Genomic DNA, 1,153,433 nt, shown 5'->3' with positions numbered 1-1,153,433 from the left:
CAGGCACTTCAATAGTTTTCCGAGGATAAAATAGTAGAAAAAATAATTCAGGACAAAAGTTTTAGCCACCAACCAGGGCCTATCTAGAAAAAGAGATTAAGAATGATAATCATTATCCACTTTTGTACTTGTAATCAAAAGTATATTAAACAACAACTATTTCATAATTTATGGATATATTTACATCTTACATAACTATATTTGAGATCAAAGGGTATAGAATTGATTTCTTTTTCTAACTTTACTTATTGTCGGATAAGTATATTTATATTATTTTTTCTATGATTATACTATAAAACAAAGAAAGTTTATATCAGCAGTTGATAATAAAACTTTCAAAGGGTTTTTTCGAGCCATTAAATCAAAAAATGACACTATTTTCTTATTTTCAATCATTCCATTCGGAAGGGGCAAGTGTTCCTTTTTTTTTATCAAACACATTTTCTTTTGAGGAAATTTGTCGTTTCTATAAACTTTCTTTATTATTACAAATGATTAATGACTACCTTTTGATCCATTAGATCAAGAAAAAGAAGGAAATCAAAGAAAGTTAAACGAAAAAGGAACACGATGAATAAAAAAGACTAACTATATACAAAACTTAGGGGTTGACTTCACCCTTCAATTACAAAAGAGATACGATCGATTTAATATCCACGAGTCATGATTTCTTCCCCTAAGCTCTTTGATGGGCTTCTACATATGAGGTACACGTGATTGATTGCTTATCAAATGAATAAGTTTTTATTATATATTTATATTTTTAAAATTTATATCAGCACAATCTAGACTCACACTTTAACTGGGATTGAAGTATAAAAACATATATAAATGCCCTTCTCTCTAAAATTCAACACTTTTTTTAAGGCTGCGCCTTTGTACTATTTGAATTATTTGATATTCAAACCTTATGACTCATTGTACACAATTGCATGGCGAAACTGTTTACAAAAAAAAAAGCAAAGTCAACGTAGAAATAAGAGCGTTATAACCAAAACATGAAATAAAGCAGAGCTGCAATTCTGGAGGTATCCGCGCGTGTAAAATCACCCACTGAAATCTCTAAAGTACGTGGCTGTAACTACTCACTGTGTGTCTAGTGATCATTAAAGGAACTTCACAAGGTCTATATCTAGGGGAAAGAGGCCAAACAAATTGGTTGAGGTAGCTAAAGGCATCATTAAAGGCAGAAGAGGCAAGGTGACCTTCAATGACCAAATTTGAGAGCAGCTATAACACCATGCACCGCTGGGTGAAACAAAACTTAAGCTATAATGCATTTAAAATAACTCCTCCTTAGGATTTGAAGCCGTTGTATTGAGTAACGCATGTAACTTGGTGCAAAATCCTCCTCAACAAGCTTGAAAAAACCAGACTCTTGGACTCTTCATAGTTTGTTCACCTCAAGTGGAAGCTTTCAGGAGTCCAATACAGAGCAAAGGACCAATTCAAGGCCACTATTCTCACTATTTGGCCGAACCTAGACTTGAGCCTTGTAAAGAACTGCCGTGTTATATTTTTCACCAGGCTGGAACTAGTCATTAAAGCAAAGGCGGCTATATTGATGGAGAATGTAAAAAAGTGTCTGTTGATTGTATTCATAAATTAAAATATCCGAATTTGATGATATTTTTTTGAAATATAACAACTTTTGTTACTTTCAAAAAGTGTTACATTTTATACAAAGGATTCTGTAATCATTTATTTTTCATTTGTATATGAAATGAAACAATCAAATTTTTTACGAGGGTGTTTAATTCTTTTATTAATTTGAAAAAGTGTAAATTAATATAAAAATTAATGTATCACGGGTATAAAAGATCCATAAAGAACCAATGAATAATATATTATAAATGATTTATTGGATTAAAAATATAGGAATTCATATACGATCCAGGTTATTATTTCTACAGCTAAAATGCTTACATGATATAAATAACTATCTTGTAATTTATTGCTATGCTTGATAATTGCCCATTTTATACCTACATACATAGGAGTGTTGACTTACATTAATTGAAAATAAAGTAAAGGGACAAATTGCTTGGCAAAAAACCTTCAAACTAATAGAAATTCCTCTTCTTACAATTTATTCCTTATAGTCAGCACTCAATAAATACTGTCAAATTGAGATCATAAAAAATCATCTGTACCAGGGAACACCAATTGCTTAGCTATTTATAGCATCCTTGAGATTTACTAATTTTACACATCATAGGTAAATGTACTTTTAAGATATACGAAGGAAGCCGTTTCTATTGTGAGGAAAAAATCATTTTTATTGCTTTGATATCATATTATCTACCAATCCGTTCAGATAGCGTGATCAAAATATTTTAAAAAGTGTATGTACATTTTATAGAGTTGTGATTTCTCAAAAAAAAAAAATATACATTTTAGAATGCTTTTTGACTATTTATTTCAAAGGGATATTGATCATCATAAGTATGCATACAAACTAACAATACTCAATTCCAGGAATAGCACGTGACTGGGAATGTATTTTGGACATAATGTTCAACTGTAATTTTAATAACCTGTTATTTTTCTATGGAATTACTTTTGATAGTTGTATAAAATTTTGCAAATAATATAAAAACCACGTTGTCATCGATAATTTCAAAGAATTGCAATATTCCATATGATTAATCAGCAATGTAAATATAGCAGTAATCAGCGTATTTCCAAGACCATCATTGTATTTTGTCATAGAAAGGAAAATATTCTACATTTTAGAGGAGAAACATCTGTTTATCGGGCTTTTTTCATATTTTAATAAAAGTATTATCTTATAATTTGATCATTAGGAAAATAATAGCCAAAGGTATTCAAATGTTGGGTTAATTGTAGCTCTTTTAAATATGATGTAAAATAAGTTGAACATCTAAGAAACCAGGTGACTCAATGTTTTTGGAGGTTAATCATATTAATTACGTGCTTGATATACGCGTCAAGAATCACAAATCATATACATGTAACATAAAATCCACTTCTAAAATATTTATATATATAGAAAAATCACGACTTTAAAATGGTGCATATACCTACAAACACACCCTGCCTAATTTCATCTAAAATGGAGGATTAGATTCAATTAGATAGGAAGACGAGGTTTTTTGGGTTTGATTATTAAAATGTGGAGCAGATTATTTTTCGACTTCACGTTCGACAACAATAACATAACATATGTACGTATATCAGTATATTAAATCTTTATGTTAATAATGATGATACGGGAGAGATGATATATCTTATATATTTTTCTTCTTTTTGTGAAAGATGTTTTTGTTCTGATATGACTAAGCTGATAAAGATCATTTATGAGTTCTTCCCAAAAATAAAAAGAAGTAAAACAACGGAAAAGTTGAAGGTGTTTTCCCCTAGGGCAAACGCTTGTAGTATTTTTGTATGTACACACATATTTGTGTATATCACTAATAATAACGAGAGCATTTGTTTGTACATTGTTTAACTTTAAATTATATATCTATAAATCATTGTGCTATCTTTATTGTATATCGCAACCTTTCTTAGCCATGGTGGTATGTTGATTTTTCTTAAATTTGTTGGACTTTTCTGTATTTAATAGTAAGGTATTATTCAAAGCTTCATAAGAGATCCTTCGAGTTTAATCAATCAACCTTCGGAATACTAATAGGAGAAACAGTTGTAGAAAATTGACAGCTGACACAGCAATTATATAATAATTTTACATTTACTAGAATAAACCCTGTATCTTTTTATAAATATATATATTTATAAATCTGTTTGTTGTGTTATCAAACATGGAATCTAAAACAGTCAACCACATGAATCTAAAATTTAGTATCTAGATGTATAAAATAACCAAGCCTGTTCCTATTATCTTTTTTGGGACCTCCAAGGTCATTAAAAGGCTGCTTTTGACAGAAATAAATGTCAGTTTCCTTCTCTCTTTCTAAGACGGTTGTTTCCACCCTAACATTTTTCTGATTTCTGTATTTCATTTTTCACCATAGTCTCTTTGTAGCTCTAAACACTTCTCCCAATGATGCTACCATCTTTGTAACCCCCTCCAAATAGTACTCCGCGTTTTAAATAATTGTTTAAGAAGGTAAACCTCTTCATTTGACAGAAATTGCCTTAAGTTTGTCAAATAACACTGCGTAATATGCTCTTGTAATGATTTTTCCTTTTTGAAGAAAATTGATTAAAATAACTCCAGAACTATTGCAAAAAGCTGTCCCCATCACTTTCTCAGACGAAAAAACGGGTTCTGTCCATTTTCACAACAACACTCACATCATCTCACTCAAACGACTCTTACATAACAACTGCATGTCCAAACATTGGCTGAAATTTTAGTGAGTAACTATAAACAGATGCTAAATGGATGTGACTAGCTATTATTTATGAGTGATGCTATCTTCAAGTTGAGATAAGAAACTTTACAGACCAGTCTTGTATTTGTTTCTCTCTCGTTTTCTCCGCTTTTTATATTCTCCATCTGATTCTTTCTACATCCTTCAGTCTGTCTCTTTTCTTCTACATTCGATCTTTGTTTCTACTCCCTTCGCTTCATCTCTGCAATGTAACACGTTTTACTAGTAATATATACAATTTGGTAAAAGTTGAAGTGTTTAGATATCAATTGACAGCCTTTCATTACGTTATACACATCTTTAATAAGTTCATAATTAAACTACGAGAAGAACTATGTTCTTTGAAAACTATTGACTACTCAATTACCATTAATCAAACTTACATTATCTTTTATAAACATTTACAACATCATATTTAAGGGACCTCTTTAAACTATTTGATGCTTATCTCATTAATTATATTATTATTGTCATTTTCTTTTTATTTTATAGCTCTACTTAATGGCTTTGCAAGGTGTTCATACAAACATATCCATCACATAATTCATGAGTGACACACATGTATTGTCTCTATCAACATGATAAAAAAATAATTTATTAACCAATATTAGATGTCGTCGCATGCAAAGTCTTTTAAAAAGATTTCCTTTAGGAACTTTTGATTCATCTTTAATTTGCCTATTGAGGGATGATAAGTCTTCTCTACAAACTTTTTTTTACTCACATTCTTCATTGCATTTGTCGTGACATCCATTCATTTATTATACTCCAAGACATGAAAGCCTACAACTGTTTTATAAGAGTTTATAAATAATCATGATGGATTACTTAGCTAGCAGGCATTTTTAATTTAGTTATTTTATGGTCAGTCCATGATGATTTTTCAGGTAGAAATCAAAGAATTTGTGTATCTTTGGCACAAGTGTAATAGGATACGAATTAAATCATTATTTTAATTCATTTACAGAGGATATGGAGAAAAAAAAGCCACCGGAAGAAAGTGCCTCAAACTTAAGAAAAACAAATTACAGTAATTTTTCACTATGTTTTTAAAGTAATGTTACAAATATAATTATGAAGTTTTTTCTTGAATACAATTACTTTGATTTATGCGTGTTCACAATGCTATTACTCTAAGTATAATGTATTTTATGTTCAGCTTTGTAAAGGGCACGAAAAGAAAACATTTAATTTTCTTCTTTTTTATTTGTTTGTAGAAAAATGAGATCATAGCCATCCATCAAATGACTCACATTCATCATTCAATTAAATATACTACTAATGTCCTTCTAGCTTAATATGTACAATTAGAGAGTAATGTATATACTTCAAGGGAGGACTTGGAAAATGTATTTATTTAGTCTATAGGACTACAAGAAGCTTTAAAAGTTTTATGAATATAGCATTACTCTGTTATTTCAGAATCAATCAAATTGAGCTTTGCTATATTAAAGTTTCTAAATTTCAAAACTTTTTTCATACAATCAACACTTTACAGGTATGTGCAAAAATAATATTCTTTTATTTTGTAGTATTGATGATTAGAAGTGTATACATTGTATCATGGAAAGCGAGAGCGACTTTTTGTAATTGTAACCTGAACAAGATTATTTTATTTTCTGAGACTGTTATCATTAATTTTTAATTCTGGAGAAGGGAACACATAAGTATATAGTGATAACTCTTGCGTGTGTTTATGAAGGAAGGAGAGTTGCAATGAGGGTTTGCTCAGGAGATAAATGTGTTATTCCTTTTTGGACTCACATGTAATTCCGGCACATATGTACTTCCTATTTTTGTGCCGGAATTTCTGTTTAATATATATTTCTTCTCACAGGTGTTTACATTAATCCAATGCAATTTGAAGAGAGCTAAGCTGCTCTCCTCCCAAAAATTATTCACATTGTCAGACCTACAATGTTCATTTTAGGTTTCCTTTATTTTATATATCGCCAGTACATATTTTATGTACCACTGCAGTGCACATGTCAATTAACATAGATGCTCGTTGCATTTAAATTCATATACATACACTTTATAGTAAAATAAACAGAGATGCATAGTCCTAGAAAATGAGAGTGGCTTTTTCTGAATATAAATCTGAACAATCTTTTTTAAAAGCTGTTATCACAATTATTTAAATGTTGAAGAAATAACGCATATGTTTTAATTAATAACTTGTGTTTGTGTATATGAAGAATGGAGATTAACAAGGAAGTTTTGTTTGGGAATTATAAATGTAAGTTCTTGTTGGATTCTGAGTAGAATTGAGGATCGACGTTTTGAGTAATTCCAGCCTGTATGTACTTACTATATAATGAGTGGAATTTGTGTTTATTTATTACCTCTCAAGGCTGTTTTTAGCGGATCTAATAAAATATAAGGACAACTAAGCTGTTCTGCTCCTAAACATTCTTCAAATTGTGGAATACCAAGGTCATTTTCAGTTTGTTTTATTTTTACATACATACAGAACACAGTTTATAGAGCAATGCTGATGATTGTATTCCTAACAGAATCTTGACTATTGGAAGTATTGGTATACTTAAATGCACCGGTGTTGAGTATGTTTTTTAATTACCGATTTAATTGTGTAGTTTCAAATCCAAACTTTTGTGAAGCTTTATTCAAAAGAAATTATCCAAAAAGTGTTTATCCTTCAAAAAGACATGTACTCAAGGTCAAAAACAAAAGTATTGAATTTTTGCCATTTTATATTTGCTCAATGAAATATTGAGTTCTTTTCACTCAATTTGTTTGTTTGTGCTATTTCTTAAGACTGAGAAGTGATTATCTTTATACAACTACTTACATATGTATGTATATTACAAACAAAGTGTTAATTAATGGCCTGTAAATCGTTGGAAAGTGGCAATAAACAGCTATTACCTATGATTTTTTACTATAATGAGAAGACATAAACAGTTAGAAAAAATTAATTTTGATATGTGGAAAATTCATCTCGTTTTACTGACATAATTATTACATAGGTAGGTATATTGTGCTAACATAGGTGCATATGTGTATACGCAACTCATTTTCACTCCTATTAATAAAAAAGTGTAGAAAAGTTAATTAATAATAGTCTGATAGATAGAAAATTACATTCTATGAATAAATTAATATTGACTCCGTGAGGAAATGATGGTCAATATGCTGTTTTTGTCATTGATTTAATTTCAATTAATTAACAGCTGATTGCAAATGAATAAATGCTCAAAATTCATTTTAATAAGGGGTAGATCATGTAAATCGACCTTTTATTATTGCGTATGGCAATATATACTATTTCAACGTTGTAGATTATTTGTCGATTGAACAATTTGTTATTGTCAATTCTGTAAAAATCTTAAAAATGTTTTTTTTTTCTTCTTTTTTCGAAACAAATCTGATTCCAATTAGTCGCTTTGAACAAATGACATCAAATTTAGAATAATTGTATAAGGCCAAATTTGATGGCACTAATTTTAAATATCCTCCATAATTACTAATGGAGTTATTTGTGCTCAAAAATATTTTGCAAATTTCAACTTTATATGAAAAACTAATGCAATTGACTAATTTTCATTAATACCACCCATTAAAACTCAGTATCTAAATTGTTTTTTAATTAGTTTTATTTCATAAATATAATATCAAACTATTTTATGTTGATATTTATGAGCGTCGGTAATCACTTTACATACTAATTCTGTATTTCTAAGAAAACGTTATAATTTTGGATCTACAATGAAACCACACATACCTTGCAACAACTTTTACAGCCTGATTGCCATGCATTATGAAAATTAAGTTATGTTGCAGCACCCTATACTTTTCCACAAATAAGTTAGAGAAACATCTGCGTAGAAAGTTCATCAATATACATATATTCAAAAATAGCACTCAAAACTTATTGGTACTATAAATTTCCCCCCCTCTAAAGCCCACAATAGCCCTATAGCAAATTAATAAACATAGATTCTATAATTTTACCCTTGCGTTTTATAAAAAAAAACATGCCTTAATTACTACATTGGCAAAAATATAGAAAAATTACTGATTTTGTAGACTCAGATATTTATAATTTCATAATGAACTTCGTAATTATATTTTAATGTTCAACTTAGAAAGAAATTCAGTCCAATGTCTTGAAAGCTACAATGCCATCAGTAGTGTCAAGGCATATGTTAGACATAAATTAACATAAGAGAAACTCATCGCACCATGCAATATTCGAAGAATAATGATCACCTTAGGAGCTAGATATTCAATTTTTTTATAAGAATTCCACAGATGTACGGAACCAAATGGTATTTTGCTGCAGATTTAGTGAAATTTGGTACATCAATCTTTGTTAGACATTTCAAAACAAAAAGTTTTATCATGTGACACTATAAAAATTTATAACAAAAAAAAAAAAAGGTCTATAAAAATGTTTTTTTATCCTTCTTATTGTCAGTTTTTATATTTATATAGTGAATATGTTAAGAACACATTTGTTTTGATTAAATAGTTTGATTGTTTTTGATTTTTATTTCTACAGGAGAAAATAAATTTTTAGCTAGAATGTTGAATGATGTTTTGTTTTTTTTCAACTGCAATTTTCTTTTATGAATTTATTTTTATACAAGCAAAATATATTTATACAGACATTGTTGTCGAGAAAGTATATGAGTTATGTACAAAAATACTTCTATATTTTGTTAAATCAAGTTTTAAATGCACATCCGATAAGAAAAAAATCTATATCAGGGCTTATTTGACTGCATCTAAGTTTCCCAATTCTATGAAAACTTTTCCCCCAATATGTTCTTGGGTATTTTAAATTAAAACATGAGTTCAGGTCAATTTACAAGAAGTGTTTAAAAAGCTCCGTTATAGAAGAGCATGGTTGTACCTATACTTGATTCATTGTCTTGATTAACTTTGAATAATTGATGATCAAGAAGCAAAACGTCTGTGGAGTTACAATGTATTTTGCATAAAAGAGATCAACTTTTGCTTTGCATCTTGTTATTTTAAAGAAAGGAAAGATCATTAATTTAAAAAAAAAGAGGCTTACAATGACTTACTAGTAAATACATCAGGAATTTAGGACAAAAGCCGCGCCATCAATGCTAATATCAAAGATATAAAATATTATCTTATAATCCACCACATATATTAATCTATTTATATAATCTTAATAATTTGCAAAATATGCTTGATTTATTGCATTATATTTTCAGTGCATTGAGTACTTTCATATTGTATTAAAGCATGTCCATTAGTGTCCAAATATATCCATTAGTAAATAACTTTGTCATTTGATTTTTAAATAAACATTTCAATATGACTTGCAGTAAAAGTTATGATTTACCTTCTAGACTTTAATATGAAAGGTTACAAAAATATCATGAAAGCCTTTTGTGTCCACGTCAACTGTATTTTTTCCCTATCGATTAAATGTATGTTGGGTCTAAAACTTGTATGTGCATAAGTATAAGGGAGAGAGTGTTGGCAAAGTGTTCTAGAGGGAAGGATTTTTTCCCCCTATTCCCTATAAACCTCCTCTGACATGAAACAAACTTGTCAGTCGAGGAAAAATATTATAATTGACACGTAGACCTTCTTTATGTTTCTTGCATGAGTTTCTTTTTTTTTTTAATATAGTTTATCCATTCTTTCCTTCCTCATACTATCCACCGAGTTGTCCATTAAATCTGAACACTTTGATTTTTAAACTTCAGCAAGATATAATTTATTAATTAACAATAGAATTTCAACAAAATTAATTCTATAAATAGATGTGTGTCTGAGTTCTCTTAATCATTAATGTTGTCACCTTTACCACCAATGGTGGCTTCCAGGCTGCAAAAAAAGGCCTTCCCTTCGACATACACCCAAAAGGTGTAGTAAAGGAAGCTGGCATCAGGGCAGTTGGGACTATAAGTGTCGAAAAAAAATAAAAAAGAGCTCAAAAGACTCATTCAAAGAAGTTTTAAAATGGAGAAGATGGTTGTTTTTCATTGCTAATGTCAAAAGTGGCCTTTGAAACTTCACAAGTCTCTTTCCACCAACTTTTTTGATAGATCACTGGTCAATCAGGTGTGATCTCTAGAGATATCTTTCATGGGCCCCCATGTATTTGAGTGGATTAGCCTGGGATGTTTTCTTTCACTCATCCGAGTCCAGTTTGGCCTTTTTGGCAGAGTCCTTTTCCTCTCCAACGCTTTGGGTTTACTGAAGGCGTAGATGGTAGTCCTGGAGACACCTTGTAACTGTTTGGATTGTGCGAATGGAAATTTGTCGATCAAGACTTAGTGTCATTTTCTCGACTTCTACGTAAGCTACAGATCAAAGTGTTTTTTTTTTTTTTTTTTGTAACTAATTTTTCATACTTTATTATATGGAAATATGAAGGAATTTAAATCACTCAACCTTAATTAATTATTGAATTAGTAAGTGTTCAGATTTCAATAGATCACAACATAACAGGTTTTTGGAAGTGCTTGTTTATAATGTATGTGATTTGAGACAATTTATTTTTGGTTCATTTTTCATCGCTTGCCTCCCCGCCAATTTGAGTATCGAATTGGTAATAATATATAAACATGTGTCCTTGATAGTAAGTTTTCTTGGAAACTCGGTCTCAGATGTTTTTTTGTTTTTTTTTCTTAACCGGTCCGAACCGATATTTCAAACTGTAAACCGATATATCTTCTTTAAAAAAAGATCATCAATAGTGTTGTGTCGGTCCTTAAATAGAACCAAGGACTTCGGTCCAATATCACTAGTCGGTCCTTAAACAAGTTAAATCGATCCATCGCAAAGTTGCGTCATTGAGGGTTTTCTTTCCTATTTTTTTTTAAATTATTCAGTTATTTAATAAAATAAACTATATAAATAAGTAAAATTAGAATATGTACGTATGATATTGCCATATAATGGAAAAATGAGTATTTTTGTAAGATATGTTTTGTTCATAATACATTGCTCATATATCTTATTTGGCTTAATAAACTATAGTAACGGTTCAAAGACGAGACTAAAGTGAATAAATAAGGATCGAATCAAAACTAGTCAGGAATAACAAATTTTTGTTCTTTTCAAAAAAAAAAAATATTAACATAAAATAATTTTATAAAATTTATTTTTTATAAAAAAGTGATATTTTGAAGAACAGATAAAGAAACAATCATTTGTTGGACCCATTTAGACAGAACTTTACAACAAAACCAGTTGTGACCGAATTTCAACCGATTTAATTCTGTCATACAAAAATTATAACGGCCCAAGACCGGTCTAAGATTCTATAACCCAAATAACTAAATTGAATGGAATACATCCACGTTCACTTCAATATCATTATGAAAGGAAATATAATTACATATATTATATGTATAGGAATGAATAGAGGAGCATCCCATTTTTGACCTATTTCTGACGCATGAATTATGAAGGGTGTGTCAAGTAAGAGTAAGATTGAATATATGGAGCTGAGAATTGGGAATTATGAATGTGATATTTATGTACTGTAGATATACATACATTCAAAATATTATTTTTACGTATGCACCTATCTAACTTGATAAATATATACGTCAGTACATTTGAAACCTATATTATCTTGTCAAGTAAAACACTTTGCGTAGCTTAACATTTAAAAATAATCATAGTTTAAGTTACAATTCCGAGAATTGTAGTGGAAAGTCCACAATCGTTCATATAAAATATAGAAATAGAACTCCAAATCGATAATATTCTACTAATGTAGTGTTGTGCAGTCCTTATTTATTCTGTCCATTCCAGTCTTATGACTGTTCTTATCAGTCCTTGGGACTGTTCCTTAAGACTGTCACTCTTCGGAATCTAAATACTACCGAGTGGTCAATTAAAATCTGAAAAACTATGAATTTCAAATTTCAACAAGATTTATTTTATTAATTTACGATGGAATTTCAAAATTAATAATACTATAAATAGATGTGTGTCTGAACTCTCTTAATCATTAATGTAGACGCCCCCAGCAGCAATGATACCTTCCTGGGGGTACAAAAGGATTGCAACATGATGCAGATGGACTCCTTTGCCATGGCGTCCCAGTGCTGGCTGACAGTGGCTTTGAGGGCCTTGGTGTTTCGAGGACGGACACTGTAGGCCTTCCTCTCGACATATATCCAATTTTGCCGTTTTGACTGAGCCCTACTTCCTATTTAACTTTTCAGGCTTTCTGACGACGTAGACGGTGGTCCTGGAGACATCAAATGGCTTAGAGTACGCGAAACGGAAATTTGTCGACTATGTTTAAATGTCAGTTTCTCGACTAGTACATTAGCTGAAGAGTTATGGTTTCTTTTGTTTTGTAACTAATTGTTATGCTTTAATATATCGAAATTTGAATTACTTTGGATTAATTAAAAAAAAGTGATGTATATTGTTCTTTAACCATTCAATTGTATTCTGGGAATAACCTTAATACATTATTGAATTAGTAAATTTTCAAATTTCAATTGACACCCAGCATAGTTTATTAAAACAAGAAGAAATAAAGTTGAGTGACATCCTCAAGGAACAAACTTTATATGTTCTAAGGACTGAACTGAACGGGATCAACTCTGAACTGGATTGGACTGTAGTTTTCAGTCCTAAATAAGGACTGACACAACACTATTCAAAAGTAAAAATTTGGACTACTAATTTATATTCACGAAAAGGTTAATTAATTGTAAAAAATAATTATTTTATTTAAATTACATATTGTCATACTTATACTCTAAAAACCAATTAATTGTACTCTGACGTCAATGGAATCATATATATTTATATATGAGTAAATACTTAAGTGAGCTAGGTTAGAAATTCCTATTTTTATTTTATCAATATATATATTTACAAATCAATCAAACCCGAGTAAGAAAAATTGTCGCTCTTCTCCAAAGTGTATTTAAAATTTGATTAAAAAAACAACAAGTTTATATGTACATAATTAAATTGAATTACAGACTGTTTCAGATAAATTGTACTCAGAGAATAACAGTTATAAATTTAATATTGTAATTTTTTTTTAAATTTATTCAAAAAATTTACTACAGAGATAAAGACAAAACATTTTTATTCAATGTGTCCTTCCTTTTCTTCGAGGGCTATTTCCGCACGACCCCTGAAAGAGGATACGCCCTAGCTACCTCCGCAGGGATAGAAATTTCTTGTTGCTGAGATGAAGGATGACTTTATGGAGGTATATTATCATGGAGAGTCCTACAGGGACTCTCTTCCAACATTCCCTAAAAATAGTAATCGCTTGGATTTAAATCTGGGGAGTTTGGAGGCCATAGCTCAGGTGGCCAAAAGGGATGTACATTGGTCTTGAACCATTAAATTGTATTCTAGGCTTCTTTTTTTTTTCTAGTGAAGTGGTTCCTGGAATGTGTAAGACATACCAGGGTACAACACTGCTTCTAGGAACATCCCTGTAAACATCTCGGTTGATTCTGAGGCCAACACAAAATAAATAAGGATCCATAACATGGCCTTCAGTGCTGATGATACACAATGTCATTATAGCAACTGAATCATTTCTTCTGAACACAGCAGGGACTTTGTGAATATCTTGTCAGATATACCTATCATTTTGGATGTTAAAGGATCGATCTACATTAAAAAGTTTTCATCGGAAAAGAGACGAAGATAACCACCATTGGATTTTAGAGAGGAAAGAAGTTTCTTCCTATGGATCACTCTTTTGCCTTTTTTGGAATAGTGTGTAGATAACAATTCTTTTGGTGACAAGAGGTAAATGGCAAAATCTTTTGAACCAGCTCGGTATTTAAACACCATGCTCATCTGGGATCCTTTTGCCAACTTACTCATTGAAAAACCTGAGGATGATGTTACCGACTATTTAAGCCCAACTAAGAATCGTGGTTTGTGATTCTTATCTTTCTGAGGCTTATACTTCTTCCTGGCAGCATTGCCAGATTGTTTAAATCTTTATTATTATATCTTAGCTATATTTTTCCTTGTATTTTCTTAAAAAAATATGATTTTTCTTTCCATCACTTCCAAGGGCTCTCTGTTTATATATTTCCTGTATGGCTGTTATGGGCGTACAGGAGGGAAGCTTATGACATGAATATTTTTTTAATACTACTTTTAAAAAATAGTGATGAATTTTCTATATAGTATTTTTTGAATTTTTGTATGATAAAATGTTAAAAGTTGTTCTTAAGTAGATTTGTATAATGTCAAACAGAGCCAAAATAATAAAAAAATATATTTTTCATCTAAATAATAGCAAATAGTCAGCATTGCTCATTATTATAAGGTATCAACAACAGACAGCCATACAAACATTGCTTTAATTATAAGGATATATACTCTCCTTTTCTTTTTTTCTTTTTAATATGACATGTTCAGCTTTAGCATTACAAGCTTGAGGCTACATTGATATTTCCTAGATGAAATAGTAACGCATTTCTAAAAAAACCAAGCACACATTTAAAAATGAGCCATCGGTACCCAAATAAACAAACAAACGAAGAGAACTAAAGAAAGAAAAATATATGTAGAAATAAGTGTAAATAAATCGTTACCTGAATCTATATATTAAGTCACTTTGTAGAGTCGGGTTGCTTGAGCCCCGTGTCTTCATTTAGGTAAAATACTATCCATCACTCCAAAAAATGTTTTTTATTAAATTAAATTTGATTTGAACTTTCAGTATTTTTGAAATAATAATAGGTAAATATTACAGGTGTTGTAAATAGTAATCCATTATTTTTACAATACATGGCTTCACTAATGTGTCCCTCACGTTGTATAAATGTGATCGGTTTACAATAGATGACATAAGGAAGATACGATTTAGTACTAAAAACATTATGTCACAGATTTGTGATTGTTTGAGTTGTAGTAAAAAAGAAACAACAGCAAAGGGAAAATACGCCATATTTTACAGTTTTTCTTCGAACAAGGCTAAAACACAAGCCAAAATGTGAATAATGTTTATGATCCATATACTGTAATAGTCAATCACGGGCAATTTTGGCTTTATAAATTACATTTACAGTAATTTTTAAGTTATATAGAACAATATAAAATAATATTTAAACCCATATTTTAGCAATTAACAAATATATTATATATTTAAAAAATATATCAATAAAAACTTAATAAAAGTTCAATTCCTTTGAGAGTAATAGAAATAACCCTGTTTTGATTTCCTAGAGTCTAAAACATAATTATTGTTTTAACGTCTAAACGTTAAAATAATAATCATTTCATAGACATTTAAAAAAATAATAGGTGAAGTGAGTTAATTATTAATCCCACATGGAAACAGATAAATTCAAGAATTAACAACAGGGGTTTACTTAGATGTACAAGGTACATAAATAAAGTATTAAATCAATGCCGTTATTTATTATTTGAATTTCTTGTAACTCGTACATGCCGATTGTCCAAATTGGATGTAAAAAATAAGATGAAGTACTTAAGTGAAAAATTTGAAGTAAAGTTGATCTAAGCATTATGCAAGGATTGAATCTCAATGACAGGGTCAATATATTAAGCATGTTATTCGAAAAAAGTTGTACTAAATTGCCAATAAGTGTAATATGATACATTAAAAAATCCAAGGGTAAATAATTCCACGAATGGTATATAACACACGCAGTTACCTTTATTTTATAATGCAAATAATGTTGGATCTGTCTGGATTGTATGTTTGCACTGGACCTATTATCCTGCGGTCTAAAATGAGTGAGCCAATAGACCGCGGTATGAATCGATAAAATTAGCAGAACAAACCATGTTACCTCACATACCTTTTTTTAAATAGTATATAAGAATTGTGATCATTAATTTTGTTATTATTTACAATTAGGATATTCTTATGTCTTTGCAGGCTGGTTGTATAATTTTTTTTTTTTGTGATCTTCATCTTCAGTGCGCAGACCGATGCAGAAACAAGTCACATCACTTGACTTTGATTATTTTGGTCATTTTTTGGACAGACCAAGAGAGTCGATCAAGTAATCGACTCAGTCCGATAATGGGCTTACCCAACACTACACACAACCTTTTCCTACATAAATAAATATTAAAAAGACCAGAAATCAGTTGGTAGTTCGCCGAATAAGTCACACAAACCAAATACTATTTATATCTAAAGTACTCCCAGTCATATTTTTCCCCCCATATTCAAAATGTATTAAATATATATACATACTAGAATTAGTGAATTGCTTGGAGTTATTAGGTGTCAACTAAAATAAGAATTCTGCTATAATTTAATAAACATAACTCCACATAAACCCTTGTTGCTAACTTCCATTTTTCATGAGCGCACTGACACGGAGCTACTCAGTCTATACATAAACATTAGTATCTCTTCATAATTATCAAAATAATAATAACAAATTGAGAAAAAATATATGATTTGATGAGCACAAAGTACTTTAGCTCGTTCTTGAATCTCATTTAAAGTCACATTCATCTTTCCCAATTTTATAAAAAGTACTTCCCGCTTTTTTTTTTTTTAATATGAGTTTAACTAAACGCCTACGAGATTTCATTCATTGTGTATAGTGCTCCTTGTATATTTCACTGTTTTCTTTTCTTTATAATATAGTGGCATATAAATCAGGAAGCACTACATACAGTGCTCCGGATGACTTCATACATAAATAATTTTTTAGTCTCTAAATCAGTCTCATCAGTTGAATCCATCCAACTTTTTAAAAACTTTTTCATGACAATTAGCAAGATTTTTTGCAAAAGATTAGTATGTTCCGCTCAAGTCAATCAAATTGTATCAACTCTCTGAATACTCAAATTGTAGATTTCATAACTAACAAAAAAACCTACATAATATTTTTTTTGATACTGTATTGTTATGTTGCATAATAATATTTTTGCAGCGTACCTATACATTTATATTTGTATCTGATAGCCAAAATTTATTCGTGGAAATAACAAAATGACCAATATATATACAACGATATATCAACAAGAAATTGTATTCCTGTCCTTTTGGAAACGGAGCATAAATAAATACTTATTACTTTGTTTATTCATCAAAAATAATAAATTATAAAATAGCCATGACGTATCAAACAAGACGAAGGAATTGACGAATGACCACAAAATACATTGTGTATTTTTGTGATAGCGAAGTAACACCGTGACAAGAAGACAATATATATGTAATTTTAATGATCAAAATGAACTGATATTATCCATTTAGCGTTGGTAATTAAAATGAGTGGTATTATATTTAAATAAGAAGTAAAAAAAAAATTATGTACACAACGTATCGATATTGTTTTTCTGTCGAAAATTTACTTATTTCGAAGAGCTCCATTTATTTCAACTCGCCCTGCATGAACTGTGGAAATATTTTTAGCTGAATCATCTATGTATTTGCAAGATGGTTAGTATTTTTACTTAGGACAATTTGCAAGCCATTGGTCTATATTTGTAGGCTTGTGACTCGAAATATTTCACAATGATAGACTTGCAAATAGAACATAACAGATAAAACTTAAATTTTTATACAAGGATGCTCTTCGATACCTATTCGAGTTGAATATTGATCTTTTTACATTGAATGACTACCTTCGCCATTACTGGTTTGCTTATATTCTTATAGGAATGTCCAAAGGGGAGGAAAAGTCTACCCAAGAAACTAGGACTGCCTGCTTTGCTTTAGTTAGTGCTAAAGCATACATAAAAGCATTTATGAGAATGAATATTTTTCATGAGGATTTTACCACCTTATAGGTACAAAATTATTGCCTAACTTTTAATGTACCATTAGCTTCCACTCTCAAATAAAAAATTTCATTTCTTCTGCAGCAAGATACGAAGCCTTTTTCTTATGGATTCCGTGTTACAAAGGATGCAAAAACTACGCTGCAGACATTGTTAAATTTACCCCCCCCATCCCCCAATAGTCATGTAAGTTCTACTCAACCCTTAAATGTTTTGTATGTCGATATCTGATGATGGGGACAAGAATATTTAAGATATAGTTGTCTTTTAGTCTGTTTTAAGTTTTATTATGTTAATATTTTATGTAGCATAATTTGTAGTGGTAAACTTTAGTATATTTTTATATAGTCTGTAACAAAAAAAAAGCATAAGTAATTCATATGTAATGGTTGGGATTTGATCCAGAGGGTTATTTCTTACTAAAATGTTTATTTATGATTAATCTTATCGCAATCTTACTATCCTTAAATAATTAGCTAATAGTGTATAAGTCGATAATTGAAGAAAAATAGATGAAAAATATTTTAATTTTTGTCAATCTAATATTTAATCCAAATTACTCTCTAACTATTTTTACTCTATTTTAGCATCAATATTCAAAACCAATTATTGAACATCAAATGATTATATGAAAGTTAATTACATCCAACTGTAGTATTAAAAGATAAACATGTGTGTCTTTCAAGGTCTTGTTTTACAAAAATCTTTATCTGAAATATCAAATTTAAATATGAAAAACATTTCAGGGATATTTTAAAATCTATTGAACGGTTGTCCAATTTTTTTATGCACTAAAACTTATAAAAAAGGGATTGAATGATTTATTGAAATACATTTGCATTTATATTTTTTTTTCAACATACCTAATCAGTGCATGTAAAAATGTAAATATATTCAAACAAAGGGTTTCATAATGTAACTTTAATGAAATGACAAAAACATATTTATTTTTATATCCAACACATTGAAAAAAAAATATATAAAAGATAATAGGTAGATGCGTACTTCATGACTTAAAGAAAGTACTTAACTCTCAGTCGGAGACTAAGAGGAAATGGAATCGATTTTTTTATTGCTTTTATTTTTAAAACCATGACTTTAAATCTATATATACGAGTATATATAATGTATATTAAATACACTTATTTAGTTTGAAATAAGTGAACCCTACATTCATAAGTAAATCATATCATTATTATGGTTACACACATATGTCTTAATGGCTACTATGAATAGACATATACGTATGAATATGATTGTTTCTGAACAAAAGAAACTCAATATTTACTATTGGTAGAATGATATTAAATTAATTAATAGTGATCATTAGGGGTCTGATAACATATGTTCATCAATAAGGGAAAAAATATTAATACAGATTGCGTCAATTTGATTATAGTACTATATTCCTTCAAAAAATGAATATGGTATAGAATTTTGCCTGGACTTTCTGTCTTAAAATTTGAGATAGCTAAACGGAAAGTTGAAATTCATTGATGGAAAACTTTTACGGAAAATACTTTGCTAAGCAAGGCGAAACGAATTAAATATTACTAGAGAAGGAATAGAGACTTCTCGACTCTTCACAGGGGCGTCCAAATATCAAAAAAAAATTAACTCTACAGTTTTTTTTTTCAAAAAAGTTAAACTTTTGCAAATAGTTATGAATTTTTGAAACTTATTCTGTAAAATTTAATTTTTGATTTTCTTTTCAAAAAATTTGACTTTTGAAATTTGTTGAGACTAAATATGAATATTTTAAATTTTGTCGAAAAAATCCATAAAATATGTTCCTTTCCAAAATATAATCCTGCGGACGGGTTGCTTCAATTTATTTGGACAATTTGTAATTTGGAAGATCTTTGAAATAGATGAAAAGTCTTATTATGTAAAGGAGGTTTTTAGATTGTTTCTCATGGAGTATCAGGTATAGATCATATCATGTAATGTATCACGGGTCTTTTTTGTATCTATCATAAATAATTAGAGTATTATTACTTTCAGGAGGAGTTCCTGTACCGGAGTTTGCATATCCATCTAGTTATCCTTTTTGACATATTCAAATAATATATAATTTGCTTAGAGAAGTCCTTTTATTATTACAAAAATATTGCAAATATGGAATTTCAACTTTCCACTGTCGCTTTCACAAGTTTTGATATTGAAAATAGATATCACGTGGTGGTAAAAGTATAAAGCTTTCTCCAAATAACAATTTTCTGTCCTAGAATTAACTTTTCACCAGTTACGTTATTTCATGAATTATTGTTCATTTTTTTTTAATTGGTTAGAAAAAGATGCACCAATTAAGAATAATTAAACATTAAAGCATTACATTTTACTCCATCTTACCCTTTGAATCTTATGTGAAGTCCATATACGTAATGGTTATTTTTTTCTCTAGAAATCACCTGGGCATGAACTTATACTCATTGAACTCAAGAGAATAACTTCTGCTGAGCACATTGTCCATAAGCTATGGCTATTCAATTTTTTTTTTATTCTTTTTAAATTAAAAATTAGAATATCAAAACAAAATTGTAAGTTACAAAAATAAAAAATATATATTCTTTAATTTTTTTGCAATCTGCCATTTCTTTTCTTGATATTCTTATTTTTTATGTAATACCTTATATATTCAGTCAAATGTGGATATAACATCAATACGCTTATAGTGAATGTTCTCTCAGATACCAACTTTTTATTAGACAAAATACTTTGATTAATAGAAACATTCAGTAAAAAACTTCATATTGTGAACTTTTTTGCCTTTTAAGGTATCAACTTCATTTGAATTTACAAGAATGAAGAATGTCCATGTTGTACAAATCAGAAGCTGACGATTTTTTTTTTCTGTAATTTTCTATTTTCCATATAAATTTTTTTCACATTGATTTACAATAAATACGGATACATTTTATGAGTGAATCCTCCCCTGATAAAAAAACTTTTTCTAAAAGATATATAAAAAATATTTGACAATCTATCAAAAACAGGATCTAATCAAACTCTAGTTTCTTCGAAATTCGTTAATTTTGATGAGCAGTATAATAATATTTTGTGAGGAAAGCAAGGGGAGAGCACTTCTTCGAATAGAAAGGTTATAAATGGCATTAAGTATAAGGAAACTAATACAAGGACAAAATATTTGTTAATGTCAAATACTCGTGTTCAAATACATTCAAATACAAATTAAAACAACTTCCAAACTAGATCGACTTTTTCTCAAAAATACATATATCACTTCTTCAATACATTTACATAAGAGTAACATAATTATAACTTTTCCAGTTACGCTTAATTTTAATTTCCCTATACATACATATAAAAAAAAATATCTATATAGATCAATTACACGAGTACCCGGTATTGCTTGGTGTTATCAGGCGTCGACAACAGACAAAGAAATTTAGCTTTATTGATAAAGATAATATCTATTATATTTTTCTTTTCTTTTTTATATGACACATTTTGCATTAGTTACAGGCATTCATTGCTAAAACTCGTCTAAACTTGCATTCAGTACTTTTTATAGGTGGGCCGTCAACAGTAAATCAAACTAGAATGATTTCTATTGTAGGAGGCACAGCGAATTCTACTTTAATAAGACAAAATTAATCGTCGCTACAAAAATAACGACAAATTGACAATTTTTTCAAGCCCATATCGGTGTTGATACAAGATTCTTAACTTGGATAAAAGTTTTCAGTTTTAGCTAAAATTTATTGGTATCTTGACTAATCTCACGAATTTCAGTACAAGACATATAATAGACTCAAATATGCGTATGAAATATTATACTATACGTATAAATGAAGTCAAGAAATAAATTGGGATTTCCTCCTTTTCTTGATTTTTGTTCTATATTGTTTTTATGTTGATTCCCTCCCTTTTGACGAAAATAGCTGAAACTACCTTCGTTGTTAAAAATGAGTCTGCTACATATCGACAAATTTTGTTTTATTGATATTATATAATATAAAAACACCATTTTGTAAGCTTTTAGATTATTCCTACTAATAATACTTAAAGAAATATAATTTCTGGTTATTTTTTCCTATATACAGGTTAAGCAATGGATTGCACAGATATCCCCCGAAACATGTATGTATATAAGTTCCTAGAAGACAACAAATAATGTTTAAAGAGATAGAAAAATGCTTGTCTGAGTAATCCTGTAAGACCCTCCGATTATTTCACACGAATGACTATTCTAAGCCCTCTAATATATACCTATGGTATGGTATAGATGTGGTGAATCAACTATCGGTTGATCCCCAACTCTCTACCAATGAACTGTTAGATTGTATAGACTATGTAAAGAAGAGAGATATGAAAGATGATGTTCCTTTTTTTCAAGAGGTGCAACTACATGAAAAAAGGAAGGAAATGATAAAACAGGTTTTGGCACAAAAAACCTTGATGTATGGACAACAAAGTTATGAAAAGAAAATGCTTTGATCCTGAACTATATAGCAACATTTCATATGATTACGTCACTAGATAAGAAAGCAAGTGTTGTTAAAACAAATTTGTATGAAATTTGAGTAAGTCATTTTAACCGAAGAACAAATATATATATATATATATAAGTTTCTTTATCATTATATTATTTGAGTGGATTTAACTTTTTATTGTCACTTTTAATTACATTAAATACGCAGTGTTTGGATATGTTCATTGTATTTTTAAATTAAATGCTCTTGAAGAAGCCAATAAAAAAAATGCATTTAACATAAATCTACAGTGAGAAAACAGTTATGTGACTAATCTTATAAATTGAATTTTAAGAATGTCCATATTCTATAAAAAATGGCTTTCTAAAAATACACAAATAAGGTATTACATAATTATAGTTAAATAAAATTGGATTTTAACCCAAAAAATATCAAACAAATTAAGTCATATCAATTAAATTAATATTTCATAAGGGTCAAATATTTATATTGTAGCAATGACTCTTAAGCTATTAACACCAGTAAATGGTTTGAGCCAAAAATAGTTACAAATAAAGCTTGCATTTATAATGATCGATATTTAAAACAAAATGAATCTTAAATGTTATTCGCAATTTAATTAAATAGAAAACAAAACATATTATCTTAATGTTCTCATACACTTAAATGGGCAAAGAATATATATAATTATATGTATTTTAATGGCTTAATGAATCAATAAAAATAAAACCATTGAAATACTAATAGAAATACTTTTTTAATTAATCTCAACTTTTGTTTGAAGATGAAAAAAACATGAATGCATTTTAACACAGTTATTTTTGATTCATTCAACGATATTAGTCATAAATTGTGTTTACTAATAATAATTAATTTAATCACTGCATTGTGGAATGAGTCCTAAGTTAATTTACTGTAAAGCTACATATTTGACACTCTTTTTGAATGATGTGTTATGAAATTATCCTTGAAGTTTATTTAAATTCAAAGATGTCCGTTCAAAAATATTTAAATACATTCGTGAGAAAACATCACTCAAATATTGTTTGTTTTCATTGACTATGTGAAAAATAAACATATAAATAGTTAGTCAATTACAATTTTTGCTATAAATTTGGAGGAAAGACATCTAGGAGAATATAGCAATTACATTTTTTTAAATGAAATTTGTGTATGGTAAATATCAAATAATTTGATAAAAACATAAACATTAGCGTTTTGTCAGTCCTTATTTTGTTTTGAAGAATGTAGTTTCGTCCAGTTAAGTTCAGTCCTATTTATAATTCCTAAAACTTATAATGTTTGGTCCTCGATGACGTCACTCAACTTTATTTCTTTCTTCATCAGTTATTGTACTGACAGTCCGAAGGGTCGACAGTTTTAAGGACTTTTTCCAAGGACTGATATGGTAGGTCCTAAGACTGGGTTGGACTGAGCCAAATTCCAATATATCATATATATACATAAATACCAGGGTTGGGTTTCGGTTTGGAAATTCTAGACCAGTCATAGACAGTTATTATTTTGTTATGAAGAAAACTTATTTAGTTCTTTAAGGAAGTTCGATTTCGACCATTCTTAGAGAAAATTTCCTCTTATTTAAAATTATGAAAAAGCCGATTCTATAGATGTGGTGTTCGGCAATTGATAGAGCTATTCCAAATCGGTTGATGTATACCAAATATTTTATTGTCTCTTTTCAATTTCCGACTTGTGAACGTTCAGTAATAGATTTTTTGTTCTAGGTACTTGAATACATGGCCATACAATTGTTGATGAAGCAGTTCCTTTAAGGTATAAATAAAACATCTGTATATACATAAACTCCGTCCAATTCTTGCATTATGGAGTCTTTGAAATTTTGCACATAATTTTTTTTTGTACAAATAGCATTTAAATAAATCGAAATGAACAAAAGGGATTGGAAATTTAGTTTTATTTCTATATTCAGAAAGTATGGGAGTTTGATATTATGCTTTTATGATGGCAAGCTAAGAAAAGCGTTCACACTCAGATAGAGAGTTTGCAAAATCATGAAGGTGAGGAGGTGCATAGCTGTCGTGGATTGTTCGATTATTTAAAAGTACATAATTCACACATATTATTCCTGATCTGTCAGAATTTTTCACCATGTGAAGGCTACGTGTTCCTATCACGTCAAGATCACAATTGTGGTGCTCAGGTCTTTACGAGACTAAATTAATGAAATTAAATTCATTACACACGTAGTCATTATATTTCTTCCTTTATTCACTACTTCAATCCCTCTTTCGAGAGGTGTAGCACCATCTATGTCTAATCATGATTACTAAAGATAAATAGGTGATGACGTCATGTATATTTCAAATTTTTAAACATGGATTTACAATAACGTCTCATATAGCTAAATTTGATGTATAAATCATATTTCTGCAACTCATATATCAAGATAGGGGAAAAAATTTGTCCAAAGATTCAAAGCAAACAAAATCACTCAATATATTGATACCAAAAAAATCAGTCCCCTTTTTAAAAACAATTAAATTTTGGTATACAGTCTAGACCAAAATATCATCGGTGTAAAAAAATCACTGTATGACCGATTAGAAAAACCTTGGTGTCGGACCAAGTCTAATTCCTAATAAATACATCCCTTTTTTGCAGAAAGTAAATTAAGTTAAATCTTCGCTAATATTCTACATTGTTTTCAATTTATAAAAGGGTATTTTTTAAATTATAAAAGCTTATATTAAAATATGACCCAAAAAAATGTAATTCAAAACAAAATTTTAAGTACATTTTGATAACTGCAAATTACTTTCTTTAAACGCATTATATACACACATTTTAGGTATTGAAAATATTTCAAGATTACCTGATATTTGGCAAATCGTCAATCCATCATTATTTGATATATCCTTCATATTATTTAAATTAAGTAAAACAACAAATAATATATCTTTTGTTCTTATCTATACTAAAAAAAATATTGAATGCAAATTTACGAAGAACTAATTTCATTTTCATCATGTTTTTGGCGCATTTACTAAAGTGCACAATGTTATTTATTTAAGAACTAGGTACGGTTTACCTGGGAATAACATAGTAGACACTACTCAAGAGGTGTGTGAATTCCCATCCCTCTACATTTAAAGCAACGTGCTTCATTGACATTTTGAAAATATTCGTTTTTATTTCTTCTTAAAAAGATATGTCTTAAATTTGAAATGGGGCGAAAAATCTTTAAAAGCAATATTTAAGTGTACTTCTTATTTATACATATATACATAGATATATCTTAAGGTCATTAAAATACATAAGTATACAAGGCGTAATGACGTCATAAATAGACCATTGTTTTGTTTTTATTACTTACTTCGGAATATCTTTTATGTATACATAAGTACATTTATTAAAGATGATTTATTTTCATTTTTCTAAAATTGTTTGTTAAAAGGCGATGACGAATAGAATAATATGAAATCTTTGCTGTGATTTTTAGCGATGTACTTTCTAAATTTGCAAAAATTAGGACCTGGTAGATATTTATTATTTGAGAGTTGTTCTCAAAAATGCCAGTCGGGATTTTTGGGGCAGAATCTAGGGATAGAATATAATACTAAGAATCAACACTGAAATTCAAAGAAAATAATAATTGTTTAGAGAATATCAATACAATATGACACTCACCTTGAGTCAGTTATATTTCATATTCTTTTTTGCCTTCAAAAATATTTGCTTATAAGTATATAAAAACATTTTCTTTATGCTTTTTAAGCCTATTTTTCTAACATTGATGAAAATTCTACTGTTCAAGTTTTGTTATTAAGGCTATAGAAGGCTGTTAGTAACTCAAAGAGTAGTAAACTCTTAACACTTTTTATAAACAAAGTTTGAATTTATAATTATTGTAATCAGAATATTTAATCAATTACTGCAGAACTTAAAAAATCCCCAGATTTATATATTTTGATACAAATCATCCTTAACACAATGTCAATATCCCAAGATCTTGGGATAAATCACAAAAATTAGCACCGCTGATTATACAGATAATTTGGAGGAAAACTGACAACTATTTGTTTCGGGGATTTTTTATTCAAATTAATAATAATACCACATGTGGAGAAATTGTATAAATAAATTATTTTAAGCGTATTATAATCATTAAAAAAGATGTCTTAATTTTCATTGACTGTCAGTATCTAAATTATAAGCTCAGAATTGGGGAAGAAGTGTGCCTATCCATGTCATACATTGGTTTGTAAATGTAAAGGTAAGTAACCACGAAGACTATTATAATTTTTTATTTTAAAATATCGAAAATTTTTGTACATAGAGTGGCTGAGTTCAAGGGACAATGCACTTGGGAGAATTTATTCTCTATAACTAAAGACGTGTAGGTTCAATACTCGGTCGCTCCTAGAAAATAAAATATAATTTATGTATATGTACTTTAAAAATTATTCCTAAGTGTTACTGTAATATTAACTGATACTTAATCAGTTGAACTCTAAATGAAACATTAAAGGAAAATTAAAAAAATAGTTCTTGGACAGTTCGGGGTTTTTTTATGTATAAAAATTATAAGTAAAAGTTTAATTTTACTTCATCAATTATTCTTTTAGATTTGTATCCACTTAGTTACCCATCATCTTATTATTTTAAAGGCTTTACATAATTTAACATTTAATCATTTTGATTAACAATTAAAATTAGAAAAAGATACAACTAAGATTTTGAATTTGATAAAATTAATAATTCACCAAGGTATTTTATTTATCAAGGAGAAAGCACGGACTAAAATATTAATTAAAAAAGTTGTTTTTGAAATATTATATTGAGCTACTTTTTGATTTAATTTCATCATTTTCCCATATTTTTTAACGGATAATATTTGATGAATTGTTTATATCATCACTTCATTCCACTTGAATTGAACTATAAATAAAGAAGTAATTGAATTGGTTTATACCTATTTAGGTAGGAGTATATTGATTATGTTGCATTGTCTAGACTTTAACAGGGGCATCTGATTCTACAATTGAAGTATGCACACAATATAACAGCATCATCGTTTGGCTCAGTCAGGCTCTGCCATACAAAGAAGATAGTTATAATTAATAATGATACATATAACATTGCTATTAATGCCTTTTCGATTGAATCTAATGTTATACTATGTATACATACACTATTACTTATGGTCCCAAAGTACGTTTCTATTCATGTAAATACATTACATACACACATAGTAATGTATAATTGATCGTCCAAGCTGATTTATATGAATGCTGTCTGAATCATGATAGATTATCTATTTATAAAGATGTTTGTGAGTTTTTTTTCTTCTTCATTTCTCTGTTGTTGTTTCTTTTCTCTTTGCCTCTCCCAGTGTTTCTGTATACATTTGTACTAATAACATTCTTTCATTACGAAAATGAGAGTCTCTTATCAAATTAACTTTTAAGCTTTTTAATAGTATGTAGTAAATAGAAATCAATTTTTTTTTCGAATAATGTGTAACTATTAATTAATGTGTATCTTGCATTGTACTGATGCAATTGTGTACGCTAGATGGCCTTGGAAAGATAAGATTTCGTACAAATAAAACATCATAGACAATTTTGTAATTGTTCAACTCAGTATTGTTTGAGTGAGCGTCAAAGATGGACACCAGCAATGATAAATTACGCCATATTTTACAGTTTTTCTTCGAACAAGGCGAAAACGCAAGTCAAAATGTGAATAGTTGTTATGGTCCTTATACTGCACAATTTTGCTTTGTAGATTCCACTTTCAGTAATTTTGTTACCAAAAATTGAAGATCAATTGTCGAAAATGTGGATAAAATAATGGAAATCGTCGAGTCCCACCGTCATGTAAGAGCACTGTTTTGGTTGCCCAGAACCTAAACATGATACAAAAAACGTTTTTTCTATAAAATAATTCTTTCAAATAAGGCTGGATACAAAAAGAAGCTCGATGTATGGGTTCCACACGAGTAAAAGCAAAAAATACACCATATAAAACATACCAAGCACTTATGATTACTACATGTTCCTGTGTATGCCGAATGATTGTATTTTTCCAAAATTTGTCTCAATAGAAGCTTGTGAAAATAGACTGTTACTGTTTTTGCCAAGAGGAACACCTTTTTTTTTGTGATGGAGGCATAATGGAATTACCTTCAAAATAGTTATACATAGAAAAAATGGTCAATATTTTACCTAAATTGGATCATTTTAACTTTGTTAAAAAAGACCTTCAATTAAATGCAAAGCTAATGGATTTCTTTTTACTATACTTTCTATATATAATATGTACAAATTTTATGTCAATCAAAATGACAGAACTGATTCTTGTATACAAACTTTTCTAATTAGAGTATTTTTTCCGTTTTTGAAATGTGCAAAAGGAATTACTCAAAGTTCTTTTAAAAATGTATAGTTCCCTATGTTTTTTAAATTAAAAAACTTTTGCTGCTCAAAGTATTTATTTGTTTGCATTTATTTCATGTATGTATTATAATTTGATATGTGAATACTAACTTTTTATTAATCATAATTACACAAACATGGGTATATGTTGATATATAAGCCATTTTCATAAAAAAAGTTTACTAAAAGAAAGTTCATATTTTTTTTTGTTTACTGTACAAAGAGTTATTTTTGTGCTGGATTTTTTTATAGTTTTTGTACATTACACAGTTTTAAATAATTTCATTTATATTGTTTTCACCCACAAAAAAATATTTCTTACATTTTCATTGACAAGAAAAACGTTTTTAAATTTTTAACATGCAATTACTTTGTTGCATGCTTCTTTGACATAATTCCTTATAAAAATGTGTAATTATCTAATTATTTTTTTTGAGAGATTAGCTCAGAAATTTTATAAATATACATAAATAACAACAAAACATCAATCATGGAATTGCCCAAATCCCATTTTATAGTTACTGAGTGCAACATTAAAATCTAAACACTTTGAATTTTAAACATCAACAAGATTTAATTTATTATTTAACAATATAATTTCAACAAAATTAATACTATAAATAGATGTGTATCTGAGCTCCCTTAATCATTGATTTAGCCACACTTAGTGACAATGATGGCGGAAGGCCTGGCACCTGTTACAGATGTAGTCCTTTGTCATAACGTCCCAGTGCAGGCTGAACATGGCCTTCAGTCCTTGGTGTTTGGATGATGGACACTACAGGTCTTCTCCTCGGTATGCACCCAACAGGTGAAGTGGAGGGGTTTGGTACCAGGGCATTAGGGGGCTAAAAATGTCATAAAAGTATTCAAAAGACTCATCCACATAGCTGATGGACAACGCACTCGGGAAAAGTTCTTCTCTTGAACTCAATATTCGTAGCTTTGCGTCCCGTTCATTCCAAGATAAATAATGTACTTTATGTATATGGACGTCACATAAGATTCCTAGGTTAGATGGAGTAATTGTAATAAATGTTTAATTATACTTAATCACTGCAACTGCATCTAAGAAATTAAAGGAACATATTAAAAAAAAAAGACTAATTCAATAGAGTCTTGTAACGGAGGGGATGGGTTATTTAATTGCTTTTGTCAAAAAGTGGCCACTCCATCCTCACAAATCTCTTTCCATCCACTTTTGTATGGCTCTTTGGAAATTCTGGTGTGAAACATCGAGATCTATTGTATGGGGCCTGATGGACTTGAAGGGATTTGTCTGTGCTCTATTCTGTAGCTCCTCTAGATCCAATTTTACCTTTTTGATATATTTCTTCTTTCTCTGCAACGTTTCTGACTAGATGACGGCATAAACGGTGATCCTGGGGACCCCCAACTGCTTGGAGTGCACAAATGAAGATTTGTTGATCAAGTTCATGTGTCATTTTCTCAACTTGTACGTTAGCTACAGAACTCATATTTGTTTTGTTTTGTAATTAATTGTTTATGCTTTAATATATCGAAATATGAATTAATTTCAAGCACTCAAAATTCATTCATAACTGAATTAGTATGTGTTCAGTTTTTGATGGACCACCAGGTAAAATATACACTCCTCAGTGAAAAAAAAAAGAAACTGATTCTAAAAGGACTTTTTTACTGTTATTTATTTTAAAAAACTTATTTATCATTCTTGTTTTTTTAACATAAAATTAATTAATAATAAATACTTTAAAAATCCTAAAAAATAAATTTTTCCGAACAGCCTTGCATTATTTTATTTAGTTTATTAATTTAAATCTCACAAATACATTTGTTACAGATACAAGAAGTAAATAGATTTCAAGTCACAGTTTGCAGATAAGGAATAATAATAGGATAGGAAGGATAATAATTTTCAAATTTATTTTCAAGAACACAAAATTTTCCAGTTTTTTTTTTTTTTTTTTTTTTTTTGAATAGCTATGGATTATGAACTTTTTTTCAAAAAACGTAATATTTCAAATTTTTCTCTAAAGCAATTACTTTTCAAAGTGATATTCTAGAACATTTAATTTTTCATATCTTTCCCACTTTTTTTTTTTTTATAGAGGGATATTTTAATTTTTTTTTTTCAAATATAACATTTGAATCGATTTTTCAACAAATTTAATTTTTGAAATTTTTTGTAAACAGCTTTTGTTTTTTGATACTTTTGTGAATATCTATGCATTTGGATTTTGTTTTAAAAAAAATCGAATATCAAACTCTCAAAAAAAAATACATTTATATCCATAAATATAATTTTAATTCAAGTTTTTATGGGGTAACGCTAAAAAAGCTACCCGACCTCTGGTCTAGACCAAATTTTATATGAGACTGATATAGACCAAAGTTTTCTTTGTAACCGAACTTCATTAAATAACCGAATTATTTCGGTCCACTTAAACGCAACCATCTCGGACGGGACTATGTTATTCAGACCGAACCTCTAGACTAGTAAATATGCATTTATATCCTGTACGAATGATTCTCTAAAATTTGTTTTTATAGTGAAATTACTAATTGACATAAATTTTCATGTAATATAGGGAATGAATTATACACTCGTTTCGACTTTATTTTTATAGCATCTCGTAACTTATTTCAAAATAAATTACATATATTTTATTTAGTAACAAAATTATGTTCCTTTGTACATTGATGACTCGTATAATTTTTAAGTTTGTAAGTTGAATTATAGGACTTTTAATGTTAAGAGACCAAGTAATGAAACTCTCTATTGTCAATTGTTGGTCATTGAATATATTTTGTATTGATTTTTTGCAAACTTTGTAAGATATTAAAAAAAAATATGATCAACTTGTAATTTTATTTAAACACAAGTGTTATATCAAAACACATGTATGTAATATATTATAAAATTGTGATTACAACAATTAAAAATTTAACTGAAAGAATAACTGTTCCAAAGTCATTGACTTGGAGCCTAAAGAAATGATTATCAATGCAACATATGTTGTGCGAATTCATATTATTTGAGAACAATCATTCATTGGTTTGTTCCAAATATGTGATCATATGTGTACAAAAATAAAAATAAGTTTATGAAGCATATATGTAGGCAAGCATTGTTATTCATCAAATAAATAAGAGTTTTAGGATTCCTATATATGTATGTACTAAAATAATATGTGCAGTGTTTCAAAAAACGTGCAATATTCCAAAGTAAGGCTTAATGAAAGTATTAATCAACCTTATAAGTGTAGGATATTAATCACTTCTAAGATAGAAAATGAAAATTAATAAATACTTTACTATGTTATGATGACGTCATTTTAACCCCCTCGCACTAAGATCCATATGGTCCTTTTTTCTTTATGTGTTTAAAATACACTTTATGAATGGCTGTATTGAATAAAAATGTCTAAGTCCAAGCTGATCAACAGGATAAACACAGTGCTTTAAGCAAGGTACTTCAATTTGAAATCAGAGTTTCCTTAGATAACTTTTAATCAAAACTAATGGAAATAGTTTGAACGTTTTGTAGCTCTCTTGTCCATTGGCTACAGAGTCAAGGGCATTTCCAAGACTTAAGATGTGGGTAAGACCCTTGTGTACAAGGTGAATAAATTTTGTTGAGGAAAAGAAAGACACAGTCGCAAGTCTGGATTAACCTTTTACATAAATGGTGCTTTAAAATTTTAAAGGAAAACATACCATTTATATCCCAGTGTCATCGGAATCATACCTTAAAGGCCTACAATGGAATTATTGGCAGAATTTAACAGCTTAATCTTTCGACTAAAGCTTCAGCCGGAAAGATCCTAGTACCTATATGTTCAAAACATATAATGAAACTTTGAATCCGTTAGTAATTCGAAATCAAGTTCATCATGCTTTCAAAGACCAACCAGGAGTCCGGTCACAATTAAAATTGCATCAATTGATATATCTATTTAAGTTTATTTAAATGAATTATGAATTGGTCGTGTAGGTCTGAGGGTCTTTAAGAAATGAGCAATTCTCGTGACAGGGAAATTTATAGCAGGAATAATATTAAATCAATGTCATTCTTTGACACATTAGTAAATTCAAGGGTCCACAAATATTAAATAAGTAATTTTAGTTGATCAAAATAAAATGATACCATGAGTTAGTCGTTAATAAAAGCACAAAAATGGGATGGATTAATAAACAACAAACTGGCAAAATGCTTTTGTTAGGGAAATATTGCATGCTATAAATTTGAAAAGATTGGAGTTTTCCATGTATTGGCTCATCTATAAAACTATAAAAAATACTAAACCCTTTGGAGACATATGTGAAAAAACACCGGTATAGAGACAGAGACAATGTTTTTTCTGTAAAATTGAAAAAGAGACCCCAGAATATTTTTTTCTTAAAATGTAAGCATACTGAATTGATAAGGAGTTGAGTGTCAAAGATATTGTATGAGAGATATAGAGTTACATTAAAAGCAAATCATTTTTGTTTCATCTATATTGGACAACATCTAGTGTATTTTCATTTTACGATAATAAGAAGATGCTTTATAAATTTAGAAGTACATGAACTCCCTTACCTGGTGACATTTTATATTTTGTATATAAGATTTGAGGTATTTATGAATTTTACAATTTCATGATTTTTTAAAGAATTAATAATGTAGTTTAAGAATAAAGTTTTATATTGTAAAATTTTAAAAAAGCTGAAGTAAAAACATAGATACACAAAAGAAAAAATAGTTGTTAATAAAAATAAAAAGTTAGTATTGGAAAAAATGTTAAAAGAAGTTCAAGTGCAACTTGTACAATCTGCTGATACAAGCTATATCTAGTACAACTTCTATGTATACAATTATTGTATATAATAAAAGTATATATTGCTCTTTTGTTTCTATCCCCTGTATAAAGATGTACTCAACCCCTTTTTTTGCCCTGTTGACACACTTTCTACATAGATCTAGAAATAATTTAAGTAAGAAAAAAAGACAATGATGTTTTGAATATAACATAACATACATATGTCATCTCATAAATCTATGTTGATAAAAAAACAAATTGAGAGAGAGAGAGAGAGTCATTTGGTTAATGATGTCATTATTCACCAGGAGGTAAGTATAAGTACTATCAAGGACGTGTTTCTGTGTATTTAGGTTAAAAATACTTAACATAGGTATGTTAAAGTAATTATATTTATTAGATATTGAATTTATTTAAATACAAAGATTAGGAAATATCGTGCATTAAAAAGTATAGGGAACATTTTTTGTGAAACGCAACACTTTATGAAAATTAAAAAAGAAATGTTATATTCCAAAAAATATCATCAAATTCCGAAAATCTAATTCATAAATAAGATAAAAAGACAGCTTATTTACATTTTCAATTAATATATCTGCATTTTGCCTCAATGACACGTTCCAGCCTGATGCGAAACTTTGCACAACAGTTCTTAACAAAGATTGGCGCAAGGTTGGCTCAAGCAATGATGATGACGGACTTCAATTGGTCTTTTGCTGTGTATTGAACTCCTGAAAGCTTCCCCTTGAGGTGCCCGAAAATACTGAAGTCAAGGGGAACAATTGGGGTTCTTAGGAGCTAAGCGTCTTGTTTTTTTAAGCTAGTTGTGGAGGATTTTGCACACTTTAGTCAATTCAAAGGCGTCTAATGCTAACGAAGAGTTTTCTTGTGGTCATTAAGAATTAAGTATTGATTCACCAAACAGTCTGGCTGCTGTCAAATTCACAGGGCCATTGACTGTCAGCTTGTCTCTTCTGGCTTCAATGGTAACTTTAATTGCCTCAACGAATTCATTTGGTCTCTTTGAACTTGATTTGGACCTTGTTGAAGCTTTTCAACCGGTCATCCGGTAAACATTAGTGCGGTTACTTCCCAGCACTTTAAAGATCTCCGATGTTGATTTTCCACACACAGATAACCTGAGAATTGCAGCTCTGCTGTGTTGCATGTTTCCAGTAATAAACTTTTATGTCTCAGTTGACATGGCTTATTTTTTGTTCAAATAAGTTATTAGGGTTAAACATCGAAAAATGTTTAAATATGACAATAGTTCTCAATTTAAAAATATATATATATTTTAGACAGAAGGGCCTGTATTGGAATCATTTGATTTTTAGTACAGTAATTTTAAAATATTGCTTTAAATATTTCTTGATACATTCACCTTTTGCTAAGAAAATAATTTTTTTATCAAAAATTATACTTCGTAATTAATTTTTCTGTATCAAAATATCGATAAGACTTTTTATATTTCTTCCAAATAAATTTCGATAACTTTTCTACATATATGAAATAAATAAAATATATATTTGAAGTCTATCAATAAACAAACTATGACTCATAGTAACCAAAAATAGCCTATTATTCATCAGAGTCTCAATTCACTTAAGTATAACTAAAACATGTTAATCAAAATTCTTATATATTTTTCCCATTTCGTTTTGGATAGATAAAACAATCTTATATATTTATGTATTTCTAATGTTCCAATTCAATGCTACAAAAATAAAGATAAATAAAACTGTTATTGCTCTATTTTTGCAATCTTTATTAATATTACAGATGAGCACATTATCATAATATATAGATATGTGCTCTTATCAGCAAATATATGCGTATCAAATCATTCTGAGTATTTTGTTCAAGTATGCCTCCAAATACTTTTTAAGTTGGTTTCATTTTTGAATTTGAGTATACAGCAATGTGCATAAGGAGATGTGATATTCTTTGAAGCTACATCCATTTGAACGTGGTCATAGTTGTGCTGTTTGGGGAAAGGTTTATATGTGCCTGGTTAACTCAAAAGGAAACTTGAAATATTTTTCTCATAATGAAAGTATAGACTACATTTTTATTGTTCGGCGATAAATGGTTAATTTCTATCTACAAATTATTTTGGTTAACCTTTTGTCTTTGTTGAATATTTCTAAATATATGCCTAAAGAGACATATTAATAAATTATATATAAGTACAAACATGAATTTAATACCCTTAAAAAATATAAGCCTACAACTTTTTCATCTTTACTGATAAAACTGAATAAATTCATATTTAGACCAGTACCAATTTGATAGAATAAACTAACTATAAAGATATTCCTACCATAATACCTTGTTTGTAACAATTTGAAAGGATATATGTGGGGTATCAACGCAAAGGCATACTTGAATGATTTTTAAAAAAATAGTGTGTAGACTACATTTGTATTTTTGTTAAAGTGAAAATACTTGGTTTCGGTTTAAAATTTTATTTTTAAAATGTATTATTTTTTTGCATTTCTTCTTAAAAATTGGGATTTGATGAAAAAAAGAGAAAAAAGTTGAAAAGTTATTCAGAAAATGACAAATATTTAAATAAAACATCGATTTTATCTCTCAAATTTATACGAAATTGAATTTTTCAGACAAATATTAAAAACTTTATTGTATCTACAAATCCAATATTCCATTGAAAATTCATTTTTTTGCACCTAAAAAAAAAAAATGAAGGTGCAATATTCACTAATTTTGTTTTTTCAAATAACTTGTTTTCATTTCGAATAAATCTTTAAAAAATTCAAAATGTAGTATCCTTGATCTTCAATAATTGTTGTTTTGTTTTTAGTATAGAGTATGCTCCCTTATATGAACCAGTCATAGCCTGACTATGTTCAAAAGAAGCACCCATTCAAAGTTTCAGCCTAGAAGGTCCAACAGTGTAGGCAACCCTAAAAGGTACACACATATACAAAATATATTTGTTTTAGTAATTTCTATTAAATTAGTTAAAAATTACACCATTAATGTATCAATCATCCATGAAATATTCAGTTATTACATTATCCTCATCCCAAGTACTATAAATTCTTCATTTAAAAATATGAATTTCATTATTTAGTTGCAACTTGTACAACTTGCTTGTGCAAGTTACAACTTTTACACAACATTCATAACAAGAAAAACTCTATAAAAGCTAGCAAAATTGTTTAAACTCATATATACAAACATAATGTATATTGTTTGAGTATACAAATGCATATTTATGTATTTACATAATATATTTAGGAATTTCCTTAGAATAAACATGCTTGAATATTCGTCAAATAACATCCCTATTGAGTTTCAAACTTTCTAAAATATGTCAAAAAATCATGTATTTTCACACACGGAATTTGGGTCAAGATGATTCCTTGATTGTCAATTAAATTTTGCATAGGGTTTTTTTATGTAGATAAGTATATATGTATACTATTTAAAGGCTAACAAGGAGCTTTTATATTGAGATATTTTAGATTGTATAATTTGTCTTTTTCTTTGAGTAATTTATGTAAGTGCTACACCATAAACCGAAAAAATATTTCATAATTTATGGCAGTTTAATACTAAATTTTCAAATCCCTTCACAATGCATAATCATTTTTTGTGTCCATCAAATTTCAATTCTATTTTTGGATATATCATGTACAAATGTCAGTATCCGACATTACTCAAACTTATTATGCCTCGACAAACAGACTAACTTTGCTTTAAAAAATTATTTTTAATTAATATGGAAGATAACTTCCCAACAATTCATCAATGTTACTCTCCTTTTGTCATGAACACATACACCCGTGGTTACACTTTATTTTATGCTGATAATTCATATTATACTGATAAATGATCTAGAGGAGAGAAGCTCCATGTGTAATCGCACACTAAAACTACTTAGGATTTACAATCCCATATATGTACTCTCTTTTTCTTTTCTTTTTTAAATGACGTTCTGAGCTTTAGCTACACTCGCTCGTTGCTACATTCCCATTTCTTCAATAAAATATTAAAACTCAAAATGGATGTACTTGAAAACATACAAACAAACATTGCTCTATTAATATGCAAGGTGGTGATTAAAATTCGGAACAATTTTAGATCTTAATATCTAGACAACCCTGAGATCTATGTTTACAAAAGTATCGTGATCAAATTTAGCTCACTTTTTTTAAATATAAAATTCTTTGGATGTCCTTCGAATACAAACACCATGCAACCATTATTGTGTAAATCTATAGATAGTTATGCTACAGAGCTTATATATGTCAACAGATCCGGTGTAATACTATAATTTTAAACTGGTGTTGTTTGTCCAAATGGTATCATTGAAATTGGATTTTAACAAACATTTTTAAGACTTTCATGTTTTGAGGGAAAAAAATGTGGCCTCCTATCTCACCGGATATAAACCCATTGGACATCTATGTGTGAGGGGTTTTGAAGGGAGAAAGTCCAATAAACGTGCACATCCTTGCAGGCTTCAATTTTTGAGGCAGTGGCCAAACTGGGTAAAGGGGATCCTAATCAAGGGGTGTGCCAGGCTCAGGGCCAGGTTGGAGGAAGCCGTTTGTGTGATTTCCTTCCCTTTCGACGCCTCGATATCAGAGAAAAATATTTGTGAATTGCTAAATTAATTTTGGGAAATAAATTTTAATTTATGTATATTATCCTACTTTTTTTTATTATAACTTAAAATCCCTACCTTGTAGATTATATATTTATAGTCCAAGGCATAAAATACAACTCATATATGCTATCAAGAAACATATTCTGTTTGTATTTATTATGAGGTAGGTACTTATTAAAAATTTACAAAACTGTTCATCATTTTAATTATCCTTGTACGTAATTATAAATAAATAATTATATATCTATAAAAAAGCTATTTTCAGATTGTCTTTGTTAGAGAAAGATTTTTTTTTTGGTATCCATGTACTGTCAATAATTATTCATTGGCTTCTGATCAAAGTCTTTGTGCTTTATTGTATTATAAGCCTGAATTTAAATATGGTTTATATTATAACATCTCATTATATGGTATGTGCCAGGTCTGAGTTGACAAAAAGTAAACAATAAATGAATTACATAATACTCACATCATTTGAATGACATGACTTCTTTTTTTGGTATTAGCCTTGGTATTTTTAGTCCTATACTATTCATTGAATGTCTTGTTAAAAAAATTGTATTTAGATTCTTCTTTTAACGTATTTATATTTATAAACCATTCAGATGGGGATGGTTCATGAATTCATATATTTTTTTAAAAATGAGATAAAGTTTTGATAAGTATTTGATGTACATATGTAGTTGTGACAGGCATTAGAACATTTGATATGATAAGGCTTTGCGATTCAATATCATTTTGTTAAAGTTATTTATTTTTTGATTAAGTAGGATTTGTTAAGTTTTTACATCTTTAAATATTTTTTTTCTTCATTATTTAAACCGAAATTGTGGTTTTATCAATTTGTAATCGAATGAAATAAGTCAATTTGATTACATTGTTACATACTTTTAAAAAAAATAATGTCAATTGATTAAGACTTCTCTCTACCCAATATACGACATGGCAAAAAGTACAATTATATGGTCCTAGTAAAAATAATATTTCAAACAATCAGAATAAAACTATACTTATACTGAGTAGTGACCTATAACTTGCAGTATCATTTAGTTATGATTTTGTCCCCGTTATTTTTCATTAGGACGTTTCATGGTGAGATGAAACAACAGCTGCAAAAAAACAATTAGTTTTGGTTTTTATAGCAAATCTCTCAGTGTAACATTGTCGGAGCAACAAATATAAAATCAAGGCACGTCGGTGGCTTCAAAGACCGTTGTCTTCTCAACACAGACTACTTACAATTACAGGAAGTCCAGTACGGATGGAAATTGATTGAAATTTGTATTTTCTACATTTGTGCAAGCAACCATATGACTAACTTCTGACTTCCACTCATGCTACCCTCCTCTAGCCCTTTGCTAGTGGTTTCGTGGAGAAAAATGGCTGTAGCACATCTCATCCAAATTTGGATTCGCTACGCGATGTCATCATGACAGCGTGGTACGCCATTTACACGCCCTTCATCGTAAAAATATGCCTATTTTTTCACCGGCGTGTTAAGGCTGCTGATATTGCTAGTGAAGGAGGAGATATTGAATAAAAAATATTGATAAATACAGATTAAAACATATCAAAAATTGGTAGCGAGTTGTTTTTTCTTGATTCCATAAAAACTTTGTAATTCTGTCATAGTACTACAAGTTCTTCGTAAACCCACTCTGTAGATACTGGACAAAGATCATTACCAAATTTTGCAATGAATAAAAATAATTTATACGTTAAAGGTACTTAAACGTATTATATCGATTAAAGATCAAAATAATGTTTTTTTGTGCAAATGGATGATTAATTGATATTGCAGAAGCCTCCATTAAATATTTTTCCGTTGTATGGATTCAAACAAGTTTTGCTTGTTTAAACAATGAAATATGATTTTTTTTCAAATACATAAACAAAAATTCAACTGGGTGTATGAGTGCCCTAAGGCGGGATATGACTGCTTAACTCGTTCCTTGAGACAAACCCATTCTTAGAACAAGGGAGTTTATTCACATGAATTAATTATTTTTTCGTGGATAATAACCATTTAGAAATTTGTGACTTGAAAAGCCTCACTCGTTTAAATGATTCATTTGAAGAATAAGAAAAACCTTGAAAAGGCGTTTGATATGGATACTTATCTAGGTTTCTTAATATTATAGCAAATACATTGGGTTAGACAAATAGACTAGTTCGTTCGTATATATAAAAACAACTGGTTTTTGATGTTAATGAGTAAACATGTATATATACATAATACACTTTCGTTATAATCATAGTCTGAACATTCATTTGGACGTCTTTATGTCAATGATCAAAGGCTTAGTTATGCAATGCCATGATTTGCTCATAAAAAGGTCCATGATGATATTTAAAAAAAAACCACTATGATTTGTAACTGTTATTTTAATGTAATTAAACGTTGATGAAACATCTACCATTTATTAGTTACATGGAAATAAGGGTTTTTCCAAATAGATACTACTAAATTATAATTAGTATTTTTTAATTTGATGAAGTTGTATTATATATATATGTATAATACTTATTAGGGTGTCCTGCAATGACAAAAGTTGGGAATTTGATATCGCCAAAAAATTTTCTATTTTGCATTTTGTTCCTCTAAAGAAGAAAATAGCCCTCAAACGTCCTAAAAAATGGTCCTTCATGGACGTGCATTGATTTGAAATTATGTAAAATGTCGAAAAAATTGGAAATTTTCGTGTTGTTTTATTTAAATTATCGATTCAAATCGAGCTACAGAATTTTTATTTTATAAATTATTATATATGAAAAATATATTTTGGAGAAATAATTTAACAATGTGTCTATAACTTACATCATAATATGAGTATTTTAGTTTCCAAACATGCTGTCAATAAATAAATATTATCTTTCGGTACTGCATATTACGCGCATGCATTTTGATACTTCTCTTCATTTTTATAACTCAAATCTTATTTTTGGATAAAAAGTGTATTATTTTAAAATATGCTTTTGTTGTTCATTTATGCCAAATAAGACAACCTATTAAACCAACTTATAATTTTGGACTACGAAAACTGTCTATTAAATTCTTAAAAATACAACCTTTTATTTATTTTTTAAAGAAACAACACCAAAATTTCCTTTTTTTCGTGATTTTACGGATTTTAAAATCAAAATGTGTCCATGACGGGCCATGTTTTTGAACTTTTGATGATCATTTTCTTGTTTAGAGGAATAAAATGCAAAATAAAAAATATCAAGTGCTACCAAATCTCCAAGTTTTGTACTTACAGTACAGCCTAATACTTATATATCCATGATAATTGTCATAAAGTAGTATGTATTTATAAGCATTTAGTATAATACTTCAATAAATTAATATATTAATTAAATTAAGGTTAGAATGCTTTCTAAATTATTTAAGTGTCTACAAATGTCTAGCAATGAGTTAAAGTATCGATATAAAACAAGTATTTATATATTACATTTGCGATGCGTCATCATAACATCAATCTTGAACACAAATAAAAAACAAAGGAGAAAATACAAATTTATATCTTGTTTTCATTTATACGTACAATTAGTGTTGCATCGGTACTTATTTATTTGGCCAGTATATTTTTAGAATTGATCAATCCTTAGGACTGGTCTATAAGACTGTAGGTCCTTATGCCGGTTAGTAATGGAACTCGTTAAACAAAGAAGAAATAAAGTTGATTGACGCCATTAAGGATCGAACTTAATAAGTTTTTATAAATGATATACAGGACTAAACTGAGCGGACCGAGACTGAACTGCATGGGGCTGCAGTCTTTAGTCCTAAATAATGAAAGCCAAAAAACTACACACAACCCAATATTTTAGTCAATTATAGGCTTTGCATTCAAAATGTGGGATGATTTAAGATATCCGAGAATTTTAATAACTTTGAACCTTAATTTGGTTTAAAAGACTTATGTATTGCTCTAATATGGCCCTTTTAAAATAAAATATATCAATTTATACTACTTTAAGGGTAATTTGGAATACACCCAAATGGTTTATGAGGAAAATATGTTGCTAGAAATTGACGATAATTTGTCGAATAATACAAATGTAATTCCCATTCCATTATGCGAAAATTCTCCTAGCTTTATTTTATGTTGAAGAGCCACATATATTTTTTTCAAGTGTACAATCGGGAAATTAGGGTAAGAATATCCTTGTAATTAGTTTATTCTATGAAATTGTAATTTGGATATAAATTGCTACTAGTATAAATATGAATTGAAATAGTGAAACAGTTGTTATTCTATCTTCTCTTCAAGGGTTGTAAATGCATTTTTGTTCTTATACATAATTCATTGATATGTTTCTTCAGACATAGATATGTAAATATTCAACGAAGACAAATGCATTAAATGAAATATAGTCTATGATTAGACAAAGTATTATTGAGGACTTGTCATAGTTATCTAAAGAGATGTATTGTTAGTATATTCAATGTTCATCTAAATGATATGTAGCTTATATGTACAGCATTCACTTATATGGAAATTGATTGACAGAACACCAAAGAGGGGGAGGAAGACAGAGGCAGGAATGCAAAATGTAGATCTATGATAAAATCCAACAAATTTAACTATAAATCAATCCTTTGTAGTCACGGATGAAAAGTACACAATTTGTGCCCATTGAAAATAGAGGGGAGAGGGTCTACATAACAAAGGTAATGTCTTTTATAAGATGACTTAGTCTATTATTGTAGTTACTAAGTAGGTATATATACATTTGGTACTATAACTAATAACAAACTAAGTGAGTATATTTTTTTAAATGGAGATGCTTTTAACAAATAAAAGAAAAATACAAACTTTTAACATTATGTAACATCCTTTTTTTTTAATCAAAAATACAACCAATAGTGCGAAATTTATAAATGATTTTCATAGTTTAAGCAAATGATGTGTACAAAAGCAGGGCAAATTGGCGTATTGTTGACTTTTGGGCATAATACTCAGCTTGTAGATGTGATATTGAAATCTAAGGTTTCTCTTTGAAATTTAAAAATAATATCCAACTTTTTCTAACAAATTCATAAATTGGTGTATGTTATTTAAGTTGGATTTTAATGTTGACAATTTTTTTGGACCATTTTGCCCCATTAATGAGGGAAGCTAGCCCTGCACCTCCCCTACACAACCATTACAAATACAGCGTGTGGTCGATGTTTAACAATGAGCTTTGAGTGCATGTGCAAGCACAAGAAGGAAGTTGTCTGTTGTTTTATGTGGGTAGCGAGAATTGTTTAGAGCACAGTTGAGCGACCCACAACAGGTTATCCTGCAACAAAAAATCCGAGTTAGTTTCCATGATCAGTAATGAATTTTTGATTCATTAAAGGAAAATGTAATAAAGACCTGTTCCCGTTTCTGAGGTAGAATCGAGGTTTTTATTGACGACAAAGGCAATGATATTGAATAGTACTAATAAAATATTGATTCATCTTTCTTTTGGCGTTAGTTTTTATTAAAGTTGGATGATTACTTTTGAGAAAATTTATTTACTAATATCGTGTTAATTATTAAATACATGTAGCACCATTTGCAGTTTGTAAACTTATGACCAAAAATTCAGAAAAAGAATGTATAAAAATTCAACAGTTTATTTTTTTGTCCTTGCTATAAACACTATGGATCTAAAATGTATTATGAATATTTTATGGATTGATGTTTTTTCCAATACTTTTTTCTGCAGGTTAGTTTTATGTTGTTACAACACATCTGTTATTCATATAGCACCACAAAACTTGTTTTTCTATTTTGAAATCATTTTTAACTAATTGTAAGTATTTTTATATTTATAACACTAATTTTAGCATTGTATATTTTGCAATATTAAAGTACATAATAATTGAATATGTCTTAGTTTTTCGATGGTGGAGAGTGAAACTTACTTTAAAGTCCTTCAAAAGTAATTACAGAGGTAGTTATTTTTGTATTTTATGTGTGTGTTTATATAAAGAATTACACATAATATGTAAAAATGACTTAATCTGATAACGTTTAAAAGCTTTTTGACGTTCTTATGTGACATTTATTATTATAGTTGTTTAAGCTATACTTACATCAATCATTTAAATATGATATGTTCCAACTGATGGAATATTGATCCAATTTTTCCAAAAGCATCCTTAGTTAGTGGCTTCTTTAAACAATAATGATTACTATATAATATGTCTCCAAACTATGTTACAATTTAGGTCAAATTAATTTAAATAAGTCAAGATGAAAAAATAAAGGCCAACAATGTTTTCTTATTTACGAGTATGTGTATTATATATGAATATAAAATTAGCATTTGCAAAAAAATATGTTCTATTTACATTTTATTTATTCGCTTTAAATGCAAAAACATGTTTATAAAATCTCATTTTTTTAAAGATCATATATTTTTTCTTTGTCTGTCAAATGTTGTCTTCGCCACTTTATATTTAAGTCACTCACTATTTTTTTTTTTCTCATCTTGTCGTACTTGATGTTTTCCTTTTTTGTTCTTCCAGTCATCCTTTTCATTCCGCTTTAATTTCTATGTAATTTGTTGTTAAGTAAATACCCTAGAGTGCATGTTAAACAAAGTCAAAATCCATGCCACTGCTACGTAAATCAGCCTTTGTGGCAATTTTGAGTGGAAAAAACTTGATATTGAACAATTCTATTTACGTGCATCATTAAACAAATTACAATTGGTTTTTGTTGTTGTTGCAGGTTGGTTTTGCAAAATTGTAAAGTGATAATTACTTATAATGCTCAAATATACATGTTGAATTACAATGATAAAAATAAAATTCCATTGAATTAGATAGATTTTCATTTTAGGTACATAGATTTTCTAATGTATTGTTATTTCAACCCAGGGCCGATTTTTCCATTCACAAATACAAAATGTAGGATTTTTTTTTACAATGTTTCCCAAGTCAACCAGAACTGATTCCACTTTTACCAAATCATCAAAATCATATCATCTACAACTCAAATACAGGGTGGGGATTTAAATTTAGAAAATTTGATTATAATGTATACTACAATTTATTTCACAAAATTAATTCAGCAATTCACTAATCTTTTGCTCTTAAATGTAGGGATTCATAGTGAAGTTTATCACTCAAAGCAAACCCTCCAGCTTCAACTACAGTCACCAACCTGGCCCTGAACCTGGTGCAGATCTTGATGAGAAACTCCTTGCCCATGTTGTTCACTCCCTTGAAAATGGAAACCTGGAAGAGTCGACAATATTCAGTGGTTATTGGACTCTCTCTCCAAGGCACCCCACGCAAATTAATCCAAGAGGTTCAGATCTGACGAGCTAGGTGACCACATTTCCTTTGCTCAAAACACAAAGGTCTTAAAATTTTGGCTATCCCGGAATAAATCCTGTTCAAATTACCTGAATTTAGACAAACTGACGAAATTTAAAATAACAGCTGATCTGTTAACATATGTTTCAGATATCTATCATCATTATCTTTGGAGTTATTAGCGTGCTTGGGGATGTGCCCAGCACGAAGGCACACAATAATGTTGTTCGTATTCGGATAACATCTCAAAGATTTTGTACTTTTTTTGATACATTTTTGTCAGATGAATCTAATGAGTACACTTTAAATATAGATTTCATTGTCGCAAAGATATTAAGGTTTAAATTTGTTCCGGATTAAATATCTCCGACCTTGATATATGCTAGGGTTTTTTATTTGCCTGGAAGCCATTTTTTAAAATTTAGGAACCCCGGAAAATATCAAGATCCCGTCAGTAATTAATAAATATTGTGAAATATCAAGTTATATATATATATTTAAATAAGAAATGATAAATTTATAACTAGGCGTACCGATAATATATTCTCAATTTGTATTATTTCTATTATTACCATTAAGGATTATGATTAAGTTCCTTTGATCCTGCAGGTTCTCCTTTTTTGAACTACATAAGCTGATCTGACTTGCAACAAAAAAAGACAAAATGGAAAATGATAAAAGAGAAAATTTTTGTTGAACAAAGGGTTGTATAAGTGGGAAATACTCAACCCCTAGCCGAGAACTTAAAGTAAACTCCTGCATCACTACAACACGAGTTTACTTCTTTTATGAAAATATGAAACATCTGAAATATCATATCACATACTGCTTCAAAAATACATATATCATTCAAAAAACGGAGCTTTTGTACAGATATGGAATATTTTACAAATCATTTATGACCCATAAATATTGTTTTTTTTTAGTTGGATTTGTATTCTATAAATCCAATTATCCAAACGTGCATCTTTATCTATCAATAATATGTACGGACCATAAAAAGAAAAAAGGGATTTAAAATACTGTTGTAGTAAAGTACCATCATTCAAAAGATTTGGGTGCTTCAATGGAAGTAAATTTATTATTAATATACATATATGTAGTCATATAAATCGTGTTTATATTGTAGCTAGTCCGTTATTTTGTTTTAAATTAGTAATTTGAAGAATGAATTTTCTTTTCCTTAGATTTTGTCATCATCATTTAAATCTTAAGTAGTGAATTTCCTTTCCGACAATTATAGTCAAAACCTGATTGAACATACGTGTGACTCATAAAAGATGTAGAGTAACTTTGAGGTTGTATTCAGAGTAGAATTAAGGATCGACATTGGAGTAATTCTTGCCCATTCCTTAGTTTATTTCCTTTCCCCCCTCCCTTGTCACCATTGATTGTAGCTGATCAAATGAAACGCCATGAAAGCTAAGCTGATCTCTTCCAAAATATTTTTCAAGTTGTCAAGATTATCATGCTGATTTTGCTTTTTTTATTTACATGACCAAAATAAACATGATTTTCATCACTACATATATACCACATGATTTGACAATCATATTTTTTTAATATAATATTTAAAACAAATGATTTTCAATAAGTAGACAGGATTTAACGAGTTTAATAAGCTATATAGCTATATTTAAATGAAGCTTATAATATGAAATAGTTAAATACTGGATTTTCTCTATGTGTTAACTTTCTAAAAATAACGGGAAAAATAGAATCTGGGGAGAAAAATCCTTTACTTACATATGTACTAAGGACCTCATTTTCCCCCCAGAAGTTATTTTCCTACAAAATTGTTGCAGGATCCTGGAAAATTCATAGATAAGATTGTAAATAATAAATGCTGTAAAATTCAAGTGATTTATTTTTTATTTACAGAAGAAAAAATAAATTTTAATCAATTTGTACCTTAGACAGATAATTTAAAATTTAATATTCATTGGTTAGTCAATGGTTTGTTATTGATACTTTGTTAGGGGTCATTTTTTCTATCATGTGCACTTGAGCAAAAATTGTTACAACTTTATCTAACGTGAATTATCAATAATATGTTTTAAACTTTTCAATGAATAAAGCTAATTCCTATTGAAATCTTACATTTGACTATTTCGTAATACATTTTTTTACTCTCAGGAATTTATTGTAGAGTAAACTCCAAAATGCTTCCAAGAAAACAGGATTCAGACAACTTAGGAGAAAAACTTTACACGAATAATGAACTTTTAATGTTATTATACAAAATATTATTTCATGGCGTAAAAAATTCAATTAGCAAAAATCAAAACTTACGAAAAAACTATTAACACGATTAATAATAAATCTTTATCGTGGGTCATGAATAACTGCAAGGCAAAAGTTGAAATTGATTCATTTTAATGGGGTTAAATGCATCAAATATGTTATATAGAGGGAATATTTATGCATAGACCTCTGTGTCACAGTTCTTTGAGAAACATTTTTTTAATTAGCAACTCACGTCTTTACGGTTAATACAAACAAAAACAAAAACAATTACTTACAAACTGAGTAATCACCCTAAGAATCCAAGGCAACGTCTTTTTGTTTGTATACTTTATTTTTGCAAATGAAAAAGTATAGCCATCATAATATTTAATTACTTATTTTGTTGTTGAAAGTAAGTGAAAATTTCCATATGTCGCTATTTTTTTGTGGTTTTTATATTACATACGTGTAAACTTTTTGCAGTTTATTAGAAGTGAGACGAATTTGCAGACACTTAACAAAAACAATAAATTTCAATGACCCTTGAAACTAATGTTTCACAATATGAAATGTATATGTTGATAGAATCCCACCCTTACAGTCTCTACCGGGCCAATCGTTATTATTTATTAATCTCTATCATGAAAATGTTGCGAGGTTAATATTGTCTTTCTCAAGGCCTAAATCTGCTTCCAGATGGCGTTCTGGGACAATTCTGTACAGAGGAGCGCTTCTATCTCAATTCTCTTCTTGTACTGGGTGCTCATGGAGACGACTAGGATTTTTTTTTCTTACCGATTGACAGCTAATTATGGGCTCTACAATATTGTTCATAGGAAAATTAAAATAAAACGACTCTTAACCTCTTAAAATTTGCATAAAAGAGATGAGTAAATAATAAAGGTAGGCCTGGTATGTATCATTGGTAATGTAGGATCAGTCCTAGGACTAATTATAAATCAGTCTCCCACCCCTGATCTTTTTCTCAAAGATCTATAAGTCGGTTCTATAGTCCTAGCTATTTTTTTATTTTCTTCGAACTGATATGACTGTAGTCTTTTTATTTTTTTTAGACCTATCCAACACAAATAATTGTAACAGAAAATGTAAGCAACAAGAAGAATATTAAAGTTATAACACAAATAGTCAATTATAAGTAGGGTAGACGGGAGACAGTTTTACATGCCCTTTTTCTCACATATTACAATAATTATTATAATTCTACTAGGACGTACCCGTATTATATATTTTATTTAAAGTTACTTTATTAATGCTTTAAATAACTGCAGAATTTTGTAAAACTTGTCGATATCCAACATAATAATTAGAATCATGTTCCTCCTTCAACCATAATGAAAATAAATAAAATGACAAACTCGCTAATCTTCTTCCAAATTCCCTTTTTTAATTCGTATTCAATATACTTTCTCCCTTTCTCCATTGTACAATAACTCTTTTTTTTTTTTTGTACATCTTCAAATCTACAACCCATACTTTAAAAAACTTTGAGACACAGGGAATCGATCTTGCTTTATGAAAAAAATCAACTTATTAGCTAACAAAGCAAAATATCTACGTCTGTTGTGTCAAAATTTGGTTACCATATTCTAAACAAGCTCAGAGTAAATGCAAAAAACACAAAAAGTTTAGCAATTAAACACGGGTCCCCTAATCTGTTATTTATTCTTAGTACAATTCCATGAACATTAAATGCAACGGTTATGAAGTTAATTATTCATTGCTTTTGCTTTAATTTATATTCTTTGAATTATTGATCATTTTACTATCAGTTAAAACTACTTTATCACAACTCAAAACTCACTTATGAAGAATAAATTTGTGCTCTTGTAACGTTCAGGACAAAGGGCTCAGTTGTCAAAAAATTTACAACTTTTATCGTATTGTTTTCTGTTCTATAGTTATCAATATATTTACGGTTCAGAAAAAAACATGTTTCATAGTCAGTAGCGGCCTCCGAAGATGTTTTTGTGAATGAAATCTTCCGATCTATAAAACTAATGTTCACCCTATAATCTAAATATTATTATAACTTTAATTGATATATTGACAGTTAATAATTGAAAATGTTTAGAATGTATTACTCAAAAAGTATTATTCTGTTTAATTTCCTTAATTTATAAGTCAAATTCGATTTTATAAACTACTGCCACATTTTCTGGCTAAGGGAATAGTTGCAACATTTGATAAATCATATACAAATGCAATTAGTTGAAAAGCTGCTGACTGGCCTAGTATCTAAGTATATAGATTTAAAAAATAGCAGATGGTTGTTGGTTGACATTTTGACATTCATATTAAGCTAAACCAGCTACAAGTAATTGAGTACGGACAAAAAATACAACAGCCTCCACTGTTTTCAAGACATATATAAATGTAATTTTTAAGCTATTTTGGTAGTGTTTTTGTTGTTGGCAACCTAACAGTGACTAATTTATTTTCTGAAACTATTAGCATTATTATTTTTTTTATTCTTGAGGAGAGAAAATATAACTATAAAGTGTAACCAGAATTGTGTGTGCTCATAAATGAGGGAAAGTAAAACTGTTGATTCTTTGGGGAGTTATGAAGGGTGGTCCAGGTTATTGTGAAAATCTTTAAATGCTTATGACAAACAAACTAAATGAAGAAAAACCATTTTTTTAAAGTGAAATCCAATTATTATACACATCTCTTGAACCCCTTGGTCAAACAGCGCCGGAAGTTTTGGCAGACCCATGTGACGTCGTGTGGATACATGTTTACCGTTGTACGGGTAATGGACTTCCGTATGGCCTCCATGGACAACTGATACTGGCACAGGCATCATGCTTGCCCTTCCTTAAGATAGAAATCACATAGATTTAGGTCCAGGCTTTTTGCAGTACAAAAATTCGGGATCCAAATGTGAGGACATTTTGTGGCCAAGACAACCTGCAAATTTGTCCATTGTGGAAAGGTGCAATGTCGTGTTGGATTTTGTAATTTCTTCCTTCAATAACTTCATCCATCTAGAAAAAGTAAATTATAAGCACAAAACCAGAATCCTAACAATAGCAAAGCTGGATTAGCACTAAGTAGATCTGGTCTGCTATATCTTGAGGCGCCTTGATGTGTAGGTTATGAAGTTATGAATAGAGGGAGATTTCATTATAAGTAATAGAATTTCATTAAATCTAGCATTCAAATAATTATGAAAAAAATGTTTTATTCCATCTATTTTGTTCGTTATAAGCCTTAAAAGAAATTTAAATGGGCCAACCTGTACTTAAATCTGTTGGAATCATAGTAGAATTGAGGATTTTCAACGGAATTATTCCTGCTTATGCCCTTGTTCGATACAGATTAGGACGTCTATTTATTTTCTTGATGTCGAAGTTGCTCGCAACAACTGTTACAACAGCTAAGCTACTCTCCTCTCAAACATTCTTGAAGTCGTCAAGGTTGCCATATTAATTTTTGGTTTCTTATTTATATACCAAAATGACTATAAAAGTTACAATGAATTTACAGCCCTAAATATATATAATTTAATAATTAAACTTAATCTCTACCTCTTTTTAAATGTCAAGGACGGACTCGTCATATTTAAGGGTCAACTGTAGTTAATTATATAATAATTCATATTTTGAAGGCTCAAGTGCTTTTTATTTCCTCTCTGCGTGCACATGTGTCTATGCATTACGTTTGTAATTGGATGTTAAGTCGGAATAAAAATGACAAACATCAATACAAAACATAATTTAATTTATCAATTACTTCAATATCTCAAAACCAGTTATGAAAAAAGTTATCTTATAATAAATATGTTTTATTGCAAAACATTCAATACCAGTTTTCTAATTAGTATGTCAATTTAAAGATTGAGCACTCTCACTCAAAAGCTTTAATATTATTAAAAACTCTATAATAATGACTATGCATAAAAATACCAAAAACACTTCAATACTTGTGATATCAGAAGTTTTTAATAATATTTATTTAAATCAGTAGTTTATTAGATTACTGTAAATGTTAAAAAAAGAAATATTTCCATTTGAAAAAAAACAACCTATATGTATGAACTATTTTACATATAACATAATCTCAATGGTTGAGTTGTCATTAGTCCAACTCTACTTAGAATGTTTTTGTGTCTACAGTCTGCAATGCAAATATATCTGCAAATTATTGAATGAGACACCACTATGTATATTTTTTTAATCTACGTATTTTTAAACGGTTACATTGTAACTTAATTACGTGTATTGTATGTTTTCAGGCGATTTTTGGCCTACTTCATGTCTCGTACATTGTTGCAAAAAAAAAAGCAAGATATACAGGGATTTCCTGTAAAATCTTAACATAATAATATTTAATATATAAATATATTACTCCACTATAGGCTACGGTCTGAGGACCAACTTAGAATCAGTTTTGTCTTTGTTTTATTTCTTCAATCTTCCATTCATTTTATCTACATATTCAAATGTTGCAAAAATACATATCTGTATATGTAAATATCCGTAAATACGCTGTGACAATAAGGAAGATTTAAATATTTATCATGTATGTATATTGTACCATAAATAAAGAGGTTTTGCACATATTTTAAATATCTACATGATAATATATTGTTCTGTATTTGAATGTCATTTTACCGTGTAGCTTGATGAAGATAATTGTTTGATAAATGTTCCTTTAGGTGGTCAAATGAAAATTTGCTAATATATTTTATGTTTTCTGTCAGTATCAAAAAGATTTTGACTGATATAATGAGCATGTTTTATTTAGAATAGGTGATTCAACAATGTAACATTGATTTGTTGGTCATGGAATATGAGAGGAGATTGATAAGTCAGGCAAAATTAAATAAGTCATTAATGCTAAAAAATACATCGAATTATCATGCTTGGACATTGCAATGGCCAAGCTGAGGGGGGTTACACTAAGAAGTGATTCTCCATCCAAGATATTATCGTGACCTGCCTCTCAGTGATTTATTACTTGTGATGCAAACAGGTAAAATATTTTTCACTAATTGTTGAGAATTGTTCAAAGCTTAACATTAGCTCATTCTAATTCAACCAATCAACATTAGCAACACTGATTAGAGAAAAGAAGCAGAAATATCGAACGTGTAACGCAGAGTTACTTCGCTATCACAAAAATATACATTTTGTTTTGTTTTTAGCTGTATAATACTTGTATGCTTCCCAAAGTGTTCTAATGAGAATGAGTCAGAACAATTTAAGACAATGAATGGATGTGGCACGAATGATGTCACATCTTTACCGTTATAGGAAACTATGATTGGAAATTCTAAGTGACTACTATGATTTTCTCTTAGGTCACATCGCAACCAAGATACTTAGAGCGGAACTACTTAGGGCCAGTAAACGTTATTAAGAATAATATTTTAATGGATTACGTCATTACTAACTTAAAAGACTGATAAATAAGACTGACTATGCCACTGAAAGTGGGAACATTTTTGACGAAAAGTACAGTCATGGACAAGCCTAAAAAAACGAAAACGTCTGGCCATTCCACAACACAATACTATTATGCAAAAAAAAAAAAAAAAAAGATACCAAGTACAAGTTTTTCAAGATCTTCAACAAACTCTTCATAAGGTAGGCTCAAAAAACAGCTTGTTTACTACTGTATTTATAACTGTTTGGAAAAATTGTCTTGAAATTCTTTTTTTTCTTTTTTAATAGACTCATCCCGTTTGAACAGCCATCAAATAAACACTAAAGAAACTATCCACATGGAACTTAGTGTAAATATCATCGAAATAGATTCACTGTAAAATGTTTGTGGTAAAAGGTATGAAGGACCCCATGTAATATTCTGGCCCAAAGCAGTTCATCTGCACAACCGGTGTGTATTATAGGATATGAGAACGGGTCTTTGATGTTCAAGGAAGTGGCAGCGAAGGATTTAACCTGCTTGAGACCCAGAAGTTCACCTGTACTACCCGTGAGCCAAGCTAATATGTTGGGATATTATTACCGTTCCTTTATGATCAGGGAAGCAGCGGGGTAGAAATCTAACCTAACAGGGGGCGCGAGTGTTCACTTGCACTACCCGGGGGGTGGGGTGTACTATTCGATATCAAAAAGGGGTGCTTGATGCTTAGGAATACTGCTGCAGTGAAACTTTTTTAAACATTTAATTTGATTGCTCGAATATAATATACTTGCAATGAAATTTTACAGAATAATACTGTCTTGCAATTAAATTATTCACAAGCGTATTTTTTAAAATGATATTACAAACAACAATTACGTCTCACGATATTACCATCTAAAAGATTATCATGATTAAAAAGGTTACATTTTATGTACAATTTTAATGCCTGTTTCAATTTTATCCCACTTACCAATCTGCCCTGGTATATATTTTTTCTTAATAATATACATTATTTTGACAGATGGTCAAGGTATTCAAATATATTTAAGTTAACTCAAAATTAGCTTATCCATATAAAAAAAATAGGAATTATAAAATCCCACTTCTTAGAAAAAATAAATAAAATTATATTCTACATATTTTCGCTACACATTATCAACCTTCAATTATATTTTGAGCATAAATACAAAAACTTATTGTTTTTTACATATAAAAAACCAAATTCATTCATTTGTAAATCTTATGAATGAAAATAACTTTCTTGCATATTTGAAGGACTTAGTCAATTTGATCTCTTCATGAATGAGGATTAAGATAAATAAATTCCAAATACATATTTTTGTTGTTGTTCATGGTGGTTGGCGCTCATAAATTTCTTTGAAGCAACGAGTAAAGAATTACAACTTTTCAGAGTTTATATTTTGGTTATGTACCAACTTATATTCAACACAGTATAATTATAAATATCAAAAGTAAGCCTCACTGTATCATTAGCCTTAAATTATCTCCTAAATGTTTATTATACCCATGTGAATTAGAACCGAAAAGACTAAAAAAATAATTTAATACAACGCCCTCTCTGTTTATAGTAATATACATTTATGTGTGAGCGAGAGATTTCAATTAAGTGAAATTATACGTAAGGTACTCCATTAATTTTTTAAAAACTTGATTTGCCTTTGGATAGCTTAGACCTAATTTGTGTCTATAAATACATATGTGAAGATATTATAAGCATAATTTGAAGAACTTTGGTAGAGTAGAATCAACGTTTTGTTATAATTTGCATATGGACAGACTAGGTAGAGCGTTGAATTAAATTCAAATCTGGATATAAGAAATTCGGATACTATAAAAATAGGCTTATAGTCAACGTTCTTTCAAATATCACATTTTAAGTTAATAAAACACTTAGTATAGAAGAAACACGAAATAAAGCATTCACATAAAGACAGCATGCAAATGAAGAATTTGCATGAAGATTTTTCTTTTTATAGGTACAAATCATAAACATTTTTGTTCTGGATGCTTCTTTTTAAATTATTTCACATTGATTTGTATACAGTACGGAAAATATGATGTGTGTATCTTAAAAAAGTAGAAGGCGCCTCTACAATAATTTTCACAGTCGGATTAAAGACTGCTATACCATATACGATTATTTGCAAACTAGCTATTCATTAAATGTTTTATTATTTAGTCATTACTTATATCCGATATGTTTATATTTTTTGACTGCTTAGTCTCTCTGGTTGATCAGAGGAATATTTTAATATATCCGAGGTAAATTATAGTATTTTATTTTCAAATGTCAGATAAAATATTATGTATGAACAAGTATGTATTGTTATGAAGATGTTTTGAAATTCAATGCGCCATCTAGTGTTCAAAAATACTAAACAAACAAATACTCATAAAAAGCCTGACGATTGTGGGTGATAAAAAGTTTTAATCTTTTTCAAGAAATTTGCAATTACTCCCTCCATATCCAACCAGATAAGGTAATTTTTGCATTATTGCACTTTTTAGCTAAAACTTCACAATAGTTATCAAATCAAAAATACAAAAAATTTGATTTTTTGTTAACATACCTTGTTATGAGTGCCCCCTTAAAACCACTTTTCCTTATGGACATGCTAAACATCCTCAGTTATATGTCCAAAATAGTATCTAATCAAACAATAGTTGCCTCAAAATACAAAGTGTCAAAATAAGTATCTAAAAATTGTATTTTTTTTAAATACAAGGTGACACATTGATTTAAAACCAACACATTTAAAAAAAAATGGATTTGCTCCAAAAATAATCATTCGATTTTAATAAAAACCAATTAAATATGAAAACCGAATTATTTTTATTATTATTTTTCTATGTAATCGACATGGACATCATTAAAGGCCTCGACTCGATCTCGTAAACTGGATTAGTTCTTGATGACGGTCTACATTGGCAGATTCCAAAATTCCTCCCAGATACCGGATATCTGTTTGGATTTTGAGCAACAGGAATATCTGTTAGTTTGTGCTCAACTGTATCCTACATAAAGAAGTCTAGGATTTTAGGTCCGGTGAGCTTGGACCCAAACACTGGGTCCAACAAAGTCAAAATAAATAAATTTGGACAACCAGGTCATCGTTTGTCTTTACTGTCAGGAGTTGATTTCTTCCCTTCTTATATGACTAGTATCGCGATTCATCTGCCACATACTTCCTGATCACCATTATAGAACAGTTGAGATGCCTGACATCGATCCTCATCGATTTGAAGGGCTTATCATCTATGACTTTTTTTTGCAAATTTGTCCTTATCCCTGTGGCAGTTTTACATCACCTTGTGATCAACACGCTTTGAAGTTGATTCATAATCACTTCCGGACTTTTCGGCCTCCTTTCTGGCTCTCCAGACATGCGACTTGTCCAGGGTTAAGAAATTTACAATCTCAAGTTTGTCTCATCTTGATACCCAAAGAGTACACTCTGACTTTTTTACGATTGTGAATTGAACACTTTTTGATCGAAATCATTTTTTTTAAATTACAACAAACACTTCTGGATAGCTGCCAAAATAACAAACAACTTCTTATCAGCGCATGTGCAGCTGCCCTAGGCATCCAAAGTGTTTTTATTAAACAACGACTGCACGCTGTACATACTTCGAAAAATCCGGATATAGTCGACTTTTCATATAAAAAATAGAATTTTCCATTGTCTAGCTTTGAATGTACTTTTTTAAAACCTGTACGGTGTTAATAAATGTTACTCGGTTAATGAATCTATTAAGCTACTTTTATTGTTAAATAAAAGATTTCGCACTTAAAAATGCCAGCTGCCTAAGACTGCACCCCTTTTTAGGGATGAATTGACATTTTATAATGTAATATATATATTTAATATCATTTCCAGGGAAATAGAAATTTATTACTAAGAAGAACCATTTATTAAGAGAATCAGATAAAAGTAATAGAAATATGATCAAAGATGTCCAAAAATGCTTCTCAAATAATAAGAAAAAGTGAGAATCTTTTAGTAATTTTTTTTTATTGTTGACGATGATTTCTAGGAAATGCCTTGTCATTAAACACGTATATGAGTACCTGTAGTCATTTTCCTTAAAATAAGTACAGGTATTTTTATCAACAGTATATAATAAGATACTAACAATTCATCCAACGAAAAAACTACAATTGTATATATAAATATATTTTTAATATATGTAATTAAAAATATACCTCGAAATAGGCAGAAAATATTTACTGGACATGGGCTAATATCAAAATATTTTACAATCCGATATTTTAGAAATGATTAGACGTGTCCGTATCCCTGAACGTGCATATAGGTTTTGTTTTGAAACAATTGATCTGTTTCGTTTGACAACAGACTCATAATCAAAGAATAGTATGTTTAAAAAAATTAAAACTTATTATCTTCCACCACTATAAAGTAATGTGGGTCTGTAATCTGATTGTCCATTTTAGACTTGCAATAGTTTGAGGTCATGTTTTTCATTTATTTTGTGTGTTAACCATTGTTGGTTAATGATGTACTTGATCCAATAGGGTGTATCCTAAGAAACAATTTTTTAATAAAAAATATGTGGGTATAAAGTACGGATTCATCAATTTTGTTCCCTGTTACGTAATATTAGCAAGATGACCGTTTAAAAAACAAGAGAGTGATTTCTATGGAATACAAACTTGACACGCCTTGGTCATGAATAAACTTTATCTTGGATTTTTTCCCAAATGTAATGAACAGTAGGCAAACTTTATATCTCACTTTTTTTAATAAGGTGATAAGTTCTAACACATGAATTCATTTATTTACCCGTGTTTGTGGGAGCTACATAGTTATCTGTAAAACTATATTTTCCTCAAGACATTTTGCTTCAGAGCCATTTTGCCTCAAGGATATTTTCACTTGATATAAAAAAATAAATGAGGGATATACGTGACTATTGTTTATTTTGGGTTGAAATTGATGTTCCTTTTGAATTTTTATATAAAAAAAAATAAAATGGTTATTATTATAAAACGTATTTAATGGTTGTTTTCTGATGAAAATGTATTGGAACTATAACCAAAAATTTCCAACAACACAATTAAAGTCCTATTATGTATGTTATAAATTTGAACTAGGAATCTCTCAGTATATTAAGATAAAGAAAAATAGACTATCAGGACAACTATTCCAATGGAAAATTTTTCAATCTCCTCTCTGTTATCAATTATCATTAGACATAATAGGTTATTTATATTGGAAAATACTCATTGATTGCCAAACAAGAATAAAATGATACAAGAGCATATTTTCATCAATATTTCAACACAAAACAACCATTGAATGCGGTTTTAGTGATAAATATTAAATTTTTGATTTATAAAACTTAGAGGGAACATAAGTTTCAACCAAAAAATAAGCAATAACAACGTATTTAGGATATTAAGGCTAAATATTATTGAGTTAAATTGGATCTAAGGCGAAATATTCAAAGGCAAAATGGTTTACGGCAAAAGAACCGGGCAACAATTGTAAGTTTGGAGTGTTTTAGTAATTCCCTAGCTTCAAAAATTGAAGAACCAATTTATCATCTTTTTTTCTGATTGTATCATATAAAATATCAAAATTTCTAAGAATTATCTGTGATACCGATACAATGCAGATATTGAATGCTTTCCCCTATATATCAGGTTTCCGATGTTGATCCAATGTATCAGGCCACACTCAGTGTCTAAATACATATACACCTCAACAGAACACTTTATTTTTATATGTAAAAATGTTGGAAATATTTCTGTAGAATTTCAACTCTCCCAGATTTAGTTTCGATTTAAGATTTCAATCTAACATTCATCTATTTTTCTGCAGTTATTTGAGATCAAACTTAATCCCTCAAAACAGAATATTATCTTTCTTGGTTGGATTTAATAGGGAATGACGATATTTGGTAAAGATATGAAAATTCCATGTACCAATATTTAAATAGGATGACATCACCCAAATAAATTCTAAACAAAACAAAAAAAAAATCCTTGAGGCATCTCTATAGACTATAGAATGATATTTAGCTACATAAATATTGTGATGTGGACTACTTTGTATGTAGTCATATAGTACGTTGTTTAATAAGGGCTTTGTTCTTTAAAAAAAAATAATGTACAAAGTCATGGGATTTGCATCGTTTTCTTTGGATATATTTACAGTGTGGGGTTTTTAAATCTAGAAAAAGCTTATAACTCAATATTATGGTTAACCTGAGATCTATATATATAGAAACATCCTCATCAAATTTATCTGACAATTCGTATGTGAAAAATTACTTGGGATTTCCCCCAATACGAACACTGTGTATCAATTATTGTCTGTGTCTGTCCCAGGATCACACCCGAAGAGATAATTGAGTTTAAATTAACTGTTTACGAATTGCCAAGGCTTTCAATGAGTCTGATGGTTTGGGATCACCTACAAGGAAGACTCATTATCTTTTGGGCTAATAACTAATTATAAATTAATGGAATACAGGATTAAAATGTATGCCCATGTGGCTTCTTAGCTTTTCTGGAATTGAACCCCTGTAACTACTATGTGTGCAGTGTCTAGGAAAGATAGTCCAATAAATGTACATATACCACTGTTGACTCCTTGCAGGCTTCCATTCTCGAGGTAGTGTCCAACATGGACAAGGAGTTCCTCATCAAGGGTTGTACCAGGTTCAGGGCTGTGGTTGATGGTGGAAGTTGTTAATTTGAGTGATTGACGAAACTATGGACCCCTAAATATAAGAGCAAAAGATTTGTGAATTGCTGTATTAAAATTGGGAAATAAATTGTAATATACATTATCCTAAAATTTTCCGGATGTAAAATCCCCACCCTGTAAAGTGTGTATATTTATATATAAATTAGAAATTAAGTCATATCCCCCTCGAACATCATTCTGACTTAGCGAATTTAAATTATTGTAAACTTTTGATTTTCGGACGACCTTGGAGCTATGTCACGTTTTCTTTTGGAACATACTGTACATTTTAAAAACACTGTTCTAAAGTATCAATGGGTTGTGCTTATCATCGTTTGGTAGAATTATACTTTCAGATATAAAGTGGAATGGAAAAAATAACACCTAACCAGTAAAGCAGTTCGATTTTAAGGTATGAAAATAATTGGTATACAGTTTCATTGTTCAACGAAGTTTTTGAAAATGATAATTTGTCCTTATTTTGACTACACTTTTTGTTTAACCAATAAACCAGAGTTTTTTTATAAACAATAATTAATAAAGTCTACCAATAATAGACATTATATTTTTTTTCTCTAATGTTTATTTACTAGCAAAACAGAAAAAAACCCGGTTTTGATTGATGATACCTGCTTTAATGCATTCCAATGAATATTTTAATTCCTAATACATTAAATAGGTAACAAATGATTAATTTCAATTATCAAATTCCAATAGAAAGATAGCTAAATATATAAGTTTAATAAACATCTTGTTATTGACTTGCACCAAATATGTAATACATTTCATAAACAGATGAGTTTTTATCTTACTAGCCAGTCCATTACTTTTCCTAAATAAAGCTTGGGTAGTTGTTGTGGTAGATTGGGATTAAGTAGTAAGTTGTCGTATCGATAAGGTGTGATGTGATGGCTAGGATTCTAGGGTGGGGTTGGGTTTGATTTTTAAGTCTGCTATAAAATGAAATATAGCACAGTGGTTCTCAAACTTTTTACTTTTTTCAATGATATTTTAAATGTCAAGATCTTTTAACAACAACAGTATGATCCAACTGAATATAAAATAGTGGAGATTGAACTTTTTTATAATGTTCTTCTAGGCAGGTCGAACATAGATTGTTCATCATAAGTGTAGGAGGTTACATATTTTAGAACGACAGTTTTTAATAAAAAAATAGTCTTTATTACTTTGGAAACATTAATTTCATTTATTATTTTAAAAATGTTTAGCGATGAAAATCGCGAGATTTTTTGAACTCGCACATTTTTTTGTTGTTGGCAAACTGAAGAATGCATTTTCTTTCTCAATGCTGTTATCATTATTTTATAATTTCTGATGAGTGAATTTACTTTTCTACTTAAATCAATTAGTTGTAACACCTGATTGAACCGAAGTTTCTTCTCATAGAAGAAAGAAACTAACATTGAAGAAATGTTTCCGAGTTATAATTGTAAATCCTTCGTAGACTCAGAGTAGAATTGCACATCGACATTGGAGTAATTCGTGCCCACGTCCTTGTTAACTTCCTTCTCCCAACCTTCTTCATCCTCAGCTGTTATTAAATGATATAATAAAACGTAACAACACCTAAACTTTCTCTTTTCAAAAACATTACTCCAATTGTAAGAGTTACCATGTATATTTTCGGTTTCTTTATTTTTAACAAGTCCAAATCCTTCCAAACTAACATGACTGGTTATATTCTATAAATATCACTAAAGATAGTTTGCCGACCACAAGTTTGAGAACCACTAATATAGTGTATTTATGTATTGTAGCGAGAATATAACAAAAAATATTTCTGACCTTTGATACTTCTCTTTCTCCCTCCCAAATATTCATCTGTCACCTTATGGATCAGATAATTTATGAATATAAATATTCTTTTAGAGCGTGAGAATTGCTGGATTACGTAAGGGATTCATCAAACGTATCTCTCACATTTCAATAATAGCTATCTGTTGTATACATATGTGTTTCATTGTGGCAGACTAGGTTTTATTCGTTTTTTAAGGATTGATGTCCGAGTTGACACATTTTTTATCACTTTAATACTAATATTCGTAGAGAGCATAGGATTCAGTGTAATTGTTTGTAATATATGTAGAGTTTTATAGAATATTACCTGAGCGTATGCTGAATTTTTTTCTAGTTGATGATCTGAAGAGGTTTTTTTTTTTCCAAAGCTGTATAGTTAGTTTTTTATTCTTCAGGTGTAAGTGTAAGCCTCCCATTGGATTATTTAGAGCCAAAAACGAAGTAATTCCTGTCTTTGTACTTGCTTACTAAGGAGTGGGAATTGTATTTATTTCCTACATCTACCTGCTACTCGCAGCTAATTTAATACACCGTCATGACAGCTAAGCATTTTTTTATTATGCAACAATAATTATATATTTCAACACTTCTAAAATGGCATACTTTTGAATATAACAAAGAAAATGCTCAAAACGCAGGACAGACATCGTTTCTCAAACAAACGAACAATTTATAAGATAACTTGGTGAGTTGTAAGTAATCAGAGCGTCTGCTCAGGGTGGGCCCGAGGATCTGTAGCCCTCCCCCCAAATTAAGTTTTTAATAGAAAATTAAATATTAGCAATTTAATTTTTCTATGAATAGCTATGGATTTTGAAATTTTTCTCCAAAAAATTTATTATTTGAAATTAATAATTTTTGGAGTTATTTTCTAGAAAATTTAATTCCTTGTAAAAAGTTGTGAATTTTTGAAATTTTTTTTTAAGAAATTAAAAATTTATAATTTAATTTTTGAAATTTTTTTGGAGAAATTTATAATTTAACTTTTAAATTTTTTTCAAAAAATATTAGTTTTTTGTAAAAAGCTGTAGGTTTTTGACATTTTATACAAAAAAATTAATTTTTTGTTTATAGCTGTGGATTTTTCAAAAAATTTCCAAAAAATTTAATTTTTCAAATATTTTTCCCTAAAATTTAATTTTTCAAATAGTTTTCCCTAAAATTTTTTTCAAATATTTTTCCCTAAAATTTAATTTTTTAATATTTTTTCTAAATTTTAATTTTTCAAATATTTCTACAAAAACCCAAACCCACCACCTAAATATAATCTTGAGGACGCCCCTCATTATAAATTCATTAAAACTAGCTAACACATCCTACCCTAAGCAAGGAATATGCAGCATGTTGATCATTAAGTCTGTCTGTAAACAAAACTAAGATTAGTTAGCTCTTCTCAAAAACTATCCAAAAATTAACTTGTTGAGCTATAAGTGTTAATCCCACTTCGGCTCAGAGTGTAATGAAGGATTGGAAACGGAGTAAAAACTATCTTTGTCCTCGCTTGATACGAAGCGGGATTTGTATTTATTTATTTCATCTCCCAGCTACTTTCAGCTCATTTGAAAAAACGTCGTGATATCAACGCTCCTCTACTCTCAAACATTCTTCCAATTGTCAGGATTGCCATGTTAATTTTGGATGTCTTTTTTTTGCTAACGATTAACAAATCTAGTCATAAGATTAAATATATAATCAATAATAATAGCCAATAATTGAGTTTTGAATGTTATTGACATAAATAGATTGAAAAAATAGTTATTTGCCAATTATTTAAACGGGTTTACTGTATCAGTTGCCCATGCATAGTATTTTCACTTTCTATCGTGAATCTGAAGAAAGTGATGGTGGAAAGTTGATATTCAATTATTGCAACCTTTTAATAACAAGGAAATAATTTTGCTAAGTGAAGTGAAGCGAAGGAAGGGAAAATGTGTTAATGGAGTAGGGGACAGATGTATTTGGATAATAGGCACTTTGAAGGATCGTGAAAGTAGATGGAGGCCTAATTATATGGATAAGGTAGTAAGTGTATCTCTTGCAGGGCTTCAGGGAAGAAGTCTCGGAGAAGTCAACTCGGAGTCGATCTGAGGACTGAGGGATGAGTCTTGAAGAAGATCACATTTCATTATGAAAGGAACTAAGACTTTTTCTTGTAGCACCATAAATCATTAGAGTATAATTATTTTCAAGAATAACTTGTACAGAAGTGGAAATGTGCAAATCCATCTATCTTGGCATTTTTCTTCTTGGACATTAATGAACTCTGTTAAGAAGTGAGTCATATTAATATGATATATTATCAAGTATCTGTTAATTGTGTTATAATTATATTGATCATAATTGGTCGAATAAGTTTTCAATGTTGGATTAGACAATCGTTGGAGTTTGTATTCTATATTTCTATTTAGATATGTTCATAATTATTTTCTGTTACATAAATTAATGGATTTAATGTCGTAGAAGTGCTTCTCCATGATACTTATGACGTTCATCCAGTAATTATTATATAAATATTCATGGTAGATAGAAGAAAAAGTTGTAGTTCTATATATAAAAAAAGATGTAAGCTCCTTCAGCATCATCCTCAGTTAGTTCACTGATCGACTACGAGTCCTTCTTCTCCCCCAAATACTCAAAAAAAGACATAATCACAACTTCATCCACATATAGATATTCTATCTTTTTTACGATCTTTCCAAATTATAATTGTCCGATTATCCCAAAAACCTCTCCTTCTACTGCATTAATACATTTTTAACTTGACTTAGCAAAGTTATTTCCTTATTATTAATAGCTTGTTATAATCGAATTTCAACTTTCCATTGTTGCTGTGTCCAATTTTGAGATAGAAAGAGAAAGGACGCCCTACCTTCAAACTTATACATAGTGATGAAAGTCGTTAGTATTTTGAGTTCTTAAAAAAAACGAAAACCAACATAGTAACACTAACAATTCTAACTAATTGAATGGAGTTGGAAAAGAAGTTCACTACTCATAAGTTAAATAATATTAACAACAGTTAAGGAAATGAAAATCCATTCTTCAGATTAGTAATTAAAAAAAAAAAAAAACGAGCTAAAAAATACAGCTAAAGTTATACAGTATAGCTATTTAAAGATGGCGAATTCTAGAAAAAGTTAAAGACTGAAACGAGTATGTCAAAAAGTTTCTACACACTGAAAATGCTTAGGATTAAAAATACTAGTAATTGTATGTAATATACGTCTGATGGGAGTATGTTTGCTTATTTGCTCATTCTCATATCAATCTTACTCTTTTATATAGTAGTGAGTGATTGAAAGGGGGGGAGGGGGTCACACACACACACATACTAAGTGCTGTCGTTCTACTTTTCAATTCGAGGAAATGCTTTGTTTTTCTCCCTCTCTAAATGGATGGAGGTATGAACATAAGAATATATTTATGTAAAAGCCAAAAGTGTGTTTCCAATTTACATACATATATGTATATGCTACTCATATGACGTTCACATTTGAGACAAAACAATGGATGTATAAATATCATGGACATTTCCTAAATATCCTGTTGACTTTTAAATTCCATTTTTTTCGCATTTAAATATTGTCAAAAAAGGAAAAAAATAATAACAACAAAAATATCAAATAATTGTTGTAAATGTGATAAATCTAAAAGCTGTCAGACACAAACATAAGTGAATCTTATTATGTGTTTTATAACACGTGTTTACGTATGTGACGTGTCAACATAAAAACAATCTTGAACAAAATCAAGAAAATGAAAAAATCCCAACTTACTATTTTGCTTCATATTTATGTATAGCCCAATATTTCATAAGCATATTTAACTCCATTATAAGCTTGGTATTCAAATTTTTCTGGAATAAGTTGAGATACCCTATGATTTGAACTATAGCTTAGAACCTTTATTTAGTTTAAGAACCCAATATTGGCCCTGATATAGTCTCTTTTAAATACAACATACAGATTTCTCATTCTTGTATTGTGACGATAATTTTTTGTTACCTTAAGTGCAATTTGAAGGAGTCCAAAGGAGTAACTAATTTACTCATATAAATGAACAAAAATAAATAAGGATCACCAAACTTTATTAATTACACATCAGATTGGCCTTCCGTGAAAATTGGTTATGATTTGCCGACATGAAGAAAATAATATAGCGTAGGATTGAGTGGAGGTGCATAAACCATGTTCAGAAAGCTGAAGCGGTTTGTTCTAGTTGGTGATCAGAACAAGAGTTTTTATTTACTTAAGCTGTTGTCATTATTAATTAATTATTGAAGACAGAACATCTAGATACTGCATCTGGTCATGAAAGACGAAGAGTAACAATTACTTAAGGGTTGTGTCTGTTCTTATTTAGGACCAAGGACCTCTGTCCAGTAGAGTTCGGCCCCATCTATTACAGCCAGTTCCATTTTTCGGTCCTTGCAGATGGTAAAATCGATGCCTCGTGACGTCAATGAGGGTGTTTCTTCCTTTTTTAATTATTCTTTCATTCTGATTAAAATAATAATCACATCAAAAAAATTTGTCAAATGGTTTAACGGTTAATCATCCATTGACTCCGAAGCGACAAGTATATCATCAAGGTACACAAACAAATTTGTATTTCCTTGGAAAATTGAATCAATGATTCTCTGAAATGGTTGAGCAGCATTTTTAAGACTAAAATGTATCCTCAAATCTTCATATAAATAAAAGGTCTAATGATTGCAGTTTTATTTATAGAAGAGTTATTCATATGTATTTGGTTATACGTTCTGGGACAATCCATTTTACTAAAAATAGTCATAATTTTTAGATTAGCCACCAAATCTCTTAGATTTGGGAGAGGATACCGATCAAAGGTCCGTCACCCTATTTAATTGACGATAGTTGACATTCCTTTGAGTTTTTGAATGAAGTGAATAGTGGAAGAAAAAATAGAAGAAAACGATCGTAGGATTCCATTCTTTAACAATTCGTTGATTTCTTCCCGTACAAAATTTAACTTCTCACCATCCAACTTGCGTTATTTAGCAAAACAAAGAAGACCTTTCGTCTCGAAATGGTTTTCAACTCCGCGAGCTGGATAACTTTCAATGAGACTTTTGTTATCAGATATCATTATATTTCGATTTGATTTGTTGAGTCTTTGATAGTTCTGAAATGAAGTAAGATTAACCTCGGAATAACTTTCTAATGAAGATATCATTTCTAAATCTTAAATTGTATTTAAAAAAAATCAGCATCCAAAATTGGATAACCACTTTGAACTACAATAAAATTCTATTGGAATTCTCCTAGATTTTCTAGATTGAGAGTTAAAGTTGTTCTACCTTTTACATCAATAATAGGGGACTGTTTTTCTCGAACAAAATTTTTACATTTTTTAAATGGGATTTCAGATAATTATGCTCCTGTATCTACTAGAAAATTAATCAAATTTGAGTTGTCCTTGATGAAAAAGAAGTTTGATGGTTTATTTACAATCTTGGTCTCGTGCAACCGAGGGCAATTTAGTTTTTTGAAACAAGTACATAAAAATGACAACTAGCTCCTGAACAGGTATTTGTACTCATGCCATATTTGTAATGATAATAGAGCTATCTTTTTTCTCCTTGGATTTAGTAAATTTGGACGTGTTATGAATAGATTTTTTTGAAAACATGATTAATAAGAGGCGAAGCGGACGAGTTCTCAACAATGGAAATATGTGTATCGCTAAGTTCTCTGGCTGAAAAACACATTTGCTTCAACTCTTCCATCGAATGGCATTGTGCTCTCAAGTATCCTTGCTGGCCTTTATGCACATTTCGGATCAGGGGCGGATTTAGGACCGCAGTCCAGTCCCATCCAGTCCAGTCCATTCCCATTTGTCGGTCCTTACAGAAGATAAAATCGATACCTCATGACGTCAATGAGGGTATTTTGTTTATTTAATTATTCTGTTATATAACATAATAAATTATATACCTAAGTAACAATATAATATTTTTGTATTATATAAATTGTATTATTAAGAAAAGAATAATATTTTTGCAAAATAAGTGAAATAATCTTAATATATATTACATATGTCTTATTTGCCTTAATAAAGCATCGATATTATTTTACCCTACCAGACATTCTTCCAATTGTTAGGATTACTAAGTTCATTTTCTGTTTCTTTTATTTTTACAGGACATATATTATGCCTCACTGGATTAGATACTTGCTGAATCATACAAAATAAATTATTGATCATGAATATGGACTTCAAAGGGCTTTCCTAGGTCAGATGGAATCATTTCTATACAATACTATTTCCTTAAATATACTTAGTCAATGCAACTCCATCTCACGAATTAAAGTATAATTGAGAAATTTGATTAAAACACCTTATGAATCGTTTTTAATACTCTATGGTAGTATTTAATCCATCAATATTTAGGAATAGAGTCGGTTGAAATTCATTTATTGACAAATACAATTTGAAAGGAACATACAAATAATTTAGGCTATTTGGTTACTTAAATTGCACAAGGATATGACTTATGAAGTTATAAATATTTACTCCTTTGCAGGTACCAGGTATATATTTACAACTTTTTTGCATTTTCCTCCCAGCATACATATTTGAGGTTACTTCAATTATGTAATATCCTTTTATTACAAATATTGGTTCTGTATACCTTTATAAATTAGGCTTCACTAAGATTAAATGAACGGATATGAAAAGATATTTGCAGATTAAGACTTATACTGTTTGTGTATAAGGGGTTTCCCATGCATAACTAGTAATTTATTATTATATTTATTCATTAGATCTCAGTAACACAAATAAGAATATTATTTCTCTATAACAGCGGTTCCCAACCTGCGGATTGCCTAAGGCCTTCTAAAAAGTTGTTGTATGCTACTAAATATCCTTGTGTTGATTTTTCTTGTTATTCAATATTATTTTATTATAATAGTCAACTATCGGGTGTAGAAAAAGTGATGAGACCTTCTAAAAATACAGTTTTGAACAGGTGTTGTTGATTAAATCTTAAATTTCCGATTAATTTTGAATACCTTAGATTCTAAGCCTTTGATTCATGTACATGTTGTAAAGAAAAACTATGCATATGTTGCGATAGAAGCAAGAAGAGGCATCATAGGCAATTTAATCTGCCCCAGAAGGACCCCTTGAGACATCGTAAAGGCTTTAAGCGTCAGCAAGGCCACAGTCTGTCGGGTCAGAAATTGTTTGGCTGATAGGAACAACTTTAAGGAGAACTCCAAGAGTGTAAAACCCATCAAAGTTAAGCCTGATAACATCATGGAGGCCTTTAAGTTCAACCCAACGATAAAGATGTTGGAGTATACCAAGAAGAAGAAGGTGCATTGGTCTATTGTGTGAATAATTGAGAGGCCACTCCTGTCCCAACGTCATAAAGAACTCTATTTTCAACCATGTTACCAATTCTTGAATGATTTGAAGCACAACAGTAACTGCAAATTTTTTTCACTGATGATAAGACATTTACCGTTGACCCCGTCTACAATAAGCAAAATGATCTAATGTTATACTTTGGCAAGGCTGACAACAGCATCGGAATAGTCACCAACACCTAATAGCCGGCATCTATGAAAATGTTTGGGGTTGTGGCATATACTGGAGAAAAAATACCTCCAATAGGGTTTTCTGTTGGATAAAGGTTATTTTTGGTCAACTACTTGATGGCTTTGAACGAAAATGTGGTCCCATAGATCACCGATACCATGAACAAGTCCGACAAGGCCACGTACGAATTTCAACGGAACGGGGCTTCGTCCCATACTGCTAATATTATACAAGGGTGGGTGGGTAGTAACATGACCCTGGAATGTTTTGCCCCTCAGAGCCCAGATCTGAATCCACAGGATTACTACATTTTGTAGCAAATTGAGAAGAAGGCCTGCAAAGTCCGCACCCAAATATTGATGACCAGCAGAGAAGGATCATGAAAAAGGACTGATAACCAATTTGTGCAAGGGTTCTGGAGGCGTTTGGAGGCTGTCATTGAGGCTAATGTGGCCAAATTCATAATTAAATTGCTTAAATTAAATTAAAGTTAAATATAAAATAAAATTTTCTCTAAGTACAACATCATCCTAATCGATTATGAGTATTTTAATCACTACTTTAGGCAGGTCTCAGTACTTTTTCTAAAACCGGTAGTGCTCCTGACTGTCTGATACATTTGAATTTTCAAAATATGGAGAAATATTGCTATAAAACTATGTAGCAAAACGTGCCTGTCAGCTTGAGGAGATATATCGCAGATATATCTACTATTTATATTATTTCTGAAGAATGTTAGTTCATCTACATATATTACTAAAGAGATGTTTGTTGGGATCGATGTTTTGATATATCCAAGATACTTCGAGACAAGGAAGGTCATTTTTTTAACCTCACCAGAGAGATATGACGTCAAGGCGATAAATAAAAGAGCTCCCTAGCTTAATAAGAATAATATAGTCAGCTGTTTCTGTTTACAAGCTCATTAATTATATTTAAATATCCCGATATTTTATATATATGACGTCACAGAATTGGGGGTAGGTATCAATAAAATTTTTATGAAAATAGCGTCTCTGACCTACCTTGTTTCTAAGTATCTTGGATATATCCATGTTTGGATTCTGTTTAGTCATTTTTGAGTGTATCTCAGGATTGCAGGGATACTTTATCTGAAATAATAATTTTAATCGAGTATTTGCGTCATATTAAAAAAAAACAGAGACAAAATATGTATGTAGTTGTATACAAACTGTGGTAAAAATGAAGGAAATCTTCTAGGTGTATTGGTCAACCCATATATACCCGCTACAAATGGGGTAGAAGAACATAAAAATTACAAAAAGGACATCATATAAGTTCAAAAGACCATTGCTCATATTTTCATGGAAAAAATGTATTTGTTAGATTAAATTAGTCATACATATACCTATATAAAAATATTGGGCCTTTGAAATTTATATAGTACAGTTTTTATTACATCCCAATATAAGGCAGCCACATGCCTTTTTTAAATAAGAAATTTTTTTAATCTAATAAATGGGTGTTTTTTTTTTTAATTTATTCATAAAAATATAAGAAATGGTTGACTACTATAATTTTCAAAATGTGACATGGAGTAACCTATAATATTATATTTCAAATATAATTACTAGGTATAATATATTTGTTAAAATAGATCATTTAATATATGTATATCCTATAACAAGCTTTCAAATTAGTGCATGACAAGTACATAATTTAGGTCTCAACTTGAATCGTGAAATATGCAATAACCACAAATTTCTCCTTCATAATATTTGGCTTTGAAAATTAAAATTTCATAACAAAAAACTGAAAATTTATTTGGAGTGTTTTGAGATAATAACTACAAAAGGGGGGTGCGGTTAATAAATCCGAAATCTGTAATTATCAATCACTTCCTTTCCTTTATAGGGACAATAATGTAGTTTTTCTAAATTTGCATCAAAAACTTATGAGACATGCTTATTTTTATTTCTTTAAGACTATTGCTTGACACAATAATGTTAGTTTTTCGGCGTAGAGATATTGTCAACCGGCCCTTAACAAAAACGTCAATATCTCTAGAGCCGTTCATACAAATGAACTAAAAATTTGGTTCAGTTATCAGTTATAGTTTCTTAGCACATATCTGAAAATGAAGAAAATCGAAGAACCTTGCTTCAAAAAGTTGAAAAAACTTGGTCAATTGACATGGATTTACCCAGGTTTTATTCTGGTGAGTTTGGATGATAAGAACTAGGCGGAACGTACATCACATTCTAAGAATAAAGAAAATCGAGTTTTATTTTACTAGTGTGAATGAGTGCCCTGTCTTGCTGTCATATCCACGATTGAATTATGATGCTGTGGAACTTTGGTGTGTAGAACACTGATGTAGAGCTTGCCATTCACCTTAAAGACCTGCTTGAAGATGAAGGACGGTATAACGTGACCCTCGCTGCTAACAACGCCAGGAACCATAACTTGTTTTGGGTACATGGTATTCATGATCATGATGACTTTTTGCCAACCATCTATTGTTTGTTGAGTTATGCTTTTGGCTTTGGCATAAACTTTTCTTATCAGAAGAACCAGACAAGATACTTCACTGCAGGCTTCTATTTTAGATAGATCAAAGCCTTGGTTCAGGTGATCCTTTTCTCCCTGTTTGACCGGATTAAAAGCTGGCCTTGCAACGTGCGTAGGTGTGGTACCATAGTTCTTCATTGATAATACGATGGGTAGTTGAAAAAGACGCTACGTCGATGATGTTAGCGATGGCAATCATCGATAATCTTGGATTTTACTCTTTTTTTTATTTGTTTATTTTCCGCATCAAAGGAGAACTTCCGACGATTTTGTCTAGATCTGGGAAATCATCGTCCATGGGTCACTATTATTCTGTTTGATATGTTTTCTGATTTTTGTTAGAATCAAGAAGTGCAATTTTTTATTTTTTAAATTATAATTGTACATGGAATGAAAATATTGTTTTTGTTGGCGGGTATAATCTAGAATATTCAAAATTAATCTCATAGATGGAGTTTTATCCTAAAAATTGCTGCTCCATTCATCAAAAGGTTATGAACATTTGCTGACAGAATTTTTAATTTAATCTTACAAAAAAATACATTTGTAGTTTTGTAATATTTTGAGGATTTACATAAGAAATATGCATCGATTACTCAAAATGAAATCCAATTACTTCCAAAACAATGATTCGTGTTCTTTTTGGTGTACAAAAGGATTCGTTTTCAGATTACTCATCAATAAAATATGTTATTATATGTTGAAATATCATGAGAATTAGTGATAATAATAATGCGTAGGTGGTGTGAGGCATGTTTTGCATTAAAATTATTTAATAACTCGTCAAAATATTTTATCTACTTATAATTTGGTTAATTACATAGGACCAAAAAAGAAGTCTTAATAAATTTTCAAAAATCTTAAATACATTTAAAATAAAGTTATATAAAATTTATGCATATTTTGTAGGTCAACATAAAAATAATCTTGAACTAAAATAACAAAAAGGAGAAAATCCCGATAATTTTTCTACTTCACATATATATACATATAGATTAACAATTTATAGGCATATTGAAGTCAATTTTAGGCTTTGTATTTAAATTTGGTGATGATTTAGAATACTCAAAAAAATTAGAAAGAGTTTACTAATTATAATTTATTTAGTAGACTTATATTGGTCCGGATATAGTCTTTCAAGTAAAAGCTATGAGTTTATCATTCTTTAATTGGGATAATTAACTATGGCTGCTAAAAGTGTAATTTACGACTCATCCAAACAGATAATAAGTATAATTCGTAGATAGAAATTGAAAATAATTTGTCGAAGAAAACAAATATAATCCATATTCATTTTTTTCCATTAGAAATCTTTTATATGTATATTTTGAATTTGAATCTTACTGGTGGGCTGTGATTCAATGGGGCATGAGTGTTGTTTGCTTATGAGTAGTTTATTTACATACCTAAGGATAGTGGCACCATCTTACATTTATAATTGCTTATAAGTCATTTGTAAACTTGTTTTTTTATTAAGAAAACTCAATATATCCTTCCCATCTCTCTGAAATAATTTTTGCTTATAATTTGCATTATAGATAAGGGAAATGATTTCTAGAACTTTTGCATAAAAAATATGAAAACTATTTCGTTTGAACATTATACATACATTTAAAGACAAAAAATATGATTTTTATTTTTGGAATACTACTCTGAGATTGCAATTTAAGATTTAGAATATAATGATTAGGAAAACGGTAAACAATAATGCCTTAAATTTATAAACCATAAAAAATGCTAATACTTTTGGGGGTTTCAAAAGTTATTATTTGCGACAATAATGATGCTGCAAAATGTTTACAGATAGTTAAGCGAAATTTGGCAACATCTGGGCATAGGTTATTTCAGTTTTTTTACTTTTTTATCCATAACTATTAATCACTAAATATGTCAATTCGTTGTATAAAAAAATATATATATTTGTATTTAAGATATTTTAAGAATTGGAGCCTTTTTTAATCGATCTTTCGAAAAGGGGTCATTATTTTTTAAAAGTTTAGAACCAATGATTTAGACCAGGGGTGGCAACCTTTGGTAGAGTAGAGACCAAACAGCTATGTTGTATCATGGCAGAGGGTCAAACAGCTATCGCTGCAAAGTCATGGTGGAAACCATATTATTGAACAAATAATTGATTTTCTGGGTATTTCGAGAAAACAAGGATTCAATATAATTTTATTTAAACAATACTCCTATTTTTTACTACACGAATTATTATAAAGAAATGAAATATAATCACAGTTTAAAAGAAAAATCTATATTTTACTATAAGAAAAAGGAAAGTTAGAGAAATACTAATTATTTAATAAGACACTTGCTTTTGCTTATTTTGTGATATTTTTTCTATATCAGGTAAAATATTTGTCGATGACAGGAGAAATTTTTTGATAAAGTTTATGTCAAGTTTCTTAGTGACGTTTAATTATAGTAACTTTCATTTTGAATTAGTATGCCTATATTTAGATGATTATCCATAATAAGATGGCGGGTTGTTCAAAATTCGATTGCAAGCCAATATGGGTCATGACCCTGGGGCTGCCGATCTCTGATTTACACAGGTAGAATGAGTAACGACAATGAAACGCCAAACATTTTTTTATCCAAAAGAACATTCAGATAATCTTGTAATTCAATAAAAGTTAATTTTAAGATTTCTGTTCATTTTTTTATTATAAAGTTTTGCCCCTTGCACTTGGACTATTTTTTTTTAGCCTTACAGCGTGATTTTCCCAGGTTTTTACTCGAAAACAAACTATAATTTTGTCTCTTATTATTCAGACAGCTAAAATGATGTTATTTTATTTATTTGAAAAGGGCAAAACTTCGTACTCACAATGAAATTTATTTTGTAGAAAAGTTTTTGTTCTTAAAGGATGTTGATGGAGTATTGCATATTAATATCTACATTAGATAGAAATACAGCAATTGATATTCTAAAAAAAGTTTAAAATTGAATTGGTCCATGGCTTGAATAGTTAAAATTATCAATACCTTCTACTGATTATATAAACTATGTTGAATTGAAATATTTACGTGTAGATATTATATATACATTATGAAATATATCCAATTTTATTAGTCAATAATAAATAATTAATTATTCATTAAATATCATGTATAAATGTATACGAAATCTATGCTTCATTGAACATATTTTACTATTCAATCCATATGTCAATACAACAACAATTCGCTCTAATAACACTCTAATGAATGAAGTTAAGAATGCATTTATCAATTATGTATTAATGAATCTCTACGTATGATAATGATATATTATATACAATATACATACAAGCACATGTTACTCTCATTCCCGACAATACCTTAAAGGTATAATTTATGATTTGGGACTTTAAATACAAATGTACTTCATTGTGTTATAATATAAATAATAGTGGCATGTAATAGTTTCTTTGTGCTTATATATACCTATGAAACATTCAATTCAAATAAGGATATTATGTCGAGGGTTTGAGGATTCATTTATCTAACATATAAAATATATATACATTATAGAAATCAGTATTTGATCCCTTGCCGATTTTGTAAGTTTCCCCACTGATAAAAAAAAATATGTAATTTTAATAGTAGATTTATTTTAATAGTAAGAGACAGAATATAAATAAAAATAAAGAAAATCATATTACTTGAAAATTATAAATACAGTGTGTCCCAGCAAATCACAAATGAAACTTTGGAAAAGTTTCATTGCCTTACTAAATAATTTACCGATTTTTCCCGGTTACATCAACTGGTGGGTAGGCATTAAAAACAAACAATTTTTGTAAAACAATTTTATCAATCAGACAGAGGAGAACGTAGATAGAGGGTATAAGAAATTATGTGCCAGCACATTTTGACGCACGAATGAGTTGTGATGAGATCTCCTGCATCACCTCCTACTCCAATGGACTCATTACCAGTATTAAGAAGCTGAAGGAGGACAATAAGAACCTTGAGAAAAAGTTTATAAGTGTTAAGTAAAGAAACACTTTTGTGTTCTGAAGACATATTTACGAATTTATGGCCCTGATCAATGTAGTATCTTTTTTTAACACAACGCAACCCTTTTGACTATGGGATCTGGGTTGCCATAGATATGACGGCCTGTATCACTTCCCATACTGATGTGGATCCCTAAAGGTAACTGTGGAGAAGGAGTGGGATAATATATCGGAGGAATGCGTGTAGAATGCCCACAAGGCTTTCAGGCCAAGGATTTAGGACATGGTGTAAGCCAAGGGTGGCCACTTTAAGATTTAATTACTAATATAAAATCAAATAAATGTATAATATCTCATTCCTTACTACTTGTACTTATAACTCCAAGAATCCTCTTCGTCAAGCAAAGGGGTGGAAACCCGACTTTTTTTTTTTTCATATATTGTTAAAAAAAACCTAGCAGAAAAATTATAAATTGTTAATTTCTTTGTCAAGGGCAAACTTACAAAATAGGCAAAAGAAAAAGTAGCCATAACGACCTGAAAAACGACTAAATCAAAAAAATGTATTAATTGGAAATGAGCTTGATTATATACAATAATAATCAAAGTTATCAAGTAATTATCCAACATTTATAAAAAATTTAAAAAATGGAAAGAAATGTCAATAAAAATGTCAGTATTTATACACAATTATGTTTAAATTCTATATTAGAACAATACTCAACTTTTCTATATTTTTTGCTAATTAAAAAATTGTGCTTTTACAATAAATTGAAAGGGATTATTCAGTTTGCTGCACTTTATTCGTGATACACATACAATGTTATACTTTTTTGTAAAGATAGTAAATAGTAAAGAACTATACTTGAAGGTTAATGTAAAAATTATTTATAAATAATTATAGAAACTTATTGTTTCCAAAAATTCATTTCATTTTATTATATTTTATAAAAAATTATTACTTTGTAACTTAATTCATTCATTTGATCTAGGAAACATAAACAAAAAAGTATAATAAAATTAAAATTTGTAACTTTTTTCTTTTATTGAAGCTTTAAAATTATTTTGTAATAATGGTGAATAATTTTTTAAAATTTTCTAAACATTCCACAAACTTTGATTTGTTGTCCAATGAGAAAATTGACTTATAATACTGATTTCTTCAAAATGACTCATAACATTTCTTCAAACACTCAAAATCGTTAATGATATGGTTTTAGGTATTTTCTTTTTTACTAATTTGCCTCATAGCTTTTTGCCTTAAACCATTTGGCTTAAGGACATTTTGCCTAAAAGCCATATTCCCTCAAAGTGTTTCACCTTAATGTATAAAAGATAAGATTTACAGGTCGTTTTTGTTATTTTGGTTCGAATTGATGTTCCCTTGGAATTTTTTAATCAAAATATGTAATATATATTTCTATAAAATGCATTAAATGGTTGTTTTCTTTCAGAAAAATGATGGAATCATGCCCCAAAATGTCAATTCATACACCCTCAAAATCTCACTATGTAATGAATACGAATAATAAACAAAAATAGGTAATAAAATTACTATCATAAGAAAAACAAAAATAAATAAACCCAGCCACGATTTGAAACGAAGAATTGCTAATCAGTTCTACGTTAGCAATTATGCCTAGACATGATGATTTGTAACAAACTAGAAAAAACTCATGGATTGACGAACCATGAGACAAGAACATAATCCAATCATTATTCCAACAGAAAATAAACATTTAAACATTTTATCGTAATAAATATTGCATATTTTGATTTCAACCAACAATAAACAATAACGACGTATGAACTTCATTTATTTATATATTAAGGCGAAATATCCTTGGGGCTTAATGGTTTTAAGACAAAATTACCGGGTACCAAATATATACCTCAAGGACAATATGGGTATCCTGTATAAGATTTCCCGCACCTCATACTTTCTTTTCTATCTCGAATTTGAGATAGAAAGAGGATAATTGAAATTCAATTATTGCAACCTTTTGATAATTAAGATATAACTTTGGTACGTCCAGCGAAGAAACTCGAAGAAAACAAAAGTATATATTGACGGATGGAGAGGAGAATGATCTTGACTTTTTCGAGTTATTCGGATAACTAGTACAAATATGTCCGTTACTTTCATCCAAGAAGAAGAAGTATATCTGAAATATTATTCCCAAATTGGACTTGTTCGATAGTTTTGGATCAAAGCATTTTGGATGTGAATTTAATTTAAAGGAATTTGAAATTTGGACTGCTTTAATTTAATGTTTTAATTTCTTTTAGCATGCTTCTTTTCTTTATCTAAGTATGTATTTCGACACTATGAGACCTTCCATCTAATTTTGTGACCTCTTGAAGTGCTAAATATCCGAATAACTCGAAAAAGTCTAGATCCTTCGCCTTCTTTTGGCTTTGCGTTCTTACACTTGACGTACCAAAGTTATTTCCTTATTATTAAAGGGTTGCGTTAATAGAATGGCAACTACCCTCTGTCGCTATCTCCAATTCTGAGATCGAAAGAGAAATTATGCCGTACGGGAAAACTGATAGACGATATCTGAGTGTATACTTATTAAAAAAAATTGAGAACGAGTTCAACAATTAAAATTTTGTCTTTATAATTGTTTGCTCCAAAGAAAGCAACATATTATACCATTACGTAATTTATTCATATGCTTCGATTTTAATGAAATAATCGGAGCATATGAGTCAGTATGTCTCTTGGCAACAAATTAATTTGATAGATCAATTACTTCATTTCCTATAGAGCTCTTTGTTACTCAACAAACCCTCATCAACTATAATAAAACTCTACCAAACTTGACTCAAATGTACTGAGCTGTAGCGATATATAGTGAACTCATCCGTGTAATAGGAAAATAGAGTATTGCAAAAGTGTTTAGCCTAATATATACGTATACACAATCAACACTAATTCAATGGAAAAGTATTTGGCATAAATGAATATCCCATTATATGTATTTATTATATTTGAAAGACGAAAATATTGTATCTACACGTATATGATTCAATGAACTCTTTTCATATTCAAACAAAAAGATATTTTTAAAATATAATTTGTGAAACAATACATTTTTTTACCATTAATTAAATATTATTAATGATATAAAATACACGAATGAGTTTCTGGACCACACACATGCATTCTGGATATATATATTTTTTTGAAAATTAATTGGGCATGTTTAGTTTCATTGAAAGAAAAAAAATCATATTGAACGCTTGACTAATTTCTCTTTTATTTTGTATAATAGTTTTGTAAATTTTGTAATAAGGCTAGGAATGATGATATATGGCACAGAGTTTAATCTGCATGATAAAGGGTTACAAATAGTGTTGGAGTTCGGAATAAAAATATAGGACCGGTCTGATACTGATATGATTTATAGTGGACTGAACTAGTTTGTTCCTATAAAGCAGTTAGGTCTGGACCGGTCACAAAACGAAACTCGGTCCAGAAACACTCTATAGCTGAATTGGTGATGACGTCATGTGTGTCTCAAAATGGTGAACATCCACCAGTAAAAACGTTATATGAAATTAAATGTCTTGTATAAATCATATTTATACCATTCGTAAATAAAATAGGGGTAAAAATTGGCCCATAACTTGAGACTGGCGAAAAACGATGTACATATATGTTGAGACTAAAAAAATTGGTGTACGATTTCAAAAATATTAAATTTCATTTTACCCTTTGAGATTGCAGTCTCAATCAAAATATCGGTCCAAATTGGTCAAGAAATATCCCTTAGGACCGAATAGACAAAAATATGGGTTTTTGAAAAGAGGCAAAATACTTACTACAATCAAAAAGGAGATTACATATTAGTAAGTTTATTAATACTATATTTTGTATGTCATATGAATTATGATTAAGTCTTAGTTTACTACTATCCAAATTCTGAATACATTCCTTCAATGCACATTGACTTCAACTTAAACATGTCAAATTGAAAGATAACAAAATAATTACTTGTTTTTAATAGTCTATATATCAGTTACTTAATCAGGCAATTTAAACGCATTTTTCAACTTTGAGAAAGACAGTTTTAAAAGTTGCTTTTGTAAGTTAGTAACGCAAGGATTTAAGTTTTATTGTATGTTATGTGCATGGAATTCCTTAGACTTGATATTTTGACATAAGCCAATTTAAATTAAGTCAATAACAATCATATGATGTTATGGTAAGGGTTTTATTCTATATAGTATTCAACCGAAGGGACAGCGAAGAATAAATAAGTTTTGAGATATTTTATATGGAAGGGTTATGAAAAATAAAATGTAGCTATTACAGGAAAATAATGTCTCAAGGGTGGCCAAAAACATTTTTACTACCTAGCATTATCTTATACAATGAAAAACGACCAAGAAGACAAGACTGCCTTTGAAGACTAAATACTATTCTGGCCTAAATATGACCATCGTTGAAGAAATCAGGCTTTGTAATAAACAAGAAGTTAGGTTTCGACCCTTTATAACTAGTTCATTTGTCCTCAAAAACATAGATACTATACGTAATTGGAACACCAACTCCTTTTTTATAACTCTAGAGTCAGTTAAAAAATAGACAGTTAAGGACGGAACAACTAGGTCCGAGAGAACCCGCAGTGGAAAACCAAATGGTCGGAGATATTAGGTACACCAAGGTCTGGTATTGATATAAAAGCACTTTTTTACAAACCCTTTTACTTCCTCGAGGCAAAAATGGCTCCGTTACAGAACCGTTACCTAATCAATCTATACTAATAAGTCGAATAATCAAGATGAGAGTAAAAATTGCACATTCTGTAGTGAGAAACTTGAAATATCAGTACACATTCACAACGAATGTGATAAGACTTTTAGTGTTGTTTTGTCTTGTTTTTCCTAATATTTTTTACACATGGTAGATTTGTTTAGGGAGTGTATGTTATCAAGTTAAAACTTTTGTTTTTGTTATAATTAGAATATGCCTATTAGGCTTTTTTTTTTTAAAAAGTTAACTGTATAATGTTCGTCAAATGACGTATTATAGTAATGAGGTAAAAATCCCTGTTTAAAAAAAACAACACAACAGAAATTAAGATTTGAATAATTTATGGGAGGAAAGTAGTTTAGCTGTTTTGACTTTCATCAAATTAGCTGCGAGTAGCTTGAGATAAGAGAAGTAAACACAAATCCAATCAGTCGATAGCAAGGGTATAAACCCAAATTTCTCTGATATTGATTGAAATTCTACTCTGAGTTAAACTAAGACCAATTGTTATAACTCTACATATGATCATCACTGTTACACTTCGTCTTTTAAGCAGTAGTGTTCAATTTATACTTAATACTATCTCTTCAAGAATAAAAGAATAGGGATAACAGCTATGAGAGGCAATGTTCATTGGTAAATGCATCTGCAAGATTATATTTATATTTTTTTGGAGGGGAGGGGGAAGCCACTCCTCCTTGGACAGGATAATGTTGAGGGACTCTTCAATACGCCTTTTAACTAGCTTCACTATATATTTCACATTACAGCAGCTGTAAAATAGGTTCTGTGATGTCTCAAGGGCATGCAACAGAATCTACACTTTCCATACTCTTACTTTCTTCTCAGATTTGTTTACGAAAAGTGACGAGGTTTCCGTTCAATAGTGGACCCATCTTTCTTTGAGTTAATTTCAAGATTCCTAACAATATCGCAAGAGCTTGTGTTCATTTATTTAGTTTTGTTCAGAACGTTGCTTTTTTTAAACTCGAATTAGCTTTTGTTAAGCTTTAAACCATATCTTATTATTTATTATGGATGATAATTACAACATTGACGAACTAAAAACTGATTTTAGTACTTGTTCTGTCTCTTTAGGAGTATAAAAGGTTGAGAGATAGAATGCAGATCACATTGTGATTAATTTTAAATAAATATTATTTCATAAAAATATTTTTATTTATTATCAAAATAATTATTTATTCTTACGAAGAAGATAATCACCAACAAGTAAATGTACAAAGATTGTACAACATTAACTTCTCTTACCTTGAATCCCATTTTTAAATTTATCAAAAAATATTGAATTGGGAAGGTTTCCAAAACTTTTCTACTAAATGAAAACAAATAATTGTGAAATATTAAAGAAATTAATTAACATTGATTAGTAATTCGTAAAGATTTTACAATTTTTATGAAAACACACAATCAATTTAATGTTTAAAGTATCTAATAAATCACAAAATGATTGTCTTTTAAACAAACACTTGTGATGATGTCACACATAAATAGAAAAATAACACATTTGAAATCAGGGATATAAAATTTAAGACGACAAAAATTATATGTCAGAAAATTGACGATAATTAATTTCAACACTTGACAAGTGTCAAAGTACTTAAGTATACCCTTTTGTGTACAAATAAGGTTGCTTATGAGAGAAAATACAAAAGAAAAGATGAAAAAGTACAAATTTTATTAAAGTATTTTACGGTCATTCATTTTTTTTTTTTTTTTTTTTTTTTTTTTGATTTTACACATATTTTATTGTATAAATATTTGAACAAATAAATTATATAAGAAAATATCTATAAATATTATTATAGAAATAAAATAATTTGTCAATAAATTGACATTGAATAAATGGAACAATAAAAATATTGATATGAAAAAATCGATTTTATGTATAACAGATGTATACTTTTCCTAATATATATTATATTAATGTGTACTAGAGTTATCCAATCAGAGTAATGCTTCATAGATTTTAGAATATATATATATTTTTGAAATACTTGTAAATAATATCCTTACAATACTTACAAAAATAATAAATTGATTCTTTTCACGTGACGTCATAATTTTTTTATGTCGTTTATTTTTGGAGCCTTTAAAACAAAGTTTTCTAACGATAAAAACTTATTATTCATCACTGTTATGAAAATAATAAACTTTTGGCTGTCAAAATATACCAACAAATTGAAACACTTAAACCCTACAATCTATTAAATATCGACCCTGGTATTGCCTTGTTTTATTTTATTTATGAGCCTAAAAAGAACTAAAACTATGTCAATACATTGTTATGCAAGCGTATTTCCGTGTTGTGAATACAAATTTACACATTTGTGGAAAAGTTCCGGAATCAACAAAGGATAAACGTCTTAAATTTTTCGTCCTTAATCGATAAAATAAATATAAATCTAGACATTTTTATTTCATATTACTTTGGATTTATTCAAATATCACTATATATCATTGGCAATAAATGAACCAATGAAAGTGTTTAGCTTTTATTTATATTATTATTCATAAAGACAATTGATGAAGTTTCATGAAGATTTGTTAGAAATGTATACTTTTTATGTATTAAAAAAATCCACTTTGAGCCCCCAAGATGGCGTCTCCTTCATTTATGAAATCAGTTAAAATGCTTTTTGTTTTTATACCGTTTGTTGGAATCTTTATGGTCTGAAAAAGGGATTGTTGAGTTGATTTCTCAGAAAAATACTCATATCCTCAAGTTATTTTATGCCAAAATTAGAGGTGAGTCAATAAGTCTCTGTACTTTTTTAAAAAGACTCATTGTCTGACGTGTGAGTTTCTATATTTAGACTTATTATGCATTATGAATCAGATATGTTTCATTTCGGGAATACCCAAATAATTTTAAACAAACAAACTATGCATTGTATATATTAAGTAGGCACTTTATTTATAAACATATTGAAATAAGCTTACATGGGGCTCATTTAGCGTGTAAATCAATTTTTCAAATCGAAGGCTTTATTGTTTGGAATTGTATGGATCTTAGAATTCAGAGTCTTTTGTCATTTATTTGTCTTGAATACTATAGGAAGGAACAAGAGATATTACCATGTTCAACAAAAGATGCCTTCCTGTTATTTTATTCTTGTTTTTCTTAGAAGAAGTGAACGTTGCAAGAAGAAAAGAGAGGAAATCTTCAGCTCAGAATCAAACAATGCTTCTTTTTTGGACTGCATACATCAAAGTACATATTGTTTGCCTTAGGGGAATAGGAAGACTTTACTCACATGTTTTCAAGTCCATCTTGTTTCACCCTGTAAAATACCACAGCATGTGTATCATGTGATGACAATCGTTAGATTGTTTTCAATTATTAATTCCGATCAATCAAATCTATCAATAAAAAGAAGAAAAAAGCCATTGACTCCTCATTATTGAACATCTGATAATGATATCAAAACCATAATAGACGTCTGATTGACCTTAATTAACAAGGTAAAAATGAAACATAATTTCCTATGTTTCAACGAACAAAGAATCATTTCCTCACAAAATGTATCCTTGAAAATATGAAACTTCCCAAGCTGTCAAGATGTGTGTATTAAAAAATATGACACTATAAGTTTCATGCCAAAAAATATGGAGCATTGTATAAAGCTCTAACCGTATTTTCTTTTAGTGAATTATACAATCTAAAGAGACTAAGGAAAGAGGTGTCACACGGTTCTAGGAAGATTGACATCAGTAGAAAATTGCCTACATACCTGGATTGGTTTACATATAGAAGGAACTGACCCATATTGTTGTGTCTTGACGAGGTTGAAAAGACACAAACTATTGAAAAAAGGAATCCCGGACTACCGAGAGAAATAATGAGAGAAGAGACGTGGAGGAATAAGGCCGTGTTCTTATTAAATTACAACGTTAATGTAATTTAATAGGAACACGTTTATATTCTTATAAATACATAATCATTACTACTCTGATAAACATATATAATGCACGACAACTTATAAGAATAATAATGAGGATAGTACTTTATATATATATTAAATAATAACAATAACTAAAAGATGAGAAGGTATGAAAGGAGTCACGAATACATAACACGTATAAGGATCAGTGATAGCTTTTCCATCTACAGAGAACCATTGAACATAGATAGCGACCTTCGAAGCTACCATTGTAAAAATGTATTAGGATAAACAGCTAACCAGTTATAATTCATAAAGCAGCGGCGGTGGTTTTTATCTGCCAAAAGGTTCCAAGTTTAAAGGACATGACCTGTTACCTTAGATCATAAGTGATTATATATGGGCTCTTTGAAGTGAGAGCACTGATTTTTAATCTGTCTCACAAATTCCTTGCTTGAAGGATGCAATTCAGGAAATTAAGAGGGTTATTTTAATGTTGTCCATCTGCAAATTTGGCAATAATCCTGAGGCAATCTTCCCATGGGCGGCCCTCCACCCACGGCCAAGGACAAATAAATGGGAAAATAATATCACCTTAAATTCTTATAGGCTTAATATATTTAAAGTGCCTAATGTTATTTTTAGTCTCAGTCCATAGTTAGGGTTGGGATTTTTGTAAATAAATAATAGAGCTTTATTCTCCCTATTCATTTTTTTATCGAGGGTGTGTGAGCGAGTGAACATATTTAATGTACATGCTTTTTGATTTATAATTATTTTAACCGGTATGTTCTCTCTTTAATTGAAAATTTATAGACCTATTTAAATGGACAAAAAAGCATTGCTGTATTGCTGGCACTAATTTGCAGAAAATAACGTCATCAAAATAAAGTTTTTTTCTCGTTTATAATTTCAATGGCTGTTAATTCTATTTATAAAACAAGATGAGAAAAGTGGTCAATATAATTTCAAGGCTATTCCCACTCAATTTATTAATTATTTCTCTTACGAGGTTGGTTCTTTGTACATGTATTAGTTATAAACAAGGAGAGGATACCTCGTAGACATATAGTAATTAGATCAATAAAGATCAAAGCAAAGACACATGGAATGATTTATCATTTTGTGTGATAATGAGATGGTGTCTTCCGTTTTGTCTCACTCAATTGAGAAATGTTCACACGATTCTTCAGTCTGATGGATAATAATTATTTATGTATCATATAGTTTATACATAGTTCTAATTATATGAGTACTCAGAGCTTCAAAGAATAAGTTTTGTATGAGCAACTATCGATTGAGAAGTCAAAATAATTGAATATTAAAAATAAGTTTCATACTTGACTGAGCTCCAAGAGCCATCCTGACTGATTCAATAAATAAATAAATAATCTGGAAGCAGGATATGATGACGTCGATCGTGTTATTCTTCATGCGTGATTCAATTCGGAATAGGAAATGATTTGATGCGGAAAGGATGAGAAAGGCAAGTTGTTCGTAAACAATATGTTTTTCAATTATTGAATTCCAAAAAAATAATAAATAATAATCGTAAAAAAAATAAAAATCGGAGAAATAGGAATTTATTCAAGGAAATATCAATGTACATATTTCTTCATATTAATTGAATTAATCTATGGAATAAATTGATTAGGTGTGCAGTACTTTGTTACCATCAGCAAGAGGAATGAAGTAAGCAGTCATTCCTTCACATAATTATTTTAAAAATCAAGGGTTCCAAAACATCCTTTAAGGATATATCTTTTAATCTATGGATCAAATGGTAGATTTAACAATACAAAAACCAATCAAACGTTTGCACAATAAGCCTAAAATGTCCTTTTTTTCATGCCAAATCAGCTTCAATCAACTCCAATCGTAATCTGTTAAAAGCTGATTTTTTTCTGTATAAGTCCTTGTATTTAATTAATTGATTTTATATACTAATTAACCCTCTGGTAGGGCCGTAAATGTGACTTATAGGCTGCAATAATTCAAATTGTTCATGGCATAACTTTTGAAATTGTTAGACATATTACAAGGAGCACCATCTTATTGCTATATATATGCTCCATTTGGTTAATTTGTGGCAATCCAGAGCTTGACAACGTTAAGCATCTGAATGTATGCATTGGAGTAAATTCTTGGCCCATTGACACGAAAAAAGTGGGGGCCATGTCTTTACCGTCGGATGAGATGACACCGAAAAATATATATGAGGTGGGAACTAGGTTTGGTTGACTCCTTCCACTTCCTCAATTGACCCAGAAATCCACTTGTTGTTCCTCCAGTTGTAAGACGGATTCACAGGAAAATGTATCTTGTCAGCGAGTAAAATAAAACCGCATCAGCGTAGAGTAAATCAACAAATCGTTGGCTTTCGTGTTGTTGTTTTGACATCTTTAGAGCAACTGGCACGTGTAACACCTTTTTTGAAAGCTTCAAATCTAAGGATTTTAATAATTTCATTGGATTAGAGGAGTATAAACTATTTTAGGGGTAAAAAGCGTTTTATATGGAATATTAGTAAGCATTTGATCCCTAGCAGATTTTGTATGTTTACCCACTGACCCACAAGAACGTTCTATGATTTTAAAAGCAGGTTTATATTAACACTAAGAGACATTATATAAACAAGCGAAAGTTTTTGCAAGAAAATTAATCTCGCTGTCAAACTTTATAGTGTTAACATTATGTTGGAGGGGGGGTCACTGCTAATGGGAAAAAAAGGACGACTTCGTTGCTTCGAAGGGATTTATGACAGACCATCTTCTCGGATATCTCGGGCAACAAACTTCTTCGCTCAGGACAAGGCACTAAAAATGAGTAGTGGTTGGGGTTTCCAGCATGACAATGACCTAAACACACACGACCAACAAAGCAAAGGAGTCGTTCAAGAAGAAGCACATTAAGGCCATAGAGTTACCAAGCCAGTCTCCGGATCTCAACTTCATACAAAATCTTTATGAAGGTGCAAGCTTAAAAAATCGGTAAGGGCTCAAATACTTATTTTCTCAAGTGTATATTTATATATATATAATTAATAAATTACCTTTGTAGTAATTTGTTAAATACGATACCACAGGATGTTCCCATCCAGTGATTTCAGAATTAAATATTAAGGTAAAATTTTAATAGGCAGGAAACCTTGACAAGCTCTTGTGTATTTAAAACACAATGAAGTCCAAAACTACTGAATATAATATGCTTTTTTATCAGTGGAGTCAAAATTGAGATGTAATCATTCCAAAAATTCTGTGAGCAGTATTAATTTTCTCAAGAGAGTATTCCAAACCGAAATATAATCGGATTGTTGATTTATTTTTATTTTCGTTCTACATGTACTATTTTGTTTACTCAAATATTTAGTGTATCAAATCAAATATTATGTAGTCAATTTTTACTTTGTATCAAGTTATAATAGAAAGTGTATTTCAGCTTACTTGAAAAAACAATTATATACTTTTACATCCAGTTATTCTGAAATTTAAAATTACTTTTTCATTTATTTGCTGTACTTGATTAATTAAAAAAATATTATGCACTACCGAGTGCTTCATTAAAATCTGAGCACTTTGAATTATAAACTTCAACAAGATACCATTTACTATTTAACAAATCAGTTTTCAACAAAGTTAATAATATAAATAGATGTGTCTGATCACTTTTAATCATTGTTGTAACCACACTTAGCAGCATTGATGGGTTCCAGATAACTACGGAAGGCTTGGAACTCACTGCTGTTGTAGTCATTTGTCATGGGGTCCCAATGCTGCATTTTGAGGGGTTTGGTGCTTGAATGAGGGCACTGCAGGCCTTCCCTTCGACATGCACCCCAAAAGTTTAGTCGAGGGAGTCCAAACATCAACAGAACTTAAAAGACCCATTCTAAACTCATTCAAAAGATCTTGCAAAGGACGAGATGGGTTTATTTCATTGCTGGTGTCCAAAGTACTCTCTTCACCCACACAAGTCTCTTTCCAAAAACTTTTTTGAAGGCTCTCTGGACAGTCTTGTGTGATACCCCGACATACTTTGCATGGTATATCATGCACTTTAGGGGATTAGCCTTTACTAATTTCTTTAACTCATCCGTGCCTAGTTTGGACTTTTTGACAGATCCCTTCGTCCCTTCCAACGTTAAGGACTTGGTGACAGCGTAGACGCAGATTTTGGAGACCCCTACTGCTATGATTGCGCGAATGGAAATAAGTTGATTACGTTCAAGTGAAATTTCTCGACTTGTACGTATGCGAGTGAGCTCAGGATCTTTTGTTTTGTAACTAATTGTTGATGCTATAATCAATCGAAATATGAATTATTTCAATCACTCAATCTTAATTTATGATTGAATAAGTAATATTCCAAATATTGAAGGTTATGTATCCAACATGGGATCGCTAAAACTATCTATAACTTTTTATTTTTCTCCTTATTTTAACATAATATCAATCGAAATTTATTTCAGTCTTTATTTCCAGAACCACCGCCTACGCAAGTCTGTAACGTTGGACGGGAAGAAGATATCTGTCGAAAAGGCTAAACCGAGTCCGGAGGAGTTAAAGAAAACAGCTCAAACCAATCCCCTCAAGTCCATTAGGCACCATGCAAAATATCAAGAAATATTTTATACAATTTTTTTTTTTTTGATATTTTGATATCTATGAATAATATTCTATTTATCCAATTTACTAAGTACCAAAGTGAGTACTTGGCATTACTTGTAATTATTAGGTGCAGGTTACAGAACGACAGGCACATTTTGCTTTATAAATGTACTCTTTTATATACATCACTACCCAACTTATAATTGACCGTGATTTTTATTTTAAATATGAACTGATGAAATTAAGCTACATCGATGAGTTGTTATATTGTACTTTCACTCAGTTTTTAATATCTTAAAAACTGCGTGACTACTTCAACACACACTCAAAAATGATTTATCTGCAAAAATTCAGACAAACTATGCTTTATTAATTTAGATAAAAATAAATTGAAGCACTTACAAATATTCTAATTCATTCCATTATAGTTTTGATTGACGAAAACAATAAATTCGTTTAAAAGTTGTTTGATTATTAAAGGTTAACTTTTATGATAATAACTATAACAAAAAATCTACGTTCAGCAAAAAAAAAAATTCCACCCAAGGCAATAATATGTATTTGTTCAATTATCTCTTAACAATTTTTTTCTCCCCAACTACAAACAAAGTTCTTTTAACTTATTATGAAAGTATACATACTAGTGTTTAGGCTCGGTCCAAAATCGAATTTTTGTCCGGTTGAATCTAAAGTAATTTTAATAAATCGATTGGGAGCAATATTACAGCCTATAAACGTATATATATATATATATCAATAATGATGATTTTAGAACATTCATTGTAGGGGATATGGCACCCCCTCCCATGCCCCCTACAGGTCCATCAGTGATTGTAGGTTGATATTCAATATTTTGAAAAACACTCAATTTTAAAAAAAGACCGATCAAGATCGAAGTTTTCTTTCAGATCAGTCCATAACAAACTTCTTAAAAGGACTGAATGAGTTCGGTCTACTAAAAATCATAAAGTCTTATCATGGACAAGGATGATCTATGGCTTATTCAATTGTAATTTATGCAAAACATTGAACTTCATGTGAAGTTATTGTAGGTCGATGTTCACAATTTTGAAACACAACTTACGTTATTACACTTAATCTATTAAGCTCTGTGTATCTTATTTTAAAGAAGGCATATTTTTTAGTAAGAACGGTCCAGACCAAAAAAAAGTTGAATCCGGTCTACGATTTTCAGACCAAAAACAACTCTAATAGTTACATTGAATAACAAAGAATAGGTATTAATAATACATTTAAATATGTTCTGTATGTATGTTTAACGACAGAGTACAAGATAATGATTGTAAAAGCATTTTGCAAGGGCAGCTTACACTCATACATAGATAGATGGAAACATATTTGTTTCTTTTCTTTAAAATATTTTACACATGTTTATCTTTTTTTTTCATTTTTTTCCAAAAAGACATTTTTAAAACTCAACAACAAAACTTGAAAAAAATGATGGATGGCTTCTGATTGCAAATAAATACATAAATATATTAAATACCACTAATATGCTTACACACATATACCTACATATGTACAGGGTGGGGATTTTAAATCAAGAACAAGTTTACACCTCAGTATCTTGTCTACCTTTAGAGGTATGTTTCAGCTAACAAAAGTATATTGGGTGGCTCAGCAATATGTTAATTTTCTCATGAATATAAAAGATATAGTGATTATTTTTTGACATCACGTTCAACCATTCTTTGTGGATAAACAAACTATAGTAACGATTTCGGCATTTTGTTATCATAAGAGAGCAAAAAGTCAAAAGGCAGCACAACTTATATCTCCTAGATGCAGAAGTTGAAGTAGCAAGGATTATGGACATTGTGAAGTGCTCCAGGAGTGTCGTTTTCAAGGGGCCAAAGATGAAGAATGATGGAGAGGAACTCTCCTGGAGAGCAAGAAGTAGATGGCATAATTTGAATAGGGATCTAGAGTTCCTGTCCTGCTTAGAGAAGAAGATCAATGCGAACCCTACCTAATCAATCAATCGCCTCACCATTGACTACTCTGTGGGTAATAGGACGATCAGGGGGTCTGTAAAGGGCAACTCTTTTTTTACTCATTCACGAAGACCCCACCCAACCTCCTGACATAGGTCATTAAGGCCAGGAACCTCTTGAGTCCACACTTTTTTTCACAACTGTGTATTAGAATTTATACAAACTCTTTGAGATGTCCTCCGAATACAAAAGTCGTATGCTCATTATTGTGTGTCTCCGTTCAGGATGCAAATAACTACATAGATAATGATGGAGAAAGATTAAATTTATGCTAAGATATCTGGTGCCATGCTAGAATTTTATATTGGTGCTGTTTGTGCAAATGGAGTAATTGAAACTGAATTTATTCCCGGGAAAAACCAACAATTTTTAAGCTTTTATGTTTTGGGCATAGGAAATGTTGTATCCTAGCCACTTGCATCTGAACCCCTTGCACTACTATTTGAGGGTATCTTGGAGAGAGAGTCCAATAAACGAGCACATAAAACTGTTGACTCCTTGTGGACTTCCCTTCATGAGACAGTGTCCAAAATGGACAAGAGTTCCTCATCAAGGCTTGTTCCAGTTTCAGAGCTAGGTTTGTGGTTGTGGTTAAACCTGGTTTTGTAAATTACTGAATTAATATTGGGAAATAAACTGTAATGTGCATTATCCTTAAATTTTCCAGATTTAAAATAACTACCCTGTACATAGGTGAGGAGAAATGAGTCATGGGATGAGATACAGTTGATGGTCATAAATTTATACCCGAAAAAAAGAAAATATTTTTATGACCGGAAGCTTTCTCTGATATTATGATTCTTTTATATTTTATAGATATATATATTTCGCATCTACATATATCTACACAGGTGTAATGATAATCAGTGGATTATAATAGTAATAAAAGTTTTAGTTTTTGTACTTAACCATTCACTCCTCTTATAAGTAGAACTTTTTACAATACCTCTTGAATGAAAAAGGTTCCTTTTTTTTTTGTATTAAAATATTAGTTATATATAACCATAACAGACACAGATATTGTGCCTAAATATTCCTCACAATGCAGTTTCTATTATGTATCTCAACTTTTCATCCAAAAAGAAAACTACTTGTAATTAACTCGAAGCCCACAGTATTATCTCCAAAAATGAACTATCACATTTTTTAACGAGTTTTTGGACGATTAAAAAAGAAAAAAACTTGGAAAAGCTCGGTCTGGCAAAAATTTAAATTGCATCAAAATTTATGCCATTTGGTGTATTATACTTTTACAATTTTAGAAACATGGAATAATCACGACTGCAGTTTTGCTTCTTTTTTTTTTTTTTTTTGCTATTTACCCTTTTGAAAGAATCGAGTAAAAAATACGTTTTCTCTTTTCTTTCCCCCTTTTTTCAAACATTCACTTCTTTTATATTCCACTCATATGTGAATAAATATTCGGTGTGACTATTTGAGGTCTGTAAAATTCCATGATTTTACTCAATCTTAGATTAGAACTATATTCTCAGTCTACCTCCTTTGGCCTTTATGATACCATTGAACAATCTCTTAGTGAAAGCATTGCAGCCTGTAAGGATGATGTTTCCCGACATGTCGGCCCATACATGTTTGATGTTGGCCTTCGGCTGATTCAAGTTACTGGGTAGTTTACAGCCATCTTCCTTCTCGAAAATGAGCCATACATATAGTGAAGTTCATTTCAACATATATATTGAAGGATTATCTCTACTTATATACAAGTAAAAGTGAGATAACTCTGAAACAGACGAATCGTTTAATCCTTTTCCATCGTTCAAACACATATAACTCACCCTGTACATGAGGCATGGTTAGTCACACCTAACTAGGAATTAATTATAATTCAAAAAATACTACCACCAAGGAGTAAATGCAAAGAGACGAACAGCTCACGTCAGCAACATTGTTTTAATCTGGAGTTTCTCTCTATGTAAAAAAACATGTGCAAATTACCCGAATTTGTATTAAGCTTTATAGACAGTAATAATAAAATAACTTTCAATGACCTCCCAGTGATGTTTAATGCTACACATGCACATATTGTAAAAAAAGAAAGAAGGAAAATGAATTATTTAATTTGCAAAAATAGTTGTAAAAAGGGTTCAAGTTCATATCTTAGGGTCATAATATTAATCCATACTAATAAAACTCCATAAAAATAATTATTTGATAGCAATAAACAACATTCTTCAACATCATTTTAGAGGAATATCCATATATATCGATGGTTTGACTACTTCAATGTCATAACAAGAACAGGCTGGATAATCATGAATTACATCGACATGACAGCTTTTGGATCACGTCAACTTGAATTCTGAATATGATTTTTTATTACAGTTATTTTATTGTACTTGAGCAACACGATCAGAAAATGAAGAATACAATAACAAAAACTGAACAGTTCCTATGTGTTTTATTTTGTAGTCTTTTGTTGATAAAGCCAAGAGAGAAATATGACAATAGTACACTTTTGAATATTCGACGACCCATGAAGATCCAAGCGTTCTTTTTCCTTATTGTACCTACATTTTCCAAAAAGACAATTAAAAGTACGGGATTAATTCAAAGATGATTTAAAAGGTATCTCCTCAGAATGTTTTCTTTTTGTAAAGAAACAATGAAATTACGTGACGGAATTTGTTTTCTTTGTGGGACTATTGTTCATTATGTTTGGGCCATGATTCATATAGTACGTACATATAATAGACTTAGGAATGATGAAAGGTGCTTGAGTATGGCAAAGAAATATTCATTCCGTTTGATAAGAAGATATGTACAACTACCGATTAAACTAACGTGATTTTGTTCTTTGCTCATAAATTAGTTATACTTATCTGATTAAGTAAAATTATTCAAAAGTATCATTAAATTAGATAAAAATATTTATCTTATCATTTCACAAAAAGTCTTTAGAGTAATTATTTATGAATTTTGTGAATATCTTATAAGAATCGTGTGAGGGAAATACCTTGCGTGATGTATTGTCTTTACTTTTAAAAAATTGATGAAGGATTATTTTTGTTTTTTTCTTCCTTACAAGGGATGACAGGAATCTTTGTTTTAAAATACGTTTCATTTTCGGATACGTATGTATTTTTTTTAAATAATTATATATAATGACATAAAGACTTGAAAAAATAAAAAAAAGATTAAAGAAAAAGATCATATTGTGGCATGATAAAAATAGGCATAGTTTTATTTCTGATTAACCTTTGTCATTTAGATCTGTCCTATGACAAATAAGTTTCTGTAAAAACATTCTTAGTGTAGTAATGTTAATGGTGAATCATTTATAGTGAGGGTAGTGATTTTTTTTGGGGGTGTGGTGAATATTTGTTGACTTGCAATTCATTTTTTCATTCTATGATATGAAGTTACTTTTTTTAACAAAATAATATTGAACCTCTTCAATTTTTCCCAAAAATAATAAACCTGAAAAATAATTTGGTTAATTTTCGTTTATTATTTTTACATTTTTTGGATACTTTTTTGTAAGTATAGTCGATATTTAATTTAACTAAGTAACATTGATTTTCTAATAAGTCCTTTTTTCTGAAAAAATATATATTTTTCCTTAAAAGACCCTAATTTCACTACAAAAATAACTAAAAACTACAGGTGACATCCTACTTTTTTTTTTTACTCCATGGGTAGAAGTGTATAAAAAATGTCCTAGAAAGCGAGAGCAACTTTTTTTAGTTAGAAATCTGAACTATTTTCAAAATCTGTTTCCATTATTATTTAATTCTTGAAGAGAGAATGTATATAAAGTAATGGCTAGTACCTTTGCTCATAAAAGACAATGTGGGTTTGCTCGGGAGTGATAATTATAAGTCCGCGCATGACTCAGAGATGAATTGAAGATTGACATGGTAGTCATTCTAGTCTATATGTCCTTGTAGGGGCGTCCACAGCATATTAAATTATTTTTTTTAAAAATCAATAATCCATAGCTGTTATAAAAAAAAAATCAATTATAAAAAAATTTGAAATATTACATTTTTTGAAGAAAAATATTAAAAATCTATAGATATTTACAGAGAGTTAATTTTTTTTAACAAATTTGAAATTTGTGTTGCTCTGCTTCATAATTTGGCCTAATGACCTTTTCTAAAAAAAAATTATTTGCAAAAAAAAAAAATATATTGAAAAGACAAAAATCCTTTAGGGGGATACAGCTCCTCCAGCCCACCTCCGTGGGCGCCCCTGTCTTTCTATATAAAAGGCGGGATTTCTGTGTAACTCCTTCTCTTTACGACTGCCTGCACCTACTTAAAACTTCATTACGGCTGAGCTGCTCTCCTCTCAAACATTCTTTCTTTAAATTGTCAGGGTAATTTCCTGAACATCTCGTCGCAACATTTACTTATCGTAAATAATGTTATTTTCCAATACATGACCTTTGATTTGCTTAAATTGATTGGAATGCTACTGAATTTCAGTTTTGTGCATACCTTAACATATTGTTCAATTTGTAGAAATGCATTATTTGACTTTTTGCATTCAATTGTTGAGATTATGTCAAGATAAGAATATGTAGTGACATTTTAATAAAAATAAGTCATTAACGTACAAATTTAATTTGACCAATGACCATTCACAAATGACGTAAACATTGAATTTGCTAAAAGACTTTTATTAGGCATATGCTTATGCTTGTATTAATAGCAACTACTCGACAATCTTAAAGTACAGTCTTTACCAAAAAGACAAAAACAATATTTTTAATAATACTAAAATCCTAAATAATAACTAATATATGAGGAAGAAAAAAACTGCTATCATTTTGCAACTTTTCCTCAGAGTAGCTTTTCTTTAACTCATTTAGGCCTAAACGAATTTATAAATCAATTTCAAAATATGTGACATTTTTTCATTGCAAAAGATGTAATTGAGGCATTAGTTTAAGTCATAATATCAAGACAAATAAATAGATCTCTTCAATTGATTTGTCCTCTATGAGAGTTAAGAAAGAACGATCAATGATCATTAGCGTATGTATTAAAGCTCAGAGCGTCATATTCAAAAAGAAAAGAAAGGGGAGTTCTTAAAAAAATAGAAAATAATTTATGTGACATATGATAAGATTTAAAAACAAGAGTGTGAAGCTAAAGCTCAGGCTGTCATACTAAAAAAGAAGATGAAAAGGATATACAGTTATATGATTTGTAAATCCTTCTCATTTTTTAGCGTACGAGTTTTTTTGTCGTGTGCAACCTCAACAATGTTTTCATTTTCTCATAATTCTTTCATTTTGAAGGAGAGAACTTTGAAGTATTGAGTAACTTTGTTTATGTGTGCTAATGAAAAACAGAGAGTAATACCTAGGATTTGTTACTAAATTATCTCTACTATCAATAAAGTAACATTTGTCTGTTTTTCTAAGTACAATAACTGAGAGCAGTCCGCTAGTATCATTAATTAAGAGTTCCCAAAGGTCACTCAAAAAGTATTCATTTTTTTAAAATATATAGATAAATATTTTATGTTTTTAAAATTCCTAGATTTTCCCTAAATTCTTGTTTTTTGGCTGTTGGGGTGTCTATAACTGTAAAAAAATTAAAACCATACTTAAAAAGAACCAGTTTTGAGTTTACTTAAAACAAAAAGTAAGTGATAATGAACAAACTTTTCTATAATTATAGAGATGCATATATGTATTTATTAAACAAAAGACTCACCCATTAGTGAACTGCCTCAATGCAAGCAATCATTGATATATTAAACTATTGTTTGTTTGTTTAACTGTGGGCAGTTATGAGAGGCAAAAAGTGATAATTAAATGCCTTTTAAAAAAAAATCATAATAACTCGGCCTACATTTGAGTTTTACTTTCAATACACAAAATATCTAATTATTCCTATATATACACCATTAAGTGATAAATAGATTTAGAATTTTTGAGCCAAAATGAGAAACAAAACAAAAAGTGCTAGAGCTTTGAAAAATAAGCATTCTAATTATTAAAATTTGTATTTAAAGAGAAATATAGTTTTAAGAAGATAATTTAAGGTAATCATAATTAGTAGTTTTAAACATATTAAGAGACCGTTCAATATCCACATTAGTAGTTGGAGTAAATTTTAAATTGGTGAGATCTTCAGGAGTCTTGTTAGACAAACGCATCATATCATCACCACCCTTGACTATATGTCCAAACTTGTACATAAATTGAAGATCAAATTTTGCAATTTAGTGCAAAAATATTTTTCCTTCAATGCAAGATTCAAAGAGGCTTATTCAATATTCAGTTTTGTGCCACATTTCCCCTTCCTTTAATTAGCTGTTGTCTGAATATAATTCCCTCACCGATCATGTAATCATAACCCTGATCGCGTTGTATACATAGTTTTACCTAAAAAAGTTAGAACTTTTTATATTGTTTAACCGTCTAAAGAAAGAGGGGTTTTCTAGGTGAATGTTCTCTCCAAAAATATCATTAAAACTGTTCTTTAATCTAACTAGAATCCCAATTTTCTCTATTTATATTATACCAGTATAGAAAAATAAGGTATTTTCACACAAATAAGTCAAAATGAGCTTTTTTGACTAATCCAAAGTCCTGTAATGAAATTCACTTGACATGATTCGCCATCAATACATATCTAACGTCAATAAATACACTAATTAGTCAGATAAGCATTAAAGTTCAGGAATTGACAACCCAGGGCTATGGAACCGCATGGCGCTAACAAAGATTTATGGGTGTCCAAGTTCAAACACTTGACAGATGTTACTCAAAGAATTTGCCTGTCAAAAAGCTACGGTTGTGCAGAATTATAAATGGAGTGATATTGAGAACCATCCACGACCAGACACACCTATGTTTGAAACAGAGAATAAAATCCCCGATACCCAAATAAACATGAAGAAATATCCATTTGGAGTCTTTTCGATCTCCAGATGTGAGCAGTTATCCTCTACAGGAATTTTATTAATAACAAACACCACTCATGCCTCGCAGATGATAGTTTACAGACGTGCGTAAAGATGAAAGTGACTTCCTAAAACCCTGATTTGCAGACACTGTGCGCAGAGGTTCAGGAGTACCATTCACCAAAAAAAAAAACCATATTTTTGGAATTTTTTTATCAGTGTTGAGTAAATTATTGTTGTTGTTGTTTAAATTCCGGTAAAGTCTCTGATGCACGTCTCAAAATGCACAAAAGATTATTGGAATGGCAGCTAACAACTTTTATGTGTACTTCTCTTTTTTTATATACATACATGACGCACTGAGCTTTAGCTATACACACTGGTTGGTAGTAACGTAACATTTTTGTTAAGTGTAAGTAATCATGATGATTGATCATTCTTTCTTAACTCTCATTGAGAAAACATGAGTTGATTTTATCTAGGTACATGTTTTGACATAATCAGAAATAAGTTAAAATAATACCTAAATTATCTATTTTGCAATAACTTGGCGTTTTATTAGTTTTTTAGGAGTCAATCGTAAAGTGAAAATAAAATAATAATTTTAAATACATATAAATACAGAGTTAATTCCACTTTAGATGTCAAAAAGTATTTGCGGCTATAAGTGGTTTCTTTTCAGTGATGAACGGGTACAAATGGTTCATTGATTTTAAAATGTTGACGATCACTGTTAAGTTGAACGACTTGCCCTAAAAAAATGTGAACGACTATTCTTTGGAACTATGTGCCTGACGTATGAAACCTCTACTTTTCTCACTCTATACAAATATATATATATATATACTTAGTATATAATTATGTATGTTGAATATAACTCTGTTATTTTTCTCAACTGGTGAAAGTGATTTATGGGCTTTTGTTTGGAGAAAATACAATAAATGAGTCTTCCTCAATATAACTTTTTCCAGTTTATTCTTAGCCTTATTATTTGTAGTATTTATACAACTCATGCGCAAAAAAATTACTTATATACAGTGCAGCTTGTCTACACTTTATGACTATGAGTGTATTCAAGTTTGTGCATTGTCTGTATGTATATATTTTTCAATTCCTAGAAAGAATTAAAAAAATGCATTGACTGCCATGTGCGTTTTTGTTCATTAACCACGTTTCTGCTAGAGTTTTTACATGCATAGGCATGGACAAAACGAAGAGAAAAATAACAGTTTAACAGAAGAACAGAAGAAAAAGCAGTTTAGGCTATCATTCCTTTTCCTTTAATAGACCGTGGTGGTGTTAATATCTCACGGTGTTACCTCGCTAACACAAAAATATCCTATGTATTTTGCTATCAGCTGCCGATTCTCTCGTTTCACAATATACATCATGGGTATTTCATAATTTATTAGTTTTGATAAATACACGAAGTAATAAGTTATTATATACTTATGCTTCGTTACTAAATAAAAGGACGAGAATACAGTTTTTGTTGATCCCTCGTCGTATATACAGGGTGTCCAGTCTACCTCTGCCACGAAAAAGATTTGTATTCAAGGGCATTTTTCTCTACAGCCAGTAATCAGATTTAAAACTAGATTCTGAAAGTTTGATGAATTTTGATTTATTTTAGGCAATACCTCCACCCTCAATTACAGACTATATACGAGGTCAAAAGCGTGGGAAGGCCGTATCCAGTCAGTCCCTTGGCAAATACTGAAATCCCTTCTTGGGCAACTGATAAGTTCGTCTTTGATGTTGGAGGAGGGTTCGGTTAGTTTGTTGTTCTATCGTGTCCCACACACAAAAAAAATATATATAAAACGGATCTGTCATTTTGGAATCCAAATGTCCAGCGAGATTATCTACAAAATTATCTTACAGCAATTTGAGACTTTTTGTCAAAATGTGGTAGGGAGCAGAGTCCTTTAGAGTACTCAAATTTCCTTCTAACCTTGCAAACGAACGTTTCACTGAGTCCCACAGTTCCATAAATGATAATGTTGTTGCGTCCGGCGTGGATTTTATTGAGGGTTCTGTTCTTTTTCCAAATATTTGGGCAACATATTTTTCAATTGATTATATTTTTCCCCAACAGATGCAAGTTTGAAAGAAAATATTCAAAAAAAAAAAAATCGCCTGTCTACGTGCCCGTGTTTGCCCAAGAGAGCGTGCCAAAGTGACGGCATAGACACCTGCATATACATATTTATTAGCCATTTTATTATTTATATAAATAAGTGTTCTTTATCATACAAAAATATCATAGGATACACAGCTGATGTGAATGAAGATCTTAATTCAGTTGTACTATAATTTTTTCTCCTGCCCTCTCCTTGTGCTCAGCAAAATGCCCATCCCTTAACATACAAAGATAAAGTGTCTATTCAATTTTCAACATGGAGAGGGAGAGATGACTTCTCTGCACATAGATAGATGTATATATATTTGAAAACATGTAATTATATTAGTGATTTATGAGAGTAGGAGAAAAGGGGGCGGAGGTCTCGTGCTTTGGTCAATTAATTTATGGCTCTACATATATTTGAAAATCATGCAAGGCTTTTTTTTTTCTATTCTTGTTGTTAGAGTTCCTTTTGTAGATATAACTAATTAATTCCAGCCAATGTTGAGACAACTTTAATAGATATGTATAATAATTTGGGATCGATATTTTGAATACAATTATTTGCATTGGTAATACTATAAAATATTTTCACTCAATATTTACATCGATATTAAAAAAAATACTCACATTTGCATTTGAAGTTTGAGAAATTAAATATTTACTCTTTAAAAAAACTAAGAAATTTTAATTTAAATGTGAAAGGAGATATCCATTTATACAAATTTGCAGATGTAGATCATATGGAGAAACAAATACTTGCACAGGGGTCCACAAGGACTGGGGAAATGACCCTATCTATATTTTTTATTTGCATTATTGCTATACAAAATTTTACCATTGTCCAAAAATGTGGTTATAAAATTTTAACTCTAAAATATCCAAAAAAGGATTTTGGCTTATTTGGAATTTATATAGGAAAAAACGCATTTGTCCCCCCTTCCAAGGAAAATCCTATAAATATCCATGATTCCATACATCAAATGGTTTCAGTCATTGAGAGTCAGAGAGAAAGTGGGGGATTTCAGCCAACATCTCTATCGCCTTCTGATGATGACTAAGTTCCATTTGAAATCATATAGGGAGAAAAGCTTCACATTTTTAAAAACATTTAATACAGTGCCAATACGGATGGGAAAAGCAAATGTTTTTAGAATGCAAATAATCCGGTGATGAAAATGTTAGATATACAGGCTCCTCCCTCTAAAATGCAATACTTTTTGAAAATAACAAAATTGTTATATTTTAAAAAATATCATCAAATTTGGGGAATTAAGTTCATAAATATAATGTGGGGGTGTTCTACTGGTATCCTGTATCTACAATCTCAATCAATATAGACGCATTTTGCCTTATTGTCCCGTTCAGTCTAGTGCAGACCTTTTTAACAAAGCTTAGCTCTAGATTGGTTCAAACAGTGATGATGGCTGCCTTCAGTTGGTCATTTCTTGTGTATCGGACTTCTAAAGACTTCCAAAATAAGAACATCCGGTGGGGTACAGTTGGGGCAGTGGGGAGGATAATACTCTTGCTTTTTAAGCATGTTTAGGAGGATTTAGTAGAATTTCACGCGCTTTGCTCGATTCAAAGGCCTCAAACTATGACGATGAGTTCTTTTGTAGACATTAATGTGTATATCTTCCTTCAACAAGCGGGAGATGGTGGTCGGGCTGCTGTCTAATTCACAAGCAAGGACATTGACAGTCACATGATCTCTTCTACCTCTTTATAGGAAAGTTTTTGTTCATTTAATACGTTTACTTGCTAAATTTTAGACTGATCTGTCCGACCGTTCCGGATTCCTTGTGGAATCACACAAATAAAATAGTTATAAATATATATAAGATTATAAGATGTTTATGTGTCATTTTCTTCTGCAAAACTTTCCCTGGATACACAATATTTCAAATTCTAGAATGATGATGACGATATCCTTGAAAGAAAGGACAAAATACAATGTAATATGTATACTATCAATGACTCAAGTATTTTGAAGAACAAAATTCTATTATTTCATCATTCTCTTGGGTTTTTTTATAATTTCATTAGAATTTTTTATTATTTTTAATTTTTTGTAGACTTGTGAAGTCATTCAAATTATGTATGTATATTTTTAATAAAAAACTTTTATAGAATAGGGGGTTGGATATTTATCACGTTTTTAATACGTTAAAGATTATTTGTTTCTATGGAATCATCCCTAAATGGACAAATAATTTGGATGCTCTGACTTATGTAAAAACTCACGTATAACTTTTTTTTCCTCTCAGAAAAAAGGAGATGTTTGAAGAAAAAATGTAAGGGTGACAAAGAATTCTTTTCTTGAGGTAAATGGAATTTTAGATATTTGATAAATCAGTTAATAGTCTCTTTTTCTCATTTTCCTCTCACTACTTCAACTAACCAATAACACATTTATAAACATTATTAATCTTCACTTTTAAAAATAAATAAATTAACGAGGTTATCTTTAAGAAATGAAGAATTTAAAAAAAAATAATCAAAAATATCTATGAAATTTAATGTTAGGATTTAAAAAAAATTTCTTTTACAAATAAAAAATAATTTATAAAAAAACTGCTGAAGCACATACTTGACCAACATTCTACATGTATTAAAAATGGCTTTACACTAGGTGCTGATACTTGAATGATTTTTTCAAGACCGATTTTGAACTTATAGGCTACGGTCTTAAACTATGAGCAAATTTAAGTGTATTCCAATAGTAGATCGATTTATTCTGTCTCAATCTAGGGACTGATTTTCTCCCCTATCCGAGTGATTTATGAGTTGAACATGATTGATTTATACAACACATTTAACTTTATATCTCGTTATTGTTGGTCCATGTTCGCAATTTTAATAGATATACATGACCTCATCAATAATTCATTTACAGCGTGGGGACTTAGGCTAAGAGTATAAACTCTTAGACGCATAGACTTAGATAAGTTACTAAAAGCGTCATTTTTTTATAGAATCAAGAAAAGACAAATTGAAACTAATTTTTGGTATGGTATTTTTAGACTTTGCTATATTGTTTACTCAATATTTATTCCTTTACAAGCAATAATAGTCTTGAGACGCCAGCAAACAAATTGGTATCTCTTAATGGTGTATGCCGTGTTCGTGGGATAATCCTGCTGTCATGATTGGAGCTTGGAGTGAATCAAAATTTTGATGAGAGGTACAACAAAAAAAAATCTCTAAAACACGCCCCAAACTGCAAAGTCCATGGAGCTGATATCAGGGGTGAAGGATGGTCACACGAAGACAGTCTGGAAGTCAGCCATATTTCACTAAGGATATATGCTCTTCAGCCGTGAAAAGACTATTCAGCTCAACACCTTGCAGTACTCTTCTGTGCCTACTCTCTCTCCCAACCTTGAAAAAGTACAGCGGCATCTTCTTAGCGTCATTAGTGCTGACGCCAGGAACAATAACTTGGCCTGAATGCTTGGAGCGGACGTTGCCTTGAACTTCCACTTGTATGTGAGTAATGAATATATCATTTTATCTGTAAACAACTGCGTCCAGTGGGAAGATCTTCCTGTCTCGACACTGACATTGGCGGAGGATATCGCACACAAGTTTTGGGTCCCCACTCTGTATCGAATATGTTACGACCAAATTTTAAATGTGACCGATCCAGACTATTTTTTTTTGTAAGATTAAACTTTTCTTTGAGACCAATCTATAAATTAACTTTTTTTAAACGACAAACTTAGTTTAATCCACTACAAATAGTAAGGATCACAGACAGGTCTAGGATATATGACCAAAACCCAAAACTACATTCTTTCTTGATTCATTTAATGAACAATCAAAATGACAAAATCTAAGTATTTCATAAGATTATCCATCAATTGACGTCTCTATTTGAATTGTTCTTTTTAAAAGAGTAACAACACATTTAGAATATCGAGAAAGTTGGTTATTACATATATATACAATATGTGTAATTCTCCCTTTTAACGTCACTCGAATAGGATTGAGGATGAATGCAAACTTCATACATATTCTGTAATTCCAATTTATGGTAATTCTCTTTATAACAATTCAGACGATTTAACAGCAATGATTCCCAATTTAAATATAAATTTAATATTTGAAACGTTTCCACTATCGACTATTTGATCACATTATGAGTGTAGAATATAAATAAGATATACATATATTTTCGCCAGTGGGGAAAATATAACTCATGCTCAATTACTGAGAAATCCCCTGTGTGGGGGATTTATCTACTTCCATCAATAGACGAGGCAAAACTTCCCCATCTATTCTAAAAAAAATGTCACATTCCTTTGTCATTGATTAGTTTTATAAATACATCTATAAAAATACCTTGAATGGCCTCATTACATATTATTTTATTTTGGCAAAGCTTCCTAATATATATTCCCCACCTCTCATATTTTAAACTACTGCAAATATTCAGAGGTTACATAGTTGTTACTTCTTTGACGTATTTTATAACTAATTATTTACGATCAGACAAAATAAACAATGATTTTATTTATCCAATCATGTACAAGTATGTGTACATAAAGCCTGAGGTGTAATTTTTGAATTAATAAAAAGTATAAAACAGCTGTTTACACAATCACATGACTCAAACGAACAATTTGTTTTTTTCATATTATGTCTATACATTGCTCGAAGATAAAATCCACGCCCTCTCTCGTATTTACAAAAAACAACATAAAATCCATAATTTTTATATTTTATTTCAAATAGAAAACATGTGTCTTAAGGATCACTCGATATAACTGCCCTCAGCACCCATTACAGCTTTAATACGGACTAAAGTGAGAGCAGGCCTTGATAACGAGGTACACGGGCATTTATGAGATGTGCTTCTTGATGAGGGTGTATAGACTGGCCTTTTTTGTGTGTCTGCTAGTGTGTACCACAAGGTAGCCCCAGATTAAGATCGGGGCTTCTAGAGGACCACAAATTTGGCCGGTTTGCATCTTGTAAGACTGGCATTAGAGATCCTCGTTAACATATTCCCTAACCGTCCCGTCACTGATTTCAAGTTTCTTTCCGATTGAGACAAAGGACCTTGTCGGGGACCGATCAATAATGATTTGCACCTTTTCCATTAACTCCACATCCTTTAACTTCCTGGAGTATTCATGTTACCTCTGTTCTTTGAAAACCGTAGTCCAGGAGTTCTTCGAATCCTTCAGTATCTTTCTGGTTTTCTGGATGTAACGCATTGCCATCCCAGGGGTGTTCCATGGCATTGATTTCATCTTCCAGCCCTGTACACACATTCTGACATATATTTTACTTAAGTAAGGTCAGGTTATTATTTTTTAATATAGCGAATCAATCATTTTTAGGAGACCCCCTTGCATACTATGTATGTGTGTACGCCCTTCCTTCCCTTCTATTCACCTTACACCTCCCCCGTATGATGCGTAATTAAAGATTTATGGGTTTTTCAATTAAAACAATAATTGTTCCGTCAATTAGTGAAAATAGATCTAATCATGTGCAGAAAAATGTATGAAATTGGTTGATGATCTCATTAAAGTATGAGTCATTATGCTTGCAAGAAAGCATAGCATGAATGGATTATTCTAACTGAGATGCTCAATTTTTACAGTGGGTATTATGTGTTGGTACCTTCATTCAATACATTGACTGCACCCTCCTTTCCCTGATTATTCACATGAAATCAGTATTTAATTCATAAATGTATTTATGGACGATCCATCATGTTTCAGTTTGATTAATGACGAGGTTGGGATGAATTAACAGGAAAAATATAAAACGAAAGAAAGCTCATGCTGGTTCCCTCCATCTGTTTCACATAAAAGACCAACTTATAGGGGATAATGAAAGACGTTATAAAATAGATTAATTTGTGGAAGTTCTCTGTTGTTATTCCTACAAGAAGTAAAAATATCATATAGGTATATCTCTTAATGAATAGGGGATGTTATTAGGGTATACTCATATACATGATCTGTATATAAAGTAGCTTCTGAGTGGTGAAGCCCGATGAAGCAGATAACTTTTTATTTCTATCAATGGAAATGAAGTCCAAATTACTATAAAATATTTGACAATGTATATAAATTTTAAATAAAGGACAACATTTTCTCTTTTTTGGACCAATTAGTAAATGTAGATCAATAGGATTTCTGAGATGTTGATATTACCTGAGCACATTGGAGTTTTAAGATTTGAGATAGGAAGATGACATTTAAGCACTTTTGAACTATTCATATTTTCTTCAATTGTTCACATAATATTACAAAATTTAAGAGGAACTTTGACTCAAATGGAATTGTTGTTATTTTATAAATAAAACTGACTAGTTAAGTAATTTTACTACTTAAATGGCCAAAAAGCTCAATTGTCAGTAAATCTCCTTTTCTATTCTAAGGGCTGTTAAAATAAAAATACTAATGTATTCATATTTCCTTTATTAATTGATTGATTATTAAAATTTAAAATTGAATAAACACGTTAATTTTTAATAAATACTTTTTATTTTATATAAAAAAACTTAATAAGGCACATACTTCTACACTCAAAATGCCTATAAAACTATGTCGTCAGTATCCACTATAAATTATTACTGAATTTGTTAAGAGGAAAATGTGAATATATTCATACTCCTATAATTTGTCAACTGATTATTGAAATTCGACATCGAATAAATGCATTATTTAAAACTAGACAATTGTTATTTGATAATGAAACTAAATAAGACATAAAATTAAAGATCCCATAAAGTTCAATAGTTATCATACATGCGCATACATATTGCCAAAAGCCATTTTGCTGAACATGCAATTAATAAAAATATTTGATGATTATTTAAGCTATAAAAACATTCATGTTAAACCAATTTTAAAATATAATGTTTATTTGTTCGCCCTGATTTCCAAGAATTAAGTGTTGATTAATTAATGATTGATTTATTTTATTATGTGGATTCTTCAACAGTTGGCTTGACCACTATTATCATCGTTGGAACAAAAATCATGACAACCGCAAAATAATAATATAAATTAAAAGAGAATAAAAGTTTGGAGGAGGTAAGAAATACGAAAACTCAATGATTGAGACTCAATGGGCAATGCCAATGAATTAATGGTTTGGTATTAATGTGTTGGAGTTCAAATGTACTAAGGTTAATAGAAATACAAGATTAGACTTGATAGAAACTTGTGGTGGAAGTCAAACATTAGTCGGAAAAACGTTATCGTTTAACCTTGTATTTCTAAAAATCTTGCTATGTACCAGGTGTAGTCCTGTTCTGAAAGGTGGTTATTTGTCGATGTGTCTCTTCGGCAATAAAGTTGAACAAAATCTTTTTTGAAGAAATGATTTGTGACCTTTCCCATTTTTCCCACTATATTGGATCATTCCACATAAAAATAAAAACAAAAAATGACTTAAACAAACATTCTGATTTTATATTCTTCAAAAAATTATTTAAAACCAACAAAATATTAAAAGAATTTGAAAAATAAAACCACAATAATCAAAACTTGATTAGATATGAAAAAACCAGTTACGAACCAATGATGAACGTGTCAATTATGTATGTAGATAAAGTATTTTTTAATAGACTTGTGTAATCCGATACGACGGAATACCCTTATTTAAATTTAGTTTTTGCTTCTAGTTCACTTATTTCATATGACCAGTCAATGAGTGATTCCTAATTTATTGTAGAAATTAGTATTTATTATATAGATACTTCATATTCATTTTTCAAATGTTGAGATTGGTACATCTTATCATTAAAGCCAACGATGATTAATACAATTATTTAAATTTTTAAAGACTCAAATGTGCCTACAACAAAAAAGTTATGCGTAAAGTCTTTTTACTACATATATAAATAAGAAAGATAAATATAGGGTGACGCCTTGTAATTTTCATTTTTCCATTTTTAAAGAAAAGTAAAAATTATAAAGGTATTTAATCCGAATATTGGAAAGTTTTTATGATATCGTGTTATGTATATTAATGAACAGTAGTAATTCAGTTTTTAAGCCCCTACTAGAGTTGACACATTTATTTAGTAAAAATGAAAGCTCGACCATAGTCAAACAACAATTTATTTTAGAATAACTAACCCCTACTCATACAAAATAGAGGCTTTGACGGCGTCAATATTAAGATTGTGGACTTCATAGTCTTCTTCTTCATTAAAATACAAAAGTAGTAATGGAGGATATTGAGATTTGGAGACTATAGCGGTCAAACTCCTTTGAGTTTGAATTTCTTAAAATTGTCAAAATATAATTATGAACTTTTCTTTGAGGTTTGGATAATCTATCGTCTTGCTGTTTAACAAACCTTCAATAGGGATACTTTTCCTTAATATAGGGTCAGAGTATGTCCTAGAGCAGTGGTTCTCAAATAGGAGTACACGTAATTGATGGAGTGCTTGGAGACACTTCAGAGAGTACTTGAGAATCTGAACAAAATAATTTAAAAGTGGTATACCAGTGAAACTAAAAGTGCTTAGCGCTGGTTTAGGGAATACTTGCCTGAAAAAAATATTTTACAAGTGGTAAATTACTGAAAATAGGTTGATAATCCCTGACCTTGAGGACTTTTAAATAAAAGTCAGAGTTTTATTTTGTATCCATTCATCCACTCAGCGATTATCTTATTAAAATCATACCACCTAAGAGACCTGGACCTCTCTTTTCACCCCGTATTTCCCTTATGTTGATCGGTGATGTTTAATTTTGTTCTGAGGCTCACAAACACGACATTCTTTTACGAAATGGATAAATGGGCTTGGCGTGTATGAATGATATTTTGTCCATACCATTATTACATCTTCATCTATAGATCAAATAAATTAAATTTAATTACATCATTTGTTAATTTTATGTTTTAATTATACAGGGTTTAATAATAGGATGGGGAAATTTTTTATACGGTCAGTCTCAACACTTATTCCAGCTTAAAATCAAAGTTAAAACCAACTCACATTCAAAGTAAATGCATTGCGTTTGTTAATTAAATATCAGGGAGTCAATCCCATCTCTGTGGTACTTAAAATTATAATATTCATGGATTACTTAAGTAAGACAATGAACTCATAAATAAATTTTATATGTTATTCAGGATATTTTTTAGGATTTTGTTGGTCATTTATATGGAACACAGTTTAAGTCCTGGTGTATCCTATTATTGGTTTAAAAATCATAAATATTTAAATGCAATCTGTATGGCATCATTTTCAATAATAATAAAATAACGTCTATTAAATTAGGTTATTAAAACTTTAAGTATCCTTTACGCATAAGAAAAGTTTGTCATAATTCTTAATTAAGGGTTAATAAAATTTTTATCATTCTTATAAACATATCTTGGACTGTTATCAAAAGAATAATAAAAACTTAAATCAATCATTATATAATATATGTACATACAAACAGACACTTGTAGAAACCTCCTCATCAAATATATGGATGTGTTTTTTTTTATATCTATTGAATCATGAAAACTATTTGGATATTTTTAGCTATAAGTAGAAACTTTTTCACGAGGAGTGAACCCTATAATTGGCATTAGTAACATAAACGATTTTGACTTTTTTATAGGATGGTAGAGTCAGAGGGGATAGGTCAAACGAATTCCATTGCATATTGGCATATAAGTATAAGTTCAATAATTAATTTCCATGTATGTGATTGTTGGTCAATGAGTTACAACTTAATATTAAGACTGAAATACAATTTTTATAATGAAAAACTTGATAATTCTCATGGTGTGATGTTCTACCACATATGGCATATTTAAGTTTACACAGACAGAAATGCTCACCGCTCGAATTTTGATAAGATTTTTTATAACAAAAACGGAGGTTGCAATATTTTCTAATAATCATTTGCAATCGTTTTTATATATCAATATTGGATGTATCTTCAAAGACGAAAAAACGGAAGCAAAAATAATTCTGATACTAAAAATGCTCACGCGATAGAACAACCCAACCGAGATTGCTAATTACCTCAGAATCAGCCGGACGGCTGTGTTATGGCATTAACAAGCCATACAACCCCAAGTAATTGCCCCGAGAAAGTATTGGTAAGGTTTGAAACGAACAATAAGAACAAAAAAGATTATTTTGCGTCCCAATACCACCTTGCTAGAAATTAATTTAGGAGGTTTGGCGGGTGGCCAAAAGTAAAATATAAGGGAGGTAAGTTTTAAAAGATTATTAAAGATGACTTGGGGGAAAAAATAAAGAAAAAAAAGAAGAATCATCTATTACAACGGCCACAGTGTAGAAAAGTTTGTCCAGATCCAAGCTCCTTTTGAATGTGTCCAAGAACATTAGTCTTCCAGCTCCCCCCGATCTTAATCCTATGAATTATTCCATCTTAGACAACATAGAAGGAGCTGCCTGCAACAAGCCTCATGTGTCTGTGAGATCTTAGGCGTCAGTCATTAAGGCTGCATGGGCTGACTTATTAGAAGACTACATCTGTAAGGTCCGTGCAGCCTTCAGGAAGAGTGTGGAGATCGTCATTAAGGATTAGGGAGGCCATATTGAATAAAAAATATCGATTTCAATTATATTGTATTTCTCTCAAAATAAACTTGAGTTTGTTCTCACAGTCTTCACAAACTAGTTTTTTTATAAGGCTTAAAAGACAATGGAGTATTTGCTCATTAGGTGACTTTTGATTTGTAAATTGATTTTTTCAAGAATATCGACAGTAATTAATTATGTTTTTTAACATAGCAAAATAAATAAGAAGATATGCATGTTACTAAATATAAAAATATATTTTTTTAAAAATTGAAGAAGGCACTTCATTCATCAACCTTTGCATTGAGTTCGACATGTAATCTCTCTATTACTAGAAGAATCAGAATATGAACGACGATTCATGCAACAAGTAAGATCAATGGGTCAAATTTGTTTATGTATTATTTTGTCAAATAGTCCATTAAAATATCATTATACTGCAGTAAATTTTCGGCAACTTTAATTACTATATTTCATTAGAAAAAAAAAGAAGTTTAACATACATTTGGGTGGAGGAGTCAAGATTGTATGTAGACGTGGACGATCCAATTATTAAAATGGAGGTGAACGACCAAGAAACTTGTTTTTCACATGTACATACGTACATTTATGAAAATTAATGAAGTCTATAAAATTAGTATTGGTCATCGAATAATCTGTAAAATATAACGTCGTTTTTGTACAAGCTATATTATAAATAATAAAACATGCCAAATTCTACCTTTGCATATGTGGCTCGTCAACACTAAAGTAACCTAGAATTTATATTTTTTTTTCAAATTGAGGGTGGATTATATTTGTATCCCTCGACGAATATTTATCAGTTTCTATTAGCAAATTATTCGTATTAACCCTTTGGATATGTTGCAAATTATAGTAGCCATAATTCATAGTCACAATAAGAAATGGATAGATTTTATTTGAAAGGGGTCTAATCAGGATCAATATAATTATCTTAAATAAAAAAAGGTTATAAACTATAGCTAATATGCTTGAACTGGTTATAACTCATCCCCCAAATTTGAATATTAAACCTAAAATTTACTCAAATATGTCTACTAAACATGGTCTAATAACGAAATCTGTCACTTCAGATTTTCCCGGCCCTTATGACACCTAAATTCTAAAATATTTTTTGTATGAAAATAAGTATATAAAATTTTCACGTCGTAGCCAAAATCCACTATAGAATCAACAACACAATATTTCATGCCTGTTACATTATTTTCAGAGGTAGAACGTAGGTGCTGTATTGTGATGATTTAGGCGAACAACGATCTAGATATTTGCAATTGTGAGGCCCCAAAGATGACAAGTATCAAAAGGAGAAGGATGGAGGTATGCCCTGGTGGATACGAAGGGCTTGGGATTGGCTCCAAGACCCTGCTACAACTAGGTGCTCAAGGATATTTGGTTTCCTACCTCCCCTGATCTGAATATGTTCGATTATTTGTAAAGATGTATCTTGAGTCAAAGGTCAATAGGGGTCCCCACAGCGCACAGGAGTTCATTGTCCTGGAATGTAATAATTTTGATCAGCCTCTAATTTACAGGATCTACACGTGTTTCAGAACCCGAATCAAGGCCAATGACTACATTGCATTGAATAAGATCCATTCTCAATGCTTGGATCTGCAGCTAAGTTTTTGTTTATTGAATAAATCTTAAAAAATGATCATATTATGTTAATTTAAATTAAATACATCAAAACTGCCGGATTTTATTGTTACACTCTAAATTTATGAATAAATTTAGAGTGTCTCCCTTTCTTGATTTTTGTTCAAAATTACTTTTTTGTTGACTCACCACATATGTATTAAAATAAGCCATTATAATTCGTCAAAAAGGTACATTTTATGATGAGTAATGGCACATTTTAATACAGTTATAGGTAACAGTAAGTAACTGAGTAGTAAGAGAGTCATTCGGCAATTATAAGTCATTCAGGATTGTATCTACAAGTACATAAAAATAAATGGCGAAGTATTGTACGAGCTCAAATAGCTGCTGTTTCATTGTGGAACATATCGTGTTTAATACCAATAAAATAAATCTTACAATTCACTTTTCTTAATTAGGTAAGGTATCAAAAACAACCTAAAATACAGTCTGCACAAACATATGTATGCTAGACGAAACGTTATACCCACCTCATTATTATCTGCTCATAAATATGTACAGCGTGTTCCGGAAAATTGTAGACAATAGAGCTCAAACCAAAGATATAACTTTCGAGGAAAAACAAATAGAAGTAACTTTATAGGTATTTGAAGTGAAAAATAAATGCACAACCTTAATTTATTGACTTCTTTCCCTTTGATCGATTTGGTGACAATACAGTTGGTCAAAATTTTATGGATAAATAAATTAGGTAATTACTCAATAAATGTATTGTGACTGTTTTGTTAAAATATCACTTCCCTTAATAGATTAACTTTACATAAATTACTTAATGAGTAGACTTATGATTTTTGAGCGATTTTTTGGCCAGAAGTAGAAGTAGAGCTCTAAATGTTTGAAAAATAAGCACACAAAATATTAAAATTGAATAATTTTTATTTAAAGACAATTACAGTTTGATAAGAATAGTTTAAGTTATCAATTCTGTATTATATTTATTAAAATTTATACATAAATTTTTACAATATTATATCTACAAATCATGATTTCATAAATATTTTCTTCCGTTAATTTTGCCTTTTGATTGGTATTGGTGTTTTTAAATGTAATACCATTAAATTTCCTCCATAGAAGGTGTAGCAAATTTGATGTTGGCATGATCTTCAGGAGTTTTGTTAAATGTAGGCATCACGTCATCCCCACCACTGATTATAAGTCCAATCTTTTGCATAAATGGATCAGGAACCAGGTTTTCAAATTTGGAGAGAAAGTATTTATTCTTTATAGCAAGATTCAATAGGGAATATTCAACAGTTAATTTTTCAGTAAATTTCCTCTTCCTCTAATAGGCTGAAGTCAGAATCTTCCTCCTACACATATTTGATCATGCATTTGCATGATATACACATATTTAACTCCAAAAACAGAGACTAATGAAGGAAAGTGTCTTGAAGGTGGATTTTACTTCGAAAAATATCATCAAAAGTTGTTGTGTTATCTTACTGGAAGCCAAATTTGTATGCCCCAAAAGGTCAAAGTGAGAAATTTTTGAGAGATCGCCCGCAAATCCTGAAGCTAAGTTATTTCAAAAATGTATATTACTTGGACTCAGTGTTGATTGACAACCAGTTATTTGACCTGAAGGGAGCTTAAATTTCTAGAATGTTATATTTATTCACTACAAAAAAATCACTGAAATTCCATTATCATTTCTCAACGATTTGCTAGTAGATTTCTGCCTTTTTTTTTAGCTCTATTAAAAACGATTTACTGTAACGCAAATTCATTTGATTTGTTTCTACAAGTTGTTTATACTTTGTTAGGGTTTCTATAAAATATGAAATAACATTGTCATAAATTTACTTTTAAATTATGTTTTGAGAAAATTTAATTTACAATAAATAAAAAAAAAGATTTCATCAAAGGATTAAATTTCTAAAAAGAAATGGTTTTTTCTTTATTTTGTTAATATAATTATCTGATAAGGTGCATGTTCATTTAACCAATAAGATTATATTGAATAGGTAGGGAAAAAAATTGGTTCGTCTACCAAGGTTCTTGTTTGATTGTCTATGATTCCATCCATTGAGAATTCCCTACTATGTATACCTATCATTGTGCTTTAATAATGCTTCAAAGAGCAAAGAAACTGAACTAGTTATGAGTCACGACTGCTCAATGAGAGCAATGGCGGCCTTCATTCTAAAACCCTCTTTCTCATAAAAAGAAAAAAAGACAAGTTTGTGACCATAAAAACAATTTATAGAAAAATAATTTGGGAAAAATTTGTAAATAAGAATAAAAATATTTTTTATGGCATAATAAGGAAATAGTCAGGCAAGAATATGACTTATTAATTTTTATAATGGAGCATTTTTTCTCATGTTTTTTTATTCAATAAAGTGTTAAAACTGGTAGTAATTTCGGAATAAAACAGGTATAAAATAAATAAAAAAGGCTCCAAGATAGTAACACGACATAGAGTACAATAAAATGGTTGACATTTGTGTAATGGAAATTATACTCTTTTATTTTGTGAGTTGTCAATTTTTCATTTTTTTGTCCTTTATTGATATTTGGAACGTTGATTGGTTTAAATTAAAGTAGCTCTGGTTACGATGTGAATATTTCCATAGTATTGAATGAATAATAGTACAACTTAAAGAAATAATTGACTAACTATGAACTGATTTTGATTACTTTTTTTCTTTTTGTTGGAAAGGTTTAGAGAATGATAGATGTTGACGTCATAGAGTATAACAACTGTACTCTAACTGCAACAATCAAGGAAGGCTATTTATAGCTACTCTTGGCAACAGTTATACTCTATGTCGTCACTATTAAAAAGGTTGGTAGAAGTCAAACATCAGCGGGAAAAGCACAACGGTATAACCTTTATTTTTACTAACCTTGATTAATACGACTACATTATTATTTGTTACATGAAAAATATTTATACAGTGCACCCAGTGAGTTGTTTACATACATTCACACAGACAGACAGAAAGACAGACATATAGATAAACTTCATTTTATTAATACTTATTTATAGTTTCTTAATTTCTCTACAAATCAATTAAACTTAATTTTAATCGCTTATAGTACAAAAAATGAATTTGAATTATCTTACCAAATTTTAATCAACAAAATATTTTTACAGAGTCTAGGATATACTTTCTACTTTAATTTGGTTATGAAATTATAGTTTGAAAAATACCTTATTTACGATGTGCATCATCTTTATATTGTGTATACCAATCTGTGTTTATACAATATACATATCTACTTAAGTGTATTGTAATATTAGTTTTGTCACGACATTATTATACATATATTATATGTTTTAAAGTACCTCATTCAATTATTTTTGTTGAAAAGAATGTAGTTTAAACATTTACTTGTATTGAAAAATTTTAAATTCTAAAAATATTCGATATTACTAAATAGAAAAACTAAGTATTCTATTTTTAAATAATAATTCATTCAATGGACTTATTGTTTTTGTTACTAATGGGTTTTTATCAATTTTTGCTCATGGTGTATGTAATTATTTTGCAACGGATAGATAATAATCATCAAATTTTTATTTTTAGTTCAACCCATTAACGGGTTTATATGGGATATATGGTATTCAATTTCTACTTTTTTTTATTAATGATAGAGCTAGGTAATATAACAGAGGAATAACTAGAACTAGATTTGACCGGGGTTCGAGTGCTCGATATACATGAATCAAGTTGACGAAAAGATTAGGGCGGGACTAAAAGGTAAACGGGAGTTCATAAGCTTAAAGGATCATTAATCAAAAATCTATTGTTGCTCACAAAAAAATTAATTTTTTGGACAACAATTCTAAATCTGTAGCAGCTATTCACAGAAAATTAATCTTTTTGGAAAAAAACAATCAAAAAATTATATTAAATTTTGCTTTAATGAGGGGGGGGGGCTACACCCCCTCCAGGTATCCCCTTTAGACTCCCCTGGTCATACATTTAGCTCACATTCTGAACGGATCATTTTACGATGAGGTAAATTTGCAGTTCCTTAGAACTGCATTTCCTTCTTATGAAAGTCATAATTTTTTACTCAAACATCGAGCAAAAGTTCATATCTTTCGTCACTTAAAACGTGGATGTATGTAACATGCGTATACACACACTGCTGACTGCAGATCGGATCATACACATATCCTATTTCATTTACTCATTGACATTTTTGTTCTTCGTTACTTACACTATCATCTTCATTCTAGATATACCTGCGTTCTGTGCATAGCATTCATACAAAGTTACTACTTAGAGACAAAAAAAAAAGCTTTCAGGTACTTTTCATATGTACGTATTTTTGTAAAATTATAATGAATCGCTCTTCTTCTAACGATTACATCTGTGTGTTTTTATTTTCTTGTTGCAAAGCGAATATTAATATTCGCTTTAGTGGACACTTAGGCTTTTTATTATTGCTTGATCATTTTTGTTCATCTCTTGAAAGGAAGTTGAAGAAGAAAATACATTATTCATAAATTTATGCAGACTTCATACACAATTTCTTCATTACATGGGTGTTTCTGAAAATAGTTCTAAAGTAGCTCAGATATTTAAATAACTACAAACAGTGGGAAAAAAATAAGTACTTGAGCTCTTGCCGATTTTGTTAGTGTGCCAAAGATAAAGAAAAGGAACGTCTATAGTTTTAATGGTAGGTTTATTATAACAGTTTTTGGATTATATGAGTAAAAAAAGTGTTTGGAGGAAGAAAAAGGCTTAGTATTACCCCAAGAGTAGCAACCCCACCATCAAACATGGAGTGGAACTATTATATTTTAGGAATGTTACTTCAACGCGTCGAAAGGAGGATGGACATCCTCCAGGAAATCTTAGGCGAATGCATCCTTACCTAAATGGGCTGAAAATTGGTCGTTACATATGCATTTCACCGAGACAACCCCCTAAAAATACGGGCATCCCAAAAAATAGAGATGTATCAGCTGTTATTCATTCGGTCCAGTTCATTTTTAATACCTATCTTATCAGTCCTTGGGACCAGTCCTCCAGACTGTCGATCTATAGCACTTATCAGTACAAGAACAGATTAAAAAAAAAGTTGAGTGCCGTAATCAATGACATAACTCTATCAGTTTTAGGACTGGTATGCACGACTGAAATGAACCGTACCGAAACTGAACAGGACGGAAATGTAGTCTTTAGTCCAAAATAAGAACTGACGCAACACTAGCATCAAAGTAGTGGTGCATTAAGAAGCACATTAAGACCACAGAGTGGCCTAGACAGTATCTGGACCTCAATGATCCCATATAAAAGGTTGGGCAAACCAGACACAGATAGCATCTATTTATTTATTTTTTAAATCGCTGAACAATAAAATTTCATATATGTATAGTTAAATATATCAATTTATCAGTTAGTCCTTTCTATGAGAAAATATCTCATTAGACAGTACTTAAAGCCGTTTTCCGAAAAAATACTAACTAAAAAAAAAGACCCTCCTTTAAAAAAAAAAAATAACACATTAAATCACTCAAATTCACTTTAAACCGTAAAGGACATTCAATTGTAGTTAAGAAAGTTGAATATATATTTTAAAAAACATAGGCAGTTAAATAAATGAAGTATCGGTCAATATAGTATCTTTCTTTTTTTCCCCTAATTTATTTATAGACTAACGTTATGCCTATTAGCTATATACTAAAAGGCTTAAGAATATGATTGATTTCTTGTAAGCACAATATTTCATATTGGCGAATTTATTCTTTGAATTTATCGAAATACCCTATCATAAAAGCCAAATTAGATAAACCTTATCGGGAGAAGGAATGATTAATTACTTTCCTTTCAAATATATAAAGTCGAATCTTGGAAAATGTATTTTTATTTTTTGAGCAACTTGTCGTTTAATATTCAGTCCGTCATTTAAAGTATATTCATATTCAAGGCTAACTAATAATCTAAAATGAAATACTTTAAGAGGTCGAAGCCAAGACAAAACGAATACTCCAAAGGGCTGAGACCTATACGGGCATGGACAAGACAAAATGTAGCTCTCAACGTTTAAATAAACCTCCATAATGTATACCTATACAAGATATAACAACGAAATCATGCACTTTTGATATATCTACTTTAAATTAACATATGATGACCAGTTTTTAAGATTTATTCAAAAACAAAAACGCTGCAACAGTTACAATCTTTCAAAATATATCTTAATCAATGTAACCTCCGTTTCCCTCAATAACGACTTCAATCCGGGTTCTCAACCACGTATAGGCCCTTGAAACTAGAACCCAATCAAAATTCTTGCATTCTAGGGACATGGAGTCGGTCAAGAACTTCTTGGTGGTGAGAGAACCTTTGTTGACCTTTGACTCGGGGTAAATCCAGGTATAATAATCCATCTGATTCAGGTTGTGAGGAGCTAGGGGGCCAAATATTCTTGAACACCCAGTCGTTGTAGTGCTCTTGGAGCCAGTCTTAAGTGGTTTTGGAGGTTTGGTAGGGGGGCAGGCAGAGTCATGTTACCTTCTACTGTCCATCCAAATCATCTTTAAAACCTCAGCATTATTAATATCCAGATCGTTGTTCACCAAAATCATCACAATATAATACCTGTGTTCTGCTTCTGGAACTCTAATTGGCTTGAAATCTTGTGTTGTTGACTTCATGGTACTGTTTGAGCGTTTATATATTAGACTACGTTTATAGATACAGAGTGGCACACGAAACTTTTTCTTTTTGATATCGCTATAAAAAAAGACAGGATGGATATTTTTCAATAAATTTTTTTTTATTTGAAAGCCTCATCATTCCGGTAAATAACGGAACGCCACTTTATTCATATGGCCGCCGTTGCTGGACTTACAGTAGCCCATTCTGTCGACCCAATTTTTCAATACATTTTCGATTGCGTGAGCTTCAATAGCTTCAATAGCTGCAATGGCGACTCCAATTTCCTGTTTCAAATCGTCAATTGTCTCAGGATGGTTGGCTTAACATTTATCCTTGACGGTTTTGCACAAAAATAGTCCAACGGAGTCAAATTGCAGCTATGAGGTGGCCAGTTGACGTTGCCGTTTCGGCTTATGATGCGATTGTCGAATATTTTGAGAGGTGAAATATTCTTTGACAATGTATTTCAACTTTTTTTGTTCAAACTCTGAATTATTGTACTACTACAAGAATTGTATACCCAATAGTAATATTAAGATCCAAGATAAACTCCTTCTTTGTTTTCGAACAATAATTCATTCCAAAGTACAACAAACTTATTTTTAATTTCATAATTTTGAACAATCCACACCATCCCACAAACCCCCACACAAGAAAGTAAAGATGACCTTCAACATTTAATTTGTGGTGTTGAGCACATAAAGGCTATACAAACAAAAATTATATGATTCATGCACTTTTTAGGATACATTTTAAAACACAATAAAAATGTATTACACAATATAATGTAAAAAATTACATCAAACAGATGTTTAAAGTTTTGACTCAGACGTAAAGTACATATATATATTAAAATCACATTAATATTTGACTTTATTGGATGAAAGCTACCTGTCAAATAAAAATGTATTAATTTTGTTTTTATCTCTTATATCCTGTACATCAATAAGTTATTGATAAATGACCTTGAGTTTATGTATATAATTGAAACATTTATTGAACATTTGGAAGGTTTAAAAGATTTTAGAACACTTTATAAAAATCAATTAGATAAATGAAAGGGATTGCAAATATTTTTAGGGGGTGTCCGTAGGATTATAATTGTTTTTTTGAAAGGGAGTCGGGTTCTTGGATTGTTTTGGGAAAAAATTTCAAACATCTACTGCTGTTCAAAAAGTTTCAAATGTCAATTTATTTCCCCAAAAAAATTCAAAAATCAATACCTAATTTTTAAAAAATTAGATTTTTGAATCAAAAAAAAAAATTCAAAATACACAGCTTTTGAAAGAAAATTATATTTTTTAGTAAAAAAAATCAAAAATTAAATTTACATGTGAAATTTTTTGAAAAACTATTTCAAATATCAAATTTTTTGAAACTTTTTTTCAAAAATCTATAGCTATTCACAGAAAGTTAATTCTATTGGAAAAAATTTAAAAAATTATATTACTCATGTGTCAGTCCTTATTCACTCGGTACAGACTGGTCTATGAGTACTTGGGGGGGTCCTTCCGACTTTCCACATGAGAACTATTTAAAGAAAGGAGAAATATAATTGAGAAATTTCATCAAAATCTTAACTTTTTTAAGTTTTAGGACTGCTATGCAGGACTGAACGTGACTGGACTGTAGTGTTCACTACTAAATAAGGACCGAAACAACACTTTATATTAGTGGTGTTCATCTTAACAGCATCATAGAGTACTGAAGCATTGAAAACGGTACAATACAAAAATATTATTTGGGCTGGTAATAGTACAGTCAATACGTCATTAAAAATTGAGCCACAAAATGTATCTCCAAATTTCTAAGACATCACTTAATTACACGTAAATTGCCCTTCAAAACATTTTGTTATATATTTAACTGTCGATTAAAATAACGATATCTTTTTTCGTTTTGAACCTGGTGAAATTTTGGTTTTAAGGCAGGAGGGAGAGAGATAAATATAAGGAGTTGTACCATTAATCAGAATCGGGAATCAGAGAATATGTCGTTTTTTCTGGAATCGGAATCGGGCAAATTACTTTTTTAAATTATGAAAATTAAAAAAAAAGCTTTCCATTCCAAAATAAAGGTATATATATATATTTTTTAAATTAAGATGGCATTGTGATTTCTTTTGGAATCGTCCTATCACTAGTTAATATCCTCCCATTTTCAGCAAATCAAACAAGATTCGAATAATCACAATTTTTTCAGAGACCCATGACTACAGAGGGATATAATGTATAATGCATGATTGTTGTTAATTTTTTCAATATTTAACAACAGATCAAAAAGTATATATAATACCAAATAGGGTACGGTTGAGCAAATCGTAGACAAATTGAAACTCAAGAAACAGGTATAACTTATGTGAGAACCTGTAGAAGTAGATGGTTTTAATTTTTATTTCAAATACTTACGCTTTTTTTATGTACTTAAATTTCTAAATGTTTACACTTGTTCACATCCATAGCCTCCCCGAAGGCCGGAAGATGGAACATAAACCGTTCATAAACTCCTCAGATATGTGAAGAAACACTTCATCAACGCTATGGGAGGCATTTAGAGCGTCATACTTGAATGGAGGGGGAAACAGCCATCTTTCCACATAACTTAAGAGAAACCCATAACCAAGAGACGAGCAATCTGGACAATTAAGTGGTCTTATTGACCAAAGCCAGTAGTCCACCAAGTTCTCAACACACCATATTTGAGTGTGAACAGTGTTGTAGGCTCAGTAAAAGCTATGTTTCCAAACATACTCATAACCCCCTTCCCCCCATCAGGGTAAGCAGTTTAAGTTTGGTCGAAATATTACTCAAGTGTGTTACACAAATAATTTCAGGTTTGGGCATTTGGACCTAATGGACCATTGAGAACAAAAATTGGAACAATATTTAAATTAGATGTTTTCATATCCTATTAACAGAACATTAAATAGACTTTAGATGAGTTCTCAACCGATAAAGTTTTAGCCAACATAAAAAGTAGACCCACTGGTGTACTTCCTAACAGAGAGATTATATACAGAATTCAGGATCTTATTTGATTTAACTGATTAAATTTAAACTTCAAAACTTAGATACATTAATTTTAAACTTCTTTCGGGAAACACAACTGTTTTTAACATATACGATTTGCTGGAATAAAAGGGAGAAATGACAATGAATGTAGACAAATAAAGATTATAAAAAAAGTAATTTAAAAAAAATGTATTTCATAAACAGAACGTCATTAAAAAACAAAAACCTATTTTGCATAACTAAAATGTGTCAAATTTTTAAAGTTTTATCAAAAATACTGGTAAATTTACAACAAAAAAAGTCATTCAAAAACTATTCCTCAAACAAAAATATCAATAAGTATAAGCCTGTAAGAACTAGTCACGGCACTATGTAAAAATTTAAATAAAACAAATGAATTTGTAAGTTTATTGAATACATGAATTTTACATTATAATTAAAGTCATTGCTTATACAGAATGAATAAGGAGTCGTCAAGACCACGCTTTGTATTCAGGTAAAACATATTGTGGTCCATGAATGCAAAAAATTACAAAATAAGTGAAAGTTTATATAGAGTATGTATGTTTGTAGGGAAAAATATAGATTCGCAAAATATATCTGGAACTGTATTAACAGGTAACCATAATTATACAAAGGCATTGTAATTGAAAAATATTAAACATGTACATATACAACTGTGCATAAATATTGCTATGAATTAAACTAGCCCACATAAGAAATATTTATATTAGTACCATAGTTAGCTATATAACCATGTTGAAACTTTGATTTAATATCTGTGTCAACTGTACAGACAATTTATTTTTTTCTTTCATTGATCATGATTTAAATCATCATTGCTAAAAATAAGAGTCAAAATTTTCAAATTTTTGTCAAATTGAGCTCTGTGTCAAGCCGACTTCATTCTAAAACATATATTTATTCTTCGAATTTGATTTATCAAGAAATTCTACAATAGCAAAAGTGAAGCTCAAACTAAATGTACCATGAATAAATTAAGAAAAACGTAATTTTTATGGAATTAAGAGAAGACATCTCAAAACCAATTTGTTTACATACCATATTTAGCTATATCTTTTTATTTATATGTCCTCGATGTATTAGTGAACAGATTGTTTGAGACATGGTACACCACGCTGTCATGATGACAGCTTAGAATGAATCCAAATTTGGATAAGAGGTGCGGCAGGCATTCTTCTCCAAGACACCTCGGAAAGTCCTAAATCAGGCCTGGAAGTAGCCGCATGCAAGCAGCCCAGAAGTCAAGCCTGTTGTTGTGTATTGGGCTGTGAGAGACATATTCATGATATAGGCAGTCTGAATAGATATCCTAACGGTCCTGCTGCCTTATCAGCACTGACACTGGCGCTAGGAGATCGCCCACGCGTTGTCTTATTTGTTGTTCGTCTGACATTTTCTCACCTAGAGACATGAGATAAAGACCATCATTTTATTTTTGTTGCAGCAGTCGTTTGATTGCATAAGGAAACCATTGCAATTAAAAATACGGGGGTAAAATCTTAATTAAATGCTACTGCAAGTTTTGGGCCCTCACTCTTTAAAGTTATTTATCTTTGTTTTAATACATCAGCATTTCTTTTAAATAGAAGAAACGTCTCCAATTTTTCCTCTCCTTTTGATTGATTCTGAACAAACAATTTACTAGTCATTGCTCCATTTTTTATGATTTATATTATTCGATTTCAAGAAGGGACTTAATCACTGAAGGGTCTGGGCCCTTAGTAATTATTTTAGTGAAGGTAATTTTCAACTTATTGATAGTAATTCGTCCATAGTCCCTCAAATTAGTGATCCCCCCATTATATAACCGTGATTACAGTATTGTTAAGTTAAGTTAAATTTTCCGAAAAAAAATCAATTTATGTTATTGCCAGCGTTGAGTGTTTGATGGCTGGCAATATATGTACAGTATATTTATTACGTCATAAAATAAGCTGGATTTTCAATCTTTTTTTCATGAAAACGTGTGTCTTGGTATCTTTGGTTTAGAAAACTTAAGACTTTTTATCGAGTTGAGGTGATACTCAAATACAACACTACTATACAATGCGAATGATTAAATCATCTGTTAAAACGATGACGCTTTAATTCAGCATGTTTATACATACGTGATGAATAATCCAAAATAGTAGAATACCTATGTAAGAGGCAAAATATAGGAAGTTTAAAAATAAACATGAATAATAAAATGTAATATCTGACTTATTTACGGCATGACGCAATATGATGATGACTTAAATCAATATACCTTCAAAAATATTTCGCAAAAAATAAATGACTCAAACAATTTCCATTTATAGGATTGGAATCATAACTCTTGTATAATGATTCATGTATCTACATTAGAGCGGTCTGATTTTCAACTTTTGTCGAATTTCGATTTTGACTACAGGGGAGAAGTTGAATTATGGTATGCAAATTATCGATGCTAAATTGGATTGTCCTACAAGGTCATCTTTATGTCGCACATCTCCATCAAATTATAAAAAAAAGAGCAAAAACTCTTTACTTAATGAATATAGATACTGACATGACATTTGCAGTAATTTTGTATTATATAATTTTTAAATAAATTGTTGTAATGTAAAAAAAAGTGTTTCTTAACATTTTTCTAAAGTGCCACAAAAAAGAAACACACTTTGAATAAATTGTGCTACCTACGGATGATGTCGTAGGAAAATGAAATTTTGTATAGATTGTTTTCTTACAATATCACACCTTTCCAAACTGGCCGTTATCGAAATCCAAAAAAAAGTAAAAAAAAACCACACCAGTGTTTATTAGTAAAAGTGTATTGTGTATGGATAAAAATGAAAGAAATACACTGGATATATCCACAAATCGATTAAATTGGCTGATTTGAGACTGTTTGAATTTTATTTTATTTCAATTATGGGCCAAAATTTGTGCAAATTGGAATTGTTTTTGAAGTCCATTTATATTAACTATATTTTCTTTTCCAACAATCGAGTATCGAACCTACCCACATAGAGTTCAAGTGAATAATTTCTCCAATGTCCTCCAATTGAGCTACGTCAATCATGTAGGGCCGTGACTATGGGTGTTACATCCTGTAACTAAATATTTGTTGGCAATTTTTTTTTAAAAAATAATTTACTTTTTTTAATTTTTAATTTTTTTTACAATTATAAATTAATTAATAATTCATTGTTGTCATTTTGTTTTTCATCTTTCCTTTAACAATTTTGATAGATAGAAGATCCTCTTTTTAAAGATTTGTGATCAAGTACCTCCCCATCCCCTGGAATAAGAAGAAAAATCCTGGTTGTGGGACTGGTAAAAATCACTTAAAAATTCGATAGGGTTTTCAAAGAATGTTAACGGGGATCGGGGGTGTCCGTAGGAGTGTATTTTTTTTAGGGGCGAGTTGGGAGAAAGGGTTTGGTTTTAAGATTTTTTTTAATCCAAAAATTAAAATTATTTGATAAATAATTTCAAAAATTAATTTTCAAATAGTAAATTTTATTACAATTTTTTTTCAAAAATTCATTGCTATTAACAAAAAATTAACTTTTTTTCAAAACCATTTCTAATATTAAATCTTTTAGTAAAAGTCAAAAATTCTATATTTTCGGGGGAGGGGGGGAACAATCCTTCCAGCTCATCCCTTGGAGACGCTCCTGGAAATGGGACTTAACTGGATGGGACTCATTTTAAGTTTCATACTTTTGACCAATTTAACTTTCCTTTTATATTATTTATTAGGTACATAAAATACCTTTAGATTGATACCCAAAAAAATATAAATAAACATACGAATGATCTCTAATCAATAATACATCACCTTTTTTCTTTAAATATCATCCATGATGTATATATAAATACTCTAAAAGTCATAATTAATTCAAATAAATGACGCATTAAACAAAAGTATATTATCATTAATCAAATTTGCACTTTCAATCTTTTTTCCCCTAGTCAGGGAAAAAATAAATATTTTAACATGCACCAAAGAATGAAATAGAAAGTTTTATAAATAAACTGTTATTAATAATTGCTAAAAATGGGCATGTTTAGAGTATTAACTTTAGATGAATGAATAACAAGCTGAAAGAAATTATAATAATTACGTAGCTGAGAAAAATTGGGATTGAGCCTGTATTAGTCAAGCTGATCTACAATATTGTGAATAATACATTCTCGAACCAGCTTCCTTTATAGTCCTCGAATAGTTATTATCAAAATATCAATTAACTAGGCCTGTCGAGGTAAAGGAACATTGTCTTTCATTAATAAAATCTTATTATATGCTCCTACCAAAGCCATGGGGATGCTAATGTAGGAACTATTCAAGATCGCCTCGATGAAAAGAAGCTTTAATTTAATACAAAACTCTGCCAATCAGGTTTTACTCAAGAGGAGAAGGAGATTCAAACATATTTGAAAGATGATTCACGCCAATCTTGGTAACCGAAGTAGTAGGTCCTTAATTTGCTAGAATCCTTTGTTTCCACACGGTGTGGAGCTCCAATCTTAAGGATATTCCGTACACCAAAAATAATTCTTTCTTTGAGAGTCCATCACTCTATGTAGCTCAGTACTACTTTTTATTATAGGAGGTTTCAAAGATTAAACTAATACAGATATAAAGAGGTACAATTTGATAAATAAAGTGCAACATTTGTAAAATTTGATACGGACTTTATTTCACTTTAGTTCCTACAGTATATCAGTACCATTTTTTTCCGATGGTTCCGAATCCCTTTATTCGTATAATATTTTGATTCCGTTAAGTACGAAGGAACACTTTGGATAAGGAATCATCCAGCTCTGATCACTGTTAATGGGGCCGATAAATACTATTAATGAAACATACAGGGTTCTGAAGCAAAAGGTAGACTGTTAATAAATGCTAATAATGTAAATAAATTGAGATATTTTGTGATTTTTTCTACATATTCCGAGTCTCCTGTCTTTTTTGCATAAGAAAACAAAAATAATAAACTTTTCTCAAATCTTTCATCATGAGTGAGCAAGAAGCAAAAAGGCAGAGGATCTCAGACCTTCTGGATACCAAAATTGAGGTGGGAGAGATTATGGACATTTTGAAGTGCTCCATATATGAAAAAGGATGGAAAAGACCTCTCAAGAAATTAAGGAAGCGGGGAACACAACTTGAAAAAGGATTCTGAGTTTCTGAGGGACCTGAAGAAGAAGATCATGCAGGACCCCCAAAAAAAAATGAATCGCCTCTCTAACGAGTTTGACGTGGACGAGAGGACAATTAGGAGGGCTTTGAAGGAGGACTTGAGTTTTTCCTTTTACACAAGGACGCGATGCCACCTGTTGATGGACACTATGAAGGAAATGAGACTGCAAAGGTGCAAGAAAGTTCGTGCGTGGATCAAGGCAAATGGATCTACACTAAAAAGTTTCTCTGACGAGAAGACTTTCACCGTAGACCAGATCTTCAACTGTCAGAACGACCGTTGGCTTGGGAGATCACCAGAGGAGGTCGAGGAACATCACATCTGGCCCAAACAATGGTCCTGGCGATCGTGGCGTCCAACAGCAAGAAGATGCCTCCCTTCTTTTGTAAGGCTGGGGAGAAAATCGGCAAGGACGTCTACTTCAATTGCTGAGGTTTACCATACTGCCATGGCTCAAGGCCACCTACCCAGATGACAACAATGTGTGTACCCAGAATGGTGCACCCTCACACACATCATCCAAATACCAGAAGATCTGCGCCAACAGCATGACTGATTTTTGGCACTAGGATATGTGGCCATCATAATTGCCGGATTTGAACCCGTTGGACTTTGCTGTGTGGGGCACATTGTGGAGGGAGACTAACCGGACATCTCACCTGAACGTGGAGCTCCTGAAGGCCACCATTAGAAAGGAGTTGAACAACATGTCCAAGAAGTTCATCATCAACTCCTACAAGGTTTTCCGCCGCCGTGTGAGGCTGTGATTGCTGCTGAGATCGGCCATATTAAGTGAACATGTTTTGAAAGATCGTGTCTCAAAGTTTTGTTATAACAAATTTCAAAATTATTTTTCAAAAAATAAAATTATCGACATTTTTCTAAAATCAGTCATTAACTCCACGTTTTACTTCCGAACCCTATATTATTGGGGCACGGGCACTCCTCTGGTGATTGCTGTCCTGATATCAATTCGGATTTTTGCCTATATTTGATCCGATGTAGCCATGAAACATTTAAGCAATCACTGGAGATTTGGTCAATTGTGCTCATATAGTTAATTAAATGGAGCAAGTAATATATATATATATATATTTGAACCCTGGGCTTCTAGATTTTTCATATTTTTACACCGGCTAAAATCAAGGTGAAATTAATTATATTACTTGAAAGGTATCATGTCTTATAAATAAATTTAGAAGCACGAGAAAACCGTTACCTAAGAAATTTACATGTTTTTTTTTCAATGCCATTTTTCCAAAAAATGTCAAGTGTTTTTTGGTTCCCTTTTTATACTGTTTTGTTATTTAGTTTAATGAGTGTTTTTTTAGGAAGTAATATATTTTTATCTATTTTTCAAAAGTCCCTTTTAAAACAAGTGTATATCTTAATTTTTTGAAAGGCACAAATTGAATAATCCAAAATATCCAACTGATATTGCACCAGCTCTGATGTGTTTCTAATCATGACTGCGTGACTAATGTATCATTCAATCCCATTTTTTGCACTCCATAAAACCATTGTTTACATCTTACAAGTCAATAGTTAAAAAAATAAAAGTATCAATTTCGCAAAAATAAACACCCAATTCAATTAAAATTAAACTCACATGGCTTCAAATGTTACTTTGTATGTACATCGAATGTTTAAAAAAATGTACATTGTACGAGAGAAGGGTGAAGGAGAGAGAGGAAGAACATCATATAAATTATTATTATTCGTGAAAAAAAGAGAGAGCGCTTATATATTATAATACGCGCTTCCAAGAAGCGTGGTACTTAATACTACTATGTACAATACGGAGTCAGGACCAAATACAACTACGACTATACTTTAGTTTTTTCCCGGCCATCTTAGATAGTAGAAGGTTATCCGTATCATCAATATATTTATTGCTATAATATTTTTACCGAAAGGAGTTATTGTATTAAGTGAACAAATTTTTTGTGAATTTTGACAAAATCCAAATATATATATCATTTAGTATATATTTGAGTGATACGAGTGATTGTTTTTTTTAAATAAAAAGAATCAAAATGTCGAATAAAATGATTTTTTGGTGTTTAAGTTTATCAGCCCTGTTCCTTCCATTCATTTCTGTCCAAGGTAAGACATAAAATAGTAATTGATAATAGTAAATCCGTTAATATATGTAAGAGCAAAAAAAATACCCACATATTGCTTGACCGGAAGTTGTAAAATAAAGAATATAAAATTCATTGCTATTTTGCGATCAATCGACAAGTTTTTTTATGTTTTTTTTTTAAAGAATCACTAGTCATAACCATGGGTATTGCAAGAACATTAGCTCTGACGGTTTTTTGTCGAGGAATCGTCCTCGTTGCAATAACGACTTTATTCATGAATCATGTTATATGCATTGAAATTTGCAACGGTGTTCACTTCATAAAATAATAAATGAGCTTCATCAAACGGTCCAGTCATAATTATATATATGTACATCAATATGATTTTTTTTTTTTTTTTTTTTGCAAATGATGATTTCATCTTTAGAAGCTGACCTTTGGCAGATGTTATATCATTTTTTAACAGTATTTCTTCTTTTAACGAAACTTGCAGACCATATAAATAGGTGGATTATCATTTAATTAAGAAGTAGCATCACAGATAGGACTATTGTTTATATATATGTACATATATATTAGGAACATTATCAAATTATTGAGGCAATACCTATTTTTTAATGCCTTCCTGCCTAGGTAGGTAGTTGAGAATAGCAAATTTAAGTTCTACGAAGTTTTATATAAATGTATATACATATATATGTCAATATTTCGTGGAATTACATTAATTTGATACATATAATATATACAATACCCAACACTTTAGCACTCCAGTAGTCTTCAAACTAGATAATACGTATATCCACGTCAAAATCACTGTTTTTGCACACATTTTCTTTTTTTTAAATCATAGAATATTTCAATCAAATTTAGTAATTTATTCAAATATGTTTGATAACCAAAATTATGTGTCAGGCTGTCTGTCAATTAGACAAATTTAGGGCTTGTAAGCAATTTTTTTTGCCCCTTCGTCCATGTTCTCATTTGATAACTATGGTCCAAGTATTTTTAGTGCTAATTACTATCACTCAGAAAATGACTATAGCCATCACACCTCGTCTAGTCCGGATTCGATGAGTTTGGGTTTCGCTGTATTGTACCTTTTTATTTATTTCAAGATACTTTTAATAATAAAAAAAGGCTATGATAAATTACAGAATTTATTTGGCAATTACTCATTAAAAACAAATAGAAATTGAGTGAATAAACAAATGACTGATTTTGTTATAGCACTATGAGGACTTTTTCTCTTCAAATAATGTTGACAATTTCGTAACAACAGATGTGTTCCTAATACATTTGTACATAATAGAATCGCATATAAGCATGCGAATATTTTGTTTTTATAAAATGTCTAATATTTTATAAAGAAACCAGTTTGCATTTCCTATTGACAATAGTTATTTTGAAGCATGCACATTCTTGTTTTTGTCAAGGTGAAATTGAATGTGCTCAAATATATATAACCTCATTTTAATCCATTATTACGGCTAATTGCAAAGGGCTAATATGAATTTTTATGACGTTATCCCTAGCTGACGTATATAAAGGACTCTTTGATCAATTTTGGGGTCACTTCGAGTATGTGATTTTTTAAAAGTGTAAATTTCAATCAAGGAAATTTGTCAAATCGGTCACATAAGTAAAAATCTTGTCTGGTAATTACGGAAACGATAACAGGAAGAGGGCAACGAAGGTGCATAAGGATATGCATAGGATCATTTGGACGAAATTTTCGTCGTCAATTTTGATTTGAAAAGATTGATCAGTTCAATTGGCAATAACTTGGTGTTTTGGATACGACTATCCGTCGCCATATGGCCCAATTGGGATTCACATTGTTTGTCAGAGGCCAGAAGCATTTTCTCTCTCAAGTCATGAGAGATATACCCTCCAGAGATCCCAATGGCTTTTGAATTAGACGAAACAAATTGATCGATCGTTAAAATTTTATCTGATTTGAAGCTTTTCAGGTCGACCCTCGCCAAAATGGACCAATACACTAGTGCTTGTCGATTATTCCGGTCTGTCTCAAAAAGTGCATCTTTGCCGAATGTGGACATTTTAAATAATCAATATGTAATTAATTATCTATCAATTATATTAATTAATAAATGTAATATATTAATTCATTAAGTAATTATCCCCATCGTACAAATAAATTAAAAAAGTAACAGTAATATTTAAGACGCACCCTGTAGGTATGTAGCATCAATCTTTAAGGCATTCATAAAATAAAATAAAAAACAGTGGTGATAAAATTTGTGTCTTGCCGTGTGAAGTGAGTCATATCACAAGGATTACATAAGAGACTTGCTTCAAATTCGTGAAATAAAAGTGGATATAGTTCCTTATTTGAAAAGTTGGGTGAAACACACTGACTTTCCTAATATTCTCATTCATTATAATTGTATATATGTACGTACATACAATCATTACCATAAGAATTGTATAATTTAAGGGAAATGGATTGTTCACCCTAATAGGGTGTGTTTCATCTTATAAAACTCAGTGAGTCGTTCATATTATTCATAATTGTTATTCAAATTATTTTCTCTTTAAGAAAGGGAAGGAGAGGGGGGATAGACTAAAAGTAGAATTGATTTAAGTAGTAATAAACTTACATAACTAACTTTTCTGTAGAGATGTATTTTATACATATTTTGCAAGAAATCCTTGAAAGAGTTGGCAAAGTTTCTAATAAGGACTAAATATCAATTATAGTAGTGTACATATACTACAGCACTATCTCTATACGCTACATATATGTAATGATATATAATAATGTTCTGAAATCAAGCGTTAAGGCAAGTTTGCAACCTTTAACATAATGTGATTTTGTGCCTAGACTAGGAATTTTTGCAAATAATAAAAAAGTAGGCATGTCTTTCTATTGCCCACCTAAATAATAATAAAGATAGCCAGTGGCTTTTTATATAAATATACATATATACCTATTTTATACAGGGAGCTTGTAATAGACGTAGAGTCTATGAGAGATAATCAATTTGTCACAATTGCTACAGGTTTTTAATTCATATACATACCATACACAATTCTTCATACCGAGTGGTTCATTAAAATATGAACACTTTGAATTTTAAACTTCAACAAGATATAATTTCTTAACTAATAAAATAATTTCAACCAAATTAATATTCTTTAAATATGTAGATGTGTGTCTGAGCTCTCTTAATAATTTAGGTAGCCACTGTTAGCGGCAATCATGGCTTCCAGGCGTCGGCTAAAGGCCTGGCCCAGCTCAGCATGTATTTATCTGTCACAGTGTTGGCTGAACGTGCCTTTGAGGGTCTCGGTGATGAATTGATGGACATTGAAGGGCCCCCTCGACATGTACTCAAAAGGTGTAGTCCATGTGGTTGGCTGCATCAGGGCTGTAGGGGGCCAAAAGTGAAAAAAATAGTTCAAAAGAACTCTTAAGACTCCTTCAAAAGAGTTTGGCAACGGAGGGGATGGGTTTATTTCATTGCTGCTGTCAAAAGTGGCCTCTCCACCCTCACAAAACTCTTTCCACCCACTTCTTTTGTTAGCTCTCTGCACAGGCGAGTGTGAAATCCCGATATCTCTTGCATGGACCCTCATGAGGAGATTGGCTTGAGCTATTTTCTTTAAATCCTCCGGATCCAGTTTGTCCTCTTTCACAGTCCCCTTCTTCCTCTCCAAAGTTTTGGACTTGCTGACGACGTAGACGGTGGTCGTGGAAACACCGAACAGCTTAGGGTGTGCGAATGGAAATTCGTCGATAACGTTCAAGTTTCATTTCCTCAATTAGTACGTAATCAAGAAAGCTCTGGTATATATACATACACATATGTATTCAATAATTATTTCTGCTGTTATTTATAGAAATATGAATTAATTTTAAACACTCAACCTTAATTAATAATTTAATTAGTAAGTCTTGAGATTTCCATAAACCACCAGGTATATAAGTGATAGGATAAGGTATAAAATATGTGCTATAAAAAAAGTATTTTTTAAACCTCTAATTTCTTCTAAACATTTTCTTACATCAATATTTTTTACATATGTGGTGTGTCACCATACAATCAATCTAGAGCAATAATCAAGAAAAGGAGAAAATCCTTATTAATTTTTTTATTTGATATATTCATACATCCCAATATTTCATTAACATACTTCACTAAATTATAGGATTTCTATTCAAATTTGTGGTCGGATATAGGTATCCAATTACTTCAACTACATATAGTTTAAAATTTTTATTTGATTAAAGAGTCTTATAGTGGCTCCGATATTGTTTTTCAAATAATATCTGTCAATTTATCATTTTTGTATTGCGATTATCAATTGTGCCTACTTTAAATGCAATTTGCAACACACCCAAAGGGTTAATACCAATAATTTATTGATATAAATAGAAGATAAATCATTTTAGGTTACTTATGTGTTGACAAGCCACATATGTACGGTTATTTATGTATCTATGAAGAGCATGGGATTACATATTATATAGCCTGCAATATTAATTACACTTATCTTCATTTCAATTACCAATTATGATTTGATGCTATCATTTTATTTTGATCCATTAGAATTCCGCTTATCTTACATATTTATATAAGAGTGAGTATTTTAACTTTATAATGTGACGCATAATGCTCAATATCATTTTCCATTTTAAAACATATCCAAAAACTGCATTATTATTATTAAATACATTTCCTTATCTTTATTAAAAATATCATAAGTTCTTCATCTCATTTCTTCACTGCAACCAGTGTACATTTTGACTGTTTTCGTCACATTATGTTGTAATATATTTTTCCACGTATTCGACATATTTTGTCAAGAAAGTAAAATCTATGTTTTAAATCAATTAAACATTCAAAAAATGATTTCGTTCCGTCACGTAATTGTTATACAAAAAACATTCGTTGACGACTTCATTTCCTTTAGTCATAGCTGATGAAATTAACATTGAATTTGGGAATTAGTACAATTAGCTTATACAAGATGTAACTTGTACATCAAATAATATATATATATATGACTGTTAAACATATTGCCTTTTCTCAAGCTATACCTAGTAGTAAATGTATTCTATAGAATCAAAAAATATACAAGAAAATGTTCAAGTGTTGAGTGTAAATAATATTTTATCAAAATAACCTGGAGGAGTTTCATGTATATATATTGTGTTTATTTCATAAGTATACAATTTGGTTTTCTTGTATACTTATTATTTTTCTATAATTGGTTTGATATGTTATCAATCCGTAGGAAAACCGCTATACTGAAAATGCACATATTTTTAACTTTTTCTATATATATATATATGTAGATAAAAATTTTTCTTCGTTAGTTTTTTTATTTAAAAAAAGTTTCCTTATATTTTGCATTATAACTGGCTCTGTTCCATAGGATTTTCTACATGAATACATATAAAGTAAGATATATCTATATATATAAAATACTTAGGTATATTTGTAGGCACACAATATGTACTTATTGCAATGTCTCAAAGGTAGAAACTAGTGTTAAGACTCGGTCCAAGACCGATTTTTTTTTGCCAGTTCGGTCTTAAGTGATTTTTTCTAGACCGATATTTCGGTTTACACCACGATCTCAGGCCTTTATAGTGTATTTAGAGTTAAATCGGAGAGTTTCACTAATAGCTAGGATTGAATAAGTTAAAAGCTAAGAAATTAATAAATGATATCTAGAACTTATAATAATATGTTCTAGCCACACATCTCTTACTTCAGATATCTAGTTACTTTATGCTGAACAGCTGAAAGGATATAACTACGTCAGTTCTACGGTTGTAGTAACCATAAAAGACCGATGAGGAACAGTTTAGGTCTGATTAATTTTATTGGGACTAGCTCTATTCAAATCGTGGACCAATTTTTCTCTACTATCTTGATTTTTTAGCTATAAAAGTATGATTTATTCAACATCCAGACCGAACTTCTTTAAAGTACCAAATAAAAAGGTCCACTATAAATAATAAAAGGCCGGTTTAGGACTTTCAGACAGAAATCCAACACTAAATAGTAGAAACGCACAAAAAGTTATTGTTACGAAAGGCATTATCGATTAGATTGCCAATTCAAAAATGGTTTATTTTTCAATTGTTGGGTTGTTGATGGTATATGCAGTGAGTTGAATAGTTAATTGTATGTAGGTACATTTGAAAAGTATGTCTTGGTAAAATAAACAGTTTTGTAAACAAGGTATATACATTTTATTTATTTGATGATGCGAAATTTTATTGATTTCATGTACATATATTACTAAAATGGTCATCAAGGCATGTGAATAGTAGGATTTGGCTTTGAAAGAAATTGTATAGTTTGATTATTCAAATGTTTTTTGTCATTTGTTTTGATTGGTAAATGTATTTTTTTGTTGTAGTTCTGAGGATTTTCCTTACTTCCTCTTATTTAAGAAATAAGAGAAGGGAAAACAAAGTTGTCAATCACCTGACTAGTCAGAAATCAATCCCCACTCTAATCTCAAAAGTCCTTAAAAATCCATGTGTTTTAATTATTATTGTTATAGTTATTGATTCTACATCGTGTCAAGAGAGTCGTTGTTTATACAATATATATACTGTCGTTGTTTTTTAGAGGACCTTTGGGAAAACATGATGTAGTATGTACCCGTTTCTTCTTCTACAATTCCTTTTTGGATTGTAAACTTTGTTAGATTTTGTACCTTCTAGTTCTATCACGTTTTCATAATGATGAATAGGTTTATGCATTTTTAGAACTTTCAGTATGACAATTTTAAGAATGTTTTGAAGTCGAGCAGCTTAGCTGTCACAGTCTTTTATTAAATAAATTTCAAGTAGCTATAGGAGGAAGGAAATTAACACACAACCCACTCCATATTAAAAAAAGACATATGCAGGAATTACTCCTCAATACTACTCTAAATAGAATTGGGACTTACCCTTTTCAAATTCCTGATTGTTACTCTCCATCATTCATGAGAACACATAGTCGTGGTCACACTTTATACTTAGATGCTCTCACCTCAAGAGTGAAATAATAACCTTCCATTAATTAACATTCTTTTTATAACGCAGTTAATGAACTGGATAAAATAGAAACCCCAAAAAGTATACGTATTTAATGACATGATAAACATTTCTACGATCATAAATATTACGTCATTTTAATTTTGTATCATTTAGTGAGCTATTCCGCCCATTTTGCACTCCAAAATATCAATTAAAATACTAAAAATACTTGTATAAATATAGGACATCATGAAAAAAAATAGATATATTTTTTTTAAATAATACTAACAACATGAGATTGGGATTTTAACAAGATTTGATTGGATATTCTTATAGTAAAACACGAAATTGAAGGAAATAAATAAAAGGAAGAAACTATCCAAAGGAACGACGATAAAAAACCCAGTTAATCTACTTCACTAAACCTCTATTAAAAATTGCTAAATAATTGAATAAATCCTTCTTAAGGCATTATCAAGCTTTTTTTTTTGCATGTAATCATACTTAAAGTTTTCTCTTGTATAGTATTCACAATAAAATGTAGATGTAATGGAATAAGAATCATTAAAAAAAACAACATCTTGTGTTGGATAATGGTAACAGCTTTGGAAAAAATGAAACACTGCTCAGGTTGTCAACAACCAAAAAAATCCACCTTAATATATTTAGGATTTACAACTTTACTGATGATTACTCCATGAGTTAAAGTATGTGTGTATGAGCTTCAAATGCCGGTTGAGGAATGGAGACTTGAGTGTCCCTATTACTAATAACACATGTGCCCCCCAATTTTCCCCTTTGTGCACACACCTGTGTTTCCATGTTATAGTAGTTTTATACATAAGGACAATAAGGTGACGCTTACAAGGTTAGCTCATATATGGAAGAAGTACATAACATAGTAGTAGTCATTCCGTGCCACTAATGATCATCCTTCTGTCTACAGATTCTATACGTATCATATGTACAGATGTTTTGTTCCTTCAAGCCAAAGATGGAATAAAAAGGAGAAAAGAGAGAGAGAGAGAGAGAAAAGATTATTGTTTCATTCTCGCTCTGTACCTTCGTCATGGGGTATATTGATTTATGGATAGAATATAAAAAATATTTTGGAATGTTTGTTGATCTTTATGAAAGCTTTTTTTTGTTCATAGCATTTGTATATGTGTGTATGTAACATAGGAAATGAAGATGATGATGTGAGCAGCTCCTCCTGCCTTAACGGTAGAATAAATCCTTGTGACAATCAATATTTACATGTGTGTTTTTGCGGATATCCTGCAAAAAATCTACATCTATATGTTATAGTGATATTAACGACACGTTTGGTAAACACTACTCCAGGTACATCATTATTCCATTACCTATAAATTAGTGGATCCTTCAACAAATCCCTGGGTGGTAATAAATGAACCCTCTAATTGCCAATTGCACTGATATATTCAGAGCTTCCTTTTATGGAGTCCAAGTAAAAAAAAAAACTCATTCAGATACATATGTTCTGCTCTAAATACGACCATTGTCTCTCATTCGCTGCAGCTGGTAACCCCTGGTGTGCATTGCAAGGACTCATTCGCTATGTATGTATATATATATTTATTTTATTACGCATAGTCGTCACACTTAATGTTGTGTCGTGTCTCATTTATTCGGTCTAGTCCAGTTCGGTCTTAGGACCGGTCCTTAGGACTCCCTGTACTAAAATTGAATAAAAAGTGAATAAAAAAAGTTGAGTAACGTCAGGACTAGTGTTGTGTGAGTCCTTATTTATTCTGTACAGTCCAGCCTTAGGGCTGGTCATATTTGTCCTTGTGACCAGTCTCTAAGACCGTCGGTTCTTCAGACTGTCAGTACTGGAACTGATTTTTAAAAACAGAAAAAAAAGTTTAGTGACGTGATCAAGGACAGAGCTTTATATGTTTTTAGGATGGATATGCAGGACAGAAATGGACCGGACTGTAGTCTTTAGTTTCTACATAAGGACCGACAAAACACTAACCCTACTATTTTTCTCTTCCACTAAGAGAGATTGAGAGACAAGACAAGTAAAAACAAGGGTTCTCATTAATGTAAATTTTCTCATCGTTAATTTTGCATTTTGTCCTAGTTTTTTCTTTTTTTTTTCTTTGCTACCCTAGTCTTGGAAACTTTTCTTTTCTTATTTTCTTTCTCTCATGGGACATTTTCTATTGTTATACATATCTTCCTTTTTTTTCTCTTGTTTTCCTAATAAATATTGTTCCTTTTTAGTGGCATAACCTCACATTTCGATAACTACGGTTGAGTTAACCAAGTTTTTATGAGTCTGAAAGGCAGGGTAAAAGAGTCAGGGAATTATATTTTTTTATTACTTATAAGATTACTCAGAGATGATGACGAATTGAAGAATCCTACAAAATAGTCCCTCCACTTCCGTATATCGCCCCCTTTAGTGCTCTGCCTGCCTGTCTGTCTACTCTTTCTCAATTTAAATGTAAATTCTTCAAAATCTCCGCCCCATTGCATATAATCTGTAGACACACAAAAGCATACACGCATTAGATTTGAACCCATAAATTAAATATTTCCAACACTGGTTCTCAAATCGAGAATTTGTTTAACCTAAACATCTAAGTTAATAATTTAATGTTTATATCAGGGGTTGAGAAATTAATGATCTCAATGACAAGTTTTGTATTTGAATGTACATATGATATATACATAAATGTCTGCAAAAATTATTGCTAAAAATAATAATAATCTTCAAGCTATTGGATCCGTTTTCTTGAACGAGTGTTTTGAGGGCCATGCATATCGTCTCCTTTTAAGGTTCTTTTAACTCATAATAAACTCATGGTTATTTGTCAGTTGAAATTTATTTTCAGTCAAATTACACGAAGGTATTGATTCAAGAAAAAAACATTCATGTATGAATGGTTAAATATTGTCTATTTATAGGAATGCGGAGGTCTTTGATGTTTTGAATAACAAATATACATATGCTATGTAGCCGACCACAAACGATGGTAACGTTTTGATATACATAGGTACATAAACCATTACTAATTATTTATAAGTTTCTCATATTTTTAAATAATATGTATGCTAAAATTAAACTTTTTTTAAACAAATCCTTTTTGTCTGTAAATATTATAACGGAAGTTTTTCATATTAATGGGTTTGAAGATTTGTATTCGCTGAGAGAGGAAGAGGTAGCAGCTGACCCTTTGATTTGGTTCGTTTAATCTTGTTGTTTTCTCCATATGTCAAATGGTTAGTTATTTTTTTGGTGGGTCAAAATACAGATATATATTATATATATCCTTTATGAGTTATTGATAGTATTTTTTTGTTGTAAAAAAAATAATCCATAAATTTGTCAATATGTATGATATAAAATTGATTTTTTTTATTAGGAGGATATTTATGATCCTTTTGCAGACTGAGTTTTTTTTTTTTTGTCATCATTACAAAAACTGGTTCTTGAAGGACGATATGCACTTGTTTTATCGTGACGTCAGTATTGTTTACGTCAGCCATTTGGAGAGCCTAAATAACCAAATTTTATAATAATGAAAACCTTTTTTTCATTAATATTAAGAAAAATAGTCAACTGTTTTATGTTAAAAAGGAACCAACAAATAAAAGAACTTTAACCTTATTGTCAATATTTTTTTTTTCCTTCTATTGCCTAGTCTTATAACATGTCTACCCTCAAATGTATTAAAAATATATTATAATATCGTTATACAATCTTATTTCCATATTGTCGATAAAAATTAGCTATTACAATGAAGCTAATAGGATATTCTTTTGTAATTATGATACTTTTCTCGTTCAAAAAGCAATTTTAAAGGATTTTCAGTACATATTACATTGATTTAATTCAAATATCAGTGTTGTTCATTAGTATTAAGTAGTATACAATACAGATATTAATTATTTTTATCATTATTCATAAAGTCATTTGATAAAGTTTAATCAAGATATCATGGAGATTTGTCGATTTTATGTAGTAAAAATATCAAATTTTTGAGGCCCTAAAATGGCATCTCCTTCAATTATGATGCAATTTATGACGTCATTGAAAATGCTCTATAAGTATATACACTGAGATACTTTTTTAATACATTTTATTACATATATAAGATAATATGTACAAGGTACACCCTCCTACACGACTCACTTGGAATGGTAGCGTGCCAAATATTATATAACAATTTGATGGATTATTTATAATAGTAAGAATAAGAGAAAAGCGTACAATCCTTTCTTACAAGTTAATTACATCTCTTAAATAATTACAATTCATTCATTTATAAGTTGTTTGGCAGGATATCTTAATATATACTAAAATAATATGTAGAATTATATTGATTTTAATATAATTTCATTGAATTAGAGAAACTTGTCAAACTCCTTTTTATAAATATTTGAATATATATTTTCAGGCCATATTTAAAAAATATGTATATTAGGATTATTTTTTATATATCATTTGTCTAAACCGTGCCTTTTCATCCTGGCAGGGATGTGAGTTGCTGACAGATTCTATTAGAAATGTCATATTGTTTGTTTTTTTCTCTGAAGTTCCTTGGATTCAATCCAAGGAGCAATCTGTGTTTCTATGATTCATTCTATTATGAACTTATCCAATATTTAAAAAAAAAAACATACAGTTTGCATCAGCAAATCGTACCGTGATAATTAGAGCTCCATAAAAGCCATTATTACTAGCAATCGGTGTTAGGTTATTTAGAACAAACTATAGTAAAATTTATCAGCTTTCATATGCTTTATTATTCGTTGTGATACGTCAACAAACAACGACAATGAAGGCAAAAAGGTAATTGACTAATATATCTTCCCTGTACCCATCACTTTTTATAGGAGGTTGAAGCCATTCTGAATTGCTCTTTTGAGCTTCTCCATAAGGTTATAACCTTATTAAAAGTAGCGAGAGCCTCTAGAGGAAAACAAGAAGTGGATAACACAATAAGATTGTTACTAAAGACTTTACGACCGGTGTGGCCTTTGAAATTGTAGCCTCGTCAAACAAGAAGTGATGAAAGAGGCTGTGTTGGTTGGATGTCAACTACCCTGAAGATGATTATTGTTGGCAACAAGACTAAGCACCTGGCCATGAGACTATAACAACTCAAGCTTGGTGTAAGGAAAATCACACTGATATCTGGCCTCCTAAATTGTAACGCCTCTCATCACGGGATTGCTCGCCACTGGACTATGGAATATGGGGCTTTGTGGAGAGCCACCCTACAAAGTCCCCTAGCGCAATGTTGATTCTTCAAAAACATCTGTTGAGAAGGAGTGGGGGGATATGTCCAAAAACTACGTCATCAAGGTGTGCAAGGCCTTGATCCCCAGATTGGAGGTCATAGTGGCCGCAGAAGGATTACATTTTGAGATATAACTGTTGATATTATAATGTATAATTATTTTGAAATAATATTTCTGATACTATGTCGATCTTGCTCTTGATGAAATTGAGCTAAATAATACCATCAAAATGGTATGACTTGCTTATGCACAATGTATATGTATTTATCAAAGAACAAATGATGCAGAAATCCATAGGTTATCTTCTCAGTCGGGGTGCACAAACCCTTTTTATGGCAGAGTCGGTGGGGGTGATGGTCTGTTATTGTCTATATCATATAATACAGTTAACAAAACCATTGTATGTATTTCTTTAGACCCCTTTTTCTCCGTTTCTCAATGCATATATTGTTGCCTGAAATGGATGTGTGAAGAATCATGAGTCCAAGGGATTAGCTCCAAGCCATAACAGACAAAAACATTAGGTAAATGAAAAGACAGGATTAGGAATTAGGCTGCGCCTTGTCATATATAAATACATTGTCAAAAATATGGTACAATTGCCTAATAAAATCGGATAAATTTTAATACATATACACAAGGATTAGTATTTTGTCACGAAACCTCCATGTCTACCATTTGGATAGGTTTTTTTTTGTAGAATTATATGTACTTCTTATTATTTTGCTTTTCTATCTGCTATATTTTACTAATGCTTCTCACTTAAGGACTTATCCCTGGTCGTACATATATGTAGATACTAAATACATTCACCCCTTGAATCCTGTCATGAGGTGCGGATAATTGACATTCCTTTGAAAGTGAAATAATAATTGAATATTGTCAAAAAAAAAAAAATAATAATCATAATCGTTTTCTTCAAAGAAATTCTTTCAATTTTTCAAATTTATTTTTTGGGAAAATATTTATATGCTTTATTTTTGAAAAGGCTTAGTAGAACGACTAACAATCCGTATTTTTGTAAATGAATCCTAAAAGCCACTTATTTTTTCTTGGTTTTTGAGGTTCTCATTTATATTTATGTACTTAGACCTAGGGACTATATATATATATACATACATAAAGTTAAAACATTATCTCTTGTGTACGTACACAATTCCTTGGAGAAAGTTGGAATTAATACATACATACATACCTCTATCCCTCTTGATAAATACTCTGAAACTTGATACGCCTTTCTTTTTGTAGTATCAATTTATTTGGAAGAAGTAAGTGCCTATCTAAATCCATTATAACTGTTCTAATGCTACATCCTCTATATAGAATTACCCGTCTGCAGTTAAATTTCCATCTGCAACAAATTTGCCTGCAATTATACTACATTTATTAGGATTAATCTACCGATCTTCCCCATCTAAAGATGGTTCTAACCCATCCAAGGATTAGTAGATAGTTTCCCCATCGACAATAAAATAAATCGCCTCATTTCTTATATTACACCAAAGGCACACTGGATTGATATAGGATAACCCGAGGACCTAAGGATAGGGTAAAACCACTGGCTCCGTTTCAAACAACCCCTTATAGAATTGCCTATGCTCTATTTCAACGGATTGTGCAGTGTACACTTGTTGTCTTGATGCAAATTAAAACACTCCACCAGCTCAAGAATCATAAAGGACCCCTCCTGGTTTCTAAATATTTTTATAAAATGGCAGCTTCGGTGACCACTATAAATGTTCAACGGTTTTTCTGCAGGCAAACTACATTGAACCAGTATTACTATATATAGGAAGAGATCAAAATAGTTACAAATAAGACACACAGAATTAATATATGTAGTAATGTAAGGCTCAATGTAGACAAATGAACATGACGTGTATGTATGATTTCTTAATTATTATGTAAAGATCATTGCCATCATAAGGGTATGTACATAGATTAATATACAGACTACGTACATATGATACCTCAGACTTGTGTGGCTTCCATTTCCCCTCCCACTCCTCCTGGAGATATGTAGGTCACATTCACAAAAGCTCATTTGAGAGGGAAAATAATGGAGCTTAAATAAGACTCAATAATATTTTATGGTATTTCGAGTATTTTTAGATGTCTAAGAATTCAAAAGGAGTCTGATATAGGGGCATCTCGGTTGAGATTTTCAATTGTTGCAAGTATAACATTATTTAAAAAAAAAGATTTAATAGGTTTTTGATGTTGTTTTTTATTATATATATATGAGGTGTGAATTTCATTAATTAAAAGTTGAGTCAGCACTTCTCAAAGATTTTGATTAACGTATCTCATGAGACTGCATTTGAGCATCTGTACCTCTCCATCATTCAAACAAAAGGAATTTTATTTTATTGTTATTTTTTGGGGGATTATATTTTTATTGGGCAAAAAGGGGGCACTTGGCCAGTTTGATTTGTTGTGGAGGTTAAAAGGTAAGTCCTTGTGGGACTCAGAGAAGAATTGAGGATGGATATCAGAGTAAATCTTACCCATGTCCTTCCTGAATCCCCTAACCAGGATAAAGCTGATTTTAGCTGATCTAACGAAACCTAATAAAAGCTAAGCTGCTCACATACACCTCTAAAACATTATTCAATTTTTTCAGGTTTACCGTGTTGATTTTCGGTTACTTTTTTTTACCATGCGCTAAATGCTCTTAATTAGCGTCACTTTGGTACCATAAAGGAAAATGACATAACATAAATAAAATTTGAAGAGTTTTCAATTAAAGTACTTTTAAAATTTAGGAAAAATTTGTGCATAAACCATGTAGCCATCGTGTGCCCCTTTCATTGAGTGCATCTTTCAGTTTGTGTAGCCTTAAGTTGAGTGACTGATTGTAATCAATTATACATTTATTTATTCGTATTTAGAACTACCTAAAGCCCTTTAGATGAAAGTAATATATGTAGCAATATCTTGCACATATAACTGTACAGCAACTTTGTCCATAGGTAGATACATGCATGTACCTATGACAGGTGGGATATTTGGATAAACAACATTGTTGATTCCATTTAATGATGGTCATCATATTGTTATTCTGTCGTCTTATGGATAATTAATTATAATCATCTAATGATTTGTCATGCCACAATACATTTATTTTTCATAATTGAAATAAAAACTAGTGAATCAGTCGAGCAAATAAATATTTTACATCTTATTCCCTCCCTTCCCAACAACTATGTACATACTAAATACTTATTTACGTACGGTCAAGCCAATGAGACTGTATTTAAAATTTTGTTAAAGGCGTTGAACTCAATTTTTGCTACGAGTCCCACCAAATTACTGATAAATAAAATTATGTGTTTATAAATAGTACATATGTTCTCTATCTTTTACAGGTAAGAAAGTGTCATTATTTCAAGCAGCAATGTCATAAACAAGTACATAATATATCTATGCTCCCTGAAGAAACGAATCGGAATGCACAAATATCTCACGTGTTGAATTCGGGTCAAAAAAGCAAATGAAATAAAATAAAAACTTGGCAAATTGCCATTCAAGTTTAATTTTACTCCTTTGCTCTATGGTGTATGCTGTCATTTTCCTCTTCGTATTTTGAAGATGTAAAAACTATTTATGTATATATAAAGTGAAAAAGAACGTTTGAAGGTCACTTATGTAAATGTGTAATTTACGTCTTAAATTCCACAGTGACGACACAAAAGTTCATGGTAGAGAGAACGAACGAGAATGAGAGATCCCTTGACAAATTGGAACAGCTGTGGAGTTCCACCACCAGGGAGCTTTTTCTTTTGAAAAAGAAGAAGTGATGGAAAAAAAAAAAAAATAACAATGTTGGTTTAACTCATTTTCTTTTGTAAGGGAAATTTGTTTCAAAATGAAATTTTAATGGTTGAGAAAGAGAGACGGGGTTAAGGAGGTGTTGATTAAAGAGACTTTCAGTGAATTAATTTTATAAAATTATACAGCAAAGCTTGATTTCATTATCCATTTGAGTAAGCTTTTAAGGGGGGAATGCCTTGAAGGTATTCTTTATTTACATATACCTATACATCAATGGAGATAGTTTAAAATTTTGACTTAAAATCTTAGTAGAATTTATAATGATTTATCTCTCCAGTTATAAATAGATAAATAATCACTATCACTTTGTAGAACGTCAATTAAGTTATATTATGTAATGTGAATCAAATAATATCTGGAGTTGAAACAAGAAATGTGTAGAAATATTAGGCAAATAAAATATTTATTTATTTAGTTAATAATATTATATTTGATTATTCTACTCACATATAAGAAATGTCATAAATTATTTATTAAGAAAATATATTTATTCGTATTTTATTGATGTGATGAAAGATTTAATTTAAGCATGAATAGATATGAGTGTTAGGGTCCTCTGGCTCTCATGTTTGAACTCATTCCATGCTGCCCTATATATACAACAACAATGCTACTAAATACATTATAATAAATTGTAGTATTCTCTCTAACTCGGTGGTGAACCCTCTTTTTAGGTTGTTTCTTATTTTCTGAGGGAAAGACATATTGGAAGTTGTCTGTATATAAATTTACAAATTATTATTACAAAGCAATCCCTCTTTTATTTTGTGAATGCAGTTAACTGGGTCAGGCCGTTCAATATCACACGTTTATTCTTGTCTTTTTAAAAAACAATCTTGGTAATTCTATATTTCTGACTCATATAAATATTAGATCGAATAAAAACTAAGAATCTAAACAGTTTATATATTTCTAATTGTATATTATATGTTACAAAAAAATATTATTTGATATAAAACTATATCCATGACGCTTATCTATTTCTCTATTCAATCATGTTACCATCGGCTTATACGATGATATTAGTCATCGTATACAAAGATATATGTGACGGATACATTTCAATCCATTCATAGTCAACGTCAGTTTCAATGGCCTATACATTCAATTACATGATGTGCTCTAAATGATTTCATCTCAATATACGGGCAAAATGAATAATCAATAACATGGGGGTATTGGGTGCCTGCTTTACTTCTCTAAATGATGTTCCTGAAGCTATCTGCATTAATAATGGGTTTATTGCCGATGCCAACCTCTTCCACATTTTTTTTACATCTTATAAACAGTCTTTCTTATCATTGAATTTATCATTGAAGTCTCAGTTTGAGTATGGCCAACACGAATTATATCTGTGACTGTGAGTCTAATACCACTCTCATACCAATTAAAAAATAAGAAATGGTTGCCAACAGTTAATATTTTATCAATACTATTTAGCACTGGAATGTTTAAATTCAGTCATTTGTAAGCTCATAATTTTGAATTGAACGTACGGGGAAACCAAAAGCTTGCAATTCCATAACTAAATTACAAAATATGTGATGTTAATGGAATCAAGAACAGACAACTCAAAAATAATTTGTGATATGTTGAATAACTATATTTAACTATATTTTGTATTCAATATGTCCTCCTTCATAAACAATAATACTTTTCACACGCCGGCGAATAGATTGGCAGCTCTTAAAGATAACGGCTAAGTCTATTGCGTCCAACTCTGTCATGATGGTAGCTCGGAACAAATCCCAATTTGGATTAAATGCGCTTCTGACACTAACTTACAAGGTTCAACTAACTGCACAGTCCAGGGGGTTGAGGTCAGTGCTGGAAGAACATAGTATTTTTACACTTAGAGACATGGCGTAAAAACAAAAACTTGTTTATTTTTGTTTCAATTGTCATTTGATTGTGTAATGAAACATTGTAATTAATAATAACGGTGATAAAATAGTAATTAACCGCTACTCCAAGTTTTCCCTCAGTCCGATCGTGTAAATTTTTAGGTTCCACATTAGCTTTTTTTGGAGTTCAAAATATTAGAGGGGAATTATCTTACCAAAGATGGCGTTAAAGACGTTCTCTCTTTGTATGTTTATGGGCACATTATTTACATTCCAATGTCTCAGATGAAGTATATATATTATTTTAAATAAGTGATATATGTCATTAAAGGGCAAACAAAATATATATTTATATAGGTATATATTATGTACTAAGGTTGTTCAAAACACCAGAAGTATAGTGTTACTGCGGTACTGACTCATTTAAACCGGTACTTTATCATATTGATATTGGAACTTGCCGATTATCTAACCCTTTAAAAATAAAATTGGTGAATTGACTTTTAACGACAATTATTTTGTCAAAAAACTATCCAAATACCCGCTTTAATTTTGGTACGGGAGTAGAAATATTTGTATCATCAAATACTATTCTGTACATAAAATAATATTTGTTATTAAATCTTTGTCTAATACAACAAATAAATTAACATAATTAACGTTGCAAATATTTCTGATATATTACCTTTGTTTAGTATTCATAAATATAACTTCCTTATCCTTCCAAATACGACATTGTTTATTTGTCAATGACGTCTGAATGGAAGAGTATTACCTATTATTAAATATCCCTTCTAAAATAACCAATATAAAATATCGTAAAATTTCAATTTCATTATATATTTATGACGTAACTAAAACATGAATTCAATGAGCATAAATTGTTTAAAGCAACATGGAGTCATGAATGTTACATCGATGTTCATCACAAAAAACACATAGATATAAATATATTTAAATTTATGATGTTGCTTTATTTCAGTTATTTGACAAATTTTTGCGATCGATCGGAGAGTCCTATAAATAGAAATAAAATTCAATAAACGTATATGGATATCCATTGACAAATTTTTTATAGTTATTTCCCTATTTTTTCAATATGTAAATATATGTTTTAACATACTAAAAAAGAGGAATACTCAAAGGGAACCTCACATGAAGAGATCATTTATATTTTGTATTCCCATCTCCTTGTGGCATAAATAACCACTATAAAACTCACTTTTCTTTATCATTACGAGGAGTTGAATCATCATCATCTTGTAATTTCTTTCAACAAGCCTTGAATTTTTAATTTATAAGGAATATATTTGAATAATTTTCTCATATTATTCAAAGAGTAAGGTTCGTTAGTAGAGAGCGGGAAGTCTCAAAAGTACTATATTAAGATTCTGGTATAAATAAATTGTAGATATACATAAATACAGATCCGAGTTTTTCAAATTATATTTTTCTTTTCAGGGTAAAGGTTTCATGTGGGACTTTTGTGATTATATATCACAAAGGGAATTTTCCCACTTTTTTTACTAATTACACTTCAACCGTTGCAATGTAAGCCAAGTCTGTTGGACGAAGCCATATTTTCCTAGTCATTATCTCTCTCTCTCTCTGTTCAATAGATTCCTTAACATAATTGAGTGTATACCCCAGAGAGAGAGAGAGAGAAAAGAAAAAGGTTGTGGGATCCCCTATGAGTACCATTGTTTTATTTTCACCTATACATAAATATGTACCTACTTTCAGTGTACATAATTTATGTCACCCTGAGACCCATTGCAGTTGCAACAGTGCTTTTGATTAACCCCAAGTTTTGGTCTTTTTTGTCCAAAAAAATCAATTGAAAAATACAAAGGAATTGTTACTGACCTATTAGATAATTATTTCGGGGTTTCTTTTTCCATTTAATTTAACGAATTTCGTAATAAATTTAAGTCATTTTTCATCATTTTTTCTACAATTTTAATGATTCATGTATATATATATATCGTGTACAAAATGCGATGTCTGTACAAGTTGTATAAGGATATTGTACAAATTCTACGTCTCATAACTTTTTAATTACAGCATTAGTCATTTTAATTACAAGCTGTTATGTATTTAAGACTAAAATTACTGTGGGCATTTGAATTTTATAGTTTACCACATATTACTTAGTTATCCATTAGTAATTGTCTGTACACCATTAATATATTGGCCATTAAGTAAATATTCATATATTGAGCGTTTTCATGTGACGTCTGCATTGTTGATGTGTACCATTTTGGGGACCTGAACAACCAAGTTTTGTAAGGACAAAAATACTTTTTTTCACAATTATTAAGGAAAGTAGTGAACTATTGGACGTCAAAATGGGACAATCAATAAAAGTACTTTACATTGTTGTCCATCAAAAGTCGATCCTTCTATTGACTAGTTTTATTATTATATAGGTATATGAGCCTAATATCTATTAAAAATATATTATTAAATAGTTAAACAGTCTTATTTTTATGTTGCAGATACAAATTAACCATAACAACGGAAATAATACGATATTTGTTTCTAACTATCCTACTTTTATCGATCCAAAAAATGTATTAATTGAACAAACCTAGTCATATTTAGGGATTTTTAGTTCATATTACTTTGATTTAATGTCAATGGTACTGGTTACTATTGGCGTTAAGTAGTATTCAAGTATTGCGGTGCTATTAATTATGACGTCATTAAAAACGCTCTATTGCATTATTTTCATAACAAGTAATTTAAATTCCTGATCTCATTTTTGGATCCCAACTTGTACAATTTGTTCATACAAGTTACCTCTTGTACTCGACACGTATATACGTGATGATGTATGCTAATTGAGTTTAAGTGCCTTCTCCAATTGGTTCACCCCTTAGTTTTTCAAAATCCCCCCCCAATCACTCATCTCCAATCAGTTTCTCAAGTATCGCACATATGTAAAACAAAGATCCTACATAAACGCTGAAACTGCAACTCATTTCATCAGATTACATCTGATTAGTTTCTATCATACATATGTACATGATTGTGCCCATTTGGAGGAGTTTTCTCTCTATTGTCAGAAGTGATATTTAAGTGTGTTTGCCTCTCTTCATAAATAATTGTTGTATGGTATATTTTATTGTATGCTTTTTTTCTCTTATATATACAAAAATACCATTGTATATATATACATATGTGATAAAAAAATCAATATCAAAGTATCAAATTAAACATTTGGTTTTGATGCATTGTATGTCCTTATTTAGGCAGGGATTTTGTGTGTGTGTGTGTTTTTTTTTTTTGGTAGATACTTTTCTATTGAAATAGTGCCATATTTGGGTCATGAAGGAATCTATTATTACTATATAAAAATGATGAAAGGTGATGGTTACTGTCCCAGGGGGATGAAGGATCAACATAGTCAATGGAATGTGTAGAATAATAATCTATCAATTTTCTCAATGTAGTTTTTATATAAAGAGAAACGTTTTTATATAATTTGATGTTAGTGTTAAATTCCAGACTTAATTTTTCTAGTTTGGTCCAGTTCGTTTGAGGACAGTATATCAATTTTTGAGCTATATCAAAATATAATTTTAAGGTATCAACTCCCCTTTAATAATAATATAAAAACCTCTGTGGTTTTTATACAGTCCTTATGAGTGATACACCAAATTTGATAAGTCAACACTTAAATGTTTTGAGTTTTGATTATTCGAGGTCAACTAAAGTCGATTTTTTTCTTTAAAAAATATTTCTAGTAAGTCTAAGTAATTTACAGAAAATTGACGGGTATTTTTTCGAGTTTGTTTAAAGCTCAAATCCAACATATAACACTATTTGGTGAAATATATATATATAAAAAATCAAATATTCGCTTAAAATACATTTAATAAAGTCAAATTATTTATTTTATACAGCATAAAGTGTTATTATTTTTTTTTTTTTAGTATTATATCTTATAGCTGTATACTGTTTCTAAGGCCAGTGTTTGTTTGTTTTTTCCTTTATAATTATTATTTATGAGAAACTCTTGATCAACCCATATAAAACAATACAAATAGTTTATTTCTTTTATCGGTTCAAAATAAATAATTGATAGATATTTTTTTAAGTCAAAGAAAAAAATAGGATTGAAAATGTCCTGAAGATAGTTCACATAGTGTTGTTCTCTTTTTGAAAAAATACGTTATATACGTAATACTAAACCATTTTTTTTTTCATTGTGTGGTAAAAAAAAGTATCGTGAAACAATATATTTTTTTTGTAAGTCCATGTGTTTTTTTAACACTCTTGGGTTACAATTGATACAACAAACTTTTTCCAAAAACATTTCCCCTCCTTATTTTTTTAACAGATTAAATAACTAATGAGACATTTTTTAAAGAGTAAAAGGTAAAGCAGTAATAATATAATTTAGTAAAAATAAAGGTGAATAATAATTAAAATTATCATAGCAACTTAAAAACTCCTTTATGCAGTTGAATTATTGATTCAATCACATTTCTAAATGTATATAAACTCAAAATATAGTGTACTTAGTTCTTGATATATAGCAAACTAGAAGTAGTACACGGCATTGCCTGGAGTAATTAACCGTCGACTAACAGACAAACTTTGCTGGGAGAATATAGAGAATAACTCTCAAACAAATCATCTGTATGACTCTCTATTTTTCATGAGCAGACTCCCATGTAACTACTCCATACTTATATATTCTCTCCTCAAGAATGATTGAAACAGTTTGCAATTTTTTTCTATAATGATATGATGAGCCAAGGAGTACGTTAGTCTCTAGAGCACTACTACCTGGCTGTGTTTTTACTACACACACTTGTTCCTAAACTTCATCTATAATCATATTCATTATTTTTTTTTTAAATAGGTGTAGTAAAATAAAATTCAGTAATTTTAATAAATAATTTTTTGATTTTCCCCCAATAAATGTTTATCTCTCGGGAAATTAAACTGTGGTTACCTTACGGTCAGACTCGGGGATTTCCATTATTTTATTCATATATTCGACAATTGTCCTTCCAGAGCCAGACGCATCTTTGAAGTTACTAGAACGAAATCAACAAACCAAAATTTTGGATAATTAGCTGTTAAAATGTTAGGAAAATAAAAACTATAACATTTTCAGTCATATATTTTTCGCTTATATCGAAGAAAAACTGTCAAATATGGTGTAATTTGTCTTTCCTGTTGTCCATCTTTGACTTGCAGTCAAAAAATCCGGAACTGTCCGGAAATCGAAATCTTATCCTTATAACACCATCTAGTTTAACCCCATTGCGCGTATACAACGCGAGATACACATTACTAAAGCCATCATATATTGGGAAAATAATTAATTTCATTTTACTGGGCCTATTAAATGTACTTATCTTTTTTTAATGAGCTGGACGTTAAAAATGAATTCTCATACGATACACAAATTAACATACACAAAGACTTAGGCTCTATTAAGTAATTGAGAATTAATGAGAGTAACTTTGGCTGTCGTGTACTCATTTTGCAAAAAATATAATTTTATAATTTTCTATTTGAAAAAAAAAAAAAAATACACATTTTTAATCCTTCTTTATCCTACGTATAATAATCTGCATTTCATGACGCTTTGGTAAGAAATAGAAAAAGGGAGCCTTGTCTACTATGTAGATTGTACGTGTAATACATTGTACCTATGCTTCATAGAGAAGCAAAACATACGCAAAGGGCTTGTTTATGCCTCTTTCTCTCTTTGTTACATACCTCTACAATAATCTATCTTCCTTGTCATTCACACAAACAGGTATTAAAATGAGATTATTTGCAAAAAGTAGTCGTTAGGAAGGAGTAACATCACATCAAGGTTAGGATATATTTATACATACTTGGGTATGCTTTAAAATAGGCCGTTATACTTAAATAAATACACAAGCATGTTGTTATTTATAAGTACATATTATCTAGATATAATATATGTCAGATTAAGATGAAAATATGGTCTGTGTATAGTTTTTCTACTCCAACGGAAAATTATAAATATATGAGTATGTAATTTGTAACTTTTGAAGACAAAACAACATGTCAGGGGTATTCCATATTGTGCATACAACGTTAGTTAGTTAGCTGCCTCCCCCATCTTCTTAATCCTCTACTGCACATATGTGTATCACATAAGTTTGTTAGAAACTTATTTTTCTAAAGCAGATTGCACCCTCTAAAAACATTATAAATGTAATAATATACATGAACGACAATTAGTTTGACACTTAAAAGGGGACTTTGGTGCCTAGCTAGATAGCTAAGTTGTTAGAGTTACTGGTATAAGAGCATCTAAAAGGAGGACAGTGCAGTTCTTCATTTTTTCTTTTAATTTCTACGAACTCAGGCCTAAAGTACATTATTGTCGATTTTTTATTAAAAATGAATGAGTGCGTTGATAATTGTCTGGTCATCATGATTAATTCTTACTATTATGTATAACAAAATTGGGTAATAAAATAACTTTGGAAGATCAAGGAAGAATTCGAATCCATTATGTTTCGCCGCTGATATTTCTAAGGATCAACATCCTACGTACGAAGACCAATATGATGGGTCTACATATTTCATTCTTCCATCAAATTTCCAATGGAAACCTATTCAGAGTCGACTCACGAAAGAAGGATTGAACATATTAAATTATACTCTTTGCCCTTTGATAAGTCGGACGTAAGATATTTCTTCGTGGAAGGTCATGACATACCACTCCCAATTACAATACATATATTTATTAGTTAAAAAAGTGAAATGAGTCCATTTTTTCTCAGAAAACGTGATTTTATAGCTTAACAATAGCTTAACAAACAGGGTCTGAATTTTTGATTAGCTCCAACTTATATTAAAAATATTTATTCAATTGAAATTTGTTTTTTTTTATTTACTTTATACTTACATATCAAATTATGTGGGCCAGCCAGTCTATATTAGTACATGAATCTTAAAAGTATCTTACAAAAAATGATAGATTTTTATGGTTTATCTTAAGTAAGTTACCACGCTTCTTTATTTATTCTCCCTGTCGTTTTTTAAAATATGGGCCTGGGGTTGTATACTCACTATATAGGTGTGCTCTCCTTAATCGGTACTATAGTGGTTACTGACGTACTTCAAACGGCACTTTACAGAATTGGTATTTGTAAATGAACTTGTAAATAAAAATATTTACTGGTGATGAAGATAAACCCTAAATTTTTGAGCTAGATCCTACCCTTCTGAAATTAAATCTCTTTAAAAAGAAAAATCAGGGGCGTCCCCAGCAAGTGTGCTGGAGGGGCTTTAGTTCCCAAATTAAGGATTTTTTCTGTTTTCTAGAAAATTATATATTTTCCAAAAATCTAATACTTAAAGTTTAATTAAAATATTCAATTTTTTTTCCAAAATATTCAATTTTGTATGTTTAACAATAGATTTGTGAAAATTTTCTTTAAAAAAAAGGAATATTTGATTTTTTTTTCTTATAAAAAGTTTATATTATAATTTTTTTTGAGAGCATCTGAGGTTTTTTGAAATTTTTTTCCTTAAAATTTAATTTTCGAAAGTTTTCAAAATAATTTAATGGTTTGTGAACAAGTGTGGATTTTTTGAGAATACCTATGGACTCTTTGAAAAAAATTCCGAAAAATCTAATTAACTTTGAAAAGTTGTAGATTATAAAAAAGATTTTACAAATGTGTAATTTTTTAAAAAAAATTCCGATTTTTTTTTTTTTTTCAAAAAATCCCCCTCCCCTTCCCAAAATAAAATAAAATATATATAAATAGATATCTATATAATCCTGCGGACTGTCATGCGATTATAACCAAATTTCATAACCTACCCTCTACCCTAACAAAGACCACTCGGAGACTATCTGATGGAACCGGGAACAACTGGCACAAATATATTGCAATCGGGACAACACTACATTACATAAATGGAAAACATGAACTATGGATTAAGTGATAATTTTCTAATGAAAGGGTCTTCGTCATGGAGTGTCTTTTCTGCCACACCCAGAGCCCTTTATAATTATTCCCACCAATTGTTCATATCATTAAGTGTTTAACGGACTTTATAATTGTATATATATATATATTTGTAATTTTACATACAACTGCTGGGAGTAATTCACGTGGCAGAATATGTCAGTTGAAACTTATTCCCTTGATTATTGATATTATTATTATTTGATGACCACAACATGCGTGACTAGTTTCAATTGATCTCCCTCGACACTCTCTTGGCGAAGAGGACGGAAGATGTATGTATATATTTGTTACTTTTTGTTAGTCATTCAAAAAAAAAAAAGTTCTCATGTTAATCAAGTAATTTGTTTAGGAAATTAGAAAAATTTACAAATGTATTCATATTTTTCTTTCTCAAAGAAAGAAAAAAAAATCAATTAGACTACAAAGTTCCAGCTTAAATACATATTTATGTATATTCTTTAATTAATCTCTCAATGAGTGCATTCATACTAATAACTAAGGATTATAAGGGTTTTTGACAATGCATTGTCCCCATGATTATGGTGAAGAAGAGGGGAGAAGAGGCTTAGAAGAAGGAAGGGTTCTTAAATGGTTGACAATACCCAAGGATTAAGTCCTACAATATCCATATACAGTCATACATATGTATGAAGAATCAATCAATCAATTGCTAATTCAATTCTGAATGGATATACAATACTTTTTTGGGACATTTATAAATCCACATAATTCAAGAATTATATAGATAAAGCGTTTTCACATGATGTCATCAATAGGGAAGTTGGTCATTTTGAAAATCGAATTTAATTCAACAATAATATAAACATTATAAAAAAATTCTTTGATCTTAAGTGTATTTTGACCAGACTAATTCATATCACAATTCAATTGTGATTGCAGTTTCTGGCATTGTACCGATATTTCATCGTTCTCAAATTTGAACAGTTTTTATCAGTCTCAGACTCGAGATGTAAAATTTTGATAGTGAATACAATAAAAGGGATAAAAAACTTACATCAATATAAAACTGTTTACCACATAGACAATTCCTAAAAATTGCTCTAGGTCGAATTTTTACATGATTCAGAACAAGACCTAATTTTCCTGTGTAAGTGATCTAAAAAAACCTTTTTAGAAAAAACTAAATTAGAAGGTTCGAAAAAAAAAATAATAATAATGATCTTGACCAATGGTGCTATAGTGGAAAAGGGGCTATTAATTAGCCCCCCCCCCTCCCCCAAACACACTTTTGTGGAATTTAAAAAAAAAAAAAATTGAATTGTCTAAATTTTGTTTTATAAATTTGCTTTTTTTTTTAAATTTGTCTTTTATCATTCTTTATTTTTAATAAAAGAAAAGGTTATTCCTGAAAAAATGAATCTTTTACCAAAAATTAAAACTCTAAGAACAAAAATAACTCTTCTAAAGAAAAGTTAGCTGTCAAATTTGGTATTTATAAAAAACAAAACATTTCGTCAGCATTGTCAAAAAAACGCAATACACTTTATCTCCTCCAAAATAAAATTTCAGGTTCAGCCCGTCTCCCCCTTATCTCAAATAAAATTATGTGGACCCCCCTAATGACGTCCAAAAAATATAATTTATCCCCCCACTTATTAAATACATACCGGCGACAGTGGCCTTTATTTGTCCAAGACTTCCGAACTGAATTGTAAATTCAATAAAAACCTTAGCTCCAATATAATCCTTTGGTTTCTTGATTTTTCATCTTTATATGAAGTTTTTCAAAGAGATGTCAATTTAATTACAAATATCAACATGGCGTTCCTGTAGGTTTCTCATGCACGGATATACGTAATTGAATACAAAAATGTAGACATTTTTATTTTTGTTATTTTTCATTATGAGGTCATCGTCCCTTTTTCCTCAGTAATTCATAACCTTTTGATGCTTTTTTTTCGTGCAGAAGTAATGAGACGTTGTAGAAGATATCTTTATTTATTACTATTTTGTTTGTGAGTTCTTTTTTGACCATTCAGCGAACGGCATTCATTCATTCATTCATATACATCCATATATGTACAATATACACTGGTCAAAAATCTTTTTATACAGAATTATTGACTATGAATAGGAAGCAACTCTATTGTAGAGTTGTTGGATATAAAAGTTGTTTATTCAAATGGTTTCAAATAGGTCGGAAGAATATTTTTTCATAGATATCAATATGTTTTTACAAGGATAAATGATTTTTATAGGGTAAATTTTTTTTAGTAAGATTTTTATGTACAATTGTATATAAATCTGTGATACTGCAAGACGCATCTACATTTAAAAAGTTTTATTTATAGATTGGAAATTAGTGGAAAATAAAACTGATCAATATGCATGTGTAGTGCATCAATATAAAAACAATCTTGAACAAAAATCAACAAAAAGAAAAATTGCAATTTATTTCACTTTATACATACGTAATATTTCATAGACGTATTTGAGGCAATTATCGACTTATTATTCAAATTGGTGGGATGAGTTAAGATACTCAAGAATTTGAACTATAGATAGTAAGCACCTTTAAGTGATTTATGATACTTATATTGGGCCTGATATACTGCCCTTCAAATAAAGTTTATCAATTTCTCTTTTTTTTATTTATTGAGAAGGTTAATTTCGGCTACTGTAGTTGCAATTTTCAGCACACGCAAAGGTGTACTAAGAATAATTCGTTAATACACAAATGTAATATATACTCCTTTTAGAGAAAAATCATTCTAACCTGTGTTTGTGTCGACGGGCCACATATTATATTGTCATTTCTCCTGAGACGCACTTTTATACATACATTGTGCTATATATATTAAAACTCTCCTATTTTGTTTGATATTGTAAACGAGAAAACGAAATGACTCAGCAAAACGAAATTATATTTGTATGTGTACAGTTGCTTATATTATAGATACTATCGATGTGAAATATGATGTTGTTCTATTTATTTGCCAAAGTGGTTATTTAAATCGTAAGTTGTATACAACGCTTATATTATTACAGAGGAGCGTTGTAACATCTGGTATATTTTGATGTAGTGGCTATCAATTCATACCTATACATTTAATATGCGTATTATTATGTGTATGTGAAACAATCCAAATATAACAACTGTTTGAAGGAAATACAGTTTTGGTTCTGAGCTTTCTCTGGCTACGCCCCAACGCTTAACAATATCTATGTATGTGGAGGAAGTAGAGCTAATTCGTGATATGATGAAGCATTCATTGGTAGCCACCTAGTGAGAGATTTATTGGTGTAGATATTTTGCTAAAGAAGGATGCCCTAATTTTGGGTGGGAATGGATGGGGAGTTGCTCCCAAGAAATATGTAGGTATGTAATTAATCAATTTGTATTAACTAAAAGGAATGATGATTCTTAAATCTCCATATGTATACTTACCTAAGGAAAGAAATTAATCATCACTGATGGTTTAACTACATACCAACGGCATCTGAATGTATTTGAATTATATTGAAAAATAAAAGATTTTAACAAATTACAAATTGAGCTTGAGTTGTCCTTACTTGATTCATAAAAATCACGTTTATCGTAACTTATTCATGCTTGTGTAAGCTAAGGGTCCAACCCTGTTGTGTTTAAGCTCCACTGCTGTATACATTGAATGAAATTTACTTATAATTCCATTCAATTACTCTTTGTCTCTCCATAAACCACATACCAACACCAAAATTTAATAAAAATTTTATAAACATCCTCATCGAATATATACATACACATAAATTTAAATGAATGTATGTCACAACTGTATATTCTCAACTTTATAATGACAGTCATAACCGACCTAAATAAATATTCCAGTTATATGTGCGTACATCGTTTTAAAGAAAGCTAAGAAAAAGTTGTTTTAATGTTCACTGCTGACTGCTTTCACACACGACTACGTTTATTTTGTTCCATTTTGTATATTTACGTACATATAAAAATAAATTATCTATATTTAAAAAATAAGTAGACCCATAAATCATCTCCTTTAATGGGGGGTTCATCATTGAAAGGCTATATGTGTTTTAAGTCAGTCAGTCTATAAATATCTTTACAAACCATTTTAATCCAATAAATATGTATTTACATATTCCGGGGGTCTGCAAGATAATATTTTGAGTGGGGGCTTGGATTTTGGAAAAAAAAAAAAAAAAAAATAATCAAATAATTTTCTTTTAAATTTAATTTCTAATATTAACAGAAAAATATTTTTTTTTCAAAAATTTCAAAAATCTATAGCTATTCACAAAAATTATAAAAATTAATTATTAAATATAAATTTTTTTGGAAAAAATTTCAAAAATTCATAGCTATTAACAGAAAATATAATTTTAAATAATAACCCCCTGTGGCCGCCTGTGATATTTGTTTGAGTTCAAAATTGTTTCTGTCAATCAGCTGTCTTGTTTGACAAATACTTGTGTTGAAACTTGTTCTTTGATCTAATTTTCCCTGGTCCACTATCATGTACTTCCTTGGAGACCGATATATCCATCGTTGGCCGTTTATCAAAATTTAATTTTTCTTAAATCGGTTACAAGTTACCACATCTATCTTGTGGTAACACGGATACATGTATAGACAATTTATTTTTAAGAACTTTGCAGATTATCCTCCAACATCAGCAACTCTCCGTATCAAAATGAAGAGTTTTTGTGATTTAAAATTGTGATTCTGTCTTATTTGTTGGCGTGAAAATGTCCTGATAAATTAAATTTTGAAAGAACGAAAATTATAAACGTGACATTTTTTCTCAACTAAACAATATATATTTTAAAACACACAACCTCTTTATTTTGACTAGGAGAATTGCTAATGTTAGAGAATTATAATATGCAAAGTTCTTGGGAAAAAAATTTCGTGTACACGTGTGATAGATGTAGTAGCATGTATTTAGATCTTTTACTATTAATTAATTGACGAAGGACGAAAGTTTTATCGGTTTCACATCAAATAAATTATTGTAAAAAAATTTCAGATTTCATCAGTATATTAAAATATCAGTTCATTCATAAGTTTAGATAAGATATATTAAGACCGATGCTGTTAACTGGACCAATTCAGAGATCGAATTAGCATCCTCCCTAATAACTATAATGTCAGTTTTAGAGAGGTCCAAAATTTTCAAACCGAAGCAAATACCATATTTTAGCCATAGAAGAAGTACAAACTACATAACTATGTAATTAGTTATGGATTTATTGATATCAATTTTGGTGTAGAGACCAGTATCGATATCAATTTTGAAGGTCTTGAATCTTGAAATTATTGGGCAAGCAGAAAAATATCCTTTTCTTTTTTCTATTTTAAATTTCCATTCCATGGTTTTGATATCTTAAACTCATGCTCGAGAGCCCTCATAGTCTTGGTTTTATCTTGATTTAGAATCGTGTTCTAGAACACGATTCTAAATCTACAAAGATCTATTCATACACAAAATGCTTAGAGACAAGATATGTCAGTTATCAATTTTTCTACCACGCCCAAAAAAGACTATCTATAAAGAGGATAAATTTCTTCTTTTTTCATCCTCGCATTGAGTGTCCGAGGGGGGACGATATATGTAGCACTTCTTTTATGTTTAGTACGTATAAAAATTCTGCATGCTTCTCATACAGCAAATAAAATAATTTTTTTATTTACTGAAGCTCTGATAATTATTATTTTATTCTTGAAAAGAGAACAATAAGTTTAAAATAATGACAAGTGTGTCAAAGACAAAGAGTAACTCAGAGTATTTGTGTTGGAGAGGTATATCTAAGTCCTTGTTGGACACGCAGGATAATTGAGGATCGACATCGTAGTAATTTCTCCCAATTTCATTTGCTGGATACGGATGGGGGTCTCTATTTATTTCCTTAATCTCATAGCTGCTAATTTAATGAAACGTTATGACAGCTAAGCTGCTATCCTCCTTAACATTCTTCAAATTGTATTATTCGAATCTCTGCTGATATGCCTTGTCTCTAGGAGTCTCTTCATGCACACATACATATATTAAACATGCAGTCCTTTTAGTTATATAATATAACTCCAGTAATGTTTGTTTTTTTAAACAACATATTATTCAATCAATCTCAAAGTCATTTTGAAAGTGCTTTATAAATTTTCTAGTTATATTTGAGATTTCCTCCTACATATATAGGAGCTGTTTGAGGGATCTCGTTCACTAATTATCCCCATGACGTCATATCTATGCATCTGTATCTATATATTTGAAAATTCGTGTGTATAACATTCGCAATAATTACAGAGGTAAGAGTATTTGAAGCGTGCAATATAAGGGATATGACTAAGGGTTTTGCTATTCATACAGATACGTATACATCATTCATAGATATATTTTAGTGTGCCTTTAAGTCATGCATGTCTCTATTTAAAGTGCTTGTTATCTTTTTGCATTATACTACTCCCAGGGATTGGTAGAGTAATTTTGCTAAAAATGCTCTTGGGGGTTTTCCTGAAGGAAGTTAATCTTATAATTATATTTGTATACGAGGGTTGTTTGAAAAGTCCGTGCAAAGTCCAAACAGAAAGAAATAGACTGATCTGGCTGAAAGTTGGTGTTTGTTCTTTCAAGAGATCCTACTAAGTAAACATAACCTCGATACGCGCCAGTTGGAGACTCTCTCGGACTTTGCACGGACTTTTCGAACGACCCTCATATTAGTGTTGTGTAGGTCCTTATTTATATAGTCCAGTCTTATAACCGGTCCAATTTGTACTTTAGACCGGTGCTTAAGACCGTGAGTCCTTCAGAATGGCAGTACTAGAGATGATTGAATATATATTGATATATATAGATGAGTGACGTCACCAACGAACAAACTGTATACGTTTTAGGACTGAAATGCAGGAATAAACAGGACTGTACCGAGATTGAACTGGACATGACAGCTGTTTTCATTTCTAAATAAGGACGGACAACCCACTACATTTCATATTCACTCTGTTGTCTGTTTTGTTAAAGAAATTTCCACACTGTCTCCATAACAAATTTATAGATTCAATTTTTTAAAACTGTTTTTGCCATATTAGTATTATTTTTATTTAACTATTACAAACGCTCCTATAAATCAAATGAAGAAAAAACAAAAAAGCAAATAAATCATTTCTTGAATATTGTATTCTGCTATGTATTTCCTCTACACCAATTTGGCTAATGGGAAAAAAATGTTTATAGTTTCATAAATTGAATCAATGAAGCGTAAATTGACCTTTTATACCGGATTAATAATTATTCTGCTTCTTAAGTCTCCGTTAGTGAACTGGGATACTCACCATCCTGAAATTTATAAAAATGATTCTTATTCCTCTGAATCTACATTTTATCGCCAATACTATTTTAATATGTTCCTACTACAATCAATTTGATTAAATGCAACACTTTAATTATCCTCATATTGCTTTGTTTTGGATCTTATTTGTTAAGATTATTTTAAAATAAAGAATTATTAATACCGTATGTGTTATACACATACAAGTATTTTTTGCATTTTAATTGATATTTACAATTGCAAAATGGATGGATTTGTTAAAAAAGAAATTAAACAAAATTTAAAGAACGTAATTATAATACATAATCGTTGAACTGTTTATCTCGTGTTTAAATCAGTTTTATTTTCGGGATTTATTTGTAAAACCAGTTCACTAACTACTTTATAAAATGGAGGTTTACCAAGGGAGGGCTATTGTTGTTGAAAATTCCTATTTTTTGTTGTTGTTGTTTTTTTTTGCAAAAAAACAACAACGTATTATTTGTTAATATATCTTTGTCTCCTTATCTAATGCGATATATTGGACATAAAACAATGTTTTTGTATCTGAATTATATAAAAATTAATGGATATTAGTAGATAGAAAATAATAGACAAAACTATAGAGTGTTTTTGTATGCTTTAAAGCAAGTGATGCATCTGGTGGATGCGATATGAATGAGTTCATACAAATAAAGACATCATTTGTGGAATTGAGAACTTCAATTGTCTTGAAGAAAAAACTCTTCTTTTTTTTTTGTTAACTTGCTACACGCTTGACCCCCTCTTTCTTATTTCTCTCATGAAAAATGAGTCTTGTCAGAGGTAACTCACAACAAGGGGGCAAAAAAATAATCATCTCATAATGTCTAAGATAATAAAGAATGAATAATACTCTACGGAAGAAAGAAAAAAGTAGAAATCCGTAGGACTGAGAAAGATTTCAAATAAATAATTTCTTTTTTCGTCAAAAAAGTTGTCTAATAATATTTTTATGGAGGATCATCAGATATTATACATTAGGGTGGGTTTGTTTTTCAACTTTTTTTCGAATTTTGATTACGGCTGACTTGAAAAAGTTGTCATATGTTAAGAAAACAACCTATGTAACATTTCATTGTCGAACAATGTCATCTTTAGGTAGCAAGTTCTGTATTTACTCAATTAAGATTAAAACAAGGCATTAATGATTATTTTGCATTATTGAACTATGATACACAATAGTCTCACCTATAAATAATATTAATATTTTTTTTTTCTGAAGCTACCCTATGGAGCAAAAATAGTGAATAACATAAGAAAATTTTGATCTTTCCTTTCTGCAAATGTAAAAAAAAAAAAATGATTTGCGCCAATTTTTTTTGTTCCAAAATTCTAAACACTTTTTATTATTTAAAAAAATGTTTATCAAAATTATATAATGAAAAATAACTAAAAATGTTTTCTTAGTACGTATATTTACTAAGTAAAGAGTGTTTGTCTTTTTTCATAATTTGATCGAGATGTTGGATCTTAAGATGACCTCGTAGGACAATACAATTTTGAATGGGTAATTCTCTTACCATAATGCGACTGCTGAGGAGTAGTCATAATCGAAATTCGAAAAAAGTTGAAAAACAAACCGCCCTATTATATACATATATATAACGAACTGATATGTTATTTGGATATGGAAGGAAATAGTCAAAGCAATTTGATCTCTTTCTTTTGAGGGTGTCTATTTCCTATTATTTTATTCATACCTTTCTCAAATTCATATAAATAACAACCGATCATAAAATATATTACAAAACCTCTCATATGTCAATCCTCTCTCAGTATCTCCTATTTTCTCCCTTGAAACAAAAGAATAGATATTATATTATATACAATTGTAGACAAGATCATTCATCACGGATTTGACGTTTTGTTTGCTCATCCACCCCATTGCATCTTCCTGAAGATGATACAAACAGCACGAGGGTTGACTACGTGTATATTTAATACTTGTGTATTTATTTAAGAAAAAGTAATTTCTCCTTTCCCCAAAAATATTTATATATATTTCTCTACAACATACCTAATTTACACTGATCGATTTTATATTGTTTGTTTTTTCTCTCCTTTGCAGGGAAGCCATCATCACCACAAGGGGATCATACCTCTAAAGACGCTGATGAATACTATGACTATGTGGGGGATGACTACGGTGAATATGGGGAAGAATATAACGCAGACAACAACGTACAAGAAAAGGAAATTCGATATAATCCAAAACTACTCACAAAGCCAAAGTCTCTCTTTTTCGACAAGGGAACCACGATTCGACTACCGTGTTTCGTTGATATCATGACAGGTAAGTGGAAATAGAAATCCAAGGCTGTAACTAACTTCATAAATACATTTGTAGAGCGTGTCATAATATCTATGCTGCCAAAAAATCTAGACATTAACTACAATGTGAATCCACATTGACTGTTTATTTTAATTTACATAGATACAACATACTGTGAGACATTATTGATGGATTCGGTCCTCTTGTTTTTTCAATAGGACGTGTGTGTACTCTTATGAATTATTTACTTACTCCTGAGAGTAAGACAAACAAGAGGCACGTGACTTTTTGAAAGCATTTGTTTATATATGTATAGTATCCTTTATGACTTTTCTTTCGTATATAAAAAATCCCAAGTGAAATCATTTCTATTAAAATTGGATGATCAGTATAGGAGAAAATCCATTTTTTTAATAATTATTTTGGTTATTAAATAGAGATTGCATCCTGTATATCGACTGTTTATCAATTAATATTTGGAGTACTGTATAGCCCCATTTCACTAACGGAAGGTTCAATATACAAATATGAAAAAGAAGGCTGCGGTAGGTAGGTAAGAAGGTGGGTTCGTACCTTTGAGTTTGATTATGACGAGGGAACTATGAGTAATGCCAGGAAATAACTTTATTTTTCCGTCATCATGGAGAGATGTTACTACAGTGGGAGTTGTGATGTCTTATATTTTTATAATTAATACATTCTTCTTTTTCATGATTGCATGAATGTATGTAAGAATAAAGAGGTGTGTCCTTGTGAATTTACCCGGAATGGGTAGACGAGTTGGAGCTTCTACATAATAATATGTAGATCGTAAATACTTTTTAAATGAGATAATAAACTCACACATTTTGTATGGAAATACCTTGAATAAATTAAGGATATAACTATACATCAGTGTAGAGATAGAGACTGTTTTTTATTTATTTTAGTCTTAAGTCATTTTTCTAGAACGATTAAGACCAATATTTTGTCCAACCGGCGGTTACACGCTATTGACCGATTTTTTTTATCTCACGCAATTGACCAATTCCTTTAGTTAACCTAAAATTCCTAGTTGTACACATATGAATCAATTTAAACTTCATTGAACGTCATTGTAACGGTTTCCATAGTTAACCTTTGTGCATTTTGTGTTCAATAATTTTGTTAAACACGAATTAACTAAACATCTGCCATATATATGTTCCTTTATAGTCATTACATATACTGGAATTTGAACAAATAATCTACTCACAATTAGTAGTTTTTGATAAAAACTTGTGACACTTTGGAGTTTGTTATGATTACATTATCTCTTCATTTATTGTTCATCTTTAAAAATACAAAGTAAATGATGGGATGTCAGATCCTTCTTGGATCATACGTATATTATACACAAAAACCATAAATGAAAGACCATTATTTTCCTTCAAGAAAATATCAAAAACAAAACAAAATAGAAAGTAATCTCAAGTTATCATTAAGTACATATTTTAAAATCAGATACCAAAACTGTCCTCCATAATATTTAATACAAAGTTGTTTTTTGAACAATGAGATACGTCATCAAACGCATCCACATTGAATAATGAAGTATATCATATCCATGGAGTCAGTACATATCTTCATTATTCATTATAATACATATATTGTTATTTATGTACAAATGTATAGGTTTCGTGGAATTGATTATTATGAACCCTGAATCCCTTTGCCAACTCACGTACATGGAAAACCTTTTACTATGAGAAATAACTTTCTTCTTTCATGTCACGTGTTTGGCAATAATGATCAGCATCCACCTTTCATTTAGGCTTACATACATAATATTTTTCTTGTGTTTTTATGTGTTTACGTGGTTTTTTATGAATTATATTGGTATCCCCCCATATATTTAGTAACATGAAGAGAAAATTTAAAACCATGTATCTAGGTACATGATAAATATCTATTAGATATTTTGTTTCATATGCCAAAGTCTTTAATCATATTTTAATATACTTTTCTGGTATTTGTTAGAGTGTCCAACTTTTCTTTCATTATGATTCATTTTATATATAAATAAATTTTCCATAAAAATTTCCTTTTTTTGTGAGCAACTCTGGATTTTGAAAAAAAAATCCAAAAAAATTAAATTTTTTAATTATTATTTAATTAATTATTTTAATATTAATTAAACTACATTCTGTATTTGTTTAGAAATATGCTGTTTATTTTTTTCCCCATTATATTTGGTACTCTTGGCACATATTTCTTAAATAACAAGTAAAACAAAATGACTAATTTTTAGCATGCTGTAATATCATATTTAGAGGAAAAATGCAACCAAAAGTGCAAATTATATGATCGATTTACATTTTAGGAAAACAATATGGACACACAACTGATATAAATATGTAATGTGCAATTATAAAAACAATCTTATAAAATATCAAGAAAAGGAAAAAAATCATTTCTTTTCCTTTTCTTGATTACTTCACACATACCTATATTACATGGACATATTTAAGTCAGTTATTGATTTTTTATTCAAATTTGTGGGAATAGTTTAGATACCCCCATAGTTTTTTCTATAGTTCAGAAAATTTATTAGGTTGAAAAAAACTTATATTGGCCCGATATGGTCTTTCAAATAAAAGCTGTGAGTTTTTTATTCTTGGCGATTATTTTGGGTACTTTAGATTCTATTTTAGGCGCCATTAAAGGGTTAATAAGAATAATTTGTGAATAGAAATCGACGATAATTCGTTGCTGAAGAATACAAATGTAATCCACATTCAATTTGAAGAAAAATCATTTTAACTTGTTTCGTGTTGACGGACCGCATATATAAACAACGACATATAAGCAAAAAGGAATGAACTTATCCTTGTGTGAAATGAACTCCAAAAAATCCAACTTCAATTTTTATAAAAAAAAACTTTCCCATGTACAAGAAACATTTTTTCTAGTATTCAATTTCTTAAATTCAAAACGTGTCATGAATATTTTATAGAAATACAAAGATAAATCATTTTTCCACCTTATTTTACACAGGTCGTTTGTATGCTGCACATATCAGGGGTACCCGTAGGGTCGTGTTTTTTTGGAATTTTTTGGAAAAAAAATTGAAAAATTTAATTTTTTTGATTTTTTTTTCAAAATCCAGAGTTGCTCACAAAAAAATGAAATTTTTATAGAAATTTTTTGTAAATGAATAAATTTATATTATTACATTTTCTAGTAGGAATCAAAATTTATTTATGTATTTTTTTTTTTTTTTTTGGGGGGACTACAACCCCTCCAGCCCTCCCCTGCGGACGCCCCTGCATTTGTTTTTCTATCATTACTTTACCTCTATTCCCTACTTACACTCATATTTAGGCACATTATAAGCAACAAACTGCACCCTTGAGAATATTTGGTATAAGGATCCCCTGTAGAATACACTGATTGTTTACCCTTCCAGATAGCCTTATAAGTTATATTAATGATGGCAAACATAGCTTTATTCTAGGATATTCCCTTTACTGAGCATGGTGTTACTTCACCAACATGAAAATATACAGTATATACTGTATTATTCTAACTTTTTCTAATTTAATTGGTATAAATCTATCAAGAGCCACACAAATTTATATGCATTATACAAATAGCCAAATTGGCAAAATCTTTATATTGATGATGAATTAATTCGACCTGGAACCATATCTATTTTTACCCCTAATCTAAGAACATTTCCAGCATCAAGGGCGTCCCCAGGATTATATATATTTTTTTTATTTTTTGGGGGAGGTGGCTTGATTTTTGGAATTAAAAAAAAAAAAAATTTTTTAAATAAATTTTTAATATTACGTTTTTTCGAAAATCCATAACTATTCTAAAAATAATTCAAAAATCCAATGCTATTCTAAAAAAATTTATAACTGTTCACAAAAAAAGTTTAATTTTTGAATTTTATTCCAAAAATTATAATTTTTATTAAATAGCTGTTGATTTTTCAGAAAAAAAAACCAAAAAATTTAATTTTTGTGAACAGCTGTGGATTTTTGAAATTCTTCTCTAAAAAATTAATTTATTATGAACAGATGTGGATTTTTAAACAAAATTGTCAAATAATTATACATTTTAATTTAAAAAAAAAAAAAAATCTGTGAATAGCTATGGATTTTTGAAAAAAATTTCAAAAAATTCAAGCCTTCTCCCAAAATACAGCCCTGCAGATTCCCTTGTAGAAAAATCGATTAAATATTTAATCATAATATAAAGAATTGAATATTTTACTCTCTCTCTCTCTCTTGTAGAGTTATACAAACAATAATGTATTTGATTTATTATTTTTTTTAATTTGCATATACATTAAGTTTGTTTTTTTATACATTTTTTTTTTTTTTTTTTGAATTTAATTACTTTTAATCCTTATTATGTTAAATGTAGCGTGTGTCAGACTAATTTACAATGCCCCTCTCCTGGTTGCAGGAGCAATATTCTGTTAACCGACGACTATAAATTGTATATGAGAGTTACACAGCAATGCATTTGTATTTATTCGTGGGAATCGTCAGTTAAGTCAAATAAAAATGTACTCATAATGCGCTAGCATCAATGTAATGTAATTTCCATTAGAATGAATATAATGGCATTCCATAGATGTTATCAGGGCTCAACTATGTAAATAAATAAGTACAATGTGTACATACGGTTCCATCAGCTGTATAATTTCTTTATTCAGTATATATATTTTGAAAATGGGGAAGATTCAAAGGAAGAAAATAAATAGCATAAAGTAAATTTATGTAGATTGCGTGATTCTTAATGATCTTCATTACAAAAATTTGAAGAGCAAAGCTTTACCTCTATGTACGCACACAAATTGTGTGGTTAATTCATTCAAGAGGGGGTCATTAAGATAAATAAACTTTACTCCACATGAGGGAGTGGTTTCTTATATTATTTTGTTTGGGGTAAACAGTTATGGAAAAATATATCTGCCGTTCACACGATTTTACGAAAAGTTGTAGTTTATAGTACATATATATGTACAGTGTTGGAAGCAAAAAGTGTACTCGAGAGGTTCCTGGCATTCAACACATTTGTCAGAAGGTGGCGTGGGATTTTCGAGTACGAAGACTATCCCAAGTAGAGTCATATAGTCATTTGAGAGGCGAATCATCGATTTGATGGGTCCTCCTTGATATTCTTCTTCGCAGTGAAGAAGAACTCTAGATCACTCTTTAAATTGTTCCTTCCACTTCCTGCTTTTCTGTAGGTGTCTTCTCCAACATTTTTCATCTTGGCCACCTTGTAAACAAGGCTCCTAGAGCACTTCACAATGTACATAATCCTCTCCACCTCAACTTCAGCATCTAGGAGATCTGAAATGCGCTGTCTTGTGGCTTTTTACGCACTCATGATCACCAAATGACGACATGTTTTTTTATTTAAGTTTGTTTATGCATAAAAGAATACTGAACCAAAATGTCAAAAATAATCACTTAACCTGGCTCTATCAATTAGAATATTAATATTAAATAACAGTCTACGTTTTGCTGCCAAACCCTGTATATAAATTTGTTATGACCCTATGAATGTGCCTCTACATAAATCCCGAGAAACAGCAGAAAATCACGTTAAAGCCATTACAATCACAACCCAGTGTATATATAGATACATATCTCTAAATAAAAAAAACGTAATTAATTCTCTTGAGAGTAACATTTTATCTCGTGAGAGGAGGAGGAGAGTTTATGTACGATTTGATATTAATTTTGAAGCTGTGTTTTTTTACGTATATTCATAATATTCGAGTTATGAATAAAGTCTCTCTAGGGAGAACACGCGGAGTGGAGTGACTAAGAGCTTGAGCATATATCTCTGCTGACTCGGAATCATGATAAGGAAACTTTTTTATCAAAGTGTTTTGTTACTTAGGGTGGACTTGAATAAATTAGAGGATCTTAATTAATTAATTAGAGTAAAGTAGAGTCATGGTGATTAGGTGTTTATCTTATCGCAATTTCGAGACAATATGGGAGGAGGGCTGACTTTATATAGACATACAGATGTAAAAGTCATTCTTCAGTAATTTAATTGTTAGTGTAATGACATAACCTTTAAGTACTTCAATATGTTGTATGGTAAATACTTTAAGGTTAAGATTAGAAAAAGAGTTTTTGGTTCCAATCGATGTAGTTCAACAACAATATTGATTTCTTTTAATTTTATGAAGTTAAAAAATTCCTTGAGGTTGATGTAATGATATATAAATATATCCATTGTTTACCTATTTATAATTTTATTTATTTATTTTCTATATTAATATAATATATGTAAATTCATTTTTACGGAATAATAAAAACTTCAACACTTAGCCTTGATAAATTTATACATGAATAAAATTAAACTCTATGAACCGGATCAACTAGATCTCTTAAAAGTTTTTTTAACAAAGTTAGTGAGCAACGTTTTTTAGTTATGACTGAAAATTTGCTAGCGTATGGAATGATGTTATTGGGACCCCTAGATACAGGAAAATAACGACTGGTAGTAATTGAAAAACTTCAATATAACGTTAATAAAGAAAAAACAAATTTTAATCACTATATTTTTTTACTTTTTTTTTTTGCCGAAACAAATGCACCCAATGACGTCACTGTAAAAAGACGTAAAGAGAGTTACTTAAGAATCTATCGTGTTTGCCCTACGATTTTCTTGTTTTTCTAATAATAATGGAAGAAAGCACTTTTTTGCTAATATAATGCAACAATTATTCAAATGAATTCTTTTGGCTACTAAAAAAAAACAGGACATAAAAAGTGTTTTTTCTTTCCAAATAAAAACGTTGAAAAAATAGGATTTTGTAACCTTTAAATGGCATATTTTCAGTATTGGATAACCCCACTTGAAATATAAACCCGTATTTGAAATTAACATATTATTTTGCAAAGAATGAGTTCACATTTATCTGAATAAATAAATTTTGTCCCACTTAAAAGTTGTCTCTAACCTTTGAAAATATTCAAAATACATGGAAAACTCAGATTTGATACGAAAAAATCTACCCACAGATTTGTAATCAACGCGTCCATTACTACACAAATTATATAGATGTAGCTTAAGATAAATTTGAAAAATAAAACTTTGTTGACTTATGCCGTTATTTCTGAAAGTTAGTCGTCTTCAAAATATATACCTATAGTATATATATTATAAATATGTGCTAATAGATTTCAAGTGTTAATTGAGTATTTGAAGGGGTTATTTACAAGAAATCTACAAATGGTTCGTGTTATGTGCACATGGAAGTAAATAGATCACATAAATTAAAGAGAGAGTTAACTACTACTATATATGTACAATACATTTTTGGAGATATATGTATGTTCAAAACTGAATTCGATCCCCCTGAGTGTGTATACATGTATATGTATGAGGTTTTTTTTGTTTTCTAAATCAGCATTATTTATGTGACAGAAACTATGATATAAAAATGAAGAAAATAAAAAATGTACATATATTTATACGTCGAATACAGAGTGGTTTCACAGGTTGGGAGTTTAGGAGCTACATAACTATTTGTACAGATACTTACATAAAAATGGAGTCATGAAATCAAAACTGGAAATGATTTTTTTTTTTTGGGTGGGCGCAAGTCGTCAAAGACATAGAATATTGTACACTGTCATTTGATATATTTTATGTTCAAGTCGTGTACTCGTACAAGTTGTGACCAAAAAATAAGAGGACTAGTTTTAATTGAAAGATTTACAGTACTTGGGAAGAGGATAATGCAATAATTAAATATTCCGTGGATGATCGATGTATCATTGCTGTCAGTTTGGACGATTTGAATAAAAATTACTAAAATATATTATTTTGCAGCATATTATAAAGTTCAAATGACTTAATTTTTTGATTATTTTTGAAAAAAAGTTGAATAATTAAATTTCAATTTATTAAAAAAAAAATTTCAATACGGATTTTTTATACAAAAAAACAAAAATTTTATTAAATTATATTTACAAAATATGAAATTTGTAGAAAAAAATTTCAGATAATAAATTATTTCTAAAAATCCATAATTATTAAAAAAATTGTCAATCCAAAGTTGTTCTTTTAAAATTATATTGTTCGGAATAAAATTTTAGAAATCCAAAACTGTTCACAAAAAAAATCAAAAAATTTCAATTTCAAAAAGTAGAAATTCCTTAATTTGGGGGGGGGGAAGGCTACAGACCCTCCAACCCACCCTTTCCGACAATCCTATCCACATTTATACTACGCATAAATTCATAATGGCCATGTAACTTTAATCGGCCAAAATGAAATGGCAATATCAATTAATGGTTTATAATTAGAATGACACATGTTGTGATTAATAATACATTTTAAGATGAAGAAATTGCAACTGTAGAGAACGTATTCCACTTTTCTTTTTTTAGTATACTTTTATATCTAACGAATAACTTACCATATATGTATATCTTTTTTTAAATATGACGCTATAGCTTTAGCTACGCTAGTTGTTGCATTATTGCGTCTTAGATAAAATATTAATACAGTTTTTAAGATATTAAATGCACACTCAAAAATAATGCTTCCACAAACATTCAGAAAAGCTTTATTTTGTTTAAGTTGTTGTTTTGGACCGTAATGGAATCTTGTATTTAAAAATACTAGAGATAAAATTGTAAATATATGCAACTGCAATTTTTGGCTATCTACATTGTAAATGAAGTCATAGTTATCAAAGGATAAAAATAAACATTATTTGACGTAAAACTGGAAAATCAAAAACCATTTGGCATATTTTAAAGCCCTTAAATGGACAAGATCAATCTACTTTTTCTTTTCAAATTAAAATTTTATCAAACTTTGCCATAGTAAATTTGTTTTATTGTATCCAGCATAAAAATAAACCAATGAGCAAGGGGTCAATATTAACACAAAAATGGGAAACATTGATCGATCGATTTATTTATTTCTATAATTAGTATCAAATATTATTTAAAATATTTGTCATTCATTGATATGGAGTAACGATTGTTTAATCAATTTTTGTAAGGACTATATTACAGGCTAAAACTGCAATTATACTTTTCATATTGTATATTTTAGAATGGATGAAATACTGAATGCATGAATGAAACACTCCGTATAATGAACGAGATTTGACATTATTATATACAATGTACAAATAATATACATTTATGTAAATTGTAAATACAGAAACGTAAAAACACAAAATGAGATTAACTGTTTTACTTCAGTGATTTCCTTGTACGTATTCTCAAGAGAAATGGGATTTTTTTTTTGTGTGGATCCTCCAAATTTTGAATTTCTATACGTACATAGTATTTAAAAAAACTTTATTTTCCTTATTGTTAGAAGATTTTTTATGATTGTTTGTTTTTATTAGGATAATATGAATACTTATTTTTCATTTAGCTAAATGTATCAGGAAAAGGGGTTGGTAAAACTCAAGGTCGTTAGTATTAAAATCCTTTTTTATATTCATAAAATATGTGAGTTGTTATTAAACACTTCAGGGTTATATATAAATATATATATATATTTTTTTTTTTTTTTTTTTTTGGTCTTGGTTTGGGATGTTTGAAAAAATAGAAAAACATTTCAAAAATCCATAGACATTCATTGAAAAATTCGAATATTAAATTTTTGGAAAAAAACATACAAAAATCCATACTTATTCACAAAAAGTTTCAAGTATCCATTCCCATTCACAAAAAAATTTCAAAAATCCACAGCTATTAACAAAAAAAAATATCAATAATCTCTAGCTATTTACAAATAATTAAATATTTTCTAATTTTTTTCTCAAAAATCTGTAGCCTGTCACAAAAAAAAAACATTTTTTGGATTTTTTTTGTGAATAATTTTTTTTTTTTTTTGAAATTTGGTGGGCTATAACCCTCCAGCCCACCCCCTGTTGACGCACCTATCCTTGAATTGATTATGAATGAATATTAATTTTTATGAGGAGAGAATGTGTCTCCAAACATATGAATTTGTATTGTGAATACTATTAATGACAGTAGTCCCTTAAACAGACCTACATATATGAAGAGATGGGATTTGTGTAAAAGTGCAAGGAGAAGGCAGGAGCGAGACATGTGGTATTACTGAATTAAGACCTCTCTTAATATCAACTGTCTGTTATATGATTTTGGATGAGAGGGAATTAATCACTGCTATAAAGAGGATAATCTTCTAGGTACATTGAAAATGAAGTAATCCTTTCCCGTTATGAAAGAAGCACCCGCAAAACATTATTTTTCCAGACCCATGTTTCACCGGGAGATGGTGTTCCTGGGGTTATACTCTGCATTTATTTCCCTCTAAACACTTTTTTTTTTAAATGATGTCTCTCAGTTTTAAAATAAACCTACCATTAACGAGTATACAGTAAAAGTTTGCCCACACGTGATACTTTCTCTGACTATCTCAAAAATTCAGACAGCCTCACAGGATAGTTGAAATTCAATTATCGCAAAGGAAATAACTCTGCCAAGAGAAGGATACATTACTGCCATTAGAGTTGGAGGAGAGGTACCTCGACTTTTTGGAGATATTCGGACAATACGCACTTTGGAGGATCATGAAAGTAGTTGGAAGGTCTCATTATGGGGAAAAAGTTATGAGTTTCTCTCTTATGGAGTATACAGGTGGAGGGAAGAGGGACTTGGGGTCGGTCCATAGACTGAGGAAACAGGTGGGAGGAGATCACAGAATAGAAATAGTATACATAATGAGATGTGATCTCCTACGGCCTCCTCCTCAGTCCACGGATTAATTCCTTTCCCCACTCTTCCTACTCCAATAATAAAGTTCTTTATTATTAAAAGGTTTCGATAATTGAATTTCAACTTTCCACTGTCGTTGTCTCCAATTTTGAGATACAAAGATAAAGTATGACGTGCAGGCAAACTAATACAATATACCCTCAATACATTTATAGGCTCTTCTTTTCTTTGTCATTGGGCAAATTTACATAATGAGCAAGGGATCAAATACTTATTTATCCACTATAATGTGCTGATAGTTAAGGAAAAATATGTAATAACTTTGTAATTTAAATAGTTTTGAATCTCCAAGAGAAAGAAAGCATATTTTGTTTTACTATTTACTTGGAATAACAAAAAAATATATAAGAAAAAAGCATGAGTATGTGAAATGGGTAAAATATTAGTCTATGCTTGATTGAGCAACGAGGATAATCTTATAGTTTACTCATATACATACATATATCATATATGGAACAAATCTTGATTGATGAATAGAAAAATATATCCATGTGTATATATTATTTCAAAACATCATATTGTTGAGTTAATACAAAAGCAATCTTCAATGTTTAGTTTATTTCTTCACATAGTATATATTTATAAAGAATCCAAATTTCCATACACATATTTTGGTTAATCAAAGGTTTTGTATTCAAATTTCATTGATAAATTAATATATATCCAAGAATACTAACTATAGTTTAGAACCTTCATTTTATTTGCTGAGACTTAATTTGGCCCTGATATGCACTTTCAAGTAAAATATATCCATATTATATTCTTTGATTGTTACGACGTTTTTTTTTACTATTTTAAGTACAATTTTGGCCCTAATAATTAATTGGAATAATTTATCGAAGGAAAATGAGATAATTTTTTTTTGGATGAATATAAATATAATTCAGATTTACTTAATTTAGAAAAAAAATCATTATAGCCTGTTTCGGGTTGATAAACAACATATGTATATTTTGTGTATAAGCTGCAGCTTGTACAAGTTGCAACCAAAAAATGAGAGGAATAATTTTAAATGAAGGATTTACAGTACTTGGTATGAAGATCAGGGGCGTCCGCAGGGGCTAGCCAGGAGAGGTTCTAGGCCACATCAAGTTAAGGAATTTTTCCTTTTTACTAAAAAAATTAAAATTCTAATTTTCTTAACAAAAAATAAAATATTAGATTTTTTTTTTTTTTTTCAAATTCTTTTCTTAAAAATTTCATTTCCTGGGAATAGCAATAGATTTTTGAAATTTTTCTCCAAAAAATTACTGTATGAAATTTTTTTTCTAAAATTTTTATATTTTAAATATAATTTTGGAAAATTTAACTTTAAGGGAACATTGTGGATTTTTAAGATTTTTTCTGAACAGCTACAGATTTTTGAAATGTTTTTCTACAAAATTAAATATTTTGTACAAGGGTATGGATTTTTGAAATTTTTTTCGAAATAAATTTTATAATTAAAAATTATTTTTTTGTCCAAAAAAGTTAATTTTTCAAAAAATTTAGCTTGAAATTTTTTCTTTTGATTCTTTTTTACAAAATTTCCAAAAAAAAAAGCCCCCACTAAAAGATATATATATATAAAATCCTGCAGACGAGCCTGGTATTATGCAATAATTAAATATTTCATGGATTATCGATATATAAAATAGTGTTATTTTTGACTTTTTGAATACAAATGGCAAAAATATAAGTATTCTCTACCACATTGTAAAGTTTAAATGCACAGAGTTATATTAATCATAAATATATCATAACCATGTAATTTTAATAGAGCAAAATGAAATGATAGAATCAATTAATAGTTGGTGTTGCGTTACCCCACGTTAATGGAGACTAATCCTTAGCATATTTAAAGCTTTACTCTTAAAGAAACGAAATAACTATAAAAGTGTTATGAATAAGGGGTTCAATTTATTATAAGATATGTTTCGAATAAATTGAGGGGTTCACGAGCGAACAAGTGCACGAAAGGAAAAACAAAGTTAATTGAACTATTGAACAGAAAATATTGTTAAAGAAAGAAAAAAGCACATGTAGTAAACTAGATAATAGAAGCGTTAACAATTGCCAATTAGAATCACCAATGCTGTAATTAAAAAATGCATTGTAAGTAGTGTTGTGTCGGACTTGTTTAGGACTGAAAATTCAGTTTGGTCCAGTTCAGTCTCGTTCCGGTCCGATTCAATATTGGAAACAGTTCTAAAAATTATAAAGTTCGGTCCTTGAGGATGTGATTCAACTTTATTTCTTCTTTGTTTTATCAATTTTAGTACTGACAGTCCGAAGGACCAAAGGTCTTAAGGACCAGTCCCACAGATTGATAGGACCGGTTCTGAGACTGGATTTGACCGAATAAATAAGGACTGATACATCACTAACTGTAAGCTGACGGAGAAATTGCAACTTAACTACTTATACAAGTTGCAACTTGTACAAAACTCATACGCTAACAAGAAACAAAGTGATGATCTCTTCAATTGACATAAATGAATTGGTTTCTCCCCTCTACGCATTTAAAAGTACATTAATTCACAACATTATTATTAAAATGAAGTGTTACAAATTGGCAGTACAGATGTACTAAAGTATCCTCTTTCACATTGATAAATGTACATGTATATAGCCAGGTGGATGTCACCTTTCCACATATATGTGTACATGTATGTCTGAGTCATTTGTGAGTAATCTTTTTGGTTTGAACTTTTGAGAGATTTCAATCATGTGGTGAATATTTTAGGAAAATGAGTAGACTTTCTTGTATATTGTTTCTTTGTACAGATATCCCTTGTTATTATTTGTAGAACATTTCTACGTCTTCCACCCCCTTCCTACTCATTATTTTTTTAAAGACGTTTTGTCTGGAATGATACATAATAAATGAACAAACTCGACTAGACACAATATTTGAAATAAGTACTGCATACGGTGTTTGTGGGTCCTATAAACTAACTATGAAATTATGGAAATGTCGAATAACAATTATTTATTTTATTTTTGAAACCCAAGAAAACATATAGTCATTGTCTATTTCTTATTTGCAGAGGATTTCGACATCATATGGACCAAAGTGAGTTCAGAGAAGGGAGAGAAGCACATTGCCATGGGGAAGTCCGTTATGAGTGAACCTAACCGTATCTCGGTGGAAGTGAACTACGATGGAGAAGATAAGGGATCTACTCTCGTGATTGGGATTGCGGAAGATAAAGATGCTGGACAATATAAATGTCAAGTTGCTGCAGGGAATTATGAAGAAATCAAGCATACAGTCAGCATTACCGGTAAGATTAGTTATAATTATTTTCCTTTGTGTGTGAATGTATTTTTTGCTGGGCTATAATTGAATATTTAAAGAAAATAACTAACCGCACATCTGTGAGGGTCGTTTTATTATTATTGTTGTTCTCGTGGATTCTTCTCATTAAAAAGACAATTTGTCTGTAAAAGGAATTAAGATGAAGACGAAAGAAACAAGAAAAAAATATTTACAGAGATGGAGGCTCAAAGCTCCGACAGATCAGAAGTGCGATCTAGTGAAATGGAATTTCCATGATTATTTCTGTGTAAATGGATCATAAATTAATTGAAATTCTATGACCAATTAGGGTGTTTGAAGTTGAAAATTTATTTATGTTAGGCTTTTGTGTTATTTTATCTCCTTCTATCATAATTATGTGTTAGCGAATAGCTCAAACATAAATTGAATTTGATTATGTGGTTAAATTAATCTTAAAAGCTTTTTTTTCTTTAAAATAACATTTTAGTTGACGAATATCTATTAAGTTTTTAGTATTATATGAAATGTATTCTAATAATTTAATTGTATGCAAAGTAATGTTGAATACTTTGTGGTTAGGGGGCTAATTTAAAATCCCAAGTTATTTATAAAAATTAATTCATACTTGAATGAATAAAATTTGATCATTAATAAAGTCAATTTTAAGGATCGGTTGCACCAAATCGACTATAATTTAAGACAGCTTAGTGACGTCATAAATTCCTTTGCTCAGATTTAAGGTGTAACCTAAAGTTTTAAAACAAATTATCAATAGTCTTGCTTTAGCCTTAGTAGATTCATGATCCTTGTGAAATCTTTTTTGTGAAAGATGTCACTTTTTATGATACCACATAATATGATGTCAATATTTTTGTCATTTTTCCTTGCGTTGTATGGAACATTTTCTTCGCTTAGCAGAATTTACCCTGTAAATTCAGTTAAAAGAGTGAATTCATGGAGGTTTTTGTAGTTCGTTATAGAATACTTATTCAACGCCCATAGCAGACCAAAAAAGTGTCTCTAAGAACCTTACTTCGTACAAATATTGGCCATGTGGTCTTTGTGTGACCAACAATGTTGCTAGGCTATCTTATTTCCAGTTAGATCTAGCACATCGTTGTATCATGCAACTCTTCCTTTAAAAAAACAACAACAACTGAAAAATGATCCAAAATCATCTTGACGTGAGACAAATAAGTCAATCATACCAACTGTCATTTATCTCTGATATAATCCCAGACTATCACTGTCATATTATTTCTTCACCATTTTTAAAATGAATGTAATATTTTACAAAAAGAGTAGTTATATATTTGTGTTTGTGTATGATACCAAAATTCTTCATAAAAATAATTTATAAAATGGCCAATATACATTTTATATAAGGGACGAGGGATCAATAAGAAATGGTATTCCTACCCTTTTAGAAACGGAGCATAAGTATATAATAACTTATTACTTTGTTTATTTGTCAAAACGAAAACATTATCATTATGAAATACCCATGACGTATCAAGCGAGATGAGGCAATTGATGGCTGACAACAAAATACATAGGTTATTTTTGTTAGCAAAATTAATTTTACATTGGTATAGCTGATCTTTGCAATAGTTTAGCTGATTTCTGGACAATTTTTAGTAATGTTAGGAATATAAATTAAAATTATAGGTTCGATTTTAGGGTTGTAAATTGATTACAATCGAACATAAAGTTTCAAATTACAAGCCCTCCAAAAAAAAATATATATATACGGACGCCCTGGACTTTCAAGAACAGAGGTTTAGGGGTATTATTTCCTTTTGTAGACTGCCTTGCTGATTTTTTAATATTGTTAAGGGATAATACACCTTACTGTTGTATGCCTCAAATTTTCTCCTAATATTTTGAAAATTATAAACTAAGGAGCCCTAAAAAAATCAAACCCCTCCAACTATAAACCATACAATATATTTAACCGGGTTGTTAGGTGTTTGTTGTTGAAACTACCAAATTGTATGCCAATTTTGCTTCAACTCACCTGGCAACACTGGTCGCCACTTGGCTTATAGCTTTGGTACAACCAGGTCTAAAGGGAGATGTAATGCCCTATATTTTGGGTTGACAACAAAAATTATTTTTATTTGACTAAACGCTAGATTTATTCGAGGAACATTTAACTCATGAAAGTTTTCAATCCCTTGTTGACTGTTGTGAAAGTAGAGTACGTACTTCTACCCTATAGAACATACGTATATGTATACATAATATGTTAAGTATATATATATATATTATACATATATTTGTATGTATATAAAAAATTCATATAAAACATCTGCTTCTTTTCATTCCTGGAAGGGATAATTTGTATCGAGCGATTGGAGAAATATGGAAACAATCAAAATTGATAATCATTCCGAATAAGGGATATGGTTTGAGCATGTACATTTATAATATCCAATGAAACTTATACAGTCCCCTTTGGTCCAGTAGACTTCTATCCTCTCAATTTATAATGATTCCTTTGAAACATTTATGGAGGGTGAATTTCTTTATTCGTGTTCTGTTACAATTTATAATCAATAGATGCAAGGTGGTTTCCTCACAATTTAAAAGTAAAACACCCTATAATTAGTTATTTAAGTATAGTTTTTTAAAGTCATATATAATAAGTCTGTTTCTATCCTGGAAAAGGATTGGGCAGGTGATTATGAAGAATAAGTTATACATAAGACTTCTTGTGGACTTTTACTATTATACAACAAATTTATTCAAAATACATTAATGCCAATTCAGAAAAGATCATAGTAGTAAAGAGTTATTTCCCCAAAAAACAAAGTGAAGGCAAATAATGTGAAATAACCTAAACTTGTGTATTGATAAGAGGTATGAACCTTTGCCATGACTCAAAATAACTTATCTTGTATTTCATCGGTTATATTTTTACCACCATAAATATGTGTTGTAAAATAATGGACTTATTATTCCATTGGAATAAACGTATAAAATTGATTTTACAGGCGAATCTCAAAATCCAAAGTTGAGGACTAATTCAAGTTCCCTAAAATCCAACATGAGTATAGGTAATGACTCATGAACATATTGCACATTCACTTACCTTCTAGTACCTTAGTTTGTTCCAATTTTTGTTACATATTTTCTGTTAATTTGTCTTATACACAATTTTTTTTTCTGGCACTAAACATCTTAAATCTCTTCTAATCTTTGCTATTCCTTAAAATGTCTTGTATATAAAATACATCTATTAAGGTCAATTGAACAATAATAAATATCTCATGTTTTATATTGTAGATAGTATAACTTCATATGAATAAGTATATATTGCTTAAAGTTTATACATGATCAATATGCTTTTTGTGCTTTTGTCTTTAGAAGTTTTGTTATCACTATGTACACATATAGTTAATTGAATATTAAAGGTTTTATTTTACACATTTATTTAATATTTTCAGAGCCTCCAGCAATTAAGAAAACTCCAAGTAATGGCCTTTATCTAGCCCATAAAGGAGACAGTATTCATTTGACTTGTCAAGGTATTGGAACCCCAGAGCCCAAAATCGTATGGACAAGACTCGTAAGTTTTTCCTTTCTATGAATTAGTGTTTAGATCAATACAAATGATTATTTGTTATAGAATAAGAAACTCCCTGATGGACGATCCTCTTTCGAAGCCAACGAACTCGTGTTCCATGATGTCACAAGACAGCACAGTGGTACTTATCAATGTTCTGGAGATAATGGATTCAGTACACCTGCTGTAGAAACAATTGAAGTTGCAGTTGAATATGCTCCTGAGATAGAAGTAAGTATTTTTCTTTCATAGAGACGTGTTGTTGAATAGTGATCATTGACTGTTTTTTCATTTTCAAAAAAATATAGGTTGAAGAGATTTTCATTCATGCAAAGACTGGAAAAGAAGTTGAGTTGATTTGTAACATTCATTCTCATCCCATTGCTATTGTCAAATGGTTTAAAAACAAGGTTGAATTGACTGAGGATAAAAATAAGCTGAAAAGGAATGGTCATAAACATACTCTCACAATCACAAATGTGACTGAGAACGACTTTGGTAACTATACTTGTCGTGCAGAAAATCAACATGGGAGCGAATTCAAGAATCTTGAAGTGTCGGGTAAGTTGTTTGTTCTTACAAAAATGCTTTAAATTAGACCCATTGATCTTGATTAAGTAGAGGGCAGTAATTGTTTAGAATGTATGTATGTAAGTAATTGAGTAAACTCATAAATTTAACTCAAAAACAATTAGTCTAATTTAATTCACATTCTCATGATAAAATTTCATTTATGTTATAATATTTTTTTAAAAGATATCAAATGAATGAATTTGTTTTGAATATTGACTCAACTTATTTATTTTATTGTAGGTAATGTTGGCTTTGCAGAATTCAATAGTCACCCTAAGGGATCTGGAGCCCAACTCTTACCTTATTGAATGGACTTCCGAGAGTTATAGTGAGCTTACAAAATTCGAGCTTCGTGTTAGAGAAAGAGGAGAATCTGGATGGCACACCTACACAGTTCTTCCCATCCGTCAAGGATCATTTTATTATGCAGGGAAAAACAATCTCAAGGGCTTAAAAGCAGCTACACAGTATGAGGCATCCGTTGCGGGAGAAAATGAGTACGGATGGTCAAGGCATGGACCCCTTTTTCACTTTGCTACTTTTGGAGCTGGTAAGAAAATCTACTTATTTTTTTGCTTAAACTCTAAAAATGAGTGGGACAATTACACCTCTTTGATAATAATGAGGATGGAAATAGTGTCTTAGTGACCGACTCTAGCATTTATTTGTGTTGTAGGGAGGTCCCTGGATTTTAAATAATTCTTAAATTTATTTTTTTGTTTTCGTTTTATTTTTCATCAATCTTGTCTAAATCAAACACTAGACTCCAAAGCTTTCGACAGTGACCAAAATACGAAATATGATAAGTCCAAGCAAGGTACAAATTATACACTCAACTGAGTTACTCTGTTTCTATCTCTCCTCCTCTACTTAACATCTAAATTACACTTTTGATTCTATCTCTATTTCTCTTATATTTCATTTCTGTATCATGAACTCTATCATTTATAGTAGACTGTAGTCTCTAATTTCATTTCATCCACCTCCTTAATAATCATTATACTCATACTTCTTATTGCAGTTCCATTATCCATCGCATCCACTGGCTCAGGCTCAATATTCTCACTTCATTGGGTCCTATTGGTATTAAGTCTCTCGTTGTTTCTAGTGAAGAGACAGTAAATCAAACCAGGAACGTTTTCATCTATCAAATCATTATCTATACAACAATATAATCTCTTATTCGAAGAAGAGGCATTGTTTCTTATCTGGTTTGTAAAGTACATCTCTAATTAAAGTTTATCTATTTATTCCTTTACTTTCAGAGCCCATACTTGCTGCTCGTACAACGCCATAATAAACTATATAATATATACTCTTTATTAAATATATTAAAATGTGGATATGAAGAAAAAAAAGTACGTGCGTTTCTTGGGGGAAGTTTTTTATCTCTCGTTTCCACATGGTTTTCTTAGTCAGAAGAAGAACAAATAATTAATAGGCGTTGGACTTTTTAAATTGGATTTGTGAATCTATGTTTGATCTACTACTTATGTAGATCAAATTTTTTATTGGACATTACACTTTAATTAAATACAATTAATGTATATAACCATATATATAGTATGTCTCTGTATATATATAACTATGAACTACGATTTTTGTGTTCCTATTCATTGCTATCAACTAATATTTTTACTACTTAAAATTGTAAAAAGTAAAAAAAAAATATTGTAATTTTGACTTTCTATATATATATAAAAGGTATAATGACCATAACTCGGATCTCACAAATGAATCTTATGGAATATGGAGAAGAAGGAACATAATTATTCTTTTATTTTTTTTTTTCAAAATTTATACATTTATATAAATATATTTTCAAAAGACTTGTGTTGTTCATATATATTATTATTATAAATTATGTGCTTGTTGTGAACGACCATTTATTTTATATAAATTTGCTTATAGTATTTTTTGTCCTGTTGTTGGATTGGTTCGTTGAATGGTGATCCCTTAAAATTCTTAGAAATTTAATACATCAAAGGTCCTTTATTCTTTTCTCTTTTTCTCTTTAATACATTTGTCTAGTCTTTTTTACAGTAAATGAAATTGTAATTATACAATAAATAAGCAAAAGTAACTCTCACATACATATATACATACATAAATGGTGGACCTCCTTTTGTTTTCTTAACGCAGCCTACTATTATTATTACTATTTTACAACACCAACAAACCAAATGCCTTAAAACACTCTTAAAATTCACTAATTACTTCTTTTTTTTCTCAATGTTTCTTAAAAGACCATACAGTATCTCTCCTTAATTTATATATAAAATAGAAGAAATAATTGTAAGATGTTATTAAATCAACATAATTAAGGCTTTTTGATTTTTTTTCTTATTATTATTTTGTCATTATGAGATGATAATAAAAAATAATGTTATAATCAGTTTATCTACTATTTTTAACTGGTAACAATCTATAATTTTTGTCAAAGTACATTTTATAATATAAAAAATTATTTAAAGCTATAGGAATTAAAATGTTTTAAGAATGGAACAACGGTAGTTTAGTACAAAACGCTGGTTTTAAAAATGATTTTACATCTTTTAGTGCAATAAAAATTGTACATTTTCGAAAAAAATCATTGTGAAGTTTTAAAATATTATTATTGAACGTTCCAAATTTCTTTTTAACAAATATCAGTAAATACACGGTAGATTTTTTTTTAATCAAACCGAAAGAAGAAAAACTGGCTTTGGATAAGATGTTTCGGTTTTAACATAATACTGAAAAGCCTGGATAGCCCTTTGCTCGAACATACACTATTTTGGATAAATTAGTTAACAAAACTTTGTTTTTTGTTATTATGTATGGAAATACAAATGAAGAACGAATTTTCTTCTTTTGTAAGGTATCAAAGGAAACATCTGGACATTTTTTAATTAAAAATGGGCATACAGCAAATATCGGGGATCACTGAAGATGTGTTTTTTTATTTGAATTTTCAATATTATTAAATACTAAAGATTTTTCATATGATATGGTTAGAGATTTGATCCCAGTTTCACTGCCAATAATGTAAAAAAGATATTTTTTGTAGAAAATTAGCGTTAATAATTGTTTAATACGTCTTTTGTTGGGTAAAACTGTCTAGAAATTATGATTTTTTAAGTTTCATTCCTCTATTTTGTGTCGATTAGCCAAGAAATTTGAATTTGTGGTCAATTGTTCCCAAAAAATGACTGTTTTTGCCTGACAAAAATTTTGAAATCCCAATTTTGTAAACCTATAGAATATACAATGCACATTAAAAAGATCATTATTTATGTTTAAATGATAGATAGAGGCCAGGAGATTAAATTAAAACTGTTTGTTCAATTTTTTCTTCTATAAATATTTTGTAATAGCCGTTTTAAAAAAAATGTCTCAAGTGACAAAGGGGAATCGAAAATTAATACTTTTCGATAAATTCCTGGCTTCAGGTAGCCATATCTACTGATAGGAAAAGCTTACAGGCTTGATTTACCCATCCTTTTATTCCAACTTTAATAAGCTTTAAATTGATAACTAATTTACACAATTTCTTGTACAGGAACATTTATAAAAATAAAAATATTACCCCTGTCCCAAGTTTCTAATTGACGTGTGAAAAAAATACCGCCCGTCATTAAAATGGATGGTATATAAATATATTTTCCCTAATCAAAAAAAATTAATTTATGTCCTCAGAAGTTCAGAAGATCTTATACAAATTCATATCCACTAGAGCGCCATTGCCTGATAATTATGTAAAAAGATTTATATAGAAATGTGATTTTCTTTTATTGTTTTCGATTTTAAGTACGAATTTACATCCAAATTGTAAGTGATTCACGATAGAATAATTACCTGAAATATAAAAAGTATATTACAAAAAAAAATATACGCTGCTGGTTTCAAAAATGATCCCACCATTGTTTCAAAACACAAAAAAAACGCCAATATTGCCATATTTCAGTTTTTTCTAATTATTAGACTTACAATAAAAGAATTCAACTTTCTGTATAATATCAAAAGTATAAACTCCGGTATATCTGAGTAAACGTTTCAACAAGTAAAAATCCGTGTGTACTAAAATGATTCCACTGTCCGCTCAGGTAGCATTAGATCTTAAGGTAAATAAAAGTACACAAAATCTAACCTGATTCTAATTAAGGAATGAATTGAATTAGTTATTGCCAAAAAATGAATCTGCATAATACATGATCACATTGGTATTATCATCAAATTTTTCAGTGAACATCTCATCATCCTACGTTTAATAAAATAATTTTACCAAGGAACTTAATAATAAATTGATTTGATTTATTTTTGTTTGAAGTTAGTAAAAATATACATAAAAAATATATGAATAATAATAACATATAATTAATAATTAACATAGGTGTTGAATCTGAGAATGTTACACATTTTAAGGGGGACAGAAAAACTATTTCATTTTCTTCCTCAATTCTTCATATATCTTTAATATTTTTGACACTACAGTATAAGCTACTTTAGGATAATGAAAAAGTCTAGACGTAATATTCCCATACTGAATATAATACAACACATTTTTGGACGGTTTGGGTGTATACATTCGATAATAATTCACAGCAAATTCAAAATGGTATCAAAAATGTATTGTTACGTCATTTAAAAAAATGTAGATTAAGAAGAACAACTCAATCCCTTAATTTATTTAAAAAAATGTTAATTTTTGTTATTAGTTCAAATAAAGATACACTTTTAAGCAGTTTAAAATATGATTAATCAAATCAAATATTATATGAAATAAGTATACAGTGGAAAACGGAAGATTTAAATTAAAAAACACGCAACTTCTTTTCGAAAAATAACTATGTACTGCTGGGTTTTTCATCCAAATGTTTTTCTTTTGACAAGTTTTATATTTACTTTCCTTTACTGCAATTAACAATTAAATTTTATTTAATTTCCCCATCAAAAATATAAAACATCCAATAGTATTAGAGTTGTTTTTTAAGTAAACAACTTCATGAAACAGCGTAAGACAATCAAAGATATGTAACTCATTTTGTTGATATAGGACATATGTAGGCGTCCTCAGGATTAAATATACTGATTATTATTGTTGTTTTTGGCTTTTTTTTGAGAGGGAGGCTTGGTCTTTGGAATTTTTTGAAACAAAATTGTTATTATTATATTTTTTTTGGAGAACAAATTTCAGAAATTAAATTACAAACATTTTTTTTTTTGAAAAATCTACAGCTGTTTAGAAAAAGTTAAATTTTTTTTTGAAAAAAATTTATATTTCAAATATAAAATTTATAGGAAAATAATTTGAAAAATTATATTTTAAATATTAAACTTATGCGAAAAAAATTCAAAAAATCTGTAGTTGTTCAAAAAAAGTTAAATCTTTTAGTTTATAGAAATGATCTTGTTTAGTATCATTTTTTCATCAATTATACCGATCTAGGTCATAAAATAATCATGTGGGTTATCTTTATAAATGAAGCAAAGTTTATCCTTTAGTATAAAATAAGTCACAGGGTGCACTGTATATAGTGATTTTGATGTATATCACATACAATACATTATAAATATAAAAAGGTGGAAAAAATATACATGAAGTATTGTATAAAATGAATTAAACCTCGCAGCGTATTGTTCAACTCATATTAAAAAATAAAAAAAAAGGATGTATTTATATAAGATTTAAAAAAATGAACGTAACTTTAGTCATGGATTACTTAACATTTGGATAGACACAAGACACGCAACCTCAAAAATATAACTTATAAAATAAATAATTATTCTATTAAATAACATTTCGTGTTAAAAAGTGATTAATCATGAACGCGGAGATAGGGACTTATCCGATTGTCCATTGAAACCCCTCATTTGAGATTTAAGTAATCAATTGTGGATCGTCTTGTGAAAGATTTTGTCTGAAAATTTCATTTTTTGGCGGTGAAAATTGAAAGAGTCCTTCAAAAGTAATGGATCATGTATGATTTAAATCTTTCGGAGAAAGAGCTAATTTGTGATACGAAATTTCCTTTTAGATCTAACTTTTAGTTGCAAATCGCCTTTATTAGTGTGTATGGGGGAAGTACCTCCTACTGTAATGTTCCACGAACACCACTTACAGACGGAAGCAACGGACTGGAGTAAAGTTAATAAGAACACCTTTGGATTGGGGGTACAATCATACACTAAAACATATATTCTGTAAGGGATTACATTTAAAAGGATGTACATACATTTGACTATTAAAATATACAAACTCGTAAAACACAAGGTACCTACCTATCTATTTAAAACAAATCCCTACGTCATGATTTAAAAGTAAATAAAAGACAATACATAACACCTACTTATAAACCATATCGATGAACGACATTTTTTGAAGGAATATCCATGACATAGTTATGAGATTGTCAGTTGCAATGTATTGGTTAGTTTCTTACGAAGGAACATCTTTTCATCATTCTTGTCTCACCTCTTGTGTTTGGATATGATCTCCCTTTTCTAATACATTAAGAGTGTGGAAAATAATGTTTCTGATTTGATTTCCTTGATGATTTTATTTGTGGTTCGTTTTTGAAGAGCTTTGCCTCATCCTTCCCGTACATAAATATGTATAAGTATAGACGATATCTGCCTGAATATGTACCTCAGGAATTTTAAACTTATATTATGAATACAAAACCTATGTGTAGATTATTCAACATGTTAAACATTTATCAGTCCATATTTTGCTTATTTTAATGCAATAAATCGTTATTATTGACACTACTCATATTGAAGACACGGCAAATAATGAAGTTATGTTGATATTTATTTCGTTTTAAATTGATTCTGATTATTTTATTGTGATAGCAAGTCCAACTTTATTTCCAGATATTTATGTATTACATTATATATAGATATAAATGCTATGAATCTTTAATTGAAATAACTCATGGCTATATTGATCACTGAATGTAGAGTAATTCAACTATAAAGTAACAAACAAACTTATTTCTTGTTCAGTTCTATAATTATTATTTTGATTTGAAAATCCTATCATGTATTGCTCGGAAATAAATGATATTTTTCATAGGAAATTAATTGAGCTAGATCGGAAATGGTTTGATTGAAGCTGTTTATTCGAATTATTCCATCTTGTTCGGTAACGTCATCATACCTAGTAATATCAAGCAAACTTAAGACTTTTCTTCATGTATTTATTCGCTCTGCAACCACCATTACTAATTTCATTGATTAAAATCTTATTTGAATTATTCCACATTTGATATTTCCAGTCTTTTAGAATTATTACACTTAATTCTATAACTGAACAACCTAAAATGTATTAAAACTAGATATCAATCATTAATAAAGATATTGTTATTAATTCGAAATAGTAATGAATTTTCTTATCAAAAAGAGAGTTATCATTTCACTAATTTTGTCTGTTTTTGCAAAATACTTGAATCGGATTTTGTTATCTCAAGAAATTTAACTTCATCTTCCATTCAATCTACTCCTATTTTTGTAGATAACAATTGATATATAAATTTTTTTTGAGCTACGACAAATTTGAAATAGTCACTTTTGTTTTTAATCTTAAAGATGGTGTAGCACTTTTTCTTAAAATACGTCTTTTTAGATCTCCATTTTTTCATTTAGTTAATGTTCTAAAATTTTCATTTAAAAAAAAGAATAGAAAAACAACTTTTTTAGGGCTATCAATGGATTTACCATCTATATATACAATAATAATTGTATATAAACACTCATAAAATAAATATATACTATTTTTAACAGGTATCTAATTTATGGATATTGCTGATTTCCATTTTTTAAGAATTTCCTTTTTTGATGTTGGAACTTTATTAAAAGAAGTTCTTATGTTATTATCATTGAGTTTTCAATCAGATGTTTTACTAGTGTGTCAACTAGGAACCACACAATTTGAAGGCCTATTTCACGTCTTGGAAGAAAAATCAATTTCTATACAAAATAATATTTATTAATATGTAATTGACAATAAAATAATATATATATATAACTTATTGAATGAAAACAGAACTACTTCTATAAATAAAGGTTGCAGGATTTTAAAAGTAAATAATTTAACCATATGTTAAGTAATCCATGCCCTTCATGAGGCTTATCAACGAGCTAAAGTACTCCCTGGCTTATCAAATCATATTAATTTTTTTATCAAGTTATTATTATTATGTTTTATTTTATATGAAATAAAGATTATTCTAATGAAACGAAAATATTCGTAAATGATTCTTCTTGAATTTTTATTATGGGGAATATACATGCCATACAGAGAAAATGAGTTAGATTTAAAAAAAAGCTTCATAACTTAACTATAGCCCAAAACCTTTGGAACAAGATCCTATACTAAACATTCAATTTTTAAATATTAAGACTAATATTTATTTAAATAATATTAATACATTAAAAAATAAGTACTCCCATAATCTATCTACTTGAAAAATAAAAAAAATCATCCTTCAAAATTTGTAAAATAAAAATAACTTTGGTTCAGCCTTTTTAGCTACACCTCTTTCCACAGACAGTTGTGCAAGCAATAAATACTTTTATTGAAAAACTAGGGCATGTATTCACACATGTGTCGATATCCACACCAGGACAAGGTTTCTTTGAATCCGGATCATTTTCCATTTGCTCCAGTTTCTTTACTTTTTCTAGGATTTGATCTTCCAAATCTTTTTTCGAAGAACTCGATTTTTCTGAAACGTCTTCACCATCTTCAGGAATTTGAGTCGTCTTTGGAGTCGATGTCATCTTTTCATCAGTTGTTGAGGTTGTTTCATTCTCGATAGAAGCTGTTGTTTTTGATTCCTTATCGTTTGATGGTGTTGTTTTTGATTCCTTCTCGTTGGTCGTTTCCTCAATATTTTCCATTTTTTTCTTTTGGGGTGTTGTCATTTCCAACGTTACAGTTGTGATTTCATTTTTTGTTGATGGAACTGTCACTGTTTCTTTATCATTGCTCGGTATTGTTGATGGAATTTTAGTAGTTTTATCGATAATTTTTGATGATTCCTGTTTATTAGAGGATCTAGTGGTCTCCAAATCCATTGAATTTGTTGTAGTAGATAGATCTTGAGCTTGAGTTAATTTTTCAGGCACAGAATTAGGCTGAGAAGGCGTTGTCATTTCAGAAGGATTCTCTGGCTCATTTGTTGACTTATTCTCTTCACCACTGAGCGTTGTATCGTCTGTGAGCTTTTCAGAAGACGAAAAATCTTCTTTGGATTTTCTTGTAGTCTCTTCAATAACTGACACAGTGGTTGTCTCAGGTGGCATTGTGAGTGTTGTTGTCTCAGGTGGCATCGTCGATGTTGTTGTCTCAGGTGGCATTGTCGATGTTGTTGTCTCAGGTAATTCTGTAGTTGTCATATCCATCGTTGTCATTTCTGTGGCAGTCGTAGTCGTCAATGGCATTTCTGTTGTCGTTGTTTCCTCTTCATAGGCTTGGGTGGTTGTTTCTTCTTCTGGTATTTCCGTCATGCATCTGTACATAGTGGTAGTCTCTGTTGGGACCTCTGTAGGATATACCACAGGATAAGTATGATGAAAGCTTGGACTAGGATTATCAATATATACAGTTGATGGTTGAGAGTAGTAAGGTGGTTGAAATGGAGGAGAAGGTGTAAAAGAAGTTGGATAGCTGATGGTTGGATTATAGGTTGGGCAGACATGAGAGCAAGTTATAGTACTTGCTGGGTCAGGAGATGTTTGAAAAACTTGCTCATTATTTCCAATATTGGAGCCAATAATATCGTAGCTCATTGGTGATTCCATTGGAGCATTCTAAATGAATTAAATAAAGCTTTAATGTCCTAAAAGAACAATTTGGGGCTTACTTGACTGCATTGTATGTCATTTTTAAAAGGGGAATCAAAAAACACATCCATAGGACAACGTAGAGGAATGTTTTGCGTAGCCTGAATACTTGAATACATGGGCTTGAACATTTGAAGGTTCATGGGTGTACTGACAGGATTTTGAAAACTAAAAAAGAGAAAATTTTGATTAGTTTTTTTTAGACTCAAATGATCTCTTGTTAATCATTTACTTACTTAACATTGATTTGACAATTTTGCGCATTGTTCAAGATGAGGTCTATCTTACTATTCTTCATATTATTCATAGTAATGTGAACATTGGTATTAATGGCATCAGATAGCTCAAGCTTCACATTGCATCCATCACCATTGTTGATTGTGATGAAGATCGTTGAATTAATAGGACTCATTTGTGTAACTCCGACATTACTTCCCTGAGCTCCATTATGAGCTACGTTGACCATATTTCCAACAGGATTTTCTTGAAAGAGATTGACGTTCTCATTATTTGGATTATCAAGGCTGCTATCAAAATTATTGTAGAATGTGCAATGTATTCCAGATATTAGCTGCAAGACTATCCATGAGTGAACGGAGATGTATAACATATTGAAGTTTCAATTAAATGAACCACGTTATATGAAGGTGATATTAAAGTGAATTATGGATTGACGATGATGCAAAACAACGAATAAAAAATATCTTATTCTGCGAGCTGAATACAATAGGCGCGAGTGCGACTATATGGTAAATACATACAAATATGGGTACAATCAAAAAACGACGAAAACAATGATTATGTATTTAATATACTTCAACGGGCGATGTATCAACTTTTAAATTGTATTTTGTGTATTTAAACCCTTTGATATGAAGATAATCTATAAATTTGAATATTTACATAAGTTCATTTTGATCTTTTTATATCATTTATGATATTTCTAAACCCATGCAGAAAATTACATCACAAAAACACACGCAAAAATCCACAAAAGTTTACAGTTTAATTTATTTGACAATGATCATATTACATTTGATTAGCAAAGAGGCTTCTTGCTCTTATTTGTATGTTGCTATATGAAGCAAAGGTGTAAAAAATATGTCCTAGAAAGTTGGAGTGGCTTTTTATAATTGGCAATCTGAATAGTGTTTTTTTTTATTTTCAATTGGTATTATTATTATTAAAGTAATATTTAGTGAGTATGTTCATGAAATATAGAGAGTAACAATGTGGATTTGCTTCGTAGTTATAAGTGTGAGTCCTTGTAGAATTGAGGATTGATATCAAATATATTCCGGCCTATGTGTTGTTGCAAAATACGGAGTTGGTCTTGTGTTGATTTCCATCCTCTAATATCTGATTGTAGCTCATATAATAAAATATCAATACAGCTAGACTTCAAATTGTCAGGATTACAACATTCATTTTCAGTTTCTTTTTTTTTACATAATGGACGGACTTGTTTTATTTATCACGGTCTATAAGACCAAATCTCAAATTCACCTCTGAATTGGATATGAAAGTCGTCTTTTGGAACATACTTTAGACGTGATGTCATTATCAATCTATCTACAAATATCTTAAAGCTAAATTTCCAATACATCAATCTTTTAACAAATGAGTTTGTTTCGTTCCTGAACCGGAGGTTATAAGTCAAAGCAATTTATCCCATAATTAAATCACTTTAAAAATCGAATTCTCACGACCAGATCGTATATAAAAAAAAAAAATCTTCTCAAATAAATGCAATTTTTCCCCAATTACTATTTTAATTTTTGGTTTGGGCAGAACATATTTAATACAACACTGTATATGATTATAACTCTATCTTTATAACTCTTATATATGTCATTTTTTGGGTAGTTCAAATTTCAATTTGTTAATATACCGGATGGTTTTAATATAGACTATTAGTGTTGCTATCATGGAAAAACATTGCATTATATACACATGCAAATGATCCAATTTTATTGTACTAAAATATGTTGAATTTAAAAATCTTACTACAGCACAACACTGATTGAATCCAAAATAAACCGGATATCACAGGTATGATTATCATCCACAAAATTTTTATATATTATTGTAGAAGACATTAAGCAAAATGTTGAATTTCCAGAGGTGGGTATTTCGCTAATTGCGAAAATAAATGGTAGATTATTTTATATTTTCTTTAATTCTTCTAGGACTTTAAAAAAAGCAGAAGCATTAAATTAGATGTTGTAAATATTACATATATCTTAAAATTTATATATCTTATCTTTTTGTGCTTAGGTTTGTAAAGTGACTCTTACTAATCTAGCATAAAAAAGTTTGTATTTTTGTGGTATTCGGGCAATCTGACAATTGCTTACAAATTGCTTGATCTTAACTTAAATGGGTTTGAGTGTTTTCCATGTGACCTACACTAATAGCTTCAAGACTTGTAGATTGAAATAGAAGGTGATAGAGGCATGGAAGACAGAATAGCATTATTATAAAAGAAATGGCCAAAGGTATCTATCCTCGTGATAAGGCAAATAATTTAGGCTGCTGTGTTAACAAAGTCAATATATTTTGAAAGGATATGCCTTGCTCGGGAGCTTTGTTCCAATCTGGAAACATGGAGCACTTAGCCTTCACTGACGAGACGCAAAAGATTTTGATAGTCTAAACAGATGGGTGAATCATGGAGATGCGATGGAAATCAATACCATAAGCGATTTTGACGTCAGCGAGAAAGAGAATGAATGATATACAGTATCATTGACCAAATGTTCCTTGCTTCAATGGAGTTCCAGGACGAAATACTCATGATGTAAGCACCTTTTTAATATTAAAAAAATGATAAGAGCTAGAGTAGGTCGAACTGTATAAAAAAGGGATGGCAGGCTTTTGCAGATGGATTAGTGTTAGCGGACCGGGGAAACGAAAAAAAAAAGCTGAATTAGCAATAACGCATTGGCCAAGAAAATGAGTGAATTAGCGTTTAGCAGACTAATGAAAAATTAGAAAGTTTTCACCTCTGTAAATTTCACATTTTCATACACAAGTTTGAAACATAAGTTAATAATAGAAACTATATATCCAATGTTTTAGCTTGATTTAAATTTTATCCTAGTTTAAAATTGTATGCAATAAACTATAGAAAAATTGTTGCAGAAATAAACTTATTTAACAGTGATATTATAGGAAGAATGTGATAAATAAAAGTTTATATATAAAAGAGCCCTTTTTTTTCAATTAATCACATTTTGGCTTATTTTTGATAGATATCTCTTCAAACTCTTCTTTTTTCCTTACAAAATACTCAACTCTAAATATAACTTATCAGTTATCACAAGAGTAGTCTGTAAAGAAAAAACTACTTTTAAAAATTTAAAAAGGCAAAAGGGTTCTTTTGTGTTTTTTTTTTGTTCATTACTTAATTGGTCATCGTGGTATTAAATTCTTCCTTTGAAGTATTCATCATTGCATATCTTTAGTGTAAATTGTTTCAAAAATTCCAAATTTAATATATAGGATAAATTTAAACATAATTACAAAGCACTAAAGTTATTTAAAATGAAGAATTGTCTCCACTCTATAGCAGTTATTCATTTTCTCCCCATAAAATCATATAACAGGCAGCTGATACTACCAAAGGTCTTAATTCAGCAGTACCATATGTCATGCTCCCGCTTTTTCAACGTGCACTTTTTGTATTACCAATATATCAACTATATATATAAGTTATGGCTCACCTACAATCCATAGAAAAGAAATCAATTTATTATTATCTAATTATAAATACAAGTTGTAAAACAACCGTATAATGGAAAACTCGCTATTATGAGTTTCACTATAAAAATCACGGCAAAAATAATTATTACAGAAAAAAAGCTCTCCCAAACAAATTCAGATAAAAAAACCTCCCTTAAATACAATGATAGCCATTGACATCAAATGGACATAACTTTATGTGACTGATATTAGAGTTAAACAACATTCATTGAAAAAAGACAAAAGCAATCTCTATTTGTATGAAACTTTTAATTAAATCCTAAAAGATCAGATAAAATAACTTTTTTACATCTCAATATATAAATAGCTTTACTGTTTGGAGAAAACGTTTTATTCATTGACAAGTTACATTAATGAGTATATGTATACCGCCTTGTTCATCCAAAACGCACAAACTGACAAAAAATTTAATGTCCCTTGTTTATAATTATGAGACTCCCCCTAAATCAAGAAATTTATATCCTTACTTCCCAAAAATTGTTACTCTTGTGGAACAAAGTTCAAATGGCAAAATGAGTAAAAAAATTCGTATGTTTTCTTCCCAAAAAATATAATTAATTTTTGCAAAATAAAATTTACTACCTCAGTGGCGGCAAAAGGATTTGCCACCACTGAAGGGAAGGGCTAAATTATACACTGGTGACGTCATCAGGGGGCATCATAAGATATTTTTATGACGGACACGCCCATGAATAGAAGTTTTGTTTCAGAAAAAATTTGACAATTTTTCTATCTATATATATATATGTCAAATATGACAATTATTTTGTTTAGAAAAGACTTAAACACAAATTCAAAATAATTTTTTTTTGGACTTTCAAATATTTTTGATAATTTCCCTTATTGGTGCATCACTACTGCCTGAGAAAAAGACATTACAACTCAAAGTATTTTAGGTTAAGTGTTTGTTTTATTGTTTTCGTATTGATAAAATTAATTTATGGCATTGATTAGTTTAAGTTGTGTGGAAGAATCAAAACTAGATTCTAGAGACTTTATCCAATTAAAAGCCTAAAACCAAAAAGTTATCGCTTTTACAAATTACATCCATAAAATATGATATATTAATTACATTTACTCAAACAATTACTGATATGCTCTAAAATCAAATATATTGGAAGTAGTACATTTTCATTTCAATGTGAGTTTTAAAAAAATATTTTTAAATTTATATAATATACTATAGAGCATAAAATCAAGCCAAGGTCTAGAATTGCGTTGGAGATAAATTCAATTTTGCAAATATTTAAATAATGAATGATGTCAACTAATCTTCGTCGATGTGTCAAAGGAAAAGATGTTGAACAAGTTATTTCGAAAGTATGTCGTAGAGGCAAGAATGTTAATAAATATTTCGCAAATTTGGATTTACACTTCTTCTCTTTTTTACCATTGTTGAGATTCCGAGTGCATTGCTCCAAAAATCTATTTTTTATAACAACTGTATGCGGCATTAGTCCTTGTACACTTTTTACTTTATTTGAAAGAAAGATAAATCTGGGCTTAATATCAATGATACAAGAAAAAAGAAATATTAAAAATGAGATGAAGGATATTTTAATTTCTGTTATTTTTCAAAAATTCTACCTTCTACCGCAATACAAAGCTCCAGGCGGATTCGAAACTTACGACTGAATTTCCTGAGGGTGTCTACCGGAGTGTTGGCCCTTTCCTCCTCCACCTTGGCTTCATTACCTCCACGCTGCTGTGGCAGTAGTCAAGGCTGGCGATCCACAAGTAGTAGTCAAGTGGGTTGGGGGGGCGACATCCCCTTGGACCAAAATCCTTCCATTATCCGTATGAAAAGTGTACCAGGACTCATGACGCATACAGAACATATATCAAAGTGATAAAAGTACTTAAATTAGTCTATTCATTGGATCAGTTTTAGACATGTATCTGGGAGCAGTCCCAGATGTATCCGAGCCAACAAAGAAAACACAATTTTTTTTCAAGAATTTATTGTTATTTTTTCAACATACGACCTCATACACTTTATAAAAAAATTGGAATTATTTTCAAAAATTCTGATTTGTTGCAGTGAAACTTCCCTAAAAAATCAATTGATACTACTTCACGACACTATTCTTACTCGATTGTGTACGAACGTGCCACCCATCTTGCACATAGCTTTCTCATGTTCAAATTTTGAGATTATGTGTGATGTACCACTCTTTTTGAATTGCTAACAATGTATTTTATCTCGTACACTTTCATTTGACGGTCCAATGGTGTCTCTTTGTGGATTTTCCTCACACTTCTAGAGCTGTCACTTCATTGGATCGACCACTATGATACTCGTCTTGACAGCTCATACAACCTCGTTTTAATTCAGCTGGGCAAAAATTTTCTTTTGTAAACGAAGGAACAAAGTTGAATCCAGTGGATCTTTTATATTGGTTGAGCGAAGTTTTTAAATAAAAGTATTACATCACATCACGAAGACCAATTTTCGCCATTCTCGTAAATGTATTGCTACCAGACAAATACTAAACATCGTGATGCCTTCAAACATGTAAAATATGCTTTATAGATTATGTACTTTCTGATACAGTGATTTTTTTAAACAACTACCGGCGTCTCTTAGTCAGGTACGGCACTTTTGGGATTGCAACTTTAAACGCAAGTTTAGAGATCAACGTAACGAAAACAAACTTATCAAGGTGTGGTCTCATGAATTCTTTACAGTTTGACAAAATTTCCGTTTTCTTAAGATTAATCTTGATCCCGACGAAGAAGTAATAGATTTTAGTAACTCATTTTCACATCCTGTAAGAAATACAGTAAGGTTGTTTGCATGCAGCAAATACTTTAATGACATTTATCTCATTTTTAGACCTTCAATACTCGAGTCATCCATAAACATCTCGTATATTATTTTCATTGATATGACGAAGAGGGATGGTAAAAGTTGATTACCATGCCGAGCTCCCCTTCTGATCCAAAATTTTATTGAGCTACTCGCTCCTGGTAAATCAATCTTTGCTGAAATATTTCGTAGAATTGATGATACCATTTTTTCGAAACCCATAGGGAAGCCATACTTGTAAAGCTGCTCTGTTATGAACTTATGAGAAAATGTGTCAAAGGCTTCCTCGAAATCAACCAGGAGTGTTGCATATTTTGTTTTAGTACACACGCAATAATCCATAGCGTCCTGCAGCAATCGGGGAATGTCCTCTCGAGCCGATACTTTATGAAGCCTTTCTGTGCTGGAGATATAATATAAGGGACGATTTTTACAACCCTCTGGTTAAGTATGCCCGAAAGAATCTAATAAGATGTGAGACAAGGTTGCTTCACAATTTAACGCTATTCTTTTCTATCATTTCATAAAATTTCCTTTCCAATCTCCTCTGAGTCCAACAAGGACACGTTAAATATGCAACATGCCTTACGGGATTCAAATGATGTAGTTACTGGGTCGTGATCCAAAATGTAGCGTGGAATATTATTATAACTATTATAATAATATATAAAATATTTAAGAAGGTTTGATACTCCTTATGAGGAAAAAGGATAATCTAGTCGTCTATATAGATACTTTCAAGACTTAATTTTGAAGGTTTGTTCAATTAGTTTATTTTTTCATTTTTCAGTAGCAGAAGACCTCTGTCTTTTATATGTTGTATCTTATTTTCTAGGTCACATTGGTAGTTTCTTTCAAATGCACTCATCAGAGACTTCACTGCTATGGATGTTAAGAAGAGGACCATTTTCTAAATATTCTACATTGGACTCCTCCAACAGACTGGCATTGCTTTTCATACCACCTAGCGAGACGATTAACTCTTAATAGACTCAGTATCACCTTTCTCAACTCTGGACGTATTTCCCTTTTTCAGTGGTATAATTGAACTTGAAACTGGGTTATTGCTCTATTTTATCTTCGACATTGAATCTTTAGTAGCCTCGTTTAAGGATTTCTCCAAGGATAAGGATCCACTACTACGTGTTCAGTTATTAAACTATTTTGTAGACTTGCAATTTAAAAGCTTTATTTAGCTTAAAATCTATAATCTTTTTAAGACGTCTGATATCCATGGAAAAAGATTTTTCTTAAGTACGTTGTTTGTATTTTATGGGAAGTTTTAGATGAACAATTTTTTTATATCTACCGATTCTTTAAGACCTATTAATGTCTTTCCCGGACCCACATCTATATTTAAATGTAATAGATCTTAGGCTGGATCCTTAGTTTGTGAATTGTTATTTCAGAGACGTCAAAATCGAGAAAAACCCCGTGTTTGGGGATCGATATATCTTTGTTATAAATGTTAAATTTTAAAAAAATGCCAAAGTGTATTAAACGGAACATTTAATCTCTCCTTACCCTTTTCATAATCTTGTTGGTCTATGATGTCATCTCTATTTTTTCTTTTCAGTAATGACTGACACTTCTTACAGAGTAATAATTCGTATCCTTGGACATCCAAGATGATGAACTACCGTCATCCTTTCGCAACTAATGAAGCCTTCCCCCTTTCAAGCTGACCAACGGATGCCGGGAATTGTTCAAGGTTTTGTAGAGACGAGACTTTTTTGGGAGGGGCTCCCTCCCTTCTTCGAGTGGCATTTGGAGGACGCAGAATCTGTCTCCGATACATATTTACTTTGATTATTTGCACGAAACACTAGTAATATCTTATGACTTAAAATAAATTGAATAATGAAATATCTCTTCTTGTACGCACGTCTAATCAACAGTACCTCAAGAAAAAAGCCTATATATAGTTACTTCAAGATATATACATTTGATATATAAGTTCTGTACAAAAATTTTAATGAAGGATTTACAGTACTTGGGATGAGGATCATGATGCAATTATTGCAGATTCCATGGATACTTCACATATGAATTGTGTAATTTTTGGTTATTTGAATACGAATTACTACATTCTAAGTATTATGTTGTATATTATAGAGTTCAAATACCCACAGTTATATTACTCATAAATACATTATAACCATGAATTTGAATAGATGAAAATGAAATGATAGTATCAATAATTTGTTGGTAATTAGAATGATCAATATAGTAACTGAAAAATATTTTTAAGACGAAGAAAGTGTTGCTAGAACAGTTTTCTTATACAAGTTCCGACTTGTACATACATTGTTACTTGTACACAACATATATACATACATATGTAAACTCTATTCTTGCTTAGAATAAACTGATTTTCTTTATAATCTACTAAATTATAGTAGATTATATTATAATCTACTATAAATTATCTGAAAAAGTTATTTAATTAAGAAATAATCAGTTATTAGGTACTTGAATGTTAATTTCATAGCTCCACTTTGCCTTTTTTCCCGACACTCTCCCAAAAACTCAACCAAAAACATTACGGCAAAAGAGAAGGGTCTATGGGCCCATGAAGCATAGTTCTACTTTGTCCGTTGCTCAGCCAAAAATTGAACTATTAATAATGGATATTAGTAAAGAAATTGAACATAATTTTGATTCAGTTACATAATTAGATATATATAATATTAATAAATCAAAGCCTATTTGTTTATTTGAGAAAGGTTTTTTTTTTAGTGAACACTTAATATTTTAGAATTGTTTAACTCCTTGATCTAATAAATAAATATGTAGCCATGAGCGTGTGTAAAGCTCAGCACGTCATATTAAAATAGAAAGGGGAAAGAGGAGTACATATAGTCTAAAGAGATGTGAAAATTGTCTAAATCAACATGAGTGTAAATCAAAAAGACAAGCAAATGCTTACAACTTTCATAGGCACATAGACAGAGGTTAAAACAATATTAAATTTGTATATCGTGTTCTTTTTGCAACCTCCACTTTTTTTTTCATTTTCCAAGGCTGTCAGTATTATTCTTTTATTTTTGAAGAAAAAACATCACAGTGTAAAGTAATGACTAGTGCATGAAAAGACTAAAAAATAAATGTTAAAGAGGGTTCACTGAAGTGCTTATACAAACATTTATATTGCATATATTTTTCCTTTTTATTATTATAATTATCCTTATGTAGCACGACTTTAAGATTTTCAAAAAAAAATTACAAATTGAAGTGCAATAATTGTAATAATAACAAGGGATAAATTAGGCGTGCCGAAGCATTTCAGTGAGTCCACTTTAACACTGAAGATTTATTGTTAAGCTATAAGCAATTATGAATATCCAGTGGAGAAGGGGCATGTTTAAAAAAAAAAAGAAAACAAAATCAACATAGTGAACTTCCTTTCTTATTACATTCAAAAATATACATAATCTGATTGTACATTTGTTTATCCTTATAAAAAAACGGAAAGTAAACTAGAGGAATTGTTGCAGAGTTAAGTTGACTTGGAGTAAAATAGAGGATTGTCATTGGTGTAATTCCTGCCAATGTCCTTATTTATTTATTTTTTATCCACCTCTTTCCTAGTCAAATCTGATTGTAACTAATATAATGAATCGTCATACCAGCTATACTGATCTCCTCTAAAACATTAATTAAATTGTCACGGTAATCATGTTGATTTTCGGGGTTTTTTTTTGTTTTTTTTTAATTACACAATCTTTCTCATTAATTAATGCTTCTTGCTTGTAAATACGCTTGAATTTTAAAAATAAATTTAATGTTGCAAGTTTCAATTATATAATATTTTTTAATCTATGCTCACGAGAATTTCAACAATTTTCAGACTCCTAATAATCTATATCTAAATTAATAGAGCAAGATTTGTATGTTTTTGACGCCGGATAACTCTGAGGAATGCCGGTTATTCCTGCTAATGAATATGTATCATTCTTAGAATTTTTTCTCATCATTATTTTATTTTCTAAACGAATTCAAAATAAGTATATTTTTTTGTGTAAAAGGTTTGAAAGCAATTTTTCTTGTAACAAAAGAAATATATATATGAATAGAAAAATAAATAAGTTACATTTCTTTTTTTTAATGTTAATTTAATTTGGTCAGATGTAGTTGCACTGATTAAGTAAAAGTAAATATTATAATATTACAATTACTCCATCTGACATAGGAATGGAGTTTGAAGTTATTATCAATGAAGTATATTTCCTTCTCTAGGAAAGATGGAGTATCGAGCCTATGGATATTGAGCTTAAGAGAATTATGTCCCTCGAACGCATTGACCATTGAGCTACCACGTTCTGTTTTTTTTATTAAATGGTTCGTTTTTATTAATTATTTTGAGGTCTTGAAGATGACATTATCCCGAACTAATTATTTTATTTATTTCATAAGACGTTTATTGCAATCAAGAAATTATAAAACAATATTTTAACTTTATTTTGGATGGTAAGGCATAATTAAGAATGAATATATATTTCCCCGAAAGGATATTTTTTTAATTTTATATTAAAAATATATGTGATTATTAGAAAAGATGAATATTTTTGAAATAAAATATCTTTTGACTGATAATAAATAATAACAAAAAATTTAGTTTTTGACAATGATATTACCAATAATGTTTTTTAGACAAGATAATAGTTTTATATAGCGATAACGATAAAAAGTTGCAATTTAGAAGTGGACTACAACCTATCTAGTAAGCCCCCTATGATACTGGTTTGATGAAAAAATGATTTTTACATAGTTTAAGACTTCAAATGTTATTTTATAGACTTTTAAAGCTGTTTAACAATGAAAGATTGACAAATTTTAACCCCTTTTTTATGTGGATTTCAATGGTCTTTAGAGGTCAGAATTATGATAATATGAGGTCCAATTTTTTTATGAGACTGAATTCCAATCTCATTTTTTTTTTAATTATCGCAACCTAACAAATAATAGTTTTCTTCCATTTAACACAAACAATTATACTTCTGATTTGGCAAAAATGTATATACACGTGGATGGTCGGCAGTAAAAAATACAAGCTTTTGCATATTTCCTTTATTTGGTGTATGATTATTGAAATTCACAATTAAGTTCAGGGCTTTTGTTCAAACTCTATAATTTTTATTTTATAAAAGTTATGAATAATGGTGGGTCTATCATGCGTGTGTACGCAATTACTTTCCAAGAACTTTACATATTGTAGTCTTCAACCCTCAACAACTCTCCCTATCAAAATAAAGAGGTTCTGTGATATAAAATGTTTAGTTTATGTTTGTGATTTTCGTGCTTTCAAAATTTGACACATTTTCACACCTACAAACATTACACATTCTAAATCACAAAACCTCTCCATCTAAATAGAATGAATTATTGAAGTTTGAAGATTATATACACGTATACATGTACACATTGATAGATGTGGTAACCCGACTTGAGGCAAATATATTTATATTTAAGATTCATTACAACTTCTTAGAAGTCTATAATGATGAAAAGTTAATTAATCAATGCTCACCCTTTCTTTGCTTTTCCTATTTCATTAATTATGATACTTGAATTATTTTTGGCCTGCACAATGTTTTCGATTTAGCGATGTAGATCTTATTTATTCGGGTCAATAAAAAGGGTGTGACTTAATACTTATTTTTTAACAAATACTCAAAACGCACCCACTTTTATATCAACAAACATAATAATATTGTATCATTAATCTGAATATCTATAGTCCTGATAAGTGCATAATAACCTTCTCAACTAATAGTTGAAATTAACTTATATTAACAATGATATCCATCACAATTTGAAGTTGAATTGTTTTGTGACTGTGCATCCATTATATCTATCAAACAAAATGAATAGATATTATAATAAATGAGATGTATGTACAAACATAGTTTGATATCACTACATATTTGATATTTAATTCAAGTAGTTTTAAAAAATTATCTGGAATACTTTAAATATAAATATTGAAGAATAATAATGGGGATGAATTAAATTTATATTACAGACTCTGTTTATAGTTATATCCTTCAATGTACATAGAACGTGAATAAATCATTCAATGTGTAATATAATTATACAAACAAAATACACCTAAAAAAGAATATTCATTCCATTAGACCACACCTATTCTGCAAAATCGTCATTGCAATTCTTTAAATAAAGCAAGTATTTTGTATTATACGTATTAATTTAAATATAATTATTTGTGTACCTCCAATTGAAAAGAATGCTGTGTGAAAAAGGGGTTTGGTAATTCTGTGGAAAAATAATAGATCCCTATTATAATTTTGTACCTTAAAGATATTGTCAGGCCTTTTTTTTTAAAGAACCAGAGATAGTGACTTCTTGAACTCAAGATGTGTCTTTCCATATTTTAAAAACTTGCAATTCGAGTTGATTTTGGTATCATAGATTTGCAATTTGACTTGTACTCGAAACTAATTTAATTTAATTAATTTTTGCCTTACTATCTACGAGTGCAAAGAACGAAAAAATGTTTTATCGAATCAAAACTGTGTATAGTTTGCACAAGTTATCTATGGCGCGACTATGGCTCGCTCTCTTTGGCAATTACAGGAACTTATTCAGCTGAATTTTTTAGATAGCTTGTTCAAACATGCATCAGTTGGAAAAAATATAATCAATTTACGAATTCGTTCTCCCAAATATTTGAAATGGCACGGAGCCCTCTTTGGAATTCGCGCCAGGATGCCTAACTGGACGTTCTAGAGACTAGGCGAAGCCCTGAATCAACATGGTTGCAATTGGGAGCCCTTAAATTTGGCAGCAGGACTCGGCTCCATGCCAACCGTGAAAAAAAGCATTAAATGGTTCCTAGATAGTTTTGACGACTTCATCTTGCTGGAATTTTTGCATGTAAACTCGCCAGATCTGATTTTGATGGACTTTTTGTGTGAGACACGATCGAATAATAAACCAAATGAATCCCCTGTAATACCAAAGACGTTCTTATCAGTCGGAATAAGAAAAAATTCCAGGATTTTCTAGGTACCAAGTTGCGGAGGCCTCCTCGCGCTTGTATATAGACTATAATTGAGACTGGAGGTGATTGTATTTAACAAAATAATTCAGAATCCAGCAAGCTTTAAACTATTAAAAGTGAATCCTCATCCAACCAATAAAGAAACAGAGTGACAAACTTTACCTTATTTTATTCTATTTGAAATTTTTTTTCAGGGCAAAAGAATAGGATTTTATCTATACTGAGCCTAGACAAGAAGAAGTAAAATTTATTGTTGGCAAAATCCAATTCGTCTTCTACAAGTTTAAAAGCACAAAAAATAATACCAACAAAATATAGTCAAATCCAAATACAGTAAACTTATTTTTCTGATTAAATGTTGACTAATTTTTTCTTATATTTGAATTATCTAAAAAACACAATTTTTGATACTTATGTGAATAAGTAATTTTTATAATTCCCTATTTCGAGGCACCTAGTGTTTTAATAGATTTCTATGAAGTTGATACCAAGAAAGGGGGGGGGGGTTTTTTTGCGAATTTTTTACTTCATGTTTCACTATGCAAATTATTTTTTGTGTTAAAAAATTGCTATGTTAGAAAACGTTGACTAACAGGTTTTTTTCTTTTATACAAATCTCTTAAATATGGACTAGATTTCTCGGTAAAGAATATTATATTAATTATGTTATATATGAGATGAATTAGTGTATCGTTTTTTTTTTTAAAAGAGAACTGATTTAGATTTTTTGATTTTGAGTACGTATGATATTTAAGACCCATTTGTTGAAAAACAATTTATGAAGTTGTGCATGTGTAAGAAAAAACAATAGTCCAAGATTTAGATAAATTAAAAGATATGAATCCCACTGGCTTGTTAGAAAATCCTTTAGACAATTATGTATTTTGTAGTGTCTCAAATATACTACTTAAAGCATCAATGTTTTCATTTTAACGGAAAATTATATTGTTTCAAATTTAATATAGTAATATGTAGACTAAACAAATTATAACAAATGTATTTAAAATGATCAATAGCTGCTTTTTTTAGGAAAAAATACAATGAAATGTTAATAAGGCAGTCAATGAAAAAGCATATCCTGTCAACAAATTCAAACATTTCTTTAACATATCTCTTTAGAGACATTTGAAAACATGTACATTGTTCATATTTAAATTAAATAAGCTAATGAAAAAAAGACTTTAGAATGAACTTAAACTCACAGAGAAGTTTATATTCAAATACAATTTATTCAATTTTCAGTATTAAATATCAAAAAGCTACTATGTATGATCAAGGAATTTTTATATCACAAATATATTTATTAATAAATATGACAAAATATACACTCTATTGCACAAAAAAAATTGACCTTAAAAAAGCAATTTTCTTAGATTTATGATTATTTGTGTTTGTTTCTCTTCAAATATGTAATAACGCCTCAACAAATCTTTGTTATATTTATTGTAATGAGTTGCCCTTAATTGACTTTAATTTTGTTACAAAAATAAGGTGTGAAAAAATCATGCACTGTAAATTATGACTGTATTGAGTTTTGGGGTCATGATTGTGAGATATGGGAATGGATATTTGACTTTTGTATTTAAAAAGATGTGGGATTCGATGTTTTTGTTTGTTTGTTATTATAATATATTCACCTATAATAGTAACATTAAATATATCGCCTAAGACCTTTGTATTTAAATGACTTTCTGGTTGAAAAATATGTAGAGACAGTTAAGATCAAATCGGAGGACATTGTCAACGCCTGCTACTTTTTCGTGGCCCGGACCCAGACATTTATTAATATTGGAGACGTTAAATGAGTTTTTTTTCCACATTCATATCTACAATTCAAGCCAATTTCCAAGTAAATCCGCCGCAAAAGGTGGGATCAATGACAATTTAACAATTTTTGAAAAATGCACCGATTTGATCTAAACACCTGCATATATAATAGAGCAAAATATTTTTGATGTCATATACATTTTAAAGGATGAAAAAATTAGTTACTTGGAGAAGAAGTAAAGTAATATTCGAATCTGCTCTGATAGATCGTTGAGTACTGACCTGATTTCGCAAACAAAAATTAGGAAATTGATCATAACTAGTATTTTTTGAGTCTTCATTTATTCGGTCCAGTTCAGTCCAAGACCGGTCCTACGGAACGGTCCTTTAATTCATCTGAATTATATTAATTCATCAGGAAGAATTTTTATTAATGACGTCACGAGAGATTAAGTTTTCCTTCCTTTAAAGTCTAAACGTGGCACAGAACTGGACTAGTATGCGGTCCTCGGTCCCGAATAATGACCAACACAGCAATAGTTATAACTATTACTCTATGAGAAAACAGGTTTTATATACAAGAATATTAAAACTTAACATAACAATGTGCAATTTAACTTTTGAGACACACTAGAAATAAGATACCATTAACTAAGTATTGTCCATTTTAGTATTAATATTTTTAAGAGAGACCATCAATAAAAGCCACCAGTATTGACAGGGTTACTATTCTAGGATGAGAGCCTTAAATCATTTGCTAATAGAGCTGAATAAGGAGGAACTTATCTGCAAATCTAAGGTTCTGATCAACCAAATGAAGTGCAAATGTGAAGGTATGTCATGTCCCCACTTCATCCAAAAGGTCCCTACGGTAGCCCAGGAGGTCTATAAGGATATGGTTATGATTGATGATTGAGATCACTGATGGGAACCCATGGGCATTCCAGCAAGACTCATCACCTGTTCATAAGGCCAAAAGCCTGGACTTTAATATTTGTGACTTTTAAATGTGTGACATAGTTGTTATATTCGCCTGCAATAATAATTATGCATTAGTGGAGGCCTTAAAGACATCCATCATCAAGAACATCAAGGCCTAGATCTTCAAAAAGTGGCCGAGGAATGCCAGGCATCAAGCAAATTTGTCCGGATCGTGATCCAAAACAAAGGCTCTCATTATGAAAAGTATTTAACATTTTATGTAACTTTCGAATAAATAAAAATATATTTCAACCTCTTTTAGAAGTATCATAATTCCCCATTATATTTAGTACGGATTTGCCTTGTCCACCCTGTAATAGACACTGATCAACAAAAAATAAAATAAATTTTTTAATGTATTCTAACTTAATATAGTGTCCTTCAATTTTTCTGAAGGAACGGCACAGCTTATAGAATATAAGACAAATTGGGTGGAAAACGTAGAAATATTTTTTCTATGTAATATATATATTTCTTGTTTTTTTCTCCCATTTTTTCAGTTTACATTTATTTCTTACATTTTTCCCTACGACTTACCAGACAGACAGTTTCTCCTGGTACAGTTGTGTTTCAGTTAAAAACATTGCCTTAAGTCATTTTCAATTATGTTTTACAAATTCAAAAAAAAACACTATTTTAAATCTATTATATTATTATTACCTGAAGTAACAATTTTTCTAAAACTTAAGGAAAGACAAACAAAGTTATATCATTTTAAGCTAACTTCCTTATTATACTTCAAATTTAATAAATTGACTGTAAAAAATTTGTGTTTTCTAATTTAACTGCGCTATTTATAAAAAAAAAAATATCCACTCACTAAATATTTTTAGAATATACCGCTAGTTACATAAATAAGCGGACTATTTGTGGTAAATGATTAAATGTGTAATAAAATTCGTATGACGTTTTTTTTTTTGATAATTATATAATAGATAATTTATTTTGGTAAAAATTTAATATAATTACTGAATATAACCGCCATCAGCTGCTATGACAGCCTCTAAGCGCCCACGGAAGTCCTTGCACACATTGATGATGTAATGGTCTTCCATGGCTGTCCATTGCTTATTGACGCTGGCCTTCAAGGAGTCCAAATTCGGGTGGGGGTAGGAAAGGCCTTCTTCTCAATTTGCCACCACACACTGTAGTCAAGGGGATTCAAATCAGGTGATTGAGGTGACCAAATGTTTTTGTGAAGGCCTCCTTCACCTCATCCACATTCATTTTCCGTGGTCTGCCAGTCCGAACACCCTCCTTCAGATCTTTTCCCTCCTTGACAAGCTTCTGGACCTGGAACACAGTAGTCTTGGATAGTCCAGTGTCCTTGATTATCTCCTGGACAGACCTACCGGCAACCATATGACGTTGGGCCTCGTCATTCATCGTAAACGACTTTGTTTGATGCGAGTAAGAAAAACAAAAACAAAGCCAAAAGATTTACCGAGTTACTTGTGCTGGAATTTTTAAATCCCCGGTCACGGAACCTCGAGACATAAGCGTTTAAAAATTAGTTCCACGTATTTATGCAACTACCGGTATATGTCAACAATGTTTTGTCACTCAAGAAACTCATTTCCACAAGATTGAAGTACCGTTATGTAATATTTTGGTAATATGCTCTTAAGAGTTTATTTTAATATGGGAGATATTATGAAAAAAGAAAGTAAACTTTTTATAGTAAAAAAATTACAACCAGTCGGAAAAAATATATAATGGTACAAGGTTAGGCAACAAAACATGAACTATTATTTAATGTTAATTTTCTCACTAATATAGGATGATTAGTTATATGTTTTTTTTTAATATTCAGATTCATCCATTTTTTGTACATAAACAAAAAAAAGTAAACATTTCAACATTTCGTCATCATGAGTGAGCAAAAAACCAAAATGCAGCACATCTCAGATCTCCTAGATACTGAAGTTGATGTGGTTAGGATTATAGACATTGTGAAGTGCTCTAGGAGTCGTGTTTACAAGGTAGCCAAGATGAAGAATCATGGAGAAGAACGCTCCAGGAAAGCAATAAGTGTAGGCTAAAATTGAAAGAGGGATTAAGGAGTTCCTGACCATCTTTGAAATTATGTTCAAGAAGAGCTCCATCAAATCAATGAATCAAAATGACTGTGAAGGATGACTTGAGATTTTCCTCATATGCGAGGAATTTACCTACTGGCACAGGTAAAAAATGTCAGGAGGCTCGAGAATCCAGGTTTTGATGCTCAGCATTGTATATTGATGAAAAATTTCTAATGATTAAATAAGGTAAATAAGAGACCTATGAGTGACCAGGAGTCTTTTTTTTCAATAATATATTTTTATTTCATTAAAAAGATATAACAATATGAAATTTTAATTCATTACAAATACTAAATATGATGTCCATATATGTTCGACAATAATTATTTCACATATTCCTGCTAGTACATAAACCTATGAAAAGGTTAACAATAAGATACCAAAAGGAGATAGATAACAAAATAATCCGATCAAAAAAGTCAGTAAATAATATGCTTTTTTTTCTCAATAAAATATCATTTTAGAGTATTTTCTTAGAGGGATAAATTATTTTCTTAGATTGGGTCGTTATAAGTACAGGACCTAATTTTTTTCCTCTTTTAGTCTTTGGTTTTTTATTTAGACAATTTGCAGAGTCCAGACCGCGATCTTAGACTTTAAATCGATATATAATTGTTTTCAATCGAAAGACAAAAAATTTCGGTCAGAATATATCCCTCTTTTTTTTGTTCTCAATCTATGAACAGATCTTCTCCTCTACACTGATTTATGAGTTATTCAAATATGAATTATGCAACACATTTAGCCATATATTACCTTATTGTACGTTAATGTTCAAAATTTTGAAACACAAAAGACGTGGTCAATAATTATCTATAGATTAGGCCTTGACCGAATTTTAAATGACAGATACCTATACCGAAATTTTGTTTGAGACCAATTCAAACCGAACTTATTTTAAGGCCCCAATTAGTTTGATCCCCTAAAAAAATAACTGTATCAGACATGTTTAGGATTTTCAGACTGAAATCCAACACTAAGGATTCCTGGATTATTTTATAATAAGTAATCATTTCACATTCTATAGAGAGTATACATATATTCGTACATTTTTCTTAGAAAAAAGTCTTTCTCCTAATGCTTAACTTGTTTTTTCCTTTAAGGAAGTGATAATTGTCTCACAAATTAGTTTTTTTGAGAAATATGAGCAAATATCTATGAATAATAGATTTCTGAGTTCAAACAAACCCATAAAAGTTGTATATATAACTAAAAATTGCTAATAAATTTGTATTAAAAATAAAAGATATATATTTGGAGTAAATTCACAGACTTGTTCAGAGACGAAATTTTTCTACTTTTGATTTTTAACCCAAAGTCCACATAAAGGTAGTAATACCAGTTTTGAATATGTATACCATATTTCGCGAATGGGGTCATCCATTTATGACGTCTTGTTGACGAGAAAGGGGGACTTCACCGATTTAAAGATTTTAAGGACAGGGGGGGGGGGCGTATTGCATATCTCAGAGTCCACTACATTGAGAATTGATCACTGTTTCATTGATCAACAACACCTTTTCAATATGAAGTATAGTATTGATCTTCATGATAACCAATATATTATATTTACAAAGGCATACTACTTACACCAATATGCCACACTTTTCTAAGTTGGAACCCATGGTGCATGAATCTATGAAAACCGAAGGATTTACAGTTTATTTTTAACCTTATGATAGATTGTACTCGAACTCCCCCAAACTAGACTCCATTTCGGAAAAGGATCGAAATGAATTTGGAAGTATAGTATAAAAGTATAGAAGCAAATATTTCACAAAAAAGCTCAGGAGGAGTGATTCTTCGGGAAAGGGTTTCCCGAGCAGTACCAAAAACATTACTTAATCATTGGAGGCAAAGTCTGCATAAAGAAAATCTATTCATTTAAAATGTTGGGTTTTTTATTATAAAAATACTACATACAATTTAAGTGAAGGTAATATAAAATATTAACTGGGGGAAGGAGGGTTAAAAATTTAGGACGTCGAATCTGTGGGGGATATAAAGTTTTGGACAAACCCCGACAAGGAAGGGAGGAGGATCAAAATTGTACTTTTTCCGGACGTCATAAATGTTTGACCTTTTTGGCAACACCGAATATCTGCATCATATAACAATTAATTTGAAGCAAATAATATATCTAAGGTCATGACCAAAATAATAACAATCAGCTAATATTTGTACAAAGACAAATGGTATTTACATAACATTTCAAGATTGTGTTTAAATATACAAAATTGTTGGTGGAATAGTTTAGTTCCTACATAGAAGTTAGATCTTCTCAGGTCTAAAGTGTAGTTCATTAAGCTGAGATACAATCAGGTGTTTGCTCGAATTTGTTTGCATTATTTAATTAGGTTAAAATCCTTTCCTTTCGATGTATGTACACTGCGTTTTAAAAAAACGTGGATTATTTACCTACTCACAAAAATTTGCACTTTTTTTAAAAACCTTAGACCTATCAGACTAGTTCATACTTTATCTAGCCTTGCACACATTGATGATGTAATGGTCTTCTGCTTGCCCCTTGAGATTGGGAAGAAGTTGACTTTGTGTCATTAACGGATTCAATGTTCAATTACACGGTGTGACCATAATTGTCTGAAACTTTAGTGGAGAGATAAAGCTGTCAGATGCTACTAATTGCACCATTCTTATCCATTAGCGTTTGACCTCGATGACTCAACACCCAAAAGTTATTTTTCCTAATATATATTATAAAACACAATTCATTTAAGATTACGTTGAATATAAAAGTTAAAGGCATGACTGATCAAAAAGTATAATAACATGACATTGAAACGAGTTGCTTCACATTAAAATCAGAGTTATTTTAGCTAAGCTACAAGCAAAAATATAATATAAAATTTGAACTTGTTCTTGTCTCTTGGTGAATGTCCACAAGTCCCTTTACTTTGCAAGACTTATCTACAAGATGAAGGAACTAGTGGAGTTAGAAGAAGGGCTTAGTCATAGGTCTGATTCTGGCCGACCGTCTCATTTCATAAGTTGTTTTAATAACGTATTACGAGGGAAAATCCTTTTGAATCTTAATTTTATTGGGATAAGACTGCAGGGGCAGAGAACAGTGCAATATTTCCTGTGGTTTTTTGTAAACACGGTACATAGTTTTCCAATAGCTATTTGCAGATATCCAAATGTTTTCGAAAAAAAGAAATATATATATATCTATAGTTGAGACTCATTTTCCTAAACCTACCATTCTTCAAATCCTTTTTAAAGGTACTTGGATTGACCTTTTCGACAAATAAATGCACATTAGACCGTGCACATATGACAATAGTTGGGAATTTGGTATCACAAAATATTTTTATTTTATTCTTCTAAACAAGGAAATAATAATCAAACGTCCAAAGAAAATGTCCTTTAATTTTCGCATTTTAGTTCTAAATATATTGCTAATAAATAAATATATTTTCGTTTTGTTTATGCATTTTACACGCATTTATTTTGAAGTTTATCTTCATTTTTGCTAATCAAATCTCCTTTTATGATGCTAAGTGTTTGATAAATAATTATTAAATGTAGCCTCACTGTTCATTTATGCCAAATATGACACCCCATAATACTTATTTATAATTTTGTAAGGCAAAAACTTGCTATTAAACTCCTGAAAATATGATCTTTTATTCATTATCCCTTAATTTATTTGTTTTTATTTAAGCATATTTATATTTTAATATTCTAAACGTTTGACATTTTTCATTTATTATGAATATTTAATTCCATTTTTTTTTTTTGATAACCTTTGAAGAAGAAACTATGAATATATATATTTGTTTGATTATCCAAAAAATCAAACGCATTTTTTAATTTTGCTCTTATATAGTTCTTTTGTCCTGAAACTAATGCAAAAACATTGTTTACTTCTTTTACTGCACGTTCGCAGCTTTTTGTGTGGCATGGTAATTTGGGAAGTGAAAGCGATGAAGAGACAAAATTAATCAGTCGACTTTGAGGAATGACAGCCGTGATAAAAGGCTTAGTAGTGTTGTTCCAATTCTGGATATTAATAATGGAAGTAGCATATCTCCCAAAGCACTTCAATCTCTTGTCTCACTTATTTTTGATATCCTAAAATTTCTATCTTCTTGGTTAGAGCTTGACAGGAAATATAGTAGAACATGCTCAGAATGAGTATCCCACACACCTTTCTCCACAAATTTCAAGGCAATACTATATACTTTTTTTTAAAGTGCATTCTGTATTTTTATGTTTTTAATTAATTTGTATTTGATGTAAGTTATGTGATGGGCCGGTTAAAATATTTGAATCTACTTTAAACCATTACATGCAAAATTTACCTAGGACAGTTTAAAAAAATTCGGGGATGTAGTTTTACTATTTATTATTCAAATAAGAGAATAATAATTATAAACAAATCTCAGAAGATCTCTGGGACACCGATAAGAAGATAATGATTAATGCTCTTTTCACCACTATCAGTATTATTTAGATTTAAGAAGATTTGTAATCAGGTGTGGAAAATAAATCTTTACACTTCGTTTTAGCTACATAAATCAAAGTTTTTGCAAATGTAGTAAAATTGTTCCAATCAAATAAAAATAAAAAAATAAAAAAATATCTTCCTAAGTGTCTTAGAGAAAATACCTTCTCAACGTGACTAACAAATTTCGGTCTGCACACTTTTGGACTCTTGCAAGGTAGCAACAAAGATTGCAAAGCTTTGAGGAGAGTGAGAGTCTCTCCAGACTCTCAATACCACAAAGGCCCCTACATCTGTCATGTCTCTTGGCTTTGTGGTCTCAGATGGCAAGGTCATTCTTTCATCTTGCTTCCGGTCGAGTACAGGCTCACAGGGGCTGACTACGTGAAGGCCTTGGAAGAGAAGTTGTTACCGTGGATTCCGACCAACTACCTGGGCATGCACGTGGTGTTCCAGTAGGATGGTGCGCCTGCACACACGCCCAAAAAGGCCCAGAAGTGTTTGGAAGAAAACTTGCCCATGTGGCCAAAGAAAATGAGGTCCCTACTTGCCAGACTTCCCTTTATGTGTGCATGTAGAGTCTGAGGCCTGCATCATCGTTCACCCAAACATCAACAAACTCAAGGACACCGTCAAACAGACTGAGATGCCATGTCTGAAAAATACATCCGCAATGGGTGCAAGGCCGCCTGGAAGCCATCATTGTTGCCAAGGGAGGCTACATCGATGATGAGGGTAGCCAAGGCATCATATTAGTTATTTTTATTTGATTGACATACCCTATTACAACTGGTTGCTGAAATAGATCTTGATAAAGTACTAGATTGAAAGCGAAAGGATTTTTTCGCTCCCCCTAGTATGACTTGAAATCTTAGGTTAAAATACTTATTTCAACTCTATTCTACCCCCTTAGAAAATGGATTATCTTTAAAACTATCTCTAAAATTTGATAGCAGAAAGATATTTCCTAAGAAAACAATAAATTCATATTTATCACTATTCTTATCCTAGAAATTAAATTTTTAACCATCTAATTTCAAAATGAAATAAAAGGGAAAAAAATTAATGAAATTATTAGAAATTGATCTTGTGCAATATGAGGAATCACAATAATATTTATTGTTGTAATTTAATTTATAGATATATATATTATACTGAAGATATTTCGACTTTTACTAGAAGCTATAATTTTGAATTAAACTTTCTTCTCGATTGGAGCAAGACTTTTGAGTAATACGGCGCCCCAAAAAAAAATTTATACTTTTTTTTATATATGATATTAAGTAAAGTATTTAGGACGCCAGATAAAAAAATTGATTAATAAATGTTGCATGTAGATTACGTATATTTTGTGGTAAATTTATTAACCTATCCTCTGTAACAGGTTTATTTTGAACTACGCATGTAAGTAAAAATTCACAATGAGCTCGAAAATTACGTACTACTTCTTTTTGATTAATCTATAGCCATGCCCATGTTTTGATGTCTAGAGTTGTACAAAACGACTTTCCTTGTGAACCATTTTAAATGTGAAAATAATGCCGATTTTCATTTTAAGAAAACCTTCATCTACAATTCTTCAGATTTCGGAGAACATGTTTGGAACTAAAATACTCATACTATAAGGCAAGTTAAAGAAAGGTTTGGTTCAAATATTGTTGAAAAATAAATATTTCCTCGACAATACTTAATAAATAAAATCCTGTAACTTGTTTTAAATCAATATTTTTAAAGAAACAACATTCAAAAAAATAATCAACATTTACAGATTATCAAATCAAAACGCCTTAATGAAGCCCCTTTCTTTGGTAGTTTGATGGTTATTTTCTTGTTCAGAAGAATAAAATGCAAAATAAAAAATATCTTACGATATCAAATTCCAAACTTTTGTCGTTACGGTACAGTCCATTAAATATATATGTAATCAGGAAGAGATTTCAACCCATTTTAGAATATACTCAGACGTATATACAGATTTAACTCATGTTATTGATGAGATCATTAAAACAAAAAACGTCGAGGCAACTTACAGTTAGTAACTTTATGAATTGACAATGACTTTTATATATATATCAAATAATTTAATGACAAAAAAAGTATGTTGCAATACGCTTTTTGTTAACATTGCATTTTGACACAAGTTTTTTTATGAAGAGGACATTTATATTTTCTTTGCATTTATTTTCTCTAGATATCATCAGAGAGTGAGCACATCATATTATTTTCATATCACAATAATAATAATAAAAAAAGTACGATTATAAAAAATAAAAGAATAAGGAATCACTCAGAGTGAGCGATGTAAAAAGAAAATCAAAAACAAGGGTAAGTTTGGACATACGTATAAAAAAAGAATGCTTTCTATTGAAAAAAAAAGGGGGGGGGAAATCAAGCACACAATTGACACGCCGGCTTAAGAACACCCCTCCCTCGATATTTTTCTAAGAACTTTTTTTTTCGCTCAAAAAGTACGTTAGTTTAAAGTGTGAAGTGTCATTGATGTGAAATTAGTCATTTTTCCCCCCCTAAAGAAGTGATTTTTTTTCCTTTAAAAAGGTAGTTTATTTTGAGTGATGCAAATGAGGATTAGTGTGATTCAGCTCAAGTGTATTTCCGTGTATTACCATCTATGTTTTATTCCTTTGCTTGCTACAGGTGAGAAAAAAATAAAAAGAATCTATTCACGTTTTTTTTATAGATTTGTTTATATAAGACGAATATGTAATTTGAACAGAAGATCCGTAATAAATTTTTTTTCTTCTGTTTATATGATTTTTTATTTTTATTTTTTATGGGCCCTAAAGCGGGTACAATTATGAGTTATGATGATTCAAGGGCACATAAAATACCCATGGGAAAACATACATTATTTGTTCTTGTTTCTTTCATAGAAGTATGATGTTATTTTTGGCCTGCACAAGACCTAAAGATTTTTTTAAATAATCATAATTAATCATAGTATGTTAAACACGTCTGTTTTTTTAAAGAAATATTTTGAATTTTCTCTACCAATTGAGCATATTGTCATTGATTTAAGAGCTGTGTAGATCCTAGGTTTCACATACGGCTGTCTTAACTTTTGATTAAATTTTGAAACATTCTATGTACATAAAACGACAAGTCTTTGAAGGATATCATTCAAATACTAAACTAGAATGGGTAACCGGAAAAGTGCAAACCTTCACCTATGGTCATTTTTCCTAAATGACATATCATTTTTTCTCCATGTTAAAGTAAAAACTTTGTGGAGCATGTTGAATTTAATGAAATTTAATATCTATTGCATTCATACTTTAACATGTGTTATATAGATATTTGTATTGTGTTGCACAAAGAGATGATTTGAGCTCTCCATATTAATTTATTCAAAATAAAAATAATGGTCAATTATGAGATTCTGACCTTACAAGTATCTTTGGCCTATAGTTTTGACATTGTATTATTTGCTATATGATTTATATTTATTAAACTTACAAATGGCACAAATTTGAGCTCCGTACCTCAACATGTTCTGGAGTTATTTTCAATTATGTATATTAAAGTTTTGTGCTTGCTTGACCCTTGACCTTAACCTCTCGAAGTTAAACAGACAAACAAAGGCAAAAACATAGACTCCGTTCAACTTCGTTGGCGGGTGTAAAAGTACAATTTAAAAATATGGATTTGACAAACAAATTAAATTTTCTCTACGGATATAAGGACAACTTTTTACACTAAACATTTTTATATTCATTATAAAAGACTTTCCATAAAAGTATATCCATATAGTATATATTATCCCGGAAAAAAACAACTTATTTTTAATATATCATCTACCAAACAATACAAATTATTTCTAAATATATATATTAAGAACATATCATTAAATTAAAAAGTAGGTATGTATTCAAAGTTAAATGTGTCTACGTTCCATAATAACCATAACAGCGTACGAACTCCATGATTTCATTGAGGTGTTGCTCTTGTCAAGATTAGACTGGACCTTTTTTCAATGTAAAAAAAACCTTAGACCATATAAAAATTAAAATCTTTGGTTTTAAATGAATTTCCATCTTCGTTCACTATCATTCATTTAACTCAGCGGCTTTTAATATATAAAAAATATTGATAAACATTTTTTTAACAACCAAAAGATATCTTGTCTCAAAACAATATTCCCTACATTTTTTAAACTTTTATAAGAAATAAAAGTGGATGTAACTAATTCGAGTATTTAAAGAAGTTCAAAAACGGGCTGGTTTCATAGAAAAAATTGTTCAAGATCCGTCATCCAGAAAAAATCATTTTGGATTGGATCATTTAAAATTCGGTCAAGACCGATTCTTTCATTGATCTATTGATAACGTCACTTATGTTTCAAAATCAGTCCATAGATTGAAACCGACAAAAGTGGTTTACCGAGACCAAAAAATTGGTTCAAGTTTTGAAAATGATTAAATTTTGGTCTAAGCTTTGAGATCACGGTCTGAACCACAGATTGATCTAGACAAACTAACATAATACGGAACCGAAGAAAAGATATTCTGTCTGGGATTGAGTCTGAGCACTAGTAAATATGTCCCAAAATTGACTGGTAGACAGCCAATAACGTCATTATCTCAAACTGATAGTAATAGTAGGGATATTCACAGCTTAACGAAGTTTAATTTGGATTCAACCAATCAACAACCGGATAATCAAGTTGAAAAATAATAAAAGTACTATTGCACTGTTAAAAAAAAGACATGGAGTTGTTAGCTCAATTCATCAAGAAAACAAAGCCTTATAAAAGTGAACCTAAATTTATAATGTACATTATGATAAAAATTTTAACTAAAAAAATAAAATTGAATAATGTACGTGGAATTAAATTTATATAAATAACCTAATGAGATACACTCCACTTTTTCTTCCTAAATAAACATATTTTCCCTATTTAATTATATCTTAAATGAAGCGGAAAAACTCATAGTACAATAAGTTATTTCCATGCCTCTACTAAAAATCAACAAAATGCATTTTTGACTTGTACACCCTTTAAAAGTCAATTTAATTAATTTTTTCCCCTTGCTCATTATTTGTAATAAGGAATTATAATTAAGAACTTTTATAATATTTTGTCAATTATTTTGAGTGTTTCTATGGATTTATTCATAATTAATCAGTGTTGTAGTGATTTACTAAATTTAATAAAGTGCGCTTTCCCTTTAATTAGTCAACTTATCTTATGGCAAAATGATTTTTGTTTTCATTTAAATAAAACAACAAAAAAACCTGTATTTTTTGGTTAATGATTATTTCAAAAGTAATACATTATTTTAGGACATAAATGTGATTTTTTCATTTATTTTCAAAAGAAAAATAGCACTTAATGCTAATTTTTATTTAATTTAAAAGAAAAAAAAAAAATTCTTCAATCAACGGATTAAAAAAGATCAAACTATGTAATCTTTTAAGTAGTTTTTTATGTGAGACAATAAAGTCAAATTAATTATGTTAAAGGTACCTAATCAAATTTTATTAAGTAGAATTGAGTTATTTTTATTTCAGTAACTAATTAAACATAATTTTTTTTAAATCTATATTTCATTCTAAACGGTACATGTCATTGTAATATTACAACCAACTTTAAGTAAAATACTACATGAAATATATTTTGGTTGGAAATAAATTTTAAATTTCGGGATATCCTTAGCAAAAAATAAATACTTTCAAATATAAATATTTATATTTTAGAAATAAGGAATACATTTCAAACTAGTCTTACCCATTATACATATATTATCAATGCTCATTATTTCCCATTTTATTACTATCACTAAGTGTGCTACAATTGTTTTTTTAGAACCTGCAGGCTCCACTTTTTGAATTCCATAGCTGATCAAACTTGCAGAAAAATAACTTAAATAGTTATTAATTTCTCCTAATTTAAAGGGGAAAATGTTAATATCATAAAAGCAATCATTTTGTTTGCCTTGCCGATAAATCAAATGCGAAAAACCTCTGAAAATCTGGCAATGCATTTCATTCTTTTGAGTGCAAAGCTCCACATACTAATAAATTGAAATATGTCAATCCACAGAGAAAACTTGAGGGTAATAGTTTTGTCCTCTGCTGTTAGATATGCCGTTTTTTCTATTGAAATACGACGGAGGAGTAGGGATTTCTGGGATCATACTATTGACATGGTCAAATATAAACTGTCCGATTCAGCTAGATACATGACTAGTTTAAAAATAATTGTTTGTAGGTATGGACACTTTCATCAAGGGAGACATAAAGATTGGTTACTGTTTTTAAATATTTGGTATGTGATTGTATTGTATAATTTTGTGATTTTCTTATGTAAATGGTTGTTTGTTTTTTGGTGTAAGTCTTGACTAGGAGGTTTATTTTTTGAGTAAAATTTTATATTCATGTTAATGTAACGCAATTTCTCCTAACAATTCAAATCATATTATCTTATGTTTAGTATATACCAGTATGATGTAAACAAAGATCAATAAAAATATTAAGTAATAAACGAGCTATGGTTGTATAATTGTGAAATAAATAGACTCGTGAGCTACCAGTAAACGCTTTTTATAATAATATGAGACGGCGGAAAAGTCAAATTTTATACTGTTTCAAAAAACATATAACATTCAAAATACGGAAAATTTCTGCCGATATGGAGCAAATCACTTATAATGTGGGAGATTTTTGGGTTGATTTATAGTGGTTATTTCTTTTTTCCAAGTATCAAACGTGTATTATATGATTCACTTCTATATATATGTAGAGGTTCGTATGTTACTGTATATATGCGGTACATAAAGAAAAAAGAGAATTCAAACGTATAATGCTGTTGTTTTAGTAAAGTTCCATCATAAATATCCTTTTGCTAATACGCTGATCATGTATTACCAATCGTGTAAAATGGGATCTATGGAGGGAAGCCCAAATACATTTACACTTACATCATGCCTAAAATACTGTATTTGTGGCCCTGAAGAAGTCCATTACCCGTGCAATGACAATTCTGGTTCCTCTCAAAGTCGCCCTGGCCTAGCAAAGCTTCCGGCGCTGAGTGGTTAAGGTTACCAAGAGAGGCAGATTTCATAATAAGAATTTGATTTTCATTATATTTGGCTTTCAAATAATAATAAAAAATATGCTTCTACATTATCAGTAAATGTTAAGATTGGATTAAATGTAAACTCTGTTATATTCAAATGAATTTAATTTCTTTTTATTAGTGAGCGCTCTTAAGACTGTAGTACTCATCAGTCATCTCAACATATTATTTTTTCCTCCTAAGCTCATATTATTATTATTTCATTCTTGAGGACAGAACACATATAATAAATATCTATAAAAGTATTGAGTAGTTACGTGGGAGTGTGCCCATGAAAAACAGAGACTAAATAGCTAAAGCCTACATAGTTCTCAATTTTTGCAAAACATGGAGACTCACAATTTGCAGTAGTACTTTTTGATACGCTAAAAACTGGGCAAAACAATATCTGAGATGCACACAGATCTCACACTAATGTCTACTCTAGTGGGGGGATTATCTTTCAGTGGGCTAGTCATATCCGAGATGACACTTTTAAGGTCGAGAAGGGTGTCCCCGGGAGACAAGGGCACCCAAAAACATCGCCCAAGTCAAGAACCTGGAAAAGAACACACCCCAATTGAGCGTTCTTTAGGTATCAAGAACAGAACTCACCTGAAGGAACTTCTGCTCATGTGGGACAACGCACATCCCCACATAGCCAACGATACCTGGCAGTTATTAATGATGAGAAAGGTGGAAACGACCAAACAGATTCCCTACAGCTTGGATCTCAATCTCTGTGACCGAATTATCTTCTGTAAGCTGAGACACCTGCTCGGAATTACAATTTTGATAGCCATTAAGACCTCAAACGTGGGCAATGAAGTTAGTGAAAGAAAAAGAACTCTTCAGGCAGTTGTGGGAATTGGAGTACCTTTACCACGACGTTATACGAGCCGGAGGAGACTATGTGACATGAAAGAGTATTTCTGGGGCAGTCTCAATCATTTCGAAACAACCTAATATGTAGTTTCTAAAAAACATAACGAAGTTGATGTAACTAATTAGTACGATGTATTTTGAGCTAAATTTTTTGCTTCTTACTAAATTAACTGGTACAAAATCGTACATATATTTGTTTTTACATACTACCTAAAAACATTTTGTCCTATACTCGTAGATCTCCAATAAATCATCTTCAATAATTTTGCATAGGACGGAGTTGCAATTATTATTATTTTTTTTTTTTGCATAAATTATAGGAGTGGAAAATTGATTAAAACTGAAATATAAAAAAAAAATATTATGTATCTATATTCTTTCAAATAAATAATTAATTATTGGATTATTTTCTATGTAAAATTTTATATTGGTATGCTTTTATTTATCTTACTTCAAATTACTTACAGTTTTTTGAAGCAACAAATATTAATAAGTCAAAATTGGATGATTTTATAAATTTAAAGCCCAATTTTTTCACGTATTTGAACATAGTCGAAGGAAATAACTATTTGTTAAATTGAATCAAAATACATTTAGATTGTTAGTTTTTGAAAAAAAAAAAATCATCATTTTTCAAATTTTAAATGGTTTGACAGGTTTGAAAAATGCTTATTTTACAAACATCCTTTTTTTCATCAATACGTAGTAGAAAATTGTTTGGTGCAAAAGAAATAATAAATCACACACAAAAAAGAAACAGAATATTTAAACGAAATTTTTCAATTTGAATTGAAAAAACAATTTTCTCGGGAATCAACTCTTAATTGCTTCTATAGAAATACCAAAAAAGATTTGTATGAAATTGAAATTAGCTTAGCATATATCTAAAGATTACATTTGATATAAACATGTTATCTCTCGAATGTGGGGCAGTTTTATTTTGAGGCAGGTGTTTTCAAATCCATAGTTCTTAACATTAAAGGCATATATACTATATGTGAACTGTCAATACAAAAGCAAGCTAAAACAATTTTCTCAAAATTAAGTATGATTTACAATTTCATTCTTCGACAAATTATCGTCTATTTCTGTCTACAAATTATTTTTATACACCCATTGAGCGCACTGTAAATTGCACTTAAAGTAGGCAAAATTGATTATCACAATAAAAGAACCAAAATATATAGATTTTATAGATATTGGCGACAATATATGTCGAAAGAAAGTTTCCAAACTTTGGTAGCCTTGTTTCACGAAACAATTTATCCCACTTTAATCAAATTAGAACTAAAAATGTAGGTATAAGAATTAGCATTATTCCTTTATTTTATATCCAAAGGGTCTGGAGGTGGCTCAAGTATCTTTTTTGAAGTAGTGTTTACAATTTTATTTTTAATCTCCTAATTTTTAGTTGGAGATTCAGACACATTGTTCCATCAGTCAAAAAATAATCATATATCAAATATTTTTTTTCCCAAAATATTCCTCTCATTTATGCCTAAAATTAAAAAGTTTGCACATACCATGTTCCGCACAAATTTTGGCATTATAGTTAAAATTCTTGTGAATATTTTCTCGCCACACAAATTAAAATAAAAAAAACTATATTTGGTTCCAATAAGGGGCTGCATCTCCTTATTAATGAGTCACAGTTTTATTACTGGGTGTTTGTAATAGCATCAACTCTTACTTCCTTGAATCTACATGGATGTTATATTAAGACAATTAAGGGATTTTATTATATAATCATGAGATACAATTTGAGCATTCAGTGAATTTATATAAAATAACGGAATTGAGTAAAAATATCTCATTTTACATGAAATTTTGATAAAAAAAGTCTGTAAAAAGTAACATTGATTTAACCAAAGAAATATCGAGCGATCAAAAAATTATATATGCATGCTTGATTAAAAATGTATCGTATTTGTATTCATGTCGATAGTCTAAGATCTAATAATGTAGGCATATTAATGAAATTTTTCGAGGCGTTTTGAATCGAGTATTGGGCGTGTATAGAGGGCACATTGTATATGGAGCTCCCTCATGTATATAACATTCATATTTTTTATCTAACAAGTAACAATGTAATCAAATTTTGCAGACGTTTTATATGTATCAGCATTGAACATGTATACAGGGAGATTTTGTTGGTAATCACTCTAGACTCTAAAGTACTCTCTGGCTGATCAGTCCTAAAATGATATTAAGTTTTTTTCTCAAACTCTTCTTATTATGCCTTCATTCATGATGAGAGAACGCATATGAATATATATATAAGTATTGAGTAGCTACGTGTGAATGTGTTCATGAAAAACATTAAGTAATTTTGAGGATTTTTTAGGGAGTTATCTTCTATATCATTAAGTCAAATTTTATCGTTTGGCCGACCCCTAATTACTCCGGCCAATGTCGGGTACTACTCTTCGTGTACATAAATAGTAAATACATAAATTGATCTTTTCTTGATTTCTGTTCAAGATTGTTTTTATGTTGATGCATACATATATAATGTATATTAATTATATATTCCATTTTGGATTTTCATTTGGTTATTATATATGACACTATTTCCTTACAGCCACAAAAATAATTGTGAAAGTATGGCATTAGAACCACCTCAAAGTGTTCCCTTATATATCTATAGAATTCCAAATTAACGAGAATATTACAAAAAAAAAAAAAAAAAATTAAACATACTTTTAACAAATAATTTGAGATTTTCTTTCATTTGTAAACTATGCTCCATAAATTCTAGGTCATTGAGAAGGGTGTCCAACTCCTGTCTAAATTTAAATAATTTAATTGTATACACAAAAAGACCAATTAAGTAAAATAATGTTTTTTGCATTTGAACATGAATTAATAAAATATTGAGTTATGTGGCAGGGAGTTTGTTAATAGACATATCCTTTTTCTTGCATGAAAATTACTAAAGAATTAACTTTTGTAAATATTCCTAATATAGTTCTGATCTTTTGTGTATGGATTGCCAAGGAAGTTTGCTGATATTTTTTTTTTACTTTATATCAGATTTGGACCCTGAATAAGCTATTTCTACCTCAAGAAATGAGTAATAATCTTTGTAATAATTTTTATTCATTATTCAGTACGTCTCATGTTTTCCCTTTATATATAGTACGCCCCATATTTGCCCCTGATAATAACATGATCATACACTCTACGACAAAAAGAAGATAAACATTGAAAAACAAAACTTCAGAGTTAGGTATAAAAACATCGAATTCGATAAACTCCTTACAAAGTAAACAATGTTAGCAGTTGCTTCTAATATCTACTGTCTTATTTTCTCCCTCCCTATGTGAATAATTATTAGATTGTCTATGAGTTAAATAAACAATGCCTCTATGTGAAAGATGAAAAAAAAGTTCGTTTAAGAACCTCACTAGCATTGGCGACAGGCAATAATTATAGATGATACATAGACAGATGTACTTGAACAAAATATTTCCTATCTTCTTTTGCACATCATTGTTACCGCTATGTCGGTTCTTATTTAAAACTGTAGTCCTGTCCAGTTCAGTACTGCATATGAGTCAAAAATTATAAAGTTCGGGCCTTGATGACATGACTCAACTTTAATTCTTCTTTGTTTCATCGTTTCTAGTAGTACTCACAGAAGGAAGGACCTACAGCCTCATGGACCTGTCCCAAGGACTGGTAGGAGCGTTTCTAAGACTGGAGTGGACCGAACAAATTAGGACTAACACAACAATAACCATGATCAATTCATTATTCTTTAATGGTAAAAGAACAGCATATATAAGATTTGCATCAATATAAAATAAATATTAAAGACCAAAAGAAGAAAATCCCCTTTGTTAAGGGGGGTTACCGAATTTATTGTGCGTTTTCGTGTATAATTAATGATGAAAATCGTGTATATAATGGCATGTTAAAAATTATTGAAGCCGAATAATCAACGGGGTTATCCTGAGAATTAGGAAAACTTTTTGGAGGATATCAGATCCAATCACAGTGACAAGGGCGGAAGGGGAGATTGAAATAAACAGAGGGCAATGTCAAGAAATATTCCAATGTCGATACCCTATTCTACTTTGAGTTCAACAAGGACTTACAATTATAACTCCGTGACAGTATCCTCATGGATACTATCACGGAGTTATAATTGTAATATATAATTGAAGTTTCTCAAAAGCACACAATTCCAAGTAAATAAAAGGTCGTCATTATATTTTGCTGTTTACATAGTCAACTTTTTTGATCGAGGTTCTGTAAGTGACGTCATAACATAGCATATATCTAAAACTAAATAATGATTTTAACATAAAGCTGCATGCTACAATAAGATAATTAAAGTACTAAATAGAATCTTAAATATCGGATTCTAGATTGAGGTGTACAATCTAAAAGATGATTTCGGTACATTTCCCCACTGATGTGTGTCATAAGATGTTTTAAAAATATACTAATCAACAAAATGAATACTTTTTTTTGTACTCTTGGATTGAGATGGTGTTATTCTGATTGCTTCTACAGCGAGAAACATAATAATTACATATGCAACTCAAAACTTCTTCTTTTGTTACATACAAAGTATTTTTTGGATAATATTTTTTTCTAAAGTCTACAGAATTTAGCAGAATAAAAGGTTTAAGAAACAATTTATTAATCTCAGCGATCAAAACTCGAAATATTCGAGTATGGAAAAAAATTAACAATGTTACTATTTCTCTAAAATATAATTGTAGGTACAATAATTCAAAATAAGTATATGTAATAATAATAAAATGAATATTCAACGTGTTGCAGGATTCTTTGCACTTTTACAATGTATTTTTTTGTGTTCCTGGGATTTTGTGCCTCTTCATTTCAGGCATCTGGAAGCAGTGAATATACTTTATCAAAATACTTTGTCTTGGCACGAAAAGCTTTCCTTTCTTCTTGTGTACGTCATGGTCAATCCATTCTTCTTTAATGTTAATAAAACAATAAATATATGTGATGTAGCAACATAAAATTAATATTAAATAAAAAATCAAGAAAAGGAGAAATCACATTTCTTTACTTCACATATACAGTTCAATATTTTATAAGCATTTTTTAATGCATTCCAGGCTATATTTTCAAATTTCTGGGATGAATTTAAATACCCAAGATTTTGGTTATAGTTTAAAACCTTTATACTATATTTGACATACTTATATTTGCTCCGATAGATTCACTCAAATAAAATATTACAATTTCTCATTTTATTTCTCTTTTATTGTGAAGATAGATTTTAAGGGTGTATCTTTGAGTGCAATTTAAGAAACACTCAAAGGTTCGATAAGAATAGGTCGTTAATAGATATTGACAACAATTCGTCAAAAAATACAAATGTTATCCACACACAATTTTGAGAAACATAATTATATCGTGCATTTGTGTTGACGGCCACATATAGAAATAATATAATTAAAATCCTCCAATAATGGACGCAAAAAATCCTGATTCCATACTATTTATGTATCGAATGTTATTACTGTTGTGTGTGTTTTTTTTTACTTAGAATCCTATGTTTACCCTTTTCCTCCATAATTTATTGATGTATTTTTTTTGTAATTATTTTTACCCTTTAATGACAGAGTTGATTTATATATTTTAGCCTTTAGAGAGTGTGGTTAAAAGTAAGCAATGTCGGTGAATTGAATTAATTGCCTTGAAATAATATATATACTTGTATTTTGTGGGGGAGACACTTGTATATATATCAAAATAAAAGAATTTTACCCTGGAATTTTGTATATGTTAGTCCACCTATGTATTTATGTAAAAAAAAACATTTAGCTTATAAGGCTAGAAATTGTTGTATAAATAGATTAATTATGATGGTTACCACAATTTGTCCATGGAAGTTTGGTTTTAAATCTTGTAGTAAAGATCTTTAATTCTTTTATCAATTTATTTTGATATTTGTGTGGCGTCCCTCCAATATTTTTCTCGTACAATTTTCTTTCTAGTCAAGCATACTGGTTTTTTAACATTAATAAATATAATAATAACTTCTATGGATATTTTCTTGGAAATAAATCATTGGTCTTATTCATAAGTTTACCATGGCGTATACAATTTTTATAAGCTATGTACTAATATGTCGTAATTTTTTACTCTTTTAACTGAAAATATAGCACTTAGATACATATGTGATACGTTAGCATATAAACAATCTGGGATAAAAATAAAGAAAATCCTAACATATTTTTTTACCTCATATATACGAGAACATACTGCCCAATATTTTATAGATATATTCGAGTAAGTTATAGGCTTATTAACCAAATTACTGGGATGAGTTAAGATATATAAGAACTTTAACGATAGTTTAGAATCTTTATTTTATTTAAACGACTTATATTAGTCCCGATATGGCCTTTCAAATAAAATCTATCTATTTCTTATTTTTTATAATGTGCATTTTGGAAGTGTCCTTTTATGCCAATTCCGTGGGAAGGTGCTCTGATATTCTTCTCCTTTTTACTTCCTACTCTACCAATTCCCTATAAAAATAATGTTTCAAAATATATGAAAAAAACAAAACATTTCAGCTTTATATTGAGGTACAGTTTGACCTCTTACGAAATATAAAAGTAGAAAAAAATTATGATATATTTACTTTGTGACGAGTGTTTACAATGATGTATATAAATTTGTTCGAAAGTTATGGCCAATTATATATTTTTTACATTTTATGTTACACTTACCTTGACCTCTACAAATTTAATAAGCTCTTACTTTGACCATATATAATCTTCGTGCCATGTTTGATCAAAATCGATTTGTAACTTTTGGTTTAATCCTGGTGACTAAGAATCAAACTAACGAACTAGAATGGACACTGGGTAAATTACAAAAAATCCACCTAAAATCTAATTGAGTTATGCATTTCAAAATTTAATAAGCCATCACTATGACCATACATAATACTCGTACCGAGTTTGATCAAAATCAATCTGTATCTTTTGCCGTAATCCTGGTGAATAAAAAAAACAGACGCAAAGATATCAAATGCTTTAAAATTTAATGTATTGGTGGAGGTAAATATTTTGGATTAACTGTGCATTTTAGTTCATGAATTTGATATTCCAATAAAGAGATTAAATAAATACATGCATATGTTGTAGATACAATCTCAATTTACTCTTTCACTCATTAGAGGCACTATGCAAGCATGTAGCTATTATCAAGGTGTGTTCTAATGACTTAGTGCAATTTTTAATTCATTGATACTCAGATCAATTATCCCATTATGTCAAGTCGTTGATTTAAAAAAAAAAGTATTTTTCGTCTTGCATAAAGATCAAATTCCATGGGGTATATAGTAAATATATCAGTTACTAATTATGTTACGTAATGTTTAACTTTTTTTCGTCTCTCTATATCAATATAAAGAATACCTTTTTTATTATTGCTTCATGGGTCACATGTTATAGACATATTCATCATTTAGATGACAAATTAATTCACAATATTCCTTTCGACTCCAATATTTTCTATTTGATTAAGATCTACATTTTCTAAAATCCCTGCATTTCTGTGAATGCATTTTTACGAGTAAATAAATGCACAAAAACGAATATTAAAAAAAAACCTTTCAGAAAAATTAAATTACTTCACTTTTCCACAAATGCAATGATTTTTTTATCTAAGGTTTACTCAAATAATATTAATTGAATTAATTGCAACATCACAATTAATATTTTTCGAAAACCCGTCAACCTCATCTTCTTAAGGAATGTTTCACAAATTGTGTCCGTACAAACACTGCTGGGGTACTTAATATTTTGAAATATATACATATAGGTATATATTTTAGAAATAGCACCAATTCAAAAGTCTTCTGGAAATACATCTAGGATATGACCTTCCCGCCGTCTGTGGGGAAAACGTTAGTTAACAGATAGAAGAAGAATGATTCAATTTTCTTCTTTAAGTTTTTAATTTTTGTAACAAGAAATTACATTTATAAATAAAAAAACGAAAAATAGTTGCTGCGTGTGATCTTACTTATTTTCTGTTAATTACACAGGTCAACAAAATAAAACTAATTTTTTTCATCAAGAATTTCATAACACTTTTTTCTAAACGTATTTTTTCCGCTGATTTCAAAACTGTTTTTTTTTGTAGCATGTAGAACTTTTGAAATACAGTGCATTGAAATTTTATCAATTTTTTGAGATTGTTATATGCCATAGATCAAACTTTCTGCAAATAGTCTAATTTTGGGAACACAAAAAAAGCAATATATATAAATATTATATATTAGAAGCGTTGTGAATAAGACTTCATTTTCTATTTTTTTTTTCCTGAATTGCCACGATACAGCATACAACAATGATTTTCCATCATACTTTCATTCAAAAATCCTTGGTAGCGATTCTCTATTGTGTAAATATCTTGAAAAAATCGATTTCTTTTTTTGTTAGTCACTGAACCAAGATTTTTGCGAAATAAATTTTAAGTGGCGATGTAGGAAGTGCATTTTCAAAGACATCCGGCACTCAAGGTCTTTTTAAGCATCAAACACCTCTAAACTCTATCTTTATATGCAAGCGATTTGTTGTTACCAATGCACTTTTCACATATCCATAAGAAAGCCAGCCATCCTTTCCATTCCAGTAGACGTAAGGCTTTTTGAGATTTAGTGTCATTCAAAACCTCCCTTATTTGTGGTCCAACAAAAATTCCTTACTTCAATTTTGCGGTTCTAACCCTTGGGATTTTTTTGGAAAGGTATTGGAACCCTTCAGAATCGATTTTACTCATTGCTTTTACAAAATTCTTCATTAAACCAAGTTTAGTGTGAAGAGGTGATAGAAAGATTTTTTGGAGATCAACTAAACTGACAAATTGGGAACTGCTTGTACATGGACATATGTAGACTTAAGATTCCAGATATTTCAATATTTCTATTTAACCTTGTTTGAATATTAAATGTATTCGTGAATTATTTATTTATTTTAACTTTTAATTTTGCAAACGATGCTCCAGAGGATCTAGAAAATGTCTTATTATATTCTCTTTAGAAAAGAAGAATAAATGCTGTTAGCTATTCATAAGAGCTAATTCAGAAATAGCACGCCTGAAAACGTAAAAATTTATTTATTTACTTTTTTATACAATACTTTATTTTAGAAAAATAACACGGGGGGATATTTGTACAAGGGCTCATAGTTCCATTTTTTTATTTAAAAAATATTATTTGAATAAAAGTAGGCTTTATCAAAGTTATTGATTTACCACAAATATATAAACAAACTTGTAAAAACAAAATTAGCTTCAGATTAAAAGCTGCACGTGCTAGAAGAAATACAAAGACGTATTTGGAAATCAAAGTATTTATGCTTTTAAATACATTTGAAATTATTTCTGATGTTGACTTGCCTCATTTTTAAACGTCGTCGTGGTGTTAATTTCTCTCTCTGAAGTAAGCATTATTGCCTAACACTAATGTGTGAATTGTTACAGTAATGTATAATATATATATAAAATAATTAAAATAAAATCACAATATTTTCCTCAAAAATCTGCTATTTTAAACGTAGAAGGTTTGCCTTTTTATAGCAGTAATTAATTTTTTCCCTCCAAAATCATATAAAATGCAGCTGATATTAACAAGGTTCTTAATTCAATAGTAACGTATGTCCGGCTCCCACTTCCTCCTCATTCTATTTTTTTTTTCACACAAAACTGTCAACTCTAAACATGAGTATAGTTTAATAAAACAGACAGTGTTGACAGTGTTTTACATTTTTTATTTTGTTGTTTTTTTTCAACTAAAAATACTTTGGCCTGGTTTGAAAGTAATTGAATGAAAATATATTTTACAAATGGTAAGTCAATGAAAAAAGGTTCATAATTTCTGTTCTAAGATGTGTTATACTGATACCTTGGAAATTCAGCATTATTTTGTATTTAAAACAAAATATTTTGATTAGGTTTAGATATGCATTAGTGAGATAAACAAGTCTATCGATTGAACAGTTAAAAAAAAATTGATCTTGCTTTTTGTAAAATTTACGATTTTGATATTTGTTGTTTCTCTCTTCTTCTTTCTTTAAGATTGTTTTTCTTGAGGAACACCTGACATAGCAGTTGGACTTAAAATTGCACAAAGGGGCACAGTCTGAGAGCCACTGGTCTAACAAGTTATTAAATAATTTTGAATTAGAATACAGTTAATATAGATATTATTACTAAACGAAAAATAGTGGGTTTTCACATAACTTATTCAAACTGGAGATCAACCATCAAATTTGTATATGAACCAAAACCTTTGATCCCATTTTTCAGTATTGTTTTCTATTTTTAAAGCCTATTTACAACTTTATTCACAAATATCACGTTGGTGTTGTTTTTTAATACAATCTGCGTTGTTATTGTAAACGTTCTACTGATAAATTAATCTCTACTTTGATTGTACAATTATTACTCACTTCAAATAAAGTATTAGATCCGTAGTTTTTCCACAGAAATAATAACCATTTTATGTAAAATCTTTGTATCTTACAAAATATGATTTTTGGCAAATAAGCTAATTCTACGTAAGGAGTTGTGGGTTTGATTGTGAGGGAGTTGAATGAGAGAAACAAAGATATATTTAAGCAGTTATATAATATGTGGAAATATATTTATGAAAAATAGAATAAAACGTAGTTTGATAATTATAATATATAACTATTTATTTACTTTATTCAAAATTGTGCTATTTCACCTCTTGTAAAGATACATGAAGTGAATATTTTTACATATTTCTTTATAATTTTGTGAGGGGTATCTTAATAAATTAGTTTTGATAGATGGCCTGCACCTACTTAAATACTATTAAAGAATTGAATATGTTGTAAATCATTTTTTAAGGGAAGACAGTCCCATAAATCATGCTGTTTATTAATTTGCTAAGTTCTGAATTTGAGGAATTATATAACTTACTATATAAGAAATTAATTATGTATTAGCAGAGATGTATAAAATATGTCCTAGAAAGCGGGAGCGACTTTTTTTAGTTTGCAATTTGAACATAATTATTATTTTCCAAAGCTGTTGGCATTATTATTTAATTCTTGAAGGCAAAACATCTAAGTATAAAGTAGTAACTAGTTCGTGTACTCATGAAAGACTGGGAGTAACAATGTGGGTTTACTCGTGAGTTATATGTGTAAGTCATTGTTGGGAGCAGAGTAAATCTAAGGATCCACATCGGAGTAATTCCAGTCTTTGCTCTAGACAGAGTGCAATTTGTGTTTATTACCTTTCTCTCACGTATGTTTGCTGCTGATATTTAAATAGTCGGAGCTACTACGTTCATTTTCAGTCTATTTTATTTTTAAATGCCGCCAAGACACGATGGTACATTACTGTTTCTTTGTTCCAATATTTTGACACCCCGTCTTAAATCTCAAATCATAATCCACTTAGGACGTAAAAACCATCTCATGGAAAAGACTTTTAAGGTGACGTAAGTATCAATCTATCTCGAATGTTTTGGAGTTAAATTTGCAATTCCTACTTCACATACAAGTTTATGCGTTCTTGGAAAGAGTTTGATGGCCAAGGCTCTTATAAGAATCAACATTAGAAAAATGGCGCACTCACGACCACATTGTATCGAGAAAAAAATCCTGGTATATCAATACCATTTATCCTCGCATTCTATTCGTATCTCAAAAACTCATATGTTCCTGCAAGATATTATGTTTGTTCAACAACCCATGAGTATTTTCTCTTAACAAAATTCAAGGCTTGGAACGCCTGCCAGATAAAACCCACATTTATTATTGTTATTTAAGACATAGAACACGAAAATGATCTTTAAAATTTGCAATTGCTGAAGGTTTGTCCTTAAAGCCTTTTTGTAAAAATCAGGTTTTAGTTTATAATTTCAATTCAGAGATATATTTACAAATTAAATAACTATATAGATGAAAATTAAAGAGAATAACCATTGACATCAAACATTGCAGCAATCGAATGATGAAATGTTCATTGCATTAATTTTTTGTGAATAGTTGTGTATTTTAGAAAATAATTTCATGACATTTAATACAAGATTTTTTTTTAAATTCGATATTTCAAATTTTTATCGCAAAAATTTAATATTTGAAATGGTCATAGAATAGCTGTGTATTTTAGAAAAAATTTAATAAATGAAATTTAAAAAATAAATTTTATATTAGTCGTTATTTTTAAATTTTTTACCCACAAAAATTACTTTCTGTGCATAGCAATGGATTTTTGGAAAACTTTCCCAAAATATAATATTTGAAAAAAAAAAAAAAAATTTTGGTGAATAGCTATGGATTTTTGATATATTTTTCAAGAAAATTTCAAAAACCAAGTCCCGTCCCCCTAAATCAAAATATAATCCCTTGACGTCCCCAAGAAATATCCCTTTTTTTTAAAGTGACAACCATGTGTGGGAACTTTTTTAGACAAAATACTTTCTTATTTGACAAAAAAATGTTTTCTTTTCGACCAATTTTACTACAATATTTTATGTCAAACTCCATAGCCCCTCCCCTCTTATTCAACTTATATACGTGTCAGTAACTAGTACAGAATGAATGTATATTTAATCTCCCTCCATTTGTGTTTTATTTAGCTGTAGCAGGTCTGTATCTCAAATCTGAGCATACTTTCATAATTGCATCGCCATTACCTCTAAAAAAATAATAATGTAGGCTTTGTTTAATTATTTCTTCTTTTAAAATTTTACAATGTACTACAGTTGTATAAATGAATACAAATAGGCTATTTGTTATTTGTTTAAGTCCAATAAATGATATTACCTATGTACATTGTACATAAGTAAAAGAAAGCGAGACGAATGCCTTTAGTTACACTTAATTTTAGAACAAAATAGTTTATGATCCAGATAATAAAAACATATGAGATTTTTTAATCGTTTTCAGCGTCTCATTAGAGCAGCAAGGAAAGAAAGAGGTAATAACGAAATGCTAATTACTGTCTTTAATATGAGTATATAGATTTATTCTATTATAAGCAAAGGAACAAATTTAACAGTCTCTCAAAAATGTATTACAATCAAAATTGAGCAAGCCATCCAATAATAGACGTCTGCAGAATTATATTTGAAGGGGGGAGGGCTGTCAAAAATATCAAAATCTGTAGCTATTCACAAAAATATTTTTTTTTATACTGAAAAAATAAAAAATTTTGAAATTCAATTTCGAATATTAAAATTTTTTGAAATTCAATTTCGAATATTAAAATTTTTTGAAATTCAATTTCGAATATTAAATTTTTGAAAAAAATGATATATCAAAGAAAAAAATGATATATTTAACCTAAAAAAAATTATATTATTTACACCTATTCACAAAAAATTTCAAAAAAAAAACTCTTAATGTTAAATATTTTCGAAAAAAAATTTCAAAAATCTATATCAATTCACAAAACATTCAGTTTTTCGGTAAAAAATTTCAAATATTAAATTTTTTGAGATAAAGCAAAAGTTCCTCAATTTGGCGGTGGAGTTACAGCCTCTCCAGCCCACATCTCAATAATTAATCAAGCGATTTTTTTTAATATGACTATAATTGGTCATTTCAAAATATAATAAAAAATTAAATATTTAATAAAGTGTATTACAATTTTACCGTAGAGCAATAATTAAAAAGTATTTACACTTTCTTGATGAATATATTATATTTATGATGTATGTATTCAGTTTTCTAGTGCCCATGTATGACGCACCATCTCTTTGATTATTTTGAATCACGTTATTTACATCTCACGCCCCATTGTTAGATCCCTTCGATGCGGGCGAGCATTATAATATATGTATTATTATTAATTAAAAAAAATTAAAAAATAAATGACCATAAATTTCCAATAACATACCAACATATATGCCTGAAAAAATTTGTCTTAGTCTAACCACGTTCAAAAGAGGTACTCATTTAAAGTTTAATCCTCCTAGGCACAACGGTGTGACCACACATACAATCTGTATCAGATAATATAAAATTGTATTTAAGATCATATGAACTGAAATTATATTATTCTTTTATGTGCAAAAATGATACTGTTTTGTTACATATATTAAATATTTCAAATAATTTATATTAATTACAAATTATTGAGGACCTACTTTTTGCAATTAGTACTTACATATTAAAATCAATGAAATTGTTTTTAAAATTAATTAAGCATCTAAAATAAAGTGATTTTATTTATCAAATTAAATAATTTGTCATAAATATGTATACCAAACCTAATTTGGATATAATATATTTTTCCATATGTTTCAAGGAATCATGCAATTTTTAACATCCATTTTTGAACTAACAAATATAATTCTAATTGATGTGTAGACATTTCATAGTCGGATGCATTATTATAACTTTCATTTGATAACCAATAAAAAACTGAATAAATTGCATTTTCCTCATTGTATTCTTCTATTTTGAAGTTATATTTGATACACATTGACTTCAGCCTAACATATCCTTTCGTCGATGGCAAACTATGACGGGTTAAGAGGAAAAACTCCAAAAATGGTGGAAACAAAGATGAATATTAAACCACGTGGTATATTTGTTATTAGTTAATTATGATTTGTTTTGATAAAAAAAACTTAATATTTAAAAAAAAAAAACAAAGAATAAAATTACTATATTGTTTATTTATTAATTTCAAAATATTATCCCCCCCCCCTTTTCTAAGCCGAATGTGATGTGTCTACCTATACATAATCTTGAACAAAAATCAAGAAAAGGATAAAATCCCAATATATTGTTTGACTTCATAGGGCAATGAAAATAGCTTCATAGGCTTCTCATTTCATTTCAGCTTCATAGGGCATAGGTACATCAAGGGCAAATTTATCATAAGTATTTTGAGTCAATTATTAGATTTGTGTTTGAATTTGTGGGATGATTTGAAATACCCAATAATGTTATCTACAGTTAAGAGCCTCCATTTTATTTATAAACTTAATTTGGCCCCAATATGGGGATTCAAATAAAACTTATCAATTGAGACTCTTTTTTTATGACAATCAATTTTGTCTACTTCAAGTTCAATTTGCAGCACATTCAATGGGGTATTAATAATAATTTGCTGATATTAATTTTTGATATTTGTTTAACTTAATGTAATCCAGAATAAATTTTGAAAAATTTCATTTTAACTTGCTTTTGTTTTGACAAGCCACAAATATACTCGTTTTCATAAATGAAAATATGGTCACTTAACTTTATATAAAATAAAAAAATTAATATGAAGCTGTTATTTTTTTTTCTTTTGTTGGAACCATATTATATGTATTTAGTATTCTAATGTATAGGGTTCTAGGAAAATTAAAGAGTACTTTATATTTTGTTCTCAGAAACGACAATAAGTAAATTTGTTAAAAAAATGGATTGAAATCCAATTAAGTACCAAGTTGTGAGGATTTCTACAATAAAACACAAAATAATGGTACTGCACCTGCATCTTAATATAAAATTATATACTTCATATAATAGATAAAAAAAAAAAGATTTTATACATTATCAATGTTTACAAACTTTTTTTAAGGATGGCATATTTTCAAGTTACAATAAATCTGTGGAATAGGAGAAATAATTTTTTATGTATCATAATTTTGCTTTTTGTTCCACATTTTTTGTGACATATAACAACATATCAGTATTTCGGAGAACCCCGGCTGAGAGAAAATGATGGTCTCTAATCTACATATCATACTTCATGCATCAAACCTAGGCCACATACAAGTTACAATGAAAATTTGATATTTCGTCATATAATATTATTGTGAAGTAACATCATGTATTAGCCTCTCAAATACGGAACTCTTTTTTTTCATCGCAACCTCATCGATGTAAGAGACTTATGAAATAAATTATTAGTGTACTGTTTGAAAAATTCATTGGAATTTAGTTAAAAATTTTTATTATATTTTATTATAAAAAAATATTCATCAAAACTTGTGAATTTAATTTCATATCATCAAATTTTTCACTTTAATTATGATCATAAATAATGTTTTCTATCAAATATAGTTATACTATTGTAAATATCGATAAATTGAATGGAAAAAACATCCATCAATGTTATTATGTAATCATTTTTATAGTCTATAATAATATAATATACATAATAATCTAATATATTAATAGTATTTACTTTATTATTCAATTATTCAGGAGGTAGAAAAAGTAAAAATATCAGACTACTTAAGGTTGCGTGATAACGGAACTTTTTACTAGATTTATTGTCTAAAAAGGAAATCAGATTATTATTATTTTAATATCTTAATTTATCCTTTTTTCTTAGAGGTAATATTTATCTATAGCTGACGTACTCAAGAATTTAACTTATAGTTACTTGTATGTGTTGTGTCAGTATTCATATATTCGGTTCAGTCTAGTAAAGGCTTCACCGGTCCTATAAAGCCTTGAGACTTGTTCTTCGACCGGTCTGTAATGGAACTGATTTAAAAAAAGAAAAAAAGTGTTAAGCTGCTGTTATGAAGTTATGTGATAGTAGCTCCCTCAATTAAAATACATAGATACTTTTACCCAATATATTTTATTATCAGCTGTCGATTCAATAAAATCTATCTTGATACGTCATGACTCATGACTATTTCACATTTCATTCTTTTTTATAAATAAACGAAGCAAAAGTTATTGTATAAATACTTATGCGCCTTTTCTAAAAGGATATGAATACAATTTCTTGTTGATCCCTCGTCGTCTATATATAAATTCAGTAATGTAAATTTGGTGAATTTTTAAGCTGGCCAGTGTTTATGATATTGGTACTCTGACGAATGAATTTTCTTTTCTTAGCAGTTGTCATTATTATTCAATTTCTGATTAGTGAATATTCTTCCCTAAATAGATTCAATTATATTCAAAACCTGATTGAACATTCGTGTATGCACATAAAAGATGGAGCGCAACCCTAAGGATCTTTAGAAAGTTATAATTTAACTAATGATAATTTATAATCCTTGTTAGACTCAAATTAGAATTGGGGGCCAACATTGGAGTAATTCTAGCTAATGTCCTAGTTTATATCATCCTTTTCTACTTCCTCCCTTGTACCAGCTGAATGTAGCTGATCTAATGAAATGTCATGAGCATTAGGGCTGAGTGAGGACATTTGTTACGAAGGAGACATGCTACACTGCCAATAACTTTAAAATGTAAAGTTATTTAACCCCTATACTCTTATATAATTGAATTTCGACATTGAAATTATTGAATGAAAAAGTAAATATTTTAGATTAGTGTTTGTTGAAACATATTTTCTATTATAAAATATGAGATTATAAATTCATTTTATTGAATGCCAAATTTTAGGATGTTGTTCATTTATTTAACATGCTTGTAATATATTCTTAGTTTCAATATTCAGTTCCCATCATTTATTCTGATTCTGTCATTTTTATTATTTATACCCGTACTATTCCTATAAATATGTTATTTTTAATTACGTTTTTTGTTTTGTTTTTTGTAATTTCATGTTATATTTTAATTATAAATCACATTTAATAGCTAAAAAAAAATATTTTTTTAATTTTATTATTAACTATACTCTATTTCTGTAAATGTAAGCATTTACATTATGCTGACAAACTGTAATTAAAAGTAACATAAATGCTTGAATTTATCAAATGGGAGTTTTTACATGCTTCCTTCGGTTGTAACATGCCTAATCCTAGCCTGTATTATGTCTCCTCCTAGTGAATCCAGTATCTTACTTTTGGTTAGTTTCGAAAACACCAATAAATGGTCATTAATTGCACTACATCCAAATCAAAATGTCTGCTGGTGAATAATAAAAATCTACATCAATCATTTCTCTTCTAGCTCTTTATTTGACATTAACAGAAGCCATTTCTTTAAGTTGTCGTCTCTCATCCCCTGTCTAGTCCCCCTCAGGATTTGTTTGGCCTTGGAAAACAAACGCTCGCTGCTGGCACTACTGGGACGCACGACATTGTATCTTTGAAATAATTTTTTGATCCTCCAGTAAGCCAATATCATTTTCAGACATTGGGAGTCATCAGTCAGGTATCTTTCCACTGCCTGCTTGGCGGTATCAATCTTTTCGGGACGTTTGGTGAATAAATTACTCTCTTTCTGCACATCCTGAGACAGCTAGCTGGATGGGTGATTTTGAATAAGGTGGTCTCCACAAATGTGAACTGTTGTTCTTTTTCTTGAGTCTGTTCAATAAGAAAAGTTACATTGAATTGAGGGAAATAAGCTTAGGCAATTAGTATTTCATTCATTTCAATGAGGGTTCCAAATCGTTTGTCAATGCCGGCAACTAAGGCGTCGACCAAGGGCTTGCATTTTTTTGACGTTGTCCTTCTTCCCGTACAGGTGTTCCTTTAGATATGTGATGGTAGGAAGCAGGTGACCTAAAAATATATCCTTGTCTCCCTGGAGTACATCAAAGGAGTATCACACGCAACCACTCCTGGATGAATACCATGTCTCTGTCAGTTAGAGCAGTGAGGTTCGCTCCAGCCAACAGAGTGTTGAAGCCAGTGCTATTCTCCTCTCTGAGTTCCTTCAGCCTATTGACGCTGTCAAAAAAACTGGTCCACCTATTATATATATTTGTTTATACAACGAAATATTTAGAAAATAATAAAAAAATATGTAAATTGAACTACTTGAAACCAATGGCTTATAAAGCCCTGTAATGCAGAAGATGTTTCTTAAATTATAATCACCGAAATTATATTTAACATTTCAAGGAAGTCATGGATCCCTTCTTATACATATTAATTAATTACAAATGTCACATTTTACTAGACTTGAAACTTGACTTACAATTTTTTCTATTACAATGAACTATCTGACACTACTATAAAAATAGTTACATAATGATTGGATGGGAGTTTTCATTGTCTTATAGTTTATAACTCTTTCAATGGATAATAACTTCGTTGTCGAGATTCTATAAAAGGAGATTGTTAGGATGATGAAAATATTATCAAAAGTTGAGTTTTATGTTCCTGAATGTATAATAACTAGATGGCCTTAATTACCAGTCAAACTTAAATCAATGTTTGGGGATAGCATAGAAAAGAATATCTAATAAGTGGGTAAACTTGACTTTTAAACTTTACGTAGAGGTCAGTAGTGAAGTCAAGTCTACCTGTTCCTATTCCCCATGTCTTCGATTTCAAATGCTTCTTAGTCCTATATGAGTTCATAGAAACATTATTTGAATCAGGACTCGATTCCAATTGTAGACCCGAGTACTACAGCTTTGCTAGAGGCAAGAGCCTTTGACTCCGAAATAGCGAGAAACAGCTTGCCTCATAAGAGACTAAAACTCTATTATTTAATTATCTCTTCTTCATAAGGATAATGAGGGAATAATTTACTCATATTCCCGTGCAGCCGATGACGGTGACATCTATTCCTATTTGAAATTCTTTGAGAATTAAAGACTTCATTCTATATATTGCTATCAATAAAACACAATTTCTTGAGTTGATCTGTCTTGTTTTTAAAAAGTAAAACTTAAAAAGCTCCACAGTGTGAATCTTTGAAGAATCTATTCGTTAAATATTCAGTAATTCTTCATGAAATGCTTTATAAATAACTGAAGTTAAATCATCCTGATGCCTTAAAGCAAGGAACGAGGAGGAAAGGCTCCAAAGTCGATTGAAAAACGAAAATCATGATTATTTGTACAATTCTCTCTTACTGATTACAATTTTTGATCTTGTCAGGTTTTGATTGGATGGATGGCTCCCTTGTGGCCATTCTTCTTCATCAAACAGTTCATATATATATATTAATAAAGCAAAGTGCTTAATAGTTAAGAGAAAAGAAGAGGGAAGTACATATCTATATTATTAAAGCAAAGTTTGTCTGTTTTTGTTTGTTGGTTGACGCTTAATAACTCTGAATAATCCCGGCTACTCCAGCTACTATTCTCTATGACGTGAATCCATTCAAAAATTCGTAATTCGATTTCCAAAAAAGGAGGACCCGTTACACAAAATGTTATTTTGTCCTTTACATATTATTAATATGACTTTCATTTTAAGTCGTACGATAATGGAGTTACATAAAATCGGATATGTTATAAATTTATTAATAAAAACTCTTGGACACTCTGGTAAGGATGTAAAAAGAGAAAGGTGATTATAAAGCTTAAAAAAAAGTAGGGAAACAAAGATAACGTCATCAATATTTGTACAGGATAGTGGTAAGGTTGTTCCCTTATCGGTATAGCGGTGTTAGCGACTCCGGTTCTTGAACCACTAGAACTGGAACTGACAGAGTAGAACCAAGACCGCAATATATTCCTTATCGCTCTCGGGTCTTGTGCTTACTTTCGTTTGTTGTATTTTTTTGGTGTATTTACAACCTTTTAATATTCCATCTACATAATTTTACTGTAAGGAAAGGTTTCGAGAATAGTTTGTTACATGATGTTCCTCTAGCCCTCTCCATTATATCAATAGAATGCTTGAAAATGAATAATCATAATGTTAGTCAATTGATTGGATCTGGAAAAGTGGTTATAAGCACCAGACGGTGTAAATAAAAGAGTGGTCTGGTGGGGTGCATTATGTCTGCTACTAAGCATGTGGGATCCTATAATATGATAACTATAATATTTCATAAGCCAGGGTTTCCCAAACTTTATAATGTCAAAGCCACCTATACTAATACATTTTTAGCTGAGACCCTCTGTATACGAAACATGTGCACTATGTATGTGTAGACTGTAAACAATCCTCAAAGGTCTTCATCTTCATGACGTAGTTACTAACTATGTCATTTCAGTTGTTGTAGTTACCATAATAGACCAATCAGGATTGGTCCAATGACTGACTAATTTCATTAGTGCAGCAATTCAATTTTTAGTCCGATCCAACACTACATACGGCATAAGAGAAAATAAAAAAAATGATAAAGTGATGTCATCTGTAGTATCATAAAAAGCGTCACCTTGCATGGGAAAAGGATTTATATACGACCATGTATCTTCTCAAGCTAAGAGGAGCGTTTAGTAACTTTGTTTTTTGGCTTTATGTATTATTTCGTATTCATTTATTGTGAATGTACATATAAATATTAAAATAGATTATTCATACTCGATGAATAATTTAATGCTTTAATTATAGAAAGGTAGTGTGTATATAGTAGGATTGTCAAAAAATATTGATATCATAAGGTATTGTGATACGATATCAAATGTATACTAGGGTGAAGCGTTTTCCACTTTTTTCAAATTAATTTCCTGTGGTGCCATGGAATGAATTTGACACTAAAAGTGAGAAAATAGTATTTAATTAATTATTACTTGACTTTGTTTTTGGTTGGTACCGCTCTGAAGATTTTAAATCTCATTTTAGAGTTCTCAATACTTTTTAATAAAAAAAAAAGAGATTGGAAAACTCAAAAATCCCCAATGTATAATAATATTTCTTGATGCAATCTGTGTAAAACTTAAAACCCTTGGCCCTCCCCAGTATAAACTTCAAACACAGTCTATTTCAAAAATCAAAAAAACTAGTTCAAACGGCGGTGTATCGCTAAGACAAGTACACAATGCAGTGCATAGTCTTATCACATTTTCTAATTGGTGTCGATTCCCTCGTCTCACAAAAAATTGATACGTCATGTCTATTTTATCATATATTATTTTTGTGATTTTTTCACATTTTTTCCAAAATTTTCATAATTTGAAATTTTTCAAAAAAATATTTGAAATTCTTTTCAAAAAATATTTTGAAGTACTTTTCAAAAAATTTAATATTTGAAAAAAAAATTTATTATTTCAAATTCTTTTCAAAAAATTTAATATTTCAAATTCTTTTCAAAAAATTTAATATTTGAAAGTTTTTTCAAAAAATTAAATATTAGAAATTTTTCTAACAAATTCAAAAACTAAGCCCACCCCAAAATATGTTCCTGCAGACGCCTTTGTAAGTTATAACCTTAATAGAAAGCAAAAAAATTATTAATTGCGTTCAATAACATATTTAAGTAAAGTGTAAAACAAGATTTATAAAATTCCGGCCTGCAAAATAAAATGCATACTCCAGTGCTTTAATACCAGTGAGGTTCAACTCATAAGTCATATGCTCTCCTTGACGACACCAAAATAGAAAGTACATGACTTTTATAAATACATTAGTTAAGTATTGAGTCAATTCTATTCACAAAAGAACATGATGTCTTTTTGAAAACCAAACCATTTTTGATATTTTAAAAATAAATAATCCCAAGAAATCTACGCACAGGATGTTAAACTCAAGAACGGGGGCTACGGTGGAAACTCCTATAACATTCAAATTATCACCCTTTTCGGCTAATGATCCAGTATTGTGGTTTGCGCAAGTTGAAGCTGAATTTGCAACCAGAGGAATTAAGCTCGAAACTACAAAGTATTACTATGTGATTTCAGCCATTCAACCCAACGTTGCAAAAGGAATCCGAGAATTGATTGTAAAGATCCCTCCGGACCAGCCTTATACACAAATTAAAAAAGTTCTCATTGAAGGGGTCAAAATGAATGACAAGGAAGATATTTTAAGTAGTATAGATCTTGGGGATCAGAAACCTACAACAACAGCTTTGTAAACTTGATAAACTAGTTAGTAATAATCAAATGAATGAATCTGCACTAAAGAAAATATTTTTGGATAAACTTCCCAAAAATATTCGATTCATTTTGGGTGTTTTACCAAAGGATACTAACTTGAAAGTTTTGTCTGAACTGGCTGATAGAGTGATGAAATTGGAGGCATCCAATAATTCTTTTCCGTTCAAAGAGAAAGATTTGAAAAATCTTAGGAAGGAATTGTCAGAATTGAAAGAAGAAATTTGCAGTTTAAGGAAGAACATGGATCGCGGACGTTCAAGTGGAAGAATGAGGGATTTATCAAAAATGAGCTCAGGTCGTAATGGTTTGTGCACCAGTCATTATAACTATGGATTAAGAGCATATCATTGTAAAAACCTTGCAACTTTTTTGAAAAAGAAGAAGTTCAAACAGATCAATAACTTACATCCAAGGTTCAAGCATGAACAATACATAAATTAGATATGCACTCAGCACATTTCTAATGTTAATTTCGTTAGCTATGGTTAAACAAAATGTATTTGTCATATAATGTTTTTAGGGGATTACGGGACGAAACAAAACATACTTTTTGAATGTACCTAAATTGTGACTAAAAGATTTTTTTTAATTTTCTTCACAAAATACAAAAAAGGTTAAATATGAAGAAGACATCACGAAATTAACACTGCACCGTAATCATTAATCACTCAATATTAAAATATTTACATTTATTATACACAAACTGCATTTAAAAAAAAACAATCAATGAAATGAAAAATATAACGACTATTATTTAGCAAATATCATTATTCGCCGCTAGTAATTTTGCCATATACATTAGCCCTTTAGAAGATTTTGCCACATTAAATATTTAAGGCCTTTTATTTTTTTACAATATTGGTTCAAACTTTATGTTTAGTCTTTAATGTAATATCTCTGCTAAAGATTAGATTAAAAAAAAAATTACCAAAAATTTAGCAGGATTTGTGTTTATAAGGACAGAGGAGGATGGAAGCATCAGAAGCGTCCGAAGAGCTGTGATTTTTGAAAAAAATCATTTTTTGTGAATAAAAGTAGATTTTTGACATTTGTTTTCAAAAAATTTAATTTTAATTTAATTTTTGGAATTTTTTTCCAAGAGTGTGTCTAATGAAACGTCGTGACTATTATTCTTTCTCTCCTTCAAAACATTCTTCAAATTTTTAGGGTTACGATGTTGACTTTCGGCTTTGTTTTAACATGAGCCACTCCACACTGGATTTTGACGATTGCTCTTTATTATATCCCGAATCTACGTCATAATGACGTCATATCAAAAGTGTAATCTACCCAAAAAATGATAAAGCGCAGCACCATTGTATCCCCTCAATCTAATGCCTGCGTTTCATTATTTTATTTTAATGCTTTAGAGGGACCAAATTAGAAAATGGTAACTGAATCAATGGAACCTGCGTTATTTCTTTGAGGTGGGAGGAGTTCCCATGCTTCTTTTCCCTTTCATATATATGAGGCACTTATCAAATAAATTCAACATTTTGTTATCTTAGTCAGTTAATATTAAGCACGCAAAAACTTTATTATTAATTAATTAACATTTTTTGCTGAATTGTAACATGATTTCCTTCGTACAAACACTCAAATATGTTTTTGTGGCTTATCCAAACATCTAGGTGCTATAGGGACAAGAATTTTACGGATTTGAACTTAAATAATCTTATAATGATCTTCCGTCTGCTAATTATTTATTATTTTCGTTTTAATTAACTCCAATTATGTACATATTATCTCCATAGGTACAATGTGCATGTATATTCACTTTTGTCTTTAGACGCTATTGTTTACCCTCGACTCCATATCTTTGTGGTACGTAATTGTGTGTTCACAACATAAGCCGTACGTTCATTGAAAAAAAAACAAAAAAACAATGCGGTAATTGTCTTGATTTTTACTTCTTAGTTATTTTAAAGAACAACTAAATTGTGACTCGAACAATGGAATGAAAAGACGGAAGAAAAATCTTTATTAATAATGTTTATTAAGCCATGAAGACAGTAGTATTTTTAAGAGATTTTGTCATTCAAATCTATTAAGTGTAAATGCTAGGGATGTAGCGGACCCAAAATGTTAGGTTCTCTTCCGGTTCCGTTCTAAATTTCATAAACACAAAGCTCTTTCCACCAACTTTTTAGATAACTATCTGGACAGTCTGGTTTGAAACTCCAAGATCTCTTGCATGGGTCGTCATGGACTTGAGGGGATTTACCTGGTGTGTCTTCTATAACTCCTGCAGGTAAATTTTGGCCTTTTTGAATGAGCCCTTTTTCTTCTCCAACGTTTCTGACTTGCTAAAGGTGTAAACAGTGAACCTGGAGACGCTAATCTGCTTGGAGTGTAAGAATGGAAATTCGTCGATCACGTTCCAGTGTAATTGTACGTAAGCTAGAAAGCTCAAGTTTGTTTTGAAACTAATTGTTTATGCTTTAATATATCGAAATATGAATTAATTTCAATCACTCAACCTTCATTAAGTATTGAGTTTGTAAGTGTTCAGATTTCAATCGATCACGCAGTAAATGACGTCATGAGATATATAATCCCTTCTCGTTATCTATCTATATTAATGAAGCAAAGTTTATTGGTATGTATGTATGAATGTCCGTTTTTTATTTATACATGAAAAACAGTCTTAGGGTATACTGTAATTAGTACCCTTACCAACCATCATAATGGTCCTAGCAGCCAGGGAAAAGTTGTTGACTACGCGATTCATCGATTCCGTCGGTCCTCCTTGATCTTCTTCTCCAAATTGGACAGGAACTCTGCATCTTTCTTTAAATTGTGTCCTCTACTTCTTCCTTTTCTGTATAGGTCTTCTACATCTTGGGCACCTTGTAAACCAGGCTCCTAGATCACTTCCCAATTTCCATAATCCTCGCCCCTTCATCTTCATCATCTAGGAGATCTTAGATGCGTTGCATTTTTGCTCACTCATGATGACGAGATGAAGACATTTTTATAATAGTTTGTTTATGCACAAAGGATGGTGAGCCAGAATGACAAAAAATAATATCTAAGATTTCCTATATTAAGGAGAAAATTAACATTGATTAACAGTCCATGTTTTGTATAAAATATGTCCTGCCGGTGTGTAAAACTAAAAATGACCGGAAGTTTACGTGTTAATCTTGAAAAAGAGAGCAGCTTAGCTGTTATTATGTTTTATTAGATCATTGGTAATCAGCTGTGAGAGGAAGGAAATAAATACGGATCCCACTACATATCATACGACTCTACATCTCAAGGCATGTGTTGGCTGAAGATTAAACGAAAAAGTTGCGCATTATTGTACAGTTCATTGTGAATTTTTACTCCCATTGTTGGACTCGTTAAAATATTATAATTTTCTTACTTTCGAACCATCACATATGTTAAATCAAATACAATTAATTCAGAACATGGGCAAAAAAAAAACAATATAAATAACAATATTAAGGCCCTGTGTACTTTTTAATTCAATGAATCAACAATTTTAGATTTCTCCAAAAGTGTTATAGGATGTCTCAAATCTTGGCAGAGGAATACCTTAGCCATTGAATTCTAAATACGTGGAAGTCTATTGACGTCATTTGGTTTTCCTTTTTTTCACTTGAATCATAAATCCTTCTTCTGATACCAAAAGATCTTAATGTATATTACATACATTTTTTGTTTGTAATATGTTAAAAATATACATATTAAACGATATCTGGGACATGTATTAAGTTTTTTTAATTTAAAACTTTAAATATTTTGTCCAAAATAATTGTTAAGACTAAAATTTGTAAATTAAATAATGTGTGGAAGATCAATTTTAGTTGAAAATTGTAGTTGTGTATTTAAAAAATATTAAACAAAATATATTTTTTTTCAATGTAATATATTTTGGTAAATAATATAAGAAAAATGCCTTCTTTATTTCAGGTGTCATACCTTAGCATCTATAGTACATGAAGAGGAAAAATATAAATTGCCCAATATCACCCAGCTAAAACTTTTGTGTGATTATGTTATTTAAATATTAAAAGAACAGAAATATAATGCAATAAATTAATTACACTTAAAATTAAAAATTTAAGATAATACCAATAAATGAAAGACATTCTTAATTCAAAAGAATGTAATTATTTATTAAGTTATCTAAAACACAGTTCATATAAAATGTGTCTAATCATAAAAAAAACCAATAACATGAAGGATCATTTATAGAAGTTATTATTTTTTTCCATAGCTCTATATTATAACTAAAACTAAACATGATACCTTTTTTTGCCATTTCAAAAAATTTGCAGTCAAAATAGCCCATATTTATTAAATATTCTATATGAAACTAAATAATGATCAATAAAAATTGAACTTTTTTTGAAACAAATCTTTTTTAGATGTAATATAAAATATATTCTTCAGTTTTACCTATAATATTATAAAATTTAAAAAATAAGATCCTTCATTTTACTTGATTTTTGTATAATTACACACATTTTGTAGAAAAGATATTCAACATGACTTAATCCTTTCTCTCATAAAGTTGCCCGGGAGCAACTTTTTTGAATATAGTCTTTATTATCCTAAAATATCCAAAAATAGATGACATGCAAGAATTATCGGGTTAATATGTGTTTAAGGATAAATATTTATGCATTTTAGCATAGGAAATACCTGAGTTGACCTGTTTCACGATTGTTTCAATCCTTTCAGTTTCAATTATCTTCATATAATTATGTCTAGGAAATTGTGAGTTAATTATTTATTCCTAGAAAACAAATAAAAATTATGTTTCATGAAATGAATACTTGGTAGAATTCTTCATTAGTAATAAATGCATTTCGAACTTAAAGTTAATATATTATTTGTGTTTTATATACATTCTAATATTGTCTTAATTTTTAACCTTTCTAGAGTTATATTATATTTTTTTTCTTGGGGTTTGTTTCGTATATTCAAAACATTGCAAAAAAGTAATAGTAAAGGTGATCTTTAGGTCGCACATCTCAATCAAATTATGAAAAAAGGTAAAAACTCTTTACTTAGTTAATATAGATATTAATAGGACATTTTTAGTGAATTTGTTTGCTGTAATTTTGGCAAACATTTTTTTAGCTTATAATATGTGTTTCAAAGTGTTTTTCTAAAATTTCCCTATGGAACAAAAAAAGTAAGAAAAATTTGATGATCCGCGTATACTGTGCATCCTTGTTTTACACTTTCAGAAAAAATATATTATTTTATTTTATTTTTTCACTTTTTTGCCACATAAGTTAGCTTTAGAGAAAATAAGAAAATGGAATTTTTTTAAAAATATTGTCTTACTAATTAACAACTTTTCCAAACTAGCCGTAATCGAAATTCAAAAAAAGTTGAAAAACAGTCCACCCTAATCCTACAATACCAACCATGTCAGTTTTGAAGTACAGATACGTCACCACAAATTATAATCTATAAAATGGGAGTATTTTTAAAAGGTAAATTGATAAGCCTCCCCTCTTCAATAATAATAATAAAAAAAATGATCACATACTTTTGTGCAAATACAGGAGGTCCATGGATAATGGAGTTTCGTACACTGTGCCTTTCGTATAACGTGGTATTTGGAATCATTCTGACTTCCTGTATAGTCCAGGATATTCTCCCCATATCGTATTTTTTTAATATTATGATAATAAATTATAAAAAAACTATATATTGAGGTAAACAATAATATTGACAGTTGTGGAATGTGGATTCGTTTGTTCATCTTATGCCTACATATTCATATAATAGAGTCGTATAATTTTTTATAGGGCGGGAGTAAGTATTTGATTTTATACCATGACTTAAAACTATCGGTTAACTTAACGTGCGATTATAAAGGTTGCTGATTAAATACTTTGTAGGTTCCGATTATTTAATATTAAATTTTACACTTATTTGTTAACTATCTTGTACGGCATACATTATTTAAAAAAAATATGAGTTATAAAATATTTTTATAGACCTAACCATACTCTAAAAAAATAGAAATAAGTGAGCCTTGAAAAATAATTTCACCCAATTTAGTTCTAAAAAGTCCCTGTACTACGTGGATTTTTCCTTTTCCCAAAACAGCGATAATTGGGGACCCCCTGTACAATAATTTTCTAAACTATTTCGCCTATAATTTTTATCTCTCTTCATTCAAATGACTCCTTAAGGGTCAGCAAGGATTACTTTAATACTATTATCATGACAAAATCATCTATGGAATGTTCTCTAAGCCCTATTGTAACATGAGTCTTTACTCATTCAATGATTTTTCAAATCTTGTAACAGCTAAAATAGAAATGAATATAGAAAATACATTTTTCATTGGATTTCTAGTAACACAATACTCCTCTATTCCTTTACAAAACCAAGGAAACTTAACGTTGAATTTATCCATGAATGTTCCTAATTCTTTAAAGTCAGATTATTTACACAAAATATAATAATAACCGTTATGTTATGTGTAAAACATTAATTAGCTCCTTGTAATGTAAAAATAATCGCAGTTAATTAAATGAAAAAATTCCTTAATTTTTTGTACATCATTGCAGTTTAACTGTACATTACTCTACCTACTATATACATAATAGTGTTTAAACTCGGTTCAAGACCGAATTATATATTTTCGGTTTGGTATTAGGTAATTTTTTTGACTGATTTGGATGGATATTTAGGTCCAAATAGCAATCTCAGACCAAAATCACAAAACTGCTCTCAATCTATCCGCCTGATTAATGGGTAAAGAAGGGATCCGTGTAAAGAAAAAAAGCTATGTAAAGCAATTAAATAAGGAAAAATGGTTGATGCGCGTGTTCTTTCTTCTTTTTGTTGATTATTTAATCAGTTGTAGGTGTGTTAACATCTCTCTCTAAAAGAAGAATCCTTGCCTTTCCGTGGTGTAAATTGATTTAAAAGTGCATGGTAAAAAATATGCACATGAATTTTAATATAGTTTTTATTTTTTTTCCTGTACTAATGCTATTTTAATAAAATATACGTTCTTCTCACGCTACTACAAAAATACTATCTCTATTAATGAGCTGTATAAATATGATTTATGTAACATATTAAGCTTTATAGAACGGTTTTGTGCGGATGTTCAGAATTTTAAAACGTTCATGACATCATCACCTATTCTTTTGTGTAACCAGTATAGACCAATTTTTTATTCGGGAGTGATTTAGGCTCTATATTTATAAAGCAAAGTCAGTCTGTACATTTGTATCTCGTATGAAAGTAAGTAATTTTTTTAGTGTAGATACATGATTTAAGAAATAAAAATATAATCAAGCGTGGGCTTTTTATTAAAAAAAAGAAGAGTATTTGTATATTATTTTTTACAAATCGTATCTAAAAAAGAATTAAATGTTGCAGGCGTTTAGATCACTCATTTTAAAAAAGAAAACAAATGGGAAGTACTTTATATATTTAAAAAAATACATGTGACATTAAATAGAGTTTAGCAACGTGAGTAAGTGCTCACTGTCTCATTAAATCTTTTTTTTTTTCTTTCTATAAGTTATTATTGCTATTTAATCCGGGAGGAGGGAGAGAATGCCTAAGTATTGAGTGAGTAATTACATTTGAGTGTGCTCATGAAATACGGAGATTAATACCCAGGATTTGTTTGGGAATTATCTTCTATATTATTATAGAATAATTGGTTTGTTCTTCGACGTCTAATAACTCAGGGAAATGTAAGGTAAAGTTGTTCCTTTGTACAATAAATAAATAATTGTAACTTTACTTATTGGGTAAGCCTTTCGACACGGTAAATCAGCTTTAATATTAACAATAAAAAATAAAAATTTGTTTTTAAGCTCTTAATAAGACGACGATTTTTAAATGATATTAAATCAGTATTATTATTATTACACTTTCAGCACTATCTGATGTGACTCTCAAAACAGAGGGTGAAGTTGAAGAAGGGAAAACACTCCGAATGGACTGTCTCTTTGAACTAAACAAGGATGAGAGTCTATATAGTCTTTCATGGTATTGGAGCCCTGAGAAGACCTTAAGTGGAGAGCCTATTCAGTTCTACAGATATCGACCCATTGATGAAGAAAAGGATCAAGTTCGTATTTGGTGGAAGTCATTCAAAAAGTTCTTCTATATTGACGTAAGTTTTCTTACAGTTAATTTATCGTTAATTATATTTGTAACGGAAGTCTGTCATATTAATATCAACATGACTTTTCTTGTTCTACTCTTTATTCAAGAAAATCGACCCCCTACTGAGGATATTCATATGTATATTATTCTAGCAAAATGAATGAATGTTTAATTGTGAATACAAATAATAGTGTTATTATCAAAATGTTTGTTTTTTTCCCTTCTTACAGCACTTTTGAGGTTGTATTTTATTTGCATGATTGTTCCAAATGATGGCATATGCTGTTTGAAAGATCTTTATTAGAAGGATTAAAAAAATAATTCAGCAGAAATAATTGATTACAAATTTTTTAATAATCACAGTTTTAGTATTGATATAATACTTTTATCCCTTTCATTACATAACCTTATGAAAATTGAAACAAAATAAACAAGTTGTCTCTAAGTGTAAAAATGTCAGAGCAACAAACAATGAGGCAACGCGTCTGCAAACCATCTGGGCCAGTATTAGTGCCTTAAATATATCAGAAAGTAGTTTTGAGTTGTAATTTCTTGAAAATTGTAGAGGGTACTTTAAAATTTGACTTATTTTCATGCACCGACTACAGGGATGGAACAGAACAGAACATGACCGATTTTAAGTTCTATATTAAAGACCTTATAGGACATAAAGACATTAAATATTAATAATTTCATTTACCACGTGCAGATTTTCAATCTTTACGAAAAGTTAACCTTTCTTGATGTGGTTCGTGACATTTATTTCAAAAAATCTAAAATTGAAAGGATTTCTTGATGAATCAGATGCAGTGTTTGTTACTTGCACTTTTCTCTTCTCTCTAAGATGGGCACGGATATAAACCTATGAATAATGGTCTCAGGACGGCTTTTGTGAGGATAGGTGTGGCAGAAACTGTTTGCCAAGTAGACCTATCCAGACCCACTGTGTACACATTCCTAAGGAGGATGGAGGAAGATGACAGCACAGAGAACTGTCTAGGAGATGGTATAAAGAAAAATTCTGGTATATATTTCACCAAGAACCTTTTAAAAATCACGTTTTCGTAATTTAGTAATGCTGCTACAAGGTTTGACCCCCTAACTGTATAGGTTTATTTATATAGTCAATATCAAAATAGTTAAATTTTAATACTCCTTAAACTATTTGTTTTAATATTCAATATCAATAAGTCTCTCCATTTTGGGGAAGGCTGAGGCACTGTCACGATATTTTTCGTTTTTGGCTAAATTACTGAATGCTGCTTATTCTTAATTATCCTGCATATTTAATCTATTTAAAGATTAAACAAGATAGTAGTTTTTTTTCCTACGCATATTGTATTTGAATGCAACCAATTTCTTATACTTTAACTAGACCAAAAATAATGTAAATATGTTTTTATGAGGGTTTCTCTCTCAGGACGCGGTTTTTCCAGGGGTTTACACCTATGATAAATCCGACATTTAATTATTTATTAATCTAATTAACCTTTTATTATGTCAAACTCATTACATTTAATACATATTTGAAGAATCACATGTCGAATATTATAATATGTATTTTTGAAGACATTTGAAATTTGACATTTCATATGTCTCATATATTTATCACAAAAAAAATTATATGGATTTAATTGGTGTGCCAACTAACTCTTAGCCCGCGCGTCAGGTTCTGTGTTTTGCAATTAAACAACATCCAGCTTCATTCAAGTTAGTAAGTTCATTATTGACTGTCATGAAATACAAAAAAGCAGGACTCGTAAACTCTAACAAAACAATCCGCTTATTGTTAGTGATAAGGGGAAATATTGAAAATATGATACTTCAGAATTTATAATTAGGATTAGATTAAAATGTATTATATCTTGTTAAAATATGAAAAGAAATACTTAAATTTTAGAATACTTAAAATTTACAAGTGGGAACCTGTCATTTAGTCATTTGTTTTCCCGGGATACACACAAAGACCATTTGGGAAACCTTTGTGCATACTACTTGTAAGCTTAAGTATTTATTCATTTTATATCAGATAATTAATCTGATAATTCTATAACGTTTTTGAAAATGTTTAACGTGCTTAATTCGTATCGTTAGTCTTATCAACTCCATTCTAAATGATAAATATAAATGCAAGTACGTACACACATCCTCAACGTTCTCAGTAAGATACTTATCATAAGTCTTTTGAATGCAAATGCGTTAAACGTGAGAAAAGGAGATTTTCATAGTATTCATGACATGTTGAACAGATTAACAGTAACAGCTCTATTTATTAGGGTGATTGCTCTGCCCCAACCTTTTATAATCTTGCCGATCATTTGCATAGTATTTAAGTTTGATATACGGGAGTTCAATCCGGAATTTCAAGAAAATTATGTTGGAACATTCTTATTTTCGATTAGTGTTATTGCGTAAAAAATACTTTGTTCCAACTTTTCTCTTTCTCATATTTTTTTCATTACAAAAGGATTATTAGCATCAGGGATCTACAAATCAGTTAGTTCAAAATGGAAATGCGAAGTGCTAAGCCACAAAATGAGTGAACAGCATGTATAACTTAAGAAATCAAAAATAACAAGATATAAAGAAGTTTTGTTATGTTATTTAGCAAACATTAAACGGCGTAGGTTCGCACCCAGGAAATTCCTAGAGAAAAAAATATACTTTACCTATGTATATGGACTTCACACAAAATTTCTAGGTTAGTTGTAATACTATCATGTTTACTTATACTTAATCAGTGTAACTCCATCTAACCAATTAAAGGAACAAAAACGGTTTTAAAATTGAAATACTTACTCCAATAAACGAAAAAGGGAATATGAAACATTCCAATTTATGAATAAGATTCAATGTTTATATGCTAATGCAAAAATATTGTCAATCCCTAAAAAAAGCATTACAAGAAATCCAAATGATAACCTAAAAGAAACCTGGCATTCTTGCATAGTAATCCTAAGAAAATTTTGCTGAACACACTGAAAAATAAAATAACATTGTTCAAGATTACGAAGACAAAATAAACATATATCTTTGGACCAAAAGACAAACATTGTGAAGAATAAGAAAAAATATAAAAACATACACACACAAAAAAATCATAGTTGAACTCTACAAGCAAGTTTTGGAGTTTGATTATTCAAGGTGGGACAATAGATAAATAATTCAACTCTCACACTTCTATCTTGGTGAAGTAACTCTGATATTTAAAAAAAAATTAAAGTCTTGAAGATTTTCACAATGCTTGGTGGATGGCAAAAATATTATATTCAACTAAATGATACTGCTATCAGGGCAAATAAATCCATTGCACCATACTACTGTGTTTTACCCTATACAATTGGACAAATGGAATCAATTGGTACATTTCTCGGTCTATTCTTTGGCAGGTAAGTGTACTTTGTTCAACTTCTGCTCCTATAAATGATTTAAATCTAATTCATACTGTCTTAGACTATAAAAATGTACCACCTACATTAGAGTTATCTAAGCAGACTCTCTTGCAACCTTTCACCCAATATAAAACAGAAATAAGAGACCCAAAATCAGTTGGTAGTTATCCAATTTTATGGATTTAGTATTCAAATATAGTTTTAAATTATTCAGAGTTTGACAAGAGCTAATTCTAGTTCAACCAATCAACGTTCAGAATACTCATTAGGCACAGTATACTATGCCTATTTTTTTTTCTTTATATTGCATTGGTATATAACATACATCTGGGAACACTTTATACACAGCCCTGTATATGGCTCTGATACTACACGCTGAACGACTGCGAGATCTACATTGAGATACATACCGGGGGGTGCAAAATTATTTACCGATTATGTATATATACTTTTTAAGAGGTTTTGTGACAACCAATCTGATTGTTTCGTATTTTTCCTGTTAAAATAAACAAAAATCCTTCCTGTGAGAGCGTAACAACTTCCACACGTGAGACCATGTCCAATCAGGAAACAAAGAGGATCGAAATTGCAGCTCTCGGTAACTTTCCTTGGGGTTTTCAACAAGATGGACCACCCGCCCACCATTCCAAGAAAGCTCAGGAGTGGCTCAAGGACAACATAAGCTTTTGGCCCAAGGACTACTGGCCCCCTCAGAGCCCAGATCTGAACCCACTAGACTTCTCTATCTAGGCGCATGTGGAGACCAAGGCTTGCAAAAACGACACAAGAACATAAATGCCTTAAAGGCTGCTGTCAACAAGGCCTGGGCCTCCATGGACGCCGATTGCATCCAGCAAGTCTATGGCAGCTTCAGACGTCGCCTGACCAGTGTCATTGAGTCAAATGGTGGCTATATTGATTAAATTTGATCATAAACTATTTTATTATTCAAAAAATGTATGAATAAATTGTTTTCAAGTCATTATTGTCTGCGATATGTTCAGAACAAAAATTGGTAAATAATTCTGCACGGACCGGTAAATACAGATAAACTTTATTTTTTTAATATAGACTAAGAATTATGACAAACTTTTTTAAAGCATCAAATAAATTCAAATTCTTAATAAACGAATTCCGTTGCTAAACAGATGTCAAGCAACGATATTAACATTGGTAGAGATTGAAAATTTACACCCAGTATATGGTTCTTATAAAAATGTTGACCTATTTATGACTCCTTATATTTTGACCAATGTTTTAACAATAGTTTTTGTATATATGTCTATACATTGTAGAACGTTCAACTTATTCTCAAGGGATTTTATTTCTTCGTTCGTAGTTGATCACATTTCTTAAAATTTCTCCTTTTTATCTTCGGTTAAAATTTATTTTCTTCCCTACATTTTTGTATTAAACGATTAGATAAAAAATATAAGGAAAAAAAATATAGAATTGTTATGATTTGTGTTATTTCGACCCCTTTTTTCATGAGTTGAAATCATGAAATAATATTTTTTTTTTTTTTTCGTATATAAACCTATATTTCTTTTACAAAACTTTTTAATTTTCTCTCAATTTTATTGTAAGAAAATAGAACAAATTATTTTTTCTATTCTTGTGAAGATAATTGATCAATGGGAGACTGTAAAATGTTTACAAATAAATATTTGAGATAGAAGCAATAATTAATATACTGTTTATCATCCCTGAAAAAAAAAAAAAAAAAAAAAATACATTCACCCCTGATTTTTTTTACAAGATATTAGGAAATAAAAAAAGATTCATACAAACATAAAAGAAAATTTCATATTTTTTCCAAATAAACGTGAGTACAAAAAAAAGTGTTATAATAATCTATTATATCTTTTTTTATTCCCAAATCTTCAGTACACATAAAATGAGGTAAAAATGGACTGGGATAGTAAATGTTGAGCCCAAACCTGCTTTAGGATCTCTGTTAAAACCTAAGATCCCCAGTCTAGAGTAGGGCCTTTTTACAATTGATGCACCACTGCCCAACCTCTCAGCTTTTGCCATCTTCAATACGTCCCCAATTGTTTTTAAGGTCATTGTCTCAAGTAGCAAACAGAAGGGTGTCGGAGGGTAGATCAATCTATGCTATCCCTCCATTTGTTTCGTCCCACATTAAAATCAAAAATGACATTTTCGATGAAGCGATTCTCACATCCCAAATAATATTCTCCTATTGTTGGCAATCCCGTTTCACTAAAGAATTCATAACGCAATTGAAGGTGGAACCCTGTCCATGTGCTGTAAAAGGGTAAATAAGGGGGTTCCCCATGATATAACATTCCAAGCCTCTGGCTATTTTTAGCATTTTTTCAGGACAAATAAAACCTCTCATTATAAATGTGCTCCCAACTTTCTCTTTAAACCGGCTTCTCAGCCTTAAAGCCCATATAAACAACTTTTTTTTCCTTTTTGCTAAGACAAAGTTTCGCAAATGAAAGATAATTATTGTATTAAGGAGTTATGTTAACCAGAAATATAAGTGTATGACTTCCACATGTGTCTGTAAATAAATATATTATCTTTTGGCTCGTGTTCTGATTTTTTATTTATGGGGGAAGAGGACAAACAGAGCCAAATATTTGATATAAATCAGTACAATAACCCTCCCTCCAGTCAGCTAGAACCTAGTGTAAAATTGTAGGCTATAAATTTTGTTCCGTTCTGAGTATAAATACCGATGTAACTTTTTTTTAAATACTCAACTCTTCTTTTACCAACAGGATTTATTTGTAAATTAATCAATAAATGAAACACTTTTGTTGAAGTTTACTCAGATCCATTACAAATATAATTTTTTCCCCTCCAAGTTGTTTAAAAAAAAGGAAAGAACCACTTCCTTCACCACACCCTAAAAACTGCATAAAAAATGTACAGTGAGACAAGGTATATTTTTAAATGACTATATATGTATAAATGTAAATGCTCATAAAAATATCAGTACTGGTGAAAGTTTTTGCATTTATTGAGTCCACCTGACGCATAATGGTTTTGTCTACCATCATACCAAAATATTTTTGAATTTATTAACTAGTATTGTTAGGTCTGTAAATCGTAAGCAAATATTATATGTAAAAAATACCCTTAAATTAATATGGTTGGTAGGCCTGGCAATAACATAAATATTTGAGAGAAGAGCAGCTTAGATTTCATAACTTTTCATTATGTTAGCTGCGAGCAGCTGTGATATGAAGTAAATACAGTAAGTAAGTCTCACTCTGTAATAAGCAAAGATATAGGAATGAATTTGAGTCAAACAAGGACTTAGACTAATAACTCATCAGCGGTGTTCTCTGGCATTCATGATCACATACACTTGTGGTTACACTTTATACATAGATGTTCTCTTTGTTAATTATAACAGCTTAAGAATATAAAAACACTTTAGGTTGCCAGCAATACAAAACTCGTACACTCAAAAATACTTAAAATTTACACCCCCTAAATATAATGATTTTCCCTGAAAAATCTAATGGGTTAGTTTGAAATATTTTTCTGTTTAAATAAGAGTTTCTTAGTCTGTGTATCATTTCTTACCACTTCCTAAACATTCAGCTAAATCAAAATCTTTGGATTTTTGACTGTACTAATGAGATTTTTGAATAATCTTCATTTGTACTCAATGAGAGATTATGAATGAAATTACAGAAGAACATATTTGTTCTTTCTCTTTTCATGATACTTTGTGTGAACTTGTATACACCAATACTCATTCAACTCCATATTCGATCAGTTAAGGGGTTTTTATTGCACGTTCTACTATTTGAAATCCTTTTAAATAACACACCATTGAAATACTTTCACGAAAATAACAAAATGTTAGTAGTAATTATGAGTAGACCGGTGTATCTACAAAATCAATTATCTAATCAGTAGGATATTTCAGTAGTGTATTCATATACAGCGTCTGCTTTAATTCAGATTCCTCTTTAGAGGCTTTTAGCTCTCATAGGAGTGATCTGATTGAACTTCAATTGAACCATTGGATAGTATAGAGTCTCCCATTTAATAAAATGGTAGAATTAAAAAAACATGTTTATCTGAGGCCAAAACCTTCCCAATCCTCTTTCTAACTTAGGAACACATCTCTTAGACCTTGAATGTCTCCAAGACAGTGATCCAGTTCCTGCTGATATTTTCATTGACAGCCTGAATGTTTCCTTGCCTCCTTCCTTCAGGGCCTCGCCCACTACATCTTGCACTCGTTCTTCCTGCCATTGGAATCGAGGGCCTAGATTACTTCCGGAATTCAATCATTTTTCCCACCCTCTTGTATGGTTTTGGTGACTACAAAGTTGGACCAGATTTTGGCTTATTGAAGTTGGGGTCAGAGGAGCAATTTTTAACAAGACCAAAATCACTAAAATGCTTACTGCCAACGTAATTTTAGTCATAAAAAGATATGTTAAGTCTCATTAGAAAGGGAATTATTTTTTCTTTTAATTAATTATACTTACATTTGTATAAGGTTGACATTTTTGTCATCAGGGACTCAGCAATGTTTTGCTGCAGTACTACAATTTTTTATTCAAGATTATTTTGGGCCAATTATTTATGTCCCAGGATATATGATTCAATTTCAATACTTTCAGCTCCCATATAAGTTGTTGCAGAATTGGAATTATGACAGAACTTCTATTACAGTCATTTGTCTTGAAATCTTCACTTGTTGGGGGGGGTCAATAAACAGTGTCACAGTTTTTAGGGTTTTTTCGACCCCCTCGGTCGTCATAAATCGTTTTGTGGAAATTGTTTTTTTATAATCCCACCACTTTCTTCTTTTCCTATATTACAAATTATATGAAAACTACATCGTGTTATGTTGAAATAAACTATTTTTTGATCATGCTATCAAATAAAATTTTTAGAAAAAATCCATTTTTCTTTTCAATTTCCTAACTTCTAAAATAGTAATCATATTCTCCATGTGTCGTAGATCAATGTTGATTCAATTGAGTCGTGTTGTTAACATCAAATTTTATACAACCCTCTTCATATCAACCCCTTTTTTTAAATTAATAATCACAAGACGTCAGGAGAAATTCATTAAATTATTTTGAAGTGTTCTTACATTGTTTTACCCAAGATACATAGATACCTTATGCATCTTGGTCTTACTTCTTCACCCCTACTATGAGAAAAATTACCCTCAAGATACCATCTGGGAGATCGTTCCTATAAATATCCTCCCCGGATTATCCATCCCTCTAGGAAAAAGGAGTCGTGATGATAGTTATATAATCTGTGCGTACTTGTTAATAACAAGGAAAAGGTGGGGCAATTCCCTCCCCATCATATGCGTATATAAAATAGGGTGAACATATTTTTAAATTTTCGAAATTGGGGCTTTTTAAGGTCTCAAATATTTATTTTGGTAAAACAATATCATTTGCAAATTTCTAGCAATTTTGAATAATATTTAGAGTCTTAAAGTTTTACAAATTTAAACTTTCATTTAAAAAAATCTTTTGTTTAACACGAATCGACCAAAATCAGTTGGTAATTAGTCAAATAAGGCAGTCCTATCCCTAGCTATTTATTTTAAGTACTATGATTTGGTCGGTTTTTGGTGGGAGCAAATGAAAAGTAGAGCTATGCCTTATTACCACATGGATCCTTCCCTATTGTCTGTATCGTTGTTCTTGGAATTTATGGAGTATTACTACATAGTTATGCTTTGTCTGTTTGCCTTATACTCCACCAAAAACTATTCTACTTTTCCTGTTCCTCCAAAAACCGACCTATTTTTATATTATTTATCCACAATTTTTCAAATGAGTAACATATATATTTCATTATAATAAAAACCTATATAGTATTTTATTCGATACTGTATAATGGGTAATATATATCTATATACGACGATAGATCAACAAAAATTGTATTACTGTCTTTTTGGAAAAGAAACATATGTATATTATATTTACTAGCGGTAGTCACCAGTAATGTCCCAAGTTATTAGGCGTCGGCGAACATGCTAATTTGGCTTTCATAATATAGAAGAGAGCACCACAACAAATCCTTGGTGTTACTCTTCACTTTTCATAAGCAAACTCAAACTCACTCAATACTTAGACATTCTCTCCACCAGAATAAAATAATAATAACAACTGACAGTAAAAAAAATGAGCTTGAGAAACATAAAATATTTAAAGTACTTACCGTTTTTTCTTTCTTTTTGAATGTGAGTGGAACTAAACACCTAGTGAAATTTCATTCATTTTAGACAGTGCTCCCTGTATATTATTATTTTTTTCTATATACTTTATTTGTATATAAAGTGCACCCAGTAATATCCTTGCATACATTCATATTTATTTTTTCTCTTTAGATGGCTCTTAAGTTGAATCATTGAATACTTTTTTACGACATTTAGGAAGATATTTTTACAAAAGCAAAGAACTCAATTCAGTCAAATTGTGTCAACTGACTGGTTACTTAAAGTTTATTTAATGGTCAGATAGTTTAATGCCTTAATTTCCTTAATGGGACATCGTTTTAGATTAGAAAAAGCAAGAGTTGATATTATTATAAATATCCAGGAGTGCAACTTTGTTTTTATAAAAATATTATTTAGTTTGTTGATTAAAAATAATAAATTATTAAGTAGCCATCATGTATAAAGTGGGAAGATAAAATTAACAGATAACAACGAATATATAGAGTATTTTTATGTCAGTAAAAAAACGCCGTGTTTAATGTAATTACTCACTACACATTAAAGCTGCTTTTATGAAATGACAATTTTATCTGAATATAATTTGCTATAAAATATATTTTTTAAATGTTGATAATTTTTTTTTTTTTTTTTTTTTGCACAAAAAAATAAACGATTAATAATATATTGCAGATAAAATTATTTGAGACTTTTATCCTATTTGTTTGGCTAATAAATATACAACAAAATTTGCAAACATGTATGAAGCAAAAATGGCAAATATGGATGACTTTGATACCCTTTTCTGATCTTTCTTTGGGAATAAATGCATACAAAACTAAACTTTTAATCAGGACTAAAAATATATGTAGATAATCAGTTTGCAAGTAAAATTTAGTACGCGTCATTTTTTAAAAGAAATTATTTCTTTCATCAGCTGCAGTTAATGTTTATTAATTTTGAATCAGTCCTAGGACTTATTCTCGAATTAGTCTTTTTTTCACCCTCATCAGTCATTTTTTTATCTGTCCGGTCGTTTTTACCATTTTTACTGTCTTAAGAACCGATAAGTCTGTCCTTCTAGTCTAGTTACCTTTTATTAATTATTTCACTCTTTGCTAGAGTTTAAGAATAATGAATGATAGCATAAATTTATAATATTCTATTATTTTACATTCTAGCCACACACATCCAATTTTTATTTAAACTTAAGGTATTTTGTCTCGTTGAAAGAAGCTATACTGAGCAGCTGAGAGAACGTCATTTCAGCTATTGTAATTATCGTAAAAGATCGATAATGACCGTTCCTTCTTCTATCAAATTTTATTAGAAATAGAATGCTATGACTTCAGTTTATTTTTAATTTTTAGAGATCCATAATTATGTTTAATATTTTTCAAAATGTCTCAAAATTTGCAAATGATATATTTCGACAAAAAGGAATATTTTGAGACCTAACAGATTCCCAATTTCTAAAAAGCAAAAAAATAAACTTCACCCTAATGTAAACGTAAATACATATCATCATTCATCAATATGTACGTATAGTTGTATTTATGTACCTAGCTTTATGTTTATGTCATGTGTGTTTGTACTTTCTTATCTAACAACAGTGTTACTCCTATGAAAATAACATAATTATAAGGTGTGTGTTAACATTTCAAAAACACGACATGGAGTTGTGATCTTATTTATTCTACTAGGGTACCTTTTTGTGGAAAAAAAAACAACCAAAAACTTGTGACTTACAGAGTTATTATAGGTGTCATTGTTAACCCAATATCTTAAATTACAAATACGTAGGGATGTTAATTGCGTAGAGAACGCTTCAAATATTTTTTTCTTGTTAAAGAAAAAAGGAAGTGTTTCTATGAATTTCAAGATTGTAATAGTAATAGATCCAAAATTTTGTCCTATTTTAAAGTATTATAAGTATATTTATAAAATTAAGAGCCTTCTAAAATATTTCAAATATCATATTGACAAAATTTCACGAACCTGACAAAACCCACCTATACAATATTGTATTCCGAAAATCATACTATATGGAGAATTAAAGAAGCAGAGAAAAGCAAATCGTAATTTTTGTGTCAAAAATGTAAATTACTCCTTTGCTATACAATAAATAGAGAAAATATTGGTATCACTGAAATTAGAGGAAAGGACACCATTAAATAACTCCAATTATTGCTTTCAAATCTATTTTTTTATAATCAATTAAGATATCTACAAACACAACTAAAAAAATTATTTAAATCTTACCAGAGCTGTGCTACGTGAAGAGGGCTGGCACGACACAATTTTGGACTATTTACGCAGTGATTGGGGGAAAAAAGGTAAATTTTTGTGTCAATAAAATTTATCCTTTTCTAAAAAAGTATTTTTAGAAATAGATACAAATATTACTTAAAATTATAAATATAAACACAGTCTAGGAAAAAGGACCCAAAAAATAATTATAAATAAAAATAACATATAACTATATATATATTTTTTAAATCACATCATATTTGAGGGTAAAAATTTTGAAAAAATTCAAATAATCCCCCTTTCTCCAAAGAAAAATCTTACCAGTGCCCCTGAATCTAACATTCATACTTTTTTTTTTATTAATTTTTTTCTGAACCAGAGATTTATTTCAAAGATTTTGAAATACTTGAAAAATGTTAAAGAATGCTACAACAGGGTAATTAAAAAACATAAAAAAACACACAAACATTTATAAAAACATTCAAGCCCTAAGTTTAATTGAATTTAGAATTCCAATATAGGTAGACTCTTAAAATATTTATTACGCCACCGTCAACCTTGGAGTTGGAGACTTTCAATGCGTAGATTCAGAATGGAATTTTCATGATCACTGTAGGATGATATACTTTGTCCTTTGAAGCTAGTGTGAAACAATATTTTCTGCTTACTGAGTCTCCGAAGCATTGCTTTACCAGATCTCCAACAGTAGAGTAAATAGGTTTTTAAAACTGGGCACTCCCACAGATGGTTTGAAGCTGTATCTTTCTTAATTCCAGAAATAGCAATTTGGGTTATCTGATATGTATCCTGGTACCTCCAGTGTTCCTGTCCCTACTCGATACACAAATCATTTCTCAGATTTGAAAAAAATAAATATTCAAATGACTCCTCCCCCTCCCATCAAAGAAAAATCCTGACAGTGACCCTTAATTGAACATTCTGCAATATCTTTGTTACTTTCTTTCCATTCATTAGTCTTTAAGCCCTTTGTAATTTTTGGCATTATAAGGACTTTGTCTTATCTGTGTCGTCCGAATAGGGAACAACTTCTCCTATAGTTTAATTAAATTCCCTTTATTATTTCAAAAGTTAATGTTTTTTTTGCCGTAAATTCTACGCCAGCAATGAAATTTGAATTGCTCCAAAGTTTAAGACATTATTAAGACTTTCTTGCTAATTCAAATCAATGACATACATTCCTTATGCGGATTATCTATCTATCTTTTCGATCTTTTGGGAGGCTTTTCCATCACAATAGTGCAGTGGCTCTATAAGCATTCGGGAATGTTTATAGTTATAGCAATAAAAAATATTTGGTTTCTCTAAAAAGTTTAAATTCAAATTTTCTATTAAAAAAAAAAAAGTTATTCGTTAATTTAACTCTAAAATTAATATTAAAAAGTTAAGTTATTCGTTCAAATTGAGGCTTTTCCCAAAAAATTTGACACTAAAGTTTATAAAAAAGTTAATTGTTTCTTCTAAAAATGTTTTCTGTCAAATTTGACATAAATAAAAAAGAACAAAAACATTTTGTCAAAATTACCAAAAAAATCACATGGTCCTGCCCCTCCCCCCTTAAAAAAAGTATGACGTCACTATTATATAATTTGCTCCCCCTTTCTTATTTGTAAATACATACATTTCGGCGCCGGTGTAAAGGTATCGTCCTCTTAAACAGAAAGTGAAATAGTGGCATAAATGTTAAAATGAAATAATCTACTACAATATAATATTATAGATGATGTACGTTTGTATGTCTGCTAATAAAAACGCGTAATTGTATTTCACAACCAGACACAAATACATGAATAAAAGTTGTTCATAATTCTGAGTTACATACCTAAAGCCATGTTTCATTCTGATCAGACCAGATTCCTGGCCTCTGGAAGGCAAGTTTTTTTAGCAAATAAGTTGATTTTTTATTTTTATTTTATTAAACAAGATCGATTTCCGGTGTCTCTAAGTTTTATGAAGATATGGGTTATAGATTCAAAAATGCACCACAAGAAATAAAAATCCAAAAAACGAAAGAGGGAAATAAATTAATATATATTAAATATATTTGCTTTTTAAAAATAGAAGCTATTTTATCCAAACATTATATTTGGAGTATATCATTATAAGTCGAAGATCTGAGAACAATCATAATAAATGCCGTGGCTAGATATTCGAAACTGTCCATCAAATTATGTTTCATCTTGTTTAACATGGTCAAATTCGTTCCTTGGAGATCAATTCAATATCTAAACTCATCAAAACTATGATTAGAACATCAACATTTACTAATTTATAGACAATTTTTCAATATGTAAAATGTTTTGGTTTTTTTTCTTTCGACCAGCGGCGATAAACAATGCCTATAAAGGTCGACTTATCTTATAAAATATAAAAGTTATCGTTCTTAATAATAGTAATTTATAATACAAATATCAAATATAAAAGACAAAAACATAAAAAATGTGACTGTGCCGAGGAAAAAAAAATAAGGAAAAAATAAAAAACAAGTGTCACGCAAAAAAAAAAAATTACCAAGTATTGCTTGAGGTCAGCCTCACTTCGCTGGTGAATACAAAAAGCTATTTTGTTCCCAAGAATCCTACATCTGTAATAGAAATTTTATTACAGTACAATGAATTCTAAAGATAATGTTCACTTATATTTAATTTTTATACATATTATATATGTATATGGGTCATTATTCACTACTAAATATATACCAAATTTAATATTTTATTTCAAATCACCCATTATTGAGAAACTCAAAAATGAAATTTTTGATCATAGTCATCTAAAAGGAGCTCAGGAGTTACATGTCTGATGTTTCGTATTTGAGTTAGGTGAGCTATTAAGTGATTTGACGTATGAAGTTTTGTTTCATTCAGGTAAAAAATAAAATCAAATGTAAATTTTCAATGGAATAACACATATATAGTTATAATTTACTATATCGTTTTGGTAGAATATAAATAAAATTGAGTTTAATAAAACAAGACTAAAACTCCATAGTATTAAAATCCATTTAAAAAAAACCATCAAAGTTATCTTTGCCTCCGTCCCTGTGACTGTTTAAATAACAAAAAAATATGTTATCTACCTATTTGTTTACATTTGCTTTATTATTATTGTTCTGAAAGTTGATTTGTCGAACTTTAATTATATCTACTGAAGCAGTGTTTTAAATCGTAAGCATTTTCGGTATATAAGAAAAATAAACCGTAATATAATATGGTAACCCTGACAATTTCAAGAATGTTCTACAGAAGAGCAGCTTCGCTGACATGGTGTTTCAAAAGATCAGGTGCTAGCAGCTATGGCATGAAAGAAATAAACACAAACCTCACGTTCGATCAAGCAAGGACATTGGAAGGAATTACTCCATTTTCGATTCTCAATTCAACTCTGAGTCCAACAGAGACTTGCATTTATAACTTCTCAACAAATCCTCAGTCTTACTCTTCGTTATTCACGAGCAAACGCACTATTGATTACTTTATACATGGATCTTCTCTCCTCATGAATCAAATTATAATTATAACTGTTTAAGAAAATAAAAAACAGTTCCGTTTTACAACAAAAAAAAACTTGTAGGCTAAAAAATGATTGTGATTTACAACTCTTTATAGACTTCTATTATTAAATAATGAATAGTGAAACATTTGGGGACTTTAGAGCGTCATTGGCTAGCTACTGGATCATTTTGGACCTTGTTCCTCTCTTTTTTTAGAAGATGGAATGAAAATTCACTCCTGTACTACGAGTATTTACTTTTCACTTAGAAGAAAAACGATATAACTAAGGGTAGAAAGTAACTGTTCATCCTCTGCGTATCGATAAAAAAATAATTATTATTCCATAATGGTTTTCCGTATTTTCTTTTATCCTGTGTTTTTCAAGGTTTATATATAGATGTATATGTGGAAAAATTGCTAGTTTATAATTAATGACCGGATGTGAACATCATCCTCATCCCGGGAGACGCGTTCTCCCTAATATATAGGTATATTATATGTACACTGTACATATTATAATGTTATTTTCCAGCAAGTATTATATATTTCTATCACAATACTCCTCTTCCTTCATCATTTTGTTTGTTATCTACACGAACTCAGAGATTCGTGTCTACCTGCATCTTAGTCATGCTCATAACTTTTTGTAATCTGTAATCATTAAAAGTGGGTTTTCTGAACAGAGTTATATAATTAAACCATGGAGGCCGTTAGAAGGACGAAAGACCTCCAAATTTTTATATTATTTATGTTGTGACACCTTTGAACAGTCCCTCCAGTTTAAAAATCTTAACTGAATGAGACTAAGACTATAAGACTCCCCTTTCTTAGCTTATATGAGCCTTGGATTTATGAAGCTTTTTAAGGCTGGTTTCTCCCACCTTTTTTTAAAAGTTGAAAAAAAAGAAGAAGGGGGTAATAATAGCATAAAATATATTCTTGAACAATGATCCATAAATTGTGAGAAAATCCAATTTTTTTTTTTTTACTTCTTCTATACCCTGAATATACCCTAAAGATTGTTTTTCTTACCTTATTAAAAATGAGTTCGTGAAAACGGTAAGAACAAAATGAAGTTTATTTCTACTAAAAAATGTAACTGAAATCCACACTTTTTATTCAATATTGCCTCCCTCAGGCTCAATGACGGCCTCCAGACTTTTACCGAAGGCCACACAAACCTTGCGAATGTAATCTTCTTACAAATTCGCTCACATTCCTCTACTTGGACATACTGCGAATCGTCCTCAATGGATTTCTAGTAAGGTAGTTTTTGGCAAGCATAACCATGACCTTTGCTATAACTGTTAGTTTACCTTGTCTATACTTTTTGGCAACTGTTTTTTGGGATTTAAATCGTTTTATAATGCCATACATGGCGGTTTGGCTGATCCTGAAGTCATTGGCAACATGAGTTGGGGTCTTCTCGTACCTGAGCATTTCCAGCACAAGAATTATTTTGGCTTCCATTTTGTCGTCTTTGAAGATATTTATAAATAAAAACAAATGTAAATGTTTATTAGGATATAAACAAACCTAACTTTTGTAAAAATTATTGTCAAGACTCATTTCTTTCAGTGAAATGGGGTATATTACAATATCCCAATATTACAAGGACATATTTGAGTCAATTATAGGGTGTGTACTCTAATATGCAGGATGATTTAAAATACTTAAGAATTTTAGATATAGTTTAGAACTATTGTTTGATTCAAAGATTTATATATAGTTTGCCCCGATGCGGCCACTCGAATCAAATCTATCAATTTCTCATTTTCTAACTGTGACATCAATTTTTGCTATTATAAGTGCACTTTGTGACACACTCAGAGAGTTAATAAGAATAAATAATTGATATAAATCTAATAATTCGTTCAATCATACAAATGTAAAACACACTCAATTTTTATAAAATCATGATAGCTTGTTTTTATGTTGATAGACCAAATGGGTAGAAGGGTTTTTATACATTATACTAAGTACATAAGAAGGAAGAGTCCATATAACAGGAGAGGGGGTGGAGGCATGACCTCTCTACTTTAAAAAAATGTATAATTACCATATACCAGGAACAAACAGTTATTTATTTTCAATATAGTTATTGGCCTCGGGCCCTACATTCAAAAACAATGCATAGAGTCTGTACAGGTAGCACAATGGTATTCTAAAAACATCATCAGCTCCCAATTTTTTTTCTGCTCAAATTAGCTCTTGATATTCTGCGAAGATATTCAAACTACTATTAAATTAAGAATATTCCGATATAATTGGGAAGAATTGTAAAACTAATTCCTTTATCTTTTTGGAGGAAAGGTTGAGAGATACAATGAAGTTAGCCACAGGGTAGGGGCATTATAAAAGTAGTGTTTTGGTATTTGTTTTGAGCTGTTTTCCGTCTATCTTTCATAGTTCTTCATGATTCCTTATAATGAATTGATAAGTAATTATTAATGAGTCTCAAATTATCTTTTGAACTCCATTAACTTGATTTTTGGATACTACAAAATATAAGTATATTTATTCTTTATCCACATGACTTGAAATAAAACATTTATTATTTCCATTATCGCGCTGAATGGTTTTTTATCTTTCTAGGATAAGATAGCCTTAGCATCCATTTAAAGAATTATGTATTTTTCTCACGCGGTGTTGACTCAAAATAATGGTGATTTTCATAAATATGTTTCATATCAAATGAAGACAAAATAATATGATATCAATGCTTCAGTAGTTTTGATTCTTTTTCGGAAGTTCCACCCAAAAAGCATCTCTGAGGTGGACACTTACATTTTTTTGAGAGGCTATGACCAAAATACGTACGTAGAAAGGAAGGGGTTTGAAACTGTAAACACAACCTATAATAAAGTACGCACATTATTTGTACCGAAAGGGAACATGGGGGGGACGAAGTAAGATGGAGTCTTGCGTACACACTGTTTTACATAGCCCCTGATATAAAATTAAACTAGAATGGGCACGCAGTAGAGCACAAACCTTTGCCTAGTCATTTTTTCTTAAATGAAATATTCTCTTTGTTTATGTCAAAAATATGCACTTTTGAAGTATGTATTGGAACAATAATAAAGTAAAGTTGTTAAAATAATGTCATATATAGGCCAAAAAATTAGCGAAGATGATATATGGATCAAACACAGGAAAACGCGAAAATTTTGAGCACACATTTCTGTAACTATGGAGATGTATCCCGCATAATTTTTTACATATGATATGTCTATGTTTTGTGTGAATATTAGTGTTGAGACTCCATCCAAAAGCGATTTTTTTTCGGTTCGGTATTAAGTGGTTTTTGTAGGCGGATTTGGACTGATATTTTGGTCCAGAACACGATCCCAAACACGTGTCTCAAAACCGATTTATTTGTTTTCAAATCGTGGACCACTTTTTTGGTCTCAATATATAGATAAATGCTTTTGGCCTCATTTTAAGGGACGATTATCTCTCCTATCCTGAATTATGAGTTGTACAAATAGGATTTATGACGTTATTGTTCCTATATTTATAATTTTAAAACACACAAAACAGCATCGGCACTTCAACTATAGAATCTGTCTGGACCGAATTTTAAATGAAACTGATTCTTTCTTTTGGGGCTAGATCGAATTTTTCTTTGAGACCAAACTACTTTAAAGGACAAAACTAATTATGTCCACTCAAAATCATAAAAGTCTCAAACCGGTCTGATTTTCAGACCGAACCCAACACTAATGAATATGCTAGGTATTTATATATACTATTCATATGTAGACATTCTACAAAGTTCTTGGAATGAACTTGACATAATTTTTTCCTTTCCTTGAGGTAAGCTGTCACTTTTAAGAATTAATATATCCATTTTTTAACAACGAACATAGAATCTTCATCTTTCTGTGAGAAGTCGTTAGAAATTAATACACATGGAGTATGTAGGTACAAGTATCGTAAACATAAAAAATTAACCGTCTTCTCAATTATGTGAGTAAAAAAATGACTTTTTCAACGTCGTCTCCACAGAAGAAAATAGGCTTATGGAAAGATGCATATTTTTGTTATTATTATCTTTACGAGCTCAACCGTTTTATTTCAAAAGCATTCTACATAATAGACTGATCATTTTATGAATACAGGTTTTGTATTTGAGAAATGTGTCATTATTTAATTTTTTTTGTTAAGGCATTAGGGTAACGAGGGGCCAAGTTATTTTCTTCATCTTCAAATCATGTATATCAAAAGATCTTAAACTTTATTATTGGGCGGGGAAAAATAAAGGAGGGACACTTAATATTAGTAATGGGACGATTCTAAAAAAGTTCTCAATGTCGATTCCAATGCAATTCTAGAAAAAAAATCCAGATACGAATTCTTTAATATTTTAAAAATGCCATGTTTCAATCAGGGGCGTCCATAGAACTATATACTAAAAGGTGGAGAGGGAGCTTGGTTTTTGCAATTTTTTTTGAAAAATTAAATTTTTTTCAAGCAAAATTTGAAAAATTAGATATTTTCCAAAAAAATATTGAAAAATTAATCTTTTTCCAAAAAAGTTTCTAAATCCAAAATTGCTTACAAAAATAAAAATTTTGCAGAAAAAGTTACAAAATTCTCAAAATATATATATTTTCTTTCAGAAAAAAAATTCCAAAATTATCTGACATTCCCAAAAATTATTTTTTTGCAGAAAATTTCCATAATCCAATTACTTATATAAAATTTTTTGAAAAAAAAATCAAATATTAAAGGAATTGAAGAAACATTGCAAAAATATGTAATTACTCACAGATATTTAAATTTTTCAGATTTTTAAATTTTTTTTTTGAAAAATTTAGTTAAATTTCTCATATTTAATTTTAAAAAATATGGCATAAAATGGTTCGTCAACAAAATTATAGTCACATTTAAATTTAAAAAAAGTATTTCATACTTTTTTACTGAGGTCAGATTCTCATTTTTTCATATCTAAGGTCAATTAGGTCCAAACTATAATTCTATAATAATATAGTCATTATGAAAAGGTTCAAAGCATGAATTTGCAAATTCTCTTCATTCTTTCGAATCGTTTTTGAATAGTTAGGAAGTTTCGAGGTCCCCTTCTCTATTGTTAACTAATTGCTGGAATTGAAGGTCATGGCATAGAATACTCTCAATAATAAATTATATATAATTTGTATGTACATTTATGATAGAGATGATTATTCAAAAAGTAAAGAGAAGAAAATTAAGCTATTGAAAATAAAAACTGGGTTGCCAAAAAAATTTGCAACACCATTTCTTAATCTACCTATATATGTATTATAATGTTATAAGTATGTCAGACCTCGAAATATTTGCACAATTGACCTTATTATTTATATTGGTTTAATGTACTTATTATTAAGGATGTTACACTCTACATGATGCATATATTTTCAATTTATTGATAATAACTTCGTATATTATAATATTCAAACCTCAAAAATTCCCCTTGTCGAAAAAAAAGTTTTGTGATTTAAAATGATTCTTGTTTGGGGATAGAAAATGTTTTAACAGTTTTTTTCGTGCTTTCAAAATTTAATTTATAATGGTACTTTGACAAATGAATACAATAAACATTTCCAACATGTTTAGTGCTACCTTGAACGTAGACTTTGACTGCTAACTTTTTCTGTAATCCTAGCGATCAGAAGACAAATAACCAAGCAAAAATATCACCTGGGTTCAACTAAGTTGGCAAAGGTAGTAACAGATCCTCTTCATTTTGATAGGGAGAGTTGTTGATGTTTGAAGATTATAATATACATAATTTTTCGAAATAAATTGTCTATACACGTATGTGTTTATATGGTACGCGTGTAATATATTTTATAACTGCAGTTGTGTCGGTTTTATTTGTTCGGTTCAGTAAAATCGAGTCTTATGATTGGTCTTATTATAACTGTCAGTCATTGATTTTTTCATAAAAATGGCGATGGTTTATTAAGGCAAATAAGACACATAAGATATATATTTAGAATATTGCATAAATATATGTATATCTTTAAAAAAATGTCCTGCTTTCATTAAAATACAATATAATACATGTTATATTTTTACTTAGTTATTACTTAATTATATAATATAATCATTAATAAAAAGGAAAAAACCCTCTCAATGACGTCACAAGGAGTAAATTTTACATTATTTAAGGACTGTCAAGTAGGACTCCACTGGGCACCAGTCCTCGTTCCTAAATAAGGACCAACACAAAAATAGTGATAATCTACCTTATGTGAAAATGATTCCTCATTGAGGGCGTTTCAAATTTGAAGTGTTCTATAGAACTGGTAACAGAGACAGTAGGACGAGATCGATTTTAAGTTCCAAGTTAAGGAAGGGTAGTAATTACATTTTATCAGGAGCGTCTAATAGTTTATAACAAGGAACGCAAATAAAATATGTTGTATCAGTTCTTTAGGAAGCAGCCGTTTCCCCAAAAATAAATTAATTTTTTTATAGCAATAAGAAGAAAAAAAACTATAAATTTATTTGTATCCAGTATAATTCATTTATCCGTTTTTATTTTTTTGGAATGGTTGTTATTGCTGTATGTATTAAAAAATGATGTTTAACTTATTATAACTAAGAGAGTAAGATGTCCAGGTGGGTCCACTCTCTCTCCTGTTCCCTTGTTGTAAATGAAGGATGACCAAACAATTACTTTTATTATTGTTGTTGTTGCTATTAGAGGCTGTCGCCTTCATTCTCCAAATAAATGGAAATGAGTGTTCCTTTTATGACATTGGATTTCCTTTATGGAAGATGAAAATGTAATATGTGTAAAGAATAAAGTGTGTGTGTGTGTGTTATCTCACCGGTAAATTTTAATTATACCCTGTCAAATATTATTGAAGGAGGGAGGAGGAGAGATAATGGCTCTGAGATTTATCATCTGTGATAATAACTCCCTATTTAAAAAAATAATGATTTTTATTTGGTAAATGAAGAGTTCAAATTTTATTTTGAGAATGAATAGGTACAACCATGTAGTTATTCTAAAAATGTAGGAGTGACCAAGAGACGTTTCAAAAGAGGCCCTTTTTATTGTGAATAAAAAAACTAGAACCAAAAAATTAACAGTACAGTTGAATAAAATGATTAGAGTTAACTTTTTTGCAAGGAAAGAAAGAGCGCTAGGAGAAGGCAGGAGTGAGACATATGGTACTACTGAATTAAAACCATTGTTAATATCAATTGCCTTTTGTATGATTTTTGTGGGGAGAAAATGAATCTCTACTATAAACTATACCTTCTACATTTAAAATAGCATTACTACAGGGAAAATAATGTAAATATATATATTTATTTTTTTATGTATTTTTAAAACAATTTACATCAAAGATGCGCAATAATACTTACTTCAGAGGGATAAGTTAACACTACAGTAACCTATTAAATAACAAACCAAAAAGAAGAAGGAGCACACCGTTTTTCTTTTTGGAATTTTTAAACGTATTTTTTTCATAACAAACATGTCAACTCTAAATATGGTGTACTTAACTATTGTATAAAATCAATCATTTTTGTAAGCTATTCTTTTAGAAATTAGATAAAAATTATTTGAAAAGTTCAATATTTTGAGGGATGTAGATCGTAAGCAATTTTGTTATCTAAAAAAAAAGAAACCCAGAGTTAACATGGGTAACCTTAACAATTTAAAGAATGTTTGAGAGGAGAAAAGCTTAGATGTCATGATGTTTCATTAGATCAGCTGAAAGAAGCCAGGAGAGGAAACCAACAAACTTAAATCCCACTCTCTATATAGTAAGGACATATAGGATGGAATTAATCCAATGACGATCCTCGATTCTACTCCGAATCTGAAAAAGACTAATACTAGTAACTCCCAAGCAAACCCTAATTGTTACTCTCCGTCTTTCATGAGCACATGCACTAGTTGTTACTTGATACCTAGATGTTCTCTTTTCAAAAAATAAATAATAATAACATGTTAAAAACTTTAGTAAATTTGATAAAATATTTTTATCTTCTTTTTTTTTTAAGATATTACAAAAAAAAAAAAAAAAATTAACAACACTGAATAAAGTTAATTTCAAATTTTAACAAAAAAACTAATTTTGGAAATATAAATATAAAACTGGGTGTTTTTTCGACAAATTTGAGAACAATATTTTAGTCGGTGGAGTGTAGCTCCTCCAACCCCACCTCCTCCCTTTGTAGTCTCAAGGCTTGACTGTACCTAGTCTCCCATACTCTAAAATAAATTGATACACCTACTTACACCAAAAAATATGTAAGATCTGTCAAATACATCCTTGAGCCCTTTGTTCTTGTAATTACAATGAGAGTAGCTCATAGAGTAAAGCATTTATATAATTAAATTATATGTTTATATCACAAAACCTCTTTGTTCCATTTAATGTCTAATGATTACGATATTTATTATTAATAATTATTATATGTATATAAGGACAGCACATATTAGTGGCCTTGTAATCCTTTCATCATTTCTGTTCAAGGATAGTCCGTATACACACTTATATAGGTAAATTATAATAGGTATTATGTAAATCTATATAATACATATGATTATGAAAAAAAATCGATATTTGTGGTGCAACAACTTAAATACAATATCTAATTAATTTTTAACTTCATATCTGGGCACTTACAGCCAATATTTCATAGCCATATTTGAGTACATTAAAGCCTGTGTATTCAAATTTGTGAGATGGTTTGAGATACCCAATAGTTTATTCATAGTTAATCGATATTTGATTTAAGATACTTAAGTAGTCCCCAATATGCCCTTTCAAGTAAACTATGTCAATTTCAAATAATTTTACTGGGTGGTACATTAAAATCAGAACACTTAGAATTGAACTTCAACAAGATATTAATTCAAACAAAATTAATACTATGCATAGATGTTTGTCTGAGCTCTTTTAATTATTAATCTAGCTGACCTTAGCCGCAATGGTGGTATCTAAGGAGCGGAGGAAGGCCTGTCACCAGTTGCAGATGTAGCCCTCTATCATGGCGTCCAAATGATGGATGACAGTGGCTTTGAGGGCCTTGGTGTTTGGATGACGGACACTGCAGGCTTTTTTCATAACAATCATCTAAAAGGTGTTGGTAGTAGGGCTGTGAGGGGGGGGGGGACAAAAGTGTCCAAAATAGTTCGTAAGAACAACATAGGCTCTTTCAAAAGATTCTTACAACGGACTAGAGGGGGTTCTTTCATTTCTCGTGTCAAAAGTGACCTCTCCACCCTCACAAGCCTCTTTCCACCTACTTTTTGATAATTCTCAGGACAATCTGGTGTGAAGCCCCGATGTCTCTTGCATGGGCCCTCATAAACATAAAGGGATTTGTCTGGGATGTTGTCTTTAACTCCTCCGGATCCAGTTGGCCTTTTTGACATAGCCTTTCTTCTTCTCCACCGTTTTGTACTTGCTAACGCCGTAGATGGTGATCATGGAAACGCCCAACTGCTTGGAGTTCAAGTGTCACTTATATGACTTCTACATAAGCTAAGGAGCTCAAATTTGTTTTGTTTCGTAACTAATTGTATGTATATGCTTTAATACAGAAATATGAATTAATGTCACTCACTCAACTTGCACTAATTATTGAATTAGTAAGTGTTCAAATTTCAATGGACCACCCTATATTGTCATAATTAATTTTGACTACTTATGAGCTCAACTTGCAACGCTTCTAAATCGTTAATAAGACTAATTAGTCAAAAATACAAATTTAATCATCACTCAATTTTGATAAAAATCACTCTTGCTTACTTTTGTATTGACAGGACCACAGATGTTCTCTTTTCGAGATCAAAATATGGTCATTCTACTTTATATCCATTGAAAAAGTTAAGATGACGGTGCATTTTTTTATTTTGTACTTACAATTGTATAGGGTCCTATGGAAATAAAGAGTATATTGTATTTTGCTCTTGTGATAAAAAAAAAACATGAAGGCTTTTAAAAGAAGTTCTGTTTAATAACCAAGTATTCCATTATTTGCTAGAGTTTATTTTGGGTTTGAAAGAAAATTGAACAGAGTTTGATCTTTATGTTATTTTTTGTTCAAAAACTCTTGTCTAATTCAAAATTGAGTATTAATTACATTTGTATTAGTTGACAAATATATGTCAAATTTACCTCAACAAGTTATTCTTATTAACCCTTTGCACGTGGCTCTAATTGCATTTACAGAAAGTCAAAATTGATTGTCACAATAAAAGAACGATAATTTGACATATCCTATTTGAATGGCCATATCAGGGCCATTCTAAGTCTCTTCAATGAAATAAATCCATAGAAATTTCTGAAAAAAGATCGCTCTGGGTTAAAAATGTAAAGAGAAACAGAGACCTTTTTTAGGATTTATTTTTCTTACAAAAAGGTCATTCGATCAAATGATGCAGTGGAGCAACCCCCCCAGATTGGCATTGAAAAATTTGATTTAGACTTTTTTTATACTTGGCCTAAACTTGAAATCAATATGCATTTAATAGTTTTGTTTTATTAAGCCATTTTTCATTAAATTTAATTTATTAGGTTCTGTGGCCCATTAAAATATTTCAAGTGACAATGCGGCCAATTAAGGCTGTACATCCCTGTTTTTGACTATACATGCATAGGGGGAGTAAAAATGTTGTAAAAAGAGCCACGTGTTGTATGAATCACCCTTTAACATGGAGAATAAATAATCCATTTGTGCTTATTAGTGTTTGGGTTCGGTCTGGAAATCCTAGATCTTTCTGAGACCGTAATATTTTTGTTGGACTGAATTAGTTTGGTCCAACAAAAAAGGTTGCTCTGGACCGGTCTCATATAAGAATTTGGTGTAGATCGGTCCGAAGGAAAAATTTGGTTTACTTCGGCCCCACAAAAAATCGGTGAAAATAAATTGTTTATAACATAATATCATATATTTATCCAAGTACACTGACCATATACGAAGTTTAAACAGAGATAGCTCGGATTAATTTTGATTCTGCCGTCTCTTATATTTATTCAGTATTTGTTCTAGAACTTATTGTGTAATTTTGAGATTTTTTTGAAAAACTGAATGACAGTTGCTCTAGAAAAAAAATGGTCTGTTCGAAAAAATCGTTCCATAAATTGAGACAGAAAAAAATCTTTCTATAAAGTAAGACCAAAAAAATCGGTCCACGGTATGAGACCGTGGTCTGGACCGAAAAATCAGTCCGAATCGGTCTAGAAAGAATCAATTAAGACCAAACCAAAAAAAAAACATTGGTGCTGGACCGCATCTCAACACTAGTGTTTATCAAGATGTTTGCAGATGGCGTTTCTTTCATTACAATACCAAGACTCTTGGTACATATGTATGTATATACATTTGTCGAATCTCTCAGCCACCTGCTTCGATGTTTTGTTTATTTCTATTAATACATTAGTCATATTTTTTTAACCATTACCTTACTGTTTATTCAAATACTTTTGACCTTCATAAATCAAGTGATAAACAATAAAATAGAGCCATTAATGGAATATCTTGATATTTAAAACAACTAACCTTATATTTTTTTATGGTAATGTCCAAAGATTAAGGGTGTGTATGTTGTTTTAATATATATTTATTTATATAGTGACCATTTGGTGAACCTAAAATATTTGTCACAAATGCTATGAGACATACCAAATACATTATTATATATAAGGCTATACTTAATGTCCGAATCAACTTCAGCCGTTTTAATTATAATTCAATTTTTCATTATTTGTTATTTTTCACAATTTGTCATCGACAACAGGAAGAAAAAAAAGTTGTACGATGTGGGTCATATTTAAATTTACACTGAGGATTGTTCTTCCAACTTTACTAAAAATTAGTTCGTAAAGACAGTGAGAACAAAATTAAGTTTATTTCCTGTGAATTGTAGCTAAAAACGACATTTTTTTTTTCAATATAGCTTCCCTCAGCCTCAATGACAGACTCCGCCCTCTTTCTGAAGATCGAACAAATCTTACTAAAGTAGTTTTCTGACAAGTTAGACCATGCAGCTTTGATGGATGACTCCAAAGATATCATAGATCCCTGAGACTTGTTACATGCAGCTTTGCTCTCGACAACCTCTTCACTCTTTTGGCCGTCGCAATGAGATGTTTCTTCTTCCTTGCTCTTTATTTGGCTAACCAATGCATCTTTAATGATCCTTTGGAGAGTTATCTAGCTCAGATTAATCTTCTTGGCCATACTGCAAATCGTCCAAACTGGATTTCAGCAAGGCGGTAATTGACACGCATAATCATGGCCTTAGTTGTTACTGTTCGTTTCCGACCTTGCCCAGACTTTCTGGCGACTGTTCCTTGGATTTCAATTAGCTTTTTAATGACATAAACGGTCGTCTGGCTAGTCTTGAGGTCATTGGCAGGTTCAGGTTCACGAGCATTTTCGGCACAAGAAATCTTTTGGCGTCAATTTTGTTGTTTTGAAGATACCACCAATATTTATAAATAAAAACAATTACAAATGATTATTAGAATATAACACAACCCCATTTTTGTAAGCATTTATATCAAAACTTAATCTGTCAGCATTTCTTCAAGTGCAAACTTAAATATGGCATATGGAGTAGATCAATACGTAATACCTTCTATACCATTAGTTTCAAAACGTGATTCAATCAAATTTAAATCCAGTAAAGTTAATAATTCAAAAGTTGTTATTTACGAATATTCTACCTTGATCATTTATAAATGTGTGTTGTCAAAACGAAAGCATGCTAAGTAATTATTAATGATAAATCTAATATGTATGGGGATTTGAACTGATTGTGACGAAAAACAATTTTCTAAAAAATATTCACACAAAAAATATTTTTTAAATTTTTTATTTGACTTTTTTTTTTGAAAATGTCAGTCATTATAAAAAAAAAAAGTCGATTATTTTCAATTTATTGATCCCTATTACGTATTTTCTGTCATCTTTGCATATAATTTAGGCTTATGTGGTTTAATAATATTGTTTTATTTTATTTATAAAATGAAGTTCTTTATAGGCCTTTTATTTCTTATTCATATATTTTTAAAATGACCTTTTTTTATATAAGTTCATTCTTTTTTTAAATAAGTCGATTATTATTGAATATATTTTTCAATTTGTGTCCCCTACACTCTATGTCGTCTTTTATGGCATCTTGACATATTATTCAGATTTAAGTGGTGTTAAGTGGACCCACCTCCTCTCCAACCGAGACAAAGTTGTTTTAGGCTTCAAACTAACACACCAACTCCTTTCTCTAAATATCCACCTCGTTTGTGAATGTCCCCTCATTGATTGGAAAGTTATGGAATAAACAAATACATCAGTGATTCTAAAATTCGTAGGTGTAATTATAAGTATTTGAATTATTTTTTCTTGGAGTAAGGACTGTTCGTTTTGGCTAACATGAAACAAATTAGAACACTTGATCATTAGTATGTTGTAGGTATGTATTAGCTTTGATGTAAAATTGGCAAAGAATGCACGTATTTGTACAAATCCGATAATTTATTATACATAGCTAATTATGAAGTACAAAAGTCCTTGATATCTATAATAAAATAGTAAATCGATTTGATACATAATACAAAAGCACACTATAGGTCTCAAAGCCAGTTTTTTTATATTTTCTGATTATCACTTGAAGCAACTATTTTCCTTCATGCGTAATGGATAAACTTCCTACGTTGATTAAATCCAAGATAACAACATATTAAAGCATGGTAAAAATTCTTTGAGTCTAAATAAAATGTCCTGACAAAAACATCTCCGAAGAATAGACGTATATGTATAATGCAGTTTTATACTCATCATTCAGATAATTATAGTAATAAATTTGATTTTATGACATTAATTAGTATCAGAGAAGTGCTCGTTAACTAATATACTCGTAAAACAAAACAGACTTAAAACTTCCTCCCCCAAAAAATTCAATACAATTTGATGTCTAATTTAAGTAAATGAGTCAACAAAATTGCTTTAAGTTTATTTATCTATTATTTGTTATTTTTAATTATTTTCTTTTAATCAAATAAGGCTTTTGAGCATTTCTTTATGTAAGTTTATCTGTATTTTTTTTTAATCCGGATAATAATAACTTTTGTTTATATTAAATTGAATGTTAGTTTTTGCAATAAAAAATATTTTACGTAAATAGGCTCTATCGAGAAAAAAGGAAAAACCTTGTTTTCGGGTTTTGTTTGAGAATGAATAACACATGTGGTTTTTAATCGGTTTAAATACATAGAAATGATTTTTAACTCCTCATTGCAATCAATAAATGGTGAATAGTTAAGGTTTTCAATGTAATAGTCTCCAATTCCATATTATTTTTATCAAATTCAATAATTTATGTTACTGTGCAGCAGAGTTTACCAGCTGAGATGGACAAATGTACTCCAGGTTGGGAAATTGTGCTTTAAAATTACACTTTTAAAAATATAAATAAATCAACTATACTTCATATGAATCTTAAACATTTGAAAAAAATATGTTTTATCCTCTAACTAGACATTTAACAAAATAAAGGCTATTTGAACCTTCACTTAAGTCACAAGATAATTGAATCTCACATTTCTTTCAATAAAATGGATCGATTTCATCTGATTGACCACGTAATAATAATGCTTCTTTACTAATTAATAGTGTCATATATTTTTAAATCATATTTGTAAAAGAATAAACTGTTGCACTTTCAAATCTATTTAAATGAATTTGAACATTTGGATCTTTTAAAGATGTTATAATTATTTAAAAAATGATTTTACACCTTGTAAAATAAAGAACTCTGCAATGCAGAACGTGAGTAGGTGAAAAAATCATTTTTTTCCTTAATATAAAAAAGATTAATTTTTGTAAAACAATTCCAATTCGTGCGATATTTTTTTACACCACATAAACAAATAATATACCTCATATATCTGTTGTTGGCTGAGCATCACATCAGCTGGTATCATTTCATAAATGAATTTAAAACTTTCCCAATTTTTTTTTTTTTTTTGTAGTATCCAGATTTTCTCATAAAGGCAATAAAACAAATTTTATAAATTAAAAAAAGTTATATTTATGATTCATAATAGGATTACACATTTGAAGTTTGTTTTGAACTGTTTTGAATGTCATATCAAATAGATAATATCCCCAATGTCCTTAGATTGCATAAACTGAACTTTGGTACTTTAATACCCCGGGAATTTAATCATTTCTTTATTCCTCTTCAAATAATTTTTCATTGAGAGATTTTAAATTCATAATTATCATTATTCAAAAAGATATCCAACTAGATTTTTAACATATCTTATCTCATAGTTGATTAGATAATTATTTATTGACGAATTTGCAAAGGTTTTAAAAATGTTAGGGTTTCTAAATAAATACAGTTCCAATTATATGGTTTGAGCAAAACACACTTATTTAAAAACATTATATAACACCAGATCTGATGGCACTAAATTTAACTCTTTAGCGCCATTTTCTGTTGTCTAGGACATCCCCACAGAAGAATATGCTGCTTCATGCAGATAATTAATCGTTTCCATTATGACAATATCCAGAATCATAAAAAAAAGTTGGAAGCTTTTGTAGCAGGATAGTATTTCAGCATATACCTCAAATTTTGCCCAATAGGTATACGAGGTCAATTTACCTTTTGGAGTATTAAAAATGAAAAAAAGTTAATGTTACTCAACTACTGCCCAATTTCAACCCTCTCGATTATGTATTCTGACCGCAAATTGAGAAGTAATCATATTGACTTCCCCACTTAATCATTGATGCCCTTAAGAACACAGTCTATGACAAATGGTAATGGTATATCCGAGGCTTATATAAAAGCTATTGGAAAGGGCTTCTGGAAGAGATTAATGGCTGTTCGTGCAGGCAAATGGGATTGCTATATTATTTATAATATTATAGAAACAGTATAGTGATTGTGTAATTTTTTTTATACCCTGTAGATATATATCCCTTGTACATATGTGAATGTATTTGTCATATTTTTTTCATACCTAGATACTAATAATGATGTCATCTCATTTACAGGTGTATCTGTGCTTGTTAAGTATCCTTCTTCTATCGATTGACATTTATAAGCATTTCTTACTGTTTATATTCACTATAATAATTATTATGTAAACATTGTTGACTCTCAATATATGTAGATAATTATCCCAAATTATTAATTCATTGTTTTTTTCTGATGTAATAGAGATGCTACGTATATGAAATGCAATCTTGTTTGTATAATACGATGTACAGTATATTAATTAATTTCAACTTAACCATTTATTGCAACTTCATCGTTGCAAATTCATTATGTTATTTTATATCCGATAAATTAACAATTTGCGGTGTATATCTCAAATAATATTAATATATATATATATAGTACTTACATATAATTATGTTGCTATAATTAATGACGTTCGACGATGATCAAATTACATTTTTATATAATAAATAACAGGATTTGTGCCATGTCAAGACAATTGTAATTTATGATTCCATCTCGTTTGGATCACAAATAAGAATATTATCAGAGGCAAAGATTCGTAAAATGCTGATACACTACTATTTAACCTGCATTAGTGAACTGGGATAATATAAACCCAAAAAGATGTATATAAAAAATGTTTTTTTAAATATAGATATGCATTTTTTCATATATCTTGATAGTGCTTTGCTTAGAATTCATTCGTATATTTAACAATTTTGAATTAAGGTTTAGTGAATTTATTTAACTTTTTTTGCTTTCGATTTTTGGGATTCTTTTTGGGTTTTTTAATTTAAAGACTAAGGTGTACAAGGGTAATTACAAAATTCAATACAATAGTCTGTGGCGTCACTAGCCCATTTTTTTAGGGAATGGGTAAGCAAACCTAAAAAAAAATAAAACCTCCAAATTTTTTAATCATATTTTATTTATATTTGTATGTCTGCTTTTGTTGTTATCACAAATGAAATCCAAAATTTGGAACATATCAGTGTGAAATTTAGTAGGTTTTTTTGTACCTCCAAAGTCATTAAGAGGCTGTTTTACCGAAATATAGCATGTTTATCCTCTATTCTTTCTACATGTCTCTCCTTATCTCTTCTTCTTCCTTCTTCTCTTCTCCCCCTGTATCTTTCTACATCCTTCTCTGGCTTTCACTCTTAGTTTCTATTCCGCTCTATTCAGCCCTTCAACGCTGCAGTCTCTGCTAATATATGTTTGAATAATTTTTGGTGTTGACCCCCCAATGATGAAAGCTAGCAACGCCTCTGACTGCAGCTATTATTTTAAACAATAGACTCAAGCTTTCAAAACGTAGAGTTACTCAATTCATTCCCATAATTGCATAAAGTAATGAATATTTCATAGAATTTGTCATCATAAATAAAAATGTAATGTTGTACTATATTCGTAACAAATTATATCATTTGGAAACCCCAAATTTATGTTGTTAAGATTATTTTTAAAAAAATCTGGATTTATATATTTCTATGTGTTTTATTCATTTATGTTTCTTAATTGATATTTGCGAGGGGAAATGGATGGAAAAGTTAGAAAAATAAAACAAAATTTAAATTATGTACTTAGTATAATCGCTCAACTATTTGTTATGTAATTAATTATGTTTAATTTTCGGTCTTTGTTTTTTACAAAAATATAAAAACTGCGTTTGAAAAGAGAGGTTCTCTAACGGAGAGTTTATATTGAAGTCTAGAGAGTTTTTATATAAAAAAGAAATAATGCGATGAAAATGTTCAAATATATTTTTTATTAAAAAATGAAAAAATATTCATCATCATCTTTTTTGATGACAAAAGATTTTTTATTATTGTTCTTCAAGTGGTGTATGACTAAGATTCCCCCTTAACAAAGGGTTGGAGAATCTTTGTATTTACTTTCCATTCAAAAAACTAAACAAAGTTGTTCCTTTTCTCAACGTGAATAAATAATAATAATATCACGCTATTCTATTGATTTATTGCAAGGAAATAAAGAAAAACATTAAGTACATTAGAGATTAGATTCACTACCCTACGTCACACTTTCCCCTAAACCAGTGATTCTCAAACTTTTTACATTGCATACCTCCTGGCGAAAATATCAGGATCTCCATGTACCAACATTATTTAAAGCTTTTATAGTTTAAAAATTTTTGACAAAATTTGACATATTGGTTGATCATTTTACTCAAACCTCTCCGGAATGATTCAAGGATAGTTTGCATACCCCAAACAGGTAGTATGATTTTTTTCGATGAAGGGGGAAGGGGGTGTGGACATATATTTAATAATTTTCCGATTGAATTTCTCTTTTTCTTATACTGACATTTTTTAAATATATATTCGGCTTTATCAAATTTTCCACAAAATAATAGAATTTATTTGATAATTCATCAAAAAAAAAATTATTTGAAAATTATGTTTTATTTCATTTTCTTTATTGGTATCTTTTACGTACTTGGGCACCTTTTCCTAGACTTTGTCGATATTTAGTTTCATGACAGTTTTTATCGAAGTCTTTTTTCAGAAAAATGTATATTTTGTTTTACAAAAAGCCCTTCATTTAAATTATTTTTAAATCACCACTTAAATACTAAAAAAATCGTTCTGTCATACCATTTTTTTCGACTCGGATCTCCTTGGTGGTACTACCCCTACCCTTTCCTTGCAAGGTCCCTGTTTTTAGTACAACTTGACAACCACTGCCTTAAACCATACTCCGATTGGGTTGAGCTCGTTATTTTTGTGTCAATTGGGGTCTGTAGATATTTCTTCAAACGAGTTTTGAGCCAAAATCAAGTTTGTCTTGTTAAATCAGGCTTAAGTAATTATAGTGTCGAGTTGGATGAGATCTGAATGATGAAAAAAATTATTCTAGAGATCTAATCGGACTAAATGAGCTCCTTCTGAAGATGTCAGACTACATTTCGAACACGATCTCAGCTAATCCGTGCTTGTATGAAGTAGATTTTAGATCTACTACTGCAATTATACAATACAATCACTCTATCTTGACTTTTGGACATGCTTCCATGATCATAACATATTACAACATCCATACTGTAAAATTACTACAAAGGGATTAATAAAACGATTTTGTTTGTGGTATATCTTTAAAAAATATTTACTTATGTATACTTATTTATCAATTTTCTTTGTGATATGTAAAAATGAAGATATGTAAAATGAATAAACTATTTTTAAGTCTAATCAATTAAAATGCACTCTATAAAAGTTACACCCATATATAACACACAAAGAGTAAAAGTAATTGTAATTTGTCAAATGACGAACATATTTAAAGGAAATTAAATATCACGTTTCCTATTTTTTGCCTTATCATTTATTATGTTCAATAAGAAGTGATACACTATTAATCAATAAAAAAAGCACTTTTCCGTTGACTTGATTACATATCACTTTAAATGTATGTTGCTGTTTTGTCTGCGAGCCAAACTGTTTCTACGTCCAATATATATGTTTCATTTAACTTTACAGCTCAAGTATTTAATGTAGACGAAGTAAGAGACAAATTTATATTTTATATGGGGGGGGGGGGGGTTGTACATATTTATTGCCGATCAGATATATTGCAAATGAGACTAGACAGATTTGGTTTCATCATTTGAGATAAGATACAATATTTTTAGTTCAAAATTCGTACAGAGTGTTAAAACTAAATCATCGATTGCGGCACACGCGGTTTTGTTATGATAAAGCTGTTTCACAGCGTGTTTTTTTTGTCAGCATAAACGTTGTTGTATCATCAAACCTTAGTGAAGCTGTTGACATCATAACGACAGCTGATCCAGATATAAAAAAGATTGAATTCACGGAGAAGGAACAGCCTTGCGTCGTGACGATTATTTTTGTCCACAACAACATGAAGATTTCAAATCGGGAGGTATCAAATCTGACTGGCCTCCCGTTCCATACCGTGCTAAAGATTCGTAAGGCTTTTCTGGAAACTGATGAAGTTGCTGAAGTGGCTGAGTGAGCACTCCTATGGCTCCAACTATTCTGGATACTAAACTGGTGGGTTATTTTGTTTAGGACTACGCCTAAACTAATACAAGTTCATCATATCATACCATTAAGGACTTTCTGATTGCCTCCATCAGATAGACTATGATCAAAATACCAAGGAACTACCTCGTCAACGCCTGCTTCTACTTCCGGGCCAGGATTTAGGTTGTGATTGATACTGGAGGGACATACATCAAATGATCTCTTTTTTAACATTCATATGTACAATTCAATCCAACTTTCATATAAATACGCAAAAATAGGTGATCCCAGTGTCAATTTATATATTTTTGATAAATGTACAGATTTGATCTTAACACCCGGATATACATTTTTTCGTTCTAGTAGATTTGGACAAAAAAATTTGTTGAAGGACAATATTCCGAATTAAGTAGGTTTGCGCGGCGTTACCCAGGACATTAAGAAATTATAGTTAATTTAGAACTCTTCTGCATCATATAAAAGAAAAATAAATAATTATTCTCGCTTCATGTAGCTTTGTAGCCTTGAACAATTTGTTAAAAGGAGATTATTTGGTTTGAAAGAAGAAAAAATATTCAAGTTGAACTATTGTTCAATAAACTTTCATAATATTTGCAAAAATCCTTTTTCTTAATTATCTCTCCTTTTTTTTCTTCTCTAAACTTTATAATTTCCTTTGAAAAAATGTGTGCAAAAACCATTTTTGTAGCCTTAAGAAGCTTCACCAATTTTTTTAGCCTAATCCATCCATTGGTTTGGGTGGTATTGCCCGACAAACACACAAACAGACTTTAGCATTTAATATATAGATACTAATTAATAAAAAAATAATTTTCTGGAAAAGAACACTTATTAATTTACTTATATGATATATATAGTTTATAAACAATACTTATTTATCATGGTATCACTTTAAACTGAATTAATATAATCAATAAATTAAATATCATTTTTTGGCAAACTATCCATCGGAAAAATGTTATTCGGCAAAAAGTTTTTGTCCAAATATCAGTAAATAACTACTAATCACATTTGGGACTTTTATTATAGTGATTAAACTTCGCATTTATTTTTTTATATATACATATAATTAATTAATTATCATCAAAATTTCAACTTCTTGCCTTTCGAATGAAATTTGAAAATAAACAATCCTGTTTACCGAACTACAAAAAGCTGCTTTTGTTTTCTAGGACATGTTTTATTATAGATTTATATGTCTTCTACGTAGCAAATAAATATAGGTACTTTATAAGAATACCTAGAATATATAAAAATAACATAAGATGTTTAATCAAGCAAAATATTATAAGATCTATTTTGAAGTATGTACTTTAGGGTGGTTTGTTTTTTATCTTTTTTCGAATTTGGATTATGGCTAGTGCGGGAAAAATTTATTGTAGTATAGAAATTATCTATGTAAAATTGCATTCTCCTACGAGGTCATCTTTATGTTGCACATATCGATCAAGATATGAAAAAGATACAAGCTCTAAATTTAGTTAATATAGATAGTAAGAAAACTTTTTTAGTGATTTTGCATAACTTATTTTTGACATTTTTTTAAATTATAAAAAGTGTATTGAAAGGGTTTTTTAAAATTAAATAATGGAACAAAAAAAGAAAAAAAAATTAGACAAATTTGATGATCCGCGTATTGCACGCACGCATTATTTTTTTACATTTTCAGAAATTTAAGATCAAAATTTTCTTATGTTATTCTCTTTTTTAGCTCCCTAGGGTAGCTTTAGAAAAAAACTTTATAAATATTTCTTATAATTTATAATAATATTTGTGATAGTACATCAATACAAGATGATGATTAATGGCATTATCGTACTCTTTATTGAGTAAATTAGGAACTTTTGTCATCTTTCAAACTTGGAATGAGATGTACCACCTACAATTGACATTGTACGGCAATAAAATTTGTCTAGGTTATTTTCTTATCGTATGACAACGTTTTCTAACTAACCCTAATCAAGAATTCAAAAAAGTTGGAAAACAAATCACCCTAATGTATATTGTATACAGTATGTGCTTGAGTTTCTCATTTCCCGGCTTATTGTCATTGATTGGTGTCCCGGTAAATTATGTTCACCAAAATGTATACTTTCAAAAAAGAATAAATATTTATTACCCATATGCCTTCTCAATTTTTTTTATCATTGGCATTAATAGTACGCAGATTAATTTTTTAAGCTCACGGATTTGGGAATTCCATAACTGCACAAACAAAATTTGTGATAAACCATACTAACTGGCTAAACAAAACAAAAGACTTCAATTACTTTTTGGGGATAACTATAGGTATATTATGCAATTTTTTCTCCCATAAGTCAATATTTTCCATATTTCAGCAGCAAAAATAGGCTAACTGTAATGTACTATGAATTTATTACGTGAAAAATAATACTATGTGGCTTTAAGATACACTGAGTGAAAACTTGTCAGTGGTAAGAACTTAAGACTTAAAAAGTTACATGCTTGGAGATAAGGATGACAATAAAATCTTTTTTTTTTTTTTTGGAAAAAAAAAATGGCTTAGGTTAAAAAATGGTTCCTAATTTTACAAAACGTATGTAAGGAAAGTTTAAAAAGTTTAGAAAATATTCATAGTTTCCTCAACGGCCCTAAAATTTTGAAAATTTACATTTTAAAGAAAAAAAAGTATTCTCTTGAATATTGTCCATATACTTCAGATTAAAGCTTTATTGTAAAATCAATAAATTAAGCTTACTAAATTTACAATGAAATATACTTTATAATTATTTCAACAAAAAATAATATTAATATGTTCACAGTAACGTCAACTGAAGTTGATCGATATTTAGCTCATGACCCTTTTTTTAATTTATTTTACATATTGTAACCCTACTGTTTAACTCATAAACATGAAAATTTGCATTTACAGCGAAAAAAAAAAATTTTTAATGACTATGGCCTTAGTGAGCTTTTAATGATCTTTTCAAAGAAATTTACCATTTTATTCCATTTTAACACATAAAATAGTAATAAAAATCTAAGTAAGCCTAGACGAGGACGGTACCTACAAAAAAAATCATTCAGAAACATTTTTAGTCTTTTTTCTTGATGATATATCAAATAAATGATCAAATACTCACTTTATATATATTTACATATTTAGATACACGATTTATTCAGTTCCAATTATTAAATTTACAGTTTTATTACCTTTTAACAAATAAAATTGTAACAACTTTTTACTTAAATAGCTACATATATATTACATGTAACAACTTTCATGTTTATGAGTTAAACAGTAAAATTAAAAAAAGGTCATGAGCTTAATATCGATCAACTTCAACTGACGTTACTGTGAACATATTAATATTATTTTTTGTTGAAATAATTATAAAATATATTTCATTGTAAATTTAGTAAGCTTAATTCATTGTTTTTACAATAAAGCTTTAATCTGAAGTATATGGACAATGTTCAAGAAAATACTTTTTTTTCTTTAGAATGTAAATTTTCAAAATATTAGTATTCATCAACAGTTTTAGCAAACTTTACCATCCTTTGGTACAATAAAATAGTTATATACCCTTAAATTGTGCACTTCATTATACTATTCGAACCCAGTAAGACAGTTTAGCCCTAAATTTTAAATATTTTGCACTTCAAAAGGAAACTATCAAATAAATTGATTTTATAAGCTTGGTATTTATAAAAGCCATAAATCATTTTTAAATAATGACAATCTAGTGACTAGGTGATGCTAGAAAAATTTGAAACGTCTAGTTTCAATATTGACAAAGATATAGTGACCCAAATATTGAAAGTCAAATATTCAGTTCAGATAGCATGTTTTCACACTGGCTCAATTATATATTGCATCATTAGCAAAATCGTAAGAACTTCAGAACGAATGATTTTTTTTATATATCAATTCAATGTTCAGTTTAAAGAATGACATTGAATTAAATAAAGCTTATATTCGGAGAAAAAAAAAAAATGCATAATTTCTCGTAGGTGTAAAATCTAGAGAAAATCCCGGGAAAATGGGATCTGGAGATTAGTTACTATTGTTAGCACTACATCTTCTCAAATACGTACTATTTTGCCAATTACTTTGTACGATTTACATTCTTATTTGTACTGTTTAAGGAAAATATATAATGGGTTTATTTGATCTTATTAGTTTTTTTGTGAAATCATGCACATTCATAGAATGATTTCTTCTTACATCAAAGGATTAATGCTCAAACGTTAACAAATTAGGATTATAAATAATCCCTTTGCTATTTATATACAATACTCTTCTTATTTATTTTAATGGTTCCTTATTATGTTTCTATTTTGCTTATCAAATAGATCCAATAAAATACACAGCCATAAGTACTGCGTTTACGTCCGAAGAAACAATTGTCTACAATCCGTGGCGTAACTTATAAATAGTATGCTTAAAGGGCTCTAAATGATATCATTAAATTAAATCTTGGGTTCCAAATAGTAAGAATTTGTGTTGCAGAGTGCGGCATTCTAAATAATCTTCTTTGGGCCCCTAAACATCAATCTATGTATATTATCCTACCTATTATGGTTATGTTAGTTGTAAGTTTAACCAATTAGGAATATTGATGTAAAATGTACTATAAACAATTGTATCTATTTAAAATTTTGATCCTTATACTTTTCAGCAAGTAGTTTCATGCACAGCAAATTGTTCATTAGTAGAACAATTTGAACGATTATGTCCATAAACATCTAGTTAATTTGTTGTCCTTATTCGTTCTATAAGGTGCGTCAACATAAAGTCATTTTTCTACAAGGCAATTAAACAAGTTTCATTAATCAAAAAAGTTTTATTTTTGTTTCATAATGATAGTACAAATTTAAGGCTTTGTTTTACACTGTTTTAAAAGTAATATCCGATTATTGTTGAATAAACAGAACTTTGGTATTTTATTACCCGGATATTTTTTCATTTTTTTTTTTCTCCTTAATTATATTAACTTATTATAAAAGTATTGAAAGGGGTAATAAAATTTTACAAAAAAGATGCAAAATGTAATTGGCAACATATCTAATGGTATACTTGTGGATAATGTATTGATTAATTAATGTGTTACTGGTGATTTTCATCTTATAAATGTTGGGTTTTCCACAATAAATCCATTTACCCGATTTTGACAAATTACACTAATTTATAATTCTTGCATAACCTTGGATGTGATTGAGCCAAGTTTGCCGTGAATTAATTTGTAGCCAAAGAGTTTTGTAACTTCAAATAATAACGGTTTTTTGCTAGTGAATTTTTACTTCTTCTATTAAAATTAATTTTGTAAGTGAAAATTGAGATACTTAAAGGCTAATTGTACTTTAAAAATAAGGGACTAAGTCGTAAAATTTGATTTTGAAAACTAAACTTTAATATTTTCAACAGATCTAAACTTAATATGTTAAACAAATTTTTCCTTTATTAAGTAGTTTTACCTCCAAACAAATTCAGAGGTAAGGGGGAGGTTTTGGACAAATCTAGATAAGAATCTTATTTTTGAAACTTTGTATTCATGATCACCCCAGATATACCTCATACCTATATCTTTTTCGAAAACTATTTGCACGTAATTGAACCTCAAACACATGTTTACTATATGATTTAGGCTACAATAGTATTCCTAAAAATGAACTTTTCAACACTTCTCTTCTGAGAATTATTTTAACTTTTTATATTTATTTAATTATTTGAGAGAATTTTAATAGTAATTGACATTTAAACAATTACATACAGAAATGCTTTTCAACACTATGGAAGATGCTTATTTATAAGCAATGATTAATAAAAGTTTAGAGTTGTATAAAATATTACCTTTTTGTATTTAAAAATAAAATAAGTCGAAAATTAACGTGATAATTCTGACAATGTGATTTTGTGGGGAGGAGAGCAGCTGAGCTGTCAAGACATTCTATTAGATCAGGTTGAAGAAGACACAAGAGGTTTACTTGAGAGTTATATGGCAAGTCTTTTCTAGACTCGAAGTAGAACTGAAGAGTAATTCAAGCCTTTATTATGTGCTCGCTATATACGGAGTGGGATTTTTTGCTGTTTTCCTTCCTTTCCCAAGCTGTTCGCTGCTAATTTAATAAACCTTCATGACAACAAAGGTGCTCTACCTACCAAACATTTTTCAAATTGTCAAGGTGGCCATCTAATTTTCAGTATATTTTATTTTTACACACCGGCGGGCCTAAAAAATATATTATGCATTATTTTTCATGAGCAACCACACTTGTAATTACTTTATACTTGAATGATCTCTCTTCAATAATAAAATGGCTTTGAAAAATAAGAACACTCTTCTGATTACTAACTGGAAAAAATATCACCCGCATTTAAGTCATATTTGGTACAATTCTAACTACGGTTGACTTGAGCAATATTTTAAATAACTTACTACATATGAAGTATATTGGAGTCATTCCACATCAAATCTCCATTAAAAAAAATTCAATTTTTCACCAAACCCATATTACCATTACGACACCATTATCTTCAAAATTATATATGTGAGGGCTTTTTTGAAGGAGTTAATAACTCTGTAATCTAAAGTATTTGATATAATTGAATCGTTAATACATATTGACTATACAGAATACAATTGATATGTAGAAAATGAATACACAAAAATAACTTTCTTGAATTTCACTTTATTTACAATTCATAAAAAAATTAGAAATCAATTTTGGCAAGGTGTTTGCTTTAGTTTACGTTGGTTCAGTATTTCTATACATTGTTTGTACATACTATAACATATATTTTTTTGTTCTTTGTTGGGGTAGACGCCAAATTCTTATTCAAACGTATTTATTTTATCAAAATCACGATATTTTTGTTATATATAGGTAAGTAGAAATTAAAATATCGTGATTGAGAAAAAACTTGATGAATCATTTATTTTATAATAAAAGTAATCATTTTCAATTTTTCTCCATTGATATAATTATCTATCTATATATTTTTAAACGTTATTAAGGTTACCGTATCTAAAAATCTCTGAAAGATTTGATATTTCTTTAAAAAAAAGTTGCAATATCTCCATTCAATTGTAATTTTTAGAGATGGTTTTAATTAGTAAAATACTAATATATTTATCACTTGAGAGCTACAATATCCAACAATATTTAATATATTGATATTTCCAACAGATGGGCTCAATTTGGAACATGTGCGGAATCCAACACATTTTTTATGAATGGAATTATTTTCATTTTATGAGTTATGAGCCATTTCAAAACTATATTAATCTCATGAAAATATCAGATCTCTCATTTTCTCATATCTCATAAAGTTTCTAATGTATACACGTATTTGTTGAGCATCATTATCATATCTATATAAATTGTTATTAATTAAATATTATTCATTAATTTAATGTATAATATTATAGTAATATGAATTTTACGGTTGAAATCGTTAAAGTAGATAAACAGGAATATCAACAACAGTTCACGTAATTGGATTAATGAATAAACTGAAATGTTCGAGCATATGAGTGCTGCGAACTCTCTTTTTATTATTTTTTTTATTTAAGTGATTAAATACCTTTGAAATGAAGAACCGTACTTTGGCCAAACTCAAACTTATTGCATCTGTACCCAAGAGAATATTTGCTGTAATGCAATATTAAATAACTATTTCTTGTTCGTTGATAATTAGACTAATTTAGCTATTTAATTTTCTTTCCTGTGGATTCAAAAGAGATACTACTGCTACAATCTTAATCAAACTTATAGCCTCAACAGAAAAGAGTTTATAGAATTATAAAGGAACCCAATGTTTGATTCCCTTAACTCGACTTTGTTCGTTTTGACTACATTTAAAACAAAATAAGAAATTTGTAGTGGACCCACACAAACATTTTTCAAATCATTAAAGTAGACAATTCAACATTGTAAACATCGAATATGGCCAAGAAGAATAGTGTTAGACACATGAGCAATCGAAAATATCATTCAACCCAACAAGTGAAAGGATATTACAGAAATTTGCCTATTAATACGACCCTTGATCGAAGACAGCGGAAGACATCATCAAGTTCCTCATCGGTATCTTCCTTATCTTCATTAAGCTGGACCGAAAATTTAGGAAGTAATCGATCGAATAATCAAGTCTCCCTTACTCTATCTCCACCATCATCATCGATTGAATTGAGTCTCAATGGTAGGTGTAGTAGTAGTTCATCCTTAAAATCTTCAGATATAACCACATGGAATGATCATATGCACATAGATGAAGTTAAAGTCCCTGTGAAAATATGTAGGGTCGAATTTGATACGCCCCGATTTTCGGTATCAAAGGAGAATCAACTCCCTTTTTTGGACCTTAACTCCAATCGAGATAATTGGAGAGAGTTTAAGGATTTAAAAGGTGTTTGTGAAGGAAATCTCCGTGCTCGAATTCCCTTAATCAAGATCTTACTTCCCATCAATAGAGACTTAAGCGTAGGCAGACTCTACTCCCTAAATGAAAGCATACAATGTTCAGTCTGTGGAGTCCGTTTCCCCTCAAGTAAACAAAAAACTGACTTTGCTCTCCATTTGGACTTTCACTATCTCTCCAAATCGCATTTGAGTAAGAAATGCAGGAGTGGATCATGGTATCCCTCAATATCGTCCTTGCTAGAGAGCGATCGGGACTTTAAAACAGACGAGAATCCCAATAAAATATTTCAAAAGAAGGAAGTGGACAATGCATTACCAGCATGGAAATGTGAGATAAAAAATTGTGAGCTATGTCTTGAACCATTTGAACAGGAATATCGTCATGGGGACTTGGAGGGTTGGTACATAATTAATGCTATGCACACTTTATCTGGTGGAATGGTGCATCCGGGATGTCAATGATTCGTGATACTGTCGTTATGGCTGTTTCTTGTAAATATATTGCTGTGATATTATATTCTGTTTTTATGTATGTATGTATTTGTTTGAAATAAATTGTGAACATGTTACGTTATTAAATCTTTTTCAACTCTATAAATGTCATGAAAGCTTTTTTAGAAACTTTTTTGATACCTTTTGTAAGATTAATTATGACGACTGTCCAATTCACATAGACATTCTCCACAGATTAAACAGGCTTGATTTGGAGCTTTTAAAAATATTTACATATGCATCATATAATATATTCCCGGGATTAGAATAAGATCTTGGTAAACACGCTTTTAAATTACAGAGTCCCAGGAAATATCGGAATTTGGTTCGCTGATAATAAATTCAGAGAAATTTAAATAATTTTTTACTTTATATTGAAAAGATAAATTTTTAACTACTCCTTCGCAAATATTCTCGATTCTCGTATTCTTCTTTTTTTTTAAACTAATAGTGTGTAGTAGGCATGAGCAAACTAAAAAAACATCATGGAACGACGTAGCTCAAGAAACAAAGTGCTCAGGATAAATTGCTGTGCAATTCCATCCGACCAATTAAAGGAATATTTTTTAAAAACATCAATATCGGACAGATTGCGCAGATGTACTAAGCTGCTATAATAAACAAATAAGTAAACACAACACATAAAATGGTGCCACTATTCTTGGGTTTGTAAACAAACTACTTGTAAGTGAACAACACTCATACCCGTTAAATTAATCTTATATTATGAAATAATTAGATGCTGGGATTTACTGGTAATTTCACGTATGTGTAAAACCCCAAGAAATCCTTTGAAAACACTATTCCGATACTTAAATCCTGTAATGTACATTACATTAATTTTACATACATATAGATGAAAAAATATGACAATGGAAGCGAGAGGGACTTTTTGTAGTTGCACGTAAACCGTGTTAGATTTATTTTTCAAAGCTGTTATTATTATTCTTGAAGAGAAAAGATATGAGTATAATTATAATCACTAGAGCGGGAATGGTGAAGAGTAACGCTGAAAATCTTAAGGGGATTTATATGAGGGACGTCTCAGAATTAACCGACCCAACAAATAAAACAAAAGATTTATTTTTCATTATAATCTCCTTTCAGCTCTATTTAGAAATATATATATTTCAATCTTATGACTTTTTTTTTTTTCAAAATTCTGCTTCATTGCTTGAAACTTTGACAAACCCTCCATCGAAACCTTTTCACGGCACTGTTTCTGCTCGAGTGTGAGCTAATGCAGCACCCTTTTTAATCTCAGCTTTTTGATGTACAAATTTTCTGATAATATATGAGGTATTTTTGACTTTTTGAAATGCCTACAATGTCTGCTAGCTATCACACTTTCAGTCGACGATCCACCAGTGCATTTTTTTTTTTGGATTTTATTCACAATTTCTGGAGTAGTAACCTTATTTGGTTGACCACTGCGATGCTTGTCTTGGCAGCTCGTATAGCCTCATCTAAACTCAACTGGCCAAAATATTACATTGTAAATGAAGGAGCAGACTCACCTGGAGTAAAATCCAGTTCAATTTGTATATTGGTTCTGGAAAGCTCTTTTAAATAAAATTGTTATAAAACAATGACTAATTTTCCCATTTTCATAAATTTACTGTCAATGCTCACTATTGATGGATTCCAAACATACAGTAAACAACGTGATTTATTAATTGTGTACTTTCTACTACTGTGATTTTTCAAGCAATTCCTGACATTTCTTGGTCAGAGCGGGTACTTCTATAGTAAGTCAAACTCCTTATTGGACTAGGAGTAGAATTGACATCCTAGTTATTCCTCCCCATATTATTGCCAGATACCTCATTTACAGTTAGTCCCGACCTTCAACGTACAACTTCAAAATTTCATGACAATCTGCTCGTTAGTTTGGAAACTATTGTGCAAAGTATGACGCCACTTTTGTTATTTCCAAAAACAAAAATGGAAATAACCATTCATTTTTTTAATTTTACAATGCTTTTTGATAGGAAAAAATACCGATCAAGCCTAGCAATGGCTTGAAAACAGCTACGGGAACTCTGTTCCATCAAACGAATAATAACAATAATATAAAAAAAACAATTTGGAATGAAAAAAGCGGTTTTTTTGTTAAGTCCGAGACTTCTTAGCCCATGTTCAAACATATATTTTTCAATCTATATCAATTGACGCTCTCTCAGACAATTTGTAAAATTATTTTACATTTAATTAGACATATATATTTATGTGTATATGCCTGTCTAACCATGAAAGAATGAGACAATACAACTCCAAGTATGTTGATGCATAAAGTAGGGAGCGGCTTCTCAACATAGCATGTACTTTTCTAGGGAAGTTAAGTAGTTATCTGTCTAATATGTAAATAAAAAATGTTAGACATTGTCACTCGAGCATATTCATTAATTTTTTTTCTTTATCTACTAACTACATGTAACCTATATATGTGGAACAAAGCGTACAAGTCTGGAAATTATGGGCAATTATATTATGAAAGACATTGGGTAACATCACATTCCCTGTATGTACACTTAATGGTTTTGATTAATATGTAGGGCGGTTTGTGTTCTAACTTTTTCGAATTTGGAGCAGTAAAGTTGGGTTGTCAGGGGCGTCCACAAGATTGAAACATGATCAAAATCCATGATCAAAATTTCCTTTTGTCATTCTATATTTTTGCTCCATTCAGTAGCTTTTGAAAACGAAAGCTTTTACGTAAATTAAAGAGTAAGGCTTAGTTTTAATCATTTTTGACTAAATAAAGAACTTTTGAATTTTTTCAAACATTCGTCAAGATACAAGATCTATAGATGATGTTGTAGAACAATGAAGTTTTTAATAATTAATTTTCTTACCAAATGAAAACTTTTCTGGGCTAACCCAAATTTGGAAAAAAGTTGAAAAACAAACAAAGTAGAGTGCATAATTAAGTAGATCACAAAATAAATGTATAAGGGAAATCATAATACTCTAAGCATATTCCTAAAACAAATATCATTTAACGTCCACGGATGAGACAAGCGTCTTCTCCAATCTGTATTCGACATAGAACGTGATCAATTATTTCTGTAGAGCAAGAATATATTTTTTGTTGTGTGTCTCTCAATATTTGCATAGTTATCAGTAACATTCAAAGGTTAAAGTAAAATGGAACAACTCTTTATACTACTCTGGTGCGTGTACATGGCTACATTTAATATACATAAGTGCATTCCTAAGACGTGGATAATTATTAACTAACTTTAAGGAGATCAAATGTTTTGGTAACTTATCCTTATAGTTCTTATTTTTAAATGACTTCCTGTGGCAATCAACCTCTTAGTATATAAAAAAAAATAACGTTAGAGACATGTTTGAAACTTAGGGGACATTTCATAGGATATATATGCATAGTGGCGTCGCTAGCCCCTTTGGATTATTCCCTTAAAAGTTTCTGAAGCCCCCCAAAAATTTATCATATCTTAAATATATATATAAGTCTGATTTTGGTGTTATCACACATGGAATGGTCAAACAAATAAGTCTGAAATTTAGCAAGTTGACCTATAAAATTTACCGAAATTAAAACCCTCTTTTCCTTTTCTGTATCTATCTCTCTCCTTCCCTCTGTCTCTTCATTCTTCTTTTCACCCTCTCTCTGTTTCTTTTGTTCTACCTTCATTTTTTGTTTATATTCCCTGCCACTCACCCCTGCAACGCGGGCAACCTCTGCTATTATTTATTAAAAATATATAAAACAAAATAAACATATTGCTATATTAAAACCTATTAATTAAATGATTGTCACTGTCGCTTCTATTGGTGCTTTTGATTTTTTTTAGATATATGATATTTAGACATATATTTTATTGCCTTTTTTTTACATACGACGTTAAAATGTGGATTATATTTTTATTTATCGATAGTATTTCATTGTAAAGCCGGTGGTACCTTGGAGGAAAAGAAAGGAAAAAAGATATGGCACTCGTATTTTTCTATTTTGTTACCTTGTAATAGTTAATATTTATTTGATGGGGCAAACTAACACTAATAACTTGTATGTACGATCGAATATTTGATATAAAAATATGATGAAAAGAAAAAAAATATATATTTTTATAAATAATTATATAAAAAAGTTGATAATTTTTCCGGCAAATCCCCCAATGACGAAAGCTAGCAATTCCCCTACATATAAACACTTAATATCAAGTTCAAAAGATAAATCAAATGATATATAAAGAAAAATTATAAAGGAGTCAAAGAGGCTTCCATGGGCAGTTCGGCAAAATTTGGCATAAGTAGAAATAAAATATTTTTTTGCGTCATAATTAAAAGAAGAAAATGATTTGAAATGTAGGTACGAATAATACATTGAAATGGAGGAATAAATGCTTTTTGCAATATAAGTGCAATGTTTTTAAAAAAACTATATCTGATAACTCTTTCTTTAGCTAAATACGCTCTATTTATCTGTTCCAATTGAGAAATTGATTTTTAAATACCAGGAACCACTCATGAGTGTCCACTTGCCGGTCCTTAAACAAGTTAAATCGATCCCTCGAGGCGTAATTGATGATTTTTTTCTTCCTTGTATAATTATTCTGTTTTATAATAGAATAAATTATTTAAGTATTAAAATGTAATATGTGAATTATATATATATTTTTTCAAGATATTTGCACTGTTCTTAATACATATCTAATATATGTTATTTGGCTTAATAAACCGTCGACATTTTAAAGAAACATTTCAAGGAGACCGACAGTTAAGGACCGGTTTTAATACTGGACTGGACCGAATAAATAAGGACCGACATAACACTAGTTACGACGTATTAACTGGACGTGGGCTAATATATCTGGTAAACTATCCAATATCTGTATCGTATCGGTATCGAAGAAATTTTTTCCGTATTTTAAAATGAAATCAGAAAAAAGGAGGGAGTAAAAATATATTTGTTGCTTAATTTTTGTAGCCAGGGCAGGGGCGTCTGCAGGGTTTGGGCTTGAGGGGCTGTAGCTTCCTCCCCCAAATTAAGAATTTTTTTCCTTTTTCAGAGAAAATGAAATATTTGATTTTTTTTTTAAATATAATATATGAAATTTAATTTAATCTTTCAAAATTCTTCTGAATAACTCTGGATTTTTGAAATTTTTCTCCAAAAAATTTAACGTTTGAAATTTAATTTTTTGTGAACAGCTGTAGATTTTAGACATTTTTTTCAAAAAAAATCAATTTTTGAGATAAACTCTGATTTTTTGAAATTTTTTTTCCAGAAAATTTGGTTTTTTTTTTGTAAATTGCTCTGGGTTTTTGAAATTTTTTCTCCAAAAAATTCAATATTTGAAATTTTATTTTTTCCAAGAAATTTTAATTTTTGAAAAAAAAAAAATCACCACGGATTATTTCTCACACTTATATAAATGAATGTATTAAGTTGGTATCTCTTATGTTCTTCCTAAAACCATTTATGACACAAAGTTTGTCTCCCTGGGTCACAGGTATTCATTACCGAGGGTTGTCAAGTTTGTATTCGATAAAAATTACTACCTCTTTTTAAATGATCATCTTGCTTACATTACTAGGCCCGGATCAAATTGTTAAACCCTTACTTCAAAACTAAAATATTTTTTATTCAGATACATTGGTCTCTCAGAACTCAGATTTTCAATCAAGTAAAGCATTAACCAATAAGTGATAAAACAAAATGAATGAGCAACATGATCTTAAATGATTACAACTCTAAAAGAACAAGTCAGACATTAAAGCTTGATAAAATTGGAGGCTGTCGTACTTTAGATATGAATCTGTTGGCAAACAAAAATAAGTTGTGACAAAACAAAAAAATGTGTTCAAGGATATGGTTACAACTATTCATTTGTAAAATATGGAATCAGAAAATACTTTGATATGAGTACATGTCTACTATCAATACACATTTTTCTTTAAAATATGACTTTATAAGGAATTTAATTAACTTGATATTTTGCAATTTGAAAATGATACATCATATTTCAATGAAGCAGCATTATATAATTGTATGTTCGGTGTGCACATAAACCTTTGAAACAACAAAGAAGATTTTAATTACAGAAATAAGTAAATGACGCGCTGAAGAGTTTTGATTCAACTTTTAATCATACTCATTTGAGGAACTGTAACTATATAATTAAAAATGACTAATTATTATCCATGGGTACCAACCACCTATGACTCAAAATAATGATGCTAGATCATCAAGACTCTATGTATTGCATAATTTAATAGGTTTTTCCGATTGCAAGTGTAACTTTGCCAAATAATTGAGATAGAGTAGCAAATCAGTGAGTGTGTTTTTAATATATCGTATTTGTTTACAAATCATGACTTTAACCAATCGTATATCGGGGTTGCACAATGGATGCATACACCAAGTACATAAATTGCCCAATCAAATTCATTTTCTAATTTACGTAATGAGTAGAATTAAATTTTTTTTTCTAGCCATCTATGATATTATATTTCAGTAATCTAAATTAATTAGCAAAGTCTCTCCTTATTTATATATACTGAAAGTAATTCATTTTTAGAGTAGATCATTCATCTAAGTAATAACAATACAATCGAACGTGCATGCCAAATTAGCAAAGAAACAAAATTGGGAAGTACTTTAGAAAAAAATCGATTTGCATGTTGATGAGATCTAGCAACGTGCTGAATTACTACCTAGCTCAATACATCATATTAACTTTTTTTTTGTCTCTAGTTGCTCTTATTATTGGGGAGGGAACATCTATGTATTGAGTAACTACTTGAAAACGGAGAAGTTGTTAGGGAGTTATCTTGTATATTAGTAAAGCAATGCAAAACCTAAACAATTTCGGTTAGGCCGTGAAGTACCACTAGTGTATAGTATCCTTAACTTGAATCAAGAAAACAATAAGAAAATTTCCTAATATTTGAGGGTTTATCGACAACAAAATATAAATGTACTCCCTGATATTAATTTTTGAATAGCATATAACAATCTTCATTAAATGATGTTATAAAAAAAGTAATAAAATATAAAAATCACATTATAATTTGTTGTCAGCTGCAAGAAAAACGCCGACGATTGGCCCACAAAAAAGTCCTTTTCCATCACAACAATGCACCAGCTTCAAGCTAAGCAATTCTGGTCGGAAATTTAATGGAAATAGGGTTCCAACTCGAGATGCCCACAGCACTAGTAACCTCACGTAACTTTACTCTTCTGTCATCCATCACCATATCATGGATTTTATCAATGATTTCTGGAGTAGTAACCTCAAAATGGGCGTCCAGAAAGTTCCCCGTCACTTGTGCCCATATGGCCACTCCAAAAATTTTGAAACCAGTTTGAAACCGTTTTAATCGAAGGTACAGAGTCCCCATAATGTTTATCAAGCTTATTGAAGTGTATTGCCTTTCATAAAGTCAAGTTGAATCAACACACAAAATTCTTTTAGTCCATTTTTTGAAACTCACTCCACTTCCTCCATTCAAAATAATGTCAAACAGAAAGAAATAGATTGATCTGCCTACAATTTGGTGTGTGTTCTTCCAAGGGATGCTACAAACTAAAAATAACCTCAATACGCGTCAGTAATGTCATCTCTCAGACTTTGCACGGATTTTTGAAACGACCCTCGTATTTAGAAAGATAAGGAAGATTTCATTAATAATAATATCTATTAAGTAAATGCAGAAAATCAAAACTCTCTTTCTTTAGATGAAACTTTACTTAAAGTGCTTGATTCTATCCTGATTTGTTGAGATTTCAAGTTTTTCCAAAACTATGGCCATGCATGAAATGCATGTTAAATAATGGTACAGCCGAAAAATTTCTCTTTTAATCCTTTAATCATCTAATCATGACTTAAGGATTATTATAATCTTGACTGAATATATAATAAAAATTAATTATCAGGTATAAATATTTATTGGTAGATCCTTGAATCCATAAAATAAAATTAATCAAATAACATAGCAATCAAGTTAACTAAGTTAAAGGGTAGGGAACACAAAAAAATAATAATAATGGCTTTAATTATAATGTCTACCTAACTTTTAAATTAAACATTTAATTAAAAGTATTTGCCAGTGTACTTTTGAAGAGAATGAAAAAAGCAATTGAAATACTATTCAAACTTTTTTATGTTTATTCATATATTAACAATGACACCTACTTGGACTTCTTAAATACTAAGGTCCTACTATTGGTATCGACAAGAACTTTGTCAGGAACCCTAATCTACTTTCAACAAGAGCGTATACCCACCAAGACTAACAGAATAGTCTAGATGATATGTGGCCAGGACCGTTGCAACAGGGTTGGATAAAGAGGGTGATACCTTCGCATGGTTTATCTTAGTTGGATAAAATGTGATATCACTCAGAATTTGTGGACTTTTGAAGAATAAACAAAAATATTTTTTTTGTAAAATAACCGTTAAAATATAGGATTGGGGAGGAAAAATTTGACTTATAAATAATGTTAATTTTTTCATTAATATAGGAAGGTTAAGTGATTTTTTTTTCCCATTGTAGTTCAGTATTTTCCCCCCATAAACAAACTAGAATAAATATTTCGTCCTCTCTTCATCATTAGTTTAGCAAGAAGCCAAAATTCAGAGCATCACAGATCTCAAAGACGTTGAAGTTGAGGTGACGAGGATTATGATTAAGAGATCTGGCCCTTTTTTCGCCAAATTGGAGCCCACCAGGATTTGATGTGTGGGCACTTTGTAGAAGAAAAACAACGAAACTCAACACCCTAGTGTGGACTTACTGAAGGCCGCCATAGTGGATGCGCAGGACAACTTGTCTGAGGATTTTGACATCAACTCCTGAAAGGCCTTCCATCAACATGTAACGCCTGTGATTGATGCTGAAGGTAGCCATATTGAGTGGCCAAGTTTGCAAAGGCCATGTTGACAAGTTTTGTATTTTTTTTTTTGTTATAATTAAAATTTTAAAATGATTAAGTTATTCTAAGTCCACGTTTCACTGCCAAAGCCTAAAAAAAGGAAAATGTACTTCAAAAGATCATAAAATGATAAAATAAAAAATGTATTTCTAAAAAAATAAACCAACTTTAAAAAATACATTTTATTATTATTGGAAAAAAATTAAAAGGCATAATCTTGTTTTTAAAATGAAGTGTGAGTCAAATAAATGTGACTCCCTCCCCCCTCCCCTCAAAAAATACAAATTTGTGCACTGGGTCTGGGTGTGAGTCCAATTTGGAGTATTTTTGGCCTCCTAACTGCCATGTATAGCATATGTTGGGAAGGAAAAGTTTAATGAGGTTTCAAAAGTCAGCAAGGGTTAGCTGAAACCAGTAGTAGGGGCTGTATGGAATTATAATCTACAAGAACCTGTGCGTACTAACTGCATTACTTCTTTTAAGAGACTTCAGGATGAAATCAGAGTCAAAGTACTGTGTAAATCCAATAATTTTTTTAATATGTAATATATATGTAAAAAGTCTTATTGTTACACTTATTTGTAACTTATATTCCAAAGCAGGAATGAACCAATTAAGTTGGGACGGTAATTTATAACAGCCCTGTATCAATGTATTACTTATTTATTTCACTCTACGTGTATGATGATGATCCATGGTTCGTATGCGTGTATTGAAGATTGAATTTATCACAAGTAATTGCAACACTGTTTTGATTACTTTACCTGTTCGGAGTAATAAAAAATCCTTGAAGTTACCTTTATGGTGGCATTAGTGTTAAGACACAGTCCAAGACCGATATTCTCCTGCTTGGTGTTAAGGGATTTTTTCTAAGCCGATGTGGACCAGACTGTAGAACAGAATTTCATCGTTTACAAATTGTACACTGATTTTATTCAATTTTTATTTCGGGGATTTCCTCCAATATTCCGATGTATGAGTTGTACAAATATTACTTATACAACACATTTTACTTCGTATAACGTTATTATGCTGATGTTGACCATTTCAAAACATAAATGACGTCATCAATAATTCATCATGAAATCTAGACAGACTAAATAATCATACATGCAGCTAAGCTTGTTTCGTTCTTTTCTATTTTTCCCTCTTGAAGGAATGAAGTAAAAATGGAATTGACTCTTTTTTTTCAACCAATCACTTCTTTTATATTCCCCTCATGTGGGAATAGATATTTTGCTTCATTATTTCAGGTCTCTAGATTTCCTTGAATCCTACTAAAATGAAACCTATCCAAACCAACTTTTTTTCTTCCGGATTGATCTATAACAAATTTTTCTTGAGACTATTCCAAACCAAACTTCTTTAAAGGGCCTAATTAGTTTGGCCACTAAAAAATCGTATCAGTCTCAGAAATATTTTTTAAAGAACAATCCAGACTGAATTTTTTGTAGGACCAATTCATATATACTTTTTCTTTGTGGCTAGTCCAGACCAAACGTATTTAAAAGGTCAAAACAGTTCGGAGCACTAAAAACCATAACAGTCACTGACTGGTCTAGGATTTTCAGACTACTCACCAACAATTGTAAGTATATGGACTTCTAATGACTAAAATGAAAATCTTTCACATCAAAAACGATAATCCATTGCCAATGTACCCATTTCTTTCTCAAGCTCCAGGTTACAATAATACTGACATAATCAATATTAAAAAGGCGGAAATTATAAGATCTTGAAATCTATTTATAGAATACTACTTATAAAAGTGATTAGGTAATACATAAAAACTTCATGGCTACGTTGAAAACAAGCCGTTCAAGGTCCTACAATAAAAAGTTTTATTTTTTCTTTAAATATAAAACCAACCAAGAAATAAAATTAACCAGAAGTGCACATTAAGGGCTTTCAAAAAATAGATTATAAATATTTTAATTCATACGTAATGGTAACATGTTTTTGCAAATATTTAAAAATGTATTTACAATTTATTAAATGATAAAATATGGAATACAAATAGTTTATGTCGATTGAATGACAAAGGACAAATGGGATACTATATACAAAACATACATATGCAATACATCAACACAAAGGTAATCTCGAATCAAAAGCAAGAAAATGAGGAATTCCCAAAAATTGTACAATTCATTTATATTAATAAATCAAATTTTGACTGTATGTTTGTTTGGATATGGAAAACTCATTTTTAACAGCGAACTATTACTCAGCGTGTCATATTAAAAAAAAAGCGAGTATAAATATTTTGTAACTCCTAAAAAATTTTTTGCGTGCAAGTTTTGTTATTGTTGACAGCCTAAATGTTGTTTTTTATATTATAAAGCTGTTATTATTTTTCTTCCATTGTTGAAAAGTGAATAGGACCGGGTTTTTTTTTTTTCAAATGTAATTTTTTTGAAAAAATTTCCTTTGAAATATTAAATTTTTGGAAAAAAAAATTTAAATCAAATTTTTTTAAGAAAATTTCAAAAATCAATAATTATATAGAGAAAATTAAACTTTTTGAAAAATGTAATAAAATTTCATATATTAAATTTTTTTAAAGAAAAATTTAATCATTAAATGTTCTTGTAATAAAGCAAAAATATCTTCATTTTGGGGGAATACAGCCCCTCCAGCCCCCCTTGCGGACGCCTCTAAGTGTGTGTGTTTTCATGCAGGACAGGCCGTAATGGGGAGGAGCTCTTGGGAAGTATTCAGCTTTTGTCTTTGTAAGACAGTAAAGTAGAATTGGGAATTGATATCGGATTAAGCCTATAATGTACCAATATATGTTTATAAAATATTGGGCTGTATTTTTATGATTGAAACAAATCAGATCAATATTTTTCTTAATGAGATCGATCAAGACAGATTTTTTTGTGGCACCAAACTACTGTAAAGGCCAGAATTAGTTCTACCTAAAGACATTCTAAAGAAAAAGTCGAAATACTGGTTAAATTTATAATGAATCAAAAAATGTTTACCTGAAATATGTTCATTTATTCAAATACCCCTAGATCCAAAAATAACTAGGGTATGCACATATTTGTACATAGAATGCCAGGAGAATAAAACTGTTATATTTATAGATAAATATCCCATTTCTAACAATAACGCGAGTCAAAAGATGTTCATAGTAAATTAAGACAATTTTATACATATCAGTAGGGTTTAAAATCATACGCATTTTAAGCATATGAGTCCTAGTTAGACTTAGAGTAGAATTTGAAGATCGATAACGGAGTAATTTCTAGCTATGTCCTTCAGATTTATTCAAATGGAACTTTTTTCATTATATATATATGCAAACTGATATTATTCTCAATCTCCAAGGTCTAAAATAATTACATATACTTTTTTTTTTGGTTTTTGACCTTGGATATGACTGCCGCCGCTAAATCGTTGACTTTTTCAAAAATATTGCAAAATTTGAGATATATTGTCTTTGTTTTCATTGTAACTACCCAGAGTTTGATTCTATAATATTGAATTAGTACCGAATGAAGGCTTATAACATTTTCTTTATTAATATAAAATTCATCGAATAAATACTGGTGAAAATTTTAACTATTCTTAATATACAAACTTTATAAATAACTTAACAACAAATACCCCCTCCCCCCAAAAAAAAAAAAACTTGTAAGATAGGATGTCACTAATATATGTATCGCCCTATATTCAATATGAATCTTTTGAAACTGTCAAATTTGTTCAAGTGGTAATTTACAATTTGTAGTAAGCCGCTCTTCTTCTCTATGTCAGTTTTAGATTCGAAGCACAAAGTTACTCGTCAGTTTCACACTATTCACAACCACATCATTCATAGGTCACTTATACTAATCACACAAACTTATGGGCTTTCCTGTAGCGTTGATGAGAGAAAACTCTGTAACTCTCAGGTTTCTTTATTTATTATAGATAGACTACGAGTTTCTCCTTTGAAGACTTATTTATACTTTTATGATAAATAAACAAGATTTTTGCCATCCGTTTCTGGGTCCGATACCAGGAGTGGTTAATCATTTTCTTGAGAACAGAAGTTACCAGTTCATAGTCATGTTGCCTGTATTGCTGCATATTCTTCATAAGTGGAAGATTAGGGATAAGAGCATCATCATCAGATGTAGTGGTCATCCAGTGGCGAGTGTAGAATAAGCCTTAGGAACTTGTTCATCCTCTTCAGCTTAAAGATAGCGTCCTTGTTGTATTTTAGATCTGAGGAAAACATGAGTATCTTAATGTAGTACATGTTCCTGGCCATCCAACGGGCTATGTAAATAGCATCTGGTTTGGTTAGGAAACTGCTGATGACTTAGATTGTTCTTATATTTCGAGTCATTTCAACTTGCCCTATTACACTTGGAGAGGCCTTATTCAACTTTTCCTACATCTTTTCAAATGAACATTGGATTGTCAGGACAATTAACTTTTTCTAAAACAGCCTACAATGCACCTACGATTATTTCCTATGATATGTGATGGGGATAAGTTTTTCTTCAATTAGCTCCGTTGTACCTCTATTGCCTGCTGTGGTATCCAATACTATGTCTACAATGTTATTTGTGATACCCAATGTATCTGAAAGGGCATTGTATTGTTAGATTCCATTGAAACTTTTTATGATGGGCACATCAAGAAGTTTACCTTTTCATAATGTGGAGTACTTGAGATAAGTACCATACGACTTTCCGCTCGGCATGTTTCAAGAAAAATATCCATTATAAGTTTTCCGTTCCAGTGTAATGTGTAGCAAATTCTTGAACTTATTCGAGGGTAATTATTATTATCATTAATTTCATAATAGTCAGTTTTGGCACAAATTATAGCCAGTATTTATTTTATTTTTTCTTGTAACTAATATTCAAAAGTAATCCGGATCTGCGTCTCCTGTCTAACATGCTGCAGATAGCATGTGTGTAGTCGGGCAATTATTAAGACAAACATTTTTGATAAAACTATTATTCATATAATGTGATCCTTTCCAAATAAAAAAAAATATGTATGTTAGTTCATTAAAAATAGTTGAAAGTACTTACTTGTTTAATTTTATGTTAAAGAAAACTTTAATAGCTTTCTTTTAGTACCACTTTCAATGATATAGCATCAAATCCTTGGTAGCTACCATAAAAAAAAGACTCGAATATCGAATTTATTAACATTTTCGAAAAATGCCATCAATAAAGCTTAGTGACTCTTGCGGCAGGCATAACCAAGGTCAGAAATAAAATATTTTTATATTTAGTCTGTTTAGACCTTGGAAAATAGCAATAATATTAGTCTTCAAATGTTTGAATAAAAAAGTCAAATTTGAATAGTGAATGTTTATAATGCCATTGCTTGATACGGAGTAGGACTTGTGTTTATTTGGTTAATCTCCCAGCTACTCGTAACTAATTTAATGAAACACCATAACAACTAAGCTGCTCTTTTTTTAAACATTCTTCAAATGATAATGTTAGTGATTTTTATAGATACGAAAAAGGCTAACGATTTACAGCCCTACCTATCAGTATTCAAGGTATTATTTTTTTTCATTGATATGTCAATTGTCTCTTTCCTTAGAGTCTATTTATTTCGATTCAACAAATATTATAACTCAATCAGACCGGTCAAGGATTTCCATACTGAAACTTATATGTTTATTCCAAATCTTTAGACTTACCTATATACGAGTGCGCCCGTTTTTTAACAACAAACTTTGAGTTCATGCCCAGGTAAGACGTTGGTTGTTTAGTGGCGGTTAGCCAAAAGTGTTTGGCGTTCGTTATAAAAAATGGCAGTTATACTTTTAGAAAAATAGGTATTTGGGCGCAAAAAAACTAATGTTTGGATCAATCAAGTATTTATTCCACAATCATGGAAAAGGCAGAGTGTTCTTGTTGCAATCCATGCCATTTGTCGATTTATAAGAATCTTCTCCATTCCATACTGGTAAGAAAACTTTGACCTGGTCTTCAAAAAAAAAAATTGATTTTGTTGGACCCAGTGTTTGGTATCCAACCATATCGGAAGTCAACCCCATGTACTTTTTTGAGTGGGACGTAGTTGAGCACCTAATCCTTCTGCAACACAAAATCAGTGCTGATGTCTAGGATCCGGGAGGAAATCCGGCATCTGCCAAAGGAGACTGTCATCAAGCCCTGCTCCCGTTTTTTGATAAAATTTTCATTTTGCATTGGTTTTGGATTAAAATTAAAATTGGATGATTAGTTTAGTTTTTAATTGTGTTGGTTGTTAAATAAAGGTCGCATCTTGTACTATATAGATGTCAAAGAAATATTCGTTTTCTTCCCTTCAAAACTATGATGCACATAACCGTGTGAGAAAATATAATGGGGGTATTAAACAGAGCTATAAATCATATTTTTGATTCAATCCTTGACTTGTAGGAACTTGACAGAGGGTCGTATGTTGTATTTTTAGACATGTGTGTACATGTGTTCCAACTTAGGTATCTAATAATTCAAGTTTCAAAAAGTACATCATGCTATTTACATTACATGTACCTATCAAGTAATTATCAAGGTTATTTTCACCTTATAAAAATTACATGAGAGAAGGAAAGAAACTTTAAATTCCAGTACCGATTAATCATGAGTAAAAATCTTAAATAAGGAATGCCTCTTATCAAAACATGAAGGTAAAATTAACATTCAAGAGATTATTCATGAAAGATTTCATATATATCTAAGATAACAAAAAAAAAACCAACCATTTATGGTTAAAATACAAATAATAATGTTCTAATGACTTTTTGATAGGGGGAGGGGAGGGTAAGTACATATGATTAAAAATCATTGGCGTTGCACACTAGGTACGTGACAAACAGGATTTGATTTGATGTTTGTCATACTTTATTTTTTTAAACAATGAACACATGTTTTTGGATTAAAATTTAATCCATGAGTTAGTTTTTTTTATTTGAAAATACGTATGAATATATGTCCATATTGAGACAAAATTGTAAGTCTTTTTTTTTTTTTTATTCTTCCAAACTTCAAAGATAGCTTCAAAAAATAATTGATGTGTTTATTAATACCTCTCCAAAAATATTACCAGTCATGTTTAAATGTATGATATCTTATCACTAAGTAGCCTTACTTAGAAATGACTCTTCTTATAATATTTTCAATTCTACATACATATATTAAATAACTTTCTCTTAATGTTCATTTTTTAGTCAAAGTTGTCACGGATGGGCCAATGGGCCCTTTACAATATACATAAGAAATATTGACATTATTATCTGTCGATGTATTTTGTCATTTAACAAGACATAGTAAAGTTTATGCTTATAAATAGGTAATATTAGCTTATTGATTGCAATCATCTTTAAAATAATGGAGTGCTCAATACCTTTTATTTTAATTATATTCTTAACATGCAATATGATATGAAATCATATATTTGAAATAGTAATCAGGAATCGGAAAATTTCTACCGACTCCAGCTACAAAAATTATTATAATTTATCTAAACGAAACTTATTTATAATATAAGGCTTAAATAGAGTATTCTTAAAGTTATCTTCTAAATGGGTATAAATTATAAGTATTAAGTACTTTTGATTTATGAAACTTTATTAATGAAAACATTTAGTGCAACACTTAATATAAAACATACAATCATTACAGGAACATGAAAAAATAACTTTAACTCTTGGTCCCCTTGCAATAGATTGCCAGATTAAGTATCCTACTACAGTCAGTCCTGAACATGTTCTAGGGAATATTGTTTTAAACTGTGTCCCCTCAATCAAAATTAAAAAATATTAAAAAACCAGATGAAGTGGTTCTTCATCTCTTAAAACACAAACCACGGCATAGTGGGCTAACTTCATGGTGCATGAGCTGATTATATCGGAATAGGAGACCATGCCCAGTGATAAACTGAACGAAGGAGTTCCGTTTTCTTTTCAAAAAATCCAAGAGAAATCCCAAGTCTAACTCTGGGGAGCATTGCACGGCTTTGTTGGCAATAGTCAATGTTCGACCAAAGTGTCTGTCATTTGTTTATGTAATGGGGAGAGACGCTCTTCCTAAGATATGACCGAGGGGCTCCTATTGATCCAGAGCTCCATGTTTGCCTTTTATATAAGCCATCTCATTTCTAGTGGGATTACTTTGAATTCTTTCACAGCAGAGGGAGAGAATGAGGTCTTCATTAGCTAACGACATCGAAAGAGTTTTTGTATCTCAACAAGGACACTTTTTGTCTCTATCGACTGCAATGTCCCTTTGCTTCTTGAGAGTCTGACCAGATGTAAAATTAACTAGGACACCATTTCTCATGATTTTCTCTAATCCAAGAAAGAGTCTCTTTTATGGCAAGCATCTCGGCTTGGAAAACAGTGCTTTGAGGAGTGAGGGATATGGAGGCTTCCCCCACTACGACGTCATATTGACGATGCGCAGACGAGCCATTGTTGCAAGACGCTGTGCCTCTAAGAAAAGGGGGATGATTCCAAATAATGCCTCCAACCTCCCGTGTGGGCGTAGAACACAAAGGATGACAGAGACTAAGATATCCTAGTCTCTGTATTTTGTCAAGAAGAGTTTGTTTCCATGACGTAATATTGTGTGCCCAAATCAGAGCTCCATATGTTAAGGGAGGTTTGATCGCACTAAGGTAATCCAAGAGTGCTTGGTGTGGCCCACGGCCCCAGGTTTATCCAATAAGTACCTTCTTGGCTTTGGACGATTTTGCTCTGAAATGAAAGTGGAAGTTTTGAGTCCAACCCCGAGATATTTCAAAGCTTGACATTATTGTATTTGTTTTCCTCTAATTGAAAAGCATTACCAACATGAAAGTGAATATTTCGTTTTACGTGTGAATACTGTGTCCACTGTCTTGGAGGGATTAGAAGGTAAATTCTTGGTATGAACCCATTGATTAACAGTCACGAGAGCTTGATTCATACTATGAACCATACTTAGAAGATAATTTATTAAACTTATTAAATTAACTAATTTATAAGTTTACTTCAAATTTCCAACGTGCTTTATAGTCCATACAATAAAAATTCCCAAACAGTTCTAGAGTATAAATTGGCATGCTGGTTAGAGCAAATCTCTTGCCGTTTTAGTTCATTAATTAGATTTGTGAATAGTCAATGTCATCAGAGAAAAATATAACATTGCAGAGAGATGTTGTGTGTAGTCGTTCCTCGGTTACGAGTACATAATTTAATTTCCGAAAGTAATGAATTTATCAGCAATAGATAGATTTTGATCCATTTCATTTCTTGTTCCTCTAGTTAAATATCTTATATTCGAAATATTTTCTTTATACATAGCACAATTATTTACTACATAGTACTAATAACTATCTAGACAAATAAATTAAATCTATATTTAAAGTATATAGACTCAAATGACTCAATAGTACTTATTTTGGCTATAAAACATATTATAAAAAATAAAAATGTGTGTTGGATACCTAGGAGCTTTAGATATAGTTTAAAACCTTAATTAATTTTGGCTCAATATGGTCTTTTCAAGAAATTTTATCCATTTGTCAACGTTATGCAATTTACACCGCCTTCAAATTATTAATAAGAATCATTCGTAGATAGAAATGGACTATAATTCGTAAAAGAATATAAATGTATTCCACGATCAATTTTGAGAAAAAATAGTCCAGCTTGTTTATGTTTTGTCGGGGCACAGTTGTTTATTTGTTTCTAGTTGTTACAGCTGTTCATGGGAGCTAAAAATACATACATTTGACACAATGTTTTCATCATCAAACATTTCGTTTTTTCTTGTTATACGAAGTTGAGCTATGTATAATTTCCGTCAAATGTACCTGTCATATAAAACAGACTTTAAAACCCCAAATTAAGGAAATAAATTGGCCATTAATGTGCAATGTATACCTACATCTGTACAATGTACCTATATTTTGCTACTTGATTGATCATACATGAAAAGAAGGTTTAAACATAAAATCAAACATACCTATGAACCTAGAAGCAATAAAAGCAACGGAATGAAGTTCATCATTAATTACGATTAATTATAATACAGAGTCATCCATCATTTATCCTTTTTTAAGTGAAGTTGAAGCACTTCCTGCTTGAAGGCTATATAGTTTGTTTGAGTAAGGTCCTGATGTAAACAGTTATAAACTTAACACTCGTGGATTCATATATACTAAATTGGTCAACCCTTGTTTTTCTTGATCTGTTAACTTCCAACACATACGTTGGATAATGAATATGTTATCTAGTATCAAATTAAGGTAGGGAGCTTAACAGATTGAGGGTACAGTACAATCCTTTCTCCAAACAAATATGTATTTGTATCGTGCTGGTGGGAAAATCATATTGTTATGGAGACCTGAAATCATAGCAATAGATCGTTTCAAAGCTTTAATGACGCCAATGGAAGAACGATTAATTACGTCTATGGCCGATATATTAAACAACTGTGCCGCTTTTGATTGAATCTATGTAAAGCTGTGATGATAAATTCAATAGACTAACTTATTATTCATGAAGCTTGTATACAAAATGCTACAGTGTCTTGCAGCAAAATAATGCAATTCAACGGATAATATTATTATTTGTAAATTTAATATATACTTAAAACCATAAGAATAATTTTTGATTTTATTAAAATAGAAAAGTAATTGACTTTTTTATATGAACTTTAGTTACCCAAATGATTAAAAAAATGATCCTCAACTTAGTTTTTTAACAGTATAGAGTTGTATAAATATCATGTAACGACATAGTCATAATAAACATATAATAATGTATATACGTAGTACTTAAAAACATAAACTCAGATATATTCTGCTTGATTAATTTAATTATATATAATTCATTAAACTCAACATTAAATCCTACATATTTAAGAATTACAAGGAATATGTATCAACAATAAATGATGCCCAACGACGCACCAAAATGCTTCAAATGATGGAAAATTACTACAACAACAGTATTGACTATTGTATCTGATATAGTTTGTCTTTAATTTTTTTTCTTTTTACACCCCATGGGTAAAGTAACCATATTAGGTCCATAATATAATGCACGATGGATACTTGGAAAAAGAAAACAAGGATTCGGATTCAACCCAAAAGCTCACAAATTATTTATGAGACAGGTAAATGATTTGTTAACGGTTCCACATATACACAAAAGTTTCGTATTTATAATATAATATTCACTTTTAAAGGTGTAAGAGATGTGAAATGTCAAATGTCTCATATTTTTATAAAAAGACTTACAAAGACCAAAAAACCAAACCGTACACAATTAGTGATAATGATAAAAGTTGAGAAAATGTGAAAGCCTATTGTCGCTTAGTGATTCTGAATGTACTCCAAATACATTTGAAATATTTACACTATTTTACTTAATTTTTCATACAAAATAAGAGAGAATATTACTTTTATAAAAATGTACGTACTGTGTGTACTAGTGTTGGGTTTCGTTTGTTTTAGAAATTCGGTCTGGATCCATCATACAAAAAAACCTGTATGAATGGGTCTTTTTTTAAATTCTGTCTGGACCGATGCTATAGATGAATTGCTCATGACGTCTTGTGTGTTTTATAATTGGGAACATCGGCATAATAAGATAATATTAAATTAAAATGTTGTATAAATCAAATTTGTACAGCTACTAAATGAGGAACGAGACCGAAAACAATCGATATATATATTGAGATCAAAAACATCGGTTACCTTTTGAAAACGATTAAATCTTTGTCCATGTTTTCAAATAGTGTTCTGGACGGAAATATCAGTCCCAATCTGTGAATTATAATTACTTATCAACGTGACAGAAAAAAAGTTCAATCTTGTATACTCAGATAGAAAATATCAGTTACTTTTGAAAACACTGAAATTTCGGTATACGGTCTGATATAGTGGTCTGAACCAAAATATCGGTACAAATCAGTCAAGGAAAAAATACTCTAAAACCGAATCGAAACTTAAATTCGGTCTGTATATTAAGATTCAAACGTCGATTCGCCTATTGAAAATGATTATACTTCTGTGTACGTTCTGAAATAGCGGTCTGGATCAAAATACTTCTCTAAATCGGTTTATAAAAAAATACTTAAAACCTTCACGGGAAAAAAGTTTGCTCTATTTATTGAGATCGTAAGCATCAGTTTACCTTTTGAAAAAAATTAAAATTGGGTCTACGGTCTAAAATAACGGTCTGAATTGAAATGTAGATACAAATCAGTTTATAAAAAATCACTTATGACCGAACCTAAAACAATTTCGAGATATATATTGAGATCAAGAAATTTGTTCACTTTTTAAAAACAAATATAATTCGGTCTACGCTCTGAGATAACGGTCTGGACTGAAATATTAGTCGGAAAAAATCACTTAAGACCGAGACGAAACAAAAATTCGGGGCAGGACCGAGTCTCAACACTACAATGCACCTACATACAGATGTGTTTGCTCCTTGTATCGCATACCATATACAAAATATACACGTACAGGTAAGAAGAAAAGTCTGTGTGTCACACATATGATCCTTTGGGTGTATGTTACAAGCTTTTTTGTTAGATTGTACATGATGTCAAATTCCTTGACAGTTTGTTATTCGAATAAATTTTTACATACTTATATACAAATATTGTCAAGTACTCATTTCATTATGTCCCCATTTTTAAGGGCTATGTTTTTAAAAATATTTCATCCCCTCCCCCCCCAACTCAGTTCCTTTGCTTACGGAGAGAAATATGTATAATTAGAAAGCTACTAACTAACAAATGTGTGTAGTTAGGTATGCCCCCAAGCTAAGAAAAATTTGGCTTATTATAATAAAAAAGCAAATATAAGATTATCGTTATTTCATGGGTCTGTCATACATTTTTTATGAGCACATTTAAAAAACAGTATATCACTTCTCTCTTAGGAGTTGAAAAATAAAACATTTTGAAAATGTCTTTCAAAATCGTTTCTAGACTTTTGAGTATAGATTTGAGATTATGTCTGGTTCAAAAATATTTCCATTACTCAATCCTTCGACATACAATTGATATCTGAAAAATTGAATGTCCGAATCTATGCAAAAACATCAACAATATTGTGTTTGCTTACTAAACATGAATTAATCATAATTTTTTTATAAAATACATCAATGTTTATTATTCAAGTACGTTCAATGCAGAGAATGTTTGGATCAGGAGCACAGTTAGGATTTGTAAAGCCCGGGAGAGGGGGCATTTGAGGGGGTCACTATATAAACGTTGAAAATCTTGGAATGGAAATATGTTGAAATAACAGAAAATCTGTTCACATCCCAATGTCTGCCCGTAGTTTGGAGTCTATATAAACATTAATGTCAATGATATATCTTAGATATAGTAAAAAGAAATCCACTAAATTTGATGTATTTTTTATTTTTTAAATTCAATTACTGATTATCACCTTGGGATTACAGTTAAACAACGTGAGACACACATTTTACTAGACCTATTATATATTGTGTTCCTAATTGCTTTTACCTCAAGCAACATGAAAATACCTAGAAAAAACCAAAAGTCTATGATTTTTACCATTGTGATCAAAAGAGGAAGAAAAGATCCATTTTTCATACTTTTTTTTGTACTGTGTACTCCAATTAAAAAAAATAGAAATTAGTAAGATGCGTTTTCAATCTGGATACATGTACTGACGAACTATTAAATTTGTTTTTTCTTTTATTTGTATCTTTCAAGGCAAAAAAGCACACAAATTCTTGACAAGGTTGAAGGAAAATATATACTTTATAGTGTACACAACATTAAATTTTGGGTATAGAGGTCATTTTCATGTTTTTTCGGGTAAAAGCAAATAGGAACACCAAATCAAATGACAAAAACATTTTGACATTTTTTTGATTGCTATTATTATCCTTACTAAAACCACCTTGATAAATTTCCATGGTTATAATATTCAGCTATCAAGCTAAAATGGAAGATACATTATATTTTCTTATTCCATGAACATGATTGGTTAATCATTGACTTGTTAATATAGTTAAACGACTTTCTTAAATTAATGTTTAGTAAACAAACTACTCGATGTAAAGTATTTGTTTACTTACATTTATGACACGTTATTTCAAGTATTTGATAAAGTGTTGCTCCACACATCTAAATATTTTTTTGAATAAAATATTGGACTAAAAATGATACGACTTTGAATATTTGAAAATGAATAATTACATTTTTGTGTACTAAAAGATATTGATACAATATCTGATAAGTACGAATGGCTTTAAAACGTCTACGATTTTTTCGTGAAGATGTTACACTCGTAAATAAAAATACTCACTTCGATTTAGTATCGGTTGACAGTTATTCACCAAAGTTTCAGGAATTTTGGACGTGCAGTTGTTTTGTCAAAGTAATTTGAGGGATTTGATATGAGTGTTTTGATGAAAATATACAAAATCGAGAATTGAGCGGTCATTTTTTTTTTTAAAGTGTAACCTTTAAATAGATTCCAACGAAAGCATACATATAAACGCTTGTTGTGTTCAAATTTGGCACACTATGTCAATCCAACTCGGAGTAATTGAGCCAAAAACAAAAAGCGTCTCGTAAACAATTATTTATCAGAGTAAAACGCCAAGTACTATTTGGGTGGGTCATAAAGAGGGGAGAAGTGTGTAGAGTTACAAGGCCACTATGTTGAAAAATTATAAATAATAATTCAGAAAATATGGTTTGTATCTTTAGTAAGTCGGAAACTTTTCAGACCACGGTTGTATATACAGGATCTAGTGAAAAATAAACCGATATTTTCGACATCCAAATTTAATTTTAATTCGATTTCCAATTTATATTGCTACACAAATTCACAATATTTGACTTCTTAGTTTGTTTTTCACAGATAAAAAGATTGGCAACATTCGGTTTACTTTACAATTTTCTACTATTGAAAGAAATGGAATAACAAAATATCAAACTAGGGAATTATTATTTAAAAACTGTTAATATTTATTATATAAAATTTAGCATTCTGTATAAAATTAACCTTTTGGAAGGATAAACAATCTTTTAAAAGTATTTAAATGATTTTCCCCTAAATTGACTTTTTCAACATTTTTTTGTTTCAATATTAGAAAAATTTGAAACACCAAAATACATCAACTAAAAACAATGCAAAATGGCTGATATTGGAAACATACAATGTTTCAAATTTGCACTAATATAATAAATGGAATCCTAAAATAACGATTTTTTTTTTATTAGAGTGGTATATTAAAAATTCCTTGTTATAAAGTCTATATTTTTGATATTTCATGTTTAGGCTTTGACAAAGTCAATGTCGAGTTAAAAATAACAATATTGTCTTTTTTAAACGAGTACAAGGTCGTATCGGTTATGGATTATTTTAAAAGTACAATAATATTTATTTTGTGTATATATGTTTGTACCTCCAGATTGAGTTATTAAGGACTACACCAATGTATTAATTTATTTATTTCTTTTTGGGGAAGATTTGCAATCAATTGTCTAATGTATTATTAAGAGCTCAAAAAGATTGTATTTGATCAAATTCTAATGTAATAATAAAACTATTATTAGATTCCTCGAATTAATATGTGGGTTCATCATTCCAAATATTTATTGCAATCACTCAAAACTTTTAATGCTCTAGCGAGCATAGATTCAATCTTAGATCACCAATTCGTATACAAGACTCGTCATAAATTTTAGGACACTTTCAACCACAAATAACTCGTATAGAGGTGGTATGACATAATTGTTACTAAATGAGAAATAAACAAACAACATAATTGGTGAAAATCTGGATCTTCAATCACAATGATGACCCTTAGAGCCCTTAAAAAGCCTTCAATATTTTTCTCATACCATATATTGATTCACTAATGTTTTCTTCTTTGAGTTCAGTCCATGCAGCTGATTGCATGTAATTCCACTATTCGTCCCGTGTAGATTTCAGCCTACCTTTTAAGATGTTGGCCCACTTGAACCTGTGAATGGTGTAGTTGATGGTGTTTTTGGGAACTGTGATCTCCTTTAAGGCAGCGGTTCTCAACCTTTTTCTAACTGTGCCAGACAATTTTACTGCAAACTGGGGGAGGTTTTTTTGACTATGTACTAATATTAAACTCTATTAACATATTTCTCCAACATTACAATGCAATTATTACATTAGGAAATAATAACTTTATTGGCACATTGCCCAACAATATAACACCAGTATAACATGAACAAATGTCCGTAACGCTAAATCAAAAGGAGTCTTAAGCTTGTTGCTCTGCAACTAGATGGTACTATTGGGGGCCTATTACTCATTTTTCTAGCTGGGTTACACTTTGGGGCACAAGTGAAGACAATACGTCATTTCAACATAAAGACTGTTCGACCTATACTGGGAATATAATAGAGATAATACTACTTCTCTTTCTACAGTTGGTAGGAGAAGAAGAAAATACTAAGTATGAATGCAAATAACAAAAAAGTACTGAGAACATGTAGAGGCCATTGTTGGTTGTTACCTGCGAAATACGATGAGTAGATTAAAAGTGATCAACCGAGAAAATAATTAACACCTACCTTGCTCAATTAATTACACAGAGAAGCACTCATTTTGTACAGATGAATTCAAGCCAAAAAGTGGAATTTATCTTTGAGCGCAGAATCCAAAATTGATCTCAGTTTTTTCTCCGTTATTTGAATTCTGAAATATCGGGGATTATCCTAATTCTGGACATTCATCGCTCAAAGTCATTTTTTAACCCTTAAAATAAAGCCCAAAATAAAACATAGTAAAAATGTTTCATATGATAAAAAAGTGTTTTTATTGTAATTGCATCTAGTTTTGAACTCGATATAGTTCCATTTTTAGGTTGCAAAATGTTGAAAAACTCGGTTTTAGACCCTTATAACTTATTCATAATATATAGTGATGAGGAATATCATAGTTTTTATTATAGAATATATTTAAAAAATATGCATATCCAAGATTTTGCATGACTCTGAACGATAATAGTCCCAAATTATTATAATCCCAGATACTTTAGAATTCAGATAACAAAGGACAAAACTGCGATCAGTTTTAGATTCTGCACTCATAGATAAATTCGATTATTGTCTTCAATTAATTTGATTCCCGCCCCCCTCTAATTATTCTCTTGTGTTATCTTTTGTAATTTATACTTTATATATTCTTTTAAGAGGTGTAGATGAAGTAGTAAATCCTTCTTAATTATCGTTCTATTCTTAGATTATAAATAAAACAGAAAAATATCTAATTAATTCTTGTGCAGCCCGGTACTGGTCTGCAGACCAGGAGTTAGGGGCCACTGTAGAAAGGAATCAGTAATGCTGTACCAACTAATTTTTTCTGCGAGCCAGATATCCATAATGGGGGACGTTATTCCATATTGTGAATTTGGAGCTCACTTTACGGAAGAACAAAAAAATAACCAAGCAGAATCAAAGCGCGGGAAATTCAAATAAAGAAGTAACATTTTGAAAACGCAGCTTCCCTAAAACACATAATGGACTTTGTAGGTATGCTGATACATACTTATACATCTATGAAGACAAATATTGGTCCTATTTTATAAATAGCTCCTTCTCACCACACACACAAAATTGCGGTGAAATAATAAGTGAACCCATCTCGACAGGTGTCTTTTTAAAGAAGAAGAAGAAATGAACATTGAATCCATCTACTTATATTTTTTTGACAGATGGAAATAGGAGATGAAAAATGGTAGATAAGAAGATGAGCCATGTTTTTGTAAAGGGTACAAAACAAGAAAAGAAGGATTAGCGGGAAATGGATAATTGGAATCCATAAGGGATTCAAAGAAAAGTTCCTATAATGTCGTGTTACATCGTTATTATAAGGGTTATTTTTACTTTTTGGAAAAGGGCTCAAACCATTCTGAATTAAGTAAAAGTATTAAGTGAATATTTTGGCTGTCAACACAAAAGCAAGTTCGAATATTTTCCTAATAATTGAGTAGGGATTATATTTGTAATCTTCGATCAATTATCGTCCATTTTTTCATCATATTATTCTTATTAATCATTTGCAGATTAATCATCATAATAAAGTAATAATAAATTCATAGATTTCATTTGAAAGTCCACTGCGGGGCTAATATAAGATCATTTAAATCAATGAAAGATTCTAAACTTAGCTTAAATTATTGGGTATCTAAGCTCATTCCACAAATTTGAATAAGTCTATAATTGACGCAAATAGGTCTATGAAATCTCCGGCTGTATCTAGGGTTGTGAGGAATGCAGTCCAGTTCAGTCCGGTGCCATCCAGTCCAATCCAACTTGTTGGCCCTTTAAGAAGGTAAAATTGATCCCTCGTGACGTCAATGAGGGTGTTTTTCCGGATTTTAATTATTAATAATTTTTATATTATTTATAACTAAGAAATATTATAATATATTCGTATTATATTTTATTATACTGAAAAAAAATAATATTTTTTGCAAGATATGTGGAATAATCTTAATACATATTTCATATATCTTATTTAGCTTAATAAAACAACGATATTTTTATGAAAAAATCAAAGGACCAGTTTCAAGGACCGACAGTCCCAAGGACTGACGATCTTAAGGACTGATCATAATTATCGACAGTCCTAAGGAGCGATACGACCAATCATAAGACTGGACTGGATCGAGTAAATATGGACCGACACAAAGTCATTATGAAAATATATAGGAAGTAAAAAAATTAATTGGGATTTTCTGCTGTTATTGATTTTGGTTTTTTGAAATTTTTTAAATAGATTTCTTATTTCTTAATAATATTTTAAATTTAATATTTGAAATATAGTTTTTGATTTTTTTTTTCAAGAAATTTATTGTATTGAAAGAATCTGTAGATTTTTGAATTTTTGTAAAAATATTTTATACATAAGATTTATTTTTTTAATTTTAATATTTGAAATATAACTTTTGAATCTTTTTAAAAAAACATTATTTTTTTGAAAGGAACTGTAGATTTTGAATTTTTATAAAAATATAAGATTCATTTTTTTAAATTTAATATTTTAAATATAACTTTTGAAATTTTTTGGTAAGGAGCTGTAGATTTATGAATTTTTTCCCAACAAATGTAAATTTTCAAGCTGTATATTTTTAATAAAAATTTCCAAAAGAATATATTTCAGAATTATTTTTTTTTTTTTCATATTTAATATTTCAAATGTAATTTTTGCATTTTTTTCCCAAAAATTTACTTTTTTGTAAAAAGCTGTAGATTTTTGAATTTTTTTACCAAAATGTAACTTCAGAAATTTTTGGTGAATAGTAAAATTTCCTAAAACAAATATATGTATATATATATTTGATCCTGCTGACACTCCTAATTTTAAATAAAATAAAGCTTCTTCACTATAGCCAAAAATTTGATCAGCTTAACCCATCCCACAAATTTGAATACAATATCTATGACCGACTCAAATACGTTTATAAAAAATTGATTTTTGTTTAAGATTTTTGTTATGTTGATGCAGCACATATATATATTCAATTATAAATTAATTAAGGTCTGTTTTTATTTGAATTTTTTTTTAAATTATATATTTTTATATTCCACCCAATCAAAAATAAATTAATTTTATTCCCACAAAAGTTCAGACAATCTTATACAAATTCAGACCCACATTTGCCTGATAATTATGTCCAAATTATTAATAGATTTGATAAAATTATATCTTTAGGAACAAAAAACCCACTTTACATAAAATCCGCGTTGTACGTGGAATTTTGTAGAAAAAAAAACGAAAAGGGTAGAAATTATTTTTCAAAGTCCACTTTTTATTATTTTTTCTTTGTAGAGTTTGGACAATAAAAACCTTTTATTCATCTATTTAAAATATGCTGGACACGATAATCATATAATTTAATATAGATGAGATATTTACTTGATTATTAAAATCGGAATTTAACCAATCTCAAAATCTTTCATTGTAAGTTTTTATGATAAGTAGTAACCAAAACTTTTAAGACTTTTTATCAAAAATTATAAACTTCTAAGTTATTTTATATTCTGTCAAAAGAGTACTGGGAATGTTTATTTAAATTGTCCGCGTTGAAGGGATTTAAAAACTTTTCTTTTCTATGTCGACAGCACTGTCTTTCATTATGATGCCAAGCTTAAGGGCGATCTCCAGACCAGTTTTCTTGCAATAGCTGGATTTGTTTTCTTACCATAATAACAGCACCCAAAAAAATTCAACTTTTTACTGCCCCTTAGATTAAGATGGTGTGTTTCTCATTGTTTTTACCTCGAGAAACTTAATAATGACTTTTACAACCCAAAATATCTGCATTTGTGGTCAACAGACAACTTTTTTGAAAAATAATTTTTACAACATCTCTATCATTTATTATTATTTTTCTCCTTGAAATATCCAAACAACAGATAAAATCATGGAGTTTAGTGTCCTGATACATGTTTTTCATATCAAAAATCTTATAATTATATCATTTTCTTGCAAGAAAATGTATTGTAAGTACACAAAAATGGACCTTTTCTAATTTTTGATCACAACAATAAAATCCATTGTTTGTCGTAAAGTGAGGACATACTACATAATAACAAAAAAAAAAACACAATAAAAAACTTAATATTTGTAAATTTATTTCTTTTTTGATGCTTGAAAAAATATTTTTTATATATGTATATATATTAAGCTATACAGGCTTATCGATAATATAAAAAATGTTGGTTTTTGTATGACACAAAAGAGATATTTTGGATTGTATAGATAATGTTCATATTTATTAATATAAAAACAATTTAAAACACACCATCCCAATTTAAGGTCAAAAGTTATCACCAATATAATTATAATGTTTTATTTTGATGATAAATTGTTGTTATGAAACTTTCAGATGCGCTATAATTCTACATAATGTTCTCAAAAGTTGGTCACATAAATCAAATAAAGACTTTTCATCACTATTTATCAAATCGTTCGCTCTAGAGTATAACCATAATACTAGTGATGGGACGATTTAAAAAAAAAATCCCAATTCTAATGCCAATTCCGATTCTTTAATATTTTAAATAATAGGTAAAAAATACCATTTTGATATAAATTTCTAAGAATTACATGGATAAAATAAATCGACCTTCCTTTATTTAATGTAAATAATATTTAAATAAAATAAATAAAGGCGATTTCTCTGACTGGCGAGATTTTTTTTAAGGCGAATTTTCCTGTGGCGAGTAATCCTACAGCAAATTTTCCATTGTCAAATTTTGTGAAAATGAGTTTTTCTAAATCCCTATACAAATTTGATTCCCCTAAAATAACAATATATCTACCGACCACATGTGTTTAAAACACTTTTGTTTACGTATAGTTTGTGTTCAATTTCTTCCTTCTTAGTTTTGAACTTTTTTAAGATAAATTATTTTATTTCAATATTTATAAAATTGTATGACTCAAGTAACAAACTCACTTGGTCGTTTTTATATATTGACAGACATATTTAAAAGTTAAAAATAGTTAAATACCAGTAAAAATACATAAGAATCTGAATTGCAAATCAAATATTATTTTTACAATGCCAATTCTAATTCCAGAAAAAACACCCTATTCCCTATAATACACTTAAATTTATTTGTATATCATTTTTAGGTTTTAGTTATATAATTGATATGTCCTTGGGCTTTTTTTTTTAGAAATACTCATCTGTGCCGGTGATTCTCAATCTCTATATAGTCTTAGCGCAATTACAATAATACTGGCGCACTGTATACGAAATAGGACTAATATCTTATAAAGAATGGGGTGTAAAGTACCAGCCTTTACACATAAATGACGATATTTTTTTTAAATTCCCTTATTTGTAATCAGAACCAACCATCAAAAGACAGCTGTCTAAATTTAATTAAAATCCCGTCTTTAGTTTGAGTTATTGTGCTAAGTGTGACACTACTTTTGTTATTTCTAAAACAATGGATCAAAATTGAAACAAAAACGTGTTTTCTTTGTGAATCCCAGGACTTTTTAGCCCGTTTGCTAGCTAAATTAAATTTAATTCAACGTAGCGTACCTGAAAAGCTGTGGAACGCATGTGTGTTACAGGCACATAGTGTGAGAACCACTGCTTTAGATTATTACTAATATATCCCAATATCCCAATTCATCCTACAATTTTTAATATAAAGACCAATATTGAACCAAATTCGGTTATGCAATAATGGGTCGTGTATATTTATGATGTAAAAAATGAATTGGAAATTTGTCTTTTTTCAAGTTCCTGTTTCAAGCATAATAATTTTTCTTTTTAGGATTTTATTTTTCAATGATGTATTTTTGAAATAATCAAGTGTATGGATACGTATAAGTTGAGGGTACTCTTGGTGTATAAATTTTTGCTGGATGGATAATGACTAGAACATGTGCATTTATCCATAAATATTTACGATTAGATATAACGATAACATTCTTATTTAAAAAAAATACAAACATAAATGTTGCTGGGAGAGTGATAGCATCATAAAAAATAGTCATTAAGAATCTATTCACAAAATAAAAAATAAATTTATTGGTATATATTTTATTAAATTATTACTGAACGAGATATTACACTTGATATGATCAAATTTAAATTCACCTTTTTGATTGGACTTTAATGGGGCAATTCATATCTTCAACATATTTCATACTTTTTGAAATTTAGCGTTATAAATACTTGGGGTATTTAAAAAATTGAAATCAACATTTAGCATGATAATCCTCACAATTTAAAGATTGGTTGGGAGGAGAACAGCTTAGCTGTCCAGATATTTCATAAGGATTAGCTACAATCAGCTATGAGCTACCGTTATCGATCCTCAATTCCACTCCTAGTCCATCAAGGATTACACTTATAACTTGAGTTGTACATTGTAGGCATATTCGGTATGTAAAAACAAAGAAACCAAAAATTAATATGGTTATGCTAACAATATAAAGAATATTTGTGAAGAAAAGAGCTTAGATGTTATGAGGTTTCATTAGATTAGCTAAAACGATAGAAATAAACACAAGTGCCACTCCGTATCAAGAAAGAAAATAGGTAGGAATGACTCTGTTGTCGATCTTCAATTCAACTTTGATTTCATCAAAATGCTATTATAATCAGGGGATTTTGCAGGACTATATATAGATCCATATATATATATTTTTATTTTTTTATGAGGGAGGAAGGGCTTGATTTTTCTAATTTAAAAAAAAAAAAATTCAAAAATTGAATTTTAAATATTTTTTGGGGGGGAAAAAACCTTAGTAATTCACATAAAATTAATTTTTTTACAAAAAATTTCAAAAATCTATAGCTATTTTCAAAACATTACCTTAGTTTGGCTTGGTTTTGGAAATTTTGTATGAAGAAATGGAAAAATTAAATTTTTCTACAAAAAAAATTCGGAAAATTAAACTTAAAAAAGAAAATTCAAAAATTTATTTTCAAATATTCTTTTTTTTGGGAACAAACCAATGTAATTCATAAAAAGTTATATCTTTTGAAAAAATTTCAAAAAGCTATCTTCAAAACATTCAATTTATTAGAAAAAAATTTGAAATGTAAAATTTTTAGGGAAAAAAAGTCAAAAATCTACAGCTATTCATGAAAATTAAACTAGGCCACCTGTACAGACGCCCCTGATAATAGCTAGGTTTGTAAACTGTAGGCATTTTCAATATGTAAAAATAAGAAACCTAAAATTAAGATGGGTAGTCTAACAATTTAAAAATTGTGAAAAGGAGAACAGCTTTGTTGTCATGACTTTTTGTCAGATTAGCTACAAGCAGCTATGAAATGAATGACATAAGTTGAAATCCCAGTCTATATGAGTCTAGAACATATGCAGGAATTACTCCGTTTTCGATCATCAATTGTACTCTGAGTAAATCAAAAACTTATATATATTACTCCGCAACAAATGAGAAGTATTACGTAATTGTAAATTGTAAGCATTTTCAGTATGTAAAAAAAAACAAAAAAATAAAATGGTAACGCTGACAAATAAAAAATTGTTTGTTTGGAGAACAGCTTAGTTGTCATGAAATTTTATTAGATTAGCTAAAATGAAGAAAATAAACACACGTCCCACTTCATATCAATCAAGGACATATGCAGGAATTACTACGTGTTGATCCTCAATTTTACTATAAGCTCATATAACTTCAAAATAATTTTATAACTTCCTAACAAATCATTAATGCTACTCTCCATTATCAATGAGCTCATGCATTTTAAACTTAAATGTCCGCTCGTCATGAATTAAAGATGAATGACAACCCCTTGGAAAATAAAAATAAAACACTCTTCCGATCCCCCAAATAGAAAAACATACCGTACGTGCTAAGTTCATATTGTATACAACTCTAACCCTACATATATTGCCTACAAAATAAGGGGGAGTAAAAACTGAACAAAACAATAGTTCAATACTGAAATGACCGCAATCTGATTCATCATGCTGATAAATTATAACAATAATTATATTATTGTTGATTATTTAAATTGAGGTCACGATACTCCCCCTTGGTATGTGAAATTTCGAAAACACTTTATATTCAATAAAGTATTTACAAATATATTTACATGTTGTGTGTTGGGTGTACATATGTACTACTCTGATCAAAAAGAAACCGTTATTTTCTCATTCCGAATTGAATTCTTAAATTATTTAATTTATTATCTTGGCACGTATATTGACAACATATATTTTGTAATGTTAATTTATTTTTGACAAGATAAAAAAACTAAACGTATTTTGGTGTGCTCCACAACATTTATAGAAAGAAAAAACTAATTTAAGGGAAAAATTTTAAAAATTGTTTATTCTGCTAGAATGGTTATTTTGAAAAATAAACAATCTTTTAACATTTTTTAAATAATATTCTCCTAAATTGATACTTCTTTAACATTTTTTCCAATGGTGGAAAATCGTGGAGCACACTAAACGAAGTTTTCCCTTTTGATATATATCATAAACAAAACTAACAGTTCATACGTTGTGGATTATGTGTGCCAAAATAATAATAATAAAAAAATAGAACTGAATTCGGAGTTGGGTTATTAAAAGCATACATAATTACTTTTGTGTAAGTACTTATTTCGGACTGAACACTGCAGTTCCCTCCAATTAAGTCTTGGTCCGGTCCAGATCAGTCCGAAACCTTATACAGTTTGGTCCTTGATGACGGCAATCAACTTACTTTCTTCTTTTTGACTACGTCCTAGTGCTGACAGTCCGAAGGACTAACGATTATACGGCCCGTCCCCAGTACTGATAGGACCAGTCCTAAGACTGAACTAGACCGAATAATTAAGTACTGACACATCACTACACTTAATACGCTTTTAGATAAAGGTCACAATAAAATAATCTTCATATATATGATTATGTGTATTTAGATAATTATGGTACTTCAAGCCCCCAATGTGTATATTCAAGGATAATTTAAATTGTATTCCCTAATTTGACGTGGTCAAACACCACTCATAAATGTCAAAGGAAGTTCCAAGGATCTTCTTCTTTTAGTAAGGTGTATGTACAAACAATTTTTTGAGTTATTTGAATAAGAGAATCTTGAAAATGATACAAATTAATTGTCCCTCTTTCAAAAATTAGGACGGAAACAAACCACCTTGTGTTTTAGAACTATCTATAATGTATTTACTGAAAGGAAGTGGTTTTAAGGAAGGGATTTGACCGGATATTCCTAGAGACTCTAGGCACTCAATCTTTTAATCTCTCTCTCTCTCAAAGGAATACAAAAGAATTACTCAAAATTTAACTGTGAAATATATTAAAAATGATATTTTTAAATATTTACTCAATATTTGTAGCCCGTCAACACAAAAGTAAGATATAATGGGTTTTCTAAAAATTGAGTGTGGATTAGATATGACCTCTTCTACAAATAATTGTCAATTTCTATCATCAAAATATTCCTATTGTTCAATTACCTTTGAAAGCCCCGCAAAATTGCACTTAAATTAGCCAAAATTGATTGTCACAATAAAAGAATGAGAAAATGGACATATTTTGAATGATCATATCAGAGACAATATAAGTTTCTTAAGTCAAATAAAAGTTCTAAACTATAATTAAAGTTCTTGGTTTCTTAATTCAACCCATAAATTGGAGTAATTCGCCTTTAATTGAGTCAAATATGTCTATTGATGAACTATTTGGCTGTGTATATATGGAGTGGAAAAAGAAAATGAGATTTTATTTCCTTTTTTTGCTTTGTGCTTAAGACTTTTTTTTTTGTTGACAAACAACATTTTCCTTTAAATAAAACCACATCTAACTTACCCAAAAAATGCAGAAAGGTAAAAAGTTCATTATCATATTTTTTTTTTTTATAAATTTTATAAATAAAAAATACACTCCCAAATGCTCAACAACTGCCAAAAGTTAATGAAGTGCAATGGCAAAAGGCTCGGTCCTGTACATATATTTCGATAAAAAATACAATTATCTTTCATAAATAATATTGAATGTCATTTGCCTACATACTGAAGTGTAATTACATCTTTATCAGTATGATTTGGCAGGTGGAACTTTAAAAAGGAAATCTTTGTGGTTGTATGGATACAATACACATAATTACGGATAGTCCCTTTATCTGCTTTTATTTTTTGTGGTAAAATAAATTGTCGGATATCTACAAATATATTTTACGGATTCTTATACATACATTCAGGTGTAAGGGATATGAGAACGGTGGGCGTATGAAAATAAGTGATAAAGTATGCCTTGGAAACAAAATGTATATATTTTGTTTTTAACATAAAAGCAAATTAGAATTATTTATTTTTAAATTCATAAAATTCAATTTTTTTTTAATTCATTTAATTTAAATTTATTATATTCATTTTTTTTTCCATTTATTAAATTTACCTTTTTAAATATCCACAGATATTTATAGAAAATTAATTTTTTTAGTTGTGAACCGAAAATTAAGTTTTAGAAACAAAAAGGATTTTTTAGCTGTTAACTGAAAATTATTTTTTTTTAAATACATAATTTCAAAAATTGAATTTCAAATACTAATTTTTTTTAGAAAAAAAAATCAAAATCCATAGCTATTGACAGAAAATTAAACTTTTTCAGAAAAGAATTTGAAATATTACATTTTTTTTTACTTTCAAAAACTACAGTTATATACAGAAAATTTATTTTTTTATAAAAAAATTCAAATATAAAAAATAATCAAAAATCTAAAGCTATTCAGAGAATATTTATTTAAAAAAAAAATTTCACTTTATTTAGCTATTACCAGAAAATTTATTTAACCATTAACAAAAAATTAAATTTTTTGAAAAAAAATTCAAAACTTAAATGTAAAATTTTACATTTTTTGGAAAAAAAGTTTGTTATTTATAAGAAATTAAAATAAAGAATCTAGTAAAAAGCAAATATTCTTGAATTTGGGGGGACTTACAGCCCCTGCAGACGCCCTTGTTAACAGCACACTCAGACAATAAGTCTTTAGAAGGATTCTACATAGTGTGTGTCTCGTCAACACAAAAGCAAGCTAAAATAATTTTTCTGTAAATTGAGTGTGGATTACATTTGTATTTTTTGACAAATTATCATCAATTTTGAACAAAAAATTATTTTGTAAGTGCTACAAATTGCACTCCATGCAGACAAAATTGATAGTCACAATAAAAGTATGAGAAATTGAGAGATTTTATTTGAAAGGGGATCATTTCAGGGCCAAATTTAACTATCATAAATGAAATATATGTTCTGGATTATAGTTAAAACTCTTTGGTATTTTGACTTATCCCAAAAAATTTGAATACAAAGCCTATTATTTACTCAACTATATGAATGAAATATTTGATGGGTTTGGTTATATGAAATAAATTGAAATTTTTCTTATTTATTACGCACCACATATTCTAATTTAAGTCCAAAACTACAAATAAAATTTATGTAGAGCAATCATATGGTGAATTGGGCTTTAACTATTTGTTTATTTTGAATTTACTTAGTCTTCTTAATACCATTATATGTTTTTTATATAAATCACATATAGGCTGTAAACTAAAGTCATAATTTTAGTTATCTTAATTCAGTCCACAAATTAAAATACAAAACTTTTAATTGACTCTAATATTTATTTGATATATTTGGTTCTATGTATTATATACATATATATGAAGGGGGGAAAATGAGATTTTATCCTTCTTTTTTATTGTTCTAGATTGCTTTTATGCTGATGCACCACATAGATTATATCATGTGTACTCCTATGGAATCAGCTTATCTTGGTGTTTTTCCCCTTTCCCTCTCGAAAGAATAGAGTTTTTATCAATATGACTATATTTATTTTTTTTCAACCTTTTTTTCTTTAACTCCTTTAATATTACCTTTATGTTATAAAAAATGATTATGTTATCATTTAGTATCAGTAATATCATTGGATGATTCTTTGTTTAAGAATCGGTAATCTATACAAATATAACCTGAATTCGAATCATATTTTATGAAAGTCTGAACGTTGGGTATAGTACTCATAAAATTTGAAATAAGTTTCCGTCTAATTTTGTATTCAGATCTGTATCTGAAAAATTTGGGTACTCGAATATGTACGTCTAAAGATCCTTCACGTCTCGGATTCGAGAAAATGTAGAACCGTCCTATCTTTAAAATGTATCCAACTTTTTCTTCCCTTTGAAGAGTTTACCTTGTCAAAGCATTTAAAGGGTGCATTCATAGAAGCTTTCATGGTTAGTTATGGAGTAATGTAATATTCAATCCTCCTAACGGACAAAAAAAGTGTGGCTAAGCATACGTATTTGTACAAATACTGATCACGTGATCTTAGTTACAACACTTAGTTTATAGCTTTTATTTGTTGCAATAAAAAAAATGAGATGAATGCTTGTGCTGTGGATACTGGAATAATTGAACATTCCTTGGATGGTCAATAAAGTATAATGATTGACTGTTTTGATGAGTATCATATAACACACGATAAAATTTAAATACCTGCATTAATATTACTCAGTAGTACATAATAATTGAGTGAAATAGCTATTCTTCTTCTTCAAAAAATATATATATAGATAAATGTCGTGAAAAAGTATATCAAAAGTTAATGATTTAAAAGCCATCTAGCGAGTAAAAAGTAATATATGTATGTCTGAATGTCTATGTGCATAAACATCACTAGGTGCACTGTATATAATGCTCTATGTCAAAATCAAACCTGCAGCCTGACTGGGGTACCACTTTGAATAGTTCTCAAATGTGCTTTCATTGTATTTTTGCACAAATGCTATTTTTTAACCAATGTTAAATTACAGCACTTGATCTCGTAAGTAATCTATTGACTCTGCGCAGATTTATGTCCACCAGAATTTTGAAAATCCATGGGAAAGGGCCCAACTTTGGGCATTATTTTATTTTATTAGGTAAATACCCTGACCAAAAGTTATCAAAAACGCTTTTGATCATATCTTGAGAGTGTGTACACTTAGTATGAAATGGCCAATCTTCTTTATTATTAATATAAAATTTGTCTTTCAGCCTACGCCTAATTTCTCTAGGCAATGCCATGTACTACCATAAGTCCTAAAAATAATATTGATTAAACATATATGTAATATGTGCAAATAGAACTGTCATGAAAATACGTATTTTTCCACACGAGATTATTGATATATTTTGTAATTACTTTTATTGTATTTTTTACTATTCATTTCATGTACTTTCATGAATACATCTTTCGTTCTTGTAGTTTTCTAAGGCAGTGTTGGTAAATTTATATAAATACATAAGTAAATATATCATAATAGTTAGGTATTATTATTATTACCTTTCCAAGGTAAAAAAAAGACAAAATACCATCTCCAGTGTAGAAATACATGGTTTGGAGAGGGAAAGTTCATTTATTTTAGAGATATTTTCTACTTGTATATATAATTATAATCATAAGAAAATTTCAATTGTTTTTATGGATAAATGTATTACTTAGTGATATTATTAAAATTATTAGATACATGCTTAAGTACACACAGTTAAATGTACATACTACATAAATACATAATTTCATAATATGTAATCATAATTATAATAATATAAATTGAATTATGTTCAAAAACATTACCGAGATGTAATAATTTATCAATAGACATAAATTATAATGTAATTCTTTTTTTTTTGTAATAAAAACAAGCTATAATATATACATTTAATCGTCAAATTCCGTGACTACATAAAATATGACCACAAGTTGATATATAACTTGGCTTGTTTAATATCCTTTGAGGTTTGGTGATGTAAAAAATAATATCCTCTGTACATTGAATATCCATGTAATATCGTATCCCCAATTATAACTAATTTAACTTCTTTGTAAGCTAAGACGGAAATCACTGGGGGGGTGCTGATTATCAATCATTTATACTATAACCAAGCCTCTCCAATAAAAAAAACTCTGATTTCGGGGTTGTAAAATCAAATTAAATACTTAACGTAAAATAATCCTGCAAACATGAGTTGTGTTTCGGCTTTCAAAAAAGTTAAATTGTTGTTTTTGATACAAAATTTATATGAAACATTCATTACTTGATGCCAATTTTTTTAATTATAGTAACCTCCATCAGTTTTTGACGAGATTTCTGGTACTATATAAAAACAATAGCCACTATGTGATAACTTTGAAGCTACCGTTTTTCCTCAGATAGAAAAAAAAGAATCCATGTAATCGAAAGAAAAAATAAAGTATCGACTTTCAAACAAATTAGTGAATTTAATTCGATTAAAATTCCTACATATATGAATAAATCATAAACAAGTCATTATAAAGATATATAAAAATTGCATATAATCATATTTCATGAATATACTAAAAAGCATTGGGGGATATAATGTAGATTCAAAGGAATAACTAGCATTTTCATAATTATCCTGTGTGTAATATCCCAGTTCACTAACGGAGGGCTAATTTCTACAAGCTGTGATCTAACACTTTCGAGGAATAACCACCCATTTTTAGTTAATTTGTAATTTACTAAGTCTGGTTTTCCAATCACGCCAGCTAAATAAATTGGTTAAAAACCCTTCCGTCAAACAAGCGTGATCCGTGTACTCAAAAACAAGCTAGAAAGGATAGTTTTACCTTCAAAATTGAGACAATTTTACTATGAACAAATTTTTCTGAGACGCCACAAATTACATTTAGCTCATTAATACCAACAATGCCTTCACAGTTAAGTATTGGAAATATAGATCTGGAAGATTTTTTTGCCATCTAGCAATAAACATAGAACCCAATTTAATGTTAAAAATTTAACAAATCATAACAAAATATGACTATTTAACAGAAAGAAAACTTTTTCACTAACTATGTTTGTAAAAAATATTAAAAAATACAGATTACTTACAGTTTTGAGTTAAAAGTTTAAAAAAAAAAAAAAAAAAAAACATGTTTGTGGGGGTATAAAAAGCATTGTATGCATATTTAAATAGGTATAACCCATCTGATAATATTCAAAAACTTGTTAAAACATTATTTACCTATTTATTTATCATTTTGATGACAAAAAGTAAATTTAATGTGTGGCAAGAAATATTGCTACTCGGGTTTAATAGGTTTCAGGAGTAAACATTCATTATCACAATGAAAGTGTTAGAAATATGTAGATTTTTTTTTTTAAAGACCACATTAGAGTCATTTCATAAATCAAAGGAATATTTTAATTTATAGTTAGAGGGTAGGATAAGTAAATTTTCCGGGATCAAGAAGCAAAACCAAAACCTTAATAACTTTTTATTAGAAAAGTATAATGAAAAAACTCTTAACAATCAATCTTAACAAGAATTATTCAATATAGCTTCCTCCAGCATCTATCACAGCTTTCACATGGGGTCGGAACTTGGTTCAGGTTGCCATAATATAATTGGCGGACATGTTAGTCCATTGCTACTTGATGCTGGCCTTGAGCTGTTTCATATTTCTCTGTGATGTCTTCCCAACCTTGTTCTCTAAGATGATCCACACACTGATGTCGAGGGGATTGAGATCAGGTCTGGATGTGTTGCAGAAGGTCTTGGATCTACACTTAGTTGTTCTCAGGAAGGTTAGCCTCCAGCCAGGGCATGATTTTCCATCTCAGTAGGCCTCAGCCTCGATTTTTCATTGGGGTTGAAGAAGAAGAGATCGTTTCTCTCTTCCTTTCTCTTACTTTTCAAGTAATGAATGACTTTTTTGCCTCTCTCAAGCCTCCAGGGACTTCAAAAATGTTCATCTTGCTTCAAACCATTTCCTTTTCTTCATTTTGACTCTTTTACCATTCTCCTTAGCCAACCTGGTTTTCCGGACTGTCCTCACAATCACCCCTACAATGTATGAAATTATTTTTTAATCAACATCCAGGTCGAGAAGATCCCTAACCCTTGCTTTTTGATTCCTCCTTCACTCATTTTTTGTTGATTTTGATCAAAACAAAACAATGTGCATGAAAAAGAACATATGTATTAGAACATTGCTTGAGATGTTACCTACAACTTTGGTTAGCGTAAAAAAAAGAATTTTAATGACGCGCAATATTTCCCTGTTGCACTCTGTATATGTATGTTTTTTAGGGAGCTTTGTTTTTGAAATTCTTTTGAAAAAATTTCAAAAATTACTATTTTTCTGTTTATAAATTTGGCCGAATGGGCAAATTTTTAGAATTGAAATACTTAAAAAAATTTATTTCCTCTATTTTTGCAAAAAAATTGTTATCCTGAAATTTTTTGGTAAAAAACAAAAATTCCTTGATTTAGTGGGGAGGGGGGTGTGTGGTTTGGTGGTTCCACGTCCCTCCCTGACAACGCCACTGTAAATAAACAGTACTAATAATTTAAAAAATATAATTTTTATGTATTTTTAGTGTATGTAGAACTACATTAGAAGATCAGATTACAGGCTTTTGGCAATTATGCTTCCTTGTCCAGGAATTTGAGGAGATCTAGCTATTTATTTAAATTATATTATGTTCAAAAAAAATATTTGTAGGATATCTCTAATGTATCATGAGGAATAGAATTAGACTTAACTTGTTATTTGTTCAAAAGTCGTATGAAGCTTTTCCAGAATTAGGTAGTGGAGAAGATATGAAAAATTATGTTAATGAATACGTATTTTACAAGATTCTCAGAACTGTTTAAAAATTGTATAAGGATACTTTATTAATTAAGTACTATGACAAGCTACACCATAACTTTTATTCAAATCCACGTTAGATTACGAGATGTGTTTGGATGTGGAGTGGCCAAATTAGATAATGGTCACGTCATCAAGGACGTTTGCAAGATTTTTTTAGAGGGGATGACGAAATATATTTCTTTTGATGGAATCTTTTAAAAAAATGCCAAATTTGACATATAACTTTTTAAACTAATAGAAAATTTGCCAAAATGATGATGTTTAAAATATTTTAGACAATAAAAAAATATGATGACTATAAAAAAAATTCAAAAGTGAGAGCCAATTACCCCCTATGGTTCCAGCGCCAATTATATTTGTGCGCGAGTGACTAGAAAGGTAGCTTCCTTAATTAAGTATCTTCAAAAAGATCTACTAACTTCATCTTAGAGGACTTTGATATAATAACATCCAGCTCATTGTAAGTAGATATGTCAGGGATTCCCAAACGGTACTCAGTGAGGTTATTAAGTTCATCAGGAAACTTTACTTATGTAGATTAAGTATAATACTGTCGTTCATATATGAATGAAGGAAACTACTATTTTTCAGCTTAAATTTTTACGATATCCGAGTGTTTTCTTATATGCAAAGTATATAAACAACCACCATTTTTTTATACTTATATAATTTAATAAAACCAAATGTTAATCTTTTAAAATGTAATATTCTTTAACATGCATTTTCGATGTAAAGTATTTTATCTAGTACAAAATCCATTTTTGACTTGTGAAGTAAATTGTGTGTATTTTTTAGCTCATTCGTTTTTTTGGAATTGGTAATCTGAAGCATGAATTTTCTTTTCTTCAGCTGTTGCCATTATTAATTACTTCCCTGATTAGTGAACTTATTTTCCTACTGCATTCAATTATATTCAAAACCTGATTTAATATTCGTGTGTGCTCATAAAAAACGAAGAGTAACCTTAAGGATTTGTTGTAGAGATATAATTGTAAGTCCTTATTATACTTCAAATAGTAGTGAGGGTCAACATTAGAGTAATTCTGGTCAATGTCCTTGTTTATTTCCTTCTCCCTGGTCACAGCTGCTTGTAGCTGATCTAATGAAAAATCACAAAATCTAAGCCTCTTTCCTCGAAAACATTATGTAAATTGTCATGGTTACCATGTTGATTTTCAGTTGATTTTTTTTAACATGTCCAAAATACACACGATTTTCATCCCTAACGTTGACTTTAGAGGTATTTATATTATACCCAAATTTCTTATATCCGGATTAGACTATATTTTTATATAAAAAATTGTAAGGTTGAGTGATTATGACTTCATCATTATAAAATGTGCCCCCCCCCTCCCCTCCGCTGTCTCACTCTCAATGTTTGCCTCGTGATCAAAGGCATTGCCCTATTCAAAAGCCTCCCAAATATATTTTCCAGTTATTTTAATACAAGTACTTTCATGCATATTTGTAGATTTTTTATGTGATCAAAGCCAAGTAACCTTCACTCATAAATCTCGTAGGATTTCTTCAATCCACCTCCTCCTCCCGTCTTAACCCCCTCTCTCTCTCTATTTCTCCTTTCCACCGTCATTTATAACTTATATAGTCACATGTACATACATATGTAAATGTATATTGTATGTACATACCATCACCACAAATAATTAACTCTTATATGTGTATCCACCTATGCACATAGGTAAGTACCTCCTCCTTGGTATTGAGGTGGTATGCAGGGATGGAATTTCTTTCTTTCCCTCTATTCCATACACATACCCAAGTATGTATGTAGACTCAACCGCGAACCCATAAATTTGTTTTATGACCCGTAACAAATCAGCCAAATTTTCTTTTGTGTGTATTGTGAGCATGACTCTACCTTTGCTGCATTATACCCCAATGCTTAATCCTTTCGTTTCGAACCATTCTTTATGGAAAAAATAGTTTTTAAATCTTGTTAGTGTGTGTTACAATACAATGTGCTTAAGTAAATCTTACCACACCTTTTTTGAGCTTACTAAAGTCATTATTACCTGCAATCGATGATAGTTTATTGAAAATAATTGTTACGAAATTTATCAGCTTTCAGACGCTGTCTCATTGTCACGATGCGTCAAGAAACAATGAAAATGGAGGTAAAAGGCAACGGATTATAGATTTTCTCGGCACCAATCCCTCTGTAAAAAGGGTTTCAGATATAGTGAATTGACAGCAGCTAGAGTATTTCTAGGAAGTGGAGGACACAATAAGATTGTCACTGAAGAATACTTGACCAGAGTGGTTTGAAATTAAAGCCAAGGAATACCAGGATGTAATGAAAGACGGTGTGTAGCTTTGGTTGGATGGCAACTACTCCGAAGGGAATTACTTGGGGCAACAAGTCTCAGCACCAGACATAAAAAATCAAGCTTGGTCCTAGGAAAACCTTTGTTTGACACTCGACTATGGAATATGGGGTTTCGTAGCGAGTTAGGCCTTCAATGCCCCACAGTGCAAACTTGACTATCGGAAGGCCTTTGTTGAGAAGGAGTGGGTTGATATATCCAATGACTAAGTCATGTAGCTATGATTTTTTGATTTTATTTCAAAAAATAATTATATTTGAAATTTTTTCCTAAAAATTAAATTTGTTGTGAACTGTTGTAGATGTATGAATTTTTTTTCTAAGAAATTTAATATTTGAAACTTAAATTTAAAATATTTACACAAAAATAATTAAGTTTTTGGAAAAAAATTTCAAATTAAAAAAAATTGGGAAATTTTTCCTAAGCCCCCAGCAATTCAGATAAAATTAAATCTCCCGGAAAAGAATTTTGAATTGTAATTTTTTGCCTTGCTGCATAATTTGCCAGATAGATGGATAAAATTTTTAGTAAAAGCAAAAATTCCTTCATTTGGGGGATTACAGGTGCTCCAGCCCACCTCCTCCGGATGCCACTGATCTTAATCATTTCCCATACATCATTCCCACAATGCTTTGTATGACTTAAGAACAAACAATCAACTAAGAAAGTCTAATTCTATTCCTAATGATCTATACCATAAATTCATTGACTTAATCACCTTTGATAGCTACACTTAAAAGGTATCCTATCTTGCACATTAGCTCGACCCAGGGGGTCACTTCATATGTATTTACAATTTATTGTTTTTAAAAGCCATATAGAAGTGTTTATAGTATGTTTACTTAGAAATGGGAAGTTGTTTTGAAATATTGTTGTTGTTTATGAGTGTTTTTGGTTTTTTTTTTTTTTTCCAAATCGTAGATAGGGATTGCAAATTTAAACCTATATAATTTGGTTTTAATAGACATTTGTTATATATAGAGGAACGAAATTCTTCAGACTTAAATAACAACACATAATTTTTAATTCTCAAATGAGGGGATTTTAAAAGGAATGATGGATTGAAAAAAGGGTGTAAAAAATAGTTAATGTCATTTGTTATTCCATCACTTCAAGAAGGAAAAAAAAGAAACAAGAGCTAAGCTGTATGCATGGCTATTACATGTGTCTAGAATTAAATGATAGGGGTCAAATGTGTATTATATTATAAATATATTTTTGAGGGGCTTGGTTTTTGGATTTTTTTGAAAAAAAAGTTCATAAATCCATAGCAACAAATTTAATTTTTTGTTAAAAAAGTTCTAAAATTATTTTTTTTAAATCCTTGTTATTCATAACAAATAAATTTTTGAAAAAAAACTCAAAAATTAAATTTTCACTAATATATATTTTGGAAATTTTTTTTTCAATTCATAAAAAAAACATTTTGTAAGAAAGTTCAAAAATTTTATTGCAAATATTATATTTTTGCAAAAAAAAAATTAAAAATTCTTAGATATTCATGAAAATTAAATTTTTGGAAAAAAATTCAAAAATTAAATTTTAATTATTTTTTTTAGAAAAAAATTTCAAAAATCCATAACTATTCATAAAAAATTTAATTTTTGGAATACATTTTTGGGATGATTTGAAAAATAAAATTCAAAAATCCATAGCTATTTAAAAAAAGCTAAATTTTTTGAAAAAAAATCCAAAATCTATAGCTATTTACAAAAAAATCGTTTTTTGTAGAAAAATTTCAAATATTAAATATTTCACTCTGCTTCATAATTTCCCGAATAATAAAAAAAAAATTTTTTTTTGTCAAAAGTAAAAATTCCTTATTTGGGGATAGAAGGGCAACATCCCCTCCAGCCCACACCCTGCGGACACCCATGATAAGTACAACTTATAAGTTTATTAAGCGGTTAGGCAAGAGAAACTGAGTAAGGGACCTCATAATGCAGGGAACCTCCTAACCCAAGTTTTCTCTTTTGTGACAATTTTACCTTTGAAAATTGAATCATCTCTATAAGCTCGTAAAAAAGTACCAGTTGGGAATCTTTGACATATTTAGTTACAATCAGTTGTACTTTTCTCTTAGATGAAGTTAGTTGATCTTTTTGTCGTGAATTAAGTTAGAAAGTTACTTTTCTAATAATTCTAATTATCCTAACTAGAAAAGACATCCGTAGTACCAATCCCTCGTGCAGCAATAGTCTCATAATCTGCAACATTTCTAGTTTACGAGGGTTGACGCTTAGAACAGATTGCCCTTAGACCAAATTCACCTCAAATATTACTTGGTATGGAGATGAAGGACATTTAGTACAAAAAAGTATTTAAAGCTACTGAAATTACATCTGGATTATTAGGTGAAAGAAGAAACTGAAATTGATTAGCATTAATTGAATTTTATGTGCATAGGTTCTATTCATGGTCACTCCTATGGAAGGACATATACATTATGTTTATACATTGCACGTAACCAAAATCTGAAAAATCAAATGGAGTAATTGTAATACTACAATATTTACGGGTACTTAATTAGTGCAGCTCTATTTGAACCATTAAAGGACACATTAAAAAGTCAACACATTCAATTTCTGACATTGTATTAAGTAGTATCTACCAATAAAATGATATAAAATGCAATATTATCTTTAGCTACTTGATTGAATACATCTTTATAATTGAAGTGAAATGGATGAATGATATTTGTAACATTTTCAGCATTTCAAGTAACTGTTTTATGGTTCACAAAGCTAGAACAAAATTACTCTATGTAATATAGACTTTTTCTGACGAAGATATGTTTTGTTTTTTTAATAGTACAATACAGTAATAATTTTAAGTACCATAACCTGAACTGCACAACAAAAAATATCTCTAATAAATAAAAAAGCCACATAATAAATACAAATATGGAACAAGCACGCTTAAATATGCTGATTCGAATTTATTACTAGAGCATGAATATGTAATGTACTCTATGTCTCTATATATACCTATTTATGTGTATGTAACCTGTTTAATTTTGGTGCATGTTTTATTTCATTTTTGTTTTAATGGTTTTTCCCATGTATTGAGGTAATATTGACTAGATGTTTCGATTTTGAAATAGGAGTTCTGGAGAATATATATAACTGAAGTATATAATGTGTATAGTTGTAAAACTTATGACATATCGGCATGTTGAAAAAATAAACTGAAAAATCCAACAATAAAATTTTTTGAAAATATTTTACAAATTGATAGCTATTCACAAAAAAAATCTAAATTCCATAGCTATTCATAAAATGATTTCAAAAATCCATAGCTATTTATAAAATAATTACGAAAATTCATGTTTGTTCACAAAAAATTAAACTTTTTTATAAAAAAATTCAAGAATTTAATTATAATTTATATAAAATTTATTGACAAAATATTTCAAAATTTAAATTTTTTTGGAATTCAAATAAGCAGAGTTGTTAACATAAATAAAATACTTATTGCACAAAATCCATTAATTAAATTTTTTGAAAATATCTTAAAAATTGATAACTATTCGCAAACAAATATAAATTCTATATCTAATCATAAAATAATTTGAAAAATTCATAGCTATACAGAAAAAATTTCACTTTTTGGGAAAAAAAAATTCAAAAATTTAATTTTAATTTATATAAAGTTTATTGAAAAAATATTTCAAATATTGGAAAAATATTTCCACAGTTGTTTACAAAAATAAAATACTTTTTGTAAAAAATCCATCAGTTATACTTTTTTTTTTTTTAATATTTTAAAAATCGATAGCTATTCACAAAAATTCACAACTGTGCACAAAAATTATTTTTTTTTTGGAAAAAAGATCCAAGAATTTAATTATAAATATTATATGTATAAAAAAAAAATTTCAAAAATTAAATTATAAATATTAAATTTATTGAAAAAAAAATCAATTATTAAATTATTAGGAAAAAAATTCATAACTATTCACAAAAATTAAATTTTTTGGGAATGAAAAAAAATATATATTTGGGAGCTACAGCCCTGCAGCCAACCAACTGCAGAGACCCCGTCCTTTCCAAGAAGATCTCTTTCTCAATGCGAGCCAAAAGGATGATCCTTATTTTAACACTTTCTTGTCACTCTAAAACAAGAAGAAAGTTAAAAATATAGACGAAATTTTCGGTAATCCTATGGAATATTTCGTTGTTGTTAAACTCCCAGACTTAGTAAAAGCCAATACTTTCAATAAGTACGAAGTTATTTACATTGATCCTTCCAAATTTCTCCTACTCCAGAGGTTCCTTCGTGTCGAAGAGAGGGTTGAGGTACTTGTGGCGTAGGTGGTCGTGGAGGAGGCCACGATGGTACCCGTGGAGGGTCTGAAAGAGATAGAGGCGGTTTTGATGGAGGAGAAACAGGTGGTCGTGGGGACTTTGGTGGTGTAAGACGAGGCAGCGGTGGCTGAGGTGTTGGGCATGTGGGTTTTGGTCGAGGGCATGTTGCCCTCGCTCTTATTCACTCAGTTTATTTTATTGCTTCGTATTTATCTCTACTACATTTCATATGCAACTTCATTGTCTACTTCTCTTTGATGCACTTTTCAAACAATTCCATGTTATACAGTTTATTTATCCAATAAAATAAATATTAATTTTTTCCTTTAAAAATATGGGTTGAAAAAGATTTGTATGTACCTACGTATATAGTTGAAAATAATATGATCAACCAATACTAATAAAAGAAATTAATAACTAATATGGTCACCCGGACTTTTTGGAGAAGAGCAGCTTACTTATTATGACGTTTCATTGGATTAGCAACGAGCAGCTATGAGATTAAGGAAATGATTACAATGCTCACTCCATATATGGTACAGCAATTATATAAGCAGGAATTACTTTGATGTTGACCCTGAATTATACTCGGAGGAAAAATGGACTTACACATATTTTTTCTCTTTAGGAATAAAAAAGAATGATAAAAGTTTAAAAATAAAAATATATATTCAAATAACAAATACAAAAAGTGTTGAGATCGTCAAATGTCTTGAGGTCTATAGTAATTTGTACAATTTACGAGTAGTCTATGATATAAAAGAACCGTTGTCCATCCTATCATTCTATATAATGACAACCAAATGGCTATATTTATTATAGATGACATCATCGGTTATTTAAGTCTCCTAAATAGCAAGCAAGATTCATTCTACATGTTTATTTTAGGAAAACTCGTCCAAAAATTTAGTAACAAGCTAATAAAATAATACTTTTTCAAAAATATTTTGAATTCCATATTTTGACGCAATAAATAGTTTTTCCGCATCAAATCTGAGTTTTAAGAGTTTTCAATACAAAATTTTTTGAATATTTTTAACCTTATGAAACCATTTTTTTCGTTAAAAAAAAAATCCTTAACCCACATGAAAGTTTATGCTAATTTAAAATATGTGCTTATATTTTTTATTCAATCATCCAATTTGGAAAAAATATAATCTATAGGTCAAAAACTATCCTGTTTTAAAGGTTTTGTCGGGGAAAAAATAGCGTTTTGTGCTTTTCATTGTTTTTACGCCAAACGAGTTCAATTTGAAATTTAATTAACACGGATTTAATTTAAAAAAGAATATTTGGTTTTTAAAGTTCTATTTCAGCTACAATGTTGAAAACAAATGTAATACAAGCTTAATTTTGGGTAAAATCTTTCTTGCTTGAATTTGTTTTTACAGAACACATTTATAGATAGTACGAAATGCAAAAATTATTATTGTATTTTTCATATTTCATTCAAGATAAATTGATTTTAACAAAGGATTAGTTATAGTAGTCTCAAAAATTAGTTGATTTAAATAAAATTGTTTAACAAATATACAATATTACTTATAAGTAAGCTATAGCAAATATTTAATTAATTAAAAATATTTATTTTTTTATAAATTTGGCTCAAGCCATCTGGATCCAAATAACATTATTAGTAATTTTTAATGAAATATATATATATATATATATATTTTATATATTACAATTAGAATAAATTGTTGTAACCAAAATTTAATATTTAATAAGGAAAGCAATGGGATAGTATCCAAATATCGACAGATGGGTAGGCTTTTGAGTATGGGAATCTGGGTTTGAAGTATTATTAATGGCACATCTCTATAATACAAATGCTTATAATTTAAAGGAGTTGGATTATTCATGAAACGACTCCTGTCATATTTAATTATTTCTATTATAAATCATATATAAGGTGTAGTAAAAATAAATCCATTATTTATAATGGATGTTAATTGTAAATTAATGTTTATCCCTTTGGCAATCAAAACAGTGCTTACATGAAGCTCGGACTCAACAATTTCTATTATTTTATTCACATTTATTTTCGACATCAAAATTACAGGAACGGGATTGACGAAACCAAAATTGTGCGAGAATGTCTATTACAGTATCAGGACCATAAAAACTATTCACACTATCTGCCACCTGGCTTGTGTTTTCGCCTTTATCAAAGAAAAACTGTAAACTATGGCGTATTCCTTCATTGCTGGCACCCATCTTAGACCTGCACTGAAAAAATACTGAGTCGAAAAATCATAAAACTGTCTGAAGAAAGTTTTGTTGGAAATCTTTGCTTTCTAACGCCATCTATCGTAAACTGATCAAACTTATACAATGTGAGACACGCATTACTAAAGACATCTATTGAAAAAATAATGGACTTCTTTTTACAAAGCCTATAAATGGGGATTTTGAGACTATCATGTATATTTGCACTATCGAAGCTGATAATAAATAGTTTTAAGGATATAAACATTCTCGGATTAATATGGCTTCACACCAGATGCTGATTATATAGAGGCATTCATTATATAGCCCCAAAGTTAAATATAATACACAATTTGTAATTAAATGAAAACTTAAAAGTACTTCCCGACAATTGGATAGTATTTATTTAAGTGGGTAAAGATTTGATTCTATCCTCAATTTCAATTTATGTTGTATTTGTATATAGAAAAAAAACCTTATAATATTTGCATTTATATAGTATAATAAACGAATTTTTGATTATATTTTTATAGGTAAACCTTTGTATGTGTGCAAATAATAACGACATATATACAATCATATGGGGAAGGGGGGAGGGTTGTACCTTGAGTTTCTACGTGTAATAGGAGCAGATGTTTTTGATTTATATTTTTCAATCAAGGTTTTTTTGATAATACAATAAAATCATCATTTTGTAGAATCTCCTCCAATAAAAAGTATTTTTGTCATTAATTAACTGTTTGTAATAATCTAATCGTTGAAAAATACATGACAGTAACAATGAGTAAAAAAATGAAATGTGTACAATGTACATGGTAGGGGCTCTGATCAAGGCAGAACTGTGGATAAGGATGATTTTGTTACGACTTGGTGTTGGAGTCGAATAATTTCAAAACGCCAGAGTCGAGGTCAAATAATTTTAAATATTTGAAGTCAGAGTCGAATTATATGAATTATTCGACACCAACTTTGAACAGAACTACTTGAAAATATTCAACTCCAACACCAACTATTTTAAATTATTGTCTTGTTAAGTAATATGAATTTTAATTCGAGGATATGGTACGAGGTAAGGATTTCCACATTTTGTTGCTTGGTCTATTATTACATCCTTCTTGGCCCTTCTTTTAATATTAATATCACATTTTTTGGAGTATATGTGACGCCATGAAATATTAAAAAGTAAATTGAATCGGTTCTGCTCTTAAAACCTTTATATAGCCCTTCCAATTCCAACTATTTAGTATTATGCTACTCAAACTTTTTGTAATTTTGCCGTCTCCAACAACTTTGACTCCTTCACCCTGCTACAAAGTGCGTACGCAGATATAATAATTTTGAAATAGTGAACACAAGTTATAATAAAGTACGTTCAATTTACCGAACGCATATATTGGTTATGGGAGATGCTAAAAACTTGCGTACATACGTTGTACAGGACCCCTTACCTAGTTCTAAATAAAGAAATGAGGAAAAAATTAGTTTAATATTTTTTTATGATATTTGGTATTTTATGACACGCTTATTGTTTGTGTAGATTCCTACTGTGGCTATTTGATATCTCAGGTTACTTTTAATGTTTGACCTCATACAATGTATTTTTAGATAAATACATATGTATTAACCACGCATTGATAGAGTCCTTAACATCTATTCCCTCTTGGTCAAATCTATATTAATAAAGCTAGATTTATATGTATACATTATGTAAGTAATAACAACGTTATAGAGCGTGCTCGTCCTATTAAAAAAGAAAAAGTGTATATGTATAGAGTTGTTTAAAAACGATATGTAAAAATGAATGAAATCTCACAGTCATTTAGTCACACCTTCAATTCTATACTATAAAATATGAGTTGAGCAATCATTTTTAACAACACTCGTGTGTAACTAAAACTCAAGCAAGTGCATTAGTCTCTAAAGTAAATTACTCACTGGCTCACCACATCATAGTAAAAAAAATATTAAGTTGTTATGATTTGTGATGTGTCAGTCCTTATTTATTCGGTCAAGTCTAGTCTTAGGACCGGTCCTTATATGGTCGGTACTAGAACTGATTTAAGAAAATAAAGAAATAAAGTTGAGTGATGTCATTTATAAGTTTTTGGACTGATATGCAAAGCTGAACTGCATTTTTCATTGCTAAATATGGACTGACAAAGCAATAGTTATGCTTATTCTTGAGGAGAAAACCTATACGTATTGAATGTGCTCATGAAAAACGGAAAGTACGACTGAAAATTCCTTGAGGAGTTATTTTCTATCATATTAAAGCAAAGTTTGCCTGTTTGTCCACGCCTAATAACTCCAGGGAATCTAGGGTACTTCCGGTAGCTATATTACAAAAGTATTATTTTTTAAGCCGAAAAACTTCAACAGACGCAAATTGAAAAAAAAAATACTAAGCTGTACTGTTTCAATTATAGTTAAAAAACGAAGAACTTGTCTGTTTTTTGTTTGGATTTAAAATTATTGTCCATGTAGTCTAACTTGATTTTTAATGAGAAAAATGAAAGTGCTCACGTCCAATGATAAAAGTATCAGTAATTTTTGTCCAAATTTAAGGTACGTAGATTATGCAACTCTACTTGGCTTAAATACTTAAGAGAAGGGTTTATGTCGAGAATCATTGGAAATTTAATACGAATAGTGAAACTGGTCTTCCAAACCATTTTTCAATATAACCACCCTCTCATCAAAACATTAAAAAAATGAAATTAGAATCAATTAGATAAAACCCCTTTGTAGTTCAACAGGGTGAAAGATATTAAAAAAACAGTTCATTTGGGATTGAAATCGGAAGATCTTTTTTTAACTTCAACTTCACCGTGGGGACTTAGCTTAAAAAGCGTGGAAGTTATGTTGAAATATCCTAACTTTGACTGGTTATTAATACTTAGAAATAGCCATGATTATTGAAAGATATTAGTAAAGAAAGCATTTAACAATCACACAGAACTAATAATAGAACCTTCAAATGACTTCAATAATTATTCTAATAGGTCTCTAGTGTTAAAGAATATTGTAAGAAAATGACTTAATCTTTAAAATCAAAAGGCAATCTCAATAGAAGCACAATGAATATAAATTCTAAGACTTTCCAATAGTTAAAATTAATAGTTTTACATAGTATACCCTTATGATTTCACCTAATCAGTTCTAAATAGCTCAGAATTACACAAACTTATTAAAAATCTATAAAAGGATTTTTGCCTCATTTAAAATGGTTATACATACAAAAAATTTAGAAAGATTTTTTTTAACACTAAAGTAAGATTATTGTTTTTACGAGTTGACAACCTCGTCAATCTTTGTAAATAAATCCGAAAAGAAGAAAGGAAATGTATGATTTCTGAGACTTGGTCATAGGTACCTCACAATACTCATTTCCTGACTGTTGTATGATAGAAAATATGATTAGTTATAGAGCATATTAAGGATTAATACAATATTCGGGTGTCCATGGCGGAGTAGCAATATATATACAGTTCTCTCAAAGATTAATTTAGGCACAATAGATTGGTAGATACAATATTGGACCTATTCAGTGCCCTAACCACGGATTTTTTTGGACGGTGGGGGCTTAACAGTGTTGGATGAACACAGAGCGAGTAACATTTAACACCAGAATATACACTCTGTAGAGCCCAAACCTCTACCAATTGTCCTTTTTTCTAAATTAGATTTTTTGCTATATGGAGTATCTTTATTAAAACTACATAAAGATACCAATTTGAGTTTTGTATCTTAATCCGTTCCAAAGTTCTGGTGGATTGTGTATTTTTAATGTTTTCTGCTCCCTAAACCACTCAAATTTTATGCCTCTTACAATGACAATATATAATCTTCATACCAAGTTAGATCAAAATTGATCAGTAGTTTTTGCCGTAATCCTGGTGACTAACAGACAAAGACAAAGGCAAAACCTCCGTTCTACTTCGTTGACTGAGGTAATAATCATGAGTATCAATCAGGAACGGATTTAAGATGAGTGGGGATTTAGTCAAAGATAAATGTAATAGGCCTTTAATTTATTTCCTTTATTTAAAATTTGATTTTATTTTATCTCTCACAATAATAATAATAGTCGTTTTATACCCGTTTAAAGCTACTTTGAATATAATCATATAAATATCTCAATTAAAACGCAAATTTAACTTTTAATTCTAAGAACGTATTTTGATTGTTGGAAAAATTATAATAGAAATTAAATCCATTAAATCAAGAAATGTATTATAAATATTCAATTAACACTGGTTACAATATTTCTATTTTTTACTAGTTCCACCTAATTTTTCAATCATATTAATTTCATCCATTTGCAGTGGAGGTCAAAGGAAATGGTATTCCCACAAAAACATACTTGCTATTTATTTTTATGAGTTAGACCCTTCGCCATCAACAAAATCCTTCATTCAAAAAATATATTAATGATGTTGATAGAAAATGAATCGCCTTTATTTATACAAATCATTCCAGACAATTTGAGCACATCACAGACTATCGATGAGGGTAACTTATTAATAGTTTTTCCTGGGGCATGGATTCCCTACAGAGATTAAAATTGACACACACTTTCTTTTATAATGAATGAATAAGAATGTATTCCTACATTTGTGATAAAAAAAGTTATTTTTACTTGTAAGATATTCACTCTTTGTGAGGTCTGATAAGACGTACATATTATACTTACAAACTCATATAAATATATTTAAGTTCATGGAGATATTAATTCTGAACGGATTGTTAAAGGTAACGCTTCCTTGCACATTTTTTCATTATTTAATAAATACTTGATTATACTTACACATCAGTAGAATAGGGCATGAGCAAACTCAAAACTATAAATTATCCACAAGTAGTGCGACAGTCTGTTGCTTGTTGTTTAAACTGGTTGTTTAAAAAATACCGCATGTTGGAAATCTTTCAGAGCGCCTCTATGTGAGTAACATACACCTATATTTTATATAAAATAATATTATCAACCAGGGAGTTGTATTATTTTAACACAAGACGGCGCCACTCTCTGACGCTTTGTTGACAAAATAATACAAGTAAACAACGCACATACCACATTTTTATGGCTTGAAATATTTGTCTTTCAAATTATATAATAGGCACTTGCATATTACATAATACATTCCCCTCCTTTCTGGGCTTCAAAAAGCTTTCTATACTAGATACAAGTGCAGTTCTTCTCAAACTGTAGTATGTGGAGCCTCATGGAACGTCATGATTAGATTAAGCTTCTGCAAATGTATGTATATTTTATTTGGTAAAAATGATGATCAGGACCGATTTGAGGAGCGGGTATGGGCATTTCCAGATATGATTATTAAAAAATAGAGGTCCCATCACTGGTGCCGATTAGTTACTAGATGGACCTAATTATATAATGGTGATGTCATAAAAGCGTTTTCGTAGAGGGCCGAAGAATGAAAACTTTAACAAGGATTATTCTTCGGGAAGGTTGATTTACGTGCATGACAGAATATTTTTTTTATAAATGAAGAATTTTGAAAAGTTACTTTTTTTTTGGGAAGAAAATATTACCACTAGGTCCCACTAAAAGTATATTTTTAAAACTGAAATAATATTTATAAAGAAGGTCATTTGAAATCTGGTTAAAAATGTCATTTTTTTTTTAAATAAGGTCAATTAAAATAAAATTAAAAAAGTCGTTTTAAAAAAATGTCGTTGGAAAAAAACAGGCCCACAGACATTTATCCTTTGCCTGTAGTCCGATCACGGTAAAGCAAGTCCTGATCCCCCATCCATACCGGAAAGTTATCATTATTTACTCATCTCTATTTTGCAAATTTTGAGAGGTAAAGAGTCATTTTTTTACAATTTTTCTATGAGCAATGTTGTAGAACACATAATTATTTGTGAATGGCTAAGAAAACATTGTCCTAGTCGACACCATGAGTACACAGTATTAAAAGAAGATTCAGATCGCAGAACACATCTACGCTGGATTGTCCTGGAAGGCCATCTAGGAGCAGAATGGATCCTCAAAGAAGATTATTTACAATATATCCATGCAGATGAAGGTCGGGAGGACCTCAGATACTCTCCAGGAGTAGGCTGGAAATCATCTGTGTCTTTCAACAGTCTGAAGTCGGCTTTCAATAAAAAACCAAATTTATGAATAGCTGACGTGGCTAGGAAGATGAACTTGTTCCCATCAGCGGTGTCAAGGGCTCTAAAAACGGAAGAAGGAAAATTTTTGCGCCCATTCCGCGGCTTCTGTTGACAAACCAGCTGAGAAAAGTCGTTTCTGATTGAAAAATCTTTATTGTTGAACCTGTCTTCAACAGTCAGAATGATTGTGTAGTGACATTTGGGGATGTAGCAGAGGAGCCCCAAAGAGGCTCTCCATCAAACATCCTGCTTCAGTGATGATGTTAGGCATGATTGAATCCAAAGGGAAGGCTATGACTCCCGTGTGTTCACCTTTAGGATACAAGCTGATGAGTACGTCAAAATTCTGGGCACCAAAGTTATCCAATGGATCAAATCCACCATTGGCAATTCTCCCAGGGTGTTTCAACAAGATGGAGCACCTGCCTACACCAAAAAAAAAAAAAAAAAGCACTTCCGGGCATAGGATAGAGCCCTGACCTCAACCCTTTAGACTATGCCACAAAAAGCAACCACCCCATACAGACCTCTGTCAACAGGGCCTGGGCCTTTATGAGGGTCGAGTACATCCAAACGGTCTGTAGTAGCTTTCACCACCGCTTTCAGCTCCCCATCAATTCTGAGGGAGGATACATTGACTAAAACATGTTCTTTGGGTTTCAATTAATAGTTAATGCACTTATTTTCTGATTCACCCATGATCCAGCCTTGGACTTAAATACCTTGTGTGTGAAATGGGTAAATAATCATGGTTGGCCTGGTAATGGAGATCATGATATTTTCCGAGGTGATTCACACTCTAAAAGTTTGAGAACCACTGTATTAGTGGATTAAAAATGGTACTTTTTCACTTTTATTGACCCTTGAGAAAATAGGGATTTTATAAGATTCTGAACTCATCTAGATAGATATACTTTTATACAAAGAGAACACAGCATCTACTGATTCACCTTTTCAACTCATAAAACAATAAACTGTTATGGGAGAGCTTGAGGCGAGTGTTTTTATTTTCACCTTTGAACCTATTTCTTTATATATATTTTCCCGAATAGACATTTTAGAGAAATTTTATGTTTCTTCAACAAATATACATTGTCTTTTCTTTCGAAATAATTCTATGAACACTTCAAAACTAATTGTAAATACAATTTGCTGCATTTTTAAGCAATTTGTTCAAATTGCAATTACTTCGTGATAAAATGCATAATTTAACTACATTATTAGTGATTCTTATTACCAGCCATTAATTGATACTTGAATTTCATTTTAATGTATTGAAATTATATGGTTATTACTTATTTATGAGCAATATAAATCTGGGTATTTGAACTTTATAATGTGCCATAGAATACTTTTAGTTTAGTTATTTGTATTAAAATAGGCAAAAATTACAGCATTAATCGATGGATTATCTAAGGAATATTCAATATTTATTACATTTTCCTTTGCAGTAATAAAGTACTGCAAATTCTTCATTTAAAATTATTAATTTCTTTTTTTGGTTGCAACTTGTACCATTTGTTTATAAAAAATTACTTCTTGTACAAAATCACAACTTATAGAGAACATTCCTTGGTAAGAATATAGAACCAATGTTGTATCAGTCCTTATTTATTCGGTTCAGTTAAGTGTTACGACCGGTCCTTTGGGCTTTGAAGAATAAAACTTATTTCATTTTTTTAATGGGTGACGTCATCAAGTACCGAACTGTATATTTTTTAGGACTGATATACATGACTGAACTGGACCAAGACTGAAATGGACAGTACTGCAGTCTTCAGTCCTAAATAAGGACTAACACAATACTACATAGAACTAATAGATTTAAATTGGTCGACATAAAACAATTAAAATATACAACACATTGTAATTTAAGGATAATGTATACTACATTTAATTCTCAACATTAACTAAGACATTCACAAATCTTTTTCTCTTATATGACGGAGTCTATAAGAAAGTCCATCACTCAAACCAACCAAATTTAGCTTCAACCATAGCCTCCAAACTCGGTATTGAGCCTAACACAGCCTCCAAGACGTCCCTTATATAGTAATCTAAAAGGTTCAAATCTGTCAAGCAAAGAACCCACATTTCCATTGCCAGAAGCATAAAGGTCTTTAAAAATGTTGGTATTTGTGAAATAAATCCCATTTGAATTATTCAATTTGGACAAACTGCATCAATTTAAAATTTTATAATAACAACGGATCTGTTAACCTTAATTTAAGTTCTTTAACGTCATTATCTATGGAGATATTTACGTGCTTGAGCGTGACCAGAATCGTATTCGGAGTACATCTCAAGAGTTTTATATTTTTTATATATTTTTTTGTCAGTTGAATTCGACGAACACATTTTCATAAATATAGATCTTAGAGTTACCAAGATATTGAGGTCTAAACTTGTTCCGGATTTGAAATTATCACTCTGTAAATTTTCTATAATCCTTTAAAGAAAATAAATATATATATACACCATTATCTCTATCAAATGTTTATGCAATAAAATTTAATTACTTATTTATATAATTGTGTACATATCTTCTGGAAAATGTTTTTACTTAACGATTGGATCTGTTCTGCAACTGGGGAAAAAACTCATTATGAATGTCTATTTCATAGAATCATTTCTCTGATAGTCTTGTACATTAATGATGATGATCTTTGCTATCGTTCCTGGGAGGATTTTTTGTATGAGAGTTTTTTTTTTAAAAGATGGATCTCACATAGGTGAGACATTCATTATGAAAACACAGTTTAGAGACCCCACACATTGTGCACAAATTTATTGTGTTATTGCGGAATACTATTAGAAAAACAATGGATAGCAATTTTCTGGTTATCTATTATTATCTTTTGAACGTGGAATTACACTTTTTTTACATGGTTTCACATGTCAATTTCGTCCAGTTGTAGCCAGATATAAATTTATATACATTATACATACATATATCATAATTATGCTTTTCATTTTTACGAATTATTTTTTTATATTTATGATTTAGGTAAGTGAAATTTATATTTGATTATAGGTTTATCCAAGGGGAATCTCATTTATTTGGACTATAGATTTGGAGGTAAAAAAAAAGCATAGCAACATAGTAAGGATTTTCTTTTCCCCTAATCTGAATTGTTTGAATTTAAAGTACTATGTTATGCTGTGAACAATTCCTAATAATCATTGAATGATAACTTCATATTTGAGAAGAATCGGGTAACTACAAACTGATTTTGGCCCCTTTTTCCATTTCTTTTTGGAGGAGAGAGTGTGAGATACAATTAAGGTAACTACGTGATATATGTAAAGAGTGTTTTAGCTAATGTTACAACTTGAATCATAATTTAAGGTGATGTCATCTCAAGGGGCTCATAGTTTATTTATTCATCAAATATAATGGGTAAATAGAGTATTTTCTATGACGTAATACATAGAAGGAGACGCCATCTTGGGGGCTCACAGTTCATGTTTTTCCTACATGAAAAGGACAAATTTCCAATAAATCTTAAATAAACTCCATCAAATACCTTTAAGAATAAAAAAAACTTGACATTGGTATTCAATACTACTTGATACAAAGTATAAACAGTGATATTTGAATTAAATCAAAGTAAAATGTACTAAAAAAAGGCTAGATTTGTAGAAAAAAAATGTTTTTATTGATTAAGGGTAAAAAAAAGTAGGATAATTAGAGAAAAATATCACATTTTTCCCATTGTTCTAGCTATCTTTTATTTATAATATACAAATAAAATTGAATAATGATTTAATATCATATTTCTAATGCATATTAGTGTCAGATATATAATAAAACATACGCAATAAAGGGATATACTTTAATGGGTAGTTAAGGTTTCAGTCCTTTGATTTCTTGGTTCCATTTTGACATCCAATAGTTTACTAGTTTCTTTAATATTAATATAAAAGGGGGTATCCTTGTTATAAAAATATGTTATTTATACCCACAAATAGTCTGACGTCAACAATTTTTTTCATAATGGGAAAATGCTTCATTTAAAAAAAAAATACTAATGAATCGTTGTGGCTTTACAGATGTAAATCCGGTGAATTTTTTAGCTGGTATATATTTTTTTGGAATGGGTAATCTGAAGAATGAATTTTCTTTTCCTTGGAAGATGTCACCGTTATTTAATTCCTTTGTAGGGAGCATCCTTTCCTAAATAGATTTAAAAGACTGGTTTTTTTATTCATAATTACCCGAAAAAGTAGGGTAATTAAAGATAAATATATGATCTTTGCATTTAGAATAGTTAATTTATTGTCTACACTATATCAATAAGAGTCTAATAATATATTTTAAGCAAATTGGACCTAAAGAGATACATTTTTAATAAAAGGTATATGTAGGTCCTTAAGTTATTTTATTTGTCAGTTCTATTTTGATATCCAAATTTCTTTCATTTGATTGAAAATAAGGGTTTTATTCTTATAAAATTTGGTGTTTAGGCCACCAAAAAGATCTACCTGGACAATGCTGACGTCACATGAAAAGACACTATTGGCGCTAATTAATAATAATACACGATAAAAACATACCATGAACGAAAGTCAAACTTCTCAAAAATATGTTTGTAATCTCATGATTTTAACATAATCAGGGCTACGGCTTTTCTAGAAAAATATAGTGATAGCAAGCAATCGTGACCTTTTTCTTGGACTCTCATAATGGGCATTTGTTAATGGTAACACTACATATTTTGTAAGTGCACATTCTAGGAACTATTTTTGTTTCGTAAGGCCTCTTACTCTAATGCAAATAATAATTTTAATAATTAATGAGCCTCTAGATAATGTCAAGAAAATACGCTTCATTAGAGATCATAGTATCCAGCCACTCACTTTGAATATATGACTACATATGCATATGTATAGAGTGTTTCAAACAGCTGAGAGATATATATATTTATATGAAAATTGAATAATGTAGTGAAATGCAGGTCTGTGACATAATAATATTAAAAATTTTGCAAAAAAAATAACCACTTCCTCCTCCTCCCCTCCCAATAGAGAGGTCCTAGTCACAAAGCTGCATCGAGGAGTGTCATAAATAGGTTACAACCCGGAACGATTTGTTAGTTGCTACCTCTTTGTATGTAGTTCGTACAGTTTCTTCTGAGATTTTTATACAACATTGCTCTATAGTTCAAGAAACTTCATTGACCTTCCTTTCGACTAATCTTTACATAAAAAACCAGAGGGATCATATCATGTGAAGAGGGGGATAACTATTTAGGCTCCATAAGGGTTTAATATTGTATATTTTTTATTATAAATATTGCTAGTAGTATAAATTGTTCTCACTGACGTCATAAATTGTATATAATTAAAGAAAACGCAATTTTGTGTGTGAAAGTTGACATTTTTATCGAATAAAATGGACAAATAACCCATTTTTAATACATTTTATTTTCTGATATTTATTACATATCAGAATAAACTATGCAATAAAAGAATAAAAATTTTATTGACAGTCCTTTTATTTGTTAGTCCCATTTTGAGATCCAAAAGTTCCCATTTTCCTTAATATTAATGAGAAAGAGAATTTTATTCTTGTAAAACTTTGTAGTTTAGGCTCCCAAATTGGCCGGCAATAACAATACTGACGTCACATGAAAACACTCTACATGGATGAACGCTTCAGTAAAAAATGTATAACATATAATTTTTATTTCAATGTAAATAGAAAAAAGTTATCTCCTTTTTCCTGAAATGCATGAGATAAGTAATTTAGAAGCTGAAAGATTATGAAATAAAGCCAAGACAATTCTTAAACATTATACTCTAGACCTTGTGAAAAAAAAAATAAGAAGGTTTATTTGGAATTTTTGAATATACTAATTTATATACTAATAATGGTCTGTAAAGTCTTCCCAAACCAAAAGGTTAGCTTACAACGGAATGAAGTTCCTACTCATACTATTTTCAAAGTACAAAAACAACATCAAACCCTTATGGGATTGGACATTTTGACTCCTTTTTGACTAGATATAAACCCCCTGCTTTTTTCATATAAGGAATAGTTTCCTTGGTATATTTCCTTTTGCATACTTCAATATTTATTTGTAAACTTTGTCAATTAGATTTGACTCATTATAAAATTTACTATGAGACCATTACAAATGCCTGTATACCACCTGATCTATGTAGAAAGAAACACCTTTCCTCTATAAATATTTTACATAATATCCCTTAAGGTCATGTTAAAAAATCATACAGACTTTTTATATCGCTGCTCCTAATGAGTTATTTATGTAAGTACACTCACATATATCATAGTGAGGCAAAAGTATGATACACCTGGTGGATGGCAAAACCTTAAGGCCATCATTTTATAAGTAGTACAGGGTACTATGAAAGAATAAAGATCCTACTCTTTTTTTTACAACGTCTTTATACTATGTAACTACTTGACTCAAACTGCTAACATGAATCAAAAGTTTGTTTTGTTTTCAATATTATTTGAAGTAGAAACGTGTAAATGTCGTTTTTTGGTTGTGATATCGTATAAGGTGTTACTTTTATAAGCAAAAATGAGATGATTGATTATAATAAAATATCAAAATAAATATGCGGAATTCACAATAAAAGTGTATTCCAAATGCATTTTAGTCAATTTGTTCAAGGTTTTTGAATAATTCCTTCTAAAGTCTTGTATAAGGTATCTTAAATTTTTGAGAAAAAAAAAGATTAATTAGGGAAAATATAGACTGTTGAAATTTATCAGAGAGACTCTTTGAAGAATATGGAATAATAGTGGTAGTAACCGGTACTGACGGAGTAATTAGGCGTCGTTTAAAAGACAATGTTTTCTTTAATAATATTGAAGATAATTCCCCCAGAAATCATCAGTATTACACTCCATTTTTCATTATCACACACGCACCTAACTACTCAATACAATAATACTAAAATCAATTCATTTTAAAACGACGTGTTCTCTCCTTAAGAATAAGAGTTTGAGAAAAAATAATAATATATTGTATTGATAAAACTACCAATACTGATCGAAGTAAAAAATTAACGAAAGAAAATCTTTCTAAAACCTTGATAAATATAAATCAATACTTTTTACTTTGAATCATCTATCATAAAAGTATTTTCCTTAAGATACAAATTGCTCAGTTTTGATATTTTGGTTGCTCCTTTTTAAGATTTTAACACTCTTTTTTTTGCACATTTGCCCAAGAAAATTGCTTAAAATCCTAAGTCAAAATATCATCTTGATTTTATTTACAACAAGATCTACGCGGCCTACTAAATATACAGGCTGTTTTGCTCTTATACATAGATAATAAAATAGCAGAATAAAAAAGTAGTAAAGTTTAAACAATTTACCACTATTTAATTCATAGTCAAGCAATGAGTTCTTTACAAAAAAAATTTAAAAAAAAACCTTTTTAATTCTCCGAGTTCGAATACGATATTGCGTATATCCCTATTATCATACCAAAGGGAACAGTTGAAACTAATGGAACAGCCCCTTGCATACCTTGTCACCTCTATATATTTATTTATCTATGGTTATAATAGCTTTATAGATAAATAATTAATTAGAGCACTAATATCTTGGAGGATATCAACATTTACTGTAATACTCTATTATAAAAATGTATGTTTACGAGGATGATGACAATTTTCTCATCCCTACACATAGCATTTAAATGTTACTTGAAGGGAAACTTTATTATGATTTCCAAAAAAAAAAAAAAAAAAAAAATGAAATCAGAACAGCTTTCTTCCCAAGGTTACTTATTTATTCCAATAATAATAATAATAACATGGAACGTCCTTTTTCTCCCTCAAATCAATGCATGGGTTTTATATCATAATAATATAAAGTATAATTCACCTAAGGGCCATTTCGATAAAAAGATACATGTGTTCCGTACAGGTTCTGAGTTTCAACATACATAAACATTGTAAATTAGAGTGGTTTGATTTTCAACTTTTGCCAAATTTCGATTACAGCTAATTCGTACAAGTTGTCATATTGCATGCAAATTGCCTAGACCAAATTACATAGTCCTACAGAGTCATCTTTGGTCGCATTTATCAAATTATGAAAAAAGGCAAAAACTCTGTACTTAGTTAATATAGATACTAAAAAGACATTTTTAGTTATTTTGCATAAAATAATTTTAATTGACAACTTTTAAATCTATTAAAAGTATTTAACAAGTTTATTTCTTAAGTTGCTCTATGGAACAAAAAAAGGGGAACCTTTAAGAAACTTAGATGATTCGCTTATAGATCTTATCTTTTTTACATATCCAGAAGGGTAAGTTCTTTTTTTATTCTCTCTTTTTGCTCCATAGGGTAGCTTTAGAAAAAAAATTATTCATGTTTTTTATGGGTTAGAATAACGTCTATCATAACTAATTAATGGAAATAATGATTAATGCTGTATTTTAATCCTTATGGACAAAATAAATAACTTTTCTCTCCTGTTCAAACTTTGAACTAGATGTGCTACTTAAAGATGACATTATAGGGCAATGAGATTTTGAATATTTCATTTTCTTACCATCTGAATACTTTTGCAAACTAGCCGTAATCGAAATTGGGAAAAAGTTGGAAATCAAACCACCCTATTGTACATATTATATTATATACCTATACCTATTGAGATAGAGGAAAAAATAATTTCATTCCTTAATTTATTATTATGACTTTGTGAGGACGAGAGGCTTTATCCATTCATACATTCACATTGTACATACAGATGTATGGAGGAAGTTAGGGGCTTCTTTCAGAATTTTAGAGACGTACACACACACATATTCAAAAGGGTGCAATTATTCAGCTACGTGTGAAGCATATGAACAATTAAATTAACCATATGAGAAGAAGGGGTTGTAACCATTGAAGGAATCATAAAGGAACTAGGGAAGTCATTAGAAGGAATTATGAGAAACATTTGCTCTAGATCCATATGTCCACGACCTTTTTGCTCCCATTAAAGAGCGGGCACATATTAATATGGTACTTACTCTTTATCATTTTTATTGGTCAGTGTATTTACAAAAAAAAAAAATAACTCTATTCATAAATATGTAGCCCGTCAACACGAAAACTATCTAGAATGATTTTTCTAAAAAGTGAGTATTGATTATATTTGTATTCTTCGAATAATTTATGGGGTTTTTTTCTTCAAAAAACGAGATTTTGGAAATGGCACTTGGTTATTTTGTCTCAGGATTTGCCTTTAAGCCATTTCGCCTAAGAACAATATAACTTAAACCATTTTGCCTTTAAACATTTTGTCTTAAAGCCATTTGACCTTACTATTTATATATATATAAGATTTATACTTCGTTTTTTTTTTTTTTTTTGGCTAAATTTGTTGTTCCTTTGGAATATTTAAATCAAATTATGTAATGTGTATTATTAAAAAAGGCATTAAATCGTTGTTTTCTGTTAGAAAAATAATGGAATCATGCCCCAAAATTTCAATACATACAGCAACAAAATCTCACTATGTAATGAATTCTTACCAGAGACAATATAGGTAATAAAATTATTACTATAATAAACAAAAATAAATAGACACCCCAACAATTCGAAACAAAGAATTGCTGATTCCTTCTCCGTAAGTAATTATCAATCGACTTGATGGATTATTCATACTAAAAAAGACTCATGGATTGACGAACAAGCATAATATGAGCCAAGAAAATAATTTCATCATTATTCCAACAGAAAACAAACATTTAATGTATTTTATAGCAATAAATATTGCATATTTGGATTTAAAATTGAAAAAAGGGTATCAATTTCAACTAATAATAAACAATAACGACGTATAACCTTCAATTTTTATTTATTAAGACTAATATGTCCACGAGGCAAAATGGCTGTAAGGAAAAAATGTCCTAAGGCGAAATTGTTTAAGGCAAAATGCCCAGAGGCAAAATCGTTAAATGCAAAATTACCGGACACCTTTGGAAAGAGTGCTAATTTTGAAAAATATTGCTTCTGAAAAAGACAAATAGGACCCCAAGGACTATTTTTATATATTTTTTTGAGCATGATCATCTTATATATTTACTTGTTGAGATTTACAAATCCAATTGAATGAAGAAAAACTGGGGTTGGGTTAAATGCTTCGGTTCAAGGTATAGATGAAAAGGCCGGAGAGCCCTTTGTTGAATCATTAACATGTTGGAAGAAATATAGTATAGATACCAAGAACCCGTTTCTGGACAGTGTGTATGAGAAGACTAATGAAGGGTTAATTTAGTTATTTTGTAAGGGATCAAGGGAAACGTCTGTGCATTGCTTGTTATAAAGAGAACATATATCAAATGCCGGGGATGCCTTACGGTGTTTTTTATATAATTTTTTAAATGTTAACAATTTTATTTGAACAGGGTCATATCGGGGACAATATAAGCCCCTTCAATCAAATAAAAGTTTTGAACTATAGCTCAGATTATAGGGTATCTTTACTCATCCCACAAATTTGAATATAATGTCTATAATTGAAACAAATATGAAAATGTTTAGAGTTCTATGTAATTTTACCGCGAAGATTTTTCCTGCAAGGAATTTTGCCACACGACATTTTCGCAGCCTTATTATGTTTTTATATTATAGGCTCAAACTTTTGTAGACAATTCCTTATTTTTTATCGATGTACCTAGTTTCTTACATTTCTTCAAGCCTCAAATGAGATCATGACTATGAATAAGGGGCCACTAGTCAATGAGTCTTTGATAAATATACTTACTATTCCGGATCCGGGATCCCTTTGTCCTAATTCACACTATTCTTAATTTGTTTTCTTTCTATATTTTGCTTCTGATCTTTAGCTGAGATACACCAGGAAAGTTCGAACCTATAATATTAAATAACATTAAAAATGTCAAGCAGCAAAATCTCCAAGAGGCGAAGATATATTCAGCAAATATACCGGTCATGAATCTTTAATAACAAATTATTACAAACCAAGGTTCTGCAAAATTGCACTTGAAGTAGCAAAAATTCATAGTCACAATTAAATATTTATAAATTGGTCGATTTTGTCTTAAAGACCATATTGGAGTCAAATTAAGCTTTATAAATCTATTGATGGCTTCAAACTTAAGTTAAGACTCATGGACATTTCAACTCATCCCAGAAATGTGAATACAAAGCTTATTGATCGAAATATGTCTATGAATCATTGAACGTATGCCGTAATGAGGTAAAAAACCTCATTCCGTTATTTCTCTTTTCTTGATTTTGTTCAAGATTATTTCTAGAGTTAACATATCACAAATGTTGTATGTACAAATAATTGTTTATCTCTTTCAACATTCATGTTCTTCTTTTGTCAAAGGAATCTCTTCAAACATTCATGAGTTTTTGGACATTCATGGAATATCTCATATGTAAATAATGCTACGAATTGATATTCAGTTCATTTAGTGTACTCATTTGATGACAAACAACCATGAGATCTTTTTGTGACTTTAGTTTGTTTGTAGTGTACCTTTAACTATATACCTATTTGTTCTAGATATATGTTTGAAAACTGTCATCATCCTTAAAGGAAATCCGATTTATTTTTAGAACATCCTCATTTATCAAGCTTATTAACAACAAAGAAAGATTTTAAAATCATCAAACTAGACACGGATTCATTGATTTTTTTTTTTGTTCTCTTGAAAAAATGTACCTACTTTTTTATTTTTTGCCTTATAGTGGATTTTTCATAGCTGTATAGTATTATATACCCAAATATTAGTGTTGGAGTTTGGTCTGAAAATCTTAGACCATTATGATTGTTATTGAACCGAATTCATTCGGTTCTTTAAAGAAATTGGAACTAAATCATTTCTCAAAGAAATAGGTCTCATTTAAAATCAAGTCTAGACATATAACACTTGAAACCTGTAAGCAAAGGCTCAAGTGTGTCAGCTACAAACGGGTTAAAAAATCTGGGAAATTCATAAATCAAGGTTTGTATGAAATTATTTAATTCCAATATCAAGCCCATCACTTGCCTTTTTTTAAGTATAGGTATACATTCGACTTTTTGAATTTAATAAATGGGTGTTTGTTTTTTTCCATAAAAAGATGACAAATGACCTTAGGAACTTATTTTATATCGTTGTAGTAATTTCTCAGTTCTTCTACCCTATTTTTAGCAGGAGGGCCTTCATTTACAGATTTTTAGTATTAAAGGGGTTTGAAGAAATGCTGGTGATGTCATCTGGGTTTCAAAATGGTAAACATCGACCTACAATATCGTCATATGAATTTAAATGTGTTGCATAAATCATATTTATACAACTCATTAATCAGGATTGCAGAGAAAATCGGTCCATAGATGGCACGATTTTAAATTGATTAAATTTTGGTTTAAGCTCGCTGTATGGAACGAAATATCGGTTCAAATTCGTCTAGAACAAAATTACTTACGACCGCAGCAAGAAGAAAAAATGATCAACACGAATAGTGGGTACAAATATTAATTTGAGTATTGGGATACATCATTCATATAACTATGAATCACTGTATATAACGAAATTATGGTAACTTTCCATCTCTTTTAAATAATTTTTTAGATTATTACGTCTATGTACATTGTAGAGTTTATTCTTTGCAAATATACTTGACGGACACTTCTCTCCCTAAATCTTAAAACCGAACAGAAATCTTTTTCGGTCTTGAACCAAGTCTCAGCACTACTCTAGATACGTATTTGAATTCCCGAAATATATTTTATTTAATATACCAATTTTTGTTGAACTTTTACAATCCTTTGGAACTATTGTTTTATTCTGATAAATTTTACTTTCAACTATTATAGGACTTTTTAATGCCATCAAATGATTTATGATTTGATGTAGAATATTAATGCAAATAAAGTATGGTTAAATAACCAATGCTTTGTAAATTAAAAGGCAATTTCTATTCATACATTTCCATGATTCTTTATGAAACCCTCAAAATGCCCCATTAATATAGGCGTGTTCACGTTTTTGACAATTATTTTTTTAAGAAGTGGACTTTGTCGTAAATCAAGGATCATAGTGGGTGGCTTTAAAACGAAATGGGTGGAAATATAGAAGGGTTCATTACAAGTATATAGAATATATTAATACAATAAATTTTGTATATTTATGTAAGAATTCCTAATTTTCAATGAATGGGATTGTTGTGGAGCCTTGAAATGTATGCATGGATTTGTGGAAACAAAGAGGTCAATACGAATTATTTGCATTACGTAGCATGCTTGAAACAATATACCTTCTCCTCAATATTAAGTAATCAAATGCAGTTCCTCTTTCCAACGAACGAAATTAATCTATGTATTCCAACAGAGTATAACAAGGGGTCAAGGAAACTCATCAATTGACGGAAATGGTCTTTTGAAAATAAGTGGATTAGTGCACGATTAAATTAATATTAGGTTGGTTTTTTGTATGTACTTGATGTAATTAAGCCTAAGCATGAGAATGGATTTGCATGGATTACATAAGTGCTGAATAAATACTTTTAAAATATAGAATAACCGATTCTACATGTTAAATGCTTCTTCCGCCTCATGAATTCTTATCCTTTACGATTCTATGTTTGCAAATAATAATGCAAAAGAGTTATGAAGCAGATAACTTACATATTTGTATACATTTCACATTCATGGATACTTCAGCAACACTCCAGGATAATATCTTTTTGGTCTTCAAAAACAAAAACAAGCTAGAATGATTTTTCTAACAATTGAGTGATTGTTTTCTTTGACAAATATTCGTCAACTTCAATAAACAAATTATTCTTATTACGCATCTTAGAGTGTCGCAAATTGTACTTAAAGTAGCCAAAATTGATTATCACAATAAAAGAATGATAACTTGACAGGATGGGTTTGAGAGATCATATCGAGGCTAATACTAGTCTCCTAATTCAAATAAAGGTTATAAACTATAGCTGAAATTCTTTGGTATCTTTACTTATCCCAGAAATTTGATTACAAAGCCTTTTATTGACTCAAATATGTCTATGAAATATTAGGTTACAAGAGATAAAATAATAAATAGCGGGTTTCTCCCTTTCTTGATTTTTGTTCAAGATTGTTATTATCTGAACGCACCACATCTAAGAAAATAAGGCCTATGAAGAATGAGACTCTTCCGTGATTACAAATGTAAACAATAATTGAGGGCTGGAGGGTCACTCGAGTACGATTCCCCAACTCTGCTTTAAGCAACATTTCATGTATGAAATGTCTTATCCTTGAAATTGACGTGAGTATTCCCAAAATGTCAAATGAAAAGTGGAGTATGTCTTAATCACTTGTTGCCATATATAACTGGGTGGGTAGATATTCGTGTGATCCAATTTCACGCTATTGTGTAACTCTTTATCTTTGTGATTCCCGACGTCAACCTAGGAGGTCATTTTCTTTACTCCACCAAACAGAACCTTTGTCTTAATATTTCCTTAGTTAACGACCATAATGATGGAATATTTTTTAAAGAGAAATAGGTCGATCATCAATCTTCATATAAGACTGACCCTAAGACGAATAACTGTACGAGTAATCAATACTTCATTATTTATAATCGCAACTCTGAATGCAGTCATCGTTTCAAAATCATGAGTTGCCTATAGAGTAAAATTACATAGAAGAAGGTTATTAGTCATTAGTATCTCTCTCATTTTACATCAATAATAATAATTTGACATGTATTATTTATTTATGCACACCCATAATTTGACATTTCATATTATTATATCGTAGAGAAAATATTAAGCTATGAAAAATAAATCACTCAACCTCCAGCGTAAAAAAAGAAGATTATAATATTATACAGGGTGCGCAAGCTATCTTTGTCGCGAAAAGGGATTTTTTTAGAAACGTTATTTTTTCTCTCTAACCAGTAATCACAATAAGAAAAAAACAGATTCTGAAAGCTTGATTGATTCTAATTTATTTAATTTAACAAAATCACATCTAGTCTCAATTACAGTTCTCTATACGGGACCGAAAGCGCAATCAGGCCTTCGTCACTTGGTCCCTTGGAAAACCTTGATATTCCTTCTTGATACGACTGATATTACTCAAGAGAGCGCACTAAATTGAAGGCATAGATAACTTTCACACCCTGTATCTTTACAGAAATGCTTGAATTAATGCATTTGCTTATGAACATAACGGATTTATGGTGAAGTCCTGAATTACCACACTGCTATTAATACAATTTGCAATTGATCTTCTTTAAATCACAAGAGCGTGGACCACTTTGACGAAAAAAAATAAAGTAGGCAGATTATAATTTATTTTGACACTCGGAATAATAATTAATAGGTATTGAAATCAAAATGTCTGCAAGCTCATAATCCAAGGCGTATCATAAATAATAAGAAAATACGCAGTAGAAGAATAATTTGAAGAATACAAGGAGCTGTTGGTATAGTCAATGTTATCCTTACCCTTCAGGTAAGAGCTTCTTTTTGTATAAAAAATATTGTGTTCAAAACAAAACAATATGCGGAATATATATATTTTTTTCTGTAAAAAAAATGAGTAACAATCTAAACAATAATAATAAATTAAATTGAGTTAATCACACAGTATTTTGTAAAAAAAAAAAAAAAAACTTTCACCCGGCTAAAAGTCGTTATATTTTCAACCGTCGTTCCCCGGCCTGGTCCGACTATTCTATTCCCATTCAGTCAAACCTTTTCGTACGTTTCATCATCAAATATAATATCAAAAAGAAGTAACCCTTGTCTGTGTATTATAACAAAAGCTCACAAACATTCGTCTTATTTACTCTCAAAAATGATGCAATACTGACGAATAATTCTGTTGTCGGGCTTGCTTTATGAAAGGTAGAATGGCAGAGTCAAGGAAGAGAGTGGAGAGATATGAGAGGAAAAAAAAATGAAGGCGCGCTTCATGTATGAAGTGGAAGCGGTTGTAACATGTTAGTTCCTTGGCGTTTCTCTTACTGTGTGTTGCATATAATAGTGATGATGTGATGCAGTTGTCATTTTTAAAAAGTGATGGAAAATAATTAAACAACTTTGGAACGAATCTTAAAAATACTTGTGTGTTTCCTTTGGTGTAAGAATAAATAATTGTTTTACAAATGAAGGAAAGTCGTTGGCGATCCATTAGTATTATGGATCTTCATAAACGTAAGTCTGTTAATACGGAGACGACTTCTTCATCGTCTTCTTCATCGACTCCTCCATCAAATTCGAGTCAATTTGAACTCATCAAAACAACCCAAGTGAGTGTTCTATTCTTTTTATCACGGCGTTACTTCACTAACACAAAAATATACAGTGTAATATGTTGTCGGCTGTCGCTTCATTTCTCCTTATCAATGTTCTGAACGTTGATTGGCTGAATTAGAATACACTTCTACAATTTTCAACAATGATTGGATTATAATTCCATAGTAGGGAAGGATTGGCTGATTTTGTGCCAATTTCCCCCTTTTTTTTTCGAATAAAAGGTTGCGGGATGCATTGAATGTAACGACGTGATAGAATTCAGGTTCAGTTTTGCCCTAACATGCTAATGAGTAATTCCTTTGCTTTTTTTAGAATCTGGTGGATCGTCTTCACTTGAACGCAGAGGACATAACGATTCAGCCAGTGCATCCCTCTATCATTGGCGAAGACACTTGGTTTCAAATCACATATAATTCCAGTGGCACCACCCGTTATTTTACGTGTCACAACGCTAAAGAGCGTGATGAGTGGATTCTGAATCTAAAGCGAACGCTTTTACTCGCAGAAGAAGACCGAAGACGCACCGAGAATTCCCTTAAATTGGGTGTACTGGAGGTGAAGGGTCTATCTGATAAAAATCGGTACTTTGTAGAGATTTATTTAGATGATAAACTCTACGCAAGAACAGCCTCTAAAAAAATGACCGGAATGTGTTTTTGGGGTGAACATTTTGAATTCAAGGATTTGCCCTCCTCTGTTGAACGGATACAGCTCTTTATTCATAAGGATAAAGGATCCCATCCACACCCCAGCCATCATCCGAGGAGGAGCTCTGCAAAAAAGAAACCTGTTGGACGGGTACGCATCTCTGTCCCTTCAGTGCAATCACGCTACGTACAAGAAAAGTGGCACATGGTCGAGAAGTCCTCAAAAAGAGAAAGTCCTTCTATTCGACTCAAATGTCAATTTCAGTCCGTTGATATTCTTCCTCTACGAGAATATGATGACTTCCTCTATTTCCTTAAAGACGAGTTTAAGAGTCTAGTGAAACTACTTGAGCCTGTCATATCTGTCAAAGTCAAAGAGGAATTATCACTTTCTCTCATGTCTGTATATCATTTAGAAGACATCGCAGAAGACGTTTTAACCGAAATCGTTGTTGGAGAGATTTCAAATGTTGAAAATGAGCACCTTACATTCCGTGGAAATTCCATTGCAACTAAAGCAATGGAGGCTTATATCAAGCTTGTTGGACAAAAGTATCTCAAAGGCACACTTCAAAATGTGATCAAGGACATTATAGCGGGTGATCAAGATTTGGAAATTGATCCTGTTAAAGTAACCAATCCTGATACACTAAGTATTCACAGAACCCTCCTTAGAAACCGTGTGAAACAAGTGTGGCATCGAATTATGAACAGTCACTCCAATTTTCCTATTCAATTACAACGTTGTTTCTTTAAAATTCGCCAGTACTTGAAAGCTGTGGGAAGACCAGACCGAGGTGATAATCTTATTTCATCCTGTATTTTCTTGCGCTACCTATGTCCTGCAATTCTGAGTCCTAGTCTGTTTAATCTCATTGACGAATACCCTGGAGATCGAGCTAATCGAAATTTGACTCTCATTGCTAAAATTCTACAAACCCTAGCCAATTTTACTTTATATGAAGGAAAAGAAAATTCCCTAGAGTTTTTGAATCCCTTCCTCGAAGGAGAGTCGGATTCAATGAAGAAGTTTTTAAATCAAATATCGTCTGAGGATTCATGGAATTTCTCAACTTCTAATCATGCAGATCGTTTTGATTTAGGAAGACATTTGAGTTGTGTTCACTCTATCCTCTTTGAGAATATATCGTTGATTCCTCAAGATCATTCTACATCAATCAAACTCCGTCAAGTTTTGGATGACATCAACTGCAGTCTTCGTCGCCCTACCCTCCCAGAATTAGAACAAATAAGTCAACCCACGCTTAAAACCCTTGAAAAACTAAGTCGACAAAATCAAGCTCCAGAAAAGTCATTCGCATCGGGTCTCCAACAACTTGCGTGGTCCTGGACACTCCCAAAAAAAACACGTAACTATTCCCATCCAGCTCCTCATCACGAAGCACCAAAAGCGCAGTTCTTTGTGAAAGGAACAACGGGTAATAATAATGTAGTTTCATCAAATGGTGTAAACAACGTTGATGGAAGTGTGGGAGTAGCTTCTTCGGATACGTCTTCTTCCGCATCTATGACTCCAAGTCCTGGATTGCAAATTAAAGACTCTCGCCGTACTTGGCCCTCTCAAAATCAGTGTCATCCACGTCGTTCTACGTCCAAGTTGTTCACCTCTAGCATGTCTTTAGACGATACAGATTCTTCAGACGATTCTACCTATTCTAGTCCAAGCGATGTACCCAACATGGCACGAACAAACAGTACAAGTAGTAGTACTCTCCCGAGACCTTGTTGCAAGCCTACAAGGTCACTTACAGAGTATGAATCTGAAATCTTGGAACTCCGCTCCAACATGGAGTCCTTACAACATAAACTAAACGAGACTGAACGGAAATTGCGGGTTGTCGCAAATAAAGATGAAAGTAATCATGTCAATCGCACTTTGCAAAGACTTTCTATCGAGGAAGACATGCTTAGAAGGCAAGAAATCAACAGCCTTGGTGACAAGGAAATGATGATTCTCATGCAGCAAAAGAAAATTGCTGCATTGGATGATGCCAACGGAAGGCTCAAAACTGAACTCACTAGACTGGGTGATAAGCTGAAGCAACAGCAACAACAAGCAGAGTTCATGTCCGTTGTTCATTCCGGGGATTCTCCTGTCAGGGTATTTCATAAAAGTTCCTCTGTTTCCATGGAAACACCAAAAACTGTGGATGAACTTCTGGACTCATTGCATTCAACTCCCATTTAAAAGTTAATTTTTGATTGCTTGTTTGTGAATGCATCCTCCTCTATTCTGTTCTTTTTAAAGAGACAAAAAATCTTCTTTATTACTTGTGATATCCCCTTTTTTTATAATTATTTTGTTATTTATAGAATTTTATTTTTTATTCTATCCATTTATTTTTAATTAAACTATTTTATGAGTTATTACATATTATAATATATTATGTATCATCATCTTCTATGTTCAATCACAAAATTATTTTATGCCTCTTTGAGAGTCTGTCTCAAGGAAGACAAGAACTTTAACAAACAAAAAAGACATCCTAAATATATTTGATAGCTTTGTCAAAATAAAAAAAAACCTCTTCTTATTTAATATACTTTTAACATGTTGATTTATATATATCTGTACACTAAGCCAACCGATGATAATTATCCAAGAGAAGTGTGTATCAATCCATCCTCACAACATTGGCTGTATATTTTGTTATGTGTATGTAATTATAAATGCAGTTTGTTCGACGACGTATTACTCAAGGACAAGTGCGTACTCCCTATGATGTGTGTGTGCATTGTACAGAAATTTGCTTGCTCAATTGGGGCGGTGGTCCTCCCTCATTGTTATTGTATGCAGAGTTTCCGTATGATCAAGTTTTACCTATATTTACTATTAGATGCTGCTATATAAAAGGCATGCTTTTATAATATACAATTCGAGGAACATACTCTTTTAAATTATTTATATCAAATACATTTTAAAGGGATGACTGAACTAACCTAAGTAAGTTTCGTTTGTGATAATATTATATTTTATGTTGTTACTGTTTCCTTTTGAGTCAATCATAATTATCATTGAAGTTCTTCGCATTTCCTCCTCCTTGGAAAGGAGAAAGAGAGAGGGGATAAGACTCGGTTAAATGAGGTCTTAGTCATATTATGTACATAGTTGTTATTATATTTCTGATTTCTCAAAGCATTTCATTTCTCTCTACTTACATATTATACATAATGTATGATTTTATACATTTATAGGTACAAAATATGTGTTCCCAAAACTCTCAGATCTTATCTACCCTTTCTCTCTTAAGGTTCTTTATGATAGTATACATATAATTATGAATACATAATATTATGTAATTATACTTTAGACTTGACACGTGAAAGCTTTAAAAATGCTTAATACTGTGGGCATTCGATAGTTTGTATTCCTTCTTGTTATAATAAATAGATAAGAATTATATACATTCAAAGGCAACCGCAGGATAATATAAATATATATATAAGGGGCTTGGTTTGTAGAATTTTTTTGAAAAAAATCGAAAAATTTAAATTATTTGAAAAAAATTTCATATATTAAATTTGTTCAAAAATTTCAAAAATCCACAGCTATTTACAAAAAAGTAAAATTTCAAATATTAAATTTTTGCCAAGAAAAAATTCAGTTATTAACGCAAAATTAAATTTTTGGAAAAAAAATTCAAATACTAAACTCTAAGAAAAAATTCAAGAATCCATAGCCATTGACATAAAATTATAAAAAACCATAGCTATTTAGAAAAATTAAATTTTTTGAGAAAAATTTCTAATTTTTTTTGGAGGAGGCTACAGCCCCTCCTGCCCACACCCTGCAGACGCCCCTAACATTTGAATACGAAAATAAAATTATTAATTTAAATGAATGAGTTTTGAATAGTTAAAGTTTTATTAGGAAACTTTATTATTATTATGAGACATAATAAATTTTTGTGTTAATAGTAATGGCCTACATTAGTGGTTCTAAAACTGTGGGGTACACAGAGGCTTAAGTAGAGTTTTTATCATAAAAAAGTCATCCAAATATATAGTTTTTATAAAAAATATGTCTTATGCAAATTTTGCAACATTATGTCGAAAATTGTAAAGTTTCAAATAATGATGGTACTTGGAGATCTTAATATTGTCCCAAGTAGTAAGTAAAGTAAAAAGTTTGAGAATCAATGGTCTATATGTTTTGTATTTTGTATTTTTTTTTTTTTACTTTTTTATAATAAATTATTCGTTTTCAGTAAATTAAGACACTAATACGGGACAATTTTCAGCAAATCACTAGCTGGCAATTAGGGCTGTGGCCATAGTTATGTGTAACACCCCCTATGGAGTAGTGTTGCAATGATTAAAAAAAACTATTAAGAAATAGTGACAGAGTTAAGAAAAATGCCCCTCCCCCCGTAAAAAAAAGACTGAACCTTTTTGAGAAAAAGATCATTAACAAAAAATATTCCTTTCTAAAAAAATATCATTCGATTACAAAGGAACCGAATCATTTATAAACAAAACACTTTTGTTCTTTTTGGGAAAATGGAACCGAAGGTCATCTCATATTTAAAGCTGGGATCTGTGTAAAGAAAAAACTAAGTTTATCGATTAGAAAAGGAAAAATGGTTGTCAAAAGTGTTCTTTTTTATTCATCAGTCGTCGTTCTATTAACTATTCCTTCTGAATATGCATTATTGCATATCTTTGGTTTAAATTGCTTAAAAATGGATAATTAAAGAAACATATATAAATAGCAATATAATTATAATATTTTTCCTGTAAATGTAAAAAGGTTCTACTCTGAATAACAGTAATTCCTTTTATCTCTCCCAAAATCATATAACTAACAGCTGATATTAACAAGGGCCTAAATTCAGTAGTACCACATTCTCCTCGCGCTCTCATCTCTACATCCTTCCCCCACTCTGAAGAAAAATCCTAGCACGGGCCCTGCTGACAATAAAATAGAGTGTACATTAATTCTATATTACTTGAATAACACTCTGTATGTTACTTATGAAAATTAATATGAACTTATGTTTTCATATTTAGAAAAAATACTCTTAAGAAAGTCGTTTTCTATTTTCAAGGATATAATAATATTATTTCTTTCTTCGATATATGTATGTATATTACTCGATGATATACGCATATGATTTGGTACAGTAATGAAGATCCTTGTCTTGTTATTTGAATTTTTTATTGCGTAGGATCTTACTTCATTTCATATTACATACATGCTCCAATGTATTTTGTTTTTATAATTAAGAATAAATGTAGGGCATTGAATAATGATTTAATCAATGGTGTAATAAGACGAGAAGGTCGTTTGCAATTGAGGATTTTCATAGTGGTTACCTGTATTTGTGTTTACTATAAATTAATGTATTAGATCATACTCTTAGGGAAAAGACTAACTAATTCGAGTACGAATTCATTTTGTTTTAGATATGAAAAATCAAAAACTTAAAATGATCAATATGTAAATAATTATATAACTTGGGAGATTTTCAAAATTAGAAATGCCAACAATCAAAGATCAAATCAGCGCATGCGTGCACGGGCGATTTTGTTATGATACAGATCTCCGATGGTGTTTTTTTTTTACTGGAAGAAACCTTCTTGCATCAAAAAACATCATGGCAACAGCTGCTCCAGATATAAAGAAAATTGAATTTACAGAGGAGGAACGACGTTGCGGTTTGACGATTATTTTTGTCCATAATAACATTGGGAGATCTCAAATATGACTTGTTTCCCAATCCGTTCCATCCAACAAGACTCAGTATCTTGTTATGTCTCAGAAAGGTCGCTGAAGTACCTGAATGTGCACTGCTATGACTTCATTGTGAAGGAAATATGGTCATTGCAGTCCAGATCTTAATCAGATGAATTATTTTGTCTGGGCTACTTTGAATATAAAAGAAATCGAACCTTTCATGCCATCAATGTCTTTCTGATTTCTATCATCAAAGAGACAATGATTATCAGGCCATGTAACTACCTCGTCAATGTTTAGTCCTCTTTACGGGCCCGGATGCAAGCCTTTATTGATGCTGGAGGAGAATGCATCAATTGAGCTCTTCTTCAACATTCATAATTACAATTCCAGCCAATTTTCAAATAAAAAATGTGGCCACAGTGACAATTTAAAGATTTTTGAAAAATGCGCCGATTTGATCTTGACATTCATTACATAGAACATCATTTATTTGCAACTTCCATGACTCATAATTTAAATAAACAGACTGTAAAAGTTACTATCCAAAAATGAAAGGACTATATTGAATGAATAATTTAGAATACTTGCCATAAGGATAATGCAAAAAGGGAATAATGATGGTTCAATGATTTAATATATTAATGAACCTTACTAATGAATACTTTAAGGATCAAATACCCACAGATGTAAATCTAATAAATAAACAAAAAGTTTGTCTGTCTGCCTGTATGAATGTATGAAAGCTTGCCATCGGGTGCACAATATGTAGTACTCCATGCCGTATATCATAAACATATTTTGATCTAAGAAATAACAAGTTAGTTTTATTGATAAAATATTGCAGATCTGTGCATATAGTATCGAACTTGTATACATGGAACATTCTGCCATAAATTACTTCCATCATATTGTTCTGTTCTATTGAAATTACTCATTTATGATCGTTGATGTAAATTGTATAATATTTTTGATATAAGAAATAATAATGCACTCCTATTTATGAAGTATCGCAGGCGTGTACATTGTACATATACAATGATCCCTCTTTCTTTTTGTTCAAGTAAATTCGTCTCCGTTGTATATAATAGTTCAAATACATCTACAGTATATGTTAAGACGTGACTGTTAATTTCAGTCCAGTAAATTCATTCTCTCTCTTTTCATTCCTAGTCATTTCATTCCCAGTAAATTCATTCCATGTAAAATTCTTCCCCGGACATTTCATTCCCACTTTGAAGAAGGATATTTAGTGACGTCATACAGTTTATGTTTCTAAACTACTTAGTAGTTTTGGCATGGGGCTGTAGAAGGAGGTATAGGGAGTTGGCACTGCAGATGAGATATGACTAATGTTAGCTGAGAGACGGATAGGAATGATATATGGTATTTATGGATTATAAATGACGTCATGATAAATCTTAACAGTGAGTAGGAATTGAGTCCCGATCCGTGGATAATATTTATACTTTGGGAAATAAAAGGTCATTCTGCAATTACTCTTCTTCTATTTCCCAAGGTATAAACAATATAAATCCTTCATATCCGTCTCCTAAATCCTTTTTCATAATTTGATATTTGCAAAATTCTTTGAAGGCAAATACTACTACAAATAGTAGAGTAAAAATTGATTGAAAAAATTGAGTCATATCCGTCTCCTATCCATCACTAGTCGTCAATGTTTCACCACTTGTCTGCAATGCCGACAAAAAACGATATTCTCAAAATGGAAGTTATGTTGGCACACCCTTCTATTCGCAATTTTGAGATGTCTTGTTACCGATTTTTAAAAAAATGTTTAGAATTTGTGTCGTTTCACATTGTATAATATCAGAAATAATATAATTTAACTCTTGTCAATATATTTGAGTTAAAAGAACAAATTCAAAGTAAGTGGAAAAAAATATTACTATGGGGGTAGAATCATAGGAAATTCGATTTAACTGAATTTTCCTATATACAGAAATAATATTATATTGCCGATACAAAATGATTTTATTATTATTTTAACAATATTCATCCAATATATATTTCTATTTTTGCAGTCACTCCTGATAATCCTAAAACTCCTTAATACCCCCAAATATTCAGCTATTGTTTTTTCCTTAAAATAAAGGAAATCATTCAAAATCACCGTTTTAATGCTAATCCAAAGAGATTTGTCTATTTTTTCACAATTTTATTTCAATTCATCAGTGTTTTATTGCTATTCTATTCATATAATCTATCATTCAAACAATAGATTAATTTAAAAGGATGTATAATGTTTTTTACCGATGACCTACATATGCAAAAACACTCCTCTTATTCATAGTCACGTTTAAACATGATATTTATCTATTTCTATGCTTTTTCCATATCCAGTATGTAAATATTGTTAAACCCCATTATGTAATGTTAGAAAAAATATATTATTCAGTAATACTGTCTAAAAGATAAATGTATTCTAAAAATCTGTCATAAAATCTCACTTGATAACTTGAAGCATAGATATTAGGGCTTCTACGGTGCAGGGTTATACCGCTGTTTAAATATTTTGATATTATAATATTTTGGTTATTATTTTTTTTTATTCATAGATTTAGATACTGAGGAATGATTTTAATCATTTTATATAAGAAATACTTTCTGTGTTTGTTTGTACAAAAAAGAGATAATGACTTGCAAAATGATCAAATGCATCCCAGTTGACGAAGAACCTGTGGTATGGCAAAGGGATTATGTTAATAAACTTCCGAATGTTTTGTAGTTAGGTGCACGATACCTCACAAGTACAGGTACGTACATCTGTATCAAGCAAATTAATTCTTTAGCCAGCTGACGATATTGTGATTGCTAATGGGTCTTCTTTATTACCGGAAAATGTAGTGAAGCAACTGTTTTTGCATATTTCATATCATCCTTTATTTTCTTTTAAAGAAGTTTTGTATATTTAGGAATAATTTATTTGTACAGAAAAGAAATTATTAAGGAATAAAATATATAAAAAACTTGAAAAACTACATTAATTTTGTAAAAAAACACATAATACTGTACTGAACCGTATACCGTGAAGTACCGAACCGTGGGGCTTGCATACTGTCTCCCCTAATACAGATGTATAATCGGTACATATTTTTAGGAAACTTACAATAGCTTTTATACTGATAAAGGTGAAACTCATGATGAGAGAGGTATGACATCATCAGTGAATCAACAAACTCCCATATAAATCCACTTGTTCCATAATATTTATACATTGTGCCTACGTTTATGATAGACCTACATTAATAATAACTTTTTTCTTTAAAATTGACTTTTTAGATGCATATAAAAATATTCATCAAACTATATATCGGTACAATTTTGAAAAAGGAACCCAAAAAGACTTGAGTTGTTATAAAACTGTCATTGAAAATAATAAACCATTATTGTTTATAAAAAAGCCACAAAATTATTTTTAAGAAAGGAATTCTATTATTTTGGGGGAAATTAAAGGGCTCATATATTATTTTATTAAAAAGTCATATAATATTATATTCAGACATGTATTGATTATAGTTTTTATTGTTTAAAAAACATGTTAATTGTTTGAATATGATGGACAGAAATTTAAAAATTGTTGAAATCCTTGAAAAGGATATGTAACCTACAAGATATTAGTGATCTGATGCACAAAAATAAATGAAAAAAACTTTTCAGTAAAAATGACTATTAAGAATGAAGATAAAAAAATTCAATTCTAAACAAAAACGTAATCAAACGAAATATTGACAGAATCTAGGAAAAGGGAGCCAAAAGAAGTTTGCCCTTTTGAAAAAGGTCAAAAATAGTAATAAAACTTTTTTTTTCTCTAAAAAAACAAAAATTATTAAGAAAAAGTTTTTATCATTTTTTGGTAAAGTGAAAAGACCCTTATTTTTTTAAAAGTTATTGACGTCACCGGGAAATTTATCAAATCCAACCCCCTATGACAAATCCTAGCACTTTAGTGATCTTATTATTATATATTCTTCACGATTTTGAAAAGGCTTTCTCAACAGTTTTGGATGTTAGCTAAAATGAAATGATGAAGATATCATTTCGTAGGTGACAATAATGAAATATTGGATTTAATTTTAATTGAACATTGAATACTTTTATATATCATAAAAGGAATTGACTTTGGAATAGTTTTATTTATACTTAATATAACTCTAATTTGTTCGTGAATTATGAGCAATCTTTTTAAAGTTCGTATCCAGACTGGTTGTCGCAATTCTAAATGATCATGAGTGAATTCAGTAGGACTTTTTACTTTTCACTACAATCATCTCATAGAAAACAAACTAGCATCTTTAATATATATATAGGATCCAACTAGGGTACAGTGAAATTGGCCGTTGGATCAATTTTACTTTTGAATAATTTAGCGTAGTGGTAATGTTGATGGATGTAAAGGTGTTTCCTTAAAAAAAGGGCATTACCTAACACCGGTAGAAGTAATTGGTGGCAAATGATTTCCTCCCGAAATTATTGGGTAGAGCATGTCAATCTCACCATAAAGACACAATTTAGGCTAATTATACCAACATCAAATGCATTTTTATTTACTTATAATTGTTAATAAATAATTTTGGCAGGTCGTATCAATGCACTTGTAGGCTGGACTTGCCCCATGGTCGCCTTTTGATAATCCCTGTTCTAACACATTATCCAGTACTATATTTTATAAAGGTGTATTTGTCAACAAATATGTCTGTTCTCAAAGTTACCAACATATAATTATATCTATAATATTCAAACAATATGCCAAAGTTTTTTAATTAATATAAAATATAATCAATGCAAGTCTATCATCATACATACTAGAAAAGAGACACCCTAGAAAAAACTAGACTTGGATGTTTAATTTGCATAGATAATTATTATTGGGGTACTTGTTACATAATATCATACAAATTCAAAATACTGGATAATGTTATGCTTTTGAAGGAATGCTGCTTGGATGAAAATAAGAGTATACATATAAAGTATGTACGCCTCATGATTTGAATGAATAAAAATGGGAGTATTGAAAGTGAAAAAACAAATCGACCCATTTTATGGGCGTTTCTGATTGAGCTCTTCACTGTAAATTCTGATAAAAGCGAGTACATGTATATAAATAGCATAATAATCTTATATTTACCTAATGCCATTCATATACATACCTACCCTTGGTTACATGTAAGTGCAATTAATGGTGTGTCAGTCTATGTTTATTTGGTCCAATCCAGTATTAGGACCGGTCCTTAAGAATGTCGGTCCTTCGGCCTGTCAGTACTAGAACTGATTAAAGAAAAAAGAAATCAAGTTGACTGAAGGAACATTACTTTATAAGTTTTAGGACTGATATGCTGGACTGAACTGGACCGACTGGGCTGGACGGGACTGTCAGTACTAGAACTGATTTTAAAAAGAGATGAAATAAAGTTGAGTGAAGGACCAAACTTTAGGAGTTTTAAAGCTGATATGCAGGACTGAACTGAACTGCACCGAGACTGAGCTCTACGGGAATATATAAGACTATTTCTACTCTCCTTTTATCTTTATCCATCTACTCCATCAGTTCCATAACAGCGAGATGCATTAGGTGCCCGTCTCCTAAAAGATGCTTTTGTCTAACTGAAATATAAACATGATTTAAATCCTATTATACTAAAACTACAGAATTGTTATTATTGTTGTTATTTGTAATTAGTTTTAGATTACTAAGAAGTGCTCGTAATCTAAAACTAATTGAGCAGTTGCGTTTTAGAACAAACAAAAACCTTACAAATAATAGTTTGAATGATAGAAATATTTACATCCACATACACATAATGTCTGCATTTTTAGATATTCGATACATTATTAAAGTCAAATATTGCTAAAAATACTTAGATCTGTAGATACAACATTTGAATCTGTATCACCCTTGTATCATTTTTTGATATTTGATACAATACAAGTAGTTCTCAATAAGACAAGTAAAAAAAAGTTGAATTACTCTAACTGCTGTACCTCAGCTCTGTTCATTAATGTTTCATTGATGCACAAATTGTGTAATGTACGTATTGTGAATAAAAGAGCTCCTGGCTCTGATGAAAAATTTTGTTGTCAAATTTCTAATATTTTCGAAATAGATTAATACACATGCCTAAAAGTAAAATTAAGGCTGTTAATTTTGTTTTATTTTCTTGAAAAAAAAAAAAAAAAAATCTGTCAAATAATATCAAATTTTGCCACATGCCAACTAGATTAATAAAAATTTGAACTTGACATCCCTGAATAAAAATCCTATATTCCACTATAATAAGACTACACATTTTTCTTTGCCCCAATATCCGCTTATGATTAAACCAATACCGCCTACGAGTATGTGTTCCTAGAACATTAATTAATTTTTGAATTTAGAATATTTGTCCTTTGTAAAAGTGACTTAAGTCTGTTATACGTGTACATGCATTTATCTCAAAGAACCTTGCATATGAGAGTCGTCAAACCCCAAAAATTATCCCTTTCAGAGTAAAGAAGTTAAGTGATTTAAATGCCTGTTATTTGAGAGAATGAAAATGACATTTTAATGATTTTTGTCCTTTCAAAGTTTAATTTATCATGACATTCCCTCTCATCCAAACAAAAAACATCTTCAATGACATAACCTTTTTACTTTGAAATGGATAATTGTTGAGGTTTGATGACTATAATATTATTAGCAAAGGTTTACCCGGCGTTGTTTGGTCCAAGGAGGGAACGGGAAATGATAATTACAATGGTCAGTTCAATTTTCTTATTGTTTAGACCCCTTCGTTGCGGGAAAGTTTTAGGGTATTCTATAATGCATTATATCAAATTTATAATTATGAATTTAAAAACAAAAATTGCGTTAGAAATTTGAAATAACATCCCAACATATAAATATGCATGAAAAAATTGTCTAGAATGAGAAGTCAATCTTTTACTTTTGTCAAAAAATTGCCAAATCGAAATTACCTAAGAAAATTTAAAAAAACTGTTTTGAAATAATTTTGTAAAAACGTAGTTGATAAAATTCATTGACATTGTAAAAAGAAACACAAAACCTACCAAGATTTTTTTCATACATGCAAAACAAAAAATTTTATGGAGAATAATGTCGTCAAAATAATAAACCTCAATAACTGGTTCTTTTATGCAAATATTAAAAAAATTATGTTATAAAATGTTCTCAAAATTGAAAACAATATATTGTAATGTTAAGGTAAATAATTTTATATCGAAAATGTATTTGTTTGTGGTCTTTCCTCTAAAAAATTGAAAAATTACGTTTGATGAAAAAATATAAAAAAAATTAATCAAAAAATTACAGATATTTCAATTAACACCAATTTTTATGTGTCAAACGAATTTCCAAACAATTTTCTACAAATTTTATTTGATTTACGAAATTCATTTTTTTGCACCTAAAATAAAAATGCAATTTTCACCGATTTCCTTTTTTTTTTTTGCCATAACTTTTTGATTTATAATAAATTTGGAGAACGTTCTTATTCATGCTGTTGGTTTTTGATACACCAGTATTTTTTTAATTTATAGCTCAACCACTTATCTAGTTACCTTGAACAAAATCTGTTTTTTGGGCAATCTGAAAATTGGAACCCCATCTTAGCCTTGCCTGGTTCAATAATGATACTCATGCAAAGTTTTATCCTCCTAAAACCTATAAAAGACACACACCAACTCTATTATCTCAGTCATTCCTAGAGAAGTAAATATACTTAATGTATATTATTGTTCTTCATACAATCATATAGACATACATACAAACATTGTTTTATTAATTAGATATACATCTAGAGGCATGATAGATGTAGCAACTCAACTTTAGGCTAGGAATCTATAAAACATCCCTCCAAATTTGGATATACATATACTCTCAGTACTCAAAGCACTCGGAATCTTGATTATTACTGCTCATTACAAGCATATATAACATCAAGGACGTAATAATGAGTGAGTCTGAGTTCCTGAGCTTTTTTCAATAGTACTATTCATCGATATATCAATGATGAGTCATCCATGGTCAACCCTCCCCTCCAATAACAAACTCGAGATGACAGCACTACCTATGTATTATAAATATTTAATAAGACATCATTGAGATTCTATACAATCACAACAATTTGATTTATTATATAAAAGATATAACATTTAAGCACCAATGATGATTTCAAATAACACAGGTAAAACTTTTGTCTATTTTACCCTTCATTCCACTAGAGGTACAAAAAATTACCTCATTAATATATTTGTTTTCCTCAAAAATAAATTGTCAACTACATATGTATATATTTAAGTCAATATATATACAACTAAACATTCCATCCAATGGGAACTCTGATAAGATCTTCAAATCAAGTGAAATATTTGCCATGAAACTCAATTGTTTATTGATGAGTTTAACCCTTAATATGTTCTTTTTGTTTTTGTTTTTTCTTTAATGAATTTTTGCTACCCAGTGTTTTTTTTCTTCAAAAGATAAAACAACAATTTTAACGATTATAAATAGTAATGAACCTCTATAAACAAAATATTTAACTTATTAATTTCGTATTTTTATAGTTTGAAAAAGAGTCCAGCGGCATAAGGAAGAGTAAAAAAACAACACATTCTTTTTTGTTGATTAGAACTTGTATTCAAATCTTGAACATATGTGGTGTGTTGACATAAAAACAAGCATGAACAAAAATCTAGTAAAGGAGAAAATCTTAATTAATTATATTATTTCATTTATGCGTACAGGCCTACGATATATCTGATAGACACATTTCTGTCAATTATATACTTGCATTCAAATTTGTGTTATAATTTAGGTTACTCAAGAGCTTTAGCTATAGTTATAAAACCTTTATTAGATTTAAATGATATATATTGGCCCCGAAATAGTCTTTTTTAAATAAACTCAAATTATTTCTTATTCTTTTATTGTAAGAATTAATTTTGGATAACTTATATGGAATTTGCAAGACATCAACAGGTAAATATTAATAATTTGTTTATAGAAATTTGTAGTATAGTTATATATACATAATAGGGTCAAATATTTGGTGATAAATCAAAGTTTATTCAACTCAAATGAATTTGAATTTCAAAATGCATCTATTCATTGAGTAAAAACATTATTCTGAAATACATAAAACCCCATTGTTTTGGGTATAAATAGAGATCGATTGCATTGCATTTAAAGATAATTTTATGAAAAAGACAATGAATGTTATAATCAGTGGTCAGAATCACTCACATAACCCAGGTATCAAAAAGCATAATGAATCTATTGATTTGCCAGATATGATTTGTCATCACAGATCAGTAAGATTAATCGTCCAACGCATTTTCCCTATTGGTAAATACACTATGCATTATATATATATATATATATAGCACAAATAGGTTTAACCTTCAAATTATAGTCATTTATGATTACCTCATAACGTCATAAAGAAAGAGCCTGAACAAACTGGTTTGATTCGATAATTTAAGTTTCTTTACATTTAGTAATCATGAAAGGGCAAGAACATTCACAGGAAATGGGGCTGGAGGGGCTGAAGCTCTCCTTCCAAATAAAGGAATTTTTGCTTTTTCCTAAAAAAAACGTTTAAAGATTTATTTTCTTAAAAAAGGAGATTCGGGCAAAATTTAATATGTAAAATTTCTTTCCACAAAAAAAATAATTTTTCAAACTTCTTTCCAAAAATGTAATTTTCTGTAAATAGCTATGAATTTTTGGATTTTTTCCCCAAAAATCCAATATTTGAGATTTTATTTTGGAATATTTTTTCCAAAAATATAATTTTCTGTAAAAAACAATGAATATATTGGAAAAAAATTTAGTGTCTGAAATTTCATGTTTAAAATAATTCCAAACAATTTAATTTTTTCTGAAAAACTATAGATTTTGGAGATTTTTTTTTCAAAAAATTTAGTATTTGAATATTCATGTTTGAATTTATTTCCCAAAAAATTAATTTTCTGTGAAAATAAAGGAATTTTGAAAAAAATTCACAATAATTCAATATTTGAAATTTTCTATCAAAAAATTAATATTTCGAAATTTTCTATCAAAAAATTAATATTTCGAATCAAAAAATTAATATTTCGAAATTTTCTATCAAAAAATTAATATTTCGAAATTTTATATCAAAAAATTCAATATTTGATTTTTTTTCCAAAGAAAAACCATTACGTCATAACTGATTCATTTATATTAATGATGTTTCGTATTTGCATTCCTAAATTGTCTGCGTTTTTATAACATTTGTATTTACCTATGGCATAAGCAAATAAGGAATCGTGAATTTATTTATTTAAATAAGCACTCCATTTAAAGTTTCAATTCCACGTCTATCAGGACGGAGTCGTATATTTTATAATTATGCTCCTACAGATATGGAATCCATATTTAAATAAAAAATAAAATAATTTGTGGTAAGAAAAACACATTGTTTTGGTAAGGAAACCATCGTTTGAAGATGATAAATAGTGGTCTTTTGTTTCTACAAAACTTCTCATTTTAGAAAGGGGTTTATTGATTAAAGTGTAGAAAGTCCTTAAATTACATCTTTCTAAAGGAATAGATTAAATAGACTTTTTTTCTATTTAGGGAGAAAAGTATCCGTCAAGTATATTTGCAACGAATAATATCTACAATGTACATAGAAGTAATAATCTAAAACAAGGCAGCCCAAACTTTTGACATAATGTACCATATTGCCACTTGAAATATTTTAATGGGCCACAAAACTTTAAAAAAAAATTACATTAAATTTAATGAAAAATGGCTACATAGGTGAAACAATACTATTAAATACAAATATGCATCAATTTTAGGCTAAATATAAAAAAAGGCCAAATCTAATTTTTCATGGCCAAAATGTTTAGGAAAAGGCCAATCTGGCAACCATGTAAGAGTCTAAGAAAACACAAAATGACGAGACATATTTTTCAATGTCTGTACGTTTTATGTGCGTTCTACGCGTTTTGATGATATTGTGACAATTTTGCTAAAAATTACTTCTAGAAGTGAGAATGAGTAGTAGGCTGCCCGTAAACATTCGGTGGGCCGCAATGGTACCCCCAGACACGGATTGGACATCCTTGATCTAGATCGTTCCTTAAAAAAGTTAGAAAATGGCTATAATTTTGTAATATACAAATAATTGCGTTACAATTGATTAATCTATATATTATTTATGTATCTTAATTCGCAAAATTAATATGCATTCCCCCTTTTTGCATTGATAATTTTTTTTTTTTTGGCCTTGAGTGGTTTTTTTATAGAGCAATTTTGACCGACATATCGGTCCAGACGGTAATCTTAGACCAAAATTTATTCGTTTTCAAATTGTGAACCGAGTTTCTTGGTCTCAATCTATAAAAGACTGATCTATACTGAATTTTTATCTCAGACCAGACCATACCGAACTTCTTTAAAGTACAAAATTAGTTATGTCCACTAAAATTCATAACAGTCTTACACTGGCTGTGTGATTTTCATACCGAAATCCATCCACGTCATTATATAAGCAAATTTCAAATTTTGATGTTCTTATTCACATTAGTATAACAATTTTTAGGTATCCGACATATCACACATTTGTAAAATATATACTAATACGTACGATATTAATATCTCCATACATCTAAATTATCAGCATAAAAGAGACGGATATATTTGTCATGAATGGAACATAGAATTTCCTAATAGAGTGTAATGATTCATCTAGGCAATGAGTGTAATAATCGAATTATACGATTTTTTTGAATGATAAATAAAATAAAGTTCTGGCACAATCGTTTATAGGTGAGTTTTACGTTCGCTCCAAGTATTTTCAAATAATTTACTCATGCAATGGAAATGCCCAACTACTTTTATGAATAAATAGTGTACGTATAAATAAAAATCCGGGTTTAGATGGAATGCAAGAGTTGCAAGTTATCAGGAAATTGATTGAGTATTGATCATCCGTTTTTAGAATAATGCTTGCTTAAGTGTTTGTTGAGTTGACATGTTTGTAATTAAAAAAACTACGTTAAACCTATTAAAAAAGGAATAATCGTTGTTGTGTGCGCTATTTTTTTTTTTTTTTTTTCATTATTTAATCGGTCGTTTTTTTCTCCCTTTAAAGTAAGCATTTGCATAAAAAATAAATATATTTAGGTATTAATTTGAATATAAATATAGTATTTTCCTTGCACTAGTGCTATTTTAAATGTGGAATACTCTCATCTTTATAGCAGTAATTCATATTCTCCCTCAAAATTATTTAACAGGCTGCTGACATTAACAACTTAATTTAGTAGTACATGCGTCTCTCTCCCGCCGTCTAGTTGTATCCTTTTTTTCCAACAAAAATGTCAACTCGAGCTACTTATGTCTGATGTACAGGGACCGGGGATCAAATTGTCGCCAAAATATTTTTCTACAAAAAACAACACAAAATATACATTTTTTAACTTTTCTATTGAAAATCAAAACTATGACGAGTATATAGGTATAGAGTAGCCATTCATTCGATATAATCACCGTTGGCATCAATAACGGCCTCAATACGGCCTCTGAACCGGCCGCAGGCTCTTCTGACCATCTCATTGTCCATGTTGCCGAATACCTCCTTGATGGAGTCCATCAGGCTGGTCTTGGTGCTATGGGGATGTCTGTTGGTATCTTGTAGCTCCTGCACCTTAAATCCTCAGATACACAGTCCCTTATTGTTTTCTCATGGCAGCCCAGATCCCTCGCCATGACCTTCATGGATCTGGTAATCCTCACCATCTTCGTCACCTTGTTGACAAAGTCGGTGTCCCTGACCTTCCCTTCGGCGCCCTCCTCCTTGGGTGCCCTCTTTATGGTGGCATCAACATCCCAGGTGTCCTCTAGCTTCTTACAGATACGCTGAAAAGTCCGTAAATTCACTCTCAATCGTTGAATTGGAGATTTCACCTCCATTATTAACCAATGCCATGACTACGGCGGACCTCGAAAGCTCCTCATTCCACTTATAGCTCTTTATCTCCTCATATGATGATGGCATGATGCTAACTGAACTACGTATCGTCAGCTAACGAGAATAGCTTTCCTATTTGGTAACCGGTTTTTTTCATTTGATAATGTCAAATCTTCAATATCAAGGTTTAAAGTAGGCGACAATTTGATCCCAGATTCCTGTATGAATAAAAATTGAAACAATTGATAGCTGTAGGAAAAGTAAATAGGTGTATACATATTGTAAAATTGTTATTGATATTTGAGTTCCAGAAATCAACACAAGAGTAGACAAATCAACAGCTGCCATATAAAACTGTTTTGGGAATATTAGCGGAACCAATTACTAGAACCATGGGTGTCCGCAAGGGGTGGTCTAGAAGCGCTGTAAATCAAGAAAAAAGAAAAAGAAAAATTAATATTTGCAAAGTAAATTAAATTTTTAAATTTTTGTTAATATCTATCTATTTTTGATATTTACAAAAAAAAGTTTTTTTTCAAAAAAGTAATTTTCAGTGAATAGCTAAGGATTTTTAAATTTTTTTTTCAAAAATTTCATATTTGAAATTTAATTTTTAAAATTTTCCCAAAAATTTTAATTTAATCTGATTTTCTATGAATTTTTGAAATTTTTGAACAAAAAATTTATAAATCAAATTTTTTCTTTATGAACTGCTGTGGGTGTTTTTAATTTTTTTAAACATTTATGTTGTGAACAGCTGGAATTTTTTTAATTTAAAATAAATACCTGTGGATTTTTGAAACTTTTTTGGAAAACAATTAATTTTTGAATTTTTTTCACAAAAAAAGAAAAACCAAGCAATTTAAATTATTAAAAATGTAGTAATTTACTTTAGCAAGAGAGTGAAAGATGTTATCAAATGAAATTGATATAAGATACCTCAAAAAATGATTTGTTAAGGACAAAAATTAAGAGATATTTACACATTTTTCTATAATATTAACAGAAATAATCCCTCGAGTTCTTCCTATTTCTCTTTCCAGAGCCTAATAAAGTGTTTTAATATATATTATTTCTTATATTTAATGTGAATTAAACATCCCAATAGTTAACTCTCGTTTTGACCTACATAAGAGCATGTAAAAAGCGTTTGAAACATATGTTACAGAAACTAAAAAAAAAAATATCATCTCACTCTTTAGTTTCTTTGCAGACTTTGTATTTTATTAGAATATGTATTAGTACGTAGGTACAAGTAAAATAAGTGAACGTATTTTTGGGAATCCATACATACGCATCTGTAGATTCTACAATCAACGTGGACATGATTTGATGAACAAACTATGGAGACATGAATTTTCGTTTGTTTATAAAATGATCTTGTGGCTGTATATGAATATATCGGGTGTTGAAAAAGTTTTTGATCACTTTGATTGTGATGAAAATAAGCAATTTTAGATCAGGTTCTAGGTTGTACAGGAAAATCTTACAAATAGTTTATTTTATTCACTTTATGAATATTATTATTTATGTATTGGATTTAAATCAGCTTCAATACTACCCTACAGGTGAGATCTGAAGGTAGTACATACTTTAGTAATGTAAGTCCTAGGTATCCTCCTCCAATTGAATACACAGAGGCTTTGAGGTTGCTTATCTTCCCCTGGCCTACTATACAGGGGTTTGACTCAATAATCCTCTATTGAAAAATCCGAAGATCAGGGGACATGCAAGGCCAAACAGGGAAGTCCGGAGGATTACATAAATATATATATTTGCAGACGCCCCTGCATATATTTGATTTTGAGTTATCAGAGGCCTTTCATATTTCTCCAGTACATTGGACAGCTTAAGAGACTGTAGACTTGATCATCTTCATCTTCCTGGCAAGTTTTGACTTGCTAATTGTTGGATTGACCTCAAATGCATGTCTAGCAGCCTTTGAGGTCAATTTTATTGGTCTTCCACTTTTAGGCCAATCCTTCAAAAGCTTTCTGAACCTATTACATTGAATAAAGGTTAACCTTCAGCCTCTTAAGAATGGCATAGTTTCTATGGCCGGTGCAAACCAATGTGGGAGTCTCTAACCTTTTTGCTTCCATTTATATTGATAATTAACAATGTTAAACCAATTATTCGTTAGATACGAAATCTAGCTTCACAAAATATATTTGGAAACATTTCATTGGAACTTTACAAAACCTCTAAAATCGTCATCATATTGGTAGTCAAATACTTTTCGAACGCCCGGTACATTATATATTATGTACAACGAAGAAAACAAGTTTTCTGTGACCATATTCGGTCTTATATATAGGAATATGAAACTCTACATAAGATTTATGCAGTTTTTTCAAATACATTATAAAACTTTATGATCGATTACACTCTCCTATTGAGGCTCAATACATAGATAGTATAATCTTGTACATACATATTTAACGAGCACAAAGTCTATATTCTTAAGTCTCATGAGTATGTATGCATCTTGAATCCTCGTTTAACGATAGATGATGATAACCTTATCATAAAGTATTCGTATGTGTATTAGACTGTCCCGTTTTTTTATCCTTTTGCACAAAATATATTTATGCTGGGACAGAATCATGAAATAGACTTTGGCAAAGTTTTAGGCCTCGCAAACCATAGTTAAAGTTGTAAAGACCATTTTAGTGTGGAAAAATGGTAGTTTTGAAACAAAATTAGCCATTCATAGGCCTCTTGACCCATACCAAATATGCACTATGAGTAAAAAATGTACTTTTTAATTTTCCTATGATCAATTAATAATCTTGTGCACCTTGTTTTTTTTTACAATTTAAGAACCCTATTCAACAACAGTTGAATAATTATATGTTATGTTTGATGAAACAGGGAAGCAGCTAAATAGTTGTACATCTTTGAAACCTTAACGTAAATACCTCAAATGTGCTCAATGATTTGCAGTTTCTCTGTTTTATCAAATACGAGCGGTATTATCTGGCATTGCCCGGAGTAATTAGAAAGTAGCACACTCACACGTAACTACTCGATACTTATATCAATTCATTTTGTTACCTTCTCAAGAATGGAATAATAAGAATTCAGGAAAAAATATTAATTGGATGGCTGATGAATACTTTAGTCTTTCGAGCGCTCCCTAGTTAAAAAAAATTAACATTCCAGCGTTTATATTTAATTCACATCTTAACATGTACTGAAAATGCACATGCATAATGAAATATATAAGAGACCAATGACAAAAACAAACAGAAAAAGTGCCCAAGTATATCAAAACATTTATGATATAAATCAGGGAGCACTTTAGACAGTCAACCTTTTATAAATGTTGGATGCTATATGCACAGGTCTGCAATATTTTATTATTACGACGATATTGTTATTTCTTAGATTAAAATACGTATATAATGTATACATCATGGATCACTATATACCTACAGCGAACCGAGTAACTTGTATACAAATATTAATATATACATAGAAACAATCTTTGCTTTTTTAAGGTGGATACCATATCAAAATTTAACCCTAACTGAAGTAATAGTTTTTGAACAAAAAGGTCGGAGTAACATTAGCTTGTGTTATGTTTATGGTAGAATCGGTCCTAGGACTCATAATATAATAATAAGTTCTAGTCACATACCTCGTATTTTAAACGACAGATAATTTGTCTATTGAAACAGTTATGTTGAACCGTTGAAAGGACAAACTATGAAATTTTAGCTCTTGTAGTTACCATGAAAGACCGATATAGATCCATCCTAAGGCTGAAAAAATTGATTAGGACCGTACTAGTTTTTTTATTTATCCAACACTAGTTGTTTTTTTCTTTACTCATAGCATCATATTTGGAACGGTTCAAGAGGGCAAACAATGGGCAATTTTGCCAAAAAAATACCCTTTTTTCAAAACTAAAATGCTCTGCACCACGTCAAAAATGGCCTGAGATATCTTTAATTTGTCCAAAGCCCGTCTTTTTATTGTCTCCAGCAGAAAAGATCTTTGCAGGGTTGATGAAAAATATAGGCCCCAAAACGGGACTGTCTAATGAATAATTATAAGACATGCATAGATTATCCATACATTTGAGCACTCTGGCATTCCAATTAGATGAATGTACTTCCTAGCTTTGCACACAAATGAGTTGTAATTGAAGTCTTTGTTTAATGCAAGATTAAAGTCAATATTTTTTCCGTATCTACTTGCTGATTAATATTTTGTCTTTTTTGCGAAATCTAAAATAGAATTTATTGATGAGTGAAATTTAAAATATACTTGGATCCTTCTCTATTCTCCATTTCTGTCTATATAATCAATCAAAATGAATTGAGTCCTTTTAAATAAAATACATTATTTGAAATATATATACAAATGAAATTAAGTTGTAAATAAACATAGCTTTTGTGAAGAACATATGAAGGATTTAATAATTACAAAGTAAATAAATAAGTTATCTTAAATTCCATAATATACAGTAAATACTGTGTACAATACATGTATAGGCCAATCAAATTAATGTACAATGTATTTATAATTACATAACGAATGAGATCCCCATATATGATTAAGATCTACATTTACCAATGGTTTGTTCCATATTATTTAATCAAAGAAAATCCTTTTTTTTGTGCCTCTTTAAATATAAGTTATAATATTCCTACTGTTTAGCATATATGAAACATAAAAACAATCTTTAACAAAAATCAAAAAAAAAAAATTAATTTCTCTTCACTTCATACAAACATATGCATTTCATAGAGATATTAAATACAATTATAGGCATGTAGGATAAAAGAAAATACCCAATAACTTTAGCTATAGTTTAAAAACTTTATTTGATATAAGATTTTTATATTGACCCCAATATGGCCATTTTAAAATAAAATATATCAATACCTCATTTTTTATTGTGACAATTAATTTTGGCTACTTTAAGTGCAGCTTGAAACACCTTCACAGGGAAAATAGGAATAATTTGTTAGTAGAAGTTAACGATAATTTGTCAAAGAATACAAATGTAATTCACACTCAATTTAAAAAAATAAAAAAATCATTCTAACATCTTTTTGTTTTATGTAGTTTGTATGTTCATCAAAATTTCTAAATAATTAAAAAAAATTAAAATGCTGTAAAAGAGTTGGATGATGTGTCTAAATTAGTGCATCTTTCGAAATTCCTTTACATATTTTCAGGAAAACAATGCACATTAGACTGTTGCAAAAATATAAGATTCTAATAAATCATGAGAAAATACCATTTTATGGTTTATTATGCTGAAGGTTGTGCCCCATTCAGGCTCAGTGATTCTATCAATCTCGGTCTCGGTTCAGCTTTATCGGTCTTTGGTCTCAGTTCCTTTTTATACAGGTTCAGTTTGGTAAGAGGCACTTAAAAGAAGAGGCACCGCTAAAAAATTTGGGCCTAGGACATAATATTAGATACAAACATGCCCTCAGCTACCTTATACGCAGAGTGCATAGTGCCCCAAGCTCCAGCAGGCCCCCAAGAACTAAGAGTGCTTAATACAATAGTTTTCAAAGTGGAAACATGAGAAGAGAAATGGGGGGGTATAGAAGATGTTTTTTTTTTTTGAGAAGGCAACCCGAAGACTGAATTTACTTTTCCTAAGCTGCAATCCTTATATATAATTTCTGAGGAGTGAACTTCCTTCTCTACTACATACAGGCTATCATTGATATATACAAAACCGGATTGAACATTTTTATGTCTTCATAAAAGACGTAGATTTACCCGTAGGACCTTTTGCAGAGTTATAATTGTAAGTACTTGTTGAACCCAGAGTAGGTTTGAGGATCGACATCGGAGTAATTATTTTCTTACTTTATTTCCTTCTCATCACAGCTGCTTGTAGCTCACATAATGAAACGGTATGACAGCTAAGCTGCTCATTTCGAAAACATTATTCAAATTGTGAGGGGTTTCTATGTCAATTTTGCTTCTTTTTAATATGCCCAAAATACACTCAATTTTTATCTTTATAAATTAATCTCATAACGGAAATTTTTTTAGACTCTTAATACGTAAATAGAATATTTTCAAACATACATAAACGTCCTCCTAATAGAATGATATCAAAATATTGTAGACTACGTGATGAGAGTTCCCAATATAGCCAATTTGAGGGTGTATTTATGTAGATGGCTGTAAGTGGTGTAAATCCTTCCCTTACTTAAATGATAGGGTAGGGAGTACGGAAATAGTCTTTCTTTTTTAATATATAGAAGATTTTAAAAATAAAAGAGTTTCCACAAAATACCTATCTCAAGGACTCACAAAAAATATAAGAATATCTTGTATCATGGTATAAAGTTACTACATCTTATGCCAAGATTGTGAGTAACCAATTAACAATCTTGCAGTTTGTTAAATTGGAATTATTATGGAAAAAGTCGTAATCTACATCAATCCACTGTATAACTTTAAGAGGATGGAAGAAACATAATTACTCAAAAGGAATGGCAGGAAACGTCTCCCATTCACAACAATAAATATTTTTAATTGACATACAATAAATTGATTTAATATTCCTTTTACAAAAGATAATAAAAATTATAATTAATTATGGATAATATTTTGAAGATGACATTTTATGACGGTATTATTTTTAATTCAAAGGATTCTTCAAAACAAATTTCTCACGCATCCATTCAAGAAATCCTAGTTAATTTTTTTATTATCATTGGTGAAGGGTAAATGAGTAAAAATGTATATTTAGGAGAATAGACAGAATATTCTAGATAAATTGAGAATTTTTCAAATTGTTATATTTCGGCTCTAACGTTGAATTTCGCGCTAAAAATTATTTTGTTTTGATCGGGCTGACATATTTTTTTTCATATAAAACTATGTTTACAGAGAAGACCTAGGCAATAAGAGCTGATCGCTGCCCATATCTTTTTAAGAACTGAAAAGAGAAGGGGTCTTCAAAAGTCATTGTGCACGTCGATGAAAAAGTTTTTGGTGGACTGAAACATTAATCGGCAATATGCAAGAGCCATTGCCTGTGATCCGACTGAAGTTCCACAATTTCTTATGATGACTCTGCCCCTTGCCATGCCTCCAAGACAACTCAGTCATTCCCAAGTATCACAAATGTTATTCAAGCTGGAGAAGTTCACATCAAATAAATCTAAACACAAGATCGTTGGCAACAACTTCACATATTTTAGTTAGATTTGATGAATAAAACACCTGCTATAAATATAATAATTTTATTATAAGAACTCGATACTCCTAATATTGTCTACTCAAATAATTACATTATTGTAAATGAATCTAAACATGGTAGAAATCGACATTATACTCCCCATTGGGAGCATTCCCAGGGGTCTTTGATGTAGAAGAAGTGTATTCTTATAATATGAAGGGCTATTCATCAGGGTCCTCAATATAATTTTTCTTTGAGAGGGTTGAGTTTGACTAATTTATTATAAATTTTCATCTGTTATTTTTATTAAGAACTTTAATTTTACTTTTTGACGAAATTTTTAAATATATCCCTTATTGAATTTGGGAGAATGTATTAAATTGTTTTTACGCTGAACACAATTGCGTAAAAATACTTATATACAAGGAGGGGTACTCCAAACTTTTTATTATTCTCATAATTTGTTTATGACATTTTTTTTTACATAAGTTGTTTATGACTTCTTTTTTTTCTAAAGATAATTTTCTTTACATTAGTCATATACTTTTTAAATTATGTAGTCACAGATCTGGGGCAAATTAAAAAAATAGAAGATTTTTTTATTAGAATAATCTATGATCACAATTATGCAGCTTTAGCCTTATACAATTTAAATTAAATATGGCAGAAGGGAGCACGGCCTTTTAGTACCCCTCGTAGTTACGACACTGGCTCAACATTTAAGATTTTCCAGCATCAGTAAGCCACAGTCATTAAAATGAAGGAAATAAACCTCAGACTCCATCAAATTTATATTAATAAAGCAAGGTTTGTCTGTTTGTATGTATAAAATAGTCCCTAGGTGTATTGTATATAGTGCTCCATGATGTATATTATTAACATAATTTGACATAGTAGTACATACATTTAGGCTTTTTTCTTCTTCTCCTGATTGAAAATCATGCTTATTATTGATTGTTATTTAACGTATCTATGTATATTGTACAAGGAAGCAAAAGTACATTAATACAGCAATGAACACTATCTCCAGACATGCAATTTTATATACTACCTACGAGCTAGTGTTGCGACTCAGTCCAATGTCAGTTCGATTTGGCACATAGTGGAGCAACTTCTTCCGTATCCTTCTATGAACTGAATGTATTTCCGTTCCTGTAAAAATAATTAAAACCATACCAAACACTTTTAACTTCTGAGAATATTCATAAAGCTGAGCTTTGGAAAATTCGTTCACGATTTGCAGGAACATGTCTAAAATCCGTCTAGATTTAATTCCAATGAGACCGATTTAGATATATTTTTTTTTGTAGGATAAAGCCAGATTGATTTTTTTTTCATGAAACGGTTACAGACTGAACTTTTTTAAAGAACTGAATGAGTTCGGTCTAACAAAGCTATAAGGGCTTAAGACCGATCTAGGATTTTCAGGCAAAAATCCAACATTACTACTTACCTACTCAGATATATTTTATATTGTTCACTCAATATTATCGAAATGTGATTGAAGATTTGATTAAAGCAGTGTCCTTAGATAATGAGACATTTCAAACTACAAATATTCAAATTACATAATAACTTATATGTATATTTATGATGACTTAATCATTTTATTCGTGTAACAATTATGTAATTTTCTTTGCAAAAAAAGTATATTAAAAACTTATTCATGATTTTGGAAATAAGCAACTTTAGCAAAGACTGAAATATCATGGATAAATTATTATTTGTAGAAATCTAGAGAACAGTCAGATTAAATAATTATTTTTTTTTTTTTCATGGATCAACTTTTTCTTGTTTTATATCCATCTACTTATAAATAAACGAGTATGTAGGCATATTTATTTCTCGTGAGAAGGATCTTTAGAGTTATTTTTTTTTCTTCTTACATCAGGAAGGATTTTACGACTTCTCGTGATTTCTGTTTAAACAAATAAATATCAACAGTCTGAACATATATATATATTTGGAAAACATTACTATTAAAGAGGATTTTACGATATTATGGAAGGTTTGAAGACACATTCTCTGTGTGGGATATGACTCATTATATCTATGTAATGAGTTGTGTGTTCCCACGTTCAGAAGCTCATGGCATATCATGCGATTCCATCGTCTCTCAAAATATCTCGTATCTAATGGAAAGGAAATTCAATTAATAATTGTAATAGTTTGGAATTTGGATTGTATTTGTAAGAGGTCAGGTTGCTATATTCAAGATAAATGATCTTAATGAACGCCCGTTAGCACTTGAACCCTGTGTAGTAACATGTTTTGAAAGTATAATGATAAAATATGGATTCTAAGCCGGCAGGAGGTTGAGTACTACTTTAACGCCATGGAAATATTTGAAGGTGCTTATCTCAAATTCTATGTATTTATGACGTATTAAATAATACACGTGTTGCAAGGTGAGGGGTAGAATAACACATAAAACTTTTTTATTTCAGGTTTAAACCTGAGTTTATTGATTGAAAAAGAAATTCCCTTATATATTTCTTAACCCAAAGTGACTAAATGTCCTCTTTTTACATTCTATCTGGAGTATCCGGCTACATACATTTTTTATTAATACATCATATGACCAGATTTAAGGCTGGACATATAGCAGAATGTTAAAATTAGTCGAAGTTGCCATATAATGAAGAAATAACACGAATAACTATCAGGGGCGTTAAGAAGAGGTGGGCAGGAGGGGCTGTAGCCCCCCCCCCCCACCAAAAGAAAGAAAAGGAATTTTGGCTTATTTACTAGAAAATCAAATTATTTGAAATTTGGTTTAATTTTTCTGTGAATAGCTACGGATTTTTGAAATTTTTCGCCAAAAAATTTAATATTTGAAATTAAGTTTTGGACTTTTTTTCCCAAAAATTTAATTTTTTGTACAATATTTGTCCCCTTCCCTCTCCATATATCCATGGGGACGCCACTGATTATTTCATTTCAAGAAACTGGAGCAATGGATCGTGGCTTCCGTTTTGCATAATATTTTAAAGGACAACATATTGAAAAAAGGCAAAATACTAATTATTTAAATATAGAGCATTAAACTGACGTCATAAATTACATCATAATTAAAGGAGTCGCCATCTTGTAGTGGGGTATAGCTGGTAATTTTTTTAACACAAAATGGACAAATCTCTAATACATCTTGATGAAACTTCATCAAATGCCTTTAAGAAATTTAAAAAATAAACTTAAAAATTGTATTGAATACCACTTGATGCCTTTGATAAACACGGATATTTAAATTCAATCAAAGTAATATGTTTTTGAAATTATTTATAAAACGGCCAGATTTGTAGAATTACTATTTTATGGGTTGGATTAGGCACGATAAAAAAGGGATAGTTAAAAAAAATATCTTGCTTGTTCCCTTGTAGTAGTTAATTTATTGTTTTCAATTTCGAAAAAAGGTCGTATAACGATGTAATAACATATTTTTAATACATTTTATATGCACATATATAACAAAACTAGGCATTAGAAGGATATATTTTTGATAGACAGGGAGGTTTAATTCCTTTTATTTGTTGGCTGCCATTTTGTCATCCAATAGTTGACTATTTGCCATGATATTAAAGAAAAAAGGGATTTTATTCTTATAAAACTTGATTATTTAGGCCTTTCCAAATGACTCATATCAACAATGCTGTGTCACATGAAAACACTTCATCGTAAAAGTATTGACAGATTTGTAAATATGTACTCAAGGAAAAACAGTGTTCGAACATGCCCCCTTGTAAAATTCGAGCCAGGCTAACACTGATTTTAGGCATTGTACAATAACATGTGGAGTGTAGACCTCACATAACCCTCAATTGTATCTTTTTAATTGTATTAGGTATTGCACAGTACTTATGTAGTTATAGGTGACACTTAAGTTTTAATCGTTACTCAGGTGTGATACATAGAAAAAAAAAATTATGCTATAAGACATCATTTAATAAACATTAAATGCCCTCTTTATTGGAAATACAAATAAGATCTTTATAATTATAATACATGTTATTAATGGATAAATAACAATGGTGTACAAGAAGGGAACCCATTTATTTATCCAAATGTCTATATATGACAAAAATATTACTTTATATATGTGCATAATCTGTACAAAACGAACAAGCATTGCCCAATTTAGACATACTTATTTGTTTGTTTTTTATAATATGAACATATTCTGTAATTTTTCTATTAAATATATTTTATTTAATTTGACAGTTTGTAAAGTGAGGTTCTTTAGAATAATTCACTACTTGTAAGATTTTATATTACATAAGAAAAAAAATGATATAATTTCTTAGGTAATTTGATTATGAAACTTCAAGATAATATATATTATATATCTTCTAAATATAGAAAAAGTTGTCATTCATTTTTTAAAAGGATTAGCTGAAAGCAGAGCTTATGCAGTTAACTTTTTTTATTAGAAGCGTTTTTATAGAATATGTGCTGATTTGATCTTCATTGCTCTATGATAACCTAGTATGTGTACATACCTACAATAAATAATCCCCAAAACAAGGAAATATATTCGTATTTTGGGGAGATTTAATCGTTTGAGATTCATACAATCATAAATTTTTAACCCTTTTCCATATAAATATACAACTTGAGTGAAATACGATACAAATAAATGTTTGTAGAAAGATGTATCATAGTACATTATCATAATGATGTGATGCTAGAAATGATAAAAGATCCATTTTAATGAGTGTGTAACTGTTTGATCCAAACTAGCTATGACACTTACACAAACCAAGATGTTATTCTTACTATAAAATATATTTAAAGGATACGCTAATCTTAATAAAAAAATCCTTTGGCCGTTTTTAAATATATTCAGCCCAGCTCAATTTTATAGCAAAGTTATTACACTTTTAATACAATGGTTTTTAAGGCTCAAAATGCAAAGTGAGATAAAGTAGGCAACAAACCTGTTTTATTCTTAATTAATAATAACTTTACATAGGTATAGTATATATTTTATCATATGTCTTCATGTGAATATTATTTATACATAGGTAGGTACAGAGATGTGAGAGGATTTCTGATGTACATGTTGCCCTTATTAACTTCTAAAATAAGAATATGATACATTAAATATAGTAAATATTTTAGGATTAACAGATGTTATTACTTTACACGCCAAATTAGTTTTGAAATTTATTAGATTGTCCTGCCACCTTGTATGTTGTGTCATCACTCCAAGAATGATAAATATTAATGTTTTTAAACCATTGACATATAAAGCATGCGGTGATGAAATGAAAAAAGAAGTTGACGTCGTCGTAGTTATCTGAAACATTCAAAATAGATATGTTAACAACATGGCCTTAAATGTTTTTAATTTCGTTCCTCACTGTATTTTACATTTGATTATATTTTTGTATGGAACTTATCCCTTTTTATAGTAGTATAAGATGATTCCATACAAGATCTGGTCAAATTGATCTATGTATAAATAATTATATTTTCCATCTTTTTGGTAAACTAAATTTCGACTTCCAAAATTTCCCTTGGGTTTCCTTAGTGCAAGGTTAATAGAAATACAAGGTTATACAGCTGTTTACAAAAATTAAATTTACAGCCCCTTCACCCCATCTTCTGCGGACACCCCGTCTTATTTGAACTTGACATATAGATACATATTATTCAGGAACTACATTCATGGAATTCATAGGTTTGTTAATGTTGTAGGTACCGTCTGATGATGTAACTTGACTTTTGTTTTTATAAAGTAAATACGGCTTCATTATTTTTTGTACTTTCATACTACAAACATTTTTGAATCATTCTTATTTCTGTATAAAGTGTAATGTCTAAACATTGTTCAGTCAGAAGTGAATAATAATACTACCTCAGAAATGAACAAAGAATTTAATAATAATTAAACCGCAATAAAGAATCATATTTAAAATAATAGTATAATGATCATTATAAGATTTTTATTGCTTTTCGCTAATGTTTTTGTTATTTTTTTCATTCCCCCTACAAGCAATTCACAAGGTTGGAGTCGTGCACTAAATTTAAATCGACCTTGTAAAGAAGTGCTTGTTTATTTATTGTTCAATGTTTGTATTTATATATAATATACATATATATTGTACTAACAATGATAAATGATGAAATCAGACATTCTAAGGCATTTTTAAAAGAGTAAATGGATAAAACATTCAGAGTACAATTGCAAGTATTACATCCAAATACTAACTATGGTATTCAATATTATTTGTTTTTCTTTTATTTACAAAAATATATCCGTACAAACAAACAACTGAAGGAGACGACGCCCCATTTCGTATACCCTATCTTGTTTTTTTTCTTTCGAATTAACAGCCTTTTTAAGGAATTTACATATTACTTTTACCATCATGTCCTTGATCGTACACACATAGATGCATACACCATTAAATTACCCCCCGTCTCTCATTAGTGAAGTTCCCCCTCTGATTGTATACGCAGAAACAACATCCGTAATAAATCTTATATTTATTGGATGTTAGAGGTTGCAAAATCAATATCCCGACGTCTCGGGGATACTAAAACTTTATACTCCCTTTCACAAGGGCCCCCTAAAAATATAACTTATGTACATCTTAATAAATGTGGGATTCTATTAAATCCTTTTTATATTGAGACTGCTGAGCACTAGAGTTGTAGAAAATATTAACTTAAAGTATGCAATATTTTTTGCTAATTAGTAATCTGAAAATTGTTATTTATTTTCCAAAACTGTTATCTTTATTATTATTATTAAATTCTTGAAAAGAGAATATCTGAGTATCAGGTGCATGTGTGCTCATGAAGGACAGAGAGTAATAATGAGGGTTTTCCAGGGAGGTAAATGGTTAAATTTCTTGTTGGACTTAGGGATAATTGGGAGTCAGCATCGGATTAATTCTTACCTATATTTCCTTTCTAGACACAGATACTTTCTAGATACTCTCGTCTAAAGATTTTCAAGTTGTCAGGATTATCAAGTTAATTTTCTATTGCTTTTATTTTGACGTGACGGCAGTTCATATTTTATACAACTCTACTCAGTACAAAGACCACAAGAACTGTTCAGGGGCGTCTGCATGATTAAATAAATATATATAAAAAAAATTAAAAAATTCCTAACTGTACATAAAAAGTTAGATTTTTTCGAAAAAAAAAATTCCAAAATTAAATTTCAAATTAAATTTTTTCGAAAAAAAAATTCAAAAATCTACAAATATTTACAAAAAAATAAATTTTTTCTAAAACAATTTCAGTTATTATATTTTTTGCTTTGCTCCATATTTTGCCTGAATGACGAAGAAATTTCATAATAAAAAGGCAAAATTCACAAAAATTTTTGAGGGGGGTGGCTACAGACGTCTTACATAGCTTCAAAAAATCATCAGCATTACTCTCAACCATTCATGAGAACACACATGTACTTTTCAGGATTTTACATAAAATAAAATTTCGAAAAAAATGCCATGCTCGTGGTTACACTTTATACGTAATTGTTCTCTCTTACAAAACTTTAGGAAAAAAAACACACTGTTCAAGTAGTCAACAACAACTAAAATTGCACGCAAAAAAAAGCTGAAAATTTACAATTCTTAATATAACGCCTTCGGACTGGCTTTACTTTTCGTTATTTCCTCCCAATTTTTATTTTTGTTCTTCAAGTGATAACTCATATACATACAACACTAAAGTTTAAGTTAGAACCTATAGAATTGATAATACATTCGGCGAATATTTTCTGCTCCAAAAGTACCAACGATGAAAGTATATTTAGAAATTTTCCGGTCATCCTATGTATTAACTTTTCTGTTTGCCTTCAACAATAAATAATTCAAAGACTAAAAAATAATTAAATAAAAAATGATTTCGTGATTAGATAATATAATAAAATATAATATTAATTTACATAGACTGTCTTACTTCAAGCATTAAGTCATCTAGAGCGATACATTGTCCATTTATCTAATTAAATATGATGATTCAAATTTACATATACAATATAAATATATACAAAATATATGTATATTGTATATCATAGAATTAGATATGGAATATAAATCCAATATTTGCATAGCTTGGTCGGTTTATGACGTAATATCCAAATAATAAAACATAGTAATGATCCTAGTGAGTAAATCTTTGTAGTCCATATTTGAAATGTCATGTTTCTTCAGACTTTAATTTGTATTTAGAGTTAGTCACGAAAGGAACATTTATGTACAGCATTAGTCCTTGTTATTATTAATATTTTGTTGGAAGAGTCTTCAATTGATAAATGTACTTTTTTTTACAAAATATTACGAGCAACCTTTGTCTCTTTCTTTAAAGAAAATATCCATTATGTCTCAAATTACTTTTATATACATATACAAGTTCTTATAAATATTAAGGAATTAATCATCCCTGATGAGATACTCTTTATTTGGATCAATTGTCTCCTCTATTTACATATGTTTAACAGTGCCATATAAATATTTTCCTAGTAAATTAATTCCCTGTTATGTATCACTATTGTTTTATTTACTTTTAGTAATATGACATGGAGAATCGTTTTAACACATGGATTAAAAAGTCTTGGGATCAACAAAGAAAAAAAAGTAAATTTACAAGTTAACTTGAACGATATATTCTCCAATCAAAAATCAGTGTAAAATTAAAACTCAAAATTGTTTTTGATCCATTGTTTTGAAATAACAAAAGTAGTGTCACACTTTACACAATAAATCTCAAACTAAAGAACAAATTGCCTTGAAATATTTATAAACGCAATTTGAAGCTTTATTCACGCAATTAGACTCAAAAAGGGCTTAAAATGACCATATTTTTTTTTATAAACAATCAAAATTCCGTGTTGTTACTTGGAAATTTGTCTTTTAATCATTAATCACTATCTTGTGAAAATTGGTAGTAACTGAAAATGAAGTGAATACTAACTTAAAAATAGCGCCATCTATTTGTGAAACCCTGAACTTTTCAGGCTATTTATTAATTGTAATCAATGTATCCTTTAGCGATGATTTATTCTTATATTTTAATCTTATATTGATGTATATGTTGTATGATTTATTCCTTATAAATATATTTGTTAGTGTATGATTGTACTCCCAATACAGTATCCATTATTTGCAAGCTCTTCCATCGATCCGTTACTCTCCGTATTTAGGGGTGTTCTAGAAACACGCCATTCCTGGTTTTTTTTTTTCATTCCTGGTAATTTCATTTTTAGTGAATTCATTCCCGTACATTTCATTCCCAATTTGAAGTAGGATATTTGGTGATGTCAAAGAGTTTATATTTCTATACTATTTATTAGTTTTTGTGTAACCCTGTACAACTACTAGCTTTATTATCCACTTTCAAACTCGACTTTCAAATGGGAAAATACATTTTAAAAAACCATATGGTAGTCAGCCTTCTGTATTTTTCTTGTTGCCAACTGTTAATTATTATTTAGAGAATAAATATTAATTATTATATAACATTGAATTGAAAATAATTTAAGAGTATGAAATGACACAAATTATAAACAGAGACCTTTGATTGATAAAATTAAAATCCTATGTAATACTTATTTCAAGTTCATAATACGTAGAGTCAGCTCCTTTAAATCAGCAATGAGTCAACTTATGGAAATGTATGAAAACAGCCAAAATGAAAATACATCTGTGTTTATTTAAAAAAGGAGCCTTTTACAAGGAAGGGCCGAGGAACTTGCATAGATTGCATAGATTTGTATCGTAAAAGGAAATATTAATAGGGATTACGATTTATGAGAAGGAGTAGTAATAGAAGATAGTCGAAAGCAGGGAAAATATTGTAACTCCATTTAAATTCATATATATTCATTTTATTGTGCATTTTTAAAACAATTTAAAACATAGATAGGGGATAATGCTTACTACTAAGGGAGAAGATAACACCAGAGCAACTTGTTAAATAATCAAGAAAAAACAATAAATATCCCAAGCAACAACCGTTTTTCCTTCTCTAGCTAAAATTAGTTAATTCTTTAAACAGATCTTCTTTATTGATTCCAAAAAACCAAAGAGTTACAGCACTTGACCATCTACCGCAGGTTTCCTTTTCATTCAAAAAAGAGGGTTTTTGTAGTGTGTTGGTACGTGTTTATTCGGTAATTTGTTTTATAAAAAAATAGAGGATAATTTAACTCGTATATCTGAGGTATGAAATAACCATCTATCATTTTGTAATTGCTTTCAATTTTTTAATATGTAATCGAGTACGTAGAAAAGAACTTACTTTTAAATGTATTTGAAATATCCTTTTATTCTGTTACTTACATCTACCCATAGTATATAGTAAATAAACGTATAAAAGGAGTATCTTAAACATGCTAATAATGGGTGTTGAATAGTGGTAGCAACATCCATCCATCCATACATTTATGATAAGGCAACGTCCATACATGTACTTACAAAGGAAGGATACATATGTCCAACTATGGGTTACATAACAACCCTCATACTACTAATCATAATATTTTGGCTTCCAACTTATGGCTAACACGTCATTCATCATTATTGTTTTCTTTATTTCATTCTTTGCAAACGCCAATTTATAAATAATTACTTTGATGGACTTGATATAATGGACATTCGAATATTTTCATATGTGTTTCGTCAACACAAAAATAAGCAAGAATGATTTTCGTCAAAATGGAGTGAGGATTTCCTTATGTATTATTGGACCAGTTATTGTCAATTTCTATAAATAAATTACTCTTAGTAAACCTTTTGAGGAGCTGCAAATGGCACCAATTAAATTAGCCAAAATGGATCGTTACAATAAAAGAATGATAAGTAGACAGATTTGATTTGAAAGGCCATATCGGGCCAAAATGACTCTTTTAAATCAAATGAAGGTTTTACACTATAGTAAAAATTATTGGATATCTTAAAACATCTAATAAATTTTAATAGTAAGTCTAAAATGGACTAAAAGGTGTCTATGAAATAGAGGCCTGTATGTATGTATGAAGTGAAAACTAAAAGAAAATATTGTATTTTCTCCTTTTCTTGATTTTAACTTAAGATTGTTTTTATGTTTACACATAACATATATTCTAAGTAAATTGAATGTCAACTTATATTCAAAGATGCACCAAACCAGGATTCCCCCTTTGTAGCTGCTGTAAATTGCACTCAAAGTATGCAAAATTGATCATCACAATACAGAAATTATAAATGGATAAATTTTATTTGATAGGCCATATTGCGGCCAATATAACTTTCTATTTTGATACTAATAATAATTTGGCATTGAAGGCAATACAACTAATATACATATAGTTAAATGTCCTTCAGCCAGATTTTCAGCAAATTTGAATTATAACTGTGTTCGAAATAAGGCGATGTACTTAGTACGTAGCAAGAAAGAATGAGTATTGAAATTCTAAACACACGGTATAATAACATACGTACATTATTTCAATTCAATGTGGTACGCCAACATAAAATAATCTTGAACAAAAATCAAGGATAAGAGAAAATTAGTTTTTTTTTACGTGATATATTTGTACAGTTAATATTTCATCGACTTATTTGAGCCGGCTTCTTATTCAAATTTGTGGGAAGAGTTCAGATATCTCAGAACTTTATCTATAGTTTAGAAGCTTTACATGATTTAAGAGACTTATTTTGGCTGCAAATACTTTTTGACATCTAAAATGAAGCCATTACTGTATACATTTTTTTAATTATTATTTTTATTTTAACTTTAGGATCATCCTCTGAAATTTTTTGAAGAACTAATCAAAAATGCCAAGTTAAAGATATTTTTCAAATGAATTAAAAAGTTGCACTTAAATTTTAATTATATATATGCAGCAAACAAAAAGTCTTATTTTGGGTGTTTTGAAACGTGCATCCAAGCTTTGATCTACATTTAAATAGAATAATTATCTGAAAGAAAATGTTACTATTTACTGAACCCCATCTCAGAGCCGCATCAAGTTGCCGATCCCTGTTCTAAAAGATAGTATAAACTATTATATTGTAATTACATGTGGTCCCCGTAGTTTTATTCCAATATTGTTGTCTTAGTGCAAAACATAGGTATATTTTGCTATTATATTTTGTGTAAAGTTACTCCATTTTATTTTCAACTTCAAATACACTTTCAAATTATTTATCCATTAAAAGCTCAAATACTCCGTACTAACAACACTTGCAGTTTTGACATATATCTATTATGTGAGTTGACCCTCTCCTTGAAAGCTGTTCCCTAGTTTTAAATTACAAAAATAACAAACAAAGTAGTATTGCTCCTTTGACCTGACAGAAAACTTTGTTTTTAAATGGATAAATTAAACGTTTAATATAAACAAAGGATGAATAATGCTTCCCTCAATACTCAAAGTAAAAATCAATGACTTCATATAAATATAATAATAAATAGATTGATAAAAAGTATTTGCAAATAATTGAAAATTTGTTGATTGAGACGAAATATTGGCGCGATGTGCATCTCCTAGATCTGTCACATTCTTATCACGAAGTCTCATTCACACCTACGTATTATATCTATTAAAGCCAATAATGCATCATTCCCTTAGCCGTTGAATGATGCAATATTTTGGAATGGATAAAAGATTTGCATGAGTAACTCTTCCAATACGCACGAAATAGGGACGCACTTAAGATTTTATACACTGGGAGAGGGAGGGTAGTATCATTCAAGAAACTTTCATGCTTTAAACCTGTCCTTTGATAATTATACGAAGAAATGGAAGATCACACATTGCAAAACGTTCTATAAAAATCTAAAAATGAATTTTTATAAAACAAAAACGTCATTGGAAAAGACAGAAAAATCTATTTTGTAAATAATATTAAAAAATAAACACATAAATGTCACGAACATAAAAAAAATAAGGGGTTCTCATATTTTAAAACCTACTATGCGTAGGTTACACACGTTAAGATACAAAATACGGGCTTCTTGCGAATATATTAATTAAATTAATATTATTCAAAAAACACTAAGTTCTTAAATTCATAATTAAAAAAAAAGAGAACAAAAAATGGCTCAACACGTTTATCAATGATTTAATTGCCAAGAACAATGCATAAATAAATGAGCCACAAAATATGCAATCAAAAATGACACTGAATTTGGGCACCAATCTATGTTTACACACATGGATGTATAACTATAACCCAATGAACATTAGTAATAATAATAAGTGTCCCACCTCTTTTATTCATAGGAATGTACAAAACACATAAATAAAGGCTCTGGAGGAAAGTCCTCAATTGGGTTGGGTAAACTCAAAATAAACAAATAAATAAAACCAAAATTACAAACGAATTGTTGTACATCAATTTCATTTGTAGTTGAAGAAATATGTGGTTTATCAACATTAAAACTATCTTGAACAAAAATCTAGAAAAGAAGGAAATTCCAATTTATTTAATATACAGCAGGGTATGAAGATCAAATCGCCGCATTTTTCAAAAATCTTTAAATTGTCATCAAGGTCACACTTTTTGTCGGATTTACTTTAAAATTGCTTTGAATCGTACATATGAAAGTTGAATTTTGAAAAACTATTTGGATGTATCCGCCTCCATCATCAATTACAGCCTCGACCTGGGCCCGGAAGGAGGAGCAAGCGTTCACAAGATAGTCCTTTGGCATGTTGTTATTGTCTGCTTGATGGAGGCAATCATATATACCTTGATGGGATGATATGTAGGATTGATCTTAGATTCAACATAGTCCCACAAAAATAATCAATCAGATTAAGATATGGACTGCTGGGGTCCATATTTCCTTCCCAATGAAGTCTTAGTAGTCATTTCTCAGCCACTTCAAGGACCTATTTGAGATATGATCTTGATCATAAGTCTCGAAACAAGTCATCAAATCTTTTGCAGGGTCTAGATTGGAATGACAGTCACATTTAAGACCTTATTGATTTGATTCTCATTCAACGTCGTTGTGTACAAAAATCCTCGGAACGGCGCAACGCCGTTTCTTTTCTTAAATTCAATTTTCTTTACATCTCGTGCATCTTTCCTCATGCTGACCAAAATTTCACTTATGTTTGTTGATGGAACAACGTTCCTGCCGGGAAAAATAGAGATCCATCAGACAGCTGAAGCATAACACAATTGATTTGATCTTAGCGCCTGTTATACTAACAGACCAATGTTTCATAGACATATTTGAGTCTATTATAGACTTTGATTTCAAATTTATGGGATGAGTTAAGACACAAGAATATTAACTATAGTTTAAGACCATTTTTGACTTAAAAAGGTTACATTGGCCACGATATACCAACTGAAATCCGTCACTTTGTTTATTCTTTTAATGCAACTTCAAGTGTAATTTGTGACTTTTCTACGGGTAAATAGAAAAAATTTGTTAATAGAAAACGACAATAATTCATTGCAGAGTACTGAATCAATTTGGAGAGAAATCATTCTAGCTTACTTTTATGTTGACGGGATACATATTTTATTGAGTAAAAAAGCTGTCATTGTAGATATCAAAGTTGCGTCGTGTATAGATAGTACGTTTGCTCAATGTGTTTAGATACATCCGTAGAGAAGGATTTATAAATTTTTGCAAAACGCTTCATCGATATATAAAATATATATATTTCCATATATTTTATCTCTACATACGTAATACCTATATAGGAATGTAAGTTGTGTATAAACATGTATTCATAATACATTTCGTGATTTGATTATCCTTGAAATTGTTCTTCGGAGAGAAGGAATGATTTATAGACTTGTTCGAGTTTAAAAAGAGTATATAATACAAATTTATATGTATAAATTCAATGATGACTAATTGACGCTCTATATTTTTGTATTAAAATCGGTTCAACAATTCATACGAATGACATCAGGGGCGTGCGAAGAGTTATATATATACATATTTTTTAATTTTTTTTTTTTTTTTTGGGGGTGCTAGGTTAAAAAATTCCATTAATTAAAAGTATTTTCAAAAATTAAATTACAAATATTAATTTCATTGGGAAAAAATTTGAAAAATACACAGCTATTCATAAAAATATAATTTTTTCGAAAAAAAATCAAAAATCTACAATTTTTTACATAAAATTAAATTTTATGAAAAAAAAAATCAATTATTAAATTTTTCAAATTTTTTTTTCAAGGAATACATTTTCTAAAATAATATTTTAAAAATCCTCGCATATTCACAGAAAATGACATTTTAGGAAAATAAACTATTTATTTTATTGTAATTACTTAGAAAATAAAATAAAATTTAAGATATTAAATTTTTTGAGAAAATTTTTAAAAATTAAATTTTTGGGGTTTATTTTCTATCCAGTTTTCTAACCTCGTTATAAAATGAGTGTTTATTTATGGAGTGTAAATTAAATTTAAAAAAATAAAGTTCAGTTGCTATGAAAACATTTTTTTTTCCAATCAAGTTTTCTAAGAAAAGGTCAATACTCCTTTTTTATTGGAATTTTTAATATGTTTTTTTGCATACTTCATTGAATGACTTTTTTTGAGATTCACAGTTTTTATTTACTTTCTTAAAATGACGGTTCTTTTTTGTATAAGGTCGTTTCTTTCAGGGCCGTTACTTTGGAGCTTTTAAGACAATACTTTTTATAATTTTCACGGAATTATTTTTTTAATAACTTTTTTAAGAAACGATAATTTTTTTTTACAAAAATGAGTACCAAATTGAACATTCACTTTTTGTCATAATATCCTCAGGATTATGCTCCGTAGCCCTCAGGATTTGTTGTGGTGATATAATTGTTAGTCCTTGTTAAAGTCATAGTAGAATTGAGGACCGACATCCGAGTAACTTTAGCAAATGCCCTTGTTTGCCAAAAATAAAAAAAAGAAGTTGTTTTTTTCAACAATTTTAACAACGCGATTCCTGTCAGGAGAGAAGGAGGGTAACATTCTCTCATACTAGGGATGTTAATCAATTGCACTTTTTAGCTCACCCGCTTTTTTTTTTAAGTTGGCAACCTGTAAAGTTAATTCCCTGTTTATTAACAGTTATATTATATAACAATGCTAATATCATTATTATTTAATTCCGAAGGATCATTGATAGTTACTATACAGGATTGAACATTTGTTTATGCTCATAAAAGACTGAGAGTAACCCTGAAGATTTGTTGCGGAAAATAAAAATTATTAATCCTTGTTGACCTTGAGTAAAATTGAAGATTGACATTTGAGTAATTCTTGCATTGTCTGTGTTTATTTGCCTTTCGCACCAGCTGTTTTTAGAACTTCAAAACTTTCTTCAAATTGTCAAGGTTACCATATATTTTTTGTTTATTTTTTTAGCATGTCCAAAGTGTTTAGCATTACTACCTTTAGTAAGTGAACCGGTTCCATTTGATTATTTATTGCTTTTTTGTGCAAATTTATTTTGGTTGCATTAAAAAAACTAACATAACAATAATTTTGGAACTTGTCAAATGATGACAAGAAAAATAATGAAGTAGATATTGTAATTTAATAACTAAGTGAGCTATCAGAAACTATTTCATCTACTACAGAAAATTTCAAAAATTATTTTTCGTAATATATATGTACATCCATTCCATTCATATGACCATTTTCATTCTACTATTAGTTTTTTTTATCTAATTTGATGACTCAGATACAAATCTTTCAAGTATCATATGACGTCACCTATGATGTAATTGCTCCATTATCCCAAAATAAATATAATAACAGATATCAAGAGTACAAATAAATCGAGTTATATAATATATGCCATTTTGTTTTAGTTGTTGCCATTTTTGGAGATCATAGATGATAACTTTATAATGTTTAAAAATAGATCTAATAACTAGAAGAGTTGTAAAATAATATCTTTGATAAAAGTGATGATATAAAAGGGGAATTGAGACAAGTTCTTCCAAACTGTATGCCATGGTGGAATAGTTATGCCAGGATACAGTCAGGATTGCCTCAAAATGATTGTTATCTGTTTGCATTTTGTGAACTAAGCTGTAACTGGTATAAACAGATTGTGCTAGTTACAATTTCTTTGTCTTCAATTTCTTATTTAATTATAACACCAACCATTTTTATTGCCAACCGTAGAGCATTTTCACTCACGTCATAAGTTACGTCATAAGTTGCATCATAATGGAAGGAGGCACCATCTCTGAGGCTCAAAGGTGTTATTTTTACTATATAAGATGGACAAATGTCCAATAAATATGGATGAAACTTCACCAAATTAATAAGAAATGCTTTGAATAGTACTTGATGCCAAGGATAAACACAGATATTTCAATTAAATTAAAGTAATATGTCTTAAAACCCCTTAAAAAGGGTTAAGCTTGTAATTTTTTTTTTTTGATAAATTAGGGACGATAAAAGTAGGAACTAAAGACAAGTATCCTATTTTTTCCAATGTAATTATTAACTTTTATCTCCAATATGAATCTAAGCTTGTATGACGATGTAATAATATATATATTTTTTCACTTTACACTCTGATAAATAATAAAAGTAGGATGTAGAGGAATCAATTTTTAGGACAAAAATGATTGATGTCTACTTATTTGTTGGCCCATTTTTGACATCCAATAGTTAATATTTCCTGAATATGAATGAAAAAAGGTTTATTATCATTTTAAAACTTGGCTGTTTAGGCCGACAAAACGGCAGAAATTGACGATACTGACATTACAAGAAAACGCTCTTTACATTCTAATTACTATCCATTAATTTATCTTCTTATTTCTTTTTGAACTATTCATGCTACGCATGCATTATATGTTTGGAAGTAATATAACTGTAAGACTTTGAACTTTATAATGGGACACATAATACGTATCAAATAGTAATTTTTATCAAAATACTCAAAAGTTATATCTTAAATATACAATGTACAGAGTTGACCTTATCTAGTGGTACAAATTTTATTTTTTCAATTTTTCAAGAGTAAAATTTAAACGCTCGAGTTCTTGTGAGGACATTTATTTAACAAAATCAACTGCAAATAATTCTTGGGAAAACTTTTATTCAATATGTGAGAGCTCAACTTCCCTCCAGACCTTGACTATATAGTCAGGCTCAAGCTTGGTACACTCCTTCTAGATGGAAGCTTCTAGAGACTGGACACTCCCAAGAGGAGTGGCAAGTATCCTATCCTCCAAATGCACCTAAATAGAGTAGTCCAAAGAGGTTTGCATTCGGAGATGAGGACAGCCACATGTTGAGTATCCAAAAGTCCAGAAAGTTGTCTCTCAGGAAGGCCTGGGTTTTATTGGCGCAATGACACGGAACTCTTCCTTGAGTAAAAACAAAGTTGTCTCCAAATTTTTATCGGTCCCCAGATAGAACTTCCTTATCCAGAAGTTCAATGTAAGCATCCGCAAAGAGCCGCTCCTTCCTCTGCATAAAAATGGGAGGGCATTTGTAATCCATTGGATTTTTGTTCTGAAGACATGTCTCACTGAAGCTGAGAAATTGTCTGGATGTTCGATTGTAATTGAGTAGCTGTTCTGCTTATTTACAGTGGCATAAAGGGTGATTTTTTATAATCAGAAAAGAACAAAAGTTTCCCCGAATTGGAAATTGTTGGCCTTGAGAAAATTTCGAATATTCTTTGCTCTTTCCATCCGCCTCAGCTTGTTTAGTTAAAAGATTAGATGTTTTGTTGTCCTCCTCCGTGATTTTACACACATGTCATTCCAGATTGAAAATAATAAAATGGGAGCACTAGATAAGATCAACCCTGTATATGGATACTTAATTTTTTTTAAATATGCCCATGAGAGTTACTCGAAATTCTTTATGTATAATGTTTCATCTCATTTTTTGGTTTTATCTTGTACAAAATTGCAATGAATAGACGACATGTCCAAAGTTTAATTAAAGTTTTTTCTTTTTGGAAACACTGAGATGAAATAGTAAATACATTTTTAAAATCCCTTCTTTACAAACATACTTTGGTAAACTTTTTGTTTATGTCTTTATTATCTAAATATATACAAATCTTTCGGTCGCCTTTTATTAGAGGAGGCTTCAACAATAAAGAATAGCAGCTTACAACATAAATTTACTTTTACAATTGAAAAGAGTTGCTACAACATGTTATTATTGAAAGGCACAATTGATTCAATCTGTCTGTTTTTTTTGTTTTTTAAATACATATTTGATTGTCAACTTATACATATATGTTACCAACTGAAGAGAAAATAACCTTCTTTTATAGAGTGTGCCTCCAATATATCCATTATTGAGTAAGAGGCAGTTTGTGTTCACCAAACGAAAAGAGGAATACATTGTGTTATATTTGGTAATAACTAGATTAAGCAAATATATATATATATAACATATGAATACATTCAGTATGAGTCATCTCAGTTACATTTGTATATATAATATATATGCATTAATATATTATTTTCTAATTTATCATTTTAGAATAATACCTTGTACAAACTAGCTTTAAAATTCGGTTAAGACCGATGTTTTTGGGTTCGGTCTTATAGATTAATTTATATTCATGATGTATCGTAATTTGCAAATTAATATTCGTATCCACTGTTTGTACTGATTTTTAAAAAAAGTCGGTCTTATGTGATTTTTTTAGACCGATTTAGACATTATTTTGGTCTATAACCCAATCTCAAATCATAGACCTAAATTTAACTTTTTGAAATCATGGACAGAGTTTTTTTGGTCTCAGTCTACGGTTGGATTTTCGCACCTATCCCCATTTATAAGTTGTACAAATATGATTTATACAACACATTTAGTTTCATATGACGTTGTTGTTGGTAAATGTTCACAATTTTGAAACGCATATGACTTCATCAGCTATTAATTTATAGAATCGGCCTATACCTAATTTTAAATAAGACTGAACCAGACTGTTTTTTTTTGTATTGTTGATCCAGACCTAGGTTTTCTTTGGGATTGATTTAGACCGAATTTAATTTTTCTTTGAAACTGGTCCAGACAAAACTTCTTCAAAGGTCTGAATTAGTTAGGTCCTCATAATGTTCTCATACGGATCTAAGATTTTCAGACCAAACCCAAACACTATTGATAAAGCTTCCTTGCATGTTGAATTTATCATAGAAACAAATAAATACACATATTTAGAACACATCACATTCCAGGCCATTCAATGCTATTATTTAAAAGGTGAGAGACTGATATTGTAAGAGAAGTCCCATTCTTAAACTTCTACATTTTTGGCAACTTCTATATATCTACTTGAATTTTTTGAGCGGGCTTGATCTTTAATATGGAAGAGTTACACTTTAATGTGTTTTTGTTTTTTTGTTACTACTATTTAAACAAATTAAATATCTCCAAACTTGTTACAAAGTATGAAAGACACAGTTCAAAATAATTAATCGTTCAATGCATACGCCTTATAATATATATTAGACATGTAGAGGAAGTGCTGAATTCTTGTATCGTTCAGTATTTACATACATATATACTAGTGATAGGTTCCCGCTGAAAATCATAGACCGATCTGAAACTGTTATGAAATTTGGTGGAAAGAATAAATTCGGTGTATAAAAAATTTCGGTCTGGACTGGTCTAAAAAAATAATCGGTGTAGATCAGTCCCAAAGATCAATTTGGTATGAATTGATCTAATATAAAAATTGGTCTAGACCGGTTAATTAGTAATTACATCATTTTTGTTTCAAAATCGTGGACATCGACCTACAATAACGAAATTTAAAGTTAAATATGTTGCAATAATCAGGTTTGTACCACTCATAAATCAGGATGGGAAGAAAATTGGTCCATAGATGGGACCAAAAAAAAAAAATATCAGTTCTTCATTTTAAAATATCTTAATTGTTTTCTACGGTTTTCTACGATTCTTGACCAAAAGATCGCTTGAAATGTGAACAGAAAAAAATCACTTAAAAATCCCAAATGCTTCGAAAAGTTGGCCTTAATCGAAATACTGAATGTCTAGATATGAATTAATAAAAACTAATTTATTGTTTAAAAAATCAGGTTTTTTTTAAAAATTAAATTTTTATACTTTGTGACTTCATGTTTCTACCTTCATCATTTTAATTTAAAATAACGTCAGGAGCTCATTTTAAAAGGATGAGCGCGATATTTGTTTAATAATTCCAGCACTTAAAACTTTAAACGAATCTCTTGCCATACATTTCTCTACGTTTCAATCAATTTAAAATCTCCATGTGTCAATGAATGAGTTTCTTCAAGACCTCTCTTGAGTGTATAGTCATAGCAAAGATCTTGTGATGAAGATAGAGAAAGGATGGAGTGGTACACAGAGCCGCATTTGAATTCAACTTTTTCAAGTACAAATCAAGTTTGAGCACTCCTGGTTCTGAGTCCTCATGCTAACGATTTCAAGTCAATTCCGAGTCAATAAAAAAATGAATCAAGTCTGGAATAAAGTACTACAGCTCTATCGAATAAGGTCAACTGGTCATTAAGACAGAACCAAAAAAGTTTGGTCTTGGACTGAGTCTCAACACTAATTCATACATATGTAAACACATACCAAAAATTGATTACAAAGTTACTCAGCATTAATATTTTTATTATTTTTCTACTTAATAGTCGTAATATTCATTAATATATTATATATCTTTCCTTCAATAATTTTGGGTGCCTATAGTGTTTCAAAACCTTGACTTGCTCGAGTATTAATACAGAAAGAAGCCTCAAAAATGTATTTAAAAAAAAACCCATGATATAATTTATTTAACACGTAGTTATTCTTTCTTGGAATTTCTGATATAAAATATCTTTATTTTTCATTTTTATGAATAAATTGCATTTCAAATAAAAATGTGCATTATATTTTTTTTTGATAGCAAAACTCTTATCTATAACTTGTACTTGTTATCAGAATAAAAATCATCGAAATATTTCAAATTATTGATTAGAAACCCTTTGATGGATTATTCTGGTGATAAATTGAATGATTGCTTGTTGTATCTATGTACATCGAGTATATTGTCTCTCAGGATATTATTCAATGCATTGTAGAATTGAATTCTAGAGACCTGGAATAATCACTCACACTTTTTGTTCCCACACGAGGAGAATATAAAAAGGAGTGATTGATTGAAAAAAAGAAAAAAAAAGGAGATAACCTCATTTGTTTACTTAATTCCAAAATCATTCCATGTTTCTAGAATTCTATGATAGCACAAATCAAACCAAAAATAATCACGTTACCGATCCCTGTACCAATATAGGCACTAACATTACCGACTAAAAATATAATACAAAATCTTGCTAAGGACATTGTTGTACCCGCCCTTATATATTCGGTCCAGTCCAGTCTTAGGACCGGCCTTATAAGTCCTTGGGACTCTCAGTACTAGAAATGATTAAGAAAACAAAATAAAATTGATTGACTACATTAAGAATCTCACTTTATAAGTTTTTAGGACGGATATGTAGGAAGGACTGAAGTTGATCGAACCGAGACTAAACTTGACAAGACTACAGTCTTCATTCCTAAATAAGGGGTGTCACAACACTAGTTAAGGGTAATTAAAATGCACTTACAGAGGCGGGAAAAGTGTTTTTGTTTGGGAGTGGAACACCGGAGAAGGAACGTATTTGGAAGTTGAGGGAGGGTGTAAAGTATAATTTTAACGGTGACATCATCTTGTGCAATTTTTTTTTTTTTTTTTTTTTTGGAGGAAGGACTTTTTGACAGTAATTTCTGTTTAATTTAAAATTTAAATTTGACAAATAGCTTTTTTGTTAATTTTGTATAAAATTTTAAGGAAGAGACTAAATTTCAACGAATATTACCATTTTTTCTTTTGTGATATATATATATATTTTTGGATAAGATACAATTTTAACAATTTCCTTTTTTAAAAAAAAATTATATGTTTTCACAAAAATAATTATGAAATTTAATTTTTTTATTTATAAAAGACGATTTCTCGATAACTAAAAAAACACCACAACAGTGAGCAATTAAATGAGCCTTTTGCATTAAAGGGCCGAACACCACTGGTTAGGGACTTGTTCTGAAATTGGGATCTTTTAAGAAATGAAAATAATACTCTTATTCTTGCTATTATTTGGGGTGAGAAGGATAAAAAATTTAGGGAGTTACGTCATTAGCAGTCCAATTTTTTCATACCGTAGTTAAACAGAGAGTACCTGTTTCAATAGCAATCAATTGTCATGCCATTTAAAATGCCACAGCACCCAATCTGAAAATATGAAGAATGTTGGAGAGAAGAGCAGCTTAGCTGTCATGACGCTTATTTAAATTAGCTGTGAGATTAAAAACACGATTCCCCCTCTGGAAGAAGGAAGGGCAGAGGCAGGAATTACTCCGTTTTAGATCCTCAATTCTACTCTTAGTCTAACAAGAACTTACATATATCTATTCCTCAGCGTTACTCTCCGTCATTTATGATCACATGAGCTCGTGATTTAACTCTATACGTTGATGTTATCTCCTCAAGAATAAAGATAATAGCTTTAGGAATGAAAGCAAACACTGATAAGGTTAACAACAACAACATAGCTCACATGTTAAAATATGCTTAAGATTTACAACTTCAACAATACATTGCATATATCCCTTATCATGGAATGGCATGAGCTAATCGATTTAAGGGTTGATTAAATAGTACCTGCCATTCATTCTAGGCATAACATAAACATTTACGATTAACATTTTAATACGTCAGGTAAACATTACAAAGCAATTTATGTCTCTTGGTTGTTTCTATTAATAAGGTAATTCGTCGTACAAATTTGTATTTAGGCATTTAGTATTTAATTGCTTTTTTTTAAAAATATATATTTGACAAAGCCCAAGAAGAAGGAAGTTTAAAACAAAAAAGAAATTTAACAAAAGACCTATTATTCAACAGAGCAAATCCAATTGATAGTATCAAATCTCATTAAATGTGTATGTCACGAGTTATCATTTCAGGCCTACATGCGTGTATGTATGTACAAATAGAAGAAGGTCTGTCTTGTTTTAATCAAAATTTATTATCAGGAAATATTGAGAGAGGAGAAAAATTGACCAGGTCTGGATTTTGCTACTTGTATATAGTATTTATGAATAACGCCCAAAAATGTAGCAGTTACCAAAAAAGAAGCAATAATCAAATACATTAATATTTATATACTGATAATAATTAATAATATATATGTACCTTTATGAAATATACATTTGAGTAATACAGTTATTTGGGCATTTTTTATCAATTTAGATCACTGTTTTTTTTGTTTTTTTTCGTATGTTGTAAATAAAATAACAATACCACTTAAAAAAAGAAGGTTTGCATTCATTATTTTAATGAAGTAAATTAATTAATGTTTGCTATTCAATATTTAATATATTAAAAGGACGTACAACAGATGTCGCTGTAAATGAATGATCAATTACTATTCAATGATTGGAAATAGATTCAATATTTCAATGCCACTAATCATCATATATACAATTCATGGAATAGAAATTATATTTTTGGAAAGCAAGAGGAAAGAACGGCAGCACTTAAGGAAGGGATCTAGGTGTAAAGAAAAAACTAGGATTAGCAATTAGAAAAGGAAAAACGGTTGATGAATGTTGTCTGTATTCTTTATTATTTAATCAGACGTGGGGTGGTAAATTCTTCTTCTCGTCTTTCTTAGGTGTAAATTTAAAAAAATGCATTATAAATACAATATAAATATATATATTATTTAAATATAAATATAATATTTTCCCTGCAATAATAATATTTTCAATGTATCTCCTCATTATAGCAGTAATTTATTTTCTCCAAAAAATAACCCCCATCTGATTTTAAGAAGGTTCTTAATTCAGTAGTACGAAATGTCCCACTTTTTCCTCGTTCACTCACAAAAATCTCATCTCTAATGATACTATGATTAGGAAATGAGCAAACTAAAAAAGTACATATTCTCTAAAAGGTGGTGTGGCAGTCTGTAGGTTAGGGGGCAGTATAAATATACATTATTATTTTTTCTTAATTTTCAGTTAGATAAAAATCCCTATTTGTGACTAAAATACCTATATTTTATACTAAATAATATTAACATTTAAAGTGTTGTATTATTTTACCACAAGAGGACGCTTTGGTACTTTGTTTAAACTAATATAAGTAAACAACACTCATGTCCTATTAATACTTTTGTTAACATCAACGGCCTGTTATATTTTTTTCCTGCACTAAACTAGTATTAGTGTAACGGAAAATAGTATGTTTTTCTTCTATATTAATAAAGCAAAATTTATCTGTATTTATGTATGAAAAATAGTCGCCGGGCACACTATATATATTTCTCCCTGATGTATATCATTTAACGATACAGTATACGAGTATATTAAAAAGGAGTATAATCCTCAGGGATCCCTGTATAAAATGAATTAAACATCGCATTTTTTTGGTTCAACTCATGTGAAAAAGAAGTAAGTTATATCGAATTTAAAAAAAATGGATTTGACTTTAAATGAAATTTAGCAAAGAACTAAAATACTTTTTTTAAATTATAAAAAAAAATATATACAAGGGAAAATTAAGAAATTCTTTCTTCAAAGATAAATATTAACACCACTACGAAAAAAAAAGAAAAAAAGAGTACTGGAATCCAGTATTTTTCCTTTTTTAATCTCTATACTGTATTTTCTTTACAAAAATCCCTTCCATATGTATGTATAGTAGAGTTTACTTCCCCAAGGAATTTACATGGATTAGAAAATAGACCAATCTATTAAGGGATTAAATCTTCGCTTCAGATAAAAATTTATAAACAATTGATGTTGCAATGCAAATGAGACAACAAATCACGTGTTACAAATCAACAAATCTAAATATTACTTTACATTCTAAAGCAGGAAACATAAATTGGTAATAAAACAAAAATTAGTTCCCCTGGACCAGTAATCCCAGTACAAAGGTGTTCATTTCTGGTTTGGGGGCTAAACTCAGTTTAATCTGATTTTAAGCGGGCTGGTCAGTAAAATCATTGCAACATGATGTAAAACTAACAATAAGTCTTCTAGTTCTCTTTGTTTGAGTCAAAAATACAATGATTAGTGAAAATAAGATGGATTTATTTCTTACAAATATTTATTTGCTTCATTTTCCTTTATTAAAGACGTTATGAACAATCTAAGAACTCAAAAAAAAAATTGTGCAATTTTAAACCCACTTTTATTCAGTCAAACATTTATTTAAGTACATTATGCATAACTGATCAGAGTGGTAGAATTATATTTCCAAAACATCTGGTCACAGCTTTGTGGAACTTTATAAAGCTGTCCTTTCAATGTCTGGAAGGCACTTTGAACAAATGACAGACTTCCACTGGAATTTTTTTATCACCTCTACCTGAAAGCTCTAATATTTTTCATTATGCAGAGTTTCATAATGGCACCAAATATTGTATTCTTTAAACACGTGCTGCTGGTATATCGAGCACATGGGTTTTCCATTCACCTCTATGGCCATATAAGAAAATATCGATTTTTCTACAAAAATTATCCACCCTATGTCCTCTTTTTCCTGTTCGACACAGACATTTAGCTAATGAGGTTGAAAGGCTAAAGAAAGAAAAAAAATGTAACTGCAGCCAACGGAGGATAAACAGACTCAAATACTACCACACTTATTGGTTTTAGTTCTGCCACAGTGTTGATTTCATGTTGTCTACGACTTCTAAAACACCGCGTCCCTAAAAGGCAATGTAGGAATCACATATTTCACAGAAAATTACAGTGGATTCATTCATTTATTTTAATAACACAAATTTATCTCCCCGGCCGTACTTAACCACCAGACGTGCCAGATACGGCCCTCAGGTCCTTTGTTTGATACGCCTGCCCTAGGACATTTATATTTAAAATAGTCCCTTGGATTCGTTAACTACAAAAATTGACATTTTCTGAAATGAAATTATGAAAACTTTTAAGATATTAGATATATTACGCCAGTGTTTTTCAATAAACATGGGAATTATTATTCATAATTAATTATTCAATGAGGAGTGTAGGCTTTTCAATGATTTAACAGGAATTGCATACTTATTTATGTATTCATGCATATATATTGCTTGATATTCTGTAACCTTGAGATAATGATAGCCATTTGTAAGAAATTAATGGAACGTTGAATTTGAATGATGGAAATAAGCAAAACAATAAATGTGTTGATACTTGATTTGTTTTCTAACACACCTGTGTTAATATTCATCATGTCTCGCTCAAACGAGTCATTTACATGTGTTTCTATTAATATACACTCATTTGGTAGGTAAACCTGATAGGCTTTAATATATAGAATGAATAGTCTGTAATGAAGTGATACCCCTTGAGTAAAAAAAAAAAGAAGAGAGGATTGTCTTGCAAAAAAGATAACTTTTAAATGCTGAATATGCATTTCTTTGAATGAGCATGGTCGTAAAATCATCTTTTATCCCTACACCAATGAGTTTTGAAGAATTTTTTTATTGGAAGTTATGTTTTCGCCTCGGATGGTTTATTTGTTTGTATTCAGTATTACGGAAAAAGTAAGGAACCAATTTTGATCAAACTTTGTATGAAAAGTCACATATATTAACTATAATAAAAAATATTCAAAATGCCCAATCGACCATTACTTTTGAAAAAATTGAGATCCACAACACAAATTAACTTTAGACGTTAAAACGCATAATTGATAATAATTTTGATCAAATAAAGATATGTATGTTTTATATGAATGCTTATTTTTAGGAAACAATTATTTTAGGTGAAGTTTGCGCTCTACTCAGTGCCCATTCTAGTCCAATCATGTTTTTTCGCAATATATTAATATTATGAATAATAATATATACATTTTACAATTTATTTCATATTTTAGAAACAAACGATAAATCAACAATAATTATAAAATTATATTTTATTAGTTTTTTCAACTCTATTTCAATTTCAAGGTAGAAGGCATTAAAAGAACTTCATAGCTATTTATTTTTCAATTGTTTTTTTTTTTTAAGCGTATTAGTTTTGACAGGGTTACCTCAGTGACAGAAAAATATACAGTGTATTTTTTTGTCAGCTGTAGATGTTTTTGCTCCTTTTCTTCTAATTAGTCTTCGAACTGTTGATTGGCTGAATTAGAAATATCTCTTGTTATGGTGTAAACAATTGCCAACAATTATTGGATAATAATTTCATATTCCTTGAAGAATTGGTTAGCTAACAACTGATTTTGGCCCTTTCCCCATTTTTTCAGATGAAAGTTGCGTGATGCAGTAAAGGTATTAACTTGTGTTCTGAGAGTAGATCTACTTAGTTCTGACTAAATTTTGTTCCGTAGTGAACGGATCCCTACTATTAAATATAGCATATTCAAACAGTGGGGAAAATGACGTCATTTATATTGACTAAAAATATTTTATTTGTTCATTATTCAAATGGTTGATAAATAGAATAAAGATATCATTAGGACTTGTAGGAATAGATTATTGAAAATCGATATATCTTACTTTTTAATAAGCTATAAAACTTATTTTCTTAAAGAATTGAAACCAAGATTGTGAAAACCCCAATTTAATCAGTGATCAATTCAATTTAGTGTTGAATATCATGAATTTAAGGAATTTTGTTGGCTCAATATATAATACCGATTTTCCAATCAAGCTTACTTCATCACATAAAATATCAAATAATTTAAATCCCTATGTCCTTCATAGAAATCAATCAAAAGTAACCTTCCAAAAATGAATGACAGGAAATAATTTTTATGTATGTATTATAACCAGGGGTTATTAAAAATAAGAATGGAAATACATCTATAATATAAAGACCCGTTCATCAAATATAGAATTTCCGTTAATCTGATTATTTTTGGAGTGGCCATTGACCTTTCCCTTATACTCCTAGATTCAAAAATCACAAAAAAAAAAATGAATTTATGAAAGTTTTTATTTGCTTACCTATTCATCTTGAAAAGGTTAAGAGGACTTCATGTATGTTCATTATGCTACGTATGTACAATACAGTGTTCAATACGTGAGCAGTATATTTCATATAAATACATTTTTATTCAATTAACATGAAATACAAAAATACTTTTTGACGAAAAATAAATTAACTTCTGTATAAAATAGTTTTTTATCTTATGTTAGTCCCAGTTTTAAGGGCTTCCAAGGACCAAGTGCCCCAAGACCTGTTTTTTTTTAATGATACCCCCCCCTCCTCTCTTATTTATATAATTTTAAATATGTCGTACGAAAACATTACATCAATTTCCAACAAAAATATTGAAGATGAGAAAGAAAAATTGAATTTGCTTCTTCCATTAATATATATAGGAGATGGTGTTAGATATTTTACATAAAACCATTTCGCCGTAGCACGTTTCACTCTAAATCCATTTTGCCTCAAGGATATTTCGTCTTAAAATATAAATAAATCTTGATATGACTATGGCCAAAATTTCAAAACTTACACACTATCGAATATAACTACGTAATGAGTTTAAACAAGAGACAAAATAGGAAACATATTCTTGCTTTGGTGTATTATGTTATATTATCAACAGCTGCAAATGTTTGAATGTATGCCAATACTAACATAGAACATGAGAAAAGCCATTTTTTTTACATTATAAATACATACATGCTAATATTAAATATATATATATTTAAATCAATTATAGGCCTTGTATTCAAATTTGTGGAAGAAGTTGAGATAATCAAGAACTTTAGCCATATTTTATAATCTTTATTTGATTGAAAATACTTATATTGGCCTCGACATAGATTTTTATCAATTTCGTAGATTTTTAATTCTTTTATTGTAGTGATCAATTTTGGCTAATTAAAGTGGAATTTGCGGGACTTTTTAAGGGTTGATAACACAAATTTTTAAAAACATATTGACGATCATTTATTCATCGAAGAATACAACTGTAAATTATACTTAATTTTGAGACAAATCATTCTAACATCCTTTTGTGTTCGTACCAAAGACCAAAAATGTTTTTTTTTAACAAAAAGGAACCAAAAAATATGTCATTCAATTAAATATGCACAAAGTTTATTAAAAAAGGCTGTAAAAAGTTGGTAATTAATTTCCAATACGATTAAAATTCTTTTGTTTGTAATTCAATATAAAAAATGAAAAGGGCCCCGCTTCAAAACCAAACCATGTTCAAGTATAAATTTTTATGTCGAAATTAATATTTAAACCTTTATACACTTCACAGAAATCATCATTATCTTCCTCAATGGAAGTCTCGTGCCATAATTTGTTTACCCCATCTCCCAGAGTATAAAATCTTTACCCATATAAATCCAGGTGAAATTATGTGCATCATAAATTGTGCAATGGGAAACAATAATAATCGAGTCTATTATTTACCTACGCCTACCTACATAGATATATATGCAGAAATATATATTTTTAACAATTTTTCCACGTGTCACATTAGATCCTGTACATCACCTGCTAACAAATTATTTGACTATCAAGTCAAAGAAAAAAAAGGATGTATTAATTTATATTTGTAGAGTATTTTCTACAAATACGATACAAAATATAATGACAACTATTGAAAGGTGGAGAAGAAGAGAGGGCGGATCACGTTTTGCAAATATGTACTATAGGTATATGGTATTTATTCTACGTAGATAACAGTTGTATATAATAAAAATGTTATCTGTCTTATTTAAACAATCCTAACGGAAGTATTGCTTCAATATGTTTCACCATATAAAAATAATAGCATATTATTTTTCAAATATAATGTATATATTAGTGTTGGTTTCGGTTTGAAAATCTTGGACCGGCCCAAGACCCTTATGATATTAGTAGATCGAGATAATTGGGTGCAATAAAACAGTTTGGCCTGGATATAATTCACAAAGAAAAAATTAGTTTATATTATGTCGTCACCTATATTGTATGACGTAACAATTCCTCTGAAAATAAATGGAAAAACTAGTGAGGGCACTCAGAAGAGAACAAACCTCCACCTATAGTAATTTTTCCTAAATTTAGATTTTTGCCATTTGAAGCGTCTTTATTCAAACTTCATTAGAGACGTCGACAGGGGGTAGGCTGGAGGAGCTGTAGCCCTCCTCCCCCCCCAATGGAGGAATTTTCCCTATTTACTAGAAAGAAAAATTAAAATTTGAAATATTTTTCCAAAATTTTTTTGTCGATAGTTATGGGATATTTCAATTTTTCCAAAAAATAGGTAATTTATTATCATTAACTATGAATTTTTGAAATTTTTTGTAAATAGTTATGAATTTTTGATTTTTTCCCCAAAAAATTGAGATATGGAATTTTTTTTTCCAAAAAATGTAATTTCTTTTTAAAGAACTACGTATTATAGATTTTTATTTCAAAAACTTTCATTTTCTGTGATTGAGAATGGATTTTGAATTATTTTATAAATTTCAAAAATGTTAAATCTATTTAGCATCTCTTGACAGTTACTCAACAAAGTTTCAGTTTTGGAGGCGCCATTGTTATATAACAGTCGTTCGAGTGACATGATATGAGTGTTTTTATGAAAATTGACCCAATCGAATATCACTCTGCTTGTGCAATTTAGATTTTTGTCAAATGAAGAGGCAATCACCTTTGTGAACAATTATTTTGCAGAGAAAATACGGAGTGCTATTTGGACGGGTATTTAAAAAGAGACTAGGTTGAAAAATAAATAAGAAATACGAAAAAATGTCTTGTATCTTTGTTAAGTAGGAAGCTTTATATGTATATACTTTCAACCTCGTATATATGTGAAAAATAAGCATTTACATAGAAAATATGGCCTTTTTAAATTAAATGTAGATACTGTGTGATTTCATGTTTCCACCTTTATTTTTTCTCAAATATGGCTAAATGTGTTGCATAAATCATATTTCTACAATTCATAAATTTGGATTGAGGGGAGAATTGGCCCATAGATTGAAATAGGAAAAAAAAAAAAATGGAGCAAAATATCGAATGGCAACACTAATATATATATTGCTTATTCATCAAAGAAAATCTATGATAGTTGATCCGTTTAATAATTGATTTAATTTATGTTTAAAAATAAACAAACACGTGTCTATAAAGAACGCTATGTGTTATTTATCTTTTAACTATGGATAAGGAAGCAAAAGCCTCGCCTCTCTATCAAAGTACTTACTTTTCAAATTACGGTCCAATTATGTTTAATTATGCATGTTTTAATATATATTACCTATAATAAGTATGCTGTATGATTTTGATAATTGATAAATATATTCATAGCTATGCAATGAATATTAGTCCTTCATAAGAGTTACAAAAAATGAATTTATCGTTATTGTATATCTGCATCAGCCAGACTGTGACTAGGGTTTTACTTGGGGGGGGGAGGGGTTGACTTGTGAAGAATTTTTACTGAATATATTTTGTATCAATACCAGTCAAATTTAACAAATAGAAATTAAAAAGGCGACAAAGGACAAAATTGCACAAATAACACTTCTTTTGAAGTGTTCAAACGTTTTGGATGAGATAAAATTTAAGCGAATGACATTTAAAAAAAAGAAGACGAATTAAAAAAAGATTTTGTAGAATTTTTTTAATAGAAAAGACGATAAATTCTTTAGTCAGTTCGACAAGTAAATAAATTTTTATGAATATAAACTTTTGAATACTTTGAAATATATGGTTATACTAATATATTATACGAATCTACATAAATCTTTCATAGAGAAGGAAATATAAACTATGTATATGGACTTCAGGAATATACCTCAAAACTGGTGTCAAAAGTGGCTCCTCCACCCTCACAAGGTTCTTTCCATCCACTTTTTGGATAGCTCTCTACACAGTCTGGTGTGAAACACCAAGGTATGTTGCATGGGTCCACATGGACTCGAGGGGATTGCCCTGGGTTGTTTTCTTTAACCTCTTCGGATCTAGTTTGCCCTTTCTGATAGATCCCATCTTTATCTACAACGTTTTGAACATGCTGATGGCGTAGACAGTGGTCCTGGATACGCCCAACTGCTTGGAATGTGCAAATAAAAACACGTCATTCACGTTCAAGTGCCATTTTGTCATTTGTCAATTTGTACGTAAACTAGAGAGCTTTTTTTTTGTTTTGTAACTAATTATCTATACTTTAATATATCAAAAAATGAATTAATTTCAATAAATCACCCTTACCTAATTATTAAGTGCTCAGATTTCAATGGACCCCCCCCCCCCTTATCTCAAAATCAACATCTTACAGTATAAAAGTTGTATTGTAGCAAAGGAAATCTTCTCAAGCTACTAAATTAAAAAATTTACAGCTCTTCACAAAAAATTTAATTTTTTGGATTTTTTTTTTCAAAACTTTAAGTTTTTTAAAAAATGTTTAAAAGTATTAAAATATTTGGAAAAAAATTTCAAAATCCATACCCTGTCTCAAAAATTAATTTGTTGGAAAAAAATATCAAAAATCTGCAGCTTTTGAGAAAAAATTAATTTTTTTGAAAAAAGTTGAAAAAATCCACAGCTAATTTTGTAATTATTTTTTAGAAAGACTAAATTAAACTTCAAATATTAAATTTTCAAGTAGAAACCCAAAAAAAAAAAAAATTGGTTAATGCCACTGAATAGATATTTTTGTCTGCCAAAATGCATTCTTTTATTTCCATTTAATGTCAGAGAAAAACTCAAAATTATTTATTTAGAAGCTCATTTCCCTTCATTATTAATATTGTATGTGCTTATATTGTGCCCTTCTAAAGCCTTTTTTACTTCGTCTTATCAACTCATCATTCTCCTCAGGACGGTACATCATAAAAACTAAGTAAGTTTAACAATAATTAACCTACATAATACGAACAACGTACAGGTAAAGAAAGAAATGAAAAAAAAAAGTAATAATACTGAATCATTTATTTTTTCTTCTTCATTTCCTTAAAAATTGACATACATAGTTCATACACAGAGTAGAAATCCTCGATTTGATTTGTTATAAGGACTTATAACAAATCATGAAAAAAAGAAATGAACCCTTCACTAAGATTGTTAGCGACGAGGTCAAATCTCGAAGGGTTGTGTGTTTGTGTGTGGTAAATACATATACTGTTGATCTTTAATGTCGTAGATTATAATGCTTCTGTTTTTGTTTTTTTTTGTTCTCATCTCTATAGTCACTCATTGGGTTGTTTGGTTTTTTTTTCCGGGTTTTTTTATTGTTGTTGATGTTGTTTTAGCCCAAAAATGAATGCTGGAGGGAGGCCCTTCATTTTACAATGACCTCTTCAACTCTCTTCATATTGAACATTGTACATATAAATCATTAGGCAGGAAGTGAGTATCGAAATGTCATTTATTAAAAAAATTAGTGGTATGACCTGAGTTTATAATATCTACACTGTACAACAACGATCTCCGGCGCTTTTGATCCTTCTCCTTCAAATTAACATAAAATAAAATGGTCATTTTTAGGTTGGATTAAAAAAAAGCCAGAGTAGCAGATACAATCATTGAAAATATATATATCAGAGTAGCCACCTTTGGTCCCAATAACAGCTTCGATATGGGTCTTGAACCGTGTGAAGACCTAGAAGTAACAGCTCGATCTAAACTCTTGCATTCTGTAACGTTGGAGTCGATGAGGGACTTCTTGTTTGTGTGAGGGGCTCTGTTGACCTTTGACTCAAGGCTGCTCCGGACAAAATAATCCATCAGATTCAGGTTGGGGCAGCCAGGATGCCAGATATCCTTAGATACCCAGCTGTAACAGTGCTCCTGGAGCCAAAATGGCAGAAAAATGGTCGGTCCAGGCCATCTGCGAAACCTATGCATTGCTAATATCCAGATAATTGTTCCCCAAAAGTTATTAGATCAATATTCTGCCTTTGAAAGTGCAATAAACTTGAAATCTTTTGTTGTAGACTTCATGGTAGTATTTTGGCTTCTAAATGAAACGTTTGATATGTATATTTCACCACAAAAAACACAATTTCGTCATCATCTATACAGGAAAAATTCAGAAATTGGAAGTGCTAGGTTTCGTTGTTACACCCTGTACATAGTAAAAAATAATCTGCATATAAATGAAGGCCGTTAAGGAAAGACCAGCAATTGCTCCAATCTTATTATAGCATTGACGTATCACGTATGGTCATTGAATTGCCAATAGTTATGAATGAGATAACATTTTACTTCTAAGTTTTTTTCAACGTTGTATTTTGTTGATTTATGAACTACAACATCTGGAAATTTCTCAATGTCTCATCTTTCCCTTAAAAAAAAATTGCTTCCTGTCATTTTTTTTTTCTTCTTCTTGAATATTTATGTGTTAAATACCTAATTATTCATAGGAAGAGTATGCAAACATTCTTGCGTACAAGATAAATAAACATATTTTTTTTTTTTTTCAAAATAGAGAAACTTTTTACAAATTTTTTAAGAGATATTTTTGGGGAGGAAGGAATAAAAATATTATATACGTAGAAATAGGTGCAAGACAATTATGACGAGAAAAACTTTTCTAAGGCGTGGTGATGGTTTTTTTTTTTAAATTATGGACAGTCTTCATAAAGTTACACGATACCTAATTAACAACAAACTATCATGATTATTATTAAATTTATTTCTTTTACAAATTAAAGTTTCATAATTATTCTCCACCTAAATAATTATAAAAGAAAAGATGGATATGATGATAAGGATTTTACCCAGATTGATTGGATGGTTGTTAGTTAGAAAGTAGGACATGGTTAATGTCTAGTATCATTAAAAAAATGTAGAATGTCTCAAAATTATTGAAAAAAATTATTAAAACTACTAATTAAAATTTATACAAATTCTGAAAAACAGGCAGATGAAATCTGTGATTAATATTTAAATTTGTTGGATTTACTTAAAACATAGAGGAAGATGATCACGAGTTCCATATTTAAAATCAAGGACAACAAACATTTACAACACAATTTCAAATATAACTCTCCCTGTAGGGACTGTGGTAAAATGTACAACAGAGTTTTTCATGTTTTTACAAGTTACCCAGGACTCTAGATTTTGAAAGATTGTACTATGCTGAACCCTGCTGAATTTACACATACATTTAATATCCCATTAACTTGTCCCTTATCAAGCTGTAAAAACATGATTGCAGATAAGTTGGCAATAGTGGACTCTATCAGAGTCGAAGAAATCAGAGTTATTCTGATTGCAACTCCATAGCCGGCCTTTTCCCTTAAAATTCCAAGGTCCTATCTGTCTTCCTGGAACTATTTTGTTGGGGACATAATACACTATTATCTCTCATTTCGGATAAAAACTTAAACTTACTTTCCCCAATTAATGCACAATTATAAGAAATTTAAAAGCTATTCCGGATCTACAGAATGATTATTGTTGTTTACTTATTTTAAATTTTATGAAACTATTACTCATTTATTTTTATGCTATTTTGTGGCTTTATTTTGTATATTTATTTACAACATCATATATAGCAAGCTATTTCAGGATGCTTCACTTTTGTTTAGAAAATTAATTTTTAATTAGAATGTTTATTTATATTTTTTTTGTGTGTAACATCTTTAAATGAATAAAGTCAGTAAAAAAATATTGATTTATTCTCATTGATCCAAAGATAACTTTTAAAAAAATGGAAAAAATAATGAACTTGTAGAAAACATTCTCTGTGAACAAGAAACCAACACTTCTTCACATGCATGAAAATATGTAATCATATTAAATGAAATACACGCAGCATTAAAAAAATGATGGATAATGACGAAGACCTAGTTTTAATTGATCATCATTATCATTCGCTGAAGAATGAGACCACACAGAAATCCTGGTCTGTTAACAACCCCCTCTTTTAATTACCGTGTATCCAAGTATGTATATACTTATATACATACAGCTATCACACAAAAATGTGATACATTCATACAGTTGTTCAGTCAAAAAATAAATAATTATCCTTTAACCTTAATGGACAGAAAAATAAGTTTTTGAAGTAAGTGCTCTTTGTTGCATCATGATTGATGATATCCTGAACATATTGTAATAATTCACCATTTAATAAATAAAACCTTAAAGGTCAAAGAGGGAATGAGGGACTTTCTTCATTTCTATCAGGTATATGCGAAAAGATCAATAAGGAAGTCACGGTAGCACGTTGGACTAGTTTATAAAATGCCAATATGTGAGTGCGTTTTTTAAAATATGACGATTCGGATTTTTGAATATCAATGAAATTTGGTGACACTAAAGCAGTTGAATATTTTGCATTAGTATTACTCTAACAAAAGACAGCTGTTTTTATTAAAATGAGTAGATAAATTGGTGGATGAATTTACACAATAAGAAGGAAATACTTGAAGATATGTTTTAGTTGAACGATTCAATATAAATTTATTAATTAGCATAAAATGTTGTGAAAATGATCAAATGGTAATATAATTTAACTTAAATAATCTTTTTTTTGTTCGAAATAGCTACACACTGTCCGGATTACATAATTGAGACGAAGAAGCACTTGTGAAGCCTGGACAGTTTCTTAATAGATATAGCCTGATGCAAGCGCTGGCCTGAATCATATAGAAAAGTCCTTAAGATTCAAGTCAGGGCTGTTTTTACAAAAATCCCTTGAAATTTTCTTTTTATCAGTCCAGCACACTTTCTGCATTGTGAGAGGTGTCTTGGCTAAAGATGTAAGAGACGTCACAATATGTTTCTTGAAGGTAGGGAAGAAAATATCGATTTGGCCTCAACGCTGAATAACTTTGTCCCTGCTGCCTCTACACCAGTCCCTCCTACTACATAGTTATACAATGTATTTGACTGAAGTTTATAAGTTGTTTTTTTTTAACAAAATTTCCCATACACGTTTTCACTAATATTGAAATTAATTTATATAAAATATTTTATAGTGGAATGTAACGCTTTGAATATAACCCCTTATTAGCTTCACAATTTGTATAACAGCTTACAGCAGAAATAACAAAACCCGCCGACTTCAACTGTATATTCATCTTAGCTTCTTAAAAAAACGTCTCCATATCCCATTTTTCAAAGTAACCATTCTAGAGAGTAGGGACTAAAAACCTACAGTAGTATACTAAATAATGAAAACTTGATTTTTATAGAATCAAGAAAACACAACTCAAAACCAATTTGTAATTTCTTTAGATGATATATTTCTTATTTAAAATGATAAAAGTCGTGTCCATGGTGTACCAAGTTGTCATGATGGCACCTTGGATCAAATACAAATTTCGATGAGAGGTGCGGTAGACATTCTTCTCTGTGACATTCCCAATTGCAAAGTCCAGTGGGCTGAGGTAGGGCTGGAAAAGATCTGCATGGATGTAGGCCGGAAGTCAGACATATTGTTCTCGCATTATTTCTGGTTCTCGTCTGATGTATGTGGCTATATTGGACTACTTTATGATTTAGGGAATGCAGATGGAGATGAAACGGATTTATTTGAGTTTCTAACCAATTATGTGAGACTTGAGGGCTCCGGAACGGGAACAATTGAAGGGTTAATAAGCTCAACTACTAATTGATGAACGACCTAAATTGTCTTGAAATACTGGGTTGAATATATACAACCCAACTTAAACAGCACGTAACCCGAGCATCACTACATAGTACACATATATACAACATATCTAAAGCCATTTGCATATATTAAGGATCTCATAAGTAAACTTCACAACGTTACCCAATCCGATATTAATTAAATTCTATGTAATTGAATATAATATATAGATGGATAGATATATTATAAATTACTCTGTTCCTCTTTAATTAAAAATTATTTGACGTGGAAATATGCCTTTGTCACGGAAATATTTACTCACAAGTTAGATTTAAAAAGAAAATATAGAGTTGTTGGATGAAGCAAGTACATTTCATTATTGTAATTTTTTCATTTAGGCTATATATTCACCCAATTAATATATATTTTCAAAATGAGATATGGGGACTTACAAATTTGTAATTCTACACATGAATGGAAATTGGACTATTTGAGTGGGGGTCAGACACCTTTTTCTGTGTGAAGGTGAATCATTCTCCTGTTTTGGAGGTATGAAAAGGGAGGGAAAAGAAGAATGGTTTCGCCTAGATTGCTGTAATTACAGGGCTCTGTAATGGAATTCTACTGTTTTTTTCAACGTATCTTCCCTTTATACATATATAATAAAAGTCATCTTTTGTAGACTCCCTTTAAAAAAAATTATTTCCAAGCGATTAGAAAATTATTAATTTTATATATGGTGTATTTTTTAAGTATTATTTAGAAAAAAAAGTTGTGCTTAACTTAGATTTTGTACCAGATATAATTTGACCGTCCCATTATGTCATATTTAAGACTAATAACTGTCATTTTTAAATACCAACTGATGATATTATTACCTTTTAATATTATTTATTAATCATATATATACAATGATCGAACATTATCAAAAGTACCACCGAGTCCTTATTCAGAAGTCATGTTGTTCAATCCAGTCAAAAATTATATCCTTAATATATCGAACATCTACTGGAATTTCAATATTTGTATTTTACTTATCATAGTTAAGCTATGTATCCTTCCTTTGTCGTAACTTGTATAATCTGCGACACTGGTTCCTGATCACAGGGTGTATGTACTTAACTTTGTTTTTGAATTTGTAATGTCTTTATAAAAGATAGCGTTTGTTATCAAAATGGAATTATGTTTTTTTGTTATTTAGAATATTTAATAACAGAAAGAAGAGATAATACGAGTATAAATGAAATGAATGTTTCCTAACAAATAAAAACCTATATTTTATAAAATAGAGGTCAAACAAGGAATTAACTTTGTTTTATATATATATATTTATATAAGATAATGCAGGAAATATGTCGTTTAAATTAAAAATTTGAGAGATCATTTAAAAAAAAATCACAAAGCTCGGCCTATGGATCTATAACACACAAATGACGAATCCGTAGGTGACTTTATACCTATGTATATGGTATAGAGTTGTAACTCTTAAGCATTTTTTAGCACGCAAGTTTCTCGGTTCTAGGTAACCTGAGGAGTATTTTTTTTCTCTTAAGTTGCTACCATTATTATTTCACTATTGAGGAAAGAGAGTCTAAGTAAAAAGTGTAACCACAAATGTGTGGGCTCACGAAAAACGAAGAGGAACGCTTATGATTTGTTGGGAGGGATACTTGTAACCCTGTAGAATTGATGATCAAAAACGGAGTATTTTCTGCCTATATCCTTGCTTGATACAGAGTGAGTTTTGTGTTTATTTCCTTCTTTTGATTGCTACTAGCTGTTATCTAATGAAACATAATGACAGCTAAGCTCCTCTCCCCCAAAATATTTTTTAAATTGTCACAGTTACTATTTTTTTTTACATAGTAAAAATGCTATGTAAAAAAATGAGTTACGATCCTACGTACCTTCAACACATTTACCATTTTTTGTCCCTTAATATTTTTTTCGAAAAAGTAATTACCAATTAATTTACTTTGTACATAAGATAAAATATTTATGTAATTTTTGCAGACGTTACATGTTTTAAATTGATATTTTTACACTAAGTACGTGCCTTACAAAGATGACCTTTTTTATGTTGGTATGTACAAAGGCACATACATAATTTGTATTTTTTAAGTATGTGTGTGTTACTAGCAGCTTTCAGAGGAAAATAATCAATAAGAAACCATTTCATAATTCCATAATATCTACTCTATCCTTGAATGAGGCATTAAGAAACCAAGTATAACGTAGTGGAGTATGTACTGTATATGTATATAAACATCTTGTATTCTTTTGAAGCTGAAAAAATAAATACGAATTAATAATTAATAATAATTGCTATGATGCAATCAACCAACCAACCAAGCAAAGGGTGGTTTGTAACCCAATTCTTACGTCATACATTCTATAATTATTTAAATACATATGTAGATAGATATATTCATTGACATTACAAATTGCGTCATAATTGAAAGAGACGCCATCTTTTAGGGTTCCAAATTGATATTTTGAGTACACATTATAAACAAAGTTTCAATATATCTTGGCGAAATTTATTCCAATACCTGTTTTGAATAAGACTTGACACTGATGATCAACAGTGATATTTGAGCTAAATCAAAGTAATAGGGACTGAAAATAGGTATGGAATGGCTAAAGAGAATAACATATTATACATGTAAATATAGTTAATTTATTGTCTACAATACGTAAATAAGAAGGTTTATTATTATAATTGAACTGCTGCTATGCTAAAATAAATAAGGCGAACATGAACGTGCCACTCTGCCGATTTAAAGAATGTTTGGGAAGAGAGAATTTTAGCTGTCATGACGTTTTTTTTGGATTCGGTGCAATCAACCACGAGAGAAAGAAAATAAAACCGAAATTCCCCTTCGTATTTAGCAAGGATATAGATTGGAGGGACTCCGATATCGATCCTCAATTAAACTCCGAAAATCAACATGGTAACCCTGGACAACTTAAGAATGTTTTGGGGGAGAGTAGCTCAGCTGTCATGACGTTTTCTTAGATAACTCCAAGCAGGAAAAGGGAGGAAGGAAATAAACAAGGACATTAACTAGAATTACTCCGATGTCGATCCTCAATTCTACTCGTAGTTCGTAGAACAAGGACTTACCTTATAACTCCCAAAAACCATAAATGTTACTCTTCGTTATCCATGAGCCCATGCACTTGATACTCAGATGTTCCCTCCTCAAACCTTAATGCTTTGAGAAAAAAAAAAAAAAAAAAAATTGGTTGCATCTACAAAACGTATTGCACTCGTCTAAGGTAATATTTTTACAACTATTATAATGATGTAATAATGCCTATATTTGGGCCTGATCTATAATAAAATTAAACGTTTGAGACTTTCAACACAGTAAATGTTAATGCCGTTTTATTTGTTAGTCCCATTTTCACATACAAATACACGACAATAGTTCACCATTTTCCAAAATATGAATTAAAAAGGAGATTTATTCTTATAAAAATTAGTTGTTTATGTCCCTAAGATTGCCAACATCAAACATTTTGACTGCAAATGAAAACGCTTTGTACAAACATATTTATAAAAGGAATCAGAATCTACAGACAGACAGATTTATATATATATTGTACATAAAATTATTATTTATAACTTGAATCCTACATATGTCTAATAAATATGTAATTATCTACATCTTATCTATATAGTTGCTAGGTGCTTTAACACATTGACCTCTCCATATATATATATATACATTAGGGTGATGTAGTTGCTCCCAAAATTAGAAATCCTTGTCAGAATCAGGCGAATCTAATTTTGGTTCTGCAGTTAAGTAAGTAGAACACAAACACACTATTTTAGCACATTTTTTAACGTTTACCTCTTGTACAATTGCAATTTTTAAACATGTATAAAGCAAAAAAAAAATAAAAATGTGCGTTTTTTAAAAATATCATTTGCAATAAAATATTTATATGAATAAAACAAGATTATGATGTTTTATAATTTTTTATGTGAGTCAAATATTCTTGATTGTAGAGAGCACTAAGTGATCGCGCGTAAATTGTTTATCAAATATAACAAAATATAAATATAATTTTTTCCTTTTTTTCTTATTAATTATCAAAAATCAATCAAAATCAATGGTACTTTCCAAAGTACTTCAATAATGTCAGTTGAACACTAGTACAGACATCATTACTAGTACATACATGCGTCAAATTTTACTGAGTAGTTGTTTTTAGTATTCATTTTTGTTGTTTCAAGTAGAAATTACTGTTTGACGAATTTGCATTCACAGAGCAAACTTTATTCATTTACAGCATTGATCAATATTTGAGTGTTGGGTTAAACTACACCCTAAGTCATTATTTTGTTGTGATATCAAGTAGCTCAATTAGCCATCGCTGGACGATAGACTAGAAGAGAAGAAGTCCTTTTTGTCCACTGATACCTTTGTTAGAACTGCCTATGATAAGCTTATTTATGCTGTAAAGAGCAATCTGCTCATAAAAAAATATAAATGAAAAATTACCTAAGGGGACTGTATTTATGATTGGACAGAAACAGATACTAAATTCCTTTCTACGTTTTTTTATTTTGGTTACCTTCCTTGGTGGTTTAAAACTTTACTTTCTTCAGCAGCACATTGAATGATGTCGTACCCGTCAGTTATATGAATATTTATCCAACTTGTGCAGATGCAGCAATCAAGGCATTTTTGGTACCTAACTGAAGAACTCGTACTATATGCGTTATTTTTTGATCAAGTTAGAAATGACATCAAAAGATACATGGTGCCTAAATTCCTGACTTTAAACCAAAAACTCTGCAGCAAGAGGCATAGCTCAAGATTTTCCCTTCCAAATCAAAGAAACAGAAAACAAAAACAAAAAAGTAGTTGTTGATATTTCAAAATTGACAAGTGATCTATGTATTTTTTTGTGTAAAGTAGTTACTAATTTAATTATAAATTTATATTATTATATAAATATGATAACAAGTAAAAAAGAAAATATCTAAAGAGAAAAAACTAGTATTATTTTTCTTCCTCTTTTCCTAACTAAAGTTTATTAATGTCTTCTTTATTTAATAAACGGTCTATGTCGAACCACTTATTCGTTGATACAATGAAGAAAGTGAAGTGACAAAAAAAATTATAATACAAAACAATCTTTATCTGGTTATAAAATATGTTACTATTCAACATGTTTTTTATAAAACCCATTATAAAAAAGTTTTACTTGATACATGCTTAGAATTTGCTATTGTGCTACAAACAACTGATACCAAGTTTAATAAAATTTTATAATTGTGTTCTACTTACTTAGCTAGAGTACCAATATTCTGATATTATTATAGATATATAGATGATATTATTATCTGATAGAATTGTCTAAAATATTATTATTCTGTGGCATATTATAAAGTTCAAATGCCCATAGTTATACGACTCATAAATACATACTAACCATATAGTTTTAAAAGATCCAATTGAAATGATAGTATCAGTTAATATTTGATAATTAGAAAGAACAATGTTGTAACTAGAATATTTCATTTTTAGAGATCATTTATTCCAACTTGTACAATTTGCTTATAGAATTTGTAACTTACACATACATTGCAATTTGAACACAATATACATATACATATATTAATAAAGCCAAATTGGTTTGTATGTATGTTTGGATGATGTATTGTCATTTTTTAATTGATTTTAAATATGAGTTGAGTATTCATTTTTACTAACGAGCGTGTATAGCGTAAGCACATCTAAGCAGAACATAATTTTGATCGTCACTGCAGGTTTATATAGTTTGTTATCGGAAGCTAGTGTGAAAAAGTCCTTTCTGTTCTCTGAGTCGCGGATGTGTTTCTTTGTCAGCTCTCTGAGAGTGGGGTATACAGGTTTAGAACTGGACAATATCACAGAAGGTGTGAAGCTGTATCTCTTTTTGAACAGCAGATATAACAGTTAAGATTATCTGATAGATATCCTGATACCTCCAATATTCCTGTCACAACTGGATACATGAACCATTTCTCAGCTGGTTTCAGGAGAAGTTAACGAGATATTGACGTTTCTGCGATTTGATATTGATAGTACCACGTCCAATGATAAATGTAACCCCAATCTTCGAATTGATTTGACATTTATTGATTTGTTTTTACTTAACTCCAGAATGCAAGATCATTTTAACAAGGTTATTTGCTTTTATTTCCCCCCTGAAACATCATAAGCCTATCAAAAGTCATTGTACCCAGAAGATTTTGATGTAAGCCCTCCAGGTCTACGAGAACATTCACACCATTTGGCAGAAGTATAGGATTAATTTTTATAATTGTAATAACTAGAAAGGCAGTTAGTGCATGGATATTTAAGTTAGAAAATTTCATGATCCTCATTAAAAAACAAGGAAATCAAAAAGAATCTTATTTGAACATAATTTAAACGCAATTATAGTAAAAGTAGAATGATAACATTAATGTGGAATCCATAATCAAAATAGCTGATATTATAATTGAATAAGACATAATGGGATTTCACAATTGCAACTTGTACAATGCATACATAAATATAATCTGTTCAACCTACAGTTTCCTTGCTTACTTAGTCTAATATCCAGAATTATCAAATTATACGTCCTGTATAAATAATTTCCAAGACGGGATCATACTCATCCAACCTAAAAATATTACTCCATATTATATCGGTATATCTCATAATCGTTTTTATAGAAATTGTAATTAAGATTCAAGTGAGGATTAATGTGATGTAAAGTGGACGGAAACAAATGTTTTGTATCCATGTTTTATATATCTACAACAACTTAATTGTAAGTACGTTACATAAATGTAACTTGTTACACTTCAATACATAAATAGTGTATACATACATAGATATATGGTAGGTCAATATAAAAACAATATTTAAAAATATATAGAAAAGAAGAGCATCCCAAATACTTTATTTACTTTATATTTACTCACCACCTTATATTTCATGAACATTATTGAGTCAATTATAGGCTATCTATTAAAATTTGTGGGATGAGTTAATATACTCAAGAACTTTAGCTATACTTGAGTATATTTACTCTTATTTTGGGACCAAGATACCCAGAATTTATTTAAATATAGTTATCTCCATCTAAACATAAAAATATACTATTGATTTTCAAACAATCAAAAAAACTAATAGCAGAATAAAATATCAAACTTAAAAAAAATCAAAAACTACAAGTAAATAACAACCAAAAAACATTTTTTAACATTTAGAAAATATGATTTAAGCTAAAATGACTTATTTAAAAATTTGTCGACGATTTAACTTATATTGCCTGGAAGTTTATTTCTTGAGCTTCTCAGCCTATAAAACAGCTAAGACATTCTAATTAAAAGACAGGTTACTTCTTCTTGGTGGGTTCCAATATATAATGAAGCAAAATTTGATATTTTTAGCATTAAATCATAGTCTCGATAAACTTTATGGCAGCCCAATATTCATAAGCATATTCGAGTGCAAATAGGTATTGCATTCCAATTTTTGGGATGGGTTAATCTAAGTCAAAATGTGTATGACATAGTTGTGGCTTAATTTGGCACTTTTGTCTTTAAATTTATAACATTTTTAATGTGACAATGAATATTTGCTACTCTAAGTGCAATTTTGATCTATAAGAATAATTTGCTGATAGAATTAGACAATAATTCGTCGAAAAATACAAATTCAATCCAGACTCCATTTTGAGAAACATCAATCTAGTTTGTATTTGTATTGATGGATATATTTCAAAAATATACGTTTTTACAGTGATTGTCATAAGCAAACGAAACTAAATATATATATATATAAAACTGTACAAAGATGATTTACAACTTTATATATTTATGTGCCCCTGTCTATTGTATATAGAAATAGACGATACAATAGTGTTGATGGCTTTTTCATGATGCTATCATCACAGGAAATGGATGGAACAATATCATTAGGAGTTTTATGTGAATGTGACTTTTAAATATTTATTTTTTTAAAAACACCTTTTCTACTTAAAAGTTAAAGAACTGTGAAAATGTTTTCAAAATATACGTACGAGTACATAGGTATGAATTCATGACTCTTCTCTTAATGATGTATGGCTTTATAGGTACATAGTTATGTGCCCCCTCAACAAAAAAGCAAGCCTAAAAAAAGATTTTTCTCAAAATTGAGTAGTAATTACATTTGTATACTTCAGGTACGAATTATACAAAAATATTTTGTCAGTATACAAAAAATACATAATACATTAGTGATATAACAAATAAAAATATACCATTGTACACTTCTGCATAGTATTATCGATCTCCATATAGTCGTATTACCAATTACAATATTTAAAATGAATCAATATCCACACTTCCTTGTATTAATAGTTCAAATATTACCTCATTCGCAGATATTAATGAGTCAAGGCTCGAGTATTTGAGCTCCAGTTCAATTCAAGTTCATTTTTATTTCAAATATGATTTTGTTTTTTTAGTAGACTTAAGTACGACATTCGAGTCAAAGTAAGATAGTTCTTTATCTCAAATCTTTAGTCTTTCCATTCGAATCCTCGTCAAGTTATGAGTCTTTTAACTCGAGTCTGAGATCGCAGTTTAATGATACTGAGAATTAATGAATTACAAGATTAAATTAACTTTTCATTAGTCTATTAGAATGGATTTATTTATCTTCAAAGGACCATGATAACATTTTTATATTTTATTATGTTTATGGTGTGAAACCACTTCAAAGATGACTTATTATAATTTTTTTATAAATAAAAGCCCATATATTATTTCTCCTAGTTGTAAAAAAGTCATTGGAAGTGGTTTAACATGTTGTTATTTATATATACATAGATGTATACGAAAAAATAAAATCGATTGTGCATTTCATACATACATATAAATGATTGTGCAAAAGTCCTACTGGGTACATTAATGCATCACATTATCATTATAGTAGATAATCTGATCACGACGTTAGTTCATGATGGAAAGAGTTTTCATATTGCAGGATGGACTCAATAAGGAATAAGATACAGAGAGTCATAGCCTCCACCAAGCCTTATAACCTTATGTTTGTGTCTCTGTTTGTCTCTTGTTCACAAGAATTAAGCAAAAGTTACAAATCGATTTTGATCAAACTGGGTATGAAGATTATACTTAGTAACAGAGTCCTCCGCAGAATAATAATTTTTATTCTTTTTCAGGAGGCTTAGTTTTTCGATTTTTTTTTGAGAAAAGTTAAACAAATCCATACCCATTCAGAAAAAATTAAATTTCTTGGGAAAAAAAATATTCAAATATTAAATTCTGTGGGAAACAATTTCAAAAATCTAGAGCTTATTAGAAAAAAAGAAATTTTTGGGAAAAAAATATAAATAATTAAATTTGAGGTAAAAAAATTCCAATAAATTATTTTTTCGTAAAAAATTCTAAAATTAGATTTTTCTGAAAGAAAATTTACAAAAATCAATAGCTATTCATAAAAAATTAAATTTTATAGAAATAAATTTCAAATATTAAATTTTTTCACTGCTTCAAAATTTGAAGCAAATAACCTATTTGAAGAAAATAAATCACCCCAAAAAAATGTACCCCTATTTTTAAATGATTTTTTTTTACACTGACCAAAATTTGTTTTAATAAATAGCAAAAATGTCTTAATTTGGAGCCCTTCCAGCCCACTCCTGGGTACGCCCCTGGGTTACAGTAAGAGACCATTCAATTTTGAGATGTCAAGATCAAAGTTCAAGGTAGAAAAAATCGTTATAAATACATAATGGGCTATAACTTTTGAACAGCAGAGTTTTTTATGGTGTCATTAATGTATGTTAAATAAAGATGCATATAGCCAAAAATAAAATAAAATTTAGGAAAAAATGACCTTAGGTAGAGGTTTCAGCTCTATCGAGTATCAATACTAGTTGCTTATATTTTTATAGAGATATATGCAGTAGCAGAGAGACTCATCTTTCAAATATTAATTGCCCTTTACAGACCTTTAAGCATAAAAGGCACTGCAAGTTTTAGGTGGGCCTAGGCTGTGACTATGATTTTTCTATACCGGTTGACTAGCTTGACATGAGATATTTAAATACATATATAATGCATCAGCGTAACAGCAGGTACAAATTTGTTCCGTCAAAATCGTTTATTAAGCTAAAATAATGGATTAAGTTATGCTCTTTAAATTATGCTAACAAAAACATTTATTTCACTACTTTGTTACGTGTGGCCAAAATTCAATGAGCAACTTTAAACATAGAAATAGATTTGCTACTATTAAGAGAACTGGTGACCTATAAATCTTTAATTTTCAAATATTAGGAGACTTATGAGAAAGATCAAAGCCATATTTATAATAATTGCATATAGGTAATTAATACTTCTGCTGATAGAAGGGTGTGTATTCAGTGCCCCCAGAGGTCTAAAACGAAAAAGTGGAAGAAAAAGTTTTCATTTAGTAAATGCACAAGAATCCAACAACATGTTAAATATTTATAGTATTATTATTAAATGAGTAAAAATATTGAGTTATTATATTTACAAAAAGATTCTGGAGAAATAGATTATTGTTAATTATTTTCCATACTCAAATATTCCGAGTTTCTATCGCTGAGTATTGAGAAAAAAATGTTTTTTCAACCTTTTCATTTTGGAAAAAGGAAAAATAACGCTAATCCCTGAGGATGTTTGAAAAAAATATTCAGCAAAAAAGCACTCTGTGGGATACAAAATATTTTTTGATAAATATAATTCAATCTTATATTTTGTTTTCGGTGTAAAAACAATCACAATAATACTAAATCAAAAAGTAAAAAGAGTTAAATTTTGTTAGCAAGTGTATCTTTAAAACATCTTATTGCATACATATGTAGTGAAAATGTCCCAAATCATTTTCGAAATTGTACACCTTAATGCAGTATTCGATATTCTCAATTCAGTACTTTCTGCTATAAAAAAATCATATGATCCTTTCTTCTAATCTTAAATAGCCAAGGAAACAAGTGTATAGACAGAGACCCTGACAAATCATTAAAAAGTCAACATCTAATAATAACAGAACTCTTATTTAATCTGTTCTATTATATTTGAGTACTCAGGCTTATCTTATCTTGTATAAAATGTACTTTTATCAGTTGAATCATAGGCCCTTTATTAACGGTCGTAACAATTCATTATATCTTTTTATCTCCTATTGTTATCTAACAATATATACAGGGAAATTCGTTTTATATGTGTACATATATTGTACAATATGTACATTATAGCAAAGGAAAGGAACTAGTGTTGGTGTTGAGACCGAACTATGATTTTTATTGGACCGATTTAATTTGATTCTTTTAAATAAGTCGGTATAGATCAGTCACATAGGAAAACTCCGTCTGGATAAGCCTCATTTAAAATTATGTCTAAAGTAATTCATTAGATGAATTGTTTATGACGTCATGTGTATTTCAAACTGCTGAACATCGAAATATAACAACGTCTTGTGAACTTATATATGTTGCACAAATCATATTTGTACAACTCATAGAGAAAGAAGTATATAGTTATTCTTGATAGTAATAGGGCACTGTGAGACAATGTCTTTTTGAATTGGCGTAGAATTATTCAGCTGCTATAAAAAGAGGATTGGTATAGATTTTAGGTAGAAAAATAGTACAAAACTGCATGTAATATCGTTTAATATCTAGTTGGAACATGAAGGAACAAAATCCAATTTGAAATGAGACAACAAATATTTTCAAGAAACTAAAATACATAAGTATCCGTATTGGGTTTTATTCTGAACTAGTTTCATACTTTTTTTTATTGGACCGAAGTAATTGGGTCCTTGAAGCAAATTTGTGATAGGCCGGTCGTTAAGAAAAAAACGGTCAATATCGGTCCCAAAGAAAAATTCAGTCCAGAATGTTCTTACAAAATAATCAATCTAAATTTGTTTAATTTAAAAAACAGACTTTAGACCGATTCTATGACGCCAGCTGTGTTTCAAAATTGTAAATATCAACCTAAAATGACGTTAGATGAAGTCTTTCATAAACAATAGATTAAATTGTGACCTACGGTCTAAGATGCCAGTCTGAACTACATAATATCGATTACATCGGTCCATCAAAAATAACTTAAGATCGAACCTGGGAAAAAGTAGGTGATGGACAGAGTCTCAACACCAGGAGGAACTAAAAAAAAAAGACGACTCCAGATGGAAACAATCTCCTCCTTCATCATAACCTATGTACATAATGTTGCTTTCTTCATGTGTTAGAGTCATCAAGTGTACGAGGGTAATGATGCAGTAGGTTACTTACAAAAGGGCGTGGTATGTTTCGTGAGTTACTACTACTATTTAAATACATATGTATCATGTATAATTGTTGTAACAGATGTTACACATGGTGGCAAAGAAGATACACTATTAGGAAGGAAGTAAGCTGAACAAGGGAGCAAAATGGAGTCATTCTTATTAAGTACGAGTTAGAGCCTTTAATTATAAAAAATCATTGTCAATAAGAAGAAACTACCTACCTTATCAGAGGGAAATTTATAGGGGCGATTTATATGCATGTAACAAATCCAGGAATAGGATTACATATGTATGTATGTAACATATAATATATACCGACACATAGCTAATTGAAACTGAAATGTGGGTGTGTTTATTCATTAAGCCTATTACTTTGCTTTTTGCATATTATGTACGTTTAAGCCATTCAAAGTCTTTGTATAATTACTATATCTACTTACATTTGTATATTTATATCTGGATAAATTTTGTACATTCTATATCATTGTTTAATTATGCATAGAGATTTAAAAATTGTAAAACTTCATAAGTCCAAATCAAAAACAAAAGTATATTTTGGTAACTTTGATGGAAGACATCTCTACTGAAAAAAGATAAATAAACAAACTATAGGGCTCCTTGTTTGCTAATACCTTTGAATTTTCGAAATATGAAGAAATCTATTATAATAAAGTAATACTAGCAAAGTGTTTCTTTTTGTCTGTATGAATATATGAAAACGAGTCACTAGATGATAAACATATTTTGAGCTAACAAATAGTAATGTAGTCGCATTAATGAAATATTACAGCATTGCCCATATAAATCGAACGTGTATAGTATATGTTGTGATTTTGATAAATGAAATAATAAGCTAGTTGTACTAATGAAATATTGCAGGCAGTTCCAGTATTTCATAATTAATGTGAATTATCAAGTGTACGCTAAGTTTTGAATTCAATATAAGCTTTGGTATGTTAAAGTGTTGTTGTTTTTTACAGAGCACTCTAAAGAGTAAAGTAGTCAAGAGTCATCCAAACATATTACTTTGTTTTTCTTAAACTCTTTTAATTATTATTTTATTCTTGAGGACAGAACACATATGAATTAATATAAGCATTGAGTAGTTACGTGTGAGTGTGTATTCTTGAGGAGAGAACATCTAAGTTTTGAGTAATTACGTATGAACGTACTCATGAAAAACAGAGAGTGGCAATGATGTTTTACTGGGGAGCTTTATTAGAAGTAAATTTGTCATTTAACCAACGCCTAATTACTCCAGGCAATGCCAAATACCACCGGTATTAATTAATAAGATCAATAATATCTTGTTATTCAACAATTTCTACGTTCCTAATTTTGTAATTCATTTAATTATGTACAGGGGGTAAAAAAACCTAATATCTACATACAATGCCAGTTCATATTTTATCCAAAAAGCGTAACTAAATCTTTCAAATAGTTGGGATCATATTTATGGTCGTCCCTTTGAGATTTTCAACGTATTAGGGGAAGAATACAATTTGGTTTCTAGTGTTATCAAGGACAGACACTAAGGCCTAAGAATTGTGCAATTAGTAGCATCTGACAGCTTTTCATCTCAACTAAGGTTTCAACCGGATAGATCCTAGAATAGAGCATGAAGAAACTAAAAAAATGTCTAAAAGGTCTTGTGAAAGTCTTTAGCTTGTTGTTAACTAGTTATATACAAAAATGGCTTATACTTACAGCACCCTCTATGGGAGTAAAATACACCTATACTTTAAGATTAAATAATATTATCATTCTGGAAGTTGCATTATTTTGCTGCAAGACAGTATCACCCTCTGTCGCTTTGTTTACTAACTAACATATGTAAACATCACACATCCCCTATTGAATTTTGAATCCATTAATCATCCAAAAGCAAATTCATCCTAATCTCAAGGATCAATCATAAGTCTGAAGAATGAATTTGCCTTGTAGTTCTTAGGTTTTTCCAGAAATGACAAATTTTCGTAGGCAGGTAAATTTTGTGGGTTTTTCTTATCACAATGTATGTATAAATATTTTTATTTCTGCAAATCATGATAGAAGGAAATAGAACAGCAAATTCTAAGACCATAATGATGGTTATTACAGTAATATATATTTTTCAAAAATAAAAAAATATTGCATAGAGTATCATTTAGTTACCCGTAATAAACGAATGCTAACGTGTTCAAAATTTCCAAGAGCTTACATATAGATATTAATGTTGAGACTCGGTATGTTATCATTTTTTATTCATTTTGGTTTTAAGTAATCTTTTGCATACAGATTTGGGAACGTATCACTGTCCAGACAGTGAACTAAAACTTAACCGGTTTCAAAAATTGGACATATTTTTTCGATCTCAGTCTATCTACCAATTTTCTCCCTATCCTGATGTGACGAGTTACACACTTTAAACTTCATTTGAGTGACGGTATTGCACCCATATTCACAATTTGGAAAAACACATGATATCATCATAAATTCAAATAAAAATCCGTCTTGACCGAAATCTAATTTTTAAGCACAAATTTGTTTGATCCAATGGGGCATGAGAAAAATAAAATAGATATATTATCCACTAAGTGGTGTGACAGTATATACGACGTTACTTTGCTAACACAAGAATATAATTTGTATTTTATTGACAGCTGTCGATGTTTCTTTTCCTGTAATAAGCGTTTTAATTGTTGATTGGTTGAATTTGAATTATCACGTGATCAGTTCGAACAAGCCCAAACAATTATTGAACAATATTTTGATAGTTAGAAAAAAGTGGATAAGGATGGACCAACTACCAACTGATTGTGGCTATATTCTGTTTCTATTCGTATGAAAGGTTGTGTGATATAATAAAGGTAACTAAAAGTGTCACGGCTCGCTTTTTTATTTTTCCATCGGCGGTTTATATTAATTTTAATAAGTTATTTCTTGAATGATATAAAGCAGCTAACTATATAATGTATATATAATGAACTCAAATACGGTACAACATAGGATTTGGATTTTTATGTTATTTAATATACATCAGGGGCCTTCGTTTTGAATTTGTGTCATTTCATACATAGTAAGATTAAGAATTCAATTTCATCAAACGGGTTATTCATCAAATGTGATTTTGCCTTTCCTCTAAGATAAACTTAATTTAAATTTCATGTAGGGTTAAATTATTCGTATCGATTTATGTCTGTTAAGTTGACTGTAGTATATGATTTTTAAAAAATAAACTCAATATTTTTTTGTACTCCGATGATACATTTATATGCAAAACATGCAACCTAAAGGGCTCTGACTGAAATTCAATATAACTCATTAAGTCCTGGGTTAACATATAAAACACATTATATTTTTTCAAAATAAGCATTTTTTTAAATTGTTATTATTATTCGCTTGATGGGACGGAGTTTCCATTACACTTATCAAACCATTGGTTAGCTTCGACTGTATTTTTTGACATCAAGAAGGAGTGTGTATTATAAAATTATTTTTAATTAATTGTTTTGAAATTAACCAAAGTAGCATCACATATAGCCCAAAAAATCTCACAATATAGATTAAATTCTCTTGAAATTTTGACAGCTATATTTTAAAAAGTTGTTAGTAACTGAAAATAAGGGGAAATTAAAAAAATATTGTACCATGGATGTGTGAAGCCTGGGACTTTTCAGCACATGTGTTAAAATCTGTTGTGAAAATTTCACTTGCAGCGTAATGGGTTAAAACATACACCGTTAAAGCAGTTATAAATGTGTACAATATATAGCAATTGACTGTGTCTACTAGTATATTTGCTTGAATCAAATAAGGAAATAAGATAACATTTTATTAATTCTTTATTGGCTAAATATACACGAAACACCAAAGATTATTGACATTTTCTAAGCTAAAATTTTTACTTAACCCAAGACGATAAGTAAATCCCAAGATCTGGGGGGGATCAAGCACTGTCGTCCCTGGTTGAGAGTGGATAAAAAGCTAATCTTGTGTGTAGTTTGTACACAACATACCTACATTAAAAGTGATTTCCTTTTTAATTAACTTTTCTTGCGTCCCTAAATACAGTCTTGAATTTGAATGTAATATCTTTTAGGGAGTTGACTTATTTAGCCATAAAACAGCATTACTTTCGATTGACATGTAAATAAAGTAATATAAGTAAAAATCGCTCATTCACCATTTAAATATAATGATAGAACACAGTTGTAGAACTTCCAGAAAGAACCTTAGCACAAGTAGATTTGTGCAACAAACTAGCAATATCGAATGCACATCTATAAATATGTATAAAAACGAATACATATTATGTATAACTAGAGAGAATAAATAATGGTATCATTGTCATGAATAAGCCATCAAAAGCACATGGGTTCAAATGTCTTGCTCTTTGTTTATGGTACAAAAATGACGAATAAGTTTATATAATTGAAGCTCTTACGTTATGTATATTTAGATATATAATTGTGGTCGTCGTGAAATATCATTATTGACTTTGTTGATAGAGTTTTTTTGGTTCAAGTTATTGAACTTTATTTCGCTTTTAAGCCCTCTCTTTTCTATTCGTAGTACTAATTAATAAGACAATACAGTTGAGGCAAAAATAATTTTGTGGATCGTAGAAGTGAAATTTTAAAACAATATGAATTAAATTTTCCTAAGAGCAGTTTTCTCTTACAAGGCATAGTAATCATCTTTTTTCAATTTGTTGCAAACAAATCCCCCACAAAAATGAAAAAGGTATACTTTTCTGTGGGTTGTAATTTGCCTGTAAAGCTTTATCGAATTTATGTACATGTTTGAAATATATAAACATAAGCTTGTAAAAGTACTCTATAAATATAATATCAATGTTATATTCATTAGGACATTCTTCTATAATTTTAATTTTGGTTCGTCAACACAAAAATAAGCTTGAATGATAGTTTACATGTATTACATTTCTATTTTCCGATGAAATATCCAAATTTCTATCAGCAAATTATCCTTATATATCCAAATTGAACTTAAAATTAAAAAAAAAGAATGTTATAAAAAATTCATTGTCACAATGAAAGTATTACAAAAATCGTTGTCACAATTCAAGTATTAAAAATTGATAGACAAAATGGCAAAATTAAGTCTTAAATAAATCAAATAAAGGTTCTAAGCTATAGTTTACATTCTAGAATATCTTAACTTATACCAGAAATTTGAATACAAAGCATAATTGATAGAAATATGTCGATAGAATATTGCGCTGTACGTGTAAATACGTGTGTGCCCATCTAACACGATCGACATTGAAATTTGTGTTGTGTCAGTCTTTATATATTCGGCTCAATCTAGTTTTAGGACCGATTATAAGTACTGCCATTACTAAAAATGACTAAAAAAGACAAAATCAAGTTGTGTGATGTTATCAAACCCCACTATTTATAAGTTTTTAGGACTGAACTTGCCCGTACTAAGACTGAACTAGACGAAACTGTTGTTCATTCCTAATTAAGGATCGACACAACACTATTTGTTGCTAATTTCCTTTCCTTTTCGTTTTTCGTAGCTCAGGCAGTGCCAAAATGACAAACTTAGGAGTCAGTTGTCGAAATTATATTATATTTTGTTCCTCTTCAAAATCCTAGCAGTATAAACTCGGAAGCAAAACAATGCAATGCGCAGAAAAAATTCAACCTAAGTATTTTCTGATTTTGGCTCTTCCAGGGCAACAGTTTACAAGACAATCATGTGTGGGACTGCCGAGGCACCCAGAAAAGTTTAAAAAAAGCCATCAAGGGTAGAGGAGGCTATTAACAAGAAATGGGGAAATACGCCTGTCAAAAGCTCACCAGGGAGTTTGATTTTAATAGAATCATCATGAACCGTCTCATCAAAGAATATCCAGGACTTAATGAGCATAAAAGGACCCTGTGAAATGATCTGAAGGATAGCGATAGTAAAAAAAGCTTGAAAGGTCCAATTTCCTACTTAAAAAGCCCAATAACAAGCCAAAAAGGGACCCCAAATCCCGGATCGGTTGGAAGTTTAACGATTGTGCTGTTAGGAGTCCATTTCACCTCGACGCTACAGTTGAAGCTCGTTAACATGGATGCTTGAGCCGTGTAGGCCGTGATTGCCAATTATGTTTACTTTATTTGATAATTGTAATCTTTTCTGCTTGTATTATTGTTTAAAAAGAACCAATATAAATTACAATTCATTATTAAAAAAATAATCCTTATAGCATAAGAACCTGCGGCATTTCTATGACATAATACGCATATCATATGTTGTATAGATAACCATTTTATATACGCCCAAGTATCAAGGAACCCTTTTTGGTATTATCTCCTTACATCGAGAAAAAAATATATATATTCCTTTATAGATAAAATTTATATCTTTAAGGAAATAAGAAGTCGGTGATTTTTTCTTTCATTCTAGAGGGTATCAGTCTGATAAAAGGACAACATCCTGTTATACTTTTGGAACAATAACAACAACAGCAGCTCATTTGAAATGCTGAATATATGTTATAAGTGTTTTTATGAAAGAAAAAAAGAAAAAATAGAAAAATAACAAACAATTTCTAAAAATAAATAATAATATAATTTTTTTTTGCCTAAAGGGGTTTTCTATTTTATTTATATGTTTTTTTATTTTTCGTTAGTAAAGTAAGTAAAACCAAATCTTATTTTTTTAATAAAGAGAATCAGTAAACGATCTATGCACATAATGAATCAGGGTGGTTTTTGAGAGGGCCTTGCGTGGAAGTGCCATAGGTACAGCGTCGTTGGATTGAAAAGTAGGGGATGCAAATTACATAATAGTGATACCAGAAGGAGCTTCCTGCGTCTGCAGGATTTGTAGGGGAGGGGGCAAATCAGTGACTAGGATTTTTCTTTGGAAATAGGGGAATAGGGATTCTTTGTTAATTTTGAAATAATCTTTTTGTTTTAATAAATATGCCAAATATTTAAAATAATTATTTTTTATATAAAAAAAAAATCGACAAATTAATTTTTTTTTTGGAAGGGTTTAAATTTTAACTAATAAAAGCTTTTGACAAAAAAATATTTGTTTTAAAGATAAGATGGTAAGTTCATATAACAGTAACACTAAAAATTACCCAAAGTTAGGCCCTGTGCTGAATATAATTTTTAAAATATACACTGAAAAGACATATTTATAAAAAGGCCATAAACAATAAAAAGGAGTTAATCTTTTAGAAAAAAGGTAATTTTAAGAAAAGTTATAAAACTTGTTTTTCAAAAACCAAATGAATGAATTTCCAAAAAACTTTGAAAATTATCTTCAAACCTCCTCAATTTTCCCTTATAGAAGATTTGTGAATAATATGTATCTTGTTTGTGGGAGTAACACTGGCATGATAAACTAAATTTTGGATGGGTAAAAATTATTAATGTAAGACTTTCTCCCCCCCCCAAATTAGTCACATTTTAAATCACAGAACCTCTATATTTTGACAATAAGAGTTGTAGATGTTTGGAACTATCATATACAAAGTTCTTAGTAATAAATTGCTAGTGCACTCATGATAGATGTGGTAACCCGAGTTTACAAAAAAAAAAAATAATGATTCAAAGAAAGGAATGTAATTTAGAAAATATAAATATATAGTTATTTTGTTGCATTTATAAGATAAGGATGCTGATTGGATAAATTAATTTATTCAACTATTTCCTTGACATGTAGAGTTTAGGTGGAAAATCACTTCCTTAAATCATGCTGCAAAAAAATGCATATTATAACAAAAGATAATTAACTTTTTATTTATAAAGAGGAAAAAGAAAATAGCCAAATAATGAAGGAACGTTTAATGATACATACATAAATATGACATATTATTTGAGTGAATTATGTTGTATAGGTTTTTTAATTAGGCAGTTAATTATGTATATACAGATTCAATGCCAAGGTTATCCATTGAAAACATGATTTGACAAATCAATAACAAATGTACGAGTACATACAAGGTAGGGATTTTAAATCCGGAACAAGTTTTGATCTGAATAGTTTAGTTACCCTGAGATTTATTTTTATAAAAGTGAGCTAAAAAATACAAAATCCTTGAGATAGACTCTGAATACGAAGCCCTGTGGCCATTATGGTGTGCCTTCGTGTCGAGAATACGCCCGAGGAGAGTATTGAGTCGACAAAGCTACCCAAATCAATTTTTTAAGATGTTGCCTAGGCTTTCAAAGAGTATAAGGGGATGGCGACACCTGCAAGGAAGACTCATAAACGTTGTGAGAGCAACTAACTGACTTCATACTTCCTGAAACAAAAAGGCAGATAAATATGGCCTCCGGATCTGAATCTTTTGTACTAATATGTGTAGGGTGTATTGGAGAGAGGGTCCAATAAATATGCACACAACACTGTTGACTCCTTGTGGGCTTCCATTCTTCTCGTTCACCTCATCAAGGCCTGTCAAAATGAGAAACTTGCATTAATTTTATTTTACTTCATATATTTAGGCTAAGAATACTCTATACGTGAAAAATGTTATCTTATTTATATATTTTTTACGGACTAAAGGCAGGGCAACTTTTCTTTTTAAGTTAGTGGAATGGTTACTCAAACAATCATGTAATGAATACATTAAAGAATTAAAAGATCTATTGATTTTAAGTACTATTCTGATGACATAAACTATGTAAATCAACCTGAAAAGTATTTCAAATCTGTAAGATATGCATTACATTATTACTTGAATTTAATTATCTCCTTCTTTTAGTCGAAGTTAAATAATTACTTTCCCTAATGTTAAAGTTTATTTAGAAAAATTAAAGAAATTTAAAATTTATAAAATGTCCGTAGGATATATTATTTAGCGTAGATTGAAGTTGAGCCTGGTTCATTTTTATCCGTCAGAACACAGGAGGGTTATATAATATGAATGTCTTCAGGGCCAATTTATAGTATATACTCTCCTGCTCTGTTTTAAAAACTAAGGGTTCAGGTTTATAATGAGAGCTCAAATTAGCTCTTTGATTTTCATGATTTAATGTAAAACAAATTGCAGTTCTGATTTTTACATTGGAACTTGTCTAATTTTGCTCATAATAGTTCAGCAGCCCTGTTTCAGAGCTTTCAATTGATTTACGGGACTGTATTTAGCGCCGATATGACCTTTCAACTATGTAAAATCTACCATATTGTCTATGTGTAACTTTCAAGTGCAATTGGCGGTGCCTTTGAAGGATTAGTCCGGATAATTTAATAATATAAATATTAATTAGCACACAAATACAGCCTCACCTTTGAGAAAATTATTCTAAATTACTCTTATGTTGAAAGAACATTTATACATACTTGATTCTTACATTTGTTTTTTTAGTATATTTATTGTAAGGTGTAAAAAGATTGTAGGGAATATCAGTGAGGGTATTATAAGTATAAATTAATAATTATACGATGTTAAATTGAACTCCATATTTAACTATAATAGGGGTTAATTAGAACACTCTAAGGGAGAATCAGAAAAAAGAGGCCGAAACAAATTTATTTATCAATTGTTATTTTAATTAATCTTTAAATTGATATCTTAGAGGTGAATTTCTTCCTGGTCCTAGCTTATACATAATTATACCTATATGAGCCTCTATATATATGCTATAATGCTATATAAAAGTATATAAAGTATTTCCTGAAATTCGCTTCTATAACATTGAGTAATCTCTTTACTGTACACGTGTCGACAAACTCGTTGACAAAGGGTATGGTGTTAAAAATAACAATAATTTGGATATGTGTGTTTTATATTTTAAAAAAATAACTCATTAAAAGTTGTATATACAGTGTGTTTAAAAAAAAGAGAAAAATTTACTTGCCCACGAAAATTTGTCATTTAATGATATTTTAACACCAGGACAGATTATTTATACATAATAGATCTTCCGAGTAATGTCATATGAATGGGCTTGACTGGTTGGTCCATAATATTAGAATGGAATTTATTTTGTGTTATTAACAGAATTCAAATTCAATTACATGCTGTGACCCTATACTAGGGACCCCAATGACACTAACACCCAAAGAGTACTTTTCCTCCAATACGTTTAAAACGTATTTTATGAAATTGGTCCAACCCAAACTTGCGACTGAGGCCCTCTCCTAACTCCACAAGTTCCTCAATCATGTACAAAAGAGGTTTAGCCAAGTGTTTAGCCTTGTAAACGTCCTTGAAGTAGTAGATATTGGCTAATAGAGCTGCAACTAGTGTTCTGTCAGTTTATATTTCTTGTTCTAGTCTAGAATTAGGAGGAGGTCCTATTAGCCCTTAAGACCATTTGCCCTTTGGAACTTCAGTACTAGAACTGATTTAAAAAAATGTTAAATGACGTCAGCAAGGACTACACTTTCTAGGTTTGAGGACGAATATGCATGGTTGAACTGGACGGAACTTCAGTCCTAAATACAGACTGACACAACACTAATTCTCACATGTTTACGTTTAACTTCCATTTTTACTCGTAACTTTGATAACATAACTCCAATTTCAACGTGTAGTACCTATTTGAAAAGTATTGTTATTATTCTTTTTGATCAATTAGGACTTCAACTATTATATTCAACGGAACTTTCCATGAATCACGTGTAAAACGAATTAGATAAAAAAGAGTTTTTGTATCTTAGCACTAAATTTTAGTATGATTTATGGTGATTATTATACATTTTTGGCCAAATGGGGTTTATTTACTATTAAAAGTACCCTTGGTCTATCATAATTACATACCTAAAATGTATATAATTTTGAGTTTTTGTACACCTAAATATTATGTACACACATACCTTTGTATGTATTTCAACCGGGAGAATACACATCTTATGTGCAAATATATATATATATAACTTAACTAAAGTAAGTACTCTACTTCCTGTTGATAATGAAGCTATGAGAGTTTATATTTGTTGGTTTTGTATCCTTGCTTATTTAATTATCATATTTTGTTTTGTTGTTACACAAATAAACATTTGCTCCAATATCTATTGTATGGTTAGAAATCTCAGTTATGAAATTCTATATATATGGAAATTTATTCACTTCCTCCCCCCCTCCTCTTTGTTCCACCTGTTTTATATACTTTATACACTTACAATTACAGTGTTTAGTGCATAAGTCGTATTTAGATAACTTTTGCGATTATTCAGTAGAAATAAACACATTCAACGAAATATGTGGAAAGTAATGAGTTTTATATTTAAAATTTCGTTAAAGAATTGTTAAGATTAAAATTTGTAATAAAGTTAATTTGAAGAAGGACAACCTTTGCTAAAATATATTCTTTTAGCCCTTAACTTACTCTTATTTACTATAGTTCACATAAAAGAATAGTTGACTTAGAAAAGACAAGGAAAAATGCCGTCTTTATTTAAGATATCTAGAGTTCCATGTTTCAGCATAGTTATTAGTGTAAGTCAAGTATTCGATATACTTTTTGTAGTTCTACTTCTATGTTCTTGTGTTGTCACGATAATAATATTTTATAGCAATTCCAGCGCAAAAATTATTATCGGTAGTTCATTACCGACTAAAAATATTTTATAAAAACTTTGCTCAAGAAGACGAATAAACTGTTAAGCCTGCAATTAAAAAGATGCAGATGATTAATATCACGGGAAGTCCATTGAAATCTGAATAATTACTATATCAATAATTAATGATTAAAAATTAATTCATATTTTGATATATTAAAGCATAAACAATTAGTTACAAAACGAAACAAACCTGAGCTCTCTAGCTTACGTGCAAGTCGAGAAAATGAAATTTGAACGTGATCGACGAATTTCCATTTCCGCACTCCCAGCAGTTGAGAGTCTCTAGGACAATCGTCTACACCTTCAACAAGTCTGAAACGTTGGAGAAGTAGAAGGGCTCTGTCAAAATGAAAAAGTCAATTCTCCTCCATTAATATAGACGATGAATATATTCGTTAAAGTTAACTCGACAATTATATTTGGAAGACGAATAAATCCTCTTCCTTAATCAAACAAATCAAATAATTTTACAGGGTGAATCTGTTCATCAGTAGAGGTGTATAAAATATGTCCTAGAAAGCAGAAGCGGCTTTCTCTATTTTTCAATCTGAGAAGGCTCCTTTTATTTTCTAAAACTGTTGTTATTAATATTTTATTCTTGAAGATAGAACAACAAAGTAGAAATTATGCCACATGGGCGTGTGCGGAGGAATGGCGGAGAGTAACACTGAAGATTTGTGTTGGAGTTATAAGAGTAAGTTCTTTTTGGACTTCTAATAGAATTGAGCATTAACTTTTGAGTAATTCCTACATATGTCCTTGCTTGATATTGAATTCAAATTGTGTTTCGTTTCTGCCTCTCAAGACTGCTTGCGGCAGATTTAGTAAAACACGCCTCAAATTGTCCGAACAACAACTCTTATTTTTACTAACCGGTAAGTCATAATTTATTCATTTTTGTTCATTATCTTATTTTTTTAAATATTCGAAATATGAGGTCCTTAGGGTCTAGAAATGTTATTTTTAGTCTATGAATATCATTGTCAAACTTTGAATTTTTTGAAAAGAATTTAAAGGTAGCTCAATGGTACAAAAGTTTGAAATTTTCCACTCTTTTATAAAGTACATATTACAACTTTTTGCAAAAAAGAACAAATTTAGATTAATAAAATGTCAATTAACAATATTTCATAATTTTTATGGAATTTTGTATCTACGAAAAGAAAGTGTACTGACATAAATTGCAGCTTTCCATCTATCTGTATGTTCTCCAGATAAGCAATTCAACTGAAACATACCAAAAATTTGTAAGTACAAATACTGTTTACTTAGATAAAAAGTGTTAATTTGGATGACTTGACCTTGGTAACGCTTTTTTTTTACCTCTATTTGACCAAAATTATCTACTTGCAAATTTTGATATGTATGAATTGAATGCCTTGTTGTGATACACTAAGGAACAGACAGATATGTGCAATGCTACAATTTATGTCACTAGACTTTTCGTCTTTTGGAACCGTAGATACAGAATTCTAATAAACATTTATAAAATGTTGTTGTTATACATTTTTTATCTAAATTTGTTATTTCGTATAAAAAAGCTTTAATGTATACTTTACAGATGATATATAAAGAGTTACATTTTTTTTTCTAGGAAAAGTGAAAAAATTTCCAAATTAAAGGGCCGTTGAGCTACCTATAAATATTTTTCAAAAAAGTTAAAAGTCAATCAATGATATTTATACTTTGAAAGGAACATTTTGAGAACCTCAGATCTCATATTTTGAACAATTTAAAAAGTTTTAAGCTCCGCCATAGCATAATCAAAATAAAACGCAAATTAGATTATTACAAACCAGTTTATGAACCCTAGGGAATGAGGAAAATTTAGATGACAGGTGAGGCAAACATTCTTCCATAAAAAAAACTGCAATGATTAGTGAGTTAGGTTAGGGCAGAAGCAGGGCCACACAGACGCAGGGCAGAAGTTACCCATATTGTTGCTGCTGATTTTTTGGTTCTTCTTGGTTGTATAGGGATGTAAGGGGCTTCTTGATGTTATAGACAGTTCGGTCCTTGAAGCCTTTCGGCCCTGACAACGGCTTGGACCTTTATTGTTGTTGCTAAGACATTTTTATATTTAGAGGGATGTGATGAGAACATAACTTGTTTAGGTATTATTCCAGTTGTTGTTTGATGGCATAATGAAACAGGGTTATTAAAAATAATGGGGATACAATCGTAATTAAACGCTTCTACAAGTTTAGGATCTCCTTACTGTATAGTATTTGTTTACCGAACAACCCTAATGTGGTCTTTATATATAGCAATCTCAACGCGTGTACTTATGTAACACCCACAAATATTTTCACAGTTCATTCACCTTCATACCCTGACAATAATATGTAAATGTATTTTTTTTTATTCATAAGTCACACCAATTAAAACAAAAATATTAAATATATTTGTAATCTAATGTTTTTATGTAGAAGAAAATCGACGTATGTTTTAACTCATCTTGTTTTTATGACAAATTATGTATGTAAATATATTGTTCAGTGCGATTAGTGTCCATATAGAGCACCTGCTCAGGTAAATAAATATACATATACAATATAAGTACATAATATATATATATATGTATATGAAAAACTAAGGAACTCAATGTAACCATAAACAATATATTGTTTTATATTTTGTTAAATGTTGTTTTAGTATGTTTCCATACCATTTCAACTATATGTATATAGGTACATATGAAATGGGCATACAAAGCATGCAGTAGCACTTAATTAAGGTTTAATCTCCGTTATTTTTAATTACAAAGTTTCATTACACTACTAAACAACAGCTGAAATAAAAAGCTTTAATTTTATTTCGTATCAATAAGTGTAAAAAGGTAGGAGCAACACCAAAAAAGCCAACCCGTGAGTAATTGTCACTACATCGGTGACAGTGGACGTGTAGATTACAAAAAACGTTGGCATCTTTATTCAGACTGCATACAACATCAACAAGTACATTTATTATGTATGGGAATGGAGGAACACGGCCAAGAAGAACCAAAACTTCTGCAGCAGCCATATGGATAACTTTTAGACTGCCTCTATGTTGTCTACCTTCAGCTCTAACCTCAACCTGAGACTGAAAATTAACATAGTAATCCTGAGAATTTGTAGAATATTTTGAAGGAGGACAGCTTAGCTGTCATGGAGTTTGATTAGATAAGCCGCAAGCACCTGCAAGAGGAAGGAAATAAATACAAATCCAACTCAGTATCGTACAAGGAGATATGTTCTTTGTACTGCTGTCACGTATCCATACTTTTGTACCTGTTGTAGTTCCAAAACTAATGAACTTTTGCTAAAAATTATAAAATGTTCTTAAGGGCAATTCACATACACTTACGGATTATCATTGACATTGATTATTAGTTATGAAAATCGTGTAATTTTGGGCGTGTTAAAAAAAAGAAAACTGAAAATCAACATGGTAGCCCAGAGAATATGAAGAATGTGTTGAAGGAGAGCAGCTTAGCTGTCAATACATTTCATTAGATCAGCTACAATCAGCTGTGACGTGGGGTGGAGGGGGAGAAGGAAATAAACAAGGGGATTTGCAAGAATTATTTCAATGTCGATCCTCAATTTTACTCCAACAAAAACTTACACTTATAAACCCACCAAAATCCTTTGATTAGTGATAACTTTATATTTAGATGTTCCTTCTTCAAGAATAAAATGATTACTGCTTGGGAAAATCAAACACACTTTCTAGGCCTGCAACTACAAAAAGTCCTGCACTCGTGTATTCTCATATTTTTTACAACTATATACATATATATACACTTTTATAGTGTCGATTAATTTAAAAGTACAGAATATCATCTTAGCTGCCCCTGGCATCCTTAAATCCCTCTTTGTTATCTTATAATTAAACTCTCTTTTAAACTAAAATGACTGATCCGTACATCTTTACTCTATTATATATCCTTAAAATAATACCTCAAGCCAAATCTTTTTAATCATCACTAGCTTCTTGAGTATATTTACACAAAGCACATAGTATTTTACAAATGTGAGTAAAGGCACGTTTTAATCATTTTTCTTTCTCATTGAATACATTTTTTTTTTTTTTTGAATGTATCAATTTTTGATAAATGATACTCTTAATTTAAAGCAGCGAATAAATCAATCTGATTTATTCAATGTTATTAATGCGGATGATCCATTTTTAAATAATACAAATGAGTCATATATTAGTTGCATTTGCAAACTATAAAAAAAAAAGAAGCAAAAAACCTTATCTAAATTATGAACTTCATTATTTCAAATTTTTATTTAATTGAATGTTTTTAATACAGGGCGTAACGAAAAGAACGTACATTTTAAAATGATTTTTGCGTAGTTTAGGTAAATTTTTTCTTGAAACTTTAGTAAGATTAATTGAAGATGAGACATATAAGGAAATATTTTTTTAATTTATTAAACCCGTCACATTAAAGATGTCCGAAAAAATCGACAAACGTATCCGTATTGAAACTTTTAACTCCACACGGGAACTATTCCTTCAAAGATCGCGAAGTGGGTTTACCAGATCGACTATTTACAATTTTAGAAGGAGGATGGAAGGTGAAAAAGGCATGAGAGTAAATCTTGGTTCTGACAAGAATACGAAATTGATCCTTCAGTACATATATTAAAGGAGGATGTCTAGCAGGCCCTACTGAAAAGTAACTTCAATGTTTCCAAGCTGAAAAAAACCATAAAAACAGTTTTTAGGTCTTGAAGTATTTTAGTATTGCAGTCAATGTACCTTTTTGGACCATTAATTTTTTTATGAAACATAGTAAATGTAACTCCCTACATGACGGATTATCCCTTCTAGGTGCAAGTCGAGAAGAAAGTCTGTAGACTTACCCACCCAAAAATAAATGGGTGTTTTAGCTGGCCCGTTTGAATGAATTTTCTATTCCACAATTGTTGTCATTATTATTTCACTCCTGATTAGTGAACTTCTTGTTCTAATTCATTATATTTATTCAAAACACGTGACCAAACATTCATATTTGTGTTTTTAACACACACGTTTTTCATCACTATTGCTGCCTTTCAGAATAGAATCAAGAGCTGTTCATTTAGCCAATGGGTTTGTATTGTGTGAAAGTATTCCCCTTTTTCTTATATTTGAAATATATTTACATACAAATATTTCATTTATATTGTTTCTAGAGGAAGTCAGAGTGTAATATTTTCACGTTACGCCCAGTATATAATTTCTCAAAAAACTGCAATAGTTTTTCATTAAGAAAGGATCCCAAAACTTTTCCCATTCAGTTTTTTATCTTTTTCTGTGAAATGACTGAAATATTTTGTATAAGATATTTCGTAATGTACCTAGATATCTACATAGTACAACTAATTAGAGTATTATCATACAAAAGACGTGAAGAAATGATAGTGGCAGTTAGGTATATACTCATTTATTAAGTAGGCATATACCTATATATAAATAGAAAAGAGCAAGTCGCATTAACCTAAATAATAAATAAAATTATGCATGTATTTTATATGAAACTTTCTCTTTCCTTTAACTTCTTATCATTACGTAAGATGTTGAATTACTTCTTCCTTCTGTTATTTCAATTATTGAAAGCCCCAAATGTGATGTCATAACATAAAAAAAAACTTAAACAAAAGTTAAGAAAAGGAAATAATACAAAATTATATTTTTACTTCATATAAATACCTACTGTCCAATCTTTCATAAACAGTCAACTATAGAAATTGCATTTAAATTTCTGGTTCGAGTTAATACACCCAAGAATATTGTTTAAAGTTTCAAAGACTTCTTTGATTGAAGAAACTAATATTGGTCCCGATATGTCCCTTTTCAAATATAATGTATATATTTTTATTCTTTCACTGTGCTAATTTTGACTAATTTAAATACGATTTGCGTGTACTGCAAAGGGTTAATAAGAATAGTTTGTCCATAGATATGTCGTATAACTTATCAAAAAATACAAATACAATTAAAATTCAATTTTGAAAGAAATCATTTTGGATTGCTTTGTGTTGTTGAGCCATAAATTTCCTGTTGTACAACTCAAAACTAACTAAAATACTACCTATTTTATGAGATCTTATGACTTGGGTAAGCCCATTTTGATTTACAAAAAAGAAGACACATGTGCTGGCCATGTTTCAAGCCCCCCCCCATGACTAATATTGCATATGAAAGTATATTAAGTCGCTTATGACTTGCATTGAATACTCCTTGATTCAAATGATAATAGTAAATAGTATCTACTAAAAGTCCATTTGAAATATCTAAATTTGTACTTGTTTTTTCATTTTTTTTGATCGATTAGGGAAATAAAAGTAACATAATTAGAAAAAAATATCTTATTCTTTTCATTGTAATAGTTAATTTTTATCTACACTATGGAAATAAGATTGAATATATACATTAAATTAAACTGAACAACAAAGGTATACATTTTTGAAGGGCAATAACATTGAAAACTTATATTTTCTTGTTCCATTTGACATCCAATAGTTCTTTAATTTCTTTAATTTTAATGAAAAAAAGTGTTTTCATTATTGTAAATCTTAGTTGTTTAGGCTTTCAAAATGGTTGCCATCAACAATGCTGAGGTCACATCAAATCCTGTATTAGAAAGGAGTGTCTTTTCTTTTGAGTGATGCAAGAAATTTAACAAAAGTAATATTTCAAGTTTTGATCATTCGAGTTCCGGTAGAGTCGAACTTTCTGAAAAAAAATATTTCAGGAGAGTTTTAAAAATTGAGTTCGAGTTATACTTGACTCCAACACTAAACGATATGTTGCTAATACACCCATATAGAGAATATAGTCAACAATAATTTTGATGGATTGAAAGAGCGTATGTACAATGATCATATATTTTCATTAATTTTATGCGAATGCTCTCTGATGCATATAAATTAGTTATTGCCTTAAAAACCCTGTAGACATCCTGGACATAAACACCATATTCTATATACCGGTAGTTGCATAAAAACGCGGACTATTTAGGGCAAATAGTTAAATATGCAATAAAATTCGTATGACGTATTTTTTTTGAGAATTATATAATAGAGAATTGATTCTGGTATGAAATTTATATAATTACTGAATATAACCCCCATCAGCTGCTATTACACACTCGAAGCGCCCGCGGAAGGCCTTGCACACATTGATGATGTAATGGTCTTCCATGGCGTCATTGCTCATTGACACTGGCATTCAATGAGTCCAAATGCGGGTGGTGGGTAGAACAGGCCTTCTCCTCAATTTGCCACCACACACTGTAGTCAATGGGATTCAAATCAGGTGATTGAGGTATCTAAATTGTTTTTTTCCAAAATGGCATGTTGGCAGCGAGCCAATCCTGAGCCATTCCAGAGGTATGGGCACCTTCCTTCAGATCTTTTCCCTCATTGGCAAGCTTCTGGACCTTGAATACAGTAGTCCTGGATAGTCCAGTATCCTTGATTATCTCCTTGACAAACCTACCGGCGCGGAGGAGAGTGGCAACCATATGACGTTTGGCCTCGTGATTCATCGTAAACGACTTTGTTTGATGCGAGTAAGAAAAACAAAAACAAAGCCAAAAGATTTACTGAGTTACTTGTGCTGGAATTTTTTATTTCCAGTCACGGAACCTCGAGATATAAGCGTTTAAAAATTAGTCTTCGTATTTATGCAACTACGGGTACAATAATAAATGCGAGTATATACAGGAGACACTCTATATATGGACCAGTCTACGTACAATTCATCTTTGTCAACAACTTTATCATATATATATATATTATTTGTTTTGATTTATTAGCGAAATGAATGGTTAGATCCATTGCAAATCAATGCTTACATATGTTTTATGATGATGAACTGCATAGACATTACAAGGCTAAACGTTGCTTTTATTATTTATTTGGATTGAGGATCATTTGTTTATTTACTTCCTACAACTACCTATGAATAGCTGTATTTACATGAGCAGTAAAGAAGGAAGCAGAGGCTGCTGGAGTCTTCATCATTTCCTTTGACTAGGTACACCTACAACAACTGCATTTATATATAAATATGCTAATTATATATAAACGGAGAGGTTATGTTTTTGCCTTTGTTCATTTCTTACTTAGTCACAAGAATTAAAGCAAAAGTTACATATCAATTTTGATCAAACTTTGTTGAATGATTATATGGACACAGTAAGATGACATTCAATTTTGAGAAGTCAAGATCAAAGTAACATAAAACGTAAAAATACATAATTGACCATCACTTTGGTATAGACTGAGATACATAATTCACTTTGATTTTAAGTGGAGATTTTGCACTCTACCGAGTGCCCATTCTAATGATAAATATTTTTTGGTGTTATCACACATGGATTCCAAAACGTTCAAACAGATTAGTGTTAAATTTAACAAGTATACATATAAAATAACCAACAATGTTCATATGATATTTTTTTCTGCTTCTGAGGTTATTAAGAAGCTTTTTTGGCAGAAATAAAACCTCCTGTCTCTTTATATATCTCTCTTTCCCTCTGTCTGTCCCCTGTTCTCTACTACCTTCATTCTTTGTTTCTATTCCTCTCTATTCAGCCCTGTAACGCCGGCAACCTCTGCCAGTATAATAAAATTGTGGTAATTATCCGATACAAAATTCCCTGCGAACAATCCCTCTAGAACCTTCAAATACATATGGCCTGACATTTCATAGACATATTTCGTTCAATTATAGGCCTTGTATTCAAATTTATAGCATGGATTGTAATACCCTAGGATGGTTACTATAATCAAGAACCTGTATTGGATTTATTATACAGTATTTGTTCCCGATATGTTCTTTCAAATAAAATATAATTCTTTTGTATTGACAATAAAATACTTTAAATGCAATTTGTGGCAGCTTTTAAAGGATTAATTAGAATAACTTGTTGATGGAGATAAACAATAATAATTATTTGTTAAAGAATATAAAATGTAATCCAGACTTAATTTTAAAAAGAATCCTTCAGGCTGGCTTTTGTGTTAACAACTATTATTTAGAAAATAATTGGCCTTATTATAAAATATTTTCCAACTTTTGTTTCTTTGAAACATTATCATATTCTAATCAAGGAGTGTAGGATTTTCTTTTCTTTGCATATTTAATTAGAAATTGTCAAATGAAGGGATAAGATTAAATGATAAAGTTGAATAAGAGGGATAGGAGTGAAAGTGCACTAAGGTTTCACTAAACATAAATCCTTCAGCTATTTAGAAAAAAAAGGTGATGGGCACATCCATGATGACCCCCCTTTTTAATAAAACCTGATTATTTCAAGCCCAATTATAAGAGTTGCACTTTTTTCTTTTATATTAATGCATGAAGCCTTCACTCATCTTTGGAATGAAAAGTATTCCTTTATTGGAAGGAATTGAATTGTAGGATGAAGGAACACACACGTGAAAAAAATATATAATACTAATCATAAACGCCCATTAAAACTAATTTTTATTTATCTGATTTTTGTATAAATATGACATTTAACAATAAAAATACAAAACCTCCAGGTTGATAATTAATATAAAATTCGCCATCTTGACAAGACATTACGTAAGTTTAAAAAAAATAAATAAGAATACAGTTTTCTAAATTAGTATATTATATGCCTACACAATATATGGATCTTTAGAGAGAATAAATCTTCTTTGCTACGAGTTATGTACTTCATTATTTCACGTATTAAAGTTCAGAGTTTTAAAATTTACTCTCTATAAGTACACTTGACATGTTTGTAATAAAAAAACTAGGCTTAAAAATTAGAAAAGGAAAAAGGTTTGTTGCGTCTACTTCTGAATAGTTTTTATTCATAATTTAATATCTCATCATGGTGTTAACTTGTCCCTCTGATGTAAGGATTCATGCCTATCTTTCGTTTAAATTGTTTTAAAAATGTGAATGAAATAAATATAAATGAATTTAAATATAACTAGAATGGGCACTCGGTAGAGAGCAAAAACCCAGTCTAAAGTCAAATTGAGTTTTGTATCACAATTTTTTCCAAAATTATAGTCAGTTATGAATTTTTCTACGTTTTGTGTTAGCTTGGCCTTAGACAACCTCTCAAAATTTAATGGTGTGTTACTGTGACCATATTTAATCTTCGTACCAATTTTGATGAAAATCCGTCTCTAACTTTGGTTGTAATCCTTGTGACTAACGAACAAAAAAACATAACCTCCGTTTAACTTCGTCACGACGGTAAATACAATATTTTCCTTGCACTAATATCCTTTTAAATGTAGAAGGGTCCTTTCTTGATAGCAGTACTTCATTTTATCCCCCCCCCAAAAAAATCATATGACAGGCAGATGATATTAACAAAGCTCTTAATTCAGTTGTACCATTTATCTTGCTGCAGCCTTTTCCTCGCGCTGTGTTCCCTTAAAAAATGTTAACTCTACCTATGTATTAGGTATGCATATATAAAACTTTAAACAAAGTAGTGAAACGTGCATATTAGCTTTAGACGATTTATGATGCCACAGATGACGTCATTATGTTATATTTTGTCATTTTCCTTTATCTCATATGCAACTCTTTCTTCCCTTTACATATTTTACCTTGTTAATTCTCTTAAAAGGGTGAATTCATGGAGGGTACGTAGTTTATTTATTGACTAATATTCAACGCTCTTAGAGGACAAAAAAGGTGTCACTAAGACTTGTACAGATATTGCTTAAGTGGTCTTTGTTTCGCCGCTTAGTTTATTGCCATGAGAATACAATATACACATCTACACCAAATATATCTTTATTTAGATAATATATTCTTCATTATTTAAATATTAAACAGTTTTGATGTTAAGTAATATATATTTTTTCATATATTTATTCTTTCAGGAAATACATAACAGTTTTTAAAAAACTAAATAATAACATATTAGTAATGTTTAGTTGTTGAAATCTTAAAAAAAAATAATTTGTTATTATCTATAAATAAACTAATAGACTTATATTTTTTTCAGGTAAGATTACTTGGATTCTGATAAATAAATTAATAAAATACATTTTGGACTATATATACAACAGATGTAGTTTCATTTACAGTTACCATGATTGCCCTTTAGGCCTTAAACTAGAAGCATAACTTGTTTATTGATAGAATATTATTTATAAAAAGATATACATTAATACCTTGGATTACGAGCATAATACGTGTGTGAGAAGTACTCGTTAAGCGAAAAACCTAATAAACTAAGATTGAGATATTTAAAAAAAATTACTATCAACTGTAGGATCATGAACTAGTAAAGAGCTTCTTTGAGTGACTAACACAAACAACTTTTAAAACATCAAACACTATCCTGGATTATGAGTTAAGTTAAAAATAAAGTATGATAATAAATACCTTTATAACCATGTTATAGCAATTAGCACAGTGCAAGGGTCCAAGTATCTAAATGGTTCTTGTATCTGTATTCTCTAAGAAATTAAAATAGATGGGGATTTTGAGAGTAAATAAAGCAAGGATACTCCCTACCACTGATGCTGGAACGTATTTGCAAGTGGGAGGGGGCATGACCATTCGGTTTATTTGACAATTTCAACATGATGTTTTTGTTGAAAATACAAAAAACTTTTTAGATTTTCCATTTATGGGAAGATACAATATATGAGTAACCTTTGAAATTTTTTCCCCCAAATATTACAGATCCAATTTTTTATACGAAATGATTTTTTTATGCGGGAGGGGGGGCAATGTCTCCTTGGGCCTATATTGTTCCGGTGCCACTGCTCTTTAGCAATCCATTTTGACTATTAAATACACTCACAATCTAAGCAATCGATCGATGATGTAAGTTATCACTGTGAATGAGCAAAGACCTATCTATACTTCTTGCTATCAAATTATTGGTTTAATGCAATTTTTTCGTAAACGTTTTCGGACATAGTAATTTTACAACAAACATTTTTGCCTCTTATTTGATTTTTAATTTTTTTGGTAGATTTTCGAATCGACAACCAATACATTAAAAAATGGGGAATCGATCTTATTTTATGAAAAAAATCAACCTATTTGCGAAAAATCAAACTTTCCCTTCAGATCCCAGGAATATGTTCTGATTAAAATTAAACATAATCCTTCGTACGTAATTCAAAATTATGAAAAACTTTATTTGAATGTTTTAAATCTGTATTTGTCTGTGTTTTTGAAATAAATGCGTTTTTATCTTTGTTTTTCTAGGCGGGACGTACAAAACAATCATAAATTAATTTAACACTATGTAGGAATGTAAAATAATTATTCATGAATTTAAATATAATTACAATATTTTGCCTGCGCAATTGCCATTTAAAATGTAAAAGGTTCTCCTCTTTCTATCAGTAATTCATCTCCCCCCCCCCTAAAAAAAATCATATAAAAGGCAGCTGATATTAACAAGAATCTTATTTCAGTAATACTATTTGTCTCGCGTCCACCTTCTCCTTACACACTTACAGGTATCCCATCTCTAATTATAAATGTGCTCAGACTGTATCAAGTTTGAAAACACCTGGATTAATAGTTCTTACGTAGTGTCTGTAGAAGTATTTTATAGTGAAGTTTCATTGAGTCAAATGTCTATATTTTTAAATAAGTTTATCTTTATATGAAAAGGGATATTTCATAATTTGGTAAAGGTCAATATGTACTTTCGAATCCTAATTTCAAAATGTTATACAAGTATACATTTAATAAATCATTTTCTAAATCAGTACTATAACTCCACTTAATCTGTTAAATCAAAGGAACTATTCATTTGGAGCTCTATTTTTGGCTTTGTAAATAATATTTCATTATTATTTGAATAGAAATTCATATACATATAAATTTTGAAAGAAAGATACAAAAGACTCGCAAATAAAGTATCGATGGAGAGATGATACCCATTGCATCATGTTGTGCTATTGCATGATTAATGATCATAATAGCCTGAAGAACATAAAAATAAGTTAGAAATGCATTTATAAAGATCAAATGAATAAATGATGATAATTGTATCATCTGTAGCGAAGTCAAAAATCTTTTTTTTAAATTTGCATATATCATCATTACATTAATAAAATAAGCATCAGTCATGTATAATATTCCATAAAATGACAGGTAACATCTTTATTAAAAGACAGCTCTTTGAATAGAAAATCAAAAATTAGCTATGTTATGAAGATGTATATATATGAAATACATACATATTTGATGCATTAACATAAAAACAGCCTTGAATTGTTTAAGTGAAAATCAATCAGTAAGGCTTTTGTACTTTAAACTATATTAGAATTTTTTTAAATTCATTGGTTGGAAGTTGCAGTTTTAAACTGCTTTATACATTGTGGGTCAAATTCAGTATACCATGTTAACCATATAAATAGATTGGCTATGATAACAAAACCCGCAGCTTTTATGATCTTAAATTATAAATGAGGAGTATATGACAAAGCTCACACCTTTGCATATAATTATAGTTGACATAGTTGAAAAAGCGGGAGCGAGCCATATGGTACTACTTAAATAATACTTTTGATAATATATGCTGTCTGTTATACGATTATACAATTTTGGAAGGGTAAAATGAATTACTGTTATAAACAGGAGAATCTTCTAGATTTAAGATAGTCCAGAGAAAATATCGTTACCATATTTAAACTGATATATATTTATTTCATTATGCATTTTTAAAACATTTTTTTCTTTTTCTCATTTTAAAGGGGTTTTTCTCTCCAACATATACTATTTTCCCGATATAGGGCTGTGTAATGACCTGACAAAGTTATGTAATCTCAGCCTACTTTTACGGTGATACGTCATATATTTACTAATATTTTATCAATATCATGACATTCCCTGTTCTAAAAACTGAAGAAGTCTACAAAAAGTTAATAGAAAGGGAAAATGCGATGTAAAAGCCGGATTGTAAGCCTTGTCCTAAATTAGTGATCTTAACTGATACCCACATTTCCTCCTGGATCATTATGCCACGACCCATTTTTATTGTCCTTAAAAGGCCAATAAATGTTAAGTAGCGTATTCAGATATTTACAACTTTTGTTTCTTCCTAACATTTGAAATGTATACGTCTACAAGTATTATCCGATAATAAAACTTATATAGTTTTGAAATAAGGAATACATACAATTCAATCTTTTCCTTTAATTGAGGATGAGATAGTACTTCATTATTGTACAGGAGATAAAAATTAATCATTAATTTTTTTAACCAGTCTAAACCGTCCTACATAACAATATTTGATGTTCAAATGTCAATAAAAGTGAAGTAAATTTGACTCTTTTTGCTATAGTAATTATAACTTTTTAGTTATACAGTCCTGTAGGTACTTATTTAAATTTTCTGAAAAATATACTCCTTTCACTTTTAGAAAATATGATAATTCTATGATTCAATAGAAAAATCATTTGAATGCATTTACAGGAGCGTCCACAGGGGTTGGGCTGGAGGGGCTTTTGGCCTCCCCAAATTAAGGAGTTGTTGCTATTTACTAGAATTTTTTTTTCCTAAAAATTTAATATATGACTTTTTTTTTCTACAAATTTAATTTTTTGATATTTAATTTTTGAAATTTTTAGTGAATAGTTATGGTTTGATAAATTTTTTTCATAAATTTTAAAATTAACCAAGCCTTTTCACCCCCCCCCCCAACCCAAAAAAAAATGCATATACATTTAATCCTGTGGACTCCCCGGATTTATAATCTTAAATCTCATATGACGTAAAGAAAGATTTTTGTACTCTGGACATAATTTTTGTAGATTATATATGTTTTTAGGCTCTGGTAGAATTTCCTGCAGGAATTACCCACTCAGAAATATGCACTCATAAAATTGTCATCATCAGAAAATCCCTACAATTACACACTAATTATAATGATTCATCTACCGTTCTCTTCCTTCAATAGATAAGTCTGACCCATCTAAGGAACTTTAGATAGTTGAAAATCTACTAATTTGCCCTAATTCACCTCAGGCAAATAAGATTTGTGTAATATAACCGTTTTGCTTCAAGACAGATTAAAAACCACCACCGCCACTTCAAGAACAATAAAGACCCCTCCTAACGAAAAGCATTTTTACAATGGTAGCTTAGACAGGTGCAACATATTTTCAAAGGGTTTTATTCATACAGAAAAACTATTTACAGATTCTAGCCTAATCAGTGGATGAATAATTTTATACACACTATAAAGGAAGGCAATTTTCCATGGAGGTCAATTTTCCTGCATGCAATTTTTCTGAGAGTAATTTTCCGATGACAATATTCTGGAGGGAAATATTCCTGTTGAAAATCATCCTAGAATTACTATTTGTATACATTAATGTGAAGTCCAATTATCAATAAAAATTACTATTTACATTATATCTATCCATATAATCTTTATTTAATTATAAAAATTTATGACTTTCATGAAGTGTTGTGGTATTAAAAAAATATCTTATAAATTTGTATTGTCTTTTTTGTGTACACGTTTTTACTCTTACAAGTTGCAACAAAAATGAAATGAAGCATTTTAAATGAAGATTTTCCGTTACTTGTAGTAAGGGTAATTGAATATTCACTGGATGATCGATAAAATTTTTGGTATAATTTCCATAGTTACTAATTTACCTTATCTTATAACAATCTTATTTGAGATTGCAGTTACAAATTAACAATTATAATGGATAAGAATAAGATTTTATTCTCCAAGTATCCTAGATGAGGCAATAAATTTTAACTCTTGGATAGGTTTGGCGGATGCCCTATTTAAAGAAAATCATCTAACTACAATTGGACAAGCCCAGATTACTAAGACATCAACCAGATCACAAAATTTCATTGATTTGAACAGAATAGTGTCAGTAAAAATAGTAACCGTAGATTAGTTAATGGACGACCAACTTCATTTTAGATGCGTTAAGCTCCCAATTTGTCCGTCAAACTTTGATGAAGACTACAGAAGTATCTTCCCCAAATATTTTGGTGAAGAAATGCTATAAAAAATCTCGAGCTCACACCCAACGAAGACGTGATAAATAGTGCAAATCTATTCATGGGAAACCCCTTCATAAATTGGAAGGAGAAATGATTTCAGTGCAGAATGATAACGTCGTCTCTATTTCTGAATAAATCGGGAAAAACAAAAGCTGTGGACTGTGCTCATTTTGCAAAAATTAAATGGAAAATTCAGAACGTCTATTTTATTATTGCAAATACATTACTCAAGTAAGGACTGTAATTAATGCATTGATCCACCAGGCGTACCGGATTGAGCCGAAAAATCCGATTGGCTGGTGACCACCAATGCAAGGGTCAAGGATGGATTTAAGATTTAAGCTATTATCTTGAATATGCTCCTTATAATGTATGGCGTTAGGTCTTCTGGTTTAGCTATACATATGTATAGGTTTGGAAGAGCTAGTAAAGATTCACATTTGAATTTTTGACGAGGGAGGAGCGACAGTGGGCATGGAATTTTAAAAGAATAATAATGTTTATCAGCATTTTTTTTTATTGAACAGACTGTAGATCCTTTCTGGATCTACAGGTTCTTTTTTTTTTTCCTCGTTTTTTTTTTTTTTTTTAAATAATATCTTATTCTTTTGATGAGTAGACTAGTAATGGTAATGACTTGATTAGTTATTATAAATAATATATGAATAATTATTTAACGAAATTTAAAGATAAGTAATGGTTGAGTATATGTTGTAATGAAATAAATGATAATTTCGTCAAACATAAATTACAATGCATAAGGTATTATTCTCTAACTATCCTAAGTGTATTTTTTTGTTATAAATGAGATATAATAATAAATAATAAGTATCTTTATTTTTCAAATTGAAATAATAGAGTATTTTCATGTGACGTCATCATTGTTATGTCGTCCATTAGGGGATCTAAACAACAAAGCTGTTAACAATAAAAAACATTTTTTCTTAAACATTAGAGAAAATTGTGAATTATTGGTTGTCAATACGGACCAAATATAAAAACAATAAACTACCGCCTATTTGTATTACATAAAATGTATTATAAATATCTTAATAGATCGTTATATAATCTTCTTTGAATATTGTAGATACAAATTAACTATTACAATGGAAATAATAAGATATTTTTCTCTAATGATCCTCATTTTCTCTTCCCTAATCGATCAAGAATAAATTGTACAAATTTCGAAATTTCATAGGGATTTTCTTAAAATTACTTTCATTAAAATTAAATTCAAATATAACTGTTTATCATTGGCAGCAAGCAGTATTCAATGCATGTTTTCTTATTCATAAAGCCATTATTAGAGTATAATCAAAAATTTTGAAAGTTTGTAATTTAGTTAAATATTATTTAAAAAGGCATTTTTTTAGTATAGTGCATATGTGCAAAAAAGACAAAAAAACATAAGTTTTAATCAAGTATTGTCTTCCTATCAATGGACTTTGAAAGTGACGATAATTTGTCAAAAATGCACATGTAATCCGCACTCAATTTTGAGAAAAAGTATTCCAGACAGTTCACAGGAATATATATATATATATTTTTTTGAGGGGGGAGGGGATGTCTTAAGTTTTTGATTTTTTACGAAAAACATTTTCAAAAAAAAGTCATAAGTCTATAGCTGTTTACAAAAAATTAAATGTTTTGGAAAAAAATTTGAAAAATTAATTTTAAAGAAAAAATTAAAAAAAAAAAGTCTGAACTATTTTTTTTGGAATAAAATTTCATATTGAAATTTCAAATTATAATTTTTATTTACAAAAAACAAAACTTTTTGAAGAAATTTTTCGAAAATCAACATCTGTTTGCAAAAAAAAATATATTTTTTAAAATTTCAATAATTAAATATTAATATCTTGAAAAAAAAATTACAAATATTAAATTTATTGGCAAAAAAATTTAAAAATCCATAGTTATTCAAAGGAAATACATTTTTTTGAAAAAAATATTAAAAAATTCAAAGTTATTCAAAGGAAGTAAATTTTTTTTAGAAAAAATTTTTTTTTTTTTTTTTTTTTTTAATTGGAGGGGGCTACAGCCCCTCAATCTCACCTCTTGCGGACGCCCCTGGTCCACCTTGTTTTTTTTAAACGGCCACCACATATGTACATTATAAGTTAATTGAAAATATGTGCAAACCCCATACACTTAAAGATCACTTCATATCAAATAGATCCACGCAATTTGATTAAGAATTCCATTTAATTTACATAAATTGCAAAAGAGTAAGCAGGAATATGAAAATTTATATCCTTTATAAGTATGAATTATAATCAGTTGTAATTGTAGAAAATGCTATTATATACTTTTACATTATAGGTATATTTATTTGCATAAACTTTCTCTGCAAAAAGGAAATTTATGATGAACGTATCATATTTTTTTATAACATTATATTCTAATATTAAAATAACATATTATTTTTATTCATAAGTATGTAAATGTAAACATGCTTTTTATTTTTGCAAATCAAAACATTAAAACAAAAACAGTTAGATTCAAGTCGTCTTTCATGCATAGTTCGACCTTTACGACATACTCTAATGTCATATATGTAGATACTAGTGATGGGAATTCCGGCTCTTTTGGCTCAAATTTTCCTCCTAATTTAGCTTCAAATTTTGTCATCCAACAAAAAAAAATTAATTAGAAGCGGAAATTAATCATTTGCGGGAGGGGGGCTATAGGCCATCCAGTGCCCCCTTTTGGACTCTTATGCTGGCTCTTGATTCATGGGGGAGCCAGCTCACTTTGTCAACTTCAAATATCCGGCTCGTAAAGCCGTTGCATTCGTAAACGACACATCACTAATAGATACATTTATTCATGTAAAGCTATGCTGCTTCATTGATTTGCAAATAGTTAAATGTTAGAGAATTTATTTTTGTGGATATGTGGGTTTTTTTAAAAATGAAAATGACCTCCTTTTTTGAATAAAGTTCAAAGAAATAAAGAAAGAATCAATAAAAATTACTTAATTTCAAGACGTTATTGCTTAAGAAGCAAACTAAGAATTAGTGTAAGAAAATACATCGATATATGTCAACATAAAAACAATATTGAACAAAAATCAATAAAAGGACAAAACCCATGGATCTATTGGAGTATGTTATAGGCCAGGGGTAGGCAACCTTTGAGACATGGAGTGCCATCTTTCACATTTTTAATCAATAAGTGTGCCAATATCAACAATAATGGTAAAAGAGATACACAAACTACAGGAATATATTCCAATTTATGCGTGCCAGTGAATATACATCGACGTGCAAGCAGTGGCGCGCGTGTCATAGGCTGCCGACCCCTGTTATAGGCCTACTATTCAAATTTGTAGGAAAAATGAAGATACCCAAGTATTTTAGCTATACTTTAAAACCTTTATTTCATTAAATAGACTAATATTAACCCCGATATGACCTTTCAAATAAAATCTGTCAATTTCTCATATTTTATTGTGACAATATATGTATACATAATTAGTGATTCTAAAATTACATAGATCGACTTTATGACACTCACTTGAGGGTTTTTGTTTTGTCTATTGGTTCATTTTCTGTTTCCGCTAATATTTTTACAGTACAAAGATGTATTCAAATCCACATTTTCCGATTCAGAGTCCAAGTCCTGTGCAAGTTCAGACTAGAGTACTACAGCTCTGATAAATAAGATATTATGTACAAATATATATCGAATAAGTCACTTTGATTGCAACCGATTTATAAGATAACACGTATATTTATTTAGTAAGTCCCTTGTTTGTCCCGGACAAGAATTAAAAAGAGAACATTTATAATTATTTCGTTTTCATTGCTAATTTGTATCAATATGCTTGTGAACAATATTGGAATCCAGGCGTCTGTATATTTTTCTCAAAATATCATTGTTAAAATAAAAGCTATTCAATTAGCAGCTTTGAAATCAAATGGCAAATGACTTTCAATTATGTGTTCGTTCTGAATCAAAGTCATCATGGCAATCAACCATATAAAATGGCCCTTAAGCAAGTCAGGACTCAAGTACAGCAAGGTAAAATGATTTTCTCAAAATTGAGTGTGGATTAACTTTATTCTTTAACAAATTATCTCCAATATCTATCAACAAAAAAAAATCTTATGAAACTTTTCGATGTGATGTAAATTGCATTTAAAAAAAGCCAACAGTGATAGTGAAAATAAAATGATGATAAATTGATAGAATATATATTTGAAAGGGGCCATATCGGGCCCAATATTATTTGTTGAAATCAAATAAAGGTCCTAAACTATACCTAAAAGTTTTGGGTATCGCAAGTCCTACAGTATATTTGAAAAATTTGCTTATAATTGACACTAATAGCACTATTAAATGTATTAGAGATATGTAGTAAAAAAGTACAGTAGGATTTTCGCCTGGATTTTTGTTGAAGACTGTTTTTATGTTTTTGCACCACAGCTTTGTTTTAAACTCCGTCCGTCCCATAAGTAAAACAGATTTTTCTTTTTATAGTTTGATTATCTAACCAACACTCTTTTTGCCAAAAAAAGAGAAAAAAAAAATCCATAAACAAATCAACATCAACGTAAAACTCTGTTATAACTAAAAATATGGAAGGAAGAAATCCATCATTTTTTGATTTTATAAAATAACCACTACCTTGAAAAACTCATTTTTCATCACAAAGGAAACAAAACATGACTTATTTATGTACTGTCATTATATGTTAGTGTATGTAGTACCTATGTATGTAGAATACTAACTTATTTACGAAGGTATGTCACATTAAAATAAGAGTGGGGGGTATCATCATACTTAGTTGTCTTCCTTGTGATCCATACATAGTTAAATTCCTAGCTTTTTGCGCTCCTCCCTCTTAATGAGAAGACATTCTCATACACAATTTGATCACAGATCCTTTCAGAACGGATATATTTAATTATAGTTGGTATTCAAGACTGGATCTACCTATAATTTTTTTTTCTACAAAAAATCCAATGATTCGACCTCCTTCTCTTCATCAAGATCAACTCAAGGTTAATATGTTATATATAAAAAATATGTCGATCTACCTATGTAGATAATGCTATTGGTAGCAAGAGTCATAATCAAATTATAGGATCTGTATCTTGGAGTTCAAAATAATCATTCGGGTGTCACCTTTTCCTACTTCTTTCAATATTATTGTTATTTCAAATTACTTGAATCCTTCGATTCTTCTTCTTCCTTGATATACTGCGTAGTTATGATGTTCCCTTGTTGCAATTAATGGGTATCCTATCATAGTATATTATAGAGTTGATTTATGTATCTCATTTTGTTGTTAGATCATTGTATTATGGTTCATTCTTTTGGTTCCCCTCATTGTAGTTTTTGGAGTGAGTTATAGGGAGGGGGATATATTTATAACAAAGATTTATTAAGAATTAAAACAACCCTGAACATTCACTATTACTATGGATTACGGGTATAGTATAAAGAGTCCCTTGAATTTTTGTGTACTTTTCAAAAATTCCTAAGTATTTTCAAAGTTTCGTAAATACTTTCAAATTTGTTCCTCCACTCATATTATCTATTTATATTAATGCCAAGTCTATAAATATAAATGAAAAACAGAAACAGCGTGCACTGTACATAGTGCTCCCTTATTTACATAGATCATATATCAGTACTGTATAAAGAAAAAAAAGGAGAAGCACTGTATATGTAGATATACAATGCAGTCTCATTATCTATTTATGTTGATAACGCAAAGTTTATCTGTATGTAGATATGGCGGTATGAAAAACAGTCACAAGGTGTACTGTATTTAGTGCCACCTGATGTATATCATATACCAAACAACATAAAGAAAAAAAGGAGTATAGTATACAGAGAGGACCGAATAAATGAATTAAATCTCGCAGGTGTTTAGTTCAACTCATATAAAAAAAGAAGGAAAAATATAAATCTATATAAATTTAGAAAAAAATGAATATGACTTTGAATGAGGTTTAGCAATGAGCTAAAGTACTCCTTAGCTCATCCAATAATATTAAAAAAATTATGAAGCTGTGACTTAAGAGAAAATAGGCCCTTATATGTAGTCCAAAACAATTATCCAAATCGGTCTAATAAAATCACTTAGGATCAAACTGAAAAAAAAAGTTCGGTCTTGAATACTAGTCTCAACGCTAGTGAATACTCATATTTGAATTGAGTTATAACTTACAGTAAAGCAATAAAGTATTACTCTTGGTATTTTTTAATTAATTATTGTTTGTATAAGAAGTATACATACTGTTTGATACAACGAAGCTAACCTGCCGTTTATTAATTACAGCAGGTATTTACTTAATTTATTCTTTTTTTTTTCGTTTTTCCTAAGAAATGTGGTGTGATATGATGGAATATAGTATGTTAAACATTATATAATACTTGTTTTTTATTGTTAATTGTTTTCCCTGTCTAAATAGGAAAATGATTAATTAGTCATCTTAAGCACATCATACATAATTGTATATTGTGACTTTATGAAAGGTGTTTGTACGCACTTAAATAAACATAGGTATAAATAGTACTTGACAAGTGTATGAACAGTTGCTAATGAATAGATACAAGGGACTCTCCACTACACGTCATTACCAACAGCGATATTTTTAGATACTATTAGCTGTAGAAACTATTAAATTATTTCACCAAAATATCAAAAATATTTCATTATTTGAATGTATTTCATTTTTAGTTATTGACATGTTAATGTTTGAAAGTTCTCTTTCATTAATTTTATACAAAATTATATTGATCAAATTTTGTCAATGTGTAGCAAAAGTTAACAAATCAATTTATATTTTTTTTTGGAAATGTTGAGAGGTCATAATCTAAAAATAATCATATATAGCTTGAGTCATATTGATCAATGTTTAGAACTTGCGCAGATCCTTTGAATTTGTACATTTTGCAACTTTATAAAAAAATAGAATTCTTACTCCAAAAATAGTAAGTAAGAGTAGAGCATTTTATAATTTATATTTATTGTTGGTAAATAAACATTGCTGAAATAGTTGTCCTCTATGATGGTTATTTTTTATTCAAAGTTATAGATAAAATATTGCTGAACAGCGTATAGCGCGCACTTTTTTTGTCCTATTTGTATAATATAAGTTCTATCGTTAAAAAATATTTTGTTTTTTCAAAGTAAAGAAGTTCATATATCTCTCTTATGGCATCCACAAAGTATTAGACAAAAGAGTGTTTCCCTACAAATTGTGAACGAATTTTTCTAATTCTTTTTCAGAATTATCAAACGCTAAAAATAGTAATAATGATATTTTATATATTTATTATACTTTATATAACCAATAGAATCTCAAAGTGACCACCCTTGACAAATACCAAGGCCTCAATCCTAGGTATGAAGGCCTTACAGGCCTTCTTCACATATTCGTTCGATGGTGCTTCTGATCCTATAGTCAAGACAGTTGCAGTTTGGCTCCACGCCCCTAGCAGTTAAAGATGTTATGACCTAGTCAACATATTTGGATAACTATTGATCACGTATTCTTCGTTTTTGCCACTTGTTTATGGCTTGGGGTATTTCTAATACTAGTTTGTACTAAATAATATTTGGGGTTTTTGACGATGCAAAGAAACAAATATTTTCCCCATCAAAATACTGTCTGTTTGGTGATGTATCTCATAATAGTCTGATATTTTTGTTGATGTTTTGGTAGTAGCTTACTTATTTTTCCATTTCTTCAAATGTATAAATCATATGAGGATTTTTGAGTATTCCCTGTACGTTGTATATGTATGTAATGTGGATATATGTATAATATTGGGTTGTAACATGATATTTTGTAGTATTAAAAAAAATATAGTAAAAAAACATATTATTATTTTTCGATATGATGATTCTGTTACACAACTATCAAAACATGTTTAAAAAAGTACACAGAAAAAATAAGGAGGAAACATTAATAATACATAAACGCCAACACTCAGAAGAGCCTCCACACTTATCATGAAATCTTTCAATGACTACTGTATATATACAAGATATCAAACATATTTTGTAAGTATATCTACATTGAATATTTGTCAAACTGTCTGGTTTTTTTTTCTAAAAATAGGTTTGGCTTGAGATCCATTCCTTCCGGTAAAGATGATTGGATTTCTTTACGCATTGAGAGTCTTTTGTCATCATATAGTTGTAAATTTTTTTTCTTGATTTAACCATAACAGATAATACTTTGAATAGTAATATTAAATAATAAAGATGTATTCGGTCAAAATATCAAATGCTTACTTTTTAGTGTGAATAATTATTCAATGGGACATAATTGTTTTTAATTTATATTCGCTTATAAACAGAGAGACAGTGAGTGATGCCATCTTTTGGGAAAACAAAACAATTCCCTAGATGATAATATTGTTGAGTCTATCATTGAAATGGAATCTTTTAAACTTTCTTCCAAAAAGTAAAAGAAAAGCTCTAATTATTTTATAATTGGACATAGATCTCAGTAAATGTTGGAATATTTTTTATTAAGTAATGGTTGGGATATGTTCCTATTTTGCTCAGCAAAAAGTACATTGTATTTTAAAAGAACGTGGAAAATGTAGCTGCCAATATAATTGACAACTTCTTGAAAATTCTAAGACTTACAAAGACGATTTATATTTAATTCAAAAGGACTAAAACACATCTTTAATGTGACGACGCATTAATTGGGCTTAAACTTCTGCTTGGCCCTTGAGATCAGAATAAAGTTGATTTTGCATTATCATCAGATTCGAAATGCAATTGTATGACTATATGCTAGAGTATATAGAATACTGTTAGAGGCTACTAATTGCACCATTCTTTGTCCCTGGAGTCTGAATCTGATGACAATTACTCTTGTTTCCATGTCTTGTTTCTTGTTTTTTTTTCCTTAATATGTTCATGACGTAATTTATAACATAAGAGGTTCGGTCCTATCCAAACTTATGACAGAGTCCTTCTCCTAATTCCACAAGGTCCTTCACCTTAAATACACATATTTACTTTACCAAATATCCTTAAAATTTGGCCCTTGGGGTTGACTTCAAAGACAATAGAACCTAAAATGCCTTTTGTTTCCTAATACGTTTAAAACGCAATTGATGAAAGATTGTGTCGAAGTCCTATTTGATCCGAAGTAATAATAAAAGGCTTTCAAAAGTGGTGATTTACGTTGAATTTTGAGTTTCATTAGCTAAGTTACGAGCAAAAACATCGCTTATCGAACTTAACAAATCAATAACTGATCATATAATGATTTTTGCCATATAATACTTCTAAAAATAGATTTTTAATTTTTCAAAAAACATGTAGTTTTAACAGTTCTTCGATCTAAAAATAATTTTACAATGCTGAAGGACATAAATAATATATTTGCATCTGTTTCTGGTTTTAATATATTGATTTATGTTTTTTAGTTGACTTCACGAAGATTTTGAGTCAAAAAGTTGTCAAATCGCTCAAATTGAGGATTGCAAAACTCAATTATTAAATATTAATACGCATGACACTATAGGGGTAATGAAGTACCAAGCCTCAACTTATTCATTCATTGACCAATCGCACAAGAGTAAACGTCAGTGTAATTCCTTTTTGGGAAGATAATATGTTAACAAAAAAAGATTGAGATCGTATTTTCTGCGGATGGATACGTTATCTTAATATATTAAGGCTATAACTTCCAATACTGGGATTTATACATAAGTATATCGAGTGTAATTTAAAGGAATATCAAAACGAAATAATAAATGCTAAAAAATAGTTACTAATTACATTGACAAAAGATAAAGGAAAACATGTCAATCTTTTTCATCCACTCTCAGTCTCTGTAGACAAAAAGGAGATGACAAATTTGGAAATAAATACGGTAACTAGCTTTCTGTACTTTATCATAGATAACTATAAAAATTATGAGCTGATTTATTAATTAGATATGATCATACAGAAGGAAATATAACTTTATCTATGGGCACAATTTACATTGAATTAAAGTCCTTGATTAATATATCAATCAAAATTCTATCCTTTACCCCTTTAGAGTTCATAATGCACGTAGTGAGCTGTTTTAAACCCAACAAGAGTAAACTCATGAAAATTAATAAAAATAGCTAAAAGGAAAATACCTCGTGTCTTTGATTGTTTAAAAAAGCCCGACGTGAAAGTTCGACAGAAATCTTTTGTACTCAATGTGTTTATTTTAAATTTCTTGTTCCTCAAGGGTTTTATTTAACAATAGGTAGGAGGATAGATAAAATCAGGTAAATATAAGGAATCAATAATACTAAGATATAAACTTAACATGTACCTATGTAATGGAACTTTGAGAAAAAAAAAATGTGAATACCTTAGTTTGTGTTGACTTGGCAGCCATTTAAATAGAGAAAGTCTTTCTTTCGTTTTAAAATGGAACTTAGTAAATTCCTATTTCAAAATGTTAATTTCTATGTTTTAGAATATTTTTTTAATTCGATTATACTTAACTTTCAACTTGTCTTCGTATATATATTAAAAAATACATATGGGTATGAATGTAAATTATAAGCATTTTTAGTATGTATAAAAAAATCAACATTATAATCCTGGAAATTTGAAAAATATTTAGAAGGAGAGCAGCTGATAATTTAATAAAATTTCATGAAGTTTTATTAAATTAGTAGTGAAACAAAGTAAATGATCACAAGTCCCACTCTGTATGAAGCAAGGACATTTCCAGAAATTACTCATTTTTCGATCCTTAATTTCTACTTTAATTCCAAAAGAGAATTACACTTCAACTTAAAAACAAATGCTCTGTATTTCTCTTCATCATTAATGTGTAAAAACACCAGTAAACTCACCTTATACATTGATCATGTCTCTTCAAAAATAAAAACAATAATGATAACAGTTTTATAAATAAAAAAATACTTTTTTGGTTGTCAACAATAACAAACTGGACACGCCAAAAAATGCTACCTATAACCTGCTGGTATGTTAAAAAAAGAGAACCAAAAGTTGACATGGTCACCCTGACAATTGGAAGAAGAGCAGCAATGAGATGAAAAAAATTAAACATTCATATCTAGCAATGACATATGCAGGAACAGGAGAATCCGCAAGATTATATAACTATATATATATATTTGTGAATTCCTGTAGTTTTTAGAATTTTTAAGCAAGAAAAAAAAACCAAGGCAATTCACAAAAAATTTTTTTTTTTAAATTCAAAATCTATAGATATTCGAAGAAAATTAATTTTTTGAAAAACAATTCAAAATTTCATAGCTAATTTTGTAGGAAAAAATTTCAAAAATGCTAAGTTCTTCACAAAAAATTAATTTTTTTGTAAAAAAAAATATTGAAAAATGGAAACTTAGGGAGAAAAAATTAAAAATTTCTAAATTTTTGAAATTATTTTTGAAATTTTTATATATGTTCACAAAAAATTAAAGATTTCTTAAAAAAATTGTAAATATTAAATCTTTTGCTCTGATACTTCATTTGCCTCAAAGACCTCTTTTTTAAGAAAATAAATCTTAAAAAAAGATTTTTATCCCTATTTTTGCGATTTTTTTTCAAACTGATAAAAAGAAAAATAATCCTTAATTTGGGGGGGGCTATAGCCTCTCTACCCCACAATCCTGAGGAACTACAGCGATATCGATCTTCATTTCTATTCCGAGTCTAATAAGAACGTACACAATAACTCAACCAAAATTCCTTAGTGAAACTCTTTGTCTTTCATACACTAGTGATTACTTAATACTTAGATGTTATCTTTTAAGAATAAAATAATAATGATAACAACATTGGAAAATAAAAATAAAAACACTGTTCAGGCTGCAACTACTCAAAGTTTATTATTTACAACTATACATATGAATAAATCAACATTATAAAATTATTCTCCACTATAAATTTGAAGCCATGTAATCGGTCAAAACTCAAGGATTCCAGGAGTCAGGAAATTGCATTGAATGTTCAATGACACGACTTCTTATCCAACCATCTAATATGAAGATTCCAGTCATGTACAAGCATATACAGCAACATACATAAGTATATTTGTATGTAGATATATATGAATGATATGTGTCTGATAAGGTAGTTCTTATTTCATTTTTCTACGAAAAGTAATTTAGATCCAAATTGTATTTTATGATAATGGATGTCTAATAAAATTAGGTATATAGTCAGATTTACTTCTTTACGTGAAAAAAAATTAGGGTATGTTACTCTGTCTGGATTAACGATAGATACCTATTATCAATGATGTCAAAAATAGGAAGAATTATATATATTATGGAAAGGATGTGAGGTTTTTTTTTTTTTTTTTTTTGGAAGACTGATTAGCGTGAATTCTTCAAGATATGCTCCTTTCGAATTACTTTTTTATATTGACAATAACATGGAAATTTATAATTAAAATTCTCTTCATTTTTAAAATGATAATGCCGTTTTCTTCACCTTCTATGGAGGTTGATTGACAGTGATGGAAAATGTATTGGATTCATTTTCATAAAGGAATGAAAATTATTTATATATTTTATTTCAAATGCCTATAGACTCGTATATCTTTGTATATAAACCAATTTTCTCGTATTTTTACTTAGAAGCGAGAGATATTTCAATTTTAAATAATTTAATGTGTGATTCGGCAACAAAAGAACAATTTTGAAGAAAAATCAAGAAATTGAAAAAATCTTAATTTATTTTTTCTTTATATATACATACAACCCCATGGTTCATTGACAATTTTGACCCTTTATTTTTTTTTTTTGGGTGGAAAATTATTTTATTAGGATAAAATAATATAACGATTTTTTTTTTTTTTGAAATTTTTCTAATTATTAATAATTACTTACTTAGCATGTTTTTTGATCCAAAATTATACTAAAATATACTCATAATTACCGAAAGGATTGTTTGATATGCAATAAAAGTTTAAAATTAACCCATTTTAGTTACATATTATATAAAACGTATTTTTTTGTATGTTACATATGTGCAATATAATTAATTTAAGGGTTACGTCAATAACAAGCCTTGTATTTAAATTTGTGGGATGAAGTGAGATACTCAATAATTATAACTATAGTTTAGAATCTTTATTTGATAAGAAATACTTATGGTAGCCCCAATATGACCCCTTTTCAACCATAAAATCCATCAGATTTGCATTCTTTTATTGTGAAGATCCATTTTACTTACTTCAAGTGATTTCTGCAGCACTTTCAAAACATTTATAACAATGATTGGTCCGTAGAAATTGATGATAATTCGGCTGAGAATACAAAATGAAGGCTAAGTGGGAAATTATCATACTTTTAAAATTACAAATATTAGTGGTGTTATTATTTACATATATGTCTAATATTTAATGGTTATATTTGATTGCAAAGAAATTCAGACTCTTGAAATGAATTTATCAGATACATTTTATTGCAGAAATTGGAAACACTATTATTTAAAATAAAAGAATGGAACTTTCAATCTTAATTATGTGAAGTAAATATTTGAATTACGACAATTTGGCTTCCTTTTGTGTTTATAAGCCACATGTGTACAACAATCCATTCTATTTTTAATTTATAAGTCCAATTTTTAACATTAAGAAAAACCGTGTATTGTTGTCTTATGCTGAAAGTAAGTCTCCATCAAATACTTTATCTTTAACATGATGTTTCTATAACAACAAAGGCATTTACATACATATTAACATATATCCATAGAAATTTAGTCTAATGATAATGATACATTCATTAAGATGGAGAAAAGATTATATTTATATATGTTCATATATGGTACATGTGTATGTCTACATATAATTAAAGTAATAAAGATATCAATTTTCTTTGTTCTTTGTTAGTCATTTTATGTTAGCATATTTAAAAAATAATATTATGAATTAGGATACATGATACCTTATGAACCCTATGTTTATCATATATCCATTATCTATATTTTCGTCCAAATTTTTGAGGTTTACAAGCCATATTGTCAATCAGTTGTGCCATTTACATATGGAGTTAGTGTCATAAATGTAATATGCTACGAGGTACGTCATTGATAATTATGTATCTAGGAAAGTTCTGTCAATTATAAAAGAACTATCAGCAATTAAATGTGCGATAACCGATAACAGCTAAATATACTTATTTGATATTATATTATCTATATAGAGAGTCTTAATTTACGCCACAATTGAACCGACATAAATCGGAGAATATGTTGTAACTAAGTTTGTAAATCAAAGTCGTCAAACGCAACTTTTTATTCATTTTGCTAAATTTAACTTATTCATTTATTTAAAAGAGTGAAATCATGGAGGCTGCGTAGTTAGTTATGAGTAATGGTCAATGCTCCAAGTGGAGGTAAAAAAGTCGGCACGATCATTTCCTTGTACAAGTATTGATCACGTGGTCTTTGTTTAAAAAACTTTACCACTAACCACTAAATGTTAATACTAAGGTTGGTACAGTTCCTCTAGTTTGATGGCACTGCCCATTTATTATTACGTCTCATGACAATTTTACATATTTAAGATAGAATGTTAGTCCGTCCATCCGCCCACCTTTTTATTTACTATCAATCTTCAAGTTAGCAGCTTCTGAAGAGATGGAATTTTAAATGGAGGATTAGGAATGTTCAAAGATGTTTGTACATATACGTTAAAAAAATATGTTAGATGACGAGCTTGGGACTTTTTATAATTTCAAACTCTAGTTTTTATTTTCCCAAGCTGTTATCATTATTACTTTATTATTAAAGAGAGTTTAAAGTGATGAAGTAGGGCATGAAAGAGGAAGAGTAAAACTGAGGATTTGTTGCTGAGCTATATATGTCAATGTTGACAAATGAGTCCTTCCTGCATATATCATTGCTGGATACGGAGAAGGGTTTGTGTTTAATTCCCTTATCTCATAAGTAAATCTAATGAAACGTCATTACATCTAAGCTGCGGTCGTCCCAAACATTCTTCAAATTGTCAAGGTAACTTCATCAATTTAAGTATAGGTAATATTTTGTACAATTATACCTGAGTTACAAATCCTATGTATTTTTGTTTTATGAGTTTTTTTTTGGTTTTTTGTTTTTACAACCTCAACATGGTTTTTATTCTTTATTTTCGAAAGGTTTTATTATTATTCCTTTATTCTTAAGGAGAGAAGATCAAAGAATAAAGCATAACCACGTGTGCATTTGCTCATGATTGAGGAAGAGTAACGCTGAAGATTTGTTGAGGAGTATATGTCTAAGTCCTTGTTAGACTTAGAGTACAATTGAGTATCGGAAACAAAGTAATTCCTCTCTATGCCCTTGCTTCATACGCAGGGACACTTGTGTTTAGTTTCTTCCTCGCATAGCCAATAGTTTGAAACGTCATAACAGTGAACTAAACTGCTCTTCTACTAAACATTCTTCAAATTGTCAGGGTTACTATGTTGGTTGTCGGTTTGTTTTTTGGGTTTATTTTTACACATCAAAAATGCTTACAATCTACAATCCTTACTATAACCATATGTATTTTTACATAGAGACAGGTATTGTCAACTATAGATGTTATTATCATTTTAGTAAAAATTTTGCATAAATAATAACATAAAAAAATTAATTCTATTTTGTTATCGCCAGACTAATCCTGCCTAATAGCCACGCTAGAAAAATATCTTGATGGACATCGAGAAAATTGAAATAAAATAAATTCTCCCTTGACTTTCCTAGATAATTGAAAAAATAAAAGCAGTAGATTGAGTATTCATTTTTATTATTTAGCTAGAATACTTTTAATTTATAACTTTAAAACTTTTTTAAAAACCTCTGTTACCTTATTCACAGTGTGACAAGCATAAATATCTTTAATTGAATAATATTAGAATTATGGAACTTTACTGTTTTTGATTGAATATTTACTTTATATATAAAGCAAATAATATCATATTTCAATACTTAACAAATAAAGCCAACATGAATGACTTGTATATTCTATTCAATATTACTTTAATTTATAGAGATCTGGCATCAGCCACAAAGGTATTATCTATTGATAAATAATAAGAAAAAGTAGTTTTTTTATGTTAAAAAGCAAATGTATAAATAATAAAAGTTGCAATAAGGAAATTGTACTTTAATATATTACTTAGATATATTTCCATAAAAATTCTAAGAAATAATAATACACTCCTTAATGAGCTATGAATCTTCAATAACTCAAATATACTTAACTATTTGAGGAAGTATTTATGTATACATAAATCTATATTTAGTTGTATGCCTTCTCATGTCACTTTCAAAGGGAATAATGAAGTGATTAACCTTACGTATAATTCATATTTGTAGGTCCATAAATATATTGCAATCAAATAACTAAAAAAATACTAGTGAAAAATAGTTTTAATATTTTTTTCAAGTTTTCAATACATAAGCTATTCAACTGATGTATCGATATTAATAAAGCAAAGCCTTGCTGGATGTCTTGATATTTGTAAATACATCATTTTTTAGTGTAAAAACTGGATTTAATAAATAACAATGTAGCAACGAGCGTGTGTAAGTAAAACTCAGTGCACGATATTAAAAAAATTGATTGATCAAAACGCGCTCGGGATATATTACCCTCTTGAACTCAATGTGCATACGTTTGATTCCCAGTCGGTCATACAAAAGGAAATATACATTATGTATAGGATTTTCAAGACTATTCCTAGATCAGACGGAGTAATTGGAATATGATAATGTTTACTCATACTGAATCAGTGCAACTCCATCTGACCAATTAAAAGAACTTACAATTATAATTTTTATAATACATTCGCAAATTAAAACTTGTGCATATTCATATTAATAATGCAAAATATGCCTGACTTTTTGTCTGTGGATTCATTATTTTTTAGTGGTTGCTTAATATCTTAGAACTGCGTGATTAATTGAATCTAAGAAATAATAACACAACAAAAAGGATGTGTAACTAAAGCGCAACCTGTCACATTAAAAAAGAAATGGATAAGAGAGAACAAATGTATATATATTATTAAAGCAATGTGTGTATGTCTTTTTGTCTGTTCGTCGACACATAATAAGTCCAAACAATACTGGGTACTCCCACTAGTATTATAATATTTGCTGTATTTTATTATTCACCATAAGCCTGCATATCGTTGCCCCAACGCTAAAACACAGTAATTGGTAGTGAGTATAATTACTTTTTAGAGGTAACCATAAATGGAGTTTCTGTTTTGTAATTTTTTTGCCGAAAGTCAATTTTGTCCACATTTTTGGATAAAAAATATACTAACTACAATGTGCTATAAATTCATTATTTGCAAAACCATGCTATTTAGCTTGAAGATAGAGCTAGTGGAAATCTGCTGCGTTACATAAGTTAAGATGACAAGCAATACATGGAGTCTCTAATTTCCAATTTTTTAAAGTGTGAAAGATTGTGAATAATTTAGACAGACTATTAGCAGTAGTGGTGCAAAATCCACAGTATTAACTTTTAACAAATATAATTATAACAATACTTTTCTTCAATAGCTACATGTACTAGGTACAAGTATACAACAACATTTTTAGCCGAGACTCACCTCTCTAGTAAAATAAAATAGATATATTCCTTGTAATGTAAACTTTATTATACAATAGTGATGATACATTATTGATCTTTTTGGAATTCCCAGGAATCGATAGTATCAATAATTCTTACAAAACGGGAATTATATAGAAAATTATTGACACTAATAAGTTTAATATTTCAGTTTTTATATCCTTAAAATTGACATAATTGCGTAATAATAGCAAAGCATTAAAAAAGAGATCTCCTAGCTTTGTATAATTTTTTTAAGACTTGAAAAACTGCGTTTTAGTTTGGTAGAAGTTGATGGAATATATAAAAAAGTGCCTCTTTTATATGTATACACAAATATGCAAATTTTTTAAGGAATTTTTTTTTATTGTTTGTTATTTGGTTGAAATAACTTTTGTATACGTCTGTGATGTTGATTGAATGTTTTCTCTTCACATATTTACGAAGTTTAGTTATATTTAAGCTTTTAGTCATTAAATTTTTTTTCCAGAATAATTGTATATGCTCTCCTATTTTTTTCTATTTTGGGTAAAATAATTCAAAACTTTGGTAGAATGAGTATTGCGCACATCTACAAAGTCTGGCATTTTGTTTAAAACTGAGCATCAATGGGATGAAAATTAATAACAGCAATATTTAAGTGGTGGAGTTTACACATTACTACTTTATGCATTAGACAATAATAAAATTGTAGAAAATTAATAGTTTTACAGATTCAGGATAATCACAATGCTAGAGATAAATACTAGAGTCGATAAATTCCCTGGAAATTGCTAAAAAATTATCAAGATATAATAAAATATATTTCATAAAATTATCAGGAATTATTTAATCGATAATTCCCCTTTTACAAAATTATTATACAATGTTTTTTTTAAATGTTACTTTAATTGGTTAGATGGAGTTGCACTGATTAAGGATAAGTAAACATTATAGTATTACAATTACTCCATCTAACCTAGGTCTCTTTTCGGTGAAATTCATATACTTAAAGTATATTTCTTTCTTTAGGAACCACCGTGCCGTGAACGTACACACATCAAGTTTAAGAGACCATTCCAACTAGATAGCACGGTTAAGTGCTAAAATGTAATATTTGGTGAATGGGTTTGGTATATATCGTGTTTTTAACAGGAATAAATAATAGTTAAAACTTTTTAGTAACTAGATTATTCTAATGATGATAGCAAAATGTGAATCTCGTAGCTTTAATATTGGCGAAAAAATAATGTTCCAAATATAGAAAGTTATATATCTATGTTCAAGCCTTTGTCCGGATAGCATGTTTTTGTGCATTATCAACGATGAATGGAGTGTAATGTCATGGATAGCAGCTTCCATTCTTCTTCAATTAATGAAATGCCTCTAAGTTAATCAATATTCAAGCTTGAATGGTAGATATGCGATACTCACCAAAAAATATATTATAAATACCACGTATAACGTCGAGTCCCAGAGTTAAAAGAGTATTAGTATTAGGTGGATAATGCAATTTCTTATGCATGGATGTTTGTTTTTACCCGTTATCGTTTCTGAAGGCCATGCATAGACACATTTAATCAAATAAAATGTTCCAAAAACTTGTTTTTCCATGAAAATGATAGTTTTCCTTTTTTAGCTGTGAAAAGGGTTTTGGTAGACTCCTAATTTAACTAATTAGGTCCTACTATTAATATTGAGAGTAGCAAAGTCAATGCAAACTATGAGCATTAATGCCGTCGATTTATATAATGATCTCCAAGTCATATGCTTTGTTGTACATATGTACATTTGTTATATATCTACATAATACTCAATAGGTCATAGTTAATCTTACAGTTTTTAAAACTTTATAATAAACATGTTCGTGAAGACAATGAGAACGAAAATAAGTTTATTTACAGTGAATGATAACTCAAATGGACACTTTTTATTCAATATGACCTCCCTCAGCCTCGATGGTAACCTCCACTCTCTTGTTGAAGGCCACAACAACCTCATGGATGTAGTTTTCTGATAAATCAGCACATTCTGCCTTGATGGTGGATTCCAGAGATCTTACAGACTCGTGAAGCTTGTTGCAGGCAGCTCCCTTGACCTTTGACTGGATGGAATAATCCAAGGGATTACGATGCAGGGAGCTGAGAGGCCACATGTTCTTAGAAAAATTCAGGAGAAGGTTTGCTCTAGAAAACTCTTCTCCTTGAATGGCCTTTGTAATCAGATATTTCTTCCGCCATGTTCTTGACTTTGTTCTCAACTCATCTTTAATTATCTTTCGGAGCATAACCTTGCTTACATTCATCTTCCTGGTCAAAATACGATTCGTACTTACTGGATTTCTGGCAATGCAGGTTTTTGATACGCATATTCTCAGTATTCGTTTCCAATCTTGCCTGGACTTTCTATGACTGCTTCTGGGGCTTCAAAGCGCTTTTTAATGCCGTCCTGCTGGTCTTGAGTTCATTGTAAATCTCAGTTGGGGTCTTCTGGGGCTTTTTTCATGTTTGAACATACAGAACAATATTTATAAATAAAACAACTGCAAATGGTTATTAGAATATAACACAAGCACACTTTTGTAAAAATTCCTATCAAAACTTGAGTTGTGAGCATTTCCTTGGGTGTAAACGTAAATATTGATGCATGGGATACATGCATAATGTTAGAGAAAAACGATGTATGATTTATGAGAGACGATCAGATCCATCCCTTAATTAAACATGCAATCCAACAATAACATTAATTAAAGATCCTCTCCATAACTGGTTACTAGCTCGTTTGAAAAGCAAAAAAAAAATATATATATTTATAAATATTGATCGAATAGAACATGGTTATTTTTTTGACAACTCTAAATGTGACCTTTGATAGAACAAGGGCACCATCATAAATAATAATGATAAAACCATTACATATATAAGAAATAAGGCCAAATGTACGTATTTACATATAACAATAAGCTTAAGCTCTGCTGTATATTATACAGATAATTACGGATGAAAATAACCCCATGGGAGATGAGACTTCAGGGTGGATTTTTTTTCCTTTTTTAATCACCTTTTGACATTACTCTTCTTTTTTACGTTTATGCAGAGAAAAAATATCGATAGTGATCTTAACATCTCGCTAGGACTCGCTTATTTCTCTCATATATATATTTATATACATATATGAGCATACGTCATCTATAGGATGAAACACCAAGAATCCTACTTTATTTGGTCGTGCTTCTCGAACGGAGGGACAATTCAGAAAAAGTATACTTATTTACTCATAAGAAAAGGACTAAATGTTACATATAAATGTATAATTAAGCAATTAAGCTGTATTTTAAAAATATGATTGGTAATGCCTTTTTTAAGAGGGGTGGAGATGATGAAATACTATCTGAATCAGGCCAGTTTTAGGGGGGTTACTGGCCCCAGGCTTTGCTCTTGACTGGGTTCCTGCGCTAGATATAATTTCGTAATATATATCAGAGTGTCTTAGGAAATCGTAAATTATACTTTGGAAAGGTTTCATTGACTGAGTAAATAATTTACCACTTTTTTCCCCCGTAATAATCAAATGGTACAAAATAAAGACAAACAACTCTGGTAAAATAAATTTCTTCATCAGACCAAGGACCACTGAGATGGAGGTCAAAAGTAATCATGTGTTAGCGCTTCTTCACAAGGGAATGAGTTATGATGAGATCTCCTGCCTCGTCCTCGGCTCCAATGATCTTGTTACCAAGATTAAAAAGCTTAACGACACAACAAGGGTCTTGAGAGGAAGCCTGGAAACGACGAGGGCAAAAACTCAAAAACGGAAGGATGACAACTGAAATTTTTTAGCTCCTGGTCCTAACCAGATTGCAAACCTCTTGACTATAGGATCTCGAGAGAGAGAAAGGAAGGCCTGTGCCACATCCGATTTGATTTTGAATGTCCTAAAGGATGTCGTGGAGAAGCACCTACAAGATCTTCAGGTCTAAGATTGAGGGCACAGTGGAGAAAAAAGGGAAAAATTTGTTTGGACACACTTTATACTGAAAATATATTTTTATAGAAATACAATAAAAATATTAGCAGACATTGACGTGACTCGATACATATTTTAAAAATTTTGTAACACAATAAAAAAGATTATACTAAAATGGTGGAAATATTTATTTTCACATAAACTCAATTTTTAAAAATAGAAAAGGGCTCACGCATTAATCTTTTCCCTGGGCTACGCTCACACTAAAATCGGCCTTGATCTGAATGGGCGTAAATCAAAAAGTTAAAGCACTTCTTTATTGTACATAAAAATATAAAGTGACTGTTAAAGATTATACATTGAGTGTATTACCTATTTCCAAATTCAGACATATATAATAGTTCTTGAGATTACCAAAGAGGGCTTGTAAGTCAAAAATAAAATAAAATGATGAACTATGCACATCCCAGCGTAAAAAAATTATAATAACAAGTCATTAAAGTCAAGGAATGTTTGATTTTGGTTTTGTACGTGTGAAAAACTTTGGATAACCTTAAAAAATGATATAATGACAAGGCAGTTAAAATTTGATAGTAGATCTCCATAAAATTTCATATCCTGAGTTTCACTTTTATGTAGGTTATATATGTTTTATAATACTAACATACCAAACTATTTTGCACACAGCAAAGGAACTCTAATAATGGTACCTATTGCAATAAATGAAATACCCTTTTTACCTTCTCAAATACCTTTGTGGCTCATGTCAATTTATATGGTTATTTTTTACTGGCATGATGAAAATACGTATACACAGTTAGAGCTCTTTTGGCCAAATAACGATAAATTTGACTTCTTTTATGGTTTTGTTTTACATTCTAATGAAGGTTAGAAAAGACACGTTTTATTTGATAAAAAAATATTTTTAAAACTTACATTGATACTAATCTCTTGTATTTTTTTATTAGAAATATATAAATATACTTACGAGTAGGTATAATATGAGACTTTTTGAAGATATACTTTATTCTCCTATCCCTCTATCCCTAAAAGATCTCTTTTCTTAAAGTATATGTATGAATAAATATATATGTGTTTTACGTCAACATAAAAACGATCATGAACAAAAATTAAGAAAATCCCTCAATATTTTTTTTTATTCTAAATATTTACAAACAGCCTAATATTTTATTGACATAGTTGAGTCAATTAGGTAGAGTCTTACATTAACACTAGTTCAGCCGTTGTTTTTCTTAGCAATCGACTGCTAATTATGTGTTCTACAAAATTTTCATAAATAAATTGTAAATAAAATACTCTTAACCTCTCAAAATTTATATAATAGAGATGAATTTATTATTACGGTTGGAACGGGATATAATGTCCAAATGGACAGGCGGTTCCAATACTTGCAAACTAAGTTTTTAATTACATTTGACACAGTTATATTATAGTATAATCAATGATTCTGCTATATTTTAACAAATTTGCAACAAAAGCCATTTTTTCTTGCTTACCAATTTGGCACATGTGTAATTCACAACTTACACATCCTACATATGTGTAACAGAAGTGTATACTGCATCCTCAAACTGTAGGACACATTAAGAAAAAAAAGATATTGTAAATTCTTGTTATATACTTTATTTTCAAATCTATTTTGGAGTGAGCTAAGATATCCAAAGATGTCGATATACAGAGGCGCCTTCAGGAGGTGGGCAAAGGGAGCTGTAGCCCCCTCCTCCAAATTTAAGGATTTTTTTTTTTTTGGTCAGCATGAAAAGATTTTTTACGAAATAAAGAAAAAAACATTTTTTAAACATTTATAAAATAAAATATAAATAAAACTTTTATTTATATTCTAATTTCGCAGAAAGTCCCTTCCAACACTTTATGCCAAATATGACGTCCGTAAAGTATTTTAAACTTCTTGTTCTATATTATAGGGTGTTTCAAAACTGATCAACTCTCTAAGGCCTCCTCTGAAATAGTAGTAATGTTCGGTAACACTCTTGAAACTTTAGAGAGTTGTGAAACCACTATAATTTTTGTTGGGCCAAAATATTTTGGTTATTAAAAGAAGTTCACTCTAGACCAGTCTCAAAGAAAAATCTGGTCTAGATCGATCTTACAAAAAATTATTTTAAAACCAATTCTAGACCAATTTTATAGATGAATTGTTCATGACGTCATACAAAGTTTTAAGTACCTGTTCAACTAGAACATTTGTCGTTGATTTGAAAACAATTTTAATTTTGTTTCACGGTATCAAACAGCGATCTTGACTAAAAGTATTACTTCCCAATCGGTCTTGAATCGACTATCATCCCTCATAAATACCAAAGTTCATAAAGACATATACTATTTTTTAGATGAAGGAATCAATTTTGAAAATACATTGTTTCGAGGCGTGTCGTTTTTAATGATATAATGTGTGTATGGTAATAGTTATATTAACCTTTTCATCTCTGCGTCTTTTTATAATGTTTTGCAAATCTTTTGACATAAGTATCTTTAACAATTGCATTTTTAGATATTATTTGCAATACAACGAAGGCCTCATTGCATATTCCTCATAAATTGATAGCAAAATATGTAGTTCTTCTTCTCTCTCTCTCTTATTCGCGAAACAATGAGGAAAAAAAAAAAAAGAATTATTATATGACTTGCACCATTTATCAATTGGTTACTTCAGCAGTTTTACATGAGCACTCTGTATTTGATAAACATCTCTAACTAGCTTACTTCTTCCCTCCTATAATATGCCAACGCCTTCAATCATGTATGTATTTGTGTGTTTTCGTGTAATTGACTTTATTGCACTCTTAATAAACTATCAAACTTTTAAATAAAAAAAGAAAAAGAAATCGTGAATTAAAATTTGGGGTAAATGATATGAAAATGAACGTTTCTTCACAAAAAAAAAAGATATTAAGTACAGTCATTGTCCTTTTTATGTGGGGCATTTGTCGTAAATCCCTCGCATGATTGTTAGAAATAGGGGCCAGACATTTTATAAAATGTCATTAATTTGGAAATTCTTCTTAAATATCTATTCTAAAGAAATATAATTACAAATATCTTTTCTTTTTTTAAAGTAATTTGTAAAAAATTAAAAAAATACATATATATATTTTAAACTGTTATAAAACCATAGCATTCTATTAAAATTGTAAATCAAAAAATAGATATAAATGTCACCTGAGCAATAACAAAAAGGACTACATTCTCTTTGCTTACGGTAAAACCGGCTCTTACCCAGGTTATGTACTTTAATTTAAGAAAGGGGGGCATTTTTTTGTATACAAAAAAACAAAATTTGAAATTTTTTTTAAATAAAAATTCTAAATTCTTTTCAAATTTAAAATTAGAAAGATAATTTATCTTTGTCTAAGGCACTCCTCACAATAAAATAGACCAAATATACAATTGATTACAATTAAGGATAAGAAAAATTGTCTAAATTCTCGTTAGTATAAATAATAAAGAAAATAAGAGGTATGTTCAAAAAGCAAGGTCACTTTTCAAATTTTGAGGGCGATATACATTTGGTATGCTTGATTTTTTTTTAAAGTACACTCGCCACAAACCTTGTTTCAGCTCAATCATATTTTAAGTTTGTTTGTGAGAGGTATAGCAGTTAGAAGTAATTCGCGTGTTTGCCGATTTTTTGCTACTGAAAAAACATAGATAAAAGAATTTGTATCAAATTTGGTGTAAAAAATAAAATTATGTAAGTGATTTAAAACAGATAACTAGTGACAAATCATGGGGATCTGGTTATGATATGGAAACCAATGGAGATAACAAAAAATTGCCAAAGATGCAAAATAATTATAATCGTTATTCCTCTCACAAACAAATTAGACATATGATTTCGCTGAAACAGTAAATAAATTTTTTTATGGCTAGTGTAGAAACATAAAAAAATAGAAAAATGAGCACAACAAAGCTACATTGATATCAAAATTTGAAAAGTCACTTTACTTTTTGAACAAACCTTGTATATGTTGGCAGATTGATAGACAACATATCGTTTGAAGGAGAAGCACTGTAAAAAATATAGTGCTCCTTGATCGCTAAGACGTTTGAATTTTCAAAATACCGGTAGTTGTATAAATACACGGACTATTTGTGGCAAATAATTAAATGTGTAATAAAATTCATATGACGTATTTTTTTGAGAATTATATAATAAAAAATTTATTCTGGTATAAAATTTAATATAATTACTGAATATAACCGCCATCAGCTGCTATGACACCCTCCAAGCGCCCGTGGAAGGCCTTGCACAAATTGATGATGTAATGGTCTTCCATGGATGCCCATTGCTCATTGACGCTGGCCTTCAATGAGTCCAAATTCGGGTGGCGGGTAGCACAGGCCTTTTTCTCAATTTCCCACCGAACACTGTAGTCAAGGGGATTCAAATCAGGTAATTAAGGTGGTCAAATGTTTTTGTGAAGGCCTCCTTCACCTCATTCCACATTGGTTTTCCGTGGTCTGCCGGTCCGAACACCCTCCTTCAGATCTTCTCCTTCCTTGACAAGCTTCTGGACCTTGAACACAGTAGTCCTCGATAGTCCAGTGTCCTTGATTATCTCCTTGGCAGACCTACCGGCGTGGCAACCATATGACGTTTGGCCTCGTCACTCATCGTAAACGACTTTGTTTGATGCGAGTAAGAAAAACAAAAACAAAGGCAAAAGATTTACCGAGTTACTTGTGCTGGAATTATTTATTTCCGGTCACGAAACCTTGAGATATAAGCGTTTAAAAATTAGTCTGCGTTTTTATGCAACTACCGATAAAGAGGAATAATCAATAAGAGCGCTAATAGGCCTAGGTCAGTCTTTATTTATTCGGTCCTGTCTTAGGACTGGTCCTTCAGACTAGAATTGATTAAAAAAGAAGAAATAAAGTTGAATGGCGTTATCCAGGAACAAATTTTATAAGTTTTAGACTGATTTACAGGACTGAAAAAGACTAAACAGGACTGCAGTCTTCAGCTCTAAATAATGATCGACAAAACATTTAGCACTAATTAAGGCAAGGTACCAACATATACTTTTTTAAATGTATGCTCACGAAGATTTCGACAATTTTCACATGACTAGTTATAATAATTAATCTTTATAGATTCCAAAAACAAATACAAAAATAATAACAAAGAAATAAATAAAAAATTGTAATTTGTTTAATATATAATTATACTTATGAAAAAAGAAAGGTGCATCATATAGAGTATATAAGTAGAATTAAAAGTCTGGATTATGCCTTTCTTCATAGCATGGTACACATCTACAAGATAGATTGTACTTAGATACCTGATAAATGAAGGAGATGTTGATAGGGAAGGGTAATTGATTAGGCACTGTATAGGTATAAATATTATATACAATTGTTGATAAATGAATTAACATATTTTTATGTGTTACTATGGGTAGTAACTGGAATTAACACAAGTTATTAGGCGTCAAGAAACAGGCAGTTCTGCTCCCCATAAAATAGTGATTGTCATTCACCGTTCTTCATAGCCTCAAGAATACAAGAATAATAATGACCATAGATTTTATTAATTTTATAATGATCGAGGATCCGGCTTTTTATAATTTTTCCTTAATACATGTTGTTGTTGTTTTTCAAAAGCTGTTATCATTCATCTTTCATTCTTAAGGAGAGAACATACACATATAAAGTGTAACCACGAATGGGTTTGCTCATGAATGCCGGAGAGTAACAGTGGTGAGTTACTAATACTCAGAGTAGAATTGACCCCAGAGTAATTCCTGTCTATGTTTTAGCTAGTTATAGATTAGAAATTGTGTTTATTTTCTTCATCTCACGGCCGTTTGTAGTGGATCTAATAAAACGTCATGACAAGTACGCTGTCTTTAAATTGTCTGAGTAACCACATTAATTTACTGTTTATTTTTTAACAAATCAGTGGGTAATATGTATTATTTTTATCTATGATAATAACGACTTAATATTTTTTAGTATGACGCTATGAGCCAGGGAGTAATTTAGTCATGCGCCAAAGTATCTACTCGAGCTTCTTCCACACACACTCATTCTTAAAAATTAGTCATCAACTCATATTTTATAGCATAAACTTGTGTGAGTTGACCTACACGCCTGGTGAATTTTATTATTTTTACGCAACGTTATTATTCAACTTTTTAAACATTCACTCTTTTTGAATATGACGCACACGCTCAATTGTATTTTTATTTCTTAAATCAAGTATCTACACTCAAAAATGACGTAGAGATAGCATACACACAGACAATTTTTGCTTAATTAATATATGTAGAGAATATCCAATAAACAGAAGCACATCCTTTTGGCGCATCCATCTAAATGATGACGTAGAAAGTATCTTATGGTATTGAAGGCTTTACCACACTTACAATTAGTCATATTAAATCGTATATAATATGACCATGCAAAATATTCATTAAAGCACACCTTTTTGGAGAAAGAAGAAGAAGAGGAAAAAAATCCATAGAGTGGGTGAGATGACAAAGAAAAGTAATGTATTGCTATAGACTTACCCAATGAAGGAAATAGTTTAAATACTTATTATGACATAACAAGGACTAACAGTGGATCTTTATTAAAATAACATCATTAATATGAGTCAGATTGATCACGTAGGGTATTTAAAACCTACAGATTGTCATATCAAACTCTGTTTACAAATATACATATTTAGTGGACAATGATTAATGGTTTATGGGGACAAATATTAATCAAATTCGAAAAATAATCGATAATTTTAAGGAAAATTACTCAACCTTGTTCAAAAAATACTACTATACTTTAACTCGAAATTGTTTAGTATTACTCATACGGACAGTAAAAGGGTAAAGATATTCATAAACCATAAATCCATAAACATCCATATTTAAGGAAGAATTGGTTTAAAAAAATGGGGAAATTCTCATAAACTCAACTCTAGAATTTTGACTTGAATCCAACACTAGAGTACAACGTACAATTATACATTGGGCAATAATTTTAAATTTCCATGACCTATAAACATAGAACAATTATGTTATTCTACATACTAAAAGAATATGTACATGGCTAATAGCTTGACTAGTGAGTTATGACAACAAAATGTCACATAAATTCAATACATGAAATTAAATAAATATTTTCTTTGAGTCAATTTGACAATATTTAAAAAATGTGACATTGGGGAAAAAAAACACATATACACAAACATAAATTTTATAATACAGTGCGTTAAAATCAAACGTAGAAAAATCTACCTGATACAAAAAACGGCAGTTTCTTTAAACCTCTGATATCTACAAGTACAAATCATGTTTTATTTGCAAAAAGGAAAATAGATATTTGAAATAATGGCACATTGATTAGGATCAGACTTCTGGTTTACTCTTGAGATCAGGGTGACGTTCCATTTGTATTATTAAAAACCCAATTTCATGATGTAACCTTATACTAGGACCTATCTTACCTCTATGTCACTTGGATCCAAAAGGTTTTTTATCGGGCTACTACGTTTAAAACGCAATTTATGAAATAGGACAATCGGATAGACCCAATCTTGCGCCTGAGACCTTCATTAAGTCCAGAAGTTCCTTTACCTTGTACACATGTTTTCAGACTTGCAAATGTCCTTGAATTTGTGGGCATTGGCCAAGCGATCTGCAATAAGTTAACATTTTATTTCCATTTTTGTTCGTTACTTATCTGAAAAAACACTGATTTCAATGTGAAATGCCTCTTTGGAAAGCATTGTAACCATTCTTTCAGCTAGGAATTTAAGAGTTATATTCAAACAACCTTTCACAAATGGTTTTTGGATCCTAATGTCATCAGAGTCAGACTCCAAGGGAAAATAATTATGCATATATTAACATCTGAACTGTTTTTCCTCTGGACTAAAGTTACATCCGAGTATTGTCATAACCTGCAATTGAGTTATAAGCCCATAATTAAAAAAGAATCTAGTTCATCCTGATTTCTGAAATCAACCAGATTTATGATCCTAACCGTGGTATGATTTGAAGAATCTGCTTAACATCTTTTAAATGAAGTATAAATTGGCGTTTAGGTCTTAGGGTTTTCAAAAAATTGCCCATTTTGTTGGTGGGTAAATATTTGGTGTTTTTTTTAAACACACTGTTGATTATAAATTTTTCAATATGTATGTCTATGAACAAGTTGTCAAATTCCATTGACCATACATGGCCCATTCTCATAAAATATTAGTTTTTACAGTTTTTTCCTTGCAAAAAAGAACCCGCGTATTAAAATGCATTAAGGCGTACAGATGTCTGTTACAACCAACTTTAGTATTAACAGGAATTTAGTTTATGTGTTTCATTTAACGACTCATAATAAGTTTCATTTATAACAAAATAAGCTATATAGGTATTTTGTAATAAGTCATGACTTTGCATTTTTTATCGTCACAAATATATTTTAATTACTTTTGGGAGTTGATGGATTATTAAAAAGAAAACGTTTGATATAACATTAAAGTAAACAAAAATTTATTAAAACATAATTTTCATTCAAGAGCTACAATGGGTTTACTTCATAACAAATAGAAAGTTTAATAGAATTCGAATGTCATTAAAATACTACAAGACCTACGTTCAATTTTCTTGAACAATACAAAATGTGTTTTTATTTGAAGAGATTACAAGTTTTTTCTATACAATATGCTATATCTGTGAGTACTTGTGACAATTTATGAATGAGAATCGTCATAATCATAAATAGCCAAAGAACCACTTTTAGTCTTCAAACTGTAAAATAATTACTTCAAATTATACACATCAACAACAATAACATAATATTAAGACCCATATCCAATTCTACTAGTACTTGACGTGCTGATCATGAATCTGTAATTAGTTTCTTCGTATCAAGTACTTTTTTGTAAATTTTTTTACGCTTCGAATGAATTCCTTTGACTTATACATATTTCGCCCATCATCATAAAAGCAAGCAAGAATGTTTTTTTCCGAATATTGACTGGAAATCATATTTTTATTTTCTTGTATTGTTATTGGCAATTTATATCAACAAGTTATTCTAATTCGCCCATTGTGTTAATTGCAAATTGCAATTAAAATAGCCCAAAGTGATTGTCACAATAAAAGAATGTGAAATTGGTAGATTTTATTTGTTGGGACAAAGCGAGGCCAATATCAGTATCTTAGTTCAAATAAAGATTCAAAACTGTATTTATAATTCTTGGGTATCTCAACTCATCCCACAATTTTGAAGAATAAGTTTCCAATTCATTCAAATATATGTTTAAAATATTGCTTGAATGTACATAGGAATATTCAAAAAAATGATTTTCTCGATTATTGATCAAGTTTACACAAGGGAACAATTACAGGTGGAAATTTTGTAAAAATTAGTTCAAGCCAAAATAGGAACTTATCTTAAGCGCAGAATCCTAAACTAATTTATGTTTTTTCCTAGTTGTCTGAATTTTAAAATATCTGGCATTATAGTAATTGGAGACTTCTATCGTTCAGAGTAATTTTTTACCCTTAAGATATTTACCAAATTAAAAATAAAATTAATAAAAACTATGTAAAAGTGTTGTTATTGAATTTTTTAATAAAATATTTATGACATTCATGATGAATAAGTTATAATAAACTAAAGAAAAGTGTCGTTTTCATCATTTTTCACCCTAAAAATAGAAGGATGTCGAGTTTAGAAAAAGATACCAGAATCAATAAAAACACTTTTATAATTATAAAACACTTTTTCATAATTTTTATTAATCGTAATTTTAATTTGGTGATTCTGTTAAGGGTAAAAAATGACTATGAACAATAATTGTCCCTAATTAATATAATCCCAGATATATCAGAATTCAGACGACTTAGAAAAAACTGAGATTAGTTTTGGATTTAGTGCTCAAAGATAAATTATGTTTTGGCTTGAATTCATTTTGTATAAATCTCGTTTTCCCCAGTGTTATTTTATGTTTAATGTATCACACATATAAAAAATTAAAACCTTATCTCTTTTCAAAATAAAACCCACTAAAATGTAATTTTTCAAGATTGGCTAATTTTTTTTCTTCTTCAAAAGTTGTCTCAAAGCTATACAAAGGGTACAAAATTAAAATCAAAAATTGTTGAAAACCAGATTTGGTACAAATAAAACTAATTGTGATCAGGGTGTTAAGTAAGATACTAGAATTGGGTTTAGAACTTTATTTAATATTTTTTTTGGACAACTGGAATTTTGTCAATTTGTGTTTCTATTAAAAAATGAAAGGCCACTATTAAGTATCACAAAGCGCATACATTTACATAAAAATAATAAAATAAAAAATTATTTATATTCATTAACTGCTGCATCAAATATTTAATGAATACTTTAAATTATCAATTGAATTTCTAAGTTTTCATTTGTCATTCCTTAATATATATACAGGGTGGTGATTTTATATCCAGAAAATTTAAGAATAAAGTACATATATTACAATTTATTTCCCAAAATTAATTTAGAAATTCAATACCCAGATTCAACCACACCTTCCAACCTCGCGGTTAATCTGGCACAAGCCTTGGTGAGGAACTCCTCGTCCATTTTAGCCACAGATTCGAGAATGGAAGCTCGCGAGGAGTCGACAGTCTTTTGTGCACGTTTATTGGTATCTCTCCAAGACACCCCATACACCTCATACATAGTAGTCCAAGGGTTTCAGATCTGGTGAGCTGGGAGGACACATTTCCTGTCCTATAGCGCCTCTGGGAATTCTGTGGGCGTTGTTTTTTTTCTCCTCAAATCGATAATGAGTCTTTCACAAAGGTATTCTTAACCCAGTGTACCCCTTAAAATTATTATCAAGATCATAAATAGTTGATTTGTACAACTTTTTAAACTCAAAAATCTTCTTGCGCATGCCCCGGCACTGTGGCACACAAAAATGATTACACGATGCTTGTATTCGGAGGATATTTCGTAGATATTTTTTTTTTTCTGATACATTTTTCATCTAAATCTGATGAGCACACTTAAATAAACATATATATCGGGGTTACCAAGATATTGATGTCTAAACTTGTTTAGGAATTAAACTCCCCACCCTGTACATATGTAGTATTTAACGAAACATCAACTGATATCGCCAAGTTGCAAAAAGTGCTCTTTCGATAACAGATTTGTACATAGTCATGTTTACAATGAAGAAGTGAAAAATACATAATGTTATTTACGAGGGAAATAAGCAGTAAACAAAAAGAGCATTAAATGATATAGCAAATTCTCAATTACTTTCTAATTTGCAAATGACAAATTAGGCTAATAAATAAGTGAGATTATTTTTTAACTTTGCAAAACATATCCTATTTATAGCAAACTTAAGGGTTCGTGGATACTTTACCAAATGTCATTTTTCCGAATAGAGCCTTTACCGGAATGACCACTTTATTTTCTTTAATTAAAGATTAATTCATTAAATTAGGGCTTCAACAGTTGTCTCTAACCACTATTAGAACCGTTGTAAGAAAGATCATGACCCCCTCCCCCTAAATAAATAAATTAGAAGGAGAAAAAATCAATCAAGTATCAATTAATTATTGCAATTTGTGGCAAATAGTTATATTTTAAAATTAGAGTAACATGTATAGAAATCATAATTACATAGAAAGGGGGACCCAAAACTTTCTATAGCTTTCTCTCTATTGATTTGCAATAGTATTCCCCTTATTTTTCATTGCCAGGTTCATTACGTGACTAAACTACTTCTGAAATAAAAATAAACAATTTTAAATTTTATACCATGTATTTAAGTTTAAAAATGTAAATGCAATAACAAAAAAGAAAACGGGGGCGCCATCTCCCCCGCGCCGGTGTCAGTAACGAAAAGGCTGCAAGACCGTTAGCATCTTCATCTGGACTACTTATAATATCAAGAAGTCCAATACATCCCCATATAGCAAGGAATAACTAAATTTCTGAAGCAACAATATGGCTGATTTCTGATCTGCTTCCATTGGCCTACTAAACTCATGATTTCAATACCCAGGACTTTGCAGTTTAGGGTGTCTTGGTGAAAAATGTTTGCCACATTTCTTATCCAAATTTGGATTACTTCTGAACGGCCATCATGGACAAGGCCTATATAGTTAGCCAGCGTGTCGAGGTTATTATTGCAAAAATTGGAAATAAATTATTTTCGTGACTCCATACAAATCAAGTTTTTTTTTGTAATTTATTCATGCTGCTGCAAATATATTTACTATTTTTTTGGGAAGGTGGCAATTCGGTAAATTGTCCATTCGAAAAAGTGTCGTTTTGGCAAATTTGCATTTTGTCACACTTCTGTGCACGAAATTGATGTATCTTAATGTCCAACCTTTGCATCCTTCTAATAGAAATCCAACTCTTCAAAATCAATATTATCGAAATTTTCCGTTACAAAATGGAATTATTACTATAGGTATAACTAGCGATGTAACGATCCCAAAATTTTGTTTTTAGTCTGTTCCGGTCGTAAATCTTAAGGAAATATTCAAATCAAACGTAAAAGTGGCTCCATAGAACAATCTTTGCCAATTGACGTCTTCATAGATATCAGCTAGTTATGTCATCATCAATTTACCATAGATAAATACTTCAATTTGGCATTAAGTAAGAAGAATGGTAATTGTTGAATTCTTGTTCATTTAAAAATATTTAATTTTGACTAAACTACTTGAATAATATTAGTATAAAAATGCCTTGTAGAAGACGCTTTCAAATGTGGAACGTTTTTCAATTACATCCCCTCCCCAAACCCAATAACAAGATTGAAACAGTTTTAAGTTAAGGACTAATACAACGCTAAAAATTTAGCGTCATGATCGAATGTAAAGATCAGGTAAATCAAGCTACAAATCTAATTAGCCAAAATGCAATTTATACCTATCAATTTCTAATTTTTTTTAAATGTAAGAAATATTTGCGCTGACTCGATGAATGTGCATGCACTTTAAATCTACATAAATTCAAGGTAAGATTTATTTATAATTTGGAATAAAACTTGGCAAAATACTCATCAATTAAAAACAGTTTAATTTCTTTCTTCACACAGGGTTTTGTATATTATGATGGTTATTATTATTCGGTTAATAAAATCTCTACTGCCTATTTATACAGGATCAATTATTTATCTATTGCACTCAACTCTCTTGGAATCAAAATTTGTAGCAAAGTGACTTTATATAATTAAGACTAGGTGTTACAAATTTCTATATCCTGAGTATCCCGTCGTTCAAGGATTCCTTAAGTTTTTATAGCGTAAAATGAAATGAGCTAACCCATTTTTTTAGTGTTTTAATGCAAGTGGTAACACATTTAACTTAAGAATTAATACTTGATTTTAGCTAATATTATATATAGTAAAGTATTTCAGTTTATCATTTGAATTAGTTTATTAAAACATCAAGTATCTTTCATACACTAGAATAGTTTGTTATTATTCTTGTCAGAATTGTTGAAGATTGGCGGATTTGAATGATGATGTCATTTAAAAAAGATTATTCTATGGGACGGCTACTGTATCCGAATTAGACGCAACATAATTTTTTAGAACGGCACCTGACAGGATGTCCAAATTTTGGGATTGGAACATCCCAACCCCTAATATTATGGCAAATTTGAAAAAGATAGTTGATGTTGAGGGAACGATCTTAAGACATTTTCTTTTGTGCCATAGTCTCCGCTTCTCTTCTCACGATTCTATGTACAATATGTCGTATACTCTATGTCCACAGTATTCAGAAATGAACTGTAGCCTCTGATCTAAAAGGATTACACTGATTGCTCATATATTGAGATGCACCTAGAGTCATTCATTGTTTTAGGCTGGAGAGATGTATGGTATACTATTTTCACAAAGCTCTTGCATAAATTACTCTCCTACAAATGGCAGTTGGTGGATTTAGTTTCATCATTAACTTCACGAGCAATATCAGATGGTTTTCAGGATTCTCAGTTAAGATTTCTTTATACAAGGTATTGCTGTCATAAATAACATTGTTAAATCCATCCATTCTTCTATAATTTTGCCTTTTCCATCCTCATTTACCAAAGTTGGTAGCCCATCGAATTTTGAGTGCAAAATTTTAGCAGCCCAAGTCAAAAAGTACATAGCCCAGAAACGTTTGAAATATATATATATAAATATTTTCAATGTTCTTAATGCATAAAAATATATGTATTTAACCTTTTGGAAGATGCTAAAAAGTGCTAACAGATGTCTTACATGTTAGCACATTGTCCTTCGTGAAAATGATATAAACACAAATTTGGTAAATACATCGTTTAATTACACAAGGACTATTGTCTCGAAGGGGCTTGCAATGCCATTTGTGGTTCATTTGGTTGATGACTTAAGAACCACCGACTTATATTTGAATAAATTAATAATAGTTCTCATTAAAGCAAAAAAAAACAATCAGGAACATGAGTTAATTTAACACATTTTTATTTCACTTTTTCAATGACCATTGTGGTTCATCCATAATATAATTAATTTTTGATATATTTCTTTTTTTTAAATCAACTTATTTATAGATTTGTATCACTAATCATGCACTCTAAGTTGTTATGGGCAAATTATTGAGTTTTTTTGGCTCTATTGATACTGCTTCTTTATATGAAAGGCTAGAAAAGAATTACCCGGCGTTGCTCAGACCAAGGAAAGAGCTACAAATCACATTGACTATGGTCAACGGGATTTCTTCTTAATGACAGACCTTTTTGATGAGAGATAGCATTATAATGTTGCGCCAGTTTTATTATTATGATTTTTAAAAAAAATGTCTTATACGCTTCAAATGACATATCAACATTTAGGCATGGAAAAAGAAGTCTATCTTTTATTTATTGTCAAAAAATTGTCTAGTCGAAATTTGGAAAGGAATTGGCAAAAAACTATTTCACACTAATTTTACAAAATAGTAGTTAATTGAACACAAATTTACCAATATTTTTCTTTGTAGTTACAAAAAAAAAGTTATGGAAAGTAATAGCGTCAAAAAATTACTTTCAATGACTTGTTCCTTTTTTCTAAAATTGCATAAATGAAGCAATAAAATGTGCCAAAAATTGAAAAAACTAAACTTTAGTGTTTTGTTTAAATATTGAATGTCCAAAATGCATCATTTTTTGGTGTTTCTATTTAAAATGGAAAATTCACGTTTGATGGAAAAAAATTATTTTTATTTGTTAAATTAAAATGGAAACAAATTTACAAACACATTTTTACAAACTTTTCTTAATCTACAAATCCAATATTCCATTGGTTTTTTTTTAGTTTTTTTTTGCACCTAAAAAATAAAGTGTAATTTTCTCTATCTTCTTAGTTTTCCTTATAACTTTTTTCATTTTGAATATACTTAGGAAACTTCCTTTTTAGTTGTTTTTTGATGCGCTTTTTGATTTAAAAAAATAAATCCCCTATACTGGAAAGTCTCTTTGAGATCCCAAAAGCAATTTTGTGTTTTATGTATGGACTAAGTCCCTCTTATATAAACCCACCCCCATCTTAGCCTTGTCAAGTTCAAAAGAAGCGTCCATACAATGGTTCACCCTCCAAGGTCTATTGGCGTGGGCACCCATAAAGGACATACACACATGCAAACTGTATTATATGGGTATACAGATAGGTGAATGAAAATAACTTTTTGATAAATTCTTGCTTCTTATTGTTTTGTTCTTTTTAACATCCAGTTAAGAAAAAATAGTCAACCAAGGTTTTTATGTATATGTTACTCATATTTCTATGTATACCAAGATTATTACTTGAATGAAAAGTGATTACTCTTGCATTTTGCATTTTATGATTCATATATTCATGAATATTTAAAGGTAGTGAAAATGTTATGATCCTGATTTTTATAAAAAACATAAACCTTATACAAATATAAATAACAAATAAATCATTACCTTATTTATGTCTTGTTTTTGTTTTTTTGGTTTTTTTTTACATAGTGCATTGTTAGGGATGAATGTAGTTTGTTATCCAATGATGATCGACTATTTTTTCCCCATTCCATGAATATTTTTAACAAAACACAAAGGACGAATAAAAACTGCATTCAATTTGCCTTTAAAAGTACTTTCTCTTGAACATAAATCATAATTGTATATGGATGTTATTTCCCCCTAGATTCAGCCGTTTAACCTCATCAAAAACAAAATTGCAAATGCTTATTTGCTATTCAGATATTTATTTATTCACTTTAGTCAAGGGGTTCATTCAAACATTAGATTTATAACGCATAAACCCCTCATTTAACAAATTGGTCATACAAGTTTATATTATACGTACACTCATAAATATATAACAGGGTTAATTATGCTTGACTTAAGCTTAATAGACATGCATAATCCCTGCTCAATAATATTTATACGTAAAATGAAGACTCAAATCCCTAAAAATATTTTTTATAATTTTACTTTTTTAACTAATTTATTATGTAGGTAAGTCGGATTACTTTTGATAATCATTTATTCTTTATGAAGTAAAATCAACTTTACCAATGCTATATGGATCAAATAATAGGTTAATAGGAATATTAGTTTAATGGAAACTTTGGTATTTTCTTGATGGAATTAGTTTTTTTTCTTCATTAATTACTTATTGGCTTATCCGGCTTTTTTTGTAGATAAAAAATGAATTGAACTGTCATTAATTAAAAAAATATAATTGTACAATTGATCCTCTTCAGATAAATATATACATTTTTACCGGGTGAAAAATAAAAATTTACACATTTTGCATGTTATTATTAAATGCTATAAGTATCTCCAACTTTTGTATTGTATGTGTAACAAAAATATTATATATACAAAACTATTTTTATTACGGTTAGCTATTTATCTACTTATCTAATAATAGTTTTGGCTTTGAAGATATCGCAAATACTCGTATTTATTCATTCAAACCACTGCAAATGATTATAAGAATATAATACATCCTCATTTTGTTAAAAATTACTATCAAAACTCTAGCTGTGATCATTCTTGGAAGTATAAACTTAAATATGACACATGAGGTATGTTTGTAAATTTTTAGTTTCCTCCCAGTAAACCCTGGTACTCATGTTATTGAGTTAGACACAAGGCAAGTTTTACAAAAAATCAAGTATATTTTTGAACAAATAATGATATCATCAAAATAAATTTTAACTACAATTCACAAGGACAATGTGTGCCTCTTTTCCTATTGATAAAAATAAGGCATGTATCAATTAGAATTACAGGGGGATTTGTATTTTTTTTCTACATATTATCCCTATACGTAGATTTACATCATGATACAGTTATTCGCAAAAAAAAGGTAAGTTATTACTTATTTATTTATAAAATATAGCTATGTATTTTTTTAAGTTTTAAATATCTACTATTTCAAAAAGATTAATCTGATATTTTTTAGTTTAATACAATCTCCTAAATACAAACAAATACTTTTTTTTTACATATAATACTTTGTAGCCTTTGTTCACTTTCTATACATATTATATGTTCAATCATTAACAATGGCTCTTAAAACAGTGTGTGTATTACATTTATTTTTGAACATTATATATATAATATTTTATAGAAATCTCAAATTAAATTTGATTTATTAATCTACCTACAATCGTTGTTTTATAAACTACATAATATAATAAATATTTTTTAAATGTAATATCATGAAACTACGTGCCTCAATTATATGTAAACTTTTTTCCATGCTCATTAAGATGATATGTATGTGACTTCACATCATTAAATGACTTGACTACAAATTGAGTTTCTCCTGTTTATTTGTTCGATAACAAAAATATTATCTGTCTACAAAGTTGTATCGGTCTTATGCATTTAGACCGTACAATAACATTGCCCATATAAATAAATAAAAGTTTATCTGTAAAAAACATTCACAGGGTGCACTGTTTATATTGCTCCCTGATGTATGTCATATACATATCTTCATCAAAAAAATAACGTCATGGTTTACTCCATTTGGTCCATTCTTAAGAACAGAGCCCGTGTGACATCCTACCAAGAATTTGGACAACCTGAAGGCTAAACTGATGGCTGCTTGGGACTCATTCACCGTGGATATGGTGCATGCAGCATGCAAGTCCTTTCCAGAGAGACGTTGAGTGTGGTCAAGGCTAAGGGTTACCATTTCCAATTAATATTATCTCGCATATTTTTGGAATTGACTTATGTCTATAACTAATGCAAATTATATAATTAGTACTTTCATAAACATTTACTCGAACTTTCCATGGACCCTGTTACTATAATTGCATAAGAGACCAATATCAAAAATTACTGTATACTGTTCACACTGTATGTCCGTTGAGCATATATGCACAAGCATTGTTACGACTACATAATTAATTCTTATATCAAAAATATTTTTATGATTTACATCAGGGACACTATTTACAGTATATCCTGTGACTGTTTTTCAGACATTCACACAGACATAGAGATAACCCGGGCTTTATTAATAAATGAAGAGTGGGTGTGTGTATTTACAAAAAAATTTTTTGTCTTCTTTTTTCCTTTTCTAAGTCATCAACTCAAGATTATCTTTAATTCATCTGCTAAAGTCGACCAAAAACAATTTTTTTATGTTCCAACTGTTTTAGTCCCTCAAATATTTTTTTTATACGTACGTATATTTCATTAAGGAACAATTTATTACAATCTGCACTAAAATAAATATTATTTCTATTTTATATGTATTTAAGTATTATTTTTAAGAGAAAAGTGTGAGCTTAAGCACATCATGAAACACTACATACATTAGGACTACAATACCTTTACAAATATAAATGTTTTATGTTAAAAATGATTTTTAATTTTATAAAAAAACCTAAAAATATATGTGTAGCTTCATTAAAAGACCCATTTTTGATTAGTTATTGCTAAATGCTCTGTTGCATTATTTTTTAGTAAGTCTGAAGCACAGATGTTTGTATGTATATTTTAGTCTTTTTAATAATATACAATAATTAATCAAACTCATTGATTTAAAAAATTAATACTTCAAGAAAAAATAGTTTCTATTTTTGTGCAAATATCTAAAAAAAACCTACATAGCAATAATATTACAAGTCTATCAAAAAAATATTTTAAGAAACATGATCTTCTATTCTTCAAATATTCGTTGTACCTAGATGTACAGAGTTACAAATAAAGATGGACAATGATGTTATAAATAACTGGATTTGGCCTTTATCACCAAATAACCATCATCATAGTCTATTTTTAGAATTTTAGAAAATATGAATATAAACTCGTTCCACAAATTTTCTGGTAGCAATTTGAATAGTTTATTTTATTTTTTAAAGCTTCTATCATTCTTCTTTAATTATTCAGGATCTAAAATTTAAGAATATGGTAATTATCTAGGGCGTATGCATATGAAAAACGTGAGAATAATTATAATCCTTATTTAAGGAGCTATAATAAGTGTAAGTTCTTGTTGAACTTGGAGTTGAATTGAGGATTGACATCGCTGTATTGGTTGCCTTGCTAGATACCGAGTACGACTTGTGTTATCCAAATTACATTTGAATTTTATATAAATTGCAACTATCTCCAGCTGCAAAGACAATAAAATAAAAGAAATCAAGTTTTGAGTTATAAATTAAAAAAATTATTCAACAAATATTTTTTGGGCAAGAAAAAGCATCTTTCAGTATTTTAGTACATTAAGACATCATATGACTTTTGTAATAAATTAAAGGTAAATAATCAGTTATTAATTATTATACAATGAAAGAGTTCCCTTTATTTCAATTCAGTGGCATACTCATAGCTCTATCCTCAATTAATTGGAATTTTAAATCCTACGCAATATTTTAGCGTATGAGTTTTTTGTTACTGGCAACCTGAACAGTGTTCTTATTTTATTTTTTAAGTTGTTTTATTCTTTCATCCTTGAGGAAGGAACATCTTAGTTTAAAGTTACTCTACGATTGCGCGTGCTCTTCAATTACGGGGAGTAATGGTGAAGAGTTATTTTTGCGAGTCCTTGTTGGGCTCAAAGTAGAATTGAGGATCGAAAACGGATTTATTCCTGGCTATATCTTTGCTTCATACGGAGTGGGATTTTTTTATTTCCTGCATCTCATAGCTAATTTATTTAAGCGTTATGACAACTAAGCTGATTTCCTCCCAAACATTCTCAATGGGGTATGGGCTTTTTGTTACTACTTAGTAGTTTTTTTTACATGCCCGAGGAAAGTGGTGCCATTTTGTGTCAGTTTGTATACCCATATGTTTATTGCAACAGCTATTTACATCAGCGCCATCCTCTGGATATTGATGTTTTTGTAGAATTTTTTACATACTGTTTAGTAATATTTTTTACAACTCTATCCATCTTCCCACAAATGTTTAAGGATATTTTCTGAACATAGAGATTTTTCCTTCATGTTATATGTGTGATTTTTAGGACCACACAGACATTGAAGAACGAAGATGTGTTCTAAAGTATATACAGTTTTACTTTGCAGAATATAAATCAAAATAGCATTCTTGACTTTAATTAAGACAATCAATACATGCTAAATAAATAATAATCAGATATTTGGATTGCAAAAGAAAAAGTAATTGTTATCATTACTATTTGAGTATCTTTATAATGATTTATAAATGGAAAATATGCATTGCATTTTGATGGAATACCTTTGTTTATAAGATTTTAATATTTTATTATACATATATAGGTATAAAAATATATTGATAGGATAGATGAAGACGAAAGGATCATTAAATTTTACATCAAAAACCATGTGTTCATTGGTATTTTTCTAGGGCAGATTATTGCATTTTCTTTAGATCATTAAAATCACTGAGGACAGTTTTGTTAAGTATTTCATTCTCAAATGTCTGATCACTTCATAATAAATTTGTAAATACATCATTAATGTGGTCATTTTTCTAACCTATTCATAACCATTAATCAGTTATGAGTAGTTGATGGTGAATGGGATGGGATGTGTACGTACAATGTACAACTCTTCAAGTTTGTTGTTCTCAGTTAATTTGGGCTAACAATGAGTTAAATATAAATAATAGTACCCCAATAAAATGATTTATTAAGTCAAGGGGATTACTATATATTTATGTTATATGTCCTCTCTTCAAGAATATAAGAATAATGATAATTACTTTGTGAAATAAAAAACCTATGCTCCGGTAGCAATTACAAAAAAGCCGGGGTCCTCTTCCATTTTTATATTATTTTCATCTATGGTGATTACTAGAGATGTGAAAATTATCCTAATCCTCGTGAAGATATATTTAAAAAAAGTATATGTTTTTAATTTAGAAGATACTAAAGGCCTTATTTGTTATTTCGTACTTTAAAAAAAGTTAAAACGTATTACCGAGTAAAGAGCAATATGATTTATTTAATGATTTTTTTCAATAGATATGTCATCTATCGAAAATGTAAACATATATTATTCTTTTTATTTACACTTTTGATAATTTAGACCATTTTCCCATCTTTGGGGAAATACAAGGTTATACCATCATGTAATCGGGTTTGCTAGAATTTTCAATCTAATATATTGTACCGACTGCTGGTCAAGACAGGGACATTTTGAAGAAAAAAAAATCACATAACAACTCATAGTCTATGACGTCACTATTGCAAAAATTTTCAATTTAATGTATCGTACCAACTGCTGGGCAATAAAAACAGATTTTGACAAACACGCAACCACTAATCTAATATGGCGTCAATATTAAAAGCGTGGTGGATCACTATGTTTCAGACTTGGCTCAAGACCGATTTTGTCCTTTGTTGGTCCTAAAATATTTTTGTTTTTCCTTTTTTAAAAAGGAAAAGGTAAGGTATTCATTTTCATTTTATAAAATTTAAGCTATTGGAGGGGCAAACGTACCGTCTGACCACAATTACAACAGGCCTGTAAATACCCTGTGTGCTATGAATATTTTAATGGCTGCTATTAAATGTGTGATATTCTTAAATATATGATTCGGAATAAAAAATATGTTTGTCCATATTATACACAATTTAGAATCCGGTTTCAAGGTCTCTTTTGAAAATAAAGTTTAAAAACATGTTTTATTGATTATAGATAAAAGTGTTGAGTCCAGTGGTTTTAGTAAAGCATTAGCACATTTTTTATGTTTCCTTATTCCCATTACATATTAGTATCATTTAAAAAAAGTTAATGTAATACTTTTTACATCCAAATGTGACATGTTCAATATAAAACCATGTCATGCATTTAAGTACATCAATGTACGACGATTTTTTCTCTATTTGAATATAAAAATGCATCTTTCTCCAAATTGTAGAAGAATCACCTTCTTTTTCCGAGATTTGTTTTTGGCAACCTGAACATTGTTTATTTTTATTTTCTAAAGCCATTATGATTATTTTTTATTTTTGGGGAGAGAACATCTAAGACAATGTGTAGTCACGAGTGGATGTACTCATAAACTACAGAGAGTAACGTTGAGGATTTGTTAGGGAGTTACAAGTGTTGAACTAAGAGTAGAATTAAGGAAAGAAAACGAACTTACGAGTATGTCCTTATTTGATACGGAAAAGGATTTGTGTTTATTTCCTTCGTTTTACATCTGTTTGCAGATAATTTAATGAAATACCATGGCAACAAGGTTACTTTTCTTTAAAACCTTCATCAAATTGTCAGGTTTCCATTATCAATTTTTTTTTCTTACGAGGTTGCTTGGAATTTAAATTTGTTCTCAAAAGATAGGAAGAAAAAGTCACAAAGTCTGTTGGTAGTTAGACAATTCCTGCGAATTTTTAAATTATTATTCATTAGATAGTTGAAAATTGTACACAGCGTAACAAGAATTTATTCAATTTCAACCTTCCATCTTTTTAATTATTTGCATGAATTGAGTGTTAAAAATCGTCAGGTGACAAGAAAAATCCAGTTTCTTTATTTTTTGCATACCAAAAAGACTTACGATTTACCAACTTATAATGATCAAAATATAAACAAATCAATTTATGAAATTGAAAATTTGTTGATTAGTTTTAATCTTAAATTAACCTCATCTATTGTACCATCTCACTAAGTCATATATTACTATAAGCTTAAAGCATATAACATAATGAAGTTCCATAAAAAAGTGGAAGTTGTATTTGCAAATATGAATTGTATGTATAAAGTGTGCGTGCTCATGAGCAACACTAAGGGTTGAATAGGGAGTCATAAATATTGATGAAAATAATATGCATTTTAGGAGTGTTAAACAAAAGAAACGGAAAATCAATATAGTAACCCTGACGATTTGAAGAATTTTTATTTCTACTCTGAGTTCAACAAGGACTTACAATTATAACTCTGCAGCAAATCCTTGTTCAATCAAGTGTGGAATGTACTTGAATGTTTTATGAAAGGAATAATTACAACAACTGCGAAAAGAAAATTCATTATTCAGATTACCAATTCCAAAAAAATGGGTTGGGTAAAAGATACACACGATTTCCATCATTAGTTATAAATGTAAGTCCCTGTTGGACTCAAAATAGAATTGAGGATCTAAAAACGGGGTAATCCATACCTATGTCATGTCCTTACTATATACAGGGTGGTACTTGTGTATGTTTTTATATCATGTCACGTATATTTAATGAAATGTCATGACCGGTAAACTGTTACTACATCAAAACAAAATTTAAATTTTCAGTGTTACCTTCTTCATGATCAATTTTGTTTTTAGTATATGTACCAAAAATGCTTACAATTTACAATCCTACGTATAACAGTTATGATTATCCACCTATTTCAAGAAGATGAAGGGAACAACCAAAAAAAATAAAAATAGAACAACCGACAAGTATCATTATTCTTCATTTATGTAACTGTCACGAAAGTCCCTATATATGTAATATGTAACAACACAACAAGGAAGATAATATTGTTGTCGGGGCGGTTGTTGTTGTGAGGTTGTCAAGAAACAAAACAAAAAATATAATTCTTTGTTGGGTCATGCCTACTCAATTGTCTTAAAAGCTTTGTTGTTCTGATCAAATTATATATACCTATATAGATAGGTAGTAGAATTGAACAAAACTGTCTGTAATTACGTTAAGTATGTTGTTGGAACATGAAAGAACATGTTCAAAACAACAACCCTAACTTAAAATGAGACTGCAACATTTTTAAGATACCAAGTTACATAAATACTAGTACTAGGCTTCAACATAGACCGGTTTAATACCCTTTTTTTTTTTGTTGACTGAACGAATTCGGTACTTTAACCACTTGCTAGATTTTACGTGAGATAACTCGTTTTAACGTTATTTTTTTACGGCAGACGTGGTATCTTGCATAAAAAGGAAAAATTAGGCAATATAAATTAAGATTAATTTTAGTTATCTTAGATCCGGATTCGAGCGCTCCAAAATATAATCAATTGATATAGATTGAATAAAAAATAATTCGTTCTGAATATATTAAGTTGACGCATTAGATTAGGCAAAGGCTACAAAGTGAAATAAATCTTGGATCGATGTGAATCTGTGACTATGATCACTTCGACGGGAATGAACAAAATGGATTAATATATTGTTTTAAAGATGGAGTCTTCCGGCAGGATCGATTCATTCACTGATCCAGGGCTCTTGGAATTTGTATGGATTCTTCGCTTGTAGCAGGTTGATGATTAATGATGACTCCTCCCCTCTCAAAAAATTCAAATATTGACAGCTGATAGGATGTATAACAGTAATTGAGGTTCCTATATTTCTTTTATATTATCTCAGGTTTATAATTTTTACAAAAAATAAAAAAATATTTTTAGAATTTGTTTCTCCTAGAAATTGATATGGATTTGAAAAATAGATCTATTCGTTGAGAAATTTAAGAAGTTCGGGTTGGGCCAATCTCAAAAAAGCTGCGTGTTTCTATCAGTCCCAAAAAAAAATTTGGTCTGGATTGGTCTTACAATAAATAACATATTTGGATTGGTGTCATATAAAATTCACTCTAGACCGATTCTATTGATTGATTGTTAATGACATCAGTTGTGACTACAAATTGTACAAAAATCAGGATAACAATCAGTGCGTTGGACAAACCAAACTTTGAGGACAAGTCTGAGTTCGAATCCAACTTCGATTCCGACTTTAACTTCAAGACCATGCACAAGTTTGATTTGAAAAAAAGTATCACTTCCCAAATCTAACGGTAGTTTGATGTCGTAGTCCAGAATCTGGCAAGTTACATACTTAGATAGATGTATGTATTGTATAGTGTTTACGTATATTATAATCTGTCTCTCAATCTTGATTAATACTACGACAAAAAGATCATAAAACACGCTACAATTTCTTCTCATAAAAAAAGTGTGTGAGTAACAGAAACTAAATTAATACAGATTTGATTTTCATAAAAATGAAAGTGAACATTATTTTCAAAACTAAACATTTTTCGTTTTTATTATGTATATTTACAAATTATATAAGAAAAACCCAAAACAACAATTTACATATCTTAGTTTCCTTCTAAGAAAAGGATTGCATTCAGAAAATCCCTTTAATTTACAAAAAAGCGTAGTTACGTAAATAAAAACAAACTAATCAGCGCCATACTAAAGGGGCTTTAACACATTTTTATGGATAATACAATGCACTAAATTTAGACGATTTCAAATCCTAAAAACACACAACGGTATTTTAAAATCCCTTGTAAAGTTAAATATAAAAGGATTAGAACATGCTAATACTAACGTTGCAAAAGGTATGTCTTTGATCGGGATTTCCAAAAGGAACAGAGGAGTGTCATCTGAAACCAAGACTTTAGATTTTGGTTTACGAAACTCTAAATCCTTAATAGCTAACAGAGTAACAAATAATGATGTGTTGCATCCTCCGGAGCTAAAAGCAATTGTTATTCCTGTAGCAGAAAGATATGCTGCTCTGTCCATGAAAGTTGCGTCTCTGGGGAATAATTCGTGGACTTTGGCTGGAGAAGAACCTTCCATCAACTTCAAGACACTATTTAAAGACTGTAAAAAAGATTTTATAACAATCTAAAATTAAAATTTGAGACTAGTTTTCAGTATTTTCATACAGTATCTTTGTTTTAATGTGAATGCCGCATTTTTTTTACCTCTGATAGTATTAATTTTACAAGTATTATTTTCGTATTATTTTGTACATTTTTGTAACATTGTGATGTAATCGTACCCCGAAGCTTTAACTTTAAACTGAAATGTTTATTTACGTATATATTTTACGTAACTGCTTCGGTATTTAAGTGTATGAATGAAATGAAAAAAGATAAAAATAAACACGTAGCAAGCCCACGAGTTTTCATAAGTCCGACTTCACAGCCCTGTTAATAAAATCACATGAAGTGTAATGTATTACATAAATCATATTTGTACAACTCATATATCTGTATATGGGAGAAAATTCGTCCATAAAATGAGAGCAAAACAAAGGGGTCCCACGATTTAAAAACGATTAAATTTCGCTCTACGGTCTGAACTGAAAGATCAGTCGAGATAAATGGAAAAAAAAAAAATTGTCTTTGACCGAGTCTCAACACTAATACATTATATCTTAAGTCCTACTTTTAAAGTGAGGGGAGAAAAACGTTCCGCTCTAACTAGAAACTTACTACTTAGTCAACATGCCGTTATAAAAAATAATAGAAATATAAATAAAAAGTAAAACATTTTTCATTTTAACGATACTTTTAGAAATGACATGAGTGATACTAGGAAAATATCACGACTCTTCAGAAAGAATCTAAAATGATCAACATATTTATTAGAAATAACGGTTTCAATAATATTATTTCCATGATATTCTATTAAGTATAAAGAGATTTATTTCCTGATGTCGTCCATTTCGGGGGCCTGAACAAGTAACGTTTATATATAATAAAAAAAACCTTTTTTCATTAATATGAAAGAAAATAGGGAACTATTGCTAGTCACATCTATTTAACATCTGTTGACCGTTACTTACTAAAGTTTTAGACATTTTGGACGCGCCGTTGTTATAAAACAGTCGTTTGAGTGAGTGGATGTCAGTATTTTTGTGAAAAAAATATCAAAATTTCTTATTTGACTTTTGAACATAGTCTCCTTGTAACTTTACACACTTCTCCACGAGTGTTACAGACGGGACTAATTACAAGAAGGGAGTATTGTTCGGATCAAGTGTGTTAAAAAAATGTTCACAAAAACAATTTCATCAACTCCATCAAACGACTGTACCATATCAACTGCGCGTTTAAATGGCTGATACTTAGATAAATAACTGTCAAAAGATGCTAGATAGATGTGACTAGCTTTTATTTACGACTGCTGTCTTCACATTGAGGTCGGAAACTTTTCAGACAACCCTAGTATGTTACAAATTATACTCCTGTGGGACTTCTACAAACACAGTAAGGTTTTTCTTTAGAGCCCTTCTAATCTCTAATTCAATAGATGTAACTCCTGTTCTGATTGACAACATCTCAAGTTCAAAACTAGACATCATACAGTGAATCTATCTTGAGTGTGAGTACTTCTATGGATCCTCTCTTCATTTAATTTATTGGACTATTTCCGATTCTTTAACACGCTCAACGGATTTAGGACTAGATAATAATGAACGGGTTTTATTATTTTTAATTATGGTTGTTTATGGGACCAAGATGTCCAACTTTTGGAATGATGAACGACATGTGAAAACGCACTGTATGTATAATTAATTATATAATTAGTATAATTAAAATATTCGTTAACCGTTTTAAAAATATAAGACAAAGTATCCCCAAAATATGTAGTTACTTCCTCTATGCCTTTTGGCCAACAAGTAGCACTAATCGTATTAAGGTATGTGTTTATTTTTAAGATGAATATAAGTTAAAGATGAAGAAAAGTTGTTTAAATATACCCAGATATATAACTCAAATTAGTAGCCAAATTATACGAGGGCTTCCGTATTTTTGATCTTTTAATCATTATTGTTCTTTACTATTAAAGTACTACTATTACGGTGTACATTACAATAAAACTTTGGACTCTTTTTTAATGATAATAATTTATTGTTAATTTGTTTGAGTAAGGAAGTGTCTATGGATGACTTCAAAATATGTATGCAATTGAGATCAAATAATACAATATATTCGATGGATGTTAATACCAAGGCTATTAATTTTAAAAACTTTTTTATTATCTCTAATATACAGGGTTTGCAAGCTATATTTACTTCCACTTTGGTGCGCTCTTATAGGGAAACCCAGGCACTTGAGCAGTTTTTTTTTGTTATATAGTTTGCTCAACCTGCACCAGTTGACAAATTTTTGTCCCAAATATTGGAAAAGGCAAGTAGTCCTCCTTGGAATTCGTACCCGGAGCTACCACTTGGACGTACTAGAGACCATGGTGTAGCTCTGGATGGACATGGTTTGCTATGGGAGGCATTACATATGACAGCAGTACTCCGTTCCCTGCCAAACGTCGAAAAAGTATCAAATGACTACTACATAATTTTAACGACTTCATCACGCCGGACTTTAGGCCTCAGAACTCGCTGGAGATAATTTCATGGATTTTTTGTGTGAGGCCCGATCAAACGAAAAGCCAACCGAACCCCCTACAACACTACAGACGAGCTTATCAGTTGAATCAATAAGGAATTCCAGGATTTGTTAAAGAATCAAGTGGCAAAGACCTTCTCGAACTTTCGGCTTCCTATAGAGGCTATAACTGAGACTGGAGGTTACTATAATGAAGAAAAAAATCCTCGGAATCCATCAAGCTTTCAGAATGTGGTTCTTTTTTTTCCCCTTTTTTTTATGTATATATAATTGGTATGAGAGAAAATTTCGTTTGAAGAAGAATACTTTTCGCAGCACAGAGAACATTCACATTCACTGTAGAATGTGAGTACATATTAGTGCTGAGACACAATCCGATTTTTTCTAGTCCGATTTGAACTGATATTTAGCTCTAGACCGTGGTTCGAAATTGCTTTGTTTTCAAATCAAACACAGATTTATACTTTTATCAACTTTATTGACAGATGTTCTTCACAGGCCAGTTATACAAATTTTACATCTGCACAAAAAAAATATGCTTCATTGTAGGTTATGTTACTGAAGTTCACACATGGAAATGCACATAACGTCATCAACAATTCACTTACCTATAAAGATCAATCCAGGCCGATTTTGTTAGTGGGAGAGATTTAGACCAATTTTGTCGTATATGATCGATCACAATTGAATTTCTTTAAAAGATGAAGTTAGTTATGTCCAAAAAATGTTATAACGGTTTCATACTTGTTTAGGATTATAGACCGAACCCTTACATCAGGGGTCGCTAGTCAGAAGTGGCTCTTTTGATGATTGCATCTGGCTAGCAGAAAAATATTTTATAAGAAAATAATGTTGAAAATTTTGTAGTAACCCTGTGCGAAGATAAGGGGAATTTTTTTAAGGATTTATTTTCAAAAGAAAGTCATTCAAAATATAATCTTTTGAAATATTATTAAAAAAATTCAAAAAACCAAGGCCCCTCCCCCAAAGAAAAAAATATACAAGCCTGTAGACGCCCTTGTTTATATTTCTGTGAACGAACAGTGAATGCAGCATGCATGTTCTGCACTTTATTAATAAGAATTCAAAGACTAATTGTACAATAAAAGTGTCGGTCTTACATAAAATGGACATATTTACCTGCATTTAGTGTTATACATATTGTATGGCTCTCACAGAATTACATTTTTAAATATGTGGTGTTAATGGCTCCCTGAGACAAAAAGGTTCCCGATCTCTGCCTTACACTAATATATAACCACGGTTTTGTTATTGGGGCCCGATTTTTTTTATTGGAAGAGCCTGACAGGAGTGGGATCATTAAAAACCGATCAATACTATTAATGAAAAAATTATTGGGGAAACACACATCCCCGATGATTAGGGATCTGACAACATAAGTATTAGACTCGATCCAGCACAAAATTATTTCTTCTGAATTGGTTTCTTCTTGAGCGATTTTTCCATCCAAACTGTAGTATCAGACTTTAGGCCGATATTTTTTTGTATCTCTTATGGTCCGATATTTTTGGTCTCATATATTAACAGACACTGAATTTCTTTTTTTTTTTTTTTTTTGTAGATCATCCGTCATTGATTTTTTTTTTTTATATTTAAAGAAAACAAAGATCTTGCATAGATTATAAATATCTGGATAAATATCAAACATCTCTAGTTCACCGGTTTGATTTTCAACTTTTTTCGAATTTAGATTACTGGTAGATTGGAAAAGTTGTAATATGCTATGAAAATAATCTATGGAAAATTTCATTTTCTAGGATGTCATTTTTAGGTTACCCATCTTGTTCAAAGTTTGAATGGAGACAAAAGTTCTTTACTTCGCCAGTAAGGAGTAAAATACAGAATTAATCATTATTTTTCATTCATTAATTATGATGGACATTTTTCTAAACTATAAAAAAATTTATAAAGTTTTCTTATTTAAGCTACCCTATCGAGTAAAAAGGAAGAATAGTGTAAGAAAATTTTATTTTCTACTTTCGGAAAATGTAAAAAAAAGTATGGGCGCCATGCGTCCATTTAACAAATTTTTCTAATTTTTTTCTCTTTTTTTCTTCAATAAGACAATTTTAGAAAAAAAAACTTTTTTAATATTTTTTATAGGTCAGAAAAATTTATATCAAAACTATATGATGACAGGAGAATTCAAAATTTTGTAATAGTAATTTTCACTAAATAAAGCAACTTTTCTGTTCACCTTAATCAGAAATTTGAAAATGTTGAAAATCAAACCGGTCTACTGCAAAGTTTGACTGTGAAATGGAGCCTCAGCCTACTTTATGCACTTCATTTGAGTTCTACTGATCTTGTTGAGGGGTTTTTATGTTGTTGTATCGCTTGGGGGGTGGGGCAAGTTTTTGAGGCATATGTTTTTTTTAACAATATAGTTAAATAATTGTCATTATTATTTACAGCTTGTATTTTGCTTTGTGCACTACTGTCTCGTCTAAATAAACGGGACATTAGCATTAAGGCTATATAATGTCATTTTTAATTATATTTTACATTTGAGTGTCTTGAAATTTTTGCAGTTTTAAAAGGTGCACTGACTCAAATAAGTTTGAGAAATGCTGCGATAGATCTACGTAGTAATGTACGAAAAATTTGTTCTTGTCGATTAAAAAGTCAATATATGTATGTATACTTATAAAACAATTAGTATGTAATACTAAATTGCACTTTTGTTATGTTGAAACATCTTTAAAAGACAGTTAATAATTTTATCTATATATTAAGTGCGAAAAAAAAAATTATTCGTCAATGTGGACAGTCAGCAATTTTTACAGATAACATTTTACCCAAAAATAATAAATAAGTAATCCAGATTAATAATGAGTAAAAGTGTGCTATGTACATAGATAGGTGGTAAAAAATCTTTTATATTACAATACAATTAATTCTGACTCTGTAGCTTATACCTTTTTTTTAAAGAAGCCGTGTTTATCATTGGAAGTAAATTGCTTAATATTAAAATATTTCAAAAATATAAAACATGTGGGATGATATAATGGTTTAAGTTGATTTATATTCCACTTTCAATCTCTAGGAGAAATATAACATCATAAAAGTTGTCATTTCATAGTAGTTTCAACTTCGTATAACGTGATCATCAAGGATCTTTAAAATTATATATAATGAATCTCCAAATGCTTTGTCTACGGGATCCTTTACATTTATAAACTTATGTTGGTCAGATATGACCCATCTTCTGATCACATACAAATCTGATAGTCAAGGACATCTTTCATTGGTCGATGACATCCTTCAATTAATTTGGGAATATCCATGACTTTTACAATTCTATTTGAGCTAGTTAAAAGGTGGACTTGGCTGGTAAATATCTAGGATATCTTTGGGATTTATTATTTTCAAATACAGCAAAGTTCCTTCATTTTAAGTATTAATTTATTTTATAAAATATTTGCAGATGTTGCTAATCGTAGGAAAGATTCTATTAAATAGACGTGTAAAATTACATGTCAATGCTAAATATATTTTGATAAAATTCACTGCAGCAAATGACAATGCAAGCAAGACTTTTTGTACCCTTCCCATATTAAAACCCCACACCAAGTTATGTTCAAATTTATATCAATTGATTCCATGATTTAAAGTTGAAATCATAACAAAAATATTGTTAAAAAATGTTTTGTAATGCTATATTGTTGGCTCGAAGCAGTCGAAAACGTCTAATCTATTGAGGCCAAAGTTGTACCCCGAATTTGGTTGGACATTGACAGAAAAAGCTGTCATTAACTTGGTGCCAGCCCCAGACTGTAGAATGGATGCATAAGAACTTCCCATCAGAGCTCCTGGAGCTTCTGGCACGCCATCAAAGATATGTATAGCCTGTCGTTGTCTTGATAAAACACAATTCCTCTCCTAATCGAGTTTCTTTTTGTATTCATCCTTCCATAAATGGCTCAAAACGGCTCCACAATCGATGCTCAGATAATAAGCAATGCTGAAACTGCTAACATAGCAAATGCAATTTTTTCCAACAAATCATCTGTGATACTCTTCATAATTTATGAGTGCACGTAAAGGCGATTGCATTATACTAATGAAAAAAAAGACAACTTCTTAAAATCTCACACCCATTAAGGTTTTTATCTCTAGTTATAACGATTGAAGTTGGTTTGTATGAATCAATAACTCTTAATGTCTCAATATATCAAATAAAAATATTTTTGGCAAATTTATCATGTATGGGTTTAAAAAAAACCACATTTCTAATTACAAAATAAATAGTATTTTTATTTCTAATTATATTTTTCCCATTTAAAAATTCGAGTTCCATATTATAGAAATTATCTATCGATTAATATAGATATAGATTTCCGATGAAAAGATAAACACTTGCAAATAAAAAGAATTATTTATAATTGCAAATTTAGTTGCTGGTTTCAAATTTAAGAAGTTAATTTTGCATCAATGTAATTAAAGGTGAAATATATTCAAATAAGTGGATTTTTTTAAATTACCTGATAAAATACGAAGATGACAATCTGATTTCTTACCTAAAAAGAAGTGCAAAATAAAATATAATTTTAAATGAAGCAAGTCTCAAATTTCATGTATTAATTTCTGCTTCTCATTTATAACTATTAGGAACATTAGAGGAATGTATATAATCATTTGCTTATAGTACATACAAAAATGTTGAAAACGTATATTTGTATTAAATATTATGACAATTAAATGAGTAAGTTTTAAAATATCTGTGCATATTTTTCTCTACAAAGGCCAATAACTTGGGGAGATGTGCGGTGCGTTATATTTTATTTTGTTACTTTATATATACTCGTACATACATCCCAATATTTCATAGACATATTTGAGTCAGTTACAGGAATATTATGCAAATTTTTGGGAGGAGTTGATATACCCAATCATTTTATTTATTGTTTAGAGCCCACATTTGATTTAAAATACATATCCGGACACGGATTTGGCCTTTCAGATAAAATCCATCAATTTCTCAATCTTTTCTTGTGACAATCAATTTGTTTTTCCTCCAATGGGTTGTAATAATTGATAAAAATTGACGATAAACGTCAAAGAATACAAACATAATATTTACAAAATTTTGAAGAAAAAAGACAAATTCTAGTTTGCTTTTCTGGGGAAAAACTTGAAAAACAAGTTTTGACCACTAAATCTTGGCAACCCTGCCAAGTTAAATGTTCCTTTTATTCTTCAGATCAAGGATATCCACAGGATAAATATATATTTACATTTACTGTACATGGTTCTGGCCAGGTTGGAGGCTGTGGTTGAAACTGTAGGTGGTTGTTTTGAGTGATTCACTTCACTATGAGACCTTCACTGAAGAACAGTCATTCGTGAATTACTGAAATAATTTTACAAAAAATAATTGTAAAACACATTATCATTAAATTTTCGGATTTAAAATTCATACCCTGTACACCTAGATTAACTTAAAAACTTTGCTCTACACAATGTAAAATATTGTGAAAATAAGACATGCACAAAATAGGACTAAGATATCACGTTGATGAATATCCTTTTAGATATTTAAAGTTGAAATATTATTTTTTTTTTTTTACGCATAAAATCCCAATTACTGTCATATATTTGTTTAAAAGTCTATTAATTTATGTCCTCTTCTTAATTTATGTAATGGACTTTATCTCTTTGAATAAACTTGATTTACATAATGTATGTATATGCCTAATGCTTTAATGTACTTATATAAATGAATAGATAAAAGCAATGGAAGGACAATTTTGTTTAACGAACTATGATTGATTCATAACATAGTTAGTTTTATGTTTGTAGTTTAGGGTAACGAATTTTTTTATAAACCATTTTCCTGTACAATCAATAAAAGAACTTATTCCCTAAACAATATAAATTATTTTTATTCTTGTAAAAAAAAAATCACAAATAATTTACTTTAAAGATCGTTGATGTGAATATATTAATAAAATATTAGTATATTTTTTATACATTAGGGAGGCCGACAAATGAATTTATTTTTTAGTTGTTAGTTTCATTTAAAAAAAAGTCTATACAAATATCGGAGGAGACAATACTCTAATTTGCCCCTGGTTCTTTCCCATTTGTTATGCATCTGCATTCTAATCCTCATAAAAGAAACTGCTATTTTTCTAATAAAAAGTTGAAAATATTTGGATACTTCTTACATAGAAAGTATATATTTTTGGGATATTACAAAAATGTTACCAACAACTTAAATTTTGCACCTGGTATCTAAGATAATGGTGACAATGAGTGTATTTTTCTCTTATCCGGATTTTGAGTATTCTTAATTTTTTTATAGATATTGAATATTATTACTATGTTATGTGTGTTTGAGAATTTTTTCTCAATAGGAGGGTCACGACCTAATAGTGGGTTACGGATCTCTTATAGGTTGTTAGTAGATACCTGAATGTTTAAATAATATTTTATTATTCATTTTGGCTGAATATTTCAAAATGTTAAATTAATACAAGATTTGTATTGATCCTACTGTAGATTCATTCTAACCGATAACTGTATTACAACTACTTTGGATTATAATTTTTACTATATATAAATAAAAATAAATGGAAGACATATTTGTCGGAAGAGACATGGGCTAATACTAATGACATAATGTTATCTTTCCGATTAGCGTAATAAACGTGAAAATAGTTCATTTAAAATGATTCAAGTTATGTGATACGGAAAAAGTAAGTATTGACGGTTTGGGGAATTCAATTAAATAATATAGATAGACAAATTTGACATTTCATTAATGCTACTAATAATTCATTAGAAATTTTTATCCGGGTTTGATTAGGAGAAAGCAACAATATCAAGGTAAAGGTAGATAAAATGCCGTGTCTTCCGAGTCGCCCACCTACCAAAATTTTGACCAATAAAATACACCATTGGGTTTATTTCTTGCCCAATTCCTTCTCAATGTAAGCTGTAAGTGTATCCTTTTTCTATGTACGTCTCGCACAGTTCATAGCGTCCTATTGTAATTATTTGGCCGTATCCGGAATTTTAAGTAATGTTTTTCGGTTAGTCATCTTGATTAATATTTTGTCGAACGACTCCTACAATTCAAACTCTATCAGGTAACCTGAAGTTCATTCTATCCGGTGACTGTATTACAACTAGCTTGGAATCTTGAAATGTCTAAGGATTTTATATTAATATGCACTTAACATTGAATTAAAATAATTATAATGTAATTTTAGTGTTTAAAGTTGTATACATCAAATATCAGTTTATGCGTGACAATTTTTTATTGTATCATTTTTAAAATCAAATTTTATTCACATTTTACATACAAATCATCCAACAATGAAAAAGGTACATGAAGTTGAAGAAAAAAATTATTATTCTAGGTTGCATATTATCTTTCGATCAGCTAATAAGCGACACATAAAAATTAGGTTTATTTAGGATTATTGAATGTATGTTAGTGATGTATCAAATATGTATAATGTATCTGCATATTATCCGTACTGTAAAAATATTCGCAGATTATAACATTTTGATATTCGAATTCCCACTCACATTTGTATATTTTAAATGCGGAATATCACAGCCATAATTTTAGATACATCACTAATAATTCTATAAATAAAACACAAATTGCATTATTTAACTGTTGTTAGCATAAATGTTTACAAACTTGTTCTAATCAATGAAAAGAGCATTAAAGAGATTACATGTATTCATCATTTGAGATGGAAATAATTACAGTATAGGAAGTTAATTCTTCATAATGCAAAAAAGATCATGTCTAAAATACTTAAAATATTTATATTGCAAAGCAAAAACACGCCTAAGAGAATATTCCTTTATTTTTTAAAGATTTAAATTATTTACAACAGTAATTATATAAATATCGTCGTTATAACGTTAATAACGATCTTATATGCATTATATGCACTTGGTTAGGCCTATTTAGTGCTATTAGTTAGATTAATATTTCTCCAATGGAAATATTAAAAAATACATATAATATGTGGATGAATAGCTTTTAAATGGCTTTTGGTAGTGTTGCGACTCAGTTCAGGACCGCATTTTTTTTCTCAGTGTGGTCTTAAATGATTTTTATAGACTGATTTGTAGAGGTATTTTGGTAAACCGTGATGTTATATCCTTTCCCAAAATTTTGTCCTTTCCAAATCGTGGACTGTTTTTTTCGGTTTCAATCTGTCTGACTGTACAGATATGAATTATGTCAACACATTTAGCTTCAAATTACGTTCTTGTAGGTCAATGTTTCCTATCTTAAAACCCACATCAAATCATCAACAATTTAACTATAGAATCGCAACAATAATGCAGCCAATTTTCATAAAAGTTAAAATCTGCTCTACATTTTTGAATAGCTAAAATTTTGTTTTACAAAAATTAATGAGTTTAATTCTTTGCTGACATGGTTCTTGCTTACAAAAATATCTTTTATCCAAAGATTTAACCTAAAACCATCTACAGAAACGTCTGCTACGTAATCCGTTTTTATCCAATTTTGTTTTAAATATCTATCTGTAGGAATAAATCGAAGAAATCACCCGATATCTTTATTTTCATATCAAACTCATACTTTTCTACTTAAAAATAATACTTAAATACACATATTACATATTTTAATAACGTTTGTAATAAATCGTTCTTTGATGAAGTGAAAATATGATTAAATATACATAACCATAAAAAAACCAATATTTGGATAAATTACCTATAATTTGTAGTATAAGTATATGTTAATGTGATATAAAACATTAAAATTGAATCATTCAACATCTTGAATGACTAGTTTTTTCATCCCCAAAAATGTTCTTTAGAATCAGTATCTAAAATTTAAATCAGAAACATGATTTTACAAGTTGTTGCAGCTTGCATTGCAGCCGGAGGCTGTTACAATATATATTGCATTCAATTGCAATTTGGAGAAAAACTGCTTACTTTTATAATCTTGAAATATGTACAAAATTAATACAAAATATGTATATAGGATATTAAGTTTTTGCATGTGTTCCCGGCTGTACATGATCCCAAATTAATTATGACGTCAAGCATTAAACGGTTCTTCATAAACTGTTTATTGAATCTAGTTGGTTCACCTCTATGGCGCATTTGTGGCGCATCCAATCATCGTCTTTAATTTTTCTTACTAACATATATACTCAATATACTTCACATTTTGTTGTCAGTTGTCTATTTTTCTACTTCTTTTCTCCTAATCTTTGTTCTGAACATGAAGGGGTGGAATTCGAAGGAGCCATTTTTAAGTTGTAAGCAGTTATTGAATATTAAAATTGAAGAATTGGCAAACATATACCTGATTTTGGGCCTTAATAATTGAAATTATATGTTATTATTGGCTTAAGGTTTGGTGTTTAAAGCTTGGGCTTAAAATATAAATGCTTAATCTTGGTAAATGTCAGCTTCTTTATATCCCTTGTTAATACAATATAACTTTTGGTGGATTGGTCCTAGTACTGATTTCCTCATTGGTCTAATCTTTTTTACTATTCAACGGTCCTAAGAGCCGATTAGTCGCTCCTTTAGTCCTACGGTCCTAGTTATTTTGTTATTTTCTTCATTCTTACCTTGGGTCAAAGAATATTTAAACAAAGAAAAGAATCAATGATAGCTAAATGATACCAAGCTCAAGCCACATACATCCTACTTTAAGCTTTGGGTATCGTGTCTCTGTGAAATTGGTTATACTGAACAGCTTAAAAGGGCATAGTGAGTAACTGTGTCATTTTAGCTTTTGCAGTTACTACAGCAACTGATCAATACCGGTACTAGGACTAACAAATTATTTATTAGTAAAAGGCTGAGAAAATGGTAGTATTTTTAGCTTTTTATATCGATCCAACCCTAATTACACCCTTTTTGCCACATCAATAAATAAAATTTTGCAAAGAAAATCAATCTTTTCATTGTAAATACAAATTGCATAGCATTGAATCGGTATATGCAATTTGCATAATATTAATATTGGTGTAAAATACTTTCATTTATAGCTCCAATACTTTATCAGTTAACGTCCATAAGTAAATTGATTTATTCGTGTAGCAGCCAGACAGTTTTTAGAAATAACGTCATGATTTTTATTTAAAAGACATCATACATATATATAATAATTATAAAAATTAAGGTTGCATAATTAGGTTATTAAATAATAATCCAAAACTGTTGAGCAACTGTTAAATATTCCTTGAATAAGACATTTTACATCCTATTCTATGACACTACTAAATATATAACAGATGTAAAATTTATATAAAAAATGTATATTGGTAAGGATAACGATATAGTGTTTTCATCTTTCTAGATTAGGCTTTTCCATTCTGAATACACATTATTCATGGCATCAATTTTCTGAACTAAAATGAATAGTTTTACATCAATATGACCTTATCTTTTTTTTAATATTATTTCTTAGTCATGAGGTAAGCATAAGAACTGTTTTTTCTCACAAGTCCTGGCGTAGGGTTTTTCATGTTCATGTTTTGATTTCCGAAAAAGAGGATACACAGGCTATTCAGGTGGCTAGGTTATAGGTTGTTGTATTTGCTTTTAATATTTTGATATTAATAAAATTAATAAATATTTCATTTCCCTTGAACATAATGTAAAATAACAATTGGTCTCTCAAATATTCAGGATATAAGTCAAAAATAGTTGATTTCTCTGGTGCAGACTCCTAAAATACTAATTAAGGCACGGTTTGTGTTCCACAGTATTTTTACACATCAAAAAATGGTTTTTAATCAGCCATTAAATTATTTAATATTTATTGCCTTGAAGATTACAAAACTGGGGTCGCTAAAACGACTGTAACTTCTAAACCAACGATCCGAATACAATATAATTTTTGACAAGTACTGTATGAAGGTTGTTACTAAGACACAATTACGTGGGTTTGTCAACAATGTTAATATGTATCAGATCGGGGACTTATTCAGTGATGTGTTAATGTTACGTATAGATTAATTACAATAAATAAAATATCATCGTTTTGAGGATTTTTTACTGGAAAAATCTAAGATAATAAAAAGAGAATTTTTTTAATTTATTGAACATTTAATTTTTTTCATTATATATAAAAGACAATTTTGACTGTTGTTTTTTATAAGAGATTCTATATGATCAGATTCTAGTGGGAGCTCATCATAAGTAATGAGCTATATTGTTAATATTTTGATACTTACCAGGTCGTCCTCAATGGATGTACTGAAGGGGCTGTAGCACCCTCCTCTATATAAAAGAATTTTGTTTTATCATTTAAAAATAATACCTTAAAATTTAGTAGATTCATTTGGTATTTTTCTTTTTTTTTTAAATATCCAAGTGTAAAATAATGGAACTGGAATTGAGATACTTTAAAGAGTACATTATATTCATAGATAAATATAATTTAAGAAATTTGAATGTTTTAGATGTTATAAAAGAAGACTCTGAACATATTTTTCAAGAATTGAAACGATTTTGAGGAGATTAGTTATAAAATAATTTGAAGTCCAATAAAGTATCTAGTATACACTTTCAAGTCAAAGTCAAACTTTAGTCTTTAATTTGATTGTGAGATTGAACAGACCCATAAATATGTTGTTTTTTGTCGACTTTTTGACAATTTTTGGTTCATAAAAAATTTCCATTATCGGTTTCATACAAGACATTGCCATATTTTTTATTTCACTAATTATTTCTAATAGCGACACCCAAAGAGAAAAATCTTTGACAACATCCGTTGTATTTTACCCATAATAATAATTTGACAGCAAAATTTTAGTCACAGGCCTAAAACCGAGTTGAGTTGCAAGTTTTCAACAGGTATGGATACTAGAGCCCAAGTCCTCACCTTTGTTTCTTATTCAATGTATACATTTTGACTATCACAAAAAGCATTACCATTTCTCATTTCTATTTCTGCAAAGAAAATACATTAATAATATTAATTTAGACATTATAAAGTGCATAATATATGCATATTTAATTGCAAATTTATACAGTTTAAATTTAGATGATCTCAAACAGGTTTTAAATAAAGATAAAAGTATAATAAGGACTTATTGCATTTTGACCAGGATTCTTAATACACCATACTTTTAATTGTATTTTTAAGATAATGGTAGAAAGTTGATTTATTGCTTAATCAGAGGCGTTACTAAGTACTGCATTTACATTTTTATATACCTATTATTGGTAGACTGAATAATAAAATATATTTTCCGCACCATTTGTCTAATTAAGAAAAATTGGAAGTAAGAATATTTAGTATCTTATTTTTTGGCAAACAAATATAATTGCGTATATGTTCGTAATTTTATTTCTATTAAACCAGGCAATAAATTTTACGCGGATGATTGCTGCAGGAAAATTGTCCATCATAATATTGTCCACAATTAGACTCCATTTATATTTATTCATCTACAGATCTGTCCCTTCTACGAATGACCCTGGCAAAACTAAGGATCCGTTGATAGTTTTTACATCAGTAGATAGATGACAACCAAATAACCTTTCTAACTTTCTTAATTATACCCCAGGAACACTGAATTTGCGTCTGATAACCGTGGAACCTCAAAACAAGTTAAAAAATATATGGGTTTTCTGAAAACAAGAAAACTATCTAAGGATCCTTAAATGGGCCAATCCTATCTGTAAATAGAACAGAGTTATAGCGAGCAACTTTTATTAGAAATTGGTCCAAATAATACTTTAAGACAACTTAGGATATGCTTGTTTCACATGAATTATCTGTTGCATTTGGTTAAATGATATAAAATAAATTATTTATTTGTTATTTGCATCTTCAATGAATATTGTGGTTAGAATAAATTAAATAATTTTATATAAATGAAATTTTTTTGTTCTTTTTTTAAGTATTATTAGCACTACTTAATAAAATATGTTAATAAAATTATTTTTACAATACAAGGTAGGCATTAATGTAATTTGAAAGATTTATTATACCGAGTCGTCCATTAAAATATAAACACATTGAGTTTTAAATTTCACCCATACATAATTAGTTAATTAAAAATAGAACTTCAACAAAATTCATACTATAAATAGATGTGTTTCTGAGATCTCATAATCCTTTATGTAGCTAACCTTAGCACCAATGATGGCTTCCCGACGGAAGGCCTACCACCCAATGTAGTCATCTGTAATGGCATCACTGTACAGGCTGACAGTGATTTGAGGGACTCGGTGTTTAGATGACAAACGCTACTTCCCTACTTACTTATTGGCATCAGGGCTGAAGGGCCAAAAATGTCAAAAGTAGAGTTGAAAAGAATCCTTCAAAAAATTCTTGCAACGGAGGGAATGGGGTTCTTTCATTACTGGTGTCAAATGTCGCCTTTCCACCTTTACAAGGTTCATTCCACCTAATTTTTTGATAGCTTTCTGGACAATCTGCTGTGAAAGTCTAGATCTATTCCATGGGCCCTCATGGACGTGAGGAGATTGGCCTAGGTTTTTTAAATAATTCTCCCGGATCCAGTTTAGCTTTTTTGACATAATTCTTCTTCCTCTTTATCATTTCGGACTTGCTGACGGCGTAAACAGGGGTCCTGGAGACGCTTAACTGCGTGGAGTGCTAATGAAAATTCTTTGATCAAGTTCAAGTTTCTCAACTAGTACATAAGCTACAGAGCTCAAGTTTGGTTTATTTTTAACTAATAGTTTATTCTTTAATATATCGAAATATGAATTAATCTTAATCACTCAACCTTAATTAATTATTGAAATAGTAAGTGTTCGAATTTCAATAGACAACCCGGTACTTATATATATATATATATAAACTGTCCCTCCTCACCACAATACAAAACAAAATACTAACTGTCATGATGTAACTCTATGCTATGAAATTGTCGACTAAAACACACTGTTCAAATTGTTTATTTTGAAATAACATTGCATAACATATGAAGAAATTACCTTGGATTCTTGGCAAGAGGAAAACATTGACCCTTGAAATGTCTCATTAATTAACCAAATATAATTATTATTTGTCTATGCATCCATAATTATACTTCTATGTACATATAGGAAAATTAAAAAAATTCAACTAATATTCTGACATGTTTTCATCCATATTTTTGACCCCATTGAAAACATGTGGATCAAAGTTGATCTTTAAATGTTCTTCAAAAATAAGATGATGTATCTATATAATACCCATGCAATTCTGTTAATGAATGTTCAACTACGTCAAAGATTATATAATAATGTTGAGTGCAATAGCATATTACAGGCAGCGTTGTTGATTTTTTTATTACAAAATCTTTAGGAAACTTCATGGGTTTAAAAACGAGTAGGAAAAGATTATTCTACATAATATTTGATTTTTACACTTCAAAGATAGCTAACTTCCATAATCAATTTACCCATAGAATATATTTAGAAGTGATTAATAGGCCATGAGGATTGTTTACTTATATCAGTTTTTAAACAAAGCGTCGGAGAGTGGCATTGTGTTGCGGCAAGATATTAAAACTTCATAAATGATAATAGCGCATAGAGCATCAGCTATGTTTACTTATTTGTAGCTTAAACATTCATTTATATATATATATATATATCAATCAAGAAAAAGAAACCTCCTTCATAAACTGGAAACACAATGTCGAGATTCTTTACTACCAACTACGCTTTGTATCCGATGTCATGATAGTAACTCAGTTCCTTTGATTCCTTCTAATATCTTCATTCACAGTTTATTCATGCTTCCAGATTTTATCCTCAGCCAATGATCCTATAAAGTATCTCTCATCGAGTTTTTGAAGACGTGCAATAGCTATATTGGATTTCCCCCAATGATGTAGTACTCAAGTCATTTTCTTTTGTATCGATGTTTTCAAAAATGTGTAAAAGACTTGATGCAAATTGCATTCCAACTCGTTTGAGGCTAACTATTACTTATACGTAGAATTCCATGAAATTTGTCAATCTTGAATTGAAAATGACAATCATCTGTCCTACTTTATTTGGTTGTACAGATATAGAATAAGAATCTCGAGATTTGGGTTCCCAGCTTATGTGGGAGGCTTCTATTTTACTATATTTTTCTATTGATGAATATCAAAGGGGGTTGGGGTGGTAGTTTACTTAATTGTTTATTACTCAATTGAATACTGTCACGTCACCTTCAGGATAATATATATATTTTTTTATTTGCTCTTGCTCTATTAACTCTTTAAAGAAATTGTGAAACTGTTTTTTATAAATTGATTCAGTTCCTTATGGTAAATCAATTGATAATTCTTCAATTTCACGCATATATAAGTTATTTTTATTTAAATTTTCAATGAAAGGTGGAGAAGAAGATATCAGAGGATAGAAAATGCATTTTTTATTTCGTGATCCACGAATATAAGGATCTTTTCTTATACATATATGTATATATTTTCAAATATTTTATATGTATATGAATTTTCCTTAGAGTATTTATTTATAGGTAATTGATAACTAGCCAATATCTCTCACGACTAAAGTGGGACACGAATACCTTATAATTATCAAGATATTTCATGGTCCATGAATTCAAAATTCTCTTTATTAGAGTATATAATTATGCCAGATATAGTGAATTAATTTTTTTTTATCAGAGCAATTTGTATTAACATACAACAAAGACCATGCACAAAAATAATAGAATATATTTGCAAAAAAGTTCTTTTAAAATAACAATACAATCAATCAATCAAGTTAATACTTTTACAAGAAGCTAGCCTTCAGTAATATTTAGATATGCAGTAAAATGTCACTGGTCTTAATTTTGTGATTCGTGACCAAAAGGATCTTGGATCAGTGGTTTGTTAGTCATGGTAGAACTGAACTGCTGAAAGGACTTAAGCCTCAGCTAAATTATGAAAATTTTGTTTTTTACTAGAAAATTTAATATTCAATTTTTTTTCCTCAAAAAATTAAATATTTGAAATTTTATTTAATTTTTTTTTTTTTAAATTAATATATGAAATGAAGTTTTTTCTATTCTTTTTGCCAAAAATTTTTTTTTTTAATTTTTCTCTTTATATTTGGATTTTTTTTTCCAAAAAAATTCCTAAAACCAATCCCTCCCCCAATTATAATCCTTTCGGGGGCCCTTGTGATTCAAATCCCATACTTACAATACTGTACTACAGTTAAATTGACCATCATTACAATGTGAACATAAGGGTGGTTCGTTTTTCAACTTTTTTCGAATTTTGATTATGGCTATGATATGGTATGAAAATATATATTTAAATTTTTGTTGTTCTAGCAGGTCATCTTTAGGTAGCACATCTTTATCAAATTTTGAAAAAAGAAAAAACATTTTAGTAAATATAGATACGAAGAAAACATATATTAAATAATTTTGGTTGAAAATTATTTTCTAAAATAGTACTATGAAACAAAAAAAAGTTGGTATAGAGTATTTTAATCTTTATTGACGAAGTAAATAACTTTTGTCTCCTTTCAAACTTCATATAAAATATGCTACTTAGAGATGATATTATAGGGCAATGAAATTTTACATAGGTTATTTTCTTACTATACTACAACTATTCCGAACAAGCCGTAATGTACATATAAGCTTTAAAAAAAAAGTTTTAAAAATAGTGTTTAGTTTTTGGTTTGAAAATCTTAGATCTGTCTGAGACCTTTAAAACTTTTGTATGACTCTAATAATTTGGTTTAAGTTCGGTCTACAGGAGTCTTGTAGTCAAATTAAGTCTATAGAAAAAAAGTCCTGATCGGCCCCACAAAAAAAAGAAAAAAATTAGAGAAGAAAAAATAACTGTTTATGATCTTGTTTTCGAAAATAAAATTTGAGGAATAGTTTTTCACTAGAAAAAACAAGATGCAAGAGGTATGAGGTTCCCATTTTAGTCATTCGAGAACCATGTCCGACTCACGATCTGTGGCATATCTAGTAGCTTGGTCAAAAAGAAAATGATATTAGTTATGTTACTTAATTTTGGAGATTAAAGGAGAGAAAATTTATTTTAGAATGGCATGATATTATATTAGAATAATTAAATAGTTTTCAGTTGAATTAAAAGAAATTCTTAATTATCTAAATAATAATTATTGTGTTTCACAATATGCTGATTAAATTTTACGTATCACAAAAGTTGTTAAAACTATTAATGTTTATTTCCATATTATTTACTTTGTTTTCGTTTCATACATAAATGTATTTAAAATTTATTTAAAAAAGAAATTTGAAAGATTATAAACAGCAATCTTTTTATTTTATGCAAAAAAAAAGGAAGAACAATAAGAATTAAGTATTTATAACAATCAAAAAGTAAATAAAAATCAACTTGAATGCCTTAATGTATATATTTAATTGTACATATAATTAAATCAAAGGGAAAATTTATCAGGCTTTAATATCAAGATTTCCAACTACTTTGTCGTTAGAGCACCATTATACTTGTAAATTAGGAAATCGTGTGGTCTACTTAAAGAACTGTTTTTCCAATTATCCTGATTTGTCAGCCTTGTAAAACAGTTCGAGATTCTTGGGAATCGATAAGCTATTGTTATAGATAATGATATAAATAGTATAACTTTTAATTGGTCCGTTTTTTATTTTATTTTTGGATTTGCTAATCTGAAGAATGAATTTTCTTTTCCTTAGCAGTGGTCATGATTATTTAATTCGTGAATAGTGAACTCCCAAATAGATTCAGTTATATTCAAAACCTGATTAAAGTAAGAAAAAATGGGATGTCCATCGGGAAATTTGTAAAAAATATATAATGACCTTATTTATAAACAATTAGGTTCTTCAAAACAATTATAGGGAGAAATATATCGAAGACATAATTAGTTAAAAGTAAGTTTATTCAATTTCCAAAATCAATTTTTTTGGGAGGGGATCCAAACATTTCTTTATTTATAAAACTTAATAAACAAATTTCTTACCTTACTTTTTACTTAATGGATTCAAGGAATTATCTCTCTGCGAGTGAAAGGTGATTAGATAGTGAAAAGGTTAGTTGGGACTTATGGAATTATGTCTTTGTACATAGATTTAAAAAAGAACCTTCCTTCCCTAAAGAACTTTTTTATAATTCAAACACTCAACATATTATATTTATGAATTCTACAGAACAAATTTGAATACTTAGATATTATGTAAATTACCTTTTTTCTTTCTTTTCAAGTAACTGAATACATAATGTGTTCATAACAATTGATGGATCACCATTGTTTCCTAAGATAACCTTATCCTTGTGTATTTATAAATATACTTATATAGAAAACAAATTGTCTTTAACAGAGCATGAAATTGAAAACTTCTATCCAAAAAATTTCTTGTGAGGACTTTATGATTGATTTATATACATACATCAAATGTAAATCGCGGATATGAACCCTCCGTTACTTCCTGCAAATCCTAATGAAATGTTGACCCAACATTCAAATTGTAGCTATATAAAAATGTATTTGCAATGTCCCAAATTGCACTTCAAGTGTCAAAAAAATAATTGTCACAATAATAAAATTAAAAATTTGATTTTTTGAAAGATCAAAATTTAGTTTCATGATTCAAATGATGATTTTAAGGTATAGTTTATATTCTTGGGTATCTCTACTCATTCCTAAAATTCGAATTAAATACCTATAATTTTGATTAAAATATGTAGTTTGTCAAAACAAAAGCATGCTATCATGATTTTTATCAAAATTGAGTGTGGATTAAATTTGTATTCTTTGACAAATTATAGTCGATTTCTATCAAACGAATTATTTTAAATGAACCTTTGAGTGTGTCTTTACTTTCATTTTAAGACGGTCAAAATTGACCGTCAAAGTAAAAAAATTAAGAAATTGATAGATTTCGTTTGAAAAGGACAGTATCGGTGCCAATATAAGTCTCTTAAATCAAATAAAGATGACAAATTATAGCCATAACTCTAGTGTAATTGAACTCATTCCCAAAATTTGAATAAAAAATATATAAGTGTATCCAATATGTCTATAAAATATTTGACTGTATATTGATATGAAGTAAAAATGAAGTTTTTGACGCACCCCATATACCATAAGCATCTGTAAATAATTAGATTCATTTTTTACAATTATATTTGGTACTTGTGAACTCATAATCTAAAATAGTTGTTCGCGAAAAAAATATTAAATTTTGTAGACTATAAAAAATATATTATTTCTAAATTAATAAATTATATAAAAAACGTGAAATTATATATACAGAATAATTCTGAACCCTCTTTCATCTCCTTTTTACATGTTCATCTTTGGGGTAGATTAATGATAAGTACGCATAAAAAAACATTATTTGAAACCTCGAGCATTAATTTCAAATTTTTTAGTAACTCAGGAACTAATGAAGCACCATCCCTAAAACATATGATACTGAAAGTTTGTGATAAATGAAATATTTATATTGAAAGTGGAGAAAAAACATAAAGTGCACAAGATATCGCTTGATACTTCATTTTTTGGGGTGGATAATCACCCCAGGCGAAAATTTATGATTAGGTGGTCACCATACGATTAAATATTGATAATATATTTAAGAGAGCTTGTATATCTGGTGCAACTAAATAAAAACAATCTCGAACTTTAATGAAGAATGGGTAAAAATACAAAATTATTTTTTTAATTAATATATAAATAGAGCCAATATTTCATTACATATCCGAGTTAATTATAGGATTTGTATTCAAAGTTATATAATAAAGGAACATAAACAATAATTTAAGTTATCGTTGCGAATATTATTTGATTGAAGATAGTAATATGGGTGGAAATGATTGATACCATTGGTGTTACCAAGGGTAAAACAAGGTATTAAAGGGTGTCACTTCTCCTTTGCACACAAAGAAATTACCCCATAATACGCACAAGGGTATTCGCAAGGTTGATTGTATTGGAGTGCGGCATCCTTCTCATATTCAGTTTACTGTTTCCCCTGCTCATCAAAATGGTTATCATCATAGTACTTAAATTAATAAAAAGATCTACAGCATTCGTTGTAGATTTTACACCGAAAATAGAAAGATTGTCAAAAAAGTATATATATATGTATTCAGCAAATTCGATATTGCAGACAAATTTATTAAACTTATGAGAGGATTCCATCGCTGAATTCGTACAGTATAGCAAGATTTCATGATCTGCTACTGTCTTGGACTCAAGAAGCGTGTCTTCACTTTGAAATAGTCACTCTTTAAGCACGCTAAAAGAAAGATTATTGGGAGCATCAACCTCAATTTTATTGATCTGAGCTCCAAATTTGATCATGGTCGCTTCAAAAATTATGTTAGTATGAGGGTTTTTATGGGCTCTTTGAAAAGGGATAAGGATTGTGCTGCTGTCCGCAGTGCTGCTCCAGAATTTGGATCCGTGTAAACAAATTGTTGCTTAATGGTCTAATGCAAAAAAAAAAGTTCTTGGCTCGATCTGGCCTTTCAACCACAAAGTTTATTAATTGCTCATTTTTTTACTATAAAGATCAATTTATGATACTTAAAGTGTAATAGAAATTAACTATTATTCATTGAAGAATGCAAATGTACTCCGCACTCAATATGATTTTAGTTTGACTTTGTGATGACAGGCAACATATATAGTTAACACCAATAAATAGAATAGCTTCGAAAATCAATAAATTAAACGCCTTATCCGCTTTACTTTGTATTTATTAAAACAGTGAATTGGATTGTAAAATAAAAAAAAGTACAAAATTTTTATCATACATGTAAAGGAGATTTAATATAAGGCTTCATTAAAAGCATCAACAAATCAGCTTACATTCCATGAGATTAAGTTTTTGGTAGTATGTAATGGCCCTTGTATATTATGTACTATACTTGGTTCAGGAAATGATTGTATTTATTAGTTCTTAAACAAATATATACTTTAGGAAGAGTTTAACCAATAAATAAACTACATAAAAATGCATTCAATTTATACTTAAAGCATATCATTAATTTCAAATTTAATTGCTACAAAAAAAAAAATTTATTTATTCATACAACATGGCCTCTATAGTATACAAAAAAGGGTACATTGTTACTATTGTTGAAAATATGTATGTACAATAAAAATACTGCTATAGGTATATGTATATATATGTATGTAAAAATAGTTATATTCTACTAAATGATGCACTTTTTTACCAAAATATATGTACATAGGTAGAGCAAATTTTGGTTACTTTAATACTTTATTACTATACTACATTGGCTTCCGGAAAACAATTTGAATAAAAGTAATGACAACTATATATTGTATACAAAAAAAAAACACCTTTTTTTACATGTATTTAGACAAATACGTTATCAAATTGGTTTTCTAAACTATTGCTTAGTTCCCAAATATGCATAATGTACACCATCCGTCATGTAAACTCAAGATTGTTTTTTCAAACTTCGTTAAAAATTAGTTCGTGAAGACAGTGAGAACAAAATTAAGTTTATTTCTTGGAAATTATAAGTGAAATTGACATTTTTGGTTTCATATGGTCTCCCTCAGCTTCAATGAATCCCTTAACCCTCTTCTTGAAAACTGTACAAACCTTACGGATGTAGTTTTCTGACAAGTCAGCCCATGTGGCCTAGATGGTGGACTCCAAAGATATCCGGATCCTGCGAGACTCGTAGCAAGGGAGCCTCCACGATCTTGGCCTCGATTGAATAATCCAAAGGATTAAGATTGGGGGAGCTAGAATGCCAAATGTTCTTGGACAAATTTAAAAGAAACTTTGTCTTGGAGAACTTTGTTCTTCTCCTTTGTGACCGTCGTAATGAGGTACTTCTTCCTCCTTGAATTTGATTTTGCTCCCACGTCAAAGCGACACCTCTCTCATATTCCTCTTCTTGGCCATAACGCGAATCGTTATCACTGCATTTCTAGCACAACCGTTTTTGACATACATAATCATGGTCTTACTATTCGTTTCCGACCTTGCCCAGACTCCTTGAAAACTGTTCCTTGGGTTTCAAATAAATATTTCACCCTATACACGGTCATTCAGCTAATTCTGAGGTTTTTGGTAATCTCAGTTGGAGTCTTCTGACGTGCGAGCATTTTTATCAAAGAAAATATTTTGGCTGAAGTTTTGTTCTCTTTAAGGATACAACCTATATTTATAAATAAAAACAATGATAGTTAGAATATAATTCAACTCACTTTTTTAGAAATTCCCATAAAAACTGGAGCTATGAGCATATCTTTAAATGTAAACTTAATTCCATTTTTAACTTCAAATTTATATAGTATGTTTATTTAAGTTGTATTGGTGGTGAATTTTGGTCTGAAAATTATAAACAGGTCTGATATTGTTATAGTTTTAACTAATTATGACAAAATTCAATCCGGACGGGATTTGTAGTAAAATTCGTCCTTCCTCACCTTCCATATGATATTTTTTTTTGTATAAAGAGAAAAAATAATAATCTCCGATCTTTTTTAAGATAATTCAATTTGAATTTTGTAGTGTACCAAAATATCGGTCCAGACCCATCTGGAAAAAAAATCAGTCTTAACCCAAAAATTAACAATAACAAATACCTACATTCCTTAATAAACTACAACTTTGTGCCTATTTATGTATGATATTTATATATCTATACTTGTAAAAAAATATGATTTGAGACAAGTACTTTTTGCAGTCACAACTTGAATAGAGTTTTTATTTTACAAATTTGCTATAAATATTATGTGATTATTGAAGAGAGACCATCCAAGTATAATGTACGGGAGTTAATAAATAACACTGAGGATTTGTTTGGGAACTATAAGTATAAGTCCTAGTTGGACTCATCAAGAGTAAAATTGAGGATCGACATTCGAGTAATTCCTGTCGATATTCTTGCCAGATAAGGAGTAAGATTTATATTTATTTATTTGCTCTTAATGTTACTTGTGATTTTGGGTAACCAAGTTCATTTTCGGGGTTTTTTTTCGACTAGTTTTGGATCAGTCCCAGGACTGATCCCGTATCAGTTGTTTTTTTAATCCGTCATATCCTTTTTACCATTCAATGGTCCTAAAGACTGATTAATCGGTCTTTTAGTCCTACGGCCCGATCTATTTTACTTCTAGCTAGGATCGAAGATTATAATAACGAAGAAAATAATGAAGAATAAAAATGTGTAAATTGTAATAACTGAATACACTTCCTCTTACGTAGTTATTATATTATGTACCTTCAGCTGGTTTTTTTACCCAAAAAAACAATAATGACCTGTCTAGGATTGCTTTTTTTTACCGATCCAATGATAATAGCAGCAGGTAATAACATTTACAACTATGTGAGCATCTACTTTAGAAAGTAAATCGCCGTACTAATTTTTCAAATATGCACATGTACCTATATTACAAATACTGAAAAATGAACTGAACTGTCAAAAATGATTATTATTGTTTTGAGGGTATCAGGAACAAGAAAGAAAAAGAAAAATATTAAGTTTGCAAATGGGTATATGCATCTCTTTTTATCGGAAATCATTGGTTGTAAATATTTATAAGGTAGAAATGGCAATTTGTTTGTACATATCCGAATGTCGTACAAAGAAGCGGAAGTGAGAGGGAATTGTAGAATATTTCAATTTTAAAATTATGTTGTGGAAATAAGGTAAATAAATTATGATAATAGAGGTATTAATTATGGGTTAAATATTTTTAATGTTGCATAAATAATATTTTTTTGCAATTATAAATTATGTATATACTTGTGCACAGGACATGTTATTGAAGAATTTGCATAAATTATGGACACTCAAGTGCCACAGTACATCAGAGAAGGATGTCCTCAGGAAAGTTCCCCTCTGGAATATTGCCCTAAGGAAAATTGCACTCAGCAGAAAACTGCTCGCAACTATACTACATTTATAGTGATTCATTTACCGATCTATTCCATCAACATATGGATCTAACCCATGTGAGGATCTGTTGATAGTTTCCCATCCTTTAGATAGGCAACAGTAAAATAACTCTACTTATTTCCCAACTTAGACACAAAGGAATCACTAGAATAACTGCGGGACCTTCAGAAAAGTTATAAACTCCCACTGCAAACTTCAAAAAAACAGACTCATACATATATATAAGCATATTGATTACTGATAAGTATTAAGACATAGTTCAATAAATTCATTCTCATAAACCTCTTCAGGACATTGATTTGACTAACAAACATGTTTGCTGTGAGCCATGAATATATATTAAAACATAAAGAGAATAAGCTATACATGAAGACGTTACAAAAGTTTTTCTCAATGACTGAGTTTTAAATTTTGATACAATTATTTCAACTGATGAAAAAACAAATAGTAATTTAGCTTATGTATGTTTCAGCAAAAAATTGAGAAACTGACTACCTCATTAAAAAAATGTTATACCTAAAAAAATAACTTATAACTCACAAAGTCAGTTTTTACTAGGGATGCATCGAACACCGAAATCCATGCTTATTTCAATTCCGATACCATCTTAATGGATAATTTCAATACCGATTCTTCATTATGTATAAAGGAATTACATAAGCAAATAACAAAAAGATTTACTTTTTTTAATGTATAACTTTCTACAACGTTTAACTGAGCTCTGAATAAGCATAAAAGGTTTAAAATGGGAAAAGAGTGTGGTAATAAATCCGAGGAACAACAATCAGTTAGGGTGCTCCGAGACTACTCTATGTGCAATTAGGGCAGATTTGAGGGATCTGAGTCAATTTGAAGGCTTAAATCCCAAATTTTGCCTTGAGTCAATTTTATGCGATTTTTGGCCTACATTCCATTTGGCTCCCATCATTACCAGATCTGAATCCAATGGTTTATAGAATATAAAGCCTTTTAGAGAGTCAAACCTGTCATGAATCCTACAGAAATGGAGATGACCTGAAGGTTTCCATCAATGGGGCATATAACAAAAAGGATGAGGCCTACATCAGGAAGACTTGCTCTGTCTTTAGATCCCCGTTCGGAGACTGTTGTGTCAGTCAAATGGGAATAATACTGAATAAATTACAACTTAGTAATAATAAAATTTCAAGTTTAGATCTCTTATTGTTCTTGAGATGTATGATAAATATTGATGTACTAACATTTGCTCAGATTTCGCTTATGCATACTGTATTGGTTAAGGTTAGACAAGAAAATACATGAATATATCAATCATACATATGATTGGTTGTAAACAATTTTAAATTTAAAAAGTGGATTCCTCTCTGTACTCAGGATTCCTGGTTGGCCAATATACATTATATTAATGTCATTACTGAATATTTTTCCCACTTTCAATCGATGAAGGTGGGTATGGTAAGTATTTACAGATAATTTCCTAGCGCCTGTGTTGTTTTTTTTGTTTTTTTTTTGTGAAATATGTGTTTATAAGTCAAAGTTATCAACTCAAGGTCTATTGAATAATAATCTATATTAATTTAATTGAAATTGAGTTGTATGCTAGAATTTGTCATTTTAAATACTATAAACTCTTCTAAAAATATTATATGCTCAATCGCTATTAACTTTCATTTTTGTCTATACAGTTCTTTCATGGCCGAATATGCCTCTGAATCATAGAAGTATCCTAAAAAACGTTAACAGTTCTAAAAGCTCTTAAGGCCAAATCTGGATCTTTTGAAGCTTTTAAATGTCATTTTCATCAAGAACATCTAATGACATTATTTTATTTTGACTAATGGACTTATTCAATGTTAAAAAAATTAAAGAAAAAATAACCTTATCTGGGCCCCTACATGTTGTAGCCCGAAAAATTAAAGTTTGGTTTTTCTATACAGACCCGTGCAGATAAATTTGGACCAAGTCTATGACCGTGATCTATTCCCAGAAAAAAAACTCACCAAAAAAGGTATGTAGTGATCAAACTCGATTGGGCAGGACACTCTGCCCCTGACATCGTACGACTCCTGATGTACACAAAATGTACCTTCTACACCATCATCAATAGGTACAAAAGCTCGTGTATGTCCTACAGGTCCAAGCACTGTCCCAATAATAAAAGAAAGAGGGCTCCCAGGGATCTGTTCAAGAGGTCAATCAAAGCTGGCCCAGGCTAAGCCATGTCTATCCTTGTCAAAAACCGCTCCATACACTGCAGTACCATCTCAAGGGCCATCAGTAAGAACTTAGGCTACAAGAACTACGTTCTAAAAGTGAGACATCTGTTAACAGATTCAATGAAGCTCGCTAGACAGGCTGGGTTCAAGAGGATATCGGCTTCCTTAAAGAACAATGTAGGATATTTACGATTCTTTTCATATACAAAGATACTCACTGTTGACAAGAAGAGAAGTAAGTGAATATCATATGGATATGTAAATAAACTTCCGAAGTCCCCATGGTGTTCAGGACGAAAAATACAGCCGCTGTGGTGGTCCCGGGCACCATTAGCAGCGATGGTCACGTCATGCAAACAAACAGAAGGTGAATATAGTTCTCCTTGGACGTGTTCAAGGACGAGGTCAACCCCTGGATGGAAGAAGTGGCTGGAAGCATATGGCAAACCTTCCTGCATGTCTCTGTCCCCACCCATAAGGTCAAGATTGTGCAGAAGGACACTCTTGGGATTGCAAGACCTGGGCCTCCAACTCTCATGGTCTTAATCCTTGACCTGGGCCCTTTGTAGCCATCACTCTGTGGAGGCCCTAAAGTGGTCTCCACCACCATAGATACTATGGAGGTCTCAAAGTCCGTTAAAGCTTTCAGGTCCTGTGTGGAGACTGTCCTTGAAGCAGGAGGAGGACATATGGAATAAAAATATTTTTTTTTTAAATCATGCTCATTTTTTGTAAATAAAATGGATCCTCGTCCGCATCAACTTTATCCAAATTTATCTGCAAGACCCTGTATTATAATCCTCACCTCCTTTTATTGGTTCACCATTTGAAATAATAAAATTTATTTCATTAGGAAACTATTTTCTTGCTTAATACTGTATAAAATTTAGTATGCATGGAATATCGGTGGAATCGACTGTATTGAGCCAAGTACGAGACCTTATTCTGATACTTCAAAAAAATACGATTCTTGCTGATTCTGATGCATCAGTACACCCCTAGTTTTTAACATATATCTAGAAAAGAAGTTGATTCAAATTGAAGTTTTTTGCTACAGTAATCTGCATTGTATTATACAATTTATAAATGTAAATTTGTGATTCTAGCTTATTTAATGTTTGGGAAAAGGAGACTGTTGCAACTGTTTCCGGCCCCCTTACAAAATCCAAATATTTTTAACACAATATGGGCATGCATATCTTGAATACAACCATTCCCTGACCTACCTTAGGGTCGTTGAGCAATTATAAGTGAATAAATAATAATTATGATAATTAATACCCCCGCCTTGTACAATTCATGAAGGAAGTAATTCCCAATAATAATGAACAGAGTAAAAGACTTCAAGGCATTCATTCCATAAGCATTTTTCGTGTGCCCTGTGTACTCATTTGAATATTGATTACGTTAATCAAGTGTTTTAAACTAAGAAAGAGTTAGGGGAGGGGGTATATATTATAATCATATATGTTTCTGTATAATTAGTATTTTAAGAGTATCTGTGGTGGTTCATGCTTGTAAATGTGTTCAATTTTTCTGATAAATAATTAACGTGACGTCAGAATTGTTGACACTATTACATGTCAAAAATGGGACCAATAAATAAAAAATTTACTGTCTATCAAAAGTTTATCGCTCTGTTACCTAGTTTTATTATGTATCTGATCCCAAAAAAAGCATAATAATGTGTTATTCCATCATTATATAATCTAATTTCCATTGCGTAAATACAAATGAACTATTTTACAATTTTTCTCTAATCATCTTACTTTTATTGTTCTTAATCGATCAAAAAAAATTGTACATATTTAGAAATTTCAAAGGAACTTTCAGGGCATATTCCTATGGTTTAATTCAAATATCACTGTGTATCATTTGTATAAAATAGTATTCAATGCCATTGTTAAGTCTTTTTCTATTCTTAAACACATTTGATGGAGTTTAATCACAATTTATTTATGTAGTAAAAACATCAAGATGGCGTCTTCTTCAAATATAATCCAATTTAAGGCGACAGTGAAAGTATTCTAGGAGTAAAAGAAAACTGTAAAGAAAGGGGCGATATACATATCAAAATGTTAAATAAAGGCGTATAAAATATGATCTAGAAAGTGGGAGCTGTTTCTTTTAGTTGGCAATTTGAGCAAGCTTTTTTTATTTTCTTGAGGTGGGAACATCTAAGAATAAAGTAAAGTGTGCTCAAAAAAAAGGAGAGTAACAATGAAGGTTCACTCTGGAGTAAAGTATAGTAAAAGATCTCTGTTGTAATCGGAGTAGAATTGAGGATCGGCATCGGAGTAATTCGGGCATATATGTTCTTGCGATATATTAAGTGAGATTTGTGTTGATTTCCTTCCTCTCACGGCTGCTTGCACCTGATCTATTAAAACGTCATGACAGTTAAGCTGCTCTAATCCCAAACATTCTTCTAATTGTCAGGATTATCAAGCTTATTTTCGGGTTTTTTTATTTTATTTTTACATACCAGCAGGAAATGTTAAATGCATCACGGCTGATAAATAGCACTATACAACAAAATCACACTTTTTTTATGCACAAGAGCAACACATGCTCAACTTAGTAGAACACCAATCCTGAATTCGGTACCTGTCCTCACAATTATTATCCTCTCCTTTTTCTCTATCTTTGTTTCCATCTCTTTTTTCATTTTTCTTCTCTCCTAGCTTGGACAGTCTAAATGTTTATGTCATGGACTTTTGTTATGATGTCAATTCAAAAATGAGTCTTATCTTTAAAATATTATCGTGGCCTTATCTCAAATTGACAACGATATAGAGCTTTTTTGGGAAGGTTCTTTTTTTAAACTAAAGTTCAGACTTTCAGCTATCCAATTAGAATCTTTTAAAATCTTTATTTTATTCGTCTTCAAGCTATAGGCCTCTGATAAAAGGACCTATTTTTAACTTTGAACAAAGATATTTCGAGATATAAGTGAGACATCGACATTTTCAAAATGGTTTTATAATTTTTCAACATTCAACTACAAAATATATTAAAATAATTTATCCCTATCTTCAAGACCGAGGACTTCAAACAACTTTGAACCTTAAAAATAGGCAAAAATTATAAAAATATATTACCTTTTTCTAAAGACCTTGAGGCTAGCATAGAAAAAATAAAGCCATATTTGGAATCAGGGGATCAAATTCTATTAAACTGAGCATATACTGTTTTTGTACCATTTTGGCTGTTGGACAGTGTAATTATCACCTTAAATACGTATAAAGGTGTCAATTTGTTATATCAATAAATTTTGCTTGGCGTTTTTAGGAATGGATTTTTGTAGATAAATATTATATTATTTTTCTCTTGTATGAATATGTCCTATTTCTGGTCATTTTTTGATCGAGGGTGAGTGAATGAGAGAACATATTTGATGTGTATTCTTTTGAATCACTTTTTTTTTTACATGTCGCCTGAGTCTTTTTATGTAAAACTTTAAAATAAAGTATTCAAACATGAGGAGAACAATGGTTGTAGAGTTATCTTCTATTCCACGCTAAATGTCGCTCTTTAGGATACCACGGATGACGTATTTTACCATTTTTTGTCATTTTCACCCCTCCCGTATGTAACTTTTAATTCTGTTAGCAGAATTTGCCTCGCTAATTCAGATAAAAAGAAGAATTCATGGAGGCCTTGCAATGTATATAGTCATGGATTAATATTTAACTCCCTACAACCAAAACCTTGTACAAATATTGATTATGTAGCATTCGTTTCGCAACTTTGTTTTAAGCTTTAGGTATGACTAGTTCAAATAAAAAAAGGAGTAATTTTTTTTTATAAAGTTACTTTATGACCCTAGAAAAGATACATTCCAAAGCATATATTTATCGGCTATTTTTAACTTGGACCTACCTACCATTAGGAGGGATAAAAAGTTTTGCCCGAGAGGATTTTGTTGATATTTATCATGATTGGAATTTGTTTGATCAACTTTTTGAGTTAACTGTGATCTAAAGAATTATTCTATATGTATCTTCTAACATGCCTTTAAGATATTTAAAGCTGATATGCATTATATTTTATACATATTCGTGAATAACTATAATATATAATACATTAACATAAAAACAATCTTGACAAAAATAAAGAATAGGATAAAATTCTAATGTCTTTTAATGTACCATTATTGTGTAATACAGCCTTTTCTCCGAAAAGAAACCGAAAAAAGGTCCAAAATAAGTTGGCGAAATCTTCCTAACTATGAAATTATTATTCAAGTACTGTTGGAAATTGCTCACATCAAAGCAAGAGCGAGTTCTAATTCAACCATTAGCTTCAGAACCTTCAGACTTGAGCTTATACGATATCAGCGTTCTCAAGCTGTCTATATTCATTTATGGACGGTTCTTTAATAATGAAATTTTGTGTAACTTAACAAGAGCTATTTGTGTTTAGACAATAAAAATTCACAGGGCTAATAGGAGAAGTAATGGCAGTAATAGAAAAATCTTTTTGTAAATTTGTATGCTTAGTGGGATCACGCCGTCCCCTCTATTATTTTTTAAAAGCATGTTGTGTAATAATATTTTTGTAACATAAAAATAAATAACAATGCCGTGCGTTGGTCATTTCGTCATATGTCTTACTTTTGAATGATACACATAGGTTGTTGTTTTTTTCATAAAAAAATATGGTTAAAGCACGTTTTTCTATGACCATAAATTCTAAGTCCGAATTTCAAAAACATTTGATTTATTATTACTTTTTTACATGCATACTGCAAAAATCATACGTAAATGCGTCATTAAGGATAACAAAATGTATATTTGAATTTCTATAATGGCAGGTTTCAACTCCATATAAGTCTTCTCTTTTTTTTTAAATTGAATGAAAATATGGAAAGTAAAATCACCTTTTTGGCAGAAAATAAACAAGTAAAAAATTATTTTATAAGATTTTGCGTATTTTAAATTTGCAAAAAAATGGCCTTTGTACACATTATGTACGTATAATTATGTAGAAATATAAAAAAAAATTGTAAATCTATCTACAAAGTTTGGAAACAAATGAACATTTTATTGACAAAATATATATTTGATAAATATCAAATAGATCAAAGTTGATATTTTAATGTCGTCAAAAAAAAAACTATTATATCAAATATCAAATGTATCCCAATTGTGCAATTAATAACGCATAGATACATGAATATGTGAATTCAACTGTAAAAGGTTACTTGAAGTAGAAAAAGGAAGCATACTCATCAATTTTTACCTTATTTCATAGTTACATTAGTAGAGACTGTTCATTAATGCACAGAACCCATGGTTGGATAGAATATGTATATGATAAAACGCATTTCAATATGAAAGTCACGATGGTTGAACATAATTAATTATATTTTTATTCGAAAGTTAATTTACCTTTTATTTTAAGTATCTTTTTTTAAATTCTTAACTTTCATCATTAAAAATTGATGAGTTTGTGACTTAATTTTTTTCTTTTTTTTGTTACACTACGTTAAAAAAAATGTATAAAGTTTATTAGAAAAATGAAATATTAAGAGAATTTGACCGTTGAAACGTTCCAACCAACTATTTTATTCTTCTTTTTATATAATAATAATTATTGTGTCCATTTACCCAACAAAGATCAAATGTGGTATGACGATTTTTTTTATATTCTTGTTATTGGAATGATTAATTTATATTTAAGATTAATGACTTATCAATAATAGCTACTAAAAAAATTTTCAGTTAAAATTAATTTATTACTCAAAGGCTTTTATCATTGTACTTAAATTAAGAAAAATAATATTTATACTTTGTTTTTATCAAGTAAAAACAATGTTTGTGTATTATTACTGGTTGTAAGTTGTAAGCATTTTTGCTATGTAACAAAACTTTAATTAACAAAATAACCCTGACATTTGAAGAATATGATAGCAGCTTAGCTGTCATGGCATTTCATTATGCAGCTATGATTGGAAGGAAATAAAGACAAGAACCACTCTCTATCGAGCAAGGACATATGCAGAAAATCCCTCCATTTTTGATCATCCATTCTACTCTGGATACACTTTAAACTACCCAACAAATCCTTATCGTTATTGTTTGTCATTCGAGAGCAGTCCTCTAAAAGTTACACTGTATACTTAAATATTCTCTCTTCAAAAATGAAAAAATAATGATAACAACGAAACAACAGCAGCAAAACTCTCACACTAAAAAATACGTAGAAATTGATACCCTAAATATTATTGAATTATCAGGAATTTAGACTTCTTAAAAATAAGAAAACAGCAAAATTAATAGTATAAGGCTGAAACATTTAAAGAATTTTTTGGAGGAGAGTAGCTTAGTTGCCATTACATTTCGTTAGATCAGCTGCAAGCAGCTGTGACAAGGAGTAGGGAGAGAGAGAAATAATGAAGGACTTAGAACTATATTTCCGTGTTTATCAAAGGTTACTCTCCATCTTGTATGAATGTTCAATCAGGTTTCGTATATGTCAATGATATTTGTATTTAGTAGAAAGGGTAATTCACTTCTCAGGAATTAAATATAAGGATAGCAGCTGAGGAAAAGAAAATTTACCTTTCAGATTACTTACAACCCAAATTATTACCAATGATCCCCCTTCAATACTTTCAATGTCAAAATTATAACTGTATTTTAAAATATTCAAATGATGTGTTTTAAATGCATAGAAGCCTCTAATAGATTTTTCAGAATTCATTTTTCTTATTAAAATGTATACATATAAATTATAATATATTAAAAAAGAATCTCTTGCCAAAGCCATAATTATACGACTTGATAATTTCATTTGTATTCAGATTTTTCTTTGGCATATGAATCTTTTTTTATTATTTCAATACATCCACATGAATAAACAAACTATCCTTGATTTCCTTCCATTACACCGTTTTTATCTGCTTAATTAATCCCACTGGTTTTAGTATGACAAATTATGCCCAAGCCACAACACAATCCAAATACAGGTTCTTTTTAAATAGTCTAGGTAATTTATGATTTTTGTGGTTCAACAAATTTAATTTCGTTTATGTGGCCAATTAACAGAAAGGTAAGCTAGAATGATTTTTATGCAAAATGGAGACTGGATCCCACTCATTTCAGAAATTGAAATCCAAAGCCGATAATTGATAGAAATGTGTGACTTGTCAGCCGAATAACAAACTATTAAATATTAAATTTGTATTTTTGGACAAGTTATCGTCAATTTCTATCAAGAAACGAATTTTATTAAATCTTTGGCGGCACTGCAAATACCCCATGAAGAAGCTAAAATTGATCATCAAAATAAAAAATTGAAATATTTTATTTAAAAAAGACTCTAATGGGGGGGAACATAAGTATCTTCAATCAAATAAAGGTTTTTACCTATAGTAAAAATTATTAAGTATATTCATTTCTCCCACAAATTTGAATAAAAGCTTATAATTGACTAAAATATATCAATGAAGTATTGTAAATGACTGTAAAAATATATTAAGCAAAAAAAATTCTGATATTTTCTCCTTCTCTTGATTCGTGTTCATGATTATTTTTACGTTGACACACAACATATTTCTGTAAAGTATTGGATGTATATAAAATACAGGGTGAAGTTTTTAAATCCGGAACAAGTTTAGACCTCGATATTTTGGTAACCCTGAGATCCATGTTGATGAAAATGTCCTCATCAGATTTAGCTAACAAAACTGTATATGAAAAAAACAAAATTCTTGAGAAATTCAAACGCTGTACGGCCATTATTGTGTCGTTCCGTATCGGGTGTACGCCTAAGGAGATGATTGAGATTATGAAGCTGTCCAAATTAACTGTCAATGATGTGGGTATGGCTTTCCATGAGTCTGATGGATTGGGAAGACTCGTGATCTTTCCAAGAGCAAAAACCGCAGTGGAGACTTCCAAACAGCCCTGAAAAACAAGAAATGTGTTCTCCTATCTCGTCGGATCCAAGATCCTTGGACTACCATGTGTGGAGTGTTTTAGATAGAAAGTCCAATAAACGTGCACATAATACTGTTGGATCCTGACAGGCTTCCATTCTTGAGGCAGTAGCTAACATGGGCAAGACCTGTCCCAGGTTCAGGGCCAAGTTGGAGGCTGTTGTTTGAGTGATTGACTTTCCTATATCTAAGGCCAAAATATTTGGGAATTGTTGATTTAATTTTGCGAAATAAATTGTTATATACTTTATGCTAATATTTTCTCACCCTGTATATCATGTAAAGAATATCCTGACTATTTCTCCATTTTATGATTCTTTTACAAGTATGATTTTATGTTAACTCGCCAAATTTGTAGATATATTCTTCAACCGTGTGTCAAAAAGGTTTTTTTTTTTAAATAACAATTTATTTTTCTAATTAATTTAATGGAAGAGAGTAAATTATAGAGAAATTTCATTTGTACTAATTGAATTGATCAAGACAAAGAATTCTTTTTACAAAGAATTTAAATTTCTTTACACTATACTCCATACGAATAAATTCAACCAAAAACAAACAGTATCCCACTTTTAACAACCCTCTTATCAATAATTATACAGACTAGCAGCAAGGGGGGAGGGGGATAAGGGCTCCATCCAAAATCCTTGTTATTTTCACCTTGAAAATGTTTTGCTCCCTGTGTTGTTATTTATTGACTAAATAAACAAACTCTGATTTTAAGACTAAATACAAAGACTCATTTTGAGTCGTACTCTACGCATGATTAATGAGCCTTCCTTAAATATTCAATGAGTCATCATCATGAGTAGCCAATCATGTTTGTTGTATACGTATATATAGCTATGTACCTTTATAGGTAAAAGGTCAAAAGAGCTGAGTGTGTATTATATTTTGATTGTTTTTAAGAAACTTAATTATTCTCCGGAGTCTTTGTAGCTTATAGCTTAAAACATGATTTATTATAATCAAAGTAGTACATAGTGGATACAACAATTCCTCTTTGTTATGGAAAGATATATAGAACAAAACAAATGATGTATGTAAATGGATGTAAACAAATGATTGGGAATATTTTATGTTTTGTTTGAGGTTTATTTTTTTAAAGACTTTTATGGAAAAAGCTTTGTATTATACCCTATATATTGAACATTTATTGTATCTGCACAATACGCAAATATTGATGATCTGTAGACAGGTCAACGGGTTCAAATTGCAAAAAGATATAGTAGTGTTGGGATTCGGTTTGAAACCCTGAGACCGTTATGGTTTTTATTGGAAGTAACACATTCGTCCCTTCAAAGAAGTTCAATCTGTTTCCATCGTACAAAACACCAAGACCAATTTTTGATGACGTCATGTGTGTTTCAAAATGGGGAACATGGACCTTCAATAATGTCATATGACGTGTGTTGCATAATTCATATTAGTGTAACTCAATTATCAGGAGTAGGAAGATAGTTGGACCATGGATAGCGATCCGAAAAAATTGGTGTACATATATTGTGACAAAAAAATAGATCCACTTTTTGAAAAATGTTAAACGCTCTAAAATCACGTTTTGTACCGAAATATCGGTCCAAATCGGTATTGAAGAAATCAATTTTGGACCGAGTCTTAACACTAATATACTTATATGTTTTAAATTCAACATAACAAAGGATGATTTTGCAATGTAATTATTCCAAAATATAAAATCTCATAGAAAAAAACCTTTTCCCACAAAATACAAATGTTTTAAAGAATGTATAGTCCAAATGTCTGATAGGTTAACGATGTAGCAATTATTGTTTGGATTATGTCTGGAAGTTGTATACCTATGAGTATCTAGACCGTTATAATTTTTCTTGGACCAATTTAATTCCATCGCAAAACCATCCCTGCAAAAAATGTCTTTATTGCTCTCCATGTCGTTAACTTTACAAGGTAAAACCTTTCCTTCAAAAAGAAAGAGGAAAAAAAATGCCCAAAATCAGTAAGTAGTTAGTCAACTTATAATTCTTGGGAATTTTTTAATTATTTTTGATTGGTTGATTCAACCAACCAACGTGCAATACTCTGATAAGATTGAAAAAATTAGCAACATCGATTGTAGATTTTTTTTTTTTTTTAAACAAATGGATTTTTTTTTTTTTTTAATTTATGTTTTTTAGAAAAAAAAATTGTTTTATATGATAATGCTAAAAACTATCTATGGGGTAGAGGTGCGATTGCTACAGCACCTCTTTTGATCCCCCCTTCTACGGAAGCTCCTAATAAAATTTATGAAAACGTTCCATCGCGTCCAAACTTTTATATTCTAAATTATATCTCCATTTTGACCATAAAGGGTAAATAAATTCAAATCCAGCAATAATTTTGGAAGCATAAAATTAATAGTTCAGCCAAAAAAATATGGTAAGACATTTATTTCACGATAAAATTCCCTCTTTCATAAATATATTACTCCAAAAATATCCCTTAGTTGGTCAAAAAAGGGAAAAAAATATTTTGTGTGTTTTTAGTATAATCCTTGTTCTGGTTTGCAGATTAGATTAGCCTGCTATAAGTTTGATCCAACCCAGGGTGTGCTGTGAGCTATTATATTGAAACTTATAATTTTAATATAATTAATTTACACGCCAGGTCAAACATATAATTTTATATTTCTAACCTTAATCTAAATTGACCAAAAATCGGCTAAACTATTGGCAAGATTAACTAAGCTTTTCGGCTATCATCTACATAATACTTTTTTCAGCTATGCAAGTCAAAAAACTAGGTAGCTTGACAGCACTGTCGAGACGGTCTTTTCAAAAATATTGGATTAGGAAAAATCACTTTTGATTGGTACAAAATCAAATCGGTTTTGGACCAAGTGTTATCACCAATAACTAAGTACTCGAAGACTCCACTATGTTACTTGACAGAATGTAATTATATGTTTGATGAAAAATTCAATTATATTATCCTTCATTGTTGTTTGTACTAGTAGGACTTGAACCTATATAACTTTGATTGAATTAAAGTTTAATTCATGAATTCCTTGCACACCAGGATGTCCAACGTACCTAAATATATACAGCACTTAGATCTTATATATTCATAATCAAAAGTTAATTTTTATAATCCAATTATATTTCATAATTAAGTAGATGAACAATTTAGGAGACGGTAGAAGTTAATTTTTTTTTTTTTTTACTATTCTTACTCGACTAATCATGGCTTCCTAGATTCATTAACTTTAATCGTTACTTTTATGTAACATATCAAATACTTCCCAACAACTTTTTCTTACACCTCCTTTAGGCAATATTTTTTCCCATATGTATTCAAATGAACAGTTAGATGTACGTACATAACAAGTATGAATAAACATTAATTTCTCTCTCTCTCTATCAAGGTCATATTTTCATATTTGTATAAACAATGTACTACGTAAAGTGTGTGTAAGAAAATCTTGCTGCGCCAATTAAAACTCCATAAAGTCATTACTAGTTACAATGAGTGTTTGGTTATTAAAATTAAATTGTTGTAAAATGTAACAGCTTTCATACACTGTATTATTATTAGCAATACGTCAACAAACAGAGACAATGGAGGCAAAAATCAAAGGATTGCAGATCTTATCTGCACCCATCACTCTGTAAAGGAGGTCAGTGACGTTCTGACTTCTGTTGAGCTTGTCCGTACGGTCAGGAGGCTCATTAAAAGTGGGGAAAGTATCTTTAGGAAGACAAGAAGTGAAGGAAATAACAAGATTGTCACTGAAGATTCCTTGACCGGTGTGGCTCAGAGTGAGGGCGAAGGAGTACCAAGAGGTGATAAAAGAGGTTGTGAATCCCTGGTTAGATGCAAACTACCCTGAAAGGTGATTACTTTAATTTGAAAAATTAAATTTTTGAAAAAAAAAATTCACAAATTAAGATTTTCAGATTTCAATATAATGGAAAAAAATTTATTTCTATAGAAAAAAAAACATCAAAATGCTGAGCTTTATACAAAAAAATTCCAAAAATTTAATTTCAAATATTAAATTTTCTAGTAAAAGACAAAAAATACCTTAATCTAGCGAGGACTACAGTCCCTCCAGCTCACTCCGGTGGACGCTCCTGAAACCTCACCGATTTTTGGCCTCCAAAAAATGGCCCCCATATTACCTGACTACTTCGCCACTGGACTATTTATTATTAGGGTTTGTGGAGAGCAATGTTTGCAAGGCCCCCACCGTAATGTTGATTCCTTGAAGGCCTTAATTGAGAAAGAGTGGGATGATAAGTCCAATGATGCGGCGTTAGGTCTTCAGGCCCATACTGGAGGGTATGGTGGCCACAGAAGTAGAAAATTTTGAGAAATAATTGTTGATATTATAAGTTATAATTATATTAAATAGCTAATCTTGATACTTTGTACCTATTTTTCTTGATGAATTTGATTTAAATCTTACTCTCAAAATCAGTACAATTTACAGTACACTCAACATTGGTATATTGACTGATGTTTAATGTTGAACTTATTGAACGCTTCCTTTTACATAATATTTTTTGATTAATGGTCTTTTTTTTAATTCATGTTACTATACGTATTAGAGAACAGGCCCTTGAGTTTGAAAGTAGAAATACATAACTAAAAATATGTCGTGTCAGAGGTTAATGATGTTTTGTTAGCTATTTTTTTTACTTTATAAGAAGTTGAGCTAAAACAAAGTCAATATTCAAATTATTTGTTATTTCTCACTCTTAAGAGTTGAAAAATATCCACAGAAATGTCAGACAACTTTAACTTGAGGGGAACAGTCAATTTTATTCGATATATAAAAAACAAACAAAAACTCTTTTAATATTGCATTTTTATATATCATCTTATTAATTTTATAAATTAGAAAAATTATCTTAAAAAAGATAACTATAAAAACATTAGTATTTCTTTTAATTTAAATAGTTGTTGTTTTCTTTTTTCTAATAGTATAATTCCTTGAGGCTTTTCTTCTGTGATATTGTAGTAATTGATAAATAATACAGTGTTGTTTTTTCAACAGATGAGTCTAAAATTTGAAGAAAAACAAAAGAAAATTTTCAACAAGTACTCTTATTAAAATAATACTCTGTGGCTTGTTTATCCACTCTCAACCTCGACTGACAGAAGAAAATGGGAAAGTATGAAGAAAAAAAGTATACAGTAGCTAGCCTTCTGTATTTTTATTGTTGCCAAATATTAATTATTATTTAGAGAATAATTATTATATAATTTCAATAAGACATGGGCAAAATAAAAAATTAAATCATTTGCAAGGTGGTGTGACAGTCAGTACCTTTTGGAAAAAAACATATAACTTTTCGGTGCTAGGTACTTTCGCCTTAAACTATTTTCCCTCAGGACATTTTTCTTTAACCCTTTTCCTCTTAAAGTTATTTTGCCTCAAGGATATTTCCTCTTGATGTATAAGGTGTTTACATTGTGATTGTTTATTTTCAATTAAAATTAACATTTCTGTTTATTTTTATTTTTTTTAATCAAAATTTGGAATAAACATCAGAATAAAGACCATTAAATAGTTGTGTTCTGCAGTAAAAATGATGGAACTACGGCCTAAAATTACAATGCATACAACAACAAAATTTAACTTTGTAATGAATTCGAACCAGAGGCAAAAATGGCAATAAAATGAATATAATAATCAGGAAAGCAAAAATAAACAAAAGTAACAACGATTGGAATAAAAGAAATGCTGATCAGTTCTTTATTCTGTTAACTTATCGGTAGATATCATGGATTATTCATACTAGAGAATACTCAAAAAATGACAATCAAGCGTCATTATTCCTACAGAAAACAAACATTTAATACATTTTGTAGGAATAAACATTAGATTATTTGTTTAAAAAAGTGAAAGGGGAACATCATTGCCAACCCCCCCAAAAAAAAAAAAATAATAATAACAATAATAACGATGTATAAACCTCATGTATTTGTAAATTGAGGCAAAATAGTTGAAGGCAAAAAGTTTTACTGTACCTTTTATTTGAATAGCATACCTATATCTTATATTAAACAATATTGTCATTGTGAGAGTTGTATTATTTTGCCGTAAGACGACGTCACTCTATGCCACTTTGCTTACAAATATATTATAAGTAAACAACAGTCATGGCCCAATGGTAATCTTATGAATGATTGAGTATAAAACGTCACAATTTCTGAACAAAGGCTTATGATTTATATACAAATCCAAATGCTATGTAGGTCTCTTTTTGAGTTCATGATACGTAGAGTGGCCTGCTTTAAATCATACAAGAGTCAATTCATGAAAATTAATGAAAAACAGCTACAAGAAAAGTTCTTTCACATCATTGTTTATTTCAAAAAGCTGATCCTGTGAATGGCATAAATTAGGGAAGAGATATAAATATATACTGTTCATAATCTAATCGAGTTTTAAGAAAAAGTTCGTTAGAGGTAAATATATTTAACTACTTCTTTTAGTAGGCCTCGACCCATAAATAATTTTTGGACAAAACCGACTAACAATTTATAATAAAATTTTAAAATAAATCACTGAAAATTCAGTTCGTGCTAATCACATCAAAACTCAAGTAGGACCACTAGAGTCAAAGTATGATTTTGCTCAAAGCAGCTCATTTCCCAACATTTTGATATATTCTTTTTTTTAAATTCTTGATATTTTTTCAAAATACAATATAATTTACTAATTTGACGAATTATTATCCATTTCTATCAACAAACTATTCTAATAAATCCTTTGGAGCAAATTGAACTTGATGGTTACATTAAAATGATCATAATATTTTGGTATTATTTAAATAGCCATATCGGGCCCCAATTAAGTTTAATAAATCTAAAGCCTTAAGTCATCTCAAAAATTTAAACAAAAAGCCTTATATTATACCAAAATATGCCTATGAAATATTGGTCTGTATATATACGAGAATATGAGCAACAAAAAATGTGTTGCGAAAAAATATAACAAAACAAGTCACACCATTGAATTAGTCAATATTATTAATTTAAGCAAAATCAAAGTATTTATTATTCATATTAACATTGCATGCTTACCTCAAATATAGCTGAGATAGATTAATTATGACATAACTCGTTGTTTTTTTGTTTACGGAATGTATTTTGCATCCAATACGGATGCATCATTAAAATTTTCTAACAGATGTCAAAATTTTGGAATTGATAAATTCGTAGGCATAATTGAAAACAAAGCAATTCAACCTCAGAATCCCCCTATAAACAGTAACTTCGAACATTTAGACAGGAACCTGTTATTATTATTAAGTCCTTGAGACTCAACGCGTCTTATGATGCATATGTAAATGCAATATATATGTACATACATATGTATTAGTTTTGAGACTCGGTCCAAGAACGATTTTTTTTTTTTTTTTTTGGTTCGGTCTTTAATAATTTTTTGTAGTTTTTGTTTTTTTTACTCTACTATTATTTTTATAACTTAATTAGTAACATTTGCTAATAATGGATTAATCAGCAAAGTCAGCGATTGCGGAATACTTACTGGATAGTTGGTGCATCTATAGTAATATCAATATTCTCGTAAAGATGCCAGTACCATTATATGGGCCGGTATTTCAGTATTTTTCAATATTTCAACGACAAAAAATCTACTATAAAATGTCGTTCTGGGAAATTAACATACACGAACCGGTACTTCCGCTGGATTTTTGTTTAAGGTAGAAGTACCCTCATTTTTGAGATACACAAATATGATTTATGCAACACACTTAGTTCCATAAGACGTTATTTGTAGGCCGATATTCATAATTTAGAAGCACAGCTGACGTCATCAACTTTTGATCTATAGAATCAATCTAAACCCAATTATAAATGAGACCGACCCAGACGGATTTTTTCCTTCGGGCCGATACAAACTCCATTTTTTTACTAGTCTAAATCGATATTTTTTTATGGATCAAATTAATTAAGTTAATTAAAAATCATAATGGTATTGGATCGGTCTAAGATTTTCAATCTGAACCCCAACACTAATATAAATGTACATCTCCAGATACAAAAAGGTATTTTTTGAAAGGGTTCCTGATTCTTGTTTTACGTAGGTCGATCAATAATAATAATAATATAAGCAGGAAATAATGCTTCTGTAGAGAATAGAAATCTTGTTGTGTTCAAAACAAAAATAAGTACTTACTTACCTACAAAATATATCGTCAACATTATAATAAAATGCCTTTAGTTAAACAATAAAGCTTTTTGTTCTAGGAAGTCCAAAAAAAATATTAATGTATACATAAGCACTTTTTATGATTAAAAAATATACTTATATCTACATTTGTATTTATTATGGCACTATGGCTCTAAAATCACGAATATTTACGCAAAGAAACCATACTGAGTTAATCGAGTATGGAACATATGTTACATACAGTATGAAATAGTTAATTAAAAATAGCTTGATTCCTCGTCTATTTTTATTTACGATATCATCGCCGGGGTTGTAAATCGTAAGCATTTTCAGTATATAAAAAACCACTCCAAAATTAATGTTGTAACTTTGACAGTTACAATTATGTTAAATAATGTTCGGCCTCTAAAAATACATGGATGGAATTATAAATATATCATAATCAATGGATCATGAAACAGTTAAAAAAATAAGAATTTTTTATTTATAACATCTTCTAGTATTGCAAACCTACTGTCTTATTCATACTGTGTTTTTGGATAAATTATAAATTGGTTTTTCGAGGTGGACAAATGGAGCAAATTGTTCATTTTTAAAATAAATTTAAATAAAAAAAGTTAGTCAAGTACTTGAAATTATTTTAAATATCAATTTCTAAGCAAAAGTTCAATGACTGAAATATAAACAAAAATAAAACTTGCTGTTCAAATGAACTTCTGTGGGAAATCAAATATCAGGAGGGATTTGTTCATGATGAAAACGGAAGTTTATTGGATTATAAGCTGCTATAAAATTAATGGAAATGTGGATAAAAAGCCAGGCCAACAAAGAAAGAGATATATTTGTATTAAGGCTTTCGTGAAGGCCTTCAAAGGGTAGGATTGTACAAAATGTCCACTGTATGATGGGAAAGATGCCTAAGGACATAGATATGTCGGCTAATTCAAGGGCTGGAAGGAAAAAAAACTTCTTACAAACCGAAAATGCTAATAAGTTAATAACCTACAGATGAGATATCCATGGGAGATTTCATGCAGGGGAACACTTAGATTTTGGACTTAGAATATTCCTACTTCAAGAGACATGTTGCTTTATTGCTAACGTTTTTTTAATAGCGCTGGAAATTAGTTAATTCTTTCACAAAGATTACTTGGCTATTCTAATAAAAATTAGTAGCTATATTTTGTTAAAACTTACAATGATATAGCATCAATATCTTGGAAGCAACAATGAAAAAAAAAGGACATAATAATGGATCGACGTAGTTCAATGGACAACGTTCTCTGGAGAAATTGTTCTATAGAGTTCAATGTGCTTTGTCGCTCCTACAGAAGAAAATATACCATTATGTATCATTATGAAAATCGAGTGTATTTTTTAACTCGCCAGTTTTTTAGAATTGGCAAGCTGAAGAGTGAATTTTATTTTCCTAAGCTGTTGTTATTATTATTAACTTCTTTTTTTTACAACATAAAACGTATCATTGATATATAAAAAACAGGACTTAACATTTGTATGTGTTCATAAATGAAGAAGAGTAACCCGTATGATATGTTACGGAGTTATAATAATAAGTCCTTTCGGACTCAAAGTAGAATTGAGGATTCACGTTGGAGTTCAATTGCATATGTCCTTAATTATTTCCTTCCCTCTACCCTTTTGTGACAGCTGCTTGTAGCTGATTTAACAAAACGTCATGATAGCAAGCTGCTCTCCTTAATAACATTCTTCAAATTGTCAGGGTTACCAAATTGATCGTTGGTTCATTTTTTTAACAGCAAAATACTCCCATTTGATTCTTTGCAATGTACATAAATCGAGTTTTAAGACAAATCCAAAGTCAGTTGGAGTAATTTTAATGTATACTTATAAAATATCTCTAATTTTGTGGGGTTTTAAAAAACGTCAAATAACATCAGTTTGCATAAGTTTGACATAAAAAGTTGAATATGAAGAGGTCTAATGGCGTATAGGTATATCCAACCAAATATATATTTTTTAATGTTATTTTAGAAACCTTTATGAATACATAATCAAGCTTTTAAATGGAAGTTGTTATTTACCTTAAAGTACAAGTTGTAATACAACTAAGTTGTTATTAGAATTGAGTTCCAAACCCAACAACTCCCTCGCGGAAAAAATGTCAAATGGAATGAAATATGTTGTTAGATTTTACTCGTTAATCAATAAAGTTTAATTTACCATCTATTTAATTATTATTCAACAATACAACTCTCACTTACTAAAAAATGATATACATAATTGGTAATTTAATATCATTTCACAGTTCTTATTATTTCGTATCATAATTAACGTCAGGTGTTTTAAAATCATGAGGTATTGATAAATATGTACTTAAAAAATGATTAAGTTCTTTTCGTTTTTCAAGATCTGTATATTTTATTGCCAACTACAAATAGATACTGATTAAATAGCGTCATGCATTAAAATTCACTTTTTATAATTTGTATTCATATTATTTTTCCACAAAGGAGACAATCAAAGTGATTTTTTTCACAATTGTATTAGTGTTGTTCTGTTTCCAGTGATACCGGGTCAAACTTATAGACAAAGTAGCCACGAGGACCAATGGAACGACATAGCTCAGTAGACAAAGCACTCGGGATAAATAATTATCTTGAACTCATTGTGCGTAGGTTCGCACCCGGTCGTTTCTAGAGAAGAAAATATATTTTATGTATATGGACTAGATTCCTATATCAGATGGAGTAAATGTAATACTATAATGTTTACTTATACTTAATCAGTGCGACTCAATCTGACCAATCAAATGAATCTTTGGGGGAAAAAGGCAAGGCCACGTGATCAATATTTGGACAAGGTAGTGATTATATCAACACTTTTTCCCCTCCTTTTTCCTGTACATATTTGTACAACTAGAACGTTACTCCTTAACTATCTATGCTGCTTTTATGAACTCGGCCTTTTAATAAAATTAGCGAGGTAAACTCTTCGAAGAGAAGAAAAAGCTGCATACGGCATAAGGTAAGATGACAAAAAATGATATAGTGACGTCATCTAGGTATCATAAAAAGCGAATATATACAGGGGCGTCCGCAGAATTAGATATACATATACCTATATATATATTTTTTTTTTTGGGGGGGGAGGGGGGTTGGAGAAAAAAAAATTGAAAAATGTAACGTTTTAGCTCAATGGACAACTCGCTTTGTTAGTTTGTTTTTAAAAAAGCCTTGGAATACCCTAACCCATTTTGGTATCGGAACTAGTAGTGGAAATAAACTCATATGATCAAAATTACTTTGATAATTATAACCAACTAAAAACTTGCTACTTGGTATAAGAAAGAAAAAAATTAAATAATATTGATAAAGTAGAAAGTAAATAAAAATGTATTTGTTATAGACTAGATATCAATCAAACAAAAAGAAGGTTATGATCAATTAGGCAATCGATTTATAGCTAATCTTATTTAATCAAGAAAAGGAAAAAACCAAGAGGTATAGTGATAAGGTATGTGGAAATTGTGTGATTTCCTCGTGGGTCTCAATCAAAAAGAAAAGTATATTCTGGTAAGTTTGAAAGACGAATGTCTACTGACGAAGATTACAAAAAACAAGGTTAATGGAAATACAAGGTTAATTCATCATGTAATCGAGCTAGCTAAAATTTTCAATTTGAGTTATAGTACCAATTGCTGGGCAAGACCGGCAGATTTTGACAAAACACGCAACTAATCATAGTTTATGACGTCATTATTGCAAGAATTTTCTATTTCATGTATTGTACCGACTGTTGGCCAAGAAAGACATATTTTGACAAAACACAAAACCACCCATACACTATGACGTCAATATTAAAAAGTGTGGTGGAAGTCAAACATATGTCGTACACGCGTTTTCTATTAACTTTGACTAAAACAACTATAGTGCTCCTCGCTCGCTTATACGTTTGAATTTTGAAAATGGGGGAAAATATATATGAATAAAGTAAAGTTTTTCTGCCTGTTTGTTGCTTTAATTGCCTGAAGTTGAATTATTTTTAACACATCCCCAATTTATCTGACCAATGCGGGGTACTACCACTAGTAATTATAAGAGCACTAATGGCTTGCAGGTTACTAGCATATACTCCTTTCTAAATGTATTCTTACCTCAATTTCAACAGTATATATCAGTCACATCCTTGAGGTTGATTAATAGAGGTGTATATCTATCAATATTGTAGTGGTAATATTAGGAATCAATTACCAAACTGTCACCAAAAGGGTTACTAAAATGACGGATATATCTCAAAATCTGATTCAAAATCACTATAAATCTTTTTCTTAATTATATATTTATATGTATCAATGGCCATATGTAGTGTATATTTATATAAAATTACAAATAACGATAGTTTTTGAGCAAATTTTATACGTAAAAAAACTATTAAGTAGGTGTGAGGATGTTTGTATTAATAAATTGCAAAAAAAAAAAAACCTGTATATTTTATAGTCATGTTTGCAAATGTAAGTGACTTGATGAATCAAATTTGCAACTTAATGTCATAAGTAAGAGTAATATAAATTGTGGGAATTACGATTTCCCCCTCCTTTCCATAACAGTCAAAATGCCAAAAATTATATGTGACGACATAAGTTTGTATTGCAATTTTTGAAGAATAAGTTCTAAATATACTTTGGATTTGTGAGTGGTTGCTCAATCGCTCAAAAAATTGCTCATTTTGACTTTTTTTTGTGTGAAAATAACTATTTTTTTATACTGCTATGAAATAAATAAAGAATTTGGATTCTAGTTGGATTACTACAGCTTTGATGATATTTTTGGAGGGGAAATCCACCTGGAAAAGCCATATTTCTTTAGACATAAAATTTATGGAAAAAACCTCTTTTTTTTTGAGGAAAAACTATGTATATGATGCAATCAAGGTTATAATTACATGATTGGTTATCTAAGGAATCATATTCTGACAACTTCCAGTGAGAAAAAGGGGAAATTTGATGCAAAATTAACAGTTGAATAATCCCATTTGAATCTTGCACTAAAAGATAAATACTTTTACGCCAAATTGAGAAATCCTGATATTCTATTTTTTACAAAAGGTTAGATGATACCTTCGTGTAACAAGACTCCTGAAGATCTCACCACCGTCAAATTTGGTCCCACTACTAATGGGGTGTGTTTAAAACTACTTAGTTTATTGACTTTAAATTATCCTTATCAAACTGTATTTTTCTTCAAATACAAATTTGATTAAGTTTAAAATTTTGAGAGGTAATTTTTCAACAAAAAAAAATGAGCCCTCTTTTTTTACTCATTTTGTCTCAAAAATCTTAAGCTTATTTATAAATTATGTACACATCACTTGAAGTAATAAGTAAAAAAATAAGTTTTTGTCAAAATATAAGTTATTCCTTTTAGAGTCATGTTTGCATGTCGAATAGCTCTGAATTCATTTCTTTATACCAACAAATGAATTCTGAGAAGTGAGAAATCATATTTATATATTTTCCGAATGTAGGTTTTCTGTGTACCTACAACATAATTAGTCAATTAAAATACATAATTAGGGAAAAAGGGAGCTACGTCAACGTGAATAAAATGTCTTGCATGTTAACTTACAAAACACACAAGAAGACATTTTCTATGTATGTACTGTGCTCACATCCTTCCGTTGATTATTTGAAAAAAATACTCAAATAATTAAAAAGAAAATTTGGCCTTTCAACACTTAAGCAAGCTAGAATGATTTGTCTCAAAATAAAGTCTGGATTACATTTGTATTCTTGTACGAAATATCTTCAATTTTTATCAACAAATTATTCGTATTTATCCTTTGTTTTTGTAAATTCCACTTTAAGTAGCCAAAATTGATCATCACCATAAAAGAAAAATATATATATAATAGATAAATTCTATTTTAAAAGAACCATATCGAGAGCGCCCACAGTGGGTGGGATGGAGGAACTGTAATCTCTGCCCTCAAATTAACGAATTTGAGCTTTTTTCTCGATAATTTAATATTATAGTCTGAATTTTCAAAAATTTAATTTAATTTTTTAAATTTTCTTTTCATTAAATTTAATTTTCTGTGAATAACTATGGGTTTTAAAGTTTTCTCAAAAGAAGAAAAAATGTTTAAATTTGAAAAAAAAAATTCTAATTAAAAGTTCATTTTTGAAAAATAAAATAAATAAATATGTATTTTTGAAAAATAAAATAAAAAATTTGTTTTTGAAAAAATAAAATTAAAAAAAATTAATTTTTGAAAAATTAGATTTTTCGAGAAAAATTATAGATTTTTGACATTTTTTTCTACAAAAATCAATATTTTGTGAATAGCAAATGATTTTTGAAATGATTTTCATAAAATTTAATATTTTTATTTTTATCTAAGAAATTTAATTTTTTGTGAGTAGCCGTGAATTTTTTTACTTATAAAATTTTATTTCTAAAAAATGTTTATTTTTGGATTTTTCTTCAAAAACAAGTTTCAAAAACCAAGCCCTTTCCCCCAAAAAATATAATCCTACGAACGCCCTTTAATATGGGATGTAATATTTGTATATTAAATCCAATAAAGATCCAAAATGTCTATAACAGAGTGTCTTAACTCATTCCACAAATTTCAATACAAAGCTAAAATATGTCTATGAAGTATTGGCTTTAAGTATTTGAAGTAAACAAACAAATTAGGATTTTCTCAATTTTCTATTTTGGTTCAAGATTTTTTTTACGTTGACACACAACATATTATAGTTTTTCAAGAATATTTAATCAAATATATCAACTTTAAAGAAATTGAAGGGGTATGTTAGAAGGTATAAAATTATTATATAATCACAGGTAACTTAGACATTTAATCAAACAAATAACAATCATGATATATATCAACGAAATCTTCCCTGCCAAAATATTTACCCCGCAATAAAGTAGGTAGGCCCAATTTAAAAATAACCAAGTTATTCAAGCAATATTGGGTGAATATAAATCACATATTGTTTCCATGCTATAGTTGAAACTCATCCTACAAATTTGATTACCAAGCCTTTAATTGACTCAAATATCCCTATAAAATGCCTATAAATATTGTTTTGTATCCACATATGAAGTAAACAAATAAATCATTTTGCCCTTTGCTTGATATTTGTTCATAACTATTTTTATGTTGAAACACTACAGATATTATCGACAAACAAAGTTTCTGAGAAATACTAAATGAGAGGCTGAGAGACCCTCAACCTCCGTATCATTATGTAAGCTTATAAAAAAATAATAAATGTACGTAAAATATATATATTTCCATCATTTTTAAGCCTACAAATATAATCAATATAATATATTAATTATTAATGTGTTTGTTATGTAATCTTTTTATAGGGAATTTTCAATGACTTCATAAATCTTTGGAGCTCAGTGCTTCTATTTTTGTAAATGAAATATACTATATAATGTGAAAGGACAATCTGAACATGGGAATCAATTAAAGATGTTTCAAAACACGTAACTCTATATTCATATTGAAACTTTAGAAACTGTATGTACTTCTAATCTTAATATGAGATCTGGAACCCTTTAGTTTGATCAGCACAAAAAAAAACCTTCTGAATCAGTGCCACACAAAAATGTATGACTTTTTTGGTCTACGGTTCCATACTGCGATTTGGATTGAAGTATCAATCCGAATTTTCTATAATAATCCGCTAATTTGAGTCATAAACAAATTATATAATTAGGAATTTATGGTCACTTACAGCAGTTAGATGAAAACTATAATTTTAACAATAAGTTGGATAATTTATTAATTTTAAAACTGAATATACAAAATGAAAAATGATAGTTATTGAAACATTGATTTCGAACTAAGAGTTTGGCTTAGTGTATAATTATGATCTTCTAAATACAATCCTTTTTCTTAAAAGCAAATTGGGATACGTAAATACTTGTTTGCTGTTTTTTCTTATATAGTATTTGTAAATATATGAGTATAATCGAAACAAAAATATTTTGTTTTGAAGGTAATGTTTACCGTCCATTTTTATGAAAATCAAAATTATATTGCTTAAGTTTCTATTACCTATATAATTTGGCATGTGGACCACTTTAGAAACAATGAAAATCCAAAAACAAGAAAAAATAGTACATGAAAAGTTTGGGAATATCCAATAGCTTAGGTTTGTTTTTTTATGAAATAAACCTTTTGGTCTAGTCAGCTAGAAATTATTTTGATTAAGGACGTAATTTTGAAAAATATAATGTAGTATGATAATTAATAATCAAATCCCATTTCCCCTCATTATATAGATAATGAAATAACTCATAGCAAGAAATACATAAGGGCCTCCAAATTTAACATAATTGTTTTGTAATGAAACAACGTAGCTCTATGGACAACACACTCGTGAGAAATTATTTTATTGAACTCAATGTGCGTAGGTTTGCATCTCGGTCGTTCCTAAAGAAGGAGAATGAACTTCAAAGACAATTCCTAGGTTAGATGAAATAAGTTTAAAGCTATAATGTTTACTTATACTTAATCAGTGCAATTCCATCTGACCAAATAAAGGAACATTTAAAAAGAAAAAAAAATGTTATGTAATGGATAAAACAATTTCTTTGTAGTTAAACAATTTTAATTGACCTATTTAACAAATTACTGTTGGCTGTTGGAAAACCATACTAAGAGTTGAAAAATTTCCATTTTTTTAAATAACTTTTTTCCGTCGAAAAGATGCATGATGTAAAAAAAAAACTGTCTATGTTCATCAACCAAATTGAAGTGTGGAAATATCCATTTAGGTATTCATCAACTTTCAAAACATTGATATGAATTACTATTTGAGTTAGCTCTTGTTAAAAAAGGATTTGAATATTTTCCAAATGACAGTTGACATTCAAATTGGTTAAAATAATATAATTAATGCTAATGTTCCATTTGGGTCTGGAAATCTTTGACTTGTCTGAGCTCCCCTCATACTTTTTGTAACACCGAAATAATTCATTTTAATTTCGGTCTTGTAGTATAATTCGATCTACACATAAAGCCGTTGTGAATCAGGCCCACACTACGGTTTGGGTTGAAATCCTTCCAGATATATCTATAATAATCTTTTTAGACCGAACTAAGGAAAAATCGGTTTCGGACCGAGTCTCAACACAGATAAATACGATATAGTTTGAGAATGAAATTTGGGCTGTACATAAACACAATGTACGTAAATACATATAATAATTACTAACATCTTTAAAACGGTGAATACAAACAATAGATATTTTGTATACTATATGTGTAAAAAAATAATCATAGAGGAATTATTAAAATATTATCTACCTGGTCCGACACTTGAAGCATAAATTACTGCATCAACAACCCCTTGACCCTTGATTATAACTAAGCTAACAGTCTAGTTATTAGTTATTCTTAAGCTACAACCAATAGTGAGTACTTGAAATGCATTTTATTTATAAATACGTACACTTTAAGGTAATTCCTTCGAGTAATACAAAAGCAAACTTATTGGAACTGGTGGTATCTAAATGAAGTCTTATCTTATCAAGAAATGAGCAGGAACGTAAACAATCCTCCTATTTTTTCTTTATTCCTTTGAGCCCAACCCATTTGGATACCCCCCACTAAAGGGACCGGTCTTACCCAACCCAAATACCTTTTGTAAGTTAATAGAGCATGTAGGATGCGTTTGATAAAGGAATTCCAATATAAAACACCACTTTAGTAAGTAATTAATATGCAATAATTAAATGACCAACTTTAGGAGATATTTTGCCTGAAGTGCCCACATGTATTACAAAACGTCAGATTTCTAACGTAATAATAAACTCAAAAAACTATATAAATGAAAATTAACAACCTTAAATGTATTGATTTAAATAAATATAATTGTTATTTGACAACAAATGAATAATTATATACGCTGGCAAAAAAAAGTTTAGAAAAAAAAATCTTTTTCGTCATTTTCCTCAATGTTGATAGTTTTATCAAAAATTTATAATTTAACCCAAATGAAAATGATTATAAAAAAATAAATCCATAAAATATTTTTTTATTATTTGTCTGCAAAAATCGAACTTTTTGGCTAGGCTTAATTTCATATGTAACTTTTATCTCTAGTAAGTATGAGAGATTGGTAGTTAATTCGTTCAGAATGGTTATCATTCTATCCTGAAGACACAAGCAATTCCTTCTGGAAAGGGGTTAATTGGAAGGAAGTTTGTGTCTCAGCAAGGCAACGATCCAAAATATAAATTCAAGCTCAGCAAAAACTACTTGGAAAAGAAAGAATCAATCTCCTGATCTGAACCCAATAGAGCTATTGTGGGAACACCTAAACAGAAAAGTTCGGGAAAAGTACCCAACAAGTAAGTAAACTATTTTGAAGAATGTCTGGAATATTATCACACCTACCTATCTTTAAATACTAACTGCAAGAATGCCAAAAGTCTGTAGAACAGTTATAGCGAAAAGGGAAGATTTTTTGATGAAGCAAAAATTTAAAAATGAAGACTTTGATTTTTTCCAATTAAATATATATACCCATATTGAACCTTAATGTTCTTCATTTTAATAGCCTAAATACTGTGTTATCTCATGATAAAGTCAAAAGTAGTTAGAAAAATAAGTGAAATTCATTTTTTTTTCAAACTTATTCCCGCCACTGTATATATATTATATACAGATGTCATTATCAATGAAAAATGATCTGACTACAACTTTCTCAAGCTTCTTAAAATAGGAATGAATGATAATGTTATATTGTATTTTTATAAGGAGAGGAATAAAACAAGCAAGGAATTCACATTCTAAGCATCTTTTTCTTTTTTCTTGAAAAAAGTATTCTTTTAACTAATTGAAATAAGATATTTTAACACATTCATATTGTAGCTTCCTAGCATCGGAAGAATTTCTTTTACTACCCCAAAATTGAAGTAAGAGAAAGTTTATTTTTACTTTGTACATATTATGCAGTATATACTATATTATCTATATTATATGTATGGTTCTAGAAATGATGGAATATTGTTATCGGATAATTACCCTTGCTATCTATAAGTGGCTCTGACACATCTAAGGATCCGTAAGGAATTTTCCCATCGGTAGAAAAACCTTTGAACACACACAATGGGGACCCAAAACTTACAGTTCCATTTAATTTCAATTTAATCTGCGTTGTTTTTAATTATGAGGTTTCATTACGTAACCAAAATTATGTTTTTATCTTATAATCTTTATGTATTCAATCTCATCTGCATTGGTATCACTGCTGAGAAGGCTGCAGAGGGTTATACATTCAGACTTCCAATAACATCAATAATTCAATTAGAATCCCATAAAGTCAAGACTACCAAAACTTCTGCAGGAACAGTATGACTGACTTCTTACTTATTTTAATGTGGCCCTCCTCAATCCCTGACATTAACCTCCTGGACTTTAAAGTTTGGGATATTTTTGTGAATTATTTTTGCTGCATCTCTTCTCCAAATTGGGATTATCTCCGAGCTACCATCATGACAATGCCTTCATCGTTGACAGCAACCAATCTGATCACCAGCGCGTCGAGCCTGTTATTGCTTGTGAAGGAGGACTAGAATAAAAAATATAGCATTTTCTTTTATACCATTACATGTACATAACTTTGAATCTAAAAAGTTATATTCAGTCTTTCAAACAATACTATGGCCTACACAGATGTTTCTACATCTCTAAAAGCTATTTTTGAGCCGTCTGAAAGTAATTAATAATTCTACAACGTTATCTACTCTACAAGGTTTTATATATCATTTATATTTATGAGAAAACAATGTAACTGCAATAACACAGTATTGAATTACATGTTAGCCCATGGGACAGAACAAACAAAAAATGGTCTGGAAAACTTCATAGTACCTTATCCTTATTGAATATGGGTGGCAAATTCCAAAAACGTTTTTGGCTCTCCTGTAAAATTTGAATTAAAGTCAGATACATTGTATTGCCAGCAAAAAATTGAATATCTGACAGAACAAGGCTTCTTTAGCTGTAGGGGGCGAACCACAACTTTAAAAGAGCGTATTTTAATGAATAAAAAAAGAAAATTTATTTCTTTAAAATGAAAGAGGGATACAAATCAAAAAGTTTGAGAATTACAGGTACTAATGTGATCTGTTGGCCTTTTTGGAAGAGTTACGAAAGAAAAGAGGCAGCTTTCTTGAAGTTTAAACATATTTGGAAACGGGGGGATTGTGAGCTTAAGACATGCCTTAATCAAGTTACTTACAATGTGAGGTATAAGTGTATAATACCTCTTTTTTTGTTTGGGACGTTTAGCGTATCCAAGTTTCATCTGAAGTAATTAGTCAGCTCCAAAACTCATATTTCTTCCACCTTAACTGCACCAACAGACCAAAACTGGATTGTGTCCATTTTCCCTGCAACACTCACAACTATTCACTCATACAAACTGTTACATAACAACTGAGCATTCAAATGGTACAACTTTGGAAAGTAACTGTCAAAAGATTCCAGATAGACGTGAATAGCTTTTATTTACGAGTGCTGACATCTTCACGTTGAGTTTGGAAACTTTTTAGATCATCCTAAAGCATTATATTTCAATCATTTAACCTGAATGTGATACATAGATATATATTTATAAATCAAAATGCAAAATATAGTTGGAGTCAACTTTTGTGTTGTGTAGTATAAACTTTGGGCCTGAAGGCAGTTAAAAAAAGAGTACTGCCGCTTCAAAAATAATTAAGGATCCTCCAATTTTCTTATACTTTTTTTCATAATGGCAGCTTCAAGCCCACTATCTACAGAGTGGGGAACCAAAACTTTCAGAAGCTCAATTAAATTACGAAAAACTTGATTTGTATTGAATCAAAACAGAACAAATCAAAACCAATCTATGATATGTAAAGAAAAAGAAGGAAAAGGCGATTAAATATATTCTATATCAATAAAACAAAGTTTGGTGTCTGTCTGTTGTCGACACTAATAATTCCATGCAATGCTTGGTAAAGATAGGACGGATCTTGAACTTGGATCCAAAGTAACCCGATACAGTATAAGTAAACTTGCATTATCAAAAAGATCGTAGATCTTAGACCAGAACCTACTTCGCGTAACTAAACTTTTACGGACCATAAAAAAAGATTCTTGGGACTTTTTGGAATTTAAAAAGTTTATAGTATTGCTATATACTTAATCATAGTTATAAAAAAGAAAATATTAATATCGAGTGTACTTATTCTGATTAGTGATTGAAGCAATACCTACATAAACAGTTGGATCGCGTAGTTATTTCACACGGTGTTACATCAAGTACAAACAAAAAAAGGTGCACTTTATTTGGTTGTCAGCTATTTAAATTTATTGTTCTTTTAGTTTAAATAGTGTTGTATACATTAATTTGTTGGATATAAACTATTTCTTATTAAGCTGTGAACAATTATCAACTATTACTAATTAATAATTCCATAGTTGGAAGAATTGGCTAACTATCAAATAATTTTCGACCTTTTTTTTTGGTTTCTTTTCGGGGTAGAGGTTTCAAGGTACAAAAAAGGTAACGACGAGCTCAATGTTATTCTAACAATAATTATATTCTAATAGTAATAAAATTGGTTTATTTATTGTTTCGGGATCAGTAATCAGTAAAAATGTCAACTTAATCCTGATTAAACTTTATTTAGGTCCAAACATTGGGTAAACTGCTTATATAGTTAGAACCAATTTATAAAACTAATTTTGGGCTGGAATTTGGATCCAAAAGTTCGGGTATCTGAATATTTACGTCTAAAGATTCAAACCGATCCTTCTTATCTTTAATGCTGGGAACTCCCGCAAGTCTATTGATATTTGAAATTAATATTTCTCACCCTGAATGACTGTATTCATTCATTCATTGCTTCTCTCCCTTTTAGGTAGAGAAACGCCATACATTTTACTATCAACCAAGTTTTTATCATATCTCTCTCAAGTATTGTCATGAGTATTTTCTTTTGCTCATTAAAAACACTTTTAAGTGAATCTATTGTTATTATTATATATATTTAAACAATATACGTTGTGTACACATTCTTAACCATAAAAGGGACCACGAAATGTGTTTTTTCCTTTGAAGATACAGAACAAAAGTGATTTATAGAATGTGTGGGCAATGATTTAGGTTTATTCATAAATATGGTTTATATATACATTCTTAATTAACATATACATTAATTCAAGAAAAAAAGAAAAAATCCTTCACACTGACCTAAATAAAATTACCCCTCATATAAAGGGTAGAGACCCAGAACTTGCAGTAGCAATTTTAGCGTGATGAAATCACAAAAAATGTGATTTCTTTAGAATAAATAAGAAAAAAACATCTCAAAACCAATTTGGTGATATCCTTAAATACAATATATTACTATTTTTTTTATTCAATATCTCCTCCTTAACAAACAATAACAGCCTTGACACGCCGGTGAACAGATTGTTGAGCCGTGAACGGTGTCATTATGGCCGTTGGGAGGGAATCTAAATTTAAATGACAGCCCAAAAAGTAAAGTACATGGGTTAGAGGTCCAGGTGGAGGAGGACTACATAGAGGCAGCAATAAGTTAATTATAAAAATAAGTTAAACATTTATTATTAAAAAAAAATGTTTTTAACTGTGGAGGATTAAAGGATTAGGTACTTAGCAATGGATGTTTTTTGCAAAAATCTTAAAAGAGTGTTTTTCCCACTCTAAATCCTGTTATAATTACCCGAATTGGGCATATTGCACTAATTTAGAATTTTTTGCAAGACACCCGATCAAATGGAATCAATTGTAGCTTTGTAGATATTCTTCGTAGAGTTATTCGCGTTCAATGAATTTTGCAAGCTTTGAGTTTTGAAAAATCAGTTGTTTTTTTTATCAGAAATTAAAGCAGGTAACTGATTTTCATAAATTGCAGCAATAAAACTCAGGAGCTAATTTGAAAACAGTTTAATTTCTATAAAATATTATGTCAAATTATTTTTTAGCAGTATAATTATATAAATGCGCGTTCCTAACTTATACAACGTATGATAGCAATTAACTATATCTCCAAGAAAAATTTAGAATATCAACTTAAGAATGAAACCACTACTTCTACAGCTTGATTGTCACGCATTATCAAAAAAGTATTTAAGTTATTATCCCTTGTGCTATATTATTCAACAATATTAAAATTCGCTTATAGGAGCAAGGGTGTTATTTAATGTGGTAGCTCATCCTTGTTTCAACCCAATGAAACAAATATAAAATTAATAGGACGAATTAAAGTCCTCTTAATTAAGCTATATACCTAATTATAAATATATTTTATTCTCATACGTAAGTTTCTATTGACAGCACTTAATCATATATAGGTTTGTAATAATAAATATCAGTCCTTTGCAAAATTATCCCAGAAGGATCTTTATAATAAGTAAGTTCTTCATTATTTTTTTTCTTGTAAATATATATATATTAGAGACATTCATTATTTCTAATGAATGATACATTAATAAAGGTATTTATCTATATAATGAGTTACTTCAAGATTTGTAATTAACTTTTACGTTAACAAAATGATGTTATTATAACCCACGTTCATCTAAGTATTACTTTGTTTCTTTTCACAATTTTTTTTTAGCTAAAAAGACCACTCACATCGATGGTTGTTCTACATACAACACTTGCCCTTTAAGTAAATATATTTGATGTATATCATGTACCCCACAAATAGTGATGGATAGCAGTGTAACATTAAACGGACGTTAGGGGGGAACAAGGGATTGTTTTGTAGTTGTTGTTTTTTTGGGTTATAAATTGTATATAAAAATAGGACGGACAACTTTTGAAACTTTATACTAATATATTTTAGCAGAGTTTGATATTTCAATCACTGTATTTGGTGCTTTTATTTATAAAGAACATACTCTATTTGAAAACTTTTTAGTAATGTCTATGTATAAATATTTTTTGATAGACACTCATGTTTCTGTCTAAACTTATTTTTACCTTTAATTTGTAGGTAAAAAGTCAAGAGAATTATTTTATTTCTCTTCAAATAATATATTTTTAAGAAAAAGGAAAATGACTGAATGATACATTTATGACCCAAAACTATCAGTAGCTTGACTAAATTATGAAAAACGTGATTTTTATGGAATCAAAAAAAGGACAACTCAAACCCAATTTGTGATATGTTTGAATACTGTATTAAGCTATATTTTTTATTCAATATGTCGTTCTTCACAAGTAATAAAAGCCTCAACACGCCGGCGAACAGATTGGCCGCTCTTGACGGTGAAGGCCGTGTCCATGGTCCTCCGATGGTAGATTGGAGCGAATCCAAATTTGTATGAGAGATACGACAGAAAATTTTCAACAACACACTCCAAAGTCCAGGATTGAGGTCAGTGGTGGGCCACATGGAATCAGTACAGAAGTTAGTCATACTGTTGGTGCAGAAGTTTTGGTTCTTTTAGGCTCAATGGGGCTGGTATGGACTTCATTATGCTCTAGGCAGTCCGAAGGAGGATACCAAAGGTCTTTGAAGTCTTTTGGCTCTGACACTAGCACACGTTTTGCCTTTTCTATTGTTCCTCGACTAGGTTTACACTGAGATACAATTTATAAAAAAAACTTGTTTATTTTTGTTTCAGCTGTCGTGTATTTGCGTAATGAAACCTTGAAATGAAATGAAATCGTAATTAAATGCTACAACAAGTTTTGGACCCCCTTTGTACACAAAAAGTAGATTTTTCAAATACAAATTTTTTTACACTGAAATACTAAAGGTGAAAGAACTTATCTTCATAAAACTATTGATAAAAAGTCAATTTTTAAAATGTATATTTAGAAAGTTCTTACCTAGGTAAGTATGTATGTGCGTTTCTATTTCTTTAACTACCAACCCCTAGTTATTTTGTCGAGATAATATCAACCCTTTTGGAAGATTCTTTGAAAAAAAAACCTAGAGTGACATTTGATATTTTCTTAGCGTCACATATTGACATTTATAAGAATAGAGAATAGCATGAAAACGTTTGAATCTGAACTTTCAATATCATTAGGATCTGAAAATTGTCGAAATCTTGTGAGCAAATATTAAACAGAAATGAAGTATATTTTGGTAACCTGCAACATACGAGTATCAGTTCTTTTGGAAATTATTTAACCCTATTAGATATGCTGTCTTATCAATGTTGCCAACATATACGTAGAAGTGTAAAATCATGTCCTAAAAAGCGAGAGCAGTTTTTTCTAGTTTGCAATCTGAACATGATTTTAATTTTCCAAAGCTGTTGTCATTGTTATTTAATTCTTGAAGAAAAAAACATCCAAGTATAAAGTAGGGCTGAATATAGGATATAAATAAGGTATGAACCGTAGTACACCCTTCACGGTACACGGTTCGGTACGGTATTATGTACATTGTATTTTTTTTAATAGAATTAGGGTAGTTTTTTTAAGTTTTTTTGGATAATTTATCCTTAAATAGTTTTTTTTCTGTACAAATAAACAAACTTCTCTAAAAAAATCAAAGCTTGAACTAAATATACACAGGTTATATTATACAATTATTCATTGATTTATAATTTCTTTTATAATGCGAAAAAAAATGACCTTATCTACATTTGCCAGTAATAACCCGATACTGATTAGCAGTCACAATATCGCCAGCTATCGAACAAATTATTTTGCTTGATACTGATGCACCTATAGTTGTGAAGAAAGCCAACTTGAGAACATTGGGAAATGTATGTAAATAATCCTTCCACCATTCCAGTGGGTTTTTGTAAAATGGGATGTATTTTATCAATTTGTATGTCATTATCTCTTTTTTCTATAAACAAAAGCATAAATTATTTCTTATTTAATATGAGGCTTATGGATTAAAATCATACCTTACAATCTAAATCTATTCATTAAATAGAAAAAATAATCAGAATTTTATAACATCAAAATAGTTAATATATGATTATGTATATACGTACCGTCGTGCCGAACTGTGGTAGAACCTCGTCACAAAAGATTAATCGATATATAAGAAATTCCAGCCTATATGTTCTTGCTATAAACGGAGTGGGATTTGTGTTTATTACCTTTCTCTCAATGCTGCTTGGAGCTGATCGAATAAAACATCATGATAACTAAGCTGCTCTCATCCCCAATAAAATTACTCAAACTGTCAGGGTGACCACGTTAATTTTCGGTGTCTTTTATTTTTAAATACCGACAGAACATATATTATCAAAAAGTGTATATATTTTTCTTTTTTATTTACAACCACAAAAATGTAGACAATTTGCACAACCCTAATTATCATCATTTCATATATGTAGTGAATTAACATCAAAACAATCTTGAACAAAAACAAACGAAAGAAAAAATACAAAATAGATTTGTTTGAATCATATATTTATTGTATACAAACAGCCATATAGGTATATATATTTGGATCAATTATAGGGTTTGTATTCAAATTTGTGGGATGGGTTAAGATATTTGGGAATTCAAACTATAGTTTAGAGCCTTTATTTAATTTCAGGTTCTTATATTGGCCTCGATATGGACTCTTTCAAATAAAATCCGTCAATTTATCATACTTTTTTGAGATAATCAATGTTTACTAATTGAAGTGCAATTTGCGACATACACAAATGGATTAATTATAATAATTTGTCGATAAAAATAGACGATTATTCATCAAAGAGTACAAATTTAACCCAAACTCAATTATTGAAAAAGTTATTCTAGTTTGATTTTCGAGTGTACATATGTGGTTAATACATAAAGAAACCAATTTGTATTTTAACAAATAAAACAAATATTTTACAAATAAATAAAAGAAGTCAAAAGATGAGCCAATTTGCAAGAGATTTGTAGATGTTTAAAAAAAACATGTGCTTCATATATATCTATATGTATTGAAATGAAGAAAAAAAAACAACAAGCCAAAAATGAGACAAAAAGGATCTTACAATCAGAGATATTTCATATTTTGAACAAAGATTATGTATGTAAAAAATATTACATACATTTGAAAATTATGAAGGTTATATAACCTATTCAAATAAGCTTTTAGATATTTATTTATTTTTGTATGTAAGTAGTTGGTTTTTTTCCTTTTTTGACGAAGTCATTGATGTTGATGAAAACTTGACAAACAAAAAAAATATATTTTATTTTTTGGTGAAAGAATGAATTCCATTAAAAGTTATTATAGCAAAGTAATTCCCATGGTTAAAGCAAACAATATACAGATTGTATAAAAGTATTTTATATTACGTCACTTGCTACATATCTTAAATAATAGGACTAAGACGTATTTTAGTTATATCTTTTTTTGAATTTTAATTCATTCTTCGTTGATGGAGGTAGGTTTTTTTTCTTTATGTGCCATCATTATTTCTACTTCATTTTAGTTAAAAATGTGTAAAAGGTTTCATACAGCTTCTTAGACGTTGAAGGATATACATATAAGATGGGGATTTTAAATATGGAACAAGTTTATACTTCAATGTCGTGGCAACCATAACATATATGTTTAGGAATTTGTGCTCATCAGATTCATATGACGAAACTTTATAAGAAAACAATACAAAACTCTAGCAATGCCATTCGAATATGAAGGCTGTGGGATCATTATTGTGTGCCTCCGTCCCAGACACACGCTTAATGAGAATATTGATATTACAAGCTGCCCATATCAACTGTTCACGATATTGCCATGGCTTTCAAGGAGTCTGATGGGATGGGAATAATGATGAAAATCCAGTGTAGAATGGACATGTTAAGAAACCGAAAATCAACATGGCATCCCTGATAATTTGAAGAATGTTTTGGAGGAGAGAAAGAATAATACTCAAGACGTTTCATTAGATCAGCTACAATCATTTGTGACAAGACAGAAAGGAGAAATGGATATAAATAAGGACATTGGCTAGAATTACTCCGATTTTGATTCCCAATTCTACTCTGAGTCCAAAAAGGACTTACAATTATAACTCCGGAACAGATCCTCAGGATTACGCACCGTTTTTTATGAGCACAGACGAATGTTCGCCCAGGTTTTGAGTATAATTTAATTTACATAGGTAAGGATGTTCACTATCGAGTAATTAAGTAATAATGCCAACTGCTAAAGAAAAGAAAATTCCTTCTTATATTACCGATTACAAATTAACGGGCCAGCTAAAAACACACTGGAGTTACATCATTAGATGGGAAAATATGCAAAGAAGACTCATAATTGCTCTGAGAGTAAAAAACGTACTCCACACTTGGCAAAGTAAATGCTAAGCAGATGTGAACCCTTTCCATTACCATGTCTGGGCGTCTTGAAGAGAGTCCAATGAACGTGCAAATAACATTGTTGATCCTTTGATGGCTTCTATTCTCGAAGCAGTTCCCAACATGGACAAGGAGCTCCTAATCAATGCTTTGTCAGGTTCAGGGCCAGGCTAGGGGCTGTGGTTGAAGCTGGAGGTGGTTGTTTTGAATGAATTACTTGACTATTGATCCCTATATGTAAGATTTGTGAATTGCTGGATTCATTTTGATAAATAAATTATAATATACATTATCCACAAATTTTCCGGATTTAAAATCCCCACCCTGTAATATAAAATACTTTTAAGAAATAAAGGCAGGATTAATAAGACAGGGATTCAAATTAAATGCAACTGTGTTGTATTTATAAAACGATCAATAATTAATGAATATGAAAAAAATTAATCTCTAAAAGAACACTCATTAATTTATCTATATTATAGCATATCAATAATATCTATTTAATTTACTATGACTTAAAGCTGAATTAAAACATGGAATCGCATATATTCATATACTAAATATCCGTTTTTTGGCCAAATGTCCCCATTGTCTTTTGGCAAAAATCTTTTCAGACAATAGTCTGCTTAATATAAAATATATACATGATGATATCACCGTTGAAAGTGAAAAATCGACTTAAAGATGGGATTTCTACACAATATATTGTCTATAGCGATAACACCTTTGTTAAAGTGCATATATTGTGAAGAAGTTGTAACTTGAGTGAACTCATTGTACTAGCTGCAGTCAAAAAAGGGATGAAAATTTGTAATGATTAAAGTGATGATCCTGAAATATTTCTTGGAGGAGTATCAATCATTAATAAGTATACTGCTAGACATTATACATTTCAAAGGCCCATATTACATTACTTTTAAATCATAATAAAAAAAATTTAAAGGATAAAAATATAGATGTTAATTGACTAATCAGTGATCAGTTGAGTGATGTAGGAATTAAAATATTTAACATACACATGGTAACTTGTACAATTTTCTTATACAACTTACAACTTCTACGGAATCTGCAACTTGTACACGACACTAGAAATAGGACCTAGGACTGGTCTTGAATCCCAATCCTAAGAGTTTGAGAACGTTATAAGTAAACTTGTATTATCTGAAAAGATCCCGAACCTTCTTTGGTAACTCAAACATTTACCGATCTTAAAAAAGATTTGTGGAATTTTCTGTATCTTAAAAAGCTTACAATATGGCTTATGAAATATAGAACGGGTCTTGGATGCAAGTCTTCTATTATCGGTTACGCTATAGGTAAGTTTGTATTATCCTGAATCTGAACAGACTTCAGTAATAAGTAAAATGGTAACCTTATTCCGTATTTTATTTCTTTTGGTGCAAACACCGGGTAAAATTTACTCAAATATTTACATCTAAAGATCCGAACAGACCCAGATTTAAGAAAATATGTCCTGTCCTTACCCAGCACATGTAATTTTTACATATCATCCGTATATATTTTTCCCCGGATGAGTTCTTCAACTTCTGATGAGTTTATGGCAATAAAGGTGTCATAAAACACATACAAATGCTTCTTGGTTTCTTCATTACATAATAAACATCAATGATGGTGACAATTTAGTAAAAAAAAATGAACTAATTTTGCATATAAAATTTTCTTTTATTCCTTCCAAATCCAACAACTAATCCCATATCTTCTTTATTAATGAGTAAGATAAGATTTATTAAATCTCATTAAAGGAAGAAATTTTTTAAGAGAGCATCCATAAAATAGTTATTTTATTGTCAGTTTCTCCGTAGTTTATCATATTTCGCTTGTATTGGAGAAAAATGTCACTTAATGAACCTTTTTATTTATAGATTACTTGACATTAATGAATTAAGTAATTCATATTTCACCTAAACTATAAAATAAAAAATTCATTAAACCATAGCAATAATGGTTATAATAGAGAGGTTGTGTTATTTAAAAGTGAATAATTTATCCAAACGTTGAGTAATCCATGCTTTAGAATGGCATCCCACCAACCACGATACTACTTCAACAGCCTGAAAGCAAGGTATTATAAAAAAGGAAGTTATATTTATGCCTCTTGTATGAACATGATTACTAAGTATGAAAATCAATACAAATTTCCCTCCATAGAACAAATTTCAAACTTTGCCTAGGGTTTCACTCTAATTTAGTTTTAGTTTTAACTCTAAACGTGTCCTTGTATAAAAGAATAAGAGTCTAAGAACGAAACAATTTTTTTATAAAAAACAATTGGGGGAGGGGGAATTCGATACTTAGTTATTCATAGTAGTTATTCGAGTCAACTATTGAATACTTGTCATTCAATAATATGACTTTCAATACACGTATAATTGACCTATATTAATAACATGTAAGATGGAGGGGAAGAGTCATATGTGGGACAAAAAAAAATAGTTTGGAATATTTGAATAAGTTATGTATGTACCTTCATGTTTTGAATATGTGTACAATTAAGCCTTGACACAGGAGTATCATAATATTATGTACAATGTACAAATAAACTCCTTTAATTTTCACTTTTTCCCTATACCTAATATAAACATATGTATGTACTTTTCTGTTCAATATTATCATCGAATACATAGAGTGTGTACAATGGGTGCTGTAATTATATTTACTGGAAACACTGTGTTCTTGGAATTATATATTATATCAAAAGATAAAGAGGAATAGAAAACAATGAATATTCATTCAAAAGGTATATTTGAAAATTTCCATTAAAAGGAGTTAATTAAAGGGAAAATCTTTTTATGTATATTATTTCACTTGATAGGTCACGTTGTAGAACCAAATAAATTTATGTGATTTTAACCTGATCACAGAAGATATATTATCACCCATGGATTTCCACATTTTTTATCATGAATTGTATAAAACGATGTTTGGAAAATCAGGTGTTTTTTTCATTATATGTAGAGTGTAGGATTTATTTACAAAAAATAGGGGGAAATGATTTTTTTTGTCTCCTTCCTTTTTATTATTGAATTATAGAAGTCTTACTTTCATTATCCGAAGGTGTACATGCAGGCCTTTATTGCTCTTTGAACCCTTGGAAAATCCCTTGAAAATAAAATAAGAAATGGTTTTTATGATAATTCACATATTCTCTATATTTTGTTAAATGACGTATAACAAAATTTTTACTTTATATGGAAACATTTGAGCTCAAAATGGGGGAGGGGGGTCACCTAAAATATATTTATATACTTTTATTTCTATTGTCACGACACAACTTTTACAATGGTTAAACTTTGCTATCTCGATTTTTGTTTGGACGAATGTACACTTTAGCACTTCATATTAATGTCAATAATTTTTGATAAAGTTGGGGACGACTCTGGTCAATGTATTACTTTTTAATTATTTTTTTCCTTAGTAAAAATAAAGGAAAATACAGAGTGTCCTTCAGAATCGTCAGAACGAATATTCCCGAGCTCAACTTTATCAAGACTATCAAAAATTACAAGTTGTAAGACATTTATATTTAAGATACTTACATTGATTTATAGTGACAATTAAATCTCAAGGTGTCAACTCTTGGCCTCCAACATGGCATCAATGCTGGGCTTGTATACCTTGCAGGTATTTTACACGTATTCCTCTGACATGTCAGCCTACTCCTTCTCCATGGCAGCCTTTAGGTGACACAGGCCTTCCTCTCGTTAACACCCCCATATTCCATAGTCAAGGGGGGTGCAGTTTGATGATGACTGAGGCCACATTGACCAGGCTCAGAAGTTGGCCAAGTTGTTTTCACAAAAAAAAAATTTTTTTTTGGCTTATGTTATCTTATTTCTTTCTCGGATGGCTATTGTTGTCGTACTTCAGCTTTTTAATCCTAGTCATGAAACCCCTGTAGTAGGGGACATTTCGTCATAACTCATTCCCACCTCCAGAAGCACGATTTATTTAGGCCTCCATTTCATTTGGCCTGGGTCTGATGAAGAAATGTGTTTCACAAGATTTCTTTATATTGCTTTAGCAGTTGATGTTACCGGAAAAAATTAGTTTATTATATTGTAAGTCAATGAAACCAATTTAAAGATTCATTCACAATTCGCTGGGACACATTGTAAATAATTTTCGATGCCATGTTTAAAAGTAGTATTAAGAGTATTAAATATGGAAGACAGCTCATTATATAAAGGTTTCAGAAGGAGAGAACACACTAAAATCTTGATCCATTAGTTGATTTTATCAAAATTTAATTTAGTCCATTGAATATAATGAAGGGTTATTTTTTTTAATGAATAACAATTGTAGAATTACTCATTATCTTTGAGGAATACTATTTATGATACTCTATAAAAAAGGCCACTTATTTCTCTTTTTTTAAAGAAGACAAAAACTGGTGTCGATGATCGAATATCGAATTGAATTTATATAATTTATTGTGAAAATTATTAATTGATAAGATTCTGACGTACATTTATATCATCCAAATGCCCAAAGTTACGCCATTAATAAAATATCCATATGTACAATAAATAAGAAATTGGTCAGAATGAAATATCCGTCAATAGCTAGTAACTAAAATAATGTTGTTATAACTGAATGTAAGTGGGTTCGAACATCAAAATCCTAAATTAAATTACTTAATCAATTCTTTAAATATAAATTAAGATTTTCAAATATGAAGTCAGACATTTTTATTCGTTAGAAACAATTAATTTTTGTCAATTGCACAGAAAGCTCTTGTCAATTTTATGTTTTATAATAGGTTAGGAAAAAGTAATTTCGTATTTTCCCCTTTATTTCAATGCTTTATAAAAAGTCTTACAATCATCCGATTTAAGCCAAGTATGCCCTGTTCTATTTGGTAACTTGTTGCTAACATGAATCTAACTTCGTAAGGCCTTCTTGCAGAAGCCTTTGTCCCTGATAGAAAAAAACTCGGAGATCAAGTTTTTACAAGCATCAATTGAAGGCAAACTTTTAATCTGAAGTGCAATGGCCATAGACAGGAACAAGTAGTAATCAATTGGTGCCTGGTCTGTAGGGTGGGATGCATAAGAACTTCCCATCTGAGCTCCCAGAGCTTTTGGTGCATCATCAAAGATGTGTGTGGCCTGATGATGTCTTGTTGTCTCCTATTCACCAATACTAGCCGCTTATGTTCGATCACCAACTTCAAACGGCCGAGTTGTTCACAGTAGAGGGTAGAATTAATTGGCAAGGGGGGAGGGGATCGCTCGAACCACTGTTGTGCAACCGGAGCCAAAAAGGCTTTTTATACATTACAAATCTTCTTGGTAGCTTTCGACGCGTTTTTCTGTTTCAGAGTTTCAGATAGTAAAAATGTAAAACATGGCGAATTTCTTTCTTTTAGACCTTCATACTCGACGCACAATAATTAACGACTGAACCGAACAAGCGCAATAATGTTAAAAAAGGGTTTGTTGTATCCACTCATACCTTTATAGTATGATCCGATAAATAGTATAGTATTACCAATAATGATCAAGATATATCTAGTTTTAAGAAAAGGAAGGAAATACGGAATTACTATTTCCCCACCCTAATATGTTACGTGCAAAATTTATTTTTTGAACATAGTTCTTATTTAATCTTTTAGCCAATTATAGAGATTAATCTGTTGTTAATAAGTTGCATTTGTGACGTCACATTACTCATCTCCCAAAAATTATCAAAATTATCATGGAAGCCACGTTTACATATGTCAATATATACATTTATTTATAAACATCTACAATTTATGTATCGAAATTACACGTATTATTGTAACTAAGTACAGCTATTTATACGCACCATCGTGTTTCAATTGCTACTATATAGATCTATTTATATTTTTAACACCTTCAAAACACATTAGATTCATATTTTTATAGGTGGTTTGTGGTTTGAAAGAAATAATATAGAAAGAGAAAATAAAAGAATATTAATTAATAGCTTGGAGTAAAATGTATAACTTATAAGATTGACTATTTAAATAATAACTGAGAATATAAATAACCCACATTTCAAACTCTAGTAATGATCTATATACACTCTGACAAAAATTTATTTAAAATAAAAAATAATTTTCTTTGAAAAGCAGTATTTTTGAAATTTTTCTCCAAAATTTTAATATTGGAAATTACTTTCCCAAAAATTAAAAAAAATTAAATATATATATATATACAAATTATCCTGTGGGCGCCCATACTGAACAGTGTTTTTTTTTTACTTTCTAAAGTTCTTATCACTATTTTACAATTCTTGAGGAGATAATATGTAAGTAAAAAGTGTAACCACAAGAAGTCTGTGTACTCGTGAATGACGAAGAATAACGCTGAGAAGCTATTGCATAGTTATAAGAGCAAGTCCTTGTTCGAATTAGGGTAGAATTAAGGTTGAAAAACGGAGTAGTTCGTGCCTATGTTCTTGCTAGTTACGAAGTGGGATTTATGTGTATTTCTTTTCAACTCAAAGTTAAGAACAGGAAAAAAAATTATATACTTGAAAGTAGGTATTTATTGATATTTGTAAGTTTGCCAATTCATCTGAACTGCCTCCATTATTCTTCTAATTTAATACCATGCGTGTTCTTCGCTCTCTTCACAAACATTCTTCAAATTGTCAGGCTCACCATGATAATTTTCGATTTATTTTGTTTATATATTAGGGCATGGATGGTACACTAAACCCATGATTCGGTACGAACCGGGGTACATCCTTCACTGTACAAACATTGGTATGGAATGGTGTAAAAGGTTTTTTTAATAGAATTAATGTAGTTTTTCAAGTTTTTTTTCTATATTTTATGTTATAATAATTTATTTTCTGTACAAATAAACTGAACTTCTCTACAAAAATAAAGCTTGATATAAAATATACACGGGTTTATATATTAATATTGTTTTTGAATTTATATTTATTTATGTCTAGTCTAGAGCATCCCTTGGAGGAACACACACCAACTTTAAGCCAGATCGGTCAATTTCTATCTGTTTGGCATTTGTTTGAATCGAGGAACCGAACGGAAAGATTATGGGGATTGTCTTTTGGATTCACAAGATATAGTCCTCATCGATTATCTGGAAAAGTGTAAAACTATTACAGGTGCATATTATTCATCGTTATTAGATCGTTTGAAAACCAAGCTGTTAGAAAAATTACCACGATTGACTCACAAAAAATGTATTTTCCAGCACGAAAATGCACCAGCTCACACCTCAGCAGTTGTAGTCGCAAAATTACTAGAAATATTGTTCCAACTCGAGATGTCCACAGGACTAATAATCTTAGGCACCTTCACTCTTTTGTCATTCATCACCATATCATGGATTTTATCAATGATTTATGAAGTAGTAACCTCAATATGGGGTCCAAAACGTTCAGAATCACTTCTGCCCATTTGGCCACTCTGAAAATTTTATAATCGAAGGTGCAGAGTCCCCATAATGTTTATCAAGCTTCTTTTTAGTCTCTTGAGGCGTTTTGCCTTTCATAAAGTAATGTTTAATCAACACACAAAATTATTTTTCATCCATTTTTTGAAAATCACTCCACTTCCTCGATTCAAACGAATGCCAAAGATCTATCAGGTTAAAAGAGGGAGTGTGTTCTTCCAAGAGATACTACTAACTTAATATAACCTTGACACACACCAGGAGTGACATCGCTCGGACTTTGCACGGACGTTTCATACGACCCTCGTATATGTACGTACCGTCCAAAACAAAAATAAAAACGTACCAAACTATAATGGTCGTACCGAACCAAACCAGGATACAACCCCGTACCGTACCGCCCCTAATATATATACACCTAAATCGATTAACATTTATGTCTAGAAATTTCAAATATCTATTGAAGTAAATTCAACGCTGTGTGGAAGAATCCATGGATTGTTGGTGTGTTTTTCTGAAAGAATAATTTCCCTACAATTGAACATGTGTGTAGACCCACCTTTCACTGACCCATTGAATCACCAATTCACATGAGAGTAAACAGTTTTAGTGATGAAGCTTGGCACACCTAAATTGGATCGTTATTTTTATTGAAGGTTTTTTTTTCTTTTACAAATTAGGTAAATTCTATTGATAAATTAACTTGCAATTTTTTGGCAATCTTTCGTTCACATACATATATTCGTTGTTTCATAGTATGTACCGATATATATTTAGGTGAATGTTGAGATATTAATCAATGTAGAACGTAATAATGTATATGTATGATTAAATATGCATGTATTCTAACGATCTTTTTAAAAATATAGACAACTCCTTAATTTCCTTAATTGCTATAACATATGCAAATTTATGAGCCCATAAATTCAGTTTCACTTTGTTTTTTATAAATCAAGAAAGGTATAACAAATTGTAAATATTTTCATCGAATCTTATACATACCCTGGTATTCGTACGACACCCAGTTCTAATAATTTGAGCGTTATATTCTAGTCCAAATTGACTCAAAAATAACTTCTGAACAATTTTGAATTTTCTCCTTGGTAAATCTTGGCATTAATCGAAGATGAGGATGTAAAAAAGAGAAAGTGATTCTCAAGTAAGGTTTTCGGTTCTCAATCACAATTCTAGCACCTATTAAGTTTAGCATTGTAGATCATATATAATATTAGAAGAGCGTGATACTTTTTTTGTTTTTATTTTTCATACGGTTTTAATTATTATTTAAAAGGTAACATAAAACTAATGAGTGTTTGTGCTCATGAATACTGGAAAGTAAGACTAAAGGTGTGCTAAAGATGCTGTACCTTAAAAAAATTAAGAAACCCGTTGCTTTTTTACTAGAAAATTTAATATTTGAAACTTTTCTTCGAAATTTTAATATTTGAAACTATTTTCAAAATTTTAATATTTGAAATTTTTTTTTAAATCTAATTTTTGTAATCAGCTGCAGATTTTTACAATCCATGCTAGATAATCAGTATTTTATAGAAAAATTAATGAGACAAATATTTTTCCCCAAAAATTGTCCATTAATTGGAAATGTAAATACTTTATTTTGACATGTAAAAGTACTTCTATCAATAAAATATCAATAATCCAATTAATTTAAATTTTAACCTTAATCTGAAATTTAATAATCGTTCCACAAATAAACCTGTAATATGTTCATCATTTAAAAGAATACTTGGAATATATTTTAAGACTTAAATAGGGTAATTTTTATATGAACATTCTTTCAATACATCGTTCAATATATTTTTTATAAAACTAATCGAAAATGTAAGGGTTTTTTTTTGCAATGGCGATTTGCAAATCAAATATTTCTTTTTCTTTTTACAAAATTACTCTCTCATTTACATACATAACAGTATATTTGAAGCAAAAAGGTATTATAATAATTGAATAGATACAGGAATTTGCAAAAAAGAAAAAAAAATAACAAAGTCATGGAAGAAGGTTTGGGAAGCCAAAGGAATTTATTTATTTTTTGATGAGCATAAGTTGTAGCTTCGAGGAGGGGAAAAAATGAACAAATTGTTACTATTACATCTCCCCCGTCAACACAAAAATAACTTATAATATTTATTTTCAAAATTGAGTGTAGATTACATTCATATTCTTCAACGAATTATCGCCTCTTTCTATCAACAAATTATTATTATTTAACCTTTGCATATGTCACATATAGCACTTGAAGAAGACAAACTTGAAGTTTTTTTATATCAAATAAAGGTTCTAAACTATAACTAATATTCTTGTGTATCTACACTCATATCACAAATTTGAATACAAGTCCTATAATTTACTCAAATATTCCTATGAAATATTCCCCTTTATGTGTATATGAAATTTATTGGGATTTTCTCTTTTTAATGATTTGGGTGCAAGCTTGTTTTTACATTGATGAATTGCATATGTGCTTTAAAAAACAATTTCTCTTTGTTTTTATTTGCAAAGCAATGGTAATATTTAATGCATAAGACAAGAACATGAGCAGATGTATGTGTATAAATAGGAAATGATGTACACAGATATATGTACATATATAAACAAAACAAAAGAAAAACATTTTTGTTTTTATCAAGATGGAGGCAACAACCATTATTCTTATATGACTTTTTTGTTTAAATGAATAATTAAGTTTGTTACTCTCTCTCAACCGTTTATTCATTTAGTAAGTTGTGAAGGAATTCAATCAGATTTTATCTGTTAGTTTATTTCTATACATTAGATACTTGAGATGAATAGTTTTTTTATTATTTTGTCATAGTCTTCTTTATCATACCTTACTGATCAACATCCTTGAGAAAACTACTCCTGCCCTGAAATCATATTAATCAGACCTTGATGATTATTTATTATTATATTAAAGATAATACAATTTTTTTCATGGGAAGTCCTTGCAGTTTTTTTTTCTATTTCTGTAAGATTAAATTTGATGAACCAAATTCAGGGGCGTAAGCAGAATTTTTTTTTTCTTCTACAACGAACTATTTTTTTAGAAAACAAAAACTGAAATTGATTTTGGGGGAGTAATTTTTTTTTTATTTCTCCATTGGGGGGGGGGGTTACAGCCCCTCCCCTGAAATTATACCAATGTTTGGTACTTTCTACTAAAATGTTATTCCCAATAAATTTGTAAAAACAGTAGTTTTTACAAATTTATAAGTAATATTCTATTAACTCTAAATTTTCTTTTTTATTTTTCATAAATGTGATTAAATCTTATTAAGTATATGTTTTTTAAACTAAAAATGCTGTGAATATAATTAATGTGTTGAATGAGGATCTTAGCTTTATTCTTAAAATAGTTAAATAGTCAATTGTACGCATTTTATACGGAGATATTTTCTCTTCATGAATTAAAAAGTGATGATTTCTGCTTTAGAAAATAAAATGAAAAAGATGTAAGGTGGCCAACAACAACAAAATTCGCACGCTAAATAATACTTGGGATTTACAACCCTAATTATGCACACTCAGAGTAAGCAGATGTTTTTTTTTGTCTAATGATCAAAACATTTTTTGCCTAAGGAGAGGCTCAACTTTGTTATTGGTTAGTGTGAATTTATTGATTATTTATTGAAAAAAAACGTATGTGTTTGTTTTTAAATGAGATTACCACACCTTCAAATGAATGGGTGGCAACTTAAGCTATATAAGAGCACATAAATCATATATTTTCCTTAAAGTAAACAAATGAGTCAACATAAACTTTTTACTCAAGGTTAATCAATTGGAATATGGGACCTTTTTATAATTGTTTTTATATTCACAATCCACATAGAATACAAACCTTAATGAAATAAACCTTTACTTGCAATCAATGAAATATTAGCTTTAGTATCAGGTAATGCACGGATTTTTTAGGCATAGACAAACAGGCAAATTTTGTTTAAAAATAAAAAAACCAACTCTCCAATAAATTCTCAGTGCACTCTTTATTTTTAATGATCTCATTTACAAATAGCTACTCAAAAATTAGAAATTATCTCCTCAAGAATGAAAGAATAATAAAAACAGCTTGATATTTTTTTATTTTTTTTTTCAATATGACATGATAAGCCTGAAAATACTTTAGTCTAGAGACTAAACTATATCATTGATCTTTAGATCCATACATTTGTTGTTAAAAATAAGTTTTCAGCTCATATGTTAAAGTACAGTTGTATATAATATGAATTGACCTAAAGGCCTGCGAGATTTAATTCATTTTTACATAAAGTGTTTATGCAGCTCTATTCGTAGTTGTACTCTCTTTTTTCTTTACTTTTTTAAGATGACTCGATTTCATTATTATTTCTTATTTATCAGGTGTTCATAGGTAAACATGATTTACGGAAAGTATACATACAGACAGATAGATAAAATTTGCTTTATTAATAAAACAAAATTCATTTACAAAAACTGAGTGTTGGATTGCAGTCAAAGTTTTCGAACTCGAGATTTTTCGAATTTCCACATTATGTCCAATATGGGTTCTCCTTGTAAAGAAAATGCCAACTCTTCTTTAAATACTAAATGAACGTCCGTAGTTTTTTTCTATATTTTGATTGATGCTACAAAATTAACTACTAGTTATTTGAATGTTTCAAGTTTTGATCAGTTGAGTTCAAGTCATTTCGAGTTTTACAAAAAGGAAAAAATATTCGGGAAAGTTTATGTAATTTTTTTAAAAAAGACTTTACTAAAGATGAATTTTTTCAAGTTTGAATAATACTTGAATCTAACACTAAATAAATCAAACTTTTTTTGAAGATGTTTCACATTCCTTAAAATAAGATGAAAGGTAGGGATAACTGGTGAAACATGAGACGTTTTTTTTTTTTTTCAAAATAGCCTATATTTTTAATATATTATATTCATGCAGCTAAAACCTTTAAAGTACATGTATTTCCATACTGTACTTTAAAAAGTATTACTACTTATCTCTAACACAAAAAAATCTTCAAACCCAGCAACTGGTACATATTACCTAATGCCCAAGGTAATACGTAGTTCACAATAGTTCATATATAGATTTTTTAAATCTATTAATTAGATAATAATGCACAAAGAGTATTATATTATTGATAAAATGACTTAGACAGCACATACTGTCTTGACAGAAGTACTTGGACAGTATTTAAAATTAATATAATATTGCCCATAGTGCTTTAATATGTTTATTTGTTGAAAAATATTTTCAACAATCTTATTGATTAAAATGTCATCAATCAAATCAGCCGCCTTGGGTTGAAATTACCTTCTAAAAACGCCCCTAAAGGCATGGCACGTCGTTCTCACGTAGGTAGCAGTCTACTCAATGCATATCCTTAACTACGCCACAGGAATATACCAATTATTGCAGGACTTCCTTCAAGAGACGTCCAAAATTGTGTCATACAAGGGGTTCAGGTCCAAACTAGAGAAGGTCACATCTCATTTGACCAGAACCCACAGTTCGTAAAATTAGTTTCCAAAGACATTTGCCTCGTCTTTGCAGTATGGGAAGTATGGAAGACAAAAAAGTGGCCCTAAAAACCTTCTGAATCTATGGCAGCACCTTTCCTCGAGAGTAGTGATGTAGTCACACACATTCAGGTGGCCTTGATCCTCCTCTTGACTAGAGAGGTGATAACCAGATGTCCAACCACTTTTACTCTTGTCATTCAGTCCTTCCCTCGCTCGACACGCCCTTAAACAAGGTAGACTTTGATTCTTACTATCTTCCGTTTATCTGGGAACCTCTGTCAGCAATGCCAAAAGTGAGTATCCACCTCGATCCGTTTTACCAAGATTTTTTAGTCGTTGTTGATCAAAGCCAACTTTTTGTTTTTAGAAATTTGTAACTTATACAATGTACTTATACTCATATTTTTTAACCGGTCCCATAATATGCTAATGTTACAGAGATATTGTGCTAAGTTCTGCATATCCAAGAAATTTCTGTAATGCCGCTATTACATGGAAACAAGTGTTTGTTAATCTTCATATAAGCTGCTCCTCCTACTTTGCAAAGTTTGACAAATCTATCCCAAAATTCAAAGTCGTACAAGCTCTGAATGCACATTTTACAAATTGAGTATTTGGAAGACTCATGACTATATTAGAAACATCCACAATGCCATTGTTAATTTTATCTAATTAGTTGTATCTCATATTACTCAACTGAGCAATTTCATATATTTTATTATGTTACTGAGATATGTATCATCTTAGAAACCCATTCTTATTTCCATATCATTTTGGGGGTACATATTATCCCTAATTCTTTTTGTACCTCTTGATAATTTGGGTAATACCTAGAATAAGTATAAAACTTACTTTGTTTATTGTACATGGACAACTGTATAATTAAACAAATAATGCAAAAGAAATGGATTCATTAAATACTTATTCAAAGAGACAAAGTTTCCTTCCATTTATAAAATACAAGGGAGTAACTTTGTGTCTACGTTTTCTTTAAACAACAAAGAAATTGGTGTTGAAGAAGAAGAAGAGTATGAAATGAAAAACCACATTTGGTAAACAAACATACTATTTACTACCTTTGAAAAATTATACCAATTAAAATGAAAAATACACTTTCTGTATTAACATATGGATTTGACTATATTATTCCTGTAGCAAAACATGTCATAAAGAAATGAGGCTTTGTATATTTTGATGAATTAGCTACATTAGCAATATATTTGTTTAAGTACGTTTTTTAATTAACATTTTCTTCTGACATCAAATAATTAACTCAATCGTGCACTATGTTAATCACTTCTAGGAATGGTATATCGTATATTTTGATTTGAATAGAATAGAACCCGCTACATTAATATAAGCGAGTATTTTTGTGGCTATATAGCCTTAATAACAAAACCTTCCGAAATACATAATAATGTAAACGGAAACATCTTATGAGGAAAATGCTAAATAGATATCATTTTTGAGCTTGTATCCAGACGATGGGGTCGTTCCTTTACATCTAAAACATTTTTCTTGTAAACGGCTTATACAGTGTTGGAATCTGAAAAAGCTAAAATAACTTGTATAAGCTAATTGTGAAAATTAAGAGGAGGACTAAATTCCCCTTCTCTAATAATAATAACGAATAAGATTCTCATTAGGCTTATCAACATTCTTCATCAGCTTGGATTAAGTAGATTTCTTTCTCGTGTTAACCTGAAACTTTTTAAATCCGAATACAATTAATTCTGCACCGTTTTGAAAACGTTGCCGTGTGGATAGAGCCTAAGAGTGAGTAATACTAGGAGAATTCGCAGGGATGGGTTGTAAATGCTCAAGTTTACCCCAATTCAAGTTTGTGGTCATCATTCAAAAAATTATTTTTTATGGAATTTTTTCAATTTTTTTTTCTTTCTAAAAAAGGTAATTCGTTAAAATTCAGTGTCTGCCAAAAGTTGTACTTTAAAAAAGAAAAAACTTGTAGACGCCCAAGAATTCACCTACATTATTTTACATTAGTAGGTGGTTATTCCATTAAAGTGCTAGAACTCGTAGAAACTTGCCAGGAATCGAAGAAAAACAGCTTGGCCTGTTTTTCCCTCGTCACAAATCAGCAAAGATTCGGAATACTTTTTTTTGTTTAACTCGTTGATGAATAAATCAAGTCTACTAAATAATACCTGGCCCGCTAATTACGAATTTATAATTAGTTTTTTTAAATACAAATCTGGTTTTCGAGAACTTTCTATTTAAACTTTTTCAGTATGTTTGAGACAACTTTTGAAAACAAAAAAAAAATCTCATAAACATTTCTTTATTATTTCAACAGATTTATGTTTATATCAAATATGTGCTAAAAATGTTAACTATTATGAGAAAAGTCAATTTAAAGGTTATAACACCACATATTTTGAGGGATTTTGGTTAAAAAATAATAACACCTCGGTTTTTTAATTGTTTTATTACAAGGCATGAATAAATATGGTTTCATTTACAAAACAGTATTTGGTTGTAAAAGTTTAGTTCAGCAGCACAATTGATTTTTTTTAAGTAGAAACATATCAAGGATTAGCGTTGAAATGTTTAAAATTCCCCGTTAACGAATTATATTATATATAAAAATGAAGCAATATAGCTCAGTGGACAACGTGTTAGTAAGAAATGATTCTCTTGAACTCAATTTGCGTAAGTTTGATTAACGGTCGCTCCTAGAGAAAGAAACATACATTATGTATATGAATAGTGATGTAAATTGTGTCTAATTTTTTATCTAGCCCTTTTTGTTTTTTTTAAGTGGTAATATGAAGAATGAATTTTCTTTACCTTAGTTGTTGTCATTATTATTTAACTCCTGAGTTGTCAAATTCCTTTTATACTCCATTCAATTATACTCAAACCCCGATTAAACATTTGTGTCGCCTCATAAAGGAATTGATGATTTGTTGTCGAATTATAAGCCTTTGTTAGACTAAAATTATAATTGAAGATCTAAATCAGATTAATTATTGGCAATGTCTTTGTTTATTTATTCCCCCTCCTCCCTCGTTATAGGTCCTTGTAGCTGATGTAATGAAATGTCATGACAGCTAAACTGTTTCTTCCTCAAAACATTGTTCAAATTGACATGTAGATTTTCGTTTTTTTAACATCCCCAAAATACACACGATCTTCATCACTACATATGGACTTCCTAGACAATTCTTAGGTTAGATGGAGTAATTGTATTACTGAGAGTTGACACGTTTGTGATGAAAAAACTACCTTCAAAATTAGAAAAGGAAAAACAGTTGTTGTGTGTGTTCTTTCTTCTTTTTTGTTCATTATTTAATAGGCCGTCGTGATGTTAATTTTTTCCCTCTCAGGTAAAAAGCATTCTCTCCTATCTTTGGTGTAAATTGTTTTAAACATACATCATAAAATAAATATAATTACGATATATTCCCTTTACAAATGTTATTTCAAATGTAGAAGGTTCTTCTTACTATAGTAGTATATCATATAATCCCTGAAATCATATAACAGGCAGCTGATATTAAATGTCTTGCTCACACCCTCTCCTCACACTTATTTCCTTATAAAAATGTTAACTCTAGTAATACTGTGTATAGGAATGTGAAAATTGTCAAAATCATCATGGGAGTTAATCAAAGAGAAAAGTATACATTAGCAAATTTGATAGACGACATGTCTACTGAAAAAGATCCCATCTTACTCGAAAATACGTTGAATTTTTCAAAATAAGGAGAAATAATGAATAAGAGAACTAATATTTTGTAGATTACCAACCTATACTTTTTTTAAATGTATGCGAGGATTTTGACATTTTTTACATCCCTAACTATGTATAATGTGTACTTACACCTAATCAATGTAGCCCTATTTGAGCAATTAAAGGAACATAAATAAAAATATATATTTTATAAAAAAGTAAATAAATAAATTTAAAGATTAATAGGCAAACGATAGAGTTTTTATAAATATTATTTTATCAGGCTCTAATTAATTCTTTAATTTTTGAATAAGCACAATTTTTGCTGACTTTTTGAAGGTAATACGAAGGTATATTTTACAATAATGTTCCCGGTATGTGTATAATCCGGACCTAAGAGTATGACTATTAAATTTTCTCTTGAAGAAAGACTATTGTCAAATGAAACATTTTTTTTTTTTTTAAATCATTATTTAATACAAAATCTTGTTATTCCTCAATTTATATTTGTTTGTTAATATCATACCTCCAGGGATCTTTAATATTTAATTGTTAATCTTGAAGGTGTATATACTTATTTGCAGCTCTAATTATAATTAATTGATGTAGGAGGCTATAATTATTGATCGTTATCTAAAAATTACATCATGTATAATGTATATAATGAAAAGTTCTTTTTTTTTAAATCTCTATATAAAAACCAAAAATAAATAAATGTTGAAATTCACGAACTGGTAATATCTAGATGTACTTTTATTATACTGATTAGAAAAATACGCCCTTCAATCTTACGTCACAAAAAAGAAAGTAATTAGAATAGATATTCATCTGAAAGTATTGTATTACAGTGGTTCCCAATCTTTCCAATATAGTGCCCCTTTTAGAACAAGCAATCAAGAAACGTATCTTTATATATACCTTTTTTTTTACAACAAACTGAAGTAACTATACACTTCTTAAATTCTTCATTGGAGAAGAAAATCAGATCATTCAGAAGATTCCTACAATGATCCATACGGAATTATTGATTTTATAAGTCAGGACTGGCCTCTCTTAATATCTCTTTGACTTCCGTCCAGTGAAAAAAAAATCGGCCAGATGTTCCCTAATTTATCTACATCTAGCTGGAAATTTTCAAATTTTCCAATACTTATGGGAGGAGCAACAGCAGTCGCGAAACCAAAACTAAACATTTTCAATAATGGCTCAGACGTTGTGTAGAGTGAAATAGGTAACTCCTTCATTTAATGTTACAACTTAAACTTACAGGATGCGCAAGCTACTTGTACACTAAGAAAAAAAAGCACAATTTTCTCTTCAACCAGTTATCAGATTTAAAAAAAGAATACTATATTTTTAAAAAAGAATAGCAGATTCTGAAATTTCGATAAATTTTGATTCATTTTATTCAACGAAATCACCTCCATTATCAAATACAGTCTCTATACTACGCCGAAAGCATTGGGAAATCCTGGAATTATTTCCTCCTCCGACTGATAAGTTCGTTCTTGGTGTTGCAGGGGATTTGGTTGGTTTGCCGTTCGATTGCACCACACATAAAAATCCATGAAATTAGCCAAAAGTCCGGCGATATGAAGTATTCAAAATTCCCACATCGACCTTTGACCTTAGCCCGCATTTAGATGTCTCAAATTATTTCGTTACCTTGCGTACAAACGTCTGATTGGGTTCCAAAGTTCAAGCATTTGTTAAGTTGTCGATCCCAGCGTGGATTTCAAGCAGGGTTACGTGCCAATTCCAAATATTTTGAAGAAATTCGTCAATTGTTTCCATTTTTTTTCAACGGGTACGGATTTGACCCAGCTATTTAACAAAAAAATCAGCTGCATAATTGACTGCAGTTGCCCAAGAATGTGAGCCAAAGGGGTGGCATAGATAGCTTGCGCACACTGTATATAACTGTTTACATTTTATATAATATTCACTTTTGTTTCAAAATCAATTAACGACCCCATGGTATTGATCTTGGCTTCGACCACAAATGGGGTCCAGGCCCACAGGTTGGGAATAATTCTAGTATAATTTAATATCTAAATAATCTGGCTAACCTTTTCATTACTTTATATTCTAATACCCAATTAATATTAATAGATATTGTAAGCAGAGAAATAACTTATAATCTTAGCACTCTTTATTCTAAATAAATTCGGATACATAGTTGTTTTTTGAAGGATTGCAACTCACACATACACTATCATTTTTTTTAATGCATATTGCATACTCCAATGTCTTTCAATGCAAGATTAATTTTTGGTTGCTGTAATATAGTCTAGAGTAATGGGTTTATTAGACCTCCTTAAATCTTTCTCAGAGACTTTGAAATATTGTGGACATCTTTCGAAAAGTATTCAATCCGTAGAAAAAAATAGATGCACTTTTTAACAAAAACTTGAGTGCATTACTTTCTCATATTCAAAATGTGCAATTGTTAAGAATTTATTTAATAAATTTTTCGGCTATATATTGACAAAGCCTTAAAGAATCCAGACATGGTAGGGCAAATAAGGATGCTTATTACTAGGTTGAAAGATGAATCAGGAGGATAAAATGGAATTATTAGGGAATTTGATATTTATGAGTTAGGGTGTTTTGTTTTTCAACTTTATTAGAATTTTGATGTGGGCTAGTTCGGAAAAGTTTTCATGTGGTAAGAACATAACCTATGCAAAATTTCTTTGTTCTACGATGTCATCTTTAAAGAGTGCATCTAGTTAAAAGTTGGAAAGGGTACTAAAGTTATTGATGTCTTCCATAATGCTTAAAATACAGCATTCATCATTACTTTGCAGTAATTAATTATGATAAACATTATTCTATCCAAAAAAAAAAATTAATAAAGTTTTTTCCCTAAAGCTACCGTATGGAGTAAAAATAGAGAATTACATTAAAAAATTGGTATTTCTTTTTCTGAAAATGTAAAAAGATGCGCACTATACGCAAAATATAAAATTATTGGTACCATTGTTTCGCATTTTTTGTTACATACGCCAATTTTAGAAGTATACTTTGAAAAATAATATACCTTAAAAAATTTCTATCAAAATTATTTCAATTAAAATGTCCTTTTAGTATCCTATTAGGTATTTACCATGTAAAGAGTTTTTGTCTTTTATCATAATTTGATCAATATGTGCAATCTAAATATGACCTCGTAATACAATGCATCTTTTTATACGTAACTTTCATACATTAGGACAACTTTAAAGCAATAGTTGTAATCGAAATTTGAAAAAAAGTTTAAAATCAAACCCCTCAAATATATATGTAAACATCCTTTAGCATTATTTCAACAAGTTATACAGGGTAGGGATTTTAAATCTGAAACAAGTTTAGATACTGTCAAAACTTTATAAGAAAAATTCTAAACCCTCTAGATGTTCCCCAAGTAACACCATTGTACGATATTATTGTGTGCTTTCCTGCCAGGAGAATGCCCATGGACGCAAATAACTCCATAGATAACTGTGATGGAGAACCTAAATTATTTTTAACAGATCTGGTGTCATGCTAGAATTGTAAATTAGTGTGGTTTGTCCAATTAAGATGATTGGAACCGGATTTATTCCGGAAACCCCAACACTTCTAAGACCTTTATGATTTGGGTAAAGGAAGTGGGCAACCTAACTTCCTGGATCTGAACTCAATGGACTTGAATTTCGGCGGCATCATGGAGAGAGAGTTCAATAAACGTGTACATAATACTGTTGACTCATTGCGGGCTTCTATTTTCGAGGCAGTGGGTAACATGGAGAAGGAGTTCCTCATTAAGGCATGTGCCAGATTCAGGGCCTGGTTGGAGAATGTGATTGGACCTGAAGGTGGCTGATTTGAGGGATTTATTTCACTTTGGACCTCGTCATGTAAGAGCAAAAGATTTGAGAATTAATTTTGAGAAATTTATTGTACTATACATTATCCTTAAACTTGTATATTAACAATGGTGGCATTGATGATTTCCTTGGCTTTGCCTTATATTTTTTTAAACGAAATATAACCGTTTTGTTCTTGAGACATTCCAAAGTAAACAAAGGATCTTTAAAAGAAACATGAAACTTTTTTTTTAAAGATATTGTTATAACTCCTTCTTAACTTTTATTGAATTACTTTTGCTATTTCATGTAATGAGTTCATTTTTATATTAATTAAAATTAATGATAATTTATTGTATATATATTAATTCAAACCATACTGTAATTCTAACAGTATTTAAAAGTGAGCAGATGATGTTTTTTTTGTTTTTTTAGTTTTTGAAAAGAATTATACAATATATATATTTATTCAAAACGTGACTCCAACACCTTTTCATATGTCTTGGTTTCTTACATATTATTCTTTGAAAAATAGACCTAACAAGGGGTTCAACTATGAATCCTCTAAAATAATACCATACTTCTCCTTAAAACACTTGTATACTAAGTCCACAACATCCTAAAAATAAGTAAGACATGATCTATATGGACATTGTTTTCACTAACGTCAAAATTGCATTATAATTAGAGATGTACCGATAAAAACATTTCAGCCGATAAAGATTCCTATACTATTTTTATGAAGAATTTTGATTCCGATTCCTTTTGATGTAAAAAAGAAGTACTTAAATAAGAAAATGATATACTTTTTTTATCTTTAACTTTTTATTAATTAGGACTAGACAAGAAAAGACATAAATATATTAATCATAATTATGATAATAATTAGTTGTAAATCACTTGAAATTAAAATTATTTAAAAAGTTGGTTCCTTTCCGTACTCAAGAGTAAATTTATTAAACTTATTCCTGGTTGACTCATACAGTGTGGTCCATTGAAATCTGAGCACTTACAAATTACTATAATTAATTAAGGTTGAGTGATTGAAATTAATTCATATTTCAATTTATTAGAACATAAGCAATTTATTACATAATAAAAATATCTAAGTCCTCTACCTTATGTGAAAGTCGAGAAAATGACACATGAACGTGTTCGACAAATTTCCATTCGCACACACCAAGATCGCTCCAAGACCACGGCTTACGCCATCAGCAAGTCCCAAGCGTTTGAGAGGAAGAAGGCTCTGTCAAAATAGGCAAACTGGACCTCGAGAAGTTAAAATACAGCCCAAGATAATCCCCTCAAGTCATTGAGGGCCCATGGCAGATATTTATATTTTTCCACATAAAATGATCAAAATTCCAATAAATATTTATTAAACTTCATTAAATGGCTTTAAGAAAGAAAAACCCTTAATACCTACATTAAAGTCTATTTGATTCCAATGATAAACCGTGATATTTTAATATCTACTATATCCAATAATCCCTATGGAGCCGCTAGATTTGTACAATTAATTTTTTGAGGGATCAATTAGGGACTAAAGACGTAGGATAATTAGAGAAAATTATCTTATTCTTTCCCTTGTAATTGTTATTTTTTTTATCGAAAGCAGGGATTCTCAAGCATTGCATAGTATATATGCTAGAGTAACTTGCTTGCGTATTGTATAAAATAGGACTTATATTATATAATTAATTTGTGGGTCAGATCTCAGTCCCCAATTTAGCATAGTTGCTTGCCCTTTAAATTTGGACTAGACAGAATAGATATTTGAGGAATGCTACAGAGCACACCTAAAAAGCTGCGGGGCTCACAGTTTGAGAGTAAGGTTTTTAAGTACACTACAGGTAATTCATCAAAAATTATTTGTATTTCAGACTTTTTGACAATAAATGTCACTAAACACTTCAAGAAAGAGGATTAAGTTTTTGCAATGATTCAAAATCCACACCCGGTATATATATATGAATTAAAAAATAAATTGGGATTATATCCTTCTCTTGTTTTTTGTTTAAGATTGTTTATTTTGACGCACAGGATATTTTACTCATTCATCTCAACACTGCATAAGATAGTACATATGTCTAAATATTAAATTAGGTCAACCTGTAATGAATGGGTAAATAGTTTTAAAGTACTCAAAAATAGATATTTGTGTAGATATTTCTTTATGATTCAAATGAAGATGCCTTATTCAACAGTTTATATCTAGATCGTATCAATTTATTGTCAAGTACATCAAGATAACTCATCCTATTTTTGATAAATTCTATAAAATCATATAACTTATATTATGTTTTAAAGGATTAAAACCCACACTGACTCAAGGAGTGTGTCTAGTATCATAAAATGATATATAAAAAGAGTCATTGAAACAGGAAAATTATGCATTTGTTTATAGGCTCAAAATAACGGTGATAAATAGTTAAAAGTCAAAGTTTAGTATGATGAATACTTTGGCAATTTTTTTAAAAGGATTTGACAAATGATTTCTAATGTTGATAAAAAAGTGACGCATCATTCTTAAAGAGTGTTGTAGAATCTGCAATAATTTAATGCATATATTAGGATTTATATTCATAGATAACAATTATTATTAATTGTAAAATTGCAAAAATTAGTGAATTTGCAAAATTCTAAAGCGTATCAATTTATCATCTAAGTTTATTGTACAATTATGCATCACTACTGATAAGATCTTGAAAGTTTATCTTTATAATACTTTTTCACATGAAAATAATTGAATTACTCATTCCATTTATAATATTTGTACATTTTTTAAATAAAAAATCTAACTGATCTGACTAGTATTACAATAACATAACTGTAGATAAGTAAATTCAAAATAAATAAATACAAGTTTTATTATTGAATGGGGAAAAACAATTTTTGTCACATTTTATATATTTACTGAATAATGTATCTTTTGTTTAATGTATATATTTAGGTCAAATTTTCTCAATAAAATCACTCTTTACATCCTATATATGATACAACATTAGAAGTTTTTTTATATAGTCCCTCTTGAAATATTGTCAATCAACATTTTGTTTAATATTTGTGATGTCATGGGTCTGAATCGGTTTATAAACTCCTAACCTGAGAAAAGCGAGTTATATGCAAACGATTTTTCAAAATACGTATAAAAGAATGGGTTATTGCAAAATGAGCTGGTTATTGAACTGTGAATTTGTACTGAGCAATGAGAAGAGAGAGAATACAGCTGACGAAATCATGCCACAGAGGGAAAGAAAATTATATTAAAAAATACAGGCTAAAAATATATTTTACTAAAAAAACGGCATCAAAAAGTGTCTTAATTACAAAAAAAAACATCAAGAAAATCGTTATAAAAAAATGCAAGTCACAAATATTGAGCAAAATTTGAATACCCTCGCCCCCATATCTGGCGAATATTGAAGCTGTTTTTTTAATTAATCATGGTTTGACACGGGTCCTCAAAATATGTCTTGACGATACCCATGGGTTGCTATGGATCAAATGGTTACTGATCATCGATAATGTTGGTTTCTTTTAGGAATGAAAATACTTCTAATTTATCAAACGAAGGATTACGACACATTTAAAAGGAGAAAAAGTCATGATATTTATGTGCCCAGCGGAAATTAACATCAATACAGCGTGACTTTCCAAATATGGAGGAGTATGAAGCTATACATGATTAATTATTTTTTACGGAAGTGAAAATAAATGCCTAAAGGTCGGATGTTAGTGTTTTAGTTATTGAGATGTCGCTGTTCTCTTCTCACACCAAGTGCTTCTTAATAACAATACGACACACTACATGCTGCACCCAGTACAAAAAGCTTATTTGAACTCAGCTGCACATTCATTTATCGATTGTATTATGGTACAATTTGGCTGTACATTATTTTTGAGATACTGTCCGGTTCGGTCTAAAGTGAATTTTTATTGACCAATTTGGACTGATGTTTTAGTCCAGAACGTAATTATAGACTGTAAGCCGAAATTTAATCGTTTTCAGATCGTGAACCAATTTTTTGGGTCACAATCTATGCTCCATTTTCTCTCCACTACTGACTTATGAGTTGCACAAATATGATTGATGCAACACATATAACTCAATTTGCCTTTATTGTATGTCAATGCTCACAATTTTGAAACACAAATGACGTCATCAACAATCCATAGTATCGATCCAGACTTAATATTAAGTGAGGTCGATTTTTTTGTAAGACCGATCTAAACGGATTTTTCCTTTAACACCTGTCCAGACCGAATGCCTTTAGATGATCAATTAGTCCCGTCCACTAAAAAACATAAGATTATTAGCTAGTGTTGGGCCATTGCTTATTTATTTTATCAAGTCCAGTCTTAGGATCGATCCTATTGTTCCTTTTGACCTATCCTTAATTGTTGATCAATGCAATTTTTTCTAAAAATGTATATGGTTTATTAAGCCAATTAAGAGAAATATAATATTTGTATTAAGAGCATTGCACATATCATACAAAAATATATTCATTTTTTTCATTATAATGAAATATAAACGAAGATATCATATTTTTAATTAGTTATATAAATTATTCTATTATATAACAAAACAATTAAAAAAGAAAAAACACCCTTAATGATGTCACGAAGGAACGATTTACCTTCTTTAATGACCGACAAGTGGGATTGGACTGGACCGTCTTCCTAAAAAAGGACACGACAATAATCTCAGTCCAATCTCAGATTTTCAGATCAAAACCCAACACTATTAATGGTATATAGTCATTTAAAAGGCAGTTGAATAATTTAAGAAATAACAGTTCATTTACCATTAGGGAGTCTTAATGGTTTTAAATCCGAGGAAGTTCATATTATACCCTCTGATTAAGCCAAATTGAAACACGAATGGACTGTAAAAATACCAAGCTACGTACAAACTCATTAATATCATTTAACGAATAAAAATAAATCCCTCGATATTTTTTAGCAGAAAATGCACTTTTTCAAATGCACTTATGAAGTCATAACATGTGTAGTAGGTGCCACATAAATATGTACAATATATTATGACTCATTCATAGAGGAATAAATGAATATACCTACATAAAAGTTTGTTCTTTTGCTCATTTCTCAAATATCAAAGAAACAAAGAGTAATAATACCTACTAATTGCTATCAGAAGTGTTGGATTCGAGTATTACTCGAACTCGAAAAATTATTGACTTTAGTACATCCGACCATTTTTGGACAAACAAAAACCAAACTCGCCCAAAATATTATTTGAAAAACTCGAATGATCAAGACTCGAAATATCTCTAGTTGAGTAATCTATAATGATAAAGCAAGGTTTGTCTGTCCCTCTGTTGTGGACGACTGATTTTTAACCACGAGCACGTCAAGCTACAGCTACGTATACCATATTAAAAAAGAAAAGAAAAGTACATTATATAAATAAAAAAATAATGAATGTAAATAAAGAGTGTGATTAGTAACGAGCGTGTATACCTAAAGCTCAGCCCCTCATATTAAAAAATAAAATAAAAGGAGAGTACATATATTTAGGCCTATAAATCTTAAACATTTTTTGTTGTTGTTTGTAACCTGAACAAATGTTTTATTTATTTTCTAAAGCTGTTATCATTGTTCTTTCAATCTCGAGGAGGGGACATTTAAGTATTGAGTAAAAACTTGTGATTAGGCTCATGAAAACAAAGAGTAACTCTGTTGTTGAATGGTCTATATTAATAAAGTAAAGTTTGCCTGTTCAACAAGGCCTACTAACTCCCTGTAATACTGGGTACAAACGCTAGCTCAGTTTAAACTTCGTTTTCATAATTTTGACGACAGATTTTTTCTCCAAACTACAGGTTGTGGGTTATATATAAGCCTCCAATGTGTTCAATTTGTTCCGTAAATCACATACATTTTTTGATTAATAATTGACTGCCTGCCTTATTCAGGTAGTTAAACTGACTTAATTGTTAGAATTAGATTTTATCAAATATCAGTAGGAGAATATTTATGGAGCTCGACTAGATACTTAATTTCTCGAAATGGATAGTTATAACTCTAATTCAACACTAGTTATTAGTATATTACCGATTCGAGAAAATATGGAACAAAACTATGGGTATTTCATTGGAACATGGAGAAAGAGAGATGGAGAGAGATTCTACTTGTACTAAAACTTAAAATCTTTAACATTTAGTGAATGTTCCCTCTATGAATGATTATTTATTATTAAATGGAACCATAAATATTTTTAAAAAATACTCTATTAGAATAAATATATTTTGTCAAATTGTTGAACTACTTTCGAAATTAATTTGACTTTTGGAAAATGTCCAATTAAATAACAAAAACAATTACAAAATCCTTTATCCTTACATTTGCACTTACTAGTCATGGAAATCCTAGATCTATCGGATACAATTATAATTTTAACTAATTCTAATATAACTTCGGCCTAGACCGGTCTCATTCAGGGTCTCAACACTATTACTTACTGGTGAACAATTACCCTGCCTTCATCGTTGCTAATTATGTTCCTACAACTACTATGAATGAACTATATTTACATAAACATATTGGAGGCAACTATATGTAGCAAACAAATATAATTATCCATAAATGGATACATTTTTGGGAATCATATGAATAAATGAACATATGTCCATCTAGAGAGACTGGGAATATTCAAACACGTGTTTGTGTAGGTATTTTGACAAATTTCGTTTGTAAATATTATATATATCTATACAATTCAATTATTATATCTCATGTATGGACATATATATATTTACAAATAGATGTACTCTAAAAAAGTATGGATATAACGTATTTATCAATGTACAAAAAGGTGTGTCTTATTTTCAAAGAATAATAGTGCTCAAACGGTGTATTATTTGATAGAGAAATCCTGTAACTACATTGTCAATCCATGTCACGACCTTAACTAAATAAAACAAAAATATAAAGTGGATTCTTATGTCAATGGTCGATGTTCATGCAAATATTGCAGTGCCCTTCATCCAAACACCGATGCCCTCAAAGCCACTGTCAGTCAGCACTGGGACGCCATGCCAGAGGACTATATCTGCAGCGGATGCCAGGCCTTCCGCCTTCACCTGGAACCCATCATTGCCGCTAAGGGCGGTTACATTCATGATTACGAGAGCTCAGACCCACATCTATTTATAGTATTAATTTTGATGAAATTCTATTATTAATTAATAAATTATATCTTGTTGGAGTTTAAATTTTTAAGTGTTCAGATTTTAATGAACCACTCTATAAGAATTCTCTAAATAGTGAATAAAGGCGGATAACATCAGCTTTTATGGGTATAGACGCACATTATTTCTTAGACCTTTGCATATTTTAATCTTCAAACCTCAACAATTCTCTTTGCTAAATAAAAAAATTATGTGATTTAAAATGGTTTTTGTCTTTGGGGAGAGAAAATGCTAAATTAGTAATTTTTATACAGATTTACTGATTATAATATGGGCATTTATTTTGAAAAAAAGCTGACTAAACACATATATGTGTACACACGTGATAGATGGTGTAACCCACCTGGAGTCTGTTTCGACTGATTACATCCTTTATATGTATCTTTAATATTATTCAAATAATATAATATAATTCTTTGAAGTTTTTTTGCCGAAGAAATTAATCATGTGGAATTCAAATGTCTTACTTCATCTTATAAAGATTAAATTTTTATGTAAAGATTTAATTAAGAGCCAACCCATTTTAATCAAATCGTAGAAGTATGATTATGTTTAAAAAATAAAATATTCAAATTATATATATTTTTAGCAGAAGGGATTATTCTAAATGACAGACCGTACCCAGAGCAGTGACTATGATTTTTTTTTTTTTGTGTGTCATTTCAAGTATTACAAAGTCACAAAGACAAGATTTGACTAACAACATTTTCAAATTAAACACTCTTGAGGAGACAAAATTACTATGTTTTGTTTTGTTTTTAGAAAAGACACATTGAAAAAGATTTTTTTAAGTTAAAATTATTAAGAATAATCAATAAACTTTTTATTTATTTTGTCAAATAAATTGATTTTCAGTAAAAGACAATTTTTTTTTTAATACAAAAAACTGTGATAACAACAAAAGGAATTGACAAAAAACAATATTTTCTACAAATTTAACAACATGTCATTGCAATCACCCCAAAACCCTCCCCCCTCCAACTCATAGTCAGAAGCAGGAAACCTACAAAAAGAGTGAATATATATATCTTTATATCTTCACTCCTTTCGTAGAAGCTAACTCCTTTTCTTCTATTCAAGTTAAGGGTTCTCAAAGGCAAAAATTACTATTTGATAAATATGGAGATGTGTAACTTTGGATAATTAGTCGTAGTTAAATATGTACTAGCTGTATCTTAACATGAATTATGACTTAATAATCATAAGGGAACACTATAAAAAATGGAGCTAAAATATGAAAAAATTTTACTTGATGGGCGGGAATTATGATTGAATTATCAGTTGTATGTATTGTTCTACCTAAAGCTTTAAAACAAATTACTGTTAGATTGAGGAGATACATGGTCATAGATGGATCCTTTTCCAATGCAAGATGTCGCTTATATTATATCGCAGATGACGTCACTTTATCATATTTTGTTATTTTCCTCTATATCGTTTGCAACGCTTATATATCCCTTGTAGAGTTAATCTTGATAAATCAGTTAAAAGGGGGAGGGGGATTCACGTAGGCTCAGTAGTAAAGTTATGGATGAATGTGTATAAAACATGTCCTAGAAAGCGGAAGCAGCTTTCTCTAGTTCCTAATCTAAACAAGATTTTTTATTTTCCAAAGCTATTGTTACTATTTTTTTATTATTGAACAGAGTTGATATAAGTATAAAGTGCTCTTGAAAGACGAAAAGTACCCATGAGGGTTTGCTCCCGGAACTTGTAGTGTAAGTCTTTGTTGGACTATGAGTAGAATTGAGGATCGACAACTGAATAATTCCAGCCTATATGTGCCTGCTATATACTTACTGGGATTGGTGTTTATTTCCTTCCTCTCACAGCTGCTTGCAGCTGATCGAATAAAACGTCATGACAGCTAAGCTGCTCTCCTCTAAATCATTATTTAAACTGTTGGGCTTACCGAGTTAATTTTTGATTTAATATATTTTTACATACCCGCGTGACATTGCGTGTGCTCTTTATTCTTTTTTATTCATTAGGTCGTCCACTTCTCCCTCTGATGTAAGCATTATCGCATATGATTTGGTGTAAATTGTTTCAAAAATGAATAATAAAAAAATATATATTTGAATATATTTATAATATTTACTCTGCACTAATGCTATTTTAAATTCAAAAGGTTCTTCTCTTTATAGGAGAAATTCATTTTCTCCCCTTAAAAAAATTAATAAAACAGGCATTTTTTAAAGCTTTAGTTTGGCCCAGTTCATTTTGAAAATGGCTGTATCTTCAGGGTTAATTGACTTTATTCAATTACAAAATATGTACCTACAAGAAAAAAAAACAATTAGCACCTTCCTATTCTCACACTTTCTATTATTATTTTCATTATTGTCTATGAACAGCTTCATTTTCCTCCCCCTATCTTCAATATTTTGTGACTGATGAACCGTGCATCATAGAATACATTAAAAAAAACGAAGTTACAAGACAAAAACATAATCATTCTCTTGGCTATACATCAAACCTATAGAAACAGTTATCATTTGTTACATTAGGATTGAATAAAGAAATCAAATCATAAAAAGAATGGAGCACATTTGATTAATGGAACTTTTAGAAGACTATGTTATATAGATTTATTTAGTGATGTAAACAAAGCTAGGATTTTCAAACCCAAGATTTTATTTGTTAAGCTTAAGCTTTCAGAAATACAGAAAAACTCTTTGTTCCTGCTTCAAAATATCGGAAAAGATTACACGTTATACGAGCCGAATGCTTCCCGAAGAATACGAATTAGTTGAATTAGTGAAAGATTATGATTGGATGGGCCACAAATTATCTTCCTCCTTACAAGGAACTCTTATATGAACCCCAAGATACTACTATTTTTCTCCTTTTGGTCACATATTGGGTACCAAGATATTTCGAGCAGAACTAATAAGGATCAATATACAATATTAAGAATAATTGTTTAATGCATAATGTCATTATTAACATAAAGTTTTTGAGTTTTCTTTGAGGGGAGAAGGAGATAGTGTTAGGCTTTTTGACAATTTTTTCAGTTGTTGTAAATTTTAGCCCAAGTTGATCGTCATAATAAAAGAATGAGAAATTATTAATGGATTTTATGGTTGAAAAAGACCATATCGATGACAATATAAGTCCCTTCAATCAAATAAAGGTTGTAAACTATAGCTAAAATTCTAGGACATCTAAACTCATCCCATAAATTGGAATACAATGCCTATAAGGGTCTCAAATATGTCTATGAATATTTGCCTGTATGTATACATATATCAAGTAAAAAAATGAATAGGGATTTAGTCCTTTTCTGGATTTTTGTTCAAGATTGTTTTTATGTTGACGCATGACATATTAATATTATTGTTATTACTAGTGATGTCCATATAATGCATAAAAATGCAAATAAAAATTTCAAAAATGCAAATAAATCTGGTGAAATAGGATGTATTCTTGTAAAAAACAAATAACTGCCTAAAATTTATCAATTAAGCAGGTTCTTGTGCCCCTGAATTATTATGTGGTGCGGCTAGGCATCGTCTTCTTAGAGTATTTCTTAAAAAAAGTATTTAAACTCCCTGTTGCTTATCTTAGCAAAGAATATATAAGCAAAGACCAAGGGCTTCACTCAAGGTCAGTATTAAAGACGTCATCGTTCTTATCGTCGGATGGGATGACGTTGAGTACCTTCTCTGTAGCTATGTCTCCCTTGTTGTTTAACATTCTTTTTTGTGCCTGAGGTACTGTTCATGCTGTTGGCTTTAGCGCTAAAGTTGCAAAGCTTGTATAGCAACTACATTGTTTAAGGGACATAAGTCCAAATTATAGTGCCACCGGGCTCCTTAATGAGCACTGAGGTGTCCACTATCGTAGGGATGGTCAATTGAAAACGATGGTCTTTCACTTTGAATGAATGTTTGGAAATATTTGAAGGAATTTTTCCAGGATGCCCCTTTATATTTATAGAGAAAAAACAGATTTTAAAATATATAAATAGCTTTAGTGGCAAGATGGATAAAATATAATTTTGAATATCCGAGTACTTTTCCCTTTATATTTCATGGGACCAATGGATTCATTCTTTCCTTGTCTTCTTTTTCTCTTCCTCCTCCAATTCTCGCACTCAATCCTCTCTTTACTCTAATAACTGAATATTTTTTTACCTAAAAATGGCTGGAAAAATGCAAATGAATGTCGAAAATGCTTAAAATGTAAGTTGAGGTCGAAAATGCAAAGAACAATTCACATGGATGTATTCAGAATTTCTGTTTAAGTTAGAAGCCAGCTCAAAATTTGATCACTTTTTTATAAAATAATATTTGATTTAACTATTTTTATAAAGTACAAATTTTGTTTGAGGTGGGGACGGAATTAAAATATGCAGTATTTTGTATAGTACCATTTTAAATGCCTCAGTACTTTGGTACTACTATAGTATAGGTGTAACAAAAAGATACTAATGTATATTAGTGATGCATAGGTTGAATTTTATGAACATGACTCCTGTGGGTTGAGCCGTTCTGTCCATTTGTAACCTGCAATGTCAACAAAAACCAGCTCGTTCATCATGTACTAGTTCAGTTATTTAACCATATAAACACCACATTTCTTAAACAAAAAAGTTTTTCTATTCCAGAGATATCAAGTCTCGCAAAATAGGCTTGAAACTCAAGCAAATACAGGTTTTCTTATGTTTCTATACAACAAATATATATTTGGCAATATGGTCCAAATTAAGAATTACCATGTATTATGGCAACTGTACCTTTATGTTTGAAAGAGATGGACGGGAAGATACTCAAAGCTAATTATAAATACACTTGGATAATATAGCAAGTGCCGACCTATAATGCTCGTTTATTCTTATGTAATTCCATCCATAAATAAACAAAAGTTTTCTTTCATTGCTAATTAAAGTTATGAAATGATAAATAGATAAAAACATTCCTTTGTTATAACTGATCTGATCCATGGTATTGATACAGGTAACAAAGAATATACATTGTACATATTAGTCTTTTAATATAGTCCTATGAGCCTATGATTTTTTCTAAAAACGATCAGGAATTTTAAGCATAGAATGAAGCAATAAATAATTATTTTCCATACAACATTTTATTATATTGAAATCTGTTTCTTTCACATTTCTTTGCTAATTATTTTCACTAAATATTACAGACAACAAGAGTAATATCAATTGAGAAATCTGATGAGATTATAGACTTAGCAACTGCAATCTAAATAATGCATTGCAACATTTAAGTCATTAATAATTTTAAGCATTGGCCTGATTAAGGATTAAATATATGTTGTTGCTTTGTCGAATCTAAAAATAAACATGCAAAAAATGAATAAAAATTAATTAATTACTTTAAAAAGGAGGACACTAAAAAAATCGTTGCATAAATTAATTTTTAGATAGTGAAAATTTGATAATAGAGGATTTTGACTGACGCCATAAATTGCATCATAATTGAAGGAGACGTCTTCTTAGGGGCTCAAGGTAAAGATAAGATCTGGGTCGGTTTGGATTTTTAGACATTAACATTCGGGTCAATTTCGCTAACTGAAAAACAAGCTAATTGATTAGAGGAAAAGTAAAAGAAATGTCGATTACTGACAACCAAATACAGCAGAATGTTATTTGAACAAGGTTATGTAACAAGATAATTGCAATACAAACAAAGCAAATTTATTAAGTAACTCTCTCTCTTTCTCTTTGTGGTGACGTCATTAGGAGCCTTGCTTGTGTAAATATAGTGATGAGACGATTAATAAAAATCCCAAGGCTGATTCCGATGCGATTTTTTGAACAAAATTTTAAAAATTGTAATTTTTAAATTTTTTGAAAATAAAATTCAAATAAACAATTTGAGATTAAAATTTTTTTCAAATATCCACAACTATTCACAAAAAATTTAATTTTTTGACCGAAATTTAAAAATTCATGGCTATTCTCAAAAAATTTAATTTTATGGTACAAAAATTTCAGAAATCCACGGCTGATCCCAAAAAATAAAATTTTTTGCAAAAAAAAATTAAAAAACTCATGGCTTTTTTCGAAAAAATAAATCTTTAGTGAAAAAAATTTCAAAACCCCACAGCTATTAACAAAAAAATATTTTTTTTCGGAGAAAAATTTTAAAAACCCACAGCACTTAAAAAATAATTCAATTTCAAATATTCAATGATTAATAATGAATAAGAATTAAAATCGCAAATTAAATATTTCCCCCAATTCCGACACCAGAAAACACACCCGTTTCTCCAATTCCAATTAATCGTCCCATCATCTGTACATGTAATACATAAAAAGTAAAAAATACAGTTTAAAAATCATCAAAGAAGCGGTTGCTTGCAAATTATACGCATTTATCCATATCCAACCTAATAAAGATCGATTTATTGAAATTCAATACATCAATTAGTAAATAAAATTAAATGTACCTATTAAATCCTTGATGTATAATGGTACATTATTATTTCTTTTGCTACATAGTTGATAAGTCATATTATTTAATTTTACTAATATATATACAATATGATAAAATATAATTACATATTTTTTCTGTATTAGTGACAGAAGCACAGGAGTTTACTTTGACATAGAATATAATTTGAAATCTCATTTAAAAATCCAAGATTGTTATTCCAATGCAGAATGCATTTTTTTTTTTTTTTTTTCATATAATTTTTCTATTTCTTGCTACAGTGCCTATGAGAAATATCTTTTTTTTTCTAATTCCTTAGGATCTTTGAATTCAGACATACATTCACATACCTGAATTTGCCTTCTTTAATCTGGCCTTTCATATTCTTTTATTAATAAGCTTCTTTTTTCTTTTCTTTTTTTTTTTTCATTAATTCCAAACTTTGTGGTTTTATCAATTATCATAATTGATTTATATTTCAATTATTTCTTTTAAGATATTAATAATATCCTTTTTATATAATCTAATTCTACATTGAGGGATTTTTTATTTATTTACAGCTGATAACTAGCATATTTCTTGTATTGTCACTTTAAAACAAATAAAAGTCAAATTTTGCATATTTAAATGACTTATATTTATTTCCATAAGAGTTTGATGTGTTGAGACTTGAGTCAATACAAACAAATTCGTCAAAGAAGTATATTCATAAATTTTTTACATTTAACAAGTCCATATTTTGATAGTTGTTGAATAATGATTTGGACAGAGATTATCTATTCTCTGCGGAGCTATCTGCAAAACTCCTACGCCACCAAGGGGGCAAAATTGGGTGATGCATTTTTTGTGTAGCATCCAAAATCTGTTGTTGCAGAGTCTGTTCGATCCAGGTTTAACTGTATCTGAATAAAATCTAAGACAAATGTAGTGATAATTACTATGAAATTTCTAAATTCGTTAGTCTGTTTTTTTTCATCGGCTTGGGACAAGAAAAATATAATAATTAGTGAAAAATATCATATTTTATCAATTGTAATACCAAATTGATTGTCTACATATCAAATTATATTCATTTTTGTCAGATATATAATCAGAAACGTCCGTAGGGGGTGGTTGGAGGCGCTATAGCCTGTACTAAATTAAGGAATTTGTTATTTTAACTATTGAATTTAATAATTGATTTTTTTTTTTTTTTTTTTGAAAAAATTAATATTTCAAATTCTATTTTTGATATTTTTTGAAAAAAAAAAACTTTTTGTATACAGCTGTGGATTTTTTGCAAAAATTTCTTACAAAATTTAATTTTTTTTTAATAGCTGGGGATTTTTGAAATCTTTCCCCAAAAATTATAAAATTTGAAATTTAATTTTTGAATTTTTATGTGAACAACTGTGAATTTTTGAAATTTTTTTCAAAAAAAATTAATTTTTCAGATTGTTTTTCAAAAAAAATTTATTTCTTGATAAAAGAAAAATATTTGCATAATCCCGGCGGACGCCCCTGATAATCATAAAACTAGGCAATAGACATAAAGGCTTAAGTCCTTTTACTTGTTAGACCCATTTTTACATCCAATAGTTCAGTATTTTCCTTAATGTTAATGAAAAAATGGTTTTCATTCTTACAAACCTGGATTGTTTAGGCCCTTAGAATAGCCAACGGCTATAAACCTAACATCACATGAAAATGATTTGTAGTTTATGCAATTTTGAAGAGACGAAACAATTTATCTATATAACAATATGAAGGTGACATCATCATAATATTATGTATTGGATTTAATGTACTTTTATTGTATGGGATTTGTAACTGTTGTTTTGTTTTGATATTAGTTGCATATTTTTCTATTGTTTTGTTGGAAGTGACGCTATCTGATTACGTTTAGGTCATTATCAAAATATTTTATATGAAATACAGAGTAACAGGCCCATACGAGTACATATTTTACCAAACCCCATTTTTGTTGCGTTTTATAATTCTTATATATTTTGTTCTTTTTAATTACTTAATTGCATAGCGTTGAAATTCTTAATGACTTAGGTATGTATGTACAAATTAAATATATTTATTCTGTCGACTAATGAGTTATTGCATAATATTCCAAGACAGAAAGCTCTCTTGTTTTACTGTTAAATACAATTCTTTAAAACATTAATATTTATTTAATTTTTTAACAACATTTACTGCAAGATGACTATTTACAAAAATACAACATTCAAATATATTTGTTTGACATGATGTATTATTATTTTTGATGGAAGAGTCACAGATAGATTACATACAGTAGGGGGAAGGAAACTAAATATTCACCCCTTAATTTTTTAACAACTTTTAAGAAAATAACTTACACGTTAAACACTCTAAGTAAAAACAGGTAGGGGATTTTAGATCTGTAACAAGTTTAGACCTCAATATCTTGGCAACCCTGGGATCTCTATTTATGAAAATGTAATCATCAGTATTTATCCGATCAAATTGTATTTATACTTCTGAGCAAAATGAATAATTTCTTACTTTACAACAATGGTGAAAATCCCAGATTTAACTACCCTTATAGACAATCAAAATTGATTATCAACATGGATCCTCAAATAAAATCCGAAATTCCAAGTTTATTGAGTTTGTAGAAATCATGGGGAATAAAAGTCGTCGTACAACATTTTATATAACAATTAATGCATCTTGAATAACTACTTTAAATTACTTTTATATTAATTTTGATAATAAAACAATGTACAAGAAAGGTGGCAATAATTATTTCATCATGATCGCATGAACAAGGTGTTCTATAAAGAAAATGATTAACTCAAACATAATGTATATATTGCATGTTTCTATCTAAATTAATAAATTAGTTATAGACACACTCGATTGTTTCTCTTCTAGAAACATATTTAGTGTCTTCAGATCGCTAGATAAATTTTGTTGAATTACTTCAATGAAGTAGTGTGTATGTATATACTTGTTGTGTACAAGTTGCCACTTGTATAACCAAATTGTACAAGTTGCAATTTATTCATCTTTAAATGCATTATTTACTTTCAACATTGATCATTCTAATTACCAACTGAACATTGATACTATCATATCATTTTGATCTATTAAAACTACATGGTTATTATGTATTTATGAATAAAATAACTCTGAGTAATATGGGTAACTTCATACTGTGCCTTATAATAATTATACTTTTGTAATTTGTAATGTTATAGTCAAGAACTACACCATTAATATATGGATCATACATAGATTATTCAATCATTGTATGATGATCATCTCTAGTACTGTAAATCCTTCGTCTAAGATTATTCATCTCATTTTTTGGTTGCTACTTGCACAATTTTCTTGTACAAACTGTAACTTGTACGCTACATATATATAATAATAAAAAATTTCAATCTACTGTGTTTGTTTACTGAATATTAATCCCTGCCCTTCGAAATGTGTCATTCTTTCCCTGCACGTGACGTCAGTAGTTAAGAGTTTTTATAACCTACGTAAAACAAATAATAAACATATTTTTATGCAATTAGTTTGTCTATATAATTTTCTTTATCACAATACTAAGTTATCGATTTGATAAAATTATTTACAATTCATGAACAAACATAAGAAAATCAGGAATTATATTATTGACAAATTATTTGATTAGTAAATCAATTATCTTGTTTAGTTCACACATTAATTTGATTAGTTAATGCAATTTAAAAAAGCTGATATTACATTAGTACTGAGCAAACAAATACATTATGTTGAAAATATTTTGACTGAGATATTGGGTACAGTTGAAAAAGACCCTTTTTTCTAAAGCATCAATTAGGCAATTAATAAGAAGAAAAATCAATGGTTTACAAATAATAGCAACATATATATAGCTCGTCAACATTAAAGTAAGCTTAATAATTTGCCCCTGAAATTGAGTAAAATGTTACGTTTGTGTTCTTCAACTAATTATTTTTCTTTTTGTTAAGTGCAATATTCCGATTAATTAGTATAAATTTCCCACCGATTATTATTATAAAAAATAGGATAAATTATGTTTGAATGATCATATGAGGGCTAGATAAAAGTTCATAAATCAAATGAACGTTTATTGTCCCATTAATTCGAATATAAGGCCTATAATTGACAGAAAAAAGTTTTTTAGTGGTGTTTAACAAAGTTTTATTAACAACCTTCGAACCTGATATATTAATATTGAAATATAATTACACTTACGTTAGTATCCGGCATTTCTCGGAGTAATTAGACATGGACTTACGGAAAAAGTGGTGTAACAATATGTAACATAACTCTGCGAGAAATCAAATGTATTAATCACCGTTTTTCATGAGCAAAATCACACGTAGTTACTCAATACTTCTATGTTCTCTCCTCAAGAATAAAAGAGTAATAAGAACAGTTTCATATTTTTATAATGTAATGAGCTAGAGATTGTTTTAGGGTCTAGAATGATCATGGGCAGTACTTTACTTACACATGCTTGTTATTAAACCTCATTTAAAGTCACATTCATTAGTTTTTATTTGATTATGTACTCATCCGACATTCAAATAAACACCCAGGAGACAGAAATACTTTGCTTTATTAATATATTTTATAGAACTTTATAATAGAATAGTATCAAATAAACAATGGGAAGACTGTCAACAAGAGATCCATTAAATACTTTTATGGAAATTTTATCAAATTCTAGACTAAAATGAAGTTATTATGGAGACTTTTTTTATGTATGTATTTTAATATGTTGTATTCTTTATAAGTCAGTCAACCACTTAATTTAATGTATGTAAGAAAAAAAAAGTATTTTCATGCAAGAGTTCTATCAACTTACATATATCACTAACGGAAATACGGTTAGTATATTATCCATACACTTTTTCTTCAAACAAAAAAAAAACCAAAAAAATAGTATGCTGACCTTAATTTCCGTTTCAAAAGTACATTTCAAGATTTTTGTTTTCCTTCTTGTTTGGGGGTTCTCTTTGTTTCTTTGTACCCTCTATGTCTTCGAGTAAAATATTAGAATGAAAAAACGTATATAGTTCTGAAGAAAAGTATAAGTGCTTAAAATATCTTAAGCGAAATTGATTTTCTTTTTTTTTTGTTTAAATGTATCTGTAAACAAATGCATTTTCTTACAAAAGTAATTTGAAATAATTAGGGTTACATAAAAACATATTTTAAAATACAATAATGGTGAGAATGAGGTTAATAACTATTAGCATGGGCAGCACTGGATTTATGGGGTTTCATTAATTATAGGTATATATTAATAATGCAGAGTTTATTTGTATCTATGTATAAATCTTTGAATCAAATGAAGGCATTTCTCATCTGAAACATAACAATGTAGATTTTGCAGTGGTTTAGAATGTAGCATCGAGCATGTATACAGTCTGCACTGTATATAGTGATCCCTGATATATATCATAGACATATGTTGACCTCAGAAATAACAATATAGTTGTATTATCAAATATTGCAAGCGTGTGCATCTAACATTGAGCGTGTATAGTACAGAGTGCACTGAAAATAGTGTTCCCTGACATATACGTATTTTTGATCTAGGAATTAGCAATGTAGCCGTATTATTGAAATATGCCAGGCGTGGGCATGTATCATGGAATATGCATACAAGGATAATTGTTTTTTGTTTGTTTTTGTTAAATAAATACAAAATTTAATGAAGTTTAGAAACGAGGTAAAGCACAGTCAGTGAGCGCTCTAGAGCCTAAAGTACTTCTTCTCTCATCATCTGTCATCACATTAAATAAAAAAAATATTCTCAAACTCTAATTATTATTCTTTCATTCTTCCTGTATATCTGAATTGATATAAGTATTGAGTAGCTAGGATTGAGTGTGCTCATAAAAAACGGATAATAACGCTAAGGATTTGTTTAGGAGTGATCTTCTTTATTTTTAAAGGAAAATTTGTACTTTAGCCGACGCTTTCGCCCAATGCTGGGTACTACCACTAGTAATAAATAAGGACCCAGCAAATTTTATCGATTTCTGTTTATGAAATGACATTAATATACAGTCTACGTAAGTGTTCGTTAATAAATATACGAGAGTCATTTTTTTATATTTTTATAAGTTGTAACGGGTCAAGCTACACCTCTATATGAGGTATGGAATGGTATCCTTATAACTTATATTAATTACATTATTTTCCTTTGTGAATTATGGCTGAGCAAGAGGCAAAATGAAGAAAAATATCAGACGTCCTTCACATGCCAATAGCAAAAAAAAGACATTACCAGGGTTCTGGGCATCCGTCTACTAAAGAATTTATACCATTTGAATTAGGACATCAAGACCTGGGGGTGTCTGCCGAGTCGAGTTGAAGTTGGTGGGCAAAACAAAAACAGAGATGTCGACTTCAGTGTTCGTTTGAACACTAAAATATAGTCTGGTCCATGGAATTCTAGTCCCCTAGAATAATCACAGATACAGCTTAGCTAGTTTTTCTTTATTTTCTCTCTTCAAGGAATGTAGTAAAAAAGGACTTTGACTCTTTTTTGCCTTTTCTTTCAACTAATCACTCTTTTATATTCTCCTCATATCTGAATAAAAATTATCCGTTGTTATTCCTGGACTCTAGTTTTCCATGTCTGACCCAACCATCTGAATGTGCTGAAATTAAGGTAAGTGAGGGAACAATCAGGAACGCTGTGAATAAAGATATTGGACTCAAGAGCTTCGTTAGAGTCATCCGAGACCTTAGAGTAACATCAGTAGTAAGGAAATGGAGTGAAGGATGCCGTAAAATCTCATCGTTAAAATAAGATGTATTCTTCACTCCCTGATCTCAATGTACTTGACTGTTTATAGAGGAGCGTAATCGAGAGGGGCTCCAATTCTACTCCTTACCCAAATTTGGATTATCTTATAGAAAAAATTATCTTTGTCTGGGACAAAGCTCCTAAGGAAAATATAAAAAAGATCTTTAGTATTTTTTTTGGCCCTGTATTAAGGTAGTTATCACTGGAGGGAGAGGTCATATGAAAAAAAAAGTTGTGAAATTTAAATTTCAGACACCTCATTTATAATATTACGCACCATGAACAAATTTAAACCTGGATTTTTTTAACAAGATACAAAATTTATGTATTTCTTTTTTTTTTTAACCGTCATTTTTAAAGTCATTCAAAAATAACAGAATACAGAATGGGGACCCACAACATGCAGTTGCATTTATTTTCAGATTTTATTCCATTATTTTACATTATGAAGTCCCAGAACGCAAGCACAGGACAGTTGAAACAAAAATAATCAAGTTTTGGTTTTACCCCATGTCTCTAAGTATAAAAATGTTGGACCAATAACAAAAAAGGTAACACGTGCCCAATCTCCTCCACACTGATGTCAGTAACAACGAGGCTCCAGAGACCATTGGAATCTCCGTGTCGTGTCTGTTATTGTATTATCTAAAAACAAACCATATTCGAAAATATTTTCTTGAAATAGATCCACTCATGGTAAAACCGGCCCTAAGCATAAACCATACGGATCATCTAGAGAAAGAAAAACACTTCTTCCCCTCATGTGAATAATTATTCAAAATGAGACATACATAACTCAACATTATCCAAGAGCTAAGTGGAATAATGTATAGTGTATATAAAACGTATATACATGCGTTTGAAAGGATAATAACACTTGGTTCAAGGGGTTGGTTTCCTCATTAATTTATTTATGACTTCCTTTACTTAATCAATAGGTATGGTATTGTAGAGGGGATACGCAATAGCGTATGTTTTTGTTCTTAGAAGTACACCCCTGGCAGGTGTTGAAGGCTTTCTCACGATTTGTTTGTTCTTTATAAGAATGGATTTGGTTGTTGTTGTTCTTCGTAGGACTCGTGTCCTTCATAGTTCTAAGGCTTTCAATCCATATTCAACATTCTGTAAAAGTCTGTAAATATGTGGTTCGTCAAAACAAAAGCGAGCTTAAATAATTTTTCTCAAAATTGAGTGTGAATTGCGTTTATATTTTTCGACAAATTATCATATATTTCTATTAAAAAATTATTGTTATTAACCTTTTGAGTGTGTCGCAAAATTGCACTGAAAATAATTCAAGCTGATAGTCCCAATAAAAAAATGATTAATTGATAAATTTTATTTGAAAGACCATATTGGGGCTTATATAAGTTACTTAAACTATAAAAAGGTTATTAATTACATGTTGCAGTCGTTTTTGGCGCTGGTAAAAAATGGAATGTATCTACCTTTGAAAGTAGCCGGACTGGCTCGAGTTTGATGTGAAGAGGGCGAAGATAAAACACCATAGTAACGCACATGGTGACCATGTCGTCAATCAACTCCAAGATATCATCAAAAATGAACTTGGACTGTCCATGAAGGCCATAGCTCAGAAGATTGGGATCTTAATCTTCTTGATGAGGAAGATGGTGAAGCCCTTGATGGATAAGGTAGCCGGGGAGAGCCATGCATCTTACAGGAGCACGATTCCACCGTCCAAGCCTGGAAGAAGACACAGCAGAGTATCTCCGATAACCTCCCCTACAACTGGGGCAAGGATGTCTGCTCCCTATTTTAATCTCCATAACTTATTTTATGGAGCATAGCTGAGACAGAGAAAAATTGTCCCCTTTCCCCTCCATAGCAAGAAGGAGTATCGCCTCTATCATGAACTTGTTTACCAATATCCTGAGGGAGGACTAGAGATAGGACGTTTTTTTAACCCAGGTGCCGTCTATGTAAATTTGTATTATTCTAAAAGATCCGGAGATCTGAGACCTGAAAGGTTGGTAGTGAGCCAATTTTTCTCAACTATGGAACTATTGTTCAACCAAACAACTTTCAAAACAGTAATTAGGAGAGGAAAAAACATCGACAGCGGACCACAAAATACACTCTATATTTTTGTGTTAGCAAGTTGACGTCACACACACAAACACTAAAATGTACACTGTATTTGGTTCTTAGCTGTCGAAGTTTCTTCTCCTGTTCTTCTAATCAGTGTTCTAGATATTGATTGGTTAAATACGAATTAGTTTCCATTAAGCTATAAACATTTTTTAACTATTATTTAATAATAATTCCACATTTGTTAGAATTGGCCAACTACCCACTGATTTTTGCTTCTTGAGTTTCTTTTGGGATGAGAGGTTGAGAGATACAATAAAGGTAATGACGTGTCCAATATTATTATTAAAACAATTCTAATAATAACCAATAAGTATATTTTAATGTAACAACATTTAGTTATTTATTGTAATCCGTAAAATGTAACCTCAATCCTGATCCTATTCTATTTAAGTCTGAACTTTGGGTAAAATATATATAAAATTTGTGATAAGAATCCTCCTAATTTTTGTTTTAGATCTAGAAGTTCGGGTACCCAAAATTTACAATAGTATTTAGGTCTAAAGATCCGAACCGACCCACATCCGAGAAAATGTGGATCCGTTCTATCTTGAGGAGGACGTCGTGAACACCTGCACCCGTGTCCAGTACTACTTGTAGCTACTGACTGCATTTTTTTTTCATTTAAATCTATAGAGTACATATTAATGAATATCCTCAGAAAATATCAAGCGTGCACCATTATTTTTAGAAGAGATATTTAGAGTTTTGTAAAATGTAGTGATCGCAGCATGTTTAGTTAAAATACTTGGATATATTAACTTATCACACAAATTTGAATACAAGGCCTATAGTTTACAAAGATATATCAATGAAATATTGGGCGGTACATACGTATGTGATATATGAAATTCAAGAATTAATTGGAATTTTCTACTTTTTTTGATTTTTGTTCTAGATTGTTTTTATGTTGATGCACCACATATGTGAGTATAACCAGATGAGAAGTAATATGTAAAATCTAATTATTAATATAAGTTATATATATATTCACACATTTTTGTAACTTGACACCGCACTCCCTGTTCCCTCTATTTAATTTATCTGTTTTTTACACATAAAATTTTTCACATTAAATATATAAAATATTCCAGTGAATATGATCGTATTTCAATTTATTCCTTTGCTATTGTAAGATTTTTAGTATGCTTACAAAGTAGGCCTATATTTTTTACGCATAGTTTGTATACGTTTCACCTATTACTTATTTCTAGTACAGCAATTGAAGACCTCTTTTCTACTGGGTTAAAATTCCTCCGGTATTACATACACAGCTTCTTTGCTATTTGCATAAAATTATTTCGACACAATTCCCTTGCAAAAGTGGTCTGTTGTACAGCAAAAAAACTATGTGAAAATAGATTATGATCGAAATTATCCATATATAATTGCATACAACGCAATTAACCCATCAAAAGTTATAAATAATTGGGACATTTAGAAAAGATTTGGGGTTATAGTTTATTTACTTATGACACAAATAATAGGCATATATCTTTACAACAATCTAAAAAGATATCTAGGACTTGAATTGCAGCATAAAAATAACCTGGAATTTTAAAGAGAAAAACGAGAAAACTTCACATTTTCTTCTCTATCTATTTTTACTTAATAAGAAATTACTATGATAGTTTACATGGATAAAAAATTACACCTAGGCCTGAAATATATTTTTAATCAGGTAAAATATTGAATTTGGTCACTCCATTTAAAAAAATAAATATTCAGTGGATCTCTTTTCTTCTTTTATTTGTGATAAATCCTTGAGAGTAGACCATGACTCTCAATTAACTATTCGAAAAATGTTACAAATATAATTTAAAAAAACGTATCTTGTGAAAAAAGTACATTTTACAGAATAAATTCTCACAAAAAGTATTTCCAGGATATTTTTATGCTGCTTTTACAAATACATATATATGATTTGGAAAACATAAAAATTACATAAATATACTTTGATTGGTTCATCTTGTATTTGTATGAACAAAATTTCAAAAAAATATATATATATTAACTAGAATGGCCACTCAGTAGAGCTCTAATATCTCCCTCTAAAATCAAATTGAGTTATGTATCTCAATTTGCTACAAAGTTATGGTCAACTATGCATTTTTTGTACGTTTTATGTTACTTTCATCTCTCCAAATTTAATGGCATTTTACAAGGATCATATACAATCTTATTACAAATTTTGATCAAAAACTTTGGCTGTAATCCTAGTGACTAACAAACAGGGCAAAAACAGTCTACAAAATTATCACAATTTTAAATAAATAAAAATACCATTTTTTTAGAGCAAGAGGTGGATGAAATTTGTACATGCTCACATGCTATCTATGTGAGATGCATACTATTGAAAATGGGTGGGTTTTTTTTTGGTTTTTTTTTTTTGGTTTTTTTAGTTGGCTGATTTTAAAGTGAATTTGTTCTTCCTAAGCTTAATTAGTTTTGATTCTTTGATAGTGTCATTAATTAAACAAATGAAAGTCTTTTGAAAAATAGAATATACGAGGGTGGTGTAAAAAGTTTCCAACCTCAGCATGAAGATGGCAGCACTTCTATATAAAATATAGGCACATCTATCTAGCATCTGTTGACTAAAATTTTCACTGTTTTGGAGTCGCAGTTGTTATGTAATAGTTGTTTGAGTGAGATGATGTGTTTGTTTATTGAAAATCGAGTATCGAACTTTTATTACATGTTTGTTGTCCAAAATGGCTGAAACTTTGTTGAGTAACCGTCAAAAGATACTAAAGAGATGTGAATAACTGTTTCAGGCTTTTTAGACAAATATTTAAGGACATTTAATGGAAAATTTCAAAAATATTCAACCCTCTTCCGCTCCTAAAAAAAGTCAAGAGGGACAGGGACCTTCCCTAGTTGTACTCGGGGGATTTAGTATTAAAAAAACTATAAATGGTATTAACTAATGAAGACCTGTAGTTCATAGAATGGGGTTATGCATACCCCTTTGAAAAAATATTTCACAAGTGTTATATCAATGAAAAAAGGTTGAGAATTCCTTGTGTAGACCATTCATAAATCAAAGTAAAATAAATCCTCATAGACTAGAAACTTATCTATGGGCCAAATGATTTGACAAAAAGGTGGATTTTTTTGCCTATGTGCAGAAATTTGCAAATTTTCAAGAGACACTAAAACGTATACGGAGTAGTAAAAAAGTGGGCAAGGTGTGCTCCAAGGTTGAAAAACATAAATCATTTGCGTCATGTTTATAAACAAACAACCAAAATACATGAGAAATTCATTGGTCTTTGGGAAAATAAATAAATAAACATGAAACAAAACCAGCCAAGAACAGGAGTGTCAAGGAGAGTTTTGCATTTTTTTCACATAAATGAAATAAATAGCAATTTAATTTTTGTACTAGGTTACAGTAGGATGGATATTAGGGTGGCTCAAAATTTGTGCTTAAAGAATCAATGTTAATATTTCCAATTATCTTACACTCCAAATCTTTTCTAATTGTGAAAATATATTCATGGGTCAAAGATTTTAATATTTGAGCAATATTCAGAGGTGTTAACATTTAATTGTATATTAAAATTGTGAATTTATCAATTTCAAAAATATGCCATAGCTTCTCACAAAAAATTCAATTTTATGGGAAAAAATTTCAAATATTAAACTTTTTGGAAAAAAATTTCAATTAAATATTAGGAAAAAATTTAAAAAATTACAATTTATGGAAAAAAATTTCAAATATTAAATTTAAAAAAAAAAATCAATTTCTAACCTAAATTTTTATGGAAAAAAAAATCAAAATTCATAGAGACTCGCCGAAAATTAATCCTTTCGGAAAAAAATTTCAAATATTGACATTTTTTTTTTTGCAAAAGTTAAATTTTAATATAAAAAAAAATCAAAAATCCATTGACACTCACAGAAAAATACATATTGTGGAAAACATAATTCTAAAATTAAATTATTTGGAAAAAAATTACAAAAATCTATTGATATTCTCAAAAATTAAATATTGGGAAAAAATTTGAGAAATTACATTTTATGGAAAAAAATTTCAAATACTAAATCTTTTAAAAAAAATGTCAATTTCAAAAATTAAATTTCTATTCTAAATTTTTATGAAAAAAAGTTTCAAAATTTTCAAATTTTTTTTTTTTAAATTGCAAAGAAAAAAAAATTTTTGAAAAAAAAATCAAAAATTCATTGACACTACAGAAAAATATTTTTGGGAAAAAAAAATTTTAATTATTTTTGGAAAAAAATTTAAAAACCATAACTATTTTAAAATTTTTAATTATTTGGAAAAAAAAATTCATATATTAGATTTTTGGCTCTGCTGCATAATTTTCTGTAATGACGACATTTTTTTATAGCCCACGCCTTGTTGACGCCCTTGGTTATTAGTATTTAAATGTATTATACTTATAGAAAAAATTTGTAACGTAACTTATAATTATTAAGAAAAAAAAATCTCCTACTTTTTCAATTTAGAGCAAACCGTTCAGAAACGAACATTAACTAAGGTCAAAAATATTTTGATCAGCGAATCTTATTATAACGGAAGAGACAAGTAAAACTCAAACGTTGATTTTTAAAGGCCACCCTAATGAATATGCATACCAAAGCAGGGCCAACTTAAATTGAATACTTATTTATGGTTGCACTCTGACCTCATAGAGGGAAAAAATAATTTAATTTGTTTTAATGTATATTTATGAGAAATAAGCTAATAAATTTGATTAAGTCAGAAGAAATGTTGGGAAAAAGATGAGGTCCCTTACCTATAGTCTATTTACAAGTTGTAACTTGTATGAGCAGGTTGTAAAAGTTACAATTTATTCGTCTTGTTAGGCCTTATTTCATTGCGTCATCAATGATTTTAAGTAACAACTCTTAATTGAGGCTATCATTTCATCTTGATCTATTAAAATTACGCATTATGTATTTATTATCTAGTTATTCAGAATGAGGACCCAAAACTTGCAATAGCAAGACTACATTACGAAAAACGTGATGTCTTCCTTCACAAACAATAATAGCCTCGAGACACCGGCGAACAGATTGACAGCTCTTGACGATAAGGCCCACATCTATGGTGTACTACACTGTCCTGATGCCAGCTCATAACGCATCCAAATTGGGAGGAGAGGTGCGGCAGACATGCTTCTCCAAGACGCCCCAAACTGCAAAGTCGAGGCAGTTGAGGTGATAGATGGAGAAGGGCTTCATGGAGGCAGGCCAGAAGTTGATTGTAGCTGCAGAAGTTTTGATTCTTCTTGGCTGTATAGTGCTATTTTGTCTTGTTGATGTTGTAAGCAGTCTGGGAGGATATGCCAATGGTATTTGCAACCTTCTCGACACTGATAATAGCGCAGAGAAGATTGCACACGCCTTGCCTTTCTGGTGTAGCTTTGACTTTTTGGTACTTAAAGATATAAGATAAAACAAAACTTGTTTATTTTTGTTTCAAATATCGTTTGGTTCTGTAATAAAGCCTTGTAATTAAAAATAGCAGGGATAAATTGTAATTAAATGCTACAACAAGTTTTGGATCCGCACTCTTTATAAAGAAACTTTATTACGTACCATAGAATACTTATCAATATTTGTATTGATATCACCTTGTGATAGATGAACTGTCTAAATTATAATTTTCTTGTTATAGCATGTACAATTTTCTTATAGTTGGGGGTGGGAGGGGTTAATTCATGAAAATGAAAAAAATAAATTTTATCCCAACTTTTCAACTCTAAGAGCATCTTTTAAGCACTCTGGAAAAAAAATCCGGACAACCCCCCTTCATGTCTTGAGCGTTTAAGTATAGAAAGTATTTCCTTGGGATATAGTTTTTTTTTCTTCAAAATGAAAAAGAAGGATTAAATGTATCACTTGAGCAAAGGGACTTTAATGAAAATTTTGAAGTACCACAACATAACTTTAAAATTCAAACTACTGTAATTTAGCATCATAACTTTAAAATAGTAACATCAGAATGCTTTACAAATAGAGCATGTTGTTAAAAAAAAGTCATATTCAAATGACTAAAGAGGTCAAAAAACGCCCATTGAAGATTGAAACATTACATCTAATACTTTTTCATTAAAATATAAGAGAAAATGGAATGAACAGGTCATCCTAAAAATTTGAAACCTTAGTACACACTCTAAAAAAATTGAGAGGAATTTGACGTTTTGTGCGATCTTTGACCTTTTATATGACCTAAAAGTTTATTCTTATTTCTTTGAAAATAGCTACAAAATATGCATTCATGGATGAAAAAGTAATTTTCGGAGTAACGGGCTGGAAATTTAAAATTATTTCTTCTGGAGTTCCTAAAAGATGTTCTTTGCATCTGAAAAGTTGAGCTAAAGTTTTATTTTATTTTAACACTTATAGTACAAGAATTACAACCTGTACAAAATCCCAACTTGTACACGACATAATATATAACTTTCCACATTCCTTGAAAATACCTTTGAGTACCTGTCTCCATCACTCATAGCATTGCAAAAAAAATAATTGTAATACATATAAGTTAAGTGATGATTTTTTGTATTAGTGCCCAATGCATGCAAAAACAAGGATTATTCTTAAGGTAGCTTTTTGCAAAATAAAAAAAACTTTTGGCCAAAGTAAATAACTTTATTGAATGATTTTTTTTTATTAGAAAGAAAAATCATTAATTTTCTACAAGAGGTTCGTTCAACTAAAGTTGCATAAATCATATTTTTAATTACAAATAAATTTTGCAATTATTAATTGCTTTATTTTTCGAAAAATACTATAGAAGTTAATGCCGACTCTACACCATAAATTAAAGAATATAACATTAAAAACTGCTGAATAATAAATTTAACAAAAAAAAAACATTAAAAAAATCACTTTTATATTTTGAAATAATCCATAAAATTGTCGCTACACAATGAATTCAACAGTGTTGCCAAAAAACAACAACATGCAAATTAACAATAAATTTAGCTCTTAAAAAAAGTATTGAATACATTTGAAAAAAAAATCCGCCTTTAGAATACAAAAGAATATTCATAAATATGTTTTTCTTTCCGTTGAAAAAAAAACAAAATGAAAGACACACAAAAAATAATAAACCTCTTTGTGTAAGAAAAACCATATCACGCTGAGGTATATTTTTTTTTTTTTTTACTTTTCTTCATAACTGATCAATGAAAGGTTTGAGGATAAAATTATTTTTCTCATTGTTAAAATCTATGCACGGCAGGGTCTTTTTATAGGGGTGTTGATAATGGTTTTAGAGAGAATGTAAACCTCACATTTTTTTCCAAATTTCAATTAAATGTATTTAACAAAAAAAATATGTTTTTGAAATAATTAGTGTACTCATTGAATATGAATCCATCTTTTACATTTATGAGCATCGATTTTATTAGATATGGTGTATTTCAAGATAAAAACATTCTTGAACAAAATTTAAAAAAGACAATTATTATTTAGTTTATATTTATATACATATTGGCCAATGTTCATAAATATATTTAATATATAAATTTTAGACATTCTTTTGAGATTAGAGGGGATGAGTTACTAGAATAATTTGTTGATAGAAATTGAGGATACGTTGCCGAAGAATGCAATCCGGACTCATTTTTTTAGAAAAACCATTCTAAATTGCTTTTGTGTTGATGGGTTACATATATATAATAGACTACTTTAGAGTAGTAGTCAAAATAGTATTATAAATAGGCATTTTAGGTGCAGAAGTATTGGCTTTATTTAGTTTTTTTTTTGTTTTTTTTTGCTAAATAAAAATTATTCAATATGAATTAAAGCTCTACTTCAGTGGTCGGAGAACATGGATAAATTAAGCCAAATGGGCTAATTTAGAATTTTTTTGGGTTAATGGGAGTGTGTTCCTAGTGTTAAATAAAATAAACAAATAAGCATCATTTGTGGTAAATTAATTTTAATACAAGTTCTTTAGGAGTAATGCTAAAGAAAGTTAATAGTCAGTTAGCCAATAAAGGAAATATGATTTAATTATTCAAGAAGACTGTTATGTAGTCTTGATAATTCACAATATCAAAAAACTTTAACACAGATGCTCTTTATCAGCATCAATATCTCTGAAATATTATTTATCTACTTGAGGTTAAATTGACCCAAATAATGAAAAAAAAAATGTTATCTTTCATTGTGAGTAGTGTTGCCCCGGTACTAATTTCTTCAATTCAGTCCAATCTAGTTCCAGTCCCAGGTATCGGTCCGTAAATACAACTAAATAATATGAATTCATATGGAAAAGAGACCATAATGACTAGGGCTAAATTCCAAATATTTTTTAGCGTGCAAATTGTGTTTTTGTTGGTAATCTGAAGAGTAATTTTAATTTTCTGAACCTGTTATCATTATTCTTGAGGAGAGAACATATAAGTATAACGTGTATTTACAGGTGAATGTACTCATGAACGACGGGGAGTAACACTCAGCCGCTGTGGAGGAGTTATTAGATTAAGCCCATGCTGGACTCAGAGTAGAATTGAGGATATGCAATGGAGTAGTTCCTGTATATGTCCTTACTTGATATGGCGTAGAACTTGGGCTTAATTCCTTGCTCGCAGATAATCTAATCTCCTGAGGAAAGAACATCTAAGTATAAAGTGTAACCACGAGCGATTATGCTCATGAATGAGGGAGAGAAACATTGAGGATTGGTTCCGGAGTAATACTTGTAAGTCAGCTAGACTTGGAGAAGATTTATAGATCAAAAACGGAGTAACTCCTGCCTTTGCTTGCTACTGAGGGGGACTTTTGTTTATTTCCTTCATCTCAAAGTTAATAGAATTAAATGTCAAGGCAATTTAGCTGTTCTTCTCCTACATACTCTTCAAGTTTAGTTTGACATTGAACAAAGATTTCAATTCTTCAGATACCGAAATTGCTTAGTATTTACAACTCTTTCAATGACGTAAAGAAGGATTAGGTTTTGTCTTTTTTTTTTTTAACAAAGCAAAAGTGGGATTGGACTAGACCAGACGGTAGTCCTTGATCCTTGAACGGAACTGACACAACAATGAGTGTGCCTTAAATTCTGAAATAATTTAATGAACATAATGTTATTAGAACTAACACAAAGGTAGATGAATAAGTTAGATCAAATAATAAAGAAATTGAATTACAGGTTAGGCAATAAGGAAATAGCACAAGGAATATATATAAATCATTCCATGGTCAAAAGTCCCTTTGAATAAAGTAAAGTTGAATTATGCGTTATAGAACATTTGTATATGGTTCTTTTTGTTTAATTTGTAATAATATACAAATGTAACATGTTTGTAATAATTTATGTTTAAGACTCCAAAGGAATGGCATTGAGGCTATAGAATAACCTAATGATCACATTTAAAAAATAAAAGGATCGGTATAGAGGAGGAGAAGGGGTGAGCTAGTACGAAGAGATTATCGCTTTAGCCAAGGTATCTTACCCAAATCAAGAACAAGACTATGGGGAAAATTAGAAAAAATAAAAATTGATCCTTTTTTTTTGTAAGGAAACTGTGGCCTGTCAACATAAAAGTAAACTATAACGGTTTTTCTCAAAATTGAATGTGGATTACATTTGTATTCTTCTAAGAATAATTTTATTGTTATTTTAGTCTTAACAGCGATATCTGTAGACATTGTAAGGGTAAAAACAGGGTTAATTTTACATTGAAAAGACAAAATGCGAGGCTCTTTTCGGTCCGTAACAATAATTTTATTTGAATCAAGACTGAACCATATTTTTTCATCGAAGTGACATTAATTTTAGGAGAAGTTTATGATTAATTTTTTGTAATACTAAATTTTACATTTTAACACAATGATTTGCAATTTTTTTGGGATAATTTATATTTTATTTTATATAAATAATCATATTTTAAAACAAATAACAACAATTCACGTTTTGACATTTTGTATGCAGATTTTTCCCTGTTAACCGTTGCTTTTATGTAGATTGTGTATAATTTTTTTATGCTACAATGTAGGACCTGAGGCAAGTATCCCAAATTAACTACCTAAAACTAGGATTGGATTGAGATAAAAAAAAAAAAAACTTTAAGGGATCAAGATGAAGACGGGACAAAGAACTTCAAAAATATTTTTCGCGATTATTAGCGATTGATTGTGTACAATTTATTAATTGAAAACATAAGAAAACTATATTTAAAGTGGCCTCCTTTTCGCCCGAGTAATAGCTTTGAATTTCTTGAAAGCACTATTGAAGCTAGTATGTACCTTTTCTTCTGGGACATCCTTCCACGATGCTTCAGCTGCAGACATCAACTAATCCTTGTTGGCCCTATGAATGGCATTAGCCTCCCTCTACACCATACTTTACATTACAAAATCCAAGGGATTGATGTATGGTACTTAGGAGTCCAAAAATCATTTGCTAAACACTAATGCTGAAAAATGTTTGCCGTGTGTACAGGAGCACTATCTTGCTTGAAAGCATATAAGGACCCCATTAAATTCCTACTAAATCCAGGGTATCTGATTGGATACTTGTGAAAAGAGTTATTTTGAGTTAAAACATACATGTTTTACAAATTTAGTGCGACCATGTATTAAAATCCATATGAAGATGATGTCTAAAATCAATATATGAAAAGAAATATTACATTTGTACATTTCTAATGATGACTAATTAAAACAATGACTCAACTAACCACATGAATAACACATACATATAATTGCCTTGCTCCACTAATTTCATCTTGTATATAGTTTAATAAATTCTGAAATATTCATATCTAATAATAATTAATATTATAAAGTTTCACTCCTGAATGGTTCACTACATGTCTCCTTTCCATAAATGTTCTCTTAAAAACTATTGGAAGAAGAAATAAAAACCACCATCAGTATTTTTTTCTTTAAATGTATGTACAAACACAAAGAAAACGAAGTATTGCATGTCTAATTATCATCATATGTACAACATTACATTAACGTAAAAACTACATGATAAAATTGATGTATAGAAGTGGGTCTACAAATTATTCATTGCAGGCCATAAGATATCCCCTCTCTTAGAAAAATGCATGTATATTCATGTTTTATCCTTTAACAGGGGTTTCAATCTATTGGACTTCTCTTTAGTGGTACAGAAAGGGGGATGGAGTTTTAAAAAGTCATCCATAGAGTTGTAAATCAAACTCCTTGCGGTAAGTAAAGAATACAAAAACGAAAATTAACATGATAACCATGACAATTAAAAGAATGTTTGAGAGGTGAGCAGCTTCGCTGTTATGACAATTCATTAGATTAGTTGCAGGTAAGGAAATAAATACAAATTCCACTCTGTATCATGCAAATACATATGGATGAATTACTCCAACTTCAATCCTCAATTCTATTCTAAGTCCAACAGGGACTTACACTTGGAACTCCCAACAAATCATCAGTGTTATTCTCCATCATTTATGATCATACAGAAATGTTCAATCCAGTTTTGTATATAATTGTATACGTACTAGAAAAGGAAGTTAACTCTTCGGGGATTAAATAATAATATAACAGTTACCTATGCTACTTTTTTTTGAAAAGTATATAAACTTATTGTTTTAGGAATTGTAAGCTTATATGTAGGTTTGTAAATCTTAGCATTTTCGTTAAGTAAAAAAAAAAAAGAACCAAAAATATGGTGACCCTGACAATTTGAAGAATATTTTGATTTTAAGACAGTTCATTAAATTAGCTGTGAACAGCTGTGAGATGAAGGAAGTTAACACAAGTCCAACTCTGTATCGAGCAAGTACAAATACAGGAATATCTCCGTTTTTTGATCCTCAATTCTACTCATGGTCCAAAAAGGACTTCAACTTATAACTTCTCAGCTTTACTCTCCCTCATTGATGAGCACATATAGTTGTGGTTACATTTATACTTGTATGTTAAACTCTCAAGAATGAAAGAACAATGATGACAGCTTTATAAAATTAATAACACTATTCAGGTTGCCAACGGAAAAAAAACTAACACGCTAAAAAATGCATAGGGCTTACAGATTTAGCCATCCTAGGTTTTTATCAAAAAAGATGAACAAATATGTCTTTTATAAAAAAGATCTTGGAAAAAATATGTCTTATCTTCATGTTTTCTCAGGCAGTACTCAATGGCTAATGTTGGAGAACCATTGCCCAATAGTATTTTTCTTTATTTTTTTTCCATATTAGGTTTTAGTAAAAAAGGTAATCAAAAATTAATTGAAATATTTACAATACTTAGGACAAGTATAACGCAATGATTGGAATTCAATTGGATCTTTGATATATATTATTAAAAAAGTAATATTAATTATTTTGATAAAAAAATGACAACTGTTATATAACTCGTAAATACATAATAAGAAATATATAGAATTAATGGATCATAATTATCTGATAGCATCAAATAATAGTAGATAATTAAAATGGCAGATGTTATTAATCAATAGGGCATGAACAAACAAAAATGATGGAGCAGATATAGTAAGTTATCAAAACAAACAAATAAGTATACAAAATAGTAGTAAGGAAATAACGCTCATGCCCAATAAAGACATACAAATTCTAACTTGTACAGTATTTTTATGCATTGAATATATGGATATACAATTTACAACTTGTACAAAATCCTAACTTGCAGAACTAGGGACTCGTACTTGCAACTTGGGCTCCAGTCACTTCTATGTCTTATTGTTCTTCTAGTTCAGAAAAGATAAAGTATTGAATTTAAAACGCTTCTATGTCATATATAGAGCTGTAAATCATAAGCATTTTTTTCATTGTAAAAATATTAGAAAACGATAATTATCATGGTAGTTTTGAAATTTGAAGATAGTTCGATATAAAATCAGTTTAGCTGTCATCACGGTTAATTAAATTAGCTGCAAGAAGATGTGAAAATAAGGAAATACACTGAAGTTCCACTCCGGCTTCAGCACAGAAGGAATTACTCTGTTTTCGATCCTTAATTATAATCTAAATTAACAAGGACGTACCCTTATAAACTCCCAACAACTCCTGAGTGTTACTCTCCATTATTTATGTGTGCATTCATCCATGAATAAACTTTATACCTATATATAGAGATGAAAACCGTGTGTATTTTGGGAATGTTAAAGAAAAAGAAATTGAAAATCAATATGGTAACCCTGACAATTAGAAGAATGTTTTGTAGGAGAACGGTTTAGCTCTACTACAAAACATTAGATCAGCTAAAATCAGGTATGACAAGGGAAGAGGGGGAGGACAAGGAAATGAACAAGGATATTGCCAATGAATACTCCGATGTCAATCCTCAATTCTTCTCTGAGTCCAACAGGGGCTTATAACTATTTGTCTAGAATAAATCATCTCCGTCTTTATGAGTACAAACGAATTTCAATCCAGGTTTGAATATAATTGAATGTAGTAGGAAAAAATATTCACAGCTCAGGAGTTAAATAATAACGACAACAGCTGAGGGAAAAAAATCATTCTTTAGATTACCAATTCCAAAAAAAGGGCTATGTAAAAAATACACACGATTTGCATCACTACTTAAATGCTTTCTCCTCACGAATGAAAAAAATCATGTTAAGAGCTTCACAAAATAAAAAAAACTGTTCAATTTACTAACAACAACAGCACTTGCAAGATAAAAAATCCTTAGGTTTTACTATCCAGTCATACTACCTAGTCATACACATATACTCACATTAGATTATTAATCAACTTAATCTTTTTCAAACAATGTTTTTCTTTTATAGTAGATTCAAATATAAATATTGAATTTTTCTACAAGACTTTTCAAATATTTTATATTCATGTACAACTATCAAATGTACATTCATATATACTTTACATATGAAGGTATACTATTTGCTTATTTTAATCATAAAATCTATTATTTATTACGAACAAAAGTCATATTTTAAAAATCCTAGCTACCTGCTATTCCTTACATAACAATCGTAGATTATAAACATACATAGAACAAAGAAGTTTCTCTCCCTCGTTTTGTTAAATTAATATTCTTTTTAAGAAAATATAATATTCTATTTTAATATTACATATATTATATTATATAATTGAAGAGAAATCCAATTGTTTTTGGCAATAGATACAAAGAAAATAACTGTATATTAAGTAGTAGTACAGTCCTTTTAATAAGTAGGACCTTGCAACATCAGCAGGCGTTGTTGACTAAGAAGCACAAAGCCATAAACAGGGTGTTTCTTCATAATTTCCATTTTTGAAAGGCAATAGAACAAGTTTTGTACAACAAAAATATATTTTTGTTTCATAAAGTACATTTAACTTTAATATTTTTGAAAATCATATAGGATAAATAACGTCCCCCATTGTTCACATATGTTAAAATACCGAACTTGGGTATTTCAAAACGTGTACAATTTTCATTTTTTTATATCTCTTTAAATTAATTTTCATTGAGAATTTGTAGAGAAGTAGTTATTTTATACAAAAATATAATTAGCAAAATTATTTGATAGTTGTGGATGATTAGTTAATTACTTTATAGCGATTTTACGTATATCTTAAGAAATCCGGTTTCTATTACCCGATGTATACAAACCACACTAATTTTGAATCCTAGTATGATATTAAATCTGATCACTAAGTTTAGGTATTTAAAATCTGTATCCATGGAGTTATTTGGGTTCAAATAATTTTTCAAATTTCAAATTATGAAGATGAATTGAAGAAATTGTTTAAATTTGTTTTAGTTTAATTAAATAAAATATTCTGTCAACTTGGCAATAATTTTTTTCGACGGCAACCCTACTTTTCAAACACAAACTGACGCATGATAGCGATGGCCTATATTTCAAAGAAAACTTTAGAATCTTGCCACTGAAATGAAACCACGCCCAGCCTGGAACTACTTCTACAACCTGATTGCTACGTATTATAAAAAATGAGATAACGTTGCTACATTCTGTGCATATATATAAATTAAGATATATTCGATACTAATATTTTAATACCGATTCAGGTACCAAAATTTGTACCGGTAATTCAATATTTTTTTGGCTCAAAAATAAAACCAAAATGTAATCTATGACACTTACAGGGGTGTCCAAAGGTTTGGTTTGTGGGTGCTTAGACTCTGTTCTCACAAAAACGTTTATGGGGGAAAAACGGCAAATAATTTTCAATTAAAACGATATGTTTGAAAACGGTTTATATAGTGGAAGAATCGGAAAAAGTTGGAATAGGGCCAAAAGTACAAATTTGATTAGAAAGGGATCATATCAGAGCTAATATAAGTCTCTTAAATGAAATAAAAGTTTTCAACTAAAGCTTAAATTTTTAAAAAGTATTTTTACTCATCCCAAAAATTTAAATAAGCCTATAGTTGACTCAAATATGTATATAAAAAATATTGGCCTGTATATGAAGTTAAAAAAAAATATTGGGATTTTCCCCTTTTCGTGATTTTTGTTCCAAATTGTTTTTATGATGACACATCACACATATGTAACATATGCTTCAAATAAATATAAACAAATTAATTTTTATTTGTCTAATGTACTTAAAAATTTGTTAATTAAAAACAAATATTACATTAAATATTATATTTCTGTTGACATAATACTTCATTTGAGTGCTCCATTAAATATGTACTATGTAAGTATATTTTTATCAAATAACAATTTTCTCTCAAGAATCATTTAAACTTATATGTTGTTGGGTAAGTGTGGTCAGTTAAAAATATAAAGCAAATACTTATTTAAAAAATGTTACAATTTGAAGGCAAATTACTTAGAAACCATCTTTATAATAAATCAAAGTCATAACAAAATTTATCAGTACATCAAATTACAATTTTTTTTAATGATACACATCTTAAGAGGTTAAAATGGTGCATTAAATACGCATAATGCATGCAAAAAACGATTGAAATAAAGGTAATTTACTTGTTATTATCCAATGTGGTTTTTGGGATCTTTCACCTATTTTCAGCGTCCTCCTTGTATGTAGTGATAAAAATCGTGTTAATGTTTTAGCTCGCCCGTTTTGGGGGGTTTTCAAACTGAAGAGGGAATTTTCTTATCCTGAGCTGTTATTATTATTATTTCACTCCTAAAGAGTGAACTTCCTTCTCTACTACATTCAATTATTTTCCAAATCACATTGTGTGGAATCATAGAAGACCGAATTTGTTGCGTAGTTATAACTGTAAGTTCTTGTTGGAATACAAATGGAATTATGGTTCGAAATCGAAGAAATTCTTGCCAATATCCTTGTGCATTTCTTTATTCCACTCCTTCACAGCTGATTGTAGGTAATGAAAGTTGTTCTCCTCTAAAAGATTCTTCAAATCGTCAGGATTACCAGATTTATTTTCATTTTTGTTTTTTTTAAACTGAAAAACACGCAATGGTCATGTTCTGATGCCTTTACTTTACTGATACTTTTCCTTATTAAAAATGGAAGGACTTGTGATTTATAAAAGTTAATTAATTATGGAAAGGAAATTGATAGAAAAATGTCCTATGGGAAGAAACAAACAAATAATTGTCGTTTTCACAAAACCTCTCACTTTTAAAAAGAGGGAATGTTGGTAGGGCATTTTCTATATTTAAAAAGTAAAGTTTATATTAAAAAAAATAGTATTGTACATAACGTTCAAATTGGCGATTTTGTTCAATAAATGGCATTTTTTTATTCTTTTTTTTTTTAAGTAACAAAAGTTGTGTGATGGACCTGAAATTTTGTAAATAAGGTTTTTCTATTGTCTTCTAGCTAATATAAATATAAAGTTATCAAACTGAACTCTCTCAGTGCACCAAAATATAAACGAACTATTCTCAGGAAAACTCCAAAGGTCTTGAATTTCACGAAAGTTTTTAGAATCATTTTAAGATCCAAATATTTGTTTTCCTCCTCTTCATTTGTAAGTATTTCGATTAGAATGTGATCTTTAAACATAGACGAGATTTCTGTCTTTCTATGATACATAACTTTCAGGGGGGGGGAGGGGTCATATATTTATATACATATATACATAGTCGTATTGATTCTTCCAAAGATTTTCTCTTTCTAACATTTAAAAATGGACGACGAGGAATGCAAATGTTATTTATTAAATATAAGTTTCGTTTTAATTCAATAGGAGTAATTTTTGATCAATTAAAGAAGCATTAAGTAATTGATCATGTAAAATATTTATGTACTAGCTGGTACAATAAATCACATGTTCTTAATTACAATTAAATTATTTTTGACAGACTAATTCGACAAATTAATTTAACTATAATTTATTTCAAAAGACTATAAACTTTAAAAAAAAAATTAATAATCTAGGTAATTTAGAAAAGTCCTAGTTAATAGTAATTTTACAACATTATTAACAAACTTTGGCAAATCATATAATTTGTTTTAGGTCTTTAGTTTCGATGAAAAGTAATAAGTTTCCTATTTTGTATGAACAGTATTAAGCTGCCTTCATTTTTATAAAATAATTTAAAATATTTCCACAAGTACTTCATTAGATATTTATTTGTAAAACCTGTGCAAATAATTAGACATCCTAATTAGAGGGATTTGTTTTGATTACAGTTAATTCATAATAAATTTATTTTTCCTATCCAAAGTGAAATAAGGAGACAGGGGATGGTTGGAAATTTTGTGGTTTTTGTCTCTATTACCCAAGCAGCTTAACTTAGGCTCGACAAATTTTAACATAGCATGCCTATATATATCGGTTATTGCTTGAATATATTTAAAGGTTATTTGGTTTCCCTCATAAAGTCGATTTGAATGCAACGTACTGAAATGTTGCAACAGACCTTGTAGTCAGGAGCTGTTGAAAAAGTCAACCTAAATCGAATTCGATTTAGAAATTAGAAATTTAAAAAAAGGACTAAAGAATATTATTTCATGAACAAATATTTACATATTTTCAATATTTAGCCAGTCAACACAGAACCAATTATTCGTTATTATCCCTGCGAAGACGCCGTGTAATGTTTTTTTAACAGTTTTGATACGGACAACCAAACTTACTTTAATTAAAGTTAGGTTAAGGTTATTGTAAGAGACCACAAATACCATTAAAAGAAATCAAACTTCTTAAATATGAATCATTTAAGCTATTTATTTAAATTCATATATATGGACCTTCAACAAAAAGAAACTAGAATAATCTTTCTCAAAATTGAGTGTGGATTACTTTTATATTCTTCAGTGATAAAGTATCGTTAATTTCTATTAACAAGTTATTCTTATTAATCCTTGGGGTACGTCCAAAATCCCACTTAAAGTAGCCAAAATTGATCGTCACAATAAAAAAATGATAAATTTACAGATTATATTTGAAAGGTCATATCGGATCCAATATAAGTCACTTAAATTGAATATAGGTTATAAACTATAGCTAAAATTCTTGGCTATCGTAACTCATCCCACAAATTTGTGTACAAAGCCTATAATTGACTCAAACCTATCTATAAAATATTGCAATGTATTGTTATATAGAATTTAAAAAAATAATCGATAGTTTCTATATTTCTTGTTTTTTGTTCAGGATTGTATTTATGTTGACGCACCACATAAATTATGTTATTTTTTTTTAATTTATGTTATAGATTGTGGATAAGATTGATATATTGAATAAATCATCTATAAAAACATTTCAGGCCCCAGCTCTGGATAAAATACATGCTTTATGTGAAAATTGCACTCTTACCCGCTCAAAAACAGCTTCTCAAACAAAATTATTGATTTTTCCTCATTATTAATTTGCATTATTTTATAAAATTATAATGTAAATTTTATAGCTCTAGCTCCATTGACATTCGACAAAAGGGCATTTTGCAACTATCCCCAGTCTATTGTACAAATAAGTATTTCAACGAATAATTAATTATCTGAAAATTCTCAGAATAAGTAATTTTTTTGATTGAAAAAGTTACTTTCTACCTACAGAAAGTTTTCGACATAATAATTCTTTCTTCCCCTTTCATAAAATACTTTTTTGAATAGTAGATTTTTATTTTGTACATCAAAATATATGTATATTGTATATACAAACATATAAAAGTTTATTTGATAAAAGAATCGAATAAAACTTTTTTCTCCTATCTGTTATTAGATTTTATTTATAATACATATATGATAAATACTAACACAATAGATGAACTGACTGAAAATATCTACAAAACCTTATTTTGAAAAGACTTCCTCCTTCATCATTTGGGAAATACATATGTCATCATAATCAGTAGCCGTTTGAATTGGATATGAGATGACCAATTATGCCATATTTGTGTTTATTGTACCATGTTACATTCGTAGATGAATGCAATTTGGTTTCTCTCTCCTCATTCAACTATCTAATGTGGCGGAAATTGAGTCCAATAAGAGTGCTAAGTCTTTCTTGGAAGTGAAGATCTATATCAGAGTATGTTGTCCTTGCTATATACTAAGTAAGATCTGTGAGTATTTGATTTCTCTTGCTAAAATACTAAAACGTCATGGCACCTACTACGCTGCTCACCTTCACAAACATTCTTAAAATTGTCTGGATGACTACGTTCATTTTCAGTTTCTTCTATTTTCACAAAGAGATAGGGAATATCTTATGCAACTCTAAATATAATTATTACTCTAAAATATATTTAGATTTCTATTTTCTAATACAGTCATTGTAATCTAAAAAAAGCACAGTTTATTCAAATACATATATTTTTCTATTTAAAACATTTAACTATTTTTAATTTTAACCAATCCCACAATCGTAATTATTTACATAGCTACCAGAGTAACGAATCGGTCTGGAAATTTCTGAAACAATCCATGACTATATATTTATTTTTTTAGACTTGTAAATAAGTTCCATCTGTATTAGTCTCCTCTAACACTTTGGCTGGATATTTGTCATGGCATGTCATGGAACGTACTTTGGTTGTTCTTAAAAGTCTTGATGTGAATGACCAAATATGCATTATTTTTTTAATTAATTTGAAGTTAAGTTGAGGGTATGGGACCGCAAATATCATAAAACTAATACCAAATTTTGGAAGGTGAATTATTTAAGTTCTTTATTTGAATTCATATATGTAGCTCATCAGCACAAAATCAAGCCAAATTGATTTTTTCTCATAATTGAGTGTAAATTACACTTGTGTCCTTCAGCGACGAATTATATTAAAAACAAATTTTCGAAAACACTTGAAGAAGTTAAAATTGATTGTCACAATAAAAGAATTATAATTGACAGATTTTATTTAAAAGACCATATCGGGGCCAATATACAAATATCTTAAATTAAATAAAGGTTTTAAACAATAGCTAAAATTTATGGGTATCTTAACTCATCCCACAATTTTGAATAAAAGTATATAAATGACTCAAATACGTCTATTAATATTAGGGCTCTATGTATACATGAAGTAAAATTATTAATTGTGAATTTCTCATTTCAAAATTGTTTTTATGTTGAAGTAATACACCAGGAGTCTCGAATAACAAAACCGTAGTTATGGAACTGTAATAAATATAATTGGTACTACGGAGTTTATTTTGCCCAAAATATTATCTTATTTTCAATACAACATATGAAAAATATGTAATTACCGATAGTAGTCAAATTACTTTGTCATTCCACGACATTCAAGTGAAGGAGAAGAATTTAAAAAAAGCTTCGTCACTAAGGTATAGCAATTAATTAATTTTATGGGGGGAAAAAATCATCAGGCTTTCCTTTACATACACCAAGATGACTCGTATTATTATCGCTATAACAATAAAGCACTGAAGAAAAAAACACCGCAGTCCATTAATAGATAGATAGTTCTTAAATGGAAAAAAATATCTTTAAAATAAATTAGTCATGAATAATATTTTAAAACGTAGCTGTATCATTTTTTAGTCTGCGATTTTTTGTTCGTTGAGTATTGTTTAAAGAGTGTTTTTAATGTTCGAAAACTATTTTTATGATTGTTTCATTCCCGGGTGTGTGTGCTCATGAATGATGGAAAGTTGTAACACCTACGATGTTTTGGGGTGTTGTCAAACGGAAGAGTAAATTTTCTTATCCCTTGCTCTTGTCATTATTATTTAATTCCTGAGGAGTGAACTTCCTTCTCAACTGCATTCAATTATATTCAAACCCTGATTGAACAACAATTTTATGGTCATAAAGAAAGGAGAGTAACCTTGAAGATTTGTTGCGGAGTTAAAATTGAAAGTCCTTGTTAAACTGAAGTAGAATTGAGGATCGGCATCGGAGTATTTCTTGCCAATATCCTTGTTTATTTCCTTCCCTTCGTATCAGCTTCTTATAGGTGATCTAATCAAACGCCAAGACAGCTGTGCTGATCTCCTCCAAAACATTCTTGTAATTGTCAGGGTTACCATGTTGATTTTCTCTTTTTTTTTTTTTATTTTCCCAAAATACACACGATTTTCATAGCTAGTTTTAAGTTTATGTCCTAGTTGGACTCAGAGTAGAATTGAGGATCAAAAAGAGAGTAATTCCTGCATTAAATTGGGGTGGGTGAGTAATCTTTTATGTGTTGAGGATACTTCTTTTTTAAACTTATACTACAATAAATACTTTAGGTGAAAAGCGGGCAAGTATTTATTAAATAAAAGAAATGTCCTTGCTTGGTACGGAGTGGAACTTCTGTTTATTTTCTTCATTTCACAGCTTCTTGCAGTTAATTTCATGAAATATGAAGACAGCTAAACTGCTCTCTTCTTATACATTCTTCAAATTGTCAGGATTTACAGCCCTACCTAAGTATTATTTTGGAATTCTAGAGACCTGGAATAATTATATAGAATAAGATTTTCTGATTGGTTAAAAAAAAAAAAAAAAATGAGTTTACGTCATTTCTTACTCCATTTCTTCAAGAGGAGATATAAACAAAAACAATATTAGCTCTGTCAAGAATTCCATGGTATAAGTTATATGCAGTTTCATTTTTTGCCCGTAGATCGGACTGAGTTTTATCAAAACATAGTACAAAGATAATCAGCTCGTTCATCACTTAATAGTTAAGTTTATTTTGCCCTGTCATATTTATTATACAACAAAAGTGCTTCCATTCAAAGGATTTCAAGTCGCATTCAAATGGATATAGACTCAAGCAAGTCCACCATTTTACACTTTTATGGCGCAGATTGGATTTTTGCATTTTTTTTAAACATGGAAAGGGTAAATTAGAATTTGATGTGAGGACCCTTTTTGGAAACTAAAATTGAGGTTGAGGTTCTGTCGTTTCTGTAGCAAAATGATAAAAATATTGTGGGGATAGAAGGCTCTATTTAAACTATGTCACCCAATTAGAAGAATTTAGAAGGTCACTTCATCATGAAAAAAGATGCTGAGCTGTGGGTTCATTAGATTATGAACAATTCCATAAATAAAATTCAATTAAACACTTTGAACTCGCTAAATATACAGAGTAATGAATAATTAAATATTATTTATTTTGTAAAATTTTCTGTAATAGTCCAATTAGATAAAATATTGCAGGTCTTTTGGGGAGCTTTGCACAGTTTAAACTAGAATGGCCAACTCCATCTAACCAATTAAAGGAATATTAAAGTGTGTATGTTCGCGCCCCGGTGATTCCTAGAGAAAGAAATATACAATGTATATGGATTTCACCAAAAGATTCCTAGGTCTGATGGAGTAAATGTAAAACTTTAATGTTTATTTATACTTAATCAGTACAACTCCATAGAACCAATTAAAGGAACATTAAAAAAATGGTCCCTTGGTAGATTGCAAAATCACCGCCTAAAATCAAATTGAGTTATTTATCTTAATTTGTTCTAAAGCTAAGGTATATTACACATTTTTTTAAGTTTTGTGTAACATTGACCTTTGAACTTGAACTCTCAAAATTTAATAGGCTGCTACAGTGACCATATATAATTTTCTGACCATGTTTGATCAAACTCAATTTGTAAATTTTCCCGTAATCTTAGCGACTAACAAACAGTGGCAAAATATAACCTCCATTTAATTGTGTTGTAGAATGTAAAGATGAAGGACCCGTGGGTTCTAAAAAAACGCAACCTTGCGTATGACTAGTAAGTATATCCATAGAAAATAATTTGAGTATAATAAATAATTATTTCTGACATGTTGCATGCTTATAGCGACATAGGTAGGCAAGTATATGGATGATATATCAACATGAAAAATGACGAGTCGATATATTATTTTTCATCTTTAGCAAATCATTTATCAATGTAAAATTACAAAGCGATTAACCTATCATTACATGGTTGTAACCATTCAAGTCATGGCTCCAATAGTTATTTATTATGTATATTAATTTTGTTTTTTATTTATTGTTTATAATATTAATCTTTTCAATGAATCCCAAAGTTAACTATGATAAATGTTATTCGTTCCAAATATGATTTTAAAAATAGTTTTACGGTATGTAAATAATAATTTGTAGCAATTTAAAGGGTTTTTTGAGTAGGTAGGGGCATTATGGATTTAAAATGAAATGGTGAACATTTGTTGCAAAAAAATGCACGTATCATGCTGCCACTTTAACATTCTATACCAATAAGGAGTAGGTGCATATCAAAAAATGGATGTCATGATTCGAATATAAGTAATAATTCAAGTATGTATGCAAATGACATATGAGTGACCATTTGTTAAGATATTATTTTTTTTTTTTTTTAAAGTTTAAGTTACTACTGCAATCATTTATATCCATGAACCTCCTCTCACACCTATTAATATTAATGACTTTAAGCTGCATTGAATTAATTATGCATAAGACTTAGGTTAAATGAGAGGGTACCGTGATACAGCATCCCATTTTATAGAACTCAGGCACAGTATACAGAGGTAAGACCCAAAAATTGCAGTAGCATTTAACTACAATTAACGATAGATCATTTAAGACTCTTGTATATGCAGAGGATCTCACAATTTATAAAACAAACAGGATAACAAAGTGAAATCTCACTAATAAATGTTACAGATGAACTTGCTGAATTTGAAGAAACATCAGGATTGAAATTAAACCTTACTGAAACAGAATTAGTCACCTCTCTAAAAAGCAATCTTGAAACGTCATTTCCCAACTTTCGGCATGTATCCTCAAGTACTCTCCTTGGCCTTGTGGTCTCGTTGATATCCCAAGAACATGTCATTAAAGAGAATGACGAAAAAATTGTGGAGACATTGATAAAGGAAGTCAAGAGATATATTTCGGTAATATTACAAAATTAGAAAAACTCCGAATCTGGACAAATTGGTCATTCCCAAATTATCCATCTCCTGAGAGGTAGAGGTGTAGAGACTGTTGGCATCTCCAGCCGATACTGCCTTCAATATAAAGAAGTCCATTATAGCCCCATACAGCCAAGAAGAACCAAAACTTATGCAGCAACAGTATGACTGACTTCTGGTCTGGCTCCATGTGGCCCTCCTCCATCCCTGAGCTCAAGCCTTCGATTTTGAGGTTTGGTGCGTCTTGGAGAAGAATGTCTGCTCCACGTCTCATCTAAATTTGAATTCGCTACGAGGTGCTATGATGGCAGTGTGACACGCCATGGACTAGACCTTTATCGTCAAGAGATGCCAACCTTTTCCCCGGCGTGTAGAAGCTATTATTGCATGTAAAGGAGAAATGATTATATAAAAAATCACGCTTCTCGTAGTTGAGGCATGCTACTGTATGTTTTGAGTCCCCACTCTGTAGATCATCATGATCATACCAGATGTCATTATCAGATATAAAAGACACAAGGTGAAGAACTGCCTAAAGATATCATACTGTTGCTGCAGAAGTTTTGGTTCTTCTTGGCTTTTGGTGTTCTAATCGACTTCTTTATATTGTAGGCAGTATCAGCTGGAGATGCCAACAGTCTCTGCACCCTTCTCAGCAATGACACCGGCGCAGAGGAGATCGTAACCACGTGGATCTGTCTTTTTCATTTTGGATATCCACCTCCAATATGAAAAAGACAAATCCAATAGAACATAGTTAATTTATTCCAGTAATAAATAGGGGATTGCCGCCAAAATCAAATCCGGAGAAAAAGGACGTAGGATATCCTTCTCCGATTAGGTACGACTGTCAACAATCCTCACATTACTTATGGTTTACTTCATATACATTTATCTCCACTCATTAATAAATGTGAAGTCAGTTTCCTTTTTTGAGTGAAGTGTGCAAGTTTTTCATCCAGGATCGAGGTAATCGTGCGTTTAAATATATTTGTAGAAGTAACTGAGTTTTTTGAACGAAATCTTCGGTCTCAATGTTTAGACCGTTTTTTCAAGTCTTAATCAATTGACAATCTTTCCTGTGCAGATTTATAAGTTGTACAAATATAATTTATGAAACATATTTAACTCTACATTATTCGATGTTCAAAATTTTGAAACACACGCGACACACAAGAAGAAAAATTCGGTCCCAGATGGGATTTTTTTTTTTTTTTTTGCTATGTTGGTTACTCTGAATTATTTCCTTATAGCCTAAGTTTACGTCAGTACTTATAACCCTTTCGATTTTCATAGGATCATCTTACGTGTAACACTAAGAGTTCCTCTTTACAATTCTTTAACACCAAACAGGATATTTGGGAAGGAAGTGGTCTATGTATTTCAAATATGTTAATTAGGCAATTAAATATTTTTTAAGGACAGTATTTTTTAAATAATTAAAGCAGATACATAAACTATATATTAGCATCCAACAGAAAATCTGTTTAAAAACACTCCAAAATATCATGCTAAGCTATAAAAACTTCATGCAATGTTGTCCATAAGTGGAAACTTAAATTAATTATGTTTTTCAATATGGTATTAACGGTACATAAGAGAAGCAAAATATATTTTGTAAGACTACTGACTGCATTTGTCTATAAATAATAGTCATGTTATTACATTAATGTTGCAAATAAGTACTTAGTTACTTAGCTGCGTGCCTGTAACAATGACTTAATGGCTCGAATAGAATATTTTGAACATATGTACCTTGTTAAGTTAAAAAAAGTGGAAACTATCAATATTCAAAGTATGTATATTTTGCCTCTATTATTTTTTTTAAATAATTGTCAAGAAAATGTTTATTTTTTAAAATACGATTCACAAATATTAGGCAAAATTCAAATCAAATCTAATAAATATTTAATAAGCTTGAAAAGTACTGCTATTAACTTAGATTAATAGTTTTGTGTATCTCTATATATCACATAAATGTAACATAAAATTAACCAAAATATATATTTGAAAAATTGGGGTGTTAATGCCCATTTATTAAATATAGAGAATTTTCCTTATTCTTAATTTTTATTCAACATTACTTTTATAGGAAACTGCTAGTGTAAATGGCAAAATTGTCCGATAAATTTCGGTTCAAAATTTCAATTTTCATTTTTTTAACTTGTTAATAACTTAAATTTGACAAAAATGTATTTATTGTAAGATGCGTTAATATAAACGCAGAAAAATTAATTGCCCAGATAAATTGTCAATTTCTTAAAAACCCTTAAAACTACGAATTAGTTTTATACTTGATTTAAAAAGGATTAAATAGATCTTGCAATAGATTACGATGCCAAATTAATTGGAATCAAACTTCTGGTTGACCCTTAAGATCAACATAAAGTTGATTTTATAATATTAACGGATTCATTTGGTTATACGAAATTCATTTGCATGCTGTGACCATATACTAAGATTTATTTGGTTAAAACTTTAGACGAGAGGGAAACCTGTCATATGATACTAATTGCAATATTATTGGCCCCTGTAGTCTGACCCTGATAACTCTAGGACCCAAAAGGTATTTTTCTCCTTATAGATTTGAAACACAATTTATGAATTTGGACGATTGGACAGACTCTATTTCTAACACCTTTACTTACTTCACGGTGTAAATAATGGTTACACATATATCGTCATCACTGGAAATGTCCTTGACTTTGTGACCATTGGTCAAGAGAGAGGCAACACGTTCACATTTCATTTCCATTTTTGCTAGTAACTTGGCTAAGGAAACATCGATTTAAAGTGAAGCACCTCGTTTGTAAGCCTTGTTGCAACTCATTTTGATCAACTAAGACTTTTTGCAGTTATATTCAACGCAACCTTTCATAAATAATTTATAATTTTGTTATATGTCAAATCCTTCTATATTAATTATAGGTAGTGGATCTGTGCTTATTTATGACTGAAGACTATAGCCCTGTCCAGTTCAGTCCTAAAAACTTATAAAGTTTGATCCTTGATGGCGTCATTCAACTTTATTCATTATTTTTTAATCAGTTCTAAGGTCCAACAAATCTGAATTTAAAATAATTATGCATACCTTTTTTTTCTCGAAACTTAATAAATGTTTTTTATGTTCATAGAGTGACAAAGTTTTACATGAGGTCAGCACTGTTATGGGATGATTTCATATCAGCTGTTTCTGGAGTAATTTAGTGAATATGGTCCATATATTTTTGCCTCTTGTGATATTATCAACATTTTAATTTGTATTTGTTTCTCAAAAAGTGCCTCCTGCAACAACTGACATGAAATCATACTTTAACAACATCATCAAGCAATCTAATTTCATATATGTTAAGATCCCTTATGATTAAAAGATTATGATATTTTAAAGAAATAACACTATGCAACAGAATTTTCGCCCACCGGCAAAAACCCACATCTAGTATTGTTATTTAAGCCATAGAATACAAAAATGACAATTGAAATTATTCTTAATAACCCTAAAGGTTACTTAGAATAATTTGTTAGACAAACCGGTCCCAATAACTGATAGGAGCGGTTCTTAAGACTGGACTAGAACGAACAAGTAAGGACTGTTACAACTGTAATTGTAAGGTACACAAACGAATTGTATGAAATCCTGATAAAACACACAAAGTGAAAGTTATATCATGAAGATCTTCTTTTTTTTTTTCATCTATCTCCTCAGTATTCTAAGTAATAGTACATACTCAGTAATGTTATAAATACAATTGCTCAAGGCATCAATGTGGGGGGCCTTCAGTTTGAAAACTATGAGGATAGAAAACCAAAGTAGTTATAATTGTATCGTGTTTTCAAGTCATTTGTGTATTACATATACACATATTTACTTTCAAGAGGAATATGAGGAGTGTATGTATATGAGGGGAAATTCATTACTCAAAAATACAAGTCAAATGTCAATCATTGGAAAAGTTTAGACATGAATTATACACATGAATAACTAAAATTGTCGATGTACATACAAATATTTTATAGTTAACAAAAAAATAATTCAAAATATTCAATTAAATCGGTGAATACATAATATAGATAGAATATGTTTAATTGATAAGTGGTACATTAACACAAAAGCAAGCTAGAATGATTTTCTCAAATTTGAGCGTGTATTCGCGATTCTTCGTCAATTTCTATCAATAAACTATTCTAAGTAACCTTTTGGCTATTAAAAATAATTTCAATTGTCCTTTTTGTATTCTATGGCTTAAATAACAATACTAGATGTGGGTTTTTGCCGGTGGGCGAAAATTCTGTTGCATAGTGTTATTTCTTTAAAATATCATAATCTTTTAATCATAAGGGATCTTAACATATATGTATGAATATAGATTGCTTGATGATGTTGTTAAAGTTGTTGCAGGAGGCACTTTTTGAGAAACAAATACAAATTAAAATGTTGATAATATCACAAGAGGCAAAAATATATGGACCATATTCACTAAATTACTCCAGAAACAGCTGATATAAAATCATTCCATAACAGCGCTGCCCTCGAGTAAAACTTTGTCACTCTATGAACATAAGAAACATTCATTAAGTTTCGTGAAAAAAAAGTTATGCATAATTATTTTAAGTTCAAATTTGTTTTCTGGCCTTTTATTAAAGATTCTTCAAAACATTTTTCACCACGATTTACAAATGTGAGAGCATAATTTTCATAAGAATGTTCAAAATAGACAAATAATATTTGTCGAAAAAACTTTTAACAGCATTATTTTCCTTGATTATTTTGACCCATATACATATTTAGAGTTTTAGCTCCCCTTTTTTTCAAAAATATTGTCCATCTCTCTGATTAAAAGAATTATACACTTATGTATGATAAAAAGAAACTTCAAAAATGGTATTCTTTAAGATTTTTAGGTGAAACTTTTTAAATAAGTAAAGAAATATTTGATAAATAAAAAATCCATGAAAATGTTCGTTATACCTCCTTATCATTCGCAGATCCTCCTATGATCAAAAAAGTATAAAATATACTAAACAGGGGATTATGTTAACTGATTTGCAGAGGTGGGCACCCGCTAATTTTTATTGGTCTGCTGAACGCCAATCAACTTATTTCCTTTGTTATTCTACTATTGCTAATTCTTCTTATTTTATTGTTTCCCTAGTCTCATAACGCAAATCAATCTGTAACAGATACTGAAAGATTTGCAGCAAGCAATCTGTGGGAGCATTTCTTCCTAACTTGGTCTCAAAGAGGCGGGTCTTATAGGTCAACTTGACATAGGCAACAGTTTTGGTTAACAAAGTTACTAAGAGAAAATACAGACTTAAGTATAAAGTAGTTTTGTCAAGTTTGTTTCGAAATAAGTAAGAAGACTAGCTCTGTTATCACAGCCATATATTTATTTGACTCAAAATATGTAATATAGCCAAATAAACTGTTTGTATAATTTGGCGTCATTTATTTTCTTATTCCCTCCTACTTGAACAATCAATGTAAGCTTAAGGTAACTTTATTTCAGACTAGCCAGAAAAAATTATGTTCGATAAAAACGAGATTTTTAAATAGGACATCCGACATCACTAACTCAAAGTATTGAACGTTGAAAATATGAAAATTAGCCGCCGTTATTACAATTGTGATATCTCTAACTTATCCATTTCAAAATCCGATAATTTTTTCGTCTTTTTCGCATTAGTGATTAGCAGACGTCTTTGCTGATTTTATATAGCTAAATTATCGAGAAGTGCTATGTGTAATCAAAAATAACCGTTGGAATAGGAAGTTTGCATGTCAAACATTGCATGTTTTGATATATATATGTTGTATATCAAAAATCAAATCTATAATCGATATTTTGTATATCTTTTGTTTGATAAAATTCCTAAAAGATAGACATTGAACATTGAATAAATTATTGTTAATTGCGTTCCTGACTGTGTGTCATAAATAAGAGTCTATTATTAAACATAAATATATTTTGATTTCAATAAAATACAATTTTAAATGAGTAAAGTAAAATAAAACGAATTCAACGGAGCTCCAATTATATTAACTTCCATTATATTAAAATAAAAAAAATACATATAAGGTTATTATCCCAGTTTCTTGTTCATAGATTACTCAAAAGGATTACATAGCAGCATGGGTTGTATATCTAGGAATGAAAACAATTATAGTTCATACAAAAACCTTGATTTTTAAACGAATAACTTTTTTAAAGGCATATTTATAAGTATATAGCAATACATTTACAAATGACCATTAAATAGAATAGATTCATGGTACTTAAATGATAATGACATTATGTTCTGATCAATTTATTAAGTAGAAAATGAAACAGTTTCGTGATAAATTACTCAAAAGGTGGGACTTTTTTTTTTTTTTTTAACTTTGCCTTTTATCATCAGCTTTCCCCATCAAAATGAAGAAGTTTTATGATTTATAATGTGTCTTTTATTTAGAGTGTAAATGTCATGATAAGTTAAATTTTGGATGCACAAAAATGACTAACGTGGCATTTTCACTCCCCAAGTATGAAACCATTTTAAATCACAGGGCCTCTATATTTTAAAAAAGAGAATTGTTGAGGTTTGAAAATTATAATATGCAAAGTTTTTATTAATATAATTCGTGTACACTGGACCTATTCAAAAGTATACTTTTTGGATTTTTTCCCCATGCTTTACAATATGAGGAGATCGAAAATCATTTTTAAGGTTCTAATTATGACATATACCCAGAAGGAGGATCACAAATGATTGTAGACTTGTAGTTTAATTAATTCTATATCTAAAGAGCATTTCGTTTAGATGAATAGTTAATGAAAGTATAACAAAGTTATGTTATACAGCTTCGACAGATATTAAAGTGTCACAAAGAACGACTGTTAATATTTTTAAAGTATAAAAAGACATATAAAATTATATTAAAAGTATATCATTAGGATTTTTAAATTTGTGTTTGAAAAATGATCCTGTTATATGAAATGTAGTCTTTCATTTTTATCTCAAAAAATAGATAAATATAAGGGAAAATAACAATTAAGGATGGGAGTGAACATGCATTTTAAGTACCGCCGACAATGCACCTAGCTTTTTCTCCTTTCATTCATTGTTCTATCCAATTTTGATACTTAGATAGCAAAATATATAAAAAGTGTTTTATTTATATTAATAATCATACTTTAGTTTAAAGTCTTTTTTGACATTCCATCGCCTCTTATAGCTAAGCTTTTTGTCCAAAGAGTCATCAAAAATCGCATTTTGGAAAATATTTCAGGTCGATGAGGCATATTTAGATCCCTTAAAAATGATTTATGATCTTCTCACATCTTGAAGTATAAAAAAAAACGGCCTTACTTTTGTAAATTTATTTTGCGATACATTACAGGGTCTGTGTACCTTGTTTAAAATGGGGGAGAAATTACTGTAATTTGAAGGAAAAAAAATACATATTTTTTTATCTTATTGGAAAATTTTAAATTCTAAAAAAGAGAGAGGACTTCATTATAAAAGATTATAAAATTAGTTATTATTTTGATATTAATATTAAATTTAGGAATATTCTCTAATAAGAAATGAAGGGAAATAGACTTGATATTATGACATCACAATATAAACGGGAGAGATCAAAGTAGTGATGTAAAGGGTCCTTAAATTGCGGTTCTGGATTCTATGTAGTTCTTTGCTCGAACAGTTCCCTGTTCTTTTTGAGATCCTGTTTTTCTCGACCTATTTTCGGTAAAAATAGTACCTTTGTAATAACAGGAAAGAGCAGAAAGGGGTAGAGGCATGGCCTTGCCATAGCTATAGGTAGTGATGAAAATCGGGTGCATTTTTTAGCGCGCCCGTTTTTTTTTTTTTTTTTTTTTTTTGTAGTAGCCAATTGAAGAGTTAATTTTCTATTCCTCAGCTGTTGTCACTATTATTTAATCCCTGTGGAGTGAACTGTTGTTTCTACTATATACAAGCTATTATTGATAGATAGAAAAACCGGATAGAAACTGAGGGTGTCTGCATAAAGACGGAGAGTAAAACAGAGGATTTGTCGCAAAGTTATAATTTAAAGTCCTTGTTAGACTCAGAGTAGAATTGAGGATCGACATTGTAGTAACTATTGCCCATATCCTTCCATATTTCCTTCTTCCTTAGTCACAGCTGACTCGTTACTTGTAGCTGATCTAATGAAGCGTAATGACAGCTAAGCTGTTCTCCTTTAAGACTTTCATCAAATTCACAGGGTTAACCTGTAAATTTTCGGTTTTTATTTTTAACATGGCCAAAATGCCCTGATTACCATCACTGGCTATAGGGGGCGGTAGATGGTCACCTAGGGGAGTAAAATGCCACAGTAGGGTATGGGAAGGGCATTTCCACTTTTGATTATTTGAGTCGAGAGAAAATGGGATGATTAAAAAAAGAGAATTGAAGTTAGAAAACAAATAAAAAACAGACTAAAAGAGAAAATCCTTAATTATATTTATTTTAAATAGGCGGATTAATCGGAATTCTGATTTTTTTTTTGCAAAAAACTTAATTGGTGGAGCTTCCCTTGAAAGTGATTCTCACTTATAGCTGCTTCATTCAGTTCATTCATAATTCAAAGAACTTCCGAAATTTAAAAGAATATTCATATCATATCCATAATTGTTTTTCATTTCATGCCTGTCAACTAATCATTTACTTATTTTTTTATCATAAACCTATTTATAATTCTTTTCTTTTTTTTCAGGTAAGCTAAATATTTTTTGGTTTGCTTTATGTACATATATTATGCCTACACATGTATGTACTTATATATATAGTCTACATACAGAAGCTCAATTATGATAAATTAAAGGTTAAAGTATTATTATTTCTATCTTTTTATACATCACCGTGAAGGATATTTTTAGTGATGAATGAGGTGTGCACCACTCGTATGCCACTTTCTTAAAAGCCACCCCCTAAACAAAGTAACAAATGAAGCATAGTAAGGCAACATCTTTATTTAACCATAGGCGTAACTTCAACTTTACACTCAATTGATCCTTTAAGGAACCTTGATGTCAAAATTGAAGCTGTTAGTATAGCTTTTGAATTTTAGACCCATGAAATACTCAGACATACAGCATAGATAGTTTTCCTTTATCTCTCCTCATGAAGGAATTAGTACATAATGACGTTGTCAAACAATCACTACTTTTATATTCCCCTCACGTGGGAATAAAAATCCTGTTTGATTATTCTAGGTCTCAAGAATTCCATGATATTGCTGATCAATAGTACTTTATATTTCAAAATGACGGACATTAAATTAATATATTATTCATAATATACACTTTTATAATTTTATATTGGATAAAAATACCTAGGAATTAAACTTTTTGAAGGATTCATATATTTCTTTTTCCATTATATATATATTTTCCTCCTTCATAATCTGGGAACACAAATCTTGAGATTCTTTTCAGTAATCCGTAAAATTTACCAATTTATTTTTCTACGACTATAACATAACAGAGGAGGATAATTGATATTTGTGTATATTAATGTTCAAGAGGTGGTTATTAAGCTATAGAATAGTAACCAAAGTTCACTTCCTATTGTATATTTTCGTTTTTAGGGTTATATTTTTTACCCGTAACACAGAGCCACTCTCTAAAGCCTTGATTACAAAATAGTATAAGTAAACAAGGTTCATACCTTATTAAAGATAAATTTTATATTGAGAATTTAATTAATAAAGATATCCCTGTATTATAAAGACTCTATTTTATTAATTAACTAAGATGTCTACTTCTCCTAATATTCAGAGAAATGAATTCGATCTAGATTGATATCAATAATTTTAATGGCTTAAAAATAATTATTTTTATTTTAGTACATACAGGGCCTTGCAGATAAATTGGGACTGATTTTAACTGCATCAACATGATTAAAGAGCGCATGTATATCTCATTCTAATGTACCATTTGAGAGGTTATGTTATTATCTTTTGATTGAGTCCGTTTTGAATGTAATCAGAGGATATAACGATGAAGCAGGGGGGAAGGTCAACAGTTGTCGAACTTGACTGTGAGGTTTTGAAGAGTATTGTCATTACCTGGATGATCCAGGAAGCCAATGGAACCCAGTTTGTGTTTCAGCAAGACTCTGCTCTTGCACATACGGCCAAGAAGACTGTGGACCTTTTTAAAAGCAATAAAATCCCTTTTGGAGCCACAAAACCTGGTCCCCAACTCCCCCGTTTTGAAACCCCTTGGACTTCTACTTCTAGGGGAACTGAGCGAGACAGGTTTGTGTTACCAAACACAACAGCAGCAAGGTCTTGAAGGCCTCTATTACCAAGTACTGAACGGGTATTGATCCCATGCAAGTTGCCAAGGGGTGCAAGGCCTCCAGGGCAAGAATTGAGACAATTTTTGCCAAAAATGGATATCACATAGAATAACATTATTGTCCATAAAAGAAAGAATAAATTGAATCATTAAACTTATTTTCTACTTGCAAGCGTTATTGATCTAGAAACAGTTGAATTCAGTCTCAATTTATCTGCAAGACCCTGTATATCATCCTTATATTCTTAAGTAGCAAAATATTTTATTATTTTTGTGAAAAATGAATCTAAAACGTTATTTTATGGACAAATAAAGAATAGGAATCTCATTAATATAAATTAACTATCAACTCTATTATGTGTAAAATGAATTAAGTTTGAATACTTCTTAGATTAACTGGTTTAACATTGATTGACAATCTGCCATTGGAGAAGTTACATTCAAATCTGATGACGTCAGAAAAAGTTGACCAATCAACTTATTTCCTTTAGCTGAAGTTGAAAAGAACATAACCTTTCGTCAAACTACTGTTAATTGTAACAGACTGACCATTTTAATTTACTACTGCCCTCGTTTGCCAAACTGCCAATAGAAATTATTTTGCCATCTCAATGTATTTTTTCTCTATGGATTGTATCTTTATTTATTTTTCTAAAGTAAACTTTTTTGGTTAGAAAAAAAAATATTCAAGGAGTTTTTTCTAAAATATTATTACAACAGACTATTTCTAAAATGACCTTTAAAAAAAAAAGAATAGTACTTTTTCAATTTTTTGGGTGTTTTATAAAGAATTATTCTTAGTTTACAAGTTTCAAATTGTAAAAAGTAAGTTTAACGTTTTCAAATATTATTGTTCAAAATTAATACATAATAGCAAAATTAGGAATTACTCAAAGGAGTTTTTTAGGTTTTTTTCATTTTGTTATTTTTAAATTTCATTTCTGGTTGTTACAATATTTATAATAAGTTAATTGACCACTGTTAAGTTTGCCTAAATCGGAAGGCCATTTCCTACGTCTATCTGAATAACCAATATGATTTAATAAACAAGACATTAAGTCATTCAAGTAGAACCCTTCCCATACTTTATTTATAATCATGCTTTAAAATGGTAAATTCAGAAATCCGGTATATTATTAATTTTGTAGAGTTAAATTCTCAATAATTTATTACTCAATTGTAAAAATAATTGGTTTTGGAAAATAAACTATTATTATATTATAGAAAGATATAAGGAGTTCACCATGGGGTCAAGTTGAGTCCACACATCTCGTATTTATTGAACAGTTCATTTGTGCACTGTAAAGAAAGATTTATAACTACATTTATGGCATAGATAGATTTAGATATGAAAAAAAATATGATCATGGAAGAGGAACATGACCAGTGTTTCATATTTTTCAAATCTGTTATCATTATTATTTTATTTCTGTATAACTAGAACATGAAAGACGAAGCGTTAGACGGAGGAATTGTTTTTGAGTTATAAGTGTAAGTTCATATTGGACTCTTAGAAGAATTTTGGATCGACATTCCACCTTTTTCCTAGCTTAATGCGGAGTGGAGTGGCTTTGTGTTTACTTACTCCATTTTACAGTTTCTAGCAGCTACTTTAATGAAACGTCATCACAGCTAAGCTGATCAACTCCAAAAAAATCTTTAAATTCTTAGGATTACCATGGTTTTGTTAAACCTTCCTTTAATTGGTCTTACACTCATTTAGCATAAGTAAACATTATAGTATTGCATTTACTCTGTCTGACGTAGGAATCTTCTTTGAAGTCATTATACCTGATGAATATTTCCTTCTCTAGGAACTACTGGGGCGCGAACCTAGTCATATTGAATTCAAGAGTATAATTTCTCTAGAGTGCTTTTTCTATTGAGCTACTTTGTTCCATCGTTATTTTTACAGTTTTTTTTCGTTTAGCATTATTTTCAACTATGGATAGAGTTGTATAAATATGATTTGGCAGTATGTCAAAATAAATAAAGCCAAAAATTAACGTATTAATTTTAACCATTTGAAGAGGAGAGCAGGTTAGCTCTCATAAACTATCATTAAATCAGTTGCAAACAGCCGTGACAACAAGGAAATAAAGACAGATCCCACTCTGTATCTATCAAAGACATAAGCAGGAATTACTCGGATGTACATTGCAATTCTAGTTCAAGCTCAAGAAAGAATCACACTTATAACACTCGAGTATACCCTCATTGTTATGAGCATACGCAGTAGTGGTTAATTTATACATAGATCTTATCCCTTCGATAATTAAATAATATTAACTTTAGAAAATTAAAAGTCATGTTTATGACGGGTTCTAGGTCATATTTTATACAACTCTAGCTATATATTTTTTATGTACATTTACCACAAAGTTAGTTGCACAAATGAAGTGGAAAAAACTCCAATAAGATACACTAAAAAGGCATAAATAAAAAATATCTAACAAAATACCGTACCATACATATAAATCCCAATAAAATCCTGTATAAGTATAAAAGTAGCATCGTGACCTCTCAACATGGTTTTTTTTTTTTCCTCATTACCTCATGATAATAATTATCAATTATATTACCTACCCTTGAAACCCAGTTCCAACGTAATATTTCATCCCTGTCATAATTGTAATAACAAAACGATTTCCTTCTTGTCTTGCAAAAAACATAAGCAACAACAAACAAAAATAGGATAATTGAGTAGCACCCATTTCTTTGACACCTCAAGGCTTCCACATTGTAAAAGTTGTTTGCGAGTGTTTGCAAGTGTAGGGTAGACCAATGCGTTGTCTGTACCGAAGGGGTCTAAACAATAAAAAGAATTATTATTGGCCATTCACAGTGTCAATGTGAGTTCCCGCTCCCTCCTCTGTCCGAGCAACGCCGGGTAACCCTTTGCTAGTTACTTATACTTAACTTAGGGCTGAATAGAGTGAATAGAAACAAAGAATGAAGGTAGAAAAAAATAAACATAGAGAGGGATGAAGAAAAATACAGAGGGAGAAAAGAAGAGTGAAGATTAAATTTATATTTTTCGACGAATTTCTATCAACAAGTTATTTTTGTAGCCCTTTGAAGTCGCTACAAATTGCACGTAAAATAAATAAAAATTTGATCTTCAGGATATAAGATAGAGAAATCGACAGTTTTTATTCAAAAGAACATAACTGGGCAAATATACTGGGACGTTCAGAATTATTTACCAATTTTTGTTCAGAACATATCGCGCACAATAATGACATTTGAATGTTTTGAAAAAATTTAAACATTTTTAGAATAATAAAATAGTTTGTGATCAAATTGAATCAATGTAGCCACCATTTGACTCAATACACTGGTAAGGGTCTGAATCTGAACTTGCTGGATGTAATCGGCGTCCATGGAAGGCCTTGTTGACAGCAGCCTTTAAGGCATTTATGTTCTTGTGTCGTTTTTTGCAGGCCTTGGTCTCCACGTGCGCCTAGATAGGGAAGTCTAGTGGGTTCAGATTTGGGCTCTGAGGGCCAGTAGTCAAAAAGTTCATGTTGTCCTTGAGCCACTCTGAGCTTTCTTGGAAGCGTGGGCGGGTGTTCCATCTTGTTGAAAAACCAAAGGAGAGTTGCTGACTATGGATTTGATCCACGGAAGGACCTTGGACGCCAGAATATAATCACATAATCCTCCGCTGTTAATCTGAGCCAGTGGGGAACCATACCGGCTTCATGACCTTCCCAAACTGTTGGATCTCCAAAGCTCACAACACGGTCATTTTGCCTGTTGAAAACAGGATCGACTGTAAAAGTTTTCTCATCTGAAAAAATGATGATGCATCCAGATGAGCTCTTGATATCATTCAATATTTTCTTGGCACGCTCAAGTCTGACTTCTTGCTGACGTTCAGTTAGCAGAGGGCGTTCAGTACGCCTCAGGTACTTTCCTCCAGCCCTTTTCAATGCCCTTGAAACAGTTAATGTCGACATCCCCATCTTTCTGGCCATGTCGGCAATGGACCTGTTGGGAATCCTCTTGAACACTGCCTTTACTTGCCTTGTTGAGACAGTGGGCTTCCTGCCAGCCCCAGGGGAATGCTTGAGATCACCCCCAGCCTCCAAGCGCTTGGAAACGTTGTAAACTGTCTTCAACGAGGCCCCAATCTATTCCATAATGTTGTTATGAGGCACTCCTGCTCGGAGGAGGGCTGCAATTTCGATCTTCTTTGTTTCCTGATTGGACATGGTCTCACGTGTGGAAGTTGTTACGCTCTCACAGGAAGGATTTTTGTTTATTTTAACAATAAAAATACTAAACAATCAGATTGGTTGCCACAAAACCTCTTAAGAAGTATATTTACATTATTGGTAAATAATTTTGCACGGCCCGGTACTCGTAAGTCTCTTAAATCAAAGAAAAGGTCGCAAATATGGTCAAAATTCTTGAGTATCTTAACTTATCCCATAAATTTAAATACAATGCCTAAAATTGACTCAATAAAACGTAGCCTGAATGACAAATTTTAGAAAAAATGTCAATAATTTTTCTTTTTTTTAAATAACTTTGATTTTTTTTAACAAAACTTTGAGACACAACCTTTTTGAACATGTTCACTCAATATGGGCGCCCTCAGCAGCTATCACACCCTCCACACGGCCGAAGAAATCCTGATGATGAACTTCCCGGACAAGTTGTTCCACTCCTTCACAATGGCAGCCTTCAGGGAGTCCACGTTCGGGTGAGATGTCCGGTTAGTCTCCCTCTCCAAAGTGCCCTACACAGCAAAGTCCAACGGGTTCAAATCCGCAAAGATAATGGTCACATGTCCTTGGCCCAAAAAAAGCCATGTTGTCCGCGCAGAAATTCTGGCATTTGGTCGATGTCATTGAGGGTGCACCATCTTGGGTCCACACATAGCTGTCCTCAAGGTAGGTGGTCTTGACCCATGGCAGTATGGTGAACCTCAGCACCTTGTAGGCCTCCTGCCCATTTTTTCCCCCTTAAAAAAGCCTTAAAAAGAAGTTTGGAGGCTTAACCCCCTTGACTCCTGGTGATATCCCAAGCCAACGGTCGTTCTGACGGTTGTAGACCTAATCCACGGTGAAAATCTTCTCGTCAAAGAAAATTTTACTGTGGATCCATTTCCCTTGATCCATGCACGAACTTTCTTGCACCTCTACAGTCTCCTTTTCTTCAGAGTGTCCGTCAACAGGTGACAAGGGGTCCTTGTGTAAGAGGATAACCCCAAGTCCTCCTTCACAGCCAACCTGATTGTTCCCTAATCCACGTCAAACTCGTTAGAGAGGCAATTCATGGATTTTGTGGGGTCCTCCTTGATCTTCTTTTTCAGGTCCCCCAGAAACTCAGAATCAAAAATTTCAAGTTGTGTCCCCCACATCCTTCTTTCCTGGAGAGGTATTTTTCATCATGGCCATCTTGAAAATGAGGCTCCTGGAGCACTTTACAATGTCCATAATCTCTGCCACCTCAATTTTGGCATCTAGAAGGTCTGAGATCCTCTGCTTTTTTGCTTCTTGCTCACTCATGATGAAAGATTTGAGGTAGGTTTATAATTGTTTACTTATGCAAAAAGGACAGGAGATTCGGAATATGCAAGGGAAAATTGCAAAACCTCGCTATTTTAATTAAATAATTAGCTTTATTAACAGTCCACGTTTTGCTTCCGAACCCTGTACATATATATTTTTCGATATATTTGCAAATTCAAACAATTCAAGAACATATATATCAGTCTTAATTTAATTTGTCAGGAGAATCATTGAATTTGCCTTGATTTAATTAATACAATTAATAATTTAATGCGCATAAAATATCCATGAATATAAAATTGATATTAATAAATCTTCATGTACCATTTTGATTAACATTCTAAGTGTTTGCTCATCGGCAGAATCGTTGACACAGAGGAGGGGGTAGTTAATGGTAAGTAATATTGAGAATACATACCCACTCAGAGATGTCGAGACAAATAGCAAGGAGAAGTTTTTCGCTACAATGGGATACAATATTGTCATTGTTGGCCAAAACTCGGTTAAAGACATTTTTAAATAAAGGTATTGCAACTGAAATTATATACAATGTTGACTTCCAACTCATGATCAAATCCAAATCTTCATTGGGTATTTCAGGCGAAAATCTTTTGAACTTGTTCTGAAAGTGTTTGAGATGCACCAGGTTGCCACTGTCCAGCAAGGTGATCAACTTTTCATAGTCAGCATTTAGCAAATCGAAAAATCAGACCCTTATCAGTATTAAGATATATCTTCAGATTTAGTTGATAAAACTGTTCAAAAATATCCCCTAGTTATGAGAGCTAAATATTTCAATTGTTGATTTTAGTGGAAACTTGTAGCTCGTAAACGAGATTAGTTTATCTCAAAGCTGGAAAACTCGAGGTTTAACATTACCTCCTGAGTGTTTTGTCCCCCCCCTCCCCCTACCTCTACGATGTTCCTTGAAGGGTCATGTGTGCAGTACACTACTTTTCATGTTGTAAACTACTTTCGTTATATCTTGTAATACAATTGAGGGTTGCAACTGCTAGTGAATGCCGGTGTAGCAGTCATTGAGTGTTTTTACATAAGGTCACACTTTTTCACAAGTGCTTGAAAGCATATCCAGTGCACCATTTGTACAACATCCAATGATATTTTTCCACTTTAGATCCACTTCATCAAAAAAAATATGACACAACATTCAAAATGTCTAGATTACATGTACAAAGCATGTACATATGTCGGACGGGGTATTGAAATTGCGAACAAAACCTATAATCAAATACGGAGATTATTTACAAAAATTATTTTTAATAATGGATACCATTTGGAGACATAACCCTAAAATAGACCTCTAGATTATGAGTCATTTATGTTAGGGGCGCTATAGGAGTACGGATAGACACCCTTCTTGTTGAAAAAGTCAGATTAAGTTTTAATCATAATAATCTATTCTGTAGTTCTACCTGTAGTTTTAAACAAATCACGCAATAAAAGTCATTGCTTTCTCAAAAAATTAAAAGAAATATGAACGAAGATAAATCAATTCTACTCTGTGTCCATCAAGGAGTTACATTTATAAACAGAAGTGTAAAAAATATGTCTTTGAAAGCAGGAGTGCTTTTTTCTAGTAGGTAATCATCTGGGGTTTTTTATTTTCTAAAGATGTTGTCATTATTATTTAATTATTAAAGACAAAACACATAAGTATACAATAATTACTAGACGTAGAGTAACAACGAGGGCTTGCTCGAGAGTTATAAGTATAATTCCTTGTCGGACTCGGAGTAGAATTGAGGATCGGCATTGGAGTAATTCCAACCTATATGTCCTTTCTATATACAGAGTAGATTTTGTGTGCATTTCCTTCCTCTCACGGTGCTTGGAATCATATCCAATAAACCGGGATGACAGCTAAGCTGCTCTCCTCCAAAACATTCTTCAAATTGTCAGGATTACCAAGTTCGGTTTATTTTAATTTTTCATACGGGCAGGACATGCTTATAACTCCTCAACAGCTTCAACGTTAATAATGGTCAGACTTAATACTTTACTAACATCACTTGTCTCCTCTAGAACGAAAGAATAATGATAACAGCTTTGGAAAATATAAAAAAAAACACTGTTCAGGTCGCTATCAGCAAAAAAGCTCGCATGTAAAGAATTCATTCGAATTTACAAACTTACTCGTGCCCCATTTAAAAGTGAATTCATGCTAATTGCAAATATGTCCATCATAGTACCCAAGGTGGACATTAATTTCGTCTTATAGCAGCTTAGTTTTGTACATAAACCGATCGCATAATCGTCTTTTTGGCATTTTGTTTGTTAGTTTTCATTAAATCAAATGAAAAAAGACTTTAAAGCTTAATGGTTGTTTTGTTTGTTTTTTAAGAAGAAGACGTCATTTCAGTTTTTATACAATATTCTACTTAAAAACGATAATCATTTGTTTAAACCCTATTAATGAGATATAATTGACAGGGCCGTGACTATCACTTTTTTGTTTTTGGGGGTAGGGGGTGTGTGGAATATTTCGACGATAATAACAGAATGTTTTGGATTGTTTTTTTTTAATACAATCCTTATTTCTACGAATAAAATGGTAGAAAAGTGACATTATTTTAGAGGTAAATTTTTTTTTTTGAAGAGACAAAATTTAAGCGAAAGAAAAATGTTGAATTTTAAAATTGGGACAAGAACAAAATATAAGTGACAAAAAAATATTTATTTTACCCAAACTTGGCAATAGCCTTTTAGTCAGAGGGAAAAATGTAGCAAGGTAACCCCCCCACACACACACACCCTACAGCCTATTGCATATTCAAACAGTGAGCCCAATGATATAATAGTGATGTCATCAGGGGATAACAGCAGAATTTTCTTTTTTGACAACTTTGAAAAAATTTATAAATGCCAAATTTGACAAATATTTTTTTATAGAAGAGACAAAATTAAAATAAATAACACTTTAAAAAAAATAATAATAATAATTTTTTCTCTCAATTTTTTTATTGTGAGAACTATAAAAATTCTGCAAAAAGCTTGGCCCTTTTGGTTCCAGCGCCACCGCCTTGTAGTCAAGGACCTGATAATTAATGATAAACCATTGGTTCAATGAAGTGTTTTAATTTTATAACATTATTGACACCCTTTCTTTAAATTTTAATGTTTGTTTTTTTACATTTTTTTATAAAAATTTGTACAGGATTTGTCTCTTTAGCCATTATATATATTTATTTCTAAAAAACTACTTTCAAAACTATGATACAAGGTAAATTATATTTTATAGTCATAATAAATGTACATATCCTTATATATTTTCAATACAATACACAAGAATCAATTTGTTGGGGCGAAATCCCCCTTTAAAGCAATTAAGGAAGCTTGGATTCGTGCTCCTAAAGAAAAAGGAATACAAATTTATGATTTGAATTTTAACTGCAATTAAATAGACCAATAAAATGAATTATAATAATGACTCAAGTACATAATGAATAGACATAATTAGAGGAAGGGTTATAGTATAATATACCTAACTAGTTTGTAGGTACGTATATAGTCTACACACCTACATGGGTACATGTATATGAAACTACAATGTGCATGCAAAACAAGTGTTGTTTTTTAGCAACTCAGCACAAATAAAAGATCAAAATAGCACGCAGATTTACTTCTGTACTTATATGTAAAAACATTTCTCATATTATTTTTATTTTAAGAGTTCTTGTTAAAATTTGGGCACTTAAGTATTAATAAATTCATATGTACATACGAAAAACAAAGGGTCAATTAGTGAAATATAATATTAAAATATGAATATTTTTACGGAGATGTGTAGGTAGGTATTAGTAGGTTGGGCTTGGGTCTGAAAATCCTGGAGACTGTTATGTTCATATAAATTTGGTCTGTACCGAACCTCTAGACGAATTTTAGATAAGGTTAGTTGTGTTTCAAAATTTTGAACATCGTCCAACAATAGCGTCATATGAAGTTAAATGTATTAAGTAAATCATATTTATACAACACACAAACCAGAAATGGGGAAAAAATTGATTGAGCCCCAAAAAGTCTTTCTTTACAGAATGGGGACCCAAAATTTGCAGTGGCATGACTTAATTACGAAAAAGTAATTTTTATAGAATAAAAAAAAAAGACAATTCAAAACCAATCGATGAATTGTTTAAATACAATATTTAGCTACATTTTAATTCAATATGTCCTCCTCTACCAGCAATAACAGATTGGCAGCTCTTGATGATAAATGCCGTGTCCATTGGGGTACCATGCTGGCATTATGGCAACATAGAGCGAATCCATATTTGGATGAAAAGTATGCACACATTTTTTCTCCAAGACGCTCTAAACTACAAAGTCCAGGGGTTGAGGGCAGAGCTTAAGGAAGGCCACGTAGAGGAATGCCAGAAGTCAGCCATAATGTTGCTGCATAATTTTTTGTATGTCTTGACTGTATGGGTCTGTAATGGACTTTTGATTTTTCGGCTTCCCGCTCTAAATATTGGTGACAAAGAAAAATTTGATCCGAATAGATTCTATAAATGAATTGTGTATGACGTCTGTCGTGTTTTAAAATTGTGAGCAACGACCTACAATAACGTCACATGAAGTTAAAAGTGTGTCATAAATCCTATTTTACAACTCATAATTTAGGATAGGAGAGAAAATCGATCCATAAATTGAGTTGGAAAAAAAAATAAGCTTATATATTGAGACCGAAAAAATTGGTCCACGATTCGAAACCGATTATATGTCAGTCCCCTCTCTAAGGTCCAGGTTTGAACCAAAATATCAATCCAATCCGGTATAGATAAAATAATTCGGTTTTGGACCGAGTTTCAACACTATTATGTTCCTACAATAAATATTCACCTTCGTTCGATATCCAATCAACTGTATAAGGTCATAGGTAATTTTTTTTTTTTTTTTTTTTTCTTTTTTAAGTTGACTTGTCTTTTTGGAAGCCTTCCTCTCGTACATATGTACCTATTTATGGTGTTAATACGTTTTTAAAATCAGATTAATAAGTTCTATTTAAGGGAAATTCAATTAATACATATATGATATTAGTACTTGACGTTCTGAACTAATGAGAATGGTTTTTTTCAGAAAGGTATCATCACAACAAGCATCAGGAATTGATATTTTTTCCTCTTTGCACTAAAACTGTTTTTGCTAAAGCAATCAAAAAACTGAGTTTGGCAAAGTCTGAGACATATATGAATAAAAATAGTGGTGTCACTTTGGGGAGGGGGTGAGCCCCCCTAAAAGTTTCTGAATCTCAGCCTCCCCTCCCAAAAAAAAAAAAATCATATCCTATACGCGTATATATTTATAAGTGGGTTTTTGATGTCATCATACTTGGTATCCAAAATGGTGGAATAGATCAGTCTCAAATTTAGAAAGTAGACGTATAAAATAAATAAGCATTTTCCAATGATATTTTTGGGGGATGTTTTTGACCGAAATAAAACCACCATCCCCTTTACACTTTCTGCATCTCTCTCCCCTCTTCTCTTATACCTCTGTCTCTTTTCTTCAACCTTCATTCTTTGTGTCTATTCCCCTTCAATTAGTTCCCACAGCCGGGCACCCTCTGCTGGTATATATATATAATAAAATTATTCATAAAAGTAATTGTATAACGCTGCTGATAATTTTTGAGGCTAAGCACTCCCCCCTCAAATAACGAAAGCTAGCAATAAAAAAAACTGAGATTGGCAAAGACTGATACTCTTTCCGATCCAGTTCAGTCCTGTATATCAGTACTAAAACTTATAAAGTTCAATGGCGTCAATTAACTTTATTTCTTCTTTTTTAGTCAGTTCTAGTACGGACAGTCCGAAGGACCGACAGTATTAAGTACCGGTCCCAAAGACTGATAGCACTGATCTTAAGAATGGGGTGGACCGAATGAATAAGGAATGAATCAACACTTATATTAGACCACTTAAATGATTTAAAACATATTTTTTTACTGATTAACCACATACTAAAAAATGTAAAATATAGTTGGAGGATACAAAAGGTCTACAAAGGGTCAATTGTCATACATAAAATCCCATTATTTCAAACTAAAATGACGTAGAAGGCCTCAGACATTGCCAAAGTCAGTTTATTGGTGGTCTCCAGCAGATAAGATTTGTTGTACAGGGACAAAAACGTATTAGTATAACCTACATAGCTATATGTAATTTAATCAATCAGAATCAGAATGTAATATATTCAATTTATGTAGAAATATTAAATTACAAATACAATTAAAGGTTCATTTTACCTTTTCTTATTCCTTCTGACTGCTCTACTTGCAACAACTTCCTTCTTCTCCTATGACTTTTTTTTTTTTTTGAATCACAGAGCAATTATAAAATCAAGTGATTTACAATTGAGTTATTAACTCTTTTTCTTCTTTTCTTTTTACCTTTGAATGTGTTTCCTTAATCAAAGTATTAATGCCTTTTTTGATGAGGTATTGTTTCTCTCCTGAATGGAGTCATCAATTTAAAGAAGAAAAAATAATTTGAAAGGCATTGTATACATTTCATTTTTAAAGTAAGAATGATCTACATCGTCATTGAAAAAAACTAACCCAAATTATATGTGTGTTTTTCTTTTTTAAATTAAAGGTTCCACTCGTACAAATGTATATAATTCTATGACGTGATAAGACCGATAATTTTATTATGAATACTTTTGTTGCCGGTAATTTTTTCATTAATATTTTTGCCGAATGACATTTCTTGTGGATTTTTAATCATTAAATATAGCGTTTTGAGGAGGTATAAAGGTAATTGAGCGAAGAAACTGGCACATTTGAAGCTTTTTTGGCAGAAATAGAGCAAAAATCACTTCTTTTTTTTCCAAAATCAAAAATACATCTTATTAGTTAGAAATTCGTAATTTAATCAACAAATATATCACGTTAAGAGCATTTAAAGGTGTTTGAGCGGAAAAAATACAGCATTTAAAGCCTTCTTTTACAGAACTAGAACGAAAAATGAATTAAAATGACTATATTTAAAAAAAAATCAAAACACATACTTTTAGTTAAAAAAATTGTGTTTTAATCATCAAATATAGCACTTTTAGGATATTTAAAGGCTATTGAGCAAAGAAAGTACATAGTTTGATGCCTTTTTGCCAGAATGTAAAAGTGCTTAAGATGAGTTTTTTTTTTTTTCAAAAGATCCAAAATATGGATTTTTGGATGGAAATTCGTATTTTATATCTTCAAATATTTTTTTCAATATTATAGGTTTAAACTTTACCTTATATTTGGAACAATAACAAACAATTACTGTATTGAAATTATATTGGCAATACAGTATTGTCAATACATAAGCAGAGCTTGAAATTTGTATCAAGAGGAGAATGGGCTGTTGGGGCTATCAATCTTATTCATATTTTGCTCATTCTTAAATAGATTGCTGTTTTGAAAATATCTCTCTCTAAATGATGAATTCCCGCCAACCTTCTTTTTTTTTTTTGAATGTCGAAACTTCTCTACATTATAAAAGTAATCCTTCTTCTTCCTCATAAATCATATAAGAGGTAGCTAATATTAACAAGGGTTCTAATTGAGTTGTACCATAAGTCTGACTCCTGCTTTCTCCTTACACCCTACCAAATTCACATCCCAATACTAGTTGACGAAATGTTTTATTTATTCAAACATATAAATAATTTACTTGGGAGACTCTAGCCTAAAGAATGTATTTTTCTAGTTAGAGTAATTTCCTCAAAAGTTTTAAAATTAAAATGAGTCATAAATTAGAAATAAATACGTAAAAATTCATCTACATTCTATTTTAAACCACTGCAATGTATTTTGGTTTAAAGATGTACTTCAAATAATGATATTTTACAAATGTTAAAAAGTTTATAATCTTAAGAAATATTAATACTAACCAGGATAAAAGACAGATTTGGTCACAAATAATTACAAAAATTCTTTAACCTAACAGACATAGACATCATTAAGTACCAGACACAGAAAATAAGAGGCCTCAAGGCTAATTGAAGAAATGATTGCATCAAAATCCAGTCTTGTTGTTTTTAAAGAAACTCTATTTATATTTTCAACCACTATCTGTATATATGATGGGGAGGGGGGGAATCAACTCCAACTGATAAATTATATCTCTACATTCAACAAGAGATATAATATAAGTTATGACTAGGGGTTCTCTCTCGAAATATCATTTAACCCGAGAATTATCAGGACTTAACACTTTTGAAAAATTCACAGGAAATATAGCATTTTTTTATTATAGCTATTATCAGCTTCCTGTACATACTTAATTAAATAAAAGTTGCATACTTATGTAGCCCGTCAACAAAAAAGCAGGTCATAATCATTTTTCTCAAAATTGAGTGTGGGATAATTGCATTTTACTTAAAGTACCCAAAATGGAGGGTCACAATAAATGTATGAGGAATTGATAGATTTGATTTGAAAGCTCATATCGTGGCAAATGTAAGGATTTATTAATCAAATAATGGTTCTAAACTATAGTTAAAACTCTTGAATATCTTAATCATCCCACATATATAAATACAAAGCCTATAAAGGACTCAAATATGTCTATGAAATATTGTATGTAAATATGAAGTGAAGAAATAAATTGTCGTTTTATTCTTGACGGGTTTTTTTTTCAAGATTGTTCTTATATTGACGCGCCACATATTAAAGGTCCACTTGATGTAACATCCCCAATAGAAAGAAAATAAAATTTAAAGACAATTTGGGATCCAGTCCTCAATCCAAAGGAAATGTATCTGAAATATCGGGTATCGTCGGGTGGCTTCTTTACTCGGAGACATTTTAATGACGCTCGGGCACTCTGTGTGGATTGCAATCAAGTAAAGACAACCTCTCACATTTTCCGGGACTGTGTGAATCTGAGTGGCATAATAGAGAACGTTGGAAAGGGTGATGGGGAGAAAATGGGTAGAAACCCTGATCCAAATGAGCTTTTGTACAGCTTCCAAGGAACCGACAAAGGACTCTGTTTGGCGTCGAAGGTGATATACAGGATCCATACTCTCCAGTGTGCTTCAGCAGTATCTCCCCTTCACCAAGAATAGCGGAGTTGGATCTCAATGAGTTTAAATTAACGGGAATAAAGCCGGACTTTTAATGTATTAAATGCGACGAGAATGTAGTGATCGGGAATGTTTAGTGTTTATTATTGTTGATTTCTTTTGGTTGTTTTTTAATATTATATCGTGTTACTAGCTATTGGTGCACTCGCTGACATAAGAGTCATAAATCCTATCGGAAGGGAGAAATAAAATAATAATAATAATAAATAGACCTTATGCTCAAAAATAAAATAAAATAAAAATAAAAGTCCACTTGAGATTTTAGTTTTGAAACATTAACGATAACAAATGATATGTGTATTGATAGTAAATGATACAGAACAAAGCACGTATTATTAAAAAACCTACAAATAATAATTTTGCCTTCAAAATATAAAAACAAACGTTAACTTTAGTTCTTTCACAAGTTTATGGGTAGGACTAGAAAAATTATGTTTTCTGCTGTGTGTAAGGGTCATACCTTTTATTGAAGAGTTTCAACTGGTTTGCCAAGGTAGTTTGTTTAGACGAACTATTTCAGTAAACATCTTTCTTGTTCTTTTGTCAAAAGGTAAAAATTTTACTATTCCCAGGTTATAAAATTCTTTTGGATGAATACACCGCTAAGGAAATCCATCCAAAGTTGACAAAAGTTTACGGGGACTCTGCTCGTTCTATGTCAACTGTTAAAAAGTGTGCAGCTGAATTTAAACGTGGTTGTACATCCCTCGAAGATGACTCAGGGGATGGACGGCCAAAAAAAGCAACCACGCCAGACTCCTGTTAATTGATTATATTAAAAAAAAAAAAAAGTTACAGACAAATATTAGTCCAACCTTCTTGGATAACTAGATGCCAGAGGTCAAGTTAAAGAAGAAAAAAGAACATATTTCACAAGGACAACAAACTTGTACACAATAGTGCGTTGGCAATAAGAAAACTGCGTGATATGGGGTATGATTTGTTCGGCCATCCACATAATTCTCCTGATTTGACACTCTCAGAATGATTTCTTGATCTTTTCACTCTTGTTCTGTTCACAAGCTTATTGAAATTTGTTTCTCGGAAGTTAAGAGACACACAGATAACTATTTTATCAGCCTTCCACAATTTCACTTTTGGAAGGAATATCGATGTTGGAAAGGGGCTGGATCAAGTGTGTTGAAGTCAAGAGAGTTTATTTAAAAAAATAACCAATTTTGTTAAATTGTAATTAGGTTTTACACCTCATCCTCGTTTTTATCATTTACTTTTTTATGTACTTTTAAATTGAGTAAATTTGTTACATAAATAATATCAGTTATTGAAATAAAGTATGGCATCCCAATGTTATATTTTTTCTGATACAACTCAAGCACTATCAAGAAATCTCAGACCAAAATATTGTTATGTATTAAAAAATCTAGGAAAAGACAGAAAATATTAGTATATTAGTTTGCTATAGTTTGATATTTATACTTTTGACTATATCAGCTTTTGAACGATTTAACATGGGAGATTGGACAAATATACTCCAAAACGTTCATAATATAATTTCATGACAATGATATAAAAACAACCATACACTGAGATTATGAACATTTGCGAGGCAATGAAGTTCTATTTGTGTATACCGAGGGTGACGATGACCAAAAATATAATCATTGAAACATGAACAAATGAGCTCAAGTTTTGAATGATGGTTTTTTGTATCCATTATGAAGAATGAATTATAAAGAAAAAAGTGTGTTGATAACATTTTATATCCAAAACGAGACACAGTTTTAATTGAGAGGAGTGTTAATACTTTTGGACATGACATTAAACTCAATCCTTCCCCTTAAAAATCATGATTAAAAGACATTTTTAGATGGCATAATGATTATCATTTATGTTTTTTTTTCATACAAAAAAAAATGGACTAACATAAATCTATAAAATCATTAGCATTTATTTTGACGGAATGTTGCTCTTTACAATACATTCAAAAAAAAATTCACTAATTAATTCATAGAGCGTCTTCAAAATAAAGGCTTGAAATACATAATATAAATGATTACTTTGATTTCCTTTGACGTGTATATTTAACCTAAAAATATAATTGGAGATTAAGTAGCCAATTAGTCACTCCCTAACAATACAAAAGAACAAGCTCACCTATAAAAAATCAAATATTCTTAACACGTGAACCTTCATATTTATTTATAAAATCGGGGAGACCAAAGACAGTTCTAACAATTTTTGTTCTTGGCTCAATTATCCAGAGCTGGTTTGACTCAAATACAGTAAAATTTAAAGCAAATACGTCTGCTATTGTTTGAATCCATCTAGACGTTATAACAGCTAATCCCTTTCCAAAAGAAAAATTACCTGAATGTAACCCATCAGCTGTTGTAACTGTTCCGGTAGACAGGGACAGTTACCACAGTTAAAAAAATCCAATCTGAGTTAACAACTCAGTTGTAAATTACTCCTTTATACTGTGCGTTATAATATTTAGTATGATTTTTAACTTTGATAAATTATATCAACGGATAGCCAAAAAATCAATGATTTTTTTTAAATGTTCCTTTAATTGGTTAGATGGAGTTGCACTGATTAAGTTTAAGCGAACATTATTTATTACAATTACACCATGTAACCTAAGAATCTTGTGTTAAATCCGTATCTCTACATTAAATATATATATTTCTCTAGGAATGACCGGGACACGAACCTACGCATATTTAGTTCAAGAGAATAATTTCTCTCAATGGCGTTGTCCATGAGCTACTTTAATTCCATAATTATTTAATCCTTTAGTGAATGGCGTAATATATATGTAGGGGTAGGCATTTCGGAGAGCACGAGGAGAAGGAGGGAGAATACATATGGTACTACCGAATTAAGACCTATGTTAATATCAGCTCCCATTTATATAATATTAGGGAAAGAAAATGAGAAAGAGAGGAATCTTCTTCCACATTTATAGAAATTCTTCTATAATTTATAATTTCAATAAATTTTTTCCTTCAATTAATATTAATCGGCTTAGCAACTTAGCAATCAAAAAAGTGCTTGCATAATAGTAAAACTCGATGATTTCCATTATTTCGTCCACATTTTCGAATATTAGCCTTGCATCTTTGAAATCAAAATTACTTTAACAGAATTGGCATCAACCAAAATTGTGCATGATTGGGTATAATATTATAAGGACTATAAACACTATTGACATGTTCAGCAGATTGCCTTGCATTTTACCCTTTATCGAAGAAAACTCAGTACAATATGGCGTTTTTTCTCTTTACTGGTGTCCATCTTTGACGCCAAATCTTATCTTTATAACAGAATCCAACGTAAGCCGATTACACTTTTATAATGCGGGATGCACATTACTAAAGGCATTTATTGGAAAAGTAATTGGTGTCTTTTTACTACAACTATTATTTTATTAAGTTTTATTTTTTAAGTCACATACAAAAATACAGGAATTCATCATTCTGAGCGAGATGTTAACACCACGACAATCTAGTAAATAATAAATAAAAAAAAGAACGATATATTTAACCGTTTTTCCTTTTCTGTTCTCAAAACTGTTATTTTTCTCCACGTTTTATTCCTCTCTAGATATATGATACATTTGTGGGCTGTTATTAGTGTTTTTTCAGTCCTTATTTAAGACCGAGGACCGCACCCCAGTCCAGTCCGGCCCCATCCAGCTCAATTCAGTACCACTTGTCGGTCCTTAGACAAGGTTAAATGAATCCTTCGTGACATCAATGATTCCTTTTAATTATTCCCTTATATATTAATTATATGTACCTATTATAATGAAAAATATAATATTTTTGCAAGATATGTGCAATAATCTTAATGCATATTTAATATATCTTATTTGGCTTAATAAACCATCGATATTTTTATGAAAAATTATAAGGACCGACACTTAAGGACCTGTCCCAAGGACCAACGACCGGACTGGACCAAATTTATTAGGACCGACAAAACACTAGTTTTTATGACTTTTCATAGAAATTTTAACGGGTTTATAACTTTTTTAATGATTGAGTTAAAGAATCATTATATCAAACAATGAAAGTTTTGGATTGACGTCGTTTTCCATTTTTCTTTTTGATTTTTTATGTATAGAAAATGTAATTTAGGAACTTTTTTTTTTTACTATATTTGAAAACAAATTCCTGATTGAAGGGTTATAAACAATAAAACACTCTCTATATGTATTTAAAAAAATATTATTCCACAAAATCAGCTTTTATCCAGTATTTCAAAGAAAAGCCAACAGAAAGACTCGTTTCCATGATATTATTCAAACGCAATGTGATTTGTAAGATATTACCTTTTTTGATATTTGAAAGTAGGGGCCTGTTGCAACTGTCCAAGTATACCCTACGTAAATACATAATTATTAAAGGATTATTTCCTTTACTTTTGTAAGTACTTAGATATGATCTCAAATGAACTTACCTAACTATTATATATGTACATGTAGTTATTTTTGATAAAGCAAATCTAATCCATAAAAACAGTCATGGCTCTTAATATTAAATATGTTCATTCATGGATACTTATGTATGTGCTTTTTGTTCATCTATAATTCAAGACCTTACTCATTAAAGATCTATAAAGCAAATCCTTAATACAGTCATCATTTAAATTCACTTTCTAACTGGTTATGCGAAACAAGAATATCCTTTATGTACATATTTCTTTAGTATGTATTAGGATTGTACCTTCATCTTTGCAATTTATTGGTTGATTTATGAGGACTGAACTATTCAAATGAGATGGGAGATTCTCTCTCAATATTCACTAAATGGCATAATTTATTTTTGCAATAAACATTTACTAAGAAATGGATTGATTCAATAAAATAGGGATGTACCGATTAATCAGAAACTTATTGATAATCCACTGGTTTGTCAATTAATTGGCAAAATGCTGCCGATCAATAAAAGTAAATAAAGTTTTTTTTTTTTTTGTAAATTACTAGCAGTAGTACCCGGTTAATAGGCCTCGTCCAACAGATAAACTTTGACTAAAAAATATAGGAGATATCTACGCAAAAAAATCCTTAGTGTTAGTCTCCTTTTTTCATGAGAACACTCACACGCCGTTACTCAATGCACTGATGTTCTCTCCTCAAGAATGAAAGTACACAGGCTATGAAGAAAGAAAATATGACGTTATGACTGATGATCCAAGGAGTACTTAAGTCTCTAGAGTGCTACCTGGCGGACCCTTAGCTACACGCACTTAATGCTACATGCAAAACACCTTCAATATGTCATTAATATGTTTCTTACATCAAAAGTATGAATATAATATACATCAGAGAGCACCATATACAGTACACTCTTTCTAAACCCTCGATGCTACATTCAAAACGTCTGCAAGATTTCATTAATATGACTGCACTGTTATTTCTTAGATCAAATATATATATATGATATACATCAAGGAGTAGTATATATTACGCACCCAAAATGGCTGGTTTTCATTTAAACATACGGACAGATAGACAAACTTTGCTTTATTAATATAGATTATCAATTATCTTCATAATTGAAAATTTTAGTTTTTCCATTCTAGTAACGATGCTATTAAAGGCAATGCTAGTCTTAGTTCTCGACAAAAATATAAGTACCTTGGTTGAATTGTTGGGATTATCATAGAAGAAGGGGACTCTCCTTGGCTGGCTACGACAGTCATTTCTTAAAAAGGTGTATGAACAGTTTTTATATGTAAGACTTCATTCATAAGCAGCACTCAATGTAGTAATATTTGCATTTAGAAATAGTAAATGTAAAAAAGGTTTTCCGCTGTTCAATAATTATTCCTAACATATACATGTAGTATGTGGAGTTGCAAGGCAAGGTCAGTGTCGCCAGTGAGCTTTTACAATGTTATAAGTAGAGTTGTGTCGATCCTTATTTGGGACTGAAGACTACAGTCTCGTCCAGCTCAGTCTCGTTCCGGTACAGTTCAGTCCTTAAAACTTTTAAAGTTCGGTCTTTGATGACGTCCCTCAACTCTTTGATATCATTACTTGTAATAAAAGTAATAGGAACCGATCCGAAGGACTGATAGGAATTAATCCAAGACTGGATTGATCTAAGTAAGAACCGACACAACACTTGTTATAAGCATTTAATGGGCTTGTTTTAACTGTATTTAGTATTTACTAAAAAATTTAATAAATAATAGGGCGATTCATGGGTAATTGACCAAATTGCTTATTGGTATATACCTAGTAAAAAAAGTCTTTGAATAAAATACCATCAAATAGCCTATTTAATTGTTTTGTTAGCCTCTCAATAAACAGTCCACGTTTATGCTCATGACTCAATAATGTAATTTTTGTGTATCTAGGTGTAGAATAAATAAATTAATTATTTACCATGAAATTAGTTATAATAAGGAATAGCATATAATCAAACTATGGCATGATTGGCCTTAATCATTCATCTTCTGGTTGATTATCTACTACGAAGTAAATATATATAAAGTAACTTGCATATTGTATATCTAAATGCAAAACCACAAATTGCCTTTTCACCAATCTTATGTATGATCATTCAGTACTTTATATATATATATATTTCAAATAAACTTAGCCCAACATATCCAGTAAGTGATTTCATAACGTATTAGCTATTCTAACCTTCAAGACGGATGAAAATTACAAATTGTATTTATGTTCCTATTGTACCTTTGTTAGATCTTTAATTTATCCCTTGGAAAATCTCTCTTCTAATGGGTTGATGTGAGGATTAATAATTACTGTTTTGTATTTATTCATCTGGTTTATATATGTATATATGCATATCTCATCACCACATCTATATAACCTTCAACCTTTTTCTCTCTTTTCTTGCTTATATAATTATTAAGGTTGTACTGCTTAATAACAGGGGACTTAAAAAAGGTCCCCTATTCCCTTATCGGTCCTTAAATTAGTTTTTAAAAGAACTATAAAAACTATAATAAATACTAAAGAAAAGTACTCCAATTTACCCATTGGGGATGAACAAACTAAAGACATCAATATCATATCTGATACTGGTGCATATGAAAATATTATCATTTTAAAGAAATAAGTATATCCATTACTAGTGATGTGCGACGAGCAAAGCTCGTCAACTGATACTCGAGTTTTACAAAAATAGACAACAAAACGCAGCTCCTGTACCTAAAAGACGAGTATTTACTTGGGGTTGACCCTTTTTCTTTTTTCGAGGACATTATCACATGTAAATCAGTAGTGGTAGAACCATAGGGGCCATTTTCCCCAACCACTTTGCAGAATTCTTATGGTCAAAACAATATTAAAAATATCCTTTGCTAATTGCTACCTGTAAATATTTTTTATTCACCAAAGTGTCATCATTCTTTTATTGTTAAAGAGAGAACAGACTTTTTAAAATAATAACTACAGCGTGAAAGACAAAGAGTCACACTGATTATTTGTTGGGGGAGTTATTTGTCCTTGTTGGACTCAGAGTAGACTTGAAAATCGAAAAGGGTTCTACCTATGTCATTTCTATTTTTGGAGTGGGATTTGTGATTACTTCCTTCATTTGCAGCTAAATTACTCAAACGGGCGGACACCTAAGCTGATCTACTCTCAAACATTTTAAATTGTCAGGATGACCATGTTATTTTCCATGTTCTTTTTTTTTTAACATACTGGCGTTCCATATTATTTGAATCTCTGGGTATTCAGGAAGCAACACGGCAAATCAAATGTAAAATAAATTAGATAGGGAAACCTTCCTTCAATCCATCTTAGAGAGTAAAAAGAAAGAATAGAACGGACTCCATACATTCCTTCAATATTCTGATTCACGGTTAATTTCTCCCTGTAGATTCTAAACCTAATCTCAGATCGTTTGGAGTCTCTCAAACTCCAAGACTTACCATCGATTTAATCAATTAAAACCTGGGGATTTCATAAATTTATATTTAAAAAGTCCCTGAATGCTCCAGGCACAACGTTACAAAGAGTCTGGACAAAATATACATTCCTAACTTCAGTGTCTAATATTTCAAACGTCATAATAATCGTTATTCAAATGCGTCTTTAAGATTTGGAACGGAGTGTCAAAGAAATTGGGATTGATGTATCTCTACTATGAAGGACAAAGAAATGAACAAACACAGCTGATTGTTAGGAAAATGAAACTTACTTTTAAAAGGCTCGGCTGACAGACACATGAAAAGTGTTCATAAATTCCGAACGAAAAACAAACCCATAAACTCATGATTAAAATAAAATGGTTGACTGCATTATATGTATTTGTCAAATTAAACGACTCATTGTGTGCATATTCCATGTACATAGGTAGATATAAATTAGGATTCACGGTCAGTTTGATTCACAAAATAATAATAATAACGATTCAAGTACGTTCATGAGATTTGTCTCTCTAAAAATGCCCTCAATCAAAGCATGATATATGAAGGGTTATGTACGAGTATGTAGACAACAATTTTACTCCTTTCTTGAGGTTGAAAGATTTAGTTGTTTAAATTTAATTTCAAGGTAGTGATTCGAAGTAGAGTATTTCATTTATATTAGTTTTTTTTTTTTTTGTTCTTTTGTCAATTTGTTTATAATTAGAATATAAATCTATGTTAATTTATTTTATGCCTTTAGGTAAACCTATCGTAATATTTGTTAACTCATCACATTCGTTTTTAGTAGCCTACTTGTTCATTAAATGCAAACAAATTATACACGTAGGAATAAGAGCATTCACTCCCAGTTATGTGTATATTAGAGTTGGGTTTGGGTCTTAAAATCCTAGAAAGATACGAAAGCATAATGATTTCAAGTGTATTTGACTAATTCGGTCCTTAAAAAATCAGTAGGATCGATTTAATTTAAAATTTAGACTAGGGCAATTCTTTTAATGAATTATTGAAGTATTTCCAAATTTTGAACATTTGCCTAAAATTACGTCATTTGAGTTTGAATGTGCTAAATAAATAATATTTGAACAGCTCATCACCAGGATAAAAAGAAAATTGGTCCATATATTGAACCAAAAAGGTGTGTCCACCATTTGAAAACAATTAAATTTTGGTCTACGGTCTTACATCACAGTGTGGACCAAAATATCGGTCCAAATTGGTCTAGAAAAAATTCCTTAAGATCGAACCGGAAAAAAAATTGGTCAATACTTGTATTTACTTATCGCACGGTGTTACCTCACAATCTATTTCGTTATCAGCCGTCGATTTATCTTCTTCATTTTCCTCGGTATTTGTGTTTTGAACGTTGATATGTTGAATTGGAAATCGTTCTTGTTAAATTCTGAACAATTCCAAGCAATGATCAAATATTAATTCCATTCTTGGGTAAAATTGGCTAATTACCTACTGTTTTTGGGCCTTTTTTATGTTTCTTTATATATATCAAATAAAAGTTGATTTAAATTAGAAATTATACTTACACTACTTTATATTGATAGTTAAAAAAATCTAGCTTTCAATTTTAATACTTGTCTCAATTGAAAATTAGTATCCTGTAATAAAACAGTGAAATTGGATAAAATATTTCTATTTGTGTTAGTTCTGTAATTTAAACAAACCAGCCCCAACATCATTATAATACATTGCATTGCACTTACAACAAATACATATTTTACTACAGGACGACTTGAATGCTAAAAACGAGCGTATGTATTTTTTGAAAAATTACGTGCTATTCATTTTCTAACTAGTTGTTACTATTATAATTTATATTCATAATATATTGCTTAATACTAAATGGATACCTATTTCATTGATTAATTATCGCCATTTTCCATTTACCACATTGGTTCATAAATCACAATTTTGTATGGATTAATTGAATAATAACTTTATTGTCGTAAAATTCTTAGTATTTTTTAAATATGCTGATATTATTCGCTTAGAATCAAGCAAACAATATGAGATTAATATTATGTTTACAAACTTTCTGAAGATTGTTTTTATGGATAAGTTTTCTTAGACAAATCATGATTAATAAATGGAAAGGAGCAATTCCAAGAAATTAGTTACCAGATATTATACTTTTAGTATCAGGTACATTGAAACTCATTAATTAAAATAGTATAAATATGCTTATTATTTAATTATATATTTTTTGTATTTATACAGAGTTATACAGAATAAATTTCGAGTATATTATAACAGCATATATTCAACTAGGAAAAAACTATACATTTATTTTTGGAGTTTAGGTATACGTTGTTATTAATAAACCCTTTTCTTATTTTGTGATAATTTTTTTATTGTTTTACTGTAATTTGTTATTCTAATATTAATTCTGATAATGTAGTATTGTATTTAAAAATATCCTTTTGAATTTACACAATTAGTGAATCAAGTGCTGTCCAATATTGACATCAACGACACTATTAAAGATGTCTAGATGTTTAAGAGTCGTCTTTTACATATCAAGACATATAACAAGGTCCATTATAAAAGACACAAAATGCCAAGAGGGTTTTAACTACTACCATTTGTTAACTTATACAATGATGTGCGCAAATTGATAGAACTCAACCATTTAAAAGAAAATTGATAAAATCTAAATTATAGATTTTGATTAGTTTCACCTTCTAATATGATATATTTATCTTGTGTCTTCAATATAAAACATTGTATGGAAATTATGAACGATGATGAAACAAGGGCGTTATTTTTATCTTTCCGTCAGTCAAATCACTTATTTTCAAGCAGATATATATATAATCAAATTTAAGAGCAAACATAGATCAGTTCCATATTAACAGTTGTATGTGATGAGGATCATTCTTTTCTAGAATACTTGTGACATATATCAAATAAAAATTAAATGTTACTAGTATCTCTATGCATGCATATTCACAAACGGAGCTGTTAACTAGTCATTTTTACCACCACTAGTAGAATCTCAATTATTGAGGGATAAGTTCGAATGAAATCTGTAAAGTAAAGTCTAATATCTCTTAACACAAGTCCAAGTAAAGTCATGAGTTTTTAGGTACGTGAGTTAGTGAGTTTCAAGCCTTGAATCTTATTAAAATTAACCTTGTTGATCTGTCGACGAATTTTAGTAGAGTTATGAGTCTTTCACATTGTGTCCTAGTTTGAAGTCCCAAGTCTAGTACACCCCGTGTCCGATTATTCAAATCAGATTAGACTGAAAGCTGCATTTTAGTTCCGTCTCAGTCTGGTCCAGTTCAGTTCTAAAAACTGATAAAGTTCGGTCTTGGATGACGTCAAAAAACTTTATTTCTTCTTTTTTAAATCAATTCATGAACAGTTTGTCTTCAGACTGGATTGTACTAGACCGAAACAACACTATTGTTCAGGGACTAAGTCTATGCTCAATTTTGAAAATACGTCAAGTACCTCTCTTGAGTATTACTTTTTAGAATTAGTTAGGTCTAAATCTTGGGAAAAACATAGAGAGAGAAAAAAAAAATAACTGTTGTTCCATGAAGATTTTGTCTATCTTATTGAAATCAATAAATATCTTGTTAATGAGTTAATCTACTTTATCAATCAAGCTCTTTGTCTCTACAATTATATTTCTTGAATGAGGTAAAAGTACTCATGTCTTTGTTCTTTAATTTAGCGTCCAATTATTTCATCAATCAAACGGAAGAAAAGGGCCTTTGTCGTAATCATTAGTAAATTATAGAGTGACGTATTATTCACGAACATGAATTGAATTTTGGTACATACATAGATACATATCCAGATGAAGATTTAAATTTAAATTCATAGAAGTCATATAGTTAGTAGGTTCTTTGTTCCTAAAGTATGACTATAAATTAATTCGAGTGTATAAATAATTTGAAAATTGAATTTAACTATTAGAACATACATATATCATGTTGAATTAATGAGACAAATTGTTCAAGCGTAGGAATGGAAAATAAATGAGTACTGTCTGTTTAAATAATTTGTATATATTTTTTAGTAAATACATATCTTTTGACAAACTTGCTCAGAGTAAGTTAACTTTTGAATGAAAGGAACACATGAAGAAAAATGTAATTTTTAAAGAATTGCATTCAGAAAAGCACATTTTTGAATGTTATATATAAAAAAGGCGAATTAAAGTATTAATAAGAAAAAAATAAATGATTTAACACATGATCAATAAATAGTATTGAGACTCTGGTATTTACACAATGTAATAAACACAAAGGCAAATTTTGTGTTGCACTCTTTTTAATGTGTACATAAGTCATAAAATATGCATTTATTCTAGTGTTGAGTCTCGGTCCAGCACCGAATTTTTTTTTCGGTTCGATCTTAATTGATTTTTTCTGGACCTATTTGGACTGATTTTTTTTGCCTCTCCTATATTAATTTCATTTTTTTCAAGATAAACCGTCATTGATTTTTTCAAAAAAATCTCAAAAGTAGACAATATGTTCTAGAACAAATGCTGTATATATATATAAGAGACGACAGAATTAAAATTCATCGAAGCTATCTCTGTTTAAACCTCATTGTACTTGAAAATACATATGATATCATTTTATAAACGATTTATCTGTAAAATCGGTCCAAACCAATTTTTCTGTAAAATTGGTGTAAACCAATTTTTTTGGGACCAAATTAGACAAAAAATTTCCTTTGGACCGATCTAGACAGCAATTTTTCTTTGGATCGAACTAGACCGAATTTTTCAGTGAGACCGGTCCAGACTGCGCTTTTTGTTGGACCAAATTAGTGCAGTCCAACCAAAAATATAATGGTCTCAGACCCGTCTAGGATTTCCAGACCGAACCCAACACTAATTCATTCATAAATCTAAATTTGAGCGTTGGTTATAAAAATTGAACAAAAAAAAATTTTCCTCTCCATTTTTCTGATACGGATACGATAATAGTATTAGATATTTTGTCTGGTATACCCGCCCACGTCTATAATTTACCCTCCTTCCAATCCTGAACTTCCTTTTACTGTTTTGCAACTAGACCCATGATTACATCGTCAGATAATTAATCCTCAAATAAGGTTTTACCAAAAACAATTTGTAATTTTCCCCGTAGTCTTACAGACAAAAAGACAAACAAAAAAACGAAGGCAATTACATAATCTCTATTCAACTTTGTTGGCAGACTTATAAGGAAAAAAAAGCGCACGCACCGATTATTTTCTCTTGTTTATCTTAAAACTTTTGTTTGTTTGTTTTTTTGCCCATCCCTGCTAATAGATGTTTAATTTTTGAAAGTGCAGAAGCACAACTCTAGAAAATAAAAACGACTGAATCAACTAAACTCCCATATACGTACATAATTTTGTAATGGGGTTGTCATTGTGAAATAACTCCTTCAGACTCCTCCCAATCTTGACCTTCCTTTTATCCCGATATTTTTTGCGGCACAACGATGATTACATCCCAAATCGTAATATTTTATCGAATTCACTCTTTCATTGTCGGACAATAATGTATTGAGACAAGTTTTAAAAATGGATTATAGAGTTTTGTACCTATAAATATAATTTGTACCTTTTAATTTCTAATTTAGATCCATTTGAGCTACGAGTTGTTATTGTTCAGCTCAATTAATTTCTTTAAAGACAATGAATCCCTATGTCAGACTAAACATTTACTTATATCTGACCAATTAAAATAAAATAATCAATTTTCCTGCACTCCGAATTTATCAATAAAAGCAATATCATTTAAAGATTATAATAAATATATCAGCATAAATATATAACAAACTTATCCAACCCATTAGTTAGAACTCTGATTAGAGGAAAAGGAAGAAACTTCGACAGCTAACAACCAAATACAATGTACATTTTCTGTTATTTTGTTATCAGCTGACCTTTTTTTTTTTTTGCTTATTTTTTCCTTTATCAGTGTTCTGAACTTTGATTGGTTAAATTATAATTCGCTCCTTTTGAAGTGTAAGTAATTGGCTTACTACCAAATGAGTTTTAAGCCTTTTTCCTGCTTATTTTTGGGTGTAAAGGTGCGTGATACAATTAAGGTAACGATGTGTGAGATAACACCGTGCTGAATAACAACACGATCCAACTGCTTAGGTAAATGTCATTCCAATCACTAACGAAGATAAATAAAATATATGTTCGATATAGGTGAAATATATTTTAAAAACTAGGATTAAGTATTATGCTATTCTACAAGCTTTGTAAGATATGGAAAATACCTAAGATCTTGTTTATTACCCGTAAAAGTTCGAGTACCCAAAGCAGGTTCCGGAACTTTTCGGATAATACAAGTTTACTGGTATCTTACTTAAGATCCGGATCCAAGATCCGCCCTATCTCTACTATGTATATATTTTTGCCAGTCGTGATAGCCTACTTTTCATACTCCGTATTAGGCTTCTGAACTCGAATTAGCTATTGCTAAGCTGTGATCAGTTATCTACAAAAAGAAAACAGTCCCACAGTTGGCAAGAATTGGATAACAATTAATATGACATATTTTCATCTTTTTTTTTCTTCTAAAGGTTGAGATATACAATAAAGACTCTACTTGAATTATTTTTTTTAGTTTGCTCATGCTGTATTGAATTATTTTAGTAAAACTTTAAGTATACATCATGCAGAATAATAGTTAGCAATTATTCTTCATTCAGCCATAAATAAGATATTTATATAGGTACAAATTACAAAACAAACAGATAGGACGTCACAATTATGGGACCGATACATGATACATCTCTACTTTAGACATCACGAAGCGATTAAAAATATATTTCAGACAAATAGATGTTAATAAAAAAGTTAATTTATTCACATTATGGAACAAGATACACAGGGTTTATGTTTGCGTACCAACATAGGTAGAGTGCAACACTAGCTAGTTGATAGTAGAGATAAAATGGTTCGAGGACCCATATCCGAAGTACTGAAGTACGATAGAGGTAAGCTTTTATTATCCAAAAAGATCCTTACCCAATCCGATTTCGAGTATTTGAACTTTTGCAGATCTTAAAAGACAAATTCTTTGCTTAATCCTAGTTTTAAAAAATATATGAATTATATATATGGAACGTAGCATTTCTATTTATCTTGATTAGTACTTCAAACGACATCTACATAAACCGTTGTATGGGTCCGTGGTTATTCCAGTCAGCGTTTCCTCACTAACACAAATATTTATACTGTATTTGATTATCAGTCGTCATTGTTCATTCTTCTTTTCCTCTAATCAGTGTTCTTAATATTAATTAGTTGGATTCGAATTAATCCTTATTAAGCTGTGAACAATTATCAACTATTATTGAAATGTATTTTCATAGGTGAAAAAATTGGCCTACTACCAACTGATTTTGGGGGGATTTTTCTCTTTCTTTTCGGAGAAGAGGTTGCTAAATGCAGTTCACAATATAAAAATAATTATGTTTTAAAAGTAATAATATTGGTAAATTCATTATTTCAGAATCAGTAAAAATGTAGCTGTAATCCAGATTCTATTTCATTAAGGTCCAAACTTTGGGTAAAATGTTCATAAAATTCGAGACAAGGATCCCTCTCATTTTAATTTCAAATCTGGAATCTCGGCTCCCGAAATTACTCAAATATTTACGTCTAAAGATCCGCCTTATCTTTATTTGGAAGGGAAGAGATAAACGAATATTGACTTGTCTAAAAAGGTTCAAAACAATTTCTATGTTGATAATAGTTCAATAATATAATCTATAAACCATATTTTATTGCTCATGTCTACAGATATGTGTATCTAGAATGTGAAAAATACACAGTTGAAGAACAAAAATAACAATAATCCAATGTGCGTTTTGTTTCCCTATCCTTGACCTCCGGGGTAAGGAATCGTTTATCCTTCATCTGCTTCTATAAAAATATATACACACGATATTTATGTTCAGTATAATAAATTTTCTACTTTTTGTTTTGTTTTAATGTGTTACCTACTACGGTAGACCCCATTAGAGGGGAAAAGGAGGAGTAGGATTGTTGTTGTTATTTTTAACGTGTTTTCTAGTCATGTGTAGTCACAATCTTTAAGTGTATTTATTATGAAAATGACGACCACTGGAGGAAATAAGTATTCAATCCCTTGCCGATTTTGTAATTTTGACCACTGATAAAACTTTTTATATATATGATTGAGGACCAGAGCCCAGCTAAGCCACTCCATGACTTTAATATGCGTTCTTTTGTGTCACTCCTTTGTTGCTTTGGACATATGCTTCGGATCATTGTCGACCTATTACACAACACATTTTAGTGCCCTGCCTGAGGCATTGAATTGTAGATACATGGAAGTATATCGACGTCATTTTGTTTTCGTTTTTCACCACATGAATTACACTCTTAGACAAATAATCGTTTATTTCTACCACAAATTATTATTCATATTAACCCTTTGGAGATGCCGTAAATAGCACTTAAAGTGCGCAAAATTGATCGTCACAATAAAATAATGAAAAATTGACCAATTATATTTCAAAGCTATATGAGTGAATCAATGAAAATTTACTAATGTATTTTTTGGTGAGCCCCCTTATTACTAAATACTATGATAAGTGATGTAAATCTTGTATATTTTTAGATGGCCTGTTTTTTTAGAATTGGTAATCTGGAGAATTAAGTTTATTTTCCTTAGCAATTGTCATTATTACTACACCTAATATTATACTTGTTATACACCTGAGCAATGAACTTCCTTTTCTAATACATTCAATTGTATTCAAAACCTAATTGAACATTTTTGTTTGCTCATAAAAGACAGAGAGTTGCCTTGAGGATTTGTTGCGAAGTTATAATTGTAAGTCCTTGATGGACTCAGAGTCAGATCAACGTCAGAATTATTCTTGTCAATGTCTTTGTTTCTCTCCCTCCCCTCCTCATCACAGCTGATTTAATGAAACGGCATGACAGCTAAACTGCTCTACTCCAAAACAATGTTAATTTTCGGTTTCTTTCTTATTAACATTCCCAAAGTACACAGCATTTTAATCAGTACCCGTAACAATAACAACTATTATTTGTCAAACCTCTATTGATATTTTGCAAGCAAAATATAATAAACAATATATCAATTATTCACTTTGCTTTTCTATATTTGTAGCATATATTTAACCACATATTCATCATACCATAGAGTAACTCTTTTCTCTCTAGAAACAATATTCTACATATGTATATAATATATGACTAAAATAAAGAATATAAGGGTATCATCTATTAATAACTTTTCCACTGATGATACTATTAATATAAATAAATATATTGTACAGCAGTCAGACCTCAATTTTCGACCTTGACAAAGCTGAATGCATATGTACCTTTATTTTTGCAGTAATAATAATTAAAGCTATGTTATTAGTAATGGGGAGCAATTGTGGAGTTTTCATATCCATAACAACCTCTATGAAAAACAAAAATATTAAGAAATTTGAAACCTTTTAAAGTAAAATATATTTCATCTATTGAAATGAAATAGTATGGGCTATCCACTTGCAAAAGAGATTTGCACTGCATCTCTTTTTGCAATTATTATTATTAGAAGTAGTAAAATAATTGCATATGGGAGAGCAGATGTCGACTTACATATTATTATATTGTATGCGGGTCACCTAAATTAGTTCAACATATTTTTAGCATACAATATTTATTAAATAAATATTCCTGACAACCAGCAGGTCGGTAGTTATTTTTATAAGTATATATATTAAAAAAATTAACCTATTTATTTAAGTAATTATATTACGGTGTTGATAATTTTTGGGCTAAGCCTCCCGCCCTCAAATGATGAAAGCTAAAATCATCCCTACTGATAACTCATATACCTAAGATAGATGAAAACTAAGTAATAAAGAAGGCTAATCAAAACTTGGGAATCATTTAGAGAAGTTTTAAGACACGTATCCCTTTGGTCATGGTGAAACTTTACTAATTTTATGTCCTCCTGATCTTAATGTACGGATCTGAGATCTAGAATCTTCCCAGAATTTATTTGATTAAGTCCCTGGAAAAGATACACGTTAGTTATGTGTCAATTTGTCCTTCATTGGGAAATAACGACAATTATCCATGCAAAATCAAAGTACTTTGTCTCATCTCAAATAGGGGACAATTATTAGTCATTTTTTAGGGAAAGAATAAGTTTTGAGATTCGGTCTGAAAAAATCTTTACTGGTCGATGGCTGTTATGATTTTTAGTGTACCCAACTAATTTAATCCTCAAAAATGTTCGGTCTGAACCGATCTCAAATAAAAATTCGGTCTTACAAAAAAAAAAAAAAATAGGAGTGGACTTGTCTCATTTAAAATAAGGTCTAGATCGATTCTATAGATGAATTGTTGATGACGTCATGTGTGTATCATAATTGTGAAATTGACCAAGAATAACGTCATATGAAGTTAAATGTGCTGTATAAATCATATTTGTACAACTCATAAAACATCGGTCCAGGATTTGATTCGTCTGAGATTGCGATATCTTCATGTTATAGTTTTGTCATATACAATATACATATTTGGTATTAGCCCACACATATGAAAATTCCATAGAGATACAATACTTGGAGTTCTTACGCTGAACAAAAAAATTGAAGCCGAAAAGTAGTTGACCAAAACACTTGAAAATATAGTAATTTATACATCAATCACTCAAGATTTTGTACGAAATCATCCCATACTTCCATAAAAAATGAAGAGTTACCTAAAAAAATATAGTCAAATGTAAAATACAATTAGGATTGATCATTGATCAAATATTTGAAGCGCCCTTAATGTTGTTAAAATTCGTATTTATTACGCCTAAAATTTGAAGGTTTTGCTCAACTACTCGGCGTCAACTTCTTCTTAACATCGTAACTCTAATCCTTTTATCTCTATGGAAAATTTAATTTACATATACTTTTTTTGTTCGCTATACTCTCGCCTTATCACACTTTGTCACCTTTATTATAGGTATATCGCAACTTTTTCTCCAAAAAGAAATAGAAAAAAGGCCCAAAATCAGTTACTAGTTTGCCAATTCCTCTTCCCAACTATGGAATTAATAGTTATTAATCGTTGCTAATTGAAGTTTACAGCTTAACAAACTCTAATTCAAATTCAAGCAATTGACAACGTTCATGACACGGATACCCGGATAAGAAGTAAAAAAATCAACAGTTGACACCCAAATATATAGTAATTTTTATGTAAGTGAAGTAATGTTGATCTGCTAAAATCAAATTATTATTACTAAGTTGTTTTGGATCGATCTTAAAAATATGAATGGATGCAGTCTGGCCCTAATAAAATGTTTCAATCCTAGAACCAGTCCTAATCGGTCTTTGATGGTAACAACAACAGATAAAATTAGGTATTACTAACTACACACTTTCAGCTGATCATATATATATCCTCTTTCAAAGAAATAAGATACCTAAAGTTTAAAGTAGGGATTTGAGACTAGAACTTGTACGTTCTAAATATCATTCATTATTTTCTTAGTTTTTATTTATTCAATACTAGCTAAGAGTTAAGAAAATAAAAAGATAGCTAGGACCATAGGAATGGAGGACCGACTAATTGATCTTTAGTACCGTTAAACGGTAAAAAAGATCACACCAATAAATAAAAAAGACAGAAGACTTATTATATAATTTATTCTAGGACCGATCTCATACTATTGCTAAATAATGAACAGTTATTTTCAGTTCAACAGTTATTTTCAATAGTCCTTATAAAGACATTCGGAAGCTCTTTAGTGTTCGGCATTCCTTCGTTGAATCCCCTTCTGTGGCTATACATCAAGAGTTCTTGTCATTTATATGGGTAGGACAGAGCACAACATCAGGGAAATTAATGCCAAAGAGTCAAGCAATACATTTTGCTCTGTTAAGTGCCAAAACTCTCATCGCTTCAAAGCTTGCAAATGTTCTAACAATTTGCAGGCAAAATCTGAGGGCGAGATATGCTGTTTTTCCCCTAAAGATCCCAAACTTAGCCGGTAGTTGTTGGGATTTAATTACGTATCGTATATCAGATTCCCTTCGATACTATACTACGTTCAAGAGCATTTTTCGTTTATATGGTTTTTTATTTTTTTGAAGCGAGTAAAATTATAAATTGAAGAGTTTATCTCCAGCGTTATATTTTTTATCGTTGTTGTGTTTTAGTTTTTAATTCTTTTTAATACTTTGATTGTCTTTAGGTCTTGATTAGGGGGTATAATTGTTTATTTATGTTTTTAGTATTAGTATTTTATATTGTTTATGATCTTTGAATATATATCATCAAGAATATGAATAAAAATACAAATCCAACAGTTAGGAAGAACGGACATTGAGTCTTTTTTATTTCTCTATTTCGAAGAAAAGGTTGAGAGGATGTATGAGATGTCATTATAGATATTATGTACGTTCATAAAACACTTAATCATATTTATTTTCTCTCTTCCTACATATTTTGTTCCTTTGTCAGATCTTCTTCCTGTGGCCTCATTACCATATCATATCAAAAGAATAAACAGGATGTAAATTAAATTATATTCTGTTCTACTACTGCTATCGTAGAGCCTCTCACATCATTATCAAGTTGACAACAAGAGTAAAAATAATTGTTTTCGTGTTTGTACCTATGTTTAATGTACTATATTATTAATTCAACTCACTTGTCTTAAAGGAAGACATCCTACATCGTTCATGTTTAATTTAATAGGTCTACATATGTATTAGAGATTGAGACTTGATCCGAGACCTTCTGAGAGAAAATGATATTTCGGTCCAGACCAAAATTAAAATTGTGGACTGAAATTTCCTTTTCTAGAAAAAATATCACACATAATATTTTGAAAATGATGTGGAACCAGATCAAGAACGAATTATGTTATTAGACGGGTCCAGATTAATTGACATAAAATTATTATGACCACAGACCAGTACAATTAAGAAAAGAAATCCTTACTATTTGAAGAATGTGAGAGAACATCTTTGTTGTACTAAAGTTTCATTAAATTAGCTTCAATCAGCTGTGAGATGAAGGAAATACACACAAGCCCCACTCCTATTAAGCAAAGACATACGGAGGAATGACTCAGTTTGCAATGCTCATTTCTACTCTGAGCCCAACAAGGACTTATACTTCTAAATCCTCAGTGTTACTCTCTGTAACGTGCCGTGGTTACGCATTATAAGTATAAATTCCTTTCTCAAAAACGATAAAAACTTTAGAATATAATAAACATTGTTCAGCTGGCCAAAAAACTCGCACACTAAAAAAATGATAAGGATTTACAGCCTTACGTATAAGTAAAGAGGATGTAAAGAAAAAACTATGTATAGCAATTAGAAAAGGAAAAACGGCTGATGGGTGATAAAGATGTTACTTTTAAATACCTGGCCATTCAAAAAAATAACAGAAAGTACTTACATATTGCGATGTAATAAAGATTGAAGGTGAAAATATCAGTTTAAAATTTATGTTCTTAGCATCGACAGATAGATTGAAAACTTCTCAAATAATTATATTAATAAATGAATTAACGTCCATTATACCTTTTTTCAACCCATAACACCTCATATGTGATTTTTAAGGCTATATTGATGTGACTTACTTTCCAGCGAATAGTGAGATTAAACGAAGTAACATATTTTTTTTAAAAATAAACTGGATTACAGATTTAGAAATTATGTACATGAAATATCAATGATGTCAAATTGATTTCCCCATTTAATTAATGAAAATCCAGCATTTCTAAGCGGATCCCACCAACACTTTTCGACTTTCGCACACGCCTACTGCAAGTTTGTTTCGTACATTAAATCGGCATATTGTAAAATACCTACACAATATGAATTAATGTTGAGACTCGTCCCGATTCCGAATTTTTCGTATTCGATCTTATGTTATTTTCCTCGACCTATATTTTGGTACAGATCGCCATCTGAAACTGTGGAGCGTTAGAATAGGATATTCATTTTCTATTTTGCGAGACCGAACTAATCCAATATTTGTTTGTGTGTGTGATTACCGATTTTTATAACCAAACCGAACCTGGACCAAATTAATTTTGGCCTTAAAAAAGTTAAAACAGTCTCAGACCGGCCAAGAATTTCCAAAGCGAACCTTAACACTAATATCTTAGTGAAAAATATAAAAATAAATATTCTGACATTTTATTATGCAATACTATATAAATGGATTAATCTTTTTGAAGAATGAACATATCGTAATATAAATGTATATCTTTGTATCTCTGTGGTAATATTTACATTTTTCTCTCACGAAATTAATGCAAAAAAAAACATATTTTTCTTTTCTTCATTTTTTTTTTTTTATTGTTCAAACTTTTACTTCATTACTATTATTATTATTTTCTCACTAAAGTTCATCTCTTACCTAGATGGATTCGAGGTCAGGCAGCTAAGAGACCTTCCATTGTTTCCTCATTAGCAAAAAAAAAATCATAGTTATTCGCAAGAAATTGAAAGGAAATTGTTCTCTAAAAATTAATTAAGGATTAATTTACATATATGTATATGAACAAAAAAAATCGAATTTATGTTGAAAAGGAAATGTTTCACTTTTTGTCATTATCAGCAGTGCTATCGTTAACAATTTTCTTGGAGGATTGTTGAAGTAATTTATATAAATTTCCCACTTACATCCCAAATTTTTTTTACAAAAAAGTCCGAAAACGTTTTCCAACTAACATTCCACTTTCTTTCCAACTAACATTACATTTTAACAAAAAAGTCCGACAAACATCCCAAATTTTCTCCAATTTTAGAACACATGTAATTTTTTCTAAAATTAAAAAAAAAAAAAAAAAAAAAGAATTAAATTATATCTTACACAACCCATTTTTTTTTTTTTTTTTTTTTTTTTTAATTATGACTTGTATGATTTATTTAAATTTCACGCATTGTATGGGTATTGATGAAAAATTTGGGCATTTTTCAACTTTGTATCTTATTAATTTTTTTATTTGTTTTTTTTTTAGATTAGAATATGGAGAATGTAATGAACATGATATTAACAATTGACATATATTGCTATATTTTTCTTAAAAATAAATAGGTGTTATTGGCACAAAAAAAAAAACAAATTTTCTCAAATTTTTGAATAACATCCCAATTTTCTCTAATTTTTGAATAACATTCAATTTTCCGAATAATATTCCTTTTTTTTACATTTTTCAGCTAATTTTCCATTTTTTCGACGACTCTAGTATGAAAAAAACATTCAAATCCTATATTCTCGACTTTAAATTAATTGACTTCTTTTTATTTAAATGCGAAGCCGTTTTCAAAATAATAGATTGGTTTCAAACGGTATTGCTTCCTCGTATTTAACGAACGAAAAACAAAAAATTATATTTTTAGAATTACTTTTTTTAAAGAAAATGTCCATTTTATTTTTTTACCGTTTTCATCTCATTTTTTCTGACTCAAATATAAAATGACCTTTTTAAGGTAAGATATCTCAAAATAATCAAAATAAATCTACTGACATCACGTTTTTCCGACTCCAATTTTACAGCGTATGCCCATCCCTTAGTAGAGATTGGTTCGATGATCAGACCCGTTTTTATCATAAAGGAGGCCTAGGACCAAAAAAATGGGAGGGGGTATTTTCTTTCTAATTTAAAATTAGTTTTTAATTTCTTTTTTAAAAAGATTTTTTAAATTTATTTTCTCATAAAACTAATTTCGAATCCTTATTATATTTTTTTTTAATAACAAAATTAATTTAATATTCTTAAAAGATTTAAGTGGTTTAATGACTGTAATTTAGACTAATACACAAATAAATTATTCTTTTTAGTAAAAAAAATATATAACTTTTTATTTTTGTGTATTTCATTTTCTTAAAAACATATATAAATCATTAAATTATCCGTTAAAAGCTCGTTAAAAAGTAAGTTTCAAATCGCAAAAGTATCAATCTCACCCCTTCATATTGTCTAAATATTAACAAAATTAATGATAAGAGCTCTTATCATTATTGAATTAATCGGTTTATTTATTTATTACTTTAAAACAAAAAAAAGTTTTATTCTCCTCTAATTGGTTAGATGGAGTTGCACTGATTAAGTATAAGTAAACATTATAGTATTAAAATTACTACGTCTGACCTAGAAATTGTCTTTGAAGTTAATATACATAACCTTTAATTTCTTCTATGGACTAAGTTTGACCGTGAATCGAACTTACACATAGGCTTGTAAATCTTGAGCTTTTTTGGTATGTAAAAGAAATTAAAAATTATCATGGTAACCCTGACAATCTGAAGAATGTGTGGGAAGGGAGAAGTTTAGCTGTCATGACACATAATTAAATTAGCTGTGAGATGAAAGAAATACACACAAGGCCTACTACGAATCAAGCAAGAAAAATGACAGAAGTTACTCCATTTCCGATCCTCAATTCTCCTTTGAGTCAAACAAGGACTTACACTATTGCCTAGTTTTATTATATACCTGGACTTAAAATGAATTAAAATATGGTATTACATCGTTATGCAATAAACTTCTGGGTATAAAAATTAACTATTAACATGGTTAAAAAATGATCATTAAATTTCACAAATTTAGACATTTCATAGGGATTTTCTATACAAATTACTTTGATTATACTCAAACATCACTATTTATCATTGACATAAAATAGTATTCGATGTAAGTGTCAAGTTTTTATTTATTCATAAAACCATCTGATGAATTTTCATGTAGATTAATTAGAAGTTTGTCCATTTTATGTAGTAAAAATATCAACTTTGAGTAGCCAAGGTGGCGTTTCCTTCAATTATGATGCAATTTATGACGTCAGTGCAAACAAGAGTGCTTAACTATGTAATAAAATATTTTCAATACATTTTAGGGGGTCTAATATGTAGTACAACTACACCAGGAGTCACCAAACCTATGCCTGCAGGAACCCAGTGGCCCTGTGGTGTCTTCTTAGTCGTCCACTGGAATTGTTCTAAAAATATTATATGCTTTTGATTTCGTTATTCATTTATTATTTTTTTTTTTTTGAGCTGGTAGCCCTCAATTCTTATGAGAATCTTAAATTACCCCTCAGCTTTAAAAAGGTTAGTGACCCCCCTGAACCAGACAATAAGAGGATACAATTTTATAGACTTTAAGGTTTACGTCCTTTTATTTGTAGGTCTCATTTTGACACCAAATAGCTCACTATTTTCATTAATATTAATGAAAAGTTGATTTCATTGTTATAAAACTTGATTGTTCAGTCCCCCAAAAGGGCTGACGTGAACAATACTGACGTCACCTAAAACGCTCTGTATAAAGGATGGCAAAAGTATATTAAAAAACAAAAGTTATTTTAGAATTTCACAAAATAAATTATTATTTCCTAAGTAATTATTTTCACCTTTTACGTACGATTTTTTATTCAAAAAATTACAATTTTTTGAATAAAAAAGAAAACAATTTACTTTGTTGTTCTCCTCCCTCCAGAAAAAAAAATTATCCATCAAAGATCTTAATTTTATCTTGAAGAATGTTGTGAATCCCATTTGAAGGTCAAATAGATCGTCAATACAAATTATATTTTTTCCCGTGAGCAATGCATTATGTAGTAGAATTATGCAGTTTTTCTTCTGTCATTTTTTGGAATGACACAATGAGCTACTTGAAGGCTTATCTCCAAATGCAATTTGAGCATTTTTCCAAGAAACAAAGATTTTAATTGGTACAAATAATTAAACAAAACAAAAATGGATCATACACCAAGGTAAAATCTTAAGAGTAATAATGGGCTTAAACATTACCAAGGCTGTAGCACTATCATCAATGAAATAATACATGAGCAGACAGAAGTTAATTTATGAACCACCAGACAGTTGTACCTGTTTATTTATTAAACATGATTAAAAGTCTGTCATAAGTTGGTTAACAAAAAGTTGATAGGATTTTTTGAAAATTTAATTAAATTAATATAAAGGCATCCTCTGGTTGTAATGTCTACACTTAACATCCTACATGCGACCAAAAGTGTATGTAATACAGAGTGCGTCATGAGATAGTTCACATTTTAAGTTATAGTTTACACAGTTATAATATCGGTGATGTTATATATTTTTGTTACTCTTTAAATAACTTTTTATTCAGTAGATTTTAGAGGGATAATAATTTTATACAAAAATATGCAACATTTAAAAACAACATAGTTAATAAGTTATTGGTGAATCTCCAGAGGTCTAAAAAAGTGGGTTTTACCGGAATAAATCCGGTTCTAAATGCCCAATCGGGACAAATGGCACTAATTTAAATTTCTTACATGACCTTAAAATATCGGAGCAATTTGTAGCTTTCCATCATGATTATTTGTTGAGTTAAAGGACTTCAAGTAATTTTGAAAGTCTCAAATGATGAAAATGAATTGAAAAATCGTTTTTTGTATATTAGCAATCACAAAAATTTCACCAATAAAAGCTCAAGAACTAATTTAAAGTTAGTTTAATTCTATAAAATATTTTGTCAACCAATTTTTTGATAATATTTACTTTCTACAGCAACTGCACGTTCTTCACTGCTCCAACGCATGATAGCAAATGACTGTATTTATGGGAAAATTTTAGAATCTCGCCTCTAGAATAAAACCACGCTTACTTCGTTAATATTTCTACTGCCTGATTGATAGACATTATAAAAAAGGATTTTATCCTGTTGCACCCTGTAAAAGCAATAATATCACCATTATATATAACATATATATCCGGGTGCACTGTATATAGTGCTCCATTATGTAAATCATATAAACAAATTTTAATCTCAGAAATAACAATGTAGTTGTGTTAATGAAATTTGTGCATAGTGGTCCTTGATGTGAATCATATCTTTTAGCCGACGCCTAATTACTCTGAGCAATGCCTGGGACTACCATTAGTGTTAAATAAATAATCTTCATCAACACAAAATCATGTTAAAATTTCTTCTCAAAATTGAAGGATTAAGTTATTGTTCATTTCTATTAACAAATTATTCAGATTATTTCTTTGGAGCACCGCAAATACCACTTTTTCAATTAGTAAACATAAATCATCACCACAATAAAAGAATGAGAAATTGATAAATCTTATTTAAAAGACCATATCAGCCTCCTCAAATTAAATTTCATACATCAAATGAAGACATTAAACTATAATGAACATTCTAGAGTATATGAACTTATCTCACAAGTTTGAACACATACCCTATAATTGATTCAACTATGTCAATGAAATATTGGTTTTTAATTACGTATTTTTCTTTTTCTTGTTTTATTTAAGATTTTTTGGTAAAGCTCATCACAATTGTACTTTTTGAAATAGTAACACCTTTTCTGAATTGATTTCTAATATATATTCTATCTAGCAGATTGGGGCCATATGCTATTTAAATGGACAGAAAATACCAAGAACCATGAAATATTCCATTACTTGAATGAAAATAACGCACAAAAAGGGCCTAAATACGACAAATAATTTGTACTTCAAGGTTTCCTACGGGCTCATTGCCTTTCATTAAGTGAGTTATTTTAAGAGAATTTGATGCAATAATTTTCACAAAATAAAATATATATAGGTATAATAGACTTAACTGTTAAAACGAATTAATCATTTATGCATTTTTTTCCCTCCGAAAAGTAAAAAATACAAATAATTACTCATTTTTTTTAACATGAGATTATCTATCTTGAGTCTGTATTTAGACATGAATCAATGGTTGTTAGGAGTCAGACTTTCAAAAGTCTCATTCCTTATTTTAATTATGAAGATTTTATCAGAATGAGTATATTTCACTTTACGGTCAATGCCTTTAACTTTGGAGAAATGAATAAAAAAAAGTATTTAAATGATATTTTTTATTTCATATCTAAATAAATATTTTATGCAAAAATTCCAAAACATCTAAAAAATAGTCAAAACCCCTTTATCAAGTCAAAATCTCTCACAAGTGGAAAGAAAAGGTTCAAACTAATATGATGAAAAATTATTCTCAAATCGAAATATTGGTTTCCTGAAAGAATTCTACAAGATCGAACCGAAAAAAATATTATTTGCCATACCAGTCGCTCTCTCACTTTCGAGATAAAAACAGAAAATATGACTTGAGGGGAAACTTGTAAACCATACCTCTAAATTAGTTTGGTACACTTAAAATCAGACCGTCTCAGACCAAATCCTAACACTACTTTTTAGCTAGAACTATGTAAATGTGGTGAGATTTCATATAGGTATATAGGTCGGTTCCTTTTAATTGTCATTTGAATTTTATATATCAAAAGGGTGATGTCACTTTCAAAAGTTTCTATAACATTAATTATTACACACATGCGTCTAATTTTAAAGAAAAAGTGAGACGATACACAAAGAATTACGTTTATGACGATAAGATATAATCGGTGCAAATTCCTAGATTTCTCAACTACTTCTTTCCTTTTCCGACTCTCAGGAATGGGAACTAATTTTTATATTTTACATTTTTTTGCAAGTTTTAATTAACTTTCCTGATGCTTTAAATCATAGTACGTAGGTATTTTTTTTACCTTAAAGTATTTAACCACAAAGGAGGTTACCCATTGTATAAATTTTGTTAATTAAGTTGTTTTTGTATGAAATCATTGAGCAATCTATAGGAGGACTCTTCTTCTCATACCCAATTTCTCCTTTGTCTATTTTTCTCCCTTTTGAACCGATCTTTTTTTATTATAAAGGGATGTACCTCAAGCTAAATCAAATTTTACCTTTACAACACTAAGGTTAATCATTTTATTAAATTCTTCTTTATATATCAAAGACCTATTCATCAATAATAGACATATGAAATCAAAATCCCTTTATATAGGGTACAGCAAAATAATTTTCCTTTTTCCAGGTTTTAAAGAGAGTGTAATTTGTTACAAAAAGAAAAAAAATTGGGAACATATCTTATTTTATAATTGTAGATTATTAGACAATTAAATATTGAATATTACCCAAATTCTTCAAAATCCTTTTCCGAAATAAATCAAGTTTCAATTACTTGATTTGGACAAATCACACCAATTTAGAATTACACACAATCTACTGACACTAATTTTAGTTCTCCAGTATTATTAACCGTGGAGTAATTTGTGATAAAATAATTTTTGAAATTATGAAAATGAATATGAAAAAATTGGTTAATTTAATTTTAATTAACTTATTTTCAAAAATTGAACCAATTAAAACTCAAGAACTAAATTATGGTTGGTGTATTTTAATAAAATATTATGTCGAAACATTTTTTGCAATATTTATTTTCGACAGCAAATCCACGTTCCTCACTACTCAAATGCATAATACCAACAGACAGTATTTTCAGGAAAATTTTAGTCTCGCGATTAGAAAAGGAAAAACGCTTTCCGCGTGCGCTCTTTCTTTGTTCATTATTTAATAGGTCACCGCGGTGTTAACATCTCCCTCTGAAAGAAGAATTATCGCCAATCTTTGGTATATGCATTTTTTTTAAATGCTTTATAAAATCAATATACATATTTGTATATGGATTCCTACACTAATGCTATTTTAAATGTAGAAGGTTATCTTCTTTATAGGAGTAATTAATTTTCTCACCCTAAAATTATACAACAGGAAACTGATATTATAACAAGGGTCTTAGGTAAGTATTACCGGAGGTCTCGCTTTTGCCTTCGCATTGGACTTTCCAAAAAACTAATCCCTACTTATAGAAAAATCTTTGCTTAGCCAGCTTATATTATAAATGTCAAGCAGTGGCAACATCATCAATCAATATTCCAAAACTTTTATAAGAATAATAAATACTTTAATTATGTAATAATACTGGCAAACTATTCTTGAGCATTAAAGATAGTTAAAGTTTTAACGATGATTAATTTTTTTTATTTACAGACAATGGATGTTTTAAAGCATTCATCAATATAAATCAAACTTTGTCAAAAATTAAATTTATATCCTGACATGAAAGATTTGTTGAAGGTATTAAAGATTTAATTGCGCAATGATTGTTTTTCTTCATGTATTGAGAGTAGTTAATGATATGAACTAATAACTTTCTCCATTTTTATTCCCTATTAATGTGCGTAGACAAATATTAACTAGAATGAACCAAGCCATTCTGTCAGTGACTTTTAATTTCATATATATATTTTTGCATTCAACCGTTCCAAAAAGTAAATGCCATTTTATGACAAACTATTACATTTCTCTATATATGTATTGTATACCTAGATATATGTATAGCGTGGTACCTCTATTTAATAAGCAACTAGAATTTAATTTAATAATAGGATTGTCGTATTATTAATCCTCTGATTTTAATAAAAACCAATGTCAAATGTGAAAAAATATTATTATTCAATATTTTCGCCTTTGGTGTCAATAACAGCCTCAACTCAACCATGGAAACGGGAGCAGGTTTTGATGAGAGTCTAATATTTGACATGTCTCCCGAATCCTAAACATCAGCTCAGATTTTGTGTTGCAGGATGACCTGTTGGTGTGTCGCTCCCCTGCACTCCACACAAAGACGTCTATGGGGTTAAGGTCCACGGAGCTTGGAGGATTTCCAACAAAGTAAAAAAAAAATGACTATTCACTACACGTTTTCTTTGCAGTTTGGCATGGAATAGAGTCTTGTTGCCAGACGAACGGCAACCCAGCTGCAACTTACTCAATCCGACATCCTTCATCCAAACACCGAGACTGTCAGAGCCAAGGTCAGCCAGTACTGGGACACTATGAGAGAATACTACATCTACAGTGGTCAATGCATTCAGTCACCGCCTGGAAGCCATAATTACCGCAAAGAGTGGTTATATTAATGATTAAGAGACGCCAGACAAACATCTATCTATAGCATTAATTTTGTTGGATTTCTATTGTTAATTAATAAATTATATCTTGTTGAAGTTTAAAATTCAAAGTGTTTAGATTTATATCGACCACTCGGTATATAAATATTTATAGCATATTTTGTAAATTGTATACAGAGCCAGACACTTGGGCGGCGACTCTCCAAAAAATCTAGATTATTAGACACAGGTAGTAGTAATATCCGGATCTTTATCACAGTAGAACTGCTCCCGTCTCAGATCTCCTTATGATCCCCCACATTGAAGTCGTGAAAACAAGATAAAAAGCCTTTTCGATATTCATTGATGGAACAAATTCAAATACATATACACAATAACAATATGTAAGATGAACAGCTCTTTGTTTAATGATGAATTAGTTTGAACGATACATATTATACGCAGAGAGGTAGACAATACACACATATATTTCAATAGAGAATCGTGCAAGAGAAATCTCTCCCCTTATTTCTTCTTTGAAGTCTTTTTAACCTTAACGAAAAAAGATAACCGAATTTGCGTAACAATAAAAAGTGCGAAAAAATTGCGTGTGCAAATAAGAAGAGGAGCAAATAGTATGTTATACATATATTTGCACAGTATTGTACATACAAACCTGTGTTTCCACCAACTGACACTTTGCATTTAAGAAAGGGTTCTCTTCGATCTTTCTACAGGGTGGTCCATAATTAACTTTAACGTAATTTAATTAAGAATATCACGTTTCCTGTACTCTCTATCTACTTATAGCAGGTTGAGTCTACATTTGAGTTTCATTCTTAGTATTCCAGGATCCTGTTTTACCAAAATTTCGTAGACTTTTATAGCTACTAATAATTTGTTTTCCTACACTGCAAATACAGCTCAAGATTGGTACAAAGACCATTTTGAGAACTTTTGGACTCCTTCTTCACCTGATAATAACCCTGTTGACTTTAAAATGCTGCTTATGGCCGAGGGGGGAGGCCAATGCAGTTTCCAAGCTCAGGAAGTACTCTCTGATGACAGCCGTGGTGGCAAAATTTAGGGTAGACGGTGTAAGTACAATCGGAAGTCCGTAATAAGGCTTCAGCACCAAGCTTTTTTTTCGACGTGAGGCAAATACATTCAATGAGATATTGGTCAATTGTCGGAGAATATTAGGTCTATAAAAAAGTATTCTAATAGAAGCCATAATCTGTGAGTTATTTAGTTTTTGACTAGAACTTTAATTCTGGACCACCCTGAATGCACTTGTATATAATATATATATATATACATAAATATGCAACCTTTTTTTTTGTCTATGCACAAAGCATATCAATCCATTTATATCGTTATGTGCAACTAGAATCATGACATTATTATTTTGTCATTATACTAAGTATCTAATCATAATAAAGCTTAGTTCTTGCAACACACACAGTACATACATACTCAGTACTCGGCCATAAATATTGTGGATTTGAAGTCGAGAATATAAAAAAACTGGGTAAAAATTTATCTCTTCTTCAGGTCTATACAAGAGCTAGTAGGATATGACAGATCCTAACTTAACAGTTCACAGATCTTAGCTGAATAGTTTGCGAGCAGTTTACATATGCCAATAAGGGTAATGAATTTCTACAACTTCATATTCCTAAACCATTTATGTATGAATTTTATATAGAGTTTGTAACAAATCTATTTTTTTAAGTGATTAGAGCATAAAACATCACGCATAAAATAATTTTAAATTTATATTATTAGCATATATATACAATTTTAAATATACAAAAGGACCTTACAATGATTGTAATACAACTTTAAGAGTCATATAAGTATAGAATTTGATATATACCCTTCAAGAATCTAAGTTAGTTGTAATACAGTCATAGGATAGAATTAATCTCAGCCATAGGATAACTATTTTGCGACAGAATTAATGCATTTTTTTTTTATCTTAGACCTTGAAATATTCAGCAAAAGGGGAAAAATAAGACATTATATTTATATTTTTTATCAACTCTATACTATCAACTTACAAGAGATATGTGACCCACTTTTGAGTCCTGGACCACCTATTAAGAAGAAAAAAAATTATAAAAAAAAGTAAAATATTCTTTATCTTAAAAAAAATGAAATATGTAGTAACTGAGAGCGAACAGGGTTTGAGGTTCCCCACGATATTCGTGCAGGGTAATATTTTTATCCAAAACTATAACTAACTAAAAGAAGAATTTTGCAGTTTTCCCCTTTTTCGTTTCATTTCTACAAACTTAAGCCTAAAGTACATTATTGTCGATTGCTGTTTTGGTTTCTTATAGTGTTTGATTGAGGGCTTTGATAAGTCCGTGTTTATCATTAGTAATTATTATGTGTTACAAAATTTGGTGAGATCGAGGAAGAATTTGAATCCACTATATTTCCCAATTTTCTAAGGATCAACATCAAGATTATAAGTAAGAAGACCAGAAAAATGTTCTTCATAAGTTAACATATTTAATTCTTCCACAAAATGACCAATGGGAACCCACTTCAGATTCGTTATTAACGAAGGATTGAATAAATTAAATTTTACTCCTTTCCTCAGCTCAGCGTCAGACCTTTCTCCCTATTTCTCAAAATTAAAGAAGGGATGTGTGTAAAGAAAACACTAGATATAGTAATTAGAAAAGGAAAAGCGGTTGATACGTGTGCTCTTTTTTCTTTTTTGTTCATTATTTAATAGGTCGTCGTGGTGTTAACTTCTTCCTCCGAGGTAAAAAGCATTCTCGCCTGTCTTTCGTGTAAATTCATTTAAAAATGCATAATAATATAAATTCCAATATAATTATAATATTTGTCCTGCACTAATGTTAATTCAAATGTAGAAGGTTCTACTCTGTAGAGTAGTAATTCATTTTCTCCTTCAAAATTATATAACAAGCAGCTGATATTAACGTAGGTCTTTATTCAGTAGTACCAAATGTATCGCTTTCTCCTTCTCCTCACGTTCTTTAAAAAAACATCTCTAGTCATAATACTCTCAATTATAATATATCTATTAGTTATAACAGTGAAATTATTACACTTTTCTGGGAGACAGGGGTCATTCCACCTCAGTTCACCAAAGGGATGTAATCCTACCCTCTCTGATTGTGATGAAACTTGTCACAATTGATGCCTGTGGGTAGAAACTAACTCCTGTGGAATTGTATCTCATTTGAATGCATGGTTTATGAGATATGATTTTTTGAATTTTTGACTTTTTCGACAAATTTGACCTGGACCCCAAATTTTAAAATCCCATATCTCCTCAACCACTTTACCAATATCGACGTATGAACTAACATTGAAAAGGTAATAATCCTAGTGTTACTCAAAGTTGAAGTTCGAATTTTAACATATATAACAATCAATTAAGGTCATAGTTAATTCCTTAGTATTTTATTTTTATTTTATATTTAGACATGGAAAGCTAGTTAGCATTCTTCAAAAGCTTGGGCTAGGCAATTATGTTGAAAAGCTGGGTAAAAATTTGGCCTTGCGATTTTAAAATAGAGGTTTTATTTATTATTCCATAATTTATATTAAATAATAGTGGAGTGACCAGACATATTTTTGGAGGTGTCTCCCCAATCCTACATGTCTCCGGAAATTGCTCACTATTGGTTAATAACGACGTCATAGATTAAACAATTCTTCTTAATAGTGTTTATTGAGCATAGCTATTTCCACACTAAGTTAGTGAGAGTACGGATAAACATTTTCTCGGATCCGCGTCGGTTCGGATTTTTACAAGTAAATATTTTAGTAAATTTAGGATACCCAAACCTTCGGATCCAGATCCCAAATCAAAATTAGAGTTATAAGTTTTTTTTATTTGTTTTATGCATTTTAGCCTAAATTTGGACCTTATTTACTGATGCCGAAACAAAGAGTAACCCAATATTATTAACATTAGTGTATAATTATTATTTATTATTAGAATTCTTGTTATAGTAACATTTGACACAGAAGAAGAAATAAGGCCAGAAAATAGATAGTAGATAGGCAATTCTTCCAACTACTTATCCTGATTAGGAGATGGAATAAGTGACTTTGGGAAGCATTCGGGTCTTCAAATGTCTAATCTTTACCGGTATTTTTGAATTAGGAACAGTTTCGCTTTCCACATTCAAATAATAGCGATTACATATTATTATTTGCTTGGGCATAGAATTCTAGGCACATGGAATTATTAAGGATACAGCTAAGCTTGTTTTACTTTATTTCCCCTCTCGAAGGAATTGATTAAAAAATGATATTGTCTTTTTTTTCAACCAATTCCTCCTTTTATATTCCCTCATGTGGGAATAGAATGTTTGCGTGATTATCCAGAGAGTAAATATGCTTACGAAGCGGAAAGCTTGGGCTGCATAAAATCCGGATTGTTTACATCACTATATGTGGAGTAATCACATCCGAAAATTTATAACTTTTTAGTATTTGCATTTTTAGATATTCGATACATCCCTACTGTACGTACATACATATACTGTCATTATTGAGCAAAATATAGATTCAAAGAGTGGTACATACATAAAGGAATAAATATATTTTTCACATGAAGATACCAATCAGGATTGTGGGAAAAAGGAAGAAACACACAATTAAGAGTAGAAGAAATGAGGTATAACTTACATTTTTTTAGGTGGATAATTATCCACAAATAAATTAAATTACAGTTATATACACTCAAATAACTTTGAAGGGCTCCAAAAATATATATTTATACCAATAATTGAATTTGTTTGTGAATAACGAAGTATCTTAGCTGATAAATATGTACAATTTCAATATATATATATATATTATACAATCAAATCCGAATAAAGGAAACTGCAATTTCTCAAATAAAAAGTTGCTGTACCAGTATTTATATTATGTCCGAAGTATACATACAAAAAATATTTGTAAAAAATTTAATGCAACCAAAAATTGACTTTTAAAATGTAATGTTTATTTAATGTAAAGTGTGTCATCTAAACGTTTGCAAGCCGAGAAAAAAAAACCAATTCTAATATTTTCAAAAAAATCCACATTATAACATGAATTTGACATTAAATCAATAAAATTACCGTTAGATTCAACCACAGGTGTATGACATCCCCAGAAACGGTCTTTCATGGTGCTGCAGATCCAGGGAGAGACTTTGATGCGCATAATACTGACCTTCAGGTTCTGCTTGAAAATAAAGTGCGGCTAACAATGCCATGAACCATAACTTGCTATGGATAATTTGCCTTCACAATTCTATGGGCGTTATAAGGAACTTTTGTCGAACATATAATATTTCTCGAGTTATGCTTCCGGGTTTGACAGAAAAAAAAAATTCATCTAAGAAGAACCAGATAAGATATTTCACGGGAAGATTCTGTTGTAGCTCTTGTCTCTGTTTGACGGGGTTAAATGATGTCCTTTGCAATGTGAATAGCTGTAGTACCATAGGTGTTCATTAATGACACGATGGACAGTTGAACGGGACTCTAAATCAATTATGTCAGCGATCTCATTCATCGGTGGGTCGGGATTATTCTCAATTTTTTTTCTTTCCTCAAGGAAGCAGGACCTCGGACCATTGATTGAAAAGCAATGAGAAAGGAATTGAAAAGGAAAAATATAGCAAAAAAATGTATGTGCCAGCTGAAGTACAAATGTTTAGAAAATGGAGGGCTACAAATGAAATACGTGATTTTTGTGAAGGAATGAACAAAAAAACGGTGTGGGGGATGGGGGAAGCTTTTAAAATTATGTAAGAAAATATCCACGTGGTCAATTTAGAGGGAATTAATAATTCTACGAAATATTTTTGAGTTATGATGATCATCATCATTTTAGGGAGCTGTTGTTCTCCATGTTTAGTACAAATTGCATTTTATATTCAACTTCAAAAGTAGAGCTAGTGTAGGCTGCACAAATACCACACCACTTACAAGTGCCTCAACTCTGGCAAATATGACTTATTAATAATAAAAAATTTGGAATTGTGAAATTTATCAAGAAGTAATAAATTACTCGTAATTACATATATACATATTGTTAGCCTTGAATCAAGAGCAAAAGTCATTCGTTACTCATAAAAGTAAATGTTTTATTACTTTAAAATATATTATTTTATTTTTTTACGCAACTTAACAAAGTAAATAGAACAAAAAATTGAATATTGTCCAGTTTATTTATTAACTCGGCTTAGATTATGTGTGCATTTTATTATTCACAGAGCAATGCTCGCTTATGAATTTATGGCATAAGAAACAATAGTAAACTTATTGATTTCATAAAGGAATTCGTAAATAAAAGCTAGTCACATCTATCTAGCATCTGTTTACAGTTACTCACCAAAGTTTCAACCATCTTGGACGCGCAGTTTTTATGTAGCAGATATTTGAGTTAGTTAATGTGAGTGTTTTTGTGAAAAGATTTTTGTCATATTCAGAGGTGAACCTTTATGAACAATTATTTATTAGAAAAAACGCCGATTTACTTACAGATAATGGAGCATCGCTGGGGGGAAGTATGTAGAGTTACAAGGCGACTATGTTGATACTCGATTTTGTCCATTTTTACAAAAACACTCACATCCTCACATCAACACTTAAACGACTGTTACATAACATCCACTAGTCCAAAATGGCTGAAACTTTGCTGAGTAACTGTTAACAAATGCTAAATAGATGCAAAGAGCTTTTATTTACGATTGCTGCCATCTTCACGTTGAGGTCGAAAACTTTTTAGACCACTCTCGTATATTAATAAAATAAAATTTATATTTCTGTATGTAATCCGTTCAGTCATTTTTAACCTATGAAATTACATTGTAATCAAATTAATGAAATCTCGCAGGCGTTTTGCATTCGAGTAATGATGCGCCAATCTTCTAGTATTATTTGATGGGAACTATAAAAAAACACATTCACTCAAACTCGAGCTTTTTGATTCGAGTCCAACGCTAATATTTACCTATTCCAACGTAGAATGAGTAAGACAATTACATACCCTAGTAGCAATTACCTACCAACTCAAAAATCATCTATTGTGTATATTTTTCTAAATAAAAAAAAAAATATTAATTATGTAATTAATATTTTTGGAGAAAAAAAATGGAGTAGGAGCCACACCTTGCTAGAGTAATTCATTTTTTTTAACAATGGCCTAAATAATAATTATAGGCAATATTGAGGTTTATTAAGGACAATAAACATGTTGCTCTAATAAATGTACGCCTCTAATTGTATTAAAGACTATACAAATTACCCTCGGCTTGGGTGTGACTTGCATCTTAAAAGTGTAGAGCCATAAATATGAAGTAGTCTATTAGGCGAGCTTTTACTGAAAAGTAACTTTGGCAAACTTAATACAGGATCCTGAATAAGTTGGATATAAATATGTCAATTGCTTAATAGATTAAACATATTCTTCTAAAGTAAGTAGTTGTTGCATATTTACCAACTCAGTGACGTGGGAATTACGAGAACCAAGGCATTCAATATTAAAAATGCGGCCCAAATATCTTTCAGCCGCCAAGTCATTTATAATCTTCCTTTTTTTATACACAACTTATTATTGTTTATTTATAACTACTGCACAGCATTGCCCAGACTTATTAGGTGTCGACGAACAGAGAAACTTTGTTTTTCTTATTTGAAGAATATTAATTCCCTCACAAATCTTTGGTGTGACTCTCTGTTTTTCATAAGCACACTACCACGTAGCTACTCAGACTTAGGCACTCTCTACTCAAGAATAACGAAATAATAATGACTGCTTCAGTATTTTCTTTGTATTATTTCATTAGCCACTACGTGCTAAGCCTCACCTAAAGTCACATGCATTTTTTTTTTTAATTTTATATAATGTACTTCCCTTTTTTTCTTTTTTTTCATATGAGTTGAACTAAAAGCTTGCAAAATTTCATTCATTTTTACATACCAGCCTATCATACTATATACAACTCGTAACATATATTGTAAATGTATATTAAAAATGATATACACCAGCGAACAATATTATATAGCGCTCCGTGTATACTATACTCACTTTTTTTCTTTATATGGTATACATCAGGGAACACTATATATAATGCACCCCTTATACATGCCCAATGCTACATGCAAAACACCTGCGAAGAACCAAAACTTATGCAGCAACAATATGGCTGACTTTTGGCCTGGCTCCATGTGACCCTCTTCCAGCACTGACCTCAATCCTCTTTGCAGTTTGAGACGGCTTGGAAAATAATATCTGCCGCAAATCTTATCGAAATTTCGATTCGCTTTGTAGTACCTTCATGACAGCATGGTACGCTATGAACACGGCCTTCATCGTCAAGAGCTACTAATCTGTTCTCCGGACTGTCAAGGAAGTTATTTCATGTGAATGAGGACATATTGAATAAGAAATAATGCTAAATATAGTATTTGAACATATTATAAATTTGTTTTGAGTTGCCTTTTCTTGATTCTATAAAAATCACGTTTTTTGTAATTGTGTACTTTTACTAAAAGTTTTGGTTCCCACTGTGTACCTACTAATACATTTAGCTAGATTTGGTTAGACCAATTAAAGATCCCTTAAATGGGGTTCACATGCCATTTAATATTTATTTTCCTTGCAAACGTTCAATACAAGTATGAAACGTATGGAGCAGGCAAATAAGGATATGATTCCAATATCCATATACCAGGGCTGTTATCACCTACTCCCAATATTTTTTGGAGAAGTAGAAATTAACAGCCCTATTAATGGTCATTCCTCTATAGTCACTCCTATCAGATTTGTGATATATTTATTTTACCCACGTGGAGCACGCATTCTTAAATTGTTGAAAGGCTAATGTAAAAAAAAAATACAATCCTACGAGTTAAGTAGAGTGTGTTTAATAATATATATTATAGCTAACAAGATGTTGAAACAAATCGAAGCTTTAATTACTTTTTACAAAAGAAAGTTAGTTAATGATAGATAAATAAAATGAATTTATAGTAACACCTTCCCATTACTCTAATGGAGCCTTTTCTACTTGGGTGTTCTCCCTTAGTTATGTGAAGTTAGTTACTTTCTTGGAAGTATTAATTTTGGGTATGATTGGGTTATACTATATTAGAAATAGGGTGGATCGTTTTGATGGAATTTGATCAAATTTTTCAAATTTTGACAACGGAGTATAGGAAAAAAGATGTTTAAAGGTATATAAATAATTTGTGTAAAAGACAGTGAGTACAAAATTAAGATTATTTCCGGTGAATTATTACTAAAATAGACATTTTTTATTCAAATTAGCCTCCCTCAGCCTCAATGCTGGACTACAAAGATCTCACAGACCCGTGAGGCTTGCTCTAGGCAGTTCCCTTAAACTATGTCTTTATGAAATAATCCACAGGATTAAGATCAGTGGAGCAGGGAGGTAACATGTAGTTGAAGACATTCAAAAGATGCTTGGCTCTAGACAACCTCTCCTCCCTTGTGGCCGTCGTAATGAGATGTTTTGTCCTCCTTCCTCTTTATTTTGATCCCAAGGGATCTTTAATGATCCTTTGGAGTATAATCTTGCTCATGCTCAAATTCATCTTTTTGGCCATACTGTGAATCGTCTACACTGGATTTCTAGCAAAGCGGTTTTTGACACGCATAATCATTGCCTTAGTTGTTACAGTACTTTTCCAGCGTTACTCAGACTTTCTGCCCAACTGTTCCTTGGATTTTAAATGGCTTTTTAATGCTATACAAGACCTTCCGGATGATCCTGAGGTCACTTGCAATCTCGGTTGGGGTCTTCAGGCGTACAAGCATTTCCAATACAAGAATTATTTTGGTTTCCATTTTGTCGTCTTTGAGGATACAGCCAATATTTAAACTTAAATATAACACATAGGTTATGTATTTTAAATAAAGTTTCAACTGAATGGAAGAGACTCCAAAATATGTTCAATTGTCCTGAAATTTAGCATGCAAAGGTCCTTAATAAATTTCCAAATACTTCCCATCATCGATTTCCAAAATTTGGATTTTTGAACCACTCTAATGTGTATATATACATAAACAAACACATTCATACAAAAGATCCAACCAATCAAAAAGGGTGTAGATTCTACTCTTAATGCACAAAGTTCATTAATAATAAACAGCATCTCCTACAAATCAATTTATAACAAACAAACTGATTTGCAAACGCAAATAACTCTAGGCATTTCGAACTCATTAAGATAAGATTGATATTTTTTCCTTTTAATTTCACTAGACGTTATGCAGTTACGTCAATATCAATTCAAGAAATATTCTATAGACTATGGCTTCACAATGAATAAAAAGATCCAACAGTATAAATGAACTGCATGAGCATAAAAGCAATGATAATATCGCATCACGTTGATTTCTAAATTATTTTTTCTCATTTCGGAGAAATGAAGCAGAACGTCGTAGAATGATCGATTATTATACATTTCATTGTCATATACTCGTAAAATTACTGCAGCATCTATGAGTTTAAATCATTTGACATTTAACTCTTTCATTTTTAGAGGCTTCTCATTTTTATTACATTTAATATTGCAGAAAATTATGAGTTTCTACTAAATAAATATAGACCCTGAAATGATTGAGACTGCCCAAGTAAGACAAGAAATTACATTCAAAAGTTTAAAAAAGTACTGAAGCATGTCACATAGTCTCCTCCGGCTCGGATAACGTCGTGACAATGATTCTCCAACACTCACAACTGCCTGAAGAGCTCATCTTCGTTCACTAACTTCATCACCCCCTGAACGCCGCGAGTGAGGTATTCATGGCTATCAAAATCGTGTGTCCGAAGCAGGTACTTCAGCTTACAGAAGAGAAATCTGTCACAGAGATGAAGAGATGTAGGGACTTTGTTTGATTGTTTCCACCTTTCTCCGCGTTAAGAACTGTCTGGTTTTTATGGGGACGTACGTTGTTCCAGATGAGCAGAAGTCCTTCAGGTGAGTTTTGTTCTTCTTTAGGGTGGCCACCCCCTTTCTTGCAGTCTGCAAGTACTTTATCATCGTCTTTCTTGACTTGGGCGTTGTTTTTGTGTGTTACTGTCTACCGCGTACGTCCTAATGAGACACCTTTCTCGAACTTAAAAGTGTCGTCCTGGATCTCACCAGCCCATCGAATGATGGTTGCACGACCATTGTAGTGTATCAAAAAGTACGCACTAAAATTGTGAGTCTCCATTTTCAGTGACGAATGGAGAAACATTGCAAATGTGGTGTGTAGGGATTAGCTATTTAATCTTTGAATAACTATAGAAAGATTTTACACCATAAAATGTATGAGAAAATCGATGATGGTAAAATGTTGTAGCTAACTCTTCTCCTTTTCCTTCAAAGGAACTGTCTCAATCATTTCGGAATAGGCAAACACATAAGTACTGAAAGATCCTTACCCAATAGAGACGCATTTATTACATGACATGGGCATTGTCGTAATGACAGTTTGGTTATGTGTTGAGCGGATTGCAGTGACTATGGAGGACAAAACAGTAAAACCCCAATAAATATTACTACTGAATAAGTTATAGAGAGGCCTAGGCTCCTCTCAGTGAATATGATTTTGCAAGGATAAAGGCGTGTCGCCAATATCATAAAAATTTAGCTTTTTTCATTGTCATCCTTGCATTTTTCAGCTTCTTTTCCCTTACCCATATTCTGAAAGTGGACTTATTGAGTTTAAATCAGCTCTTGTATTTCGCCAGTAGCGTCCGTAAGATTATACATAAATAATTGAAAAAATTGGTGCGTCGCTTAACTGCACCCCACACAAAGAAGTCCATAGGATTGAAGTCCGGTGAATTTGGAGCCCAAACACTGCGTCCAAAATTTTTTTTTAAAACTGACTACCAGGTCAACATTTTCTTTGCGATGAAGCATGGGGGAGAGTCTTGTCGCTAGACAAATGGCCCGTCAGCTGCAACTTAATCAATCCAGAGCTTGACATGATCTTCCAGGACCTTGATGTACTCATTGGCATTGCCCTTGATGAACATCTAAATACTTTTTTTTTTTAATTGCATTAAAATCTTTATCCCTCCGGCAGTCTGGACTCATCTTGGGATCAGCACGACTTGATGTTGATTCATAATCACCTAGAGACTGGTCCATTTCCTTGCTGAACTCCAGACAAAAGGCAAATCAAGGATTTAAGCAGTTTGCAATTTCAACATTGTCTCGTCCAGCACGGATTGCAATTTTCCACGGTTATGGAAAATTACGTCATTAATCGATGCCATTAACTGGCGCCAAACATTTCTGTTTGGCCGCTAAAACAACAAACTACGTCCTACCTGAACTTGCACAGCTATGGCAGGCGCTGAAAGTTTGCTGTTAAAAAACGGCCGCGGGTGGTTCATATTATAATAGATTTCTTATCTATGTAAACTTTAATTTGAATATTATGCCATTTCTAAAATGGTTTTTCATTGATAAAAAGTTAAATTCGAAATACCGTATCAAAAAACAAAGAAAATATCTACATGTATGTTGACTTTAGTGAACTAAGACCCCTTATTTTAAAGATATGACATTTATAGGTGGGATATGCATATTCAGTATAAAAATTATTATTCCTCTTGACTTCGTGTTGTTAACTTTCTTTTTATGGCTTAAATACCGTAGCAAATCATTATTACCTATTGCAAAATATAATAGAGGGTTTGTATAGCCTTAAAAAACATAATTTTTTGAGCAGTGGAAATGCAACAACTCATACCTACTCGTAGCAAAAGTCTCCGATGTTGGTTTTTTTATTATTATTGACACCTATAAAATGATCAAGCATCACTTTCTTTTCACTCATCCCAAATATGAAAATGCATGCACATATCAGAACTTATTTCAAGTTGTTAACAACTAACCAAAAATATTTTATTGGATTCAAGAAATCAAGGAGCACATAAATAGGTATATGCATGTTATATACAGGCTGGGGATTTTAAATCCGGAACAAGTTTAGACTTCAATATCTTGACAGTACTGGGATCTATGTTTATGAAAGTGTACTCATCAGATTTAGCTAACAAAACTGTATATGAAAGAATACAAAATCCTTGAGATACGAACATCGTGCGGCCATTATTGTGTGCCTCTGTGCCGGGCGCACCCTCAAAGTTTTTTGTGCTCAGGCTTTCAAGGAGTCTGACGGGTCGGGACTCATGTTCGTTTTGAGAGCAAAAAACGCACTCAAGACTTTCTGAAGGTTTTGGGCAAATGAAATATGACCTCCTGGCTAGCTGGATTTGAACCCCTTGGACTACGAGAGAGAGTTCAATAAACGTACACATAACATTGTTGAATCCTTTTGGGCTTCCGTTCTCGAAGCAGTGGCCAACATGGACCATGAGTTCCTCATCAAAGTCTGTGCCAGGTTGGACGCTGTGGTTGGTTTGAGTGCTTGACTTCACAATGGGACTTCACGTGTAGGAGACAAAGATTTCTGAATTTCATTTAGCGACATTTTCAAGTTGTGTAACTTCTACTACAAAAGTAATTTTTTATACAACTAATTAAAATAATTAATTAAATGTTCCCAATATATTGCATAATAAAGAATACATTTTTTTTTTTTTTCGAGATGTGTGCAATGCTATTAAAAGATATCTCATATATCTTATGGGCATCGATATTTTGAGCAAAAGTTTTAAGGATCAATTCTTAATGACCAATAGGACTGCTCCTCAGACTAGACTGAATAAATAAGGACCGACATAACACTATTTGTGACGTCTGAAAAAATAGTCTTTGAGGTCTAAGACTTTGTAAAAATTATTTTTTCGTGTATATTTTACCATAAAGTCCTTTTGTCCAAAAAAAAAAAAAAAAAAAAAAAATAGGGGCCACCCATACGGCACATCGAATGTTCCTTCACATTTCCTAAAGATATGTATCGAAGACTATCAGAGGCAGCTTCTTCTCGGGTTTCGTACAGTTTATGTGTAACTCTCTTTCAAAAGGGTTGTATATTAAGTAGGATAACTTAACCGGGTACTTAAGTAAATGCTTCCCTATTAGTCATGGTAAATTGAGCTAATTAGAATATGAATGTATTAACTTACCTATTTACCTCATGAGTTGTTGCAATAAGTACTTAAATCCCACTGAGCAAAGTCAGATTTTAATTAGATAAATTATTGGATATAGCTTTAAGTTAAGTGGAACTCAGTGTAAGAAATATTTAGAATACATTGAATGAAGGTCTCTAAAAATGGTAATTGTCTAGAAATGCGAATAATATGTAGATTCCATATGTTCATTTTATTGATTAGAAACGTTAAGTTAACACATGGAAACCATCAATGCTTTATCTATGTTAATGAAGCAAAGTTTATCTGTATGAATGTATGAAAAACAGCCACAGCGTGCACTGTATATCGTGCTTCCTGATAGAACAGGGGTACTATATACAGTTAATTAAATCTCGGAGTTGTTTAGTTCAACTCATATTCTTGAGGGGAGAACTTCTCAGTATTGAGTGAGTAGCTACGTGTTAGTGTAACACGAAGGATTTGTTGTTCTAATTATGAAAGCAAAATTTGTGTGTCGTCGACGTCTTTTATCTCTGAGCAATTTAGGTAACTACCGCTAGGATATTCATAAGTCTGTTTTGGTGTTATCAGACATGGAATCCAAAACAGTGGAACAAATCAGTCTGAAATTTATCAAGTAGACGTATAGAATAACCAACACGTTCCAATACTATTTTTTAGGGCCTCCCACGGTATTAAAAGTCTGTTTTTGACCATCATAAAACCTCCTTTCCTTTCTCTCTTTCTATATATATATAGTTCTCTCTGTCTTTCTCTTCTTCTCATCTCCCTTTGTCTCTTTTAAAATCCTTCTCATTGTCTATTTTCTTCTACCTTCATTCATTGTTTCTATTCCTCTCTATTCAGCCATCCAAGGCAGCCACCCTCTGCTAGTATAATATATAAACCATGAAAACAACGTTGCCCTTTAACATATTATTGGAATGAAATTAATCCAATTAATATTCCACTCAGCTCACAAGTATACCAAGCCCTTTGACCAATAAATCTTTAAAGGGTAATCGTGTGTGTAATGACAAAAAATTAAAATGCAATGGATGTTGTCTTACCTCCCATGATATCAAAAAGGTTAGTCAAAGATAAAGAAACATAAATTGAGTCAAATTAGGACCAATTTTAAAGATAACTGTGTCAACCACATAAAAAGTAATTTGTTTTAAGTTTATTTACAGGTGTAACAAATTATATTTCAAAAATTACTATCACGACATCTATTCATTAACAATAGCATCCTCCAATATTGGAAGAGTATCAAAAGTAGTGTTGTATCGGTCCTTATTTAAGACCGTGGTCCAGTCCAGTACCATTTGTCGGGTCCTTAAAGAAGGTAAAACGATCACTCGTGACGTTATTGATAATTATTTTATTATTATAGGTTTGGAAAAAAGTAATTTCATATTTTTTGCTTTATTTCAATGATTTATAGTAAGTGTTACAGTCATTTAATTTCAGCCAAGTATACCCCATTCTGTTTGATAACTTGTTGCCAACAAGAATCCAACTTCATAATGGCCTTCTCGTAGAAGCCTTTTGTACTATTGGCAAAAAACAACCAATTTTCACAGGCCTCTATTGAGGCAAAACTTGTACCCCCAAGTGCGTTGGCTATAGACAGGAAGAGTTGGTAGTAACTTGGTGACGGATCCGGACTATAGGGTGGATGCATAAGTATTTTCTTCCCGAGCTCTCGGTGCTTCTAGTACATCATCAGAGATGTGTGCGACCTGGCGTTGCCTTGACGTCTTGTTGTCTCCTATTCACTAATGCTTGACGCTTGTGTTCGATAACTAGCTTCAAACGGTTGAGTTGTTCACAGTTAGGGGCGGAATTGATCCAGGAAAAAATAATAAAAAATCGCTCGAACCACTGTTGTTCAACACGAAACGAAAAAATATCCACTCCGTATACATTGCATTTTCTTTTTATTGGTCACTTTCGACGTATTTATCCATTTCAGGTAGTAAAAAGATAAAATATGACGAATTTTGTCCTTTGAGATTTCCAAACTGAACACACAATTATTCACGGCCTACTTTACCAAGCACAGTACTTTCAAATAATCAAATCGTAGTATACACTTACACCTTTACATCACCTTATCGTATGATCCGATGCGACCAATGATGAACAAGATATACTTAGTTCGTATATAGTATTGCATATAATGAAAACATGAATATTGTTTGCAAGATATACGGTCCTAAGACTGGACCGCACCGAAAAAATAAGGACCGATACAACACTAATTAAAAGACATTGTAAAGGATTGCCAATAGAGTTTTTATTTAAAAATTCTGAAAAAGAAATATCTTGGAAATACTTGTCACATAATTCGTAATACGACATCGAATTAAAAATTGTAGGTGACAAAAGAAAGTTATAAAAGCCTACTATTCACAAAAAAAAAAAAAAAAAATTAAATAACAATATAATATTTATTTTCCCTTATTCAAAAAAAAAAAAAAAAAAAAATTCTCTAATTGACATAAATGAAAGAAAAAAAAATATTTATAACAAAAGATAACATTCCACTGTTTTTGAAGTTTTTTGCTCCACTTTTTACATTTCATCTTATTAAATTCCACAGTTCTGACTTCGAATGAATTTAATTGGGGGCTTAAAAAATGGATAATGAAAGAGGCGGTAAGTGGACATGAACCAAATACATGTTGTCTATGTAGTGTTGGGTTATGATTTTTGTTGTACCGAGCTGATCGGTCTAAAACCGATTCTACATACAAAAAGTGTATCAAGTCATTTGTGTTTTTTCAAAATGTCAACAGGGTACAATGATGCCATACAAACTTTAAACAGAGATCGTTCGGAGGAAAATGTAACTCCGAATTCGAACATCCCTTGAGATGAATGATCAATTTAAAAATATATTCCTTCGAATCCCTCTATATTCCTTTGCTTCCAACTCATGGAGAACAAGGAAGTCCACTTTTTATTAAGAATGAACTTAAGCCTTAGCAATTGTCAAAATAAAAGCATACTTAAATTTCAAACTGTTCTATATTTTCGTTTAATGGTTATAATTTAATATTGTAATACATGGATGGATTTCTCTGAATGTTATATGTATACAGTATTTGTTCTAAAACATATCGAGTACTTATTAGATTTTTAATGTTATTCAAAAATTAATCATCCATGTACATTTTTAATATAATGGTTGATCAAGGAAAAAAAAAGAAATGAGGTCTCCAGGGACATCTGCAGGATTTTATACATTTTTTGGGGGGAGTGAGGTGCTTGGTTTTCTGATTTTTTGAAGAAAAAAATCAAAAATTCATAGTTATTCAGACTCAGAAATTAAATTTCAGATATTTTATTATTTTTGCAAAAAAATTTAAAAAATAAAGTTTCAAATATTGAATTTTTTCGATTTTTTTTCAAAAATCTATAGCTATTCACTTAAAAATAAATTTTGTGGATAAAAAATTCAAAAATTAAGTTTCAAATTTTTTATATTTGTGCAAAAAATTTGTTATTTACAGAAAAATATTTTTTTTGCAAAAAAATTTCAAAATTACACAACGATTCACAAAAAATTTCAAAAATCCACAGCTGTTAATAAAGATTTTAAAATATTTATTTGTTTGGAAAAAAAATTTCAAAAATCCATAGCTATTAATAAAAAAATTAATTTTTTGGAAAAAAGATTCCAAAAATGAAATTTAAAATATTAAATTTTTGGAAAAATCCATATTTATTCACAAAAGACTAAATTTTTTGCTCTGTCACATAGTTTGCCCCAATGACTTTTTTTAAGAAAAGAAATCTTTTAAAAAAAATTGTTCCATTATTTTATTGTAATTTTTTTATTATAACCAAAAAAAAATCTAGTAAAAATAAAAAATTCCTTAATTTGGGTGTGTTACAGCCCGTCCGTCCAGCCCACTATCTGCTGACGTCCCTGGTCTCACATAATATATGATACCGAATAAAATCGATCCATCGAGTGAGACCGACAAAATTTGTCCATAAGGTGATGTCCAAAAAAATCGGTAAATAAAGTTGAACCGATAAATATTGATTTACATTTTTAACCCACAACAAAAGCATCAATAAGGGTTGATCTAGGAAAAAAAAATTGGTCTCTCATAATATATCAGACCGAACAAAATAGGTCCATAAAGTGAAACCTCGGTTTGAACCAAAAAAGACCGAACCGTAAAAAAATCGATGCTGAACTGAGTCTCAACTCTAATTTTGACATATCCATTCTTCTTTTTTGTAACAAGTTGTTGCAAGACTTCCTTATTCACTCCGAAAGGAGAAACAACAGAATATAGTTAACGTTCGTTGTATGTATATGTTTGTACGTAGACATATTGAGGACATGATGATGGATTGACTTCATTTGATTTGAAAGAGTTCCCTATACATATGTACTCATAAGAACAAAGATGAATGAAATACATCAATTTCCATGGGATACTAAAATCTTAACCCTCCTCCATTCACTTTCATATCAAACCTATTTCTTTCGCCCATTTCCAATTTACTTTTTGAACAATGAAATACATTTTATGTACATTTATCCACTCAAACACTCAAATAAGGATCCTTGAAGATAAAAAAGATATTTAACTATACATACAAATATGGTCCGTCAACTCAAAACTGAGTAAGGATTAGATTTATATTCTTGAGAGACGAATTATCGTCAACTTCTATTATCAAATTGCGCTAACCCTTACGGCAGAGACGTCCGCAGGATTATATTATTAAATTATTATTAATTTTTTTTTTTTTTCAGAAAAATATCAAAAATCCATAGCTATTCACAAAATAGCTATAAAAATTGATTTTTTTTAATAAAAAATTTCAAAAAGTATTTGCTAAAAATTTTTGAAATAATAATTTATTTTTCTCACGAAAAAAAAAAAAATTCAAGTAAAAAGCAAACATTCCTTAATTGGGGGTCGACTACAGCCCCTCTAGCCCACACCCCGCAGATACCCCTATAGGGTGTGTCGCAAACTGCACGTTAAGAAGCAAAAATGAATTGTCACAATGGAAGATAGATAAATTGGTAGATTTTATTTGAAAGGCCATATCGGGGTCAATATAAGTCTCTTAAATCAAATAAAGGTTCTTAACTATAGCTAACAGTCTTAAGTATATTAATTCACCCCACAAATTTGAATAATAAGTCTATAATTGACCCAAATATGTCTATGAAATGTTGACTTGTTTGTATATATTGTGTACAAGTTGCAACCAAAAAATGATATTACTAATTTTAAATGAAGGATTTACAGTACTTGTAATGAATATTATAATACAAAAATTAAATAATCCATATTTTAATGCTTTAATTTTTTACTGTTGTAATGCAAATTATTAATAGAACTATTATGTAGCACATTATAAAGTTCAAATACCCAACGTTATAATACTCATAAATACATTATAACCATGTACAGGGTTAAATTGATAAATTGGAACTACTTTAAACTTCATCCAGATCCATAATGTGGATATTCGGGGTTAAATCATACTAATATAAAAGGTTGCTTGAACAATACACTATAACTTCCACCACAATTGTTTTGACAACAAACAATAGTCATCAATGCCTGGAAGGTTGAGGGGAAGGTCTGCAGCAAGGCCCACAACATGAGAAGTGACCGAATCCGCACTCCCCGCTTCCTTGAAGGCCTCCGGAAGTCCATCAAGGCTTCGCCGGGGACTTCCTTGTCCAGGTTGGCCAAGAACTGTGGAGTGAGCAAGCAGCTGGTCTCCAAGGCTGTGAATGAGGACCTCGGGTACAAGTCATTCCGAATGGCCAAACAACGCATCCTCACGGCATCCATGAAGGCCATCAGGCTCACCAACGGTAAGCGTCTCCTCAATGACCTGAAGAGCCATGGAGGAAGAATCATCTTCTTCTCCGACGAGAAGAACTGGACTGTTGACAGAAGCTACAACGTCCAGAATAACAGGTGGCATGCCAAGGAGAGAGAAGAGGTATTCACCACAGAGTTTCCGGCCTCCGTGATGACCCTGGGTGTCATCTGCAGCACCGGTGAGGTGATGCCTCCTTTCTTCTTCAATCCCAAGGAAAGGGTTAACGCGATAAGGTACTGCGAAGTCATGGAGGAGTTCGTCATCCCCTGGATGAAGGATACGGTCGCTGGGAGGGAGTTCATATTCCAACAAGACTCAGCGCCCGCACACATCGCCATGAGGACCACTAACCTCTTCAACTCCCACGACATCACTTTGTGGGATCGCAACACCTGACCCTCCAACTCACCCGACCTCAATCCGTGTGATTACTACTGGTAGGGGAAGTTGGAGAGGGAGGTGTGCAAGGTCAGCCACAAGACCATTGCGGCTCTGAAGGGCTCCATTACGAGGGAGTGGAATGCTGTCGATTCCGCGGAAGTCATCAGGGTGTGCAAATCCTTTAGGGGCAGGATGTAGAAGATGGTGTCTGCTGAGGGAGGACATGTTAAATAAATTTATTGTTTAATATCATGTCTAACTTATAATATTAACAAATACACTCCAAATTCAATTTTTATCAAGCAGGTTGAATTTTAAGATAGTTCCAATTTATCGTGAACACCCTGTAATTTGAATAGGTCAAAATGAAATAAAAGTACCAATTAAATTATTTTTTGATTTCTGTTCAAGATTTTATTTATGTTGACGCACCACAAATGCAACATAATTAAAGAAACCCACATATATAATTAGTTAGTAGCATGAATTAAAGTGTATAATTGTTATTTTCTTTCATTCCTACAAGCATAGTGTGAAACTCCCTTCACAATATCTTAAAATGCATAGACTAATAAATAAGAAATTAGTCATCCCAGAATTCATTATTAAAATTAGGTTATATCTCAAAACCGACTATACATTTTAAACGACATATCTGTGTACCTCAAAGTTGAGTTCTAATAAACTGATAAAACAATGTTGTAATCACAGTTTTGTTATTGGAATGATTGGAGTGACTCGCATCATTAATAAAGCCGATAAATACTACTATTGAAAAATATATCTATTCCTGAAACGCCGGTGATTACGGCCTTCACAATACAATAATTACATATTCGGTCAAAATTGATATTATTGAGTTGGTTACGGCTCAACATTAATTTATGTTGTATATTTCATAGTCGTGAAATACATGGAAATTACCGTCCCAAGTTTATGAGTATTATTCGAGTATTTCATTCCCCTGGGAAATTGTCCTTTTACAAAATCCCGTGATGACATAGTAAATGAAGTGAAATTTAGGTAATTTATTATATACTTAAACATAAATTGTAATCTCGCCATACACACACACACATTGACGAAAGATTAAAATTAATCTGTGTTTCTTACACACTTTTATTAGAAGGTGAAGTAATAATTTAATTTTTATTTTATGTCAATGCTTAGAGCACTGCATAAATTATTAGAAAAATTATCTCATGTATATCTACAATATATATTCATTGAATAAATTAGAAAAAGGAAGCTAACATCTAAAATGAAACAATTAAATTTGAAGCTTCCCTGGAAACATTAGTTCTATAAAGAGTTTACCATAAGTGTTCAACCCCAAACAATCCCCAAAGAGTAATAACTTGAGATACGAGTGCCACAACTGGTCGAATGTTGACGACAGAACGCGTGAGCCACTCCGAGCTTCTTTTTTTTTTAAGAGATAAATTGCTTGGACTTACAAACTCCGTCAAGGAACGAATTAAACTTGTTTGTCAAGATAATAATCTAATTATTATTTCATCTCTAAATAAAAGGTGTTTTATAATGTTAACGTCATTTAAAAGAAAGATATTGATTGGATAACTTTTTATGACGCCATCGGAGTTGAATATCAATTATCTAATTAGAATTGCCAATTATTAATGTAAAACAACAAAAAAAGTGTTTACTTAGTTTCTTCTTATATGTATACTGAACGCTGATTGGTGGAATTACAATTAGTTATTTTTAAGCTGTAAACCATTACCTACAACTATTTCATACTAATTCCAAGGCTGGGAAAATTGCCTAACTACCAACGGGGGTTGGGTCATTTTTTAAATGAAAGGTTGCGTGATATAATAAAGGTAACCTCACGATTTATGTAGTTATTTCTGTATGATTGAGCGTTTCACTGAATTCACAAATGGAGAGACCGCGACATCAGGTTTGAAGATATGTACTTAATTGATTGACTAATAAACCTACACTTTGGTGGTCTTATTCATTTGAGATCGTCGATTAAAGCTTCTTAAATAAGGATATTTATGACTTTGTCACATTTTTGTTTACGTATATTTTATTCTAACAAAAATCATATTTCCTAACAGTATCAAATATGGAGAATTATAACCGTACATTAATCTGATAAAAAGGACAACTTTTGCTTAGCACTTTTTAGTTATAGAATAAAAGTACTTCTATGAGATCTCATTTATCATAGTATATCAATTCATACTTATTAACGTCAAATGATACATTAGATGGAGTTTTATAAAAATGTTTATACATATAGGAGAATAAAACTCAGTTAATGAACGTGGCTGATTAATTTGGATAAACACACATTTGTAGTCATGTATACATTGTGCGTATTTTTTTTTAGCTGAAGAACGAATTTTCATTTCCTTAGCTTTTGTCATTATTATTTACATTCTGAGTAGTGAAGTTCATTTAATTAAATTCAAAAACTGATGGAACATTTGTGTGAGCTCATGAGAGACGGAGGGTAACCCTAAGAATTTGTTAAAGAGTTATAACTGTAAGTCCTTGTAGGGGCGTACGCATAATTATATACATATATATATATATATATTTATTTTTATTTTTTTACTTGTTTTTTTAATTTTATTAAAAAACCAAAAATTAAACTATTTTTAAATAATTTATAATATGATTTTTTTTTTAATTCAGATATTATTTTTCTTTGAAAAAAAAATCATAACACCAAAGCAAATCACAAAGAATAGAAATTGTAGAAAAAGATTTTAAAAATGATATTTAAAATATAAAGTTTTATTTTATATATTTTAATATAAATTTTTAAGAGGAAAATTTCAAAACCCCATTGCTATTCACGGAAAAATAATTTTTTAAGAAAAAAATGTGTAAAATTAACTTTTTTTTTATGAAAAATTTGTTTAAAAAAAATGTAAAATTAAAATAAATTTCAAATATAGCTTTTCTAGTAAAAAGCAAAATTTAACTTAATTGGGGATAGGGTTACAACCCACCACCTGTGGGCCTTGTTGGACTAAGAGTAGAATTGGGATCGGCATCGGAGTAATTTTTGCTTATGTCCTTATTTATTTCCTTCTCCCCCTCCTCCCTTGTCACAGCTGATTGTAGCTGATCTCATTAAACGCCATGACAGTTAAGCTGCTCTCCTCCAAAACAACCTTCCAATTATCACTAGTTAGCATGTCGATTTTCGGTTTCTTTTTTTAGCATGCACAAAATAACACAATTTTCATCACTATCCATTTGGGTGAAAATATATTTGAAATCCACTCACTCTGGAACAAAAATAAACATACTCTTATTGGACCAAGAATACATCAAGCGCAAATTCTGAGCAAAAAGTTGTTCATGGGTTCTAAAAAAGATGGTTTGTTTCCGATTGAATATTTTGATAAAAATATGTACGTGAATCCCAGATTTTAATAAATTTAAGCGAGTTTTACCGTTTCCAAATGATAGGTTACAGAAGCTATTTTTTTTTTTTTTTAATAATTAATTCACAACGTAGGAAGGATCAACTTGAATCGGTGAGCGGATGAGTTTCACATTCTTTTCGTGTGCAGTTATTCTACTTATTTATTAACATTACCTCATTTGCATTGTACTTAGGAATGAGGGGCATTTCAGGGGCATCGGCAAGGGGTGGGATTATATCTGAGATTTTTTTTTTTTTTGGGGGAGAGAGAAACACTTCATTAACTTTTTTGGGGGGAAGGGGAGACTTGTCTGTGTGTATGTATGAATGTATAAATTCTTGAACCAAATAAAGGCACTTTTGATCTAAGGCATAGCAATGAAGTCAATGTAGATCCCTCAGTCGTTTAGATTATATTCTCGAGTGTTTATACAGGGTGTACTTTATAGAGCGCTCTTTCTTGTAACACATGGGCTCAAAAGTCTCGGGTTTTACAAATAGATGTCACAATTTATTTTAATTCACCTCATTTTCAGTTTGTACCAACCTTTAAAGATAGCAGTCAAAATTTCATGACAATCTGCAGGGCATATCGGACCAATTTAAGTAATTAACTAAAGCTGAAGTTCATGAATATCGTAACTCATCCTACAAATTTGAATACTAAGCCTATAATTAGATTCAAATATGTCAATGAAATATTGGGCAGTTAAAAAATACATTGGGATTTTATTTAAGATTGTTTTTATATGGGTACATCACATATCATGAAAGTAAGGATTTTTTATTCAAACATAAACAATTTTGCACTTAAAGATGGTATTAATGATTCATTTATTAACTAAAGAAAAATTTTGTATGTCGATGTTTGTATTTCATGGCCGTCGACAAGTGTTTGATAGGCGTAGAGCGGGTAGGATATTAATGTGGGGTATTCAACTTTTCTAACTATGACATTTTATCCAAAAAAATAATTATATATATAGTTAACATGCCCCCTCTCCGTGTCGATGGTCTTAGACCATTGCGGTATTAATGATCAAGACAGATATAAGCATTGATGAAAATCCAGTGTAAATGGGCATGTCAAAAAAAATCAACATGGTAAACTTGACCATTTGAAGAATGTTTAGTTGGAAGAATAATACTAATGACGTTTCATTATATCAGCTAGATTTGCTAGAATTATCCAAATGCAATTCCCTAATTCTACTCTGAGTACAAAAATGACTTTCAATTATAACTTCACAAGAAATCCTCAAGGTTACTCTCCGTGTTTATGGGACACGCGAATGCTTAATCAGGTTTGAAGCATACTTGTATCTATTTAGGAAAGGAGGCTAACTACTCAGGAATTTAATAATAATGACAAATGCTAAAGGAAAAGAAAATTCATTCTTCATATTACCAATTCCAAAAAAACGGCCTGATCAAAAATACAAGGGATTTTCATAATTAGATAAGCTATACCAACTGGCAATTTTTTTAATAGTGAAACCGGTTCGTGGCACAGAAGAGGTTGAGGACCCCTGATTTATATAATATGTTTGTGCATTAATTATTGAATTCATTTTGTAAATCTTTTCGCAGCAAAGGCGGATTAACACATCTATCATTCGGTTTCACGTATAAGTTTATAGACAATTTATTTCTAAAAACTGCACTTTATAATATTCAAACCTCAACAACTCTCCTTATCACAATAAAAAGGTTTTGTGTTATAAAAAGTGTCTTGTTTGTAGGAGTAAAAATGCTAAATTAAATTTTGGATAAAGTAAATTATTAACGTGGCATTTTCTTTTCCCCTAACAAGAAACATTTTAAATCACAGAACCTCTTTATTTTGACAGTACGAATTGTAGATGTTTGAAAATTATAATATGACAAGTTCTTGCCAATAAATTGCTAGTGCACTCATGAAAGATGTGGTAACCCGTGTTTACAAACAAAATAATGATAAAAAGAAAGGAATGTAATTTAGATAATATAAATATTTAGTTATTTTGTTGTATTTATAAAATAAGGATGCTGATTGGATAAATTAATTTATTCAGCTATTTCCTTGAAATGTAGAGTTAAGGTGGAAAATCACTTCCTTAAAGCATGCTGCAAAAAATGCATATTACGACAAAAAGATAATTAACCTTATATTTATTAAGAGGAAAAAGAAAATAGTCAGATACTGAAGGAATGTTTAATGATACATACATAAATTTATTTATATGACATATTATTTGAGTGAATTATGTTGTATAGGTTTTTAATTAGGCAGTTAGTTATGTATATACAGATATAATGTCAAAATTATCAAGTACATACAGGGTATGGATTTTAAATCCGGACAAGTTTTGATCTGAATAGTTTAGCTCCCCTGAGATTTATGTTTATAAAAGTGAGCTAAAAAATACAAAATCCTTGGGATGTCCTCCGAATACGAACGCCGTGCGGCCATTATTGTGTCCCTTGGTGCCGGGCGCACGCCCAATGAGAGTTTTGAGTTTACGAAGATACCCAAATTAAACTTTTTAAGATGTTACTGAGGCTTCCAAAGAGTCTAATGTCTCGGGAACACCAGGAAGGAAGACTCGTGTTGTGAGAGCAAAAAACTCACTCCAGATGTCCTGAAGCAAAATGAGCATAGGAAATATGGCCTCCTAGATCGCTAGACTGAATCTCTTGTACTAATACGTGTAGGGTGTTTTGGAGAGAGAGTATAATAAACATGCTCGTAACACTGTTGACTCTTTGCAGGCTTCCGTTCTCGAGGCGGTGGCCAACATGGACCATGAGTTCATCATCAAGTCCTGTGCCCGGTTGGACGCTGTGGTTGAAGCTGGAGATTGTTGGTTGGAGTGATTGCCTTCACTATGGACCCTAAAATGTAAGAGCAAAAGATTTTTAAAATGCTGAATAAATTTTGCTAAATAAATTGTAATATAAATTATCCATAAACTTTCCGGATTTAAAATCCCCACCCTGTAAATTTATCTATATATGTAGTTAATTCATTCGTTCTTCCTTTGCAAGTCACAAACCTAAATTTCAATTATCATGATTTACCTATTTGTAGTCAGGGCGTCCACAGGGGGTGGATCAGAGGGGCTGTAGCTCCCCCCCCCCCTCAAATTAAGAAATTTTTACTTTTTACTTGAAAATTTAATATTTCATTTTTTTTTTAAATTTATATTTAAACATTAATTTTTTTTTTTTTCCGAACAGCTGTAGATTTATGAAGAAAAAAAATCAAGAAATTTAACATTAAATTTTTTTCTTCTTCTTTATATTGATAGATAGAAGTGTTGAGGTTTGAAGATTATAATATGCAAGGTCTTAAGTAATAAATTGTGCGTACGCGCATGATAGATGTGGTAACCCACTTTAAGAGTTTGAGATGTCTTGGAAATCCGTCAAGAGTATCAATTTTCACAACGAGGAAAATGTGGTGTTTTTTTTAGGCTTGACTTCAACGAAACTTGATACTTTCGTTACTTACATATCTTTTCTTTTTTTTAAATTACATAAAATCACATATTTGTGTATAGAATATACATAGTTATTTTCTCTCAATAATCCCGAAAATTTCCCTTATTCAAATATGAGTGTCTTTGTAGACTTTTTAAATATTTTTTTTCGACTCTGGAGATATCTTATTTCGTCTATATTGTCTTATGTAGATAAACTTTCATATATAGCTACTTATCTTAAACAATTCAGGGGTGTCCGCAGGATTATATTGGAGGAGGGGTGTCTTGGGGTTTTGCTCGAAAATCGGCATGCTAACTAGTGATAATTGGAATGATGTTTTGGAGGAGTGCAGCTTAGCTGTCATTAAAAACCAACAATTTTTTCAATCGATTGTCCCCTAAACTTATCATCCAATTTTAATAATAAATTAATCAAATGAAGGCTGAATAAATAAAATTGTTATTATTCCATATTATCACGTCCTCGACACAACCTCAAAAACAGAAGTGTTTCTTGATGACAATCTCATCTGACAGATTCCATATTGTGTATTTTCAGGAGGATCTGTTATTGTGTAGTTCAACTACACTGGACACAAAAAAGTCCAATGAGCGTGGAGGCAAAAGAATGTGTCCAACAAAGTTAAAAAAATAATTTGATATAATTTTGTAATCTCCTCCAGCTATTCCAGTTCCATCCTCACTCTCCAGAAAAAGGACCTATTCACACTTAAGAAGTGTGCAATGTCAAGATTGTCTTCACTAGCAGAATTGTAACAAGGAAACTCTTCCTTTTCATCAATTGTGAAATAAATGCTTCGTTGATCGATAGCATTATTTTTTTTTTAATAACGGCAAACCCTACTGGCTAGCTTTTTAAAACAACAAACAACATCCTACCTTAACATGGGCTCAAAGTTGGTTGTTAAACAAGGGACTCACGCTGTATATAAACATATTTAATAAACCATTTTATATAACGGTATTGATTTTTTTGGGGGGGGCTAAGCTTTTGATGAAAGCTAACAACGCCGCTGTACACAAACAAACCTTGCTTTATTAATATAGATAATTGTAGATATTTTTTTACATCTTAAAAAGAACTAATTAAACGTTCAGAACACTGATTAGAAGAAAAGAAGCAGAAACATTGACAGCTGACAACAAAATACACCGTATAAATTGTGTTAGCGAGGTAACGCGTGTTCTCTCTTTCCTTTCAAGTGAAATCAAATAAGAAAATATTTTTATAATCATGGAGTAATTAACCTCATTTTCAAACCATATTTAGTATTGATTTCCAAAGGAAAAAAGAGAGTAAATGAGAGTTGCTTTTATGGCTTTTTGGTCTCAACTTGATTTGCATAATTCATCTATAGCACGCAATCTTTCAATAACCAGCATCATGAACTTATAACTTACTTTTTTGGGAAATTTGAATAAATAAATATGTATATTTAACTATTTCCAATTACTGCATTAATAATAAAAACAAAAGTCATGCATATGAGGGGTTCCCAATCACCGGGGGCCAAAAAATGTTTGAATTTTCATTTTTTTTTTTTTTTATTGAGTCAAAAAAAAAAAATTGTTTATTCCCTTGAATTAAGTTATCAGACAATTTATAAATATGTGGGCCCTCTACACAAAAGCTGGCTAAAATATTAAATAGCTAAATAGTTTAGATTATTATATGACAAATTATCCTCCATTTCTATCAATAAGTGTTCTAATTACACCTTTAGGGTGTGCCGCATATTGTACTAAATGTAGACAAAATGGATTGTTTCAATAAAAGAAGGAGAAATGGATGGACTTTATCTATAAGACCATATTAAGACCAATCAAAGTCTCTAAAATCAAGTGTATCGGATAAGGAGCACTGTTTTTCTTATTGCTCTCTGATTTGTATCATAATTCAAACGCATATACGGTATATGTTAAGATTTGAATTAAATATAAACGCTGGTATGTAAAAATGAGCTAAAACTCTTGCAGGCGTTTATAGTTGATACACGCATATGTTCTCACCTCAAAAATGAAAAATAAACATAACAGCTCAAGAAAATAAAACGTCATATTTAGGTTGCTACTACAAAAAACCATTATAGTAATATTTTCATCTATGCATTGTATGTATTTCACAAAAAATCTCAATTTCAATATTTTCCTTTTTAAACTGTTTTATCTAATGGTAAAAAGAAATATTTTGATACCAAAATCTACCGTCAATATTAAGGAAGTTATGACCCATTTATCTTCGGAATATCATCGTTTTATCTCTTATTGTTTTTATAATAGCTTACAGCAAAATCTATGATCTAATAGGCTCACTTTTATTATATTTCATTAAAACAACAGAACTTTCTTAAACATAAAGGGAATTGAATAAAATTTTCAAGAATGACAAAGTACAGTATTGTCAAAAAAAGGATACTTTTAAACAATACTGTGCTTTTTTCATTTAGATAATCAACTAAAGCTTTATTTGAAACTAATTAATATTTATAGTCAATTGAAGGTGCCAAAATCAGATGGAAATTTATAGACTTCTCATCGACATATTGGTTGGAAACTTTACATAAACTAGATGAATAAATAAATTACCGTCCAACATTCCTTTTATTTGATACATAACACCCAATCCGTGATTTTCAAGCCTATCTTGAGGGGACTTATTTTCCAGTGAATACTGCGATTAAAGGAAGCATCGTATTGGAAAAAATAGAAATTGCTTGAAAGATTAGGAATTTATCTACGTCATAAGTTCAACGTCGAGAGGAATCCCCCCCATTTAAACAATGAGCATCCAGCATTTCTATAGAGATCCTTAGACACTCCTAGACATCCACTCCAAGTTTTTTCCCCATACGTCGACATTGTATAACATAACTAATCTATTGTTATAAAAAGGAATTTTGACCTAATAGCAGACTATAGAAGCAAAATTGGGATGCAAAAATTTGAAGAAATGGTTAAGATATTTTGATGTAGGTATATTGAATTTGTTTACATGATCCCTCCCTTTTTCAAAAAACTGGTACAGTCTCATTTCATTTCTTAGGAATATAAATTATTTTTGTATGGTGTTTACTTATTTAACAGGGATGATTGATGTTCCATCCCAAAATCTCAAGGAGACGTCCGAATCTAACGAACATGTAGCATCCAGAGTATAAAGTAGTGTATACTGTTTTTGTTTTTGTGAGCGCTCTAGAGACTAAAGAAAACACTAGTCCTCACATGATATTAACTTTTTTTTTTCCCACAAACTCTTATTGTTATACTTTCATTTTTGAGGAGAGAACAGATATGAATAGATACTAAAAAATACTATAAGTACTGACTAGTTACGTGTGCTCATGAAAAACAGATAGTTTATTTGCTAAAGATTTATCTTTTATGTTTATTATTTATGTATAATTTGTGTTTTAACCGACGCCTAATTAGTCCAGGTAATGTTAGGTACTACACCTAGTTTAATAATAATTACACAGTTCAAAGAATTGACTGACTACCAACAGATTTGGGGGCTTTTTCCTGTTTTCGAAGGAAAGGTTGAGTGGTACAGTAAAAGTAAGGAACAAAATAATTTTATATTGTATTGATGGGACGATTAATCAGAATCGGAGAATCGGGTGTTTTTTTTGGAATCGGAATCAGGAAAATATTGTATAATTTGCAATTCAGATTCTTATTTAATATTGTTGATTACTTGGATTTAACTATTTATTACTTTAATAAGTTAGGAAAAAATCTTTTTTTATAAAAAAATTTAATTTTCTGTGAATAACTATGTATTTTTGAAATCTTGCTCCAAACATTTAAATATCGGATTTTTTCCCCCCTAATATTTAATATCACATTACAGATTTAACTTTTTGAAAAAATTTATTTTTTTGAGAAAAGGTGGGGTTTTTTGATTTTTTTCCCCCTAATATTTAATATCACATTACAGATTTAACTTTTTGAAAAAATTTATTTTTTTGAGAAAAGGTGGGGGTTTTTCATTTTTTTCCCCCAAAAAAATTAATTTTATGAGAATAATTGTGGATTTGTGAAAAAAAAAAATTTAATATCCAAATGTATATATTTAATTATTTTTTTCTCAAAAAATTCCATATTTGAAATTTTTTTCAAAGAAATTATTATTTTTGGATTATTTTTCAAAATATTTCGAAGAACCAAGCCTTCCCTCCCCCCCCTAAAATATATATATATATATAATCATCAACGCCCTTGACAGCAAAATAGTATTGAATCAGAATCGGCATCGGGAATTTTTTACTAGAATTGAATTGGAATCGGGGATTTTTTTTTCTTTTGGATCATCCAATCATTAGTATATTGTTTGATGAGGCAATATATACATGATCACTATTTTGTATCCATTTATTTATGGATGTGTAAAACAGGATATATATCCATTATAAGCGTAGGAAGAATTAATCATCTAGCAGACTAAGCATGAGAATAGGCATTGACTTAAATACTAAGCTCGTATCAATCCTTAATATAGGATTTAAAATTAGTCCCGCCATGTACCATATTAACAGCCATGAAAAAAAAGTATCAAATATTTAAGTGTTCTCTATAACTTTTAATAGATAATTAAACTTTTCCAATATTTTAATAAAATATAACATAATAGGTCTAGTAAAATAAAATGCCCTATTTTTCCGTAAGATAACTTTAGTAATCTGAATCTCGCGTTGTTTAAGTCTGATCGGGTTAAGCCAGATGGCATTAGAAAGATAAAATTTCGAATTAGAAGTACTATTAAAAGAGAAAATCCGCTATATTTTATATTTTTTCCTTCATAAAGGTGAAAACACAGGCCAAGCGGCTAATAAATATTAAGAATGTTTATGGTCCGTATTATTTAACAGCCGATCATGCACAATTTTGGTTCCGTCGAAACTGTTCCAATCATTTTGATGCCAAAGATGCAATACGCTCTAGAAGACCAATTATCGAAAACACCTATAAAATTATGGAAATAGTCATAGTCGACCATCATGTAAGCACTGTTTCAATTGCCCAAGAGCTAAACTTTGCACACAAAAAAAACCGTGTGGAACCACATAATTAAGGCTGGATTCAAAAAGAAGCTCAATGTATGGGTACCATACGGGTAAACTAAAAAGAACCTCATGGACCTAAAATCCATCAGCGAACCCCTGCCTTATCACAACAAAATCGATTTTTGAAGTGGATGGTGACTGGCGATGAAAAGTGGGTCACTTACGACAACATCAAGCGAAAATAGTGGTGGTCGAATCGCAGTGACCAAGTACAAACAGTGGCCAAGCCAGGATTAACGGCCAGGAAGATTTTGCTGTGTTTTTGGTGGGATTGGCAGGGAATAGTCTATCTGCTGCTCCCGTATGGCCAAACTCTTAATTAGGAGTTGTACTGTCAACAGTTGAACCATTTGAAGGTAGTCCTCGTCCAAAAGCAGCCAACTTAGATCAATAGGAGATAAATTGTGTACCATCAATACAACTGCAGGCAACACACATCGACTCGCCGGAAGCTCCGGGAGCTTTGTTGTGAGTAGTGTTGTGTTGGTCCTTATTTATACGGCCCAATCCAGTCTTAGGACCGGTCCTATCGGGTCTTAGGAATGTCCATCATCGGAACCGCTCTGTAGGACCGTCAGGCTTTGAGACCAGTCCTTAACTGTTGGTCTTTGGAATTTTTCATAAAAATATTGATGGTTTATTAAGCCAAATAATGTATATGAAATATGTATTAAGATTATTGCACATATTATATTATTGTTACTTAATTATATAAATTATTTTAATATTTAACGGAATAAAAAAAGGAAAAACACCCTCATTGATGTCACAAGGATCGATTTTACTGGACCGGACTGGTCAGCGGTCCTAAATTAGGACCTACACAATACTATTTGGGAGGTTCTTATGCATCCCACTTTATAGTCCGGACCTGGCACCAAGTGATTACAACCTGTTCCTCTCTATGGCGAATCATTTTGTTGGTGAAAAATTATCCTATAAAAAAGCTTGTGAAAATCGACTCTCCCAGTTTTTTGCCAATAAAGACGCAGGTTTCTATGAAAGAGGCATTATGAAATTACCTTCAAAATGGCAACAAGTTATAGAACAAAACGGTGTATATTTTATCTAAATCGGCTAATATTTAATATGCTAAAAAGAACATTGAAGTTAAAGAAAAATAGATGATCGACATCGGAGTAATTCCTGCCTATATCATTGGTAGATACGGAGTAGTCTTTATGTCTATTTCCATCATCTCACAGCTGCTCAGAGCTCTTTTGATAAAACGTCATGATCGGTTAGGCTTAACATTCTTCAAATTGTCAGTTCATTTTTTCATCTTTGCTCATGAAAATAAATCTTAACTCCTCGAGTAATTAATTACCAAATTCATAATTATATTGATGAGTTAACATAAGAAAAAATACATAGCTTTGCTATAATAAAAAAAAAGTAAGAAACCGTCTCGGTCTCCCCTAAATTAAGAACTACTTATTTTGATGCAGATGGAGTACTATTAGTCATCGTCGTCAACAAACCTCTCACTTAAAAAGAATGGGAAAGAGGAAAAATAAGAAAGGAAGAGAAGAAAATCGAATAACTGTTACATTTAAGTATTAATTTTTTAACATCTAAATTGCTCCCCAATTCAATATCCTAGTTTCCTCGTACTAAAGAACTAACTATTGAGAAAACCACGTGATTATATTCTGACCAAATAAACCAATCCGCATTTAATTATCAGGTGTGGAATATTAAACATCCCCTATGGTATAGATATATAAGGTCTAGAAATCTATGTTCAGATTAATAACTTATAAACTAGAAAGAGAAATGTCCAGCATTATCAGAGATAAACTAATCTACCTGTTTGAGAAGGTATCATATATCAATAATACTCTAAGTGCACAAACTTCTAAATATATAAGAGAAATTGAATTTTTTCGGGATGGCGAGCCGATTCCTGGAGGTACTGCAATACCAGGCCAACTCACGATAGAGCCAACGCAAGCGTCGGAACATCCATCCCCTAACAGAAATAAGATTAATATCGAAGAGGACACATGGTCCTCGTATCAGATATTAAGCTGATAAGAACAGATACTACACTTTGATCTTAGCCAAAAGGCCGAGAAGCGATACTGTAAACTCATTCAACAAAAATATTAGTAGGACTGAGTCTAACATTTCGTTGTCAGATGTCAAATGAAATAAGATATAGAAAATCAATAGATTTTCCTCCATAGAAAAAATGAAAATCATTGATTTTGAAACAAAATTACGTTTTTCAAATAAAAAACATTTGAATCCCTGAATGAGACTTGTTCAGACTGTGTTATAGCGATAATTCAAAATGTGCTGACGAATGTTTGATTTGAGCACCATCTAACGGTTTAAACGTTCACTATTCAGAAAATAATGCTATCCCTTTTTGTTCACCTGGCAACATGGTGAATCAACGCTTACATAGATAAAAAGACCACGTGGAGTCCACTTTTAAGAAGAGAAAAATAATGATACTAATACAGATTATATATTAATACATGAAAAATTAAAATAGCTATAAGATTAATATCTTGCTTTTGATGAATCATGAATTGTCACGCTTTATAGAGCGATCTTACTAACGTCATAAAATACTTCATAAGAAGAAGACGCCATCTTGGGGGCTCAAAGTTGATATTTAAAATATGTAAAATGCAAAAAAATTCAATAATCCTTGATTAAACTCCCTTAAAATGGCTTTATGAATAAAATATTTCCATTGAATACTTTTTGATACTAATGAAAAACACTGATATTTATATTAAATCAAAGTAATATGTACTAAAAATCCCTAAAAACTGTTAAGGTTATTTATCGATTGAGGACAAGAAAAGTAGGACAATTAGAGAAATATATATTTTCTTTCCATTATAATAGTTACTTAGTATCTACAAAATTGAAATATGATAGTATAATGATGTAATTAATGTAATTATTATAATTTAGTGTTGAGAAGCCTACATCACGTTTTTATAGAGCAAAAGTATAGTGAAATGAGACGATATCAAAGAGTTAAAAAGGCCTGCTGGGAGGCTTAATGTTATGCAAGTCATGAGAAACAACTTTTAATAAGTATAGATTTAGGACCATGGGAAAATGTGATACCAGGTTATTTTACACCTTCGCCGACCTTAAGAGCCAATGGGAAATTGGTCAAAGAATTAAACAATTAAAATTTATTTGTCTTCACTTTTTCCCTCGAGATAAGAAATAAACAGTAGTCATAAATGAGGAATTAAAACCACAAACACATTAGTTGAAAACAAACACTAATAAACCAGCTATGTGCTCCAAGCATTTCTAGACTCTCTAGATCATTACAATCTTCTTTAAAAAAATAATTATAGAACAGAAATGTCCTCTCTTAGAAATATAATATCAAGTACATTATTGAGAATTATCATAATGGAATCTAAGCCTGAGGCTTTTTTTGTTTTTAATATTTTTTTTAAACAATGCTCACAATTATGTTTGACATTGATAGGGTGTCCTAATTTACTGTTAAGGGCAGTACTGGTTTGGTACACATATTAACTCTCTGTTTTTTAAACGAAATAAAAAATATCATAAGAATCAATTTTTTAATCCATAAACGACTTCGTATTTAATTAACATTAATATAAATTATTGTCACGAGTATATGGACTATTTTTAATATTACCACAGGGCCTTAATTAAAGGGATTTTTTCAGTATAAATATTTATAACTGTGAATAAGAAAAACTGATTAATTTTCCTTCATTCCAAAGATATCTACTTTAAAAGCTAATAAAATACATTTTCTTTACAAATAGCTTATATATCCTGATTTGACTGTGTAATCATAGTTAATAACCAGGATGGCATTGATTTTGGAGGTGAGTTTGCATAAAAGCAATTTTGAACACTTATTAAGGAAACGAGAAAAATTCCAATTTATTTATAGCCTATATCTACATATTATTTGAGACAATGATAGGCTTTGTATTCAAATTTGTGGGATGATTTAAGATAACCAAGAATTATACTTGATTTTAAAGACTTAAATTGGCTCCGATATCGTCTCTCAAATAAAAGCCATCAATTCTTATTTTATTGTGACAATCAATTTTGGCTACGTTAAGCGCAATTTACTATACACTCAAATGGTTAATCAGATTAATTTGTGGAAAAATACAAATGTAATCTTCGCATATGTAATTATGAGAAAAACAATTTAAGCTATTTTTTGTGTTGAAGTGCAATGTATTCGTTTTTGAAAGTTGGGAGGCGAGTAACAAGTTACATTAATTTTTATAGACAAACTATGTAATATTAACTTCTTCTTCCCCCCTCATTTCTGTTACACAGCCTCTGAAATAACGTGAGCAGGAATTAACATAAGGGTAAACAAAACCTTTTCACACATCAGACATCTTCAAATACTGAAAATAATATTGGTTAAAGTATAAGGATTTACGGGAATGCCAAGAGTGCATATATTAGTAATAAAAATTTGACATCTTGAATAATACGCTACTAAAAGTATTTTAATACGAGTAAGTACTTGAAGGAGAAAGTAAAGGGTTGAAGGTTTTAGTTGCATATTCATCGTGATAACGTGTAAGTGTGTTTAATTTATTAACTTTTCTCCTCTTTAATTAATTACTCATATTTTCAACAAATGACTGAGGGATTAATAGTGCAAATATAAAATAAATAAAACATGAACCTACACACATTTGAGATTGAATTTTTCAAAATGAATCACAGTAATCAATCATATTTAAGAGGGAAAATGAGTCCATACAATAAAAAACAACACAAATAAAAATAAATTAATCAAATAATATAATTAAATGAATAATAACATAAAGAGATTCCTACCGTTGTTCATAATACGTTGACGATCCTCAAAAGTAAGACACGAATGGGAACATAACTTGAACGTAGATACTGAATATTTATGTAAGACTGAATATTATATTGAAAATACACCAAGTTAATATCCTTGTACAATTTTGTAATAAGTATGGTTTGATTTGATTTAGATCTTGCAAGCGGATAACTTAAATATTGATAAGCTCTCCAATGCTTTGCTTTAATTCCAAGAGCCAGAATTGCTCCAATAAAATAGGCTCAGTAGGAGAGAAGGTGTATAAAATAATTTTGAAGGTCGAAATAAAAGTACTTCCCTTGGGTATCACACCCAGTTCCCAGGTCTTTAACAACTGCTGGACTCCCGTCTCAGCACAGGAACCCCAGAACATTTCGCTCAGGAGACAACTCACAGAACGAAAAAATGTAGATTTTAAATTCGTTCAACCAAAAATACCATCTCTGTCCTCTACAAACAAATTGCAGAAGGTTGATGTGCTTCCAATTGTTCTCCATAGCTGTATAGATATCAAGTAAGAAGTTTTTGGATTGAATTCCTCTAAGTAGCCAAGAGCTCCATCTTCTTTTTTATTTCAAAACCTGACTCCAGACCAGTTATATCCCGGAGAATTTATCTAAGCTCAGATTAGATTAGATTTTTCCAATCCATGTTATAAAATTAATACGAGATACTAGGTACATGAATAATATCAGACCTCGTCATCAAATATTTAACAGAAAGTTACAGGGAAAGAAAAGAATAATTTCACAATTATAAAAATTATGTTTAAGTGATATTTTACTAATCAAGACTTATCTATTTCAAAGAAGTTCCAGAAACAAACAGTATAATATTCGAAGTTCCTCATTATTCTGTATATTCCATTGATCAGCATTTAAGAAATTTTTATATTCTGTGAAAAGAATAATTTTTTAAAAATAAATACTCATCATGAATTTTAATTGCATATTTATTTTCCAAATATCGACAGACAAAAATCCTTCAAAAAATGAATGAAAAGTCATAAAAATGATGAGATAAATATTAAACAAACTAAACTTTGATGTGTTGTTTGTTGAGAATTCCTCATAGGGTCGGTATGTAATCAAAGCTATAGCAATTAAAATTCATTTAAGAGGATAATCAATTCAATTTGTTCTATATATTGAACATATATCATAATATGGGTTAAAAAACTTAAATATTACCGTAGTTTAGTCTTCACTTTTTATGTTTACTTCCAGAAATAATCCAAAAATGTGAAATTTGTGGCCCATCAACCAAAGTATTCAAGAATGATTTTTCTTAAAATAGAGTCGGGCACCACATATGAACTTCCATTGAATATAATACTATATGAAAAGCCAAATTTCTTCAATCAGAAATTGATCAAATGACATTTTAAACAGCTCTTGTACCTCTGAAATGGTAAATAAGGGGTTTGATATTACTTAGTGATTGTGAGAACCAGATAATTCATTCAACCTCAGGATAAATTATTATTAATATTATTCCATATCCTTGTTTTAAGATCTAAAATAACTTGAAAAGCGTGCCAAAGACATAATTTAATACTAACATTTTATATTTTAATCTTTATAATCATTTATTTAAGAATATAGATATTCTTTGAATAAAAAATACGCTTTTAACATTCAAATTTACATAATATTAAAGTTGGCTGGCAAAAGGAGCCCAGTTAAAAATGAAAAAAGTAGATAGTAGGACTCATATAGAAATATTTCAAAGCAGTCGATTGATTAATTAGTAAGAGAAATGGGAAATGCAGACAAATTGACCAAATTGAATAAGTTTGTTAACAAATTACTCTTACTTTTAAATCATAAAATAAGGATTGGGCCATGAAGCGTACTTCAGTATATCCTCTTAAGTCTATCTATTATTAACAATAAAAGATTTCTATCGCATGATTGGAATTTTAAAATATTTATTTCTTATTTAATGGTATGCTTATCACACAGTCTCTTCCTAACCTTCCATCTCCTTAAAGATTTAATTTAAAATTACATTGTTATGGACTTAAATTCTTAGGTGTGATTCTTCGAGGATTCTCACAAGTTCAAACTCGTCTTGTTCTCCGTCCTTGTTGGATACGATGAATCAATCACAGCACTTAAAAGAAGTTATTTATCTTCATTGGTAATTATTATATTCATTCTAAGCCACAATTTAAAACGACATCATATTACTAGAAACACAGTAATACACTGAATCATGAATAAATGATTTTTGTACTCAAAAAAGTACATCATATTCTAATCCGTTTAAGAGTAAAAGTTTAGAAGATGCTTAACTGGATAATGCAGTAATAATACTAGGAGAGGAAGTAGAATTATTAGTAGTTAATGCATATACAAAGCGTTTGGCTGACGTCATATATTGTATCTTTATTCAAGGAGACGTTATCTTTGGGGCACAATGTCGATATTTTTACTACGTAAAATAGACAAATTTCCTATAAATATGGATTAAACTTCATCAAATGTCTGTCAGAATTAAAAAAACTTAACACTTGCATTGAATATTACTTGATGTCAATGATAAATATTGATCTTTGAATTAAAATGAAGTAATATGTACTAAAATCCCTATAAAATGTATTTTTTTCAAATAGGGACGAGACAAATGTCTTAGTATTTCCAACGATAATGTAATAGTTAATTTTTATCCCTAATATAGAAATAACCCCCAATTTCCCCACTCTCTCCTCCCCATATTAGATCTTGGGGTGAAAGATTGGATATTATAAACTTCAGAACTAGTTCAAAAACTTGCTTGAACTGAAAAATTTTAGTACCATAGAATGATTACCTATATATTGGAAGTCACTGATCAGTGAGGGTATTTACGTTTTCTTCCCGATATAGGAATAATTTTAAAATCACATATTCATGTCCAGGTGAAGTCTCAATCATTCATCTTTATTCTAGTTGAGTCTCAACTCTTAAGTTATAAAAATAACAACTCAAATTCAGACCGTTTAGACCATGAGTGGAGCCAAGGAATTCCAGATTATTGAAAAAATCATGCATGCAGCTTAGCTTATTTTTCTTCCCTTGAAAATGAAAATGAGCCTGACCAAAGTTATGTGAGATTATACCAGGTGTTTCGAATTCCATACTGAGGCCTAATGCAAAAATAAATGTGCATGTAATTCTTTTTCAACCCATTTGCGCCGAAATATATGTATTTCTTTTTCAATTTTGATCTGAAATTTGAGTGTATCAATACATAATAAAATGTTAAAAATAAGTCCTAATTTATATAATTGCAAATTATGTGAAGCAAAAACAAATGTTGCAGGAACGCAGCCATCGGTATATCAATCTTTTTATGTGTTGCGTCCTCGCAACGAAGGACACCATAATCATATGACTGATGAGTTTGTAGTTATAGTATCCTTTTCTCTTTTGTAAATATATATATAGAAGAACAAATTTAATAATAATTATTAAAAAAAAGTGTAATAGAAATTGTTTAAATTATTTTGTGTGATATTCTTGAGAACAAATGCATCTTGCTTTTTTGACTAACAAATATATTTTGACTGTTACAAGACTTGCAGTGACGTCGAGATGAAGGATCAGATTTTTTAATAAGATGAGCTGTATGAAGGGAATCGTTCAAGTTCACTCGGAGTCATCAATATTGGTCTAGGTCTATGGACATTATTTTATTTTTTGTCATTCTTTGTTAGTATTTCCTTATCCATGTGACGTGTAAATGACAATAACTCGCCATTGTAACCTCCTTCTCTTACAAATATCCAAGAATTATTCATACATACATAAATAAAAAAACATGGTCTATACATTGATATATTCTTTCCATTCCTCCCATTTTCAAGTTGTATTAATGAATTGAATTAGGAATGAAATTTTGTATTCTTATCTTTTCGGATGCTACATATCAATGATAAATGGGCACTTATCTACTCTATTTTTTCTTATTGTTCGCATCGTGACCACCCATATTTTTGATTTTTTTCCAAAAGTGTTATCGAAGTGAAAAAATTATCAAAATATAATGAAAACTTTTTGTCAGAGTATGTTTTCTGAAATTTTTTTCCTAAGCTTGAAGAATAACTAACTCTTCCTCCTAAACTATTACATTGTAGCTCTTGTTATATGTTTCATGTTTTCCTTTTTATAATAACATATCAAAAGTGTAGCCCTTTGGATCAGCAGTAACCCAAGCCTTGTATCCCCCTTCAAATGAGCTTGCCTCTGATGAATTGCTTTGATGGGTGACGTCCAAAATAAAGAATTATAGCTTCGTCAATTGATACATTAGTTGGGACTAACACTTTTCCCAATTTAGAGAAATTTTGCGTTTAAATTGTCAAATAAGGGCTGAACTTAGTCAGATTTGTCGTTTGATGTTTGAAATAGGATGTCTGTTGGATGAAAATACTTCATAATTTCATCAAAACGATCTCGCCTCGTAGATATTGCAATAGTTTATTATGTTCATCAGTCTGCAATTGCCAAAAGAAGTTTGCGACGTGGCACGGACGTAACACTGACAATATTCCAAAGAAACATCTCATTTCGCTTGGATTTATTGTAAAACCATGGTTACCTCATTGAATTGCGTAGTTTCTAGTTGTTTTGATTAAATGTTCGATGGCCTCTTTAGACAGAAACAGTTCAAAAATTTCAAGAGGACTTCTTTGTGAGTCAGTATTTGATCACTTGTGATTAAATTAAGTCAATTTTGAGTTATCTGATATGTCTTCAGATAGACAAATTCTGGAAACATTTTTAGCTTGATGTATATTGATTTTATTTGTGTCCTGTTCCATAACGAATTCGACTGAGGCAAAGGCAGTGAGCTGTGAAGCAGGAAGGGTTTCTAAGCTCACGTTATTTTCCTAGTCTGAATCCTCATCAGTAATATTTTCATCATTAAGAAGCGTAATGAATACTTTTAAGAGTTCTAGTAGATTTATTATGTTGATCTGACGAATCATTATCATCTAAAGACAAATCCAACCGTTTATCTAGTTCATCTAGTACTTCGTTTAAAGGTAATGGTCGTAAATATGTCTTATAAAAGACATTCAATAAAATTTTAATAGCAAGAAATCAAGTAGTTCAATGCCGATCATTCCAACAATTAAAATTTTATAAATTGAAATTACTATAGGGAAAACATAGTAGTAGCAATTATCATGATAAATCAATTTTTCAAATAATAAGATGTATATCAGTGTATCAAATACTACAAAGAATCATTTTTTAAATTTTATTGTATATATGTATTTGATTGCAAGGACAAATTTTTTTGATAAAGTACACCTCGTCTTCCCACGCTCTTCAGACAATATGTAAATTAAAATAATTTCAAAAAAATTAATTAAGAAGGAATAAAAATTAAGTCAAAGTACTTTCATATTGCGTAGTAATAATTATGTACATTCATTAGTTTTACAAGAAAAAATGGTTTTAATTTTGTCATTTTTTATGTTGTGCTACTGCAATGAGCGGCTTAAATGGGGGTGTTGAATTTAAGATTCTTGTTTTTGTTAATAAAATAAATTCAAAGTGCAAAACTTACGCATTTCCTATTTTTAAATATATAAGGGCAATTTTTATTAAATTAATGACGGTTTTTTTTTGTATCTAAAGTAATATTGAGATTTGTTTAATCACGTTTTTTAAGAAAATATATATTTTGAGGTTTGAATACAATATGAGGGGACCCAATTTCTTATTAACCAGCGTTCGTCTAAAGCGCCCCCCATAAAATCGACACTGCTCAAATCCACACTTCTAATAAATAGCAACATTTATGTAAAATACTCCTCAGACATAAAAATGTCTCATTATTGCATTCACCATATAATTAATTATCTTTATATAAAAGATCTAAAAAAATGTGATCATGATGAATATGTTGTAGTATTTAGTTCTTATAATTAACGATTATTCTCGCAATCTAGCTATTAAATACGCAAATAATTACTTATTGAAATTATTATATTCTCATTTTCATTACATTATTATCGGAATCTAATTGGTCTGTTTTCTGCATGTGTTACAAGTGGCTCTAATAGGTAATAATGTTTCATATTCATTAATTATTGTTAATAAATGAATTTTTAATATAAAACCGATAATTTGGATAATATATAAATAGCCCATTTAAAGAAAAATACACATAGTTGGACAGACTAGGTTTCCTGAGGTTTGATGCCCTTACATAAGCACTGTTTAAAATCCCTGCTTTACTTCATCAAAGTAAAAATAGCTCCGCCACAGAATCGCTACTCTATCAATTTATACGAATAAATCGAATAAAGAGGATGAGAGTATAAACTGCACATTCTGTAGAAAGAAAATAGAAACGTCAGTGCACATTCTCTACGAATGTGATAAGATAAGACCTTCGGTACAAATGTGGGAAGTAAAAATTAAAGAAATTTACAGGTCTCCACGTTAAAAACTGATTGGGTTGTGGCCACGGATCCGAATCTCCCCATGGCTTTTAAAGCGGAGACCATCATCAGCAAAGTGCATGTGATAATTTATTATTGCAGATCTAACGGGAACCCCATTCCAACAAATTATGAAGGCGTAATCGAGAAAAAACTCGACGTTTCAGTTAATTTCCTCGACGATGATGGTTAACCTCTCATACCACAAAGCAAACAAAATTTGGTGTAGCGGTATTTGATTGTTGCATCCGAAGTCTGCTGCATTGGGGTCCATTAAATCGAGGTTTAACTGTACATATTTGAACCTAACATGCCTTCATCTCAACATTCCTACATAAGAAATAGTCAAGAATGTTCTAATATAGGCTTAACTTTGTTTTCTCCAAGATTTTTTTTTTTTGCCAAGAATAATGGAGTGATTTTAGACGTGAGTTCAGGAACTCTATCATGCTGTAAGACTATATTACCTTCAGGGATTTTTTTTTCCAATGAGGTCATTAACATTCAGTATGTAGTTCCCAGATAATTAATTGAGGAATGCCACAAGCCCATATCTGATCCAGTCATATCTGATCCAGGCTTTTTTTATTTATCAATCATCGGGCCAAGAAGGGGGTGGCAAATCACACTCACAATGGTCAATGCGATTTCTTTTAATGTTTAGAGCCCTTCGTTGCAGGAGATCATTGTAAAGAGGAACTCAAACCTATCAGGATTTTTTTCGTCATTGCAAAAACAAACAAAAATTGTGAAAAATAATGTTGTAGAAAAAATAAATTCGATAACTGGTTCATTTTTTGCAAATATTGAAAAAATTATGTCACAAAATGTTCTGTAAATAGAAAATACTCCAAAATAAATGTTATAGTGTAGAATTTTATGGACAAAATGAATCGTTTTGTGCCATTTCTTCTAAGAAATTGAAAATTGACGTTTGAAGAAAAAAAGAGAAAAATGTTCTGAAAATGAAAATTTATATGCTAACGATTTGTCAGACAAATTTCTTCAAACTTTATTTTATCTACGAATCCAATATTCCATATGAATATTTTATTGCACCAATTTCTTTTTCCGTCAGTCACTTTTTGATTTATAACTCAGTCCCTTATCCAGTCTCCTTGGTATAGAATAAGCCACCCTTATGAATAGAATGACCCCCCTCACAAAAAAAATCGGTATCCCTTCTTAGCCTAACAGATTCAAAAGAGGCACCCATGCAAAATTTCAGTCTCCTAAGACTAATAGTGTGGGCACCCATGAAGGACAAACACACACATAATCTATAATATATATACACATTACATAACTTATATATTTTTATAAAGAAACTGTCAATTATGTTTTGAAAAAATATTATACTAAAAATTGAATCGGGGGGCCTTTAAATTCTGAAATAAAATGATAGGATAAAAGGTTAAGAGCTGCAACATTTAATTAAAAGATAAAATAATTATCTATATTATTTATATATAAAATATTTGTTTATAATGCAATTCTCACTTGGTAAACAAACTATGTGAAGAGGATCGACTTTAAAAATAAAATCAAGGAATGGATCCACATGAACTGTTTCAAGATTTAAATGTCTTGGAATTTTAACTATTTAAGATTATTTTTCATGCACTTTGTGATTAGAAAAAGAAAGTATTTTTTTTATTATATACCATAAATAATGTTCGTTAATCCTTGGTTGAATGAACTATTGATTATAACCTAGGGAATCTCCAAGGATGGAATGTTGAAGGGAATCATTATAAATAATAAGTAAAGCAGTTGATTTATTTTGTAAAAAAAAAAAAAAAATACATAACAATGTAGGCTTTATTTTATAAGGAATTACAGGACAAAGTATCGACCTTTTTGTTTTTAAGTAATGATCTATTATAAGAAAAATGCATATTGCATACATATTATGTCTTGGTGAATTAAGGGATAACATACCTCTAATGATGGCTAAAAAATGTAATATATTTACATATATGTTAAAACTACATACATATCACCATATATTAGATGGATTCAATTCAACTGATAATATTATTAGAGTTTCAAGACTTATCCATTCTCCTCCACTCTGCTTCTTTCCAGTAACATGACCCGTTCCAGTGCCACGTTAATTTGTGTTTTAAGGTACCTTTCCATAAGTTTCATGATTTCTTCAACAAAATTTTCTCCATCCAGATCGATTGACATTGGCATATTCTATCACTTTTCGCATTTCAGAACATCACAATCACTTGAAAACCACTCTCTTTTTGTTTCATTCTGATTTCCAAATACCAGACCTAACACATAATTATCTCTAAAGGCCTTCCAATTTACAAATTCTTAATAATCCATGTGTTGCTCAAGATAAGGTGGCAATATTATTTTCCTGACACTTTATTCCCCCAAAGATCATTCCTCTATTTCATCATTATTTTTGCGATTAAATGCTTGATACATTTCCCCCCCCCACCCTTTCATGGCGTTGTTCATGTCTTCTGGTGGACTCTTCACGAGCTCGTTAGATCATCCTTCTTTTTGCGTTGATGAAAGAGTTCCTTCAAACATCTTGACCTTCTCTATTAAAGTTCTTGAATCTTTTCGCCAATCTATCGATCTTCAATATCCTACCAACTACACCAATTTATGTGTAGAACGATCTGATAATGATGACTAATGATTATTATCTTTATGTAAACAATTTAATTATATTATTTCATTAATTATATAATCAATGACTTTAATACACAACGACATATTAATAATGACTACTCTGTTTAAGTAACTTGCTCTAGATGGAGCCACTTTTGTGGCGTCGGAACCATAGTATAGTCTTTCGTATAAAAGATTTAAAATCTGATAACTTTGGAATTTAATATCTTCCCAAAAATGTGAAATCTAAACAGTTTTTTGTATATTAAAAAAATTATTTTGGAAAAATATTATTTGCTACCCTGATGACGTCATCCATTTTATAACTCCCCCCTTCAAGCTCCTTTATTAAATTACTATAGCCCCAACAGAATAGGTTTTTGCGAGGTTCTTAATTTAAGATTAATTGTTCCAAATGTCATTTGTAAATATAAACCCAATTCTTCTCAACTATAAAATTATCATCCAATAACTTTTGGTTATTGTTCACAGCATAAAAGGAGCAATTTATCATTCAACCAATCAACATTCAGAAAAACTGTATATGACAAAAGAAGTTGAAAAATCCACAGCTAATAACAAAAAACAGTGTTTATTTTTGTGTTAGCGTGTTGAATTGCTAATGAAATATACAGGAATCCACGCGAGAAAAAATGTCTTACACAATATTATCTTTGTTAAATGTGAGCAATTTAAAAACAACCCAGATCCCAAAGATCCAATGACTGCAATTCTGAGTTCCTATGCTTCCAATTCAAGTCCAAGTCCGTTCTCGAAAACTACATCTCTGGTCCGTATTATTTTTAGCTCAATAAATTCATCATAAAATATTGTTTTTTTTAAGTCATAGTTAATTATTTTTGCCAAATAATTGTACACTATTCACAGAGGTAATGAAGGGGAAATTACGTATGTTAAACAAAGTCAAAATACACGAATAACTACATAAGTAAGCATAAATACAATATTTCTGAAAGCCTAACCTTTAAGATAGACAAACTTATAAAAAAAGTAATACTTTTCCTTTAACGACTTTATTTCCATACGCTCAGTTCTGAGAATTAGATATTATGTTGGTATAAGAACCATCGTTGGTTTTTGACAATGCTTCATTATCTATTCTAAGAAGATTTATAATTTACATTTTACTTTCAAAAAGTATCTAAACTACTTATTAACCTTCACTTTTAAGAATGATTGTAAAATGAACGTAAATTGTACTCTTAGATTATAGTCATGATCCTTGGGGCGATATAAAATTCACTTCTAAACAATGACAATTAATATTCCTTTCATAGATCATTGTTTCAAGCTCGGAATCTTTTTATGCTAATTTAACTCATTACAATTAACATAAGCAAATTGCAAATTTGCTTATGTTAATTAAGTCACAATTTATAATAATTTACACAGATGATTAATCGAGGGATGTATCCAAATTCTAAAAGGTCTGCCTTAGGTTATAGAACCAATAACACATGGCCTGAAAAGTCGAGGGCTTCACACATAGATGGCGTTATTTTTATAAAAATCAGCCCATTTTTCAGTTAGTACCAAAATTTCATGACAATCTGTTCTTTAGTTTGTGAGTTATTGTGTTAGGTGCTACACCACTTTTTTTATTTCCAAAACAATGGATCAAAGACAATTCGCGTTTGAATTTGAAATATTCAATTAAATATCAAAAATCCATAGCTCTTCACAAAATATTAAATTTTTGGAAAAAAAATGTGAAAAATTAAATTTTTGGAAAAAAAAAAATGTAAAAAATTAAATTTTTGGAAAAAAAAATGTGAAAAATTAAATTTTTGGAAAAAAAATGTGAAAAATTAAATTTGTGGAATAAAAATGTGGAAAATTAAATTTCAAATATTCACAAAATATTTAATTTTTTGGAAAAAAAATTTGTAAAATTAAATTAAATTTCGTGTAATAATTTTTTTGGAAAATAAACTAAAATTTCATATTATAATTTTTTTGGAAAAAAAATCAAATATTACATTTTCTAGTAAAAAGGAAATATTTTTTTGGAGGGTGTACAACCCCTCCAGTCCACCCCTGCAGGCGCCCCTGACGTTAAATTTCAACCCTTGACACATATCCCTTCTTTAAGACAGAATGTTAGTAATCGAATTAGTAAACATGTATCTACATAAATTATCCGATAGGCATTTTTATGTATACAGTCATGCTTAAAGGAGTGGTGCGTCATCACAACATAGTTTGATGAGATAATGAAACGTAATTAAGTTCTTTGATAATCATTATAGTCAATAAATAAATCTATTTTTTATACGAATAAATATGATGAACGAGAATAATTATCATCATATAGTGAGTTTGTTTAGATTCAGAACTAAGTGAGAAGGATAGATATCCATAAAAAACATTAAATCCCTGTCTGGTCATTCATTGCATCCTTGAACTCATGGTGAAGAAGATATAGACGTGCATTATACATGGACAGTAATATGAGCGAGTATGGTCAATAGCCTTCAAACCTTTTGGAGATACTCTATAGTCCCTACTTGGTTTTTTGTACGACGTACACTTTGATTATGAGTAAATTGTAATTGATGCTCATGTTGAGAAAATGAGTTTTATGTATTTATGTACATATATAATTGACTCTCCATAAATTTTGAGCGTAAATCGTTACAGGACGTTTCCCATATAATTGTTACTGATTGAATATTATATTTTCTCATTACTACTCTATTTTAGGGTTTAATTTAAAAGTTAATCGTTAATCGTCATTTATGACACGGACGTGTCGAAGGGTGGTTGTATGTGTGGTACTTGCCTCAGGCCCCACTCTTGACTGGGGCCCCGCACTGGATAGAATTATATATAAATTCAAAAATATTAAGTAATGTCAAGGCCCACCAAAAAAAAAAAAAAAAAAAAAAAGGTTGTCACTGTATGAAGGTATATGTATATCCTTCTCTAGGAGCGACTGGATATCAAACATACACATATTGATTTCATGAAAATAACTTATCCCAAGTGCCTTATCCACTGACCTATGTCGCTCCATTCAAGTCTTTGATTATGTGATCAATTCAAGTTTCAAGTATGGAGTTCAATACTAAAATATGCTATCGTGAAAATACTACTACTACGTGTACATCATTCGATAATAGAGAGGGTATTTATATGTCATATTGTACCAACCTAGCATATAATAAATACATAAAGTTTGTTTGTATCAGATGTCAAGCCTATGTTGTCGAACAACACTTATATTTAGAATATTTTTTTATTTCTACTAAAACGAGTTTAGCCCACTTGATATTAAATAATACCTACATGATATGTATGTCACATGTTTATAGAAAATTGATGACATTTATCAAGTATTACATGTCACTATTTATAATTGGAATTATTAATCAAATGTTACTTGAAAAATCTATGAAATTTGATACTTTTGTACTAGATATGTATTTTATATTTTATTTTTACAAAATTGTTGACCAATTCAGAGTAAAATATAATTATGATAAATTAAAAGTCTTACAAGATATCTAAAGAAACAACTAAGTATGATGATTAAAAGTGAAAAACAATTGATGCATGTGTTCTTTCTTCTTTTTTTCTTCATTATTTAATCAGTTAACATTTCCCTCTAAAAGAAGAATTCTCGCTTATTTTTGGTGTAAATTGATTTAAAAAGACATAATGAAATAAATATGTAATCATAACATTTTCCCTGCGCTAATTCTATTTAAAATGTATAAGGTTCTCCGCTTCATCGCCCTAATTCTTTTTCTCCCTTCCAAATCATAAAAAAGGCAGCTGATATTAACAAGGAAATAAATTTAGGTGTACCATATGTCTCGGTCAGCCTTCTCCTTTCAGTCTGACAAAAAACTTATCAGTAAAGATATGTATTCAGAATGGCTTAGCAAATGTTAGTATTATCATTTTATGTGTAACTAGGAGAGGGTGCCCACGCTGAAGGACTGAATGGAGGGAAATATAAACAAAGAATGAATGTAGAAGAAAAAATACAGGGAGAGGAGAAGAGGGTAGAAAAGGAGAGATATACAAACAGAGAGATGGAAAGATATACAGAAAGAAAGAAGGGTAAGGATGTATTATTTTGATTTAAAATAATTAACCATCTATTGTAATATAAGTCGATATATTATGCAATTAATTTTAATTTGATATGATATTTTAAGTAATTAAAATAAACATTAAGGTTCATTAATACTATAGTCAAAAATATCATAGTATCATATTAAATGTTTCAAAAAATGTATCTTTGAGCACCTTATGTACATAATTCATTCTATTGTCTGTATGATTATAACCGCGAAAAAAAAGATCATTTACTATCTATATATTATGTAAGTAACAAGTATAATCATCATATTGATGTATTGGATTACTATCGTATTCTGATAACATACCTACCTATGTTATGTTCAAATTCATTTTAAAGCATGAATGATGTTCCATCCATCAAAAATTGCATGAACAAAATTTTCTAAAACTATTGTATTTCAATGGGGTTTGTGCTCCAATCAAGGCATGCAAAAGATACAATGAACGTTTAATAAAGTATATATATCAAATTAATTTGATTTTGTTGGCAAAGGTGGATTTGAATAATTACAGTCATAGCAAAATGGACTGTCTCCCATTTGTATCCCTGTCGTTTTAGGGAGGCAATCCCACGTTTAAACTTTTTTGCAGAAAAATAACGACTTGTAATTAAATGAAATTTTCTAAGGATTCCTATCAAAGTAAATGCAACACATATTATGACAATTGCAATGTCCAAACCCATTGCATGCATTGTCAATCATTAATAAGTAAGAACATTGGCAACATTTAAGGTGGCCCTAAAAAATCAATGCTTTAATTTAACTGGTACTCCCTGCCTTTTTGTTCCCCTCACAATGAAACGTCGTTGTGCAAAATGTTTTCGATATAAACTAATATTTAAGGATGGCTATTGCTTCTTGATTTTTTTGTCATAGCACATGCGATAAAAGTTCCAGGTTCCAAAAATAGATGGCACTATTTTTTTTATTCAATTCATTTTCCAAAATTTATGACAATCTGTTATTGAGTTTGTGAGTTATTGTACTAAAAGAACCCTACTTTTGGCATTTCCACAACAATGGATGAAAAACAATTTCGTATTTTAATTTTCAACTGCTTCTTGATGGGAAAATCAAGCTAAGCAATTGCTTAAAAAGTATTATGGGGATTCCACTCTGGAAAGTGAATAATAATAATAATTTAAAAAAATCCAATTTTGAGCGCAAATTTTTTTAATTGTTATGCCCTGGACTTTTTAGCCTATGCGTTATATATATTTAAAAATTAGGCGGGAAATTTTTTTGATATCTCCAATTTTTTCTAATAACATAAAGCTACAATACTAATTTTGTCTGAAAAAAAATAATAATACAAATACAAAATAATTTTCGTTTTAAAAACCACGTACTGTTTTTGAAAATTGAGAGGCAATAAATAAAAAAATGTCAAGTCTGTATGTAAAAATAAAAGACACCAAAAATAAACTTGATAATCCTGACAATTTGAAGAATGTTGGGGAACAGAAATCCCACTCCATATATAGCAAGGACATCTAGGCTGGAATTACTCCGTTGACCATTCTCAATTCTACTCAAATCCAACAAGGATTTACAATTTTAACTCATCACCGTTACACTCCATCATTCATGAGTACACAATCTCCTGGTTACACTTTATACTTAGATGTTCTCTCCTGAAGAATTAAAGAATATTTATAGTTGTTTTGAAAACTATAAAGAATAATGTTCAAGTTCCGAAGGAAAAAAAAATATTGAACCCTCAAAAATGCTTAGGATTTAAAATCCTAGAAGAAATCACAGGGGTAGAATTTTTTATAAAGGGGAAACTACAATTTTTTTATCTGAATAGGATAACTTATTCAATTCAAGTTCGGGAAAAGTAGAATGGTATGACCACGATATTAAAAAAAAACAAAAAAAAAACGTGGTTATCCTGACAAATTGAATAATCTTTGGGTGGAGAGCAGCTTAGCTGTCATGACGTTTTATTAAAACAGCTGAACGTAGCTGTGAGAGGAATGAAATACGTACAAATCCCACTCCAAATATAGCAAGGACATATATGCTGAAATTACTCCGATGTCGATCATGAATTATATTCTGAGTCCAACAAGGACTTATACATATACCTCCCGAGTAAACTCTCAGTAATATTCTTCGTCATTCATGACACACGCTTGTTATTACTTTATACTTATGTATAATAATGTACAAACTATATAATTTTGAGTAATCTACACAATCTTTACATGTCACGAAGTTTTTGTAGTTTCAACATCCTTTATATTATTTAATGTCAAAACAAAATCATTATTTGGTACGCTCTTCTCTTATTGGCGGTGGTAAACTTATATTTTATTCCACGTTTTATTTTTATTTAACAACAAAAACGTTAGCAAATGTAGAGAAAATTTACAATTTTAGTCTAAAGCTTGAAAATCAAGGGTAACCACCTTTGATTATAGTTAAAATGTGAATATATTTTAAATATGTGAGAGGTTGCTTGAGAGAATGATAATAAAAACATTGATTTTTTAAGTACAGAGTATGAACCACCTTACATATGTTTGTAAAGTAATAATGATAATTGTGCTTGAATTATAGTTGTTGAGGCTTTTGAGGATATGGTTTTTTATATATAGAACGTAATTGAGAAGGGCATGAGAAAAAAAGAAGTAGCTTAATGACTTGCAATGGTCTTTGAGGTCACTTGAAAGAGAGGGATAATTTTTTCTTAAAAACTTTTTCTTCGTACAAGTATGTACGTGACAAAGCAAATAAATTTTTACTTATTTCATGAAGCAGGTGACTTTAAAGAATAGGTATAAATCACACGTTGTAGTAGATAAAAAGGGGATAAGTAATCTGCTTTGAGTCACATTACGTAATGTGCAATCTCTGTAATCTTAATACTATTCCAGGTAGTGCTTTGTGTACATACCGTTCCCAAAGTTTTCTTGAGATCAATCCTACCTCTCTTGAGCTATAAATAAATTTATTCAATAACATCAGGGAATTCACCTTCAAATTGTTTTGGTTAAAGGTATAAAAAACGGTAAAAAAGTATAAATATATGAACAACATTGTATGGGATATAGTGTTGGATCTGTTGACGGACTTTTGGGGGAACGACAATTTGTCAGAAGGACATTTTGCCTAAAACAATTTGCCGAATGTATATTTTGCCAGTAATATTTGGATCAAAACAATTTGCCGAATGTATATTTTGCCAAAGGATAATTTACCGAACGGACATATCAACCAATGACCATATTGATATATACGATTGTATATTTTAATTCAATTTAGATTTATAGTATGATGAATTGTTTATATTCAATATGTACATATATATTTATATGGCATATTGGTAAACTAATGAGTGTTGTTTTGCAGAAAAGTATTTGATATTAACTTTCGAGTCCAAGCAGTGTCACGAGTATTTGATTGTGAGATAAAGTCCAATCCCACGTCATAAGTCCACACTACTAAAAATACAAATATATAATAGCTAATAAAAACTTTATAATCAAACAATCTGCTAATTATAACATAATTAGCAGAAAATTGCATTAAAAGACATTCTAATTATGTTCATGGTATTTTCATTAATGTGGTTGATTTCCATAAATATTCTAATATAATTAATGATTTGGTATTTTGGAGCATTGCGTAGATGAAGAAATTCCTAATTCAAAAATCGGTTATATATTCATAAATATTGTACGATTTCATCACTTTTTTTCTTCATCTATGACTACATCATAAATCAATTAAATAAACCAGAATTTAAACACACAGGGATAAGTGGGAAAGCAGATGTGTGAAACGGAACCACAGGCCTCTTTGTAAAAAACAACAACAAAAAATGGAATTGCATGAAGCACAAAGGTTAGATTTGAGCACAATTACTTACATTTTAGCTTTAAATAACCTTACCGTGAGTACCGTGAGCAAGTTTCTTCGGACATGCTTCATCGTGCGAATTCCGACCCAACGTTCATGGAAGGAATCATAACTGATGATGAGAGGTGGTTCTATGAGTATGACATACAAACAAGCCAACAATCATCAGAGTGGAAGGGGAAAAACGAGCCCAATCTGTAAAAACCACCCCGATGTCACACAAATGTGAAGGTGATGTTCATTGTTTTCTTTGATATATGGGGTCTGGTTCATTATGAATTCGTTCCAAAGGGTCAAACAGTGAATAAGGAGCCCTATTTGGGCAAACTAAGGTGTTTGTTTGAGAAAATCTGTCAAAAACACCCAGAATTATGAAAGTCCAACTCGTGGATTGCACACGACAATAACGTGAGCTAATTCAAAGCCACCACACACGTAATAAATACTATCGATCAACCCCCATATTCACCATGTTTAGCTCCGTGTGACTTTTTTTTTGTTTCCCAAACTTATATTGCCACTCCCTGGAATCCCTTTTGAGTCTATTGAATCCGCAAAACAAAATTCGTGGAAGGAGCTAAAGGTCATAACAAAAACTGGCTATGAAAAATGTTTCGAGGACTGGAAAAAACGTTAGCATATGTGTTTAGCATAATCATTAGCATTTAATGGTAATCTCTTTTGACATAATTTTTTGATCGGGGACACTAAATACAGTGTACTCTTTTCAGACAAACTTTATTTTATTGATATAGATATTTGTATTTTTATCTAAACAGTAGTGTTGAGACGCATTTCTCACCAATCTTTGGTTTAAATTGTTTTAAAAATACATAACAAAATAAATATATATAAACCTTCATATAATTATAACATTTTCTCTACACCAATGCTGTTTTAAACTTTGAAGGTTCTCCTCTTTATTGCAGTAATTTATCTCCTCCCCCCCCCAATCATATAAAACACAATTGATCTTAATTCAGTAATACCATATGTCTCGCTTCCACGTTCTCCCTCGCAGTCTCCAAAAACGCCATCCCTTCTCATATATTATAATGTACGTGCATTACAGCTTGTGTCCGCAATTTCAAAACTCTTCCCCCTCCAACCTACGTGCATACATTGTAAATAACCCGTTGGTTGACCAACAAATTGAATGTGTTTGTATAGAGATTTTTTGACAAGCTAAATAATTCTTTCTTAGCCAAGCTGAGTAAAGCACAGACTTATGGATAAACTCTGATGTTTAAGTTCAAATACAATATATCATGAAGAGTGATGAAAATTACTTTAGTTTAACTAATTTATAATTAAGTACAATTTGGCAATTGTAAAAAAAAAAAATCTATAGAAATTTCTAACAATAAATCCCCATTTGAGAATACTCAATAATATATACTAAAGTAATTTGGACCCTTTACTTTATGAGCAATTAATTGCTTATGCTCTTGAGTAATGGTATTATTTTTTTCTCTTCAAGTGATTATTAATTGATTAATCATTCTGAGTAACCTGCTCAACACAGTTGAAGAATGAAGACAGCCAAAACTGTTGATATACCTATTAAAGAAAATGATTTAATAAAATTAACTAAGATGTTGCATAGGAGAAGGAGCTGTTAATTTTTATGTAATAAGAAGGCTTAAGCCTCCAAGATACCGACTTACAGCTATGACGACATCACGTGAAAACATTTCCTGTTCAGTTCAAAAAGTACATAAAATATATTAAATTTTTATTCTTTGATGAAAAATGGAGTATTTCATTTTAAAAAGAGTTTAAATATGTAATAAATATTATCTATATGTAATAAAATACAGTTTACTTCTTAATTTATAGGAAATTTATTTCCAATTCCAAGAAATAGTCATTGAGTTAAATCTAATCGGATTTAATTTAATGCAAATAAACTTGTACATCAATAGACTCAAGATGAATATATACCTATTACAGTATTTTCAATATACGTAAGTATTATTATATATACATATTATAAATAGACAAAGACATTGAACTTTAATCGCTAATTATACGTTCATGGTCAAATGATAGTTACCATTTGTTGTAATTTGTACGGCATTATAAGTACTTGCATTTAATAATAATAATAGTACGTGATTTTTTTTCTCTCTTAATGATCCTCTTGAGGTCCATATAAGCGATGTTTATTATCAGACTCACTAGTGATGTTAAAAATCGAGGGCCTGAAAAAAATAGGTTACTCGTGAACGGTTTTGTAAATACGCTATGGATCTAGTTCGTGAATTATAAATTTGTACTGACCAGCTAAAAATAATAAGGTGGCATCATTCATCTTATGTGTGTGATCCTTAGGGATGAAACTCCGTATTTTTTGCAATTTTGATTTTTTTCTTAAGCTGTTGTCATATTATTTAATTCCTGAGGTGCGAATTTCCTTTTCGACTACATAAACATGTCATACATATATACATATATAGATATAAGGTTTTGACAAAACTTTTTTCGCTCAATATGGGCACCTTCATTTACACGTCGCCTGAAGGTTACACAGGAGTTGATGACAAACTCCTCTGACAAGTTGTCCCATACAGCCACTATGAAGAACTTAAGTGAGTTTATATTTGGTCTTGTTGGTGTCCCTTTCCAAAGTACCCTATAATAGTGGGTTCAAATCCGGTGAGGAAGGGGGCCAAATCTCTTTGGACCAGAATCGAGTCATGTTATCTACGCAGAACTTTTTAGCACTTGGCGGACGTGTGAGTGGGGGCACCGTCCTGAGTCCACACGTAGTTACCCTCCGGATTGTTGGTCTTCAGCCATACCAAGATGGTGTAATTATGTACCTTATAGTAGGACTCATAGCCGATTTTCTGCCAAGCATTGAAAAAGAACAGAGGTATCTTCTTTCCATCAGAGGACACAACGCTGTTTGTGTCATATATTTATTATGGTAAACCCCTTAGACCTCTTCTTTTGTTTCTGCAAGCCAGCAGGTCCTTCCAGAGGTCTAGAAACTGATCAACCCATTTGCCTTGATACATGTGAGGATTTTCTTGCATCTCTCGAGCCTTCTAACTTCCCGGCTCTCTGTCAGAAGGTGGCATGGGGTCCTTGTGAAAGAAACAAATCCTAAGTTGTGCTTTATAGTCCTCCTGATGGTCCAAGGAGCCACAGAGAAGTCGTTGGCGAGGCGATTAATCGACTTAGTGGGATTCTCCTTTATATTCTTCTCCAAACTTAACAAGAACTTCGAATCTCTCTTTAACTTACGCCCTCCACTTCTTAACATCCTGGAGAGGTCTTCTCCATTTCTTTACCCATCTTGGTCATCATAAAAACCTGGCTCCTTGAACACTTAACAATATCCGTAATCTCCATCACATTAACTCTGATCTGAGACGCACTGCCTTTTTGCTTGTTGCTCGCTCATGATGCTGAAATGACAAAATGATTAGTATAGTTTGTTTATGTGAAAACGAGGATGGAAAAAGAATACCAAAAAATAATTACTAAACCTTTTCATAGTTATAAGAAAATAAACATTAATTAACAGTCCCGTTTTGCTACGCTACCCTGTATATATAACCCTGCAGATGCCCCTACATCTCTAGCCTTTCCTGCTCGACCCTGATATTATAATGGTACCACTTTTACGAAAAAAACGAGAAATAATCATATCTCTAGCCCAATGGAGGAACTTGGTCAGTACTGATAACATTTACATGACGATCTGTTAAGAACCAGGAACCGTTAAAGCAAGGAACCACATAGAACCCGGAACTGCCATTTAAAAATCCATAACATCACTAATGCACACTGAATTATAATATTCGTTGATACAAAAATACATTGAAGTTTAATTGTTTAGCATTTCTTATTATTGAAGGTCAAACATGGAAGCACTATATTTAGGCCCATCTTGGAACAAACTATTATGTTATTACAGTTTTATAAATTATATGCTAATCCATCACTGTGTAAGAAAAATATTTGGGATCGTAGATATTTGACTAATCTAAAAATGAAATTTAAAGTTAATCATTGAAAATTGATTCTACTCAACAATATGAAAGGATTCATGGAGTCTCTGTTCGAGAACAATTTTTCTTTCAGTTTGGTCTTAAGTTATTTGAGCCTCCATTTCGGTCGAGATTATAGACTAAAATTTAGCAGTATAAAAAAGATTAAATCGACATGAAGACTATTCCTAGTCTTAAAAAGAATGAACAAATTATTTTAAAATTATGTCCAGCTTTATAAACAAGTGATATATTATAACTTACTCATATTTTTTTAATACTCTACATTTCACTTAATTTTGAAATATTCACACTTCAAAATAGTCAAGAAATTCAAAATTTCAAGAGATAACCTCTTTTGGATTAAAAAAAAAAGATAAAGTAATATATATAAATAAGGCCTTGGACGAGTATATCAATATCTTATAAACGCCTAAATAGTATGTGTTGAAATTTGTCACACTTGATCTAATCATGCATTTGAGCTTGTGTGCCAAACATCATAGAAATATATGAGGATCGGGTTATATGTCCTGCTTGATTTGACATGGAATTACCCTTTTGGTCTAACTCTGTGGACCGATTTTCTCCACATCCCAGTAATACCAATTCCACAAATGTGACCGATCCAGTCCGAACTTCTGTAAGGGAACAACAAAAATGATGAAGTTTCCGGCTGGTCCATGTTTTCCAGACCGAAACCCCACCTGAATTATGATCAAACTGAATTTGCAATAGTGGAGGCTTAATTTATTTATGACGTTCCTCAACTTACCACAAGTGGGAACTCGCACACCACAGTTTTACTAAGGTAGGGGTTAATATATTACATGCCCATGCATAAAAGTGTGTATAATAATATTTTCCCACTAATTTATTCATAAATTTCTTTCTCTCTTTGTTTTTAGCTTCTTGGCAAAGGGGATCTAAGAAATAATAATTTTTATAATAAGTATATAATTTACCCTTCAACTGCATAAATAGGGACCTCAGATGCCAAAGGATATTAACTTAATAATTTCCTTATTCGAGGTTTGATGTGTCATCAATTGTAGTGACGGATTATAATTATTTTGAACTTACAAAAATGGTTTTGAAAATAAAATAATAAATATCATTTAAAAAATAAAAAATTATTGCTCACAAATCAAAAAGTTAATCCACAGTTAATATAGGAGCCAGCAGTTCTAACTCTCTCTTTCTTAATTATTATTCATGTATTTTAACTAGTGTTGTATCAGTACCTATTTAGTTGGTTCAGACTATTCCAGTCTTAGGACCGGTTCTATCAGTCCTTGGGAATGTTCCTTAAAACTGTATGCATTCGGAGTGTGAGTCCTAAAACTGAGTAAAAAAATATATGGAATTGACGTTGCTCAATGGACAGTGCGATCGGAATAAATGATTATCTTGAACTCAATGTGCATAGGTTCGTGCCCCGGTCATTCCTAGAGAAAAAAATATACTTTATGTACATCAAGGTTAATAAAATAGAAGGGTATACCATAACGCGTGTTCGACTGATGTTTGACTTCCACCACGCTTTTTAATATTGATGTCATAGTGTATAAGTGGTTTCGTGTTTTGTCAAAATATGTTTTTCTTCCCCAGCAGTCGATACTATATTTCAAATTGAAAATTCTAGCAATAGTGACGTTAGAGACTATGATTGGTTGCGTGTTTTGTCAAAATTTGCCTATCTTGCACAGCAGTCGGTACAATAATACATTAGATTGAAAATTCTAGCAATCCCGATTATATGATGGTCTAACATTCTACTTCTATTAACCTTGATGTATATAGAATTCAAAGAAGATTCCTAGGTCAGATGGAGTAAATGTAAAACTATAACGTTTATTTATACTTAATCATTGCAAAACTCTTACCAATTACAGGGGGTGGGGGGAAGACGTAAAGTTTAGTAATGTCATTAAGCACCAAGCTTTATAAGTTTAAGGACTGAACCGGACCGGAACGAGACTGAACTGGGCAGGACTGCAATCTTCAGTCCTAAATAAGGACTTACACAGTACTAACTTTAACCCTCCCTTAATAAGCAACATTTTTATAATGTGCTTCGTGAACTAAGTAAACAGAAACCCCAAAAATATAATGTATTTAATTCCATGAATAACAAAGTTGATCAATTTTAATAAGTATGTTATTTAAATTGTTTTTTAACTATTCTATCCATTTTACACTATAAATATCTATCAAAATTAGTGATGGGACGATTCCAAAAAAATCTCGATGCCGATTCTTTAATATTTTTAATAATAGTTAAAAAATAACATTTTGCTATACATTTCTAAGATTTGCAATTGATAAAATAAAGGAAGGCGATTACAAATTTTGCAAAGACAAGCTTTCCTAGATCCCTTTACAAAGCTTATTCTCCTAAAATAACAATATCTGATTCAAAAATCATGATTCTCGTCCATCACGTATTAAAATGATAAAAATACTTATATGAATTTAAAACATCGAGAAAAAATAAATTCAAGAAATCAAAAAGAAAAGAACGATTTTTAACTAAAAAGAAAAGTTAATTAAATTAACTAAACCTACCAATAAATCCTAAATAAGAAATTACGAAGACTTGCATAGCGCTAGATTTAATATTTCTAGAACATACTGAAAAGTATTTGAGATAACAATGTCAAGATTCAAGGAATAAAAAACATTTTCATCAATCTTGGGGTGCGTAAAATCCTAGTTCACTAATTGAGGGTTAAAAGAAATATAAGAATGTGCACCTTTTGTTTAATATAGAGATTATATAAAATAAAATATTGAGTAAAACAACATAAAAACAAACTAGAACAAAAATTTAAAAAAGGAATAATTAAAAATTTATTTTTTTACTTCATATATAAATATACAGCCCAATATTTCATAGACATATTTGAGTCAATTATAGCCTTTGTATTCAAATTTCTGGGATGAGTAAGGATGCCTAAGAATTTTAGTTATAGTTTAAATCTTTATTTGATTTACGTGACTTAGGTATATTGCCCCCAATATGGGCTTTCAAATAAAATTTATCCATTTTTCATTTTTTTATCTAACGATCCATTTTAGTTACTCTAAATGCAATTATTGGCACTTGCAAAGGGTTATTAACAATAATATATTGATAAAAATAGAAGATAATTTGTGGCAGAAGAATACAAACGTAATCCACACTCCATTTTGAGAAAAATCATTCCAGCTTGCTTTTGTGTTGAGGGACACCCTATAAATCGGTGTTGGATTCGAGTTATAACTAGTTCTAAGGACCAAAACTGCATTATTTTTCCTGCGTAAAATTCATTATAGTCCTTTAACTGTCGTGAGCCAGATGGAACACTTTTAGGCTCATATTTGGCCCATTGACCTTATTTTGGAGGTCCCTGATCTACAACAGCATATTATAACAAATAAAAATGTTGCAATGTTTTTTTTTTATAAAATTAACAAAGCAGAAAATTTAGGGGCAAATTAGACAAAAAAAAATCTTCTCCGCGAAAAATATGTCAACAAAATTACTCAATAAAAATGTAGAATAGAAACAAATAAAGCAATGCTTTAGAAACAACTACTGGAGATGAGATTAATCTGTACTCGAATATTTCGAGTTTCAATTTAGTCGATTTTTTTTGGGGGGTGATTTTTTCCAGAATATTAGTTACTTTAGTAATGTTGAGCTTTTTTCAAATTTGAGTCATACTCGAATCCATCACTAATATAAATCAAGACTCAGACCCTTATTATTTTGTTCATTTTAGTGAAAAAAATCAATCGTCTATTTTTTTAAGTAACTTCATATTATTTTGACATCAAGATGATTGATATAATATTGAATTGGTATATATGTGACCCTGTGTTCACTAATACTTTAATCCCTTTGGCTTGCTGTTTTGAATGCATAAATGCATTGATAATGTTTGGTGATAATAAAAAAAGATAGTATGATTTATAACTATCTTCGTCATAATCGATAGCCTCATGGATAAAATTCGATTTTCCTTATATTTCCAAAAATATAGAAATATATGAGGTTGAAGTTTTATAAAAATGTATCGTCACTTTAATGAAAATTAGAAAAAAATTATAGATTAGATTTTTGTGTTCATAGATTCAACATTTTTTCTCTTTCCAATTTATCTATTTATTTTAGAATTGATATCAGCCACTATTGAAGCATCTTCATAATGAAATGAATCAATTATTAATTAATCAACCCTTAATTATAGCAATTCGTTGCAAATTGTTAAACATTTTACCTCCTAAAATCAAGGTTGTTTCCGATTCAACGGTCATTTTTCGCGGTCTTAGTTTTCTGGTCTTGGGTATTGGTTCTTTTTTTTTATACAGGCTCAGTTTGGTTAGAGGCACTTAAAACAAGGGGTGCCACTAGAAAATTCAGGCCCTGGAAATTATATTAACATAAATAAAAATAGGGCCGCAACTACCCAATACGCAACGCAGAGTAAATAGTGAGAAATATTATATTTATCATATTATAAGAGCCCGACAAGCTTAGTAGCAGACCTGGATCAATTATTTACCGAAACCCTTCCCTCTTTTATTTACATCGTCTGGTGCCTAAAACCACTTTTCCAGATCCAAAAGAAGCCCTTAGCTATTTGGAATTCAGATTCAGCTGTATCATCCTGGTGACCTAAAAAAATCATTGGAAAACGCTGAAATTGCATTAAAAAAAAACACAAAAAACTCAGAAAATTGACTTATTGATTGAATTGATTTATTTTTTATAATAGGTAGATATTCTATATAGGAGCAAAACACAAGAACCGCGACCGATAAGCAATATATTGCTGTCTTGGTTTGATTTTTGTATTCCAGTTCTAGCGGTTCAAGAACCGGAACAGCTAGAACCGTCCGGCCGATAAAGGCACAACCTTGCTTAAAATTGGAATAACATGAATGGGAATCATAATTACATAGTATTTCAGCATGAATCATCATCAAATAGATTTATTATTTCTATTTCTATTTCAATTTATGTAAATAAAACTTATTATAATCTAAGGCTTACATTGAGAGTTCGTAACGTTTTTCCTATATGGTTATATATTATAGGTATTAAGTACTATTAAATTATGAAACTTGAAAATTAACACATTCATAAGTTTACATCACAAATTTCAAACGTGCCATAAAGTCTTTACAATTTAAATTCCCGAAGATCTTTCATGTCTAAATTATTATGTTGAGTAGAGTATAGCTACAAGCCATCCTAGTTCATTACTTGGTCTTGTGAATAGTCAATGTCATCCAAGTAAAGAGTAAGGTTGCATTGAGAAGTGGTTTGTATTGTTTTTCCTCGGTTACGAGTGCATAAATTATGTTCAGAACATAGATAGCTTTTGATCAATTTAATTTTTTGTAACATATAACTAATAAATACCTATAACTATAAATTAGATTTATATTTATAGTCTATGGACTCAAATGAATCAATAGTACTTATAAAAGCTATGAAATATATTTCTGTGTTGGAGTCGGAATCGGACTTTTTATTTACCGACTCCCCAGTCCTACCTATAACTATAATATGTCAAATAAGGAAATTTAAAAGTTACTCCTTAATTATAAAATGAAATTATGGGACATAGTAATAATTGACTGCATAATTAACTCATAACTTATCAATATATTACATTATATAATATCCCCTAGTACATTTAATGAAAGAATTAAGGCCAGAATCCCTGAATAATATTTTAGGAAGATCCATCCAACATAATAACACATATGAATCGCCATAGCTCATGGACAGCACGCTCGATATTTATTCTCGTGAACTTAATGTGTGTACGTTCGTTCCCCAGTGATTCCTAGAGAAAGAAATATACTATATGTATATGAATTTCACCAAAAGATTCCTAGGTTAGATGTTGTAATTGTAATCCTATAATGCTTTCCTATACTTAATCAGTGCAACTCCCTCTGACCAATTAAAGGAACAGTAAAAAAAAATTAATAAATAATTATGTGAGGTGAATAACGTTATAATCAATAATATTTTATATTATCAGACACGAGGAGATTAGTGAAATTAGACTAATATTTAATTATAATTTACTTTAAGCTAAATTCAAAGATTACAATCGTAACAATTTAATCCATCAAAATCACGAAACTTTTTTGTTTTTTATGTGTTATCCGTCAAACAAAAAGCAAGCTAGAAAGATTTTTCTCAAAGTTAAGTTTGCCTTAGAATTGTATTCTTCGAAAAATTATAATCATTTTCTATAAACAAATTATTCCTATCAACCCTTTAGGTGTGTCACTAATTGCACTTAAAGTAGCCACAATTGATCTTCACAATACAGGCATAGATAAATTGATAGACTTTATTTGAAAGGGGGCATATCGGGGTTCGGCTTATAGCTAATATAATTGCAGGACATCTATTATTAATTTTACTCGGGAGGAATGCTAGAGTGAGGTTTCCTTTTAGAATTTTGTTAACTATACTAGGATTGTTATTCCTAGTATTACTAGAATTAGGGGTGAGTTAAATCAAATAAAGGTTCTAAAATATAGCCAACAATCTTAAATATCTTTAGTTATCCTAGAAATTTGAATAAAAAGCCAATAGTTGACTCACAAATTTCTATTAAATACACAATGTGCATATATAAACTAAAACAATAAATTTGGAATTTCTACTTTACTTGATTTTTGTTCAAGACTGTTTTTATCTTGACGAACCACCTTTTGCATTGGAAAAAATTATCAACATTTGTAACTATTAAATACCCATAAGTAGGAGTAACGGCAATGGGTGGGCAAATAAAATAATTTTTGACTTAACCACTCACAAATGATCACTTCATATGAAAAATTAAAAATGTCAAAATAGGCAGAAAAAATTAAACTTTAAATTTTTTCAAAAAAATTAAACCCTCCCCAAAATAAAATCCCTCGGACGCTCCTGAATAAAGTCAAAGGAGTAACTATATAAATGGCTGAAGGTGCATATCTGCCTCATTTTTATTCTGGTTCCCTACGTATACAGATTGAGAATGTTTTCTAGAACTTTTTGTATAAGATCATTCAAGACATTAAAACATAAAGTTTTAGGAACTATAAGAATATGTTTTCCTATTTACAATAGGTTATCCAAAAAATCACTTTCTTAAAGTGAGGTCAAATTGATTTAATATAATTATATTATATATCAGCAATATATGGCCCAAAAATACACTTATTTTACCTCAATTTCATACAAAGTCATTTTTAATCAGGTTGGGGGACCTTTCTGAAAAAAATATATGTTATGTTCCATATAAAAATTCATAAGCCGGTGTCTAAGGTTGATATTGATAAAAATATAAGTTATTAATACTTCAAATAACGCAATGTTTTAATACAAAGTCACTCAACCTTACTTATTTATATTTTTCCATTTTGTTATTCATATAAGTAGTAGTGTGTTGGTTGTTATTTAGAATTAAGGACTACAAATCCGTCCAGTTCATAACAACTTATAAAATTCAGTCCTTCAAAACGTGTCCTAAGTTTATTAATTATTTTTTAATCAGTTCCAGTACTGAGAGTTTTAAAGACTGACGATCGGTTGGAACGCTCCTATGGACTGATTGGAGCGGCCCTAAGACAAAATTTGACTTAACAAACAATTAAGGACCAAAACAACATTACATATTAATCCTTGATTATGACAAATTACAAGTTAATTGAATATATTTTTAAAGGTGGATAACTAAATTTTAAAATAAGATTTTTTTGTTTGGTATATGTAAATTATCAAAAGTTCATTGGAATTAACTCTGAGTTAAAAGAGTAAAAATCTTATTTTAAAAATAAGATTTTTTGTTTGGTATTTGTAAATTAGCAAAAGTTCATTGGAATTCACCTTTATTTAAAAAGGCAACTAACATCTTAATATTCAATTAGTTGTATAAACATATCATGGATTACAAAAGAGAAGGATAGGACCAAGATAAAATATTTTTCTGCGTGCTATACATATTATGTTTCCTTAAATTCCATTAATCAAAGTCTTCACAATTAACATTGATTAAACTTTAGATTTTAATTTTTTGTAAACATACAAGACCGTTTATTGTTCCTGGATGTAAAACAAGTCATATTGCTTATGAAAATTTAAAATATAGTAGGTTCAAATAAGTACACATAGAATCACAAGGACAGAAAAATGGTACAGACCATCAAAAAGTTAAAGGTGATTATACTTATCCTTCAAATGCCAAAAGAACTCTATGCTGAATTGCATTAAATATATGTGATAGTCTCTTTGCATCATCAGAAATGTTATATATAGTAGTTTTAGCTGTAAATAATTTATAAGGAGGCGTTTAGAAAAACCAATAAGCTCTAATTGTTTTTCTTATCAATATTATATTTTGGCTTTTTCATAATAAATATTTTCATAATATAAACTATAACTTTGATACAGTTTAAAGACCGTATCTAATTCATTGATGAGTAATTCTCCATGTATTTTTAAATTAGGGGATATACTTTAATGTGTCAATATTAAGGATATTTATAATTAAAAAGTCATGAATATGTCAAAAACCAATGGTTTAAAAGATGTAAGACAATATTGATGAATAACCTTGACATAATATTGCAAAAAAAAAAAAAATAGGAACATCCGCAGGGCTGTAGCCATAATAAATAAATGAATTTTTGCTTTTATTAAAAAAATTTTAATTCAATTTTTTATAAATATAAATAATAGTTTTTTGAAAGAAAATAATATTTGAAATTTTTCTAAGTAATTTTGTCTTTGAAAAAAATTCCAAAAATGTAATATTTGAAACTTTTTTCCAAAAAATGGTAATTTTTCAAACTTTTATCAAAAAATTTATAAAAACCAAGTGCCTTCAAAATATAATCCTGCGCCCCTGAATTAAGATCTTTATTTGCCATTTATATTTAATTTATTCACATTCAATCAAAAAGTTATTGCCGTTGGATCAATATGTTGTGTTCCTGACCGTTTTTACCTCGGGGAAACATAAAAATTACCTTTATAACCAAAAATATTAATAACTTTTAAATTATTATTAGAATTTTTAAGATTTTATTTTGTTTTATTAAACTTTATTTTATACTAAATTCTTCTATTTAGATCTTTCAAGGTGAAAAAGAATACTAAATCAGATAGATGTTGCAGAAAAATATGTTGGAAAAAAATTTCAGTATTTCACAAGAGTTAAAATTTTGTAAAGTTGATTTCCATGTTTTTCGAGATAAAAACAATGAAGAACACACTATTTCAATACAAAGGCAAAAAGATTTGAATCTTGTCTACTAGTATAATCATTAAACTAGAGTTCTATGTAATTTTCTCGCTAAAAAAAATTGTACTGAGAAAGTATCTAATACATTATGAAAAGAATTAACACATTCGTATTCACCCTGGAGTAACCGTAACAATAAACTATGTTACCAATCGACTGATTATATAGTAAAAAAAAGTATGTGAAGTAAACAGATAAATCTTCAAAAAACAGTAAATCTTGCATGATAAACTCTTGGTATTAATGTTCTTGATTATAAACCCATGAGGTTAGTGGTTTCGAAAGAGCATAAATTTTCCCGGTCTGCCTGTTAGTAATGACACAATATATATTTGATTTGATTTAAATAACGTGCAAAACATTATGGAAATGCATTTTGGTTTTATGAGGAAGTTTCAAAGAGTAAAATACTCAGATGAATCAAAAAAGACGGCCCGAGGAAGAATTAGTATTGTAACTAAACAAAAATACATAGAAGAACCCGATGAAATCGATTAGTTAGACGTTAGACCCAGTCATAATCTTATGTCAAAAATGATATTAAGTTCATCGGTTTTTCAAATTTTACAGAGAAAGCTTTAAAATAATGAAAATAACAATCGGAAATTTTTGTTTGAAATCTGAAAAAAGGCTAGACAATCTTATAATCGGGCTTGTTAGAGTTTTCAATTTGATGTATCGTACCGACTTCTGGGCAAGACAGCCAGGTTTTGGAAAAACAAGCAACCAATCATTATCTATGGCGTTACTATTGCTAGAATTTTCAATTTGATGTATCGTACCAACTTCTGAGCAAGGCAGATACATTTTGACAAAATATGCAACCAATCATATTCTATGACGTTACTATTAAAAAGCATGCTGTAAGTCAAACATCAGTCGTACACGCGTTATGGTATAACCTTGTATTTCTATAAACCTTGACATTTGTTTGCTTTTCTTACATAAATAATCGACAGTTCCAAGTAAAGAAAGGATATTCAACTCTGATTGACTCTGATGGTGTAATAAAAAGTTAACCAATCAATTTATAATACACCTTGGTACCCAGGGATAAAATGATATGCAGTTATACATTCACATATGAGCTAAATTCGTTCCTGGGAAGAGCTCATTAGTCAAAGTAATTTATCCCAAAATAAATAACTAAAAAAATATATATATATAGTTGAAGTGTCCTTTGCGATACAATACTCGACCAATTCGTAAGTTCGTATGTTTTGGCACTTGTATCTTAAGTATAACTGTATCTTAATTTTTACCCTTTGCCATAGTTAATGTTCATTTATACAGACAGAAGATTTTTATATACTACATCCCTACTATGCCAAACCGCCAATCAAAAATCTTTGTCGTTTCCAGTGGGGTCGCTCACTTCTGTTTTTTGAAGACCTCCCCCCCAAAAATTTATCATACTAGTTGTGAGGTCTGAACGAGTTGTAACTTGTATAAATACAATGCACAAGTTGTAATTTCTCCGTATTAAAATGCATTATTGCTATATAATTACACTTATCATTCTAATTATCAACTATTAATTGATATTATCATTTCATTTAGATCTATTTAAATTTTATGTTTATTATGTATTTTCAACAAATATCACTATGGACATTTGAACTTTATAATCTACTATAGATTAATTGTATTGTATTAATTTCTAATAAGTATCCAAATATTACAGAATTTATATGTAAATTATCCAAGGAATACTCAATTATTGTGCTATCATCATCTTGAGTACTGGAAATACTTCGTTTAAAATTATTTATTTTATTTTTTGTTTGGAACTTGTACAACTTTCAACTAATGTTGATAATTTTTGGGGATAAACTCTCCAAATGATTAAAGCTAGCAAATATTTAATATTTTGAAATAGCTATTAATTTTTTAATTTTTTTTGAATAGCTGAAATTTAAAAAAGTTTATATTGGAAATTTGATTTTTGAAATTTTTTATGAATAGCTATTGATTTTTGAATTATTTTTTTTTGCAAATAGCTATGGATTTTTGAAATTTAATTTTTTCTTCAAAAATTTAATCATTTGTAGATAGCTGTGGATTTTTGGAAAAATTTTCCTGACAAAATTTAATATTTGAAATTTAATTTTATATAAGTCGGTATAATTTTTGAGTTTTTTTTCCAAAGCCCTCCCCCCTAAAATAAAAAATATACACACAATCCTGGGGCCGCCTTGGTCGTCTCTATTTATTCCTTTCTATATATCGTAGAGTTCCTCGTTAGTGGAAAAACTATTGGGAAAAACTATTCCAGAAGTTAGAAAAAGGATTTGGAAATGAATAATTTGTTAGATTAATTGTACAACTTTTGAGGAAGTAGATTATTGTAGTAGAAATCACAATTAGGTGAAGATGGAACGTAAAATCAAACTAGAGTATTTTGGAATGCCGTATATATACAAGAAATTTACTCATGAATAAAACTTAAAAGAAGTATTGTATGTCCCAACCTTTCCTTTAAAAAGAGAAAAATAGCCTAAAATGAGTTGGTAGTGAGCTTCATGCTTCTTTTTAAAAAGAGACATAAGATTTTAAACAGCTTTTAAATGATATAAAAATATATGTATTTGGAGTCCATCAAAAAAAATATTTTAATATCTATCCTAAATTCCAATGAAACATGATTCTACGTAATAAGCTTAATCAAAGCTCAAATTCTCTTTTCCTACATCCAAGGGTTATTATGTTGTTTAAGTACCTCCTTATTAAAATATAATATATGTATATTTACTGTTATGAAAAGTTAATCCATTTCATTAATCTACTAGAAATTTATCAATACATTAATTATATGCATATAACTCTGTCCATTTATCAATTTAATCGCCTTTGAAACATAATACATTACGGCATTATAAAATCAAATGAATTACTTTTAAAAAACATACTTTTCGTATAAATGTATATGTAGACCTTTTTATGACTTGAAAATAAATTAGCTGCAAATCTATGTAAGTAAAGAGTGAAGACCCAAAACTTTCAATAGCATGACTAAATTACGAAAAACGGGATTTTTATGGAATCAAGGAGAGAACACTCAAAACCAATTTGTGACATATTTCACAACCATAATCGGCGATGTTTTTATTCAATATGTATTCCTTCAAAGGCAATAACAGCCTCGACACGCTGACGAACAGAGTCACAGCGCTTGACGATGAAGACCATGGCGTACCACGCTGTAAATGATCGCAGCTCGAAGCGAATTCAAATTTGTATGAGAGGTGGGACATACATTTTTCTTCAAGACACCTAAACTGCAAAGTCCAGAGGGTTTAAATCTGTTCTGGAGGAGAGCCACATGGTGGGACCCCAGAAGTATGCCGTGTTGTTGCTGCAGAAGTTTTGGTTCTTCTTATTCTATGAGACTGTAAGGAACTTTTACTTGTTGTAGGCAGTCCGGATGGAAATCCAAACGGTTTCAGCAGGCCTTTTGGTACGGACCCAGGTGCATAGGTGATCGCACTAGCCTTTTTTGTTGTTGCCCTGACATTTCTACACTTGAAGACATGGAATAAAACCAAACCTTGTTTATTTTGGTTTCAGCTGTGGTTGGGTTGCATAATGAAACTCACAATTAAAATACGGAATCCTAATTGAATGCTACTGCACTCTATATAACCATGCAACTATTGTAAGGACTCAAATCGTACTAAAGTTTAATTAAACTGCAATTCAGATTTGCTTTAGACTTGGATCAAAAAGATTACAGGCTTGATATAGAAATATTGGTCTATATCGGCCCTACAAAAAATTCCAGTTTGATGTAAAAATAGCTTTAGATAGATTTTAAACAAAAATTGTTGGTAACGTCATGTATTTTTCTAAATTTTGAAGTATTTCATATGTGTAGAAAGGCTCTAAAAAACTTAGCCAAAAAATATATATTTATATTGAATGTTGCAATATTGCAATAATTATGATTCCTATTAATGTTACTCCAATAAATAAAAAAGTTAACTTATTTGGAACGAATTGCAATAATTAAGTGTGCATTAATTGATTCATTTCAGTAAAAGGACTGTTCAAGATTTGGCTTAAACCGCTATTAGAACCGTTGTAATAAAAATCATGACAACTACCCAATAAATAAATAACATTGAAAAAAAAAATATTTATAAGGAAGAGAAATGAAATGAATCAATTATTAATTAATGAATACTTAATTATTACAATGTGTTGCAAATAATTAAATATGCTATCTTTCTAAATAGGAATAACATGTATGGGAATCATAATTACATAGTATTGTAGCATAAATTATCATCAAATAAATTTATTATTTTTTTGGTAAAGTGTCCATTAAGAAAAATGGCTTCCGGCAAATAGTCCCAGCACGGAGTAGAAAAATCACATAGATACTTATATTATATCTTGCAAACTTTTCTTCAAAAAGAAACAGAAATAAGGCCATAAATTATTTGGTAGTTAGCAAGGTTAATAAAAATACAAGGTTAGACCATCGTGTAATCCGGCTTGTTATAATTTTCAACTTCATGTATCGTACCGACTGCCGGGCAAACAGACACATTTTGACAAAACACGCAACCAATCATAGTCTATGATGTCAATATTAAAAAGTGTGGTGGAAGTCAAACATTAGTCGTAGACGTGCTATGGTTTAATTTTGTATTTCTATTAAACTTGATAGTTCATTCTTCACATCCATAAAATTATTATGCAATATGTTTTTGGGAACAGTTCACAGCTTACCAAGAATGGATTTTAATTCAACCAATATTAAAAAAATCGATCGCAGAAAACGTTTCAATACTAATAGACACACATATAACAAAATTAGATGGTCTAACAGGCATTGCTTGGAGTTATTATAAGGTGTCGATGAACTTTGTTCTAATGATATTGATATACCATGTACTCCCATTTTCTTTTCTTTTTAAATATGACCACTGAGGTTTAGCTATACATGCTCCTTGATAAACCTTATTTTAAGTCAAATTCATTATTTTTTATATGTACTCTCTCTTTCTTCTTTAATGTGACACTCTGATCTATAGTTACACACGCTCATTATTAAAAATGAGTTCTCCTCAGACAATCGAACAAACTTTGCTTTATTAATAAAATTTCATCGGAAATGCCAAAACCGATTGATGACAGCAAAATCAAAAACTATTGAATGTTAGTATTTTTTAAATAGAAAAAGCAACAGCTCTTGTCTACTCTCCCCCACTCCCATCTCAGTTCGGGTCCTCTGATTGACAAATCAGATACGTAAATAACCAATTAGATAAAAAAGAATCATTTTCATTATACAGATTGTTATAAAAAATGATTTATAGCTATTAATTCTTTTGTCTAACTCCAAGACTAATTGGACTGAAAAAACCTTCTAAATAGTATCTTCAGTAATTGAAAAATGAGTAGAAAATGATCTCATTAAAAGTCAAATTAATTACGTAAAACAAATATGTAAAACCACAGGAATAATTTTGGCGGTTTTATTTATTTTTTTATGAATTGGTTTATGTAATATTCGTATAACCCTTTGAAAATCTTATCTGAGGCCCTGCATTGAACGATAATTTAAGATAAAGTTATACTAAAGCAAAATGCCATTTCTGTAAATTATTATAGGTTAAAATTTTAATATGATATTATATATTTAGTGCGTCAACATAAAAAAAACTAGAACAAAAATGATAATACAAAAATATATTTTTTTACTTCATATATAAATACATCCCAATATTTAATAGACATAGTTGACTCAATTATAGCCTTTGTATTCAAATTTCTGGTATGAGTAAAGATACCACAGAATTTTAGTTATAGTTTAAATCTTTATTTGATTTATGTGACTTATATTGGTCCCGATATGACCTTTCCAATAAAATATATCAATTTCTCATTATTTTATTATGACACAAAGGGCTAATAATTTGTTAATAGAAATTGACGATAATTCGTTAAAAAATACAAATTTTGAGAAAACTCATTAAAGTTTGATTATTGTAATATGTATTATTTGAAATGTTCAATAAGTACTGAGCGTATCAAAAAATCCCATACATTAACGTTTAATCGTGGCTTCTAAAAAAGTCAAATTAATAAAAAAATATTTTCAATATAAAATCATCCAAAAAATAATTGAATTAAGCCTCTAACTAAAATTCTACAAAAGCTTCCTTCTGACTGCTCATGCAGTTTATAAGTAATTAAATCTCTGACTTTGCATAATATAATATGTAATTATATTTTATGCTGAAGGGCAAAAACGACAAATTAAATTCTTTTCAACAAACGACAGATTATATTTAATTGCCACAAGGTCACTTATTTATTCGTTTCTTCTAAGAATGACAAAGATCCATATCCTTTGTTCATTGCTTCCACATACTTAACTCCTTAAGAAGTTTCACATTTTTATGCTAAGATAAGTTGTCTAAATAGAAAATGGCATCCATTGATGAGAATGAATTGTATATAGATATACAATAGTTCTACAAAGATTGCCCTCCAGGAATATTGTCATCTACCGATCTGACCCATCTAAGGATTCGTAGATAGTTTTCCATTCTGCAAAAAAAAAAGAAATTGAACATAGAATGCTGCCTTTGGCATGGTAAAAAAAATATTGGAAAATTAAGAGGGACCCTTTGTGGTTCTACCAGCGGGAGTAGTGGTTTTTCGAGGCCCCAAAGTATACAGTGCAAGTTGACCTGGAGAATTACTATCGATGGATCTTAAGATTAATCAGACCCATCAATAGATGAGACAGATCGGTAGATTAATCACTATAAATGTAGTATAATTATAGGGAATTTTCCAGAGGTGAATTTTCTTACATCAATCCTCTGCGCATGATAAATACATATTTTGAGTACAGGTTGCGATTTTTGTTTCAGTTGTAACTTGTATATGCATATTGTACCAGTTATAATTTCTACATCTGATTACGTTTATTTATTTACACCATCCATCATTTTAATTAGCAACTATTAATAAATATTATCATTTCCTTTTGTAAAATTACGCATTTCTTTTCCGTTTACGACTAATATATTTATTTATAAGTATTGTGGTCCTTATTTATTCGGTCCAGTTCAGTCTCAGGACCGGTCTGATCAATCCTTGAGAACGGCATTTCGGACTGTCAGTATTCTAACTCATTATAAAAAAAAGTTAAGTGACATCATGAAGGACCAGACATAATCCTTTTTAGGACTGAACTTGAACGGACTGAGACTGAATTGAACGGGACAGCAGTCTTCAGTCCTCAATAAGGATCGACATAACACTATGTAATTATAAGTATTTGAACATTATACAAAGCAATTGTAACTTTTATGTAGAAAAATACATAAATTATAAAATTATTATGTTAACCATCAATAGAATATGATAATTTTAGCATTACCCTGAATTAATAATCTATAGTTATTCATCTTATTTTTAAGTTTTAATTTCTACAATTTGCTTTTACCACATAGGAACTTGTACACGACATATAAGTACACTATCTCACAATAGGCTCATTATGTGTATTAATAAGTTATGATGAATTCAATATACTAAAACGTGTAAATTACGAATGTAGTGCGTCAACATAAAAACATTCTTGTACAAAAATCATGCAAATGAGAAAATCCCAATTTATTATTATTTTACTTCATACGGTGTACGGTAACTTCGTATAAAAAAATATTCGTGTAAGGACAATTCGTATAAAACATTTTCGAATATGGACATTTCGTATAAAATTTCGAATATGGAAATTTCGTATAAATTTATGAGGAAACGGGCATACACTTTATGAATTTTCATTATTAATCCGAAGGTTGGGTGTGTTTTCGAGTATCGGCGATACTTAAGTAACTACTAAGAGCCCCTTACAACCCCCCACAATTGTACCCCGAATGTTGGGGGTAGTTTTGGGTACTGCTGGGTCCCAAAACGGGATGTAACTTACAGCCAAAACTTGAAAAAAACAAATAAGAGCCCCTCACAATCCCCCAATTGTACCCCGAATGTTTGGTGGTGTTTTCGGGTTCTTATTGGCTTAAAATTATAATTGGCTATATGTTCCTCCTATATGTTCGGTGTACAAATGGAGAGGGGGGGGGGGACTTGTTAAGGGTTCTTAGTAGTTTCTTCAAATATCGGCGGTGGTTAGCATCCCGTTTGGGACCCAGTGGTACCTGAAAACACCCCCAAACATTCGGGGTACAATTGGGGGTTGCGAAGGGCTTTTAGTAGTTTCTTCAAGTATCAGTGGTGGGTTGCATACCATTTTGGGAGCTGTTGGTACCCGAAAATACCCCCAACATTCGGGGTTGTAAGGGACTCTTAGTTGTTTCTTCAAGTATCAATTGTGGGTTGTATCCCGTTTTGGAACCCGTCGATACCCGAAAACACCCCTAAAATTTTTTCCATTGTCAAACATATTGTGTTTTTGTGTGTATACATTCAAAAACAAGGTTTTTGATAATTTATCGGCTTCAGGGAAGCAATTTTTAGATAATAGGAGGATTTCAATACATTGTTTTCATGTGACGTCAACATTGTTGATGGAAACCATTTTGGGAGCCTAAAGAACCAAGTTTTATAACAATTAAAACTCTTATTTTAATCCTTGTAATGAAAATAGGGAAGTATTAGATGTCAAAATGAGACCAAATAACACACATAAACCTAACTCTCTATCAAAATTTTATCCCTCTATTACCTAGATTTATTATATATCTGACTCTAATATCTATTAAAAATATGTTAGTAGATTTTAGTAAAACCTTATTATCATATTGTAGATAAAAATGAACTATTACAATGGAAAGAATAAGACATTTTTCTCTAATTATCCTACTTTTCTCGTCCCTAATCGATAAATAGTACAAGTTATACATTTCATAGGGATTTTCAATGTATATTACTTTCGTTTAATTCTAATATCACTATTTATAATTTGCATCAAGCAGTGTTCAATGCAAATGTTTTGTCTTTTTTAATCATACATCCATTTGATGGAGTTTAATCAAGCTTTATTCGAAATTTGTCTATTTTATGTTGTAAAAATATCAACTTTGAGCTCCGAAAAAGATTACGATGCAATTTATGCGTGAAATTAGGGCATATATGCCCCCAATTCTTAGAGCTATGTTAATATATAAGAAGATTAAGTACGGAATACGTGTTTTTTGTAATGACTTTTTAGGTTGATTTTATATTAATGTAATTATTATTCGTTTCATTGTTTGAATTTTTATTGGAAATCCCGTTATTTCAATATCCTATGTATTGAATACTGAATATTATTAAGCCCTTGATTATAAATGGGGCATGGCTCCTCCTTCCCCGTTTTTGCAAATTTGCTACTATCATAAAATCTCAAAAAGTGTGATTTATTTTCATTATATTTATTGGCCTCTCTAATTTCAAAAATGATGCACAAAGATGCATATATATCTGGCTCATCAACAAAAAAGCAAGCTAGAGTGAATTTTCTCAAAACTCACTATAAATTACATTTGTATGCTTCGACGAATTATCGTCAATTTTTATCAACAAATTAACACTTTATATAATTGCAAATTGCGCGTAAAATAGCAAAGTGGTCGTCATAATAAAAGATTGATAAATTTTAATTGAAAGGTCATATCAGAGGCAATATAAGTCTCTCAAATAAAATAAAAAAGGTTCTAAACAATAGTTAAAGTTCTTGAGTATCTTATCTCATCCCACACATTTGAATACAATGTCTATTATTGACTCTTAATATACCTATAAAATGTTGGTCTTTATGTATGTATGAAGTGGTAATAGGTACTTCATATAAAACATTTTCGTATAAAAACAATTTCGTATAAATTTATGAGGAAATAATGGAAAAGTGACAAAGGTAAAAAAATAACAAAATAATTTTAAGTTGATATGATACCTATCCCCAATATAATATATACTGGGTGGTCCATTGAAATCTGAACACTTACTAATTCAATAATTAATAAAGGTTGAGTGATTGAAATTAATTCATATTTCGATATATTAACACAGAAACTTTTAGTTACAAAACAAACCAAACCTGAGCTCCCTAGTTTACGTACAAGTCAAGAAAATGACACTTGAATGTGAATGACGAATTTCCATTCGTGTACTCCAAGCAGTTAGGCTTCTCCAGGACCACTGTCTACGCTGTCAGCAAGTCCAAACGTTGGAGAGGAAGAAGGGCTCTGTCAAAAAGGCCTAACTGGACCCGGATGAGTGAAAGAAAACAGCCCAGGTCAATCCCCTTAAGTCCATGAGGGTCCATGCAAGAGATCTCGTAATTTAACGACAGAATTTCCAGAAAGTCCTTCATCCAAACACCAAGACCCTTAAAGCAAGAAACAAACAAAAGGACTACATCCGGTGCTAGGCCTTCCCCCGCCATCTGGAAGCCATCATTGCTGCTAAGGGCGGCTACAATAACGATTAAGAGAGCTCAGACACACATCTATTTATAGTATTAATTTTGTTGAAATTCTTTTGTTAATTAATAAATCATATCTTGTTGAAGTTTAAAATTATACTAGCTTTAAGGCTTTCAAAAAAAAAGGCCATAAAGTTTTCTGTACTTTTGGCTATTTTTAAGATTAATGGCTTTTTAAGAAGTTTTTGTAGATGATAAGGATAGATTACATGAATATATTTCAATGCCTAATGTTAAAAGATTCCAAGACCATTTATAAAATACTTTATCATGTTCAGAACTCAAATTATCTTTGCTTAAAGTTAAATATCGGTGTTTTTTCTTCAGGGGCTTCACAAAACCTTTCCTAATAGTTTCAATACCTCTATATTGATGTACTTAGTGTATAATTAGACCTCATCCAAGTACAAAGTGTGTATTAAAGAGTACAGAATGAAGTCAAGGATTTGGAATCTAATCCTCTTTCTCTTATTTTGTAAGTGTGACTGTGGACTGTTCCTCTCTCCCTCTTTTTTTTTCTTTCTGAAAAGAAAAGAGTATCATGTTGCAAAAAGAAGAAAAAAACATAATTCCCTTTTCAGGAGTAATTATTATATATGTATAAATATATAATCACTTTTAAATCGAACATATAATTGATTAAGAAACAGAGTACAGCACATCTACGTTTCATGACTCTCCGCTAGGGTCACAAACCTCGTCTGAACGTACTCATCAATGATGCTTAGAACGACTATTAATATTCCTTCCCCCTCTCCTTTTTTTCTTCAGAGCATAATTAAACGTCGATAATTACGTATAATTATGACATATGTCTAGTTAGTGTATTAGGAAATCAGAACAGAGAAGGAAATTCGTATTCATTTATTATATACACACATTTTTTTTGTTTCCCTCCTGATAGGATTGTTCTTATTTTTATTATTTTCGCTTTTCCACTCCTATGTGTGGTGTGTTTTTTTTATTTTTTTTTTTTTACATTATAATTGAAACATTATACTACTTATGTGGAGTACACGGAGAAGGGAAGTACATGATATCAGATATGTGGAACAGTCTTTTTTTTTCCACAAAGTACTGATATCTCTGTGTGTGGAAGTGCATGCCCTCATTTGTAGTGGAGTCAGGAGTCTCATTGACTTGATGACGTCGACAAATTACAAATTCATTTATGAGAGTGGTGTACAATTTACATGTTTACTTGCAGACAGTCGTAGTTTGACTCTAGAAGAGAAAGAGGGTTATTCTAGAGTTAGAGGGATGAAAAGTCATATAAATAAGAAACAATATTGATTAAACAAGAATGATTATTGTCAAAATTGAGTGTGTGTTTGTATTCTTATATTAATTATACTCCATTTCTATCCACAAATTATACACTTTATGCCCAAATACCAATAGGGATTACCACAATAAAAGAAAGATAAATTTATAGATTTTATCTGAAAGGGATCCTATTTGGGCCAATATATTGCCTTAAATTGCAATATAAAGTAGCGAAGCTAATCGTCAGGATAAAAAAGTGATAAATATCTATTTGAAAGGGCCCATATCGGGGCCAATATAAGTATCTCAAATCAAAACAAGGTTATAAACTGTAGCTAATATTCGTGGGTTTCTTAACTTATACCAGAAATTGGAATAAAACGCCAATAATGACTCAAATATATGCATATACATAGGTATATATGAAGTAAAATAATAAATTGGGATTTTCCCCCTTTCTTGATATTCGTTCAAGATTGTTTTTATGTTGACGGATCACACATGTAAACATACCAATATATGATTAACATGTTATTCAAAAAAAGTGTAGCAATTCAATGATAAGATATGTTATGATTATTAAATATGGTTTAATGTTGATGGATACTCACCTTTGATTAAGTGCCGTTTTTGTACAAATATAACTTATCTTGAATATATTTCTTAATCTAAGACAAACATTTGTGAATACGATCTTTATTATTTAAAAAAAAAAATATATCTGATAATTTGATAATAAAGTTACTACTCCATGTTTGAGAATATTCTTTACGATATTAACTAAGGTGTCGATATGTGTCGAGTTGACATTTTTGTAAGGAAAAAGAGCGCAAGGATTGGCGGGAACGATACATATGGTACTACTGAATTCATACCCTTGTTAATATCAGCTCCTTGATATAAATGAATTCTTATAAGAAGAAGACTCTTTTAATTTTAAAATAGCATTATTGCAGAAAAAATATAATATTTTTATTTGAATATGCATTTTTAAAACAATTGACACCAAAGATAGGAGAGGATGCTTAATTCAGAAGCAGAAGTTAACACCACAACGACCTATTAAATAATGAACAAAAAAGGAGAACACGTAACAAACGTTTTTCCTTTTTTAATCGGTATACTTTGTTTTTTCTTTACACAAATCCCTTCCTTGATAATAAATATTTCCTTATCTAGTTTTAGAAGGTAGTTCTTTCCTTACAAATATGTCAACTCTAGGTATTTATTGTGCATCTGTCAGCTGTAATGATCCAAATACATATTCTGCTTACCCTCAGGGAAATTTTTGCCATGCTCTTTGAAAATAATGAGAACACGTAGTGGTGGGATGTGTAAGAGTAGTGGTGCGCTAGTCCTTTTTTTTGAGGGGGGTAAAGTCCCCCAATAATATGGTACCACTGGCTCTGTGGTGTCATATATGGCTCTTTACGGTACGGCACACTAGTTGAGAATCCCTGCTCTGTTGGATTGTAAGAATAGGAACTCCTTAACAAGTAGTAATTAGAGTTCAACAACTCAACATTCAAAATACTAATTAGAACCAAGAGTAAATGTTGTGTCTTGACGAAGTTGAGGAGACACAAACTATTTAAACCAAGGAATCCAGGATGACAGAGAGAAATGAGGAGAGGAAAGACGTGGAGGAATAAAACAAAGGCTGTCTAATAGGAACAATTATATTCTTATTAATACAATAATCTACTCTGATACATACATAAAATACACGACTATTTATACTTAAAACGAGGTAAAAGACTGTACTTTACACATATATATACATACAAGAAAATAAGAGAAGAGAACAAGGGGGAAGGAAACACAAATACATTACAGTAGATAAATCGAGAGCTGACAAAAAGTACATACCTAGAATACTTTTCATGTTAATATACTTAATCATTGTATGTTTTCATAAAAACAACAGCACTAGGTATCCATGAGAAGAATTAACTATCATACCTAGTTTTATTGGAAAAAGAAAAAAAAAACAATTAGTTTTTACATAATATTCTAGTTTTTTAAAACGATACTCACCCGTATAAAACACAATAATTAAAAAAAATAGATATATATGTATCAAAATCATCTACAACTTTTATTAGGAAAGAACATTGACTTGCCAAGTACTTCTAGTGACATAATATATACCTAACTATAAGTTCTAATGATCTTAGTCATATGCACATTTATCAATGATTAGTTCTTTTCATCCCTGGCCTAACGCCTTTTTTTCATTATCCTGCATCTGCTTCCTGTCTGTTGTACTTACTTAGGAGCCTGAAAACTCGTTTCAATGTGTAACAATTACATTAAATATATAGGTATTGATAAATGATAATATTTAGGGTAACATTATATAGATAAGAAGTTACTCAGAAATAGTAGGATGGTGGGATCCAAAAAGTGTTTCAAAATTTTCATAGCTATTAGTGTGGGGTATCGATCTGGACGCTGTTCTTAAAGATCTTAAAGAAAAATTTGGAAGAGATTGGTCCAAAAAAGTAATTCAATCTCGATCGCTCTCATTAAAAAAATAAACCACTTTACACTGATTAAAATAGATGAATTGTTGATGAGGTCATGTGTGTTTAAAAACTATTGACCTACAAAATTTTGTGAACATTATCACAATGACATCATATGGAGCTTAATGTGTTTCCATGTCATGCTTGTACAACTCATATCTTAGGAGTCGTGGGGGGTCGGTCTATAAAAAATTGGTCTACATATTGAGAACAAAAAAAATAAAGTCAATAAGTTGGGACACAAAAAATCGGACCACTAGTTGAAAATGATCAAATTTTGGTTTAAGGTAGGGGATGGTGGTCTGGACAAAATATTAGTCCAAATCGGTATAATAATTCACATAAGATCTTTAAAAAAAAAAGATCATCTACTAAATTTTATCATTAATAGTTATTTACATTATTTGCAATTGATTATAAACATATCTTTAGATATGCTTATATGATTCATTAGATGTTCAAAATTATTTGATTGCTATTAGAAAATATCCAAGTATATTTGACCAGTGACGGAGATTGAGTGATATGACAGATAGGCAAAGGTCTGTAGTTTGCCACTTTTTTATTAATAAGGATATAAAATAGACACAATAAGGCCCCTTAATAGCAATAGACCAATTTTATCAATCACTCGCCCGCCTCACTTGCTCCGCCACTATACATGTATGGTTTTTGATCACTAAACACACTTTGTCAAATTAAACACACATATAAAGCATAGCAATATATACAAATCTCTCAACCTTTCCAGGGGCATCTGCAGAACTTTATGGTAGTTTAGGGGCGTTTGCCATATTTTTAAAAGAATTAATTTCGAAAATTTTGAATTTGAAATTTGTATACCAATTTTGCCATTTGAAATTTTCCCTGAAAAACCATAAATTTTCAATCATAATGACAAAAATACATTGATTTGGGATGTGGCTCAAGCACATCCAGCCAACCCCCTTTGGACGCCCATGTAGTTCAATTCTTTTCAACATGGCAATATTCTTTATTTAATAGTTTGGAATTGTTCCACATAGTATAACAAACCCTAATTTGTGTTGAAGCAATCAACGTACACGACATAAATAGAAGGAAAACACCCGAAAAATTGACAGCTGACAAAAATATATGGTATTTTTGGATCAGTATCGTTTGTTTACACAAATGACTGAAACCCCTTGTTTATAAATAAGTAGAAGTATACAAGAATCTAAATAAATATTACAGTTTAAAAGATAATGAGAATTCCTCGATGGATTTGATTGGTAATTCAAAAATACAACTTTAGAACATGAAGCTATAACTAAATAAAAGGACTGCATTAGCATTTAAAAGTTAATTATATCAATACAATGAAGTAAAGGCGCATTCATGGATTCTTAGCTTTAGGGAAATTTGTAACGAAATGATTAATACTACTTTCTGACTTTGTAGTTGTGAAACGCATTACTAATAATCTCACTAGTGTTATTTTAGTATTCATATACATATTGTTTTTGATTAGGTATTAAATATAAATATTTATTAATAAAGCAAAGTTAATAAAGTCAGTCGGTCTCTAAGACTCATTTTTTACAACGAGGGTGGGAAGGTATTAAGGTAATCAATACAGGGTGACTAATAAGTTCATGAAAATATATTTTATGAACAACCTCTGCCCATGTGCCTCTTCGTTTCTGCCATGTAATCTGGCCAGAGGGTGGCTATTTCGAACTAAAGTTTGTTTAGAAATAATTTATATTACAATTTGATCATTTTCACAATATTTTATGCTAATTAATAAATTTATTTACTAAAATATATCTTCCCAAGTTTATACCTCACCATGTATTTAGGGCAGATTTCGTTAATCGAAAATCAAACTGTATCTTTAAGACATCAGGAATGTTTGATTGCTTGCAATTTATATATTTTTTCCTCTATATAATTCATATTTGCGTTCTATAGTTGGATTGCAAAATTACGTTATATCTAACATATTTAAAATAACTTTTTCACATTTCTACTATGAGTAACAGTATTTAATATGAATAAAATACATTATCTTCAGATCGATGTTATATATATATATATATAAAATACAGACACTTTGCCCGTATTTTTGTAAAACATTTAAGGCTTTTTCGCTTCAGATATGATTGTAGCTCTTACCCAAATAGCAGAACAAATATAGCTTGTCAACACAAAAACAAGCTAGTATATATATTTTTTCTCAAAATTCATTTTCATTACATTTCCACTCTTCAATAACGAAGTATCGTTAATTTCTATAAAGAAATTGTTCTTAATAACCCATTGGGTCTGTGCAAATCGCACTTAAAATTGCCAAAATTGATTGCCACTATAAAAGTATAATAAATTGATAGATTTTATTTGAAAGGTCATATCGGGGCCAAATTAAGTCTCTTAAATAAGAAAATCTTCTGAACTATTGCTAAAATTCTTTGGTATCTTAACTCAATCCACAAATTTGAATACAAACCCTATAATAGATGCAAATATCCCAATTAAATATTTGGTTCTATGAATATATGAAGTTTAAAAAACTTTTTTATTTTAGTTCAAGATTGTTTTTACGTTGACACTCGACAAATATGTATCCATTGTAGGATTAAACTAATTCAACTTTTTCACAAGTATTCTACGAACAAAAAAGTAAAGATTTATTGGCATAATTGAGCTAAATTTATTTGGCGTTTCTACTTTGCTTATTACATACAATTAGTTCAATCATTTGTCCTGTTTTTAAAGGTATGCAATGCATATCTTAGGTACATTAACATAGTATGCATTATATACGTTATGTCCAGTCGTAATTTCTGTGCATGTTACAAGCAGATTATAAAAGTTACAATTTATACGTTTCATTAAGTTTTATTCAATTACATCCCAAGGGATTACACCAGTAACATATTGATGATCCAAAAAATATTTTATTATTTTATCCTCTATCCACACGTAGGGTTATTAAGTCTTTATTTGAAATTATTCATCTCATTTTTAAGTGGCAACTTGTACAAAATCACAACTTTTAAACAACAGTTATGCTCAAAAAGGTTCTAGAAAGATTGCTCTCTGGGATATTGTCATCAATGGAAAATTACCCGCAGGAAAATTGTCAGCATTGCTACTATAAATGGAGTAAAAAATCATCTAACAATCTGTACTATCTACCAATCAAGGGGCCCATAGATAGTTTTCCTATTTGCAAAAAACTCGTTGAACATAGATAGCAGCCGTTGAAGCTGCTATTGTAAAAAAGTATTGGTAAATTAAGAGGGGTCCTTTATGGTTCTTGAAGCGACTGTGATGGTTTTTGATCTGGCTCGAGGCCCCAAGTATATACTCCACAAACCGTTGAACTGGAGCATAGGGACTTTTTTGAAGTGAAAATGATGGTTTTTATCAAGTTTCAAGGACGCACGGTTACCCTAAACAAATCCCATGTACATGGGGTTGCAATTCTCGAAATGGGAAGCGTTACCCATAAGATCCATTGATAGTTTTCCATCTCTTGATGACATCATCGCTTATGCTCTAGGTCAACAGGTTGGACAGTATAAACATGTGGCCTTGAGGCAGATTAAAAACCACCACTGCCACTTTAAGAGCCATAAAAGACCACTCTAATTTCCCAATACTTTTTTACAATGACAACTTTAAAAAAGTTGAGCATAAATAAGTATTTTTAGATCGCAGTCATTATACAGGTGAAATTTTCACCTCTTGACTTTGTGCCACATGAAGATATGATAGACATCTTTCCAGATAGGAAAACTATCAACGGATCCATAGATGAGACAGATTGCTAGATGAATAATTATAAATGTAGTATAATTGTGTGCAATTTTCCTAAGTGCAATCCTCCTCAAAATACATTTGTCTCCTACCTGTGTGAAAGAATTAAATATTCAAGTAACAAAAGAAAATAATTTTCAAATATCAACTTTCTTTATATGGATTTGTTAATACTAAATAACATGTCATCAAATGTTGTTGCATCTTCTAGAACTTTATAAATAATGACGTGACTATCAAAACATTTCATAGGAGTAACTAAGGATATGTGTTATGCACTATTTAAGTAACTGCAACGTGAAGATATGCTGGAATTTGAGCAACTTATTTGTGTGTCTTACTTCCTATTTTTCTTGCACACTCTCTAGGTAGACATGGGTAGTAACTATGTTATATTGATATGGAATATGGAAGATGTAATTAAGGTAAAATAATGATTAATGCTCTATTTTAATCTTTTTTGGAAAAATAAAGAACTTTAGTCTCCTTTCAAACTTTGAACGAGATGAGCTTCCTTCAGATGACATCATAGGACCATAAAATTTTGCATAGGTCATTTTCATACCATATGACAAATTTTTCTGCACTATCCGTAATCGAAATTCGAAAAAAGTTAAAAAAATCAACCGGTCTAATGTACAAGGAGACTATCTGGACTAGCTTTGTTATTTCAACTGAGACAAGGCACAGGGGAAAATGTTAAAATACATATGGTAGCAGTAGTGTTGGGTTTCGGTCTGGAAATCCTGGACTGGTCTGAGACTGTTATATTTGTTGTTGGACTGAATTAGTTCGGTCTGGACTGGTCTCATAAAAAAATTCGGTCTAGATTGGTCCAAAGGAAAAATTTCGGTCTAGTTTGCTACCAAAAAACTATTCTAAACCGATTTTACAGATAAATTGTTTATAACATGGCATCATATGTTTTTCCAAGTACAATGAAGTTATACGAAGTTTAAATAGAGATAGGTCAGATGAATTTGGATCCCGCCGTTTCTTATATGTATACAGTATTTGTTCTAGAGATTATCGTGTACTTTTGAGATTTTTTTGAATAACAGTTGTTCTAGAAAAAAAAAATGTCTCTCATAATATAGGAGGCCGAAAAAAACGGTCCATTATGTGAGACCGCATCAAAATCGGTCTACATTGTGAGACCGAAAAAAATCGATCTACGGTCTGAGACCACAGTCCGGACAGAAAAATCGGTGCAAATCAGTCTAGGAAAAATCACTTAAGACCGAACCGAAAAAAAAATTCGGTGCTGGGAGTCTCAACACTAGTAGATAGCCTTTTTTATTTTATTTTTCCCTTACCAATTATTAATTATTATTTAAAGAATAGCTATTTACTACTATATATATTGAATTGAAAATCTTATCATTGACCCAGTATGAAATGACAGAGGCTCTTTACCAAGGCCCTTGATTGATAGAAATTAACATAAAAATCAAAATTCTACGTAATAACTTTTTTGAGTTCTTAATACGCAGAGTCAAATTATAAAAAAGAATGAAAACAGCTGAAAGGAAAACACACTGCATCTTTGTTTATTTCAAAAAAAGCGAGTCGTGTATGTAGATACAACTCCAATTAATGGCAAAGAGCCTTAAGATATTAAATATCTTACTTATAATTAAAACACATAAATTAATGTTTAAAAATAATTTACATTAATTTCCAAACATTTCCAGTATGGGTGTATATATAAATTATAAAATAATTCATTCAAGACTTCTATTATATTAATTTTGATGCTTAATTGCATTTTTTTTCTCTAAGATAAAAACAAATTAATCATTGGATTCAAGATTGTTTATACTACGAAGGCTAAACAATATCTAATTATACATATTATATGTATTTTTATGTAGAATAGTATAAGTATAAATGTCCAATGACTTATTAAAAACATCCTTGTAGTGTCATAATTATTTTCAGCAAAAATTCTTCAAAAAAAAAGATAACAATTGACATATTTGTCTTACAATTTCCAGTGATAAGTGCTGAGAATATTTATCTTGTAAAGCATGTAATACCCTTTTGATAACTAAATTATAATCTAATAAGATTGTGTTGATTGTGAGAAGTGTTGAGGTTTGGTCTGGAAATACCAAAGAGATCTGAGACCATTATAATTTTAATTAATTTTGTTCAACTTGGGTATGAGTTGGACTCTTAGATGCTGTGTAGAATGTATTTTGCAAAATGCAGGGGGGGGGACAAATGATCTAATAATAACATCATCAAGGGTGTCCGAAGGATTTTTTAAGGGCCGTGACTATGATTTTTCTCCTTTTTTTTTTTGCGGGGATGGGGGTTTTCAACAATTTCGACAAATTATTTTTTTTATAAATTCAAATCTGAGAGATTTTTTTTTTGAAAACTTGTAAAATATTGGGAGGAATAATCTTTTTTCATTAAAGACAAAAAATAAATATGTGAAAAAATTTTCAAAAATTTTGACATTGAAAATTATTTAGGCACGACGGATTTTTATTTTACTCTTTCTATAAAAATTCCTCAAAAGTAGGGAGGCTCCTATGGTTCCAGTGCAACTATCTTGATGTAAAATTTGATTTTGATGGTCACAAAAAAAATATAGAATATTTAGAAAAGAAAAAAATCCATCGTGCCTAAATAATTTTCAATGTCAAAATTTTTGAAAATATTTTCACATATTTCTTTTTTATTTATGTTTGGCTTTATTTCATAAAAGAAAATTTAAGTGCATGATTTAAAATTTTAGTGCTTGATCTTAATATCCATGAACCCATCATGATGGGAAAGGCCAAATTGGTCAACACAAAATTCGCTGAAAGGCAAACAAAGGGTGATTGTTGGGCAGCACATATTGAAATTTAATGGGGTTTATTAAAATTGTTTGTAATTCTCATATTTAATTTTAATCAAAAGCTTTTTGAAAAGCAATTTCAATAAATAGGTGGGTGAGAATAGTGTCATCAGTTTGTGAAGTCATCTATTTTGAAACCCTAGTTCTTCCACTCAATTGTGGCATTGAGGGAGGGGACATTAAAAAGTTACAAAAAAATCGTTAAAACCATAATTGATCATTACTTATAGAGGTACCTATATTAAAAACAATAGTTAGTAAAAAAATTGATATAAAATATAAAGTTAATGGATATAAATGAAGCAAAGTTTGCCTATTTGTCTGTGAAGGACTAGTTTTTAACCAAGAGCGTGTGTAGCTATAGCTCAGCGTGTCATATTAAAAAAGGAAATGGGAGTACATATATAAAATAAAAGATGACTAATGTGACTTGAGATGAGATTTAGCAACGAGGGTGTGTATCAAAGTTCAGTGCGTCATATTAAAAAAGGAAAGGATAATACATATATTTGTAGAGTTGCAAATCCTAAATATTTTTAGAGTGTAAGCTTTGTTGTTCTTGGCAACATTTACAATGTGTGTGTTTTTTAACAATATTTTCAAGTTGTTAATATTAATATTTATTTCTTCAGGAGAGAACATCTAACTATTGAGTTACTACGTGCGAGGCTGCTGATGAAAAATTGATAGTAACACTGATAACTTGTTTGGGAGTTATCTTTTATGTTGATAAATCCAATTATATTAATAAAGCAAAGTTTGTCTGTTCATCGACGCCTTTCAAATGCAATGGCGGGTAATCCAGTTATTCGTTTGTTATCGAAAGAATCTTTTTATTGTATTCTCTTAAATTTAGTTTATTTTGGAATTTCAAAAGTTAAATTTAGGTAATTTATATATTCCATCCAAATTGTCAAAACAACCCAAATGTTTTTGTCATGGAACAGCCTTCTTCCCCCCCAAATATATATATACATATATTCCTACAGAGACCCCAATGATGGCACTCTTATATAGTTTCATTTGCAAACACATTCTGGAGCCAGTAGCGTAAACCCTTGTGGGACTCTGAATAGAATTGAGGATTGACGACAGAGTAATTCTTGAATATGTCTTAATTAGAAACGGAGTGGGATTTGTGTTTTCTGAACTGCTTGCAACTAATCTTATAATACGTCTTGACAGCTAAACTGCTTTTCTTACTAATCGTTCTTCTAATTATCAGGATTATCAGTTGCATTTTAATTTTTTAACAACTCTAATTGATCGACCATTTTGTTTTTGATTACCAAAAAATGATTTTAGACATAAAAATTGAAGCATAGCAATATGTTTGGATATTGTCTAATATAATACATGATTCTAAGTATATTGTATATAGAAATCTTATTAAGGTATGAACTATTAATTACATCCGATTTATTGATGAAAATATATATATATAAAAAAGTATACATTTTTTTATTACCGAATAAAATTTGAAATGAAGCTATTCATTCTACTTAGTACAAAGGGATTGAAGCGTTCCGGAGTAAGGTGACGTTTCCTTTTCAGAGACTACGAGTATTAAGCTTTATAATATATTTATTAGTGTTGGATTCGAGTTATAACGACAGAGTTTGAGTAATTGAGTCGAGTTCGAATTTTTGAGCCTTTAGTCAAGTCGAGTTCGAGTAAAGGCATGGGCAAAAAAAAAAAATATATATATATAAGTTCGACAATTATGTCAGTTTGATTACCTCAATATACCGGGCTGTTTTTATTTGGATAACAGGAAATTACTTAAAAAATTGCATCTACCGACATCTGAACACTTTGAATTTTAAATTTCAACAAGATTTAGTTTATTAATTAAAAATAGAATTTCAACAAAATTAATAACATAAATAGATAAGTGTCTGAGCACTCTCCATCATTAATGTAGCGGAAATGATGGCTTCAAGGCGGTGGTGGAAGTCCTGATACCTGCTGCGTACCTCTCTTATAGCGTCCCAATGCTGGCTGACAGTGGCTTTGAGGGCCTCGGTATTCGGATGACAGTAACGGTAGGTAACTGTAAGAATCAAGGAATTTTTACTTTGGGTTAAAAAAAAATTACGGTGGGAAGAAAAAAATATACATGTAAATTGATGGAATTTTTTTTTTTAAATATTTCTTTTTTAAAAAAGGTTAATTTTTGAAACTTTTTCTAAGAGTGTCTATATGTCAGACCCCTGGGGTTCAATTCAGAAGTACCCTATGACTTGCTCCCACACTTTCTTGTCGTGCTCTACTTTTCTTTACAAAAATGTCAACTCTATCAATAGAGCATGATGAATAAGCATACTAAACAAAATATATTATCCACATGGTGGAGTGACATTCTCTTATTTGATGTTTTAAAAAATGGCGGATGTTGAGACAATTTTCACAGCTCCCTTCATGTGAGTATCATGCACCTATTTTATCACTAAGGGAGTTGTATTATTTTGCCGCGAGATGGTGGTACTATATCTCGTTTTGTTAGCTAACTAACAAACAACAATTATTTTTCTATGATAGTCGAATATTTCGAGTTTGAGTTTATTCTAGTTTTTCAAATAATGTTTCAGGTTGAGTTCTTTATCATTTTCAAAAAATCGTTTACTCTAGTAAAATAAAGTATTTTTTTAGTAGTTCGAGGACTATTCGAGTCCAACACTAGTATTTATAAATTCATTATCATCGTGGAACGATCAAACGCGCCTTCTTCTTCTTTCTAACAGATGATAAGATAATTAATTACATATTTATCCATTCAATAAGGATGTAGATCTTGTCAATAGCAACGGTTTACAATAATAAAAAAGTTTACGAACCATTAGAATTGAAAGAGAATAATATAAGATTTGCAATTATATTTGTATATAAATATCTACTTAAAGCATTATTTCACTAGTTAAAATAAACTTATGTTCTAATAACAATTTAAAAGTACATAATAAGTTTATATTGTACTATAAATCATGCCAATAAAAAATTATCCTTATAATAGAAATAAGGTAAAAGTTAGGGAAGACCGGAAGAGGCTGTCAAACATAGGAATTGGTTTTCAGAGATCAGAGGAAAAAAGTGAGAGTGAGACATATGTAGTGATGAAAATCATGTGTTGTTTGGGCATGTTCCAAAAAAGAAACGGAAAATCAACATTATAACCTTGACAATTTGAAGAATGTTTTGGAGGAGAGCAGCTTAGCTGTCATGACGTTTCATTAGATCAGCTACAATCAGCTGTGACTAGGGAGGAGGGGAGAAGGAAATAAACAAGGACATTGGCAAAAATTGGTACGTTGTCGATCCTCAATTATACTAGGAATCCAAAATTGATTGGCAATTATAACTTTTAAAAAATTCCTCAAAGTTACTCTCCTCACTGCGTACACATAGTGTTTTAAATATAATTGAATTTAGTAGGAAAGGACGTTCACTACTCCGTAGTTAAATAATAATGACAACAGCTGAGGAAAAGAACAATCATCATACAGATTACCAATTCCAAAAAAACCGGCCAGCTAAAAAAATCACAGAATTTACATCACTCTCAATTTGTGCAACAAAAGCGAGTATGGGGAGGAAGGGCGTGCAAAAAACTGTTTGCCGGCATGTTGCGGCTGTATTTGCTTGTAAAAGGTGACATATAAAATCAAAATTACACCTAAATATAGTATTTAATCATATCACAATTTTGTTTTGAGTTATCCTTTTCTTGATACAATAAAAATCACGTTTTTCGTAATGTAGTCCTGGTCTTGCAAGTTTGGGTTTCCAGGTCCCCGCCCTATGTATGATGAAACCGGTTTGGTTGACAACAATTTGGGGACCCCTGAGTTTCCTATTAAAATGTGGAATGCTCTTTCATGTTCCTAATATATGCATTTATTGGGACTTTTGAACATATTTTAAGATATCAATTAATAAATGTGATATCATAAATGTGTCTCCTTTTTATATTTCCTAATTGCCCACATATATATAATTCATATTTTTACCTAGAATCCTAGATATTTGCAATAAAAAGGATCATAATTTTTTGTTGTTGCTAGGATTCACCTTGTCTTGAGGCTTAATGATATCAATTACCAAAAAATTGCGACATATGCATTACAAAAACTAAAATTACTTATGAAGCAACGCATCCTTAACAAGTTTGAATGAGTCATAGCGGATATGAAATAAAGTCAATTTTAAATTGCAATGTTTAAATAGAAATACTTTGTATGGATGAATAGTTTTTTTTAAAAGATTGTTGCATTTAGTGTTTATGGAATTTAGAATACATTATATATATATAGGGGATCGTGGACAGCTGTAAAACTTTTTGTTAGTGTATGTCCTTGCAACATATGGAATGATTCATATTCTAACCGCATGCTGCTAATCAGTTGAAATGGCATTAGAGCAAAGCTGGTCTCTTCCAAAACATTCTTCAAATTGTCAAGAATACCATATTGATGTTTACTTTCTTTTATTTTTAAATAACGTCATTAAGTGTTGTTAAATAAGGACCGAAGACTATAGTCCCGTCCAGTTGAGTTCTGTATATCAGTCCTAAAACACATAAAGTTCGGTCTTTGATTGCATCACTCAACTTCATTTCTTACAAGCAGTAGGTGCCTGTGTTGCAGGGCTGAATAGAAGGGAATACAAACAAAGAATGAAGGTAGAAGAAAATACACATAGAGAGAAAGATACAAAGGGAGAAGAGAAAAAGGAAGAGAAGAGATACAGACATGGAAAGGAAAAATTAGGTTTTTATTTCGAACATAAACAGGCTCTTAATGACTCCCCCAAAAAAAAAAAAAAAATACAGGATAAATTTCAAGTTGATATGTTTGATCATTTTTGATTCCATGTGTGGTAACACCAAAAACAGACTTACAAATATTGGGTGTAGAAAAAAGTATTGAGACCTGCCTCTAAGTAGTCATTAAAATACTCATAATTGATCAAGATGATGTTGTACATGGAAAATTTTATTTTATGATATTTTTTACTACAACAGAGGTTTTAAGGGCATCAATGTTGGACTTTTCAGGCCTTCTTCTCAATATACCACCAAATGGAATAATCCCGTGGATTCAGATCTTGCCTCTGAGTGAGCCAAAGTTTCTTGGATCAGAAGTTCATGTTCCAACCCATTCACTCTTGTACAATATTAGCCCTGTCCTACTGAAATAAGTACGTAGCCATGTTGGTCTTCATGGTCTTGGTGATTTATGGGACCACATTTTCGTTCAACACCATCAAGTAGTCTGCCGCAGATAACTGGTATCCAACAGGAAATCAAATAGGAGGCATTTTTTTCTCCAATTGAAGCCAATATCCCCAATATCATCACAGAGTCCGGCAGTTTGGTCTTGGTGACTGTCCTGATGCTGTTGTCATCCTTGCCAAAGCATACCACCCGGTCATTTTGCTTTTTGTAGACGGAGTTAACGGTTATGGTCTTTTCATGTGAGAAAAACGTTACACGGTTGCTGTTGTGCTTCAGATAATTCAAGTATTGTTCACATCGCTGAAGACATAGTTCTTTTTGAGTTTGGGACAGGAGTGGCCTCTCAATTCTTCTGAGCGACCTTCCTCCAGCCATTTGGATGTCATTGCCCACAGTAGACCGATGCACCTTCTTCTTCTTGGTGTATACTGATATCTTCATCGTTGCATTAACCTTAAAGTCCTCCATGATGTCTTCATACTACACTTTGGTGGTCTTCCACTCTTGGGTTTGTCCTTTAGGTTGTAACCATCAACCAAACGATTTCTGACCCGACAGACTGTGGCATTGCTGGCCGTAAAGGTCTTCATGATGTCCGAGTTGGTCCTCCCAGGTCAAACTAAATTGCCTATGATGGTCTTCTTGCCTCAATCGTGGCATATACAGATTTTTCGTTTACAACATCTACATACATCAAAGGCTTAGAATCAAAGCTATTCAAAAATAATCGGAACCTTGATATTTAATCAACAAAACCTATTCAGAAGGTCTCGTTACTTTTCTACAACCGGTAGATGTAAGATATGATGATATATCTTTTTTTTTTTTGGGGGGGGCTTCAAAAACTTATATGGGGGCTTGAGCACTGACACAACAATATTGGCAGGACATATTTTCTATAATTTTTAGGCCAACACACAAAAATTTCAAATTTGAGTTAGAAATTTAAAAAAATTGTGTAGTTTATAGACAAGATAATATTTTTTATAGTATAGTAAGATATGGTCTGATTTTTATAAAGGATCACTAATCAGTATTTCAGATCGAAGAAATTCACTCTTTTTTTTTTTTTTTTGATTAATTGTTAAACAATATATTTTACTACTCGTAAACCTACAGAAATATAAAATACAAAGATCACGGCATTATGAAAAAAAGAATGATTCAGTTAACGCATAGAAACATTTTGAAAATGATTTGATTAACAATTTCTTTAGTACAATTTCATAAATAAATACAAACGTTAGTATACCAAAGATATAGAATATTCATGTATAACGTGGTCAACATATTGGTGATGAAGATACTTCCTTTTTTTTCTTTGTGACATGTTTAAACAATTTATTTAGCAATATTTTTTAATCGATATGTCTTTTTTAATTTTGTTAATGTACACATGTACAAACATCTTTCACATGTTGTACAAACAATCCCACAAGAGATCAATAATTTAAATTATAAAAACAAATCAATATGAAACATAGTTATCTAAAATTATCTAAAAAAGCATAAAAGATTCCAAGGGTTTTTAAAAGGATGGGGTAACAATCACCTTTATAAACTGAAATATAAAATGTGTCCTGTTTAGAAGTCCATTGTTTCAAAGTATCTTGCGATTGTTTTGTTTAAACCTACAGGAAGAGGAGCCTTTTTAGTTCTACAAGCGTAGATAATCGTGAGTGTCTTTGCAACTATTGATTCAACTTTAAAGTCATTCTCTCCTCTGAATTTAAGAGAAATGAGCCAGTCTGACGCCTTTAGAGTTATGTTAAACCTGTTGGTAATTATATTCTCCACCATCAACAATAGAGGTGTCACTCAATCAGAGAAATAAAATAGATGGAAGGAAGATTCTACCACCTGGTGTATACCGAGGATTTTGCCAGCCTATACCGAAACCACATCTGTGACATTCATGTAAGGAGGTTTGAGTTTATTATTCTTGGATTGATTGCTTCATCTTCCATGTTAAGTTTCTTCCAGCGTTTTGCCACGAACAAGCTTGGTTGTGTTTATACTTTTGTTTTGGTCCGGATTTTTTTTTGTTTTTTCCCATACCACTGAACAAATTCATATGAAAAAGGGGGTTGTTGGGCCTTGTTGTAAGAAATTAGTAGTTTGAGTCATGGAAATGACCCCTGCGTGAAGAATCCAGTTTGCAATATTTCCTGAATATCTTTTCAGATCGCCTGTTCAAGTTAGGGCATGTTCTTTATAGTACTGATCGACAATTCTAAGTTGCTCTTTCGAACGCGTATTTGATTCTTATTGCCCAAACGTCTTCGCTTTGCATGCGTCTCTTTAACCAACTAAGGTTTAGATTTTTTCGGAATACTTCTGTATCGACTGAACCCAAGCCCCAGCTATTAAGTGAGGTAATAAGGAGGTCGTTCGAGATATACTGTAGTTTGTCTCTCCAGACAAGGTATTTCTTGAAGTAGTCTATTATCTTGAATATTTTTTTTGGAAAATGGTGTGTATCTGAAGAGATGAACAATTTTTTTCATAATTCACTTTAATGGAATGTTCTTGGGATATCAACGAGACCACAACGCCAAGGAGAGTACTTGAGGATATATGCCGAAAGTTGGGAAATAAGGATTCGACCTCATTTTTTTGAGAGGTGACTAATTCTGTTTTAGTTATGTTTAATTTCAATCCTTATGTTCCTTCAAATTCAGCAAGTTCATCTGTACCATTTATTAGCGAGATTTGTATGTCACCTTGTGATCTTGTTGTAAAAATTGTGAGATCATCTGCATATAGATCTATCGTTATTTTTTAGGCCTTTCACGCGATGTTTCGAATCAATTCTTCAATAGAAATCGTTAATAGCAATCAGAAACAACAAAGAAGCGAGAGGTTCCCCTTGTTTTCATCCCTTTTCTATTAAAAACTTTCCCTTCGCATTTGGTAAATCAAGTCTTGAGAAAGAGTCTCTAAGGACACAAGATATCATATTGATGAATGTAGGAGGAATACGACTACTGTATAATTGGATTATTATGAATTCGTGACTTATCGAATCAAAGGCTTTTTTGAAATCGATTCGGAAGGCAGCAAAGATTAGTCTGTTTGACTTGGCTATTTCTATAGCATCTTGAAGGGATCTTGGAACGTCTTCTGCTAACCGGCCTTTCATAAAGCCCTTCTTTGCTGGAGGTATGATGAGATGGAGAGTTAAGTTAATTCTTTTGTTAAAGATTCCAGTGGGAATATTGTACGATGTGTCAAGAAGTGTGATAGGTCTGTAATTTACGAGGTTGAGAGGATCCTTCCCCTTTTTGGGAATATGCGTTATGATATCAGTGCTCATGAACTGGGGCACAACTCCATTGTAAAAAAATTCATCGTAGACTTTTTCTAAGACTTCGGATAATGGCTTATTGAACGTTTGATAAAATTCAAAATGGAGAGCCGAAGATCCAGGAGATTAAACTTTTTCTTGTAGTCTACAATATATTTATTTATTTCATTTCGTGAGATTGGGAGTTTGAGTTGGTCCACAATTGTTTTTGGAATAGCATTTGCCTTTGTTCTTACACCTGTCACTGCAAATGTTCTTGGCTTGTTGCGTACAACAATTGCATTTCGAAAAAAGAGTACATTTATTACACTTAAACAGAGCAGTGTAAAATGAGTGGGCTTCTTACACAACTCGTTTTGGATCTGTGGTTATTTTTCCGGAAATAAGACGAAGGGCTTTAATATTTTTATGTATTTGTTTAGAGCTCTCTAGTTGTTTAATTTGAATTTTTCCTTTAATGTTGCGCTCTATCAGTTTGCTTTGCATTCTAATGAGATACCCTCTTTTTTTGGTATTCTAATATAGAATTCAGTTCATCTTCGACATTGATATCATAGATGTTTTGAGTTTCTTTTAAGAGTGCTAGTTTTTTTAAACTTGTCTTCTGACTGCTGTTGCTTCCATTCCTTTATTCTCTTCAAAAACTCTTTAAGGTCTTTTCTGTCTAAAAAAAAAAAATATATATGCTTGAAACGAAATGTAATTATTTAATAGTTAAGAACAATAAACAGTTAGACAAAAATTGCGGTACTTGTTGGAACTGTTCCCTTTACAATATCTCAAATTTCTCCTCATGGGCTAGGCTCTGAATTTTGATACAATTAAACAATGAAAACTGTCTGCATTATTACAAAAGTAATGTTCTTCCAAAAACCTTCTTTCGCCCCTCAAAAATAATTTACATCCAACATCTGTAAGAAAAGTTGGGGGAAAAATTATTGATTTTTTCTACAATAATATACTGCATTATACTTTATAAAATTGTGATGTATATTTTAGGGCTTAAGTTTATTTGATGTTAGAGAAAAATGTACTGTCAAGGGCCTTCCTTAAATATATGTCAAAAAGTGTTTATATGAGTGTTGGGTTTCGGTTTAAAAATTATAGACCGGACTACGGTCGTTATGATTTTTAGTGAACCAAAATAAGAAATAAAAATAAATAATTATTAGATTAACATTATGGATTAAATGTCCATAATGTGATTATTATATATAGATAGAACAAAGCATTCAATACAAAACCAGCACTTAAAAAAATAGAAGATTTTGTTTGGTATAATCAGTCTTTAACATTTGAGAGTCTTCAGCGTGGAACTGAAGTACATTAATGATATATTGATGCATAGATAAGTAATACAAGGAGTCCTATTTTCATATAATTATTTTTTTCAGTTCCGTTTTAAGTGGCTTTTTATAGATGGATTTGGATCAACATTTCGATCCATAATGTTAGTCTGTAGACCGATTTTTTCACGACCTGTTGTCTCACCTATCCTTATTTAAGCGTAGTACAAATATAATTTATACAATGCAATTAAATTCATATTTCGTTATTGTAGGTCGACGTTCACCATTGTGGACCACACATGACGTCATGAACAATTCATCTATAGATTGAGTCATTCCATAAGAATTTCGTTGTCATATTTTGGCAGGAGTTTTTTCCTTATTCTAATTGGCGCCTAGTTTTTTGCTTGGTTAATTAAAAAAAATAATATTGCACACATTTTTAGATTTCATAATATGCTGTTGCAGGTTATGGGTCTCCAAAGCATAAACTGTGACCAAATATGTCCTTAAGGTGTTTAATATGACCCACGACTGCTAACAAATTATAAATTCAACGCAGGAAAAATGAAACAGTTTTGCCCCTTGGAACTTACTGAATTAATCGGGGTTGACCCAAAGTCTTGAAACGCTAAAATGCAAATAATAGCGTTTTCTATTTGTATAAAATTATTTGATGAATAATAGTTATTTATGATTTATGCAACATATTTAACTTTACGTTATATGTAGTGAAGAAGTTCACAATTTCGAAACTCACACTACGTCATCAACAATTTATGTACGTAATTGATATTGACTGATTTTTTGGGAAGACTCTTCCAACCGAAAGCTAACAATACAATATATGTACATATTTTTTATGAACAGTAGTTTTGGATTCGAGTATTAGTCGAACTCGGAAAAAAAAAAACTCAACTTTTTTAAAGTCAACAAACTTGTGGATTCTTTTCAAACTCCTCCAAAAATATTATTTGAAGAACACGGTTGAACTAGAATAGTTAAAATTCTTTTTTTAAATATAGATTAATCTCATCTCCAGTTGTTTCTACATTTTGTTGAGTCATTATATATAAATTTTGCTGTCATACTTTTGGCGGGAGTTTTTTTCTTTTCTTTTGTCAGCACCAAGTTTTCTGCATTTTTTATTTGACAAAAAAAAAAAAAAAAATTATCGCCACCATTTTTAGCTTTCATAATATGCTGTTTAAATCAAGCATCTCTGAAATATGACCCATTGGCCAAATATGACCCTTAATGTGTTCAATTTGATTCATGAGAGCTAAGAAATTCTAAAATGAATCTTCCACAAAAAGCTTTTAGCAGGAAAAATGCAAGAGCTGAAGCCCTTGGAAATTACTGGGGTAATCAGGTTTGAACCAAAGGATTGAAACATTTTTATGCAAATAAATTTTTTCTAAAATGACCTACAATAGTTAATTAATAATCATTATTTATTACCATACTGAGATAGTCCAAATTACTTAACTGTTGAACATAGATTTGACGTATTTTAAGGTATAATCCATATAACTTAAAAAAAAAACATCAAATTATGAGCAATGGAGGGATTTATAAAAGTTATGAATTTTCTGATTTAGTATTTTTTGTACATTTGTTACATTTTCATATAAAAGGGTATGTTCGATGAAGCTTTTTTTTAAAAACCAATATCAATGAAGTGATGATTTTTATGACACGAATTTCAGCTCTCTAGCGTCATTATCCGCTTCGTTATTTGCGTTCAAATCATTTTGCAAATTTCAAATTATGGAAGTGATAAAGTGAAGCAATTAATGGATTTTCATAAATTCCACCAATAACTTATAAAGGACACAAGTGTCACTGTTATTTACATTATTTAAAAAAATGCATAGAACGAAAAAAATAAGCTAAATTTACCTATTGTTATTTTGTTACAAAGCCGTCTTGGTATAAAATTTTATGTGTCCGCTTCAGGCAATTTTCTTAGTACCCCTGTAAATATAATATTTTTCTTTCCCAGATATCTATACTGAAACTCGATTTGGCTCAATCCTCAATTACTAAAACTCCATTATTAAGACTCAAATCCAACACTAATATATGGTGTAGGACCTAGCTATATCAATCTAGTTATTTACTTCATGAAACCGCTTTCAATAGTTAGAAATATTTATATCTTTGTATACCCTATTTACATAAAAAAAGCGTGTATGGCAGATGAAAATGTTAAGAGTCGTATTGTAAATTAAAATATATTATTTTATACAAAAATAGTAGAACATTTTTTAGTTGTAGTATCATTGATTATTACTGACAAATATTCGTCAAAGTAAAAAAAATAATATAATAGTCAATAACTTTTAAAAAAGGGTTCGCCTAGGGGTTTTACTCAACAACACTAATTCTATTTTATTCCAGTATCTAATTGTATTGTGAAAGGACTGACCATGATATTTATCTTTTGTAATGGCTTTGATAGCTATAAATATGTATTTGCATCAAAATATTTTAAATAAGGTATATTCTACTCGTATGTATTTGTAGATATACAAAATATTTCAAAATTTTGGATGTATTCCTCTGTCAAGGTGTCCCACTGCTGGCTGCTTTGAGGGCCTCAGTTTTTGGATTATGCACACTGCAGGCCTTCCCCTGACATGGACCTATAATTTGTAGTCGAAGGGTTTGGCATCAGGCCTGTAAGGGGGCCAAAAGTGTCAAAAAGAGTTTCAAAGAGTCTTGTAACTGAAGAGATGGGTTTTTTTCATTGCTGGTGTCAAAAATGGCGTCTTTACCCTCACAAGGATCTTTCCACCCATTTTTTTGATAGTTTTTTGGACAGTCTGATTTGAAGCCCCGAGATCTTTTGTATGGATCCTCATGGACTTGAGGGGATTGGTCTGGGCTATTTCCTTTAAATACTCCGGGTACAGTTTGGCGATTTTGACAGAGCCCTTCTTTTTTTCCAACGTTTTGGACTTGCTGACGGCATAGGCAGTGGTCCTGGAGACACTCAAATACGTGGAGTACGGGAATGGAAATTCGACGATCACGTTTAAGTGTCATTTTCTCGACTTGTAAATAAACTAGAGAGATCAAGTTTGTTTTGGTTTGTAACTAATAGTTTATGCTTTAATACATCCAAATGTAAATTAATTTCAATCACTCAACCTTTATGAATGATTGAATTAGCAAGTGCTCAGATTTGAATGGACCACCCGGTAGCTAATTATATTGTAAAAGTACAGACTATGATATTTATCATTTGTAATGGCTTTGATAACTACGTATATGTATTTGCATCAAAAAATTAAATTAACGTATGTTCCATGTACTCATAGATATCCAAAATATTTCATATGGGCGAATAAGTGAACAACAACATTGTAAAGTGCGAGTCAACCAATTGTTTTTTGATAAATGAGCGTAAGTTAAGTAAAATACCCATATAACAACAGCTTTATGATTCCAAAATGCGAAAAAAAGGGAACATCTGTGTGATTACTTTCTTTATGACCGGGCAATTTGCATTTATAATGGGCACTTATTATGTTTTTCTATAGATGGGCTTCCTCAATATAATGCTCACTATATGTTAAAAAAATAATATAGATATATATATGTATAATGTACATACGCATAATTAAAGTGTCTGAATAAATTGAGGTGGTTATTTCTTGGGTTCCTTTATGTATCCAATTATGTGTCCATAATTGCATCTAGAAAAACTGTTGGAAAAAAATAGATTAATGATGACTCACGTGCGACATGAATTGTGATTAAAATTAGGTGTATTTATCGCTCTTCCGTTTATTGGGTGTCGGCAAACGGATGAATGAATTTTCTTTTCCTAGGCTGTTGTCATTATTATTTAATTATTGAGGTGTAAACTTCATTTTTACTAGATATAATTGTGCACAAAATCAGATTGAACATTTGTGTGTGATTAAAAGACCGATAGGATTTGTTCTGAACGCTATAAAATAAGATCTGATAAGCAAGCTACCACGCTACGGAACACAGCCGAGAAAAGAGGATTCCGATAAATAATCATTTGTAAACACTATAGTCTAAAACGGTTGAAGCTTCCTGTCAACGAAATCATCGAGTCCTGACGTCTTTATTATTGAGCCCATAGTTTGGCTCATGTATAACATACACATAACTTTAGGGATGACTGCGTTTACTTTTTACTTTTTTTATACCTGAGTCGTTGGTGGTATAGCCCCCAACTAATCCTTTTTAGCTCTATTCCAAGTACATCCCAGATTTTTTCCTTCTTTAGTTAGGTACTTAAACTTTTTTTCAAATCTCAATTTCTCACCCAAAACTTTAATCAAAAATCATTGATTTGACCTATTTTGAATACACAAAAAAAATATTTTTTTACTACGAATGACATACTTATAATAAATGGTTGTAAATCGTATGTATAAAAAAAGAAACCAAAGATTAACATGGCAACCCTGAAAATTGGAATAATATTTGAGAGGAGAGCAGATTCGCTGTCATGACGTTCCATGAGTTTGCATCCACGAGAGGACGGAAACAAGGAAAAGTCTCACTCCGAATCAAGCAAATCAAAGGCAAGAATTACTACCTTGATGATCCTCTATGGATTCTATTCTGTTTCTAACATAGACTTACATTTATAACGTCCCAACAAATCATCAGGGTTACTCTTCCTCATTCAGGGACACACACACTCATGGTCACACTTTATGCTTAAATGTTCTCTCCCCAATAACGAAAAATATGGGTAAGAGCTTTTGAAAATACAAAACACTCTTTAAGTTGCCAACAATTTAAAAAAACTTGAACCCAAAAAATACTAAGAATTAACTATCCTAGTTAAGATCAATCACTTGGTTATTAGTATGCCACAAACAAAATCCACTATTATTTCAAGTTTTTTAAAGAACTTTAACAAGAGATCTGCAGCTAAGGGAGTATGAGTAGGAGCTACCAAACTTGACTCAACAAAATATAATTGGGAAATTGTTGCAGACCCAGTAATTAAACTACTTATTGTTAAGAGTTATGTCAAGTCCTTGAAATTCCGCATCATCATCGTGTTTTAATGGGCAAAACACTTTTTATTAACCACACTCCTAATAACAATATCACCTTTTTGAGCAAGTCATGTACCCAAATGTAGCTTTGACAATTTATAACAAGGCCACAAAAAGAAAGAGTTACAATAATCCTTTTTGACAACTTTATTTTGTATTTAAAATAGTGTTAGGACACTTGTTGAAATATATTGTATTTTTATTTCTTGGAGAGTCCAAATTGAAAAAAACAAAACAATCAGGTGCACGACAGTTGTACTCGAAAGACATTTTCAATGCTTTTTAGACAGAACTTATGCAAAATTGTCTGCTAAATCTGATAAACTGGTTTTTAAAGCTGTGCGACTAAGGTTTCTTAAGAAAAAAACGGTTTAAAAAAATCTTAATTGTAAAACCGCACCCTTTATATACATATATATAAATGATATTTTTGTGAGAGAAACTCTTCTCCAGATATTACTTATATATATACCTATATATACAATAAGACGTGTACAGTGTACACACACAATTATGACTCATTTCTAAATATCCCTCCCTTTCCCCGCTAAAATCCCCTAACCTAAATCCTAAAACGAGTAACCTTTTTTGGATATACAAATATATAAACTTTCAGTTTACTATAAATTTATGAAATAAGTCAAAGTATATGTGAAGCCCGTCAACACAAAAGCAAGTTAGAATGATTTATCTCAAAATTGATGTGGATTACATTCGTTTTTTTTTCCCACCAATTATTCTCAATTTTTATCAACATAAAATTCTGATTAACCCTTTGGAAGCCTCGTAAATTGCACTTTGAATAACCAAAATTAATTATTTCTCTACAAAAATGGGAAATGGATAGATTTGAATTGAAAGCTTATACTTGACCAATATTTCAATATAAAGGTTTTACTCTATAGCGAGAATTCTTGGGTCATTCACACAAATTTGAATAGAAAACCTGTCATTCACTGAAAGATGTTTATGAAATATTAGGTGTATGGGTATTGGTAGAGCCAGATGGATCCATAAGGGACATTGGCCTTCACTTTAGAGGAACTTCTACTTTTAATAACAAAAAAAAATACGTCATGACTAAAAATATTTCTTGGTCTAAATTTTCGAATATTTATAAATTTTATTCGTCTTTTATAAAAAAAAAGTTGATTTGGTTCAATTATTCAAAAAGTTTTCAGTCACAAATTTGATTTATTTATGAAAAATATTTCTTTTTTCTAAATTAAAAAACAACTCCACCCCCCTCTAAAAAACCTGTAAGCACCTCTGATGATGTCATTATTATACAATTCGGTCAAATAACTTCGTCAACGTTGATATATTCGTATTTATGAAGCAAAAATATTGAGATTTTCTCCTTTTCTTGATTTTTATTCAAGAGTGTTTTTATGTTGACGCACCATATCTATATTGTACATAAATTCCAATAGTCGTAAAATATATATCTATGAATTGAAATGACGTATTCAGAGGTTTAGTAAGATGTATTCAGTAATATGTATGTAGAATGACTTATGCAAATCCATGGAGCCAATCCCAGGTTACCTTCCTTAAAACGTGTACATAGAACATTCATTATTCATTTTGTGATCTCTACTACAAATGTTTGTACTTTTGATTTAATAACAAACGCAATGCTTAAGGAAGCCATAGATAAAATACTTTATCCTTAACAACAATGAGATATAAGTATAGTAATATATATGAACAATGTACATAAGTCCATGGCATTGGACCCTCTATCAAAATGTGTTTCACCCCTTACTTAAGTAGTCCATAAAATATAAAAATATCTTGTGTATATTTATAAGTATGCTGTTGGTGTTATCGCACATGAAATCCAGAAGAGTTTGAACTTATCAGTCTGAAATTAAGTAAGTAGAAGGATAAAATGTTCCTATGATATTTTTTTGGGCCACCGAGGTCATTTAGGGACTAGTTTTAACCTATTTTCCCTGTTCTCTCTTTCTGTATCTCTCTTTCTGTATCTCTCTCCTTCTCTCTGTCTCTCCCCCCCTTCTTTTCTCCCTCTTTCTGTTTATTCATCCCTTTCTATCTCTGTCTCTTTTCTTCTTCATATATTTACATTCTCCTCTGTTCAGCCCTGCAACGCGTGCACAGTCTGCTATTATTTTATAAAACATCATACTAAATTCTTTCAAATGCCTTTTCCAATATATATTAAATTTATTGAGATTGTTTGTTTAACACAGAGCCGTCACTAAGATTTTCGGCCATTTTTATAAAATAATATTTCTTGTTATCGCCCTTTGAATAAAGTGAGTCTATATTTCATTTAAAGAAGCCTTTAAAAAAAGTCAATCTTCATATGTATTACTACCATTGCTCACAATGACGTAAAATACGTTTTGGGGTGTACATGTGATGGGGGAGGGATACTCCCCATCCAGCGGTGACGTAAGTTTTACATACTTTTTTTTTTGGTAATAATGGTATAATTTGTTCAATTCACTCTTTTGTTTCCCTCCTTTTTTGGACTAACAAAGGGCTTTTTTTAGAGTAGAATAATTAATTATGAATTAAAAAAAGGAATAGGGAATGAACAAACTAAAAATATATATTCTCCGCAAGGTGTTGTGCCAGTAATTTTTCATAACACCCTTAGTTTGAGTAATATTATCACTCAAGGGGATGTATTATTTTGGTTCAAGATGGCGCCACTCTGCCACTTTGTTTAACAACTTATTTAAGTAAACACGCTCAAGCCTTATTGAATTATAAGAATTGTGTGATGAATGAATGTCTCAAGGAATTGAAATATAATTTAATTGTTATTAGAATAATAATTAAATAAATAAAGTTAGTTTAATTCCTTAAAAAAATCATTTGAGTTTTATCATCTTTCATTTCCTCTCTATTTTACTAATAGAAAAAAAACCTTCAGTTGGTCAAAAAAAAAAAAAAGTTGGGATTAAAAGTGTGCGTGTTCCAATTCTCCATGTATTTCCATAAAAAAAAGGACAGGTAGCCAGATCTGTCACGGTTTTGAGTTTAAAGTGTTAAGTGTTTAAAATCATTACATTAATCTCTTTTAAAAATACACAAAAATATATATATTTTCGAATCATGTTTTTATAAAAAAAAAATTGGACTTTTAAGTCGAATGAAAATCCACTCAACCCACAAATACTGGGCATATCACGTATTTATGTGATATCCTAGAGAGGATGTAAAAAGAGAACATTCTGGCAAAAGAAAATTGTTGTCTTATATCTTGTGTCTTAACCATTTTTTTTATCGCAATTCGACAAAAACGACTTGACTAATCATAGGAAGCTGAAGTGTTTTTCATGTTTGATCATCTGCAGATAAGGTGATGCAAAAAATGTAAAATTAAATCATTTCTTAAACTTGATCAAAAATACTTCTTTAGTCAAATAATCTAAAGTTATATAAATTTTATTTTGATATCAAAATTATTTAGTCAATAGAAATTGCATTGACGTCACTTTATTTTACTAAACATATACGTCGTCCACATTATATCTATCCCTATACAGCATATTAATATATATAATATACATCTGTTACACCCACAGTTAGTAACTTATTGGCTATTGCCAAGTTAAATAAATAACAAAACAATTGTGTCTAATAAAAACTCTCTGGTCAATAAAATGTCACTCTTATAACTAAATCCTTGCTCAAATTAAGATATACACTGTCTATATGATAGATTTTATCCTAGAAACTAACAATCACAAATATTCATTCCTTTCTCAATTGCTTTACTCACCTATTTAAAAACGATATGCTTAGTTTGAAACGTATAAATTGGGTTAGAAGTGTAAGATTTCCGTTTAGAAAAAATCATAGAAGACCGAACCAAAAAAATATTCGGTCTTGGACCGAGTATCAACACTAGTAATTATATACATACACTCTGTATTAAATGACCAAAGATACATGCGAATGACATTGAATCTGTCGTTTCTCTTTTGTGCACCTGTGCACATTTAAAGAAAATAACTTTAGTGGAATAATGTTAAAAGATTGAGACATGACATAGATAATTTACTTTTAGTTTTTTTTTTAAATCATTTTTTTGGGACTTGATACTATAGACATTACTTTTTGAATATAATTTTAATTAAATTTATGCCACAGAGAAAGAATTATAGATTAGTAGGGGCATTCGCCCAAATATTATTTTATATTTAATTTTAAAACCTGTATAGTTTAAATGACTCTATAATAAATTGGCTAACGAAGTATTTTTTATAAAGTTACAATTGTAAATTAAAATAAGTGTTAAAAAACAATTTAATTAAATACATGTTCCCCAAAAAGGTATTTTATGAAATTAATAAAAGAAACCCCTGCCAGGATATTTTACAAACCTGGAAGTATCACGCAAGAGACTTTATTCCCACATGAGGAAAATAGAAAAGGAATAATTGTTTGAAAAAAAAGAGTCAACGTTATTCTTTTATTCCATTTTTTCAAGAGGGGAAATACAAAAAAAAAAAACTAAGCTACATGCCGGATTATTTTATGTGTTTAGAATTCCATACCCCCACCAGACAAAATTCCTGCAGACGCCCTTGTCTAATCAAGGGAATTTTTCATTTGCAGTTCTATATAATTGAACGACAGAAAATTTGCATAAAATTTGTCTGCACTATGAATGCGACTGAGGAAAAGGAGTTATAAAAAGGTTTTGTCAGGTGAAGGAAAAATCCGTCTTGTGCTTTCATAATTAATCTCAATTTTGCAGGAACTTAGTTCTGAATTTCTTCAAACAGTCTTTTTCTTTCTTGAATTTAAATTTTGTTAAAAAAATGAATTACAAATTCTAATTTGCAAAATCAGGCATCATTTTCATACATGGCATTGGTGTGTAGTCTACGTATGGCGAACTAATTTGCAAGAATATGACATGATCTTGTTGATTACATATAATTGAAGGGCCCCTTCTTCATGCACCGAAACCAGAGAATTTTGGTTATAATGAAAAATATATATATTACACATACAAAAGTATATTTGTACAGGTATTTCCAATTGATTAGTTTTTTATTTTGCCAATTTTTTGTTGCAAAAAATTGGCCTTCCATTATATTAGTAGTTTTATTATTCGTGACTTTTTCTCTTTAGCAATTGTTAAAAAATATAATAATAAACTCGAGACTCTTCCAAAAGAATAATTTTAAATATATAAAAAGAGTTTCAAATTTCATATTGTGAAAGGGTTTATTTTCCTTGTAATGAAAGGAAGTACTGCCCATTGTTGATATTGACCGATCAATTTCATGACAAATATTACAATACCAATATACTCGTATTAATTCGATCAGATTGTGTTTCGCTATAATACAGTTTTTTCTTAATTTCAAGCCCCTTTTAATAAAATCCATTGTTTAAATACACGCAAAAAAATGCTAGGTCATTGTAATAAAATTCTCAAAATCATTCCAACATATGCGTAGAATTAATTACCAGGTTATTCAAATTATTGGTGTTACTTATATTTTTTCTCGAAGCAGGCGATAAGCTTCATAAGGACATCCCCGAGACGTTCAGCGTGAGCTTCAATACCATGGACAAGTTTAGGGACATGTTTAGAAAGGGGGGCACTGGTGTCCCTGATAAAAAATATCAGGGAGGCCAATAACAACAGGAACACCAGCCAAGATGTCTAGCTCTGATTGAAGCCAACCCTTCAACCTACACAAGGAGGCTCTCCAGGGAGCTAGAAGTTCCTCAGAAGACCATGATGGAGTTGCTTAAAGAGAACTTGGATATAAAAAGCCTTGTTATGAGCAGATTCCAGAAACGTTTCGAGAGTTGCAGAATCATCAATAATTTTTTGAAGAAAGATATGAACGGCCGCCTCATATTTTTCAGCGATGAGAAGACCTTTTCTGTGGACAAACCCGTACATAGGCGTAATTAGGGTACATTGGCACCTATGACAAGGAAGCTGCCCCCTCTGTAAGGGTTGTGGCCAAGAGCAAGCACACCCAGAACGCTATGATGCTTGGCTTTGTTGGCTCAAATGGCAATTTGTTCCCTCTCATCTGGTTCATGGGGACCGTGATCACCGTTTCATAGATGAACACCCTCATTTGGAAGGTTATATCAGTTCTAGATGCCACTTACAGGCCCAACGAGTACATCTTGACCAATGTGGGACTCCATCCCAAACCAGCAGTGTCATTCAAAAATACCTTGTGTGAAAACTGGGATTTGGAGGGTTCAGTTAAATGATATTTGGCCCCCTCATCACCGATCTTGAACCCCCAGGAGTTCTTCATCTGGAAGTACGTAGAGTTCAATGCTTGTGCTGTCTTCTAAAACGATATCGATGATCTGAAGACTGTTGTCTCTGGTGTGGACCGTGTTGAAGGACAACTACGTCAATAAAGCCTGCTCCACCTTCAATAAGGGCCTGGGGATGTACATATCTGCCGAAGGTTCATTTTCGAGAAATAAGATATTAATAATTATATATGCAACTTTTCATTAGTTTCATTTTTAAAGCTGCTTCACACTGAACAACTCAAAAGTTAGTTAGTTCTAAAATAGACCTGGGAAATTATGGTAATTTCCTTCCCAATTTAGGTGAATGTAAATTGTATTTGGGCAAATGATATTTGAAAAATCCAACAAAAAACCGTCATCACAGAGTTATCTTTTCTATAAAAAAATCATCCGAAAACATATTTAAGAAAAAAAAAAAAAATCCAAATAATATCCTAATCCTGTGTCTGTTGGTATATTCATATAAGGAGGTCTTTTGACAAATGAACAATAATTCATTTCATATTTAACTAAATCTTTATATCGGAGAACAATATCTTCTTTACATTCTTCAGACATAACTTTTAATAAACCTTTTAGAAATGACTATATATTGTATATATATAAAATTGGATGTTAGATAAAGCATTTTTTTAATGATATTTTTTTTCTGGCATCACACTCTCATTATGATTTAGTCAACTGAAATTGGTATAATTAGATTGTATTTGATTAATGGATCATAATTTACGCTGTGAGTGTGAAATTATTGTTCGTTTTTCAGTCATATTTATGTCTGAGTGATTTCTCAAGGAGAAATGAAAATATCTGTCTCATTGTGAATGTGTATTTGTAATTAGGAGTTTTCCCCCTTGAATGAACTATATTTAAATTTGCAATGTACCATACATTTGTGGTTCATCAACACAAAAGTAAGCTAGAATTGTTTTTATCAAAATGGAGTCATAATTACATTTGTATTCTTTGACGAATTATCCTTCCTTTCTATTTACAAATTATTTTTAATAATCCTTGGGTTCTGTCGCAAATTGCACTTAAAGTAGCAAAAATTTATAAATTATTTTGAAAGCCCAAATTGGGGTAATTATGTGTCTTTTAAATCCAATAAAAGTTTTAGACTCTAGCTAAAATCTTTACGTATCTTAACTCATCCCGAAAATTTGAACACAAAGCTATAATTAACTCAAAGATGTATATAACAATTGAATATATATGAAATAAAAAAATTAATTGGAATTTTCTCTTGTACTTGATTTTTTTTCAAGATTGTTTTAATGTTGACGCATCATATGTGTACAATATACATAATATGTAGTATCGTATTGTAATTTTTCTTCATTTTTAAAATTTCTAAATCAAGAAATTTCTTCGAGGAAGATAATTTGACGCAGGTAATTTCTTTTTTAAATAAAATCATTCATTAATTTTAAATATTTCTTAGTACATAAAGAAATAGGATATTCAGCAGAATGAATGAGTTTAATCAAATATCGAAATAGCCATTGCAAAAACTTATTTTTTATGAACAAAAAACATATTTCCATGCAAACTGGGGACCCAAAACTTGCAATAACACTTAATTATAATTTCTTTTTAGTTATTTTTAATTAAGAAGTGTCATTACTCAACCAAAAGACGGCATAAACAAAAATTATCCTGTTTTTTTTTAATCCCATGTCTGTAAGTCTAAAAATGTGGGACCAATTACAAAAAAAAAAGGAATGCATGTGCGATCCCCTCCGCTTCAATGTCAGTACTGAGAAGACTGTAAATACCGTTGGTATTTTTACCGGGACTTCTTACAATATCAAGAAGTCCATTAAAGCCTCATACAGCCAAAACTTCTACAGCAACAATATGACTAACTTCTGACCTCCCTACATGTGGCTCTCCTCCAGCCCTTACTTCAACCCCCTGGACCTAGCAGTTTGGGGTGTCTTGGAGAAAAATGTATACCACACCTCCCATACAAATTTATATTCGCTCCATGCTGCCAGGATCACAGCGTAGTACGCCACGGACACAGCCTTCATTGTGAAGATCTGTCAACCTGTTTGCTGGCGTGTCGATGCTGTTATTGCTTGTAAAGTCTTTTGTAATTTATTCATGCAACTGCAAGTTTTGGTCCCCAATTTGTATTTAGTAACTATCATTCTTGACATTCACCAAAATATTGCAATTTAATATTACCTTACATTAGTTGAGAGTGTATTAAAATTTTATTTTTTTTTTTTAGCTTAAGCAGTCAAGTCCACAAAGCCTTTTATTGGATAGAGTTTCTCTCAAAGGCCAAGGAACATTTTCTTGTGAAGTATCCTCCCTACCAAGTTTTGACACTCGACAAGGATCCGCTCAAGTCGTTGTGGGAAGACTACCAATGAGTATACCAGAGATTGATAGCTCCAATCTTGCTTCAAAAAAGTTGAAAGAAGGAGATGTGACCTCCTTCAATTGCTCTTCCTTTGGATCCATTCCACCTCCAAATATAACGTGGTTCATAAATGGAAATAGGGTAAGGATACTTATAAATTTATAGGGTGACGTCTTATTAATCACATGACGTATAGTGAGTAGGTAAATAATGTTATTAAAATCCGATATTCAGTCACGATTAACAAATTAGTTTGAATTAAACATTTCATTTGTTCAGTGGAATGATTAATGATGTACGGATTAATCTAACCATAGGGTGGTATTTGAGGGCATGACACGAATGGGTGTGTTGTATCAATGGTTTTATACAAATACATCTTCATTTTTTAATGTCAAGCGATGTGGGGGAGCTCAAAATATTTTCATAGTATAACTATAAGTAGTGATGTGTCTGTCCTTATTTATTCAGTCCAGTTATTCCCAGTCTTAAGACCGATCCTTAAGACCATGGATCTCTTTTTAACTCTCAGCACAAAAAATGATTAAAAAAGAAGAAATAAAATTGAGTTACGTCATTACAACCGAACTTTATCAGTTTTAGGACTGATATGCAAGACTGAACTGAACCGGTCCAACTCTAAGCTGGACGGGACTGGAGTCTTCAGTCCTTTAATAAGGATCGATACAACACTAACTATAAGTACATATAATTATGTTTATACAATCTACATTGTAAATAATAACTCTGATTAATGTGTCAATAAAATGTATATTTGTAGACAGATTACGTTTTATCTGAGGTACTTATGACTTTAACTGAGGGAGATATTTTTTCATATACATGTATAACTTGTATGTACATAAATTAGGGTAATTGCAAATATATTTGTCTCTAGCTCGTCGAAGTTTCATGATATCAGGTTCATCTTCTGCGTATTCATACTTACTAAACCAGTGGATTTTGTTATGTTATGAAAACATTATTTCAGCGTGGAAAGTGATTGTTCAGTTAATTCAAAACGAAAATCCCATGGTGCAATTTCCAAGAACATATAAGTTAGGAAAGTCGCTATTAAGAATACCTTGAAGAAGTTTCAACTAACAGTATGATTCAAAACAGCCCCTGAGAAGTGTTGGGCGAGATAAAAAAAAACACCAAAGGTCCTTAAGATTGTGAGATGTCAATCTGGTGTCAAATCAAATGCTAAGAACTACGTTGAGGACGTTCCCGAGGCTCATGTCAAGCCCTGAGGCGAGAAAGAGTTAAGGGGAACAAGCCTTGAACCTTCCTGAAAATGGAGCTCTTTCACACAGCTCCAAAATCTCGCAGGAATCGCACACAACGAATTTTCCAAACTTTTGGTAAAGGCCCTCCAAGCTCCACTTATTTAATAAACTACTCTTTGTGGTCCATTCTTGAGGCATCGATATGAGCAAAGCCTCATAAGAATTTTGAGAGCCTGAAGGCTTCACTGGTTAAGGCATGGAGCGAAATTTGTGAATTTTCGCCGTCTGACGGTAGCTATGAAGGCTGGAGGTTATATGTTGTACAAAAAATTAAATTAAAATTATATATACGAATTTTAAATGTCGTAATTTTACAAATAAACTTTCTATCAACGTTTTTCTGAGCTACCCTAATTTCTGTTCACCCTGTATATATATGTCAATTCTATCAAGGGGACTATCCAGAAGATTCTAAGAAAATGGTCCATACATTTTTTAGTACTAGGGAATTTAAGAGGTTTTTTTTTGTTTATAGAATTAATTAGTAATAATTAACAGGGTCGTGCAAAAGTTTTGATTCAATTCGCTGTCCTGATTGATGGTCAAGAAAAAATGATATTACAAATTAATTATATAAGTAAAAAACCACAGTTAAATTACCTATTACAAAAAATTGTAGGCCATTTTCTCGGAATCTTCTTGATAATGCCTCAGACTTTCATGAGATACTTGGAGTAAACTAATAACCTCTAAAGTTGTAAGGTCCCTTTGTAAGTAAGTAAATTTGAAACGTATTTTAATTTCATTTTTCAATATGGATATATATGACAAAATATTTTTGTATAAACTTGACGTACACTTTTTATGATTAAAGATTGAAATTCTATTGTCTTCAAGATACTTGAGAACCTTTTTGATTGACAGTCTCTCTCAGTCTTTCCATTTTTTGATATTTTAAAAGATAAAAAGTTCCAAACTTTTGAAGTACTATGTAAAAAGTAATCTCGTTTTGTTATGGGGGGAGGGGGGAAGGCAGGATTTGAGTGAGTCACTATTAATACAGTTGATATATATATTTCTACATGAAAAAATATTAGGGATCCGAGCCCCTTGGCCCACCGGAATACAGTGAAATAAGGTATATAAATACTTTTAAGGATAATTTTTTATTTACTACTATAGATCCCGAAAACCCATATTATTAAGAGCTATTTTTATAAAATAAACCCATATATTTTACAAACTTTGAACTTTTCAAAAATTATGGGTTTCAACATATCCAAATGAGGAGGAGCAAAATCAAAATTAAATTTACTTTGATGCCATGTTTTAAGACATACATATTTCAAATCCCATAATAAGACATAAAATATTCTTCTGAAATATTAAAATTAATCGATTTAGAATCGCTATGACATTGATAAAAAAATATTTTACATAACTTAAAATGTTCGCAAATTCTAATCTTTGATCCTTAATTACTAATAATAAAAAAGTCGTTAAAGAATAGAAGCTCTTGGTACTTGCATTCCATCACTCACATAGTTTCAAAATCTTTGACTTTACCTACTTATAAATAACGTGGAACTTTGTGGTCATCAGCGGTTACTGTAAAAGACCGTAAATAGATTTTGGGAGCCAAAGAAAAACTAAAGTCTTCCTTGCTCACCAATACGTTTGAATGTAGGGATAAGTAATTAATAAGAGCACTAATATTTTGCAAATCACTAAATTATACTTTTTTTTAAATGTATATTCACGAGGATTTCAACAAATTTCACATACCTTAATCATGCGTGTACACCATAGAGAAATAAATATATAGAGGTGAGAAGGCATGCAAAAGACAGTTTTATTGCCTTCAGCAGTCCATGTTTGTCGTATAATGTAAGGATATATTTGATATCTTATTCGAACTCGGAGATTTAAAAGAAATAGAGATACAACACTTTGAAAAAACCTCATATTCGGGATTTTTAGAGTTACCGAAGTCAAATAATTTTGCCGTCACAGGGAAAACAAAGATTTATTTTAAATAAAAGACTTGTTTTAGTCCTCATTGGACAAAAAATTTATATAAAATTTCAAAAAAAATCTCTTGAGACCTAGCAAAATAGTTACTTATCCACACGGATTGGTTCGGTAATTTTGTTTAGTATGGAATTAACTCACGAATTCATTATACCTACCCTTCTCTGTTCGAAATCTAAATTTCTCCGTCCCCATAATAGATCCTGAGAATGAAAACATGAATGGGTTGGGATACAATTCAAAGTTGGGTAGTTTATTATATGTTTGATGGACCTGGATCTCTAGGAAATTTATGGAAGCTAAGACCAGGTTTAGGGCTCTTATTTGAGCAACTCTAAGTTTAACAATATAGAACCATGATGATATTGTCAAATGATAATTCAAACCAATGAAAACTAAAAAAAAAAAAACTGTTAAGATATTATTGTTGAAACTAATACCAAAAAACTAAAGCAAATACTTTAATTATAATTTATAAGTGCTGAACGAATCGTTGTAAATAGTTTGAATTTTCCTGTGCTCTTAATCTGCCGATTATTTGTAAATGAATTAATAACGCCGAAACAGCCATAAATTGAAAAACCTAAATGGGTATTCCTTTAAATAGAATCAAAATGGTGTTTTAAATAATTAAAGATGTGCTCAAGTCAAATCAAGTTCGATTTTTTCCATCGGATTAAACATATCTACAATTACACACATTACAACAGCTCTACAACATTTTTAAAGATAAGAATGTTTTTTTTCTATTTTCTTAAGTAAGCCCAAGATCAGTAGGTCAGAGACGTTATTTTCATGAATATTTTATTGATACACACGCCCAATTCGGTGACGTCATATATATAAAATATCTGGATATATAAATATAATTAATGAACTTATAAACAGAAACACCTGACTATATTGTGTTTTATTAAGCTAGGGAGCGCTTTTATTTATCGCCTTGGCGTCATATCTGCCTGGCCAGGGTAAAAAATGATGACTGACCTACCTTGTCTCTAAGCATCTTGAGTAAGCCAAGCAGCCAAGAAAAAATTCTTGTCATCTCGATATATTTTTTTCTCTATGGTGTACATATAATACGTGTATGGACCTTATATTTCTAAGAACAATGCATATTTTAATCTTCAAACCTCAACAATTATCAAAATAAGGAGGTTTTATGAGTTATTATATGTCTTGTTTGTAGCAGAGAAAATGCAATTAAAAATTAAATTTTGGTTGCGTGAAAATTACTAATGTGTCATTTTTATCCTCCATACAAGAAATGTTATAAATCACACAACTTCTTTATTTTGAAAGGGATAATGGTTGAGGTTTGGAGATTATAATATACAAGGTTCTTAGAAATAAATTTTAAGTAATTTACATGCATGGTAACCCACCTTTACGAGGTGAGTTATTTCATAAGATATTATACTTATTAAATAATTTTTTTATTGATACACCCTTGCCAAAAGAAAATAAATTATATTTGAATATTATTTTATAATACCCATGAATAATTATCAAATAATCATGACATAAATTGATATTTTTATACTATCTACATTACATACTCTGGTATATTCCCTGGAGTCAAAAGTAATTAGTTTATACTATCGTTAAAATATTTATGGATAAATGTACGTATTTTCTGGTCGGTGGAGTCAAAAATACACTGGTCACTTTTTTCTCTCCCTCTAATAAACAACAATAAAATATGGCCATTTTTATTTTATTTTTTTACAATGTGACCATTTAAGTCAAATTTACAAAGTGCAACATCAAAAACTCAAATATTAAAATTAGAAAAAATAAAATAAATAATTCAAAAATCCATAGATATTCATAGAAAATTGAATTTTTTGGAAAAAAAAAATTGAAAAAGTAATTCTTTTTTTCAGAAAATTGAAATTTTCTAGTAAAAAGCTAAAATTTCATTATTTTTTATTTTGAGGAGGGCTACAGCCCCTCAAGCCAACCCCCTGCAGATACCACTGCCATACCCATCTTGACTCATTTAAGACAGTCATCACGAGGGGTTGGAACACATTTCGGACTGAAAAAATTTACTTGATCCGTCATAGTTTCACAGAGCGTGTAAAAGCTGTGAATGATGAAGGCATTTTTTATTGAAATTTAGAAGTTCCTTAGTGCAGGGGCGCAAGCTATCTATGACACCAATTTGGTGCAATTTCTTTGGGGAAACACGGCCACATAGGTAGCTGTTCTTATTTGTTTGTTAGATGCGTTGTTCAAACCTGCAAGTTGGAAAAATGGAATCAATGTAAAAGTTTGTTGTACCAAATATTTGGAAAAAGCAAGAAGACGTCCTTTGAATCTGCGGCGGGAGCGACCGCATAACAGTTACTGGGACGTGCTAGGGACCAAGGTGAAGCCCTGGGTCTGCATCGTTGCCAACGGGAGGATATATACGAGGCAGCCAGGACTCAGCTCCCTGCTACTTCTGGAAAAAAGTCTCAAATGCCTCCAAGACAATTTTGACAATTTTTCAGAATATAGTTTTATTTTTAATCTCACTATTGGTTAGAAATAAAATTGCGCTTGAAAAAAATTTCTTTTTGAAGGGAGAGAGCTTGCTATCTCTATTATTTTGTGAAGTTTCATTGAAATAAATTGATTTGTCAAAAACTTAATTACGGTTCGATTATCCATTTTTTTGGTGCACCCTGTAAATATATTGTGAAAAAATTGAGTAATAAACATTTAAATTTAGAACATACTCCTTTTAATATTCACCGAAATAGGACATAATATATTTTAGTCTTTGTAATTAGTTAAGTAAATACTCGTAAATATTTATGAAGAGTCCATTTCCTCTCTACAAAAATTGTGATGGAGGAAAAATACCTTTGTACTCAGTAATTACGAGGTCAATCCGAGTGCCTCGAGGAAATTCAACTAATGGAAGCATGAATAAGGACAAAGCCATACAAAAATTATGTACATGTCTAATATATATGAATAATACTTTAGAAAAATTAGTCAAAATTATGATGATTTTGATAAATTCTTAAAATATTTTCTCAATAATAGTTTTTATCAAAGAGAAGTGCACTTTATTGAATATTAATTATCTTCTTTATTCATAAAGCAAAGTTAATCTCTATCAACGTATAATTGTATATTGGAATAAAAAACAGTAATTTTTAGATTCTATGAAATAACAATATGGAAATATTAATGATTCTTGCAGGGGTTTTGCATGTAGCATCGAGTGTGTGTACATACAGCTCAGCTAGGTAGCACTCTAGGGACTAAATTACTCCCTAGTTCATCAGTCATATCGTCATATTATCTTTCTCAAGTTGTTATTATTAATAATTCATTCTTGAGGGAGTACATCTAAGCATTGAGTAATAACGTTTGATTTTGTTCATGAAAAACTGTGAGAAGCAAAATTTGTCTTTTAGTCGACGCTTTAATACTCTGGGCAATGCCAGGTCGTACTGCTAACATTAAATATCGTTAATTTTGTTTTAAAAATTAGCAATGGAATGGTATATACAGGGTTGAACACCGGTCTGAGACCATCTTTTTTGGATTCGGTAAATAAATGATTTTTTAGAGCGATTTGGACCGAACTTTAATCGTTTTCAAATTTTACTTCAATTTTTCAGGTCTCACTCAATGGATCCTTTTTTTCCGATCTCATACAGGAATAAGAGTTATTGTTTGTTTTGATTTTATACAACAAAGAGGCTAGAAACATCTAAGCCACTTAGAAAATTTAAAAAGTCCTTCTACTAGCAGGGCTGTTGACACAGGGCTGACCCCCCATTGATTATTGAGTTCGGGGGAGGGCGGAATAGTATGCAAGTCAAAAAATTGAATTATATATGTATTGAACACACAAAAAAAGATCATTCTTATTTGAGTTGGAAAAAATGATCGGTCTTTGGAACGAGTTCTTAAGACTGCCGGTTCTTAGGACTTTCAGTACTAGAACTGGTTAAAGAAAGAAGAAATAAATTTGAGTGTCGTTATCAAGGACCTTATTATATAAGTTCTTAGAGCTGAACTTGACCGGCCCAAGAACGAACTGGAAGGGACAACTAACAAGAAGAAAAAAAAGCACTAAGCACAAGCTCTTCAAATTTTTGTTATACCTCATAACTCAGTCCATAGAATTTTAGACACATGTAATAATCACACATGGAGCTTAGCTTGTTTTTTTTTTGTTTCCCTCTTGAAGGAATGGAGTAAAAAATTACGTTGATTTTTTTCATCTTTTTTGACCAATCACTTATTTTATATTCCCCTCTTGTGGGAAAAAAAATTATATGTGATTATTCCAGGTCCCTTGAACTCCATGCTTCGTCATATTTGTCACGCATGATATCATTAACAATTAATCTTGAAAATCAGTCTTGTCCGATCCAGACCAATTATTTTGGTTGAAAAAATCGGACATTTTTTTAAATTTGATAAATCCAGATGAAACTAGTTTGATCTAACAACAATTATAACTGCCTCAGACCGTACTAGGATTACAAGACAGAAACCCAATACATTGATTATATTAATATTATTATCTCCAGTACTCTACAATGGTAATACTCAACACTTATCATTCAGAAATTATTAGAAAAGGGAAATGTAATTTGTTATGTCATTGAATTTGTAGACATTATTTCCTCATCACCTAGTGAAAAATATTTCTCTTTATTATCGTGCGTCTGTCTCCTATGTATGTCAACAAAATGATGATGAATACATCCGTAATTTTGATTTATAATGATAGTCTTAAGTTATAGCTCAATGCTAGGCGTAGGATATGATGTGTCCGGCCGGGTAAGGGTGGGATTACTCAATAAATATTAAGTTAATTATAAATGTTCATTATATAGATTCAGGCAATATTTGAATTGATTAAAAAAGGGAATGTTGTTTTCAAAAAAAAAAAAAAAAAATGTTATCAAGCAAAATATTTTTTTTAAATAAAGTCATAATGAAAAACCTTTATTCTTTAAAAATGTCAAGAAAATATAGACTTAAAAGAAATGGTCCTTAAGAAAATGAGTATTCGAGGAGTTTGTTTTGTATAAAAAAGGTTATTCAAAACTATATTTTCATAAAAAAAACTCGGTAATGAATATTCCGTGAAAATTTGAATGCCTCTCCTCCTGAAAGGAAAAAATCAACTCCCTTATACCTATACTTTAATGTATGATTCATATATTTAGGTTTTGTGCAGGGCTCCAACAAATATCCCTACATTCAAAATCAGCTTACATTACATAACAATGGTTTTTGATGACGTAAATAAATAAATTACCTAACATATTCATATTCAAAGATATCAATTCATTGGAACCAAAAAATATATATTTTTGTTAACAGCTGTTGATTTTTTTTTTTTTTTTTAATCAAATTTTTTGTAAATACTTATGAATTTTGAAATTAAAAAAAAAAAAAAATATTTGAATTCTTTTTGAAAAAGTTCAATTTTTCTTTAAAATTAATTTTTAAAAGCAGTTTTTTCCAAAAATTAATTTTTGAAAAAGCTGTGGATTTTTTAAGTTTTTTCTAATAAATATAATATAATTTTTGAAAAAAATTAAACTTTTGATTTTTTTAAACTTTTTGAAAAAATATTATTTCTTGTAAATTGTTATGGTTTCTTTTTTTTTTTAAGGAAAAAACTTAATGTTTCGCAAATATTTTTGAAATTTTATGGGAATAGCTAAGGATTTTTGAAATTTTTTTCTGAATAGCTATGGATTTTTTAAATAAAAGCCCCGCTTCTCCAAAGAAAAAAATATACTATTCTGCAGACGCCCCTGTTAAATCGCGCTCTAGAATAAAGTGTAGATATTATTTATCAAAAGAGATTTATGGAACCCTTTTTTTTAAATAAGATCAAGTTTCTTTTCATATTTTATTTATTAATTATTTGATTATTATTAATGCATGTCGATAACCTTTTATAAGCTAAAATAATTAAAAGTAATTTTCATAGACTTGCAAATTGTATAAAATAAAAATAATAATATATCCTTTAGTAATCAAGGATTTTTTAGTCAATGATAAAAATATGTATTGCATTGTTCCTTTGTCTATTTCTTCTTTTACAATTTACTATTATGTTTATGATAATAAAATTCCATAAAGGTTAACAGAATGCAAAAAGTGAAAAGGTTATTTTCTTAGTTTAATTATTGTTTTATTTAATTTTAATTTATATCCCATTAGCTACATAATTTAAAACTGAGTCTGCTTTTTGAACCTTTGTTATGATTAAAGTCAGGTCTGCAGGATTATATATATATATGTATTTATTTTTTAGGGGGGAGAGCTTGGTTTTTGGAAATTTTATGAAAAAAATTAAAATATTTAGAAAAAAAAAATTGAATAATTAAATATTTTCGAAAAAAATTTAAAAAATTATAAATTTTTTGGAAAAAGATTTAAAAACCCAAAGCTCTTTACAAAAAATTAAATTTTTAGTAAGAAAATTTCAAAAAATATATTTCAGATATGAATTTTTTCGGAAAAAAAATTCAAAAATCCAGCGATTCATAAGAAAATTAAATCTAGTAGAAAAAAAAATCAAAAATTCATTGTAGTCACAATCAATTAAATTTTAAAAAATATGTATATTTCAAATATAAAATTTTTTGAAAAAAAATTTCAAATATTAATTTTTTTGGGTGGAAAAAATTCACAAATCCATAGCTACCATAGCTACATAACATTAAATTTTGGAAAAACTGATATCCTTGTCAGTTCTCCCTCCCCCTCTCCCAAAGGTTAATAGAAATACAAGATTAGACCATCATGTAATCAAGCTTGCTATAATTTTCAACACGCAACCACTCATAGTCTATGACGTCACTATTACTAGAATTTTTAATTTTCTTCACTCCTAAAGGAATTAAAAAAACACAAATCTTATACCATAAATAACAAGGACACTACTCCGAGGAGTCCAAAAAGGACTTACTTTAATAACGCCCAAGTAAACCATCATTGTTCCTCTCAATCTTTTATGATCACACACACAAGTTATTACTTTATACTTATACTAACAAAGGGTTACCCGGACTTGCAGAAAAACAAAAAAATTATGAAAAATAATGTCGTCAAAAAATTAACCTCGATAATTTGTTCATTTTTAGAAATATTACAAAAAATGTGTAATAAAATGTTGTGGAAATTGAAAATACCGGCAGGAAACATACTAAAGTATAAATTTTATAAGTACACAATGCATATTTTTGCAGCATTTTTTCTTAAAAGTTGAAAATTGACGTTTAATGAAAAAAAAAGTGAACAAAATAAAAAAAAAGTAAATAATTATTTAGAAAATGACAAATTTTTCAGTTAAATATCAATTTTTGTAGGTCAAGTTTATATGCAAACTAATTTTCAGACAAATTTCTACAAACTTTATTATATGTAAAAATCCAATATTCCATAGGGAATTCATTATTTTTCACTTGAAAGTCCAATTTTGTCCCATTTCTTATTTTGCCAATAACTTTTTTATTTTGAATAAACTTAGAAAACGTTGTTGTTACTATCGTTGTTTTTTGAATCGCCAGTCACTTTTTGATTTATAACTCAAACCCCTATTTAGTCTCCATGAGCTCCGAAAAATACATTTTATTGGATCAGCTATAAGCAGTCGTAAGAGAAGGAAAATAAACAAAGATCCCACTTCGTATCAAGGAAGGACATAGGCAGGAAATACTCCGAGATTGATCCGTTATGCTCCAAGTTTACCAATAACTTATACTTATAAATCTCAATCACCCTACTTCTTACTCTCAATCATTACTTTATACTTCAATATTCCCTTTAAAGAATTGTATAATATTCATGAAAGCTTAAGAAAAAAAAAATATTGATTAGGTTAGAACTAAAAAAAGTCTCGTACACATTCTAGGTCATATTTTATACAACTCTAGTTATGCCTCTACAATCCTCTATCGGCCCCAACCAAGAGTGTGCCCGGTTCAGATTCAGCAGTTCTATTGGTTCCGGTCTCGGTTCTTTCAGTTCAACGGTTTTGGTCTGAGTTCAGCTTTATCGGTTTCGGTTCTGGTATTCGGTCTAGCTTCTTTTTTATACAGGCTCAGTTTGATAACAGGCACTTAAAAGTAGGTGTATCGCTACAAAATTCGGCCCAAGGAAATGATATTAGATACTAACAGGGCCGCGGCTACCTTATACGCAGAGTTCATAGTGCCCCAAGTTCTGGCAGGGGATTGGAAAACTAAGATTGCTTAAGGCAATGACTTTCAAAGTGGGGCCATGAGGAGAGGGTAGGGGGTAACCACGTGTTTCATTCACATAAAATTATGTAAATAGAATATTAAAAGATTATAAATATATCAAAAAATACAAGAACAAAAATAGGTACAAAAACCAAGACCGATAAGCAATATATTGCGGTTTCGTTTCGACTTTGTCAGTTCCGGTTCTAGCAGTTTAAGAACCGCTAGATTGATAAAGGCACAACCTTTTCCCGACTTTTATTTTTGATTGAAACTCACGATTAAAGTTTTATTTGTCCTTATTTAGGAATGAAGACTGTAGTCCCGTCCAGTTCAGGCTCCGTCTGGTCCTGTTTAGTCCTCCATATCAGTCTTAAAAACTTATATAGTTCTGACCTCAACTGAACTTTTTTTTTTGTTCATCAGATCTAGGACCGACAATTTGAAGCACCGTTTACAAAAACTGATAGGATCGGTCCTATGACTGGACTTTACCGAATTAATAAGGACTGACATAACACTACTTACAAGGATTTATACCATTATAACATCCCTAATAATAAACAATTGAAAAATATATTTCATTAGATCATTTACTAAATTTATATATTATTAACTTTTATAGAAAATAAAGATCTTTTTTTTTTTTTTTTTTAAACCCTATATTTTATGGGGTTTCACTAGATTTGATATATGTTATTAGAATCAAGCATAGTTGTACAAAATATCAAATATATTGACCTCATTTATTTAATACCTATAGATATAAAAAAACACATTTGATAACTATAGATAGGTACATATGTATAATATAATCTCCTTCCCATTTCGAAATATCATTCTATGTATGTATATTTTTATAATATTTACTTTGCTTTTACATAGGTGAATGTAGGTATATGATAATTAATTTATCAATAGATTTGTTAATTGTAATACTAACGATTCATGCATAAATCTACGTGTGTTTGTCTTTTAATTTTGTCATTCAACAATAATTTTATCTATGTATGTTGTAGGTAGTGATATAACGGATCCTCAAATTGCGGTTCCGAGTTCAATGCGGTTCTTTTCTCTAAGGATTCTACATTTTTAACTGATCATCAACTAAATTTTAGTGGTTCTGATCCAATTCAGACCGGTTTTTCAGTTAGATTGGAGATCTTGTTCTTTCTTACTAGTGTTAAGATTCGGTGCCAGATCGAATTATATTTTCGTTTAGGTCCAACTCAAGGTTAATAGAACATGGTTAGACCATCATGTAATCGGACTTGTTAGAATTTTCAATTTGATACCGACTGCTGGGCAAGATAGGCAGATTTTGACAAAACACGCAACCACTCATCTACTATTACGTCAATATTAAAAGCGTGGTTGAAGTCAAACATCAGTCGTACACGCGCTATGGTATAAACTTGTATTTCTATCAACCTTAGGTCCAACTAATTATTTATAAAACAATTCAGACTGATATTTCAGTCCAGACTGATATTTCATACCGAAGACCGAAATCTAATCATATTCAAATCGTGAACCGATTTTTTCAGTCTCAATATAACCAACAATTTTTTTTCCAGTCTCGATCTAGGGACCAATTTTCTCGATTTTTTTTTTTTTTGCAACATATTTATTGTCGTATCATGTTATTGTAGTTCAATGTTCACGACTCATAGAAACACTCATGACTTCATAAACAATTCATCTATAGAATTGGTCTAGACTGAATTTTAAATGAAACCAATCCAGACTGAATTGTTTTTGGGACCGATCTAACCCAAATTATTCTTAAAGACCCATTCAGACAGAATATCTTTAAAGGGGTGAAATTAGTTCGGTCAACTTAAACTCTGGTTGAGGTAGGAGGAAATCGTTATATACTGCACTGCGACTGTTTCCTGTATAAAGTATTGAATAAAGATAACCTCATTATTGACTGCCTTAAAGTATACTTTATAGGATCTAACTGAATAAAATGTAATAAAATTAGTATATAGATAAATATCCTTAAAGCTTAATGGGAACAGAGATCACAAATCAATGGTGTTATTTTCTTATTATTAAAAGGTTGAAATGATTGAATTTCAACTTTCCGTTTAAGCAGTCTCCAATTTCAAGATTGAAAGAGAAAGACATGTGGTAAAATTATAAAATGTACCTGATGATTCTAAAGGGATGCCCCATGATTCATGGGTTACGAACCAGTTATTTTACGTATAAAAAAACGGTTCGTGGATAACCCCATTTTCTCAGTTTAACAATTTGCGATCCGTAACATTCCTAATATATTGTAGCCTAGGCGTAGATATAAAGTTATATCCCACTCACTTTGAAATAATTGATATAGTGAAAACAATCTCCTTATCAATCCCTATGGTTTACATAGAAGGAAAACTTATTCATAAATTTAATAAACAAATGTTTCCTTCATTGTTTTATTGGATCATTCAAATATAAGATTATTATTTCTCAAATATTTGATATGATATGGAATAGAATAAAAAATCCATTATAAGGAACTGGACTACTTTAAAAAAAATTTATTAATAGGTCTCTCAAAAATTATTTTTCACTTAAGGGAACATGGACCACTCAAAAAAAAAAAAAGTGGCTTGTCACGTCTTAAAAAGGTTGTGTAATGGATGTTTTGTGAATGGTCCTGGAGGGTTCCTTTATTATCCCCTATTAACTATTTGTTTGCATGACTTTCAGAACCTCAAAATATACATATATACTCATAATAATTACCAAACTAAACACATCAACTTTTTCCCTTAAGGTTTGATATCTGTAGCTTCCTTTTTGAAACCCCAATCTTACGCTTGTTAAGTGTAATTTGAAGTTTTGGAAGTAGTTTTTTTTTTTTTTTTTTTTGGTTAAATTATTAACTTCTACAGGCTCTTAACAAAATAATATAGCATAAAATCTATTAAAAAGTATCTATAACTATGCCCTTTTGAAATGTTACTTACATTTTGATATTGGGTACAGATTAATTGAAAATAGAATATGTATAATTGCCTGTCAACATAAAAGCAAGCTAGAATTATTTTTGTCTAGATAGAGTGTGAGTTATATTTGTACTCTTTGACAAATATTTTTCAAATTATATCAACAAGGATTATTCTAAGGAACCCTTTGAGTGCGTCACAAATTGAACTTAAACTATCCAAAATTGATTGTTAACATAAAATAGATATTTTATTTGAATGGTACCATATTGGGGACAATATATGTATATAATTTTAATCTTTGAGTATCTTATATCATGCCTTATATTTGAATACAAGCCCTAAAATATTTTTATGAAAGATTAGCTTGTATAAATGTATATGTTCCGGCAACGTGGAAAATCGGACAATTTGCAGAATGCCTGTTAGAACGAGATATGTGCAAAATGTCCGGGCAATCTATAAAATTCCAAATGGAGTTGTCCTTTTTTGGTCATTTACATTGCCAAGTAAAATGATTCCGGGTAATTACATTATTAAACAATTTATTGCAAGCAATTTTATAATCTAGTGTATTTTCAAATAAATTTATATTTTATTTGGGCAATCAAACTATTGCATGATAAGAAATTATCACGAGAGACACAATTCCATTTTGAAAATATACCACAACCAACAGGTTGCGCAGGTGCCAAAACTGGTACCTAAGAGGGATACAAACCTATCACTATTATGAGTATCCAGGACCCCTTCTAATATATGACATTACACCCCAGTCCCCGGGGTATTCAGGTAAACTGATTGTCTATAAGGGGGATCAAAACCTATCGCCACTGGTATCCTGAGCATCAGGGAACCCTTCTAATATCTTAAGATATACACCGGCCCATGGGTTGTGCAAGTTAACCAAAATAGTCCTAGTACAAAAATAGATATTAGTATTGCAAACGCTTTTCTATACTTTTTGGTTATTAATACTAATACAAAAATAACGGGCAATTCACAAGATGTTTGTATTTAATGGAGGAGGTGCTAGCCAAGAAAATCGTTAGCTTATATATATAAAGGACAATATACATTCTTCTCTTTGTTTATAAATTTAAGCTCCATTTTATTGTCAATTGTAGAATTTTCTGCTCTAATTTTATGTTAACGCACCAAATATATAAATATTATGAAGTACAGCAAATTTTTTTGTCCACTTGTTTTCTCTTAACCAGTATTCTAAACATTGATTGGTTAAGTTTGAATTATCTCTTATTTTGATGTTTGGTAGTTAGTTAATTACATTTTAAAATCATCAGTATCTCATTACCACTATAGCACAGGGTTACCCAATAACACTAGATAGTAGTTATTATCCCTGATCTAAACTAATTTCTTGTTAAAATTTATAAATCTAAATAACGGATTTCCAAAACCTTGGCCCGTGGTACTCATTCTCACTTCAAGTATTATTTTTTGCCCTCCCAAATAAAGGGGTTTTTGTAAAAATGATCACTCTCGAGTAAAAAAATTTTATGAGAAAACAGAGTATAAAAAGGTCATTTGATCAAATTATGGAGCGGAGTAAAAATTGTAATTTTTTATAAAAATAAAACTAAGTCCCCCCCTCAAAAAAAAAAAAATATATATATATATAAGCTTGTAGACGCCCGTGAACAGGATTGGCCCTATTTTAAGCAGTTTGACCTTGAAAAATTAAATTGGGCCGAAGTTTGAAATAAATAGGTAATTAATAGTTTTTTTATGAACCCATTTTTGATGAAACTTAAATTGATAGATTATGTGGCCTATTAAAATATTTCAATTGACTAATCGGCCCATTATATTAAAATATATTATATATCCATAAATTGTACCTCGAAGAGGTTTTTTTAGTCAAAATCAACCTATGTTTACATATTGACGGTAAATCTTATAATCTGTGTGAAGAAATAGAAAAAAAACCTTTTATTTTGATCGGGTGTCTAAACAAATAATATCTCTTTGTTCCGAGGTAGATCTAGGACAAAGCTTCAGTTATTTATAGAAAAATAATAATAATAATAATGGCCGTTATTTCCTTAAGAATGAAACGAGAAATGTATGTTTTTTGAAAATGTAATTTTAGATAAACGTAATTATGTGGATATTACAGATGTTGTTGAAACTTTTGTTCGAAATGGCATTACTAAAACAAATTATGTATTATTTTCTTTCATTTTTGAAAGTATCTAATACAAAGTATTCTAAAAAAGAAAAAAAAATGTGTAAAATAAGACGGATCTATTGGTCAACAATCGCATAAAAAAGGTGCATCACCTGTACATGTGTTTTGTTTATTAATATATACATACAATTGTATAAAATTCGTTTTTATGTATGTATGTACTATATAATAACTAATTTTCCATGATTTACGATACACCATATTTGTATCCTATTACTAAGGATTCTATCACTCTTAGGCAAAACTTTTTTTTGCCTAAACCCACTTTTGCTAAACATACAAATTCATGAATTAATAATTATTGACTTATTTGATTATGAAGATGATTTAATAGTTAGCTCGAATCGCTATTATCACTGTTCTCACAAAAAAGTATTATGGCTGCCTAATAAGTCACAATGATACCTCGCTTACACAAAAATATTCTCAATTTTGTTGTCAGCTGTCGATGTTTGGATGTATTGGTTGACGAGTTTTTTTTTAATTTTTACAAAGTCTGTGTTCCTTTTGTAATATATGTTTTTCGTCTCAAAAGAAATACATCTTGAGAATTTTAGATTAAGAGACTGTAATTAATTAAAGAATACTTAATCATGGCGATAATTAAATAGTATTGTTAATATATGTAGTATTTTTCCCCGCAAAGTGGTCATTCGGTAAAATCTCATTCGGTAAAGTGACCGCCGACAATTAATAATTGCTACCTATTATATGACTTTTGGGAAGAAAAAATGAAATAAAGTAGATAACCTTCTAAATATAAAATATCATTAATTCAGGGATAATATTATTATAGATATATAAACAATCTTGAACAAAAATCAAGATATGGAATATATTTTTTCTTGATTTATACCCAATGTTTTATAGACTTACTTGCTGCAATTATTGGATTTGCATTCAAATTTGTAGGATTGCTGAAGATACTTGCGAATTTTAGCTACAGTTTAAAAGCTTTATTTGATTTAATAGACTTATACAGGTGTGCGCTTCTAAAACTGAACACTCCTTAAAATTTTACGCCATGTACATATTCGGGATTTTATTGAGTTGAAACCGGCTTATACTTCAAGGAAAGGGCCTTGACTAGTTATAAACAAAACTCTAGCAAAATCTAAAAAGGAACAGTGAAACAACAGCCGATAATATGGCGAGACGTCGAGTCGCAATTTTGGAACTTTCCGCGCGGGGAAAAACTCCCACTGAAATTGCACAGGTTTTTAACTGCAGCCGCACCACCATTTACAGCGTGGTAGCCAAAGGGACTCCTGAGACGACCACAAGATCTAAGCCAAGACCTCGAAGGTCGGACAAAATGGTTGCTGCCGTGAAAAAGCCTGTCGAGGATAAAAGAGGCAAGGTCGCCCTCAGCGGCCTCTCCAGGGAGTTCAACGTCAGCAGAAGGACCATGGACCGTCTAGTTAAGAAAGATGTTGGCCTTAAGGTCTACAAGAGAACATTTCGTCAAGCCCTCTAGCCTGTAGACTAGGAAAAACGCCTAAAATTTAAAGGAGTGCTCAGTTATAGACGCGCAGACCTGTATTGGGCCATATTTGGCCCCTTTCAAATAAAACATACCAAATTAACATTATTTTGTTGACATGATCAATTTGAATTACTTTATGAGAAATTTCCAGTGTCTCCAAAATGTTAATAAGAATAATTCGTACAAATGATATACACAAGTTTTAGCCCTTTAAAGTCCTCACCAAAAAAAAAATCAAAGAAAAAAGTCGTTGTTTAACAGAGCCTACAGGATTTTTTATAGGCCTCTACCGAACGGTTCAGATGTCGATTCATGGTAAAAGTACATTCTAAAGAACATTCATAATTTTTTATAAATTGAACTAAAATAAAATATTTTTCTGGGCATATATCGAAGATAGTATGAATCAAAATATTCTATACGAAAGCACATGTAGGCAGTTAAACCACACGTATATGTTCGTGTGTATTTCATGTCATCCGATAAAGTTGAATGCAAAATCCAAAACTGAGCAAAATGAAATATTGGATTGAATTTATATATAAAATAAAAATATTAATTGGACATTTTTTTTGTTCCATATTGTCTTTATGTTCACATATTGCAAACGCAGTAATTTATAATGGTAATAATATAATATAATTTAGAATATGTAATATGAGTAAAGTTGTTAAGGCTATAATATTGTAATTTATAGTAAAACGTTTATTTGTCTCATTCTTAGTGTTGTTTCAGTCCTTAATTAGGTCTAGTTTAATCCTGCATATCCGTTCTAAAAAAAGTTTATTCCTTGATGACGTAACAAAACTTTATTTATTCTTCTTTTAATCAGTTCTATAGTATTGACATTACAAAGGACTGACAATCTTAGGGACAGGTCCCAAAGACTGATAGGACCGGTCCAAACACTGAACTAGATCGAATAAATAGTCCTTATTGAGGACCATAGTCACGGCCAGTCCCACTTGTTGGTCCCTAAAGAAATAGAAATGGATCCCTCGTAATATAATTAAAGATGTTTGTTCCTTTTTTAATTATTCCGTTCTATAACAATATTTTATTATATAATGTGTTCGTGTTATAATGTAAATAAAAGTATTTTTCGCAAGATATCTGCAAGGATCTTAACACATATATCTGATTTGGTTTAATAAACCATCAATATTTTCGTGAAAAATTCAAAAGACCGACAGTTCAGGACGGGTCCCAAATATCAACATTCCCAAAAAATGAGAGGACCTGTTCTAAGACTGGACTGGACCGAAGAAATACAAAACAACTCTTTCTTATACAAATATAACAACGCTCGTTTAATTGGGTATTTAAGGATATAGTTGCTGGCCCTAAAAGAATTTTAAATTGTATAATGTTATGTTCAAATTGGTTCAGTTGACGAAAAAACAAATAGATTGAATAATACCTTAAACTACTTAATTAGGGGAAACTAAATCTATAAATATCAGTACACATATATTTACGCAAATTTGTTTACTATCATGTAGTGATGTGCTATGAGCAAAGCCCATAGATTGGTACTCGAGTTGTATGAAGTAAATTTTAAAAAAATACAAAAAATTCGGATCGTGCACCTAAAAAGCCGAGTGGTACTCGGAACTCGTGAAAAGCTCGAAATTCGTCAAAGTTTCCTAACTTGTCAATACTTCAGAACTCCCCAGTTCGTTTTAAAAGTCATTTTTGCTTGATTTTTTTAAAGTATAGTGGGAGTAATCGACATTGCGTGGAATTACAGGGTCGTCTATTTTTTTTTATTTCTCTACATATTATCATTAATATACATTTATATTAATAAGCATTAATTACACTAAAAACATAATAGCTATAAGTTATAGCCAGACTATGATAAAATATTGATGGTTTGACTAAATAAACTGTTGAATTACGTATATGTACATAAATTTAAATAAGTTAAACTAATTTTTAGATTAATTTGTGGAACATTAAGTACGAAAAAAACTTTTAGATGACAAGTTTCAATAATTTTTTTGGACTAACGAGTCTAAGGGAGAGTAAGGATTATTCAGGCGAGTAACGAGTATTCAAGCGAGTAAGGAGTATTCAAGCTAGTAACGAGTATTCAAGCGAGTAACGAGTATTCAAGTGAGTTACAACCTAAGTTCGTAATTCCTCGAGTGGTTTTTTTAGAAACTCGTAGTTACTCATGCAATAAAATTCAACTCGCGGCACATCATACTATTATGTAAATGTCTGTATGTAATTTGCATTTCAAGGTTATTTTGTACCGAGAACTGATGTGGATGAGTATACTGCAACATAATTATTATTATAATTGTCAACTATAGTGGTATAGTACCAATTATTCAACAATTTAACAAATTATTTGAAAGATTTTATCTACGAGATGTTTTTGAGGAGACAAAGTAACCCATTCTTGTGCTTCTATTACAAAAACTCGAATCCGTCACTTCAAATCTCATTAACCAATTATACATAGAACATATCTTACCAGTATGTTAAAATGAGGGGAAACTGTAAAGTAACATGGTCACCACCCAGACAATTTGAATAACGTTTGGGAGGAGAACAGTTTCGGTGTCATGACGTTTCATTCAATTAGCTGCAAAAGCTGAGAGATGAAGGAAATCAACACAAATCCACTCCATATACATGTGTGCGCGTCTAAAACTGAACACTCTGAAATTTAAAAAAACCTGTTCCGTTTGCTAAGTAGAAAAAGCTAGGACATATTTTATACACTTCTGTCAATAACCTCGTGTAGAGAGACTTTAAAGAACGAGGCAGTGACATGCCGGTTAAAATAATAATGAATCAATAAACGTGTAACTCATGTATCTTCACTCATTCACACAGCCTCAATCAAAAAATGACTTGGGATAGAAAATATTTATAGCGTGCAAGAAGAATAAAACTGTAATATTTACCTACAAAAATTAAATTTCTAACAATAATGCGAGTCAAAAGATGTTCATAGTGTATTAAGACAATTTTGTACCTATGTATAAGGATGTAAAAATTATTTAAATCTTCATGAGTGTAAATCAGAAAGAAAAATATATATTTGGAGCTTTGATAGACTACATATTTGCCCCTTTCAGTCTTTTTTTTTTTAATAAGCCTGATCTTTTAAATGGCTCATAAATTTTAACTAAAAATTCATGATGCCCTTTTTATTGTTTTATCTACTTCTTCCTTAACTCCTAAATGAAAAAAAAAAAAAAAAAAAAAAAAAATGTTACAAAATCAGACCATTTATAGTTTAATAGTAAGCAAAACTTTTTGTCTTTTATAGATGGTAAGAGTTCAATCAATCAACATTTAGAAAATAAAAATGGAACAAAAGTATTGGACAAATCGATAGCTAAATGGAAAAACTACTAGCTGATTGACAAATACTTAGTAGATTATTAAGTTATTGAAATATACAATTCAAAATCCATTTTAAACCAAGAAAAGTTTAGACCTCAATATCTGACCAACCCTGAGAGCTATTTTTATGAAAATGTGCTCATCAGATTTAGCTGACAAAATGATATAAGAAAAATTACAAAATCCTTGAGATGTCCACCGAGTACGCCGAACCTACCCAAATCAACAGTTTACGATGTTGCTAATGCTTTCAAGGAGTCTTATGGGTCAGAAACACCTGAAAGGAAGACTCATGATTGTTCTGAAAGAATAAAACGAACTCCAGACCTCTTTAAGCAATGATATATAGGAAATGTGTTCTCTTAGCTCAACGGATCTCAATCACTTGGACTACGATGTCTTATAGAGATAGTCTAATAAACGTGCAATTAACACTATTAACTCCATGCAGGCTTCTATTCTCGAGTCAGTAGCCACCTTGACCAATGAGTTCGTCATCAGGGACTGTGCCACGTTCAGGGCCATGTTGGAGGCTGTGGTTGAAGCCGGAGGTGGTTGGTTTAATTGATTGACTACACTATGGAACTCTAGAAGTAAGAGCACACGATTTGTGAATTGCTGAATTAATTTGTGGAAATAAATTTTAATAACTGGCCAACCGTTATTATCATCTCTATTATGCAAATTTTGAGAGGTTAAGAGTAATTCTTTCAGAGGAATAAATATTCTTTAATGTGGTGTAAATATTACATAATTTAAATAGAACTATTATTAAACTAGAATTATACGCCTAAATTATTTTTTGAATCCCTTGAAGTGAGAAGCATTTCAATTTTACTTGCTATTCCTTTAAATTAGTAAATATCTTGATTAAATTACATAACCTCACTTTTGAATATATTTTACATGGAGTTGCGGGAAAAATTTTACTCGTAAAACAAAACATATTCAAAATACTTAAAAAAATGCTGTATCATAAATAAAATGCATTGACCTATTTTACTTTTGAAAAATTAGCTTTCTTTTATTTGCATTGTTTCCTAATTACGAATTGTTATTATTTTAAATCATACAATAACTTAAAAAAGCTAAAAATACGCAAAAGATGCAAATCATATTGACAGTCAAAACATTTTTATTAGTGTACTCATCCCCACTAATATAAGCTTCAAAAAAATAATTATTCAAAGGATTCATTACAAAAACATGTCTTCTAAATTAATTTTAAAAAATGTCATTCATAAATAGCAAGTCACATGTACATTTCAAAATAATTTTGACTTTTTAAAACCACACTCATACACTGAACTGTTATAGACAGTCAGGGCTATACGCTAATATTTTATTATTTTTGCATGTAAATGGTGGATTGCATTAAAAGGGCTATGAAATAACGATTGTATCTGATCAAATCAGCAGGAATATATGCAGTCATAGACTCATTCATAGTGTTGCAAAACGTAAGCATTTTTGATACAACTTAGTTGTTCTGACGAAGATATCCGTAGCTTAATTTTTTGGAAATTTTTCAAAAATCCATAACTACTCACAGAAAATTAAATTTTTTGGAAAAAAAATCCAAAAATGAAATTTCAAATATTAAAATTTCGGAAATTCATAGTTACTTTCAGAAAATAGAATTTTTGGAAAAAAAAATCAAAAATGAAATTTCAAATATTAAACTTTGCTAAAAATATTTCGAAAATCCACAGTTATTTACAAAAAATTTTTTGAAATTTTTTGAAAAAAATTCAAATATTAAAGTTTTTGGAAAAAATATTCAAATATTAGATTTTTTAGAAAAAAATGATTATACTAAATTTTTTTGCTTTGCTGCATAATTTTTCCGAATGAAGAAAAAAAAATTATATTAAAAAGCCAAAATTCCTTAATTCGGGGTGGGGGGCTACTCCACCCCCTGCAGACGCCACTGCTGACGTATCAACGTATCATTAAATTAGGTATCTGCTAGCAGTTATGAGAGGATAGACAGAAGTCCCACTCCGTATCAAGCAAGCAGAATTACTGCGATTTCGATCCTCCATTTTTGTCTGAGTTTAAAGAGGAAATCTCCTCAGCATTACTTTCCGCCATTCACTTTACAATCAGATGTTATTCCCTCAAGAAGGAAAGAATAATGGGAAAACAGGGTTATAAAAATGAAAAACAATCTTCATGTTGACAAGAACAACATAACTCGCAAATTAAAAAGTGCTTACGATTTACAACCCTATTCATTGAGGATTAATATTTTGTATTATAAGTATGTAGCGTTTCGTACCAAATCATGTCCTAGCTTATAATATGTACAATGTATTATTAACTGATTAAAAAGATTAAATTGATTTTTTTTTATCGATCTCCAATATACCTACGTTTTGAGAGTATAAAAGAAATCTGTGAATGTCCTCTATTCTTAATATTCACTATAATTAACCATTTGCAAAAGAAAGGCCTACATACATGCCTAGTTGCAAACCATAGCTAATTCAGCGAAATGATTTTAAGCTTTATTTTTTATTTTTTGTTATTCTAATGTTTCAGCCATTTTTATAAAAAGTATTTAAATATAACAAAAGAAAAAAAACAACTAATTATTAATAATTGATAGGACATACGATAGCTATAAAACAATACAAGAGATGTTCACACTTCCTCGTTGGGATGATTTTGTGCTTCATCAGGAATTCTTTGAACTAAATTATTGGTTGTTTAAGAGTCTTTATAAAATTGAGTTATCAAGTTGGAACCATGTTCCTTGATTAAAATATCCAATAGATATAGGTAAAAACTCAGACTACATTTCAGCAGCTCTAAAATTCTAAAGACCTGCAATAATCAAGCAGAATTTTTATTTTTATAAAAGGAGTGATTGGTTGAAAAAAAAGTTTACGTCATTCTTTTCTTCATTCCTTCAAGAGGGGAAATAAAGAAAAACCATCTATGGTCCATGCGTGATTATTCCATGTGTTTAGAATTCTTTGCCTCATCCATGAGATGTAACTTAATATGACTAGGAGCTTTTTGTTCATTAAAACTGGAATGGTGGTAAAACAGTGGCAGTTTCTCAAGTTTCACAGATAGGCCATGAGTTAATATAGTCGCCCATTAATATTTTTCGTTTTTAACTGATTATTTTTATGTAGATTATATTATATCTGTTTTTATAACTAATTTTAATCATGTTTGTTATTGCTACAAAAGATGAATTATTGCTCTTTTAAAAAAGTTAAATTTAATTCGTCTTACTTCTTATTTCTCTTGATTACATAGAATATGCCACTCCTTGGGCATGGGGCTCTAGATACCTGAAATAAAGTCGGATTTATCCCTATTCCCAAATGAGTCATTTTTTATTTTACTATATAAAATATATTTGAGTAAAAAGAGCCCCTAAAATATTGTGTTTCACATTTTTTAAATTCCTAACTAGAAATTTCATGAAAAATTGGCCTTTCTTACTTATTTTTTACAAATTTTAATCTTATTAATTATTTTTGAAAAAAAAAAATTAAATCAAAGACACATTACTTTCCCTGGATAACATTAAATATTTTGATTTCCAAAGAACTACAAAAAAAATATATTTAAATACACATTATGCATTAAAAACCCGTAAATGTGTAAAGTAAATATAAGTGAAACTGTGGTCCGTCAATAAAAAATCCATCTATGACCACAGTGGGCAAAAAAAAAGAAGCAAATTGACGTGTTGGACTTCCATATATCTATAATTCCATGCCTTGACATAATAATCTTAGGAAGGCCACAGTCCTCATCCCCCAGCTAGGCTGCCGCTGGAGCAATCCCCCTACCCCAGTTCTACTGTGACTTTATACTAGGGCTACAGAGTCGATTCATAAAATGTCCAACTCCGACTACAAAACACAATTTTATAATAATATATTTGAGAGCCTAATCAGTATTACTATTGAGTCATTTGAGTTTAGCTATAGGTAGTTATTAGTTATATATAGTAAATGGTTGTGTCAGGTCACTACAATATTTAACATGATAAAAAACAAAGTAAATGGATAAAAAATTATAGGACTATATATTGCTAGTTCATTCATAATTTTCTGAAAATAATTGATACACTCGTAATGACAGTACACATAATCTCTCACTGTAACGTTACACTTGTCACTGATGACATTGACTATTCACAAAACTAAGTAATGAACTATCATGGTTAGTGGTAGCCACTACGCAGCATAATAATTTAGACTTTAAAGATGTTGGAGAATTGTAGAAACCATAGAACATGATTGAAATTTGTAAAGCAAATTAGTTTCACCTTCCTAGTTTAATTAATGAATAATACTTAATGTATATAATTTATAAGTATAATTATAAATAAATTTTACTTTCTGAAATTATAATCATTTTCGTAGCCGGTTCGGAGTTAGCACTAATTTCCGACTCTGCAACCTTGCTTAATACACCTCATTAAGACATCCATATACTTTTTTACTTAAAATAGCCATCAAAACATATTATACTTACGCTTGTATCCAGGTGCTCAATTTCTCCCTCCTATTTTTTCAAAATATTATTGGTAATTTGATCCTGTTGTTCATATCTCGCATAAAATCATATTCACTCACCAGGTTCAAGAGTGGATCCACCTACCTGCCCGTATACTTACAAATAAGGGTCAATCTCTGCATTTGGGCATGTACACATGTGCATGATTATAATTTTAATCCCTTAATTTATGCATATCTACAAACTTTGAGTTAACACCTTATAATTATTTATAAACTCAAGGTGTGTGTGTGTGTATGCTGTCGGTGAATATTGTTTCTCTAACAAAAGTTAGGTACGTAACTACAAAACAGATTTTATATGGGGGAGAGGGGGGTTCTCATATTCCATCATTATATTGTGTGAATAACAGGAAGGAACATAAAAATGAGCTTCAAATTAGTCATAACTAATAATAATTATTCATTTGAAAGAGAGAATGAAGATAATTCATTAGTCAAATATTCTGTAAGATATTATATTATTTCCCAATTAGTGAAACTCTGGACAATGAGCACAAAAGCAAGTTCAACCCATTTTTCTCTAAATGGAGTTTAGATTACATTTGTATTCTTTTTATATAAATTCCTGTCAAATGCTATGAACAATGATTATTTTATTAACTCTTCGGGTGCATCGCAAATTGAACTTAAAATATCCCTATTTGATCATCAAAATAAAATAGATATTTCCTTTGAAAGGGCCCATATCGGGGCCAATATAAGCCTCTTAAATCAAACAAAGGTTCTAAACTACAGCTAAAATTCTTGGGTATTTAAACTTATTCCATAAATTTGAATAATAAGCCTATAATTGACTCAATTATGGTAATACAATATTAAGCTATATTAATACATAATGTAAAAAAAAAATGATTTTTTCCTATTCTTGATTTTTGTTCAAGATTGCTTTTATATTGACGTAAAACATTTACTTGTTTGAAAATTATGCTGAGAGAAACTAAAATGAGACAAACTGTCATAAAAAGTAAGGTACAGGTTGTTACATATTATATGTGAACTCAGAATAAGCTATTAACTCTGGGATTTCGTAACTCATTAAAAATAACTATTTAAGTCAGTCCATTGAGAGATTTATCAAGGCTTCAAGATTATTCTGTCGGTCTCTATGTCTGCAATTTTCTCTACTTCCAACTGAACGATCAAGGTAAAAATACAGATTCAAACTCCCAGCAACTTCTTCTTCGAAACGAAAAAGCAATGAAAGATAAATTAACTAATTAAATGGAGGTCAAAGAAAGCCAAAATTTTAGATTTTTGAGTTTTTATGTAATTTTAAACTATATGTAAAATTATATCGGAGATAATATAACAACAATTTGGTGTGGAATACCCCTTCCAAAGTTTGATAAAAAAGATAGTGTCGACACAGTGTTTAACTAAATTATCGGAGAACTAAGCGTTATTTCAAGAAAGTTTTTTTTAGTTTTTCAAATGAGAATAAAAAAATTAATTTAACTTTAAGTAGGTAACTTAATCAAGTTAAGATAGTGCTTTTAAAAAATTAACAAATTAAGTAAAAAGTTAATTTTGATAAAAAAATCGAACTTATCTAAGTTAAGTTAAGTTACCTAAACTTGCCCAATCCTGCTTATATATATCATAATTCATGTGCGTATATTTTAAGATTTGAATAAAATCTAAACATAGGTATCTTAAAAGGAATTCTCTTTGTTTTTATAAGTGTGCGCTCTTAAGAATAAAGTACACATCAGTCATCCCAGCATATGAAAAAAAAAAGAAATATCTAACTCATATTATTCTTGGGAAGATAACTGGACATATGAATTAATTTAAGTATCATTGTATTGAGTAGCTACGTGTGAGTTTTGCTCGTAACAAACGGAGAGTTACCACAGATTATTTATTTGGGAGTTATCTTCTATACCATTAAATAATTTTTTTTAAGGAAATAAACAAGAACATCGACTTGAATAACTCCAGGGGCGTCCGTAGAGGGGGGCTGTAGCTCCCTTCCCCAAATCGAAAAAAAATCAATTTAATGATTTTTTTTCCTAAAAAAGTTCAATTGATGTAAAAAAAAATTTTATAATGACTTTTTTCTATAAAAAAAAAAGGTTAATCGAGGAAAAAAGTTTTTGGGAAAAATCCTACGGACGCCCCTGTACTCTGATGTCAATCTTCAATTATACTTTGACTCCAAAATGGACTTACAGACTTAATAACTCCACAACAAATCCTCAGAGTTACTCTTCGTTTTTCCCCACTAGTGATTATTATATACTTATTGTTCTCTTGTCAAGAATAAAAGAAGAATAATGACAGATTTGGAATATAAAAAATTACAAAAGACCACGATCTTCCAATCTGTTTTTTTTTGTGTTTTTCATTTTGGGTATTGAATATTTTTAAGTTTGTTTGCAGTATAAAAATATAAATATCTGCTTTTTAAGGCCCCATTGCACCAACCTGGCTTATAAGTATAAAGTAATCATTAATACAATAAAGACGGAGAGTAACTCTGATAATTTGTTGTGGAGTTTTATGTCTAAGCCCTTGCTGGACTCGGGGTATAATTGAGGATCGACATCGCTGTAATCCCTGTCTATATCATTACTAATGACGTAAATCCGGCGTGTCTTTTAGCTGGCCCGGTAATTTATAATTGGTGAAATAAAGAACGAATTTTCTTTTCCTTAGCAGTTGTCGTTATTATTTAATTCCTGAGTATTGAACATCCTTTCCTATATAGATTCAATTATATTCAAAACCTGATTGACCATTCGTGTGTGTTCATAAAAGACGGAGCGTAACCCTGAGGATTTGTTGCAGAGTTATAATTTTAAGTTCTTGTTGGACTCAGAGTAGAATTGGGGGTTGGTATCGGAGTAATTCTAGCAAATTTCTTTGTTTATATCATTTTCGCCTTCCTCCCTAGTAATAGCTGATTTTAGCTGATCTAATGAAAAGTCATGAACATTATCCTATCTCTCCTATTAAGCATTCTTCAAATTGTCCGGTTACTATGTTGATTTTCGGTTTCTTTTTTTTTTAACATGCCCATTTTTCACTGGGGTTTCATTACTAAATATGGAGTAGAGTTAGTGTTTATTTCCTTCATCACATAGCTGCTCATAGCTAATTTAATGAAACGTCACGGCAGCTTAGCTGCTCTTCTCCCAACAGTCTTCAAATTGGGAGGGTTCATTTTTGGGGTTTTTTAATATATCGGCGTTTCATTTTATTTGAATATCTGATACTTGTTTATACTTTGATATCAAATAAATGTAACGATCAAATTATTTGAGGGGGGTGCTTATTTTTAGGAATTTCTTTGAAAAAATAAATCCAAAAATGATAAATTTTTGGAAAAAATTTGAAAAATCAAATTTTTCTGAAAAAAATTGAAAACTTTAAATTCTCAGCTATTCACAAAAAATTAAATTTCTAGGAAAATAATTTCAATAATCGACAGCTATACTCAAAAAATTAATTTTTGTGGAAAAAAACTTCGAAAATTCAGAGTTGTTTACAAAAAATTATTTTTTTTTCTAAAGAATTTCAAAAATGAAGAGTTGTTTGGGAAAAAATTAATTTTTTTATAAAAAATTTCTGAAATTAAATTTCAAATATAAAATTGGAAAAAATTGGAAAAATTAAATTTTTCTGACTAAAAAATTGAAAACTTTAAATCCATAGCTATACACAAAAGATTGAATTTCTAGAAAAATAATTTGAAAAATCGACAGCTATTGTCAAAAAATTAAATTTTCTGGGGAAAAAAGTCGAAAATTCAGAGTAGTTCACAAAAAATGATCCTTTTGTTTTAAAGAATTTTAAAATGAAGAGTTGTTTTGAAAAAACTGAATTTTTTTGTAAAACTAAATTTCAAAAATATAATTTTTTCAAAAAATTATAATTATTAAATTTTTCAGAGAAAAGGTTCTAAAATATATAGCTATTCACAGACAGTTAAATTTTTTGTAAAAGATTTGAAAAATATAATTAAATATAAAATTTTTTGAATTTTTTTTCAAATATTACATTTTCTTGTAAGAATTAAAAAAATACAGCCCCTCCAGCCTTCCCCCTGCAGACGCTTCTGTGTTGTAGGAAAAATTAAATTTCCTAATTTGTGGTACTCCGGAGCTCCTATATTTTATAAAGTACTACAAATAATTATAACAAAATGTATATCATAATAAGTAATTCATAATTCTAGGTAGCGTGTATATGTAATTACGACTTCATTTTAAGTCAAATTGTTTCGTGAGAGGACTCCCTCCCTCAGCTCACTCCTGATGATGGAGGAACAAAGGAAATTTGTCATTCATAAAATAATAATGTACACATGAGTTTTAATTTTTAAAAGACTTCGATACAATATCAGGGGCGTCCACAGGGGGTGGGCTAGAAGAGCTGGGCTGTATTCCCCCTCCCCCAAAAAATAAAGGATTTTGTCTGTTTTACAAGAAAATTCAAAAAGTTTAATATTTGTAATTAAATTTAATTTTCTGTGATTACTTATGGATTTTGAAATATTTCTCCTAAAAATTTAATATTTGAATTTTGTTTTTCAAAAAATTTAATATTAGAATTTTGTTTTTCAAAAAATTTAATATTTAAAATTTTTTTTAAAGTGTGGTGAATTTTGAATTTTTTTTTCCAACAAATTTAATTTTTTGACAAAAGCTATCAATTTTTGAAAAAATTTCCCCAAAAAATTAATTTTTGCAATTTTTGAAAAAAATCCAAAAAACCACAAAAAAAAATATATATAAATATCATCCTTCGGACACCTCTGAACATAGATATTATTTGATTTCCGTATTCATTTCCTTTTCAGGCCTCAGAGAATCCACTTTCATCAAGCAAAATATTCCTTAACCAAAGCCATCACATCCCCTATGGATGGGACACCAAAAGTCAATTGACGCTCCCCATCGAATCTCAACTCCTAACTCCAAACGCCTCTCGAATCAAAATCAAATGTCTAGTCACTCTTTACGATCTCTACTACAAATCTCATGAGATCACCCTCGAAATCTTACGGGAAATGAAGGAAAGGGACTCTAGCCATCGTCGAGCTCGACCAAAGAAGACAGTCACAAGAACAGAGCCTATTTTAGATGTGTATGCTCATTCTCCGGGAATTGGATCAGGAGGAGTATACTCTTGGGGATTCATGACATCATCACTCATGTATTCATGTTTTTTGCTACTCGGACTCACCTAAGTTTGGTGCTGAAATAATGAATCCTACTTATAAAAAATGTACAATGAATATAATGAAATTAATGATTTTATTCTGCTTGGATGTAGTTTATGTGAATGTCAGTTTATATTGTGTACTTAATATAAAAAAGCAGGCGGATTTTCTCGGACGCTCTAATATGAACGCGGAAGAGTAAAATTCAATTGATTTGCCGTGTGTGTAAAAACAGAGATATGCCTTCTGTATTTTCATCATTATTATATGAATAGTTTAGTTTTTCGCTGTCTATCGTTCCGTGCGTGTCATTTCATTGTTATGTTGTAATATATTAAGTGTATCCTTGTTCAATAAATACAATTATTGTATGTACGTAAATATAAAAAGTATATTATGTACATCAAATCTATACTCTTAAAAATGAGTGTTTTAATTTCTTGATTGATGTGGTGGTGACTGGGGTTGATCAGGTATAGAAGCTCCCTTTCTTTAGGACTGGGATTAGGACGAGGAGGTAACGTGAGTCATCCTCGTCCGTTCAGTGGGTGCTTTCTCTCCATTGAGTAAAGCCCCTTTAACTTCCCTTCATTGCAGAAGGGAACAGGTGAATTCCGTGAATATGAAGAAAGTACTCCGGTTTGTCAAAAAGAAGCGTCTATCCAGCCCTTCTCCTGTTCCTAGAAGTCCGTCTCTGGGATCTATTGTATCTTGCTATGAACAGAATCCAGACTCATCATATTTCAAGAGCAATGCTCTCCATGCTGCAGTCTACGATGAGGATCTTGAAAAAGTTAAAAAAATCTTGGGACGAACACGTTACGATGTAACCCTTGCTGACAACTATGGTCGAACTCCCCTGCACTTGGCCTCCTCCAGTGGGAATGTGGCTATTTTATGGCAACTTCTCCACGCGCGAGCAGGGGATGTTCCGCTTCACAGGACAGACATGAAAGGAGCAACTCCGCTTCATCGTGCAGTTGATGGAGGACATGCTGAGGCGGCTGAAATGCTCCTAGAAAGAGGATGCCCTTTGGATATATCAGACGAAATGGGAAATACTGTTCTGCACCTTGCTATTCGAAGAGATGCCAAGGATCTAACTTCTCGACTTCTTCGTAAAGGAGCAAACCCAGATATCTTGAATAGCAAGGGAGAAACTCCAATGCTTGAAGCCATACGTCTGGGGCGTATTCAACTTGCACAAAATCTATTAAGAAGTGGGGCGAGCCCACATACACCTAGAGAAAAGGATGGCATGACTCCTCTCATGTTAACGTGCAGAATACCAGACTTGAATTTTGCAGAAATTCTACTCGACTATGATGCTAATCCCGAGGAATTGAATCCTGATGGAAAAAGTGCAATCCACTTTGCAAAAGAAACTGACTGTCCTAATCTTGTTGAGACCTTGGAACGAGCAGCATATATACGTAAAAATGCTACGTATGAGTCTGAAGATAACTCATTTGATGATGTACTATTTGATGGAGATTTACTTGATGAGCATGAATATTCCGTAAGTTTTTTTTTAAAGAGTTTAAACTTTTTCAAAGATTGCTTAGTACATTTTTTTAGTAACTTTTTTAATTAATAATTCGTAATAATAAAAGTAATGAATGTATTGTAGACTATTAAAATCTTAGTTTACAATTAAGCAATCAGAATAAAGGACTACTCTTCTTGTGAGGGTAGTTTTCAAGAGTAATTGATGTAGAATATTTTTATTTTTAGAATACTCAAATTGACAACCAAGGTCCATCTAATGTTGTCAAAAAACTTCAAGTTGAATCAAAAAATGTGCGTGAAGCCATAGAGAATCTAAGTTCTTGGTCTTCTTCTACCGCTTCTCCTGCATCTGCTGGTGCAAAGGCCCGTACAGTCATGGATTTATCAAAAATGCTTCCAGAATCTCCATCAGACGTTAATAAACCTAATGTTCTCTCAACAAAAGTAATTATAGGATCTCCTAATTCTTCTCATGTGCCAAATGAAGACTTTTATGATGAAGAAAACAGCCAAGTATTCAAATTTATATTTAAGATATTTATATTCAGATTTATTGTTTGATGTACACTATGCATTCACGCCTAATCATCGAATATCTATAATTTAATTGTTCGACGACAATTGTGTATTTTAATTAATATTTTTAGAATATTTATGATGTTCCTGAAGATGTCAAGGAGGAGGAGAGCAGTCATTGGTCCTCATCTGTTGGAAGCCATGGTAAAAATTCAAAAATAACCTCTCCCAAGAGAAATGAGGTAATTATTTATATTAGTATAAGAAAAGTGGGAGTAAGTAAATAACTATCTCTTTTACTTTTCAGACAATTCAAAATCCTTCAAATGAAGATTTTGGATCTTTAAATGATCGGCGCAAGTCTTTTCCTACTTTAAATGAATTAAAGAACGATACAAAGACGTCTGCAACGTTCACAAGTGCGGATCACACATCACCTTCAAAATTTAAAACATTTTCTACAATGCGTTCTGCAAAGAATACAGTTTTGTTAGAGTCTGAAGATAATCAGGTGGTAAAACAAGAAGCTTTATGTCATGATGCAACCATTAGTGAGGATAATTGGGATAGTGATGACGAAATTGAACCACCTTTGTCCCTTGATGTCTCCTCATTAAAATCTCAGGTTGAGAGGGAGAAAGAAAAGAAACTTGCATTTAAAGAAGAACTTCAAAGAACAAGAGATGATCAGGAGAAACTATCTGATGAAAATGAGGAATTAAGAGATGAAATATCTAAAGTACAATATGATAATAAAGAACTGAAAAAAGAACTAGTTGAGGTGACAGTAGGCATTCGTCATAAAGAAGAGTCGATTCAGACACTTGAGCAGAAAATTAAACAATTAACAGAAGATGAGGTTGTTAAAAGTAAGGAAATAACAAAGCTCAAAAAAGAAATTGATCAGCTATTAAGTCAATTAGAGACAATGGAATCAGTGAAACAGCATGAAATATCTGATAAAAAATCTGCCTTAAATAGATATCAAGATGAATTAGAAGATAAAAGTAATAAAATTTCATCTCTTGAGCAGGAGATAGATAGGTTGAAAATTGAAAATGACAAAATAGAAGAGCTCTCTAAAATTATACATAACAAGGAGTCTGTTCTAGACAAAACAAGTTACCAGCATGGAAATCTTATAAGGGATCACTCAGATCTTAGAGGAGAATATGAACGATTAAAAATGGAATCATCTGAAAAAGAATCCAGACTTCAAACTCTTGTAGATAAATATTCTGCTCAAATTCAAGCTTTAGAATCTCGTCTATACGAGAGGGAAACTGAGTTACAACAGATTATTGATGAAAAAGCTAGATTAGTTCAGGATAAAGAAATATCTGAGGTTCGTTTGCGTAAGGAAATTGAAATGCTACAGTTTCAGAATGAATCTTTTGATAATGAATGTAAAAAACGGCAGAGTGAGGTCGTGGAAGAATCAAATAAGACTAGACTAATTGAAAAAGAGACTGAAAAGAAAATTCAACAATTGGAAGAGGACAATGAAGCTCTCTTCCAAGAAAAAAACAACCTTTTGCTTAAACATAAATACAAAGATAATGAAAAGGATAACTTAGTTCAAGAAATTAGTGTTCTCAAAGTTGCTCTAGAACAAGAAAAGTCGACGTGAGTTGTTGAATACTCATAATTTTTTATATCATAACTTATTTTCTTTTATTTCAGCATTGATAGTTTAAGGAAGAATGAATCAGAGAGAACTAAGTATTTAAATGATCTCCTTTCACGAATTAAGCATAAAGAAGTCGAAAATGCAAAGATATTGGAAGAAAATAAATGTCTTTCGTTTGAAACATCAAAATCTAAGGCTGATATCCATTCCAAACACACTTCGCGAGTCAATGACTTAGAAAATACTGTGCATCGATTAGAAACTATTAATTACTCTCTAAATGAAGAAATCAAAAAGTTGAAGAGTCTTCTTCATCAAAGAGACGACGAAATTGCAGATTTAATGACCACAATGGAACTTAATTCAAATTTATTAAAGGATGAAAGGGCAATCAATAACAACCATGTCAAGAGTAAAGTCTCTAATTCAGTTCAAAATTCGCATAGAATTAGCCAATCCCTACATGAAAATAATGAGCTTAAGGGCCTTTTAGAGACAAAGGACACCGAATTAGCTGATATAAAGACTCTGTACAATGATCAACTTCAAGAAATTGCCTCACTCAGAAATGATGTTCTAGAAAGAGAAAAACGCATTGATAATGTTATACTTGAACTGGATCATTCTAATGAAAAGCTCAAATCTGCTAACGTTCATATTGGATCCTTAAAAAATGACATTTCGAGGATTGAAAATCAATATAATAGTGCAATCAATGTAAGTATTTACTTATTTCCATACGTCTTCGAATATTGTATAATTATATTCTTAATACAATTAGGATAAAAATGATGTCCTAGTTGAACTTAGTAATAGTGAGCTACGATATGATGATATCAATAGAACATCATTGGTAGAATATAGATCTCTTATTTCAAAGGAAAAAGCCAAAGTGGAGGAGGTAAGTCCTGAGCATCATAGATACATTTTATATCCGAATCCTATAATGTATTTCTTTGTAATAGAAACAGGATAAGTGCATTAGACTCCTGAATGAAAATGGTCGTTTAGAAAAAGAAATAGAGAAGTTGCAAAAAGAACTTTGTGACTTACAAGTAGATCTAGATAAGGCTTTCCATGAAAGAAGAACGCTACAACACCGCATGATGCAAGCTTCAAATAAAGCGTTGACTTTGGAAGACGAGCTCAAGCATGAGAAACGAAGAAGAAGTGTTCACATTCGAAAGCTATCTGAAATGGAACATAGAGTCGAAGAGGAAAAGAAGATGTGTTCCACTTATGAAGAAAAAATGAAAAAAGTTCAAGCAGAATTAGAAAAAGAAGTGGATTCCCGAATGAATCTAGACGAAAAGTTTAGAGCTCTCTCTCAAGAAAAGTCAGACGTTTGGGATATTTCAACTAGCGAGCTTAAATCTAGAATTAGGTCCCTTCAAATCAAAGTAAACTATTAATTATTTAGATTTTATTTATTTATGACATTTTCCATGTTTCTTAAATATAGAATGATGAGCTTAACAAACGTATTCTTTCTGATGGAAAGAAAATAATGTCTCTGAACGAAGTAATGAAAAAGTCAAAGGATCTACGAATACAAAACGAAGAGAAAGACCAGGTTTATAAATTAAACTTAATCCTCGATAATTTTAATTAATATTCATTTCCCCCCCCCCTTGATTTGGATAGTTAATCAAGGATTTGCAAGAAAAAATAGTTTCTAATCACCAAAAAGAATCTCTCAAATACCAAAAAGAGCTTAAAAAAATGCGAATGAAATTTGAAATCATGGCAAGGAATGAGTTGAATCAAAAACTATCTGAAGTAAATTTATTTTTGGACAAAAGATATCGTGATCAAACAGAAGTAGATCAAAAAAAGGATTTTCTTATGGAAAATATACAAAATGATTTGAGTTCTCGTCTTTTAGATGCACGTAAAGAGCTTGGAGAAATAAAAAATCAAATGAAAGGTATGTTAATCAATAAGATTTGAATGAGAGAGGTTATGTGATAAAACTTAGCATAAATGTTTCGTTTTTATTGAATGAAAATTATTTGTACTTTATATTATTTATATAAAAGTTAATTTGAAAATTTAATTTCCCTTATTTTTGAATTTCAGCAACAGAACGTGGAATAGTTGTGCTACAAAGACAATTACAAGAAAGGGAATTAGAACTAAGTTCTGAGCGATCCTTGCGAAGAAAATTAGAGAAGCAAGTAGATAGAACTACGGATCATGACCGCTTCATTCAACCTATCGGACTGCCTCTCTACTCTCAACCGGCCTATTTTTAGTACGATACTAATTTATTTAAATCGAGGATATATAATATATACATATCTGGTGCTATGAGCTTTATTTCTGAGCGAGTACCCGCTTCAGATAACGTGATGCTTAAGTTACTGTTCAAAGTTATTTGAACTTATGTTAGTCTGTGATTTTTCTAGAGTTATAAAAGGTAGACTTATTCATATCTACTTAATGGAGTACTTGGTAATCTCCCTACCCCCTCCCCTTCTAGATTTATATATTTATGTCTGTTTCTAGGCTTAAATAGTTCAAAAAGCATTTCTTTTGTTAATACATTCCGTCTAGTCGAATATGTATGTAACTCATTGTCTCAAAATATCACTTTTTATAGATATATATATATACTGATGTGTAAGAATGTTAAATATTATTATAAATATACACATATAACTTAAATAAGTGTTGCTTTGATTCTATATCCCGAAGTCACTCCGTGTTCTGCTTCGGAGTCTATTTCAACTTTTTTCAAATGTTTCTCTTGTAGGGTTGGAATCTCAATGATATCTTCTCTCTCTGATGTAGAAGATAATGCCAACTCCTCTGAAGTCGAATTAATTCCTTTTAGTAAGAGTCTCTGGCTTGATTTTAGATGATTCTTACGCTGTTTACCCTCTGAGTTGCGTACGTAGCTTTGAATATAAATGGGTTTGTAAGTGTTTTTTTTTTTTTTGTTAAATTATTCTCTCACCTTCCTCTTTGACGCTTTTTATGATTGCTCTCTGAGATGTTTGAGTCATTCAAATGTGCTATATTGTCGAAACTATTTTCCTCAATGTGGGATTCTTCTTCAGATCCTGATTCATTGTTTGTGTCCAAAGAGTAGGGAATGATTGAGAATTGTCTGGAGGATTTTCTATATTGTGGACGAAGCTCAAGGCATAAAATAAGGAGTCTATACATTTGGAGTAAGATCACTAGTGTGTTCTTACATGTAAAGAAGATATTCATATGACTAATCACACCGAATCTGTAATGAAACGAGTGATTAAATATGATTCAAATTGATGAAGTTAGTGTGGAAAATATTTAGATAACTATCCTATGTTCAAACAAATGGTATATGTGTATCTAAACGGTTCAAAATATTTAGTAATGTAATATGACTGAAGCTTATTTTTGAAATACTAAAAATATCTAAACTGATGACTATCACGCTAAAAATTAAATATAATTTTTTATGTGCATTTATTCTAAATATACAATTATCTTACTCTAATAACATCCTTTTGAATTTACTAATACTATTTAATTGAATAGTAAATTTCGGGCAAAAAGTCTCTAATTCAAAATTAAAAATGCTTTTAATTTTCAGTCCTTAAGAAGTAGTTTTTAGCAAAAAATGCAAATAGTTTTTAAAAAATTGGAGGGAAAGACTCTATCCCTACACTTCTCCAACCTCTTGGTTTCTACAACTATAAATTTTAATTCAAAAGTGTTTAGAATGCCAAAATTTAAACCTGATATAATAATTTCCCTTAATGACTCAATACTGTTGCATTTTCAGAAAGAAAATGAAGTTTTAAATTGTTCTTCTGCAAAATGACTATTTTGTGGCTTAAAATACTTAGGGAAGTGATCTGATTAGGGATGTGAAAGTTATTATCACTAATGAATTATTTCTATTAGTTCTGTGTCGGTCAACATACACTTTTTCTTTTGATTTGCCCTCACGAGGATTTGGACACACGTCACATCCCTAACTATATATATCGATAGATATATATGCTATTTTATGACACAAAACACCATTTAATGACAAACCCTCAAAGTCCATATATAAAATCAAACATTTGAACTACATATACCTAAAAATAAGGGTCATTCTCAAGCATATGAATGGACCATCTTGAAGAGCCAAAGAGGCAATAATAGCTATCATGTCCATTTTCACCCTTTTTTTCTTATCTTCATCACTGGTTTCGCTTGATCTACTTGGAATTGAGACGGAAGAAGTTTGTCTAGATCCAGTTGTGCTTTTACTATGATTCCTACCAATAGTAATAATTTCCTCACCCTCATTTTCATCATTATAAGTCATTCTGGAAGATAAAAAACTTTTGATTTAATTTAAGTGTAACTTATAGTAGTTATTGTATTATTTAAATTGTTCTAAAAACAGTTCAGCAACAATGAGCTGTGACATGAGAGGTGGGCGAGAAGGAAATAAACAAGGACATTGGGAAGAATTACTCCGATGTCGGTTCTCAATTCTAATCTGAGTACAACAAGGACTTACAATTATAACTCTGCAGCAGATCCTCAAGGTTACTTTCCGTCTTTTATGATATTATTCGATAAATATTCATAATTCAATTATGATTTGAGATGCTGCTCAAGAAATGAGAAGATAATGATTCTCTTTGAAACTTTTTTCAACATTTGTTACAAACTCCTAGTAATATTCCATATGGATTGTAAATTTTTTTTACATCATTTAAAAGTTATTTACTATTATAAAGATTCTCGAAAGATTAATTACCTGTGTTTCCTTGCCCGATGTCCTCCACTAAGAATCAAACAAAATTGAAAAAGACTCAAAGTCCAAACACCGAGAATGGCATATGTAAGAGAAGGCTCCAAAATAACTTTGCTTTCCGAAAAGCCTCGAATATCTCCACAATATCAGCCGCCATTCCTATGTAGACTAACATCAACTGAGAAAATTGATCTCTCGATAAGGAACCCTTTGGAAGGAGCCATCGACCTAGAATAAGTACAACAAGAGCTATTTGCTCAAGGATCCGTGTCCATTGCTCTGGTTTTAATGCAATATTCACGTTGATATCCAATATTTTTTTCAGGCCTTCTTCGTTGGATAGAGATAATTTCCTTGTCTCATCCGTTAGAATTGATCTACATGCCACAGATGCTTCCATGAAATCCCCCTTTTTTACCTACAAATGAGTTATCAGACTTTTTTAATTACATATTTTTAAGATTCAAATTTGAATCTTAGATTTACATTAATTATTTTATGAGCATTAAAAAATCGTAATTTTTTACATTTATCGCGCAACCTCCTTTTTAAATTAAATAATATCTAATAAATCTTGATTAAACCTAATCAAATAGCTTTAATTATAAAAAAGTCTTAACATCTGCATTGAAAAATACGTGAAACAAATAATATACACTAATATTATAATTAAATCGAAGTAATATATACTAAAAATAGCTAGATTTGAGAATACTATTTTACAAAATTGATTAGGGACGAGAAAAGTAGGATAATTAGAAAAAAAATATAATTATTTCCCTTGTAATAGTTAATATTTATATACCATATCAATAAAAGTTTATATAACGATGCATTAACATATTTTAACACATTTTAGGATCAGATATTATAAGGACAAAATTGTAATAGACAGTAAAGGGTAAGTCCGGTTATGTATTGGTCCCATTTTGACATATAATAGTTTACTCATTTCCTTAATATTAATTGAAAAATGGGGTTTCATTGTTATAAAACTTAGTTGTTTATCAAGGCGACTATATATAAGTTGCGTGGATAAAAGATGTCTTTGCTTTTATTTACTGGCTATATTGATTACGTCACAGAGTAGCCAATTTAAGAGAAAATTCGATAAAACAAATTGTATTAATCTAGTATTTTATTTTTCATCAGACGATAAATACTATTAGTGCAAATTTTGTCGCTCAAACGATTACGATACTAAAATTATTTTAAACACGTAAATAAGAAGTTGTTTTTAATGAAAAAAAAAAAAATCAAATAAATATACAAAAATAGTGGACATCTGATGGATTTGTATAGTAGAACGGTTTGATTTTCAACTTTTTTCGAATTTTGATTATATCTAGTTGGGAAAAGTTGTCATACGGTATGGAAATTATCTATGCAAAGTTATATTGTCCTACGTGTTCATCTTTAGGTAGCACATCTCGATCAAATTATGAAAAAAGGCAAAAACTCTTTACTTAGTGAATATAAATATTAAAATTCATTTTTAGTTATTTTATATAAAGTAATTTTGGTATACATTTTTAACCTATAAATAGTGTTTACAATGTTTTTTCTAAAATCCTTCTATAAAAAAAAAGTTAGTAAAATATATGATCCCCGTGTACCTTCCATACTTTTTTCATATTTTCTGAAAGAAAAGATCAAAATTGCCTTAAGTTATTTCCTCTTTTTGCTCCATAGGGTAGGTTTAAAAAAACACACAATATTCATCTCATTTATAGGTTAGAATAATGTCTATCATAACTAATTAATGCAAAATAATGATCAAGGCTGTATTTCAATCCTTCTTTGGCGAAATAAAGAAATTTTGTCTCTTTTCAAACTTTGAGCAAGATGTGCTATCTATAGTTCACATCGTAGAAAAATGAAATTTTGAATAGTAATTGTCATATCATATGGCATCATTTGAGCACTTCCCGTAATCGAAGTTCGAAAAAGTTGAAAAACAAACGGGTCTATTGTAAAGGTTGCCACAGCACAAATTACTTCTAGAACAGAGATGGACAACTGGCGGCCCAGGGGCCGCAACCGGCCTCGACCTCACTCAGTACGGCCTGCATGATACTCTGTTTCATTTGATGCTCATTGGACCATAAAAATTGACATTGACATCCAATTCATTGTGAACCAGCAGGCCAAACCACAGGTCTCTCATTAGGATTCATTAATTCTGCAATTATTTAATGTGAACTATTTGGACTAAGGTTTTTTAAAGAAACTTTTTTATATGAAAGAGCTGAGATTCTTTTTTCACCTTCTTTAAGCAAATGTTTTGTCTTTGCTGCTTATTCAGGACATGTAAAAATGCATTTATATGTAGAATATCTGTATGTTAGAGCAATAAACGTACATATATCAAAACCATATATTATGTGTTCTAATTGAGAATAATTTGTAGAGTCAGTCATATCAAGTTATTTGAAGGGCGTGGTTACGTGGCCCTCTAATGATAGGACTAAAAAAATTGGCCCTCTTTATGATGGTTGTTGCCCATCCCTACTCTAGAAGAAGACATAATTCTTGAAATAATATGAGTTAACACTAGTCAGTAACACTGAACTTGGCTCCGTTGTGATGTCATTAAAAAAGTTGTCTTCTTACGTAAACCAGACTGTGATGCAAGTTTCTTATCGACACACCTTATATTTAGTCACCTTGGTTGTTTATAACCTAAAAATAGACGATCAAAATTGTAACGTCACGTAAAAACGCTCTATTATCAAAGTCAATTAACTTGAAACATCAAATCATTTAATTTCTTCACAGTTTTTAAGCAAGAAATCCCTATCAATCAAAAGCACAATTTATGACATCCTCATACATAAATGTCAAAATACATTCATCGTTTATTATATGATTAACTTGGCAAAAATACATATTATGCACTTTTTGCAAAAGGTAAACATCAACTCAGCGCTTTATGAATGTTAAAATGTTGTCCCATCACTATTGCATGAAATAATTTATAATATTAGTAAAATCTACCTTGACATTTCACATTGATTTTACTTAATTACATAATTCTTAATAGCAAGTATATAAAATTAAACAAAAAGTCTAAACGGTAATACAAATAATTAGTTGAACCTTTAGAGACATTTACCAGGGTCGTCAGAAAAGATTATATATATATATTTTTTTTTTTTGAGTGGGAAGGAGGGCTTGGTTCTGGAATTTCTTTGAAAAAAATTCCAGAAATCCATAGATATTCCCAGAAATTTGAATTTTTTTTAAATACATAAATTATATGTAAAATGTTAAATTTTTTGGGAAAAAAATCAATAATTCACTTACTATTTGCAAAAAAATTCAAATATTAAATGTTTTGCTCTACTACATAATTTTCCGGAATGACGAAGAAAAAATTATCGTAAAAAGTAATAATTCCATAATTTGGGAGTGGGATACAGCCCTTTCAGCCCACCCCCTGTGGACACCGCTGTTTCCGACACACACAGACGAATAAGTCTTTAGAATTATTCTATAAAATATGTGTCCCGTCAAAAAAAATCAACTTCGATAAATTTTTCTCAAAATTGGTTATGGATTAAATTTGTATTCTTCGACTAATTATCATTCATTTCTATCAACAATTTATTATTATTAAGCCTTCAAATTAGATCACTTAAATTAAACAAAATTGATCGTCATAACAAAAGAATGATAAATTGAAAGATTTTACTTTAAATGTCATATAGATACCAATATTAGTTCTAAATTATTGCTAAAATTAATTTAATATAATTGAGTCAAATATGTCCATGAAATGTTGAGCTGCATGGAGGGCCGTTGCTAGCTTTCATCATTGATGAATAATTATCAACACCTTTATATAATTATTTATATTTTATATATATTCTGCGAAACTTATAAAACCATAACTTGTACAAATTGCAACCAAATATGAGATGATTAATTTTGAATATCTACAGTAAATTTTAAACATTTTAAGACGAATAAATTGCAATTTGTACAATGTGTTTATACAAGTTGCAACTTGTACAGAGTATATATGTAACAAAAAATTTGGGGGCGCTTCAGACACTTTTCTTGGGGGGGATTTAGCCTCCCAAAAAGAGGTTAGTGACGACAATGGGGGTTGTATGTATAGTATATGAAGTAAAAAAATTAATTGGGATATCTCATTTTCTTGATTTTTGTTCAAGATTGTTTTTATGTTGACGCACCAGATCTATCTATATCTCCAAAAGGATTTGTTATGTTTTGACATTCTTGGTCTATTTTTTTATACTAATTTTCTAAGGCATGGATTCTAAAGATACATTTATACAAAAAAAAACCCAAAAATGAACGTGGTCACGCTGACAGAGGAGAGCAGCTTAGCTGTAATGCTATTTCATCAAATCAGCTGAACCGAGCTATGACTAAAGTTGATATGTTTGTAATGAAAAAACTACTTATTGAAATTAGAAAGGGAAAAACGACTGTTGTTTGTGATTTTTCTTCTTTTTTATTCATTATTTAATAAGTCGTCGTGGTGTTAACTTCCCTCTATGAAGTAAGAATTTTGTTGTAAATTGTTTTAAAAAGCAAAACAATTCAATTATAAAAGTTTAAATATAATTATAGTGTTTTCCCTGCTCTAATGTTATTTTAAATGTTGATGGTTCTACCTAATAAAGCAAGTAATTCATATAACAGGCAACTGATATTAACAAGGATCCTACTTCAGGAGTACCATATGTCTTGCTCTAGCTCTTTGTTTCCTTCAAAACTGTCAACACATACTATAAAGTTCATGTGAATGTAAGTGGACGACATATTATTTGTTTGTTTGTTCTAGTCGAAAAGTACCGGAACGTATCAAAATACCGATATTAATGTTCCTACCTGAAACAATACAAAAATATTTATTTATATTGTGACAAGACAAGTGTGTACTTCGATTTTATATCTATAGTTTAGAACAAGGATGCGCAACTTGTTGCATGCGGGCTGCATTGTGGCACGCTTAGTGTTTAAATATGGGCCATTATCCATTCTCACTTTAAGTAGTATTTTTAAGCAAAATTGTCAAAATATCATCAAAATCCGTAGAATGCACATAAATACGTAATAAAAAATAATTCCCCAAATAAAGGAATTTTTGAAATATAGAGAAATTTTTTGTTTTTTCAAAAAGTTTCAAGAAACCAGACACCCCTCACAAAAAAAAAAAAATATAACCCAGTAGACACCCCTCAACAGGGTTACCAGATTGGTCTTTTTAAGCAGTTTGGCCTTGAAAAATTAGTGGCCTTTTTTTATATTTGGCCCAAATTTGAAAAAAATATGTATTTAATAGTTTTTCATTTAAGTTGATCTAATAGGTTATATGGCCCATTAAAATATTTCTATTGGTAATGTGGTCTATTATATTAAAAGGTTAAACATCCCTGGTTTAAAAGCTATAGTAGTACTCGAATATAAAATTTAGTATATAATAAATATTAAAATGGAACATTGTTCTATTTTTGCATAAAACACTATTTGATATATATTTTTCTAATCTATAATACATATTTATATAGATTTTTCTAAAGTAATATTATAGAACAAAAGAATAAATAACGTAAATAAATTTTATGATCTGCGTATTTTTTATTATTTACAATTAACAATTGAATACTTTTCCGCACTAGACGTATTCGAAATTAGAAAAAAAGTTAAAACACAAACCACTTTAACATACAGACATAACATGGTTCTAGGTAAGCATGCTGCATACTTTTTCATCTCTAGTAATTCGCTTCTTGGATATATTACCGTATGACATATTTGGCAAAGTTTTTATGTTTACATATGATAGGTTTGAACTTTAACTTTACCATTAAAAATATCATTCTTTTTATCGATAGAGTTATCTTCAAAATAATTATTCACGCCCTCTTCATTAGAGGAAAATATCTGTTTGGACTATATTTTTGTTTCGGTTGTATAATGGAGTATCCAAGTTTCATATACAGTAAATTAATCTAACGCCAAAACTCAGATTTATTGTATCTAAACTGCACCAACTGAGGGATAATCGATTTTGTCCATTTATACAAAAAAAACTCACATCCACTCACTCAAACGATTATTACATAACAACTGCACGCCCAAAATGGGTAAAATTTTGGTGAGTAACCTTCAACAGATGCTAAAAGATGTGACTAGCTTTTATTTACGAGTACTTGTATTTTCACTTTACAGACCAACCTCGTATGTCCTACTGGTATTTAAAAATAAAAGAAACAGAAAAATATGAGCGTGACCACCCTTTCAATTTGAAGAATGTTTCGAAAGAGAGTAGCTTAGTTGTAATGTCAATTTATTAGATCAGCTGTAAGCATCTGTGAGAGGAAACAAATAAACATCAATCTCACACCGTATATAGGAAGAACTTATAGGGTTGAACTACTCCGAGGTCGATCATCAATTCTACTCCGAGTCTAGCAAAGATAAACACTTACAGGGTTCTCCGGAGGATTTTATAATTTGGGGAGGGCTTTTTATGAAAAAAATTTAGAGATTCTAAACACAAAAAAAAAAAAAATCCTCATTCCATGGCAAACACAAAAATACTTCCTTTATTCGGAAGGGCTACAACCCCTCCAACTCATCCCTGTGGACCCCTTGACTTATAACTCCCGGCCAAAAAATCATTGTTACAAGATTATACAATGTAATCGTGCTTGCAAGAATTTGTAAAAACCCTACCCACTTATTTGTAGAATGAACAGAACATTCATCAAATAGTTACCATTTCGATTTTCGGTTTCTTTTATATTTTTTATATGGCCATTCTACACTGAACTTTCATCATTGGTTAAGGTAAAACCTTGTATTTCTTTCAACCTTGCAAGAGGCTAAAATGTAGGCGGCAAGATTACCGATCACGTATAAACATATTGACCTCTAATGAAGGAGGTTTTGTTTTCCCCAACTTCCTACATATGTTTTACTTTGAGGGAATTCTTTTGATCTACATATTTAATGACTTGCAGTTTAATTTCATTGACTTTGAAGACTTTGTTGTTCATACATATTGGGGTGGAGAAAAAGGCCTTTTTTTTTTACTTTTATAAACATGTGTTTATTTTAGTTAGTTATTTACATACCATTGTTTATTTCTTTTTATTATAGTAACACTTTTATTGGAAGTTAAATATGTACACATTCTACATAGGTAGTTTACAAGTTAGTTTATTTATGCAAATGTAAATATATTTCCTGTTTATTCATCGCTAAAAAAATAATTGTGTTAAGTGAATGTTTTCAATACTAAATAAGGTACCTATGATTTGATTATTTATTTATTTTTTTGGCATTTCAAATACACTTGTATACTTATTTGAATGTATTAATGAACGCATATAGGTATATTATTATAGGTATTCGTTATAAACAGTAAGGGTACATGGTGAATGAAAATACTAAGAATAAAATCTATATACTTCCTTAGTCCATTTATTACGTAATGAAATATAAACACTATACATACATAGGGTTGTAATTCGTAAGCATTTTCGATATGTAAAAAAAGCAATAAAAATCAACATAGTAACCCTAACAATTTGAAGAATGTGTTGAAGGAAAAGGAGATTAGCTAGCATTACGTTTGATTAGATCATCTGCAAGCAGCCGTGAGAGGATGGAAATAAACACATCCCACTCCGTATCAAGCAAGGACATAGGCAAAAACAGGGGCAGATATGCAGATTTATATTGGGGGGGGGAGGGGATTATTTTTCGAAAAAAATACAAAACATAAAATCTTTGAAAACAATTCAAGGATTAAATTTTTTGCTCTGTTGCATATTTTCCCGAATGACGAAGTTTTTTTTTTTTGTAGTAAAAGCCCAAATTCCTTAATTTGGTGGTCTATAGCCCTCCAACCCACCCCCTGTGGACGCTCCAAAGGAATTACTCCGTTTTTGATCCTCCATTATACTCCGAGTCCAACAACGACGTACCCTTATAGCCCCCCAAAAATCCTCTTTGTCATTCATTTTAATATGACGTGCTTAGCTTTACTACACACATTCTTTGCTAGAGGTGTAAAAAACATGCCTTAGAAAGTGGGAGTCCTTTTTTTAGTTGGTAATCTGAACATTTATGAATTTACTGAATATTTCGTCAGCTAAAAACTAATATATGTCAATCAAGGGGAAATCATATCCATTTATATTGACAGAATTATAACCCAAAACTACGACGAGGAATTTTTAAATTAACTGATTTCAATTGAATTTTTCAATAATAAAAAGATTTAGAACTGTGATAATATATGATTCTTTGCCGTAATTCAAAATTTGACATTTTTGGCAGAATGTAATTTTTTTTATAAATACTATATTTTAAATTTTCTTTGGGTGAAAAAATAAATTATATTTTACGACATGATTTTCATTTTTTGACATTTATTAAGTAAAGGTGCTTCGAATTGTAACATTTTTTTTGTCCATCTGTTGAGTTTTTACCCATAAGGTCACGAGGTCAAAATTTTTATCTGAAAAAAATGAAACAAAGCCATTTTTATAGGCTGAAATTTAGGATTTCTGAGTTTTTTACTAATACTAAAATATGTGCCAAATTTGAAGAAAAAAAAACAAAGCTGTTTTCGAGGGATACATTTGGCTGCCTCGGAATGAACCTTAGACTAATATAAATTATATTAATGAAATTGTATAGTTGCACGACTCTGACGTCACCAGGGTTGATACTACCTTTCATAATTTTTTTTACCCCCAAAAATTATCGTAAGAAGTTAAGACTATTAAATAATGAACAAAAAAAGAGAAAGTTCATGCAGAACAAACGTTTTTCCTTTTCTAGTTTCTAACTTTATTTTTCCTTACAAAATGTCAACTCTATGTACAATTCACCCCCTTCCCCCCTAGCAAATATAAACATACCAGCCTCGCTGGTGCAATATAAATAGCATTCTCTTCACCTGCATAATTTCCATAAGCATTGAAGTACGTATCTGATCCTCCATTAGACTTGAATCCATTCGTTCCTGAACTAACTCCATATATAAACACAGGGTTTCCCTATGATTAGCCTTTAGCTCTAGTATCCAAATCGCAGGGATAAGAGTGCATAAGTAAATAAGAACACTTGGACAGAACCATTTGAGCTCTTCTCCTTTCCGATAACATAAGGAATGAAGACCCTCAAGAAATTGAATAATAATTCCGATCCCAATTTTCCAATAGGTGTCCTCTTCTTGTGTCACAACTCTCCATACCGTAACAAGGGAATGGAATCCAAAGAGAAATCGAGCACAAGCTGCTTTAACCAGAGTAACACAGGACATTCTTCCTCTTACGGAGTCATTTTATGACTTAAATATTATGTGTTTATCTTATAAGATTGTACTTTTATTTCAATTTTTTGCAAGCCTGAATTGATTTTCATAGTAAAATATCCACAGGAGTCCGTCTAGAGTATCTCATCTGTTTATTTATTTTAATCTAGAAAGCTGCTAAAGAATTAGTTCTTTGTATTCTCGTGAATATCTTTTTATTGATTCATATATCTTCTTAAGAATATTGATACTTAAATGGAAGGTGTAGTAAAAATAAGTTCACTATTTTTTATCGTAATTTTTTTTTCCATTAATCTCCTTAGCAATCAAAACAGTGAGGACATGACGGTTGGACACGATGATTTCCATTATTTTATCCACATTTTTGACAATTGATCTTCCAAGGCGTAGTGCATCTGTGACATTAAAATTATTGGAACGGAATCGACCAAACCGAAGTTTTGCATGATTCCTGTTTCAGTATACATACCAGAAACACTATCTTTATTTTCAGTAGGTTGGCTTCCCTTTTTGCGTTGTTGGAAGTAAAACTGTAAATACGGCGTATTTTCTCTTTGCTGCCCCCATCTGTGACATTCGTTCAAGCAATACTAAGTTGAACAATCAAAAAACTGTCTAAATAGTTTTTTTTAGTATAAAATCTTATCTTTCTAACATCATTTAATGTAAACAAATCGTACTAATACAACACAAGATACACATTACTAAAACCCTCGCTTGGAAAAAATAAGGGATTTCTTTTAACTATACCTATTATATGGATCATTCCACTAGGAGACGGATTTGACTCAAATTTGGTACGTGGTATCATTGATAGTCATTGACTTAGTAGTAATGATTTGATTGATAAAAATCATAACGTTTTTATGTACTACTTTATTATAAAAGAATATGTTCGATAAAATCTTATTTTATTCATTTTACTATTTAAATGAAATTATGATCTATATAAATCACACAATTACTCTAAAGTCCATGATTCTACCACTCTACATACATTTTTTAAAAGCTTTATAGGCTTTCCTTTTTTATATGGGTAAAAAAAATAATTAAAATCTAGCGACTTTGAAAAATTTAAGGTAAAAAAAACTAAGATCATGGCCAACTTTTTTTTCATCGTAGTTCTAAACTTAAAAGATTTATTATAAGAAAAGTTTTTTTTAGCTAACTTTTCAATGATGTATTATGTATCAAGTACCACCATTAAGGTCATATCCAGCATTTTTTCTCTTGAAAGTATTCATAGCGAAACTTATGACACTTATATGTCCCTAAATTAGAAAAAGCTTAGAAACAAGTATCAATTTTTTTTTAGTAAAAAAATGTAAAGCCTTAGAGCATCAATAAATATTTTGAAGGGAAAGCCGTAATCTAGTGGCGCCTAATCGAAAGAACATCAAAAAAATTATCTTATCTAAGATAAAAGATCCAAAATTAACCTAACAAAGAGCTCAGTTTATAAAAAAAATATATATGTTTTTCTAAATCTTTAAAAGAAAAGACCTCAAAATAAACATTTATCTTTCCCCGTGAAAGTCGTGTAAATGTAATACTACTTTTCAATCTCATCAATTAAGATTTTTTTGTATCATGGAAGATACTTTAAGTGTAAAGATTCATACTCATTACTGGTTACATAGAAGGTAATTTACTCATCTATAAAATTACATTTATGGGTAGTGTCGATTAACAGGGGTCTGATTCACTTGTATTAATGAATGTGTTTATATTTATAATGTAAACATTAAGTAACACATTATTTTTTTCTTAGACGAAGTAAAATATTTACAACGTCTCGAAGTCAAACAATAATTTGAGAAACAGAATCACTTTTGTAAGATGTTGTGCATAGAATCTCTTACTCTTCCATTCAAAAAGAGAAATAAATAAGACACTCATGAGGAATATAACTTTATTTTTTGCTTGTGTTCGCAATTTCAAAATCTCCCCCTGCATACATCCTTTGTTGCTAGCCCAATGTGTGTTCTCTCCTTCAGAATTAAAGAAAAAATGCTTTGGAAAATAAAATGGGTTGTTTAAATGACCAATTAGAAAAAAATATAACGCGTACAATTCTAGCCATAAAGATGGCTGTGACATGTGAGACTATGAGACTTCATGCTTAAACTATTTTTGGACTGGACCAAGCATATAAGCAAAGTGGCGATTCGAAGCACATCCGATCAAAATTTCTCCAAATTTAGTTTGTTATACGACAACTTTTTTTCTCCGCTAGAGGTGTTGAAGATGCTATGAACATTACTCTATAAGCTGATTAGTCTGCAATAAAAAAAACTTAATTAAAAAAATAGAAAAGGTATTCAGTATTTCACCCATAAGTGCCGAACTTTTTTCACATAAATAATGCTTATAATTTTGTTATTTGATACCCATAGAACACCAATATGTGGGGGAAAAAGGTTATTTTTATCCAACTTTTATCGAAAATGGACTTACTATATATAGTAGGTTAAGAATCTACATAGTGCATCTTTGACAAGTTATGAGTACATGATTAAAAGCGTAAATAATAACAAATATTTATACGCAGTTGTAGTATTTTAATTAAATATGTACTACAATAAAGAAAAAATAACAATTCCAATATGTTTCTGTTTCATATTAACAAAAAATTTCAAGGAATGGTGTAAGGAACAAAACATTTTCACACAAAGCAGAGCCTCACATTTTATGTATTGCAAAGATGGTTTTGACTTGCGTTCTGAAATAAGATTTTTTTTTTTTTGTTTTATTTACCAAGAGGTGCAATTGCTGTAACAAGTGTTACAATCTATTTTTCAAAAGCACCCTTCTACGTAATTACTCAATACTTAAATGTTCTCTCTTCAAGAAAGAACGAAGTAATTATAAAAAATTGAAAAAAATATTGATAACGTTGGCAACCTCAGCAATAATCGCTCCCTAAAAAATATTTAGGATCTACAACTTTAAATATATATAATCCCCTTCTCATGTCTTTTTTAATATGAGACACTGAACAATATCTAAGTACACACACTCGTTGCTAAACCTATTCATTATTACTTATTACCTCCGCCAACAAAATTGGACGACGCCTATATTTTTTCCCTGTTAGTTTGTTTGTTAGTCATCATGATTAGTTTTTAATCAAACGTGGCAAGATAATTACATATGGTTACAGTAAGAGGCCATACAATTTTGAGAGGTCAAGGTCAATGCAAAAAAAAAGTTATCTTTTTTTGCAAGGTTAAAGAAAGAGGTTTTGTGCTCTAGAGAGTACCTTTTCTTATATTTATTAATATGCTGCTCTGAACTATAGCTACACAGACTCGCTGTTGGAAACGAGTCATCCACCGACCTACAGACAAACTTTACGTTGTAATTAATAAAATTTAATAATAATTTATATCAGAAACTCTTAAATTTTTAGGTTTATCGACTGTTTTTTTTTAGCAAATTGTTCGATTACAGATTTTATATTTTTTTAACGTTCTTTTTTCTTTTTCTATAGTTAATTTATTGTTTGGGTTATTCTTATGCTGTCGTTGTACTCAAGAGTTTTGTCAATAGGAGAGTATTGAGCACTTTGGAGTGATGTATCTGCAATCCCCCTCCACTCCCATAAATCTACCCCTCACGCGGACAAAGAAATCTCTTCATACTAACAGATACGACGTTTTGCTGCTTTGTTGCATATCTTTAGACTGGAATAAAACGATTTTTGGGTAAAGAAGCACATCACAAATTATAAGTTCCTCTAAAAATTCAAAACTATGTATATCATGTTGTTGTTATTACTGCAAGTGTCAGGCACAAATCACACTTTATGTGTCAATAGGAGTTCAAGTTAGTAACCGTGCTCAATGAAGCGTGAAACCCTCTTGTGTGTATTTCTAAATACATTACTTGTAATTATAGTATTCTAAAATATTAAAAATCAGTCAAAGCATAACCATAGGGGCTTTTGTGAAATTTTTATAGTTATCGTCATGGGCGTCGCTAGCCTCTTTTTTGGGGGGAGGGGAGGGCTAAAGATTCCTCAAAAATTTTATCAAATGCATATATAACACATGGGCTGAAAATTCCCGGGCTTCACACATAGATAGCTCTATTTTTTTTTTTTTTTAATTCTCTTCATTTTCAGTAAGTACCAACCTTCAAAAGACAGCTGTCAAAATTTAATGGTAATTAGTTCTTTAGTTTGTGAGTTATTGTGTTATGTAATACTCTATTTTTGTTATTTCCAAAACAATGGATCAAAAACAATTTCATGTTTTAAGTTTGGCAAAAAATACCGTTCAAACTAAGCAATGGCTTGAAAAGTGTTAGATATAGTAATTATACATATTACAATTTAAGAAGAATGGAGTTGTATATATGTATATTCTTAGAAATGTGAAAATTGTCGAAATTCTCGGGAGTGTAAATCAAAAAGTAAAGAAAATGACGACAAATCTCCTGTCTGAGATCTTTAAAAGAAAATATAATGCTTCTTTTTCAACATTATGTTATTAAAGCAAAGTTTGTCTCTATGTAATTTGTACATTCAATTTAGATGTACGCAAAGGTAAAAATCTAGTATGGAATGGTATTGTTAAAAAAAATCAACTGAAAGTCAACATGGGAACCCTAAAACTTGAAGAATGTTTTGGAGGAGAGAAAGAATAATGATCATGACGTTTCGTTAGATCAGCTACAATCCCCTGTGACAAGAGAGGAAGGATAAAGTTAAACAAGGATATCGGCAAGAATTACTCCGATATCGATCTCCAATTCTACTTGGAGTCGAACAAGAACTTACAATTATAACTCTGCAACAAATCTTCAGGGTTACGCTCCGTCTTTTATGAACACACACTAATGTTCAATCAGATTATCAATATAATTGAATGTTCACTACTACGGAATTAAATAATAATGACAACTCCTATGGAAAATAAAACTCGTTTTTTGAACTACCAATAGCAAATTAACGGGCCAGCTAAAAAACATACGGGATTTGCATGTATGATAAAGAGGGATGATTGATGAAGCAGGCCTCACACACCTTAAAATTGTTGCGGGGAAAGAAGAAATCATTTTATTCTTTGAATTTTCCTTTTTTAAATATCCAGGAATCAAAGAGAAGAGGAGTTTTCAATTAATCTCCAAATATCTCCAAATAATAACTAAACAGTACATCTGGCCTACAAAAAAAAATGTTTTTGTGCAACAAGGAATTTTTCAACTATTGAACACGTGTGTCCCGTTTCTTTAGTTGGTTTGAAGTTTTAGGTTCCCCCACTTGCAAATACACTGGTTGCACGACTAGTCAATGAGCCTTTTGAAAATAGATACACGATTCCAGATCCGTAACCAGAGACGTCTGCAGGATTATGCATATATATATATTTTTTAAAGGGGGGGGGGAAGCTTGATTAAAATTACAATTTTTGGAAAAAAATTCCATAAATTTAATTTCAAATATTAAACTTTTTAAAAAAATTAATCAAAAACTACATTTTTTGTAAAAAAAAGTATAAAAATAATTTTTTTGAAATGAATATCAAATAATACATTTTTAGGAAAAAGATTTCAAAAATCTATAGTCATTTTCAAAAAAATTAAAAATCTACAACTGCTTACCAAAAATCAAATTTTTTGGAAAAAATTTCCAAAAATTAAATTTTATATTTTTTGTAAACATTTTTCCAAAAATTAATTTTTTGTAAATATTTTTCCAAAAATTAAATTCTATATTTTTTGTTAACATTTTTCCAAAAATTAAATTCTATATTTTTTGTTAACATTTTTCCAAAAATTGAATTTTAAATTTTTTGTAAAAAAATTTCAAAAATCCACAGTTATTCACAAAAAAAAATAAAAAAAAAATAAATTCACACCTGTTTACAAAAAAATCAATTTTTTGGCAAATAATGAAAAAATTCCAAAATTATATTGCAAATAAAAAAAATTAAAATTAAACTTTTTGTAGAAAAATTTCAAAAATCTATAGCTATTCACAGAAAATTACATTTATAAGGAAAAAATTTGAAAAATTAAATTAAATTTCAAATATTAAATTTTGTAGTGAAAAGCAATAAATCCTTGGGGGGGGGGCTACAGCCTTTTCAACCTACCCCTTGCGGACGCCCCTGATGCTTCCCTCCTCCTCCGTCCTTATAAGCACTAATCCTTCTTGATTTCTCATTATTTTTTTTCTAATCCTTAGTAAAGATAAAGACTAAATGTAAAGTAGGAACAAATATTGTAAAAACATAAAAGGCTTTAAATATTTAATGCGGCAAAATCTCCAAAAGGGAAAATGTATATGGCAAAATTACTAGCGGCGAATAATGATATTTGCTAAATAATAGTCGTTATATTTTTCATTTCATTGATTGTTTTTTTTTTAATGCAGTTTGTATAATAAATGTAAATATTTTAATATTGAGTGATTAATGATTACGGTGCAGTGTTAATTTCGTCATGTCTTCTTCATATTTAACCTTTTTTGTATTTTGTGAAGAAAATTAAAAAAAATCTTTTAGTCACAATTTAGGTACATTCAAAAAGTATGTTTCGTTTCGTCCCGTAATCCCCTAAAAACATTATATGACAAATACATTTCGTCTAACCATAGCTAACAAAATTAACATTAGAAATGTGCTGAGTGCATATCTAATTTATGTATTGTTCATGCTTGAACCTTGGATGTAAGTTATTGATCTGTTTGAACTTCTTCTTGTTCTAAAAAGTTGCAAGGTTTTTTTACAATTATATGCTCTTAATCCATAGTTATAATGAAAGGCGCACACACCATTACGACCTGAGCTCATTTTTGATAAATCCCTCATTCTTCCACTTGAACGTCCACGATCCATGTTCTTCCTTAAACTGCAAATTTCTTCTTTCAATTCTGACAATTCCTTCCTAAGATTTTTCAAATCTTTCTCTTTGAACGGAAAAGAATTATTGGATGCCTCCAATTTCATCACTCTATCAGCCAGTTCAGACAAAACTTTCAAGTTAGTATCCTTTGGTAAAACATCCAAAATGATTCGAACATTTTTGGGAAGTTTATCCAAAAATATTTTCTTTAGTGCAGATTCATTCATTTGATTATCACTAACTAGTTTATCAAGTTTACAAAGCTGTTGTGTAGGTTTCTGATCCCCAAGATCTATACTACTTAAAATATCTTCCTCGTCATTCATTTTGACCCCTTCAATGAGAACTTTTTTAATTTGTGTATAAGGCTGGTCCGGAGGGATCTTTACAATCAATTCTCGGATTCTTTTTGCAACGTTGGGTTGAATGGCTGAAATCACATAGTAATACTTTGTAGTTTCGAGCTTAATTCCTCTAGTTGCAAATTCAGCTTCAACTTGCGCAAACCACAATACTGGATCATTAGCCGAAAAGGGTGATAATTTGAATGTTATAGGAGTTTCCACCGTAGCCCCCGTTCTTGAGTTTAACATCCTGTGCGTAGATTTCTTGGGATTATTTATTTTTAAAATATCAAAAATGGTTTGGTTTTCAAAGAGACACCATGTTCTTTTGTGAATAGAATTGACTCAATACTTAACTAATGTATTTATAAAAGTCATGTACTTTCTATTTTGGTGTCGTCAAGGAGAGCATATGACTTATGAGTTAAACCTCACTGGTATTAAAGCACTGGAGTATGCATTTTATTTTGCAGGCCGGAATTTTATAAATCTTGTTTTACACTTTACTTAAATATGTTATTGAACGCAATTAATAATTTTTTTGCTTTCTAATAAGGTTATAACTTACAAAGGCGTCTGCAGGATCATATTTTGGGTGGGCTTGGTTTTTGGATTTTTTTTTCTTTTTTTTTTAAATTTCAAATATGAAAATTTTGGAAAAAATGTATCAAAAATAATAAATGATGAAATAGACATGACGTATCAAGTGAGACGAGGGAATCGACACCTGATAAGACTATGCACTGGGTACTTGTCTTAGCGATACACCGCCGTTTGAACTAGTTTTTTTGATTTTTGAAATAGACTGTGTTTGAAGTTTATACTGGGAAGGGCCAAGGGTTTTAAGTTTTACACAGATTGCTTCAAGCAATATTATTAAACATTGGGGATTTTTGAGTTTTCCAATCTCTTTTTTTTTTTGTAATAAAAAGTATTAAGAACTCTAAAATGAGATTTAAAATCTTCAGAACGGCACAAACCAAAAACAAAATCAAAGAATAATTAATTAAATATTATTTTGTCACTTTTAGTGTCAAATTCATTCCATGGCACCACAGGAAATTAATTTGAAAAAAGTGGAAAACGCTTCACCCTAGTATACATTTGATATCGTATCACAATACCTTATGATATCAATAATTTGTGACAATCCTACTATATACACACTACCTTTCTATAATTAAAGCATTAAATTATTCATCGAGTATGAATAATCTATTTTAATATTTATATGTACATTCACAATAAATGAATACGAAATAATACATAAAGCCAAAAAACAAAGTTACTAAACGCTCCTCTTAGCTTGAGGAGATATATGGTCGTAGATAAATCCTTTTCCAATGCAAGGTGATGCTTTTTATGATACTACAGATGCCATCACATTATCATTTTTTTTATTTTCTCTTATGCCGTATGTAGTGTTGGATCGGAATAAAAAATTGAATTGCTGCACTAATGAAATTAGTCAGTCATTGGACCAATCCTGATTGATCTATTATGGTAACTACAACCACTGAAATGACGTAGTTAGTAACTACGTCATGAAGATGAAGACCTTTGAGGATTGTTTACAGTCTACACATACATAGTGTACATGTTTCGTATACAGAGGGTCTCAGCTAAAAATGTTTTAGTATAGGTGGCTTTGACATTATAAAGTTTGGGAAACCCTGGCTTTTGAAATATTATAGTTATCGTATTATAGAGCCCCACATGCTTAGTAGCGGATATAATGCACCCCACCAGGTCACCCTTTTATTTACACCGTCTGGTGCTTATAACCACTTTTCCAGATCCAATCAATTGACTAACATTATGATTATTCATTTTCAAGCATTCTATTGATATAATGGAGAGGGATAGAGGAACATCATGTAACAAACTATTCTCGAAACCTTTCCTTACAGTAAAATTATGTAGATGGAATATTAAAAGGTTGTAAATACACCAAAAAAATACAACAAACGAAAGTAAGCACAAGACCCGAGAGCGATAAGGAATATATTGCGGTCTTGGCTCTACTCTGTCAGTTCCAGTTCTAGTGGTTCAAGAACCGGAGTCGCTAACACCGCTATACCGATAAGGGAACAACCTTACCACTATCTTGTACAAATATTGATGACGTGATCTTTCTTTCCCTACTTTTTTTTAAGCTTTATAATCACCTTCCTCTTTTAACATCCTTACCGGAGTGTCCAAGATTTTTTATTAATACATTTATAACCTATCTGATTTATGTAACTCCATTATCATTTGACTTAAAATGAAAGTCATATTAAAAATATGTAAAGGGCAAAATAAAATATTGTGTAACAGGTCCTCTTTTTTGGAAATCGAATTACGAATTTTTGAATGGATTGACGTCATAGAGAATAGTAGCTTGAGTAGCCGGTATTATTCAGAGTTATAAGGCGTCAACCAACAAACAAAAACAGACAAACTTTGCTTTAATAATATAGATATATGCTTCTCTTTTCTTTTCTCTTTAATATTAAGCACTTTCTTCATTAATATATATATATATATATATGAACTATTTGATGAGGAAGAATGGCCACTAGGGAGCCCTCCATCCAATCTAAACCTGACAAGATTAAAAATTGTAATAACTAAGAGAAAATTGCGCAAATAATCAGATTTTCAGTTTTTCAATCGATTTTGGAGCCTTTCCTCCTTGTTCCTTGCTCCAAGACATCAGTGATTTATAAAGCCTTTCATGACGAATTACTAAATATTTAACGAATAGATTCTTCAGAGATTCACACAATGGAGCTTTTTAACTTTTACTTTTTAGACACAAGATAGATCAACTCAAGAAATGATGTCTTTTTGCTGCCAATCTAAAAAAAAAAATAGTGGCGATTTTCATTACTATTCATGAGTACACATACTTGTCATTACACTTTATACTTAGGTCTTACCTCCTCAAGAGCGAAATAATATAATCGAAGGTGAAAATCCAGCGTGGAATGGGCATGTTAAAAAAAAGCGAAAATCAACATTGTAACCCGAACAATTTGAAGAATTTTTTGGAGAATCATGAAAGAATCATGCTCATGACGTGTCATTAGATCAGCTACAATCAGTTTTGACAAACGAGAAGGAAAAAAGGATATAACCAATGACATTTGCAAGAATTACTCTGATGGCAATCCCCAATTCTACTCTGAGTCGAACAAGAACTTACAATTATAACCCCGCAACGAATCTTCAGGGTTACGCTCGTCTTTTATGAACACACACGAATGTTCAATTACATTCAATCAGATTTTCAATATAATTGAATTTATTTAGGAAACTTCTCAGGAAATAAATAATAATGACAACTGCATAGGAAAATAAAATCGTTCTACATACTACCAATAGCAAATTAACGGGTCAGCTAAAAAACACACCGGATTTACATGTATGGATATACGAAATAACAACTTAGTCATCATATTAATACGTGTATTGCATGTAGCATCGAGCGTGCGCTTCAAATTAAAAAAGAAAAGTATACATATATTCATAGGGTATAATAACAGTATGTAAAAATGAACAGTGAGGATTTTTTCTTTTAAGGAGTTACCTTCTATAAAAGTAAAGGAAAGTTTGTCTCTTCATCTATGCCTAATAACTCCGGATAATCCTGGGTACTACCCCTAGTAATTAATATAAGAACCCTTATCTAGTGTTGTGCCAGTCCTTATTTAGAAAAGAAGTGTACAGTCACCTTCAGTTCAGTCTCGATCCAGTCCAGTTCAGTCCTAGTTACTTATAAAGTTCGGTCCTTGATTACGTCACTCAACTTAATTTGTTGATTTATTTCTCAGTTCTTGTACTTACAGTCTTAAGGAAGACTAAATGCACAAAATAGGACCACTCCTACTTCTGTACTGATCCGGACCAATAAGTAAGGACAGATACAGCACTAGATAAAAGTATAAGCTGCCAATACTATTTCAGTATAATACTGTTTTCAATGCATCCTTACTCCGGACTATTACCGGCACAACTGAACACTACAGTCCCGTCCAGTATAGTCTCGATCCAGTACAGCTCAGCCCTAAAACTGATTAAGTTTGGTCCTTGAGGATATCACTCAACTTTATTTCTCATTTTTTTTAATCAGTTCTAGTACTGAAGTCCGAAGGACCGAGGGTGTTAAGGACTGGTTTTAAGACTGGACTTGGCCGAATAAACAAGGAAATTACTCTTTTATTAAGGTATGCTCAAAATGGATATCTATAGAAATGCTGAACTGTAATCAGAGAAAACTACAAAACTTGATTGTGGAGAATGAATCTCTTCCTGCTTTCCTCTTTGTACAGAATACAAACATGGAGTTAGTGACTGAGTGCAGACAGGGCTTTACAATTAATATCAGAAGTAATAAAAGAGGAGGCAACAACTTGTTTCTTCTACTCCCGGCGTGACAACCAAAATCATTAGATGAATGAGAGAGAGAGGAAAAAAGAACGGAGTAATTTACGAGAACAAATAGAAAAAGAAAACGAGTAACATGAACTAGTTTATGTATATGGAATGATTAGAGAATTTGTTTGCTGATTGATGGCTCTAGATTTTTTCTTTCATCCTGTTAGTATGTTTTGAGTGAAGACGTCCACAATTGCTATCAATGGGAGGAAAAAGGGAAAAAATAGAGGAATAACAACAATTATTAGAAGTAGACGTAGTACACGTAGATTTTTTAAACTTTGAATACTACTTAATATCAGGGGCATATATATATTTTTTTTTGGGAGGGATTCTTGGTTTTCGGATGATTTTTTTTTTCAATTTCAAAATTAAATTTAAAATATCAATATTTTTTTTAGAAAAAAGTTTCAAAAATTAAATTTCAAATATAACTTTTTAGGAAAAAAATTTTAAAATTCAATTTCAAATATTAATTTTTTTGAGAAAAAAATCCAAATCCACAGTTATTCACAAAAAGTTAAATTTGTTTTAAATTTCAAAAATCTATAGATATTCTCAAAAAATTTCATAAATCCATAACATAAAAAATTAAATTTTTTGAAAAAATTTCAAATATCAAAATTTTTTTTGGGAGAAAAATTAAATTGTTTGAAAAATTTTTTTTTGTAAAATTAAATGTGTAATTTCAATTTTTTTTTTTGTAAAATTAAATTAAATGTGTAATTTTAAATCTTTTGATTTTTATTTTTTTAATTAAATGAAATGTGTAATTTTAATACTTTTGAATTTTTTTTTTGTAAAATTAAATTAAATGTGTAATTTTAAAATTTAAATTTTCTAGTAAGGACGAAAAATTGCCCCTCCAACTCACCCCCTGCGGACGCCCCTGAATATAATTATTAATTTATTTGAAAATATTGCATAGGATGGAAGACCGGAACTTCTTGCAGGATCCGTGATGACAAAATAACTTGTTATTTATTCTATAAAAAATGTAGTATTTACGTTTGTATACTTTGACAAATTATCGCCAGTTTATATCAAAAAAAATATTCTTAGTAACCCTTTGGGTGTGTGGCAAATTGCACTTAGAGCAGAAAAAATTAATCGTCACAATGAAAGAATATATTTACACTGGCCCACATATGGCTTGAAACAAATAAAAGTTCTAAACGATAGCTAAATTTCTAGGATGTCTTAAATCATCTCATAAACATGATTCACAGCCTATAATTGAATCAAATATGTCCATGAAATATTGGCCAGTATATGTACATTTTATATATATATGTTTAAGAAAAAAATGAAAGGGGATATTCTCCTTTTCTTGAGTTTGATCAAGATTGTTTTTATAGTGACGTGTAATATATATCATTATTCATTTTTTTAGAGGAATATCAAAGAAATACTTCATTCTACTTAGTTGTTTATTATGAGAGAAACACAAATATATTCCTTTGATTTGACACTATGCATACTGGAGATATACGTTATTACTAGTGTTGGGGATCGGTCTGGGAAATCTTAGACCGAAATGATAGCTTTACCATTTTAACTAATTCGGTTCAACTTCGGCATGGACCCGTCTAGTCGTCAAATTCGGTCTACAAAAAAATCCCACGTCCTTTTTAATTGTTGGATCGGTCTAAAAAACAACAAAAAAGACTGCAGTCCTATCAATCTGGTCTAATATTATTTGTGGGCACTAGGACCGATCCTCATCGGTCTTTTGTGGTAACTATAACAACTGAAAGGACATAGTTACTAACTATCTCCTTTCACTTGCTCAACATATCTTCTTTCAAGAGACAAAATACCTGAAGTTGAATGTTATGTATTGTCTTTTATGTGCTTTTATCTAATGACGTAGGGATTTGTTTTTAATTAGATAGTACCTTTTATTTAAGTAGATTTTACGTGTTTGTACATTTTATTAATTATGTACCCATTTTTAGTTTAATCCCTTAAAGAATCAATATATTAGTGTATGATTGTACCCCCAATCTGAAGGTCTTTGGCTAGAACTCATTTTGATCGGTTCTAGCTATCATTTATTGTTTTCTTCGTTTTTATATTATTCAATCCCAGCTATATGGTTAGTTAGGGCCGTTGCACTGAAGAACCGGCGTATCGGGCCTTAGGATATTTAAATGGTAAACACAATTGCACCGTTAAAAAAAGGTTATAAGGGTGAGGGGGAGAATGATTTGTTTGTCACGTATTTCTTCGAGTTTCTTCATTTTCTGCAATTTAACAACCCAATAGCTTTACTAATCCATTTTGTATTATATAATTGTAAAAAAGTCTTAATTTATTATCCTTATATTATGAAATGTATTATTGGATACAAACTGCAATCAAACAAAATGATCCAGAAACTTTTTTTTTATGTAATGGCTGAAAAAACGAATTTTTGAAAAATAGTTTGTTTGAATAAGTTCATTAACGGATTTTAATCATATTTGTTAAATATTTATCAAATATATTAAATAGAATCAGTAGCTTTTTGAAAAACATAAGTGTTGGGGTTTGATCTTAAAATCCTAAATCCTTATGAATTTTAGTGTACTGAAATTTAAGGAAGTTCGATCTAGATCGGCTCGTAAAAAAAAACTTTGTTCTGAATCAGTCTTATTTAAAATTAGGTATACATAGATTTTATAGAGGAATAGTGATCAGGAGCGTACCCTGGATTATATTTTTTGGGGAAGGGGCTAAGTTTTTGGATTTTTTTAATGAAAAATTTAAAAATTAAATTATTTTTGGAAAAAATTTCAAAAATTAACTCTAAAAAATAAAAAAAAATCAGAATTCACAGCTATTCACAAAAAATTCCAAAATCTTCATTCTACAGCTATGCACAAAAAGTTCAAAATCCATAGCTATTCTCAAAAAATTTCAAAAATACACGGGGTTTCACAAAAGATTAAATTTTTTTCGAAAAAAAATTCAGAAATTAAATTTTTTATATTTTTTTTCAAAAACCCATAGCTACTCACAAAAAAATCAAACTTATAAAAAAATTGAAATATTACAGTTTTTGAAAAAAAAATTCAAAAATCCACAGCTGTTAAAAAAAAATCAAATAATACATTTTTTTAAGAAAAAATATTTGAGAGGCTACAGCCCCTCCAATCCACCCCCTGCCGATGTCCCTGGTGATGTACTGTTTAAGATTGTGAATTTCAACCTACAATAATGTTATGTGTTTCATAAATCATATTAGCACAACTCAAAAACACGGATAGGGGTGAAACCGGTCCATATATTGAGCTCGAAAAAAAAAACATATCGTAGTTTGGACCGAAATATCGGTCCAAATCGGTCTTGAGCAGAGTCTCAACACTAATAAATATTATCACACTTCCAAAACACTGCCTCTAAAGATTGTTTGGTGTTATCTAATAATACGAGACATTTAAATAAATATTTATGTATTAGCAGTTATTTTTTCGATTTTTATTTCCTTCAATACAAAGTATTCATTTAAATCATATTTTGGCATTTCCTTGGAAAATCCCAAGTAACTATATTCTACCTGCTCTCGTAATACAAAAATATATTTTTATGAAAATTTTAGTAATAGATTTTAGGAGGGATTTGCGACCACTTTCCCTTGGACCCCGGGTTTAATGTTAAAATCAAGATAATAATTAATTAATGAATATAAAATCATTCTTAAAATCTTTCAACAATATCAATGGTACAGAATTACATCATTCAAAAGATAATATTAAAAGTATCCATTAAAACTACATTTTTTCCCGAAAAAAATAAAACCTTAATGTTACCTTTATAGTAAAAAAGGGATCCGTATCTTGTCTTTCTCTTAAGCTCAACACATGGGTAAACCCAACTTTGGTACTCACATAGGTAAGTTTGTAAATCCTTAGCATTTTGTTAACGTGTGAGTTGTGTTGTTGTTGGTATTTTGGACGTTGTTTTTCATTTTCTCAAGTGTCGTGATTATTCTTTCATTCTTAATGTGTGTGCTCATAAATGACGGAGAGATCCGCTGATGAGTTATAAGTGTAAGGCCTTATTGGACTCAGATAGAAATTGAGGATCGAAAACGGAGTACTTATTCCTGACAGTGTCCTTGCTTGATACAAAGTGGGACTTGTGTTTATTTCCTTAATCTCACAGCTGATTTAATGAACAGCTCATAACAGCTAAGCTGCTCTTAAACATTTTTCAAATTGCCAGGGTTACGGCATTCATTTTTTTTTACAAACCAAAAATGATTACTATTTACAAGACTCAACTATTATGGCACCGGGGAAATGTCAAATTTAAAAAGGGACTATATGTACTGAAATGGGTACTGGCAGTTTCACTATGGCATTAAAAAAATGGCGTGCCAATGACGTAACTCCTTAAATTTATAAACCTTCCCATCCCAAACAAAATGCTCCATTAAAAAAAGCGGGAATAAGAATCCCGGATAGTAACGCTGCGGATTTGTAAGGGAGTTGTAGAGGACTCGAAGTAGAGTGAAGAGGGGGAGTGTCCGCTGGATTCGAAATGGGCTTGGTTTTTGGGAAAAAATTATATTTTAAATTAAAAATTAATGTTTTTTTGGAAAAAAGAATTCAAAAATCAACAGCTCCTCACACAAAATTTCTAAAATTAAATTTCATATATTAAACTTCTTCTTTTTTCCCTCTCACAGCTGCTTATTGAAAAATAAAATGTCAAGACAGCGAAGCTGCTCTCCTCTCAATCATTCTTCAAACAGTCAAGGTTACCACATTTTTGTTTTATTTACATACCAAAAGACCTCACAATTTACAACCTTAGACATAATAACATACAATGACAGAAACCCTTTTGATCAAATAAAATATTATTTCTTTTTGATATATGCAATTGATTTAATTTGATTACTGAATAGGTTAATAAACATAGGACAATTCACATCATTCTATTTCCTAATATAATATATGAATCCAGAGTCGAATTATAGCACGATTAAAAGAACATACCTCTTAATTTTTTTTAAAAGTAACTGTTGTCTTTTAAGGAAATATGGAATTTAACCCGGAATCACTTTACATCCAATCCTTACTATCACAGCTATTCCATACTCATATGTATTACAACCTAATCAAATCATCTTCTAAAAAAACGTCAACAGAAATTATGATGCGTGGAAAATTACTTTTTAAAACCACAACGAATTGCAAATTTACCTAGTTATTCAACCAAATCCATGAGTTGATGACGTTCCATATGTATATTATTTTACATACATTTGTTATTTTATATATTTAAAAAATAGGATATACAATCGATGCGTGTAACATATTATTTTGATAAGATCTTTCAGCCAAGGAACATTGGCTCACTAAAAGGAATCTCAATTTCCAGCAGTAATGCGCATTAAAACATACAATGAGTTAAAGGAAGTTGGAAAATCAATTTCAAATTTGATTCATGAAAGGAATTAGACTAAAACAAAGGTTATGATGTTGTTTCTCTTCGAAAGTTGCAGCGTTATTATTATTATAATTGAGACAATTTTCAAAATCAAACTGAAGTCCTTCTCTTATCAATTGGTTTGTTCTTCTTTTTCCTACCCAAATATCTTGATTTGAAGAGGATTTGTCATGTTTAATACAGACTCTGTAAAAAGTATTTGGTTCTATTGTTATGGATTTATCAAAATAAAAATATGTAAATTTGTATCCATTGTAAAGTAATACTCTTGAAGCTAAAAACTTTTATTTCTCTTTTTCCAAAAACATCCTTCCAGTCAACTTAGAACCTCATTCTGTAAGTTCGTTTAGTCCAAAGCCGTTGATTTTGATGGACTCATTCACCTTAAATCTATGGGAGTATTTGATTGTATTTAAATGTTCTTTACATTTTGATTCAAATATATCAAATGTACGTCATCTGTATTAGATAGAAAAGTTACTGGAGACACTGGATTGGTTTTTGGTAATGTAATCCAGAATATCAAGAACCTTTTCCTTTTTGAGAAAAAGTACTTCAAGAGTCATTTCTATTTGACTCCCCACATATGTACTCAGTAGTATATTTTCTCATTTCTTGGGCCTGCTGTCGATCATCTTAATGATAAAAATTACAATTTAACACGAAGGAAGGATTTGTAGCTCTCTCAAATACATTGAACTTCTGCTGGGAAAGTTTTCAAGACATGGCTCAATATATACAAATGAAGAATAACTAATCATCTGTATATATCTATTCAATACGATAAACATGTTAATAATAAATGACAATAGGGTGTGAGAGCTTTGAGCTTATAAACTATACCGATTGGTGTCACTAATGAGAAAAAACCTTAATAGTTAATCTGATCAATGTAAATCCATGTGAATCATTGTTTAAATAAAATTTTAAATACATCTTCTGGATATGCTATCCTGTTGTATTGTTCCTGGTTGCTCAAGGAGAGGAGAGTTCAAATTTCCTTCAGACAGGAGTCTTTCTTTGAATTGCCATGAAAAGAATTGACCCTGGTTGTATGGATAGGCTTTGAAAACCATCACATACATCCGTCATATGAAGGGTCTACTTCCAGCAGGAGGATTTCCAGGAACCAAAGCAAAGCTATGAAGTCTTTGGAGGCAGATCAAAGCTGTAATTGAGACCTGATGCAGTTCCCTCCCTTTTTTCGTGGTCAACAAGACTCAACTTGTCATTATAGAGCAGAAAAACGAAGCGAAATGAAGATAGACAACAATTTTTGTTGATCAACAAAAATAAAGTCAATCTGAAGTAAGATTCATACCTTCATGTTGTTTCATTTATAACAATCTTTTTTATTAGATAGTTTTGTCCATGATATTCAAATGGCTGATCTTTAAATAGACGTAGAGGTATTGGATGTTATCACCGAAAATAAGGATCAAGAAAGTTCTGACAATACTCGAGGCAAAGAATGTCGAAGGGATACTACTTCCGCAACATTTAAGAATGTTCAAACCTTAATTACCGGAGAAAATCTCGTTCGACCTATTTTTTCTAAAACTTTTGTTCATGACTCATCATGTTTGTTAAACAATTAAAAGTTTGACTGAAATATTAAGATAGTCATTTTTTCAGCTATTTCTTACTACACAGGGACGCAAGACATAAATCATTTTAACTACCTTTTCTCATGTCTTGGACCTGCTGTCGATCATCTTAATGATAAAAATCATAATTTAACACGAAAGAATGATTTGTAGCTCTCTCAAATACATCGAACTTCTGTTGGGAAAGTTTTCAAGACATGGCTCAATATATACAAAAATATGCTTTTGAATTTTCATCCTCCTCCTCCTCTGCCTGCTGATGTGTTGTTTTTCAGGTAGTAAGTGAAGAAAAGATTGCATTAACTAGTTAATTCGTCTTGGATTACTGCAATTCAAGTAACAATTTAAAAGAATTCAATCTATTCAATCATTTTTGAGGTAGTAACATGAAGGAGAGATTACATTGACAAGTTAATTTGTCTTGGATTGCTGCAATTCAAATGAACACTTATGAGAATTTAATCTGTTCAATAAAGCCTGATAGTGACATTGTATAACTAATTTGACATTTTACTTTGGTAATATTTCTTCTTGATTACTTTAGACAACTTAACATTCTATTAGTGTTGAGACTCAGTCCAGACCGCGGTTTCAGACCACTGGACCGATTTTTTTCGGTCTCACTTTGTAGACCGATTTTGATTCGGTCTCACTCTATGTACCGATATTTTTTCGGTATCAATTTATGGACCGATTTTTTTTCAGTCTCATATATTATGAGGGATCATTTTTTTTTCTAGATCAACTGTCATTTTATTTTTTTCAAAAAATCTAAAAGTACACGAAAAGTTCTAGAACAAATACTTTACACATATAAAATACGACTGGATCAAAATTAATCCGAGCTATCTCTGTTTAAACTTCGTATAACGTTATTCTACTTGGAAAAACATACGACGTCATATTATAAACAATTTATCTGTAAAATCGGTCTAGACCGATAATTGGGACCGAACTAGACCAAATTTTTCCTTTGGACCGATCTAGACCGAATTTTTATATGAGACCGGCCCAGACCGACCTTTTTGTTGGACCGAACTCATCGGTCCAACAAAAAATATAACGTCTCAGAACGGTTTAGGATTTACAGACCGGCCCCCGACACTACTTTCTATACTGGATGATGATACAAACATCACACTTTCATTACGGAACCGGAAGGCTCATCTAAGTGTCATATACATATTTTTTATCTAAAAATACCAATGTGGTCATATCATACCGCTAACTATTTCTGTTTATTTTTGTTATTGCGCAATAAAAAAATGTACTCAATTTTCATTAAATATATAAATTCCCTTCTCCTGGAGTGGGCATGAATCGAACCTAAACACATTCAGCTCAAGCTAATAATTTCTAGCGCGCGTATTGTTCACTGAGCTACGTGACTATATTAGCAAATTTGTATCCAATGCCGAGAACAGAAATTATTTTCTTCAAATATCCATAATTATTTCTTCTTTTACATTTGACACATGCAGTTATTTTTCGATTCTTTCAGATTGATGACGATTCTATTAATTATTATTATTGAAATCTTGAATAGTTTTTTGTCTTTCATATCTTCATTCAGTCTATTACCTATGTATGTATTAACTCCCTTGATCTTTATATGAAGGGACACAAGCCTTTTCTTATGATCAAAGGACTCATATCTTCAGGTTTAGTTGGTATTTGATACATAAAGTCAGGCCCGGTGCTTGGATTGTTCTTTTTGGGAATATTTTTTTCAAATTTTCCGAACATCATATTTTTTCCGACTCTAGTATTCCAAAAATATTAATAGACTTTTCTTAATAAATAATTTGGTCTTTTTAGAAAAGAATGTCAAGCCTTTTTTAATCAAAAACTATGAACCGTGTTGCAAAATATAATATAATTTTTTTAATATGTTCAGTAGAAAATATAGGAGTCACTGGTACCAAAAGGTTAGGACCCACTGATATACACCAATTTTGAAATAATATTACGCTTCCATATATCATATGGAAGCGTAATCATTATTTATTGTTTTCAAGGATAAAAATCTGGAGACAGTATGGAAGCGGGCATAAAAGATGGAATATTAGGTAATATGCGAGGCGATAACATAAAAGCAAGCTGGGATAATTTTCTCAATATTGCGACAGTATGATAAACATATCCGTTACCATAAGTATTATATTTTAAGTTAATTCAAAAAAGTGATAAAGTCCTTAGGTGTTGCGGTTTTTAAGGGTAAGAGAACGCGATAAAAATATCTTATTTGGTAAGAATGATCATAAAAGATAATGAGACGTCATGACGTTAAAATTATTTCTAAAGTATATAAGTATTCAAGTTGCGAGAATGAAAAGAAGAAGAAAGAGATTAGCTGGTTTAGAACAAGCCTGCCCAACTGAAATTGATTATATTGATGATATCAAAATTCGATTTAAATTTGAAATACCGCACGATCAAATTGACTGAACTTGTATATAATATGTTTATGTAAAAATTTAAAGAAATATCAATCATATTAATAACTTTTCGGACAGTTTTTCAGGGGTTTAATATTGTATTTGACTTTAAAAAAAATCCTCTTCGGTTTTTCCTGAAGTAAAAACTTATACTGCGTGTTTCTCCGTTTCATCAAAAACATCCCAGATTGCTTCTATGTTATCGCCACACGTATGCCTATATACATTGTAGCTGTCAAAGTTAGCTACTCTAATTCATATTTATTGCTGATTAAATACATTCATTATATTTGAAACCTCATAAATTTATTACTATCTTACCTATGAAGGTGACACTGGTGGCTATGCTGAAGAAAAAGGTTAAACAATATGTATATATCCACACCCAAAAATGTATTTCAAAAACCATCCCATTGTCATTGATATTCAAAGTATGTAGATATGAGTTTTTAGTAAATTTTGTGTATAGGTATGATTAACTATATTTTCAACAGTAAATAATTCAATTTTAAAAACAAATAATCAATATTTGTCACTTCTCTTGAGACTCGGTTCATGAGCTAATTCTTTGTTTGGATTGGTTTTAAGGGATTTTTTAAAGCGTATTTGAACTGGTATTTGTTCCAGACTGCAATTTTAGATCATTAACCGAAATTTATTCATTTACAAATCTTGGATCGATTTTTTTGTTCATAATATATAGAGCGGGGTTTTTTTTGTTATGAAACAATTTTCTCTCCCCCCGTCTGGCTTATGAGATGTAAAAATATGATTGATTCTAGCCGTTTAACTTCATATGATGTTATTGTGTCAATGATCTCCATTTTGAAACATATATGACGCCCATCCACAATTCATCTATAGAATTGGTAACGACCAAAGGTGTTGATCTAGTGCGGTATAGGCATGTTAAAAAAAAGAAACCAAAAATCAACAGGGTAACACTAACAATTTGAAGAATGTTTTTGAGGAGCTAAAAGAATAATGTTCATGACGTTTCATTAGATCAGCTACAATCAGCTGTGACAAGAGAGGAAGGAAAAAATAATATAAAATAGGACATTTGCTAGAATTACTCCTATTTTAATCCCCAATTCTACTCTAAGTCCAACAAGGACTTACAATTATAACTCCGCAACACATCCTCAGGGTTACGCTCCATCTTTCATGAGCACACACGAACGTTCAATGAGGTTTTGAATATAATTGAATCAATTTAGAAAAGGATGTTCACTCCTCAGAAATTAAATAATAATGACAACTACTAATGAAAAGAAAATTCGTTCTTTATTTTACCAATTATAAATTAACGGGCTAGTTGAAAAACACACCGGATTTACATGTATGGTTTTGACAGAATTTCAAAGGTGATCGATCCAGACCTATTTTTTTATAAGACCGATCTTAACGTAATTTTTATTTGCTACCGATCTAGACCGAATTTTTGTTTGAGACCGGTCTAGACTCAACTTCTTTGAAGCTTTAAAGTATACTTATTTCGGCCCACTAAAAATCATTATGATCTCATACCGGATCTAAATTTTTTGAGAGGGAACCCCATGACTAATATAAAATATTCAAAGGTCACAACCCATATATGAAGTTAAAACGAATCCTTTGAATAAAAGAGTGAGGAAGTGTTGTTCCAAAAATTGACATGGATTAGTTTCTTATTATAGAATAGATTATCATTCAACATTTTTGAACTACAAACTCTCAGAGGTTATATATGTATGTATTTAAAAACAACAGTTATTATTCCTTGAAAATCATAGGGGATAGGCTGTAGGAGTGGTTATGTACATATATTCTTTGTATATATAGATATGTAGTTTATACACGTCTAAATTGCAATCAAGTTGTTACATAAAAACTACGTATTCCATGTAAATTTTAATAAAAAAGCTATATATAAAAACATAAATCACCAAATGATGTCCAAAGCATTCAGAAATATTAATCATAGGATGAAGGTAGTACCATCATTGGACAGATATTTAATATATTTGTTGACTTTATACCCATAAAAATGTAGTCACGCACATAATACCAATATACATTTTTTTTAACAATAAAAGAAAATGTGGCCTGTCAACAAAAAAGGAGCCAAGAATTATTCTTCACAAAATTAAGTATGGATTATATTTGTATTTTTTGACAAATTATCGTCAGTTTCCATCAACAAATATTATCATTAGCCATTTGGGTGTGCCACAAATTCCAATTAAATAGTCAAAATTGATCGTCACAATAACAGAAGGAGAAATGGATCGATTTTATTTGAAATCCCATATCATGGCCAAAACATGTCTTTAAATCAAATAAAGGTTCTACATAATAGTTACAACTCTTGGGTATCTTAACGCATCACACAAATTTGAATACAAATACTATAATTCACTCAAATATGTGATGAATCATTGGATTGTATGTATATCTTATGTACAAGTTGCAACCAAAAAATGAGATGACTAATTTTAAATGAAGCATTTACAGTATTTGGAATGAGGATAATGCAATAATTGAATAATTCATGTATAAACGATATTTTAATGGCCTAACTTTTGAATATTTAATACAAATTACAAATAAGTATTCTTTGGCGCATTACATAGTTCAAATACCCACAGTTATATTACTCATAAATACATAATATCCATGTGATTTTGATGAATCAAAATGAAAAGATAGTATCAATGTATGGTTGGTGATTCCAATGACCAATGTTGTAATTAAATAATACTTTTTAAGACAAAATAAATTGTAACTTGTACAATTTGCAAGTAGAAGTTGTAACATATAAAGAAATTGTACATTTTGTACAAGCATATATAAATGGTGGTTCATTTAAATGTTGGCAAACCGAGAAAAAAAAAAGTAAAACGCTACTGTAACTATTTTTTAATCGACTTTATTAACATTTTCACAAAAATCAATAGTATAACATAAATTTGACAGTCAAACATTAAAATTCCCGTTAGTTTGGACAACACTTTCAGAATGCCCCATTGGGTAAAGTCCAGAATCCCCTCATTATCCCAGCCCTCAGGGATCTTGTGGTGTCGTGGGGACCTTCGTTAAAAGCCAGGTTTAGTTGATTTAAATCATTTTATTTTATTTAATTTAACTTTATATATATATGTTCACTTGAATTCATCACCATGAATTAAATAAAATATACAATTTATCATTTGATTATTTTTTACCATAACTTCCATGTCGACTTCACATATGTTTCTTCATAAGAATGGGTATTAAGTATACCATAACTTATTTATATATGACTTGAGACAATCTGACAATTTGTTTCATCATTTTCATTGGCGGATGATGAGAAATTGACCACCTTCCTGTCGATATATTGCTCCAGTGTAGTGATTATTCCGAAAATATTTAAAGACAGGGAATACCATACTTTTTGCATGGGAATTTAAATCGTGTTTAGCCTTTGTTATTGAATTTTGAACCTAATGTAGGAGATATTCAGCGGTATGTTATTTTCCTGATGTGTCTATCGTCTCAAGTAAAAATATATAACTAGTGGTTTTTGTTAAATTGACGCATATTATAGGTTTTTTAAAAAAAAATAGATGTTCGGCCAACCATAATTGGAAAGACACACTGTTTCATTATTCAGAACATCTGTATATTCTCCTTTTCATATACACACTCCAAATACCCTTCAGCAATATCTTTTATGGAAGGAGGATTACACTCATAGCTTTGTAGATGAGTGTTTGAACCATTTTGCAAAACTGGGGGATTCTCAAGAAGACAAAAAGGTAAATTTGTAGCAAATATCGTCTCTGCAATTTCTTCATTCCTTTTAAATTTTTGATTGGGTAAAGTTTCTATTAGAAATTGATCTAAAGTTGCTGAACTCCGCCATGTAAATGGTATATAGGATGTGGCACTTGCAAAGAAGTTCGATACTGACTTCCTCAAAGTTTGCACTTAATTCCTCGAAAGCCGATGATTGAATGACAGAACCTGTAGAGTGCAGATACAGTTCATGAATGATGCTGAAAGATTGATCTTATTGCATGAGAGGTAGATAACAAATATGAGGCACTTTATATATTTTTTTGAATAATATTAAACACATAATCCTCACACAAATCTTTAAATGGAGGAACCAATTATTATGCATTTGGGACTTTATCGAACATTCCTTTAGTTCATCATCAATCAGTATGACACTAGTGACTAAGGTCAAAAATTAATTCATGAATAGATTAAAGTCTATATTATATTCATTCACTTGAGACTTGAAAGATCACGATACAAAACAATATGAACTCTTCTATTTCTTCGTGAATCAGTCCATGGTTACTAAAGAGGAATACTCCGAGGGTTGAGCTTCTTTATGATCATCATCTAAAACATTAAATGAGGATGAGAGTCAGTCGAACGTCATTTAAGAGTCCTTCACGAATAAAGAAGCAAACAGAGATAAAGAGATGGATTCTTCTAGGCAAACGAAATTTCTAATGAATCCATGAGATATATTCACAAATAAAAAGTCGATAAGTACAATAATTAATTAGATTATTACCTATAATCTTTAATCAAATCGAACAGTTTTCCTTGCTGCGTAGATATATAGTTCATGTCAACCTATGTATTTTCTGAAAAGAAATGCGCTCTCCATGTATATAGTGCTCCCTGATCTATTTCCCCATTTAAATTGCACAAAATAAACAAAAGTGTTCAACGTTTTTGTTCCTGATTAAAAAAAAACACAGTTTATGCTGTCGTAAGGAAGCATAGTGAGCAACTCACGTAGTTGAGTAACATTTGTACCGGAGTTACTCCCCATTACTGGATTTTTGTATTAAAACGATTTGTAGGGGGATGGAATGGGGTCAGAGAAAATTAGGAACGTTTAGAAGAACTAACCTTTAAATCAAAGAAAAAATAGTATTGGGATTTTGTCATAGTCTTTTTTCCATTATTGTAGTTATGTTGATGAACTACACATTTGGTCAGTTTTGTTTTGTAATATATTTGAATAATGACAATGTATCATTATATCCAAGTAACATGAATATTAGTATAAGTTTCAATATTTAATGACTTACGTGATAAAAGGCAATTATGGAGAATGTATAAATAGGATTGTACTGGTCCTTAATAAGGGGTAAATTATCATCAATTCCATCCACGTTTTTATAAAAGTTCATAATTTAGAACACACTCTATAAGGAATCATTTTTACTAATATATTAATAAAATGTCTCAGTTTACCAAATTTGAATTTGTTTAGTAAAATTGAAAGTTTTTTTCATACACTAGAATAGTTTGCCATTATCTGCATGATTAAAACTCGTTAAAGTATTTTATTAAAGTTATAAAAATAGGGAAAGATGGGTTAATGATGACTCATTTAGTAAAGATTACTTTATGTGACATTTTTACACACAAATTAGACGTGTTCTTAAGCTTTATGATCGAACTGGACAAAGTTTTAGAACCGCTACATCTAGATGAGAAAACCATTTTAGGTCATTTCTTGAGGGTAAATCTTCTTTCAGGAAATGTTTTCATAGCTTTGAAATTATTCAAAAAGCTTCAAAGAATAAAAAAACTCAAAAACATTTTCTATAATTAATTGAACGGTGGTCATTATTCATTTCCACGTGCTTCTTTTCCAAATGGCTCTTTTTAGTGCGATGAAATTTTTCTCCATTTCCGTGGAATTTAATACATAAAATGAAAATATTAATATAATATTGATAACTTAAATTATAGTTTTATCCATTTCACGATACATAATTTCCAAAAACTTGTCAACCATTCCATACTTTCCTCCTGTCATAGATAAATGTAATATGATTCGTTTTAATTTATTAAAATTTCCGTTAGAAAGCCTCCATTGCGTTGCTTAATGAGTCAAACACCTCTGGCATGATAGAAGAGTCTATTTCAAGACTCAAAACAGACATACACAAAGTTAGGGAATAAATCAGATATTGCCAATCTGATGTATCAACATGTAGACATTTATTGTCAAATAAAAAAAAACTGTGATGCCTGACAACTGTTTCAGTACAATTTGTGAAAAGGGAGGAGGGGAAGAAGGAAGTAAAGAAGCAAATTGTTCTCAAATCCTCAAAAAAACAAGTAATTACAATTATAACTCCACAACAAATCCTCAAGAAAATCAAAAATGGTAATATAATAGAAAAGGAAGTCAACTCCCTTTCCATCACTATTTATTGTTGTGATTGGTCATTTAAACAACTGATTTTATGAAACTCATTAACGATAATGTAATCCTTTATTATGTATTTACTTTTGATTAATTAATTGATTGACTATTAGTGATAGTTTAAGATGTTTTCTTTATTTTATTTAAATAATATTACTACAATATATTTGCTCTGCTTTGTATTATTTTCTAAAAAAAAAAATCACTCTGTTGTGATATTTAGATTTGACCAAAATTATCAGCATTTAAGATGGAGTATATTTATATTCTTGAAATGATACAACACCAAAAAGGGTCCTGTTAAAAAGATACAGGACAAAAAGATGAGCCCAAATAAGTGGATACGTAATCAAACAGTTATAACCATTATATAGGGACTGTTTGATATACAATAATAGCTACTAGGGCGTCCTCTATCTAGTCAAAACCTTACAAGATTTCCAATTTTAAACACTAAGTGGAAGTCAAATTTCTGTCGTAAAATTCAAACAACTCCGTGGGATCATTTTCTTGTAATATAGACTTTGCTTTAAGCTTAGATTTTTCAAATTTCACAATTTTTACTGTGATAATGATTGTTTAAATCCTATTTAGGTTTGTCGTGCATCTGCAAACAAGCCGGACGTTAAACTTATTTGTTATTTTTTGTGATGAAATAATGGATTGAATTCAATATAAATAATGACAAAATATGTATAAATATTCCAAAGTTACAAATTTCCCATGCATACATATTACATATATATGCAATAAGTCGCATGCTTAATATGAGTACATTGTAATTATGTAATTGAAGGCTTTTTGTATGATTAAAATTAAAATATTTGGACAGTAAATTCCTGCCCAATATACAAAGAGTTTTTGTATGGGAAAATATGCATTGTTTTGGAGTTAAATTCAATTAATAAACCACAAACCAACAAGACTCGTTATTATTTTTTTCACGCACGAAGACATTTTTACAGCTTGTATCATCTAAAGTAACAACAATATCTTTTTTTTTCTTGTTTCATTCCTTGAATGAATATGATTAACAAAAAAAAAAAAGAAAAAAAAAGAACATAAATGTCAAAGATCTTACATTAAATTTCCTTTAAAATATATATTTACAAAGTAAATGTATGAATTGTTCTATTCAAGACATAATTTTATTAATGCAAAATATCTGTAGAGCAATGTCACACGGAAGTATTAGAGTCACATTTTTTTTCTTTTTTTGGAAGTCAATATATAAAAGCTTGAGAAATGGCTTCATTTAAAAGATGAAAGTATACATAATGTGTATATCGATTAAAAAAGGATATAACTTAATGTCATTGTCATATGGGTGTGTCAACATAAAATAATCTTGAGATAAAAATCTTGAAAAGGAGAATACCCAATTAATTTTTTACCTCATGTCAATATTTCATAAACATATTTGAGTCAATTATGGGCTTTGTATTAAAATTTATTGGAAAAGTTAAGACATTCCAAAATTTTGGCTATAATTTATTAGCTTTATTTGATATAAGGGGCCCATCAAATAAAATCTATCAATGTATCATTCAGATATTATAATTGTCAGTTTTAGCAACTTTGTCATTTTCCTACTCAGGCAAAGAGTTATTCACCATAATTTTTGATAAAAATTGACGATAATTTACCACTTAAGAGTACAAATTTAGTCCATACTTAATTTTGAGAAAAATATTTCTACCTTCTTTTGTGATGACCTATCACATAAGTGCTTACAAATCTTAGTAGAATAAAAATGAATGGCCTTTTTCTAAAGACCATGTGGCTAATAAAGAAACAATAAGGGCACATTTAAAATTAGGGGGATTAAACTCTAACATAGTAGGCATATTATGTTCCTGTGACATTTATGCTATTGAAGAGTGAGATCAGTAATAACATTGCCAGCAATTTTTCAAATTGTTTCGTTTTGCCTCGTCTATGTATTATTTTGCAATATGATAAAATATTATATAGCATATAAGTTTATTAGGGTTGTTTAAAATATTATTTCCAAAATCTTAATAACTAATACAATAATATAATTTGTAAATTAACACCTCATTTCTTTCTCCATCGATCTATATGTCTGGATATCACTGATTACATTTAAATATATATTTTTTAAATACCAATTTGTGATATCACATTTATTATGTTCATTTTATAAAGGGTTCATCGATAATTTGCTTTATATATCTCGGTATTTAGTTTATTTGAAATGCATTTTTTTTTGTAATGAAAAAAAAATTCCTTATTTCATGAGGCATGATGAAAATCCATTGTAGAATGGTCAAGTAAAAAAGAAAAAGAGACTGAAAATCAGCATGGTAACCCTGGCAATATGAAGAATGTTAAAAAGGAGAGAAGGAATAATGCTCATATCGTTTCATTAGATCAGTTACAAGTGACAACGGAGGAGGAGGAGAAGGAAGTAAAGAAGGACGTTTGCTAGAATTACTCAGATGTCGATCCTCAATTCTACTCTGAGTCCAACAATGACTTACAATTATAACTCTGCAACAAATCCTCAGGGTTACGCTCCGTCTTTTATGAACACACAGGAAGGTTCTATCAGGTTTTGAATCTATTTAGGAAAGATTTCACGTCTCAGGAATTAAATAATAATGACTCTGCTAAGGAAAAGAAAATTCATTTTTCAGATTACCAACTCCAAAAAAAACGGGCCAGCTAAAAATTGCACCGGGTTTTCATCAATGTTTTAAAGAACTTTGTTAAAAAATATATAATAAGTAAAGTGATTAAAAAAAAAGGAAAAACGGTGTTTGCCTATGCTCTTTTTTTTCTTTTTTGTTCATTATTTTATAAGTCCTGGGGGTGTTCACATCCTTCTCTAAAAGAAGAATTCTCGCCTATCTCTGGTGTAAGTTGATTTAAAAAACCATAATAAAATAAATATATATGAATTTAAATGTAATTATAATATTTTCCTGCACAAATGATATTTTAAATATAGAAGCTTCTCCTCTTTAGAGCATAAATTCATTTTCCCCCTCCAAAACCATTAACAGGCACTTGATATTAACAAGGGTCTTAATTCAGGTCTATCCTATGTCTCGCTACTGCCCTTAACTCATACTTTTCAAACTAAACATTTTCTATTTATGAGTAAATACACTCCTGGCTACACTTGGCCTTAGATGCTCTCTCTTCAAGAATATAAATATTGATAACAGCTTAAGAAAAAAACCCCAACAATAGTCCAGTTGTCAACAACAAAACTTATATGATTAAAATGCTTAGATTCTACAATCCTAAACATGTACCTAGTTGTTTACATCTCAATAAGAATGATAAATTTTTAAATTTATATACATAAACTTGTTTACAATGGCAATCATTAATTGCCTGATGATTAGATTGATGTACCATCATTTGATAAGTATGCATAGATTGTTATACTAAAAATGAAATAAGGTCAGGAGGTAAAGGGGGTATTTTGTATCATTATCTAATACAAGATTCTAAAAAATCTCAAGGTGTGTTCTTATGGTTAAATATAATTATGCTTTGTTGTATTTTTTTTTTCTGAAATGAAACTTTGCTTGTTCATTATCAATCAAATCGATAATATGAACCATCAATAGGTATAATTGATGACCTAAACCCCATCCTAAAGTACTTAATTCTTTTTTGTTTTGGTCATTTATGGAGAATTTGCTACGTTTGTTCTAGGGTGCAATTTACCTTCATAGAGTTTGTTAAATATAGGGTAGGGATCTTAAATCCGGAAAAAGTTTAGACTTCAATATCTTGGCAACCCAAAAATCTATGTTTATGACAAAACTCACATCAGATTTAGCGTACACAATTGTATAAGAAATGATATAAAATTCTTGAAGAAGTCATCCGAATACAAACCCCGTGTGGACATAATTGTGTGCCTACGGGCTGGTCAAACGTTCACAGACACAAATCACTACATAGATAAATATGTAAGGGACCTTAAATTGTTGTTAACAGATACTGTGTCATGCTAGAATTATACATTGGTTCAGTTTGTTAAAACCGGAGTTATTCCGGAAACATCAACATTTTAAGACATATATGTCTTAGATATAGGAAATGTGGCCTCCTAGCTCGCCAGATTTGAACCCCTTGGACTGTAGAGGGTCATGAAGAAAGAGTTCCATAAACGTGCACTTAACATGGCTAACTCCTGCTGGGCTGCTATTTTCAAGACAGTAGCCTGGCACAGGCCATGATAAGGAGTTCCTTAACATGGCCTGTGCTGGGGGCAGTGGTTGAACCTGGATTTGGTTGGTTTGAGTGATTGAATTCACTATGGACCCTGTCATGTAAAAGCAGAAGATGGAAACATTCATAATCTTTCAATTTTCAGGATTTAAAATACCCACAATGTATATGTACCGGTGTTACTTAAATAGCTCGAATTACAGGGTCGTGTGGTAAAAAATTGACATAAATACAATTTTTTTTTAACTTCTATGTAAATTAAATGTAAACATTAGACTTTCTCTAATTCCCAGGAAATTGTCTTTGAGGTGGATCTCGAAAAATATTGGAAAACTTTTAGTAAATAAGTAAAAGTATTTATGATTTATTTTTTGAAGAATTTATAAAATGCCTTTACCAGATAGTATATTTTTGTGGGCAAACGATCTTAAATTCAGTATTAAATTGTGCTATCTGGTTTGGTATTGTTTATGAAATTTACATTTCTAGGATATATAACTATTTTATTGAATTTATCTCACTTTATGAACTCGGAAATGAGAGCTCCCATGAAGAACCAGTTACCTCCACTCATATAGCTATATTTTTCATGTTCAGACAATTGATTCCTTTCTTCGTATGCCATCGGTCCGTATTTCTTTTTGGACCCGTACATCATACACTTGTAAAACCTACTTTTCTTTTGCTGATGAAATGCCAGATTAGTCTGTGTATTTATTATTTCAGACTAGACAAACTCTGAAACACACATTATGTCCTCAGCAATGGCCCACTCTTGATATAGTTGGTAATGTTTGGAGATTGACCATGTACTATCTATATATCAAGTCCTCGAGTTGTAAGGCAACGGGAGGGGGAGGGAGGGGGATGGCATAGTAAAAAAAATAGTCAAAAATCAACTCCCCCCTCCCCCCGCAAATAAAATGGTTTAAAAATTGCGATAAATGTCACTATAACCAACTGTATTTTCAAAAATTTCTCACGAAAGAAACCCCCAATAATCTCGCTTGATTTTACAACTAAACTACTCATAATAATCACTCTTGAAATATTCTCTGACATAATGGTATTCCACTCTTGGAACAGAATTTACGAGGTCACATACTTTGTTTACATACTAGTATTTGAGGCTCCTTTATGTAACACCTGGTACGCTCATACATATTAAAACTAATTAAAGTAAAGCCTAATCACTTCACAAAAATAAAGTGTAGTTGTAAGAATTTGAATCGGAAATATACATTTATTTAGAATTTAGTTCCTCGAAATATGTAACATATTTGTTAAGGATGACATTTCCTCATAAATAAATTAGAAGGACTAAAATTAAACCACATTGTGGTTGTGTTAAATGAAAATGATTATTTAGTCGATTTGACGAATTTATGTAAGTACATGTTTATATATATGTTTAATTACAAATGTCCTTTTAATCGCATCACTGATCCATTGGGGATCAAAAATAAATAGGATCAAGCCTATTATAGGATATTTAAAGATACAAAGTATTTTTGAAGTCTCCTGAAAGTGGTAACTCTAGGTGTAAATTATTTAGAAAAGGTTTCCAAATGCATGTAAAATGAAGAAGAGAGGCAAAGTCGAGTCCAAGTCAAGTCAAGGGTCATTTCAGTTCAAGTTAGACTCGAATCCTAAGTCATTTTTTTCAAAGTCAGACTCGGATCACAATTCATTATAAAGTGATTTTGTTTTAAAGACTCGAAATGACTTTATAAAGGTTACACATCATCTATTCAAAGGAGAATAGGAATTAATGTCGTTCTAGCTCTGTCTCTCACTCTTTGGTCTACTTGTGAATGAATTTCTGAACAAAGTTGAAACATCCATGACATGTGTAAGTCCCATGATGACTGATAGTACTTTTCATATTTCTTAAACCTTAGTTTATATTACATTCAGTGTATAAAATATTTGGTCCCATATCTAAAAAAAAAAATCATCTAGCAATATTACTTACAAGCTGTTGTACCCGGCATTGCCAGATTTATTAGGCTTCAACGAACAGACAGACTTTGTTTTAATTATACAGATTTTCTTTATATAGATATATAAGATAATTCCTCTATAAATCCTTAGTGTTACTCTACGTTTTTCACGTGCACACGTAATTACTCAATATTTAAATGTCCTCTCCTCCAAAAGGAAATAATAATGAAAACAGCTTGATTAAAATTAAAACCGGAGTTATTCCGGAAACATCAACATTTTAAGACATCTATGTCTTAGACATAGGAAATGTGGCCTCCTAGCTCGCTGGATCTGAGCCCCTTAGACTGTGGAGTGTCATGGAGAAAGAGTTCCATAAACGTGCACTTAACATGGCTAACTCCTGTTGGGCTGCTATTTTCATGACAGTAGCCTGGTACAGGCCGTGATAAGGAGTTCCTTCTTTATCATGGTCTATGCCAGGGGGGGGGTAATGGTTGAACCTGGATTTGGTTGGTTTGAGTGATTTACTTCACTATGGACCCTGTCATGTAAAAGCAGAAGATTTGTGAATTCCTGAATTAATTTTGGGAAATCAATGGAAACATTCATAATCTTTAAATTTTCCGGATTTGAAATACCCACAATGTATATATTACCGGTGTCACTTAAATAGCTCGAATTACTAGGTTGTGTGGCAAAAATTGACCTAAATACAATTTTTTTTTAACTTCTATGTAAATAAAATGTAAATATTAGAGTTTCTCTAGTTCCCAGGAAATTGTCTTTGAGGTGGATCTCGAAAAATATTGGAAAACTTTTAGTAAACAATTAAAAGTATTTATTATTTATTTTTTGAAGAATTTATAAAATGCATTTATCAGATAGTATATTTTTGCAGGATTGTATATTAACGTTTACATTTCAAGGATGTATAACTAGTTTAGGAGGAAAATTATGAAAAAAAGTAGGTGATTGGGGCAAATGAGAAAAAATTTGATTTTTGTTAATTAACAAAACCAAGCCCCTCCCCCGTCCCCCACCCCCAAAAAAATATTTTTATATAAAATCATGCGTACGACGCCCCTATAATATATCGATTAAAGCAACAACAAAATTTGAAAAACTGTTTGATGTCCGAAAGAGTCAGCTCTTTATAGTGATCCGGCTCTCCAAAAGAGCCGGAATTCCCATCACTAAAAGTTATTTTATTTTTTTATGTAACTTACTTCCCTTTTCTATAGCTACACACACTTGTTGTTAACCCTCCATTACCTATTGTACAAATTTTATATGTAAGTGGTTAAATAATAAAACGTTCTTAATTACATGATAAACCGTTGAGCGATTATAATAATTAAATTATTTAAATTTTATATCATTTTTTAAAGTATTCATCTTTTTTTTTTTTTGCAATCGTAAATATTTATATAAATTCTAAAAAAAAATTCTATGAATATGAGACATAGATAAAAAGTCCCTTTAGATGAAGTTTCTTTAAGATTTTATAAAAAACTTTTTGTGTCATAACTATGTGTCTACATCTGTGACGTCATTGAAAACGTTCTATAAATAACTGTCAAATAAACTAGGATTCAAAACTATTTTATAGGCTCAATTTTAATTATGTATTGAGTGACAAAGTTATTTGATGGGAAATATCTTCCATTTTTATGTCAAATATATTTATGTTACATCAATAAAAAGGGGAAATGTTCCAATATTAAAGCAATACATGCCTTGAAATAATTCATCTAGGCAAATACCAACGCCTTAATTCAATGCAATCTACATATGAATCAATTGATTTATTTTTAACTAATAAAGTATAAGTAGATCACTACCCTACAAATATATTACCTATGAAGCAAAGGAGTGTTCGAAGAGTTGTATATCACACTAATGGATAATAAATCTTTAAGATTTTTTTGTATTAAAATAAAAAAAAACATCAATGAAATATGAGGATAAATAGATGATACCCAATTTATTTGGGTTTGTACACTAGGGTGGCTTGTTTTTCAACTTTTTGCGAATTTTGATTAGGGCTACTATAGAAAAGTTGTCATGTGGTAAAAAAAATGACCCTTGCAAACTTTCATTGACCTAAGATGTACTTTACTTTAGGTCGCACACTTTTGGCAAAGTTTGGATTTGAAGGGAAAATATTTATTTACTCAATAAAGATTGAAATAAATGACTTGTTATTTTGCATTAAAACATTTTGATAATTTTTTTTTCTTCTAAAGCCACCATATGAAGCAAAAAGAAAGGATCGTGCATATTAATTTTGATCTTCCTTTTCTTAAATATATTTATAAAAAAATTGCTGCTATAAGCGGTACTTGTTATAGATTAGATAAATGTCTATCCAAAAGTAATTGCAAATTATAAATAAGACCTTATTTCAATCGTTAGCTATATTAATAAAGCAACATTTATTTGTATATTTTTTTTGTAAAGAAAAACATTTTTGATCTAAATAATAACAATAAAGTCATACTAATGAAATCCTGCTGGCGTTTTACACGTAGTATCCAGCACGTATACAGGGTGCACTGTATTTAGTGATCCTTGATGTATATTATATTTATTTATTTCGACCAGCGGCGATAAACAAAGCATATAAAGGTCGACTTATTTTATAAAATATAAAAATTATCGTTTTTAATAATAGTGATGCATTTATAATACAAATATAAAAGATAAAAACATAACAAAAACGTGGCAATGCAGAGGGAAAAAAACAAACAAGTGTCACACAAAAAAATAATTTACATAACAAAGTCTTCTGGTAAACCTCATTTCCCTGGCGAAAGCAAAAAGGTATTTTGTTCTAAAGAATAATAGATATGTAAATAAACTATGCTTAAAAATGTCAATCTTTGTTTTTGGTAGGTAAATGGTGTTTTGAGTGGAGAATCTCGTTTTGTGGAACAGATAGCCCTTATTTAGTATCCAGTTTCGGGGAGATAGGCTAATATTTTTGCTTAAAATTCGGTGCAGTGTCTGAGACAAAGTAATGAGGCCAAGTCTTCTGATTTTGCATTCGTAGTTCTCGTTATCTCTATATACAGATACATATTTTTGTTCAAAGGAATAACAATTAGTTCATATTAATGAAGACTTGCAGTTATTATGCATGGAAGATCAAGCATATATGCAGGGCCCACTGTAAGTGCTACCTGTTGTATACCATAAACATATTTTTGATTCAAGAAATAACAACTTAGTCATATTAATTAAGTCTCACAGGTGTTTTGCATGTAATATCGAGCGTGTACTTGCTGCCTTGTATATATTGCTCCCTGATGTATAACATATATATACAATATAAAGGAAAAAATGGGCCATAATAAGAATTTCATAGTTCATACAAACTTACTGTATATGTTAAGAGTTGTATAAATTATAAGATGTGGGTATGTTAAAATGAATGAAATTTCACAGACGTATAGTTCAACTCATATTAAAAATCATTGAATATAACTTTAGATGAGGTATAGAAATGAGCTAAAGTACCCCTAGCTCAGGGGTCATCAAACTTTTGTTACTGTGGGCCTAATAACTGAAAGAATGAAGAGCACGGGGCGCTTTATCATTCTGTTCAATATTTGAAAAGCCAGAACGAAATCTCTGTGAAAAAAGACGAAAAACTAAGATTAGCATTCCATGCCGTATTTTTATCTCAAAGTTCTTCTGTTCTCTGCACAACTGAAAATGCCGAAAGCCTTATATTTCTAAACAAATCAGCTTTTTCAGGACACAAGTCATTTGCTGCTTCCATCAAATACTCTTTGATGAAGTTGCCATCAATATACGGTTTTCCTCGTTCTGCCATCTTATACACTATTTTGTGACTTGTAAGATTGACAAATTACCTTTCAGTCAACTTTCTCGTGATGAAGTTTCTTTGAGTTTCTAACCCACATTTCATGGACTCATTTTCTCAGAGCATAACTTTCCAGAAAACTTTAAATATGTTGATAGATGTTTTGTTCCATAGTGACGCCGAAGATTGTATTCTTTCAAAACTGCAACTAGCTTTTTGGTCCTTTGTTTCTACTAAGAAATGCTTTACTCCTCACTCTTCAATGAAAACGCAACACTCGGCGTCCACTTTTCTTTTTTAGTAGCCATAATGAAGGGTGAAGAAAAAGGTATCCGAAAAAGAAAGAACGGGAAAGATGTGTAAGTGTGAGATACCCAAATAAAGATGGAGGAAATGAATTCTGCTCCTGCAGGTGCTACATGTACATTGAATATATATTTCTAGAAATGCATGGAACAAGATAAAAGTACTCTATAGTTATTTACAAGATAATACACATAAAATACACTACAAGAATAATAAATTTAAGACACATAGTAATCAAGATCTTTTAGTATTCTAAACATAACATTCAAATTTAAAATTTATCACAAAGTTTCGTGTTTCATATGTTTTATCGGTCGGCAGGCTGGATAAACTGAAGTTGCGGGCCGTAGTTTGGTGACCCCTACACTAGCTCATCCTAGCTCTAGCTTAGCTTTATCGTTTTTTTCAAACTTACACAGTGATGTATAACCTAAAGCTAACAACATCGTAGGTCAATGAAATTTAAGTTGGTACAAGGCAACTTTTACGCACTGCCCCTAATTGAAGATCGAAGAAAGGTAAAATACAAACCCTCCTAAGGTACAATAATCGATTAATGAAATAAAAAGGATTTAAACAAATTAAAGTTAAAATAAAGTTGAAGATGAATTTGTTTCAAAGAAGGGATTTTGATAAATAGGCTTTAATATATATGGGTACATTTCCTGCTTACCTAATAAACCAGTAATACATAGAACAAGGGATGTTGTTTAAAAATTAGCTTTTAAGGTTTAACATATATGCACTCAACAAGAAGAAGAAAAAAACCTTGATCAGGAAGTTTTAGTTATGGTCAACATGTTTGTGGAAATAAAACACATTAATTTACCAATTGGGGATACCCCCCTCCCTCCCCCAACAAAATAAATAAATAATAATAACATGAACAATAGAGTTTCAAATTGATTATTTGTTGTTTGCGACGTAAGTAAAATACGATAAATTATACTTTATACATTGAAAGAATGATTCTATCAAATATCCAATGAAACATTCTCAAAAAAGGAGTATGACATTTTCACCGTTTGCTGTCACTGCGAAAGAAGAAATGACGCATGGAGGAGTTAGTCGCCATAGGATAAGGTCAGCCTTTGACATTGAAAAACATTCACCTAACTCTAAAATTGGTGGGCTTATATTGTATACACTTATTAGTTAAAATATACACTTTTTTAAAGACATATGTCAAGTATTTTTTCTGGATACACTATACAGTGTTGGGCAGAAAAACGTGGACTCTCGATCACCCTGGTCTTCATGACTTCTGTCAGAAGGAGGTTTGGGGTCCTCGTGTATGATGAAAATTCGAAGTCGCCCTTCACGGACCTCCTGTTGTTTCTAGCAGACACGAAGAAGTCGTTGGCAAGACGATTCATCGATTTGACGGGGTACTCCTTAATGTTCTTCCTCCAAGCTGGACAGGAACTCCAGACCTCTCTTTAAATTATGCACTCCACTTCCTGCTTTACTGGAGAGGTCTACTCCATTATTATTCATCTTGGCCACTTTGAAAACCAGGCTCCATAAGCACTTCACAATGTCCATAATCCTCGCCACCTCAACTTCAGCATCTAGAACATCTGAGATGCGCTGCCCTTTGTCTTTTCTCTCTCTCATGGTGACGAGATGATTAAATTTTTATTATCGTTTTTTTATGCAAAAAAATATATTTGTAGCAGAATGTGAACAAATAATCACTAAACCTTCTTATATTAATGAGAAAATTAAGATTGATTAACAGGCTACGTTTTTCTGCCCAACCTTGTATATACTTGAATTAATTAATACTTTAGAGAAGCGTTGAATATCACATTATTGCTTACAATTAGTGGATTTACTTAATCATTCTAGAAGATGAGCAGGTATGAGTTTGCGTAATTACATAATTTGGAACAGACAGTTACTTATTTCCTAAATACATTGTTACTTCCAATAATCTACCTTGTTGTGAAATAAAGAACGTAGTGTAGTCCAGCGTTTAGGATATACAAAGATGGCCTATCGACACATAAACAACCTAGAATGATTTTTCTCAAGCTAAATATGGACTACATTTGTATTTTTCTACGAATGATTGTAATAAAAAATTAATAGTCATAATGGAAGAATAATAAATTGAATGGTTTTTTTTGTTCCATGCGGAATTAATATTTTGACTATCATTTTACTGTGTTAAGCAATAATTTTAAATGATAACATTGCAATTTATTAATTATTTGGCATTTCTACGATAAATACAAATGATGTTGATGATTCCTCTTCATTTCCTTTTTTATGGATCTACAAATAAAATTGCTTAGATGTAATGGAAATTTGCATTTAGTACGTGGCCCATCAACACAAAAGCGAGCTATAATATTTTTCTTAAAATGTGCTGTAAATTGCACTTAAAGTAGATCAAATTGATTGCCACAATAAAAGAATGAGAAATTAACAGCTTTTATTTGAAAGACCCTATAGGGACCACCATCAGTTTCTTAACTATATTTAACATTACTAAATATACCAGCACATCCCCAAAGTTTGAATACAATGCCTATAATTGACTCAAATATGTCTATGAAATATTTATTTGGGTGTAAATATATATATAAGCCATTCATAAATTGGCATTTGCTCTTTTTAATTATTTTAGTTCAAGATTGTTATATTTTGACACACTAAAAAGAAAAAGGCTGACAATTTTAAATGAAATTATTAGTATATTTGTGATGAAGGCAATAAAACAATGTAATATTTCTTAGTTAGTCGATATTTTATATACATATGAATGTGTTAGTGTAATTATTGACTATTTTGATGAAAATTAAGAATGATAATTAATTAAGTATTCTGTGGCACATTATGAAGTTCAAATGACCACAGTTACATAACTCGTAAATTAGATTGATATCCAAATATTTTGTCCGATCCGACATCATAAAAAATAATTTTCTAATCCAATATTTGGCAAAACAAATCAGATGTATCCGTATTTTCGAACCCATTAGTTTTGTTTTTTTACTATTAGTTTTTTTTTTTTTTTTTTGCCAATAGATCTATATCTTATGGCTACAAAGTTAACAAAAAAATCCAAACTCAATATTTAGTGGTAGCTTTTGAGTTGAAGATATAATTAACTGACTTTTGATGGACAACTATATTTGAATAAAACATATTTGAAGTAGGTTTAATAATATTAGCAAGATGACTGTTTAAAAAAGAGAGCATCATACATTTAATCATGGTTCCATTCTTCTTAATAATAATGGTCCATTAAAATCTGATCATTTCAAATTTTAAAATTTAACAAGATATAATTAATTAATTAACAGATAGAATTTCAACAAAATTAATACTATGAATAGATGTGTGTCTGAGCTCTCTGAATCATTAATGTAGCCGCCCTTAGGGGCATTAAAGGCTTCAAAATGGCGGTGAAAGTTTGGTACCCTCTGTAATGTAGGCCTCTGTCATAGAGTATCAGTGCTGGCTGGAAATGGCTTTGAGGGCCTCATTATTTGGATGATGGTCACTGCAGGCCCTTGAAATGTACCCAAACGTTGTTGTGGAGGGTGTTGCCATCAGGGCTGTAAAGGGGGGGGGCAGAAGTGTAAAAAAGTTGTTCAAAAGAACTCAAAAGAGTTTTGCAACGGAGGAGATGCGTTTTTTTCATTGCTGGTGTCAAAAGTGGCCTCCTCACTCTCACAAGACTCTTTCTACCCACTTTTATGATATCTTTCTGGACAGTCTTGTGTGAAACCCTGAGATCTTTTGCATGGACCTTCATGGAAATGAGGGTATTGGCCTGGGATATTCTATTTAACTCCTCTAGGTCCAGTTTGGCCTTTTTTACAGAGTCCTTTTTCCTTTTCAACGTTTTGGACTTGCTGGCGAGGTAAACAATGGTCCTGGAGGCCCTAAACTGCTTGGTGTGTGTGAATGGAAATTCTTCGATCACGTTCAAGTGTCCTTTTCTCGACTTATACGTAGGTTCGAGAGCTCAAGTTTGTTTTGTTTTATAACTAATAGTTTATGCTTTAATATATTGAAATATGAAATCAACATTCGTTAATTATTGAATTAGTAATTGTTCAGATTTCAATGAATTCCCCAGTAAGTCATAACAGATACATTTATTCATTCTTTTAATAATGAATTTAAAAAAATTGAACAACAATTTATTTTCCACTCCCTCCTTTTTTCCTGATTGTCTCATATAAACCACTAGCTAAGGATTACCCGGTGTTACTCGGGCTAGGGAGGGAGAGGGAAATCACATTGAAAATGGTCAAATTAATTAAGAAAATGAAAAAAATTATTCAGAAAATACTTTTATATACTAATAACTATAACATGAATATTTCGTTGTTGTCGAAAAATATCCTGATAACTCTCATTCTATTTCTCTTGGATTCTTCAGACTATATCAATCCGGTTAAGTAAGGTAATTTACAACGTCTCATCAAAGCAACTCCCCCCCCCCTTGAAAAAATTGAAAAAAAAAAGTCATATTATTGCCTGTTGTAATCTTAGTATTATTATTATGGATATAAAAAAATAAGGTGTTACAAACTTCAAATAATATACCAACATATATGCATTTAAAAAATTGTCTAGAGGAGAAGTCAATTTTCTATTTACTTCAAAAAATTCCCAACTCTAAATTCGTGAAGTAAATTGCAAAAACTTTTTTTGCACTAATTTTGCAAAAAAAAAAGTTAATAGCATTTATTGGAATTGTAAAAGAAACACAAAACTACCAATATTGTTTTCACACTTGCAAAAACAAAAATTTCTGAAGAATAATGTAGTCGAAAAAATAACTCTCGACAAAATGTTCATTTTTTTGCACCTGAAATAAACAAAATTGCAATTTTCACCGAATTCTTTTTTGCCCATAACTTTTAAACTATGAGGGAAAGTATCGAAATTTCTAAGAATGTGCTATAATATCAATACAATGTAGATATCGGGTATTTTGTTCGAAATATCAATTTTACAATTTCGATCCCATAGATCAGGCCACATACATATGTTCTAAACAAATAATAACAAAGTAATTACAATACATACATCAAAAATGGAATCAACGAATAGTTGGTAATTAAAATAGCAGATGTTGTAATTAAAAAAGGCGTAATGTGATGTGCCAATTGTAACTTTTACAATATGCTTTTATACAAGTTACAACTTCTACTGACATCGTAACTTCTTCAACTATGTATACAGGGTGCGACAAAATAACTTTTTTTAATATAATGTTTAGAAGTAATAGGAGGGTGGACGTTGTTTCCTTATAAAGATGATATTCTGAAGTTTTTTGGTCTCGTGAACAAGATCACTAAGAGAAGTGTGTAGAGTTACATGGAGAAAGTCTTGTAAACTTTTCAGACCATCCTCGTGTAAATATATATATATATCGATCCCCACAAGGACAATATGAAGGTAAAAATGAAGTTGACATTTAATAAGTAACACATTTGTGAATATATATTATAACTGTTAGACATGTTTGATACAATTTTCTATTATCAAAAAAATAGTCTCTCAAAAGGTCTATAAAATTATTTTAAAAACCCGTCTATGTTTTGAGACAAAACCAAGTATCTCAATGTCAATATTTTAGAATGAATATAAGTACAGGTATAACTATTAATTACTTTATTGTATATTTGTCGTCAAATTACCAAAAACTCAAACAGATGCAAGTCATGGTAGGAATAATAATATTCATTGCTATTTTAAAAGTCATATTTTATTAGTTAGTGCATTTAAATTATTATCTGCATCATTTTTTAAGCAATGCTCTCCATCTCCAAGGGATCCCAAATTCATGATAAATCTCTTCATCACTAGGAAGTATCAGAAAAAGTATTTATAATCATGAATTTTATCTTATGTATATATGTATAATTACTTATTTCTGCGCGAAAAATATACTTAATATTATATTTTATCACAAAATAATATTAATTAGTCGTTCAACATACTTTTAAGTGAACACGTTCACTTCAATATAGGTTCATAAATATGTATAATATACTGTCAAACCTGATATAATGACCACTTGTTGTAAACATGTCATTGCACACGGTGTTACCTCCCTAAAACAAACATATAGGGTGTATTTTGTTGTTATTAGCTGTCGATGTTTCTACTGTACTATTCTCCACTTCAGTGTTATGAATAGTGACGGAAATAATGTGTATTTTGGACATGTTAAAAAAAGAAACAGAAAATCAACATGGTAACCCTGACAATTTGAGGAATAATTTCTAGGAGATTATCTTAGCTGTTATGAGGTTTCATTAGATTATTTCAATCAGCACCGACTAGGAAGAGGGGGATAAATAAATAAAAAAAGGACATTGGCAAGAATTACTCTGATGTAAATCCTCAATTCTACTCTGAGTCCAATAATGACTTAAATTTAAAACTCCACAACAAATCCTCAAAGTTACTCACCGTCTTTTAAGAACACATATAAATGACCAATTAGATTTTGAATATAATTGAATGTCGTAGGAAAGGAAGGTCAGTACTCAGAAAATAAAAATGACAACAGCTGAGGAAAATAAAATTCATTTTTCAGATTACCGATTCTAAAAAGAAATGCAAGCTAAAAAGTACACTGGATTTTTATCACTAGTTAAGAAAGTTGATTGGTTGAATTAGACTTATATCTTTTTAAGCGTTGAACAATTCCCTGTAATAATTCCATTGTTGGAAAGAATTGGCTAACTACCAACTGATTTTGTGTCTTTTCCTCCATTGATTGATACAATAAAGGTACCGACGTGCGCACTAACCAGCCAATCCTGCTTTCAAACTAAAAATTGTTATGAAAAAGAAACTTGAGTTAATAGGTCACCTACACAAAGTGGTGCCTTTTCAGTTTCCCTTACCTGACCACTTGATAAAGGATTGACTCTATTTGATATAGACCGACTCTCAAAAAATAGTTATTAAATTATTATTTAATTAATGAGAAAATCTTATAGCGATTAAATAATTACTATAATATATAATCACGATTTTTTCTCAAACACTTTTTATGATTGCTAAATTTGACAAAAGTTTTTAGATTTAAATTTTTTTGGAAGACATTTTAGTCCAGGTACCCTTCTCCCTATAGTCATGGTCCTGTACTCATCCAATGCGATTAATGAGTGAATCAGATAAGTTGATATCAATTCATAATTTAATTTTCTAATCCTCACGAATATATTAAGATATTTAATATATATGTTAGCAATGTGGAAGTTTTTTTAGTCTATTGGCTATTGAATGTTTTTAAATATGTATTCCTATATATAAATTTTTCATGTCTTTTTACAGAAAAAATACCATCTATATTTTTCAAAACTGTCCATAAATAGTAAATTTATGTAAGAATATTTATAGACTTTTAGCTGACTAAAAAGTAACTCATTGTAGAGATCAATGTATATTCAAAATTATTAAAATCATTTTTGAATATAAATGATTCCCATTAAATATTATAATAGGAAATATTACGGATGCACCGATAAATCAGCAAATCATCAATAATCAATTGATAACTTTGTCAATTAATGGACATTTGATAAATATCAAAAATTAAGTTTTGTTTGTAATTTAGCTATTACTTGCTTAGGATCCCATACACAAAGATTTGTTTTGTAAATAATTATCAATTCACTTCTTATCTTAAGATTGTTGTTTTTCCATTGTGGTATTGATGCCATTGACGTCAATGCTTGTCTTAATTCTTAATAAAAATAAGTTTATAGTTTGGGTTGTCAAGTATTTCATAGATTATTATTGCTTACTTTAATAGTAATTTTTTCTAAAGATTTCAAAATATGAACAATTTTTTTATGTAAGACTCCATTTATAAGAAATATTTGCATCTATTTGTTAAATGTAACAAATGTTTTCCATTTTTCAATAGTTCTTTACAACATATTGTATATGGAGTTTCAAGTCTAAGGCATTGCAGTCAGTGAGATTCTACAATGTTATTCGCATTACTGCCATTTACTGGGCTTGTTTTAACAGGATTTATTGTTTAATAGAAAATAAATAAATAATCTTCATTTAATCGGAATTCGGTGTTTAAGAACTGTACATTAATTGATAATGAGTAATCGGAAAAATTGTTTATCGGTGCATCCCTATAAAATATAATTCAAACTTCTCACTACTCGTGATAAGTGTGGGCACTTGTAAATTTACTAATATATTTAAATACAAGTTTCAATTGTATCTAATCCATTTAATCAGTAAATTCACGAAAATGAAATGAAGACGAATCGAATATAAATATGTGGAACGTAAACATAAAAACAATCTTAAACCAGAAAATCATATATTAGGGGAGTTCGCTGGTTTTTGGAATTTGAAAAAAAAATAGAATTTTTTTTTTCAAAAATCCACATATATTCACCAAAAATCAAATTTTTTGTTAAAAAATTTCAAAAATCCATAGCTATTTCAAAAAATTAAACTTTTACACTTAATTTAGGGTAAGAAAATTTCTTCTTGAGTATTAAAATTTCTAGTAAAAAGCAAAAACTTTTTTTTTTTTTGGGGGGGGGGGGGCTACAGATCTTCCAGCATATCCCCTGCAGACACCCTTGCATATATATATACAGCCTAAAATTTCATAGACATACCTATTGGAGTCAATTATAGGCTTTTTATTCATATGACTGGGATAAGTTAAGATAAACAAGAATTGTAGCTATATCTTAGAAACTTTATTTGATTTAAGTAACTTATATTGGCCCAAATATGGCCCTTTTCAAATAAAATCCGTGAATTTCTCATTTTTTTAATTAATTTTAGTTACTTTATGTGCAATTTTTATATGCATTTTGATAATAATCTTTCTAACCTGCTTTTGTGTTGATGGGTAACATATTTAAATGCAAATTTCCATTGCATCTAATCAGTAAATTCACGAAAAGGAAATGAAGACCAATCATCAATATAATATGTATTTATGTATTTGAGAAATGTCAAGTAATCAATAAATAGCAATGTCTTATTGGAAATTATTGCTTAATAGAGTAAAATAATATAATCAAAATGTTAATTCCGCATGGGACAAGAAAACAATCCTCATTAATGTCTTATTAAAATTTAATTACATAATTGTCCAAAGAATTAAGGGAACAACCATCCTTTATAGAGGCCTTGACGTGGTATGTACTCGTACGTAGTTTAAATACTATACGAACGTAATAACTTTTTTGTCGTTCCATTACAACCGGCATTCAACGTTTGTGTGTGTGTGTGTTAATTGTATTCCTTATAGCGCGTACTTTTTCTACTGATGATGTACAAAATCAAATAGAGTTATCCATTCTCATGTTCATTTACCAAAGTGGATTCATGCAGTGTTAGTTATTTTTGTATAAACTATGAAAAAGGTAGTCCTTGTTGTTTTAATTCCTTTTTGGATAATTATAAACGTTTCATTTTCTCGTTACAGCTGATTTTTTCAGTGTATTATCTGACCTCCCTCATATCATCAACATCCTCCTTTTTACCAACAGTTGCCCCATCAACATCTTCTGATGAAAAGTCACTTGGAGCACCCATCGATTTCCTCTCATCTCAGAATGATCAAATCGTGTATCCTCTCATTTTGAACCGTATTGCCTTGAACACTTCGAGAAGTGAGCATATACTTGATCAAAGTAGTACGGATAGTGAACGATTGAGATACTTGGAGAGGGATCTCCTAAATGAGGGATCCTTCAAAAGCTCTCCTCGGCCTAAGAAAAGAAAAAAGTATTTGAAAAAAATTGTTGTGAGACGCAGGCCAGGTCGGAAGGTCGTTGATGGTCAAGGAATGTATAATCAAGAAAATGAATTTGATAGAGGAGCTATTGAGGATCAAGGTAATTTTATACATAATAATAATGACTTTGATACTATAGCCTAGTGATATTTATAATCGGCATGATTGTTCACAAATAAAAAATTATTTGTAAAATTATATGAAAAGATTTATGGGATGTTATTGTTTCCATTTAAACCTTTTAGTGCTACAGTAATAAGAATATGATATAAAGTCAATTAAATGAATATTGAAAAATAAATATGATAAATATTTCACTTTCAAACAGTACTTAGTAGTGTTAAGACTCGGTCTTTCAAATTTCTTACATCATATTTTTTGTTTACTTTTCTGAAAATAAAAACAAACAAAAAACCGTTATTTTTATATTCTGAAACGGATTAACCCCGATTTTTTTGTGTAGACGGAACTTGAACCCATTTATCTCAGTCTTACAAAAGTTAAAATGGTCTAAGAACTGTTGAAGACCTGTCTAGGATTATGAGAACGAACCCTACACTAGTGTTTAGGTGCTTACATTTAAAACTTTACTTCAAAGTTTATTCTTTCCTGTATTTACCAATGAATTAACCTAAAGAGTTAGGCCTAGTTAGATTGTACTCAATCATTTATACCTAGCAGTGGTGCCGACTTGATCTTCAATTTTTTCCGAATTTTAATTACGGATAGAGCGGAAAAGTTGCCTTGGGGTATGAAATTACTTAAGCTAAATTGCATTGTTTTGCAAGGTCATCTTTAGGTCGCACATCTCGATCGAATTATGAAAAAAGCTAAAACTCTTTACTAAGTGAATATAGACACTAATAAATCATTTTTAGTTATTTTGTGTTTAATGATTTTGATGTAAATTTTTCTAACCTATAAAAATTATAAAAAAAAATTTCATAAAAGAGAAAAAAATTAGGAAAATTTGATGATTGACGTATAACAATTTTGTTCAAGATTTTATATTGTTCGTGCAATAATTATCAAAACTGCAGGCATTATATAGATTATTTCTAGTTGTTTTTATTTCTTGACAAATAAATATTTAAAACTTTTGATTGTTAAGTAAATTTTAACATATTTTAGTTGAAATTTCAAAAAATTGGTAATTGTATACTATGAGGAAGAAATTATCACTTTTAATTACAAAGTATAAAAAACATTTTACCCTTAGAATTATAATAGTTCATTTATTGTCAACATTTTTTAAATAAGAATATGTTATTATAGAATAACATATTAATATGTAAAATATAAAAAGATATTAAGGTTGGATTTATGTATAAAGAAACTAGACGGTAAATTATGATCGATAATTATGGACAATTTTTTAAGTTTTAACCTCAATTATTTGTCATCTCCATTTTGGGATCTAAATACAAGACGTCAGTTCATTATTTCCACTTAATTTTAATGAAAAAGTGTTGTTTATTCATATTAACTTTTATTGTTTAAGCCCCTAGAATGACCGACATCAACAATTCTGACATGATATGAAAAAACTCTATAATCAAACAATAACAAAATTTCACTTCCTCCTTCATAAATATTTTAAATTATCGTAACAAAATAATATCGTTTTAACCTACACTAACGGCACTAAAATGAAAATTTAAACAGTAGTTTGTTGTCAACTGTCGATTTTTCTGCTTTTCCCCCTTACCAGTCTTTTGAATGTTGATTAAATGATTTTGAATTAGTTCTTGTCAAGTTGTGACTAATTTTGAACAATTATTGAATGATAAATTGATATACCTCAAAAGAAAGCTATAAAGAATTCAGTCATATCAGCTCGGTTCTGATTAATTTTGTGAGTCCCAGGACCTGTCCTTATTGGTCTTTTATGGTGACTACAACAGCTCAGCTGACATAGTTACTAACTACGTCATTTCAGCTGTTGAAGTTTTATTCTTAACCTCTATAAAGAGACAAAATACCTAAAGTTTCAAGGGTGTCCACAGGATTTTATATATATATATTTTTAAATTACAATTTAAAAATTCTTATAAATTAAATATAAATATTATGTATATGAAAATTACTTTACTTTAAAATATTCTTTTCTAAGAATATTTCTTAAAAGTAGTTTTTTCAAGGAACAAAAATTGGATATTTAGACCATAAAGCATGTGCAAGAAATAGGACTATACACTATTGTAATACCTGTACTGAAGGATTTGACTTTACATTGATTAAAGTTGGGCATTATCCCATTCAAGGGCGGTTTGTTGATCTCCTTTTATGGCATCTATAAATTCAATTGAAGTATTAGATAGATTAATTATTATATAGTGATGTTCCATTGATTAATTTTAAAGGAGGACTCAATAAATAAATAAATAGAATGTACCTCAACACTTATTTTTCAACCATTTAGATTCGGGGTGGCAAAGAGGGGCATCCACAGGATTATATGTATATATATTTTTTTTGAGGGGGGTGGGGAATTTTTTTTGAAAAAGTCCAAAATTTTCAAATATTAAACATATTGAAAAAAAAAATTAAAAAACCATAGCTTTTCACTAAAAATAAAATTTTTTGGAAAAAAATTTCAGAAATAGAATCACAAATAGTAATTTTTTTTTAGAAAAAATTTTTAAAATAAAATTCAAATATTATTTTTTTGGGGAAAAAATTAAAAAATTCTAGTCATTCACAAAAAATTTCAAAAACTAAATTTCAAATATAAAATTTTTTGAAAAAAAAATCCAAGTATTAAATTTTTGAAGAAAAATTTTAAAAATCTATAGCTAGTTACAGAAAATTAAATTTTTGCAAAAATTTTGGAAAAATTATATTAAATTTCAAATAAAGAAAAAATATAAATAAAAAAATAGGAAATTTTTTTTTTTTTGCAAAAAAATTTCAAATATTAAATTTTTTGATAAAATTAAGGCAACCACAGTATTTTCCCCAAAAAGTAAACTTTTTTAGAAAAATTTTTTAAAATAAAATCTCAAATATTAATTTTTTGCAAAAAAAAATTAAAAAAAGACTCAGTGATTTGCAAAAAATAAAGTGAAAAAAAATAAAAAAAGTACATAGCAATTTGCAAACGTAGTAAAAAGAAAAAATCCTTAATTGAGGGGGGGGGGCTACAGTCCCTCCATCCCACCCCCTAAGAACATAATTGACAAAATACCATCCACAATCTCATGTGTCCCGCCATAAAATCTCTATGAAGCGATATTAATGTGAATAAGGTGATATTTTCACATTAAAATATGCATTGATGAAATATTTATTGTTGCTCTCAATCACTTTGTTGAATAGACACTTTTGCGAACAGAAACCTAGCCAGAAAAAAAAATATATTTCATGATGATTCATGCTACAGTACTATTTAATAATTACTCCAATTTTATAAGATTACATGTTTAATTATTTGCCACAAATCGCAACCATTAACTGTTAATTAATTAACAATTGATTTTTTTAATTATGAGGATAAATCAAAGGTTCATTTGAATCACTATTAGAACCGTTGTAAAAATTATCTTAACAACCGCTCAATTAATAGATAAATTAGTGTGAGAAAAAAAATGATTGAAGAAGAGAGGGCTTCTAAAATGAATCAATTATTAAAGTATGAACGCTTAATGATGTAATTTGTGGCAAAAAGTTAAGCATTCCATGTTTTAAAATTAGAGTAACATGAATATGAATCATCAATAAAAATATTTATTATTTTTTTCTGCAAAGTAGTCATTCGTCAAAGGGTTCTAGAACCAAGGAAAATATACCTGAAATTAACTGATCCAATTCTCCCCATCTATGGGATTATTTCTTCATAGTAGCAAAATTAGAGCCGCTTAAGAACAGTAAATTCGTACTCAACCAATCAACGTTCATGGCACTAATAGAAAAGTAGTAGATAACCAAAAAAACAAAAAAAAACAAAAAATACAGGAGTTGTTGATGATTTGGGGAATCCATTCTACAAAATCAATTTTTTTTTCTTATAAATATTATACTTTGGCTGTCATATAAACAAATTAAATATTTTAATTGATGTAGTTTATTCATCTCTAATGTAGATTGTAAAAATTATAGAAGTGTTGTTTTGGGTTTATTGTTATTAAAATATTTTAACAAATATATTATATTATTTCAAGTCATTCAATTTGTAGACTCCTTGAAAAAATGTACTAAAAGATTACGAATAATCGAGTAATGAAGTTCTAAGTTTACTAATTTTTAAGTGTAAATAGACTATGATGGAAATTTCATAATTATAGATGAGTAATTGGACATAAGTGATTGCAATTTTAATTAAATAGAATTGGCAGCATTGCTTGAAGTAATTAGGCGTCGACTTACATAATTTTTTTACTCTAATAATATAGATGACGTAAATACTCAATAGTTAGAAGTTGTCTCCTCAAGAATGAAATAATAATAATAACAGCCTGATAAATGTTTTTAATAAAATGTGATAAGCTTGGGAGTACTTTAGTCTCTAAGGGGCGTCGTGGTTGTGCTTTAAATACACCCATTCTTCTCTAAAACTCCTCTAAAATCACTTTTATTAGATGTTATCGTTAAATTTGGGTACTTATCCGACACAAAAGTTGACAAATAAACAAACGAACAGACTTTGATAATAGCAAAATATATTAAGTTTAGAATGTAAAGATCGAAAATGAGCAAAGTATTCGTTGGAATGTTTTGGAGGTCTTTATTGAAAAACAGGGTGTCCACGATCAATTGGAACTGTCTTAAAATTCAACCTGCTTGATAAAAATGGAATTTGGAGTGTATTTGTTAATATGAAAAAAGTTGACATGATATAAAACAATAAATTTATTAAACATGTCCTCCCTCAGCAGCCACCATCTTCTCCATCCTGTCCTTAAAGGATTTGCATGCCCTGATGACTTCCGCGGAATAGACAGCATTCCACTCCCTCGTAATGGAGCCCAAGAACTTTGTGGTGAAGACCGCAGGGACCTCTCTCCTTGGCAAGCCACCTGTCATTCTGGACGTTGTAGCTTCTGTCGACAGTCCAGTTCTTCTCGTCGGAGAAGAAGATGATTCTTCCTCCATGGCTCTTCAGGTCATTGAGGAGACGCTTACCGTTGGTGAGCCTGGAGGCATTCATGGATGCCGTGAGGATGTGTTGTTTGGCCATTCGGTAGGACCTGTACCCGAGGTCCTCATTCACAGCCTTGGAGACCAGCTGCTTGCTCACTCCACGGTTCTTGGCCAACCTGGACAAGGAAGTCCCCGGCGAAGCCTTGATGGACTTCCGGAGGCCTTCAAGGAAGCGGGGAGTGCGGATTCGGTCACTTCTCATGTTGTGGGCCTTGCAACAGACATTCCCCTCAACCTCACAGGCATTGAAGACCCGGTACACCGTGGTCTTGGGGTAGTTAAGAAGCTTGTAGATAGCAGAGGGCTTGTGTCCCGCGTGAGCCAATTCGAGGATCGCGTCTCTCCTTGCTTGTTCCATGATGACTATTGTTTGTTGTCAAAACAATTGTGGTGGAAGTTATAGTGTATTGTTCACGCAACCTTTTATATTAGTATGATTTAACACCGAATATCCACATTATGGATATGGATGAAGTTGAAAGTAGTTCCAATTTATCGTGGACACCCAGTATATGATAACTTTATCAATAGACAGCAACACTGAAGGGTAGGACTTTTTATTGCAAACGAGTGTTCCACGCCTAATATGGATAAATTCTTATTTATAAATAATTTATTCAAAGATCTATATAAATAATTGCAATTAGGATAAAATATTTACACGTAAGATGAAATAGTTTAATCATTTTATCATTGGTCAGTTATTGTAACCTTTGTAATGTACATATAAACATTAGTTTTTAGTCAAGTCCTTGAATAGTACATATGTACAATAACATCCTTGTTTTCAAATTCATGCAAAAAAAAAAAAATGGTATACAAGTACGTGCCTGTCTTTGGAATTCCAGTTTTGCTATGGGGGATTTACAATGGTTTTTTCTCATCATTTTTTTGTTCCTTTTTGTCCCTGACAAACGTTTTGAAGTTCTTGAATATTTTTTCAAATACAAAATGATAGACAAGAAACATCTAATTAGCTCAAATCTCATAGTGTAGAAGTCGATTACTATATCGATCCATCATTTATAAAACATATCTAAGTATAAACTTACTTCTTATAGGTATGAAAATTTATGTTGGATAAAATATTTTTGTAAATACGTATTTGATAAGTACATAATATGATATAAAATTATTTTTTCATGTCAAAGTATGGTTAGAAACTTAAAATATTGATGTTTATACTGTAAAAAAAAACATAATTTATAAATACAGCCAAATACGAAGAATATAAATATTTGCTTATAAGCATGTTTTTCTCATGAACTGCTTTCCATAAAAGCAGTATGATGTTAAAAAAATTCGAATAGGTGCAACTTCGAAGGTAATTTTTTTTTTTTATAATTACCGCGAGAACGATACAAATATTTCTTTGTGTTCCCACGAGCCTTTTATTATTTATCTCATTTGCTGTTTTATGATAATGTTGAAAAAAGATGTGTTCAATTAAATGGGTTTGACAATTTTACAGTCAAAGAAATGTTGCCAATGTACTTAAGTTATAAAAATGGATTTTTTTCTTTACTTCGGATAAAAGTAACAATTTTGATGGAACCGAAAAGTGAAATGAGTATTATCCTTTTGAAATATTATCCTGTTCTTATCTCAAATTGACAACACCCTTTAGTGGAGGCTCTTTCTTTAAATTAAAGTTCAGACTTTTAGTTATCAAATAAGATATTTTTAAACTTTCTAAATAAATGTTTCTTGAAGATGCTAATTGTTTGAATAAAAAGCACCTATTTTCAAGTTTAAACATGATACATGTTACATTTAAAAAATTAACTAGTTAAAATAACGTTAAAATTAAATAATTTAACTTATCTATGTCAAGTTAAGTAGCATTGACTTGCCCAACTCTGACATTATGCGCTTAAGAATTAAGCGTTGAATTTTAGAAATAATTTTTTTTACCCTTTTTCTGTAGTCCAAGAGCATAATAAAGAAAAAATAAGCCCATATTTAGAATCAGATGGTCAAATTCTACAGTGTTCATCATTTGTGGGTTTGTACCATTTTTTGCTGTTGGACAGTGTAATTGATACTTGTTCATCTGTTATTCTATAAAAATAATAACGATATAAAAAATATATGTACAATATTTGTCACCTCAACAAGACTAACATTCTATTTTCTTTTAAAAAAACAAGGATCTGACATTTCTTTTTTTCAAAAGCTTTGAAAATAAATTCAAAGTTCGATTCAAACAGTATATAAAAATATAGTGCCCGCAGATTTATCTTCTTCTAGGCTCTGCTTACGATAAACTTGTCCTGCAATACACTCATCTTTTAAAAAGTGACAAAGCTATCCTTGTTCAAATGACTTTTTAATTTAACTTATGTTTGATAATTTTTCTACTACTCAAAGGTAAATAATATCTTAAAACAAAGTAATTTTATTTAAAAAATGGGAATACCAAATTGCTTAGAATAATTATTCCATTCATCCCCTTTTTCAAGTGCTACTTCTTATACAAATAAATTATTATCAGTGAGACTCTTAATAAAGTATTCGCAATTTTTTACAACCCCAAAAAGAATTTGTTGTAAAAACTGAAATTAGGGCTTGAAATACCTTCTATTTAATTTTATAAATTGCCAGAAAAAATGAGCTATCTGAAGGAAATTTGTAATATTTTGTTGTAAATACAGCGATTGTCGTAAAACATTTAGAACATTTAATAACCAGAAAAATTTAGAATGTTTTTTGTTGTTTTTTTCAAAAAAGTTTTTCATATTCATGAGTATTTAAAAAAAAGTCATTCTAAGAAAAATATCTTACACAAATGTTTATTTTAAAAGTTTTTAAAAGAGGTTTCTCTCCTAGTTTTCAATTTGATCGGATAATATATATATATATATAATAATATATATAAGTTTTATTTAATTATATATAATCCACCAAAAATTACTTTATTCACTTTTTTTTATTTTCTTTTTTTGAGGGTCAGATTTGGTTACAGAAATTCAAAAATTTGAACCCACAGGTCCTAAACAACTATTAATGACAATTATATATATTTTTTTAAACATGAGAATTGAAAATATATGAGGAGGACTCATCCTTGTGATTTATCCCAAGATCATGAGATATTGATGTTATGTCAAGGTTGATTTTTATCAAAATATTGAAATCTTTGGATTTTTTACCTGCAACTATAATTGATTAATTAATTTCGTTTGATTATATTAATTAAATCTTCAAACTTTGTTTATCTAAAGCGTTAAGATTTTAATACTCGTTTAGTTGTTTTCAACTCGTTCAGACCTCGCTCTTGTTTCGTCTGATTATAACTGCAGCTAAATAGTATATTAAAAAGAACGGTGAAACAATTTCGAAATGGCAGTCTCCTATAGACTTGATAACGAAACTTAAAATGAGGAGGGTTTATCAAGGATACAAAGATAGGCTTAAAATGCATAAAGAAAGTGATTCTATAATGGCGAGTGTTAAATTTTATTGATATTCTTTAAATAATAATTATTTTATTTTTTGATTTTAGTGTTGATTCTTGGGATTTTTAATGAAGAATCTAAGGATATCATAAAATTTTGAGTGGTATCTTTGGTAGGACAAGCTTAAAATTATGGTTGTACCAATACGTCGGAATCGGCTCAATAATGCCAATTCCGCCGATACCTTTGTTTTCTTGTTATTTACTTCATTAGAAAGGAAAAAGTATAGGCCCGTGGTTCTCAAATAGCTGTACACCAGAGCATTTGTTCACTCAAGAAATCAAGCAATGAGCGCGATCTCTCTCCCGCTCAATGAAAAATGAGTGTTGCTTATTTTTTCGCTCGTATTTAAACTTGACAACTCTTTATGTATTTATGTTACAAAAAAAATCCAATTCAAATGTTTTCCCCCTTTTAAACCTGTTTTATCTAATAGATAATGGTAAAAAAGACATTTTGATACCGAAATCATATCTTTAGCTTCAATATTAAGGAAGTTATGACCAATTTATCATCGGAATTTCACGCCATTTTTTCGTAGTGTTAAATTTGTTAATGTACCTACACCAAAATCTGTGAGATAATAAAATATGATATTTCAATAAAACAACACAACTTTCTTAAACATTAAGAGAATTGAATGACATTTTCATGAATTACAGAATATAGTACTGAGCAAAAGATAATATTTTGTAATTTTTTTCAAATAATTTCATTTTTGAAATTAATTTCCAAAAAAATTCCAAAAACCAAGCCCCCTCTCCAAAATATAATCCTGCAGATACCCCTGTCACTGAAGCTAAAAATTCTTTGTGCGTGTATTTGGTAAGGGTGTATTTGGGTTAAATAAATATTTTTCTAGTGGTGCATTACTTAAAAATAAGGTTGAGAATCCCTGGTATAGACTAATCCAGGTTTAAAACTTTGTGCGTCTACTTGTAACGGCCGATAGTAAAATTATATTTGCTTTAATTTTATTTTTACACATAATCAGTCCAATAATAATAGACCTCCATAGCAAAATTCATGTCAATCCAATGAAATTGAAAATCTAGTGTGGGCAATATATATGAGCCAAACAGGATTAAATGGACTCCTAAGTACGGAGAGGAACTAACTTCTTAAATAATTATATTTCAACTTATTTACAACTAATTATATTAATAATTATGATTGATATATTTATATATTTTCCTTATCAACCCCTAATTAATAAAACGAACCACTTGAATTTTACAGTATTTATTATTGACTAATAGGATATGGATATTTTCCGGGATCCAACTATAAGTAAATTTTTCCGTAAATAATAAACCTTAGTTTTAGCTTTGTTAGTTATCAAATTGGGATTTATTTTTTCAAAATGGCATTTACTGTATTATATAACAGTAATCTCCTGCATGTTCTATCTATTGCCGTTGGAGCCTACTTACGTCATCAAAAAAATAATATGCATATATGTTCATACTTAGTATTTTGAAGTGAAGCAATGTTTAAAAGTGTTTTTGATACAGGATGCAATTTTTTTTAGCCATACCTATAATGGCATCGCCTCTACATAATTTAAATAAAGGGGTTTGTCTCTTATTTGTTGAAGACGGCTACTGTCATAAGGATGCAATATTTTTACTTATCAAATATATGCACACAAAACCGAAAGTGAATTTAACTGCGGCCTCAAAGTTGAACTTAAAATTGAAGTAAACCCATTTCATTAACTAGGTAGCTGTAACATAAAAGTAATTTAGATATTAGCATGAATTGAGGTATTTATAACTTAAACTGTATGAACTCCATACGAGTTATATACTATCTCCGTATTTGAGCAAATATAGTGATGAGAATCGTGTGTACTTTGGGAATGTTAAAAAAAATCTACAAAAAATCAACAAGGTAACTCTGGCCATTTAAAGAATGTATTGGAGGGAAGCAGCTTAGCTGTCCTTACGTTTTATTAGGTTAGCCACAAATAGCTGTGACGATGGAGGAGGGAGAGAAATAAATAAATAAGGACATTTGCTACAATTACTCCGATGTCGATCCCCAATTCTACTCTGAGTACAACACGGACTAATAATATTAACTACCCAATAATCCTTTTATGGGCACATACGAATATTCAATCAGGTTTCGAGTTTAATTGAATGGAGTAGGAAAGGAAGTTCACTACTGCGGAAGTAAATAATAATGACAACTGCTAAGGAAAAGAAAATGCATTCTTCAGATTACCAATTCAAAAACAAAACAAAAAACGAGCCAGCAAAAAAATACACACAATTTACATTAGTAATCATATAACTTCAATCAAACAAAAAATATGTGAGGCCCATAATTTGTTGTAGAAAATAACACTTCTCTAGTTGATCATTATTATCTTCAAAAACTGACGTCTTTTGAGCTGCGGAATACCTTTTACATTTAGGACTTAATAAATACAATCCATCACAACTAAGGATATTATAAACTGTTCCTATATGGCTACACAAAATAGGGATTATTGTATGTACAAAGGAAGAAGATGTAATTATGTATCAAACGTTAGTAAAATAAACGTATTTATTTCCCATTTATGACTATTAAACTGTTTCCATTTTACAATAGAGGTCATTATTTCCAATAATTGCCCAGAAATTAGCCCTATATTTAGATAAATTAATAATCAATTTTTCTAAAAAGATGATATTTATCAGTCAACACAGAAACAATCGTGAGCAAAAGTCAAAAATAAGAAAAACTCCTAATTAATTTTTTTACTTCATATATGCAAATAGTCCAATATTTTACAGACATATATCTGTCAATTAGAGGCTTTGTAGTCAAATTTATGGGATAAGCTACGATACCCAAGAGTTTTAGCTATAGGTTGGAATCTTTATTTATTGTAAGAAACACATTTTATCCTCGATATGGGTTTTCAAATAAAATCTGACTTTTTTGCTCTTACATTCTTACAATGAGTTTTTCCTACTTAAAGTTTGCAACATAATTTCTTGATAAAAATTAAATATAATTAATTATAATTTGTCAAAGAAAATAAATGTAATCTATATTAAATTTTATTTTGACGAGCCAGATATCATGTTATACTCCAGGGCGCCCGCATCATTAATTTTTGGGGGCTTAGTTTTTTGAATTTCAAAAATGCTATTCACAAAAAATTAAATTTTTTGGAAAAACATTTAGAAAATAAAACTTTATATATTAAATTTTTTGGAACAAAAATTACAAAAACCATAGCTATTCCAAAAACTAAAATAAGGGGGGTTACTGGAAAAATTCAATTTTTCGGGAAAAAATTTCAAATATTTATATGAAAAATAATTAAGAAATTTAATTTTAAATATTAAGTTGTTTTCCAAAAAATATGAATAATCCATAACTATACATAAACACTAAAATTTTTGGAAAAAATTTAAAAAAATTAAATTTCAATGATTAATTTTCTTGAAAAGAAAGAAAAATTCATAGCTATTTATATAAATTAAATTTTTTGAAATTGTTTTTGAAAAATTATTTTTTTTTGGCAAAAAATCTGAAAAACTAAATTAAATTTCCTAGCAAAAATCCTCTATTTACTAGAAAATTTAATATTTGATTTTTTTCAATTATTTCCAAAAATAATAAAGGGTCCTTGTAGATCAATAATTTGGTACATTTTTGATCAAATGACGGGTTTTTTTAGAAGGTAATGTTTTTTTAGTGTCCTTTTCTTAGGCTTTATCGATATTTAGTCTCATGACTTTTTATTAGAAAGTGATATTTCTATCTTTTTATATAAAATTATAAAATACCTTCATTTAAATTTTTTCAAGTAACTACATATATAATCAAAAAATACGAGAAACATCACATTGTTTACAACCCCGATCACCCATGGCGGGGGAGGGGGTCACCAAACATCAGTGGCGCTAGAATCATATGAGACAAGGAACCATTGCACCCCTCAATTTTGAGAAACTTTTGTAGTTTTAGCAATAAACATTTTTCGTCTTCCCCAAAAAATTAAACATTACAATTTTCCAGAGTTTTTTTTTTCAATTTGTCTTTAAAAAAAAGATATTCGTTCAAATTTTATCACTTACAAAACATTATAGTTCATTGTCTAATTTCGCATTTATATATAAAAAAAAAGAATACAAATCCTGTCAAACAGATTTCCCAACACCCCTGATGACGTCATCATTAAATAATTTGTCCTCTTACTTGCTAATACCGATGCCAAACGCCCCTGTTCCCGTCGCTACGGCACTTTTTATACTTACAAATGTAAAGATTTACTGATTTGGATAAACATTTTGTTTCCAAGAAAATTGTTTCTCATGCCCTTGAACGATTGATAGAATATATGTTTAACCACGAAACCAATCTGAGAATAGATTTATATTGATATTGAACTAATTTTATTAATAAAGTACGTACAATTTATCAGAACTAAATATAAAGATAAAAGTTATTTTAAAATTATACACAATATAAGTATTACTTATAGATAAATATTGACCCATTAAATGTAATTAGTATAATTATTTCCTTGAAATTATTAAATCTTTATTGAAAAGGAGTAAAAGTAGCATAATTAAAATATATTATATATATATCGGTCTTTTTATGATTAAATACTATTAATTTAATGTACTTTTTTATTATTACAAGTTCGTAAATATGCTACTACAACAAGAGAAACAACAGCTTCACCCACAGCTTCAAAGACCCCAAAACCTTCACTCCAAGCTTTTCAATCGAAGACAACATCCAAAAGTTATCTTAACGAATTTGAGGTCGTGAATTTAAAAAATAGACCAACAAAGACGTCTACTCAAAAATACAATGTCAATTCCAATGATAACATAAAAAGAATTTCCTTTCAATCTTCAAATGGAAGACCAAATCGTTTAGATCAAAAGGGATCTCCGCAAATAACCAACTTTTTTGGAGACAAATTATTTCATAAGAAACCTAAGAAGGAAGAGCAAACATCATTTACTAACAATGTTGGAAATGAGGATTACAATGATTTTGTAAGCAATGCTGATGGGAATCGAATCAAACACCTTCGGGAAACATATTTTTCAACAACTGAGCAAAGTCCTGAATTATCAGATGTAAACGTCAACGCTCTAGGCTATACTATTGTACCTAAGCCAACAAATAAACAAAGGGTTACACGCCCCACAAAACGTGTTAAGTATTCAAATACACGTTCCAGAGTGAATGATATCACACCTTCAACAAAAAAAGAGCCATCCTTTAAGACAACTTTAGAAAAATCAAACAAGGAACTACCCCCCGTTGATAGATCAAATCTTCCAAAGGCCTTTCAATATGTGTCAGATAAATATTTACGGAATCTAACGACTCAGGATATTTTATTTGGTGATCCCTTAACCCATACTCATCCCCTTGGAACACATCCATTGCTTCCAGTTCATGAGGGCTACAATGTTCCTCACTCACATCCCCCATACACAGATGACCTGTTGTGCATCTTCTACCAAAACTATCAAACTTAATCAAGTCATTTTTATTTCCCGAGACTGGCATTCATAACAAGGAAAAAAAAGAAGGGCCCTTCACCAATCCCAAGCGACACACGGCTCCCCCTCAACCTGATATATCTGACAATGGAACTACTTCATATCAGCGTAATGAGTCACATTTTAGTCATAGAGTTAATATTCCTGGACACCATCAATATCATTCACAAAAATTCCCTGGTAAAAAATTTAAAAAAATACTCGTGAAAGCCAGGATATTGGAAAATCCTTCCTCGGGTCAGAGCAAGAACACTACACCTAATCCCCTTCTTCATTCAACATCTCCATACTTAACAGAGCCTTCGTCTGAGAATCAACTCCTTTACTCTCCTACAATCCCTGGAGAATTTATTTCTTATCTTGAACCTCGCACAGGGACATCTTCAAAAATTGACTATGCTAAACGAAAAAGATCCTTTACAAGTTCAACAATCTCATCATCCCTAAGTACCTCGTGATTATTATTCACTCAAAATTGTGTTTTCTTCCGTGTTTTCATAGATATGTAAATTTTATAGTATGTCTATTACTGTTTTGTTAATTTCTAAAAATAAAATATAAAATGATTTCATATTGAAAAGTCTTAAGGGGGGGGGAGATGAAACTTTTTTGCTTTAATTCTGCTTACATTCCATAAAAAATCCACAATGCACATTTGAATAATGTGCATTTTAACTAATGGTGGAAACTACATCCTAATTGAAGGAGAGCCCATCTTGGTGGTTCAACGTTTATATTTGTGCTATTTAAATGGACAAATTTCCAATAAATCTGGATGAAACTCCATTTAATTGTTTTAGGAAATATAAAAAACTTAAAATTTACATTGAATGCAACTTAATGCCCATGATAACAAAGGCGTCGACATGATTATATTGGAGCTTGGTTTAAAAAAAAAATCTCTTTAAAATTTAAATAATGAAAATTTTGTTCCACTGCAGGATTTAATCAAAAGAATATTGAATCCTCCTTTTTTCTTTATTAAAACCAACAAAAAAAAAAGATCATCATGGATTTTTTTAAAGCCTTCTTAATCATTCTCCAAATAAACACTGATATTAAAATAAAGTAAAAGTAATATGTACTAAAAATGGCTAGATTTGTGCAATTATAACTTCTTTTTTTTTCTTTTTTTTTTTTTGAATGGATGAGTGATAAGAAAAGTAGGATAAATAGAGAAATTATTGATTTTTATCTATAACACCAAAATAAGATTATATAACGATATAATAACATATTTTAGGGAGAGATATGTTATAAAACGAGTCAAAAGAGGGTATTGAATTTTGAACACAGCAAGGTTTAAGTCCTTTTATGGTTTGGTCCCATTTTGTCATTCATAGTCAGTACAAACAAAAGCGTTTTACAGCGAAGACCCATTTTTTATTCAATGTTCTAATTGATTTAAGTCTGCTGTAAAACATATTTGATATGCTTAAAATGTTTTTTAGCACTTTATCTCCAGTTTTAAGGGACATTCGAAGCCCATGATTATAAAAACTGGCTAAACTACATAGTTTTTATTTTTTGAATAAAATCAGAAATCTTTTGTTACCTAAAAAGTCAATAAGAAAAGTCTTTACTAAAAGAAGTCATTTAAAAAACAGCATTCCTGTAAAAATATCTACCAAATAAAATATAAAAAAAAAGTTACAAGAGGGATTCGAAATTACTTTCTAAATAAAATTCAAATTTATATAAAAAAGAAAAGATCACCTACATTTAGGGGTTTTTCGGTATTTATTTGATAAGTCCAGCCTTAACAATGGTCATATCTGTCCTTGGAATTTTTCCTTCAAATGTCCATGGTGTATTCAGCCAAATAAGATATATGATCTATGATCTGACCGTTTGTATTAAGAACATTATACATATCTTCAAAAAATATTCATGCTTTCCTTATAATGCAGTATAAAACGAACATATTATATTACAGAGTAATACATTAAAATCGGAACACTTTGAATTTTAAACTATATCAAGATATAATTATTTTATTAACAACAGAATTTAAACAAAATTAATACTATAAATAGATGTGCGGCATTAATATAGCCAACCTTAGAGGTAAAAATGGCCTTCCAGGCGGCAGACGACCTGACACCCGATGCATATTTAGTCTTCTGTTATGGTGTCCTAGTGCTGGTTGACAGTGGCTTTGACAGTCTCAGTGTTTAGATGATGGACACTACAGGCCTTCCCCTCGACATGCACCCAAAGGTGTATTCGAAGGGTTAGCATCAAGGTTGTAGGGAGGACAAAAGTATCAAAAAAGAGCTCATAAGATTAATTCAAAATAGCCGTGCAACATAGGAGGTTGGTTTACTTCCTTTGTGGTGTAAAAAGTGACCTCTTTACCCTCATAAGGCTCTTTCCACCCACTTTGTTAATAGTTTTCTGGACATTCTGGTGTGAAACCCCGAGATTTCTTGCATGGACTGGAGGGGACTATCCTGGGCTGTTTTTTTTTTTTTTTTTTTAACTCATCCAGGTCGAGTTTGGCATTATTGACGGGACCTACCTTTCTTCCTCTCCAACATTTCAGATTTGCTGACGGCGTATACAATGGTTCTGGAGACGCTTAACTGCTGGGAGTGCGCGAATAGAAGTGTTTAAGTGTCATTTTCTCGACTTGTACGTAAGCTAGAGAGCTCAGGTTTGTGATAATATTGTAGAGAAAAACGCGCGCGAGGAGAAGGGGGTGGGAGAAAGACAGAACCATTGTTTAAAATACTGATGTGATTCTCACTGATAATCACATCAGTATTTATCAGATGCCTGCTTTATTATGATTTTTGAGGGTATAACGAAAGTATTTGTTTAATAAAGATATACTACGTATAATTGACTTAGACGGTTTTTATCCGTTACAGTAGATTTAAAAACGTCACACTCCATGAAATTGTAATTAATTATGAACCATATTCTCAGAATAATAAATAATAAAACGACAAAGTAAGAGTATTTCGAAATATATTTGAAGTTCCAAGTTTAAAATAGAAGGCTTAAATTAAATATAATCTACATACTAAAAAATAAAAAATAAACCATCATACATTTAAGTTAAATATACAAAATTAAACAATTAGTATCATATAACTATTAATAACAATAAATTATAAATACAGAATATTGAAATAATAGATTGATCCAAATAATATTTTCTTGTTATAACATTGGAATTCAGTTCAATATGTAATAAATTTAGGTTGCAAAACACAAGCCAGACGTGGGGTTTAATCAAAAATATCATCACCCTTTTTCCTCATGTGCTAGTTGCATATACAATTGTGCACAGGATAGATATATCTCTACCTATGAGATCTTAATAATTATTAATAATAAAGTAAATGTCAAAATCATAAAATAAAAAAATAATGTTAGATTTAAATCCATATCTTCTTCCAATCTTAGTACGAACAGCTTTTAGAATCCCACTTTCATTTATTTCATGTTTATCTAAGAAAAGAAAGGTTAATCCATGCAGTCAAATTTTAAACCTTAATTACTTTATGAGTTTTCTGAACACCATTTCTTGGACCTTCTGAATCATAGCTAATCCTTAAGTGACAAAAAAGTAATATTTATTTACTATATAATATTGGAAAACCTAATTATTATACCCAAGTCTTTAAGAAAAGAAACTAGTGTTAGACAAACTAGTTGCGAACCATCCAAAGCTACTACCCCCGTTGTTGTGACCATTTAAGCAGTTGTTTTTGCCTTTTATGAGTTTTCTGAACACCATTTCTTGGAGCTTATGAACCATAGCTAAGCCTTAAGTGAAGAAACTAGTGTCAGACAAACTAGTTGCGAACCATCTAAAGCTACTACCCCCGTTGTTTTGACCATTTAAGCAGTTGTTTTTGCCATTTAATGAGTTGTGTATCATAATTCTTGATATGTTTAGCTAAAATAGAATCATATTTTATGGTTAGATTTACAAAAAATTGAATACTTACTGTTAGATAGTACAAAATTCAGAGTTCTATTTCGAAATTAGTAAATATTTTCTACTTTTTACTGATAATTTGACCGTAATTTGGTGTAGATGACTCAATACATGCTGAAAATTATCTCAACTTCACAATTTACAATGGGGGTATTTCTATAAATGACATCATTACCAACATCTTCCATTAATTTAATGATGGTTCCTCGGGAAGGGACGGGTTTACCCGTATATTTCTCCATAAATTTTTTGAACGTAGATGATTAGCAATGGATAAGGATATATTACATGCAATAAACATCTTTGTGAGATCAAAGTTAAAGTCTGACTTGATGTATTCATCATTAACTTAATTTTTTAGATGAATATCCATGCTCTTGATATGAGATGAGGATAATGAGTGGCGTTTAATTCTAGAAGGGGGACTAAAAGTACATATATATCGACAAATCTGACAAGCCATCTGTTTTTCATCCAGTAAGTATTTTCCAAATTCCTGGGCCTCCATTTTCATAAATCCAGACAGAAGGCGACGTTATTTTAGGCATTTTATTCAGTTCTCTATCGACTATCAGCATCTAATATTATATTAATATTGAATCATATAGGCGGGAATTATAACGTTCCTGATTGATAGAAAAATATGTATATTATTTAATTAATGATGCTATGCGTATTTATTTATTTCTCCTCGCACGCTTTTCTATTCTGACCAAAATTATCACCCTAAATTATAACTAATTGCTTAAACTTTATTATATCGAAATGTGAATTAACTTCAATCCCTCAACCTTCATTAATTATTGAATTAGTAAGTGTTCAGATTTAAATGGACCACTCGGTAACTTAGTAATATAATTTATTTTGTTATACAACAAAATAATTTAAAAAGGAAAAATACTCTCAATGACGTCACGAGGGATCAATTTTACCTCCTTTAAGCACTGAAAAGTATAACTGGATGATACCTGACTGAACAGTTGTCCTAAATAAGGACCAAGACGACACTTTTTGTTTTTCTCTAGAGCCAAGTTCCTGAATCAAGATAATGCTCAACTTAAAAATAATTATGAGAAGTTTAAAACAAATAGGTAACATCTAAGAAATCCTGAAATAAAACAAATACATAAATTATTTTTTTTATCATAAAAATATAAACAAATCAAATCCTGTATTTAAATATTTTGGAATGATTTATTAGAATGTCAAATTTCATATCCTCTATATTATGTATAGTATGCTTGACTAATTAAATTTCTATATCAAGGACATTATACATAATATATATATTTCTCCCACACTTTGAAATCCCTTGATTTACAGCATAAAAATCTGAGCCAATTGAGTTCAATTTATCTATATTTTAAACAAAAAGACAAATCCACAGCTGACAAAAATACATTGGGTACAATTTTTATTGTTGTGGGATGACGCTATAAAGCCAGGCTAGATTTTTTTTCTTTTAAGTTAAGTGAAACAATACACATATATCACAAATAATTATGAGGTATGGATCCTCATTCGTAGACTTAAAAGCATTGCTGTTTGATAGTTTCTTTGTTTCTTGTCACCAGATCCTCATAATAACATAATTTATTGCTGTCCGCCAATAGTCCTATAAACAGTCATGTTTTTGGATGGATGTAATTAATGACATTAATTGTATGTAGATAATTATGAAGTATAATAATCACAATAATGGAGCATTAGTATTTTTGCAGACATTTGCGGTTCTTCAACAAATATTTTATACAAGTCAAAATTTTTAAGTGGAATATTATCAGTAAGAAACATTTTATGTGTATTTTAAGATATTCATTTAAAACCTGGGTATGTTTAGGTCATTTTAATTTATCCATATGTATAAATATGTATATTTTACAAATTATGAGTATTCGTTAAAGCCTAAATCCTGAATCATACGTAACAAACTTTCAAAAAAAAAAAAAAAAACTTATTCCCCTCATAACCCTCTCAAATCCTCGTTCCGTAAAAAGTTATCTTCCTTTTTTATTACAATGTAAAATATATACTCCTTGCACAAAACCACAAATGTGTTAAAAGAATAGATAACTGCTGGAGCGCTATTGTTGTGTAAACATATATGTAAAAAACGTACTTTTAAGGCAGCTATCGCTGGTAGTATTACGTATAAAAACACCAACAAAATTATATTTGTGAGTAGAAAGCAATTGCCTTTAAATACAAAATGAATGATAAAACTTCTCAAGTCAAATAAAAATCATTACCTTTTTAATTAATTATTATTAAAACTCCACTGTTTTCATACAACCAGACTCTGGTTGTTTTTTTAATATTTGAGATAAATTCGACAATAGAGCCCTCAAGCAGTATGGGAAAAATTTGTCTTTCATTTAAAGGACATGTCATCATTACCTTCAATGTATTAGGTTAAGTAAAAAGTTATGAGCGTTTTTTGCAAGATGTCTTTAGTGAGCTATATCTCACAATTAATGCATTAATTAAAGAAAAAACTGAAATACACTTAAAGGTAAAGGCGTAACCTTAAAAAACTTCATAGAAAGTTTTGTGTTTGGTGATGATATTTGTGTATTACAGCATTCCAAAATTGAAGTAAGGAAAGAGAAAAGTCGAGACATTCTTTAGTATCACTACGACCAAGGTGAAAATGCGGAGCAGGCAGACAAAAAAATGTGATATTTATGGACCCAATACAGTATCGAATTATATACGATTCCGTTCTGGAAATATGGACGTCGAAGATCAGACACGCTATGGTAAGCCAATCATCAAAAACGTTAATAAAATAATTGTGAGCACTTACTCCATTGCCCAGGAATTGAAGATTAGCCAGAAAATCCTTTGAAAGCCTTTGCATAAAGCTGGTCTTAAGAATAATTGACGCAAAAGTATTTTTTGGATTGAATCGATGCTTGCGACTCTATACTGAAACGTTAAAAAAATCAATTCATTTTTGAACCAAATGTTGACTGACAATTAGAAATGGGTCATATATCAGAGCAACAGCTGAAAAAGATCAAGTTCAAAGCAGAGTAAAGCGGATTATCGGGAGAGAACATTTGATCCACCTATTATCCTGTAATATTTGCTCCAAATAGAAATAGATAGATAGTTAAACTATAGAATTATTATTCAATAATATTTTGGAATTGTTCACAGCATAAATTAGGCTAAATTGAAACAATCAATCATGGTTCAGAACACTACCAGGGGGAGGGGATAAAAAAAATCGACGATCGACATCAAAATACAGTATACATTCTTATGTTTGGGAGGTAACACCGAGAGGAAGGAATGCCTTGTATAATTAAAATCTACAATGAAAATAGGTGGAAATGAACTTATTATAATAATAGAGTTGTCTTTATCACACTTCCATACTTAATTTCCTCTACTTACGAAAGTAAAATACAATAAATATTACATTTGAGCTCCGGTCTGAAAATCCTAGACCAGCCTGAGAATCAAGGAAAAACTCAATAGGTTTTTAAATGATTATGTTGTGTCTTGACAAGGTTGAAGAGACACAAACTATTAAATAAAGGAATCCAGTACGACTCAGAGAAATGAGGAGAGAAGAGACGTGGAGGAATAAGGCAACGATGTAACTTAATAGGAACACGTATATATTCTTATTAATACATAATCATCACAACATTATGAAATGTTGAAAATCGTATATCGAAGTAAAGTTTATGACACAAAAAAATACAGTCATTAATTAATACAAATTTTTCTAGAGAAATTAAACTCCCTCTTAGTGTTTAAAATTTTGTTTGGTGTTCACTAGATAGAAGGCCTCTCGTGGCTATTCTTGTACATCAAACAGTCCCTATAACGTCATACAAAGCTAAATTTGTTGCATAACTCATATTTGTAGAGAACACTCCTGATCTATAATACATTTTTTTGAAATAGAAGGTAGGTCCATTGAATCTGCCTAAAATTATCTTAGTTTTACATAGTAACAAGTAAAATATTTTGCTATTTTGGGTTTACCAAATATTTTTTTTGGGTAGGGTAAATATATAAAATAATAGGTCATGAAGGTCTGTATATAATATGTACAATTATGTACGTCTAATAATTGGTGTCAAGAGACTTGACTTGAATTATTATTATTATTATGTACTTACAGTCTACACCAGGGGTAGGCAACCTTTTGACATGGAGTCCCAACTTCAACATTTCTAGTCAATGAGTGTCCCATTATCAACAATAATGGTAAAAGACATACACAAACTACAGGAATATATTCTAACTTGTGCGTACAGCAGTGGGACGTGTGCCGTATGTTGCCGACCCATGGTCTACACCCGTATCCTATATGAGGATAATATAAAAGCAATGGTGTGCACTTAATTATTGCTCTCAAAATATGTCCGTGTAAAATGGTATCAAAGGCCTTTCAGAACTCAATTGCAGTTATTGCGCCAAATCTCCCCTTATTTTGTACACTCACATTGAATACTCAGTAAATTAGTTCATGAATTCAGACTTTTAAAAGTTTTTATTCAATTTTGATCTGTGTATTTGCTATTTATCAGATGTTTTCTGAGATTCCTTTGTTGTTAATGTATGTTTTACGTTTCGAGAATGACACGGAATATCTGATAGAGTTAAATCTTCATCTTGAGCACATTTTAATGATTCATTATTTGTTGTACCAAATGTTAGAGTATCTTCTTCTTCAGGAATCCTTTCTGTTCCAGACCCAGCTTATAATTTAATATGCACCGAGTGAAAATTTTGCCATACACACCATAAGTATTTTTGTTTGTAGTATTTTTTTGGTATATTTATCACCTTTTAATATTTATATATTCATAATTTTATGTAAACACGTCGATACTTTTATTATATCACGAAACCTTTTCTCAAGAAAGAGACAGAAAATAATCAGGTGCGCAACTAAACTTGTCGGGGCCCTATAAAATGATAAATATAATATTTCTTAAGCCAGGGCTTCCCAAACTTTACTACGCCAAGGCTCCCTTCACTAATACATTTTTGGCTGAGGCCCCCTTTATACAAAACATTTACTATGTATGTGTAGACTGAAATCAATCCTCAATTCTCCATCTTCCTGTACCCTCCTCCCTCTAGCCTCCCCTCACAGCCCCCACTTTGAAAACCATTATCTTATGCAATCTTAGTTTTCAGGGCCCCTGATGGAACTTGGGTTATTACACACTCCGTGTTGCGTATAAGGTAGTTGCAGCTCTGTTTTTTATCTAATATTATTTCCTGGGAGCGAATTTTTTAGCGAAGCCCCTGTTTTTTTATGTCCCTGTTACCAAACAGAGCCTGTATAAAAAAGAACAGAGCCCGATGTAGCTGAACCGAAACCGTTGAAATATATTTACAATGTACATAATTGAAACGAAAATACGTTCCATTCCACATCAAGTGCATATAAAGTATCATATAAACAACATTTAACTCATAATGATGCTGGCAACTTTAACTTTAACACCGACCTCTTAAAGATGCTTGTTTTATGTAATATATCTCTTTTTACCATGGAGCATCCCAATTTCTCAAAAATACAATTTGGCCATCAATTTCTGAGAGTTACAATTCATAAAATAAATTAATTTCCTGTATTTAATCTAAATAACCCATTAACGCCTAACGTCCTCATATGAGTACGTGCAATATTTTGTATGTTTTTTGGGGATATTGTTTCATATTGAAATAATAAAATATTCATCTTGGTTTAAGTTCTTTAAAAAATATTAATAAAATATTTTTATTATTAAAAAGGTATATTAAAACATCCTTCATTTTCTTTAAAACAAACTCACATAATGTTCAAGTAACCTTGTGTATCTTTTTAACTGTTAACCGGATAATACTTACATTAACTAAAGGAAGGCAATTCCTCTGGCCGGTGATTTTTTCCAAGGCGAGTTTTCCAAAGGCAGATTTTGCATAGACGAGCTTTCTTAGATCTCGTTACAATAGCTTATTCCCCTAAAATAACAATATCTCCACCGACTGCATGTTTTGAAAACACTTATGTTCACATTTAGTCTGTGTTCAATTTGTTTCTTCTCAGTTTTCGAGCCTTTTTTATAATAAATTATTTCATTACAATATTTATAAAATTGTAGCACATTCACTTGGTTGTTTTTTATATCTTGACGGATGTATTTAATAGAGTTTTTTCCCGTATCAATTAGAAAAGTATTAAATAACAATAAAAAATAAGAAGAAAACAGATTTTATTTCTTCATTAGTATATTTATTTCTGTATAAATATCTCTCATTTAATTTGTCATATATGTATATAATTTACATTTGTCGTCAATAATTTGTTGAAACCATTGGTAATATTTAATATTAATAACTTCCATATGGTATCATTTATCATTATTAATTTGATTAATTTTCAGTGTATCACTTCTATTAAAATTTCTAATTAATATTTTTTGTAATTTAATGCCACATATTTAATATACGTTATGATACTCTAAATTATCAATTTAATAGTAATCTACTGCTTCAGGTAAAGTGATAATCATTAGTTTTTTAATACTCATTTTATACCATACCAAATTGATATGATATCATATTAGTAACTTTAAGGGGAGACATTTAAGAGATGTATAATTAATAGGTATAGAAATATGTAAGTTTTACGATGAGTTTCACAAAGTAAATCAAGTATTCATGAATTTTTTTTTTTCAACTCTCTTTTAGTGTTATTTGAAATATAGAAGATTCTCATTTCTAGAGTAGAACCAAATTATATTATATTCTCCAATATCATAACATAATAGAAAACTCATTTTAAAAATAAACCTTAATCAACAGTACCATACGTCTCGCTTCTACCTCTCATCGCGCTCATCAGTGATGAAAATCCGTTGTTTTTTTAACTAGGCCGTTTTTTTAGAATTGGTAATCTGAAGAATAAATTATTTTTCCTCCGCAGTTGTCAATATTATTTAATTCCTGAGTAGTGAAGATTCTTTCCTAAATAGATTCTATTCAATTCAAAACCTGATTTAACATTCGAGCGTGCTCATAACAGACGGAGCGTAACTCTGAGGATTTGTTGCAGAGTTATAATTGTAAATACTTTTTGTACTCAGAGTAGAATTGGGGATTGATATCAGAGTAATTCTAGTTAATGTCCTTGTTTATATATTTTTCTCCACAACTGATAGTAGCTGATCTAATAAAAGGTCATGAGCATTATTCTTTCTCTCCTCCAAAACATTCTTCAAATTGTCAGGGTTACCATGTTGATTTTCGGTGGTTATGTGTAATGAGTGTAGATACCCAAGAACTTTACCTTTAATTTCAAACCTTTATTTGATTCAAGAGACTTGTATGGATTCTGGTATGGCCAATTTAAAATAAAATATATCACTTTCGTATTCTTTTATTGTGAAGATCAATTTTGGTGTCTTTAAGTACAATTTACGGGACACATAGAGGGCTATAATTTGTTGAAGTATACATGGCTCGACAGATAAGCCAACATACTAACAAGTAAAAAAAACAGTAGGGCTAGTAAAAGGTGACCTGTATCAAGCCCATTGGACTACATAATACCGTATCTTAAAAACCACATACCCAAGCAATTTTGGTTTCAAACCATGAAGAGTACTTATTTGTCAACGTCTCATATGTCAAATATACATTAAAAACAAATATTATGGTTAATTTTTATGTAAAATGTATTTTTCTATAAGACAAATTTTGCAATATTTCACATCCTGTGTAGTTTGGAAATGTGTTTTTTTAGCAAAACTGACATTTCTAAGCGCGGAACATAATTTCAATTCCAGAACCAACCAATTTACTAAACTTATTTCGTAAAGTTCGTTTTGTCCTTGTTTTATATTGGAAAAAATGGCATCCTTCATATAGAATCTAATTCAATCAAATATCTCCATTTTATATACAACATAGGTAGTTTATATTTTGTGGTATTCTAGCCTAGTAAATTTTTAAGATGGGGGAAAAATGACTAGCCCTATTGGCTAGTGGCTAATTTTAATAACGGTCAAGCCCTTAATATAAATAGACGATAATTTGTTGAAGAATACAAATTTTATCTGCACTTAATTTTGAAAAAATCATTCCAGCTTGCTTTTGTGTTGACGAGCACACATGTATGCTCTAATAAATAAATTATATTTTAGTTCATTTTATGAATAATGATAATTATTATTATTAGTTAAACAGTCCTCAACATATCGTATGAATAATTTATTATTGTATACCTTCAAATAAATAATTATTAATTAATGGATGTAAGGCATGAAAAGCATATTGGAATGACGTTGGACTTTAATTTTTGTGTAGACTCATATCAAGGAACTCATGATTAAACTTGTCGATGGACTCAAATGGACTCTTTTTATAACCTAATTATAAAGGTCTTTATTCATGATTTGATCAAAAAAACATCTTTTGAAATCATGAAGGAAGTTATTAAATAGGCCGTATAATTAATTAATTGAAAACTAATGTTAATTAGTGACTTACATAAAGGAAATATTTCAAGCATTAGAAAATGGTACGATCCATATATTATTTAATAAACTCCATTCGAAATGCATATTTGGTGTGTCAACATTAAGACAATTTTGAACAAATATCAAGAAAAAGAAAAAAATAATAACAATTTTATATTTTTGCTTCGTATATATACACAACCCAATATTTAATCGACAGATATTCGAATTTGTGGGATAATTTATAATAACCAATAATTTTAGTTATAGTGTAAAACCTTTAATTGATTTAGGAGTCTTATATCGGTCCCAATATGATCTTTCAAATAAAATCTATCAACTTCTTTTATTTTATTTTTATTGTGAGGATTTTTACTAATTAAAGTGCAATTTGCAGCACTTCAAAAGGGTATATCGAAATAATTTCTACGAACGTAATCCGGACTCAATTTTGTGACAACATCATCATCGCTTGTTTATGTGTTGAGGGGCAACATATATGCTTTGTGATGAAAATCCATTGAAGAATGGACATGTTAAAAAAAGAAACCGAAAATCCGCATGGTAACCCTGAAACTTTGAAGACTTTTTTTGGAGGAGAGAAAGAATAATGTTCATGACGTTTCATTCGATCAGCTACAATCAGTTGTAACTAGGAAGAAAAGAGAGACTTTTTGTAGAATTACTCTGATGTCGATCCCCAATAAAATTACATCAATCCTCAATTCTACTCTGAGTACAAAAAGTACTTACAATTATAAATCCACAACAAATCCTCAGCGTTACGCTTCGTCTTTCATAAGCACTAAAACATTAAACCAAGTAGTGCATCGAGAATCGCTCGTCTGAGGTAATAGTATGGTCAAAGATGTCATAATATTTTCGCAAGATGTCGCTTTTATATGACGTCACTCATTTATTTCTTGTACGTAGTATTAATAAGTTTGAATAAGTAATAATACGATTATAATTTATTCTAATCTTAAATATCTTATATTTACATATTATTATAAAGCAAATTAGAAACAAATTACTCCAAAATAATGGGTCATTGTTGTGTCCAAGGATGCAGAAATAGAACTGAGTCAAATTTCCAAAAGATTCAAGGAAATTTTCACTTTTTTAAATTTCCGATTCCCAAAAATCCAAAAGAAGTCGCAGGAAGAAAAAAATTGATATCAAATCTTAAATATTTTCCTAATTGGAAACCAGATGACCATTCAGTAATATGAAAATCATTTTTGAATCATAATTCCTTCTCCATAATTCTTCAAGCAAAAAGTATTTGAATAATGAAATAATGAAGTAAATAAAAGAAGAAACAGTACAGTACTTCACTTCATTCACGAGAGTGAATAGGAAATGATTCTCCAAAATGCTTGAAATAATAATACCTCTAGCGGACAAAAAAAGTAAATTTTAACCAAAATATTTTTTTTCCGCTTATAATGACGTTAGCCTTCGATGCGCTACTTGGTTTAATGCTTTAATGAGTACACACAAATGCTCAATGAGGTTTTGAATATAATTGAATCTATTTAGGAAAAAAAATGTTCACTACTCAGGAAATAAAGAATAATGACAACTGTTAAGGAGATGAAAATTCATTCTTCTGATTCCCAATTCCGACAAAATTTCCGGATTTATATCACATTATATGCTAATAATTGGGTGGAAAAAATTAAGATTGGCAATAGAGAAGGAGAAGTATACATAATTTGGCATTGACATAACATACCACTGAAGGGGCCACAATATTAAGTATTTTAATAAATTTAGGTTATTGCGTTGAGGGTAACATGTTTCCTCATCTCCTATATCATAATGATAAAAACCTTTTAGCTTGTTTTTATTTTGACAGCCCCTATATATGAATGAAGAAATTAATCATTATGCCAACAATCCTTTTTCAACTAGTATATCACAGACTTGGACCCGCTTACATTTTTCCATTCATCTGTTCTTCAGGGAAAATTTTCCATTAAGACTCTCATTCAATAATTTTATTACGTTCATTTTTTTAATAATGAAGGGAAGACCTTAAAATCAATTTTTGTATAAATTTATTTGCATGATGTCACCTTTTTAATTACCACAGATAACGTCACTTTATCATTTTTCTTTGCGCCATAATATGCAATTTTTTCTTTTCTTCTCAGTATTCATCTTGTCAATTAATGAAGGTTGCGTGGTTAGTTATAAAGTAATTCATGAAACTTCAGCACCCTCTAGTGCACAAAAAGTATATCCATAGCCATCACGTTTTAGCAAGGTTTGGCCGGTTTCAGTTTTAGCGGTTCTATCGGTCACAGTCTCGGTTCTTTCATTTCAACGGGTTCGGTCTCGGTTCAGCTACATCGGGCTCTGTTCTTTTTTATACAGGCTCTGTTTGGTAACAGGCACTTAAAGACAGGGGCTTCGCTAGAAAATTCGCTCCCAGGTATAGCTACTAACATGAACCACAGCTATCTTATACGCAAAATGAGTAGTGTCCCAAGTTCCAGAAGGGGCCGGAAAATTAAGGTTGCTTAAGACAGTGGGTTTCAAAGGAGGACGTGATGGAGGCTTGGGGGAGGGGGGAGTGCAGGGAGATAGAAAAATAATGAGGATTGTTTTCAGTCTACACATACATAGTACACATGTTTCGTATAAAGAGGCCTCAGCTAAAAATGTTTTGGTGTAGGAGTCCTTGGCATAATAAAGTTTGGGAAGCCCTGGCTTATGATGTATTATATTTATTATATTATTGCCCCTTCCCCCAAGCTTTGTAATGGACCTGGATCCATTATCTACCTCAACCCTTCTCTCTTTTATTCACACCGTCTGGTTCCTAAAAACCACTTTTCCATATCTATAAGAAGACCTTAGCTATTTGGAACTCAGATACAACTCCATCACCCAAAAGGCACAAGAACCGAGACCAATAAGTAATATATTGCGGTCTTAGTTCGACTTTGTCGGTTCCAGTTCTAGCGGTTCAAGAACCCAACCCGCTAGACCGATAACGGTACAACCTTGTGTGTTAGTCGTTTCGCAACTTGGTTTTAGCTTTGGTCCTAAAGTAAAAGAAATATTTTGAGAACAATACAAAATGAACGTCGTTGAAAGATTTTTTCTGTTAATCTTTCAATTTTGTTCTGTTCCAACACTCAAAAATAATCGGAAAGCATGAACAATGCTCATTTTTGCAATCAATAGCCCCAAAGGATACGTCATAATATGTTATAATAACGAATAGTATTTTATTCTTTAAATATTGTAGTAAATCAATTAAAAACTAAACCATTATTTTATTAAGTAAATTAAGCTATAAATTGAACAAGTATGTTATTATTGGTCCATAGTATTACAATTAATATTTTTTTCTGCTAATAAATTCCCTCACGTTTAATTCCTATTATAAGAACACAACTTACTTCCTTTTCCGCAAATGGTTTAATATTTTTATTATAAAATTCATCATTTTTTCCCTTCACAGATATGAGCTACGTTTTAGAATCAATTCAAATACATTCATATTGTATATGTTGTAGAGTGTGTCTATTTGTACCTTATGATTAATGATTATTATTTACGGGTGTCATCAAAATAACAGACGTATTATAAATTATAAGTAGTATTGTTTCATTCATTATTTATTTGGTCCAGTCCAGGCTTAGAACCGTTCCTATCAATCTCTGGGACCGGTCCTTCGGAATGTCAGTACTAAAACTGATTAAAAAAGAAGAAATTAAGTGAAAAGTCGTCAAGAACAGAACTTTATAAATTTAAAGACTGATATGCAGGACTCTGGCGTCATTGTTTTTTAAAAATTAAAATCTTTGGAAAATATTTCAAATATAAAATTTTTTGGAAAAATATTTCAAAAATCCATAGTTATTCATGGAAATTGTATTTTTTTTTCCAAAAAAAAACAATTTTCAAAATCTAAAGCTAAATATAAAAAATTAAATTTCTTGGAAAAAAATTTCAAAAACTTTATCAAATATTAAATTTTTTTTTAAATTCAACAATTTAATTTCAAATATTAAATTTTTTGAAAAAAATTTATAATATTAACTTTTCTAGTAAAAAGCAAAAATTCCCTAATTTGGGGAGGGCTACATTCCATCCTGCCCACCCCCTGCAGACGCCCCTTGGATTGAACTGGACCAATATTGAATTGGACGGAACTACAGTCTTCATTCCTAACTAAAAACGAAGACAATACTGATTATAAACTCATTATTCGTCTTGAGACTTCGTCCAAGACAGATTTTTTTTTTTATTCGGTTTTAAGGTTTTTTTAGACAGATAATTTGGTCCACACTATTCCAAAATTTAATCGTTTTCAAATTCTGGACAAATTTTCGGTTTCACTATTTAGACTAAATTTTTTCGGTCTTAATCTATGGACCAATTTTCTCCCTTATGCTGATATATTTTTTGTCCCAATATTCACAATTTAGAAACACGCGTGACGCTATGAACAATTTATCTATAGATTTGATCTAGATCAAAAAAAAATTCGTCCCGAGCTAGAATGAACTGCTTCAAAGGAACAAATTAGTTTGGTCTACTCAAAATCAGAAAGGTAACAGATCGGTCTAAGATTTTTAGACCAAACCCAAAGGCTACTCGCCTGTTTATTTGGGGGTGGTAAACTGAAGACTAAATTTTCTTTTCCTAACCTATTGTCATTAGTGTTTAATTCCAGATAATTGAACTTTCTATAATTATATTCAAAATTTGATTGAATATTCGTGTTTCCTCATAAAAGTTGGATTGTAAACCCGAGGATTGGTTGCGGAGTTATTATTGTAAGTCCTTGTTGGACTCAGAGTAGAATTGGGATCGACTTCCGAGTATTTTTTGCCAATGCCCTTGTTAATTTCCTTCTTCTCCATTGTCACAGCTGATTATAGTTGATCTAATGAAACGTCATGAAAGCTAAGCTGCGCACCTCCAAATGCTTACGATTTACGTCCGTAGTTATAAGTGTAAGTACTTGGAGAAGATTTGAAAATCGAAAACAGAGTCATCCCTACCTCTGTCCTTGCTTGATAGTATGAAGGGCATGTGTTTATTTCCTTAATCTCAATTCAATGAATTGTCATAACAGCTAAGCTGCTCTCATCTCAAATATTCTTCAAATTGTCATGGTTATCATGTTAATTTTCGTTTTCTTTTCTTTAACATGTTCGAAATACACATGATTTTTACCACTATACATACTAACAGTTGCATACAAACTTTTCGTATGATGTTGATATAATTAAGACACAGGATTGCTTCCTTAATTGTATCGCAAGTAAAGGTTTCGATTATCATATATACAAGGATCATTTGAATATGCTAGCTAACACAAAATCATGTATACTACAAAAGAATAGAAACATTTAAATAATATTTATTGATAAATTATAGCATACACCCAATTTGCTCTTTAGCTCGTATCTTAAAAAAGGTAATAAGTAATCCCTCCTAAAAATAAATTTAAGAAGGTGCAATTCAATATTTTCATTGCTAATATCATGACTTAATACGTAATGGAAGTAGTTATTTATTAAGTTAATTAGGTACTAATTCATTAAACTTTTGAATCCATCATTTTAAAATGGCAACATTATCATTTGCACTGGATGATAATTATACTGGTTGTTCGAAACGTCTTGAAATGTTATTAAAACGAAAATGTGAAAGGTTTTGTAGGCTTTTTTTATTTATTTTTACCACCTTTCCTCAACAGAGAAACAGAAAAAAAAGAAACAAAATCATATGGTAGATAGGCAAATAAGTACACCATACCAAATGCTATTTATCTCTTAAGTATTCCTAGACTATCGTTGTTATATTATTTTCCACAATCCGACACTGTATAATAATATTGCTTATTTATATACTTTTTAAAGCGTAGCTACACATTTGTAGTCATATATGTCATGATAACTAAAATTTCTTCATAAAAATAATACAATGGCCTATATATATTTATAAATACATATAGGCCTATAAGGGGTCAACAAGAAGTTGTATTCGTATTTCGTGTCCTTTTGGAAAAAAACGTAAGTACAGTTGAGTATAGCTTATTACTTCATTTATTTATCAAAAGAATAAATTATGAAATAGCCATGGCGTATCAAGTTAGACGAGGTAATCGACAGCTGACAACAAATTACATAGGGTATTTTTGTATACGCGAGGTAACTTCTTCCCACAAGAACATACAAAATTATTTATCTCCGGTTAAGAACCACTGTTTCAGCTTAAAAAGTTATTCCTTTTATTCTTTTAGTGCTAATATTTAGCATAAAATGTCTCATAAAACAATAAAAACCACTTTTATGTACTGCCTTATTGCTCTTTGCTTGCTTAGTAGCTCGATAATTTTGTGAGCCACATAGTTCAAAGCATGGGAATATGTTTATAAGTTGTATAATTATATAGATATTTAGCAATATACTCGTATGTAGAAAGATATGTACGTAATGGAAGGGTAATGAAAGTCTGAGTTAAATTATGGCCTTCCTATTTCAAAGGATAATGAGAAGAAAAATGTATTATAATAAAATTATGGTATGTAATTTTGGAAATGCTTTTACACGTTTAATACATTTTCAACAGAGGATTTTCACTGACGTCATAAATTGCATCAAATGACTTTATAAATTAAAAAAAGACTTATCAATTACATAGAATACTACTTCATGCAAATAATTAAAAGTAATATTTGAATTAAATCAAAGTAATATTAACTAAAAGTTCCTACAAATAGCTACTTTTGTACGATTTTATTTTTTATTGGATCAATTAGAGACTCGAAAAGACGGATAATTAGAGACAAATGTTTTATTTTTTTCCATTCTAACTGTTAATCTTTATCTACATCACGGAAATAAAATTATATAACGATGCAATAATACATTTTTAATTTACTTTTTTTGGTCATATATATAATAAAACCAGCCATTAGAGGATATATTTTTGATAGAAGGTAAAGGTTTAAGTACTTTTATTTGTTGTCCCATTTTTACAGTCCATGGTTAACTAATTTCCTTAATATTGATGAAAAAGGGCTTTCATTGTTATCAAACTGGATTGTTTAGGGCCCTAACAAGATTGACATCAACAATGTTGACGTCACATGAAACCGTTCTATATAGAAGATGAGCATTTACCTTCTGTAGCACTGAGTCGCAAAACATTGAGCCAATTGACTTCAGTTATTATGTAAACCTTAGATTACCAACACAAATTAAAGACAATTGGCCTTGATAAAGACATACACGCTTTGGCAAAGGACCAGTGGACTCCAGATATCAGTATTTGGCCACCAATTGAGTTCTCAGATATTTTTTTTTTGTTGTTGTCGTTGATTTTAACCAAGCTTGGGAAAAGAACGCAAAATTGAACGGTATTCCATGGAGCGAACGTTCTATGAACGGAGAAGATTTTTTTATTTTTTATTTTGAATGCTAAAAATGAGATTTTAGCGTTCCTTTCCAATAGTAATTACAAAAAATTCAAGAAATCAAAGCTTATATGTTTTTGTTTTTTTACATTTTTAAATATGATTTAAAGGGCTAATAAAGCAAAAAGGACGCTTGGGAGACCTATTTCGTGGCAGTAGGAGGGGGGGCTGCTTTATTGCAAAGGCTGGGAACTTATTTTTGTTGATGGCGGATCCTAGTCAATGAATGAACCGATTTTAGTCAGTTGTTGCTCATTTGAACGTTAATATTCTCCGAATTATTGTGTTACAAAATCTTGAAACCTAGTTCTCAAATGAGGCCTCCTGACACTATCAAAGTGGAAGTCCTGATTTACTGTCGTAAAGCGTATATGGTACTTCCTTATTATTGGAACTAAGAACGGAACGGAAATAATGGCTGAACAGAACGTTAAAATAGCGGAACTCTTACAAGCCTGATTTCAAATATTCTTTTCAATTATGCTATTAATTCATCTTCAATATAGAGCAACGGTTCTCAACCTTTCTGGTACTGTGACTCCTTGATGATATTCGCCAAGTTGGCGTGACCCTAAGGACAAAATTAGTTCAGTTGATTCTCCTTCAGTGCATTTTTGAAACTAGTACTAGGCCAATATATTGAATTTTACTTCAAAATATCGGAAAATTTATGGGTACAATGTCTTTATTTACAAATTTTCATTAATTGAATTATATTCAACACATCAATTTGATATGACTACAAAAAATTTTGAATTGCAAAAACCATAAAGATCAGTGAGAAGGCTGTGCTTGTTTCTTTCTCGCCCGATCTGAAATCCTTGGAGAAGTCCTTGAAAGGGCAGAACGCAGATAATATTCTACAACAAGTCTGGTTCTTATATTTAGATTTGATAATCAACAAGATTGAAAAGCCTGCTTTGCAATGGTATTGGAAATTGAAGAATCAGGCGGAAATGTAATATTCGACGAAACAGGATATGAATATAATTTTCCTCAAAGAAAGCAGATATGTTCGATAACATGAAAATTCTATTTTCATCTTTTTTTTTTTTTTTTTTTTTTTTTTTTTGCCAATGTTTAACTTTCAACTGGAATGCTCGAATCTTTTCTGACAAATCTCGGCATGTTGAATTTGGACCTTGGAGAAACAAATTTTAATTAACTTGAGATTGAAAAAATGTCAACAAAGATACAATATTGGGAAGTTGGTTCGATTTTTGATTCAAACATATTTTTAATCCGTCATAAATACCAAAAATACGATTTCAAAATTTGTCTCGTGACAAACACTTCATGATATAAAATTATTGGATGCATCCAACTCAGTGCAAAGTTTTGAAAATAGGCAACTTTTTGATGCACTAGCTTTTACAAACTTCATAATACTTGCAACGCTTTGCATTATATTTTGAAATTCTTGTGGCAAAGTCTTCGTTGCTAACCCTTGTCGAGTGTTTCAGTGAATTATGATGAATTTTGGTTATGCATTGATTACCAAACGTTGAAATCCAGACCTACATTCTAGCATTGCTGAAACACTGTCGATACAAACACCAAAACATTTCCACGAAGAATGTCATAATTTTTCAGAATTGAATCGCCTTTGTTAAAGAAAGCGCATGCAATAGTTGTAGTTTAAAGTAGTTCTCAAAAAGAAACCTATCCTTGAAATCGTCTTCATAAATATACAACACGTAAAACTGTTTGCCATATCTGTTGATTAATCAAGCTGGATAGTAAAGGCATTTACCTTAACGTAAAAAAAAATTGTATTGAAAAGTAACAAGATTAGTAATATTTATGCGTGTAAAAAAATATACCTGAGAATATTTTTGGCTTGTTATTTTTATTTTATTTAAATGATATGTTCTATAGTATAAGGGTCAAAAATCACCCCTTGGTCGTTGTTAGGGGGGTTAATCAGTCGGTAGTTCTAGTGTTAATCAACTTTTCCCTTTTGGGAGAATATTTGAAATCCCAAAAATTTGTTCTTGAGCAAAAAAATTATAACTTGACTCCCTGAATAGAATTCAAAATCAAAACTAGATTTATTCTTAAGGGTTTTCTAACGTAAATGTTTAAAAAAATATGAAATTAATTATTTACTGATTAATTTGTCCTTCAAAAATAAAGTATCAACTTCAGTTTTAAGAATAATTTATTCTTATCCTAGATGTGTCTAGTTTTAATGGAATTGTTTGTGTTGATTTATTATTTTTGGGACAGAAAATTGAAGTTTGATTTGTAGAGTTCAATAGTTTCTTGAGGTTGGATTTATAATATTTAGAGATCCCGCCTCGTAATCTGCAGCTATTTTAACATTTGCGAATCTTAATTATAGATAAACATACATATTCTTTTTGTCCCAAGCTGACTCGGTGAGTAAAAACTTGTGACTCTGCTGACTTCCGGCTCACTCATCAGCCATAATTATTACTTTATGGGAATAAGATGTACTGAGCTACTAAAAGTTACATTCTTTTAATCCTTTTAAGCTTATGAATGGGGGTATATAAGTTCGATACAGTCTGACTTATGTTTGCAATTGGTTCTATTTCGGAACTAAATTTAAGAATCTTGTTCATCCCAATGAATTAATTATCCTACTAATGGAACCTTAATGGGGGAATATTTCATATTATTTGATAAAAATTATTCTAATTCCAAATCTATTCAACCTTGTGCATAAATACATGCGACTTTAATACTCTTGGTAATTACTTAAAATTACATTATTTTGATCCTTCTAAACTCATGAATTGGGAATATGAATATTCGATACAATTTGTAAAAAGTTTTCTGTCCTTTTCTGTTCGGCAACTAACATAAAAATACATAATCATCGTTTTGAACTAGTACATTATTATTCGAAGATCAATGGAGGATTTTATAATATTTTATTTCATAATATTTAACTGAAACTTACTACATAATCTTGTACAAATCCGATTTGAAGTTGACACTTTATTTTTAAGGGAAAATTGATCAGTTGAAATTATTTACTTGATAATGTTTTTAAAATTTACTTGATAATGTTTTTAAAATTTACTTTATAAAACCTTTTAAAATATATATACTTTGATTTAGATTTGTATAAATTAAGTAATTACATCATTTTTTGCTCAAAAACAATTTTTTAGGGTTTAAAATATCATTAAGAAGAAAGAATTGCTTAAAATACCACGTGATGTTAATATAGAATTACAACTCCCACAAATATTTATTGCCTTATAATTGTACAAAGTTCATATGAGTTCACCAAGTCGAATTTATTGTTCTAAATTATATTTTTTATCACAACAGGTTGCGTAATTTGAGCTTGTGCTCCTCCAGAGAGTATAAGAACCACTGAGCTAATTTATTATTGATAGCTAGATACACAACCCAAGGAGTACAACCTGGCTATAGAATGAAAAGGAGAAAAAGAGTGAGTTACCCTATGTCAATGTGTTCTAGTAACATTGGAGTTAGCCTTCTGCTGTTGGCAGCCATCTTGAGTACATATTTGTCCGTAACACTCTTTAGTGACTTTAGTCTTTACTCTTTACGTATTCATTAATAAGTTAATACAAATTATTGTTGCATACAAGTCGAGGATTACCATGTCTTGTGTCGCATTTGGTTGCAAAAACAAATATGCTGCTGGCAAATTAATTTCATATCATCGTTTTCCGACCCAGGATCCAGAGAGGTGCAGACAATGGGTAAGGAACCTCAAGCGAAATAACTTTACTCCCAAAAAGTTTTCGAGAATTTGTTCGGAACATTTTACTCCGGAATCCTTCAATCGGACTTTGGACGTTGTAAGGCTGAGAGAAAATGCTGTGCCTACTCTATTCAAAGCATTCCCGCCTCGCCTTCAAGAAGAAGTTGCAAGAACTCTTCGAAAACGCAAGTCTCCTACAAGGAGATCCTCCTTAACTCCTAAAAAGGTCAAACCATCTCCTGGACTCAAGATAGATATTTCCCTCTTTGAGGCTAAGGAAAATGTGCAATTAGATCATCCTTATTCTCTACCAACAGCTCAAGTCATTAAGGAAAAGCTCCAATGGCAAACGAATATGATTTCCGAGCTTGCAGACCGTTCTAAAAAATATAGATGTCAACGGAATAAAATCTCCAAGAAGTTAGGAAACATGGTTGACGTTCTCAAAGACCTGAGGTCCAAGAGAATGCTATCAGAAGAGGCTTTATCCATTCTTGATACAATGTCTGACGTTCCTAAAAACCTTTTAAAAAGGATGCAAATGGGAAGTGGTGTAAAGGGAAGTCGCAGTAGCTACTCAGCAGAGCTCCGAGCATTTGCTTTGACATTGTCATTCTACTCGATAAAAGCATATAATTATGTAAGAAAGACCTTTGATTTATGCCTACCTAGTCTTAGTACCATTCGAAACTGGTCAAATAATGTCTGAGATGACTCCATTCAATCAATATAAAAGTAACTTCATTAACTTGCGGTAGGTCTAGTAGCCATCAAACTATGTTTAAAAAATCGGGGCTAATTTGGAACCAGACAAGGAGTTTCGAACATAGTTTTTTCACCACCTGTGATCGCGACCATAAAGTTTTAATGGACACATGTCATTGTGTAAAATTAGTCAAAAATACGTTTACATCTATCAAAGTTATGGGGGATAAAGATGGTAGAAGGGTTGAATGGAGGTTTCTCGAAGAGTTTTCATAATACATTACGGTCGATTCATCCTATTTATATTAATTTCACTTTAAACCCTATTATTCCTAATTATATTTCAGGATCATATAGAAAGATTTTTCTGTGCTATATGATCACATTTAGGGAATAATAACAACTCGACTTGAACAATTTTTTCCTCCATTTATAAGCGGCTGTTAGTCAGACATCATGTTTCCAACGGCGGTGGAAATTGCATAAGACTCGATGATTCTTTTGCACTCTTCACTTCATCGAAGAACAAGAAGACAGAATCAGAAGTCATATCATACCTGGATGATGAAGATTTATGCCTGATTAAGAAATATGGCCTGGAAGAAAAACATTTACTTTTCCAAGACCACTATTATTATAATATGCCTTCTTTTGTGCAAAGCCTTACACAATTCAAAGAATTCGTGGTTGCTCACATGAGTGGATATGTAGTGAGGGCAGTTTCCATGTTCTTAATATGCCGTAAGTGCTTGGAAGCTTCTTTACTGTCATAATCCATGTAATTAATACAATTCTTAAATTGCGAGGAAATCCAATGACTCCATCATCTATCAAAAAGTGTTTTTTGAAATCTGTATAGAAACTGAAAAATGTCTCTTGAGACTCAAAATTCAAGGAGTTCTTAAGACCATAGCTGCTGTGATACAAAACACTATACCAGCCGTGTCTTACAAATATACAATTATACATCCTAGATATTTAAGGAACTTGAATCTCATAGTCATGACAGCTCACCATTAAATAACCATATCCTTAAATTACATAAACCTATTATCTTGACATATTCTAAAATTAGGCTTTATTATGAAGCCAGCCTCATTTCTGAGCATTTTAAACAATAATTTATACGGAAGCCTCTTTTGAAACAGATTCTTTTTCAGAATAAATTATTCAAAGGTCTTAAATATCTTGTGTATATTATATTTGTATTTTCTAAAAATAAATATCTTAGCAAAGATTGTTGTAATAAAAATATTCTAGTTTATTGTTGGTTTTGATGCAGCATAGCTTCTCAAAGAAGCTTTATTGTATAACATTTATTATCAATGATAAGTATAAGGTCGCGGAGCAAGATGTTAAGTGAGTGTAGACGCTGAATGTTGAGCATGTATGCTTAAATAAGAGAAAATAAAAGAGAATAAAATGCTTTAAAACTATAAGAAGGATTCCGATTATAGGCATTAACAGACGACATAGTAGATAAATGAATTTGGATTAAAAGGGCAGGGAAAATAACTCGAAACCTATTATTATCTTATAGACTTGTACAGCTTCAAGAATATCGTTGTACTTACATTGTGTGAAGTGAGAGAGAAGTCGCTTATATATCTTCATATACAAATTATAGGTAACTAACATGGCTGATGACGGTTGACACTCCTTTTCTTTGCCTATTGAGTATCCAGTCATTATATAGGTCGGTGATAAGAAGTAATGAGATCTATCTGGAGTGAACCAAGGGTCAATCACTTAAACTCATGTAGTGGGAAGTATATTATTGTCCTTTAATATTACCCACATCGTTTTTGTCCACTTTACCATAATCATTTTACCGGACACCAAATGAATCCTCCTTTACATCATTGGTGTTGTTTTTTTCAGCTATTATTAATTTAGAATTCTTAGTTTTTTTGATGTATTGATTTCTTATTTGTCAGAGATTTCGAAGGAAACGCATTAAGTCTAAGTTTTCTGTTAATCTTTCCATTAAAGGATGGATAGTAATCACTTTCATGAAAGCGATGGGATCAAGCAATAGAATTTGATTTAGGCATCTACAAAGATTCATGTTGAGTAATTTTTACCCATTTTTATTAGCATATTTGAAGACTTTGGAAAACGATGAAGCCCTACTCAAGAAGGCAGTTTTTTTATTCATTCCCGTCCGACATAAAACAAAAGAGCACTTGCTGACCATTTTTAACACTTAATTTCAACAATGAATATTGAATACTGAGTAATAAATCTCAACAAGGATTATCATATTAATAAACTACAAGAGTGAGTTAAGCTGGTCAGATTGAATTGAAGGAACTTTATTCAATAAAGTAAGTAAATTATTTATTGCATACATTTCCAGAAAAATATGATTGTTTAAAGAGGCAAACTCTATTTTACATATGGTTTAATGTACAAAGTTATTATATTAACTATAATTCAGGAAGACTTTAATTAAGTGTTTTCAAATATTTTGGTGAGTTATAATGTACAAGAATAGTTATACAAAGTCTACTTTACAAACTGAAGTCTGCGATAAATGTGGCATGGATAGATATAAAATTGCTAAAGGGACAGCTTTTAATATTTGTATAAATAACTATTTATCAAACAAAAATAATAGGCTACATACAATTAGAAGAAGAAGACAGAACTCGATAATTGCAATCAAAAATATTGTTTTAAATATTAGATTTATAATTATTACATTTACCAGGCTATGTACCCGGATATATTAAACAATACATTGGCTTGAGATTCTTCTATAGTAAAATTAGAATGAGAAAATAAATATATATATTTTGAACAAATTAAATGATGTTTTTATTTTCATATTTATGCTTATTATTTGATTTTCATTTAATATTCTTAAGTTTCTAATATAAATTCCTTTCTTTATTTATTAAAAATATATACGTAATATTAGCATAATGATATTATGTTTTATGAAATGAAAAAAAGTCGACTTTGGAAGGTACAGGTCTCAAGAGTTTCAACGAAGGAGCTGTAGATGAGAAACTCTTTGTTCCTCATTGAGTAATAAATTGGGGAATTATTTCTTTTTGTGGAACTCTCCAGTTCCAAAGAACTATTTATATGTAATATCAGAATAGAAAATGCTTTTGTACACCAAATATTTGAGACACTTTATCTTTACGAGTCTAGCACTTATATTAAATTATAATTTGTATATTAATTCTGATGACGTCAGTGGTCTTCTCTTTTTACGGCATGACGTAATAATAATATCAACGTTAACAATAACAAACATCATGAATAATGATAGATATCCATGGTTGTAGATGTTCTGTAGACATTGAATTGAATTTATCATTTTCTTGAATTAAAATTAAAAGTTAATACATAAACAAGTGCAAAAATGAGTGGAGAAAAGCAAACAGAGGTCAAAAACAACCTTCGACGATCCGGGCGCGTTACTCGTGCTCCATCTATGTATTTAGCATCGCAGCTGGATATTTTGAAATGGACACCTCGAGAAAAAGAAATCCTCCTTGAGGGTTTGAATAAGTATGGAATGAAGGACTTTAAATTTCTCTCTGAAGAAGTACTTAATGGATCTAAAACACCAGATCAAGTTAAACTTTTCATAAAATCAGAGAGAAAACGTTATCATAAAGAGTGTGGAAAGTTTGGTATGTTATTAGTATTATAATTTATATTATCTGATTGGGGACCGGTACTTTAACCTTCAACTATTTTTATTCCAGATATGTAATGTTTATTAGTATAAAACGCATTGAAAGGTTGTTTTCTTGCCGACTATTATATTTTTTTGTCAATACATGAGTCTTTCCAATATGAAAGTTCCATCATGTCAATTCTAATTGTTAACGGATAAGTGATTAGCACTTCTTCCTTTCGAATCTTTGTCGTAAATATATATTTCTACTTTTATTATTACACTAATTTTATTTCATATTGTGTAACTGGTTCAAACTCATTCCGTGGTGAGATGTCGATAGTACATATTTATGTATACATTGAAATTTTAAGGCATAATTCCATCATTATAGCAGAAAACAATGGCCCAATGTGTTTTATAGTTATACACATTACATATTTTGATTAAAAATTTAAGAAAGAACATCAATTTCTGCCAAAAATAACGACTAATTATTTCTTAGATTAAGGCAAAACGGCTTTAAGACGAAATGTCTTATGGGGAAAGTATCTAGCGTCATCTGATAGATATTGAATTGGATACTAATGATTAATGCCGAATACTGAAGAATGCATATAATATCAACATGAATAATTATATTTGTTCAATAATTAAATACATAATTATCCTTTTCAGAAGCAGCTAAAGAAAGTGAAATACCACTTAATCGATGGATATCCGCCATGGACAAAAACAAATTTGACTCTGGTGAAGTCTTGTCCCTGATTTTCCATCTATTTGCTCAATATGAAGAGCACCCTGATAATGTACACTCTGAAATATACAATGCTCTATCCAAAGTCTTAAATAAAGAACCCATCATCGAATTAAGTGAATTGGGAAGACATAAATTGATTGAACTTGTATATAAACTTAGAAAAAATGTTCAAGAGAAATTCCCAGATATTTACTCCACCATTGTCTCATTAGAAAGCAATAGAAAATTCCCTTTTCCTTCGGAAGTCCCATCTACTTCCTCTGCCTGTGAGCTTTTATCATCTTTAGTTGAGTCCAATCCATTAGGACTCCCCTACTCACATTGGAATATTCCCAATTAGTCAAGGTCTATTTTTTGTATGTCTATGATTTAATTTTTAATTATGTTTTGGAAATAGAAAGTGAAATACAGCTTAAGAACTTTCCCTTCTTGTTTGGAAAATATGCTCGCATTTTGTTTGAACCTCTAGTAAGATAATCAAGGATGTAGTTATGACTCTTTAATCACTTTAATTAATCATTACTAGGGAAGAAAAATTATCTAAATCCTCATGAGTGTAAATCAAAAAGAAAAGTATATGTTGGAAACTTTGATAACGACATATCTGCTGACAGAGATTTTCCCCTTTTTTTTTTTTTTTTAAATATATGCCCACTATGAAAACGGTAGTATTCTTTACTTGCTAAACTTGTTGTGTCCATCCTTATTTAGGATTGAAGACAGCAGTTTTGTTCCTTTCAGTCATCAAACTGATAAAGTTCGTTCCTTGATTACATCACTCAACTTTAGCTCTTCGTTTTTAATCAGTTCTATAGTACTGACAGTCCGAAGGACCGGTCCTAAGACCTAACTGAACTACACCAAAGAAATAATGACTGACATAACACTACTTTTGAGTTTTCAAAATAGAGAAAAATAATTAATAAGAACAATCAGGGACGCTGTTAGCTTTAATCGTTTTTGAAAAAGTATGACCACGAGGAATTTGACAATTTTCGCATCCCTAATAATTACACTTTATTTTTATTGACAAAAAATACAATTCTTTTTACTGGTTTCTAAACTTGTTTTATATGGTTGTAGCTTTAAAATTATGCCTATGTTAATTACTTTGTTTTGATTTAAACTTATTCTACTTTACGTTTCTAATTTAGCAAATGAAAAAAAAAAAAATCAGAGTACAAAACGATATTTGTTATTTTTAAAACTTAATGACTATATATTTTTTTATGGTTACCCTTGACCCAGGGCTGTGGAGTTGGGTAAATAGAATGTCCGACTCTGATTCCAGTATTTTTAATGTCACCGACTACTACACACAATTTTGTAAAATTATATTTTATATCCTATATATGTAAGTACTATCGAGTCTAGGGTCTAGATTTATATTTACATATAAATCTAATTTATAGCTATAGGTAGTTATTAGTTATATGTAGTAAATTATTGTGCCAAGTATAAAGAAAATATTTAGAATATAAGATATTTAACAAGATGAACGGCAAATGAAATATTAGTCGGAGTAGGTAATAATTTTGCGACTTTGACTCGACTAAACAAGGCACCGACTCCGCAATCCTGCTTTGGTCTTATTTGAAGAATTCCTCAATTTAATTATTTTCTCAGCATTTTGAGACTTGATATTTATGTAATGTAGATTTTTCTTTTTTTGGAAATGATCCAAAAAATTATATATAGAAAACATATTTTTTATGTTAATTTTTTTCTGCCCGAATGACCTTTTTTTAAAAAAAAAAATATAGTAAAATGCAAAAATTCCTTGATTGGGGGGGGGGAGGGGGTATAGCCCCTGTGGTATAAGAAACGGTCTGTTACCTCAATATTAATCGTCACAATAAAACATTGAAAAATTTATAAATGTTTTTTTGAAAGGCCATATTGGGGCCAATATAAGTCGTTTAAATTAAATAAAGGTTTTAAACTATATTTAAAATCCTTGGTTTTAAATGAACTAATCACAAAAATTTGAATACGAAGCCTATAATTTACTCAAATATGTATATATGAAATATTTGTCTGTATGAATATATGAAGGCAAAAAATAGATATGAATTTTCTCTTTTTCTTGATTTTTTTTTATGTTGACGCACCCCATGTACTATTTGTCATTCATTAAAGACATTTCTTATTAGGGTCAATCATATTTTGTAATATGATTACAATATTTCTTCTTTTATATTTTATAAAATATGTTAAAAAAAAAAAAGTTGAAGCAGGCCAACCTAAACAAATGTTAGTTGTCCTGTAACGAGTTTCAAATAATGATGTTTTGGCCTTCTATATTATTAAAGTAAAGTTTATCTGTATGTATGACTTTTTGACCCAAATGAAGGTATTTTAGATTTAAGTAAATCTAGCTGTAGTAGATCATTTAGCATCTAGCGTCTATATAGGGTGCAATGTATACAGTGCCCCCATGTATATCTTAAATATATATAGTTCATTAGAAATAATAATGTAGTCGATTTAATGAAATATTGCAGGCGTGTGCATGCTGTATCGAGTATGTAAACAAGAATAACTGTTTTTGTTGGTGAGTGCTGTAGATACTAAACTACAACATAAATCATCATTCATCAGTGATCAAGCTATATTATTTTTTTCTCAAACTCTTATTGATAGTGATGCCCAAATTATGCAAATAAGATTTACTTTCATTTTCGACCCTTATTTGCATTTTCCCAGTCATTTTTAGTTTAAAAAAAATTCAGTTAATTGAGTAAAGGCAGAATTAAGTGTGAGTATAGGAGGAGGAAGAGAAGAAGAGGAAAGGATGAATCCATTGGCACCATGAAGGGAAAAGTCTTGGATATTCAAAAATATATTATGTACATCTTGCCACCAAAGCTATTTCGATTTTTTACAATCTGTTTTTTCTTTAAAAATATAAACGAGCATCTTGTAGATTTTTTTAATTATATTTACATTCATTCGAACTGATAGACCTCTCAGTGCTCATTAAGGAGATCTGAGGCAATAAGATTTGTACTTATGTGCCTGACACAAAGTATTTCCTATGAAAGCTTTGGAACTTTAGCGCTAAAACCAACAGAAAGTGTCTCCTAGAACAGCATGGACAGTGCACCAATCACAAAAAGAATGAAGATTTAAACAACAAGGGAACTAAAGCTACACAAAAGGTCCTTAATGTCATCCCCTCCAACGATAACAGCAATGGCCTCTTCAATACTGACCTAGTGAAAGGCTTGGTCTCTGCTAATATCCCCTTGCCAAGATCAATTATAGGAAGTTCAAAGACTTCTTGGAGAAGTACTCTAAGAAGGCGACGCCTAGCCGCACCAGATGATAATTCATCGGAACAAGGATCTGCTTGATTGATAAATTTTAATTATATATTTGTTTTTTTACCATAACACATCCTATTTTACAAGATTTATTTGTATTTTTGGCCTTTTTCTGCATTTTTATTTGTATTCTTGTGTGTTTTATTAGCATTTTTAGATCCATTTTTATGCATTATTTGGACATCACTAATTATTGAAATTCTTTCATTCTTGAGGAGAACTCGTCATATGAATTGACATGAGTATTGATTAGTTACGTGCTCATAGAAAATTGAGAGTAACACAGAGGATTTGTTGGGGAGTTATATTTTCCATTATTAAGGCACAATTTGTCCTTAACCCAAGGCATAATTACTCCAGACAATGCCGGGTATTATAGCTAGTATAATAATAATTAATCAGTTTCCCCCCTTATTTTTGATAAATGTATCTTGTTTCGATAGAAATGTTATTTGATCCTTTTAACTAGGAAAACAATACTATTAAATGTATTCACCTCAATGCTACATATTCTTTCCTATTTTTATTTCACATGTGTACAAAAAAGATATAGATGATGGTATCAGCAATTAGTAATTACTGAGTCACTGATGAATAATTTAGTCAACTTAGAAATAGGATACAAATACTTAACTGCGCACAAAAAATATATTTTCCTAATAACATTAAGTGTCTAATAGATTTAAAAAAAAAAATAAGATAGTATATCTAACAATATTTTTTAAGATAAGACCTCAGTATTACGTAAGAAGACTATACCCTAAACCATTGTTCCTTAACCTATGGGTTAACATGCTAGGTTTGTGCTAAATCAATCTATATATAATTAAGGGTGAAATGTAATGTTAAATATAATATGATTTGAAATTAACATGATAAAAATATGCCTAAATCTTTCTAGGGGGAAAAAACAACTCAATAATTAATAATTATCTATAAATTTATATAATATATTGTTCTTGACTATTCTCAACGAGGGAAGGACGTCACTTTGGTGAACTTAACAAAGCAAACTGTTAGCATTAGATAATAGCAAAGCCATTTTACATGTAGAATATCTATTGGTAGTGAAGATCTGTTTGCATATTAATTAGCGTTAGAATTCAAGTGCTCTCATTTTTCGCAAGCTTGTTGTAACAAAGAGCACCATGTCTATACATAACATAACAAATGGGCAATAGCTAGGCTCTTATACAAATATGGGATTTATACATAGTTATTACTTATTACATTATATACACTTCTACATAAAGGAATATGTAATATGTGGACGGGGCGAGCTATTCTGGATAGGTGCTGTAGTTCTGGATTGACGTCATAGGCACTGTTGTACAGTGACGTTTTGTAGCGCGTGTGTAAGCTCCTGTTCTAATTCTTTTTTTTATTTCCCATATTTGATATTTCTTTTCTATTTTTAAGGCTAGAATGAATGATGGAGATCGATGGCTTGCAACCACAAGGATGGGAAAGGAGCCACTCAAAAAAAGAGGAAAGGCACCTCCAGCCAGGAAAGTAAAAAATAAAAAGAAAATACTAGTGGGAAGAAGAAGTTTTCCCTCCAAATTTAACGATCTACTACCGAGGGAGCTGGAGGTAACATGTGGGGATGCGGTGGCTATATGGCACTCACAAAGATTCAAACGAGGACATAAGTCTAAATGTATTCTATATATGGAATCCTGGATATCACCTCTTCGTTTCTACAACATGACCAAAAGAACAATCGACTCCAATTGGAAAGAATCCATCCAATACGATGGCGCTTCACTAAGGTACACTTTATATTATTTATATATTTATTATATTACATTGGTTTAAGTATTTTATTCTTATTTATAACTCATCTCCATTTCATTTCGTTTCATTCCTCTCCTTTCCTTTTCCAGCTCATTATTTCACAAACTTAAGCAATGTAAAAACAACTGCAAGTGCACTCTTTGCAACGATAACTTAATCCAAAAAGAAAATAATATAGAGGTTCCTTCGCCGGAGGCCTCATTACTTCCCCCTACGCCTCTTCGTCCACATCCGCCTATTTCTAAAAAAAACTCTGCTCCCGGACTGTCCAATCATGTTATACAAACAGTGAAGGCTGCATTAACACAAAATGAGACTCAAATTGTTAGACAAAGATTTCCTGATCTTAATTCAGCCGTGCAAAAAGCCCTTATATGTCTAGAAGGAGCTGAAGCTTCTCAGCTTAATATTCTCCTCTTTATACTGAACAACTATGACGTGGACTCGAATGATATTGCCCTTCTTAATAAACGGTTAAGAAGATCTTTGGAATTTCTTACTAGAATGGATATTCTCAAAAAAAGTGGAGAATCAGAAAATGAGGATATCAGTGAGTCAGAGCCTGAAGAGGCAACTTTAGTAGATCCCTCTTCTAAAAAACCACGAAAGTTAAAGGATCCCAAATACAATGTTGTTAAAAAGACAAAAAAGTCTCAAATCAATTCGAAAGAAAATAAAGTCAAAAAACCAATCATTCAGAAGTTGAAAAGATTGTCGCCGACGCTTAGTAGTCTTTGTGGGGGAGTGAGGAAACTCTCGAGACGTGATGTAGTTCGAAAGGTTTGGGTATACATAAAAAAAAGAAATCTACAGGATTCAAATAGAAAACACATTGTAAAATGTGATGATAAGTTAAGAGAGCTCAGCAATGAAGATGAATTCGATTACAGACGACTGTTTCGTCATTTGGATTCACATATGTTTGGTTTAGAAACTCGAGATAAATAGGGTTTATATATATTTCTCTCTTAAACTCCACCAAATTCATCTTTCCAATCGTGTTTTTTTTTAGTCGTGAGTTCCTATACCTCTATATGGTTTATTTTTTCCTTGTATCTGAGAAGAAGTTGCAACTTCATAGGAAGTTTATGTCCAAAGAGTTTAATCTTTCGAGTTTATTTGAAATCGTATGATTTTTCCACTTCAAAAATTCGTTCTGTTATGTTCCATAGAAATATATTTTAATAAAAATCCATTTTTTGTATCCTCTTAAAAAGTTGCTTTTTGTATTCTTTAATAATTGACGATACGTTTAAATAAATGAATATATATATATATGTGTACATATATATTTTAATTATATCAATTTGTAAGCTGTAACTTGTATAAGATAGTTGTATAAGTTGCAAACATAAAATAAGATGGCTCATTTTAAATGAAGGATTTACAGTACTTGAGATGAGGACATTGCAATAATTGAATATTACATAGAGGATCTACATATTAGTGGTCTAAATTTTGAATATTTTAGTATAAATAACTAATAGGTAAATATTATTTGGGCCATTATAAATTTCAATTTCTAATTCCCACAGTTTAAGTAACTCCTAAATACATAATACCCATGTGATTTTAATAGATCGAAATGAAATGATGGGGATTAAAATGACCCCAACAGAATACATATACAATGAAAAACTTTTAAAAAATATATTTTTCGGAATTTAGAAATGTAATGAACTCTACTTCAAAACAACCAAGGTTAATATAAAGTATATTTCTATTAACCTTGAAAACAACATGATCAATCATAGCTTGAAATTAAAGAATTAATTTTTAAATGCTGAATTAAATTAGCTAACTATATTGGCAATCATGCCGACTAATGATTTATTTTGAAAACTACACGCTTAAATAAGTTCATCATTATACATGGTTAATTATATTTTTTCTATAATAAAATAAGTTCATCGGACTGTTCTTTTTATTTTTATGCATAATATGACCAGAAAGATTATCATGGATCGAATAATGGGGTATATGGAGGTCTGAAAAATTCCAGGAATATTAACAAATAAAAAAAAACAAGTTAATTCACAAAATATAAAAAATGCTACTAAACAATTTCAACATTGAATACGTGTAAATATTGTCTGGTTAATACGATTGAAAGTTCTTTAGATCCAAGGTTAATTGAAATACATTATATTAACCTTGGTTAGATCGAGATAAAATGTACTTCGTTATTGATTCCTTTATATTTTATGGTAAACTGTCTCAGGGCTCTTACACTCAGTTTTAAATACAAACAAACAAACAAAATTATGATTTTGTTAAAAATGACACTATTCGATGTGGTGATAAATTGCCATAAGCTATTTAAAGGGAAACTCATAAATGAGCTATAAAATATCTTTTTTTGAAGAAAACATTAATAAGAAAGTAATGCTGTTAAGGAGTGGGTATGGTATATTAGCCCCTCTGTCCCCTGGTAGCCCGCTACTATCTGTATTTAATGGAAAAATATCACCCATCTTCTGCCCCCCCTAAAGTGTTTGATCAGGAGGAGTGGCAAAAAAGAAATATTTTAGGTACCGAAGTTATAATTAATATAACTGTGTAAGATAGTTAATCTCTTTCTCGAATTATGAAAAATTCTAAAATATTGTCCTTTAAATAAATACGGAACATTTCAAAATTACAAAACCTACTGATTTAAAAATTCCCAAAGGAAAGTTTCCATAGGATTTTTCCGGAACTTTCCACCCCTTTGCAACTCGACCATGTCTAAATGTTGTTCCCTTGTATATATCTGAAATAAAATTTTAGTTCACTTGTGAGCATAAACAATTTATGCTACTTCATGTACAATCTGGAAAACTTTTATTCATCCATTGGTTCAAAGGTCATGGAGTGATTCAAATAGCACATTGTGATACTGCAGTAATAAGAATCAAATTCTTATTTGTCATAAATGTACTTACATTTTATCTACAAAGTTCTTTTATATTGTTATTTGTGTATTTTTAATACAATATACTCACTAATTATTATAGTATTTTTTTGCCCTCCCCATGCTCGTATTTGCTACACATTGACATAATAAACGTTAGGATAGTTCCAATTTTTTTATTTATGTGAAACTACTCACATACGTGGAACTTTTACGTGTAGTTTTAAATATGGATTATGTTTTTGATTTAAAAAAAGGGAAATAAATGTTTGTATAGATCTGTAATTTTAAGATATATACCTATATATAGTTTATTTTATAATTTAATCTTGTCCCCACTCTTCTTAATCTCACTGGTAGAATCCCAGGTCTTCCAACCATTTCCATTCTCTGTTAATATTGGGGACATCGAATAATCAAAATAGTGAAGTATGGAATATATCAGATTGATTTATTTTTTGACTGAGACCAATCAAACAATTGAGTTTTTTTTCTCTCGAATAATAGGTCTAGAAGAGAGAGGGGATTAAATAATTTCGTTCAGAAGTAATTATTTATCTGTAAGCATAATATTGATTCCATTCAGTCGTCCTTTTTTATTGTTTTGTAGAAAAATTAAGTTTCCAATAATTTGAAGATTTTTTGGCATCCGACCAAGATTTAAAAGTCTGCCAATCATTGAAACATTAAAGTCCCTTTTTGGATTCGAAAAAGGAAGAATATTTTTTTACACATTGAAGGTCATTTTACTACTAGGTATAAAAACTTTATACATTTTTTATTGTTTGTGCAAACAATAATTATATTTTTAAGTACATACTTCAGGAACTTATTAAAATGGTACACTGACTAAATAAACATCGTTACTCTTTAATTGAAGTCTATATTAAATTTCTAAATAAAGAACTTGGTTCATACAAACATCATTGAGCCAAATACATATGCTCCCTTTTTCATGAGGTCACTCACTTGTAGTTAATCAATACTTATGGAATAATGGTAAAAGTAAAGATGAAAAAAAAAAAAAAAAAATACATTGTTCCTCTTGCCAACAACAACAACAAATTTCGCTCGCTTGCTAAGAAATGCTTAGGATTCACTAACTTAAATATATTTTTTCTTTTTGAATATGAAACACTGAGCTTTAGCTACACACGCTCGTTGCTTAAACTCATCTAAAGTCACATTAATTATTTTTTATATTTACTACCCTTTCTTTTTTTCATATGACGCGCATAGCTATAGCTCCACACTCTCTTTGTTGAAAAGGAATGCTCCTCAGACAATCAAACAAACAAATATGATAGGATAAACTAGGTTCTATTAATAAGGAATGATTCAGAAATAATCTATCCTCTATTGTCTGCAGTCTACAAAATTAAGTACTCTTGTCAACAAGTATTATTTTTGATTATAAAAATCTTATTTTCTAATTCTATTATAATCATAAACAATGAATTCCATTAATTAACCCTTTAACGGATTTTACAGGATATATCTCCTTTTTAATTTCTACTTTTTTGTGCAGCAAACGCAATATTTTGTCTAGAAGGAAAGATTAAGTAATATAAAAAAGGGATACTTTAGCAAGTTTAGGTTGGGACTAGAGTGCTATGAAAGATAACCAGGTGGAACAGATTGAATTGAAAATAAAGAGTCCTTAATATTAATTTGATAGATTAGATTAGGCCGGGATTATGAAGCGGAAGGGGCTCTTTCATCGATGTGAATCCATCATTTTGATGAATTTAACGAGGAAAAACTAAGGGGATTTATGGATTTAGCCTTATTAGTGGATTGATTCATTAACTGATCCAAGATCCATGAGTCTTCAATTCGGTAATGATTTTTCTTTCGCAGTCGCTTGATGATGATTGATGACTCCACATCTCTCAAAAAATTCGTATATCGACAGTTGATCTGCTGTCTCTCATGAATCATGGCTAGCCTATTTATTTTATATGATCTCAGATGTGGTAATTTTACAAAAAAGGGTATTTTTTAGAATTTGTTTCCCCAAGAAATTGACATTGATTTGAAAAATAAATCAATCTCTTAAGGGGTTATGTCAATTCTTCGGTAACTCCATTATTATATTAACTTTTTATTAAAAAAATTCTATCTAAATTATATACACTTATGGAATGTCTGAGTTTTTCTATTTCCTGTAAAATAATGTAATCACCAAGCTGAAATTAATACATATTAGTTAGTAACTTAAATATTTATTACTGCTTGCCATACATATATAAAATATAATTGTACAAATATAAGGTAACGAACACGACCACACAACGGGGTATTTGTGCTAATACACTAGATTTTAAAACCTAGTTGACATTAAAACTTTGTTCAATAATATCTTTAATTTTTTTACATTTCATAAATTTTAAAATACGAAAGTCTGTTTTCCTCATTCATTGCTTGATGTCTCTCGTAAGATAGGGAGGGGCATCTATTGATGAGATGGTATGCACTTTGCAATTCCTCTATACATACATTGCAAGTTGAGCATATGTCTTTCCACTTGCTTAGGTGCGCTAGAAAATGACCATTACCAGTGTAGAATTTTACATTGAGTCTCAATTTTTCTCTTTCGAGCTTGATACACTTCGGCTTATTAAGCATAGTATGTGTATGTTTCATACTTTGATCTTTTTTATATCGGTCACACCAATATTGACAGAAGAAGTTTATGAATTACCTCCTTTATGTAGCTTGGAGGCGTCCCAATAGTAAATTGGTTTTGGCTCTCAGTACCCCTCTTCGCAAGATGGTCTGCAAATTCATTTCCTGTTATGTGAGAATGTCCTTTGCACCATTCTAGATGTATATTTTTCTCACTCATTCCTTTGATGATTGTTTCTTTACATTTTAAAACTTCTTTACTAGTAGTAAGCGGATTAAAGATAGCAGCAATTGCTGACTGGGGTCTGATCTAATTATTACATTGTTCCGTGTTTTTTCGTACTTGAGAAGAGTTTCTACACCTTGCGTCATGGCAAAAATCTCTGCTTAAAACACACAGAAACCTCTTTATTCAATGAATGAAAAATTGAAGCATCAACTTTGGTGATGACCCATCCAACCCCAGTGTTTCTGTCTTCCTCTTTAGACCAGTCCGTATAGATGATCGCTCCAGGATCTATCCAAATGCAAATACTTTTTATATAGTCGCTTGGTTGATCCACTCCGACTTGTATAAGTATTTATCACTATGGAACTGATGCCCACGACGTTTTGGAAGATTACCAATTCCATCCCAGATATCATGTAGGAAATACTTTGTTCTCCATCTTGATTTTGTTGCCTGTTCCTTAATTTATGTGACACAGGAGCAATATACAAAACTGTCTCAATTCCTGCGGTTGGTGTAGATCGAAACCATTAACAACAGTACTTTCCTTTGAATGGTGTTTAATATTTTCCTTGCAATTTTCTTTGTAGTGATTGCATGCCCCCATACTTTAATCCCATAGGAGATGATAGGTCTGATCATGGCTTCATACAGCATGATAACTTTGTCTGAGGTAAGTCCCTATTTTTGTCCTATGATTGCCTTTACCATATTATATATCTGAGAACACTTGGATACTTTTTTTAAAAGCCTCTGTCCAGGTGAGTCCTTGATCAAAATTCACAATATTGATTGCCCTTGGCATCACATTGACAAGGGTGTGGGGGTATTTTCCACTAATTAAAAGGAGGATGTCGTCAGCGTACCCAACGAACTTGATAGCTCATTTTTAAAATTAATCATATTCCAAGTTGTTACGGTACAACTGCTTTAAGTTGGCCAGGCTCCAAGCTTTTATATGAGCCAGAGGAGTTAAAGGATTCCCAGGCCTTGTTGCTTTCCAAGAAGTCTATGTTAAAATCATTTACTTACATGGATGTTCCAGAAGACGTATAGAGTCTACATTGTGGTAAATGAGTTTCCTGGAGTATTTTTAGTGATTTGGCAGGTGATTGCGCGTAGCCCTGATCAGTTTTAAGAATACCAATAGAGTTGTACGTTGTTTTTTGAAATCTTATAGGTTGAGCAATATCTTTTGGACCTTCTGGTTTGCTGCAGAAGCTCCTCTATGATTCTCTCTGCTCTTAACTAAGCACTGAACGATAAGCATTCTTTGTAATAAGGTATTCATCTTTGTGAGAACAATGATGCACTTTGGTTCGCATTTCCTGAGCTTATAATTTAGGCTGGCAAGATGTTTGGTCCACCAAGGAATGGATTTTGCTCTGATAGTTTTTGTTTTTGGACATCCGATATCTAATACCATGTTGATAGCCTTGTTAAGTGATTCAGTGCACTTATCAATAACATTTGGGGTTGAACCTATAATCGGTAAGGATGCTGATTCTTTGGGAGATCTGAAGATGTCCGAGTAAGGTTTTCTAAAATTTCTTGATTGCTCCGTAACTGGCATGTATTTGCCGAATCCAAAAACTATATATCTATGGTCTGACATTGATGGTCCAAGGTCTACGTCCCATCCTGTTATCTCGAACTTGTTGAAGGCATGATGATACATAATTGTGATGTTGATGGTTGAACTGGCTCATTGGGTGATGAAAGTAGGCTCGTTCCTCTCGTGTATAACAGTCAGATTGTCTTCATCAATGATGTTCTCCAGAGACTCTCCTCTTGTGTCAGTTTCTCTACTACCCAACATTTGATTGTGGGCATTTGAGTCCATAGCTAAGAGAACTGGCTTTTGTTCTTGTTCACAATGCCTAATGATACGTAACAATGCCTAATTCTCAATAGGTAATAATTGTTCAAGGTAAGCAACAGACGTTACTAGCCCATCAATTTTCATACATATCGTGCAGAGATCTCTGTCTGAAAATTCTGGAACTGACAATGCTTGCAAATGGTTAGCAGATCGTATACAATCCCTTGGATTTGACCCAGGTGAGTTGTGGATTGTAAATCCTCTAAGAGCGAGACTTTTTGTTGTGACGTTACTAAGATATGGCTCAGTTATAAGGGATATTTGTTATGTTCACAATTTGAGCTCTGAGTTTGCTGAGTGTTAATATACGAGCAGCTAATCATCACTATTTTTGGGTGGTTTTTGTAGCTTGACCCATGGTTCAGCAGTGCTATCAAAGAAATTGTCTTTCTTGTATTGTTTTTTCGGACTCTTCCCAGTTGGGTTTTTAACTTCCGTCTTTGGGTCTTGATCTACTTTTTCCATAATTGACTGGGGTGTTGCTTGTTTTTTTGGTCCGTCATCTTCATAGAGAGCTTCAGCCCTCCCCCATTGGTACCATCAACATCCATTGATTTGTTGCCATCACTATCAATCTCAGTTTGTTTATTAATTTCAGTATTAGGTTTTTTGCTAATGGCAGTATAATCTTTTATTCTAATGTCACAAGTTGTTTTTGATTAATCATCATCTCCTCAATTTGGTTGTGTGGTGTCCCCCTCTACTTCTTCTTCCTCTTGTCGGATAATGGGTGCTTTCTTTGGGTCTTGGAAACGTACCTTTCCTGCTTAGGCTATTGTGATAGTGAAGTCTATCAATTGCAGGTCTTCAAATGCCTGTGGGTCTACACATATGTAGATTACCAAACAAGAGTTAGTAATTTCAGATTTTGCAAGTTCCACCAGACCTTTAATCTGAAGATTATTGCATTGGTGTGCTATAATGTGAGCAAGAACCTCGTCTTTAATGTTACCTGTCACCCCACGAACGAAACCTAATTTTTCTCTTCTCCGAGTTTCTTCATTCGTTCCGCTTCATCCCATGAGGTCACAAGGAGAGGTATATTTGCAATGATGCTTTTTCGGACTTATTGTCCAGAAGCATCGTCATTTATTTAAATTAGCGCTCTTTTATTCGTCTAGCGACGCCTTTCGTAGTTAGGAATTAGGTCTCTGATTGGTGCAGACAGACGACGTACATAGTCAGTCTCAAGTATTTTAATAACTTTGTTCCATCCAATAATGGAAATATGGGTACTGTTCTTTCTTATTATCACAATTTCGTTTTCCTCCTTAGCAATGTTGGCGTAAAGAAACTTCTTTTTTTAGCCTGGTTTCTTTTTTAAATTCTTTGTTGTCCTCAGCAGGCATTTGAGGAATATGAGTCCTCTATGAAGGAGGTGTTTCATTAGTTCGGCCCTCTCTCTCGTTTCATAACGCTCGAACTTACATTGAATCCTTTTTTTTGTATCAGGATTTGTCTTGTTATTGACCTCTTTCGAGTCCACCCCTTATCAAAAAATTAATGTATCGACAGTTGATGTACTTTCTCTCTTGAATCATGGCTAGCCTATTTCTTTTATATTATCTCAGGTGTGGCTATTTCTTTAGAATTTGTTGCTATAAGAAATTTATATTGATTTGAAAAATAGATCAATTTCTGAAGTGGTTAAGTCAATTCTTCGGTAACTCGATTCTTATATAAATTTTTTATAAAAAAATTATATCCATATACTTATGCAATATCAGAGTTATTTCTATTTCCTGTAAAAAATGTTATCACCAAACTGAAATTAGTACATGTGTGGGTAATAAATATATTTTATGCAATCGTTAGAAATGCATAAAACTTTATCAAATGATAGGGCTTATAAAAACTCCCTCTACCTACATTCATTTTATAGGAAATCTAGTATTATATTCATGCTTCATATATTGTCTCTATCCTTAGTATTACCCCCAAGTTGCTACTAAATGTACTTCTAATAAAGTAATATCCCATTTCCGAAGTTTTAAGTTTCCAGATAATTTGTAACTTTAATATTTCATTTTTATGATATATAAGTTTGACCCTTCATCCTTTTGAGAAAATATGATTTGACTAAAACACGTTTTAAAAAAATGAGAGAAACAGGAGAGCAAATATCTCAGAAAATCAAAGTTATTCACATCCAGAAAGTAAATTCTGAAAATGTGTATCAGTTATATATACAATTGAGATTATGATAATTTTTACGAGAGTAACTTCATTTTGAACGAATATTTGGCAGTAGGATTGATTTAAAAGACAATTCTATAATATTTGAAAAAAAAAAATCCTTTCTATGAAGACATTTGTTTGTACACAAGAATCGTAAAGAGACGTAAATATAACCAATGCAACCACTAATATATGTAGAGTTGTAAATCCTTAGCATATTCGGTATGTAAAAAGAAAAAGAAAGAAAGAAATGAAACACTAACATGGCCATTTGTATAATGTTTTGGAGGAGAGCAGCGGAGCTGCCAGGGCGTTTTATTAGTTTAGCGGCAAAGATTTATAAGTTTGAAGTTTTTTCGAACTCCCAATATGAGGTTTTCTTCAGAATAGTACATTTAGCCTATCCAAACCTTAGAAATTGGAAGCATTGGAAAAACTGATTCTTAGAAATTATTTCAACTTTTTTCCTCCGTATTTCATGAGTACATGTACTAATGATTACTTGATACTTAGATGTTCACTCCTCAACAATGAAAGAATCATGATAAGAGGTTTAGTAAATTAAAAAAAAACCTGTTCTGACTGCCAAAAATAACAAAACTATCATGATTAGGATTTACATCTTTAACTATATACACACTAGATAAAAACAATCTGTGACTCTTTTACGCTCTTTTATTAGCTCCCAATAAAATTATTTTTTACAAAGAGTAAAATCATTTAACAAATTTGTCAATTGCCTTGATTTTGATCGTTTAAATCTCATGTGCGCTTTTCATCAAAAATGTGTCATAACATTTTGAGTTTTCGAATATCAGATATAAAGTAATATACTGCTCTATCTCATAAATATATTATGAAGTAGTCATCGTTTAATGCCATATTTTTATAACTCTACCAAAATGCATATTTCTTGCTACTAGACAATAAATCATGTGCTTTCATTAGTGTTGGATCGGTCTAAAAAAACTACAGTCCTCTCAGTCCAGTCCTAATAAAATATGTCAGTCCTCGACCCAGTTCTTATCAGTCTTTTGCAGAAACTGCAACAGCTGAAATTACGTAGTTACTATTAATTACGTCATTTGAGTCACTGAAGTTACATCATAGTTCATTACCTCTTTCAAAGAAACAAGATATTTGGATTATTATACGTTCAAACTATCGTTCGTGCTTTTCTTGGTTTTTATATTCTTCAAACCTAGCTATGAGTGAACAAAATAAAAATATAGCTAAAGGACTGAAAACCGATATAGTCCTAGGAACGTTGAATGGTAAAAAAGATCGGACTGATAGAAAAAAAAAGACAGAAACGGGCAGAGAAAAACGTCTGATAATGCGATCAGTCCAAGGAATGATCTAAAACTATTTTTAATTCATCAAAAAGCCAAATTTAAAATTAAAATTTTATCGAAACATTACGCATTAGGACTAATTAACATAAGGAAAACTAAAAAATGCACATAGCGAACATGTTTTATTTAATGGTTATGTCATCGTTTCTCCCTTTAAAATGGTAATTCTAACAATTTGAAGAATATTTTGGTGGTTGGAGGAGGGCAGCTTAGCTTTCATGACGTTTCTTTAAATTAGCCGCACAGTTAGAAGATGAAGGAAATATACACAATTCTAACTTCGTATCGTACAAGAACATAATCAGGAATCTCAATTCTATTTTGAGCCCAAAAAAGAACTTTCACTTATTACTCCCCAACAAATTATCAGTGTTACTCCACTTCATTCACGACTCATAAGCTTGGTTAAATCAATGGTGTACTGTATACAAGGTCTATGGAGAGTTCTCTTTAAAGTTTAATAAAGTACTAATGATATAACTAATAACATAATTTGCATATAATTACAGACATAGATCGATACAAGATAAAAAAACATGTGACATAACTTTCATTCGAAATCGTCACCCTTAGCCTTGACCACAGATAAAAAATCTCTCCGGAAATGACTTTCATCTTACATAGTTTGGCCTTGAGGTCGTCCAAATTCTTGATAGAGGTCACACAGCCTTTAATCTCAAGAATAGATATCATGGAGTAATCCATGACATCTAGGTCAGGACTAGAGGGGGCAACAATGTCTTGTCCCAGAAGGCACTGAAATTGGCCTCACAAAACCACTGCGTCTCTCTGTAGGCGCGCTCCAAGGGCTGGCTTTGAAGTGGTTCAGTTAATAAAAATATATTAATACTTCAATACATATTGTATGAGTTAAAATATTTACTTATAATGGGACAATTAATAAAAATTAAAGATTAAATAAGCTGCAATATATCACCAATATAATATACATAAATTATTTCAAAAATAAATGCACACACCAGAAAAATTAAAGTTCATAACTTGAACATTATCAGATTGAAGTTTGGCAACCTTTCTAGATTACAACTTGTTTTCAGATGATCTTTTTCTTCCTTCCTGTCGGATGTTCTCATTGATTTGAGAAACAAAAATTTTGCCCATCAATTTGAAGAGGATTTGTGAAATCTTGCCAAGAATGCTTACCCATTTGTGATCTTGATTACACACAGTATCAATTATTGCTTCGATTGTAGTTTCTGAGCTCTTTCTTTACTCTTTATGGTGGATTACTTTGATATGAGCGAGTTAGGGCATTTGCTTTTGGAAGTAGTTATAAATATGTTTATAGTTGTGTACAGGGTCGAAGATGAGATGAACTTTTCTATTGATGTTGTTTGGGTGAGTAATTGAAGTCTGGAGCTCTCCAGCAAAAAAAAAAAATGAGTGAAGAACTTCTGTTGCCTGTGTGGTTATCAACTAATACGGCAAGAACGATAAATCCGATTTGATAGAGGATTTTCATAATTAAAGTATATTTGTTGTAGAAGAATTCAGCATTTAATTTGGCAACCTGTGTAAGTGCAACTACATCAATGTAGTTTTCTCCAACAGATTTGATTTGATATTCAATGTAAGGACCTTTTTAGTTTTTTGGTTGTTCTCAGAGCCCAATAACTTATCTTTAACAAATTCAACTCTTTCTGCGGAGTAGACCTCATCGATTGTAAGATTGACATTACGCTCCCTGCTGTTGAGGTGTTTGATCCTTGTGCCAAGATATTTAACTATAGATGACGGTAGTTCAGTTTCTATAGTAACTGCAGTAGACATAGTTCTACGATACTTGGGACATGGAACTGTAAGGTAATTAGACTTGAAGATTTGATTATAGACTAACATTTTGCCACTTAAGACAAACAGAGAGAATACAAGGTGAAAATCTCCTTCTGTTGGTTTGTTTGAAGAGTAATGTCATCTGTTCTATGATGAAAGACAATTTAGAAGAATGAATTGGCTCCAAGTCTGGGGATGAAATTAGTTCGTTCAATAAGCCCATGATGATTTCATAAGTCTCTTCATAATTCAAGAACTCTTTTGATCCTAAATACGCTGCAATATTGATTACTTCAGTTACTGATTTGATGTCATTGGACTTTGTGGTAAGACTGAACTATTGCTTAGTGTATGATGCCCATGAAAAATTGGAGAGATAAGTTCTTCTTGGATTTCAACGTTAGCCTTAAAATCAAGGCCCCTACCTTCAGTAGCTTCCAGCTTAAACATGGCCAATTTGGGGGATTTAAATAGTATAAATTCTGACGGTAATGTTTCAAGTAACAACTTATCATGCAGCTCGTTAACGGTTAGCGCCTCTTCTTTTCCAAACATTTTGAGCTCCAAGGCTTCCTACGCTTGTTTTCGAGCGGGAGTCGTAGGTCACTGTGTATGCTAGGGTGGGTCTAGGAAGAGGCGAAGGAGAAGAGAGGTAGAATGGAAGGTTTTGCCACACTCAAGGCACAACATCCTTTTTCAGTCCTCCTCAAAAGTTAAGTAATTCAATTAAGTACAAATGTCAATACTTAAATTATTAGTACATTTTCATTTTGATATAACTTTATTTTTTACACAAAGCTAGAACCTATTTTTGAGCTTATACTCTACCTTAGTTCCAGATGCCAATTAATTTGACGACCAATGCCCTGTCTTTTGTCTACAGAATGGGTAATGTAATCTGATTTCGTGGAATGGAAGCTGCACAAATTCTTAGTAACTGTCTATATCTTTGAAGTCACTTTGAGATTCACTTTCTGTCTTGGAACAGTCCTCTCCTATTTGGATTTAAGTTCCAGATTAGGAGGAACATTGAAACCAGGAAAACATATACAGTATCTTAGGATTCTTTGGGGTGCCGTCATAACCTTGACGGCATCCAGGGGCACAGCACTTCCATGCCATCCCCATAAACTTAACAGTAACGATCAGAATCCTGAAGCTATATGTATAGTACCTTTCACTTCTGAAAACAAATGACTAATCAATTTTAAAAATAAGCTGTGTCTTGGAGCTGCGCATTTTTTATTCATCTGTATGTAGTCCAGATAGCTTGAGATGTCCATAATCTATGGCTCATTCTGGAAGTGCTGTTGGGTCCAGGGAACAAGACCTTCCTCCAGGATGGTGCTGATGTACTCCTTGGTATTGATCTTCAGGCGGCCAGCATCAACACAAAGGGGGACTTCCCTGTCTCAGTCACGGCCTCCCAAACCATCCCAAAGTGTGGCTTTTCCACCATGTTTACTCCATGGTCACCCAGCTCACCTTTTTTGGCTAGCTTGTTCCACAGTGAACATTTTCTCATCACTGAATATAATGCCGGGATCCGTGCCAGCACTGAGCTTCTGAATAAGGACATTGTTTCTCTCAAGTATTTTAGCCTTGACCTTGTTTGACAGGTACTGTCGCCTCTTCAATTAGTAGGGATACATCCCAAGGTAAACTCAGATAAGGTCTCTCATTGTTGATGCACTCATGTTGAAATCCTTGGTCATCTTGGTGAGGTTCCTCCTGGGATTTCTTGCAAACCTTGCCTTGACGACTCTGGGGGTTCTTTTTTGCCTTGGTGTGCCTGATCTGGGTCTGTCATTTATAGATTGAGTATATCGTACCTCTCAATGGTTCTCTTGATGAGTATGCCGTCGACTTCCACGCTCTTCAGGTTCCTCAAGATGGCTGTTCGAGATTTGACCTTTACGTATTTCTTGATTATAGTCTCTCTCTTGGGTTCCATTGCAGTTAACAAAACTTTTATTTTATTCATAACTGTTTGTTTTGATCTAGATTCGACGCAACTAGAGTTTAAACATAATATAATAATTGATGTAATGTAGAATATGTATCTATATAAGGAGGAAGCTTGATGAAGTCATAAAATTATAGTTGTGGTAAAAGTTATTGACGAGTTACTATTGGAACTTCATTAGAATATCAAGAGAAAAGGGGTGGTTTTAACTCATTTGATAAAAATATTGTAGATATAATGTACTGAGTTCAGGTATATTTTACAGTTTAATCATTGTTGTTTCTTACAGATGACTCTTCATACGATTGGGAGTTCTGTGAAAATCCAATAATGTTCGTGGATTATAGCATTTGATGATGGAGAAGTGAAGGTCAAAATGTTTTGATTTCACTAATTTATGGACAAAATACAATCTCAATTGTAAATTTTTAAACAAATCGTCTTTGAAATCTCATTGATTCCATTAATTTATCTTACCTTATTTATCAAGGTTAATAGAAATACAAGGTTATACCATAACGCATGTACTACTGATGTTTGACTTCTACCACGCTTTTAATATTGACGTCATAGTAGATGAGTAGTTGCGTGTTTTGACAAAATCTGTTTTTCTTGCCCAGCAGTCGTCACGATTCATTAAATTGAAAATTCTAGCACTAGTGACGTCATAGACTATGAGTGGTTGTGTGTTTTGTCAAAATCTGTCTGTCGGGCCCCGCAGTCGGTACAATACATCAGATTGAAAATTCTTGCAAGCCCAATTACATGATGTTCTAACATTGTATTTATATTAACCTTGTTATTTATGAATTATGTTTTATAATTTCAACCAGTCATTTTCTATAAAAACAAGATTCTATTTTGGTCATCAATTTTAATAACTTTTTTTATTAAATACAAGTATAAAAGTAAGTATAGACGAGGGCGTCCGCAGGATTATATATTTTTTTTTTTTTTTTTTTTGGGGGTCTTGATTTTTTTCTCTCTTTTAAATCAAAAAATTTAAATATTATTTTTTTAAATCAAAAAATTGAAATATTAATTTTTTTTAAAAAAAATTTCAAAATCTACAGATTTTAAAAAAAATTAAATTTTTTTTTTGAAAAAATACAAAATTAAAAAAAACTATAGGAAAAAAATACAAAAAATCTACCGCCCTTTAATAAAAAGTAAATTTTTTGGTTAACAATCTCAAAATTATATAGCTATTTACAAAAAGTTAAATTTTTTCTAGTTATTCTTAAAAACTTAATTTTTTGAAAAAAAATGTAAAGAATTTACAGCTCTTTAAAAAAATTAAACTTTGAATATAACATATAAAAAAAATCAAATATTGAAGGGTTGAATATTTCTTTTTCTGTTTGCATTTATACTCAAAAATGGCCATTATACCCCCGAAACTTTTGTTTACTAGTAAAATAATGAGTGTTTTAGAAATATGTCACTTCTAAGATCATAGTCGTTTCGTACCTAGGAGAAAAATTAAATTTAAAACTAACATTCCGAGGAAAATGTTTTCAGATTTAAAAAAATATATATATTTATAATTTTGGATCTTTCATAATTTGGGAAATGGATTTGGAGTTTAAAAAAAACCTTATTTTTGGAGACCTGTAGTTTTTAAGTTTTTATTATGATGGTTTTACAAATATATGAAAAAAATAATTCGAAAAATACTTTCTATAAAAAAGACCTTATATTTAGAGTAATTGAAGATTGTGAACGTAAAAAATATAGATAATTTATAACAACTTGATCCATTCTTGGTAAAATACAAGCAAACAAAAAAATCAATGGAGTTATTATCACTAAATCAACATTGTATCTCTTTAAAACATTAAATGCATAATCAAAAATATGATAAAGTTACTTAATAAAAGTTCATAATATTTAGGAAAATAAGTTATCTACATTTTTAAAGTACAAAAAAGAATGATAAGAAAGTTAAATAAATTTTGGTCATATAGTTGCCGTTTACTTCGCATTGAATTTTGGACTGTATAAAAATCTGAACTCACTGATAGTACAGTGGCATTCTTACAAAAATGTTTAAGTTCATACAAAGTAACTTTGAAAGGATTTAGAAAATCAACTCTTGTTTTAGTTCATCCGAAATATAAACATAAATTTATTCTAAAAACCTTTCTATTGTCAATTTTGGTTCTCTGATCCGCTACATTCAAGACTTCACTGAAAAATCCACTAGGATGTTCATTTAGGATCTCTTTCAGAGTTTAAATCAGACCAATGACTTCGAAAAGGTTTATTTTATTTTTAAAGATTGGAGGGTATCGTATAAAAATTAAAATTTACCTAACAGTATAAGTGGAATAATGAATCAATCCTATATTTATTAAACAAAATAGTCCAACTGATCTTGTAGTACTGGACTCCTTAGCAATTTCATCCAATAGCCTTTTACAGGAGGAAACCTTTCTTTGATTTTTTTTATAAGATATTAATTCATGAGCTTATGCTGTGTCACTGTAGTCCTCTGGACGGATAACTAAACATTTCCTTTTGGAAATCAATCCACAGTTGATGAAATGAAAATACAAATAATTTTTCCATTATTGAGAAAAAAACATGCATTTTGGTGTTTCATTCAATATATAAATAAAGAATGAGTTTTTAAGTGAATAATTTAGGTTGGAAACAGGAGTGGCAGCTGCCAACCCGTAAAAACACCACTGATCAATATGATACAATCGGAGATATACTTTGAATGATACTTAAAACTATAAAAATCTAATTTTAGGGGTTTTATATGAAGAAAGACATTGGTTATTATCAACTTCAGTAATATTAATCAGTGAGGTATTTAGAATTTAAAAAATCTCAATTACTATGCTTTCAAAATAGAAGCAATTCTAAGCAAAATTGAAAAATAACTTTGCCTGCCAGATGCCATCAAGTTACAATTCCAATACATAATGAAAAAATAGTTGAAAGAGAGCTCGATATTTACAGAAACTTTGCAGAAAACGGACAACATTTAATTCTTACTCAAGATTTTCAACATCCAAGAATCAAGAAATATAATGAAAAATCCTAAAAGTTTTAATAACCAATACAATATTATTAGTTGTAAATTAATATGATTTTGTGATATCACGGTAATTATGTCAAGTTTTAATTTGTTTAATTAATAACTTGTTTTTTATATTTTGTATTAAAATAAATCTGAGAAATGGACAAGGATTATAATTTTAACAAATCAGAAAAATTTAATCACACTTTAACTTGGTTGGCGTTATTCGGATAAACAGTGAAACTTAAAAATCTATCCAATGTTTTAATTTCATTTTTATTGTTAGCCATTTTTTTTGTACCCACAATCTCAGTAATTCAATTTTCCGTTCAAATATAAATCTTAAACACCATTGTATAAATGTAATAAATTTTTATATATGTATACAGTATATTACTTAAAAAATAACTTAGTGGTTATTGATTGACATATTTAATTTTTTACTGTGTTGTTATAACCCAATAAATATTTTTAAAGTTCATAGGCTAGTTTTTAAAATCCTATATTTGCTATAGAATTGTTAGATGATTGATCTTTTTGAAAGGATGGAAATGAGTTGGATAAAATAGTATTTTATTGTTTTCTTGATAGTTATGTCAATTAAATGATAATGCTCTTTGTATTTGCCGTGCTTATAAATCTTTTATATAAGCCTGAAGACATTATGATCCATTTGAAAATGTATGTTCTTAAAACCTTTAGAATTACTATTAATCAGGTAAACAATACATGTATTACAATAAATATTTGTTATTTTGTGTTGAACTAAAGCATTGTGATTTTTCTGTATTTTAACAATATTACAAAAGATGAGGGTCTGAGTCGATTGAAATGTTTTAGGGTAGAAAGTTTCACTTTGTACATGAATCCTTTGGCTCTTTCCGTTTAAATATTTTTAAATAATTAAACAAAAATTTGAACATTTAGTGAAGTTATTGAAATCTATCCCCTCGCTAAATTTATTGTATCTCAAACCTTTTCTTCAAAAATAAATTACAGAAAGGCCCAAAATTGGTTGGTTAGCCAATTCTTCAGAATTATGTGAACATTATTACCTAATGATTAGGGATTTTTCACAGCTTAATAAGAGCTAATTCGAAATCAAATAATCTACATTCAGAACACTGAATAGTGATGTTGTATCAGGCCTTATTTATTCAATCCAGTCGTAGGACTGGTCATATTAATCCCTGAAGTCCTTTTGACTATAAGTACTAGAACTGGTTTAAAAAAGAAGAAATATAGTTGAGTGAAGGATCGATCTTTTTAAGTCTTAGATTGATATGCAGTACTGCACTGGGCCGAGAATGAACTGAACGGGACTGCAGTCGTCAGTCATAAATAAGAACTGACAAGGAGGAAAATAAGTAAAAAGATCCTTATTTGAAAATCAAATAAAGTATTAATTAATTATTGTGTTAGTGAGATACTGTCCTAATATAGGTATCACTAACTAGGGGGAAATAATGCAAATTTTTCTGATTAGTGATTATACGTCACGTCGTTACCTTTATGCTATCACACAACCTTTCTTTGAAAAGAAACAGAAAAAAGGCCCAAAATCAGTTGATAGTTAGCCAATTCTTCCCAACTATGGAATTATTATTCAAACATTGTGGAAAACTATTCACAGCTGGAAAAGAGTTCATTCTAATTCAACCAATCAACATTGATTAGAAGAAAAGAAGCAGAAACATCAAAAGCTGGTAACAAACAACATGAGGATGTTTATAAAATGATATGTATTCATAAATCTCCCAAATATTTTTGAAAAGTCACAGACAATTCACGTCGTTATCTTGATTCTATTGCGCAACCTTTCCTCCAAAAAAGAAACAGAAAAAAGGTCAAAAATCATCTGGCCAAATAAGTCATGTGTACCAACCGCTATTTATATCATATATACTCGCAGACTATCAATGTCATATTTCTTCACCATTTTTAAAATAAATTACATATTATTAAAATCTACATAACCTTTTATTCGATACTATATTATAATATTGCTTGGCAATATTTGATTAAAAGAGTAGTTATGATTAGTTATTATATCATTTCAATGAAGAAATAGCCAAAATTTCTTCATAGAAATAATAAAATGGCCAATATATATTTTATATAAACGAAGAAGGATCAATAATAAATTGTATTCCTGTTCTTTTGGAAATGGAGCATAAGAATAGAATAAATTATTACATCGTGTATTTATGAAAAAGAATAAATAATGAAATAGCCATCACCTATCAAGGGAGAAGAGGGAATCGACAGCTGAATACAAAATACGTAGCGTATTTTTGTCTTAGCGAGATATCGCCGTGGATTCAACGAAAGAATATGGCACTGATAATAATAATAAAAATATTATCATGAAATATTTCTCGTAAATTTTTTGGATGTCTTTATGCGTCAGGTAGTTGTTTCAAATCTACGAGTTAACCATTTAAAGTCGAACCAATTAACCACCCAACGAGGAGCAAACTTCTTTTTACTAAAAACTAACCCGCCATAGTATTTAATAAAAGGGAGCCGAGTTCTTATTAAGACAAAGTGGTGTCTGGGAGAGATAAATATTCATGGGAAAATGTATGTATGTATTTGGTTCAAAAAATTCCCTTCAGAAACAAATTATTGTGTGTGACACTACTCAATGGAGACAACAGCAAATATCTTAGTTTTGTGACAACTTAATTATACAATGTCTGAGTGTACCACTACTACACCTTAAGGAATAATCAGCTACAAATATAGAACATGTCATTATGTAATTTATCAACGGCAATTTATTTTGAGCTGCAAAGAAATGGAGTATTTGCTATTTATATACCAAATCCGAACAAAAATAATAAGATTCTGTCATATATGTGATATTTTCAGAAAATTTGTCCTTCGGCGAGATCATATAAATGATAAATACTGGAAAATTTTGTTAATTTATTTCATACTTTAGGAAAAAATATGAATTAAAAAAAAATTTCACCATACATTCCTGAAAAATTCCAAATTAATTAATGCTTCTTATGCTGGGATGGTAAGTTATAACTAAATATGCATTTGTTATAGGTGTTTTCTAATAATTAGGTATGTACCTATTTGATCAGAGTATGGAGCGTTTTTACGTAACGTTAGCACTGTTTATGTCACCCATTTTGGAGGCCTCAACAACCAAGTTTTATAGCAATGAAAACCCGTTTTCATTAATATTAGGGAAAATAGTGAACTATTGGATGTCAAAATGGGATCAACAAATAAAAGGACTTGAACCTGACTCTTAACCTAAAATGGATCCCTCTATTGTCTATTTTTAAAATATATATGACCCTAAATTGTAATGCAAATATGTTTATACATCCTTATACAATCTTATTTCCATATTGTAGATAACAATTAGCATTTACAACGGAAAGAAGGAGATATTTTTCTCTAATTATCCTACTTTTATTGTCTGTTATAGATTTTAAAAAAAAAAAAAATGTATAAATTTAGACATTTCATAAGTATTTTTTGTGTATAATACTTTGATTAAATTCAAATATCAAACTGTTTATCATCGGTATCAAGTGGTATTCAATGCAGTTGTTATATCTCTTTTATTAATAAAGCCATATAATGGAGTTTAATCAAGATTTATTGAAAATTTGTCCATTTTACATATGTAGTAAAAATATCAACCTTAATGCCACAAGATAATGTCTCCTTCAATTTATGACGTCAGTGAAAATCCTCTAAATCAATATCAATTAATTCATAAACAGAATGGAAGTATAGCAATTAAATGTCAAATAAGAGTTGTAAAACAATTTTTATTTTTCATTAAAAAATATTCAGGCTCTTCCTTGATGCACAATATAAATTTTTGTAATACAATCTCTAATTATGCAACTCCTATTTGTTTCTTCTACTGCAAATACTTTTGTGGGAACAATCAAAGTATTCTTTCAAAAAGATTTAGTTCTCATGATCAATTAAAAACATGAATGCATACAAATATCGTGGGTGTAGAGTAAAATAATATAAGTTCCGCCAAAAATGTGGATCCGCTACCAAGGCTCGTAACTCTGGTATGAATAGTCTATTTTTTTAGTTTTATTTGAAATAATAGAATTCTTCATTTACGAAAATAGTATATATTTAAAAAAAAAAAAAAGGATAATTATTTCAACTATTTTTAACATACTTTTTCTATGAAGTGGTGAGAATGATGTCTTGGACATTTTCAGAGTCTTTGCTGATCTTAAACTTGTCCATCACAGTTTGGACATTGGAGTGCCTCCAGAAGTGAGTATCTGCATCAACATCGAGCAAACGTAACTATTATATGTAGATAATTCTTGCCGTAGAGGAAGTTGAGCATTTTATCATTTTTTTTTTGTGAATATATTTTTTTTCTTAAATGGTGGAATCTATTCATTCCACCTATACCAAATTTACAAAAATTGGGAAATTCTTACCATAGCTAGAAGAAATGTGTCAGGATATACAATTTTGGTAGACTAATATTATTATCATTAAAAAACTCAGCGATAAAGATATATGAGGCATAAAAAAATGATAAATTTAACAAAAGATAATTAAAATTATTTTCTGACAATATTGGTTCCATATGGGGAATTATTATTACATTTAAATTTGAGCTAAAAATATCTAAAAACAACTTTTTAAACTTATGCTCTTGATATATTTTCAAAAACAGTCACGGAAATATATCCATAAAAGTACCTCGCAACCTCATACAGTTATCTAAGCTCCATTATTTGGTCCGATGAATTATGATAGATAAATATTGAATTATATAAGGGCTAATAGTACATAATTATCATGGTCGTAGTTTAACACATAGATCTAGAGTATTAATAAACAAGCTACAATGAAAGAAAGAGCAGCTCATTTAGCTTTGATTCATGTCCTGGTTTACACTAAAACTGGCTCTGACCTCATTTGTAAATTATTTTCTTTATTAAGAGATATGTTCTACTCAATTCGATTTGCATAGAGGCGATCTTCTTTACTACCGTCTTATATTAGTCGTATCCGATGATCTATTGAGCTTGAATAAAAGTCTAGAGTATTTTAACTATAGAGAGTATTCATGTGACGTCAGCATTGTTAATGTAGGCCATTTTGGCCCATAAAAAACCATGTTTTATAACAATAACACCCCTTTTTTAGTAATATTATTCAGAATAGACATCTATTTTTGTGTATTCGGATGTCAAAATGGGTCCAACAAATAAAATAATTTAAAACCATACTGTTTATCAAAATTTAAACCTTTATTTCCTAGTATTATTATTATATATATCAGATCCTAAATTGTATTAAAAATATTTTATTACGTAGTTATACAATCATATTCCCATCTTGTAAATAAAGAATAACTTTTACAATGGAAAGAGTAATATATTTTTCTCTAACAATCCTATTTTTGTCGTCTTTATTGGAACAAAAAAAAAATATATATATATATAAATTTATAATACTTTCAGAACATACTACTTTGATTTAATTGAAATATCAGTGTTTATCATTGGCATCAAGTAGTATTCCAGGGGGGTCCACAGGAATATATATAGACATATTTGGTTTTTGGGTTTTATAATATTTTTGAAAAAAAATCCCTATATTCAAATTTTTGGGAAAAAATTTCAAAAATCCATACCCTTTAAGAATAAAAAAAAAATCAACTCACAAAAATTTTCAAATATTAAATTTTTTTGAAAAAAATTGAAAAAATCCATAGCTGATCATTAAATATTAAATTTATTTCTCTGATATATAATTTGCCGGATTGACGATGAAAAATTTCTAGTAAAAAGCAAAAAATCCTGAAATTGAAGGAAGGGGGGCTCCATCCCCTCCAGCCCATCCCTTTGGACGTCCCTGTAGTCAATACAGGTGTAAAGTCTTTTTTAATTTACAAAAAGTTTGGAGTTTAATTAAGACATATGGGAAAGTTGTCCATTTTATTACAGTAAAATATCTACTTTAAGTTCGGAGTCCCCTTCAATTATGACACAATTTATAACGTTAGAGAAAAATATATCAAAATAAGAAACGCATTTAGATAGTATAACTATATGACTTAATTGGCTAACTAACAGTTAATTTAGAGCTTTTTTCTTTTTTCAGGAAAAGGTTATGATTAGTGTTATACTTATTTGAATTTATTGAGGTGAGCTAAATCTTTGAAAATTGACTCAAGTCGATAATTTAGAAATTGAAGAAGAAATTAAGAAGTCATACATGTGACATGTCCACTTTCAATTTCATCGTTTGTAAACAGTATAAATGTTTCGTGTGTTGCTTTATTTCCACAGAGGAATAATGTTTGATTTCAATAAAGAATTCGAATGTGGAGAAGAAATGTGGACTTTATTCTAAGTCTCTCCGAATAGTCTTATACTTTAATATTATTACAATAAAAATATGATCTAAATAGTGAAAATTAAAATATTTTGTTAATTTTTAGATTTGTAATGAGTCATCGTTTGTATTTTTTGAGATTGAGTATTTAAAAATTGAACCAACTAAAAATAATATTGTGTCAATTCCGGTTTATTTATAATCTAAAAGTGTATAAAGTTTTATGAGTTTTAATCGATATTGCTTGAAACCCTTGTGTACAACTTTTATGGTTGAAAGTACAGATCCAATTTCATGAATTCGTTTTAAACGTATTTGAAAAAAAAAAATTTTTTTTTTTTTGAAGCTCAGCATCATCAGGTTCAAACTCCAGAGCACATGAATAATAGCATCTGACAGCTTGCTCTCTCCACTAATGTTTCAGTCGGATAGATAGTAGTATAGAGTCACAGAATGCTATTTAATTTGAGACATTATATTTATACAAAATCACCTGTATCCTGATCTCAAGGGTCAAAGAGAAGTCTGATCCCAACTAATTTGGCATTATTTGAAAGATCTATTTAAGTTCTATTCAATAAAGTATTAATTTTTCTTGTAGGTCTTTGGGTTTACAAGAAATTGTCAATGTTCTTGCTCAGGTAAATTTTCTGCGATTTTTTAACGCACTGTAATAATAGTTAAAAGGTTCAATAAAGTTCACATCGTGATGATCTTTTTTTCAATAAAACATTTCCACGTTTTATGGAATAATTAAATGTTTTTAATTAATAGATACAAAGTGCTTCATGAACTTAAAAATAAAATGGACTCATTAAACAGTAAAGATATGGCACAAACATTTCAGTAAAACAGGAGCAATAAATGTTTTTTTCACCAAACAAAAACAAAAAAATACATATTTGCTTCGAAGGAGGTCAGATTATATCTATGTATGTAGTAGTAATTCTCTATTGGACGGCATTGTAAATTGTTTTTTTTTCTTCTACATTAGCAAATTATGCCATATAGACATTCCTTTACTCGAAAGCTATCATTTGAGAACTTATGAGATGGAATTCCATCATTTTTGAAACATTACTGTAAATGTAATTATTAATTTTTGAAAAGTAATTTTGGTAGAAACGGATGGTTAAGGCTGTAAATTGTAAGCATTTTTGGCGTTTAAGAGGAGAGAACCTTATTTGTAATGAGGTTTCATTAAATTAGCTGTGAGATTACGTAAATAAACACAAGTGCCACATTGTATCAAGCAAGGACATAGTGTTCGATCCTCAATTATACTCCAAAGCCAACAAGGGCTAATAACGATAACTCCGTAACAAATCTTCAGTGTTACTCTTTGTTACCCACGTACTGGTGATGATATTACAATTATAATACATAATTTCATATTTGGGGTGCATGGGCTAACTAACCTAATCAGAGGCTGCACTATAGAGGGAGCAGGGGTCCATAACCATCCCAAATGTCACATAATTTGATTTAAAAAAAAAAAAAAAAAAAAAAAAAAAAATGACATGTGGCTTAATTAGAGTTGATTTTTGGGTCGGGTGAGATTAAATGTTTTATAAATAGTAAAATTTAAGGTTTCAATTTGATGTTTGTGCTATCTTATTTTTTTAAGACAATACAACCATAATTTAATTTTGATCTTTCCTTATTTTAAAATTAACTTTTATTTATGTTTTTTTTTTAAAATAAAATCCCTATTGTGTGTTAAATTATTAACCGTCATCTTTTTACATTAAGAAAAAGGACTTAACCCATAAAAAATCAGACATGAAAATATATAAAAAAGTGTATGGGATGCTCTAAATAGGATGTAAAATATTACTTGACCGGATAAATGAGGACGGTGGGCCATCCAACATTTATAGTGTACGTCATCAATTACATCATATTTGAAGGTAGATGCCATTTTGAGATCTCAAATTTCATAACCGTATTACATAAAATGAACCAATTTTCAATAAATTTGGACATGAATTGGCTTTAAAAAAAATAAAAAAAGACTTAACATCTGCATTGAATACTACTTGATACAAATGATAAACACTGATATTTGAATTAAATCAAAGTAATATATACTCAAAATCCCTAAATTTGGTTAGATTTGTACATTTTTTTTTGATTGATTGATGACAAAATTGTTATGATAATAATTAGAAGAAAAGGTTCTTTGTTTTTTTCTTTTTTAATACATCAAGAATTTCACTCTTCTTGAGCACACACATTCGTAATTATACTTAATATTTATAGAATGAGAATTACAATACTGAAAAATTATAACAGGATGACAAAAAATAAAAAAAAACATTGCACGCTAAAAAATGCTCAGGGCTTGGATAGTTTTATTTATTTTTTGGTTTAAAGGAGTGATCGTTTTTATCCATATTGATCCAGAATTAACTGTTTAAATAAAACAAAATTGGATAATAATAATTGATCAAAATATAACTAAGAGTTATTGGGCTTTATGTATTACATAAATAAAAATATATTGGCATACTTATACCATTCTAAAATATAAAACGATTGAAAGCATTCAATGGAGTGAACCATATATCACATAATCCGCTAATTTATATATAGCATAAATTACGAAGTTAGAAAAATTTCCTGATCTTTTGATTAATCTCTGCCATAAATATAGACTTTCTTATCTTAACTAGACTCTCACTATCATAAATATTATCGAATTGATTGATTTTCATTCAATTATGCTTCAGAATCCGCATAAGAATAGATATTCGAAATTAATCAATTCGAAAAATTTAAATCTGAAAAGGACATAAATAAACATACAACCATACATTTTTAAAAAGAAAGTTCTTGGATGCACGTTTTTGATATCTATTTTAAGTATGTAACGACGCATGACCATAAATAAATTTTACACTTTCGTAAATAATATCCATCATTCGTTAATTGCCAAATTTTGAGTGTTAAAATCCTGTGATGCTGGACGATTTTTAGCAAAACAGTTCAAAATATCTACATTAATAATGCAATGTTTGTCTCTCTGCCTGGATATTTGTAGATGCATAATTTTGAAGCGTAGTTTAATATCTTTAAAACCGTGGGATTACTTGATCTAAGATTTAACAATGTAACAACTATCACGTGTAGATAAAAGCTCAGCCCGTCATATTTGGAAATAAATATATTTAAAAAAATCATGAGTTATTATTCGTGGGAAAAATATATAAAGTATATTAAAAAGAAAACGGGAATATCAAATTTGGCTGTTGCCAATGTCTAATAGATTCGAAAAATCCCGGATACTCCCCTAGAATGTAAATATTTTCCAAATTTTCTACAAAACTATTTAAAAAAAATCAAGTGGACATAATTTATTAGATTATTATAAAACCTGTGGAGTGTCAAACTTATCCCTCTTGAAACCCTGTTGCATAAGAACACAAGTATATTTGAAGCTAAAAATCTGCATGTTAATTCATCAGTTTTGCATTTTATACAAAAATATCTATAAAATTTGGTCAAATATGCCACAACATATTCTCCAAAATCAGACAAATTTTTCCAATGATAATAATAATTTGAAAATAAATCCTCAAAATATAAACTTATTAATTCAAAGGATATACTAAATAGCTATCATTTTTTACTATTTAACAAATTTCTGTTTGGAAATTTGTTTACAAATTTGAAGGTTTCTACTTCTTTTCCACTAATCAGTGTTGTAAACGTTGATTGGTTGAATTCAAACGATCTCTTGTTAATCTGTGTACAATTTTGAGCAATTATTGAATAGTAATTCCATTGTTGGGAAGAATTGACCTTAAATTGGCTAACTGATTCTAGGCCTTTTTTCTACTTCTTTTTGGTGGAAATGTTGTGAGATACAATAAAGGTACCGGCGTGCTATTATATTGCCGCTATAATGAACAACACTAAATGCACTAGGGTTTCTGTTTTCCCTGTAAATCGGAATCCTGGTAACTTTTGGGATGAGATATTAAATAATACTGTACAATTCAAGTTACTTAATATTTTAAGAAAAAAATAATAAATGAATTTATGAAGAACAAGAAACACTTTATTGGATCATTTGTATGATTGTAGCAAACATCATTGAAAAATGTAGATCACTAATCAGAAGGATAAATGAGTATATAATTTGCCAATTTGTTATGGGTAAAAGTAAAATAAAATTTCAACATGGTGCACATATTTCATGAAGGACTGATTTGAGCATACTACAATTTTTCCCAATATGTTCTTTACTCATAACAAATAGAGCATATCTACCAAAAATCATCAATTTCCTTGATGTTTGTGTGAATTTGTGTGTGTATATTATGTAGTTAGATTTTAGAACTTCAATTAAAAATGTGTTAGACTCAACCCAGATTTATCAGTTTTAAATTTTGCAGAGAGTTTTACATGTTGTGGTGTAATGACGTAACTGACAACAACATATTTCTTTTTTTTTATAGTTTTCTTTGACTTTATAAGCGAGGCAGAACATAAATTTAAAGATACATATTTATGACGGGTAAGTTTTGAGGCTGATTCTAGTAGCACAAAGTGACTTAACTGCCTTGGTTTCAAAAATCTGCAGTACAAAAATGACGTAAGGGACATTTGCGCCAATTTGTCACCAGCTCCATGAACCAACCCAGAAAATCGAAAATTTTGTAGATAATTGACATAATTGTATAATTCAACTATAGACGTATATATTAATAATTTACGTCGTAACTGACTTTTCTTTAGAAATTATTCGTATTCTGTCTTTTTGTGTCAGGGAATTTATTCATTGACTGTTGTCAGTATACTGACTTATGGAACCCCGTCAAAACTTACTCAATATAAACAAACTTATAATAAACATCTCTCAGATTGAGAAAATGTTCAATTACGTTCATTCCTTTTGCACTAACTCCACGATGTGAACTAAGAATGAATACATGATGAATACAATCAGGATCGATTTTACCTTGAGTTTTTTAAATTGAATTTTTTTTAAAGGAAAATAAAGTTCTAAATGTTTCCTATTTTCGAAAATAATTTTATGCGGACTCCTATATTTTACTCTACGTAGTAGTTAGGGCCTAGAGCAAGTGCCCGTAACAGCCTCCTCTAAAACTGAGACTGAATACAACATAGAGCAAAAAATTCACTGCTCCTTTGTATAAAAACAATTGAACAAGGGATGAGTCAATATACAAGGAAGGCAGTTCAATCAAGCAAATTGCTCTTCACGAGTTGTACTCATTTCATTTTTTTTTTTTAAATAATAGTTAAGGATGTGAAAATTATCTAAACTCTCGTGAGTGTAAATCAAAAAGAAAAGTATATGTTGCCGACTTACCTAAACAACGTAAATATCACTAAAAAACTAGAGTTCTCATTGCTCGTTAATACGTTTGAATTTTCAAAATAGGGAGAAATATTGAATAAACACACTTAAATCAGACTACCAACATACACGTTCTTTATACAAAAATGTATGCTCTCGAGTGAATATTCCCAACCCTAAGCATATTAATTTGTTAAGAGCGCTTGAAATAAGCACAAGGTGGACCCAGTGCTAGGAATTTTCTTTGGGGAGGAGGTTTTGAATATTTTCCCCCCAATTTTCGGCTAACATATAATTTTTTCTGACTTTAATAAAGATAAGATTAGCCCTTTCAATTTTTTCACTAAAGTACTCAAATACCTTTTAATAAATATTTGATTTGATCAAATGAGGTTTAAAAAAAAGAATTTATTTTAATATTTTTTTAAAAGACCTTAATTTCCATTTTATCTAGCTACTAGCCAGTAATCAAAAATGCTGAGTGACATACACACTAACCTTGAACATAAATCGAATAAAATAATATGTACAATTTATTTCTTAGACCTTTGGATCCTCAAATTCAAATAAGGTTCAAATGAAAAAATTCCTTATTTTTAAAAACTCAGTACAACATTTTATCTTATCGGATTTACATACTTATATTTTAAACATTATATTTGTAAATAAATAGTAATATTTAACCATTTTTAAAATTTATTTTCTTCATAATGCCAATCTAACATTATTTATCTTTACAAAAAAAAAAAAAAAAAAAAAAAAAAAAAAAAATCATGAAATATTTGTAAGTTAGTAAAATACTTTCAAGTCATTTATTCATTCCTTTTTGTTTTTATGATTTCGGTACCCTTTTAACCCATAGAATCCCCCCTTTTTTATTAACAAAGTGAAACTCAATTCAGTCCAGTCAACAATATCATTATTATTATCAACACGTCAATAAGAAAAAGTAATTTGGTTTAACCTATGGTTAGTATGTGTATATAGTGGTTAAATCAAAGGTTAAGAAGTCGTTGAAGAAGTAAGGAAAAAAAAAGGAATAATGATAGTAAAAAAAAAAAAAAAAATGGAACGTGCCTTAATTTGGTCTAACGTTCTGTTCTGCCCATTAACTCTTCTTGATTCAATTTATGAGTGCATTTTTTTCTCTCTTTCTTTCCTCTTATGTATTTCGTTTGAGGTTCCTCCTTTTACATCTAATAAGTAACGCGCGCCCATGAGCGCATGTACGACCGCTCTTGTGTCAATCCGTCAAATATTAATTTACTTCAGTTGTGTGAAATATCCCATAGAGTCGGGTTGTCCACATGAGTTAATTTTCTCGGTCTTAACTAAAATGTTTTAAAAGTGATTTGCGAACAAAAAATATAAACATAAATTAAGTGTAAAGTCCCATTAGTTATCATAATTAAAATGAATAGGAATATTCTTTCGTTGTCTGTGTTGCTCTGTGCCCTAATCACTCTTGGAAAGTCGGAAGATCTCATTACTCTACGCCTTGACAAAAAAGTTCCTCATGCTCATTGTCCATTTATTATCAAGAATCTAAAAGTAAGTAGTTTTATTATTCGAAATATAATCAAATGAAATACTCATCCCCGTATTTTTTTTTTAAAGAAACTACTCGTTTCATCCTCAAAAACACTCTTTGACCTAACATCAACCCAGTTTAATAATGTTCACATCATTGTTCCATCTAATTGGGTGGGCTCTGACTGCCTCAAAGATCAAGGTGTCTCGATTGAAAATGTCAATCATTCATCCGAGGATATTCTAGTTACAAATCTGGATACTCTTTTTGGTGATAATATTATTACTTCACAATATGGTCAATGTGGAACTCCTGGACGTCTCGTTCAACTCCCTTATGCCTCTCTTAATAAATCCATGGAATCTCAATCTAAAAAGTTTGTTAAGGAATGGATCAAGTACAAATATGGAGTGTTTGAAGAGTCTGGACTCCCTGATGATAAACTCTATCCCCTTTATTCAGTAGAGGGAGAAGTGAGAATACGAAATGAGGGATGTCCACCAAACGAGGAAGAGGTAAATTGCTTTTTTTCCCATTATACCAAATGTCATTAAAATATATTAATACTTAATTTTATTTTCCTAGATTATTTGTCCTCTTGGAAATTACAATCGGGATCTAACAACCAAACAAAATATCCTTTGTAATGGTCGATCCATTCGTGAAGTCCTCTCCTCCTCTATTAGTATCGATCCCAACAACACCATTACCTACTCGCCTCCCAGTTTCACATTTATCTCTCCTCAAAAAGACCTTCTTACTCTGATACTTGATCGATCTTCACGATCTCATTGGGATCTTCTTCAAAAAGCCTTGTTTCAATTTATTGCTCGACTTCCCATTGGAGCTTATTTGAGTGTGATTACTTATGGATCTCAAGATGCCTCCATGAATCTTCCTCCTACTTTGATTACATCAGCCAATAGAGCTGGTCTTCACGGAAGAATTCCAAGAAGGGCGCTAGAAGATGGTGATGAAAATGTTCCTTCTTGCCTCTCCTGTGGCATTGATATGGCACTTAAAATGAGTGAGTCAAATTCTCTCACGCCGATTTGGATTCTTGCGACAGGAGGCTCAACAAACACAATTCTTCAAAGAGTTGAGAGAATGGATGATATCCAAGCGTCTAACATTTCTATCTATGCTATTTCAACTGCCTCTGATGAATCCTATCTACAAGATTTAACTCCTAATCACTTCATCGTTCAGCCTAATCTCCCAGAATTATCTGGTGCTTTAAATACTGTTTTAACGCTGGCCACTAAGAAAAGTCTAATTCATTTTCATAAGGAGATGGTGATTCTTAATAGCTCGATCGATGCGAATGACAAGACTCTCGTTGGGAATTTTGTTGTTGAGGAAAAATTAAGAAAAAATCTTTGGATACAAGTAATTGCTCAGGACGAGAGAGATATTGAGTATTTTGAGGTTTTGAGCCCCACGGGTAAAAAATATTCTTTCCCTTCTTTTGAACATGGACTCGCTTACTTTCATTTAGAGGATCTCAACGAAGCCGGAATTTGGGGATATAGTCTTAAATTATACTATTATGAAGGCAATGTGAATGAGACCAGCAGTTACCCTGTTTATGTTGAAGTTTTGGGTGAGGCAAATGGAGATGATGCCGTTGTTTTGGAGTCATGGGTTTCAACGGATTATTCCCTAGAAGTACCAAGGGTTTACTTATACGCAAAAGTTACTCTAGGAGATGTAATTCCAGTATTGAATGCTGATGTACAAGCCATAGTTTATCCTCCTAACTCTGATGAAGCAGTTATTGTTAATCTGAGGGATACGGGAAGTGGATACCCTGACATTACTCATGGTGATGGAATATATTCAGCCTATTTTACTGGCTTTGGATCAGTTAGTGGATACTACCGAATGTCCATCCAAGCCACTCATAACGGAGGAAAAGCACTCACTCCCAAAATTAGTATCACTGAGCCAGAATTTGTTATGATGAACTCCGAGACCCCCTGTTGTGGAAGCTCAACCCCCGTTGCTTTCACTGTTCCAACAACTCCATTCAATAGAATGAGTCTTCCTCCATCTTTTTATGTGGAACAACCCTCAAATTTTTATGCAAGACAAGGAAGCTCCGATGACTTTTTTCCACCCTCTCGCATAACTGATTTTGCCTTGGACAAGTACGATGACTCCGAATCGCTTTTTGTGCATTTGAAATGGACTGCACCCGGTGGAGATTATGACAATGGACAGGCATTTCGTTATGAGATTCGTTGTTACACAAATAAAGAAGCCCTTCGTGATGAAAATTTCAGTGAAATGAGCATTCCTGTTCATGCCACTCTTATCCCAACTCCTGAGGAGTATGGAACACCACAAACCTCCACTGTCGGAGTTCCATGGGTCAATGAAATTTTTTATTACGCCATCGTTGCATATGACGAATCCGGAAACAGAGGTCGCATTTCAAATACCATCTCAGTTTTTATCAAAGAGGAGCTCATAACAACCACTCCCTTGCTTTCAAATGAGCTTGAACCTGATCAAGAAGAAGTTGCCTTTTATTCAGGGGAACAAGTAGCTCATGATAATTTGACCATTTATTTAATTGCCACTGGGATCTCCATCATTCTTGTTCTTCTAATCATTGGCTCTGCCTTAGGAATTTTGAAATATTACCGTACTATATCACGTGCCAAAGATATGGAAGACGGATCAAATACAACAACTTCTTCTTTAAGCGGAACCCTCAAAAAAATAATGGCTCTCCCAGATGTCACACCAGAGAAGGGCCATCTATGGACAACCTCTACAACATCCCACTCCATCACACCTACAAGTCTCAGTGACTACGATTCCTCATGCAAAGTATCCGAATATAAACAAGGACTTCAAACAGCTACCTCACAAAAGAACCCCGGGATTCATCGAGTGGATGAAACTGTATCCACCCCCAAAGTCAATTCCGAGTATTATGAATCTTCGGATGCAGCCTCAGAGAACAATAATTTACTTTTATCTCAACCTCGTATCTCTGTTCTAGAGGATTATAGTATTTATAGAGACTTGAGCAATCTTAGTTCGAAATCACACTTTAGTCTTGGTCTTCCCTCAGATATAAATACAAATCCTGGGGATGTTTTTATTACTGTTCCCCCATCTCTCTTTTCAGAGGGAGGAGTACGAAAACCCCGACATGAATCTCTTGTTTAAGACTTATGTTAGATCAACTCATCAGTTTAGAAGTATTTAATTCATTAATATATTTTATGTGTTTGTAATCTATGTAACCCCAAGAAGGGAGCCCTCTGCCCCCTTCTTTCTAGTCCTTCAACCCATTATTCATTCTTCTTGTAAGCTACACAATTCGTGTTATATGTTATATATATGAAAAACTTATTATATTTACCTATGTGGAAACAAAAGCAAAAACAAAAAAAGGTTAATAAATTATAATTATCAAATTATGTAAATTCATTCGTTGTATCTTTCATTTCCAAAATATGATATACCTATTTAATGGAAGAACATAAGAGTTAGATATATGTTTCTCCATATTTATATTTGAAAGAAAGACATAAAAACAGGTTAGGTCTGTTGCTTCGTGAGAAAATTCACATCGCCTATCAAATAAAGTAAAATATCCGGAAATGACTTAAAATTTCCTATGAAGTTTCCGGATGACTGAACGTATCTCACGCAATTTCTTTCATTCAAGTACGTGTCCAAGAATATTGTTGTCTGAATGAATCCTCTAAGAGAAACATATGTTTTACCTCGACCACCACCGCTGATTATCATGGTTAAACTACAACAAACATAAAGACGCAATAGTTGTTGTGGTCAACGTGTGATGATAGGATTTATTGAAAAAAAAAGAGGCATGGCTGAAATTGATTCTAATTAAGTTGAAGCAAACTTTGTAGGTATGTACGTAGCATATACTTTTAATTCATAGTATTCCCATATCGTGATGTTAACACGAAATACCTACCTATTGAAGCATATAACAGAAGAAGAACTTTTTTTTTTTTTTTTTGCATGATTGTCCATGGGAATTCTTTTTGTAAATAATTATTTATGCTTCTAAAATGCAGTGGAGACGGAAATATGAATGAACAAAACCATTGACTCCCTTAAAATGTACTTCTTTTCATTCCTGATCATAGAATAGAACCCCTTATTTTATAATAATTCTTGCCAGACGTCCGGAGGATTATAAATATATATATCACTTTTTTTTAAATTACATTTTTTTTGCGTTTTCTTCAGATATTTTTTCTTCTCCAAAATTAGTTTTTGTTTTCATACCCATAATTTTTCAAAAATTCATTGATTGGAGAGTGGGGATAAGATCAGTCCTAAGACTTGTACTAGACCCGATAAGTAAGGCCCGTACAACACTAGTCTCAAAATGATCTGCCAAGAGGGAAAGGGAAAATTTGAAAAAAACGACAACATATGGTAGCTAGCCTTCTGTATTTTTCTTGTTGCCAACTATTAATGTAAATAATAGTTGTTAACTATTATATTGCATTATAATTGTATCAGCATAAGTATCAATTAAGGCCCTTGATTGATATAAATTAATATAAAATCAAAATTTTTTATAATACTTTTTGGATCTTTTTCTTAAATTGTGTTCATATTTAGTTAAATGTGGCTTTTTGAGGAAATAATGGTTCTATCTATTGATAATATCCTTTTACTGAAAAAAAAAAATATTTATTTTTGAAATGGCCTCTTCATTTATACTTCGCCTCAAACACCTCCCTCCTGTAACTGCCCATGACTTTAAGCAAACGAAGGAATTGATTTGTTTTTACTGTTTTAAAAAGTACAAAATGAAATTAATATCTTTAAAAACAACAATAATCGTCATTCAATGAAATGGTTTTTTTTTAAATGTCAAACAAAAAATCTCTCAGAAAACCGTCTTTTCAATGTTAACAAAAAAAGCTTTTAGTTTCCAAATTCAAACTAAAATCGAAGTCCCAAATGTGTATGGAATTAGTTATTAATATTTGGGCCAATTAGAAATAGTTCCACCTAAAAAAATATCTACCCTTACGCATATGTTCGATATAAAATGCTTGGACTCGTGTTATTTGACAAGTTTATATAGCAAACAGAAATCATTAACTTTTCCATTGGTTTGTTTTAGTAATGTGTATGTCACTTTGTATAAGTGCACCTGGTTTATTAACAAGAGTAAAACACAAGCCAAGTGCCCAAAAATGTGAATAATGTTTATGTTCCATATAATATAACAGTCAATTAGGCAGTATTTTGGTTTTGTTGAATCCGTTTCGGTGATTTTGAGGTTAAAGATGCACCACTCTCTGAGGGATCAATTGTCAATAAAATAATGGAAATTGTCGAGTCCCAGCGTCATATAAACACTGTTTTTGGGGAGGGATTGGTTTTAATATTTTTTTTGAGAAAAAAGTTAATTTTATGAAAAAAAATTAAAAAATCTACAACTGTTAACAAAAAAAATAATGTTTTGAAAAAAATTTCAAATATTAAATTTATGAAAAAAAATTCAAAGTCCATATCTTTTCAGATAAATTAAACATTTTGGAAAAAAATTTCAAAAATAAAATCTCAGATTCTTGAAAAAAAAAATAAATTTTAAATTTTCTGAAAAATAATTTCAAAAATAAAGTCTTAAATTCTTGAAAAAATAAATTAAATTTGAAATATTTTAATTTCTTGAAACAAAAATTCAAACATTACTTTTTTTTGTAAAAGACAAAAAATCCATTATTTTTTTTTGGGTGGGAGGGCTGCTACATCTTAAGCCCACCCTGCGTACGCCCCTGTGTTTTGATTTGCAAGGAGATCAACATTAATAGAAAAATAATGGATTTCTTTTTAATTCATCTATTATTATACAGTATGTCTATATCCTTAAAACTTCAATTTTTTTACTACATAAACCACCAAAATGTTCATGATTCCATATAGCAAATGAAACCATTAATTATATTTATTAATTCCTTGGTTCTCATAGGATTTCATCCCCTAACGATCCATGAAAGGAAAGGGGAGACGAAGGAGGAACGACAATGAGTTTTTGACAGGAAGTTATTGCCAAACAACAACACGTTGAGGGTTTCTAACCCTTTTTTAACAAAAAAATTATGAGAAGATCAACTCTAAATATATACAATATACAAATAACAGACAAATATTCATTGAGTGGATATATTTTTCTCTTTCCTTTTCTCACTCGAATAAATGGTCATTCATATGTACACATATGAATGTGTTTGTTCTCACATATAGGTAGATATGTTTTTTTTGCATTGTTTGCAAACAATTATACAGCTATGCAGTTAGCAATCAATCATCAAACCTTTTTTTAAAGAGAAAAGAAGTATAAGAGAGTTGAACCCTCTCTAAATATATATATATATATAACTTAGGCCAGATTGCAACCACTTGAGGTCGAAGGTCATACAATTTATACATACTTTTATTTACTTAGTATAGGTACATGGTATGTCTGCGTAATGAAGTCAAACTAACTATTATGGAAATGCATCCGCATTTCTAAATTGAATCGATTAATTATAGACCATGTCAGGAGATAAATTCATTTTCATCTTTAGTTTTAAGGGATCATCATTCCATTTGTAACAATTCATCTACGGATCAGACAAATATGTATCTACCTAAAATATTTGGACAAGGAATGGATTAAACATTATTTCACTACTGCAATTCATTCAAAACTGAACAGTTAATTATTATTAATTAATTTTTCCACAAATCCCTCAGACAATAAGTGGATCATAGTAAAAGATTATGGAGGGATTTAACTCTTAAGACGGAAGAAATAGATATTTGTCTCTATATATGTAGGCTCACGCGAGTTTTTATCGAGTACAGGTGGATGCGGGGAGGAGGATATACAGAGTAGGTACCCAAAACTTGCAGTAATATTTAATTACGACTGTATCCGAGTTATTTTTAATTATGAAGTTTCATTATGCAACCAAAAATCAGTTGAAGCAAAAATAAACAATTTTTGTTTTTACCCATAATAAAATCAACGGATGTGCGATCTTCTCAAAGCCGGTGTCAGTACCAATAAGACTCCATAGACCATTGGCGTCTCTATCTAGACTGCTTCAACATCAAGAAGTTTAGTGGCAACAAGAACCAAAACTTTGGTAACGACAATATGGTTGACTTCTGGCCCGCCTTCATGTATCTTCGTTTGCTTCTCCCGACCTTAACTATGCAGCTAGAGGCGACTTGGAGAAGAATTTTTTCTTCACCTCTCATCCAAATTTAAATTCACTCTGGGCTGCCATCATAAGGATGGCTTTAATCGTCAAGGAAACCAATCTGTTTGCTGGTGTCTCTAGGCTGTTGTTGGTTGTGAAGGAGAACATATTGAATAAAAATCAAAACTAAATGTAGTATTTAAACATATCACAAATTGATTTTGAGTGGTCTTTTCTTGATTCCATAAAAATGAAGTTTTTTTGTAAATTAGTAATGCTAATTACTCAAAGTTTTGGGTTCTCATTCTGTATTAACATTACCCTTAGAATTTCATTAAAATATTTTGTCATGAATATAAAGTTTTTATAAATATGTTCATTGTTCAAACTACGTCATTAATACGTAATAATCATGAGTCAAATATCAAACCTTCTTTCACCAAATAAACTTCTTCATAGCCATATAACAATACTAATAAAAATTAATAATGATAAAATTAATTAAGAATTGCTCAGTGATTACCAAAATAAAATTTAAAAAAACTTTGTCTACACTTATTTATCAAATATACGAATTAATCCGTCAAATTCTTGAGTAAATTGAAAAATTATTTTTGTCACGTCTTATCAATCAATTGATGCATAAGGGAGCGAAGATATTTTTTTTGCAAAACCATATATAACCATTTAAAAAAAATGAAGAATGAAAGAAAAACAAACATTGAGAGATTAAAATAAAATTGTGATAATATACACAGTGAAATCCCTGTTAACATGAAAAAATAAAGATGACAAATACGTCATACGCATATACACAATAAAAAATATTTGTACCTCTCTACAGTCGTTCACATACGTATATGAACGAGCCCTTTTACACCTGTACAAATTTCTCATGGATTCCCTCTGATGAGCTAGGAGAGTTGAATAAAATATGACTTGCCGCTATGCTTAAAGAAACATGAAAATTTGAAGTATGTTAAGGAGGTGAGCAGCTTAGCTGTCATGTCGTTTCATTTGATTAGCAACAATCAACTATACAGGCCATATCTGCATAATAATGTATCTGCAAAATTCTTGGGGAGTTCTATCATAAAAAAAAAGAAAAAAAAAAGTATATTTATATATACCAAAATTTCAGTCTATTCCGATACTATCTTTATGAACGATTCTGATTCCTTATTATGTAAAAAGGAATACATAAACAAAATAATATATACTTTTTTTATGTTTAACTTTTTATTTACTAGGCATAGACCAGAAAATGCATAAATATTTCAACTCTAAAATGCTTTCATGTTATTAATCCATCGTTAATAACTTTTATTTCCCTCTATATGCTTCTTTCACGGCACAATATAGCTTTGAATCGTAAAAAATGATCTAAAAACGTGATTTTTTCCAAAAGATTTTAAAGGCAAATCCTGGACCTGTTAAAGGTTTTAAACGTCATTTTCGTTTGTTACTATTTACATCAACAATAATAAACGTGATTTCAGGACTTTACATGATCTGAATTTTGTTATACAGGTCTATTATTATTGACCTTATTATAAGTTAACATAAAATTAAATAAAACGAATTTTATCCGAGGTCCCTATAGGTAGAATCTCCTAGCCTTAAACCTAGGCTGGTCTAAACTATGAGCCTCACTTTCTTATATTGGTTCACTATTTGAAATAATAAAATTCGAACTTTTTTTTTGCATAATAATGTATATAAATAAGTAAGAACAGTTATAAGTGGAATCCCCATTATTTAGTTGATTCCAATAACCAATTCCAAACTTCAAAGCAGGCAGATTTCCCCCCGATTCCAATGCATCGGTACTCCCCTATTAAATATATATGGTCAAACAATGTAACTAAATAGTATTTTCTCCACTAGGCTTTTAAAGAAACTAAAATTGTAAACACTACTTTTTTAAGAGATTACCTGAACCACCTATCAAAACCCTCAGCTATAAGTATAAATACAATTTTCCCTTCAACCCTCATGAAAAATGTAGAATATATTATAAATCTTATATCTACGTTTTTGGCTCTCCCATAAAATTTGATTAAAGTCGGAGAAATGGTGTGTAAAAGGACGAAAATAAACACACATAATCTAATATTGATGTAATCTAGAAATTACTCGAATCTCCATCCACTATTCTACTTCAAGGACAACAGGGACTAAAAGTTATAACTCCCCAACAAATTATCCGAATTACTTTTCGCGTCATTAATGATTGTTTTATACTTGGATGTTTTTCTTCTTCTTCCAGAATGAAGAAATAATGATAAAAGCCAACTAAGAAAAATTTGATGCTCTATGCAAATAATATTGTGTACAACTCTACCTATATAAAAGAAACTCTTTTACACCAATACTAATTTCACATGGATCAACTCTGATGAGCGATTTTAAATCACCTACTCTTCTTCTACTCCTTTTTTTGCTTTGTTTCGTAAAGTTGTTTTTTTTCTTCAAAAGGGGAATAATAAAACAATAATAACTATTAGTAATGCTAAAAGTATTGTGGAGGAGTGTGCAGGTTAGTTACTTACTTATATATGTAATTACTAGTGTCGGGGTGGCTCTGAAATCAGGTCTGAGATCTCATTATGATTTTTAGTGGATCAAACTATTTCAATTCTTTAAAATAGTTGCCCTAAATTTGCTCTAGATTGGTCACAAATATGTTTTTTTTGCAATAATAGTTTGCCTGTCTTCTGAATCGGTCTCATTTAAAATTGATATTGAGCGATTCTTTAGATGATTTGTTAATGTCGTCATGTGTGGATTAAAATGGATAACATTAGCAGAATAATGTGATATGAAGTTAAATCTGTTGTATAAATAATATTTGTACTACTAATAAATCTGGGTAGGAGATAAAAAAGGTAAATAGATATGGATCAGTGGCGCAAGAACCATAGTGCCCAAGGTATTTTAGCTGGATTGTATTTTCAAGTAAGGGGGGGAGGGGGTTAAATTGTAAAATGGTGATGTCATCAGGGGGAAAACAAAGGATTTTTTGTGGAAGCAAGATCGCCATTGAACTCTTTTGAAATTTTTTTTTGCTTTTTCATAAATACAAAATATTTTTTTAGCCGAGACTATATTTAAACAAATAACAATTTTTGTTTAGAAGGGGAAATGTCAAATATGATGACATTAAATTTTTTTTAGATAACAGGAATTTCTTTAATGGGATAACTATCAAAATTGCCAAAAAAGTGGGGGAAATGGCCTTTTGGCCCCTATGGTTCAGGAAATACTGCGCCAACTGCCCATTGTCCCCCACTTTTGAGGAATTGTCCAAATTTTCCAAATGAATATATTTTTGCTTTTTATGATAATTACAATAAAAATTTCAACAATTTTTTTTGTGTCAAATTTAGTATTTATAAGAAAAACAACAATATTTGGTAGAAAAAATAAAAAAAGCCTACAGGTACCACTGATGACGTGATTATTATATAATTTTCCCCGCCCCTCCCACTTGCAAATACATTCCGGTACCGGTGATGTAGACTCAAACAAATTAGTCTATCTAATGAGAAAGAAAAAATCGGTCTACGATTTGAAACGATTAAATATATCCTTATAGTCTGCTATCACGTTCTGGACCGAAATATCGGTCCAAATCGGTTTATAAAGATCCCTTTACTGAACCCAAAAAATATTTTTCGGACCGAGTCTCAAGAATAATCATTACACACCTCCAGATGAGTTGATGAGATTTGGTTTTTATATTCATTTAATTGAAATCTACTTATTACATACATACCGGTATAAAATACAAACTAAGAAAGAAAATGTATTAGTTAAATAAATAAAATTTTCGTTAAATCCTTATTAACCACTATTTTTTAATTAAGTAAGACATCAAACTTCAACTCCTATATTTTTTTTTTGTACATATTCAAACTAAAAAAAATATCATGTGGGCTTTAAGTGCTTAAGACATAGTGGTGTTAAAGCCCTTTTGCAAATATGCTTATTTGCTGGATTAGCTTTTATTAAATAGGCTAATTATGTACTGAAACTGCTCTATGAGGAATGGTTGAGTGAGTGAGCAAGATGTGAGCTAATTTCTCTAAATAAATATATATAGAATATAATCCCTACCGATTAGAATCTTCAAATTTCAATTTATTTTTTTGTCAGTTAACAATGGTTAAAAAAATACTATATATTTTTTTCTTTGACAAATACAGATTTTCTTTTATTGTCTTGGTTGTTTATTTTTACAAGTGGGGGCACATTTAAACTATTATTATTATTTACAAGACTCTAATCCCAATGGCTTATAACATATATCCAAATATATTTTTGCTACCTAGAGACAAAATGCTATTTCTGTTTAGCATTAGTGTGAAAATAAATTGATATTCAAGTCACAATGAGTCTTGTTTATTTTGTTATGAATGATGCCTTAAAACAATTCAATCATAAATCAGTCTCAATAGAGAAGAAAATCGTCTAATGCATTTTTTAAGAACGGTATTATTGAGATCTCCATCAATCATTTCTTTAATATTTGTGTTTAATACATGAGCTGAAAAGTCCAAGGCCTAATAAAGCAAACAAGTTTTTTTCGTATAAAAACGGCTTATTTTAAATTATTATTATTCACTTTTTAGAGCGGAGTCCCATAACACTTTTCAAGCCATTGCTTAGCTTGCACGGTATTTTTTCTCATAAAGAAGCAATGTAAAATTAAAGCAAAAAATTCTTTTTTATCCATTGCTTTGAAAATAACAAAAGTAGTGTCATATTTAGCAAAATAACTCCCAAACTAAAGAACAGATCCCCATTTAATTTTGACAGCTGTCTTTTGAAGGTTATTACTAACTGAAAATGAAGGTGCCTTAAAAAAAAGGGAAGTCTATCTGTGAAGACCAGGAATTCAAATGAGGGAGAAAAATGTACTTTTATGTGTTCTAAGAAGCATAGGGATTGATTTTTTTGGACGGAGCATTCAAATTTTACCCGAATATTTATGACTTGCATTTTGAAATTAGTTAAATACTGAGTATATATGCCTTGGGTATATTTAGTTTAATCAAACTTAATTGAAACGATACACAAAACTAAACGAGCTAGATTTTCCTATATTTTTCTGCCTAGTTATACCTGTTCAGGAGTTAGAATTTAAATATTTAAAATTCCAAGTTTGCGACCATTGTCGGGGAAATTTATCAAAACGGCTAGTTCTTTAACGAAAACACATCCTGAATTTAATGAAATGGGTTTCTTGGTGCATCTGATCGAAAATATTATTTCATTTATTTTTCTGATGATGGGTTGTATCCTAAGAGCCTTAGCCAGGTTAGGATCCATTGCTCTACCCAATCTGTCAGTGAATTCCTGATTTGTCGATTCTTTCATGATATTTTTTTTTAAAACATTCATTAGTTCCTGACTTTTTTTAAGATTTTTTTGGAGAATTTTTTCTTGATTACCTTTTTCTTTTAAAAATCTAATTCTTTTTTCAAAAATAAATCAACAAAATATCCGAATATATCCTGCTACTTAGAGTTCTAAATCGTAAGCCTTTTATTCTTATGTAAAAAGCCCGAAAATTAACATGGTAACCTTTACAATTTGAATAATGTTTGAGAGTAAAATAGCTTAGCTGTCATTAGATCACCAACTATCAGCTGTGACAAGGGAGGAGAAGGAAATAAGCAATGATATATGCCAGAGTTACTCCAATGTTGATTCTCCATTCTACTTGGAGTACAATCCGGACTTACACTTCTATCTCTCAACAAATCCTCAGCGTCACTTTCTGTCATTTATGAGTAGACACACTCGTGATTACAGTTTATATTCAGATGTTCTTTCCTCAAGAATGAAATAATAATGATAACAGTTTGAAAAAAAAGAAGCTGTGTTGCCAATCACAAAATAATCCAACGCATAGAAATGATTCGGACTTACAAACCTAGTGAGAGCTGTATTTTCGTCATTTTTTATGGTTGTTTTTTGTGGTTTAAAGGAGTGATCCTTTTTATCCATATTTTTAGAATGAACTGTTATTGCTTTTAGAAAAAGCCAAAATTGCCTAATAAGACAAAGAATGCAATGATATGTTTAAAAAATATGATTATGTTTGTTATGTATAAAAAATAAATCAAAAATTAACATGGTAATTCTGACAATTGAAAGGATATTTAAGAGGAGAAGAGCTTAGCTCTCAAATGTTTCATTAAATTAGCTCCAAGCAGCTGTGAGATGAAGCAAGGAAATAGACATGAATGACTTTGGATTCAATCGGTAATTCTACTCCAAGTCCGACAAGGACTTAGACCTTGTACTCCCCAACAAATAGTCAGCGTTACTCTCCGTCGTTCATGAGCACACACACTCCTGGTTACACTCTATACTTATATGTTCTCTCCTCCTCAAGAATGAAATAATAAGGATTCTAGCATTAGAAAATAAAAGCACAGTTCAGGTGGCCAAGTTATAGTTCCCTCAGAATTTGGGAAAGAGGGTATACAATGCCCATTTCCTACGGCTATGCAAGGGAGTGACTCAGATCTGACACTTTTATGAATGTATATGTATTCGTTATCATTATTTCAAACCATTTCCTTTGAAACATCTCTTGAACAACAACAATTAAAAAAATATATACATATTTATTTTTAAAAACTCGCTCTAGTTTAAAAATAGTGTCATTAACAATAATAGCAAAGAAATTGAACAGTTGTGTCTAACAATAATTGTTCATAAAATAACGAACGATCCATCGACAGCTTGTGAGTTATTCCATGAGAAAGAAAGACAAAATATAATGGACAATTATGTAGTATTATAATTTGTATTCTTACAACAAGACTATATAGAGTGTGGCGAGTCTAAAAATAAACCTATTTACAGCAACTAAATATGTGATGGGATAATATAAAAACAATATTGAACAAAAATCTTATATAAATTCTATTTAATATTCCAGGATATATTTCGTCCAATTAAAGGCCTTACATTCAAATTTCTAGGGTGAGATGGGATACATAAAAATGTTAACTATAGTTTATAACCTTCATTTGATGTATAAAAATTCATTTGACCCCGATATGGTCTATCAATTTTCAATTTTTCACTTGTGACGATAACTTTTTGCTACTTTAAGTGCAACTTTCGACACACCCAAAGAGTTAATAATAATAATTTTTTGATATCATTTGACACTAATGATTTGTAAAAGAATATGGATTCATCAAAAAATATTATAACTTGATTTTCTGTTGACGTGGCAAGTATATAGTCTAGTTCTCTTAAAGAAAAATAAGAAAACCCCATCTCTTGAACGTCTCAATTAATCTTTGAACATCGTTTTGTTATTTTAATCACATACAAATCGATATAAAAATGTAAAATATTTCCTTTGAGAAATTGAAAATAAATCTAATTATTTGTTGGGGGAAACAATAAGAGGAATTTAATAATGAAACAAAAATATCTCCCCCCCTCCTTTCGATTATCATTTGTGATAATTTCAACCACATTCATAACTCACTGGTGGGTCCAACCCCTTCTATTTATATTCCTCCGTAAACACAATTAGGAATAGCCTCTACATATGACAATAAAGGTTTTAAAAACCATAGTATAGGGATAGGATTACTGGGAAAAAGATTGGTTTTCTTTCATGTGGGGGCTTTGGATAGGGATGGAGAGAGGGAGGGGGCAGACATCCTGTTTGGTGTGCGTCTAAACAAATAACTCATGTTTTTTTTTGTGATTTTTGTTTGAGCTATCATCTCTTATCTAAACAGTATGAGTACAAAAATTCCTTGCCATAATTTGATGGTTGAATTGATATTTCTTTTATTTTTAGGTGAGCATTGACAAATTTTTTATGGGTTGTGCGGAGGAATTCTTCCAGAAGAATTTCCCTCGGGAAAATTGTCTGCAATTATACAACATTGATAGTGATTTATCTACTGATCTCTGCCCATATAAAGATTGTTCTGACCCATCTAAGGATCTGTTGATAGTTTTCTATTTGAGACAGGTTAAAAAACCCCGGCCCCACTTCAAAGAACCCCAAATATAATCGCCAATGATCCTGGTAAACGGGTTGTTCAGGATAAACTTGGGGCCTAGAGGCAGATTAGAACCCCCACAGCCGCTTCCACACACAAAAAATTACCATTACTTTTTTTTGTCACAATGGCAACTTTAACTTCCGCTATCAATGTTCAATGGGTTTTTGCAGATCAGAAAACTATCTACTGATCCGAAGAGGGGTAAGTACTATATGTTGATTGGATCGATCGGTAGATGAATCAATGCACATACCCTATAACGTGGGAAATTTTCCTGCGGACGTCTTCTTACAAACTTTTTATGATATTTTTATTTTAACGGAATAGACAATCGCTATTACTTTATAATTCAAATAAATGCTGATATTGACATGTAAGAGTTGAAATAGGATAAATTGTTAGTTATACCAACGGTTTCAAAACGGTAACAGACGGCCTAATTCAGTTTTGAAATTCTGATTTTTTTTTTTTCATTAAGGGTCTATTCTTCGAAAAAGTGCAACACAGAGGAAAATGGAAAGCTAGGCTAGATAGTGTAAATATTTTTCTAATTAAAAAGATGTATATTTAAAAGATCCACTAATGATAAAACCTTAATTTGACTGCAAAATCAATATTACTAAATCAGGGACCGTTTATGCAAGATTAATATTTTTCTTTATGAAATAAAATGGTTACTCCGTGATAGAATTGAGGCAATGATTGAGGTTCATGTAGGTTTTATTGAAAATTAGTATGCTATTACCATCCATAAATCGTCAACATGCATTTGTTCAGGATCTGGACGAGGTCAAAGTTTCTTCCAATTGTAGTGCACGACCTGTAGTATAAGTGCGGCCATTTTTCAATTGATGACAATTTTCCAAGGAGAATATTTCTGTGGGCAAACTTATTAGAACCTTTTTATTACTATTTAATGGATTTAATTTTCTCACCCCCCCAAAGTTTTAATGTTGACGGAAAGGGATTGCTGTGAAGATTTCAAGGAGTTTGACTGCCTTTTATCCATTCATTCCTTTTCATGGAAGATTTAGCTTAAATAATTATGGGCCTAATATCAAATAACATTAAGGGAGACAAAACAATGCTTTTCCTTATTTGCATTTTCAAAGAAAACATAACAAATGAGCCCTTTCCTTATTTGCATGCACAAACAAAGCACAATTAAGACAATACAAAGTATTTCATATGCAAGGTTGTCACACGTATTTTTTCCTTGCTTCTATGAATTACTCTTTATGTATGTCTTCCTTTACAAAAGACACACACGTAGAAACTAATTAGACGATTGTTTTGACATGAACATTTCTATTTGTAATCATTAAATTTTATTATTATTATTTTTTATAAATAATAATAATGTCAAAGACAAAGATATTTTCTTTTTAAATTAGCATTTATGATAATATTGATAGAGATGTAGAAATTCCAATGTTTTTTGCATTTAAAATTCATAAACATACACTTTATAGTTTAATGTGCAGAGATGTATACAATATGACATGATGGTGGGATCGGATTTTTCTATTTGGCAATCTGAACAAGCTTTTTTTTCCCGGTTATGATTATTATTTAATTCTTGAAGACAGAATATCTAAGTATATAGTAATAACTAGTGTGTGCGCTCATGAAAGACGGAGAGTAATAATGAGGGTTTGCATGGAAGTTAAAAGTATAAGTCCTTGTTGGACTCGGAGTAAAGTTGAAGATTTACATCAGAGTGTTTATTAGTGATGGGACGATTAATTGGTATCAGAAATCGGAGAATTTCGTGTTTTTCCCGGAATCGGCATCGAGAAAATAATGTATAATTTGCGAAAAATAGTCCCCCCCAAAAAAAAAAAATCAAGTAAATTTTTGCTTTTTACTAGAAAATTAAATATTTGAAATTAAAAAAAAATTATTAATTAAAATTTAATCTAATGTTTCAATTTTTTTCCAAAAGTTTAATTTTCAGTGAATAACTAGGGATTTCTAAATTTTTCTACCAAAAATTTAATATTGGATTTTTTTAAAATTTTATATTAGAAATATAATTTTTGAAATTTTTTTCAAAAATATATTTCTTTTGAGAAAAACTGGAGATTTTTGATACTTTTTAAGAAAAAATTTAATATTTTTAATTTTTTCTGAATAGTTGAGTATTCTGGAAATTAATTTTTTTATAAGTGGCTGTGGATTTTAGAATTTTTTTTTGAAAAAAAAGAAAAAATTGTTTTTCTTAACAGCTGATAATTTTTGAAATTTTTTGAGAATTGCCATGGGTTTTTGAAATTTTTTCCAAAAAATTTAATTTTTGTTAATAGTTTTGGTTTTTGAGAATAAATTTATTATATAAATTCCAAAAACCAAGTCCCCTATTAATTTATATCCTATGGACCACTGTCTGATAGGAAAAATGGTATTTAACATATTAAAGAATGGGAATCCGCATTGGGAACTTTTACAAGAATTGCATTGGTAACTTCCTCGGGATTTTTTTTAAATCGTCCCATCACTAGTATTATTGCTTCTTTGACACGGAATTTGATTATGTGTTTTTTTTTCTCACACGGCTGCTTACAGGTGATCTAATAAAAAGTATTTTTCATTATTGTGTTTGTGTCAGTCAAAATAGATTTAATAATCAAATATACCCAAAAATATATTGTCTTTTAAAGATTGTAAAATGAGATTTAAAATAGAAGCTGCTTTTCAAATAGCGATAGTACAGCTCAATATTCGGGATTGAGTTCTATTTTTATTTAATTTAGTTTACAAATTCCAATTGATATTTTATTATACATTTATTTCTGGAATAATATTAACAGCACTTTTGAATAATCATGATTTTTAAATTTGTTGGGTATCGTACACTCCTTAAAGTCTTTTAACATCTACTACCATAACGAACATTGTATATAAAATGACATGATTTTAAAAACAATTTGAAGGGGATTATACTATGAAGAAAATATTCTTTTTTGTTTGAAAGTAACGCCTCCATCGTCAAAGAACAAGTAATTAATAGGTGATTCATGGTCCCTCATTGTTTCACTCCAGGAATAGGCTTTTTTTGTGTGACATGAGGTAGGATTGATTCTATTTTTTTAAAAATTCAATTGATGAGGCTGTTTCAAGGTGTCTTTTTGAAATTTGAGCTGTTTCTCTAGTTTCTTAAGGAAAAACAACTAAGACAGAAGGTCATGAGTAATGAGTTGTAAATTGAAACGACACACCTCCAGATATGCAAATTTTTTAACACTACGGGGTTGCAAAGAACTTCCTTCGAACGACATAGGGGTAGTAGCTCTTAAACAGATGTTGTGTCTTTTTGGTACTTGACTATTTCGTCCATCAACTCGTGACTCATTTCGTGTTCCCAGTGGGACATGCGTAGATGAAATATGTAGTAGATTTTTTTTTTTCATAAAGAAAATTAATATTGAGGTTGTCTCGTCTTATTTTTTCTTTTCTTTTCTTTTTTTGACCTCCTATTGACTATGATGAATATCTTTCATGAAGGAAAATAAGAAAAAAGTAACAAATTATGATGAAGTCCTATTATTTCGAAAATTGAGTTTTTCTTTTACTAGTTATTTTTCTTATTTCGGAGTTGAGAGGCAAAGAAATCATTCTTTCTATTATCATTATCATCAAACATTTCGCTAATTACATAGGTAGATAGATACCTACAATGAGAGGATTTGAATACGGTCGGTAGAATTCTTTTAGTCCTATTGAGACCCATTGAAGCTTCAACTAATATGATTCTTCAATATGATGAATTGTTACAACTATCTCATTGTTCAGAGCACACAAAAAAGAAGAAAATCATAAAATGAAAATCCTTATTTTTTCACCGATTTGTTATGGCTTTAATGGAGGAGGAAATTGCAGGGATTTTAAGGCGGAAATAGGTGGAAAGATGTCGGTTAATGTGTTGAAAAGTAACGTAACAACTAACTAACAATCGTACAGTTAGGGAACAATGCTTTATTTTTTATTTTGAAATTGTTTAGGGGATTTGGGATATTAAAAAAAAGAAGGAATTTATAAGATCATTGGAAGATAATATAAAATTTGAATAGATCAAGTGTCTATAGAGTAAAGATGGTATAAATATAGATTAATCACAACTAATTAATTATATAGAAAACTAGAAAATAAATACTATTGAGGGGCTCTTGAGAATACACCTACTATACTTTAGGGTTTTTCATTTTCCAAGAAATTGCCCCTCAGACAGATACCAAGAAATTCTGAGATGATATAGAAAATAATAAATACTGTGAAACTTAATAATTTTTTTAATACTATCGGTAGTACCCTGCATCGTCCGGAGTGATTAGGTGTCGGCTAAATGACTATTCAATACTTATATCAATTCATATTTGCTTCTTCCTTCTCAAGAACGTAAGAAAAATATTATGAGTTTGAGAAAAATAATTTAATATAATATGAGGCTGGGAGTACTTTAGTCTCTAGAATGCTTACTGGCGGTGCTTTAGCTCGTTGCTAAACTTTACTATATTTAACAATATGTATATTATATATGTATAAGAAAACAGTGCTATATTTATATGTATGTATATTGTACACACTCGATTCTACATACACACGCTACAATATTTCATGAATACGACTAACTTGTTATTGATTGGATTAAAATATATTTATGATATGTATCAGGGATCACCATATATACTGCACTCTGTATACACTCTTGATACTATATGCTAAATGACACCAAGATCTATGATACATTAACTACATCGTTATGTCTTTTATCAAAAATGCCATCATTTCGTTCAAAGACATGTAGATTCATACAGTCAGATAAACTTTGCTTCAGGAATATATATTTTTAAGTTATTCACACTTAATGAAACAAATTGGCCTTAATTGATAGAATCTCCTGAATATGAATATGTATGTATTCATAAAAATAAGTAATTTTGATTAGAAAATCTTTCTTTTAAAAAATATAATTGATACTTTGTGACGACATTTTTCCACCTTCTGTAGGTCAATGTTTGGTGGAACAATGGCCCTATGGACCCTTCCCTATTTGTGGTATCATTGTTGGTGGATTTGGTGGAGTATGATTTTAAGGTTCTACTTTCCCTCCACCAAAAATCGACCAAAAGACTCAACAACAAACGATACGGGCAATTAGGAAGGGTCCATAGGGCAATGGGGCATTGTACTACCTGGCCAGTTGCTCTACCCAAAATTAACCAATTATTTTTAACTAACAATATCCTCATGCGCTCAGAGTGGATGGTATTTGTTTTCTTATTCCCAGCACCTACAAATTTGAAGGAATCTCTCCGAATAACAATCTTTTCCTACTTTTCAATCAATTTTAAATTTTCATGCGTCAATCGATAAAGTTTTTTTCAAGATTCCTCATTGTATCGTTGTAGACCAGATCTCTTAACGAGGATTTAAAGATAGATACAGGATGGAGTGAAGTCCAGAGCTGTATTTAAACTATTCCGAGTACAATTCAAATATATGAACCCCTGGTTCCTAGTCATCATGATATCGAGTTCAAGTATAAGCCTATTTAAATTTATAAGCAAAAGGATTAAGGAAACAAATGTCAACACTTCATTTTAAAATGAGTGCATGACGTCATTATAAATTGAGAATAATTTACATGACAATGCATCAAAATTTAATTGAAAAAGGCCTAATTTTCTTAGCAATGGTTTAATTTTCATGAATATAAATATACATAATCACACTTGAGTGAGAAATATCTAACAATTAACTCTAAGTACATAGGGAGCTCTTTAAAAATGGACGAGGAGGAGAATCGTCTACTTAATAGATATTATGCGCAGGATATAAGTTTACTTAATCCCAGCGCACATAAGTTTTAACAAATTTCTCGATGTAAAAATAGTTTTCTACTTTTTAATTATTTAAAAATCCTTTATTCATATCCAAATTTCTATCACCAGATTTTACTTACGACAACACAATCTCATTTCTCTGGATTTCTTCTTGAGTGAGAAACCGGGAAACTCTGGGATAAGTAAGTAAATAATAAATATTGTCAAATTCAAGTAATTTCTTTAATTTTTTTTAAAAAGAAGAACGCAAGAATTTGAAACTAACCTTATCCAAACATTCGCGAAAAATCAAAAATTAGTTAATGTTTCTTACATACACAAGGAGGTTAGATTATATAAAAGTATTCATTTTACCCTCCCTCACACATTTATTTATTTCCTATAAACAAATTACATATTGATTTATGAGTATGGTTTTTGTACGTTCTAAATTCTAATATAAATTAATATAACTTTACTAGATATTTTGAAATTAAAATCTATTAAAATACATATTTATACATGAATAACATTCAATCTTTTAAAAAATCTGAATAAATTACTTATTACACATGAATATTTTGTTTTATCTAGGTTAATAGATATACAAGTTTATACCATAACGCGTGCACTACTGATGTTTGACTTCCACCACGCTTTGAATAATGACGTCATAGTAGATGAGTGGTTGCGTGTTTTGTCAAAATCTGTTTTTCTTACCCAGTAGTTGGTACGATACATTGAATAGAAAATTTCTAGCAATATTGACGTCATAGACAATGAGTGGTTGCGTGTTTTGTCAAAATCTGCCTGTCTTGCCCAATAGTCGGTACAATACATCAAATATAATATTCTAGCATGCCCGATTACATGATGGTCTAATATTGTATTTCTACTACTACTCCAATAATATGTTCTTCACTTTTCGAAGATATTTCCCTATTATAATAAGGCTGGGATAATTGAATTTCAACTATCCGCTGTCGTAGTTTCCACTTTTGAGATAGAAAGAGAAAGTACACGTTAACTATTAAGGTAAGTATCCATTCTTACAAAATCTCTCCATGGTTGATACTGATTTCATAATCATGACCTCTATCCTTAGAGGTATAAATTTTTTATTAGTTCTTATAATGTAGATAATTGTCTGTATTTTGGCCATGTATGCTTCTAGCCAATCTCCATTCTTGATTTTGCAGTTCCATTGTTGATGTACCATCTCATCCATTCTGCTACAATATTAATTTGTTTGTTTGTTAAAGATGCTTCGTTGGGCATATTATTTGTACTGTAGCAAAAATAAATAAATGCTCAAAAAAATATTCAATGTGTATTCAACTTTTCGATGAATGTTCTATTTGTTAAAAAAAGGTTAATTATGAAATAATTAAATCCCTCATTTTACTGAAAATACTATTTTTCTCGTAAATCAATTTTGAGGCCAAATTTGTACACCCCCAATTACGTTGGTCATAGATATATACAGGTATTAGTCACTCAGTGTCCGGTCTGGGCTGTAGTGTGGATGTATAAAAACCATCCGAGCTCCCGGAGCTTCTGGCGCGTCATCAAAGGTGTGTGGCCTCGCGCTGTCTTGATAAAATACGATTCTTCTCCTATTCGAGTGTTTCTTTTTCTATACAACCTTCTGAAAACAGTTTTATGATCGATGTTCAGCTCCTGGGCGATGCTAGGACTGATAATAGATGAGAACCTATCTCGAAATTTTTCATGATTTTATCTATATTTTCGACGACAAGCCTGCCAGTGCGAGGGGCATCATTCACCTCTACTACACCACAATGAAATTGCTCGAACCACTGTTGTGCAACACGAACGTAAAGAGTATCGGCCCCGTATACATCACAAATTAAAAAGTGTTTGTAGTATACACACTCATCTTTACAACATCCTCCTCTTTGATTAAAAGTAGATTACATATACATACTTAGTTAAAAAAGTAGCGGGAAATAAGAAATTACTTTTTACAAAAATATTATGTTTACTAGCAGAGTATACTCGTGTTGAAGGGCTGAAGATAGGTGAGTAGAAACAAAGAATGGAGGTAGAAGGAAAGAGACAAGGAGAAGAGATGAGGGAAGAAAGGAAGAGAGAGAGTGAGATATGGAAAGAGAAAAGGAAAAGGCGGTTTTGTTTAGGTCCAAAACAAGCTCTTAATGACCTCAGAGGCCTAAATAAATAAAAAAAAATCATTGGAACATGTTTGCTTATTTTATACGTCAACATGCTAAATTTCAGACTGATGTGTTGTGCCGATTTGAATTCCAAAAACATACTTAAAAATATTAAGATATGATTTTTTTTGAGAGTAGGGGGCCCCATAAAATTTTAGGGGACTCAAAAACTGTTAGCAGTACTACTGCTATAATCTGTATGTACGCTATTTTTTTATAAATATCCACAAATCTAAAACTGGGTTTTCCTGAATAGTCTAAATTTTCTGGAAACTCAGGGATGATATATTTTTATCATATTTTTTTGAACATCAAGACTATTATTAACTATGGGAAAGTACAAACAGAAGATTACCACTCAACCATTTTTATATTATTGATAATTCAAATGATCTCTTCTAAAATGCCATTGTTACGAAGTGTCATAAGTCGAGAGTTGTTCACAAGTATACTTTTTCGAGTCCTAGTCAAGTTTTGGGTCTTTTAGCTGTAGTCGTAGTTTACGTATTTACTTCTAATTAATATGACGTAGGGATTAGTTTTAGCCATAGTAAATCAATTTACCTTTTTAGCAGTAGTGTCTACTTCAATATATATATTATTATCGTAGTTTTATGTACATCCTTTTAAATAGTAATCCCTGACAAATATGAGTTAGGGTATGATTGTACTCCTATTTCAATCGTCTACTTTATTAGCTCTTCCTCCGGTCTGTTACTTCCATACTTAGGTAGAGTTCTTGGAACACTACAGCGAGCCTTTTCATTTATAGTCTGAGTAGAGTGTAAAGTTTTAAATGGTACCGAGAGGCCAACTCTAATTCCGTCATCATCAATACTAAAGGATAAATGCCAATTAAAAAAATCAAATCAATAATATTTGTGAATCTTAATAAAGCCACGAGTCTCTTTATTCAAGTCTGATTCTTTTAATTTTGAGTCGCAAGTCTTTTCACTCGTATCCTAAAATAAATGCAATTGTAAAGGCTTATTTTTTGCAGCTCTGGTCATTACATTTTTAGTGCCTTCTGTCATCTATTTACTCAAATTATTGCATCTCTAACGAGAAATGAAAAAAAAGTGCACTTATAATTTTTCTATTAACTTCTGTCAAACTCATACCTAAAAATCATTTTTCAACACATTGTTCTATTCATTATGACGTGCATACCTACTCAGTATGAATATTATTGACTTCTTGAAGGTTATTCATGATTCTTTTTTTAAGCCTCATTGTCTATGCGTAGAAGTCATAAATTATACTATAGCAAAATCTCTTAAGTAAATGGAGTAAATGCCTTGATTATTTATTATGTAAACAACAGAGATATTTTTTCATGGGGGAATGATGGAGGTCAGAAATTTATAAATATGCACATATTCCTATACAAGAGCCCCTTTGTGGAATTTAAAGCAACATCTAAAGAAGCATTTGTAAATTTTTGTTCTATTTTGGTTTTAAAAGTACATAATTATGATTTAATCGTTTCGTGAAAAACATTTTTCTAGGAACTTTCACTTAATTTATCTATAGAGTGGAGACCCAAAACATGTAGAGCCATTACTGTATATGTTGTTTTTAAGTTGATGTGATACATTTGCCGATGTAATTGCGAGAAACGGGTATCTTAGGGAACCAAGAAAAAACAACTCAAAACCATGTTGTGATATATTTAAATACGGGATTCCTCCTTCACAAGAAATAACAGCGTCGACACGCTGGTGAAACAATACATCTTCAAGACGAAAGCTGTGTCTATGGCGTACCATACTATCATGAAAAGCGAATCCAAATTTAGATGACAGGTGTAGAAGACAATATTCTCTGAGACAACCCAAACTTCAAAGTCCAGGAGATTGAGTTCAAGGCTGGAGGAGGGCTACATGAGGCAAACCAGAAGTGTGTATGGGGTTGTAATGAACTTTTTGATGTTGTAGACAGTCCAGATGGAGATGTCTATGGTCTCTGCAGCCTTCTCGGTACTGACAATAGTGCACAGGAGATGGCACAAGAGTCGTCTTTTTCTGTACACAAATAGGTATCGGTATTTCCGTACTTTTTTGACTAAAATATAAAACAAAAGTGGTAAATACATTGGTACCAACAGGAATTTTGTTTCCTGTGGGTTCTAGTCTTAGAAATTTAATCTTTTTAACAAATAAAAACAATATTTTATTATTAATTTTTATTTTTATAAAGAAAACTTTTGTTTGGGGGGGGAGATGTGAACTCCGAAATTTGGAAGGTTAAGTCATTGGGTGGATCATTTTTTAAATATCTTTTCGGTCTTGCAAGTACCGATTTCAAAATCAAAATTTTGAACAAAATTCATGAAAGTTGAAAGTCCCAATATTTATCGGGATTACTTTATATATATAGACATCCCAATATTTTATAGACACATTTAAGTCCATTCAGGTTTTGTATTCAAATTTGTGGGAGGAATTAAGATACCTAATACTATAGTTTATAACTTTTATTTGATTAAACAGACTAAATTTAGCTCCGATATGACCTTTCAAATAAAATCTATTAACATCTCATTCTTTAATAGGTAACGATCCATTTTGGTTACTTTAAGTGCAATTTACGAAGTTTTTCAATGGTTAATACAAATAATTTTCTGATATAAATTTACAATAATTAGTCGAAAAGTACAAACGTAATACACACTCAATTTGGAGAAAAACCTTCTAACTTGCCTTTATGTTGAGGGCCACAAATATACAAAAAATATGAAGGAAAATATTTGTTTGAAAATGTTTCTAACAAGTTGGTCGACTTCAAGAATGGGGGCATCATGTTAAATCGTGCTACAGCTTAAAACCCAGTTATTGTATACCTCATAAAAAGTTGATAATGAAAGTCTTAAGGAGATGAAAAAGTGGATTCATGGACATCCAACAGCTATTTTTATGCAAATTTATCAATAAAATAACATATAGATACATAAACACAGTTTTTAAAATCTACATAGAAGATGATGGACTGAGTAAGCATTTTTTGATTATAAGAAAACATGGAAACAAAACGTATGGGTATAAGCACTTTTTTTTTAAAGAAAAAAAGTCGTCAGATCGTAGAACCACACTTAATTATTGACATTTACTCAAAAATTGTAAAGGTTGACTACATGCCGTGTTTTTATAGAATAGTATTTCACTTTTATTACATCACTTTAAATGTCAAAATTTCACTCAAGCTATGTATGTACATACATTGTACAAGTATATCCCCTTAAATATTGTTGTGTGAGCTATGTACCTACGAGTCTCAGATCAGCTTTTAAAGGGGTTGGATATATATATACAGGGCGGTTAGAAAAACTTTCCAGTTAAGTAAGTAAGTAATTGGTTTTTGGAATTTTTTTAAGAAAAATTCCGCAAATAAAAATTTCCTGAAAAACATTTCAAAAATCCATAAGTATTCATAGTAAATTAATTATTTTGGAAAAAATTATAAAATTAAATATTAATTTTTTGAAAAATTTCAAAAATCAACAGATATTAAAAAAAAAAAATTAAAAATTCATAGGCTTTCACAAAAAATTAAATTTTTATCCCTAATTTGAAGTAAAATATTTTTATCCTTACCAAAACAAAAATTCTAGTAAAATTTATTAATGCCTTCGGGTTGGGGGGGGGTACAGTTTCTCCATTTCTGAATTGAGGAAGTGGAAGGAATCACCTAGACCACGTTTCCAATCTCATTTATGCTTATGGTGTGCTAAAACTTGCTCCAATGGTTACATTTAGGTCCTCCAGGCCACTGTAAAGCTCTGGTTAGACTGTAATTATCCAAATGGAGCATATGTTTTGCAACAAGAGGTGCTACTTGTTACAGCTTCAAATAATCTCAAAAGTTTTGCTCTGAACAATTTGAAAATTTTGAACAAAGGAGATGTGACCCCAAATCCCCCCCCCCTCCTCCCTCATCACCAGGCCAAAATCCTCTGAATTTTTAATCTTAGAGTGTTCTCGAGAGGAAGACTTGACACAACCACCATCAAAGTGTCAATAAACTCAAGGGCACCATAATCTAGGAGTGGGCCGAAATCAACCTGGAATAAATCTGTCCAGATGTCGGAGTTTTTAACCCTGTTCTCGAAAAATGCATGGGGGCTGAGGGCTCCAATTTTAAGTTTTAATTGAATTATATATATACTCCAAACATTATAGTAAAATTTTATGAATATATTTAAATATAAGAAAGCGGATTTTTTTCTAGACACCCAGTATATTTATATTTTTTTTTACAGAGGGGGGGAGAGGAAGGTGACATTTTGGTTTTAAGGACATGGTGTAACACAAGATAACCATGGGTATGCACGTATTTACAGTACTAGTCGTATTTGATTTCAAATCTCTGATTACTTTGACAGAATTGTTTTACATATTTGTCCAAATATATTTAAAAAGAAAATGACATCCAAAATTATTTGTTTTGATTCCATTATATTGACCATATTTTAAATTTAAAACTAATCAGATTTTGTAAACATTTACATAATATACATATATTTAGAATAAAATATGCTTTTTAGGTATTAAATTTCTATCTTCCTCTTACAACTCTTCTTGTTCATACCGTGATAATATGTCTCATAGAGGGACTCCAATAAAGTTAGTTGAAGTAAGATAACCAACTTGTGTAGACTTCTTCATATATATATATATAAATTAAAGTTATAATTTTTTTATGGGCAGTAAAATTGGGATTGTCTTTTCAATCAGTGGTACATAAACCCAGAATGGTAAATGTGTGATTTTATGCCTTTATTTCTAATAAAAGAATATGTACAAATATTGTAAATAGATAGATCCATGAATAAGCAATTAACTACGCCATTGACCAAATAATGATCATAATATCAACATGGTACCATTGCCAAAATAAGAGTCAAGTCACAATATTTATCCAATTCAAATTATGATTATTTATATATATATATATATATATTATAACAAAATAATGCATATCACTATATAGAAATCTATAAAAATAAATAAAAGTTTTAACAAACAACCTCACACAAGGAAAGGCCTTTACTGATTCTATTATTGTTCATCCCAACATGTGTGTGCTAGAGTAGGTTAACCTACATATATAGGTAAATATTAGTGTTGGGGTTAGGTCTGAAAATCTTAGACCGGTCTGAAACCATTATGTGCACCGAACTAATTAGCTCCTTTAAATAAGTCGCAAAGAAAAAAATATTATGAATCGGTGTTATTTGAAATTCTGTAAAGATTCATTCTAGATGCATTGTTGATGATGTGACGTGTGTTTCACGATTGTGAACATTTACTTACATTAACGTCATATGGGGCTTAATGTGTTGCATACATCATATTTGTACAACACATAAATCAGGGGTAGGAAGCAAATCGGTCCGAAGATTGAAGCTTAAAAAATCGTTCCACGATTTGAATGTGACTCAGTTTTGGTCTACGGTCTGAAATCGTAGTTTTGGATATAAAATATCGGTCAAAATCGATCTTGAAAAGCTCACTTAAGATCGAATATGGGAAAAGTTAGGTCTCAATACTAATACATAGAAACATATTAGTGTTAGGTTTAGGCCTAGAAATTCTAGACCGGTATAGGTTCGTTATAATTTTTTTAACTTTTTTAGAACTAATTTGGGCCAAATTTAGTCTTGAATGGGTCTCATAGTAAAATTCAGTCTACTTCATTTTCTACTGAAGAGTTCTGGATTGAATACCACTAGGATTTGAGATTCAAAAACAATTCAGTCTTCATGTTTGTAGAATGTTCGAATCAAAAGGGCTGTGTGATGTCTATTTTTCTGAAATGAATGTATTGAAAAATAAATATGTACTAAACTAACTCATTTAAGCTTTGATCAGATAATGATGATTGTCAATACCAGTCTGTGCCCGAACTTTAAAAAAATAGCTCAGAATTCACGAGTAAATTACATTCATTCAAGTTATATTATGTATATAAAATATTAAAACGTCAATGACTTTTATCAAGTGCATGTTATTTACTGTTAAATTAAAATTAAAACCAATGTTTCATAGCACACAAAATGACTTTTTTATCGAATTTTGGATAAGATCCAAAACTGTTGAGAATCTTTACACATAAGACCAATTCATACTTCCATCAAAATAACTTAACTATATGTTTCAAATGTGTATTTTGGAATCAAAGGTCTGGCTGTCACTTGAGATCAGGATGATTTTGATTTCGCATTATTAACAGATTCAAAATTCAATTGTATCATCCTAGATATATCCTGCTGAAACTTCATTTGAGAGGGAAAACTCTCAGTTGCTACTAATTAAACAATTTTTGGTTACTGCAGTCTGACCCCGATGACACTAGGACTCAAAAGGTACCAATAAAAAAATGAAAATATATTTTTTTTTTATAAATACATTTTTTTTTGCCATTGTTGAACAAATTTCAAACTATTTGCCTTTTTAGTATAAATTTCAAACTCCACCTATGCTCTTAACACTACATACATATTACATCTGTTACTACAAATTTGTGTCTTTCTCTTTTCTACTATGTACTTGAAATTTGCAAATCCAATTTATAATGCCTTGATAGGAGCAATAATAAATTATAGCTTTAAAAAAAAAAGAATGATAAAATACGAATATCTAGTAATGAAGCAGTATTATGAGTATTAAAAAGGCTACATATTTAAAGTCTAAAGCAATGTAGTAATTGAATCCATGGTTGTATTCATATACCTATGTATGTACGTGCAAGTAATGACTTGAGACCCGTGAAAATTTTCTTTTTCTTCTTTAACTAACTCTATATATAAATGTACTTTGTTATCTATAGGACTCATTTTCTCTTGGCTTCTTTGAGCGGTTTGATAATACACCATATATGGAGGTACAACCCTGATGTCAACCGTTAACCTTAGGTGATCTCACATCTTTTATTTATGTATGTATTAAATTAGTTATAATTATCGTAAAGGGGAATGTTGATTTCACCAGAAAGTGTATCGAAATGACTTTCTAAGATGTCATTTAGAAAATTTTTATATCATGGGATTGATGATGACTAATACAATGTTTTTTTTGCCAATGGCGGTTATACAATTGCTGATATATGTAGGCACAGTCTGTGTTCCAGCGAATCGTGAATAGAACTTTTGATCGGTTTCATTCACTTACTAAATAGTTTACCAATTTTTCCGTAATTTGAAATGGTAGGTTAATAAAAACCAACAATTCTTATCAAACAAATTTTTTCAACTGAGACGAAAAGAAATCGATTTTTTAGCGCTTCTAGACGCAGGAATGAGTTACGACGAAGTCTCCCACATTGTTCCCTGCTCCAGAGGGTCCCATTAACTATGTTAAATAACAACTCAAAAGTAGTGTCTACCTATACAACTTTGGGAGTTTTTGATCCTGGTTATTTGGCCCTCCGTCCTCACCAGAAATCTACTTTCTGGCGAAGAGGTCTATGGCGCCATCGAGAGGAAGGCCACCTTCATGTCAGGGGCGTTCACAGGATTATATAAATATATTTTTCAGAATTTTATTTGAAAAAAAATTAATTTTTTTTGTAAAAACAAATTTCAAATATTAAAAATTTTTTGAAAAAAAAATAAAATTCTAAAAAACTAAGTTTTTTGGAAAAAAGGTTTAAAAAATCCAGGGCTTTTCACATAAAGTGAAAATTTTAGGAAAACATTTCTAAAAATAAACTTAATATAGAATTTTTTTTCGAAAATTTCAATATAAAATATTTTGAAATAAAATTTTAATTATTAAATTTTTCGGAGAAAAATTTCAAAACTTTATAGCTATTTACAGACTATTAAACTTTTTAGGGAAAAATTGGGGAAAATAGAAATATATTTGAAATATTATATTTTTTCAAGCCTATGATCGAAGCTTCGTTGGAGGCCAAGGGTGGCCACTTTGATATTTATTTGTTTAGATAAAGTAAAATAAACATTTAAAGTCTTATTCCTTGTAATTTTTGAGAATCTTGATAAAGCTGAGCATAGGAAAATTCATTCATCATTTGAAATAGACACACTGTATTTCATATCCAGTGTTGTGCCGGTCTTAATTACTTTGGTTTAGTTTGATCTAGTTTAAGACCATTCCTTGCATATAACTAAATAATATTAACTCATAAGGATGAAACTCCTTAATGTCGTGACGAGAGATGGAATTTCCTTTTTTTAAGGACTAATTGGGACTGAACTAGACTGGAACTGTACCTAAAAAAGGACCAAAACAACACTAATTACATGTAGGTATACACTATATATATCAAATATGAACACCATGTGTTTTTTTTTAAACTGACAAGGATTCTAATATAAAAAATCAAAATATTTTCACCATACAGTGAACTCAGGGGATGATATTGTTTTTAAATTAATACTGTCCCTGTTGAAAAACATACGAAATTTAAAGACGACATTATATTATTTTCACAAATATTACCTATAATAAAGTACTTTAGTTTACCAATTGAATTAGTTTAGTAAAACCTAAATATCTTTCATGCTCAATAATTTAGACCTAATTCAAGTATTGATGAATTATAATACGTATAGTTCAAAGAAATGTATTGTTATTAAAGAATTTTTTTTTCAATTTATGTTTATCTTCTTGGCAATTAACACAAAGGTTAGAAGATGGTCAGACTCGACAATTACCATTATTTTAACACAGTTTAACCAATTGGGCTTACAGAGCGTGGTGCACGTTTGATACCATAATTATCAGAACAGTTTTGACACAAAAGAAGAAGAAAAAAAAATGGTACGTAATTGGCTGTTTCAGTATCAGTTCCATCAACACTTTTCACATTTTCAACTGCCTGACTTATGTTTTCATCTTTATCGACGAAAAACTGTAATATAGGTATAACGTATTTTCTTTTTGCTTGCCTCCCTTTTTGACGTGCACTCAAACAATCACACAACTATCTTAGAAGCTTTTTTAATACGTTTATCTTTGGAAAACCATCTTGCGTAAACTGATGGTACGTATAAAACGCGAGATACACATTAATAAAGACGTCTACCGGAAAAATAATGGATTTTATATAACTACACCTATAATAAAAATTGGATGGTTATATTTCTTCACGACTTTGCCTCACTAATATAAAAATTTACTATTAATTTGATTGTGAGCTGTTGATTTTTATACTTCTTTCCCCTTATTAGTGTTCTGAACTTTGATAAATGAAATTGCATTTAGCTTTTGTTAAGCTGTGAACGTTTCTCAAAAATTATTAATAATAATCACATAATTGGGAAGAATTGCCTAACTATCAACCAATTTTTGGCTTTTTTGACATCTATTTTTGAAAAAAGGGTTCGTTATATAATAGCCAGAAGTACGTGTCATATATAGTAGAGATTGGATGATGATCACATCAGTTACCAAGATTGTTTTTGAGAATTTAATTCAGTTGGGGATCTCAAAATTTTGGTAGCCTACTATTTGAATTATTATTGAAATATTGGATAAAGTTTGATTAAAACAGTAATTATTCATGTAGACTATGGACTTACAAAAGTATTTCCAAACCAGCAGCCAACTAATTTTTTCCCCTACTGACTTTATTGTTATTAAAGTATGTCGTACCTTAACATAATACACACACTCGTGTTCAAAGCATATTTATTTAAATGCATTTATCTAGATATCACGTGCAATTAAATATTCTAATATTAATTATAATTATTTAAAGTAATTTTATGACAATATATGTGTATATGAATATATTTGTTTTCCTAATGAGCTCTTTACATGAAAGAGTAAAAAAAAAAGCTTAGATAATTAAAATCCTTTATGCGTTTAATTATGTTGGACATTGATTATTATATATTTTATATTCTTTTGTGTCTTCTTCATGTCCATATTGTAATGACATTTAATTGCTTGATGTTCACTTTTATGCTTATTTTCTTTTTTATTAAAGACAAAAAGATATAAAATATGTGAAATTGAACTAATATGACTTTACAAAATAGGAAAAAGTTTTTTTCCTAAATATTCTTTTTTTTTTTTTAAGAAGAAGAATTTAAAAATCAGACAAGGAGTAAAGGAATTATGAGCAATTTCTTGCAAATATTTTAAACAAAAATATGTGTATACAATATACATACATATAAAATTCCGCATGTTGAATATTGATGAGGATAGTTTGGTAGGTACTCTTTGCTTCAAAAAGGGAGCTGTCATCGGGTTTGGGTTTGTTGGTTGCATATACTCATTTTTATCTCATGTCTTTTTTAAAACTATATATATGGCCCGTCAATACAAAAGCAAACTCGAATGATTTATCCCAAAACTGAGTGCGTATTACATTTGCATTCTTTGACGAATTATCCTCAATTTTTATCCCAAGGAGTATTCTTATTAACCCTTTCGGCCTGTTGTCAATTGTACCTTAAGTAGTCAAAATTTATCTTCACAATAAAAAAAATAGAAATTGATACATTTTATTTACAAGGGGCCGTATAGGGGTTAATGTAGATCCCTTAAATCAAATATAGGTTCTAAACTATAGCTTGTATATCTTTACCCATCCCACAAATTTGAATACAAAGTCTTTAATTCACTGAAATACGTCTATGAAATAGTGGATTGTATGTATTATATCAGAGGCGTCCGCAGGAGGTGGGCTGGAGGGTCTTGAGACCCCATCCCAAAGGAAGGATCCTTTGTCGTTAACATTAAAAAATTATCGCTTTAAGGGAAATTGTTTTAAATGTCAAAAAAGGTAAAAAATATGTAGCCAAATTCAGGCTGGCCCAAAAGTGTTAACATTTAAATTTTTGCACAAAAAAATAATACCCCTCATTAATACACACTCTGTGTATGTGTATGTACAGATCAAATAAAAACTATATATTTTTATTTTTTTCAATTTCTTTATTTTGTTTAAAGTTGTTTTTACGTTGACACACCGCATATAAAATAACGAGGAGTTACCTTTGATAACATATATATCAAAATATTTGGACTCTGGTCAGACATGGCATATTATTAATAATTATTTAAGTCAAGAGTTTACGACTCTTACCATAACTTTGTTAAATACACGTTACGTTCGTAATACTGCTAATTTGATATTCTGGATACAAAGTTCAGATATCCATATTAATATACAAGCCTACAATTACAGGTCTATTTCAAATATGGTATAAGAGTAATAAAAAGTGAGGGACTAACACTTATGTCCCTAACCATGGGTGTTAACATGGGTGGCATGGAGAGGCTGTAGTCCCCCCCCCAAAAAAAAAAAAAATAAGGAATTTTGATTTGATAATATTTTTTTTTTTAAAATTTTTAATATAATAAAAAAAAATTTTTAAATTATTTTTTTGTGAATAGCTATGGATTTTTAAAATTTGAAATTTATCTTTTGAAATTTTTTTCCAAAAAACTAAAGGCTCCAAATTTTTTAATTTTCATTCGCCCTTGTCCTAAAATCGTAAATAAGTATTCAATCTGACGAAAAAACCGTCCTAATTGAACAATCTTTCCAAAATGACGGCATCATAAATCAATCTCAACCATCAAGGGTTCGAAGTTTTTAAGAATAATAAATACTCCAGTTATCACTAAAAGGTACTCAAAATTTTACTAAACTAATTCAATTGAAAAATTAGTAAAAAATATGCCTTGAAAATGGTATTTTCAAATTTAGAACCTTTTCCTACAATAAAAGGGACGAGACTAGTTTGAAGCTCTATATTCTAAACAGATACAATCCTATTTTGGAGAATAGATGGTTTCTAAAACTGATTATTTTTACAGATATATTTATTGTACAAATGAATGAATCCCTAATATACAGATTTAATTATATTCAAATAAATTAAATCTATTCATTATGTTAAAAATATATTTTAAAAACAACTTTCAAGTCAATTAAATATTATTTTTAGGAATGTAGAATCTGTAATGAAAATATATTTAGATTTTTCTTTAATTTACTCCATAACTAGTAATTATAAAGTATTATAATTGCATGATATTTAAAAAAATAAAATATAATAACATTCAATAAATTTTGACACTGATATTTTACCTTATTTTAAGACTTGAAAATTATTTTCAACTCAAATATTCATTTTCATTTTGAAAATGATCACATATAAGAAAACTTTATTCGATGCATAAAATAATTATAGATCATATAATATAAAAGCAGTGGCTCCCAAACTGTGATATGTGAGTTCCCTCTAGTGGTACGATGACGAACGATATAAATAGGTTATAAAATGTATATTCAGTTTGGTCATAACGGTAGACGTTGGAGAATTTGATATTATCTTAGGTGGTACACAAAGGAGTTAAGACTGGGTCAGGACTTTCGTTAACTTTATTGGATTGCACAGAATTTCCTTTAAAAAAAAAAGAAAAAAAAAAAAAAAAGAACCAAAAATAATCTTGTAGTTAGCAAAATAAGTCAACCATACAAACTGTTATTCATCTCCCAAATTATCATTGTCCTGTTATTGTTCTGCAAAAAATTCCCTCAATAGTATTAAGCATTCTATTCCATACTGTATTATAATATTAAATAGTAATTTTACTAAAACTTATTTGTATAAATAATAAAATGGCCAGTATATATATTATATATATGACGAAGGATCAATAGGAAATTGTATTCCTGTATCTTTGGAAACGGAGAATTAGTATATATATGCATACTATACAACTTATTCATTTGTTTATTTATCAAAAGAATAAATTGTGAAATAGCCATTTTGTTGTCAGCTGTCAATTCTTCTCTCTGACTTGATACGGCTTGGATATTTCAGAGTTTTTTCTTTTTGATAAATAAACAAAGTAGTAAGTTATGTAATACTTATACTCCTTTTCCAGAAGGACACTAATACAATTTTTTGTTGATCCCTCATCGTTTATATAATATATATTGCCCATTTTATTATTTCTATTAATCAATTTTGGCTATTATACTGAACTGCAAATGTATAGCCACACTTTTAATAAAATATCACGAAGCTATATTAAAATACGAATAAAACGAAATGAGGGAATCGACAGCTGAAAATATATTACATTGGGTATATTTGGGCTAGTGAGGCAATACTGTGTCCCAGATTGAATTTTTTCCGCTTTTGTCTCAAACTATGATCCGATGTCTTCGCCTAACTAGCGGTGAATAAAAAATTATGGGAATTACTTTTCTCAAAAAAAGTAATACATAACAAACTTTTAATCTTTTTTTATAAGAAGAAGTAATTTTATAGGTCGTTTTCTTTTTGAGGGACTGATCAACAACGAATGAGGTCCGTCTATACTCATACTCATACATCTTAATATTTCATACACATATTTGAGTCAATAATTTTTCTTTGTATTCAAATTTATGTTATGTTAAGATACCCAAGGACTTAAGCAATATTGTAGAACTTTATTTGATTTAATATACTTATTTTGGCCATGATAACCATAAAATATATCCATTTCTCCTTTTTCATTGTGACAATCAATTTTGGCTACTTTAAGTGGGATTTGCAGCACACCCAAAAGGGTTAATAAGAACAATTTGTTGATAGAAATGGAGGACAATTCGTATATGAATGCAAATGTAATCCAACCTTAATTTTCATTCTAGCTTGCTTTTGTGTTAACGGGCCATATATACTCGTAGATCAGCCTACATTCAAAAACTATTATATGTTTGTAATCCTTTTATGAGTACGACCTAAACCAAAAAAAATCCGGCTCTATATCTGTTGAGACTCGGGGATCAGCACCAATTTTTTTTCCGATTCGGTGTAAAGTAAGTTTTTCAAGACCAATATAGACTGATTTTTTGGTCCGGACCGCGGTCTAAGACCGTGAACCGATTTTTTCGGTCTCATAATATAGACGGGTTTTTTTCGATCTTACTCTATGGGCCAATTTCTTCGGTTTCATAATCTATGAGATACTCAATTTCTTATTTTTTTTCTAGATAAACCGCCATTGATTTTTTCAAAATAAATATCAAAAGTACATACACGATATGTTCTAGAAAACATACTGAATACATATTAGAGACGTCGGTATTAAAAAATTATCATAGTTATCTCTGTTGAAACTTCGCATGACGTCATTGTACTTGAAAATACATATCATGTCATGTTATAAACAATTTATCTTTAAAATCGATCAAGACCAATTTTTTTGGGACCGATCTAGACATAATTTTTCTATGAAACCGGTCCAAACTGAGCTTACTAGTTGTATCTAATTAATTTGGTCCAACTAAAAGTATATGGTTTCATACCAGCCTAGGATTTCTAGACCGAATCCCAACACTAGTACATATGTGTTTTATATCTGCTTTATGTATAACCATGGATTTCCTCTGTGTATGTAGTATCTAGACCCCACTCATAGTTGACATTTTATTCTTACTATGATCAAGTGATTATTACATACCTATAAACGTTATGTACTATAGGTAGAAGATATCTATTAATGCTTTGAGTTTAGGCCCACATCGTAGGTGTAATTTATATGTAAGTATGTTTATATAAAATGTACGTCACATATACCATATGTTATACATAAAGAGAGAGTTTTATTGTTATATTTATTGAATTCAATTTATTGAGGTACAATAATAATAATAATAATAATTTGTCGTCTCATCAAACACAATGAAGAAAGTATGAAAAAAAAAAAAAAAAAAAAATAGATATGGATCCATAAGGCTAAGTCAATAAATACGATGCTACAATTTACTCTTTATTCTGCCAAAATGTGAAAGTTGACTAATTGAAATATACCTTGATTACAATCAATACTTGTCATCCGATCAATTTAATTTGAAACGATAGATCTCTATGAATGACGCTATTACATATCCATGTACATTAGTAGAGTGTCCCATATTTTGGTTAATAATATTTTACACTTGCACAATTTTTTTTTTTGCTGAAAACAATCAAAGAAGTAAATGAGAAAAGTTAAAGGCTTCTCAGGCTATTTTTTGGCTTCATTTCGACACATTTTTTTTTACAAATTAAAATGGGCAAAACGGCTGTGAGAGGCACATGACTTTGACAAAGTCAGCTTTTTAATTCTGTCCAATAGAAAAGATTATCATGTAGTAAGAAAAAGTATTAACCTCAAAAATGGGACACCCCACTGTACATAGATTTATAAAAGCCGTCTTACACTGCTAATAATCCAATGATGATTAATACGTGAAACAAATTATCTTTAGCAAATAAGGATTATTTATTAGGACATTTATACATGTTGCAAGAACTGTGCAATCGATATAGAATTGTTTAAATAAAACATACAATGCTTGACAATGGTTGTATATGAAGAAAAAAAATAGTATATATAATATTAAAAGTTGCCAGATTGGATTTTTTTTATAATTCACGTCTCCATTTTGAATTATGTTTGTATATACAGAGGTTATTAAAAGATAACTTTGCACTTATGATATTTGCATATTTTTCTGTATCTTTCTTTTTCTATGTAGACTCCATAATAACCGCCTCAATCTATATTCTCATTGTAAATACTACGGCCATGGTGAAATTATAATTTATTTTCATTTAGGCTAGGCTTAATTATGTGTTTATTTACACGTATTCAAGTTATGTATGTATTTATTTAAATAGGATTATATTTATTAAAGAATAAAAAAAAAACTTTGTTTGCAAAAAAAAAATATATATATATGCAAAAATCCTCAGGTTTTTTTCTTGCTATATTTATTCCAATTTACATTTTTGTCATGGTTTCTTGCAAAAAGAAAAAAGAAAAAAAAGCCCTTTCAGAAGTCAGAAATTAACAATTACTTTGATTATAATTTTTTGCATAATGATTTGATGAGCACCTTGTTTCAAAATACAAAATATTTTTTGTAAACTTTGTAATATTCATAGGTAGGGTTGTGAATTATAGGCATTTAGTCATATAAAAACATAAACCAAAAATCAACATGGTAACCCTGACAGTTTTTATAATAGTTTAAAGGAAAGCAGCTACGTTGTCATGACGTTTTATTAGATCAGCTGCAAGCAACCGTAAGAGGAATTAAATAAACACAAATCCTACTCTGTAAACAGCAAGGACATATAGCTAGGAGTTATTCCATTATTTATCGTGAAATTCTATGCCGAGTCCAGTAAGGACTTACAGTTATAACTCTCCAACAAACCTTTCGTCACTTTATACTTAGATATACTCTCTTCAGGAATTAAATACAAATGACAATAGCATTGGAAAATATTACTCCGATTTCATAAATATTCTAAATTAAATTACTTAATAAAGTATTTAAATACCAATCAAAATTTCATTTTATGAAGTTTGACATTTTCTTTTAGTTGATTGCAATTGTTGTTTTTCCCATTTTTGATGTTTTTCATGTTTAAATGCAAAAATTAGTTCTCTGAATGTTCTCTGAATTGTGCTACTCAGTGTGAATAATTTAATGAAAGGCTGCGTCTATGACGTAACGTGCACATAATATATGTGTTCATATTGACAAACATATATTATTTAATTTATGCTCACCACAATTTAGCCGCTCATATTCACATCCTTGTGAATGATTATACTATTGTATTACGATGGATGCATAGAACATTTTCTGCCGGTATGTACAATGTGCAGCAACAAATCATGCAGTAGGGTTTAAACATGTTTAAAGCTCGATCCCTCTATTTTAAACTATTTTAAGTTACATGAGCTAATTCTATAGTCCAATTAAAACATGTAAAAATAACGTAGTACGATCGAAAGCGACAATGGAAGTTAAAAAAAAAAGAGAAGGATATCCGACCTGTTCGATATCATTATCAAGGTGGCAGGAATGGTAAAGATCGTCGGATGCTCAGAGAGGCTCGTCTTCAAGGTGAAGAAGCTGAAAAAGGATGGCCTGAGCCTCGCACGGAGTCCTGGTAGCGGTAGTCTCAATAAAATTCGGTCTCCAGCCTTTTTGGACTCGGTGAAGGAGAAGAAAGACAGAAAAACCGATGAAGAGTATGAGAAAGATGGTCAATTTTTGAAATTGAAAAAAAAAAAAAATTAATATTTGAAATGTTATTTATCAAAACAATTAATTTCTGTAAATAGCAAAGAATTTAAAAAAAATCGAAAAAATCAAATATTTGAAATATCCTTTTTGAATTTTTTTATTTTTTCCCGAAAAACTCCAAAAACCAAGCCCTCCACAAATTATAATCCTGCAGATTGCCCTGAAGGGATTCTGGTCAAAGGAATTTGGACCTCTGTCAAACCTAGACTTGAACCCCTGGACTATGAGGTGTAGGGAGCCATTGAGAGGAAGGCTTGTGCGACCTCTCAACTCAATGTGGAGTGCTTAAAGGCTGCAGTGGACAAGGAGTGGGAGGACGTGAGCGAGGATTTCATTATGAAAACGTGCTTGGTCGTCTGTCCCAGGATCGATGCCATGCTGGAGGCCAAGGAAGGCCATTTTGAGAAATGATATAGCTAATGACATTCCAATAAACCAGTAAAAATTTCAAGTCTTTGCCTCTTTAATTTTCAAAATCTGGGTGAAATTGTACTCGGGAATCAATTACTGTACGATTCGCTGCTGCACACTGTAAAAATAAACAAAAATTCCATTATTGCATGATTCTCATCCCAAGTACCTTAAATCCTTCATTTAAAATTACTCATCTCATTTTTGGGTTGTTACTTGTATAAGTTGCATCTTATACAACATCGCAACTTGTACACTACTGGCAATTTATGTATGTAACTGTGTTACAACGTTAATAATTTTTGGGACAAAGTCCCCCTCCCCCACGGAATGCTGAAAACTGCTTTGTCTGCGTAAGACAAAAAAAAAAAAAATATTGCACACTTTTAAATGCTTAGTTTTTACAACCCTATTTATACCAAACTCTTTGTTGTGGCTTTTGTTTTTACTGATCGATATCATTAAGACAACAATGGTCTTGACGAAAATACATACGAAATAAATGTTGTGTTATTTTTTTATAAAAAAAAATACTATTTTTAAACCATTTGTGTTCAATTGATGTAATTAAAAATATTTCTTTAGAGCGGTAGGTTTGATTATCTCATTATATCTATCACTCCTTGACGAAGTACAAAAAAAGATGAAGGGAATGATAAAAGTATCTATCACCTGAGGGGTCATCGGTAGATGGAAAAAGATTCCTTTGTTGGTTGTGATACGTTATACAAAATTATATATATTAATTTGATCATAATTTCTAACAAATGATCCTATTTTTAAATTGTAATCTTATTTAACTCCAAATACGGTCAATCGAAGGAAGGAAAAAAAAAAGACACAAATTATTAATTTATTAAAGATTTTTAGGAAAAATATAATTGCTTATATAGTCAACAAGGAACTAAAATGTTACATAAATGAGTATTAATGTTGAAACTCGATCTCTGAACGATTGTAATCCCACGTTTGGTCTTTTAGTGATTTTTTCTGTACCGGTGCTGGGCCATAATCACCAGAGAGAGGGGGACAAGGGAACTTCCAATGTTTTTTTAAGTAGTAGTATTTATCCGTGACCAGTAATTTTGCCACAAACATTTTTGCCTTTGATAATTTTGCCGCGTAAATTTTTCCCTTTTGGAGATTTTGCCGCCTTTTTATGTTTTAGGTTTGAACTTTACACTTTGACGTTACTGTTATATTAATTTTCTAGATCAGAAAAAGAAGAAAAAAAGAGAATAATCAGGAAAAAGAAATAGTATTAATAAGGACAAAGGAGTAAAGAGTTACTGATCCGGGATCATAAGTCTATTAGAGAATGACTCATTGACTTGTGTCACTTTAGTAGATGTTTGAAGAAATTTAAGTAACACCATCTTTCTAAAGAAATACAGGAAAATCTTCTAGAGGCGAAAGTCTATGCAGCAAATTTACAAAACTCGAAAATGTTTGTGGCAATCTATAACTAGTATTGGATTGGTCCTAGGACTGAATTTCTATGCAGTTTTTTTTCTAATCCGTTAGGTATTTTTCACCATTTATCAATCCTAAGAATCTATTAGTCGGTCTTGCAGTACAACAGTCCAAGCTAAGATTGAAGAAAATAAAGAGAAAAAAACAAAAAAACAAAAATGAATGACCGAAGGGCCGAATTTATAGAACTGTCGTCTTTTAGGACTGATCCAATACTGCCCATAGCCGTATTTACCGCCCATCATAATGCTGAGTCATCCATATGTTACTCCAACATTCGGTTTCGGCATTGTGATGTCATTTAAAAAAAAAAAAAAAATATCATATACTACAAATATATTTTCTATATATATTAAGTACAAGTTGCAATTTATGTAAAAGATGCAACTTGTATAAGCAGATTGAACAAGATTGAAAAAATTCAAAGAAATTATTTTATTTGAGGAAATTATTTTCAAATATGATGACGTAATATAAAGTCGATCAATCATCTGCTTTGTTCGAATTTCATTTGTAATGAAGCTAAGATATTTATATTTAATTTTCCTTCGAATATAATTTTTTTAGTTTCAAAGAGAAGGATTTTCAAACCCTCGTCAATTAATTGAATCAATGTAACCGTCTCACTACCAAATACCTCACTAAAACGTTCACTCGGTAGTAGCGACGGGAGGTGTGTTCAAAGGGCAAGGACGTAGCCTACATAAGCCTATGAATTACACTTACTGGGAATTCTTGGTTCATGGGGAATAATTGCAAGCCCTGATCTCTACCTGGCCAGGCATAGCTTACCATCTTTCGGGCGTCGATGAAGATCGCAGCTAGTTGCAAGTCGGTACACAACATATACCTACAGGTAATTTTATGAAATATATTTTGTAAGAAAAGTCATTTTTTTGGGACCGCTCAAGACCGATTTTTTTTTTTGCATAACAAGTTCTACTCTGAGAATGGCCTAACTTGTATTAAATTAATTCGGTATTAAAAAATTATAACAGTCTTAAATCATTCTAGGATTTCCAGGTCAAAACTCAATACAAATAAGTGTACTAATAAACCTTGATACAAAAGTTAATTACATCTTGTTTTTGTAACCAGAGTTTAACATATATCTAATAGAAAATTTACCATCGTAAGCTATTTTTGTTTGGATGATATATTGTATATATGAGTATGGCATAGATGTTTGAAGGGAATTTGTAAGCCATGAGCAATTAATTACTGATATTTCCTTCTTCAATAAAAATAAAAAAATTCCTTAAAAAGATTACTTGAATGGTTTATACATATAAATAATAATAATAAAAAAAAGTCTGGGTGGCCAGGAAAGAGAAAAAGAGAGAAAGACACAAACGAAGGAACGGACAAAAGCATGGGCTACCATCATAAAACCTCTTCAATACATTTAGAGTATTTTTATGGGTTAGAAACGATCTTTATTGTTGCTGATTCCTTCTTTATCCCTCTAGATACACGAATGAATAGACAGACACATGGCACACTTATGGCTTAACGTAAAATTCCTTTCTTAAACAGTTTGAAACTGATTGGGAGTAGCTTCACTGTAACTAAATTTACGTGGGTAGAGGATTGCTTGCAAGAAAATTGCCTCGAATTATATTATATCTATAGTTATTAATCTAGGAACTGCCCATCTGGGAACCATTGATAGTTTTCCATCTTCCGATGGACGACCATGAAATAGCCTAACTCCCCAAATTGCACTCCAGGCACACGGGATATGCGTAGGAAAACATTTACACGTTGTCACGGGTACAATTATTGTGCATTTACATTTGGGAACAAAGAAACACATCGCCATGTAGTCCTGTGCAGCCCGTGAGCTGGGTTGTATATTGGGATATTAGAAGACGTTATTGATACTCAAAGAAACAACTGTTACGGGTATCTTGCTTGACCTTTGACCTTGGGGTATACTTTGGGAAACTAGGAGGATTGTTGCCCATCTATAGATGGGAAAACTATAAATGTATCATTAGATAGGTCTGAGTCATCTGTCGATGAGACAGATTGGTAGATGAATCACAACATATATAGTATAATTGCGTGCAATTTTCTGCAGATAACAATTTCTCTACATACAATTTTCTACTGATGGCATTTTTCTTAAGGACAATATTTTTAGAACTCTAAATGTAAGCCATAATGTAGCTATTCAGTCTTAACTCGCATTTGAATAAAAATCATCTTGAATCCCACATTAATATAATATAATATCCTATGACAACCAATCGTGGATGATTCTTCCCTTCACATTAACACGCGTTCTCCTTCTTCTCTTCTACTCAGATGACAACAGGGATACCTCAAATTAAGAGTATCATATTCCTTCAACAGGATACCTCAAAATAAGAGTAGCTTATTTCTTCAGTTTAAACTACATGAATACTGTGTGTCAGGTAAAACAGAACAATCAATAAAATATTCTTTAAGATAATATCTCAAGAAGAGGATTCTTTACAGTTTTTGGGTGTTAGCCAAAAAGGAGGGTGACAATAGTGAAACACTGGCCTTAATTTTAAATGGACAGTAAATAATATAACCACGATAAAATTAATTGAGTTTTGAATATTTTTATTTGTATATATTATAACTCAATGAGCTATTATTTTAAAGTTTGCATCCAGATTATTTGTGGCAATCTTCATTTTCTGATTTTAATGCACATGAGTGAGTTTAGCACTATATCCATTTTACGGTACATTAATATCAGAGAAAACAAACTCACATAACCATGTTGACTTCAACATTTAACAGACATAAAGTCCCAATTGTTTTAGACGCTCAAATCCAATCCAATCCAGAATTTTCAGTTGAAGTTGATGACATGAACACGTTTTTGAGTTCATCATTTGATTACATACATGTCTTGCAATCAAACTTAATCTTGCATGCATCAACATTACATTATTTTCAAATTGATACACCTGCCGAATCTATAGTACATTGAGCAGTGATGAAAACGGGTATTTAATCAGTTTAAATATACTATTAAAATTATTTAAGTTTGAAAATCGTTTATCAAATTCTCAGATTATGCGGTAATACCCGGCATTTTCTGGATTTATTAGGGGTCGACCAACATACAATTTTTGCTTTAATAGAAGATAATTTCCCCAAAAAATCATTGGTGTTACTCTTTGTTTTTCATGGGCACACTTAAAAGCAGCTACTTCCTCAATACTTAGCTGTTCTCTCCTCAAGAATAAAGAAAATATGATGATAACAGATTAAGAAAGAAAGTAATATGATTTTTGAGCCAAGGAGTACTTAAGCTCTTTACTAAACCTCATCTTAAGTCAAATTCATAAATTTAAAAAAATTACATAAAGTACTTCCTTTTTTTTCTTTCTTAATATGAGTTGAACTAAACACTTGAGGGATTTAATGAATTTTATACAATGCTCCCTGTATCTTATACTACTTTTTTCATTATACTATATTGGTAGTGTATATACATCAGAAACACCATATAAAGTGCGCCATGTGACTGTTTTTCATACATTTAGACATTCATCCAGATAAACTTTGCTTTATTAGTAAGATAAACACATTTTTGTAGTATTTTCGATTACCGCTCAATCGGAAAAGTGATCGACTGGTTGTCAATTATTCAGTGCATCTCTAATATATACATATACCTACCTGGACAATACCTTCAAAAAAGTTTTTCAACTTGTTTTTAAAGACAAATCTGCATCAAAAAGAAAGAAAACCAACATTTTAAAAACGGGCCTATTATTATTTTTATTTATTGCTACGAATGTAGGCATATACAATATATATATATAAATGCCCTTTTGTAAGTATTAAAATAACCTGTTATTATAACTCATTGAAGAAATTATCCAAACAATATAATAGGTATAGCATTTATTTTATGTCTTTTGAATAATAAATTCGTCAATTTCGATTGGTTTTTCTTCCCTCGTGCTACATTTTATGTTTTGAATATACATAAAGAAAATGGATATTATTGTTATGTAAATTTTGTCACTCAACTAACAAACCAACAGATTGCTCCACGTATACAATAGAATCAAAAGTGTAGTGTCGATTCAGTTCAATTCAACTTGTGTTATTGACTTATCCACTTCAATCAAATGGTCAAATCAATTTTGAAATTATATAATAAATCCGAGTCGATTATATATTTTATTATTGAGCCAGTCTCAATTTTTTTAACTAAACCTCATGTATGAGTTATGTGTTTCTGTCCCTTATGATCATACATATATTGCAGCTTTTTAACTTCTTGCATTATCCCAAAGTTACTGAAAAATATTAGCTGCTATAGGACAGTTTGCGTAAGCAAATAGTACCCTTTTTGATATTGAGGTTTAAATCAACTTCATTAAAGACGTACACGTATAGTCTAAATACTATATATTTTTATTATAATTACACCTTATAGTATCAACAATTATTTCTCAAAATGTCCTCATTCTGTGTGCCCACCATGGGCTTGCAAACCTTGATGACTTAGTCATTGGACATATCAGCCTACTCCTTCACAATGCAGGCTTTTATGAAATGAACAATGCAACGGGGACATTGTAGGCCTTGTTCTCCACGAATCCCCATACTCCATAGTCCAGTGGCGAGCAGTCCGGTGATGAGGGGGCTACAACTTTTTGAGGTCAAAAATAAGTAAGGTTTCCTTCCACCAAGATTGAGCTGTGATGGCTTACGCCATCTATGGACATAAGAATAAGTCCTTGCAGACGGACGTTGAGGTCATTGGCCAAAAATTCTTGCTGGTGGCAGTAAGGGGTTCGATTTGTAAGGGGACACCGGTAAGAAGTTTTCAGTGACTACCTTGATGTGTCCTCCACTTCCTGTTTTCCTGGAGATACTCTCACCGCTGTTAATGAAGCTTTTGACTTTATGGACAAGCTCTTCAGAGCAAATCAAAATGTCTGCAACCTCCTTTACAGAGTAATGGGAGAAGATCTACAAACATTTGTCTTTTTGCCTCCACAATAATACAGCTAATGAAAGCTAATAAATTTCGTAACAATTTTAACCTATCATGGATTGTAAGTAATGAGGGCTTTATGGATTTGTTATTGGTGCAGTATGATTTGCTTACGCATACTGTTCATGAAAAGAAGGTAGGAAATAGACTGAAAGTATTTTATCGAAATAAATGGACGATGGGGATGGGTAGATAATAATAGTGTTGTCACGATATCAGTGACGTAATCCCAGTTTTGTTGTTATTATAATAATATATATATATTATTATTATTTTTTTTTTTTGGGGAGGGGGGGACTATGAATAACTAACTACTAATAGTCCGATCAATACTACAATCGATAACCATTTTTTTGGGAGTCCTAGGTACCCTGGCACCCGCCAATTACAGCCTTGGATAATATTATTTTCGTTATCGGTAATTTGGATACATTTTTTGACTGAAAGTATATATTTATGAGGAAATTCAATTGCATTTACAAAAGGGTCCACATAATTATTTTTTGTGTTGGGCAAGTGATGTGCCATAACCAAAGGGGCCATTGCCCCCCCCCCGCTTTAGAGCAATTTTTATTGCTTTCACTATAAAAAAAGCTCTCATCAATAAATTTTTTAATGGTGTTTCCCAAATTTTAACTCTAAAAAGTATTTTATGTCTTTTGGAAAACAAAATATTTTTCAAATACATTCCAGCGCCGGTGGTTGAGGCTAGCACATAAATATGAAATTTGAAAAATTCATTCATGCTTTTTATAGAACATTTTGTATATCGATGCGAGTCTATTACATACATTTTCATGTTACGTCATCGACGATTCTATATTTTTATGACGTAATGGAGGTAATGCAAGTACCAGATTCAATACAAATTTAGTATGATATGATTTTAATGCATCAGTACCCCGATATCACTTAAGTAACGATATACCAACCAACACAAGTAGTCAACTTATTTTTTCACTTTTCTAATATTAGGTTCGGATAAAAGTATTTACTTATTTCCCGCCTTTTTTTTAAATTGAAGTGCATTTTGTTAGTTATAGGTCATATCGAATCATACGATTAAGTGTTGTAAAGGTATGAATGTATGCAACAAATGCTTATTGTAAAGTATTTCGCTTGGCTGGTCCAATCGTGAATTATCGTGCATCGGCTACAGAGGTAAAAAGAAAGAAATTTGCTATATTTTAGATTTTTACTACTTAAATAGGAAAAATACGTCGACAGCGACCAAGAAAATTTGCAATGTATACAGAGCAGATACTTTTGCGGTTCGTTTTGCACAACAGTGGTTTGACTGATTTTTTCCCCACTCAATTTTGCCCTCTTCTATGAACAACTTGACCGTTTGAAGCTTTAATCGAACAGAAACAGCCAGCATTGGTGAATAGGCGAAAAAAAAGACATCATCAAGATAGAGCCAGGCCCCAAACATCAGAAGCTCTGGGAATTCAGATAGGAAGTTCCCTTCATTCTGGACCTGGAACCAAGTCGCTACCACCTGTTCCTATCGAAGGCCAACACGCTTGGGGGTACAAGTTTGGGTTCAATGGAGGCTCAAATAATTTTGACTTTGTCGACTCAACACTCAAAAGAACCATTTAAAAATATTTACTTCTTCAATGACTACTCCTTATTTTAATGAGAGTTATAAGGAACTTTCAATCCAGGATTTCTCTACAAAAATTCCTTGAAAAATGTACATAGCCATGTTTGTACGTATTTATACAACACATAGACGTACAAAAAATAAATACCGAAATACATAAATGTCAATTTATCCATGTTAGGGGTCTTAACAACAATTATTCTGATATTCTTTTTTTTTTTTTTCATCCCTATAAACATAGGAGACATTTAGGAATTCAGGAGGACTCTGTTTGTTTACATACATACATAGATAGTCATGTCGGAGACACGAAAAGTCAAGTAGTAAATTGGATGCAAACCCCTTTATTTATAAAAAGTCATCTAGATCAATTATAAACTAATCTTTTTGAAGGTGGATGAGAGGGGTTGAAACTTTTGTGACTCGTCATTCGTCTAAATTATCTTATATTTATACAATTATCCATGAACATACATATATCGTACAACATCGTGAAAGAAGAAGTATTAGAGAATGGATTACGAACTAACTTTTCTCTGACAATTTTTGATAGTTAATTTGTAGCACAGAGCAGCACGCTTTATCGTCTTAAGCCATATATGTATGTATTTTTGTTTTTTGATAGTTTGTCATGACTATCAATATCGGACATTAAGTTTATCAAATGATTGGGGAAAACCTTAAAGAAGTGGATGTAGAATTAATTAAAAAATAAATAAAAACTTTTTGAAAAGACAATAGGTTTTTAAGGAAGTATTTAAAAAAACTAAAAAAAAACTTATTTCCAATGTTTGAAAACTTCAATTTCATGCTCAAAATGTCATTGAATTTATTATTAATCCGTCCATATTTTATTTTTAGCCCTCAGAGACTGAAATATACTTTTAATATCTTGAGTGTATCATACATTTGCTCCACCTCAATACAAACTTATTATATTTATCTTGAAATTAGCTTATATATGTAATGGTACTTCATACTTAAAACTTTTTCAGCAATTTTTTTTTTGGGTAAAATTAGCAAAAAAGAAAGAGCACTAAAATTTTGAAAAATTAGGACCCAAAAAGAAAGCAATTTGTATTTATAGAAAATACAGCTATATAAGGATAATTTCACGTAATTAGCGTAATTTTATATTTACATTTTATTATGTATTAATGGAAGATCAGTACTTTTGGAAGTTCAAGGAGTATTGTTCTACAGTCAATTTTGTGCCAAATTACCCCTTCCTTTATTTGGCTGTTATCAGAATCTGGCTCCCTCATGTATCCGATCATATTCACATAACTCTGATTGTATCATATGCATAGTTTTACCTCCAAAAAGAGAGCCTAATATAGAAGAGTTTTTGCAAGTGGATTTTCCCAAAAAAAATTACATCAAAATTGTTTTGTAATCTAACTAGAATACAAATTTTCTCTTTTTATTTCAAAGCAGTTAAGACAAATAAACAATTTTCACATAAAAAAGGGAAACGTAAAAATTTTTCCAAAAAAGAAAAAAAAAAGTTTTAAAGAATAATTTTTATGAGCAATTTCTCGAAAATCTTCAGTCTTTTTGTTAGTTTCTGAGTTATTAACAAATTATTTAATTTATTATTAGATTTGAAAAACTGCTTTTTATGCGTTCTCATTAATTATTTAAGTTCTCAATCTACAAATAAATTTGCTGCTGATTTGTTGTTGAAAGATGAAGAATGGCTTAAATATAATAACATGGAACTGTCATCCCCTTAAATGTTTTTTGTTTCACATACGCAATATACCAAAAATCCCTTTTTATATAATATTGAAAGAAAATATTTCAAATTGAAACTTTTTTGAGATCTGAAACAACCCTGTTGGTAAGTGTATAAGTATGAATTTGCATCAGAAAAACACACTAAGTAGGTAATTATTAATTACAACAAAAAATACCAAAAATCTTTTTTTTTCTTAAAAAACAACTTCAATCCAACGTTCTTCACCTGACAATATTATATTCATACCAAAAAATAATAAAGCATTCAGGGGTTAAAATGATTAGATCTGTCCTCTCCATTGTCTCCTTTCCAAGGAATTCTAGAACGAATTTCAAGTAATTTACTTCCTATAAAATTAGACTAACTCATAATATGGGATTGAGACAAAATAATAAGTACTTGCATTTGTACTTAAAGACATTGGAGGTACTTCCAAATAAGTTAAATACTCATTTTTTTTTGTAAAAAAAAGCCTAATACTCGTTGGTACTCGTAGTTAAAATGTTATGTGAAATACTTGTACTTGACTTAAATACATTGACCCCATCACAGACCCCAAAAATGATTATGAAAATGGGAGATGGAAAATGTTTTATTCTGTATAGAGCCTGCTTTGTTTGATAATAATTTATTAATCTAGAAATAATTTATCCTCTAAGGTCTAAAATATTTAATAACGTTACTCGCAAAAAATTAAAAATAGTTAAAAAAATATTGACCATAAAAATATTCAGGCAATGAAAAAACCAATTTGCTCTAACGTTGTAACTATTGTTGAAACTGGGCCCGATATGGATTTTTTTTGTTATGGTCTTTATTTATTTTTTCTAAACCAATGTGGACTGAAATTTAGAGTAATTACAGAAATATACGTACATCAAAATACAAACTGCATAAAAATAATTTCACTTAAATTTTTTTTTATGTGTTTATATAATAGAACGGGACGGATCTACACCGAAGTTGAAAATTAAAGCGTTCTCTGACTGGTCAAAGGCTTACAGACTGAAACCAACACGAGTTGACCCCAATCTTTTTGTATTTTATATCATTTAAATTCAAAAAGGGAATCAATGCCATTTATACCTAATACATAATATATTTGCAAGTTACATCTTTGGTTTTTTTGTTCATTTCCATATGTTTGGTATATTTTGCAAGCATGATTTACAAGTCAATTTTGTTTTTATATTATAGCTAACCCCTTCTTCAATATTACCTATGTATATAGTGTATATTAGATACAAATACTTTGCCATAAATAGACGTTGAAAAGAAAGGTTCTTTAAGGAGTAGAAGAAGCAATTTTTGCAATTTGTTAATTTGTTTCTTTTTCGTACTTTGTGCTATTATTATTATCCTATGTATGTATTTTCTGTAGAAACAAATTTCGGTAAAGAGTTCCCTTAGAGTACATAAATAAACCCATTTGAAAGAAGCACATAAAAAGCATAAATTTTGTCATTCTCATAACGATATATCATTGCATTCTCCTTACCTATGTATGTATGTAGGTATATATTAGTGTTGGGCTTCTGTTTGAAAATCTGAGGCCGGTTTTAGACCATTATTATTTTTTGTGGACCGAACCCTTGTCTTTCTCCCTGACCCCACACCAAATCCTTTTATCACTCTTCTCCTCTAAAAAAGAGGAGCAAGCTTATCAACATGCTGTATACATGATTAAAGGGTATTGGTATTATGACGTATGTCGACAAAACCGAGAGAAAAAACAATAAATTTCGCTAAACATTAATAAAGCAAAATCATTAAAGATCCCTAATTAAGTAAACACAACCTCTAGGAGTCCCATCAGGAAAGGGTGAATATATATTTTTTTTTCCAGACTCAAACGGTACTTTGAAGAAGTTCGGTCCGGTCTCAAATAAATAATCATTCTGGATCGGTTTTAAATAAAGCATTAGTCTGGATTGGTCTCCTTTAAGATTCCGTATATACCATATGTAAAATGTAGAAGTACTGAGATTTATTGAGGAGGTAATTATCTACTCGAGATGGTGTCAGCTGTTGTTGGGGTATTTATGCTCTAATAGTCGATATTTTTCTCTCTTTCTTTTTTTCTTGATTTTATATTAATATGATCAAAGTATATTTATATCGTACAACAAAGCATATAACAGTTGACGTGATCTAATGCTAAAGTAGCGTCCTCAAGCAATTTATACGTGTCTATGGTCTAACCAGTGGTCGGGGAACAAGGGTAAATTACTCCAAATGGGGTAATTTATATTTTTTTGGGGTAATGGGTGCATATGTTATTTCAATGCCATAAAGAAGGACTTTAACTTCCTAGTGTGAAATGAAATAAACATCATGCAACTACAGGGCGTTCGTAGGGGGGGGGAGGGATGGAAGGTTAATTTGAAAAATTTGTGGAAAAAAAAATCAACTTTTATTTTTTTTCTATAAAAAACCAAACGCCCCCTCCCCCCCAATATAATCTTGTGTAAGGCCCTACACTAGTTTTGTGTAAATGTTCTTGTGGGGGAATACTAAAAAAAGGACCCCAGTCCTTGTCTGGACCAATTCTATAAATGGAAGGTTGATGACATCAGTTGTGTTCATACTTGTGAACATTGACCTAGAATGACATCATATGTTCTTCAATATGTTGCATTAATCATATCATATTTGTAAAAATCATTAATCCGGAGTGTGGATAAAATTGGAATATGGATTGGGACCGAAAAAATCAGTCTACAATTGGAAAACGAATTTATTTCGGTATAAGGTATATAAGTTATCCCGGATCTAGAGTGAAATATCGGTCTAGAAAGAATTATATCAGATTAAACTGAATACAACATTTGGTCTTGGACCGAGTCTCAACCCTAATATCTATCTATGTTGAAGCGAAAATATATGAACGTATGAGATTATTATTTACATTTAAATTTTTTATAAAAGAAATTTCATGAATATTAATTATATTGGCTACCACAGAGTGGTTCGTAAAAGAACCATGTATGTAACGAATCATTCTTTCGAAAAAAACAACAAAAAAAACAATAGTTTTGTGTGTGTGCCACTTTGAACCTTCTACAAAATATAATATAATTAAATTGAAGTCCTTCTCCCTAGGGGGGGATCCAGAAAATTCATTCAAGGGAATTTGATTCATTTATTATCATTTTTTTACAGTAAATTATTGAAGAGAATATTTTGTTGTCGATCAAAGTTAATAAGAAAATAAACCATCTAGGGTTTCCTTTAACCCCCTCCAGGAAAGGTTCTTCCCTGGTTCTTGTTATTTTGTTTGGAGTAAACACAATAAATCTTGAATGGAATTCCTATTTAATAAACAAATCTCTTTTTTTTTTTTTTTTTTTTTGAAAATTCCTTTTGGTTAGATTCTCTAAGGTTATTCATGCTTTTTTTTTCTTCTTTTTCTAAAAAAAGAAGGGTTGTGCAAATCAAATGGACCTGCCATAGTTATTGCTATTATTGAAGACGAGATGATAATAAGCTGATCTTAGGTCAAGACATAAATATATTTTTTTTTCTTATATGTATATTTAACAAATGTATCATCTCGATAACATGATTAATATCCAAAGATATGCACTTAAAAATATATGAAAACCAAAAATGATTCTCATCTCCCTCAAAAAAAGATATTCTTTTTTATAAGTTAGAATTCTTAATATCATCAATGTGTCTTCATATGGGTCTCTATCAATCTGACCTTTAATATTTGACCTGAGTTACTGATGATGAACTTTTTAAGGGCTTATTATGTGACTAAAGATGAACGTAATAGGAGACGTAAATTGTAGCATATGAAGTAAGGTATTATATATACTTACATAGGTTAATTGAAATCTTGATTATTGCATGTACATATATAATACAATGTAGTTTGGCTTATTGATAGTTTGAATGCCACATCATTAATTTTGATATATGGAAGTGAATTGCATAGGTGACAATTGGCAATTGTTCTATAAAGATCCATCTAAACAATGAGTTAATCATAAGCATGTCTTAATGTGGAAGCTTTTTTGTAGTTGGCAAGTTTATAATTTAATTTTTGAAGAGAGAAAATTAAATAAGGTGCAAGCAGCTGTCAGCTGTAAGAAATAAAGACAATTCAAAAAATAGATTAAATGTCTTATAAATTACATTAAATAATTAAAACAAAAGATTGACCAATACAATTTATTTTGGGCTAGCATAACTTACAGAATGCCTTCCCGGTTGGCTACTATGAATTTTGATATTTTGAGAGCTTTGATACCTTAATGTTTTATGAATATGCATTATAGATGTATAATACATACACTTTATTTCAGGACTTCAAGGATTTTTTGTCAGCGATGGGCAAACTACATAAATATATTAGTTGCATTAAAATGTTACAGTTTGATCTTCACTTGGACATCACATATGTAATGTGTCAGTTATTTTTAAGGGTTGACAGCACCTGTTCTGTTCAGTTCAGTCTCAATCTGGTCCAGTTCAGTCCGGCATATGAGTCCTAAAAACTAATAAAGTTTTATCTTTGAGGACAAAGCTTTACTTTATTTTTCATTTTTTTAATCAATTCTACAGAGTTGGTACTAAAAACTTAGAATAGTATTTGATTTTTAAAGTACATTGCTTCATTACACAACCAAACGACAGCTGAAACAAAAATAAACAAGTTTCATTTTTATCCCATATCTCTAAGTGAAAAAATGAGAGAGCAACAACAAAAAGACAAATCGTGTGTAATCTCCTCTGCGGCGTTGTCCATGCTGAGACGATTACAAGGACTGTTGGATCTACATTCGGACTGCCTATTACTTCAAGGAGTCCATTAAGGCACCATACAGCCAAGAACAACCAAAACTTCTACATCAGCAATATGACTTACTTCTGGACTGCCTCCATGTGGCCCTCCTCCAGTCCTAAGTTCAACTCTCTGTACTTTGCAGTTTGGAGCAAGTTTGAGAAAAATATCTGCTACACCTCTCATCCAAATTTAGATTCACTCCGAGCTGCCAACATGACAGCGTGGTACGCCATGGAAACGCCATTCATATTCAAGAGCAGCCAATCTGTTCGCCAGCTTGTCGAGGCTGTTATTGCTATTGAAAGACGACATATTGAATAAAAAATATATGTAGTTCAATATAGTATTTAAACATACCACAGCTTGGTTTTGAGTTGTTTTCTCTTGATTCTATAAAAACTTCGTTTGCCAGTAAGTATTGGGTAGAATCTCTGTAGTCCTGACAGTCCTAAGGACCGGTCCTAGACTTGGACTGACACGAAACTAATTATGTACCGATTATACGTACATAGTAGTGTCACATCGTCATTTCGCCTCTATAAAATAAGAAATTATAATAGAGGCTTTCAACCGGTAAAAAACCTTATCGTCTACTTATTTATGACTAAAATCATATCTGTTAAATATATATGTACATATTGTGTTATCAACATTTTCTTCGCTACATTAAACCATTTTCTAATTACCCTTTCCTCTTCTTCCTCATCAGTGAGATCCCCTTTAATTAAATTGAAGGAAGTCATTTATAAAAAATAACTAATTAAATATTTGTATTTCTTTTGACAGAGTAGAAACTGATTGATTTATTCTATCAATTAATTATAATATATTAAAGTAAGAATATACATACATAATATCATGATTAAAAATGACAAGGAAATGGTAAATAGGTAGTTAGATGTACACCATGGACCACCTCCACCCAAAGAAGTGGAGAAAAAAAAACCCTTTGAGCTAGAATTTAATTAAAAACCCTATTAATATCAATGACAATACGACAACAGCTTAAGCACAGAATAATAATAATAAAATATCAAAATTCTATTCATAAACCACAGTTCTTTCTTTGTAGGTGAATGGTATATACATATGTATGTACTTGAATAACTTGTAACATTTGTATGTATAAATTAAATAATTTGGGAAGCACAAAGAGAATTTGTGTCTATACATAATTTCTTATGTATTCTTGTTTGTCTTTTCTCTCTTCTTTTCTAATTCGTTTTCTAGCCTATACATATGTTATGTATTGTAAATACATTTCTTGAAAAAGAATAAGAAATGTATTTATGTACTAGTGTTGTGTTTCGGTCAAGTAATCTTAAACTGCTCTGAGGCCGTAAATACTTTTTTTGGAGAGGCATAACTAACTCCGTCCTTTTAAAATGTGTTGTCTGGAATGATTAAATAAAAACTCTTTGGTACAGACAGGCCCCAAAGAAAAATTCAGATTATTGTACTCTCACCAAAAGGAATATTCTTGATTGGCCTTATTTAAAGTTTGGGTTGTGCAAATTTTATAGATGAATTATACATTCATTTATTGTGTGTCCCTTCATTGAACTGACGGTTATGATTTTGCAAGTGTTTAATACGTGTAGAATTAGTACAATTGAGTACGGAAGAACATCAATCCACAGGATGGAACTGGGAAACAAATTGGTCTATTAAGACCGAAAAAAAAGATCCACTATTTGCAAACGATTAAATTTTTGTCCACCATATGAGTATGCGGTATTGACAGGAAAGTAGCAGATAGATGAATAGGGGGAGAGGCTAAACCCTCCCTCAAAGGAATTTTGTCTCAATTGAGCCACCCTCCAAAAGACTTCTCTTACATATATCATTTGATATATTTTTACAAAATTATCCTATAATTTTCAATAAGGGAACCTTTAAGTCGTGGGCCTGTGGTATTCACATTTGAGCTCTCTGCCTTGCTCTGCAGTTGACTGTTGACATCACCTTGCACTACAAACTTGATATATTGGTTTAACTTTATGGAAATATATATTTGGTATGAACGCTGTTGATTTATAAATGGTTTGTATGCATACCCGCGGATATAGGCACCATCTTACGTTATTTTTATATATTAGTAGCAAGGTTTTGCCTGGTTCAGGTTCAGCGGTTCTATCGGTCCCTGTCTCGTGTTCTTTCATTTCAACGACTTCGGTCTCGGTTTAGCTTGATTGGTCTTAGTTATTTTTTATAAAGGCTCAATTAAGTAAAAGGTACTTAAAACAAATGGCGTCGCTAGAAAATTCTGGCCCAGGAAAGGATATTAGATACAAACAGGACCGCAGAGTTTGTAGAACCCCAAGTTCCAGTAGGGGTCCCGAAAACTAGGGTTGATTAAGAAAATGTTTTGAAAGTGTGGCCGTGAGGGAAGGCTAGTTAGGGGGCCCGCAGGAAGACGGAAAATTGAGGATTGGTTTCAGTCTACACATACATTAGCACAAAAATTTTGTATAAAGGGGGCCTCAGCTAAAAAGGTATTTGTGTAGTGGGGCATTGAGATAGTAATATTTGGCTAAAGAAATATTATAGTTATCATATTATAGGGACCCAAGAAGCTTAGTAGCAGAATTGGATCCATAATCTACCCCACCCCTTCCCTCTTTTATTTACACTGTCTGTGCCTAAAAACATTTTTCCAGATCCATACTGTATCACCATGGCGACGTAAAAAAAATCATTGGAAAAAGCTGCATTTTCACAAAAAAAAAAAAATAAAACTGAGAAAATTGACATATTGATTAAAGCTAATAAAACTTTTCTTTATATATTATATATAGGAACAAGATTACAAGAACCAAGACCGATAAGCAATATATTGCAGTCTCGATTCGACATTGTTGGTTCCGGTTCTAGGGGTTCAAGAACTGGTGCCAATTGAACCGCTATACCTATATGGGCATAACCTTGATTTGTTATTTATTTGTTTATCGTAATAACTTATTACATCAGCACCATCCTGTAGATATTTATATCTTTATAGTTTACTCATGTCCTAATGGTTATTGTAGCACATTGTTGAATATGTTTTGTTTGTAGAGGGTGCATTTAAAAGCTTAACAATAACCGATAACTGGAACGGGACCGTATTTTAGTAAATACCGTACTTAACTATTTCATACAATAAGTTTCATTTAAAGTGCATGGGCGTTGTGTATAGACTTATGATTTGTTTACATAGCCAAGGATAGTGGCAGTGTCGTGCATTTAACATTTTTTTTTTTATTGGTTTCTTAGGATAACTAAGTACATCTGTGCCATCTTGTGGAAATGGATGTTTTTTTTATTAGTTTGTTCATCCCCTATTGATTGATAGAAGTAAACAATACAAAAATTCCTTGCATATAAGTTCATTTGAAGACTTAAAAAATATAACACCACCAAATATTTTATTTCAGCTACTCCTTTGGGTATCTAACTAATAATCGGACTGAGTCTCAACACTAATATGTAGTTATGTTTGCACACATAATTGAATTATTCTCTTGTTAAAAATGAGACTTTAAACATATTTTCATTTTATTACTCACATTCTACTCAAAAGGAGGAGAAGAGGATTCTTAAGTGTGGTCTTCATTATTTTTTTTAAGCAGTGTAAAAATGAGGTGTTGTAAATTTTATTATTATTTTGTAAAAAGAAAAGGGAGTCCAATGGGGGGGGAGGGGTCAAAGCGTTGTTCTTTTAGTTGTTGTTGGGTTATACATATACAACTGTATATGTAGAGACACGAGCATGCCTGTTAATATAGGTGTATAAAGATATCCCCTCAAAAAGAGAGGTTTGACAATCTTAAAGTCACAACAGGTAGAAGGAAGTTAATTACTAAACAGTATGTACATAGGTAAGAGTCATGAGTATAATTTATAATTACGATATCCATTACATGGGTGTGTACCCATTTCATTTTTGACACTCTACACACACATAATTTTTCTCACTTCTTCTTCTTCAAGGCAACAACATTTAAAAAAGGGAGAAAAATACACATTGATATATAAATCTTGTGGCAAATTCATCTATTTTAAAAATCTTTTCATGGACTCAAGCTGTTGTTTTCCTCCATTACTACCTAAAATTTATATTCCAATTATATCATTGTTTCATCTTCACTTTAGAGAGAAACAAAAAAATTCATCACCCAATTTGGGTGTTGTAGCCTCATATATTTTCTTCTTTTATTTTTTCTTCCATTCATAACAAGGTATACACTTATAATAAGACTTTAAAACCCATTGCAAATCAACTGTTTTTTAGCACTTATTTTATTTTATAAGATTAAAAAGAGCACATAAATTTTCAATTATTTATAGGTTTTTAGATTCGTTAATTGAGAGCACATTTTGATGGTTTCATTACTATTTCTTTTCTTTCAAATACAGCTTGTTAGAAAGTCCACTAGATTGGTTTTGAATAAAAGACTTACGTAAAAATTATAAATGATTTATTGGAGCTACAAAGGCGGGTACTGCATACTTGTTAAAATAGTTGAAGGAAAAATTAACCTAGACAATGCCTTCTCTATTCTAGTTTTATTTGTTTTTGTTTTTTTGTAAAATGACAATTATTTGAAGAAAAAAAAAAAAAAAAAAGATATTTGGGAGTTTTTTTTTGGTCCTAAATCTTTTCAATCTGATGGGTAGATTATTATTTTGTGTTTTTACCTAGGTATGACTTTAAGAGAGCAATTACTTAATACATAAGAGATTGCAATGAAATGTCCGTTGGAGAAAATTCAAGTGTTTTTATCACACTCTGAAGAAATGACACATTGAAGGTGGGATGAAATTATCTCAATTGGTTGGTAAATGAACGACCACCAACAGAAATAAATAAATAAACAAATAAAACGTTTGTGACACTGGTTATTTTTTCCCTGCATAGAAGTCGTATAACTCCAAGTTGAGATAATCAGTCAATTTTGATCGATTTATTAAGGTGATTTTTTGTGGAGCAACTGACAATGTATAACTATGCCTCATTGTCGATATCGTTTATCTTTAAGTCTTTAGGTCTATATTTGGTGGAGTTATACTCCACAAAATCCAGAAACAACGGTACAAACAATATGCAAGGGGGGATAGAGCAATGAGGCAGGGGTCTACTTTACCCGTTGCTCCACCAAAAAATATGCCATATTATCAAAGATAATGTAATCTGTCTCCTAGAACTAATAATTACATAATTTAGTATATACAAAATTAGCAATGCTTACTTGCCTTTGAAGAATCTTTATGCTAGGATGCCCATATTTTGATTCCCAAAAAATAAAATGATACTATGACTTAACCAAGTTAGAATGATTTCTTTATATAAATGGGGTTCTGTATGTGTTTATTTTAATTTAAGTGGATTTAAAGCATACCCATTTTGCTCTACATAAAACTGTACCTTTTATGAATTCATTAAAAGTTTCGAATAGGATGTCAAAAGAGTAAAATATCTCCGGGAAGAATAGGGCGGTTGGTCAATGGTCATCTTAATGTAAGTTGAATAAAAATAATGCAATAACATGTCAAGTGAGTTGTGATTGGTTTAAATGAAAGAAAAATATAAGATCATCTGTAAATAAACAATTAAAGCTAAGTGTGTTTATGAAAAAAGTCATACTAGTAGTGATGATATTTTACTACTATAAAAGATCAAACTGAGTTTTTAGGTGTTTGAGATATTTCACTTCCATTGCATATTTATGTACACTGTATATACATATGTATCCTTGAAAAATCAGAATATGATTGCACTACTATATAAATGACATTTATGCAAGAAATTACCAAATTTTCACTGATAAAACCACGTTTTTAGAATTGGAAGTACGCGTACAATTCTAAACATCTACATAATCTATATTAACAAAGCAAGGTTTGTCTGTTTGTTTATTTGTCTATTCGGAGGATGACGTATTTTTAAGAACGAGCTCATTTAAAAAGGAATGAAAAACGTAAGTATGTACATATAGAAAATGAAAATAATGAATGTAACTTTAGTTAGGGTTTAGCAATGAGCTTGTGTAGGTAAAGTTCGGCCAGCAAGCGTTCTAGAGACTAAAGTACTTCTCAAGTTGTCATTATTAGTATTGTGGCTATCCTTATCTATATCTGAAGACTGAAGTCCTGTCCCGTTCAGTCTTAAAAATCAGTCAAAAGTTGATAATGGAATGGACTTAACTTATGGAAATTGTACTCGGTAGAAAGTAATATCTTGAACTCAATGTGCGTGGGTTCACGCCCAAGTCATTCCTAGAGAATTAAATATACATTATGAATATGGATTTCCCAAAAGATTCCTAGGTTAGGTGGAGATAATGTGATACTATACTTAATCAGTGCAACTCCATCTAACCAATGAAAGGAAGAATACAAAAATGATAAATTATGTACTTAGTGACGTAACTCGACTTAATTTCTTCTTTTTTAATCAGTTTATAGTACTGACAATCCAAAAATACTAATAAGACCTTTGCTAAGACTAAATCGGACCAAATAAATTAGGAGCGACATTAGACTAGTTCTTCTTTCATTCTTGAAAATGGAATATTTAAGTATTAACTAGCTGTATGTGAGTCTGAAAAACGGAGAATAAGATTTGTTGGGGAGTTATCTATTATTAAAGCAAAGTTTGTCTGTTAGTCGACGTCTTATTGTGTTGGACAAGTTTGGATACTACTACTATTGTAATATAATTCCAATTGTTTGATTAAGACGTTTTCTTTTCCTCCTCCTTTAACGGAATGTTGAAAGAATTTTAATTACCTTTTTTTCCCCCATCAAGAAGCATTTCTTTTTCGTCATCAAAACGACAATGGATAATTATTATTCTAAATGAGTATTAAACGCATTCAAAATCCACAATGAATTAATTATTTATTATCAAACGATTTGTCAAAATAAATAAAAAATAAATGACGTCTATATTTTGACCGATTTACGTCGTTTTTGTAGTATCCAAATACATCTATACAAAGGTCCAGATTTGTTGTTTTTCCCCTACCTGTTGGACTCGTTTGAAGAAAAATAAATGACCACCCTTAAAGCTATTGTCATTTTGGAGTCAAAATATTTTTGTTATGTATATTATACCCGTATATCTCCCCCTATTCTTTATACTCACTTTCCAAAAAATCTAGCCAATTTATATACCTACAAGTATATAATATATATATGTATAACAATAACACACGATAAAATAATAATTTATTGAACTTTTGTCAAATGAGTGAACCTCTATGACATTCAAATTGTGATGAAGTGCTTTTTTTCTCTTCATTTTTTTTTTTTTTTTTTGGTTGTTGGAAATGATTTATATAAAGAGTAAAGAAAATCTTTTTCCCCTTTAGTAAGACCCATAAAAATATCTGCATTCTTTACTCCATTATTTATGGATAGAAATTTAATTTTTTGAATATTATTTTATTAGCTAATCAATGGCAATTTTTTTTAAGTACGTGATTTATTTGATAGTCACAAATACTATCCTCATAATGAAAAATAAAATGGACTGTCCCCTAAAAAAACCAAATTGCTTTTGACTCATAACATAAATAAACTCATTTCATCTCAATAAACATGTACAAAACCCATAAATTTTGGCAAAATTATACAAAAATATATAGTTGTCAAACGAATACAAGGCCCCCGTCTTAAATGCAACAATTTTTTAAATGGTACACCTTTGTCCTATTCGTTTTATTTCAACGTTTAGTCTAATAACTTATTTTAAATAATTGTCTAAAGAAACTGTAAACAAGCAAAAAACAAAGTCAACAGAGGAATAAGAGATTCATTTGCAAATAATGGAGCAACGTAGAGCTACAATACTGCAGCTATCCAGGCCTCGAAAATCCCCATCAGAAATCTTTAAAGTGCCGGGATTTAACTACTCTTCTATGTACCAGGTGACCATGAGAAGAACACTGAAAGCTTCCAAAAGGTCCTGATTAAGGGTAAAAGAATTGGTTGAGGCTGTTAAAGGAACCATTGAAGGCAGAAGAGGGATTGTGAACTTCAATGACTTAGCTCGTAAATTTGATACCAACCAGACCCCATGCACCGCTTAGTGAAGCAAAACTTAAACTTTAATTTCTACAAGAGACCTCTTTGTCAGGGTTTAAAGCCTTTGGATCGAGTAAAGCGTATGCACTTCTGCAAAATCCTCCTCAACAAGTTTGAAAAGCAAGACTCATTGCTTCCTCACACCCACGACTTTTCTCCTCTGTACGTGGGTAATTTTTGCCACCTCAAGGCGAAGCTTTCAGGAGTTCAATGCACAACAAATAACCAAAAGGAGGTAACTGTCATCACTACTTGAGCTAACCTAAAACTTATATTAAATTTTCCAAATTGGATGACATTTTTGAAATATAAGAATTTTTGTAATCTTCGAAAAGTATTGCATTTTACCCTGTATATAATTTATTCATCAATTAGAATATCATTTTATTTATACAAGGAGACGAGGCTATTTCTTAAATGTATTTTGTAGGTGTTGATTAATTATAAATAAACATTAAGTCAAGGCAACCCTTGAGACAATTTCTTTTGCATGTTTGTATGCATGATTAACGGCTTTGAAGGCATTACGTACCAGACCTATGTTATATGTATGTTCTGAGTGTAATCTTAAATATATTTTTAAGATGGAAGAATTATATACATATATTTTCTAATAATAACAATAAGAATAGCACTCCGGGGCACTTACAAAAAAAAAAAAAAAAAAATGGGTAGATGGAAACCCAAAAAAAAAAAATCTCATTTCTAAATATGTATGTAAGTATGAATATAATTTTCTTGGTTAGACCCACATTTGCAGGCATAGTGGTAGTAATTATGGATATGATAAGATCAATAAAATAAGACTCTCTGTTTTATTTTTTTCGTTTTGTTTTATATTTTCGTAAGTCTCTCTGATTTGGCTTCTATTTTTTTAACCTCTCTTTTTGTATGTATGGTGTAGTGTGTAGGCAATGAAAAACGAACCAGTTATCTTATTTAAGTGAACATGGTTGATCTATCACTAAAAGAAAAAAAAGGTGCAAAATCTCGTTTTCTGTTAGACTGAATGCAATTTGAATTTAATTATGGTTGTAACACATACATACATGAACCATTAAGGAATATTTAATTACTTATAAATAAAAAGAAAATTTAGTTATTTATTTGGTAGCTCACGTTTATATTTTTAATGAGAACGCTCAACCTCTATCAAATAATTTATATATATGTACATATGTTAATTATAGTTGTTTTTATATTGTACAGGGTGTACGGAAATAAGAATAATCCACAAAAACTTTCATTGCAAGTTTATATTTTAACCCTTTACCGATACCATGAGATTTTCAGTCTTAAATTAAGTGAAAGATCACTTTTTGCTGGTTCTCAGTTGTGTTGGCGAAATATTGTTTTCATATCTTAAACAGATCAACCGGTTGAGTATGAATGAATACGCAGAAGATGAACCTGATATCACCAAACTTCGACGAGCTAGATACAAATATATTTGCATTATCCTAAATTTCGGCACACCCTGTCTGTACTACAGTCATTGATGCTAAGGGCTTGATTTTAAAAGATACTATCTCATTCCTCCCTGTTTCTGTCTATCTCTCTCGAAGGAATGTACAAAAATAAATCGATGTCAATGGATTGATCAGCTAATGATATTTTACTTTACCATGTTGTTACAACAAAAAATGTCAAAACTCAAATGAAGTAGCTCTTACCTGTAGGTAAAATACTTTGATGTAAACTCATCTCATTTATTTTGTACCATTATGTTAGATTGTTAGATACATATGTATGTATTGTATACAATCTAATATTTCATCAGTTGTTAAATATACCTTATGAAGGAGGTTATTACTTCTTTGCTGTGTGACAGGGAGACACAAAATGAAGTGTTAATTTGCAGACAACGTGTTTATGAAATTATAGGTTTTTTTTTATCACAGCTCGTGGGTTAAAAGGTGATGAAAGATGTTTACAGATACATGCTTAAATAAATGCAACACTTTGTGAAAATAACACAAATTGTTATATTTCAAAAAATAATTTTCAATAAATGTAGACGTCTCTTGCCTTTAGTTGGTCCTTTTTTGTTAGAATCCAGAAAGCTTTTCCCTTGAGGTGCTCAAAAATAGCAAAGTCTATTGGGAACAGTCGAAGCTGTGGGGAGGCCGAGAATCTTTCTTTTTAAGCTTGTTGTGGAGGATTTGCCCTGGGTGGTAACAGGCTTTACTCGATCCAAAGGCTTTAAACCCTAACGAGGAGTTATCTTGTGGGCATTAAGGTTTAAGTCTTGCTTCATTAAGCGGTGCAAGTTGATCTGACTACTTTCAAATTCACGAGTAAGGCTATTGATGGTCCCTTGCCTCTTCTGCAATCAATGGTCCTTTAATTGCCTCAATCAATTATTTTGGGCTTGATCTGGACCTTGTTTGAAGCTTTGGTGGGCCTCTCACAGTCACCTTGGTACAAAGAAAAACTGTTATACCCTGTCACTTTAGAAATATCTGATTGTTCATTTCCAATCGCGGATAGCTCCAGAATTGCAGCTCTGCGTTGCTCCATGTTTTTGGTTATGTCGTAACTATTTTTCGGTTGACTTTGGTTATATTTTCTCTACAGTTTCTTTAGACAATTGCTTACAATAAGCTATTAAGATTCAACATCAAAATTTAACAAATAGGAAAAAGGCACGCCATCTAAAATAGTGTTTCATTTTAGACGGAGGGCCTTATACTAATTTGTAAGTAAACTGATAGAGAGTGTTGCCACCTTGCGGCGAAATAATATAACTCCCTATCATGATAATATTATTTTGTACAAAATATAAGTGTATGTTACTAACACGGAGGGTGCTGTGGAATGATTTTTCAGATTGCGAAATTTCTTTATACAACCAGCTACAGAGCTTAATTATTGTGTTTTATTATATATTTTTTTAGAAAACACTGAGATGGTTACTCAATTGGTGACCTGCGATCAAGTATGTACCTTCTGAATGTTGTTGTCGGACTGCATGGTACAGGATAATACAAAATATTATCAAATTTATGATCGGACAAAAAAATAAAAACAACATCAACACTTTATTTAATTAAACTACGACATCAAAGTTGTTTAATTTACATCACCCTTGAAAATCAAAATGTGGAAGGTGTAGTCATTTCTTAATATACATAGATTCTCTTTTTTCTCATCCTTAATTACACTTAGAATTTTCCTTAATTTAAAACTCATTTGATAACAATAAATGGATATAATTTTTATGATCTAAAAAGATCATGAACATTTTATCCGTTATATTACATTATTTCATCGTTTATTGTCCACAGACAACACCAATTTTTAATTTAAATAAATAACCCTTGAAAAATCAAATAGAAACAAACACACCAAAATTTGAGGAAAATGATGAAACAGCCCAAAGGGCCATGCTTAAACTTTTGTGTGATTATAATTATTTAATTTTGTATGGTTAATTATTTAAACTGATCAATTCATCCATCAGTATCCTTCACAAAAATTGGTATTGGTCGAGACCTAGTATAAAGTTTCTTTAAAATTCTAACAAAAAGGTTCTTTTTAATTCCAATTCCCCTTAAGACGGGTTCAGTTCTTTTATTAGTAATGTGATTTAACTTTAAATGACACCATTAGAAAGAGCAGAGTCTCTCATTTAAAAAATAGTTTCTTTTTAAATCGACCGAGAAGTAAACATATTTGTTTTTTAGTAAAAAACTACATAAAGAGTTTTCTATTTTCGACCAGCACCTTCGAAATTCTCTCCTAGACTTTAGCACACACCTTTTTGACCTTGAAATGCCTCCAAGACAGTACTCCAAGTCTTGTTGAGGTATACAGGGGCAATACCGAAAATGACAAAAATCACCCAAAATATTACTGGTATTGTTTTGGTCATAGAGAGATTTGCTAAGGCTAATTTTATAATGATACCTATATTTGCATAAAATTGGGCTTTTTATCACCGTAGACCGGCAGCAAAACACTTTTAGTTGCGAAATATGATCTGGCCTAGCTCAGTAATGTTGTGTTACACTACACAGTAAAATTGTTTTTTTTTTTTTGGTTTGAGAATTTGGTATCAATTTTTTATGCGTCATGTTTCGTGATTATATGTTCAATACATCCAGCACAAATATAAATAGTTGCAGAATCAGAATTATGACAGACATTGTTTGTATCTTTACAGAAATAAAATCTTTTTAAATTGATTTTTTATTTATTTAATCAACTATTTTTCAAACAAAATAACCTATTTACTCGTATAACATAAAGATTCAATTCCTTCAAAATGTTACCCTTGGCTATCCTTTACAAAATTCACACGTAATGAAATATTTTTAATGCAGTGTTTTGATACAATTTATAAAACTAACAAAAAACGTGTGCATAAAAATGCTATAAGCAAGCTATCAAAATTATAAATCCAACTTGTCATACCTTGCTCTTAATATCTATTCATAAAAACAAAAAAAATACGATTAGCTTATATTTTGACAAGTGAATACATCATTGATTTTGCAAAAAGGCGATTTTTCCTAGTTGAGCAGCGTTTCTAACCCTTTTTATCCCCTCTTTCAAAATCTCAATATATTTGTCTTATTTACTCAGAAATTTTAAGAACTTTTTTTATAAAAAAAAAAAAAAATACACTTGTCATTTTTTATATATTATAATATATTTCGCGTACTCTATTTCTTACCAGACAAGTCGGAACCAAAAATGATGTCAATTATTTTAAATAAAAATGTGTATATGATTTAACAATGAGAATTAAGCAAAAATGAATAATTTTTAGATGGCTAATATACTAATGGTCCCTGTCTCTTGGTAGGCTGTATGAGAAGACTAATGAAGAGAGGATTTCCTTCTTTTGTAAGGCATCAAGGGAAACGGTTATGTATTTTTTATTTAAATGTGAGCATATTGCAAATGTCTGGGATCACTTAAGGAGTAAAATATCATAAAAATATATATGTATATATATACAGGGACTGTAGACAGTGTAGTGAGTTAACAAATCTTTCAAAATAGCCATTCGGATTCTGTTCCTTTGTGTTTACCCTACACATAAGAAACGAATATAATATAAAATTGTACATTATACGTTAACATCAACCTATCTACTCTATATAAATATCAGGGGCCCAAACCGAACATTAGATGATTATGAAGCTCTATAAGTGGAGGATTATATTTTTGGTCGAAGTAAATTGTATCAAATAAATGACTACTTGCTAATAACACTTAAAATACTAGTAAAATGATCCATATTCCTTGATTTGTTATACTAATGTAACTTAAGGCCTTAAGCCTATTTGTATTTTGATCTATTTTCTTGTTTTTCGTTACTAGTATTCAAAAATAAGTGTTCCTATTTATTTGAGATATATCAAGATTTTACATATATTTACATTGACCTTAATAAAAAATAAATGAATTATATTACCAAAAAAGTTCAAAGTATCTTATACAAACTCAAATCCACTGGAAACCCATTGTCTGATAATTATGTCCAAATTATTGAAATATGAATAGAAATATTTTGATCACAATGTGATTTCCTATTGTTGTTATGTTTTGGCTGTGAGTTTACCTCTTAATTATATAATTGTACTTGGGAAAAAAAAAAATATTGATTCTCTAATTTTTGCAACAATACTCACAGTTACATAACTCGAAAATATGTACATGGTAACCTAGTAGTTTGAATCGATCAAATGAAATGATATCTTCAATTAAAAGATGGTTATTTAAATGAGGGTTTTTGGTACTGAATGTATTTTGGGACCTTCAAATGGTAATTTTTACAATCTAAATATTCAAGTTGAAAGTAGCAAGCCTAGAGGGAAAGTGTAAAAGTAACTTTTTATCGAAAATTATATTTGTAACTCAAATTAATGTACTACATATTATAATTCTTCATATTAGACATATCTTCAAAGGGGATATTCAATTCTTTTTGTCAAATCAACCTTAGAAAAACGTTACATAGTTATGAATATCTAGATTTGAAAAAATGTCATGTTATTTTTACACTTTTGGTGAAAATCTATTATTAGGAATTCTTTAAAATATGAAGCAGTAGTCATAAATCCTAATTTGATCATAATTTTCTTTATACTGTACCAATTTATAGGAAAAATTTTATGTCCTACATAAATGAGTTAAAACTAGCGATTGGACGATTCCCAAAAAAATCCCAATGCCAATTCCGATGCGATTCTAGTAAAAATTCCCAATGCCGATGCGATTCTAGTAAAAATTCCTAATGCCCATTCCAATTCTTTATTATTTAAAATAATAGTTGAAAATTACCTTTTTGCAATCAGGGGGGTCCACAGGATTATATTTTAGGGGAAGATACTTAGTTTACGGATTTTTTTTTGTGAAAATATATCTAATAATTAAAATTTCTTTGAAAAATTACAAAACTTGAAAAAGCTAATTTTTTTGAAAAAATTGCAAAAATATAATTTCCAATATTCAATAAAAAAATTTAACATATACAATTTCATATCTAAAATATTTTCAAAAAATCTTAATAAACCCCTTAATTTTTTAAATAAAATCCATGGCTCCAAAAACTAAATTTTTTGGAGAAAAATAAACCCAGGTGTTGACTAAAAATTTAAATTTTTCAAAAAAATTCGCTAAAATTATCAGTTACCAGCAAAAATTAAATTTTTTGGTGAAAAATTTACAAAATTTATGGGTGTTCAAAAAAAAAAAAAAATTGGGGAAAAATTTCAAAAATCCCCAGCTGTTCTAGAAAAAATAATTTTTTTGAAAAATATAATTAAATTTAAAATTTTTTATAGTTTTAATTTAATCTCTATTTACTTTAACCCTTGTAAATCAAAAAAAGATTCCATCATATTGTACATTCCCTTTTGTCTGTTAGCTTAAGTAGATTCCTAGTCGTACATTTATCTTTTTTATCACAAAATATATTGCTATTTATTATACCACAAATGACGTCACTGTATCATTTTTCGCGATTTTCTGTTATGCTGTATGCAACTTTTTAGTTCCTTTTGCAGAGTTTAGAACTTTACTTCCGTTGAAAGGGTCATGTCTTGAAGCCTAAGTAGTTACTTATGGAGTAATATTCAATGGAGCGTTCGCTAATAATAGTATCACTACGATTATTGGTATATACTAGCTGAGGGTGCCCGATCCCTTGTTGCAGGGCTGAATAGAGGGGAATAGAAACAAAGAATGAAGGCAGGAGACAAAGGACAGAGAGAGACGAGAAGAGAGAAGGAAATTAAGATTTATTTGGGTCAAAACCGGACTCTTAATGAGCATGGGTTCCAAAAAAAAATTCAAATTGATCGGTTCTGTCATAAGTTATTTTTTCTAGACCGATTTGGACCAATTTTTTGGTCCAGATCGCGGTCTCAGACCGTGGACCAATTTTTTTCGGTCTCAATTTATGGACCCATTTTTTCGGTCTCATATATTATGATATACTATTTTCGTTTTCTAGATCAACTGTCGTTCATTTTCTTCAAAAAAATCTTAAAAGCACACGATAAGTTCTATAAAAAAATACTGTATATATATAAGAGACGGCAGGATCAAAATTAATCTGATCTATCTCTGTTTAAACTTCGTATAACGTTATTGTTCTTGAAGAAACAAATGATGTCATGTTATAAACAATTTATCTATAAAATCGGTGTAGACCGATACTTTGGGACCGAACTAGACCGAATTTTTCCTTTGGACCAATCTAGACCGAATTTTTATATGAGACCAGTTCATTCCGAGCTTTATTGTTGGAGCGAACTAATTTGGTCCAACAACCGAATGTAATGGTCACAGGCCGGTCTATGATTTCCAGACCGAAACCCAACACTAAAATCTACATCTTTCGTGATTTGAAGTTTAAGAGGCATATACAATACATTATAAAGAAGGACAATTGTAGCCTGGGAATTATTAGAAGAAACTTCAAAACTCTTGACCCTTAGTTTATGGTAAAATTATATAAACTTTATGTCCTTCCAATTCTAAAATACGGATCTGAGATCTGGAATCCTTCAAGAAACTACTTGATTGATTCCTTCGAAAAGGTACAAGTCAGGTTTGTCTCGTTTTTTCCTTCATTGGGAGATAACAATAACTACGAATGCAAAATCAAAACACTTGGCCTCATCACTTTATCTCATAGACGTGTAATTAAAGATATGATTACCCTACACCGAATTTAAGCAAAAATATTAACCTATCTCCCCCAACCTGGATACTAGATAAAAACTGTCTGTTCCACAAAACACGACTCTCCACTCAAAACACCATCTACCAACCAAAAACCAAAGATTTACATTTTGAAGCATAGTTTCTATTACAGATCGATTTTTCTTTGGAACACAATACCTTTTTTCTTTCTCCAGGGAAGTGAGGCTGACCTCAAGCAATTTTTAGTAAATTCTTTTTTTGTGTGACACTTATTTATTTTTTTCCCTCTCCACTGTCACGTTTTTATTTTTTTGTGTTCTATATTGTAATATTTGTATTATAAATGTATCACTATTATTAAGAACAATAATTTTTATTTTTTATAAAATAAGTAGACCTTTATAGGCTTTGTTTATCGCCGCTGGTCGAAACAAATTAATAAATAGATATTATAAGATATGAAAAAGAAGAAATGGGGGGAAGGGGGTTTCGGAAACCTTATAAGGAGGCTTAATCCCCCGCCCCAAAAAGAAAGGGATAGTGACGCCACTGCCCCTCAGTAATCAGAGGTCTGTAGGGTAAATTAAAAATATATATTTGTCTAAGCAAATGATTCTACGATTTATTTACAATTTTAGTTCATTATGCAATTATATTTCAGTCATGAGAGGGGCATAAACATCGTTTTGGAAGGGTAATAATCGATAATATTAGATTGGCTTGAAGGATCTTGTATATATCGTAGAATATCCCTTGTGGGTTACCTTCCTAAAATGAAAAACAAAGATGGGTAAATAAAATTGGTGATATGGTATTGAAACATATCCACCGGAGTAAAAGAGAAAAAAACTAGAGCTTCGAATGTATCCAATTCGAAAATGAAGACCCTCAAGTTCCTTTCTTCTTCTCCAGATGAAGCTTTTTTCGATGATTTTTATGGATGAGTTATTTATGGTGTAGAGAAGACGCACTTTGAGGGATCCTTTTGGAAATATTCGATACAACTCAGCAGTCTAGTCTCTTCTCTTCTCTTCATCAACATAATAGCGATAGAACTTTGTCCGAATCGTCAAATTGGGAACTTGCTCATAGACGGACTCCATATCCATTACCCAATTTTTTCTTCGTAAACTATCTACAGCGATATTTTGGTAGAGAATGTAGGTGTCTCAGATTGATTTGGAATAAGATTTAATTATATATTCTCTTAAGAATCTCCACACCCTTTTCGAAGTAGCTAATTACTTTTCTTGTACTTTTGCTCAGAGTTTCAAAGGTAAAAAGTATGAATTGCTGCATTTGGTTATTTTACTATGGACTTGTTTAACTCTGAGCATATTTGTCAGAAATTTTATTGCATAAAAGGCAACGTCAGAGTAAAAGCTTGACACATACTTTTTACATGACCTCCTATAACAAATTTTGTACTACATATCAACTATAGCAACAACACCTACTTAGATTTGTAGAAACTTATGTCAGTTGACAATTATAATATAATCAGAAAAGACAATCAGTAAAAGTGCACTTGTCCTCTTTTGAGTCCTTTAGCGCAAAATCTTTGAAAATTAATTATTTCTTATGAGTAAAATTAATTTGGAATCTGACAACATCTCTTCCCGACCCTCCTTCCGGAACAAATTGGGATGGGGGATTTCCGTGTACATATATATATTTGAAACACAAGGTGGTCATTCTATTTTTACAAAAGGGATGCATACAATCTCTTCAATATGCTGGATGAAAATAAATTGGTTTTAAAATATATATATAAAATATTTTTTTTCTCACTTCTTTTTCAATGCACTTATCGATATTTTGGCTATTGAATATAAGTAACAATATAGTCCATAACACTCCGTGTGTAATTACATAAATATACATAACAACTTATTATTATAGTTCTAAAAAAATTAAATGGTAAAAAATAGTAGGCAAGTGTTCAAAACAACACTTGCCTACTATTTTCCAAATTAATGTCAAAGTTATGATTGTCTTTTTATAAAAATATGAATAATGTATATTAGGATGTCTTGTGTTTGAGATAATTAAATAGGAGTCCTTCCATGATATATTTTTCACAGGGAAACGGATTTGACTAAAATTTGGTATGTGGTATAATTGGTAGCTGTACGCTTAGAATTGAAATTTTGCATCTGTTACTCAATCCAACTTTGATTTTTTTTTGTAGGCCTTAAATATGAAGATACTAGCATTTTGAGGAATATTTGATTAGAGATATATCTTAAGACAAAGCAATAAACGCAGGTATAATACAATATTAAAAAGCTATCAGTTACCTTGGGTCCATTGGAACTATTAAACATAATAAAAAAATCTGGACACTTTTGAAAAAAAATGGCGACTCGACATTGAACCAAGTTCTACTGAGAAATGATGAATCTGCCAACTTAAAAAAAAAAAAAAAAAAAAAAAGGTCCAGGGTCTGATTGGTTTTAAGGGGAAGAAACTATATTTAATAATTAGTCATATCAATTCTTGTTTTTACTTTATTTTTCTCTATTTTGTATTTAATTTCCATTTACTGTTGATTTTCGACTGTTTTTCCCATACACCGGACATTTTATTAATTTATAAAAGTCCAAACGCATTGTAGAGCCTTTTCTTGTGATATAACAATGAAGATGCCACGCCATCAAACAGAAGAAAATGTACAAAGTTCTGCTAGATATTTTGTTGAGGATAATTAGTGTTGTGTCACTCCTTATTTATTCGGTTCGGTAATAATTAACAAATACTCCCATTCAAAGTCCTAAAATACAATCTGAATATAGGTAAAATGCCATCAAAGTTATCGTCTCTTGTGGTGCGTAATTTGTATATTATATACTGTGCCTTAGTAATTATTGCGTCGATTTTTCCATTGTTTGCTGTTGATGAAAAATCGGTCTTAGGATCGGTTATATAAGTCCTAAGGAACAGTCTTTAAGACATTCGGTCCTTCGGACTAATAATAACTACCAAAATTTCTACTTTTTCTCTTGTTAGGTGGCGTTGCCTGTTCCTTTGTGGCGTAGGTGAAAAGGGTCTAAATATATCATATTTCAAAAAGAATCTTCCGAAATTAAGAATAAAGGGTTAAATATTCAGAACATAAGCTACAACACGTTCCAACGTACATACGTCGGCATTGCTTTAAACCTTTATTTTTTAGACATTCAATCGTCACTCATCAAAGAAGGATGGAATTTTATTTATAATAAATAATTGAATTTTGATTCTACTTGGGGTAGTCAATGTATTGTACATACAATTACATGTGTATTCACATCTATTCTTGGTCAAATTCTAAAGAGCACAATATCATGTCAAAAACCTTTTAAATAACTTCTTTTTTTTTTTGCTCTTCAAGCATATGAGATTACATCTTAAACAAATACCTTTGCGTGCATGATTTCACATTTATCTATAGGTATAAATGTATATATGTAAGTACAACCATTGAAATTGTGTTCACGTTAATTACTGCAAAAAAATTCAAAAGAGCTTACAATAGGCTTTAACTACTTCGGTAGTACATAGTAAATGGTTCACCTACAACAACAAAACAAACCTTTTAAAACTAAATTCGTATATTTCTTTTACAAAAATATAGAAATATTTTGACGTTCCCTCCTAAAGAAATGGTCAATGAAACAATAGAGAAAATCAATGGATATTCAAAAACAGGGATGTTTGCAACATCTACAACCTACGTCGAATATAGTATGTTGTAAAAAGAATATCACATATGACAAGGAATGAATGAATGTATTTTGTGTGTCAAATTTTGGAAAGTCACACAAACAATATTATATTGCAATGAAAATATGTGAAATATTGTTTATTTCTTGAAAGAAATCCTTGTACTTAAAGAGATTGAAGGGTTTTAAAGACTAACAAAATTTTTGTTGGATTACAAATAAGAATGTTCACTTGTAAGTAGGACCGGTGCTAAAGGAGAAAGGGAGGAAGAGGGGGGCCTCCCCCAAGAAGTATTTGAGTAGAAAATTGTAGGACTTCCTTTTTAATTTTGGATTGTTTTCGAGGTTACTTGAAAAAAACTGAAATAAGGGTCTTTAGTAAAAAAGAAAGATACTTTTTGACTTTTTGGAAATAAATGGAAATATTAATTTCTTAAAAAAACAACATAACTAAAGAAACAATCTAGAAAAAAAGGATTAACCTTTTTACGACAAAGGCCCATACAAAAATAAAATGAAAAATTATCCTCTTAAAAAACGTCATTGCATTAAAAATGTACCCAATTACTTATCAAGAAAGAGTTTTTATTATTTTTGGGGGAAATATATTTCATATTTTTTTTTTAAATACACTTCATAATCATATTATATTCGGAAAATCAGATATCAGTCGGAAAATTATAAAATAATATTCAATTAACCAAGTGGTGAGACAAAGTCCACGTTATCAATGTTTGTACTATATACATATTTGTTGATATAAGTTGTATGTAGGAATTTTACATTGTCTAGCCACATTTAAAAGGTCGAACTCAAAAAGTTTTGGAGCCACTGCTCTATGGTATAAGTAGACATTTTAGTATTGCAATTAATCTTTCTGACCTTGGAAATGGAAGTTTAATAAATTTTAATGTATTTGGATGACCGGGAATCAAACCTCTGCACATTGATATCAGGAAAATAATTTCTCACATACACATGGTCAGAGAGTTACGCGGCTCCATTTCTTATTTTTTTAGATAAGGAAAATGGTTATAATTTACATCTTTCAGGGGTGTCCGCAGGGGGGTGAGATGGAGGGGCTGTAATCCCTCCCCCAAATTAAGAAACTTTAGTTTTTTTTTTACTAGAAAATTCAACATTTGATATTTTTTTCCACATTTTCTTTCAATAGCTTTGTTGACCACTAGGGCATTTTGTTTTATTCAACACTTTTCTAATACAGATTACATTGATGTAATAGTTTGGAAAATAAAATATATCATTTTAAAAAAACAAAAAATACGCGATCATTCTAATCACCATTGGTAATCATGTACTTCAATACAAATTTACCTTTCGATCATCAAAAACTGTCGATAGCTTCATGACAATGAAATAATAATTAACAAATAATCCCTTTCAAAGTCCTAAAATACAATCTGAATATGGGTAAAATGCCATCAAAGTTATCGTCTCTTGTAGTGCGCAATTTGTATATTATATACTGTGCCTTTGTAATTATTACATCGACTTTTCCGTCGTTTGCTGTCGATAAAAAATCATTTTCGAAAGTTTGAGGGCAAATCCCTCTTCAATTATGATTTGTACGCCACTGTAGATTTCTGTTAATCTGCTACATTCCCTGAGTATGTGGTCGGTTGTTTCTCTTGTTAAACCGCAGAAAAAAACAATCTACTAGCCCGTCTTTTTATTATTTCCCGGCCGTTTCAAGAGTACTATAGTACTCTGAGAACCCAAAAATACTCTGTATTTAAACCATTTCCCAGGAGCAGTTAGATACTTATTTTTAATGGCTTTGATTCTTTGCTGTAAAGTTCTCGGGATTTTGAGACGGGTTAAATAATCAATGAAAGGAGTAAGAGTAGGTTTTGTTAGACATCTTCTCAGGTACCAGGTGGAGAAAATACTGATTCTAAAAGGAAGTAATGGTCGCTGTACTGGTAAAAAATGTCCTAAGACTTATCCATAGAAGGAAAATACCATCTGATTTACAGGTTGATTTAAAAAAAATGTATTATTAGAAATTTCTTTTCAGAAAAAAAATTATTTGTGAATTTTTTGCAAAAAACTATGAATTTTGAAATTTTTTCAAAAAAATTCCAAAAACTAAGCCTCTCCCAAAATATAATCCAGCGAAAGTCCCTGATTTTCGTTATTTATATACTCACGAATAACATCCATTTTAGCAAATGCTTGCACAGTTTCGAAGGTTCCTTCCGTGGAGACTTTCCACGTATATGTTCCTGTCATGGCCATGTGCAAATCTGTAAGGACCATAGTTGTATAGTCAGAGTGTTATGAATGACATACATATAAATTTTCTACAAAAAAATTATTTTATTTTATTTTCAACGTTGGGTGAGTATCGATAGAACTTCTAGGATATTTAACATCACCTTACTTGATATAGCCTTTGTCTCTGAAGGTCATAATCACATGTTAATTTGACGTCAAGGCCAGCTTTGACTGCTTGAGGAACATCAAACACCAGTATACGAACCACCGATGATATAACTGTGAATTCAAATGGAGAAAAAATAATTAAAACTTACATGTGTTGTTGAGTAATAATAAGTTTTTTTAGTTCTACAGACATTATATGGGTATGTACTAGAAACTCCATCTCAGTGTGTTTAATTACTTGAGAAGGATATTCCAAAATCTAATAATTGAATAAATAATATTGTTCATAAATATCTTTTAGGAAAAAGGAAAATAAATAGCTATGACAAGGTGATATGTTGCCCGTGAGCACAATTGCAAGACCAAACTATTTTTCTCAAATTGTTTGAGCATGGATTACTTTTGTATCCTTCATACATAATGACTTAATTACAGTCTGGTTAATGTAAATGGAAGACTAAAAGAAGGTGAATCGAGCCAGTCGTAAACAGTTTTTATAGTCCGACTTGAGATATTAAGGGAGTAAATGTATAGGGTAATAAATAAACGCTATCTAAATATTTTGAAATCTCGCAGACGTTCAGGTCAACACATATTTGACACAGCTCTATACTATAAAATATGAGCTGAGAACTCATTTTTAACAACTAGCGTGTGTAGCTAAAGTCCATATTAAAAAAAAGAAAACAAAAGGGATATACATATATAAAAATAATGAGGTTTAGCAACAGTCGTATGTAGGTAAAGCTCAGTAGGTAGTCTCTAGACTTAAGTACTCCCTGCCTAATCACATCATATTATTTAAAAAAACCTCAGTCTGCTATTATTATTCTTTCAGAGTAAAACATAGTGATAGAAATCGTGTGTATTTGGGCTATGTTAAAAAAAGAAAATCAACATGGTAACCCTGACATTTTGAAGAATGTTTTTCACAGTTAAGATATCATGACTTTTCATTCAATCACCTTTTGTGACGATGAAGGATAACGATTAGATCACCAGTTGTGCCGATGGAGGAGGTTGAGGAGGAAGTAAACAAGGATTTTACTCTGTCTTTTAAAAGCACATACATATGTATGTATGTTCAATCTGGTTCATAATATAATTGAATGTAGTAGGAAAGGTAGTTCACTACTCAAGAGTTAAATAATAATTACAACAGCTAAGAAAAAGAAAATCCTTTTTCAGATAACCAAATCCCCCCAAAAAACAAAACAAAAAAAAGGCTAGCTAAAAAATTCACACGATTTACATCAATAGTAACACGAAGGATTTTGGGGAGTTATCTTTTATATTCTAAAAGTTTGTCTGTTTGTCGACGCAGGTACTACTTGTAGTAGTTTATATAATGACATCCATCCGCAGATAGTGATGAGAATTAATAAAGCATAATAGCTGAAAAACAAAATACACTAAGTTTTTATGTTGGTGAAATATTCATAGTGTAATTTAATTTTTGATTTAAACATATAATTTATATGTATTTTTCTATAATGTACAGATAGGCTAGGCTCTTCTTAGGGGTTTGTACATTTTGAGGGATGGGAACTTAAAAAAAGCCATAACTTGATCTTGAAAAAACCATTAATTGAATCCTCCTTTTTTATATGTGCCTATGGTCCTTTTTATAATAATGATAGTACGTACATACATCTGCAATAATCAAAATCCAGTTTTTATTTTACAGAGATGCTTGTATCTTTTATAAGTACATAATACATCGTTTAAGAAGAAGGGTGTGAGAAACTAAGGATCGGCTTTTAGTTATAATTAGTCAAGTATATAATACAATGTACTATTTTAATAATAGGAGTCCAAAAGACAAACCCACCTATATACACCGATATGTAAGTATGTACTAGTGTTGGGTTCAGCCTAAAAATCTAAGACCGTTATGCTTCTTAGTGAACTCAACAAATTCTTTAATTAAGTGATGTCTCTTTCGGTATCAAATTAAAATTCGATCTAGATCAGTACCAAAGAAAATAGTGAACTAGATTCGATGTAGATCGGTAACCGATTTTAAAGATGAATTTTGATGACGTAAATTGTGTTTTAAAGTTAGGTTTGAATCGGTATTAAAGAAAATTTCGATCGAGATTAGTTTCATTTACAATTCGGTCAATATTGATTTCAAACTTGTTAAAAAACGTCATTTGAAGTAAAATGTATTACATGAATCATATTTGTTCAATTAAGGATAGAGGGGAAAATTAGACAAATGATTGAGACGGAAAAAAAGGTCCATATATTCAGACTGAAAAAGGGTTCCATCATTTGAAAACAGTTATCTTTGGGTCTACAGTATGAATTCGAGTTTTGGACTAAAATACTTAAAAACCACATCAGATCGAACCGGGTAAAGTCGATCTTGGAACAAGTCTTATCACCAGTATGAAACCACTTATGTAGCTACGCCACATAGTTTCATAATTCACAGTAAATGTGAAGTAAAATACGAAACATAGTTCACTCCATCTATTAATAAAATAACACAAAAAAGGGATTGCCCTTTGCAAAATGCATAATTATGTTGAAAGTCAATAAAATGACGGGGCTTATGTGCCTTGAATTATATCATTATAAGAATTGAAGTTTAGTAAAAAAAATAGCCTCTCAAATTTTTGTAAATGCACATTGTACCTATCAGGGTTACTAACTTCCTAGGAATCTAATTTCTATATTTCAGGATCTAAGAAAATACCTACAAGAAGACGAATAGGGGAATTATTTTGGCAAACGAGCGTTTGAATACATGGGATAGATACCCAAATAAAACGTTTTGTTTTAATGGGAGTTTTTGTTTGTTATTTACTTTAGAATGTTTAAATAAAGTAGAAATTAGATTATGTACTAAACTCCACTGTCCTTCTGGAGAATTAGAAAATAAAACCCAGTGGCATCGTTATAAAACAACCAATTACTTAAAATTTATCACACCTCATATATAACAAGTAAATTACTGTATTACTGAATAAACTCTTGAGCCTTAGCTTAGATTCCAATCCTTTGGAAAGATAAACACTTTCATGGATAAGAACCCTGGAGATTCTTTCTCCATAGCTGATCAATTTTTACAGTATACTGCACTTCATATTATCATTATAAAAAATATATTGCAATGATTAGCTTATTTTAATAAATAAGTAAATTAGATTATAAAATAGTAAACTAAAGATCTCCAATACAAATATGAACTTATAGCAGCTGACAATTTTAAGCCTATCAGCAACGAGAAGGAAAAAACATTCCCTTCTTCTATTGAGTATTTACTGACATGATAACTTGAGTCATTCAGTCTTACCAATACATTTGTGAAATATCCCGGATTTATTCATATTTTCTACGGATGTTTTGTACTTTCCGAACTTGGATTCCATTATCACATAATTGATGCATCATTTTTGTTATGAAAAAAAAATAATAACAATAAATTAAGTGAGTTGCAAATTCACAAAATGGATAAATATAAATCCATTTTTTAGCTTTGTTGAAACGATAAAGGTTTTCAAAGTGACCATGCGCTTTGACGACTATATCATCCAGATACTCATTAAATAAACAGGATCTGAATTAAACAAATAATTGATCTTGATGCATTTGGTTGCGGGGGACGACCTTGACAAGGAACTATTAGGAGTGAGATTGAGAGTGTCAAAGTAATTTTGAGTAAAGATATGGATTTAAATGATTCATATTAATAGGTTTTTCTTTCAATTACCATTTAATTAAAATTTTGTTCACCACTACAAAACGAGCTATTCGTGACTGGAAATTCATTGAAAAGGGGAAGTTATAGGTTATATGAATTTTTAGGTTTGTTATAGATGCTTGCTGGCCGCCATTATTTTTGTCGATGCAATGTAGTATATATAGTTAAAAACTTTATCTCGAGTAAATCTTCAATATGTATTCAACTTTTCATTGAATAATTTATAAAGAGGAATCTTTTATTATGAAATATTTCAATATGATATTTAAGGGGAAATATTTCTTTTTCTTGGGAGTTTCTTACAGGCTTAGAGTCAAAATAAATCTGAGGGGAGAAACTACATGTGTAAAGTATTAATAGAGAGAGGGGGCTAAAATCATCGATTCAGGCCATTCATCGATTGATTATATTAGTTTTTTTAAAGGTTGGTGTCAATTAGACATGAGTTGATGTCAAAATATTCTCCGATCCGATATAATAAAAAAAAAATCAATACAATATTTTACAAATAATTGAATGTACCCGTATCCATGAAAGCCTTTATTTTGTTTTGTTGCAATGGGTTTGTTTTTCTTACCAACTGATTATATTTTCTATGGATACTATATTAAAAAAAATAATTTGTTTATTGAATTTCATTGTCAATACTTTTATCAGACTGGTTATTATGTAGTTTTAAATATTTAAGAACAAGTCGCTCAATCATCTTGTTTTAGCCACTTGTTGGTGAATGATTTACTTGATTGAAAAACTGATTCGTGAGCTGAAAACTTTTTTGAATAAAAATATTTGAACTATAATTTACGAATACATCAATTTGATGTCGGTGTAATCACATTATCAAGATGACTGTTTAAAAAAAATAAGATCGATTTTAATGGAAGATAAAATTGACAAGCCGTGGAAACGAATAAATCTTTTCTTTGATTTTTTCCTAATATTATGTGCGAAGAGGAAATTTTTGTGTTGTACACTATTTAAGAAGTACATAAGTAATAACAAATGGATTCATTCATTCATCTATGTGTGAGTATTTAGGATTCTCTGCCTATGAAAAGTGAACAACAATTTATTTTCAGTTTCCTCCTTTTTTCTGATTGTATCATATAACGTATTGGAGCAATATCGACATTTCTAAGAATTTTCTCCGATACCGATACGATGAAGATATTAGATATTTTGCCCATTAAATCCGGTTTTTTAGTTTTCTTTCTTGAGGTTTTCATTTTATATGCACCAATGACATAAGAAATAAATGATGGAAGAATGATCACATAAAAAGAAATACAACATAAATAAACATTTTAGTTTATAATGATCCGTCTCTTAAAAAAACCTACCAAATCATTATACACATAAATAACGTCCGTCAATATACATAATTTGGAAGACACATACTATCATATAACAAGAGCAAGTAAACATAAAATATCTGAAGGAATTCACTGTTCAAAGCACCAACAGTCTCTAAATTGTTGGACTATTTCTTTTTTTAAAGAAATATCAGACCTTATAAGGATGTTCCAAACACCGAATGGTAATAACTTATAATATCATCCATATCCATAGGTGTCTGGAACTATCAAAGAGAAGGCTGTTTATCTTGCAATAGCTAGGATGATAACATATCCTTTTCTCCTCAGGAGCTAAGGGTTCATATTTTTTAATTTTTTCTTTGTTTCTTGACTTTGTTTTTCTTGGGTGTCTGTTTCGTTTTTGAAAGTTCTGACAAATATTGGTTTCTTGTTATTTTGATCGGATATACAGCCCACATCTAGTGTCAACACAATCAGTTTGTCTGATTGTGGGAGGAAGGATCAGTTCTCTGTTGTTTTTATTCCTCTCTAATCAACAGTTCACCTGGTATTCGTAGATGTATGTACCAGATACTAAAAAAAGGGTTCTTTATATAAAACTCATTTGGATAAATTTTATGGGTGATTTAACTTGTATAATAACAAAGTGGCATGAGGAAGAAAAAGAAGTAAAAATTGTAGTAGTTGTAGAGGCAGTAAGCTACTAAGTATTGTACCTACTTTCTTTCTTTGCATCATTTCTAAAGAGTTTTTATTTATGTGTGTATGTATTATAACATGATCCATGATAAAGTACGTTTCAGAACCTCTTTATCCAAAGTCACGAAAAATACTTAATGAAAAATTTCTCTCTCTCTCTCTCTTTTTAAATTCATTATATGTAAATAAATATATATATGAGTATATACAATATACATTCTAAACCCCTCCTTTCGGAAGGTAAATCTTTTTAATTAATATTGATAGCTCCTTTCATGGTGAGGTACAAGTAAAAATAACCCCTTCTATTTCGCCGTTATGGCTTTATAACGATCATTCTTTTTAGGTAAAATTTTAAATCATCAACTACTGATAGAATATTAAAGGATATACATGTATCTTATATATATCCACTCTCCAAATAATTGAACGTTTTTTACAGCATAGAGGTGACAAGTTGGAAAATATCTTGTTATAAATTTCAGCTGTTAACAAACAGATATGGAGAAAAGGGAGCAGTTGGGGAGTTACAGTATGAACGAGTCAATCATCTCAATAGACATGACGTCTGCCATTTTAGGGACCTTAACAACCAAATTTTATAAGTATATAAACACTTTTTTCCATTAATATTAAGGCTAATAGTGAACTATTGGATGTCAAAATGGGACCAACAAATAAAAAGACTTAAGCCTTATTGTCTATCAAAATGTATAACTCTAATCCATAGTTTTATTATGAAACAAGTACCGAAAATTTATTAAAAATATGTTAATACATCGTTTGACAATGATATTTCCCTAGCGTAAATAAAAGTTAACGATTATATTAGAAAGAAAACAAATATTTTTATCTAATTTGATATTATTATTTTTATTTTTTTTTGCAAATGAAGCCATTTTTAGTACATATTACTATTCTAGGTTTTTTATTGTTTATCATTAATATTAAATACCTAGAGTTTAGTCCATAGTCTTTTATATGTCATGAATATATTTGATTAAATTTCATCCAGATTTATTGGATATTTCTACATTTTATGTAGTAAAAATATCAACTTTACGCCCCAAAATGACGTTTCTTTTAATTACGATGCAATTTATGACGTCAGTGAAAATGTTTTTCAGAGAATAATTTTTTTCTTCCCTTTGAGATATTGTTTTTTATAATAATTTAATAATTTCAATTGATTTGATTAAATACAGTGTTGTTCGGGATTAACGTTTCTGCATAGTTCAAACTTGTTCTTTAAACCAATTGTTTTTTATACAAGCTGAATTATTCTATCAAAAATGTATATTCGAAAATACGTCTGTCACACAATACCTATACTGTTATCAAAAAATAAATTATCGCTTTTCTTTATTAATTTCTGTAGGATTTTTAGGTCATCATTCCTGAAGTTTCAAATATGTAAAACTATGTAACTTTATGTATTTGTCTTTATCATGTCGTTACTTTCAGTTAAATAAAAAATCTATGACGTTGGTTTGAATATTTTGATTGGTAAAATACTAATGTTCAGACTAGATCCGAGACTGTAATTAATTCTATTATGTTATCCTATTGTAATAATTACTTAATACTTTAGAGGCAGCCAAATTAACCACATTTTGAATGTGTTACAATCAAATGTATTGTTTGATTAGTATTTATTGATTAGATGTAAGTTATTTATATTTAAAATATGAATTTTTCCTGCCTCTAAAATATTCATAACTCTTTATAAGTAGTCGAATAATTGACACAAATATATTTAATGTAAAACTTTTTTACGCAATCTAATAATCATATTTATTAAATATTCTTTAAGAAAATTAAATTGAAAAAAAAATCAATCAAAATCGATTTTTTTATACTACAAATCTTTTTGAGTACTAATTGTGAGGTTTAATCTATATTATAATGAATTTGAAAAAAATGTTTGCGTCCAAATAAAAACCTTCACTTTATTTCATTTTTGTATGGTTAGACACATCCTGTAAGAAATATATTCCAGATAACTTATGCAATATTTTACCTTTGAATTCTGTTCTGTTTTTTTATCAATTGTTATTCACTTGAACTTTCATTTAGATATAGTTATTCCATTTGAAAATATGGCTCGGAATCGAAATTTTACTCTAAAAACGTGATTACAAAAAGGTTTTAATGGACTAGAATTGGAAATTTGAAAGATTATTTTCGTGTTCTATTGCTTAAATAACTATAATAAATGTTGATTTTAGCCGGTGTGTATTCCAAGAACTTAATTTTGTTGAATAGTATTATTCACGGATATAAATGAATTTGTTTATTTCTAAGAATTACCAATGAAAAAATGTATCTAAATACAAATTAAGCCCTGAGCACTGTAAGTGAATGAATTATATAGGTTATAGAAAGGAGGATCTATTAATTAAGTTTGAAAAAAATGGTGGAAAATGACATCAATATACTTTCATATATTAGTTGTTCACATGTGAAACACTGTAAACTACATATGTGGTCATCCTACCTACCAATGTTAATAATTTGGAAACACATGCCTCCTGGAAAATCGGTATAAACCAAACTTTAAATGAAACCGAGACAAATTAGTTCTATTTAAAAAAGATTATAAGGGTAACAAACAGAATCCTTAAAATACCAAAATGCATCTTTTGCATAAAACAATTCATGATTTGTACAAAACAACTCTGCTCCAATGTTTGTTAATTAGCCCCAAAGAAATAAGGGTGTGAGAATAATGCTCTCTGGTATTTGTTTAAGGCTGGGCTATTAGGATAACAACAGTAGAAGCTAATTCAAACAAACAAATGCTATGAATGATTCTTTTTACTATTTGACTACATATTCAATTATAATCAGGGATGAATGTGTGACTTGTTATAGGTAGATGAATGGGCGAAAATAAACTTATAATATAAGTTGGAGGAAATCCGATTAGAAATATCAAGTGCTATTTGTTATTTTTGATAGTTGGTTTGGATATTCACAATAACAATAATATTCATCTTACTAGTGCTGTCCTCGATTGTACGTAGAATAACAAAGTCTAAAAAAGATGTATCCTTTCTTTCTCTCTTAAGAAATCAATCAGGGGATTAATGTAGGTAGAAAAGTCATATCATATTTTGATAATATGTACATATATTCTTTTGGGAGGTTACTGGATATTAAACAATAACAGCAAAAACACACAGTTCACATCAATCAATTGACAGATTATCAAATGACATTCAAAATTATTCAGTATCAGGTAAAAACAAATTATACTCAGGAATACTCACTCATATTTAGTCTATTTTAAAATAGGATGACCTAAAACAGTAAGATTAAGTAGCTAGATCAATACTATTTGATCAATAATTTAGAATACAACTACAGTGATAAGGAACATACAGTATTGAAACTATGTATGAATCAGTCAATTATTTACATTTAATTCAAATATTTGGTTTTGATTGGTATATCTTAAAAAATTAGCTAAAAAAAACATTTTGAAATACTATTTTAGTAACATTAATGTTCCAAACAAGTAAAAAATGGCATTTAAAAGATCTTCAGAGAATTTGGATAAGTTATTATTCAAAAATATTTAACAAAGTTTTTTAGTAATCACAGTAGCAATATTGTTGAAAAAAAGATGCTTTAACAAATATTAACAAAGTCAAATAAATAAAAAATAAGGATTTGAAATAATAGTTTGGGGAAAAAGTAATTTCGTATTTTTCGCTTTATTTAAATGCTTTATAAGACCTGTTACAATCTTCTGATTTAAGCCAAGTATGCTCCAATTCTATTCCATAACTTATTTCCAACGAGAATACAACTTCATATTGTCCTTTTAGTAGAAGCCGTTGTTCCTATTGGCATAAACTCGGACAACCAATTTTCACAGGCCCCTATAGAGGCCAAATTTTTATAGTCCGAATGCGTTGTTTGTAAAGATTAACAGGTAGTAATCTCTTTTTCCAGGTCTGGTCTGTAGAGTGGATGCATGAGAACTTCCCGTACGAACTCCAGAGGTTTTGCCACGTCATCAAATATGTGTGCGGCCTGGCATTGTCTTTATGATGTCTTATTGTCTCCTACCCACCAATGCTGCCTGCTTCTATTGATCACCAGCTTAAAACAGTCGAGTTGTTGACAGTAGATGGCAGAATTGAGAAAGGAAAAAAATCGGTCGGGTATATATATGTATCCAAATTTTCTTTGTCGCTTTCGACGCATTTTCCCCCTTAAGTTAGTAAAAATGTAAAATACGAGTATAGCGTATGGCTTTCTTTGAGATCTCCATACTTGACGTACTATAATCCAAGACTGAACTGTCCAAGCGCAATACTGTCCGAAAAGCGTTTGTAGTATACAATTACACCCTAACAACACTGTAACAACAAATAAACAAGGAATACTAAGCTAAAAAAAGTAAGTACGCAGTAAAAAGTTTGTGAAACACTGCAATGAACAGAGTAATAGTTATGGAAATAGCTATTAAATTTCTTATGAAGATATTTTTTGTCAAATGAATAGCATTTTAAATTTTTTGTTAAGATTAGTACTTCATTTGATTTATGTTACTTTATTTGGCTCCGATATGATTTTTTATATAGCTTTCATACGGACAGGAAGTTTTTTTACCTTAAGTTACATTTACGAAGGATGAATTGGAGTAGCTAATTAAAATAAATGGAGGATGATTAGTTGCAGAATAATATATGTAGATTCATTTCTTAGATAAAGCATTCTTGATTGCCTTTGTGTTGACGGATCAACATACATTCCTTAATATTTTATTAAGTACGTCATATATCAATTGATTATATATTCATAGTATACATATTTGATTCCGTACCTATAAAATATGAAGAACACATTCTCATACTCTGACAATCAAATGATAAATGATAATATTTAAACCAAGAAAAACTGAAAAATTGCTATTTGTTATTCATTGATTTAGTGCCAATTTTCGCCTATAAATAACATTGACAATCGTGCTATATGTAACTATGTACATATATGTTCCTATTCTTTATGAACCAAAGAGAAACTATGTACCATACCTATATATATTAGAGTGATCACTATTTTGGAAATGAAGTAGTAGATGTCATGAGGTGAGAGGCAAATTTCTGTAACTCCAATGTTTATTTTACAGAATTAAGTTTAAAAACTCTATTCTTTTATTATGAATAATGAGTTTTCCAACTTTTTTCCACCAATAAAATAGATCTGAGAAATAGTTTTTTGCCTGTATAAATTTCTTTGATTTAAAGTATTAACATATTATTAATAAAATAAGACTTCTCGAATTTGGCCTTCAACTGTTGATATGAAGGTTCCCATATAAATTATGAATTTGGCATATTGAAGGATTAAAAAAATAATTTTGGACTTCCCTTGTAGTCTTTTCAATAACTCACCAGTGCCATTTTACAGATTTTTGCTAATTTTAGCATGTGTTTTCCTTAATATGTATTTATTTAAGATATTATTCGAACAATATTTCACTATGTTGATTTGAAAATTTAGTTACATATAATTTAATATAAATTCCCAAATAACCAATGATATATGAATGTTTTGGTCATTAATCTTGTTTCAATTTGATTTGAACCACTAAAATGCTTCTTCCTCAGGAATTTTTTTAATTTTATGATTCAATTTTGCATAATGTATAAGTTACGGATTTGTTTTGTTGACTCTATGTTAGTGTTCTGCAAAGGAAATTTGTTTTCAGCTATTAAAATAAACTTATAGGTTTTGGAAAAAGTAATATTGTATTTTTCGCTTTATTTCAATGCCTTATAAGAAGTGTTAAAATAATCTTATTTAAGCCAAGTAGTAAGTTCTTACATAATCAACATAATGTCCTTCTTGTAGAAGCCATTCGGACAACCAATTTCTTTAAAATGACAATGGTGAGCTTTAGGAAGGACTTAGAATGAGTACTTTTATACTATCTTATTTCAAAAATAGTATAATTGGATCGGTCCTAGTATTATATACATAATCAGTCTATTTTCGAATTGGTCCGGTCTTCTATACCATTCATCAGTCCTAAGGACCGTTTGATAGGTTTTACAGTCCTAACTATCTTTTTATTTTCTTCAATCCTGCCTAGGATTGAAGAAAATGATAAATTATAGCTATAACGTACAATAATTGAGTATAATACGATCTAGCTACTCACCTCCTACTTCAAACTTAAATTATCTCTTCTCTTTGAAAGAGGTTACAATAAAACTTCGACAGTTGAAATGATGTAATGAGTAAGTACGTCATTTTAGCTGTTGTAGTCACCCTAAAAGACCAATAAGGACCGGCCCTAGGACTGACAAAGTTAATTAGGATCGTACTGATAGGACTGTAGTCTTTTTAGACCGACCCAACACCAAAAAATAGTGATCACTCTAATATATATATTACAGTATTTGGCCATGAAATTATTATTACTAATATTATTATTATTATTACTCTATCATTTTATTTATGGTTTTAGGTTATAAACCCCCCTAAAAATCTTCATTAACGTTTATATATACTTATACACATGCATAGGTGATCACAAGCCATAAAAGCAAAAACATTATTATACTTATCTCACTACTTCTCTTTATTGAATTTATTAATTAACGTTTCTATTCTACCTAGATATTTTCGTGATGGTTGAAGCAAGAAATGGCTCATTATAAACAAGGGGAAAATTTATAGAGGTATATACATATGTTTTGGAGGAATTTAACCCCTTGTGTCTATTGTAGGTACATAGATCATTAATATTCATTTGTATCAAAATGTGCACATACATTATATATATTAGTAATTAGTAGGTAAAGAGTTTATTTTTGAGGGGTCATGATTAGTAAAATACTATGTATCTAATTAATAAATAACCCAAAATTGTAGTAGGCATATACACTCCACGTAAATTCATTCTCTGCATTTTCATTCGTTGTAAATCCACAAGCTTGGATATTGAGCGAAAAATGAGCTCCATCCTTTTCTTCCCTCTTTTTTTACTGTTCCCCACAAACATCTTTTACTGCATGATGAAAGTTAAAACCAAGTGGCAAAACTTGTAATGTTTCTTTAATTCTTTCGATGGAGTTGTACTAATTAAGTATAAGTAAACATGACTGTATTACATTTAGTTCATCTGACCTAGGAATTTTCTTTGACGTCAATATACAAAAAGTATATTTCCTTCTCTAGGAACGACGGAGACGCGAATCTACGCAAACTTTTTCAAAATTTAATTGGCTACGACAATATTAATTTTTGTCCAGTAGGGACGTTGAATAAATTTGAATGTTATTCCATAACTAACTACACAACCTCCATTACTTTACCCTTATAATTGTAAAAAAAGCTCTAATGAATGAAGTATCCGCCATCATGTCTAGCAAATACGTTCCCAGTAAATGTATTCTTTGTATTTTCATTTTTAGTAAATTTACTCCCAGATATTTTCCTTCCATTTTTCATCGTACGTTTCATGTTTTTTAACTACTAAGTAGTTTTTGTGTAACGATGTCCATGGATGGATCGACGTTAGAAACTACCAATGACGGTATACCTGGAGAATGCTGTCAAGAGTTTGACAACTTGGCTTATTCCTTACGTCGATTTGAATAGTGATCGCTGTACTACTAGGAATAGGATCTGGAGATAACTAGTGATTTGAGATGGATTTAATTTAATTTAATTTTTGTGCATGGACTATTGACTGAAAACATTTTTGCCGAATTACATTTCACTGAAGGACCATTTGGTCGAAAAATGATATTTAATATAGTGATATTTACCATTGTATATTTTAATTCAATTGAAAATGATGGTATAATGAATATATATTGCTGATATGCTGATCTTGCCTGATATTATGCTTGTTCGTCAATCTATGAGAATTTTTAATATTAATCATTCATCAAGTCCAATAATAATTAATTGATAACGGAGAAATGATTCGCATATCTTCTATTCGTATTTTGTCGTTTTTCCTTATTTTTTTAATTTATTTCAAGTACTACAATGGTAAAGATTCGAACTAAATTCGAACCACATATGTACGTAATACTGTGTTGTTTTTATATAATGATCATTAATGAATTTCACAAAAAAAAAAAATCATTAATATACTTTATACCACCTATAAAGCATATCAACAATAACAATTTATGATAAAATCATATTAAATTGAATTAAAATATACAATGGCATAAAACTATATATTATCCAAATATGTCCCAAATAATCCTTTGGCAAAATTTCATTCGGATAATTGTCCTTAGGCAAAAATGTTCGCGGCCAATTGTCCTAGAAACCTATTTTAAATTTCTGAAAATCTCTTATTGTCTATATGGATTTGAATTATCTTATGACAAATTTTTACTACTGAGTAAGGATTGAATCTGTGGATAATGCTACCTTGTTAAGTAAAGATAACCCCTGTCAATTCTCTTCTCCTATAGCCTATCTCCACTAGTAATGATTTTCTCTCCTAGTCACACTTCAAATCGACGTATGCAATATGAATGTGGATCAGGCCTTTTGACTCCATCTTCAGGTCTACTATTAGTGATAATCCCCAACGTTCATCCCTCCACGCACAATGTTATACAAACGCCATTGTTTAGTTTTTGAAAAATAAACTGTATGACAATACAAAATATTCATACTAAAAATGAGAATGAAACGCCTGGGAATTGATTGATAAAGTATAAAAATACAGGGAATGCATTTACTAGGAACTAATTTTCCTAGCACCACTAAAAATAAGGAGAAGGACGTATTTTAAAATAATTTAAAAATTATATAATTGCATTCAATAGAATTCTATAAATCTTAGAAAATGACATTTATTCACTAGAATCAAATCTGTAATAAATAAAGATTTGTATATGCTGAAGCACACAATATCATACCTAGGATTATTCTTTTTCAATTTAGATAATATTTTGTATTAATTTGTATAAATGACATAAAACAATGGATTATTAATGTACATTAATGTTATTCACAAATTTAGTTTTTGGTTTGAATACTGTTATGAATTAGGCTCCAGCAGTTTAATCTCTATTTTAAATTCATAATAATGCAAAGTATGAGTAAGAATTTGAGATGTTGTCCTTATCAACAATCATATCCTATCGACTGTGTTCTCTAATTCTGACATTAATTCATATATTTTGAGAGTAATATTTTCTAACATAATGAAGGTCAAATATGTACTTGGTTAAGTATTCGTAGGCAGAATATTGTTAAATCCTGGATTTAAGAGCGTTGAAATCTAATTATGACAATATGATATTTTAATGATGAACTGACGGTACCAAGTGTGATAAAATATAGAATTATCTCATATCACACATTTAAGTACCTTCAAAAAACCCAATCAGTTTCACACTGATGAAAGAACCATTCAATGTCTTATCTATGTTTAGAAACGCAGATAATTGCCATTGAGTAATTGAAAAATCCTCAAGCTTTAGTTCTAGTTTATTGATATTCTATTTGTTAGCACTTTATTGACACAGGTGTTTTTCGCAGTACAAAATCTTACTGTATTTATGCCCTTTCAATATAAAAGCAAACTAGAATGATTTTTTTTCTTCCAAAATTGAGTGTAGATTACATTTGTATTCGTTGTCAAATTATAGCCAATTTCTATTCACAAACCCTTTACTCGTGTCGCAAATTGTACTTACAAGGGTGGGTGGAAAAGTTTTCCGACGTAAACCTAAATGTGAAGATGATAGTACTCGTAAATAAAGGCTAGCTACACCAATCTAGCATCAGTTGACAATTACTCAAAAAAGTTTCAGCCATTTTGGGCATGTAGTTATTATATAACAGTCGTTTGAGTGAGTTGATATGAGTTTTTTTTTGTCAAATGTACAAATCTAGTAGCGCTCTGTTGGACAGCTTAGGTAGAATAAATCTGAGTTTTTGCAACGATTAGTTACTGTACATGAAACTTGGATATGCCATTGTAAGCCCAAAATAAAGATACAGTACAAATAGTGGACTGCAAAGACTTTCGTAAAATGAAGAGTCAATAACCTTCGTGAACAAATATTTTGCAGAGAAAAACGCCAAGTACTATTTGAATGTGTTACAGAGATGGGAGAACCGATGGGAGTAAAGAGAAGACTCTTATGAAAAACAAATATTTTGTATCTTTGTCAAGTAGAAAACTTTTCAGAACAATTTTGTAAAGTAACCAAAATAGATCGTCACAATTGTAGAATAAATAATATATGGATTTTTTTTTGAAAACACCATATCGGGGATAATATAAATAACTTAACTAAAATAAAAGTTCTAGACTATGGCTAAAATTCTTGGGTATCTTATATTATCCTACACTTTTGAATACAAAGCCTATAATAGTATCAAATATTGGGCTGTACGTAAGTATTAAGTAAAATAATTAATTGGGATTTTCTCCTCTTGGTGGCTCTGGCATAAGAATATTTTTATGTTGACGCACATATATATAATATGTATATTTAAGAAAAAAAGATTTATTAATAATACCTTTTAAAAGTAACACATTACAATATCATCGATATATTAAAGAAACTTCGTGTTGAGTGTATTTCACAACAATTGATGTATGTATATTTATGAAGTAGTTTCGTTTATATGTATATATATATATAATATGTATGGAAGTATATACATCAATTGACGTGCTTGTAATATATGAAATTATGTTAATGAATTCAGGAACCCCCTCCCGGAGGATGAAGGTTTACGATGGATCCTTCTAACAGGGTTGAAGTCGTCAATACATACATATATGTATGTAAAATTCCTTTCCAAAAATACGAAGTTAATATACTAACTAAGGACTAATCTTATTTTAGAAATAAGATACATATGATTATAGTTGTATTAAAAATGATCTGATTGCGTGCAAAATTTTATTCTACTTAGTTATTTTATTTTCCAAAGCTCTTATTTTATTCTAAAGTAATCAGTAATCAATACTGTGTTTGCTCATGAAAGAAGGAAAGAGAGTAACACCAAGGATTGGTTAAGGACTATGTTTTTGTTGGACTCGGAGTAAAATTGAGGATCAAGATCGATATTTCCTTGCTAGATACGAAGTGGGGTTTGGATTTATTTCCTTGCTCTCATAGCTAGTGTTGTGTCGTTCATTTGTTTTTATTGTTCCAGTCTTAGGTATGGTCCAATCGGTCCTTAAAACAGTCAGTCCTTGGGGCTGGTAATTGTGTGCTGTCAGTCTTTGGGACGGGTTCTTCACTCTCGGTCTTTGGATTTTTTCTTAAAAATGTTGATAGTTTATTAGGCCACATAAGAAATATGAGATATGTATAAAGAGTATTGCAAATATCTTGGAAAAAATATTCATATTTTCATTATAATACAATATAAAACGAACATACTATATTTTTACTAAGCTATATAGTTTATTTTATTATATAATGTAATAATTAAAATAAGGAAAAATACCCTCAATGACGTCACAAGGGGTTGTCTTCTTTAAAAACCGACAAGTGGGACTACAATCGACCACATTCCCAAATAAGGAACGATACTACACTTGTAATAGCTGCTTGCAGCTAGGCAACGTGACAACTGCTCTCTTCTAAAACACTCTTCAAATTGCCAGGTTAACTATGTCTTTTTTTTTGAGTATTTTATTTTTACATACCAGCTGGGCATATTTTATACCAGAGACTCTATGAATGATTCTCTTATAACTCAAAGTCTAACAGGGGTATTCTTTTGTTGAAGCAGAATAACTTTACCCAACTTTAAGAAGTTGAGAATATCAAAAATTCAGTCTGTAACATGGGAAGTCAAATTGTATATATGTACAAATAGCTGATCATGAATAAACGAGACCCAAATTTAATTTAATTTCCATCTGTATGATGAAGTAGAATGATTATTTTATAGATGAAGGTTTTTATTCTATATCATTTTATTTGTCGTTCATAGAAGGATATGTTGGTTTGTTTGTTAGCTTTTATCGATTATCGATTTTAACTAGTGTGGACTAGTTGTCATTTAAAAAAAAATCCGAATAAAAGAGTTATAACATGGCTTTGCATACGTTGCCATATGGACGAGCCATGAATAAATTAATTTTAACACTGTAGTGAGCCAGGCAAGAGGGCTCTTTACTTACTTTTATCATATATATATATATATTAGCCCCATATGTGAAATTCAGATGATTTAAAGTGAGATAATGATGAGGAGGGCGAATGTGTAGCTCAATCCAACTGATTTTAAATGATCTATGTAATCTATCTAGCACATAAAATTTTAGTATTCATGACATATGTTTTATTTTTTGTTGTGCATAGACTGAGAAGGGCATCTGTAAGTGTAACCACTACTGGAGAAGAGATAAAGTGAAAAAAAAGAGGGTGGACCCAGTGGATCTTTCTCCCCAGATGATGTTTTTGTTACACTAGACATCATCTTTTTTTTAAATAATAATAATAGTTAGGTGTAAGATGACTATCACCCTTATATTTTTACCTTTTTGTGATTCTAAAACAGTTTTTTTCAATGTTCATTAACTCAATCTTCCAATAGGTACACCACCACCCCGTTGTGAACTTCAATAGCTTCCAAATAATAGTCATAGTCTCATCTTTACTTACATATGTTTGTAGGCATTTATGTATTTTTTCTTTAAAAAAATAGGTAAAATGGCCAGTGTTATTTATTAAACCATGCAAACGGTTCTTTTTCTTTTTTTTTTAAGCACAAGGAAAAAAAAACTTGATAAACGCAAAAATGACTCAAGAAGATTCTTTTGTTTTAATTGTTAGTCAGAAAAAAATAGGCTTGGTATACAGACACACACACTACCCAAGAAAATGATGTTCCTGCTACTCTTCAACTTGTTGATTCTACCATCACATATGCTTCTTATAACATTACTTCGAGTCTTACCTCCTCGATGAATATTTTGAAAAGGCTCATTAACTCTATATTCTTCCTTCTTTCATTTCTTTTAAGTTGATGAAAAAAGGCGTTTTTGTAATGTTTATAAATATATATATTTTTTTGAAAAAGGTTATTCCTTTTTGAAGTATCTTTTTAACATAAAAAATTGAATATAAATGGTGTTTAATAGGTATTCGTTTACTTCAAGAGGATTCTAAGGATTAGTCTACATATATTATCTACAAACATAGATACTTGTATATATAAGCTTGTAGATCGTAGTGTTTTCGGTATGTAAAAAAATAAAAAAATGAATGTGATAATCCTGAAAATTTGAAGAATATTTAGCTGGAGAGTAGCTTGGCTGTCATGATTTTTTAATAATTCAGCAGCAAGCAGTTGTGAGAAATAAGGAATGAACACAAATCCTACTCCGTAACTGAAAAGGCAGATTAATATAATTTCCCCATCTGTTTTATATATAATTAGTGTTGTGTCGGTCCTTATTTAGGAATAAAGACCATACAATCTCGTCTAGTTTAGTCATGCATATCAGTCCTAAAACTTAAAAAGTTTCGTCCTTGATAAAGCCATGCAACTTTATTTCTTCTTTTTTGAATCAGTTCTAGTACTGACAATCCGTTATCCTGTGCTCTTGAGGACCGATCCTAAGGACTAATTTGGGAGGTCAAAAGGCTGGACTGAACCAAAAAATATGGATTGACACAACGCAACATATACCGAGTGGTTCATCAAAATCTGAGCACTTTGAATTTTCAACTTGAACAAGATATAATTTATTAATTAACAAAAGAATTTTAACCAAATTAATACTATAAATTGATATTTGTCTGAGCTCTCTTAATCATTAATGTAATAAGTAGTCGCCCTTAGCGGTAATGATGGCTTCAGGGCGGCGGCGGAAGCCCTGATACCAGCTGTGGATTTAGTCCTATGTTATGGCGTCCCAGTACTAGCTGAAAGTGGCTTTGAGGTCCTCAGTGTTTGGATGAAGGACGCTGCAGGCCTTACAACATGACTAATGTCAAACGTTGGTATTAGGGCTGTAGTGGGGGGTGCAACGGAGAAGATGGGCTTCTTTCGTTACTGGTGTTAAAAATGGTTTCCACCCTTTAAAGTGTCTTTCCAACCCCTTTTTTGATAGATCTCTGAGTGTAACCCGGAGATCTCTTGTATTGGCCCTCATGGCCTTGAGGGGATCTACCTAGGCTGTCTTATAAAACCCCTCCGGGTCAAGTTTGGCCTTTCGACATAGTCTTTCTTCCTCTCCAATGTTTCAGACATGGTGCTATAGTAGACAGTGGTCTTGAAGACGCCCAACTTCATGGAGTGCGCGTACGAAAATTCATGGATTACGTTCAAGTGTCATTTTCCAACTTGTACGTAAGCTAAAGAGCTCAAATTTGTTTTCTTTGTAATTAATTTGCTTTAATATATCGAAATATGAATTAATTTCAATCACTCAATCTTAATTTATTATTCAGAATTCAGAAATCAATGGAATCTCCAAGAATTAATAAGTTTTACTCTCATAAACAAGCACACTAGCGTTTACTTTACATTTATATGTTTTCTTTTCAATTATTAAAAAATGAATTAACAGCTTTGCAAAACAAAGTAATCAGATTGTCAACTAGTATAAATCTTTCACACGTTTTGGGTCATATTTTATTCAACTCTAACTATATCCCTCTCTTTAAAAAATGAGACTAGGGCAAGGGCCACTCTATCCAGTCAAAACCTCACGGGATTTCTCATATTTTAAACACTAACAGGAAGTAAAATTTCTGTCAAAAAATTCAAACAACTTTGTGGCATCATTTGCTTGTAATATAAACCAGGGGCGTTTACAGGATTAAATATATATATATATTTTTTTTTTTTTTTGGGGGGCTACAGTCCCTCCAGCCCAATCCCTGTGGACGCCAGAAACTTTTAATCCGACGACAAGTCGTGCCAGACGTTCAACAGTCAATTATTGGTGCTATTAACATTATATGATACATGATAGGCTTTTAAAAAGGCCTTTATCAAAACACCTATTGCAAAGTTGTTTATATTCTTTCATTCATAGCTATAATTAGGTATTTTCAACTTTTAGTAACATTATAACAAAAAAAAAAAGGAGGGTTAAGAGGCCTGCATTTAACATCAATCAACATTCCACTAGTTATGCCATACTTTTATTAATCACCCTGGGATGGGAATAAGATGCTTCTATATTAGAGATAAATATACTTAATTATGGCATATATATATCATATACATACACTTTTGTGCCAATGGAGTATAAATAACAAAATAGGTTTGTTTTTGGGTACTTATATATTCATATCTTTCAAGCCCTGTGATCTTTTAGGCTAAATACTAGCTCTTTTATATCCAATTGACTTATTTATTGTGAGGTTAATGTCAATTAGAGTTGCCGAATCAATTTCAATTATTTGTCGAATAAATGAAAGTATTTTCCATCTATTGCATTTATTTACCAAAGAAGAGTAACCCCAATTATGTACATTTTGGCGCTGCTTAATCAAAGTAACTGATCGGAATAATGAATTAACAAACCAAGTCACAATAAGTCATTCAAGCAAACTAAAAAAAGAATATTTTCCGTAAAGTGGTGTGAGAAGTCTAAAGGTTTGAAGCGCAATTTTTCACTTTATGTGAGTAACACACGGATATTTTATATTTAATACTATTATCGTTCAGGAAGTTGTATTATCTGGTCGCTAGACGGCGCCACTCTCCACCACTCTGTTTACAAACGAATATAAATAAATAACGCATATGCACCACCAACAAATCAACTTCATTTTCTAATATACGTCATACGTAAACATAGGATTTTTGAACATGGTAACTGTATTGGAGTTAGAATACTTAACTTTAAAACTGATGTTGTAAAATAAAAAAAAAGAATGCCCCAGCTAATAGAGGACAATCTACTTGGGCATAATACACTTTTGGCTTATAGGTACATAATTGATTTTTAAAGTAAAGTGTTTGAAATTCAAGTTTTGACCTTAATATAATTCTATTTTTTTTTAAAACCAACATTGGTTATAGAATCGATAATAGTATCAATAAGTTGTATTGGGATCATAAAAACACTTAAAATGAATCCATTGGCCATCATTTGAAAACTTATATAATCATAAGTAATTTTTTGATAGGTTTTAAACATTATCCTCTTAAGTCATTGACAAATAAAGTATATATAGGAAAGTTTCGTTTTTATAGTAAACGAACGTAATAAATCGAAAAAAGTCACACACATATATATATATATAATTTTTGCATATTTATATTTCTTTTTATAAAATTGTCTTATTTTCTGTTGATGAGTACTTATATTAGGGACAGGATAAAATCCACAGACTACCATTAATAGATCAATGCTATAATTTTTTCAAATTAATATTTGTTTTATATCTCATATTTTACAAATTATGTAGACATACCCCAATTATATTTGCATTTATGTACATTGTATATCTCAGTAAATCATGATCTCATGGGCAATTGACATGATATTCCTTGAATCTTGATGCATGTAGTTCCTTCCCTCATAATTAGTCCTGCAATCAACCCTAGGAGAATGATGCAATTTTTGGAAGGAGCCTTCGAATACACTCCAATTCAAAGTTTTTGCATGACCCTTAAGGCATTTCAAACATTAAATCTCTTTAAGTACATGAAAGTATGTATGTATACATTCATAAAATATACATATTAGTGCTGGGGTTCGATTTGAAAATCAAAGACGGGTCTGAAACCGTTGTGACTTTTAGTTAACCGAACAAACTCGGTCCTGTATAAAAGTTTGTTCTAGATCGATCCCAAAGAAAAATTCGGTCTGGACAAATTATATATTCAGATAGTGTTGTGTTAATCCTTATTTAAGACTGCAGAGCCGTCTAATTCAGTCTCAGTCCAGTTGCGTTCAGTCCTGCACATCAGTCATAAAACTTATAAATTTCCCTCATTGATGACGTCACTCATCTTTTTTTTTTTTTTTTTTTTAAATCGAATCTAGTAGTTACAGTCCGAAGGACCGGCCCTCATGACTGATAAGATTGGTCCTAATAATAAATAAGGCCGGACACAACGCTATATGTGGGTGAATCGTTGATGACGTTAATGAATTGCATAAGTCATATTTGTACAACTCATAAATCAAGCAGATAGGGTATATAATCGGTTCATAGATTGAGACCAAATGAATCAGTTCCTTTCTAGAAAATGATTATATTTCGGTACAAGGATTGTGGACCCAAAACTTGCAAGTAGCATGACCAAATTATAAAAACGTGAGTTTATGGAACTCAAAACCAATTGATGATGTGGTTAAAAATATTATTGAGCTATATTTTTTATTCAATATGTCCTCCTTCACAAACAATAACAGCTTCAACACAACGGGAAACCGATTTGCGGGTATAGAAGATGGTGTACCCCACTGTCATGTAGTAGGGGGTGGAGATCAGGGCTGGAGAAGGGGACATGGAGGCAGTCCAAAAGTGTGGAAGCTTTGGTTATTCTTGTCAGTATGGTAAGGGAAACCCCCTTTCCCATCCTTAATGGCCTTCTTGCTCTTTTAAGCAGTCCAGATGGAGCCGCCAACGATCTTTGTAGCCTTTTTTGTTGTTGCTCCGACGTTTGTACATTTAGAGAAACGGGATAATAACAAAACTTGTTTATTTTTGCTTCAGCTGTTGTTTGGTTGCGTAATGAAACCTTGTTATAAAAAAAGAAACTGGTATAAAATCGTATTTAAATATGTCTTCAAGATTTACGTACCCATTTGTACGGTTTGAGATCGCAATTTGGACCGCAATATGGATCTAAATCGTTATTGAAAAATAACTTAAGACCGAACTGGAAAAAAATTCCATCTCGTACCGAGTCTCAACACTAATACATACATACATAGGTAGATGTGAGGTAGGCACATGCGCAGTTAGTCTCACAACATAAACATCTAATTTTGATTATACATAAATATAATTACAATAATTTGAAACGAGAGATTTACATGCTGATGAATAATAAGAACAATAAAAATTTCACTGACCACAAAGAAAGAATTGCAAATAGAAGTACATACCTATATATGATTATTATTATTATAACTATGCTATAGTTTGCATATTTTTTGGTTTTTTTCTTAATGTAACGTAATTGACCTATTTTAAACGTATTTTCATTTTTTTTAAATGGATGGAAAGTGATATTTTCTAATTGAAAGAATCTATTTGTTTTTGACAAATATATATATATATATATTATAAAATTATTTTTGATATGGCAATGTACAAATAACTGTTTTTTTTTTTGCAAAATAACAAAGAGTCAATCCGATTATTTCCAAGAGACTAAACAAAAGAATGAATTTGAGAAGGATTCTTTCCAATTAATTTGAAATATTTTTTTTATATTTACAATTATCTAATGAGTGTATGAATTTGCTAAGGATTTGTACATATGAAGTAACGTATTTTCTGCAGATTCATTTTAGTATTGATGATCCAATACATCTATAATGTTTAACATAATTGAGTTATTTCATGTAATGGTCAACATTCTTGATGTCGGCCATTTTGGGATCCTAAATAATCTAATTTTAGAAGAATAAAAACCCTTTGTTTTTCGTTAAGATTTAGAGATATGTTGAAAATGGTTTTCAAAGGGAACTGGCAAATAAAAGTACTTTAATTTTTTTGCCTTCACATTTATATATCTGACCAAAATATGTTATTAAAGTATTATACATTCTTATCTACTAAATTAGTAAACAAGGCTATGCTTGTTTTATGAAGGGATTGTTAAAAAAGGTTGGACTTGGTTTGTCAAATACCTAAGTTAAAAAACTTGGCCTTGTAAATTCAAAATATAACCTTGTTTTTGAAATAATTTTGAAAAAGGAGAAATTACAAACTAAAACTATACATTCCTAAATAAAAGTAAGGATGCCACATGGGAAGAAAAGTACCGGGCTTAACAAAGAAAACACGTTATTTGTCGTTCAAAATTGTGCTTTTTAAAATTATTACTATTATATTTTATTTATTCACTTAATGAAACAGAGTCCCCATAACAGTTTTCAAGCCATTGATTAGCTTGAACAGTATTAGTCCCCATAAAAAAGAATTGTAAATACTATACAAGATTTTTTTTTTTTTTTTTGGAAATAACAAAATTACCGTCACACTTAGTACAATAAATCACAAACTAAAGAATATATTGATATGAAATTTTGACTGCTGTCTTTTAAAGGTTAGTATTAACTGTGAATGAGATGAATTAAAAAAAGGTCATCCATGTGTGAGTCCTGGAACTTTTCAGCCCATGTGTTATGTGGAAAGGAGTAAAACCGCATTAAAGATCCTGTCCATATCTATTAGGCATAGATAAAATGATACAAATATAATTATTTTATAGGCTTAAAGTAGTATTCAATAGTATTTTTTCATTTTTAAAGTCATTTGATAAAATTCATCAATACTTCTTTTTTTTTTTCTCCTTATTTTTCAATTTTATCATTAAAAATATCAACTATGAGTTTCAGAAGGTGTTGCCTTCAATTATGATATAATTTTTTATATTTCATGTAGAGTCAGTATTGTTAATTTTTTCCATTTTGAGAGGTCGAAACTACTAAGTGGTACAACAATAAAAACCCTTTTTTGTTAATATTAAGTGAAATAGTGAACTATTAGTCGTTAAAATGAGACCAACTATTAAAAAGAATTAAAGCTTAATACCTATAACTAAATTATCCCTCTATTAACAAGTTTTTTATTTATCTGACCCTAAAATATATTATTATACCTTTAACAAGTACTATTTCCATTTTTTAGATAAATATTAACTAATACAATGGAAATAATAAGATATTTGTCTCTAATTATCTTAATTTTCTCCTCTAAACTTATACAAAATAAAATTCAAACATATCATGGAGATTTTATGAGCATATTACTTTAATTTAATTAAACTATCACTGTTTATTATTGGCATCAAGTGGCAGGTGTTAGGTCGTTTTTATTCTTTTAGCCTATAAATAGAGTTCCATACAGATTTATTGAAAAATTTCCCATTTTCTATAATAAAAATATTTACTGTAAGCCCCTAAAAATGACGTCCCTTTCAATTATGATGCAATTTATGACGTCAGTTAAAACGTTGTACACGGGGAAAATCTAAGATTGATGAGTTCCCCAAAATTTCCTCCTTTCAAATATTGATTCACCCCACTCCCTTTAATTTTATCTGACATTTACAATTAGGCACTATTCTTTAATAATTAGTATATTTATCTTTTAATTATAGAGTTATTTATACAGATGTATGTATGTATATAACCATGTCTTGCCCCTGGGGAGGGGATGGAAGTAAGAAAAAGGAAGACGAAAAGCCATTTAGGAGTCATTATTATTGCAGGAAATTTTTTTATGAACGTATGTACATATATATGTAAGATCCGAACCCGCCCAGTTAAATTGGTCTTAAACATATTTTTTTTTGCCATATATTCTATACTTGAGATGTACTTCTTCGTGTACATATTGTATATAAAGGAGAAAAAATATATGTAACCTCATTTTATCCATATTTGAAATGAGCCCACCCCTTATTCCTTTACTCATTTTCCTTCGAAGAACCAAATATATAATACAACTGAACCCCTTCATCTTGATAAAGACTTATAATTTTTATGCAACGTTTGATCGTTAGTGACATTTTGCCAGAGAAAGAAAATAAGGTTGTATAACTTAAGGAGTACCAGAGAGAAGGAGAGTGCACCTAAATAGCAAGTAAACAAACTCAGATCAACATTCAAAATAAAAAAATAATTTACAAACGATAAGCCATATCATTCTATCATTTTTTGTAACAAGAATTAAAACAGTTTCATGTACGTATATTGGCTGACTGGCTGATCTCATTAAGAAAGACTTACTGGGTTTCTTATGTAGAATTCCAACGTTGATATTTAGAAATTGTTAAAATATAATGGATTTTAATTCTTTCTTCATCTTCCAAAGTGGGATTATCTTCTAATTTTGCGACACATAATAATTAATAATGATAATCACACAATTCTGAACGCACTCAACCAAACACTATAATTAACAAAGAAATAATAATAGCAAAATACAATATTGTACTTTAGGCTTGAGTTCGTAGAAAATAAAATAAAAATTGTACTGTCCTCCTTTTAGATTGTCTTGCATAACTAGATGTACATGATATTTCGATCTATTGCGTTTGATTACAAAACATTAATCCGTCACTGTCCATTTATTAAGGACTTAATCGTAGGACATGATATTTTTTTTTAGGGACTTCAAATTTTTCCAAATATTGATAACTAATTCAATATTGACTGTGATTTAAAACCAAACAAAACACAGACATTTCTATGATAATCTCCTTTTTGTATGATGCTCTTTTGACCTTTTATTTATAAAAGACATTTCTTTAGATGTCGTTTTTTTTAGAGATTTTTTTTAAATATTAAAAAAAATTAATTACCCAAATATGGCAAACATTCTTTTGAATTTGTCTAATTTGGGAAGCAATATTCCTATACCCAATTTTCTAGGCCTATGGATGAAATTATTTGATTTTAAGCTATTTTTTTTAATAATGATACCAAATTCATATTATTTCTTTGGATAATAATCCAAGTTATTCAACTTATTATTTGAAATTGTAATAAATCTCCATTCTTGAACTGATGAATTATCTCCACTAATAGTTATGTAATTTACTATTGACGTAAGTTAGAAGACAATTTGACTAAGCAACGTCGAGAAACAATGAGTTAACTTTATTATTGGTTACATTGTATAACTTTGACGGACGTCATATTTTTTCTTTTTATCTCAAATTGGAGACATCAACAGGAGATAGTTGAAATTCAATTATCACAACCTTTTAATAATAACTAAATTATATTATAAGTAATTTATTAAGAGAGGAATTTTTTTTTTTTTTTTTTGAGATATCTGGACTAATAGCTTTTTGAAGATCATGAAATTAAATAGACTGTCTCATTATGTAGATTAGGTTGTGAGTTTGTCTCCTATGAAATATTCCGGGAGGGTACTCGGTACTCTATCCATAAAATGAGGGATGAGACCAGAGGAGAACATATGATTGATACAGAATACAATAATTTATTCTTTGCTACACTTGGCTAAGTTATTCAATTATTATTAGAAGGTTGGGATAATTTAATTTTAAGTATCAGTTGTCGTTGTCTTTAATTTTGAGATAGAAAGAGAAAATATGACGTGCTTAATTTACCCTTATTTTTTTTAATAAACCAATAGTCTTCTCTCGAAAAGAAACAGAAAACCCCCCCGAAAATCAGCCTTCTGCATTTTTCTTATTGCCAACTGTTAATTATATTAATAATTTAGATATGATCATAGAGGAAAGGAAATATATTTATCCAGTGATATTATTTACAATATACACTGAATTGAAGTCTTTAATGTATATAAATTATTATATAAATCCAAATCCTGTGTAAAAATCTTTTTGGAGCTCATATTGTTATCTTTATTGGATCACACTCTCTTCTTCGAAAAGAAACAGAGAAAAAAAACCCAAAATCCTCCCAACTATAAAATTATTATTTTATAATTTTTAAGAATTGCTTACAGCTGAAGAAGAGCTTATTTTAATTCAGCCAATCAACGTCTAGAATGCTTAGTCTAGAAAAAGAAGCACAAACATCAACAGCTGATAACAAAATAGTCTATCAATCCAAAAAATGAGCCCTTACATATAATATGCTATTTTACTTTAATCATTTGACAAAGTATTGCTAGTAATAGAAAAAAACCTATATATTCAAATTAGTAGATGTTTATTGATATTTCGTATTGAATAATGGATTTGTCAGTTAGATTTATTGGTTTTCCCCTCCTGAATGCTCTTCCATTGCAAATGTTTGACAAATATCTTTATAGATTTTTATTTTTTACGGTTCACACATACTAATGAACATCCTCTCCAATTTTTTGATGATGTATGGATCCCATTTTGGGACCACCTTGTCTTATTATTTTGATAGAAATCACTTGCAATCAGAGACATTCACAAATACATACATAGGTAGTTATCTATCCCAGAAACCTTCTTGTTCACTCCATAACAAAGGGAAGTGATAGAAATCTTAAACCATTTATCGTAATGCTCAGGTTTCCGTTACTGTATATATGTATAATTGTATATATGTACATTAAAAAGGAAATATGTTCACTGTGGGAATTTTTTTTTTACAAATAAACAATAAATGCGTGCTTTATTTTGACGATTTTTTAAAATACATTCTATTTGCATTATGTGTTCACATAAATTACGAGTTAATAAATACACATTATATTTTACTGCTCATCTTTGTAATAGTCAATTAATAATCCCCCATCCTTATGAAGTAGATATCATATGATTATGATCCGGATTACCGTTGTCATCATAAGACAATCCCATATATAGAACTGTATATAAATGTCATTTTCCCCATATAAAATACATAGAATAGTTACATTTCAATAGTTCAAAAGCCATAAAACCATTTTTTTTATTCATATCAAGGACAGGTATATATAAAGCTGTAAATCCATAACCCTCTTTCAATCTTTTCTTTATTTGGGCTCATTTGAAATGGATCGATGAACAAAAAGCCATGGGTTTAACTACAGTATAGATAGATATAGTCCCATTAAACTTAAAAAATATGTATGTAAATAATATTGAATCCATTTCAATGATAGGGGGATGAAATTCTCGGATTAAAATATAAATCAGCAAAGAATTGTATGTACATACATATTAAAGTACAGTGCGTAGCAGAATTTTTTAAAAACTAAATATAGGATTTTTGTGAAGTTAACAGGGTTTTTTTCATAAAACTTCCTTATTTCTAATTGAACATTAGATATATAAGCTGATGATATTTTGTTTTATCAAAAAAAAGGGAAAAAATCGTCAGATCATAGAAGTCCCAACAACGCGGCAAAAGAATCTATATATTTATTCCTATAGAGATCGTGAGAAGGGTAGGAAGAACCAGGGTAGTGGCCCCCAAAACCATAGGGGTTAAGGGGTCACTGTCCCCCACTTTTGCAGAATTTTTATAATTACAACAAATAAATAAAAATACTCATATCTAAAAAAAGTTTAAATAATTATCTCGAGAAAAAAGTCAATTTTATCTTTTGTTTAAAAAAAATTATTATTCGCTGAAATCGCTGAAAAAAAAATATTGGTCAAATTTGCCATCTATAAATAAGCATACAAAATTTCAGTTAAAAGGATCAAAAAGGCTTAACGGTCTTACCCCCCTTGCAGACGCTCCTGATGACGTAATCATAATATAATGCACCCCCTACTCCCAATTGAAAACATATCCCGGTGTCAGTGAACCAGGATCATCATAGAAGGCGAGAATGGGATGGATTGGCATCTTTTCCTGGTATGTAGGCTATTTTGGATCCCAATGTTATCAAGCCTTCCTTAAGGAAAAATATGCGGACCCATGCAAATAAACTTTGATATTTGAAAGATGACAATAATTAGGACTAAAAAAACCAGTGGAAGGTATTGATGGTACCCAAGCTCACACCTCAAAAGTATCACAGAAGTTTTTTGGGAGCAATGTGCCTTAATGGAGTATTTCATTAAAGCTGAAATTATGCCACCCCCCATAAAAACCAGTGTATTGAAGATAAAAACCTTTAAACTTTACAAACAAATCATTGATGCACTCAAAATCAGTCAAGGACTATGATATCCAAGACATATATTATGACATTCTGTAAGGACTTCGAGAAGAGATTGAAGGCAGTCAGTGAAGTTCATGGAGACTATATTGTAAGATATATATTCATTTTGTCTTATATTAAAAATATATTCAAATAAAAATTATCATTTTCAATGTAAATATTTTCTACGACTTCATGTTCTTGATGAATTTAGAGTCTTAAAAATACAATTTGTAACACCCGGCAACGAAATATCCATTGTAATAGTCATATAGTTAGTCATGCGTAAAAATCTGTGTTAAAATATCGGAAATCTGAGGTTGCTCTAGCTGAAGAATTCTATCCATCACGAACACCATTTTTTCTTCTTCTTCCTTTTATTAACTACCAAATATATCCCACCTGTAGTGAGATAGATTCCTTATCTTTGAAATTGAACCAACAGCTACTAATCATATATTATTTTGTTTCTTTTGATTTCTTTTTTATATTGGTAGTGGTTTTATTTCATTTTTTTTTATGAAAATAAATGAGACCGCCTAAAGTGAGAGTACGAATTGAGCCTCTTTTATGTTGTAGGTAGATTATATGTAGAGCCTCTGAAAAAGGTAATGAGATTTTGACAAAAGTTCATAACATGAGCTTTTCTTATACATTTGTAAGGAAGAAATTGCCTGAAGGGCAATTATTTTGAGAGACGTCAGATATGGATCAAATAGATAATCCATGATTTATGAAGTATTTAATCTGAAGTCCATGAAATATCTTACCCTTCATTAAGATCCCTTCCACGCATTCAATAGGTCACAGTACTCTTACTCGTGATGTGTTGACTCGAAAAATTATCCGCAGGGCTCTACTGGACTTGAGTCAATGATTTTTAGACTCGACTCAAGTTAAAAAAAATAGATTCGACTTGATATATTTTATAACTAAACCTCATAAAATGATTTGAGCTTTGTAGCGCTGTTCCAAAGTCATTTTCTAAGCAATAATAACTCCTTATGAACTTCCTCTAATTTCTAAAGATGTATATTTTGTAACGTCACTCAGTTAATACAAAATATTCGCTGTAATATTGCACAGTGAAAGTATTTAATTGAATATAAATTAATAAATGGGCAGTTGGCATGCGTAACCACTACATCCCCCTCCCTCTCCATCCCATCCCAGCTTTTAGTCTTTTCGACTTGAAACGACAATTAAGAACTCAAGTTGAGACATCACTATAATTTTAATCTATCAAAAACAGTCTTTTATGATTAAGGAATCATTAGTATCGTATAAAATACGACCTGTCGATATTTAAAAATATAAGAAACTGAAATTGAATATAATAATCCGGACACTTTGAGTAATATTAGGGATGCCATGAGGAAGAATATAAACGCAAATGCCATTCTGTAAAACTAGGACATATTGGATGAAATTACTCCGATGTCGATCTTCAATTCTACTCCGAGTCTAACAAGAACTTTTACTTATAACTCCTGAGCAACCCCTCATTGTTACTCGTCATCACTCAGAAGCACCCACAATATTTATTTACTTTATACTTAAATGTTCTGTCTTCCTGAATTCAATAATGAGGATAACAGCTTTTAAAAATGCTACTTTAGATTGCCAACTAGAAAAAACTGCTCCGGCTTTCTGGTCATATTGTTTACATCTCTGTGTATTAGACTAGGAAGCGTATATCCATGAAATTTAAATGGAAATAGCATTGGAATTTATACATCTCTATCCATATTATCAAAATTGCTAATTTAAAAATAAAATATCTTTCTCATTGACATTATTATTATTTATAAAAAAATAATACTAAAATTTAATTATTACGAATATAAATTTTCATGTCTAAACAATCGTTTTAATTAGTTTCTATGTGATTGTTTTTTGCTTTTGTTTTGTAAAGGAAGACATACATAAAGAGTAATTCATAGACGCAATGAAAAAATACGTGTGACAGCCTTGCTAGAGTTGAATGAAAAATGACCAACCCATTTGTAAAAATAAAATAAAGCCAAAAATGAAAGAAAAAAAAGGAATTACTCCTATTCCTACAATTATACTCCAAGTCCAACGAGGACTTACACTTAGAACTACCGTGCAAATGCTCATTCTTACTCTACTTCTTTTATGAGCACACACACTGATGGTTACTTTATACTTAAATGTTCCCATCCCAAAATGAAAGAATTATGAACACAGCTTTATGATAAAAAAATTATTTAGGCTAGCAAAAAATATCACACGCATCAAAGTCATATTTTATAGATTTTCTATATAGATATATGTTTTATTTGCAAATTTTCAATTAAAAATTCATAGGGCTAGTGAAGCATTTTCAACTAAAATATCAATTGACAAGGGACGTCTAAATATATATAGAACGTCAATCCCTTAAAAATATATAAAATTTGAATAAAAAAAGATAAATAAATATTAAAGTTTGCGTCCTTTAAAATATGAATTCCTTTGATAGTCAAATTTCTTTATTCATAAAATATCAAGAAATTATCAAACAAATAAATAAAGTCCAAATTTATGTACTTGTTGCTTTTTATATCTGTATTAACAATCATTATTACTTTAATATCATTTAGTTTGAAGGTCTTTACATCATTATCATAGCAATAATTACAATTATACATAATTCAAAGTAGCATAGATTTGAAGGTCAAGTTATGAAGGGAAGAAAAAAAAGTTTGTACATTTTTTTATTCTTTTTAAAAAATACTCTTATTAGACTTTGACACGAATAAATAGAAGGAAAAAAAAACGCCAAAGAATCTGATAATTAACGTTTTCTATCATAGGTACATTGTATATGTTATATGTATTTTTATTGGGTTTTTTTATACTATCAGGATTTTTAATGACCTTTCTATCTTATAGGTATATAGAAGAAGACTAATGTGTCTACTATGAAGAAGAAGAGGAGGAGGAGAGAGGAAGGTGGGGTAATGTGGCTACTGAGTGTTGAAAAATCTAAAAGTAATAATACTCCTGGTAGAAGGAAATAATGAGATCATGTCGGAAGATATAAAACAAAAATATATATTAAATATTTTTATGGTGGTAGCAAGGGTCTGTTTGAGGGAGTGAGTGAAGAAGTAGTAATTGGTCAACTTCATATCAGGCCAATAACATCAACAACCGCTTTTTAGAACTTTAATTAGTATCATTAATATCTATTGCCATTTATGAACAATCATTATCATAAGTGACCTTTCTATTTAATCATTTGGTTTCACTTTTGCATTAGAGAGGCATTAAACCTTAATGACATATCTTTTCATGAAATACGTAATTTTTTTTGTAATGTTGTAGATTAAAAAAATTGGTCTACGAGTACAGCGGCTTTATAGACATCACAAGGATTATAAAGGGATATGTAAAACTTAGTTACTCATATTATTATGCAAAAAAATAGGCACATTTCTCAAGAAACTTAATTCTTTAGGTAATGATATTAAATAAAATGGGACATATCATAATATAAAGGATTTTTATGCCTATCAAGTTTGAAATTTCGATCAATTATGGTATATATCAATGAGCAAATTATTTTTATTAACTATTGGGATCCACCGTAAATTGCACTACTTCAAGTAACCAAAATGGAACATTGCGATAAATAAAGGATTAATTAATAGATTTGATTTTAAAGGAACCATGTTTAGGGCAATATAAGTGTCTTAAATCAAATAATTGTTCTAAGCTATAGTTAAAATTCTTGGGTATTTCAACTCCTCCCACAAATTTGAATACAAAGTCTATAACTGACGCAAGTATGTCTATACACTTTTGAGCTACATATAAATTGGATTTTCTCCTTTTTTTGATTTTTGTTCAGAATAGTTTTTTTATTGCCACAAAACTTTTTCATGAAATATATATACATATAATTTTCTTTTAAAATTGTTGTAGAATAAAAAAATGGTATAAGAATACCGTAGTTTCACTGGTGGGTCATTATACCTCAGTTCATCCAAATTTGTAACCATACTCTATCCAATTTTAATAAAACGTAACACAGTTTAAGCCTGTGGGTAGAAGCTAACTCCTCTGAAATTTTATTCCATTTGGGTGAATAGTTTAGGAGATATGATCTTTTGACTTTTTTGACAAATTTGAATTGACCCCAAATTTTAAAATCTCGTATCTCCACAATCACTTGACCAATATAGATGTATGAACTATCATGAAAAGGTAATAAGCCCAGGAAACCAAAACTAAATTATTTTTATACTTTGAATATAAAAGGGGGTTATGACCTTCGAAACTATAATTTGACCTTGAAGACATCGTGACCTTGGCTTGGCCTGGCTTGAAAATGAATTTTCATACTGTTTACTATCACATATAAAAAACTGGAGGGGTATTATTCCTTGTTCTCGTGTTAATTGGAGTTGACATCAATTTCACATAAACATTATAAAGCGAAAATGATGTAATATTAGATATATAGTTGCTTATAATCGTTAAGAATAAAATTAGATTAAAAAACTACAAAACTTCACCAAATGGAATAAAATGTTGGGGGAAACTAAAATGTTGTGCATATTGTAAGAGAAATAATTTATATTACTGTAAAGTTTGGAATTGTATATATTTATAACAAGAATCTTAGAATGATGACGACACGTGGAAGTTAGCTGATAAAAACATCTTTTGTCGATTTTTTTGTCATTATCATTTTTTTGTAAGAATATAGCAATTTAATGACGTCACAGATCCCATAATATAGCATAAAACAGAAGGCTACACAATCTTAAAGCCATAGATGCTGACATAAAATTTTTGCAAGTACAATGAGCATATATATCATAGAATAAAGGACTTATAATTCCTATAACATAGTCTGTCGAGATGGTCCACTTTCATAATGATGACGTCACGTAAAAACACTCAATAACAATATCATTTCCACGAACACATTTCGTTTTCATATAGCAACCAGTACAAAGAATATTTATGCTCACTAGCATGTCCGCACAGCGTTATTTATCATTAGTTTAAAAAAAACACTTCGGGTCTCTCCTTTTTTTTGTAATATGGCATGAACGGACTAAAAAAACATTAACTACGAAGTGGCGTAACTGTATGTAGCTTGTTGTTTTATAAAAATGTTGCATAATGAGAAGAATTTTGACAGGTACCCTATTGTGAGTAACATGTGCCTATTTTTTATATCAAATAATCATTCAGGGAGTTGTATTATTTTGCTGCAAAATGGCACCACTCTTTCTTGTTTTGTTTACAAACAAATATAAGTAAACAACAATTATCCCCTATTGAAACATCTATTTACATTTTTGTGAATACTTTCCATTTCTAGTAGTTTTTTGCTCTGCATTTCAAAATTAGTAAGTAGATACCACTAAACTATGTTTCATACGCTCAACATACTTTAGTTAGCTATACCCTAGCGTTGAGCATTAAAATGATATTTTATAGATCTATTTTTGTCATAAGCTCTAACATTTTACAAATTAGCTATTTTTTTCAGTAGTTATTCTACCTATCAAGCTGTGAGTGGATATAATTAAATGTCTTATATCTTATAATATCAACAATTATTTCTCAAAGTGTCCTCCCTCTGAAGCCTTGCACATCTTGACGACGTAGTAATTGCACATATTGGGCCACTCTTTCACGGCCTTTAGGGAATCAACATGGTAGTAGGGTACTTTGCAGACCTTGAATCCCAAGAAGCCCTGTATCCCATAGTATAGTGGTGAGTTGTCCGGTGATAAGGGGCCCACAAGTTTGGAGGCCAGAAATTGTAGAGGGTTTCCTTATGGCCTTACACCATCTACGGATATAAAAATATGTCCTCTTCTTGAATTCATTCATGATAGTACCCTAGCTGATAATGAGATCCTTGCCCAACGTTGTCTTGCTAGTGATTGGCGAATGTCCAAGCTTCAATTTCAATGTCCACACCGGTCAAGAAGTCTTGAGTAACAATTTTGTCATGTCCTCCACTTCTTGTCTCCGTTGATAGGCTCTCACCGCTGTCAATGAACCTCGTGATCTTACAAAAAAGGCTTAACAGAACATTCCACAATGTCTGCAACCTTCTTTATAGAGTGATGTGTTCGGAGAAGATATGTAATTCATTGCCTTTTTGTCTCAATTGTCGTTATTTTTTGACGTATCACAACCAATAAAACAGCGTATGATAACTGATAAACTTCGAAATAATTTATTTTCAATAATCCAAGTAAGTTACCTATAATTGCTCTATGGAGCTCTAATTGGCGCAGTACAAGTTGCTTATACACAGTGTGTATCATGTTTCATAGGGGAGTAATAGTGTTCTTTTGTGATGAATACACATTTTAGAATTCATCGACCAATACAATAAGGACTTTATGGGCAAATGGGTTCTTTCCCCAAGTCACTCTATCATTATTAAATCATATTTTATCTGTCTGGAGTAGAGTCAAAAATGACTTTCTTATTCCTTGAGACAAGGTGCGATAGGTGGAGCCTTATGACCATCAAGATAACTAAATATGTATTTATTTGAAATACAGTTTTGACAGGTTCATGCTACTAAAGAACAAATTGGAAATAAAAGAAAATTAATGATCATACACTTGAGAAAAAAGAGAAAAAAAGTAAAAAAAAAATGTAACTCATCATTTTTTATTTTTTTTAAAGAAAAAAAAACCTAATTTAACATCCTTAGCCTCATCATTAGGAATTACCATATTTAGTCATTTCAAAATAAATTTCTTACAGCAGCATATTTAAAGGTCATTTTCTTAGTTGCTCAACAATATGAATAAATAAAAATATATAAAGATTAAAAGATTTTATAGAATTAGAAAAAAAAAAAATCAAACGGAATAAATATATATATTGCAAGTATGACTATAATGCACCTTTGTTGACTCTTATCAACTCTTTGACAGCAATCCCTTATCATGGAAAACAAATATCCGTTAAAATAAGTAGAAGGGTAGGAAGTTTGCACACGACAACCGAATAAACAACCTATGAAGGATTAGAAGAAAACATGATGGCCGGAATAAATAGATCAGATTACGCCACTATAGATAAATAAGAACATCAGTTTGTTCATGCAAAACTTAGTCACAATTATGAATTTTAGTCTCACTTCTCAGAATAGCATAGTTTAGATCAAAGGTCATTAACTCCCGGATCGCGAGCCATTAGGTACCGGGTAGTGAAGAATATTTGAATTTTCTTTTTTTTTACATACTAGATATGATTAAAAAGTAAGGTAACTTTGTGCTAACGCTTTTTCCAATCCTCGAAGCACTTCTTATCATAACTTTTTGGTATAGCCTTGAGCTCTTCCAAATCTCCATCCCTTTATAGGTCTCTTCAGTTTTGGGAACAAGAAAAATTTAATTGGAACCAAATCTGGTGAATATGGTAGCTGAGGTATGATTGTGATGTTGTTTTTGGCCAAAAAATCTCTCACATGCAAAGATAAGTGAGCAGGGGAATTATCGTGATGTAAAAGCTCGTCATTGGCATCTTCCCAAACATCCTAAAAGAGTGTTACCACTTGTTAATTTTTTTTACTCATAACATTTTCACTGTATACCACTGTCAAAATTTCAAGTGTTTTGCAGCAATTAATTTTATTTGATTCAAATTCTTTGATTCGCTTTTTTCAATAGCAGAAAATCCCCGAACTCACAACATACTTTGAATCGTTATGCCTCTCACAAAGCAATTAAACATACTATATATTCATTCCAGTTCTGAGCTTTGAGTCATAAAAGATAAAGAAATTAGCATTTTGATGAATATTTGATTAGCAATATATCGTAAACCAAAGCAATGCTATGACAATATATTACGTTATGAAAAGTCTATTAAGTCACTAAAAAAAACTGTCTTATAATTTTTTTGATTTTTGTTATGAAAAAAAAAGTTAACCATAATTCCTGACCTTAAATTTTTAAGGTATATAGTCTAATATTTTTTTTAATTTTTTTTATCATAAATAGGTCAAGTCCTATTAATTTTTTTTTTTAAATTGAATAATTTTGGAGAGTAGAAATTTCATGGAATTAGGAGTAAGGGTGTGATATATTAATTAATTATTGAAAAAATGTCATTTTGTAAGTTGACCTTTTCATTTCAGGGCCGTTGACACAGTGTTTGATATTGAGAGGTATTTTACCTTTGTATTAATTATATATAAAATTAGATTTAATAATATCTTATTTTACAAAATAATGGGGACCATTATTCTCTCACCTCCAAGTGTTATCGGCACTAAATTCAAAATTTGACCTTTGCACCATTTATAATAAGGACAGATAACACCAATTTTGGAATGCAATTTTTTTAAAGATAAAACCAGTCCGTGGCACAAAAAAGGTTGGACACCTGGCAAAGATCAACCTTTCTTATAGTTAGTGCAAAGGCACATAGGGGTGTCCCCAGAGCGTGTGGGGAGTTTCCCTAATAAAATATGTATTTCGACATTAAATTTTATAATAATCCATAAATAAGTCTGACATTTCATATATACAGGGAGATCCAGATAAAATGGAAAAATCTTTAAACGCTTATAACGAACGAATAAGATAGGATAGAACTGTAATTTTTTATTATTTGAAAGTTCAATTAATGAAATTGAATTATTCACAATAAAATCAGCTTCTCTTGGTAATCTTAGGCCACACGAGGGTTGGAAGCTTTGGAAGGGCCTGGGGACCTTGTTTGGTTCCAGCTTGCTCATTATACTGGTTCTAGTTTTGTACTTTTAATTTACACTACCTGGATAGATGAAGTAACCCAAGAAAGAAATCATACCTTCCAACAAAGAAAAAAAAAAGATGTCTTGGCCACAAAATGTTTTCATTTTAAGAAGTCGGATTTTTTGGCCTGCAAACATCCCGGATCAGAACCATGTTATTTCTATCTCTAGTGGAGTATAGAGCATGTGTCCTGAAGAAGTCCATTACCATTTTAATGACAAAACTTTATCCGCACGAGGTCACCCGGGTCTGCCAATGCTTCCAGCTCTGTTTGGACGAGGTTATCAAGAAAGGTGGATCTCATTATAAATAATTGAATTTAATTAAATGTAGCTTTCGAATAATATATGTATATATTTTTTAGTTCTAATCCTTCCAGTTCCTTTGTTGTAAACTCTTAAAGATTTTCCCAATTTATCTGAATCACCTTTGATAAAATTTGAAACTCTATTTAAATAAATAAACCTACAAAATTAACGTAAAAAATTGGTGTCTAGTTGTCAATAAAGCGTCACATCAATAGCCCACCGATTTCCGTGTGACTGGAGTGTGTATATTATTTTACTATTTAACCGCAAAAAATATTTAATTTGACAAAGAGCAAGTAACAGAATCATGGATCCTTTTCTGAAAAGAAAAACCAACAATATTTCGGTTCTTCTGCTCTTATTTTGCATTGCTATGGTGGTCAAGTAAGCTTATAAGCCTCTTTTTTTAAAGGTTAAAGTTATTATTGTCTACAGATAATATTATTTTCCGACCATTACTGTCTTGCCTGATTAATAGGATATTTGAATATAGGCTAGGGAGTGTCATTTTCTATCATACTTTACACTGGGATGCCTTGAGATTTTATGTACTTTATAAAGATGCCCTGGAAAAAAGTTTGAGACAAGCTGGCATAGATAATAATATAAAGTCCAATTCTAACGATCACATCGATATGGGAGGAGTTTTTTTTTTCACTTCTTTTGAGTAAAAATACATAATAAATACATTTTTTAATTCCTTTATTACTTAGTGAAGGTCAGAAGATCCGTATACATACCTAATACTCTATATTGATTGCCTGTTAATATTATCGTCAGTGTTTCAAAAGAAGGAACAATGTTGATTACTTTCATACATCTATTTTTTTCTGGCAATGTGTTATAATTAATTTTATCTATATCAAGGGAATTCGTTATGTGAGCACTTTGGATTCAAAATATTATTTTTCAATATCAAAGAACCAACCTTCATTCCAATTGGAAGGTTTATTGATCTGTTATTGGCGTTCTGTATTCTTTCAAATGGAAAAACCCCATGGAAGTATATAGTCAGCTTAAGCTTAGCAGGAAGTTTAAGATGCGTCTTCCTCCTTTGCCATAATTAAATTATAGTCTTATTAGAGTAGTCAACCAAATAAAAAACAGGAAATTTATCTCATTGGAAAATATTACTTAAAGTTAGCTGAGGGAATATATTTTTACCATTTTATGTATTGACATTTTTGGTTTTACTAGACAGCAAAGCGATAAGCCAACTGGCGAGGCGAAAACTAAGTTATTGGCTTAAAATAATACATATCAGTGGAACTATAACGTATCTACAAGGAGTGAGTAACAGTGGCTTACGTCAAAGCTATTAACCCATGCCCAAAACAGAAACCATGTGATCAATATTTGTGCAATATAGTTTTCTCAGCGAAACTTTTTTTTCGTCCGATAGGGGCGATTAGTATACTTGAATATTACAATATAGGTACTGTTTGATGTACAAGAATAGCCATTCGGGCGCCCTCTATCCAATCCAATTCTTACTGGGTGTCAAATTGTAAAAACAAAGAGGAAGTAGAATTCTTGTCGATAAATTCAAATTACTCCGTGGTATCAATTTCTTGCAATATAAGCTTTTCATTGAGCTTGGATTTTTCACATTTTATAATGTTTAGAGCCATAATTATCATTTAAAATCCTATTGAGTTTTGCCACGACACTAGTACCGTAGATCCCCTGACAAGCCTCTGACGTTAAAAGTAATTATATCTAACTACGCAACCTCATGAATTCACCTTTTTAAAAGAATTAACAAGGTAACTTCTTTGATAGAAGATTTTTTTTTGCATATTCATGGGATATAATGACAGAAAATGGTAGACATCTTTCAGGGGCAATATATCAGTAAGGCAAGGAATCTATTCAAACTAACAGATACGTTTCACTACTTATGTAAAGTTTTACCCCATAGGGGTCTTTACGAGTCATTTCTTACAAATCCAAGTCAAGTTTATAGATTTTGCCCTAATCTGAGTATTCAAGGAAACTCTTGGCCGATAATTGGATTTGAGTCTTAGTTGAGTAGTGTTTCAGAGTCGATATAGCTCAAGTAAATATCGTGTCGTATCTGATGTTCTTTATGAGAGGATCTATCTCTGTTAATATCAAATCAAATTACATCAATTTATTAAATCTGATTATTTAATTACGCTAGGTACATTCAGATTTGTTAGTTTTATTACTATTGATTGAAGAAGAAAAATAGTTTTATACAGAGTATAACGTTTTAACACTAAATTTAACTTACAAAAATATTGTTTGTTATGCTATTATGTCCTCACAGGTTTGAAAATATTTATCACAATTTTTCTATTTGCATACATACTTGATATGAAAAAAAAACACCCCACAAAATATCAATAGTATAAATAGATCTATTTTATAATAAATAACTCTTTAATTGAAAATATCAAATTTTTACCTGTTAAAATAAAATACAATTTGAATTCCTTTATATTTTGCTTTATTTCATATGAAGCTTTTTGTTTGCATAAAATATTTATTAATTTAAGGATGGGTTCTGAAGTAGCAACTGTTGTTCATTGGTATCTTTTGATAACGAGTCAATGGTTGATTTTGAAGTCTTTTGGCTATGTATTCGAGTCAATTCAAATTCATTAAGATGCGATATTGAGTCTAAAAAAAGTACGACTTCAGTTACACTTGAGTCCGAGTACTTTGCTCTGCAACCACATAGCAATTTTCATTGCATCTTTTTAACTTTTCAGCAAAAAAGAGGAAAAAATCTATTGGTAGCAAGTATTTCATCCTATCCAAATGTTGGACTGTTGTCTATTTATCAGATCCCTAATAAGGAGGAAGAGTAACCAAAACAAAAGCTGACAAGAAATACATAAATTGTCAATATATTGAAGGTATCATACAAGTTGTTTGGTTTATTGTATCTCACAACCTTTCCTTAGAAAAAAAAAAGCTAAAAAAAGGCCATAAATCAGTTGGTAGTTAGCCAGTTCTTTCCAACCATAGATCTATTCATAGAAAAAAGAATATGTTGGGAAATTTCTTTATTTAAATCTCAGCTGTTACCAAACATGGATATTATAGAGAAGATACAAAAGAAGAAAAGAGAGGCGTGAACGGTAATTTTGCCTTGAGGAGACTTTGTTGCATGACATATCTGCCGCCTTTTTATGTTTTAACATATCAGTTCGATCTTTACTGTTGTATCTCGATCGAATAAACTATATATCTAGGAGATTATGAAAAAAATGAAACAATTAATAAATTATAATAAAATAAAGACAATGAGTTCTAATACTATCTGGAGGAGCACAAAATTCAATCCCGCAAACTGTTGTCCTGAAAAAAGTTATTTCGACATTCCTGTTGGTCAACTGATATGAAATGTGTACGATTATAATTTGTCTTTGTTATATTTTATATCAAAATCACGTGGTATTTTAATCAACTCTTCTATTTTGAGATGATATTTGAAATCCTAAAAATTTATTAATCAACTGAAAGTATGCAATTCAAATTCAAAGAAAAATAGGGATAGCTATAAAATTCAATTATCAGTGGTTGATAAATGATAAGTCAAAAATAGTAATATTATTTTCTTCTTCACCGAGCTATATAATTAATCTGATTGAGATTCAACAGTAAAGTTCGAACCGATAATATGAAAACATGAAAAAGCGGCGAATACGTCATGCAGGAAAATGTTGAACTCATTAATTGAACCTTACTCATTAATTTAATAATCCATTCAATTAATGAGTAGGGTTAACGTTGAAAAGTCAAAATTTATTTTTCAAAACAAGAACATTCTAACCAAATGTTTATAAATATATATAATTTTTTTTACCAGAGTTGTATATTAAAAAAAACGTATGTTTCACAATGTCAAACTGTCCTGATAACTTACTTGTTACTTCTATAAATTTATTTATCTATGGAATGATTATTCAACAAATGTTGGGAACTGTTCATAACGGTTTATCTAAAGTTAATTCAAATTGTTTAGCCAATCAAATTTCAGAAAACTTATTAATAGAAAAAAACAGAGAAATAGACAGCTGACAGTAAAATTCAGAGCAAATTTATATGTTCGTGAGATAACACTCTGATGGTGTAGAATCTCTACAGGAAAAATAAATCAGTTGATGAAAAAAACCATTTCTATCCCTTAACACAATGACAACTTGTATAATTTTACCAACATTGAAAAAAACCTTACATGGACCCCATAAAATGTGGGGTTACAATGAGGACCTCCATAAGTAAGTACCTATGTAGGTATGTACATAATATGTGAATAAAGACATAGTTTGATATGCATGGGGAACTTATTCAAAGTAGATGAAAACGTAACAACAAAAAACCTTGGGATCACCTTCCATTAATTCGATAAACCATCTATAAATTTTATTTCCAGAAAGGGAAACTATCCATAGAAATGATAAAAATTGTGGGAAATGGTAATAATACTTATAATAATGATATCACTTGAAGATGGAGTCTGGGTGGTATTCCTCTTTATATATATGTAGGTATATATAGAGAGGAAGAAATGGTTCAAGAAAATATAACTTTTTGTGTGATTTGGTTTATCTTTTTATCTTAGTGTAGTAAAATAAGTTTAAGAAAAAAAAAAAAAAAAAAGACTAAGGGGGTAAAAAAAACGTTAGTCCTAAATGGGGTAAGTGTTTCAGGATATCATTGAAAGAAAAATTGCTTCAAGAAAAGTAAGTTATTTATTTACCTAGGTAAAACATACATATAACCTGACAAAAAATAGCGAGTAAAGAATACAAATATTTATGTTCTCTCAAACTCCATAAGTAACTTTTCCATTTTATAAAACAAAACAAAAATCACTTAGACCAGGAACACATCCAAATATATATTTTGGCCTCTCCTACTTTAAAGCCATTAAGTCACTTCCATTATTGAATAAAAAAAAACATACTTCATATCAAACGATAATTTTAACGGTTCCATTATTATTATTTAATAAAAGTAATAACTGGACAAAGTGTTGACCAGGTGAGACGTTCTACTTATTCATGTCTGCTGTTGCCTCTACCCCATTTATAATAGGTAGGTGCATGGATGTGACTCCTCTATAAGCAACACCATTGTTTAAGCCATTAAATGAATATCAATATGTGGTGAAGTAACGTAAACACAATCTTGATCAAAAATCGTGAGAAGGGGAAATCATGTATAAAATAGTTAATAGATCTATGTACATTACACCTATTCCAATTTTGAGTTTTTACATAATTTTCTTAAGCAAAATGATACTATTATCATTCTCCAAAGTATTTAGTATTAACTAAATATACCAGTTACTTTGATATTGGACCTAGACTATTCCTCCCTCGAGGGCAATGTAGTTGTATTTTTGACCTTTTTTAAAACGCTATAAAATTAGGGATATTATGACGGGGTTTTCATTGTAGCTTCCGAGAATTTGATGCTATAGCATTGAAAGTTGTACCAAATGAAAGTTAATTTAATGGTAATAATATTTATGAAAATAACTCTTGAACCAGTCACAGCTAAAGTTCAAAATCAAAATAATTAGGATACTAAGTTAGTTTCGACTTGGAATATTGGGAATTATATCAGTTTACATATGTTGGATAAAACATGTATTTTTGAAGATGTCTATCGTACATAGTTTGATCAAATATAATCCTTGTATTCAAAATACTAGAAGGAATTCAGATTCCTAAGAATGTTAACTGCATATAGCTTAGAAACCTTAATTTAATTTATATGACTTAATTTGTCACCTATATAGGCCATTCAAATTTCATCTATCCATATTTTTTAGCGTTCCTTTAATTGATCAGATGGCGTTGTAGGGATTAAGTTTATGTAAACGTTATTCTATTACATTAACTCCATCATACTTAAAAATTGTCTTTGAAGTCTATATACATAATTTATATTTTCTTTTCTAGGAGCTACTGAGTATCGAACCAACTCACATTGAGCTTAAGCAAAAAATTCATCAATTGCATGTTGTTCATTGGCCCACGTATTATTATTTTCATTCAGACAATTAATTTTTTTCTACTTTACGTGCAATTTGTACTGCCCTAAAAGGGGCAATCGGAATATTTTACAAGCATAAATTAATGATAATTATTTATCCAATAATAGAAATTAGCAGTCTTTTTTTCTCTGCAGTCTTTAGTCCTAAATAAGGACGTACACAACATTATGCGTCAGTACCCCGGTACACCTATATGTACGGTACATCAAACACCACTCATTAAAAATGTGAATCAAATCTAATTTTGAGAAAAATCCTTCCAGCTTACTTTTGTGTTGATGGACCAAATAACATTATGAAACATGTAGCGCTATGTACACACATATTGTTCATTATTTCAAAATAATTCAGGACTGAGTGAAATTTTTTTTCAAGTATATTTTTATAAATTATTATTAGTACATAGGTATTTAATATATGAATATAAGAATTACAATAACATACATATTATATAAATAGCCTTTATTATGAAATTAATGCCAAATCATACCTCTTCCTTGCTGCTTCTTTCTTCATCAAAAGAAAAGAGGCAAATAAATCCTTAATTATTAATTGAAATTTGTATTTATAATATACGTATTGGATATTTATTTATAAGATTTTAAGCACGTTTTTATTTATTTATATATTTATGTCTGAATAGAAGGAAAAGTTTTTGGTGGGAGATGAGTTGGTTTTTTTTATTTGCTGTTACTTATATTACTGCTATGCGTGCATATACAGTAGTAGAATGGTTCTAGAAATCTAAAGGGGTTTGATTTAACTTTTGATTGTTGTATTTAGTATTATGATTATGATTGTTGTTGATGAAGATTTTTAGCATCTGAAGAACAAACAAAAACTGTTTTGATTACATATTGAAACAAAGTATACAAACATTTATATATGCCTATTGTTCTTATATACCTACATATTTAATAAAATACCTATAAGTATGTATGTACATAAAAAAAGAGACTTTAACGCCACGGCAACTTTTTATCCTCTTTTGCAAAGTTTAATTTGTTAATTCAGTAGAAAGGGCGATTTCATTATGTCTGCATGGTTAGTTTTGGAGTAATATTTAACGCTCTTAGTGTATAAAAAAAGTGTCACCACGTACACGAGGGTTTTATTTTGCAACTACGTTTTTAAAGCTTTGTTTAACCCTATACAGTAGAGGAAATGGGTATTTGATCCATTGCCGATTTTGTAAGTTTGCCCACTGATTAAGACTTTCTATAGGATTGAAGCCACTCCATGACCTTAATGTGCTTCTTTTTGACCTATTATTTTGTTACCACGGCAGTATGTAAGGTTGTCGCCCCTAATTTCACGGAGGATGGACAATTCAATGAAGTTGTCCTTTCTCGAAATTTAATTTTTACCTACGAGAATACTTTTTGTGTGCTAGGGGGCGCTGGACGTATCATTAATTGTATCTGTCATGACGACAAATAATTAAGTCCCGTCATTTGTGAGGGGTTTCTGAGAAAAAGAGTTTTTTACTTCAATATAGATTTAGACAATTTTGATCATGCGATTCTCATTTTGTTTAAGAAAAATTAAAAAAAAAAAAAAATGACCAGTGAACGAAAGGAAACTAACAAACGAGTGCCTGAATCGATTTATGAGAAATGAATAGAGAAAAGTTTGAATGAGTCCAAGCCTGTATAATACATTTATTTTTTAATGAATAACCCTCATAAATAATGAATAGCTAAAGGTGATAAGAGACACGAAAAATTAAGCAATATACCATATACTTCGGCTCATGACGTTATCAAGGAACAAACTTTATAACTTTTAGAACTGATATGCAGGACTGAACCGAACTTTGACTAAACTCGACGAGACTGGAGTTTTCAGTCTCGAAATAACGATTTACACAACCCTAATCGGCAATCTCAACTAGTAAAATAATATTAGTGTAATAAAAAGTAAGTTAATCTTTGATATTTCCTTAAGCTGACATTGAAATTATAATACCTTTTAATACAGTTTCCCATATCAACTGTTAATTGTAGTGGACAGAAAATTTATATTACTTAACTTACGAAGTTCCAATCAAAATTCGTTGTGTACCCTCCATGTTTACCATTTCCAAAGCGGATATTTTCACCCTTATATATGATCACTTGATATTTTAATTATTCAGAATAATTTATTATCTTGAAGCGAAATTAAATAAATATTTTAATATTTTATGTTTTGATGATTGAGTAATCTTTAAACCATTAGAAAAACCATTGTCAATATATATCTTCATTCTGACTACAAAACGTCACTTTTTTTTTTCATTCCTGGAAAGTTACATTGAATAATGATATGGGTCAAAGGTTCACAATGGGTGGGTTGCGACCCTTGGGGTTGTGTAGCAAATAATTAGAGTATTTTTTAGATGTTTTCTTCTCTCTCTTTCCCAATGATTAATTATAAGAAAATGATGTTTATGATGATAAGTCATTAATGGATGGTCCCTCGTTTTTTTTTTTTTAGAATTTTAGAAAACGAGTAATGGTTGCCAAACTTTAGAAACTTCTACTCTAAGTAAATGCCAAAATATAAATGGTAATGGTAAATGGTTTTAATCCACTTTTTCGAATTTTGATTACAACTAGTTATGATAAGTTGTTATGTAGTAAAAGCTAACCTATACAAAATCATATTAACCAACAATGTCATTTTTGGGTCGCTCATCTTTATCAAAGTTTGAAAGAGGCAAAAAACATTTCTTTAGTCAATAAAGATTAAAATATAGCATTATTCTATATTTGGCATTAAATCATTTTAGTGGACATTTTTTCTACCAATAAAAAAATTAATAATTTCCTTTTTTAAAGTCATCCCATGGAGCAAACAGATTTTAATATTTTTGATTTTTTCTTTCTGAAACGAAAAATAGATGTTCACTCAATGCAAATCATCTACATTGTGTTTTGTTTTTTTGCTCTATAGAGTGACTTTAGAAAAGAGTTTTGAAACAATATATATCAAAATGATTTTATAAAAAAAAATAAGCCTAATTTTTTTTATATAGTTACCCAAACAATTTGAAGAATGTATGAAAGAATATTAATAATTTACCTCTACCAAGAAGACAAAAGAGCATAAAATAATTAGTGATCCATTAAATTAAATAGTTTAATGGCTCATTTAATAAGAATTGAATACTGAGTCTACAAAAACTACTGAACCAGTAGATCAATTTATTCCTAAAGACAAAGTTTTTATTATAAAAAATTGGAGGTATCAATTTTTTTATTTGGTTAATTTTTCAATATAGGGCAAAACATTAAGAAACGAGAGCCATCATTAAATATTTCTTAAAGACAAAAATATTTTAGAAAGCGGATTTATGAAGGAAACAAATGGAAGGGTGAGAAAAAGTAAAAAAAACAAAACAAATATAGGTTTTGAAGGATCATCCTATTATAGAAGTGTCTGTGGGATTTTTTGTGGAGGCAGGGATGACTATTTAAATTTGCATACATTTTGTTGCCTAGAACATAAATTTTGGGGTTATATCATAATGTAATTTTAATGAACTAACGACGCAACAAGTTACAAATGAAGATTTAGTTCTAAAGTATTGATATACATAACAATAATAGTACACTGTTTTATGTTTTTATATTTGACTTTAAGTTATTTCATAAGTTGAACAAAGTTGTAACTATCTTTGCACAAAAAAACAACAACTTAATAATACTCTTTATTTCTGAATCAAATGTATTTTTTTCATTGATTATAAACCAACATACAGTTGGAGGTTATCTCTTATAAATTCCCAGTTCCACGTCTATATATCTACATAGAATGAGTAAACCATCAATGACCTCCTCAAAAAGGGGACGAAGGAACAAAGACAATAGGTATTGCTCAGCCTCATGACTATGCTTGATAAAATTGAGCATAAAATATTTAGTATTGAACAAAGAGTTTAATTCTTTTTGAAAAGTTTATATTTTCTTTTTTAAAGTCAAGTGAAAATATAAAATATAGTTATTACGAATAAAAGTTAGTGTTAAGAACCGCTCTCAGACCGAAATTTGGTTTCTTATTTGCTATACCGATTAGAAGCAATATTTTGGCAATCTCAGACTGTAGATCACAATTCAATCGTTGTTAAATCGTGGAACGATTTTTTCTGTATCAATAAATAGCCTGGATGTGTTCTGGTCTTGATCTATGAACTAATTTTCTCACTTACCTCCCTTGATTTATGAGTTGTACAAATATGGTTTATGCAACACATTTAACTTCAAAGGACGTTATTGTGCCCATGTTCACCATTTTGAAACCCACATAAAGTCATCAACAATTCATGAATAGAATTGGTCCAGACTGAATTTTAAATAAAACCCATCCAGGCTGAGTTTTCTTTGAGACCAGTTGAGACAGAATTTATTTAGATGACTGAATTAGTTTGGCCCACTAAAATTTATTAAAGTATCAGATTTTTACTCCCACATCCAACACTACTGAAATACATTGGTATGATATCATTTTACACTATTTTATGAGTTTCTTTAATGGTTTTTTGTGTTACTCAAATGTATTTACAATGAGGAAGAAATAATCATAAAAATAAGCCTTATATTAAATTGGGTACAAAATAGACGAATATAAGTGACAAATAGCACTTTATAACGTATATTTTTTTCTCATCACTTGAAATTCAAGAATGGTTGTTTAAATATCCCAAAAATAAGTGTTGAAATAGTATATTCATGAATTTTGTCTCCTTCCTTTTTAGAAAAAAATATTGGGTATGTACCAAAAAAAAAATTTGTAACGTTAATGAAAAAGAGCTGAGTTTTTTTCTTCAAAAAATAGTTTCACTTAATTAAAACATTATTCAAAGATAGATAGAGTTAAGACATTTTCATGATAAGACACCTATTTTCATTATTTGATAACGTTATTCCTCTTATTATTGTATCTTAAGAAAATATTCTCACGATCTTAGTAAATGAAGGTGAATGATGATATTTTTTTCTACAAGAATCAAAAAGTGGTAAAACATTCAATCAATCGAGTTTTTATATATTAATGTTGTTAAATTGATCAAAAAAACTTATGCAAGAGTAAACATTATTTTTTATCGCGTTAACATAAATAATAAATCTTTAATGTTACAAAATCTTCCTGTTTTTTTATTTACAACATTTCAGAATATTATCAATTACTTGAAGTACGCTTAATTTACATGATTTAATCATACGTCATAGCTTCTTTTTCTATGTCGATATTGTAGACATCCTGATTTATGAGTTGTACAAATATGATTTATGCAACACATGTAACTTCATATGACGTCATCAACAATTGATCTTTAGAATCTGTCTAGACAAAATTTTACCGATCTAGACCGATTTTGTTGTTGGGACAGATCAAAATTGATTTTTTTCAAGGTGTTTATTCATATTATTAATGATATATGTTCATAAATTTATCATCTATTTAAAAATGTTAGGAAGAGTTGCATTTCTAAAACATAAAGAAGCATTTTATATTAAAATTAGACAACCTAACATTAATAAATGTATCAAAAATAATTATCTAATTAAACCACAAGAAGGATTGGAAAATGTAACAGTGGAGTAAATCTTTTTGCTTTATGACATCACTCTCTCTCTCTTCAAAAAATGTTTTCTTAGTACTGGGCTATCTTCTTCAACGTAGTATAGTATCAAAAGGCCGATACGTAATCAAATCAAGGGCATAGTCCCAGGAGCTAACTACCAAGTTTGGGAACTTTAGAGAAAAAACAGCATATCTAAAAAATTTCTATGTGTAAGGTCATATTGAACTTCTTTAAAGGACCGAATAAGATTGTTCCATTAAAAATCATAATGGTTTGGACCGATCTAGTATTTTTAGACCGATTCCCAACACCAATAATTATCCCTTGAAGGGATTATGAATATAAGTAGAAATGTGGCTAACGATCCCATTATCTTAAGGAGGCTATGTGTTCCTTTCCTAAGGAGTAGAAGGTGGATTTGGAGTCGATTTTTGGTCTGGGGATGATTCGTGTAGAAGGATCCGATCGCATTATATAATTACTACGACTGTTTTTGTATCTCATTTCAAGGGCTAATTATCCAAAAAACAACAGTTCCGAAAGAGTCAATACCCCGCTCCAACGTCAAGATTTGATGCCATATCTGTGTATGAATGATGACAAATAGTTTCATTTTATCTTCCTTCGCCTCTTTTATACTCATTCAAAAGGTTGCAATCATTAAAATTCAATTTTCCGTATTGAAACTTCAACGCTTTGCACAATATAGAGATAGAAAAAGAAACTATGATTTAATGACAAGTACCCATTATTTCTTTCATTTTTTTTGTACAAGTTAATTTCCTGTAAAATAAAAATATATTTAAAGTTATGTATAACGAGATAAAATAAGCAATCAGCAAATATTTACCATTCACCTTTCTAATAGCATTGCTAATTGAGACGTATATACCCATAATAAGTATCCATCTATCTATTAAGAAAAATGAGCTTAAAGACTTGAAACGCCCAAAAAAAAATTTATATATATAACTCCTAACTTTTCTTGTTGCAAAAACATTTTAAATATTTTTAAAAAAAACAACTGTTATTTAATGTGTTCTAATAGCCACTGATTAGATAGGTACAGGGTTTACAAAATTTAAAAATTCCGGATGGCCCTTGGGGCAGGCACTCCTCAGGTTTTGGTAGACCGAAATGAAATGAACTGGCCCATTGTATATTTTTAAATGTTTTAATGCAAGTGATAAGATTTTTAACCTAATTAACATTTTTACGTAACCCAAAAGTTGACATTACCTTCTCCGCTTATCACCAAACAGCCAAGATATTGAGTATATTTTTAAGTAGCCTGTTAGGAGAGAGTGTAAAATTTGAGTACATATTCTTGGGCATCGGGCTGTTGATTTTGGGAGCCCTAAGGTGGGGTAAATTGAGGAATTGGATAGATCCAGCGATTTGAACTGTATATATGTATATGGCTTTTTCGTGATATATTTTCATGGCGAAACGGTTTTGAATAATTATTATCATTTGGTATTGTTTAACAGGACAGAAATGAAATTTTGGATCTGTAACTCAATCCAACTCTTAGTCCCGGGGCCTTAAAAATGAAGAAATAAGGAATTTGATAATTTTTGATTAGCAATATATCATGAAGCAATCAGTCAGCTTTACCTATATAATTTGTTGTCAGCTGTCGATTCCTTCTTCGGACTTGATACGTTATGGCTATTTCATAATATCTTCCTTTTGATAAATACACAAAGTAATAAGTGATAACGTACTTTTGCTCCGTTTCTAAAAGGACAGGAATACAATTTCTTGTTTCTTTCTTTTTTCATTTATATAGAGAAATGGACCATCCTATTATTTCTATGAATACCTTTTGACTATCATATAGAGATACAAATGTGGAGCCATGCAGTTAATAGAATATTACTAGGCAATATTATAATACAGTATCGAATAAAATACTAAATGCTATTGGCGGTGCTTAAACCTTTTACTTGAGAACTAGTGTTTTTACAAGATACTACTAATATAATCCAAGCTCGGTATAGTTTTAAAACTCAGTGTTGATCGGTCCCTCCAAAAGAAAATGTCAGATTGTAATATTATCAAATATATTTAAGCAATTCATTATAAAATTGTGGAGAAATAATATTATAATGATTACTTCAGGGATAAATAGTTGGTATGACTGATTTATTTGGCTAAAGACGAGATAAGTTCAAACCTTTCTTCTTTTTCTTTTTAAAAGAAAGGTTGCGTGATAAAATAAATGTAACGACTTGTGGAAGCATCATACATCTATAAAATAAAAAATATTTCGTGAATGACTTTTTACAAATTTTTATTTGATTTGATTTAAAAAAAATATATCACAAATTATAATACATATAACTTTTTGAATTCCCATATTATACCTAAATCATCAATATTTTTTCAAGTAATATGTTCCTAGGACTAATAAACGGCAAATATTTTCTCTTTCAAATGTATCAAAGAATGGGTTGAATATGCATTTCTTAATTTTCACCAAAATGGTTACTGGCTTTTGTAAAATAATTTTCCGTATATACAACATGCTTCAATATACATAAACATTAAATTATATTGTGTAGACTTTTTTATGATCAAAGTCATAACATATAATATTTGTTGTTGTGTTTTATTTCTTTCCATCTCAGCTATAACTTATAAAAACTATGAATAAACTTATTAAATACCTGCTGTGAATAAGTTTTTTTAAGTAAAAAAAAAAAGTTGTTCTTGAGTATTTTTTTTTGAAAAAAATCATTTTATACATAAATTTAAATAGAATTTTTGATTTCTATGATGATGATTAAAATATTTTAATTTAATTTTTTTTTGAGACTCATTGTGGGTATCGTAAAATAATGATATAATATTCAACATATGTATATGTACATCAGAATGGCTCAAAAATGATTATTTTTAAATATTTGGGAATGTTAAGCTATCATTTTTTTTTTAATATCTACCGATATTTTCTTCCAAAAATAATATTTCCAAACATAAATAGCATTTAAGTTATTAAGATCAAATTATCGATATTACCTATCAAAAGTTGTTCCGAGATATTAAAACATACTAGGCAAAGTTTCAGTCCGATATGAAAAGATTTCCAGTCACTACATAGCTTTTGAAATTTTGCACTTTCTTATTTCCCCTGATAATATGTCTTTTAAGTGCAAGAAATCAAATACTACCATTGACTTGTGAAAAATACTAATAATAAATCATTTACAATTTTTAAAAGTTTGTTATTTTATGTGATTATAATCAATTTTTGTGCCCAAAAGGTTGACTTTTATTAAGTACTTAAATAGTCAATGCTATGGTTTTAATTCTCTCCCCTCTCAAATTGTTGTAATAGCGAAAATATATACTTTGGCCAACTACTCAGAGGTGGCCCCCTTTGGTTCTTAAGCTTTTGACAAAAATTGGTAATCGATCAACATTTGCTGACGTTTTTACAAAAAATAATAATTTGTTTTTGTAATACCATAACTATTCAACATTAAAACAGATTGAATAACGAAATGTGTTTTTTTTTTTTTTTTTAAAATATTAAAACATTAAGAAGTCAAATATTAATATTATTGGGGTCAAATATTAATTTATGTCTATAAATTTTTTGTACAGCAAAGTTTTATTATAAAGTGAACCAAATGTACGTGTGAGATAAGTGAATGAAAATCTGATGTATAGCATACGTTGGACGTGGTTTTTTTTTTGTTTGTCTGTTGTCACCCTAAATGTAAACTCTCATATCTCACATATCCGTAAGAGGGAACTCATTTAATATCGGTCCTTTCTGAATTGGTCTGATGTGGTTGTTCTATGCGACACAAGATCAAGTATAAAGGACTACTGTCGTTTTAAGAAGCGATACATTCTGTTTGAATCTTTGGAAGGCAGCACTAAAAGAGGCGTTGCTATATTGGTAAAAGAAAACTTGTCACTTGTCATGAGGTACTATGAGCATTTATAAAAACAGAGGAAGCTATAAACCAGTGGACTTTTAAGTAATTCCTTATTCAATATCAGATCATCTAACCATACGGACCACATTTGAAATGATAAATAGGAGTCAAAAATGTAAGAAATGGAGACTCACCAGCTTTATCTTAAGTAATTCAGATTTTCCAAGGAAAATGCTCGATGTCATTACTAATACGAGAATTCCCCTCAAACTTCTATATTCTTCTATACTAAATGAAATAGAAAGTATGGAAAACGCCTGGAGGGAGATTGCAATTGACTATTTTATAAGAGAAGCAGTCAAAAGAGAAGTAGAAATACTCAACATAGAAAAAATGGCCGAAAGCATTGAAACAAAAAAATAAATCAGTCTTCTTATATATAAAATATTTGGAGATACCTGCTCAGAATTAAAATTTAAAAAAATAGCACTGGCAAATAAAAGGCAAAAATTTCCTTATAGAAGCGAGAAAAAAAGATTATATTGGTTTGGATGACAGAATGTACGACTCCGATAATAAACTGGAGGTAAATCCTTCAATGATCAGCAATATAGTTGTTAATTATTTGGAAGAGCTCGATGGATGCAGAGAATGCAAAAATTCAGTTGTTTTCTTAAATGTACACTTAACAATGCATATTTCACTTATTACATAAAAGGTCAAATCCAAACTGATATTCCCAAATCAGTTCCTACCACAGACAGACATATTTCTTTGTCAAAAAAGGAAAAAGGAACGTCTGAGATTACCTTTGAATTTAACAAAATCGTTACCCATGAACTTGCGCCTATTTTATAAGAGTTATTCGAATGTATTATTTTAGAAGGCGTATTTGCGACGTATATCAACAATGGGTTACTCATTCCTATTCCAAAAAAGAATAAGGATACAAGATTTGTTAATAACCTTAGACCAATAACCCTTCAAAATACTCTGTACAAAATTTTCTCATATGTCATTATTGAACGATTACTAGGAGACACTACCTGAAATATTATACCTCTCAACAGGGGTTCGTTACAGGGAAAATAATTGAAAATATTATTGCTAATCTTCAAACGACCTTTGAAAATGAAGAGAAGGGGCTACTATTGTGGCACTTGATATAAGAAAGGCCTTGGACACCATTTCTTATAATCATCTTATAGAAACCTTGAAAGCTAAAGGTTTTGGAGATATTATGGTACTGGCAATAGCGACTATCTGGTGAAATCTGTAACAAGTTATGGTAATATTACGACTGAAAGGGCTTTTAACGTTGGCTTAGGATCTAAGCAGGGACACCCCCATGCAACAATTCTGTTTATTATTGCAGTAGATCCCTTTTTTGGTCTATAGGTAATAACAGACTAACACAGTAGACCAGAGTACGTGGAGGATAATTATTAAATGCCTATCCTGATAATACTACAACCATCATTAATGCTGGAAGAGCCTTACTATTGCTGCACTAACAGAAATTTTTCGCACCATGTCTTTGTTTGATAAACTCTTGGGTCTGGAAATCAATCGAAGATAAGACAGAAATCGTCTCGAAAAACAATGCTATTTTAGAAACTTTTTGTCATTCTGTAAAAACTGACATCCGCGTTTTAGGACTAACAATTGGTAACAAGGCTTCTTCAATCAACTAAAGAACTATTAAAAAAAGTTTGACTTCCAAACCAAAAGTATAAAACATCGATGGGGACCTATAGACGTGTGGAATACATATATAATGTATAAAGTCATTCTTTAAAGTAACAGGTTTTGACGAAATTGTATGCCAAAAAGTTGATGGTTAGATGCGATCCTTTTTAGATCCCCAGAAAAAGAGGAAACGAATATATGTATACTGCAAAGGCACTTGGAGGATTGGGGATTTCAGAGGTTTTTGGGGGGCACTTGAGGTGAAATGGATTTTGAAGTTTCTAAAAGAAAAATATTTGCAGAACATCTCAGCATCTCTTGAGGTCTTACGACAGGATCATGCTTATGATGGTCTACAATCAATCCTGTGGCATCTTGTCAGTTGCAAATTTGTGAGTTTTCTTCTTTGTGATGTTCAATGGACTTGAGTTATCTCGTGGTTAAAATATACCTATGAGAGGTTAAACATTACAGATTCCTGAGTCTTTTCAAAACCCCCAAATGTTATCACAGTGGAGGATTTTGGAAAATGTAAAGGACTTTTGGGTAAGATTCAGTATTAGCAAATCATTTTTGACATGAAGATGAACCGAACTACAACTGAAAAAAAATCAGAAATACTCTTCCATTTTAGAGAGTATTAGATCTTAGGTCATTGTTAAAAAGATCAGAAATCAAATTAATTGAGAGTGTTGGGAGACAAGACGTCTGAATGTAGCTAAAAAGCAAATTTGTAAAGGCTTTATGAACCCCATATTGTCTCCAACTGAAAAGTTGTTTACTTACAGAGTCTGTACATGTACACTTGAAGTGTCTTCTATTATAAAACCAGAGGAGGGATATTTTTTCTGTAAGGTGGATGAAGAGACCACATCTCACATTTTATATGACTCCAAAGATCTCCAGGCAGCTTTTAACGTCCTTGCAAAGGAATTGTAATCATCTTTTTGGAGAGAAAATTCTGATGGACGATTTTTTCGCTCTGACGTCCTCAAAAAAGATTCTACATCATGCCGGTTTAACGAAATTACAATATTACCTTTATTCACTTAAAGCTTTATGGTTATTTTAAAACAAAGAATAACAATCTAATGTAATTTTAAAAAATGTTTCCACTGTTACATTTGCGGATTCATTAATTGCTTTAAGTTTTTATTTGATTGTTTTTATGTGATTTTTTTTTATCGCCACGTATTTATTAAGGATTCTTGAGGTTATTAATGTTATTATTTTGTTTATTTTTTAAAGTTGTACCGAAATAAATGGTAATTTGTGATTGATCAAATAATACATTTAATCAAATTTAAAAAAAAGTCAAAGTGATACATTGATTTTTAAGGGGCATCTGAATAAGTAATATACAATTTTAAAGGAACTGAAAATAAACATGAATACAAGTGGAAAAGGATTGATCTCTTTAAGGTTTTGTACATCATGTAAAGTATTAACATAACATAGTTAGCCATAGGTAGTGTCAGGGCAGTCCTCATTTAGTACGGAAGACTGCAGTCCCGTCAAGCTCACTCTCGGTCTGGTCATGTTCAGTCCTAAAATGTAACAAGTTCGGTTCTGGATGACGTCTATGAAGTATCGACTTCTTTTTTTAATTTTGTAGTACTAAGAGTCCCAAGGACGGATAGGAGTACTCATAGGATTGGAATGGACTGAATAAATTAAGATTATCACAAACACTAGACATAGGTGACAAATATATCTGTTAAAGAAATATTGCAAGAATAATCATCCAAAAATCACTTCCAAACGTTAAAGGCAATTGAAAAAAAATTCTCAAAACTTCCTCCAATTGACATTAAATGTGTTGTTTAGCCATGTTTTATCAAGTCACAAGATTTCTGACCTAGCCAAAAGTAATTTTCATTTTTTTTAAATACAAAAACCCTTAAACGATACATTTTAATATAAAAAGATTTATATCAATTTGTTTCTTTTTTTTTTCAGTGATAGGAAACATCAAAAAAGAATGTCAAGGAAATAACACCAAAAGGAAAGGAAATACTTCCTTAGGAACTATGTAACGATCAAAGATAAAAAATCTGTCAGCTCTTATGATATTTCATCCACTTAACATGTCCAAAGAATTTTGTTTGATAGAAAGAAAGGAACAGGTGTATAAACATAATAACAATAAAATTTCTTACCTTTCAGCTCTTTTTTTTTGCAGGTAATTTAATGCTTCATCATCATAAAAGGAACACAAATATAAATTGACAAAATATTTAAACATATATATATATATTTTTTTTTTTTTTTGAGAAGGAAACTATTTTTTTATGGGCTATAATAATTGTAATAAAATCACCTAAAATAGCAAAAATGTGGCTTGTCAATATAAAAGCAAGCTAGAATATTTTTTTCTCAAAATAGAAGGGTGATTCAAATTGTACCCTTCAGTGACGAATTACTGTCAATTTCGTTCAAAAATGTATTCTTTGCTGTGTCATTCCTTATTTGTACTTAAGACTGCATTTCCGTCCAGTTTGGTCTCTGTCTGGTCTAGTTCACTCCTGAATATCAGTTCTAAATCTAATAAATTTTGGTCTTTTATGATGATGCTCCACTTTTTTTTACATCAGTTCTAGTACTGACAGTCCGAAGGACCGGTCCTAAGACCAGACTGGAGTGAATAAATTAGAACTGACAAAACAAATGTCAGTATTAACTAATTATTTGAGGAGTTGGATATTAATTATTTATGAAAATTTAAGATCACTTCTTTCTTTTATTCCAAAAATATGGGCGATGACAGTTAGCTAAATTTAAAAAAGAAAAAAGCCACTGAAATGGAACCACTTCTCACTTTGACGTCAATAACTCACTCAATTGTTGTTTAATTATGTGGACAGTTCGTGTGGTTATAATTTCAGCATATTAATTCCAGGAATGTATCGAAAATAAACTAATGCAGAGATATAACCACACAAATTTTCAAGACCAATTTAAAACATATTTCAGGGCCAGTAAGAAAATAAATTTACATTTCCAGAAACTAAATATACTCATGTACAATATGATAATAAAATCAGGTTGGGAATTCAATTGATTGTGCTATTTCTGCGATACATATGTACTTACTTTGCATGACATTTTTAAAAGTTTTAGTGTAAAATGGTCTATGGAAGTCTTTGGACGTCATTTCCCCTCCCTTTTTTCCCCCACTTGAGTCAAAAATATTTTGGATTTATATAAACTTTAAGCTTGTAACTTTTTGGAAATAAACACATTTAACGACATCTGTTGAAAATTTTAGAAATTTAATATTAAAATTTGTATAAAAAAATAATTGTTAAAAATAAAGTGAGGGAATAAATATTTGTTGTAATTTATATATCCTTATTTTTTAAATGTTGCACAATATATTTAGCCCTTATTCACTCATATATATTGTTGAAGAAATCAAAGAGATATTGACTCATATGGGAAACAAAAAAATACCATTTTTATTTTCGTAAATCTAGAGCCTTATAAATGACGCCATCGTCAATTTTGCAAAAGCAATTGATTATTTTCTTGCTTTATTTGTAAGATAATTATAAAAACAGGTGATTAATTTCAGAAAATAGGGATTTCTTATGTACACTTTCGCTCTGTACCCGTTCTATTAATAATGGGCAAAGCCTCTAATATGTATGTATACGACTATTAAAACCATTTTATCATCATCTATCTATTTATTTACATATTTTATTTGGGCGAGGGGAAAGGTGTAATTTGTAGCATATGCCAGGGATAACATGATGGATTCAATACGGGGATTGTGGAGGTTATTAAGTAATGATAGACGAATGAGGATCATCCACCAAATTGGGGCCTTTCCTTCTTCATTTATGGGGGTAATGAGGGTATTCTTACCCCTACCCCCTCTTTGATTAGTTGGGTAATTTATAATACGCTTCATATGCCTGTATTTACATATATGTACCTACATACAGGAATAAGCGTATGCATGGTTTTGTATGTAGATACGAAATGGCGTTGGAAATAACACCTTATCATTCCAATCATCATCGTAATGAATATTTCTACAAGATGTATGTATATTAGGATGAGGCTAGGGCCCAAAAAAATATTCAATTATGAGTTCGGTGTATGGTCTTAATGAACATATCTGTAACATTTTTTTATTGTAGGTGATGCAATTTGGGAAAAAAAGTGACAAAAACATAAAAATTAAAGTTTTTTGGGGTTTTAAATATATCTAACATTTTTGAAAAAAAAAAAAAAAAATTTTTTAGATATAGAGATTAGAAGATATTTATAACATTTTTTCGAAAACTTTCTATTTATTACCAAAAAATTGATGAGAGATTCATAAAAATATCAATTCCTATTTATGTACCTATGTTCTTCATTTTCTGTGGAAAATCTCTACATAATATTATCTTCTTCAACTTAAAATTTATATATTCACTATATTAGGAGTAGATGTTGAGTGTTTATCTGAATAAATATTTAGTAAAAACTTATTAGCACATTCAAAAATGCGACCTTCTAAAATTTCATTAGCTTAGTTTATCAATAGAAAAAGAAATATACAATCAAATCTGGCTATAATACAAACATACTTACAGTCAACGTTCTCTCTGATACTAATTTAGAATAAAAATATTTTGCATTGAAGAAAAATGAATTCTGGAACGACGTAGCTGAAAATGAAAAACATACATTTTATTATTTTGAACTCAATTTACGTAGGTTTGCGCCTTGGTTGTTCCTAAAGAAGGAACTATACTTAATGTAAATGGACTTCAAATTCAATTCTTAGGTTCGATGGAGTAGTTATACAATAATAACATTTACTTATACTTAATCACTCCAACTCTATCGGACCAATCAAAGGGACATTGAAAAATTTAGCGAAAATCCGCTTAAAAACAACATTTTATTCACATTCTTTTTATATATCAACTTCATAGGAATTTAAATGAATGAAGAGTTTCGATTAGGATATTTCTTTTCGTGTCAAAAACAAGATTTAATCAAACTCGGGTTGCTTCGAAAAGGGAAGTTTTAAAATAACTTATTGATATAATTATTCAAAAATGTTGGTTCTTATGGTACTAAGAAAATTGGCCGGGAGAAAATTGCTTGTATTTTGTTCAAACTTCATGATGAAGAATAACACATTATAAATTTGTTTAATATCATTTATGACAAATATCTACACTTATTTGTTTATTCCATCCCCCAAGGGAGTACCTTCAAGTGTGAGTAATATTGTTGCAGATTAATTATCTTGCAATTTTTTAAATTCAATCAAATCTTCAAAAAATGGATCGAGAGGGTTGTTAAGAAGGGGGAGAGGGGAGAATAAATAGCATAGATCCTCTTAAAATATGGTTGAATACCCTCCACACTTGGAATAGTCCGGGGGTAGTGTGGGAATGCTAAAAAATCCCGGTAATACATCCAAAGTACCCTACTAATACCAAAACAAGTTTAAGCCCTAGGTTTGCAAATTGAAACCCACATTTTCCCGTGTTTTTACACCATTTAACTATTTTTTCTTATAAATGCCACGTTACATACAAATAACATTAATTTTATTTCAATAGTCAAATCAACATTTTTTTTTCTTTAGTTTTGTAATTTCAAAGAACTTTTTTTTCTGTTTGGAAAGGTAAGAGTATCTAACAGATTCCTAATGGAAATAATTTATCTAATCCTGTGAGTATATGGTAAATAAAATAAAAAAATTTAATTATAATTTTGTTAAAAAAATATCTATATTTATAAATTCCGATTTTCCTCCATGGCAATTTTCCCCTTGGAAGTTTTCCGTGCTCGGTTTTTTATTTACTTCCTATATAAAAAAAAACCAGATATCGTCAAATTTTGATATGAAAAATAACAGTTTCCTATAACCGTATTTGACAATGAAATTGCACATATATCTTCATCATTAAATTCATACACAGTACCGAAAAAAAAAAAAAAAAAGATTAAGCATGTTTATAAAGAAATTAGCTTCACCCTAACTTACATATATGTATTTTGTATAATAAATAAAAATTGAATAATAAGGGAGGGGGGAAGTAAAACCATGATGGTTTGTGGAGTTGGTATTTATTCACCAACCATCCCTGTCTTACGCGCCTACAAACATTAGGACATATTATGATGCATGATTTCCGTATATCTTCAAAAGCGTATTACCATTTATTGATGTAATATACATAACATATCTATAGTAAGATTATCGAAGATTGGATAAATATAAAAACTCGTGGTGTAGAAGAAACGTTAGCTAAACTATAACAAACCCAACTAATTTACATATTATTATGAATTATTTTTAAATAAAATACATCTTTAATCAAACTATACTTTTCCTAATAACATGAAAACAGGAAATGTAAATTAAAATTTGTTAAAATACATCTTTAAATTTCGTCATATTTTTTTTTTTTTTTTGAATATCGACGTTATCTCGATAAGAGAAGAATTTTATAGGGTTTTGTGGTCAGCTGTTGATGTTTCTACTTCTATTACCCAGATGAATTTTCTGAACGTTAATTGGTTGAATTAAAATTAGCCCCTGTTATACTGTGAACAACTACAATTAATTATTGAATATTAATTCAATTGTTAACAAGTAGCTATAGTCTTGTGATCGTCCTTATTTAGAACAAAAAGACTGCAGTCCCGTCCAATTCAGTCTCGGTCCGGTGCAGTTCCGTCCTGCATATCAGTTCTAGATACTTATAACGTTTAGAAGGCGTCACTCAACTAAATTTCTTTTTATTTAATCTGCTTTAGTATTGACAGTCTGAAGGATAGGTCCAAAGGACCAATAGTACTAGTTCTAAGATCTTCAAAGATCTAAGATTTGATTTTACAGTTATTATCAACAATTTGTTTAATTTTTGTATATTTCATAAATTTAAGAATCTTCATCTTTTTCTAGCATGGCTTGATATCTTTCATATGAAAGCGATGGACATCTGTTAATAAGGTGGTCTGCGCTTTGTGGTTCTTCCATGTAAATATTGTAAATTGCACTTGTATTTTTATATTTGATCAGATGGGCCAAAAATGCGACATGACCTATGTAGGCTTGAACAAGTAAGTTCATATTTTGATGAAAATCAAAAAGTGATCAAAAGTTTGAAAATTACTGTTTAGAATATAGTTGGTATTTCTGGGCATCTCAACCCTTCCCAAAATTTTGAATGTGTGGCCCGTCAACACGTGGATTACATTTGTATTTTTATACAAATTATAGTCTATTCCAATCACAAATTATTGTAATAAACCCTTTGGGTGCATTGTAAATTGCACTTAAAGTAGTCAAAATGGATCGTCACAAGAAATAATGATTTTAAATGAAAGAAGCCATATTGGGGCAAATATAAGTCTCTTAATTCCGAAAAAGAATCTAAACTCTAACTAAAACTCTTAGGTATCGTAAGTCATATCTCAAATTTGAATACATAGACTATAACTTACTCAAATCTCTCTATGAAATATTGGCATGTATATATATATAAATTGTGTCTTGATTTTTTGTTCGAGATTGTTTTTGTCTTGATACACCACATATAATTCCCATAATTAACCAAAATATTTGTATGAAAATGTGAACCGTTTACATTCTTGAAATAAAGTAATATATTGATAATTTTTTCATATTCTTGATTTTTTTTTCAAAGTTGTTTGTGTGTTGACACACTACGGATGTACTTATGTACCTATGTATGATAAAACAAGCCGTCATTTCTGAATAGGTTGTCTTCTTCGTGCATCCTCTTCTTTGTAAATCATGGAGGGATGAACAGAAAATGAAAGAAAGAACAACACAGAACCTTGAATGGTTTTTTTCTCTCTCAAAAAACTCTTATAAAAAAGTTGTGGATACATTGATATAATCATTTGAGGAAAAAACACTTCAAGTCTCCATTTTCTATATTTTTTTTTCCCTTCGAGTGGTTTCATTTCCTTTTTTTATCCTTAAGAATAATCCTAGATAATATGAAAGCAAAATATTTTATTATAAGTACTTCTTTTTAAAAAGAAAAAACCAGAATATAAAAGTGCTCTTCAGAAAAATTATAATTTGCATTCAAATAATGTGATTGTAGTGGTGAATAAGAAATAATTTGAATCGCATACATGGTGCGTCAACAGTATTTAAAAAAAGTTATGTATTCCATTTTTCCCTGAGTGATAACTCCCTCGATACAAGGGTGGAAACTCCTCACGGCATTCTTGATACTTTCCACAGGAACTGAGTCCTAAGGATTTCTAAAATAGATAAGCCAAATTTGGGTGAAGAGTAGTACTGAACTCCCTGTCGACAACGTTCTACCTGAAATAGTCAAGCATCTTGAGATTCTGGGATGGGGGAGACAACTTATTCGAACAGCTAGATTTTTTGGCACCTCTAATTCCTTTTCCTTACCGCAGATGCGTTTATAAATAGAGATAGGATTTTTGCAAGAGCGCGAAGAGAAGGCTAGAGCAATACATATGGTATTACTGAATGAAGATCCCTGTTAACATCATCTGCGTTTTATTCATTTTTGGGTATAGAACCTTGTACATTAATTTTTTTCTTTTTTTTTTAAATTCCTAAACGAAGTTTTTTTCTTTACACAGATCCGTTCTTTAGTTATAAGGTATTGGAAGACTCTAAAATAGCTCTCGAAGCCAATGTTTTAATTGAGTGTCGCCTCACTTACTTTAATTTCCATAGTTAGGCTCTGCATTGATATGGATGGGGCAAGATTCATTTTAATTATCAAAAATTGGCACTGAATTTGGCATCTCTCGTTCTGTTTTGCCCACTAAATCCAACTTGACTCAGAAGGCTGCCCATAGTGTTGATGACCTTATTCACATTGTGAACAGTCTTTATAAGACGGACGTCTACAACCTTGGCAATTTCCATTTTTTTGGCATTACCGCGTAAAGTAGATTCCTCTTCTTTTTATTTTCCTACTCTGCAGTATTTCACAAAAGAACACACTGTTTTTATATAAAACAATTCAAGCTTTACATAGATTTACAGTAACAATTAGAAAAAAATACGCTTAAATTTTTTGTAACAAGCACTTATGCACCCTGTACATTCAAGCATTATTATCTACATAGCCATTAAAGTTTTTCCTAGTTTTATGAGAATTTGAGTTATAACAATGAAGATGGATATATTAAAAATGGGTATCTCATGAACGAATAAATTATCTCAAATAATTATTGGTTAATTCTTATGTATGTCAAGAAACAAATATCATACCATTTGTCAATCAATTAATGGCCAAGAGTACTAAATGACACACCCTTATAGATTCTTTCTAACACAATGATAATATCAAACCAAAAGATAGTTTACAAAAAAATAAAATTTTGAACAAAAGAGAGACAAAATCTGAAAAATTAAAAAAGGTTTGGGTTCACTTTTAAAAGTTTCTTGAAATTACATAGCGAATTACATAAATTTTCCAACTTCAGTAGGGAGAAGATTTCAATTGTGAACAATCTTATTAAAAAGTTTTACCGGAAAGTTGATGGTGGAGGATCTTGTATTTTATTGATTATTACAAGGTTTTTGTTTTTGGAGTAGAAATCCTAACGGAGTTTATTATTTTATATATTTAAAACACAACCAAATAATACAAGTTCCTCCTTTTTACCAACCTTAATATTCCCAAACGACTTATTGTTCGTGCTTTCTACTAAATATCATTTTTATATAGATTTTAAAGCTCAATCAATCAAACTTTCTTTCGAGTCTACAAAGGAAAATGTCGCTAATAGGTAGATTGAAGCGATTTAGACATAAAAAGAGTCAAACTAAATTAATTATAATCAAATCTGATGTGACATTCACCTGTTTTAAGACTGTTACTGCACTAAGCGGCCATATCCAGTTTTCAAATTTAGAATTCTTACAAATTAGCTAACTTGGCTTAAGAGATCCCATACACTAAGCACCTTCCTTTTCATTTTCCCTAACCTGACTCCTCAATAAAAAATTGACTGTATTACTTAGTGTAAAGCTCGTTTGATACAAATACTTTTGAATTTACAAATGCAGTCATATTTGTATTAAGTGGCCAGGCAAGGGTAACTGATTAAGCAATTCCTTACTGCAGGGGATCTACTAAATCGAGTCTGGTATTTTGTGACATTTCTAAATTTGAAAAAAAAATATGGGCGCTTAGTGCGGTGATACACTTAAAACAGGTGTCCTTTAAACTTTAAATTGAATGTAAAACTACATATTATTTTCTTATATACATATTTAGATTTGTAAAAATATGACCTATATCGCGTGCAATATTTTTCCGGTTGGCAATCAGAACAGGGTTTTAATCTTCCCAGCCTGTAATCACTGTACGTTTATTCTTGTAGAGATAAAATATGAGTAAAAATAATCAATTTTTGTACAAATATTTATGTTCCTATGAAAGACTAAGGGTAACAGTGAGGATTTGTTTGAGAAGATATTATTATAAGTAATTGTTGGACTCAATGTGGAATTAAGAAAAAAAAATTAGGATACTTTGATAAAGAATAAATATTACAATAAAGACTTAAAATAACACAGGAATTTATTTGCCTATTTATCCACACTTGAGTTTTTAACACCTTTTTATTATAACATACATGAAATTAAATCATCTAAATATCCGGGCTTATTTTTGCCCAAACCAGTTTCACATTTTCAATCCAAGACTTTGTCACTTGTTGCTGGATTCAAAGATTTTATTTTATTTTGGAAAATGGCCACAGATTTCCAATAGGAGACCAATCTGCCTTGTAGCTTGGCCATGTACCTGTCAGGCAAAATGAATCCAAATTCTTTTGAAGTCAATCCTGTGACAATTGGGAGTCACGATCAATACCCCTGTCCTGCTGACAAATTACCTGGACATGTCAAGCAAAAGTTGTTTCTTCAAAATTGATCCATAATTTAATTAAATAAAACCCAAATCCCAAACATTATTCAGCTAGACCGGATAACTATGTTTCTTTTTGGTTTCTATTTTTTTATACAAGTCTATATATAGTTTTAGGTATATGGCTAAAAAATGTTTTACAGTTGTATTAAAAAACCTTCAGGGACAATCTTCGTGGTGGATATCAAGTCTAAACAACAGGATCATAAAATAATAAATGAAGATATCGTAGTATACAAATGCTATCAAATGGAAGTTTACACATTTTGGTATTTTTTATCAATACTATCAGCACAACAAACAAAAAAGCTTTTTCATTGTCTAACGTGTATTAAAGAACAACTTAGTCAATAATAATGATATCACGCAATTCCCTATTTTTCTAAAAAAAATATTTTTTTTTCTTCAAACCGATCTTTATCTTCTTACTTTATGAAATGTTTCCATTCTCTTATCAAGAAGGAATTTCACAAAAACGTCGAACAAAATTACAACGAAAATAAATAGCGTCATCATTTTCATAACTTATGAACAAATTAATTTAAATGAAAATGAGAACTGCAGAGCAAAGGATCAATCAAGCAATTTATATGTATACGCTATGCTCTTTTTGTACATATATTTATATATATATATTCATGACGGGAAAAGGGCAAAAATTACAAGCAAGTGTATGTATGAAGAAAAATAAACCAAAACTCTTTTTCAAATTCAATTAACTTTAAATGAAGCCATAAAAAGAGGATTTTATTACAACTTTGGTCAAACTGTGATAATGAATATGAATGAAGTCTGTTACAGTCCTGCTGTTTTAAGCAATAAGTAATCGCTCTTGCAGATAAAGACATGGAACAGTCATTATGTATAGTACACGATAAAATAAAAAGATGATTTGACCTTCTGCACAACGATAATGCAAAATGAAAAATTGGGAAATTTATATGATAGAGAAAATATTGGAGGGGCTATGGTGTACAATTATGCCAGAACGTCATAGTTTCTCTTTTTATCTCAAAATTGGACAAAGTGTAGGGGGAAAGATGAAATTCAATGATAATCCCCGTCTTAATAATGATGAAAGAACTTACCAATTTGTTAGGAAAATTTAAATTAATTAACAAATTATTTTAAAGATTCTATTGGACTATTATTCAAGAATGAGAAGGGCTGATTTGCAGTCTACGACTCCCGTAAAAGGTATTCCCAAAAGTAATTATATTGTGATGGTTGATGATTAGTTATGAAAATCGTTTGCATTTTGGACATGTTAAAAAAAGAAACCGAAAGTGAACATGGTAGCCCTGACAGTTTGAGTAATGTTTTGGAGGAGAGGACCTAGCTATCATTCTGTTCCATTCAATCATCTACAAACAGCTGCAATAAGAGAGGAAAGGGTGAAAGAAATAAAAAAGGAAAGAATTAGGCAAGAATGACTCCGATGTGGATTCCCAATTCTACTCTGAATGAACAAAGGCTTACTATTATAACTCTTTAACAAATCCTCAATGTTATTATCCGTCTTTTATGAGCACACACGAATGTTCAATCAGGTTTGGAATATAATTGAATGAAGTCCAAATCTCAGAATTTAAATAATAATGACAACAGTTAAGGAAACGAAAATTAATTCTTCAGATCACCAATTTAAAAAAAAACACGATTTACATGACTATTCATGATTAGTGTTGGATTGTTTGTAGGACTGTATTCCTAATCAGTCTTTTTCCTAATCGGTTCGGTCTTTTTTACCATTCATCTGTCCTTAAGACCGAATAGTCATTCATAAAGTCTTAGCCATCTTTTTATTTTCTTCACTCCTAGCTAGGATTGAAGAGATCAGCAGCTGAAGGAGTCGTTTGAAGCGACGTCACTACTGTTAGAACCGGTCCTAGGACTGACTGACAAAATTTTTCAGGGCTGGGCGAAGAGAACTGCAATTTTTTTAGACTCATTCATGATATATACAAGAAAGAGGCGTGGTACATTAAACGATGAGTACAAGCCCATAAGAAACGATCCACTCCACCTCAAGGACCATCCCTTAGTTAATGGGTCAACTCTGAGTTCCCCCTCTCTCTTTGATGCTCCATAAGAGATAAATTTGACATCCTGGTAATGAGACTTTCCATCTATTTTCAAGATCCTTCAAAGGGCTAATTGTCGAAATAACTGGAAAGAGTCGAGAACACCCTCTTCCTAATCCAGTAATATATAATTGCGATGATTGAATTTCAACTTTCCACTTACGGAGTCTCCAGTTTCGAGATAGAAAGTGAAAATATGACGTGATGGGAAAATCATTAGTTGTGTTCATGCATTTAAGAAATTTAAGAAATACTGAATGAATGGATGGGATGACGAACATCTATTTTACATGTTAAGTCCTCTTTTATAAAGAAAAATGAAACGTTAAATATCAATCAAAGATACTTAAAAGTTAACGAAAGGATTAAGTTACGTACCTATAGGCATCAAAAACTCTGCGTGGGCATTATTACCTACCATCACAACAGCACATATATTTTGTCTTAAATGTATCATTAAATTTACTACTTTGATGAGTATCTCTACGTATTTTTGAACGCTTAACTAGGTGATTTCTACATACATACTGTTGAGTGAGTAAAAATCCAATTCCGAATTAAAATCTTGATATCAGTTTCCCTTAGAGTGAAAAAAAAGTGATTCGAAAAACACACCCCTTTTATAAAAAGGAGCAAATGAATGTCATAGATAGAGATGTAAAAAATATGACCAACCCCCTTTTTGTAGCTGCATCTAAATAAACCCCTTTTCTCAGGAAAGAGGCGACATGCCGGTTAAATTAATTTTTTCCATTGATATGTCTGTCGCCTCCTTCCTTCGAGTATCTTTAGTTATAGCTTGAACAGTATTTTTTTAAATAGTCGTTCTGATTATTCTTTCAATCTTGAGGAGGAAACATCTAAGTATATAGTGCGTGTGCTCATGATTGACGTAAAGTAACTCTAAGGAGCTGTTGAGGAGATATAAATTGTCTTTGTTAGACTCGGAGTAGGACTGAGGATCAACAATGGAGTAAAATCATCCTAGTTCTTTGCTAGATATAGAGTGGTATTTTTGTTTATTTCCTTCCTCACAAGCTGTTTTCAGCTAATCTAAAAAAAAGTAATAATAGTTAACCTGCTCTCCTCTTAAACATTACTAAAATTACCAGAGCTACCTCGTTACTCTTCTTTTTTTAATACTTGCAGGTCATATTTTTTACAAATGTAATCATTCATACATAATTCAATCAGGATATAACCTGTTCAAATTTTTCCTGGACGTTTGTATATTTCCGGGAAAATTCTGTTCAGGAGTCCATTTTTTTAATGATAGGATGACCATGTGATCAATTTTTGTTGGCTACGTAAAAACATTTTCCCTCCCGAGATGTCTCTGTTGAGGTACATCTCAGATAATGTAACCTAATACATTTCCTTTTGACGTATGCAATTTTTTTCTTCTCCGCCCATTATTCACTTTGTGAATTTATTTCAAAGAGTGAATCTATGAATATTGCTATAAATATGTATGAAAATAATACTATCCATCTGTATGTTTAAAAAAGAAAACGATAGTGAACGTCGTCAGCAATTCTTTTTAGGAGAGGGGCTTAGCTGTCATGAAATATCATTAAATTAGCTGCAAGTAGCTAGAAGATGAAGGAAATATACACCAGTTCCACTCCGTATCTTACAAAGACATAGGAATTATTCCGATCCTCAATTCTACGCCGAGCCCAACGAGGACTTATACGCCTAATTGGTGTTCTCCAGCATTCATGAGTAAACATATTCGTGGCTATACTTTATTGTTTATACGTATAATATGTTCTCTCCTCAAGAATGTAAAAAAACCAAAAAACAATAACAACATCTCTAGAAAATAAAAAGAAAACATATATTAAGATAGCAACTACAAAAAGCCGGACCATCTTCTAGTATAGTATTATTTTTATTTGTGCCTATAAAGAAATTCATGATTGAAATCCAAATGAGCATATATTTAAAAAAGGTATATACTATTAGGTACCTACAAGTTATTTGTGCGATTATTATTTATAATTCATCTCTATTTTGAAAATTATTCTCCTGCTAGAAAGCAAGGATCACTATAGTTATAGTGATCTCTGTCAGCAGATATGTTGTCCATCTAACTTACCAACATTTACACTCAAGATAATTTAGACAATAATTTTATCCATGATACTCTCAGCACTCCTAGCTAAGATTATCTAAAGGATGCAAACTATGCAGTACTTTTTTCTTATCAACGATCTCAGGCATAAAATTACACTACTGCCTATTGCTTTTTTTTTTGTTTCTTTTTTTATACATAATGTTTGAGTGTGTGCGTTGAGAACTGCGTGGTGGTTATCATTATTATTTATTATGTGTTGCAAAATTGGGAGATATACCCACACTAGAAGATCAAAGAAGAATTTGAATACATTATATTTAGCTGATTTCTAAGGATCAACATCGGGATTCTAATAAGAAGAGACCAGGAAGCTCATCTTCATGAGTGAATATATTTCTTTTCTTCTACCAAATGGCTGATGGGAACCTATTCAGAGTCGACACTCGGAAGAGGATTGAACATAGTAAATTTTAGTCCTTGCTCTTGGCCCAGCCCTGAGTCAGACATTTCTTCGTGGTGGGGCATAGGATAACACTCCCAATTATCTTTTATATATTAGTTATAAAAATGAAATTAGTTCACTTCCCTGGAAGACAAGTGATTTAATAGTTTAATATTAATAGGCTGTTACATAAGTTCAGTACATACAGGTCTGAATGTTATGTTGCTCCAAGTTGTAATACCTACAAATATTCATTCAATTTAAATTTGCCTTTTATTTTACTTAATCTAATATATATACTTGCATATGAAATTACGGAGGCCAGCGAGCCAATATATGTACCTACATATTTTTTTTTTATTTTAAACACAACACTGAGCCTAGGAAAGCCTCTGCCAATGAGATTTCCGATAATGTGGACAAAAAATTGGTCAAGAGATCATGCTCAACCTTCAGGCCCAGTTTGGAGGCTATTATTAGGGCTAATGGAGGCCATATTGTGCTACAGTAAACCTAAACTGTATGTAAAAAAGTACTGAATTTAAAAAAAAATATCAACGTTTTTTTTTAATTAAATACATAGTTCTTGATTAAGTTCCGGGTTCGAATCGGGAAAAAGTTTAGATACACCTGTTGTACCGAGTGGTCCATTAAAATCTGAAAACTTTGTTTTTTGAACTTCAACAAAAATGCAAAGTGCTCAGATTTCAATAGACCACCCGGTGCTTGGTATTTATGTATAATCTACTTTCGTCTATTTTTTCTTGTCCTAGCAGACAAAAAAAATATTATTGTTGTGAATAAAAGTTGGCCAAAAATGTGTCCTTGGTCGTAATGTCCTCATTTGGTTTTAGCTTTGGTTCTGGAGTGAAGGATGTCCTGGAGAAAAATAAAAAAGTGCGAGGAAATAAACGGCCCCTCCTTTTCCGTCAATTTTTTTTTTTTTTTTTTTTTTTTTCAAGAATGATTTCAAAGTCCGTTCAATTTTCAAGAATGATTTCAAATGATTTCCATATAACAAATATCGAATAAAAACAATAATTTGCATTCTTTTTTTTTTACATAGACCATCCTGAGTACAAATACTTTCCGTATGTTTCTCCTCACATAAATATGAACACTTCCAGTCATACATATGTACGCACGTTACATTGGATTTCTCTCTACTATAATTTTAACTGTTATAATAATGTTGTTATTATATATGTGTATTTAATTAAAGCCTCGAGTCATAAAACATGTTTGTATATTATGTATTTATACAAGAAAAAGAACTTACAAAATATATAAAGGAGAATCTATGCATATTTTAATTTAAAGTACAAAAATGTACAGACTTATATTCTAGCAAATAATTTATAAATATTATATATTTTTTTGCATCGAATTTAAAAAAAATATATAAATACGTATATATATATATATAAGTATAAAGACAAGATTTATATCAGTAAAGCAAGATGTTGACAATAAAATAAAAGCCTAAAGATCATACGTCGTCTCCATTCCCTGTTAGATAGATTATGACAAAGTGATATCAAATAACGATTCATGATTAATTCAAAAGTATATAGTATCATCGAACAAAAGATACATTTTCCAAGGTATTCATTCAAAACATCTGCCATTATTTGGTTATAGGTTTTCAGTTAACAAGATCTGTTTAAAAATTTGTACCATTCATTATCTGTTGAGGTATAAAATTATGACAAATGGAATAATCAAGCATGCAGCATGGTTTTTTTCTTTCTTTATTTCCCCTCTTGAAGGAATTGAGAAAAAATGATGTTGACTTTTTCTTTATCTTTTTTTAAACAATCACTCTTTCTATCTTCCCTCATGTGGGAATCAAATTCTGCCTTATTATTTCATGTCTTTAGACTTTCATAGTTGAGGCTAGGTTTGTATTCATCCTTATTTAGGACTGAAGACTGTAGTTCAATCTTTGATGACGTTATTCAACTTTATTTCTTCTTTTTTAAATCAGTTCTAGTACTGAAAGTCCAATTGACCGCTCTTAAGAATGGACTGGACCCAATAAGTAGGTACTGACTCAACAATAGTTGATGCACCGTTTGTACAGATAATAACTGTGTGGCTCATACTAAAGCATTAAAACAAAGTAGTGAAACTAAAATCACGGGATTAATATTTGTACAAGGTGAAACTCTTTGTGTCTGCTAGATGCCTTGACTATTACTTCATGCTTTACTACGAAAGCATCCATCAATTTAATCTTTTAATTGAGTTAACAAGGTAAACTCTGCGAAAGAGAAGAAAAAGTTTGCATAGGACATAATGGGAAAATTATACAAAATGATAAAGGTTACATCTTTTTTGGTATCATAAAAAATTGTTTTAATTAGTGTCGAAGTAGCTAAAGATTTTTACCAAAGTATATTTTTAATTTAATTTTGTAAAAAGCTGTAATTTTTTTTCAAAAATATAAAAAAATCCCATAATATAATCCTGTGGACGTCTCTGCTACTGTACTTAGATGTGTAAAAATTGTGAAAATCCGGATGAGCGTATAATTACAAAAAGCCTTATAAATTAATAACCTACATAACATATGTACTGTAATTAATTATTATTCCTTTTTTTAATGATTCGAATGTCATCAGCTGAAAAGGAGCATTATAAGGATCTCAAACGGGAAATACGTGTACATGTATATTTATTTTTCAGAGTTATTATATTTTTTATGACATTATTTCACACGGGGTTTTTAAGATAGAAACTTTGGCGATTAATCAGTTATTGTTTTTACCACAAATAGTACTTATATCCTCTACCAAAAAAGAAAACAAAAATGTTAATCAGGTGGGCCCTAATGTATGTACATTGTACAAAGAGTGACTCTTTGGGGAAATTCTGCAAGGCTATAAAGCCAAATGGCGAAATGAAAACCAAGTGATCAATATTCGTGCAATATAGTGGTCTAAGCGACACTTATTTTTTTCGTGTCCAAGAAGGGCGCTGAGTATATCTTTTTAAAACCCTAAGAGGCATATCTATATTGCTAATTATGACAAAAACTAAGAACATAACTTAATAGAATACAATCCCTAAACAAAGCTGACATAGGTAAAAAAATAATATGAAAAACAAGACAAAACGATACTTCAAATCACAGCTCTATTTCCTTTTTTTAATACAAATCTCTAATAGTCTGAATTATTGAACATTGTCAGATAAATTTGCCAAAAACGTCGAGTTCTTTAGTATTGCACATTCCAATTTTTTTTGTTAATCTAAGTAATAAAACGTATTTGCATGTTTTTGTAGAAATCAATCGCCGCTCATTGGCTGAGATTCACAGATGAACAGACACATAGGCAAAAATGCTATATTTCATTTAAATATTTTTATTGTTCTTTTAGACACGTAAAAAATAATTTATCATGAACATTTATAAAAAACTTTTGATACTAGTTGAAATTAACTAAATTTGTTACTTTTACTAACCGGCTGTTATGCATAGTATACGGATTATATTAAAACAAAATCAGGTTTTTTTCCAAAATTTTTGGGCCATTGAACTACCTCTAAATATTCAAATAAATAGTTGAATCTTATATGAATGATATTTTTTTATCAAAAGGAACGCATTTAAACCCTCAATTTGTTACTTTTTCATAAAAAATGATTTAATTTATACACTAATCTGAATGAATAAATAACTACATTTTGCTGATGATGGTGTCCACCTTATAAATTCTAGGAAGATTGGTAGCTGCAACCCAATTAATAGGACGCAGAGTACACTTGAATATACCTCTATAACCAACTACGGATTTTGCCAATTTGTACTTATAACTTTAGTTTACTCTTTCAATTGTTTTCATGTGACGTCAGCATTG

General features: G+C 30.2%; 12 protein-coding genes, 2 long non-coding RNA genes and 1 other non-coding gene across 18 annotated transcripts; 9 read left to right on the top strand and 6 right to left on the bottom strand.

Moving 5' to 3' along the window:
- The first annotated feature begins 128,915 nt into the window (after positions 1-128,915).
- LOC121117474 (protein amalgam) lies at positions 128,916-185,460 on the top strand. Its single transcript, XM_071888115.1, has 11 exons — positions 128,916-129,368; positions 164,678-164,902; positions 178,692-178,928; positions 181,921-181,983; positions 182,374-182,495; positions 182,556-182,723; positions 182,801-183,064; positions 183,306-183,615; positions 183,829-183,882; positions 184,087-184,276; positions 184,331-185,460. Exons 1-10 carry the CDS (start codon positions 129,299-129,301, stop codon positions 184,185-184,187), a joined length of 1,614 nt encoding a protein of 537 aa, XP_071744216.1. The 5' UTR covers positions 128,916-129,298; the 3' UTR covers positions 184,188-184,276; positions 184,331-185,460.
- Positions 185,461-191,292: 5,832 nt separating this feature from the next.
- On the bottom strand, positions 191,293-193,564 carry LOC121118551 (uncharacterized). Its single transcript, XM_071888879.1, has 3 exons — positions 193,130-193,564; positions 192,914-193,061; positions 191,293-192,860 (listed from the first exon to the last, which is right to left on the bottom strand). The coding sequence occupies exons 1-3, from the start codon at positions 193,501-193,503 to the stop codon at positions 191,574-191,576; spliced, it is 1,809 nt and encodes a 602-aa protein (XP_071744980.1). The 5' UTR covers positions 193,504-193,564; the 3' UTR covers positions 191,293-191,573.
- Positions 193,565-218,263: 24,699 nt separating this feature from the next.
- Positions 218,264-855,795, top strand: LOC121117594 (uncharacterized). The gene is made up of 4 exons (XM_071888878.1): positions 218,264-218,443; positions 254,273-254,511; positions 824,023-824,298; positions 855,009-855,795. The coding sequence occupies exons 1-4, from the start codon at positions 218,362-218,364 to the stop codon at positions 855,396-855,398; spliced, it is 987 nt and encodes a 328-aa protein (XP_071744979.1). The 5' UTR covers positions 218,264-218,361; the 3' UTR covers positions 855,399-855,795.
- Positions 371,718-375,133, top strand: raskol (Ras GTPase-activating protein raskol). Its single transcript, XM_040711867.2, has 2 exons — positions 371,718-372,059; positions 372,379-375,133. The coding sequence occupies exons 1-2, from the start codon at positions 371,916-371,918 to the stop codon at positions 374,920-374,922; spliced, it is 2,688 nt and encodes an 895-aa protein (XP_040567801.1). The 5' UTR covers positions 371,718-371,915; the 3' UTR covers positions 374,923-375,133.
- On the bottom strand, positions 738,143-751,682 carry LOC121118793 (uncharacterized). 3 transcript variants are annotated; one of them, XR_011780333.1, is made up of 5 exons: positions 751,372-751,682; positions 750,403-750,763; positions 749,463-750,343; positions 749,352-749,406; positions 738,143-738,844 (listed from the first exon to the last, which is right to left on the bottom strand). It is a non-coding gene; the product is annotated as an uncharacterized lncRNA (long non-coding RNA). The 3 variants fall into 3 exon arrangements; XR_011780334.1 differs by having other exon boundaries at positions 749,463-750,454; positions 750,552-750,763; XR_005864574.2 differs by having other exon boundaries at positions 749,463-750,763.
- Positions 746,408-746,601, bottom strand: LOC121119147 (U2 spliceosomal RNA). The gene has a single exon (XR_005864693.1). It is a non-coding gene; the product is annotated as a U2 spliceosomal RNA (small nuclear RNA).
- On the top strand, positions 855,754-861,693 carry LOC121117367 (uncharacterized). The gene is made up of 11 exons (XM_040711776.2): positions 855,754-855,888; positions 855,969-856,890; positions 857,106-857,393; positions 857,528-857,638; positions 857,704-859,022; positions 859,080-859,743; positions 859,808-859,927; positions 859,992-860,426; positions 860,489-860,599; positions 860,671-860,953; positions 861,106-861,693. The coding sequence occupies exons 2-11, from the start codon at positions 855,994-855,996 to the stop codon at positions 861,279-861,281; spliced, it is 4,404 nt and encodes a 1,467-aa protein (XP_040567710.1). The 5' UTR covers positions 855,754-855,888; positions 855,969-855,993; the 3' UTR covers positions 861,282-861,693.
- Positions 861,616-873,205, bottom strand: LOC121117592 (transmembrane protein 26-like). The gene is given in 6 exon segments (XM_040712036.2): positions 861,616-861,926; positions 861,986-862,264; positions 863,103-863,336; positions 863,777-863,886; positions 863,889-864,191; positions 872,724-873,205. Coding segments are annotated over 6 exon segments (1,530 nt in total). The 5' UTR covers positions 873,090-873,205; the 3' UTR covers positions 861,616-861,688.
- A 6,543-nt stretch (positions 873,206-879,748) lies between these two features.
- LOC139905286 (uncharacterized) lies at positions 879,749-880,546 on the bottom strand. The gene has a single exon (XM_071888114.1). The coding sequence runs from the start codon at positions 880,544-880,546 to the stop codon at positions 879,749-879,751; it is 798 nt and encodes a 265-aa protein (XP_071744215.1).
- A 39,408-nt stretch (positions 880,547-919,954) lies between these two features.
- Positions 919,955-935,188, top strand: LOC121118455 (uncharacterized). Its single transcript, XM_040713038.2, has 3 exons — positions 919,955-920,112; positions 920,175-920,586; positions 933,737-935,188. The coding sequence occupies exons 1-3, from the start codon at positions 920,104-920,106 to the stop codon at positions 934,591-934,593; spliced, it is 1,278 nt and encodes a 425-aa protein (XP_040568972.1). The 5' UTR covers positions 919,955-920,103; the 3' UTR covers positions 934,594-935,188.
- Positions 935,189-937,573: 2,385 nt separating this feature from the next.
- LOC139905265 (uncharacterized) lies at positions 937,574-939,166 on the bottom strand. Its single transcript, XR_011779904.1, has 4 exons — positions 938,580-939,166; positions 938,241-938,527; positions 938,127-938,178; positions 937,574-938,076 (listed from the first exon to the last, which is right to left on the bottom strand). It is a non-coding gene; the product is annotated as an uncharacterized lncRNA (long non-coding RNA).
- An 18,827-nt stretch (positions 939,167-957,993) lies between these two features.
- Positions 957,994-960,162, top strand: LOC121118189 (THAP domain-containing protein 1). The gene has a single exon (XM_040712738.2). The coding sequence runs from the start codon at positions 958,102-958,104 to the stop codon at positions 958,912-958,914; it is 813 nt and encodes a 270-aa protein (XP_040568672.1). The 5' UTR covers positions 957,994-958,101; the 3' UTR covers positions 958,915-960,162.
- Positions 960,163-962,148: 1,986 nt separating this feature from the next.
- LOC121118190 (uncharacterized) lies at positions 962,149-963,750 on the top strand. The gene is made up of 2 exons (XM_040712739.2): positions 962,149-962,560; positions 963,226-963,750. Exons 1-2 carry the CDS (start codon positions 962,287-962,289, stop codon positions 963,645-963,647), a joined length of 696 nt encoding a protein of 231 aa, XP_040568673.1. The 5' UTR covers positions 962,149-962,286; the 3' UTR covers positions 963,648-963,750.
- A 3,876-nt stretch (positions 963,751-967,626) lies between these two features.
- On the top strand, positions 967,627-969,707 carry LOC121117998 (uncharacterized). 2 transcript variants are annotated; one of them, XM_040712531.2, is made up of 3 exons: positions 967,627-967,988; positions 968,053-968,405; positions 968,520-969,707. In XM_040712531.2, exons 2-3 carry the CDS (start codon positions 968,059-968,061, stop codon positions 969,376-969,378), a joined length of 1,206 nt encoding a protein of 401 aa, XP_040568465.1. In that variant the 5' UTR covers positions 967,627-967,988; positions 968,053-968,058; the 3' UTR covers positions 969,379-969,707. The 2 variants fall into 2 exon arrangements, with proteins under 2 accessions (XP_040568465.1, XP_040568466.1); XM_040712532.2 differs by lacking the exon at positions 967,627-967,988 and having other exon boundaries at positions 968,022-968,405.
- A 29,633-nt stretch (positions 969,708-999,340) lies between these two features.
- On the top strand, positions 999,341-1,003,049 carry LOC121118126 (calcium-activated chloride channel regulator 1). The gene is made up of 3 exons (XM_040712671.2): positions 999,341-999,626; positions 999,693-1,000,121; positions 1,000,192-1,003,049. Exons 1-3 carry the CDS (start codon positions 999,489-999,491, stop codon positions 1,002,787-1,002,789), a joined length of 3,165 nt encoding a protein of 1,054 aa, XP_040568605.1. The 5' UTR covers positions 999,341-999,488; the 3' UTR covers positions 1,002,790-1,003,049.
- The last annotated feature ends 150,384 nt before the right edge of the window (positions 1,003,050-1,153,433 follow it).

This window comes from Lepeophtheirus salmonis, chromosome 5 (genome assembly GCF_016086655.4).
Source record: "Lepeophtheirus salmonis chromosome 5, UVic_Lsal_1.4, whole genome shotgun sequence".
Classification (NCBI taxonomy): domain Eukaryota; kingdom Metazoa; phylum Arthropoda; class Copepoda; order Siphonostomatoida; family Caligidae; genus Lepeophtheirus; species Lepeophtheirus salmonis.
Note: the sequence above shows the minus strand (reverse complement) of the source record. Positions and strands in the feature narration are given on the sequence as shown.

Bases quoted from the DNA above. Each gene is read 5' to 3' on its own strand.
- LOC121117474 (XM_071888115.1), top strand. From the start codon at position 129,299: ATGTCGAATAAAATGATTTTTTGGTGTTTAAGTTTATCAGCCCTGTTC. The intron at 178,929-181,920 runs GTAAGATTAGTT...TTGATTTTACAG, and splicing joins GCATACAGTCAGCATTACCG to GCGAATCTCAAAATCCAAAG. The intron at 183,883-184,086 runs GTACAAATTATA...TTCTTATTGCAG, and splicing joins ATATGATAAGTCCAAGCAAG to TTCCATTATCCATCGCATCC.
- LOC121118551 (XM_071888879.1), bottom strand. From the start codon at position 193,503: ATGTTATACATCTCCGTTCACTCATGGATAGTCTTGCAGCTAATATCT. The intron at 193,062-193,129 runs GTAAGTAAATGA...TCTCTTTTTTAG, and splicing joins AATTGTCAAATCAATGTTAA to TTTTCAAAATCCTGTCAGTA. The intron at 192,861-192,913 runs GTAAGCCCCAAA...TAATTCATTTAG, and splicing joins ATGACATACAATGCAGTCAA to AATGCTCCAATGGAATCACC.
- LOC121117594 (XM_071888878.1), top strand. From the start codon at position 218,362: ATGCAAATGAGGATTAGTGTGATTCAGCTCAAGTGTATTTCCGTGTAT. The intron at 218,444-254,272 runs GTGAGAAAAAAA...TTACACTTTCAG, and splicing joins TATTCCTTTGCTTGCTACAG to CACTATCTGATGTGACTCTC. The intron at 824,299-855,008 runs GTAAGGATACTT...TTTCCTTTTCAG, and splicing joins GGTTCATAAATGGAAATAGG to GCCTCAGAGAATCCACTTTC.
- raskol (XM_040711867.2), top strand. From the start codon at position 371,916: ATGAAGGAAAGTCGTTGGCGATCCATTAGTATTATGGATCTTCATAAA. The intron at 372,060-372,378 runs GTGAGTGTTCTA...TGCTTTTTTTAG, and splicing joins AACTCATCAAAACAACCCAA to AATCTGGTGGATCGTCTTCA.
- LOC121117367 (XM_040711776.2), top strand. From the start codon at position 855,994: ATGAAGAAAGTACTCCGGTTTGTCAAAAAGAAGCGTCTATCCAGCCCT. The intron at 857,394-857,527 runs GTATTCAAATTT...TAATATTTTTAG, and splicing joins ATGATGAAGAAAACAGCCAA to AATATTTATGATGTTCCTGA. The intron at 860,600-860,670 runs GTTTATAAATTA...TGATTTGGATAG, and splicing joins AAAACGAAGAGAAAGACCAG to TTAATCAAGGATTTGCAAGA.
- LOC139905286 (XM_071888114.1), bottom strand. From the start codon at position 880,546: ATGTTAAACTCAAGAACGGGGGCTACGGTGGAAACTCCTATAACATTC.
- LOC121118455 (XM_040713038.2), top strand. The intron at 920,587-933,736 runs GTAATTTTATAC...TATTATTACAAG, and splicing joins AGGAGCTATTGAGGATCAAG to TTCGTAAATATGCTACTACA.
- LOC121118189 (XM_040712738.2), top strand. From the start codon at position 958,102: ATGTCTTGTGTCGCATTTGGTTGCAAAAACAAATATGCTGCTGGCAAA.
- LOC121118190 (XM_040712739.2), top strand. From the start codon at position 962,287: ATGAGTGGAGAAAAGCAAACAGAGGTCAAAAACAACCTTCGACGATCC. The intron at 962,561-963,225 runs GTATGTTATTAG...TATCCTTTTCAG, and splicing joins TAAAGAGTGTGGAAAGTTTG to AAGCAGCTAAAGAAAGTGAA.
- LOC121117998 (XM_040712531.2), top strand. From the start codon at position 968,059: ATGAATGATGGAGATCGATGGCTTGCAACCACAAGGATGGGAAAGGAG. The intron at 968,406-968,519 runs GTACACTTTATA...TTCCTTTTCCAG, and splicing joins TACGATGGCGCTTCACTAAG to CTCATTATTTCACAAACTTA.
- LOC121118126 (XM_040712671.2), top strand. From the start codon at position 999,489: ATGAATAGGAATATTCTTTCGTTGTCTGTGTTGCTCTGTGCCCTAATC. The intron at 999,627-999,692 runs GTAAGTAGTTTT...TTTTTTTTAAAG, and splicing joins TTATTATCAAGAATCTAAAA to AAACTACTCGTTTCATCCTC. The intron at 1,000,122-1,000,191 runs GTAAATTGCTTT...TTATTTTCCTAG, and splicing joins GTCCACCAAACGAGGAAGAG to ATTATTTGTCCTCTTGGAAA.